Source organism: Macaca nemestrina, chromosome 14, assembly GCF_043159975.1.
Source record: "Macaca nemestrina isolate mMacNem1 chromosome 14, mMacNem.hap1, whole genome shotgun sequence".
NCBI classification, from domain to species: Eukaryota; Metazoa; Chordata; class Mammalia; order Primates; family Cercopithecidae; genus Macaca; species Macaca nemestrina.
The window spans coordinates 22177989-23285389 of record NC_092138.1 but is presented as its reverse complement, the minus strand read 5'-3'; the positions used below and the strand labels follow the sequence as shown (position 1 = coordinate 23285389).

At 39.6% G+C, this 1107401-nt stretch overlaps 5 protein-coding genes, 5 long non-coding RNA genes, 2 other non-coding genes and 3 pseudogenes across 35 annotated transcripts; 7 read left to right on the top strand and 8 right to left on the bottom strand.

Moving 5' to 3' along the window:
* Positions 1-25603: 25603 nt before the first annotated feature.
* Positions 25604-33892, bottom strand: LOC105498684 (uncharacterized). The gene is made up of 2 exons (XR_011612448.1): positions 28005-33892; positions 25604-26802 (listed from the first exon to the last, which is right to left on the bottom strand). It is a non-coding gene; the product is annotated as an uncharacterized lncRNA (long non-coding RNA).
* A 451-nt stretch (positions 33893-34343) lies between these two features.
* Positions 34344-217547, bottom strand: LOC105498957 (transient receptor potential cation channel subfamily M member 6). Of its 14 annotated transcripts, none has more exons than XM_071077660.1 (39): positions 217166-217547; positions 165719-165798; positions 162305-162343; positions 149865-150042; positions 147746-147959; positions 141609-141733; positions 135082-135253; positions 128309-128477; positions 126949-127072; positions 123564-123636; positions 123341-123441; positions 119020-119154; positions 117551-117604; positions 114886-115026; positions 112455-112580; positions 110555-110832; positions 108800-109028; positions 105262-105414; positions 100756-100902; positions 97082-97210; positions 94801-95052; positions 91924-92098; positions 91608-91722; positions 86358-86551; positions 82155-82287; positions 72451-73583; positions 72149-72261; positions 65691-65811; positions 62685-62776; positions 61090-61148; positions 58300-58325; positions 54794-54844; positions 53261-53326; positions 50429-50715; positions 50073-50155; positions 49110-49315; positions 42845-42896; positions 38449-38555; positions 34344-34939 (listed from the first exon to the last, which is right to left on the bottom strand). In XM_071077660.1, the coding sequence occupies exons 1-39, from the start codon at positions 217172-217174 to the stop codon at positions 34806-34808; spliced, it is 6075 nt and encodes a 2024-aa protein (XP_070933761.1). In that variant the 5' UTR covers positions 217175-217547; the 3' UTR covers positions 34344-34805. The 14 variants fall into 14 exon arrangements, with proteins under 14 accessions (XP_070933761.1, XP_070933757.1, XP_070933760.1 ...); XM_071077656.1 differs by lacking the exon at positions 217166-217547 and adding an exon at positions 196172-196317; XM_071077659.1 differs by lacking the exon at positions 217166-217547 and adding an exon at positions 196172-196317 and having other exon boundaries at positions 86373-86551.
* On the top strand, positions 164659-164765 carry LOC112423012 (U6 spliceosomal RNA). Its single transcript, XR_003013460.1, has one exon. It is a non-coding gene; the product is annotated as a U6 spliceosomal RNA (small nuclear RNA).
* Positions 217548-247340: 29793 nt separating the features above from the next.
* LOC105498958 (required for meiotic nuclear division protein 1 homolog pseudogene) lies at positions 247341-248351 on the top strand (annotated as a pseudogene).
* Positions 248352-260327: 11976 nt separating this feature from the next.
* C14H9orf40 (chromosome 14 C9orf40 homolog) lies at positions 260328-266197 on the bottom strand. Its single transcript, XM_011770944.3, has 2 exons — positions 265613-266197; positions 260328-261578 (listed from the first exon to the last, which is right to left on the bottom strand). The coding sequence occupies exons 1-2, from the start codon at positions 266033-266035 to the stop codon at positions 261420-261422; spliced, it is 582 nt and encodes a 193-aa protein (XP_011769246.1). The 5' UTR covers positions 266036-266197; the 3' UTR covers positions 260328-261419.
* Positions 264132-313262, top strand: LOC105498689 (uncharacterized). 3 transcript variants are annotated; one of them, XR_011612446.1, is made up of 5 exons: positions 264132-264264; positions 294087-294180; positions 307960-308082; positions 308419-308472; positions 310973-313262. It is a non-coding gene; the product is annotated as an uncharacterized lncRNA (long non-coding RNA). The 3 variants fall into 3 exon arrangements; XR_011612445.1 differs by lacking the exon at positions 264132-264264 and adding an exon at positions 266393-266540; XR_011612447.1 differs by lacking the exon at positions 264132-264264 and having other exon boundaries at positions 294083-294180; positions 312793-313246.
* On the top strand, positions 291089-294079 carry LOC105498687 (dynein light chain 2, cytoplasmic pseudogene; annotated as a pseudogene).
* LOC105498686 (carnosine N-methyltransferase 1) lies at positions 299242-344781 on the bottom strand. 4 transcript variants are annotated; one of them, XM_024786713.2, is made up of 9 exons: positions 343813-343827; positions 343429-343527; positions 333832-334027; positions 332839-333002; positions 316549-316689; positions 315423-315601; positions 313242-313355; positions 303114-303217; positions 299242-302060 (listed from the first exon to the last, which is right to left on the bottom strand). In XM_024786713.2, the coding sequence occupies exons 3-9, from the start codon at positions 334018-334020 to the stop codon at positions 301959-301961; spliced, it is 993 nt and encodes a 330-aa protein (XP_024642481.1). In that variant the 5' UTR covers positions 334021-334027; positions 343429-343527; positions 343813-343827; the 3' UTR covers positions 299242-301958. The 4 variants fall into 4 exon arrangements, with proteins under 4 accessions (XP_024642481.1, XP_011769244.2, XP_024642480.1 ...); XM_011770942.3 differs by lacking the exons at positions 343429-343527; positions 343813-343827 and adding an exon at positions 344391-344781; XM_024786712.2 differs by lacking the exon at positions 343429-343527 and having other exon boundaries at positions 343813-344334.
* Positions 344782-352916: 8135 nt separating this feature from the next.
* On the bottom strand, positions 352917-365064 carry LOC139358105 (uncharacterized). The gene is made up of 2 exons (XR_011612444.1): positions 362666-365064; positions 352917-354667 (listed from the first exon to the last, which is right to left on the bottom strand). It is a non-coding gene; the product is annotated as an uncharacterized lncRNA (long non-coding RNA).
* Positions 365065-375199: 10135 nt separating this feature from the next.
* LOC105498692 (nicotinamide riboside kinase 1) lies at positions 375200-403645 on the bottom strand. 3 transcript variants are annotated; one of them, XM_011770945.3, is made up of 9 exons: positions 403396-403643; positions 398241-398304; positions 392030-392120; positions 391699-391747; positions 383862-384009; positions 383708-383779; positions 382978-383084; positions 380758-380841; positions 375200-375562 (listed from the first exon to the last, which is right to left on the bottom strand). In XM_011770945.3, the coding sequence occupies exons 2-9, from the start codon at positions 398267-398269 to the stop codon at positions 375516-375518; spliced, it is 627 nt and encodes a 208-aa protein (XP_011769247.1). In that variant the 5' UTR covers positions 398270-398304; positions 403396-403643; the 3' UTR covers positions 375200-375515. The 3 variants fall into 3 exon arrangements, with proteins under 3 accessions (XP_011769247.1, XP_011769248.1, XP_011769249.1); XM_011770946.3 differs by having other exon boundaries at positions 375200-375567; positions 403396-403641; XM_011770947.3 differs by lacking the exon at positions 383708-383779 and having other exon boundaries at positions 403396-403645.
* Positions 403646-403880: 235 nt separating this feature from the next.
* On the top strand, positions 403881-461744 carry LOC105498693 (osteoclast stimulating factor 1). Its single transcript, XM_011770949.3, has 10 exons — positions 403881-404114; positions 432892-432938; positions 442339-442389; positions 445174-445237; positions 446371-446424; positions 447880-447987; positions 448928-448977; positions 452113-452191; positions 455410-455508; positions 461222-461744. The coding sequence occupies exons 1-10, from the start codon at positions 404081-404083 to the stop codon at positions 461278-461280; spliced, it is 645 nt and encodes a 214-aa protein (XP_011769251.1). The 5' UTR covers positions 403881-404080; the 3' UTR covers positions 461281-461744.
* A 47854-nt stretch (positions 461745-509598) lies between these two features.
* LOC139358104 (uncharacterized) lies at positions 509599-1033677 on the top strand. Of its 3 annotated transcripts, none has more exons than XR_011612441.1 (4): positions 509599-509683; positions 674752-674805; positions 978017-978061; positions 1033473-1033677. It is a non-coding gene; the product is annotated as an uncharacterized lncRNA (long non-coding RNA). The 3 variants fall into 3 exon arrangements; XR_011612440.1 differs by lacking the exon at positions 509599-509683 and adding an exon at positions 537524-537653; XR_011612442.1 differs by lacking the exons at positions 509599-509683; positions 978017-978061; positions 1033473-1033677 and adding exons at positions 537524-537653; positions 758511-759302.
* LOC112423015 (U6 spliceosomal RNA) lies at positions 510746-510848 on the top strand. The gene has a single exon (XR_003013463.1). It is a non-coding gene; the product is annotated as a U6 spliceosomal RNA (small nuclear RNA).
* Positions 606725-707532, bottom strand: LOC105498696 (uncharacterized). Of its 2 annotated transcripts, XR_011612438.1 has the most exons (6): positions 707394-707532; positions 689754-689984; positions 639458-639570; positions 637782-638004; positions 608444-608511; positions 606725-606875 (listed from the first exon to the last, which is right to left on the bottom strand). It is a non-coding gene; the product is annotated as an uncharacterized lncRNA (long non-coding RNA). The 2 variants fall into 2 exon arrangements; XR_011612439.1 differs by lacking the exons at positions 606725-606875; positions 608444-608511; positions 637782-638004; positions 639458-639570 and adding an exon at positions 678071-678207.
* LOC105498695 (cell division cycle-associated protein 7 pseudogene) lies at positions 705164-706310 on the bottom strand (annotated as a pseudogene).
* Positions 1033678-1107401: the final 73724 nt, after the last annotated feature.

The following is a 1107401-nucleotide window of genomic DNA, read 5'->3' as shown; positions in this document are numbered from 1 at the left end:
GCCACAAGTATGTAAAATAAAAATATTCACTCTAAAAAGCATAATAATTCTACTTTTTTAAAACAATAATGTCTCTTATAGTCACCATTGATTTTTCTGGAGTTTAATTACATTATTACCATGTATTCTTATTGGCCTGTAGAGGCAAAAGGCAAATCACAAATAAACCCAGTGACATATATAGTTTTAAAATCTACAATTTTCTGATCTCTCTCTCCTTGTTTAATATATAAGCCCTAATTTCTGTGTATGTGAGTAAAACTGCAGCCTGAGTCATTTAGGAAGTAAGCATTGAGTTTTTTTAATTATAAATATACTAGAATAAAACAGCACTCCCTAACAATTAAAAAAGAGTTTTATATTACTTTAGAATGTAATAAGTTTTTGTCCTTATTTTATGTCCTGTAAATTATTAGTTCAATACTGTTAGCATTCCCGGATAATGCACACATGATTTCTGAATGTTTTCTGTAAATGACAATCAATGTTTATGAAGTTCCCTCCTTTAATGCTGAACAAAATTAAAAGAAGAAAAAGAAAAAAGGACTTGCCTAATGGTTTTCTTTCCTCCCCACCCCAATTCCCACTCTCACCCTTGGGAACAACGAATGGGTAGAAAAGATAAGATTCAGCTTTGAAAACATTACCCCATGGGTTCTTACCTACAGAGTTTTCCTTTTTCTAGTAAGTAATGGTTAATTTTTTTTTTTTCAGGAAATTCTTGTGTCCTCAGGGACCTGGCCTGTGTTGGAAATATTCATTGAGAAAAGACTCAGAGTCCATGCTAGCCAAATAGCTTACCAAGTTACAATTAAAATGAGAGCAGCGTCTCTCAAAGATAATAACTCTCTTTTTCTCAGCACTTTAATAAAAGGAAGCCCCAGCTAGCAGAACCATAAGCAACTCCCTCGCAAGCACTTTTTGAAATAACGTGCAGCAGGTTTGAAATGGATGTGACAATCCCTACATCTGATGAAAGCTTTCAGATAATTAATGATTAAGTCTCTGGGTCTAATTTTTTTTTGTTTTGAATCAAGCTGCTCCACTACCAAAATCAATGCCCACCAACATATGAATGCTCTGAATCTCATTTGGAGCTGGATTAGGGAGCATTGAGGATAATCACAGACTCATAGTGATGTTGAAAAAGGTAGCTCCAAGAGAGGTCAGCAATTTTTCAGGTGCTTGGAAGTTGCTGCAGATTGGGGTCCCCAGAGCTGAAATGCTCCAAGTACAGTAGTTTAAAGCAACATTTAACAGATTTTAAAAGTAAAAGCACTGATGCAAGTGACAGGACGAGCCCTGGAAACCCTTCTGTAAAGTTTCTTCAAACCTTTGCTGGTCTTTGGAACCAATGAAAAGATTTCCAGTATGTTTCAAGCCATATCTCTACTGAAGACATTCAGATCCCATGTGGCTCTGCTGAGAGATTACAGAAACAGAGAACTGCACTGATGGTTCTGTGAGAGCACCATGTAGGTCCCTTGGTTTATAATGAGGTCTTCAAGTGTCTAGTCAGAGATGGCAAACATGTTACCTCAACCTATCCCAGGCCCATGTCAATTGTCGTCAATGACTGGTCCTAGAACTCTCGGCTAAAAAGTCATCTAAAGGTTTTTCAGAAACCTAGATCTATGCAGCATTGCAATACAAGATAAAACTTATCATTTTAAAATTCAGCTTGGACCATATAACATGATAATTATTAGCTTTTGATAGAGTTATCAAAAATTATAAATTAAGCCCATTTTATGCACAAAGCTTTGTTCTGTTCACAGATCCTCTTCTTTACTTAAAAGCAAGTCCTGGCGACACACTCCCACAATCACACTAGGCTAGTGTGCACGAGGCATGGCAACTATCAAAGGTATAGCCCCGGTGTGGCATATATTCCAGGTGGCAGCTGCTCCTTGATCCATTTAGAGAAGAGGCAGAAGTGAAGTGAAACTTCTAATAACATCTTGGCAGTGAGGTGCCTCAGATCACAAAGCCACCATGCTATAAGTTTTCTCTCATTGTTTTCTGAACTTGAACTTGCTAAGCTTAACTGGTTGACTCAATATTATTCCAAGAGACTGTAAAATTCTTGACAGCTGTGTCTCAGAGACCTTTAAACCACCCGGGATCATGAGGTAGGCCATGGCATGGTGGCACTCAATAAATGTGTCAACTACATTTATTGGAGTCTGCTCTCCTTTTCTACTTCCAGCTTCCCAACTATTAGCTGTGATTTCACTGATTTTGCCCTTGAGAAAATCACCCTCCAGCAGAGTCATCAGACATAGACATGCTTTTCACCACAAGCAATGAGAAGGAAAGTGGTGGCCCATTGGCAATGGACATTGAAAGAATGGTCTTTCCCTTTCTCCAAAGATTTAGCCAAAAGCAACAAGAGAAGGAGCTTGATATTAGACATATCTTCTCGGATTTTCACGGAAGACTCAGCTGGGCAGGAAACAAGAAACAGAGAGATCTGGGAGGCTAATGTGTAAAGCAAATTCGGCATCAAAGCCTGGTGTTGGCATGCCCTTCTCCAACTTTCCAGTCTGGTTTGATCAAATCACAAAATCTCAGTCAAAAAGTAGAGAATCTGGATAACTGATTACTTACTGAAGTATATCCCTGCCCAGGTAAGAAATTTTAGAAAAGGTCCTACTTTTTAAGAGATGGAAACCATTATATCTGTGATCATATGTTCTGTTACAGCAGTCAAAACAGCAGATGAAATGTCATTTTAGATACCTATCTAGTCGCTAGATGCCTTGCATGTGGCTAGAAGATGAAGGAAGCAAGAAAGAACATGCAGGATTACACAGCAGATTTACATGGGCTAGGCCTACCCACACTTCATCACCCAGAATTAATCCCATAGCACCACAGCAGTGGAAGGGGCTGAGATACATAGCCTAGTTAGTTCTGTGTGCCCACAGAGAAAAGTAAACAGGGTTTAGGGAACAGTTAGAAGTCCTGACCCAAATATGAAAGAAATTCAGGAAAGTCTCTAATTTCATCTTCCATCAGATACTGCAACAAACATGTATTCAACTTATTTATTCAACAAGTATTTATTGACCCACTACAACGCCAACCAAGTCACTGATAATGCAATCGTGAAATATGACAGGTACAGACTCTGCCCTCATGGAATCTATGGTCTGGGTCCAAGAAAGGTGGATATACAGAGGAAAAAGATATAATATAAATAATTATAAAGAGTGACCCTTATTACAACTGCTACACCAGCTACAGACAAAATCATAAGATGTCACTACAGATTATCTGTTATTTTCTATTTAGCTCTACTCTTGAACTCATTATCACCCACCATAGCCCATTTGGTTTTTTAATAATGTTAATTGTTTAATTAGTTTCTTAATAGTGAGATAAAATCTTTCCTCTCATATCTTTTCCCCAGGTTATAGCTAGTTCTGCTCATTGAGACTAAGCAGAGCAAGTGCATGTCCAAACCTATCTCTGTCTTATTAACTCACACGCCTATCGTGGGGTAGGGGGGAGCGGGGAGGGATAGCATTAGGAGATATACCTAACGTCAGTGACAAGTTAATGGGTGCAGCACACCAACATGGCACATGTATACATATGTAACAAACCTGCACACTGTGCACATGTACCCTAGAACTTAAAGTATTTAAAAAAAAACCTTCAATAAAATTGATACATCTTTCAGTCCTTGCTCGCAGTCTGGTTGTTTGCACAATAAAAATTCTCCCTTATCCCTGCTATCCCTCACAATTTAATCTGCTCATAAAAACAAGTTGTGTTCATTTGAAGAACATCATCAGAACAACCAGGAACACAGATTCTTGACACGGAGACCAATCAGTGATCCTGTCTATGTCATCGATGCCAGTCATACCCATTTAGAACATGGTTTTTGCAGGCACTTGTGTTACAATGTAGGTTTTATTAATATTCAGGTATTGTGAAGCCAGGAGATCAGGAGACAATTACCATTGAGAAGATAGTTTGTTACTCACAGTTTCCAAGAGAAGGGGACATGCCACACCACACGGGGCACAAGCGGAAGCACCGGTGTAAGTGCCAGGAGGCAGAGGGAAGAAGGGAGACATGTGGGTAAGACCCTTTATTGTGGTTGTGAAAAGGAACAGGTAAAGTAGACTAAGGAGGTTTAGGATTGACTAATTTGAATAATTTCAGTTGACTCTGTGGTGTGGTGGCTGTCTCTAGTTGTTTAGTACTTGGCTCTAGGCGATTAGGCAAGGGGGCTAATGTCACCCTGTGTGAGAGCTCAATAAAGATAGTGGGGAGTATGGACTCTGGATTGGTGAATTTGCATTCAAAAAGTGGGCTCAGAGGCAAATAATTAACTGTCTCAAGGAACCGAGTAGCCCTGGAAGGGGCAGTCTTTCCTGCATCAGTGAGGCCTACGATGTCAAAGCACCAGGATAAAAAGATGCTCAACACAGATTGATTTGTGCATGTTGGCCCATGGTGGGAAAATACCTGATCTCAAACCTTATGTATGAAGAATAAAGGAATATCTGTCCATCATGGAAGAGAATTTTTTTGAGAACTTCATCTGTACTTTTCCTCCTTTATTTTCCCTCCTCTGACATACCTAAGCCTCTTTGTACTTCCTTTCCTCAAGGACTTTCACTGGGTAGAAAGCTGACTCCCAGGCTCCTGAGGGCTTCGCAAAGATTACTGTGTCTCACATGGGGCACCAAAGAGAAGAATTTTCAATCCGCAACGTTTGGATCCTGAAGGAATATGCAGTGATTAAGATGACTCTAGAACACAGGCACTTAATCTCAATTTCTAGATACCACAGAGGCCTCCAGTGTGAAGAGGGTATTTGTTTATTAACTCATGCAGATTTCCCAGGGATCGAATGGCCCACTGTGTATTTAAACATGAACCAAAAGAATTTACAACACCTTCTCTCAGCAAGGTAAAAATATTTAACCAGGAGGATGAAGAAGGGAATTAAGAATTCCTTTACAGCTCCAAGTGGCAGCAGAAGAGACTCACCAAATGGCAGGACAAGTTCTACCCGAGCTGTGAGCCATACTGAGCTACCACCTGGTATCATCTAGACTGTTAACAACTTCCTCCTCTGTACTTTCCATCCTCACCACATGTTACAAGCCTAAAGTCCTGCAGTCTTCAAACTTGCTTGGCTTTAATGCCATTTGGATTTTCCCCCTTTGGAAAGATTAAACATTATTTTAAGGTGGGATGGGTTGGAAGTAGGCGAGTGGAGAGAGAAGAGTCAGGAAAGACTTTCCCAAAATAAATAGCAACTCTCACGCCCCTCAGTTGCCGGAAACTTTTTCTTCTCAAACCACACATCCACATCATTGGCTAGAGAATTCTTGTTCATTACACCTCAAAATTCCCTGCACACATAGTAGACAATCTAAAAACGTGACATACACAGAAACTTGATTTTTTTTTCTTGTGCTTAAAGCCATTAAGCCCTAAAATGTTTCTAGTCTTGAAGAAAAAAGTCATAAAAACGTTTGCTATTAAAATAATCCCTTGGCACAGATCTTAATTCTACATCTTCCAACTAAAAGAAAATCTTCACGTTTACTGATTTTTTTAATCAAATGAATTATTTCAGGATAACAGGGAGGGGGCTCCAAGTTTTCTCTATTTAAATTCTCCTTTTGAAAATACCATTCCTCCCTGAAGTTAGGATTTTAAATTCTAAAAGTAATTTTAATCTAAACTTGTGGAGACCTCAATTCTCAGATGGTTGAATGACCATCTGAGAGTATTTTGGGGGAAATACTAATTTATTCCTTAGTAAAATTTAAATATCTTTTTTACATAGATTCAAGGTAGCAGTTAAACTGCTCTTTCTAATTCACATTCCAGAAAAAAAGAGTTCCAGATGCTTACAGTTTCATCCGGCTTCCACCTTGTACCTTGCTCACACATTCCCCCCCACCCTGGCAAGAACAAATGCCTGCCCAATCGCTGTCAATAAACTGCACAGGAAAATACTCTTCAAAAACAGACTTTTCAAGGAAAGAGCCCAGACGTTTGATCAATACAACCAGTAAGTTTTTTTCACATTAGTTTTCCACATAGATTGTGTCAGCTATTTGTTTTGCTTGCCCCCAAAGATTAGGAATAACAATTTTTCAAAGGCAATGTACATTACACTTGATCACAATGCCTCGCCTTATAGCAAAAAGAATTTGAGAGGTAAAGCAGAAAACAGATCTCAGGTCTCAGATCCCAGAATCATGTCTATTTCCTTCATGCATTCAACAAATGTTGAGAGCTTACTATGTGCTAAGAACTATGCCAGATTCTAAGGATGAAAGGATGGTTAACATGGTCCCCATCTTTAAGTTTTTCACAATGTAGCAAAGCAAGCAGACCAGCAAAAAAAAAAGAAAAAAGAAAAAAGAAAAAAATGCCGTGACACATTTAGAAAGAGGTATTTGAAGAGATAATTCTGGGAACCGCAAAGAAGTACCAGTCTGATCAACATTTTGTATTTTGTATTTTTAGTCTCTACTAAAAATACAAAAATTAGCCAGGTGGGGTGATGGCGCACATCTGTAATCCCAGCTACTCGGGAGGCTGAGCCACAAGAATCACCTGAACCCAGGAGGCAGAGGTTGCCATGAGCTGATATCATGCCACTACACTGCAGCTTTGGTGACAGAGCAAGACTTGGAAAAAAAAGAGAGAGAGAGAGAGAAGGAGGAGGAGGAGGAGGAGGAGGAGGAGGAGGAGGAGAAGGAGAAGGAGAAGAAGTAGTAGTGGTGAAGAAGTGCTTAAAACTATTTGGGAATATCTATAGGGGAGAATGACAAAACAGAGAAAAGGGGCCATTTGAACTGAGCCCTGAAGGATGCCAAGATGTTTGTCACAACATGTAGTGAAAGAAGCATGTTGAGACAGAGAGAAGGGTCTAGAATATAGAATAACTGGCAGCTGCATTCTAAATATTGCCCCCAGACATGTTTTGTTAGGCTTATACCTAATTAGAAAATTTTGTATCAAATCAAAATTTCTAATTATTTTGTAAAAACCAGAAGATATGGCAACATGGTTCCCACATTCCCATATGCAAAAATTGATGACAGCCCAGTCAAGGCTGTTCCCTTTAGAAAGGACACATTTTCTCTGGTTTTCTTCTTGTAAGCATTTGCTACCTGCCTGGCTCCATAGGCAGTTGAATACATGGTGAGCAATGATGGAGGGAGAGTGGAGGAGGAAGGTCAGAAGTAGGCTGGTTACAGAGGCTCAGTATACCTACCTGAGAAGCTTATTTTTAGCCCAGTGTTTCTACCACTATTCCCTCACCAGACTGGTCATCCACAAGCTAGATAAATCATTGATTGTTCTCTCTTATAATTCTTTTTTAAAACATTGGGACTGGATGCCACTCATCTATATTGGTGAACCAGGAAAAAATATCTGTTACTTAAAATCACAACTACCTGCTCAGAAAGACAATTTCCATTGAACATAAAATGTTCCATTCTGTCCATTAAGTACAAAGCCATACAGAATGGAACATACAGAATGGCTTTGTACTTAAAAGTTTAAGAGAATAATTCAGTTTCCAAGGCTCTCTAAGACAGAAGAAGTGCATAAAGAAACCAGGGGAGGAGATACCAAGAAAAGACTCAATGAGATCATGCAATTTGGGCACTGATGAACCAACAGGTCAATGAGAAACTCTTGGTGGCAGAATGGCCCAGAGGATTTTAAGAACAGGGATGGCTCAGGTATAGTTTTTAAGTTGTTTGCTGCTCAGTGAACAATGTCATTCCCATGCACTTTCAATTTTTTTGAAAAACCTCAAAATGATTTCTGTGATGCTGAGGATTTAAATACCCAGAAACTCACAGAAATCTTGAGAAGAGTTTTAGCTGTCCATGGGCAAGGAATTGTGTGTTGAAGCTAGAGTTCATAAAATAAGAAACCTTTGGCTAATATTAAGTTTATACTAGAATTTAACCACCCATGAAATAACATTTAAAACCAAAATGTTTATTAAATTATTTTATGACTAATAGTAATATTTGATAATGAGGTATTATTTTTCTGTAAGGAACATGTGACTCCCAGGAGCTCTGGTACCTGAACACATCTGATGACCACAAAGCAGAAGAAGACATTCTGAGGTTCTTTACTTGGGAAATGGCTCATGAAACTCAACCTAGGAGAAACCACAGGGAATATTTTCTAAGTCTCCACTTACCTTGTGGAAAGATATTTCCCTGGTAGGTAAAGACTCTGAAAAGGTCTATGCCAGTTTGCCTGATTGCCCTCTGTTAATGAATGCAGTTCTACCTGCATTGGAATTGAATTGCAAAGTCTCACCAGCTGGTGAAACAGCTTTAGTCTATAATTCACCTTCTGGCTCCTGGTCCTTGTGCCCGATGAATACAAATCCCCAAGCTTCCCATTTCATTCCGAATATAAATCCCTATAGTAAACCTTGGGTCTCACAGCAAATCATCAACACATAATCCTGCCTTCAGCTGGAATGAAATGTGTTCTTCAAATTTCCCAGCCTGGAGACTCTTGCCAAGTCAACAAAGGCCTGCCAGGTGGTTGGAGCTCAAGCATGCATCTGCTCAGCTTCATGTTTGACCAAAATGACCACTGGGAAGCATGTATTTCACAGATGTGTTGTCAGCATCGACTGTAAAAACAAGCCCCAAAATCTGCCTTTAGAAAAGGCTTTATGTTGTAATTCATCTGTAAGTAAACAATTTCTACATACCTAACGCATCCCTGGGCACAGGATCACATATTCCTTTTTAAAAGGACATAGATCATTGAAAAAGGAAATATGCTGTTAAGGTGGCCAAGTTAGGTATCAAACTGAATTAACAGATACTGATTGAGTACTTAGTATACTAACAGTGAATAACCACTGCGGAGTTCTTTATATCTTATGACATCTTTCACATATATTTTTATCTGAACACAACAGCCCATTTTGAGAAAAACAAGTATTACAGAAAATTAGTATTTGCAAACAGTACTTCCAAAATCCACCTTTGAAGTACAATTTCCCACTATAAAATGAAGTAAAGTACAAATGAGAAATATAAAGACCTTGAGATCTTTAGATTACTAGAAATTTAAGATCATTTATAAAGTTATTAAATTATACCATTAAATAAATGATACATCACATTGTATTATTATTGTAGTAATATTACCTGCTTTATTGTCTGCAGATGCTGAAAGGAAAGAAAAATGATTCCTAAAAGCTATAAAATAAACTTTCCACATAAAATTTAGGTTGAAATAAATGTTATATAAGAATTGATTAAAGAAGAAGAGCCTACAGTTTTACTAATAGCCTCCAAAAAGACATACTTCATAAAAAAACCTCTGACTAATATATGAATAGAAGGAAACTATATATACCTGATAAAAAGAATTATATATTTGGAATAAATATCAGAATAAAAGAAAAAAATCATCTTTGTGTTATAAGCAATATTATTGTATATCTACAAAACACAAAAAGACTATTTTCCAACAATCTATTCAAAGTAAAAAGATAATTTTATTAGATAGTGGCATTGATGAAACATACACAAAAATCTACATTTTAAAGTACTGTATCAGTAAGAAATGAAATGAAGAAAATTCACTGACTACAGTAATAAATACCATAAGGTACAAAATCTCATATGATCACACTTACAAACTCTTATTATAAGGTGGAAAAAAAATTGAAGTACATGGAGAAGCATACTACATTCCTGGAAAAAAGAGAAACAATAGACAGCATAATGAACAGAAAACATATAATAAAATGACACCAAATAAATTTATACACACTAATTTGTAACAGATATGTTAATTACCCTTTATAGAGTTTTATAGCAAGGCAAAGAATGAAAAAAAATTAAAAAGAAAGAATATATAGAATCATAAATCAGGTTTTTTTTTTTTTAATCTAAATGTGTGTTATTTTAAAAAAGAACCTTAAGAGAGAAGGCGAAGCAAGATAGTCTAAGAGAGCCCTCCAGTGATTGTCTCCCTGCAGGAACACAAAATTGAACAATTATCCATGCAAAAAGCACTTTCATGGGACTAAAAAAATAAGGTGAGCAATCACAGTACCTAATTTGTATATAATTTCAAGGAAAGAGTCATTGAAGAGGGTAGGAAGGACAGTCTTGAATTTCTGCTCCACCCATCTCCCAACCCCAGACAATGCCACACAGAGAGAAAATCCGTGTGTTGGGGGAGGGAGAGTGGAGTGAGTGTGGAAATTTGCATTGGAACTTAGCATTTCCCTATCACAGAAGAACACAGCACAGGGAAGAGTTCTGCAAGTGCTCGCTGGGGAAGCATTTTAGCCTGGAGGATAATTCCCTGCCCTGGTAGGAGGACCTCAGTCCTAGCTGGCTTCACCACTAGCTGCAGACCAATATCTCTGGTGAACATAGATGCAGAAATCCTCAACAATATATTATCAAACCAAATTCAACAACATATTGAGAAGATCATTCATCATAATCAAGTAGAATTCATCCCAGGGATGCAAGGATGGCTCAACATATGCAAATCAAGAATTGTAATACATCATATCAACAGAATGAACAACACAAAAACCATATGATCATTTCAATAGATGCCAAAAAAGCATTCAGTAAAATTCAACATCACTTCATGACAAAAACCCTTAAAAAACTGGGTATAGAAGGAACATACCTCAACTTGATAAAAGCTATATATGACAAGCCCATATCTGGTATCATACTGAACGGGAAAAACTGAAAGTCTTTCCTCTAAGATTTGGAACAAGACAAGGATGCCCACTTTTACCACTCTTATTGAACACAGTACTAGGAGTCCTAGGCAGAGCAAATAGAACAAGAGAAAGAAATAAAGGACATCCACACTGGAAAAGAAAAAGTAAAATTATCCTTTTTTGAAGATTATATGATCTCTATTTTGGAAAAAAACTTACAGACTCCACAAAAATCTATTAAAACTGATAAATTCAGTAAAGTTTCAGGATACAAAATCAACATACAAAAAATCAGTAACATTTCTATATGCCAACAGTGAACAATCTGAAAAATAAACCAAGAAATTAATTCTGCTAATAATAGCTACAAATAAAATAAAATACCTAGGAATTAACCAAAGCTATAAAAGATCTCTACAATGAAAACTATAAAATACTGAAAGTATGTTTTTCATATCATGATTTCTTTTCCTCTGGGAAAAAATCTAATAGGGGATTGCTGAATCAAATGGTAGATCTACTTTTAGTTCTTTAAGGAATCACCACACTGTTTTCCACAGTGGCTGTACTAGTTTACATTCCCACCAACAGTGTAAAAGTGTTCCCTTTTCACTGCATCCATGCCAACATCTATTATCTTTTGATTTTTTATTATGGCCATTCTTGCAGAAGTGAGTTGGTAGCACATTATGGTTTTGATTTGCATTTCCCTGATAATTAGTGATGATGTTGAGCATTTTTCCATATCCTTTTTGACCATCTGTATATCTTGAGATGGAGTCTCTCTCTGTCACCCAGGCTAGAGTGCAGTGGTGTGATCTAGGCTTATGGGCTCAATCAATTCTTGTGCCTCAGCCTCCTGAGTAGGTGGGATTACAGGTGTGCACCATCACACTATGAAAAACAGAGATAAAAAAAGATACTTGCACGCGCATGTTTATAGCAGCACTATTTGCAGTTGCAAAAATATGGAACCAGCTCTAATCCCATCAGTCAACAAGTGGATAAGGAAAATGTGGCATATATATATATATATATATATATATATATATATATATACACACACACACACACACACACACACTCACACACGTATGGCACATATATGTGGCGCATATATATACACACACACACATACACACATATACATACACACACAATGGAATACTACTTAGGAATAAAAAGGAATAAAATAATGGCTTTTGCAGGAACCTGGATGGAATCAGAGGCTATTATTCTAAGTGAAGTAACTCAGGAATGGAAAACTAAACATCACATGTTATCACTCATATATGGGAGTTAAGCTATGAGTATGCAAAGCCATAAGAATGATACATTGGACTTTGGGGACTTGAAGGAAAGGGTGAGGGGTGGAGAGGGATAAAAGACTACACATTGGGTACAGTGTACACTGCTCAGGTGATGAATGCACCCAAATCTCAGAAATCACCACTAAAGAACTTATTTGTGTAACCAAACACCACCTGTTCCCCCAAAAACCTATTGAAATAAAAAAATTTAAAATTGTTTTAAATGTTTGTGCTATCAAAAGCAATCTCCAGATTAAGTGCAATCCCTATCAATGACATGCTTCACAGAAATAGAAAAAAAATCCGAAAATTTATATGGAACCACAAAACACCTAGGATAGCCAAAACAATACTGAGCAAAAAGAACAAAGCTGGAAGCATTACATTACCTGACTTCAAATTATACTACAAAGCTATAGTAGCCAAAACAATATGGTATTGGCATAAAAACAGACATAGACCAACAGAACAGAATAGAGAACACAGAGATAAATCCATGTATTTAAAGCCAAATCATTCTTGACAGAGATACCAAGAACATACATTAGGGAAAGAACAGTCTCTTCAGTGAATGGTGCTCACAAAACTGGATATCCAAACACAGCAGAATGAAACTAGATGCCTATCTCTTGTCATATATAAAAGTCAAATCAAAGTGGATTAAAGACTTAAGTCTAAGACCCGAAACTAAAAATATTTCTTGAGAAGAAAACATTGCAGAAATACTTCAGGACACTGATCCGAGTAAAGATTTTTTGAGTAAGTGTCTGTTCATATCCTTTGCCCACTTTTTGATGGGGTGGGTTGTTTTTTTCTTGTAAATTTGTTTGAGTTCTTTGTAGGTTCTGGATATTAGCCCTTTGTCAGATGAGTAGATTGCAAAAATTTTCTCCCATTTTATAGGTTGCCTGTTCACTCTGATGGTAGTTTCTTTTGCTGTGCAGAAGCTCTTTAGTTTGATTCGATCCCATTTGTCAATTTTGGCTTTTGTTGCTGTTGCTTTTGGTGTTTTAGACATGAAGTCCTTGCCCATGCTTATGTCCTGAATGGTATTACCTAGGTTTTCTTCTAGGGTTTTTATGGTTTTAGGTGTAACATTTAAGTCTCTAATCCATCTTGAATTAATTTTTGTATAAGGAGTAAGGAAAGGATCCAGTTTTAGCTTTCTACTTATGGCTAGTCAATTTTCCCAGCACCATTTATTAAATAGGAATCCTTTCCCCATTTCTTGTTTTTGTCAGGTTTGTCAAAGATCAGACAACTGTAGATGTGTGGTATTATTTCTGAGGGCTCTGTTCTGTTCCATTGGTCTATATCTCTGTTTTGGTACCAGTACCATGCTGTTTTGGTTACTGTAGCCTTGTAGTATAGTTTGAAGTCAGGTAGCATGATGCCTCCAGCTTTGTTCTTTTGGCTTAGGATTGTCTTGGCAATGCAGGGTCTTTTTTGGTTCCATATGAACTTTAAAGCAGTTTTTTTCCAATTCTGTGAAGAAAGTCATTGGCAGCTTAATGGGGATGGCATTGAATCTATAAATTACCTTGGGCGGTATGGTCACTTTCACGATATTGATTCTTCCTATCCATGAGCATGGTATGTTCTTCCATTTGTTTGTGTCCTCTTTTATTTCACTGAGCAATGGTTTGTAGTTCTCCTTGAAGAGGTCCTTTACATCCCTTGTCAGTTGGATTCCTAGGTATTTTATTCTCTTTGAAGCTATTGTGAATAGGAGTTCATTCATGATTTGGCTCTCTGTTTGTCTGTTACTGGTGTATAACATTCATACAGCCAACAGAACATGAAAAAATGCTCATCATCACACTCTATCAGAGAAATGCAAATAAAAACCACAATGAGATACCATCTCATACTAGTACACCAGTTAGAATGGCAATCATTAAAAAATCAGGAAACAACAGGTGCTGGGGAGGATGTGGAGAAATAGGAACACTTTTACACTGTTGGTGGGACTGTAAACTAGTTCAACCATTGTGGAAAACAGTGTGGTGATTCCTCAAGGATCTAAAACTAGAAATACCATTTGACCCAGCCATCCCATTACTGGGTATATACCCAAAGGATTATAAAACATGCTGCTATAAAGACACATGCACATGTATGTTTATTGCAGCACTACTCACAATAGTAAAGACTTGGAGTCAACCCAAATGTCCATCAGTGACAGAATGGATTAAGAAAATGCGGCACATGTACACATGGAATACTATGCAGCCATAAAAAAGGATGAGTTCATGTCCTTTGTAGGGACATGGATGCAGCTAGAAACCATCATTCTGAGCAAACTATCACAAGAACAGAAAACCAAACACCGCATGTTCTCACTTATAGGTGGGAAGTGAACAATGAGATCACTTGGACACAGGAAGAGGAACATCACACACTGGGGCCTATTGTGGGGAGCAGGGAGTGGGGAGGGATAGCATTAGGAGATATACCTAGTGTAAATGACAAGTTAATGGGTGCAGCACACAAATAAGGCACATGTATACATATGTAACAAACCTGTACATTGTGCACATGTACCCTAGAACTTAAAGTATAATAATAATAAGAAAAGAAAAGAAAAATAAAAACAAATATTTAAAAAAAATTTTTTTGAGTAAGACTTCAAAAACACAGGCATGGAAGCAAAAATGGTTGAATGGGATCATGTCAAGCTGAAAAGCTTCTGCACAGCAAGGGAAACAATTGACACAGTGAAGACACAACTCACAGAATGGAGGAAAACATTTGCAAACTACTCATGTGACAAGGGATTAATAACCAGACTATATAAAATATCAGTAGTTCAAACAACTCAATAGCAAAAAAATAATAATCTGATTTTAAAATGGGCAAAAGATTTGAATAGATATTTGTCAAAAGAAGACATACAAGCCAGGCACAGTGGCTCAGGCTTCTAATCCCAGTACTTTGGGAGGCCAAGATAGGGGGATCATTTGTGGTCAGGAGTTTGAGACCAGCCCGGCCAACATGGTGAAACCTAGGGTCTACAAAAAATACAAAAATTAGCCGGGTGTGGTGGCGTGTGCCTGAAATCCCAGCTACTCAGGAGGCTGAGGCATGAGAAACACTTGAACCGGGGAGGTGGAGGTTGCAGTGAGCCGAGATCACATCGCATCACTGCACTCCAGCTTAGGTGACAGAGCAAAACTCTGTCTCAAAAAAAAAAAGACAGACATACAAATGATTAACACGTATGGAAAAAAATGCTCAATATCACTAAAAATCAAAGAAATGCAAATTAAAATTACAATTAGATATCATCTTACTCCAGGTAAAATGACTTATCCAAAAGACAACAATATATCAAAGAGATATCTAGCTCAGGCACCGTGGCTCATGCCTATAATTCCAACACTTTGGGAGGCTGAGGTGAGCGGATCACTTGAGACCAAAAGTTCGAGGCCAGCCTAGCCAACATGGTTAAACCCCATCTCTACTAAAAATACAAAAAGTTAGCCAGGGATGGCAGCGTACACCTGTAGTCTCATCTGCTCAGGAGGCTGAGGCATGAGAATCGCTTGAATTCAGGAGGTGGAGGTTGCAGTGAGCCGGAATTGCACCAGTGCACTCCAGTCTGGGTAACAGAGTGAGATTCTGTCTCAAAAGAAAATTAAAAAAAAAAAAAAAGAAATATCTAGACAGCCACATCACCATATTTATAGCAGCACTATTCAAGATAACCAAGATATGAAATCAATCTAAGGGCCCATCAGTTGACAAATGGATAAAGAAAACGTGGTACATATGCAAGATGAAATATTACTTAGTCATGAAAAAGAATGAAATCCTGTCATTTGCAACAACACAGATAGAACTGAAGGATATTATGTTAAATGAAATAAGCCAGGCACAAAAAAAAAACCAAATATTGCATGTTCTCACTTATAGGAGCTGAAAAAATAAATGAAGGTAGAGAGTAGAATAATGGTTACCAGAAGCTAGGAAGGGTAGTGGGGATGGGGAGATAAAGAAGGGATGATTACCGGGTACAAAAATACAGTTAGGGAGAAGGAATAAGGTCTAGTGTTCAGTAGCACAATACAGCAACTATAGTTAACAATAATTTATTGTATATTTCGAAATAACTAAAAGAGTGAAATGGAATGCTCCCAATTCAAAGAAATAAATATTTGAGCTGCTGGATACCCCAATTACCCTGATTTTATCATTACACATTGTATGTTTGTGTCAAAATATTACATGTACCTATAAATATGTGTAACTATTATGTATCAATAAAAATCAAAAATTAGGCCAGGCGCGGTGGCTCAAGCCTGTAATCCCAGCACTTTGGGAGGCTGAGACGGGCGGATCACGTGGTCAGGAGATCGAGACCATCCTGGCTAACCCGGTGAAACCCAGTCTCTACTAAAAAATACAAAAAATTAGCCGGTCGAGGTGGCGGGCGCCTGTAGTCCCAGCTACTTGGGAGGCTGAGGTAGGAGAATGGCGTGAACCCGGGAGGCGGAGCTTGCAGTGAGCTGAGATCCGGACACTGCACTCCAGCCTGGGCGACAGAGCGAGACTCCGTCTCAAAAAATAAATCAAAAATTAAACACTGGAAAAAATATCCCATAGGTTTCCACCAATGGAGAAAAACCTCTTCAAATATCTAATTGGTATTTGTGTTGACCTCATAATTTACAGAAATTAATGGAAAAAATGTCATAGACAAATGCTAGCAAGAAGATTTTTTTAGTATGCAGAAATAGTAATCAGACAAAAAAATCAAGAAAATTGTAGCATTTCAAAAAGTTAAATTCACCTATAGTCATTTACTTTTTTTTTTTTTTTTTTTTCAAGACACGGTCTCACTCTGTTGCCCAGGCTGGAGTGCAGTGACGTGATCACGGCTCACTGAAGCCTCGACCTCCCAGGCTCAGGTGACCCTCCCACCTTAGCCTACTGAGTAGCTGGAACTACAGGTGCACATCGTCATGCCCAGCTTTTTTTTTTTTTTTTTTTTTTTTTTTTTTTGGAGATGGGGTTTTGCCATGTTGACTAGGCTGGTCTTGAGCTCCTGGGCTCAAGTAATCTGCCCACTTCAACCTCCCAAAGTCCTGGGATTACAGGCGTGAGCCACTGTGCCCGACCATTATCTACTTTTGCTGTGTACCTGACGGGCGGATCACGAGGTCAGGAGATCAAGACCATCCTGGCTAACACGGTGAAACCCCGTCTCTACTAAAAAATACAAAAAACTAGCCGGGCGAGGTGGCGGGCACCTGTAGTCCCAGCTACTCGGGAGGCTGAGGCAGGAGAATGGTGTAAAATCAGGAGGCAGAGCTTGCAGTGAGCTGAGATCCAGCCACTGCACTCCAGCCTGGGCAACAGAGCGAGACTCTGTCTCAAAAAAAAAAAAAAAAAGAAATATGTAAAGCAAAATCTATTTGCGTTCCAAGGGGAAATGGAAAAACCCACAAAAGACAAAAATCATACAGTTCTCAGATCCTAGATCAAGCAGGTTTTTTAAAAATAAAATTTAGAAAATATTTTAATAACACAGTTAACAAGTTTAATCTACTACATAAAAATATTTAACTCTGTACCCAATAAACAAAAAATTTTCTTTTCTTTTTTTAAAGCCCTGGGAAAAATGCACATTATTTCCAAACACATGGAACATTCATAAAAATTTACTTTGTATTGAGTCACAAAAAGTCTCAATAAATTCCAAAAGCATGAAATTACCATAATGGAAAAATCAGAAGTTAAACAAGAAAATAAAGACCCCATCATCACCACCACCACCAACAAAAAATCAAAGCACCTAGAAATTTAAGAATAAATTTCTAAGTAATTATTGGATTAAAGGAGAAATCAAATTACAAACGATTTAGAAATGAAAATAATGTGAGTTCTAAATACCAATATTTATGGGATGTAATCAAGTGGAACTTAGTGGAACATATATATATGTGTATACAGTTTAGAAAGCAATATCTAAACTGAACTAAGTTTTCAGCTCAAGAAGTTAAACACAAATAAAATTGAAAAAGGAAAATAATATAAAGAACAGAAATGAATCCAAACTGTGTAGAATTGATCAATAAAACAAAAAGTTGACTGAAAAAGCTGTAAAAGAAGCTTCTGACAGATCAGATTATTGGGTACAGTGGGAGAGAGCTACAAACAGATATCACCAATTAGTATGAGAATTTAATTACATATACATCTGTGCTATTGATTTTATCAGTTTCTTCCTCTTGGGCTTCTAAGCAGCACAGCTTTTAAAATAATTTTTTTTTAAAAAACTCCCAGCAACTGAGTCTCCTTGAACCCTGTTTGCTGACTCAGAGAGGAGAATCTATGGGATCAAGCACTATCTTTGACAGGTAAGCATGAACTCTCCTTGCTGCTGATCCCGTGTTTCCATCTGCCAGGATCCCTAGGCTTGAATGCCCTCCATCTGCTGAAGGTTGGGGCCCTCTGTTGCTATCTCCCTCCTTGTCCCCAATCACAAGACTGCAGTCTACCATGTCTCAGGAGTGACCACTGATCTGACGGTCTAGCCATGGATGCATCCCTTGGGACTGCAAAAATGTCAACCCCTGATTAACAAAAGAAACCAACAAACAAAATAAGAAACAAACCTGAGAAGCACTTAGGGAATGCAAAGAAAAGAATGAAGGGATAAAAATGATTTGAGAAAATAATAACTGGATACAAAGAACAAGTCAGAGGGATCTAGCCAATTAAGGAAGAGAACAGAAAAAAATTGGAATAGGAGGAATAATTCAGGCTAAATCAAAAAAGATGTTTCAGATTGAGAAGGGTCAGTGTGCTTTAGGCCATTTACTGGAAAAAAAAAAAAAAAGCATGCCTAATTAAATACAGTAAATGTTTACATGGTAAAATGAGGAATCTTCAGGAATCTAATCTATCAGCAAATCCTGATTGTTCTTTCTTTAAAATATACCAGGTCCACTGTAATCCAAGCTACTCGGGAGGCTGAGACCAGAGAATCGCTTGAACCTGGCAGGCAGAGGTTGCAGTGAGCCAAGGTTGTGCCACTACACTCCAGCCTGGGTGACAGAAGATATTCCATCTCAAAAATTTAAAATATATATATACATTCCATATATATATTCCATACATATATACATATATATATATATATGTATTCTTTTTTTCCAGTATCCACTCACTTCTCCCATCTTTTGTCCTATGTCAGCTCTGGGACATTATAAATTATGTTTATTACTATAAATAATTGTTACATTGACTGATTTCTATATTTTTGTTTTCTATTTTATTCTACATGGCTGTCTTTGGGTCCTGTTAATCCTAAGTCATAATATATTAGCTAGAGATTCTCTTATTTTATGTTATGTCTTTATCCAGTGTTTTTAGATGTCTTTCATAGATATTTGATCTGAATTATAGCTAGATATTCTTTTAAATATTTTATGAGTGGTTATAGTAAATCTTTTCTTTAAGAATGTGCTTAAGCCTATATTCATGTAATCATCAATTTCAAAGTCAAAACAATTATTTTTTATTTTTTGTTTTAAGCCATATGTTTAGTATCTTTGCTTAAAAGATGAGTTACTCTACTTCCTTTGTCCTTATTATCTTTTTCTTGGGTTTTGCAGCATATCATTTAGAACAAAAATATTTTTAGCATTCAGTTTTGTAAATAATAAGTGAGGTAATAATTCAGAATCATCAATATTAATTTCTGTGATTATGTTTAAAGTCTTATTAGAGGCAGCATAGTGTCAGGGTTAAGAGTGCAAAGTTTGAAGCCCAAAATACTGGGGTTCAAATCCTGGCCTCACCTTTTATTGGATGGATGGTTTTGAGCAAGAAAGTGAACTTCTTTATGCCTCAGCTTTCTCACTGGAAATGGGGAATAATAATAGTAGCTACATCTCATTGGTTTGCACAAGAATAATTAAATAAATTAATATATATACCCAGAAGAGTGCCTAGCACATAGCAAGCACTGTTAATTATTATATTATTTCCTCCTTTCTTTGCATTTGATTCATCTTTCAGTGGTCTGACAAATGTCTTTGAAAATAGTCTTTTTTTTTTTCATTATCTGAGAAAACCATGTAGTTACTATTCTTTTGCAATCCTGCTTATTTGGATTTTTTTTGCATTTTCACACAGTAACAAGAAATTAGTGAAATAGAGGATTCTTGGATAATAAATTTTAACTTTTTCCCTGAAAGCTAGTAAATAGCATTTTATCATCTTCTAACACTTACTGTTGCAGAAGTCAATGAAATTTTTGTCCCTGGATGGGGAAATGTTTTATCTTCTTGGATTAATTAATCAATTCAATAAATATTAATGGTGCTGATTCTTTGTATAAGACAGCCTAAGCCTGTCTATGGAGTAGGTGTATATGTGTGTTATATATGTAAGTTTCTGTGAACGTGTGTGTCTGCAATCTCTAAGTTTCTATGAACGTGTGTGTCTGCAATCTGTATCAGGACTTAGCAGGTGCCTTCCACATCAGTGCTATATGGCATCTTGCAAAAGAGCCCTGCCTTTTAATGAGTTTACCTTTAAAAAAAAAAATGGGGACACTGCCTGGTTCCACAGTGTTAAATGAAAATAACATTCAGAATTGAGTTAATCTGATTGCGTGGGGTCTCTTTTCCCCCTTGCTGCAAATCAGAGCAGTTTTCAGCTAACAAGAATGGGTGCCCTACTTGAATGGGCAGCAGGCACGGCTGCTAGTCAGAGCGGCACTTAGCATGGCATTGCCATCATTACATCCCCAGGTTCGCAGCAATGAAACTCCAGGAGCGGCAAAGTCAAATCAGTTCAATTGTCTGATTGTTCATACTCATAAAGTGGGGAAGCTGGCAGGGGTCCGGCAGAAAACTTGGAGTTCTGCAGTGGAGCTCCTTTAAGGTAATTCATTGCCCTCTGCAGTAGCTTAAATCAGAGGGGCCAGCATGGTCACAGTAAATGCAGCTCCCCATACTGCTTGAGAGCAATATCGCAGATAGCCGGCTGCTATGCCAGATGTCAAAGGTGCACTAAAAGCACTTGGTTTTGATCTACCCCATTCCTGAGAAGTACAATGGATGGGCCTTTAAGCGCTGCCATAAAAAAAGATTGTGATTAATGAAGCAGCACAACTTAATAAACCAAGTTGACTCCCGCTCCCTTCTCCTAGGCATTTTCACTGTCCACAAAGCAGTTCTTTTACTTAGCAGCAGGGACATGTAAAATGTTAATCATCAATCTGTGGGCCATTAAAGAAGTTGCTTTGCCTTTCTCAAGTTGAAAACCAAGGGGGAAAGATAATAGGTTTGGTTAACAGAGCTGTTCACATAATGGAGATGTGCACAGAAAAGCTTTGATGAAGTCAGCATGGGAGCCCTTGAGCACTAATCCATTCTGCTCTCGGGACCATGAGTTCAAATCCTAGCTGGGGCTGGGAGGCTCAGGATGGAGGCTGGGGTGAGTGTCTTGATCACAGCGGGACCAGCAGGAGGTTACTATAACTGAGTGAGGCCAAACACAAGATGAGAAGGCACAGAAGCTTTCCGTGTCAGCGGACAGGGCAAGAGCTTGCTGGTACTGCCTTAACCTTATATGGCCTTCTTCCTCCCAAAGAATGCCAAATCTTCCCAGGTAGGCAAGTGGCCGCCAGCAGAGCCCTGGGCAGTTAAATCCTCCCTCACCCAGAGAACAGTGCAGAGTTTTTGGCTAATTCACCAAAGCCTATTGAAATATTTTCTCTGTGGACTCAAAAGTACATCAGTCAGAGATACACAATTTTATAATCTACTCATCATTTAGGAATTGCTTTGAGCAGGGTCAGGGGTCAGAGGCCTGAGGAAATTCTACTTCCCTGCTTAGAACTTTTAACATTTAGTTGTCTTTCCTTACTCTAAAAGTATATAGGGGCAAGGCCATTTTCTATCTTTTAAAATTATGCACACCTGCAGGCCTTTGTTTACTTGTTTGTTTGTTTTTGAGACAGAGTTTCTCTCTGTCAACCAGGCTAGAGTGCAGTGGTGTGATTTTGGCTCACTGCAGCCTCCGCTTCCCAAGCTTGACTGATTCTCGTGCCTCAGCCTCCCGAGTAGCTGGGATTACAGGCACGCGCCACCACAACCAGCTAATTTTTGTATTTTTAGTAGAGACGGGGTTTCACCATGTTGGCCAGGCTGGTCTCGAACTCCTTGACGTCAAGTGATCTGCCCACCTCGGCCTCCCAAAGTGTTGGGATTACAGGCGCGAGCCACCACATGTGGCTCTGCAGTCCTTTTTAAGTGGTTTTTTTTTTCTCAGCATGCTTCTCCTGAATGCCCAGGTTCAGACTCTCTGGTCCATTCAAAATCTAGCACTAATCCAGGCGGTTCATTCAGTCCAAGGGAAACCAAGCAAAGTCAAATATGTGACGCTCAAAATCTCAGAAAAGACAGGTCATATAAAAGATGCCAACAACCTTAAAAACTAGACTATGGCAGAAGAAGTGTTTGGTAGTTTATACTAGGGCCATGATTTTCATTGTTTTATGAGATTTCTTGAAGCAAGAATATGCACTTATGGGAAAGCTTTGTTGAGTCAGTAAGAGTGTTTCCTTTCTCCCTCTCACATCTCTCTTGAATTCACTGGATGGCCATAAAGGAAGAGATGTTGGTCAAATGAACCTGAGCACTATCTTTAAAATCTTGTATTTATTATGATGACCACATCATTCTCCCACTTTCAGCCTCTAATCTCTCCTCCATGAAGCAAACAAAACAGTCGTTCTGAAACATTTGATGCTCCAGTCAAAGCAAACCACTCCTTTTCCCCAGACATACCTTCTGCTCAAAATGTCCTTTTCCTATCTTCTTCCGCAATACCTTCTCCAGGAAGCCTCCGCATGCCCCAACCCCCAACCCCGGCTACACATACTACGTGCCCACAGAATAGCTTCTGATGTACCTTGTCTCTCTCTCTACATTTACCACCTTGTGCCAGAACAATTAATTTGGGGCTGTGTATCCCTCAGTGCACACATAGTTACAGCAACTTGTTGAGGAGGGGACAACCAGATTGAAAGGGTGGATGAGGGATATTTTTCTTGCTTGTACATGAAGCACATTGTTTTCACACAGGGTTTACATTATAGATCAACAAGATAGCAGTATTTTCAAAAATGCACGTGACAAAGATTGAGGAAACTTCCATCAGCCACATAAAAGTTAATAAGGAGATTAATGGTGAAATCAAATGCATTTGGAAGAGGTTGATGATATGAGCAACTAATGCTCTTCCCAAGAAACCTTAGAACCATCTCTGCTGGTTGTAATCATTCACCAAACTATAAGTTCCCATGGGCGGAGTCCACATCTTATTCACTGTTACACTTCTAAGGCCAAGCAGTTTGCACTCAGTGGACGATTCATAAATGTTTGCAGAAGTAATTAATTAGTAAATTGACCTAGAATTAATTATGCTTAAAACATTTGCTAACTTCTCTAACCTGCGTGACAAAACTTAACTCCTTATAATTACATAAAAGGCTTTTAACACATTTACCCATTCTTTCCACCTTCATCTTTTGCTATCTTCTCTACCTTATCCCAAGGTATGCCCTATGAACTAGCCACACAACTATTCACCATTCCCTAAACATCTCCCCCAGATGCTGTTTCCTCTACCAAGTAAACCGTTTATCATTCTTTGTTAAGCCCTCCCTTCCCACTCGAAAAAGAAAGTCTCTCCTTAGCTAAACTCCAATAGCATTTTGCAAATGCCTCCACTATAGCTTTTGGTGCAAGGAGATTATTTTTTGTCTGTCTTCTCATGAACCTATGAGTGTCCACCTTACTAATCAGGGCATAGTGCCTCGCAAATACTAGGCACGAAATTAATCTTAGTTAAATCATAAGTCAATAATTGAACAAATAAAAACCAAGCAGCCACCAGGGAGTTATGAAAAGATCACATGCTCTGTCTCAGCTATGTTCTGTCATCTGTGGTTCTTGGGGCTTAAAAAAAAAGGTAGATCATAAATGTTCTTTTCTTTTCTTTTCTTTTTTTTTTTTTGAGATGAAGTCTCACTCTTGTCCCCCAGGCTGGAGTGCAATGGTGCGATCTCGGCTCACTGCAACCTCCGCCTCCCAGGTTCAAGCGATTCTCCTCCTCAGCCTCCTGAATAGCTGGGATTACAGGTGTCTGCCACCATGCCGAGCTAATTTTTGTATCTTTAGTAGAGATGGGGTTTCACCATATTGGCCAGGCTGGTCTCGAACTCCTGACCCCAGGTGATCTGCTTGGCTCGGCCTCCCAAAAATGCCAGGATTACAGGCGTGAGCCACCTTACCCAGCAGATCATAAATGTTCACAATAGTACTCTAGAAATGTCTTCAATTTTAAAATTTGATGAATTGTAACATTTCATTATAAGATTTCAATTCCCCACCCATTGCCCTTCAAGAAATGATCCAAGCTTAAAAATCATTTTCAAGCTTATAAATACAACCTTTAAAGTTGGAGCGCTCTTTAAGGTCTTCTACTGTATGGAAAAGGTACATGATCATTAACTCTCTTTGGCAGGGTGTGATGGCTCACACCTGTAATCCTAGCACTTTGGGAGGCCGAGGCAGGCAGATCACCTGAGGTCAGGAGTTCGAGACCAGCCTGGCTAACATGGTAAAACCCCGTCTCTACTAAAAATACAAAAATTAGCTGGGTGTGGTGGTACATACCTGTGATCCCAACTACTTGGGAGGCTGAGGCAGGAGGATCACTTGAACTCAGGAAGCGGAGGTTGAAATGAGCTGAGATGACACCACTGTACTCCTGGGCAAGAGAGCAAGACTCCACCTCAAACCCCAAACAAACAAACAAAAAAACTCTCTTAATAAATAAAAAAAAATAAAATTTAGTCAATTACCATCTCTTACGTATATCCAAGCTTTCCACTTCCATATTAGGTCTTACCATGGTGAAAATTTACAGTGATCATGGCCATTCAGTATAGGAAATGAATAAACATTCTCCACAGGACCCTCATTTGTATGGTATATTAATAGGATCCTTATGTAAATTTCTGCTTTTACCTCACGGCCTATTTGCCTGCTAGCTGGTTGTATGCAATTTAGAAAGGAGGACAAGAAATGTTTGATTTCACATGATGTTGCTTAGAGGGATGGGGAGGCAGAGGGTACAGATAGGTGTCAAGCAGCAAGAAGACAGTTACAATGGGAATATTTTATAGCTGTCAAAAACCAACAGTACTCAATAAAGCCACTCTCGTTACAATTAGATTTTACTTCCTGGATCCAACAGATTTGGCCATTATAAGTGAATTATGAGAAAATAAAAGGGAATATGTCTCATGAGATTTTGAAGATGCCTAGTGCAAGAAGACATGGAGAGCTAGTAGAAAGGGTACCATGTTCCAACTAAGAAAAACTCTGTGTTAGGTACTTCTGAATAAAGAAAAAACCCACTTGGAAAAGCCATCCCCAAAAAAACTCCAACTTCCAGAGCCACACACAATTAAATGAAGAATTAAACCACAATAGGTAATCCTTAATTTTGCAGAGATTGCTAACTGTTCATTAAAATCATTTTTCTCTTTTTCTTGGACACACTGCTAGAAGGCATTTTTTGTGGGTGGGCATGGCCTTCTGATTGAGTTCTAGCCAGTGGTATGTGAACAAAAGGATGTGTACTACTTCTAGGGCTGGCCCCTAAAATTTCCCATGTGTGTTCCTCCATGTTCTTTTCCTCTTCAGGTGACTGGGCTGAGAAACCCCAGGGCCACCTTGAGATCCATCTGTTGAAGACGACAGAACCCTGTCAGCCTGGATCCCAGAAAGACTGTGTGGAGCAGAGAACCCAATGACTTGCCACTGCCCTGGACTTTTAAGTAGGCAAGAAATAACTATTCACTGTGTTAAGTCTTCACATTTCGGTGCCTATTTATTATGTTGCCTAGCCCACATCATAGAGAACCATTTCAATACTGACATTCTAATATCTATGTCATGAACTATTTAGTCTTTGAAAAAGAGAAGCAGTTCCAGCTTTACCAATCTTGGATTTGAGATAGCTTTGGTGATTTAAAAAATAACTTAATAATTCATAATTTGGAAATAAAATTATTCATAATATGACATTTTTCATAATTTCCCATCATGCCTATTTGTGTGCCAGACACTGTACCAAGTGCCTTATGTACATCATCCCTAATTCTAGAAATAATACTGCTTGTTAGACATTAAGTTACACAGATGAATTTGCTTTATAACGCTCTGTCGCAAGAAATGGCACACTACCTTATTTGTCTAAATCTAGATATAGGTCCCCTATGATAACAGAATTACTGTCTGTCAAATTTGGGTGAGGACAAAGGTAGTTCACAGGAGGCCTGGAAGATATGGGAGGGTTTCTCACCTTTAAGTCATCAGGCCTACGGTTCAGGGCCCCGTAGTTGATTCCCAGGCAAGTGACTCCATCTGCTCCATGATTGGCATGGACATTATTGCTTCCTATGACTTCTTAGGCTATAGCTATGGTCAGTCCTCCTGATATCTATGCACTAGCCTACACTTCTTACCAAAAACATCATCGTCTTCCCTATCTCCGTAAATGAATCTCTCTTCTCTTTCCCACAGGAAGGCACCTTCTGCCTCAGCAACTCCAATAACAGTTCCATTCCATTTCCAGAAGTCTCGGAGGGAGGTTGTCATACTGGAGCCTTGCCACCTCTGTGGTATGGCATTAACGTCCTGAGGCATGACCATCCACTACCTTGTTGGGATAGAAAACAGCAAGAAGGAATAACAATTCAGTATATTTACAGATTTTCCTGCCATGTTCAGATAACAGATTGAGGTTCAGAGAGGTGAAACGAGTTGCCTAAGGCCACAAACTACTCAGCGGCAGAGCTTCATTTCAAACCCAAATCCATCTGGCTCCAAGGCCTAGAGAATTTTCTATAATCCCAGTTTTTCCCTAGAAAAACTCAAGGTACCACAAGCCTAATAGGTTTTTTTTTTTTTTTAATGACAATGGAAAATAATTATAAATGATTTAAATAAAATGAAATATTTGAAATCCAAATCTTACAGGGTTTTTTCACTTGAAAAATCACCCAAATAGTTTACCTTTTATTTATACGCACACACACACACATACACACACACACACACACAGACGCACATACAAATAAGCAAAGAGAATTGGTAAAAATCATTAATTTGTAATATCATTCTGTAACTAGAGTTCTGAAATCACACATCTAATGAATTATCCTCATTAAAAGACATAGACAACTAAAATATCACTTGGCCCATCTTAATGACAGTCTTAAAAAGATCTCCAAGTTTAAAATTTAACTATATACATATCTGAATATTTTTCAGGAAAACTAAAATTTTAACACAAGAGAAAATTATTTGCTTTAACATACAAATGAGGCTATTATTAGACTAAATAAGGGTGACTTAGGAGGCCTGAGTTATAGTCTGTCTTCTAACAATAGTTATAGAAATTAACTTGGGGTAAAGCACAATTTCTTTGGATTTAATTTTTCTTATTTATCCTTTTAGCTCTCACATTTTCTAATTTTACATTTTTGGGAAAATTGGTATCTCTTAAAATCAGTGATGTTTATTGATCCACATTTGTAGCCAATAAGTGTAAAAAGAGGTAACATAAAGAGGGCATCAGAGAAAGAAAAAAGGAATAAAGAAGGGAGGAGAAAGAGACAAAAAAGAGAAAGAGTGAGAGAGAGGGAGAAAGGTGAGAGAGGGTGGGAAAAGAGAAAATAAATATTTTCTTATCACAGTCCATGTTTCTCAAGGCTGATATAAGAGTTGCTTGAAATTCTGTTGCATCCTTTGGAATCAGTCTGAAGTATTCCACTCCCACTGGCAGGCCCATTCTTCCAGAGAAGATGAGATGAAACAGGATGTCTTAGCCTGACACCAGTAAAAATTTGATTTATTTACCTCTCTTTGTTCTGATTCCATGCACTTCAGGCAACCTCTTGATTATAATCCAGCTTCCATGGCCTCCAGGGACACCGTATGATGGTCAGGCTGATAAAAGTGTTGTAACTTGCATAGGTTCTATTTCTCACTATAAATTGATACACTGCAGGTCACTAAATGCTTTCAAATGGTAAGTATTGTTGTGTTGACCAACAAATTGTCTAAGGAGTCAAAAAAAAGGAGGGGAGGGGCAGACATACAAATGGAGGCAGAAAAATTCACCAGCTGACAGTACCGGATTCAAAAGAACCCACCCATTCCCTCACGACACGCCAAGAGGGACTAGCTTTCCCGTGGACTCACGGGGTCCACAGATGGCCATTAACTGTGCAAGAAAGGTTTTCCTGACATGACAGGAGCAGAGAAGACATCGGGAAACATTCTATAGACTTCATTTTGTTTTTTCTCTTCTGATAGCCTAAGTTAGGTCCTGATTTTCAAATCTATCTTTCAAACCATCATAGGGATTCATGCTCTAGTACTTTTAAGTGTGCTGGCTAGCATTGCATAGAATTCTACGTCATCAATTTGATCTAGCTTCAAATCCCAGCTCTCCTTTTGGTAGCTGATTTAGTCAAGTTACTTAATTCATAAGCAGTATTTTAAAATATTTATAATGGGAATAATAGTCCTGGCCCATTAAGTCATTATTCAGATTAAATGAAATTATGTACAGTGCACATTTAACACAATGCCTAAGACATAATGACTGCTCAATACGTATTACAACCATTATAATGATCATGGCTGAGCAATGATGAATCGGCATATTGTAAACTCCTTATTTGTTTTAGAGATCCTTAAAGGCAGAAATGGATCTTATCTAATACTTTTAATCTTAGTGTCAGTGCATAACATGTGGTAATGCTCAAAAAATATTTCTTAAGTAGGATATACAGTGAACAGTTGCACAAAACTAAGGACCTAATCACAGATCACCACCACACCTTTCTTTCCACCCCACCTTCTAAGATATCCCCAGAAGCCCTTTCATGGTAGGCAAACATCCCATCCCATGAAGCCCAGCCTATATTTGTTTTCATCTGCAAGATACATGTGATCTTCCAGAACACACCACGCCCTACTTTCTCAGTAAAATAATTCACCAATCCTGCCACCATCCATGACACTCTCTAACCTCACCCATAGTAGACACACACATCTGATGATCGTTTCTCCTCCTCCTCTTCATCGTTTTTACCAGCACCTCTGCTCTCCAAGTCCTCATCGACAAAATGTCCAGGCTGACTAGGGAGTTCTAAAACATGGCAACATACCAAGGGTTTCTTTTGGTTACCAAAGCATCCTGAAGTCCTGTGACCTGCTGGGGGGTGACCATTAGGATACAGAAGAAAAGATTTATTCAAAGCCAAAGTGCAGTCACGAGACATCACTGGTGCTTTCCCCAAATCCCTCCAACCAAAGGCAATTGTTATGTCCACATTGGGAGAGCCATTAGCAAAAGAGTCTCTACCATAATATTTGGAAGAACTTTGTGACTAATTTAGCAGATGGAATTTTTTAAAATGACAATGAAAAAATGCACTATAAGATGAAAATCCTAAAGAAAGTCAGTTGCTAAAAGCAGATGCCGGTAAGTTATAGACCAGAATTTTCTTATTCCTAAACAACCCAATACTGACAAAATTTAAATCACCATTAAAATTAATTTTTTGTTTGTTTGTTTTTTGAGATGGAGTCTCACTTTGTCCCCCAGGCGGAGTGCAGTGGTGTGATCTCAGCTCACTGCAACCTCCGCCTCCCGGGTTCAAACAATTCTCCTGCCTCAGCCTCCCAAGTAGCTGGGATTACTGGTGCCCGCCACCACACCCAGCTAATTTTTGTATTTTTGGTAGAGACAGGGTTTCATCATTTTGGCCAGGATGGTCTCAGCCTCCTGACCTCCTGATCCGCCTGCCTCGGCCTCCCAAAGTGCTGGGATTACAGGCGTGTGCCACCGCGCCCAGCCAAATTTTTTTAAACCTTCAAGTTTTATACGTATCAAGATTCTGAACCTACTCTCTTTTCATGCCTCAAAATGCCACCAATGATGGTGCCAGCTTGGCGCTTTACTTTTTCTCCTAGAATGCTTTCTTTGGGCAAAGGATGGCAAAAGAAATTAGCTGAGTAAACCCAAATCCATCAAAAAGCAAAATAAATAAGACATACTGTGAAGTGGTGAGTTTTCTTATCTTGAACTATTTAATTAAGTTTTAAAACAAAAAGGCAGCAATGAGCTCTTTCCCCTTGGAAAGGGAGAAATAGCAGAAATCACTTGGGTTCATGCTGAAATAGGTCCACCGAGCATCCTCTGTAAATATTAAATCACTACCACATAATATCAAAAATGAAAACCTCTTATTATTTATTGAACTGAATTCCATGCTCACAAGAAGCCTTTTAAATGAGATTCTCAGAGAACTTCATAAATGGTCTCTCATTATCACTCACCTTCATTTGAAAAAGTATCTTCATCTCCATTTCAGCATTAGGGGTTAACAGAAAGGTTAAATGAATTATATAAAGTTATATTAAATGCTTGAGAACAAGAGACCAAGGTTTATTATCCCTTGAGAACTAAAAGTCTTTCTTTGAAAAATTAAGCAACTTATCTAATTATTTTTAGGAGGATGTTTCACAAAAATACAGTACTTTATGTCTACATCATGGTCTATAAAGAAAAGTCACAAAATAATAACCATGCTAAATGAAAAATCAGTGTGGTTTCCAGAATCCTTTCTGTTCTGTGTACCCACCCATGTGGCTAGAGATTCAAAATGCTATTTAAGTCTCATTTTCCTTCAGAAGCTAACCTCTGTGGAATAAAATGCTGTTAAGGGGGAAAAATCCTTTCTGTCATTTGACTTTAACTTATGATAAATTAGCTTCAACTAGTTTCTTAGAAAATTGCCCAAGAAATGACTACAGAAAATTAAATACCAAGACTTCAAAGAGGCAAACACACAGCCTTCAAATTCCGACCTCAGAGAATAATCCTCCCTTTCTCATGCTTTAGAGAGATGTGAGTAAAGAAATCATACTAGGGTATGGTAATGAACCATCTTTCAAATGACTTTTCTATCAATCTTCTTTTCAAAAGGTAATAAAGTGATGATTATTTCTAGGCAGTTTCTGGAAAGTTATCATCTCATTTCAATAGTCACCAGTGAAGGACCGCACTCTGGTATGCTCACCAACGGTGATAAGGGCAAGAACTGGGTGAGAATTCAATAGACAAGGTGTAGGTTGTTAAAAGCTATTTCCTAGAAAATTAAAACAGAGAAAGATCAAAAGAATTGTGTTGGGTCTTAAGGAATTGGTAATTACTTCCTTCTAGATTAAAAGTGCAAATCTGGTTTATTACCTAGTGAATGAAATCCACTATTATTTGAAGATTTTTTTCTTTCAACAAATATTGTTGAAAGCATATTATGTGCCTTCCTTTGTGCTCGATGTTGGTGACTAATTGAGAAGGACAATGAGAGACAACAAGGGAATCTGTGTCATGATTTCTAGAACCAGAGCAATAGATCTCATCTAAAACTACAGTAACAAACAACAACAACTCAAAAAAATTCTTTGGAAGCATTGACTAAATGGTTGCTGGGAATTCTTAGTCACCCGGTATTTGTTTTGCAAAACTGCGAAAATAATAACAGGGCAAAGAACACCCAAAATTATATCTGATTCCATTCCCCAGAGCTCTAAGAAGCTTTAAGATAGCACGGGGCAGGAGTCACTCCAGGACCATATGGCCTTGTGCAAAGAAAATCCTATGCACTGGGTGCCTTCAGGAGAGGTCTCTCTGGAACGTGGCTGCTTCTCTGGTTGCCAAAGTCAAATTCAGATCCCGTCTGTGATATGGCCTTTGTGCTGAGACAAGGATTATGCGGTCTGCTTTTCCTCAGTAGATCCTAAAACCAGCCCCAGCCATGGCTTCTTATTTGTCCTAATTCTCTTACCCAGTCCAAACCTACCGCCCACTGGCAGATAGGATATGAAACACATTTCTGAATTTGACATTTGGCCAGAAGTTAAATTTCTTTGCTTAGAAATCCAAACGTGGAACAAAACAAACAAACAAAAAGAAACATGAGACAGCTTTCTGAGGACAAAAACATGCCATGTGCACCACCACATCCTCATCACTAACGCAGTACAGAGAAGGCACTTAATATCTGTTGAATAAAATCGACTGACTGAATGAACACTCCACCCTTTTGTGGTCATGGAACACTCAAAGTCAAGACTGCTGCACTGGTATTTGCATTCATGTATTCCCACAGTGACTTTTGCTCAGCAATTCATCTTTTAAAAATGTTATTCTGTTGATTTTTCTTAAAACAAACAAAAGAAAAAGCACACCACAGAAATGTGAAATCCAAATGTATTTGCTTTCAAGTTCCATTCCAGGTAACAAATATTTGACCAATGAACTGATGTCTTTACTTTGGCCATTGGGCAAGCAAACTCTGCCTTTTTTCATAGTTCAGTGCAGCACTGAGGTGAGTACCAATTGTTCCTTTACTGATTTGTAGAATGAGATAAAGTTGTTAAGCCCCCAAAAAAGTATTAACATTTTATCCTCATTGCCAATCAATAAATCACCCAAATTTCCCACCTTCCACCAACCAAAAACCCAAGTAAAAGGGGTATAAAGTAACCCTTGTGGCCGGGCGCGGTGGCTCACGCCTGTAATCCCAGCACTTTGGGAGGCCGAGGCGGGCAGATCACAAGGTCAGGAGATCGAGACCACGGTGAAACCCCGTCTCTACTAAAAATACAAAAAATTAGCCGGGCGCGGTTGTGGGCGCCTGCAGTCCCAGCTACTCGGGAGGCTGAGGCAGGAGAATGGCGTGAACCCGGGAGGCGGAGCTTGCAGTGAGCCGAGATCGCGCCACTGCACTCCAGCCTGGGAGACAGAGCGAGACTCCGTCTCAAAAAATAAAATAAAATAAAAATAAAGTAACCCTTGTGGAACTCAAACTTACAAGAATCAGAGGCAATCATTGGCATACTAAATTCTTGATTTTCCACCCTCCTATTCAACATTTCCCCTGTACACCTAAGAATGTAGGAGTATAGATTTTTAAAGCAAGCTCAGTAGCAAGTCAGCTAATGTCAGGATTAAAGATAAAAATAAGTTGGAATTTTTCAAACCCAGGAGGTTTGCTGCCAGTGGACTGGGGCACCTTATAATAAGAAAGGGGATGCAATAGGATGCGGAGAGGACTCCCAGCCCGCAATCTCTCCTTATGTAAAAAGTTGGTACTTGTTCGAGGTAGGGCAACCAGGCCCAGCATACAAGAGGGATGACTGATCCCTCAAATACGCTACACAGTGTGGCTTCCAGGAGTCCTTCACCTTGGGCCTCATAAACCAATGACATGTTCTCAGCCGTATTTCAAAATATATATACATTCTTTACTCCAGGGGAATAGGGACTCTGCCCTGGAAGGAAGCAAACACCTGTGAAACATGTTTTCAGTCTGAAACCGTATCTTTCTTCATAGGACCTGACATAGAGTAATTTAACCTTCAATATTATATATACAACTTTGGAAAGAGGAGTGGTGTTTTACAGGCTGAGCTAGTCAACTCCTAACTAATTGTACCCCTGTGCTTAAAGGAAGGGAAACCCTTTTTTAGTAATTTCCAGTTCTTCATATACTTGTTCTCTTGTTTAAAAAAAAAAAATAGGCCAGGTGCAGTGGCTCACGCCTGTAATCCCAGCACTTTGGGAAGCCAAGGCAGGCAGATTACCTAAGGTCAGGAGTTTGAGACCAGCCTGGCTAACGTGGTGAAACCCCGCCTCTACTAGAAATACAAAATTAGCCAGGCATGGTGGTGCATGCTACTCGGTGGTCCCAGCTACTCGGGAGGCTGAGGCACAAGAATCACTTAAGCCTGGGAGGCAGAGGTTGAAGTGAGCCGAGATCGCACCATTGCACTCTAGCCTGGGCCAAAAGAGTAAAACTCCATCTCAAAAAAAAAAAAAAAAAAAAAAAAAAAAAATATATATATATATATATATATATAAACAATGTATACCCCATGTATACTGTATATATTATATATGGAAGGGTATTTGTTTTAAATTTCCCTTTCTTTTACAGAAACCTGAAATATCCAGGCATTATATGATTCACTGACAATATCTGAAACCCATCTAGATTTCGCCAGTATACTTGGTAGTCTGTGCAGGAATGTGCTCCAATCTGTGCAAATCCACCCTCATTCCACTGTTTTTCCTATCATTGCTATTCCAAGTCCTATGCCGTGGAAAAGACAGAGGAGGAAATCACATAACTTTTTATGAACATATATATAGATATAAATACAATCTGTGGGTGAGGTGACAAACAGTAGTAGGGGGTCCGGTCTGCATACATAGTAAGAAAATAAAATAAATGTATCTCCCCCTCACCCCATCCTTTAATGTGCAGGATTCTGCTCCAAGGTTCCAAGAGACCAGCTAAAGCAATGAGGTATACAAGAAAAATATTCCCAGCTGACTCATCCAAGCGTCTTCGTGTGGAACTTGAGGATGGAGCTGCAAAGTGCCCTGGACAGAGGTCAGTGTCTAGGAGAACCCATTGATCATATACCAATGAGGCCTTTGGACAGAAGGAGATGTGAGGCTCAGAAGGCGTGTTCCAAGGACATGCTGATGTAATCAATGTCACATCAATCAATCTATGTTATCACAGAGTTCCTGGCAGGCAGGGCAAGCACTGGGATCTTCTTGCTCCTCCCTTTTTATAGTTGCATATCATCTTCTGGGGAATTTCTACCCCTCTCCCTTGCTGGAGGCTCCTCAGCTGATTCTATTTTTATCTCAAGTCCAAAGGTGGAATTTATCCTTTCAGGGGAATAGTCATTTCTTTTTAAATCTGCAAGGAGGACAAGTAAAAAGGTTATAGTGGATCCCCAAGAACCTACTGCTCATGAAGACAAATGGGACTTTAGACTGCCAAGTGTTCAGAGAGATCTCCTCTTCCTCAGACCATAGATATGTGGAACTCAAACCCTCGACCATGTCTAAATTAAGCCTCCTTTCCCACCCCAATATCCCCTCTCCCTTCCCTATGCTGTTTGGGCGCTGTTTATGGGGGCAGGGAAGAAAGACTTGGTTGCTTGCTTCAATACACAGTGCCCTATAAGGCATAATCTGGCCAGAGTTAAGTGAGACCAAATGGGAAATGGGGCATTTTACTGTTGAATGACAGGCAGAGGCAGAGAGGTCGGCCAAGAAGGCTGACTCCTCATCTCAGTGGTCAGCTTTCTGTGACAAAACCTGCACCTCAGGTTTGGTACAGCCAGTAAAAGTTCTATCCAGTTATCAGATCCTATGCTTCCTAAGCCCTCCTTCCATTTGAAAAGAAAAAAGTTAAAAGAAAATATTAAGAGGCATAACCTTTGTAAGATAGGTATGGAGGAAAATGGGGTTAAAATGTTTGTGACCTTTTTGTGCTATACTGATTGTATTTGCTAGCCTAGAGCATGTATTTCTTATAGTATTTTTAATGCTAAATGAGGATTATGTGGACATAAAACTAATACATATTATATATTAATAATAAAACAATCAACATTTATTGAACATGTATGTTGATATGGTTTGGCTGTGTCCCCTCCCCAAATTTCGTCTTGACTTGTAACTCCCACAATTCCCACGTCATGGGGGGAATCCAGTGGGAGGTGACTGAATTATGGGGATGGATATTTCCTGCACTCTTTTCGTGATAGTGAATGAGTCTCACAAGATCTGATAGTTTTAAAAACGAGAGGTTCCCTACACAAGCTCTCTTTGCCTGCTGCCATCCATGTGAGAAGTGACTTGTTCCTCCTTGTCTTCTGCCATGATTGTGAGGCCTCCCAGCCATGTGAAACTGTAAGCTCATTAAACCTCTTTCTCTTATAAATTGCCCAGTCTCAGGTATTTTCTTTATCAACAGCATAAAAACAGACTAATACGTATACTACATAATTCAATCTTCACACAAACTTTATGAAACAGGTGCTATTATGCCTGTTTTACAGATGAGGAAACTGAAGCCCAAGGTCATATAGCTGGTAAAAAGCAGAACTGAAATGTGAGTTCAGTCTCTCTGACTACAGAGCCTATGCCCTTTATACTATCCTAAACTGCCTCTCATATAAAAAAAAAAAAATGAAGGGAAATGTAATCAAACAAAAATGAAAAATTACCTCTAATCCTATTTTCCAGACAAAACTCTTTTTTTATTTAGATTACCAAATGTCTGAATAAACAAGGATATTTCTTATTTCCACTTAAATGTCGGTCAAAAACTAAGGTTTTGAAAGAAAAGATGAATTAGGACTAGAGATGGTGGAATTGCTGAATTACTCAAAACCTACCAGTCTATCACGCCTGTAATCCCAGCACTTTGGGAGGCCGAGGCAGGTGGATAACCTGATGTCAAGAGTTCGAGACAAGCCTGGCCAACATGGTGAAACCCCATCTCTACTAAAAATACAAAAATTAACTGGGCGTGGCGACAGGCACCTGTAATCCCAGCTACTCGGAAGGCTGAGGCAGGAGAATCACTTGAACCCGGGAGGCGGAGGTTGCAGTGAGCCAAGATTGCCCCACTATACTCCAGCGTGGGCGACAAGAGCAAAACTCTGTTTCAAACAAACAAACAAACAAAACACCTACCAGTGTAATGCAAAAAAAATTATCTCAAGCTTAATCCTACAGGACTACTAACTGAGCTCAAGGATTGGAAGCAGTGAGTTCTGTCTCAAGTCTCCCTGTGTCCTGGCTCCTTAGATGTAGTCCTACATCTCCTTAGATGTAGAATGCAGGCTACCCTTCAGACCTGGGAAAAGGACAGTACTGGAGGATGCTGAGTGAATGAGCCGGACTCCAGCCTGCCATCAAGGAATGACTCTGATCGTTGTCAGCTCCTGCCTTCCAGAGGGCCCTTACCTAGAGGTCCTGATGACTCTCAGTCCATTCCCAGCCCCTTCCTGAGCTCCTTTTGACCAGAGAAGCCAGTGGGCAGCTCGGTTGTGCACAATCTCTTTGCCACGTCAGGTATGTGATTTGTGAGAGTGAGTCCTGGCCAGTTGTGAGAGTTATGGCCCTCCCCTCTCTGACTGCTGCATTTTGATCTCCCCATTGCTGACTGACCACTATATTCCCAGTGGAACTGGAAGCCTGCTCCAGCTCTGTCTCTCTATGCCTTCACCACAGAAGCTCCCCCTACCTCTAACTCTAACAAGATTAGAAATCACCCTTGTGGCCGGGCACAGTGGCTCATACCTGTAATCCCAGCACTTTGGGGGAGGCTGAGGTGAGCGAATCACGAGGTCAGGAGTTTGAGACCATCCTGGCCAACATGGTGAAACCCCATCTCTACTAAAAATACAAAAAATTAGCTGGGCGTGGTGATGAGCGCCTGTAGTCCCAGCGACTCAGGAAGCTGAGGCAGGAGAATCGCTTGAACCCAGGAGGCGGAGGTTGCAGTGAGCCGAGACTGCGACACTGCACTCCAGCCTGGGCGACATAGTGAGACTCCGTCTCAAAAAAAAAAAAAAATCACCTTTGTTTGTTGTAAATTTACACCTGTCCCATCCCAGGTTACGATGGATGGCGCTCTTTCACTGACTTCAAATTCAGGGTATGATCATTTATTATAAGGTAAGAAGAGCTAATCGCTTAAGATATATGAAATTCCACTGTAAGGACAAGTTTGGTGTGAGCAAAAGTAGTAGGCAAGCTGAGGTACACATGATGCTTCCCTTCTGGGACAAAAGAAAGGAATGCAACAGGGCTGGGACTGCCCATTTGGAGGGCACAGGCCTCCAGCTGCTTGCTTTTATAGTAGGAATTTTTAAGTATGTCATGTTATCAAATCAGATTTTTAAAAATACATGTTGCAATGTGTGTTTAAAGTAGCAGATTTTTACAGTAAAAAGCACTACTTTGATTGAAGGTGTCATTTCCCTCCATACCACACCCTCCCAAGTACCCAGTGGGTAAATTAGAATAGAATAGAAATAGAAAAGCTGTGGACAACACCCTGAGGCCATCGGCAGCTGGCAGGACCCAAAGTGGGGGGTGGGGAGGGCAAAGACCTGCCTCGGTCAGATTTCATCCCATTTAAAGTCAGTGGAACTTTTCCTTTGGAGTGACTGTGACAACTATTGGGCCCCATGTTGTTTTATCACATTTTGGCAGAACCCAAAGTAAATCCCTGTCCTTTTAATCCCTTTAGAGACTTGAAAATTTTGCAGTCAGAAAGTCAGGCCCTGCGAATGACTGTGAATGAGATAAAAATGTGATTACAATTCTCTACTTTATCCCAGGTTACAAAGGATGTTGTTCTATGAGAGATTTACTTAGAGAAAAACAGAACTGTTAGTGGCATACCCGGGAGTTTGAGCTTCCGGCAGCAGGAGTTACAATTATGTTTTGCAATGAAGTTTCTAATTGCATCTTCCCCCAAATTGGCCGGTCCAAACACCATTCCTCTTGATCTAGAGGAAATATCAGAATATCAATTAGATCACAGCTAAGAAAAAGGAGCTCAACTAGGATTCTCTGAGATACCGAACAGTATCCCATAGTAACCCAGTAAACTTGAAGGAGCCAACAAAGAACAGAGCACTTTGGGGAAACAACAATGTTAGGTTTGCAAATTTAAAATTCAAATGCACTTAAATCTTTGTTCCCAACTCCAAGACCTACTGTGAAACGCATTTCAACGCTAATCTGATAGAAGAGTGAATTTTCTATGTACCACATTAAAACAAAATACAGTGAAATCCTTTTTAATGCATATGGGGTGAAAGAGTGGCATTCATTACCAAATGTTCTACTAGAATACCCCAAAGGTAAGATATAAAGTAAAATACATTTGCTTTTGGGACACGCCTTCTAAAACGATGCATAGACATTGCTTCCAACCCAAATACTTTTCTGAAAATAACCATCCTCAAAAACAAATACCCGACTAAACCCTAGATCCGTACTCATGGCTCTTTCAAAGCCACTTGCTCTCCGGCAAACTGCTCTAGCTGGGCTTTTTGTGGAAAGACAAGACTATGACACAATGTGTTGGTGGAAGTAAAGTACATATGCTCGATGTAGGTGACAGAGTTACAAATAGAATCAGTATATATAAGGCACCTTTTGAATACTCTATAATCATAACAAATCCCCAGCAGATTCTAAGATCAGTGTTCATCCGTTATCATATCAAAGGCGACCATCATTCTTTGGATGTTGACACAGCACACCACAGAGCAGAGCACACCAGAAACATTTCCCAAGAAACTTTATGAAAGCTAATATTTTATTTTAATGACATGCAGAGTGGAAACAGCACATTTTAAAATCTGAACTCAATTACCGCTCTTAAATACCACGTCTTAAGAAAAAAGAAAAGCAAACTATCACAAAAGGAAACAATAAACTTCGCTTCTAAGGAATGCGGTTTTTCAAAAGGGACGTGGTGTAAAAATGGACTTTTTTCCATCCAAGGATTGAAACATTTATCTCAATTTCCACTTCCTTTTGGCAGAATAACAGTAGCTGCTCTGAAGATGTGCCAAGCTCAGAATGAGGGCTGATGTCAATTTGATCTCAGATCGCCTCTTTGCTCCGAGGCGAGTAGGTGGAGGAAATCTCTCGGGAAGACCAAGTGAACAGACACCCAGGATTAACTTTCCTGGCCACTCAATCGCTCTTACAGAGCACAGCTCTGGTGGTATTTACCCGGCTGCATAAGCTGCCTCTTGTTAACTATTCCTCTCTCTCTGTCCATCTGGTAAGGTACCACTTCAATAAGGTGAAACTGAAGGTGGCCAAAAAGTCAAAGCACTCAGCATTTAGACCGGGATTCTACGATGCCAATAAAGTGAAACAGTGTTATTTTAGTCGTTTACATTGAAGAATGCCTTTTCATAGTCTCTCCAACATGACCCTGTTAGAATATTTCATTCATTTGCTTTCAATACCTGCCATTTCTTTCTCCCAGTAACACACAAAAATCCCCAACTTAGAGATGCAACGCTAAATCTCAGATAAAAGCTGTAAGTTACATGATTTCCCTCTATGAGCTCTGGGAAAGTTAAGACAAAAGAATCAAAATTACTACAAAATGCATATAGCAGGAGTTCGACCACTCCCAGTGCAGGGGAGAATGAAGGGGAGTCGTAGGGAAATTCATTTGCATCTACCCGCTACAGCACGCCTAGAGCCTTGCAGTCTTAGATAACCAGGTTTTAAAAAAAATACAAGTAGCTGTTTTCCAGATTTTTCACAACACAGGAAAAGCAGGTGGTAGCTTGGTTCCACATGCGAGGAAACGCTAATTAGTGCCATCTATACATAGATTTACTAAAGAACATCTCATCATCATTTCATACTTGTCAAATGCCCAAAACTATCAAAGCAGCAAGCTAAAAAACTGTAATCCCAAATGACCAATAACCAAGGCAGAAGGTTAGGGAAAGTTAAGAGACAATAAGCACTTGAAACGATATGAGAATTTCCACCACAAGAATATCTTCTCTTTTGGTAGAGGGTTGTCCTTTCATTGACCCCTTCTCCTCATAGGAAAGTTACCATCTTCACTGAGCCTAAGTTTTCTCATTTGTGAACTGGGATTGAAAATGCTTCCTTTCATTGTTGTTGCAAAAGTTAAAATAAATAACGTGTGAAAGCACTTGCTTAAATCAGTGCTTCCCAAACTTTAATTCACACCGGATCACCTGAGGATCTTGTGGAAGTTCATATTTTGATTCAGTATGTCTGGGCAGGGTCCTGAGATACTGCATGTCTAACCCTCTTCCCGATGATGCTGACCTTGTTGGTCCACGTCCCGTGCTTCGTGTAGCAAGTGCTTCAGACACGTAAGGCATTCGAAATGTGAGCCCCATGGAACTAATCGGACATAATTCCTCATGAGCATGAGAAAATAGTAGTTCTTGTTATCTTGACCATGAAGGCCAACTGCATCCAAAATTGGGTCACCCCACAAAACCAGGCAGGCCACAACGAAGCCGTCCTATCAGTTTCCAGAGTTACTATCCTTAAGTCATAAAAAAATAAAGTTGCCAGAAGACAGAGTTTCTCAACCCTCGTTGCCCGTGGAATCACATGAGGAACTTAAAAAAAATACAGACATCAGAGCCCTATCTTCAGAGATTCTAATTTGATGCCAATCCTTGGCAATTTTTTTTAAGTTCCCCAGGTGACTTTAATAGAAATTGAGGCCCACTGGCCTATAGCATGCAATTAAATACCTACCTGTCAAGGGGGATAATATAATCTTAGAATTCTAAATGATAGCATATTCAGGTCATATTAAGTGACATATGCCAAGGTCAAAATTTAATAAATGATAGATGGGATATACATAAACTTCGTTCATTATATATGCAAAAAATTTCCACTGCAAAATTATAAAGTACTTTTAGTATAAGATTCCTACTACTAACCCTTAGGCATACAGGGCTACTGAAGAAATAATATTCTTAGCTAAAACACTTTAGCAGAGCTTAAGTGAAAAATAATAAAGTCTTTACGTACCTAAGCGTGGTAACATGGATGCCACAGTCAAATAAATATCATAGGAATTAGATGTGTATGTTCAATACGGATCACCTTTATTTTCTCTAGTTCACCTAGTCCAATTAAATATCTAATACACTTTTAGATGGGCCTCTTTGCATAGAAGCCTACATATTTAGATTAAATCACTCAGTAAAATAACAGAGCACTAAAGCAGTGAATATTTATGAGTTCTTGGGGAGGGAAAGTAAAAATTTCAGATTTTATTGATTGCCCACTTATGTAGTTATATACATATAACTACTACCCAGGGGCCAAGTGTACACAATTATGACAACTAAGAAGAAAAAATGTATGCTGGCAGTTCTCAAGAGTGGTCTCTGGACCAGCAGCATCATAATTCCCTGGGAACTTGTAAGAAATGCAGATTATTTGGCCCTACCCCAAACCTACTGAAGCAGAAACTCTGGGAGTGGGGCCCAGCAATCTGTGTTTTCACAGGCTCTCCTGGTGACTGTGATGTAAACTCTTATTTGAGAACCATTGTTGCCTGCCATATTGATCAGTGTTTAACCCTCACCATCACTTCTTTCTACCCCACCTTTAATACAAGAATACAACCTGAGATCCTTTACTGCCAAGTCTTCCCAAAAGCCTGCTTCTGGGATAAAATTCCATGGGAATTCAAGGGACAGGTTGAGTCATCTCTCTATAGAATTTAAAATTCAGATCTTAATTAAGTCAGATTATCTGATGGTTCATATTTAAACTCCATTGTTTTGTCCTCTCGTAAGATTTGCTGTTACTAAATAGCACACTTTATGCCCTCAGCTTTCATTTTATAAGCATATGATGGAAGATGCTGCCCATGATAAGATGCAATGACTCCATTGTGAAGACAACAAAGGAAACTGTGCTTCGGCTATGACATTGTTCTCACATCAAACCCGCAGAAGCTAAACTTACACATTGGAAACCCAGCCGAATTTGCATTAGTCCTTATAATTTCCATTTATGTGTACAAATCTAACTGCAGATTTAATATCATTTTACATATTTCTGTATTTTCTTTTTACCCCCATTTCCTAACCTATGCTTTTTTATAATCATATTGTTTTTGGTCTATATACATAAGCTACCTAAAAACCTTTCTAGAATCTAGGCAGGGAACATATATGTTTGTAAATTATTTTTAAAACCATTTACTATGTGTTAAATGCAATTTTCTAAATGATAACACATAACTTACTGTTTGACTTCAGGTTTTATAACAGATGGATCTGTCAAATTTTCTCCAACACCTCAAAAGAAGAAACAAAATTCATTTAGCAAATGGAGATTTCATTTTCTTAGAAATTCAAGAAAATAATAATTAAATTCTAATTTCTTAATTTAAAACTCACAGTCACTCTGTAGTAAATCAAACATCATGAGCCCATACTTCACCACTAAGCAATACTGGCATGTAAGAAATTTGGGGCCGGGCGCAGTGGCTCACGCCTGTAATCCCAGCACTTTGGGAGGCCGAGGTAGGCGGATCACAAGGTCAGGAGATCGAGACCACGGTGAAACCCCGTCTCTACTAAAAATACAAAAAATTAGCCGGGCGCGGTTGTGGGCGCCTGTAGTCCCAGCTACTCGGGAGGCTGAGGCAGGAGAATGGCGTGAACCCGGGAGGCGGAGCTTGCAGTGAGCCGAGATCGCGCCACTGCACTCCAGCCTGGGCGACAGAGCGAGACTCCGTCTCAAAAAAAAAAAAAAAAAAAAGAAATTTGGCTGGGCACGGTGGCTCACACCTGTAATCCCAGCTCTTTGGGAGGTGGAGGCAGGCAGATGACCTGAGATTAAGAGTTCAAGACCAGCCTGGCCAACATGGTGAAACCCCATCTCTACTAAAAGTACAAAAATTAGCCAGGTTTGGTGGCGCTTGCCTGTAATCTCAGCTACTTGGGAGGCTGAGACAGAAGAATGATTTGAACCAGAGAGGCAGAGGTTGCAGTGAGTTGAGATCACGCCACTGCACTCAAGCCTGGGCAGCAGAGCTTAACTCCACCTCAAAGAAAAAAAAAAAAAGCATGTAAAAAAAATCTGTACTTGTACCCCCTAAACATATAACGATATATAAAAACTAAATATAAAAAAATTAAATATTTTAATTCTCAAAAAAATCATGTAAATTAAATGCACTATAAAAATTGTTCAGAAATGTTTGAAAATTTTAGTTAATGCGCTGTTTCCCACAAACCCTCTGTTATAATAAACTTCTAGGCCGTAAATGATTGTTTTAGTGGTGTGTTCACAGTTACTGATAGGGGCATCTGTCATTCATTTACCACTTGCATATATCAGATATTCTAATTTTATTTTCTCTAATTCTCAGCAATTATAAAAGAAAAGTGTTATCCTCATAGCCTCATTTTACATTTTATCCTCATTTACATCAATGAGTACACCGATGTCCAAACCAATTATGTCATCTGTCAGAGGTTGCACAGTCCATACATGGTCATAACAGGATTAACACTGAGCCAAAGTTTGTGTTCCTAACACTGGTCTATGGTCTCCTTGGATGGATTCCATCAGTGCTCAGCAAGGTGCATGGTGCTGCGTGGTTTTGCAGGTACAACCTCTGCTCCATCAAAGAGACACACACTTACACTTTTTTTTTTTTTTTTTTGAGATGGAGTTTCGCTCTTGTTGCCCAGGCTGGAGTGCAGTGGCACGATCTCGGCTCACCACAACCTCCGCCTCCGGGGTTCAAGCAATTCTCCTGCCTCAGCCTCCTGAGTAGCTGGACTACAGGCATGTGCCACCATGCCCAGCTAATTTTGTATTTTTAGTAGAGACAGGGCTTCTCCATGTTGGTCAAACTGGTCTTGATCTCCCGACCTTAGATGATCTGCCCACCTTGACCTTCCAAAGTGCTGGGATTACAAGCCTGAGCCACCACGCCTGGTCACATACTTATACTTTTATTCTACTCATAAACAGTAGAATAGAAACCGCTAAATTATTGATCTCGGTGATGATTACAACTGTGTATTCAGTTGTGAAAATTCTTTGAGATGTATGCTTATGCTATGTGAATTTTCTAAATGTATATAAGTCTTCAATAAAATTTACCTTTGAAAAAAAGATGACACTAAAGCCTAAAAAGGTAACATAGGTGCAATGTAAAGTTAAAATTTATCAAAACAGGAATCAGCACCTAAAGTGAATATCTTATAAAATACTAGTGGTGAGGAGGCTGATTTCCACTGGTGGAAATGTTCCAAGCCAGCCAGTAAGATTTGGGCACAATCCAGTGATTTCTGAGATCATTCTCTAATCAGCCCTGCTTCTCTTTGCTTGAAAGCAACTAATCTTGTGGGAAGATTATTTTAACATTATATAAAATTTGTAAATTTTAGTGTATTTCTACTTGTTGAGAAAACTCATGTTTTCTAGCCAGTATGTTTTAAAAAGATTTTTGCTATTGTCTGTATGTTTTACAATATACTAAACCTTTCATAAGAAAATGTAATCCTTATAGACTTTTACCGTATGAAACTGACTTCCTTAGAAAAATAACCTAGAGCTTGAAATTGGGTGACCTGGATAGCTCCCTTAATCTCTCTGAACCTCAGTTTTGTCATCTGAAATTGTGAATAATAATGGGCCTTATCTTACAGGGTTACTGAGAGGATTAAATGAACTACTGGACACAAACTGTTTAGCAAAGTGTCTGCCCCTAGGAAGCTGAAAAAATGTTCACTGTTACTTGTATTATTTTTCTCCTATCAAGAACTTCTTGTGAAGTGAAATTTTATTTCCTTACCACTAGTAAAATCACGTTTCTGATTGATTATCTCATTTCCCTAAAGTACTATGTTCCCAGAGGAACAGAACTCCTTATAAGAATGAGGGTAAAGAGTATCCACAAACCTTTAAACCCCTAAACCCAATCTGACAGTCCAAAGATTAATATATACATAGTTTGGGGCACACAAATGGCAGAAGGACCTTTCAATGTGTGAAAATAGAGAATAGACCAATAGAGAATAGGCCAGGCACGGTGGCTCACACCTGTAATCCCAGCACTTGGGGAGGCAGAGGCAGGCAGATCTCTTGAGCCCAGGAGTTTGAGACTGGCCTGGCCAACATAGTGAAACCCCATCACTACACATACAAAAATTGGCCAGGTGTGGCAGCACACGCCTGTGGTCCCAGCTACTCGCGAAGCTGAGGTGGAGTATTGTTTGAGCCCAGGAAGGCTGAGGCTGCAGTGAGCCATGATTGTCCGACTGCACTCCAGCCAGCCTTGGCTACGCAGGGAGACCTTGTCCCCCCGCAAAAAAAAAAAAAAAAAAAAGAAAGAAAGAAAAAAGAAAAGAAAAGAAGGTAAGGGAAAAGAAGGGAAGAGAAGAGAAGAGAAAAAAGAAAAGAGAAGGAAAAAGAAAAGAAATGAAAAGAAAAGAGAAAAGAGCAGCCCCAAATACCAATCTGACTTCAAGAGAGTAAATGCTCATGTCAGGTAATATGCGGCATGCCTTTATGAGGAACTCAGAGATTGACATTCTGATCCCAACCACCTTTGAGTACATCAATGAACTTGTACATTGGTGGAAAGGAGCTACCTTTTTTGTAGTAGCAGAATTTATGATGATGACGACGTGGATGCCAATGCTGCCGTTCTGGAAACTGCTTTGTTGAATAGAAAATTAATAACTCTAAAACAATCTTAATATCTCCAAATTAATGTTGAAAAATACAGTGAGCTAAAAAATGCTATAAACCACTGGAATTTGAAATATAATTGTTTTCAATTTCTGTTGCTGGGAACTAAATGTTGGATTTTAATGATGATGATTCAGGCCCTCACATGTAGGATTTTTTAAGTGGAGAGAGATCAAAAAACTTCAGCATAATTACAAGTGATTGGAAATTGGTCAAGTCTCTCCTTAGAGTACAGTTTCTGGCCTGGTGTGGCAGCTTCTGGGGTTAGTTATTGGTACTCCCTTGGAAGAAAGCAAAGAGGAGAAGAAAAGAAACTGAAAGAATAAACTCCTCAAGTGTTTGACACTCCTTCTCTCTGAAAGCGGTAGGGAACCACAGCACACCGAGCAGGGCCTTCTTCTATAGAAGCAGAGGCTGCACTCTCTCTGCAGCACCAACAGGACCACACAGCTAAGGGCAGACTGCCTGCAACTGCAGATTAACCTCCATATTAAAGAGTCACACAGAGACTAATGCTAACAGCAACAATTACTAACATTTACTGAAGGCTGTGTATCAGGAACTTGTCTCAATTCTTGCCCTTAACAACTCTATGGCTTAAGTGCCTAATATTATTTTCCCCATTTACAAATGAGGGAAGTGGGACGCAAAGTGGTTGCTCCGTGTTATGCAGCTAATTCACAGTGGAGCCAGAAGTCAGACTGGCATTGCAACTCCAGAGCTCCTCCTCCTAACTGCTGCTGGTGAGCCTCTGTCTCCACTTACACCACCCAGACAAGGTGCATCATCTCTCCAAAGACTAGAAATACAAATAAATTAAAGACAAAATAAAACTGAACCAAAAACCATTAAGAGATTTTAAAAATTACATTCTATTTTCCCTTTTCAACCTGGTTTGGATTAAATATAATAATGCACATAAGCCTTGAGCCAAGTGCCTGGCACAAACATAGTAAATGTTAGCTAGTAGTAGTAGTGTAACTGTTCATAATTACTATTATAGGATTCACATTCTTCCATAAATCCAGGTCTAACCAATTGACCAAAACTCTCCGATAAGTATCTCAAATTTCATCACACTCATTCTATGATGTCCACTCCTCCCTTCTTTGAAGGTCAATGTTTTGACATCGTTTATTTGGAGTGGCCTATTTCTGCAATTCACATAATTGCCCAGTAAAAGAATAAAGTTAATTCTCTTTTTCCCTCAAGACTGTCAACACAGCATTTGTTCTGTTTAATGTTACTTCGGATTACTAAGAGACATAAAAATCCCCAAACATAAACATCATTAAACAAAAACCTATTCAAGTGGAATACAAAACACACTGAAGAGTCATCATTAATTCCTTAAAGTTTTTCTTTGGTTGTTTTGTTTTGTGTTTCTGTTTTTCTTTTTTAAACAACTCCACCCAAAACTCAAAGCACAGTCAAACACAGATGAAAACAATCAACCTCTCTCCAATTTGAGCTACAAAAATAGATGCCTTGGGCATCAATGCTCTGGGTTTATATGGATCAAGTACTTGCTGGTTTAAAAGCTGAATCAACTTGGTCATTTTAACTTTGTTTATATTGCTTCCTAAAATATTGGGTTTGAATTGAATTAGAAATATAATTCAACTCTGTGAGCAGCATCAATCTGAAAGGACAGAAGCACTTATATGTCATTTAAAAAATGCACTTGTATGTAGTTTAAAAATTTGTGTCCCATCCTTGAGCATGTGACACAAGTTTCAATCAAAGTGACTTTGCAGTCTTAGCAGACGTGGCTCACGATGCCCCAGGACTGTCTGCTTATCTCTACACTCTCCAACCCCCAAGAACCCAGAACCAGAGAGCTGGGAAAGTCAGACAGGACAAGAAAAAGGCCCAAGTTGTTCAAAGAAACCATAAGATGGTTATACCCTCTACATATGAAACTCTTGAAAGAAATAAAAGAGCAGTGAAAAGAAAAGAACAGGGATGTCTTAAGAATAGCTTAAGTCTGCATCCTGGCTCCCCCTTAAGTAGCTGTGCAACTCTGGGCAAGTCATTAAGGTTTCTGGGCCTAAATTCCCATAATATTTACCTCAAGGTGCTGCTTCTAGGATTAAATGAGGTAACTTCTAGGAAACTTCCTGGACTAAATCTCTTATTTAAAACCAAAGCCCCAGTCAGTGAGCCTAAGGACTAAACTTTGACCTCAATACATATTTTGTTCTGTCCCTGCTAGGAAAGCCTGCTGGAGATACTCTGTTTTGTAACGCAGGATTATAAATCACATGTGAGGTGTTGATAGTCAGGAGATGTGCTGATCAAAGGCTTCCATTAAATAAGAGTGTGCTGCGTTGCCTCTCTCAGTCTGTGTATTTTCATGAACAGTTATAACAAGGGACACAGCAAAGAGAGCAAGCTAAATTATAAATTGCTAAAGCAATAAGCTCAAAATCATGAAAAACACTCAGAATTTAAATGTTCCTATGCGTATAAATGCATGCCTAAATATTAACATAAGACTAAGGTGAAGTCATAAAACTGAAAAATTTGTTACAAAAATCATTTCTCATTTTGCTCAAAAATTTAGATGTCTTTACATTTTAAACAGATAATCATCTGCCTACATTTTTTCCTCTACCTAAGTGGGAAATAACATAGCAGATTCCATGATTATCACTTTACAATGTCTCGAAATAAATGTGCCCACCTCTCTTCAAAGCTAAACAGAGCAACTCCATATATTACCCATCCTGGCTCTTGCAACATCTCTTTACGCTTTGCCTCATGCTTGTTGTATCAAATCCTACATCATCAATCACCTTGCAAATCTAAAACCAGCAGCTCTCCCCGAGTGTACTCATAGGTCCAGTGAGAGAAAGCCAACATCAGCTCCTCCAGGGTGCTTGTGGGGGTGATTTCATCACCGTTGTTGTTGTTGTACTTCCGGAACTCCCCTGTCATATATTTCTCAATGGTCAACCACTGGTTGGCTGAATGGCAGTAGATTAAGAAAACTTCCAGGAACCTGTTAGGGAAAAAGAGGCCATTGATCCCCACAATACAGCAAAAGTGGGACTTACCTTACTGAGCAGTCATCAGCAGGAAAGATTACCTAACCCTGGTATGATGCAGCCTCAATGCACATGCCCTTGCCCTTTCTATGGAAGGGGTAGGATGCAAATATTGTTAATTTTTTTTTCCATGCTTACCCATCTCCCTTCACTTTGAGGAAACTTTCCAACTCTTTCATGAGTACCAGACCCAACTTTTCTTGCTGTGCTCTATAAAGTTCCTTGTAAATGAAAGAATGAAGCTTTACTCTAAGTCCAGCACCAAATTATGATCTGTGTCTCAATAAATGAATCCAAGCGTATAAAGACACTCAAGTGAAAGTAACAAGAGTTTATTCTTACAAAATTCCTACTTTTATAAGATATTGGGGGAAGAACCATGCTTACAATAAGAATAATTTTTCTGCCATAATGCCCCTGGACATTAATAATAACACCCAAGATCTGTCTGTTTCCCATAACTGAAATCTTAGTTATAGCCTCTGAATCTCTTTTTTCCACTCATGTTTATGTCCATTGATCAACACCAAGGTATCTCTGGGGTCTCTAATTCTCCTTTTGTCAGTCTCCGAAATTATGGAAGAAAGAATCCAAAAATAAGATCATGGGGAATTTCCCCATGGATAAGATTTCTCATGAGTAATGGGCTGAGAAGAGATAGATAGAAATTCCTACATAAAATAAAGGGCCAAGATGCCAAGATTTTCTTACCTTGGTGTGTAGGGAATGGTTTGTGGTTTCACTTGGTTGAAGGTATAGATCAATTTTTGAGCAGCTCTTTGTTGTTGAATTTCCTACAAAATAGGGAGCACTGATAAAAATACTGGTTTACTGTGGTACAGCTATGATCATGAAATTAGGACAGGCTACCCAAATGTGATTTTTAGCCTTATTCAACTCCCACCACTGCCTGTCCCAAAAGCAAAAGTCCTACAAAACAATACCACCTCTAAAAAATAATAGGCTCCCCTTTGGGTGGAAGATAACGGCCTCAGATAAGGATGTAACCAGATCTCTTTTCTTTGACCTGTCCCTCTGGGCTATGGGTCTCTGAGTTTCAGACTTACCCTGAGGCAAAGATGAAGCACAGTACTCTCCTGGAAGATTTTATGCCACGTCCGCACAACCTCAGGAAGAAAGGACTTGACAATGAAAACCTGTCCCGGCTTGAGAATGTCATCCTCAGACCAAGTGCTGACGACTCTCATAGCTTTACGGAGGCCCCCATCCATCTCTTCTCGGGACAACACCTGTATCATCGCAGCTCTCCCACGCTGAGACCAAGAGGACACGCTTTTATCAAGGTTTAAAGGGGAACTCTCCTCCAACCTGTAAAGAGTTATTTCTTCTCCTGCTGCAAAGAGAAGTGAAGGCAAGAAATTCAGTAAGATTGCCACGTCTGTGACATGGATAGTATCCTAAATATCAATGCAGAATCAGTTCAGTTACCCAAACAACCAGAGGAAGATGGGACTAGCAGGGAACAGAACAGAATAAGGACATGGATCTGGCCATGTTTCCACGTTATTTATTGTCTAGTAGATGTGGGGAAGGGGAGAAGGGACAAGTATCAGAGGATACAAAAGAATTAAGCTGTTCATACTGCAGACTATAACTGGACAAAAGCAAAGTAGTAAGGATATGCTTCTTCTGTTAAAGATAAATCCTTCTAAAGAGACGGTTTAACCTGATGGTGTTGCTCATTATCATCCCCCTAAGGAGCCTAATTAGACATTCTTTTCTAATTGTTCTTCTCATGACCCATTAATACAGGTTGCATATCCCTTATCCAAAATGCTTAGGACCAGAAGTGTTTCAAATTTCAGGTTTTTTCAGATTTTTGGAATATGTGTGTATACATAATGACATATCTTGGGGATGGGACCCAAGCCCAAACACAAAATTCATTTGTTTCATATACACTTTATACATATAGCCTCATAGTAATGGTATACAGTATTTTTAATAATCTTGTACACGAAACAAAGTTTCGAAAGTGTCTTGACTCTGACCTGTCACAGGAGGTCAGGTGTGGGAGTTTTCCACTTGTGGCATCACATTAGCACTCAAAAAGTTTCAGACTTTGGAGCATTTTAGATTTCAGATGCATTTCAGCTTGAATTTAATACAAGCTCAACTTGTATTAAAAATATTCTGCATATCTGCTTATGTGTACTCTATGTAGATCTGTGCTTTATATCATTAAAAAAAAAACCTTATTTTTTTCTAGGGGTGGTAATACTCCATTGAAAATGCATGGTTTAACTCAGCTGGAGTCAAATAGTACCAACGTCATATCTCAGAGCCTCTCCTTCCTTCCTTTGTGCCTTTGGACAAGTTACTTAAAACCTCAATTTCCCCATCAGAAAAATGGGAATGAAAATACTGTTTTCATTGGGCTGTTGTAAAGGTTAAGTAGGCTAACATGGCCAAAGTGAATTACAACCTCAGATACAAACTCAATCCCACTTAAAGGATTTTAGACACAAAATACTACTTAACTGCTACATAGCTTCCACTTTTAGGCTGTTGAAGAGGGAAAAATTCCTATTGAACCTAAATGCTACCAAGTCAGTGTTTAATGTTTCTTAACAGAGCCACATACTCTATACACAACTTCTGTCCAGTTTCAGCTGGTGTTTCACTTCCCCCTTACACCTTTGCTTCATTTTTTTTTTTTTTTAATGAACACAGTACTGGTTTACCAAGGAATCCAATCCCTCACTCTTGCATCTAATTCCTCACCAATAAACACATCTAGGTAATGCTCAGTAACAACTTTTCAAACCTTCAAATATTTATTCTTGGTGCCCAGATAAATGCCACTGAAGATCTCTTTGAAATTCTAAATCCTTAGAGGCTTTAGAGCAGAGCTATTGATTTGCAAAGCCAGCCATGGGGCCAAATGGAAGGGGAAGGCATCTGCATTAACAGTCAGAAGCCAGGCCGGGTGTGGTGGCTCAAGCCTGTAATCCCAGCACTTTAGGAGGCTGGGCCAGGTGGATCACCTGAGGTTAGGAGTTTGAGACCAGCCTGACTAACACGGTGAAACCCCGTCTCTACTAAAAATACAAAAAGTAGCCGGGCATGGTGGTGCATGCCTGTAATCCCAGCTGCATGGGAGGCTGAGGCAGGAGAATCACTTGAACCCAGGAGGCAGAGGTTGCAGTGAGCCGAGATCCCGCCATTGCACTCCAGCCTGGGCAACGAGAGCGAAACTCCATCTCAAAAAAAATACAAAAATAAAAATAAAAAAATAAATACAAACAATCAGAAGTCAACCTGGTCTGTGCCCATGTGAACAGTGTGAGAAGAATCAAGCTCAAGGACACTTTGGGGACCCTTGCTATATTGTCAACTTGCTCATGCCTTATCCTGCCAGACAGAGAAATTTTGGTAGGCTTCGCCAGTGTGAGCTTGTTTTTCTTTACTACTCCAGACTTTTAAAATGACATTTGCAGTCTGAGGTAAGAGCAATTAGTGTACACAAAACAAAATAAACAAAAAAAATACACAAAACATTTCTCTTCAGATGCCTGTTGGCTTTCACCATATTGACATTTATCGCTTTCTCCTGTGCTTATTATAAATGGTTGGTTTGTTCTTTTCTTCCCTACTTACTTCCAGTCTTGAGTCAGTGAATGCCAGGTGCAATATTATTGCTTTCTTCCCAACTGCTGCTCATTATAGGTCTTATTCCCATAGTATTAGATTTTGTCCCTGAATGCTGGCCATGACAGTTAACAAGAGTTTCCATTTTAGGAAATGAATCTCACTAAACTACAACCATCGACAAAATGAAATGTTCAACTAAAATAATTGCAATGTAGACCTTTGATTCACTCAGATTTTATGCCTCTGTCCTGGCATAACCTCAAGAAGGTAGAAATGCTACTCACCAAACAGTTGGATTGGTGTAAATGGTATGGTCTGAGAAAGCCTCATTAAATTATTCCTTTCAATGGCTGCAAACAAAAACAGATTTTCTATTTTAAGTATGCATCAGTGGGCTGAATTTACAGAAAGCCTCTCCACATCAATATATTCATATAATGCTATTTAATTTCAAAGACCTCTTATTTCTGCCATTATCAAAAATATAATCTACAATACAGTCTAAAAAATAAACCATGCCTTAAACAGGAAAGAAATCCCAATTTTAGAGGCATTTAATGTGAGATTATGTCACATGGTCTGAGGTAGGACTGTCACCTCCACTCTCCTGAATACCAAATCACATACTAATCCATACATACGTGGAACTTTCTTTTAAATGGCATTTTAATCTGTGAACTTTGGTTTTCCTTTCCAAAGCAAATCCAAAGCACAGTGGACTGTGGGGACACCTATTGTTCACTTTGCACAGTTCATCTTCTTTTTCCAGAGAGAGCTGAAGTCCGATTTTAATTAGAAGCGAGTGATCTGCATTTTCCTGTTAAGAGCTATAGCCTAACAGATCAGAGTCAACATGAGTTACAGTATTCCTCACTAGAGACTTTCTTAAGTTGACGGCTGGAGTCAAAATAATAGATTACTGCCGAGCTGAAAGACTCAGTTGTAAGAGCCCGGATTGAGGAGTCTGGAATCCACTGCAAGTCTATTCACCACAAAGGAGAATTCAGGATAAGGCAATCTATTACTAGACCCCGAACAAACAACCTCATATAATTATAATAATTATCGCACCAATAAGTTCTTACTCATGTATTGAGCTTTAGATTTGTAAAAGGCTTACCCATGTATTATCTCGTCCAACGCTGAGAGCAATGACTCCCAAGAAACCACCCAATGGCACCAGTCCAGTTGGTTTTTATATTGCTTTGCATTTCAAAGTGTTTTCCTCTTAATTCTCAACTAGCCCTTTGGCAGACTGTTCCTCAGGAAGGGCAAGTACAATTATTCCCACTTTGAAAGAAAGACAACTGAAGCACTGTGAAGGGATGTTGCTTAAGAGAGTCAAGACCCTTGACATCTTTGTTTAATAACATCTTTGTTGAACTCACTCCGTGGGGTTGGCATTCATTCAGTGATCATACTCACTGAGGCCCCATTGAGGGTACAAAACCCTCCCTCAAGGAACTACTTTCAGGTCTGCCTTTTCCCCAGTCCAAAACATTGAGATCTCTGGTTTGGGGCTGGCTTTGAGCTTGCAAAGAATTTTTAGATCTCAAGGTCATCTTTCGACTTCGCAATCTGGGACTTGAGAATGCAAACATTTTGCAAAAATCCAAATTCTCTTAAATTCTGAAAACTTGTTTTCCCAAGTCAATGGCAAAGTTAGACATTGCAACGTTCTTCCCCTCAAAGCAAACAATAACTTTTCAAGTTGGGAGCCATGTCAGTAACACGGAATTTGTCAATGTTTCTGTTTACAAATGCAGAAGCACAGACATTTAGCTCAGCTGACATGTCTATGTGCACATGCATCCTACCTGAATAATGATGGTGAGGCTCTTGAGGGCTTTTTAAGGAGGCTGAGATCTCTGAAATTAGAGAGAAGATTGGCATTTTAATTACGTGGCTGGAGATAAATACATGCTTATGAATATACTGCCTTCAAAGTTATTATTGAACAGTTAATCAGAATGGCTTCTCAGTATTCGAAAAAGCTTGCCTAATATCTTTTAACCACATTATTGCGTGTGGTATCCTGACAGCTTCCAATCATCAATGTAATATCTCCAAACATATTTATATAGGGAATTGAAGAAAGACAGGTAATATTAGCCTCACAGATGTATTTCCTCTGAACCAATTACACCTCTGGGTTGCAGAAGGCACTCAGCTGCCCATCATACTTCACGACATCCCAGAAGCATGATTCTCCGAGCTCCCTACCAAGATGCAGTACCCATAGAAAGACAGTATTAATACCAAGTTATTAACAGACTACTTCACTGACCTAAAATAACAACAAAATGCTGAAAACACATTAAGAGCTATATAGTGGAAACAAAGAAGAGGGTGGATAATATAGCACCAAGAGATTGGTTACACAAGGACTATGTGTTGGGAACACCTCTTCCAAGTTTAACTCATTCTCTTCTGTCTGCTTCAGTCCTAAATTACAAGGCTCTAGAGAAATCCCTTGCAACAGTTTTGCTATTTCATAAAATCAAAATTAAAGTGGAGAACTTTGGTCTCATGATGGCAACTGCTTTATACCTAGTAGAGTAAGTAGCAATAATGAGCCCAATTTTGCACATCTCTCTGGGTTTTTGTTGCTGGATAAGGAAAGGAACGAAAATCACTTCCTTTGGGGAGTGTTGGCAAAAAGTAAGATCAGCAGAAAAGACGGCTCCTTTCTGAAGTCATCAATAAAAACAAAAAGTATTCCACTCCCACTATGGATCATATTAGGCGTGAGAGACATGGGTAAGATGTGGTTCCCACCCTACAGAAAAGCAAATGTATTAGGACAGAGAGACAGGTAACTATAATCACAATACAGTTAAAGTAATATACGTAATCAAGGTATATACAGAGGTTTATGGAACACATTAATTCCACCTGGAAGGTAGGGCCTTCATAAACAGTGTGAAATGCTTAAAGTGTATGGGCATCTGAGTCTGATAAAACTGAGTTTCAGTCTTGGCTTCACTACTTAAGGAGTTGTGAGACCATATTCATATTTACTCATTATACATTTATTGAGTACCTACTATGTGCCAGGCACTGGTCTATGCTCAAGAGGAAGAGCGGTAATTAAAACAGATAAAGTCTCCAGTTACATTCCAGTAAAAGGAAATAGAAAATAAATATATAGTACATATAGTATAGTATTTTGTGTGTGTGTGTGTGTGTGTGTGTGTGTGTGTGTGTGTGTGTATGCATCAACTTAAGAGTTAGAAAGCATGGGGAATAGGAAAGTTCCTGTTTTATATAGGATGGTTAGGCAAAGCCTCTCTCATAAGGTGGAATTTGAGCACAGAGTTGAAGGAAGAGAGGGGCAGCAATATGAATAAATGAAGACTATTCCAGTGATAGGTAACAGCAAGTGCAAATGTCCTGGGGCAGGTCCATGCTTGTCATGTTTAAGGAGGAGGGTGTACCCACAGTGAAATGCACTGAGAGAAATGAGGTTGGGGGGTGGCTGGAAAGCAGAACAGGGTGTTGTAGACTCTGTTTGGACTTTGCTTTTGCAAAGTGAGGAGGAATGCCATTTAAGCAAGAGGGACTCAGTTCAACTTTCAGTTTAAAAGGATTATTCTGGCTGTTTCTGGAAAAAGACTACTAGAGAGCAATAGTTTGGAGGCCATACTATAATCCAAGGAAGAGATTATGATTGCTTAAAAACGGTGTTATGTGGAAGTAGCAAAACATGATCAAAGTCTTGATATATTTTAAAAGATTTACTGATAGATGGGATGTAGGGATGTGAAAAAATGGAGGACAAGTATTGCAAGACTTTAGCCTCAGGAACTGGGAGGACAGAGTTGCCATTTCCTGAGATGAGAGAGGACAGTGTTGGAACATTTTGTTTGAGACACGTTTTAGACCTCCACACGGAGGTGTTACTATGTGGTCAGTCATATTCTGCAAGGCAGAAATAGTGAATGAAAGAGATCATGCCTATGGGCCTGGAAATTTGAATTGAGATCCAGCTTTCAAGAGCATTGAGGAAAAACTCAGGGGTTTGCAGTCTGTCTTTGGGTAACAGGAAGTCATTGAAGGCTTCTACCTGAGTGATGATTTAGCATTCATAAAGATAATTCTGATAGAAACATAGGAAAGTTTAAAAGGAGACAAACCAATCAGAATGCTAAGACAAACTCAAGGGCAAATGAAAGTATACACTTTTGTTTTGGAAAATAAATAATGGTGGTTTTAAGGTAGGAGCAGTAGGCTAGACCAAACAGATCGCTTTGAAGATGTGGGGGTGGGGAATGGCTGGGGAGGGACGGAGTTAGAAGGCAAGGTTAATAATAGCTAAGAGCAATGGGGTGGGAAGGAGATTGTAAATGACTAAAATTTCCAGCTTGCATGAAGGAACAAGAGGCTCTCAGAAAGACCAAAAGTAAGTCAACAAAGAAGTAGAACAGCCAAAGAAGAGCCTCAAGGAAACATAGAAAAGAGAGGGTGCCATGAAGGAAAAATGGTCAATATCAAATGCCACGAGTTCAGCGAGAACTGAGAAGAGTCAAGTGAGTTAGCAGTTGTAGTGGAGTTTCAGGAAAGTGATAGGGTACACTCCACGGGCTGAAGATCAAATGTTAATTGCTCTTTCAATTAATCTGGAGGTGAAGGGTTGGAGTGGCAGCTTGAAAGCTAGGTAAATCAAGAAAAAGACGATTTGTTTCTTTTGTATAGAAAACAACCTAAATTTGTTAGTAGGCTGAGGAGAAGGAATCAACTGCAAAGCAGGTGGGGGAGTACTGGAAACCCAAGAAAGTGTGATGGAACAAGAATACAGAAGATGAAGGTGCCTTTACATCAAGGAGTCAAGAATATGGAAAGGAGTTTGTAAATTGTAGTCAAGTTTGAGAGTAACTATAGTGGCTTTACCAGGGAGCTATCTCACATGACCTAGTTCTATTTAGCCATGTGGGGCCCCAGATCTTACTAAAACCCTACAGGAAAAGGCACCCATATAACAATCTTATAAATGGCTCTGAATGAGTAATGTGTGAAAAAACAAAAGGACAGTAAGAGTTGGTGAGCAAAATGAGCTCAGTGCTTACACTCTCATTCACACAGAAAATGGGGAAATGACAGTCAGAAACAGGTCATTCAAAAAGTTTTAAACCTGACATCAATCCCAATTTGTCTGAAGAAAGATATTCAAATTTCTACTCTTCTACTGAACTTTCTACATTGCATGGTGGACAACAATCATAAACACAATTTCAAGAATGACAAAAGTATCAGCAGGACAGTGAACCCCAGCATTAAAAAGATGAAAAAATAAAAAATAAAATGTTTAAATAGAAAAACTTACTGTCGACTCCATTTGAACTTTTCAGCCTGTTTGAAAAAACAATGAAGTTGTTTAGATAATGCTGCCTTAAATCTTACAATTATGAAAAAAGAAGGAAACAGCACGTGAAACAGTAACAACACAGAGTGTATATTTTATACACATGTAAAATACATATACAGTCAAGCACTGGATAATGATGTTTTGGTCAATGACAGACAGCATATATCACAATGGTCCCATAGATTATAATGGAGCTGAAAAATTCCCAACACCTAGTGACATCTTAGCCAACGTAATGTCACAGCGCAATGCATTACTTATGTGTTTGTGATTATGCTGGTGTAAATAAGCCTGCTGTGCTGCCAGTCATATAAAAATAAGTACATGCAACTGTGTACAGCACATACTACTTGATGATCATGATGGATGACTATGTTACTGGTTCATGTATTTATTGTATTATGCTCTTTTTCATTCTTTTAGCATGTACTCCTTCTACTTGTGTGTTTTTTTTTAAGTTAACTGTAAACAGCCTCTGGCAGGTCCTTCAGGAGGTATCCAGAAGAAGGCATTGTTATCATAGAAGGTGATAGCTCCATGCATGTTATTGCCCCTGAAGACCTTCCAGTGGGACAAGATGAGGAGGTAGGAGACAGTGACACTGATGATCCTAATCCCGTGCAGGTCTAGGCTAATGCGTGTATTCGTGTCTTCATATTTTTAAAAACTTTAAGAAGTAAAACTAACTAAATAAATAATTTAAAAACAGAAAATGGCTTCTAGAATAAGGATATAAAAAAAGAAGATATTTTTGTACAGCTGTACAATGGATTTGTGTTTTAAGCTAAGTGTTATTGTAAAAGAGTCAAAAAGATTTTTAAATTGTTTAAAGTTATAAAGTGACAGTAAAGCTAAGGTTAATTGATTATTTAAAAAAGAAAAAAAAACTTGTATAAATTTAGTGTAGCCTAAGTGTATGCACAAAGTCTCCGGTCATGTAATGTCCGAGGCCTTCACATTCTTTCGCCACTCATTCACTCTGACACCCCGAGCAAGCTTCCAGTCCTGCAAGCTCCATTCATTGTAAGCATCCTATACAGGTGTACCATTTTCTATCTTTTATACTGTATTTTTACTGTACCTTTTTTGTGTTTAGATACACAAATACCATAGTTTACAGTAGTCAGTACAGTAACATACTGTACAGGTTTGTAGCCTAGGAACAATAAGCCAGACCATATAGCCTAGGTGTGTAGGAGGCTAGACCATCTAGGTTTGTGTAAATGCACTCTATGATGTTTGTACAAGGATGAAATCACCTAATGACACATTTCTCAGAATGTATCCTGTCGTTAATTGATGCATGACTGTATATATATTTGAAAGAGAAGTATTAGTTACATCAAATCCTTATTGTATCAATAAAGAAGTAAGTTTTCAGCGCTGCAAGTGTTTTTATAGAAAAATGAGCACCAGATCTGTATGCAAGTCATTTACTGTGTACACCCTCAGCTAATTGAAAAGCAGTTGTTTTTTAATTAGCTTTGTGATCACACAATATATATAAGATATAACTGTGTTTGTATTCTTCTGGATCAATTAAACTAAAAGGTTCCTGAACTACGCAAAGCAGACGCCTACAAATGAGTCTGTGAATGTCTCTGGACAAGCCTACAAATCAGTTTCATTAGCCCACGTGGCCCCTAAATGTTCACAGGCTGAAATTAGTTCTCTTTAAATTGTTACTTGCCCTGCTCAAATGCACAAGTGGCCACAGGCGAGTCTGAATAAATACATTCAAATAATATCTTCAGTATTTAAGGTCCTTAGGAAAGAAAGTACAATTACGATTATTGTTCAATTTCATGCTGCAATAACCCACTACTCTGCATGAGCACAAACTACTGAACCTTTGGGAGAAGAAAGTCACGTGTCCTTTAAGTCTGGAGGCAGGCTTGCACAGGGTCCATGACAGGAGGCCTAGAGAAAGACCATCTCTAAACAGAGCTGACTGCAAACGGAAAGTCACCTTCTACCTGCTGGGTATCAATCGGCACTTCAACAGAGTAGATGGTTTTGAATTCTACCTGTATGAATAGTTAATTTGATGATGCAACTAGGAAAGTCCAGAAAAAAATACAAATAAAATAGGATAATGTTTGCTTGGTTGGTTTACAACTTTCCTTTCTCTAAATATACACTAATAAAATTCCAGGAAGATACTCAAGTCCACAACCACGTGAGTTCTCTATATTCTTTCTCCCTCCATCCAAACTTCCTCTCCCTGTCTGTCTCAACCTTTCTCAGAGTTATTGCTTTGGTGATTAGGATGCTACTGAGAAACCAAAAACAAAAAAGATATGCCTTATAAACTAAAAGGAAAAAATAATTATTTTAAAAATTAAAGAATAAACGTAATCAGGTGTTCAGTCTAAGTCTGTTTCTTGAAGCAAGACAGATTTATTTCTACTCTTTTATGCAAATTCACAATCTTATCTATCCAAAAAGATATGATAATCATTATTCCATGTGTGTTTTGACACTGAAAAGGCAAACGTTTAATTTGTTATAGGAGTATGTGTTTCGTTATATTCTTAAAAGGCACTCAGGTGAGATCTTGTTGCCAGAGACAGGAAAACTTGGAGAAGAAATCATTTTCATTCTGCTAACAAAAGACCAATATTGTCATTTGACACACACTTCTTTTTTCTCCCTTTCTGACTAAATTAAACCTTTGTTTCTAACCAAGTTAAAAAAAAAAAAAAAGAAGCCAAAGACTCTCAAAGATAAACATTTAGAAATACTCACAGGGAGTTCCTATTGAGGTTGGTGCTCCTGGAATTCCACAAAGCATTTTTGCTGAGATCCTGAGCAGAAGGAAAGGCCATTACGTGTGTGCTCAACATAATCCCACCCCAAGTTTCTAGGAATGATCTGCCAAACACGCTTCTTGGAGAATCTTTCTTTTTTCTTCATCTACCTGAATATTCTTCTTTTAAAAAACATACTAAACCCAAGCCAGAAAGATGCATAATGTTAGGGCAATGTCAGAGAACTCAGTGTGTTGATGGACTTTAACAGAATGAAATTACCTTTAAGGAGATATCAAACAGAAAATGTAATATATGAAATTTTTTACAGACCAAACACAGAAAATCAGGACTAAACATACACAGTTAATGAGGATTGAACATACACAATCAGCTAATGACATGGAGAAAAATGAAAGTACAAGTTGACAGACAACACGGATCGTCACATTGTTATGTCTTATGAAAAGATTCTCATCTCAGGTCATGATGATTATTTAAAATAACATTACCTTGGATTTATCTCATTTGATTTCCTACTCAAATTCAATGATTTCCCGAGACCTAGTAAACTCCAGGCATTACTCTAGGTAGGCCTTTTCATAGTTGTTATTTTTGCTGTCCGTTAGCAATAATCTCATAAGGATGGCATTAGTCCCACTTTAGAGATACAGCCAATGAAGCTTGTAGGTTAACTGATATACATAGCTTTGAAACGTAGAAAGTGGCAGAACCAGAATTTGAACACAGGTCCCTGCTTCCAATTATCCTCAAGTATTCTGACATTTTACTTTGAAAATCTTTCACAGATCCTATTCCTACAAGAATATCTAAGGTTGTTAGTATACAGTCATGTCCCAAGAGTTCTCAAGTTCAAACAGGTAATATTCAAACAAAGACTTAAAATTAGGTTTCTTGGGTTAAGCTAATTATTCACACTTCCCACATGGCGGATGGCACAAAACAAGGCCCATATTTTTAGACAGCAAGAAAAACAGACTGCAAAACCAGAGAATCTCAGCACTGAAGAAACACTAAGGGTCCTTTACCCCGCAAGGCTTGAATCCCCTCCATCATGCCTGCGAAGAGGTTTGTTCAGCCTATGCTTGACTGATCGCACTAGTGAGGGACTCACTACTTCCAGAAATAAATCATTCCATGCTTGGAAAGCTCCAATTGCTAAAAATTTCTCCTCAGATTGGGCTGAAATCTGTCTCCCAGTAGCTTCTATATGTTGATTCTAGATCTACCTCTTAAAATCATATAGAAAATAGCTTATTTTTCTTCCACACGACAACTTTCATATATTTGAAAACAGTTTCAAAAACTGAATTCTTTCATGCTAAACATCCCCAGGATACATTACTGAGCGGACAGGTAAATTGCATAAAGAAGAATGTCAAAGAAAGAATAACGTGTAGGGGATTGAAAAAATAGAACAGGAATTCAACTGAGCATAGCTTCAAAACAAAGATTAAACAGACTGTCAATAAAAAGTAGAAGCCAGTTAAGGGACATAAAGGTAAACTGGGCATAGTCAAGAGAAGCACTGCATGCTCAAATGTTTTTTTTAACTCCTAAAATATTTTTTACCTCTTGAGACTGCTTTAGATAATCGCTGACTTGTACAGCACATTGCCCAATGTCTTTAGTTTTCGTTTTCTGATGTATGTAAGGTTTTACACCTTGTAAAGAGGAAGAGAAAGATTAGAAAATACATGAAAATGTGTTACATTCAAATCACAGTTCCCAAATAGAAAAATCTGAACACAGTACATTCATTTAAACTTGGATATAGTTTTCTCTTTCTGTTTTTAGCAAGTTTTACCAAGTTTCCTTTATCCTTTTTTTCCTCAAGAGGTTGAAAACCATATATTCTATTTCTATTCTTCTATAGTTACTTTCGCATTTATAACAACTTACACTTCTCTATCGAAGTCGAGAATTAAATGATCCATAAACTGTCCTCTTACAAGACCACACCTTTAGTAATTTTTATATCTACCTTGTCCCTGCACACTATTGCACATGTTTTATTTAAAATATATGAAATTTAATTCCATTCCTAGTCTAATTAGGAGTCCTTCCTTAGCAACTGCATCAAACATCATAGTAGGCTACTTAAAAACAACAACAACAAAAGAATGATATAGGCCAGGTGCCGTGGCTCACGCCTGTCATCCCAACACTTTGGGAGGCCAAGGTGGGTGGATCACCTGAGGTCAGGAGTTCAAGACCAGCCTGACCAACATGGAGAAACCCTGTCTCTACTAAAAATATAAAAAGGAGCCAGGTGTGGTGGCACATAACTGTAATCCCAGCTACTCAGGAGGCTGAGGCAAGAGAATCGCTTGAACCTGGGAGGCAGAGGTTGCAGTGAGCCAAGATTGTACCACTGCTCTCCAGCCTGGGCAACAGAATGAGACTGTCTCAAAAAAAAAAAAAAAAAAAAAGAAAGGAATGCCATCAAATAAACAGATTTAATTTTTAGCCTTTTATTAAAAAGGATGATGAGGATCATTACTGTTATTCTTTTTGTAGCTGGTACCTACAGAGTTACTACATACAGTAGATGCATAATAAATATTTAATGAATACTTGGTTGGATTAATTCTGAGAATAATACTTATTAGGAGTCCTGACTAAAAATAGGAGATAACGGTTGCATTTTTCCCTAATGATTTTGTGCTGGAAAAAAAAAAAAAAAAGTATACAAGAAGTGTAAAAAATACTATTTGAAGGCCAAGTGTAGTAACTGGCACATGCCTGTAATCCTAGTACTTTAGGAAGCCAAGACAGGAGCATTGCTTGAGGACAGGAGTTTGAGACCCGCCTGGGTAACATAGCGAGACCCCCATCTCTACAAAAAATAAACAAAATTAGCCAAGCATGGTGGCACACGCTATAGTCCCAGCTACTTGGGTGGCTGAGATGGAAGGATCGCTTGAGCCCAGGAGGTCAAGGCTGCAGTGAGCTGTGATCACGTAACTATACTCCAGCTTGGGTGATAGAGCCAGAACCTGTCTTTAAAAAAAAAAAAAAAACAGAGAGAGAGAGAATGCTACCTGACAGGGCATCTGCCTATCCACAAACTGTTATTTTTCAAATTCTTTTTCAATTAATTATTAAGTCAGACACGTTTCAAAAAAATAAGGCTCCCAACTCCGGATGTGGTTCAAGGAAGACAGTGGGCCTCGATACTCACTCAGATTAGCCGGGCACTCGGATCAACCTATTTCCCTAGCCTTACCTCCCCATCTGATCATCTGACTTAATGAGATTCTTTCCCAGAAACCTCCTGCCATTTGCATCTCTCTACGTTTGAAATTCATTGGAAAGAACTTAAATGATTTAAGAATGATATATAATATCCTAAACATAAATTATACTATTTATTAAAAAATACCTAATATATATATAATATAAATATATGACATTTATAAATAAAATGAATCTATTTATAATTGGTCCTGGAGTCATGTCTTTAGGTGTGGGATTTGATTTATTCAAACTTATGGTCTCTAGTAAACGGTATGATTAAAGTCAAGGCAAATTAAGCTCTCAAGCTAATCTATAAATTGAGGGGGTGCTGACTAATTTAATTTCTAAATGTCTCTGTCAGCTTAGAGTCCACTTGATTCTCAGTGATTTAACAGACAAGTGAGTATTTTTAACATAAAATCAGGGTTTCTCCACCTTAGCAATGACATTTTGGCCTGGATAATTGTCAGGAGGACCTATCTATCCCGTTCATTATAAGATGTTTAACAGTATCCCTGTCCTCTACTCACTGGGTGGCAAAAGCATTCCCCCCCATTTTAGTTACGAAACAAAAATATCTCCAGACATTCCCAAGTGTCGTGTGGGGAAAGTGAGGGGAACGTGTAAAATTACCCCTTGGTTGAGAACCATTTACCATACGAACAAGCAGATTTTTAGAAAAGTCTGACAGCATAAATTTCAATACAATGTCTACTTGTACCTTAAGTTTAGTATTTTAAATATTTTTAAAACCTATGACTCCTTAATCACTTAGTCCTTTCTGTTTATTGGTAAAGGTCTCTTATCTAATGTAAGAAGTCCAAAGTTCTGATCATTGCTATCTTTTCTGTTCACAATCCGCCCTCATCTTACCTGTCCAGACTTATTTCACTGTCCAGGCCTAGCCCATAGTATTCATTCTTGGCTGGTTGATCCATCTTCTCTCCTCTACAAGCACCATTATTAAGCTTAAGAGATAATTTCAATGTCACATGTACTTTAAGAATTTATAAAATTAAACAATCGCCTATCCATAAATCAGACTAAATGAATACTGTCTGGATAAAACACTCTGAGTAAGGTTCAACAGCTTTGAATACAAGAGACTATCTAAATATTAATTTTTCTTTTCTGGAGTCCTTTAGGCAAAAAAAAAATTTTGTCCCTTTCATAAAGATTAAAAGCAGAAAAATGCTATTTTCCTTACAGAGTGTAACTACCTTCTCTTTCCCTCATCTCCATGTGAAAGAACAGGAGGGACCGCCAATGGTCTAAAGACTGGACCCTGAGAAAACTCCACCAGGTATTTTGGGATCCAAGAGTGTAGATGTTACATACTTGTCTGACTGCATTTGGACACTGTGAACCAGTTCTTGCTGTACTCCTCCTCGGAGATGCTGTTTTCTCCTGGCTCTGGATTCAACTGGTCACTCTGAGAGCAGGCATTAACTGTTATGATCTGGAGATAAAGACACTTGTTGGAACACAGTGACATTAATTCAAAAGCACAGTGAGTCACACTAATAGAAGAACCATGGTGAAGGGCGGTGTCTGTTAACACTGGCTGCATATTACAATTGCCTGGGAAGTGCTGACAAATCCCATCACTTAGGCTGGCAGGACACAAGCATCCACGTGATTTCTCTTTGCAGTCATGACTGAGAACCCCTGCTCCACACCTTAGTTCTTAATCTTGAGTGCACATCAGAATCACCCAGGGCTTAGGGGCTGGTTTAAGCCACAGGTCACTGGATCCCACCCCTGGAATCTCTAATGCAACAGGTCTGGAAGGAGGGAGAATTTGAATCTCTAATTCCCAGGTGGTGCTCATGCTGCTAATAGGAGATCATATTTTGAGAAAATATTTGAATCCAAAGAATTTGTGTTGGAATTCTAGCTCTGTCATTTAGAAGCCATGTGAATTTGGGAAAATCATGTAATGTCTCTAGCCCCTTTTCCTTCATTACTAAAACAATAGATAGCCAATAATATGACTGTTCTATATATTTCCGAGCTGCAGAACAAACAGGGTAAATTGGTAACTCAAAAGCAATAAATAAATAAATGCAAGCTTGAATTACTGAACTTAGTTGCAATTTCTAGTTGAACACTGGACATGTGAACTATTCCAAAAATAAATCTACTTAAGTGCATATTTCTTGGGATTGCAGAAACTCATGGCATTTTCCCTGAAAGAATGGCCTTCCTTATCTCTCCCCTAAAAGGTGCTTTTACATAATTGTCTCAATACTAATCTCGTTGCTTCTGCTTCTCATTCTAAAAAAAGGCTAAGGTTTTTTTTAATGCATCCAGATTATTATTTAGAAAAATAAGTGTAAAATTTTTTTAAATAAGGCAGAGCATTAAGATCATGAAAGGTGAATTCTTACAGAATTGCTACTTGAGATCTAAAACTTCCTAATAATATATAAAAAGACTCACTGAATGAAAATAAAAACAACACATCAAAATTTGTAGGAAAGAGCTCAAACAGTGCTTAGAGGGAATTTCATAACACTAAATGACTACATTAGAAAAGAAGGCCGGGCACAGTGGCTCACACCTGTAATCCCAGCACTTTGGGAGGCTGAGGCAGGTGAATAGCTTGAGTTTAGGAGTTTAACAAACAGCCTGGGTAACATGAAGAAACCCCATCTCTACAAAAAAAAAAAAAAAAAATTAGCCGGGTGTGGTGGCACACCTGTGGGCCCAGGTACTCGAGGGCCTGGGGTGAGAGGATCACTTGAGACTGGGAGACAGAGGTCGCAATGAGCCGAAACGACAACTGCACTCCAGCCCGTGTCAAGAGTGAAACCCTGTCTCAGAAAAAAAAAATTTAAGAAGGAAGTCTCAAATCAATGACCAAAGTTTCTACCTGAACAAACTAGAGGCCAGGCGTGGTGGTTCACACCTGTAATCTCAGTACTTTGGGAGGCCGAGGCAGCAGATCACCTGAGGTCAGGAGTTCGAGACTAGCCTGGCCAAAATGGCAAAACCCCGTCTCTACTGAAAATACAAAAGCTAGCCGAGCATGGTGGTGTGTGCCTATAGTCCCAGCTACTTGGGAGGCTGAGGCAGGAGAATCACTTGAACTCGGGAGGTGGAGGATGCAGTGAGCCAGTATCGTGCCACTGCACTCCAGCCTGCGCTACAGAGAGAGACTTTGTCTGAAAGACAAACAAACAAACAAAAAATCTAGAAAGAGAAGAGCAAAGTTAGACCCAAAGTAAATAGAACAAAAGAAATAATAAAGATAAGAGCAAGCATGAATGAAACAGAAATCAGAGGCTGGGCGTGGTGGCTCATGCCTGTAATCCCAGCACTTTGGGAGGCTGAGGCAGGCGGATCAATTGAGGCCGGCCTGGTCAACGTGTTGAAAACCTGTCTCTACTAAAAATACAAACATCTCTACTAAAAATACAAAACCTGTCTCTACTAAAAATACAAAAACCCGTCTCTACTAAAAAAAGGTGGCACAGGCCTGTAATCCCAGCTACTCAGGAGGCTGAGGCAAAAGAATTGCTTGACCCTGGGAGATAGAGTTTGCAGTGAGCTGAGATTGCGCCACTGCACTCCAGCCTGGGCGACAGAGAAAGACCCTGTCTCAAAAAAAAGGGGTGGGGGGGTGCAGAGGAAGGGAATCAGAGAAAAATCAATGAAAACAAGAGCTGGTTCTTTGAGATGATCAATAAAACAGATAAACCTGTAGCCAGACTGATTATGAAACAATGAGAGAAAATCCAAATTTAAAATGTTAGGAACGGGCCAGCCAGCATGGTGGCTCGCCCCTGTAATCCCAGCACTTGGGAAACCAAGGTGGGCAGGTCACCTGAGGTCAGGAGTTTGAGACCAGGCTGGTCAACATGGTCAAACTCCATCTCTACTAAAAATACAAAAATTAGCCAGGTGTGGTGGTAGGCACCTGTAATCCCAGCTACTTGGGAGGCTGAGGTGGAAGAATCGCTTGAACCTGAGGCAGAGGTTGCAGTAAGCCAAGATCAAGCCATTGCACTCCAGCCTGGGCGACAGAGCAAGATTCCATCTCAAAAATAAATAAACGACTAAACAAAATAAAATGTTAGGAACAAAACAAGTGATGTCACTACCCACAGATCTCAAAGATAATAAATGAATAATAAGAGAAAATTATGAACATTATGCCAATACATTAAACAACTTAAACAAAATGAATAAACTCTTTGACACACACAAAAAAAGCTCATTCAAGAAGAATTACATAACCTAAATAGCTCTATATCTATTACAGAAACTGAATTTGTAGTTAAAAGCTTTCCTACAAAGATGGTTTCATTGGTTAATTCTACCGAATACTTCAGACTGAAATTATATCAATTCCTTACAAATTCACCCAGAAAACTGAAGAGGAGGGAATACTTCCCAAATCACTAAATAAACCAAGCATCATCCTGATACCAAAACCAGACAAAGATATTACAATAAAAGTGAACTAAAGACAACTATCCCTCAGTAATTGATGCAAAAAAACTAATGAAAATTTTAGCAAAATGAAACAATATGGGAAAAAAAAAAATCATGACCAAGTGGGATTCATCCCAGCAAGGTAATTTAATATTCTAAGAATTCTAACATTATAAAATTAATTAATGAAATTCACTGTAAAATAACTCAATCAAAAGGAGAAATATCTGATCACCTAAGTAGATACAGAAAAAGCGTTTGACAAAGGCTAATATCCATGAATGATAAAAATTCTCTGAAAACTAAAAACAGAAGGAAAGTTTTCAGCCTGATAAAGTGCATCTATAGAAAAACCTGTAACTCACCTCATTCTTAATGGTAAAGGATTAAATGCTTTTCCCCTAAGAACAGATACAGGAAAAGCTATCTGCTTTTATCACTTCTAGTCAATATTATGCCAGAGGTTCTGGTCAGTGTAATCAGGCAAGAAAAGGAAATACAATGTGTCCAGATTGAAAGGAAGAAGTAAAACTATCTATGTTTGTACATAACATGGTCATGTATATAGAAAATTCTTAAAAAGCTACACAAGAACTACTCAAGTAAGGAAGCTTAGTAAGGTTGCAAAATATAAGACCAGTATCAAAAAACTTCTATATACCACAAACAAATAATCAGATATTAAAACTGTTAACTAATTGCAGTTATAATAAAATAAAAAATATGAAATAGGGATGCATTTAACAAAATATGTGCAAGATCTGTACTCTAAAAACTATAAAATATTACTTCAAGAAATCAAAGAAGACCTAAATGGAGAAATATATCATGTTCGTGAATCAGAAGATTCATTATTGTTAAGATGTCAACTTTCCCCACATTGACGTATAGATTTATGGCAATTCCATTCATAATCCCAGCCCACTTCTCTATAAAAATTGACAAGCTGATTCTAAATTTATAAGGAAATGCAAAGAACACAAAATAGCCAAACTTCTTAAAAAAGAAAAAAATTGACCTTTAATATATGACTCAAAAATTATCATAAAGTTGTATTCAAGATAGGATAATATTGGCATAGAGATAGAAATTGATCCATATATATTGTGATCTATATGGTCAACTAATTTTTGACAAAGATGTCAAGGCAACTCAATAGAAAAAAGATATCTTCTATTATTGCTAATATGGTCAAGAACAGAATTGAAAAAGATATCTTTTTACCCAAAAGTAGTAGAAAATTTTGATATTCATATTCAAGAAAGAGGAAAGAAGAAACTCAATTCTTAGCTATCTTCATATACAAAAAATTACCTCAAAATGGACTATAGACCTACATGCAAGAGCTAAAACTATAAAATTCCTAGAAGAAAACATGAGAATAAGTCTTAGTGATCCTGGCAAAAATATTTTAAATGTGATACAAAAATCATAGACTATAACAGAAAAGAATCAAACACTTCATCAAAAAAAAATATGACTTCAAAAGACATTCACGAAAATTAAAAGGCAAACCACTGAGACAAAATATTTGCAAAAACGTCTACTCAAAAAAGGATTTGATCATATATTTTAAAATGCTCACAACCTTATAATAAGACAACAACCCAATTTTTTAAATGGGCAAAGATCTGAACAAACATGTCACCAAAAAAGATATACCGCCATGCCCCTCATAACAATATTTCAGCCAATGACAGACCACTAATACAATGGTGGTCCTATAAGATTGTAACGGGACTGAAAAATGCCTGTCACCTAGTGACACTACAGCTGTGATAACATGTAGCACATTTTTAAAAAATAAACTTAGTGTAGCCTAAGTGTATAGTGTTTATAAAGTCTACAGTAGTGTACAGTAACGTCCTAGGCCTTTGCATTCACTCACTGCTCACTCACTGACACTCCTAGAGCAACCTCCAAGTCCTGCACGTAAGTGCCCTATACAGGTGTACCAATTTTTATATTTTATACTGTACTTTTACTGACTCTTTCTATGTTTAGATACGCTTAGATACACAAATACCATTGCGTTACAATTACCTAAAGTGTTGAGTACAGTAACATGCTGTACAAGTTTATAACCTAGGAGCAACAGGCTACATGGGACAGCCTAGGCATGTGGTAGCTTAGACCATCTAGGTTTGTGTAAGTACATTCCATGATGTTTGTGCCATGATGAAATCACCTAACGACACCTTTCTCAGAAAGTATCCCCATCATTAAGCAATGCAAGACTGTACAGAAAGCAAATAAACACATGAAAAGATGTCTAGTAGCATTCGTCACTATGGAAATACAAAGGAAATCGTACCATGAGATACCACTACACATTCACTAATATGGCTAAAATTTAAAAGATTGAGTATGCTGAATTGGTGAGTGCTATGATTTGAATGTTTTTTCCTTCCAAAACTCATGTTAAAACTTACTTCCCAGTGGAATCGTATGAAGAGACGGAGCCTTTAAGAGGTGACTGGATCATGAGGGCTCTGGCTCACGAATAGATTAATTCATTCATGAGTTAATGGATTATGGAGGGGATGGGTTATTTATCATGAGAATGGATCTGTTATAAAAGCCTGTTTGGCTCTCTCAGGAGCCCCCCTCGCCATGTGCCACCTAGGATTCTGCAGAGAGTCTCTACCAGCAAGAAGTCCCTACCAGATGTGTTCCCTCCACCTTGGACTACCCGGCCTCCAGAACTGTAAAAATAAACTTCTTTTCTTTATTAACCATGCAGTCTTGGGTTTCTATTATAGCAACACAAAACAAACTAAGATAGTGAGGATGTGGAACAGCTGAAATGCTCACAAATTACTGGTGGGCATGTAAAATATTATGATTACCTTGGAAAGCAGTTTGGAAGTTTCTTCAAAAATTAAAAAACACTTACCATATGACTCTGACATTCCATTCCTAAGTATTTACCAAGGAGAAATTAAAACATATGTCCACAAAAAGACTGGTACACAAATGTTCGTGATAGTTTTTTTGGAATAGCCAAAAATTGAAAACAACCCAAATGTCCTTCAACATGTTAGCAGATAAATAAATTGCAGTATATCCACTCTAATGACTCTTAAATTTATATCTGGGTGTGATTGTGTACACCTGTAGTCCCAGTTACTTGGAAGGCTGAGGTGGAAGGATTAATTGTGCCCAGTTGTTCAAGATCAGCCTGGACAACATAGCAAGACCCATCTCTTAAAAAGAGGAACAAATTATATCTTCAAACCTTTCAATACAATGTTATTTTGTGTAGATGACACTTTACTTTACAATAAAGATAAATCAAACTAAGACCACTACCTTGACTGCCCAAAACCTAAAAGATGGAATAACAGTACACTTACTGGCACCTGGAGTCCTTGAGTATTCTTCTTTTTCTTTGACAGTCTCCTGTCTTTGGTTAGCATTTTTGCTTTGACCCATGCTCCCTGCCCTATTTCTGAAGAGCTTGAAAGATCTGTAAGGGAAATGGTCTACATGAGAAAGTTGACAACAGTAAGGGGGGGCCATTTTGTTTTACAGAAAAAGCTGACAGAACGGGGAGAATGACAATGTGGTTAAGAGTCATAGATTAAAAAAAAAAAAAAAACAAAACTGGTAGCAATGCAAAGGACTTAATACTGTTTTTTTAATGTTTATTCCTTACTTTTAATCTTACAGATCTTCATCAATTTCTCCTCCTTATGGAATCTAAAACTATGACTCCTAGCGAAGGGCCTGTCTCTGCGGAGAGGATTGATCCAAAAGGATGTGTTTGGCTGAAGCCATGGTCCCACCTCTGAGCATTCACTACTCTGGGCCGATCTCGTTGAGTTATCAGATAGGGAGCTGCCCTGGGTCTGCTTCTGGTGCTGTTCACTCCGAGTGGAATCACTGTCACAAGTGGAAGGCAAGGAGGTTTGCCATTTTTTCTTGATGGTAAACACACCAGTTTCATCGCCTTCTGAAAATGCCCAGTTTACATATCCACCTTCAGTTTGCATGCTCTTGGCTTGGGAAAGAGGGGAGGTTACTGTCATGGGTTCAGGTGTGCAACTCAAAGTGGGTAGCACTTGCTCCGATTTGTCTTGTCCATCCACTAAGTGAGCAATTGGCTCGTGCTGTTCCTTGGGTTCATCCACTGATGCCTGGTCAGAGACACCTGGGGTCTGCCCAGTCAGATGAACAAGAACCTCAGGATGGATGTCCTGTTCATTTGCCAGCACATCTGTATCTGCTTCCACAGAGGGTCTGGATAGAGGCAAGACAGTTTCTGCTGAAAAAGGAACTCGCTTTAGATTAGAAGGGACCAGAAGAAATTGGCCATACTTTGAGTGTGCTTGCTTGTTAGGAGACCCCCCAGAAGCCACTATACTACTTTCTGTTTTTTGCTTTTCCTGGTCATTTCTTACATTTGCAGCGTCTGTAATCTCAAGAAGCGCCCCCCTCTGCACTCTTGGGGGATGCCGGCCTCCAGCCAGGCTCCTCAGCAAAGAAGAGGGCATGCTATAATACTGGTATTTCTTCTCTCCAGCAATCTCCATGCTGCCTAGAACCTCTGCACAGATGACATTGCTCCAGCTATGGGGAAGTTTTTTGCAAGTAGAATGCTTTCTCTTGGCCAGGAGAGCCTCGTCCTCTTGCAAGGTGTCAACAGCAGAAAGGACTTTTAGGGTATCCACAGTCAGGGCAGAGAGATCCTGCAGGTGTCCCACCTGGCTATCCAAAGACAGTAAGGAGTCCTTTATAAAAGACACCTTTTCATTCATTTCTTTCAGTTGGAAGTACATCTCTGTAACCCTAGTGGTGAAGGGAGGGAGAAAACCAACAAGCACATTAAGCCAGTGGGAATTTGCTCTCTTCCTACCCTACTTCCATCCTCAAATGGCTCCTGAGTCTCAGCTGCTTCCCTAGGTTAAGTCTGTCTTTTGCCTTCTTCTTCCCCCAATACATAACTCTCATCTCAGGTGATCTCATCCACTCCTATAATGCCCACTGCTACCCATAGGAGAGGACAAATCACAAATCTACATTTCTAGCCCTTCTTTCTTTTTAATATTTCAGAGCCACATTTCCAGTTCCAGCTAATGATTCCTTCAATTGTGAGCAATCATCCCATTTTTATTCATTAATATATTTATTCATTTACATAACAAATACTTGAATACTTCCTAATAGCAAGCATTGTACAATTTTAATGTGTATAGGAGATCCTGAGGAAGAAAGAAGAATGATAGAAACAGAATCAATAATCAAATATGTAATTAAGAAGAAAAAAACACGGATCTTTAAAATTAAAAAAAAAAAAAATCTCTAACTCTACTGTTCAAACAGGCTTCCCAAGTTTCAAACAAAATCCATTTTAGAAGACCTATATTCAGAAAAAGCCTAATGCAAATTTTTAAAGTTGTTTGAATACTTTAACTGAAGATTATGATGTTCATTCACTGATTCATGTAAAAGCAACACAAGGCATCTTCACCTATTCAAATGTAAATATAAGTTGCGAGCAAATTGAATTAAATGTAACAATTAGTCCAGGTGCAATGGCTCAGGCCTGTAATCCTAGCACTGTGGGAGGCGGGTGGATCACTTGAAGTCAAGAGTTTGCGACCAGCCTGGCCAACATGGTAAAACCGCATCTCTACTAAAAATACAAAAATTAGCTTGGCATGGTGGCGGGCACCTATAATCCCTGCTACTCAGGAGACTGAGGCGGAGGTTGCAGTGAGCCCAGATCATGCCACTGTACTCCAGCCTGGGTGACAGAAAAAGACTCCATCTCAAAAAAAAAAAAAAAAGTAAAGATTAATTTAATTGAGAGATGGTTACTATATGTCTGTACATTTCCTTGTAATTATCTCTGTATATGGATGAGGTTGGTTTTGTATCCCCCAAAAAGGATATGTTGAAGCCTTAACCCCAGAACCATAGAATGTGACCAGATTTGGAAATCAGATATTGATAGAGTAATCAAGTTAAAATGTGATAATCAGGCTGAACCCTAATCCAGTATGACTGGTGTTCTTATCACGTGAAATTCTGACACGGACACACACAGAAGGAAGACGATGTGAAGACACACAGGGAAAAAATGGCCATATGACTGGAGTGATGCATCTACAAGCCAAGGAACACCCACAGTTGCCAGCAAACACCAGAAGCTAGAAGACGCAAGGAAGGATAGCGACACCTTGATTTTGGACTTCTAGCTTCCAGAAGTATGAGACAATAAAGTTCTGTTATCCTAAGACACCCAGTTTTTGGTATTTTGCTGCAGCAGCCCTGGGAAACTAATGCAGCTATCTAAACTTCACTAGCAACGGAATAAATTACAGCATGTATGAGTTGATTACATAAAAAGAAACTTGTATGCGAAAATAGAATACAAAAGTTTAAAACAAAAATAAATTGGAAAACTAGTATTCTAATAAATTTAATGAGGCATTGACATCCCTTGATTAAGCAAAAACTTTCACATTTATTGAGGGAAAAAAAATTACCAAGACTCCCAAGGACACGAACAGATGAAAAGATAAAATACAAAAGGTAAGGAAACCCAGTAAAATCGTCAACCTCATTAGGCAATCAGAGATGAAAATTAAGATAATAATGAGTTCATCTATATCATAACAGCATTCGTTTTATTTAAAAAAGAAAAGGTGAAACAATTCCGTGATAGCAAGGATGGAACATAGGGACACAATAAATATAAAGGAAATGTAATCTTACTATGCTAAAACAGACAGATATTTGTTATATTATGAGACAGAATATTATGCAGCCATTAAAAATCATACTCACATTGTTGATAATTATTTTATAAGGCTATTTCTGGTGGTAGAGGCAGGGCTGGGGATGTCTAGTATGTTCGGTATTATGTTTTTAAAATTGGTATAAAATTTTTAAGTTCAGAAATAACAGTTAAAATATATTTACAAAGTATATGTAATTAATTTGAGAAAATATTTTTGATGCATAAGAGTGGAAAAAAAACAGGATACAAAATAGTATCATTTTAACCGGAAATATGTAGAAGACTAAATTTTAAAAAGCCAAAATTTTCACAGTGAACTCTGGCATATCACATTGTTTTTTTCTTTCTTTTCTTCCCTTGTTCTATTGTTTGGGGGAGAGGAGGTATAGTTTCAGTTTCTCAACAATGAAAATCTTCGATAAACAAGATTAAAGTAAAAAAACAGTGTGGGAGGGAATGTAACCAACTGTGTCATGGCTGACATGACCATTGCAGAAATGAAAAATGATTCCCGCTCTTATCTGGGGGCAGGGAGAAGTCGTGATTATGCCATGAAGAGTTTAACACTCAGCTGTAACAAGTACTTCCCAAAATAGTGTTAGACTTCCCATCTTTAGAACACATCTCAAGTCACAGGGATTGAAAGAAAGATTTTCCACTTCCTCTTTCTGGGACCTTTGTAAATAGAAATTAAAGAATAAAAAGAGTGGCATCTTCCATTTTTATTATATTCTTTGTGAGTAGAACCCTCTTTTTTTGCTTCTGCTATAGAATTCAACTTCTATAACTCAATAGAGGCTTAACAAATGCTTCCTGACCTTCTGGAATCTGCAAAATTAGAACTGGCAAGGATGATGTGGGAAACAGCACAAAATATATGTATACTCCCTTCCAAATACGCTTAATTAGAGCCTCTCCATCCAGTGCACTGTTTCATCTAATTCAAAAACAGTACAGTCTGAACACCAGTAATGGAGACTCATTAAGTTCCATTAGCAGCAGTCACATCGAATGATACAATAGAAACCAGCAACTATTCACAGCCACAGGTAACACGCTACAATAGAAACCTGTTAGACAAATAACCTGGTCACCCTCAAATCAGGTCCCTTGCTTTTATAGGTACTTAATTTCTAAAACTTGATGTCCTGTGAAACATATTTTAATTATATTTGCTGGACCACCAGTGACATTAATTTAATCTAGTCTTTCAGTCATTCTGACACATAAAATTTATCATTTTAGTTTCTTCCATGCAAGGTACGAGGACGGAAGAAAGATGAGAATGGTAATTGTTTTATTATGGGCCTTTAGGCAAGATGCCTTAAAATGAGATAACAGCAAGTACAATTACAGTCATCATGAAAATCACCATATTCACTGAGTGCTCACTATGAGCCAAGCATTTTATAAAGATCTACTTGTACTATTTTATTTAATCCATGTAACAACTCTATAAGTTAGGCATTACTATTATCCTTTCATAGAAAAGAGCTTGGGTCGGCCAGGCACGGTGGCTCATGCCTGTAATCCCGGTACTTTGGGAGGCTGAGGCAGGTGGATCATCTAAGGTCAGGAGTTCAAGACCAGCCTGGCCAATATGGTGAAACCTCGTCTCTACGGGAAAAAAAAAAAAAAATTAGCCGGGCATGGTGGCAGGCACCTGTAATCCCAGCTACAGGGGAGGCTGAGGCAGGAGAATCTCCTGATCCCAGGGGGCAGAGGTTGCAGTGAGCTGAGATCATGCCATTTGCACTCCAGCCTGGGCAACAAGAGCAAAACTCCGTCTAAAAAAAAAAAAAGGGTTAGGTCACATAGTCAGAGTCACATGGTCCATGAAAACGTCAGGCATCAAACCCAGACAGGCCAACTCCATATTCAGTGGCACTGACCACCGCCTTCTGGTGCCTCTCAGCAACTCACCTAGGATCTAGGCAAATTCTTTTGGGGATTCCGAGAGTACCATGAAGTACTACATGAACTACACCAACAATTCCCATGCTGGGAGGTGTCACAGATGTTCCTCAGTAAGGTTTCATGGTCATATAGTGGTAGGACCTGCTTAAGCTATAACTCTGTACTGACAAATTACAATGCACATTATGTTACAGTGTTTATACTTTTTAAAACCACAGTATTTCCCAAATATAATGTACCAAGACATGCTTAATGTGGAAAAATACCTAAAAGCATCTTACTCCACAGAACAGAGAAAGGGAAAAGCTGACTTACACTACTGGGATCAAAAAAGAAGTTAGAGTCCCAAATAGGGAAAGTAAGATTTAAAACAGCCTCGTTATGTTCTCTTTTTCCACTGTCACAACTCACTTGATTCTAGGAGGATATAGCAATCTCTTCTTCAGAGGTAGGCTAACATGCAAAATCCTCCGAATCTTCTTCCCCTCCCTCTTCAAACTATTGCTTAGTTACCTCAGGAAATATTCTCCCCTCTTTCCCATACCTCATTTATGAGGTCCCCACAAATGACCTCAACAAAGATGACAGTATAAAAACAGTGCCACTGAGATAGCTCCATCAAGAGGGAAAATGGATTGCATTTTGAAGTTTAATTAGAGCTGCAGGCTCAGATGCAGTAACTCATGACTGTAATCCCAGCACTTTGGGAGACTGAGGCAGATGGGTTGCTTGAGGCCAGGAGTTCAAGACCAGCCTGGGCAGCATTAGCAAGACCCTGCCTCTACAAAAATTAAAAAATTAAAAAATTAAAAATTAGCTCAGCATGGTAGCATGTGCCTGTAGTCCTAGCTACTTGGAAGGCTGAGGCAGGAGGATCGTTTGAGCCCAGGAGTTCAAGACTGCATGAGCTCTGATCACTCCACTGTATATCAGCCTGGGTGACAGAGCAAGACTCTACCTAAAACAATAATAATAATAATAATAATAAAAAATTAGAGCTTCATAACCAAATTCTAAACCTCTTGGAAGTACCCATAATTTTCAGAAGGTACATATCCATTTAACTTCTAACCCTCTACTCAAATCCCAAGAAAAGAATCCAAGAGAAATACAATGCTTTATGATGGTTAATGTTTTTAGGATTTTATCACTGAATTACTGGTTTATAAATGTCTGGTTCTCAACTTTCACTCTGTGTTCCCTTAGCTTATGATACCACCTTCTTCTAGTTCTCTTTATACACCTCTGAATGGTTACTTATGGTCTTCTTCATGAGTTTCCCTTTCTTTGCCCATCACAGTTGTTGGCGCCTCCCAGGATTTAACTCTCAGCTCACTACGTTCCCTCACTCTTGCTTCCTGGGCATAATCGCTTCCTCTGTCACTTTTAGTTTCCTACAGTAGGCAGGTGACTCCTACAGTTGACTGTCCCAATAAGCAGATGAGCTCCTCCACTAGTGCAAATGCTCCCCAGGGCCTTCAGATGCACACATCCAAAGCCTCCTGAACATCTCTGGCTACATATATTACAAGAATCCCAGCTCAAGAAATCTAAACCTCGTTGCTTTCTCCTCATACCTCCTGTGCCTTCTTTATCTCGGTGGTGCCAGCTTTTACCTGATTACCCCACTCTGGTCTGAAAGTCGTGCTGGACTCTATGCTCTCCCTTAGCTCCACATCTGATCCTTAACATGGCTAATGAATTGCTCCTTCTAAATGTCATATTCACCCCTTCCTTTCAATCCCACCACCACCAACCTTGGCAAGGCTGTGGACACATCAGTGCACTGCACTGTTCTCTCAAATGGTCTTCCTGGTTCCCATTCTGACCCCTCAAATCCACACCATTACTGAAGGTAAATCCGTCCATATCTCTGACCACCTAAAATCCTTCCTTAGTTTATAGTTTAGAGTAACCAGCTCTCCACAAACTTATCCCAGTTCGTAATCTTATCTGTTCATTCTCCTTTCCTTAAGGGTTGGAGGGGAATTTGTATTTAAAAAGAAATTATACTCACAATTTTGAAGGCCCATTTTTACTTAATAATAGATAACTTTCATTGTACCCTTTCTATGAGTCAGCACTCTGCCACACAGTTCATCTATATTATCTCATTTAATCATCACAACATTTCTAAGAGGTAGGGCTATTTCCATGGTTTGTTTATTTGTTTCTTTGTTTGAGACACAGTCTCGTTCTCTTGCCCAGGCTGGAGTGCAGTGGCGCGATTTCAGCTCGCTACAGCCTCCGCCTCCTGGGTTCAAGCGATTGTCCTGCCTCAACCTCCTGAGTAGCTGGGGCTACAGGCAAGTGCCACCATACCCAGCTAATTTTCTTTGTATTTTTAGTAGAGACGGGGTTTCGCCATGTTGGCCAGGCTAGTGTTGAGCTCCTGATGTCAAGGGATTCACCTGCCTTGGCCTCCAAAAGTGTTGGGATTACAGGAGTGGGCCACCTTGCCCGGCCTCCATGTCTATTTTACAAATACGAAAACGGCCGAGCACGGTGGATTGCACCTGTAATCCCAGCATTTGGGAGGCTGAGGTGGGCGGGTCAGGAGATCGAAAGCATCCTGGCTAACACTGTGAAACCCTGTCTCTACTAAAAATGCAAAAAATTAGCTGGGTGTGGTGACGCACACCTGTAATCCCAGTTACTCGGGAGGCTGAGGCAGGAGACTCACTTGAACGTGGGAGGCAGAGGTTGCAGTCAGCCGAGATCACGCCACTGCACTCCAGCCTGGCAACAGAGTGAGACTCCATCTCAAAAAAGAAAGTAAAGAAAAAACAAAACCAAGATTCAAAGGGGTTCAGTAAATTTGCCCATGTCCACATAACTAGTAAGTCCCTGAAGTAGGACTTCATCCCAGCTCCGGAAGCTCCTAATATGGGTCTATGCTTCACACAAAACGGAGAACCAAGCTTGCCTGTTGCAATCAGTGAGCATAGCTATAAAGGGGGGCAGAACGTGTAGAAGAAGGAAAGAGAAATTCATATAACTATGGACTAAAGATATTATGTAGGTGAAATCAAATTTTGTGGGCTCAAACTTTGATACTCAATTTTTTCTCAATATTAAATTTGATCTGAAATTCAATCAGGCACAGAAACACAGATTTATATAAATATGGTACCAAGAGAGAAGTCCAGGTTTATATAAACACGACTTATGCCCATCGTGAACCATTTAGAAAGTTCTTCATGTGATTCAGTTTAACTAAAGCCATGTTTAAGGATTCACATCTCTCTATCTGATATATGCACATCAGAAAAAACATGCATAATTAGGTATAATACGTCATAGTCAGTTCCATGTATGTTCAAAAATGAAGGAACACATTTAACTTCTGTCAATTTGCTTCCATTTACAAGAACAATTCTGTGTTTTAAAAAAGTGCACTTCATCACATGTAGCCTTCCGTATTTTCACACAATGCCATGCACCCACAATTCGTAATAAATCCACAGTAACTCAGATCACATTATAGCTTCCTAATTAATGTTCACTCTCTTCAATACATCTCCTTCTCTTTCCTCAAACCTCTGAATACCCCCCATACCGCCTGCCTCCCTCAAAATCCCACCCACAGGCACACCCAGTCGACGACTTTGCCTCAAGACCTGGGTGCCCCCCAACTCTGTCTGCATTCCCATCTATTCTGGCCATATCGCGTCCCATTCCCCCGCTTCGGGGAAAAGCCGAGACCCTCCATTTTCCCAGCTTCTCAGGGACTTCTCTTCAGCAAATGGCCTCCTCCCTCCTGCTCCTGAGTTTCTCCCTTGCTGGTGGATCATTTCCAGGACCATGCTGTTTCATGTATCGCCACATGAAACAAAAGCCAACGAAAAAACCTCACCAGGTCCCCATATCTCATCATGCTTCCCTGCACAGTAACACTTCTCCCAAAAGCCACCTGTAATTGCAGTCTCTGCTTCTCCTATTCTCTCTTCACCCACTTCAGTGAAGCAGCCGCTAACCCCACTGCACAACCACCTCCGGTCAGACGCCCTGAGACCCCACAACTCCCCATCCAACCAGCACCCTCCGTCTACCTCCTCCTCCCCACTCTGGCTGCGTGTGGCCAGACACAACGTGCTGCCTCAGGCGGCTGCGCTTGCTGTTCCTTCCGCCAGGGGCGCTATTCCACCAGACGCCCCTGCCTGGCCCACTGCCTCACTTCCTTCAGGCCTCTACTCCAATCCCTCAGAGCGGCCTTCTAGGACCAGACCATCTAAACAGTCCACTCAACCCCCAGCTCCGCTGGATTTCACACCACCATCATCTCCTATTCTCTCCAACTACTTTATTTTTCTTCATAGGCCTTTTACTGCCTGATATTAAATTACAAATTTTTTGTGTTTCCTTGCTAAGGTTTTGTTCTCCACCCACTTCATTTCTCTCACCACCTACACACATGCACACACACACACACACACATGAAGGTAAGTCCCATGAGGACAAGGATTATTGTGTCTTATTAACCACTTACTCCTAGTAACTAAAAGAGTGCCTGGAATATAGTAGATGCTCAATAAATATACTTTGATTACATGAATATTCTATGTTATTAAATATTTCAAATTATGAAGAATGCAAATCTCTGGGATTTGAAAGTATATCTTTCTACTCCTTTAGATATTCTAGTAGAATCACGTTTTGGTAGTGGTTTCAGAATGGAAAAGATTTATATATTTTACCTTTCTGATGTCACTCGGATTCGTTCCTCACAACTACAGTTCACAACTTCCATCTTCTCATGGAAGTATTTTTCCACACACTGCTCTTCAAAATCATGAAGTTTTTTCAGATCCTCCTTACTCAGGTAGAGTTCTATAGAAATAAGTATGAAACACAGAAAGAATCATTATTCATCTCAGGGCATGAGTGGCTTTTCTTCCACTTGTATTGAAAATGAGAAACGGTAGCCTGTTGTGATAAAAGTTTGTCACCTTGTCAAACTATTTCTAATATTAATGCAGAAACAGCATCAACAAACAACTGAAAGCCGGGCGCAGTGGCTCACACCTGTAATCCCAACACTTTAGGAGGCTGAGGGGGGTGGATCCCTTGAGCTCAGGAATTAGAAACCAGCCTGGACAACATAGGCAGACTCTCTCTCCACAAAATAATTTAAAAATTAGCTAGGCGCCTGTGGTCCCAGCTATGCAGGAAGTTGAGGAAGGAGGATGGCTTGAGCCTGGGAGGTCAAGGCTGCAGGAGCCGTGATCACACCACTACACTCCGGCATGGGCTACAAAGCGAGACTCTGTCTCAAAAAAGGAAAAGAAAAGAAAGAACTGGAAACACCAGCCTGGGTCTCTCCTATTCATTCTTTGAAAATGACTCATATGTAGAATTCTTTCTCTTCAATATTTTCACAGGTAGGAATGTTTTCACATTTAACAAAAATTCACTGCATTTCTATGAAAATGGGGAATCTGATTGTCTTCTTTTCTCTCTGCCAACGCTTTCTAAAATTAATTAAATTTTAATTGATTCATATTAGATGTACATATTTTCGAGATATATGTGATAATTTGATACATTCATATAATCAAATCAGGGTAATTGGTGGCACAAGCCTGTAGTCACAGCTACTCAGAAGGCTGAAGTAGATCACCTTAAATATTTACCTGTCCTTTAAGATAGAAACATTTGAATTACTCTCTTCTAGCTATTTTGAAACGTATAATCAATTAATTTTAACTGTAGTCAAACTACTGATGGCAGGGCATGGTGGCTCATGCCTGTAATCCCAGCACTTTGGGAGGCTGAAGCAGGTGGATCACTTGAGACCAGGAGTTCAAGACCAGTCTGGCCAACATGGTGAAACCCCACCTCTATCAAAAATACAAAAATTGGGGGTTTCCTTTCTCGGCTTTGGTTTCCTTTCTCTGTCTCTGTATGGGGGAGCTTCCTCCTTCTTATTTGCCTATTAAACTCTCTGCTCCTTAAAACAAACAAACAAAAAAAAATTAGCTGGGTGTGGTGGTCCATGCCTATAATCCCAGCTATTCAGGAAGCTGAGGTGGGAGAAACATTTGAACCCAGGAGGCAGAGGTTACAGTGAGTGGAGATCGCTCCACTGCACTCCAGCCTGGGCAACAGAGCAAGACCCCATCTCTAAAAACAACAACAACAACAACAACAAAAACCCTACCGAACTATTGAACACTAGGTCTTATTTCTTCTATCAAAGTGCATATTTGTACTCACTAATCAACCTCTCTTCCAACTCTTTTAGCTATTACAATGACAGTAAATAACCAATAGGTTAAATGCAAGATTAGAAGAAGGCAGTCTGTTGAAATTAATCCAGTAAGTATAAGAAAGTTTTACCTTGTTACACAGAGTTTGTGCATACTAAGTCCTTCTACTGAAGAATGAGATATTATTATTACCATTCAATGGCCAATCACGGTTGTATACCTTCTCTGACACAATCATAAATAACTCATTAAAAAGACACATTACTAAGTGATATTATAAGGCTAACGCAATTCTTCATCAAACTCCAGCATTCACATTTGGTCTACTACTTTGGCTTTCACTCCTGCCTAATAGAATAATATACCATCTTTTAAGCAAGTTTATAATACTTAGAAAATATATAAATGAAATGATGCTGCTAAAAGGATTAAATTGGAAAGTTCTCTTTCTTGAATGGTTTTGCTTACATTAGGACAAAAAGAACTAACATGGTTCTCCAGAATTTATTTAAAATGCAATTGTTACATTATTTTCTGAAAAAAATGACAAAAGATCTTAATTTTAAACTGAAAACATGGCTAAAAGTATTATTCAGCTGTAAAATGTATTCACAACTCAGATATACAGTGCTTTCTGATTTAAATGGCAGGAAAAATTTTTTCAGACACTGAAAAGATTAGTTATCCCCCATCCCCTACCCAACTCTAAACTTCTTTCATTGAAGAATCTCCTATGAGCAAGAAACTTCACAGGTGTCATGATGTGAACCTTATGTGGGTCCCTGAGAGCAAACAATCCAGAGTAATTCCAATGACAGGTGCAGCTTGCAGTATGTGGCGCTTTCCTGTAATTGTCCGCAAGGTGGCACTGCTGCCCCTTGTGTAAATGTCTTTACCCTCAATATAAAAGATTAGAAGCAATGTTACGAAAATTCAAGAATGTTCCAGAAAGCTCAGGGTGAATTCATTGTAAACTTTACTCGAGTTTTTATGAAATCATCCTATAAGCACAGACCAAGGTAAACCCAGGAAACGTTCTTTCATGTGGTACTAGGAAGTCTGAGCAAATCCTAGTCAATTCCAGGATTTATCAAGCAATTCACACTCTGCTATTAGGTTGCAATGGTTCTGCAGCCAAAGCGTGGGACATCTCTCTACTAGCAGCCTGAAATTTACAGTATAATTATAAGCCTTCAAGTTAACTTCAGTTATGCTTTGGCTTTCGTACAAAGGCTGAATCTCTTGGTCAGGGAGTGGGGTATGAAAAAGAAAAGAAAAAATCTTCAAAGTGAGTTAGGAGGAGAAAAAATACGTCACAGAGTCACCTACCACCAGCAAAAGCATATCACCCTGTTAATCCCATAATATACTGCAGGGGATGACCTGTCCCCCTAAGAACCCACCTAAACACATAAACAGCCCACTGTCCCTTAGCTGAAACTCCTGGAATCCAGAGTATTTTAGAATTCAGAACTGTTCTTTTCTAGTTTCAGAAAGTTAATACAGTGAATATATCATAAATGAAGTGAAATCCCTAGTTAAGGTTAAAGCAATCCCTAAAATCAAACATATTACTATTTTCTTCAGCAACATCAATGAATATTCATACTCCAAGAAATAAAGAAAATAAATGGCTTCACATCAATTCTTATCAGCCTTTTTTTGCCAAATAAGTTTTTCCTCAATTTATGAAGAAAAAAGGCTTTCAGTTTTCAGAGGTATTTTAGATTTAGGAATTGGGAAAAGGATTGTGTATTTATGCCACCTGCTTCCTGTATTTCTGGGAACTATCTAGAAATGGGCCTGGTACCAACTGTGGAATTGCTTGATAGGAACTACAGAAGATTTGTAAAACCACCAAATGCAATGTTCTCTGACAACAATTAGTATGATAGTCATATCATGCAGTGAAGATCTGGCTAAACAAGATAAATTAGGAAAACCTCAAAATACATAGGCTTATGCTTTGTAAAAACAGAAGTCAGAATCCCTATTTCCGCATCTTGACTCACAGTGTTGCCCAGGCTGAAGTGCAGTGGCTATTCACAGGCACGATCATGGCGCACCCCAGCTTTAAACTTCTGAGCTCAAGCAATTCTTGTGCCTCAGCCTCCTGAGTAGCTAGGACTACAGGCATGCACTACTGCACCCAGTCTCTGAGTTGAGGTTCTTGAAAATAAGAAACATCCATTTCAGAATCACCTCCATGCTCAGTAGATTAGAGAATCAGAGGACCATGACTCTGGTTAATAAGTTAAGCCCAGCTTTGCTTATCTTTTCTCTCAGACCCCAAGGCCTTCTGTAACTCCATTCTGTCTGAATTCCATCTTCCACAACAAGGAGAACAGTACAGGTCACAGGACTACTCTCTAGGAGTTATTCTGATGAGTTCTCTGGTCAGCAGAGAAAACACAGGTTTTCCATGTAACCTAAAGCCTTTACACAATCAAGCAGAGATTCTCTTCCTACCTATTCCTTTCTAAGTATCCATTGATCTTGGCAAAAGGCACTGCGACCTCATAATGAGGTCAATATATTTACTTAGACCCAGGGCATCAGCTGATATTCTATTGTCAGGGAACTCCCAGAGCCCCCCAGTGCCCTGAACTTAACTTGTAATACTCCGGTGCATCTTTGCCTTGAATCTGTACTTTTTGCTCTCTTCCTCCTGCCTCACACAGAAAAACTTACTTAATCCAACGTCACCTTCTTCTTGGTCATGAGGAGCTCGATGACAGCACAGGCGGCGGAGGAGAAGGCCCACGTGGCTCAGCAGGATGAGAGGTGGGGGCAGCCAGGGCTTCTCGAGGTAGGTCATGATATAGCGATAGCGGTTGTATTTCCACAGGTTATTTGAAATGGATTCCATATCTAAGTAAACGTTGCTGTAAGATGAAGTAAGGGAGGGACAATGTTTTAATATGAAGTCTTGAAAGGTAACAGATTCTATATTTTCCAACATTTATGATTAGTTCACCTGACATTACCAGCAGTTACCCAACACAAATACTATCCACTGTGTTTACGATTCTTCTTCCACCAAACAAAATATATTAGCTACCTTCTACAATCAAACATGCTAATCAGAATAACAAGCAAAAGGCAGACATTACAATCAGAGAAAAGAAAATGTCAACGTTTTCAGTGTAATGAACAGAAAATCTGTTCTGGAACTCAACACTATTCTCAAGTCACCATCTCTTCTCACATAAAAGCTCTTTTTCAGTCCATAATTCATCGTTTATGGGAAACAGATTTAATGTTCCTCTGTATCATCGATCTAATGTCAAATGTGAGAACTGCTAGAAAAATCCCAGTTAAAACATGCAAACAGAATGGTGTAAATGAAGAAATGGAAGAAGAATCAATTCATCTTAAATCAAAAAGCAGAGCTTCTATGAAAATCCAGACAAATTATTTAGATTAACTTTACAATAAAAGTAACTCCTTATTGGTAGGTCACTTTGTAGCTGTAACATGGAGATAGAACAGTGAATACTGATATTATAGAACTTGCCATGGGGGTAATGACTGGGGCTACGGTTATTCTGAAACAATAGATCATCCTTAACTACTTAACTTTAAGTATATAATATGATATAAGAGGAACACAGTAAAATGTCCATCTTAATATTGTGCATAAACTAACAAAATTTAGTTTCTTTTTTAAGAAAAAGAGTAGAACTTGAGGAAGGTAGCCAATTTTAGCAAATAAAAACACAGATAACCCTAAACTTGAACAGTGATAAAGGAAAGGAACCAGGATTATCCTGGAGAACACCATCTTTGGGTAAGAATAGAAGTTTCTCAGAATCCATACAGAAGGTGATTGAAACATAGATGACTGGGTTATCTCAGTAGTTCTCAAGCATATTCTCTGAACCAGCAGCGTCAGCATCACCTGAGAACATGTCAGAAATGCACATTTTGGGGTCCTGGTCAATGAGTGAGAAACTCTAGGGTTGCACATGCTATTAATAGTTGTTTCACTCCAACATGACAACAGCCTTCCACCAGCAGGTCGGCGTATTTAATTTTGTTTGTTTGTTTATTTTTGGTTTTTTCAATTATTTTATAAAGAATTGTCTATAACTGGCTCCTGGACAAGTAGTCAGATCTGGGGTTGGTCAGTTTGTGTGGTCTTCAGTGTGTTCATCTCTAACATGAGAAATTTGTCCTATGCGAGGATTTCTTAACTTCTTTTTTGACACTGGACGTTTGTTTCTGTCGTTGTCGTTGGCCAGGAGGCTCAAAAAGAGGCCTTTATTTATCTAGCTCAAAGTATACACTATCAAGAGTCTTGTTTGGTACTCCTTCTACTAAAATAGTTCAAATCAATGTTTCTACCACTGTATCAAAAAGTTCTATTCTTTTTTGTCTCCCCACATCAGAGTGGTTGAATAGAAGGTAGAAACAGGCCGAGAGACCATAGGCTCCCAGCTCTAAACAGTGCCACGGCAGGAAGGGGTGGCTCCGGGTCTCACTGTGGCACCTTCTACAGAAAATAGACGTAGCTGCTGGGCCCGGGGACAGAAACCAGACAATTCAGTCCATCTCCAAAAAGCAGCACAAATACTTTCCCCGCACTGTATGAAAAATACACACCTCTAGCACTCTGCAGTTGCGCATTTAGTTTTCTTTAGGAAAAAAATCAAATCAGTAGTATGTATCCTGTTTCCTCAAGTTTCAAGAAAAAAAAATGAAAGGTCACTTTTTTCTCTTTAAACACTGATGTGTAGCTAGCAACTTGGATAAAAAGGTGCCACCCTACAAAATGTGCTCAGCATGTTCTGATGCCAGGATGGGCTTGGCCGCCTGGGCTGGGGCTAGAAAGGAGACCTCCATCCGTCCCAGTGGAAACGGAAGTCGAGTGTCCATGCTGCATTTGGCTTCAAGATCGAGAATCAGAGCCTTTAAAATGGAGAGGGGGCATCTGAAAGGGCACCCCCACTGGGGGCTTCCAGAGCTAAGGCTCCAGAATGAAGGGGTCGCCCTGCCAGTGACAGAGCTGGGAGTCACTCTGAGCTGCAGCGTCCCCAGGATCCCCTTGTGGGAGGCCCTATCTGACCCTCTCCAGCCCATGGCTCTCTGCAACTGCCACCTGTACTCAGGTATATAGCTTCGTTGCTGCTGGCTTTTAAAATCAGCTATTATATTTGAGATGTGACTGTCACCAACAGAGTTCTCTCCTAAAAAGCCATCCCAGTGCTGTGTTGGCTCAGGGGGCACCGGCTTTGTGCTGCCTCTGTAACAGGCAGGAGAGTTCTCAAAGCAATGTTCCCCTGATCCCTGGACACCACTGCAGCATTAGGGACAGGATCAGTCCCCTGGAGGGGAAAGGTGGCTTCAAGGCTGTTCTCTGGGCCATTTGCAGGAGATCTGCAGGTACCAGGAGCCTGTACTTATTGCTGCTTTCAGTGGTGGCCAAGCCAACCAGACCCAAACATGAGGCACACGGGCTCCCTGACTTGGCTGCCACTCAAAATTGACCCACACCCCTTGGGCTGCTCTGCAGTTCTTTGGACTCCAAGACCCAGAAGGGCCTCTGCTCAGCTGCCCACTTGGGCAAGACTCACTGGGTACCATGACCAGCAGGCGTTCACCCAACCTCGAGTGTACACCTCTAGTGACTGGGAGCACACCACCTGACCGGGTGACACTCCTTCCCAAAGGACCTTCCCAACGACAGAGGTCCAAAGAGCCTCCTGGTGACACCCACAGCAGAAGCGTCATGCCATCCCATCACCAGCACCCACTTACCTGCCTGGGGCTAAGATGGGGGGTGTGAGCCTTTCCCCTGAGAGCAAACGGGCAATGAGACACTGGACATTTTTAATAAATAAAAATCTCAGACTACCAGCCTGGGCAACATGGCGAAACCCTGTCTCTACCAAAAATACAAAATTCAGCTGGGCATGATGGCACACACCTGTGGCCCCAGCTACTCAGGAGGCTGAGGTGGGAGGATCGCTTGAACCAGGGAGGCGGAGGTTACAGTGAACTGAGATCACACCATTGCACCACTCCAGCCTGAGTGACAGAGTGAGACCCTGTCTCCCCTCACGCCCCCCCAAAAAACTCAGACCCTTTTATTATTTGATATATAAAAATAGCTATTATAACTAAACACCAGCAAATATTCTAAGTTCCTAAAATGGTTGGGCTAAGAGAACTGATGACTATCATATAACAAGTAGGAAGGTATGTCTTCCCCATGTACAGGTAACAACACAGCAGTCACTTTTTTTTTTTAAGAATTCTGATTTACTTTGCCTAACTCTCAACCTGTGTCTTCCCTACTTTCATTATTATACTGCATAAATTGATTTTCTCTTTTCTTATCTTTTTCTCTTTGGTAAGGTAAACAAGGAATCAAATACCTAGCACAGTGTCTGGCATTTAAGAGGCATCTAGAAAATATGAGTTTCTTCCCATTGCTTCACTTGGTTTCTTTTGTCTACAAAACAAATACGTGTCAGGCACTCTTTTCAGTGTTTGAGATAAATTGCTTGCTTCTGAGCAAGACGAGAAGAGGTGAGGAAGTGGGCCATACCGGTAGCTGCAGGAAGAGCATTCTAGGCAGAGGGAATAGCAAGCACAAAGGCACCTGTGTGGTCTGAAAAACTGAGGGGCCAATGTGGTTGGAGAGGAATGGGTCAGGGGAAGAGTAGTGTGATGCATGATTTAGGAAGTGACAGCTGGGCGCAGTGGCTCATGCCTGTAAGCCCAACACTTTGGGAGGCCAAGGCAGGTGGATCACGAGGTCAGGAGTTCGAGACCAGCCTGGCCAACATAGTGAAACCCTGTCTCTGCTAAAAATACAAAAATTAGCCGGGTGTGGTGGCGTGCACCTGTAGTCCCAGCTACTGAGGAGGCTGAGGCAGAAGAATCACTTGAACATGGGAGGCAAAGGTTGCAGTGAGCCAAGATCACCTCTGCAGTCCAGCCTGGGCAACAGAGAGACTCCACAAAAAAAAAAAAAAAAAAAAAAAGAAGTGACAGGGGTCATGTGTGGTGGCTCACACCTGTAATCCCAGCACTTTGGGAGGCTGAGGCAGGAGAATTGCTTGAACCTAGGAGGCAGAGGTTGTGATGAGCTGGGGTCACACCACTGCACTCCAGCCTGGGCAACAGAGCAAGACTCCATCTCAGAAAGAAAAAAGAAAGAAAGGAAAAGGAAAAGGAAAGGAAAGGAAAAGAAGAAAGGAAGAGAGAGAGAGAAAGAGAAAACAGAGAACAGGGGAAGCTGGGAGCAAGTGAAGAAAGCATATCAAGAACTCCTTCGCCAACCTGCAATTCCATCACTTGCTATCCTTTCATAATTCGAACTTACTGCCTAATCACAACTCAAGATCTCCTTGCATTTTGATGTTGTTACATTGTACTTTCCCTCCACAGTCAGTCCTCCATATCTGTGGGTTCTGCATCTGTGAATTCAAACAACCACAGATTGAAAATATTTGGGTAAAAGAAAAGGATGATTGTGTCTGTGCTGAACATGCAGAGACATTTTATCTTTGTCATTATTCCCTCAACAATAGAGTATAGCAACCATTTACATTGCATTTACACTACATTAGGTATCATAGATAATTTAGAGATGTTTTAAAGTATATAGGAGGATGTGCATAGGTTATATGAAACACTACACCATTTTCTATAAGGGACTGGAGCATCCATAGAATTTAGTATCCACAGGGGGTCCTGGAACCAGCCCTCCACAGATAACGATGGATGATTGCATTTATTATTTCACCATTTCCCACGCTCTGCGTCCTTCTTACCAGTAGTTTTATGCACATATTTCAAAACAATAATAATAAAACATAGAACACACAAAAATCAAAGGTTACATACTCAAAGTACATGTGAATCTACTCAACATATCTGCTCACATTTCTTATTTAAATAAAATAATCATATTTAATTGAAATAACCTACTTGAAGAAAGCAATCAACAGGTTCACCATGATGATATATTGCACGAAGAGGTAGACAGCTTGCAAGAATGGAGTAAGAAAAGAACCAGGAGGGCAGGATGGCTGGCTTGAACAAACTACAAATAAAGAATTTTAAAAGAATGAGAGATAAGATGAATCAAAGTCCTGCCACTCTAGACAAACATTTAGCACATTAACTGCACAGGATACCATAAATTCAAACATTTTTAGATTTAGATGATTGTTTTTCAGATTTATTTTACTCTTGCTAACTATGAAGGCACAATTTCTGCAAGATGGCAAAATCCCATACACACCATCTATGTCTCCAGCATAGACTTCTCCATATATCATCCAGTATGGCTCAAATACAATATCTCGAGCTAGGCTCCAAGATGGTGGCTCCTTTGGTGAAAGGATGGCCTTGCGTGCCACTCCAAAGCTCAGCAAGACTATGGCCATGATGATCACAATATAGAACATGTTTGCTGTCTGCAAAAGAGCATAGCACAACCAGAATTTTACCACAGATTTGAAGTTCAAAAGAAACCAAACACCAGCAACCATCACAATTATACCTGCAAATAGTAAGATTGTCTAGTCATTGACTAAAACACCCTTGCCCACGAAACAGCTAGACTTTCTTTGGCTAAACTCTTTTGTTTTCTCACACAGTATGTATTTCAAGTCAACGTGGTCTATGGAATAACATAAATGTGCTGAGAGGAGAGAATCTGTTCTTCTTTGTTTAAGCAGTAATGAATTGTGAACACTTTTTAATTAGCTAATATCCAACTTTGCCCCCACTTGAACCAGAGGTTAGGAAAATTAAAAAAAAAAAAATAGGGTATTGTTGAATTCATCCAAAGGCTCCTTATTCCCAGAATTGTCTTCAGGAATTGATTACAGTCTAAGAAACTGATCAAGCCAGTTTAATTCCATCTATTAAATGTACATCAACTCAATCCATTAGTTTACTGTAACAGAGAGAGCGTTCACCACAATTCCCATCAGTATTTCCAGAGGTGCTCTACGTCTCTTAGCTTCCCTTCCATTAGGCTGGGGCTGTGAAACCTATTCCAACCAGTGGGCTGTGGTCTGATGGTGACTTGGGCACTTCTTGTCGAGAGCAGTTAAAAGCCATTAGACTTTCTCCATCCCTCTTACTCCCTGCCATAGACCTCAGGAGCCAAATGTTCACATAGCTATGTCACAAGACAAAGGGATCTGAGTCACTGCATAGAGGACAGCCCCCATGAGCTCTCACCAAACCTTGCATTAGGCAGAAATACCTTTGTGCTAAGTCACTGAAATATATTGGTTATCTCGGCATAGCCTGTCTCATAAATACTAATGTCACCAAGACAAGAGAAAACCTTTCTGGTCTAAGAGAAAAAAGTCAAATAGGAAAAATCTTTGGAGTCCTGGAGGTTGTCTCTTTTGTGTCTTTTTTGTTTGTTTGTCTTAGCACTACCCTTCATTCTCCAGAACTTGCCCCTTCCCTGCCAATAAGTATTCTAGAAGGAAAAGCCAAAGCTGATCTTGAGACACTGTACTTATTAAAGGGTAAGTCTTAGGTCCTTGTGAATAGCCAGATGGAAAAAGCCAGCCAGGCTCAGTAGCTCACGCCTGTAATCCCAGCACTTTGGGAGGCGGAGGTGAGCGGATCACTTGAGGTCAAGAGTTTGAGACTAGCCTGGCCAACATGGTGAAACCTCGTCTCTCCTAAAAAATAAAAAATTAACCGAGCATGGTGGCAAGCACCTGTAGTCCCTACTATAGGCTACTCGGGAGGCTAAGGTAGGAGAATCGCTTGAACACAGGAGGCGGAGGTTCCAGTGAGCGGAGATTGCACCACTGCACTCCATCCTGGACAACAGAGCAAGACTCAATCTCAGAAAAAAAAATAAAAAGAAAAAAGAAAAAGTTGACACAACTGTACGGCAAGCTCAGATGACAGACTGGAGCTAGGTGGCCCAATTTTCAATCCCGGCTCCCCATATATTCCTTTGAGGAATTTACTTAACCTCCATTTCCTTGTATGTAAATGTGTGCAATAATACTACCTGTCTCCTAAAGTTGTTGCTAAGATGAAATGAGTTAATATACACTAAGTACCTAGAACAGTGTGTGGCCTATAGTAAGCACGATTCAAGAGCGTGATGGTAGGGGAGAGTCAGTGAGCGATACAAGAATAAACGGATATTTTAGCAGAAAATATCATTGGTAATAGCCTCACATGAATCTGGTCCTCAGGAATTACTGTGCTCAGAGACAGATTTGACTCAATCTCATACCATCTGGCCCTAATCAAAAGGGTAAGCTGAGTGTCCCAATCAACTAAATATGCAATATACTATCCAAGGTCATTTGCTAAATACAAGTTTGTGGTTACATGGAAGGCAGTGGTGACATGATCTTGCTCGCTGTGCTTCTATAAATAATTCCAAAATGGCCAGGCACAATGGCTCATGCCTGTAATCCCAGCACTTTGGGAGGCTGAGGCAGGAGGATCATTTGAGCTCAGGAGTTTGAAACCAGCCTGGGCAACATAGTGAGACCCTGTCTATATAAATAACAAAAAAGAATTAGCTCGGCACGATGGTGTGTGCCTCTGGTCCCAGCTACTCAGGAGGTTGAGGATTTCTTGAGCCTGGGAGGGTGAGGCTGCAGTGACCTGTGATCACACCACTGCACTCCAGTCTAGGTGACAGAGCAAGACCCTGTCTCAATAATGATGATGATAATAATAATAATTTCAAAAGTTAAACTATTGGATATAAACCATGAAGAACCATTAAAAAGAAGCCAGGCATGCTGGTGGATGCCTATAGTCCCAGCTACTCAGGAGGCTGAGATGGGAGGATCCCTTGAGCCCAGCAGTACAAATCTAGCTGGCACCACATAGCATGTTTACAAAGAACACTAGAACAACAGGGTGACTATAGTTAATAATGAATTGTACATTTAAAAATAACTGAAAGAGTCTATGTGAGTTGTTTGTAACACAAAGGATTAACGCTCGAGGTGATGAAAATCCCATTTACCCTGATGTGATTATTATGCATTGTATGCCTGTATCAAAATATTCCATATACCTCATAAATACATACACCTACTTATGTACCCACAAGAATTCTTTTAAAAACAATTTTAAGAAAGAATACCAGGATATAAAACTAGACTGTACTCACCATTTTTGCAATCATGGTCACATATGGACCTGCATGTTGATTCACAGCAAAGAAGTCCAGGAGCCGTGAGAACCAGAATATGATGTCTATGCAGTAGATCAGTCTTCCCGCTGTGTGAAAAGGAGGGTCACCCCATCGAAGGGCGAAGCCAACTGAAAACAGGCCAATGGCCACAGTTTCTGTTAAGTTCCAGTACTCACTAATCCATACCTTCACCTTTTGAGTAAACTTCCCGGGCTCTGAAGTACAGATCTAAAAGAAGGAAGAAGGAAACTTAAAAAAGGAGGTACAACCAAAGAATCCCGTTAATATGATCTTCTTAAATACACAAACTATTCATTTAAAGAGTAATCTAAACCATGCCAAACCTTAAAACACTCGGGGATTTCAGAGACTTAAGTTATCAGTAATGAATTATTTAAACAATGCTATAAAGATATAATTTAATGCATTCGATAATGCTAGATTGTCACTTGAAACCCCAACTGGAACTAAAAAAAAAATAGAAAGCACTTTTTCTAGCTTTAAATAATCCTGAAATAGCATTAGGAAACACCAAGACATTTTAAAACTCAATATTGCAATGGATCTGTATAGATACGATTTCATTTCAGGAGGCACAGCAGGGTGCAAAGAACACTGGATGGAGCAAGGAATCCTGTAATCCAGTCCGACTACTGCTATTTAGTGAGATTCTACCAAGAATGTGATATTGGGCTGGGTGTGGTGGCATACGCCTGTCATTCCAGCACTTTGGGAGGCTGAGGCAGGAGGATCACTTGAGGTCACGAGTTCAAGACCATCCTGGTCAACATTGTGAAACCCTGTCTCCGCTAAAAATACAAAAATTAGCCTGGTGTGGTGGCAGGCACCTGTAATCCCAGGTACTCCGGAGGCTGAGGCAGGAGAATTGCCTGAACCTGGGAGGCACAGGTTGCAGTGAGCCGAGATCTCACCACTGCACTCCAGCCTGGGTGACGGAGCAAGACTCCATCTCAAAAATAAAAACAAAAACAAACAAACAAAAAAAAAGAATGTGATATTGGAACTCACTAAGAAAAGAAAATACATATCACCATATCAGACAAACGGAAACGTAAAATAGTACACCTATTTTCCCTGAAGCATTAAAAAAGTGGTACAATTCAGATAACTATCTGTTTCTCTCTTGACTTATTTTCTATAATCTATAAACTCCACATAGGAATTAGCAGGCAACATAGGTATAATTACAAAGAATATAACTATATAATGTTGGTTATATTACCTCTAGGACAAAATAAATATAGGTAAATACACACACATAGAGACATATATTGACATCTAAAACAGTCTAAGTCATAAATATTTATGATTGCAGTTATAACTCACAGGAATGTTAGTTTTTGGTTTTGGTTTTGTTTTTGTTTGAGACGGAGTCCTGCTGTGTCACCCAGACTGGAGGGCAGTGGCACGATCTCGGCTCACTGCAACCTCCACTTCCTGGATTCAAGCAATTCTCCTGCCTTAGCCTCCCAAGTAGCTGGGATTACAGGCGCGTGCCACCACGCTCGGCTAATTTTTTGTATTTTTAGTAGAGATGGGGTTTCACCATGTTATCCAAGAGAGTCTTGATCTCCTGACCTCATGATCTGCCTGCCTCAGGTGCTGGGATTACAAGCATGAGCCACCACACCCTGCCCCCACCCCGCTTTTTTTTTAAGTAACTCATTACAAACTAGAAATTTTTACAAGTTTTGTTTTTTCGCTTCTTGGATTATCTGCCTCAGAGAGATTTCCAGCTTCAATTTTCAAAGTGTTTGGTAGGAGCTTTCAAAAGCTATAAACATATTCCTTACATATTGCACAATGTCAGCCATTTATGTCACTCATTAGATGAAATTGATAATATGAAAGTAATGCAAGGCAATAAAAATCAACCCCACCAAAAAAAAAAAAAAAAAAGAAACCCTGGGGGAAATCAAATAGTTGGAGGGTTTAATACAATTCTATGGCATCATCTATCCTTTAGGATTGGTAAACACACCAGGATATCTGCTTCAAAGATAACTGCTTCCAAAGTGCACCAACCAACAGAAAGCAGCTGACAAGGATAAAGGGCTGGAATCAAGGATTCTCCCCCAAATAAACTTCTTGCAGCATGTAAGTCAAGGTCAGTGTTTCCTGTCTTCCCCCATCCTTGACGTGTCCATTTTCATCATCAGAGCCAAGGAGTCTTTTAGTGGACACCTGCAGAAGCCGAGGGCATATGTGGAAGATAAAGGTAGATGGCAGAACTCACCCCCCTGACCGCCTCAATAGCATTGGTGAAGATGTAAATGCTAACAAGCCACTCCTGCGCGCTGGGCTGGGGCTGCATCTCCACCAACACGGTGTAAGTGAACAGCATGAGGAATGCCAAATACGCCATCTGTGAGGAGGACACACATTCCCCAGACGTGAGTGAGAGCAAGCATAGAGCACGCCAAGCAGACGCAGATGGAGCAGAAACCCAGGCATGAACTTCAACACGATAACACGAACACATAACTAGGACCACCTTTGGGTTATCGATGACCTAGTATCAAGGAAAGCACAACAATCCATAGTCTTCTAGTCTAGGATTTAGAGGCAGGAATGAAATCACTGTTCTCAGATGCATGGAAGGACACACTGTATTGTTCTGCTGGCTCCTGACTGGCATTTCCAGGACCCTGCACGTCCAACAGGGGCGCTGGCAGGCTAACAGCAAGCCCAGGAGGAATCACAGGCCTTCCCCTCCATCTCAAACACAGAAAGAAAACGTGTGTGAAGCATGCCAGATCTTCAGTGGCAATAGATGCTTATTTTCAAATACAACGAACTGTGGCATTTACCACTGCTGGGAGTTCTGTTTTATGTTGATTAAAATGCTGTTTAATACAAAAGTTGTGTCCAACTGTGAGCCCTTTTAATTAAGGACTGTTTGTCAATATTTATATCTTCAGCACTCAGCACTCTGCCTGACACATGGTAGACATTCAATAAATGTTTGTCTAATTACTGTGTATATATATGTATGCCTAGATTTCCAAAGTCTTGAAAGAATTAAGACATAGCGATCACACATATAGATACATAGTGATTAATAGCTTTGTAATCTTATCTAATATTCTTATCTTCTTAAGATATATTCCCAGAAGCAGAATATCTGCCCATGCACATTGAAAACTGTGACAAATATTACTAAATTTTCCGACAGAAAGGCTTTACCAGTTTACACTATTATCAACAATGTATGAGACTTCAGTCCTCTAATAACCTCACAGACAACACACAGTGCTCACTGATCAACACTTGCATTTAAAAACCTCGTATCGGCTGGACACGGTGGCTCACGCCTATAATTCCAGCCCTTTGGGAGGCCAAGGTGGGCGGATCACCTGAGGTTAGGACTTCGAGACCGGCCTGGCCAACACGGTGAAACCCCGTCTCTACTAAAAATACAAAAAATTAGCTGGGCATGGTGGTGTGCACCTGAAACCCCAGCCACTCAGGAGGCTGAGGTAAGAGAATCTTTTAAACCCAGATGGCCAAGGTTGCAGTGAGCTGAGATTGCGCCATTGCACTCCAGCCTGGGTGACAGGAGAGACTCCATCTCAAAAAAAAAAAAAAAAAAAAAAAAAATCAGTTGAGAGAAAAATGTGTGTGTGTGTGTTCATTCTCACAAAAGCATATTATTTTAACCTTGATCCCTATTTCTCATATATTTTTATCTACCTACATGGGTAACTCTGCTTCTAACTTTAGTTCTGCACAGATAACATAGAGAATAGCTTAAACCATTTCTAACTATATAAGAATGGTATTATTGACAATAGGTGGTCTTTTAGGTAGTCATAATGGATAATAGTGCCTATGATTTAAGGAGGTGTAGAAGAGAAGCATGTAAGAAAGTAAAGGTAAATTTCAGTAATTCTATACTTCTCTTGATTTATATCTCAAAGTCTGAGTATTTTTGATGACTCCTCAAGGACATACTTTAAGTTAATTTGTTCTATCAAGCATTTAAGTATTTTTGTCATTGGTTTCAGCATGGCTAGACAATTGACTCCTTAACTTTTACTCTGAGGTTCAGACCTTAGCCCATTTGTCTGTATATATTTTATTATTTGTATTTTACTATCTCCATACACTGATTCCTTATACTGGACTCATTTACATACATCAATGTTCTCCCCTACGTAACTGCAAGCTGCTTGAAGTCAGTATTGATGTTTGGCAATGTCTTCTTCTCACCGCCCCCTCTGCTGCCTAGTATACTATGTCTTAAAGACAGCAGTCAGCTCTCAGTAAAATCAAATTGAATGACCTGAACCTTAGGTTACCCTCAGCCATAACTTTCTTTCTAATATGTATAGTGTACGACTATCTGAATCTGGAAGATTTATAAGCAAAAGACTACAAACAAATTCTATAAGTAGATATTCAGATTGAGAAAGTAGCCCACAATTCCTCTACTTGAGAACAGGTTGGATTCCTAAAGGCTATGTTAAGTCCGTTTACTCATTAGTCCAAAGTGGCATTACACAAAGGCTACAAGCAACCGAAGCACTCACACCTAGGTAAAATTAAGCACTAAACACTCTGGACATTGGCAGTATTGCTTTTGACTCTTTTTGTTTCGTTCCAATTATTAAAAACACCATGGTGAGCAGATCTGGCTGGTTTTGTGCTATTGCTTAGCTTTGTTCCTGTTTCTTAAAGCTCCTGAGCTAGAAATTTCCAAGGGAAGAAACGCCTGAATACGCTTTTCCCAATGGTATGACAATGGTTAAAACTCTCCCAGCACTCCTGTCAGAGTCTTTCGTATATGTTGTTGCATGTTACAAAAATAGCAAAACCTCATTGTTTGAAAGCAGATGTGATTTTTGGAAACAGATAAAAATCATACACAGCTATGTACTTATTCAATAAGTATAGGAAATAAGTGTGTGGTTGGCCAGGTAAATATTTGGAAATACAACACATTTAGATAAATATCCTTTTATAGTCACACTTCAAATGTTTTAGATGTACAAACTCTTGGCCATGAGCTATTTAAGTATAGATAAGCATAAGAAAAATAAATGCTATGGGAGCACATGTTCTCAGGATCTCCTGAGGGCTGTGTCATGGAAAAAAATATTTAAAAAAAAAAGAAAAGAAAACTTATGAAATAAATGTGAAAAGCACTCAACACATCTAAAGCATAGTTCATGCTTTCTCTGTCGCTCTACTATCCATAATAGATTTGGTATTTGTTCACACAGTTCAGCTTCTAAAATATTTCATTTTCTCTATATATTTATAAGCATATACTACTGAAGGCAAAAAAAACACTTGCATCATTTTCTATCTATATAACACATTCCTACGAAGAAAATGCTGATTCAATTGCTGATTTTCTAAGAACCCACCCACCTATTGCTTAATTCTACAAACACTGCTGTTAATTTGGTTGTTCTACAGATCTTTGAATGCTCAGTCTCCCTTCAAATGGTAAGGTTTTACCATTTTGTGAATGTGCAACAACATATTTGAGGGACTCTGATAGGAACGCCAAGAGAGTTTTAACCACAGTCACATTGTTAAGAAAAGAATATTCCAGTGTTTCTTTCCATGGAAATTCCTAGCTTAGGAGTTTTTAGAGACAGAAGCAACGTTAACCAGTAGGGCAAAGCCAGCTAGATCTTCCCACAATAACAGTGTTAACTCTTAGCACTCAAAGAGAGAAGAAAATGCTTGTTCTCAAACTCCAAAAAGTAGGCGAGCTCCACCCTAACCTCTCCCTGCCTTCCTCCAGTCTTCTTTGCTACCTACTTTGTCATGCCCTCGCTTTTTTTTAACTAGGTTTCTACATTTTTATTGCAAAGTGGCAAATCAGGCATATTATCAATATCATCACTAGCTATCAACCATCATTCATCCGACATATATTGTTGTAATGAGACCAACCGTATAAAACCAAAACTTGACAATTGGAGCACTGTAGAACTCATAGACTTTCCTGGTCCATGGAAGGTGCTGGGGCCCACTTTCCAAACCAAAATGCTGATTTTCATCCAGTTTCTCATCATGGCCCCTTTCCAAATCATACTCTTTCTATAAAATAAACAAATAATCATTTTCTTGTCAGCAGCTTAACTAAAATAGTGACAAGCATGAACATCCAAAAAATATCATAAATAATATATTAGAAATTAATTGGCTGGGCATGGTGGCTCACAGCTGTAATCCCAGCACTTCGGGAGGCCGAAGTGGGCAGATCACCTGAGGTCAGGAGTTCGAGACCAGCCTGGCCAACATGGAGAAACCCTGCCTCTACTAAAAATATAAAAATGAATCGAGTGTGGTGGCACATAACTGTAATCCCAGCTACTTGGGAGGTTGAGGCAGGAGAATCGCTTGAACCTGGGAGGCGGAGGTTGCAGTGAGCCGAGATCATGCCACCGCACTCCAGCCTGGGTGACAGAGCAAGACTCTGTCTCAAAATAATAATAATAATAATAATAATAATAATAATTGGGCACCCATATGCCAAATTATAATCTTACCTTTGAAGGGAGAGAAAACTATATGTATTGTATAAATTATTGGCCAGGTAAAACATATGAGTTATTTCTGAAGTGCAAGCTGACTCTGTAGTAATCAAACCCAAAGTAAGAGTAGTTCCAAGGATTTAAAAACTGGTCCCTGTTCTCAATCTCTTTTTTTTTTTTTTTGGTGAGATGGAGTCTTGCTCTTGTCACCCAGGCTGGAGTGCAATGGCATGCTCTCGGCTCACTGCAACCTCCGCCTCCCAGGTTCAAGAGATTCTCGTACCTCAGCCTCCCAACTGGGCTTACAGTCACCTGCCACCACACCCAGCTAATTTTTGTATGTTTTTAAATTTTGGAACCTAAGGATACTCATAAAATCCCTGTGAAATCAGTAATGAACAATACAATGATTTCCTTAACACATAAGAACAAATTGAGCATCCATTGATGATGCATGGCCATTCCTTGTCATAGGAAATTCAGGTACTGTATTAGTTTTAGGATTCTGACCTTCGATAGCTTCCCCACTGATTTATAGCAGAGGGTCTGTTTGCCTGCAGTTCACGTGCTTTCTGAGCTTCTAGAGTTCCTTGAACACCCTGCAACCATGTGCAAGTATTTGTGTTGTACATGCATTTTTCTGGGGAAAGAATCAGATTTTTCATCAACTACCCAAAAGGTATGTGTCAGTCCAAGGGAATTAACTCATGTAGAGAATTAGCAATGAGTATATGTAAGGCAGAGCAGGAGATGACTGAATGTGACTACACAAACACCCATGCAGAACGAGCTTTCAAAAGAGGAAGGAAAAGAAGAGAAGAGAAGAGAAGAGAAGAGAAGAGAAGAGAAGAGAAGAGAAGAGAAGAGAAGAGAAGAGAAGAGAAGAGAAGAGGAAAGAAGCACTTACAGGCTGGCTACCTTTTAGAAGCAGCAATATAAGGGTAGCAAAAGGGAAGCAAAAGCGGTATCACTCTACTGTATAGATTTCTAGGTGGTTTTAGTTTTTTAATAGGAAATGTGTACTTTTTAATTTTTTAAAGTAATATTAAAAGAAAGGAATGTTCTCTGCTGCCTCTCAAACTAGTCCATTCTTGCAACCTAGCCACAAAAGTTATCTCTTTAATGTCAGACCTGCAAGGTTAGCAAAAATTTTTAAGCCAAGGAATGAATCAAATTTTGCTTGAGCTGTCCATATAATTGCAGAAAAATGTGATGTTTAAGGCCTCGGGCATCTAGATGGGTTATTATCAGTGCCTGATCAATTATTCAATCATTTATTTCACTTTGGGCAGTGGGGTTGGGATTGTGACTTAGAAATGTAGGAATTGGCCCAGTTCCTAGCAGGTTTGAACCAGCCTAGAATTAAAATGGCATAAAACCAATTAGAAAAGTCATCACTTATGAGCTTTTAATGACATCAATACCACATCAGAAAGACCCCAGAAAGCAATTTAAGTAATGACTTTATTATTAAATAACTTCTCTTATTATTTTTCCAGGAGTGTTTCATTAGCTCTTAATTGCTCTTGACACTTTGGAGTGGATTATAAAGTGCTGATGGGGCCTGTCTCTAAGTTGAATTCAGAGACACCAATTGCTATAATGAAGACAACCTGAGAATATAAATTCAGATTTTTTTTTTTTTTTTTTACTGAGAAGAAGGTAAAGACAAAAACATTTGGCTTGAATAACTTTTATATATATATCTCCCCTTACCCCCACACCCCCGACCACCCCACACTCTTTTTTTCTAATTGTAATCTGATACCAGCAGGTACACAGATTAAAGTTGTAACTACAACAATAAGTCTACTATGATCCATGTCTGTTTTGCATTGTATTGCAGTCATCTTTTCCACTTAATGATGCTCTGATAGAATAGATTTTGTTATACAGCTTTCTTAGTATTTCACTGTGATTTATTAACCTAAGACCAAGCTCATCTTTCCCCTTCTGAACCCACTCCCTCTCCAATTATCCTTGTGTCCCTTCAAGACGGCCTTGTTTAAAAGACCCTCTTCCTCTCCATGTCCATTGCTACTGACCCTGGTTAAAGGACTTACTGTTTCTCACCTGGATGGCTACCTCGGCCTATGTTCCCCCTGCTTCCAGCCAGTCTTCTTGCTAAACCATCCTATGCCCTGGAGGCAGAATAATTTCTCTAATAGTCAGATCATCTCACTACTCTGGCACACACATTCACTGGCTCTCCTTAACCTACAGAATAAAAATCATACTCCTTTACAGGATATACAAGAGTCTATATGATCTAGCCTCAGTCTACTTTCCAGTCATTCCTACAAGTACTCCCAGCTTGTCACATAACCCTCATAACCTAGATTCCAGCCGAACCATACCACTTGTGATGCTTTACATATGCCTTGCCACTTCCCAATTCCATGACCCTGCTTATAGTCTCCTTCTCACTGACATGCTCTTTTCCCTCTCCACATCCTCAAGTCAAGCTCAAACACCACCTCAATCATAAAACTGTCACCAAGCCCTAATCCTCACCTACTGACTCCTAATGGGAAGAGTCTTCTTCTGCTGTTGATTAACCCATTCTGCCATCTTACTATAATTTAGTCCTAAGAAAACTCATGTCATCAAAGGTCATGTTTTCAAGAGGTTATCAGCTAAAAAGATCTAAATTTCACATGGTAAAGTTATTCTGCCTGTAGAAATTTCAATAAGGAGTTTTATAAAACCTCAGTGAGCAAATGCAGTATTTGATGCTATACAGCTTCAGCTCCAGAATAATGGCTTTGCTTCTCCAATTACCAGAAATGCCTTCTTTATATTCATTATTACCCACTATTACCACAAGAAGACAACACAGTGACACTCTAAAGAGCATCTATGTATCACCTGCCTTCAGTTTCCTGCCACAATACACAATGCAAATTACATTCCTCAGCTAATAAATTGTATGACTTAATTAGTGTTATGAAATCTTATCTATCCCATCAAAAGTGCTGCCTCCACCCCTTACACCATGCCTAGAAAAATTCTAAAAACATAGCAGCTTATTAATACTTACTGCTTAAGTTAAATTTAAAGGCAAAAGGAAGATTATTGTTATGATTATAAGCCATTTATAATGAACAGACTTGAAACACTTTTTTTTTTTTTTGAGACGCAGTCTCGCTCTGTCGCCCAGGAGTGCAGTGGCGTGATCTCGGCTCACTGCAAGCTCCACCTCCCAGGTTCACGCCATTCTCCTGCCTCAGTCTCCCGAGTAGCTAGGACTACAGGCGCCCACTAGGCCCAGCTAATTTTTTGTATTTTTAGTAGAGACGGGGTTTCACTGTGTTAGCCAGGATGGTCTCGATCTCCTGACCTCGTGATCTGCCCGCCTCGGCCTCCCAAACTGCTGGGGTTACAGGTGTGAACCACCGCGCCTGGCTGAAACACTTTTTCAATACCTGTTTTAATTGAACAATGGTGAAATACTGTGGATATTCTGTCTGATAATAAGCCCCACAGTGGAAGAGGCTGTATCTGCCTTAATTAATTCAGTGTCCACAGAACATCTAGCACATGTAAAGTGGCCACTAACGAGTCATTGAATTAATAAATTGGTATATGGCTATGTCCAAACCACATCTTTGATTTTGGCTTTGAAGTAGAAATAGGATATTTTGCTTAATTGTATATGGGGGTTAATTAGGTCTATTGTACATAGTAAACCTGACCATAGCATAATATGATTAAGATTATACAAGAGAACTAAATGCTTGATTGATTAGTCAGAGGCATTTTAAAATAACATATAACCCCAGGACCATCTGTCATCACTGGCCTGAAATAGAGGCAATGTAACTTTTGTTTAAAAGATGGCTATATAAGTAAACTTTAAGGATGTGTATGTTTGCGTGCAGTCAATACAAAAAAATTCAGTTCATTATGATTTTGCACTAACCACAGAAGCACTTTCTTTGGAACTGCTGGCATTCTGGTCACTGTAATACCACATAAATTGGAAGTCCTGGGACTGGGGAACATGTGACATCTCAGCTTTGCTTTTAAATTCCAATGTCAAAATGGTGGGTGGTAAAATAATGCTTATAATAATCTGTAAAAAAAAAAAAAAAAAAAAAAAAAAAAGCAAAACAAAGTAGTAGGGACCATAAAAGCACATACTAGACAAATAACAAAATTAAGAATTTCAGTGTATAGAAAATGCCAGACCCATCCCAGTTCAATTTTCATCCTGTTTCTATAAATAATTTTTTGACTCAGCAACTTCAGTTCTAGTGTCTCCCTCAGAAATACTCATGAGTACAAGCATTTGCAGATAAGAATGTTCATTGCAGGACTATTTGTAAAAGCAAAACACTGGTGTCAACCTAAATGTCTATCTAGAGAGGGACAGCTGGTCTGGAATAACCTTTCCTCCTGTGCAACCATTAAAAAGGCAAAGGCAATGTTGAATATAATGAAAAGGTAGCCACGCTACATTGTTAAGTGAAAAAATCAAATTACAGTTATCTCTTGGTATCCAACGGGGATTGGTGCCAGGACACCCCTGACCCCCGACCCCAAGGATACCAAAATCCAAGGCTGCTCAAGTCCCTGGTATAAAATGGTGTTGTTGTATTTCCATATAACCTGTGCACATCCTACCCTATACTTTAAACCATCTCTAGATTACTTATAATACCTAATACAATGTAAATGCTATATAAATAGTTGTTATACTGTATTGACTTTTCATTTGTATAACTTTTAATGTATTGTTATTTATTTGGGGGGTGTTTTTCCAAATATTTTTTATCTGAAGTTGATTAAATCTGCAGATGTGGAACCCATGGATATGAAGAGCCAACTGTATAGAAACATAGAGTGACCCCATTTTTATTAAAAAATAAAAGTAAAAACCTTAGCTATTTATATGAATATATATGCATTTAAAAGTTTAAAAATATGTATACTACACTGTAATTATTTACCTCTAGGAGCAGCAGGACAGGGCAGTGACAAGTATTATTTTTCAGTGAGCACACTGCTTAATGATATTTTAAAGCCATTAAGTACATATTACCACAAAAAACACATTAAAATTTGTTGATATTATAAAATCAAGGATCTAAAAGTATACCATCACCTTCTGTTAAATCCATCTCCCATCACTCATGTGTCTTTTCCCTACTAGTAAAACCCAAGGAAGGTATAGATCCAGACATCCACAAGTTTTTTTCATTATATTGCTATTATTCGTGAATTACTAACAGTCTTTTCAAAAAAATTTTTTAAGTTCAACTTGCATGGCCTTCCAAGGTAAAGAGTTTAAAAGATTTAATAAATGCTCTGATATCAACTTGATGAACATTACCTCTTTCAAGCTAAAAGCAGGCCTTAGTATTCTGGTATTCAGTGACCAAAAAGAAGATTTAACCTGTTTGACATTCATTATTAAGTATGGCAAACTGAAGTCATATCCTTGTCGGCCTTTTTTTTTTTTTTCCATGATGAAATTATCTTTTGTCATCCTGTTTTAAAGCTTGATCTCCTGTGAAGATTCTCTGGACTTTCTTCAGTTCTAATAGGATTTTGTGTGTTTGTTTTTTGTCCAGCTGTAGAACCCAAAATACATGCAATCTTGTAGGTCTGGAAAAATTGCAGTTACCATGCCCAGTGGTAATATTGTACTAATTAATCTCTAGTCAACTTCCTGAAGAGGCCCCACATTCTGTTGCCCTTGTCCATTGCAAAACAACTGGCTTATGAGATAGTATTCAACAACATCAGTATCCAATCTCTAAGGGATAAGATGGAGCATTACAATGAGTTTTCCCATCCACATCTCTCTACATGGTTTTCCTACAGTCTTTTTCTACTTGGAATTAGCCTAGCCAGGACATCTTACAATTATTTGCAAACCTGTTTCTAAAATTCACCAACCAAGCACTGATAGAGTAGGACCTAGACACTGCTGAAGAACGTTTACTACAGCTTAGAGACTTTAAGTAGATAGCTCAGCCTTTTTTATTAACTCACTCTATGTTTTGGGGCAAAACATTTAGTCTTACTTCACTTAAGTCTTCTTTTTGGTATGAAGTATATGAAGAACAAGAATTCATTAAGTTCTCAAAAATAAGGATTTCTAGTAAACTAGAGTACATACAGGACACAAACATGAGGAAAACTATTTCTCAAACTACCAGCTATCTATATCTTATTTCACTCCTTGAACGTTGAACTTATGTAGCTAGAGGTGAACTCATTCACATCTCTAATTCCTCAGTTCCAAGGGTGCAATCAAAGCAGATCACTGGAGAACTTCTGAAAACAATTATTGTTTCTATTATTTTCTTTAAAAGGATTTATGTTGAGATCTTTTTGGTTGACATTTCTCTTCTTTCTATAATTTCATCAGTGAAAAAATAGTCATTATGTTTGGGACACATCATATTTTTAAGAACTCTAGGAAAAATAAAATTAAAATATAAAATACAGACTTATGTAGTTCTTAATACTCACTCTGTGTCTCATTTTATTTGGTTTCATAAGTATGTGTACTCCTTAGGCTTGGCCATAACCTAAAGTCTTTAGACTTAGGTTTGATGTCAAAGGTAAATGTCCTTAGCAGTCAACTAAATTATTCTTGATAATTTAAGATAACAGATGAGGCTGAGAATTTTGAGATGGTTAGTCATGTGAACAAATGTATTGGAGGGCAGCCTTATGAAACAGTCACTTATTCTCTCAAAAAAAAAAAAAAAAGAAAGAAAACCACACACACACACACACACACACACACACACACACACATATTGGGTGAGCAGAACAACAGAAGTTATTAATTTTATTTAGTTTATTATCTCTTAGTATTCTTACACTGAAAAAAAATTCACTAAAAAGTCTCATTTACTTTTGTTATAATTATCAGAGGCAATAGCAACTAGTAATAATGAAATCTTACATATGTTTGTCTACGCTTTTAACTTCTTCTAACCACCCTCATCTTTGTGGTGGACAGGGCAGGTACAATTATATCCATTATTCAAAAGGAAACTGTGGCCATGGGAGATAAGTCATCTTCGCAGATTCCTCTGGGGAGACCCCAGATCTTCTGTGAGAATCAAAGATATTAACTGGGATGTGAGGCCGATCTGGCTGTGACATGTGTCACCCCATTGATCGCCAGGGTTGATTCGGCTGATCTGGCCAGTTAGGCAGGTGTCCCCTTCCTGCCTCACCACTCCATGTTCATCCCTCCCAAAGCTGCACGCTCGGGTGGTCGCTCAGTCGCAGAAGACGACCATCCTCGACAGAGGACCAATCTTCCGTCAAGGGTATAGGAGTAGCTGCGCTCCCCTACTAGAATCTCTAAACGAGCTCTCAAAGATACTAACTGGTTTTCCTGAAGACACACTTCTGGAAGAAAATGTAACTCGAGTACAGAATTTTATACAAAACTAACATTAAACTCCATAAAGCAAGTAAAGTAAATTTACCTTTAACCAAGAGTTCTTCCTCATTTTCAGGCGCCCCATCCACATGTCCGTCAGTAGCATTTGGGTACAAGTATGTGAAACAAAGGGTCGTAATCCTCCCGACACGGCCAGTTTCAGGCAGGTCGAATTGCTCCAGTTCCTGAGTTCATACGTCAACAGCGTCATGGCCATGCGCTCATTCTGCTTGAATGCCTTCTCCAACAAGTCCAGAGCCAGCTGGCCAAACTGTCTGCCATGAAGGTGGCAAATGAAGAAAACAAAGGCAGGTGAGAGAGCTGCATTATTAGAAACATTTTAGAACATTTAGAAACATTGTAAAAGATGGGATGTGAGACTCAGAAAATATCAATTCAGAAGGCTTCTTTCAAAAAAAACAAAAAAAAGCCAACAACACCAAACAGCAGATTAATAATCTTAGTTTCCAGAAACTATTTGAAAGGAATTACTGCTCACTAATGAGATTTTTCTCCCTTTCCTGAAGGAACAGAACTAGGAGGTTTACATTGTAGCATACAGAATTTAATTTACACCTGAGCTATTCATGGGGAGTAGCCACTCCACATTATTGGACATAGCTTGGTTTGGGACTTACACATAGGCTTATACATAGCTTGGTTGGGACTCCCTGATAAGATCTAATAAAGTTTTGTTTTTGTTTGTTTTGTTTTGTTTTGTTGCTTTTTTGGACAAAAAAGACCATTCAGAACCCAACTAGCAAGTGAGGAAAGCTATGGAATCACTTTTTTTAAAAAAGATTTTATAAAATACCTACATGACTTAAGAAAGCTATAGACCTAGAACTAGAGACACCCTCATGTGATTTTCGAGGAGAATGTTTCTTCTGAAAGGTAGACATTGTCATTCTCTGGAATTTGGGTTTTTTTTTTTTTTTGGTAGAGACAGGGTCTTGCTATGTTGCCCAGGCTGGTCTTGAACTCCTGGCCTCAATCAATCCTCCCATCTTGGTGTCCCAAAGTGCTGAGATTACAGGTGTGAGCCACTACACCCAGCCTGGGAATTTTTTCTTTTTTTTTTTGATGGAGTCTTGCTCTGTCACCAGGCTGGAGTGCAGTGGCACAATCTCAGCTCTCTGCAACCTCTGCCTCCAGCCCGGGAATTTTTTCTTTTTCTTTTTTGATGGAGTCTTGTCCTGTCGCTAGGCTGGAGTGCAGTGGCACAATCTCAGCTCACTGCAACCTCTGCCTCCAGCCTGGGAATTTTTTAAATCAAAATTATAAATTAGTTTCCATTGATTCTAGCTTTCATTCTTTCTTCACTACTATAACACTTTAGTAACTTAAAAACCAAAAGCATTTTTAACTTCTATTTTCCACCATTACTCTCTGGTTCTTTAACAAAATGCATTTATTTGTTTTCCCTCCTGAGAGATACTTAATGAAAACAATGTCTTACTTTAATTTAGCATCAAAGAGTTCTGAGTTAGGGGGAGTTTTCAAAATCATTAATTGAACATTTCATAGGTAGGAAACTAAAGCCCTGAAATCTGGTCAACTGACTTGTCTAATTAGTCAACAGCTGGACTAGAACTCAAGTCCCCTGACTTGAAGGCCACCTCTCCTTCCTTTACTTCACAAAGCTCCTTAGAATTCTTGAAGACCCTTTTAATAGGAGAGTCCATAAAATGCATGGCAGTAAGTCCATTTGTCCTACAAGTTTAAAGATGAGAGAGATAAAAGTGTCTAACCATTCTAAGAAGTGTTGATGTTTAGTATGAAGTGAAGAGAGAACACTTACTTTGAGTAATTCTTCAACTCTTCTGAGGCATCATCCACCATGTGACTCTCCTTAGCTTCATGGGCCATTGCCCGGTAGAGGATACACGCAATCACTGCTTTAACCGTGGCCTCCTCTCCATGCTGCCAGAAGAACATGGCCATCTTCTGCCTTTTCATCAGTACAGCCCAAACCAGCAGGTCACTGTAAGGGTAAATAAAGCCAGTAGACTCAGGGTCATCTGATACATTTTGTTCTTTTGACTTCTTCCTTGATTTATGAAGGACTACAGACTTTTCCTGTTGGAAAATAAAATAGGAATGAGTTTTCAAATACTCAGATGCATGATGTTTTACCTAATTCAACACAGCAGGTGTCCTACAGATTTTTTTTAAATCACTACTGAAAAAGAGATGGAAACAATAATAAGATTCTACAAGCCAGCAAGCAAAATTTAGATCACAAAAGGTAATCTATTTCTTGTTGCATTTAACAGATCCAGAGTCCCTGAACTGATATATCTTAAGGTCATTTAGCATAACTTAAAGCAGTACCTCTTTAGGATATACCCAGAGTGCTTAATATGAGTTTGAAAGATGGGTGGGTAGGGGGAGATATAACAATACCTGAGAAATGGTTGCATCTTCCTCAAAATAATAACCACAGTGCAGTATGATGAGTGCTGAATTAGAGACTACATGATAACTTTTAATTTCTCAAGGAAATGGGTCAAAATAACATATTGGATACAGGAGAATGATGTATTTTTAAAAAGCTCTAACCTCACTTAGCAAATAGATTCATTATCTTTCCTTTGGGAAAACATCCCTAGTGTAGCCAACATGTATTCAAATAGATTGATTTGAAGTTTCTTTTCCTTTAATTCTGATTATCTTTATCAGCAACGGTAACAGGTGATCATGAAATACCATTCTCCACCTGATAAATCCCCACTTACCATGCCACTCTACCTCCTCACGTACTCCTATATCATTTTGTGTGTCTCTATCTCTGGGCTCATCATACTGCACTATGGTTATGACTTTGAGGAAGATGAGACCATTTCTCAGACACCGTTATATCCTCCCCTCCCCACCTACCCTCCAAGTTCAACCAAGCACTCAGTATAATGCCTGGCAAATACTAAAGATTCAATAATTATTCTTTTTAATTTAAGAGGTCATAGCAAAAAATTATAATCTATTTCCTCTATTTCTATAAATAAAAGGAATTCATGTTCATTGATGATGACCAACGGTAATTTTATGAACTACCTCTTTCATACCAGGGGCTATGGAAAGCAAACCTCTTTCAGCTAACATAATAACCATTTGCATGGAAATTCTTGAGCAAAAGCATTTATTCTCAGAGTAAAGTGGGATTGGAGGAGTATGAGACTAGGAGGAATAACAATGTTGTACACACACGCACACACTCATCATCATCATCATTATCATGCTGTAATATTAGATTTATGTTAATTTCAAGAAAGCCTCAAAAAGGAAAAATTTTTAAAAAGAAGATGCAAAAGGTCAGTGCAACAGAGAAGTGAAGGAAAAGAAGGAAACAGACTTCACATCCAACTGGCCTTGGGGAACAAGACATCAGAGTATGGTGTTGGGTTAATGATCACATTTTTTAAGTACCATCCCACAGATCACCTGACTGAGTCACTGTCTAGACACAGCAGGGATGGCAACAAGGAAAAGAGGCTAAAGTGCAAGCCCAGAGCATCACTGCGCCTTTGCTCACTGTTGGTACTGGACAGTTGTGTTATGCTTTTGACTCGCACCATCTGTTTATGGCACTTATAAATAGTCCCTCTATTTACACCTCCCTTTCTTTGATGTAAATGAAGAAACAGTCTCGAGTTGTAAAAAAAAACATTTTTCTTTCAAGTCTAAAAACAAGTAAATGGTACCTTGAATTTGTATGGCTGTGCAGTTCTAATGAACTGGGAGTGCGGCGTGCTTTCTGCAGACTCATTTCTATTTCCTGAGGAGCGTCTCCGGTGCTGGGAAAGGTTTGGAACAAAGCTGGTCACTCTCTGGCACATGTTATTATTTCATTTTTAAAATAAGACAAAATGAGGGGAGAAGATTATAGTGGTCACAATATTTTATTTCTAGACAATAACACAAAACCAAATATAATGTTGTGTCCTACCAAATAGCCATGCCTCTGTCTCTCATCCATGATTAGCACCCAACAAGAGCCTCTAATGATCTCATTGTGCATTTTGTTATTTCCTAACATCTTAGAGAACACACTCTTTTGTTCCCTATTATATATCTGCATTCCTTCACTATGTGGAAATTCCATTAGAATGAATGGATGTTCTCTCCCTGGAACAAGTTCAGAATAAGCAATAAAGATTTACAGTTCTGACAAGAAAAAATTCCCATTCACAAGCAGCTCCAAGGTTAAGGTTAAGACAGAAAGTTATGGAATTTCTCAGGTATTATATAATATCTCCACCGGAACTCCAGTGGCCACGCCCAGCAACAGCACAACTCATTGCCATTAGCATGAAATTTTTATCAACAAGAAACAAAAACAAAAGAAACATTCTTAAAGGGACTAACATAAAATATGATAAAAAGCATAGGCTTTGTTTTTTAAAATGTATTTATTTATTTATTTAGAGACTGGGTCTCACTGTGTTGCCCAGGCTGGTCTCGAATTCCTGGGCTCAAGCAATCCTCCTGCCTTGGCCTCCCAAAGTCTTGGGATTACAGGCGTGAGCCACCATGCCCAACCCAAACTATAGGCTTTGAACTGCTTTATTTAAGTTTCTGATTTGTTGAAAAAACCGAGCATAGAAATGATGAGGTGAAGACTTTTTAAAGGCAACACCCAAATTATTATTACTATTGTAATACAGAATTAATAGTGTCATTATAGTAATTATCATAATGACGATTATTACTAACGATGACTCTGCATCCTCTGTGTACCAGGAGCATGGATTTTTCATATATTATTTTATGTAATCCTTCTGACAAATTTATAAAAGGAGCATTACTATTCCCGTTTATAGATGAGGAAACATGCACAGAGAAGTTAAGCTTCATGTTCAAGATTACATAGCGACTAAAGAGCAAAACTAGGAGGCAATCCTAGCCAGATGTCTCTGACTCCAAAATCATGTGCTTGTAACTACTACAGTCTAGTTTAATATGACACACAATCAACTCTGCACTCCACTGAAGACCATCCAAGAAACGGGTGACTTCATACTGGCAGGCCATTTGAAGAAAGGGCACTTAAGGGAACTTCCCTAGCAAGCTCCACACTGAGCTGCACCAACGCCACAGTCAGTCCTCCTACTTGCCACCAGGAATCTCACAGCAATGTCTAAATGAAGTAGCTGACCTCCTTAAGTGTATCCTTATGCCTTTGAAATCTTAATTTTTCTGTGTCAGATTTGGGTTTCCTGTTTTGCTTTTTCATTTCTGAAAGCTAAGCTGGGCTTTCACGTCACTTGACTCTTTATAAAGGATCCCAAGTAGCTTGATATTCTATGCTGTTTATGGGATCTTACCCCAAACTGCCTTTCCAGTCTCCTCCCTTAAAACCACATGACACTGATTCTCCAGCAACAAAGGTCTCCTTGTCACAGTGGAAACATACCTGAATACCCAAAGGCTGTGCCCTTTACTGCTCCTTCTCTTCTCTCAACAAAAATACCCAAAACTACATTTTCTAATCCTCCCCTCATCTTCTAATAAGAATGAGTTTCCTCAGGTTGCTAATCCATAATGGCAATTTCAAGAAATAGGCAGTTTCCTCTGCTAACTACTAACCAACAACTCTAATTTTACATTCCTAGACTCTTCAAACTATCATGGAAAATAAAATATGTATCACTTGTGTTTTTAAGGACAGTCTACACACACCTGTCAATATAATCACTACATGCTTATACCAAGTTTGTTATCTCCAGACTATGGACTGTGATGAGTTTACATATCTAATCTGATTAAGCTTTTGATATCAGTATTTTCAGAAGAAAAAGAAAGAAAAGGAAAAAAAAAAGAACTGGTCATCTCTCCCTCTAACCTGCCTCATCACATCACTTCTAAGTCACTCTAGCATGTATTATATACTGTTTTATATTATGGCTAGTTATTCATAAATCAGTTGAAGAGTTTCCAAACTTCTGATCCTTATGCATCCCAGGCCAACACTGCAACACTTAGTACAGTATACTTCACATACAGCAGATAACAAATGTCCATAAATAAAATGACCATTTTAGGAGCTATTTTTGTCTGAACTTCCCAGGCCATTTTTCTAAAACAATTCCTAATCATTCTCAATTTTACTTAGGCACTTTTCAATTACTCTACCTTCTGATTTCTGTAGAGGTTGTTGTAGAGGGCTCTGAAATGTTTTCTAGTGTAGCTGCTGCGATATGCTCTACCAATGAGGTATTCTACCACCAATCCAATGTCAATCAAGGTTATTCGGTAGCCTGAGAGAAGAGTATGCTGCAACAAAAACACGCGACGACTTTTAACTTTTAGTTATCTTCTTCCATTTCTCTTGCCATGCCATTAGAACATAATCAAATTCATTGCAAAGAGGTAGACATACCTTTTAAATATCTTTACAAACTGATTAATTTAAGTGACCAGCTATTGATGCAATCTGCCAGTTCAGAAGGAAAAATATCTTAGCCTTATGCTTTCTCATTTCATAGACATTAAATGTGTGCTTCCATCTATGCATGCTCTCTCTCTCTAACTCTTGCTCTCACTCTCCTTATCATGCACACAAACATATATACACACACATTTGAGTAAAATACATTTAATTTTTTTTTATTCCATATGGAGTTCCTAACTGGAAGTAAGAGAAAAACATTAAACAAGTAGAAAAAAAAAACAAACAAATATGTATATAGAGAGTTTTTTTAACTAGAAATAATATAGCTACTCCAACAGAAGTAAGGACAAAGTAGAACAAATGAAAACAAGGAATATAGAATGACAGAGTCAAATTCGATATTAAAACATAAGGCTTAGGCAGCCAGGTTCTTCCTTGAATTGAACTTAATTCAGTATAGACAGTATAGTGCTTTCTATATTTCAGGACATATTTGGGGGTCTTTGTGTCTACAATCCACTTTCCCTATGGTCCAAAATCCCACAAGATATATTACAAGGGTATTGAAGTTGTCAGCGTGCATGTCTGTCTTCCTTTACAGACTGTGTGGAAGGTTCTGTCTTTGTCTACCCAGAGTTTAGCATATGCACTTGGCCGAGCTGAGTAACTATCTGAAACTCTATACAGGCATACCTTAGAGACATTGTGGGTGCAGTTTGAGACCACCACAATAAAGAGAATATTGCAATAAAGCAAAACAAACAAACAAACAAAACCATGAGGCTGTGCCAAGACAAGTGTTATGGTCGGTTGGCAGGAGGGCTGAGTGGTAGATTTCCAAGTATGCGGGTCTAAATGAAAATTATTTTGACTCCTTAAATCGCACTTTACTACCTCTTCATAACTCTTCACTTTTGAACTGCCCATTTACAGTAAATTTTTAAAGGCACACAGAGTGTTGAACAAGGTCTCTGAAATGAAGATTGTGACTAATGTTCACAAAGCTTGGATCAAGAAATAAGGTTATATATGTACGAATTTAAATAATTTAATTTTTCTTTTTTACATTCATAATTTACTTTTTTCAAAGAATGCCAAAAGTAATGCTCTTATTGCTGCTAGTTAGAACATATTTAACCTAGTTCATCACTTTTTTACAGTTTACTGTGGCAGAGTTTAAGAAAAAAATTAAAGAAAATCATTTTCATATTGCACAAATCAATACAAACTAAATTTACATGAGTATGGACACTTTTGCTTACTGCTAATTTGCCAAGGAATAGGCGGGACACGGTGGCTCACGCCTGTAATCCCAGCACTTTGGGAGGCCAAGGCAGGTGAATCACCTGAGGTCAGGAGTTTCAGACCAGCCTGGCCAACATGGTGAAACTCCATCTCTACTAAAAATACAAAAAAGTAGCCGGGCATGGTGGCAGGCGCCTATAATCCCAGCTACTCGGGAGGCTGAGGCAGGAGAATAGCTTGAACCTGAGAGGTGGAGGTTGCAGTGAGCTGAGATTGCACCATTGCACTGCAGCCTGGGCAACAAGAGCAAAACTCCATCTCAAAAAAAAAAAAAAAAAAAAAAGAAAAAATTACCAAGGAAATGTCTTCCTTTCACTCTGACTCTCCCACCACATGAACATAACCTGAAAGCTCACATTCCTTCTAACAAAATATCAGACTTTGGAAAAATAAGAGAATTTTTAAAATGTGCCTTGGATTTTAACCATAGTGACAAATAAAAAGTACTCCCAATGTTCAGGTGATGTGGATAAAAGTCATTGGTAATGGAAAGACAAGAAACTGAGGTATAAAAGTTTGTTAAAGTTGGCAGGTTTTGGTAACTAATGGGGAATCAAATACTTTAAGTTTGACCTAAATCACAGTTCATTGAGAACACCATGAGCAAAACATGACCAAGAGTATAGAACAGGGAGGAGAGCCACCTGACTGCCTAGAGCAATGCACACTCACAGAAGCAGCTAGAGAGTGCCGGAACTATCACTGACATCAAAAACAATGGAAATCACTTATTAGTCCTCCAATAAGGATAACGCAACCACAGAGTTCTTTACTTCCAGCTGGTATCATCATCATAGGCACCACCATTGTATCGTGGTAAGCTGAAGTCTGGTGAGAAGCATTGCATGTCTCTGATTCATGGCTTTTTATTAGCAAATATCACCTAACTGGTGGATCAAGTTTTTTAAAACATAAAGTAAACTAAGGAAAAAAGTCTAAGAGTGTGGTTTGTTGATGAAATTGTTCAAATCAAGGTAAAGAAGATAGGTAATTAACAAAACAATCCAAATCTGCATTGTACAAAGCAAAATTCAGTGACTCCTCCAACACAAAGCTAAGGCGATATATAAAGACATGTTCACGCCTTCTTAATTAGGTTACCTGTTTCACATCTTGGACGAGATGGTGCAAGAGTGTGTTAGTAGGTCCTTGTTTCTGAAATAAAGAACAAAAGGAGGAATTATTCTCTTTAATTACCATGTGCTGGGAGGTAAAACCTTTATTTCAGAATGCATAAGTAACTCAGAATACTGAAAGTTTTGTTCAACATTTTTGGTAACGAAGCTTAAGCCAATTAATTCTAAAGGTGTTTTCCAAGAGAAGATGTAATTATATGAAATATTTTTCAAAGCAAGATGCAAATATGTAGATAGTAAAGACTTCATGTGATAAGAGACAGAAATGAATCTTAGGTAATTGATTACCATCCTTTAACATACAATTACAAATCCTATCATACAAGCACATTCTATCAACAAATATTTATTGAAAACTTACTACGTTCAATCAGGGATTCAGACAAATATAAGCACTATTTTCCTGGAGTGTTTATAATAGAAAAGAGTGGCTACTTACACTAAAAAATAACCAACAATATATGTGTGGGTTCAAAAAGAGTTACAAATAATTGGTACTCTATGAACAAATCATTGTGAACTAACTGTAGTAATCAAGAAGACAAGACTTGAATAAATCATTGAAGAAAGAATAAGATTTAAAGGACAACGAAGGCTATTTCGAGAAGTGTGCATGGCTTGAGCAATTGGTGTTTTCACAGTGTGTGAGCCAGGCTAGTTTCAACAAAGGGTTTACATGGGAAAGGTACAGGAACAGTATTTTAATAGTGGCCTTAGGTTGAGATACTTGCAATAACTCAATAAAAGGCAATTTGTTCTTATTCACATTTTAGTCTTTATGTTTTTACTAGGATAAAACAGAATTGGTAAGAATGTTTCTCATTTGGTTGAAGAGTCTATCTATAAACTATCTTTGTACAAGAACATTCAAAAAGGTAAACAAGTCTTAAGCTGATCAATAAATAATCACCGGGCAAGGTGTCAGACCCCTGGCAACAGAAAGTCACTGGTTCACAGGTAGTAGGAAGAATTTACTGACAACAGTATAGGTTTTGAATAAGGAAAGTTTTATTAGAAAGAAAGAATGCTAGAGAAGAGTGCAGAAGGGAGCTTCAGCAAGAGAGAACTGAGCTCATAGCAGTGAATTTTCCTCAGGAGTATTTATGGACCTTAAAGTGGGAGCTTAAGGGTAATTTGAACCATGTTAGCCATGTAGGTAATGATAAATGATTGCATTTGTAGACATTTTGGTGCCTTCATGTCAGGAAGGGTTGCACGACGAGTTTTAACATGCACACAATTTGAAGATGTTTAGAAATTCTAGTTACTTATAAATGTTGGGGAAAGAAGCCTGGAACTAGATCCAGCTTCAGATGGGAAGTCCAATTACTTCTCGCTTCCTCGGATAAGGAGTTTTGCCTTAATGGTTTGCTTGATGATCATTGCTCTTCTCGAATCTGGAGGGAAATGATTGATGAAATGTTCCATACTCACTGTATTATAGAGCTCTTCCAGTCGAGGGATGGTAAGAAAGCAATGGAGGTTCACTCCATATTCTATTAAGAGTTTCACAAAATCCACTCGATCCATCACTAAAGCATCTAACATTGCTTGTTCCAGGGCATCAGGCTTCAGAAAGTACAAATAAGAAATGTAAAGACAATTAAGAAAGTAGAAATAACTAAAGAATTACATGTTTTTGAACTCAAAATTTGAACACAAACACAACAATTTTAAAATAAAGTCCTGCCATCAGTGGGTACAGAAAAAAAAAAAGGAAAAAAAATTTAATTACAGTATTACTAGGTCAGGCTCAGGGGCGCACACCTGTAATCCTAGCACTCTTGGAGGCTGAGGCAGGTGGATTGCTTGAGTTTAGGTGTTCCAAACCAGCCTCGGCAACACAGCAAAACCATGTCTCTACCAAAAATACAAAAATTATCCAGGCATAGTGGCATGCACCTGTGGTCCCAACTAATTGGGAGGCTGATGTGGGAGAAACAATTGAGCCCAAGGGGTCAAGGCTGCAGTGAGCCACGAATGCACCACTACACTTCAACCTGGGCAACAGGGCGAGACCCTGTCTTGAATGGATGAATGAATGAATGAATGAATGAATGAATGAATGGTCTTAGTAAGAAATGTGCAGGACTTCAGTGAAGACAACTTGAATAAATCAAAAAACGTCCCATGTACTTGGATGGGAAAACTGATTATTGTAAAGATTTCAAAGGTTCCCAAATGAACGTATGGGCTTAATGCAATTCTGATAGACATTCAAGGCTTCTTCTTCTTCTTTTGTTTTTGCTACTTGTCATGTGTTCATTTAAACTCTACCTGGCTTCTGGGTACAAATGGCAAGTTGAACACGCTCATCTAGTTTTTCTCCCACTCAAAACTTCATTAAAACTACAGTAAAGGGATTTTTGTTATGAAATAAATCTACAAGCACAAGGAGGACAAGAGTGGAGACAAGAATGCAACATTTTGGAAGCTGGAAAGCAATGGTCAAGTCGTAATTGACTGAGCAGTCACCAGAAAGCCAAATAGTAGAAGTGGAAAATGTCAAGAGACAAACAGATACTTACTACAGAATTCCAACAGCAACAAAATACATGCATACATGCTGAATCCCTAATGTTGGGGTCTCTCCAGTCATCTTTCCCCTTTGATTCCCATAACACTAGCAACAAGGCTTACACCTTCCAGTCAGGGAATTAGAGGATTCTTTTCTGGTAATGTCACCAATACAAGAGAAAAGACATGAATATGTTGGTATCTGGGCGCCCCTGAACTAAGGGCAGTCAGAACACCCTACTGTGAAACTCAAACCTATAAGCAAGCTCCAACTGCAGGCTCGGAATTTCCAAAGAGCCTTTTATCCACTACACTTTAACAAAAAGACCAAAACCAACCGAATCAAAAAACATCAACTAGCAGGAAGCAGACAATGTAAGAAGAAGAAAACTTCAAAAGAGCTCTCATTAATATCCTCAAAAAGGTAAAAGAAGATATTGTATTCTGGGCTGGGCACAGGGGCTCATGCCTGTAATTCCAGCACTTTGGGAGGCTGAGGAGGGCAGATCACCTGAGGTCAGGAGTTTGAAACCAGCCTGGCCAACATGGTGAAACCCCATCTGTACTAAAAATACAAAAATTAGCCGGGTGTGGTGGCAGGAACCTGTAATCCCAGCTACTTGGGAAGCTGAGGCAGGAGAATTGCTTGAATCTGGGAGGTGGACGTTGCAATAAGCCAAGATTGCACCACTGCACTCCAGCCTGGGCCACAGAACAAGACTCCATCTGGAAAAGAAAATATTGGATTCTGGATGCTAATGAAAAACACTGGGGAGGGTGCAAACAGGAAGCAAATTTGCTCTCACAAATTAATAGACTGCCAGGCACAGAAAGACAAATTTACATGTGCTCACTCATTTGTGGGAGCTGAAAATTAAAACAATTGAATCCATGGAGATGGAGAGCAGAAGGATGGTTATCAGAAGCTAGGAAGAATACTGAGGGGGATAAGGGGGATAATTAATGGGTACCAAAAAATAGTTAGAAAGAATGAATACGATCTAGTATTTGATAGCACAACAGAATGAATATAGTCAATAATAATTTAATTGTACATTTTAAAATAATTAAGGATTATAATTGGATTGTTTGTAACACAAAGGATAAATGCTCGAGGGGATGGATACCTCATTTATCTTGATGTGATTATTATACATTGTATGCCTGTATCAAAATAACCCAGATACCCCATAAATATATACACCCACTATGAACCCACAACAACTAAAAACTAAAAAAAGAAGAAATTAATAGATTCACAGTTTGCTACCAGAAAAAGAGAAGCTTCATAGAAGGCTTAAAAATTAAAGTTGAGGCTCAGACCTGTAATCCCAGAACTTTGAGAAGCTGAGGCAGGTGGACTGCTTGAGCCCAGGAGTTCAAGACCAGCCTAGCCAACATGGTAAACCCCCATCTCTACTAAAAATACACAAATTAGCCTGGCGTAGTGGCACACACCTGTGGTCCCAGCTACTCAGGAGGCTGAGGTGGGAGGATTGCTTGTGTGTGGAAGGTGGAGGTTGCAGTGAACTGAGATCATGCCACTGCACTCCAGTCTAGGTAACAGAGTGAGACCCTATCTCAAAAATAAATAAATAAATAAAATTAAAATAAAAAAATAAAGTCGAGCAAAGTTACCAAAGGAAAGATAGGAAACATGGGAGGAAAAAGATAAGACTATTAGAGAAGCAGTCCATAAGGTCCAATATTCAAATAATAGGAATTACAAAAGAGAACAACGGGGGGGGGGGGGTGTTACGGGACAGAATAGAATGGAATGCAATGAAAACATATGATTGGCAGGTGGAAATCATGGGCCCAACAAAATGGATACACAGACTCACAACAACACACATCATAACACTGGAAAAGAAAGACTTTTTGTTTTTTTAACTTTCAGAGAGGAAAAAAAAATGGTGACAGAGAATCTGGGGGAAAAAAAACCAGTGTTTACTTCTCCATAGAAATTCTGGGTGCTGCAAGCTAGGCATTCAAATTTCTGTAGTAAAAAATAGTTTAAATCATGAATTAAAATACAGCCAAACATGTAAGTCCTCAAAATATGTATCTCTCATACTCCGTTTCTCAGGAACTTACTGAAACATGTATACCATCAAAATAAATGAGTAAACAAAGAGGAAGGGACATAGAAGACATGCCGTCTAACATAGGAAAGAGGCAAGGGAATCCTCAAGATGATGAGGGTGCATCCCGGCATGACAGCTGTGCACCGGGAGGAGAGGCAACAGGTTCACATTGCAGCTGTGAGACCCATAAGACAGAAGTGTTGAAAAATTTCTAAAACTGATGAACCAAAATACAGCAATATGACGTTATTTAGAAATATGGAGATTTATAAGCATTAGAAAAATCAAAAACGTCCTAAGTACTAGCTCTTGTGATTAGCAGGGCAGAGAACGACCATCTTTTAAAATTGCCTTTTAATATCATTTGATATTTTAAACAATGTGCATGTATTAATTAGCTTGGCCCAGAAATAATATACCTGTCTTATAGCCACAACTATCATTTTTTAAAATGAAATATTAATAGTGATTATCATTAGCATTATGGGCAGTCTTTCTTTTTTTTTATGTTTTCACTAATTTCTAATGTGAGCACTTACTACATTTTAAAGCAGGAAATAAACTTTGAGTTTTAAATAACAAGATAGAAATCTACCCAAAAATCAATTAAAAATCATACGCCAGGCACAGTGGCTCATGCCTGTAATCCTGGCACTTTGGGAGACCAAGGTAGCAAGATCATTTGAGGCCAGGAGCTCAAGACCAGCCTGGGCAATATAGCAAATCATTGTCTCAATAAAATAAAATATATTTTACAAAGAAATTAATTGGGCATGGTGGCATGCGCCTGTGGTCCCGGTTACAGTGAGCTATGATCATACCATTGCATGACATTCTGGGCAACAGAGTGAACCCTTGTGTCTAAAAGTAAAATAACATAAATAAAATAAAATTAAAACCTTCCATTCTGTCTTTCCCTCAACTTCCCTTTTCAGCTTCAGTTAGATTGCAGAGCCAGGGGAAAAAAAAGAGAAGAAAGTTTTCAGGAAGGCAAAGTCGATGGGAGAAGTGTCTTAGCTATCCCAGCTACAGAGATGCTACCCCACACTTCTACCAAACCAATCAATATCTCCTCTCATTTTCTCTTTTGCCTCTTCCTAACAGACCATCACACAAAATATTTTTTCCAAATAACTTCATTTTCACTATACCTTCCAGTGTTGTTCATAAATCAGGATATGTTTCTTGGCAATGTCCACCCTGTCCCAAGCCATTGCCAGATTTAATTGCTCTGACGCTGATAAATTTGTGCCTAGGGTAAAAGAAAGGAACAATCATATATTCTTTTGAAGATATCTACGCAAGTAGCACAGAGTACTGTGGAACATGAGAAGCGTAAGTGAGGAACAATTGCAACCCCATCCAGATACTCACCCTTCAGCAAAGCTGTTAGGATTGCTAAGTCAAGGTCTTGCTGCTCTTCAGAGTCAGCGTCAAATATGGTAATCTACAACAGTGAAAGACAGAGAGCTATACATTTGGGGAACTACCAAATAAATGCTTTCAAAGAGTACCCGCAGAATTCAGACTGGAGCTAGTGAATTGAGGATAACATTCTTCTTTAAAACCTTTTTTTACTTATAGGATAGAAAACTTTTAAACAGAGTAACAAAGAATTATGGGCACTTGGGGGAAAAATATTAAAAATTCCACATGTACAGAGGAAACATTTATGAAGGAATGTTATTACACTATGTACATGCTACAACAAAAAGAACCTCAATGTTAATTTCCAATGTAAATAAAATCATATCTCCTTTCAAAGAGATAACAGATGAAATCCTCCATTCACCTAGCCTTGGAAACTAAGACTTTTGCTTTTTTCTTCTCTTTTCTTAATTTTTTGTAGAGACAAGTTCTCACTATATTGCCCAGGCTGGTCTTGAATTCCTGGGCTCAGGCGATCCTCTGGTCTCAGCCTCCCAAAGTGCTGGAATTACAGGTGAGTCACCACGCCCAGCCAGACTTGTTTTTTTATGAGAAATGAATCCTCAAGGGTCTCTCATAAAATAATTAAGGTAATTACAGTGGACCCAATGAGCAAGTACCCTGGGCAACACAGACAGTCTTTGACTCCTTTAAAAACAAGTAAGTTCTTTACTTAGGTTCCAAAGGGTCACCTGCGGGCGCTTAAGGCGCCTGCTCACCCATTCCCACCCTGTGGAGCCTGCTTTCACTTTCAATAAATCTCTGCTTTTGTTGCTTCAAAAAAAAGTGGGGAGGAGTCACCTGATATTAATGACTATATCTCAGTCTTTTTAAATTAAAATACATTTCATACAGTAGAAGTAGCTGTTTTAATGAAAAAGCCAAGACTGGCAAGACCTGGTTCCAAGTATGCCACTAACAAGCTAGTCCTAGGTAAATATCGTGAGGCGACTGAATCTCAGGCTCCTTATCCATAAAATGAGAGGAACCTGCTGAATAATCTCTAAGGTATCATAAAGATAAAAAACTATGCATCTATAACTTCACACATTGTTTCCTTTCACCTGACACGCCCTCTATGTGCATGAGTAAAATCAACCCTCAATTGTACAACCCAATTCCTATCATCTGCAAGCCCTTTGCTGCCTTCTCTTGCCCTCATTGGTCATTACATTGCTTATTAATTATTCTGCTTGATGGCAGGAAGAGGCAAACACAAGGGCAATCTCTTTAACATGTCCTTTTCTTAACTTACTGATTATTGTGGCAAATAGAAAGTATAGTAGATTAAGAAGATTTCAACTCTTCTGAAACTCAAGTTTCAGATATATATATATATATTTTTTCTTTCACTGTTGTTGCCCAGGCTGGAGTGCAATGGTGCGATCTGGGCTCACTGCAACCTCCGCCTCCTGGGTTCAAGCGATTCTCCTGCCTAAGCCTCCCAAGTAGCTGGGATTATAGGCACCCGCCACCATGCCCAGTTAATTTTTGCATTTTTGGTAGAGACAGGGTTTCACCATGTTGGCCAGGCTGGTCTCGAACTTCTGATCTCAGGTGATCCACCTGCCTCGGCCTCCCAAAGTGCTGGGATTACAGGCATGAGCCACCACACCCAGGCAGATCTGTCATTTCTTAGCTGCATGACTGCAAATCCCTTAAATTCTCTAGTCTTCTGCTTCATCATTTCCAAAATGGAAATAAACAACCACTGCCATATTGAAGTTGCTCACAGGGCTATTTCAAATGAAAAGAATATATTTAGAGGCACGCTGCTAATTATAAACATGGTTGCTATTAATGTTGTTATCGAGCCAACTAAAACCCCAAACAGTTTTCCACATAGATTTTGTCATGCTTCCTCTAGCCACAACATTTCAGTTGGTTTTCTTGAGGCCAGGTACTTAAATATTACCAAAATTCTTATACAATTTGGTCCAGCCTTCAGATTCTAGAAAGATCACCTTGAATCATGACATATCTGCATATTTACTGTAATTGTCAGCTTCATTTCATCTGAGTCATTGATATGAATTGATAATCCAGGCTGTGCACAGTGGCTTAAGCCTGTAATCCCAGCACTTTGGGAGGCTGAGACAGGCGGATCGCTTGAGGCCAGGAATTCAAGACCAGCTTGGCCAACACAGTGAAACCCCATCTCTACCAAAACATACAAAAATTAGCCAGGCATGGTGGCGTGCCCCTGTAGACCCAGCTACTTAGGAGGCTGAGGCATGAGAATCACTTGAGCCTGGGAGGTGGAGGTTGCAGCAAGCCAAAATCTCGCCACTGCACTGTAGCCTGGGTGACGGAGTGAGGCCCTGTCTCAAAAATAAAAAAATAAAATAAAATAAAAAGAATTGATAATTCATATCATCCAAGTCATTTTGTTCATAGGCTGGGCGTGGTGGCTTATCCCTATAATCCCAGCATTTTGGGAGGCCAAGGCAAGAGGATCACTTGAGTCCAGGAATTCAAGGCTGCAGTAAGCTATGACTGCACCACTGCACTCCAGCCTGGGCAAAAGAGCAAGACCCTGTCTTTATCAAATAAATTAATCTTTTTATCACAGTACCCTAAAACACTAAAACACTAAAAACTTTTCCTGAGTCTACATTATGGCAATAGCCCATAGTTTGTGGGCTCCATTTTTTAGCCCAGAGTTTATTCTCACTATTCCCATTGTCCTATACATTCCCAATGATTTCCTGCAGGATTTGCTCAGGATGCTGTGAGGCAGTCGTGTAACTCAGCACCATGAAGCTGTGTTCATTGAAGACACAGAGCTGTTCCTTTACCCTCTGAAAATACATCTGTGTAATTTTCACTAAATCTGATAACTTTTCTGGAACACTGTTATACTTAGCGCTTTTTCTGTAGTAGAGTCTAGAATTTGAAGCATGGGGAGTACACACAGCAATGACAGTAAGAAGCCAAGTTTACTCAACTAAGAATCAAATTCTGTAGAGTTAGATATACCCAAAATCAAAATGAAAAAAAATCTATATTTTTTATTTTTAATTATTTTAATTTTTAAAATTTTTACTTTAAGTTCTGGGATACATGTGCAGGATGTGCAGGTTTGTTACACAGGTAAATGTGTGCCATGGTGGTTTGCTGCACAGATCAACCCATCACCTAGGTATTAAGACCTGCATACATTAGCTATTTATCCTGATTCTCTCCTTCCCTGCTCCTTCCCTGACAGGCCCCTGTGTGTTGTTCCCCTTCCTGTGTCCATCATATTTTTTCTAATTGTGAAAATAAATATTACAATATTTATAAATTAGCAGTTCTTAAGTCAGCTGAATCATCAACTCCTCATACTCACACAATCCCTGTGAACCATACACTCCATTAGAATTTGGAAAAGGTGCTTGGACTGTTTAAGACTAAAGTTGAAAGTGTTCTGAATCATGCAGATGATCTCCTCTTTCACCTGAGGTCGCAGCATCCTGGAAGAGAAATAAATGGTCTTGACACAACCCAGAAAGGGGAATAAGCCGGCAACATCAGTACAAGAAAACACCCCATCAGCTCCCCAGACTGAAAAGGTGACAGTTCTGCCAGGAGAGCAAATGAGGGGGAGCAAACGGAAGCAGGAGCTCAAGAAGAAGGCTGAATTTGAAAGTGAGAATGGAGCCGGGCATGGTGGCTCACACCTGTAATCCCAGCACTTTGGGAAGCCCAGGTGGAAGATCACCTGAGGCCAGGAGTTCGAGGCCAGCCTGGGCAACATAGCAAGACCCTGCCTCTATTTTCACATTTATAAAAGAAAGAAAGAAAGTGATAATGGGTTGATCTGCCACATCCTGAAAAGAATATACCCTGAAGTGGAGTTCTGAAGCTGGTAGATTTCCAGTGGCCTGGGAATCTCCAGAAATTATAGGTATTATATTCTCTAAAGGATCTGAAACCCTAAAAGGTTTAATAACCACACATCCAGGGTGATTTTAGAAAAGGGAGAGGAGTGAAAGCAGAGGGAGATGGTAGAGGCGGAAGTGGAGGCAGGAGGGATGAACAGGAAGAGCAATCATAAGCAAAGGCACTCCAGAGAGCTGTGACAGCATAAGCAGCAGATAACTGTTTACTAAATAAATTAGGGGAGTCAACATTTTAGTTCTTAGGCACCGTACTTATTTATACAGTATAAATATCATGCTTTTGAAATTGAAAGAATCACACTGGATAGAGGGAGGGCAAGAGAAAAAATTATCTTCTTATTTGAAAAGGTGAAAGAATTAAAGCCTGAAATAAGCACGACATATGCTATGAAAATGTAAGGATACAGACCTCCCCAATTTCTGCTATTTCCATCAAGGGTAAATGAATTTGAAGGTGCTCTGGGCCCAACACTGGCCACCTCCCTTACAGAAAGGTCCTTACGGCTGTAATGGCCAATTGCTAGAGCCACACCTCCCTCACTCCCCCTGCAAACACCTTTTCCCAAAGTTCAAGCAAGACTCAAGCTTCCCTTTAAAGGCAGGCCATTCTTCAGCTAAGAAAATAACAACTGGCATCGCTGAAGGGCATTTTGATGTTGAACAACAAACAAGTCACTGAGAAATAAAATCCAGTCTCAACTTCTATAATCCAAGAATATCTGGCCCACATAAATGCACAGCCAAAAGAACTAAAATGGAGGAATAAATAGCCCCTATAGTTTCAAAAAGGAAGAACCAACAACTCACCCTTCATCTGCCAGGTGTTTGTGTGTGAAGGCCAGGAGGTCAGCTGCCCTGCCTGTGCCCTCACACACCACCACCGGGTCCTTGTCCTTGACAGTCTCCCACACTGACAGGATGACGTTGGGACCGCCTTCCACCACCAGCCCCACCACGGGCACGCCTTGTCTTGAGCCTATTCCAGACCACAAACAATACCACACTGTTAGAGAATCCCTATCTCAGCCAGTCGACCATTTTGACTTCCAGACACAAGTCTCTCAATTACCACCTCGCACTGGCGCCTCTCTCATTTAACCCTGGTTTGCTTAGATCAAGACCAAGCCGAAAACTTGGACTTCAAATAAAATGTGGCATAAATATGGTGAAAGCATCTTCAAGATTTTACCAGGTAAAAAGGTTTTCAATAATTTTTTAAAAAATAGGTATTCCTTAAGAAATTGTAACTTTCCATTATGGGAAACTCTGAAAGTATCTAAAAGTAAACAGAACAATATAATAGATCCCAATGTGTTCATCACTCATCTCCAAAAATGAGCAACCTTAACCAGTTCAATAAACATTTTAATTATTACTTATTTATTTATTTAATATAAGACTAGGTCTCACTCTGTCACCTAGGCTGGAATGCAGTGGTGTAATCACAACTCACTGCAGCCTCGACTTTCTGGGCTCAGGCAATCCTCCTGTCTCAGCCTCCTGAGTAGATGGGACCACAGGTGTGTACCACCACACCTAGCTTTTTTTTTTTTTTTTTTTTTTTTTTTTTAGTTATTTGTAGAAATGGGGTCTCCCTATGTCGCTCAGGCGGATCTCAAGCTCCTGGTCTCAAGTGATCTTCCTGCCTCAGACTTTCAAAGTCTTGGAATTACAGGTGTGAGCCACCACACCCAGACTCTATAAACTTTTAATGGTGGTTATTTCTATGAACAAGGTAGGATGACAACCCTCAAAGACTTTTGCATTTCCATTTATTCCATTTTTTATTGTTTGAATTTTTTATCATGACTATATATTACCTTTTCTTCTTGCAGACTACGTGACCCAAGGCACTCTCTCTCTCTCTATATATATATATATACACACACATATATATTACTTTATTCAAGTGAGAGAAAGAACAAAAAGGAATAACTGCAGAGTCATTCTTTTAAAAAAGATGTAAGCAAAAAAGCTTACAGAATAATATGCACAGTATTATCCTATGTATATTTTTAAAACAATATACATAGACACGTATTTTATATGTATATGTGCACATACCTGTATGTATAGCATGTTATATAAATGACCAGAAAATTCTGGAAGGATACACATCACGCTATGAACAATGGAAAAGAGAGGGAAAGGTTTAGGAAAATGTTGAAAAGGGACCTTGACTATTTATTCTATAGATTTCTTATTTGCTTTATGTTTCCACACCACACATATATTGATATACTACATTTAAATAACTATATTTTATTTTATTTTCCAAAAGAAGAAAATTTGGCAAGCAATGCCACACTCACCCCTGAGCAAAAGAGGACTTTACTCTGGGTCCCATGTTTTCGGGGGCCCACACTGGCCTTCCTCTGGCCACACCCCTGCCCTCATGGTGAGGCATCTACAGGGTCAAGGGTCAAGAGAAACCTGTGCTCCGTCCCTAGCTTACTAGGATGCCCAAAAAACACCACGTTGCTCAGTACTTCCAAAAATCCAAGGTTTCCAAACTCAAGTCTGGCCTTCCAGATATATGTGTCAAGATAAAAGGCTAGGACATATTTTATACAGTTAGCTAGATTTAAGGCATTTAAATCTCTAGACATATAGTATGTGGCCTTCTATGTGTATCCTGTGTCAGGCTCTCAAATGTTAGGGATGGGTCGGTTAGCAACCATCCGAAAACTTCATTCCATCGATTTAGTAGCTTTGACATTCTACTCTTTTTCCGTACACCTCCACCTCATTATTTTCTCCATATCACTAAAAAGCATATCTATGATGTACCAACTAATAGACATAGGGTTTCTCTAAATAGATAGTCTTACAAAAGCCAAATGAAGTGGCAAAAATAGTATGAGGCACAAAAGTAATAGAAGAAAATTTCGATTAATATTGTATTGATTTTGGAATAAAAACACTTGTAAGGGAATTTTTTGTATCTTGTGTAATAAAATGTCATTCAGCCATTAAAATGTACTAAATTATACTCATTGACATGGAAATATGACCATGCTTAGTAGGAAAAACTACAAAAGAAGCATTATGAAATCATCCCAGTTTTTGCTTAAAAGATGTTACTTGTGTGTGTGTGTCTGCATGTGTGTGTAGAAAATTTGTGAAAATATACATATGAAAAGGTTAAGAATGGTTAGTTTTGATGGTGAGATTATGGAAAACTGTCCCTTTCTTCTGTTACATGCTTTCTTTGCGTTACCTGAATGTGGAAGTATATAATACTGTTACCGGCCGGGCGCGGTGGCTCAAGTCTGTAATCCCAGCACTTTGGGAGGCCGAGACGGGCAGATCACAAGGTCAGGAGATCGAGACCATCCTGGCTAACACGGTGAAACCCCGTCTCTACTAAAATATACAAAAAACTAGCCGGGCGAGGTGGCGGGCGACTGTAGTACCAGCTACTCGGGAGGCTGAGGTAGGAGAATGGCGTGAACCCGGGAGGCAGAGCTTGCAGTGAGCTGAGATCCAGCCACTGCACTCCAGCCTGGGCAACAGAGCGAGATTCTGTCTCAAAAAAAAAAATATAAAAGAATAATAATAATAATAATAATAAATACTTTTACTACTCGAAAAAGAAAAAGAAATCAATATGGGCATTTTTGTGGAAGAGGAAGAGAATTCAATTTCTGTTAGGTACACTTTTTTTTTAAAATTTTTTATGGAATCTCACTCTGTTGCCCAGGTTGGAGTGCAGTGGCACCATCTTAGCTCACTGCAACCTCTGCCTCCTGGGTTCTAGTGATTCTCCTGCCTCAGCCTCCTGAGTATCTGGGATTACAGGCACGTGCCACTACGCCGGCTACTTTTTTGTATTTGTAGTAGAGACAGGGTGTTACCATGTTGGCCAGGCTGGTCTTAAACTCCTGACCTCAGGTGATCCATCTGCCTCGGCCTCCCAAAGTGCTGGGATTACAGGTGTGAGCCACCATGTCTGGCTTACTTTTCTTGAAGTAATAACTTATTCCTACAAAATCAAATATATTTATGGCTTTTTCTGAAAAAAAAAATCTTACTGATACACTAGTAAAAATTGGTTTAAAAAGAAAAAAATGTAAAATTCTTGCTGAGAAATCTCGCTAGACAGCTGCCTCTACTGTAAGGTCCCAGGGTGAGGCAGGAATACAATATTGGACTCCAAATTAAAAGTTCCTAGAACAGACATTCCAGGAAAGGGCACTCTTCTCCCTTGAGACTTGGATTATGAAAAGATACAGAGGCATCAGAGCCTATGTTTCCTATCTTGAAATTACATCCTTAGAGTCTTACAAAACAGAAGCTGACATTGGCCATATTTCAAATGGCTGAAAGCCAGCAACTTTATAATGTGAGCCTTTTTTTTTTTTCTTTTTAAAGTATTCTCTGCCAACAACAAGGGTTTGCCAGGGATGCCAAGAAGACTGGCTGAAAAGCAATAAAATAAATCAACCACAGGTTGGGCACGGTGGCTCACACCTGTAATTCCAGCACTTTGGGAGGCCAAGGTAGGCGGATCACTTGAGGTCAGGAGTTCGAGATCAGCCTGGCCAACATGGTGAAATCCTGTCACTACTAAAAACATAAAAAAATTAGCCAGGCATGGTGGCTGGCGCCTGTAATCCCAGCTACTCAGGAGGCTGGGGCAGGAGAATTGCTTGAATCAGGGAGGCAGAGGTTGCAGAGAACTGAGATCACACCACTACACTCCAGCCTGGGTGGCAGAGCGAGACTCAGTCTCCAGAAAAAACAAAAAAGTCAAATAAATCAACCACATATTTAAGTATTTTCATGCCATCAAAAATAAAACCCTTTTTGATCATATCAACAACAAATACAAATATGGTAGCCAACCTCCCTCATAAGCATGTTAGGTATGAAGATCAGCTTGATACATAAGAATTTTGAGTTTCTCGGCCGGGCGCGGTGGCTCAAGCCTGTAATCCCAGCACTTTGGGAGGCCGAGATGGGTGGATCACAAGGTGAGGAGATCGAGACCATCCTGGCTAACATGGTGAAACCCCGTCTCTACTAAAACATACAAAAAACTAGCCGGGCGCGGTGGCGGGCGCCTGTAGTCCCAGCTACTCGGGAGGCTGAGGCAGGAGAATGGCGCGAACCCGGGAGGCGGAGCTTGCAGTGAGCTGAGATCCAGCCACTGCACTCCAGCCTGGGCGACAGAGCGAGACTCCGTCTCAAAAAAAAAAAAAAAAAAAAAGAATTTTGAGTTTCTCAAGGGCATGTCTTCTCTTTCTTCCTTGTGTGTGTGTGTGTGTGTGTGTGTGTGTGTGTGTGTGTGTATATGTGTGTATGTGTGTATATATATATGTATGTGTGTGTGTATAGGTGGCTTCTTGTTTTTGCTGTTTTTATATGGGTTCTCCTTAGAATAATAAATGTTACTAGTTCACTGGAATTGACTCCACAGTCAGCAAAGCCTCCAGATAAATCTTAAGTTTCAAGGTCTTTGAAAGTGGAAATGTCATCCGCTACTAGAAGCACACTCAGGGTTGTTGCATTCATACTAAAATGGGCAATCAGCAGGGAATAAGAAAGACAAAGACTCTTACACCTCTCATGGGGCATACATTATAGCACTGCACAGAACCCCACAATGTAGGTGGTGGGCAAAGGTCAGCAGAGGCAACAGGACATTTCCGGTAATATTTCAGGCCCCCAGTGGATCCTTCTCTATATGGATTCTTCTTCAAGGCCCTTCTCTGACCTCTCTTCCTTCCCTCTGCTCTGCTGGTCTCCCTTCTCCCAGCCATCCCTTCCCCGCAGAAAACCACATACCTGATCCTCTCTCCCCTTCTCCTGACTACATAAGCCTCAGAACCCTTATTCACACTAAGAGTTAAGCGAATGACCACAAATCCCAGAGTCTCTCCTCTCCTTCTACCCCACAACCAGGAGATGATCACTGTACCAAAGGAGGGAGAAAGGAAGGAAAGAAATAGACGTTTATTAAAGACACACCATGCACCCAACACAATTCTAGACATCCCTAATACACATCTTCTCAATTGTCACAACAAACATTAGAAGTAGATAGTTCTTTCCATTTTATAATAAGAACATAGTTTGACAGATGTTAATGCCATTGGCCAAGGTCACAGGCACAAAATGACAGAGCTTCAATCTGTCTGATTTCACTACATTCTGCTGCCTCCAGGGATCAAGGCCAAAAACGAAACAGACTTCCAGTCTTTCGTTTTTTCAGCCAATGCTCAAAGGCTGAAGAGGACTTGAGCCTCCTAAAGGCATTCCCGCTCCCTGGCACTTTGTCCCAAAGAAGTATTTTGTGGAAGATTTAATTCGGCACAAGAGGCAGGGGTTCCCTTTCTGGTGCCTTGAACCAAAAGTCTCCAATTTTCCAGGCAGCACTCAGCCCTCCTGCTCTCCGTAAAGAATTTACGCTTCCCTGCCCACAGGTGCATGCTGATTCTGGCACTCCCTTCTCCTCTCCCTCTTCGAGATAAAACTACCAAAATGTCCCTCTTGAAGCACCACTGTGAGCATGACACAAACGTGACACTTTCCAAGGTCCTATTTCTTTTTTTTTTTTTTTTTAAGACAGAGTCTCTGTCACCCAGGCTGGAGAGCAGTGGTGTGATCAGCTCACTGTAACCTCTGCCTCCCAGGTTCAAGCGATTCTCCTGCCTCAGCCTCCTGAGTAGCTGGGATTGCAGGCATGCACCACCACACCTGGCTAATTTTTGTATTTTCAGCAGAGACGGGGTTTCACCATGTTAGCCAGGCTGGTCTCGACTCCTGACCTCAGGTGATCCGCCCGCCTCAACCTCCCAAAGCGCTGGGATTACAGGCGTGAGCCACTGCACCCGGCCCCAAGGTCCCTATTTCTAAAAATCTTGTCAGGTCTTAACCTCTTCCCTGCCTAGGCCACCCCACCCACACATGAAACGTCATCTTCCCTGACCATCAAAGCTCACACCCCTAGTACCCTCAAGCTAGTCTCTTTCATGCTCTTCAGCCATCCCCCTTCCCACATGGCTATCTCCCCTCCTCTCTCCCTCCATCTGTCCAACCCAAATGACTCTTCAAGGATCCACTAAAGTCTTCATCCCTCCAACATCTCCTAAACACTTCTTCCTCTCTCTCAACTGTCACCTACAAGTCTGCACTGTCTTATGTTCTGCTTTCTTCTGGCTGTGGGTTCACTATGTTTACTTAATCCCTCTGGCTGCTCTAAGACAGGGGCCAACTTGGGCCTCTCTACTCTGTGCAAGCGGTAAGTGAGCACCTTGACCACAGTGAACCCATAGCCGGAAGAATGCAGCAATCAGACAGTGCAGACTTGTGGGTGACAGCTGAGAGAGAGGAAGACATTTTTGGGGGGATCATGGAAGGATGAAGACTTTAGTGGATCCTTGAAGAGTCATTCGGGTTGGAGAGATGGAGGGAGAGGAGGGGAGATACCCATGGGGGAAGGGGGGTGGCTAAAAAGCATTAAGGAGACTAGCTGGAGGGGACTAGGGGTGTGAGATTTGATGGTCACGGAAGACCATGAAAGACCTCAGCAGACTTGTAACCAGACCAGTTGACTGAGCCCCTGTGATACTCACGGCAGTGTATTTTCTGCAGAGAGAGGTACTTCTCCAGGTTCCTTCTGAGCTTCATTTCATTTCCATACTTGCCCACAGTCCCATCATCAGACAGGATGAAGTGAGAATGCATGCTGTTGAGTGTTGTGAGCTTGCTGAGGGGGTTACCCAGAGTCTGGTACAGGCACACCACCTGAGAGACAGCAAGGACAAGGGAGGTTCAGAGCTCTAGATCCCTCCCAAGGCTCACCTGCTCCAAAGGCCTATCTTTATGTGCTAACAGAGTTCCTATCTAGTTCAAAAAGCATTACTTGTGGCCAGGCATGGTGGCTCGTGCCTGTAAACCCGGCACTTTGGGAGTCCAAGGTGGGAAGATCACAAGGTCAGGAGATCGAGACCATCCTGGCTAACACGGTGAAACCCTGTCTCTACTAAATATATCAAAAATTGGCCGGGCATGGTGGCAGGTGCCTGTAGTCCCAGCTACTTGGGGGGCTGAAGCAGGAGAATTGCTTGAACCCCAGGAGGCGGAAGTTGCCGTGAGCCGAGATCGCGCCATTGCACTCCAGCCTGAGCAACAGAGCGAGGCTCCATCTCAAAAAGAAAAAAAAAAAAGTATTACTTGCAATTTAGAGCAGTGCTTCTCAAACTATCTGTGGTATCAATTTTTTTTTTTTTTTTTTTTTTGAGACGGAGTCTTGCTCTGTAGCCCAGGCTGGAGTGCAGTGGCCGGATCTCAGCTCACTGCAAGCTCCGCCTCCCGGGTTTAGGCCATTCTCCTGCCTCAGCCTCCGGAGTAGCTGGGACTACAGGCGCCCACCACCTCGCCTGGCTAGTTTTTTGTATTTTTAGTAGAGACGGGGTTTCACGGTGTTAGCCAGGATGGTCTCGATCTCCTGACCTCGTGATCCGCCCGTCTCGGCCTCCCAAAGTGCTGGGATTACAGGCTTGAGCCACCGCGCCCGGCAGTATCAATTTTTTAAATTTCCCATGTTTTAATGGACCAATAGGTGATCCTACTATGAATAACTAATAGACAGCTTGTGGTACATGAGAGTCACAACACAAGTTCAACAATATTGAAACATACCCTGTTCAGCAAGATTAGCCTGCTTTCCAGGTGCTTGAATGACCACAGCATGGTCACATTGCTGACAGTGGTTCTAAATATTTTTTTCTTTTTTATTTATTTATATTTTTTTGAGGCAGAGTCTTGCTCTGTCACCCAGGCTGGATTGCAGTGGTGTGATCTCAGCTCACTGCAACCTCTGCCTCCTGGGTTCAAGCAATTCTCCTGTCACAGCCTCCCAAGTAGCATATGCGCACCTCCATGCCTGGCTAATTTTTGTATTTTTAGTGGAGACAGGGTTTCACTCCTGGTCTTCTTTTTCATTTCTGTGCTTACCTTGTTTCAACCCATTAAAAAACAGTTCAAGAACTGGCACCAGTACATAGACCACACCATTATTCAAAACTACTGTCTTTTAATAGATTTATTCCAGAATAATATTTTGACACTGACTTTTCTCTAGTATTCCAAACAAAATAAAGACTAACAGCTGGCCAGGTGCAGTGGTTCATGCCTGTAATACCAGCACTTTGGGAGGCCGAGGCTGGCGGATCAATTGAGGTTAGGAGTTCAAGACCAGCCTGGCCAACATGGTAAAACCCTGTCTCTACTAAAAATACCAAAATTAGCCAGGCATGGTGGCATGTGCCTGTAGTCCCAGCTACTTGGGAGGCTGAAGCACAAGAATCACTTGAACCTGGAAAGCAGAGCTTGCAGTGAGCTGAGATCTCGCCACTGCACTTCAGCCTGGGCGACATAGTGAGACTCCATCTCAAAAAAATACATAAATAAAACAGTAGAACAGCCAACCAGCCAAACAGCATTTCATTCATTATAAAACATCAAAATCTTTATTACATTAATGGACACTTTCTTAAGCTGCTCCACTTAGTATTTGCTGTTAGAGGCAAGAGCACAGTATTTAGAGTAAGAAAGCCCAAGTTTAAGTCAAGTCTCTTCTACTTACTAACCTTAACTCTGAGTAATTCTTGCCTTCTTTCTCAGGCTTATTTTCCTCAGCTATAAGTAAGGATGATAATAATGATAATTTTTATTCAGAGGGTTGTTGTGAGGCTTCAAAGAAATAATGGATGCAAAAAGCACTATGAACTTTATAAACATTAGACTTTAAATGTTACCTTTTTAATTTTGAAGCATGACACTGAGGCAAGAAACAAAAAGGAAAATGATTGAGAGATTTAATACATATTTTGTATTTATTTTAAAAAGATTAAAAATAATATAAAATAAAAACTATGAGAAATGCAGCATACTTGACAAACAAAATTGTTACTAGGCTGAATTATAGGATCTTTCAAGGCTAGGCACAGAGAGAGGCTCACGCCTGTAATCCCAACACTTTGGGAGGCCAAGGCATGAGGATCACTTGAGGCCAAGGGTTCAAGACTAGTCTGAGCAACATAGCAAGGCCCCATCTCTAAAAAAAAATTTTTTAAGAGTTAGTTGGGTGTGGTGGTTCATGCATGTAGTACCAACTACTCTGGAGGCTGAGACGGGAGGATCACTTGAGCCCAAGATTTCAAGGCTGCAGTGAGCTATGATCACGCCATTGTACTCTAGTCTTGGTAACAGAGCAGATTTTGTCTTAAAAAAAAATTGAAGGTTAAGAAGTCTAAAATCCCTGCTTGAAAATGTACAAAAACCATGTGAAGAGATGTTGAACCTCACCAGCAATCATGGAAATGTAAATAAGAAAAATTAGGTATTATTGTATACCTTAACCAAATGGTATTGCTTGAAGAAAACAGAATACTCAGAACTCAGTGGGCATCCACATACCCTGTTGACAAGAATATGAATTGTTTTGTTTTGGGGTTTTTTTGGGTTTTTTTTTTTTTTTTTGGTGGTTTTTGTTTTTTGGTTTTGTTGTTGTTGTTGTTGTTTTTAGGCAGGTTCTAATTCTGTCGCCCAGGCTGGAGTGCAGTAGTGCCAATCTGGGCTCACTGCAACCTCTGCCTCCCGGGCTCAAGCAATCCTCCCACCTCAGCCTCCTGAGAAGCTAAGATCACAGGCACACACTGCCATGCTGGCTATTTTTGTTGTTGTTGTTGTTGCTGTTATTGTTGTTGTTTGTTTGTTTGAGACAGCGTCTCATTCTGTTGCCCAGGCTGGAGTGCAGTGGTGCGATCATGGCTCACTGCAGTTTCAACTTCCCAGGTTCAAGCGATCCTTCCACCTCAGCCCCCCCAGTAGCTGAGACTATAGGCACATACCACCATGCCCAGCTAATTTTTGCATTTTTTTTTTTTTGTAGAGACAGGGTTTCACCATGTTCCTCAGGCAAGTCTCAAACTCCTGGGCTCAAGCAATCTGCCAGCCTCAGCCTCGGCCTCCCAGAGTGTTGGGATTATAGGCATGAGCCACCACGCCCGGCAAGAATGTGAATTTTCACCACCTTTCCAGAAGGCAATGTGTCACATTTTAAATGGTTATACAGACTGGTCCGAGCATTCCACTTTGAGAATTACTTCTAGGGAAACAAGCAAGCTAGTATCAAAGATCTACATATCTTATCACAATATTATTATTATTATCCTCAAAAGTGAAAAACAGAACATGACCTAAATGGATAATAATAGAGGAATCGTTGATTCAATACAGTACAGTATGATACTAGTCGACATGAAACATCAAAATGTTTCCTTGGCCTCCAGACGTGCTCTGCTAATACTGGGTCCCACTGGCCAGTCACAGTGGCCGGCGCCTGTAATCCCAACACTTTGGGAGGCTGAGGTGAGTGGATCACGAGGTCATGAATTCAAGACCAGCCTGGCCAACATGGTGAAACCCCATCTTTACCAAAATTACAAAAATTAGCTGGGCATGGTGGCAAGTGCCTGTAATCCCAGCTACCTCCGAGGCTGAGGCAGGAGAATTGCTTGAACCTGGGAGGTAGAGGTTGCAGTGAGCCAAAATCGTGCCACCACACTCCAGCCTGGGCAATAGAGCAAGACTCCATCTCGGGCGAGGCAGGGGGAAAATACCATGTCCCACTAAAAGCAAGCAGCCTTTTCTCTAGGGAACAAAAAACGAGCCTGGAATATTTTTTCCATACTAAAAAGCAGGGAAGTCATGATAGATAATAGAATTGTGTGAAAGGACTGAGGAGACAACTTGGAAACACTCCCCTGGCCAAAATGGGACAATTTGAACATTATTAAGAATAATAACTGTATTGATTAATGGATTGAAATATGACAAATACGTTTAAATTTATGAGTTAAGAAAACTCATCATTCACCTTTCATTATTTTGAAAACTGGCAAATAAAAAGAGTCAAGCATTTATTCAGCCCTTCCTATTCAACTGTACCACAAGGTGATTGGTGAGAAAACATTTATCTATATGGAGTATTTAAGTATTAGAGTGTTAAGTACATACAGCAGGTAAGCTAATAAACAAAGAAGGACATTATCATTAAATGTCAGCATGTTGGAACTCTGTTGAAATAATGAATCTATGCAATGACTGCTAACGTTATAAAAAGAAAGACCACCATATATTACAAGGGAAAGACATACATCCTCCTATAGCATAAACTTACACAGAAAACCTGAACCTGATCATACCTCTCAATCAAACTACCAATTTACAGAAAAGAAGCAAAGAAACATGCTAAACCCTGCTACAAAAGATAAAATCTGGAAAATCCAAGCTGTAGGAAACTCTTCAGAACAAATGACCAGTTTCCTCAATAAATAAATTATACACACATAAAAAAATGAGATGGAGGTAAAATCCATAGATTAAAAATGACAAAAATAAAAAGTAAGTCATGAGACATATCAACCCATCACAATGTATGAAACTTTTTTGGATAATGAAATCACATCCTTAAATAATGAAGACTTAAGAAATCATGTTTTTGAAAAAAACATTATGAAGCAATGAAAATTTTGACTAGACTGGATAGTGACTGATACTAAGATATTCCTGCCAATTTTTTAGATATAATAACTTCATTGTGATTATATATTTTTCATTGTTCATATATTTTAGAAATAACTACTGAAATATTTATAGATGAAATTATTGGATGTCTCAAATTTGCTTCAACATAACAAGGGCATCGGCTGAATGGATAAGGGAAGAGGGGAAACAAAACTGGCTATGAGCTGGTAACTGTTGAAGCTGGAGATACATACATAGGAAAGAGTTCACTTTTCTAATTTCTCTACTGCCTAATACGTTTGAAGTTTTCCAAAATAAAAGTTAAAACAGGCTGGGTGCGGTGGTTCACATCTGTAATCCCAACACTTTGGGAGGCCGAGGCAGGAGATCATCCAAGGTCAGGAGTTCGAGACCAGGCTGGCCAACATGATGAAATCCCGTCTCTACTAAAAATACAAAAATTAGCCAGGCCTGGTGGTGGGCGCCTGTGATCCCAGCTACTCAGGAGGCTGAGGCAAGAGAATTGCTTGAATCCAGGAGGTGGAGGTTGCAGTGAGCCGAGACTGCGCCGCTGCACTCCAGCCTGGGCAACAGAGCCAGACTCCCTCTCAGAAAAAAAAAAAAAAAAAAAAAAAAGTTAAAAAACCCATAAGCATGTCTGTATTAACCAACATGGAGAAATAACTATGGCAAATAGGTAAGCTAAAAAAAAAGCAGATTTATAGCAGTCAGTTCTGTTGTTACTATTTTTAAATATACACTTTTTTTTTACTGTACATACACACACATACATAGAAAAAATTCTGAAATGATCCTCACAGAAATATTAACAGTAGTCATCTTTCTTCTTTAGAACATTTTCTTATATCTGATATTTTACCGAAAAATTGTTTTAGTCTTACAAAGAGACTGAGACAAGACCATTCCCTTTAAAAGAATACACAGGATCAAAGAATCAATACACAAGAAGGAAGGAAGCAGAGTAATACAAGATAACAGATAAGAACTAGGAGGGCCAAATTAAGAATGTCCCTTGTTTCACTATGGGCAAACCACTTCAAGAACCTTGACTACGACCTTAAGTGAGACAGAAGTCCTTGAAGGGTTTTGCACAGAGGAATAGCATGATCTGATTTGTATATTTTAAAAGAATCATTCTGGCTACTATGTTGAGACTATGCTGTTAGGAGACAAAGGTAAGAGTAAAGATGGCTATTGCAATCATTCAGGAGACAGATAATAGTGGCTCGGATTCACTCAGTAACAGCAAAGGTAGTGAGAAGAAGAAATCAGATTTTAGATATATTTTTAAGGTGGAACTGATGGATCAAGTTTGAGTTTGAGAAAAAGATCATTCTAGGATTAGTCCACGGCTTTTGGCTTGAGCAACTGCAAGGGTGGGACTGTCATCTTCTAAGACAGGGTGAGGGAAGCAGCAGAAAGTCAGGAGTTGGTTGTGAATATATTACATCTGTGATGTTCATTCATTAGACATCCAGGTACAGTGTTAAGTTGGCATTTGCACATGTGTTCATTTGCTTTTGTTATGAAAGGATTGTCTACTTACATCTTTTCCAATAAGGTCTCTCTGGTTCTCAATGATACCCCAAGGAGGGATTCCAACTGTCCAGATTTTTCTCAAGGAATGAGAGGAATGGGATTTCAAGGCATCCCCAACATGCTTGGACACTCCTATGAACAACCAGTTTAGAAGTCAAGCTTTAAGTCACAAATCGTGTAAAACAAAGAGACTGCCAGAAAGAGACAAATAAATAGGCAAGCATATGTGAAGGGCTATTCTTAGGGAGAGTTGCTGGCACAGTGGAATCAGTTGCTGATACTTCGGCTTCCTCTATTCTTTCTGGACACCTATTCCTCTTATCATTACCTCTCTCTACCTGACAATGTTCCTCTGAGCACTTTGGGCAATTTCCGCCTACAACTTCAGATCCAACCCTACTCTTGCCTAAGCAAAATGCTGTGCACTGTCCTTCCTCAGCAAGCCCAGCCCTAACATTATGAATGGTTTATTATTATTATTATTATTATTATACTTTAAGCTCTGGGATACCTGTGCACAACAAGCAGGTTTGTTACATATGTATACATGTGCCATGTTGGTTTGTTGCACCCTTTAGCTCATCCTTTACATTAGGTATTTCTCCTAATGCTATCCCTCCCCCAGTACCCCATCCCCTGACAGGCCCCAGTGTGTGATGTTCCCTGCCCTGTGTCCAAGTAATCTCATTGTTCAATTCCCACCTATGAGTGAGAACATGCGGTGTTTGGTTTTCTGTTCTTGTGATAGTTTGCTCAGAATGATGGTTTCCAGCTTCCTCCATGTCCCTACAAAGGACATGAACTCACCCCTTTTTATGGCTGCATAGTATTCCATGGTGTATATGTGCTACATTTTCTTAATCCAGTCTATTATTGATGGACATTTTGGTTGGTTCCATGTCTTTGCTATTGTGAATAGTGACACAATAAACACACGTGTGCATGTGTCTTTATAACAGCAAGATTTAAAATCCTTTGGGTATATACCCAGTAATGGAATTGCTGGGTCAAATGGTATTTCTAGTTCTAGATCCTTGAGGAATTGCCACACTGTCTTCCACAATGGTTGAACTAGTTTACAGTCCCACCAACAGTGTAAAAGTGTTCCTATTTCTCCACATCCTCTCCAGCACCTGTTGTTTCCTGACTTTTTTAATAATCACCATTCTAACTGGTGTGAGATGGTATCTCATTGTAGTTTTGATTTGCAATTCTCTGATGGCCAGTGATGATGAGCTTTTTTTCGTGTGTCTGTTGGCTGCATAAATGTCTTCTTTTGAAAAGTGTCTGTTCATATCCTTTGCCCACTTTTTGATGGGGTTGTTTGATTTTTTCTTATAAATTTGTTTGAGTTCTTTGTAGATTTTGGATATTAGCCCTTTGTCATATGGGTAGATTGCAAAGATATTCTCCTATTAAGAATGGTGTTTTTTAATCCCTAATCTTACCCAATGTTCCAGCAAAACATCCTGCAGATATATCCCTTGCTCATTAAGGCAAACTAATTTAATAGTTTTATATACACAAATATTTCAAAGCTAATACATTGAGGAGTAATATGTTAATGTTTTCCCTTCTGGAATTAATACTAGTAATTAGTACAGTAACCAACACTTACTGACACACAGTAACATTTCAGTAAGTGTTGGTTACCTTTGTATGTATTCACACTTTAAGTAGGAACTTTTAAAATCTACTTTATAGGCAAAAATTGTGGCAATGAGAGTTTAAATAAATTGTCCAAGGTTGCAGAGCTTTGGACAATTTATTTAGAGCTTAGATTTTGTAGAGATTGGATTCCAATTTAGGCAATCTGACCCTTTTTAAGAATAGACTTTATTTTTTAGAGTAGTTTTGGGTTCACAGCAAAATTGAATGAAAAGTATAGAGAGTTCCCATGCCACATCCTGCTCCCACACAAACACAGCCTCTCCAACTATCAGCATCCCCCCATGAGACTAGTACATCTGTTACAATTGATGACCCTACATTATAGGGTCATGACTAATAGAATATGACTATTCTCCATAGTCCACAGTTTACATTAGGGTTCACTCTTGCTGCTGTACATTCTATGAGTTTTGACAAAGATACAATGATGTATATCCACCATGTTAGTATCACTGCCCTGAAAATATTCTGTGCTCTGCCTACTCATCCCTCTCTCCTCTCAGCTTCTGGCAACTGCTAATCTTTCTACTGTCTCCATAGATTTGCCTTTTCCAGAATGTCACATACTGTAGTTGGAATCATACAGTAAGTAGCCTTTGAGATTGGCTTGATCGGACCTTTAAGTAACTATACTGCATTGTAAGAGTTATTCTTCCTATGTGTGGTACTGACCCTATATGTGTCATTAGCACAGAAGGAAAAGTAACCTGCATATGGCATGGATCTGATGCTTAGCAGCTAAATCACTTCCTCTTTCCTGGCATCTTCCCTTCCAACTCAGTTTTTTGAACCTCTCCCAGAGCCATCTCTAGAATCTGGGATCTGGATCACAGGCACACATCAATATCAAGCGTGGAGCCATCCACCCCAGTAGAGATTCCAATTCCATGGTTTGGCATGGTGTGCCAACATTGTTGTTATTGTTTTAAGCACCTTACATGTGATCCTAATACATGTCGTTGGTTGAGACTCTTCATAAAACCCAATCTGACCATGTTATCCCCCATTCATCCTGCTGTTCAAATTCCTTTCAGGGCTCCTTGCTACATAGAGAATAAGACTTCAGAATGGCACCCAATCTGGCTCCAGTCTCCTGTGCAGTCCCTGTCCCCTGCCACATGGCACACACTCCAGCCAGGAGCTTTATCACTTCTTTCTACACATGCCTTCATCTCTAGCTGTGTGCCTAACCCTGAGCTGCCACTTCTTACTAATGCCACTTCCTACCTTTCCCACAAGACCAATGCCAAGTGCTATATCCTTCCTAAGACTTCCAAGGTGCCCTCAGTTGAAACTAGAATTCATCTCCCTCTTCCTTGCATTCTCAAAACACTTCCTTTGAATCTCAACTATAACCCAGTCAGCATCAATTTCTCACTAGTTGCTTTTTGTCTGTCACAGCCCAACCCATCACTAAATCCGGGGTCCATGTTACTCCTCTTTCATTCCTAACACCTATCCAAATGCTTTTCACATAGTAGATTCTTAAGGCTTGTGGCATTCAATTTAAGTAAATATCAAAGATTCATGCCAAATTATGTTCAACTATGGTTGAGAAGCCTGTCAAGAATAGACAGAAGCTCATAAGCAGAGTTCAAATTTAAACGTGCACGGGAATCCTCTGGGGATGTTGTTAAAATGTAGGTTCTAATTCTGCAGGTCTGGGGTGGGGCCTGACATAGGCACTTTCAGCAAGCTCTCAGTTGATGGTGATGCTGCTGGTCCAGGGACTAATCCTTAAGCAGCCAGGCCACAGAGGAGCTGTGGTTGAATCATGTCAGACTGATTGTTTTATGTTGTTGTTTTCTTTTTTTTTTTTTTTTTTTTTTTGAGGCAGAGTCTCGCTCTGTCGCCCAGGTTGCAGTGCAGTGGCTCAATCTCGGCTCACTGCAAGCTCCGCCTCCCGGGTTCACGCCATTCTCCTGCCTCAGCCTCCCGAGTAGCTGGGACTACAGGCGGCCGCCACCACGCCCAGCTAATTTTTTGTATTTTTAGTAGAAACGGGGTTTCACCTTGTTAGCTAAGATGGTCTCAATCTCCTGACCTTGTGATCCGCCCGCCTCAGCCTCCCAAAGTGCCAGGATTACAGGTATGAGCCACCATGCCCGGCCCTTTTTTTTTTTTTTTTTTTTTAAGACAGGGTCTTGCTTTGCCACCCACGCTGGGTGCAGTGACATGATCATAACTCACTGCAGCCTTGACCTCCCAGGCTCAAGTAAGCCTCCTACCTCAGCCTCCCCAGTAGCTGGGTCTACAGGTGCACACCACCACATCCAGCTAATTTCTTAATTTTTTAGAGATGGGGTTTTGCCATGTTGCCCAGGCTGGTCTCGAACTCCCAAGTCCAGGTAATTCACTAGCTCTCAGTTTCCCAAAAGGCTGGGAATGAACCACTGCATCTGGCCTGACTATTGTTTAGCGGAGATCCAAGTATTTCTCATTTCCCATTTCTTTTGTTTATATGAAGTATTCCAATCATCTTCACACTACTCTATTTGTGTTCCTTTAGGTTAGCTGGACATAAACTCAATGATCTTTTTAAGGCATTAAGTAAAATGAAGCATGACATGCAGTTAGTTATTCAAAGAAAAAGCCTTGCCCAAGCCTGTCTTTTTAATGAACAATGTGAAACTTCCCTACCCACCCACTTTTTTACTGGAAATCAAATAAGAACTATACAATGGACTTAGAATTCTGCCAACTTCAGTTTCTTCCATTCACTTCCTTCATTCCTTTTCAGCCAAAAGAAACTTTGTTACGTCAGTACAAGGTGCTAAATACTTAGGCAGATAGATGTTCAGGCCCTGGCCTCTAGTACACAACCAGGAGAGCTAACACACTGACTCATCCTAGCCTGTAAGGCAAAATATCAACATTCTACAAGTGCTACAGGCAGTAAATGCTGTAGAAATTAAAAGACAAAAGTGAGTAGCTCTAGTGGAGATATTCAGGAGGCTGTTTCATGGGTGTGTTGGCATCTTGTGTAGATCTTAAAACATGGGCAAAATTTGATAGGAGACACTGGGCAGGCCATGCCAAACCAAAAGAGAAAAAAGTAAAGGGAAGATAGAAAATCACAGGTTAGGCCGGACACGGTGGCTCACGCCTGTAACCCCAGCAGTTTGGGAGGCCAAGGTGGGCAGATCGCCTGAGGTTAGGAGTTCGAGGCCAGCCTGGCCAATATGGCTTCTCTACTACAAATACAAAAATTAGCCAGGCATGGTGACAGGCGCCTGCAATCCCAGCACTTTGGGAGGCTGAGGCAAGAGAATCACTTGAACCCGGGAGGTGGAGGTTACAGTGAGCCAAGATTGCATCATTGCACTCCAGCCTGGGTGACAAGAGTGAGACTTCGTTTCAAAAACAAAAAGAAAGAAAACTACAGGTTAGTAACAAATTGGTAAGAGACAAGAGTTTATGGAATCACTAGTTCTCAATCCTGGCTGACATGCTTCAGTAGCTCTGGACAAAAGCCTCTAATTCATCTGGGGAAGAGCCTGTACATCAGTACTTTAAAAGCTCCCCAGGTTGTCCTTCCGTGCAGACAGTTCACACACACTGAATCAAAGAAATACGGTCAGAGCCCACCATATAAAGTTCTTGAATTTCAGATTTCAAAGAGTGTAAAAGAGTCAGTGATTGAGACGGTGAGTGTTTTGGCAATCATGTAGTTAAAAAGAAAAAGTATTTACTCATTCCCAAAACACACAATGCAAGTTTTACCCACATCACTGATTTCCCAAGTCTGAGAAACTGACAATGATTACAAGAGTTTAGCGAAAGTCCAGGCCTACACACCCTATGCACTTGCATGGATTCATGTCCCTTCTAGCCTTACTGTAGTTGGGAGCTCAGGAAAGACTATTTTCTTTTCCAGAGGTTTATCTGAAGTTACATTAAAATAGTATATTCTGACAATGGCAAAAACACATTCCAGGAAAAATCTACGATTCTTCTGGGTTTATTTTCTAGTCACTAGGATCTTTCTTCCTCACAGCCCCACGTATCCTAGGAGCACTACAGAGCAGAGATTATGTGGCACACTACCTGATTCACAGTTAGGAGAAAAAAGAGAGAAGAAAGAAAGGAAGGAAGGAAGGAAGAAAGAAAGAAAAAATGAAGGAAGGAAGGAAGGAAGGAAGGAAGGAAGGAAGGAAGGGAGGAAGGAAGGGGAGAGAGAAAGAAAAAGAAAGAAAGAGAGAGAGAGAAAGAAAAAGAGAAAGAAAGAGAAAGGAAAGAAAGAAAGAAAGAAACTAAGAACGAAAAGAAAGAAAGAAAGAAAGAAAGAAAGAAAGAAAGAAAGAAGAGAAAGAAAGAAAGAAAGAAAGAAAGAAAGAAAGAAAGAAAGAAAGAAAGAAAGAAAGAAAGAAAGAAAGAAAGAAAGAAAGAAAGAAGGGAAAGAGGGAGGGAGGAAGGGAGGGTGGAAGAGAGGGAGGGAGGGAGGGTGGGAGAAAGGGAGGGAGGGAGCTTTACCTGTATTGATGCCTTCAGTTATTATCCACGCGCCTGTTGTCTCTGCAGCTTTAACCAAACCTTGGTTGAAAATCTCTTTAAATTTAGAGGGCATAGTAAAGTTCTGGATGCCCCCATGGACTGAGATCACCAGCTTGGGCAGTTCCATTTTCCACTCTTTCAACATTAAATGTAACAGATGATCCAATTTTGTATCATAAGAAGTTCTAATATACTGCAAGAAAAGCACATGTAGGTGAACAGAACATTGTAAAAAAGATATGCCAGGCACAGAAACAATGAGCACCCAGCAGGGCAACTGAAATGGCCAAAATCTAAAAGGAAGTATGTGGGATCTCTTTAAAGTTCATCTTCATGTAATGGAAATATTTACTTTTAAAAGATCCCACACTCCCATTAAGTTCCTTCTGGGAATTACAGGTCACTGTAGGAAAGCTTCCTCTGGTTTTCAAGGCTGGCCCTCCAATGCTCTCCAGAGAACCTGGGGTGAGGCAGAAATACTTCAAACAGGCAGGGTGCAGTGGCTCATGCTTGTAATTCCGGCACTTTGGGAGGCCGAGGCGGGTGGATCACCTGAGGTCAGGAGTTCAAGATCAGCCTGGCCAACAAGGTGAAACCCCGTTTCTACTAAAAATACAAAAAATTAGCCAGGCATGGTGGCACATGCCTGTAATCCCAGCTACCTGGCAGACAGAGGCAGGAGAATTGCTTGAGCCCAGGAGGCGGAGGTTGCAGTGAGCTGAGATCACTCACTCCACGCCACTGCACTCCAGCATAAGTGACAGAGCAGGACTCTGTCTCAAAAAAAAAAAAAAAGAAAGAAAGAAAGAAAGAAATACTTCAAACAACTGGCCAAAATCACTGTGTCAGCAAACCTTTTCATCAGAAGCTATAACAAATAGGTGAAATGGGATTTTTCATAAATGCTATGGCTTTCCATTTACTTAACCATTTCACATATTTGCATTATTTAAATTAAAATTCAAGAGCATGGACATTTAATTTATTGTAAATTTTACCTTCTGATCATTCCCTTAAAACTGTAAATTTTACCTTTTAACCATTATTCCTCTGAAAACACTCTCGTTCCGAAATACTTTTCACAAAATAGTCATCTCTTTAATAGTCAATGTAAGCAAAAGAAAAGATGAGGGAAATCAAAGCCAGCAGGTAGCCCTAGAATCATTTTTTATTTTACCTAAGATTATATTGCATGGCTGGCTTCCTTCTTCCCGCAAATGCAGATCATTCAAATGACACCGAGATGAATTTGCCTCCCTCGAACTTATGTGAACCAACAGCAAGAGTAAGTCAGATTTATAGGAAGAAGTAAGGATAATAAGAAACCATGAATTATGAAACAAAAACAACCACAGGCAAAGATCTCCACACATGCAAATAGGAATTAACACATGATCCTCCAGAACGTGACAGTAATTTAAAACAATTTCCGATTCATCTTTGAACTTTTTTTTTTTTTTATTTTTGAGACGAAGTCTCACTCTGTCACACAGGCTGGAGTGCAGTGGTGCAATCTTAGCTCACTGCAACCTCCGCCTCCCAGGTTCAAGTGATTCTCCAGCCTCAGCCTCCTGAGTAGCTGGGATTACAGGCCCGTGCCACCACACCCAGCGAAATTTTGTATTTTTTAGTAGAGACAGGTTTTCGCCATGTTGGCCAGGCTGGTCTCAAACTCCTGACGTCAGGTGATCCACCTGCCTTGGCCTCCCAGAGTTCTGGGATTACAGGCATGAGTCAACGTGCCCAGCGTGAACTTCTTGATACATAATTCCTTTATTCCAAAATTAAAATATTAAAATTTCTGAACATCAGGAATGGTGCAGTTATTGAAAAATGTGAAGGCAGAAATACTTCAAACAGGCAGAAACCTGTTAGTAGAAACCCCATCTCTACCAAAATTACAAAATTAGCCGGTTGTGGTGGTGGGTGCCTGTAGTCCCAGCTGCTCGGGAGGCTGAGGCAGGAGAATCGCTTGAACCCGGGAGGCAGAGGTTGCAGTGAGCCGAGATCCCGCCATTGCACTCCAGCCTAGGCGACAAAAGCAAAACTCCGTCTCAAAAAAAAGAAACCAGCAAAAAAATTTGGGTTATTAGCAAACCTTGGCATGGGAGGTGTGCTCTCCATCTTGGAAATTAATCGTGCCAAAAGTATCTGTTGGACTTTTCATTGTGTGCTTTTCAACAGACCATTGTTCACTTTCTTTACCCTTGGCAGCTGAGATGGTCCAGGAATAATCTATCCCAGCATGGTCTCCAATCAGTCGGCCACAGTAACACCTTAAATTCAAGACCAAAAAAAACTCAACTTCAAAATAGAAAATAGATGCAATGTTTCTATCTTTTTCTAAAGTAATGTATAGATGCCATATGGTTTTTCTTAAAACTTCACATTAAGGTTTATGTTAGATTTCTAACATAGGACTGTCTTCTAAGTTTAGAAACACTATTAGTGGGTCTCTCCCTTGGCGGCACATTAGGATAATTTGGGGAATATTTTTTTTTAAACGCAGGAATACCTTGGAGATATTGAAAGTTTGGTTCCAGTCCACTGCAATAAAGTAAATATGGCAATAAAACTGGTCACACAAATAGTTTGGTTTCCCAGTGCATATAGAAGTTATGCTGACACTATACTGCAGTCTATTAAGTGTTCAATAGCATTATGTCTAAAAAACAACGTACATACCTTAATTAAAATAATTTATTGCTAAAAAATGCTACCAACCATCTGAGCCTTCAGTGAGTTGTAATCTATGTGCTGGTGAAGGATCTTGTCTCAATGTTGGTGGTTGCTAACTGATCAGAATGGTGGTTGCTGAAGGTTAAGGTGGCTGGGGCACTATGTCTTAAAATAAGACAACAATGAAGTTTGCCACATTGATTGACTCTTTCTTTCACAAAAGATTTCTCTGTAGCATGTGATGCTGTTTGATAGCATTTTACCCACAGTAGAACTTATTTCAAAACTGGAGTCAATCCTCTCAAACTCTGCCACTGTTTTATCAATTAGGTTTATGTCATATTCTAAATCCTTTGCTGTCATTTCTACAACAGTCAATCTTCACCAGTAGATTCCATTTCAATGAATCATTTTCTTTGTTCATCCATAAGAAGCAACTCCTCATCTAATCAAGTTTTTTAATGAGATTCAGTCACACCCTTCAAGCTCCAGTTTTGATCCTAGATGTCTTGCTATTTCCAGCACCTTCTATAGTGACTTCCTCCACTAAAGTCTTGAATCTCTCAAAGTCATCCATGAAAGTTGGGATCAACTTCTCCAAAACTCTCATTAATGTTGCATTTTGACCTCCTCCCATGAATCACGAATGTTCTTAATGGCATCTAGAATGGTGAATCCTTTCCAGAAGGTTTTCAATTTACTTTGTCCGGAACCATCAGAGGAATCACTATCTATAGCAGCTAAAGCCATACAAAATATATTTCTTAAATAATAAGAGTTGAAATTCAAAATTATTTCTTGATCCATAGGCTGCAGAATGGGTGTTGTGTTAGCAGGTATGAAAACAACCTTCATCTCCTTGTAATATTTCCGTAAGAGCTCTTGGGTGACCAGGTGTGTGGTCAATGAGCAGAAATATGTTTAAAGGAATCTTTTTTTTTTTAAGCAGTAGATCTCAACAGTGGGCTTAAAATATTCAGTAAACCATACTAAAAACAAATGTACTGATAATCAGGCTTTGTTGTTCCATTTATAGAGCACAAGTAGAGTAAATTCAGCGTAATTATTAAGGGACCTAAAATTTTGGCATGGTAAATGAGGGCTAGCTTTAACACAAAGTCACCAGCACTGGTGCTGATAGACTTGATCGATCCAAGGTTCCTACAAACCTCCAACTCTCTCCTAACAAGAGAGTCAGCCTGTCCTTTGAAGCTTTGAAGCTCCGAAGCCAGACATTGACTTCTCTCTAGCTATGAAAGTCTTAGATGGCATCTTCTTCCAACATAAGGCTGTTTGTCTACATTGAACATCTTTGTTTAGTGTAGGTACCTCATCAACAATCTTAGCTAGATCATCTAAATAACTTGCTGCAGCTCCTCTGTTAGCATTTATTGCTTCACCCTGAACTTTTATATTATGGAGACTGCTTTTTTCTTTAAACCTCATGAAGCAACATCTGCTAGGTTCAAACTTTTCTTTTGAAGCTTTCTCACCTCTCTCAGACTTGATAGAATTGAAAAGAGTTAGGACCTTGCTCTGGATTAGTCTTTCATTTAGGGGAATGGTGTGGCTGGTTTGATCTTCTATCCAGACCACTCAAATTTTCTTCACATCAGCAATAAAGCTGTTTCTTTTCTTATCATCTGTGCGTTCACTGGAGTAGCACTTATAGTTTCCATCAAGCACCTTTCCTTTGCATTCACAACTTGGCTAATTGTTTGGCACAAAGGACCTAGCTTTTAGCCTATCTCAGCTTTCAACATGCCTTCCTCACTAAGCTTAATTATTTCTAGCTTTTGATTTAAACTGAGATATGCGAGACTCTTTATTTCATTTTGTTTCACTAAGTGGCCATTATAGGATTATTAATTGGCCTAATTTCAACATTGTGGCATCTCAAGGTAGAGAGAGGCACAAGGAGAGGGAGAGAGACAGGATCGGTCAGTGGAATAGTCAGAACATATATAACATTTATCTAATTGTTTGCCCCATCTTATATGAGACTCCAAAACAATTATAATAGTGACATCAAAGATCACCGATTAAAGATTGTCATAACAGATACAATAATGATAAGATGAAAAAGTTTGAAACATTGCAAGAATTATTAAAATGTGATGCAAAGACAAGAAATTAGCATGTGCCATTGGAAAAATGGCACTGATAGACTTGCTCAATGCAAGGTTCCCACAAACCTCCACATTATACAAAATGCAGTATCAGTAAAGCACAGTGAAGTAACACACATGAGGTATATGCCTGTACTAAAAAATCTCCTGCATGCTCATGTTCACAGCAGCATTATTCTGAATATCCACAAAGTGGAAGCAACACAAATGTCCATCAGTGGAGGAGTGGACAAACAAATGTGGTATATAAATACCACGGTATATGATTCAGCCTTAAAAAGGAAGAAAATACTGATATATGCTATAACATGGAAAAACTTTGAAGACATTATGCTAATTAAAAGAAGTCAATCGCAAAAAGATAAACAGGCCAAGTGTAGTGGCTCATGCCTGTAATTCCAGCATGTTGGGAGGGCAAGGTGGGAGGATCGCTTGAGGCCAAGAGTTCATGACCAGCCTGGGCAACACAGCAAAACCCTGTCTCTACAAAAAATATAAAAATTAGCCCGGCGTGGTGGCACAAGTCTGTAATCTCACCTACTAGGGAGGCAGGAAAATCACTTGAGACTGGGAGGCAGAGGCTGCAATGACCTGAGATTACATCACTGTACTCCAGCCTGGGCAACAAAGTCAGACTCTGTCTCAAACAAAACAAAAAGTAAAAATAATTTATCATTTTATGCATTATCTACAACGCGTTGAATAAAACTAACAAAAATACAAATATAGAGGGAAAGACTTATAATTTAGATGAGTAAAAAGAGCCTCTCTGACATTTTGGGATGGATGATTTAAAAAAAAATTTACGTAAAAAATAAATAAAAAGAGCCTCTCTAGGAAATCAATTTGACATCAAGAGAGTTCTTATCTCTTCAAAATGAATATCGAGAAGCAGAGAACATTTGTCATTTATTATAAAGAATTGAGTACAGTTCCTACTGTGACTTTCACCTCACCTTGATTAATCAATCAACAGATAAGTTGATTCTGCTTAGCTGCCTGGATATTAAATTTCTGTTTTCTTTAGATTTCTTGTCAATACAAACAAGTCAATTTATGGCCCAGTATATGAATAGACATTTAAGGGGCAAATTGTTTGCTTCTTTTTTTTCCCTATAATTAAAGTTCATTCTCTTCTTAAAGTGAAATTTGTATTTCTAAATTTATGTACCTCCTTTGCAAGAAGGGCCCTATTATATTATTTTAAAGTTCTTGCTATACCTATCTAATTCTCATTTAAAATAATTACATTATTTTCTGGTATGAACTTCAGTGACAAATTTTTAAATGAGAATTAGATAGGTATAGCAGGAACTTTAAAAACTGAAAACATTTTTCTTATTGATTTTTTTTTTTGAGACAGAGTCTCACTCTGTTGCCCAGGCTGAAGTGCAGTGGCATGATCTCTGCTCACTGCCCCCTCCACCTCCTGGATTGAAGCAATTCTCCTGCCTCAGCCTCCAAAGTAGCTAGGATTACAGGGGTGTGTCACCACGCCCGGATAACTTTTTTGCATTTTTAGTAGAGACGAGGTTTCACCAGGTTGCCCAGGCTGGTCTTGAACTGCTGACCTCAGGTGATCTACCCACTTCGGCCTTCCAAAGTGCTGGGATTACGGTCGTGAGCCACCACTCCCGGCTATTCTACAATATTTTTCTAAAATGCACACTTTTAAGAAGTTATCTTCATCTATTAAAATCTTCAGACCTGGGTTTGTTTACAAGTTCCAAAAAACTTAGTCATCAATCCTATGAGTCTACAAACCACACGTGGCTCCATGCACTAATCTACCACGACATTATTCCTTTCCTACCTTGAGTATACAGATGAGGCGTTCTGGAAGTTAACAATGGTCTTTTCACGATTATGTGCTACTATGTACCCACCATCAAGTTTTAACCAAAAATGGCTGACAATGTCAAGTATTAGCAAGGACACATTTCTTTTGTAAAAAAGTTTTTAAAAATTAGTATACGTTTTAACATTCTCGCTTTTTAAAATTTTTACTTTTTAGTTTGAGATAAGTTCTTACTCCGTCACCCAGGCTGGAGTGCAGTGGTGTGACCATGGCTCACTGCAGGCTCGACTTCCCGTGCTCAATCAATCCTTCCACCTCAGCATCCCGTGCAGCTGGAATTACAGGCACGGACTATCATATCTGGCTAATTTGGGGTTCTGCCATGTTGCCCAAGCTGGCGTTGAACTCCTGGGCTCCAGCAGTCCTTTTGCCTCGGTCTCTCAAAGTGCTGGGATTTTTAATCATTATTTTAAGATGTTAATTTGCATTCAATATTGTCAAAGGTAGGCTGGTCTGATGGTAGTAGATTATCAGAACTTACTAACATTAGTGTCACTAAAGTTGGTATACAATCCCCCACTGCTAAATTTGACTGGCTTTAAATATATATATATATATATATAGTCATATATATATGTAGTCAAAGACAAAGTATACTCTAAACCATTATCATTCTTGATTTTAAGGGCCACAAATAACTTCGTGTCTCTGATTAAAGTTATGAAGCCTACACTCAGGAATTCTGAAAATTAGATAAATAATGCAGTTATGAAGCCAGTCTCAAGAAAAAATATGGCCGGGCGCGGTGGCTCAAGCCTGTAATCCCAGCACTTTGGGAGGCCGAGACGGGCGGATCACGAGGTCAGGAGATCGACACCATCCTGGCTAACACAGTGAAACCCCGTCTCTACTAAAAATACAAAAAAAACTAGCCGGGCATGGTGGCGGGTGCCTGTAGTCCCAGCTACTCGGGAGGCTGAGGCCGGAGAATGGCGTAAACCCGGGAGGCGGAGCTTGCAGTGAGCTGAGATCCGGCCACTGCACTCCAGCCTGGGCGGCAGAGCGAGACTCCGTCTCAAAAAAAAAAAAAAAAAGAAAAGAAAGAAAAAATATATACGTAGTAGTAGTTCCCCCTTATCTTCAGGGCATATGTTCCAAGACCTCCAGTGGGTGCCCAAAACCTCAGATAGTACCAAGCCTAATTGCTGTCAATCAGAACAGGTTTCTGTTCACGTCTTCCACCCACAAATGCAACAACTGTTTCATTTTAACTAAGCACTTATCAAAATTATGGCCCTGTGGCCATAATTTTGCAGCTGAAGGTACAGCAGTAAAACTAGCATGAATTTCTTTTTCCTTCTTCACAATTTCATGGATAGAAGATGGATTCGTACCACAGATATTAGCAACTTCAGCTAACTTTTATTCTTACCTTATTAAGCTGAGAACTTTCACCTTTTCACTTAAAGAACACACTTTATGGCTCTTTGGCACATCCAAATTGCCTGCATCACTATTCTTGCACTTTGGAGCCATTATGAAGGGTTACTTGGATCCAAGTACTGCAACACCAAGATAGTCAACCTGATAACCCTGACAGCTACTAAGCCACTAACAGGTAGGGAGCGTCTGTAGCATGGCTAGGCCGGATAAAGGAATGATTCATGTCCTAGGTTGGACAAAGCATATGGCAAGAGATTTTATCAGGCCACTCAGAATGGCACACAATTTTAAACCTATAAATAGTTTTTTTCTGGGATTTTCCATTTAATATTTTTGGCCCATGAGAAACTGAAACAATGGAAAGTAAAATGGCAGAAAAGGGGGCACTACTCCTTTCAAATTTCTAAACCTTCTTTAATTAAAAATCGCATCCTGGTCCACAGTTTTCCCCAACTGCCCTGCCTCCAGCTGGATGATAATGCCTGCATTGCCTCACCTGAAAGAGTCAGTATTCTTCTTGACAGCTTTTCATTCTAAATTTCAGTGTCTATATTCTGATGCACAATTAATTGCATAAACTAGGTAAGGTGCAGTATACATTAGTAAATGTTATATTTAACTTCTATATATCTGCTTATCTGATAACAAATATATCCAGTGAGAAGAAAAAAACGTAAAGAAATCTAGACAGGGCCAGAGCTCAATTTCCAAACTGTTCCAAAGAGACGACAGAGACAAATACATTTGAGTACAAGGTGGAGAAATGTGGCTAGCTGTTATGGACTGAACTGTGTTCCAACAAAATTCATATGCTGAAGCCCTGACCCCAATGTGACTGTATTAATTACCTCCTTAAAGTTAAATTAAGTTAAATTCAGCAGGGCGCGGTGTCTCACGCCTTTCATCCCAGCACTTTGGGAGGCCCAGGGGGGCAGATCACCTGAGGTCAGGAGTTTTAGATCAGCCTGGCCAACATGGTGAAACCTCATCTCTACTAAAAATACAAAAAATTAGCCAGGTGTGGTGGCAGGTGCCTGTAATCCCAGCTACTCGGGAGGCTAACACAGGAGAATCGCTTGAACCCAGGAGGTGGAAGCTGCAGTGAACTGAGATCGCACCATTGCACTCCAGCCTGGGCAATAAGAGTGAGACTTCATCTCAAAAAAAAAAAAAAAAAGTTAAGTTAAATTAAGTCATAAAGGTGGAGGACTAATTTGATAGAAATGATGTCCTTAGAAGAGGGAGAGATCCCAAGGATGTGTGCACACAGAGAAAAACCATCTGAAGACACAGTAAGAAGGTGGCCATCTGCAAGCCAAGGAGAGACCACAAGAGAAATCAACCCTGCAAACAACCTGGTCTTGGATTTCTGCCCTCCAGAACTGTGAAAAATTCATTTCTGTTGTTTAAACCATCTAGCTTGTTATGGCAGCTCTAGATGACTAAAATCCTAGTTATATATAGAACAGTGGGTTGTACCTGACAAGCAGGGGTACCCATAAACAAGAGCTGAAGCGCAGGCAGCTAGACCATAAACAGGAAGCATCTAGGAAGCGATGTGTCCTGGAGCAAAAGCACTGGACCAGGAAATGGCCAATGCCATGCTAATCTCTACTCTCCCAAAGCCTCTATTTCTTCAACTGCAGTAATGCAAGCATTGGTTGGACAAGGTGGTCTCTAATGCCTTTCCTTTCCTTTCATTGTGTGACTGAGAACCTGTAGCAATGCTCACTGAGCAGGACCCTGCTCTGAAAGAGCTGATCAGTGGGCTTAGGAAACTTATTGTGCAGCTACTGTACTGAGCAGCATGTCAGGTAGCACATGGTGAGAAGTTACAGGGGAAACAGAAGTGTCTACAACTTACAGTCTCTTCAGAGAACTAGAACAGGGCTGGGCGCAGTTCTATAATGCCAGCACTTTGGGAGGCCGAGGCAGGCGGATCACTTGAGGTCAGGCATTCTAGACCAGCCTGGACAACATGGTGAAACCCCGTCTCTACTAAAAATACAAAAATCAGCTGGGCGTGGTGGCACATGCCTGTAATCCCAGTTACTCACAAGGCTGAAGCATGAGAATCACTTGAACCCGGGAGGCGAAGTTATAGTGAGGCGAGATTGGGTCACTGCCCTCCAGCCTGGGCGACAGAGGGAGACTCCGTGTCAAAAAAAAAGATAACCAGAACAAGCACAGGTGATGAAAACTTCGGTATATGCAAAAACCAGCGTAAGGCCAGGCGTGGTGGCTCACACCTGTAATCTCACCACTTTGGGAGGCTGAGATGGGTGGATCACATGAGGTCAGGAGTTCGAGACCAGCCTGGCCAACATGGTAAAACCCTGTCTCCACTAAAAATACAAAAATCATCCAGGTGTGGTGGCACGTGCCTGTAATGCCAGCTTCTTGGGAGGGGGAGGCAGGAGAATTGCTTGAACCTAGGAGGCAGAGGTTGCCGTGAGCAGAGATCGCACCATTGTACTTCAGCCTGGGTAACAAGAGCGAAACTTCGTCTCAAAAAACAAAACAAAACAAAACAAAAAGTCAAAGTAAGAATATTATTATAATATATAATATGTTTATATATAATATATAAATATAATATGTTTAAATATAATATATTTATATATATATATATATGTTTGTTTGTTTGTTTGTTTTTGGGTTTTTTTTTCCATATGGAAAGGTTCTTAACATAAAGCGAGGCACAGTAATCACAAAAGTACAACATATACATAATCAGGATCTACTAGTTAGAATGGTGTCATCCGACCATCTTTTGGGACAAGGGTCACCCTTCAAAATGAAGCAGCATCTATTCAAATACAAGACAAATAATGATTCATCTGCCTGGCTTTTTCCCCACAGAACATAAATTGAGGTAACCACATCTGGAGAGATAACTCATTATGCTTTTATAAGGTAGTTCTTTAGTGCAAACCAACTTTCAGAGTAAGTATATTTCTATTCTAATTATCTACTTGATTTGAGTTGACATTTTATTCTTTTTTTTTCCCCAGTTCATTAAATTGTAGCAAGGTCCCATAGAAGAAACAGATCTCCAAAATTAAAAAATATATATTTATGTTTGTCCCTTTAATTACAACTTTTGAAGTCTCAAAGAACATATCACCAACAAGTACTAAAAGCTCACTTTATATAAATGTCAATTCCAAGAGGGGGGTAAAAAAAAAAAAGTTAATTCCCTCTCAAATTGTTTTATAAATTCAGTAAAATACCCATCACTCAGAGCATTTCACAGCCATGTTAAAAACAAAAAGTAAAATTTAAAAAGAAAGAAAAAAAACCATCAAAATCTCAAAATATTTTTCAGGGAACATGACAAGGTGATTCTAAAATTTATATTATGTCGGCCAGGTGCGGTGGCTCATGCCTGTGATCCCAGCACTTTGGGAGGCCAAGGAAGGCAGCCCACTTGAGGTCAGGAGTTCGAGATCACCCTGGCCAACATGGTGAAACCTCATCTCTGCTAAAAATACAAAAAATTAGCCAGGCATGGTGGCGTGCACCTGTAATCCCAGCTACTTGGGAGGCTGAGGCACGAGAATCGCTTGAACCTGGGAGGCAGAGGTTGTGGTGAGCCAAGATTGCACCACTGCACTCCAGCTTGGGCGACAGAGCTAGACTCTGTCTCAAAAAAAAAAAAACCCAAAAACAAACAAACAAACAAACATATATATATATATATATAAATATATTATATTTAAACATATTATATTTATATATTATATATAAACATATTATATATTATAATAACATATATTATATAAACATATTTATATATTATATATAAACATATTATATATATATATAAAAAATACAATCACTTATTGACAAGGAGATTTAGGATTATTTTAAAGTATTACAATATAGTCCAGGTGCAGTGGCTCACTTATTGACAAGGAGATTTAGGATTATTTTAAAGTATTACAATATAGTCCAGGTGCAGTGGCTCCCAGCACTTTGGGAGGCTGAGGCAGGAGGATCGCTCAAGGCCAGGAGTTCTAGAATAGCCTGGACAACATAGCAAGAACCCATCTCTATAAAAAACAAAAAACATCAGCCAGGCACAGTGGTACATGCCAGGAGTTAGGTAGCTACTCAGGAGGCTGAGGAGTGGGGATCACTTGAGCCCAAGAGTTTGAGGTTGCAATGAGCTATGATTGCACCACTGCACTTCAGCCTGGGAAACACAGCAAGACCTTGCCTTTAAAAATTAGAATTTTTTTTTTAAAGATAGTATTGCAATGTAGTGGAACTGCTTTTAAAACATACTATTTTAAATAAAATGTTTTCTTTTTCTTTTTGAGACAGGGTCTTGCTGTGTTGCCCAGGCTGAATGTGAACTCCTTGGTTCAAGCTATCCCCCATCCTCAATCTCCTGAGTAGCTAGGACTATAGGCATGTGCCCACCATGCTTGGTTAAAATTTTCTTTCAATAAAATAAAATTTGTATAAACGCATAAAAGTCTTTTGAAAAGTAAAAACAATTTTTTAAAAGATAAATAAAGGATAGGAAACTTGCCCTATCAGATATCAAGACATATATTACAAGACTATAATAATGAAACAGAGCGGCATTTGACAAGTGTAAAAGTAGATCAAAAGTACTGAAAAGAAAGCTCAGAAACAAAGCCACAGACAGACAGAAATGTGGTATATAACACAGACAGCACCAGAAATGAATGAGACTAGGGGAGACTGCTCAGTAACTCGTATTAGGACATTTGGCTCTCCCTATCAAAAAAAATAAAACTAGTCTCAGCTAGGTGCAAAAATGACTAGTTTGTAACTATTTTTAACTTCTGAGAGGTATAAAAGTGGATGCTTTTCCAGTATTTTCACATTTAGTTATCTCTGAAGGTTGTGGGGTTGAGGTTTTGTAGGACATTGACAAGGAGAGTTTCTGAAGAATACAGTAGGAGCTGGGGAGAATAAATGAATAAATGAGGTCTTTTCTTTTTATTATATCCTTATTTTGCTTTGCATTTTATTAGGTTCGTGCAACAGTAATTGTGGTTTTCACCATCACTTTCTTTCTTTCTTTTTTTTTTTTTTGAGATGGCGTCTCCCCCTTTTTTTTTTTTTTTTTTTTTTTGAGACAGAGTCTCCGTCTGGAGTGCAGTGGCACGATCTCGGCTCACTGAAAGCTCCGCCTCCCGGGTTCACACCATCCTCCTGTCTCAGCCTCCCGACTAGCTGGGACTACAGGCGCTCGCCACCACGCCCAGCTAATTTTTTGTATTTTCAGTAGAGATGGGGTTTCACCGTGTTAGCCAGGATGGTCTTGATCTTCTGACCTCGTGATCCACTCGCCTGTGTCTCCCAAAGTGCTGGGATTACAGGTGTGAGCCACCGCATCCAGCGTTCACCATTACTTTCAATAGCAAACACCACAATTACGTTTGCACCAATCTAATAGCAAAATTTGAAATAATTACTAAAAGGAAAAAAAAATTGAAGAAAAAGTGAGAGGTCAGCCAAGTAGAAATTCTTCTTCCAGCAACCTCCTCCTTCTCCTTCTTGTTCCATATCTGTGGATGCTGGTTTCCTCTCCCCATGATTTGCTAAACTGACGGTTCCAATTTTTTATTTTATTATTTTATTTTATTTTATTTTCTGAGACAGGGTCTCACTCTGCCACCCAGGCTGGTGCAGTGGCGTAATGACAGCTCACTGCAGCCTTGACCTCCCAAGTTCAAGCAATCCTCTCACCTCAGCCTTCCAAATAGCTGGATCTACAGGCACATACCAACACGTCCCGCTACAATTTTTTGGGTTTTGTTTTTGCTTTTGTATGTCGAGACAGGGTTTTACCATGTTGTCCAAACTGGTCTCAAATCAGACCTCAAGCAGTCCACCCGCCTTGGCCTCCCAAAATCCTGGAATTACAGGTGTGAGTGACCGTGCCTAGCCCCAAATGTTTTTTTCCAAGAATAAATTTAACTTTGGTTCAATCCATTATATAAACTTCAGACTATGATCAAAATTAAGAAAATTTCATTTCCTTCCACTTACAAAAGAGAAAGGTAAAAACGGTCACGTAGTTTAAAATGCAAATCACTGTTAAAATTTATATTGCACTAAAGAGCTGTTTTTGTCCATAAGTTTAGTATGCATACACAGCACCTGCAAGTCATACATCAATTATAGTCCCGTATGTGCATGCAGCATCTTCATTATCCAAATGTGATCATAAAACTAAAATGTAATGCTTTACAAGTGTTTCCAATGCTTTACAAGTAGAAATTCTTGTCAAAGGGCCTTAGCCAATTTACATATCTCAGTAATTCAAGTAGTCTATTATGTTTGAATACTCACTCTCCATCAAAAACATCTTTTTAAAACTTCCCTTGGAAAGGTAAATCGTATGCACCATTTACTGAGTCCATTCAGGATATGAGGAAACTGTCCCAGTGAATTTTAAATAGGATGCCTAAAAGCTAAAAGTAATCTTGCTTATCTAAGTCTTACCTGATTAAATTCTGGCAGAACTGGCATGCTGGAGTACACCTAAATTAAAGAAATAAAACCTCTGTTAGTTTGTTGGTGTATTTGAAAACACATTTAATGCTTGTACAGTAAATATCTATTCTTTTGCATGATCTATAAAACGAGGTTTGCTGAAATTCATATATCATGTTCCAAATATTCCATTATGGCATTTACCACATATAATTACTGCAGCAACTATGATCTAATTAATACAACATTCAGTTTAGAACCAAAATACCTCAGTTTAAATCTCAGATAATAATATGTAATGTGTCTAATGGTACCTGGTAGACAGTGTGTGCAATAATGGTAGCTATTATTATTATTAAACTATGAAGATAACAGATTTCTTGAGAATCAAGACAATATATATATGTAAACCACTTTAAAACCATAAAGCACTATCAAATAAGGGACATTTGGTATAATTATAAATAATCCTTTATCTTTCTTTTTTATGATTCAGAAGAACCTTATGGATTTAGGGGTTAGCACTGTGGTCATCAATTATATTTTTGGGCCAGGCACAGTGGCTTATGCCTGTAATCCCAGCACTTTGGGAGGCTGAGGTGGGAGGATTGCTTGAGTTCAGGAGTCCAAGACCAGCCTGGGCAACATAATAAGACCTTGACTCTTATAAAAAAATTCAAAAAATTAGCCCTGTGTGCTGATGTGTGCCTGTGATTCCAGCTACTGGGGAGGCTAAGGTGGGAGGATTGCTTGAGTCCTGGAGGTTGAGGCTTCAGTAAGCCAAGGTCATGCCACTGCACTGCAACGTGGGGGACACAGCAAGATCTTGTCTCAAAATATGTGTGTGTGTGTGTGTGTGTGTGTGTGTGTGTGTGTGTGTGAAGTAGTATTAACAGGGAATTCTAGTTAAAATAATGGAAGAGGCCGGGCGCGGTGGCTCACACCTGTAATCCCAGCACTTTGGGAGGCCGAGGCGGGCAGATCACAAGGTCAGGAGATCGAGACCACGGTGAAACCCCGTCTCTACTAAAAATACAAAAAATTAGCCGGGCGCAGTGGCGGGCGCCTGTAATCCCAGCTACTCAGGAGGCTGAGGCAGGAGAATGGCGTGAACTCGGGAGGTGGAGCTTGCAGTGAGCCGAGATCGCGCCACTGCACTCCAGCCTGGGCAACTGAGTGAGACTCCGTCTCAAAATCAAAAAAAAAAAAAAAAAAAAAAAAGGAAGAAAAGGTAATGTTCATAAAATAAGGGTCGCTCTAAGTTATTCAGAAACTAATATTCAGGACTTTTATTTCTTCCTGCCCCAGCCTTTCCGGAATGCCTTTTCTCAGAAGCTTTCTTTCAACAGTAAATTGAATATGAGAAGGAAAAAGATGTTATAATCAAGTGTATCACATTTGTTTCTTATTGGGAGCTACAAAAATAATAAAAGAAAGAAACTTTTATCGATATTTTAAAAAATGAATTATCACCCTCTTCCTGTGCACCGTAATGAAGAAAACCACATAAAAGCTACAATTCTGAGAATTTTACTAGAATCTAAGAAAAAGGCTGGCATAGAAGAAATAGCCATAATCATCCACTAACTTTTATCTACAAACCCACAATATAGAGACTGTTTTTTCACTTGCTAAAGTATACCATGCCTTAGAACATTCGTGGAATTAACAATCATTGATATTCTTCTTCAGTCTATGGGCTAGTAAAAGAATAATTTCATCACTTTTTTTGAGATTCAAGATTATTGTGAAAATGATTTTGTTATTCACAGACACAAAATGAACCACCTGAATCAATTTGCATTCCAGTCACCACCACACGATGTCATAAAAGATGAAGGGGATAAACAAGGTTATCTTGGCATACTATAAACTTTTTTAAGCAGGTAAAATGAGAATTTCCAATCACAAGACTTACAAATCATAGGTAATTCAGTAAGGGTGGGACTAGTAAATATTTAACAAAGGCAAGGAAAACTATTTCAGTCATCTCCAAAGAACTAGAATTTCAAAAACCTTACCATGCTACCCTTGATAAGCACATAGTTATGAGTTCTAAACCTTAAAGGAATAAAAGGACAAATGCTCAAAAATATCTAAAAATAGAGTAGTTCCCTTACTTAAAATATTACTCTTCTATTTTCCTTTTAATTTATTTTTCCAAGGGCAATGTCAATCTTAATTTCACAGACCTGATTACCCAGAGGAATTTTCCATAGCCCTTTCTTCCCCTATCTTTCACTAGTTGCTTTTTTGACCTTCGTTCTACAAGTAGAGCTTCCAAAGCGTTGTCAAGAACTCAGTAGTCAAACTCAAATTATTCCATCTGCTGCCAATTATCTGCTCAATCCAAAAGCCTACGGGCGCTCGCTTCGGCAGCACACATACTAAAATTGGAATGATACAGAGAAGATTAGCATGGCCCCTGCTCAAGGATGACATGCAAATTCATAAAGCATTCCATAAAAATAAAGTCTATGGAAGGAAAATGGAACTGAAATTACCTGTTCGTCTAATCTGGGCACAGTGTAATGAAATATACCAGTCACTATTTTCCACAGATACTTTAGTTGGGGATAAGAAACACTCACAATATTTGGAATATTCAGTATTCAGAAAATGTAAATTATTGATTCCAACCCAGTGAAACGGATGTAACACTAGATATTTCTGTAACGTCTATACCCCCATCAAGAGGAACAGAAGCATCAAGTAGAATAAAATCCACGACAATATTAACAGTGACGGCATTGAGAAAAACTTCTTTATACTTCATTAAATTCCTTAAACGGACATTTATCACCGGGCGCAGTGGCTCATGCCTGTAATCCCAGCACTTTGGGAGGCCAAGGTGGGTGGATCACAAGGTCAGGAGATCAAGACCATCCTGGCTAACATGGTGAAACCCCATCTACTAAAAATACAAAACTTAGCCAGGCATGGTGGCAGGCCCTTGTAATCCCAGCTACTCAGGAGGCTGAGGCAGGAGAATTGCTTGAACCCGGGAGGTGGAGGTTGCAGGGAGCTGAGATTGAGCCATTGCACTCCAGCCTGGGGGACAAGAGCGAGACTTTGTCTCAAAAAAACGAAAAAAAAAAAAAAACCCCGATGTTTATCAAGAGCCTACTATGTGGCAGGCACTGTCACAGACACTGGAGTAAGAGTAAGGTACAAATTAAAAAGGTCCCTGTTCTTCCCAGATTTTCTACAATAATCATGTACTATTTTTATAAAGTGAAAGAAATAAACATTGAAAATTCTAACTTTATAGATATAATGAAACCTTCTAAACAAGTCATATTTCTAAAATTCTAATTTTATAGATATAATCAAATCTTCTAAACAAGTCATATTTCTAAGTTTCTATAAACAGTCCTCCAGGTAGTGTTGCTTTTAAAAGAAGAATGTAATTGAAAATTTTACCTGTGAGGATTTCTTGAGCTGGGTATGACTGTGCTACATTCTCTCTTGTCAAATACTCCTTTAATCCAGGATTTCTGGGACTAAAAAGAAAGTGTCATTATTTTATACTCAATTATGTGACAAAACAATGTAACCATAGTAGTTTGGGCAGGTAAGAAATACTCAAGTATCATGAATGCTAATTAAAATGCCAAGACCAACCCCACACAGGCTAAGCATTTACCAGTTTCTATTATAGATAATATAGGCACAAATAAGCCAAATGTGAACATTAAACGACACACAAAGTGAATATGGCCACAATCCCACTTTGAGTAACCAAAGCCCTACATGAACAAACCCCTAGCAAGGAAGTAAAGATATAACTGATTTATCCTCTTAAATCTGCCAAAAGTCACTTCTACATCTTGTACCATAATCCTATGGAATAAATACAAAGCTCCCAAAACTTCAAAATCTTTACCTATCAAGTCCCACTTTGGCTAAGATTTCACAGGAAACTGGAAAGAGTGTCTCTGACTTCAGCAAGATTCAATACACATTCTGCAAGCATAGTTTACCACTGACTGTGTTGTTTCAGGTTGCACAGCCTATAACTGCCCCTAAATCCAAGTGAGACATTGTACCTACTCTTCCTCCTAATAAACTCTCTCCCATTCTACAGAATCCATGTCACAGCCAAGCTTCTCCATAAGCTATATTACAAGTCCAGTGGCAGAGGACACTGGATCGACTATACAGCCCAACTACTTATGAGCCTGGCCTCATCCTAATATAAAAATATTTTGGCTCTAAATGGTATAAGAATATGTGTCCTAGCTGGTCACGGTGGCTCACGCCTGTAATCCCAACACTTTTGGGAGGCCGAGGCGGGTGGATCACTTGAAGTCAGGAGTTCGAGACTATACTGGCAAATATGGTGAAACCTCGTCTCTACTAGAAATACAAAAAATTAGCTGGGCATGGTGGCGGGCAACTGTAATCCCACCTACTCGGGAGGCTGAGGCATGAGAATCGCTTGAACCTGGGAGGCATAGATTGCAGTGAGCCAAGATCGCGCCACTGTACTCCGGCCTGGGTGGCAGAGCGAGACTCTGTCTCAAAAAAAAAAAAAAAAATATATATATATATATATATATATGTTTCCATATTACTTTATATACACATAGATATTAGAACAGAGATGAAACGAAGGCTTTCTAAAAGGGAGCTTTTTCAAACTCCATGTCAGTGCAGTCCCCACCTCACTCTTATATCTACTCCCATTCTACTGTGGAGGGAAATGCACTAGGCCAGAAAATATGCTACAAATCCAGCTGTGGTACCTCATCCTCAAAAAAAGTTCAGTGGATCTTGTCCAATATGCACCAATCCTAAACATAAGTGTTCATCACCGAACAGAACTGTAAATAATCGAAGTCCAGACTCTTTAAAGTAAAATAGAAAGGAGAAAAACAGAGATTAGTTGATGGGCTCCTGTGTATTTAAATCTTATCTATAAACGAGGAAAACTTCCCAGATCAAGGCCAGAGTCATCTTAAATCCTTTTATTCTCTTATTCTTTTTGCATGGTCAGCAGCATTTTCTATGTATTAAAAGACATTCACTAAATTGGCAAAACACTAACAACATAAACTTGGGAAAATTCAGAGTCACAGAATTTATTTATTTATTTAGTTAGTTAGTTTTATTTTTTTGAGACAGAGTCTTCCTCTGTCGCCCAGGCTGGAGTGCAACGGCGCAATTTTGGCTCACTGCAACTTCCACCTCTTGGTTTCAAGTGATTCTCCTGCCTCAGCCTCCTGAGTAGCTGTGATGACAGGTGTGCACCACCATGTCTGGCTAATTTTTGTATTTTTAGTAGCAACAGGGTTTCACCATGTTGGTCAGATTGGTCTCAAACTCCTGATCTCAAGTGGTCTGCCTGCCTTGGCCTCCCAAAGTGCCAGGATAACAGGCGTGAGCCACCGTGCCCAGCCCAGAGTCATAGAATTTAAAAGGAACTAAATGAACAGAGAATTCAAAATCTATTTATTTCAACAAGAAATGACACAATCTGGCCGAGCACAGTGGCCCACACCTGTAATCCCAGTACTTTGTGAGGCCGAGGCAGGTGGATCACTTGAGCTCAGGAGTTCCAGACCAGCCTGGACAACATGGTGAAACTGTGTCTCTACAAAATACAGGAATAAAAACAGCCATGCGTGGTGGCATGTGCCTACAATTCTCAGTAACCCAGGAGGCTGAGGTGGGAGGATTGCTTAAGTCCAGGGAAGTCGAGGCTGCAGGGAGCCATAATTGTGCCATTGCACTGCAGCCTGGGCAACAGAGTGAGACCCTGTCACCACAAAAAAAAAAGAAAGAGAGAGAGAGAAAGAAAAGAAAAGAAAGAAAGAAAACAATATTTTTGAATCAGTCAGCCCTGTCCCCTATTCAAAAACGTTAACAATTTGATTTATTCATTCTCCAAACATTAAATACCTAATTTTTGCAAAGCACTGACAAACTTGTTACAAAAAGTCAATATGTTCTCAAAGAATTCTTCATTCTGAATTTCAAAATACCTGAATCTATGAATTCATTCAACAAGTATTTTGGACAGGCCTCCATGCTGCATGCTGGGACTCCTACTGCAAACCAGACAAAGTTCCTGCTCTCAAGGAAGTTAGAATAAAAAGGAGGAAACAGATAAGAAACTGGTATCATTAAACTTTATGTGCATCAATTAACTATTTTTAAATTTTTTAAAAAATTTGTCAAGCCTCTGAGACAAGTTCAAGGCCAATTAACTATTAAAAACAGATGTAAAAAGGGTATCTAATGTAGAAGCCTATATAGACAAAATAGGCAAGCTGTGCTCAACCACTCCCTTCTTTCGAAATGCTGAATGGCAGCTCTGTAGTAGGACTGCCCGAACAAATTATTCAATTTCTTCATGCCTGTTTGTCAATCAAAATGGGGATAATAATAGTACCTCGGCGGGGTGCGGTGGCTCACGCCTGTAATCCCAGCACTTTGGGAGGCTGAGACGGGCAGATCACGAGGTCAGGAGATCGAGACCATCCTGGCTAACACGGTGACACCCCATCTCTACTAAAAATACAAAAAAATTAGCCGAGCGTGGTGGCGGGCGCCTGTAGTCCCAGCTACTCGGGAGGCTGAGGCAGGAGAATGGCGTGAACCCGGAAGGCCGAGCTTGCAGTGAGTTGAGATCGCACCACTGCACTCCAGCCTGGGCGACAGAGCCAGACTCCGTCTCAAAAAACAAACAAAAAAAAATAGTACCTCATAGAAGCATTGAAAGGATTAGATAAAGGTTTAGAATTATTCTGGGACTTATCAAGTCTGAATAAAGCTTAGGTATTATTATTAGTAATATCAAAGGTAAAAATTGGCTTTGGATTAACAGTCTGAGAACTTAACTTTGATGTATTTTTTTTTTTCATAGAAAAATGCCTCCTGACCTCCAAATTTCCCTCACAGTCGCTCTCACACTACGATTTAATGACCTTTACAGGTTCACATCTTCCCTGGACTCCAGCTCCTATAGGCCCCATGCCAGTCATTTCTATTGCCCCAGGGCCTAACCCAGTGATTGTTGAATAAGCAACAAACATGCTGAAAATAGAACTTCAGGAACCCATGTATACCATTTTCCCTCCAAAGGTGTAAACAGGAAGCCCATGCCATAACAAGAATGTGGAAACTTTCCTCCTTCAACTCCCGGTTATCTTATCTCAAAACTACCAGAAGGGGAAAAAAAGCAGCCTTAGCTTGAAAATGTTTAAAATAATTCTCAGTTTAGAACTTTACTTCCCACCCTGCCAACCTCATAATAGTTCCTTTGCAATATACTCTCCAGCAGACTTCGGAGAGACCTCCATGTTCAGTTCAACAGAGAACCAAATGTTTGTTGGTTCTGATGGGACAAACAGCCAATGCGCTAGCTTCTGCCACTAGAGCAGCAAATCTGTTGTGGTCGTGGTAGTTGAGAGTAAGGATTTTGACATTTCGGCAGCTATCATGGCAGTCTTCATAGACTGCATGTTTTTGCTTTTTAATTGTTGTAATTTAGGGGAAGGAAAGGCAAAGAAGAAAGAAGGGAAATAGTGTGTTGCTCTCAATTTGCGTCATCCTAAAACATAATCAGATTTTATATCTAATCTTTGGCCTGAGGTCAGGCTGGGGAATTGCAATGAAATGTTCAAAGACTAATATAGTGAGATGGGGAGGGATCCAAGTCTGAATGTAAAATTCATTTATGTTTCATGTACACCATATATGCATAGCCAAAAGGTAATTTTACACAATTTTTTTTAAAAATTATACATCAAATTGTCCAGGTGTGGTGGCTCATGCCTGTAATCCCAGCACTTTGGGAGGACAAGGCGGGCAAGTCACTTGAGGTCAGGAGTTCGAGACCAGCCTGGCCAACATGGCAAAACCCCATCTCTACTAAAGATACAAAAATTAGCCAGGCATGGTGGCGGGCACCTGTAGTCCCAGTTACGCAGGAGGCTGAGGCCAGGAGTCAGAGGTTGCAGTGAGTTGAGATCATGCCACTGCACTCTAGCCTGGGCGACAGAACAGGATTCTGTCTCCAAATAAATAAATAAGTAGTTTTATGCATGCAACAAAGTTTTTTGTTTTGTTTTGTTTTGTTTTGTTGAGACGGAGTTTCTCTCTTGTTTCCCAGACTGGAGAGCAATGGCGCAATCTTGGCTCACTGCAAACTTTGCCTCCTGGTTCAAGCAATTCTCCTGCCTCAGCCTCCTGAGTAGCTGGGATTACAGGCATGCACCACCACACCCGGCTAATTTTTGTATTTTTAATAGAGATGGGGTTTCACCATGTTGGCCAGGCTGGTCTCAAACTCCTGATCTCAGGTGATTCACCCACCTCGGCCTCCCAGAGTGCTGAGATTACAGGCATGAGCCACTGTGTCTGGCTGAAACAAAGTTTTAACTGCATTTCAACTGCCACCTGCCACATGAGGTCAGATGTGAAATTTTCCGCTCATGGCACTCAAAAAGTTTCAGATTTTAGAGCATTTCACATTTCAGATTTTCAGATTAGAGATGTTCAACCTGTATTTCTGCTCTAAGGCTTCTTAGGGTTCCCAGATAAATTCTCTTGGGGTACTCGCTAAGAAGGCATAATTTCACAGGTGTTTCTTAATTTTCAAAACAGTGACCCTTTTTAAAAAAAAAAAAAAAAAAAACATCCACAAGGCTGCATGATTGGAGGTAAAGGGAGACAAAGACAACAGGTCATTTGTTTTCTTTCTACAACTTTTTTGCACCTTAAAAAAAATCTATCATCTAACAACTACTTCTTCAGTGGAACTGATAACTTACTCCCATTTTGATTTCCTGCATTCTCTCTTACACACATCACAGCACTAACAATGTTTACTTGCACTCACTGGGCCATCTCTCTCTCTCTCTTAACCTTATTGTAATCCACGTCAAAAGAGGGCATTATTTTATTTATTTTGGAATCCACAACACTAGAATGGGTTAAATAGATAATATTTTCAGACTCCAGATCAACATTTGTTACTTTCTCTTCAGAGCTCCTCCCTTGAAGCAAGAACCCCTTCAAAGTGCCAGGTAGATGGACTTCAGGATGTACCATCAATCAATCTATTGGCTCAGGGAAACCATCAGTGCAAAGCCAGTCCATCCACTTTCAAGTGTCAGCTCAGGGCCTTCTATCAGGTTCTGTCCAAATTCTGCAAGGATACCTGCCTGACACTTGATCCAAGAGGGACAGTCTCAGAAAAACAGCATCCAAGCTCAAAGTATCTAAAAACCAAGCTCCTGTTCCAACAACACCGCCACAAGGTGTGTTGACTGATTTTCCACTAAATACTCTGTCCAGAAGGCAGAGAACACAAAGTAACCTTACACCTTCATCTCATTTTGCTGGTAAAAGGTGAGCACTATTTAGCTGGTAGTGATGTATTTTTGGTAACATCTCTAAAAATTGAATGTTAACTAAATAATTCACGATTCCGTAAAATGCCATGTCTCCTGGGTAGGTGAGAAATTTTACTAACATTTTCACATATAGTGCTTTGCTAAACAAAGGCATTTAGAACCTTGGAATGAGGTCCGGTGCAGTGGCTCATACCTGAATCCCTGCACTTTGGGAGGCTGAGGTGGGTGCATCACCTGAGGTCAGGAGTTCGAGACCAGCCTGGCCAACATAGTGAAACACTGTCTCTACTAAAAATACAAAAAATTAACCACGCATGGTGGTGGGCGCCTGTAATCCCAGCTACTCAGGAGGCTGAAGCAAGAGAATCGCTTGAACCCAGGAGGTGGAGGTTGCAGTGAGCTGAGATCATGCCACTGCACTCCAGCCTGGGCAACAAAAGAGAAATTCCATCTCAAAAAAAAAAAAAAAAAACAGAACCTAAGAATGAATTTCTAGATAATATAAACTCATGAGAAAAGGAGTAAAACATGTATAAATCTTCCTTGAGCCAAATGTGGGATTAGAGGAACTCAACAGTAACCTTCCAAGTAGAGTGTATCAGAAAGGTGAAAAGTGAAATTATATCATACCCCTTCCTTTCTCTTTCTAAATTGGTTAAAGCCCTCATTATTTCAGCCCCAAAATCCAATTTCAAAATAGCAGTGAAAGACATCCTTTTCCTCAGTTGTCACTCATGCTTCAGGGTTTAACCAATCTCCTGGGGAATAAAACATGCAAATGAAACATTTGTAATTTCAGATCTTGTTAAATCATTCTGATAAAAAGCGAACAGGAAATGAAAAGGCTCCTTTATGAGTGTTCTTTACAACTGTCCCTTGATAGTAAAATACGGAGATTTAACTGAATGCTGGGCCTATTTGTGGTACAATCACTCTAATCTGGTTAGATTTTCCACCTACATGCACGCAATTCTCTCCAATTTCAAAGCTCCAAAATACTCATAAATTTGCTATCTATGTACAGACATAGTCTTTATTTATGCTCCAAATATCTTGTTAAATTATCCAAAACTTTACTAGTACTACAAGCAAATGAACTACATAGCCTTAAAAAAAGTCTTTTTTGGAGTGGCTCGTGAAACTATGTTTTTATTTTTGTTTTAATACAGAATCTTGCTGTGTTGCCCAGGCTGAAGTGCAGTGGCTATTCACAGACATGATCACAGTGCACTGTGGCCTCAAAATCCTAGGCTCAAGTGATCCTCCTGCCTCAGCCCCCTGAGACACTGGGACTACAGATAGGTACCACTATGCCTGGGGAAAATATACTGTTACATAATTGACTTTCAGGAAACTTACCATCCTCTCAGACGATAAAGCCTTTATTAAAAATTACAGGTTTGGCCAGGCGTGGTGGGCTCAAGCCTAGAATCCCAGCACTTTGGGAGGCCAAGGTGGGAGGATCACTTGAGCCCAGGAGATCGAGGCCAGCCTGGACAATATATTGAGATACCATCTCTGCTTCTAATAATAGAAAAAGATATAAATATTTTTAAAAATAAGTTACAGGCTAAATTTTATTAATGACATTCATAGTAAGGTTTATATACACAATGAAGATTATTTGTCTTTTTTTTTCAGTATAGCACAGCAGAAAGAAAACACAACTGGACTTTGCTCTTTCAAATTTGGTGACACTCATATCACATACGTAACTTAGACACATTCAAAAGCTTTGTTAAGAGAATGAGAGAAGGCTAGAAGGTGAAAATAAGACAGAGAAACCATTTTAATAGTGTGGGCAGACACTGTCATTCCACAATCAGTAGATTTTTGTTTGTTTGTTTGTTTGAGACAGTTTTGCTCTTGTTGCCCAGGCTGGAGTGCAATGGCGTGATGTCGGCTCACTGCAACCTTCGCCTCCTGGTTTCAAGCGATTCTCCTGCCTCAGCCTCCCGAGTAGCTGGGATTACAGGCGTGTGCCACCACGCCCAGCTAATTTTGTATTTTCAGTGGAGGCGGGGTTTCACCATGTTGGCCAGGCTGGTCTCAAACTCTTGACCTCAGGTGATCCAACCATCTCAGTCTCCCAAAGTGCAGGGATTACAGGCAAGAGCCACCATGCCTGGCCTCAGAAGTATCTTATATTCAAAAGCAGCAGTTCTGAAACCTCTTAGGCTTAGGATCCCTTCATAATCATAAAAATTACCAAGGACTACAAAAAATATTTTGTTTATTTAAATTATGTCTACCAATATTTATCACATAAGAAATTAAAATTGAGACATTTAAAAATATTTACTGGGCCGGGGCAAGGTGGCTCACACCTGTAATCCCAGCACTTTGGGAGGGTGAGGCAGGTGGATTACGAGGTCAGGAAATCAAGACCATCCTGGTTAACATGGTTAACATGGTGAAACGCTGTCTCTACTAAAAATGCAAAAAATTAGCCAGGCGTGGTGGCAGACGCCTGTAGTCCCAGCTACTCGGGAGGCTGAAGCAGGAGAATGGCATGAACCCAGGAGGCAGAGCTTGTAGTGAGCCAAGATCGTGCCACTGCACTCCAGCCTGGGCAACAGAGCGATACTCCGTCTCAAAAGAAAAAAAAAGAAAAAAAAATTTACTCCTTAGTTCATTTTAACCTGTTACATGTTAACACAAAAATTTTCCAAAAAAGTTCATAAACAGAGCATTGTCTTATATTTTTGCAAATCTCTTTCATGGCTGGCTAAAGATGGCTAGATTCTTATGTTTGCTTCAGGACTCAATCCTTTGCAATAAGTAGCTTTGCTTGAAGTATACAAAGAAAATCTGCCTCACAGAGACATGTAGTTGAAAAAGGAGAGCATTTTAATGGCCTTTTTAGATCATTGTGCATTCATCATGTACCCTTGGGAAAACTCCACTGTACACTCATGAGAGAATATGTCAAAAGGGCAAATAGCATCTTAGCACTATTATGAAAATAATTTTGACTCTGAGGACCCTCTGAAAGGGTCTTAGAGACCTCTAGGGGATCACATATAGAGAACTACTGCACGCAAGTGACTGTGTGTAGACACTAGAGTGGAGTCTGTGAGAGCAAGAATATACCATTTCCCAGATGATCTCAGTTCCCACGTGCATATCTTAGTCTGCATACCTCATCTTAATGAGTAGATTCTAGTACTTCAAGATCCCCTGTTTAATCTGGTACTCAAATGAAGAAAGTTCCAACACAAGATAAAATCTTCATGTACTGTATTTTATGCTCAATGAAAGGGACTTTGCAAGGGTAGTTTGGAATGCATTCAATTTCTAAACTTACAGCCAACTTTAATGCCAACCACACCCACGCTCCCGAAGATGTCGTTAAATTCAGTGACCTTGTGAAGCTTGTGAAGTGTGGAACCAGCCCTTTACAATCCATAGGCAGGACACATCCTATCAGTTTATGCACCTCTTTTAAAACATTGAAACCTCGAAAGGAAAAAAACAAATGAAAAGAAAAATTGATACCTCTAAGAAAATGGGTTTATTCATTCATTTAAAAAAAAAAATACTTTGACGGCCAGACGCAGTGGCTCACACCTGTAATCCCAGCACTTTGGGAGGCCAATGTACAGGGTCACCTGAGGTCAGGAGTTCCAGACCAGCCTGGCCAACATGGCAAAACCCCAACTCTATTAAAAACAAAAAAAATTAGCTGGGCACGGTGGCACAGGCCTGTAATCCCAGCTACTCAGGAGGCTGAGGCAGGAGAATCACTTGAATCCGGGAGACAGAGGTTGCAGTGGGCTGAGATTGTGCTCCTGCACTCCAGCCTGACACAGCGAGACTCTGCAAAAAAAAAAAAAAAAAAAAAAAAAAAAAAAAAAAAAAAACTTTGACAAATCATATTATTCTAATTAAAATAAATAAAATGAAATAGTGTCCCACCGGGTGCATGGCTCACGCCTCTAATCCCAACACTTTGGGAGGCTGAGGTGGGTGGATCACCTGAGGTCAGGAGTTTGAGACCAGCCTGGCCAACACGATGAAACCCCATCTCTACTAAAAATACAAAAATTAGCTGGGCATGGTGGTGCATGCCTGTAATCCCAGCTATTTGGGAGGCTGAGGCAGGAGAATCGTTTGAACCCAGGAGGCGGAGGTTGCAGTGAGCCGAGATCATGCCACTGCACTCCAGCTTGGTCAACAGAGCAAGATTCCGTCTCAAAAAATAAAATAAAATAAAAATAAAAATAAAAATAAAATAAAATAGTGTCCCAAATGCCAACAGCAAATGAGAAGCACTTACGTTAACAAATGGATACTAAGTACATAGGTCATAAACGTCACGAACGTAGGCAACGGGACACTGGTGAAGGAGAAAGTCCTTCTGCCTGTAGATATTCGAGATGTTTTCATGGAAGACATGGAATTTATGAAAGTTCTTGTACGACAACAAAGGTTTTAAAAGGTGGTGAGGAAGTCCATGGTGGTTAGAAACACAAGAGATTTCAGCCTAGAGGAAAATTTAGAAGAGGTTCACTTTAAGGCAATGATGAAAGCCATGAGGTCACTGAAGGACAGAGAACAGAGAAGATCAAAGAGTCAAGAACTTTCAGAAACATCTAAACAAGGATGCAGAAGAAAGAGTTTGGGGAATAAAGAATAGAGACTTACTAGCCAGGATGGTGGTTTGATACCTGAATTAGGAAAGGGAGAAAGTTTCTCACTTTAGTAAAATGTCTGCATCATTACAAAAGTAGAAAATGTCAAAGAAAAACTGATAAGACATATTTAATACCAAAAAGAAGATAAGGAGAATGGCAATTTTGTCCATGATGAACAAACCAATTTCAAGAGATTCAGGAAAAAGGTTGTAAAACAGAGGAGATAGCTAGTTAGTGTAAGATTCTCTTGGGAGAAGCAATACTAAAAACAAGAGTCAGGGCCAGCCTGTAATCCTAGCACTTTGGGAGGCTGAGGCAGGTGGATCACGAGGTCAGGAGATCAAGACCATCCTGACTAACACGGTGAAACCCCATCACTACTAAAAATACAAAAAATCAGACAGGCATAGCGGCATGCACCTGTCGTCCCAGCTACTTGGGAGGCAGGAGAATCGCTTGAACCCAGGAGGCAGAGGTTGCAATGAGCCGAGATTATGCCACTGCACTCCAGCCTGGGCAACAGAGTGAGATTCCATCTCAAAAAAAAAAAAAAAAAGTCATAAATGAACAATATAAAGCAAAAGCCAACACTAAAGTAGTCTGTCATATCTGCCACGGCCTGGGTGGGCTAAATGTCTTAGGTGCTTTAGCTAAAGCAATATGAACAATTCTGTGGCTCATCACAATACTATTTATTCCCTCTTCACCAAGGGGGAGCAGGTTCTAATGTTAGTGCCGGAGATCTTTTACATGATGTTTTATAGGCACAGTTTATTTTATGTTGAGAAAACAGGACTTTGTAGACTGAAGGAGAAGTCAACAAAAAGAGAGAGAGTGAAGATGCAATGAGAGAATAGAAATGACTATAGAGATCTCAGAGAGGGGTGGGGAGGGAAGGAAGGAAGGAAATGGTATGGACAGCTGAAGAGGAAGGCTCTGCCTTGAAGTAATCTTATATCTCTGATAGATATCAGAAAGAATGACAAATTTTCCTTCTTGGTGAATTTGCCCAAGACCTTATTATCCATGTTCTATAGAAACTGATAGCCCATTTAGCTCTGAAGTTTGCAAACTTCAGCATCTACTTTTGCTTCTCTTACCCAGAGAGAGAAAGGATGGTAGGAAACACCCATGTGCATTCACAGACCCCCTTTTTATTACCAGTACTTTACAGTATACCAGCACAGTATAGGACATTTCCCAAAGTAGGTTCTATGGATCACAAAGCATATGAAATCCTCTCTCAGTAAAGTATCTGCTAAATTTAAAATAGTTGAAAAAAATAATGAATTCAATTAAATATATAGGGAACACCAGTAGTATCCCATTAGATGCCCCATGGGGAATATAATATTCCTGAAACACAACATTGCAGGGATTTCCCTAATAAGCTAATAACCTAAAAACATGTACCTTTGAATACGTGGGTCTGCAGACATCTACACTAAGGGAATATGAGTTTGGGATAAAGGATAAGAGCAAATGTAATTGGGGACCATGGGCATTCAGTAAATGATGTCAAGCTATAATGAAAGGAAAAAAGAAAGGGAGGAAAAACAAGATAGCACTGTTTTCTTCTGTAGCCTGTAGGTAATCGCTACCAGCAAACTAGAGAAATCTTGTTCTCCCTGGGTGAGTGACCCCAGGAATTGTTAATTTCCAGCCGTCCAGCTATAAAGTTTCATGAACATTCCTTTAGCTGCACTTAGAAATAGGCACTCTACAGGCTGGGCACAGTGGCTCACGCCTGTAATCCCAGCACTTTGGGAGGCCGAGGCGAGCAGATCATAAGGTCAGGAGGTCGAGACCAGCCTGACCAACATGGCAAAACCCCATCTCTACTAAAAATACAAACATTAGCCGGGCATGGTGGTGTGCGCCTGTAATCCCAGCTACTCAGGAGGCTGAGGCAGGAGAATCGCTTGAATTTGGGAGGCTTGAATTCGGGAGGTTGCAGTGAGCCAAGATCGTGCCATGGCACTCCAGCATAGGTGACAGAGTAAGACTCCGTCTCAAAAAAAAAAAAAAAAGAAATAGGCATTTCACTTCTATTTTCAAAAAATAATAATTACAGTAGCTTCAAGTAAACCCTCTGTAACTGTGTGCCTATATTGCCACATAGCAAAAAACAAACACGACAGATAGTTACAATGTTATAACTGACAAAGCTGCACTTAGTTCTTATGTAAGTCCTCACTATATCATCCATGGGATATGCTAAACCAGCTCCTGGCAATTTTTTTCTAATAGATAATATTGCAAATGGTATAAAATCCAGGAGGTACATCAGGTGATACAGGGAAAAGTTAAATTTCCCTCCCACCCCTGTTCCCCAGCCATCCAGTTTCCCCCTCAAAAGTTAACCTCTATTACAGTTTGTTGTGCATTCCTCTAAAGACAGTAAATGTGTTTATAGGTATATCCCCAAAAAATTCTTACACAGATACAGGCAAATTATACATGCTGTTCTGCATCTTGTTTTTTTTCCTGATTAATAATGATATATAATAACCTTATATATAGAATTGCTTCATTTTATGAGGCTGAATAGTATTCCCTAATATGGAAGTCCCATAATTGACTTAGCCAAGCACCTGGTCGTGTATATTTGTTATTTTTCATCTTACACAACATATACACAGCATAGCTTTCATGTTCATGTATATCTTCAGAATATACACCTGCATGTAAAATTTCTAAGTCAACTCAGATTTCCACATTCCCCTCCATAGAGAGGAACCAATTTACAAGCACAATACATGACCTACGAGCAACTTTTTTTTTTTGAGAGGGGGTCTCACTATGTTGCCCAGGCTAATCTTGAACTCCTGGGCTCAAGCAGTCCTCCCACCTTCACCTCCCAAGTATGGGATTACAGGCATGTGCCACCATATCCAACTCAGTAGTAACTTTTGTTTTGTTTTGTTTGAGACAGAATTTTGCTCTTTTGCCCAGGCTGGAGTGAAGTGGCACAATCTTGGCTCACTGCAACCTCCACCTCCCGGATTCAAGCAATTCTCCTGCCTCAGCCTCCTGAGTAGCTGGGATTACTGGTGTGCACCACCACTCCCAGCTAATTTTTTTTTTTTTTTTTTTTGAGATGGAGTCTCACTCTTTTGCCCAGGCTAGAGTGCAGTGGCACAATCTTGGCTCACTGCAAGCTCTGCCTCCTGGGTTCATGCAATTCTCCTGCCTCAGCCTCCCGAGTAGCTGGGACTACAGGCACCTGCCACCATGCCTGGCTAATTTTTTGTATTTTTAGTAGAGATGGGGTTTCACCGTGTTAGCCAGGATGGTTTCGATCTCCTGACCTCGTGATCTGCCCGCCCTGGCCTCCCAAAGTGCTGGGATTACAGGCGTGAGCCACCGTGCCCAGCCTAATTTTTGTATTTTTAGTAGAGACAGAGTTCTCCTATGTTGGCCAAGCTGGTCTCAGACTCCTGACCTCAAGTGATCCACCTGCCCCGGCCTCCTAAAATGCTAGGATTACAGGTGTCAGCCACCAGGCCTGGCCGCAAGTTTTTAAAAATAGTGACAGGGTCTTGTTATGTTGGCCAGGGTAGCCTTGAACTCCTGGCCTCAAGCAATCATCCTGCCTTGTCCTCCCAAAGTGCTGCAATTACAGGCATGAGCCGCCACGCTCAGCCAACAGTAGCAGTTTTTAAGCATTAAGGAGTACACTGAGATGGGATCTTGCTTTGTTGGCCAGGCTGGTCTCAAACTCCTGGCCTCAAGCAATCCTCCCACTGCACTGGGGAGGACTGCAGTCCTCCCAAGTGGCTGGGACTGCAAGCATGAGCTGCCATGCCTGTGAGCTCTTTTTGAGACAGAATTTCTCATTCCTGTTGCCCAAGCTGGAATGTGGTGGCACGAACTTGGCTTACTGCAACCTCTGCCTCGCGGCGCTCAAGCAATTCTCCTGCCTCATCCTCCCAAGTAGCTGGGACCATAGGTGCACGCCACCGCACACAGCTAATTGTGTGTGTGTGTGTGTGTGTGTGTGTGTGTGTGTGTGTGTGTGTGTTTTGTAGAGATAGGGTTTCCCTGTGTTGGCCAGGCTGATTTCAAACTCCTGAGCTCAAGTGATCTGCCAGCCTCAGCCTCTTAAAGTGCTGGGATTACAGGCATGAACCATTGTGCAGGGCCTGATTCTATCTCTCAAATATCTCTTATATCTGCCTACCTCTCTGCATCTATATTGCCACTGCCCTAGTTAAAGTCTCCATAAACTCTTTTTTTTTTCTTTTTTTTTTTTTTTTTTGAGACGGAGTCTCGCTGTGTCGCCCAGGCTGGAGTGCAGTGGCCGGATCTCAGCTCACTGCAAGCTCTGCCTCCCGGGTTTTTATGCCATTCTCCTGCCTCAGCCTCCCGAGTAGCCGGGACTACAGGTGCCCGCCACCTCGCCCGGCTAGTTTTTTGTATTTTTTAGTAGAGACGGGGTTTCACCGTGTTAGCCAGGATGGTCTCGAACTCCTGACCTCGTGATCCGCCCGTCTCGGCCTCCCAAAGTGCTGGGATTACAGGCTTGAGCCACCGCGCCCAGCCAAGTCTCCATAAACTCTTGCCTACATTTCCTCCCAGGCCTTTCTGCCTCTAATTTTCTCTTCAATCCATTCTCTATAATAAAGCTTATAATCTTTTAAAATAAATAAAGTGAACAAGTCGTTATCATATAAACCTTCCAAGGGCTCGCCATTATCCTCAAGATAAAGTTGTAAAGTCCTTCACGCGCTTTACAGAGCACTGCCTGCCACATCTTGGGTGCTCCAACTCCTACCTAGTCTCTTGCTCCTCCCTGCCTCCATCTCTACATTCTATATATACTGAGCAACTTTGAATTGTCTGAATTCACCTACAGGTATTCTCTACACAGTGTTCTCTCCACCTAGAATACTCTCCACTCTCTTCCTTTCTCCGCCAACTTAGACATCATGCCTCCTAGAAAACTTCTGGAAACTCTCAAGTCTGAATCAAGACCTCCTTCCCCGTGCTCTCTGAGCCTGAGCCTTCTGTGCTTATCCCCTGCACTGTACTGTCATGACCTAGTTAGACCCACTGTACTCTTCATCTCCAAAGACAGGGAACTGTCTGAAGTACAGCCTGAAGAAGATACTGTATTTCATAGGAGAAAAAGAAAATGTGCTCTCCTGGGCAGCACGTATACTAAAATTGGAAAGGAAAATGTTTTGTGGCTGTATAAGCACATACGAGAATTATGATTGTCCAGAAGGGATACACTGTCTGTTTCCCAAAATATATTTGATCAAGGATTTTCTCTGAGGGTATTACAGACTTGTTTGCACAGGATGCAACTTCGGGAGACTCTTTTCTAAGAGATTTCCAACAATTATCAATTAAGAATATCCCCTCCCCTAAATCATTTACCTTAAGATTCTTATCTTTTTTTTTTTTTTTTTTTTGAGACGGAGTCTCGCTCTGTCACCCAGGGTGGAGTGCAGTGGCCAGATCTCAGCTCACTGCAAGCTCCGCCTCCCGGGTTCACGCCATTCTCCTGCCTCAGCCTCCCAAGTAGCTGGGACTACAGGCGCCCACCACCTCGCCCGGCTAGTTTTTTGTATTTTTTTAGGAGAGACGGGGTTTCACCGTGTTAGCCAGGATGGTCTCGATCTCCTGATCTCGTGATCCGCCCGTCTTGGCCTCCCAAAGTGCTGGGATTACAGGCTTGAGCCACCGCGCCCGGCCAAGATTCTTACCTTAATCTTCGAGGCACTCATCTTAAATTATAAAGATTTTTTATCTTAACATTTAGAATTTTTAACTTTTTAACAGAAAAAAAAATATTTTAATTTAAAAGATCTTAAAATCTTTGAGACTTTTATTGTAACTTAAAGATTTAGGGTAGGGTACAGACAAGTTTTTTATTTGAAAAAAAACCTCACATTTGAAATAACTGATTCCCCTAAAATTTTAGGAGAAAAAGATGTTTTAATAGAATTAGGGCAGTCCAGGCTGGGCATGGTGGCTCACACCTGTAATCCTAGCACATTGGGAGGCCAAGGCAGGCAGATCACCTGAGGTCAGGAGTTCAAGACCAGCCTGGACAACATGACAAAACCCTGTCTCTACTAAAAATACAAAAATTAGCCAGGCATGGTGGTACATGCCTGTAATTCCAGCTACTCGGAAGGCTGAGGGAAGAGAATCACTTGAACCTAGGAGGCAGAGATTGCCATGAGCCGAGATTGTGCCATTGCACTCTAGCCTGGGCGACAAAGTGAGAATCTGTCTTAAAAAAAAAAAAAAAGAATGAGAGTTGTCCAGGAAATTGAGACTCAGAAGGCTGTCAGTCGGATACCAAGAATCCTATGAGTTAACAGAGATTGACAGATAGGACACTATCATTTGCTAGGCTGAAATTTCCTAACTTCTCTTTCTTGCTGGAACACATGATATTCAAAGTTCCAGAGTTGTTGTTGAGAGACTGCCTGTGCTTTCAGTGCAATTCAGGAAGGAAAGGAGAGCACAGCTACCCACATCATGCCTTTCTTTAAGTCACTGAGGGGCGCAACTCCAGAACAGATTTCCAAGTTTCCATTTTCACTGGGTTTTGATGCTGAAGATGTTTCTTCGGTATTTAATTTCTTCTGATATTGTAAAGTGAGAAGAAATATATTTTATCCGTAAGAAAGACTTTGAAATGACCCAAAAAGGCAATCATAAAAGAGGGATTAAACAAAAGCAAAGTAGTTTTTCTTTTTTTTTTTTTCTTTTTTTTTAAGAATATGTCACTTAAATGCTCATAACATTTTGTAATTGTATTTTTTTTTCTTTTCTTTCTTTTTTTTGAGGCAGAGTCTCGCTGTGTCACCCAGGCCAGAGTGTAGTGGTGCAATCTCAGCTTACTGCAACCTCCACCTCCCGAGTTCAAGTGATTCTCCTGCCTCAGCCTCCAGAGTAGCTGGGATTACAGGCATGCACCACCATGCCCAGCTTTTTTTTTTCTTTTTTTTTTTTTTTTGGTACTTTTAGTAGAGACGGGTTTTGTCATGTTGTCCAAGCTAGTCTTAAACTCCTGACCTCAGGTGATCTGCCCACCTCAGCCTCCCAAAATGCTGGGATTACAGGCATAAGCCACCACGACTGGCCTGTAATTATATTATAAGAAGGAATATTTTATCTTAGCCTCTTCCAGTTGCAAACCCAGACCACCAAATAAGTAAATAATTTTTAAAACCACCATTATCATCTGTGGGTCAGAGAACAAAACTGATAAAACACTGGAATTCAGAGACGTTGGCATGCACCTTACAGCAACTCTTCCTTTCCATTAAACTTGAAGGAGGGCCGGGTGTGGTGGCTCACACCTGTAATCCCAGCGGCTCACACCTGTAATCCCAGCACTTTGGGAGACCGAGGTGGGTGGATCACCTGAGGTCAGGAGTTCGAGACCAGCCTGGCCAGCATGGTGAAACTCCGTCTCTACTAAAAATACAAAAATCAGCCAGGAGTGGTGGCGCATGCCTATAGTTACAACTATTCAGGAGACTGAGGCAGGAGAATTGCTCAAACCTGGAAGGTGGAGGTTGCAGTGAGCCAAGATCGTGCCACTGCACTCCAGCCTGGGCAATTGAGCTTGATTCCATCTGAAAAAAAATAATGAAAAAAAAGAATAAAGATGCAGTCTATAAAGCCTTATGTCAATTCATTATTCCCTCCTAGTTTGCCTTTCTTAAGGCTGTCCTAAAAATTCTTATTTTAGAAATATTTTAAAATTTGAAGACTTTGGACCCCATTCTCTCTATTTGCTTGACCTTGGGGTGAAAGAGCAAAAACTGCCTATTTGGAAGGCTGTTTCTCTGGGCCAGATAAGGACAAAGGCTAAAATTTGTTTTATTTTGTTTTAAAATCCCTCTAAAGCAGACACTAACAGTGGTGACAAAAGTTAGAAAGGATTAACTTAAACAGGCCAAGGATCTGTAAAGTACCCCTTAAACTTAAGCTTATCTAAGAAGAAAATTCTCTTTCCTGGGATTACAAGATTCAACTTGCAAAAACTTCTTGGCCCTTTTTAAGATCAATAAAAGATATCTACATCCCCCAAGAAAAGAAAGGTATTTTCATATTCAAAGGTCAACTTGGTCTGTCATATAATATTAACTGCAAGGTAACTATTTATTTACTTATTTTTGGAGATGGATTTTCGCTGTTGTCACCCAGGCTGGAATGCAATGGCATGATCATGTCTCACTGCAACCTCCGCCTCCCAGGTTCAAGCAATTCTCCTGCCTTAGCTTCCCAAGTAGCTGGGATTACAGGCATGTGTCACCATGCCTGGTCAAATTTTGTATTTTTAGTAGAGACAGGGTTTCATCATGCTGGTCAGGCTGGTCTCAAACTCCTGACCTCAGGTGATCCACCCACCTCGGCCTCCCAGAGTGCTGGGATTACAGGTGTGAGCCACCGCGCCCAGCCGGGGTAACAATTTATTCAGCACTTTCTATGTGCCCACCTGGACAATGTAAAACATTTTGTTTATTAACTCATTTAAATTGCCCAAGAGTACCTGGGTGCAGTTATTAAACTCATTTTATGAAAGAAGATACTGAATCTTAGAGAGGTTGAGTAATTTCCCTAAGGGACACAACAGCTCATAAAAGTGACACCAGGATTCATATATAGGCAGTCTGATTTGAGTTCATTCCCTTAGCAACTTCACTTTACCATCGCTTCCCCACGACACTTGTGCTAATACCAATCCCTGAAGCAGTGTAGTGTTTGAGGGTCGGCCAATCATTTTCCTGAATATCTGATCATCACACAAATCTGGTACATAATAATTATGGGTGAGACCAAGCATATAAAATGCCCTGAAAAACATCTGCCACATAGCAGGTTCTCTGTGAGAAGCCTCAGGCCCTTGCAGATACTGGGAGGGTCATGAACCCTTAGAAACGGTATACTAACTTTTGTGTGGATGTGCACATTTTCCGGGAGACAATCTGAAGCGCTGGATCAAAAATAAGTGCCACACAAAGGATCTAAATAGTTCTCCAAAGAACAAATGTCGAATAAACCCATGAAAAGATACTCAAAATCATTAGTCATAAGGGAAATGCAAAGCCATGTATTCTTCATACCGGCTAGGATGGCTATAATAAAAAAATCAGACAGTACAAAAAATAGGGAGAAACCGGAACTATCGTGGATTGCTGGTGATAATGTAAAATGATACCATTGCTTTGAAACAAACTCTGGCAGTTCCTCAAAAGGCCAAACACAAGAGTTATCATATGACCCAGAAATTCCACTCCTAGGTATTGCCTCAAAAGAAATGAAAACATATGTCTATACAAAAACTTGTATACAAATGTTCATACCAGCATTATTCATAATTGTCAAAAAGTAGAAACAACACAAATATCCATCAACTGATTAATGGACAAATAATATACAATGTAGCCACAGGAAAAAAGCGTCTGGACTCCAGGGGGCCCTGAGACTGACAGGGAGCTACCTAGACCGTGTGATGGCATTGCTCCGGAGACGGAGCTCACACTGAGTCCCACACACACTATGAATTCTAAGCAGCTACAGCAAGGTGCCATTTTTACAGCCTAGCCCCCACCAGATTGTATCCTGTCCTGGGTACCAACAGTCCCACATCTCCATATCCCGGGAGTCCCATTGATCTCCCCTGCCCACAGTCCACCTCCACTGTTTGCTGCTGCCTACCGGGCCAAACCATGAGCCATTGGCACTGACCCCACCATGCTCCATATTGAGGTCACCACACATTTAAAAGTGCCCTGAGGAAAGCTAGCCTCATTTAAAGCCACAATCTGGAGCCAAGCTAGCTTTCCCATGCTGTCTGTTCACAGCTTCTGCCACTGAAACAACTCTGCCCTCCCCAGCAGCAGGGCCACAATGCAGCCACTGCCACCCCAACTCAAGCATTCCACCACGGGCCTGGGGATCACCTCACCCCTCCTACCACAGCCAGTGGCCACATGCACCATGAGGGGCCTGAGGAGAAGCCCACCCTGTCCAACTCCATCCCACCCAGTGCTGGAGCACACCATCCAGGGGCCTAGGGATCACCTGCCCCAACCACCACAGTTGGCACCTGAGCACTCCTCCCAGAAGCCTGAGAATGGGCTCACCCAACCTGCCACCACCCACCAGTGCTGGCACCCACACACACCACCTGCAGGCCTGGGGAGTGACCCACCTAGCCCATCATAGCCACTTCCAACACCATCATGGATCACTCGGGAACCAGAGGATTGTCTGACTACTGCTACTGTCGTGACTCACCACACCCACTGTCCAAGGGCTCAAGGACACACCTACCTGCCCATCCCACCACTGCCACTGCCAGCACCCAAGAAAGTCACCTGCAGGCCCAAGACTCAGCTCACCTGGCCCACTAACATCAGTGCCAGCATATGCCACCCAGGGGCCCAAGGACTGGCACATTCAGCTCACTGCTATCACCACTGGGGCCCAAGGACTGGCCCATCTTATGTCCCCATCCCCAGCAAAACCTCACCACAGCCTCCACAAACAATCACACCTGAAGCCACTGAGCAAATCTCAGACACTACTGACACTGTTTACAGCTGAAGAAATTATACCGAGACTATACTACTGCACACACCCAGAATCAAAGCCAAAGTGCCCAACCTAAACACCACCAAATAAACATCTTCAGAATACAATCCTCCCCTGTGCAAGCAAGTTCAAAAGACTGGAAGAAGCAATGGTTATGCCAGATGCACAGATATCAATGTAAGGACACAAGAAACATGAAAAAGCAAGGAAAAATTATACCTCCTAAGGAACATAATAATTCTCCAGCAATATATTTCAGGGAAGAAATTCATAAAATCGATGAAAAAGAAGTCAAAGTAATGACATTAAAGAAGTTCAACCAGGTGTGGTGGCTCATTCCTATAATCTTAGCTACTCGCAAAGCTGATGCAGGAGGATCACTTGACCTCAGGAGTTCAGGAGTTCAATCTGCCATTGAGCTATGATTGTACCACTGGAATCCAGCCTGGGCAACAGAGTGAAACCTCATCTCAAAAAAATTTCTTTTTAATTTTAAAAAGGTTTTATTTAAAAAGCTCAGTGAGATACAAGAGAACTTGGAAATACAATACAAAGAAATCAGAAATTTCAAGAAACAAATGAAAAATTGACCAAAGATGTAAATATCATTAAAAAAGAACCAAAAGAAATTCTAGAATTAATGAATTCTCTGAATGAAATACAAAATATATTAGAAAGCTTCAACAATAGACTCAATCAAGCAGAAAGAATTTGAGAACTTGAAAACAAGTGTGATGAAATAACCCAGTTAATGTGGTGTAATGATTTAAATACATATATATGCATATGATTTATATATATGATTTATATACATATATATAAAACAAGGAACCATTTTATATATATATATAAAGGAACCATGGATATATATAGGGTTTTACCCATGGTTCCTTCTTAATAACTCCCATATCCTTTCTTTGAGTCTTTTGTTATAATGTCAGGTGTGTTAGGCCTCAGGGGAAGGTCTGAGGAAACAGAATCTCTCTCCTGCCTTTCTTCTCCAATGCAGGATTCTAATCTTTCTGCTCCTTTCTGATTGTGGGCCTTAAGACCTTTCCCAGAGAGGGCCACACCCTATGCCCTGGGAGAAGAAATTCTGACATCATGAAGCTTCCATAAAAACTCAAGAGGACAAGGTTTGGTGAGCTCCTGGATAGCTGAACACATAGAGGTTCTAAAGGGTAATATGCCCAGGGAGGGCATGGAAGCCGTGCACCCCTTCCCCCATACCTAGCCCTGTGCATCTCTTCATCTATATCCTTTATAGTGTCCTCTATAATTAACCAGCAAATGTGTTTCCCTAAGTTCTGTGAGCCACTCCAGCAAATTAATCAAATCCAAAGAGGAGGTCATGGGAACCCCAACTTGAAGACAGTCAGTTAGAATTTCCATCCGAAGGAGGCAGGTGTAGTCTTGGGAATGAGTCCCTAATTTGTGTGATCTGGCACTATCTTCAGGTAGATGGTGTCAGAACTGAATTGGAAGACACCTACCTGGTGTCTGCTGCTTGGTGTGTGGGGAAAACTTCCACACACATATTTGTCACAGAAGTCCTCTGTGTTGATTGTTGCGGTGTAAAAGTAGAGGAGAAATGAGGATTTTTCCTGACGCAGACAAAAATAAAGAAAAAATAATTTAAAAGAATAAACAAAGTCTACGTGATATATAATGCACCATAAAGAAGCCAAATATTCAAATTTTTGGTGCTCTGAAAAGTGAAGAGAACACAAAAAGAACGGAACACCTATTTAATGAAATAATAACTGAAAACTTCCCAGATCTAGCAAGAGATGTAGACATCCGGAAACAGGAAGATCCGAGATTGCCAAAAAGATACAATTCAAAAAGATCTTTTCCAGAGCACATTATAGTCAAACTGAGAGAATTCTAAATTCTAAAAACAGCAAAAGAAAAATGTCCAGTGATTTACACTGGAACCCCCATCAGACTAACAGCAAATTGCTCAACAGAAACTTTACAAGCCAGGAGAAAATGAACTGATATATTCAAAATACCAAAAAAAAAAAAAAAAAAAAAAAAAAAGCATTGCCATCCAACGATACTATTCCTAGCAATGTTATCCTTCATAAATAAATGAGAAGTGAAGTCTTTCCTAGATAAGCAAAAGCTGAAGAAATTCATCACCACTAAACGAGCCCTATAAGAAATGTTTAAGCAAGTCATGCACATAGAAGCAAAAAGACAATATCTACCATCATGAAAATATACAAAAGTATAAAACCCACTAATAGGGCAAACACACAAATAAGAAAGTGAAAGTGCTTAAATGTTACCACTACAGAATACCACCAAACCACAATGATAAACAATAAGAGAGAAAGAAAAGAACTAAGGATATGCAAAATAAGCAGACATCAATTAATAAAATGACAAGAATAAGTGCTCCCAGATCAATAATAACCGTGAAAGTAAATGGATTAAATTTTCCACTTAAAACATACAGATAGGCTGAATGGATTGGAAAAAAACAATGACCCTGGCCGGGCGTGGTGGCTTGCACCTGTAATCCTAGCACTTTGGGAGGTCCAAATGGGAGGATCACTTGAGGCCAGGAGTTCAAGACCAGCCTGGTCAACATAGCGAGACCCCATCTCTATAAAAAAATTTTTGTTGATTAAAAAAAAGACACAACTATATCCTACCTGTAAGAAATTCATCTCACCTATAAAGACACATATAGACTGAAAGTAAAGGAGTGGAAAAACATATTCCATGCAAACAGAAACCAAACGTGAGCATAAATAACTATACTTATATCAGATGAAACAAACTTTAAGTAAAAAAAAAAGTTAAAAGAGACAAAAAGGTCATTATATAATTATAATTATATAAGGCAATCAATTCAGCAAGAAAGTGTAACAATTCTACACATATATGCACCCAACAAAGCATGCACCCCAATATATAAAGCAAATATTATTTGATCAAAAGGGTCAAAGAGACTCCAACACAGTAACGGTTGGGGACTTCAGCACCCCACTCTGAGCATTAGACAGATTATCTAAACAGAAAATTTAAATTACCCTTAAACCGTACTTTAGACCAAATGGATCTAATAGATATTGACAGAATATCTCATCCAACAGCTCCAGAATACACATTTTTATCAGCATGTGGGACATTCTCCAGAACAGACTATATGGTAAAACACAAAACACATCTCAACTAATTCTAAAAAATCAAAATCACATCATGTATCTTCTCAGACCACAGATAAAACTAGAAATCAATAATAAGAGGAACTTTGGAAACTGTACAAAAGTATTCTTATAGCTATAGTAACCAAAACAGCATGCTATTGGTATAAAAAGACATATAGACCAATGGAACAAAATAGAGAACACAGAAGTAATTCCACATTTTTACAGCTAACTGAATTTTGACAAAGGCATCAAGAACATACATTGGTTACAGGACACCCTCTTCAATAAATCATGCTGGGAAAACTGGATATTTATATGCAGAAGAATGAAACTGAACTCCTATCTCTCACCATATACAAAAATCAACTCAAGATGCATTAAAAACTTAAATGGAAGACTTCAACTATAAAAATACTAGAAGGAAATATAAGGGAAATGCTTCAGGACATTGATCAAGGCAAAGATTTTGCAGTTAAGACCTCATAAGCACAGACAACAAAAACAAAAGTACACAAATGATTCAGTGCTTCTTATTGGTTGGTTAAAAAGAAAAAAGAGAAACAAAAATACACAAATGAGACCATACTAAACTAAAAAGTTTCTGCACAGTGAAGGAAACAATCAACAAAATGAAGTGACAATCTGTTGAGTTGGAGAAAATATTTGCAAACTATTTATTCGACACGGTACTAATATCCAGAACATAAAAAGAACTCAAACAACTCAACAGTAAAAACAAAACAAATAAGCCCATTGAAGAGTGGGCAAAGGACATGAATCAACATTTCTCAAAAGGATACATACAAACAGCCAACATGCGTATGAAAATATGCTCAACATCACTAATCATCAGTAAAATGCAAATCAAAACCACAATGGGATATCATCTCGCTCCAGTTAAAATTGTTATTATAAAGAAGACAAAAAATAACAAATACTGGCAAGGATGCAGAGAAAGGGGACCTTCGTACACTGTTGATAGAAATGTAATTCCTTATGTTATGGAAAACAGTAATGGAGGTTCCTCAAAAAAACTAAAAATGGAATTACCATTCAATCCTGCAATCCCACTACTGAGTATTCATCCAGCTGAAAGCAGATTCAACCACCTATTCGAAGTGTAAGACAAAGCCCTCTACAAAGGAGTCTGTATGAGAATCTTTTTCCGTTTTTGTTTTAATTGTGGTAAAATATACAATGTAAAATTTGCCATCCTCACCATTTTTAAGGGTGTAGCTCAGTTTTGCTAAGTATATTCACATTGTTGTGCAACCAATCTCCAGAACCTTTTCATCTCGAAAAATTGAAACTCTATACCCATTAAACAACTAAACATTTCCCCTCCCCTAGCCCTGCCAACTATAATTCCATTCTTTGTTTGTATGAATTTGATTTCTATAGATGCCTCATAAGTGGAATCATACAGTATTTATCTTTTTGTGATTGGTTTATTTCACTTAGCATTATGTCCTCAAGGTTCATCCATGTTGTAGCATGTGTCAGAATTTCCCTCCAATTTTAAAACTGAATAATATTCCCTTGTGTATATGTGCCATATTTTGTTTATCCATTCAGAAAATCTATTTCTATATCAGTGGTATTGTTCTGTTGATCTGGTGGCACACCAGGTATTTAGCTCAATTTTTAATTATTGTGATTTTATACCACGAGAAAAAGAGATGTGATTGTATATTTGCACTCTAGGAAAGGAAAAACAAATTAAAGCTGAAACTGAGCTCAGTTTCATCAAGAAGCATCTCACTATCCCTTTCTATCTCAAAAATAAAAGTTTTGTTCACTGTATATTCCCAGATTCTGGAACACAGCTTGGCACATAACACTCAGTCAGTATTTATGACTGATCATGAAGAGAAAATGCTATACCTATAATCTCGATCACTCCAGTTCATCTGAACATACTATTCAAGAAAGCACTCATGTGTATTGACATGGAAAAATCTCCAGGAACTACTGTTAAGTGAAACAAGTTACAGATCAATATATACAATATGATTCAATTTATGTAAAAACACATGCAAAGCCAGGCATGGTGTCATGTGCCTGTAATCCCAGATACTTGAGAGGTTGAGGTAGGAGGATCCTTTGAGCTCAGGAGTTCAAGACTAGTGTGAGCAACATAGTGAGATTCCATCTCAATAAAATAAAATTAAATTAAAATAAATAGACCAGGTGTAGTGGCTCATGCCTGTAATCCCAGCACTTTCGAAGGCCGAGGCAGGTGGATCACCTGAGGTTGGGAGTTCGAGACCATCCTGACCAACATGGAGAAACCCTGTCTCTACTAAAGTACAAAATTAGCCAGGCATGGTGGCACATGCCTGTAATCCCAGCTACTCAGGAGGCTGAGGCAGGAGAATCGCTTGAACCTGGAAGGCAGAGGTTGCGGTGAGCCAAGATTGTGCCATTGCACTCCAGCCTGGGCAATAAGAGTGAAACTCCATCTCAAAAAATAAAGTAAGTAAATGAATAAAAGCACATGCACAAATCAAAATAATAATTACATATGTATGGCTGGGCGTGGTGGCTCACGCCTGTAATCCCAGCACTCTGGGAGGCCGAGGCGGGCAGATCACGAGGTCAGGAGATCTAGACTATCCTGGATAACAGGGTGAAACCCCATCTCTACTAAAAATACAAAAAAATGAGCCAGGCGTGGTGGTGGGCGCCTATAGTCCCAGCTATTTGGGAGGCTGAGGCAGGAGAATGGCATGAATCCAGGAGACAGAGCTTGCAGTGAGCTGAGATCGCGCCACTGCACTCCAGCCTGGGGGACAGAGCAAGACTCCATCTCAAAAATAAACACATACATACATATATACATATGTATATAAAAGCACATCTAAATAATATGTTCCAAATCAACAGTTTGATTACCTCTGGGTCAGAGGGGGAGTGGTTGAGGGGTAGAAAGGGAACTTTCTATTTGTAGTATTTGAATTATTTACAACAAGAAATTATTTTTATATTGTTAGTGACAAAGCTTTTAAGGGAAAAACATCTGGACAATTATTTTCTGTGATACAGAATCAAGGAAAAAATATATTCAATTCTGTTTACCTTACATGTACCTTTTCTTAGAAAGCTACTGGAGAATGTGCTCCATCAAAATGACAGAAGAAATCAAAAAAGACTAAGGTGTGGGATACAGGAAACAGGAGCCAGCATAACAGAGATGCAAAGTGAATCAATCCCCAAATGATGGTGAAAAGAGGGCCCAAGGTAATAGCTATACATCAAACATCAAGAGCAATCAGTCTGGACTGGCAAAGCAGGTAAGAAAGCTGTGCTAAAAATAAAATTGATTAAAATAACTGTTGCATTGGACATCTTGAGGGAAGATTTAGACAACTGGCAAAGAACTTGTGGTTCAATTGGTGAAAACTTTGCAAACACAGAGAGACAACTCTGGAAAAAACAAAAAAAAAAAACAAAAAACAAAACAAAACAAAACAAAAAAAACAAGGAAGGAAGCTCTTAATAGCACGTAGGCAGGCATAATAATGTTGACCTAACTAAATATTGACCTAACCAAAAATTAGGAGATAACTATATTCAGAAGATCTATGGAAGGAACAGGTAGGATACATGCAAGTGATAGTGGCAAGAAAGCAGAAAAGAGTTAAATCCACACATTTCATGCAGGAAAGCCAATGCATGATGACTAAACCTGAAAAACCAAGAAGGAGCAATTATAAGGAATATCTAGAGATACAGACTAATAGTAACTAGTTAAAAGAGATGAACATGATTATTTATCTTAAAAAGCAGGAAATGATGGAGAGTTCTACTCTTTTTAGATATTAACCCTATGGAATCAATTGATTCTGAACAATGAGAACGTAAAACTTCAATAAAACTAAGAAGTAAAGAAAAAAAGGCACTACTGAGACTGACATCATAATATCTTACCTAACAGTGATGGATTTTACAGAAAATAGTTGCCATGTAGACTTCTGATGTGTCACAAAGAAACAACTGAGTTACAGGTAGGATGGTCACTTTCAGTTCCAGCATGGTATGATTCTACCAGAAGTATAATGAAAATCACTCAGATTATTTGGGCTGTTTATACTGAAAACTCATGATTTAAAAACACATTGAGGCCAGGCACGGTGGCTCCAGCCCGTAATCTTAGCACTTTGTGAGGCCAAAGAGGATTGCTTGAGCCCAGGAGTTCAAGACCAGACTGGGCACCACAGCGAGACCCTGTCTCAAAAAAATAAAATAAAATAAAAAGTGAGAAATTTGAAAAAGAAGGAAAAAGAGAGAAGCCATATTTCAGGCACAGTATTTACCAAATGCTTGATAGTTTTGGCATAGATGTGCTATCCAAAAAATTAGCTATGATAGAGAATTGTAAATAGGCAAGAACAAAATTTGTGGCAAATTTCAACATATTACACGATTCTTTCCCTTCTCCTCTGGTATAATCATCTCAAATGCTATTCATGCCCTTGTCTATCAAGACAAGTGTAATACTACCAAAGGGTACTGGTCTCCAGTTTTGGCTCAAAAAAACAAAACTTATGCGAACTCCTACCCTAGATGGTCACCACTCCTGGTGGGAAACACAAGAAACAACCAGATTCTTAAAGTCAAGCCCAGATTCCAGTCTGACCAAAAGAGCTAATGCTTTATCAGTCCTATAAGAATCCAAAGCAGATGACAGTGAAACACCAAAATCCGTACACAGGGGGAAAGAAATTGAATAACTCGTTTCCCACTTTAACAATTAAAGGTGATCATTTCTCCCTAGAACAAATAATCACAATGATGTGTATGACTAGAATATCCATTTTCTCAGTGTCTTTTTTTTCTCTCTCTCTCTCTTTTTCTTTTTTACGTTTTCAGTGTCTTAAAGCACTGACCTGAGCTCAAATCTCAAATCTGTTTTTCTCCTTTGGCTTCATTTTCCTCACCTGTAAACCGGCGGGGATAGGAGAGAAAGATACTTGGACTTTACAGGATTACTGCCAGGATGAAATAGTTAAGAATCCCAAACTCTTACAACCTGCTAAATATGTCAGGCATTATTCTCTAAGTGCAAATGGCACATAGCATTTCATTTCATCTTGAAACTACAAATCGTATTATCCCATTTTCCAGGTGAGAAAGCCGAAGCACAGCTGTTAACTCGCCCAAGATCACAGGTAGTGATGCAGCTGGGATGCTAACTCAGGCTACCTAGCTCCAGAGCAGGTTGAAATGAGCTAACGTTTGCTAAGCGGCCTGTACTATTCCTGAAATACAATGTGCTCAATGATACTTATTTTTCATACACAGTGTGAGAAAGTCCACACAAAATAGGCGAGACCGAGGAATGACCAGGATCTCCACTACTCTCCCAAGCGTTGCCAGCCCTCTCCCAGCGGCCAGGAGCACCCTCCCTCTCCAAGCCCCCAGAACTTCCTGTTGCGCCGCATGCCAGCAGTGGAGAGGAGCCAGCGCGGACTCCTGCGGTTGCAAGTTCGGGCGGCGCCGCGTTGGGGAAGGAAGCGGACTGCAGCGGGGCGGGCGTTTACCGTAACCGGCGCTGTCATCGCTCCGGGACTCCGGCACTGGGCGCACCGGGGCGCACGGGGGCGCACGGGGACGTGCAGGGGCGCGGAGGGACGGCGGTCGGGGCACTTCTCCAGCCGCCTCGGAAATCCGCGACCCCCAGCTCGTCAGCGTCCCAGTCTGCGATCCGTGCCCCTGGCTGCTCAGAAATGCGCCTTCTTTCCTCCGGGTTCTCAGCTCAAGCCACCTCCGAACTCCTCTCCCGCCGGCCCGAAGCGGAACCACAGAGCTGCCTCCTCTCCCGGGGTGTTTCCCACCACCCCAAGCTGAAGCCCCGACCCCCCGCTAGGTTTCCGCTCTGACACCACCTCCGCTATGGCCGCATCCCAGCTCTTGAAACCGCGGCTGCGGGACCTGCCCTGTACCTTAGATAGGATAATCATCTTTGGGTGGAGACCAGAAAACTTGAACGCCGGTATTTCGTAAATCCTAGCTATTCTAGATCCTCGTTAGATGTAATGTCCCTGGCCCCACCCACTTCTATCTAAGGCCGGGGGCGCAGATCTAGTGAATCACCTAAGGTCCTTGTTCCCCTCCAGTCGAGCAGCCTGAGCTTACCTGCCAGCGCTCCAAGACAGGTTGTTCTTTCATCTTTGATTTGCAGGCCCTGCTCCCAAAGCCCTGTCTGAGCTTTTAACTGTGGAGGCAGAAGCTCTGGGCTCCACCTCCACACGCTGCCTTTTACAGCCCAGTGGATTTGTCACAATACCTTTTGGCTTCAGTTACCTAACTGCCTAGAAAAGAAGGTGACTCCCACCTTCCTTCGATAAAAGAAGAATAATGAGGATCAAATGGAATGGCAACTGTCATCACAGACATCCTTCGTGGTAATGTATTGTTATTGTTGAGTCAGTGTGGGGCGTGAGGATATCAGAGATTTAAGCTAACGCACTGCTTTTACTACCAGTAACTTATTGGGCATGTCAAGCCTCAGTTTATTTATCTATGCAATGGGAATAATAGGGACAAAAATCCAGTTCCCTCACAAGGTTACACTGAACAAAGGAAATCACTTAATGTGCTTCATGTGTGACATACAAATGTTTTCTTATTTGTTTTGTTGTTGTTGTTGTTGTTAATTCCTCTGGATAGGCAGTCTTTCTTTCTTTCTCTCATTCTCTCTTTCTTTCTTTCTTCTTTTTTTAGAGACAGGGTCTTGCTCTGTCGCCCCGGAGTGCAGTGGCAGGATCATGGCTCACTGCATCCTTGAGCTCCCAGGCTCAAGTGATCCTTCCACTTCAGGCTCCAGAGAGTAGCTGGGACTACAGGCACACACCACAGTGCCTGGCTAATTTTATTTATTTATTTAAGAAATGGGGTCTCACTATGTTGCCCAGGCTGGTCTCAAACTCCCGGACTCAAGCGATCTTCGTGCCTCAGCCTTCCAGAGTGCTAGGATTATAGGCATAAGCCACCATGCCTGGGCTAGGCAGTCTTGATTAAGGCTGTAGTCAGTGATTTGGGGTGGATCCCAGTGTGTTGGCAGAGGTGGCACAAAGCACACAGGCAATATGATGCTCACATTATTACAAGTGTAATTAACAATGCTAGTCATTCATCCCTGACAACCGACTTAAAATTAGGGACACCTACTCATTTAGTTTATTATGAATTTTTGCCTGGTGAACTCACATTTGCAGACAGTTTACAGGGTTTTTTCCCTCATTTCTCAATGTGGTTTTAATGAGCATTTCTTTGTTTATTGGAAAACTGTAATCTCTCATATCCGTATTGGCATTTTTTGTTGTTTTTCTTTTTGTTGTTGTTGCTGTCATTACTGAGCCAGGGTCTCGCTCTGTCACCCAGGCTGGAGTGCAGTGGCACTATGTCGGCTCACTACAACCTCCACCTCCTGGGCTCAAGCAGTCCTCCAGCCTCAGCCCCCACAAGTAGCTGGGACTACAGATGCAAGCCACTACACCTGGCTAATTTTTGTAATTTTTGTAGATACAGGGTTTCACCATGTTGTCCAGGCTGGTCTCGAACTTCTGAACTCAAGCAATCGACCCACTTCAGCCTCCCTAAGTGCTGGGATTACAGGCCATGGCCATTTGTTGTTCTTCTAGAAACATACTTAATCTCCTTTCCTCTCCTTAACCCATCTCCTTTAAAGAGTTAATCTGTAAACAGTTAACGGGTTCTGAAAGCGCTTCTAAGGTAAGTAAATCCTTCTCGATCTATGTCTTCTATACAATTTCTTTGTTAGGTCTCTTACAGGGCCAGGGTCAGGGAGTTCTCAGAAATCTGCAGACACACCAAGAAGACAAGCCATTTGGAACCCAAGATTCTTGAGAAGTCTACCATCTTCTAGTTTACCATCTTTGGTAAATCTACATGTTAGGATGATCATTTATTCTTTTCAGATCAAGCTTCAAGGCATTTACTGCGTGAAATACAAGGGCAATTCGAAGTGCTTAAGACCTTGGATGTGCTAGTTTACAAGCTGCCTTTGGTTCCCAAGCTGTATTAGAAACATCTCAGGCATTTGTCAAAAGTGCAGATTCCCAGGCTCCAACCACCCTACCCAGCTCTCTTGTATCAGGATTTCTAGGGTGGGGCCCAGGAATCTGTATCTTTCACAAGCACTTTAATTGATTGTCAAACTTGTATATAAAACTCTTCTCATCCGGGCATGGTGGCTCATGCCTGTAATCCCGGCATTTAGGGAGGCCGAGGCAGGAGAATCACTTGAACTCATGATTTCAAGACCAGCCCGGGCAACATGGCAAAACCCCATCTCTACAAAAAAATACAAAAATTATCCAGGCGTGGTGGCTCACACTTGTGGTCCCAGCTACTTGGATGGCTGAGGTGAGAGGATTGCTTGAGGAGGTCGGGGCTGCAGTGAGCTATGATGGCACCACTGCACTCCAGACTGGGCAACAGAGTAAGACCATATCTCAAAAAATAAATAAATAAAAATAAAACTATTCTGGGCACAAACACACCTATGCCCAGGGTAGCTGTGAAAATTAAATTTTAAAATATTCATTAGTAGTCTAGTGTGGTTTGATTCAGGCCAGCAAATATTTCCTGAACATAGACTGTTTGTCAGGCATCATGCTGGGCACCAGGAAAACAAAGATGAATAAGGCATTGTCCAGTCCACAAGGAGCTCAAGTTTATAAGAGGAAGATGAACAATCAAAAATGAAACTGGGAAGAGGCGGAGCAAGAAGGTGGAATAGAAGGCCCCGATCATCCCCTTTGCAGGAACACCAAATTCAGTAACTATGTGCACACAAAAAAAGCACCTTTCTAAGAACCAAAAATCAGGTGAGCACTCACAGTACCTGGTTTTAACTTCATATCACTGGAAGAGTTACTGAAGAGGTAGGAAAGACAGTCATTCTTATTTTTAACTTTTATTTTAGGTTCAGGGGTACAGTGCAGGTTTGTTTTATAGGTAAAGTCATGTCATGGGGGTTTATTGTACAGATTATTTCGTCATCCAGGTACTAAGCCTAGTACCCAATAGTACTTTTTTATATCTCCAAATCAACAGTTTGAGTACCTCTGGGTCAGAGGTATCAATAGTTATTTTTTCTGATCCTCTCCCTCATCCCACCTTCCACTCTCAAGGCGGCCCTAGTGTCTGTTCTTCCCTCTTTGTGTCCATGTGTTCTCATCATTTAGCTCACAATGAGCTTGTAAGTGAGGACATGCAGTATTTGGCTTTCTGTTCCTGCATTTGCTAAGGATAATGGCCTCCAGCTCCATCCATTTCTTGCAAAATATACGATCTTGTTCTTTTTTATGGCTGCATAGTATTCCATGGTGTATATGTACCACATTTTTTTAATCCAATCTGCCATTGATGAGATTTAGGTTGATTCTATGTCTTTGCTCTTGCGAATAATGCTGGAGTGAACATGCATGTGCATGTGCCTTTATGGTACAACAATTTATGTTTCTTGGAGTATATACCCAGTAATGGGATTACTGGTTTAGTGGTTGTTCTGTTTTTAGCTCTTTGAGGAACCACCACACTGCTTTCCACAATGGTTGAACTAATTTACACTCCCACCAACAGTCTATAAGAGGAAAGACAGTATTGAGTTGCAGATGCCACCCCTTCCCCACCCATCCACAGCAGCCACTTGGCATGGAGAAATCTGTGTGATTGGGAGAGGGAGAAAGCAGTGGTTGTGAGGCTTTGCATTGAACTCAGTGCTGCCTTGTCACAGCAGAAAGCAAAACGAGGCTGAACTCAGCCAAAGCCTGCCCACTGAGAGAACATTTAGACCAGCTCTAGATAGAGAGGAATCATCCATCCGAGCAGTCAGAACTCAAGTTCCAGCAAGCCTCGCCACACCACAGACTGGAGTGCTCTGAGGCTCCAAATATTCTTGAAAGGCAGTTTAGGCCTCAGGAACTGTAAATCCTACTGCTGAGCTGGGCTCAGCAACCAAGTGGACCTGGGGGGTGTGTCACCTACTGAGACACAAGGTAGGACAGCTAAGGGGGGTGCTTGCGCCACCCCTCCCCCAACCCCAGGCAACACAGCTCCTGCCAAAAGAGACCTCCTTCTTCCACTTGAGGAGAGGAGAAGGAAGAGTAAAGAGGGCTTTGTCTTGCACCTTGGATACCAGCTCAAACGCAGTAAGACAGGGCACCGGTCAGAGTCATGAGGCCCCCATTCCAGGCCGGCCCTAGGTCCCAGATGACATTTCCAGACACACCCTGGGCCAGAAAGGAACCCAATCCCTTGAAGGGAGGGACCCAGTCCTGGCAGGAACCATCACTTGCTGGCTAAAGAATCTTTAGGTCGGCCGGGCGCGGTGGCTCACGCCTGTAATCCCAGCACTTTGGGAGGCCGAGGCGGGCGGATCACAAGGTCAGGAGATGGAGACCACGGTGAAACCCCGTCTCTACTAAAAATACAAAAAATTAGCCGGGCGCGGTTGTGGGCGCCTGTAGTCCCAGCTACTCGGGAGGCTGAGGCAGGAGAATGGCGTGAACCCAGGAGGCGGAGCTTGCAGTGAGCCGAGATCGCGCCACTGCACTCCAGCCTGGGTGACAGAGCGATACTCCGTCTCAAAAAAAAAAAAAAAAAAAAAAAAAAGAATCTTTAGGTCCTGAGTAACCAGCAGTGATACCCAGGCAGTAAGCCGTGGGCCTTGGGGGAGACTCTGAGAGGTGCTGGTTTCAGGTGAGATCCAGCACATTCCCACCTGTGTTGACTACAGTGAGAGACTCCGTCTACTTGAGAAAAGCAGAGGGAAAAGTAAAGGGGACTTTGTCTTGCACCTTAGGTACCAGCTAGCCACAGTAGGATAGAGCACCAGGCAGGCTCTTGGGGTCCCTAATTTCAGACCTTGGCTCTTGGACAGCATTTCGGGACCAGTCCTGGACCGGAGGAGAGCCTACTGCCCTGAAGCATGAGTCCCAGGCCTGGCAGCATTCACCACAAGTTGACTTCAGAGACCTTGGGCCGTAAGTGAACACCAGCAGTAACCTGGCAATACTCCTGATGGGCCTGTGGCAGTGGTGGCCGTGGGATGAAGCTCCTCTGCCTGTGGCAAGGTGAAGGAAGAATGAGAAGGACTGTGTCTCGTGGTTTGAGGCCCAGCTCAGCCACAGTAGCGTAGAACACCAGGTAAACTTCTAAGGTTTTCAACTCTAGTCTCTAGCTGCCAGACAGCATCTCTGGACCCACCCAAGGCCTGGGGGAATTCACCACCCTGAAAGGAAGGACACAACCCTGGCTGGCTTCACCACCACCTTTACCCAGGACCATGAGTAAACGTAAGCCGTAGCCAGGTAGTGGTTACACTGGGCCTTGGGCAAGACCCAGTGCTGTGCTGGCTTCAGGTCTGACCCAGAGCAGTCCCAGTGGTGGTGGCCATAGGGGTGCTTACATCACCCCACCCCGAGCTCCAGGTAGCTCAGCACAGAGATAGAGAGACTCCCTCTGTTTGGGAGAAAGTAAGGGAAGGTAACAGGAGACTCTGCCTGGTAATCCAGAGAATTCTTCTAGATCTTATCCAAGATTGCCAAGGCAGTAATGTTAGGAGTCTGCAAGAACTATAGCATTACTGGGCTTTGGGTGCCCCCTAATGCAAATACAGCTTAGATTATAACACCCAAATCCTTCTGAATATCTGGAAAGCCTCCCCAATGACAAATGCAAACAAGCCCAGACTGTGAAGACTACAATAAATACCTAACTCTTCAATGCCCAGACACTGACAAATATCATCCACAGGCATCAAGACCATTCAGGAAAACATGACCTCACCAAAATAACTAAGGCTCCAGCGACCAATCCTGGGAAAACAGAGATATGTGACCTTTCAGACAGAGAATTCAAAATAGCTGTTCTGAGAAACCCAAAGATATTCAAGACGATACAGAGAAGTAATTTAGAATTCTGTCACATAAACTTAACAAAGAGATTGAAATAATTTTTGAAAAATCATGGAGTGCAGTAGCTCATTCCTGTATTCCTAACACTTCGAGATGCCAAGATGGGCAGATTGCTTGAGCTCAGGAGTTCGAGACTAGCCTGGGCAACATAACAAAACCCTGTTTCTACAATAAATACAAGAAATTAGCCAGGCATAGTGTGCATGCCTGTAGTCCCAGCTACCTAGGAGGCTGAGGTGGGATATCACCTGACCCTGGGAAGTGAAGGCTGCAGTGAGCTATGATCACACCACTGCACTCCAGCCTGAATGACAACATGAGACCTTGTCTCAAAAAAAAAAAAAAGCAGAAATTGTGGAGTTGAAAATGCAATTGACATACTGAAGAATACTGAAAATCTTGATTTCTTTATTCTTTAACAAACTATCATACCTGTTCAAAATTATAATCTCTTACTTTAAAAGTTACCAAAAATGGGTCGGGCACGGTGGCTCATGCCTGTAATCCCAGCACTTTGGGAGGCTGAGGCAAGCAGATCATGAGGTCAGGAGTTCAAGACCAACCTGGCCAATATGGTGAAACCCCATCTCTACTAAAAAAAAAAAAAAATGCAAAAATTAGCCGGGTGTGGTGGCGCTCGCCTGTAGTCCCAGCTACTCATGAGGCTGAGGCAGAAGAATCGCTTGAACCCGGGAGGCGAAGGTTGCAGCGAGCTGAGATTGTGCCATTGCACTTCAGCCTGGGTGACAGAGTGAGACTCCATCTCAAAACAAAAAATTAAAATTAAAAAAAAGTTACCAAAAATGGAGGCAAAGTGCTAAGCATTTATATTTGATAGAGCTCAGGAATTTATTTATTTATTTATTTATTTTGAGTCAAGGTCTCGCTCTGTCACCAAGGCTGGAATGCAGAGGTGTGAATACGGGTCACTGCAGCTTCAGCTTCCTGGGCTCATATGATCCCCCAACCTCAGCCTCCCCAGTAGCTGGTACTACAGGCACTCACCACCATGCCTGACTAATTTTTCTTTAATTTTTTGTAGAGATGAGGGGTCTCACCATGTTGCCCATTCTGGTCTAGAACTCCTATGCTCAAATGATCCTCTCGCCTCAGTCTCCAAAAGTGCTGGGATACAGGCATGAGCCACCACGCCCTACCAGAAATTCTTATTTAAAATTAAAAAAAATTTTAAAAAGCATGAAGAATAAGCAATCTGAAGCACTGTAGTTTTTTTATGGCATTAGTACGCTTAGGCCAGCATGATTGTATCTACAGGGAGAAAAAGGACATATTGCACAGGTATTAGTATCAAATTTCTCCAAAGTATTTTACAAAGTTGTATAGCATAGGGAAATCAAAAACCACAAAAGGAGAAAATGATTACTGCAAATAATGCAACTCATCATCAAGGTAAGCAGAGATTAGAAGACAAACACTCTTATTTGGGCTGTAAACTCTATCTAAATGACACAGAGTAAGTATTTGTAAGTTATTTATAGTCTTAGAATCCCATCTAGAACAACAGAGGACCCAGGAAGCCGAATCACTGTTCTGTCAAGCTCAGGACAGAAATGGAAATGGTTCTATGATTATGATCATGGGACCAAGTTCACAATCGGGACCACCAGGAAAGCAAATGTATTTCAGGAAGACATTAGTCAGAGATATCCAGATACTTCCCTTCTTTTTCCCCTTGTTGAGAATGAGCACTTAATACCAGGTCTGGTTCAAGAAGTAGGAGAGCCGGATATTTGTCATCATTCCCTTAACAGAGGGCAAAGTTTTCAGTATAACTTCTGGAATAGTAATATAATCCCAGGGTTTAAAGGATTTGTGGTCCATAAGGAATTGGGTTCTTTTTCTGACTCTAGCAAGACGCTGTCTGAGGGTGTCAATGGTGACTTTGCATTCCATTGAGGGAAACAAGGAGAGGGCAGAATTGGTTCTGTCTCTACATAGATACTCCTTCTCTGTGAAGTTCCGAATGTGTGCGTGTGTGTCTGCTGCACTCAAAAGGTTCTCCTATGATGCTGCTGGACCTAGCAACAACCTCACCTCTACCTTAAAGGAGCACACTGCTCCATATTCCACCTCCCCACGTTCAACTAGTACTAGAAACTGCTTCCAAAAAGTTGCAAAGTTGCCTGTGTCTCCCTCATTCCAGAAGCATTCTTATTTTTCTTTTGTTTTCTGTTTGTTTGTTTATTTATTTGTTTGTTTTGAGACAGAGTCTCACTCTGTCGCCCAGGCTGGAGTGCAGTGGCGCCATCTCGGCTCACTGTAACCTCCGCCTCCCAGGAGATTCAAGTGATTCTCCTGCCTCAGCCTCCGAGGTAGCTGGGATTAGAAGTGGCCTCCACCAAGCTGGGCTCATTTTTCTATTTTTAATAGAGAAGGGGTTTCACCATGTCGGCCAGGCTGGTCTCGAACTCCTGACTTCAGGTGATCTGCCCGCCTCAGCCTCCTGAAGTGCTGGGATTACAGGTGTGAGCCACCAAGCCTGGCCAGCATTCTTATTTTTCTGATTATAAAAGCAAAATGGGCCAGGAAAAAGCAAAAAGTAACAAGAGTGAAATTCCATCTCAAAAAAAAAAAAAAGGCAAAATGCTTCCATGTGGCAGATCATGCCTGTAATGCCAACACTTTACAAGACTGAGGCAGGAGAATTGCTTGAGGCCAGGAGTTCAAGACCAGGGCAACAGTTGAGCCTGGGCAACAAAGCAAGACTCCCATCTCTGCAAAAAAATAAAAAAATAAATAAAATAAAATAGCTGGCATGGTGGTATGCACCTGTAGTCCTAGCTACTCAGGAGGATGAGGCAGGAGGCTCTCAGGAGCCCAGGAGTTCGAGGCTGCAGTGAACTATGATCATGGCACTGTACTCCAGCCTGGACAACAATGCAAGACCGTGTCTCTAGAAGAATAAATAATAAGTACACCCTGGTTGTACAGAACTGGGGAAATTCAAAAGGGTACATGGGAAAGGGAGAAAGAGTGGTCTCTCACCATAGAGGGAGACAGAAAGTGAATCACTGGTAATTCTACCTCTTCTAGATAACAACTGTCATTATTCTAGTGTATTTCCTTCTAGAAGCACTCTTTTCAGTATTTCTTTGCCCACTTCCCATCAGCTCCCTGTCTTGCACTTTTCATGTCATGTTTTTAATAGAATTGATTGTTAAATGTGTAAATGCTTGGATTGGGAGAAATTTTACTTTGTGATATTAAATGAAATTTATAGGAGGCCATTGGTTTGGACTGAGCTCCTGCACTAGACCTAACAGACCAAACCAAAATTGAGTCGCTCATGCTAAGGTTCCATATCACCAAGCTGAAACTAAGTTGTTTATCCTTCCTTCCAAGAAATTAGCACAGTGAAAGATAATAACCAAATCCCTAAACAAGGCAGTTTTAGTGGGCATGATAAGGATGTTTCTTCTGCTTCATCTTTACAAGGAAAGTCACTTTGTTTTTTGGGTTTTTTGTTTATTTGTTTGTTTTTGAGACAGTTTCTATCGCTCAGGCTGGAGTGCAGTGGCACAGTCTTGGTTCAGTACAGCCTCTGCCTCCTGGGTTCAAGCAAGTCTCGTGCCTCAGCCTCCCGAGTAGCTGGGATTAAAGGCATGGGAGTTCTCACCAAGGCTGGTGTATTTATATATACATTGCATATGTCAACAAATGTTGTTGTTTTTTTCCATAGGCTTTTGGGGGAACAGGTGGTATTTGGTTACATGAGTAAGTTGTTTTTTGGTTTTTTGTTTTTTTTTTTTTGAGACAGAGTTTCGCTCTTGTTGCCCAGGCTGGAGTGCAATGGCGCTATCTCAGCTCACCGCAACCTCCCAGGTTCAAGCGATTCTCCTGCCTCAGCCTCCCCATGAGCTGGGATTACAGGCCTGTGCCACCATGCCCGGCTAATTTTGCATTTTTAGTAGAGATGGGGTCTCTCCATGTTGGTCAGGCTGATCTCCAATTGCTGACATCAGGTGATCTGCCTGCCTCGGCCTCCCAAAGTGCTGGGATTACAGGCATGAGCCACCGCGCCCGGTTTAGTAAGTTCTTTAGTGGTGATTTGTGAGGTTTTGGTGCGCCCATCAGCCAAGTAGTATACACTGAACCTGATTTGTAGTCTTTTATCCCTCACCCCCAGTCAATATATGTTCTACATACATTGTGACTTAAACCCACAGACATATATAATACTGTCTTGCTTTCTAGCTCTGTTATATGGATACATATGTTGCATCTCCTAAGACTGTAAGCAGTAAGTCTTTATACTTCCTTCCTTTGTACCCTAGGGCACTGAGCATTGCTAACTCCCTGGTAGGTACTCAGAAAATACTATTCAGGTGCCTGAAAAAGTAAGAAATATTAAAGGAAGTAAAGAGATAGTTAAAACACTTGGCCAAGTTGTTTTTTTAAAAAAAAACTCAATATAATCTGGTGCCTAGAAAATATTTACTGGTTCAAGATTACAGTTTAAAGGCTGTAGAAGCCTGTACATCTGTCTCCTTTAATCCTAATTATTATCAGAAACAGGCTGTTATCAACAAAGAAGCACAAAGGTTAGTCACCAGTGTGTTGTTTTAATCCTTGCCATAAAATATCTCTGAGAATTCATCCAGGGAAATGCTGAAAAAGCAGTTTACTAACTCTACCATCCACCCTTCTCCCAGGTAATCTTGTCTGAATCAAAGTGTGAGCAGGTTTGTTTAAGCTGAGAACTTGGGGAGGAAAATGAACAGGTAAATTTTAAACTGCATGCGAAATGCGTACCTTCAAAATGAATGTGCGTGCTATCTCTTTTTTTTCTGAGATGGAGTCTCACTCTGTCACCCAGCCTGGAGTGCAGTAGCATGATCTCGGCTCACTGCAACCTCTGCCTCCCTGGGATTACAGGCGTGTGTCACCATGCCCGGCAAATTTTTGTATTTTTAGTAGACAGAGGGTTTCACCACATTGGTCAGGCTAGTCTCAAACTCCTGACCTCGTGATCCGCCTGCCTCGGCCTCCCAAAGTGCTGGGATTACAGGCATGAGCCACCGCACCCAGCCCGCCTGCTATCTCTATATTGAGACATCTTCTGACTTAATGGAATATATTCTTAGGAAAAAATATCCACTTATTTAAACTGTTATTTGTAAGTTAAAATATATTGGTTCTAGCCTAGAAGTTGAGACTGAATTCTTATCCCATTTGGCCCTATTTGATACAGAATGATCTACAAAATAAAATATTCAGTAAAATAAGCAAAGATCAGAATATATGCATGGTATTGTAATTCTACCATTTATGCTTTTAAAATGAGAGGAAATTTTATACACACACACTTTTAATATTTTACTACGCTCATGTATTATCTTCAGAAATGTTGTTTTTTATTTTTTATTGTAAAACTAAAACACAGATCCAGAAAAATCCCATAACTCAAATTAATGTCTTAGTGAATTACTGCCAGGTAAATGCTCTTGTAACTATCTACCAGGTCGAGAAATAAAACTGCCAGCCTCCCAGAAGCCTCTCTCCATGTGCCACATCTCAATCACTGTCTTGTCCCTCCCTCAAAAAGTAACAATGATCTTGACTTTTATAGAAATAATTTCCTTCCACTATTCAGACTTTTATACCTTCCTTGAATTTCTTTATGATTTTATCAATCAAGTGTACACTCCTTGCTTCTGGAGTTAGTCTGGACTGTTTTGTTAAAAAAATTGGGGCCAGGCGCAATGGTTCACACCTGTAATCCCAGCACTTTGGGTAGCCGAGGCAGGTGGATCACGAGGTCAGGAGTTCAAGACCAGCCTGGCCAAGATGGTGAAACTCCGTCTGTGCTAAAAACTGCAAAAATTAGCCAGGCGCAGTGGCAAGTGCCTGTAATCCCAGCTACTCGGGAGGCTGAGGCAGGAGAATTGCTTGAACCCTGGCGGCAGAGGTTGCAGTGAGCCGAGATCGCGCCACTGCATTCCAGCCTGGGCAACAGAGTGAGACTCCATCTAAAAAAAAAAAAAAAAAAAAATTGGTCTTTTCTGTTTCTTTTAATGTCAGGGTTTCCCTCCATCCCTTTTCCTTACACTTTTTCTATTGAATAACCCAAGCCATTTGGCCTATAGAGATTCTCTCCAGTATGGATTTTGCTAATTGCATATTTGGGGAACAGTACAATATGTTCCTCCTACCTGTCTTCCTGCAAGTTGACAACTGAATCCAGAGGCTTCATCAGACATGTTCAGTCTGTTTGGCAAGATCTAGTGGGTGATCTGTTTTTTCATCAGATGGCACTTAATCTCTGGTTTCTGTTGCTTATCATCATCAACAACATTTGATGCTTAGTACCTAGATTCATTAATTTATAGGTGGCTTGTAATAGGAAATTCTAATCCTGTTATGTAATTTTCATTAGCTGAAATAATTTTTTTTTTTTTTTTTTTTTGAGACGGAGTCTCGCTCTGTCGCCCAGACTGGAGTGCAGTGGAGCAATCTCGGCTCACTGCAAGCTCCACCTCTTGGGATCACACCATTCTCCTGCCTCAGCCTCCCGAGTAGCTGGGACTATCGGCACCCACCACCATGCCCAGCTAATTTTTTTGTATTTTTAGTAGAGACGGGGTTTCACCATGTTAGCCAGGATGGTCTCGATCTCCTACCTCATGATCCACCCGCCTCGGCCTCCCAAAGTGCTGGGATTACAGGCGTGAGCCACCGTACCCAGCCAAACATAATTAGCCTCCCCATCGGGGAATCGAACCCTGGTCTCCCACATGACAGGCGGGGATATTCACCACTATACTAACGAGGACCCCCCCAAACTTTTTTTTTTTTTTTTTTTTTTTTGAGATAGAATCTCACTCTGTCACCCAGGTTCGAGTGCAGTGGTGCGATCAGTCTCGACTCACTGCAACCTCCACCTCCCGGGTTCCAGCGATTCTCCTGCCTCAGCCTCCTGGGTAGCTGGGACTAGACATGCATGCCACCACACCCAGCTAATTTTTTATATATATATATATTTTTTTTACTAGAGACAGGGTTTCACCATGTTAGCCAGGATGGTCTCGCTCTCCTGACCTCGTGATCCACCCACCTCGGCCTCCCAAAGTGCTGGGATTACAGGCATGAGCCACCGTGCCTGGCCCAGCTGAAATAATTTTATAAAGAGAAACTTTTACTCATCTATTGTTTGGTTTTTGCTGTTGTTGTTTTGTTTTTTGTTTTTTTGAGCGAAGTCTCACTCTGTTGCCCAGGCTGGAGTGCAGTGGCTCGATCTCGGTTCACTGCAACCTCCGCCTCCTGGGTTCAAGCGATTCTCCTGCCTCAGCCTCCTGGGTAGCTGGGACTACAGGCGCATGCCACCACACCTGGCTAATTTTTTGTATTTTTAGTAGAGACGGGGTGTCACCGTGTTAGCCAGGATGGTCTCAATCTCCTGACTTCGTGATCTGCCCACCTCTGCCTCCCCGAGTGCTGAGATTCCAGGTGTGAGCCACCGTGCCTGGCCCAGCTGAAATAATTTTATAAAGAGAAACTTTTACTCATCTATTCTTTGGTTTTTGCTGTTGTTGTTGTTGTTTTGTTTTTTGTTTTTTTTTTTTTGAGACAAAGTCTCACTCCATTGCCCAGGCTGGAGTGCAATGGCACAATCTCGGCTCACCGCAACCTCCGCCTCCCGAGTTCAAGCGATTCTCTTCCCTCAGCCTCCCAAGTAGCTGGGATTACAGGTGCGTGCCATCCTGCCTAGCTAATTTTTTGTATCTTTACTGGAGATGGGGTTTCACCATGTTGGTCAGTCTGGTCTCGAACTCCTGACCTCGTGATCCGCCTGCCCAAAGTGCTGGGATTACAGGCATGAACCACCGCGCCCAGTCTATTTCCCCAGTTTTTAAGATAATGTATGGTTCTCTGTCATCCTTAGAAGAACAACTTTGTTTGTTTGTTTGTAGAGGTGGAGTCTGCTATATTACCCAGGCAGGAATGCAATGGCTATTTACAGGCACAGTCATAGTACACTATAGCCCCAAACCCCTGGGCTCAAATAATCCTCCTTCCTCAACCTCCTGAATAGCTGGGACTATAGGCGCTGACCACCATGCCCAGCTGTTTGTTTGTTTTAAATATTGTTGTGAACTCATAGATTAAAGCACATCTGAAGGGTTTCGGACTGTGAGAGTCAGTTTCCAAGATGGTCCCCAATGACTCCTGTCCACACAGCCTTGTATACTTCCCTCCCACATTGTACAAGCATTGGTCTGTATAGCCAATAAAATGTAGCAGACATGATGCTGTGTCACGTCCGAGATTAGGTGGGCACTCGCTGGACAACTCCCACTTTCTCTCTATACTCACTCTGGGGGAAGCCGTGTTATAAACAGTCACGTGAAGAAGCACACATCATGAGGAACCGAAGTCTCCTGCCAAAAGCTACATAAGGGAGTTTGAAAGCAGATCTTTCAGACCCAGATTCAGATTAATGTATCCCCAGCTCACAGCCTAACTTCTGTGTCATTAGAGACCTTGAGACAGAACCACCAGGTAAGCTGCTCCTGGGTTCCTGATTCTCAGAAACTATGTGATACAATAAATGTGTTGCCTTTAAGCAGCGCTCTACAGTTATTTGTTGTACAGTAATAGATAACTAATTGACAGTCTGTTGCAATTCTCATTGTTATTGAAATGTGATTCGTCCCATCTTTGGTCAGTGGGAGACTTTTCACATTGTCTTCTGAGGCTGGGCGAGGTGGCTGGGCCTGGAGGCCCAGGGGTACTGAGGTCTCAGGAATACAACCTGATGGTGCCTCTTGCCATCCCGAATGGCAGAGCAACTCCCCTCAAAGGAGCATGGAAAGGGTCACTGTGGCAAGGACTTCTCAGAGGTCAAAGAATATGGTGCCATGACATTGACACAGTCAAGAGCTCAGTTCTCAGCAATAAAGGACAAGCGAGGTCAACACGTCACCAGCTTTAGGGTCTCACCAGAAGACCTGGCCTGGTTCTGGATGCCAGTGACAAAGAGGGCTGCCCCAGGACCCAGACAGCTGGAGAAGTGGGTGGGGCTGAGTACAAAGGTCTGAGCTGGGTTTGGGTGCAGGCTGGGAAGTGAACAGATTCCAGATTGGGAACAAGATGGTGCCCCATGGAGAGTCTGGGGAGGTGGCCCTTCCTGGACTTCCCTCCAGTTCCCTGCAACCTATTCAAATTCTGGCAGTCTTCGTGGCACCAGGTTGCGGGAGGAGTGATGTAAGAGAGACAAAGGAACCTGGAGAGAGGAGACAACGGCCCCACTAGGCCACCACAGATAAGAAGAGCAGGAGGCAGCCGCTGGGCGGCAGGATACCCTGGAAGGCGGCCGAGTCAGTACTGGCAAGTGCATGCACTGAGGAAAGCACACCTGTTGGGTGTCTGAGCCATGGCTTAGGTAAGCTCCCATTGTCAGGTCTGGGGTCTCCTGCTGCCTCGCCCTGGCCCACCCTTACCTTGCAAAGCCAGAGCCTCCAGGCTTTCAGATTCCACTCCAGGCTGCGGGAGGAGCTGGCCACCTGTTGGCCCCTTTGAGTCTCTCCTGTTCTCAGTCCACCTGTCACCCCATTGCTTCCTTCTGCTGTGTCCCAAATAGATGATAATAACATTCAGCCTGTGAGCGTTGGTGATTGTAGTTTACAGGCACTCTTTGGTTGGTTGCAGGGGTCGGGGAGCAGGGAAGGAACAAATGTGTGTAGACTAGTACTTCCATTCAGCAGAGAAACCTGATACCTCTTACTCATATTAAATAAACATATGCTTTGTGATCCAGCAATCCCATTCCTGGATCTAGAGCCCAAATAAATTCTCACACTAGATCTTTGAAGGGACACTATGAGGAAGTTCATCATAGTTTGTAGTATAAGGAATTGGAGGTAATATTAATTTCCATCACTGGAGGTGTAAATAGGTACAATGAGTGAATTCACACCAGGGAGTGTATATATTATGTAGCAATTCGAAATAATAGATCTATACCACAGCAATATGTATAGATCCTAAAATCCTTAATGTTTAGTGAAAAAAGTAAAAAGCAGATTAAGATCCATAGCATATGAACATATTTATAAAAATTGTACAAATACCTACTAAAAAAACAAAACTACAGATTTTACAAAACCACATACACGAAGAGGATGCACATTAACCTCATTAGAATGGTTGCTGTGGAAATAAAAGGGAATGACAATAGAGAATAGAGATAAAGCGGATTATATAAACAAATGAACAAACAGATACATAAATAAAAACAAGAAGAGAAATTGCACAGATAAATGATCATGAAGTGCCCTAAACTCAGAAGTAGTTAACTCGCTTCTCCACATCTGAGTTCCTAATTTAAATATTTTTCCTTAAAACTTGACCTTTTTAGAATACCTCTAACTGCAAAGTGAAAATTATTTTCCCTGTCCTATTAGCATCTTCTCTAATTATTTTCCATTTTCCAACTTCCTTTTTCAGCAGCATTTTCAATCTTATAACATTTTATTCATCTGACTCATTCATTCATTTACTCAGTAAATGCTTAAGTGTTTACTCAAATATTAAGTGTACATAAAGTATTATTCTGGGTACTAAGAGGATATGAGGGAAATGTCTTATGTTCCCTATTTCTGGAAACCTACAACGTAATGGTGGATGCAAAGCATTAACCCATGAAACATTTCAAAATCATCCGAGGCAGCATTGATTCCATGTCTAAAATAAGTGAATGGGCCAGGCTCAGTGGCTCACAACTGTAATCCCAGCACTTTGGGAGGCCGAGGCAGGCAGATCACCTGAGGTCACAAGTTCGAGACCATCCTGGCCAACACGGTGAAACCCCGTCTCTACTAAAAATATAAAAATTAGCCGGGCATGGTGGCAAGTGCCTATAATCCCAGCTACTCAGGAGACTGAGGCAGGAGAATTGCTTGAACCTGGGAGGCAGAGGTTGCAGTGAGCTGACTCCGTCTCAAAAATAAATAATTTTTTAAAACAAGAAGCAGTTGATGGTTACAGGTGAAGGGTGAAGGAATCCAAAAGAAGTGGTTGATGGTTACAAGTAAAGAAATCCAAAAGAAAAAAAAAGACATCAGTGAAGATTGATGTGGGTAGGCGAGATCTGTCAGAAAGGTCACAATTGCATCAGATCTTATCTAATGGGTAATGTAGATTAGAGAGAGAGAGGAATGGGCATCCCAAGGAGGTGAAATATCTTTTTAAAGACACTGGATTTGAAAAAATAAAAAAAAATTTAAAAAAAGCACCATCACGAAGCCTAAAATCAGATGGCAGGAGCTGAGTAAGGAAGTAAGGGAAGTAAGATTGAATCAGGCTGGGTGTGGTGGCTCGTGCCTATAATCCCAGCACTTTGGGAGGCCAAGGCAGGAGTTCAAGACCAGCCTGGGAAACATAGTGAGACCCCCATCTCTATTTAAACTTGAAAATATAAATTAAAAAAACAAGATTGAATCAACCTAGAATAAATTATAGAGGACTTGGCAGCTTCACCAAGAAGTCTTGATTTAATCCTGTCAGCAGCAAAAAGCCTCTGGAGGTTCTTCAGTTGGGAACTGAATAATTTTCTGTTATATCCCACATCAAATCTCCTACCAAATATGGCTGAGGACCTCAGTCCTCTTTTCCTCCAGCCGCACAGGGGTACATCTTGTCCCAAGAGGGTCCACTGAACTCCTACTACAAACCCTCTCTCTTTGCTGGCCACCCCACTTTCAGCCTTTTCTCCTTTCACTTCTATACTTCTTCAACTTCGCAGCCTGACTTCATCCCATCATAGTCTAGGTTATGTCTGTTACCTTGGCATCCTGTGCTTACCTCTACCACATTCATTGATTCATTAGTTCACTCATCAAGTATTTATTATTTTGATCCCCTACCGCCTTCTAGGCCCTCTGCCAAGGGTTGAGCTCACAACGGCTCACCACAACCTCCGCCTCCCAGATTCAAGCAATTCTCCTGTCTCACCCCCCGGGTAGCTGGGATTACAGGCACGCACCACCATGCCCAGCTACTTTTCTGTATTTTTAGTAGAAGTGGGGTTTCACCACTTCTACTAAAGTGGTGAGTTAGCCAGGCTGGTCTCAAACTCCTGACCTAAGGTGATCTGCCCGCCTCAGTCTCCGAAAGTGCTGGGATTACAGGCGTGAGCCACTACGCCCGGCCTCCAACTGTCTTCTGTAATCTTCACAATAGAATATGAGCTCATAGTGTCCAACACATTGTAGGTGCTCAATAAAGGTTTATTCAATAGACGAATGTATTGATGCTTGGGAGAATGCTACACATATAGCCACAAGAATTGTCAACAGTCCTGGAATGATAATGACAATCTCATCCCTTCTGAGAATAACTGATCACATAAAAATGTAAATGCTGGGTTATAAGTTGACACACATTTTCTGTGAAGTGCCAGATAGTAAATATTTAGTCTTCACAAGCCATATGGTGTCTGTTCCAACTACTCAGCTACTGGGATACTCGTCTGTACCTTTGTAATGCAAAAGCAGCCACTGACAATAGGTAAACAAACTAATGTGACTGTGTTCCAATGAAATTATATTTACAAAAGCATGCAGGAGGTTGGATTTGGCCCACAGGCCCTAGCTTGCCATCCCCTGTCCTGAATGATGCTACTTTTTGTCAATTTTCAGGACTGCCTTTGTGCCTAGTCCATACTCTATTCTTTAGTCAGGTAAATTGAGTTGCCACAGCCAATATCTGAGTTTATCTTTCAACTCATATCTGATTTTTACAATTGTGGTATTATGAAAAGGTACGTAATTCAGAGCACAACAGACTTGTTTTACTCATTAGTTGACTTTTTGGCAAGTTACTTAGCTTTTTTGAACCTCTATCTTGTGACTGTAAATGAAGATTTTTTTTTAATCCTGTGACGATTGAGACATATATATTGAGAGCTGAATATGATGCCTAGTACACAGTAGGCTGAAAACAAATATCCCTTCCCCTTTGCCCAGTCATGTTCTTTTCCTCCTTTAAATAAATCAGCAGATATTAGTTAAGAATCTACTATATCCAAAGTACAATTTCAGGTACCTTTGAAACTGCTATATATCCTCTCTGATATCTCTTTTGACAGCAGGTTCTTTCCATCTGCCTTCTCCTTAACAGGTAGTACCTATATGTACCTCTTTATAGAGCTAGAGGTGATTAGGTTCTTGCATATATGAATTACTAATATTTGAATATACTTAGGGGGAGTAGAACAGAAGAGAATGAAATAACCATCTTTATGTTTCACATTTATTGTTTAATGTCACTGAGTTATTGTTAAGTGTCATAGACATTTATTACTTAACTTCCAGATATCCGTTCCTGATATGGCAACTGCCTTTATTTTTATTTGGGGATCCACCTTTCTCCCACCCTTCATCCAACAGTAAAGCTTGACGCTTGAGTCCTAGAAGCTCATAAAAGCAGTACATTAACCTCTCTGGCCATAGTTAGTGTTGACTAGAGTTCATTCACTCCGAGTGAGTGTTATGATTTTGTTTCCTAGGAATGCTGAACAAAGACATTCTCTTTTTTCTGCTGAATTGAAAACAGCAAATAGGGCTTCTGGAGATTCTGGCAGCTATTTTACAATCTCAAGGAGAAAGCTTGTCTGAGAACAGAATAACAGATAACAGACAGACAGAGAGAGAGAGAGATCATTTTGAGCCAGTGTTTAGCTATTTTTCAAGCCACGTGTACCACTGAACTGCTATTTGAGCCAATAAATTCTCTTTTGTTTCTGCTTCTGCCAGACTTAATCAAGTGTTCTGTTACTGGCAATCAAAAAACATCCCAAGTCACTCAGCCTCCTTCCGTCTCCTTCAGAACTAAAGCTAACCACTCATATACACAGAGACTATGTGCCAGAGTCAAGCATCAACCATTCATTCAACAAACATACATTCAGTGCCTATTGGACATAATACATGATCTCGGAGAGTTACGGCAGTATACCAGCATTAAGAACAGCACAAATGTTTGTAAAAAGAATATCCAGCAAAAAAATAAAAAATAAAAACACATACTCCTACTGTGTATGAGGTCCTCTGCTAGGCATTGGGGACAGAAAGGGTCACAAGACAATCTGTATTCCCCACGGTTGGCCATGATATTGGAAAGATGTCATGCACATAAAAAGATAAGCAGAAATTGGCCAGGCGCGGTGGCTCACGCCTATAATCCCAGCACTTTGGGAGGCCAAGGCGGGCGGATCACCTGAGGTTGGGAGTTGGAGACCAACCTGACCAACATGGAGAAACCCCATCTCTACTAAAGATACAAAATTAGCCAGACGTGGTGGCACATGCCTATAATCCCAGGTATTCAAGAGGCTAACGCAAGATCTTACACAAATGACTTAAACTATCTTCTAAAATCTATTAGTATAAATTCAGTTTTATTTTTTTAAGATAAATAATCAATAGCTATTTCCACAAAGTCTTCTATGTGCCCAGGATTGTACTATGCCTCAAAGAAAAATAATCTGTATTTTTCTTGAAATAAACATCATCGCAATTGAATGGGCAATAAAAGAACCAGTATTTTTCTAATGAAAGTCCTTTCATTATAACCAAATATAATTTTCCTTTTCAGGAAAGAAAATAATTGAGATATTGATAGAGGCTTTATTTATAAAACTGTCATGAAAAATCTATTTCAAATAGATTTCAAGAAACGAGAAAAAAGTCATTTGCTAAATAGAAACACACAGCCATAAAACAATATTTCTATTTGAACCAGAATTATTTGACATTTAAATCCTGCCTCCAGATGTTCTATCCAGTTTCCAACTTGACTGTTTCCAATAATAAAATTATTTGTCTTTTCGTTCACATAAAATGGTCTCTAGTCTATTTACTGAACAGTCCAACATTACATCAATGCAGAAATACATTCCAATAACAGTTCAATTAACAAAACAAGCTGTTTAATTAATAAAAACTTTTTTTTCGAGAAGAAACTGAAGCAATTTTGTCATGCATGCTTCAGTGTGCATTTTAATTTTAGTTTTAGCCTGTGATCACTTAAACACAATTATCAAGCAAATCTAAATGGTTAACTATAATTGCAAGATTATGCTTTGTGCATTTTGTGGTGTATAAAATCTAGCATAACAGAAAATAAACATAAGTAAGAGCAACAAAGATGTTTATTCACTTACCCTCTTCATAACTACAGCCAGGGTAAACTTCGCTCAGCCTTCGGCCATTGAATTTTGTCCTGAATTTTCCATGTACCATACAATCAGATAAACTCCAGCTTGTGGGAGTAACAAATGGAAATAATGCTGTGAAAAGAATTGCTAAACAAATTTCCATGTGCTTAACCTAGAAGGGAGAAACTGCAACATAAACTAAGTTAAAAGTTTTTAACTGTGTTTAAACAGGAGGGGGTGATTTCACTTTTAGCAGGAACTTCTGACTACTATTGCTTAGCAAGGAAATGATTAACACTCCTGTCGTCATCTGTTTGAGCTCTCCAGCTGCAGGAGATCGGCTAAGGGAACCTTATCAATCCTGGGCATGTGTGCTGTGAATACCGTGTCCACTGAGCTGGCAGTTAGCGTCCTAAATTCAACTTCGATGTTAAGTTCTTCTTTCTTTTTTTTTTTTTTTTGGATGGAGTTTTGCTCTGCAGCCCAGGCCAGAGTGCAATTGCGCAATCTTGGCTCACTGCAATCTCTGCCTCCACTGCAACCTCCGCCTCCCGGGTTCCAGTAATTCTCCTGCCTCAGCCTCACAAGTAGCTGGGATTACAGGAATATACCACCACGCCTGGCTAACTTTTTGTATTTTTAGCAGAGACGGGTTTTCACCATGTTGGCCAGGCTGGTCTCGAACTCCTGACCTCAAGTAATCTGTCTGCCTTGCAAAGTGCTGGGATTACAGGCATGAGCCACTGTACCTGAGGTCAGGAGTTTGAGACCAGCTTAGCCAACATGGTGAAACTCCGTCTCTACTAAAAATACCAAAAAAATTAGACGGGTGTGGTGGTGTGCACCCATAGTCCCAGCTATTCGGGAGGCTGAGGCAGGAGAATTGCTTGAACCCAGGAGGTGGAGGTTGCAGTGAGCCAAGATTGTGCCACTGCACTCCAGTCTGAGCAACAGAGTAAGACTCCATCATAAATAAATAAATAAATGAATAAAGATCTAAATTTGAGAACTGACTTTAGGATTCATGCAACCTTTAGCACATTCCTAACTTCTTGAATGTCAGTATCCATCCCTGCCAAGCAGGAACAATTCCCATTTCACCAAACAAGACCTTCACCTCATGCGGGGCTCATGTGTTGCAGAATATTTCGTTATAAAATGTTCTATTTTTACCTTTCATTTCTGAGCCCCACATTAAAAGATGGATTATCACTTACACACTTTTTTCTTAAAATTCCAGAGGTTTATAAGTAACATTAGCAGGATCTCTGTGTTCCCTCAGCCTTGTTTGTCTTCCCAACTATGCTCATTTCTAAAAACTTCAATGCTCTTTTGAATTGCGAGTAAGTACTCTTCTGGAGACCAAGGGTATGAAAAAAAGGGGAAGGACAAATTAATGGGTATACATAACTTGGAGGCACTAAAACCTCATCAAAGGATTATTATTTTTTCTTTAAATGGTTGTTATGAATAGCAATTATTATACTACACCATCAGTTCTTCATAAATGCATCTCAAAGAAAAAAACAAAACAACTCATCCAGGACAGAGGAATGGCAGATTTATTATATTTAGATAAATTTCTGTCTAGCATCCTGTGAACAGCAGCTTGAGATGATATTGTAAATACATGGCTTCTCTTAGGACATACCGTGGAGTTCCACGCCACCAACAGGGTGAAGTGGATTGTGCATTTCCTGCCAAGCAACCAGTGAGAGTCAGAACTGGGTCTAAAATATTGTGCTGTAAAAAGAACTTAAGAGCTAGTTGTCAGTTGTGTTTATTATGCTATTAACTTTTAAACGTCACTTTCCTGATTGCCCTTAGATTGCTGACTTAGAAGTAGATTGATGATTCAGAGTTCTTATCATCCTTGCTGAGATAGTCACCATGAATTGCCAAGTTAATTTTAAGGAATCAACACGGGGCAGGCGCGGTGGCTCATGCCTGTATTCCCACCACTTTGGGAGGCCAACGCATGCAAATCACTTGAGGCCAGGAGTTCAAGACCATCCTGGCCAACATGATGAAACCCCGTCTCAACTAAAAATACAAAAATTAGCTGGGCATGGTGGTATGTGCCTTTAATCTCAAGAGGCTGAGACATGAGAATCGCTTGAACCTGAAAGGCAGAGGTTGCAGTGAGCTGAGATCACACTACTGCACTCCAGCCTATACAACAGAGCAAGATTCTGTCCCCCGCCCCAGCCCCCACAAAAAAAAGGAAGAAAAAGAAAAAATCAGTGGATCTTTCTTTCCCTACCTCACCTCCCCTCATCAAAGAAAACAAATTTTAACTATTTCAATGTTGTAAAACTATTCTAAGTAAATTCAGCTAGTTCCTGTCTCTACACCCATATACTGTTTTTGTCTGTAGAATATAACAAGTATTCTGGGTCAGTTTCCAATGTTCTAGGCAGCGCCTAAAATGGTGGGCACTAGAAGGAGAAACTGAGAGGTATGACTGACTAGAAGCCCTTAGCATTCATCCCTTCCACAAAGAGACACAAAACAACAAATAAACAACTACATTTTAAGAAAAATAATCAAAGGAGCATGCTGGAATATGTCAAAACAGCAACAGAAACCTTGGTGAGCACAGAAGCTCATGATATCCACATAGAGAATGGAAGGAGGCCCTGGGACCCCACCACCTCATTCTCTAGCCAGGATCAGCCAGGAATCAGGAGGAACTTTCCCCTACAGCACAAATGTAGGCAAGAGGATCCCAGTAGCTCTCACCAACATCTTGGATACCTACAGTTTTCCCTGTTGGTATCCCCTACAGCCCTCACAGGCCCAGCGGAGGGAGCTGCCTAGAGGCCACATAGCGGCAATCCCCCAGAAAAGAAGCCAACACCGTGCCCCACCCGCGGTGGCCTGCACAGTTACTGCACTAAGTTATCTTGAAACTAGAAATACTGGCCGGGCGCGGTGGCTCAAGCCTGTAATCCCAGCACTTTGGGAGGCCAGGACGGGCGGATCACAAGGTCAGGAGATCGAGACCATCCTGGCTGACACGGTAAAACCCCGTCTCTAGCGCCTGTAAGCCCAGCTACTCGGGAGGCTGAGGCAGGAGAATGGCGTGAACCCGGGAGGCGGAGCTTGCAGTGAGCTGAGATCCGGCCACTGCACGCCAGCCTGGGCGGCAGAGCGAGACTCCGTCTCAAAAAAAAAAAAAAAAAAAAAAAAGAAATACTGCAGGAGTGTGTCTTGCTCCAGAGTTGAGTAGCCATGCCTCCTTTTCATCCTTGAGGTTAAGGAGCCACTGAATCACCCCAGCCTGGTGGCCTGACATCCCTAAGCCAAGCTGTGAGCAACTGCCAAACCCTTCCTCATGGGGCCATGCAGTGACAGAACTGTTCCATGATCCCTCTGCCACCCTCTGAACTCAGCTGAATCTGTATAGTCCCTCCTGAGGAAATGGTACTTTGGCAGAACAGCTCCATCTACTGAATTCCAGAACCTGAGCTGCTGGGGAAGGGGCATGCCTCAAAGACATAGATCCTGGTGCTGTGAGTTACCTACATCCAATCCTGCCCAGAACACAAACCTACCAAGACCCAGGTGACACAATAGGTCCATGAGACCCTGAGCCTAGGACCCTGGCCTCACAGCCACCCTAAGCACCTTGCACCTAGAACACAGCACCACAGCAGCTGCTTGTAAACAATGGCAGACGTAATACCAAGAGGGATCCACTTAGCTAAATCTCGCCATTGTGGGGAAAATGAGAATAGGAGAATCCCAAACTTGCCACCAAGGACATTAACAACCTATAGTGATGATAATGATGACCCTACAAAAACTTCTGCAGCCTGGCCTTCTGAGGTTCCCACAGTTGTTAGTGACATTGAATGCAGCTGAAAATCTGCATGGAGACTATACCACGGCATCTACTCATAAACAGAGTCACCACACCCTTCCCAACTGACACACTAAGACCCAATTGCAGGTGAAACTCTTCCTCTACAAAAACCACTCTAGAAAGTTGGGAAGAAGTAATTCTTCCACCAGATGCACAGACATCAATTCAGGAACACAAGAAACATAAAAAAGCAAGGAAATGTGACACTACCAAAGGAACATAATAATTCTCTATTAACAGACCCCAATAAAAAGGAAGTCAACAAATTGCTATAAAAGGAACTCAAAGTAATGATCTTAAGGAAAATCAATGTAATACAAGGAAATACAGATAGACAATTCAATGAAATCTGGAAAACAATTCATGGTATGGATGAGAAATTCAGCAAACAGATAGATATCATTAAAAAAAAAAACTCAGAAATCCTGCAACTGAAGAACTCAGTGAATGAAATAAAAATAAAATACAGAGCTTCAGTAGCAGACCTAATCAAGGAGAAGAAAGAATCTCTGAATTTGAAAATAGGTTGTTACTGGGCACGGTGGTTCACACCTGTAATACCAGCACTTTGGGAGACCGAGGTGAGAGGATTACTTGAGCCCAGGAGTTCAAGATCAGCCTGGGCAATATAATGAGCCCTCATCTCTAACATAACATAACATAACATAACATAACATAACATAACATAACATAACATAACATAACATAACATAATCCAGTTAGATAATAAAAAAGAAATAAGAGAAAAAGAGAGGGAAGAAAGGCTACTTATAGGACTTATAGGCCACGATTATAAAGTGAACAAATATTTAAATTTTGTATATTCCAGAGGGAGAAAATGTGGGAAAAGCCATAGAAAACCAATTTAAAGAACTAATAGTTGAACACTTCCCAAGTCTAGGGAACAGTATGGATGTCTACATCCAGAAATCTAAAAAGACTCAAATATATTCACTCAAAGGGTCCCCCAACTTGAGATATATTAGTAGTCAGTGGTTAAAAGTCAAAGACAAGGACATAATTCTAAAAACAGCAGTAGAAAAGTGTTAAGTCACATATGAGAGAATTCCCATTCAACTAACGGCAGAATTCTCAGCAGAAACCTTCAGGCCAGGCAATAAAAGAGATATATTCAAAGTATTGAAAGAAAAAAATTGCTACTCATGAATACTATATCCAGCAAAGCTATTCTTCAGAAACTGGGGAGAAATACTCTTTCCCAGATAACCAAAAACTGAGGGAATTCCTCACCACTAAATTGGCCTTATGACAAATGTTCAAGGGAGGCCTGCATCTAGAAGTAAAAAGATGATAATAGCCATCATAAAAATGTGAAAAAGTATAAAACTCACCGGTAGAGTCGATAAACAAAGGAGAAAGAGAAAAGAATCAAATTTTATCATTGTAGAAAACCACTAAACTGAAATGATAAAAATTAAGAAAGGAAGAAAGAAAGGAAGAATATACATAACAACTAGAAAGCAATTAACAAAATGAAATAAGTATTTACCTGTCAATAATAACCTTGGGCCAGGTACAGTGGCTCATGCCTATAATCCCAGCACTTTGGGAAGCCAAGGTGGGTGAATTGCTTGAGCCTAAGAGTTTGAGACCAGCCTGGAAACAGGGCAAAACCCCATTTCTACTAAAAATACAAAAATTAGCCAGGTATGATAGTGTGTGCCCGTAGTCCCAGCTATACAGGAGACTGAAATGGGAGGATCAATTGAGCCTGAGAGGCAAAGGTTGCAGTGAGTCAAGATTGCACCACTGCACTTCAGCCTGAGTGACAGACTGAGATCCTGTCTCAAAATAATAATAAACAACTTTGAATGGAAGTGGATTGAATTATCCATTTAAAAGATATAGCCTAAGCAAGGTACAGTGTTGCATGCCTGTAGTCCCAGCTACTTGGGAGGCTAAGGCAGGAGGATGTCTTGAGCCCAGGAGTTTGAGACCAGCTTGAGCAACATAGCAAGATCCTGTCTCTAAATTAATCAAGTAATTAATTTAATAAAAAGATATAGACTGGCTGAATATATTTTTTAAATGACCCAACTGCTTGCGGTCTACAAGAAACTAATTTTTCACTTTTAAACACAAATAGCCTGAAAGTGAAGGGATGAGAAAAAGAAATTCCACACAAACAGAAACCAAAAGCAAGCAGGAATAACTATATTTACATCAGATAAAACAGACTTTAAGTCAAAAATTGTAAAAAGAGGCAAATAAGGTCATTATAATGATAAAGGCATAAATTCAGCAATAGGATATAACAATTGTAAATATATATGACCCAACATTGGAGCACCCACATATAGAAAAGTCAATATTATTATATTTAAAGGGAGGTATAGACTCCAATACACCAATAGTTGGACACTTCAACACCCTACTCTCAACATTTAACAGATTATCTAGACAGAAAAACCAGCAAAAACCATCGGGTTTAAACTGCACTTTAGAACAAATTGACCTAAAAAACATTTATAGAACATTTCATCTGACAGCTGCAGAATACACATTCTTTTCAGTAGCACATGAGACATTCTTTGGGATAGATCATGTTAGGCCACAAAATAAGACTCACCAAATTTAATATGATGAATATCACATCAAGTATTTTTTCTGAGTAGAAAATAATTCTTATTCTTATTGGAATAATACTAGAAACAAGAGAAAGTTTTGAAATGGTACAAACATATAAAAATTAAACATCATGTTTTTGAACAACCAATGGATCAATGAAAACATTAAGAAGGAAATTTTGGCAGGTGTGGTGATTCACACTTGTAATCCCAGCACTTTGAGAGGCCAAGGCAGGAGAATTGCTTGAGTTCTGAAGTTAAAGAATAGCCTGGGAAACATAATGAGACCTCATTTGTACTAAAATTCAAAAAATTTTAGCCAAGTGTGGTGGTGCATGCCTGTAGTCCCAGCTACTTGAAGGGCTGAAGTGGGAGGATCACTTGAGCCTAGGAGGTTGAGGCCACAGTGAGCCCTGATCATGCCACAGCACTCCAGTATGGGTGACAGGGTGCACCTCTGACTCAAAAATAAAAATAAAAATAAAAATAAGAAGGGGAAAGATTTAAAAGTTTCTTAAATGAAAATAGAAACACAGCCTACCAAAAGTTATGGGATACAGCAAAAGCAGTATTAGAGAGAAGTTTATAGCAATAAATACCTACACTAAAAAGATTTCAAGTCTGGGTGTGGTAGCTCACACCTGTAATCCCATCACTTTGGGAGACCAAGGCAGGCGGATCTCCTGAGGTCAGAAGTTTGAGACCAGCCTGACCAACATGGAGAAACCCCATCTCTACTAAAAATATAAAAATTAGCTGGGCGTGATGGCGCATGCCTGTAATCCCAGCTACTAGGGAGGCTGGGGCAGGAGAATTGCTTGAACCTGGAGGCGGAGGTTGCAGTGAATTGAGATCGTGCCACTGTACTCCAGTGTGGGCAACAAGAGTGAAACTCCGTCTCAAAAAAAAAAAATTTCAAATAAGCAATATAAAAATGCATCTCAAGAAACTAGGAAAGCAAGAACAAATCAAACCCAAAATCAGTAGAAGGAAAGAAATAACAAAGATAAGAGCAGTAAAAACAACAATGAAATGAAAAGTTCATTTTTTGAAAAGATAATCAAAACAAACCGTTAGCTGGACTAACCAAGAAAAAAATCCAAATAAATAAAATCAAATATGAAAAAGCAGACATTGCAACTGATACCACAGACATACAAAGATTCATTAGAGACTATTACGAACAACTATATGCCAACAAATTGGAAAACTTAGTGGTAATAGATAAATTCCCAGACATATACAACCTACCAAGATTGAACCAAGAAAAAGTAGAAAACCAGAACAGACAAATAATGAGTAAAAAAATTGAATCAGTAATGAAAAGTCTCCCATAATTAAAACAAAAACAAAAACAAAAACAAAAAACCTAGGGACCTGATGGCTTAACTGCCAGACATTTTAAAAATAGCTATTAATACCAATTATTCTCAAACTCTCCCAGGAAATTGAAGGACAGAGAATTCTTTTTTTTTTTTTTTTTTTTTTGATAGGGAGTCTCGCTCTGTCGCCCAGGCTGGAGTGCAGTGGGGCGAGCTCAACTCACTGCAAGTTCCGCCTCCCGAGTTCACACCATTCTCCTGTCTCAGCCTCCTGGGTAGCTGGGACTACAGGCGCCCACCACCACGCCCGGCTAATTTTTTGTATTTTTAGTAGAGACGGGGTTTCGCCGTGTTAGCCACAATGGTCTCAATCTCTCGGCCTCGTGATCTGCCTGCCTCGGCTTCCCAAAGTGCTGGGATTACAGGGGTGAGCCACTGTGCCCAGCGAGAATTCTTCTATACTCATTCTACAAGGCCAGCATAACCCTGATACCAAAACCAGATAAGGACACAACAAAAAGAGAAATCTCTAGGTCAATATCCCTGGTGAACATAGATTGAAAAAAAAAAAAAATCCACAAAAACATACTAGCAAATCAAATCCAGCAGCACATTAAAAAGAGCACTCACCATGGTCAAGTGGGATTTGTCTCAGAGATGCAAGAATGGTCCAACATACACAAATCAAAAAATGTGATACATCACAACAACAGAATGAAGGACAAAAACCACATGATCATGTCAACAAACACAGGAAAGGCATTTGATACAATTCAACATTCCTTCATGATAAAATGTCTTCACCAACTAGGTATAGAAGGAACATACCTCAACACAATAAAAGCCACATGGGACAAACCCTCAGCTAGCTAGCATTACACTAAATGGGGGAAAGCTAAAAGCTTTTCCTCTAAGAACTGGAACAAGAGAAGGATGCCCACTTTCACCACTTTTATTCAACATAGTACTGGAAGTTATAGCCAGAGCAATTAGACAAGAGAAAGAAAAAAAGGGGCTCCAAATTGGATAGGAAGAAGTCATATTTGCATATGTCCCTATCTGCATATGGCATGCTCTTATGTATAGAAAACTCTGAAAGTGCTATCAAAAAACTCTTAGAACTGATAAAGAAATTTAGTAAAGTTTCAGGGTACAAAATAAACATGCAAAAATTAGTAGCATTTGGCTGGGCACAGTGGCTTACTTATGTACTTGGGAGGCCAAGGGAGAAGGATCACTTGAGGCCAGAAGTTTGAGGCCAGGATGGGCAACATCGTGAGATCACATCTCTACAAACAAATTTAAAAATCAGTAGCATATTTATACATCAACAATGAACTACTGGAAAAATAAATCAAGAAAGCAATCCCATTTGTGATAGCTTTAAAAAAAATACCTGGGAATAAATTTAACCAAGGAGGTGAAAAATCTCTATGAGGACAACTGTAAAACACTGTTGAAAGAAATTAAAGAGTTCATAAAAAAATATGAAGATGCTCCATGTTTATAGATTGAAAGAATTAATGTTATGAAAGTGACCATACTACCAAAAGCGATCTACAGATTCAGTGTAATTCCTATCAAAATACCAATGATATTCTTCACAAGAATAGAAAAAAAAAATCTTGAAATTCAAATGGAATTACAGAAGATCCTGAATAGCCAAAGAAATACCGAGCAGAAGAACAAATCTGGGAGCATCACACTACTTGACTTCAAAATACATTACAAAGGTATAGTAGCCAAAACAGCATAATACTGGCATAAAAACAGACACATAGACCAGTGGAACAAAATTAAAGACACACAAATAAATTTGCATATTTACAGCCAACTGATTTTCGACAAAGGTGCCAAGAACATTCAGTGGTAAAGGATAGTTTCTTCAATAAATGGTGCCAGAAAAACTGGATGCCCATATGCAGAAAAATGAAACTAGATTCCTATCTCTCACCATATACAAAAATGAAATAAAAATGGATTAAACACTTATATAGAAGACCTGAAACTGTGAAACTACTAGAAGAAAACATCGAGGAAATGCTTCAAGACTTTGATCTGGGCAAAGCTTTTTGGGTGAGACCTGAAAAGCATGGCAACAAAAGCAAAAATAGACAAATGGTATTACATCAGGCTAAAAAGCTTATGCACCGCAAAGGAGAGTGAAGAGATAACCTACAGAATGGGAGAAAATGTATGTAAACTATCTATCCAACAAGGGATTAATAACCAGAAAATATAAAGAACTCATTCGGAAAACAATTCGCTTTAAAAATAGGCAAAAGGTCAGGTTCACTGGCTCACACCTGTGATCCCACGAATTTGGGAGGCCAAAGAGGGAAGACTGTTTGAGCCCAGGGGTTTGAGACCAGCCTAGGCAACATAATGAGGCTTTGTCTCTACTTAAAATTAAAATTAAAAAATTAGCCAGGCATGGTGGCAAGTGCCTATAGTCCCAGCTACTCAGGAGGCTGAGGTGGGAGGATCACTTGAGCCCAGGAGTTCGAGGTCGCAGTGAGCCGTGATGAAACCACTGTACTCCAACCTGGGCAACAGAGTGAGACTCTGCCTTTTAAATAAATTTTAAAAATTTTTAAAAAATTTAACGGGCAAATGATCTCATAGACATTTCTCAAAAGACATACAAATGGCCAATAGGCATATGAAAAAATGCTCAACATCAATAATCATCAGGGAAATGCAAATCAAAACCACAATGAGATATTATCTCACTCCAATGAAAATAGCTATCATCAAAAATACAAAAAATATGCATTCACTGCAATATCTAAAGTATTAAACTAAAACCAAACAAAAATGGCAAAAAATAAACACTGCAGAGAAAGGGGAACCCCCATTCACTGTTGATGGGAAGATAAATTAGTACAGCCACTATGGAAAATAGTATGGAGGTTCCCCAGAAAACTAAAAGTGGGGCCGGGGGTGGTGGCTCACACCTGTAACCCCAGCACTCTGGGAGGCAGAGGCAGGCGGATCATCTGAGGTTGGGAGTTCGACACCAGCCTGGTCAACATGGTGAAACCTTGTCTCTACTAAATATACAAAAAAAAAAAAAAAAAGTTAGCTGGGTGTGGTGGTGCATGCCTGTGATCCCAGCTACTAGGGAGGCTGAAGCAGAAGAATCACTTGAACCCGGGAGGCAGGAGGTTGCGGTGAGCCGAGATCTCACCACTGGACTCCAGCCTGGGCAACAGAGCAAGACTCAGTCTCAGAAAAAAAAAAAAAAAAAAAAAAACTGGCAATAGATGTATTACATGATCTAGCAATCCACTACTGGGTTATATCCGAAAGAAAGAAAATCAGTATATGGAAGAGATATCTGCATAACCATGTTTATTGCAGCACCATTCACAATAGCCAAATCAAACTAAGTGTCCATCAACAGATTAATTCAGTCATGAATTAATTCATAAAAATGAAATCCTGTCATTTGTCACAATGTGGATGGAATCAGAGGTCATTATATAAGTGAAATGAGCCAGGCAAATATCACTTGTTCTCACTCACATCAGTTTCATTAAAAAGTTGATCTCATGGAGATAGAGAGTAGAATGGTGGTTACCAAAGGCTGGGAAAGGTAGGTGGGGAGAGGGGGAAGAGAGGTCGGTTGGCTGGAAGCAGTGGCTCACACCTGTAATCCCAGCACTTTTTGAAGCCAAGGTGTGAGGATCACTTGAGCTCAAGAGTTTAAGACCAGCCTAGGCAACATGGTGAAACCCCATGTCTACAAAAAAATACAAAAATTAGCTTGGCGTGGTGATGTGTACCTGTAGCCCCAGTTACTCAGCAGGCTGAGGTAGGAGAATCACTTGAGCCCAGGAGGCAGAGGTTCCAGTGAGCCAAGATGGCGCCACTGCACTCCAGCCTGGGCAACAGAGGGAGACCCTGTCGCAAACCAAAAAGAAACAAACAAACAAAAAAAGAGCGAGAGAGAGGGAAGTTGGTTAATGGGTACAAAAATACGATTAAATAGAAGAAATACATTCTGGCATTTGTTAACACAGTAAGATGATGAAAGTAATTTATTGTGTGTGTGTATATATATATAATTTTTTTTTTTTTTTCTTGAGACAGAGTCTCACTGTGTTGCCTGGGCTGGAGTGCAGTGGCATGATCTCGGCTCACTGCAAGCTCCACCTCCTAGGTTCACGCCATTCTCCTGCCTCAGCCTCCTGAGTAGCTGGGACTACAGGCGCCTGCCACCACGCCCAGCTAATTTTTTGTATTTTTAGGAGAGACGGAGTTTCACCATGTTAGCCAGGATGGTCTCGATCTCCTGACCTCGTGATCCGCCCACCTCGGCCTCCCAAAGTGCTAGGATCACAGGCATGAGCCACCACGCCCGGCCATTTATTGTGTATATTAAAAGAACAAGAAAGAATATTTGAGATGTTCCTAATACAAAAAAAGTAATAGATGTTTGAGGTGATGTATATCCTAATTACTCTGATTTGAGCAATACACATCAGACGCATGTATCAAAATATCACATGGACCCCAAAATATGTACAATTATTATGTATCAATAAAAATGGGGGTACTTTATAGACATAACTATGTTCTCATTTCTTTTTGTTGGGCTACATCAATTAGCTAAAAAGTTTGAGAAAAGTCACACACACATACACACACACACCCACACACACGAGCTTTCGGTCAACCTCATTGTTCAACATGATAACAGTGTCTGGCACTTTGTAAACACTGAATAATGTTTCCATTACAGTTGTCACTCCGAATCTACAAGGGATAAGTTACAGGAACTCCCACAGATACCAAAATCCTTTTATGCTAAGGTCCTCTATATAAAATGGCATTGTGTTTGCATAAAACCCATGCACATTTGCCCATATACTTTAAATTATTTCTAGATTACTCATAATACCTAATACAATGTAAGTGCTATGTAATAGTTGTTATACTGTATTGTTTTTTATTGTCTTATTTTTTCTTTTTTTTTTTAACATTTTCAATCTGTGGTTGGTTAAATCTATGAACAAGGATCCCATGGATATGGAGGGCCAATTTAATTATTCAGTTATCTAAAGGTTGGTGTCTACATAAGCACATGAGAAAAAGCAAAAAAAAAAAACCAAAATTTTCTGGAAAGGGAGTTTTCAATTTAGGTTTTAAGGGGACCAAGTGTTCTGTGAACACCCTGAAATTGTATGTAAAATATGTGCTTGTGGCCAAGCGTGGTGGCCTACGCCTGTAATCCCAACACTTTGGGAGGCCGAGGCGGGCAGATCACTTGAGGCCAGGAGTTCCAGACCAGCCTGGCCAACATGGTGAAACCCTGTCTCTACCAAAAATGTAAATATTAGCTGGATATGCTGGTGCAAGCCTATAGTCCCAGCTACTTGGGAGGCTGAGGCAGAAAAATGTCTGGAACCCTGGAGGCGGAGGTTACAGTAAGCTGAGATTGAGCCATTGCACTCCAGCCTGGGTGACAGAGCGAGACTCCATCTCAAAAAACAATACAAAAAAAATTATGTAGTTCCTAGGGATAAGCTTGGGAAGTACACTCTAGACTTGGATTGCATCTTTCAGGGAAAGATTATATATTATCTCCATAATATGGCAAAGATCAATATTAACTATTTTAAGCACAATATTACTCTTCTGCTTTTCGTTTTGTTTTGTTTTTGAGATGGAGTTTCTCTCTTGTTGCCCAGGCTGGAGTGCGACGGCGCGATCTCGGCTCACTGCAACCTCTGCCTCCAGGGTTCAAGTGATTCTCCTGCCTCAGCCTCCGGAGTAGCTGGAATTCCAGGCTTGCGCCACAAAGCCCAGCTAATTTTGTATTTTTAATAGAGGCAGGGTTTCACCATGTTGGTCAGGCTGGTCTCGAACTCCTGGCCTCAGGTGATCTGGCCACCTCAGCCTCCCAAAGTGCTGGGATGAGCTTGGGCATGAGCCACCGTGCCTGGCCTTTTTTTTTTTTTTTTCCAATTACAAACATTATAAGATGACTAGTGTTACAGCATAATAAACACACATGAACAGATGATTGTGGTGCATGTTTAACTGAATCAGAGTCAATTAATGATAGCCATACTCACAGTGTTACAAGGTAATTAGACAGAGAGGATAATAAAATGTAAATGCCTGAAACCTCTGTTACTTTTACATGGTCGAATCAAATATCTCTCTTCATATTTTAATTTTTGTAACAGCTGCAGGTAACTCTAATGCCAACGGTCCTATCTAAGATGATGTCGTCCTCACCCAGACAGGGAAATTGGTGTCAGGGAGCAGAGAAGTCCCAAAGAAAAGAACTCTACATACCTGGTATTTAAGGAGAGAGAAGGAATTCCTTCCAGGTCCAAAAGATTATCCAGGGAGGGCAAAAGATTATCAGGACAGGGAATGAAGGCCTGGAGCTGGCAGACAAAACTTAAAGCAGGGAATGTCTCGTGCTAGCACACTGCTCCAAGCATCCCCGCAACACCTGGGTAACCACAGATCCTTGTGGAACCGGGTATCTGGAGGAGGGTAGGGAATGTTTCTTCTCTTATATCTTCCCTCCCTTCCTAGAGAGACTTCATCAGATTTATCAGCTTCCACCTACCTGCACACACCCAAAATTCCTCCAACAGAAGAGAAAGCAGGTGTGCTCCTCCCCAACACATGCTACAAAGGCGAGAATCTGTATGAAGAGCCTCATCACCATCATTTATTGAGCAACTATTAAACATGGGGCACTTGCTTTACCTTCATTTTCTTATTTAATCCTCACAACAACACTATAAGGTAGACACTACGATTATTCCCATTCAATAGGCTGTATCTTCTCAGCTCAAAGTAGTGCAGTTTGAAGAGAACTACACCAGAGCTCGGTAATTTTTATTACAACGGCTCATCTATAATTTCTTATTTATTTTCCTTTGGTGTAAATCTTTATTTCTTCACTTCTGAACTACTAGACCTGCCTACCTGGTCTCCTATCCTCCATCATGTACATCCAGTTCATCCTCATCCTCCACACAGAGTCACTGAAGCATAAGGTGAGCCAGCCTAGAGGCCTCACCACTGCTGCAAGGGGTTGGAGTAGCCAAAAACAAACACTTTTCTAGCTTAATACAAAAGACTGGGATTGTGAACACTCTAATACTCAGGCTTCATTCATATTTTCAGTCAAATTTTCAGGTTTTTAAAAGGGAAAATGTGTTTTGGCATGTTTAATCTTTAGAACACATTGAATATTGTCAAGTACTTACTTAGAACAAATTAAATCTACTATGATTGTGATTATGGTTGAGTGTAACACATGAGTAATTTTTCCTGCCAGGAAAGCTGCTCTAGAAGCCTTCTTATGACTTGGCATCACTGAGTGACATTTGGTCCAATGAGGCCATAAATACAGTCATGTGATGGTCATTTTCTGCAGGCTAGTTTGTTTCATAGCACTATCAGTACTCCACAGTAATGGAGTCATAGGTGGAGTAACACTTGATAAACAGCAAAGATGAGCTTTAAAAAAATTCTCTTACACTTAATGACCAGCAATTAAAATAATAAAACAAGATCCATAGCAACATTGTGCACAGGTCAGAGAAAATGTGCCAAATAAAATGCTCATAATATTTTGTGAAGAAAACAAATAGGAATATGTCTGGTCTCAAGTTTGACTTTTCTCTAGAATTTTCAAATCCTAGAACCATGCATATATCAATATAATATGTTTATGGGGTAAAAACAACAACTAATATGAATCATACATATTAATATATAACTGTGCAGTTGTCAACAAGTGCATGTTCTCAGATAATTACCTAATAGGGTTATCTTGCCTATCTTTCTGGTGGTTGAGACACACCTAAGGGTGAGGATTCTGTGTCCTGATCACCTATCTCTAATGAACCTCTGGCTTTCATTCTAGAAAAAAAAAATCATTCCTTTTTTTCTTGGAGAAATAAGCCAATAAAAACAAATAAAGAAAAAAGAAAAAAATCATTGTTGAAATACAGAAAAATCATTCTTGAAATCAATAACTTAATTTGACTTTTACTAAGACAAATCTTTCCAATCTTCCTTAATTTCTCTTGAAAGAAATGACATGTCTCCAAGTAGAAATTCTCCCCATGCACCCACCCCCTACCTTGGCTTTAGAGATGCTGCCCTCTCTTCTTTCCTCTCTGACCACTCTTCTGCCTCCTACCATTTCTATAACTTAAATGAGGTGTTGGTCCTAGGTATGTGATAATAGTTTTCTTTCTGTCTTCTCCCTTAATATCTCAAAAACTCCGGTTGCTTCAGTGGACATGTCCAGGCTAACAACTCTAAAATAAATCTGTTATTTCAACCCAGAGACTTCTCCAGCCTGAGAGCCCTATGTGCTAAACATTTGCAACAACCACTGAGTCCAGTTCAATAATTCTAAGCTTGCCTATAATTATTCTCACCAAATTATCTTCCCATTCTCATGTCGCTATTTCTAGCAATGATCCAATTACACACCATCTTACCAAATCTTGAAACTTCAATATCATATTTTATTCAACTCTCTTTCTCATGGTCCCTTCCCACTCACTACTATATCTTTTCACTGCAACCTCTGCCTCTCAGGTTCAAGCAATTCCCCTGCCTCAGCCTCCCGAGTAGTTGGAATTACAGGCGCCCACCACCACGCCTGGCTAATTTTTGTATTTTCAGTAGAGACAGGGTTTTGCCATGTTGGTCAGGCTGGTCCCGAACTCCTGACCTCAGGTGATCTGCCCGCCTCGACCTCCCAAAGTGCTGGGATTACAGGCATGAGCCACCACACCCGGCCTAGTATATCTACTAATAATCATTGCCAAACTTCAGTGGATTTTTTCCTGCATTAGAAAGGCTTTTCTTGCCAGGCATGGTGATTCACACCTGTAATCCTGTAATCCTAGCACTTTTGGAGGGCGAAGCAGGAGGATCTCTTGAGCCCAGGAGCTCAAGATACAGCCTGGGCAATACAGTGAGACCTTGTCTCCACAAAAACCTTAAAAAATTAGCAGAGCGTGGTGTTACGTGTGCGTGGTCCCAGCTACTGGGGAGGCTGAAACACGAGGATCACTTGCGCCTGGGAGGCGGAGGTTATAGCGAGCCAAGATTGCACCATTGCACTCCAGCCTGAGTGACAGAGATCCTGCCAAAAAAAAAAAAGGGCTTTTCTTGCATTCCTTCGTTTTCATTTTTTTTTAATTGCCATTCTAGTTATCTTACTTCTGCCATTCAGTCCAAAATTTCTGGGTTACCATTACTTTCTCCTAGATGGTATCCTTTGTTTTTCTCTATTTTTTTTTTGTTTGTTTGTTGTTACCAAATGCAATTTCCTTAGAGCACCACTTTGATAGTATCCTTCCTCTGATCCATAAGCCATAAGCTTCAACAACAGTATATCACAGAGGTTTAGACTGGGGCTTCTCACATTTTAACATGTACACAAGTCAGCTGGGGCTCTTTCTAAAATGCAGATTGGGATTCCACTGGCCTGTGGTGAGTCCTGAGGGTCTGCATTCCCAGCTCCACGGAGGTGGGGGAGGCGGGTGATATTGATACTGCTGGCTCATGGACCATGTTTTGAAGATTTATGTCCTTGGTCATGTTCAAGTCTCATCTTCCTCATCTATCAAATAAGGAGAACAATAGCTGATAACAGGCCTCCTGCCCTCACCTTTGCTGTCATTCAGTCTATTCTCAATATAGCAGATAGAATGTTTTTGTTAATATGTAAGTCTGATCACGTCCCTCCTCTGATCAAAGACTCCCAGTGCCTTCATTCTCACTCAGGTAAAGCAAAGTACTTACCTTGGCCTGCAAGGCCTACATGATCTGATCCATCCTTCACCTCCCTGACTGCAACTCCTAGCATCCTCCTTCTTGCTTATTCCACTCCGCCCTCGCTGCCTTCTTTGCTGTTTTTAAAACAACAGCAAGCTTCTTTAGGGTTTCCTCTTGCCTTTTATTATGTCTAAAATGCTTTTCCTCCAGATAGTTGCACGGTATGCTCCCTCACTTCCTTTAAACTTGGACTTGAAGGTCATTTTCTCAATCATATCTTCCTTAGCCATGCTATCTAAAATTGCAAACATCCCTCCTTCACCACCAGGTCCTCACATCCTCTTCCTTGCTTTATTTTTCTTGGTAACATTTATCCATATCTAATACAGCAAATATTTTGCTTAGAGAATATAAGCTCCAGGAGGGCACAGATTCTTGTTTCATTATTCTTACATTTCCGTATGTTTTATTTAGCTGATCCCTCAAGAACTAGAAAAGTGCCTGGTACATAAATAAATATTTGTTAACTGAAAAAAAAATGGAGAATAATACCTACCTCAAATGATTATTATGAGGATAATAAGATAGCACACATAAAGCATTTAACACAGTACTTTAAATAAAAACTAAAATTGTTTGATTCTAATTTAGTTATCTTTCAATAATAAGATAGATAAATACATTGTGGTAAATTCATACTGTAGAATTCTATGAAGCCATGGAAATAAATACTTATATGAATTAATACGGATAAATCTCAGTAACATAATGTTAGGTAAAAGAAGCAATGCAAAATAAAATTATATATATATATATATTTGTGTATGTGTGTGAGTATATGTACATATTTAACACACAAAAACTAATCTAGACCAACGGACATCAGAATATTAGTTACCTTTGTAGGTGGGAGGAGAGACAGAGAATGCACAAAGCTGGCATCTGGGGTGCTGAAATGTTCAATTACTTAATCTGGTGGTGCTTACACAACATTTTCACAGCTTAAGAATTCATTGAATTATATACCCATGATTTGTATACTTTTTGTGCGTATGTTATATTTCAATTAAAATGTTTTCTTTAAAAATGAGAAAATGGTCTTTATGCTAGGAAACACTAAGCATAATTGAGGAGAGAGAAATTAATTGAAAGTTTACGTAATAAATGTCAAAACTACCAGTCTTCTTTTTTTCTTTTTGTTTTCAGATGGAGTCTCACCCTGTCACCCAGGCTGGAGGGCAGTGGTGCAATCTTGGCTCACTGCAACCTCTGCCTCCCGGGTTCAAGCAATCCTCCTGCTTCAGCCTCTCCAGTAGCTGGGACTACAGGTGCGTGCCACCACATCCAGCTAATTTTTTGTATTTTTAGTGGAGACCAGGTTTCACTGTGTTAGTCAGGATGGTCTTGATTTCCTGACCTTATGATCTGCCCGCCTCAGCCTCCCAAAGTGCAGGGATTACAGGTGTGAGCCACCGTGCCTGGCCCAGGCTTCTTTTTACTTGAATCCCAGAACTTAGTCAGCCAGGGCTTTCCCCTCCAGACAAGTTAGGTGATTCTTCTCTGGAGACTTTGACAAACTAGGAGAAAAGACTTGATATTACGGTCGGGCGCTATGGCTCACGCCTATAATCCCAGCACTTTGGGAGACTGAGGTGGGCAGATCACCTGAGGTCAGGAGTTTGAGACTAGCCTAGCCAACATGGTGAAACCCCATCTCTACTAAAAACAGAAAAATTAGCCAGGCACGGTGGCGGGCGCCTGTAATCACAGCTACTCAGGAGGCTGAGGCAGGAGAATTGCTTAAACCCAGGAGGCAGAGGTTGCAGTGAGCTGAGATCTCACCATTGCACTCCAGCCCAGGCAACAGGCGCAAGACTCTGTCTCAAAAAAAAAAAAAAAAAAAAAGAAAAGACTTGATATTAGGGGTTCTTCGACATAAGGCTTAGCAGATCACTCCGTAATGAAGGCTCCAGCTGACAAGCCTCCCACATGCACACAGCATTAATTAGGTTTTGTTTCTTGTTTTCTGTTTTTGTTTTTTTTGACAGTCTCACTCTGTTGCCCAGGCTGGAGTGCTCTAGTGGCGAGATCTCAGCTCAATGCAACCTCTGTCCCCCAGGTCCAGGCGATTCTTGTGCCTCAGCCTCCTGAGTAGCTAGGACTGCAGGCATGCACCACCATGCCCAGCTAATTTTTTTTTTTTTTGTATTTTTAGTAGAGACAGGGTTTTGCAATGTTGGCCAGGCTGGTCTCGAACTACTGGCCTCAAGTGATCCACCCACCTTGGTCTCCCAAATAATTCGCTTTTTAATGTGCAAATCTTAAATATGCTCAGATAGCCAAAGGCTACTGGATATTTTAGAAAAAATTTAATGTGAAGTAAAGAAGACAAAGCAGGGAGGAAAAAATTGTCAAAAAATAAATCATTCCTGTGAGACTACATCAAACTAAAAAACTTCTGCAGAGCAAAGGAAGCAATCAACAAAATGAAAAGGTAGCCTATAGATGAGGAGAAAATATGTGTGAACCATATATCTGATGAGTTAATATCCAAAATATATAAGGAACCCACACAACTCAATAGTAAAATAATAATAATAATAATAATAACCTAATTTAAAAATGGGCAAAGATCTGAATAGACATTTCTCCAATGAAGATGTAAAAATGTCCAACAGGTAGGAAAATGCAAATCAAAACTGCAATGAGATATCACTTCACACCTGTTAAGATGGCCATTACCAAAAATACAAAAGATAACAAGTGTTGGTGAGGATGTGGAAAAAAGGGAACGCTTCCACATTGTTGATAAGAATGTAAACTGGTGCAATCACCATAAATAAAATGGTTTCTCAAGAAATTAAAAATAAAATCACCACATGAACCCAGTAATCTCACTTCTAGGTATATATCCAAAGGAAATAAAATCAGCATCTCTGATATAAAATGACACCTAGGAGATATTTACATTCATATGTTCATTGCAGCATTATTCACAATAGTCAAGATATAGGGCCGGGCGTGGTGGCTCACACCTTTAATCCCAGCACTTTGGGAGGCCGAGGCAGGCAGATCACGAGGTCAGGAGTTCGAGACCAGCCTGACCAATATGGTGAAACCCCGTCTCTACTAAAAATACAAAAATTAGACAGGCATGGTGGTGCGTGCCTACAAACCCAGCTACTCGGGAAGCTGCGGCAGGAGAATCGCTTGAACCCGGGAGGTGGAGGTTGCAGCAAGCTAAGATCGCACTGCTGCACTCCAGCCTGGGTGACAGAGCGAGACTCTGTCTCAAATTAAAAAAAAGATATAGAAATGACTTAAGTATCCATCAATGGATGGATGGTTAAAGAAATTGTGGAATATATACACAATGAAATATTATTCAACCTTTAAAAAAAGATCCTGTCATTTATGACAATGTGGATAAATCTGGAGGATGTTATGCTAAGTGAAATAAGCAGGAGACAGAATAAGATTGCTTGATCTCACTTATAATGGAATCGTTTTTATTTTTATTTTTTATTTTTTTAAAGACAGGATCTCACTCTGTCACCCAGGCTAGAGTGCAGTGGCCTAATCAAAGCTCACTGCAGCTTTGAATTCCTGGGCTCAAGCGACCCTCTAACCTCTCAAGTAGCTGGAACTACAAGAATGCCCCACCGGGCCCCACTTATTTTGAAGTATTTTTGTAGAGACTTGGTCTCACTCTGTTGCCCAGGCTCGTTTCGAACTCCTGTCCTCAAGGGATCCTCTCACTTCTACCTCTCAAAGTGCTAGGATTAGAGGCATGAGTCACATGCTCAGCCTATGTGGAATCTTTAAAAGAGCTGAATACATAGAAACACAGAGTAGAACGGTGGTTCCCAGGGGCAGAGGAGGTAGAGTGGAAATAGGGTGAGGTCGATTGTTTTGAAAAAACTTCCGAATCTGTTTTTCCTCTGCTCTCCCCCAACAACGATCAACACAGACGAGTTCTGTGACCCCAAAATACGTGGAGATTTCTCCCCACCTGCAAGCAAGCAAGCAAGCATTTCAGCAGCAGACACCAGCTGGGTGTCCTACAATTGAGTTCTGACACAGTCTTCCTGGGGATAGCGTCAGATCCCACAGGTTGAGGGCTCTCTCCGCACGACTGTCCCCTCCTTCCCTCCAGTTACAAGTCCGGGCCTTCGGAACTTCTGACTGACTAGCTTCAAGTTGGAGTTCCTATGAGTCCCTCTTTGACTTAATTTGCTAGAGCGACTCACAGAACTCAGGGAAACACTTACCTTCACCAGTTTATTACAAAGAAGATTTTAAAAGATACATATAAACAGCCAGATGAGAAGATACACAGGGCCAGGTCTGAAAGGGTCCTGAGTGCAAGAGCTCCTGTCCCTGTGGAGTTGGGGTGTGCCACCCTCCCAGCATATGAATGAGTTCTTGTTCACCTTCCTGTTGGCCTCCAAGTGTTCAGCTCCCCGGAAGTTCTCTGAACTCCCGCCTTTGGGCCTATTACGGAGATTTCATTGGTTGTTCATGGTTGAAGCACAAACAATCGTGTCGAAATGTGATTGGATGGCCGGGCGCCGCGGCTCTGGCCTGTAATCCCAGCACTTTGGGAGGCCGAGGCGGGTGGATTGCTTGAGGTGAGTAGTTTGAAAACGGCCTAACATGGTGAAACCCTGTCTCTACTAAAAATACAAAAATTAGCTGGGCATAGTGGCTGGCGCCTGTAATCCCAGCTACTCAGGAGACTGAGGCAGGAGAATCACTTGAACCCAGGAGGCAGAGGTTGTGAGCTGAGACCGCGCCACTGCACTCCAGCCTGGCAACAAAGCAAGACTTAGTCTAAAAAAAAAAAAAGATATGTGATCGGACAAAAAGGGCATGATTTAAACCCAGCAAGCTCTGTCTGTTCAGTTCAGATTCTTCTTGCTCTCCGTGCAGCATTCCTTCCTCCAGAGTATGGAGCAGGACCGTATCTGGAATGAGGGTCTTAGGACCCACAATCGGATTCCAGTGCTGCCTTGGGACTCTAATGAAAAGAGGGCAGGAGAAGGTCAGAGGGAGAGATTCTGTCACTTGAGGCCTGCTTCTGAGTCTTAACAAAAGACTGTAACAAGGGCTATGGGAGTTATGAGCCAGGAACTGTGGATGAAAACATATATACATATTAGGCTGGTGCAAAAGTGATTGCAGTGTTTTGAGTTCTGTGAGCTGTATTTCTCCTGTATTCCCAGTGCTTTGGGAGGCCAAGGTGGGAGGCTCACTTGAGGCCAGGAATTCAAGACTAGCCTGCGCAACATGGCGAGACTCCTGTCTCCACAGATAATGAAAAAATTAGCCAGACATGGTGACTTGCACCTGTAGTCCTAGCTACTCAGCAGGCTGAGGCAGGGGGACTGCTTGAGTCCAGGAGTTCAAGGTTGCAGTGAGCTATGATTGTGCCATTGCACTGTAGCCTGGGTGATGGCGTGACCCTGTCTTACAAAAAATCAATTTAATTAATTAATCTTCCATAAATATATTCCAGAAAGTAGGGCAAAAGACAATAATTTGGAAAATAGATGGAAAAGCTATGAAAACTTGTAGACCAACCCAAGGGTCCTAAGATAGAGAGAAGGGAAAAAACAGAGTCAAGAATATTATCAAGAGATTGACTCAAGAAAATTTCCCAGCATATAAGTCTAAATTCTAAATTGAGCATCCATCACAGTGGATGAAAAGGAATTCAAATTATTGTGAAATTCTACAACAGTGGCAAAAAATAAAAGCCCCTATATGCTTTTGTGATAAAAATGTCATACAAAGCTGAAGAATCAGAAAAGCATTGGATAACTCAGCAGCAATACTGGAAACTAGAAGACAATGGTCCAACGGCATCAAAAGTTTGAGGGAAAATTATTTCCAATGTAGAGTAACACATTCAGCTGGACAATAAAATGCAAAAGTAAATAAAAATATTTTCAGGTGTTCAGAACCTGAAATTTTCCTAACATGCTCATCTCTTAAGAGCTACTAGAGGATTGGCTCCAGAAAAAACAATAGAATAAACTGAAAATGGAAAGTATGGTATTCAGGGAACAGGGGAGCCAATATGAGAAAAAAGTAAAAGGAATCCACAGAGTGAGAGGGAGAGGAGGCCCCAAAACAAGGGCTGTGCAGTAGGCCTAAGGAGCAGCTAGACAGAATTGAGCAGGCATGGAGAATGTGGGGAGATTTTCTTCAATAAGTTGCAAATGATAAAATACCTGGAGCATATTGAAAATAATTTACTAATCGGGGGGAGGGGGGAGATGGGGCTTGAAATACTAGAAAATACACAGACAACTAAGCAAGTGAAAAAAAAAAAAAACTAATTCCAGGAAAGGAATAATCATGGTGATATGGGTTGGCTGTGTCCCCACCCAAATCTCATCTTGAATTGATTGTAGTTCCCATAATCCACACATATCGTGGGAGGGACCCAGTGGGAGATAACTGAATCATGGGGGTGGTTACCTCCATGGTGTTCTTGTGAGAGTGAGTGGGTTCTCACAAGATCTGATGGTTTTATAAGGGGTTTTTTTCCCCCTTTTGCTTGGCACTTCTTGCTGCCACCATGTGAAGAAGGACATGTTTGCTTCCCCGTCCACCATGATTGTAAGTTTCCTGAGACCTCCCCAGCTCTCGGGAACTGTGAGTCAATTAAACCTCTTTAAACCTGTCAGTGGAACTGTGAGTCAATTAAACCTCTTTCTTTTATAAATTACCCAGCCTCAGGTATGTCTGTAACAGTGTGAGAACAGACTAATACACATAGTATATTACATTTTCCTTTTCTATGCAGATAAGGAATCATAGTATACCATGTATTCTCCTGTGAGTAGCATTTTCATAATACTGAAAATCCTGAATATGGAACTAGCCAAGGTTACAATATATCTGTGTGGAGAAATGTATGTGTGCATATGTGTAGTGGGGATGGCAAAATGAGCTAAATTCTCAGCTTCCATGGTGAGTTTTCAAAACATAATACCTAAAGCTAACCAAGAAATAACAATAAAAACATATTATTGAGGGATATAGAGCCATAAAATAAAATAATCAGCTGAAGGAATTGAACCTTGAACAAGCCAAGCAACACATACAAAAATGAACTTTAAAAAGCTACATATCTATGGACTGGGCATGGTGGCTCAAGCCTGTAATCCTAGCACTTCGGGAGGCCGAGGCGGGTGGATTACGAGGTCAAGAGATTGAGACAATCCTGGCCAAAATGGTGAAACCCCATCTGTACTAAAAATACAAAAATTAGCCAGGCGTGGTGGCAAGCACCTTTAGTCCCAGCTACTCAGGAGGCTGAGGCAGGAGAATCACTTGAACCTGGGAGGCGGAGGTTGCAGTAAGCCAAGATTGCACCACTGCACCCCAGCCTGGTGACAGAGTGAGACTCCGTCTCAAAAAAAAACAAACAAACAAAAAAACAAACAAAAAACTATACAGCAATGAAATCAGCCAGCCAGGAGATGAATTTTTTTAAAATTGTGGGCCAGGCATGGTGGCTTATGTCTGTAACCCCAGCACTTTGGGAGGCTGAGGCAGGTGGATCATCTGAGGTCAGGAGTTCGAGACCAGCCTAACCAACATGGAGAAACCATATCTTTACTAAAAATACAAAATTAGCCGGGCGTGATGGTGCATGCCTGTAATCCCAGCTAATCAGGAGGCTGAGACAGGAGAATTGTTTGAACCTGGGAGGCGGAGGTTGCAGTGAACTGAGATCGTGCTATTGCACTCCAGCCTAGACACAAGAGCGAAACTCCGTCTCAATAAATAAATAAAATAAAATAAAATAAAATTGCCTAGAATAAATGGGATATGGCAAAAATATGTTAACAAGCATTTAATCTATTTAAATATGAGAATTACAATTACAGTGGGAATATAAATGTTTTTAAATTGACAGTAAAAATAAGTAACAAAAAATTGGAGAAGGGAAATAGAAAAAAGTATAAGAGTGTTAATGTCCTTGTCTTTTACTTAAGGAAATTAGTCAATATGGTCTAAAACAGAAACACCTAGGTCACAGAGTATCCCTCATGATCATTCCTTTTTAACTTTCGAATAATCTTTTATTAATTAAAATATGTAGTGGTGAAAAAAAGAACCACTTTTTTCTGGTGGGGATGTTAATATTGGGGGATACAATGCATGCGTGGGGTTAGGGAGTCCATAGGAAATGTCTGTACCTTCCTCTCAATTTTGTTTAGGACTTCAAGACCAGCCTGGCCAACATGGTGAAACCCCATCTCTACTAAAAATACAAAAAATTAGCCAGGTATGGTGGCATGGTCCTGTAGTCCCAGCTACTTGGGAGGCTGAGGCAGGAGAATGATTTGAACCCAGGAGGAGGAGGTTGCAGTCAGCCGAGATCACGCCACTGCACTCCAGCCTGGGCGACAGAGTAAGACTCTGTCTCAAAAAAAAAAAAAAAAAAAAAAGTGTTTAAAAAAAGAACATCGTAGGAACACTAGAGGGCATTAGAAAATAAGAAATAAATTCAAATTTGAAAGAGAAACATCTGAGGTTTAGCAGTTTCTTCTATTTTACTTTAATTTCTTACCTTCTATTAAATTCAAGTAAAATTGCATATAATACCTTTTATTTTAAGTGGCTTATTGGATGATAAGCCAATAAGCATTTTATAAAATTCTATCTACCTTTCCTCTATGCATCTAAATATTTCAATTCACCGATCCCTCTGTCCATCAAGAAGTTCTAGATGTGATGCTCATCTAGTGTTACTAAACATTACTTCTAAATTACAGTGACATAATAAAATTCTTTTTTGCATATATCTGTGTTGCTTAAATTTTTACAAGTATGTTTCTTTTCAGTAAAGTCAAAGCTCACAAAAGGTCACAAGAGTATGTTAAAACAATACAAGAGTATTCTAAACAACGTCATACTGAACAGGCAAAAACTGGAATCATTCCACTTGAGAACTGGAACAAGACAAGAATCTGTCATCACTCCTATTTCAAGTAGTACTAGAAGTTCTAGCCAGAGCAATAAGGCAAGAGAAAGATAAAAGGCATTCAAATAGGAAAAGAAGTCGAACCATTTCTATTTACGGAAAATGTGATCCTATAGCTAGAAAACCCTGAAGATTCTGCCAAAAGGCTCCTGGAACTGATAAACAACTTCAGTAAAGCTTCAGGATACAAAATCAATGTACAAAATAAATAGCATTTGTATATACCAGTCACGTTCAAGCTGAGAGCCAGATGAAGAATGCAATCCCATTTAAAATAGCCACACACACAAAATGAAATACCTAGGGACACATCTAACCAAGGAGGTGAAAGATCTCTACAAGGAGAACTAGAAAACACTGCTGAAAGATGTAAAACGTGACATAAACAAGCGGAAAAACACTTCATTTCTAATGAATTGGAAGAATCAGTATCATTAAAATAGCCATGTGCCCAAAGCAATCTACAAATTCAACACTATTCCTATCAAACTACCAACATCTTTTTGCAGAACAGAAAAAACTATTCTAAAATTCACAAGGAACCAAAACAGGCCCCAAATAACCATAGCAATCCTAAGCAAAAAGAACAAAGCTGGAGGCATCACATTGCCCATCTTCAAACTACACTATGAGGATTAGGTAAAGAAAACAGCATGGTACCGGTACAAAAACAGACACATAGACCAATTGAATAGCGTAGGAAACCTAGAAATAAAGCCACAACCATCAGATCTTCGATAAAGCTGACCAAAATAAGCAATGGGGAAAAGACTTCCTATTTAGTAAATGGTGCTGGGATAGCAGGCTAGCTACATGCAGAATGAAACTGGACCCCTACCTTTTACCATATACAAAAATTAAGATAGATTAAGATTTAAATGTAAGACCTCAAACTATAAGAATTCTAGAAAAAAGCATAGGAAACACCATTCTAGACATCAGCCTTGGGAAAGAATTTATGATGACTAAGTCTTCAAAAGCAATTGCAACAAAACCAAAAATTGACAAGTGGAACCTAATTAAACTAAAGAGCTTCTGCACAGCAAAAGAAACTATCAACAGAGTAAACAGACAACCTACAGAATGGAACAAAATATTCACAAACTATGCAGCCAACAATGGTGTCATATCCAGAATCTATAAGGAACTTAAACAACTGAACAAACAAAAACCAAATAATCCCATTTAAAAATGTGCAAAAGACATGAACAAACACTTCTCAAAAGAAGACACACAAGTGGCCAACAAACATGAAAAAATGCTCCACATCACTAATCATCAGAGAAATTCAAATCAAAACCCCAGTGAGATACCATCTCATGCCAGTCAGTATGGCTATCATTAAAAAGTCAAGGTCAACTGCAGTGGCTCATGCCTGTAGTCCCAGCACTTTGGGAGGCCAAGGCGGGCAGATCACGAGATCAAGAGATCGAGACCATCCTGGCCAAAATGGTGAAACCCCATCTGTACTAAAAATACAAAAATTAGCCGGGCGTGGTGGCAAGCACCTGTAGTCCCAGCTACTCAGGAGGCTGAGGCAGGAGAATCACTTGAACCCGGGAGGCGGAGGTTGCAGTGAGACAAGATCACGCCACTGCACTCTAGCCTGGTGACACAGAGACTCTGTCTCAAGAGAAAAAAAAAAAAAAAAAAACAGCCTGGCGCTGTGGCTCACGCCTGTAATCCTAGCACTTCAGGAGGCCGAGGTGGGTGGATTGACTGAGCTCAGGAGTTTGAGACCAGCCTGGGCAACATGGCAAAACCCTGTCTCTACTAAAAATACAAAAAATTAGCCAGGCATGGTGGCACATGCCTGTAGTCCCAGCTACTTGGGAGGCTGAGGCACAAGGACTACTTGAACCTGGGGGGTTACAGTGAGCTGAGATTGTGCCACTGCACTCCAGCCTAGGCAACAGAGCGAGACTCTGTCTCCACACACACACACACCAAAAAAAAAATAAAAATAAAAAATAAAAAAAAGTCAAAAAACAACAGATGCTTGACAAGGCTGCAGAGAAAAGGGAACGCATATATATTGCTGGTGGGAATGTAAATTAGTTCAGCCAGTGTAGAAAGCAGTTTGGAGATTTCTCAAAGAACTCGGAACTACCAATCAGCCAAGAAATCCCATTAGGGTATATATCCAAAAGAAAACAAATCTGTCTACCAAACACACATGCACTTGCATGTTCTTTGCAGGACTATTAACAGTAGCAAAGACACAGAATCAATCTAGGTGCCCATCAATAGTGAATTGGATAAAGAAAATGTGATACATATATACAATGGAATACCATGCAGCCATAAAAAAGAATGAAATCATATCCTTTGCAGCAACATGGATGCAGCTGGAGGCCATTATTCTAAGGGAATTAATGCAGAAACAGAAAACCAAATACCACATTTTCATTTATAAGTGGGAGCTAAAGACTGAGTACTTACGGATATAAAGATGGCACAATAGAAACTGAGGACTTCTTGGGGCGAGGGTGGGCAAGGGGCAAGGGGCAAGAGTTGAATAACTGTTGGGTTCTATGCTCAGTACCTGGGTGATGGACTCATTTGCACCCCAAACCTCAGCATCATGCAATATACCCAGGTAACCTGCACATGTAGCCCTTGAATCTAAAAAAAAAAGTTAAAAGAAAAAAAAGGAATGTTCTAAAAATCATGTGAATTTGGAAAAAAATAAATACAGGTTTAGCCATGTTCATATATTACTTTGATTTAACAAAAAATAATGATGAATTTAAATATATGTGTGTAACTACAGGTAAGAAACAATAAGCTACAATATTAACTGTGGTTGTCTCTGAGAAATGAGATTTTGATTTTTTCTTTTTCTTTTTTCTTTTTTTTTTTTTTTGAGACGGAGTCTTGCTCTGTCACCCAGGCTGGAGTGCAGTGGCGCGGTGTCGGCTCACTGCAAGCTCCGCCTCCTGGGTTCACGCCATTCTCCCGCCTCAGCCTCCCGAGTAGCTGGGACTACAGGCATCCGCCACTACACCTGGCTAATTTTTTATATTTTCAGTAGAGACGGGGTTTCACCTTTGTAGCCAGGATGGTCTCGATCTCCTGACCTAGTGATCCTCCCGCCTCGGCCTCCCAAAGTGCTGGGATTACAGGCGTGAGCCACCGCACCCGGCCGAGATTTTGATTTTTTCTATATCTTTTTGTGCCTTTGTAAATTTCCACAATGGGCACATATCATTTAAATAATCATAAAACCGATATTCATTAAAAAAAATTAATCAATGGATTAGTTAAGTACAGATAGAGAGTTATGTACTAGGTTAACAACTTTGCCTGCTAGACTTTACAACTGCTTGTTTAACAATGGAACACAGTAATGAAAGAATGCCCGGAAAGCTTAGGGTGGGAATGCTTTTAGACACTATTGAATACACCCACACTTTTGCACCTGCAGTTTTACAAGCTCAAATTAGAAAACCTATCATGTTAATAAAAATAAAAATATTGGAGGGAGCGCCCTTCCAGGAGAGGGAGTGGCTGCCATAGTGAGAGGCTGGTGCCGCGGCTCTTTCCCTGCAGTCCTGCCGAGGACGTGTGCGTCACGGGTGCTTCCTTCTTCTGTTCGGGTGGAAAGCTTGGGATGTGGTTAATGCCACCTACAGTTCTCAGAGCCATGCATGGCCAGATCTCACTGCATATTATCAAAAGCACATCAGTGCCAAATAATTGGTCATCTAATGTTAAAACCGCTTAAGGGGCCGGGCGCGGTGGCTTAAGGGGCCGGGCGCGGTGGCTCAAGCCTGTAATCCCAGCACTTTGGGAGGCCGAGACGGGTGGATCACGAGGTCAGGAGATCGAGACCATCCTGGCTAACACGGTGAAACCCCGTCTCTACTAAAAATACAAAAAAAAAAAAAAACCAGCCGGGCGAGGTGGCGGGCGCCTGTAGTCCCAGCTACTCGGGAGGCTGAACCAGGAGAATGGCGTGAACCCGGGAGGCGGAGCTTGCAGTGAGCTGAGATCTGGCCACTGCACTCCAGCCTGGGCGACAGAGCGAGACTCCGTCTCAAAAAAATAAATAAATAAAATAAAATAAATAAAAAATAAAACCGCTTAAGGAAATTTGAAAATACAACATGCAGCACACTGACAATACGTCAAAACTTGGATTTGTTCCTTCCTGATAAAACAGCTGGTGGTTTGAATACATCTCAGATCCTGGAAATGGACCAAAAAAAAAAAAAATCAAATACTAGCATGCTGTCTCCATTAAATGCTGCTCATTGCCAAGATGAAAAAGCACACCTTCCAACCATGAAATCCTTTGGTACTCACAGGAGCGACCGACAAACCAAATCTATTGGGTTCTAAATTGTTTATAAAAATGTGAAAGAGGCATTTCTCATCTATATCAATGGAAACATTTGTTCCAAAACAAGACTTTCCACAGACCAAGAGACCACTAAAAGCATCCAGGACCAGGCAGCCATCCAGGACCAACCTTCCAGTTCTGTCTGTGAATGAGGTGAAGTGGGGTTGGCCATGGCTCTTGTGTTTGGTGATCATTGCCCACGCTAAACCAGCGTGTGTTGCATGCCAGCCTTACCACCAACATAAGAGAAATGGCAGTCAACTCAGACTTCTTCATCAAGATCTTTGAAGCCTAAAAAATATTCAAAGGGATTCAAAATCTTAATTTTTAAGAATTAATGATACATATAAAAACAAAATACAGGCAATAAAACATGAAAATATAGTTTATAAAAGATTTAGTTATTGGTCTAAGGAAACTGAAAAAGAGGACTAGTACTAAGTCCAGTCTAAGAATGAAACTGTAAAAAAAAAAAAAAAAAAAAAACCCACTAGGAAAAAACAGACTAGAAATTCTTCATCAAATTAAAAAATATTGTAACTCTTCAGACAGATAAGCCTTTATTAGCCTGTGGCAACCATGCATGGAGTGGTGAAATGACACACTAGGGTAGACAGACTCCAAAAACAGCAGGGGAAGAGGGCCTTGCTTTTTTATCCTCTTCAGGTTTAAGGGGGTATTTTTTTTTTTTTTTTTTTTTTTTTTTTTTTGAGACGGAGTCTCGCTCTGTCGCCCAGGCTGGAGTGCAGTGGCATGATCTCGGCTCACTGCAAGCTCCGCTTCCCGGGTTCACACCATTCTCCCGCCTCAGCCTCCCAAGTAGCTGAGACTACAGGCGCCCGCCACCACACCCGGCTAGTTTTTTGTATTTTTAGTAGAGACGGGGTTTCACCATGTTAGCCAGTATAGTCTCGATCTCCTGACCTCGTGATCCACCCGTCTCGGCCTCCCAAAGTGCTGGGATTACAGGCTTGAGCCACCGCGCCCGGCCAAGGGGGTATTTTTTATTCATCCTTAAGGGGTTTATGGGAGTTTTTCTGCTACAATTTGCATTTCTCCTTTAATAACGATTTAAGGGTCCAAATCAAGCCCTTGGTAACCTTTGTATCTTGCATAATACCTAGAACTGTGCCTTGTACTTAAATGTTTACTAAATTGGAAAGGATTGAAAAGAGGCAAGAGGATCTTTAATGTCGATAGTCATCAACATTAAAGATACTTTAAACTTGATGAAGACTTCCGAATCTATCAGAAAACAGGTTAGAATGTCTGCTTTCAAGTCTTGATTCTGAAAAGTAACCCCTGAGCCTGTTTAATTTTGGCTGTGTTTTTATTACAGTGTGGCTGACACCCCTTAGAAAGGTATACATACCTTTACTCATCCTCAGATCCTGAAGCTAGGAATTAGTGAATACATTTTTGTGTTGGATTCTGGAATGGTTTCAATTCTTGTGTGGTTTCTCTGAACCCAGGATGTGAAGGATGGAAGCAATGTGCAGGTACTACTCCCCCTTTCCTTTTGCTGGAGCTTTGGGGTAACCTGGGAAATTCAGTATTTAAGTGTCCGAGATGACATTGAGCGTAAAAACCTGAATTCATGGCAGATCCAAAAAGAAAAAGCTCAACTCATTTTGTTCTTTTGTTACATCTAGCAGCACAGTGCATCAAGTTTCTTAGGAGGGAGCTGATACGGCCAGAGATGTCCCTAGGCTCTGTTCCTTTGGGCCATTCCTTAGACTTGGAAGCAATTTTCCTAAATACCGTTTCTTATTTTTCTTTAGGATTTTTTTTCTACTTCCTTCCAGGAAAGGATTTGAAGTAATTTTCAACATTCAATATAGTTTCAAATGAGATAATAAATACTTTCACATATTAGTCAAAGCAAATAGTTGACACGAACAGAGAAATAACTGTTATAAATTACCTGAAATGAATAATCTAGTTGAACGTTTTGCTTTGAGAAGCCCAGTATTTAAAAAAGGAAGTCCTCCTGGGATTTATTGTTTGCTGTTTATTGTTGTGGGGGAGGACAGAATAAAAACATAAAAATATCTTAAAAGAAATAACTTTTTCCATGACTGAAATTAAGGAGTCAGTTATTTCATGGGTCCTGTTATAGAAGACACTATATAACATGATAGACAATGACTTTAGCTGGAGTTTGGCAAAAAGAAGCCTATGCTGTCTTTCTGAAAGCACAGAAAAATAATAGAAAATCATATGTTTCTGGCTGGGTGGTGGCTCACACCTGTAATCCCAACAGTTTGGGAGGCCGAGGCAGGCGGATTACTTGAGGTCAGGAGTTTGAGACCAGCCTGACCAACATGGTGAAACCCCATCTCTACAAAAATACAAAAATTAGCCAGGCATGGTAGTGGTGTGTGCCTGTAATCCCAGCTTTTCAGGAGGCTGAGGCAGGAGAATCTCTTGAACCCAGGAGGCAGAGGTTGCAGTGAGCCGAGATCATGCCACTACACTCCAGCCTGGGTGACAGAGCGAGATTCTGTCTCAAAAAGAAGAGGAGGAGGAGGAGGAGGAGGAGGAGGAGGAAGAAGAAGAGGAGGAGGAGGAGGAGGAGGAAGAGGAGGAGGAAGAAGAAGGAGGAGAAGAAGAAGAAGAGGGGAGGAGGAGGAGGAGGAGGGAGAAGAAGGAGAAGAAGGAGAAGAAGGAGAAGAAGAAGAAGAAGGAAGAAGAAGGAAGAAGGAAGAAGGAAGAAGGAAGAAGGAAGAAGAAGGAGAAGGAGAAGGAGAAGGAGAAGGAGAAGGAGAAGGAGGAGAAGGAGGAGAAGGAGGAGAAGGAGGAGAAGGAGGAGAAGGAGGAGAAGGAGGAGAAGGAGGAGAAGGAGGAGAAGGAGGAGAAGGAGAAGAAGGAGAAGAAGGAGAAGAAGGAGAAGAAGGAGAAGAAGGAGAAGAAGGAGAAGAAGGAGAAGAAGGAGAAGAAGGAGAAGAAGGAGAAGAAGGAGAAGAAGGAGAAGAAGGAGAAGAAGGAGAAGAAGGAGAAGAAGAAGAAGAAGAAGAAGAAGAAGAAGAAGAAGAAGAAGAAGAAGAAGAAGAAGAAGAAGAAGAAGAAGAAGAGAAATTTTTGGAACATCCTTTCTTGAAGATTTTACTTTTCATAGAGAAAGCAGTCTTGGCATGGCTAGGTAATATGTCCCCAAATTGAGGGCCACCCCGTTTTCATACAGCCACTATAGTGCTGGTAAACCCTTTATACAACTCTTGACTGAGACAAGGAAAGGACTCTCCTTTATGTCAGAAAGCATGTGGGCTTTGTTTTGTTCCCATGTTTGCACCAAGTTCATCTTTTTAGCTCTGCAGAACACCATGCATCTGGAGTTGGCTGAATGAGGTTTCAGTGACCCTCTCTGTCAAAATTAAATCTTTATCTGTTCTCATTTTCAGAGATCATAAACTGAGATATTCAACCCACATCCCATTGGCTTACAATTCCTAAAAGCAATAGTGCGTGCAGTGGCTCATGCCTATAATTTCAGTGCTTTGGGAGGCTGACGCAGGAGGACCGTTTGAGGCCAGGAGTTGAAGACCAGCCTGGCAACATAGCAAGACTCCCATTTCTAAAAGACTTAAAAAAAAAATTAGCCGAGTGTGGTGGTGCACACCTGTAGTCCTAGCTACTCAAGAGGCTGAGGTGGGAGGATCGCTTGAGCCCAGGGGTTCCAGGCTGCAGTGAGCCATGACTGTACCTAACTCCATCCAGCCTGGGCAACAGAATGAGACCCTGTCACTAAACAAACAAATGAAAAAACAATAATAGCAGCGTTTCTTGTTAATGTCTAGTCTTTGAAGAGAATAGCAGAGGATGGGAAAGGCAGGTCTGAGTAGCATGGACCCTGACGCTAGGGAGAGAGTTTTCAGGCTAATAGCACAGGGTGTTACAAAATCACTAGTAAATTGTTAACCATTTTTTTGAAAAATGAAATAGAATAGAAAAAAACAGAATACACTGCTCATGATAAAGGTAAATACTGGTTTGTGAAGCTTTTGTGGCAATTATTGGTGTGTGAGCATATATGTGTATACGTACTGTGTATAATGATTCCTTATCATAGGTTGTAGTCAAGAAAACTTACAAGATAAAGCATAATACCGGCAACGTAAAAAAAAATTAAAAATTAAAATATTGTCTTCAACTTTTAATAAGCATTACAGAATTATGTATTATGTGTTAATGCTCTCTATAATTCTGATAGTTACCATCTTTCATCTAAAGAGCAAGCCAACATATTTTAATGAGTTGATTAAAAATATGAACTATTATATGGAATAAGCTATGAATTCAATTTTTAAAATAAACATAGGACTGTTCAGGTTATCATTTGTTTCTTTAATAAGTCTTGGCAGTTTACACGTTTAAAGAAATTTGTCCACTTGATCTAAGTACTCAAATACTATTTTTAAAATTCTAAATATTAAAAGCAATACTATTTTTAAAATTCTAAGTGTTCAAAAGACTCATTAAGCCTTAGAAATATTCTAATAAAACGTCCAGGAATAATAAAATCTTGGACTGAAAAACAAAATGAGCAGGCAAACAGAAAACAGAATTAGCTTATTATAAGGACAAAATAATAATGTTTATATGTATTACACTTATTCTAGTAGTCCAGAGAGGAATACATGTATTTTTATATACTGTTCTTTTAATATATTGTTAGATTTGTCAATATTTTGTAGAGGATTTTTGTGTTTATGTTCATGAGGGATATTGTATTGATCTATAGTAGTCTTCTTCTTCTCCTTCTCCTTCTTTTTTGAGACAGAGTCTCTCTCTGTCACCCAAGCTAGAGTGCAATGGTGCAATTTTGTCTCACTGCAACCTCCGCCTCCCGGGTTCAAGCGATTCTCCTGCCTCAGTCTCCTGAGTAGCTGGGATTACAGGCACACGCCACCATGCCCAGCTAATTTTTGTATTTTTAGTTAGAGACGGGGTTTCACCATTTTGGTCAGACTGGTCTCAAACTCCTGACCTCACGATCCGCCTGCCTCGGCCTCCCAAAGTGCTGGGATTATAGGAGTGAGCCACTGGGCTCGGCTTTCTTCTTCCGTAATATGTTTGTCTGGATTTGGTATCAAAGTAATGCTGGTTCCCCAAAGTGAACTAGAAAGTATTTCCTACTATTTTTCTGAGAAATAGTACATTATTTCTTCCTCAAATGTTTGGTAGAATTTTCCAGTGAAATTATATGAGTGTGGAGTTTTATTGTTAGAAGGTTTTAAGCTATGAATTCAATTTTTAAAATAAACATAGGACTGTTCAAGTTATCTGTTTCTTTAATAAGTCTTGGCAGTTTACACCTTTAAAGAAATTTGTCCACTCAAATTTATAGGAATAAAGTTGTTTGTAATATCTGGGACACCAATGACATGAATGTTGTACATTTTGATATTGTCTTAAAGGTTGATAAGGGTCTGTTCATTTTAAAATCTTTTTTCTTCTTGTTTTCAAATGGTTTTCAAATAATTTCTATTGGCCTATCTTCAAGTTCACTGATTTTTCCTGTCTTCCCAATTCTGCTACTTAGCACATGTACTGCATGTACTGAATCTTTTATATATCGTAATTTTTTCTTCTCAAATTTCCATTTGATTTTTTCTTATAGTTGATTTTTCTGAAAAATAATATATTTTCATTAAGTTTATTTTCCTTATGGATTATAATTATAATAGCTTTAAAATCTTTGATAATTCTAACATTTGTGTCATCTTGGGTTTGGCATCTGTTGATTGTCTTTTCCCTTGAAAACTAGTCACATTCTCCTAATTCTTTGTGTGTCAAGTATTTTGGATTGTGTCCTGGACATTTTGAATATTATGTTGTGAGAATCTGGGTCTTTTTAAAATCCTCTGGAGAGTATCAATTTTTAAATGAGTAATCAACCCAGTTGGGTTCAGGCTTTAAGTTCTGTCTGTTCTTCTGTGAACAAGGTTCTAACGTTACTTAAGTTCTCAAAGCCTTGGCTATGCTGCCTTGGGAATGTCCCATGCATGTATCACACTCTGGCGTTAGTATGGAGCTTGGGCAGAAGTTTGTATTGCAGTAGAGTTTTCAAAGGCTTCGCTAGGTGGCTTTCAATCTATCTCCTGTATCTGTACCTCAGGGATGAGGCTGGGACCATTGCCAGTTATTATACACAGAATGCCATGGGACCCGTAATCCAGTCCTCTCTGCTCCGGAATTCCTCCTTATCTCTCCTGCTCAAAGTAGTCCCCCCTTTCTTAGTCTCCTGGCCGAAGAAGATAGGTTTTTATCAATTTCTGCTGTTCATACTGCCCACTGCAGTTCTGCTAGGTGTTCACTCTTGCTTAAGAGCTGGGAGAGACAGGAAAAAAATGAAACCAGAAAACTGAACTCTACTTGAGTTTCTTTGCCCAGTTCGACTTCCATTCCCAATCCAATAATGCTTTCATTTACTTTTCAGAGACTACAAGTGTACTCTAGCCAGAGCTTTTACTTGTTTTTTGTTGTTGCTGTTGTTGTTTGTTTGTTTGTTTGTATTGAGACTGAATCTTGCTCTGTTGCCCTGGCTGGAGTGCAGTGGTGCAGTCTTGACTCACTGCAACCACTGCCTCCTGGGTTCAAGTGATTCTCATGCCTCAGCCTCCCAAGTAGCTGGGATTACAAATAGCGCTACCACACCTAGCTAATTTTTGTAAGTTTAGTAGAGACAGAGTTTCACTATGTTAGCCAGGCTGGTCTCGAACTCCTGACCTCAAGTGATCCACCTACCTTGGCCTCCCAAAGTGCTGGGATTACAGGTTTGAGCCACTGTGCCCAGCCAGTTTTACTTGTAAGTAGAGAGACACATGGGGTATAGTAACTTACTTGATCAACTCTGAAAGTCCTTTTTTCACACTTACTTTTAAGCATTTTTCTATGCCATTAAAATTTTTAAAAATGCCATCTTATCATTTCATTATATTCCATTATATGTATTTTAATTATGCATCCATTCTCTTAAAACCTTTGTTGTTGTTGTTGTTGTTGTTGTTGTTGTTGTTGTTTTAGACACAGTCTCACGCTGTCATCCAGGCTGGAGTGCTATGGCACAATCACAACTCACTGCATCCCTGACCTTCTAGGCCCAAGTGATCCTCCCACCTCAGCCTCCCCAGTAGCTGGGATCACAGGCATGTGCCACCATACCCAGCTAATTTATTATTATTATTATTGTTATTTTGTAGAGACAGGGTTTCCCTTTGTTGCTCAGGCTGGTCTTAAACTCCTGGGTTCAAGCAATTGTCCCACGCTGGCCTCCCAAAGTGCTGGGATTACAGGAGGGAGCCACCATGCCCAGCCCAAAAGCTATTTTTGTTTACTTCTAATATATTACTATTACATATAACACTGTGACATAAATTTGCATCTTGTTTTCTGATTATTTAACATGTATTTTTAGATACAGAATTACTAGTTAGTTCAAAGATCACAAAGATGGGCTGGGTTCAGTGGTTTATGCCTGTAATCTCAGTGTTTGGGGAGGCGGAGGCAGGAGGATTACTTGAGGTCAGGAGTTTGAGACCAATCTGGGCTTATCTACAGAAAAAAAAAAAAAGCTGGGCATGGTGGTGCATACCCGTGGTCCTATGGCTACTCAGGAGGCTGAGGCAGGAGGACAGCTTGAGCCCAGGAGTTCCAGGCTGCAGTGAGTTATGATGGGACTACTGCACTCAACCTAGGTAACAGAGTAAGACTGTTTTTGTTTTTGGTTTCCCTTGAGTTGGCCAGACTCTGTCTCTTAAGGGGAAAAAAAAAAAAAAAAAGTCACAAAGCTGAAATTAAAGCACCAGCTAGTTTGTGTTCTTTTCTGGAGTATCTTAAAAAGAATACACTTTCAAGTTCATTGAGTTTATTGGCTGAATCTAGATCTTTGAAAGTGTAGGGCTGAAGTCCCTGTTTCTTTGCTGACAGGCCGCCAGAAATCTCTCAGCTCCTAGAAACCACGCTCAGGTTTTTGTCCCCTGGCTCCTTCCATCTTCAAAGCCAGCAGGGGAATTACTTTCACATCAAATCCCTTGCACACTGTCCCTCTCTCTGTCTTCCTGTCTCTGACCAATCCATCCTTATTGAAAGGGCTCATATGATTAGATTAGACCCACCCGGATAATCTCCCTATCTGAATGTCAACTGGTTTGGAACAGTAATTAGTCCATTCTTGCACTGCTATAAAGAAACACCTGAGACTGGGTAATTTATAAGGAAAAGAGGTTTAATTGGCTCACAGTTCCACAGGCTGTACAGGAAGCACAGTGGCTTCTGCTATGGGGGAGGCCTCAGGAAGCTTATAGTCATGGCGGAAGGCCATGGCGGAAGGCAAAGGGGGAGTGAATCACTTCACATGGCAGGAGCAGGAGGAAGGAGGCTGGAGGTGCCACACACTTTGAAACAATCAGATATCATGAGAATTCACTATCATCCCCCAAGGGGGATGGTGTTAAACCATGAAACCACCTCCATGATTTAGTTACCTCCTACCAGGCCCCACCTCCAGCATTGGGGATTATATTTCAACATGAGATTTGGGTGGGGACACAGATCCAAACAGTATCAGGGTCTTTAATTACATCTGCAAAATTCTTCACAATAATGCCTCAACTAGCATTTGATTAAATAAGTGGATGTTACACCAGGGAATGGGAATCATCCCTTAGAGACCATCTTAGGATTCTGCCACTACAGGGTCACATCAGAAAGACACAAGATACAACAATCAATACATATAAATTGCTAGAGTATTATTGTTTAGGTCTGTGGACTCCAGAGACTCCAATAGCTAAACTTCTTTAAAAGTGACCTTAATCAGAATGTTTGCCTCAGTTCACGTCAGGTATTGCCAGATATCACTAATAGTTATCTGTCAATCATATATCTATCAGAGACATAGCAAATACACACATTTCAATTACTACAGAGAAGGAAGAGGGCCTGAAATGTTATTTAGTGTTCACTCTGAGTTCCCTACAGCCATCATGTCATTCCATCCCCATTCTGCTCCTAAGATGGATATCAATGTCCTCATTTTCTGAGAATTCCAAGGTTCAAATTGTTTAGTAAATGACAGTGTTGCACAGCTAACACTGATTTCCAGCCATGAAACATGTAAAGTCCACTGTCAATGTTAACCAGTATTCACACAATAAATAATAAAATATATTGAAAAGTGGAGCAAGAAGGAACAAGAGTCAACTCGAAAGGCCTCCAACAGCTAAATCTGGGATCTGTGCCACAAAATGATAGCAATGGTAACTCAGAATAAATTATTGCCCATTAGTCTATATTGATGTCAATAAATACCTGAATAAAGAAATGGGGCAAAAGGAAAGCTCTTCCTTTACAGCAGGGGTCCCCAACCCCTAAGCCACAGGCCACTACAAGTCCATGGCCTGTTAGGATGTGGGTTGGACAGCAGGAGGCGAGTGGTAGGCAAGTGAGCAAACTTCATCCGTATTTATAGCCACTCTCCATCCCTTGCATTACCGCCTGAGCTCTGCTTCCTGTCAAGTTAGCAGCAGCATTACATTCTCATAGGATTGCTAATCCTATCGTGACTGTGCATGCAAGGCATCTTCTAGGTTGCAGGCTCCTTAGGAGTATTTAATGCCTGATTATCTGTCACTGTCTCCCATCACCCCTAGATGGGACCATGTAGTTGCAGGAAAACAACCTCAGGGCTCCCACTGATTCTACATTATAGTGAGTTGTATAATCATTTTATTATATATTACAATGTAATAATAATAAAGTACAAAATAAATATAATGCACTTGAATCATCCCAAAACCATCCCCCACCCCCAGGTCTGTGGAAAAATTGTCTTCCATGAAACTAGTCTCTGGTGCCAGAAAGGTTGTGGACCACTGCTTTACAGAATTCCAATTAATATAGAAGGCATGATAAAAATAGAAAATTTTCCCTGATTATCTCCCTCCTCACACCCTCCACCTTCCGATACACCTCTGTGCATCGTTCCTCTCTGTGTCCATGTATTCTCATCATTTAGCTTCCACTTATAAGTAAGAACATGTGGTATTTGGTTTTCTGTTCCTGTGTTAGTTTGCTAAGGATAGTAGCCTCCAGCTCCTGGATACTAGGCTTCATACCTGGGTGAAATGAAGTAATTCTGTACAACAAACCCCTATGACATGTGTTTACGTATGTAACAAACCTGCACATCCTGCACATGTACCCCTGAAATTAAGTTAAAAAAAATTTTTTTATCAGCATGCAAGAAGAAATAGAGTATCTTTCTTTTTTTTTTTCTTTTTTTTTTTTGAGATGGACTGTTGCTGTCGCCCAGGTTGGGGTGCAGTGGCGCAATCTCAGCTCACTGAAACCTCCACTTCCCGGGTTCAAGCAATTCTCCTGCCTCAGCCTCCCAAGTAACTGGGACTACAGGCACACACCACCACATTTGGCTAATTTTTTAGTTTTTAGTAGAGGTAGGGTTTCACCATATTGGTCAGGCTTGTCTCAAACTCCTGACCTCAGGCGATCTACCCACCTCGGCCTCCCAAAGTGCTGGGATTACAGGCGTGAGCTACCATGCCAGGCCAGAACAGAGTATCTTTCTATACTTCTATAGACAAGGATGTTACAAAATTATCATCCTATGAAAAGATAATTAGAGAGTAATCAGCCAAGAGAGGTAAGGAGAGAAAGCATTATAGAGATCTGTCAGGTAGTTAAATAATTTTTAAGTAAGCTATTTTTCTAAATAAAAAAAGAAAAACAGAAAATTACCATTTGACATATACCAGAGCAGTACGGCAGTAAGGCAAGACTCATCAATCCTAAAATTTGTGGGCAGAGTATAAGGAATGGAGTATTTACTGTCTCAAAGTATTTTCCCAGAAGGTAATAATTAATTACAAAAAGGAAAACAGTAACTTTACAAAACAGAAACCTGGCAGACACCATCTTAACCAAGTAATCAACATTATGATTACCGATGAGACAAGCTGAGATTCTTGTGCCTGTTGACATGATGCACGGATATATCAACATCACTTCCACAGAGTTCTTACCGAGACATATTTTTAAGAAACATCAGACAAACCAAAATCGAGGGCCATCCTATGAAATACCTGAACAGTGCTCTTCAAAAGGTACCCAGGTCATGAAAAGCAAAGAAATTCTGAGTTTTTTTAGATTAAAGACCACTAAGGAGATACTGTAACTAAATATAGCATGTGAGCCTGAATTGGATGCTGGGCTAGAAAAAGAATAGGACAATGGTAAAAGTTGAATAGTCTATAAATTTTATAACTTTTCAAGGTTTTTGACATGTATACTTTAAGAGTTATCTGAAGTAATTCTTTCCATGTCCTCATAATCATACAAGATAATTTTATCAATGTTAATTTCCTGATTTTCATAATTGTATTGTGGTAATTTAAGATGTTACATTAGGGAATTGGGGTGAAAAGTTATAAAACATTTAAAAACCTCCATTTTACCTCAATTTATCCACAATGAAATTTTGCTGTTACCTTAAGTTTACTTAGTAAACAACTTTTTTAAAGGAATTAACTCTTTCTCTTTTCAATATATAGATTGCCCCTGACTTGATGGTTTGACAGGATTTTTCAGGTTTACCACAGTGTGAAAGTGATATAAATTCAGTATGTTTGACTAACCATGGGGTTATGTCCTGATAAACCCATCATAAGTTGAAAATATCATAAGCTGAAAGTTTCAATTCCAATTTCTATCCTGAAACTTCTAGAGGCAGTTAAAAACTTTAACTATAGGGAGCATATTTATTCTAATGATTTTTTTAACCTACCTTAACATAAGGTTATTATGAGAACTAAACAAGATGATGCAAGTAAAGTACTTATAACATTGCTTGACAATAAACAGTCTCTCTGAGGTAGATACTATTTATTATTTCTCATTTTACAGGTGAGAAATTCAAGGCTTGGAAATGAAAAATAACTGGCCTAAAGTTACATAGGTAGGAAGTGGCAGTACAAGACTTTGAACCATGTCCGACCACAATGCTATACAGTTTGTCTTCTGTTCTAAAACATTCTTATTAATGTCAACCCATTCTTAAATCCTTCAGTACACACAAAAAAATCAAGTTTTTCTCTTTCCCTCTCAATGGCATTTACCACTTTTCTTGAATTTTGGATCTAATGTCATCAGCAACAAAAAACACAAGCAAGAACCAGTTATTCAATTACAAAACCAACATTCTGGATGCAGTACAAAAGTTAGTTAACTGAATCACTGATACTCACATCACAAATTGCTTACTTTATTTCTTTAACAATGAAATAGTAATAACACAATAATTCAGTTGTAACAAAGCCACCAACAGAGCAAAACAAAAACAAAGCTAATTAAGAAGCATTGCTTCAGCTCAAATTAGTTATCTCCTTTAAACAGGAAAAACGACCATTAGTCTAGTGGTTCTCAACCCTGTCTGCACATGAGAGAAATGGAGGGAAATAGGGCTGGTGCTTAAAAAAATAGTTATATCCAAGACCCACCTTAGAACTATTAAACAAGAATCTCTCAAGAGTGAGGCCCAGGCAAAGATTTTTCAAGTGCTGTCAATGTTGAGAACTACAGGTCTAAAGTAATAAGGAATAACACCATGCCTCGAAGCAATTGAAAACCAAGAAGTTGATCATATAATAAATTTTTTCCTCTAATCCTGGGAAAAGAGGGGGAAGCAGGCACCGACTCAGTTTTCATTGTTCTTTATCCATCTTCAGTTGCCCATAGTAGAGCTTAACAAACATCAAATATTGGAACTTATGCAAACATGCTACCCAAATTGAAATTCTCACTACATTACATTTAGAAAGCTCTTTTAAAACAATAGCATTTACAACAATCCCGCCCATCTTAAGTTTGCATAGATGTTCAAGTCAGCTATTTGTTCAACTAACAGAGTCAATAGAATGTATTAGAAAGTACTTTATTAACAAGTTATTATAAAACATTTTATACATATTCATTTTATGTACTACAAATAAACTTTTTGGTGCAGATAGAATATTTGAGTTTTTCCCACGTATTTCTAAAACTGCTAGAATTTCTTTTTATAAGATCAGTACCTTCAATTCTAGAATTTAAACAAAACTTTTTGCTCTAAGAATGCATACATAAAATACTTCCCCAACAACTGTACTCTATCCTTGACAAATCCTTAATAAGAGGTTCAGTAGTAACTGTAGGTATTTAATATCAGAAGAATCTTTCTTCATTTCTCAGGTTTGGAAATATAACTTCAAGTATGGAAAATAACTTTTCCCTTAAGAATACGAGAATTCATTTAGAGACATCTCCTGAAATCAGCCAATCCCACTGCTTCAGCTCCTTACGTCAGGACTCCATGTCAACCTCGGCCCCTTCATTCCTGCCCTGAAGTGTTGCTTCTGTCAGGGTATCTTCATTTAAATCTTCAATGTCTGCCAGATCAATAGGCGGCAAAGGATTCCTCCAGTACTGGAAGGTATTATACTGCCAAAATTCGTCATTGTGCTTTAGAGAAAAAAAAGAGAGAGATGAAAGTGCATCAGTAGCTTAGAAAACAATTTAGGTTTTTTCACAAAACAAATGTGTTTTAAAGGCAAACTCATAGAAGATTTTGTAGTCTTCTATTTTGTATTTTTAACAAATATACATTTTAAATTTTGTCTCATCTAAGTACTTCATGTACTCAATCAAATCTGTGCATTTTAATATTTACAATTTGTGAAAGTATTCGTTAAATTTAAAGGAATTTCCTCCAAGAGCATCTCTTTCCACAGTTTTTCTCCCATTTTTCACCTAAAGAAAATTATCTAAGAACAGTCTTAAAATTTTTTATCTTTCAATAAGGAAAATAAGAATTTATTTTAAAAATACAAACACACACTCCTTATAACTTACTTTTGTTCTTGTTCTTAAGGTTTGGTATTTTAAGAGATTTACTTTACATAGCCCAAAATGTTTTGAACTCTTCCAAAAAGTATTAGGTTATAAACTTGATGAATAGCAAGAAAATGTTAAACTGATCATTTTGTTAAAGATAAAAAAATCAAGTGCTCGATAGCCACATGACCTAGTGGCTACTGTGCTGGATAGCACAGGTCTGTAGGAAAGTCTCATTAGGAAGTTCAGCATCTTCTACGCTGAGCCTTAAAGAATTAAGTTTTGGGGGAATTTCTTAATATTGGGATAAACACATAATAAGTCAAAAGATATCAAGAAAAATTTCACTTTAATAAGAAAATGGGGTTAAAAACAAGGTTCTAGTTCTCTGCCTTTTGGGAAATCTACTGTACAAATTATCTACTTATAAACACGGACCAAAAAAGTCTTTTAATTATGTTAGTAAAACCTAGTGACTAAGGGTACACAAACTTTGCCACCAGACAGACCTGGGTTTGCAAGATAACTCCACCGCTCACTAAATCTGATCTTGACTTTATTGATAAAATGGAGGACTGTGGTAAAAATTCAGGCTTGGCATAGTAATTCTCAATATTGCTAGGTATTATATCCCAATAAGCCAATGAATCATTAATCACTGTCTCCTTAAAGCATTTCTGCTTACTTTCTGTTAAGAATATCTAACAGTTGGCTGGGCATGATTACACCTGTAATCCCAGCACTTTGGGAGGCAGAAGCATCGCTTGAGCCCCAGAGTTTGAGACCAGCCCTGGCAACATAGCAAGACTCCATCTCAATTTATTAAAAACAAACAGACAAAAAACTAACAGTTGAGTCAACACTGACAGGGCAGTGAGTCTACATAGTGACACCAACATGAAAAAAAATACATGAATATTTAATGAATACCTGATTTTATTTCTCTAGTCAAAAAACATCTGAAACAGGAAATACCCTGAAGTTCCAGGACAGAAATGACGTAACATTATCCTGCCTAGATTGCATTCTTAATGTAGAAAAAAGGTATTTGAGGTAGTATTTCCTAAATGAGGTCCCAAGGGTGAGGGCTGGGACTTAAGCCCTATTCTGAGCACAAAAGAAACCAGGCATTTACTGTATTTAACTGTTTTACGTCTCTGTTTTTGTTATATTCAATTTTCCCTTGGTAATCAGGTATAAAATCCTTAAAACAAGAAGCCTGTGTCTTTGGAGGCAGGAAGGAAAAACAGAAGCTGGAGAGAGCATGTTTGCAAAAGAGAAGTGGCTCCAGAACAAATCTAACAAAAAGAAGAAACTAGGAGTGTTACTGAGCTTTCCTCAAAAGAGGGCCTGAGGGTGCCTTGCGCCTGTAATTCCAACAATGTGGTAGGCAGAGGCGGGAGGATCACTTGAGCCCAGCCTGGGTAAGATGGTGAAACCCCATCTCTACCAAAAAAAAAAAAAAAAAAAAAAAAAAAAAAAAAAAAATTAGTCCAGCGTGGTATCATGCACTGTAGTCCCAACTACTCAGGAGGCTAAGGTTGCAGTGAGCCGGGATGGTGCCACTGCACTCCAGCCTGGGCATGGGAGCGAGACCCCAAGACTCTTTTTTTAAAAACAACAAAGAGAAGAAGGGGACTAGTCTTGGTGAAGAAAGAACCCCTGGAGCCAACCTTTTTCCCTGTCATGTGCTTGCAGCGACTATAGAAGTACAGAGGTGCCAGATCTAGTCACTGCTGCAGGGGAAAAGACAGTTGAGTCTAAGACTCTAAGTAAGCATCACGTTTCAGGCTACTAGAGTACTCTTACTCTTTGCCTACTGTCATTTCCATATTTCCCTCTTATCAACTGTGTGGCATACCATAGACAGTGCATTCTGGTAGGTGACAAGCCTATGCATGAGTGGAGTACTAAAATGGTGTGAAGAGCTTTCAAAAAGTTTTCAAACTACACAGTCCCTAATCTCCATATCCATTAGGTTTAGAAGATGATCCATCTGTTTTTAGTTGATTTTGAATATCTGAGAGCAATCTGAAAAAAAAGTTTAAATAAGGGTCATGTTTCAATCATAGGGGAAAAAAAAAAGTCTTTCCCAACTATAAAACTCTCGTTATTTTATTGAATTTTTCACATGAACAAGTCATGCCTAAGAAATTTCATTTCTTTTTTTTTTTTTTGGAAAGGCATTTGAAAACCCTGACATAAGATACTTAAGAAAACAGAAGAACGTTGGGTGGATGCTATTAGATAGCTGAAGAGAATGTGGTGAATTCTGAGAAACCTGTATTTGGTTCTTCATCTTCCAAGTCCTCTGGTAAGTCATTGCAGGACTGTGAAAAAGCAGTATGAATTCCTAAGTCTAGACCAAAGCTGTCCAATAAATATATAATGCTCTAAAAACATAGTTTAAAATTTTCTAGTAGCGGTATTTAAAAAGTAAAAGAAACTTCTGGTATTAAATATATTTTCTTCAATATAGCCAAGTTATTTCATGTGTAATCAATATAAAATTTTGAGCTATTTTATCTTTCTTATTAAATCCACGAAATTTCGTGCATATTTTAAACTTAGAGCACATTCCCATTTGGACTAGTCACGTTTCAAGTGTTCTTACTGGCTAGCAGCTGGGCAGCAGAGATCTAGGCAAATCGAGGCATGCCTAGATCTTCTCAGGATTCTTAGGTGCAGAGATGAGGCAGGCTCATGTCTTGAATAGGAACCCCCCAATGATTTTCATATATGCCTTAAGTCCCAAATTAATTGTCTTTTTTTTTTTTGGTTTTTGAGACAGAGTCTCACTCTGTTGCCCAGGCTGGAGTGCAGTGGCCCAATCTCAGCTCACTACAACCTCCATCTCCCTGGTTAAAATGATTCTTGTGCCTCATCCTCCCGAGTAGCTGCGATTACTGGTGTGCACCATCACACTCATCTAATTTTTGTATTTTAATAGAGACAAAGTTTCACCCTATTGGCCAGGCTGGTCTCAAACTCCCGACCTCAGGTGATCCACCCGCCATGGCCTCCCAAAGTCCTGGGATTACAGGCGTGAGACACCACGCCCCACCTCCAAATTAATTTTCAACGTTACTTTTGCCTAGGATCAGATTTAACATTGTGAGTTAAAACAAAGCTTTGCCCAAGGTATGGTGGTCCATCCTTTTCTCCAGAAGCTGTCCAACCAGCTTCCAGGACGTCCAATTAATCGACGGCTACCACACTGGTCTTCCTCTAGAAAAAGAATTCTATCCCGAATTCTAGACTAATCATCGTTAAACCCAGGAAGGCCCTCTACACCTCTTGTCTGTCGTTTGTCGTTGGACTGAACCTATCCCTTCACGGTCAGCGTCCTCACAGTGCTCACAGCCTGCCACAACCCACGGTCCCATTTTCCTTTTACAGAGCGCGGCGCTGACGCCGTAAGGCCACTTCTACCGCTCCAGACCACGGTCTGTTCCCCCTCGCCCAGCCCGGTGCTTTCTGCCCATCGGACTCTCGGGGTGTCTTCTGGCAGTCGGCATCCTCTCCCGGAGCGGTGACCCCTTCCTTCCCCCTCCTCAGGCGTCTTAACCTACACAAGTCATGAGTGGGAACTGGGACGCTCTGTGTGTAAGGGGAAAAGGCAAGCCCCTTCGCCCCTCAGCCCACCCGCCCCCAGCCCCTACCTGGCGCGATGCGACCCCCCAGTCTCCCCGCAGGGGTCCTGCGCGCCCCGCCCCGTCGTCGCCACCGCCCCCCGGGGGCCGGGCGCCCGGGAGCTCCTCCCCCGGCCCCACGGGAGGCGGCGGCAGCAGCGGCGGATCGCCTGTCTCCAGGCTGTGGTCCTCACGCTCCTGGCCGCTCGGGGCGCTGTTGTCCCCGCTGTCACGGCGCTTGCTGGGCGAAGCCGAGGGCTCTGCCATGGTCCCTGCGTCGATTTTGCGCTTTCGGTGCTGCCCGGGGACGCCGAGGGGCTGCCCAGTATGCGCGACCCCGGGCGGCCGGATCCAGAGAGGCGGTGGCGGCGGCTGCTCAGCGAAGTCGCAGAGCAGGAGCCGCTTCCAAGGCACGTGGAACGTCACCGGCTCGGCCGCACGCCGCTTGGCCATGGGCCCAGAGGCTCGGGCGGAGCCCGCCAGGCGCGGGAGACCGAGTGCTGATAGCTGCGGGGGCGAAGAGCGAAGACTAAGCGCGTGAGAAAGGGATAGGCCGAAGTCGGGCGAGGAGGCGGCAGGACGCTGGAGGGGGTGGGGCGGGGCGGCTAGCGCACGAGCTAGGGCTGGGGCTCCGGCTCGGAGGCAGCTCCAGAGCTCAGCCCTCGCCGCCGCCGAGATGCGGCCCGGACGTTGAGAAGCAACCGCGAAGCGGCGGAGATTCGAACCTGCGCACAACGTGCGCGCGCGCACTCTGTCTGGCCAGGCGGAGCCGCTGGTTGGTGGAGGCTCGCGGGGCGCGCTCCCGAGCGCCCTCGCGACCGGAAGTGCGCGCCCGGGGGTAGGCGGGAAGGCGGCGGCGGGATTAATTAAAGACCAGATCGAGCGGCCCGCAGAGGGGCGTGACCTTGTTTCCTCAGGGGTGTGGCGGTGGTCTCACTACTAAGTTCGGTATAGCGCGGTACGTTCTAGACCCTTCTATAGGAAATTTAATGCCTTTAAAATGTGTATTTCCTTCCTCCAGTCAGTGACCACGGGGGCGTCTCCATGAGAGTAAGGCAAAGATATAATAGAGTTCCAGACTATCCTGGGCAACATAGCAAGACCTCGTCTCTACAAAAAATACAAAAATAGGCCAGGTTTGTTGGCCTGCCCCTCCCTGTGGTCCCGGCTACTCGGGAGGCCGAGGAGGAAGATTCACTTGAGCCTGGGAGGTGGAGGCTGTAGTGAGCCAGAGATCGCACCACGACACTCCAGCCTGGGCAACAGAGTGAGACTCTGTATCAAAAATAAAAAAAAAAAAAAAAGGAAAGAAAGGATAATACAAACTTTAAGTAAACTAGTGTTTAAGAGGCTTCACAATAGATTGTTATTCAAAACAAACGACTGAAGGGAGTCTCTGCTGAGGGAAGTAGTTAAAGCTAGTATACAAAACACACAAATCGAAGTGTATGTTTTGCGCAGCTGCTGTGGACGGTGAAGCAGGCACCACATTCCTGGAAGATCTCTTGATTAAAAACTTAGGGAGGAAGTTACAGACAAGATGTGCAGCTCATCCAAAATAGCTGAGTAGTTGGCAAGAACCAAGCCTGAAGCACAGCTGTCCTTTCCAAGTGAAACCTACAATTGTTGGGCTCTTAAATTATGTTGGAAACCTGAGTTCCCTGCTTACTCTGGGTGGTGGTCAGATCAAGATTCCAAGGCCATTACAGCAAAACAGTGTTGTCAGGTGAAGTGAGGTGGAGACAACTGCAGTATATTTACTATTGTTTTTATTTTTTTTTGGTACAGGGTCTCTCTCGGCCGCCTAGGTGGAAGTGCAGTGGTGCCATCACGGCTCACTGCAGCCAGGCCCCACAGTTCAAGCGATCCTCCTGTCTGGGCCTCCCAAAGTGCTGGGTTTACAGGTGTGAGCCACCGCATCTGGTAGTATTTACTATTTTAATAGTTTGATAAAGACAGTAACCAAGTAAGCAAAAATGGAAAGAAGAAAATAAGACTGTTACCAGTGCTTTGAAGGGAAAAACTATCATCCTCTGTAGAAAAAGTGTGCAAGGAAGATAATTCTATTTTAGTGCTAGGTACTATCTCAGTACTAATTACCCTGTACCTCTGCACCTCAAGGTGGTTGTGAGAGGACAAGTTAATTATTTAGTAATTAAGCACAGAAATGTACCAACTTAGGGTAGTAAGCAATAGCTTTTCTGTTTGGTTTTTACTTTTCTTGTTTGAAATTGATAACCAGTTGGGTGCAGTGGCTCATGCCTGTAATCCCAGCACTTTTGGGAAGACGAGGTGTGCAGATCACCTGAGCCCAGGAGTTCCATACCAGCCTGGCCAACATGGTGAAACCCCATCTCTAAAAAAATTCAAAAATTAGCTAGAGGTGGTGCCTTGCACCTGTAGTCCTGGGGAGGCTGAGGTGGGAGGATCGCTTGAACCCTGGAGGCAGAGGCCAAGATTGCACCACTGCAATCCAGCCTGGGTGACAGTGTGAGACCCTGTCTCTAGAAAAAAATAAATTGAAAACCCGTCTGTCTCAAACAGAGGAAGAGTTTTGCCATTTTTAAATGAGCAGGAAAGATCTTAATTGTAGCCATCAGGTGCTGTTTGAAAGGTTTTGAGGGCCCCAAAATAATGAGTATAGTTTAGCTAATAGTTGATTCTTTTGTGTTTCTCTTTACAGACGCTCATTTTTTCAAAATTGTGAAATTTATCATATATGCAAAAGGCTGTATAAAATACACATGTAGTTAAAAGAGTGATAGTAAGACACACAGCATTCTGTTTCAGAAATAGAATACTACCTGTACTAGAACATGACAAGCTGCCTATGCACCCCTTCCCCACTGGCACATACCCTTCTGTTTCCTCACTCCCAGTAATTACTGTTTTGAATGCTGAGTTAATCATTCCTTTGCTTTTTAACTTCACCATCTTTATGTATATTGTTAAATAACTTTTTTTTTTTTTTTTTTTTTTTGAGACAGGGCTTGCTCTGTTGCCCCAGCTGGAGAGCAGTGATATGATTACAGCTCACTGCAGCCCTGACCTCCCAGGGGCAAGCAATCCTCCCACCTCAGCCACCTGAGTAGCTGAGACTACAGGTGTACATCACCACACCCAGCTAATTTTTAAAATTTTTTTGTAGAGCCAGGGTTTTGCCATGTTGCCCAGACTAGTCTCAAAGTCCTGAATTCAAGCAATCCACCTGCCCTGGCTTCCCAAACAAAGTGTTGGGATTACAGGCATGAGCCACCACGCCCGGCTTAATACATTTTTTGAGACGGGGTCTTGCTGTGTCGCTCAGGCTGGAATGTAGTGGCGTGATCACTGCTTACTGCAGCTTCAAATTCCTGGGTCAAGCAATCCTCCTGCCGCAGCCTCCCAAGTAGCTTGGCCCATGGCTTGTGCCACCACACCCAGCTAATTTTTTATTTTTAGGTCTCACTATGTTGCCCAGGCTTGTTTTGCCAGGTTTTTTTCATTTTTGTTTTTGTTTTGTTTTTGTAAAACAGCTTTACCTAGGTCTAAATGACATACAATAATTTGCATATAAAGTGTACAATTTGACATTCATACACCTGTGAAACCATAAGCACAATCAAGATGATCAAAGTTTTGAGAGCAGTCTTTGACATCTTGTTCTTCAGGAGTGTGACAACTATACTTGGCCCTTTGTTCTTCCGTAATAGCATCCTCTGTAACATTTTGTTACCCTTTTGAAATTTTGGTTATAACTGCATTGAAATTATAGATCAATTTGGGAAGAATTGTTATCTTTACAATACCAAGCTCACTTCCTGTTCAAGAATATAACTATTTAAGTTTTAAAAATATCTGTCAACAAAGTTTTATGTTTCTCACCATAAAGAGCTTGTATCTTTGTTAAGTTTATCCCTAGGCACTTTATAATTTTTGTAGACAATATTTTTAAATAACATTTTCTGAGTTTTTGTTGCTGTTCTGGGTTCTTTTTTAAAGGCCTCAGAAGTAGAATTTGAAATTAGTTTACCCTAAGTTGTAAATAGTACCAGATCCACTTGTTCAAGGAATTTGTCCATTTCATTCATCAAATTTGTTGGAATATTTTCTTAGTTTCTCTTTTTCCCATTTCATTGGCTTCTACTACATTTGGATTTACTTTGCTCTTCTTTCTCTAGCTTCTTCTGATAGCACCTAAGGTCACTGATTTTACTCTTTGTTAATTTCTTTTTGGAGACAGTCGCTCTGACTGGAGTGAAGTAGCACGATCTTGGCTCACTGCCGCCTCTGCCTCCCAAGTTCAAGCGATTCTCCTGCCTCAGCCTCCCGCGTAGCTGGGACTACAGGTGCATGCCACTGCGCCCGGCCAATTTTTGTATTTTTAGTAGAGATGGGGTTTTACCATGCTAGCCAGGTTGGTCTCAAACTCCTGACTTCAGGTGATCCACCCACCTCGGCCTCCCAAAGGGCTGGGATTACAGGCGTGAGCCACCGAGTCCAGCCGTCTTTGTTAGTTTCTAAAATAAACATTTAAAGCTGTAACTTTCCCTGTAGCACTGCTTTGGCTACATCCTACAAATTTTGGTATGTTGTATTTTTATTATCTTTCAGTTTGAAATACTTTCAAAATTTCTTTTCTTGTTACTCTACCTCCTCCCATCATTATGAATTTCCTTTTAAGTTAACCTATTGGTATTTACTTACCTATACCTCTTTGAATTAATAATGTAGTTGCCGTAAGGACCGTTCATATACATCTTTAGTTTTTCACAGTCTAATTCGAGCTAACATTGTAGCACTTTATGTAAAACATAAACACCTTGCACCCCTCCCCCTGCCCTATCCAAATGCATTTTTTATTGACCTAATAGGGTCTTCTACCTGTTCTACATATCCCATAATTTTGTGGATAATAACTCAGAAATCACTAGTTACAACAAAGCAACAAAGAAGGGAAACTTTTTTTCTTCTTACTGAAAAAGGAATACACTCAAACTTATTCTGCTTATCTTTACACTTGTGTGTTTCAGACTAACTGAAGCCTCACAGCAGCGTAGGGTGGGGAAGTAGTTTAAATTTTTTTAATTGCCAGACCTTTTACATGTCTCATTTGATCCCAAAAACTTTGGGGCAAATTATTGGCAGCTTAACAGATAAACCTCTCCTCTGAGCATCAGATCCATGTGACTTCTCATGAGTCTACCTTAACCACCTTATTTAAAATCGCAACTCACTCTACCTTTCTCCTGACTCTTGATTCCCCTCTTTTCCCCCATAGCATGATTACTTTCTAATCTATTATATATTTCACTTACTTATTACTCTTATTGTCTCCCTTTCTAGAAAGTAAGCTCCTTGAAGGTAGGGTTCTGGTTTGTTTTTTGGGTTTTGTCCCCACTTATATACTCAAAGTGACTAGCATGTTAGGTGCTCAGTAAATATTTGTTGCTTGAATGAGTGTCCATTATTTCCACCTGGGTGTTCCGTAGGCATCTCATATTCCATCCTCCAGTGTCATCAGTCATCTATACAGGTACCCATACCAGAAATATAATTGTATTCTTTAATAATCACATTCACTCAATTTATTCTTTGAATACATATTTTAAGCATCTGCTACAGACCAGACAGAATTTCTAGGCACTGGGATTACAACAGTAAAACAAAAATCCGTACCCCATGACTGTCCAAGGAATCTTGGGGGAGACAGACAATAAATAAGTACATCTATCAGGTGGTGCTGAGGAGAAATAAAAATAAAGCAGGATAAGAGGGATAAGAGGTCAAGATGGGCATCTCTGACAAGACTTTTGGGCCAAGACCTGAGGAAAGTGAGGGGCAAATCATGTGATCCTAGTCAGATGTAATAGCAAGTATGAATGTCCAAAAGTGCAAAATAGCAAAAGCATGAGCAAAGGACAGAGAAAAAAAAAAAAAAAAAAAGAAAGCCAGTGCTGCCTTTTTCTCAATGTTTTGTTTTGGGTAGTGTCTGTTTCTTCAAGTTCACTAGTTCCTTCTCTTGTACCTTATCTGCTGTTAACCCCACACACTATTTTTTCATCCTACATGATGTACTTTTCATCTCTAGTTCAATTTGGGTCTTTTTTTCTATCTTCCAAGTCTAGGTAACTTTTTGAACATATGGAATACAGTTACTCTGTTTTAATGCTCTCTGCTAATTCTAACATCTGTGTCAGTTCTAGTTTGGGTTTCATCTGATCTTTCTCCTCTCTGTGGGTCGTGTTTTCCTGTTTGTCAGCATACCTGGTAGTTTCTGATCAGACACCAGATGTTGTTTTACTTTGTTGGGTGCTAAGTATTTTTGTATTTCAGTAAGTATTCTTGAAATTCTAGGATGCTGTTAAGTACATAGACATAGTTTGACCCATTTGGATCTCGCTTACAAGATTTGTCAAGTGGGACCTGAGCTTTTTTAGTCTAGGGCTAATGATTCCACATTACCAAGGCAAGACTTCTCTGTACCACACCTAGCGCCCTACACCTTTTGAGGTTTTATAGTCTGGGTGTGGTAACAAACACTCTTCTGGCGCTGTGTGGGCCCTGGCTACTGTTCTAATACTTCAGGTGCTTTTTTTCTCTGGCCATGGTTCGCTTTCTCACACATGCGCTGATCAGTAGTACTCTGAAGATTACTCAAGGGGGACTGTCCTCATATCTCCAGTGTTCTATATGCAGCTACCAATGTTTGTATCATATTGGTTATTAAAATTTTAATGTGTGATTGTGTTGGTAAGGCTATGCAGAAACAGGTGCTGTCTTTGTTTTAAAGTGTAAGTTGGTATAACCTTTTAAGAGAGCAATCTGGGCAGGGTACAGTGGCTCACGCCTGTAATCCCAGCACTTTGGGAGGCCGAGCAGGGTGGATCACTTGAGGTCAGGAGTTCGAGACCAGTCTGACCAACATGGTGAAACCCCATCTCTACTAAAAAATACAAAATTAGCCAGGCGTGGGGGCACAGGCCTGTAATCCCAGCTACTTGGGAGACTGAGGCAGGAGAATTGCTTGAACCAGGGAGGTGGAGGTTGTGGTGAGCCAAGATCGCACCATTGCGCTACAGCCTGGGAGCAATAAGAGCGAAATTCTGTCTCAAAACAAAGAGCAATCTGACAATATCTGTGAAAATTAAAAAATGCATACACACATTCAGAAACTCTAATTCTAGGAACTTATACTCCAGATATCTACTGACAATAGACATAAACAACTGTGTACAGGATTATTACATTGTGGTATAATGCTGCATAGCAGAAGATTGAAAACAACTGAATGTTAGTTATTAGTAAAGTATGGCATATATTATGTATTAATAATTTTAGTATAATCAATATAATATGTATTTTATGTATAATGGAATGCTGTGCTTTTTTTTTTTTTTTGAGTCAGAGTCTTGCTCTGTCACCCAGGCTGGAGTGCAGTGGTATGATCTCGGTTCACTGCAACCTCTGCCTCCTGGGTTCAAGCAGTTCTCCTGCCTCAGCTTCCCAAATAGCTGGGATTACAGGCATGCACCTCCAGGCCTGATTAATTTTTGTATTTTTAGTAGAGATGGGTTTCACTACTCTACTGTTGGCCAGGCTGGTCTTGTACTCCTGACCTCAGGTGATCTGCCTGCCTCAGCCTCCTAAATTGTTGGGATTACAGGCGTGAGCCATTGTGCCCAGCCTGTGCTTTTTAAATGAAGTAGATTTGTATTTATGGATATAGAATAATTGTCAAAATATAACAAAAAAGGTGCACAATTGACTCTATTGGTACAATATATAGGCATTTCTCAGAGATACTGCATGTTCAGTTCCAGACCAACACAATAAAGCAATTATCATAACAAAGTGAGTCTCACAAATTTTTTGGTTTCCCAGTGCAAATAAAAGTTATGCTGGCCAGGTGTGGTAGCTTATGCCTGTAATCCCAGCACTTTGGGAGGCTGAGGTGGGTGGATCAGTTGAACTCAGGAGTTTGAGACCAGCCTGGGCAACACAGTGAAATCCTGTGTCAACTAAAATACAAAAAAAAAAAAAAATTAGCCAGGCGTGGCAGTGTGTGCCTGTAATCCCACTACTCAGGAGGCTGAGACAGGAGAATTCTTTGAGCCCGGGAGGTGGAGGTTGCAGTGAGCCGAGATCGTGCCATTGCACTCCAGCCTAGGCGACAGAGTGAGACTCCATCCCAAAAAAAAAAAAAAAAATACAAAAATTAGCTGGGCATGGTGGTGCACACCTGTAGTTTCAGCTACTCAGGAGGCTGAGGCAGGAAGATCACTTGAACCCCGGAGGTAGAGACTGCAATGAGCCGAGATGGTGCCACTGCACTCCAGCCTGGGCACTAGAGCAAAACCCTGTCTCAAAAAATAAAAAGTGATGCTTACACTATACTATAGTCTATTAAGCATACAATAGCATATCAAAAAAAGTACATACTGTTACTTACAAGTAATTTATTGCTACAAGATGCTAACAGTTATCTGAACCTGCAGTGAGCCATAATCTTTTTGCTCATGGAAGATGTTGCCTCAGTGTTGATAGCTGTTGACTGATCAGGGTGGTGGCTGCTGAAGATTGGAGTGGCTGTGCAATTTCTTAAGACAACAATGAAGTTTGCTGCATCAATTGATTCATCCTTTCACAAAAGTATCTGATGCTGTTTGATAGCATTCTATCCATAGAAGAACTTTTTCAAAACAGGAGTCAGTCCTCAAACCCTACCACTGCTTTATTGACTACATTTAAGTATTATTCTAAATTATTTGTTATGTCAATAGTGTTCACAGCATCTTTATCAGGAATAGATTCCATCAAGAATTTTTTTGCCTAACTATAAGAAGCAACTCTTCACCTTTCAAGTTTTACCATAAGATTGTAGCAGTCGTCACATCTTCACTCATAAGCTTTTCTCATGGCATTCCATTGGGTGCTCAAGAGAGTGTGGGGGCATACATAGCAGGAGGCTGCTGCGATCCCCCCTGGAAAGCACAGATATATAGTATAGCTGCCCCTGAGTTGGGGATAGGCACAAAAACCCACCTGTTTCCCGGTTCATTTTCTGCTATAAACGAAAGCCTTAAGCCACTGATGGAGGGTTAACATTTTCTCAGGGCAGAAAATGCTTTAGTGGGAGGAACAGAGGTAAAACCCCTCTGCCTCAGAAGGAAGGACAAAGGCAAAGATCTTTCATTTAAGGAGAAAAAGTAGAAGCACAAATCTTAATTTAGAGGCGAGAGACAGAAAATAGTTTGGTGCCTAGCATCCTCCACTGATACTACTACTGGGAGAGGAGTAGGAAATTCCTGCTGAAGACCAGGCATAAATACATGAGGAGCAGGGATAGGAATGCTAAGAAAGACACAATTCTGAGGCCAGGTGCGCAAAGCCTGCGTAAGACTGAGGCTGAGCTAAGACAACAAAGATTCCTTATTGTCTCTACCATGAGCCTAACACAGACTAACAAGAAAATGCAGTCTTACCTCTGAGGGAGGGGCAAGAGCATGGAGAGAGAACATCTTGGGAGCAAAGACATACAGAGACAGCTGGAAGGTGGAGAGGGAGCTGGAACATTGAGAAAAATACCCTCTGGCATCCTGTCCCTTAAGCGCACAGGAACAGCTCACTGCTGGAGGAATTTGAAATATGTGATGTGCTGCAGATAACAGTAAGAAAACATAAACTCAACTTCTTACAATACTGACAACTTACCATTCCAGCCTAACAGGCATGCATTTATAACCAGACATAAATACTGTTTACCTCAGTTTCTGTTTTTTTCTACACACAATAAATTAAATTCAATATTATAAGACTCAAGGAAAAAAAAGAAAAAAAAAAACACCTTGTTAAGAGATAAAGCAATTAATAGAACAAGACTTGGAGTTGACTCATAAAATTTGAATTATCAGTTAAGGACTAACATTAATATACTGTATTGAAGGATATAGTGGAATAGGAGGACAACACATTGATGCCAGGTGTTTTAGCAGAGATGAAAACTATAAAAATATAAATGGAAATGCTAGAAATAAAAAGCATGATATCAGAGATGAAAATCCCTTCAACAGGTTCATTAGTAGAATGGAAATAGCTGAGGAAAGATTCAATGTATTAGAAGATATACTTATTCTGAAACACTGAGAAAAAAATTACAACAACAACAACAACAACAAAAAAAGCCGGGTGTGGTGGCTCACACCTGTAATCCCAGCACTTTGGGGGGCCAAGATGGGCAGATCACTTAAGGTCAGGAGTTTGAGACCAGCCTGGCCAACATGGCAAAACCCCATCTCTACTAAAAATATAAAAATTAGCCGGGCATGGTGGCAGGTGTCTGGAATCCCAGCTACTCGGGAGGCTGAGGCAGGAGAATTGCTTGAACCGGGGAGGTGGAGGTTGCAGTAAGCTGAGATCCTGCCAGTGCGCTCCAGCCTGGGCACAAGAGTGAAACTCCGTCTCCAAAACAAAAACAATAAAAACAGTGCCCAGGAGCTATGGAATAATAACAAGCAGTCTAACATACATGTAATAAAAGTCTTAGAAGGAGAAGAGAAAACAGGAAATAATATTTTAGAAGATAATGGCAAGGAATTTTTCAGAAATAATAACAAAACATCAAACCACAGATCTAACCAGTTTAGAGAACACCAAGCAGGATAAATACCAAAACCAATTAAAGCAGCCAGAGGAAAAAAACACACTCAGAAGGACAAAGGTAAGAATTATAGCAGAGTACTCATCAAAATAACAGAGTGACATATTTAAAGAAATAAATCAACCCCTAATTTTGTATTCTGTGAATAAATCTTTGAAAAATAAAAGATGAAATAAAGGCTTTTTAGACGAAAGCTGAAAGAATTCACTGTCAGCAGACCTATGGTAGAAGTGTGATGGCAGATAGAAACTTGGATACATAATGAAGAAATGACTAGTGCTTTATAACAAGTTATCCCCAAACTTAAGTGACTTAAAACAACATTTTCTCAAGTCTGTGGGTTAGAAATTCACCATCAGTTTGGCTGGGTGTTTTAGTGTCGCTCATGTGGTTACAATTATGTGGTTGGCTGGGTGTGTAATTACAGGAAGGCTTGCCTGGGGTGAAGGATCCACTTCCAAACTCATTCAATTCATATGACTCTTTAGAGGAGGCCTAACTTCTTCACCAAGTGGGATTCTCCATAGGGGTATTTCAGTATCTTCATGACATGTCATCTGGCTTCCCCCAGTGCCAGAGATCGGAGACAAAATGGAAGGTGCAATGTCTTTTACGACCTAGCCTTAAAATCACACATTTCTACCACATTCTATTCATTTAGTAAATTACTACAGCGCACACTCAAGGGAATGGGAATTAGGCTGTTCCCAAGGTAGGAGTATTGAAGAATTTGTGGACATATTTTTAAAGCAACCCACACCAGAAAATTATTCAAAAATGACGATAAATATAAAAGTTTTTTGTTAAAGAATTTAGTCTAAAGCAAAAATATTACCACTGTATTCTGGGGTTTATTACACATATTAAGATGTATGACAATAGCATAAATGATGCAAGAGAAATTGGAAGTATATTGTTGCAAGGTTCTTCTAACTATACGTGAAGTGGTATACTATTTGAAGTTTGTGTAAGTTGAACATGCATATTTTAAAACCTGGAGAAGCCACTGAAACCTTTTTTTTAAATAAAGAGCTATAACAAGCCAGTAATGGTGATAAAATCAAGAGAATATTCAATCCAAAAGAAAGTGAGAAAAAAGAAAATGGGACAAGTAGAAAATAGCAAAATGGTGAGATTACATTCAACCATATCCATAATTACATTAAAATATAAACTAATTTCCAATTAAAAGACATCAGATTGAATAAAAAAACAAGACCCATCAGTCTTCAAGATGGCTGACTAGAGGCATCTAGTACTCACCTTCTCCATAAAGAACCAAAATAGTGAATAGATAATCACAGTTGGAATAGGTTATCTAGGAAAGAACACTAAAATTCAACAGAGAAGTGAACAGGAAACACCTAAAACAAGGAAGGAGAGGGAAGTGAGGCAGCCTGCTCAGCTGAGATTGGCTGGGTGCCTGTAGAGACTTCCCAATGAAGGGAAAGGGTTAGGGATAGACCCCCCCAGTAGTCCACATTTTTTTTTTTTTTTTTTTTTTGAGATGGAGTCTCGCTCATCGCCCAGGCTGGAGTGCAGTGGCGCGATCTCGGCTCACTGCAAACTCTGCTTCCCAGATTCACACCATTCTCCTGCCTCAGCCTCCCAAGTAGCTGGGACTACAGGCGCCCGCCACCACGCCCGGGTAATTTTTTGTATTTTTAATAGAGATGGGGTTTCACCGCGTTAGCCAGGATGGTCTCGATCTTCTGACCTTGTGATCCGCCCGTTTCGGCCTTCCAAAGAGCTGGGATTACAGTCGTGAGCCACCGCGCCCGGCCGCAGTCCACATTTTTTATTGCAGACTCCTACAATCCTAACCACAGGAAAGCCCCCTCAATCCTTGTGGACCCTGAGACTAGCATAGGGAGCTGCTTGAAGACCATGTGATGGTATTGCTCCAGAAAGGGAGTTAAGGCTGAGTCTTGCACACCCTGAGTTCTAAGCAGCTACAGCAGGGTACCATTTTGAGAACCAGCACCTCCATGCGCCACCAGGCAGCCTGGGGACAGGTTTGCCTAGACTGGCACAGTGCCCTACCCAACCAACACCACATATACATCTTCAGGAAAAAGTCCTCCACTATGAAAGCAAATCCAAAAAAATCGGAAGAAGTGACTGTTAGACCAGATGTGCGGAGAAAAATGTAAGGACACAACAAACACGAAAAAGCAGGGAAATATGACACCTTCAAAGGCACACAATAATTCTCCAGCAACAGATTCCAATGAAAAAGAAATTTATGAAGTCCCAGAAAAAGAATTCAAAGTAATGATATTAAAGAAGCTCAGTGAGATAGAAGAGCACACAACAAATACAAAAAATAATGAGAAATTTACCAAAGACATAACAATCATCAAGAAAAACCACCAAATTTTGGAACTGGTGAATTCACTGAATGAAATACAATACACATTTAAAACCTTCAAAAATAGAGTAGATCAAGTAGAACAAAGAATTACAGAACTTGCAGACAGGTCTTTTGAAATAATCCAGTCAGATAAAAACAAAAAAGAATGAACAAAGCCCACATGACATATGGGACACCATAAAATGACCAATATTCAAATTTTTGGTGTTTCAGAAGGCAAAGAGAAAAGGGATAGAAAATCCATTTAATGAAACAGTAACTGAAAACTTCCCAAGTAAGAGATTTAAAGATCCAATACAGGAAGTTCAGAGGTCCCCAAACAGATGCAATTCAAAGAGATCTTCACGGCACATGGTCGTCAAATGTCAAAGACAGAGAATTGCAAAAACAGCAAGAGAATAATGTCTAGTCACTTACAAGGGATCTCCCAACTGACTAAGCAGAATTCTCAGTGGAAACCTTACAGGCCAGGAAAGAATGGGATGGTATAGACAATGAGCTGAGAAAAAAATCTGCCAGCCAAGGACACTACACCCAGCAAAGTTATCCTTCATAAATGAAGGAGAAGTAGTCTTTCCCAGATAAGCAACAATTGAGGGAATTCATCACACTAGGTGAGCCCTACAAGAAATAAGTCTGAGAGAGTCCTGGAAGGAAAACAATGATGCACACCACCATAAAAACACAAAAATTACAAAACCCACTGGTAGAGCAAAGAGACAAATGAGGAGAAAGGACTCAAACATTACCACTACAGAAAACCACCAAATCACAATAATAAGAGAGAAAGAGAGGAACAAGGGATATATAAAACAAGTAGCTATGAAGTAATAAAATTACAGGAATTAGCTCTCACATATCAATAATAACCTTGAATGTAAACAGATTAAACTTTCCACTTGAAAGTTACAGGATAGCCGAATGGATTAAAAAAAAACATGGCCCACCTATAAGCTGCCTAAAATAAACTCATCTCACTTGTAAGAACATATACAGACAAAGTAAAGACATGGAAAAAGAGATTCCAATCAAATGGTAATCAAAAGAAAGCAGGGGTAGCTATACCAATGTTAGATAAAACAGACTTTAAGTCAAAAACTGTTAAAAGAAACGAAGAAGGTCACTATATAATGAAGGTCACTATATAATGATAAGTGGATCAACACAGCAAGAGGATATAACAATTATATATGTACCCAACATTAGAGCACCCAGATATATAAAGCAAATATTAGATCTAAAGGGAGAGATGCACTGTAACATAGAGTTTGGGACTTCAACATACCACTTTCAGAATTAGACCAACTAGATGGAAAATTAAGAGACATTTACACTGCACTTTAGAACTAATGGACCTAAACAGAACATTTCATCCTACAGCTGTAGAATACACTTTCTCCTCATCAGCAAATGAAGCATTTTCCAGCACAGACCATATGTTAAGCCACAAAACAAGTCTCAACAAATTTTTAAAATAGAAATCATATCAATTATCTTCTCAGACCACAATAGGATAAAATAATAAATAAGTAGCATGGGCTGGGCGCGGTGGCTCATGCCTGTAATCCCGGCACTTTGGGAGGCCGAGGCAGGCGGATCATGAGGTCGGGAGTTCGAGACCAGCCTGGTCAGCATGGTGAAACCCCGTCTCTACTAAAAATACAAAAAATTAGCTAGGCATGGTGGCGCACACCTGTAATCCCAGCCACTTGGGAGGCTCAGGCAGGAGAATTGCTTGAACCCAGGAGGCAGAGGTTGCAGTGAGCTGAGATGGTGCCACTGCACTCCAGCATGGGTGACAGAGTGAGACTCTGTCTCAGAGAAAAAAAAAAAAAAGTAGCATGAGGAACGTTGGAAACTGTACAAATACATAGATTTGTATGAACATAAATAATATGTTCCTGAATGACCACTGGGTCAGGGAAGGAATTAATAAGGAAATAAAAAGAAAACTTTTTTTGATACAGGATCTCACTCTGTTGCCTAGGCTGCAGGGCAGTGGAACGAACATAGCTCACCACAGCCTCAACCTCCCAGGCTCAAGTGGTCCTCCAGCGTCAACCTCCTTAGTAGCTGGAACCACAGCTGTGTGTCACTATGCCCAGCTAATTTTTAATTTTTTGTAGAGATGGGGTCTTGCCATGTTGCTCAGCCTGGTCTCGACTCCTGGGCTCAAGTGATCATCTTGCCTCAGCTTCCCAAAGTGCTAGGACTATAGGCGTGAGCCACCACACATGGCCAAAAAATCTCTTGAAACAAGTAAAAATTAAAACACAACATATTGGCTGGACATAGTGGCTCATGCCTGTAATCCCAGTTCTTCGGGAGGCTGAGGCCGAAGATCATTTGAGGTCAGTAGTTTAAGATCAGCCTATGCAACACAGCAAGACTCTATCTTTACAAACAACATTTTTTAAATTAGCTGGGCATGGTGGTGTGCACCTGTAGTCCTAGTTACTTGGGAGGCTGAGGCAGGAGGGTCACTTGAGCCCAGGAGTTCAAGGTTAAAGTGAGCTACATTCACATGACTGCACTACAGCCAGAGTGACAGAGCAAGACCCTGTCTCTAAAACAGCAACATAAAAAAGCCTATGAGATACAGCAAAAACAGTGCTAAGAAGGGAGTTTATAGCAATAAACACCTACATCAAAAAAGTAGAAAAATTTCAAACAATCTAATGATGTACTTCAAGGAAATAGGAAGGCAATAAACCAAACCCCAAATTAGTAGAAGTTAAGAAATAATAAAGATCAGAGGAGAACTAAACAAACAGATAAAAGAGTAAGGCACAGTGGTGCAAGGCTGTATACTAGCTAATCTGGAGGCTGAGGAGGGAGGATTGTTTTTGCCCAGGAGTTTGAGACCAGGCGGGGTAACATAGTGAGCCCCCATCTTAAAAAAACAAAACAAAACAAACCTGGCCAGAGTAATCAAACAAGAGAACGAAGTAAAGGACGTCGAAATTGGAAAAGAGAAAGTCAAACCATAGATGTTCACTGATGATATGATTGTATACCTAGAAAACCCTAAAGACTCATCCAAAAAGCTCCTAGATCTGATAAACAAACTCAGTAAAGTCTCAGGATACAAAATCAGTGTACATAAATCAGTAGCACTGCTATATGCCAACAACAATCAAGCTGAGAATCAAATCAAGAACTCAATCCCTTTTACAATAGCTGCAAAAAATAAAATAAAATACCTAGGAATATACTTAACCAAGGAGGTGAAAGATGTTTATAAGGAAGACTACAAGACACTGCTGAAAGAAATAATAGATAACACAAATGGAAACACATTCCATGATCGTGGATGGGTAGAATCAATATTGTGAAAATGACTACACTGCCTAAAGCTTTCTACACATTCAATGCAGTTCCCATCAAAATATCATCATCATTATTCACAGAACTAGAAAAAACTCCTAAAATTTATATAAAACCCGAAATGAGCCTGCACAGCCAAAGCAATACTAAGCAAAAAGAACAAATCTGTAGGCATCACATTACCCAACTTCGACTGTACTCTGTACTGTAAGGCTAAAGTTACCAAAACAGCATGGAACCAGTATAAAAACAGGCACGTAGACCAATGCAACAGAATAGAGAGCACAGAAATAAAACCAAATACTTACACCTAACTGATCATTGATGAAGCACACAAAAACATAAATTGCGGAAGGGATACCCTATTCAATAACTGGTACTGGAAAAATTGGCAAGCCACATGTAGAAGAATGAAACTGGATCCTCATCTCTCACCTTATACAAAAATCAACTTAAGATGGATCAAAGACTTAAATCTAAAACCTGAAACTATAAAAATTGTAGAACATCAGAAAAACTGTTCTGGACATTAGCTTAGGCAAACACTCATGACTAAGGCCCCAAAAGCAAGTGCAACAAAAATAAATATAAATAAATGGGACCTAATTAAACTAAAAAGCTTCTGCACAGCAAAAGAAATAGCAGAGATAACACACAGTAGGAGAAAATATTTGCAAACTATGCATCTGAAAAAGGACTAATATCCAGAATCTACAATGAATTTGAACAAATCAGCAAGAAAAAAAACAATCTCATCAAAAAGTGGGTAAAAGACACAAATAGACAATTTTCAAAAGAAGATATACAAACAGCCAACAAACATATGAAAAATGCTTAACATCCTTAAGTATCAGAGGAATGCAAATTAAAACCACAATGATACCAACTTACTCCTGCAAGAATGGTCATAATTAAAAAGTCAAAAAACAGTAGATATTGGTGTGGATTTGGTGAAAAGGGCATATTTTTACACTGCTGGTGGGAATGTAAACTAGTACAACCACTATGGAAAACAGTATGGAGATTCCTAAAAGTAGAATTACCATCTGATCCAGCAATCCCACTACTGGGTATCTACTCAAAGGAAAAGAAGTTATTATATGAAAAAGACACATGCACATGCATGTTTATAGTAGCACAGTTCACAATTGCAAACATAATGAACCCAACCTAAGTAACCCACCAACCAACAAGTGGATAAAGAAAATGTGGTATATATACCCCATGGAATACTACTCAGCCACAGAAAGGAATACAATAATGTCTTCTGCAGCAAGTTGAATGGAGCTGGAGGCCATTATTCTAAGTGAGGTAATCAGGAATGGAAAACCAAATATGGCATGTTCTCACTTATAAGTGGGAGCTAAGCTATCAAGATGCAAAGGTAGAAGAATGATATAATGGACTTTGGGGATTCGGAGGGGGCAGTGCGGGATAAAAGACTACATACTGGGATAAAAGCAGTGTACATTGCTTGAGTGATGGGTGTGCCAAAATCTCAGAAATCACCACTGAAGAACTTATCCATGTAACCATGGATACTTTTGGTTACTTTTCCATGTAACCAAAAAACCACCTGTACCCCAAAAACTATTGAAATAAAGAAAAGTTGGCTTTTAAAAGAGGATAAATAAAATGGATACTGTTAGCTAGACTAACCAAGAAAAAAAGAGATTGTATACCTAGAAAACCCTAAAGAAATAGAATAAGATATGAAAAAGGAGACATTACAACTGATACCACAGAAACATAAAAGATTATCAGATGTTATTAACAAGTAAACACTAATAAACTGAAAAACCTAGTGGAAATGAATAAATTCCTGAACATATACAACCTACCAAGATTGAATTAAAAAGACATAGAAAACCTGAACAGACCAATAACAAGTAATGAAGTTGAAATGGTAATTTAAAAAATCTCCCAACAAAGAAATGTGCAAGACTGGATGGCTTAATTGCCAAATTCTACCGAACTTTCTAAGAACTAACACCAATTCTCCTCAAACTATTCCAAAAAATTAAAGAGAGAATTCTCCATAACTCATTTTGCAAGGCCAGCATAACCCTGATACTAAAACCAGACAGAGACTCAACAAAAAAGTACAGGCCAATATCTCTGAAGAACATGCACACAAAACTCCTCAACAAGGCTGGGCGGGTGGCTTACACCTGTAATCTCAGCACTTTGGGAGGCCGAGGTGGGTGGATCACGAGGGCAGGAGATCGAGACCATCCTGGTCAACATGATGAAACCTCGTCTCTACTAAAAATACAAAAATTAGCACCTGTAGTCCCAGCTACTCAGGAGGCTGAGGCAGGAGAATCGCTTGAAGCTGGGAGGTGGAGGTTGCAGTGAGCCAAGATTGCACCACTGCACCACTCCATCCTGGGTGAAAGAGAGATTCCATCTCAAAAAAAAAAAAAACCTCAACAAATACTAGCAAACTCAATCCAACAACATATCAAGAAGATAATACACCATGATCAACTAAGATTTATCCCAGGGATTCAAGGATGATTCAACGTATGCAAATCAATAAACGTGCTACATCACATCAACAGAATGAAGGACAAATACTGTATGATCATCTCAATAGATACAGAAAAAGGATTTAATAAAATTCAACATCCCTTCATGATAAAAAATCTCAACAAACTAGACATAGAAGAAATGTACGTCAACATAATAAAGGTCATATATGACACACAGTTAACATCATACAGAATGAGGAACAGCTGAATGCTTTTCCGCTAAGAATTGGAACAAGACAGGGATGCCTACTTTCAGCACTCCTAGTCAACACAGTACTGGAAATCCCAGACAGAGCAATCAGGCGAATGAAAGAAATAAAACGCATCCAGCCAGAACACAATTTATATGCCTTATTGGCTCCATTAAACTTTTTTAAAACTTTAAATAAATAAATAAAAGCAATCCACATTAACAAAGGGGAGGTCAAATTGTATCTCTTTGCGGATGACATAATCTTGTATCTAGAAGAACAACCTAAAGACTCCACCAAAAAATGCTTAGATCTGATGAATAAATTTGGTAAAGTTGTAAGATACAAAATCAGCATACAAAAATCAGTAGTGTTTTTGGTTTTTTAAACTAGAGATGGGGTGTCGCTATGTTGCTTAGGCTGGTCTTGGACTCCTGGGCTCAAGTGATCTCCCCATCTTGGCCTCCCAAAGTGCTGGGATTACAGGCATGAGCCACAGTGCCCGGCCTCAGAAATCAGTAGTGTTTCTACACACCAATAATAAACTAGCTGAGAAAGAAATCAAGAAGGCAATCCCACTTAAAATAGTTAAAAAAAAATTTAAATACCTAGGAATAAATTTAACCAAGGAGGTAAAAGACCTCTACAAGGAAAACTCCCAAACATTGATAAAAGAAACTGAAAAGGACACAAACAAATGGAAAGACATCCCAAGCATGTGGATCATAAGAATTAATATTATTAAAATGACCATACTGCCCAAAGCATTCTACAGACTGAATACAATCTGTATCAAAATGCCAATGCAATTCTTCACATAAATAGGAAAAAAAAATCCTAAAATTCATATGGGACCAAAAAGAGCCCAAATAGCCAAAGGAATCCAGAGCAAAAAGAGCTTGAGGCATCATACTACTTGACTTCAAAATATATTACAAGCCTATAGTAACCAAGACAGCATGGTATTAGTTTAAAAACAGAAACAGAGACCAGTGGAGCAAAACAAAGAACACAGAAAGAAATCCGTGTATTTATAGCTGACTGATTTTCAACAAAGGTGTGAAGAATATTGGGTAAAGAACACCCTCTTCAATAAATTGTGCTAGAAAAACTGGATATACATATGCAGAAGAATGAAAGAGGACCCCCTACCTCTCACCACAACCAAAAACCAGTTCAAGATGGAGTAAATACTTAAACATAAGTCCTGAAAGCATAAGACTACTAGAAGAAAACATGAAAAACACCAGGACATTGATCTAGGCAAAGATTTTATGGCGCTAGGACGTCAAAAGCACAGGCAACGAAAACAAAATTAGATGAGTGGGACCATACTAAACTAAAAAGCTTCTGCATAGTAAAGGAAACAATAAACAGACTGAAGAGACAGCCTGTTGAATGGGAGAAAATATCTGCAAACTATTTCTCTGACAAGGGACTAATATCCAGAATATATAGGAAGTCCAAGAAGAGTAAAACAACAACAAATAATCTCATTAAAAAGTGGGCAAAGAACATGAACATTTTTTTTTTTTTACATTTCCGATTTTATTTAAAATATGAACATAGTAGATAGGACACATACTACATAATAATTGTTTAATAATATAGAAGGTAAATTAATATAGCCAAGGTACTGAGTTTGGAAGAAAGTGTGTGCAGTTACTGGCCTCTTTTCTGTGCGACTCCCTTTCCTTTTTCTGTGTCTTCATATGTATGTAAATATTTCTTTTATTATTATTATACTTTAAGTTCTAGGGTACATGTGCACAACATTCAGGTTTGATACATAGGTATACATGTGCCATGTTGGTTTGCTGCACCCATTAACTCATCATTTACATTAGGCCCTCCCTGAAACCCCTAACCCCCAACAGGCCCTGGTGTGTGATGTTCCCCACCCTGTGCCCATGTGATCTCATTGTTCAGTTCCCACCTATGAGTGAGAACATGTGGTGTTTGGTTTTCTGTCCTTGTGATAGTTTGCTCAGAATGATGGTTTCCAGCTTCATCCATGTCCCTGCAAAGGATATGAACTCATCCTTTTTTATGGCTGCATAGTATTCCATGGTGTATATGTGCCACATTTTCTTAATCCAGTCTATCATTGATGGACATTTGGGTTGGTTTCAAATCTTTACTATTGTGAATAGTGCTACAATAAACAGACATATGTATGTGTCTTTATAGTAGTATGATTTATAATCCTTTTGGTATATACCCAGTAATGGGATTGCTGAGTCAAATGGTAATTCTAGTTCTAGATCCTTGAGGAATCGCTACACTGTCTACCACAATGGTGGAACTAATTTACACTCCCATCAACAGTGTAAAAGCTTTCCTGTTTCTCCACATCCTCTCCAGCATCTGTTGTTTCTTGACTTTTTAATGATTGCCATTTTAACTGGCACGAGATGGTATCTCATTGTGGTTTTGATTTGCATTTCTCTGATAGCCAGTGATGATGAGCATTTTTTCATGTGTCTGTTGTCTACATAAATGTCTTCTTTTGAGAAGTGTCTGTTCATATCCTTTGCCCACTTTTTGATGGGGTTGTTTTTTTCTTGTAAATTTCTTTGAGTTCTTTGTAGATTCTGGATATTAGCCCTTTGTCAGATGGGTAGATTGCAAAAATTTTCTCCCGTTCTGTAGGTTGCCTGTTCCCTCTGATGGTAGTTTCTTTTGCCGTGCAGAAGCTCTTTAGTTTAATTAGATCCCATTTACCTATTTTGGCCTTTGTTGCCATTGCTTTTGGTGTTTTAGCCATGAAGTCCTTGCCTATGCCTATGTCCTGAATGGTATTGCCTAGGTTTTCTTCTAGGGATTTTATGGTTTTAGGTCTAACATTTAAGTCTTTAATCCCTCTTGAATTAATTTTTCTGTAAGGTGTAAGGAAGAGATCCAGTTTCAGCTTTCTACACATGGCTAGCCAGTTTTCCCAGCATCATTTATTAAATAGGGAATCCTTCCCCCATTTCTTGTACAGGTCTGTCAAAGATCAGGTGGTTGTAGATGTGTGGCATTACTTCTGAGGCCTCTGTTCTTTTCCATTGTCTATATATCTTTGTTTTAGTACTAGTACCATGCTGTTTTGGTTACTGTAGCCTTGTAGTATAGTTTGAAGTCAGGTAGCGTGATGCCTCCAGCTTTGTTCTTTTTGCTTAGGTTTGTCTTGGCAATGCAGGCTCTTTTTTGGTTCCATGTGAACTTTAAAGTAGTTTTTTCCAATTCTGTGAAGACAGTCATTGGTAGCTTGATGGGGATGCTTGATGGAAATGGAATTGAATCTATAAATTACTTTGAACAGTATGGCCATTTTCACAATATTGATTTTTCCTATCCATGAGCATAGAATATTCTTCCATTTGTTTGTGTCCTCTTTTATTTCATTGAGCAGTGGTTTGTAGTTCTTGAAGAGGTCCTTCACATCCCTTGTAAGTTGGATTCCTAGGTATTTTATTGTTTGTAGCAATTGTGAATAGGAGTTCACTCATGATTTGGCTCTCTGTTTGTTAATGGTGTATAGGAATGCTTGTGATTTTTGCACATTGATTTTGTATCCTGAGACATTGCTGAAGTTGCTTATCAGCTTAAGGAGATTTTGGGCTGAGACAATGGGGTTTTCTAAATATACAACCATGTCATCTGCAAACAGGGACAATTTGACTTCCTCATTTCCTAATTGAACACCCTTTATGTCTTTCTCTTGCCTGATTGCCCTGGCCAGAACTTCCAACATTATGTTTAATAGGAGTGGTGAGAGAGGGCATCCTTGTCTTGTGCAGGTTCTCAAAGGGAATGCTTCCGGTTTTTGCCCATTCAGTATGATACTGGCTGTGGGTTTGTCATAAATAGCCCTTATTATGTTGAGATACGTTCCATGAATACCTAGTTTATTGAGAGTTTTTAGCATGAAGGGCTGTTGAATTTTGTTGAAGGCCTTTTCTGCATCCATTGAGATAATCATGTGGTTTTTGTCATTGGTTCTGTTTTGCGATGAATTACGTTTATTGATTTGCGTATGTTGAACCAGCCTTTGCATCCCAGGGATGAAGCCGACTTGATCGTGGCATATAAGCTTTTTGATGTGCTGCTGGATTCGGTTTGCCAGTATATTATTGAGGATTTTCACGTCGATGTTCATCAGGGATATTGGTCTAAAACTCTCTTTTTTTGTTGTGTCTCTGCCAGGGCTTGGTATCAGGATGAAGTTGGCCTCATAAAATGAGTTAGGGAGGATTCCCTCTTTTTCTATTGATTGGAATAGTTTCAGAAAGGATAGTACTAGCTCCTCTTTGTACCACTGGTAGAATTCGGCTGTGAATCCGTCTGGTCCTGGACTTTTTTTGGTTAGTAGGCTATTAATTATTGCCTCAATTTCAGAGACTGTTATTGGTTTATTCAGAGATTCAACTTCTTCCTGGTTTAGTCTTGGGAGGGTGTATGTGTCCAGGAATTTATCCATTTCTTCTAGATTTTCTAGTTTATTTGCGTAGAGGTGTTTATAGTATTCTGATGGTAGTTTGTAGTTCTGTGGGATCGGTGGTGATATCCTGTTTATCATTTTTTTATTGCATCTATTTGATTCTTCTCTCTTTTCTTCTTTATTAGTCTTGTTAGCGGTCTGTCATTTTTGTTGATCTTTTCAAAAAACCAGCCCCTAGATTCATTTTTTTTTTTGAAAGATTTTTTGTGTCTCTATCTCTTTCAATTCTGCTCTTAGTTTCTTGCCTTCTGCTAGCTTTTGAATTTGTTTGCTCTTGCTTCTCTAGTTCTTTTAATTGTGATGTCGATTTTAGATCTTTCCTGCTTTCTCTTGTGGGCATTTAGTGCTATAAATTTCCCTCTACACACTGCTTTAAATGTGTCCCAGCGATTCTGGTACATTGTGTCTTTGTTCTCATTGGTTTCAAAGAACATCTTTATTTCTGCCTTCATTTTGTTATTTACCCAGTAGTCATTCAGGAGTAAGTTGTTCAGTTTCCATGTAGTTGTGTGGTTTTGAATGAGTTTCTTAATCCTGAGTTCTACTTTGATTGCACTGTGGTCTGAGAGACAGTTTGTTGTGATTTCTGTTCTTTTACATTTGCTGAGGAGTGCTTTACTTCCAATTATATGGTCAATTTTAGAATAAGTGCGATGTGCTAAGAAGAATGTATATTCTGTTTATTTGGGGTGGAGAGTTCTGTAAATGTCTATGAATACACATTTCTTAAAAGAAGACATATAAATGGTCAACAGGAAATGTTCAACATCACTCTTCATCAGAGAAAAATCATGAGGCGCTGGGCGCGGTGGCTCACGCCTGTAATCCCAGAACTTTGGGAGGCTGAGGTGGGTGGATCACCTGAGGCCAGGAGTTCAAGACCAGCCTGGCCAACATGGCGAAACCCTGTCTCTATTAAAAATACAAGGCGGGGAGCAGTGGCTCACGCCTGTAATCCCAGCACTTTGGGAGGCCGAGGCGGGCAGGTCACGAGGTCAGGAGTTTGAGACCAGCCTGACCAACATGGTGAAACCCCATCTCTACTAAAAATACACAAATAATTAGCTGGGCGTGGTGGCACGGTGCCTGTAATCCCAGCTACTCAGTAGGCTGAGGCAGGCAGGAGAATCGCTTGAACCCAGGAGGCGGAGGCTGCAGTGGGCTGAGGTCGCACCACTGCACTCCAGCCTGGGTGACAGAGTGAGATTCTTGTCTCAAAAAAATATATACATATATATATAAACTATATATTTTATATAACATGTAATATATTTATATAAGCTATATTATATAAGCTATATAATATAAGCTATATTATATAGAATTATATATAATATAGTTATCTATATTATATATAAGCCATATTATAATATAATCTATATCATATATAGTTATAATTATAAAATATATAATATCTATATATAACTATATTACATATAATTATATATATAATTATAGTTATATATAGATTATATTATAATGTATATTATATAATATATATAATCTAGATTATATGTAATACAGATTACTATATATCATATAGCATTATATATTAATATATATAAACGTATGCTTATATATCATATAAACATATACTATATATCATATATAAGTCAGGCGTGGTGGCGTGCACCTGTAGTCCCAGTTACTTGGAAGGCTGAGGCAGGAGAATCGCTTGAACCCGGGAGGCGGAAGTTGCAGTAAGCTGAGATCGCACCACTGCACTCCGGCCTGTGTGACAGAGCCAGACTCCATCTAAAAACAAAATAAAAAGAGAGCGGCAGAGCAGAGCGTAGCTGTGCGGCGCCAGCGCGGACCGGGCAGGCTGGCAGGCCGCGCGGGCAACTCCAAGGGCGGACCGTGGCGGGTAGCGACTGGCCCGGGGCTGTGGGAGCGGGAGACCGTAGTGGCAGTGGCTGCAGGAGGAGCCCAGGAGTCACCGCCGCTGCCTGCTGCCTGCGCTCTGCCTTAGGCCATCGCTGCTTCCCACGGGCCCGTGCGGACTCGCCTCCGTGAAGTGTCACGATGTCTGACTGGAAGGCAGTGATCAAGACCGCAGACACGTCTGAGGATATGCAACAGGATGTCATTGACTGCGCCACGCAGGCCATGGAGAAGTACAACATAGAGAAGGACATTGCAGCCTATATCAAGAAGGAATTTGACAAGAAATATAGCCCTACCTGGCATTGTATCGTGGGCCGAAATTTGGCAGCTACGTCACACACAAGACAAAGCACCTCATCTATTTTTACTTGAGTCAAGTTACAATCCTCCTCTTCAAGTCAGGCTAGGTGGCCACAGTGAAGATGTCAGTGGCGGTGGCAGCGATGGCAAGCAGGGGGCGTTGCTAGGACTGTTTTGCACTGGGGCAAATCAGGACATCAGGATGTCTTCTCCAATGGCTGTGCTACTGCATGGACTGTATATTCGTTTTCATGTGTATGTGGCAGTCAACACAACCAAACCTTTCTGTTCAGTTGCCTGGGGAAGAAGGCTGCTTTATATTTGTTTTTCAAGACTTTAAAAATATTTTTTGGTTGTATTGCACTAGGAAAATCTCTCCCACCTCTCCCTTTTCTCTTTTTTTCCCTATACAAAAGAAAAAGCCCTCAACAGACTACGAGGCCAAAAGACTAGGAGGGCTGAGGAAAAGAAATAGGTCTCTGGAGGTGGAACTAAAACTGTGCAGCTGCCTCTTCCTGGCCCAGGTGGATGCTGGGAGGGCCAGGAGGCTGCAGGGGGACTGTGGTGGGACTGTCAAGGAGAAAGGGACAGGAAGGAAGGTAGAGGGATTGATCTAACACCAGGAGAATATTCCACTGAACTGTGATTCTATGGCTTGGGGCAGAGGGTGGGGTGGGGATGCGTTCTTTAGGGCGCCCTGAAATGTGTCTGTGTGTGGTGTGTGGGAGTGGGGAGCAGACTTGTCTTGCTGTCTGTCAGAAATTCTAAGTAAGGGCTGTGTCTTTGTGGATTACCTTCTTTTGTTCTTCCTGCCTGAGATCGTGATAGGAGGATGTTGGGGGTAGGATTAGCTTGAAATTTTTTTTTTTTTCCATTACATTTTTCTCCTGTCTGCTCCCTGCTTAGCCCTCCATTTTCTCATTCCTCTGGTGTTCTCTTAGAGCAGCCCCTGTCGTTAGTTGGCTGGCCTTCAAAACTCTCAAGTGTAGGGTTGACAATGTAGGGGTAGGGGATCCAGCTTATTCTTTTATTTTCAAGTCCCTTCTTGGGGCTGGTGGGGAGGCAGAATGCCCCTCCCTAAGCCCTTTGTGTGTGCCAAGCTTGCTTTTTGGTGTTGGCGGGGGAGGGGGATCTCCCCTCCAGTCTCCAGGGTGGTGACTGAGTTTCCTATATCAAACTCTTCAATGGGCACAAAAGGGAGTGCTTGATTTTAGGTTTTATTTTTTTATGAATGTCCAAATCTGTTTCTCCCTGCCCTCCCAGACTGTGTGGCCAGTTGAAAGTGTCTGGTTTGTGTTCATCTCTCCCTCATTTCTGGACCAAGGCCCGAGACCCTGCCACATCTCCTATGCTCTGCATCCATGCCTTTTTTGAACATTAAAGGTTGACTGATGCAATAATAATAAATCATCATAATGCGGTCTCACTTTACATTAGCATAAGTATTGTTAAAAAGCAAAAAATTACAGATGCTGGTGAGGATGTACAGAAAAGGGAACTCAAACTGTTGGTGAAAATGTAAATTAGTTCAGCCACTATGGAAAACAATAGAGAAAAAAACTAAAAATAGAACTACCATACCACCTAGCAATTCTTCTACTGGGCATTTATCCAAAGGAAATCAGTATACCAGAAGGATACATGCACTCCCATGTTTCTGACAGCTCTACTGACAGCAAAGATAAGGAATCAACCTAAGTGACCATGAACAGACAAAGGAAATGTGGTCTACGTACACAATGGAGTACTATTCAGTCATAAAAAAGAATGAAATCATGTCATTTACGGCAACATGGATGGATCTGGAGGACATTAAATAAGCCAGGCAGAGAGAGACAAATACTGCATGTTCTCACTCATATATGGGAGCTAAGAAAGTTGACCTCATGGAGGTAGTGAGTAGAATGATAGCTATCAGAGGATGGGAAGGGGATATGGGTGGGAGTGGCTATGAAGAGAGGTTGGTTAATGGGTACAAACATACAGTTAAAGTTCTAATGTTTGATACAAAGTTGGGTGACTATAGTTAATAGTTAACAACAATGTATTATATATTTCAAAATAACTAGAAGAGAGGACTTGGAATGTTCCTAATATATAGGAATAAATACCCTAAATTGATCATCACATTCTATGCATGTAACAATATCACATGTGCCCTATATAAATATGTACAAATACTATGCATTAATTAAAATTTAAAAAGCAAGACCAAGGTATGTGCTATTAATGAGAAACCCATTTTAAATATTAAGGTAGGTTAAAAGTGAAAAAATAAGGGAAAAATAAACAGTGCATGCAAGTACTGGTAAACTCCAAACAAGGTCTATCAACAGTTTAGTAATAGTATTGTACCAATGTCAACTTCAAGGTTTTAATAATATGGTTAAAATGCTATCTTTGGGGGAAGCTGGATGAGAACAGAACTCTCTGTATTATTTGTGTAATTTTTATGTCTTTACCAGCGTCTAGGAAACTGTAACAGACTAACACATTAGATTATAAATAGGGTAAACTCAAATAGCAGACTTAGCAATTTTGTTGAGAAAGAAAGGATGCTGACAGACATGGATTTCTGGATTAGGAAGGACAAGCATCTGCAGGCCAGTTCAAGAAAATAAGACTCCCAAGATCCAGTAATGAATACTATTGCCCAGTTGGCAGGAGACCCTACTTCTTCCTGTTTATATGTTGAGCTGCTAGAAGCAGGACTGAAATAAGTTACCCAAATAATAACTTCATTGTTGCTCACTCTCTTCGAGGCAGAAAGAAGAAATGTTATGACAACAGAGCAACAAGTCCCATGGTACCAGCTAAAAGGCGGTATGGCTGTGACTGCTGAGGTGGAGAGTCCTCAAAGGTAAATTAATGTTGTCAGGAATGAAGGCTTCGCTATTTAATATAGAGCTTTGAGTGACCTGAAGACAGAAGTTAATTTGTTTGAATTGAGCATGGGTGGCCACTTAAAAGTGAGTGAAGGAAATGCCTTGCCTAATATAAAGCCAAACACCTGGTTCCTGTCAACAGTCCAACCTGGCTTATAATGAGGACAGGGCTCTGGGTGCTGGAGCGGTCAAAGCTGGAAGACTGCAGGGCAGAACACCGTGGCGTGAGCATGGACAGAAAAGAAGTTTGGACCATAATCCTGAAAAACAATTCTGAATGCCATAATCTCAAATGTTGAAATACTGAAAGATCAAAATCCCTGAAGTCTAAAAATCCAGAAAATTGCAATCCCAAAATCTCAAAATCTTGAAAATATAACGTAGGGAAAAAAATCTTAAAAATTATCTCAAAAACATTTATTTACATTTTTAAAAGGGGATTTATTTGAGAAACGTAACACAAGAGAACACTTTGTAGGCCACTTCACACAATGAAATAGGAAATAACATTTTTTGCAAGCATAAAAACTCAGGCATACTAATGACAACTGCGTGGATATAACAGTTATGAGCAGATGAACTGTATTCACAAAGAAATGGGTGAAAAAGCTAAATATATAAAAGCATACACCCAGCTTTATAACTGCAGTCATCTGAAATACTGTGATAGACAACATAAGTCTTCTGACGAGATCAATCAAAAACTTCAATGGGGGGCCGGGCACAGTGGCTTACCCTGTAATCCCAGCACTTTGGGAGGCCGAGGCGGGCAGATCACTTCAGGTCAGGAGTTTGAGACCAGCCTGACCAACATGGTGAAACCCCATCTCTACCAAAAATACAAAAATTAGCCAGGCATGGTGGTAGGCACCTATGATCCCAGCTACTCAGGAGGCTGAGGCAGGAGAATTGCTTGAATCCAGTAGGTGGAGATTACAGTGAGCCGAGATCATGAAAACTGCACTCCAGCTGGGGCAACAGAGCAAGACTCCATCTCAAAAGAAAACAACAACAAAAAAAACAAAAAACAAAACTTGGCTGGGCATGGTGGCTCACGTCTGCAATACCAGCACTTTGGGAGGCCAACATGGGCGGATCACCTAAAGTCAGGAGTTCAAGACCAGCCTGGCCAACATGGTGAAACCCTGTCTCTACAAAAATACAAAATTAGCCAGGTGTGGTGGTGGGTGCCTGTAGTCCCAGCTACTTGAGAGGCTGAGGCAGGAGAATCGCTTGAACCCAGGAGGCAGAAGTTGCAGTGAGCTGAGATGGTGCCACTGCACTCCAGCCTGAGCGACAGAGCAAGACTCTGTTTTAAAAACAAAACAAAACACACACACACACACACACACACACACACACACACCAAAAAAACCCTTCAATGGGTCACCACCACATACACAGTAGCCCAAAGAGCCAAGATTCTCAGAAATTTTATATTTGACAAATGCAGACATACAAAGAGTACATCGCTTCCTTTATTGAGGAAGTTTCTACATTTTTACATCCATGCACAATGCTTACACACAGTTAATGCTGTGATAATGTACTTTGTGGTGTCAAATTTCTGATGTCCGAGGCAGCAGCAGAAAATTTGTCCCAGCTCTGAGAGGGACTAATTTGCCTTCTCGGTTCTCTATAGGCCCCTGGCTGAGTGGATGGCCCCTGCCAACATGAGGACAGATCTTTCCCACTTAGTCCACTGAGACTCATATACATGTCTCCCCTAGAAAGACTCTCACAGATACACTGAAAATAATGTCTTACTAGGTTTCTAGTATTCCTTAATCCAGGCAAGTTGCCACCTAAAATTATGTCCCCAAGTCTACTTCTTGTCAACTTGGCACCCATACGAATCTCCTTAAACCGTAATTTCCTAGTAAAGACAGTAACAAGGTAATAGTTCTGCCTGTCATGATGCAAGTACACTGCATACAACTGAAAACACATGAATCCCTTCCCCAGAATTTGTCTCACAGAATTTCAAAGATTTTAATCTATTGAAATTTTAGATGTTAGGGACGTTAGACCTTAAAGAGTTCAGGATTTTGACATTCAGGATTATGTATTTTGAGATTATGATCAGCACCAAAGTAAGGGGTCTTAGAAGCTGGACACTCATTGGATGCTGGAGATAGATGGGGGAAGAAGTAGCAGCAGTGCTCAGGCACTGAACCTGGAGACAGTGGTCAATGGAAAAAAACGCTGACAATCAAATTTCTTCCCCACCACCACTGGGAAACATAAAAACACAAGAGAACACTTTGTAGGCCACTTCACACAATGAAATAGGCAATACTATTTTTTTGTAAGCATAAACACTCAGGCATACTAACGACAATTGCGTGGATATAACAATTATGAGCAGATGAACTCTATTCCCCACCACCATCGCTCCTTCTGTCATTGTAGACTAGCTTCCTCTGCCATCTGGAACTCCCAGCTAGGGGATAACCTGATCTTTTGGCATCTGTGCTGTAGCACCTGATGCATGTTAAACTTCTTGGTCTGTGTTCCTACAGGAAAAAAGTCACCTTAATTCAACTGATAGGGTTTGGACAAGGCTTGGAGTGGGGAAGGAAACCTGAAATTGTTAGGGGCCAGGGAGAGTTGAGCTGGCAGTTTGAACAGTCAAAGCTTTAATCACTTACTGAAATAGCAAGAGGTTAAACTAGAGGAAGCGCCAACTCCCTTCTGTCCTATCCCAGCCCCCAAGTTTTTGACGAGGAGCTGGACCCCTCAAAAATAATGTCACCAGGGCTCTTTGGACAGATTCAATATATGTATAATAGAATTCATGGATTTTATGCCTACACTTCTTGGTCTATATCTTACTCCATCTCACTCTCAAGGAATACTACACAGACTGATCCCCCTCCCCGGATGGTCCAGTATAAGTAATATAGGCCTCCAGGAGAAGTTTCAAAGACTTAATGGCTGCCTGAGTACTCAGAGAGGCAACAGCTCAATACCAACAATCACAACAGCTGCCTGACGCAGCCACCACATACATCTTTATATGTTAACAATAGAAGGCAGCTATTAACCTGCTAAGCTTTTGTTGAAACTTAATGTGATTTAACGTAGCTCTTGTGACTCTTTGGCTTGACATCCCCATTTCGTGGTGGGTCACCTTGGACTTAATGACTAACAAGGTGAAAAGAATCTAACAAGCCTCGCTAGTCAAAGAGAAATAGCATAGCTGGCCTGACCGTGGCAGCTTTTTGTTCCTACGTGAAAAAACGGCAGCTATCCTTTTGGAGGTAAACTGTATGGCCAACTCCACTGCACAAAGCAATCCCATTGGTTCAGTGGGGCCCTTGACTTAGTTTCCCCTAAATTTCTGGGCCTACTTCACGAATTGTTTGGCTACAATGAAACATAATGGAGTCCAATGAGCTGCTCCTGCTGTTCGTTCAGCTTCAGTGCCAGCTATGTAAAACCAAAAGCAGATGTGGCTGCTGCTCTCAATTACTAGAACTCAAGACAGTCCTGATGGCTCTGGCCAGTACTCTCCCTGATGAACCTCACTATGTTTTAATTAGGTTTGGAGCTGTTGCCAATGACCTGTCAGGTTTGCCACATTAAATCATATAGACTGGCAGATTAAAAACACTTTTCTTTGGCCATCAAACTCAGAGAAATTGCTTAACTTTCCCAACAATTAAGTAAATGAATATTCAAATTAGATAACACTTCTTAATACAGACATACCTTGGATATACTACAGACTCAGTTCCAGACCATCATGATAAAGACAGTCACACAAATTTTGGGGTTTCCCAGTGCATATAAAAGTATGTTTACAATATACTGTAGCATATTAAATGTGCAATAGCATTTTGTCTAAAAGAACAATGTACATACTTAATTTTAAAATACTTGATTGCTAAAAAATGCTGACACAGAGACATGACATGAACACATGCTGTTGGAAAATGACACCAATATAGACTTGTTTGATGCAGGGTTGCCACCAACTTTCAATTTGTGTTAAAAAAAAAAAAAAAAGTATCTGCAAGGTGCAATAAAGCGAAGTAGAATAAAATGAGGTATGTCTGTACTGACAAAAATGAAAAGCTCAGCAATACCCAGTACTGGCCAGGGAATGGATGTAAGTTACTTTTAAACACTGTTCCTGGCATGTAAATTGGTGCAGTCCCTTCTGAAAGGCAACTTTTAACTGAAAATGCACATATACACTGACTGAAAGATCCCACATCTAAATAGGTATCAAAGAGAAAGAATCAAACATATATAAGAGGGATGTGCTAGCAGGTTAATAAAAGTGGGAGTAACATGCCATTAAATTTTAATTATACCCTCTCCCATTACCTACTATATATTTCATTATAATTCCCAACAAACTTTTGGAATCTGTATCTGTACCTACCATTTTTTACTGTTTTCCCCAGGATTCCATGGAAACCTTTTTCAAAGGGTCACCATAAGATAATTAAAACTAATGTCCTGTTAACAGTCCTCATTTTTTCCATCACTAGATAGCAGTTAACACAGACTGAAATTACATTTATGGTAACTGTCTATCATGTGCTTTCATACACACAAAAATATATATAAAAGCTCATATGACCTAATAAACTATCTGAAATAGATGGTATCAATCCTTTCTTACAGATGAGGAAACAAGCCAAGAGTGGCTTGCCTGAGATCACAATCATTCAGGAAAATGAACCCAGAAGATCTAAGTGCTCATCCCACTAATGGCTGGTCCTGTAACTTTCTTCTACTAGTTCCTTTTATAGAATTCTTTTTCTATTATTTAACAAAACTGAAAATCAAGATTATTCCTTTTCCTCAGTGGATTCTAACTTTACTACGGTGAACCTGAATGAAACAAAGTGAAAATAATTAGTATAAGGCCTGGTATATTATAAGACCAAGTATTCATATGACTGACTTCCTAGAAGCATATAAAAACAGGCTAATCCAAGAGTTCAAAAGTATACATGCTCCACTCATTAAAATCCCCACATCTATGGTTACACTAACTTAGATGAAAACAACCAAGCAACTATCGTTTCGTAGCAATTGGCAGACTTTAATATTCAAGAAAAATTAATTTCATCATACACATTAAAAATATAGGAAATTTCATGCAGACATGAAGCTTCCAATTCAGCTTTTGTGGCAACTTTTAGAATGAGAGTTACATATAAATACAGTACATTTTACAGTTACCAAACTTCATAATTTTATACTGTGATTTATACAGCTTCTCCTTATATTGTACATATTCCACCTTGCTCACTTGATTAGCATACCCTATATCTGCACTGCTTCAGAATATGGAAATTAAAGAAAAAAACACAAGCACAATGGACTATCTCCTCGCATTTCACAAAGTAAATGAAAATGTATGTGTATACAGCTAATTTAAGAAAAACATTTTAAACTTTAAGGCTTACATACTTTAGTAGCTAGGACTAAAATTAAGAAATACAAAGTTAAATAAATCCTCCAGTGATACTTCTATTACTGATTGATACCACATTTTCAAGTTTAGAATATATTAACTGCAAAAGCTGTAAGAAAAAAAGTGATGCAAATTTGTATAGAACATTTAAAAAACAATATTCATGATACAAGGGATAAATTAACAAATGAAGTAACTGATTTCAGAATTAACTAAAACATATGCTATAATTTAGAAATATAACATTATTAAAGAAAACCTAATAGAAAAAGAATTAATAAAGCCAACCCACCAGTGTCAACCTGTTTTTGCCTGTGACAAAAACAAAGATCATTTGTTTTGATACAAGTTGTAAAAAAGTGAATACTAGTCAGTGAATAAAAAGCATGTCTAAGTCATTCAAAAACAGCATGCATTCCTTTCTGTTCAATTGATTTTTAAAAAATACTTATGTACTTTGCAAGTTTTCTTCTTTAAAAACAATAGTTTGAGTTTTTTTCTTCCTTGCCACTAAATTCAAACTCATTCATGTAAGTAATAAGAATTTCCACCAAATGAACATCTGCTAAGTACTGAGGGACACAAAAAAGATATCTTTAAAAAAAAAAAAGTAACAGTTTTCCCAATTTTGACATGTCAAATCAACTGCATGAAACCCTCTATTGCATAGTGAGAGTAAAGGTCACGAAAGTCCCATCACTGTACACGGAAAAGATCCCCCCAACTAGTAAGATGCCAAATAGGGTAGTGACTCCCTAGCCTAAGTGACAACAAAGGTCTAAACATTTACAAGTAAGTTTTCCTATTAAAACATGACTTTTATGCGACCAGCACATTACTGAGATTAAATCCATCTAATTTAAATTGCCACAGAGGTCATTTAAAGCAATCACAATCATCTGTGAAAATATTCAAGAAGAGTTCTTCCTTTTCTCCAAGAAAAGGCTAAAACATTAGTCATCTCTACTTTCCAAGCTACTGGAAACAGAATAACATACATTAAAAAATACAAAGGAAAACTCCCTCCAATAAAGATCTGCTAGAGGTAGAAATTTAAAGCAGCATATACTGTTTAAGCTCCATCTATCAGGGAACAAAATTGGCATTAATCTGAAATTACATGATGGCTGCTGCTTACAATATTGAAGACACAGACAATGGGCAGTAATTTATCCCTGAATTTCATAATCAAAATTCCCCACATTAATACTATTATGACAGTTTTTCCTAGTATATAATTGTTTTAATGAAAAAAGTGCTTGCTTTCATAATCCAGATAATCTAAAGAAAAGACATTATTGTAAACATCACACTGTCAAACTCTGTATTCATTTAGAGTCTGAAAATCATATATTTCAAATGGGTAAATTTTATTCTTATTTTCTCTGTTTCCTAGCACTACTTTTAATAAAGGCTTTTTATTTCTCACTTTGAATGTTGAGATCCATGATGAGTATGCTTTCATAAAGTGTTCAGTTTATTGTGGCCAAAAGACTTTGATAATTTCTCAGTTACTTGAATATATTTTACCGGCCTGTGATGCTATTAAATTTAACATTTCATAAAAAAGAAATGTTTGATGCTTCTTTAAGTTCATCTGAGCTAGAAAATACAAAATTAAATTAATCTGAATGATAGAAGAATAGACACAGGCCAGGCGCGGTGGTACATGCCTATAGTCCTAGCTACTCGGGAGGCTAAGGCAGGAAGATCGCTTGAGTCCAGGAGTTTGAGGTTACAGTGAGCTATGATCGTGCCACTGCACTCCAGCCTGGGAGACAGAGCAGGATCCTGTCTCTGAAGAAAAAAAAAAAAAAGACGCATTTTACGCATAGTTTTCTTAGATTGAAAGTGAACAAAGTCCCAACTCCAGATGTTGAATATGACTGAGGATCCTTAGACTCTTCTAAAAGTTACATGTGCAATGCATACAAAACAACAAAAAAAGGAAGATTATTATGGACTTCAATACTATTAGTCATTAATACGGCAGACTTGCAATGGATAGCATCATGAAGACACTGGAGATTAGGTTTTTTTCCTACTGAAACACAATCTGGGCTTCAAGGAAAAAGTATACTTCAAGACATTTCCTCCATTTTTACTTGTGTAGTACAAATCTGCATGGCATAGTATATTTCTGAAAAAGCAATAGACATATTAAGAAAATAGACACTATTTCTAAATTTTGTTAGGAATAAGAAGGCACCACTGATTTGAGGTTGTGTCCTGTCATCACTGATAGTTGATTTTGAGTCGTTTATTTCAGCATTTGTTCTTACTAAACTTTTTTCCAGGTGGTATCACTTGAGACCATTATTGTGGCTTACGGACCACAAACAAGACACATTCATAGTAGTATTTCATCATAGAGAGATCATTCACAGTATATGTTGACAATACAGATTCTTTTTCCACCTGCAATGCAAACAATAATCATAATACTGACTATGACAGTCATGATGACCACACCACTAACAAATTCTGAGCACATATGTATCAGTGGCAGGCACTATTTTAAGCATATTCATTTATTACATACAACTACCCCCATAAGAGAGGTACTATTAATATTAGTAGTCTCACTTTACAAAGAACAGTCACACTAATAAGTGACGGAACTAAGATTCAAACTCTGGCAGTCTTGAACTTTGAACTACTATAATATATTGCTTCTCGTCATTCTTAAAAGCAAATCTATTGTTTCTAAAATGGAAGGCTTCTAAATAAATGAACTGAAACACAATAGCCAAAATATCACAAAACTTTATGTAATGCACATAATTAAAAAAAGATGAAGCAGTACACAAGGACAAGGACATATTGTGAATATCCCTCTTATACTTGCCCTCCCGCCCCTTTTTGTTTTCCCCAGAGCCTACTCTACTTTCTATCTATAAGTGAGAGTCTGTAAGAACAGTATTATAATGATCAGCTACCATTTACTGAAAGGCTATTTCACCAGAAAGTATAGTTTTCCCTTTATGTACACGTTATCCCAAATCCTTATAATTCTGGAAGCTAAGTAACACAGGTCAAGCATCCCTAATCTGAAAATCTGAAACGCTCCAAAATCCAAAATGTTTTGAGCACCTACATAATGCCACAACTGACAAATTCCACATCTGACTTCATGTGCAGGTGGTCAAAATTTTAAAATATTGTATAAAATTACCTTTGGGCTATGCTTATAAGGCATATATAAAACATAAATGAATTTCATATTTAGACTTCAGTCCCCTCCCAAGATATGTCATTATGTATATGCATATATTGCAAAATTGGAAAAAAATCCAAAATCCAACACATTTCTGGTCCCAAGCATTTTGAGTAAGGGGTACTCAACCTGTGTTATCTTCCCTTTATAGATAAGAAAACAGAATTCAAATAGTCACTAACAGCCATGATATCAACACTTCTGTCAAGGTGCTTTGGGAGTTAAACTTCGGCAATATTTTATTCCATTCTTACCTCTACCTTGAATCCATACTGCAGAACAACGTTTTTTATATCCTCATAGCTCAATTCTATGGAAAGTTCATTTGCCAGATTTTCAAAGTGGTACAGCAGAGGACCTATGGTTTAAAGATACTATGAATTACTTGAATATAAACACACACTCATAGCTGTGTTACACTGAATTCCAAGTTGAATAAGTTAGGTACTGGATAAGATAAACATAAAAAGTCTGGGCATTTGAAAATTTGGCCTAGTATCTGACACCCTCAAGAGATGGGCCTACACTCATGAGGAGTGAGTCCCTCTGGTCTACCTGCCTTACACTGTGATTCACACCATAGGCCTTCACCTTTAACTTTCAAGTTACTGAAGGAGTAGATGAATCAGATAATGCTAAGTCCTCAAATTCCAAATATATTCTGCAATTATAATTCCATAAGCAAATGCCAAACTGCAGTTACCAACTGTGTATCATATGAAAACAAAGAAGGAGCCTCAAGTTAACCCAGGTAGTAAAAGGTGGACAGAAGTTATAGAGAAGGTTTCTTCAAAGAAGGAAGTAACACTAGAGCTGGCTTTTTTTTTTAAAGTGCACTGTTCATATCACACCTCTAACATCTAGTAATTGTGTGCCTGTGGACAATTCACTAACTCTGCTTCATCTATAATATACTTTTTATTTTATTTATTTATTTATTTTTAGATAGAATCTCACTCTGTTGCCCAGGCTGGGTGGGGTACAGTGGCACGATCTGGGCTTACTGCAACCTCCACCTCCCAGGTTCAAGCGATTTTCCTGCCTCCGCCTCCTGAATAGCTGGAATTACAGGGACCTGTCATCACGCCAGGCTGATTTTTATATTTTTAGTAGAGACAGGGTTTCACCATGTTGGCCAGGCTGCTTGAACTCCTGACTTCAAGTGATCCACCAGCCTTGGCCTCCCAAAGTGTTGCAATTACAGGCGTGAGCCACCGTGTGTGCCCTGTAATATGACTTTAAGGTGAGATAATATGTATTACACCTGTCATAAACAAGGCACTAAGTAAATGACAGGTATTATACTATTTCTATGACATCCTCCCTTTACTATTTGCTCATTCCATTCCATACATTCAAGAAACGAACATATGATTTAAAGCATGATTTTCAAATCTTTCAATCTATCATTTTGCCCAATATATCAGCCTCATCCAGGAACCATAACACACAGTTATATATACCTCAGGCTAATCTAGACAATCTTCTCTTTACTTTTCATTGGGTTAATTAAAAATCCTGCAACCAGCTCTCTACTCCTACTCCTCATACAATGTGCTAATCATGGAAGATAAAAGTATTTAATAACAAGACAAAGTTTCTGCTACCAAGAGGCTTACCATTCTGTGGATCACAGTTAGGATAAAAAAGTTTTTCTTTCTCTCTCCTTTCTCTATCCTATGTAACTGACTAGAAAAAATGACCATGAATATAATGTATATGTTAGTGCTACTTTCAAAAGATAACAATTATGTAATAGGACAGATGGCAAATAATGGAGGCTTTGTGTTCCACTTACAGTCTCCAGCATATATTCTTATTTGTGTTCTTCCCCATTACCCTTTAAGAATGTAAGAGATACTTGTAGTGGTAGGGTCATACAAAAATAGGCTGCAGGCCACATTTGGTCTATGGGCTGTAGTTTGCCAACCCCTGACTAAATTTACGAATATTTAAGGTTTTCCCATACATTATTTTATAAGATGTTACTGTTTTTCCAGAAGAAAGTCATATCATTTTACATCCCCAGTAGCAGAACAAGAGCATATCCCATCTCACTGTACTTACCTAAGCTTTAAGTAAGCAAATTTTAAAACTTAGTGAATATGATAGTTGAAAAATGGTAGCACATTTATATTGATTTATTTGACTAACAGTGAGAATGAACATTTTTTTCTGTATATAGGCTGTTTACATTTATTCTTTTTTTCATTTTTTTTTTACTGAGTGTTGGAGTCTTGCTGTGTCACCCAGGTTGAAGTGCAATGGCATAGGCATAGTTCACTACAGCCTTGAATTTCTGGGCTCAAGTGATCCTCCCACCTCAGCTCCCAAGTAGCTGGGACTACAGGCACATGCCACTACACCTGGCTAATTTTTAAACATTTTTTTAGAGATGAGGGGTCTTGCTGTGTTGCCCAGCCTGGTCTAGAAATCCTGGCCTCAATCGGTCTGCCTGGCTTGACCTCAGGAGCTGTCAGGATTACAGGCATGAGCTATGTCATCTAGTTTGTTTTTTTTTTTTTTAATAACTTGCATATTTATGTTGTACAGCCTATTTCATTGCTGGGTAGTTTTCTCTGTTTTCCCCCTCTAAAGAATTTTTTTAATCTAAAAATACAGTTTACTGTTGATATGGTTTGGCTTTGTGCCTCCACCCAAATCTCATCTCCAATTGTAATCCCACGTGGAAGGAGGGACTTGGTGGGAGGGGACTGGATCATGGGGGCAGTTCCCCCCAAGCTGTTCTCATGATACTGAGTTCTCGCAAGATCTGATGCTTTAAAAGTGGCAGTTCCTCCCTTAACCCTCTCTCCCCTGCCACCTTGTGAAGAAGGTGCCTGCTTCCCCTTCTGCCATGATTGTAAGTTTCCTGAGACCTCCCTAGCAATATGGACTTGTGAGTCAATTAAATCTCTTTTATTTGTAAATTACCCAGTCTCGGGTAGTATCTTTACAGCAGTGTGGAAATGAATTAATACAACTGTTAAAGAAATAAAAATATATAAAGGAACTTTTGCTTCCTGTAAAGGCAGGTAGGTTAGGTTATTCAGACTGACATTCCTATTGCAAACAATGAAAGTTGGTGCATTAAACTTATTTTAAAAACTTAAGTTAGGTTGGGAAGTTAGTAAGGAATTACCAGGAACCTAGAGGTACACCTAGATGCCATTTTTACCCTGAGAATATATCACTACCAAGAAGAAACCGATCTGCAATTTGATAAACTCTTTGGACCAAGGGGACATAAGACAAAGTCCTGGGCCTGCTCCAGATAGAGAGTCTGAAAGATCACTTGACATTATGACAGGAACAGTAGGGGCTCTCTTTATCTTTTTCCCCCTATTAATTCTTGTGCCCTCATTTGATTTTTTTCCTTTTTTTTTTTTCCTATTGGGCTATCTTTAAGGTGAGAGTAAGAAATAAACTTACTTCTATCCTCTAACCCCATGAGACTGCATTAAAGTTGATCTAGTGCTTACTAAAGGGACAAGGTGGTTGTACATCATGGTTTAATCCTAGGGTAGATTTATAGCCTAATTTAATATAACATGGGTGGTCCAATAAACCTCAAGTTCTAATTTAGTTTAAAACAGTTCTGGTCTGACAATGCTCTCATCTCCTGGCAGAAGCAAATGCAAATTCCTTTGGGGAAAAACACTTCAACCCAGGCCTTAAGAAATCCAAAGTGTGATTTCTCAAGAACAATCCCCAATAAACCACTCAAAGTCAACAGCACAGAGAAACAAGGAATCATGAACAAGAACCAAGAAAAGCAAGAGAAAGCAGAAAATGACCCGCAAAGACTTGAGATGTTAGAATTATCAGAAATAATATGCTCAGTATTTTCAAATAAAAGACTATTGGTCAGAAGAAACTATCCACAGTGCAGCATGGTGAGAAAGATAGCAAGAGAAGTGGTTAAGATATAGGAACGCTACCATGAGAAGTTCTAAAATATATTTGATTGCATTTCCAGAAGAAACAGAGAAAAAGAATGAGGCAGTATGTGAAGAAATAATGGCTATTGTTACATATTTTAAGGCTAAATGTACGATTGGTAAGAGGGGACTCCCCCGGCAAAGCTGAGAATTTTTCACAACTGATAAGGTCAATTCACAGACTGAAGAAGCCTAATAAACTGTGCACAGTATTAAAAAGAAAACTCCACACCTAGATGTAATATTATACCTGCTAAAAACTACAAAGTAAAAAATCTTAAAAAAACAATACCTTCAGAGGAGCAACATTTTAAAAAGCTGAATTCTCAACAGCAAAGATAGAAGCTAGAAGTGACTGGGTGTGATATATTCTAAGTGTTGAAAGCTACCTGCCACCTTAGTATATTTTATACTGAGTGTTGAACTGGAACTAAGGTTATCAGTATGAACTTACGATTTTGTCTGTTTGTGTGTATGTATGTATGTGTGTGTGTGTTTAGTTTTTCTTAAGGCCCTCCTTTGATGATTCTTATAAACACATATATACATATGATTTTTACAGATAGACATATACATATATTTCCTACGCTGTTTGCCAAAAAGGCCTAGATACAATACCACTCCAGTGGCAGAAATTAGATTTTCCACTTCTACAAACCATTCCCCATTAAAAGGAACCAGGAATCCTTAGAAACAATGGCTGGTCAGAGAAAGTACAAGATGGGCCTGGAATATCTGGTTGTTTCACAAAGGAGGTACCAAACAGTGACAGGGTTCATGAAAGAACAAGAACTAGCTTAAAGGTGGCCAAACCACTTGCCAAATCTGTGACAAGTGGATTTAAACCATTTACAAACCTGTAAGACTCTAAAAGTTCTGGTTAAGAGATAAAGATGGTTTGACTGGATAATAAAAATGTACTGTATGCTGTTTGTAAGAGACACACCTAAAACATAAAGATTGCCACAAAAAGTCTGAAAATCTAAAAAGTTAGGCATAAAGATTTTAAGAGACAGAAAAAGATACAAGAAACAATTATAATTTTAAAATAAGCTCATATAGCAATATTGACATGCCCACTCCAAGAAACATGACATGCATCTGTGCAAAACATCTGGAATTTAAACCTCAGTAAGTTTTTTTTTTTTTTTTTTTTCAGATGGAGTTTCACTCTGTCGCCAGTCTGGAGTGCAGTGGAGTGCAATCTCAGCTCAATGCAACCTCCACCTCCTGAGTTCAAGAAATTCTCCTGCCTCAGCCTCCCAAGTAGCTGGGACTACAGGTATGTGCCACCATACCCAGCTAATTTTTGTATTTTTAGTAGAGACTGGGTTTCACCATGTTGGCCAGGATGGTCTCAATCTCTTGACCTCGTGATCCACCTGCCTCAGCCTCCCAAAGTGCTGGGATTACAGGTGTGAGCCACCACTCCCGGCCAAACCTCGGTAAGTTTTATAAGCAGGGTAGGGGTTGGAGATAGCTTGGACTGGTGGTCACTGCTTGAGCATTTTCCAAAGTTTTCCATTAATCCCCTTGTTTTCTGCCCTACATTTTGCCTCCATTCTACACGAGGACATGCTTTCCTAAATCTTGCTCCTTTCCTATTTACTTTTTCTAGGGAATTAAACTTCTGGTCTCCCACCTGAGCATGGAGTGGAAATGGGCATATAAGGTAGGCATCTTGATTATAGAGGAGTCAACTATTCTCTATATACAGATTTTCAACTTAGGTTTTTCCATACAGCACCTCATTTTCCAGAGTTACTCAGGTAAGGTGGCTCTCACATGTTTTTCTTCACAAAACTTACCTATCTACCCCAACTTCTAAAAATTAGTACATTGTTTTGTCCCCCAATAACATGCCTGCCATTCTTTGTCCATGTGTTTTATACCTTTTTATAATCTACTCCTATAATGAGGAAAGGCTGTATGTGTTAAGTCATCTACCTTTTAAAGGGAATCTCATGTTGTAAAAAATTCTAGGCTGGGCACAGTGGCTCACGCTTGTAATCACAGCACTTTGGGAGGCTGAGGCGGGTGGATCACCTGAGGTCGGGAGTTCAAGACCAGCCTGGCCAACGTGGTGAAACCCCATCTCCACTTAGAATACAAAAAATAGCCAGGTGTGGTAGCGCACACCTGTAACCCCAGCTACTTGAGAGGCTGAGGCATGAGAATCGCTTGAATTCAGGAGACAGAGGTTGCAGTGAGCTGAGATGGTACCACTGCACTCCAGCCTAGGCGACAGAGTGAGATTCCGTTTCAAAAAAAAAAAAAAAATTCCGTAGCTTCATAATGCTCTAAAATCTGATAAGACCTGTCTTTCAATACACTTTACGAAGATATCCTTTGGTACTTTTACCAGATGTAGTTACATTTTAATTCTTCAGATATAGTCAGATTCATTTTATTAAATTCTTCCAGATGTAGCTAAATGCCTGCCCTCCACTACCTGACTCCCAAATTTATCAATGCATACATACACACACACTCTCTTTTTAGAAGAGATTATAAATAAATGTGTTTAAGGAGTGCTGGTCAGGATGAAAAACTGAAAAAGGGAATTCACAGGCATTCTTCTGTTCTTTGCCTAAATCATAGCCTTACCCAAAGCACATATGCGTAACAGTCCCCTTCAAAGGCTTACTAGTTTTCCTTAAACTGGATAGTGTTAAAGAGTCCATCACATCCTCCTTAATTAAAGCATTTTGTAAATTAATGATCAACCCCCAATCTGATTTCATGCAATTTGGGCAACATTTTCATATATAATTTTACCTCTAATGTCATTTGTTCCAGAATGGCTGGCCATTACATTTCCCATTATATATGAATATACTGACGTTCTAATCTACATAAGCATGGTTAGGGTAAAACCATCCCCAAGAGGTTGATCTCTCAGTTTACAGAGTAACTTAAGCCTCCAGGTCTATACAATTAAAGCCAAAACCATAAGAATGTTATCAATTTACCAATATAGATGGCACTTCATCATGTCTTCGGGACATCTGAGTATGTTCCCTTTTTCAAATTTTGAAACAATACATTCACACATACATGTAACAGTCATTAGTATCTACTGTTTGCCAGGCTTTGTACCAGGTGACTAGGAAGCATTAGATCTTTGCCCTTATGGAGCTTAGAGACTAGCAGTGAAAACAAAAGCATATGAGTGCTAACACCAAACTGAAATATATGCTACAGCAGAGTCTCTTAGAACATAAGAAATACAGAATACTTAACCCAACCCAAAAGGATCACCTGAGCTAAGTGTTTAAGAACACACAGGGACTAGGCAAGGGAAAACAGAAGAGAAAGAAAGAGCTAAGTCAAAGGACTGGCACTTAAGGTCAGAGAAGGGGTGATAAAAAAACAAAAAATAAGAAGAAGCTGAGACACGAGACAGAAGAAATATCATAAGGGCATTGTACATAATCCTGAAGAGTTTAGGTTTTCCAGAAAGCTAGAGTTTCATGCAGGGATCCTTACAGGAACAGATTTGCATGTTAGGAAGGTCACTGGTGATTATGTGGAGAAATGACAAAGGCTGAAGACAACTTGAAGGCAGGGGCATCCTTAAGGAAACGACTACAGTAATCCTAAGGCTAATCCAGGCAAGAAACCAAGAAATTAGAGCAATGGTTCTCAACTGGGGATGCCTTTGCCAACACCCTCCAGCCCCAGAGGGCAACATTTTTCAATATCTAAAGACATTTTGGTTGTCAAAACTGGGAGGTACTACTGGGGTCTTAGAGGCCAGGAAGGCTGTTAACCATCCTACAATATACAAGCCAGACCCCCACTTCCCTCATCACTCCCACTGAAGAATGAGCCAGCCCAAATGTCAATATCACAATCGAGAAACCCTGGAATAGAAGGATATTCAAGAGCGATTAAGTAGCTTTAGGAGATACAACTTTTAGACTGACTAGAGACAAACAGTGAGGAAAAAGAGGGGTCCTAGTGACTGTTTTGTGTCCGCCTGCCTCCAAATTCATATGTTGAAGCCCTAATCCCTAGTGTGGCTGTATTTGAAGGTAGGACTTCTAAGGAAGTAATTAAGGTAAATGAGGTTGTAAGGGTGGGGTCCTCATTCAATAGGATTAGTGTCCTTATAAGAGACACCAAAGAGCTCACTCATTCACTCCTTCTCCCTCTATGCACAACCAAAGAAAGGCTATGTGAATACACAGCAAGAGGGTAACCCCTGCAAGTCAAAGGAAGAGCCCTCACTAGACACCAACCTGGTGAGCACTTGGAATTCCAGTCATCAGAACTGTGGGAAAATAAACTTGTTATTTAAGCCACCCAATCTGTGGAATTGTTATGGTAGCCTGAGTGACCTAATAAAAGGCGTAACAAAAGGCTCCCAGTATTTTTGTTTGGGGGAATCTGAGTAGATGAAGAATAGAAAAGATATTGGGAGGCATGGAACCGTTTTCTGTTTTGTTTTGTTTTGTTTTGAGATGGGGTCTTGGGGCATGTTGCCCAGGCTGATCTTGAGACAAAGATTTTGAAGTATCTGTGGTACATCCAAGTTGGACATACTGGCTTGGAGCACAAGAGAGATGTTTGGACCAGAGATACAGATTGGGAATCAAAAGAGCAGGAAAAGCCATGAGATTAGGTAGGAGGAATATGGAGTCAAAAATTGAGTACATAGCATAAAAAATGAAAAACACAGATTAGATGCCCAGAACATAACATTTAAAAGAAAACTGATTGAGACTTTTTACATTCTTTAACTTATACATGCAAAAGATGTGTAAGTTAATACTTTGTAAATTATTAACCTTCCAAATAACTATTTTTAAGGACTGTGTTTCTCCATTATTACAATTTTCAAAATTGTTTTGAAACTCCATAGTGGAATTAGCTCTCCTAACTGACTTCCTGTTAACCAACGTGCTCCATTACTTCTGATGCCCATGACAGATCGTAAGTCACACTATAGTACATCTACTCTTATCAAACAGTATACTTATCAGGAGCCAACTGTATGTGCTTCAGGTAGTTACAATTATTGTATCATATAACTTAGTAAAATATTCATAAACCAATAAAACAAATGTTAAAACAAAAAAGCTGTTTCTATGAAAGTCGCATGCTCTGGAAATACATAAAACCTTATCATAACTCAGTAATGGGGGTCAAAAAATTTAATTATGTAAACACAGGGTCATCTTAATGCTAACTTACAAATTAACCCAGGGTAATCAAGAAATTGGCTCTGGGCTTCGAGCCTGTCTTTGCCACATGTAAGCTACAGGACTGTTCTGCTAGTTATTTAAACCAAGACTCAGTTTCTTCAACTATAACATAGTGCCATTTCAATACAGGGCTGCTTTGAGACTCCATAAGGGACCAACACAGTACCTAACCCACAGTAAGCAAATACCCAGTAGGTAATATCTTTCCATTTTTCTTTGGGAAAAATTTCCCAAGGTAACTACTTTTAAAGAAGACTTAAGGTTTGGGATATTTATTTTATTATGATTGCACCGTACAGCTGCTTTCATCTGGTCCTAAGGAATTCCTAAGAGAAGTTTGCAAAAGACTTATTACGACCTCCAGGGCTTAGTCCCAAATGGCAAAATTTCTGGTAAATTAAAATCATTAAAAAGAGAGTAGGTAACAGAAATCAGTCACAAAACTAGACCCATCTGGAAGGCCAAGGGCTCAAAACCATGTACTTTATGTCCTTTTATGTAGTATAATAATCCTTATCTTGAAAACCTTTATGTTCTAGTCTGGATGTCTTTCTGAACACAGATTATATATCTCATTAAAGAACACATGTATATCTACCTGGATATTATCATTATACCCCCTTATTTTAAAAAGGAGAAAAGCAGCAATTTCCTTTAGATTCTGGACTGTAGGAACCATGTTATACTCATCATTTAATTTCTAGCATCGAGTAGTAAGTAGAATGCAGTAAAAAAAGATTTTTGCATTAAAAAAAAATTATGTTTCTATTCTTTAACTCAAGGTAATCACAGAAGTTATCACACCTACACTCTTCCCAGTATATGGCTGTACTAGGGAGGAAGATTCCATGGGAGAGGTAAAATCTCTCCCCTATGCTTCATTATAGAAAGAAAAACAGAACACTCTCTTCCTAACAGAACGGACCACTGTCTCAGCATGTGGGATGGAGATACTGAGGGAATGATTACCCACCATCAGATCAACAATTAGTATACACTGAAATTACAACGACTGTGAGACTGACCTAAGTATGAATATACAACTTTTGAGCTTCCACTGCCTTTGGAGGGATCACCACCAGGATGCAGTCTAAAGGAAACGTAGTGATTTTAAAACATTTACAACATAATTCTGATGTTCATGAACACTTGAGATTGTGAAGTTAAATGTAATACAGCTGTAAGTACTCAGATTAATATAAAAAATGTTAGTAAATACTAAAAAACTTACCTAGATTTATCCAAATTCCACCTGGCTTGAGTATTTTCCATATTGTATCAATATAATCAATTACATTGTGAGCTGTGTCTATGAAGAAACAGGTAGCAATACAGTCCCAGGTATCTAATGAAGAAAAATCAAATTACTGCATCTGTTGTGTTATTTTGCTTTTTTCTTTTAATTAATTATTTAAATTTTCCAGTTACCTTTTACAGAGTATTAATGTTTGACAGAGATACAGAAGCTAAACTTCTGATCAACACTATAGTCACAGTAACCAAACAATCACTTATGAGAAATACTGATATCAATAATCTAATTAAGTAATCAATTTGGAAATCATCCCCAATAACACTGATATTATAATCTAATCTCTACATATTATTACCAAATTATATTTGTAAGAGCTTTGTTTATCCTCTATTCAACTTCTAGCCTTCATTTAAAATCACTTAAAACAAAATAATAGTCATTCAAATTTAAACTAGTGTTAACCACCAATTCTGGCAGGTTTCAGAAGACTGCAGGCACCAGTTGCCAATTGAGAAATGAATGACATTCAAATACCTCAACATCTACCACAACTTCGAATAATTACCAGGGAAAAAGGGGAGTCAGGGGCAGGCAGAAGCAGTGGGTGGGAACCCACCAGAGAACACCATTTGCCGCTAGGAGGTATGGTGTCTATACAAATGCTAGTGCAATAAAGTCACTTGATCCCATGGAGGATTACCTTCATCATCTGTTCTCTCAAACCTTGCCCCACAAAAAGGGGACTTTTACTTGCCTAAGTGATGTTTTCCATTATTTCATTCCTTATCCACAACACCTAACATCTTCCATCTCTCCCTTTCTTCCTTCAGAGTACAGGTTGTCCCAATCTCAGAGTTCAGAGAAAAATAAAAAAAAACTTTCTATGTTGTAAAATAAATAAATAAATAAATAAAAACAATCTGTGTTGTTGCTGCCCCTGCTTCAAGCCCTCCAATGGCATCCTGTTTCTCTGAGTACAATTCCAAGTCCTTGCTATGGCCTGCCTGCCAACAAGTTTGCCTCAACAAATCTTCTCAAGGCTGACCTCTCACCACTGTACCCACTGCTTACTACAGCCTAGCTTCTCCTTGAGCAGAGCAAGTACTCTCTATACTCCCTAATCCTCTTCCCTTGCCATTCCCCATCTGCAACATTTTCCCTTCAAATATTTCAGTGGTTTGCCTCTGTACTCTTTCAAGGTTCTCTGCCACACATTTTTTCTTTTTTAGTTTCTACTCTAAAAGGCTTTCTAAAAGGCCTTCCCTGACAACTCTATATAAAGCAGCAGCCTCTCCCCAGTCACTCTGTAACCCCTCTTCCCTGCCTTATTTTTTCTTCCTTACAATATTAGATTTGTTATTGCCTCACTTTCTCTATTAGAATAGACGTTCTCTGTGGACAGGGACTTTGTTTTGTTCACTGTTCTCTTTTGACACCTAGAACATACCTGGTACTTAGTAGGTGCTCAACAAATACCTATTGACTCAATGATCTTGCTGAACCCTCACTATTCTATTTTGTTTTCCTTTTACTGCCAATCTCCCTCTCCTCTTTCCCAATTATCATCTCCCTTTCTCTCATGCCTAGCTCAGATTTCTTCAACAGTTTGCCAGGTTGAAGTCAACTGCGCAGCCTGACTATAAAAGTCCTCCATGATCTGGAACAAATTTACTTTTCTAGCAATAGCTCCCATTAAATCCCATTAAATCTCCCATTAAATATTTCCTTTCCCTGACAGTACAGCTGTGCTGCCATCCCCAATCACCTTATTCATATCTTGGTACTTCTGTCTGCCTCAAATGCTATTTCTCTCAACCTTCAAGTCATAGCCTCACTATGAACAGCTTCCTTCTTACACTAATAACCTTTCATTTTTTTGGTATTCATTACTCATTTAAACTTTGTTTACATGGTATCTCTTAGTATTAATGGGCCCAATAGGGCCCATATCTAAATTTCTTGACTGTAGATATCTTACACTTCTTATTTCCTATCACTGCCTTGTACATGACCTTGAAAAACATTCTAAATTGACCCTGACGTATGCCTTATGTTCTACCGTCAAAATAAATGATCTAAACCTTGGCTTAGGATAAAATTGGCTCATTAAATTTAGAATAAAGGACAAGACTTTTTAAATGCTTGATTTTGACTTACTGCATTCTGAATAAATCTCTTGAAAATCTCCTGCTGTCATAGAAAAGTTAGAACCAGGAGGAAGACTATGGGGGTCAACATCAGGGAAAAAGATGGGTCGAATCTGATCAGCTGATCTCCGGTTATTGCTAAACTGATGGATCCAAGGATAAAGTTTGTATTTATTAATTTCAGAACATCTGCAAAATATGAGTATAAAATCAGGTGTTAACTATTTTACCAAGAAAATCCACTTTAAATGCTAAAATATACTGTTTAATTGAAGATTTGCACATAAAATTAATATTTAAAGAGTCACTATTACAGCTTCCCTAATTATCTGAAAATGTACATATACATGTAGATGAGCAACCAATTATGGATTAAAGACAGAAAAAAAGTAAATTCAAAGATATACATTTGCTGTTCATTCAAATTTTTAAAAATGTATTTCTAAACTTCAAAACCAACTAAAACAGTCCAACGAGGTTTTTTAAAATGGTACTGGTTTCAACTAAAACAGTTTGCGATCTATTTTTTGTATAACCCTCTTCTTTTTCCCTTTTTCACCAACCCCCTAAAACTCATACTGCCATCCGAGACAACATATTATTTAAACAAGGCAGCTACTCAGTGTACATCTTCTGGCTTTAAAAATAACAATTCTTTTCCACTGCCTTCCAAAAGAGGCCACACAAGTTGTGAGAGATCTTTCCAACTCAGTCATGAGAGTATACTTGGCCATTTTATAAGAACTTGATTAAGGAGAAAAAGTTATAATTGCTAGACTAAACTCTTATTTAACTAAAGAAACAAGGAGGTAAAGAAGCTTAAGGAATAAATTTAAAAATACTCCTTCCTGGTTCATACTTAGTCCTGAAGATTTTGTACAGAAATCATTTCATGGAATGCCCAGTCACCTTCTATAAAGTCACTTACCCATCCTGTTTCAACATTCTAATAACTAGGCAATTGGTTCAAGTGATAATTTGTACAAGTACTTTGATTTTAACATAAGAAACATTTGTGATAGATATAATAATCAAATGCTATGTACTTATCTTCAAATTCAAAATTGTTCAAGAAAATAGGTAAGTCAATCTGATTCTGAGAAATTACTATTTCCAGCAAAAAATAAATTAAATACCTGTTGAGTACAAAGTTGGAAGAAAAGAGCATAAAAAAACTCCATTCATTTCCTTGACAAGCATAACCTAGCATAGCTATTTCCCAGGCCAGTCTTCCTAGTCCAGCACCAGGTACCAGAATATTTACTTTAGAAGGATCCCTGAAATGAAATAAGGCAATTATGTCCAACCCCTCAAAGAAAAAAAGAAAAAGACAAAATCCATATTAACAACTAAAAACTTACTCATTTACTCAATAAGAATAAGCTCACTAAAACTCTGACTTCTCACAATCAAGAAATACTTCTAAATATCAAAAATAAGAGGTATAAGGAATTATTATGTATGTTCTGGTATCAAATGAGGGTTTTAGCCCTCAAAAATTATTTTTCAGAAAAAAGGAGTCCCCTTATATCTGAAGACTTATAAAGTCACTCATATAAGCTGACACCCTGAACAACCATCTTAGAAAAACAAATTATTCCAAGGGATCCCAATTAAACATGAAGAGTTTGAACAAAAGTACTTCATCATACGGGACAATAAATACAACATAACTTTATTTCTGAATTGTATATGTAACCCAATTGTTTATGTTAAACAGATGTAGAGTTTAATGTGTCGGGTATATCTCTAAATCCTTATATGTTTTAGTTGACAAGAATGTGAGGGGGGGATATTTTCATGGGGGAAATGGGAAACAGCCCTCTAATTAAACATACATGATTACAAACATATTACACCAAACCAGAGGTTCACAACCAAATTGATCTCTACCTACTAGCACCACACTGCCATTACATATTTCCTTCACATAAGATCCATCATTCCACTTTCAAAAAACTAAAAGCTTTACCAAAACAAGGCTTTTTCTTAGGAATTTTGGCAAATCAATATAATCCCGAGGAAACTAAAATTGTAGTCTTATAAGAAGCCAAAGGAAAATGTATACAATCAGCTAATATCACGTCAAGTAAAAAGAAACTTCACTACTGTATTTCCTAAATTTGGTTCACAAATCAAATCCAATTTCCAAATCTACTCCTACTAATTATTTTTTATCTTTAACTACATGACCTTTAAGTTTGGCATGCTCCAAGCAGCAACAGGGCACTTTACTAGCAGCCCATATAACCTCTGCATGTCACACTTCAAAATAAAAAAGAAAGAACACTATGGGGCTTTTGAAAACTCATAGCTCTAGGACTCTGGTGCTATTCCTTATATAAGGGACCTGCCATGATGGCCTGCTACTCAGACCTAATGCTCTCTCACTTCTCACTCCCTACCAGGCCCACCAAAACCCCTACTCTGCAGAATTACCTTTCTTTTCTCAGTTCCCATCTGCCCAATCATAAATGCATTTCCAACCCTACCCCAGCAAGTGGCTGTTCTCAGCTTAGAATTTTTTTTTTTTTTTTAATTATCTGATCAAAGTCATGCAACAGAAAGCAAAAGGATTTGGAAGTAAATTCATATAGTATTTAAATATTTATATAAAAATAACCAGCAATCAATTTCCAAATGGCTGATGACCCCAGTAAAATATTACCACACAGAAGTTAGAAATTATGCTACCCTGAAGGGAAAGCTGTGCCAATAACGTTAACAACAATTATTTTGCTAACTTATGGAAAGTTAACTTAATGACTGCTTTTACCAAATTATCCTTAACTAAACAGAACCACAGAACTCTCTACCTCAACCTAATGGCAGAAAATATATTAACAGTACCTTGTATTAAAACTGCTATTGAAAGGCTATCATCAAGTTACAGAATGCAGAATACATCAAAGTCCTATCTTAAGAGTTAACAGACACTAATAGAACTGAAAAAATGATCAAGAACTATGCAATGAATGGGTAAGATGGAGAAAATTTTTCCCTAAATCTTTGTTCTTAGCTAGATTTTATTCATTTGGCCTTTACACAAGGAATATTAACAGCATAATAAAAAGTTCCTCTAACTATGATGTGTATGAAACTAAGGCACTCTAAGTGGGAATTTCTGCTATGAATCCGCATAAAGTCTAGGGCATTTCTATGAGGTCATTTCTGTGGAGAACAAGAAATATAAATCTAATACAGACCTTAATGGTGAGACAACCTTAAACCAGGCTGAACTGTTTTTTAAGCAGGAATAGAGAGGCATACAATATGTGGCTCAGTAATCAAATGGTGCCTACTTGAGATTCTTAGCGAAAATAAGCCAACAAGTTTACCTAGTTAATAAGGTACAAATACAGAGAAGCAGTACATTTACTACAAATGTGATCTCCCTAATAACAGGAGGAAAAGTTTCAACAGTTTATTTAAGACAAACGGGAATGGAGAAGAAAGGATACATCTGTAAGGACATGGAGCCCATGTGTCTAAAGAGGCCACAGATCACATTTCCATCACCCTCTCTGCTCCAGCTTTTTCACCAGCAGTAAATATTGCTCTTGACAGAGGTTTCCTTTGTTGCACACAGAACGATCTTTGCACTGCAGTTGTAAATTTTAAAACTCCAACACAAAATGCTGTCTTGTTGGGTCAATATTATGACACTTGGCTGACCCCTAGTGGTAGAAGTAAATACAACTTTTAAGTACCTACAGTGGTTCTCTTTGAATCACAGTAGAATACTGTCAAACAGTACAGTACAGTAAAAGCCACTAACTACATGTGGCTACTGAACACTTAAAATGTGGCTAGTGCAAATTGAGACGTGCTGTAAGTGTAAAATAAACACCAAATTTAAAGACAGTATAAAAAGTAATGAAAAACATCTCATTAATAATCTATTACATCAAAATTTTTAAAATAAAAACAAAATTGCTTCTTTTAAAAAATATGGCTGCCCTGAGCACACTGCCTGTGGCGTAGCCCTGCTCTGCCGAAGCAGTCAAAAAAATTTTTTTTAAATATGAAAAAAAGATCTAAAGCAAATATGGCAAAATGTCAAGGTTTAACAGAGCTAGTATTGAAGTTCTTTTTTTTTTTTTTTTTTTTTTTTTTAATTTGAGACAGTTTTGCTCTGTTGCCCAGGCTGAAGTGCAATAGTGCCATCTCGGGTCACTACAACCTCTGCCTCCCAGGCTCAGACGATCCTCCTGCCTCAGCCTCCCAAGTAGCTGGGACTACAGGTGTGTGCCACCATGCTCAGCTAATTTTTATACTTTTTAAGAGATGGGGTTTCGCCGTGTTGCCCAGGCTGGTCTTGAACTCCTGAGGGGCTCAAGCAACCTACCCACCATGGCCTCCCAAAGTGCTGGGATTACAGGCGTAAGCCACCACACCCAGCCAAAATTTTTTTTATTCATCATAGAAAATGGACTATAAATCAAGAGTGTTTAACACCTCCTAACTTACCTCTTCATCAACTCCCAACAAAGAACTCTTTATTTCAGCCAGATAACTTCTCACTGATCCCCGAAAAGACTTTCTCATGTTAATCTTTAGAGCTTTTACCCACAGAAACTCAAATTATTACCTTATCATTATAAATTATCACTTCATCTATATTTCCTAAATATCCCAGGCAAAGTTCCCTGAACTCTCTTCTCTATGCTTTCAACAATTCATTCATACTTCTATTATAGTTTACATACCAAGGTTCTTCACTGTGCATCATTCACTTAACACGTACCGCAACTATGGCTTACAGGCCAGTCACCTGTCACTGTAAATGAAGTTTTACTGAAACACAGCCATATTCACTCATCTAAGAATTGTTTATTGCTACATTCCTATAACAAGGCGCTAAGCAGTCTCAACAGAACACATTGCCGGCAAAGCCTAAAACATTTACTGTCTGGCACTTCAAGAAAACATCTGCCAACCCCTGATCTAATACAATACCCCAAATCTCTTTCATAGCAGCACACAGAGTTTCCTTAACTCACTGCATGACTGTAATATAATTTATCAAAATCTCCTAATTAAGGACATTTACACTGTTTCCAATCTTTCATTATCATAATGTTAAAACTAATACCCTTAGAATGAATAACTCCTTTTTATTTGGAAAAATTGTACTTCCCACACTACACTAATGTAGTGGCATGAATAACTTTCACAGGCAGAAATATACGTGTAGAACAACTTCCCTTAAATTGAACTTCAAGAATCAAGATATGCATTTGTTTTTTGTTTTGTTTTGTTTGAGACAAAGTCTTGCTCTGTCGCCCAGGCTAGAGTGCAGTGGCACGATCCTGACTCACTGCAACCTCCACCTCCAGGGTTAAAGTGATTCTCCTGCCTCAGCCTCCTGAATAGCTGGGACTACAGGCCCATGCCGCCACACCCAGCTAATTTTTTATATTATTAGTAGAGACAGGTTTCGCATGTTAGCGAGGCTGGTCTTGAACTCCTGACCTCAGGTGATCCACCTACTCCAGCCTTCCAAAGTGCTGGGATTACAGGCGTGAGCCATGGCACCTGGCCAAAATTTGCATTTGAATTTTGACAAATAAGCCAAATTGTTCTATGTAATTTTTTGCTAATTTATTCTTCCACCAGCAACGTATTTATGCTTCCTCACACCTTCACTAATAGTTATCTAACTTTTAAACCTTTGCAGTAAGGAAAAAATGGCATCTTAAGGTGGTTTTTACATTTGCATTTCCTTATGAGATTGAGTGTCCTGTATACCTTTTTCTGTGATTTATTTACAGCATTTGTCTACTGGGTTATGAATGCTGAGTGGTTTTCTACTGTGTTATTCCTCTAGATCTGTAAGCACTTGAAATCTTGACTTGAAAGAAATATGAAACACATACTTGTCTTTGGTCTAGGAGGGCTTTCAGGATGAGGGAGAAATCTATCTTTAGTCTCCAAACTACCACCTGCACTATTTGGCAGTCTACATTTCCTCCAATTTCCTCCATTTTCTTTTTTAAAATGAGTTCTCCTAGCTAAAATAATCTTTTCATGAACTATAATTTACATTATTTATTTTATCTTAAGTGGGAAAAAAATGCCTCTTTAGAGCTCAGAGTATTTTTTTCCTAATGCTCAACTATATAAAAGAAAAAATGAATTCAACCAGTCAGTAGTGCATCGGTATCTTTTTGGAGTGTTTGTGTATATATATTAAAATGCAAAGAAATAACAGATTTCCCCCTACAAATCACTTCAAAGTCTTCTAAAATTGAAGGGGCTAATGAAATTAAGATCTAGGCCGGGCACGGTGGCTCAAGCCTGTAATCCCAGCACTTTGGGAGGCCGAGACGGGCGGATCACGAGGTCAGGAGATCGAGACCATCCTGGTTAACACGGTGAAACCCCGTCTCTACTAAAAAATACAAAAAACTAGCCGGCCGAGGTGGCGGACGCCTGTAGTCCCAGCTACTCGGGAGGCGGAGGCAGGAGAATGGCGTGAACCCGGGTGGCGGAGCTTGCAGTGAGCTGAGATCCGGCCACTGCACTCCAGCCTGGGTGACAGCGCAAGACTCCGTCTCAAAAAAAAAAAAAAAAAAAAAAAAAAAAATTAAGATCTAGCAACTTTTAGACTCAAAAAATGTGATTTGACATGTTAGCCTTCCTTCCAGACAGGATGCAAACTTAAGAATCTATATTTCCTTACCTACTATAAGCTTTACAACACTGAATTCTTATATTTAAATAATTAGACATTCACTTGGAAAATTTTTTTAAAAAATCTCAATACATACTGGTCTGACCATCAATTAAGAAGAGTTATTACATTATGTTTATGCTCACATGTGAGAGAAAGGTTTAAACCCTAAGCTCATTCTTTAAATTAAAAACATATATATTGTAAATTTCAATAAGCAACTGCTCACTAGTGTTCAAATCCTATTTAAAACAAAAACAAACCAGATGATAATAACTACTGAAGCATTTGAAATTCAGCACAACGAAAACAGCATTTCCTTAATTAACAAACAGACTCCACACAAAAGCAAGTCAATCTGTGGCTTCAAAGCTGCTTGTGCTTGCAAACTCAGGCATATTAAAAACTCTATAAACATAGACAAATTGGAGAAACTGATTTATGTGTTTCCTTAGGAAAAATATTTTAATGACCACAAATATAGTTAATTCTACACATATTTCATTAAGTATATGTTCTTCTATAGGCAGTTCAATCAGAAAAGGCCTTCAGTGAAATTTAAACACACACACACACACACACACACAATAAAAGGCTAGCTGACATAAATTTGTGTTAACTCCAGCCTGAGTATAAAGACATTTAAATTCCCCAGGTACTTACTGTGGCATAAACAGAGTCCTAGAAATTTATCTGAAAGACATAAAGTTGACCAGAATTTATCTAGCATCAACCTGGATTCTGAGGGGCTACAATTAATGACCCTTTTCTTTCTTTTTTTTTTTCTTTTTTTTTGAGATGGAGTCTCACTCTGTTGCTCAGGTTGGAGTGCAGTAGCTCGATCTCGGCTCACTGCAACCTCCACCTCCCAGGTTCAAGCGATTCTCCTGCCTTGGCCTCCCAGGTAACTGGGATTACAAGTGTGCGCCACCACACCCAGTTAATTTTTGTATTTTTAGTAGAGGCGAGGTCTCACCGTGTTGGACAGGGTGGTCTTGAACTCCTGACCCCAAGTGTTCCACCCATCTTGGCCTCCCAAAGTGCTGGGATTACAGGCATGAGCCACCACACCCGGCCTAATACCCCTTTTCCAGGCTCTAGGGTTTACTTATTCTGGCAAAGCTATGATTTCAATATGGATGCAGCCTTTACTGTGTTTTATTAGGTTTCCTGTTTAGGTTTTTTTGATAGCTTACCTTATCTACTATAAGGAAATCAATCTAAATCAAGTAAGTAAAACAAATAACATACAAAGAAATATAACCAAAAAGAAGTGCAATAGATATTACATTTCAAGGTACTTCATTTAAAGTTTATATATACCTATCCACTTTTGTAACAATTACTTTCAGGAAAGGAAACTGGGTAACTGAGGAACAGTTATGAAGAACAGTTATGGGAAGGAGAGTATATATCCCTTGAAACCTTTTAAGTTTTAAATCCTGTAAAATGTTTTACTTATTTAGAATGGTTTTAAATTATTTTTATTTAAAAAATAACCTATTGTTACCATTTAGAGTTAACTCATCCTTTCCTCACCAGTTTACATTTTGTCAAGTAACAATAACAATGGAAAAGTAACAGTGTGTGCTAGTTCACTAATTATCTTTAACAATGGCATGCCCTTTTAGTATTGCTGACCCTGTTATACTAATTAATGGTCTCATACATGATTCTGTAATCACTGAGTCTAAACAAAGTCATGTTTTAAGTGCCAAAAATGATGTTGATATAAATGTTTCACATTCAGCCTCCAACATTCACTCAAACTTTGGTACATTTCTATTAAAAGCCTTATCAATTAAAACCTACATATATTTCAACAACAGATATTTTGAATTTTGAGGTATACCTGGACTTTATAGAAAGTATTAAACTAGTATCTATTACTTTATAAAGCAGGGCACTGAATATATCTACTGAGAGAGAATACCAACTAGAAACTTTAAGAATATAACATCTTTTTGGAAACAACAGTATTTATTTAAAAGATTATTTACCATGACCAAGTGGAATTTATCCCAGGAATGCAAGGGTGGTTCAACATAAGAAAATCAATTGATAAAATATATCACATTAATGGAAGAAAAAACATATATATCATCTCAACTGATGCAAAAAAGATATTTGACAAAATTCAGCACTCTATCAGAAAAACCTTTAGAAAACTTAAGAAAATTTGGCTGGGCATAGTGGCTCACACCTATAATCCCAGCACTTTGGGAGGCCAAGGTGGGCGGATCACTTGAGGTCAAGAGTTTGAGATCAGCCTGACCAATATGGTGAAACCCCGTCTCTACTGAAAATACAAAAATTAGCCAGGTGTGGTGGTGGGCGCCTGTAATCCCAGCTACTCGGGAGGCTGAGGCAGGAGAATCGCTTGAACCCAGGAGGTAGAGGTTGCAGTGAGCCAAGATCGTGCCACTGCACTCCAGCCTGGGTGACAGAGCGAGACCCTGCCTTTAGAAAAAAAAAAACTAAGAAAATTCTTCAACATGATAAAGGGTATTTATGAAAGTCCCACAGCTACTCAATGGTGAAAGACTGAAAGCTTTCTCCCTAAGAACAGAAACAAGGAAACAAAAGGCATTCAAATTGGAAAGGAAAAGGTAAAAACTATCTTTTTTTGCATAATGTGATCCACAAAGTATCCCTAAGAAAGTTAATAGAGCTAAAAAGCAAGATTACAAGGTACAAGATCAACACACAAAAATCAGTTGTGTTTCTACTACACCAGCAACAAAAATTCTGAAAAGTAAATTAAGAAAGCAATTCCATTTATAATAGCATCTAACACAGGGATATCGAATCTTTTGGCTTCCCTGGGCCACATTGGAAGAATTGTCTTGGGCCACACATAAAATAACAATAACAACAGCTGATGAACTTAAAAAAATCAAAAATTAAAAAAACCGTCACAATGTTTTAAGAAAGTTTACAAATTTGTGCTGGGCCACATTCAAAGCTGTCCTGGGCCGTAGGCAGCCCACTGGCCATGGGTTGGATAAGTTTGATTGAAAGGAATTATATACATACAGATAAATCTTTTTTTTTTTTTTTCTTGAGACCACGTCTCACTCTATTGCCCAGGCTGGAGTGCAATGGCACGATCTCGGCTCACTGCAACCTCCACCTCCTGAGTTCAAGCGATTCTTCTGCCTCAGCCTTCCAAGTACCTGCAATTACAGGCGCATGCCACCATGCCCAGCTACTTTTTGTATTTTAGTAGAGATGGGGTTTCACCATGTTGGCCAGGCTGGTCTTGAACTCCTGACCCTGTGATCCACCTGCCTCGGCCTCCCAAAGTGCTGGGATTACAGGCATGAGCCACCATGCCCGACCACATACAAATAAATCTAACCAAAGTGAAAGACCTATACACTGAAAACTACAAAACACTGCTGAGAGAAATTAAGCTCTAAATAGATGGAAAGACATACTGTGATAATGTGTAAGATTTAACATTGTCAAGACCTCAGTACTACCCAAAGCAATCTATATATTCAGCACAATCCTTAATCAAAATTCCAACAACCTTTTCTGCAGAAATGAAAAAACCTGAAATTCACAAGAATTACAAGAGGGCCCCAAAATAATCTTGAAAAACAACAAAGGAGGACTCACACTTCCTAACTTTGAAATTTATAAATCTACGGCAATTAAAATAGTATGTTATGGCATAAGGACAAACATACAGACCAATGAAACAGAATACAGAGTACAGAAAAAACCCACATATATGGTCCACTAGTTTTCAACAAGTCTACCATTCAATCGGGAAAGGACAGTCTTTCTTTTTGTTTTTGTTTTTTAAACAAATGTACTGGAAAAACTGGATATCCATATGCAAAAGAATGAAGTTGGATTACTACCTTAACCACATATAAAAATTAACTCAAAATGGATCAAAGACCTAAACTTGGGAATTAAAACTATAAAAACTTTAGTTTATTTTTTAAATTCTTTTCAACTTTAGAGATAAGTCTTTGCAATGCTGCCCAGGCTGGGGTGCAGTGGCTATTAGAGGTGCAATCAGAGCACACAGCACACTACACCCCTGAACTCCTGGGCTCAAGGAATCCTCCTGCCTCAGCCTCCTGAGTAGCTGGGACTACTGGTGTTTGCCACCATGCCCAGCCCAAGTATTTCTTTTTTTTTTTTTCGTTGTAAGTAACCCATACCAAGTATTTCTTAACGTTGCAAAGATATTCCTACTACTCTGATGCAGGAAAAATGTTAAAATCATCAAACATAAAAGGTGAGATGCATATGAAACCTCAGAAAGCAATAATATTCCTGCATTGCCATATTTCTAGATGCAAGACTTATGGAAAAATAAGTGATTATTAGAAGCAGCTAATACATGCAAATATACTAGAAATTAAAATCACTTAATGATTCAGTCAGCACCACCCCTTCCCCCCATCCCCCAGCCCACTAGTGGCCTAATAAGACTAAGGAGAAATGATTTTTTTCTGGTCATTAATATTACTTTATTGTCTACTATTCCTTTACATACAATGTCTGGTATTCAATTAAAAAAAATTAAGAAACATGCAAAGAAGCAAGATAATGTGGACCTCATTGTTATAAGGAAGGCTTCAAGAAAACAGTCACACAAACAGAATGTAAGAATCATCAGGTAGGGATTTTAAAATATCCATGAAAAGTATGTTAAAGCATCTAGTGCAAAATGTAGATCACATATACAAAAAGGGAATTTCGGTAGAGAGAGCAGAGAGTATATGTGTATGGCTGCAGATATATATGTAAGTGCTAGAAATTTTTTAAAAAATCAAAAAATGAGTATGAGAGTTAAAAAAAAAAACTCTTTTTTTAAACTCTCTTATTTAAAAAAAAAAAGAAAGAAAGAAAGAAGAAATTCTTTTCTTTTTTTTTGAGATGGAGTTTTGCTCTTGCTGCCCAGGCTAGAATGCAATGGCATGATCTCAGCTCACTGCAACCTCTGCCTCTTGGGTTCAAGGGATTCTCCTGCCTCAGCCTCCCAAGTAGCTGGGATTATAGGGGCACACCACCACACCTAGCTAATTTTTCTATTTTTAGTAGAGGCAGGGTTTCATCATGTTGGCCAGGCTGGTCTTGAACTCCTGACCTCAAGTGATCCACTCACCTCAGCCTCCCAAAGTGCTGGGATTATAGGTGTGAGTTACCACCCCAGGCCAAGAACTCTTTCAAAGGACTTACCAGCAGATTAGCATAATAAATAATCAGTGAAGTTGAAGTTAGCTTAACAGAAATTATCCAAATTATACTATAAAGGGCTGGGAAGAGAAAGAGTGTGTGGAAAGAGTCATGTGAAACCTAAGAGATGACATGAAATGGTTTAATACTTAATATACATGTAACTGGAGTACCAGAAGAGAAAGAATTAGAGAAAATGATAGAGAAGTAATGTGAAGAGATAATAGCAAAGCATTTCTGAATTGATGATATAGATCTACCCAAACCCCAAGACACTAGCAAACCCCAACCAAGATAAATACAAAGGAAACCACATTTAAGACACCTCACAGTCAAACTGCTAAATAAAAAAGGTGGAGGCAGAGTGGGGAGAATGGGGAGTAACTGCTTAATGGGTATGAGGTTTTATTCCAGGTTGATGAAATGTTTTGGACCTACACAGTGGTGGTAGATGTACAATACTGTGAAAGTACTGAATGCCACTGATTTATTTAAAATGATTACTTTTGTTATATGCAATTCGCCTCAATAAAAAACTGAGGGGAAAAGACATAAATATATAATTCTCAAAATAAAAAAAAAAGTTAACATGACCCTTTAACATATGAAGACAGTTTCACTCATAAGAGAAATGCAAATTAAGACTATGTGAATATACAATTTCCCACCCATCAGGCTGGCAAAAGGTCAAAAGCTTAAAACTACAGTATTTGTTAGGGCTGTGCATAAACAGGCATTTTCACACATTGCCAGTAAACAGAAAAAACAGTAAAACCCTTATAGAAGAATATAGTAATGACTATGGCAGGCAGGCCCTGTAGTGGTGCTCCCACGCTCCCTACTTCCTGGTCCCCATGTCTTGCTTCTAACCAACAGAATATAGCAAAGGTGATGAGATGTCCCTCCTATGACTGTCATTATTATTATTATTGAGACAGGCTCTTGCTCTGTTGCCCAGGATGGAATGCAGTAATGTTATCACTGCAACTTTGAACTCCTGGGCTCCAATGGTCCCCTCACCTGGTGTCTGCCTCCAGAGTAGCTAGGACTATACAGGTGCATGCCACCTCACCTGGCTAATTTTTAAATTTTTAATAGAGATGAGGTCTCACTATGTTGCCCAAGTTGGTCTTAAATTCCTGGCCTCAAGTGATTCTCCCATCTTGGTCTCTCAAAGTACTGGGATTATAGACATGAGCCTTGACACCCAGCTCTATGACCGTTCAACACTGTAAGACGGTTGACAGCTTGCTTGATATAGACACCCTCCTTGCTGGCTTGATGAAGTGGTCCTTTTGGGAAAGACAAGGAACTGCTGGTTGCCTCTAGGAGATGAGGCAGACTTCCAACTGACGAACAGAGAGCAGCTAAGACCCTCAGTCCTACAGTCACAATGAAAACAATTCTGCCTCAGTACTACAACTGCAGTTAAACAAAATGAAACATGAGTGACAGAGTCTTCCCCAGTCAAGTCTCCAGGTGAAAACACAGCCCAGCAGACATCTGGATCACTGCCTTGTAAGCTCCTACCCAGAAGAACCAGTTAAGCCAAGCCTAAACTCCTGACCTATAGAAACTGAAATCAATGTGTTATGCAGCAATCCCACTTCTAGGAATTTAAATTAAAGATACACTCTCCGGCACACATACCCGATGAAAGGAACTATCTAAGGATTTTTCTGCTAGCAAATGCGAGCTTCAAGGTCTTGATGCCAAATACTATATATCCTTGACCATTTGAGATGTGATTGAATATCACTTATATCTGAGCTCTAAATGTACATTAATATGCTGGGTCAGTTAAGAGCCCAGGCACCGAAGGTCTTCAAGTTTTTTTTTTTTTTTTCCTTTGAGACAGCCCTTGCTCTATTGGCCAGGCTGGAGTTCAGTGGCATGATCTTGGCTCACTGCAACCTCCGCCTCCTGGGTTCAAACAATTCTCCTGCCTCAGACTCCCGAGTAGCTAGGATTACAGGTGTGCACCACCATGCCCAGCTAATTTTTGTATTTTTAGTAGAGACGGGATTTCTCCATGTTAGCCAGGCTGGTCTTGAACTCTTGACCTCAAGTGATCCATCCGGCTCAGTCTAAGTGCTGGTATTACAGGTGTGAGCCACCATGCCTGGCCAGGTCTTCAAGTTTTAAGAGTTTTTTAAAAATTAGAGCTGCATTTTTCTTCAGGATGATCCATGCCCAAATACAGAACCATGTTGACAGTGGGTTACAGAGTTTGCATGGGAAAGTTCAAGTTGTTACACTGTGTTTTTAAAAAATCTTATCTACATGTATTGTTAAATCAGAGACCATGAGATCTACTTATCAGAACCAGGAAGATAAATTCTTCAGAGCTATTTCAACTGATACTTCTTTTCCTCAAAACTTGGTGGACTGTTGGGGAAAGGGCCCCACCATTTTTTGTCTTTGATATTAGCTCCAATTCTCATAAGTACATATAGGCCCTATAATTGCAGCAGAAAAAAATGCATGATGGAAAATTTCCATAACCCACGCACTGAGACCTGAAAAATCATCCTTACTGGGTATAATTTGTTATGATGCAATTAAGTGCCAACTGATATTTCTCACCATGGACTGGTCAGGAACTGCTGCAAAGAAAAATAAACAAACCCTTTGGCATTATTTATATTCTAAAATTTGGTAAGGGGAAATCAGAATAAATTAGTTCTGAAATTATATTATGGATTCTTTAAAAGATTATCAAATAAAGTTATTTTTAAATAATTAGTTATACCTCCAATAATATAAAAATACATATGCATAAAGTTATTAATTTTAACATTATGTATAATTGCTAGATACTGCCAACTACCTAAACAGCCTAATGTAGGAGAAAGTTGGTTGAATAAACTATGATACATCCAAATAACAGAATAATCTTCAGCTGGGGAAAAAAAAATGACTGAAGAGCTCTATGAACTGATAGTATAGCTATTTCCAGAAGACACTAAGTGAAAAAAGCAAGGTACAGAATAAATGTATGGTATACTATCTTTTGTGGATGACCAAAGGGGGTAATTATAAAGAAAAACAAAAAAGTCAGGCATGGTAGTTTATGCCTGTAATCCCAACATTTTGGGAGGCAGAGGCAGGAGGATCACTTGAGGCCAGGAGTTCAAGACCAGCCTGTTCAACATAGCAAGACCCCTGTCTCTACAAAAAATATTTAAAAATTAGCTGGGAGGCTGAGGTGGGAGTAGTACTTGAGCCCAGGAGTTTAAGGCTAGAGTGAGCTATGATAACAACACTGTACTACAGCCTGGATGACAGAGCAACACTTTGTGTCCAAAAAAAAAAAGAGAGAGAGAGAGGAAAAAAAACACATCTACTTATTTTCTTTAAAAAAAAAAAAAAAGAATAAAAGCATGAATAAACAAGATGCCAATGATACTGATTATCCAAATGGGGTATAGAATAAAGGGAAGGGATAAAACACTAGGGGGCTGGGGATTGAAGGGAGAGCTAATTTGGGTAAATTGCAATGAATAAATTCACTATACCACCTTGTCTAAGGGAAAAATAACTATTAGCAAATCCCGAACTCTTTTTAGTAGGTTTCTTTTTCACAGAGGTATGAATGAAGCAATTCTGAAACCATTCTGTGTGTATTGTAGACAACTGGGCGAGTAAGTAAATGTACTGATGTTGTTGGAAGCAAAGTGAGAAGAGGGAAAACCAAGGAGAATCCTATAGAGTTGGGATTGGAATTAAGAGTTATCAGTATGAACCACAGTAAATTATGAAACTTGAATATAGACTGTAAATTACATAACAGTATTCAGGGTTAAATTTCCTCAATGGTTTCAGACATACACATACATAATGCAAGGGAAAGAGGAAGGGAGGGAAGCAGGAAGAGGAAACAATAAAAAAAAATGTGGCAAAATGTTAAAAACTGGTGAATTCAGGTAGAAAGTATAAGTGAATTCAGGAGGTCTCCATATAATTCATGCAACTTATCTGTAATTTTAAAGCTATTTCGAAATAGTTAAAATAGCCAGGCATAGTGGTAGGTGTCTGCAATCCCAGCTACTCGGGAGGCTAAGGCACGAGAATCACTTGAGCCCAGGAAGCGGAGGTTGCAGTGAGCAGCGCCACTGCACCCCAGCCTGGGGAATACAGTGAAAAATAAAAATAATAAATAAATAAATAATAACCAATAAAATGAAATGTCCCAACAAAAAACAGAGAGAAGAGACACATATGTATTGAAATTTCTGAAAGCATATACTCAAACGTAAAGTTGTCAATCAATAAGGAGGCGAAGGAGAGGAAAAGGAGCCGCTCTAAAATATCTTTAAATAAGACTGAATTCCATCCAGTAGCTTTCGTTAAATATATACCCCTAAATCAGGGGTTCCTAATCTGGGACTGAGGTTAGGTGGATTAAATTCTATCCATCAAGAGGTGTGTGGATAGAATTCACTGAGTCTCTGAAGAGAATAGGAAAAAATTACATTTTAATTTCAGAAACTGATTTTTTTTTCCTTCAATTACAGATGCAGGCAACAAACAACAGTTTTAGCAATACCTCTGACTTTATCAGGAAGATAAATCACATATATTTTCACTTCACATTAGCTGAGGTTCTCAAAACAGTATATATCCCTTTCAGCATTTTCATAATACAGTAATTACACTTGCAGTTAAATTGTATTTAAAGTGATATATGATTTTTTTAAAATGCATCACAAATTTACTTTTTAAATATTTTGATAGCTGTATTTCAAAATCACTGTTTTCTTTGTAATCCTATGCACTTAAATTTATTCACTTAAAATTGTTATTCTGGGCCAGGTGTGGTAGCTCACACCTGTAATCCCAGCACTTTGGGAGGAAGATGCAGGCGGATCACTTGAGGTCAGGAGTTTGAAACCAACCTGGCCAACATGGTGAGACCCTGTCTCTACCAAAAACACAAAAATTAGCCAGGCATGGTGGTGCAAGCCTGCAGTCCCAGCTCCTTGGGAGTCTGAGGCATGAGAATCACTTGAACCCAGGAGACAAGAGGTTGCAGTGAACTAAGACCACACCACTGTACTCCAGCCAGGGCAAGAGAGTGAGACTGTCTCAAAAAAAAAAAAAAAAAAAATTATTCTGAAAAGCAGACCATGGGCTTCAGACTGACCAATGGTTCCAGGGCACAAAAAACTTAAGAATCTCTGCTTGCTCAGAGGTACAGGTCCCTCAGTTGTTTACAACTATGTCACAATGAGGGGAATTAAAAGTTTACGTTTTTTTTGCTTCGCCATAAAGCAAATTATAAAAAGATACACATCATTGATAATTTTCCATATAACCTTATTATTTAATTTCTAAGTAATTTCCCCTAAGCACCAGCACAAAAATTATTCAAAATAAAAACTGTAACCTCACAAAGAGTATCCAATAACAAATGTAACACTTACACATGTAAAACATACAGGCACACAGCAACTGTAACAATGAAGCAAGGCTGTGAAACATTTTATCAAGAAACTCAAGTGTTTATACACTTTAAAAACTTGGTTAAAAACAAGGTACTATTTACCATCTCTCTTTTGGAAAATTTTTTAAAATTTCTTTAATGATTGGCTGGTAACAGGCATCCCTTTCTGCTTTCCCAGTTTCACTCCAGTCTCTCACAAACTGTTTCAATGTGGATTTTAACTTATCCATGTCAAATGTAGATGCTGGCATAATCTTTCCATTCCCCTGTTTAAAAAACAGACATCAATTAGCTTCTGAGAGAGTAATCCACTTTTATTATGGTTAAATAGACATGCTACTAAGGGGCTATATAGGTGGTTTAGTGGATAAATCACTAGCCTCTCACCTCAACCGGGGTTCAAGTGCAGCTTGAGATCCTAAATGAAAAGAGTTTGGTGGTCTCACTGCTACCCTCAAAAGATTAAGGTCCATTAATCATAAAACCACCATATAATTAAGCAGTCTTTACTCAGGAGAGGACCACACTGAGCTGCTATGGAGACTGAACATCCTCTCTAAGAGAGGGAAGAAAGTCCCTCCAGGTCATTGATGGGGCAGCATGGAGAGGCTCACACTGGAGTGGCCCAACTGTATCCATCCTGTGGATACAAAAAGAGGACTTCAGTTTCTATGTACTGCCAGTCCCTTGAGATTTATAAGTGAAAATAATTTCTTACAATAAAAGATGAACAGCAATAGATACAAGACACTGAAAAAATATGAGTTAAGCAAGGGAAGTTAATTTCTAGCTAGTAAAGTTGCTTTTAAAAATTTAAGTCACTAACTTTATATCCCAAAACAGAACATTATGTCAAAATGCATCAAAATCCCAACAATTATATTAGTACTTAAAAAAGGAAAACCAGCGAATAGATCCAGTCTCTGGCATACTGTTCTATTAAGCCTAATCAAATGACTGAACATTTAAGTTATAACTTTCTGAGTAGAGCAAATAGCCTGTGCCAGATATAAAAATGAAATCCAGAAAGATTAAAAGACCTCAAAATAGAGGTTGACCCTAAAATAAACACAAATAGAACAAACTTTCACATACATCTTCTCCATATTCTTTATTTTCAAACATATGTATGCAATCATTCACAATGGTCAGTAGTATTTCTTGATTATGATCAATGCATTTCCGGATCTTGTCCAAGTGAAGAAGAAACTGAGGAAGTAGTTTCTGTTGGTTAGCTGGAAGTGATCGAAATTGTCTTTCTGTTCGGTTCACTCGCTCATGCATACTGGTGCTAAAACATAAAAGGTGTTTTTTAAATTCGCAAAAATATTCTCACCAGAGGCCAATCTTATTTCAAGGTTGTCTTTCTGTACAATTATTTCCTTCTTACGCTGGATACTGTCCTATCATTTACAATCTCTTGGCTTTTAAAAAGGCATTAACTTAGAAAGTTGTATATGTTTTTACTTTATTACAAATCCTTCTCTAAGCAAGCAAAATACAAATGGTTTATCACTAGTAAAAGTAACCATATGCACCAATTAGAAGGGGGAAAAGAAGACTGATGTACAATTAATTTACTTTTGTGTATTAAACTTAAAATTTTCAGCAAAACCAACTTAATGCTTTAGATTTTTCCATCTTTAAGTAGCAAAATAAATACTGCTGTGAAATTATAATACACACAAAATGTCCTGAAATTAACTAAAAGCAAACCAAGTTGAATTTTTAAAAATATCACAGAAGATCTTATATACTACAAATTACCAAGCAAATAAAAATTGAAATTCTATAGTGTTCTACTTAACAATATCCACAATTTGCATTCCAAAAATGACCCCAAAGGTCACTTTGGGGACCACTTACTCATAAAGCCAGAAAACAGAACATCATTTTTACTTATATTTACTTACTATTATTATTTTTGAGAGGGAGTTTCGCTCTTATCACCCAGGCTGGAATGCAGTGGCACAGTCTCGGCTCACTGCAACCTCTGCCTCCCAGGTTCAAGTCATCCTCCCACCTCAGCCTCCCAAGTAGCTGGGACTACAGACATGCGCCACCACATTCAGCTAATATTTTTGTATTTTTTTGTAGAGATGGGTTTCACCATGTTGCCCAGGCTGGTCTCAAACTCCTGGGCTCATGCAATCTGCCTGCCCTGGCTGCCCAGAGTGCTGCGATTACAGACATGAGCCACCACGCCTAGCCATAAGAACATCATTTTTTAAAGTTAAATATATACTCATAGTATATTATTTTTACATTGACAAGATGGCCAAAATTTAAAAGCCTGACTATATCAAATTTTGGTGAAAATATGGTATAATTAGGACATTTATACACTAATGGTAAGTGTATACATTAGTGCAACCACTTTGGCAAATTAAATTTAGAGTATTACCTAGTACAATTTAGCATAGTACTTGCCTTATGACCTAGTAATGATACTCCTAGAAACTCTTGCAAATGGGCCCCATGAAATATGAACAATTTTTTGTCACAGTACTGTCAGAAATAACAAACAAGCCAGGCACAGTGGCTCATCCCTGTAATACCTTGGCACTTTGGGAGGCCAAGGTGGGCGGATCACTTGAGGTCAGAAGTTCAAGACCAGTCTAGCTAGCCAACATGGTGAAAGCCCATCTCTACTAAAATGCAAAAATTAGCTGGGCATGGTGGTGCCCACCAGTAATCCCAGCTACTTGGAAGGCTGAGGCAGGAGAATCGCTTGAACCCAGGAGGCAGAGGTCGCAGTGAGCCGAGATTGCACCACTGCATTCTAGCCTGGGCGACAGAGGAAGACTCCATCTCAAAAAAAAAAAAAAAAAAGTAACAAAATATCTGGAAACAACCCAAAGGTCTATTATCAGAAATTATCGTATAGTTACTGTAGAATGAAGAAATTACAGTATATACAGTGGAATGCAGCAAAATGAGTAAATTACAGTTCATACAATAATATGTAAGGACTAAATACTGATCTTTTTTTTTTTTTCTCTCTTCTCCAAGTTCCTCACTAAGAGGCCTGCTGCATCATGCCTTACAAATTATAAAATCTCGTTAGACAGGTTTTTTATTAACCCTATATAATATGGCTTACTTTCCAACCTAATTCTGGTATGGCATCTTATGACAAATAGCAGACTCAGAAGGAAATCAGAATATTTTACCCTAAAATATATTTCTTTGACATTCTGAAATGGCTGCCACAGGGCCAACAGATCTCAATGGCCCTGCAAAGCCATGTTTCCTAGGGGAAACGTGCATCTGTGGAGAATCTCCATGAATGCAACCAGGCCTTCCCTTTCTAGGCCTTTCCTGGATCCAGGAGAGATTAACTGAGAGCCTGACAACATTAAAGTCTAAAAAGTGACATTTAGTATCTCTTCCCTCTGAAGGCTGCTACCTAGAAGGCTTCATTTAACTTAAGAAGAACCTTGGCCTCCACAAGTCCCTTAACTCAGGCATTCCTTTCTACTTACCATAGCTTACCTCTATCAACCAAGTACCAACTGAAGAATCCTTAAAACCCACTTATGACTTGTAACCCCCTCTTTAAGACGTCCTGCCTTTTGTGTGAGATCAATATATACCTTCCATGTAATCCTGTATCTCTAAAATGTATAAAACCAAGCTGTAACCTGACCACCTAGAGCGCACTTTGTCAGGGTCCTCTGAGATCGTGTAACCACAGGCTGCGGTCACTATCATATTGGCCCAGAACAAACCTCTAAATATATTTGGGCAGAAACTGGCTACTCCCATCACCATCTGGAGAAAACTCAAGAACATATACATTTGTTGAAAAAATTGCAGGAAAACACATAATGTACAATTGCATTTCATGGAAAACTAAATATTATTATTCAGGGACTGAGCATATGTGGAAAAACTACAAAGTCAAGAAGTAAAAATTCAGGTTAATGATTCTGAGGGTGAAAGAGACAGGATAATGTTTTTTAAAAACTAGGTGATTGATGAGTGTTCACTGTATCATTCCTTACATTTTATATCTATATATGTGTGTGTATGTTTAAATGTTCTTTGGTATTAATTCAATATTAAATAAAAATGGAAGTATTTTTCATTTTCTATTTTCTTTTTTTTTTTTTTTTGAGACGCAGTCTTGTCTTGCCCAGGCTGGAGTGCAGTGGCACGATCTCGGCTCGCTGCAACCTCCCCCTCCCAGGTTCAAGCGACTCTCCTGCCTCAGTCTCCCAAGTAGCTGGGACTACAGGCATGTGCCACCACGCTCGGCTAATTTTTGTATTTTTAGTAGAGACGGGGTTTCACCATACTGTCCAGGATGGTCTCGATGTCTTTACCTCGTGATCCACCCGCTTCTGCCTCCCAAAGTGCTGGGATTATAGGCCTGAGCCACTGTGCCCAGCCTTATTTTCATTTTCAATTTCAAAACCTTTGTCGTTTGGTTTCTTAAATCTTTATTCATCCAAACAATTTTCTTATTTTTACCCTCTGCCAAATTATTCCAACTGCCAAACAGTAATGAACTTCAGAAGAAGCTCCTGACGAACAAGCAAAAACCTGGCTGGTCGCGTTTTTACAAGCTTGTGTATGGTGGCTTGGTGTGGGGGGCCCTTGGGGATAAGGTGAAGAGATCAAGTTGGCAGAAGCTCCACTGACATCCCCCTCTGGGGAGAGTATAATAATGAGCTTTGAAGTCAGAAAGATCAGGGATGAAATCCGGGTTATAACACCTATTTGCCACGACACCAGGAAAGCTACTTCCTTCCTTTGTGCAACTCTCTCACGTAGAGAAGCAAGATAAAGAATGAACAACAATGAGGTGACCATGGAAGCCACCATTTATTGAGATTTAATAAATGCCAAGGACTAAACCAAGTCAGTTAATACTGATTATTCTGAAACATCTCCATAATTAGATAGGTAGATTATGTTCCTCTGCTTACCAGACAGCGTTTCATCGGAAATAACGTACTCAAAAGATTTAGCCCAATAGCTTGAAAACACAGCAAGCACTCAAAATATATATACTACACATATACCTACTGTTCAATATACTATATATACACACTATATACATAGTATATATAGTATAAATATATACTATATACAGTATATATACATAGCATATATATAGTATAAATAGTATATGTAGTATAAATACATATACTATATATACACCTACTATTCAAAAAACCGGTAGGTATATTTCATTTATATTACTAAAATGTTCAAAGTGTGAAAAATGTAGAAATTAAAAGTACTCAGGGAAAGAAGGCCTAATAATTCCTCTTCTAGAGGGAACCACTTCTAACCTTTTGGCACATTTCTGTTTTGCTTAATACAAAGTTGCAGTGGCTCATGCCAGTAATCCCAGTATTTTGGGAGGCCAAAGTGGGAAGCCTATTTGAGGCCAGGTGTTCAAAACCAGCCTGGGCAATACAGCAAGACCCTCATCTCTACAAAAAAAAATGAAAAAAACAGAATTAGCCAGGTGTGGTGGTGCATGCCCGTAGTCTCACCTACTCAGGAGGCTGAGGCAGGAGAACTGCTAGAGTCTAGAAAGCCAAGGATACAGTGAGCCATGATTGTGTCACTGCACTACAGGCTGGGTAACAGAGCAAAACCCTGTCTCCAAAATACAGAAGAAAAAAAAAGTAATCTAGCATCTTACTTTCTTTAAGCTGAATGCTGACAAATTATAATTGTATATATTTGTGGGGTACAAAGTGGATGTTCTTCATTCCATCTTATGTAACCAACAGTTACTTAGCTATTTCCCAACTACTGGTCATTTAGACACTCACCTGTTTTTATGATGAAAATTTTGTATTCAAAATCTGTCTATAATTTAGGGGAAAATTAGCATAAATTCTCGCAGAATTACCAGGTGAGAAGGAAAACTTTATTTTTGAGATGGAGTCTCACTCTGTCACCTAGGCTGGAGTACAGTAGCATAGTCTCAACTCACTGCAAGCTCTGCCTCCCAGCTTCAAGTGATTCTTCTGGTTCAGCCTCATAAGTAGATGGGACTACAGGTGCACACCACCATGCCCGGCTAATTTTTATATTTTTAGTAGAGATGGGGTTTCACCATGTTGGTCAGGCTGATCTCGAACTCCTGACCTGAAGTGATCGGCCAACCTCGGTCTCCCAAAGTATTAGGATTACAGGCGTGAGCCCCCACACCTGGCCAGGAGTAAGTATTTTTAAGGTTCTTGATATAAAATGATGTGTAGAAAGACTCCATCAATTTACATTCCTAACAACAGAGTATGACATTAAAGGAACTAAATGGCCACAACAAGTTAGGTAAACAGCAGAGCTTTGACAGTTTACAATTCACCGTCAACAGATTGAACAGCCTTTCTTCCTAGTGTTTACTCTTGGGCACTGGATGCCCCACAACTTCCCTCTCACCACATCTCAAAACTCATACCCAAAGTGAACTTAGCACATGCCCCACAAAAACCTGCACTCCTTCCTTCATGGCTAATATTAACAAATGCACCCAAGTTAGAAATTAAAGAGTCATCAGCTGGGCATGGTGGCTCACGCCTGTAATCCCAGCACTTTGAGAGGCCAAGGTGGGCAGTTCACCTCAGGTCAGGAGTTCGAGATCGAGACCATCCTGGCTAACCCTGTCTCTACTAAAAATACAAAAAATTAGCCGGGCATGGTGGCATGCACCTGTAATCCCAGCTACTTGGGAAGCTGAGGCAGAAGAATCGCTTGAATCTGGGAGGCAGATGTTGCAGTGAGTTGAGATCGTGCCACTGCACTCCAGCCTGGGCAACAGAGCGAGACTCCGTTTCAAAAAAAATAAAAGTAATTAAGGAGTCATCCTAAATGTCTCTTCTGCTAGTCCCATAATCAATAAGCCCAGGATACTTTCCAATTCTACTTCCTAACTCCTCCCCTACCCTTCCCGCCCCACCTCTAATCAGATGAATTCTTCTAAAACACAAGTGTCATCTTGGTCATTATTCAGTATCTCTGTACTTCAGCAAATGTAAAAAGCAATAAACGTTCAGTTACATTCCCACAGGTGCCACTTTTGGTTTTCCACAGATATTACTTATTACCAAGTAGTATCAAGATTGCAAGGGTGAGATGAGATGAGTTATAGATTGGTTAGAAGAGCTGTCAATTCTTGATACAGATGTAACTCCACAGAGCAGGATGAGATTCTTAAACCCCTGGTTACTTACTGGTGTGCAAAGCTGCCATAACATACATCCACCAGTGACTCTTAAAATAGGTGGGATCTTACTAAAGTTGAGAATATAGTCCAATCCTTACTATACCCTTATAACTGGGGCTAACTTCACTATCCTGCACATGCTTACCCTATCGGTATTGCTTCAAGGCAGGGGCCCACTGGCTACTTGGTTTTTTTGTAGTCTTATTGGTACACAGTCACACTATTTGATTACACAAAGCCTAAGGCTCCTTCCATTCAAGGGCAGAGTTGATGAGTTGTAACAAGAGACCACTTGGCCTTCAGAGCTTAAAATATTTACTGCCTGGCCCCTTTAAGAAACTCTGTCAAACCTGCTTTGAAGGAATATTTTACAAAAATCAGACTCTCCTTGGTTCCGAACTAAGTCAGCATCAGGAGGCGACATTCTCTTGCTGATAAGAGGAGAAAGTAAACTTAATAGCCATTTTTCCTCGATGGTGGTATCTCTGCCTCCAACTCTCTCTAGAAAGCTGGTGTCAGCAGTGACCTCAACTCGGATTTAGTCACCTGTCATCAGGGTGAGCCCACACCAGGTCTGAGCTAAATGCCATGGTCATAGGCCCATTCCTCTGCACTTAGCTGAACTACTCTGGGAAATCCAAATAGAAAAAAACGTAACTTGTCAGAAATAAAGCCTGTCTTGATTCATTTTAAATCTTTATTAAATACCTAACATTAAATTTGTCTTACTAGTATAACTCTGCATTAACGCACCATAAAATTTTAGGTAACAGTTTTGGATTTTAGGTCAGATTCTGCCACAACTGGATTGTGTAACCCTGAGCAAGTTGCTTACTGCTTTGTGTCTATCCACATCCTCACCTGCAAAAATCGGCTCCAAATCTCGATATTTAAAAATCTCATCCTGTTATTTCTAAAAGTAAGAAGTTTCTGAAAAGACTTTCAGCTTTTCAACTCTAGTATTGTCTATGTGCTAAGGTGCTTCATTTATAACAACACTGGGTTATAAAACTAACTTTTGCTATTCAATACAAATGAGCTATACCCATTTTTACCTTAATCAGAATGTCATCTAAGCAAAATCTGTAGGAATCACAAAATTGGAACCCATTAGAAAGTATTAATCAAAAGACATTCCTTGCTTTATGAGCTTTTATCTAAATCTCCTATGTATTAACTAAAAGACATATAGCAGTAAAATTGTTCCCTGCAAAATCTGGACGTACAGTTGACCCCTGAACAATGCCTGGGTTGGTGCACCAACCCCCTGTGCAGTCGAAAACCCACATGCAACTTTAATTCACCAAAAACTTAACTACTAATAGCCTACTCTGACCAAAAGCCTTACCAATAACATAAACAACTGACAGATATTTTGTATGTTAATATATTACGTACTATATTCTTACAATAAAGCTAAAGAAAATATTAATGTCATAAGAAAGGAAAAATACATTTACACTACTGCACTGCATTTATCAATACTGCAAATTTACATTATTTGACTACAAGATAAATCCTCTGTCTGAAATGGGGTTGGGGGGCAACCTCTGCTGCCGACCTCTATCTACAGTACATATGGAACAAATCAACTTTTTTTTGTAATGTCTTGACTTTTCTCTGCTTCTTGGGAGCACTTCCAGCATCACCAGTGGCACTTCATACGGGACCCATGGTGTTATTTAAGGTTTATGGTATTGCATTAAGTTTGATGAAATCTGTTTACTGCTATAGGCAATTTACTGGACAGACAAAAGCAGAGTGATTTTTTCAAGCAGATACTGGCAACATTTGAGCTCACTGCAAAAGCAACAGCAAGTGGCTACAAAATTATTACAGTAGTACCATATCTACTACAGATAATTTTATGCAACTATGATTTAATGCTACATCTTTGCTTGTTTACATTTATCTCAGTTGCAAATGGCTCCATGTAAGATCTGTGTTTGTGTACGGTTTGATAAATTTTAACTTTCTGTAATAGATTTGTGTATATTTTATGGTAGTAAATGATAAACTAATATCTACACATATGCATTCATGGCATAACTTTTTCTTAATTTTTTCAATATTTCTAGGCTATGCAAGTTTGCTAAGTTTTTCAAATTCTTGCAAATCTCAAAACAATTTTCCAATGTTTATTTGAAAAAATTTGTGTATAAATGGACCCGTGCAGTCAGATCCATATTGTTTAAGGGTCAACTGTATTTGCTAAATGTGTAGAACCGGACTGTCCATCACAATCTACTTCGATAATGGAAAAGCTTTTATTTGCACTGTCCAATACAACAGACTCTAGCTACATGTAGCTATTGAGCACCTGAAATGTGAGTAGTAAAACTGAGCAACTAGATTTTAAAGTTTATTAAATACTGATTAATTTTAGCTTAAATTTATCCAGATATGATTAGTGGCTACAAGCAGTTTAAGTCTAGAAGATCACAAAATATTAGAATGTAACAATCCACTGTTTTCTGCTACATACGTTTTCTGTACCCCTAGCCTTTAAGTGAGATTTTAAAAAGCATATTTTTGATGTTATACTATTTTCAGTCCAAGTATATGAAGTGTTTCAAGAGAGTCTATACAAATAAAAACGATTTTTTTAAAAAATGAGATGCCCTGAATCCAACATTACACCAGTAAAGAATTGAGTATAGGAAATAGTATCACAAACACTAGAATATTCACACAAGAACTCTTCTCTATATTGCCACACTTCTGTTCCTGATCAACCCCTACCCCAATAAAGTCCCATCCCATACTTACCCACAAACATCAATTTTAAATTGGTCCTAATATATTAAAAGTAAGTACAACTACACACTTAACTAAATGGGTCCACTATATTCCCAAAACATTTCCCAATATTCTTTCTAGATTTTTCAAGAGCAAAATGTACCAGACTTTTCTGTATCTCCCACTCTTAGCTATCTGATGTTAGCTGCCTTCCCTAACTCCATGGTTATTTCAGTCACAATTCCTGCATCAAATTCAATTCTCTGATGGTCTGCCTTGCTCCCTCTGTTACTACTAAATCCGGAGAAATAAAATATCCAAACTACTCTTTTGGGCTCTGTAAAGTAATGCTGTCCCTGGTCCTATTTCTGGGTTTAATCAGTAAATTACTTCATCAAGATCTTCGAAGTTCAAAAGTTCCTATCACATGTACAATCAGATTCCAAATAACTTTAAGCTTTCATTAAGCAAGCTTCTAAATTCAGACTAGTAAACTAATTTAACTATCCGTCAAAAACTTGACAGACTATTTGGGAATGAGAAATGTATTTCTTTGCTACCATTTGTTTTGTTAAAAATAGAGCTTAAACAACATATGCCAAGCACTAGTGACATAAAAATAAATAAGACTCAGCCCCTGCCCTTGAGGAGGTCACAGCAAAGCAAGAGATTTATATAAACAAATACAATACATGAGATAAACAATATTTTAAAAGTTTGCATAAAGCACAGCAGGAACCCACTTATGGGAACAGGTTTACCTGCGTAGGAGGTCATGTCTGTCTGATTCCAATTGCAGACTCAGAACATAGTCACCGGTGGACTCATATCTCTTACGTGAATAAAAGTGTTATCTTCACCTGAAAATCCAGTTAAGTCCCTTTCAGCTCTTGGAATTATAATTTTGTGATTAAACTACTTTTACATCTATCTAGAAGAAACGTAGAAGTTAGGGAGCTGGTTTTATGAATGAGGAGCGTACTTAAAAGGTCCTACCACAGTGCCTAGCACACCAGGGAGAATTAGACACATTTTTGCAGGAAAAAAGAACGTAAAGGCAGCTCTTATTGTGACTTCTCTCATTTCTCTCCTAATAATTAGCAAATTTTAGAATATCAGGACCACTTCCGCCCTTAATCACCCACCAGTTAAAGACACTGAGCAGCATCATTCAATCGCTCACACAAATGTGCAAGTGCGTTCACAGCGCCAAAGAAGGGGTGGGTGGAAATCTTAAACTGCTCTTACAAGCACTGGTAACAGTTTGGGAAAATACGTCCTACAGCATCCCACGCGTAGGTGAACTTGGGCTCTCCATGTGTTCAGTTTGAAGGACATCGACCACACACACCAATCAGCCCAGCAGTGGACGATTCTACCACCATCGTCTTCTATCTGAAATTGTTACAGCGCTTCTCCGGTCACCCCCACCGGCCTCAAAGCCAAACCTTTAAGAGGACGGAGGCAGGAGAGCTAATCTGATCCTGAGGTCAGAAGACACGAGGCTGTGCAGCAGACGGCGCGGCGGACACGCGGGTGTGCAGGGCCGGGAGGGGCTGGGGTGGTGCGAGGTGACTCGGGGCCCGGAGGTCAGCTGCAGCAGCCGGGTCCCGACGCCTCGGAGGCGTGGCGGCGGGACGGCGAGCGCCCCCGTTCCGGCGGGTCCGCAGCCACCAATGGGCGCCCCGACGGTCTGGGCCGGGGTCCGCCACGGGCTCCTTACCCGTAGTAGCGGAAGGCATTAATGATCTTCCAGAAGTGCTCACGCTCAAGCCTCTCCTCCTCCTCCTCGGTGCTGCGCGTGGCCGCCGCCGCTGCCGCCGCCGAAACCGCCGCGGCCGAGCCCCAACGCCCAGCGGAAAACTGCACTTCCACCTCCTCGCTCCCACCGCCGCCTCCCCCGCAGCCCTCGGGCAGCCGGGAGGTGGGTGGCGGAGGGCGCCGCCGTCGCTGCATCGCCGCCGCGGCCCTCGGCCTGGCTCGCTTGCGTCTCGCCGCGACCGACAGCGTGGTGGCGGCTGCTTGGCCTTCCTCTAGACGGCGCCCGCCGCGGACATGCCCCCAGCTCGCGGCGCGCTCCGCCCCCGCCACCCTCAGGCCTCCATCCGCGCTGGGCTCCGCCAGGTCTTCAGGGCTCAGAGAACCAACGCGCATGCGTGTGCCGCGGTACGCGGAGGGCCCGTGCGGTCTGCGCTCATTTGCTGCCGGGCTTCGGAGACAGCGCGCTGACGTCACGACCACGCTTCCAAGGGCGGGGCCGAGGCCCTAGGGCGGTGACGGAGGAGGAGCTCGTAGGTGGGGTGGGGCTGGCGCCGCAGTTACCTGTGCGCGGCCGCGTGGGTGGGACTTAGGAGCCTGCGAGTGCCGGATTGCGGAGCGGGAAGCTGAACGCAGGCCCAGGCACTAGCAAAGAAGGGAAAGGCAAAAAGGAAAAGTTCGGCTTTGATGAATTTATTAGGAATTTTTATTTCAGAAAGTCTAGAAGGAACGTCTTGTATCCATCCTAATTTAAGTTTTAATTCGCTTCCTAAATAAATTCCTATTTTTAATTAAGGGGGGGGGAGTGAGCGCCATCTTTTCATTCTTTTTTTCTTTTTTTTTTTCACCCCCCCCCCCCCACTCTGCCGCCCAGGCTGGAGTGCAGTGAGTGGTGCGATCTCGGCCCCCTGCAACCTCTTTGGTTCCTGGGTTCAAGCGATTCTCCTGCCTCAGCCTCCCGAGTGGTTGGGATTACAGGTGCGCGCCACCACGCCCGGCTAATTTTTGTATTTTTAGTAGAGATGGGGTGTCACCATGTTGGCCAGGCTGGTCTGGAACTCCTGGCCTCAGGTGATCCACCCCCCTTGGCCTCCCAAATCGCTGGGATTACAGACGTGAGCCATCGCTCCCGTCCCATCTTTCCAGTCTTTAGGGGCTTGCGGCAGTCCTAATTCCTCCCTTACTGAGGATGGCAGCAGATGAGGAAAATGCCAGGACTTTCTATCCAGCTGCTGGTCTTGGGAAGACCGTGACACCTACCAGCATCTAAGGGTGGCTCTTGGGAAATAACTAAGTTATTCTTAAGAAATAACCTATTCTATTCAATTTAATCCGCCACCTGGCAAATGAGTCTTACAAAATAGGGATAAAAGGGAAAGATTGCTTTATTCAAAGGGTTAAATATGCTCAGTGACCACAAAGTTTGTTAAAAAGTTACAGCCATATTGAAAGTGAAGTGGCTTCATATTTTCATAATTTAAATTAATAGTTGAAATAAAAGTAACCCTCAAAATGACTTATATTAACATTTTTATATAAAAGTTTTCTAAAATGTGAGTCTATTAATAGTAATGCGGTAATACATGTTTCAAAATTCAAAAAGAAAGTGCAAAGGATTACAAATATGAATTGGAGACAATCTCACTCTGTTGCCCAGGCTGGAGTGCAGTGGCACCATCTCAGCTCACTGCAACCTCCCCGACTTCCAGGCTCAAGCGATTCTCCTGCCTCAGCATCCCGACTAGCTGGTATTACAGGAATGCGCCACCACACCTGGCTAATTTTTGTACTGGCCGGGCGCGGTGGCTCACGCCTGTAATCCCAGCACTTTGGGAAGCCGAGGCGGGCGGATCACGAGGGCAGGAGATAGAGACCATCCTGGCTAACACGGTGAAACCCCGTCTCTACTAAAAAATACAAAAAATTAGCCGGGTGTGGTGGCGGGCACCTGTAGTCCCAGCTACTCGGGAGGCTGAGGCAGGAGAATGGCCTGAACCCGGGAGGCAGAGCTTGCAGTGAGCCGAGATCGCGTCACTGCACTCCAGCTTGGGCGACACAGCGAGACTCCGTCTCAAAAAAAAAAAAATACTAAAGTAGAGATGGGATTTCACCATGTTACCCAGGCTGCTCTCCCTGAACTCAGGCAATCCACCTACCTGGGCTTCCCAAAGTGCTGGGATTACAGGCATGAGCCACCACGCTCGGCCAAATGTGAATAATTGCTTTACCTCGTCCCTAGCCAACTATGTTCCTCTCCAGACACAATATACCAATTCTTTGTCGATTCTTCCAGATTTTCTATCTAATGTCTATTTTTCCAAACACTAATTGTTTGGAAGTTATGTATAAACTCTCATAGTAGTAACTGTTTCTAATGCTGTTCTCATATACACATGCACACAAGTTATACATGTAATTCGTTGCATGTATTGATATAGGTCTCAATGACCTAATTGATAAAGGCCAGAATGTCATGGATAAAGATAATCAGCTCCATACTTTGCAGTATCCTCGGAGGTACAATACACATTTTCAAATTAATGCCATGTGCAGAGGCTTGCTTGACTCTGTTTCCTAACTTGTTAAGTCTTAGAGTCTGTGTCATGAAGGTGCTCAACTTTCAACTCAATTGCGATCTTACAGGTGGCGAAACCAGGGAATCAGAGATATTAAGTGATCTTCATACACCCACCCATGTCTCATACCTATATTTTATCAGTATTTGTTTAGGACTGTGACTGTACTTTTTAAATATTATGCTAGCTAACATTCATTTATTTAATATTTTTCAAATTGTTTTCCCAGTTTATCACCTTATTTGTCCCTTAGCTCTGTGAACTAGATGTCATTATTATCTTGCTATAAGAAATGAAGAAATCGACTCAAAGAAATTAATTTTCCTGCCCAGGGACACATAAATAGCAGGGCTGAAGTTAACTCACTCATTCATTTATTCTTTTTTCTTTTTTTCGACACATGTATTGATTGCTTCTGTGTTTCTTTGCCCAGAGCTGAAGGCAGCAGAAGCTGGAAGTATGGGCCTCTCATTCTCACTTCGCCACCTAGTAACTCCATGACCTGTATGAAACATTATGTAAAGCCTCAATTGCAATGTTTCTTATATTTCTTTTTCTTTTCTTTCTTTTTTGTGTTTATTTGTTTGGGGGAGGTGGGGAGGACAGAGTCTGGCTCTGTCACCCAGGCTGGAGGGCAGTGATGTGATCATGGCTTACTGAAGCCTCGATCTCCTGGCCTCAAGTGATCCCACCGCCTCAGCCTTTTGAGTATCTGGGACAACAGGCATGCGTCACCACTCCTGGCTACTGTTTTTTTAAATTGTTAATAGAGATGAGGTTTCATTATTTTGCCCAGGCTGGTCTTGAACTCCTGAGCTCAAGCAATATTTCTGCCTTGGCCTCCAAAGTACTAGGATTACAGGTATGGGCCACCAAGCCCACCAATTGTAAAATTTATAAAATAGACATATTACCCTTTTTACAGGGTCATTGGGAGGAATAAATGAGATAAAGACTGAAAAATGCCTGGTATATAGGCTCAATAAATGTTAGTTACCTTCCCTGCACTCAGTTGTCTTTAGAATAAAGTTTTAGCCTTGTTTTAAAACACTTTTCTTAGGACTTCCTTGACCTAAGTTCTTTGTAGTGAGTTTCTTCCATTAATATCTTCCCAAACTATAGAGTGATTTGAGATGCAAGATTTGGAATGTTTTTTATCAGGAGGAAACTAATTAATCTCCAGGAATTAATAAGTAAAAAGCATCATTATACTTTTGTTAGTTATTCTGAAGAACTGTTGGCTAAGCACTTAAACTGCTTACATGCATTTGTACGCTGCTGCTAGGAACGTAACATGGTGCAGCCACTCTGGAAAAGAGTGCAAAGCAGGTTTGCTGTGCATTGGTTACCAGCTGAGTCTGGTGAGACAGAACACCCATGTGTACAAGTTACACGAAGTGAATTGATTATTTACAGCTAGGCAACAAGGGACAACAGAAGCATAGGATTCATTGTGGGCCAATCTCCCAAGACTCAGGAAAGCTGCCCCAGGAGGATGGAGTCTCATTTGTGTGTACCCCATTTGTACCACAGCTGAGTGACCCTGGAAAGCAGACCATCTTGGATTTTGCATTCTGGAGGCAACATGACATGCTGGACTAAAATGATGAAGGACATCCTGTTTCTAGGAGGGACTGGAACAGAGCCTGGGATGTTTTAGCCAGTATCTCATCTCAGGATATTGCATTCCTAGCACATTCTACAGTTATTCTTGAGAACTATTAATACAAGTGAGAAACTGGGGAGAATTCGATCAGTCCAAGTCCACTGGGAACTGTCATGCAAAAAGTATAGTGATTTTTTGTGCAAAACTGAACGTACACTTACCATACAACCCAGCAATTGCACTCTTAGAGATTTATCTCAGAGAAATGAAGACATGTACCCACAAAAACCTGTACATAAAAGTTCATAGCAGCTTTATTTGTAAAAGCCAGAAATTGTAAACAACCCAAGTGTCCTTCAGCAGATGAATGGTTAAACAAACTGTAGCATATCCGTACCGTGGAATACTACTCAGCAATAAAAAGTAATGAACTCTTGATATATGTAATAACTTGGAAGAATCTCAAAGGGATGATGCTGAATGGGAAAAAAAAAAAAAAAGCAGTCTCAAAGGGTTACATACTGTATGATTGCATTTATTTTATTTTATTTTTATTTTTTTAGATATAGGGTCTCACTCTTTCACCCAGGCTGGAATGCAGTGGTGTGACAGTGGCCCAGTGCAGTCTTGAGCTCGTGGTTCAGGCGACGTTCCTGCCTCAGCCTCTGTGAGTAGCTGGGACTACGGATGTGTGCCACCACATCTGGCTGATTTTTTTTTCTTTTGTGAGATGGAGCCTTGCTTGGTTGCCCAGGCTTGTTTTGAACTCCTGGCTTCAAGTAATATGATTACATTTATATAGCATTTTCAAAATGACAAAATTATAGAGATGAAAAACATGATTAGTCACTGGGGGTTGGGGGTGGTGGGGAATAAGGGCAGTGTCTGTGTTTATGAAAGGGTAGTTCAAAGGAAACTTGTAGTAGAACTGTCCTGTATCTTGGCTACAGCAGTGGTCACAGAAATCTATACACGAGATACAATTGCATAAAAATGAAGGCGTTTCTCTCAGCCCACTTTGGCTCAGGAGACCGCCCCACAAAATATAAAATAAAATTTTAAAATTAATATACACACCAAGTCACACACAAATGAACACCACACACAAATTCATCCATCTGGTGAATTCAAATAAGGTCCATTAATTATATCAGTGTTAACTCACTAAACTCCATGCTCTATTGTCTGAACCAGGAAGACTCAACTTGTTTTCCCAGTCATACCAACGAAGTTACTCCATCATTATTTTCAAGGATGGTTCATAATCCATAAATGTTTGTAAGTAAGGGTTTTGAAATGTGCAAGTCTACTCATCTATTAATCCTAAGTATATATACATATTTTTAAACATCAACGTTTAGCAGCTACTAAATATATTTTTATTAGCCTCACATTTCCCAGTTAAATGCCTCATTGAAAGTTTGTAATATGTATTATGTTGGTTTTAGCTGACCTTTTAACTGCCTTGCCTTGTAGACTGTATGTCTGAGGGCAGGAGGCATATCTGTTTTGTTCATGCTTGTATCTCCAGCATCTAGCAAAGTGAGATTTTTCTATAACCACTTTTTGAAATGAATAAATGAATTTACAAGTGCCAGACACTGCACTAAACCCTGTAATGTATCATTGCATATAACTTAATACAATGGTATCATCTTTTTTGTTTTTTTTGTTTGTTTGTTTGTTTGTTTTTAAACCGGGACTTGTTGTGTTGCCCAGGTTGGAATAGCTGGGAGCCCCCAACACACACTTCTTAAAAAACCAATGAACACACTATAATTAAGTACCTTGCTCAAAGTCATTTGATTAATAAGCAAAACCTCAATTTGAAAGCAAGCCCAAGAAATGATTACTGGATCTACTGCCTCTGCTAAAGTTGGTCTTGTCTATCTTTAAATAAGTTTCATTAAGTTGTTTTACTTCTGGAAATCTTATTAATTTGTAAATAATTGTTGTTTGTAGTGATTTAGCATTTTAGTCGGGTAAGAAAATATGTATTTTGCTGACCCAAACTGAAAGATTAGATTGCCCACAGAGTCTGTTTATAGAGAAAATAAACAATTTCTTACGCTTTATGTTAAAAATCTAGTTTATATATCAACAATGACTCAAACTGCTGTTGATCTAGAACCTCAAGGAAAAAGGCAAAGGCAAGTAGGGGCTTTTTTTCACTTAATACAAGGGCTCCCTTACAATTCTCATCATCATTCTAGGATTTATTATTTTTACTCCTGGGATTCCTCTATTAATTCTGTTCTTTATGCAAAACTGTCTTTGACTGAGAACTAGCTAGTTTTGCCTTTGTATTCTTTGTTCTAGTCCCTGGATCCACATGAAGGATATTATAATTTGCTCTTAAAATAATAAGAATGCTCTCCACTATGGAGCTAGGGATATGATTCCTGTAAATAGTCACCTTGTGCCTTTAGTGAGTTTTTCTATTTAAATATTTTATACAATATTTAAATTGTTTTTTGTCTTATTACTCCTGGTGACTCATAGAACACCTTTAGTGAATTTTTATATTCTTTCTTAATCACAGGAACCAGAATCCAGTTGCAGTTTTTGTATGCACGTAGTTTTAATGCACTCAGTGGTTATTCTCAAACTTGGAATGAAAATTCTATTATTGTTGTTAATTTTCAAGGGGATGGTTAAAAAGTGAAGTGAAATGGATCTTATGTAACTGATTAGTGCTAAGTTAGTTCACAGAGAAACATCATAGGGTATGTACTGCCAGGAATAAGTCTCTCTAGGGGTCCTACAGTGGTCCCTACAAAGATATCTTTACATCCCATAACCTTTACATCTTTTTGTTGTTGGGGAACATTTCAAGTTAAAAGAATACTCTGAACTGACATTATTCAATGCTTTCCCGTGCATGCTTAGGGTATTAGCCAAGCAACTGCACCCAAATAAAACATTTTGGGCATGTATATATGTATGTATTTGAGACCAGGTCTTGCTCTGTTGCCCAGCCTGGAGTGCGGTGGCATGAATATGGCTCACTGCACCCTTGACCTCCTTTGTTCAAGCCATCCTCCATCCTGAGCCTCTCAAGTAGCTGGGACCACAGGCATGCAACACGATGCCCTGCTAATTTTGTTTATTTTTTGTAGAGGCGAGGTCTCACTATGTTGCCCAGGCTGGTCTCCAATTCCTGGACTCAAGTGAACCTCCTACCTTAGCCTCCCAAAATGCTGAGATTAAAGGTGTGAGCCACTGTGCTCGGCTGAATTATGTATTTACTTCCCCAAGAAGCATCAAAATAATAATCATGGGGGAAATATCAGAATTTGGTTGGACTTCCTTATATTTATCTTACAGATTATTTTTGTTTTTTTAAATTACTTTTAGTGGCAAAGATGTACCACAGGATGTCCAGGGCAAAAGCCCTATAAAATTCATCTGAAAGCTCTGCCAGAAGCACAGATTTGTGTTTTGTCTGAGGCCCTCATACAAGTAAGAAAGGCACTTTCTACTTCCTTCTTCACTGCAAAGCCAGTCTCCAAGATCTTGGCCTGGTTTTATCATCTGGACCTGACCTTTTCTGAAATTATTAATAAAAGTTAAGAGTAGGCTATCCTATTTGAATTAGCAGAATCACTCTAACACCCTATCATGACTCCTATCTCTCTATTTAAAATTCTTTCAGTCTCTGGAAGGTTCCCCTCTACCCAACGCTTAATGAGTGATACCTGCAGTCCACCTTTGCTACTTCAAAGTATGAACCCTGCACCAGCTCATTTATATCTCCTGGGATACTCTTAGGAATGCAGTATCTCAGACCTCCCCTACTGAATCTGAATCGGCATTTAAACAAGATCCCGAGGTGATTCACAGACACGTTAAAGTTTTGAAAAGCACTGCTCCAGCAGAACATATACATCTCAGTCCTTTTACTGATAGATTAAAACCTCATATATGGCCAGGCATGGTGGCTCATGCCTGTAATCCCAGCACTTTGGAAGGCCAAGGCAGGCATATCACCTGAGGTCAGAAGTTCAAGACCAGCCTGGCCAACACAGTGAAACATTGTCTCTACTAAAAATACAAAAATTAGCCAGGCATGGTGGTGCTGGCCTGTAATCCCAGCCACTTGGGAGGCTGAGGCAGGAGAATCGCTTGAACCCTGGAGTGGAGGTTGCAGTGAGCCAAGATTGCACCACTGCACTACAACTTGGCCAATAGAGTGAGACTTTGTCAAAAACAAACAAACAAAAAAGAACCCTCATATGTATTGTTTTCTCTGAGAACCTATGTCAGGATGCTCTAAACAATATGAACAGAATACCCAACTAAAACCAGCTTAAACAATATAGACATTTACTATGTAAAATAAAATGAAGTTTCAAGCTGTAATAACCCTAGGCTGGGTCATCAGTACCATCAAGGACCCAGTTTTTCTCAGGCTTTTGCTCTGGTATTTTTAGCATGTTAGTTTAGTCTCCCATGATCAAAACATGGTTGCCACAGTTCCAGGCATCACACCCAGATACAGCAAATCCAGCAAAGAAGAAGGTGTGTTTCCTCCTCCATATGTCTCTTCTTCTGTAGGGATACTTTTCTTGAAAGGCCCCCAGCAGATTTCCCAGAAGTGTATCATATTCTAAATAATAAACAAAAAATATAGAATTACCTTATCTGGCTTAGACTAAATATCATCTTCATGGTTCTGAAACACATGATACCTGATACCTAATCCAATCAAATCTCTCTCATCTCTTATCAAGAAGAAGGGTGGGTTGGGCACAGTGTCTCACACCTGTAATCCTAGCACTTTGGAAGTCTGAGGTGGGAGGATTGCTTGGGGTCAACAGTTTGAGACCAGCCTGGGCAACATGCAAGACATTGAAAAATTAGCCCTAACTACTCGGGAGGCTTGAGGCAGGAGGATTACCTGAGCCCAAGAGTTCAAGGGTGCAGTGAGCTATGATTGTACCACTGTACTCCAACCTGGGCAACAGAGAGAAACCCTGTCTTTAATAAAAAATTAAAACATGAAAGAAGAAAAGCGAACAGTGGGGTAGAGATGGGAGAGTTTGCTTCTAAGAAGACAAGTGAAAATAACTTTATCTTCGTGTTTAAACAGAAAAAAAACCCAACTAAATCTTCTTCAAGGAATGAATTCTCTCTGATTTAATATATACCCACACTATAAGCATAATTAACTAAATATGTATATTTAATTAATGTTTGGCTTTGGTTTCCTTTTTTTTGTTTGTTTTTTTTTTTTTTGGAGACAGAGTCTCGCTCTGTCACCCAGGCTGCAGTGCAGTGACACGATCTCAGCTCACTGCAAGCTCCACCTCCCGGGTTTACGCCATTCTCCTGCCTCAGCCTCCCGAGTAGCTGGGACTACAGGCGTCCGCCACCTCACCCGGCTAGTTTTTTTGTATTTTTTTTAGTAGAGACGGGGTTTCACCTTGTTAGCCAGGATGGTCTCGATCTCTTGACCTTGTGATCTGCCAGTCTCGGCCTCCCAAAGTGCTGGGATTACAGGCTTGAGCCCCAGCGCCCGGCCTGGTTTACTTTTTTGTGTTCTATGCTCTATGCCCAATGAAATGCTGGTGTGTGCTTTACTTGCTAATCAATACATTGCATAAAAATTATTTGGTTCAGGGCTTGGTATAGTCCAGTCATTGGGCCAACACTTTTTAACTAATCTGCCAGCCTCCAGACTTTCCTCCAGTGCCACTAGATATAGAGTGACTCCAGATTATTGTTTTTTCAATAAATAACTTTTTTGTCCAATGTGAATTGATTATGTTACTCTTCTGATTCAAATCCCTCCATGGTGTTCCACTGTTTATTGGGCAGAGTCTTAAGTTCCCTGACATAACATATAATGTCCTTCTCATGTGGGCCACGGGCCATCTTTCCAGTCAATCCCATGACTTCCCTCTCAACCCCTTACCTTAATCATCCCCCAAAGAGTCACTTCTCAGTTACTAAGTTTCTCACACTGCTAAAATATCTGGTTCCCCAGTAGAATGTGAACTCATTTAAGGCATAGGTTGTCCTTGGTCATAGCACTGTGCCTTGCACAGTGAGGGCAACCTGTAAACATACAATGAACATGTATAGAGCAGGCACTGACAAACTTCTATAGCAGGGGTCCCCAACCCCTGGGCCATGGACCAATATCATTCGGTGACCTGTTAGGAAACAGGCCACACAGGAGGTGAGTGGTAGGCAAGCAAGTGAAGCTTCATCTGAATTTACAGCCACTTCTCATCGTTCACATTGCCTCCTGAGCTCCACCTCCTCTCAGATCAGCTTTGGCATTACATTCTCATAGGAGCATGGACCCTATTGTGTACTGCGCATGCGAGGGATCTAAGTTGTGTGCTCGTTATGAGAATCTAATTCCTGATGATCTGCCACTGTCTCCCATCACCCCCAGATGGGGCCGTCTAGTTGCAGGAAAACAAGCTCAGGAGTCCCATTGATTCTAAATTATGGTGAGCCGTATAATTATTTCATTATATATTACAATGTAATAATAATAGAAATAAAGTGCACAATAAATGTAATGCACTTGAATCATCCCAAAACCATCCCCCTGCAACCCGGGGTCTGTGGGAAAAATTGTCTTTCATGAAACGAGTCCCTGATGCCAAAAACTTGGTGACCACTGTTCTACAGAGAATCAGTGCATAAACATTTTCAATTTTGCAGGCCATGAGACCTCTTACAACTACTCAACTCTGCTGTTATAGCATGCAGACAACCACAGAGAACACAAAAAGGAGTGATATGACTGCGTTTCAACAAAACTTTTTTTTTTTTTTTTTTGATAGGGTCTCACTGTGTTACCCAGGCTGGAGTACAATGGCATGATACTGGCTTACTGCAGCCTCAACCTCCCAGGCCCAGGCAATCCTCCCACTCAACCTCGTGAGTAGCAGGGACCACAGGCATACACCACCATGCCCAGCTAATTTTGCATATTTTTTATAAAGACGGGGTTTTGCCAGGTTGCCAAGGCTGGTCTTGAACTCCTGGACTCAAGTGATCTGCTCGCCTTTGCCTCCCAAAGTGCTGGAATTACAGGCATGAGTCATAGTGCCCGGCTAATAGAACTTAAAAAACAAAACAAAACAGGTGACTGGTTGAATTTGGCCAATAGGACATAATTTGCTGACCCTAACACAGATGAATAAATGTTGACAGTAAACATGAATGCTACTGTAAATGACTTTCTCCTGTTTTCCCATACCACCTTGAGGCCTTTCTAGGCCTCAAACATCATGTCTGGGTCATTCATTACTAACATATCTGCCAGATGATAGTTCCCCAGTGTCTGGGCCTATTGGCCCTTCCCCTGGCTCTTTCAAAAAAGTCTAAATAGGGAAAGTATAAAACCAACAGCCACAGCAGGATATTTCCCACATACCAGAGAGTCTGAAAGTTCACCCTAAATTTTATAGTGTAGGAACCCACCTATGGACCCCTATGTGGGTTGAATCATTTCTCTTCTGAACGTCAATTAGCTAAAACTCTGGATTTAAAATGTAAAACGTTGAAGCTGGAACCATAACTAGGAACGTGTCAGAATTTTATCTTCCTAAAATCTCTAGAAAAGTCAATGTTTCCTGGTGTGTGTGTGTTGGGGGGTAGTGATGTTTCTTTCTCATGTTTGAGGTTTCTATCCACAGAAAGGGAGTTCAATCAAGCAACTGTCCTTGTCTTCTATTCTTTACTCATCCTGTTTGGGAAAGGTAGAGCAAATCGTCTGATTGGTACATCTGGAAAGAATAAACTGGGCTTGCTTGGCTCAGCCCCTGACCTTATTTTTTCCTCCTAGGATTACATTTGCTTACATCAAGCGCAATTTCTTCTCTGTTACTCATTCCATAAAATTCTTCCTACTTGTCCTCATTTAGTGCTGCCTATCATGATGTAAGTCTGACTATTTCTGGATAGAGTTAGGAGGCTCCTTTTACTCTCACATTAACATATTTCTTCCAGCTTAGCTTTATTGCCTATGATTAAGCAGACATTTTGGCCACCATCAGTTTGTTCTTTGTCTTATTGTTTAATCTCTTCTGAGCCCAGTGGGAAAGAAGGGAGTGTATAAAGATACCTTCTTACATTCGGTATTCTTGATATCCTGGCATCTGCAGCCTCACTGTCCAGGGAGAGATTGACTCTCCCAGGACTAGCTAGTTCCTAGAGATAGTCAACAACTCCTCTGTGCCTTTCATTTGCAAACTGAACAGTGCAGAACTCATATCTCCCAACCACCTCCTTTATCGAACTTTTATATACAAGCCAACATTCCCCTGCCCTAATCAACCTAGGGCCAGGTACCATGCAACTCAGGATAGTCCCTACACCCCAGAGACAGCTGAAATTATTAAAACTAACCAATCCTACATCTGCCTTGCCTTGCCTTTTTTCTTGCCTTGCTCCTTCCTTGCCTTGCCCCTCCCTTCCCCTCCCCTCCCTTCCCCTCCCTTTCTTTTTTTTTTTTTTTTTTTTTTTTGAGACGGAGTCTCACGCTGTTGCCCAGGCTGGAGTGCAGTGGCGCGATCTCGGCTCACTGCAAGCTCTGCCTCCTGGGTTCACGCCATTCTCCTGCCTCAGCCTCCTGAGTAGCTGGGACTACAGGTGCCCGCCACCGCGCCCGGCTAATTTTTTGTATTTTTAGTAGAGACGGGGTTTCACTGTGGTCTCGATCTCCTGACCTTGTGATCCGCCCACCTCAGCCTCCCAAAGTGCTGGGATTACAGGCTTGAGCCACCGCGCCCGGCCTCCCCTCCCTTTCCCTCCTCTTCCCTCCCTTTCCTTCCTCTTCCCTCCCTTCCTCTTCCCTTCCCTCTCCTCCCTTGCCCTCCCCTCCCCTTCCCTGTCCTCCCTTGCCCTCCCCTCCCTTTCTCTGTCCTGTAGAAACGATGATAAAGGCTCATGCCCGTGGTTTCCTCTTGCTTCTTCTGCCTCCTGACCAACACTGGTGCTTCCCCGTGTGGCCCTGTGTGGCGTGTTGTGCCCCCTCCCTCTTGGGAACTGTGAGTCACAAGCCATCTCTTCAGTGGCAGTCATCTCATTGTCTGCTGGCCTCACCATACCTAAATAATAACATCTACATTTTAAAACAAGCCGTTGTTACTGGGCCCCACCAAAGGCCCAATAGATACCATTTTTCCCTTCGCTTCTGATGTGTTTCTTTTGAAATCAGGAAGATGGAACAGAATTACCTAATTATCTAGGTCCTGATTAGCAATAATTTGCCCAGTTTTAATTTGTTTTTGAGATTCTTACTGCTGATAACTTATCTTAAGAATTTATCAATCTGCATCTCAAGTATGAAACATTCTTAAGTGTTGAGAACTAAGAGAAATGTAATTCATGGTCCAAGCCCTCAGTAAACTTATGGCCCATTGGGAAAGCAAAACTGGAAAATGTTAAACAGTTGAGACAATTTAGTGTTAAAACAGTATGGGTTAAGCAGGATGTAATGGGAATTAAAGAAAGGAAAGAACAGTTTGAAAGTGGCGTGACAGCTAGATCTCGAAGAGTGAACTTAACTCAAAGAAGCAAAGAGGTAGGAGTACTCCTTGCAAACCAGTTCAAGTTGGTTTAAGCCAAAAGGCAAAAGGATTTATTGTTTGTAACTAAAAAGATCAGGCATAGGTAGATCTAGAGGCTCAAATTATATCATCATCAGGAACTTGTCCCTTGCTATTTCTTGGCTTTCCCAAACACTGTTCTTTTCTAAAAATTCTAACAGAAGCTCTAGGTAGGGCCAAATTGGACCAAGTTGGATCTTGTGCCCTTCACTGACTCAAGTGCTATAACCAAGGGCTGAGGTGCTCTGATTGGCCAGGTTTGGGTCACATGCTACCCTAGAGCTGGCTGCGGAGTCAGCCATTTCCAAATTTATGGACTCTAAGTAAGGGTCTGACGGTTCCCCCCAAAATTCTGAGAAATATTACCAAAAGGTAAAACTGATTCTGCACAGCAAAATACAACCATCTTTGGTGTAGTGGAAGAATAACAATATGAGCAAGGAGGAAAGGAAAGCAAAGACCTGTCTGATTATAAACCATGTGAAGAAGCAGGAGAAATCATATTCAATAATTCAGGTGGTATAAAACTATTAGGAACTTTACAAGTTAGACCAAAAGTTTGGATAAATCACTAAGCAATGGAGATTGTTTTTTAGATTCTAAAGCACTAGAATCCTATGATGAAAGTAGTATTATAGAATGATTCATTAGACAAGAGCCAGGGGATTAACTGTCATCAGTAGATGAGAAAATTGTTTAAAGAATCCTGAAATGGCACGATAAAGGTTTAGGCTAGACAATAATAGCAAAGGGAAGAGATTAAAGCAAAAATCCAGATAATATTTTCGAAGAAAAGACACTTGAACCCAGGAGGAGGAGGTTGCAGTGTGCTGAGATCGTGCTACTGCACTCCAGCCTGGCAACAGAGCAAGACTCTTGTCTCAAAAAAAAACAAAAAAACAACAAAAAAAACAGTGTATCTATCTAGGTCGAGTGCAGTGGTTCACACCTGTAATCCCAGCACTTTGGGAGGCTGAGGTGAGTAGATCACTTGAGGTCAGGAGTTCAAGACCAGTTTGGTCAACTTGGTGAAATCCCATCTCTACTAAAAATACAAAAATTAGCCAGGCGTGGCGGTGCTTATCTGTAATCCCGGCTACTAGGGAGGCTGAGGCAGGAGAATCGCTTGAACCTGGTAGCTGGAGGTTGCAGAGAGGTGAGATCACACCACTGCACTCCAGCCTGGACGACAGAGTGACAGCCTGCCCACCCCCCCCCACACATATATCTACCTAATTTTAGTAATTAAACTATTTGATAGGGATATCAATTATATATAGGCAGAAGGAAGAAAAGAGAGAGAAAAATGAAAGATGAAAAGTCCATCAGGTAAAGATGTCTCTAGACTGGGAGAGGGCTGGCATTGGCACTCAGACAAAGATATTCATCTTTCTTTCCTAGTTTCCCTTCTCCGGGCACTAAATCAGAAGGACAGATTCTTCATTTTAGGAAACTAGAGTGATTAGATGATTTGGTGGATAGAATGTAGAGAATGTAAGAATGAGCAAAGAAGTAAAGTCTACAATGAAAAAAGAAAGCTGAGTACCAGCTCACAATTTCAAAACTATTGATTACTGGATTACTGGAGCACACATTAGCTCAATATCCGAAGAACTATAAGCCAACAGCTGTACTTGAATGTCTTACCCTTAGCGTTCCACTGCTACAAACTTTAGACTTTTTGTTTACATCTTTAGATAATAATAACTAATATATAAAGGCCATGTGTCCTGTGCCAGATTACTGTGATAAATGTAAAGCGTAGGTTAAAAAGTTTAATCTTCAAAGCAACTTTATAAAGCAAGTTTGTCATTATCTCTGTTTTACAGACAAGGTGACTAAGTCTCAAGACTTAGCTTCTTGAAATCACACAGCTAGATTTGATTCTGTTCTAAATGATGGACACCAAAGTTCTGCATTTTATTATTACATTATACTCTTTTCCAAACACATAGAGAAATACTGAAATTTCTTTTTGCAGGGTGACAATGTTCTAATCTGAAAACTAGGGTTTCTATTTTTTTTTGTTGTTGTTGAGACAGAGTCTCGCTTTGTCGCCCAGGCTGGGGTGCAGTGGCCAGATCTCAGATCACTGCAAGCTCCGCCTCCCGGGTTTACGCCATTCTCCTGCCTCAGCCTCCCGAGTAGCTGGGACTACAGGCGCCCGCCACCTCGCCCAGCTAGTTTTTTGTATTTTTTAGTAGAGACGGGGTTTCACCGTGTTAGCCAGGATGGTCTCGATCTCCTGACCTCGTGATCCGCCCGTCTCGGCCTCCCAAAGTGCTGGGATTACAGGCTTGAGCCACCGCGCCCGGCCTAGGGTTTCTATTGCTAAAGAAGAAAGGGCCGATGGAAATTGTGAGGGCTTCTCTGCCACATCCAATAAATTAGCACAATCATTTTTTACTGTCATGCTGGAACAGACCACTGTTTCTTCAGTTGAGTGCCAGATAAAGTAACTGACTTGCAATTAGGCATCACATTCTCTCAAGAGTCAAACCACATTTAGCACAGTGGGATGTTCATACTATATGTGCATTTGGGGGAGCCGATGGTTTGTCTTGTAAATTCACTTCTCATCTCATGTACCTGCTAGGTATGCGTTCATATTCTCTCCAATGCTCCCCGCCCCTCTATCTGTCTCTCTTTCTTACTCTCTCTCTCTTTCCTCTAAGCCTATATAGTTGATTAGAATTTGATGCAATGGGATATGCTTTTTTTTCCCCTGCTCTCTTTTCCATCACTTTGTGAAATAATATAGGACTTTCGGAAAGTTCTAAGAGCAGTACAGAAGGAGTTTGGGAGTGACTTAGCTGGCGATTCTACCTCTGGGTCTCTCACAAAGTTGAAATCAAGGTGTCAGCTGAGCTTCAGTCATCTGAAGGCTTGACTGGCGTTGGAGGACCTACTTTTGAGATGGTGCCTGTCACATGGCTGGCAAGCTGGTGCTGGCTGTTGGCAGGTGGTCCTGCTGTTTTGCCATATGGGTTTTTGCACAGAATAGCTTGAGTATTCTCACAATGGGTTGGCTGGTTTTTCCCAGAGCAAGCAATCCAAGAGAGCAAGGCAGAGCAGCTCGATCCAATTTTACAGCTGGGATTCAGGAGTCCTTGCATAGGAAAAGGTGGGTGGTATGCATAGGTTGGATGATCTAATGTTGCAAAGGCTGAGGGCCACCCTTATATGGAGCTTTAGGTACTAAAAGAAAATATACCACATGTTCCACTATACCCATTTGTTTTTTAATAAGGTGAAAATTATTAAATAATTAAAATGAATATCAAGGGAAGCCTTGAAGAGGAAAGAATAATAATTTTTAAAACTCCAAGGGTTATGGATGACTGCCTTTAGCCATGGTGATAGGCTTAGCTCTGTCTTTTAATCTTTAACATCTTTAATATTTTCAGAATCCTTTAGAGTTTCTCAGGTGATTTCATAACTTGTTATTTGAATTTAAGAACAAATCTTAGGTTTGTAGGATGGAATGAGGAGAGTTGGGATTGAAAGATGGAGCTAATAATAGTGAACACCCACCAGGTACCAGACACTTGGCTAGATGCTTTATATTCATGAACTCTTTAAATAAAATACCAAGAGGTAGAAATGAATAATTTTAATTTTGAGGGAGGCTCAGCTTCCTTAGGCTTGGGGAGGTTAAATGACATGCTCATGGCCAAGCATCAGAGTCAGACTGAGAACCCAGCTTTCCCAGTCCCATGTGCTTTCAACTCAGCTGCTTCATTTTTCAGCATGACCAGTCATTGCTGTCACTTCCCTTACGCTCCATCCCTGACTTCCTCTTCCTCTTCTGGCAGCAAAGGACTCCCCAAAAGACAGAGGACCCTAAAAACGTAGACCGTTCCATGGTGGGCACGTCTATGCAAGTTTGCCGCCAAAGTCCAAGGAAGCTGAGAGGCCAAAGGAATAGCCTGACGAATTTCGTTTCTTAGAAAAAAAACATCTAGGCCGGGCGCCATGGCTCACGCCTGTAATCCCAGCACTTTGGGAGGCTGAGGTGGGTGGATCACCTGAGGTCAGGAGTTCAAGGCCAGCCTGGTCAACATGGTGAAACCTCGTTTCAACTGAAAATACAGAAAATTAGCTGGGCGTGGTGGGGGGAGCCTGTAATCCCAGCTACTCAGGAGGCTGAGGCAGTAGAATTGCTTGAACCCAGAGGCAGAGGTTGCAGTGAGCCGAGATCGCATCATTGCACTCCAGCCTGGGCAACAAGAGCAAAATTCATCTCAAAAAAAAAAAAAAAAAAAGAAAAAAGAAAAAAGTATTTAATAAGGACTTAGGAACAGAAGCCTTGTCTGTGTCTTGGGCTGTGGCAAAACAAGATGGTGGATCCCTGGGCAATTACCCTTCAGATCCACAGCTCATATTCCCTAGGGAAAGAGTGGTTCAGAAGGGACATGTAGTACAATTGAAGTATGATAACACCAAGATTGTTCGATCTAAGGGCAGGATTTATAGTACGTACCTGGTCTTACATAGGGACAGTAGATAAACTGAAAATCTTAGAGGCCTTCTCAGACCTGGGGTTAATCAGAAGCCAACGTGGTGGATTAGGCATTGAAGATGGAATTGCTTTGGCCTCCAGACAGGTCCACACTTATTATGCCCTAAACAATTTTTTTTCCTTTTGTTTTGGGGACTGCTTTATTGCAAGTCTATTGGAAAGAAAAAAAAGAGAGAGAAGGAAGTATATTGGATTGGAAAGGATAAGTAGTTCACAGTTTATACTGAAATAAACCCAACAAGTCTAGCTCTAACACTGACTACTTCAGTGGCCTCAAATAACATGTTGGTGCTTCATTTTCCTTTGTTGTCAAGTGTGGTAACACTTCTCAGGGTTGCCCTACCTTTCATGGATATAGTAGAATAGGTGGCATGAACGGTGGAAAGCACTTTGTATTCCTATACGTATTTGGGTGAAATAAATCATTTTCAGGCAGCATATGTCATCTCTATTACTAATGTCTCAAGCTTTTTAATCACTCTTTTACCTTACAAATATGCTTAAATGTGATTTGAGTCAAAGTTTCCAACTGCAAGAAGTAAACATTACTTCTTCACATGGTTTGTGGCTTACTAAAAGCAATAATAGTAATAGCTGGGCATAGTGGCTGACACCTGTAATGCCAGCATTTTGGGAGGCCAAGGTGGGTGAATCAGTTTAGGTTAGGAGTTTGAGACCAGCCTGGCCAACATGGTGAAACCCCATCCCTACTAAAAATACAAAATTAGCTGGGGGTGGTGGCGAGTACCTGTAGTCCCCAGCTACTCGGGAGGCTGAGGCACAAAAATCTCTTGAGCCTGGGAGGTGGAGGTTGCAGTGAGCTGAGATCACACCACTTCACTCCAGCCTGGGCAACAGAGTGAAACTCCAACTCAAAAAAAAAAAAGGATTAATAATAATAATACCTGAGATTATCCAGTATAGATGTCAACTTTCCCACCAAATGAATCTGCTATTTCTAGCAGCTGTAGACCAGCTGAACAACACGTCCTAAATCTAGTATTATCAGGGTGATCATAGGCGAGAACAGGGGACCTTCTCTTCTGAACCTTGCAGCACCTCTGCAGGACAGTAAGGACCACATAAAAATAGAGGTCTGGAAGAGCCGTCATCTTACATGCTCCACCTATCTGGGACTCCCAAACACTCAGCCAGTCATATCCTCAGTGAAGTCTGCGGAGCCCTAATTAGGGAAAAGGAGTCAAGCTAGTGGGAGCAGAGGAAAGCAAAAAGAAAAAGCAGATAAGCTCTGAGTCTGCCTTTCTTCGCAGTCCAGGACACATAGCCCTCCTATGCAAATAACTCACAATCTTCCTGTGCCCAGCTATCACCAGACCCTGGGATGATAGAAAAATGCAAGTTAGCTCACTGCAGCCTTGGCATTACCAGTACTGCACGTAGCTCTCTCCAGCACAAGCGCTGTCCTATAATATCCCCAGCAAGTCTTTGTCTCCTTGCAGTCAGCTCCTCTCTTGCTGACTTGCCCATTACTTCCTTGCAACATACTTTCATACTTTCTCTAATACATTTACCTTTCTTTATCTACAACTGTCTTGGTAAATTCTTCTTACTACCCACACCACCAACCCCATAGTTGGCTTTCACTCACAACAAAATCTTCTTCTTCTGACCCTCTCATTGTACTCCTGCCAATCTGGTAGACAATCACTTCCACCAGTAGAGTCCAGTGGTTAAGAGCATGGACTCTGAAGTCAAATTTGAATTTGGCTCTGCCAATACTTATGTGGCCTTGGTCAAGTTACTTAACATCTTTGTGCCTCATTTTCCTCATCTGAAAAATAACAGTATCTCCTAATAGAGTTTTTGTTTTATTTGTTTTGTTTTGTTTTGAGATGGAGTCTCGCTCTGTCACTCAGGCTGGAGTGCAGTGGCACAATCCTAATAGAATTTTATGAGTATTAAATGAGATCTATGTAGGGTGCTTAGAATGGTATGTGATAAGCACTGTACAGGTTATAGCTATTTGAGGTATAACTTGAGATACAGCTACTTGAAGTATAATCTGAGTTACCTCCTCAGAACTTCAAGACTCAGGTAAATGGCTGTTTAAGTAGAAAGTCTAATAAGCATTCACAGGCCGGGTGTGGTGGCTTACGCCTGTAATCCTAGAACTTTGGGAGGCTGAGGCGGGTAGATCACTCGAGGCCGGGACTTCAAGACCAGCCTGGCCAACATGGCAAAACCCCATCTCTACTAAAAACACAAAAATTAGCCGGGAGTGGTGGCATAAGCCTGTAGTCCCAGCTACTTAGGCACAAGAATCGCTTGAACCCAGGAGTCAGAGGTTGCAGTGAGCTGAGATTGGGCCATTGCACTCCAGCCTGGGCAACAGAGTGACACTGTCTCAAAAAAAAAAAAAAAAAAAAAAAAAAAAACTTAGATAGAGAAGACATGAAGATCAGCATAGACCTAAACGAAATATCTTTAAGTACTGATATCATCAATCTTTGATGCCTTTGTGCTTTACACTACTCTATCCATCCACCTTTTGTAAAATAGGAAGAGGGACAAAAAAGTCAGTATCAGAATAAATGAGCCTCTGCAGAGTTCCTGCTGGGTCTCTCTTTTGCCTGGAGAAAGCAGCAACTCATGTCTTGAATTGACTAGCTACAGATTCCAGGTACTCCTCAATCAGCCTCCTGTGATAATACAATTAAGTGAGCACAGCATGTTCCAAAGTTAAAGGGCTTCTCTGATTGGTTCTTGGATTCTGAACTATGAAGCCTCTTCATAGAATATAGTGTGGGCAGCCAAGATGACAGAGGTGTAATTGCAAGCTACATGCATGATAGTCGCAGGCTGGGTCATAGAGTTTTGGGGCTAGCTTCATAATACAGTATAGCAGGGTGGTTAAGAACTCACTATTTGGGCCATGCAAACTTGGGTTCCAAATCTGGCTCTAAAACTTGTAAGCCATGAGACTTTGGGTAGTTACTTTACCACTCAAAGCCTCATGTTTATATGGTTGTTATAATGGTTAAATAATGTAAGTAAAGTATTGTCAAAGTATACTTTTCAAAAGTTGAAAATATGACTCTCATACCAATATAAAGAGAACATGACTCAAAGATTCATTCATTTAACCTGGCAAGATGGTAAATCTTGTTCAAAGATAATTGGAGACAGCAAAGTATCCGTGGTGGCGGAAAGAAGAGTGTTTGAATAAGATCGTTAATTTGATATAAAACTGGTTAAGGTATAGAGCAATAAAACAGTAACTTTTAGAATGATATTTTCTACCAAAAAAATCATTTGCATCTCTAGTGGACAAATTTAATTTGTATCACAATCAGCAGTTCTCAAGTGGAGATGATTTTGCCCTCCAGGGAACACTTGGCAATGTTTGAAGGTATTTTTGATTGTCACAACTGTGTTGGAGTTGGGGGAGGTGAGTGCTACTAGCATCTAGTGGTAGTAGTTGGTAGAGAACAAGGATGGTAGTAAACATCCTTTGATGCACAGGACAGCCTCCCACAGAAGAACTATCCAGCCAACAGTACTGAGGTTGAGAAACCCAGGCTGTCAGCTTCTGCAAGTTAATATCTACCTTTATGAGATTTAAAATATGCTAATTAAGAGAAAACTCCAAGTGAAAGGTATACACTTAGGAAGAATTTGATAACCATTGGGTGAGTTGGTTAGACAATGCTCAGATAACCCTGAAAGGACCTCTTTTGCTTATTTCCAAGTTTTAGAATTTTTTTTTTTTTTTTGTGATGGAGTCTTGCGCTGTCACCCAGGCTGAAGTACCGTGGCACCATCTCAGCTCACTGCAACCTCTGCCTCCTGGGTTCAAGAGATTCTCCTGCCTCAGCCTTCTGAGTACCTGGGATTACAGGTGCCCACCACCACACCCAGCTAATTTTCTTTTTTTGTATTTTTAGTAGAGATGGGGTTTCTCCTGTCGGCCAGGCTTGTCTTGAACTCCTCACCTCAAGTGATCTGCCTGCCTTGGCCTCCCAAAGTGCTGGGATTACAGGCGTAAGCCACCACGCCAGACCCCAAGTTTTAGAAAATTTTCCTACAGCATTCGACACAGTACCTAGTCCATGATAGGTGCTGAGTAAATATTAGTTATTATTGTAAATTTACAGGCCACTAGGTAGAAGGCCAAATTTCCATTCAATAAGATAAGCACATTATTAGACTTGAGTCTGTGAAGTGCACTACAGTGGCCGTAGCACTGTTGGAAATTATTTTTGTTAGATTATTCCATCATAGTAACTTTGAGGTTTTAAGAAAGTCCTTCAATATAACCTTCAGACAAACAGATGGTAGATCATGTCTAAAAAGCAAGCCATATTTTAAAATTATCTTGAAATCCTGGACTCAAAAAAACCAAGCCTCTCTTTCTGCCTGAGAAACTGTACCCTCAAATTGAGGGTATCCAGCGTATCCTTAGGAAACCCGTTGACTGATGTAGAACAAGTATGGTAAGGTAAAATTTCAGGACTGTAGTCTGTGGCACTTGTGACTGGCAAAAACGTTTTTATTCTACGAGCAAATGGTATGTGCATTGAATCTGAGAAGTAAAAGGTGGCAAAAGTTTTTTTATTTTATTTATTTTAATTTTTTTAAAGGAAAGGACAGCCATACAGTTGCCCAAATCCATCTTCTATAATTCAGTTGGATAATTCACCAAATAGGTGTATTAGTCTGGGTCCAATCAGGAGAGAAAAGCCAGTCAATAATAATGTGAACTGGAAGTTTAATATAAAGAATTATATAGGCCAGGTATGGTGGCTCATAGGCCGGTAATCCCAGCACTTTGGGAGGCCGAGGTGGGTGGATCACTTGAGGTCAGGAGTTTGAGGCCAGCCTGGCCAACATGGCAAAACCCCGTCTCTACTTAAAACACAAAAATTAGTCATGTGTGGTGGTGCACACCTGTAATCCCAGCTACTCAGGGGGCTGAGACATGAGAATCACTTGAGCCCGAGAGGTAGAGGTTGCAGTGAGCTGAGATTGTGCCAACACACTCCAGCCTGAGTGACAAGAGGGAGACTCTGTGTCAAAAAACCAAACAACAACAAAAAGAAGTATATAAAATCTTTCTATAAAATAAATGTAATTATTTTTAAAAATATAAAGTCTTTATATAAATTTAATAATAAACAGATAATAAATTATATATATATGTGTAAAATATATTTTAAGTAGATTTATTTAAATCTACTTAAATAGATAAAATATAAAACATTCATGCTTTAAAAAGGGCTGTAGAAAATATATAACAAAAATACAATATATAGATACACATAAACAATTTAATAAATAAATATAATTAAATATTATATAAAATATAAACAAAGGATTGGCTAGTAAGAAGTAAAGAGGGAACTCTAAGAAGAGATAAAAGAACAGCTGGCCGGGTGCAGTGGCTCATGCCTGTAATCCTAGCACTTTGGGAGGTTGAGGCGGGTGGATTACCCGAGGTCAGGAGTTCAAGACCAGCCTAGTCAACATGGTGAAACCTTGTCTCTACTAAACATACCAAAATTAGCCGGGTGTGGTGGCGCATGTCTGTAATCCCAGCTACTTGGGAGGAGGAGAATCGCTGAGGCAGGAGAATCGCTTGAACCTGGGAGGCGGAGATTGCAGTGAGTGAAGATTGTGCTACTGCACTCCAGCCCGGGTGACAGAGTGAAGACTCTGTCTCCAAAAAAAAAGTAACAGCCACCTAAAGAAGAGCCTTGGTAGGAAGGAGAGCCAGACCTTGTTAGAGAGGGCACTAAAGAAAGTAGCTCTGGTGCCATGTTGGCATAATTTGCTGGAAATCTATTCTCTGGAATTTTGGGGAAATCTGCCCTCTGGGGTGCCATGGACAGGCTGCTTATGGGGAGGTGTTTCTCTATAGGGGCTCCACTGCAGCGGCTGGCCCTGGGGTGCTGCTCTCTGCCCTGCACTGCAGGAACTGAAAACTGGGGAAGTCATGCTTGCTGCAGTCACCTGGCAAGCCAGCACACAGGAAACAAAAGTCAAAACCTTTCCCTCCTGCAGTGTCTCTCTAGTGCCTTCTACTGACAATGCTCAACATTATGCCGCTTGGCAAAAGAAAAATATTTAAAGGGCCCGGATTCATTTTCACAGATGAGGCAAAAGGGGAGAATTTGGAACTAAATGTCAGTAAAATCAATAACTGGTATAAGAGCGATTCTGCAATATTTTAGGGGCTGATAATACTGATAATTTCAGGCTTTTAGTATCCAAATAACAATTCAGTGTGGGCCCTTCAGGGCCTGGAAGCTGCTATTTGTCCACTATAGAGCCGGAATTCATATCAGCATCACCTAGAAACATGCTAGAAATGCAAATTTTAGGGCCCTATCCCGAACATACTGAATCAGAAACTCTGGCATTGGGGACTAGCAATCTACGTTTTAACAAGCTCTCCAAGTGATTCTGACACATGCTAAGGTTGGGAAAACACTGCTATATGCAGGAAGTTCCAGGAATCTGCTTGTGCGAGCTTGACAGGAAGAGTCAATAGGACTTCTTTGTATGAGTTTTAGTTTCTCATTTTTTTTTTCAGAGACAAGGTCACTGTCACCTAGGCTGGAGTGCAATGGTGCAATTGTACCTCACTGCAGCCTCAAATTCCTGGGCTCCAGTGATCCTCCTGCCTCAGCCTCCCATGTAGCTAGGACTACAGACACGAGGCAGCATGGGTGGCTAATTTTTAATTGTTTTGTAGGGATGGGGTCTCACTATATTGCCAGGCTAGTCTCAAACTCCTAGCCTCAAGTGATCCTCCCACCCCAGCCTCCCAAACCCTGGAATTACAGGTACGAGCCACCACAACCAGCCTAGTCTCTATTTCTTTATCTTTTTTTTTTTTTCATTTTTGAGACAGAGTCTTGCTCTGTCACCCAGGCTGGAGTGCAGTGGCGCAAGCACGGCTCACTGCAGCCTCGACCTCCTGGGCTCAAGCAATTCTCTCATCTCAGCTTCCTGCACACCCAGCCTAGTCTTTATTTCTGATCTTGAAGAAGACAACCGAACTTTTCCAGGAACATATTACTATGTCTCTACTTTTGCATTTCTGGGCTCGTGAGCAAGAATCAGATATGCTCACTGTGGTAAGAAGTTTTGCTTTTGATGTTCTCTTATCTGCATGTCATGCTACCCTGATTAGAGCCCAAAAGCTGCTATTGCAATTTTCATCTATTTCTGTGTGTGCACAGGAGAGTAATGCCTTTTCTGCCTTTTGCATATCTTTTCAGCTGTATCACCTTTTATGATCTGGCCTAAAAAGTCACATAGCTCACTTCTACCATAATCTTTTTTTTTTTTTTCTTTCTTTCTTTTTATTTTTTGAGACGGTATCTCACTCTGTTGCCCAGGTTGGAGTGCAGTGACAATCTCGGTTCACTGCAACCTCCGCCTCCCCAGTTCAAGCAATTCTCTTGTTTCAGCCTCCTGAGTAGCTGGGACTACAGGTGCACGTCATCAGGCCTGGCTAATTTTTGTATATTTAGTAGAGATGGAGTTTCACCATATTGGACAGGCTGTTCTTGAACTCCTGGCCTCAGGTGATCCACCTGCCTTGGCCTCCCAAAGTACTGGGATTACAGGCAAGAGCACTGCACTCAACCTGCTTTTTCTGAACTCCCCACCATTGATGGCATATTGAAAGGACAGCTAGAGTCACAAACCACAGGTCAACACGGCCAGATGGTGGCATGGAGCTCCAGGACCTCACCACTTTCCTTACCCCATGGATAACCTCATGAGCTGGCTTGCATCCTTGACTAGGCTCCAAAGGTGCGGAACAGAAAGCTTCATTTTGCCCTGACACAACTCTTGCCTTTCCAGGCTCCTTGATTTGCTCCCTTAAAATAGGGAAGGAGAGATGATGTATTCTAGCAGGCTACTTTTCTGCCATTCTTTGTCTAAAATGAAAAATGTATGTGTGCATGCTTGTATGATGTCAGGATTGTGGACAGCTTTAGTTTCAATTTCAATATTGAGATATAGAGTGTTGGACTAATACCTCAACATTTTGTGACTGTCATATATCACAAGCATATACTTAAACTATTGGCTTGAATCTCATCCTTTAGTGTAATGGTCTGTGTGTCTTCCAAACCTTTGAAATCAAACTCATGTTTAATACTAAACACGATGAAGCCTTCCTACAGCAAACTCATCTTAAAGGAACTGGGGTTATTTATGCACAGAAAGTGAAGACTTCAGCAGATTTGCTCCTTGTCAAATATGTATTGTATCTTTCTAAATAGATAACAGTACCACCAGTAACTCCTGTAATAAAGAGTAACTGTAATATGATCAGTGCATGCAGAAATGAAGCACTGGTATTCTTATTTCAAATTCCTATTTATTTCTCACTGATACAAGTGAGCAAAAATATACTTATTTCTTCCCAAAATTACTGGAATGTTTTCCTTTTTAATGCTTTTTTTTTTTTTTTTTTTTGCAAGATAAAGATATTTTCTCTGACCTTCATATGCTGAAATGGGGAGAAAACTGATGATTCTCAATCAGCAGGGCCATGCCTCTGTAGCAGGGAGGGGGAGAAGAGGGCATCTCGGAAATTCTTAGAAGTGAAGTTTAATAATCATATCGACACTCTATTTTTATCCTAATAAGACAAAACAAAACCCTCCTAATGTGTTAATAACACAAATCACAGCAACCCAAACTTGATACAATCATGGCCAGGGAAGGTATGCAGAAAAAGGCTGTGGTAGGCATCTTCAGTGGCTTTCCTATTTCCTCACTAAAAGATCCTTGATATTGTTCAGTGGCAACATCCCAAGGCAGAATCACAATTGGTCTGAAACTCTCATGACATCTTCCCAGCCTCCCTTGCAGGGAGAAGTGACTATATGACCCAGTTCTGATGGGAAATAAGGATAGAGAGGTACACAGAAGCCAGATCAGAGAAAGCCTTGGAGGCCACATTAAAATATTTGAACTTTATCCTTATTCTACCCTATATCCATTCTAAATACTGTTGATATCCCCCATCTTAAAAAGAGAAAACCAAGACTTTAAATGGCTTGATTGAAGTCATAGCTACTGAGCGGATGAACTGTAATTTGAACCTGGGTTTGTTTTTATTTGTATTTTTTGTAGTGTGTGGGAGCCAAAGAATTGTCCAGTCATCACCAAGTGAGTGCAAGCTAGTTAGAAATAAAGAAATAATGAGAGCTTACTGAGTCTGTAGAGAATGGCTAATGTAACAATATATTTTAAGGACTGAGATAGTTGGCTGGGCGTGGTGGCTCACACCTCTAATTCCAGCACTTTGGGAGGCCAAGGCTGGTGTATCACTAGGCCAGGAGATAGAGACCATCCTGAAACCCCGTCTCTACCAAAAATGCAAAGATTAACTGGGCACGGTAGCGCGCGCCTGTAGTTCCAGTTACTTGGGAGGCTGAGGCGGGAGAATTGCTTGAACCCAGTAGGCAGAGGTTGCAGTGAGCCGAGATCATGCCACCAAACTCCAGCCTGGCCACAGAGTGAGACTGTCTCAAAGTCAGCTTCATCCCTGGGATGCAAGGCTGGTTCAACACACACAAATAAATAAACGTAATCCATCACATAAACAGAACCAACGACAAAAACCACATGATTATCTCAATAGATGCAGAAAAGGCCTTCAACAAAATTCAACAGCCCTTCATGCTAAAAACACTCAATAAACTAGGTATTGATGGAACGTATCTCAACATAATAAGGGCTATTTATGACAGACCCACAGCCAATATCATACTGAATAGGCAAAAACTGGAAGCATTCCCTTTGAAAACCTGCACAAGACAAGGATGCCCTCTCTCACCACTCCTATTCAACATAGTGTTGGAAGTTCTGGCCAGGGCAATCAGGCAAGAGAAAGAAATAAAGGGTATTCAATTAGGAAATGAGGAAATCAAATTGTCCCTGTTAGTAGATGACATGATTGTATGTTTAGAAAACCCCATCGTCTCAGCCCAAAATCTCCTTAAGCTGATAAGCAACTTCAGCAAAGTCTCAGGATACAAAATCAATGTGCAAAAGTCACTAGCATTCCTATACACCAATAACAGACAGAGAGCCAAGTCATATGTGAATTCCCATTCACAATTGCTACAAAGAGAAAAAAATACCTAGGAATGCAACTTACAGGGATGTGAAGGACCTCTTCAAGGAGAACTACAAACCACTGCTCAATGAAATAAAAGAAGACACAAATGGAAGAACATTCCATGCTCATTGATAGGAAGAATCATTATAGTAAAAATGGCCGTACTGCCCAAGATAATTTATAGATTCATTGCTATCCCCATCAAGCTACCAATGACTTTCTTCACAAAATTGGAAAAAACTACTTTAAAGTTCATGTGGAACCAAAACAGAGACTGCATTGCCAAGACAATCCTAAGCAAAAAGAAAAAAGCTGGAGGCATCATGCTACCTGACTTCAAACTATTCTGCAGTTACAGTAACCAAAACAGCATGGTACTGGTACCAAAACAGAGATATAGACCAATGGAACAGAACAGAAGCCTCAGAAATAACACTACACATCTACAACCATCTGATCTTTGACAAACCTGACAAAAACAAGAAATGGGGAAAGGATTCCCTATTTAATAAATGGTGCTGGGAAAATAGGCTAGCCATGTGTAGAATGCTGAAACTGGATCCCTTCCTTACACCTTACACAAAAATTAATTCAAGATGGTTTAAAGACTTAAATGTTAGACCTGAAACCATAAAAACCATAGAAGAAAACCTAGGCAATACCATTCAGGACATAGGCATGGGCAAGGACTTCATGACTAAAACACCAAAAGCAATGGCAACAAAAGCCAAAATAGATAAATGGGATCTAACTAAACTAAAGAGCTTCTGCACGGCAAAAGAAACTACCATCAGAGTGAACAGGCAACCTACAGAATGGGAGAAAATTTTGCAATCTACCCATCTGACAAAGGGCTAATATCCAGATCTACAAAGAACTCAAACAAATTTACAAGAAAAAAACAACCCCGTCAAAAAGTGGGCAATGGATATGAACAGATACTTCTCAAAAGAAGACATCTATGCAGCCAAGACACGTGAAAAAATGCTCATCATCACTGGTCATCAGATAAATACAAATCAAAACCACAATGAGATACCATCTCACACCAGTTAGAATGGCGATTGTTAAAAAGTCAGGAAACAGCAGATGCTGGAGAGGATGTGGAGAAATAGGAATGCTTTTACACTGTTGGTGGGAGGGTAAACTAGTTCAACCATTGTGAAAGACAGTGTGGCAATTCCTCAAGGATCTAGAACTAGAAATACCATTTGACCCAGTGATCCCATTACTGGGTATATACCCAAAGGATTATAAATCATGCTACTATAAAGACACATGCACACTTATGTTTATTGTGGCACTATTCACAATAGGAAGGACTTGGAACCAACCCAGATGTACATCAATGATACACTTGCTTAAGAAAATATGGCACATATACACAATGGAATACTATGCAGCCATAAAAAAGGATGAGTTCATGTCCTTTACAGGGACTTGGATGAAGCCGGAAACCATCATTCTCAGCAAACTATCACAAAGATAGAAAACCAAACACCACATGTTCTCATTCAGAGGTGGGAATTGAACCGTGAGATCACTTGGACACAGGGCTGGGAACATCACACACTGGGCTCTGTCGGGGGTTGGGGGCTGGGGGAAGCGTAGCATTAGGAGAAATACCTAATGTAAATGACGCGTTGATGGGTGCAGCAAACCAACATGGCACATGTATACCTATGTATCAAACCTGCACATGGTGTACATGTACCCTAGAACTTAAAGTATAAAAAAAAGAAAATTGAGATGGTTGTCTGTAATCTTTTTGTTATGAATAAGCAAAAGATTGTCCAGTACATAATTTAAATTCCAGCATTGAAAGCAGCCTCAAGAGATCACACAGTTCATACCTCCTTCCTGTGCTTTCCAAAGATAGGTCCCCTGGATTCCACATGATTGAAGTAACTGCTTATTTCTGTGATTTTAGACCACTGGTTTGACAAAAACAAAATGAACCAGGAGTGGGGGGAAAAACCCAGAAACCCTATTTGTAATAAAGTCTCAACAATGAGATACAATGGTATTAGATACATGCAAACACACACACACACACACACACACACACATACACACACACACACCCCTACCAAAATACATAAATAATCCTAGATCTTGTAGCAAATTGTTGATTTATTCATTGTGACTGCAGCTCCTAGTAATGCTATTATTTGCAGGTGGTGAGTGTGGTATGGGATGGTATGGAGCAACATTTTCCAAATTGTGGTTGTGATCAATATATTTTTTGAAATTAAAGATGGAAAAACATCACAGTGCAGAATATATAAGGTCAATGTCCTATGATACTTGATGTATGTATGTATCACACACACATATACACACCTACAGACACACAAATACACATACAATGAATTCTACATATATTGGATTGTGATGTAATCTTTATTTCTTACTCTGAGCTCCAGTTAGAAAAGTTTGACAATCATCATTTTAGAGCTATGTTCAAAAAGTGGAGACTCTCTGACTCACTGTGAGCTCTGCTATATCTATGTGCTTCCTGGAGTGGGAGCAACTTGCTAAGCTAAAGTCCTGTCCATTGGCATGGATATTTACTGTTCCACATGTTGGGAAAACCATGTGCAATAAAAATCAAACATATGAAACAATGGCTGTCATTGTACCACAGTACACCTTGTATCTTGGTTAAGGTTCTTAAATTACTCCTTTGAGTTTCCTAATTCACTTCAGGAAGGATTTGCTGCATTCCGTCTTTATGCTGTCACTTGCTAACCTTGGGAATAAACATAAAAAGAAATTAATGGAGAATTCCAATTCTCATTTTATTAAATCTTTACATCAACAACAGTAAATCTAAGGATGTTTAAATTACGGGGATTCTGGAGCCAAAAATGCTGGTTTCCTGTAAAGAACTAAATTGAGTCCAAGTCCCATTCTTTTAATCCCTGCATTAAATTTGAAGCATGCCTGAAAATATCAGATAGATATCCAAAATCACTTGTAATTGGTATAGTAATCCTTGACTTCAGGGAATGAAATAGTTTGAAGACTAGAATAAACCCACAAAGGGTAGCTGTCTGCAGTATAATCCTTGTTTTGGAGTGTTACCCTTGATGTGGGGAAAGTATTATTACCTTTAATCCCTTTTCTTAAACGAAGGAAGCCCATGGAATACTTGATTTGGCATAGAAATTCAATGATAAACCTACCACATTCTTATTACACAGCTCATATTGGAGAGCACACATTTTTTAGTGTAGTATTTCATTTTTGAAATATGTGAAATGTAAAAATGATTACATCCTTTGACTACACAAGTGACACTTCTGGGAATTTACTCCAGGGATATAATTCAAAAAGAAGAAAACCAACATAGAATACATGTAGATATTTTGTTATAGCATGTGATTTACCCATGTGAAACACCTGTAACAACAGTAAATAGACAACAATTGGGAAATGGTTAAGTGATCTTATGTTAATTTGGACTACTGTCCTAGATAATTATACTATAATTTTATAATGAGATCATGCTTTAAATTTAATGAGAACAATGCAAACATCTGATAATTAAATTTTATTTTGCAACTTTTTATTCCTTTGATTTGAAACTAGACATGTGACATCTTTCTTCTCTACTAAAAGGTCAATGTCAAGTCTTATATTTCTCTTCCGTGTACAAAACAGAACTCAGCCTTGATTTTTGTTTTTAACTGGAAGAGCTACTTAGTTTCATTATATAATGAACTCTATAAAGCTGCATGAAAATTAAATACTAATTTAAAAACAGAGATAAGCATGGCTGATTAACTACGCTGCCCTTGCAGTCTTGTAAAGGAGAGATTGATGTGAACAGTAAAAAGACTGGATGTGTACTCATTAAAATGTTAACACTAATGACTGGAGAGAACACAGGTAATTACTTGCTCCCTTTTGCTTTATAATAAACATTTAACAAGGCAGGGTGTGGTGGCTCATGCCTGTAATCCCAGCACTATGGGAGGCCAAGGCAGGCAGATTACCTGAGGTCAGGAGTTCAAGACCAGCCTAGCCAACATATGAAACCACGTCTTGACAAAAATACAAAAATTAGCAGGGCGTGGTGGTGCATACGTGTAATCCCAGCTACTCGGGAGGCTGAGGTAGGAGATTCGCCTGAACCCAGAAGGTGGAGACTGCAGTGAGCTCAGATCACGCCACTGCACTCCAGCCTGGGCGACAGAACAAGATTCCATATCAGCCGGGTGCGGTGGCTCACGCCTGTAATCCCAGCACTTTGGGAGGCTGAGGCGGGCAGATCATGAGGTCAGGAGATCAAGACCATCCTGGCTAACATGGTGAAACCCCGTCTCTACTAAAAAAAAATAAAAAATTAGCCAGGCGTGGTGGAGGGCCCCTGTGGTCCCAGCTACTCGGGAGGCTGAGGCAGGAGAATGAGATGAACCCGGGAGGCGGAGGTTGCAGTGAGCCGAGATAGCGCCACTGCACTCCAGCCTGGGTGACAGAGCGAGACTCTGTCTCAAAAAAAAAAAAAAAAAAAAGATGGAAAAAAGACTCCATATCAAAAAAATAAAAATAAATAAATAAATAAATAAAATAAAAAAACTTTAAAAATAATATGCTTTTATAATGAGGTGAAAATAAATGTTTTTAAAGGGAGTTTGAATGTTCCTGGTGGCTAGACTACTTTGTTTTAGTAAGAATAAGGAAATGATTAAATTTTGCCTCACACTTTGGATTTAAATAAGGATTAAATTAAATGTATAACTCCATTCCCTTACTCTGCTGAATAATTTATTGTTTCATTAACAATTAAACTCAGTCTTTCTTGTTTCCCCTTCATTATTATTACTTTATCATAATTATGATTTTATGTACTTAAGACTGAAAAATTAGCTAAACAAGTTTATGAGATGTGAGAAAAAAAAAAAAAACCCTGAAGATCAGTCACTGGAAACAGGAAAGGTCTCCCTAGCTGGCTCAGTGTGTGTCATACTCAGGGTTAAACCAGGCTACACTGAGGGTACCTTCAGGACAGCTTTGCCAGGTTACTGTGGATGGAAGCACCAGGAAAGGTAATAGGTTACTAGAAATAAAACAGTAACTTATTTATGTAACTGAGAAAAAACAGCACAAATGTTAGAGGTAAGAAAAGCTGATGGATTTCTGTTTTTATCCCTCTTTTAAGTTTTTTTTTTTTTTTTTAACTTTATCTAATATCTAGAAGCCTCAAATGGCATAGCTAAATACTTTCCTGCCTGCCTCTAGGATGTAGGGAAGGAAAGAGGAGGGGCATCACAACATTGCGAAATGCACTTTCTTGTGGGCTAGCAGCACCTGTCAAAACATGCCAGCTGTATTTGGGCCTTGGAACAGATGGTGAAGGCTCAATTTGGAATGGAACTGGTTGCAATTTACCTGAGCTACATGACCAAGGCTACTTTCATCTTTATCAGTAGGTAGATCATAAGGCCAAACTCCAGTGTATGACTTAGTCATAAAGGAAAGTTGGACCCAAGCACTGGCCATCGCTGAGAAGACAAAGAGCTACAGGTGTCCAACAGCTGAAACACTTCTGGAAGTGCCTCATTAGGGACAGAAAGGGGGGCCAGTAACTCTCAGAGAAGTGGCTCTGGCTCATGTGCTATCATTTATGAAGGCTGAGCCCTTCCCTTCACCCCACACCCTCTATATCCACTCACGTTGGTGCTCTGAGATTCATTATAGGAGGCCTGACTTTCATCAAAGTAACAGACGGCAGGAGTGGGCGGGCATATCTGGCAAAGATTCTAAATTCTACTTGCAAGAAGAAAATTTAAAATGGTCCTGAAATTCCTTCAAATGGGTTCATGCCTATATGATGGGCTGATCCTGAAATCAACAATATTTAGGATCAATGAGCTGCCTAGTTGGGTTCAGTCTCTTACTGAGGAAGGACAACATTTGGATTAGGGCAGTTGCCTCTCACCAAAAAAACATATAATGTTCTTCACTGCTGGAGTGAGTCATACTGTCTTCTCTGAGCCAGTTGATGATTGCATTTTGCTGGTGTTAGCCATGGAAATTCTTTTAATTCAAATAGTTCAAATATAACAATAGCTAGATCTACAGTTCTGTCCTTCCAGCATGTTTTTTCGACCTTCTTCTTCTGGTTTCTACCTCCTGCCCTGCTTTCTCTTTGGGAAATTTTTAAGTTTTTAATTTTCAGAGATAGGGCTGTCTGTCTCCCAGGCTGGAGTGCAATGGCACAATCATGGCTTACTGCAGCCTTGACCTCCTGGGCTCAAGCAATCCTCCCACCTCAATTTCCTGAGTAGCTGAGATTATAGGCGTGTGCTACTATGCCCCACTAGTTTTTTTTGTTGTTGTTGTTTTGTTTTTTTTTGAGACAGAGTCTCACTCTGTCACCAGGCTGGAGTGCAGTGGCGCAGTCTCAGCTTACTGCAACCTCTGCCCCCTGAGTTCAAGAGATTCCCCTGCCTCAGTCTCCTGAGTAGCTGGGACTACAGGTGCACACTACCACATCCGGCTAATTTTTTGTATTTTAGTAGAGATGGGGTTTCACCATGTTGGCCAGGATGGTCTTGATCTCTGGACTTCGTGATCCACCTGCCTCGGCCTCCCAAAGTGCTGGGATTACAGGTGTGAGCCACCACGCCTGGCAGCTAATTTTTTAAAAATTTTAATTTTTGTAGAAACAGAGTCTCTCTCACTATGTTGCTCAGTCTGGTCTTGGTCTCAAGACCAAGCCTTGCTGGCCTCAAGCAATCCTCCCAATTTAGCCTCCCAAAGTGCTGGGATTACAAACATAAGCCACTGCACCTGGCCAGAGAAATTTTTAAAATCAGAAGGTCTTAGGTGGGGTGTTCAATTACAAGATGGGTTACGTGATCCAGACCTCGCCAATCAGAGTATGCCATCTCTCTGGCCATAACGATCGCTTTGGCAAGTCATGTGGTCCAGCAGGACCAATCATCTGGGCTACAACAGAACACTGCTTTTTAGAAAATGATTTAAGATAAAGAACTTCAAATTTATGCAGAAGAAGTGAGAATAAATATGAACCTCCTTGTACTCAATACCCAGCTCCAACATTTATCAACTCGTGGTCAAATCTTGAAAAAGGTATCTTTTCACACTGGGACTGATGGACCTAGAAGGATGTTGTTATCAACAGACATCAGGTCAGTGGAGAGCCTGACTTCAAAATAAACCCTAAGTAGAAAGTAGAATAGAAGCAGAGTCCTGAGGACCTTATTTGAGTTCCTTAACCAATTAATGTTGGAGGTTGCAAATTTTTTTGTGTGAAAAACCAGACCTTGGTGATGACCTTGAGCATTAGGATATAAATAACTCCTACTAGCTTAGAGTTCCAACAGTGGATTAAATGGGTTAATCCAGCTGGGTCTGGAGCCACCATTACCCCTGTACTGTCTTTCTGCTGAAGGCATATTTAGGCAAATCTCTGGCACTTGCAGAAAGTGCTGTCCAATATGAAAACCTTAAATAAACACTTCATAATACTTTTAAAAATCTTTTGTTTATCTTTGAGGTATTTGGAAAGTAGAAATTTTATGGAAATCTTTAAGGGAATAAAAGAAACGGGGAGCTCTGGACATACTAAAACAAAATCATCAGCATTTTAATTATACTCTGCCCAAAGGATACTTCCAGTCCCATTTGGTACAACCATCTACTAAACATTTTAAAGTAAATCACATAAATAGCATTAAGAGATGTAACAAAGGGTACATGGTTTCACCCCTAAAAACAGACAGACAAACTAATTGAGTCTCGAAACCTTCCCCCCAGAATTTCTGATTCTGAATTATCCTCAAAGCAAAGAATGGATGAGCACAATCACTCCTACATTAGCATTCTGGTATTCCATCCTTTCATATGTAATGAACTATTTTCCTGGCTGTTTCTCCTCTACCTTCCACTTTGTTAGCACAATACTTACACTTTTGCTTTGCTAGTTCTTGTATTAGATCTTCATATACTTGCAAAAAGAGGTCCTCTTCAGATTTTGTTCCATCTAGGTACACTACGAAGGGGAAAAGAGAGCGGTTCAAATGCTAACAGGCTTATTAATATACAATGTTTACTTTGGCACCCAACGTCTCTTTTAATGCCAATAGGTTTAACCAAGGCACCCAGGACCATAACTTAAAAGAAAATTAATAGTGATTGAAGAAAGAAATAGATACTAGCCAGGTATAATAGGTCAAAAATGCTGGATTGTTACAGATAAATCCACACTGGCTTATATGAAAATTATTTAATTAAAAGAGAAGAGAAAGAAAGAAGAAAAGAGGAATGAAACAGAAGAAAGTAAGTGGTGTTCTGCATATGGCACTTTTGATGCACTGAAGGTGTTCACCCAAAAGGGTCACTTAAGGAGTAATTCTTCAACACACTTAGACATGAGGATCACCTGGGAAGCTTCTTAAACCATGCAGCGGTCTGGGATCTGCAACATATGTACTAACTCAGAATTCACCAGGCTCAGAAAATATGTATGTATGTATGTGTGTGTGTGTGTGTGTGTGTTTTCAGCTATCAGAGAAAAGATGTATTTTTAATAAAACTGGCATAAGCAGCTTTGGAGAAAAAGTAGATGTTGTCTAGGTTAAAGGAAGGAAAGGGCCTTCTGGTCAGAAAATAGCAGGGAGAGGCAAGAGCAATGATGCACCATTTGGAATGGCTAGAATAGGGGGAAGCTCTGGGAACAACATGAGATGAGATTCTAGAGCAAGACTGTACCTCAGTACCTCAGTCATTAGAGGCCTTGATGTCTGGCTCTTTGGATTGTATCTCAAAGATCTGGAGACGTCTCAAGGTATTCAAGCAGGGCAAGAGCCTGATTAGATTTGCATTTTAGGTAAAAGGGAGAGAAGGGAAGCAAGAGGATGTTCTTGCAACCAATGGTCCAAGGTGGACATGGTGCAGCCAGAATCTCAGCATCGGCCCTGGGGATACACTCCGTATGCATTCCACACGGCTCTGACATAGCTACCTATCCTGGAGGCCAACAGGCTTCTCACAACACGGACAAGTCCCCTTTATTGTGAAAAGCATACATCAGTTCTAACTCCTTTGTCTTATAGAACAGCCTTCTGCCATCTTCTCTGCATCGAGTGCCCTATTCCAGTGATCTGTTCTTAGCTCAAGCCCACAGATCCGGATGCTTACCTCCAAATTGCTACATATGTCTCCCAGGCACCTCAACCTTATTATATGCAAAACAGACATGCATTCCTCCCTTACAGGTCTGCAATGCCTTCACTTTTTTCTAACATCCGTCAGTTGCTGAGGCATCTGTCATCTTCCCGCCCCCTCCATAGCTGTTCTATCACCCATTTCTACTGAGTGCAGGCGTCTAACATCACACCCTATAAATCTATCCTCCTCCATTCTCCACACAGCCAGAGGGGTCTTAACTAAAAAGAATTTGTATCAATCATGTCCTTGTTTAAAACTTCTCTCTAGAGAGCTTCCCACTTCTCTGAGAATAATGATCAAAGTCCTTACCTAGACTATTGGCCTTATAGGGTCTGGACCCTGCCTGTATCACCAGCATCAATCTGCTTCCTTGGTTTTCTTTACCAGAAAGTTTTCTCCACACCAGCTTTCTTTCAGGGGCTTCTCATTCCTTCCTGTCCCCTGGTCCTTTCGTGTGCCATACCCACTTTCTGGGGTGATCTTCTATTCCCCAGTCCATCTCCTCTGTTCAGTTAAACTCATCGAAGTTTGGTTAAATGTGACTTCCTCAAGGAAGCCTTCCATGACTACTGGGATCTCGGCAGTCCTCTAGAGCTTGGTGTCACAGAACTTATAGCAGCTGGAAAGGACAGGCTGGTGTCTCTAGCACCTGTTTCCACGATAGAATGTCACCTGCATGACAGCAGGGGCTGGGTCTGCCTTATTCCCTTCACCATCTCCAGGGTAGCACCAGAAGGCATTCATTCGATACTGGTTGAATGAATAACCATCCAGAGGCTGAAGAGAGCCACAGAGAGAAACAGAAACCAGGAGAACCAGCTATGGAAGAGGAGAAGCCCAGAGTGTTCTTGCTTAAGTGTCCCTTTATACTTTTCTATGAGTCCTTTCTTTTCTATACTTTGAGGCAAATGACAAGTAAAAGGGGGACTTTTTGAACAGAGGGAGAAAAGGCACTTACCAACTTCCCATGTGATGTCTTGCATTTCTTGTCTGTGCTTTAGATACATGGGCCACACATGGCCATCAAAGTATCCCGGAGAGTCTGGAGGCTCATAGACCCTTGTACTATCAAAACACGTAGGAAACTTTATGTTGACAGAAACACACAATTGATAAAGTAAAATATGAATGGTCAGGATAATGGAGAAATCACTCAGAGGCTGAATCTAAACAGTGTGCTACATGTTTTAACTCAGTGGCAGTTAGAAAGACAGTAGTAACGTGGATTTAGTTCTCTGATCCTAAAATTAATTTTGTAATCCACTGACTATCATTCTTAATTATCCTTTTTCCTTCTAGTGCTTTATAAGAGAATTAAGAGACAAATAGTGTAAATAATGATGGAGAGACCACTATGTTGGATTAAGCTTTGAACTAATTGGTGTTCTCTGTAGCTGTGGCAGAACAGGCTCACTCACATTAAAATCATAATCACCATGGGCTTGTTTTGTTTGAGGATTTAGGAGAAATGAGTCAAAAGCTTGATATAAGGCCCTTTTCTTAGAAAGTAATTTGCATTACTCTGTGTGGATGACCATTTATGGAAAAAGGTTTTGCTCCTTTTATAAAGAAGAGTTAAGCCTTCCTGTGTCTGAAAAATGACATTGCTCAATAATGTTGCTGTCCTCATTTTTCTTCTAAATTTTTTGTTTTGAATTACAACTCACAAAGATGATTTCACAACTTACCTCCTCCTCCTTTTACATTCTTCATATGGAATAGTCAGGAAATAGCTTCTATTCCATATAGTGTCAAGGGGCCTAAAATAACAGCATACTTAGTTCACAAGGGTTTTTCTTCCCCCCATTCACTCAGAGCCAATATTAGAGTGGAGATGCTTACTTATAATTAAAAAGAAGAAAACCTTCGATGATTAAAATGGGAATTTCCTCAGCACTTTCCCGGTCTGTTGATACCACAGAGCGTCTTGCGCTTTCCATCCAGCAGGAAATGGTTGACATCATTTTTTCCATGTTAAGAGCTTCAAGCACTTCAAACAAACACACAAAAATATGCAATCAATATAGCAAAACATTTTGTGATGTGACTTTTTGTGATGCATATATCCAGGATTCTGTAAACATATAGACCAGCATTTTATTTCCCTTCAAAACTCCTAATAACAAATATTTTAGATGACACTTTGAAACTCTAATACTGATAAACCAGAGTGAAACGTTTTTATTATGGAAAATTTCAAACATACAAAAAAGTAAAGTACAGTGAACTCCTGCGTCCCTAATACCAGCTCTGACAATCAGAAACCCATGGCTAACCTTGCTTTACTTATAACTTTGATTCTCTCCTGACTACACAAAAATGTAAAATTTTTAGAAGATGAAATATCTACAGATAAGTTCGAAAGATACATGACTCATGGGGGGAAATATCTGTAATGTCCTTGGCAAAGAGTTAAGATATTTAATCAGCAAAGAGCTCTTCTAGATAAATAACTAAAAGTCAGACTATTTGTAAAGAACACAAATGTGTCACTGTCACACTCTAAAATGTACATACTTCTCGAGCTAATCGTGATTTTAGAGAAGTAGCCTATAGCTTTTAAAATATGGTACTTAAACCAGTAGTATTAGCATCACCTGGGAACTTGTCAGAAAGGCAAATTCTCAGCTCCACTCCAGAACTACTTAATTGAGCCAACAGCACTTAAGAGTGTTTTTTAGCGGAAGGTTTTTCAATGATGGATTAATTTATTTAACAGACATAGGACTATTAAGGATTTTTTTTTCTTTGTTCTGGTGTTAGTTTTGGTAAGTGATGTCTTTCTAGGAAATTGTCAATTTCACCTAACTTTTCAAACTTATTTGTATAATGAGTGTTCATAATATCCTTTTATCTCTTTAATGTCTGTAGGGTTTACAGTGATATTACCTTTTTTGCTTTTGGAATTTGTAATCTGTTTTATCAGACTTAGTTAATCTGGGGATTGCTCAGATTCTTGAAGTTTTATGTCTTAAACCAAATTTGAGAATTTTTTTTTTTTTTTTTTTGAGACGGAGTCTCGCTCTGTTGCCCAGGCTGGAGTGCAGTGGCCGGATCTCGCACCAGCCACCTCGCCCGGCTAGTTTTTTGTATTTTTTAGTAGAGATGGGGTTTCACCGTGTTAGGCAGGATGGTCTCGATCTCCTGACCTCGTGATCCACCCGTCTCGGCCTCCCAAAGTGCTGGGATTACAGGCTTGAGCCACCGCGCCCGGCCAGTTTTTTTTTGTTTTTTAAACCATTACCTCTTCGAATACTTTTTTAGTCCCACACTTTCTCCTGAGACTTCAAAGATATGAATATTAGATCTTTCATTATTGTTCCACATTTTTATTCATTTATTTTCAGTCTATTCTCTCTCTGTTGAGAATAATTTGTATTGTTCTGTCTTTAAGTTCACTAATTATTTTCTCTGTCGTACTTACTCTGCTACTGAGCCAATCCAGTGAGTTTTCAAATTTTGATTAATGTATTTTTTCCATTCTAAAATTTCCATCTGGTTCTTTTTTCAAATCTTCTATTTCTTTACTGAGGCATTCTAGGTTTTCACTTGTTTCAAGCCTGTTTGCAATACTATGTTTAAAGCCTTTTAATAACGCTGCTTTAAATTCTTTGTCAGATAATTTCAACATCTGTGTCATCATGGTATTGGTGTCTATTGATTCATTTTTCTTGGTCAAGTTGAAACTTTTTTGGTTCTTGGTATAACAAGTGATTCTCAGTTGTGTCCAGGACATTTTAGATCCTGTGTTATAAGGCTGTAGATCCTATTTAATCCTCTTTTGCAGGCAGTCACCCTGTTCCTGTATAGCTTGCAGGTTCAGGTGGGGGCGGATGCTCTGCTTCCTGCTAGGCCCTGCTGATGCTGTGTTGCGGGGGAAGTTGGTCCACTGTGGGAAGAGGGGGTCAAGGAGAGTGCCGGTGAAGTTTCATTGCTGCTAGCTGTGGGCAGAAGTTCATCTTTCCACTGGGTTCCGCTGACAGGAGCTGACACCACCTGAGTAAGGAAGGTGAAGTGCCAACCTGCTCCATTGCACACTGCCTCCTTCCACCTGAGTACTGCCAGGTGGAGGCGAAAGTGCAGCTCCCCATTTGGTTCCACTGATCCAACCCCCGTGGGTGACGTGGAGGTGATGATCCAGCATCACCCTGCCTTGCTAATGCTGGATGGATCTTCTGGAAGTCCAGCTCCGCACCCAGCTAACACCATGAAGGGAGGACGGTTTTGCCTTTTGTGTCTGGCTAGAGTAGGGTGGATATTATCAAAAAGGTTTTCTGTTCTGGTAGGCCACCCTTTTCCTTGTTTCTTTTTTAGCCTGTGCCCATGGATGGTTCCATGTTGTATACTTCTCCTGTATAGGTAGGAAGCAAAAAGAAAACCCAGGGATCCCATAGCCATGTCATTCCTCACCTCCTGGGATCTCTAGCCAGCATGCTTTCTTTTTTCCCTTCAGTCTTCCTTCGTCTGTTTGTTGCATTATGTCCAGGGTTTTTCATTGTAGGAGGGAGGACCAGTGAGCAATGGGACTAATCTGTCTTGGCTGGAACCAGCAGTCTTTCTAGTTTTGATATATTTTTGTGATCATTCATTAAAAATATTTTCTAATTTTCATTGTGATTTAGCTTTTGACCCAAGGAATAGATATGTGTTTTGCTTCAGATAAAATACAATGATGTTTGGGATTTGCTTGAAAACAATATAGATGAATAGAGTGGGTGAGGGTATAGATGAAATATAATTGGTCAAAATTTCATATTATTAAAACTGGATGGTGAACTCATGAGAGAGTTCATTATACTTTTCTGCTGACCTCTGCATATGTTTGAAATTTTCCATTAGAAAAAGTTTTTGAAAATCAGAAAAAAGGGTAATGCTTACTTTTCAAACTTTTGGTTATTGCTTTTTAATTTCCTTCATGGTGATTACAGAGTATCTTTATATTTCTTCAATCCATAAAGTGTATTAGGACTTACTCCATGCCCTTGCATATATGGACTATTTGGGGTAATATATTCCATGTACTCAAGAAAAAAAAATATGTATTCTGCTGTTATTAGGTGCATGTTCTGTACATGTCAGTTTTTGGTCAAGTTAGTTAATTGTGTTGTTCAAATCTGTTATATCATTAGTAATTTTTGTCTGCTAGTCCCATTAGTGGCTGTTACGAGCTGAATGTGTCCCCCTATGTTAAAGTCCTCCTGCCCAGTTCTCCAGAATGTGACTTTATTTGGAAATATGGTCATTACAGATACAATCAGTTAAGGTGAGGTCACACTGGAGTAGGGTGGGCACCTGATCCAATATGACTGATTACAGAAGGAGAAAATTCAGACACACACATGGGGACAGTACCATGTGGAGATGAAGTCAGGGACTGGGGTGATGCAGCCGAAGCCAAGGCTGCCAGAGATTTCAGCAAACACCAGAAGCCAGGAGAGGGGCACCGAAAAGAGTCTCCCTCACAGCCTCAGAGGGAGCCCACCCTGCTGACACCTGGATCTCAGACTTCTGGCTTCTCGAATTGTGAGACAATAATTTTCTGTTGTTTCAGGCATTCTGTGGTACTTTGCTATGTCGTCCTAGCAAACTAATACACAAAGGAAGTTGTGTTAAAATCCCCCTCATTAGCTGCGCGTGGTGGCTCACACCTGTAATCCCAGCACTTTGGGAGGCTGAGGTGGGCAGATCACCTGAGGTCAGGAGTTCAAGACCAGCCTAGCCAACCTGGGGAAACCCCATCTCTATTAAAAAAAAAAAAAAAAAAAAAAAGGCCGGGCGCGGTGGCTCAAGCCTGTAATCCCAGCACTTTGGGAGGCCGAGACGGGCGGATCACGAGGTCAGGAGATCAAGACCATCCTGGCTAACCTGGTGAAACCCCGTCTCTAGTAAAAAATACAAAAAAAAATAGCCAGGCGAGGTGGCAGGTGCCTGTAGTCCCAGCTACTCGGGAGGCTGAGGCAGGAGAATGGCGTAAACCCGGGAGGCGGAGCTTGCAGTGAGCCGAGATCCGGCCACTGCACTCCAGTCTCGGCAACAGAGCAAGACTCCGTCTCAAAAAAAAAAAAAAAAAAAAAAAAAAAAAAATTAGCCAGGCATGGTGGTTCATGGCTGTAGTCCCAGCTACTTGGGAGGCTGGGGCATGAGAATTGTTTGAACCTGGGCAGCAGAGGTTGCAGTGAGCCAAGATCATACCACTGCACTCCAGCCTGGGTGTCAGAGTGAGACTCCATCTCAATAAAAAACCAACCAACCAACAAACAAAAAACTCCCACGCCAATTGTGGATTTGTGTCTTTCTCTCCTCTTAGCTCTGTCAGTGTTTAATGCATTTTAATGTTATGTTATTAGGTAGATAAAAATTTTAGGTTGTTTTATTTTCCTGTTGAAGTAACTCATTTCTCTCTATCTCAGTAAAACTCAGCCTTAAAGTTTACTTTGTCTGGTATTAGTATAGTTGCTAGAGTTATAACAGTTCTTTCGGTAGGTGTTTCCATCATGGATCTTTTACTAGCCTTTTACTGCCTATATTTCTATGTCCTTATACTTAAGTCCATTTCTTTTGTTTTTTTTTCTTTTTTGAGACAGAGTCTCGCTCTGTTGCCCAGACTGGAGTGCAGTGGCGCAACCTTGGCTCACTGCAACCTCTGCCTCCCAGGTTCAAGTGATTCTCCCGCCTCGGCTACCTGAGTAGCTGGGACTACAGTTGTGAGCCACCGCACCCAACTATTAAGCCTTTCTCTTTTAAGGAACTTACTGTTGGCTTAGAAAAAAAAAAAAATACCAGTGTGACAATTTTTGGAGTATTTTACTTCCTTTCACTTAATGTGGCTACTGGTATATTTGGACTTAAATCTATCATCTTACTATTATTTTCTATTTTTCCACCATCTTTTGAATTTTTTTTTTTTTTTTTTTTTTTTGACACAGTGTCACTCTGTCAGCTAAGCTGGAGTGCAGTGGCATATCTCGGCTCACTATAGCCTTTGCCTCCCAGGCTCAAGTGATCCTCCTGCCTCGGTCTCCTCGGTAGCTGGGACCACAGGTGCACACCACCACACCCGGCTGATTTTTGTATTTTTTGTAGAGACACGGTTTTGCCACATTGCTCAGACTGGTCTTGAACCCCTTGGACCCAAGTAATCTACCCACCTTGGCCTCCCAAAGAGCTGGGCTTACACGTGTGAGCCACTGTACCTGGCCATCCTTTGATTTTTAATTTTTGTTTTGATTTCTTTCATATTAATCAACTATATTCCATTGAAAATATAATTATTTCCTCTACAAACTTGATGGTTCCACATTTTAAAACTATCCTGTTTGTGCTTAGATAGACTTGACTAGTACTTTGATTTACCTTAAATTTGTGCATTTACCTAAAATGTTCAAATCTTTCCTTAAGATAGATTCCTGATGTCAGATGCTTGAAGTCATGGCATGAACATACTAAGTTTGGGACACATGCTCAACCTCCTTTCCAGAAAGGCTGTACCAATTTATCTATATACTTCCATCTAAAGTATATTAGGGCCTTTGTTTTACTGAGCCCGTGCTATCACTGGATAATTCTCATTGCTTTAAACATCTTTGTTTACTTGGTAAGAGGGAAAAAAAGTAATTTACAGTTCTTTAAGGTTGACTTTTATCGTACATTTATCAATCCAATAACTGACTGCTTCTATGAAGAGCTTATTCACAACCTTAGGCCCTTTTCCTACTGGGATATTAGTTTTTCTTACCAGTTTGTAAGAATTCATTAAAAATTAGAAATAGTAATTCTTTTCCAATTGTTGAAAACTGTTTTACCCTGTTTTTCACCCTTCCTTTGCAATGATTTTTCTCACTAACCTCTGGACGAGAGGAAGACAAAGAAAAAGAAAAAATGATCCTGGCTGCAACTCAAGCTGCAAGAACAGAGAGTGAGTCAAGAATTTTGCCTCTCATAAAACTATTATGTGTCTGTAAGAACTGATCATATAACACTTTTCCTAAAAGATTATCAGTTAAAAATAGAGAACATACTTTATGACTTTTTAAGAGAGCTCCCTCTGTTACTAGTTTGTATAAGTACTCAATGATCATCTTTTGAATTGTAAAGGTTAATAAGACCACCAAATATTAAACAGCCTATTAGCATGATATTCTCTACAGAAAATGTTTTAGGATAGACTGTAATCCTTTGGCCTCAAAACTGTTAGCTTGGAGTAAGGAATGAGGAGAATCCATGTAAAATATGTTCACAAAACTTTCTGAACAGTGAAAAAAACAAAACCAAACCACAGCTGTCTAGTACTTTGGCCACCAGGAAGGAAAGCTGAAAGAATGAGAGAATATAGTTTGCTCCAGGCAAAATTCCGTCATGGGGTGGTTGAGGGTGACCAATATAGCTCCTTATACATCTCCAGAACAGGCATAGGCAGAGGGACAGCAAGTTTAACTTGCTTCAGAAGAAAACCTTATGATTCCACGTGGAGAAAGGGGAACCTTCATACACTATTGGGAGGAATGTAAATTAGTACAGTCACTATGCAGGAGTACAGAGATTCCTCAAAAAATTAAAAATAGAACTACCGCATGATCCGGCAATTCTATTACCAGGTATATATCCAAAATAAAAGAAATCAATCTATCCAAGAAATATCTGCACCGCCATGTTTATTGCAGCACTATTCACAAATAGCCAGAATATGAAATGAACCTAAGTACCCATCGATGAAGAAATGGATAAAGAAAGTATGGTGCGTATATGTAATGGAATATCATGCAGCCATAAAAAAAATGAAGTCGTCATTTGCAGCAACATGGATGGAACTGGAGGCCATTATGTTAAATGAAGTAAGTCAGGCACAGAAAGACAAATATCACATATCCTAATGCATATGTGGGAGCTAAAAAAAGGGGATTTCATGAAGATAGAGAGTAGACTGGTGGTTACCAGAGGCCTGAAAGGGGAAGCAGGTGAGGGGAATGAAGGGAGAAAAAAAAATATATTTATTACCAATGAACTGTACACTTAAGATTGGTAACGATAGTAAATTATATAGGCATATTTTACCTCAATTAAAAAGAAGAAAAATCTATCATTCCCGTGTTTTCAGTTTTATTATTTTTATTTTAAAAATACACATATTTTTGAGACAGGGTCTCACTCTGTCACCCAGGCTGGAGTAGAGTGGTGCGACCTGGGTTCACTGCAGACTCAGCTTCCTGGGCAAAGTGATCCTCCCACCTTAGCCTCCAAAGTAGCTGTGACTACAGGCATGCATCACCACACCTGGCTAATTTTTGTATTTTTTTGGGTAGAGATGGAATCTCCCTGTGTTGCCCAGGCTGGTCTCAAACTCCTGAGCTCAAGTGATCTGCCTGCCTCGGCATTCCAAAGTGCTGGCATTACAGGTGTGAGCCTCCAAGTCTGGCCCCAATGTTTTCAGTTTTAAATATAAAACTGGAAAAAGGTTTTCACTTATTTAAATAGTTGAACAGAAATCAGAAACCTACAAAGGCAGGCTTAAAGTACAGCAATATATTTAAACACATTTTAAGACTGCCTTCACAGATACAGTAAAGCTCTTTTTTTAAATTTTTGTTTCACAGAACCATCAAGTTTAACATAGTGAAGTTCTTTGGGTTTGAAAAAGAAAATGAACATAAGCATACAATATTTGACAAGCAAATCTACTTACCATCATACTGCAAAAATCCATTTTTATCTGTCTCTATCTCAGACTCTGGCTGGAAAAATAATAAAGTACCCATCAAAATAGTGTGTAGGAAAGAAATAATACAATTATAGACTAAAGAGGAGATAAGTTTTTAATAAATGCTTTGGATGAGCAATTAAAGATCAGCACTGATAGACAGTGCCATCTAGTGGATAAGTGGCACCATTGCACTGAGCCTAATTTCGATACAAAAGGTACATCACTCGCCAAAGACTTCTTGGATGTAATTCAATTAACTTGGTGGTTAAACCGTTTTGTATTAAATAAATAATTTAAGAAGTTTTATAGATACCTTGAAAAAATCATCCTGAGATATGACACTGCAATTTGGGAGGTGTTTCTGCAAATTCTTAGCCAGTGTTGTTTTCCCACCATTTGTCACACTGAAGCAAAGAAAAGTACCAAGAAGGAAAAACCATTAAAAATCATTAAACACTTTTTTTGCTTTTTTGAGAGACGGGGTCTCGCTGTGTCACCAAGGCTGAAGTGCAGCGGTGCGATCTTGGCTCACTGTAATCTCTGATTCCTGGGTTCAAGTGATTCTCCTGCCTCAGCCTCCTGAGCAGCTGGGATTACAGATGCCACAACCATACCCGGCTAATTTTTGTATTTTTAGTAGAGATGGGGTTTCGCCATGTTAGACAGGCTGGTCTGGAACTCCTGACCTCAGGTGATCCACCCGCCTGGGCCTCCCGAAGTGCTGGGATTACAGGCATGAGCCACAGGGCCTGGCCAAAAAATCATTAAACACTTTAAAATATTTTTAAAGAGGATATTTAAAGCAATATTTAATATTTAAGAAAAAAAGATTTCTTTCATAGATAGTGCCTTAAACCACAGGCACCAGCAGATCTGATGTACTAAACGATAAGAAATAAGCTGGGAAAGATGAAGGAGAAAGGTAACTGCCGAGTAAGTGAACTGAGTAACACTAACACTTAAAAATACAGACACTGTGTTGGAAGCGAAATGTTTTTTTGCCTATGTCAAAATATTCACATGGTTCATATGCAACACAGAGAATATGAGTAGCACATTTTAGTGCAAGTGTATAAAACTACATATGGTCACTGTGATTTTGCTTCAAGGCACAGTGGAAAAAACAGGAGTGGCTTAGTACAAGCCCACCTACCATGAAGTCACATTTCCTCTGTGGTGTCTCCTTTTCCCCATCTCTCTCCACCTGGGGGCCAGCTGGGAGGTCCGCTGTAGCTTATCCCATCAGGCCAGTTATTTGTCCCTTCTGGCCGGACCGTGAAGTCCAGGAGAAGGGGCACTGAGTCACTCCTCTTTAGATCTAGTTTCCCAGCGTCTAGGAGATCACATGGGAGGGAGGCACTTCCCTACTCAGTCGTTTATTGAAAGAGTGTTTTAACCTGGGACTCATGTCTGTAAATATAAGTCAGGGCATTTGTGAACTTGAACGAGAAAAAAATTGTACCTTTAATTTCACTGAATTCTAACAGAAATTTAGCATCTCCTTTAATTATAAATATAAGTGATATAAGTACCCCTGACATTCACCAAGAGAAATCACAGATATTTTCATATTATGTTGCAGTTGGGTTGGATATCTTGAAGTATCATCAATGTTCATTATTACTTCTGATTTGTGGCATTGTTTAGACCCACCTCTGGGTATTGTTATTTAATATATTGACATAGAAGATTATATATCACAATATCACAAATTTGTTTTTAAAAATAATTTTATAACTATATTTCAATATAACCAATTTCCTTTGTATTCCTGTATTTTATTTTGTACACTTAAAACTATTACTCTGAGGTCAAGATTTCACCATACCACCAAATGTTCACAGCACAAAAAAACTCCTGACTACACATCTATTTGTAAGAAACGCTGCTTAATCCCAGATGAGATCAATCCACAAATACTTATAATCTAGAAAAGGGAAAATGAACTAACATCCATTCATCAAAATGGCCTGCATATAACTCTACTATTACATTATACCTCAAGGTAGAAGGAACCTGATTCACAAGATTTCTCATTTAACCTTACGATACACGATTGGGTAGGATATGGGCCATCTCTTTGAAAATAAGGAAAAGGGAGTGGGTGCTACCCTATGTATCGAGAAAATATTACAACTTTTCCCCCTCTTTAACAAAAATGTCTGTAAACTATACCAAGTGTCCATAGTTTAGGTATTAAGTTTTGGTTTAAATGAGATAGTGAACGGGAGTGACTTTATTACAACATGAACAATCTGGCTAGAAAAAAATCTGTCATTTTCTAGACTTATCTCTGTTAAGATCATGCAGTCAAACCAACAGTAGTAATTAGATCCTTTCTCACTGACTTAGCTAAAGCCAATGAGAAATACATACCCCATTTTTGCACAAGCCTTGGAGACAGACCGGCTAGAAGATAGTCTGAGATACGGAGAGGAGAGGAGAGAAAAAGTATTTAAACAAGCCTGCACCTAAAATCCACACTCAGATTGGGAGACATCCTGGTCAGGTGACAGCTCAGGCCACCCACAACATGGGGAAAAGGAATAGGATGGGGGAAAGGACTAGAAATGGGGGAATAGAATGGGGGAAAGGAATAGGAAGGTCACCCAAAACATGTGGGAAAGGAATAGGAACCTTCTCCTATGGCACACCCACAACCACCACGTGCAGCACACTCACAGCCTTGCTCGCATGTGCTATCCAACCTGAGGAGAAGCGTGCCCAGCGTGCTCAGATCCTAGGAGCCTAGGAAGGAAAAAGGGTGACTACTTGGTGCCGCTCCCTTCTTCGCTCACAACACCCAAATAAATGCACAACTCCTGGCCCATTTATTTTTTTATGTGCCAGGTAACAAGAGGGCTCATTGTATTTGGACATAAAAGTGGGCTAGGGAGAAGTTAAAAGGCTGTCTGTAATTATTCAAACACATTCTGCAACAGGTAGATGTTAATATTCCAATTTTCCAGTTGAGGAAACTAAGGATTGAGAAGTTGTATAGTAATAAAACCAGTCCATGTTAAGAAATGGAGATGGGATACAAAGTCTAATGCCAGGATGGATTTTAATTTTTTTTACATTGTAGGACTCTGAGAGAATCCCACGAAGGTTATCATCTCTTTCCCTAGTGACTGAGTTTGGATGTTTGTCCTCTCCAAATGCCATATTGAAATGTGATCCCCAGCTGGGCACGGTGACTCACACCTGTATCCCAGTACTTTGGGAGGCCGAGGTGGGCAGATCACCTGAGGTCAGGAGTTCAAGACCAGCCTGGTCAACATGGTGAAACCCCGCTTCTATTAAAAATACAAAGCTTAGGCTGGGTGCTGTGGCTCGTGCCTATAATCCCAGCACTTTGGGAGGCCGAGGCAGGCGGATCATGAGGTTAGGAGATCAAGACCATCCTGGCTAACACGGTGAAACCCCGTCTCTACTAAAAAAATACAAAAAAATTAGCCGGGCGAGGTGGCAGGCGCCTGTAGTCCCAGCTACTCGGGAGGCTGAGGCAGGAGAATGGCGTGAACCCGGTAAGTGGAGCTTGCAGTGAGCCGAGATCAAGCCGCTGCACTCCGGCCGGGGCGACAGAGCGGGACTCCATTTCAAACAAACAAACAAACAAACAAACACAAAGAACAAAAATTAGCTGGGCGTGGTGGTGCACGCCTGTAGTCCCAGCTACTTGGGAGGCTAAGGCAGGAGAATTCCTTGAACCCGGGAGGTCGAGGCTGCAGTGAGCCGAGATTGCACCACTGCACTCCAGCCTGGGCGAGCGAGACTCTGTCTGAAAAAAGAAATGTGACCCCCAAGCTGGAGGTGGGGCCTGCTGGCAGGTGTTTGGCTCATGGGGGCAGATCCCTCATGAAGGGTTTGGTGCCATCCCCATGGTAATCAGTGAGTTCTTGCTCTGTTGGTTCATGTGACAGCTGGTTGTTTAAAAAGTCTGAGACTTCCCTCTCACTCTCTTTTTTTTTGTTTTGAGATGGGAGTCTCACTCTGTCGCCCAGTCTAGAGTGCAGTGGTGTGATCTCGGCTCACTGAAAGCTCTACCTCCCAGGTTCACGCCCTTCTCCTGCCTCAGCCTCCCGAGTAGCTGGGACTACAGGCGCCTGCCACGCCTGACTAATTTTTTGTATTTTTACTAGAGACGGGGTTTCACCGTGTTAACCAGGATGGTCTCGATCTCCTGACCTCGTGATCCACCCGCCTTGGCCTCCCAAAGTGCTGGGATTACAGGCGGGAGCCACCGCGCCCAGCCCCATCTCACTCTCTCTTGCTTCTTCTGCCATGTGACATGCTGGATCCCCTTCACCTTCCACCATGAATGTAAGCTTCCTGAGGCCCTCATCAGAAGCAGGTACCAACCATGCTTCTTGTAGAGCCTGCAGAACAGTGAGCCAAATAAACCTCTTTTTCTTTATAAATTACTCAGCTTCAGGCATTCCTTTATAGCAAGACAAATGGACTAACACACCCAGAAAAATGACTATATTTACATTTGTGTTAAATCTCCAGGAGGTTCATGGATGCCCTCTGAATTCCTTCAGAACACCTGTTATTTACAATTGAATAATTACTGTTATTACTTCCTTATGAAGTAATAATTCGGTCGAGATTTATTGGACAATTACTTCGTAGGGAAGCAAGTGGTTAAGTTCATAAGAAGCAAGGCAGGAACAAAAGTCGCCATAACTGAATCTGGCATGGGCTTCACAGGTGCAGCAGCACTAAAATGAAATCAAGGCACTTGGCCAGGAGCAGTGGCTCATCCTTGTAATCCCAGCACTTTGGGAGGCCCAGGTGGGAGGACTGTTTGAGGCCAGGAGTTCAAGACCAGCCTGGACAACATAGTAAGACCCTATCTCTTAAAAGAGAAAAAGGAGAAATCATGGCACTTGCTAAAGAAAAGATAGTGGGAAGAAGGCTTTCTTAGGAAGTTATGGATAGTACCTAGTGCACAGGACAAGACAGGAGGTAGGTTTCTAGGTACATGGCCCTGTATTGGGACATTGAGCAGAGGGAAATCTTATTTACACAAATGCCAAATGAAGGGTGGATTGGATCCTGTAGTGGACTCTGTAGTTGCCTTTCCAGGTTCTATGTCTGTTTTCTAGGTCTGGTTGGAACTGCTCCCACTCTCAATTCCAGAACAGAACCCACTGACCTAAACCAATCAATGTAATCCCACCTCTTTTACCACGGTGGCTGCGTGTATGTGGACCATGCTTGTCCAGTCAAAGGGAGACCTATGACCTAGGAGAAGAGAAGTATTTCCCCTTCTGCCCAGTGACAGGCTATGAAGAAACAAGTCACAGGGCTCCTAGCAGCTCCTTGTGACCAAAAGGATAAGTCAGTTCTAAGATGAACCCAAATGAAAGACACATAGAAGAGAGAAAAACTGTCTTTGGTGATACCACTGAGCTCCTGTATCAAATCTTTCCTGCAGCCTGCTACCCCTGAGGCTAATACATTTCCTTTATTACTTATGGATAGCCTTCATAGACCATGATATTCAGATTTAATTCTCAATAACTGGGAACCACTGAATATCATTCTTCAGGCAGATAATTAAAATGTTCTGTATGAAGCTTACACTGGTAGAGGTGTGTAGGAAAGATTAGAAGGGAAAGATGGGGATTAGGGAATGACAGCCTATATCAGGATGGTGGGAGTGAGTGCGGGAAGGAAGAGAAACACAAGAGAAGTACTGCAGAGAAAAACTGAACTTTTCTTCTGATTAGATGGGAGGCAAAGCAGAGTTCTGACATTTCGTTCACTCAATTTTACTTCTGATTGGTGACTTACTATGGTAATGTAATACCATACCACAATGATCTCCCCAAAATTACAAACAAAGTAGTCTCACATTTTATTAACTGGGTCACAAATAATGTGAATATAATTAGAGTAAAGGTGAACATAATATGGTAGCAAGACAAATAGTGTCATTTTCAGTTGATGTTGATGTTTTATTTGCATGCCTGCCTCTGGGACCACAGGTAGGATGACCATATAATTTAGAACATGTTTGAGAGAAAGAGAAGTGCATCCAGGACCACAAGTATTAGCTTGGGCAACATGGGACATAAGGCCACCCAAAACATGGGGGAAAGGAATGGAGGTGAAGGTGTTTTCTATAGCACATGTCTGAAGCTGGGCACAGCTGGAAAGAAACACTAAGCTTTCTCCTCCGTCATGATGGAGGAACACCCATATGGGGAATGATAAATCATCCTGAATGAAAGCAGTGCCCAATCAGACCTTGCCTCTGGTGTTAGCTCCACAAAATAAAAGGGGAAGTGGGTAAACGTGGTTGACGGACTCTTCTGTTTCTCTGTTTATAGAAAACTCTTCCATCTCTTGTTGGCATTTATGACGCCAGCACTCCACTGATATCCCACAGTGGTCTGCTCTTCCCCAGGACTCTGGAATCCTCACTGCTTCTCCGTCCCCTACTCCATCCACACGGAAACACCATTTGCACATCCTCAGTATCTTAAAGAGCTGTTTGTACCAAAATTACTCACCCACTGATTCCAACGATAAATGTTTTCATAATTAGCTTTGAAAACCACAGCTTCCTAATATTTCCTAAAAGTAAAAAAAAAAAAAAAAAATATTCAAATGCATTTCATTTAGATGTCTAGGGAGATAAAGAATCCTAAATTAGGAACACCAGCTGAGAGGGGAGGGTGACAGTGACCTCTCAGCACAGCCCCGCATTATCCACATTCCCTGCCATACTGGCTTCCCCTGCTACCACTGAGTGCCAACAGCTGGGACGTGCTCAGGGCCTCTCAACCAGTTGAACGTCAGGTGAGCTGCGGAGCACTCCCCCTTGAATGTCTGTTTTCCAAGCGTGGAAGAGTTGCTAGGCCACAGTGTGGTATATGAAGTTTCATTCTCTCCTTAGCCAGGTTGCCTTCCACCTGCACAATTCAGTCACCTGGGTATGACTCATTATCAGTGAGGCAGGGACCTCTGTGGGCTGGCCTCTTTCTCCCCTGATAAGACAGGAAAAAAGTTGCTACTGACCAGAGGCAAAATGAAGCTAATGCCGTTTAAAGATGAGATTTCTTCACCCAAAAGCCCAGCTCTTGGGCCTGGCTAGGTACATTTTTTTTGGAAACAGGCCAGATGGTAAATATTTGACACTGTGTGGGTCAAGAGGCAAAATCTAAATTGTTATGTATGGACTTATATAACAAGAGAAAAAATATTTTCACAAATTTTTGTGATGAAATTCAATATATAATCATAATTTTTTTTAACAGGTCTACTAATGACAAGAATGAAATTCCCTTTTATTGGGCTATCATTTCCCTTAATTGGATTTCTGTAGTGCTTTCTACATGACACTGCAAATGTTCAGGCAGAGGGCCAGGTTAAGCCACCGGCTGCTGTTTTGTGGACCTTTGGTCTAGTGGATGGAGGGCAGTTTCATACATGCCTCCCTAAGGTTCACTAAAGCAGTCCTTGGTTATTACAATGAGCCATTTTTCATCATTAAGTGAAAAGGTGAAGCGCAGCTGGAGGGAACCTTAATAGTGGCTGCTGAAGGTCATCTCTGACAGTCACTGTTCTTCATTCCTATCTGCTCGGGGGGGTGGCCAGGGACCTAGGCTGTGTAGCCGGGGGCAAGTGGCTACCTGTCAAGCTGGAGGCTCCCAGCAATGCTCCAGTTCCTATGATCTGTGTCCACACTCTCCCTGGGGAGGGGTTATGCACAAAAAGCCTGGTGGGGAAAGGGCTATTGTTGCCTGACTTCTTGACCTTTCTAGAATATTCCACATTGACTACAATTGCTTAACACTGGGTCCAATTCCATTAACAAGTCTGTGTGAGACAAGAATTCAATAATGACTGTGATAAAATAGCAGCCGGGCACGGTGGCTCATGCCTATAATCCCGGCACTTTGGGAGGCCAAGGCAGGCGGATTGCTTGAGCTCAGGAGTTTGAGACCAGTCTGGGCAACATGGTAAAACGCTGTCTCTACCAAAAATACAAAAGATTAGCCAAGCATGGTGGTGTGCTCCTGTAGTTCCAGCTACTTCGGAGGCTGAGGTGGGAGGATTGCTTGAGCCCGCAAGGTGGGGGTAGCAGTGAGTGGAGATTGAGCTGCTACACTCCAGTCTGGGTGACAGCAAGACCCTGGCTTAAAAAATAAAATAAAATAGCAGAACAAGTTGGATATTTGAGTTTCATCCAGAGTTATGTTGTTGAATCACATCTCCATCCAAATTTACAAGATGTATCGAGGGAACGACTGCATACAATGAATATTGTAAAATACATTTTTATGTTGTAATTTTTCTGCTTTTGAATTTTACTTTACCCTATTCTTATTTTTTCGGTATGTCAGTGCAATGATGCCAACTAGCCTTATTTTGGGAAGGGAGAGGCTGCTCTTTAATCTCACTTTTGTGGCGATAAATGTTCTTTCTCTTACAAAATTATGTTGTCAAAAATTGTTCGCAGAGTGATATCCTCACTTGACCAAATAAAAATTCATAAAACTTTGTCATTCCTTGCCCCCATTTCACTTATTTTTGGATAGCTCACTGAAGCATAAATTCTCAAACTTGGAGAAGTACAGCTTTAGAGATTACTTGGTCTACCTCTTCATTTTGCAGAAGTGGAAACTGGCTCAGACAATAGAGCGATTTGCCTAAGGTCACACAGACAGTAAGTGGAAAAGCCAGATATGAAACTAAACCAGTTGAGTTGACTTCTTTCCATCACTCCAAGCTGCTAAAAAGCACTTTATTACTAACAGCAAAGAAAGGGTGTTACATATGTGCTAGCTTAATTGTCAGGCTCTGATGGATAATTGATGTCATTCTTACTGATGTGTTATTGATGGGGCACTATTTGCTGTGCACACAGAATGGAAAGGACTACTGTTCCCCGTCCTAATTGCCACATCTGTGCTTACACGTGTGACTGTTGCATCAATTACATGGCATGTAAATAACAAGTGAGCATGGTTGTGGCACGGGAAATAGGCTTGAGGGGGTTACTTGCATTCAGGAACCAGGAGTAAGATGGCATAAAAAACTCACTTATAAAATCTCTTGGATACAGTGAAATATAAGTTTTGTTTTTGTTTTTTAACTGAAACAGGAACTCCCAGTTCTACATTAGTTAGCAGTCTGGGCCTGTCCAAGCCAGTGTTTGGGTGAATGCTGGGCATACCCTATCAGCAATGAGCAGGTAACAATGTGACCGGCAGGGTGGGCAACTGGAACATGCAGAGACAAGAGAGGCAACAGGGCTAAGTGACTAGGGTGGGTGGGGGTGGGCCTAGCAATCCCTGAAGTCATTTATTTCAAAAACACTGTGCATGCACAGGGCAGCTTTAGGGGAGCTCCAGGTTCAGGCCTGGCACTGTCCACCTCCACATCATATTCTACTGTTTCATTGCCTGTTGCCCTCTATAAGAACTATTAAAAATCACCAAGGTGGCCGGGTGCGGTGGCTGACGCCTGTAATCCCAGCACTTTGGGAGGCCGAAGCGGGCGGATCACGAGGTCAGGAGATCGAGGCCATCCTGGCTAACACAGTGAAACCCCGTCTCTACTAAAAATGCAAAAACGGTAGCTGGGCGTGGCGTCGGGCGCCTGTAGTCCCAGCTACTCGGGAGACTGAGGCAACAGAATGGCGTGAACCCGGGAAGCGGAGCTTGCAGCGAACTGAGATCGCACCACTGCACTCCAGCCTGGGTGACTGAGCCAGACTCCGTCTCAAAAAAAAAAAGAAAAAAAAAAAATCACCAAGACTACAGTGAGCCATGACTGCGCCCGCCACTGCATTTCAGCCTTGGCGATAGAGCGAGACCCTCTCTTGAAAAAAAACCAAAGCAAACAGACAAAAAACAACCCCAAAACTGCCTCCCAAGAAACCAAAAACAAAACAAAACATCAAATTTAAAAAGCTTGCAATTATGATTTGCCAGGCTTCATGAAGCAAATGCAAGCTTCGTACAAACCGTCAATCATGTGATGTGTCCAAAGAGTCATCATTTCAGGGCACGTCTATCACTAGAATCCACACCACCTTCAATCTCATGGAATATCTGTGTAGTTTATTTTCCCGGTGTGTGCAAAGCTTTCCTCAACAACAGAGAGCTTTTGCATAGCAGGAGAACAAACTAGGATAGCCAAGAGCAAATCTAAAATGACTAATTTTTATTTTTTACACTTTTTTTTAATCCTAAGTAAAATGTTGTTGGGGTTTTTTTTTTTTTAAATTCAGATGTGTTTATTATGTTCAATTCATTTCACTACTAAACATTTACATTTTGGATTCTAAACAGTAGAACGGTCAGAAGTGGCATGTGCAGAATGAGCAGATTGTACGAAGAGGGCAGCTCTCTGATGCAAATGATCTGAAAGACAAAGTTCCTGCTAAATGTGCTCTTCAAATGTATCTACAGGACAGCCTGATATTTTAAAAAGAGGAAAATGTTTCCAGGACTTCTCACTCTGTATTCTATTCAACGGCTATTTTGATTCTCTTCTTCCAGGAGATAGGGCAGTCTTTTCCTACTATTGTTTAAACTTTGCTCCCTTTTGGTAAACAAATCCCTCAAGGCTGGGTTTTTTTTCCTAAAACAGTCTCACTCTGTCACCAGGCTGGAGTGCAGTGGTGTAATCCCGGCTCACTGCAACCTCCGCCTCCCGGGTTCAAGTGATTCTTCTGCCTCAGCCTCCCGAGTAGCTGGGACTACAGGCGCCCGCCACCACGCCCGGCTAATTTTTGAATTTTTAGTAGAGATCAGGTTTCACCATGTTGGCCAGGATGGTCTCGATCTCTTGACCTCGTGATCCACCCGCCTTGGCCTCCCACAGTGCTGGGATTACAGGCGTGAAGGGCTGGGGTTTTTGAAAACGCAATTCATGCCCCTCCCCCGTTGGTTTCATTTATGTAGGTTCTTGTGTAAATAGTTTTTTCCTTCCCCAAATACACAATTAATTTACAATATTGACTGTTATTTTGAACTTATGCCATTGGCTTCCTTGTGTGCTCCAGTTCTTTCCTCCCACCGAAGATAATATCCGCTAGATCAGGGGTCGGCAAACTTTTTCTGTCAAGTGCCAGATAGGAAATGCTTTGGGCTTTGCCAGCTGCTACTCAACCCTGCTGGGTAATGCGAAAGCGGCCACAGACAACACAGATGCAAATGAGCGTGACTGTGTTCCAGTAAAATTTTACGGACACTGAAATCGGAATTTCATGTAATTTTCACGTGTCACAAAGTATTATATTTCTTTTGATTTCTTTTCAGCCATTAAAAACGTAAAAAAAAAAAATTCTTAGCAGGCCATACAATAACAGGCAACAGGCGGGCAGTAGGTCATCACCCCAACGCTAGAGGAATGAGACCATCTCGACCCGCGAGGATCGAGTACTGAATCCTGTCCCTGGCGACTTCTCCCAGCTGCGCGGTCTCTTGGAGGCAGAGTTCCCATTTTCAGGATTATGCCAGGGCGCTAGAGCAGGAGTCCACGTGCTCCTCGGCAGGCCACCTATCAGTTCTCTGAGGGTGGCAAGAGTCCAGGCAAGGCTTTCAAGGTGTAACCAAGTCCCGAGCTCCAGCACAAAAACCCTCTGGAAACACCTCCAGGCCCCACCAAGGCGGCGCGGCGCGGCGCGGCAGGGGCGAGCAGGTAAGCACTCACCTGGCGCCAGTTCGAGTCCTCCCAAACACAGCGGCAAGGGCGACAGCCAGGCGCGCGCCTGTCCCCAGTGCGCCGCTACCCGCAGCTCGCTCCCCGAGAGGCCCACGACCTCTTTCTCCACGATCCTCCTGGATTAGAGGGATGCCAGGTAGCGGTGACCACCTGAAGCCCCTTTCCACTCAGCTCTGCCCCGGGTTCCAGCCCCCGTTGGGGCGGGGCGGGGCGGGGCGGGGCGGGGCTACAGCGAACGTGGCCTCTCCCGCGCGCCCCTGGCCAGCTCCGGCTCTTCCCTATTGGGAGCGCGCGCGGCCCGCGGCACTGGCGCGCGCCCGCTTCGCCCTCGCTCGGCTCCGGCCCGTTCCGCCGCCGTGCGCGCCGCCCGCGCTCCCACTGCGGCGAAGCTGCCAGCCCGGGAGCCAATAAGCGTTCGGCCAGGCAGGGTCCACTTCCTCGTCGGCCCGGCTGGCGCTTAGGACGGCTCCGGCGGCCGTGGGGCGGGGCGGGGCACACGGCGGAGCAGCTCTGCCTGCGTGCGTTCTTTGCGCAGCCAAGGGTGGGCTCCGGTCCTGGGAGGCGCACCGTTGTAAGCCAGACAAAAAGAAACTGGGGTGCCTGAGTGCCAGGTGGCGGGCAAGCGGTGGGCTTTTCGGCGGGGTCTTTAGGATTTGCAGCGCCAGGAAGCGAGATGTCGAAGCCGCCACCCAAACCAGTCAAACCAGGTGAGGGACGTAAGGGAGGCGCTCGTCGGGTCCTCCGGCCGCCGCGGTGCCGGCCCCTCCTCTGCCGCTTGGCAGGGAGGACCCGGCGCGCACCCGGCCCCGAGCCTGGCTTACGAGATCTGCCCCACTGGGATGGGAGCTCTTTTGCGTTCGCTGTTACCGGGGAGGGATCGATTTTGATAGCGAGAGGATTTCGAGGGTTAAAAAAAAAAATATATATATATATATATTTTTAAAGGGGAGTCGACCTCACTTTTGCTACGTTGTCATTCGCTGAAACTTTCAGAGGGTGTGATGGCAACGTCCCATGGAAGTTTTCCGGAAAGACAGGGCCATTGATCTCCCTTTAAAAAATGTCTTGAAATGGTCTTTAGCCACTTCCTCTTTTCTCAGTGTTTGTCACTGTCAAGTTAGGGTTCCTGACCGGCCAGAGCGAACGGGAAGTGCAAAGCTTGCAGGGTGGGGTGGGCGAGCGAGCCTCCTTCGGGACTTAGGCTAGGAGCAGCGTTTGAAATTGACCTCGGGATCGTGGAAAGAGCGTTTAGAAGACCCCGTGCTCGCGCTCCTGGTGGAAAGAATCTAGGATGCGAAAGTAATCTCAGCTGTTGCTATTCGGAAGTGTCATTTTATCATCTCCTTTGCCTTCGCTCTCCCAAAGACGTTGGCGTGGTAAACCTGAGAGGACTGAGATTACTACATTCCTCAAAGCAGTTTTCTTGGCGGATTGTCCTTGTTCATTTTTGCTCTGTTCTTAGACTATTTTTTGTGATACGCAGAAATAAGAGAATTATGAAAGAAACTGACGTATTTTAATTAAATATTGTAACCTACTCTTCCGCGCGTTCATTTGGGTAGGTACTTAGAAAGGACTGACGTATTTCAATACTTTAACAACTCTTAGGTGCTTTCATTTGGGTAGGTAATTAAGGGAAATACGGGAAATGGAAGATAAATGACTCCAATGTATTCTTGGTTATTTTCACTCCCATCTTGTGTAATTTCGGTATAGCGAAATGCTGAAATTTAATCCATTTACATCAAATTTTGAAGTAACTTTCGTTGCAGGAGATAAGAGTTTCAGTGATTAATTTTTTCCTTGATTTTCCTAAACTCTACAGCTTTCATACTTGTCTGGTTTTCTTCCTTTGCGTTCCTGCAGTTGGAGTATGAAGTCCCTTTATTTGATAATCATGTACATACGTACGTGGAATAGTCCTTCACTGAGGACTGACATCTCGGTGGGCTGAGTGTGAAGGAAGTTGCTGAGACTGGCTCTTCCCTGAGTAAAGATGGGGCACATCTAGAGTTGGGCTCTGCATTGCATTAGATGTGGAATCTGATGAGAAATTTCCATTTTAAGTGCATGTGTATGAGGTAGCTTTCTAAACCCAGGTGCAAATCAGGACCTCAAGTATCTAACAATGCAGAGTTGTTCTTTGATAGCTAAACAATATATTTTTTTTCTGACCACCTGCGGCCTATTGAAATACATTATTTTAAAGAATGCCCTGAGAAAAAGTTCATGAGTTTTTTTTTTTTCTTTTTTAAAAATCTCTTCAGGCATATTAAATGTCTGTATTGAAAATGACAGGTGTGTGTATGTGCACACAGTAGTGTATACTTGTGCATTCATTCACACTTGGGGGTTGAGGGATCATCCTGTTACTAATTGTGGATACATTCCCAGGAACCTGCTTTCTCCTTCACATCAGAAAGCTTGTGGTTAAACGTGACTGGTGTTTAGAGGGAATTTTGCATTTTATTTTATTTTGTTTTATCTGGTCCTTGATTCAGGATACAGGGAATTTTGAATGAACATTAATTTATAAATGAGATCCAGACACAAAGTTACCATAGAAATGGGTTTGTCAGTTTAGTAATTTACAGTCAGAAACATTACTGCCAATCAGACTTGATAATGTGGGTGGGCTACCTTAGTAGAAAAAAAAGCAATGACCAGGAGCAGTGGGTCGTGCCTGTAATCCTAGCACTTTGTGAGGCTGAGGTGGGAAGAGTGCTTGAAGCTAGGAATTTGAGACTAGCCTGGGCAGCACAGCAAGACCCCGTCTCAACAGAATACAAAAAACAAAAACAGAAATGTCCTATTGTAGTACTGTCCCACATTTACTGTGTATTAGGCAATGGCCTAGTCACTTTTACATGTGTTAACGCATTTGCTGTTCTCAACAATCTTATGAGGTCAGTACCATTATATTGTTCCTGTTGCACAGATGGGGAAATAAAGATGCGCAGGAATGTTATTTAATTTGTCTAAAGTCAACAGTTAGAGTGGGGGATGTAGCAGGCAGGATTAAAACCCAGGTAGTCTGGCTTTGAAGTATGCACTCTTTTTTTTTTTTTTTTTTTTTTTTCTGAGATGAAGTCTCCTCTCTCACCCAGGCTGGAGTGCAATGGCACAATCTCGACTCACTGCAACCTCCGCCTCCCGGGTTCAAGCAGTTCTCTGCCTCAGCCTCCCAAGTAGCTGGGATTACAGGCGCCCGCCACCAAGCCTGGCTAGTTTTTTGTATTTTTAGTAGAGATGGGGTTTCACCATCTTGGCCAGGCTGGTCTTGAACTCCTGACCTTGTGACCCACCCGCCTTGGCCTCCCAAAGTGCTGGGATCACAGTGGCGTGAGCTACCGCCCCCAGCCGAAGTCTGCACTCTTAACCATTTGCAATTCTGCCTTGAGTCATAGTGCTCCATTCACATTGGTGGTCGTGTGTATTTTAGAGCTGGTGATCAGGAAGTCGAAAGGGAGGGGCCTCTGGTCTACAGACCTTCTTGTCACAGATGCACATAAAGGTCACCCCCTGGCTGGTACAGCAAGGAGAGTGGTGTGGAGCTTTACTTTCTTGTCCTGCAGGCAAGCTACATGGATACAAATCTCCAAAGACAGCATGGGATTGGGGACTTTGGGGTTGTATTTAATTTTTTGGTTTGTTTATATCCTACCTCTTTCCAAAGGACTTCTAAAAATACACATGATCTGAGAGAGAGGAAAAAAAGATAAAGCAAGGTCATTTTAGAGGGAGGGAAGAATGATAAGATGAAACAAGAGGAAAAGCTAGCTTACAGACAGACCTGCATGTAGTAAGGTCACTGTAGATTTGGCTCTCAGCTGCAAGCCGAGAGAAAAATCTCAAGATTCACAGTGCTCATAAAATTAAAATGTGTCACTTGCTCTGAAAAGTAGTTATTTTAATGGCATTGAGATCTGAGACAGATTTTCCCGTGGGTTCTCTTAAAGTGTTGGAGTGGCCTGGATATCTCTAGCAGAAATACAAGACAGCACATCCTAGCTGTGTTTCTTATAGCTTCTTTCAGAGCAAGATGTGGGTAAAACAGCATGGCTCAATTCAGTAGACAATACTAAAAGGAAAGGAGCTAGATGAGTAAGGACAAAGGACTCGCTGGAAGATATTAAAAGCGAGGGACATTAAGCTATAATGCAGACTAATTGCATCTTTCCGGCTGATCAGCACATGCCCAACAGGGGCACCGTTGGTGGAAGGAGGCTGAGAAGTCCTGGGCAGATACCAGTGGGAGACCCTGGCCATATTTGTACCATCTGGAGGATAGATCAGGGTTACCTTCTTGGGTTTTTGGCCATATCCAGAATTCATTTGCTAAACATTTCTTAATACATGTAGCTCATATTTTAGGCCCTGTGCTAGACACTGGGGTTCTAAGGAGCAGTAACCTAAGGTGTCATTCACGAGGGTCCTGAGTCTAATGGGGAAGACATATGTATCTATAGATATTACCTAGAGTATCCCATATCTACAACTGGATGGCTGATCTCATTCATTTTGTCAAAAAAAAAAAAAAAAAAAAACTTGTAATTAAAAATATAAGTAATTTTTTTATTTTTAGAAAATTTGGGAAAAGGTAAACAATAAATATATAACTAAAATCTAGAAATCATCCCTGTCATCTACCGATAATCATTATTTACATTTGGTTGAATATTGTTTCAGGTTTCTTTCTTCTTCACATCCATTTCATTTCAAAAAAAGAAAATAAAAACAATTATCCTTAGAACAGTGTCTCAGCTTCCATTTGAAATGTCTTGCTGTTGGTTGGTATATGTTTCCAAAAGGCTGTATGGTATTGCCCGCATTTTGCTTGAAAAATCAGTTCTGTCGCATCTTGATCTTCTTTCCTTGCTTACTGATTTTGTTTCTGTAGAATCACTTTTGGCCACACAAGGTCTGTCATTGAAACTTTCTTAACTGTTATCTGTGTCACCGTGGTACTCTACTAAGATGTGTTTCAATTTCGTGGTCTTTAGCTCATTCTTTATCGTTCTTTCCTTCCTTTTCTTTTCTTTTCCTTTCCCTCCCCTCCCCTCCCCTCCCTTCCCCTCCCCTCCCCTCCCCTCCCCTCCCCTCCCCTCCCCTCCCCTCCCCTCCCCCTCCCCTCCCCTCCCCTCCCCTCCCCTCCCCTCCCCTCCCCTCCCCTCCCCTCCCCTCCCCTCCCCTCCCTTCCCTTCCCTTCCCTTCCCTTCCCTTCCCTTCCCTTCCCTTCCCTTCCCTTCCCTTCTCTTCTCTTCTCTTCTCTTCTCTTCTCTTCTCTTCTCTTCTCTTCTCTTCTCTTCTCTTCTCTTCTCTTCTCTTCTCTTCTCTTCTCTTCTCTTCTCTTCTCTTTCTTTTCTTTTGGAGATGGGATTTTGCTGTGTTGCCCGGCTGATCTTGATCTCCTGTGCTCAAGCAGTCTTCCTGCCTGAGCTTCCAGAGTATCTGGAATTATCGGTGCTCACCACCAAACCTGGCTGGGACCCTCCTTTCCTTTTTCTGAATGAGTACGACCTCTTAGTTTTACACATACAGCATTTATGTTGTTTTCAGCCGCTCTCAGAAACCTTGCAGTTCAATTAGCGTGAATCTGTCTGGCTTGTTAGAGTGTAGAAGTGTAGAAAACGGAACTTTTGTTCTCATGAAATCTTTAAAAAAAATATTTTATTCTGAGAGTAAGGATGGGCCAAAGAATACTGAATGAGATTTGGGCCATAGAATCATCTCATTCTAAGCAGGTCTGGTAGCCCTCTATTGTAGTTGGAAACCTGATGTCTGACCTTGGCCATTTTTTCCCAAATGGCTTATTGATTTTCGTGGTGAAAGTGAAGCAACATAAATATTTCATGTGCCTTGTGAAAATAAATTCATGGAACTTTGAAGAAGCAAATGTCAGTGTTTCAGATTCTTTTGTTATTCAGAGTAAAAAATGTCATAAAACTTAAAAGACATCACACACATGCCGCTTAAATAACAGTTTTGAGAGAAAAAGGTTTTTATCTAAAATGAACTAAATTTTTGTGTATTTTTTTACCCCAACAAAGGAATTAATAGTGAGGTGAAATATGCATGTGAATAGTCTTCTTTTATAGACTTGATACTTTTTATACCTGATGGCAGAATAAAGCCTGAAAAACATCTTGAAAATTTCAGAATGATGATGATGAAGGGAATGGTTAATGTATGTTTGGCCCTATATGTCAGGGACTGCACCCAGCACTGTGTATGCTCTGTCTCCTTTAATTATTCTGACCTTCCTGTCAGGTGGGTGGGTCCTCATCTCCCTGTGTTATGGATGAAGTAGTACTTAATGAGGTCAAGTAAACTACCTAAGATCTCAAAGCTGGTGAGTGGTTGGTGTGACCTGGAAGTGGAACGCAAGCTTTAATTGGGTCCATGCATGTGAGCAGAGAAACCTGCCAGAGATGTTACTGGGTTGGACCTGCTTTGGTTGGACAGTCATTTTATCAGCTTATGCAGTTGTGTTATTGGTATTTGGTTTGTGTAACTGCCCTCTTTCAGTGGATCCGTATTAGACCATTAAACTGTATACTTTTTGAGAGTGGAACAGTCTTTTATTTCTTTGTCACTGCACAGCCACTAAATCATTTATGAATGACAGATACGTAAAATGCTTTGATACAAAAAAAAAAAAAAGTGTTTTTTTTGTTTGTTTTTGTCTGAAAGAAGGTGGGGGGTGGACTCAGAGACTGTGATTGGGCTTTTCTTGTAGCTTTACCACAAAGTAGCAAAGGCTGGAGGTTGTGTGCCTCTGATCGGCACTCCTCCCTTCTGGAAATACTGGGGTTCCCTCCCTTGGTGTTTCAGCATTCCCACAATCTGACTTACATGACTGGTGCAGTGAGATTTTCTAATACACACCTTATACCTCAAGGCACAACAGAAGCCATTGCCAAAGTTGTCCTCACTTGCTTAATGGACAGGGGAAGACAAACTACATTTAAAAAAAAAATACAGAGACACCTTTCAGTGGGCTGATGTGAGCGAGCTGTCAAGATTCTCTATCAAATTAAAGGAGTTTCAAAAAAATTTACAGGCCGGGCACAGTGGTTCACACCTGTAATCCTGGCACTTTGGGAGGCTCAGGCAGGCAGATTCCTTGAGCCTAGTAGTTTGAGACCAGCCTGGGCAACATGGTGAAACCTTGTCTCTACAACAAATGTGAAAAAAATTAGCCGGGCTTGGTGGTGCGTGTTTGTAGTCCCAGCTATTCAGGAGCCTGAAGTGGGAGGATCACTTGAGCCTGGGAGGTCAAGGTTATGGCAAGCCACGATCGTGCCACTGCACTCCAACCTGGGTGACAGAGCGAGACTCTGTCTCAAACAAACAATACAAATATTAGAACCAGGAGAACTTCCTGGTTCTTTTAAATAACTACAAGGTATTCTGCTGAGCTCATTGAACCAGACCCTAACTAATGTACTTCTGGATTGTTTTCGATCTTTTGTTATCACAAATAGTCTCCCAACAGTATTGTTGTTGCTTACATGTGTAAATCCACAGGATAAAGTCCTGGCAGTGGGATTTGTTGTTTCAGAGGGTACGCGCACTGCTGTTTTCATAGAAATTTCCAAATCGCTTTTCAAAGAGGTCGTACCAGTTTACTTCCCTCCCAATAATGTATGAGCATGTCTTAAACAGAAAGATCTCAGTGCTTGTGATAGGAGATGTTATCAAAGTGTGATCAGAGGGCTGGGAAGCACAGGGCAAGGAGCCTGAGGAAGCTGAGAAGATGTCACGGAAGAGGAGTAATCCAAGCAGAGTTCTGAATGCTAAGTAAGAGTTTGCTGGGCAGCAAAAGGGGAAAAGTCATTTGATTCAGGCGCAAAGGAAAGAATGCATCCTCCTATCCACATTTGTCTAACTAAATAAGGGCAAAGCTTCTTTCAGAGAAGTCAAGGAAATTTGTTATGTGCACGGAGAACTGTGAACCACATAACTTTCTCTGAATAAAGAGAAGGCTGTTTATACCCCGTGTAACAGTTTGTGAAAAATGGTATTGCTCCACACAAAAAGCAGGAATTTAAATGCACACATCAGCTCTCTTCACAGATTGCTTATCTGTTTCTCAGAGTGTTAACAGTTGGTGTAGTAGGTGTTTAGTGTAGGGCAATGGGTTAAAGAGATTTAGCAGCTGCAAATCAGTTAAACAAGTTACTGGTGTGACTGCTGTGGCCTTCCCCCTCCCTTTTATTCAGTTATTTACCACTTTATGTCTGTGCATCTGTAGGATTTTTAGAAAGCCACAAGGCAAATTTCTCAGCTTACATTTGGGATAAGAGTTGGGGGATAGTTTTATATTTGTGCATTTTGATTGGCATGAAATTTTAAAACTCTTTAGCATCCCTTATAATTGGATAAGCTATTTTGGTTTTATATTCTTGGGACCCAAGAATGCATCTAATGTGGATCTTTTCTGCTGGGTACTCCCAATTTCCAGGGAGCATGAGGGCAATTTGAATTCAAATTAAGGGAGATCCTCTAACCAACTCAGTTTATACTCACACTAGAGGGACTGTCTCAGGCCCCTTACAAGGGTCTGTCTGGCATCCCTACACTCCAGGAATTTTGCTTGGTTCTGAGAAACTCATGGATTCTATTTTAGGATTCCTGGCTTCCCAGCCAGGACTCACTCCCATGAGACCAAGAAATGACTTGAACCTGGAGGTTATCTTGGAATGTCTGTGTGTCTTCTAGGAACTTCCTGACCACATCCATATTTGGGGAGAAGATGCTTCCAAACTTTAGCTCGCTGAGTGTGGGTTAGAGGGGGTTGGCTGAAAGAAGCCCCTCTAGGTTTTAGACATGGTTGGAAGGTATCTCAGACTCCAGAAGATTTGGAGGATCTCAGAGTCTCATTCTTCCTTATTTGAAAACCAAACTCTTATGCTTGTGTCTGAAATGTTGACTACCCAGGTTCACAGGACTTTCTGGCTAGCATGTATTATTTCACTGCTTCCTTGGGCTTATTGTTTTGATGAGTCAGTGCTCAGATTTATCTGTAGCTAGCCCTGGGACAACTTCATCTGAAGGTATTCCTACTGGTTTTTCAGGCAAGGGAAGTGTCCATGAAACATTGCAATAGAAACCATCCCTGCCAAAGTTAATATTCTGATGGTGTGCCAAGCTTAAAATTGTTGTCGACCATATTTTTCTTTGGGGGAATAAATCATTCTCTTTGATCTCTGCATTCAGGTCATCCGAGCACCTGCTCACTAGAACCCGGGCCTATCTGAAGCTGAAATGTGAGGTAGGAGTCACTGCTATGGTGACTGCCTGCTTCCACTTTCAGGGAACCCTTCCCATCTGACAGGGCTTCTGGTCCTTGCCTAAGGCCTTTGCACTCTTGAAAACCTATTCTGTATCTAAATATTGGGGCTCTGAAGTGTAAACCCCAAATAAAACTCTAAGCTCCCTAACCAATGGAATGGACCCCTCCCCTCATCCAGATTTAACCTGAAAAACTAGTTCGGACCATGATACACTGAGTTGTAATCAACTTTACATTTTCCAAACATCAAGTCTTCAGTGTCTTGATGGCCGTTCATGAACAACCACATTTTTTGAGGATCTCATTGGAATCTGTGCATATAAAGCCCCGGACATATTTAGGTCTCCAGAGTTGATGTTACTGAGTTATAATCACCTTTACGTTTTCCAAACATAAAAGGCTAATGGGGGTTGGACATGCCTTATTGTGAGTGGGATGAACTTCTGGCTGTTCCCCCCCCCTTTTTTTTTTTTTTAAAGCAACAGCTCCATTAGCACCAATTTTATAGCTAACTTTCTAGGTGACCTTTATAAGTCACTAAACCACTCTATGCCTCAGTTTCTTTTTCTTTTTCTTTTTGCTTTTTTTCTCTTTGAGGCAAGAGTCTGGCTCTGTTGCCCAGGCTTGAGTGTGGTGTGATGATCTTGGGCTTACTGCAACCTCTGCTTCCTGAGCTTAAGCGATCCTCCCACCTCAGCCTTCCCAGGAGTTAGGACTGCCAGTGTGCATCACCATGCCTGGCTAATTTTTGTATTTTTTGTAGAGACAGGGTTTTACCATGTTGCCCAGGCTAGTTTCTTCACCTCATGCTAAATCTGATTTGAAATCATCTTCATGGCCTCATACTGGCCTCTCAATAATTTCTCACATTTCTGACTAATTTCATCTCGTTCTCCTTCTCCTAGACTCCTGGGCCATTTTCAATGATCCCCCTCCCAACTCCCAGCTACTCAGCGCTCAGCAGCATGTGGATAGAAACATGGAGGAATTAAACACACCAAGCAAGGGCTTTTCATAAGTCCAGATTTCCATGAGAAACAACAAAGAGACAGGAAAGGACAGGATGAGGGTTAGGAAGGGGGTGTAACGTATTAATAATTAGGTCTGATCTGATTTCACTTAGGCTTTTGCTACATAGGGCAGTTTTAATTTTTTTTCTTTTCTTGTAACTGTCTAGACAAAGAGAATACTGGGGTCTCCCTGCAGGAATATGTTTGGGGCTTTATATGCACAGATTCCAGTGAGACCCTTGCAAAATGTGTTTGTTCATGAACGGCCATCTAGATACTGAAGACTTTCATGTTCGGAAGATGTAAAGTTGGTTATAACTCAACAACATCAACTCTGTAGGCCCAAGATGTGAGAATACTAGGTATTCTACTAGATTTTAGAAATTCTCCGTGCAAAATATCATTCAGAATCCTCTTGTCTCTTCTCATCTTATTTTTTCCCATCTCTTTTGGAGGTGATGGTTTTAAGCCATAGATTTAAATTCAGTCCTTTTTTTTACAGAAATCACTGTATTTGATTCTAGAGAGGAGGGTTTTCAGTGCTTATCTCGAGAAGAGGGAGGACTAATCTGCTAAGAGAATGATTCTCTGCCTACCCATCACTCTGCCAGTTATACTGGCAGAAACCAAAAGCCTCTTTTTTTCTTTTTTATTTACTTATTTATTTGTGAGACAGAGTTTCGCTCTTGTTGCCCAAGCTGGAGTGCGATGGCATGATCTCGGCTCACTGCAACCTCCGCCTCCTGAGTTCAAGCGATTCTCCTGCCTCAGCCTCCCAAGTAGCTGGGATTACAAGCACGTGCCACTATGCCCAGCTAATTTTTTGTGTTTATATTAGAAACGGAGTTTCATCATGTTGGCCAGGCTGGTCTCGAACTCCTGATCTTAGGTGATCCACCCACCTCGGCCTCCCAAAATTCTGGGATTACAGGGGTAAAGAAAATAACATTTATATATTTAAAGAGATTCTGATAAATGGCTTTTTGTTTGTTTGTTTTTGCTTTTTTTTTTTTTTTTTTGTTAAGAAAAGGTATTGTTCTGTCACCCAGGCTGGAGTGCACGGCTCACTGCAGTCTCAACCTCCTGGGCTCAAGTGACCCTCCTGCCTCAGCTTCCTGAGTAGCTGGGACTACAGGCATGTGCTGCCAAGCCCAGCTATTAATTTTTTGTACAGATGGGGTCCCACAGTGTTGCCCAGGCTGGTCTTATGGGGTCTCCATAGTGGGACCTCCTGGGCTCAAACAATCTTCCCACTTGGGCCTCCCAAGGTGTTGGAATTAGGCTGGGTGCAGTGGCTCACGCCTGTAATCCCAGCACTTTGGGAGGCTGAGGCAGGTGGATCACCTTAGGTCAGGAGTTAGAGACCAGTCTGGCCAACATAATGGAACCCTGTCTCTACTAAAAATACAAAAAATTAGTTGGGCATAGTGGTGGGTACCTGTAATCCCAACTACTCGGGAGGTTGAGGCAGGAGAATCGCTTGAACCCAGGAGGCAGAGGTTGCAGTGGGCCGAGATCATGCCACTGCACTCCAGCCTGGGCAATAGTGTGAGACTCTGTTTCCAAAAAAAAAAAAAAAAGCGTTGGGATTACCCACTACATCCGGCCAAAATGGCAATTTTAAGGACATAGAATTATACTTGTGGGAATAAATTTTGTTGCTATGGCTTTAGAATTCAAACAAAAATCATTCTATTCATAGTGGAAAATTATTATAGTGCTCAAGTGTTAGTTTTCCACTAAGTATCTTAAAACCAAAGGTAAAGAACTACAATTTGTTAGGACAGAGAGCAAGAGATAGCAGAGTACTTCTGCATGTAGACAGTAGGTATAGAAGGAGAGCAAATTCCTAGTGATTATTCTGAAAGCCTACAATTTAAATGACCACTGCATATTGGTGGCAAGCCGCTGCCCTAGAGAGCACGGATTTTTCCTTCTTCTGTCTCCGTGAGCAGAGGCTATTCTCACTGCCACGCCATCCACATCTCCAACAGTAAATAGTTCTGCAGGCTCAAGGGCTTGGGAGGGAACCAGGGCATTCCTAGAAGTTTAAGAAAAAATTCCATTGTCTCCATTTCCTCCCTTCTCGTCCATGTGCCCATGTTCATAAAAAGATAAAATGATCTTCTGGGCATCCATCAGTGAAAAAGAGTTTTTTTTTTTTTTTTAAAGTCTCTGAGGCCAGGCACGGTGGCTCACACCTGGGAGGCCGAGGCAGATGGATCACTTGAGGTCAGGAGTTTGAGACCAGCCTGGCCAACATGGTGAAACCCCGTCTCTACTAAAAATACAAAAATTAGCCGGGCCGTGGTGGCGCATGTCTGTAATCCCAGCTACTCGGGAGGCTAAGGGAGGAGAATCTCTTGAACCTGGGAGGCGGAAGTTGCAGTGAGCTGTTATCAGGCCACTGTACTCCAGTCTGGGCAACAGAGGGAGACTCGTCTCAAAAAAAAAAAAAAAAAAAAAGTCTCTGAGCAGCTGCAGCCTCAGGGGTAGGTGTCACCCGGGGCCTTGGCCTGGCTGAAGGTAAGAATACGACCATAGAAGTATTGTCACAACTCTCCCCCACCTTCCTGAACAAAGGGGGATTTCTGCAAGAATGGTCCTGTAATTTACCCTATTTTAATTACAGCCCCAGAAACCACAGCTTTTCACTTCCTGGCCTTCCCATTCTCTGGGGAAATCCTAAAGGACTCCATTCTCTTGTGCTTCCCTTCCTCCACCCCTAATCTGAGCTGGCTTGGAAAATACCTTGACATTTCTTAGGGTTAAAATTCTCCCCTGGCCTTTTTGGGAGTCACTTGGACTCCTTCGGTCTTTCCAGATCCTCCTGACTTCTGCCGAGCCCCTCCTTCCCATAAACAATCTCAACTCTCAGGACCAGGCCAAGCTGGAGAAAGAGCTCACCACCTGGGCTGTCCAGGCGGAGCCCTGGAATGGAGTGGCAGGTCTGGGCGTCAGGTCAGACATTTCCGGGTCACCAGGTGAGCCACTTTTATGATAGGAATGTGGCCCTTAGGAACACAAAACCAGCCTTTTGAAGTGGCACTGCTGTGACTTGAGAGAGGATCCGATTAGGGAAACAATTTTCAGTTTAAAGGCTGTTGTCTTAGTAAGTAGATGATCTTGGAAGAAACAGATGCTTTGGACAGCTTGTTAGTTTCTCATAGATGGCCTTTCTGAACTCGTCTTCCTCTTTTTGGGTCTGTTAGAATTTGAGACATGGACTTTTGTGGAGGCTCTCATATGTGCTACATAAGAACATTTGAATCCTTCTGTTTTCTGAACAAAGAGGGGCTCTGTTTTCAAAGATATTGATAATCCTTTGCTTTACTTTTTCCTCTTGTGTTTTATAATCTTTCTCATATGTCCAAAGTTTGTATTATTTTACCAGAGTTCTAATATTAGCTAGAAATAGTAAAATATCCTCAGTTACAAACTTGGCCCCTGTGTATCTGTTGGGTCAGCTTTGATTGAACTCTTAGCTGAAGTTCAGTTCTGTCCCTAGTGATTCCCATTATGTCTTCTTAGATACTGTGTATATCCTGGTCTCTATATCAGGTGTGAAAGAGGTTGCGCTATAAATAAAGGGCACATTTATATCATCATGTTGTCTTGCTACCATGTATCTTCATAGATGGCCAAGACTAAGGCCATTAAAAATTTTTTTTAAGTTATTATTTTCTTTAGAGGTGGCGTCTTGCCCTGTCACCTAGGCTGGAAGGGCAGTGGCACAATTATAGCTCACTGTAGCCTCCTGGGCTCAAGCTGTCCTCCAGCCTCAGCTTCCCATATAGTAGCGCACATTACTATAGGCGCACGTTACTGTCCCAGCCAATTTTTTATTTTTGTTTTTTGTAGAGATGGGGTCTCACTCTGTTGCCCAGGCTGACCCTGAACTCCTGGCCTCAAGTGATCCTCCCACCTTGGCCTCCCAAAGTGCTGGGATTACAAGTGTGAGCTACCACATCCAGCCAGTGAGGGCATTTTTGTAATTTCGTCTCTAAACAGTGGATGCACACATGCTCTGGCCTGGTGTTTTTTCACACTGTGAGTGGTGACTTGGTAGGTAGTCAAGTCAGTATAATTAGTCATGACTAGCGTCTTGAAGAAAAGAAAATAGAATACGAACAAAAAATATCAGAGTGAATCACTCAAAGTAAGGATAAGAAATTTTTGTAAGACCTTTTTTACGTTTCATGAGTGTGCGTGTCCTGATACGAAATATGTTTCTTCCTGTGGATCTCAAAAAAGTTTCAAAACCTCTAGCATCCGCTCACGCCCTAGTTTAATCTCTTGCCATCTTTTACCCCAGGATTCAGGCATGTTGATTGACTGGACATTCTTAGACCCTGCTTCCCGAACCCCAGACCCTGCTCTTTATTCTGGGGCTGCCTGACCCTGCCCCCTTTTGCGTGGGTAACTACTGTTTGTTTGTTTTTTAAATTTTTTTCTAGTCCTGTGGCATCACAGTGGATAACTACTGTTATCTCCAAAATTAAAGTAGATGCCACCTCCCACAATAGCCTGCGCTGATCATGAAGGTCTCCTCACTGTGTTCGTTTAAGTCTCCCTGTGTTCTCAGTTTTGTGGGTGTACTAGGCATGGCAATTTTTTTTTTTTTTTTTGTGGTGAAGTCAGGAAGAGAAAGAATAAAGAAGGACTCATATTAGTAAATACATTGCCGGTAAATCAAATACAAGTAGGCCAGATTATAAGCTCACACTTATAATACCAGCACTTTGGGAGGCCCAGGTGGGTTGATTGCTTGAGGCCAGGCATTTAAGACCAGCCCATGCAACATAGTGATACTCTATCCCTACAAAAAAATAGAAAGAAAAATTAGCTGGGTGTGGTGGCACGTGCCTGTGGTCCCAGCTACCCAGGAGTTTGGGGCAGGAGGTTTAGGAGGTCAAGATTACAGCGAGCTATGACTGTGTCACTGTACTATAGCCTGGGCGACAGAGCAAGACTCTGTCACAAATAAATGATAAATATATATAAAATTCAGGTACCTTGTAAGTTATTCTTCAAAAGGGCATTAAAAGAGAACACATTTTCCTGATTGTGTATGGGATACCTATTCACTGTAGACAATTTAGAAAATAAAGAAGAAAATAAATATGACTCATAGTTCTACCACTCAGAGCTAAGGGTTGGCATTTTGATACTGTTTCTTTCCAGGTTTTCTTCTGTGCAGATTTTTGTTTTACATAGCTGATTGCATGTATAATATTACCACCAGCTTTTTTTTTTTTACATAACAACAAAAGATAAGTATATACCCCAAAAGCTAAATTTTAAGGGACACAATAAACTCTTATTTTTAATTATGGTAATTCTCTCTGTTGCTAGAGTGCTGGAGTGCCAGGCTGGAGTGCAGTAGCACAGCCTCAACTCACTGCAGCTTCGGCTGCCTGGGCTCAAGAGATTCTGTCATGTCAGCTTCCCAAGTAGCTAGGACCCACAGACCTACACCATCACACCCAGCTAGTTTTTTTTTTTTTTTAATTATTTGTAGACAAGGTCTTGCTGTGTTGCCCGGGCTGGTCTCAAACTATTGGGCTCAAGCATTCCTCCCGCCTCAGCTTTCCAAAATGCTGAGATTACAGGTGTGAGCTGTGTTTGCTTAAAATAAGCATTATGGGCTGGGCGTTGTGGCTCAAGGCTGTAATCCCACATTTAGGGAGGCCAAGGCGGGTAGATCACTTGAACTCAGGAGGTCAAGGGTAGCCTGTGCAACATGGTGAAATCCCATCTGTACTAAAAATACAAAAAAAAAAAAAAAAAAGGTAGCCCAGCCCCAGTGTGGTGGCACAAGCCTGTAGTCGTAGTCTCAGCTACTTGGGAGACTGAGGTGGGATGATTGCCTGAGCCGGGGAAGTCAAGGCTGCAGTGAGCTGTGATGATGGCATTGCACTCCAGCCAGGGCGACTTAAGTGAGACCCTGTCTAAAACAAACAAAAAAACAGCATTATGGCCAAGTGCAGGGGCTCACACCTATAATCCCAGTGCTTTGGAAGGACAAGGCAGGAAGATTGCTTGAAGCTAGGAGTTCAAGACCAGCCTGGGTAACAGCAAGACCCTATCTCTACAAAAAATGTTTTTGAAAAGTTAGCTGGGCATGGTGGTTGTCATCCCAGCACTTTGGGAAGCTGAGACAGGAGGATCACTTGAGTCCAGGAGTTTGAGATTATAGAGAGCTATGATAGAGCCACTGTACTCCAGCCTGGGTGACAGAGTGAGACCCTGTCTCTAAAATTAAAAATAAACAAAAAAAGCATTAGATTATCTCTTGCTGGGATATTATATGTGATAAATTTTCTAGTAATCAGGGTGAGGATTTCAGTAATGCTGTCTTGCCAGTAAGGAGAAACACAGGGAATAAGTCCCAGAATAGTGTAACAAGATGTCATAATTAATAGTAGCTAATATTTATGGGAACGTACAACACATCAGGAGCTGCACTCAGTATTTCACACGTGGTATTTGTTTAGTGTCTTTCAGTCCCTGGGTGCCAGAATTAAGAGCCCGGTATTCAGAGCATGGGTTCTGGAGCCAGAGGGGCCTGAGTTTAAGGCTCTTCGCTGCCACTCCCTAATTGTATGGACCTGGACTAGTTACTTACCCTCTCTAACCTCAGTTTCCCCAGCTGTGAAATAGGGTTAATAAAACATTTACATCACAAGATTGTTTTGAGGATTAAATACATTGCTGTGAATTAGTACTTTGCATGATGTCTGGCCCATGGTAAGTGTCCGATAAACATGAGTGTAGAAGGATAATTTAGTTTTGGATTAAAGATTTTGATGTTAGGGAATTTTCTGTCTTTGATCTTGCATATATGTAATCATTTGCCCAACCAGTCATTTCATATGGGAGGAAGTCGTGACCCAGATTAGTTTGGGGTTGGGAAGAAGCAGGTTAGGAGCTACAGATCTTCACGTGGTGGCCCAGTGCTCTGTTTGTCTGACTTGTTACTTGCAGAGAAAGAGGAGTATGAGGTAGAGGTCTGCAAACGTCATCAATAAAGGGCCGAATAGTTAATATTTTAGGCTTCGTAGGCCACATATGGCTCTTTCAGCTACTCAGCTCTGCCATGGTATCATGTGAAAGCAGCCACACACAAAAGACAAATGAATGCTGTGCTCGATAAAACTTTATTCATGGACACTGCATTTGAATTTCAGATCATTTTCATGTATCTTGAAATACTACTTTTCATTTTTCTCTCATCCGTTTAAACATGTAAAACCATTCTTAGCTTAAACGTCATACAAAAACAAGCATTGCCTTCATGAACAAGCCTTTGGACTGACCTTGCCTTTTGCGGAGGTGGCATGACCAGGGTAACCTTTTTTTTTTTTTTTAATTCCAAGGACAGAGATCATTTTCTTCCATTTTTCCCAAGGTCTCCCCAAACTGACATTGGAAGCAGTTTGTCCTGAGATGAAGGGGTTTTAGGGACCTTGCTTTCTTTCTCTATTTTTTACCCAGTGAAGACAGTTGGCAAAGAGCTTGTCAGTTGAAATTTCAAACCCTGCTCCCTGGGATTTTTATGTTATATGGTGGAGACTAAATAAAATTAACCAGTGGGTATGGTCCCTCAAGATGTAAAAGTAAACCAAGTTTGCTGAAAGGCACTGAAAAGTATAAGCAAAGAAAAAAATGGATTAGAAAGGCACACTGTTAATAAACAGAACCCTCTTGTCAGAAAACACACAGGCTACTGTTTTTAAAGAGTCCGCTATTCCTGCAGCTGAAGTCAAGACATGTTTCAAATTCTTTAGGTTTTTTCTATTTCTTTTTTGGATTGGATAGGGGAAGTGATGGGGAAGAGGTGGTGTTAGAGAGAGGAGGGATGGAAATGTGTTCAGAGTCGTTGCTGTTAGTTTTTTCTGTAAAGGTATATGTGCAAACAGAATTAATTGAACTTGATTTAATAAATCCAAGAGTATAAGTAGGCAGGAAGGAACTTATTCGTTACATTGGAAACTATTGGGCATTGTTATGCTCACAATATGACTTTCTTTCCAAGGATTATAGCCTCTCTTTTTATTTTCAAGAGCAGTGGGCTTTTAGGCCGGGCTTGGTGGCTCATACCTGTAATCCCAACACTTTAAGAGGCTGAGGTGGGCAGATCACCTTAGGTCAGGAGTTCAAGACCAGCCTGGCCAACATGGTGAAACTCCATCTCTACTAAAAATACATAAATTAGCCGGGCATGGTGGTGGGCGCCTGTAATCCCAGCTACTTGGGAGGCTGAGGCAGGAGAATTGCCCGAACCTGGGAGGTGAGGGTTGCAGTGAGCCAAGAGATCAGGCCATTGTACTCCAGCCTGGGCAACAAGAGTGAAATTCCATCTCAAAAAAAAAAAAAAGAAAAGAAACAAAAAGCAGTGGACTTTTGTGGAATGATGCCAATAGAGATGTGGTTCAGGAGGCCTATTCTGAGCTAATCACCACCTCATTTATGGGTGTTGGAATCCACAAAGCCGGAGGTTGAGGGGGAGCCTATGTTAACCCAACAGAGTACAGCTGTTTTCTATCACCCCAAGAATCGAAAACGATGGCCTTAACTCTTGGATACCATCCCACAGACTCCTCCTGTTTTGTTTTTCAACAGAAAACATCCTGTTTCATCATGCATGTTTAATAGAATAATTCAAATACGCCTCATAGAAATAATTAATACTTTTTCTTACCCTGAGAATAGTCAGAGATGATGACACTGTTTTTTCATACCCGCTTAATTTTCATAAATTAAGAAGATTAATGCTCCCTGCATGTTCTTAGACAGATGTGAGAAAGATATATGTATATAGTAAAGTATTATTTTCCATGATTCTCTCTTGATCAAATAATTCTCTTCCTCTTCTTTCGTTTTGAGAGCTCTAAGATTGCTTGTAATTATCTGCTTTTGGGGGAAGCGAGAGAATATTGTTTTTTATATATTTACTGAAATCCACAAAGTAGGAAAATATTGTTTATAGAGTCCTGTAACAATTCCTAATTTCATCAGATAGTCCAGAGCAATGGCTCCCAAACATTTTTTGACATTGAACTTCAGTAAGATGTATTTTTCTTGATAACCCAGAACATAAAAATACACACACACACATGACCAGAGGGGAACACGGAAGTTCACTTTAGACTCAGATTTCTTCCAAAATCTACCATTAAGCTTTGGATAACTGGCCCAATGGTGGAATGCCTACTTTATTTGGCACACCAAGACTTCGGCTTGAGCAAGGATTCTAGATTGCATAGGTGACACTCTTGCCTAATCACTTTAGCAGCATCAGTAATGCAAACAAGGCATGACATGTGGATTTACTGTTACCTTAATATTGACTTTGAAGGTTGGGCTTGGTGGTTCCTACCTGTAATCCCTACACTTTGGGAGACCAAGATGGAAAGATTACTTGAAGCCACGAGTTTGAGATCAGCTTGGGCAACATGACTCCCGTGTCTACAAAAAATTAGCTGGGTGTGGTGGTGCATACCTGTAATCCCAGCTACTTAGGAGGCTGAGGCAGGAGGATCTCTTGCGCCTAAGAGGTCGAAGCTGCAGTGAGCTATGATTTCACCACTGCACTCCAACCCGGGTGACAGAGTGAGACCCTGTCTCTCAAAAAAAAAAAAAAAAAAAAGAAAGAAAATTTGCTTTGAAAACAGGTAAGTTCTCTAAATGTAACTTATTTACAATGTGTGCTTTATGTATTGGTCTGATTTGCCTTTTGTGGAGGTGGCATGACCAGGGTAAGTGTTTTTTTTTTTTAATTCCCAGGACTGAAATCATTTTCTTCCATTTTTCGCCAAGAAAATTTTCAATATTAATAAATTGAAATTCTCTCAGTTAGTTGAATGTATAAATGATTATTCACTATTGGAGATGTAAACTATTGTAATAATGATAATGAGTCTGAATTTTAAGTATGAAAATTATTATCTAAAGAGTAAACATTACAGGTATAGATTGAGAATTAATGTTGAGAGAGTGTGATTGCTAGTAATTTTGGAATCCATTGTATTCTTTGTGGGATTACTGTCGGTGACTTTATATCATCATCACTAAGCAAATCTTCAGGCCCAGGAGATGAAGAGGTTAAGTCTTGACCTCAGTTGGTTCCTATTAGGGAGGAAGGATAGTTTACTAATGTACCGGCAGCGTCACTGCCGGCAGTGGAGACTCTGGCAGAGCTAGCGCAGAAACATCTTGCTTTTTCTACAGATCTCATTTTAGAGAGAGGATTTGTTTAGTTTACAAAAGTCCCATCAGGCTGCAGTTAATAGTACCAAGGAATTACCATTTTTGTCCTTTTATATCAGACTTTCAAAGTGAGTCTACCGGAGTTTTAGTCATAAGAGTGTAATTTTAATTATTTTTTTGGATAAAATTTCAGGTTTATTTATTTTTTTGGTGGAGTCTCACTCTCTTACCCAGGCTAGAGTGCAATCTTGGCTCACTGCAGCCTCCACCTCCTGGGTTCAAGCGATACTCCTGCCTCAGCCTGCCAAGTAGCTGGGATTACAGGTGTCCACCACCACGCCCGGCTAGTTTTTGTGTTTTTAGTAGAGATGGGGTTTCACTGTGTTGGCCAGCTGTTCTCCAACTCCCGATCTCAAGTGATCTGCCGGCCTCCACCTCCCAAAGTGCTGGGATTACAGGCGTGAGCCGCCACGCCTGGCCAGGTTTCAGATTTATTCTTGTATCCCAGTTGTTCATTCCATTAAAGCCACATTTGGCTTTGGCAAATATTTATTTTAGCATTTGATCATTTGGCATTAGGCCAAAAAATGTGTATTTGGTAAATTTATTAATTAAATATTCATCCACCTGTCCATTCCCAATAAAACAAAATTTCACAAAACCATGATTTCTTCTATTATGTATAGTGTACACTGGTCTTTCTGACCCATTTAATTGTCTTAAAGTCAACTAAATTAGTTTCTCAATCTACTAATAGACCATGACCTTCAGTTGAAAAGTGTTGAGGTGACTCACTGTGTTGTGGGATTAGTGAAACAGTGAGGAGGGGTTATTTTTGTATGCAATATTTTCGTCCTACGGAAGATGACCGGAAGGGATTTCTAGTTATGTTCCACTCCCAAAAATGCAACTTAAGGTTTCAAGGCATGTTAAGACTAGTAAAAATAAATTAATGCTACCACCAGACAATTTTCTATAGTGGCTGTACTAGTTTACGCTCCCACTAGCAGTATCTGAGAATTCTATTTGTTCTATAATGCTTAGCAATGCTGGTATTGTTTTTAAATTAATGGACTATTTTTTTTTAAGGTAGTTTTAGTTTCACAGCAAAATTGAGTAGTAGGTACAGAGATTTCTCATATACCCCTCCTGCCCCACGTGTGTAGCCCCTCCATCATCAACATCCCTCACCAGAGATAACATTCTTAAAAAGACATTTGTTAGAATTGATGAATCTTCACTGACACATCCATGCATCATCATCATTCAGAATCCATAGTTTACGTTAAGGTTTGCTCTTGTTGATGTGGTTTCCATGGGTTTGGACAAATGCGTAATGACAGTGATACTCTAATAAGCCATTAGAGTATCATACAGAGTAGTTTCACTGCCCTGAACGTCCACTGTGCACTTCCTGTTCAACTGAACCTCCCCCAACCCTTGGCAACACTGATCTTTTTACTGTTTCCATAGTTTTGCCTTTTCCAGAATGTCATATAGTTGGAATCATATAGTACATAGCCTTTTCATGTTGACTTTTCGCTTTGTAATATGCATTTTAGTTTCCTCCATGTCTTTTCATGCCTTGATAGCTCATTTCTCTTTAGTGCTAAATAATATTCCATTGTCTGAATACACCACAGTTGATTTATCCCATTGTCAGTATTTTTCACTTTGGCCATCAGAGTGGGTATGTAGTAGTTATAGCCATTGTAAGTGAAGCCCATCTAAATGTCTCATGCTTCTTAACATTCTTAAAACGACATAAGTGAAATAATCCATCTATTACAGATGGCCAGGGGCTGATATTTTAAGTAGTCATTTGTCTTGTTGTTTATTGTATGTCTGTCTCTTATAGTGAGCAGTTTCTTTCTTTTTCTTTTTTTTGAGACAGCGTTTCACTGTCATCCAGGCTGGAGTGCAATGGTGTGATCATGGCTCACTGCAGCCTTGACCTGCTGGGCTCAAGTAGTCCTCCCACTTTAGCTTCCTGAATAGCTGGGACTATGGGTGTGTACCACCTGCCACCACACCTGGCTAATTTTTAAAATTTTTTGTAGAGCTGGGGTCTCATTGTGTTACCCATGCTGGTCTTGAACTCTTGGGCTCAAGCAGTCCTCCACTTTGGCTTCCCAAAGTGCTGGGATTACAGGTGTGAGCCACCGTGCCCGGCACCAACCCCTTTTTAGTGATGTCTGAGTGGCTTTCTTTAGAGTCTTCTCCAGTTCTTCACCAACGGGGAATAAAATAGGTTAGAAATTCTTTGTTCAAATTTGTAAGCTCCCAGCCCCTCTAAGTGCTGTTTCAGGGCCTCAAAAATGAGCTGACTCATACTCTGTTTGCATAACTTAGAGCAGAAATTTCACCTAGTTACCCTTTGCCTGTAGAATATCCTGTTGCAGAACGCTTCTCTCTGCCTTTACCATGCCTCTGCCACCATGGACAGGGATTCGTTTATGGAAGCCTAGGGTCATCCCAACTCTAGAGGAAAATACAGTGTTTGGCTGATGACTAGTGGACTCACCCTTCTCTTCAGGGACGCGGTGGGGTTGGACAGAACAGAGAAGGGTGGGACTGGCAAGTTGAGGAGCCGGTGAAGTGAGCCAGCAGGTGAACCACTGCTGTTGCTGTAATGGGAGTTTGCTGATCTTGCTTACATGAGGAGACCAGCGCTGCATAGATCCTTAGTGCTAATACATGCTGGTTCATGCAAGATTCACCTAAATCCTCAGTCAAAAGATTGGACCTCTTCTTAACCTTAATTCAGTTGAATTCCAGGGTAATTTCAGGGTATTCATAGAGTCTTCTGAGCTCCACTTTTCCTCTTTGTTATATGTCACTAGACTTTGATGAGAAAATGATCAAGCTTGAGGGAGCCTGAGGAAAGCATCTAACTTAGCCTCCTTGCATATACAAGAACAAGTAAATTTGGAATTGATCAGTGCTTCCTTCCTCTTGGTGATCTATTAAGATGTTTACTGCTTTTTTTTTTTTTTTGAGATGGAGTTTCTCCCTGTTGCCCAGGTTGGAGTACAATGGCGCGATCTCAGCTTGCTACAACCTCCGCCTCCTGGGTTTAAGTGATTCTTCTGCCTCAGTCTCCTGAGTATCTGGGATTACAGGCGCGCACCACCACGCCCAGCTAATATTTTGTATCTTTAGTAGAGACGGAGTTTCACCATGTTGGCCAGGCTGGTCTCAAACTCCTGACCTTGTGATCTGCCCGCCTCGGCCTCCCAAAGTGCTGGGATTACAGGCATGAGCCACTGCGCCCAGCCTATTGCTTTTTCTTCACCTAAACCCATTGAATTTCACCTAAACCCATTTAGTTGGCATGGGATCTTGTTTCCAAAATTAGCCATAACACTTTTTTTTTTTTTAAAAAAGATGTTTTCAGGGAAGATAATATAGAAACACAGAGTACTCTCATTTCTTCCCCTCGGCACATAAATGTATAGACCTATAGAACATTGGTCAAAATTGAAATAAATATGATGTAAAATGATCAATGAATTCAGTATTATTGTTTTGAGAGGAATAATATCCAGGGTTGTTAAACAGTAATCATAAAAGTCATCTGTGTTTCTTCTTTATGCATTTCTTTTATATTCTGAGGCTATTTCTATTGCCTTCTTTCATTACCACTTGACTCAATTTTGAGGACGGAATAAATCAATCCCAGAACTTTTATAATGTATGGATGAAAAGGGACAAGAGGCTAATGTCCCAACATTAAGCAATAAATAAGTTTGTGTATGTGAAAGTGTTCTCTCCAACAGATAGAATATTCATTTGCAAAATAGTCTGAGGAGTTGCCTGCTGTTCACTGTTTAGTATAAATCAAAATGCAAATAAATCTCACTTTCAGCTGTGGACATTTTAAGTAAGATGATCGTGAAAGATACAATTACAAAAATCAGTGGTTTAGTCACACTGCACGTAGTTGTTTCAGGTTCTATACTTTTTATTGAAGGTCACCTAAACCCATTTAGTTGACATGGGATCTTGTTTCCACAATTAGCGATAACACATCTCATCGCTGCCTTCCCTCAGAGGAACAAGAAAGTTCCATCGTTATTGATTTTGGTCAATGTGGACTGCTTCCTTGTATAACTTCTCTTTGGAAAGTTTGGAGTAATCAAGATAACTAATCTCTGCTTTCAGGGAGACAGTCTAGTGAGCAGAAAATACTGTATTTCTCCTGGCAGCTCCTCCTTCCGCTTGGTGTTTCCTTTCTTCAGTCTATATGAGTGAAAAACAAACTCCAGACCCAAAACAGTTTCCACTTTTGTGTGTGCGTATTAAGCTTCTCTTAGTAGAGCAGGAGAGATGTGGCCCTGGAATTCTGCTGGTGAAAAGACTGTTTTCTTGTAACAGGGATCTGAGCTGCTCTTCTATGTTTAGATGTTTAGAAGGAGGATGATTCCTCCTCCCAATCCCAAATCACACTGTTACTGTTTTCATTGATTATAAAGGTAATACACACTTGGCGTAATGAATGTAAACAGTAAATGTCAAGTAGAATATGATGCCCCCACAATTGGTGTTCTCATTCAATGACTGTGTGTTTTGTTGACATAAACAGGATGGTACTTGCCCACTGTTCTAAACCTGCTTTTTTGTGTGTAGATTATTTTCTATGTCAGTGTCTGTGGTTCTGTCTGCAGCATTTTTTTTTCTCTCTCTCTCTTTTTTTTTTTTTGATATAGAGTCTTGCCCTGTTGCCCAAGCTGGAGTGCAGTGGTGCAGTCTTGCCTACTGCAACCTCCGCCTTCTGGGTTCAAGCCATCCTCCCACCTCAGCCTCCCCAGTAGCTGGTATTACAAGTGCATATCACCATGCCCGGCTAATTTTTGTATCCCTTGCTATGTTGCCCAGGCTAGGCAACGCTTTTTGTTAATTGACAAGTAAAAATTGTATACATTTATGGTATACAACATAATGTTTTGATATGCATACATTGTGGAATGACTAAATCAAGCTAATTAACGTGTGTTACCTTACATTATTTTTTTGTGGTGAGAACACTTCAAATCTACTCTCAGCATTTTCAAGTATGTAATAGATTGTTATTAACTAGTCACCATCATGTAGACTAGATCTCTTGAACTTGTTCCTGCTGTCTAACAGAAATTTGTGTTCTTTAACCAACATCCCCCCAAGTCTCCCTACCCACCAGCCTCTGGCAACCACCATATTACTGTCTGTTTCTATGAGTTCAACGTTTTTAGATCCCACATATATGAGTGAAATCAGGCAGTATTTGTCTCTCCATGCCTGGCTAATTCACATAACATAATGTTCTTCAGGTTCATCCATGTTGTCACAAATGACAGGATCTCTTTTAAGACTGAATAGCCTAGTGCGTGTGTGTGCGCGCGCGCGTATATCACATTTTAAAAATTCATTCTGCCATTGATGGACACGTAGGTTGACTTCCTATCTTGGTTATTATGAATAATGTGCAGGGTTCTTTTTAAAATGACTGTGTCTTGTGGACAAATCAGAGTTTATTTACATAATCCCCTTTTAATGGACATTAAGTCAATCCATTTTCTGATATTCTAAACCTGCAACATGGGGGAAATTAAAATAATATTAAAAATCAATTTCTCAGTCACGTGGACCACTTTTCTCATGCCCAGAAGCTACACGTGACCAGCACAGATATAGAACTTTTCTGTTATTGTGTGAAGTTATGTCAGACAGTACTGTTGTAAACTACTGGTTTCAGACTTCTAAATTTTAATTTAATTTTTTTTTTTTTTTTTTTTTTTGAGACAGGGTCTCGCTCTGTCACTCAGGCTGGAGTGCAGTGGTGCAATCTCAGCTCACTGCAACCTCCACCTCCCGGGTTCAAGCGATTCTCTTGCCTCCCACCTCTTGAGTAGCTGGGAATACAGGTGTGCACCACCAAGCCTGGCTAATTTTTGTATTTTTAGTAGAGATGGAGTTTTGCCATGTTGGCCAGGCTGGTCTCAAACTCCTGGCCTCAAACAGTCCACCTGCCTTGGCCTCCCAAAGTGCTGGGATTACAGGCATGATCCACCATGCCTGGCCTCAGACTTTTTAAAATTCCTGCTTCCATCTATTCCTTTCTTCATGCTTCATTCATTACTTAATTCATTCATTAATTAATTACTGAGTGCCTCGTATGTGCCAGGCACTGTGGTAGGTACTCGGGTGTCTCATTCAAAAAACAACAAAAATACTTGTCTTCATAACGCTTACAGTTGATCCACAAAAGGTTTTTGAGTACTCAGTCTATATAAATGCATATGGATTTATAAGTTGTATGTATATTATTCTATGCTGTTATATCATAAAACATGTTCAAATAGGAATAGAAAAGAATAAGGATAAAAATGTAAATAATTTCTGAGGTAGTCTTCCCGTATCCCACCTTGGAGGCCACTGTTCTGCATGATTTTCTTGTCTTAGATAATCATCTGTAAAGGTTCTTCGAGTGTTGCAACTGAGCTTTTATTTATTATTATTGTTGTTATATTTTGAGGCAGAGTCTTGCTCTGTTGCCCAGGCTGGAGTGTGGTGGCGTGATCTCAGCTCACTGTAACCTCCAGCTCCTGGGTTCAGGCTATTCTGCCTCAGTCTCCTGAGTAGCTCGGACTATAGGTGCATGCCACCACGCCTGGCTAATTTTTATGTGTTTAGTAGAGATGGGGTTTCACCATGTTGACCAGACTGGTCTGGAACCCCTGACCTCAAGTGATCCACTTGTCTTGGCCTCCCAAAGCTTTTAAATAGCTATCAAATAGATAGCCCTTCTATTTTGATATCTGTTCTAAATCTATTTATTTTATTAAAAGAGGATCCCCCCCCTTTTTTTTTTTTGCTATCTATAGGCTTTTTTCCTATACTGTTTGAGTTTGTTAATTTACTTTGTACAGCTGACCTTCTGTATCCACTGGTTCCACATCCATGGATTCAACCGTGAATCAAATATATTCAGGAAAAACTACTAAAAAATAACAATACTGTTCAGGCGTGGTGGCTCATGCCTGTAATCCCAGCACTTTGAGAGTCTGAGGCAGGCGGATTGCTTAAAGTCAGGAGTTCGAGACCAGCCTGGCCAACATGGCGAAGCCCCGACTCTACTAAAAATATAAAAATTAGCTGAGTATGGTGGCAGGTGCCTGTAGTCCCAGTCACTCAGGAGGCTGAGGCAGGAGAATCTCTTGAACCTGGGAGGTGGAGGTTGCAGTGAGCCGAGATTGCGCCACTGCATTCCAGCCTGGGTGAAAGAGTGAGAATCTGTTTCAAATAATATAATAATAACACAATAATATGAATAAAAATTTCAGTATAACAACTATTTACATAGTATGTACATTGCATTAGGCGTAATAAGTAAAGATGATTTCAAGTATATGGGAGGATGTATATATGTGCAAATACTATGCCATTTTATATAAAGGTCTTGAACGTCCATGGATTTTGGTATCCATCGTGGTTCTAGAACCGGTGTCCTTGGATACTGAGGGATGATTATACTCATTTAGCAAACATTGATTAAGTTCTACTATGTGCCAATTAGGTGCTGGGAAGTTGACCAAGTTAGAGTTCCTGCCCTCAAATAAGACAGGTAGCAAATCAGTGGTTATAGCCCAGAGTGTTATGGAAATGCAGTCTACAAGGAGAGAAAGGAGGAAGGATTGTTTGGCGGGAAGGAGGGCAACTCTCAGGCATGTGACCTCGTTGCCTCTTTTCTGTTTTGGGACTTAATGGACTCATGGGTTTCTCCAATGGGTCCTTTTTTTTCCTCCATGGTATTTTCTTTTCTTTTGGAAAATATAAAATTCCAACCCGCTGATTTAAGCATATCAAACCAGTGTAGATTATCACATTAAGGATTTGTTTATGTTAAGATGGTCATGTTTATATTTTTAAACTTAGATCTCAGGGTTGGAAGGACTCTGTATAGGACAGAACCGAAGCACAAATAATTATGTAGCTCTTGCTGTTAGAAGGAAGCAAAGTCATCTTTCAGAGGTGTGCGTCTGTTCGTACATTCACTTAAGAAATATTAAAAAATATCTCCTATGTGGAAAAGGCATTCAATTCTGAAACACAGTTCTCCCACAGGCTTTTTTTTCTTGGATAGAGATATTTCAGTCAATGTTTTTATAATGACAATAGTTGCTGCTGGTACTTATATAATTTTTCTATGTAGTCACATTGATATATATAGTGATGTATTTTTTAAATTTATTTTTTCATTGACAGATAATTGTACATATTCATGGGCTACATAGTGATGCTTTGATACATATAATGTATAGCGATCAGATCAGGGTAATTAGCATATTCATCATCTTAAACATTTATCATTTCTTAGTATTGGGAAATTTAATATCTTCCTGCTAGCTGTTTGAACTATATAATAATTGTTAGCTATGGCCATCTTACAGTGGTATAGAACACTGGAACTTATTCCTCCTATCTAAGTGTGATTTTATATCTTTTTTTTTTTTTTTTGAGATGGAGTCTCGCTCTGTTGCCCAGGCTGGAGTGCAGTGGCCCGATCTCAGCTCACTGCAAGCTCCGCCTCCCAGGTTCACGCCATTCTCCTGCCTCAGCCTCCCGAGTAGCTGGGACTACAGGCGCCCGCCACCTCGCCTGGCTAATTTTTTTGTATTTTTTAGTAGAGACGGGGTTTCACCGGGTTAGCCAGGATGGTCTCGATCTCCTGACCTCGGGATCCGCCCATCTCCCAAAGTGCTGGGATTACAGGCTTGAGCCACCGCGCCCGGCCGATTTTATATCCTTTAGCAAATCTCTCCCTGTCCTTCCTTTCTCTCTAGCCTTTCCAGCCTCTAGTAGCCTCTATTCTACTTGATCACATGGGTTTTTAATTAGGGAATTCTGAAGGATATGATGAATAATGCTATTAAGAGCAAATTCAGGAATGAAAAATTCAGTTGTTGTTTTTTCTTCCTTTTTTAGGGCAAGTTAAAGTCTTCAGAGCCCTGTACACGTTTGAACCCAGAACTGTAAGTGTTCAGTTTTTAACTTTTGAAATTGACAGAAAAACCTAAGATGATTTTATTTAGACATTTCCTCTGGTGTGAATGGTCTGCGTTTTCTTTGATAAACCTAGGTAATTCTCAGGAATGGATGTTGGGTGCAGAGCTGTGCAAGTTAAGTCCCGGCTGATTCGCATGTCTTCTGCATCTTGAGGTCATGTCTGTCTTGTAAAGCTTCTCCCCACATAGTGACACCACCTGCTTTCAAATTGACAAGTGACTTGCATATAAAGCATGGCGACCCTATCTTAGTCATCCTTCTGCTGAATCTCATACTAACCTTCCTTCATTCTCCTCTTGACCTTCTACCTCAAAATAGCTCATAATGGTACCCACTGCTAGCCTTCCAGAACAATTTTTCATTTCTCTGCAGTGTGCATTTTCATTGTTATAGTTTCTGGTATCCATCCATTTATCTGTGGTTTATTAAGCATCTATTATATGCCAGACACTGGTCCAGGCCTTGGTACTAGTGCCGGGACAACAGAAAGGATGCTCTCATAGAGCTTGCATCCAATGGAGAGAGACAGAGAGTAAGCAGACAAATGAATGTGAATGTGAATGTGACTGTCAAGGGCTAAGTACTCTGGAGAAAAATAAGGAGGGTGAGGGGCAAAGAAGTGAATGGAGAAAAGAGTGCTGTCTTCAATAGCATGTTCAGAGATGGCCTTTCTATAAAGGTGGCATCGGGGGAGAGACTTGAAGGAAGTGAGGGAGCAACAAGTGCAAGCAGCATCCTTGGTGGATGCTAGAATAGAAAAAACAGGGAAGACAGCATGGCTTGGAAAGTTGCAGACACAGGAGAGGGTGGTGGGAGACTACTTCTGAGAGTTGGGGTGAACTGGAAGGGCAAAGCATTTAGGGCCTGTGGATCTCATTTCGATTTTGCTCTGGGTAAGATTGGAGGTGAGTAGATGGTTTTGATACAGGAGTGACTAGATGGTGAAGCAGGGAGTTGAGACAGGAGGGAAAGGAAAGAAATCAAGAAGGTTTCTCGGGGAGAAGGGGTGTATGAGTCCGTTTTTCCTCTGCTGATAAAGACGTACCTGAGACTGGGTAATTTATAGAGAAAAAGAGGTTTAATGGACTTACAGTCATGGCGGAAGGCAAAGGCATGTCTTACATGGCAGCAGACAAGAGAGAATGAGAACCAAGTGAAAGGGGAAACCCCTTATAAAATCAACACATCTTGTGAGACTTATTCACTACCACGAGAACGGTATGGGCGAAACTGCTCCCATGATTCAGTTATCTCCCACCAGGTCCCTCCCACAACACATGGGGATTATGGGACCTACAATTCAAGGTGCGATTTGGGTGGTGACACAGCAAAACCGTATCAAGGAGAAACCTGCTATCCTTGACTTTTCTCTCATATATGCTAGGGACCAGAGCTTTCTCTCTGTGGGCAGTCAGCTTGCTGCCGGCTTCATCTGGGTTTGTCCCAGACCCCACTGTCCCCAAAGTTAGAGGCAACTCAGAAGGTCACACAGAGCAAGTGACACTGAACATCAGTTCGCTGCCATCAGGCCAGGGCCTGACTTCAAATCCCAAATCTGTCTTTTACTTACTGCATGAATGTTCTTACCTCACAGCCATTGATTCCTCATGTGAAAATAGGGATACCATTCTGCAGTGGCACCATGCCGTGAGCGTGGAGTGGGGTGAATATTGAAGGCCTACCACATGGTGAGCACCAAAAAATGGTAGCCACTAATAGACTAACATGGGAGTGTGCATATTCAGACAGTTCTCCCAAGAGTTTGTCCACGAAATGTTTCTGGAACAAGAAAGGTGGGGTTTTTATTCTTCTGACCAAGAGATTCCACTGACAACTCTCCTGTGTTGGTGAGGGATTGGGAGTGGGTAGTGTTAGTTTACTGAACCTGCCATAACAAAGTTCTACAGACTGGGTGGCTTAACCAAAAGAAATTTATTTTCTCACAATCCCGGGAGCTAGAAGACAGAGATCAAAGTGTCTGCAGGGTTGGTTTCTTCTGAGGCCTTGCTCTTTGGTTTCTAGATGTCGTACTTCTCTCCACATCTTCTCATGGTCTTTCCCCGTATGTCTGTGTTTTCATCTCCTCTTCTTATAAAGATGTGAGTCATTGAATTAGGGCTCACCCTAAAGACCTCATTTTAACTTAATTAACTCTTTAAAGTCCTTATCTCCAAATACACTCATATTTGGAAGTACGGATGCTCTTCAACTTATGATGAACCCAATAAACTCATTGTAAGACAAAAAAATCCGTAAGTCAAAGATGCATTTAATACCCCGATAAGCCCATCGTAAAGTTGACAAATTGTTAAGTTGGATCATCATATGTCAGGGGCATCTGTACTGGGGGTTTGGACTCTAACGTAAGAATTTGAGGTAGGGAGAGGGCACAGAGAGCCCATAACAGGGAAGTGTGAGGCCCAGGACTGTTGTCTTTAAGCCCTGCTCACAGGGAGCGCTGTCATTTTATGCCTCGGCTTGTCCTTATCAGTTGCGTCCTGGTTGGTTGCATGACCCTAAGAGGGATAAGAGTGAGAGAGATTAAGGGTGGTCAGGTGCCAGCCTGGGCCACTCAATGAATAGACCATTCTCTGCTGCCTCTGTGAATCTAGAATAGGACCTGCATTTACTTTGTTTTGAGGCTTGAGGTGACTCCTGACTCTGTCTCCTCTCTTAGTATGCTTCGTTGTCCCCGCCTTTGTCCTTTCTCACCAACCTCCTCCTTCCCCTTTGCTTCCTCATGACCTGGTTATGCCTTTCCTCACTTCCCACCTACAGACTTAGCTCCTCCATTCCATCTGTGTAGTCTGAGCTAGATTGGCATTCCTCAAAGGTGGCTTTGCTTCCACCTCCTGCTTCAATCTTTTATTTGACTAAAGGTGTCGTCCTCTATAGTCCAGCCCCTATTCCAGCCCCGCTGTGCTCTGCTCCTTCCTGTTCTTGAACTATCCCATCTGGAGGTGACTCACGGTAGAACCTATCTCTCAGCCCTTTCTAGACCCATGGCCCTGTCCCTTCCAAGCTCACATTACATACTTCCTCTTCTGTAAAGACTTTTCTGACCACCCCAGCTGGAGGTGGACTGCCTCTCCCGCCTCTGAACTTCCACACTTGGTATTGCAGTCCTGCTCACAGGCACGGCATCTGAAGAAGCAGGGTAGCACCAGGTTCAGAGCCTACACTAGGGTTCAGGACTGGCTCCACTTCTTGAGCAGCTGTGTGACCTTGAGGAAATTACCGAACCTCTCTGTCACAGTGTTCTCATCTGTAAGGTGAGGATAATAATAGTCCCACCGGGTTTTAATGAGAATTAAATGAGATTAATTGCATAAAGCTGCTATTGCTACTATTAAGGAGTACTTGTTACTATTGACGGAATAGTGGTTGCTGTATTAGTAGACATTTAACAGATATTTTTGATGGGTTGTGTATTGATTTATTTACTTCCAGTTCTACTCCAAAATGGAGTTTCTCCACTGCTTTTAAAAAGATCTTAGTTATGATTGAATATACAGGAGAATATACATTTAATTCATTAGGCTTTAAAAAATATTCAATATTTAAAATGTTGTATTTTTAATATTTTTAGTTCCAAGGATTGTAGGCCGCAGTCAGTAATGACCACCTCAAGCCCTGTTGCCGCCATATTTCTCCCCTGTTCAGCTCCCTTCAATCCCGGTATGAAGTGGGTAGCATCTAGCACAGCAGGCAGCCTCTAGCTCCCACAGGCCTTCCTGACTGGTAAAGTGCCATGCCATACCCATTGTTAAATTTTGAATATCATTCCAGAACTAGATTTGTCTTACCTTCTTTTTCTGAATGAGAATTTCTGTTGGAAGCTGTTTGGTCTTTCTCCCCTCTGACCAGCAGCCATCTCCTCTGGAGGGATAGATACACCACAGCATATCCCAAGCTGACCTGGCCTCCTCGAAGTCACTGGGACCAGGCAATATTGAAAGGCTGAGGTGGGCTCTGAGGGACATTGCTGGCATGTGCAGCCCCCCAGACAGGCCTGGGTCCAGTGTTAAGCTCCTGTTCCCCCTCAGGAGATGGGGACAGCAATGCCCAACCCCAGTCTTGGGGATCCATTGAACCGGAAGAACGCTAGGTAGCTCCTGGTTCTTCTTGCCAACCCATTTCTCATCTGTCTTGCTTAAAGGCAGGGGTGTCTTGGCACCACCCAGCCCCATTTGGTTCTTTTTTCTCACCCAGCTCCTTTCAATAAAGTGTCAACCACAGACCTGGCTGGACTGGATTGACGAGTGTCAAGACAGACTAATGAGGAGAGAACAGAATTTCCTGTGTGGCTGAGGTGCATTGATTTCCAAAGGGAAACCAGCAGGACCCTGCTCTGTCATGTAAAAGCTGCTGGGCTGCACTAGGTTAATAGAGCCACGTGTAGAGGAAGGAGACTGGGAATCTAAGAGCTGAGGTAGGAGCCCAGCCCTGCCACTCACGCTGATTTTCAGAGATTCTTTAACTTCTCTAAGCCTGGTTGTGAAATAGAGATTGTATCCATGACCCAGCCAAGCCTAGTGAGTTGTGAGGACTAAATGAGGTCAAGTATACTTTGCAAGTAAAATATGCTGCCATTGGTTTTGTTGTACTGCACTATAGGGGTGGGGGAGTTGCGAGTGGATAGAGACAGGTATTTTCCAAGGCGGCCAGCTTTTAATCTGGTCATGACACCATGATGGCCAATAATGGCTGTGTGTGATGCCTTTTGTATGAGAGAAAGCATAGGTGGTGGGTAAGAGCAGGGACTCCGCAATCTGACTTAGAGTTCAAGTGCAGGTTCTACCATGTACCTGCTCTATCGCCTTGGACGGGTTTCTCATCTATAACATGATGATAAGAATAGCACCCACTTCATGTAGTGTTGTTGGTGAGGAGCAAATTAGTTAATATTTCTGAATGCCCAGACCAGTATGTAGCACATAATATAGACAATAAAGTGTTAAATAAAAACATCTGTGGAGAATTTGTTTTCTCTTTTTATGAAGTTTGAGGGCTTCAGACTAACAAATCTGAAAAATTTCAAAAGTATATCAGTTTTTCTAAACTTTTCATAAAGTATATTTGCATAAACCAACAAAATTAATGCCTTGGGAATTATATGTTACCAAGAATATATGGAATGGGAATGGGAATATATGTTACTAAGTGTGTACTCTTTGCTGTAACATCCCAGTGGACAATAGCTTTCTTATTCTGATACCTTGTTGTTCTTCAAGGAGAGAGGAAAGGAGGAATGTGGTTAAAAAACAAAGAACAAGCTGGAAATGGGGAAGTGCATACTTCATTATGTTACTGTTTTCCCATTTTTGTTCCCTGACTATGATGCTGGGAATTTAAAAGTAGATGCTCGTTGAACAATTTACATCAGGTATCCTGCTAGTGGTTTCTTAATGGAAAATGTGAATATTGCAGGTGAAATCTGTTCTTAAAACCATGAAATTACCGTGTTGTATGTACTGCCACCAACACTGCGAAGAATTCAGTAGACTACCTACTTAGCTAGATTAGGAAAACGTGTCCCTGGTTTCTTTGGAAGAAGATATTTTACGAGCAGTAGCCTTCTGTGTCTGGGAGCTATGGATTAAAAGAGAATAAACTGTCGACTGTAATTTCTCGGGATGAAAAAATGAGGTCACTTTTTGCCTGACTGAAATGGACTGCCTGTTCTCGTTGCCTCCGTTGAAAAACAAGTCTGACCTAATGGGCGGCTTGTGGCAGACACCACTATTGAACGGCAGCCATTAATTCAAAAACCGAAATAGCACTGAGAGGTATCGAAGCGACTGGCGCTCAGTGGTCTTTCTCAAATGATGCACTTTCCCAAACCACAGAGGACAAGAATTACTTGAAAGACATTAAGAGTTTTAACTATTTTGGGCCTTAATACTTTTTTTAAAAAATTGAGGTAAAATTCACATAAAATTAACCATTTTTAAAATTTTTAATTTCTATGAGTACATAGTAGGAGTATATATTTATGAGGCATATGAGATGATTGGATACAGGCGTGCAGTGTGGAATCATCACATCATGGGATATTAAGTATCCATCCGCTCAAGTGTTTGTCCTTTGTGTTACAGACAATCCAATTATACTCTTTCAGTTATTTTAAAATGTACGATTATTATTGACTATAGTTATCCCATTGTACTATCAAATAATAGGTCTTATTATTTCTTCTTAAATTTTTTTTGTACCCATTAACCATCCCAATCTCCCCCCAGGTTTTCCCATTACCCTTCCCAGCCTCGGGTAGCCATACGTCTACTCTCTATGTCCATGAGTTCAATTGTTCTGATTTTCAGATCTCACAAGTAAGTGAGAACATGCGATGTTTGTCTTTCTGTGCCTGGCTTATTTCCAAATTAACCATTTTAAAGTGAATCATTCAGTGGTGTTTAGTACATTTACAATTCATTACCTCTGTGTAGTTCTAAAACATTTTCATCATCCTACAGATTAAGCCTGTACCCATTAAACAGTTACTCCCTATTCCCCCTGATTTATTGCTTGTTTTTATAAGAAAGAGTCATTACCATGATTGTGTGTGTGTGTGTGTGTGCTTTGTTTTTAAAAGCTATTTGTTTGGTACTTTTTCATAATGTATTTTGTTTGTTTAAAGGGTGAGTGGTTTTATTAAATGGAAATTTAGGGAGACGTGACTTTTGTGATTTTTAGAAGGAGGGTAAAACTGTAGGGAAAGATGACTTCTTAACTTCTTGACAGTACTGTTTGAGGAGGATTTATTGTAAGACATAACTGAGTGAGATTAACTTTGGGAGACGTGCTCAGTAAGAATAGCCCGGGACGGCTCAAAGATGGGACAGACCTCTTCATGGCATTGAACTCTTCCAAGTTCCAGGAAATGAAAAGTTCCTCCAGGAAAATGTTGCTGTCCACATGTCCTATTTTCCTTATACTCTTCTTCCTCCATTTTCCCCTCCCAGGCCTTAGCACCATCTAAAGGAGAGTCAGATGGGGTTAAAATTGTCAACAAAGGCCAACCTTAATGTTGTGGGGGTGAGTGGTGGTAGTTGCTGAGTCCAGCTGGGATGCTGTGGTGGGGAGAGAGCCATCTTTCTGGCCTCTCTGGGAGTAATCCGGTTTGCATCAAAATAAATACTAAAGGAAATAGTTTCTTTACCTAATCACTTTCTATATCTATCACATATTGGTAGTAATAGTGATCATTGATCATCAGAACATTGTAGAGACAGGTTTGAGAGAATATTAGTGGTTATTAATTTCTTTTTTCCCAAATTCAAGCAACAAAAATAAAAAGTAAAAATTTGTTTCAAATAATATCAAAATGTATGTCACAAGGTCTAGTACATATAACCAATTTTCCATAGTTTGTGCTATGTGTCAGACTAGTCTGTGCAAATCAAAGTATAAAAGCAATATATGTTTCAGAAAGTTACCTTTTAAAGGACTTTAGCCATTTGGGGGCATCAATAGTAATCGTTTGCTAATTTTTATATTTGAATGCTTAATGCATCTAAATATTTTCCTGTATTATGGTTGCTTAAAGCATGTTATGGCTGATAATAGCCTTAATTTACATTCATGGAGAAATAGTTATAGTAAGAATGTAGATCAGCCTTAAAACTTAATAAATTACTAGTGCAGAATCATATTTGCTGCCCTAGTCTGCTACTGAGAGGAGGTAAACAAATGGAAAAATGAATGGATGAAATATTAAAAAAATTTTTTGAGACAGAGTCTCGCTCTGTCGCTCAGGCCGGAGTGCAGTGGTGTAATCTCAGCTCACTGCAACCTCTCCCTCCCAGGTTCAAGTGATTCTCATGTCTCAGCCTCCTGAGTAGCTGGGATTATAAGTGTGCACCACCACACCTGGCACATTTTTTGTGTGTGTTTTTAGTAGACACGGGGTTTCACCATGTTGCCCAGGCTGGTCTCGAATGCCTGTCCTCAAGTGATCTGCCCACCTCAGCCTCCCAACGTGCAGGAATTGTGCAGGCGTGAGCTACCACACCTGGCTGGGTGAAGTAATTTTCACTAGCATAAATTTGATTTATATGGAATAGTAATTATAATCACAAACATCAGAGCCTTTCTTTTAATAGTATTTTTCCCACCTAAACTATGAAAGCAACACATGCTCATGACAGAATTTGGAAATTTTTCTGTGTCTATTTAATGCATAGTTGTGTTCTTATCACATGTGAAATTTGTGTCCTACATTTTTCATCCACCATGATGATGTAAATATTTCCTAATATCTGAAATTTGCTCTCAGTAGGCATCACCCTACTTACTTATAAAGTCACGGCAAGTGTTATCTACTAATGGGGAAAAGATGTTTAAAATGTGTATTTTTATTCAGAGAGGTTTTTGTTTTTTTTTTTTTTTTTTTTTTTTTTTTTTTTTTTTTTTTTTGAGACGGAGTCTCGCTCTGTCACCCAGGCTGGAGTGCTGTGGCGTAATCTCGGCTCACCACAACCTCTGCCTCCTGGGTTCAAGCAATTCTCTGCCTCAGCCTCCCGAGTAGCTGGGATTACAGGCATCCACCACCACACCCAGCTAATTTTTGTATTTTTAGTGGAGACGGATTTTCACCATCTTGGCCAGGCTGGTCTTGAACTCCTGACCTCATGAACCACCTGCCTCGGCCTCCCAAAGTGCTGGGATTACAGGCATGAGCCACCACACCTGGCCTCAGAAAGTTTTTAGAACATTTGGTTGGTACAGGCCAGAGCACATATGGTTGGTGTAATTAGCCAACTCCTTAGAGCTGCTTGGGGTTTCTGGACTGCCTGAGTTACTGCTTCATATCTTTTAGCTCTTTAGCCTTATTCATGGTTGAATTACATATTAACTTTTCTCATACAGAAAATGTTCATTCTCCCTGAACATGAAGAGTTAGGACAATGATTTTCTCGTAATAAGTAGATAGCAGATGTTGATCTTAAAGTGTTCCAGGATTGAGGCCTTGTTTAAGAGAAAGCCAAGCTTCTGGCTGTTTTTCATGATTCTAATTCTAGACATTTATCTTTTTATGAAAAAAAAATACCACCTTTTAGAATTTCTACAAGGAAGAAGTTTTATTAATATTCTATTTTGATATACAAATGTTTTGCTTTGGTTGTAGAAGAATACAAGATGTGTTGGAGAATCTTTATATATGTAATTCTTTGAAGTTCATCATGGGAAAAAATCTATTCATGTATTAATTTTTCAGTAGTGTTTTATTATATGGCTTATGTGCTGATTTAAGTGTATAAAACCACATTATTTATTAGAATATGATAGAATTTTGAATCTATATAATGATTATATTCTAATTCATGAAAAATCACATGGAGTCAAACTTTTTTTTTCTTCTAGCCAGATGAATTATACTTTGAGGAAGGTGATATTATCTACATTACTGACATGGTAAGTCCAGATAATATCTTGTAATACCACATATAAAGACTGTTTTATGTAGCTATAACATTGTAAGTTATTTAAATGTATATGTACACAGAAATACATATGTACAAGTCTGTTCATTTTAGCACAATTGATAGTAGCATAAGATTGAAAGTAGCCCTTATCTCCATCAATAGGAAAAGAGCTTTGGTCTATCGACAAACAGAATATTATGCAGCTATAGAAAGAAATGGGGAATATCTCTATATGCTATTATGAAGTGATTTAAGTGAAAAAAAAGCAAAGTGAGAAAATATAGATAGTATATCCTCACTTTTTAGGAAAGGGTGAGAGTGTATGTATACACACACACACGCAGACCCTTGTTTTTCTCAATTTCGAATAAAAAATTGAAAGATGAGTTGCGAAGTAAAATTTAGTTTTATTCTGTGAAGAGTACATATCCTTTCTCTAGGTGGAGGGAGGGAAATAGGGTATAATGGACATAGATGGAAGATAGACTTTTTGGGAAATTTTACCTTGTTTTGTGGATTTGACTTTGAACTGATGTAAACCTTGACATAGTTAGAAATTGGAGTAAAAAGCAATCCCTAAAAATTAAAAGCAGAATGAATCAAATGACCTTAATTGTACTCTGGTAATTGACATAATCACACAGAGAGGAAATATTCCAAGTTTAAAACTCAGCAATTTGACTGAACATCCATAGTAGAATATGGATATATATATATATGAGGAATATATATATGAAGAACATATATACGAAGAATATATATATGAAGAACATATATATATGAAGAATATATATATGAAGAACATATATATACATATGAAGAATATATATATGAAGGACAAAAAGAACTGGCCAAAAAAGGGTAAATTGATTTAAATCATGCCCTCATTAGGGAAATGTTGGTATTGCTAAGTCTGAGATTGTTGCATGTGTATTGTGGTTTAGAGCAAATGAGTCATTAGGTCGGTGATGTTGCTAACGGATTTTCAGCATGGCAAAAGGATACAAGATTAATGACAGATATAAGATTAATGACAGTTTAAGAAAAGCTCTGTATTCCTTCATCTGAATTGGAAGGATCACATTGTATTTTATCTAAAATAAAACGAAAATATTCCCTGCTGTGTTCTTTGAAAGGGCCTAGGAAAAATGACCAACCCAATAATAATATGTTATTTTCCATTGAAACGAACAGGCTTCTTTGAGAAATGGTTAGTACCAACTCAGGGGCAGCAGAGGTACAAGATAAACCCAGAACATCCTCTTATTAGAAACCATGGAAGCTCCCAAAGACAGTAGGGTCATAATGAAAGGACTTGGGAACTAACTTGAAGAGACTCCCACTGGCCAAAGATAGGACAATTTGAGCATCAATTAGGGCAACAACTTTCAAGAATTGAAACATATTCAATACATTTAAATTTATGAGTTCCTAATGTTACTTCTGAACAAATCTCATTGGTCAGCATGAGAGAATGCTAGGAAACCAGGTTTTTATTCTGACAACCATTAAGGGGAAGAATCCCCATTTATTCTGTGTTTTCTTTATGAATTTCTTATCTGGGCAACCTGAGAGTTGATGAGGAAGTTTTTGTTTGAAGAGGTATTCAGGTTATTTCAATGAAGAAGGAATGATAGAATTAGCATGTCACCATCTTGCAGCCCCCAGGAAATAGTGGATCTAGACAATGATCATCAAAGGCTACCAACATTGTGAAAAGAAGCCGACTAGATAGTACGCGTTTCCCAATGGAAGAAATCAGTACTGCCTAGGAAATAGCTTTGCCAAAAAACATTGAAGCTGAATCTAATTAAACCTCTAGAACGAATGACCAATTTATAGGCAATACAGGGAACAGAGGAACATGTTTAATGATAACACAGGGATACAACAGGCAAAATCCATAGAGGTTGAAACTACAGGACAAACCAACTGGATTCTTCAACAAATATATTTCTAAGAGATAAAAAAGAATGGAGAGACAACCTTTAGATTAAAAGATACTTAAAAGACAAATCAATCATATTGTATAGCCCTTATTTGAATCCCAAATTATGGGGCATTTGGGAAATTTGAGTATTGACCTTGAGTATTGTTGAAAAAAACTTTTAAGCTGTGATAATGGCATTATAATTGTCTTTCAAAAAGTATGTATCTTTCCGAGATACATACTGAAATATTTACAAATGAAATAATATGATGTCTAGAATTTATTTTAAAATAATCCAGGAGGGGAGTGAGGTCGTGGGGGCATATATGAAACAATATTGATCATTAAGAAATAATTTGTGCAGTTGGGAAATGGGTATATATAAGGTCGTTACATTGTTCTCTTTTTTTATAAGTTTAAATTTTTCTATAGTAAAAAGTTACCCCCAAAATGAAGATAATATAAAGAGATCTTTAGAACTTCCTCCCCCATAAAAAATATTATCTCGGAGCTAAGAGAAATGAAACTGTGGACACAAAATCATATAGCTAGTCTAAACTAGCGTAATTTGTTTTCTTCTGTTTCGTATCATCTCTGATTTGTTTGTTTGTTGGGACTCTGTCATGAAACGTATTCCATTTGTTGCAGGCAGATGCACATTTATTTGTGACTTAGTGGTAAGGGAGACGGACACCCACAGCTAGGCTGTGAGGAAACTTGACAGTGTGGGTAGGGTTGACGGACATTTTGTAGAACAGGTACTCCCTAGGAGCCAAATAATTTGAAAAGTGAATGAATGCAGTCTGGATTTCACACCGCTTAATTTAACTCTTCTTTTACCAGAGTGACACCAACTGGTGGAAAGGCACCTCCAAAGGCAGGACTGGACTAATTCCAAGCAACTATGGTAAGTGTTGCTGAGTGGTTTTATTCAGCTATTCTTCGTTCACTTGGAATTTTTTTGGTTCTTGAGGCTTTTCTGCTTGCTGCTGTGGCTGAGAAGGCAATGGAGTCACTGTCAGTCTCGGACATTTTCCATTCCATGAACCTCCTGTTAATAAACTGGTCATGACCACCAGATGTGCTTGAGCCTGACTGTGTGGCCTAAGAGAAAGCATTATAGCATTCTTAACCCAAGGTTTCCGAGAACGCTTATGGTTTTACTTTCTTCAGCTCCTAAAACAATTGTTTTTAATGCTGATAAACTCAATCTTGCAGATCGTTTCTTAGACTAGCCCTTTCTTTTGTGATGGAGTAACACGACCTTGTTAATTCATGTTCGGGGCAGTGACGTTCATTAAATGCTTATCGTGGCAGTTTGGGGACCTTGAGAGAGGAGAGACACGGCTCCCGCCATGAAGCTGCTTCTAGCTGCAAGTGGGACAAATGGACAAAACACTTATTTAGTTGTCAGCAGAATAAAGTCAAAAGAGCACAGAATTGATAAACAAGGCTCCTGAGTTTTAATCCTTTTTCTTCCATTTCCTAATAACACTCCCTACTGATTCTAGGACAGCAGTGAACACACCTTCTTTTAAAGGCAGGTAGCTATGCTGATTGTTCTTTCTGAATACAGGAAGCAAAATAATCCCCCCGCCACCCACTCCTACATAAATACACACAAGAGACTCAAAATTACTTTTAGGCATCTTTAAAGCAGAGTGATCTACAAAATGTAAAAATGAACATCAAATGCTTTCTTTTGCATTTTTGTGCTTTGTTTATTGAATACTTGAGTAATATCAAGTATGCATTCAACTCAGGTATGCAGGTTTGTTTGTTTTTGTTTATACTTCCAGTTAATTACTAGGTTATTGCGTTATTGCCTGGCTTCCTTTCCCTTAACACCTAATTCAGCTTCATTTAATGCAAGAACTATCCATTTGATTTTCTGTTACTTTTTATCCACATTAAGTAAAGGAAACTGTGTTGAAGGCCCTGGTACTCCTGAAGCTGGGGGACTGTGGTGAATGAGTGGCTTCAGTAAATCATTTGCGTGGTAATTCAACATTGGGCTAACACTTTTTATTTTCAATCTAGTGGCTGAGCAGGCAGAATCTATTGACAATCCATTGCATGAAGCAGCAAAAAGAGGTAGGTGTGATTCTTTTTGACTGAGGTATACAGTACAGTAAAATGCACGGATTTCAATTAGTTTTGACAAGTGCATACACCCATGTAACCAACACTCAGATCAAGATCTGGAACATTTCTACCATCCTATAAAGTTCCCTTTGCACCTTCTCAGTTAAATCCCTGCCTTCCCCAGAGACAGTCTGTCCCAACATCTATTACCCTAGAGCAGTGTGATTTTAATTTTAAAATGTCAATCAAGAAACACTGTTGTGGGGAGACGCAAGTCGAAAGACATGGTCTGTGACTTCCAAAGCTCAACATCTGGCAGGGGAGAGAGAGATGTAACAGATCATTAAAATATGGTATGATAAGTACAGCAATTAAAATGTGTTTAACAGGCTGTAGAGGCCAGGGTGAGTAACTGGAGGGCAGGAGAATGGAAGGGTCTGGTGGGTACAGCATTTAGGAGAGCGTTGGTGTGGTGAGCACTTGGCCAGGGAGGGCATAACAACAGGGATGAACCTGGGGGGGGATCCTTGACCAAACAACTGTCAATCTTGTCTTGGGCTTTATTCTGTAGATCAGTAGTCCTCAGCTAGGGGTGATTCCTCTTTCACAAACCCTGAGGATATTTGGCAATATCTGGAGACGTGTTGACTGTCACGACTGGAGGGATGTTACTGGCATCTTTTGGGGAGAGGCAGCGGTTGTTGCCACACATCCTACAGCACACAGGAGCACCCCCACAATAAATCCAACCCCAAATGCCAATGGGGTTGCTGCCAAGAAACCCTGCTATAGATAATGGGGAGTTTTTGTAAAGCCTCAGTGAGCTCCATTTCATTCAATTTTTAGATTTTTTGGAAATCTGAATGTACACAAGGAAATTATTGGTTAGGATTGTGAAAAAGTAAAAGGAGTAAACTGACATTTTAAAAATTCTTTGTAAATTAGATACTTGGGACATTAGCCTGAGGATTTTAAATTAATAGTTATAGTTTAGCATATAAGAGCAGCAGCTTTGAGTAGGTTATTTAGCCTTTCTTATAGGAACTGAAGATGCATTGTAAATATGAATATGAATAGTATCTGCTTGTTCTTAGGTTTGATTGTTTTTTTCCTCAATTTCCAGAATTTCACAAAGAAAAAATAATATATGTATATACACATACAAACACACACACATATATATATTTTTTAACAGAATAGAAATACCTTAAGTATACCCATTTAGGCAGCTCTTCCCATTAACCTATCATTAGAAACATTGATGTTAATACTTTACATTAATAACCTGGAAGTCAAAATGTACCATAATAAATGCATTAATGGGCAGGTCTTAATTTACTACTTACTGATTAATCCATTGCAAATGGAAATTTGTGCAGAATGAAACAATGAAATTTATTTAAAAGCAAAATAAAAAGTGAAAGCTTTTTTTCTTGTGTTTTTGTAAATGTAAAATTCTTTCAGGCAACTTGAGCTGGTTGAGAGAGTGTTTGGACAACAGAGTGGGTGTTAATGGCTTAGACAAAGCTGGAAGCACTGCCTTGTACTGGGCTTGCCACGGGGGTCACAAAGGTATTCCATTTTGTTTGTTATATGTTTCTATGCTGCTGAAAATATGTTTCACCTACGGGAGCCAGATTTACAAAAAATGAGAAAGAAAAAGCATTGGCTATTGTTTTTGAATCCTTTAGAACAGCGGCCAAAAGCCTTGTTCCTGGAAGCTCTGTAGAACAGTGGGTAGAGTGTGGTCAGCCAGTCTCTCCGCATGGGCCCCTCTCGCTTGAAAGACTGGACACTTCCTTTCCTCTCTCAGGCTTAGAAAGGTTACTGGAAAACAGCAGTAATATCAAAACAAAACCGCTGTCTAATCTTACAGAAGAAAAGATCAGAATTGACTCCCTAGCTTAGCTTTTCACAAGGTCTGCTTTTATGATTTGCATTTTAAGTTTCATGCAAACTATTAGATTCAAGAGAAAGCCAACATTTGCCTAAGTTAGCGATTCCATTGATACTTTTTCTGTTATAATCAATAATAATGACAAAGTGAATTTTTAGATGTATTTTTTCCTGGCCAAAAATGTATTACCCACTGCTTTTCTACGTCTCTCTATAACAAAGGAAATAAACTCAACAACAAGAAGAAATGAAGATCTCAACAAATTAAATAGCAGTGCCAAAGGAAAATTTGTAACTGTCTCCTAAAAAGAAGCTTATCTTATTTCAGCTAATAAACATGTTAGTTATATGAATGAAAAGTATTATAATGAATGTAAAAATATTCCTGTGTCATATGAAAATGCAAAAGCCAAAACTATTAGAAAAAGTGTATTTTCCTAAATAATTCCACTTTTTAGATTCTTAAGTTTTTCTATTTTATAAATTTTAGAAAATGTGTTAACATTTTCTTGAAGGTTCTTCTAAAGAATCTCGCTTTTATAAAATTATTGTACCTAGATTTGTCAGGCTTCTAATTTTAATTCTTAAAAAAGTATCTTTTCTCTTTGAATTTCAGATATAGTAGAAATGCTATTTACTCAACCAAATATTGAACTGAACCAGCAGGTAAGACTGCTTATCTGAAAATTATTTAACACATACCTGCTTGTTCTCTTTAGTACAGAGCAACTTATGGGCATGTGAAGTATTGTCAAAATACTGCAAGCGCATAATTTAAAAATTATAATTGCACTAAAATTCAAATTGTCCACAGCCCCAAGTGCCAAACCCACTCCTCCTCAGATGTCACTTTCAGCTTTTAGCTCTTTCTTTGTGTACTTACCTTTGTCTTACCAAGGAATAGGCTGACGGAGCTATCTCTCTGTGCGTTATCTTCATGTGTACTTTGGCCTCCTGTTGGGTATGTGAAGGGTTAAGCTTGTCACTGCCCCAGCTCTCATCTTTCAGCACCCCAGCACCCAGCCTGTCCTCTGCTCCTCAATGCACTTCATCACAGTTTTTGGTTATATTACTATATGACGTTTACTTTATTATGGGTGTCTAAATAGTGTTCACTGCTTATATAACCTTTTTTTTTTGTTTCTGTACTTATTGACTTTTTAAAACTCATTTTTTGTTATCTCACTGTGACTTCTCTACTGTTTTATACAGTCTTGACATATAATGCTTTTCCAAAATGTGTAAGATCATCAACAGCTTTCTTTTTTCTCCCTGGACTCATACTTCCTGAAGTTCTCCATCATTCTCCAGACTGAGCAACTTGGTCCCTGTGGCCCTTTGCTGACCTCCAGGGAACGCCTTCCATTCTCTGCCATGTTGCATCTTCATTTTTCTGGATCCCTTGTCTTTCTTTTGTCAGAGAACATCTTCAAGTAGATTCCTGAGAAAGAGAAGCTTGGGATTGATTATTTGACTGATCAGAAGTCTAGGTCAAAAACAGTTTCCCTCAGAATTTTGAAGGCATGGCCCTGTGGCATTCTTGTTTCCAGGGTTACTGTTGAGAGGTTTGGTGCCATTTTGATTCCCCTTCTTTTATGTGTGATCTGCTTTTTCTCTTGCTAACAGTATTTACTTTTTTGTTGGTGTTTTAACATTTTATGATGATGTGCCTTAGCGTTCATCTCTTCCCAATGATTATGATGAGTTCTTTCGGCCTGGAAAATTATCTCGTATTATTTCTTTTAGAGTTTTTATCTGACCCTTCTTTGTTCTTTTTGTTCTGGAATGCCTGATTAGTAGGATGTTGGACTTCTTGGATTGAACCTTCAGTTTTCTTAATTTTTCCCAGAGATATTCTCACCTTTGTTTTATTTTGGTTATCTTTTTAATTCCCCAGAGTTCTGTATTAGTTTTCTATTGCTGCCTAGCAAACGACCACAGGCTTAGCAGCTTCTACTTTCTGTACGTCAGAATTCTGGGCATGGCATAGCTGCGTTCTCTGCTCAGGGTCTCCCAGGTTGAAATCAAGGTATTGGCTGGAGCTGGATTCTCATCTGGAGCTTGGGGTCTGCTTCCAAGTATATTTAGGTTGCTGGAAGAATTGATTTTCTTATGTCTGTAGTGCTACTGAGGCCCTCAGCTTTTAGAGGCCGCCCCTCTCTGTAGACAGCTCACAGTATGGCTGCTTGCTTTCTTCCTCAAGGCCAGAAGGAGATTGTCTGTCTGCTGCTTCATCGGTTTTAGTTTTTAAGGGCCCACCTGGTTAGGTCAGGCCCACCTGGGATAATGTCCCTTTTGATGAACTCAACATCCACTGACTAGAAACCTAATTACGGGAGTGATAGCCTATTACATTCACTGCTTTCACTCGCAGTCAAGAGGAGGGGGCCTATACAGGGGGCCAGGAACCTTGGGGGCTGTTCTTAGAATTCTGTCTGTTATAAGCTCTTATTTTACTCTGATTGTTACTTTTATGTAGTATCTTTCTTTTTCTTGTTTCATGACACAATATGATCTTGTATCTTGCTGATATAATATTTATAACTTTTCAAGCTGTAGTTTTTGACTATTCACTGTACTGTGTTTTTTCCCTTTGAGATCCATTTATTTTGTTTGTTTTGGTCTTTCCTAAAATCTTATAGGCTTTCCATGAACACTTGATGTCATTATCTATCCATTCATTATTATTTTTTAAATTTGAGATAGAGTCTCGCTCTGTCATCCAGGTTGGAGTGTAGTGGCGCAATCTCAGCTCACTGCAACCTCTGCCTCCCGGGTTCAAGCTATTCTCCTGCCTCAGTCTCCCAGGTACCTGAGACTACAGGCCTTTGCCACCAGGCCTGGCTAATTTTTGTGTTTTTAGTAGAGATGGGCTTTCACCATGTTGGCCAGGCTGGTCTCGAATTCCTGACTTCAGGTCATCTGCCCTCCTTGGTCTCCCAAAGTGCTGGGATTGCAGGCATGAGCCACCATACCTGGCCCTTATCCATTCATTTTTAAGTGTGATTGGAAGCTGTGTGTGCTTGGTGAGGTCTGCTGGCTGGTGGGCTCCTCCACAGGGCGATCTGGTGAGGTCCTCGCTATTTCGCTAGGTGACACCCAAATGCTAATGAAAGTACACTCCTTCTCTCCCCTGCACATGGGACTGCACTGCTTCACCAGAGGAACCCTCCAGTCTCCTGCCTGGGGGTGTGTGCACACTGGGCAGTGGGGTACGTAAAGGTACCTGAGAGAGGGGTCTTACTGTTCAGTCTGTAGGTTTTTTACCTAACCCTCAGCTTTTAGTGTTTGGCCTTTTGCTACCTTCTCTTGTACCTAGTGTTCATGAACTTGGAAACTATCAGGTTACTTTATTAACAGGTAAATCTGTCATCATTATTGGGTCATCTGGCAGCAAGAGAAGGGGAAGAGGTTCTGAGATTCTACTTTTTATAAGTACTTTTAACCAGTATCTCTGTTTTCCCACCAATGCCTCATATCTGCCCTAACACCTCCAGGAATCTCCAGTTCCTCATTTTTGCCAGGTTTCTGCATGTTCAAATCTGCTTGCTTCCTCCTGGGTCTCCCTCTGCAGGCATCTGCTTTTCAGCTTGTGCTCCACCAAGTGAGCTTGTACTCCTCCGTCCAATTCCATCTCCCAAAAATGACTCCTCTCCCATCTCTTGAGTCTCCTTTCCTTTTCTCTTTGGAATTCTATAACTTCATTCCCATTTTAGGTTTAATTGGGTTAAATTAAACCTAAATAATAATTTAAGATTCCCTCTATCTTAAAAATGGTACTTTCTCTTTTTATCACTACAGAACAAGTTGGGAGACACAGCTTTGCATGCTGCTGCCTGGAAGGGTTATGCAGATATTGTCCAGTTGCTTCTGGCAAAAGGTAAAGTTTGTGCTGAGTTTATCTGGTCTTTGCTTGCCCTGAAAAATAGTCTATATCAAATTATGCCATTTGAAATGGTAGGAAGAATAATAGTCTTATTTCAGAATAGGGTTTAACCTTTGCTCTGCCTGTATATCGTGGAGTAGTTATGATAAAATGAAATTATTGGGTGTTGGTTTGTGTTAGTTTTTAATATAAACTAAAACCATGGCAAGCTTTAACATTACATATATTACTTTTAGTAAGAACTGTATTGTACGTTTCTGCAGGATTACAGAGCCTTAGAAACAAAGAATGTGTGTGTACATATGTGTTGGGGAGATCCTGTCTGAGAAAGCTGTATAAGTAAAGTTGCTGAGGCCCCTGTTCTCACAGGGAAGTCTTGATGGATAAGCAAGAATGATGTGGCTGCAATGTCCTGCTTTCAGCTGAGCAGGTGCTAGATGTAAAGTGAACGAGAGAGGATATCTTGATCCCCTGTTTTTATAAGTCAGGGGAAACAGTGAAGTTATAAACCGACTATCCCTTTATCCATTTGTCCTGTAAATATTAGTTTACTCTTAGAGAAGGCCAGGCAGACCACCCATACTGTATCCTAGTCCAGAAGCCTATCATGTAGGATGCTTGAGTCCCCAAGACACTTGTCATGGAATTACCCTTATTAGGGATCCTCAGAGCAATATTGTGGGATATATGATAGGAATGGTTTACATTTCAAGTATGCTGGTGAGGTAAGCTCCAGGTCTAAAAGGCCAGACACTATGAGGATCACTCTAGGGCCCTGTAAAGGGTTTGCTGAGGACTTGGATGTCTAATATGGCAGCCAGTAGCCACGTGCACAACTGAGCCCTTTAAATGAGGCTATCTGAATTGAGATGTGCTATAAGTGTAAAATGCATACCAGATTTCAAAGACTTAGTGAAACAAAAAGTAAAACATCACAGTAATTTTCGTGTTGGTTATGTGTTGAAATGATAACATTTCAGATATGCTGGGTTAAATAAAATATATAATTAAAATTAATTTCACATTTTGCAAATGTGGCTATTAGAAAATTAAAAATTATATATGTGGATCACATTATATTCCTATTAGTGCTTATCTAAAGGGACCCAGGAAATGGTTGTGTTTCTTCTCTATCATCACTCTCTGAATATTTCCTGTTCTGATAGAAATCATGTCTATGAGCTCTAAAGTGTAACATAATATATGATTAGTCACAGAACTGTTAACCCTCAGGAGTTTTTGACCTGTAGCACACTGAGAGAATGAGATTTCTTATATAACCCTACTGTGAATAGAATGATCTGCTTAGGAGAAAGATTTTGACACAAGATCATTATATTACTAATTAAACATACTATTTTTTTTTTCTTGATGCAATATTTCTGTGCCTTTAAATTTGGGGACACTTCTTTCTTTCTGTCTTTCTTTTTTTTTTTTTGAAACTTGGTCTCACTCTATGGCCCAGACTGGAATGCAGTGGCATGATCTCAGCTCACTGCAACCTCTGCCTCCTGGGGTTCGAGTGATTCTCCCACCTCAGCCTCCCGAGTAGCTGAAATTACAAATGTGCACCACCACACATGGCTAATTTTTGTAGAGGCAGTTTTGCCATGTTACCCAGTGTGGTCTTAAACTCCTGAACACAAGCGATCTGCCTGCCTCAGCCTCCCAAAGTGCTGGGATTACAGGCGTGATGAGCTACTGTGTCGGCCTATTTTTGTTTATTAAAGGAGAAGTGGTTGCAAAGAAAATGACACTTTCCTACACTGTGGCAGAAAGTATGAACTGATAACGCCTTCTATTTTTGGTTTTTGGTTTTTTTGAGACTGAGTCTAGCTCTGTTGCCCAGGTTGGAGTGCAGCGGTGCAATCTTGGCTCATTGCAGTCTCCGCCTCCCGGGTTCAAGTGATTCTCATGCCTCAGTCTCCCAAGTAGCTGGGATTACAGGCATGCGCCACCATGCTTGGCTAATTTTTGTATTTTTAGTAGAGATGGGCCATATTGGCCAGGCTGGTCTTGAAGTCCTGACCTCAAATGATCCACCCACCTTGGCCTCCCAAAGTGCTGAGATTACAGGCGTGAGCCACCATGCTTGGCCTAAAGCCTTCTTGGAAAGCAATCTTAAAATCAGAGATAAAAAAGGCGACATTACAACTGATACCACATAAATTCAGAGGATCATTAGAGACTAGTATGAAAAGCAATCTGGCAGTAGCTGGCAGAATTTAAAATGGACTTAGCCTTACTTTCCAATACCACTTTTAGTAAATCATTCTTCAGAAATACATGTGAACAAAGATGTTGTTCAAGGATGTTCACTGGAGTATTTGAGATAATGAAAATTAGGAGTAGCCTAAGTACCCATCAATACAGGAGTAATTAAATTTTGGAGCATCCACAAAATGGAATACTTGAATGGTTAAGTTACAAATATGTGTATTGCTAAGAAAACAGTACCATTAGACATTAAGTTGTAAAAACATGAAATTACAGACCAATACGTGTAGTATGATTTTGTGTCTATATCAATATGTGTATGAATGCATTGATGCAAATAAGGGAGATAAGAACTCACGCCCACTTGTTAAGAATAGTTACCTTAGGAGTAGGTAGAAGATGAAGGGATGAAATGGGACTTGTGCTTTTGTTCAGCATACATTTGTATTTTTGAATCCTTAACAATGCAAATGTATTTATGAATTCTGATGTAATTTTGAACACAATAAAGGCATAGGAAAAGTGGGTAGAAGATGGCTTATGGGAATAATGAATTGCCTCTTGGTTTTATGTGTTGCTATTCTGCTAATTTGCATGAGAACCTGCTTACAGATATAAAATATTAATCCCCTCAAGCACTACCCACTTGGTCTTTTCTAAAGACCCTCTTGAGCAAAAGAGGAAGCAAAGGGCTCATTGAAGTTAAGCTCCAAAGGGACCATAAACTCCTCACTGCAAAGTTCACATGCAATTCTAAAGGGACTCGAAGGGAAAGGCTCGGAATTAATTGTTATCACAGGTGCAGCAACAAGCTTCCTGATTAAAGATGCCAAATATACTGCATGAGAAAGTTTGTTGTTTTGAGAACGTTTACTTCTGGGCCAGAGTTGTTCACTAGTTTGTTTTGCCAAAAGTGGTTAGCTATGGGGAGAGAGGATTGGCTACTACTGTATAGTCTTCAAAGACACCTAATTGATTTTTCTTGTGTTGGGAAGGTGCTAGAACAGACTTAAGAAACAATGAGAAGAAGCTGGCCTTCGACATGGCTACCAATGCTGCCTGTGCATCTCTCCTGAAAAAGAAACAGGGAACAGGTATTTGTTTTAAACCCTTCTTTCTTCTCTGGTGCCCCATAAACTAAGATTTATTAACTTAGAATTGCGCAAAAGAAATAAACTCAGCCGAATGCAGTGGCTTATGCCTGTAATCCCAGCACTTTGGGAGGCCAAGGCGGGAGGTTCCCTTGAGCCCAGGAGTTGGAGACCAGCCTGAGCGACAAAGTGAGACCCCATCTCTACAAAAAGTATAAAAAATTAGCCAGACATCGTGGTGTCGGTCTGTAGTCCCAGCTACTCAGGAGGCTGAGCTGGGGGATCACTTGAGGCCTGGGAGGTTGAGGCTGCAGTGAGCTGTGATCATACCACTGCATTCCAGCCTGGGTGAGAGCGAGACCATATCTTAAAAACAAAACAAAACAAAACAAACATAAACTCTTCAGATGATTCTAAAGTTTGTTTCTATATCCTTGATCTTAATCAGAACCCCCAAAATAGGATACCCTCAGTTAAACAGAAATTAGACGAGAAACATAATCTTTTACCTTTATTTTGTGTTTCTTTTATTCCTTGCAATCAAGTTCTAATCACCTTGCTTTCCATTACAGTCCTTTTCAGAGAACGATTGTCTTCATTCCCTCATTTCAATATGTATTTATGAGTGATTATCACTAAATATTTTTAAAAATCATATTTGATCCATGATTATATTTTGTTTCTATTTTAAATGAGGATATCAATAAAATGTAATCAAAATTATTCTAGACTTTGCTAAATAGTTTGGACTTTATTCATAGTACTATGGGTGGTTTTTTAAAATAGAGTTTAGGTGTACATTATTATTATTTTTTTAGATGGAGTCTTGCTCTGTTGCCCAGCCTGGAGTGCAGGGGTGCAGTCGTAGCTCACTGCAGCCTCAAACTCCTGGGATCAAGTGATCCTCCCATCTCAGGTTCCTGAGAAGATGGGACTATAGGCATGTGTCATCATGCCCAGCTTTTTTTTTTAATGTAAAGATAGGGGTCTTGCCATGTTGTCCAGGTTGGTCTCAAACTCGTGGACTCAAGCCATCCTCCCGCCTCAGCCTCCCAAAGCACTGGGATTACAGGCGAGAGCCACCAAAAGGTGCCTGGCCTCCTTTTGTTCTTTATTCTAGATATGTCTTTGTTCCAGATTTCTTTTCTTTTTTTTAATTTCAGTTTGAATGTAGTGTAAACTGTTAATCAGTTGGTATTCCTTAATTAAACCATGAGAGCTCACTGGCAGTGCAAGCCTTTCTTTAAAGTAATTCCTCGTGGATAGATGGAGATGGGTTCTACTAAGGGAATGAGAAAGTATCAGCTGAGCTGGTGCCCCCCAGCTACATTATGATTGAGAAGCCATATTTGCAGCTGTGTGAGAGACATACTTCTGCTTGAGGTCGACCTCTTACTCCTTGCTGCCTTGATTGGGTCAGGAAGTAAGACTCTGGCCTAACTTCCTTTCTCTGCCACTGACTTCCTGTTTTGTGGCTACCCTTAGCCTGTCCTGACCAAAGAGTGAGGCTTCTTATGACCTGAAGGTACCAGAGTCTCATGCATGCTATGAGCTCCATTTTGATAGACAAGGCATATACCAAACTTTCTTAGACCCCAGAGAGCTTACCCAGAAGCCTTACTCAGGAGTGGTTTGAGTTGAGGGAAGCAGGTGATGGGCCTTTCTGCAGCCTTTGTAGAACAGGGCTGGGAGGCAGGTACTCTTTCCTCTGTGTACCCCAAGTGTGTTTAGTCTGCCTTCCTAAATTTGAACTGATTAGGTAATGGGTCCATTAATGAGGTAATCTTAGGGCCTGGCAGACAGAGCCAAGAAATGAATTTTGATATTTCAATTTTCATGTTACTTTTAAAATGTTTTTTCTTGCTTCATTTCCCCAGTTATACAGTTAAAAAAAAAAAAAAAAGCGTTAATTTGTATATTGATCCTCATTGGAATAGGTTTGGACTATTTGGCCATAGAGTTAATTGTCAGCATGAGCTCTTAAGTTGGAAGAGGTATATTCTGATATTGTTGTCCTTTTTTTTTTTTTTTTTTTTGAGACAGTCTCACTCTGTCACCCATGCTGGAGTGAAGTGACCGATCTCAGTTCACTGCAACCTCCGCCTCCCGGGCTCAAGTGATTCTCCTGCCTCAGCCTCCTGAGTAGCTGGGATTACAGGCATGCGCCACCACGCCCGGCTAATTTTTGTATTTTTAGTAGAGATGGGGTTTCACCTTTTTGTCCAGGTTGATCTCGAACTCCTGACCTCAAGCAATCTGCCTGCTTTGGCCTCCCAAAGTGCTGGGATTACAGGTGTGAGTTGCTGTCTACTTTTAGAAGCACAGTGTGGATTTTTTAGTAGGTACAAAAATTCACATGTTGTTGTTACTATGGGAGATAACTAGGATATAGGGCTGGGGGTTATACTCAAGAGTTGAGCCTTTTAAAATTTTTTCCAACTTTTAAAAATTTGAGTATAATTTACATTAAGTAAGTACATAAATCTTAAGCATACAGCTTGATGAATTTTTTTTACACCTGTTTACCACAACCCAGATGAAGCTAGAGAACAGTTCCCACATGCCACCCTCATGCCTCCCACACTCCTCCCTCAGTGTCTTCTGCTTCTCTCACCATAGATTAGTTCTGCCCGTTTGTGAATTTTATGTAAATGGAATCAGACAGTATGTACTTTTTGTGACTGACCTCTTTTCATTTACATTATGTCTGTGAGATTCATCTGTGTGCCTGTGTTTGTTTCTCCATCATTTATTTATTGTCTGTATGTTTGTTGGTTGGTCTTAAGTGCTGGTTCTTGATTTGAGATGTGTAAACCCAGGGTGATAGGATTGAGTTAAAATGAACGTGAGCTAGGGAAGGATGGCAGTGCTGCAGGAAGATGCATTCCCATGCATGCTACGCCGAGGTGGGCTATGAAGAGATACAGCTTATTAAACAACACCTGACCATGTGAGAGGTTTTCTGAGAAAACTGCCTCAGAACAGTTCATGAAAGGAAAGAAGGAGAAATAATTTATTTGCCTGACTTGTTCCTGTCTTTTGATGACCACTCAGTCAGAGTCTGCACCGTGGCAAATCATCCTCCCTTTTTAATAGGAGAAGTGAGAATAAAATAAAGAACAGAAGTAACCATCTGAGGACACAGAATATGGGCAGACCTTAGGATAGCAAAGTAGAAGGGGAAAGAGTTTTCCTATTTGTCTCTCAGGCTTTAGCTTAGAGAGCTACGTTTTACCAAGTTGACATGAAGTCCTGAAGTTCCTGGGTGTGTTTTGGGGGAGAACAAAATATATTCCTCCCAGTTCTTGTGAACTCCTCTTGAGGAGAGTGGAGAAAAATAGAGTCAACCTGGAGACTTCCAGTAGCTTGGAAGCTGGTGTGAAGTCACTGAAACATGGCCAGGCGCGATTTCTCACACCTGTAATCCCAGCACTTTGGGAGGCAGGGAGGGTTGCTTGCATCCAGGAGTTCAAGACTAGCCTGGACAACATAGTGAGATGACATCTCTACAAAAAAAAATTAAAAATTAGCTGAGTGTGGTGGTGCACGCCTGTAGCCTCAGCTACTTGGGAGGCTGAGGTGGGAGGATTGCTTGAGTCCAGGAAGTTGAGGCTGCAGTGAGCCGTGATTGCACCACTGCACTGCAGCCTGGGTGACAGAATGAGATCCAGAAAAGAGACCTCTGTTCTTTCCTTCTCTCTCTTGCAAGATAAATCAGCTTCCACCTCCCTTGTACTGATCATCCCTTCTCCTTTTTCTTTTTCTTAACAATCATTTTCCAAAACCTGTAAACGTGAAGACTTTTTTTTTTAAAAGAGAGCATTAGCATACCTAAAAAAATAATTCTTTAATATCATCAAATATCTTGTCCTTGTCCAAACTTCCATTTTCTCGTACATCTTTGTTTGTTTTTACTTATTTATTTACTTACGGTTTATTTACGTCAGGATTCACATAAGGTCAGTTTGTGGTTGGTAGATATATCTCTTTATTTTTTAAGCAACAGTTCCTTTCCCTCCCCTCTTCCCCCTTTTTAACCTTACCATTTATTTATTAAAGAAACTGGGTCATCTCACTTGAATTTCCCATTCTGGACATTGCTGACTACATTCCCATGGTGTCATTTGTCATGTTCCTCTGTCCTTTAAGTTTTTGTCAATTGGTGTTAGATTTAGAGGTTTGATCCAGTTTAGATTCATTCTTTCATCTATCTATCTGTCTGTCTGTCTGTCTGTCTGTCTAGAGGTTTGAAGCAATTTAGGTTCTATCCATCTACTTACCTACCTACCTAGCTATGTATCTAATCTATCTATGTAGCTAAAGGTTTGATCCAATTTAGGTTCAGTCAGTCAATCTATCTATCCATCTGTGTATCTACCTGCCTACCTACCTAATCGTGTTTCTTTCTTGGGAATAGAAGGAATAATAGGTCATACAGAATTTTTTTTTTTTTTTTTTTATCAGGGGCACATGATACCTGGTTGTCACTTTTCCTGTGATGTGACATCCATTGATGATCATTGCCTAGATCTGTTACTAAACAGCACAAAATGATAATATTCTAATTAAATCACTTCTTTCTGAGTTATTAGCTGGAACATAAAAGTTTTCCCTCATCAATTGTTTTGTTACACAGTGGAATAGTTAATGTAGCAAGGGTGGGATAAATGCTGGATTTTTGCCCTTTATTTAAGAGTTTTTAAAAAATAAGCTGGTCTCTGTCATCCTCCAAAGGGTGAAAAATGAGTTCTTTTTGGGGTGCATTTATGTGCTTTAATCCATTCCAATTAGTAGCTTTATCCATAGCCCATCTTTGGCTAGTGGAGGCCTCTTTAAGTTGAATCTCAGACCCTTTCACATGATGCTGTCTTTTATAGGATCCTTACTTTATGGCACGACTAGGGTTCTAGGTCCATCTCTTACACTTCCTGCCCCATACTCGGAACTGGTCAAATGTATGATGAGCTTCAGAGATGTGATACTTACAGACCATGATGATCTGGGTGCTGAGACATGTATTTATTGAACTTCAACAGTGTGCCTATGTTTGCATTCTGTTTTTCCCACTAAAATTATACTTGGGGTAATCTGTTGCTATAGGAATTTGACTAGACAGTTGAAGAGGTGACAGTGAAAGATCAGATGTCTTCCTTTCAAGTCCTGTTCAAGGTTGCTTGAACATTTGATGGGGTCCAGCTCTTTCTATTTTAAAACTTTTCCCCCCTATTTCAGCCTTTTGCTTTATTGTCGGTGTTGTCTACATTGAAATTGAAGCTTCGTTGTTTTCATTCTTTCTTTTCCTTTTTTCCCTTCAGTAGTTAACTTCCTAACCCGTGACCCTGCCTTTAGGAAAGACCTCAGGCTGTCACTGGGAGAGGAGGTTGGAAGCGCAGTTGTCAGACTGGAGTGCTGCTGGTGGTGTGTCCTGTTGGTCATGGTGCCTGTGGCTGGGCCTTTCTGTTGGAAATGGATGCATGGCACCTAGGGCCAAAACTCTTCTGCATGACTATGGAACCAGCACATCGTCAGCCTCTGTGGCAACAGAAACTTAATGGTCAGGCTGAAAATCTAAAGCAGAGAAAGATCCTCAGGGAAAGTACAATCCATGGGTCAGATGGAAGATTCTATTCTATTTAAGAGCTTTGAAAATGAAAAAATAAAATCTGAGCAGTTTATAATTTCCCTATTTTGCTTTTTCCCCTCCTCTTTCTCTTAGATGCAGTTCGAACATTAAGCAATGCCGAGGACTATCTCGATGATGAAGACTCAGATTAATTCCTTTCTGGAGCTTTGAGATCTAAAACTTCTGTTGCTTTTGCCATTCCAAAACTTGGTCTTTGCCAGAAAAGTGTTGGTAACTATAAAGCAAAGTATATATGAACATGGCAGTGTTGCACTGTGTTTGAGTAGCAAGTGTAAATGACTTGTTCCCACCTTTGGCTTGCCAATAAGTGACTGGATTCTTGGCTGTATAAAATACATTTGTGTTCACCAGAGTAGAACAAAAAGAGATTATTTCTATTTATCAAGCTAAAGGAATTTTAAGATTTTTTTTTTCTTTAAAACAAATCAGGATTTTTTTTTTCTTTTTTTTTTAGTTAAAGTGCTTTACCTCAATGGTTGAAATATTTTGAATGGATTTTTTAAGGGGGAAAAATGCTTATTATAATAATAAACCAAAATACTTAACAGAAAATCGTCAGCTATTCTGACAAAAATAAACATTTTGAGAAACTTTATTCCTTTTGTCTGTTTCTGTGGTATCACTCGTTGTCACTAAGTAAAGCTTTTTATATTTAGGTAAGAACTGATTTTATTTTTTCAATTATATTTAATATTTTTTAGCACAGAAGAATAATGAGAGCCACATGTTAGTTCAACTTCTTGTGTCAGCTTTGATCAAAGTCAAGACAATAATCATTGAGAAGGTGCATGTCTAATACAATAGGTAAATTTAATAATTATGAGACTTCCAGTTTTTATCTCCAAGGTTGTATTTAGAGTGGAGAAACTCAACAACTCATTAGAGTTTCTGTAAGATTTGAAAGGTTAAAAAAATTTATTTCCTTATGTTAGATGCCATACTTTTCCATATAGAGTAGTCAGGAACCATGAAATTTTTTGCGTTCAGTTTTTTTAATAACATTTGTTTTCTCACAGTATGGATCTAGTTCATAATGATTCAGATTCTTTTGCTGAAACACAATTAACATTGCAGGGAGCCTTCTGTACCACTGACACGACACTTCTTTGGCATTCTAATTTGGTATCACTACAGTGATGATATTAAAAATGATATGGATTAGAATTTGCCTGGAATCCCGGCCCTAGGTCCAAAAGTATATTTTGCATGATTTCAATGCTACTTTCAAAAAACACGTTGTTGAAGAGAAGGAAATGTGTGAAGAAGGAAGTGGGTTAGCTCAGGAAATGAATAACTGCCTCTATAAGAGTTTATTCTGTGACTGTTTGGTTTTTCTCTCTGTGGGAGACTTGAGAAACAATACCCAGAGAAGCCCATTTGAGGTCTTTCAAACACCCCCAACTAAATTTTAGTAGAAGGGAATCTGTACCACTAGTGACAACAAAGTATGAACACAAATTCTGGCACCAACGAAAGAGGGCATGTTCTTCTTAAATATGTTATTAAATTTGATGTAACCAGTTGTATTTCTTCTTAAACATAAACTTGAAGATATGAAATTCTTCCTGAAATTGTATCTATTCCCATAGATCCTTTAAGATTTTTCTTTAAAATGGGGCTTATTTCTTAACAAAAAGCTTTTAGAGAACCCTGTCACTTGTTGTTCTTCTATACTTTGGGCCGGAGTAATTGGGATAGATTTCAACTAAAGATTCTTAATTTTTAAAACATGGGCAGAAATAATACAGCTTGTGTGGCTATAGACAGTGTTTATGAAAATACCATGTACTTGCTTTAGATATATTATTTGTATATCTGAGGGATAGAATAGTGGAGGTTTCACTATCATTGTTTTTAACATTAGCAAACTTAAGAGAATTTTAGAAAGTTGGACAACTATAGTTTTTTTGAAGATGAGGAAAGTACTTAGCTATGTGCATGAATTTTTGGTGAAACAGGACAACTCATTTAGTTGTGGCTAAAACTCTACTGGAAATTTTTTCGGTTTGTTTCTTGTTTGTTCAGCCTGACTAATCTGAGCTTTCTCAGAGATTGTTTAGTGCTGAACTCAGCAACAAAAATCAGTTCTAGGAATTTGCCACTGCCCTGACTGTGCAGAGAGCTTTGATTATGTTTTGGAAATAACTTCAGAGGTTTTGCTGTAATCTGAGCTTGCTGACAGTCACTGTGGCCTGAACTCCTTTCTAGCGATTGCACCCTTTAGGAAATGCCTTCCAGCTACTTGGGCAGTGCGATACTTGTTTAGTTGTAGGCCCAGGAGCCTCATGCAAAGAAAAATTCTTAGCAGGGGTTCCCATTTCAGTTTTCTTTCTGGACTGTTCTGTTGCACATTTTGTTGTTGTTGGGCTGACATGTATTACCTCATTTCTTTCTGAGCCCCCATGGCTCCTCTTTTCAGTAGATTAATCATGTTATTACCCAAAGGGAAATGTTGAACAAAGCAATGGCGACTCCATTTTATTAATCTTAAAAAAAACTGGAAATAGACTGGGTGTGGTTGGCTCACGCCTGTAATCCCAGCACTTCGAGAGGCTGAGGCGGGAGGATCACCTGAGGTCAGGAGTTCGAGACCAGCCTGACCAACATGGTGAAACCCTGTCTCTACTAAAAATATATATATAAAAAAAGTAGCTGGGCATGGTGGCGGGTGCCTGTAATCCCATCTATTTGGGAGGCTGAGGCAGGAGAACTGCTTGAACCCGGGAGGCAGAGGTTGCAGTGAACCAAGATTGAACCATTGCACTCCAGCCTGGTCAACAGAGAGCAATTCCGTCTCAAAAAAAAAAAAAAGGAAATAATGCTGAAAATGAAATTTTAGGTAATTTGCAGATAATTCTAAAGATGGAAATGTAATTTTTCCACATAAGCCTTCTTCATAAATGTTTTTTACTGTGTAGAGTTTCTGATTTACTAATTTTCTCATTGTGAGCACTATATTCATCATCTTTGTAAATGATTTCTTTTCTGATAGGCTGTGGAAGCTAACATTTACATCTGATCATCTGCATTCCCTGTTGACTCAGACTGTGTATTTTTTGTCTTGATTTTTATATTGTAAACATGTACATAGCAGGAAAATATTGTATAGCCAAACTTTGAAGTGTCCAATTACTAAAAGTTGAGGTTTTAGTGGGAGAAGTATCGTAAAAGATTCTGGTATTCCTGTTTGCAAATATAGCTTTGGTGAACAGTTTTCTTATGTGCAGGAATAATTGCAGACCACAAATTTATGGCTTCTGTTTCCTTATTTCTCAATAACAAGCTTTTACATCTGCCCCTCCCTTAAAATGACATGAAATTAAATACAACTACCATTTATGAAATGTCTACTCTGCCAGTGCCTGTGCGAGACATTTTCACAGACATGATGTCATTTGATCTTTGCAGTAACCTTAGGCGAGGAACGTTAGTGCCCCAACTTTTTACAGAGACGCTGAGGTTTGAAGAAGTGAAAGAACTGGTTCAAGTGCACACTGCTTGAAGGTGGACACACGGGTCTGGGGGATGCCTGAACCCACGCGCTCTTGCCTGCTGCAACAGTCAGATGTCATCATTCGCATTGTCAGAAAAATCTGCAGAAACAGAACAGCTTCTTTCCAATGGAAGCCCCGATACGAGCATCTAACAAATTCAGCATATCTGCTAATCAATTCACAATTTATTTAAAATGACCCTAAGTGCTTCCAGAGAAATTTTTGTAAAACTTTTAGTTCCCAGTAACCCTAAAGAAACATGATTTAATGAAGCAGGTTTTACTCCCAATTTTCCAAAATTTCCTACTCTGTGCACATTAGAGTATGAGAGAAGGAAAGCTTAGATCAGCAGCTACTCACTTTGCTTTGCGTTTACATTGCTAAGTTCAGCAGTTCTCAGAATCTGAGAGCCTCACTTCTGTGTAACCATGAAAATAAATGCATCCCTTGGAAGGGTCAGGGGATGTGGTCTTACCTGAGTCTGGGAGCTCGATGTGTATATGGAGGTAAGTAACCTCACACTTCCCAGGCAGTGCTGCTGTGTCTGTTGTCAGTGGCCAGCGGATCGGGTTTCCCAGCAGGCTCAGCCTTTTCCAGAGCTTGCACTGTGAGCAACTGGGAGCCGGAGGGAGGCCAGGTTCCTCGCTGTGACTGGAAAAGAACACTGAGGAAATCCAAAGGTATGCATTAGAGAGCCTGACAGGAAACAGGAAGGAAAGTGGAAAGAATAGACAAGTAGTGAAGAAGCTGAGCCTCAAAGGAAAAATGGTTCCCTATTCTAATGACCCATAGTTCTGACAGAAATCAGTAGAATGCTTCGAGAAGTGGTGAGGCATATGGGCTTTGGAATCACACTGTCTGGATTCAAGCCAGATTCTGCTGAGTGACCTGGGACTGGTTACCTAAACACCCAGATTCCCTAGCTGTGCAATGGAGGAAGTGGTAGTATCTACTGCCTGGAGTTCAAAGGATTAAATAAAATCATATATGCAAATGACTTAGTTCCTGAAAAACTCTACTACTGAGCAGTTGCTCAGTTAACATTGAGTATAACCATGAACAAGGAAGTCTACATTAAAACCAGATACGTGTGTTATTCAAAGGAGTGTGTCAACATGTTTTTCAGTTTCACCACCAATATTGAAGAGCAGTATTTTTAAAGTATTTAAAAATACTTTAAAAATGAGTGGAGGGGCCAGGCGCGGTGGCTCATGTCTGTAATCCCAGCACTTTGGGAGGCCGAGGTGGGCGGGGTCAAGAGATGGAGACCATCCTGGCTAACACGGTGTGAAACCCTGTCTCTACTAAAAAATACAAAAAATTAGCCAGGCGTGGTGGCGGGCGCCTGTAGTTCCAGCCACTCGGGAGGCTGAGGCAGGAGAATGGCGGGAACCCGGGAGGCGGAGCTTGCAGTGAGCCGAGATCGCGCCACAGCACTCCAGCCTGGGCAACAGAGCGAGACTCCGTCTCAAAAAAAAAAAAAAAAAAAATCAGTGGAGGACAAGGATGTTGCTTTCCAGTCATTTAGGTTTCTTTATATGTGGTAGTAGAGTTTTTCTTTTTCTCGTTTTCTTTTCTTTTTTTTTTTTTTGAGACGGAGTCTTATTCTGTCGCCGGGCTGGAGTGCAGTGACCAATCTCAGCTCACTGCAACTTCCACCTCCCGGGTTCAAGCGATTCTCCTGCCTCAGCCTCCCGAGTCGCTGGGACTACAGGTGCGCACCATCACGCCTGGCTTGTTTTTGTATTTTTAGTAAAGACGGGGTTTTGCCATTTTAGCCAGGCTGGTCTCGAACTTCTGACCTCAAGTGATCCACACGCCTCGGCCTCCCAAAGTACTGGGATTACAGGCGTGAGCCACTGTGCCCGGCCGAGTTTTTCAATATAAATGTACTTTATTTGAGTTACAGGGAAGAGGTCTGTAACTGGAAAAGACTATTATTGTTAATATTATTATTAATAATATTATTATTAATAGAGTAATTCAAAGATGGTTACTATTGTTATTATTGTTAATAGAGTAATTCAAAGATGAAGTAGGGAGAATGTCTCTGCCACTGTTTCAGTTTCATCTTGTTGCTTTCAAGTGGTTTGATAGGCTTGATAGACCCTGGGTCTGATGTTTGATACATGATGATTTGAAATCAGAAAGGTGTTAGGTGTTACTATCCTGCTCTTACATGACTTCAAAATTCAGACAATACTGTTATTCAAATGAATAGACTTTGCACCTTCATAGGTTCCCCTATAAAGTCTAAACTTCAAGAATTTAGTCTCACAGCGTCAATGAGAAAAAGAGAATTGAAGACATTTAAAAGTTAAGTATCATACAATCATCATTAACTTTGAACAACAAGGCAAACTAAAAAGAACTAAATTGCATATTTTGTTACTACCCATTTCAGAAGGGGAATTCCTGAGGCCGCAAGAAAATGGTTTATGGCAACAGTAAGTATGAGATGTGGATGTGACGCCTGTTTGGACACAGGTTGGCTTGAAGAGTCACGCAAAGCTGGTCATTGACTGAAACTAGAAATGGCTTTGGAGAAATTCGTGGCCCTGAAAGCTCTCAGAGAGGGAGTGTCACCCTGACAGCAGGGTTCAGGGAAAGCTGGCATTCAGTCCTCTGTCATCCTGAGCCTGTGACTTTGACCCGGTCCCTTGGTCCACATGATATGTCCAAAATTAGGATCAGGTGATACTGGCTCCTCCTTGTGTGAAGCAAGGTATCATTGCTGCATCAGTTTCTTAGAGATCCTCGACCATGACCTGATTTTTGAGCCTCAGATCACAACATAACCTTCTGTGGTGGTTGTGTCAACTTTCCAGGGTGGGGTACTCCTCATCTGCATCAGGATGCGTGACAAACCCCTGTGCTTAATCTCAGATCTGGGGTTCAGATGGTTGGTCTCAGGATGAAAGAGCACTCGAGGGCCCAGCTGAGTATGTGAGTGTGGTCTGGTGTGGTGGAGATGTTTACCGGATCTTTAGACCTGCTCTGGGCGGTGCTGGGAGTCTTGCTCTTCAATGAGCCATTGCGTTTCACAAACTGTTTATGTTGTGGCCACCATATATAGATACTGTATGAAGTTAGTGAATGCCTTTCTTCTGTTTTTGAAAATGGGAAGTCATGCCTTATCAGCTCTCCCCCCATTTCTCATTTTTAGTTAGCAATAGTGTCTGGTATACTGCGATGTGAATTAATTATTACCACTACCACTACTATTTATTTAATGTATTTATTTTCCTCTGGTGTTGAAACTGAAACTACTACTGCTACTTCTAACTACTAAGCATTTATTCCTTGCTAGGAAATCTCAGCAGGAAAACTATAACTGCTCACATGAGAATTGTTCTTCAATATTGTCTTTAAACAGTCCTTAGATGTCCAGTCCAGTGCCTTGCCCTCATCCTCTTTTTAATAGCTGGAGCCTGAGGCCCAGAAGTGACTTGCTGTGAGAAACATAAGTCAATACCAGAGCTGACCAGCAAGTGAAGAATTGGAAGCAAGGGGTCTGAGATGGTTGCCATGGGTATTTTCTTCTAGATCATGTTGCTGTGTGAGATCATTTTCCCACTGTGGGCTTGTTTTCCTTGAGTGAATTTTCCAGGTACTCTATATTCTGCGCTCTCCTCCTTCCTCTTCTTTAATTCCATTTTAGCCACGCACAGGGGAATGGAAAGGGCCTGATTAAATCAACTATTTTTTAAAAAAACTTTTATCTTCTGAGGCCGGGTGCAGTGGCTCATGCCTGTAATCTTAGCACTTTGGGAGTCCGAGGCAGGCGGATCACCTGAGGTCAGGAGTTCGAGACCAGCCTGACCAACGTGGAGAAACCCTGTCTCTACTAAAAATACAAAATCAGCCGGGCGTGGTGGCGCATCCCTGTAATCCCAGCTACTCGGGAGGCTGAGGCAGAAGAATTGCTTGAACCCGGGAGACGGAGGTTGCGGTGAGCCATGATCGTGACATTGCACTCCAGCCTGGGCAACAAAAGTGAAACTCTTATCTCAAAACAAACAAACAAACAAAACTCTTTTATCTTCTGATTTAATGTGGCTAATATGAGAAGAAATTGAAATGCCAACCAAAATGTCGTTTGAGATGATAGAGTTTATAATCCATGTTTTTTGACCATCCCCTATTACCTCTCCTAGAAAAACAGGAGTTGAATGTCTTGTGTCCTGATTTTTATGGTCTTTTAATTACTACAATAACAAGATCACTCGATCCCTTGGGGTCTGTCCTATTACAGAGTATCAGTGTTCACTCTGCTTTTTCTTTATTTCATCTATCAGCAGTGAATAGCACTTTCATGTTTAAAATGCTTCCTTTTAAAGTTGGAGAATAAGAATAAACGTATTGAATGGCTTTCTTTAGTAGCAGCATTGTCGTTTAGGCCCACTGAGGAATCTTAAGAATGAAATAATCATGAATAGGCAAATAGGTAATGTTTCAGTAAACACTTGTGGTGACTATGTTTCCTTTTTAACCAAGAGCCCAGTAAAATTTGTAATTACTTCAATTGAATGAGAACACAAGGCCATTTCATGTCCTCAATCTTTATTGATATGCTTTGCTTATTTTAATGGCTCGCATATATTTTTTATTGTGCTGTTGATAATGGTTTTACATAATTCATACTGATACACAATAAAAGTCTCATTGTGTTCACATTCCTTTGTGGGTCTCCTCTGTTGCATGTTGATTGTGGTTTAATACTAAAACTGTAACAATGTACATCCAGTACTGTTTCATTTTCCTTGTTACTACAAGCTATGTGATAAGCTTACTTTATTCTGTATATAAGTCATTTTCATTTTTCAACATAATTTCTTTATTATGAAAGAAGCCAATACTTAAGTCTTAAGAAATTCTTACCATGTAGTATTTTCTTGTTCTCTATTTTATAAAATCTATTAAAATTCTTTACTCATCTCTACCTCAATAAGGAGTTTTAAATTGTGATTTGAGGGATTGTTGATTGATTGATTGATTGATTGAGACAGAGTCTCACTCTGTTGCCCAGGCTGGAGTGCAGTGGCATGATCTCGGCTCACTGCAACCTCCGCCTCCTGGGTTCAAGCGATTCTCCTGTCTCAGCCTCCTGAGTGGCTGGGATTACAAGCATGTGCCACCACACCCAGGTAATTTTTGTATTTTTAGTAGAGACGGGGTTTTACCTTATTGGCCAGGCTGGTCTTGAACTCTTGACCTCAAGTGATCCCCCTGCCTCAGCCTCCCAAAGTGCTGGGATTACAGACGTGAGTCACCGTGCCCGGCCAGATTCCATAACTTAAAAAAACAAATTCCTTTTCTTTGTAAATTACCCAGGTTCAGGTATTCTGTTGTAAGCAACAGAAAACAGACTAAGACACCTTTCTGCACACTATTGACAAGATAATCTTTCTAAATTTTCACATGGAATGATCATTTGCCTTTTCTGGCTCTTGAAAGTGAGATCCAATGCAACCTCCACTCTGAAGCATTTTTTGTGTAGTTAAGCTAGAAATGATCTATTTTTCCTTTAATTTCTTATAACATTTGCTGTTTTTATTTTTTAGTTATCAGGTAGCAAACATTTTTGTGTTGTAGTTACTTTGTGTTTATATTCATGCCTTAACTCATTGCATTCTTTGAGGATAGGGTCTGTCATTGCTTTTGCCTCAAGATAGCACAGTGCCTAGCATACAGTAAGTGCTTAAACATTAAAAAGAAATGCAGAGTAAAACTGACTTCTTTCTACGTTTAGGTCTACAAATTTTAAGACTTTGTATAGATTTAGGTAACCACCACAACCAGGACACAGAACACTCTAAATAACTTCCTGTGCTATCACTCTAGAGTCACACCCTCCGCTTCTTCTTCCCCTAGCCAATCACTGATCTATTCTTCATTACTGTAGTTCTGTTTTTTCCTAGGATGTCATATAAATTGAATCATACAGTATGTAGTCTTTTGAGGCTGGCTTCTTTTACTCAACCATAAGGACTTTGAGATTATTGTATCAATCGTGGCTTCCTTTTTTATTGTTGAGTAATAGTCCATTATATGGATATAACACAGTTCGTGGCTGGACATTTGGGTTGTTTCCAGCTTTTGGCAATTATAAAGAGCTATAAGTATTTGTGTACAGGTTTAAGCAAGTGCTTTTTGAATGAACAGATGAATAAATGATCAGTAGAATTTCAACCATGTGGTCTTATGGACTGCTATACATAAGTAAAATTTCTGATAAGCCTCATTGGAGGCACATACAGAAATGGACATATACATAATATTTATATATATTACATAGATAAAGATTATATATAATGAATAGTTCTAAAATAGACATACAAACAATTTTTTTTCAGATTTCAAAAAAAGATGGGGTTACTTCTGGCTAGTTGTGGATGCGGGTAAGGTATCATCAACATTATTAGGATTCTGAAATCAAACAATTGCTTCCCAAACTCAGAGGCCTACAAACCAAAGAAACGCATGAACCTGCCCAAAGATTTGTTTATTTTGTTATTTATATAGAATTAATTGACTGTTTTTAAAATGCTTCCATGAGGTCCAAAATGTCTGTTGATATCATTGACAAAATTACTCCCTGTGATTCAGAAATACAAAACACGTTAAATACAGTTTTAAACAATGTCATTGTAGACATTCTCAGAAATTTCAAATAGAGCAAGAGATTCTCAAAAATTTCAAATAGAGCAAGACACTCTCAGAAAATTCAAAGTAGTGCAAAGTGTTTTGACTTCCCCTTCTAGAAAAATGCATCCACTTTTAGGGAGAACTGAGTTTTGGACCTGGATTTAACTATAAACTTAACTAAAAAGCATCAGCCAAGTTTTTTTTAACCTCTTGAACCTCTGTTTTCTCATCTCTAAAACTGAGATTACTATTGGCTGCCAAGTAGGACAGTTACAGTTTCAAGAGATCATGTGTAAAATGGTTGTCACGGCCGGGCGCAGTGGCTCATGCCTGTAATCCCCGCAGTTTGGGAAGCCGAGGCTGGCAGATCACCTAAGGCCAGGAGTTCAAGACCAGCCTAGCCAACATGGTGAAATCCCATCTCTACAAAAATATAAAAATTAGCTGGACATGATGGCAGGGGTGCCTGTAATCTCAGCTACTTGGGAGGCTGAGGCGGGAGAATGGCTTGAACCCAGGAGGCAGAGGTTGCAGTGAGCCGAGATCACGCCTTTGCACTCCAGCCTGGGAGAGAGAGGAGACTCCGTCTCAAAAAAAATGCTTGTCATATAATATTCTTTCAATAAACGCTAAATCCCTTCTTCTCTGAGCTTCGACTTGCTTATCTTTGAAATGCGGGACTAAGAGTACATGATTTCTAAAAATTTTAGAAATCTAAAAATTTCTAAAAAAATCTAAAATTTCTAAAATCTAAAAATTTTAGAAATTTTAGCTCTGGATTTATTTTGTTTTAGTTTTGTGACTGAGTGAGTTATGAACAGGTATATCTACCAGGCACACAATTCTCTGAATTGATAAGTAAAATATTGTGTCTCAATTCTCTTTTATACTCCAGTTTGACTAGCATTAGATAATTTAAAATAAAATGTTAATGATTTTTTTCTGTTTCAAATTACTTTGGAGACAATAAGTTAGGTATAGTGCTCCAGGCCTTCTAATTAAGGAATATACTTGATGATAATGAAGGAATAGTGACACCAAATGTCTAACCTTGAACTCAAAGATTCCCAGTGGTTCTATATAACTTTTTTTTTTTTTCCCAGTCTGGTATCCACCTTTACAATTCTTATGTATGTTCCTAAAGCACAGAGAAAATGAAAAAGTCACAGAACTCTAACCAAGGCATCAGACTGATGGTCAGGAGGAAATTTAAAACTGAGTGCTGAGCAACTAATATTTCTGGGATTCAGTTGCACAAAGGGCCTCATTATCTCTCAGAAAGGCTCATATTTGGTGGTAACAAACGTGCTTATTTTTAAAAGAAGGAAATATTTAGTTGGATTTCAGAAACTATAGGCCAGTGGGCTTTATGTTAATCATTGTCAAAATTATAGAATGAATGATAAAACAAATAATCAGCTTATAGAAAAGTAGGACATTTTCCTACATAATTACAACACATTCAAGACACTCAAGAAATTTAACACTGTTATAATGTTACTTCCCCAATTGTCTTACTAATGTCCTTTTAACATTTTTCTTCTTCTTTTGAGAGGGAGTCTCACTCTGTTGCCCAGACTGGAGTGCAGCGGCGTGATGTTGGCTCACTGCAACCTCCACCTTCTGGGTTCGAGCAATTCTCCTGTCTCAGCCTCCCGAGTAGCTGAGATTACAGGCGTCCGCCACCATGCCCAGCTCATGTTTGTGTTTTTAGTAGAGATGGTGTTTTACCATGTTGGCCAGGCTGGTCTTGAGCTCCTGACCTCAGGTGATCCACCCACCTCAGCCTCCCAAAGTGCTGGGATTACAGGCGTAAGCTGCCGCGCCCAGCTGCATTCTTCTTCTTTAGTACAGAATTTCTCTTTCTTTCGTTTTTACACAATTAGTAACATATTCAATTCTTGCTCTTTTGTTATTTGAGACAAGGTCTTGATCTGTCACCCAGGCTGGAAGGCAGTGGCACAATCTTGGCTCACTGCAACCTAGACCTCCCAGGCTCAAGCAATTCTCCCAGCCTCTTGAGCAGCTGGTACTATAGGCGTGCACCACCATACCTGCTAATTTTTGTGTTTTCTGTAGAGACAGGATTTCCACAGTTGCTCAGGCTGGTCTTGAATTCCTGGACTTAAGCCATCCTATTGCCTTGGCCTGCCAGAGTGCTAGGATTACAGGCTTGAGCCACCATGCCTGGTCTTTGTTTATTTTTTATTGTTATTGTTTAAAATTTTATCTTGGCAATAGCATTTTTTAAAAAAAATCTGTCCCTTCTTTTAAATATAAATAGTATCATATGTTACACTTTTTTGGGGGGATGAAGTGAGATTATTTTGTTTCTGTTATTGCTTAAAATTTTACTCCTCATTCAGTGGCTCAGGCCTGTAATCCCAGCACTGTGGGAGGTCGAGGTGGGAGGATAACTTGAACTCAGGAGTTGGAGACTAGCCTGGACAACATGGCAAAATCCCATCTCTACTGAAAATTTAAAAAATTAGCTGGGCGTGGTGGCCCATGCCTGTAGTCCCCAGCTACTCAGGTGGCTGAGGTGGGAGGATCACTTGAGCCCAGGAGTTGATGGCTGCAATGAGCTGTTATTGTGCCACTGCACTCCAGCCTGGGTAACAGAATGAGACCCTATTAAAAAAAAAAATCTTGGCAGTTATTCTCTGTCTTTACATAAGAGCTTTATCATTTATTTTGAATTGTCAAATGGTATTCCGGAGTATGGCTGTACCATAATTTATTTGACTGGGCTACAACTGGTGGATATTTACACTATTTTCAATAATTTAGGATTACAAACAGTGCAGTGATAAATTTATTACATTATATGTATTTCATTTTATTACAAGAGCATGTCTATCTCTGGGATGAATTCCTGAAAAATTGTTAAGTATGTACATATATTTCCATAAATATTGTCAAATTACTATAATAGGGTAATTGCCCTACATCAACACTGTATGAGAATGCCTGTTTACCCAAAGCATTACCAACACAGGATTTATCAAGTATTTTGTGATTTTAGGACATTATTGATAGATCCTCTATCTTCTAAACATTTTTCTCTCAAGCTCATGGAAGTGCCTGACTCCCTTTATTTAGTCTTACCACTCTTAAATCCATTCTTTATAGAGCTGCCCTTGATGGTATTACCATCTTGCATAAAATCCTGTAATGGCTTCTCTGTACACTGGGATAAGGACTCCTCAGTGTAGCTTAGTCAGGTTTGTGCTTGTATCTTTAACCTCATCCCTCACTGTCCCCTCGATAATGGCCTCTCCCTCCCCAGTTCTGCTCCAACTTTGTTCAACCACTAACTAACAGTTTCCCCCTAATGCCCGAAGTTTGTCTCATTGACAGCTTTTGCCAACTTCGCTTCTTTCTTGGAATGCTTTGACCCTTTTTCATCTTATAGCCTTACCCAATCTGTTTTAAATTAAGTGCTCCTGTTGTGCGCTGCCTAACTTCCCAGGTTTACATTTTTCCCTGGATTTATCAGGGTTGATGTTGGCTGGTCCACCTTTTCTACTGGATTGTAAATTCTTTAAGCTCCGAAATCTTGTGCACTAGAGCATTCACAGAGTCTGGACCACAGAGGGCCTTTAAGAAATGTTACTTAAATAAATATTGTTCTCTATCAAAAAGCAAATATTCTTAAGACAGATATCTGTTCACATTCTTTTGTTAGTGTAATTTATTTTACTGTGGTAAAATATATAAAACATTTAAAAAGGGGCATGAATTTCATTAACAATGTTGTACAACCATTACCTCTATCTATCTGCAAAACTGTCTCACTACCCAAACAGAAACTCTGTCACCGTTAAGCAATAACTTCTGATTCCCCTCTTCTTCGAGTGCCATGGCAATCTCTAGTCTATTTTGTGTCTCTATGAATTTTCCTATTCAATATATTTTATCTAATTAATATAATATTTGTCCTTTTAACATCTGGCTTATTTCACTTAGCGTAATATTTTCAAGGTGCATCCACGTTATAGCATGTATCAAAACTTTATTTCTCTTTATGGATGAATAATATTCTTTTTCTTTTTCTTTTTTTTTTTTTTTTTTTTGAGATGGAGTCTCACTCTGTCACTCAGGCTGGAGTGTAGTGGCACAATCTCGGCTCACTGCAACCTCCTCCGTCTCCCAGGTTCAGGTGATTCTCCTGCCTCAGACTCCTGAGTAGCTGGAATTACAGGTGCTCACCACCATGCCTGGCTAATTTTTTTTATGTTTAGTAGAGATGGAGTTTCACCATGTTGGCCAGGGTGGTCTTGAACTCCTGACCTCAGGTGATCTGCCCTCCCTGGCCTCCCAAAGTGCTGGAATTACAGAATGATATTTTATTGTATGTACATTCCACATTTTGTTTTCCTATTCATCTGTTGGTGGACACATTTCCACCTATTGACAGCATTATTGTAAATAATGCTGCAATGAATGTTGCCATACAAGTACCTGATCAAGTCCCTGTTTTAAATTCTTTCAGGTATATACCTACGAGTGGAATTCCTGGGCCATATGGTAATTCTGTGTTTAGCTTTTTAAAGGAATCACCAAATTGTTCCCCACAGCAGCTGCACCATTTTATATTCCCATCAGCAATGTAGGAGGGTTCCAGTTTCTCCACATTCTTGCCAACACTTATTTTCCACTTTTAATTAGAGCCATCGTAGTAGATATGAAACAGTATTACACTGTGGTTTTAATTTGCATTTCTCTAATGACTAAAGGTAGTGAATATCCTTTTGGTACTTCTTGGACATTTCCATATGTCCTTGGAGAAACAGCTATTCAAATATTTTGCCCATTTAAATTGGGTTGTTTTTCTTCTTGTTGAGTTTTAGGAGTTTTAACTATATTTTGGATATAACTTTATCAGATATATGACTTACAAATATTTTCTCCCATTCTGTGGGTTTTCTTTTCACTTTCTTGATAATGCTCCTTATATACAAACATTTTATATTGATGAAGTCCAATGTATCTATTTTTTCTTTTGTGGCTTGTGTTTTTGGTGTCATATTAAGACTCCATTATTAAATCCAAGGTCAAGATTTATTCCCATGTTTTCTTCTGAAAGTTTTATGGTTTTAGTTCTTATATCTAGGTTGTTCCATTTTAAGTTAACTTTTGTATATGGTATAATTTGGGGGTCCAACTTCATTCTTTCACCTGTAGAAATATAGTTGTTATAGTGCCATTTGTTGAAGAGCTTGTTCTTTCATTGTTGAGTGGACTGTATATCATTGTTAAAAACTAATTTGCCATACATATATGGGTTTATTTCTGAATTCTCAATGCTATTCCATTGATCTATAGTCTACCCTTATGCCAGTACCATGCTGTTTTAATCACTGTAGCTTTATAGTGAGTTTTGAAATTGGAACATGTAAGTCCTTGACTTTGTTCATTTTTAATATTGTTTTGGCTATTTGGGGTTCATTAAAATTTCATATGAATTTGATGGCTTTTCCATTTTTCCCAAAAGGCTGTTGAAATTTTTATAGGAATTACATTAATTTGTAGTTTGCCTAGTTGTATTGACATCTTGATAATTTTAAGCCTTTCTATTCATGAACATGAGGTGCTTTTCCATTTTTTCAAAAGGTAGTTTCTTTTTTTGTGATGGCTTTATTTGGCTTTGATATTGTTGGTAGAAGAGCTGAGGCAGGACTGGCTTGTCTGTCATAATATTGAAGAGTCTTGGAAGATGTCCGGGGTCCAGGGACTAAAACCCCTTGTGGCCCTTAGAACACCAAGCTCTGTGCCAAAGGATGGAAGGCTGCCCTGCTGCACCACAAATCTAAGCCCAGGGCATAAAACCCCTTGTGGCTTGGATAGAATCCAGGGCTCGTGGCATAAAACCCCTCGTAGCCTCTGGAATGTGCACAGACTTGTTGGTTGCTCTCCCAGGCTTGTAAACATGTTCTCCATTATCTCAAGCAGTAAAGCATATTCTATATGCGTCAAAGAAAATGCTAAACCATCACAGCAACACTTGATGCACCGCTACCTTTCTACCCCCACCTCTGCACATCCTCACCACCTGCTTCTTTGTTTAATCACCAATAAATAGTGTGGACTCCCAGAGCTTGGGGCCTTCGCAGCCTCCATACCAGCGCTGGCCCCCTGGAACCACCTTGTGTATTCTTTTTTTTTTTTTTTTTTTTTTTTTTTTTGAGACGGAGTCTCGCTCTGTCACCCAGGCTGGAGTGCAGTGGCCGGATCTCAGCTCACTGCAAGCTCCGCCTCCCGGGTTTACGCCATTCTCCTGCCTCAGCCTCCCGAGTAGCTGGGACTACAGGCGCCCGCCACCTCGCCCGGCTAAGTTTTTTTTGTATTTTTAGTAGAGACGGGGTTTCACTGTGTTAGCCAGGATGGTCTCGATCTCCTGACCTCGTGATCCGCCCGTCTCGGCCTCCCAAAGTACTGGGATTACAGGCTTGAGCCACCGCGCCCGGCCCACCTTGTGTATTCTTAACTTGTCTTTTCTCATTCCTTTGACTCTGCCAGACTTTGTAGCTCCCACGGCCTGGTGTTGGGTCTGATCACCTAAACAGATATCAGATAAGGTAATGATGATTTCATAATAAGTTAGGTAGTGTTCTTTTTTCTTTTAGAAAAATGTCAGAAGGATTGGTGTTAATCCTTTCTAACATATTTGGTAAATCATCCAAGTTTGGTACTTCACCAGTGATGCAATTTGGTCCTGAAATTTTCTTTATTCGGAGGTTTCCAATTACTAATTTGATCTTTTTTGTTATAGATTTGTTAAGATTTTCTAATTCATCTTGAGTCAGTTTAGGTAATTTGTGTGGAATTTGTTCATTTCTTGCAGGCTATCTAATTAGTATATAATTATTCATAATAGTACCCTTTTTATTTCTGTAAAGATACTAGTATTGTTTCCATTTTTATTTCAGATTTCATTTAATAGTTACTTGTGTCTTCTCTCTTTTTCCTTTGTCAGGTCTAGCTAAAATTTTGTCAGTTTTGCTGATCTTTTCAAAAAAACAACTTTTGGTTTTATTGCTCTCTATTACCTTTCTAGTTTCTATTTTATTTTTCTCCACTCTAATCTTTATTATTTCCTTCTTTCTAGTAGCTTTGGGCTTAGTTTGTTCTTCTGCTTCTAGTTCATAAAGGTAAAAAATTAAGTTATTGATTTGAGCTATTTTTTAAAATGTAGTTGGGTATAGTTATAAATATTCCTCTGAGCACTGCCTTTGCTGCATCCCATAAGATTTTGTATATTGTATTTAATTTTTATTTGTCTCTCAGTATTTTTAAAATTCCCTTGTGGTTTCTTCTTTGATCTTCTGGTTATTTAAGAATGTGTAATTTAATTTCCATGTATTTGTGAATTTTTTTCCCCTTAGAGCCATATTGAATATTGTGAATTTAAAAATGTTTTTCTTTTATTATTTATTTCTAGCTTTATCTCGTGATTGTGATTGAAGAAGATACACGGTATAATCTCCATCTCTTAAAATTTATAGAAACTTGTTTTGTGGCATAACATATGCTCTATCCTGGAGTATATTCCCTGTGCACTTTAGAATAATGTAGATTCTGCTGTTGTTGGATGAAGTCTTGTATATGAGTCTGTTATATCTTGTTAGTTTATGTTGTTGTTCAAGTTCTCTTTCTTATTATTGATTTTATGTCTACATGCTCTATCCATTATTGAAAATGTACTGAAGTCTCCAACTATTATTGTTGAACTGCCTATTTCTCCCTTTAATTCTGTCAATATTTCTGTTGTCTGTTGTATATATGCTTATAACTGTTATATCTTCTTGATAAACTCCTTTTCATATAATGTCTTTCTTTGTGTTTTTTAATAGATTTTTATTTAAAGTCTATTTTGTCTAATTTTAGTATTGCTACCCCAGCTTTCTTTTGATGCATAGAATATTTTTTCCATCCTTTTAATTTCAATCTTTGGATCTTCTTGTAACAGGATGTAGTTGGATCATGGTTTTTCATCTGTTCTGCCTATCTCTGCCTTTTGATTGGAAAGTTTAGCCTGTTTATATTTAAAATAATTGCTGGTAAGAAAGGACTTACTTCTGTCAGTTTGTCTTCTGTACATCTTATGCCTTTTTTGTCTTTCATTTTTTCTATTACTGCCTTCTTTTGTGATTAATTGATTTTTGTTGTTTTGTAGCAGACCATTTTGATTCCCTTCTCAGTTCCTTTTGTATATATATTTAAGATTTTTTGTGGTTATTACAGGAACTACATTTAACATCCTAAAATTTAAAAAATAAAACAAATAAATTTATAACAATCTAATTTGATTGGATACCAACTTAACTCTAACAGCACACAACACTTGATTCCTATACAGCTCTGTCATCCCTCTCCTTATGTTATCACAAATTACATCTTTATGTGTCTAGAAGCATATATTTATTATATTTTAATGCATTTTTCTTTTAAATTCTACAGGAAATAAGTAGAGTTACAAACAAAAAATACAATAATAATTGCTTTAATATTTGATCATGTATTTACCTTTACCAGAGGTCTTTATTTTTCTTGCATTTGGCTTTGAGTTACTGTTTAGTGTTCTTTTATTTCAATATGAAGGACTCTTTAAATTTTTTTTTTTTTTTTTTGAGACAGAGTCTCGCTCTGTTGCCTGGGCTGGAGTGGCGTGATCTCAGCTCACTGCGAGCTCCGCCTCCGGGGTTCATGGCATTCTCCTGCCTCAGCCTCCTGAGTAGCTGGGACTACAGGCACCGCCATCTCACCTGGCTAGATTTTTGTATTTTTTAGTAGAGACGGGGTTTCACCATGTTAGCCTGGATGGTCTCGATCTCCTGACCTTGTGATCCGCCCGTCTCGGCCTCCCAAAGTGCTGGGATTACAGGCTTGAGCCACCGCGCCCGGCCTAAATGTTTTTGTAAGACAGGTCTAGTGGTAACAAGCTCCCTCATCACTTGTTTATCTAAGAATATGTTATTTTTATCCATCATTTTTGAAAAATTGTTTGTTGGTTATAGAACTCTTAGTTGACAGTTATTTCCTTCAGCACTTCACATATGTTGTCCCACTGTCTTCTAGCCCATTTTCTGATAGTTTTTGAAATCAGCTGCTAATTTTGAGTCTCCCTTATATGTGATGTGGTGCTTCTCTCTTGCTGCTTTTAAGATTATCTCTTTGTCTTTTGACAGTTTGATCATGATGTGTCTTGGCGTGGGTCTGAGAGCTTATCTCACTTTGAGTTGGTTAAGTTTATTGGATTTGTAGATTCATGTATTTCATCAAATTTGGGAAGTTTCAGCCATTATTTATTCAAATATTATTTTGCCCCTTTCTCTAGCCCCTCTTTTTCAAGCTCTTCTATTGTATATATCAGTCCTCTTGATGGTATCCCACAGGTCCCTTAGATTCTGTTCACTTTTTTTTTCTTTTACTCAGACTCAGTATTTTTAGTTGTCCTATTTTCAAATTTGGCCATTCTTTTTTCTGCCTACTCAAATCTGCTTTTGAATCTCTCTAGTGAATTTTAAAATTTTTTGTTCTTGTACTTCTCACTCCAAATGTTCTGTTTGGTTCCTTTATATAATTTCTACCTATTCATTGATATTCTCATTTTGCCCATATGTTATTATCCTGATTTTCTTTTGTTCTGTGTCTGTGTTTTCCCTTTGCTCTGTAAGCATACTTAAGACAGTTGTTTTAAAGTTTTTGTCTAGTAAGTCTGATGTATGTGCTCCCACAGGTACAGTTGCTTTCAATTTATTTTGTTCCTTTGAATGGGCTATAATTTCCTGTTTCCTGTATGCCTTGTGATTTTTTTAAATTATGGAATGTTATAGTAGTCTGTTTGTTTAGTATTTTTTCCAAATTATTATTGCAAAGACTATATTTCTTATCATGTGAGGTCACAGAAGTCTTTGTTCCTTAGCTTATATTCAGCTGGTTTTCTGACTAAGATTTCCTTCAGTGTCAGGAGCTAAAAACAAAACAAAACAAAACAAAGGGAGAGAAAGGGAAAACCACCTCTACTAATCTTTCCAGACTGCCTCTGTATATGTGCATGTGTGCCCTTCCTTCAACAGTTAGCCACCCTCACACTGAGTCTGTGGAGCAACTCAAGGTGAAAGTTTAGGGTCTTCTTAGGTCTTTCCTCTGTACATGTTTTGTCCTGGGTGTGTACATGGCTTTCTAAATGCCCAGTATACACGACTGCTTTTGAATGTCCTGATTTCCTAAAGAAATTTTCCTCAGCCTTTGACTTGGGCAACTTATTTTATGTTTTCACTGTAATCTTTTGTCCAAGGCACCTGAAAGTTGTTAGTTGGGCTTGTAGTATTTGTGAGCATTGCTTTTTTGGCCTGATTTCTGAGGTAGAAAAAGAGATGTTTGCTTTCCATCACTCCTTCAGGTAGTCCCCAGACAGGTTAGAACAGACATACATGATTTGTGAATAATATCTGCTCTGCTCCACTCCCTCCTGAATCAGAGAAAAGTGTCATACACTAAGAATGTAGGCAGCCCCTGCTTTAAGACCAAATCTGCTATAAAATCACCACAAACTTTCCTAACATGTTGTTGTGCTTTCTTCTTCATTCAGTTTTGTTTGCTAGAGTTCTGAAAAAGTTGGTTCTGATAGTTAGTTTATGCTTGTTTTTTTAGAGTTTCTGTAGGAAATGAGAACTTGTAGCTGCCAACTTCACCATTTTGCTGATGTCACTTAGTGCAAGTTTGACTTTTCAATTAGACCATCTATGCCTAAAGAGTAAGAGCTGTGGTTAATCTTTACAGTTGTGTTTTTCTCAGCATTTAGTGTAAAACTTTATATAAAATTGAATTCAATGTATATTCAACTTGAACGGTGCTGTATTCATCATCTGCTGCACACTCGTGTTAAGTCATATATACATTCATTGATTCAACAATATTTATTGACCTCTTGTATTCAACACATGCTCTAGCTGAGTTACAAGGGTGAATCATAGAGGTAAGATTTCTTTCCTAAAGGAGTGAATGTCTAAAGAAGGGAAGACAACAATAAATAACATTAACAAAGCAACAGGTTGGTTAGTGTTTCCTTGGAAAGATGGCTCTTTTGGTGATGACTTCTTAGATAACAGAAGCTGCAGACTAGGCTCTGGGGAAGGATCTAAAAGCAATCCCTCTTCCTGGACATGGTGGTTTGTGCTTGTAGTCCCAGCTACTCAGGAGGCTGAGGCAGAAGGATCACTTGAGCCCAGTAGTTTTGAGTCCAGTCTTGGCAACATAACAAGGCACTGTTTCAAAAGAAAAAAAAAAACACCCTCTTCTCTTTCTGACTTCTTCCTGGACCCTTTGGGCTTGCAGAAGAAACTGTGGACATTCAAGAAAGTGCTGAAGAGGGGACAGCTCCTAGTTCTCCAACTCTTTTGTTATTTGTTTGAAAATTCTGAAATCTAACTCTTGGCTCAGCTCCCTTGTTGAGCTTTGGCTTTGAGGCACCTGAAATTCATCCCTCAACTTCCCCTGTAACCTCCACTCTCTAAATTGAGGATTGCTTAATTCCTTATTTAATATTTCAAATGTGGATGGTTGCATCTCGAAAAATATTCTCTGGAGGCGTAACATTTAATTAAGTTTCTTCAGGGTAATGGCAAGGAAATTAAATTACACATTGTTTTTGTCAGAGTAGTCAACTAGGGTGCCACTTGCATATCAAGGCTTTTTCTCAACAAAGGTTTTAAGAATATTTGTATGCTTGGAGAAGATTTTTGTTTTTGAGTTGATTTGCCTTTCATATTCATATTATTCTACCACAGTCTACAAATAAAGGATAAAACAAAACATCAGAAAGCAAAATTGCCTTGATGAAAAAAATATATAGTGCTATTTTAATTTTAATCTTAACCTTAAAGTGTTTACCCCTGTGGGATAATGGTATTATCTGAAGGGAATATAAGTGCCACATGCTTATGCTAAGTGAGTAAAAGAGTATCTGTGAGGTTATTCAAAAGGATAGAAGAGACCTGGGATGGGGTTTTTTTTTTTTGGTGGGGGGGGCACACAAACCCCATGAAGGTCAGTTAATAGCAGAGAGTTGTATCAATAAATAATTTTGGATTTAGTGCTATTTTTAGAAAATTCCTGAATTGAGAAAAAAATAGCCCAGAGCAGTCTGAGCTCTGTGAGGTGTGCAACATTTATCAGGTCTGGAGATTCACGAATATGGGACACAGGTCATCCCCCAGCCCCTACCCATGCCCAGGAACAATTGTTTAAAGGCATTTCATTCTTTTCTTTTTTTTCCATGTAGTTTCCTGACTAGCTGACTCACCCATTATCTTCATGTTCCTAGAATCTGTGATACAAAGAAAAATGTATAGCCAATCTAGCTTATGTTATTTTAATGTAAAATCTTGGTAAACAACCTAGAAACTGCCTCTTCATATCTCCTTTAAAAACCCACTTGTGGCCAGGCGTGTTGGCTCATGCCTGTGATCCCAGCACTTCGGGAGGCCGAGGCCAGTGGATCACGAGGTCAAGAGATTGAGACCATCCTGGCCAACATGGTGAAACCCTGTCTCTACTAAAAATACAAAAATTAGCCGGACGTGGTGGTGTGCGCCTGTAGTCCCAGCTACTCAGGAGGCTGAGGCAGAAGAATCCCTTGAACCCAGAAGGGGGAGGTTGCAGTGAGCCAAGATCATGCCACTGCACTCCAGCTTGGGCGACAGAGCGAGACTCCATCTCAAAAACAAACAAACAGACAAACAAACACACCCACTTGTATACTTGTAGCTGCTGCTAATTAGAGCATATATTCTGGGAAACTTGAAACTATGCTCCTCAGTTGCAGTCCTCAAACTTGGTTCAATAAACTCTCTACTTGTATTAATTTTACCTCAGTTTATCCTTTAGGTCAACAAGATGAACAGTTGAATGAAGTCATAGAATAATTGCATACTTTTGTTGTTCATTTTGGCTAGGTTGCCCTTGCTCAAATGCAGAATGAAATGTATGGATAGCATGGCTAGTAGTGTGCTCTATCAGAAAAGCTCATTTATTTATTCATTTAATCCATTCATTTATTCAATCATACAACAAATATTTATGTTGTGCCTAGTGTATGCCAGGTATTAGTGGTGAATAAAACTAACATGGTTTTTTTTCCTATGTTTAACTGAGGTCTAGGTTAGGAGATAAACAATAAATAGGTAAAGAATATGAATTATTATCTGTAGTATGCAGAAAGGAAGCAGGGGCTGTGTTAGGGAATAACAGGATTTCTTCAGTTGAGATTGTCGTTTGAGAAAAGGGAATTAAAATGAAACTTGATAAATTAAAATAAAACCCTAAGCCCCCCAAATGACTAAGTGGACCCCCTCTTGGCCAACAGGATCCAGAGTAACCTTGAAAACTGAGTTCTTGGCCATGATGGGATGGGAGACAGGACACGTCTTGTTATACTTATCCCCTCTCTAACCACCACCAGGCTTTCTTCCCTGAGGGCTAAATAGAAACCAGTTCTTTCAAAACGTTTTCCCTCTGATGTCACCCAGCTTCCTGAGGCTGCTGCCCCTTTTTGCAGTTTTAGCACAACTGACCAGCATTCCTTCCTGGTAAGAGACCACCAACCACGGAGTGGTTCTGACCAGTCTACAAAGGATGAGTAGTGTGGATTTTCATGTCCTTTCTTCACCTTTTGACATCAGAGGGCTGAAAACTCCACCCTTGGATCATGCTAATACTGCCATTGTTTGAACCTGGTTTCCTTAGAGAGTCATGAAGCTCAATTGTGCATGTGCTTGTTTCTCCTTTCATAAATACTCATGATTCCTCCTCTAGCTTATTTTTATTTTTGAGACAGAGTCTTGCTCTGTCACCCAGGCTGGAGTGCAGTGGTGCAATCTTAGCTCACTGCAAACTCCACCTCCCGGGTTCAAGTGATTCTCCTGCCTCAGCCTCCCGAGTAGCTGGGATTATAGGTGCCCACCACCACGCCTGGCTAATTTTTACATTTTTAGTAGAGATGGGGTTTCACCACGTTGGCCAGGCTGGTCATCTCAAACTCCTGACCTCAGGTGATCCACCCGCCTCGGCCTACCAAAGTGTTGGGATTACAGGCGTCAGCCACTGCACCCGGGCCTCCTCTAGCTTACTGAATATGTATATTTGGTCACCCTGTTCATCATCAATTCCTGTTCCCCTTGCCCTTCCCATGAAGTATGTTTCTGGCTTCTGGCTGGAGGCTACACTTTCCCAGACTGTTAGAGAGACCACCCTGCAGGCTGCAAGCCTTTATATCTATAAAAAAAAGCTCTCTTTTTCAAATTTATGAAACTCATGATTCTTCAGTTGACAGACTGGATGAGAAGGAACTTTCCAGGTGAGGCATATGGGATACTGAAGCTTCCAGATCCAGGGGAAGGAACATGCCTTGAAGCTAGAAAAACCTTTCTTTGTTTAAGTTATAGAAAGCAGGGCTGGAACAGAGTGAAGGAGGGAAAGACTTTCTAAGACAAAGTTAGAGAGGTAAGCTGGAGCCAAAACCAGGTCAGTGTCAGTCCTTGAACTAGCTCATGATGGGATAAATACAGAGATTGAAAATAAGCTTGTAAAGCCTTTTCAACGATTTGACATAGTGGTTTGATATCTCTTCAATCTAATGAAAAAATTGGACTTATATTTTGATGTCTTATTTCTAGTTTCATTTTTTCTAGTAATCCATTTTTATTTTATCTTATAAAAGTATCCATCAGAGAGGAATTGAAAATTGAAGAGAGAAAAAAAAGAAAAACAGAAAAACAAGCTGGTTCTTTGTCACAGATAGTTCGAGAAGCATTGCTGTGAGATCTTATAAGTTCCAATAAAGAGTTAGATTTTATTTTTACGTTCAAAAGGAAGTCATAGAAAGTTTTAAGAGTCACTTGAATTGATTTATCTTTTAAGAAGACCACTATGGGGCTAGTTTGGCTATGACACGTGTCAAAAAGTGGACTCCCTTGGCAGATGAGGATATATTTCCTAGGCGTTTTATTGACACATGAAAAGGAAAGGAATAATGGAAAAAATGGAAAAAAAGAATTAACGAGAACTGAAAGATTGCATCTTAGAAATAGTAAGAACTGATACCTCACCTGTTCCTACAGTCCAGTAAAAATTCTGTAAGCCTTTTTTTTTTTTGAGCCATTTGGGGCTGGGGTGGAGAGAAATGGAAACACATGTTAGATAAACAAATTACTTTTTGAAAGAGCCTTGGCGTTTGCTGGATGGAGAGTAGATTGAAGGTCTTCAAGGCAGGTATGGGGAGAGTTGTGAGGAAGACCATTACAAGGTCTGCTGTAGCTGATACTAGGATTGTGGCTATGAAAAAATGGGTAGTGGATGGATTCTAGATATATTTTGTACATGGACTCACAGAACTTGTTAATACAGATTTGATATGGTAGAGTAAGGGAGAAGTAGAAGTCAAGGAAAATTCTTGGGTGTCTGACTAAACAACTGAGTCTATGGTGATGCACCATTTACTGGTATAGGGAAGACTTACAGAGTAACAGATTTGGAGGGGAGGGTGTATGAGGAATGGTATGGGTAAAGAGCAAAATCAAACAATGTATTTTCTACATCTTGAGTTTAAGGGATGTGAAGTACACAAGTAGAGATGTTAAGTAGGCAGTTAGATATATAACCTATATATACGTGGAGCCCTTAGGTGCGGTCTGGCCTCAAGATAGACATTGCGGGGGTGATCAGTGTATAGGTGGTATAGATGGTGTTTAATAATATGGCAAAATAATAGTTATGATGGGGCTTGAGGACTCCTAGTCTTTACAACAGATGTCAAGAAGGGCCAGCAAAAGGAATGTGGGTGGAGTAAACTGACAAAGAGGAGGGAGCAGGAACAGTGTAGAACCACTGAGACCAAGAGAGGAAAATGTTTAAAGAAAGAAAGAGGAATGTGGCCAGGTACGGTAGCTCATGCCTGTAAATCCCAGCACTTTGGGAGACTGAGGTGGGTGGATCACCTGAAGTCAGGAGTTCAAGACAAACCTGACCAACATGGCATAACCCCATCTCTACTAAAAATACAAAAATTAGCCAGGCATGGTGGTGCAGGCCTGTATTTCCAGCTACTTGGGAAGCTGAGGCAGGAGAATCACTTGAACCTGGGAGACGGAGGTTGCAGTGAGCTGAGATTGCACCACTGCACTCCAGCCTGGGCGACAGAGTGAGACTCCATCTTAAAAAAAAAAAAAAGAGAGAGAAATGAAAACTTGTGTGAAAAGTTACTGAAAGAAATAGTAAGATTAGCCCAGAGGACGGTAACTGTATTTGGCAATATCAAGGTCATTGGTGAGCTCATAATTAAGATTCTAATTATTCTTCCGGTAAAGATGAAACACTTTCCCTGTGAGAATGATCTATGTGGAGATAGTAGTCTTTAGTCTTGTGATAGCCTGTTCCTTAGTGACTGAAGCCCTTGCCCAGCCTAATAGTACAACCATGCCCATAACTATCCCAATATTTTATCCCAATAATCCTAATGATCTCTTACCTAGTGATGGCAGATAAATGCTACTACACTCAAGGTTCCTACCAGGCTTGCTTTCCTTCTGCTTTCAAACACTATACTTTGTGCACTGACTTTCCTATGCCCCCAAACCAATAGAGGCCACATCTTATTATATCCAATTCCTATGTATCTCCATTTGTATGGCATGTTGGACTTTTTGCCATAGCACAAGTGTGCAGGATCTGTTAGCCATTCTATTGGGTCTTCTAGTAATGACTCTACAGCTGCACATATTACAGTTGCTGGTAAGAGTTATTATTACTCTCCCAAATTCTGCTGCATGGGTCTCTTGAACCTCAAAGCTGTTCCCTACCTGGGAAGGAATGGTTAATATATCACATACTGACAGGATTTTACATACATAGATTGTAAAAGAAGGCATGAAAACAAGAAGTGAATTTTATTTGGACTGTAAATTGTATACAGTCCAAAGGACACTTGGACATCATATAAACAACCTGTCCCTGATCGACAGTTGCAGGAATTCTTCTGTAACATCTCCACAAAATAGTTATCCAGACCCTGCTGCTACCTACCCCTCCAGGGAATGGAAAAATGTTACTTTCTGAGACACCTCATTCCATTTTTAATCAACTCTAAGAGAAAGAGAATGTTTAGTTTATTGTACCAAGACTTTCATACACTCCTCCAAGATTTTTTTTGTTCCTTTGGAATTAAATCTGCCTTTTCTAGATGACAGCCCTTTAGATATTTGAAGACAATTGTGAAAGACAGCCCACATCTTCTGTCCTTCCTTTCAAAAACTGTGACCAGAAGATAATCTGGTAGGTTATACCTCATCTCTTAAGGCTAGACACGCCTCCTCTCTCAGGTACTTGGATCACCAGTCATTTAACTTTATCCCATGGAAGTAGAGAGGGCTGCGTGGGGGCTGGGCAGAGAAGAAAGGGTGTAACTTAATATTTGAGAAAGCTGTTTCCCACCCTCTGCCTGATAGCTGTTGCTAGAGACAACCATTATTGGGAATGCTTCATAATGGACTTCTTGAGCAATACAGAGACAAGTTATTATTTTAAAAATGTTTCAACAAAGCTAGAATAGCAAAACTAGAATTCATATACCTCTGAAAAACTATCATTAGCACTTATGGTGGCTATGATTATTGAAGAAACCTGGGAAAACATTCGTTGAAGAAATATAGAGTTAATAAAGATGACAAAAGTTCTATCAGGATATCAAAATATATACCTACTTTATGTTCCTATGCTGATTTTAGGAAACTAAAGCGCTTTATCTTTTGTTCTATGTTCTATTCAGTAATATCTCCAATGACTGTACCAGCTCACAGAGTACGGTGGTTAGTTACTATGTAAAACACTTACGTAAGTGGTGGATTTAAGATGGCCATATATTCTTTATTCCTCTACCCAGTTACAGGTAGAGTTGAATTCTCCTCCCTGGCTTTTGTGACACGCGTCACTAGTAGAATGCAGTGGAAGTGACACTCTGGGACTGAAGGCTTTGTTAAAAGAAGCCTTCCAGCTTCTACTGAGGTGTCTTGGAACTCAGTTGCCAGACTTTCGGGTAACTTCAGCAGCCCTTGTGGGAAGGTGCACTGGAGAGGAGCCGAGGGCTCTGACTGCCAGGCCTGGGTGATCTCCCAGCTGACAGTCAGCATCAGCATCAATTGGTCGGTCATGGGAGTCAGCGTTCTTGGAAGTGGATCCCCGGCCTCAAAGGAATCAACTTAGTTGATGCTTTATGGAGCAGAAATGAATGCTCAGCCAAACCCTTACCAGATCCCTGACCCACAAAACCATGAGCAAAATAAAATTGCTGTTTTAAGCCACTAAGTTTTAGGGCTATTTGTAATATAGTAACAAGTAAGTAGACAATGTGCATTAATTTATTTAATTCTCACAATAACCCTATTAGAGAGGCAGTATTATATATTCCATTTTACTGGTGATGAAACTGTCCGAAAGGTATTAAGTAATTTGCCTAAAATCCTACAAGTAATAAGACAGGAAGATGTGAATTGAATCAAGGTCTGCCTGACTTTAGACTCCCAATTTGGACTTTTGAGCTAAATTGTTAATGTAATTCTATTGTTTGGATGTCAAATGAGAAAGTAAATTTGCTTTAATTGAGTGTATGGAATCTTTAGTTTTTCAGATGCCAAGATGCTTCTTTCACATCTTAGGATCATGGTGGTTTGTAAACAGATAAGAAAGTTTGGAGTCACCCAGAAGGAAAGCATAGTCACGCTTCACCAATCCAGGGCTCGTTTATCCATGTCAGCTCTTTAAGTCATGTCTGGGATCCCTGAGGTAAGCACAAAGAGGTCTGAGTGGTGAGAAATAAACAGAAACCACGACTTGCAAAACTGTTCTATAACTTGCAAAACAGACAAACTGTACCAAACCATGACATGCAGGACAAACTATCCAAGCTATGACCCTTTCAACATCAGCTCATCCCAAACACTATGTTCAAAATAAGACCACAAACTTGATTTCACAGTAACTGTACAAGGACTTGTGTCTTTAAAGATAAGACCACTGATTGTTCCAAAAACTCATTGAGTTGAAGATTCTGACTCATCACTGCTCATTCTCACTCATCATCTTCTGCCCTAAATCCATGCTATGACAAACCCCAGTTCCCCAAACCCTGTAAGTATCTAACTGCCCTAGTTTGAGACGTGCCACAGTTCTCATGGCGTGTGTTCTTCTTGCTGCAGGAAGCAGATAAACCTAACCTCTTTTTGACCCCAGGTGTGTCTTGGTGATCCTTAGTGGGTAGGGAATTTTTTTTATTTTTTCGTAACCACCAGACAACCAGGGATGGATTTTTTTTTTTTTTTTTTTTGAGACAGAGTCTCACTCTGTTGCTCAGGCTGAAATGCAGTGGTGCAATCTCTGCTCAGTGCAACCTCCGCCTCCTGGGTTCAAGCATCCCTGGCTCAGCCTCCCGAGTAACTGGGATTACAGGCCCCTGCCACTACACCTGGCTAATTTTTGTATTTTTAGTAGAGACAGTGTTTCACCATGTTTGCCAGCCTGGTCTCGAACTCCTGACCACATGTGATCTGCCCACCTCGGCCTCCCAAAGTGCTGGGATTACAGGCATTAGCCACAATGCTCAGCCAGATAATCTTTTATAGCAGAAAAAAGAAAAGTCTAGCTTAGATGACAGAAAATTAAAAATGAGACATAATGCCTTGAGGAATGTGCTTACTTGCTAGGGATACCATGGCAAAATACCACAGACTGGGTGGCTTAAACAAGAGGAATCCATGTTCTCACAGTTCTGGAGGCTGGAAGTTCAAGATCACAGTACGTCAGAGGGTGGCTGCTCCGGAGGGCTCTCTCCTGGGCTTGCAATGGTTGCCCTCTCATGGCGTCCTCATTGGTCCTTCCTCTGTGCTTCTGCATCCCTGGTGTCTTAGTGTGTGTTCCATTTTTTTTTTTTTTTCTTTTAAGGTCACCCGTCAGGTTGGATTAGGGCTCATGATAATCACCTCATTTTAATGTAATCAACTCCATAAGGCCTTCTCTCCAAATACAGTCACATTCTGAGGTACTCCGGGTCAGGGCTTCAACTTGCCAATTTGGGATTGGGAAGGAGGTATAGTTCAGCCAGTACAAGAACACATGGGACTACTTGGGTGGGCATATGGGCCTGGGTTTGAGGATACTGAAGGGGTAGAGTTATTTTGTGGATCTCTGCTTCACATTGGTGAAGCCTCCTGCAGCTGGAGGATTGTGAACAACATATCAGGGTCGTGGTGGAGACAGAGTCCCTGAGCTGCTTCTATGAGTGGATCATCTTGGATGTTTTTCCCACTGTGACACATGTGCTACCCAAGGTTCACCAGTACAACACACCCACGGGAGGTTCCTGCCCCCTTGGGCTAGCTCTCATTGCACCTTTGACTCTTGTTTCTTCTCAGGTTCCTTTACCCTAGGAGAGAGCATGCTTGTTCACGGCTTTAGATACCACTAGATGACTCCCAAATTTATCTTTCCATCCCGGACCACTCTGTCCTTTTGACTCCAGACCCATGTCTCCCACTGCCTCCCAGGCTTTTCCACTTGAACTTTCCCAAGGCATTCTAAATCCAATGTGTGCAAAACCCAACTCAGGATCTTCCCTCATTCCCACACTCAGACTTTTTAGGAACAATGTTCAAAATCCTAAGGAAATGGAACACTCGAACAAAGGAGTCTTAGCAAAGCAATTTTACTTCTGCGCAGAGGGGTGCCTGCTTGGCCAGTTGCCATGAGAGCACACCTGAACAAAGGGGCACGGGAGCCTTTATTCCTGACACAAGTGCTGCCCCTGTACCCTTTCCCCATTGGCTGGGATCGGGTCGTAAAATCTAAACGAATCCTGGTTGGCTAAACATTTGATTTTTTTAGATAGAGTGGGCACGTAAAAGAAAGCAGAGAGGAAAGAGGAAGGAGTGTCTGCAATGAGCTAGAAAGTTCGTCCTCTTTCCAAATAAGGAAAGGAATGTGAGCTGGTGCTGATAACACCTGGTGCTGTGGCATGCCTGGGCATCTAACAAAGCAAAAAGGAAAAAAAGGGGAAAAAGGGAAAAAGGCAGGGGGTACTATGAATTAAAGAATAAAAGATTGATTGGGTTATTTGAAGAGAAACCTCATCATATCCCACAGACTTTACTCAGCATTTTCTATCTTAGTGACAATACTGTCTGTCCTTTTATCTAGGTCAGAAACCTAAAATAATCCTTAATTTCTCCCTCACCTTAACCCCTCACTTTCAACCCATTATTTATTCTATTGACCACCTCACTGGAACCTGTCCACTCCTCCTTAGCAGCCTGGACCACGCTAGGTCATCTCTCCCTCGCCTTCCAACTGATCACTCCATGTCCCTGTATCCATTTTCTGGCCATCCAACCAGCTCTGCACGCTTGAATCTCATCCCCATGGATGAATTCTCATTTGTTTTCCAGGGTAATGACAAAACATTTTTAAAAGCCCTCTTCATCCTTCCCCTCCAGTCCCTTTCACACGGCTCTCCCTCTGGCTATCCCTGCCCCAGCTACCTGACCTTATTTTATCCCATTCTGCATGCTGTGCTCCCTGCTTGCAGAGGTAATTCCTATGAGTTCTCTCTGTTTGGAACACTCCCTTTCTTTGCTTGTGAATGTCCACTTCTCTTTCAGATCTAAAGATTTAAGCTAAATCATCGCTACCCACACATAATCTCTCTCATACAGGTTGTAAATGCACTCTCAATCTGCCTTTTTCTTGGGAAGGTCATATGGTATAGTCATAAGCGTCATGAGCTCATTAATACAAACTTCTTGGCTTCAAGCTTCAGCGCTCCCACACTAGTTCTACCAATCTTGTGTAAAACTTTAAAACACTCTGCGCTTCAAAGTTCCCAGTGATAAAATAAGAATAATGCGACAATAACAGTACTGACTTTATTAGATGATCAGTGTATTAGGCCGTTGTTGCAATGCTATAAAATACTCGAGGTGGGGTAATTTATAAAGAAAAAGGTTTAATTAGCTTATGGTTCTGCAGACTGCACAGGAAGCATGGAACAGCATCTGCTTGGATTCTGGGGAGGCCTCAAGGAGCTTTTACTCATGGCAGAAGGTGGAGCCATCTCACATGGCAGAACAGAAGCAAGTGGGGGCCTGGAAAACATATTGGGAGAATAATCGAGGAAGACTTCCTCAGCCTTGTGAGACATCTAGACAGCCAAATACAAGGAGCACAAAGAACACCTGAGAAATTCATCGCAGAGATCATCCATATACCTGTCTCCGTGGGCAGGTGTTTTTCTAGGGTTGGGGCCTGAAAATGGAATTACTAGATAGAAAGGTATGTGGTGTCTCTACTTCACTAGGGTTTGTAGTTGTACCAATTTATACTCCTAGTAATATATGAGCTGCCCTTTCCTTACGTAACCTCCAAAACTTGACATAATTAGATTTAGTCATCTTGATGGATATAAAATAATATTTATTATTGTTCTAATTTGGGTTTTTTTCTGATTATTATCAAGGTTAAATTATTTAGTTTTCCTCTTTTGTTAATTGCCTATTTATCTCTTTTGCTCATTTTTCTACTGGGTTATTTGTTTTCTGCTTATTAAATTTTAGGAGTTCTTTATATACTAGGGAAGAGAATCCTTGGTTCATTATATGTGTATATTACAAATATTTTCTCTCATTCTGTGACTTATCCTTAATTTTGTTTAGACTGTTTCCTTAACACCAAATTAAAAAAATTAGTAATTTTATTTTTCTTTTGTGTTTCTGAAAATGTACATGAATTTGAAAATAATGGCCTTCTTTGTTATCTTGTCATGAATATAGTGTATCTCTCCATTTATGGAGATTTTTTTGTTTAGGGATTATTTCGTGTCCTTCACTATAGTATTTTGATTTTATTCATGTCTTGCACATCTTTTTTGTTGTTGTTAGATTTATTCCTAGGAATCTTATGGTTGCTATTGTAAATTCTTTTAATTGACATTTTCCAGTTGTTTATTGCTGTTGTACCAGAATGTTAATTTTCATTTATTGATCACATGTAGAACAATCTTGCTGATTTATTGTCATAAAATTGTTTATAGTATTCACATATAATTTTTTAAAATGCAGTTTATGGCCGGGCGCGGTGGCTCATGCCTGTAATCCTAGCACTTTGGGAGGCCAAAGCAGGTGGATTGCCTGAGCTCAGGAGTTTGAGACCAGCCTGGGCAACACAGTGAAACCTCGTCTTTACTCAAAAAAAAAAAATTAGGCGTGGCAGCGTGTGCCTCTAGTCGCAGCTACTTAGGAGGCTGAGGCAGGAGAATTGCTTGAGCCCAGGAGGCGGAGGTTGCAGTGAGCCGAAATCATGCCATTGCACCCTAGTGTGGGCCACAGAGTGAGACTCCGTCTCTAAAACAAACAACAAAAAAAGGCAGTTTCTTCTCCTTTTGTATTCTTACCTTCTCTCTCTTTGTTGATCAATATTGTCAGAAATTTGTCTATTTTAGTATTTTCAAAGATTGACTCTTTGATTTCTTTGATCCTCTCTATAATTTGTTTGTTGTTTACTTGTTGACTCTGGCTCTTATTTTTACTATTTCCTTCCCAGCTCTGGAGTTTAGACTGTTGTTTTTTATTAAAATTCTGCATTAGTGCATTTATTCATTAATATTTTTTCTTCTCTTTGCATGTGAACATTTTAGGTGATGGCTTTTCTTCTAAGCAAAATTGGGTTTAGCCCATTGCTTCATGTTTTGGTTTTTCATCATTATTAAGCTCTAAATATTTTAAAATTTTTGTTATGATTTTTTTTCTTTTGACCTATTAATTGTAGATTTAAAATAATTCCAAATATATTGTTTATTTATTGGACTATTGTGATAGGCAGACCCTCCCCCACTACCAAAATATGTCCACACTCTAATCCCAGGAACCTGTAAATATGTTACTTTACATATTATTATTTTTAATTTTTTAAATTATTTTTTAAGGCTAGTCAGGTGAAGCAGTGGGAGTGGAGAAGAAACAAATAAATCTATAACTGGTTGTGGTCAATTAGCTGTAAACACCAGTGCACTCGGACTAGCCAATATGTTACTCTACATGGCAAACGTGAGTTGCAGATATGAAGATGATGGATTTTAAAATAGGGAAATTATCCTGTATTATCTGGGTGGGGAAAATCTACTCAAACATATCCTTAAATGCAGATAACTTTCTCTGGCTGGAAACAGAGAAATGTGGCAGAAGCCAGAGAGATTGGAAGTATGAGAAGGACTCATCACTGCTGCTGGATTGCAGGAGGCAGGGCACATGGAAAGCATGAGAGGGAGTACAGGCAGCTTCTAGGAGCAAAGACTGCCTGGGGCTGACAGCCAGTAAGGAAGTGGGGACTTGGATCCTGTACCTGCAAGGAGCTGAATTTGACCGACAATCTGAGTTTGGAAACATCCCCAGGGCCTCTGGAAAGGAACGCAGCCTAGCTGAACACCTTGATTATAACCTTGTGAACCAGATGATTCATGCTGGTTCATGCTGATTCATGAACCAGATGATTCATGCTGCACCCAGATATCTGACTTACAGAACTATGAAATAATAAATGGGTGTTGTTTTAAGTCGCTAAATTAGTGACAATTTGTTATAGCAGCAATAGAAACCTAATACAATTATATTTTGCTTATTGAATTCTACATTTTTCTACAGTAGCCAGAGAGTCTGGTATGCATGACATTAATTCTTAGTGTTTGCTGAGAATTACCTAGTATATGGTAAATTTTGGTAAACATACCATACGTGTTTGAAAACGATGTGTGCTTACTAATTGTTTGTTACAGGTTTTTCTCTATGTAATCACTATATAAAGATTAATAGTTTTGCTCTGCTCAAACTGTCGATTGCTCATAGACCTATGTTGATATTTCCCATTGTGATTGTGAATTTATCATATTCATTTTGTAATTCTCTCAATTTTTGCTTTATATCTTTTTAGGTGATGTAGTTAAGTATATATAAGCTAAAAATTATTATATCATTGTGGTAAATTAGTTTTCACTATTATATAATGACCCTCTTTATCCCTAAAAGGATTTTATTTTTAAATCCTAAAGTCCATTCTGTCTGCTATTAATATTAACATGGTTACATTAGCTTTCTTTTGGTTAGTATAACATTTTCCATATTTTCCTACAAATTTTCTGTGCTGTTGGGTTTCAAGTCAATCTCTTAAAGAGAGCATATATGTGTATTTTATTTTTCTAAACCTTTTCTTAGAAAAATTCTTTTTTAGAATATTTGTCTCTTAATTGGTGAGTTTATTTTAATCACTTTCGGTTACTGATCTATTTGAACTTATTTCTATCATCTCATTTTGTGCATTTTATATACTACATGTTCTTTGCATCTTTTTTCTTTTTAAAATTTGATTGGATTGATCAAATTATTTCTCATTTTTTGACTCCAATAGTTTGGAAGTTATGTATTCTATTTCAATTGTTCTTACATTCACTCTTAAATTTATATATACTTAGTTGCTTTAATGGAATCTAAGCTTGCCTATATCTTTAACTCCCTTCCAAATAGTCTTTGGATTATTTATCTCTGTTTTCCTCTTTTATTATATGTTATTTATTGTCTAGTATTTTAGTTCCTCTGTTTCTGTATTCTCAAGTTAATCATTTTTATTTACCTATTTTGAAGATAAAATGGTATTTCAAATGACTGACCCAGGGATCTTCTTGATTGCTGAGCATTGAGCAAGCTGGAACCAACATGTATCAGTCTGTTTTCACGCTGCTGATAAAAACATACCCAAGACTGCGCAACTTACAAAAGAAAGAGTTTAATTGGACTCACAATTTCACGTGGCTGGGGAAGCCTCACAATCATGTCGGTAAGCAAAGAGGATCCAGTCCCCTCTTACTTGGATGGCAGCAGGCAAAGAGAGAATGAGGAAGACGCAAAAGCGGAAACCCCTGATAAAACTACCAGTTCTCGTGAGACTTATTCACTACCACGAGAACAGTATGGGGGAAACTGCTGCCTTGATTCAGTTATCTCCCACCGGGTCCCTCCCAAACCACGTGGGAATTATGGGAGATACAATTCAAGATGAGATTTGGGTGGGGACCCAGAGCCAAACCATATCACAAGGACCCTTCTTACCCCAGTGGGGCTGGGTGGGGAGAGGGGAGACTGTGCTTGAGATCACCAGTGCTCACTATGGACACCAAGTGTGGACAATTGGCATTTACCCATAAAGAGCTACCTCTTGTGTTGAGACTATCTGGGGCTAAGCCCAAAGTGTTTTCTCCTGCCTATCAGCACCCTAAAAAGGGAATGCAAGATGGGGGATCCCAGTCCCCTAACACAGGGCTTCCCAAACCAAGCCCTCCTCTCTACTCATGCCAAGAGAAGGGAATTCTCTATTCTCTATCTTACTCAACACTCAGTATGTATGTATGTATGCATGTGTGTGTGTGTGTGTATGTATGTATCTATGTATGTATGTATTTTGAGACAGCTTTTGGCTCTGTTGCCCTGGAGTGCAGTGGCTGGAGTGCAGTGGCACAATCTCGGCTCACTGCAACCTCCGCTTCCCAGGCTCAAGTGATTCTCGTGCCTCAGCCTCCCGAGTTGCTGGAATTACAGGCGCCTGCCACCACGCCCACCTAATTTTTGTATTTTTAGTAGAGTCGGGGTTTCACCATGCTGACCAGGCTAGTCTCGAACTCCTGACCTCAAGTGATCCATCTGCCTTGACCTCCCAAAGTGCTGGGATTATAGGTGTGAGTCGCTGGCACCAGGCCTCAGTATTTATTTTAATTTATCACATATTATCAATGTGCTTACCAATGTTTCTTACATACAATTTATCTTTTGAGATTCAGTTTCCTTCTTACTGAAGTTCCTCATTCAGTATTTGTATTAGTCGGTTCTTTCATTGCTATAAAGAAATACCGGAGACTGGGTAATTTATTAAAAATATATTAAAAAGAAAGTTTTAATTGGTCCTGCAGGCTGTGCAGGAAGCATAGGTGCATCTGCTTCTGGGGAGGTGTTAGGAAGCTTACAATCATGCAGAAGGCAAAGGGGGAGCAGGCACGTCACACGGCAAAAGCAGGACCGAGACAGAGAGCAGGGAGGTGCCACACACTTTTAAACCACCAGTCTGGTGAGAACTCACTCACTATCATGAGGACAGTACCAAGGGGATGGTATGAACCTGTTCATGAGAAATCTGCCACCATGATCCAATCACTTCCTTCCAGTTCCCACTTCCCACAGTGGGGGTTACAACTTGATGTGAGCTTTGGTGGGGACACAGATCCAAACCAGAGCAGTAGTTTATTTTATATTTTATTTTATTGTATTTTATTGACAGAGTCTCGCTCTGTCACCCAGGCTGGAGTGCAGTGGCACTATCTTGGCTCACGGTAAACTCTGCACCCCGGGTTCACGCCATTCTCCTGCCTCAGCCTCCCCAGTAGCTGGGACTACAGGCCCCCGCCACCATGCCTGGCTAATTTTTTTGTATTTTTAGTAGAGACGGGGTTTCACGGTGTTAGCCAGGATAGTCTCGGTCTCCTGACCTCGTGATCCACCCGCCTCGGCCTCCCAAAGTGCTGGGATTACAGGCGTGAGCCACCGCGCCTGGTCGGAAGATTCTTTTATTGGGGTTTAAAAAGAAAGATCTCAGAAGTTGGGCTCTCCACGTGAACACTCCCCCAGCTTCCCTTCCTGCCATGGCCTCTTCGCCCCTCAGTACCTCCTCGTCTTGTGAAGACCAATACAACTCTTGGAAAACCCTACTCAGATCAGGAGTTCTCATGCCTGACATGACTCTGCTAGACACTTACCCCATACATTTAGTCAAAACTGAACTTACTTTTGGTCTGGTGATGCCAGTTTCCCATGATTCAATTCTTTACAGATTTATTCTCATGTTTATTTTATTTTTTTTATGTCCATGGGATTTGGGGAGGAAAGAGAGTAAAATGTGTGTGCTTGATTAGTGAACTCTTGAACCAACTTGCTATTCTTCAAAATGTCAAACAGATATAAGGATTAACATGAGAGATAAAGGAATTTCAAAGAGTTAAAATTTTTATATTGGCATGTACAATTTATTAAATCATCACACCACGTGTTTCTGACCTGAGTTATAGTTGTATATTTCATTCATTTTTCATACATTATACATTTTCTTGGAATTATCCTTCTGGACGAAAAAATGTTGCTCACTAGAACATCTGCATAGTTACACTAATGAACTTGAAATGGTTTTCATAGATTTTAATGAAACAAATATTCCAATCAAATATTCCAGCATCTCTGGAATAATATAGGAAAAAGTTGAGCTTTTGAAGGACTGCATCTGAATTTGACTTGTCTAGGTGTTTTATATAGACATCTACAGTATCTGACACACATTGCTTTTTCAACATACATTATTTAATCAGTAAGCAAGAAAAAAAATGAAAATGTTTATTTTTTACTATCAATACCAACATTGACCACTAGAGGACACTGGTTGCAATGGGAAAAACAGAATTACTAAACCATCTACAGCATTTGTTATCTGTAGTATTAATTCTAAAATCAGATTTGATCACATTTTATGTGAAATATGATTTTTGATATTTCACCCAAAAAAGGAAGTCTTGTTTCACTATTCTGAATTTTCTTCTAAAACAGAAATGCAGTTTGCAGCCTGAACGAGGCTATAAGAAGAGTCAAAAAGTAATGGAAAAATTTTTTCTCAAGGAATATGAGGAAAAAGAAAAAATTAAATAGTGGAAAAGAAATAGAAACACATAACAATCAAGGGAATAAAAGGAAGAGAAAGAAGTGAACAAGAGGAGAAAATGAAAAGGGAGGGGAGGATTTGTGTGAAATTGAAGGGAGCACCTTTCCATGTGGAATTTCCTCATTCATTCTGCCTCTACCACTGCTTCTCAAACTTGAGTGTTGTAGTGGGTTGAATGGTGTCCCCCAAAAGATACGTCCCCAGAACCTATGGATGTGAGGGTAAGGGGGTCTTTGCAGGTGTAATTAAGAATCTTAAGATGAGATCATTCTGGATTACCAAGTGGGCCCTACATCCAATGACAAGTGTCTTTGTGAGAGACAGAAGAAGGGAAGACACAGACACACAGATGAGAAAGCCACGTGAAGATGGGGGCAGAGACTGGAGGGATGCAGCCCCAGTGAAGGCCAACAGACACCAGAAACTGGAAGAGGCAAGGAACTGGGGAGCCTTGGGAGGGAGTGAGGTCCTGCCACGCCAACACCTTGATTCAGACTTCTGGTCTCCAGAGCTGAATTTGCACTTCTGACAAGCTCCCAGGTGTTGCTAGTGCTGCTGATTTGGGAACCACATTTTAAGAATCACTATTGTTGTTACCGGAAAGGGGGTTCTGATCCAGACCCCAAGAGAGGGTTCTTGGATTTTGCACAAGAAATAATTCAGGGTGGGTCCGTAAAGTGACAGCAAGTTTATTAAGAAAGTAGAGAAAAAAAGAATGGTTATTTCATAGACAGAGCAGCCCTGAAAGCTGATGATTGCCCACTTTTATGATTATTTCTTGATGATATGCTAAGCAAGGGGTGGATTATTCATGCCTCCCCTTTTTGGACCACATAGGGTAATCTGTCATTGCCATGGCATTTGTAAACTGTCATGGCGCTGGTGGGAGTGTAGCGGTGAGGACTACCAGAGGTCACTCTTGTCGCCATCTTGATTATGGTGGGTTTTATCTGGCTTCTTTACTGCAACCTGTTTTATTAGCGAGGTCTTTATGACCTGTATCTATGCCGACCACCTGTCTTATCCTGTGACTAAGAATGCCTTAACCTCCTGGGAATGCAGGCCAGTAGGTCTCAGCCTCATTTTACCCAGCCCCTATTCAAAATAGAGTTGGACAGGTTCAAACGACTCTGACATTGTGAACCTATGGTTTTCAACACCTTATATTAGAATAACCTGGGATGCTTTTAAAACATCTAGAGATTCTGATTTTTAATTGGTCTGTGGTGGTGTCTAGGGATCAGTATTTCTGAGGAAAGAACTCCTCAGGTTATTCCAATTTATAGCTGGCGAAAACTACAACTTTAGACTTGACATTTACATAAAAAGTCCTCCAAAGTAGCTTGCAATATGAAAATGGGCATTTCTCTGAGACACCAAAAGAAATGGTATGAAATCATTCATAAAAGTTATGATTACTAAAAATCATTAAGAATTTTAATGATTATTAAGAATATTTTTGAGAGGTCAGGAATGAGAACAATGCATTTTAAAATGGTTTCCTTTTAAAATTGTAAGAGGATCTTGGTGTTATAGTTTATTCTGAGGATGCTGGTCAAAGGATGTGCTACCATTTGTGGTAAGCACATTATATGACAAATGCTTTGGTATGATTCTCCTCTGCAATAGGTTCTGAGTAATATCCTTAACATGATGTCATGTGGGATTCTATGGTGTTAGAAATGCACACCTTAGAGAGTGGGACTTAGAGCTTAAACATAAAAGACATAAAAGATGATATTGCCAATGAGGCAGAATCAGCACATAAAGGAGTTGAAGGCACAGGTTTTGCATGACAGGTTAGGACTGGAATCCTAGCACTGCCCATTTCTGAGTATGACCTATGAAAACCTGCTGACAATTTAAAAGCAATAGTTTCATGATGTGTAAAATGGATCCTCATGCTTAAATGACATTCCTTGATGTTTTAGTTTTCGATGTATTCTGTTGATTTTCTATTAGCGTAGTTCAGATTTTTATCTCTTATGTACTCCCACATCATCAATGCTTTCTCTGACCCCATGCAAGCATCTACTTACATTATACATTTTTGGTGAAATCCATATTCACCATTTACATTCTTTAGATTATGTAAGTATTGTTCACAACATTATCATAAAATGTAATACAATTACATTTCTAACTTTTTGTTTTTTCTGGAGTTAGTAGTTGCTAGGATCCTCCCCCCCACCACCAATATATTTGGTTTTCCATGTGTCTGTCAATTCTTCCCCAAGTACTCTGACAGAATTGTACATGTCCTTTCTGTATAGCTACTCTTGATCTATTAGTCCTTGCCTTTACTCTCTGCGGTGGAAACAACTCTGTTCTGGAGCCTTTTATCCTACTGATCCAGTCTGGATTGGCTGACCTCTAGACTTTTGCATAGCTGCCATTGAGGAACCAATTCTCGTCCAAATTCCCCTCACCTCTTCTGTGTTTCATTCCTTCTTTTGAAACTCGTGTCTTCTTGGTTTACTTCCTTCTTGTGGTGGAATTTACCTTACAATAACTTTTTGGGAAACAATGCTTGGGAGATAATTTTGGAGGTAACCTGTATTCTAAAAATGTTTTTATTTTTATTTTACCTTTTGTTTGGTAATGTAGATGGGACAGCATTGTATGTTAGAAATAAGTTTTCTTCAAAATTTTGATGATACTTTCTATTCCTTTCTCCTTTATTTTTGCTCTTTAAAAGTCTGATGACTTTGGTTGGGCATGGTGGCTCACGCCTGTAATCCCAGCACTTTGAGAGGCTGAGGTGGGCGGATCACCTAAGGTCGGGAGTTTGAGACCAACCTGACCAACATGGAGAAACCCTATCTCTACTAAAAATACAAAATTAGCCGGGCGTCGTGGTGCATGCCTGTAATCCCAGATACTTAGCCGACTGAGGCAGGAGAATCTCTTGAACCCAGGAGGTGGAGGTTGCCGTGAGCTGAAATTGATTGTGCCATTGTATTCCAGCCTGGGCAACAAGAGCGAAACTCCGTCTCAAAAAAAAAAAAAAAAAAAAGTCTTACAACTTTTTATTCCTGAATCTTTATACATGGTCTCTTTTTTCTTCTATTTAAACTTTCAGGATTTTCTTTTTATCCCTTGGTGTGCTGAAATTTTATGGTGACATGCCTTGGTCTTTTTTGGGTACTTGGGTAGGGCTTTTCAAACTACAGATTTATTTTCTTCAGTTCTGGCAATTTTCCTTCTATTATATCTTTTATATGTTCCTTTCTTCTACTTTTTCCATTTTCTTTTTCTGAAGTTCTTATTATTTAGATCTTAGTAGATCCTCTATTTTTGTTATTTTTTTTCTACTCCTGTGTATTTAAATTTTACGGGTTTTTTTTTTTTTTTTTTTTTTTTACCTTGCCTTTCAAGTGTTCTCTTGAACTTTTATTTTTAATTGTAATTATCACAGTTTTTGTTTCCATTTGCTCTCTCGTTTTAAAATGTCTTTTTATTTAACAGTGTCTTGTTCTGTTTTTATGAATGTCCTACCTTCTCTTGTTTTTTCTGTTCTTAATCATTCCTTAAAAAGTTTTTTTTTTGGTTACCATTCTCTGTATTGTCAGTGTTTCCTCTGAATTCCTTAATTCTGTTTTGTTTTTCTGCTTCTGTTTCTAGTTTTAGAGGTGTGCCATTTATTTATCTGCTGTCTCCAAGCTGAATACTTATTCTTCCTTACTTGCTTCTGTACTGCTAGTTCTGGGAGTCTACAAACTACAGTTCCCAGGATCCTTTGCCAAGAGACTGCCTTTTAGGTTCTGTCAGTAAGTGGCATTTATGAGAGTTCAGAAGTGGGAGGAAAGAGTAAGCTTTCTGATTCTGGCTTCCACAACAGTGGAAATTGTTGGGTTGCCAGAAATTGCTGGTGATTGTTGTGAGGATTGTGGGTTATGGCAACTACCAACTCCAGGTGTCTGTTCCAGCAGCAGTAGCACCTCTTAGGCATTTCCATATCTCCTATGTCTGGGGAGCCTTTCACTGCCCTAGGCTGCCTCCTCATAAAAAGAATGAAGGAAATGAAATAGTCATTGATTTGCTGACATCCAAACAAATCTTTTTTTCCATGGAAACCAACACCAGAAATAGTAAATGGGAAATCAATTAACCTTACCAATTCTCTATTCTTGCTGAACAAGATGAATAAATTATATTAATGTGCCGTATATATATATATTTTTTACCTGAACTACTGGAGAAATAAGAGAGCCTGCTAGATTTGAAATAGATTGGTAACATTTACAGAAAGCTTGCTTGTTTATAACACAGCACTCTGGCCAGGACGTATACTTCATCAGGAAAATGTCATAACTGAATTGGAAATAGGAATTTGAAGCCATTTATTTCTCTATAAATGAAAACACATTCAGTCTTACTCTTTCAGTGATACCAGATGATACCATTTAAAGGCCATAGGTTCTTGCTTTAATTATATTTGTCACCAGGTTAATTAATTTCTGCTTCTGTGTATAGTTGCCCAGGTAACACATGTATGTGTCTGTGTGTGTATGTGAACTATATAACTTAATTAGTGGAGGACACTGGTCATGTGGATCACCAGAGTTTTTCCATATTAATTACCTTTACAAGTCAATGAAGGAACAAAGGTAAAGCCAAAAGAATTAGAACCAGGCCATTTTTTTTTTTTTTTTTCCTAGCATAACACAGTTTTCCCTTACTTGGTTAAGCAAGGAAAGTTGAAAAACTCTTAAAGAGACTCTAGCCTAAAGCATTGAGTCTTTCAGAAGGGATTTCCAAACTAAACCATGAAGACAAAGTTGGACAAGAAGTAAATTTTTTTCTTGGTTACATGCCTCTGAAAAGCACATTATTTAATAAACGGTTGGTCAATTTCTCTGGAGTGAGAACTGCATTCTTCTGAATTGAATGATCAACATAAACTTCTATTAGCTTGGTACAAAAGTAATTGGGGTTTTTGCCATTACTTTTAATATGTGTGTGTTTATGGGAATCTTTGCTTGTTTGTTTCTGTGGTTGTGTCAATCTATGTACAGCAAATTTAGTATGATCCCTGTCTTCTCAATTTGGTGTAGAGAGAAAAACACTAACTTGGGAATCAGGAGAATTGGGATCTAGCTTTGGATAAAAAAGGCTAATACTTTAATATGAAGAGCCTTTTAGGAGACTTTACCACAAGAAGGATCATGCATAGTATTGTTTATAACAATGAAATCTGGAAAAAAAATCACTAAATTTCCAATAATTGTGAATTGTTTGAATAAATTTTGGTACATTTATGTAATTGAATTTATGCAGCCATTTAAAATATTGCTGTAGAATCATTTACTGGCATAAATGATGTTTTCATAGATAGGTTTACTTCATATAATGACTGTTCATTTAATAATTTTTGGCCATATTGGCTGTTTCACAGTTATACAACTTTTCAGACAATGTTTAACAAAATTTAACTATTTTTCACCCAAGCAATACTAAGTAAATATGTTATATGAAACATTATATATAGTTTTAGGATAGCCATGTTAACCAAACCAAATTGTTAAACATTATGCTTTTAGGATAACCATGTTAACCAAATGGTTTTAGGATAGCCATGTTAACCAAACCAATTTTCTCAACACGGTAGTTTCTAATCAAATAATATAATGTGAAACAAGTAGAATTGGGCAAATGTTAGGTGATTCTAAAATACTTTGCTTTGTGTAGGTTCACCAATCCAGTGGGGTAAACACATAGTGTGTCTGTGTGCTCTTTCCATACGTTACTAAAAATTATAAAGCTGATAGGGTTTGGCTGTGTCCTCACCCAAATCTCATCTTGAATTTTAGTTCCCATAATCCCCACGTGTTGTGGAAGAGACCCAGTGGGAAGTGAATAAATCATGGGGGCGGTTTTCCCATGCTGTTCTCGTGTTAGTGAGTGAGTTCTCATGACATGTGATGGTTTTATAAGCGTCTGGCATGTCCCCTGCTTGCACTCATTCTCCCTCCTGCTGCCCTGTGAAGAGGTGCCTTCCGCTATGATTGTAAGTTGCCTGAGGCCTCTCCAGCCCTGCTGAACTGTGAGTCAATTAAACCTCTTTCCTTTATAAATTACCCAGTCTTGAGCAGTTCTTTATAGCAGTATGAAAACAGACTAATACAAAGACTTAAGCTTTATTTTGCCCTACAGATAGCTTTCAGTGCTCTAACTTTATTTCTAAGTCCAATTATTTCTAATTTGAGTGTCAAATATAATCATGAATCCCTGAAAATGTGAAAAATTGGTAAAGAAAATGGTGCATAGAAAATTCATCTTCCAAAGGAATGACTTTCTCACAAATGTCCCCAACCAACATCTACTACAAAGACTATTCATCCTCATTTTGTGAGTACAATAGATCTTTATTTTATTTTAGTCAGTGTACAAACCATATTCAGATATTTCAGAATACTGTTGTCAGTTGTTTGTATAAACTTGATTTTATTGCATAGTTAGCAATGTGAAAATTGTTTAGGTAAGGTAGGTTAAGATAAAAATGTGTCATAAATTTTTTCATTAAAAATTAAAGAAAACATTTAAATTTACTTTTTTAATTTAAAAAGGCTTTTCAGAATGGAGTAATGCTGTGAAGCATGAGAGAAGTGAATTATTACATTCAATAAAGCAGACTGCAACCTACAGGTAGCAAAAGATAGACATAGTAGAAATATATAGATGGATATATAGATAATAAATTGAAAATATATATATCAAAATTGTTCCCAGTGATTGTGTTGTTAGATGATGGGGGTGATCTAATTTTTAAATTAAATCTGATGACTTTCCTCCCTCCTTCCCTCCCTCCTTTCCTTCCTTCCTTCTCCCCTTCCTTCTCTCCTTCCTTCCTTCCTTCTTTCCTTTCTTCCTTCTTTCCTTCCTTCCTTCCTTCCTCTTTCTTTCCTTCCTCCTCCTTTCTGTTTCTCTCTTTTATTTGTTTAAGTGGCAAGATAGTATTTTGAGATATAAACTAAAATTCCCTCTCTGTAGGTTTTGTACATCTTTGTCAGTCTGATGCAGTATGAAATTTATCTTAATGCCATAGGGATGGGCTGACACAGAGCAGATTGCAGGTGAAAGAAAAGTACTTTTTAACTTTTTTGTTTTTTAAGTGAAGACCAGGCAAACACAAAGTTTGGAAAAGCACATGAACAGTTAGAGCCAGTTCTCCCACATAAATACTGGATAAAGTCTGCCTGGACTTGGGAGGAGCAGAAGAGAATCAGAGGGAAAGGAAGGTTATGGGTCTTGGATGGGCCAAGTTCTGGGATTTGGAGGCAGGAGGAGAGTGATAGAATCCTCCAATACATTTGGGGATTTGAGAGCAGGGAAGAACTCCTTGCAGAGGAATTAAAGCTCACAAGTAAACAGAAACGTCTCAAAATAATGTTAGCAGGATTTTGCCAAGTGTTGGTTTAGTGCTCTCACATTTGGATGATTATAGAGGGAGAGAAAAAGTGGGAGGTAGAGGGAGAAGGCAAGAGTTAGCACTTCCAAGACTCTTACTACAGTCCAGAGATTTCTATCTCAACAATAGTTCAGTAAGGCTTTGGGTCATTATGGATCATTCGGTTATAATAATGTACGGAGTATTATTGTCTCCAAATCACCATAATGACAACCAATATTACACACACAGAGATAACTTTCCTGGAATTTGCCTGATGTCAGAATGTATTTATAGTTGCTCCCAAGCCACTTTACAAATAAACAAAAGTAACCATTTTGAAAGCTTAAAAGTTCACGAGGCTTCATTTCCATTAAAACCTAATCTGAACAAAATATACCAATCTAGTTCCACATGAGGTTGAAATGTGACTTCATTTCTAACCTGCCATATAGTCTAATTTAAGACATAGCATTACACAAATAAAGTGTCTCCTTATGCCTTCTAGTAACAAATTCCATCTTCCTTTTACATCTATTAAAAAATTACAGCTCAAGAGTAAAAATATTTACAAATATGCTTTGATCTTATTTCTGCTGTTGTTTTGCTTCCACTTCTTTCAGAGTTTATTCTGCTAATTCTGCCCCTTACTCTGCACCTGACTCTGCCCTTGCCACTCCACTGAAGGTCCTCTTTTCCAGGTTGCCAGCATCCCCTGCACTGCTGAACCCATGCATCCCTTCGCTACCTTGACCTAACTTAGTTTCCCATAAACAGCCAATGCTATTGTTCATGCTTTCCCTCTTGATGTTTCCACACCCCCACTTATGTTTGTCCACCATCATTTTTTGATTTTTTCCCCTTCCACTTTTAAACTTCTCCAAAAGTTCTTCTTTTTCCTCTCCGTTCCTTAAACATTGGTGATTTTTTGATGTATGTCCTCAGTCTTTTTTTTTCATTTTATTCATCCTCATTCTCTTCCTGAGAAATCTCTTGTTGTTTCAAGGCTTTAATTATCAGTTATATGCTTATTGTTAAATCTACATCTCTGATCTAGCTGCTGCTTCTGAGCTCCAGACTTATGTATCCAACTGCCTACTGGGCATCTCTACCTGGATGTCCTATAGTCCCTCAAACCCTATGTGCCCAGATTGGAACTCATCCTCCCCACAAGCCTGTTCCTCCTGTGTACACCTATCAGTGCTGGCATTCCAGGTTGCTAGAACCCTGGAGGTCCCATTTGACTCCTTTCTGTCTGTGAACCCCCATCTGTATTAGTCTGCTTAGGCTGCTATGACAAAGTATCATGGGCTAGGTGACTTAAACAACAGAAATTTATTTTCTCACAGTTCTGAAAGCTTGAAAGTCTAAGATGAATGTGCTGGTAAATTTAGTTTTTGGTGAGAGTTTTTTTCCTGGTTTGCAGATGGCCACCTTTTTAATGTGTCATTACGTGGCAGGCAGAGAGAGAGAGAGAGAGCAAGTTCTCTGGTGTCTCTTCTTATAAGGAAGGACACATCCTATTGGATCAGGGCCCCATATTTATGGCCTCATTTAACCTTAATTGCTTCTTTAGAGGCCCTAGCTCCAAATATAGCCACATAAAAGTTAAGGGTTCAAAATATAAATTTTGGCAGGGGTTGGGAGAGACACTAAGTTTCAGTTCTTAAAACCATCCATCAGTCACCAAGGTCTTTAATTCTGTGTCATAAATAGTGTGTGAAATGCCCACTTCTCTCAACTCCATGGTCATTAGTTAAGTTCTGACACCATCATCTTTCGTTCACCTGATTTACCACAGCAAGCATCCTTACTGTTTCCCTGCTTCCAGTCTAGCCCTCTCCCATCTAGTCCCTACACTGCAGCTAGGGTACCCTGTCTCAAATGCAAATCTGATTACATTACCCTTCTGTTGAATCTTTTCAACATCCTCCCATTACTCCCACAATAAAGCCCAGTCTGGTTCATGTGGCTCATTAAGATCTTTGTGACCTGGGCCTTGCTTGTCACCCGTCTTACATCTCCCAGCTCCCCACTGTCTTAGTCTGTTTTGTGTTGCTGTAAATGAATACCTGAAGCTGGGCAGTTGATAAAGAAAAAAGGATCATTTGGCTTATGATTCCAATGACTGGAAAGTTCAAGACTGGGCATCCGCATTGGGTGAGGGCCACAGGCTGCTTCCACTCATGGTGTAAGGGGAAGGGGAGTCGGTGTGTGCGGATATCACATGCTGAGAGGGGATAAGCAAGAGAAGTGGGAGGTGCCAGCTCTTTTTAACGACCAATGTTTGAGGGAATTCATAGAGTGAGAACTCACTTACCCTCACCCCCCATGGAGGGCATTAACGTATTCATGCAGAATCCATCTCCATGACCCAAACATCTTCCATTAGGCCCCACCTCCCAGCATGGCCACACTGGGGATTAAATTTTAACATGAGGCTTGAAGAGGACAAACAAACATCCAAACTATAGCGCCCACCTTGTGCTCAGTGCTCCAGGCTTAAGAAGCATCCACTTCCCCCAAGGAACTACATTTTTTCTCTTGCAAGTCTTTAAGAACTTACTATTTTTTCCTGCAGTTGTGTGCTGCTCCTTCTCCCTGCCTCCTCTCTTCTCTTTTTCCCTGTCTCCTCCCCAGCATCTGAAGAGCCTGGCTAACGTTTACTCATTTCTCAGGTCTCAGCGTTGTCAACACCACTTTCTCCCAAAAGCCTTTCCTACCCTCTAAGTCTGGGCTGGTGTCCTTCCTCCAGAGGCTCCTTTGCTTGCTCATCTCTTCTTACTGTGTCCTAGAGTCTAGCACAGGGCTTGGCACAAAGCCAGCTTTCACTAATGAGAAATGGATGAATACGTCTCACCTACCGTTTAGGCCAGTTAATCAGGCAATAAACCCGTTCTCTTCTGGTAACAGTGTCCTCCACCTCTGAAGGAAAAAGTAAACCACATCTACATTATATCAATGTGCTATTTTAGGGGAGTCAGCAGGTGATGTCATAGGACAGAGCTCTGCAGGGTGGGTGGGAATGGTCTTGGATGCAGGGAAGTCGGCTCAGTCACTGTGTAGGAGGGACGCCTTCATGTCCCCTCATTTGCTGCCAGGCCCTCATGACAGCTTTCTGTCTCTATGTGAATGAATGGCTGCAAACCTGAGAGGTATTTAAAACACCCAACAACTGCTATGGTTGTATAGATAAATAAGTGAATGAGAAAATGACAGTCCTTGCTTTAGTGGCACACATACCAAAATTGGAATGATACAGAGAACATTATCACAGTCCCTGCATGAGGATGACGCGCAAGTTTGTGAAGTGTTAAAGAAAAAAAAGAAAATCAGAAATGTGTTTCTGATTCTCTAAACTAAACTTTATGTCACAAAACAAGTGATATAAGTAATTCTGGCGCATATCACTCACCAAATTATTCTAATAATTTCCAACTTGTTTACTGATTGTAGAAAAAATGTTTTTGTGGTTTTCACTGACTAAATAATGCTCCTTTCTGAGCCATGATTGAACACAAGAACTACATCAAGGTCTTCCAAGGATTTTACGATTAGCAACGGTGTGCACGTAGTTGCCAGCACCTCCTCCACAGTGGGACTTGGAGAGCCCACGTCCCAGCCTCACCAATAATGCCAGGGCTAAGTTGCTGCTCACCATTTACTCTGTTATTCCAACCCAGACCCACGTGGCTCAGTGGGGCCTCCCCTGCTGCCTCTGCCACCTTGTTGCTTAGCTGAGTGGCCACCAGGGGCCACCCTCCCTAGACCACCAATGCTTCCAGACACTTTCACTGCCTTTCTGGCCTCAGCAGGTGACAAAGCCTGGAAGTGGAAATGGCTCGGATGAGGTATCCTTATTAGCCAGAGGAACTACCAGCAGCCCAAGGCAATGGATTTTGGTGGGGGAGGAAGGTTTGAGCTTCACAGCATTTCCCTGCTCCAGAACGTTCTTTCCTTCTAGTAGGAAATATTTATGTAAGAGTCCCTTGGCCTGGCATGGGGGTGCCTCGGTGCTATGTTCCAGTCTGTATCCCTGCCCCATGTCCCTTTACTTCTCTATGTGTACCATGTGTTGCAGACAAGCTGGAACATTCCCGTACACACACACACAGACACACACATACGCGCGCACACACACACACACGCTCCTGCCTCTTTCCTTGTGCTTGTGTAACCCCTCAGTGTGTTCTTCTTGCCCACCGCTAAGATAGAGCTGATTTATCAAGACAGGGGAATTGCAATAAAGAAAGAGTTTAATACGTGCAGAGCCCGCTAGATGGCAGACTGGTGTTTGATTATTACTAAAATCAGCCTCCCTGAAAATTTGGAGGCTAGGATTTTTCAACCATAGTTTGGTGGGCAGGGGCTAGGGTATGGGTGCTGCTGATTGGTTGGTAATGCAATCATAGGGGTGTGGAAAACCGTCCTCCAGCGCTGAGTCTGCTTCTGGGTGGGGGCTACAGAGGAGTCGCTGGTCCCCGTAGGACCATCCCATCATTAGAAATGCAAAAATCTGAAAAGACATCTCAAAAGGTCAATCTCAGATTCTGCAATAGTGATGTTATTTACGGAGTACTTGGGGAAGTTGCAAATCTTATGACTTCCAGAATAATGGCTGGTAGTCATTTAACTACGAATTGAGGCCCCTCTCATCCTCCTAACCTGGTGGCCTTTAGTTAGTTTTACAGAGGTGGTAGTTTTGGGGAAAGGCTATTATTAATCAAGCTATAAACTGAATTTCTCCCTAAATTAGCTTGGCCCACACTCAGGAATGACTATGGGCAGTTTGGACATTAAAGGCAAGATAGAGTTGTTTAGATCAGATCTCTCTCACTGTTGTAATTCTTGTTGTTATGATTTTTGTAAAGGTGGTTTACCTTGGACTGTTGCCTCTTTCTCAATTGTTCTCCCTCCTGCTACCCTTAATTCTACCTGTTAATATTTCGTCTCTCCTTCAGAGCTTAGCTGACATGCTGCCACCTCCTATGAAGGGATTCCTGATCCCTCCAACCAGATTATCATCTTTCTCTCACATTTATTCCTTCTCTTATGACGGTGACCCTACTAGACCTTCTATTTTTACATTAGCATTTGCATAGTTAATTTTTTTTTTTTTTGAGACGGAGTCTGGCTCTGTCGCCCAGGCTGGAGTGCAGTGGCCAGATCTCAGCTCACTGCAAGCTCGGCCTCCCAGGTTCATGCCATTCTCATGCCTCAGCCTCCCAAGTAGCTGGGACTACAGGCGCCCGCCACCTCGCCTGGCTAGTTTTTTGTATTTTTTTAGTAGAGACGGGGTTTCACCGTGTTAGCCAGGATGGTCTCGATCTCCTGACCTCGTGATCCACCCGTCTCGGCCTCCCAAAGTGCTGGGATTACAGGCTTGAGCCACCGCGCCCGGCCTGCGTAGTTAATTTTTAAAATATTCTATATTTTCCTAAACTGATGATCTCAGAGAGAAATTTGCTCTGCTTTTCCTTTTCATCCCCTGAAGATCTTAGTCTAGAGCCTTTCACATAACAGGTATATAATCCTCTTTGGGTGAGATTTGGAATTATTATTTTTTCCTTTTTTTAGTTATTGTCTATTTATAGTCTTGTTTGATGGAATTATTTTGTGTGATACATAAAAGTGTTATCAAGGGAAATTTCTAGAACCAATGTGAAAGCTACAGAAAGAAATGTTTCTGGTTTCTGCATTTCTCTAAGCCTTAGATTCTTCCTCTGCTGAAATGTGGGTAATAATAGTCCATGCCATGCAAGATTGTTGTGTGGATTAAATGAGACCATGTGTTACTTAGCACAAAGTTCACCATGCAGTAAGTGGTCAGGAAATAGCAGTTGTTTTTGCTATTGCTGCTATTATTACTTTGCTCTAATACAGCTGACTAAGTATGAAAAATGCTGCCACACAGATCTTCCTTCTTTCACTGGTATTTGGTAATTCTTTCATTCAACTTATATTTATTCTCTAACTACTGATATTGAAAATCCTGCGCTTAGAAAAAATTCCACACAAGTCTCCTGTCTTCGTGAAGCTCAGTCTAGAGTGGAGTCAGATATTTATCCAGCAATTATGCAAGGAGTGATACATGGTTCTTCAGGACCCTAGTTTAGGGAGCCTAGACCTAGGGAGAGAAGTCAAAGAAGATGTTCCTGAAGTGTTCAAACGTGGCTGTCAACTTCCTGGAGAAAGTAGTTTAGGGGCTAGTTTGACCAGGGCTGGGATTAGGGTAAGGCAAGTGAGGCATTTGCTATAGGGACAAAATTTAAGGGAGTGTCAAAAGATTCAGCGATCAAGATAAACAATATTTTACTGCGATATTGAAAATTAAAAATTAATGCGAAAAAGTTCCCAATGCACAAAACATCACAATTTTGGATAAAGATAGGATCAGTAACAATGTTGTATTGAATCATATTGGAGCCTTAGGCAAAAGGAGAAAATCAAATACTGATCCTCAGTTTTAGCCCTGGATTTGACTAGGTAAGAATAACTTTAAAAGTCCATTTATGTCCAGAGATTCTGGAAAACTAAGTACACTTACATGGAAACTTCTAATTCTATCCAGCAGAGGGCAGTGATGCCTAAATAAACAGTTGAAAGCTTTTGCTGTCATTTTCATCAATCATCATCATCAAATTTGGGGAGGGATTAACTTCAAGGTTAAAAGTTTTTGCAATGGAAATAGGGTATGCTGTGGAAACTTTATGTAACTCTGGTGTTAGAGGACCAGCAAACTCTTATAAACTGCCATACAACAAGCTTTCTTTTTCGTAGATGTATTTTTACAGATATGATTTGAAATGTAGCCAATTCCAGGACTTACAAATCCTGAAACCACATAGTGAAGAACATTCTGTAATTTTTGCGGGGGTCAATTTTTGGAGGCAGCAGTCAATTAGTGGCCGATTTCCTTTTCATTCCTGTCTTCTTTCAGTATTAAAATCAGAGACTTAGAAAGAAAGCTGGGCATAATGTAGAAAGAGAGATCCCCTCATTTGCAAGCTAATACAGGCGAGGTTGGCTTATTATTTGTTAATTCACTTGTTCACTCATTATCTCATTTATTCAAGGATTTCACAAGCATATATTGTCTGCCATATGACAAATACTGTGGTGACACAAAGGGACACAGAGACCCAGATGAGTCACAGTGCTCACCTTTCTTGAGCAACTACTTAAGAACAGGAAACGGTGGCAGAAGTAGATCCTTGTGACACTTAAGCTAAGTTGGTGTGCTGAAATATATGCCAAGCACTCTAGGAACTTGGTTCAAGAGCAGCTAATAGTTCTTCATCTGTTTACTGTTAAGGGTATTTTTGGAATCTAAGATAATTTTGGAAGTTTAGTACTTTGTTATTATTTGACTCTGATTTTGGCACAAAAAAATACCTCTAATGAAACTTCAAGCATTTCTCAGGTTCTAGTTCAATGGGGACATCCATCACGTGCTTCTTGATGACTGCCTGAGAAAAAGGACGGAAAGGCCAATCCCTAGAGAAATAATCTATGCACATAGTTTGTAAACTGTGCCTTGGGAACTCTAGGGCTCTGTTTCTCCAGTGTGGTCTGTATCACCTGCATCAAATACTTTAGAGTACTTGTTAAAAATCCGAATTTCCTTCCTGGAGACCTACAGAATCAGAGTCTGGAGGGACTTGGGGCAGGAAGGGTAGGGACCTGCCCTTCCACAAGTGTTCCAGGTAGTTCTTATGCATACTAAAGAGCTCCAGGAGCTCTACTCTTTGCCTTTGCCAGCTCACATAGACCCTTCAACCGTATCACCCCTTCTTCTAAAGTGTAAGTTCCATGAGGTCTAGGCTTTTTGTCCATTGTATTCACAGCTGTATCCCCAGTACTTTGAACAATGGCACACAGCAAGTATTTGTTGACTGAATAAATTAAGACATTAGGTAAATTGAATTTCCACCTAAGAGTTCATTTTGATCAAGGTTTCTAATACTAAAAAAAAAAAAAAAGTACCTAGACCATAGTTTTGGATCATCCTCTTTCCTTACAGAACAGAAGCAAAGGTAGCTGAAAGCCCTTAGGTTTCCGAGCCCCTCTTAGATAATTACATTGAGTATGGAACCGAGTTAGCCACATTTTCAAGACCAAGTTCCTATTGCCTTCAGATAATAATCTGGTAACCGTTAAGTATCATTCCTGCATTTACTCCAATAAGGACTGGACTTTAGAAATGTCAAGTGTCAATTACTGGTGAGTTTGATTTCCCATTCCGCTGTCCTGACTTATAGACCAAAGCTCTTAATGCTGGAATGTCTGACACTCTTGATTCAATTTAAGGCACAGCAGTAATGTGACTTTCTGTGGGTTTTTACATTGACAGTGATGGAGCTGAAACTAGGCACTTCCGGTTGGATCTTAAGCTCAGTAAGATGGCATTTTTTGATTTTTATCAGGGAAGAGCCCTTGTTTCGGTGACCCATGTGTTCAATTCTACAATGAAAAGTTATTTATTTATTTATTTATTTATTTGTTTGTTTATTTTTTGAGACAGTTTTGCTCTTGTCACCCAGGCTGGAGTGCAATGCCTTGATCCCGGCTCACTGCAACCTCTGCCTCTCGGGTTCCAGCTATTCTCTTGCCTCAGCCTCCTGAGTAGCTGGTATTACAGGCATGCACCACTACACCTCGCTAATTTTGTATTTTTGGCGGAGACGTGGTTTTACCATATTGGTCAGGCTGGTCTTGAACTGTGGACCTCAGGTGATCTGCCCACCTTGGCTTCCCAAAGTGCTGGGATTACAGGTGTGAGCCACCGTGCCTGGTCTGAATGTTAGTTATTCATTCATTCACGTACCTGTTTTTCATAAATATCAGTTGAGCATTTCTGTCTAGAAATGCCTTTATTCAGCTTTACAGATAGAGTTGGGTAGTCTTTATATATTCATGGGAAGAATCTACTTGTTATTCTATACTGAGACTGCCAAATTTGTGTGTGTGCGTTTTGTGGATGCACTGCTGAAAGTGAAGTCCTTGGATAAAAAAGGGGGCAGTCCCTTATTCCTGATTCTGTCTTCTCAGTACAAATAAAGATCAACTTAAAAAAAAATAAATTATAGACATAAGCTGTTTGTATGAACTGGAGCCTGAAATCAAGAAGTGGATAATAGGAAGGGAGGGAAGCAATGTGGAGTAAGAACAACCAGCTTGGATATTATATATCTTTAGGTTCCCCAAAAGCAGGATGCTGAAACAAGAATTTAGGTACAGCCTGTTTCTTTGGCAGGTGATCCTAGAAGGCACTGCAAGGGAGTAGAGAAATGAGACAGAGAAGGGATCCTCCCCTTAAAGATGGGGTAGACTGAGTCTCTGAATGTCACTCTGAACCACGAGGAATTTTAGGTTATCCACCAAATTGCACCCCTCATTAGTTAAAGGTTGTCTGGGAGCATTCACTTCCTGGTACTTTCAGCCTGTGTCTTTCCTCCTTTGTGTGGTCAGAGGATAACCTCACACAAAAGATGCTGCAAGAAGTCTCGATAGTAAATGGGAATTGCACAGGTGGCCTCTAGGTAGGTAGGGGGAAGCATGACTTTGTGATGATATATATGTATGTGTGTGTGTGTGTGTGTGTGTGAGATGGTGAATTTTATGAGTCAACCATTATTGTGGGTCTTTCTGTGAGGGTGTTTTTGGGTGGGATTAACATTTAAATCAGTGGAATTAAGTAAAGCAGATTGTCCTCCATTTTATGGGTGGGCTTCATCCAATCAGTTGAAAACCTGAGTAGAACAAAAAGATTGACTCTCCCATCAGTAACAGAATTCTCCAGCTAACTGCCTTCAGACTTCATCTGCAGCATCAACTCTTCCAGCCTGATGACCTTTGAGCTGAACCTTTGCTCTCCCTGGATCTCCCACTCCACTGGCCCACCCTGTGATTTTGAACTTACCAGTCTCCACAATTGTGTGAGTCAATTCCTTAAAATAAACCTCTCTGTCTCTCTCTTTTATTGGTTCTGTTTCTCTGGAGAACCCTGGCTAATACAGTATGCCTGTGCTTGATTTCTTCTGGTTAGGAAAGAAAGAAGTAACTCCTTTTGGACAAAGAAGGTAATGTGTGTTGGTTTTACGTGTTTTATTTTACCTAAAAAATAAATTGATATTCTGATAATTTTTCTAAAGCTTGTAAAACACTTTAGTTAAATCTTTTTAAAAAGGTAACCAAAAGTACAAACCCAGATAACTTTAAACTCTTAACACCAAGCACCATCACTGACAGAAGCATTTTCATTTCAGGAGCATTTTATTCTGCATAAGACGGGATACAATGGTACAAATCTGCAGTTTGGTGGTGGTGGTTGTTCTTTTGGGAATCCTGCATGTGTAGGCTATAAGTTTTTACAGTGGGTTTAGCTCATAATACATTCTGTCCATGAAGCACATTACCGTTGAAGGTGTGTTTGGCCTTTGCCTGTTTATTGCTACCCAGAGTATATATAATTAGAAAGAATTTATTATTTCCTAGAAGGTGTTAGGTGCCCACTCTTGTCTCTCTGATTCTTTTGATTCCTAAGCTCCTGAAAGCAACTCTTAAGAATAACTCTGGATGCAGGTTGGCAAAATAAATGTATTTTTTTTGTACAGTGAAATTTCTCTACTGCATATACTGTGGTGTTTTGCTACTTGTCAATATTCAGTCGAAGTCCCTTGAACATCTGAAAAGCTAAGCCTGATAAGAAGCATTAAACAGTCTCTTATTTTCTGCATTATAAAACTAATTTTCAGAGCAGCAATTTGTATGAAGCAAATAATCAGATTATTGCCTTTATCTCTAAGTGTTTCCCAGATGGAACAGCATATAGAACAGGATATTATGCAGCTTGAGTTGGATGTACATCAAAATCATTAGCTTATATTGAAAGCTTCACTGGGAAGATTAGAACTATAGTCAAGATAAAACTAACTCTTTGAAGATGAATTCCAATGAAGTAATGCCAAATAAGTGGAAAAAGGCATCTTTGGAAAAATATTTGTTGTCTATATTTAATATTCTTAGATTTCTGTTAGACAATCTAAAGCAGAGAATTAGTGAATAAGTTATTAATTTGGAGATGATATTGGGAAGAGAATGTTTATTTTCAACTATCCCTGTTTTACTCATGCCATTCTGCCTATTAATAGAATAAAAACAATTGCTGGCTGTATTAACATATTGTGGGATGTAAGTGACAGAAACTCGGCCTTCAACATAGCCAAGCAAAACTGGAGAGAGTGATAAGTAGAACCGGGTACTTGAACACTTTCAAGATTCTTACTCTGGGTATCAGCTTCATGCTTCTTTGACTTTCCTCTGAGTATCTTCATGATACCCAGACCAGACTGGCTTTCTCCAAATGGCAGAAGATGACCAGTGGTAGTTCCCAAGTTTTACATCTTTAATTATACTCGCTGGAGAAAGTATGACTTAATGTACATCGACTCATGTACTTATGAAACACACACCTCTCCCCAATTTAATGTGGGAACACTCAGCCCTGGCAAGGAAATGGGGGCTCCATCACTGAGTACCTGCCACATTCCAGGTAGAGTTTACCTAGGGCTTTCCATACATGATCTCTAATCACGGAATTCTTTCCAAGTAAGCCTCACTCTTTTCCAGATCAAGCATAAAGTGGTTAAATCACCAAAGTCACACTGCTAATAAATGATGTACCTTGGATTTCAACTTTATTTTTTGAATTTTACTTTAAGTTCTTGGATACATGTGCAGAAAGTGCAGGTTTGTTACATAGGTATACATGTGTAATTGTGGTTTGCTGCACCTATCAATCTGTCATCTAGATTTTAAGCCCTACATGCATTAGGTATTTGTCCTAATACTCTCTCTCCCCTTGCCCCCCACCTCCTGACAGGCCCCAGTGTGTGATGTTCCCCTCCCTGTGTCCACGTGTTCTCATTGTTCAACAACCACTTATGAATGAGAACATGTGGTGTTTGGTTTTCTGTTCTTGTGTTAGTTTGCTGAGAATGATGGCTTCCAGCTTCATCCATGTCCCTGAAAAGGACATTAACTCATTCTTTTTTATGGCTGCATAGTATTCCATGGTGTGTATGTGTCACATTTTCTGTATCCAGTCTATCATTGATGGGCATTTGGGTTGGTTCCAAGTCTTTGCTATTGTGAATAGTGCTACAATAAACATACGTGTATGTGTGTCTTTATAGTAGAATGATTTATAATCTTTTGGGTATATACCCAATAATGGGGTTGCTAGGTCAAATGGTGTTTCTGGTTCTAGATCCTTGAGGAATTGCCACACTATCTTCCACAATGGTTGAACTAGTTTACACTCCCACCAACAGCGTAAAAGCATTCCTGTTTCTCCACATCGTCTCTGGCATCTGTTGTTTCCTGACTTTTTAATGATCACCATTCTAACTGGCGTGAGATGGTATCTCATGGTTGTTTTGATTTGCATTTCTCTAATGACCAGTGATGATGAGCTTTTTTTCATATGTTTGCTGGCCGCATAAATGTCTTCTTTTGAGAAGTGTCTGTTCATATCCTTTGCCCACTTTTCGATGGGGTTGTTTTTTTCCTATAAAGTTGTTTAAGTTCCTTGTAGATTCTGGATATTACACCTTTGTCAGATGAGTAGATTGCAAAATTTCCTCCCATTCTGTAGGTTGCCTGTTCACTCTGATGATAGTTTCTTTTGCCGTGCAGAAGCTCTTTAATTATATCTCATGTGTCAATTTTGGCTTTTGTTGCAATTGCTTTTGGTGTTTTAGTCATGAAGTTTTTGCCCATGCCTATATCCTGAATGGTATTGCCTTGATTTTCTTCTAGGATTTTTATGGTTTGAATTTTACATTTAAGCCTTTAGTCCATCTTGAGTTAATTTTTGTATAAGATGTAAGGAAGGGGTCCAGTTTCTGTTTTTTGCATATGGCTAGCCAGGTTTCCCAGCACCATTTATTAAACAGGGAATCTTTTCCCCCATTGCTTGGTTTTGTGAGGTTTGCCAAAGATCAGATGGTCGTAGATATGTGGTGTTATTTCTGAGGTCCCTGTTCTGGAATTTCAACTTCATCTTTATCTGTGTTCCTTCCTCTGTACCATGCTGCTTCACTAAAAAGTTTGTTTTGTTTTGCTGTGTGACAACATGACATTCATAACACAGTTTGATCAGTAATATGCCCTTTTGCCTGTTAGATACCCTCAGTTTTCATCACATTTATTCTAATCCCGAGCAGTGGGAAAACAATTTTAGATAATTTTTTTCCAACTTCTGCAAGTGGTAAAATGCACAAGTATTAAGCTCAGATGAGTATTACTTATAATGATCAGTCAACCTAGACTCAGAAACCAGTGATATCATGAAGTTGTGCTTTTAATGTGAGAGTCTCAGGTGCCCAATTCTTTCCCTCCACAGTTCACTGTGGCAGACAGTGTTGAATTTCACCTGAGCTCTGAAAACAGTAACAGTTTTCCGTTCTGGGAAACAGCTTGTCACCAACCACCCTTCCCATGTGACTTAGATAAGGCTTCTTGTCCACTTTTGACTCTCATGACAAATAAGATGACTCCCTTGTTTACCTGTGACAAGGACAGATACACACCCTCCAATTTCACATGCTTTGTCTTATGAATAATTAGATGGATTGTTTGTCCTCCTGTAACTAGCTAGACACAGAGATAAGCATTTTCTTTTAAGCTGACTGCCTGAGACTTCTGATTGCAAAATCAATCCCCACTGTAAACCACTCCACTTGTAACTTGTCTACACCTACCTATAAAGGTGTAAGACAAAGCCCCCCTACTGGGACACTCTGATCCTCAGATCTGAGGTGCTCCCCATTGCTCCCCATTGCTATAGCCAGAATAAACTCAGTTTCTGTACTCGTTCAGTTCTTGTCTTTAATGAGCCCTATCAGGTCTCACAGATTGAATTCCATCTCTCCTGACCCAAGTGTGTCTGTGTTTGTGCATACATGTACACTCATGTGTGTACGTCAATATCCCAAAAGGAAGTGTGTACATCAATATCCTGGAAGAAACTTTGGAATTTACATTGAATATGAGTAGCAAACTTCAAATTTTATAACAGAAAACTCCCATGCTCAGTGTAGATTGGTGCTACCATCATAGATTCAGAAGCTTGCCAAATGCTGCTTAGAGAAATCTCACCGGTGATTATTGCCATTTAAGATTCATGCTGAGGACCAGGATAGCTTTTTGTCCAGGTTCATTTAGATTTTCTTTCATTCTAGGAAGCTGTATGTCATAAATGTGTTTTTTGTGTTGCTCCCTTCACCTGTGATAGTTAGAACCTGTGTATAACCAGAGCACCACGAGGCCAAATCTCTAGCAAGTGCAAATTCAAAGAAACAGTAATCTGACAAAGTGTAATTGATTGCAAGCAAATTGTAAATGGAGGTTCTCAAAGGACATCAAGAGGCCTCTTAAAACCTATTCTATTTTCCCCCCATCCATCTCTTAATCACCCCAAAACTTTTCAGTTGACTGTTTTCTCCCTCTGCTTCCACATACTGAAGGACACCATGTAGAATAGTAGTGTTTGCCTTCTCTCATCCTCTGAAGACATTTCTGTCCTTGCTCACTTAGTTTCTAGGCTTTTGAAATGTAGAATTAAGGTGAGCAGGAAATGAAAAAAACAGAATAGTACTGAGGTTTACTCATGGAAGGAAAAAAGAATAGTGATTAAAGAGAAATGAGTGTGCGTGTGTATGTACGCAACAGAAAATCACAACTCCTATGTAACTCAGTTTACGTAACACAGAATTTTGCATACAGTAAATTTTAGGAACTATTTGAAACACATTAATGACTTCCAGCTGTGTGTGTGTTTTTTTTTAAAGCAGTGGAACCATGTTTTTTTTAAATAGAAATATTAAGTGGAATTTTAATAAACAAAATAAAACTGAAGTTTGGACAAGCAGCCTGAATATCTGTGTACTCTGCTTCTCCCCCTGGAGAAGACAGTTTGAAAAATAGTTAGAAATTCCAGTTCAATAAAAATATATGCTATTAATTTTTAAAATTAAGAAGCAAATCATCATTGATTTTTTCTTATTATAAAGGCAATATGTTTATTTAGAGAAAATTAAAAATATAAATAACTACTGAATATTTCATAATTTCAGCACCCCAAGATAAACTTTATTAACAATACTGTTAATATTCTCCTGTCCAGTCACCGATTTTTAAATCTGTATCATGTGTCAATATATCAGTGTTTTAATATGATGATGCCATGGTTTTTGTTTCTGGTTCATAGAAAGAATCATGTAACGTCATTAAAGCCTTAACAGTGATCTTAAGTACTGTCCAAAACACATTAAACTGTGGTCTCCAGGTTATTTAAAAGTTGACTTTCCTTTGAGGTTTTTTTTCTTAGAGATTGCCATTATCTGCCACATCAAAGGTAATGATCTTTCTTCTCGTTTCTTACACCTGAGTAAATTTTCTGGCTCCATTGGACTCGGTTCATAAATACCCAAGCAAATGAACAGTCCAAATGGTCTAATTAAACTGTTCTGCATTCTGCTTCCCCTGTCAGAAAGGGCAGAACCGGACTTCAAGTCCGGGAGTGCAGTAGCAGCTGGAAAAAAAAATGGCACTATGGGACCTTGAGAGGTCTCCACAATTTTACAGGGTGCTGTCACTCTGAATGAATTAAATAAATTATTTATTTATCTTAACTACAGATTCTGTTTAGTCAATTTATTAAGGAAGCCTAGGACACTAATAAAACAGGGCTGAAACAGGGGTTTGAGATTAACTGTGAAATTGATTTATCCTCGTTATGCATGACTCCTCATTTGCCCAGATAACTGAGAATTACACTCTTTTCCTAAGGAAAGAACAGTTCTGGTTTGAGGAAGATAAGAGTGTAAATGAAAGAAGGGACACGGGATTTCTAAGCAACACTCTGCCCCGACTTCTACCTCAAGCAGTTAGGGCAGAAAGAGTCCACTGTCTTTCATATCAAAGCCAAGTTTCAATCGCTCACTTGACTTTAAAAAGTGCAAAGCATGTTCTGCTTTATGTTTTAAACTCTTGACCCATGATCATTATCAGGTAAGAACCATATCAATTACCATAGCTGTAATTGCATTGCTTTTAATATTATCTAGAAAATCATGCACATTAATAGTGGAGCTTTCTATGTCTGTTGAAGAACAATTACTCCTAAAAATTTACTATACTACGAAAGTATATGATTTTTATTTCTTTTTTTGTGTGTGCAAAAGAAATCCCAGCATTGAAGTATCTTTAAAAAATTGTTTTTGGGAGAAATACATTAAGTTTTTTCAACAAGATCTTTTAGTGCAGTAGTAATTTCCCATTATAGAAATGCAAATTTTGTTCCTTCAGGATTAATGTGCTTATTTCTTGATTGATGATCAGCCTTTTTATCTGCCAGGGGTGTGATAAGCCTAGTTTGACTACTTACATGTTTTGTTTTACAAAGCTTTATAGTTCCTGTGCTATTTCATTTTGGCTGTAGGCTATAACAGCTTAAAATAATTATTTTAATATCTGGAATTGATAACAGCAGTCTAAAAAATACAGCATTGTTTGCATTATATCTTCACTTAGAAGGTAATGGCTGTAATAAGATTGAACTCATCTATGAATTAATCACATTGCCTGCTTCATCCTTTCAGTGAATTCTATCTTTTGAACAATGTACAGAGAAACACTGTAAATTTGTAGATTGTACTTGCTTTTATCTCTTTGGTGGTAATATATTTGTTGAACAGACAGCAACTATCTTTATGGAGGACCATCATGCTAAGGTAATATTTTTAGGGTTTTGGTTACAAAGTAGACTTCTGATTGTTCTATAGTTTCCAAGGTCAACTGCTGATGTGTGTTTCTTTTCCCATATAAATATGGGTGCACCAAAAATCTCACAAATCACCACTAAAGAACTTACTCATGTAACCAAATACCACCTGTACCCCAATATCTTATGGAAAAAAACTCTTGATAAAAAGATTACTTTCTTAAGAAGCAAATATAATTTCTTTCTTTCCAGTTCTTTTTTTCTATAGATTTTTTTTTTTCTCTTCAGCAACCTTTCCCCTCAACGTTATTTCTTTTCTCTGACAACAATCACCAAGTCTTTGGGGTTTTTTCTCAGTGATATTTTGTTCCATAAAAAAAAAAATAGCCTTTAACATCACTACAGATCATCACAGTTGATCTGATTTTGTGTTTGAGTAAAACTTATTATCAACTAAGTTGAAAACAAATACCTTTATTTATTTATTTTTATTTTTTTTGAGACAAGGTCTTGCACTGTTACCCAGGCCGGAGTACAGTGGTGTGATCTTGGCTCACTGCAGCCTTGATCTACTGGCCTCAATCTGTCCTCCCACCTCGGTCCTGGAGTAGCTGGGACCACAGGTATGTGCCACCAGGCCTGGCTATTTTAAAAATTTTTTGTAGCGACAGCGTCTCACCATGTTGCCCAGGCTGGTGTCTAAACCCCTGGGCTCAAGTGATTCTCTCCCTTTGGCCTCTCAAAGTGCTGGGACTACAGATGTGAGCCAGCATACCTGGCCTGAAAACAAATATCTTAATGGTTAAGATAAAAAAAATTGGAGTGAAATCTACCGAACATAAAACTAGCTAATTTAAAGTGAGCAATTCATTGGCATTTAATCTATTCACAATGTTGTGCAATCATCACTTCTACTTAGTTCCAAAATATTTTTGTCACCCCAAAGGAAAACTCCTACCTATTAAACAGTTACTTTTCATTTTTTCCTCCCCACTGCCTGTGGCAACCATCAATCTGCATTGTCTCTATGGATTTACTTATTCTGGATGTTTCATATAAATGGAATCATACACTATTTGTCCTTTATGTCTGGCTTCTTTTGCTTACATGATGTTTTTGAGGTTCAGTCATGTTGTAGCCTGTATCAGTACCTTTTTCCTTTTAATGGTTGAATAATATTCCATTGTCTGTCTACACCATAACTTGTCTATCAGTTCATCCATTGATACATATATGGATTGTTTCCGCCTTTTGGCTGTTGTGAATAATGCTACTATAAACATGCCTGTACATGCATTTGCTTGAGTAGCTCTTTTCAGTTCTTCTGGGTATATACGTATGAGTGGAATTGCTGGGTTGTATAGTAATTCTATGTTTAACTTTTTGAGAAACAGAATTTTTTATTTCAAATTTTGGGCAAATATTTATATCAGTAGTCCTAGTCAGACACTCAGCTGTGCTTGATTTATCTCATGGCTCACTAGGCAAACTTATGTGAAAAGCAAGCTTATAAAGAAAAAATAAGATTGTTCCAAACTGAGAACAGAACTCTATCTTCCTAATTTTTTTTTAATAAGGGGTATTCAACTACAGATTGTGAAATGAATGAGATATGTAGTAGAATGTGAACAATAGCACTTTCTTAGACCTGGGCAAGCAGGACCCCTGCCTGGACCCTAGGCTTTGGAGTACTTTCATCAAAAATTCTAAGACCCTCTTGGGTGCCAGGCACCTGTAATCCCAGCACTTTGGGAGGCCGAGGCAGGTGGATTATTTGAGGTCAGGAGTTCGAGACCAGCCTGGTCAACATGACGAAACCCTGTGTGTACTAAAAATACAAAAAATTACCTGAGTGTGGTGGTGCATGCCTGTAATCCTAGCTACTTGGGAGGCTGAGGCAGGAAAATTGCTTGAACCCAGGAGCGAAGGTTGCAGTGAGTCAAGATTGCATCACTGCCATCCAGCCTGGGTAACAGAGTGAGACTCAATGTCCAGAAAAAAAAAAAAAGAGAGATGGCCCCAGTGACTTCCAGAACTGTGCCTGTGGGTTGACCTGGGGTCCTGTAGCTGGGCTGTTTCCAAGAGGGAGGATTGCTTCACTGTGATACGTTTTGTGGGATCACATGGTATCAGACCACCAGAATAATGCTAATATACTAACCTTGGGTGACTTTCATCACATCAGACCCAGGTTGAGTTCTGAGGTCTGGGCTTCGATGGTCCACCTTGGGCTTGAGCCATATGTGTGCCTCGTGTGTCTTCTCTTGCCTCCATCATGTGTCTTGACCATGGTGCCACTTGTAGTCTACAGCACGATGTGGCAGGGGTCAAGGTGGGGAGATGTGTCATTTCCCCTCAGTACCTCCCTCCATTAGCACCCAGAATGGTCACTTCACCCTTCTTCAGTTTGCACACCAATTGTTAGTCTTCCAGGCATGATGTGCGTATGGCTTCCGTGGACTTTGGAGACCTTTGTTTTGTGACACCAGTGGGCCCTTCCGATCCATGTTCTCTCTTGCCTCCAATCAAGGTGTTAATATGGTACTCTCTGAGGTTGGCCATAAGCTGTCCTGGACAAGGGATTACCATTCCCTTTGTGAACAGGACTGCTCCTTTTACAGCACCCCCAGACCGCCAACTATTCTCCTTATAGGTGGCAATGTGTGGAACGCAGGTGTGTGGTTACCATGAAGAGTTCACATTCTAAGAATGCTGTGATTTAGAGGGAAGACATAGTTGGAAGATATGTTGTTCTATGTTTATTTTATTGAATTTTGAGGGATAAATTTAACATGGCTAGAAAACAAATTTTTGTCCATATTTTTCTTTATTACTGTGGGTAAATTTTACATTTATGGCCTTCACCAATGAAGTGCAATAACAACCTTTAAGATAATCTGTTAGAAGCCAGCTTCACAGGCAGTGCGATGGATGATGCAGCATCATGAGGAATGATATAACTAGCCCTAAATAAACAGCATTAGGGGACTGCAAAGGCAAACACATCTATGTTATTTCAATACAAAGAGATTCTGAGTAGCTAGGGCATTGAGAAAAAGTACATGGCTATTTTTTTCACGGTGAGAAATATGGCATTGATGGGCCTGAACAGAAAGACCTGGTGCCTAGGCACTCTGAAGAGCCTTCACATGCACTGATTGGACAGTAAGTCAATCTAAATACCTTTCTTTACCTTTTCTTTAATAATTCTTGATTAGTCATTATTGTCATTATTGTAACTCACATGGACCCATGAATTTCGCAATGCGTTTTAAAATAAAATATCGCCCACGGCCCTGCACATTCTAGGGATAGCTCTGGTGGGTCATGTTGTGAGTTTATATAACTAATGAATGCTTCCTATGACTGAACACTATAGTTGAGAACATGTTGGAGAGGGTAGCCCTCTCTAAACAGATTGATCTTTATATTAGGTTGTAAAAAGAGTACTGTGCACATAACAAGGAATATCAATAGAGTCTAGGTCATGAAGAGTCCTCTGTCATGTTTGTAACTTGGACATTATTTCATATTGAAAGTTAGTTTAGAAAGACTGTTATTGAGTAGAGGATCACTGTGAAAGAGCCAAGACTAGACAAAATGATATTATTAATGAAGCCATTGCAACAGTTCTAGAAGATATCATGAGGGTAGTGATATAAGGAGTAGACATAATAGATGATCTCTACAATGCTATTTACAATAATTTAAAGTGAAAGATATTCAAATTATTCATTAACATAGAACTGATTAAAATTATGGCATGTCGATTTGATGAAATATAATTCAATTACTATAAATGATGTGGATCTATATTTGATCTTTTTAACTGAAAAAAGATGATACAACAGTTTGCAAAGTATGAACTAATTTTGGGGGCACTAACTCTGCCTCACATCTGTTTTTGTATATTTACACAAGAAACATTTGTGAAGGTATATATCCCCGAATACCAACAGTGCTTATTCTGAGTGGTTGAATTAAAGGTGTTCTTGAAAAATTACTCCACCTGTGTCCACCCCCACAACCTATAACATCAATATAAAACAAACTGCTACATATATCTCATTAGCTTAGGATATAAAAAGACTACAACATAATTACCATTCAAATGAATGTAGCATAGTGTCTCAATCCATTGAGATGTATGAAAAGTTCATTTTTCTACAGAAAGTTTCTTCTCTAATGTTTCCTGGAACACCAAGTTTACCTACTAAGTCCAAAGTGACCAGTTAAAGTGTTTGTTCAGGCTGCTGAAAAATCCCAGTTTCTTTGCTGTTACTTCTGGTTCTGCTGGGGCACATCATTACCTCTAAGATCAGGTAATTGAGGTTACTGTGCAAGACCACGTCCTTGGCAGGGGCTGTCATAATGGTTGAGGCCCTGTCTGCCACAACTCTGCCCCTGCAGTCATTCCTCACAATGCTAGATCAAGAGCTGTTCTAGCATCAACTTTTCGTGTCCAGGATCATCCCTTTTCTTCCAATTTGCTCCAAACACAAACATAGTGATCTTACTTAACTGCCTCAAATCACAGCCCAGTGTAGACTTTCTGTTTCAGTCTGAACAATCACAGTAGTCCACATACTTTTGAAAATGTTGGTCATCCAGACTTAAATAATCCTATGTGATTGTGCATGTGTCTGAGTGGGGGGAGGGAAGCATAGAGAACCTTGTGTATAATAATAATCCTTCCTCTGGGAATTCCATTTCTGTTCTCTCAAGGATACAGTTCAGTTATACAAACCTTCAGTTTACATGACTATGCTCAACAGTGAACATCTCAGGCAGTACTGTTTTCATTTGGATATGAGGTGGCCTCCCATTTTTCTCCGAAAGCAATGATTGGATAATTGCTTTACATTGATGTGATTGAAAGATATATCCTGGTAGTTTTGCAAATAGGGTTGTTCCAAAGGCCCTCAAAAATGTTCAGAAGCTCCCCAAATAGTGGTTTTCTTTTTAGAATAATAAAAACATTAACAAAGTACTTTGTTGATCATCAGGCTGGCTGATATTTACTGGAGTAGTAAAGAAGCAATTTCATGACTTCCCTCATTTAAGAGGAATCATTGATTTTCTTTCAAGTAAAAGGATATCAGTAGTACTCACGATGAAAGGAAAATGTGTTTAAGGTTTTCAAGTACTGTGAGTTTGGATTTTATTCATATTATTATATTTCTTCTTCTTCTTCTTTTTTTTTTTTTTGAGATGGAGTCTAGTTTTGTTGCCCAGGCTGGAGTGCAGTGGCATGATCTCAGCTCACTGCAACCTCCGCCTCCCGGGTTCAAGAGACTCTCCTGCCTCAGCCTCCTGAGTAGCTGGGATTACAGGCATGTGCCACCACGCCCAGCTAATTTTTGTATTTTTAGTAGAGACGGGGTTTTACCTTTTGGTCAGGTTGGTCTCGAACTCCTGACCTCGTGATCCTCCCACCTCAGCGTACCAAAGTGCTGGGATTGCAGGTGTGAGCCACCGCGTTCGGCCATATATTTGTTATTAAGAACCTATGCTGAAGTCCTGGAATTAGCTGTCTTTAAACAATTTATATTTTTTATGAAAAGGATGCATACATAATGCTAAAAATCATATAAAATCCCCAAATAACTCTATTTTATTTTAGACCTTTATTTTATTTCCGTTCCCACTGGTTCCCCTGACCATTGCTGGTCTCCTTTCCAGAGACATCCACCAATAATTTTTTAACCTATGTTTTCTGTATTTATCCCCATATTTTCAAATAATATATGTATATATCTATAGCTTTAGTCTTCAGTTTTAGACATCTTTGACTTCCTGTAGCAGAATAGAGTTTTGTCTCTTTTTCAACTTTTTAAAATCCACTGATTATTTCATGTAGTTTGGTTAAATCTAGATTCAAGTAAGCCAAGTGACTACAGTTTCTGGAGATTATAATTCTCTTCTTTCTTCTCATACTCTCTCTCTTCTTCCATTTGCTTGTATGTTTTTGAACCCATTGATAATTTCCCTCACCTCCATTACCATTGTAAAATGCCTCTTAATTCAATTTCACATAAACTTATCAGATAAAATTTGTTTCATCTTATCGTGTAGATATTTTTTCTCACCTTCCTTGTCCTGTTCTGGACTAGTTACTTGCTTGGTCTAATTCACAACTATTATGTTTGCCTTTCATTTCACTACCTTTCTGAAAATTCTCTTTGCTTTTCTTTCTTCACTTGCTTTTCTTTTTCTTGGTGACTCTCTTGTTTTACTGGAGCACATCCTTCTGTAGTTTCCTTAGAAAAGGTCCAAGGGAAGGAATTGTTTTGAAAATTTGTGCACCTGATGCCTTTTTTCTTCTGCCTTCATACTTAATTGACAGCTTGCCTGGGCACAAACTTTTTAGTAAAACTGATTTTCTCTTCAGGCTCCATGGTTTTCTAGCTTCCAAAGCTGCTGCTGAGATATGGAATGTAATGCAGACTCCTGAAACTTTGTGAACGTTTTTCCCTCCCTGTGGAAATTTAGGATTTTCTCTTATTCCTGGTATTCTGAAATTTCGGAATGTATACCTTACCCTGATCTTTTCCATTTATTGGTCTGGGCATTTGGTGAACCATTTTAATCAAACTACACTGAGAAATTTTCTTGTGATTTTTTTCCCCTTCAACTTGGACTATATGGATATGATGAATCTCCTGCACTGATGTTCTAATTTTCTTAGTTTTGTTCTATTTTCCTTCTTCTTGTTTTTACTTTCTAGAGGAGTTCCTTGATTTTACTACCATTTCGCTGAAATTTTTATTGGTTATTGTAGTTTTAGTTACTAAACGTCCTTTTCTTCTCTAACTAATCCTTTATGACATAGCATCTTATTCTTTTTCATGAATCCTATAGCTTTTATTTTCCCTCTGATGATAATGTAATTATTTTTAAAGGTTTTTCTCATTTTCTGCATTATTTGTTTTATCCAAATTCCCTGTTTGTTTTTCTCTCTGCCATTCATGTTGGAGACATTGTTCCTTTGCTTCTAATGATCTATGGCTGTCTATTCATGTTTAATAGTGATAGCTAAAAACTTATTGAAAACCACTGTGCATTGATATTGCTGACTGATGGGCCTTTGTATTAGTCCATTCTTGCACTGCTATAAAGAAATATCTGAGACTGGGTAATTTATAAAGAAAAGAGGTTTAATTGGCTCATGGTTTCCTGGGCTGTACAGGAAGCATGGCAACATCTACTTCTGGGAAGACCTCAGGAAACTTACAATCATGGCAGAAGACAAAGTGGGAACAGGTGGCTTCTATGGCAGGAGAAGGACCAAGAGAGAGTTGGGAGGTGCTGTAGACTTGTAAACAACCAGATCTCATGAGAACTCACTATTTCTCTGACAGCACCAGGGAGGGATGTTGTTAAACCATGAGAAACTGCCCCCATGATCCAATCACCTCTCAATAGGCCCCACCTCCAGCAGTGGGGGTTACATTTCAACATGAGATTTAGGTGAGGACACATCAAAACCATATCAATCTGCCCTTGGCCCCTCCCAAATCTCATGTTCTTCTCACATTGCAAAATACAACCATGCCTTCCCAACAGTCTCCCAAAGTTGCAACTCATTCCAGAATTAACTCAAAAGTCCAAAATCTCCTCTGACACAAGGCAAGTCCCTTCAACATATGAGCCTGTAAAATGAAAAACAAGTTAGTTACTTCCAAGTACGATGGGGGTATAGGCATTGGGTAAATAATCCCATTCCAAAAGGGAGAAATCAGCCAAGAGAAAGGGGCTACAGGCCCCATGCAAGCCCAAAACCCAGAAGGTCAGTCATTAAACTTTAAAGCTCCAAAATAATCTCCTTTGACCCCATATCTCACATCCAGAGCACACTGATGCAAGGAGTGAGCTCCCAAAGCCTTGGGAAGCTCCACCACTGTGGTTTTTCAGTGTTCAGCCCCTGAGGCTGCTCTCACGGGTGGTGTTGAGTGCCTGCAGCTTTTCCAGGTACATGGTGCAAGCTGTTGGTGGATCTATCATTCTGGGGACTAGAGGATGGTGATCCTCTTCTCATAGCTTCACTAGGTAGTTCTCCAATGGGGACATGGTATGGGGGATCCAACCCCATATTTCCCCTCTGCACTGCCCTGGTAAAGGTTCTCTCTGAGGGCTGTGCCTCTGCAGCAGCCTTCTGCCTAAACATCTAGGTTTTTCTTTACATCCTCTGAAATCTAGGTGGAGGCTCCCAAGCCTCAACTCTTTTTTAATTTTTTTTTTTAAATTGCCATAGGTTATTGGAAAACAGGTGGTGTTTGGTTACATGAGTATGTTCTTTAGTGGTGATTTGTGAGATTTTGATGCACTCATCACTGGAGCAGTATACACTGCACTCAATTTGTAGTCTTTTATCCCTCACCGCTTCCCATCCTTTTCCCCTGATTCCCCAAAGTCCATTGTGTCATTGTTATGCCTTTGCATCCTTATAGCTTAGCTCACTTACGAATGAGAACATATGTTTGGATTTCCATTCCTGAGTTACTTAGCTTAGAATAATAGTCTCCAATCTCATCCAGGTTGCTGCAAATGCCATTAATTCATTCTTTTTTTATGGCTGAGTAGTATTCCATTGTATCTATATACCAGTTTCTCTATCCACTCGTTGATTGATGGGCATTTGGGTTGGTTCCATGATTTTGCAATTGTGAATTGCGTTGCTATAAACATGCATGTGTGAGTATCCATTTTGTATAATGACTTCTTTTCCTCTGTGTAGATACCTAGTAGTGAGATTGCTGGATTGAATGGTAGTTCTACTTTCAGTTCTTTAAGGAAACTTCAAACTGTTTTCCTTAGTGGTTGTACTAGTTTACATTCCCATCAGCAGTGTAGAGGTGTTCCCTGTTCACCACGTCCATGCCAACATCTATTATTTTTTGATTTTTTGATTATGGCCATTCTTGCAGGAGTAAGGTGGTATCACATTGTGGTTTTGACTTGCATTTCCCTGATCATTAGTAATGTTAAGCATTTTTCATATGTTTCTTGGCCATTTGTATATCTTCTTTTGAGTATTGTCTATTCATGTCCTTAGCCCCCTTTTTGATGGGATTGTTTGTGTTTTTCTTGCTAATTTAAGTTCATTGGAGATCCTGGATATTAGTCCTTTGTCAGACAGATAGATTGTGAAGATTTTCTCCCACTTTGTGGGTTATCTATTTACTTTGCTGACTGTTCATTTTGCCATGCAAAGGCTCTTTAGTTTGATTCAGTACTAGCTGTTTTTTTTTTAATTGCATTGCTTTTGGGTTCTTGGTCATAAAATCCTTGCCTAAGCCATGTCCAGAAAGGATTTTCCGATGTTATCTTCTAGAATTTTTATAGTTTCAGGTCTTACATCTAAGTCCTTGATTCATCTTGAGTTGATTTTTGCATAAGGTGAGAGATGAGGATCCAGTTTCATTCTCCTACATGTGGCTAGCCAATTATTCCAGTACCATGTGTTGAATAGGGCATCCATTCCCCACCTCGTATTTTTTTGCTTTATCAAAGATGAGTTTCCTTTGTCAAAGATAAGTTGGCTATAAGTATTTGGGTTTATTTCTGGGTTCTGTATTCTGTTCCATTGGTCCATCTACCTATTTTTATACCAGTACCATGCTGTTTTGGTGACTATGGCCTTAGAGCATAGTTTGAAATCAGGTAGTGTGATGCCTCCAGATTTGTTCTTTTTTCTTAGTCTTGGTTTGGCTATGTGGGCTCTTTTTTGGTTCCATACGAATTTTAGGATTTTTTTTCTAGTTCTGTGAAGAATGAGGGTGGTATTTTGATGGGAATTGCATTGAATGTGTATGTAGATTGCTTTTGGCAGTATGGTCATTTTCACAATATTGCTTCTACCCATTCATGAGCATGGAATATGTTTCCATTTGTTTGTATCATCTATGATTTCTTTCAACAGTGTTTTGTAGTTTTCCTTGTAGAAGTCTTTCACCTCCTTGGTTAGGTATATTCCTAAGGATTCTATATATATATATATATTTGCAGCTATTATAAAACGGGTTGAGTTCTTGATTTGATTCTCTGCTTGGTTGCTGTTGGTGTATAGGAGAGCTACTGATTTGTGTACATTAGTTTTGTATCTGGAAACTTTGCTGAATTCTTTTATAAGTTCTGGGAGCTTTTTGGAGGAGTTTTTACAGTTTTCTAGGCATACAGTCATATCATCGGCAAACAGCAACAGTTTGACTTCCTCTTTGACAATTTGGATGCCTTTTTTTCCTTCTCTTGTCTGATTGCTCGGCCAAGCCTCAACTCTTGCACTCTGTGCACATGCAGGCTTACCACCACATGGAAACTGCTAGGGCTTACAGTTTGCACTCTCTGAAGCAGTGGTTCAAGCTGTACCTGGGCCTCTTCGAGCCATGGCTGGAGCTAGAGTGGCCAGGACACAGGGAGCAATGTCCTGAGGCTGTGCAGGATGGCAAGGCCCTGGGCCTGGCCCATGAAACCACTCTTCTCTCCTGGGTCTGTGATGGAAGGGGCTGCTGGAAATCTCTCTGAAATGCCTTCAAGGCCTTCTCCTCATTGTCTTGGATATTAGCACTTGGCTCGCTATGCAAATTTCTGCAACCTGCTTGAATTCCTACCCTGAAAATGGGCTTTTCTTTTCAATCACGTGGCCAGCCTGCAAATTTTCCAAACTTTTGTGCTCTGCTTCTCTTTTAAATGTAAGTTCCAGCTTCAGGTCATTTCTTTGCTCATACTTATAAGTATAGGTTTTTAGAAGCAGCCAGGCTGTATGTTGAATACTTTGCTGCTTAGAAATTGTTTCCACCAGATACCCTAAATCATCTCTCTCAAGGTCAAAGTTCCACAGATCCCCAGGGCAGGGGCATAGTCCAACCAAACTCTTTGCTAAAGCATAGCAAGAGTGACCTTTACTTCAGTTCCTAGTAAGTTTCTCATTTTCATCTGAGACCTCTTCGGTCTGTACTTCATTGTCCATATCACTATCAGCATTTTGGTCACAACTATTTAAGAAGTCTCTAGAAAGTTCCAAATTTTCCCTCATTCTCCTGTCTTCTTCTGAGCCCTCCACACACTTTCAACCTCTGGTTATTACCCAGTTGCAAAGCTGCTTCCACATTTTCAGGTATCTTTATAGCAATACTCCACTCCTCAAAACCAGTTTTTTTGTGTTAGTCCATTCTTGCACTGCTATAAAGATCTATGTGAGACTGGGCAATTTATAAAGAAAAGAGGTTTAATTGGCTCACAACTCTGCAGGAGGTACAGGAAGCATGGCAGCATCTACTTCCTGGGAGGCCTTGGGAAACTTACAATCACGGAGGCAAAGTGGGAGCAAACATGTTACATGACAGGAGCATGACCAGGAGAGAGAACGGGAAGGTGCTATCAACTTTTAAACAAGATCTCATGAGAACTCATTATCATTATGGGGGGCGGGGATGGTGTTAAACCATGAGAAACTTCTCCCATGATCCAATTATCTCCCACCAGGCCCACCTCCAGTATTGGGGATTATATTTCAACATGATATTTGGGTGAGGACACAGATCCAAACTATAGCAGCCTCAAAGGACAACCAAATGATTATTCTGCTTTTTAATTGGAAACCCTTATATGGTAATTTCTTACTGTCTTTTATTCTGGGGTGGTTCAATTTTACCAGAAAATAGCATCCAGTCTACTGCTTGAGGGGTAAAGACTGGACTGCTAGAGTTCTGAAACTGCTCAGGGAAAGAGAGTCTGAGGGTTTCTGTTCAGCACATAAACTTTAAAATTAGCTCCTGGTTTTAGTTCAGCATCTCATTTGTGCCTGGTGTCCTCACTTCTGTAGTCTCTTATTTATTTTCCCCCAGAATATGCTGCCCATCACCTTCAGGGATTGGAGGCACTTTCACCTGTTAGTGTGGAGGAATGATCTGGAGTCTAATTGTTTCTTACACCACTTCTAACTAATTTCTCTTTTTTTCTTCTAGCCTGCTTCCTCACCTGTGCCTGCTGCCTCACCAGGTGTAATTCTTAAGAATTGTTTGTATTAAGCTGGCTTGCTTCTTGGCTAGATGGGTGTTCCTATTCCATCATTTTTCCATCCTAATATGTTGTGGTTCTCTGTTTTATGTCTTCTGGATTTATACAAATGGAGATTGTACTTCTGTTTCTTATTCACATTGTTGTGTTAATTTTAGAGCATAAAATGGAAATGTTTACTATTCTTAATTGATCTGAAGTATTCACCTCTCAAGTCATTATTCCTTATAATAAAAGCATGACGAGAAACTCTGTTAATGTATTTGCAAGTGATTTGTCTTTATTGGGGATGTTAGCTGGTGCTTCTCTTCAATTATGAGATGTGTACTTTCAGTTGACAATGAGAGATATGAGATGCCCAAAACCAGTCTGGCCAAAGTAGTTATGGTTATAGGAACATAGAAAATTTATTCCTGAGACATTTCTTAATATAGTGACATAACTTAAATGAACAATTCTACCAGTAACTAAAAATTAAAATGAATTAATCATTTAATATCTATTAAGTGCTGGGCTCTAAGACGGCAGAAAATAATGACTGAATTGTACACAGTTAAAAGTAAAGCAAATTCTTACCCAGTCAAAGCTATATCTACCCTCTTCACAAAAGCAGGGGGAGTGTTCTTTTCTGCTGTTCTCATCCAGCTCTCAGGATAGTTTGCTCTGTGCCATTTTCTCCTCTGCAAGTCTGCTCATTACAACTACATCTCATTGGTCTTGATACAGGTTACATATTGAATTGATAGGAATTACTGTTAACTAACTCAGAAATCCAGGAAATAGTGCATTTAATTTTTGTTTTCTGGAAATAAGCTTGATTGCAGTTTGAAGCTCCCAACCTCACAGCATACTCTTGCTCAAACTTACCTCCCTGCAGGGTAAATGCACCTGAAAGCAATAACTTAAGCATAACCTTAGAATGACCCTGTATGGCAGGTGCACCTGAATGTGTGTTCCAAACTAGGGAATCTGGGAGTGGCCAACCTGGAGATTATTCCTTGTCTATGAGGAATAGCTGAGCCACCAGCCGACCCGTGGAACGTGAGCCAGAAAGGAGATTGAGGCCCTGAATTCTGGGTTAAATGAAGGTTGCCAGGTGGAGGTTGTTAGGGGCAGGGTGTTAAGTAAATTTCTATATAAACTGCAAGCCGTTCGCAAGCGGTGGCGGCTTTCCTGCCCAGCTCACCATCGCTGGCTGTGCAGTTATCATGTCCGGCCCACCGCCACTGGCCTATGTAAGGTGGCTACCTTGCCCAGCCTGCCACTATGAGGCTGTATGGTTCTCCTGCCTGGCCTGCTGCCACTGAACTCTCTCCTCTGTAGGTAAGTCCACAATAAAACCCCATGTTTTACTTGTTGGCTCTGGGCCTCTTCAGCCTCTTGAGCCTGGTGCTATAGCCATTGGAGTCGATAGCATGATACTGAACCCCTTGAAACCACTTGCAAACAGCACCCTCCCTCTAACCACCTCCTGGCAACCCTTATTTAACCTAAAACTCTGGGTCTCATTCCCCTGTATGTCCCGTGTTCCTTGGGTCGACCATTGGCTCAGGTATTCCACATAGGCAAGGAATGAATCTCTGGGTTGGCCGCTCCTGAATTCCTTGTCTTTGAACACACATTCAGATGCGTCTGCTGTAGAGTGTCATTCTACGGACATGCTTAAGCTACTGCTATCAGGTGTGGCTGCCATACAGCCAGGGAGCAGTCTACGTGTCATTTGCTCTCCAGATTTACAGACCTCTTTGTCTTCAACTTTATTTCTCAAATTCTTCCCCCTATAGGGTCTTGGGTGTTTTGGGGAGTGGGGAGGGAAAACAAACCTGGCAAAGGAATTGTATGCAGGCAGCTTTTGAGTTCTGGCCTGTTGTAAGGAACATGGCTGTGCTGCAGCCAAGCAGGCACAGGGCAGCAGGCACAGGCCAAGGTAAACAACCTGGATGACTCGGCGGGTTTGTGGCACAGGCACACAGTCCCGTGTCTTACATAGGCATAGCCATGTAGACATAACAGAAGCTCACCACCTGGCTCTCAGCCTCGATTGTGCAATGTATAAAAGTAACACCCTGTGAGGAAGCTGCTGAATGAAGCCATGTCTCATCTATCTGCTGTCTCTCAAGTGTTCTTCCAGCTCCCTGCCGCATGTCCCTCAGTCTCCCACCCACTTCCCTCAGCCGGGGCTGAAACCTAACCCTGAGCATAACACCTGCCTCACACCATCTCTAAAAGATGAATACCTTGACTTCCACCTTCTTTTTTTTTCATGCTCAGCCAGGAGGAGGAGACTTCTACCTTAAATAGGAAGGAGGAAAATATATGAAAAAAATTAGTATCCCAAAAGTATTCTTACTCAATTGTGAGCAGTCAAATCTACTAGTGTATTTGGAAGACCATGCATTCAGAGAAGAAAAAAAACTTAGAGATCACCAAATCCATGCTTCTCATTTTCTTTTCTTTTCTTTTCTTTTCTTTTCCTTTTTTTTTTTTTTTTTTTTTTTGAGACGGAGTCTTGCTGTGTGGCCCAGATTGGAGTGCAGTGGCGCAATCTCGGCTCACTGCAAGCTTTGCCTCCCAGGTTCACGCCATTCTCCTGCCTCAGCCTCCCGAGTAGCTGGGACCACAGGTGCCCGCCACTGCGCCCGGCTAATTTTTTGTATTTTTAGTAGAGACGGGGTTTCACTGTGTTAACCAGGATGGTCTCTATCTCCTGGCCTCGTGATCCACCTGCCTCGGTCTCCCAAAGTGCTGGGATTACAGGCGTGCTTCTCATTTTCTGGTGAATCCCAGGGCTGAAAGGTCAATGTCCTGATGAAGGGCAAGTGGACTGGTTTTTTTTTTTTTTCCCTGTGCATTTGGTTACTGTTTCTGTCGACTCTAAACAAATGCTGAGTCAATTTCATCGAGGTTTTTGGTCTCCAAGGACAACTCGAAATTGCTTGAATTTGACCTTCTATCTTGTTAGATAATGTTTGGAACCAAGGCCTTATTCTATAGAGTGCCTAAAACTGGACTTTCAGTGACTATCAATCAAAAACAATATTCGTGTTTTCTGATTCTGGGGAAATGAGAAAGGTAAAGGGGCCTAGATCTGGTTTTGACAGTATGCTTGCCTAATCTTGTGAGTCTGCAACTTATTTGCTATGGAAAACAGCACGCTTCATTATTTCATCGCATCAGGTGGATAAAAGACAGCACGGGGCTCCTGACCCACCTGACCTTGAATGAGTTGAATTCTAGCTCCATCACTTCAGGAGTAGTGTTATGGCAAATCACTCTAAATATTTCAGGTCTTGAGTACCCTCATGTTTAAAATGAGTTTAATGCTACCATTGTCCACTCATCTTCCAGCATTATTATGAAGATTAATGTGCAATGGTGTCACTAATTAATGCAGCCAACAAATATTTATTCCACAACCATTATGTTCCAGAGCATGTACACTTAATACAGTGGTGAGCAGAACTGCCTCTACTCTTGCCCTTATAAATCCAGTAATCACACAAGTCTATAACTGTGGTAAGTGCTCTGATAGTAAAGTGTTATAAAAAAGCAGAATGATGGTAAAGTTCCATGAGGAAGTGACATTTAAATTGAGGTCTAAAGTGCAAGTAGGAGGTCACCAGGCATGGAATGATGAAAAGAACATTCTAGGCAAAGGGAATAGCAGGTACCAAGGCTCCAAGGAGGTCACCAAAGCAGGCTTGAGGCTGGAGCATAGGGAAAATGGCAGAAGATGAAGGTGGAGCTGGAGGCACAGGCCAGATCCTGCTAGCCTTGCACGTGAAAGTTCTTTGCAGGCTTGTTAAGAATTAGATGTTAAATAAGAGTCAGTGAGGCTCCAAGTGGGGCTTAAGAAATCATAGATGTTTGTCAGGTTTTTGGGGTAGCTATTATTAATGCTTAGTCTTTGATGTACAGTATCAAATAGTGGTTGTGAATATGGGATTTGGAGCCAATGGCCTGTGTTTGAATTCAGGCTCTGGCAATGCTTAGCTGTGTGAGCTCAGGCAGCTACTTAACATCCCTCTGCTTCTGTTTCCTCATCTATAAAATAGGGAAATAATGGCATGTACTCAGAGGGTTGCTTTGAGTTAAATAAGTCAATATATGTAAATTAAGGATACCCTGGGGCATATGAAGCACTCAGCACATGATTATTGTGTCTGGGCTATACTGTGGATGACATTAGTCTGATTTTCAGATAAATGGTGCAAGTATTTTTTGACAATACATCTTCCATAGCATTCTTGTAGTATAGACAGAAGACTGAGTCTGGGATCAGACTTCTTGGCTTTGCAAGGGAGTAACCTCTAAATTTCAGAGTCCTCATCTGTAACTTGGGAGAACTCTTCCTCTCTGTCACTATTTTCATCACTTCTATCCTCCATGTCATTTTCAAATAAGGTATATTTAATATGTGGAAATGGGTCTCCTTTAGAATAAAGAGGATTCTGTCTTTGAAATCTGATAGCGTAGCAGCACTTCAACAGCTGAATGCATTTGCTCTCCCTGGTCTGAAAAGTATCCCTGGTTTGGAAGAACTGGAGCAAAAAAAAGAGGCAAAGCACCATGCCTATTGTTATTACCTTGATAACAACTTTTATTTCTCACTGGAAAATCCTGTTCTATCTCCCTATTGCTGCCTTTGTTTCACAGAACAGTGTTACTTTTGTCAACAAACCATGTCCTTTCTATTTTGTATTGTATTTGGATTCTGCCTAATTTCCCTTTCCTTTGTGAGAACACCTAACACTCATACAGAATTGAGATTGGGGATTTTTTTTTTGTGATTGCCTTATTGCCTTCTCCTGAGTCCTGTGTTAATGGGGGTAGCATCTCCACATGGTCTACATCCTTTGTGTGTGTTAGATTACAACACCTTGATATTTGGGATATCAAATGGGACCCATCTGTGGGAGAATTAGATCACAGTAGAGAATGAATTTCTATACATTTTGAGAGAAGGGAGTCCAAGGGAAAAAAGGTAGAGAAATAATGTCTTACGAAATGCTCTCCCTTATGTTGCTTCATCCAATCTACATCCTTCTGAGGAGTAGCAGATATGATCCCTATTTTAGAAATTAAAGCCTGACAGCCTTATTAGCAGAGCTTTGCTTACCCAAAGTCATGCAGCCAGCATATGGGAGAACTGAGGCTTGAATCCTTGTCTTCTGACAACCAAACTCACGCAACTGTAGGTTATCAAGGAGTCAGACACTTGATTGCTAATTATTTTCTCCTTGGCTTTCATTTAGTGATGTTGCTTGTGTACTATTAGAAATAAGGAATGCAGTGGGGCATTTCAAGTCTAGCGGTCTCTGCTACAGATGTTGTCCTTCTCAGTGATTCACAGCTGGTGATGCAAGTCTGTCGAGATCAACAGGGGGTTTGTGCCTGACATATTGGGGGTACTGTGAAAGAACAAAAACTGAATCAAGCACAGCTCTTTCTACACATGTGACAGCCCAACCATGTCAGACCACGCTCTTGACTGTGACTCTGGACCAAATTGATTAGTGACAGTTACTCTACACGGAACTAGGGTTGCATTATATCTTTAATCTGATTAGAGAAGTAGGGAAGACTTGGGATGCCCTTATATCCTTCTGCTTTAGAAACAATGCCCAGGATTGTTAATCCTTGAGGCAGGTGACTACCTCTTCTCAACAGCAGAGAGCTGTAGGAGGCAACACACGTGGTAGAGTAAGCTGGTTTAGTAAAGTCATTGTAATATTCACAGAGGATGTGCATTAGAGCCATAATAAGTCTTTGATAACATTTCACAGGTGGGAAAACTGAAGCCCAGATTGGCAAAATGACTTGTCCAAGGTTACATGCAAATTAGTGTCAAAGCAGAGCCTAGAATCCAGGACCTTTTCTCCTTTGGTGTTCTTTCATCTGTAGGGCACTTTGAAGCACTGGTTCTCAACTTTGACTTGCACGTTGGAAATACCTTGGGAGATTTACAGACGCTGATGCCTGAGTCCTATCCCTAGGGGTTTGGATTTAATTGGTGTAGCGTGTCGCCTGAGACATCAGGATTTTAACAAAGCTCAGGTGATTCTAATATACAACAAAGCTTGAGAACCTTAGACCAGTAGTTCTCAAACCTTGCATACATTAGAATCATCAGGGAGCTCTTAAGTATATATATCTGAAGCCCCACCCCGACACAATCACATCAGAATCTCTGAAAAGAAAATTAACAGAGTGGAGGAGAAAGTATCTTCTGATGCAACCTATTTTATTCTCTTTTGGTTGGTGGGTCTTCACCTCAAGTTACACCTGCTCCACCACTCTCGAACTGTCATGGCTGTGTTTTGGCTCCCTGTAAAAATGAGCAAGACTACTTGATTTCAGCTGCAAGTGATCTTCTTAGATTTCATGTCAGTGATGCTATCACTTGTGTGGGGCTGTTAGAAATGAATGAGGAAGGACAGAGCATCTCAAACACAGAAGACCCTCCCAGATGCTAATGTGTCTATTTCCATTGGATCACCGTTTGCTGTGGTTTTAATGGCCACTCCAAAATTCAGGTGTTGCCAATTGCGATGGTGTTAAGAGGTGGAGCCTTTCAGAGGTGGTAAGGCCGAGAGGATGCCTCCCTCATTAATGGAATTAAGGCCCTTAGAAAATAGGCTTCATGCAGCAGCATTTGGCTAGTTTGCTGTCTTGTCCTTGCACCATATCAGGATGCAGTAAGAAGGCCCATGTCGGGTGTTGGCACCTTGATTTTGGACTTCCCAGCCTCCAGAACTGTGATAAGTTTGTTTTTTATTAATTGCCCAGTTTCAGGTATTCTGTTATAGCAGCACAAACTAAGATGCTTATCACATTGATTCCATTAGAATACCCTGAGAAGCTTTTAAATAACAGATACCTGGGTCTTATCCCTCAACTATTTAATTAGCCAGATATGACACCTGGGCTTTGGCATTTTTTTAAAAAAAAGTTCCCAGATGCAGTAAGGAGTTATTAAAGCATTAAGTCCTACTGGGTGCTAGGCACCACAGCTGTACACTCAGGGCTTGAATGATCATGCCCTAGTCCATTTGCCAAGCATGCAAAAAGCTGCCTTTGCTGTGCTTGAGCCTCTAGTTGGCGAGCAGTTATTCAGTATTCATCAGCATGTGGTGCCATCATTTTGCTCATTGCTCCTGGGCTCTTTTAATTAAGTTTGGAAATACTGTGCTCTCTATATTTTCCCATAACCCCCAACCCTGGGAACCTAAAGTCAGGGACAATAGCAAGCAAATTTTGTATGAGGGAGCCCATCAGTGTTGGCGGGAGCTGTAATGGTAACTGCAGGAGTTTATCCACCCACACTGGCCTCCTGGGCCTTTGACCATCAAAACGTTTGAATATCAATAAAAACAATCATGTTGCATGTAAGTAGGGAGCCAAAACCCTCTTAGTAAAGGGAATCTGGAATGAATAAAAGGTAGCAGGTCAGGAAACATCTTGGGAGATAGGAAGCTCTAGGTCTTGGTCTTCCCTCTTTGGTGGGAACCTGACCATCATTCTTCCAGCCTTCACAGCCAACCTTCTCAAAATGGCTTTTCTGCCTTTCATAAAGGTGGCTAAAAATGCCCAGGTGTTCAGGTTGTTCTTGATCTTCTTGTACCTGGAAAGAAATGGAAATGTAACTTACGGTGCTAAAGAATCTCATTGGGAGGGTACTGTGGAAACATACTGTAAGGTTCTAACTGAGGTTTGAGGGGAGTGGGTGGACAAGTGGCAGGCAGCTAAAAGAACACCCAAAGAATTTTAGGGAATTTTGACATGGCTTTATTCTCTCTCTGGGTGCAAGTGGGCTGTGGGTGCAAGCAAGGTGTATGTACAGCATCAGCAGGGTAGTTATACCTTGGTGGCCCAGCCAAGCACAAGCACACATGAGTGGTTACTTACTACACCTCATGTGGTATGTTTGCATCATGTGTGGAGCTGTGTGCCTGTACTCCAAACCTGCTGAGTCAGACCATACCAGAAGGTCACCTTGGCCTATTTCTGACTAAAGCACAGCCATTTCCCTTATACTCTACTCCCTAGGCTGAGGGCGTCCTCTGGGGCAGGGACACCTACCCATAGGGCAGAGCCCTGAATCTATAACCCGCAATAAAAAGAATAACAGCTGACTACTAGGATCCCAGCTATGCTACTTATGACTGAGGGTCCAGCATGGGCCAGAGCCCAGAGATGCCCACCATCTCTACAGGGGGTTGTCAGTAAGGCTCTCAACCACCTTAATCTCCTTCGAGACCCCTGGTGGGGCCGCTGTTATGTTCTGCCAACTGTCAGGGATAAAGGTACAACATTGTGTTCCTAAAAGGGCACAGAGGCCTCCTTGGGCAGCAGTTACTATGTCTAAAGCCATACAGTTTTGCAACACCATCTTTCTGATCCGATCGTGACAGATACCTACCTTGCTATACGTTGGAAGACCAGAGGATTGCTAATTTCACATGTCATCTGGTGTCAGTCATCTGGTGTCACCCCAAGTTGGGCACCTTGGCCAGTTCCCTAATCAAACAGAAAAGGCTCTACACCCCCACCCCGCTACAGCACTTAATTGAGCTAGAATGCCTGGGCAGGACTGGGTCATATGGCATTCTCCTCCTCCTGAACGACTTGCATCAAGTCTGTATACAACTGCCATCTACTGACAGTTTTTGGCATTTCACTGGCATCCTTCCAAGCAGTCCATATGGCTGCCTATGTTCACTCAATCAGTATGTGGTCACCTTGCCCTTGTGCCAACCACCTACTCATTAGCAGTCGCTGATGGAGGGAGGGGTGTCATAAGAGGCCAGCTTTTCCATCTCAGAGGCGGAATGGGATATACTATCTGTCCCCTTGTCCCACAGATGAAGCATCCAGGTGGGCAGAGGTTCCCCTGGATGCTGGTGGCACTATTTAATTCCCGGAGCTCTGTGTGGCATCCCGTAGGAAATGAGCATGCACTTCCCACAGCACAGTCACAAACACCCATCCAACTCGGCCGGCAAAGCTTCATTCCTTCTCGGTGCTCTGTGCTTCCAGTTTCAGCTCTTTCTCCACACTTGTGGGGGATCGATCTACCACTACCCAGGTTTCCACCACAGCCCATCCGAGCAGCACATCTGCCACCAGTTCCCACAACCCATGTTGTGGCCATGAGGCCAACCTGGAATCGTCAGGGACTTAAGGCTCACCGTGGGATTCTGCTTATAGTGCCAATTGTCAGGCTCTAACTGAGGTCTGAGGGGAGTGGGTGGGCAAGTGGCAGGCAGCTGAAAGAACAAAGAATTGCAAGGAATTTCAATGTGGCTTTATTGTCTTTCCGGGTGCAAGTGGGCTGTGGGTGCAAGCAAGCCATACGTACAGCGTCAGCAGGGTAGTTATAACTTTTACAGACAATAGTGGCTCCAAGCCAAGCATGAGCACGCATGAGTGGTTACTTAATGCACCTCACATGGTGTGGTTACATAATGTGCCTCATGCGGCATGGTTACATGACATGCAGAGCTGTGCGCCTGCACTCCAAACCCTCTGAGTCATGTTGCGCCGGAAGGCTGCCTCGGCCTGTTCCTGACTAAAGCACAGCCGTTTTCCTTAAACATATGAAGCCACATGGAGAGGGGACAAATCCCATGGAAGCTTTCTCTGGCTGTCTGCCTGCTTAGTGTACAATATGCAAGTGGATTGGGGGCTGGCATGGCTTTGCTCAGTTATGCTTTCAGTAGCTCCCATCTTCTCAGTGCAGACCACCTCTCTCTTGGGAATCCTGACTGTTCATCTGAATCAAGCCCTGTTCTCTCCTCTTTCCCAATGGTACAAGCTTTGTTGTACCATTTAGACACTGTTATACTAACGACACTTCTCTCTGTCCCACCACACTAAGTCATCTCAGGCAGTAACCTGCTCGATCATTTCTTTGGCTATGTAGCTAACACAGTACTTCTATATAATTGATGCTCACAGAAATTAAATGATCGAAAAGGGCCTTCTCTCTCCATCTTCTTGACTTGGATGTTTATAACATTTCTTCCGCAGTTCTCCAAGTTAAGGTTCAGGTGAGAAGATCTTTGTGGAAGGCAGTTGCAGCAGTGGAAGAGTGGAAGCTGATACCTTCATCTGTGTTTCACAAGTTGAGGTGGTCAGCAGAGCTGCAGACCGGATAAGAGAACTGGGGAGTCAAGTTCTCACTTTCCCGATCTGAATGACTCTTGAAAGATCTAAAATGAGGGCCTCTCTGAGGTGGGGGAGCTGATTGAAGCAGAGCAAAGAAATAAAAATTCTTACCAGTTCACGAATAGAGACACAGAGAATCTCACCTGTGTCTGGCACTTAGCGGACATGCAGTAAATATTTGTTGGGTGAACTTGTCTGCCATAACCTAAGAAGAAGGCATCAGTTCACAGGGACTTCACGTAGTTTCTAATGTGCAGCTTGGTTCCATTTCTGTTGCTTTCCTAGCATGACAATTACTATTAAGTTGAGACGATTCATTAGTCATTTCCAGAACAGTTTTATTGGGATGACTATTACCATGTATTTAACTTCCCAGATCTCCATAGCATTTTATTGCTGATTATTGTTCCACCAATCCATTCAACGGTGATGGAGCGGTATCAGTCTTGGTAAGGGCCAATCTATTCAGCTAGCTGCATGTCCAATGAGCCCCCAGTTAAAATCCCCACAGAGGCCCTCCCAGATAATACAGACCTTTAATTGTGTGGTGTTAACAAAGATCACACAGATTTTCCTTTGATATTTTTTATTAGCCAAATATTATAGTGATCAATGATTACCATTGTATAGAAAACATACTAATGAAGATACAATTAAAACAGGTTTCACGGTACCAGCATGCAGGAAATCAAGTTCTTTAGAAAAGAAAGAAGATGATTGATAGGTATCTGGGATTTTTGTGTTTATGTGTATACCTACGGAAACCAATTTAAACAATGTTCTTTCTGTTTTGGTCTCCTTGAAAAAGTGCTATAAACTGTTCTGATTTAAGATGCATTGATATATAGAGAAGGAAGGCAAATAGCTATGAAATGTAGTTACAAAACAAGGGTTTGCGTTGTTGAAAGTGTTATATGTGCCATTCTATGAAATCAGAATTTTTGATCTGTATGATGACTTAGTGTTATGTGTCAGATGCTTTCTAGCAGCAACAGAAATGTTTTCTTGGGAGAAGGAATGAAAGCTTATATGGAACCCTGATATATATGATAAAATGTATATATTATATATTCTATATATGTTTTATATACTTATATATAATATATAGTATAAAATATATAATATATATAATAGGATACATAAGAAAACTATTTCAGTTGAAAACAGAACTTGATCCTTCCACATCCTCACTTTATAGCTCCTTTGTCTCCACATACTGTCCAAGAAGAAGCACATTTCTGGAACTCTTGGGCTCTGTACAGTTTGTAAACTGCCCCATTGAGTAGTTTTAGAGAAGCATTCTCTAGTGTGAAAGTGGACCCCTTTTCCTTTCTGAAAAGACAAATGAGGCAACTTCAATCACCCTCTTGGCCCCTGAACTTTGTTTATTCAATAGCAGTGGTAATGGCTGATTTATCAGCTCAATTTTAAAACATTTCATTTGTTTAATCTTTAGCTTTGATGCTGGGGGGATCCTCAGGGAAATGTGTTGCTTGTTCTTTTGAACACCCCAGTAGACGACAGGTGAAAAGTATAAATAATGGGTCTCAGAACTTGTAATTAGCCCAATAGGCAAGAGTGGCTCAACACATCCAAAATAGAAGACACACCATAGCCATCTCCCTATCCTGAAAGCATCTTTGCTCCTTTTCTTCTCTCCTTTTCTTCTCTCCTTTTCTTCTCTCCTTTTCTTCTCTCCTTTTCTTCTCTCCTTTTCTTCTCTCCTTTTCTTCTCTCCTTTTCTTCTCTCCTTTTCTTCTCTCCTTTTCTTCTCTCCTTTTCTTCTCTCCTTTTCTTCTCTCCTTTTCTTCTCTCCTTTTCTTCTCTCCTTTTCTTCTCTCCTTTTCTTCTCTCCCTCCTTCTCTCTCCCTCCTTCTCTCTCCCTCCTTCTCTCTCCCTCCTTCTCTCTCCCTCCTTCTCTCTCTCTCCCTCCTTCTCTCTCCCTCCCTCCTTCTCTCTCCCTCCCTCCTTCTCTCTCCCTCCCTCCTTCTCTCTCCCTCCCTCCTTCTCTCTCCCTCCCTCCTTCTCTCTCCCTCCCTCCTTCTCTCTCCCTCCCTCCTTCTCTCTCCCTCCCTCCTTCTCTCTCCCTCCCTCCTTCTCTCTCCCTCCCTCCTTCTCTCTCCCTCCCTCCTTCTCTCTCCCTCCCTCCTTCTCTCTCCCTCCCTCCTTCTCTCTCCCTCCCTCCTTCTCTCTCCCTCCCTCCTTCTCTCTCCCTCCCTCCTTCTCTCTCCCTCCCTCCTTCTCTCTCCCTCCCTCCTTCTCTCTCCCTCCCTCCTTCTCTCTCCCTCCCTCCTTCTCTCTCCCTCCCTCCTTCTCTCTCCCTCCCTCCTTCTCTCTCCCTCCCTCCTTCTCTCTCCCTCCCTCCTTCCTTCTCTCTCTCTCCCTCCTTCCTTCTCTCTCTCTCCCTCCTTCCTTCTCTCTCTCTCCCTCCTTCCTTCTCCCTCCCTCCCTCCCTCCTTCTCCCTCCCTCCCTCCCTCCTTCTCCCTCCCTCCCTCCCTCCTTCTCCCTCCCTCCCTCCCTCCTTCTCCCTCCCTCCCTCCCTCCTTCTCCCTCCCTCCCTCCCTCCTTCTCCCTCCCTCCCTCCCTCCTTCTCCCTCCCTCCTTCTCCCTCCCTCCCTCCCTCCTTCTCCCTCCCTCCCTCCCTCCTTCTCCCTCCCTCCCTCCCTCCTTCTCCCTCCCTCCCTCCCTCCTTCTCCCTCCCTCCCTCCCTCCTTCTCCCTCCCTCCCTCCCTCCTTCTCCCTCCCTCCCTCCCTCCTTCTCCCTCCCTCCCTCCCTCCTTCTCCCTCCCTCCCTCCCTCCTTCTCCCTCCCTCCCTCCCTCCTTCTCCCTCCCTCCCTCCCTCCTTCTCCCTCCCTCCCTCCCTCCTTCTCCCTCCCTCCCTCCCTCCTTCTCCCTCCCTCCCTCCCTCCTTCTCCCTCCCTCTCCCTCCTTCTCCCTCCCTCCCTCCTTCTCCTCCCTCCCTCCCTCCTTCTCCCTCCCTCCCTCCCTCCTCTCCCTCCCTCCCTCCCTCCTTCTCCCTCCCTCCCTCCCTCCTTCTCCCTCCCTCCCTCCCTCCTTCTCCCTCCCTCCCTCCCTCCTTCTCCCTCCCTCCCTCCCTCCTTCTCCCTCCCTCCCTCCCTCCTTCTCCCTCCCTCCCTCCCTCCTTCTCCCTCCCTCCCTCCCTCCTTCTCCCTCCCTCCCTCCCTCCTTCTCCCTCCCTCCCTCCCTCCTTCTCCCTCCCTCCCTCCCTCCTTCTCCCTCCCTCCCTCCCTCCTTCTCCCTCCCTCCCTCCCTCCTTCTCCCTCCCTCCCTCCCTCCTTCTCTCTCCCTCCCTCCCTCCTTCTCTCTCCCTCCCTCCCTCCTTCTCTCTCCCTCCCTCCCTCCTTCTCTCTCCCTCCCCTTCTCTCTCTCTCTCCTTCTCTCTCTCTCTCCTTCTCTCTCTCTCTCCTTCTCTCTCCCTCCTTCTCTCTCTCTCTCCTTCTCTCTCCCTCCTTCTCTCTCTCTCTCCCTCCTTCTCTCTCTCTCTCCCTCCTTCTCTCTCTCTCTCCCTCCTTCTCTCTCTCTCTCCCTCCTTCTCTCTCTCTCTCTCCCTCCTTCTCTCTCTCTCTCCCTCCTTCTCTCTCTCTCTCCCTCCTTCTCTCTCTCTCTCCCTCCTTCTCTCTCTCTCTCCCTCCTTCTCTCTCTCTCTCCCTCTCCCTCCTTCTCTCTCTCTCTCCCTCTCCCTCCTTCTCTCTCTCTCTCCCTCTCCCTCCTTCTCTCTCTCTCCCCCTCTCCCTCCTTCTCTCTCTCTCCCCCTCTCCCTCCTTCTCTCCCTCCCTCCCTCTCCCTCCTTTTCTCTCTCCCTCCCTCCCTCTCCCTCCTTTTCTCTCTCCCTCCCTCCCTCTCCCTCCTTTTCTCTCTCCCTCCCTCCCTCTCCCTCCTTTTCTCTCTCCCTCCCTCCCTCTCCCTCCTTTTCTCTCTCCCTCCCTCCCTCTCCCTCCTTTTCTCTCTCCCTCCCTCCCTCTCCCTCCTTTTCTCTCTCCCTCCCTCCCTCTCCCTCCTTTTCTCTCTCCCTCCCTCCCTCTCCCTCCTTTTCTCTCTCCCTCCCTCCCTCTCCCTCCTTTTCTCTCTCCCTCCCTCCCTCTCCCTCCTTTTCTCTCTCCCTCCCTCCCTCTCCCTCCTTTTCTCTCTCCCTCCCTCCCTCTCCCTCCTTTTCTCTCTCCCTCCCTCCCTCTCCCTCCTTTTCTCTCTCCCTCCCTCCCTCTCCCTCCTTCCTTTTATTTCTCTCCCCACCACCCCCCGTCTCTCTTTGTCTCTCTTTGTCTGTCTGTCTCTCTCAGCTCCAACATCTAACAAAGTATTCCACACATAGGAGTTATTCAATAAATAGTTGAAACTTAAGAGTAATTAGAATTTTTATACTTTTGAGATAGACGCAATAAACAACTCTATTTTATATCACAACTTAGTAGAGTAGTCACATTTTAGGAATTTGTACAGAAGAAAGCACTGAAGTCTCATGATTCAGGCTACAGTCTTGCCTTAGAACAAATGAGTTGGGATGACATTAAAGCCCAGAGAAGCTAAATTATTTGCCCAAGTTCCTTATCTATAAAATGAGGAGGTTCAGTTTGATCTCAGGTCCTTTCAACTAGAGCATTTCAGAAGCATCCATGATCTATGTTATTGTCAATTGTACTACTGGCTATAATGTATGTAGGTGAACTCAGCTGGAGCGACCAACCTGTGATTTGTGCTTTCCTACTCCGCATTGTGATCATTAGACTTCCTTTCCAACCACACCAGCCTAAATTCTGTGCCGTAAACTTTCAGTTCAGGTAAAAATCTTGCCCAGTTAAAAATTGAGGCCGGGCACAGTGGCTCAGGCCTGTAAGCTCTTTGGGAGGCTGGATCACTTGAGGTCAGGCTGGCCAACAGGGTGAAACCCTGTCTCTACTAAAAAATCAAAAAATTAGCCGGATGTGGTGGTGGATGCCTATAATCCCAGCTACTCAGGAGACTGAGGCACAAGAAGCACTTGAACCTGGGAGGTGGGGAGGTTGCCGCGAGCCAAGATTGTGCCACTGTACTCCAGCCTAGGTGATAGAGGGAGAATCCAACTCAAAAAATTGAGATTTTGTTCTCTGGTTTCTGACCCACAGCAGATTGGAACATTTATTGTTCTGCTTTTTAGGCTTGGTGATTAGCAATTGTGTTCCTGTTAAACAGCCTGTGGTTGAATTCTGCACATTGGAATGGCTTATTGACTCCTTTGTAAGTTAGGAATGTATTTTTATGGCATCATTTGTATCTTCAAAAATATGTATTATGATAAAATGAATCACATTTGTCACCTAACACCATAATTCTGTAAAGTAGTTAGTTAGAATGTAGTGTTTTCATTTATGGTATCCTATCTTAGCTATAAATCACTTTTATTTTTAAATCTTCCTGACTCGGGACCTCCTGTAGTATGTTTGCATTTCTCCCCAGTATTACGTATATTTCCTCTTGTTTCATTTCTTTCTGCTTAAGTGTCACTTCTCTGTACCATAACGTTGAAAAGGCACAGAAGTCCAATTGTAAACACTTGGTTGAGGGGTTGCTGTGAACGACATGAATCTAATTGTGAAACTTCCCTTTAGGGATTGTATCCAAACTTTAGTGTCAATAAGTCACCACAGATGTTTGTTAAAATATTAATACATATTTTAGACTTAGTCCCCAGGGTTTTTGATTGAATAGATCTGGGATGTGTCCCAGTCTCCGAAATCTGTATTTCTATCAACCTCAGTTGATTCTGGTGCAAGAGAAGATCACACCTCACCATAAATGTCATTTAATGGCTCTTTGGGTGAGAATGTGATGCTGTGTGGCCAGGAACCGATACTGCCTATTCCTCATATGGCTCAGTTTCCTCCCTTATCCTTGGATGTTGAATTGCACTGTTTCTCTTAAGCTCAAATTTTGTTTGGCTTTCATAGAAAAGGCATCTCTTCAGAAAACCACTCTTCTTTTTCTTAGACGATTTCTATGTGTGCTAAAATTTGAGAACCACTTCTGGAAGGAAATATCACAATTAGATTTAAAAGCTTTAAAAAGTTTTCTAACCAAATACTTGTACTAAAAATATGTAGGTTTTATTTATTTTCTCCTTCCAACTTTTAAGTTCGGGGGGTACATGTGTGTGTATGTTACATGGGTAAATTCTGTGTCACTGGGGTTTGTACAAATTATTTCATCACCCGGGTCATGAGCATAATGCTTGATAGGTAGTGTTTCAATACTTATCTCCCTCCCATCTCCATCCTCAAGTAAGCCCTGGCCTCTTGTCTTTTGTGTCCATGTGCACTCAATGTTTAGCTCCCACTTATACATGAGAACATGTGGTATTTAGTTTTCTGTTCCTGCATTAATTTGTGTAGGGTAGTGGCCTCTGGCTGCATCCATGTTGCTGCAAATGACATGATTTCTTTTTTTGGCTGTGTAGTATTTCATGGTGTACATGTACCACATTATCTTTATCCAGTCCACCACTGATGAGCATCTAGGTTCATTCCATGTCTTTGCTGTTGTGAATAGTGCTGCAATGGACATGCAAGTGTATGTGTCTTTGTGGTAGAATGATTTATATTCCTTTGGGTATATACCCAGTAATTGAATTGCTGGGCCAAATGATAATTCTCTTATAAGTTCTTTGGGAAATTACCAGACTGCTTTCCACAATGGCTGAACTAATTTGCATTCCCTCCAACAATATATAAGCATTTTTTTTCCTCAGCAATCTCATCAGCATCTGTTATTTTTTGACTTTTTTAATAATAGCCATTCTGACTGGTAGGAGATGGTGTCTCATTGTGGTTTTGATTTGCTTTTTTTTTTTTTTTCTTTTGAGATGGAGTCTTGCTCTGTCACTCAGGTGCCCAGGCTGGAGTGCAGTGGTGCGATTTCGGCTCACTGCAAGCTCCGCCTCCTGGGTTCACACCATTCTCCTACCTCAGCCTCCGGAGTAGCTGGGACCACAGGCACCTGCCACCACGACTGGCTAATTTTTGTATTTTTAGTAGATACGGAGTTTCACTGTGTTAGCCAGGATGGTCTCGGTCTCCTGACCTTGTGTGAGCCACCATGCCTGGCCTTGATTTGCATTTCTGTAATAATTAGTAGTGATGAGCATTTTTTCATGTTTGTTGACTACTTCTGTGTCTTTTGAGAAGTATCTGTTCATAACTTTTGCCCATTTAAAAAAGTATTACTTGTTTTTTGCATGTTGATTTAAGTTCTTTATAGATATGGGTATTAGACCTTTGTTAAATGCATGGTTTGTGAATGTTTTTTCCCGTTCTGGATTGTCTGATAGTTTCTTTTGCTGTGCAGATGCTTTTTAGTTCAATTAGGTCCCACCTGTCTATTTTTGTTGCAATTTCTTTTGGAGTCTTCATAAAATCTTTGCCAGGGCCTATGTTCAGAATGGTATTTTCTAGGTTTTCTTCTAGGGTTTTTATAGTTTTAGGTTTACAGCTAATTTTGAGTTGATTTTTGTATATGGTGAAAAGAGGATGAGTTTCAATCTTCTGCATATGGCTAATGAGTTATCCGAGTACCATTCATTGAAAAGGGAGTTCTTTCCTCATTGCTTGTTGTTATTGACTTTGTTGAAGACCAGGTGGTTGTAGGTATGTGGCTTTATTTCGGGTTCTCTAATCTGTTCCATTGGTCTATGTGTCTGTTTTTTGTACTAGTAACCATGCTGCCTTAGTTACTGTAGCCTTGTAATATGGTTTGAAGTTGAGTAGTGTGATGCCTTCAGCTTTGTTCTTTTTGCTTAGGGTTGCCTTGGTAGTTTCTTTTTTTAAATCAATTTTATAACTCATTATTGGTCTGTTCAGGGTTTCAGTTTCCTCCTGGTTGAATCTTGGGAGGTTGATATGGTTTAAATTTGTGTCCCTGCCCAAATCTCATATCAAATTGCAATCCCCAGTGTGGGGGGCAGGAACCTGCTGGGAGGTGATTGGATCATGGGAAGGAACATACCCCTAGCTGTTTTCATAATAGTGAGCTCTCATGAGATCTGGTTGTTTAAAATTGTGTAGTACCTCCTGCTCCACACATTTAGAATATGCCTGCTTCCTCTTTGTCTTCTGCTGCAATTGTAAGTTTCCTGAGCCCTCCCTAGCCATGTTTCCTGTACAGCCTGTGGAACTGTGAGTCAATTAAAACTTTTTTAATAAATTACCCAGTCTCAGGGAGGTCTTATAGCAATGTAAGAATGGACTGATACAGAAAACTGGTACTGGGAATTGGGCATTGCTATAAAGACCTGAAAATGTGGAAGTTACTCTGGAACTGGGTAATGGGCAGAGGTTGGAAAGGTTTGGAGGACTCAGAAGAAGACAAAGATTAGAGTAAATCTGGAACTTCCTAGAAACTTAAATTGTTAATAATTTGTTATTAAATTGTTGTGATCAAAATGCTGATAGCCTGGACTTCATTGTCCATATTACTGAGGAGGTCTCGGATGGAGATGAGGAACTTATTGGGAACTAGAATAAAAGTCACTCTTGCTATGCCTTTGCAAAGAGACTGGCAGCATTGTGACCCTGCTCTAAGGATCTGTGGAACTTTGAACTTGAGAGAGATGATTTAGGGTATCTGGTAGAAAAAATTAAGCAGCCAAGTGTTCAAGATGTGGCCTGGCCACTTCTAACAGCATGTGGTCATGTGCATGAGCAAAAAGATACTCTGAAATTGGAACTTATATTTAAAAGGGAAGCAGAGCATAAAAGTTTGGAAAATTTGCAGCCTGACCATATGGTAGAAAAGAAAAACACATTTTTCTGGGGGGGAATTCAAGTAGGCTGCAGAAATTTGCATAAGAAAAGAGGAGCCAAATGTTAATAGCCAAGACAATCGGGAAAATGCCTTGAAGGCATTTCAGAGACCTTTGTGGCAGCCCCTCCTGTGACAGGCCCAGAGGCCTAGGAGGGAAGAATTGCTTCATGGGCTGGGCCCAGGACCCCACTGTCCTGCACAACCTTGGGACACTGCTCCCTGGATCTTAGCCACTTCAGCTCCAGCCATGGCTCAAAGGGCCCCCAGATACATCTCAGGCCACTGCTCCAGAGGGTGTGGTGTTAAGCCTGCAGGTATGCAGGGGGCAAGAATTGAGGCTTTGGAGCCTCTGCCTAAATTTCAGAGGATGTATGGGATATGCCTGGATGTCTAGGCAGAAGTGTGTGCTGCAAGGGCAGAGCCCTCATGGAGGAGAACCCTTACTAGGGCAGTGCAGAGGGGAAATGTAGAGTTGGAGCCCCCACACAGTCCCCCCTGGGTCACTGTCTAGTGTAGCTATGAGGAGAGGGCCACTGTCCTCCAGACCCCAGAATGGTAGATCCACGAACAACTTGCACCATGTGCCTGGAAAACCTGCAGGCACTCAATGCCAGCTTTTGAAAGCAGCCAAGGGGGCTGTACCCTGCAGAGCCGCAGGGTTGGAACTTCCCAAGGCTTTGGGAGCCCACCCTTTGCATTGGTGTGGCCTGGATATGAGATATGAAATCAGAGATTATTTTAGAGCTTTAAGATTTAATGACTGCCTTGCTAGATTTCAAACTTGCCTGAGGCCTTGTCATAACCTTTTTGTTTTGGCTGATTTCTTCCTTTTGGAATAGGTGTATTTACTCCATACCTGTATTCTCATTGTATCTTGGGAGTAACGAACTTGTTGTTGATTTTATAGGCTTATAGGTGGAAGGGACTTGCCTTGTCTCAGTTGATGCCTTGGACTATGGACTTTTGAGTTAATGCTGAAATGAATTAAGACTTGGATTGTTGAGAAGGGTTGATTGTATCTTGCAATCTGAGAAGTACATGAGATTTGAGAGGGGCCAGGGTGTAATGATATGGTTTGTCTGTGTCCCTGCTCACATCTGATGTTGAAGTGTAATCTCCAGTGTTGGAGGGAGGGGCCTGGTGGGAGGTGATTGGATCATGGGGGTGAACTTTCCCTTGCTGTTCTTGTGATAGTGAGTTCTCATGAGATCTGGTTGTTTAAAGGTGTGTGGCACCTCCCTACCTTTCTTCTCTTCCTCCTGCTTTAGACATGTAGAATGTGCATACTTCCCCTTCACCTTCTGCCACAATTGTTAAGTTTCCTGAGGCCTACCCAGCCATGCTTCCTGTACAGCCTGCAGAACTATGAGTTAATTATACCTGTTGTCTTTACAAATTACCCAGTCTTAGGTAGTTCTTTATAGAAATGTGAAAATGGATAGAATACAAAAGTTGTATGTTTCTAGGAGTTTATCCATTTCTAGATTTTCTAATTTTTGTGCATAGAGGTGTTCATAACAGTCTCTGAGGAATTTTGGGTTTCTCTGGGATTGGTGGTAATGTCCCTTTTGTCATTTCTGATTGTGTTTGTGTTTATTTGGGTCTTCTCTTTGTTTTAATTAGTCTAGCCAGAACTCTCAATCTTATTCTTACAAGGAACAAATGTTTGCTTATGTTGATCTTTGGTATGATTTTTGACATCTCAATTTCATTTAGTTTAGCTATGACTTTATTTCTTCTGCTAGCTTTGGGATCAGTTTGCTATTTTTATAGATCCTGTAGGTGTGATGTTAGGTTATTTGAGATCTTTCTAATTTTCATGTCAACATTTAGTGCTATAGACTTTTTTCTGTTTTTGTTTTTTTTTGTTTTTTTTTTTTTTTTTTTTTTTTTTTTTTTTTTTTTTTTGAGACAGTTTCACTCTTGTTCTTGTTGCCCAGGGTGGAGTGCAATGGTGCGATCTCGGCTCACTGCAACCTCCACCTCCTGGGTTCAAGTGATTCTCCTACCTCAGCCTCCTGAGTAGCTGGGATTGCAGGTGTCCACCACCATGCCTGGCTAATTTTTGTATTTTCAGTGGAGATGGAGTTTTGCCCTGTTGGCCAGGCTGGTCTCAAACTCCTGACCTCAGGTGATCCACCCACCTCAGTGTCCCAAAGTGCTGGGATTTCAGGCATGAGCCACTGCATCTGGCCTAAACTTTCTTCTTAGAATTGCTTTGTGTCCCAGAGATTCTGATATGTTGTATGTTTTCATTAGATTCAAAAAATTTCTTGATTTCTGCCTTTATTTCATTGTCTACCCCAAAGTAATTCAGAAGTGTATCATTTAATTTCCATGTAGTTGTATGGTTTTGAGAGGTCGTCTTGGTATTGATTTCTATTGCGCTGTGGTCCAAGTATATTCTTGGTATGATTTCAGTTTTTCTTGACTTTATTGAGAATTGCTCTATGGCCAAACATATGGTTGATTTTAGAGTAAATGCCGTGTGCAGATGAGCAGAATGTATATTCTGTTGTTGGGTGGGGTGTTCTAGAGATATGTTAGGTCCATTTGGTCATGTGTTGAGTTTAAGTCCTGGATGTCTTTGTTTAGTTGTCTGTCTTGATTGGTGTAATAATGTCCATGGGGTGTTGAAGTCTCCTACTATTATTGTGTGGTTATTTATATCTCTTTGTAAGTTTCTAAGAACTTGTTTTATGAATCTGGATGCTCCAATGTTGGGTGGATATATATATATGCAGGAGCATTAAAGTTTTCCTGTTTAATTGAACCCTTATGTAATGCTCTTCTTTATCCTTTTTGATTATTGTTGGTTATAAAGTCTCTTTTGTCTTAAATAAGAATAGCAATTCAAGCTCTTTGTTTGCTTGATCTTTCTCCATTCTTTTACTTTGGGTGTATGTGTGTCATTGCATGTGAGATGGGTCACTTGAAGGCAGCATATAGTTGGGTCTTGCTCCTTGATCCAACTTGGCACTTTGTCCTTTTTTAAGTAGGGTGTTTAGCCTGTTTATGTTCAAGATTAATATTTATATGTGGGGACTTGATCCTGTCATTGTGGTAACTGGTTGTTATGTAGACTTAATTGTGTAGTTTCTTTATAGTGTCAATGGTCTATATACTTAAGTGTGTTTTTGTGGTGGCCATTATAGTCTTTTATTTCCATGTTTAACACTCAATTAAGAACCTCTTCTAAGGCAGGTGTAATGGCAATGAATTTCCCTAGAATTTGCTTGTCTGAAAAGGATTTTATTTATCCTTTACTTAAGCTTAGTTTGGCTGGATATAAAATTCCTGACTGGAATTTCTTTAAGGATGCTGAATGTAAGCTCCAATCTGTTCTGGCTTAAAGATTTCTGTTGAAAGGTCTGTTTTTGTTAGCTTGATGGAGTTTCCTTTGTAGGTGGTCTGACCCTTCTCTCTAGCTGCCTTTAATATTTTTTCTTTGGCATTGACCTTATAGAATCTGACTATGTGTCTTGGGTGTGGTCATCTTTTTTGGCATCTTGCAGGGGTTCTATGGATTTTCTGAATTTGAATGTTGACCTTTCTAGTGAGGTTAGTGACGTTTTCATGGACAGTATCCTCAAATACATTTTCCAAGTTGCTTGCTTTCTGTCCTTCCCTTTCAGGGACACTAATGTTTGTAGTTTTGGTTTCTTTATATAATCCAATATTACTCAGAGGTTTTGTTCGTTAAAAAAAAATCTTAAATTTTTTTTCTGAGTTCATTTAAAAAACTGACCTTCAAGTTCTGTGATTGAGCTTGACTTTGCCTATTCTGCTGTTAATACTTATAATTGCATTATGCAATTCTTGTAGTGAGTTTTTCAGCTGTATCAGATAAGTTTGCTTCTTTCTTAAAGTGGCTATTTTTCAGGTCTTGAATCCTTTTACTGGATTCCTTAGATTCCTTGGGTTGGGTTTCAACGTTCTCCTGAATTGCAATCATCATTGCCATCTAGCTTCTGATTTCTATGTCTGTCATTTCCATTATTGCTGTATGATTAAGAACCATTCCTGGGGAGGTAGTGCCATCTTTCAGAGGTAAGAAGACACTTTACCTCTTAGAGTTGACAGATTCCTTGCACTGGTTCTTTCTCATTTTTGTGGGCTGATGTTCCTTTATTCTTTGAATTTACTGTCCTTTGGATGGGGCTTTTTGCTTTTATATTTTTCGATGTCCTTGAGGGTTTGACTGTGGTATAAGTTGGGTTTAGTTGACTGGCTTCGTTTCTGATTTCTTGGGGTCAAGGCTCAGCTCAGCTCTCCTTGGTTGCATGCTGTAACCATGGGGGGCTGAGACCAGGTGCACAACTTTGTTCTCTTGCCTCTTGAGTTTAAGCACCTGCTGTTTGGAGGGTTCAAGGTGTTCCTGGCTTGATGGCAACAACCCTCTGATGAGGGTTGCTAGGGAAAGCACTTCATCTGGGCAGGGCAGTAGCAGTGGGGGGTCTGTGTATGTGCTGTCCATGGTAGGGTAGTGGCAGCAAAGTCCTTATGCATACTGGCAAAGCAGTGGGGGAGACTATGGACAAGTATGTGCTGGTGGGGCCTGTCTAAGCCCTCTGATGTTAGGCAGAGTCTTCTGGTGATGGAGCTGATGGTGGTGGTCAGTGGGAATTACCCCATTTGGGCATCTGAGTCTGCTGAGCAAGTGGGTTCAGCCAGGCAATCCCCGAGAGGCTGGCAGAAAGGATAGTGTTGACATCAGACTGGCCCCGTGTCATGGGCAAGATAGTCCTGTTATGCCTGGGTCTGACAGTCAACAAAGGCAAGAGCCTCCTATAGGAGTATGGCAAGGCTTGGGATATGGGCATCCCTGGCTGTACTCCCCTGCAACCATTCCTGTGTCAAACCCCCTAGGTTTATACAGGGTGAAGTCCTGTCTCTGTGAACTCGCCAAGCAGCTCTCCCTGCCAGCTCAAATGTCCTTGGGGGTCATGGGGTCTCCTGCAGCTAAAATTCTGGAGGTCAGTGGTGAGAGTAGGCTACTCCTCACTGATTTAACTTACCTATTCTCCAGGAGCTGCTCAGGGCCAGGAATGAGTCCTGGTGCTCAGCAACCCTATATGGAGTCCCAGCTTCCTTTCCCTTTAGTCCAGAATCTGCATCCTCCTTGCATTCCCTCTCAATGCCTTCCTCCGGAAAATCTGCTCAGAGTGTGCTCATCTTCTTGATGGTTATGGTTTCTTGGTGGGAGAAGCTCTTTCTGGCTGTGTCTAATCAGCCATCATGACTCCTCTCTCCTAGATTTTAGTGTTTGGATCTGGAAAAGCAACATCCTAAGCACAACAATGATAATAAGTAGATGAGATACTGTCAGGAAAGTATCTGCATATAATATAAATGCATATAATATTCAATAAATAATATATTCCAGATTTAATAAACGCTTCTAAGTGCTTAATGCATTGAATGGTTACTTCATTCCCCTGAAGATGAATATGTAACCTCCCTTTGGGGCAGGTGGTCAGAATCATGCTTAGAATGCCTTCTCTGAGGAAGGCACTTTTGAGAAGCGGCTACACTGTAGATTTCTATTTCTACAAAACAAAACTGAGGAGTGGTGAGGAGAAAGGGGTAAGTTAAATCGGTGAGAAAGTAGTCTGCTCTTACCACTGACTTCCAGAATTTTAGCTGCAGGAGACCTCATGACCCTCAAGGACATTTGAGCTGGCAGGGAGAGCTGCTTTGAGAGTTCAGAGACAAGACTTCACCCTTCTCATTAGATTTCTTTACTCAAATGCCCCTCCTTACTTCTAATGTTGTTCAAGTGAGCATTCTAGAAATTTATTCTCTGTGATTCCAGGCCATTTGTCTCAGCATCTCCTGAAAGTGCAAGTTAAAAAGGAAGATTTCTGGGTTCCACCTCAGGCAGTAAAATGCAGAGGGTAAAGCTTGAGAAATGAGTCCATATTTTCATAAAGCTCTTGAGCTGATTCTTAAGCATGCTGAAAACTGAGGAAGGCATTTTTAAGAAGCTGCTATAATGCGGAATTCTGTACTTCTACAAAACGGAACTGAGGAGTGGTGAGGAAGAGGTGTCCAAGATCCTAGAAATTTCCAGAGTTTGAGGCTTAGAAGATAGCAGCTTCTAGCCCCGCTCAACCCCTAACTGGCTGCATGAACCTGGGCAAGTACCTGAATATAGGGTAGGCCCAAACAGCCAGTAATTCTTAAAACTGGGAGCCAATTCTGTCCTGAAATGCTGCTCAAGTTTTAGAAACAGGACTGCTGTCTATCATAAACTGATCTTGGCAAATCTGACCAACAATATTCAGGCCCATTTGTTAAACTTAAATTCTTCTACATGTTCATTCCCTCCACAATTTTGTTTTCTTAATTATGGTTTTGAAAATGTTGTGGGGTACATAGTAGGTGTGTATATTTATGGGGCACATGAGATGGATTGATGCAGGCATGCAATGTGAAATAAGTACATCATGGAGAATTTGGTAATCCATCCCCTCAAGCATTTATCCTTGAATTACAAGCACTTCAATTACATCCCTTAAGTTATTTAAAAATATACAATTATTATTGACTATACTCACCCTCTTATGCTAATAGTAGGTCTATTCATTGTATTTTTTTTTTGTACCTATTAACCATCTCCACCTCCCCACCAGCCCCCCACTATCCTTGCTGGTATCTGGTAACCAGCCTTCTACTCTATCTCCATGAGTTCAGTTGTTTTTATTTACTTTTTAAAAATATATTTCAAGTACTAGGGTACATGGGCAGAACGTGCAGTTTTGTTACATAGGTATACAAGTGCCATGGTGGTTTGCTGCACACATCAACCCGTCACCTACATTAGGTATTTCTCCTAATGCTATCCCTCCCCTAGCACTCCACCCCCTAAAAGGCCCCGGTGTGTGATGTTCCCCTCCCTGTGTCCGTGTGTTCTCATTGTTCAACTCCTACTTTATAAGTGAGAGAACACGTGTTTGGTTTTCTGTTCTTGTGTTAGTTTGCTGAGAATGGTGGGTGGTTTTCAGCTTCATCTGTGTCCCTGCAAAGGACATGAAACTCATACTTTTTAAGTTGCATAGTATTCTATGGTGTATATGTGCCATCTTTCTTTTTATCCAGTCAATCATTGATGGACATTTGAGTTGGTTCCAAGTCTTTGCTCTTGTGAATAGTGCTGCAAAAATAAAAAGTGTGCATGTGTCTTTATATACCCAAAGGATTATAAATCATTTTACTATACCCAGTAATGGGATTGCTGGGTCAAATGGTATTTCTGGTTCTAGATTCTTGATGAATTGCCACACTGTCTTCCACAATGGTTGAACTAATCTATACTCCCACCAACAATGTGAAAGTGTTCCTATTTCTCCACATCCTCTCCAGCATCTGTTTTTAATGATCGCCATTGTAACTGGCGTGAGATGGTATCTCGTTGTTGTTTTGATTTGCATTTCTCTAATGACAAGTGATGAGCTTTTTTTCCTATGTTTGTTGGCTGCATAAATATCATCTTTTGAGAAGTGTCTGTTCATATCCTTTGCCCACTTCTTGATTTTTTTCTTTCTTGTAAATTTAAGTTCTTGTAGATTCTGGATATTAGCCCTTTGTCAGATAGATACATTGCAAAAATTTTCTCCCATTCTGTAGGTTGCCTGTTCACTTTGATAGTTTCTGTTGCTGTGCAGAAGCTCTTTAATTAGATCCCATTAGTCAAATTTGGCTTTTATTGCCATTGCTTTTGGTGTTTTAGTCATAAAATCTCCAACCATCCCTTGTCCTGAATGGTATTGCCTAGGTTTTCTTCTAGGATTTTTATGGTTTTAGGTCTTACATTTAAGTCTTTAATCCATCTTGAGTTAATTTTTGTATAAGGTGTAAGGAAGGGGTCCAGTTTCAGTTTTCTGCATATGGCTAGCCAGTTTTCCCAATACAGTTTATTAAATAGGGATTCCTTTCCCCATTGCCTGTTTCTGTCAGGTTTGTCAAAGATCAGATGGTTGTAGATGTGTGGTGTTATTTCTGAGGCCTCTGTTCTGTTCTGTTGATATATCTGTTTTGGTACCAGTACCATGCTGTTTTGGTTACTGTAGCCTTGTAGTATAGTTTGAAGTCGGGTAGCATGAGGCTTCCAGCTTTGTTCTTTTTACTTAGGATTGTCTTGGTTATGTGGGTTCTTTTTTGGTTCCACATGAAATTTAAAGTGGATTTTTCCAATTCTGTGAGAAAGTCTGGTAGCTTGATGGGGTTAGCACTGAATCTATAAATTACTTTGGGCAGTATTGCCATTTTCATGATATTGATTTTTCCTATCCATGAGCATGGAATGTTTCCTTGGAATGTTTGTGTCCCCTCTCATTTCCTTGAGCAGTAGTTTGTAGTTCTCCTTGAAGAGGTCCTTCATATCCCTCTTAAGTTTTATTCCTAGGTATTTTATTCTCTTTCTAGCAATTGTGAATGGGAGTTCACTTATTATTTGGCTTTTTGTTATTGGTGTATAGGAATGCTCATGATATTCACATATTGATTTTGTATCCTGAGACTTTGTGGAAGTTGCTTATCAGCTTAAGGACATTTTGGGCTGAGGTGGTGGGGTTTTCTAGATATACAGTCATGTCATCTGCAAATAGACAATTTGACTTCCTGTTTTCCTACTTGAATACCATTTATTTCTTTCTCTTAACCTGACTGCCCTGACCAGAACTTCCAATACTATGTTGAAGAAAAGTGGTGAGAGAGAGCATCCTTGTCTTGTGCCGGTTTTCAAAGGGAATGCTTCCAGCTTTTACCTATTCAGTATGATATTGGCTGTGGGTTTGCCATAATAGCTCTTATTATTTTGAGATACATTCCATCAATACCTAGTTTACTGAGTATTTTTAGCCTGAAGGGGGTGTTGAATTTTGTTGAAGGTCTCTTCTGCATTTGAGATAATCATGTTGCTTTTGTCATTGGTTCTGTTTATATGATGGATTACGTTTATTGATTTGCATATGTTGAACCAGCCTTGCATCCCAGGAATAAAGCCAAATTGATAGCGGTGGATAAGCTTTTTGATGTGCTGCTGGATGTGGTTTGCCAGTATTTTATTGAGGATTTTCGCCTCAATGTTCATCAGGGATATTGGCCTGAAATTTTTTTTTTCATTGTGTCTCTGCCAGGTTTTGGTATCAGGATGATGCTGGCCTCATGAAATGAGTTAGGGAGGATTCCCTCTTTTTCTATTGTTTGGAATAGTTTCAGAAGTAATGGTACCAGCTCCTCTTTGTACCTCTTGTAGAATTCGGCTGTGCATCCATCAGGTCTTGGGCTTTATTTTGGTTGGTAGGCTATTACTTACTGCCTCAATTTCAGAACTTATTTGGCTATTCAGGGATTCAACTTCTTCCTGGTTTAGACTGGGGAGGGTGTATGTGTCCAGGAATTTATTCATTTCTTCTAGATTTTCTAGTTTGTGTAGAGATGTTTATAGATTATCTGATGGTAGTTTGTATTTTTGTGGGATCAGTCACGATATCCCCTTTATCATTTTTTTATTGCATCTATTTGATTCTCTTAGTCACGCTAGTGATCTATTTTGTTAATCTTTTCAGAAAAAGCAGCTCCTGGCTTCATTATTATTTTTAAAGCTTTTCGTGTCTGTCTCCTTCAGTTCTGCTCTGATATTAGTTATTTCTTGTCTCTGTTAGCTTTTGAATTTGTTTGCTCTTGCTTCTCTAGTTTTTAATTTTGATGTTAGGGTGTCGATTTTAGATCTTTCCTGTTTTCTCTTGTGGGCGTTTAGTGCTATAGATTTCCCTCTACACACTGCTTTAAATGTGTCCCAGAGATTCTGGTATGTTGTATCTTTGTTCTCATTGGTTTCAAAGAACATCTTTATTTCTGCCTTAATTTCGTTATTTACCCAGCAGTCATTCAGGAGCAGGTTGTTCAGTTTCTACATTGTTGTATGGTTTTTAGTGAGCTTCTTATTCCTGAGTTCTAATTTGATTGGACTATGGTCTGAAAGACTTTATTTCTATTTTGCATTCGCTGAGGAGTGTTTTAATTCCAATTATGTGGTCAGTTTTAGAATAAGTGAGATGTGGTGCTGAGAAGAATGTATATTCTGTTGATTTGGAATGGAGAGTTCTATAGATGTCTATTAGCTCTGCTTGGTCCAGAGCTGAGTTCAAGTCCTGAATATCTTTGTTAATTCTGTCTCGTTGATGTGTGTAATATTGACAGTGGGGTATTAAAGTTTCCCACTATTATTTTGTGGGAGTCTAACTCTCTTTGTAGGTCTCTAAGAACTTTGAGTCTGGGTGCTCCTGTTTTGGGTGCATATATATGTAAGATAGTTAGCTCTTCTTGTTGCATTGATCCCTTTACTATTATGTAATGCCCTTCTTTGTCTCTTTTAATCTTTGTTGGTTTAAAATTTGTTTTATCGGAGATGAAGATTTTAACTGCTGCCTTTTTTTGCTTTCCATTTGCTTGTTAAATATTTCTCCATCCCTTTATTTTGACCTATTGTGTCTTTGCATGTGAGATGTGTCTCCCAGATACAGCCCACTGATGGGTCTTGACTCTTTATCCTGTTTGCCAGTCGTGACTTCTAATTGGCTCATTAGGCCCATTTACATTTAATTTTGTTATGTGTGAATTTAATCCTGTCATGATGCTAGCTCGTTATTTTGCACATTAGTTGATGCAGTTTCTTCTTAGTGTCATTGGTCTTTATATTTTGGTGTGTTTTTGCAGTGAGGGGCTTTTCCTTTCCATATTTTGTGCTTCCTTTAGGAGCTCTTGTAAGGCAGGCCTGGTGGTGACATAATCCTCAGTATTTTCCTCTCTAATGATTTTATTTCTCCTTCACTTATGAAGCTTAGTTTCACTGAATATGAAATTCTGTGTTGAAAATTCTTTTCTTTAAGAATGTTGAATATTGGCCTCCACTCTCTTCTGACTTGTAAGGTTTCTGCAGAGAGATCTGCTGTTAGTCTGATGGGCTTCCCTTTGTGGGTAACCCAACCTTTCTCTGGCTGCCCTTAACATTTTTTTTTCATTTCACCCTTGGTGAACCTAACGATTATGTGTCTTAGAGTCGCTGTTCTCAAGGAGTATCTTGGTGTTTTCTGTATTTCCTGAATTTGGATGTTGGCCTATCTTGCTAGGTTGGGGAAGTTCTCCTGGATTATATCCTGGGGAGAATGAAACCAAGTTGGAAAACACTCCTCATCACTTTCAGGTACACCAATCAAACATAGATTTGGTCTTTTCACATAGTCCCATATTTCTTGGAGGCCTTGTTCGTTCCCTTTCATTCTTGTTTCTCTAATCTTGTCGTCTTGCTTTATTTCATTAAGTTGATCTTCAATCTGTGATATCTTTTCTTCTATTTGGCTATTGATACTTGTGTATGCTTCACGAAGTTCTTGTGCTGGGTTTTTCAGTTCCATCAGGTCATTTATGTTCTTCTCTAAACTGGTTATTCTAGTTAGCATTTCCTGTAACCTTTTATCCAGGTTCTTAGCTTGCTTGCATTGGGTTACAGTGTGCTCCTTTAGCTTAGTTTATTACCCACCTTCTGACGCCTACTTCTGTCAATTCATCAAACTCATTCTCTGTCCAGTTTTGTGCCTTTGCTGCAGTGGAGTTGTGATCATTTGGAGAAGAGAGGCGTTCTGGTTTTTGGAAATTTCAGCATTTTGTGCTGGTTTTCCTTCATCTTGGTGGATTTATCTACCTTTTGATCTTTGATGCTTATGGCCTTTGGATGGGGTTTTTGTGTGGGTGTCCTTTTTGTTGATGTTATTGATTTCTATTTGTTTTCTAACAGTCAGGTCCCTCTTCTGTAGGTCTCCTGGAGTTTGCTGGAGGTCCACTCCAGACCCTGTTTGCCTGGGTATCACCAGTGGAGGATGCAGAACAGCAAAGATTGCTGACTGCTCTTTCCTCTGAAAGCTTGGTCCCAGAGGGGCACCTGCCTGATGCCAGCCAGAGCTCTTTTGTATGAGGTGTCTCTCAACCTTTGCTGGGAGGTGTCTCCCACTCAGGAGGCACGGGGGTCAGGGACCCACTTGGGGAGGCAGTGTGTCACTTAGCTGAGCTCAAGAGCTGTGCTGGAAGATCTGCTCTCTTCAGAGCCAGCAGGCAGCAATGTTTGTTTGCTGAAGCTGCACCCACAGACTCCTCTTCCTCCAGGTGCTCTGGGAGATGGCAGTTTGATCTATAAGCCCCTGACTGGGGCTGCTGCCTTTCAGAGATGCCCTGCCGAGTGAGGAGGAATCTAGAGAGGCAGTCTGGCCACAGCCACTTTGTTGCACTGTGGTGAGTTCTGCCCAGTCCAAACTTTCCAACAGCTTCCTGAACACCGTGAGGGGAAAACCACCTATTTAAACCTCAGTAATTGTGGATGCCCCTCCCCCACACCAAGTTCGATTGTTCCAGGTAGACTTCAGACTGCTGTGCTGGCAGTGAGAGTTTCGAGCCAGTGGTTCTTCACTTGCTGGTCTCCATGGGAGTGGGACCCACTGAGCAAGACCACTTGGCCCCCTGGCTTCAGCACCCTTTCCAGGGAAGTGAACGGTTCTGTCTCACTGGGGTTCCAGGTGGCACTGGGGTATGAATAAACTCCTGCAGCTAGCTCAGTGTCTGCCCAAACAGCCACCTAGTTTTGTGCTTGAAACCCAGGGCCCAGGTAGTGTCAGCACATGAGGGAATCTCCTGGTCTGCAGATTGCAAGAACTGAGAAAAGCATAGTATCTGGGCTGGATAGCACAGTCCCTCATGGCTTCCCTTGGCTAAGGGAGATAGTTTCCCGGCCTGTTACACTTCCTGGGTGAGGTAACGCCCCATCCTGCTTCTGCTAGCCTTCCGTGTGCTACACCCATGGTCTAACCAGTCCCAATGAGGTGAACTCAGTACCTCAGTTGGAAATGCAGAAATCACCAGCCTTCTGTGTTGGTCTCGCTGGGATCTGCGGACCGGAGCTGTTCCTATTCAGCCATCTTCCCAGATACAGTCAGATTTGCTCTTTTGAGGTTATTTTCTAGTTTCTGTAGGTTGCTTTATTACTTTCTATTTTGTCTCCTGACTGTATTTTCAAACAGCCTGTCTTCAAGTTCATTAATTCTTCTGTTTGACCAATCCTACTATTAAGACTGTTGCATTCTTCAGTATGTCCATTGCATTTTTCAGCTCCATAATTTGTTTCTTTTAAAATTATTTCAATCTTTGTTAAATTTATAAGATAGAATTCTGAACTCCTTCCTTGTGTTATTTTGAATTTGAGTTTCCTTAATAAAGCTATTTTAAATTCCCTGTCTAGGTCACATATCTGTTTCTCCTGGATTGGTCCCTGGTGCCTTATTTAGTTCATTTGGTGAGGTCATGTTTTCTTGGATAATGTTGATGCTAGCAGATGTTCTTTGGTGTCTGGGCATTGAAAGGTTAGGCGTTTAGTGTAAACTTCACTTTCTGAGCTTATCTGTAGCTGTCCTTCCTGGGAAGGCTTTCTAGATATGTGAAAGGACTTGGGTGTTGTGATCTAAGATGTGTCTGCTTTGGTGGGCATTCCAAGCCAAGTAATGCTGTGGTTCTTACAGACTTACAGAGGCACTGCCTTGATGGTCTTGGACAAGATCTGGACGAGTTCTCTGGACTACCAGTCAGTGACCCTTTTCTTTTCCCTTACTTTCTCCTAAAAATATAGTCTTTGTTCTAAGTCATCTAAAGCTGGGGGTGGAGTGACACAAGTACCCCTGTGGCCACCACTATGACTGCACTGGGTCAGACCTCTGAAGCCAGTACAGCACCGTGTCTCAGCAAGGCCTGCTGTAACCAGTCCCTGACCCAAGGCCTGCTATAACCAGTTACCGGCTACTGCCTATGTTTGCTGAAGGGGGTCTAGGGTTCTATAATTAGCAGGTGGTAAAGCCAGCCAGGCCTATGTCCTTCCCTTTAGGGAGAGGGTCCCCCAAGCCTCAGGTGGGCCCAGAAGTTCTGTTTCGGAGTTGGGGACTAGAGTCAAAGCTTTAGTCTACCTGGTATTCTATTGCACTGTGGCTAAGCTGTTACTTAAGCCACCAGATGGAGTCCTTCCCACTCTTCCCTCCTTCTCAAAGGCAGAGGAGCCTCACCCTGTAGCCACTGCCAACCTAGGCCATGATGAGTACTGCCAGATTCACACTCATCTTCCCTTAAGGCCCACAGTCTCTAAAGTCAGCTTGTCATGAATGTTACCTGGCCTGGGACTCACCTTTCAGGGCAGTGGGTTCCCCTCTGACCCAGGGAAGGTCCAGAAATGCCATCCAAGAGTCATAAACTGGAATCAGGGATTCTAGGAGCCCTCTTGGTGCGCTAGTCCCCTGTGGTAGTGGTGGTACCTATGGTGTGCAATACAAAGTCCCTTTTACTTTTCCTTCTGCTTTTCTCAAGCAGAAGTTTTATCCCATAGCAGCAGCAGCTGGCTATGTACTGAGTCTCACCTGAAACCAGCAAGTCTGAGTCTCACCCAAGGCCTTCTATGTAGTACCTGTGTATTACTAGTGGTTAAAGTCCAAGGGCTCTTCGATTACCAGGTGATGAATGCTGGCAGGACTGGGTCCTTTCCTTCAAGGCAGTAGGTTCCCTTCTGGCCCAGGGTGTGTCCAGAAATGTCATCTATGAGCTAAGCCCTCGAATAGGGGCCTCATGACTCTGGCACCCTATTTTGCTGTGGCTGAGCTGGTATCTTAGATGTAAGACAACATCCTCCCTACTCTTCCCTCTCCTCTCCTCAAGTGGAAGGAAGGGGTCTCTTGGAGTCGCGAGTTATAGCCTAGGGTTAGGGGATGTATGATGCGAGCAACTCCCTTGGCTGCCACAGCCAGTGTCCACTATCTCTGGGCTTAGTTCAGCCCTAGGACTTGCCTAAGAGTTGTAGTCCTTATGGCCTAGACAGCCTTTCAAGTTTACTTGGAGACAGAGTGCTGTAGCCCTCGGTGGCAAGGTTTGGAGGCACTCAAGCTCAGACCTCTGGGATTGGTGATTCCCCTCTGGCTAAGGCTGGCTTAAATGTTCCCTCTGTGGGTGGGTGTCAGCTGAGTTTGGTCTGGTTTTCCTTTCTGCTCTAACAGGACAACAGTGAGTTCAGTGCCTCACAATTGCTGTCTTCTCCCTCCCCTAGCACCTAGAGAATCTCTCCATACCATGCCACCAAGGCAGGGAGTGGGGAAGGGGGTCACAACAGTGATTCAGGACTGTTTTTAGTCTCTTCAGTGTCTCTTTCAGTGATATGAAGTTAAAAGCAGGTACTATGAGTGCTTTCTTGATTTTTGGTTCTTATGAAGGTGTTTTTTCTGTGTAGGTAGTTGTTAACTTGGTGTCCTTATGGAGGGCATGATTGGTAGATCTTTCTATTCTGCCATTTTGCTCTGCCCTCTCTCAACAATTTTCTTACCAGGTGGCATTTTATATTGAAAATAGCCTTAAACCAAATTCTACCAAACCTTCCCATTTTTAATGAGTAAGGATACATTTAAAATAGTTATACTACCTATTCTTGTAAGCCCAGAAAGGCCCTTATTCTCTGACTTTTGGCATTTCTCTAAGCATCTTGAATGAGGGGCTCCCCGTGAGCCAGTGAAACACCATTCTGGTGAGTAGATGTGAACTTCCTATTTGGATAAGATGATAGTCCTCTGCAGAGTGAAAGGGACATAGGACCAAATACGGCCCTGGATTGTCCCAAGATATTAAGACACTGGGCTTGCTGATTTTATTCTCCTGTTTTAAGAAAGGTTAGTGTGGCCCCAAGTGTCTTCCTAACCCATGATATATCCTGAATTTTACTTATTTCCATCTATTTTACCAGAGAAAAATGATTCCTAATATTCTTTATGCTAAGAAACCCTCTGTTGATTTCGGTAAGCATCTTTGAAGTTCTTACTAAAGTACTCTGGAGGCTGGCATTCCTGGCAGGTGAATTTCAGCTGCTAACCAGATGCCTTTTGATTTTATACAGTCTACACTGAGCAATTTTGAAATGACTACATAGCAAGTGTTAGTACATGACCATTTCATTTCTATCTAGTAGTCATTGGCCTCAAAGTTTGGAAGTACCTTATCAATCTGTATAAAGTCTTGAATTAAAGTTGGAATAGTACTAGATTGTCCAACTGAGGATGTGTTTTAGATATATTTAAAATCTGAAAGAGCAATATTGGGGAAATTGTAATTGCCTTACGCATCTCTAGTATTCTCCCTTCTACCACAAGGGGGCAGCATTAGCCCCAATTGAGGGCCCAGTGTTGACAACTATAATCTCTCTCCTAGTCATTGGTGTTGCTAAAAAGGATTCAAAAAGCCATCACGTTAAACTGAGCACCTAAATGGATGGTGCAGGTTGGGCTTGAAGCTTATAGCAGCAGGGGCAGGAAAGAGCTGATCTGTTCTCTGAGTAGAAAGACCCGGGAATTGGGAGTGTGTGGGGTATGAGGAGTGATTTGGGGCAGGTGGGGAAGAGCCATCAGCCACACAAGACAGCTAGGTCACCTGAGGTGACAAAACAAGTGGGGAATCTCTGGTCTCAGGATAACAGAAAGGATTTGAAAACCAGGGATGACTAATAGGGATTTTCTGTTTGTGTGATGCAGAATGGAATGCTTTCTTGCTGAGGGTCTCATGTGTTTTGATGCTTTGGAAGTGAAGTCAAAATTCAGCAGAGTCATGAAATTAGTGCCAGAGGTGACTTTGGGAATGTGACTCTCCTAGGAAATTATACAAATATTAGTAAAGGCAGTGGCCCTTCTATAGCATGGGGCCTGGTGATTTGAGAAAATCTTGTTTACATTTTAAATTGCATAGTGACCCCACTCTCAAGCTAAAATCAGTGATTTATTTCAACAAATATTTCTGGAGGAACTGTTAGCTAGGTGCTGTAGGGAGACAACACATCTCTAATTTAAATGTTTGTGTCAATGACTGTTACATTTTGAAGCAACTGCACTGTTTAATTCAGAATATCCCGAGGGATGGACCTATTGCCATAGTTGTCAGCTTTGTCTACATGTTGGAATCACTCGGTTATTTAAAGCTTTTTAAATAACACACAAACACACATATTCCTAACCCAACATTGTTGGTGTTCTGCATATTTTTTTTTTCCAATTCCATATGGGAATCAAAGAAACCTAAGTTTCTTTTCTAAAAATTTTTTTAGATGGAGTTTTGCTGCTGTTGCTCACGCTGGAGTGCAATGGTGTGGTCTCTGCTCACGGCATCCTCTGCCTCCCAGGTTCAAATGATTCTTCTACCTCAGCCTCGCAAGTAGCTGGCATTATAGTTGCCCACCACTATGCCCAGCTAATTTTTGTACTTTTAATAGAGACAGGGTTTCACCACGTTGGCCAGACTGGTCTCAAACTCCTGACCTCCGATGATTCGCCTGCCTCAGCTTCCCAAAGTGCTAGGATGGCAGGTGTGAGTCAATGCGCCCAGCCTAAATTTTCTTAATGCTCCTGTTCTTCAGTGATGCACAATTTCTAAAATGTCCCATTCTCTCTTAGCTTCCACAGTGGCATAACCAGGCAATGGGAATTCACTCTACAAATCCCAATACCACAAGAAGTTATCTATAAGGTCTCCAGGGATGGGATAATCTACATACTTCCTCATGTCTGTTACAACAGTATTCTAGCCCAACATAATCATGCCCGTCTCTTGGAATGCATTGTGTGGACTTTAACTTTCATGGTTCTGCCCTACTAATGAAGTCAGTCTCTTTAAAAAAAAAAAAAAAAAAAAAAAAAAAAAAAATTCAGAGAAACTAATAAAGGATTATAAATAACCAAAAAGACATGGCCTAAGTCAAGCCAAGTCCAACCATTCTTGCTTATCAATTCTAGAACAAAGATATTAATGATATTCCTATCTAATTTTATATAACAAGCAGACAATCATTCTTTTTTTTTTTTTTTTTTGAGATAGTCTCGTTCTGTCACCCAGGCCTGTAGTGCAGTGGTATGATCTTGGCTCACTGCTACTTCTACTTCCTGAGTTCAAGCGATTCTTCTGCCTCAGCCTCCCAAGTTGCTGGGAGTAGTGCCGCCCTGCCTGGCTAATTTTTTTTTTTTTGTATTTTTAGTAGAGATGAGGTTTCACTGTTAGCCAGGATGTTCTCGATCTCCTGACTTCATGATCCACTGGCCTCGGCCTCCCAAAGTGCTGGGATTACAGGTGTGAGCCACCGCTCCTGGCCTCTTTTATCATTTCTTTGACCATGCCTAGGGACCATCAGTAACCCAAATGAAAAATCTTCGTTCTTTTCTGCTTTTGCTTATTGCTGGTTTTTGGCTCTTCTAATCAAATGAGTCATTCCTGGAATGTTCAGTTTGTTTTATGGTTGTGGCACCCCAGGAAAGCAGGGCAGCTCACCTGCCCCACTCCACAGCTGACTGTAGCTGAGAAAGCTCCCAACATGTGTCTATAATAAAACGCCTACAAAAGCAAAATAAATCATGTTTCCACCTCCGTTTTTTCCTGCACATTAAAGGCTGATCACTGAAAGTCATGATCTTGGCTCTGAATTGGGTTGCAGCATTTGATCTGATGGCACAAAGCGAGATCAATATCTGCCACAGTAAAAAGTCAATGGAACATAAATTAAGAAGAGATAATTTTCTAACTCTGGCCCCAAGCAGTTACTAGTTGGGTGCAAGCCATACCTTTTGGGCAATGAAAAAAAGAAAGCAGCTTTACTTAACAGCAGGGTAGACTATACTAGGATTATATTTTGTGCTATTCCTACTTCTCTTTATTGATCTGCAAATAATGAATTGAAGCATGATGATTCTCTCTCCAAAGTTACTCAAGAGTTTACTAAAATGTTATCAGGAAGTTTCTAACTGTGGCTGTAAAAGTATGTGAAACCAGTCCAGGTACTGGTGACTGCTGACTATAAGCATTTTTGATAATATAAGATGATATACTGGTCAGTCCAAGACAAGGTGTTATCTAACATTTGTAAGAATATTTTAAAGTTGTAATTCAGTTGGCTGTCAAGACACATGTGTCTCCTTTCTGTTCTTGATTTTGGCCATCATGCCTTTTTCTGACATGAGGCTCAGCCTTTTTAAACTTCCAAAAATGAACATATACTTTTCTGATAATGAAATCAATGCAGATTTTTTTTTGAGGAAAATAATTCAAGAAACCCACAAAAGAGGAAAATAAACCTTACTTATTCTACCATCACCCAGCAATTGTTACTGATTATATGTTAGCATGTCTATTTCCAGTCCTTTACTTTTTTTCTTGTGCTGTCACATGCATGCATTTCAAAAGTGGGAAGGTAGTACAGACGGCCTTGCCTTATGAAGGTTCAACTTGTGATTTTCAACGTTAGCATGGTGTGAAGGTGATATGCATTTAGTAGAAATTGTACCTTGAGTTTTGATGTTTTCCTGGGCAAGTGATATGCCCTGCAATACACCCTAATGATGCCAGGTAGTGGCAGTGAACTGCAGCTCCCAGTGAGCCACAGACACACACCATCATGAGGGTAACTAACCGATACTCTGTAGTGTACTGTGTTGCCAGGTAATTTTGCTCAACTGTAGGTCAATGTAAGTGTTCTTTCTGAGTGCATTTAAGGAAGGCTAGGCTAAGCAACGATGTTCAGAAGATTAGGTGTATTAAATGTATTTTGAATTTACAATGGATTTAACAGGATGTAACCCCATTGTAAGTTGAGGAGCGTCTATACAGGTAGTAGGTGATCTTTCTGGAAACATAGTCCCTCTTCTGTAGCATTCATTGAGAATTACCTACAGAGATTTAATGCAGATTGAGGTCAGTGTCACATGAATTACTAACAAAGTCTAGATTGCACGGTGGTTTTACAGCTGTAGGCAGGAGGACTTCCTAATGCTGAGGCTTATTATTGGATAGATTTCCTTATCTAGCTACACACATTTCAAAAGTGTATTGCTGGATTACAGGAGTCTCTTCATGTGAGGCCGTCTCCTTCTAAATTAATAGCATTGGAAGTCAGAAAAGAACCTGGACTTGGATAGCTCGATCCCTGGGAAACTGAAAGGGGAAAGTGCTGGGCTATGCATATCTGTTTCATTGTCAAACCCAATCACTTCTTTCTGTGAAAGGATTGCGGGTAGAGGGGGGAGTGTACTGCTAATGGGGGTTTCTTTAACTAGAAGGGGGGAAAATAAGCTCTGTCATTATCATCTACTTTATTCACTTAATGTGTTCATCTTCACATATTCTTCTACTGTGTGTGCCTTGGATTGAATGTAATAAAAAGTTTAAAAACCAGTATACACTTAGCAGCAGCAGAGAGGGCAGTTCTATTAAAGAAGTAGAAGAGTCTACAGGCATCTAGGAGCACCCCAACTATTTTAGCTCCCAAAGGACAGGAACTAAGGCAACTCCAGAGATCGTTCATGCTGTGAGATCTGATAATGATATATGAGGATATAGCTCACTCACATCGCCCAGAACACCATTGTCTCCCGAGTTTTGATGGTTAAATCACTATTTTTAGTTTCCCTATTAGTTATCTAATTTGAATGTTATAATCAAACTACTCTTTGCCTTTGTTAACTTTCAACTATATCTTCAAACTCCAAACTCCCCTCTCATCTTTGATAGTTAATACCTCTTTGCCTGTCTTCAACCTCCCTCCAATTCTGGTGGTGTGAACTGAATGTCTGTGTTCTCCCCATATTCGTAGGCTGAAACTTAATCTCCAGTACAATGCTGTTAAGAGGTGGGAACTTTGGGAGATGATTAAGTCATGAAAATGGAGCCCATGTGAGTGAGATTAATGCCCTTATAGGGCAATAAGAGTCCACATTTGTCTCTTTCCACCATGAGAGGACACAGGGAGAAGATGCCTTCTATGAACCAGGAAGTGGGCCCTCACCAGACACTGAATCTGTTGGCACCTTGAACTTCTCACCCTCCAGAACTGTGAGAATTGTTTGTTTATGAGCTCTTCAGTTTATGGTATTTTGCTACGGTGTCCCTAATGAACTAAGACATCTGATCAGCTGTGACATGGTTTAATGTCATTAAGGGAGATGATTTTAATGTATTTTTCGTAACCACAATTAAGGTCTTCTAACAAGCTGATTCTAAAAATGGAATACTAACACACAGTAATGCTTGCATTAATATATGTAAAATTTGTCAAAAGTGCTCTGAAAATTCTTTTGTACATTTCAATATTATAAATCCTGTTCCACTCAAGGCAGTCTCCTTTCCTACATTCCATCAATGACTCAAAATCATTCCTCATTTTAGTGTCTTCGTATATGATTAATGACATACTTATGGATTTTTTTCTTTTTAAAAACAGCTTTATTGAGATATTACTTACATACCATGAAATTAATCCTTTGTAAATATAAAATTTAATGCCCTTTAAGCCAGTCTACAGAGTAGCACGACCATCACCATATGCAGAGTTAGAATATTTCCATTGCCCCAGAAAGTTCCCTTGTGTTTCTTTGCAGACAATTCCTGCTCTCACCCTTAGCTCCAGGCAAGCACTACCCTGCTTTTTGTCTCTGCACATTTACTCTTCGTACATGTCATAAAAATAGAATCACAGAATATGTGGTCTTTTGTGTCTGGCTTGTTTCACTTAGCATGTTTTTGAAGTTCATCTATGTTATAGCATGTATCAGTACTTCGACTTAAAAAATTATTGGGCCAGGCTTGGTGGCTCACGCCTGTAATCCCAGCATTTTTGGAGGCTGAGGTGGGTGGATAATTTGAGGTCAGGAGTTCAGGACCAGCCTGACCAACACAGTGAAACCCCACCTGTACTGAAAATACAAAAAAAATTAGCCAGGCACGGTGGTGTGCGCTTGTAGTCCCAGCTACTCAGGAGGCTGAGGAAGGAGAATCGCTTGAACCGGTAGGCAGAGGTTGCAGTGAGCCAAGATTGATGCCACTGCACCCCAGCCTGGGTGACAGAGTGAGACTCAATCTCAACAACAAAAACTGAATGGTGTCCCAATGTATAGATATATACTACATTCACCGGTTGATGGGCATTTAAATTGTTTCTAGTTTTTGGCTATTAGGAGCAATACTGTTTTAACATTTCCATGTGAGTCCTTGTGTAGACATACTTTTTATTTCTCTTTGGTAGATATTTAGGAGTAGAATCATTAGGTTATTAAGTATGGGTATATATGTGTGTGTGTGTGTGTATATATATATATATATATATATATATATATATAAATAATAATGTTTAACTGTTAAACATTAAAACCTGCCAAAGAGTTTCCCAAGGTGGCTGTAACATTTTACATTCCCTCTAGCGATGTATGAAAGTTACATATTCTCCATATTCTCACCAACACTTAGTGTTACCATTTTTCTGGGTTAAAGTCATTCTAGTGATTGTACAGTGGTATTTCATTGTGGCTTGATATTGCATATCCTGAATCACTAATGATACTAAGAATGGGGAGTTATTGTTTAATGGGTACAGTGTTTCTATTTTTCAGGGTAAACAGAGTTCTGGAGATTATGGTGATTGGATTCACAACATTGTGAATGTATTTAATACCACCGCAGTTATATACTTAAAAATGGTCAATATGATAAACTACTTAATGTCTTTTATCACAACAAAATTATAAAAAAAAGAAAAACCCAATTGTTCACTATTAACTATCTTTAAAAAAAAGTATGTATGTGTGTTTGTGTGTGTGTGTGTGTGTGTGTGTATATATATATATAAATGTATTTCAATAGCTTTTGGGGTATTGTTTTTGGTTACACGGATGAATTTTATAGGGGTGAAATGTGAGATTTTAGTGCACCTGTTACCTGAGTGGTGTACATTGTACCCAATGTTTAGTGGTTCTTTTTAACTCTCTCACCCTCCTTCCACCTTCTGAGTTTCCAGTGTCCATTATACCACTCTGTATGCCTTTGCATACCCACAACTTAGCTCCCACTTACAGAGAACATATGGTATGTGGTGGTTCATACCTGAGTTACTTAGATAATGGCCTCTGGCTCAATCCAAGTTGCTGCAAAAGACAGTTTCATTTTTCTCTTTTTTATGGCTGATTAGTATTCCATGGTGTATTTATCCACTCATCAGCGAGTGGACATTTAGGTTGGTTCCATATCTTTGAAATTGTGCATTGTGCTGTGATAAACATATGCATGCAAGTGTCTTTTTAATACAATGATGACTTTTCCTCTGGGCAGATACCCAGTAGTGGGATTACTAGATTGAATGGTAGATTTACTTTTAATTTTTTGAGAAATCTTCATACTGTTTTCCATAGAGGTTGTACTAATCTACATTCCCATCAACACTGTAAGTGTCCCCTTTTCACCACATCTATGCCAATGTTTATTGTTTCTTGGCTTCTTATTTTTTTAGTTTTTTTATACTTTAACTTCTAGGGCACATGTGCACAATGTGCAGGATTGTTACATATGTATGCATGTGCCATGTTGGTGTGCTGTACCCATTAACTCGTCATTTACATTAGTTATATCTCCTAATGCTATCCCTCCCCCTGCTCCCCACAATAGGCCCCGATGTATGATGTTCCCCTTTCTGTGTCCAAGTGATCTCATTGTTCAATTCCCACCTATGAGTGAGAACATGCAGTGTTTGGTTTTCTGTTCTTGTGATAGTTTGCTGAGTGATGGTTTCCAGTGGCATGCCTGACCCTACAAAGGACATGAACTCATCCTTTTTTATGGCTGCATAGTATTCCATGGTGTATATGTGCCACATTTTCTTAATCCAGTCTGTCAGTGATGGACATTTGAGTTGATTCCAAGTCTTTGCTATTGTCAATAGTGCCACAATAAACATACATGTGCATGTGTCTTTATAGCAGCATGATTTATAATCCTTTGGGTATATACCCAGTAATGGGATGGCTGGATCAAATGGTATTTCTAGTTCTAGATCCTTGAGGAATCACCACACTGTTTTCCACAATGGTTGAACTAGTTTACAGTCCCACCAACAGTGTACAAGTGTTCCTATTTCTCCACATCCTCTCTAGCACCTGTTTCCTGACTTTTTAATGATTGCCATTCTAACTGGTATGAGATGGTATCACATTGTGGTTTTGATTTGCATTTCTCTGACCGGTGATGACGAACATTTCTTCATGTCTGTTGGCTGTATAAATGTCTTTTGAGAGGTGTCTGTTCATATCATTTGCCCACTTTTTGATGGGGTTGTTTTTTTCCTGGTAAATTTGTTTGAGTTCTTTGTAGGTTCTGGATATTGGCCCTTGGTCAGATGAGTAGATTGCAAAAATTTTCTCCCATTCTGTAGGTTGCCTGTTTACTCTGATGGTAGTTTTTTGCTGTGCAGAAGCTCTTTAGTTTAATTAGATCCCATTTGTCAATTTTGGCTTTTGGTATTTTAGACATGAAGTCCTTGCCCATGCCTATGTCCTGAATGGTATTACCTAGGTTTTCTTCTAGGGTTTTTATGGTTTTTGGTCTAACATTTAAGTCTCTAATCCATCTTGAATAAATTTTCATATAAGGAGTAAGGAAAGGATCCAGTTTTAGCTTTCTACTTATGGCTAGGCAATCTTCCCAGCCCCATTTATTAAATAGGGAATCCTTTCCCCATTTCTTGTTTTTGTCAGGTCTGTCAAAGGTCAGATGGCTATAGATGTGTGGTATTTCTGAGGGCTCTGTTCTGTTCCATTGGTCTACATCTCTGTCTTGGTACCAATACCATGCTGTTTTGGTTACTGTAGCCTTGTAGTATAGTTTTGAAGTCAGGTAGTGTGATGCCTCCAGCTTTGTTCTTTTGGCTTAGGATTGTCTTTGCAATGCAGGGTCTTTATTGGTTCCATATGAACTTTAGAGCACTTTTTTCCAATTATGTGAAGAAAGTCATTGGTAGCTTAATGGGGATGGCATCGAATCTATAAATTACCTTGGGCAGTATGGCCATTTTAAAAATATTAATTCTTCCTATCCATGAACATGGTAAGTTCTTCCATTTGTTTGTGTCCTCTTTTATTTCACTGGGCAGTGTTTTGTAGTTCTCCTTGAAGAGGTCCTTTACATTCCTGGTAAGTTGGATTCCTAGGTATTTTCTTCTCTTTGAAGCAATTGTGAATGGGAGTTCATTCATGATTTGGCTGTTACTGGTGTATAAGAATGTTTGTGATTTTTGCACATTGATTTTGTATCCTGAGACTTTGCTAAAGTTGCTTATCAGCTTAAGGAGATTTTGGGCTGAGACAATGGGGTTTTCTAAATATACAACAATGTCATCTGCAAACAGGGACAATTTGACTTCTTTTCCTAATTGAATACCCTTTATTTCTTTCTCCTGCCTGATTGCCCTAGCCAGCACTTGCAACACTATGTTGAATAGGAGTGATGAGAGGGCATCCCTTGTCTTTGGTTCTGTTTATATGCTGGATTACATTTATTGATTTGCATATGTTGAACCAGCCTTGCATCCCAGGGATGAAGCCCACTTGATCATGGTGGATAAGCTTTTTGATGTGCTACTGGATTCAGTTTGCCAGTATTTTATTGAGGATTTGTGCATCGATGTTCATCAGGGATATTGGTCTAAAATTTTCTTTTTGTGTCTCTGCCAGGCTTTTGTATCAGGATGATGTTGGCCTCATGAAATGAGTTAGGGAGGATTCCCTCTTTTTCTATGATTTGGAATAGTTTCAGAAGGAATGGTACCAGCTCCTCCTTGTACATCTGGTAGAAGTCGGCTGTGAATCCTTCTAGTCCTGGACTTTTTTGGGTTGGTAGGCTATGATTATTGCCTCAATTTCAGAGTCTGCTATTGGTCTGTTCAGGGATTCAGCTTCTTCCTGGTTTAGTCTTGGGAGAGTATATGTGTCCAGGAATTTATCCATTTCTTCTAGATTTTCTAATTTATTTGCATAGAGGTTTTTATAGTATTCTCTGATGGTAGTTTGTATTTCTGTGGGGTTGGTGGTGATATCCCATTTATCATTTTTTATTGCATCTATTTGATTCTTCTCTTTTCCTCTTAGTCTTGCTAGCAGTCTATCAATTTTGTTGATCTTAAAAAAAAAAAGCCAGCTCCCTGGATTCGTTGTTTTTGTTTTTTGTTTTTTTTAAAGGGTTTTTTGTGTGTCTATCTCCTTCAGTTCTGCTCTGATGTTAATTCTTGCCTTCTGCTAGATTTTGAATGTTTGCTCTTGGTTCTGTAGTTCTTTTAATTGTGATGTTAGGGTGTCAACTTTAGATCTTTCCTGCTTTCTCTTGTGGGCATTTAGTGCTATCAATTTCCCTCTACACACTGCTTTAAATGTGTCCCAGAGATTCTAGTATGTTGTATCTTTGTTCTCATTGGTTTCAAAGAACATCTTTATTTCTGCCTTATTTCGTTATGTACCCAGTAGTCATTCAGGAGCAGGTTGTTCAGTTTCCATGTAATTGAGTGGTTTTGATTGAGTTTCTTAGTCCTGAGTTCTAGTTTGATTGCACTGTGGTCTGAGAGACAGTTTGTTATAATTTCTGTTCTTTTACATTTGCTAAGGAGTGCTTTACTTCCAACTATGTGGTCAATTTTGGAATAAGTACTATGTGATGCTGAGAAGAATGTATATTCTGTTGATTTGGGGTGGAGAGTTCTGTAGATGTCTATTAGGTCTGCTTGGTGCAGAGTTGAGTTCAATTCCTGGATATCCTTGTTAACTTACTTTCTTGTTGATCTGTCTAATGTTGACAGTGGGATGTTAAAGTCTCCCATTATTGTTGTATGGGAGTCGAAGTCTCTTTGTAAGTCTCTTAGGGCTTGCTTCATGAGTCTGGGTGCCCCTGAATTGAGTGCATATATATTTAGGATAGTTAGCTCTTCTTATTCAATTGATCTCTTTACCATTATGTAATGACCTTCTTTGTCTCTTTTGATCTTTGTTTAAAGTCTGTTTTATCAGAGACTAGGATTGCAACCCCTGCCTTTTTTTGTTTTCCATTTGCTTGGTAGATCTTCCTCCATCCCTTTTATTTTGAGCCTATGTGTGTGTCTGCATGTGAGATTGGTCTCCTGAATACAGCAAACTGATGGGTCTTGACTCTTTATCCAAATTGCCAGTCTGTGTCTTTTAATTGGACCATTTAGTCCATTTACATTTAAGGTTAATATTATGTGTGAATTCGATCCTGTCATTATGATATTAGCTGATTATTTTGCTCATTAGTTGATGTGGTTTCTTCCTAGCATCGATCGTCTGTACGTTTTTGCATGTTTTTGCAATGGCTGGTACCAGTTGTTCCTTTCCATGTTTAGTGCTTCCTTCAGGATCTCTTGTAGGGAAGGCCTGGTGGTGACAAAATCTCTAAGCATTTGCTTGTCTGTGAAGGATTTTATTTCTCCTTCACTTATGAAACTTAGTTTGGCTGGATATGAAATTCTGGGTTGAAAAATTCTTTTAAGAATGTTGAATATTAGCCCCCATTCTCTTCTGGCTTGTAGAATTTCTTCCGAGAGATCTGCTGTTAGTCTGATGGACTTCCCTTTGTAGGTAACCCGACCTTTCTCTCTGGATGCCCTTAACATTTTTTCCTTCATTTCAACTTTGGTGAATCTGACAATTATGTGTCTTGGAGTTGCTCTTCTCGGAGTATCTTTGTGGTATTCTCTGTATTTCCTGAATTTGAATGTTGGCCTATCTTGCTAGGTTGGGGAAGTTCTCCTGGATAATATCCTGCAGAGTGTTTTCCAACTTGGTTCCATTCTCCCCATCACTTTTGGGCACACTGATTAGACGACGATTTGGTCTTTTCACATAATCCCATATTTCTTGGAGGCTTTATTACTTTTTACTTTTTTCTCTATACTTCTCTTCTCGCTTCATTTCATTCATTTGATCTTCAATCACTGATACTCTTTCTTCCAGTTGATTGAGTTGGTTACTGAAGCCTGTGCATTTGTCACGTAGTTCTCGTGTCATGGTTTTCATCTGTTTGTTTATGGACTTCTCTGCATTGGTCATCCTAGTTATCCATTCTTCCATTCTTTTTTCAAGGTTTTTAGTTTCTTTGCGCTGGGTATGTAGTTCCTCCTTTAGCTCTGAGAAGTTTGATCGACTGAAGCCTTCTTCTCTCAATCGTCAGTCATTCTCTGTCCAGCTTTGTTCTATTGCTGGCAATGAACTACATTCCTTTGGAGGGGGAGATATGCTCTGATTTTTTTGAGTTTCCAGGTTTTCTGCACTGCTTTTTTCCCCATCTTTGTGGTTTTATCTGCCTTTGGTCTTTGATGGTGATGTACTCATGGGGTTTTGGTGTGGGTGTCCTGTTTCTTTAGTTTTCCTTCCAACAGTCAGGACCCTCAGCTGCAGGTCTGTTGGAGTTTGCTAGAGGTGCACTCCAGACCTTGTTTGCCTGGGTATCAGCAGTGGAGGCTGCAGAAGATAGAATATTGCTGAACAGTGAGTGTTGCTGTCAGATTCTTGCTCTGGAAGCTTTGTTTCAGAGGTGTACCCAGCCATGTGAGGTGTGAGGTGTCAGTCTGCACCTAGTGGGGAATGTTTCCCAGTTAGGCTACTCAGGGGTCAGGGACCCACTTGAGCAGGCAGTCTGTCCATTCTCAGATCTCAGCCTCTGTGCTGGGAGAACCACTGCTCTCTTCAAAGCTGTCAGACAGGGGCATTTACATCTGCAGAGGTTTCTGCTGCTTTTTCTTTAGCTATGCCCTGTCCCCAGAGGTGGAGTCTACAGAGGCAGGCAGGCCTCCTTGAGCTGGGGTGGGCTCCATCCAATTCGAGCTTCCTGGAGGGTTTGTTTACCTACTTAAGCCTCAGCAATGGTGGGCACTCCTCCCCCAGCCTTGCTGCTGCCTTGCAGTTAAATGTCAGACTGCTGTGCTAGCAATGAGGGAGGCTCTGTGGGTGTGGGACCCTCCAGGCCAGGCATGGGATATAATCTCATGGTGTGCTGTTTGCTAAGACCCTTGGTAAAGGGCAGTATTAGGGTGGGAGTTACCCGATTTTCCAGGTGTTGTGTGTCTGTTTCCTTTGGCTAGGAAAAGGAATTCCCTTCCCCCTTGTGCTTCCCAGGTGAGGCGATGCCTCGCCCTGCTTCAGCTCTCACTGGTTGGGCTTCACCCACTGACCAGCACCAACTGTCCAACAGGCCCCAGTGAGATGAACCCGGTACCTCAGTTGAAAATGCAGAAATCACCTGTGTTCTGTGTCGTTCATGCTGGGAAGTGGAGGCTGGAGCTGTTCCTATTTGGCCATCTTGGGCGCCCCCTCTGATCTCTTTGCTTTTTAATAATGGTCATTCTGGCTGGGGTAAAGTTGTATTTTATTGTGGTTTTAATTTGCCTTTCTCTAATTAGTGATGTTGAGCATTTTTTTCTTGTATTTTCTGACTATTGGCATACCTTTTTAAAAAGTGTCTATTCGTGTCTTTACAAATGACTTTTTGATGGGATTATTTTTTTCTTTCTGATTTGAGTTCCTTGCAGATTCTAGATATTAGTCCTTTTATCACATGTATAGTTTGAAAATATTTTCTCCCATTCTGTAAGTTATGTTTACTATTTCTTTTATTGTGCAGAAGCTTGTTAGTTTAGTTGGGTCCCATTTATTTTTATTTTTGTTGCATGTTCTTTTGGGGCCCTCATCATAAGTTCTTTGCCTAGGCCAATGTTCAGAAGAGTTTTTCTTAGGTTCTCTTCTAGAATATTTTTGGTTTTAGGTATTAGATTTGTCTTTAATGCATCTTGAATTGGTTTTTGTATATGGTGAGAGATAGGAATTCAATTTCATTTTTCTACATGTGCCTATTTAGTTTTCTCAGCACCATTTATTGAGTAGGGTATCCTTTTACCAATTTGTTTTTATATGCTTTGTTGAATATCAATTGGTGGTAGGTATTTGCCTTTAGTCCTGGGTTCTCAATTCTGTTCCATTTGTCTATGTATTTACTTTTATTATAGTACCATGCTGTTTGGTTACTATAGCCTTGTAGTATAATTTAAAGTCGGATAACTTGGTGCCTCCATATTTGTTCTTTTTGCTAAGGGTTGCTTTGGCTATTAGGGCTCTTTTTTGATTCCATATGAATTTTATAATTGTTTTTCCTAATTCTGTGAAAATTTTAGCATTAGCAATCTGATTTGAATGGCCCGAGGTTTCAGGTATATAAACATACTCTAGTCAGGCAGGATATTCTAACAACTCACAGTGATCTCAGGAGTTTGTCAAAGGCCAGTTGTAAAGACCCTTGGTATATGCAGCGTTTGAGCAACCCAAGTCTCTTGAATTCTTTACTGCCCAGATATTAATTGTACCAGCACAAATTGCTAAAAGTAGGTGAGCTTTTCACCACTGAATTGCATTGATAGCTTTGTAGAGAGCCCATTGACCACAAAAATAAAGGTTTATTTCTAAAGTTTCTATTCTGTTCAATTGATCTATATTCTTTTGCCAATACCACATTTTCTTGATTTTCTCTAACTTTGTAGTAAGTTTTGAAATTGAGTACTGTAATTCCTCCAGTACTGTTCTCTTTGAAAATTGGCTTTGGCTTTTGAGTTTCTATACAATTTTTAGGATAAGCCTGTCAATTTCGGCAAAGAAGTCTGCTAGGATTTTGATAGAGATCTCCTTAACTATAGACTAATTTGGAAAGAATTGCCATCTTAATAATAGTCTTTTAATCCTTGAACATGAAATATCTTTCCATTTGTATATTGATCTTTCTGGTTTTCAATATATTCATATTATACTTGAAAGTATTTTTATACATTTTAGATGCTATTGTGAAAGAAATTGCTTTCTAATTTAATTTTTGGATTCTTCCCCTCCTAGGGAGAAGTCTTGCTGTACTACCATATCCCCTTCTCTTCTATCTTTTACTAACTTAATACTTATTCTATTTTTTATACAGAGTTTAAATTTTGGAGCAGTTATGTTCACAGGAAAATTGAGTGGAAGGTGCAGAGATTTCCCATATAATCCTGCCACCATGCATCCTTCACCAGAGTGATACATTTGCTACAACTGATGAACCTACACTGATACATTGTCATCACCCAGTCATTAGTTTCATTAAGCTTCACTCTTGGTGTTGTACATTCTGTGGGTTTTGAATTCTATTCACTATTACTGTATCATACAGAGTGTTTCACTGACCTGAAAGTTCTCTATGTACCTCCTGTTCATCTCTCCCTCTGCCCTAATTCATGACAGTTATAATCTTTTTACCGTTTCCATAGTTTTGCCTTTTCCAGAATGTCAAATCGATGGAATCATACAGCATGTAGCCTTTCCAGATTGACTTCTTTCATTTAGTAAGGTGCATTTACATTTCTTCCATGTCTTTTCATGGCTTTTTTTTTTTTTTTTTTTTTTTTTTTTTTTGAGACAGGGTCTTGCTCTGTCACTGAGGCTGGAGTGTGGTAGTATGCCAGCTCACTGTAGCCTGAATCTCCTGGGCTCAACCGATCTTCCAGACTCAGCCTCCCCAGTAGCTGAGACCACAAGTGCTTGCCACCATACCTGGCTAATGTTTTTGATTTTTAGTGGAGACTAGATCTCACTATGTTGCCCATGCTGGTCTTGAACTCTTGCGCTCAAGCGATCCTCCCACCTTGGGCTCCCAAAGTGTTGGGATTACAGGTGTCAGCTACCACGTCTGGCCTTTATAGCTCATTTCCTTATAGCGCTGAGTAATACTCAATTGCCTTGATGTACCACAGTTTATCTATTCATGTATTTACTTACGGAGGGATATCTTGGTTGCTTCCAAGTTTTGGCTGTTATAAAGCTGCTATAAACATCCGTTTGCAGGTTTTTGTGTGGAAATAAATTTTCAACTCCTTTGGGCTACCAAGGAGCACAAGATTTGGATGTTTAGTTTTATAAGATACTGCCAAACTGTTTTCCAAAGTAGACACATTATTTTGCATTCTCACCAGCAATGAATAAGAGTGGCTGTTGTTCCACATCCTCACAGGCATTTGGTGTTGTCAATGTTTTGTATTTTGGCCATTCTGGTAAGTGTGTGGTGGTATCTCAGTGTTTTAATTTGTATTTTCCTGATATGGAACATCTTTTCATATGCTTATTTGTCATATGCATATCTTTTACCGAGTGCAGTTTCTCATCTTCCTAGTTCTTTCTGTTCTTGGAGTATCACAACAAGAGTAAACAGTTCACTGTACTTGAAATAATTCTTTTCTCTGTGTGGTTATTGATTTCAGTTAGGTTCATCTTTTACTGCCTGTTTTTAAGATGTATGGTTTGCTTTCTTTGAGTTTAATTTTTTGAATTAAGTATTAACCTTTACATGGTATGCCAGTTATTAAAGTACTGTTTCAGCCTTCTGCACTCTGCTTTGGAATGCTGGGGCTGGGGCTCTGCAAACCACGTATCTGTTTTTCCAGCTGGTTCCTTGCTATGATCGTCCAAATGTGGGGTACCATAGGAAGACTGCAGTGTTGGAGGATGAAGAAGAAACTTGCTACTTCCTGTTTTTTTCCCCCCATGGGGCCTTTTTGTCTGTTTCTTGTTCCTGTGTATCACCTTAGCAATCAACATTTTTTATGCCAGCAGTATAAATTCCTTTCCATAGAAACAGTTGAATTCAGTTTACAGTTTTTCAAATACTTGCAGAACCAGCCTCATCATCCCTCCCTCTTCCATTACCCCGTCCTTGAAGCTCTTGAGACCCCACCAGCAGCTGAACAGTGACTTCTCAAAGGTCTGAGTTTCAGTTCAGTAGGGCTCCCCTAAATTTTAATCTCTAAAGTCTAATAATCCCATCATCTTCTCATTATTCTCCCTTCCCTAAAGACGATAGTTGATTCCTGAAATTTCTGCCATTCTGATGCCCTCATGCTCTTTTTTACCTTTTCGGTTATCTAGTTAACTGTAAAACTAGTTAACAATTCTTTATATTCAATTCTTTCTGTTCAAATAACTGATGTGCTTTTGTAAGTTAAGGTATAACTAAACCTTAAATGTGGTTCATGCTTAAAAATTATAAGAAGGCTTATTCAGAGGAATCTTTCTTCAATCTCAAGCCTTTCTATCCCACTCCCATCTATTCTTTAGAAGTAATCGTTGCATTGGTCATTGTATTCTTTCTGTATTTGTTTTGGCTAAACAAGTTAAACACACATTTTCTCTCTCATGGTCTCTCTCTCTCTCTCTCTCTCTCACACACACACTTTCTTTTATTACAAAAGATAGAATAATACACTGTTTTGTGCCCTTTTTGTTCACTGAATATGTCTTGAAAATAACGATATGCACTTAATTCTTAGAGAATGAATATCATACCAATTCTTAGAGATTGATCTCTATTGGTAGATGCACCATGGTTTATTCCATTAATCTCTGATTTGTGGGCATTTGGACATGTTGTGTCAAAGGGTAAATGCATACATAATTTTATTAAGTATTCCTCTATAGAGCGGTATCATTTCCCATTATTTGTAATCTATGAAAGGGTTGTTTTTCTGTAGTTTTGCCAACTGAGTGTGCTGTCAATTTTTTTGATTTCTGCCAATTTGATAGGTGAGAAGTGGCAGCTTCATGTTAATTTGCATTTCTTTTACAGTAGCAAAATTGAAGCTCTTTTCATGTGTCAGGGTCATGTTACTTTCTTTTCCTATGAGCTGTCTATCTTGATTTCCTATTGTATTTTGGTCTTTTTCTTGATGGTTGAGTAGATTCGATACCAAGGAGATTAGCTCTTATTTGTGATATGTTGCAAATAATTTTTTTTCAATTTGCAATTTCTCTTGATTTTTGCTTATAATGCAAATATTTTTAAATTTTCTTATAGTCAAATATTTAATCATCTCTTTGACTGTTTTCATCTTCTGAACTGAAGTCAGAAAGTGCTCTAGTACAACCATCGTTTTGATATTGAATTCTTTCATGTTCTGTATGGGTTTTTTTCATAGTACTGTAGTATCATTTTATGAAATTAGTAACATATCTCTCAGAGGATGTCAATTGGGAACTTCAAAAGTTCTTTTTCTGGAAATATCTGTTAAACTGTAATCAATTTTTTATTTTTCTTTGTCAACCTTTTTCATGATGCATATTTTTTCTTGAAAATCTAGTTAGCTCTACAGCAATATAAAACTATCTGAGAGGTTGTCAATATAAAGACTTCTCTTTGGGTTGTGTGTACAGAGACTTGGCTGTTCACAGTAAAAGGGGATCAAAGTGTCTGAAGAGACCATTCTCTAGGTTGTTAATAAACTCATCTCTAATAGCTATTCTGAGTAGGAGAAGAAATTATCGCCTATAGGTTATATGCTATAGTATGTGTCTTAAGATTTTTTTTTTTTTTTTTTTTTTTTTGAGACAGTCTTGCTCTGTCACCCAGGCTGGAGTGCAGTGGCATGATCTTGGCCCACTGCAACCTCTGCCTCCCGGGTTCAGGCAATTCTCCTGCCTCAGCCTCCCAAGTAGCTGAGACTACAGGTGCCCGCCACCACACCCAGCTAATTTTTGTATCTGTAGTAGAGACGGGGTTTCACCATATTGGCCAGGCTGGTCTCGAACTCCTGCCTCAGCCTCCCAAAGTGCTGGGATTACAGGCATGAGCCACCGTGCCTGGCCATGTGTTAAGATTATAGTTTGTGAGTGGAGAGGCTTCTATAAGAGTATATAGATCTAAATTACCTCCCTTGTTTTAAGCCTCACTTTTTTAAAAAAAAAAAAATTTTTTTTTTTTTTTTTTTTTTTTTTTAAAACATTTAAGTTCAGGGATACATGTGCAGATTTGTTATATCGGTAAACTAGTCATAGGAGTTTGTTGTTGTACAGATTATTTTATTACCCAGGTATTAAGCCTAGTACCCATTTTTTTTCTGATTCCTCTCCTTTCACCCTGTACCCTGCCCCAGTGTGTTCCCCTCTGTGTCCATATGTTCTCATCATTTAGCTCCCACTTTTAAGTGAGAACATGTGGTATTTGGTGTTCTGCTTCTGTGTTAGTTTGCTGGGGATAATGGCCTCCAGCTCCATCCATGTTCCTGCAAAGTACCTGATACCATTCTTATGGCTGCATAGTGTTCCATGGTGTATATGTTCCACATTTTCTTTATCCAGCCTATCATTGATGGACATTTAGGTTAATTCCATGTCTTTGCTATTGTGAATAGTGCTGCAATGAGCGTATATGTACATTTATCTTTAATAGCACAATGTATATTTTTGGGGTATATCCCCAATAATGGAATTGCTGGGTTGAATGGCATTTCTGTTGTTAGGTCTTTGAGGAATTGTCATACAGTTTTCCATAATGGTTGAACTAATTTATACTCCCATTAACAGTGTATAAGCATTCCGTTTTCTCTGCAACCTTGCCAGCATCTGCTATTTTTTGACTTTTTAGTAATAGTTATTCTGACTGGTGTGAGGTGGTATCTCATTGTGGCTTTGCTTTGCATTTCTCTAATGATCAGTGATATTGAGCTTTTTTCACATGCTGTTGGTCACATGTGTCTTCTTTTGAAAAGGTTCTGTTCATTTCCTTTGCCCACTTTTTAATGGGGTGGTTTTTTCTTGTAAAATTTAAGTTTCTTATAGATGTTGGATGTTAAGCCTTTGTTGGATGTGTAGTTTGCAAAAATTTCCTCCCATTCTGTAGGTTGTTTGCTCACTCTGTTGATAGTTTCCTTTGTTGTGCAGAAGCTCTTTAGTTTAATTAGATCCCACTTGTCAATTTTTGCTTTTGTTGCAATTGCTTTTGGTGTTTTTGCCATGAAATCTTTGCCTGTGGCTGTGCCCTTAATGGTGTTACCTTGGTGGTCTTCCAGGTTTTTTATTGTTTTGGGTTTTACATTTAGGTCTTTAATACATCTTGAGTTAATTTTTGTATACAGTGTAAGGAGGGGGTCCAATTTCAATGTTCTGTATATGGTTAGCCAGTTATTTCAGCACCATTTATTAAATAGGAAATCCCTTCCCCATTGCTTGTTTTTTGTGAGGTTTGTCAAAGATCAGATAGTTGTATATGTGTGGCCCTATTTCTGGGTTCTCTAATCTGAGCCATTGGTCTATGTGTCTATTTTTGTACTAGTACCATGCTGTTTTGGTTACTATAGCTCTGTAATATAGTTTGAAGTTGGGTAGCGTGATGCCTCCAGCTTTGTTCTTTTGCTTAAGATTGCCTTGGCTATTTGGGCTCTTTTTTGGTTCCATGTGAATTTAAAAGTTTTTTTTTTTTCCTAGTTCTGTGAAGAATCTCAATGGTAGTTTAATAGGAATAACATTGAATCTACAAATTGCTTTGGGGAGTATGGCTGTTCTTACAGTATTGATTCTTCCTATCCATGATCATGGAATTTTTTTTTCATTTGTTGTCATTTCTGATTTCTTTGAGCAGTGGTTAGTATTATCCTTATAGAGATCTTTTATATCCCTTGTTAGCTAAATTCCTAGGTATTTATTCTTTTTGTGGCAGTTGTGAATGGGATTGCATTCCTGATTTGGCTCTTGGGTTGACTGTTGTTGATGCATAGGTGTTAGTGATTTTTGCTCATTGATTTTTTAATATCCTGATACTTTGTTGAAGTTGTTAATTAGCTTAAGCTTTTGGGATGAGACTATGGGGTTTTCTAGATACAGAATCCTGTTACCTGCAAACAGGAATAGTTTGACTTCCTCTTTTCTTATTTGGATGCCCTTTGTTTCTTTCTCTTGCCTAATTTCCTTGGCCAGGACATCCAAACTATGCTGAATAGGAATGGTGAGAGAAGGCATCCTTGTCTTGTGCTGGCTTTCAAAGGGAATGCTTCCAGCTTTTGCCCATTCAGTGTGATGACTGTGGGTTTGTCATAGATAGCTCTTATTATTTTGAGGTATGTTCCTTCAATACCCAGTTTGAGAGTTTTTAACATGAAGGGGTGTTGAATTTTATCAAAAGCCTTTTCTATGTCCATTGAGATAATCATGTGAGTTTTATCTTTAGTTCTGTTTATGTGATAAATAACATGTATTGATTTGTGCATGTTGAACCAAACTTTTATCCCAGGGATAAAGCCTACTTGACTGTGGTGGATTAGATTTTTGATGTACTGCCGGATTTGGTTTTCCAGTATTTTGTTGAGAATTTTGGCATTGATACTCATCAACAGTATTGGCCTGAAGTTTTCTTTTCCCTTATTTTTTTAAATCTCTGCCAGGTTTTGATATCAGGGTGATGCTAGCCTTATGGAATGAGTTGAGGACGAGTCCCTCCTCTGTACTTTTTTGGGAATAGTTTTAGCATGAATAGTACCAGCTCCTCTTTGTACATTGGGTAGAATTCAGCTGTGAATGTATCTGGTCCTGGGCCTTTTTTGGTTGGTAGGCTATTTATTACTGACTCACTTTCAGAGCTTGTTACTGATCTGTTCAGAGATTCAATTTTTCCTGGTTCAGTCTTGGCAGGTACATATATCTAGGAATTTACCTATTTCTTCTAGATTTTCCAGTTTATGTGCATAGAGGTATTTATAATATTCTCTGCTGGTGGTTTGTATTTTGGTGGGGTCATGGTAATATCCACCTTATTTCTGAATGGGTTTATTTGAATCTTTTTCTGTGTGTCTAGCTAGTGGTCTGTTTATTTTAAAAAAGCTCCTAGATTTGTTTTGTTGATCTTTTGAATGGTTTTTCATGTCTTAATATCCTTCACTTCATCTCTGATTTTGGTTATTTCTTGTCTTCTGCTACCTTTCAAATTTGTTTGCTCATGGTTCTCTAGTTCTTTTAGTTCTGATGTTAGGTTGTTAACTTGAGATCTTTCTAACTTTTTGATGTGGGCATTTAGTGCTATATATTTCCCTCTTAACACTGCTTTAGTTGTGTCCCAGAGATTCTGGTACATTGTGTCTTTATCATTGGTTTCAAAGAGCTTATTTGTTTCTGCCTTAATTTCATTATTTACCCTAGTAGTCATTCGAGAGCAGGTTATTCAGTTTCCATGTAATTGCATGGTTTTGAGTGAATTTTTCATCTTGATTTTTAATTTGATCGCACTTTGGTTCAAGAGAAGCATAGTATAGTTCTTTTGCATTTGCTGAGTGTTTTACTTCCAATTATGTGTTTGATTTTAGAGTATGTGCCATGTGGCAATGAGAAGAATGTATATTCTGTTTTGGGTGGCAAGTTCTATATATATCTATCAGGTTCATTTGATCGAGTGCTGAGTTTGGATCTTTTTTTTTTTTTTTTTTTTTTTTTTTTTTTTGAGATGGAGTCTCGTTCTGTTGCCCAGGCTGGAGTGCAGTGGCCGGATCTCCGCTCACTGCAAGCTCCGCCTCCCGGGTTTAGGCCATTCTCCCGCCTCAGCCTCCCGAGTAGCTGGGACTACAGGCACCCGCCACCTCACCCGGCTAGTTTTTTGTACTTCTTTTTAGTAGAGACGGGGTTTCACCGTGTTAGCCAGGATGGTCTCGATCTCCTGACCTCATGATCCACCCGTCTCGGCCTCCCAAAGTGCTGGGATTACAGGCGTGAGCCACCGCGCCCGGCCTGGATCTTAAATATCTTTGTTAATTTTCTGTCTTGATGACCTGATTAATGTTGTCAGTGGGGTGTTAGAATCTCCCACTATTATTGTGTGGGAGTCTAAAAGTATTTGAAGGTCTCTAAGAACTTGATTTATGAATCTGGGTGCTCTTATGTTGGGTGCATATATATTTAGGTTAAATCTTTGTTGGTTGAATCCTTTGCCATTAAGTAATGCCCTTATTTGTCTTTTTAAAAAATATTTGTTGGTTTAAAGTCTTTGTCAGAAATTAGGATTGCAGCCCTTGTTTTTTTGTTTTCCATGTGCTTGGCAGACTTTTCTCCATCCCTTTTATTTTGAGCCTATGTGTGCCATTGCATGTGAGGTAGGTCTCTTAAAGACAGCATACGAATGAGTCTTGGTTCTTTATCCAGCTTGCCACTCTGTGTCTTTTAATTGGTATTTAGCACATTTACATTTAAGGTTTTTGATATGTGTGGATTGATATGTGTGGATTTGATCCTGTCATCATGTTAGCTGGTTATTTTGTAGACTTGTTTATGTGGTTGCTTCAGTGTTACTGGTCTGTGTACTTCAGTGTGTTTTTGTAGTGGCAGGTAACAGTCTTTCCTTTCCATATTTAGTTCTCCCTTGTAAGGCAAGTCTGGTGGCAACAAATTTCCTCAGCATTTTCTTGTCTGAAAAATCTTATTTCTCCTTTACTTATAAAGCTTAGTTTGGCTGGATATGAAATTTTGGGTTGGAATTTCTTTCCTTTAAGAATGTTGAATATTGGCCTCCAATCTCTTCTGGCTTGTAGGGTTTCTGCCGAGAGGTCTGCAGTTAGTCTAATGGGCTTCGCTTTGCAGGTGACCTGACTTTTCTCTGTAGCTGCCTTTAGCATTTTTTTTCTTTTTGGCCTTGGAGAATCTGATGGTTATGTGTCTTGGGGATGACCTTTTTGTGAAATATCCTACAAAGGGTTTCTGCATTTCCTATTTGTGAATGTTGGCCTCTATAGATTGAAAAAGTTTTCCTGGATGAAATCCTGAAGTTTGTTTTCCAAGTTGGTTCCACTCTCCCTATCCCTTTAAGGGACAGCAATGAGTCTGAATTGTCTCTTTACATAATCCCATATTTCTCAGAGGATTTGTTTGTTCATTTTCATTATTTTTTTCTCTATTTTTATCTGTCTTATTTCAGAAAGCTGGTCTTCAAGCTCTGGGATTCTTTCCTGCACTTGGTCTATTCTATTAACACTTGTGATTGCATTATGAAATTCTTGTATTGTTTTTCATCTCTATCAGGTTATGTTATTTTCTATATTGGCTATTTTGTATTTCAGCTCTTGCATTTTTCTATCATGATTTTTAGCTTCCTTGCATTAGGTTTCCACATAATCCTGTAGCTCAATGATCTTTGTTCCTATCAATATTCTGAATTTGATTTCTGTCATTTCAGCCATCTCAGCCTGGTTCATAATCTTTGCTGGAGTGGTGATGTGGTCATTTGGAGGAAAGAAGGCATTCTGGCTCTTTGAGTTCTCAGGGTTCTTAAGTTTCTTTCTCATCTTTGTGGGCTTAGCTACCTTTTTAGTCTTTGAGGTCTCTGACCTTTGGATTTTTTTTAATCCTATTTGACTTCGAGGGTTTGTGGCATAAAGTGGGTTCAGCTGACTAGCTTCATTTCTACAAGATTTTGGGGGGCCAACACTCACCTCCCAACTCCTGGATTGTGTGCTTTAACTCTGGGGGACTTGCATTGGGTCCTGACATTGTTCTCTCCTTCCTATAGGTTTGGAATCCACTATGCTGGGGATGCCAATGTGCAGCAGCTGTGGCAGATGGGTCCAGGGTGCCTGTCTCCCTGTGAGCTTTCACCACAGTGGCAGAGGCAACACAGCTAAGGTTGGCGGGAGGGGCGTGGAAGGGGCCCCTGCTAGAGACTGTGTGAGATCATGCTGGAGGTAGTGCTGGCTCAGCAGTAGGCTGCCAGTGGGTGCAGGTCTGGATGTTTTCTCTGCTCCACAAGCAAGAATGATTGTTCAGGGTAGGGGAGGATTTGCTGTTCTTTGAGCAAGGTTAGCACAAGGGTTACTTACTAGCTCAGTGCCTGCCAAAGCTCCATCTGCAATGGTGGTTGGTGGGAGGATGGTGGGCAGATTACACTCCCACACACTGGTGGGGCAAGGAAAGCAAAATCTGCCCATGCAGACAAGTGCCAGCAAAGTAACGAGGGAAGTTGCCTTGGACCTGGGGGAAGCTGCAATATGGGTAAGGAGTGGATGAGCTGGTGTATAACCATAGGGGATGCCTTGCAGGAGTTTTCTACCAGTCAGGCATGGTCCTCCAGTGCAGAAGCCGTGGAGTCGATCCACAGGGCACCCAAGTCTGCCCTGGAAAAGCAGGCATGGCGAGGCTGGGGCCCTGGGAGAGGCCATCAGACCAAGGGGTGCTCAGGTTGGACCAGGTCTGTCTGATGGGCAAGACTGCCCTCCAGAGATCAGGCTCAACAATTCCCCTAGGGCTAAAGTCTCCTATGGGAGCAAATCAGGCCTAAAGGGATGGCTGTCCCTGGCTGTGTTCTGCTACAGACATTCCCACATTTAACCCTCTGGGCTCCACATCACCTGGCTTGCTGCCCCTATCACTTCTCTAAGCAGCTCTCCATGCCAACTCGAGCATCCATGGTGGTCGAGGGGTCTCTACCTGCTAGGATCCAGAAGCCTATGGGGAGAGCAGGTTGCTCCTAGCCAGTTCAACTCACCTGTTCTCCTGGAGCTGTTGTGGTCCAAAAATGAGTCCTGGTTCATGGTAGCCTGTGCAGGGTTCCCAGCTTTCTCCAGCTTCAGTCTAGCTTGTGTCCTCTCTCCATCCATTCTCAGCACATTCCCTTGGAATATGTTAAAAGCATGCCAGTGGTCTAAGTGCCTTGATGGGAACTGTTTCATCTGGCTCTCTCATCAGCCAGCTTCTCTCACTTTTTACTTTTACACTTCATTGTGCTTTTAATCTCTGAGTCCAGAGCCTTTATAGAGTTTTTTTTTCTTTCTTACATTTTGTATGTGTATTATAGTCTAGCTTCAACATGATTCGATCAGATATTTATTGAAATTCCCTATCCATGTAGGCCCTCATTCTCTTATGGGCTTATAGCCTTCCCATTCTTTGGCTATTTTAATGTGTCTTTGAATAAGAAGGACCCAGCAAACTTTAAACAAAGTCTTTATACTTAATTTATCTAAGTCAGGTCCCAAGTCTTACATTACTGGGTAGCCTATATGTAAGGGCTTTCTTTGAAGTTACGTTGAGTCCTAGTCAAGTCAGTCAATCCCCTACTGGTAGAAATTTATGTCTAATTTTTATTTTGAAAATCTGTAACATTTTTTACATACATTTTTTTGGGTACTTTCCTAACCACTTCCTTGGGATAAATTCTTAGATATAGAATTGCTGAGTCAAATGGCATGCTCTCTCAGTTTTGATATGTGTTGTCCTTCAAAAATGTTATGCCAATCGTATTCACAGATAAAGTGGGTAGAAAAGCTCTATTTCTCAAGCCTCACTGAGTGTTATGATCTATTTAGTCTTTGCTAGTTCCAAAAGTAAAGGAAAGGAATTATTTAACTCAAGAAGTCTTATGCTGACTTTGGAAGTGATGGTGGTATTTGTTTCTATTTTTGGAGCATGTAATTTGTGTCATAATATATCCCCGATTTTCACAATAGTTCTGTGTAATACAAATGACACTTTTACAGAACAGGAATTGAAGACTCAGAAATGGTAAGTAATTTTTCCAAGGTGACACAGCTAGTGAATGGCTTATCTGGTATTTGAACTGATATCTGTGCTATTCCTACAGATGGTTGGAGGCAGAATTTGTGCAACATCATATTAAAGATTTAATATTATTCTTTGGGCCAGGTAATAATAGTAGGATTAGAAATGTTTGGAAATCTCCTATATGGTAATGATGTAAAGCTAGCGGATTCCTGCCTTTCAAAAATGTCTTGGGGAGCAGAGTGGAGCAATTGTGACCTTTGCACTCATGTCACTTTGCATTCTAAGTATATTATGTACTACTTTGCACCATTAATACATATCACTCACTACTGACAGAAAAATATTGATTTTCTTAGTTTAGGGAATTAGATATTTGCATGGTTTTAAAATGATCTATTTCTGAGTAACAAATTACCTTGAAATTCAGTGGCATAAAATCATAAACTTAAATTTTCTCGTAATTTGTTAGAAATTGGTATGGTCTAAAATCTTCGTGTCTTCCTCTGCCCCCCAAATTCATATGCTGAAATAACCCCCAAGATGATGATATTTGTAAGTAGGTTGAGAAGGGAATTCGGATATGAGATCAAAGCCTTCATTACATGGAATTAGTGTCCCTATAAAAGAGACCTCAGGCAGCTAGCTAGCCCCTTCCACAATGTGTAGACACAGTGAAAAGATGTGTCTAAGAACAGGGAGGCAGCCCCCCACCAGACACTGAATCTGTTTGGCTTTGATCCTGGACTTTCCAGCCTCCAGAACTGTGAAAGATAAATTTGTTGTTTATAAGCCACCTAGTATGTGGTATCCTGTTATAGGAGCCCAAATGGACTAAGGGGGAATTCAGGAGTGGCTTAGCCAATTCTGGCTTGGAAAGAGATTACAGTCAAGAAGTTAGCCAAGAATGCAGTAATCTGAAGGCTTGACTGGGGCTGGAGAATCTGCTTCCAAGGTGATTCACTCATTGCTGGCAAGTTAGTGCTGGTTTGAAGGCCTCAGTTCCTCAACATGTGAAGCTCTTTATAGGGCTGCTTGAACTTCCTCATGACATGGCAGCTGACTTCCTCCAGAACAAGTGACCCAAAAGGAAGCAAGGCCAAAGCTGCAATGTTGTTTATGAACCAGCCTAGGAAGTCATGCTGTCAGTTCCACAATTTGCTATTGGCTTCACAGGTTAGCCTTAGTCACTGTAGGAGGGAACTCTACATACAATGGTATGAATACCGGAGACAAAAACCACTGGGGAACCCTCTTAGAGGCTGCTTACCACAAATGGATAGGCAATATCCAGGCAGACAGTGGATGCAGGGAGTAATAGACAATACTGAAGATCTCCTGAGCATGGTGGGTTTGAGTATAGACAGATGGATTCATACTCATGTAAAACTAAATTATTATCTCTATTTTGTAGCATTAAGAAAACAAAGTGTGGTTAGAATTCTTTTGGAAATAAATGTAAATGTTTGTCCAAAGTGGTTGTCTTTCAACATTTATTCAACAAATGTTCATAGTGTAACTTTTTGTACTAGACAAGGAACTAGACTAATTTATTATAAATTAATTTTTGCATTAAATTTTGCATTCCCATAAAATTTGCATTTTTATTTAATATTGCATTATTATTGATATATTTTACACACGAAGAAACAATGTAAGTGACAGGCCCAAGGCTGCTTAACTCAGGTGACAGAGGTGAGTTTCATCTCTGGGTCTTCTGTTATGTGTTGTCTCCAACAAAGACTTCAGTCTTTACAAACTGAAGTTCTAGGATAGTTCTACCATTTGGGTTGATAAAAAGAGCTGAGTCTTACACCTGATAACATAGAGAACAGATACTTTGGAGCTGATCTCCCCCCTTCCAACCATCCTATTGAGAAAACCAATGGGGCCCTCTGAGGATACAAGAAGAAACTGTTAAACCACAGAGCAACAAAACTTGTTTTTGAGTAAGAAGAAATTTCATTGCTTTCAGCATCCCTTGACCCACTGTAGTAATAAGATTGATTTTTATTCCAACCTCCAGAAGAACATACTTCCCTACTTTCTTTCCCTATATAAATATACTTATCTATATACTTATTCAGCAAATCAGCTACAAGTTTTTTAAAGGTAAAAATAATTCTCAATAACCTGGCAGTGTTTCATCTGGCTTGAGAAAGATGGTCTATATTTTTCACGCAACAATAGTTACGAAACTTCTGTGTAGCTGTGCAGACCACCAAAATGTGTTTAATTTAATTTAATGTTGATTTAATAGTGATGAGTATTAAACTACCAAATAGCATATCAGTGCCTCAGGATGTCAGGTTCGCCTGGCTCTAAGTAATTCACTTGGGATCAACTTTGAGACTTCTTTCAGAGCAGATCCTGGGTTTTAAAACATTCAGAATTGTGGCTATACCCTTCACCTAGGAATTAACAAAGATGGTTGTGACCTGCTCAATAGATTTTTAAAGAGAAATAATGTTGGAGAACTGTAGGAAACTGCTTTTGCTGGGTAGAAATATCTACTGGAGCTTTATCCAGTAATATCGCCCTCTAGTATCTCTTTTCTCTGCGTCAGTATTACTACTGTCATCTTTGGTTGAGACTGTTTTTCCTTCCCACTGGCCGTAGAGAAATGGGAGATAGTATCATGACTTACTTCTGATTATAACACTGAGGGAGTCTGGGTCTCTATAAAGTTTCACTTACCTAGTGAGAGAGGATTGGTATTTTCTTCTGAAACAAGAAAAGTCTTTCTTAATATGTTATAGTCCCCTTATTTAGGAACCTGTCTTTTTTGACTTTCCTGAGTTTGTTTCTATGTCAGTTAGTTACTCTTTATTGTAACACCCTGTTTCATTCCTTTAAATTGCTCATCCCAGTCTGTAATGACCTTATTTGTTGGTGTATGTGTTTATTATCTGCTTTCTTCCACTAGGATATAGGCTATATTTATATGAAGACCATGTCTGCTTTTGCTCACCACTCTTCCCCAGCACCCAGCCCAGTGCCTGAGCCATACGCAGAGGTCACATAGCCATTTGTTGAATGAATGGAAGGCTGTTTATTAAATACTCAAAGTGAGACTAGCAGATAACATTGATGCTCGGCCCATATCTCCTCCCTGTTGCTGCTTCAGGGCACACTAGCTCTCTTCAACAGCACTAAATTACCTGAGGCCTTTTCTTTCTTGGGGGCCACTGAATTCTGCTTTCTACCCACAAAAAAGTTGAGAAATACCTGGAAATTATAGACACCCGGGAATAGCACTTAACCTGAACTAATTGGAGTAGAGATACAGATACCCCAGCTCCCCTGTCCTTGGGTGGCATAACTGAGACATTCTTACATTAGTTTGCAGAGTTGGCCCAGCAGAATTAAGTGTCAATCTCTGTGTGCCAGCTGCCTCGACACTGCACCATTTATTAGGTCTTTTCCTTTCTCACCTCCCTTCTTAACTCCCCTGTGTCCCCATGACTTCCCAAATAAATCCTTTGAACTTGAAATTTCATATCAGAGACTTTTCTGGAGAACCCAAGCCAAGATGGAGAGGAAATGAAAGTTCACAAAAGCTTTACAGGCATTCTGTTTCTAAATGAAGGGAGGATGCATCTGTTTTGAAATGAAAGTCAGAACAAAGGTCAGTTTCTTTTCTAAAACATAGGCCTTATTATCTTTTGATAAGTCTATTAGATCTTCTGATTAGTTTACATATTAAAAGCATGGCAACTTTAACAGATTCTTTCAACTTTGGTTTTTAATATATATATTTCTGGATCACCATCTGGGTAATTTGAAGCAGGCATTTTGTGAGTCACCATGAAGAAATACGGTCAACATTTAAGCAGTCATGTATAGCATACTTACTTTACGAAAAGCAAGGAAGCCATGTTAGAGGATCCACATTTTTTTTGAATTTTTATTTTTTGTGAGTACATAGGTGTATATTGTTTATGGGGTACATGAGATATTTTGATACATGCATGAAATGTATAGTAGTTACATCATGGAATATGAAGTATCCTTCCCCTCAAGCATTTATCCTTTGTGTTACAATCTAATTATACTCTTTTCATTATTTTTAAATGTACAGTATTAACTATAGTCACCTTGTTGTGCTATCAACTACTAGGTCTGATTCATTGTCTCTATTTTGTTGTACCCATTAATTATCCCCACCTCTCCTACCACCCTCCTGCTACCCTTTCTAGCCTCTGGTAACTATCCTTCTACTGTGTCCATGAGTTCAATTGTTTTGATTATTAGATCCCGCAACATTTGTCTTTCTGTGCCTGTGTCTCTCTTAGCATAATGACTTTTAGTTCCATCCATGTTGTTGCAAATGATTTGGATCTTATTTTTTTTATGACTGAATAGTACTTCATTGCATGTAAATGTTTTCTTCATCCACTCATCTGTTGATAAACATTTAGGTTGTTTCCAAATTTTGGCTATTGTGAACAGTACTGCAACAAACATGGGAGAGAAGATACTGCTTCTGTATTAGTCAGTTTTCATGCTGCTGATAGACATACCTGAGACTGGGCAATTTACAAAAGAAAGAGGTTTAATTGGACTTAGTTTCACGTGGCTGGGGGAAGCCTCACAATCACGGCAGAAGGCAAGAAGGAGCAAGTCATGTCATACATGGATGGCAGCAAAGAGCTTGTGCAGGGAAATTCTACATAAGGCCGTCAGATCTCATGAGACTTATTCACTATCATGAGAACAGCATGGGGAAAAACCTGACCCCAAAATTCAATTACCCTCCCACTGGGTCCCTCCCATGACATGTGGGAATTCAAGATGAGATTTGGGTGGGCACACAGCCAAACCATATCATTCAACCTCTGGCCCCTCCCAAATCTAATGTCCTTGTATTTCAAAACCAATCATGCCTTCCCAACAGTCCACCAAAGTCTTAACTCATTTCAGCACTAACTCAAAAGTTCACAAAGTCTCATCTGAGACAAGGCAAGTCCCTTTGCATATGAGCCTGTAAAATCAAAAGCAAGTTAGGTACTTCTAGATACATTGGAGACACAGGCATTTGGTAAATACAGCCATTCCAAATGGGACACATTGGCCAAAACAAAGGGGCTACAGGTCCCATGCAAGTCTGAAATCCAGCAGGACGGTCAAATCTTAAAGCTCCAAAATGATCTCCTTTGACTCCATGTGTCATATCCAGGTCACACTGATGCAAGAGGTGGGTTTCCATGGTCTTGGGCAGCTCTTCCCCTGTGGCTTTGCAGGGTATAGCCCCTCTCCCAGCTGCTTTCATGGGCTGGTGTTGAGTGTCTGCAGCTTTTCCAGGTGCATGGTACAAGCTGTCAGTGGATCTACCTTTCTGGGATCTGGAGGACAGTGGCCCTCTTCTCACAGCTCCACTAGGCAGTACCCCAGTCAGGACTCTGTGTGGGGGCTCCTACTCCACATTTTCCCTCTGTAGTGCCCAAGTAGAGATTCTCCATGAGAGCCCTGCCCTTGTAGCAAACTTCAGCCTAGACATCCAGGCATTTCCGTATATCCTCTGAAATTTTGGTGGAGGTTCCCAAACGTCAATTCTTGACTTCTCTGCATCCATGGGCTCAATACCACATGGAAGCTGCCAAGGTTTAAGGCTTGCACCCTCTGAAGCCATGGCCCAAGCTCCATGTTGGCCCCTTTCAGACAATGCTGGAGCAGCTGGGATGCAGGGCACCAAGTCCCTAGGCTGCACATAGCACGGGCACCCTGGGCTCAGCCCATGAAACCACTTTTTCCTCCTAGGCCTCCTGGCCTATGATGGGAGGGGCTGCTGTGAAGACCTCTGACATGCCCTGGAGATATTTTCCTATTGTCTTGGGGGTTAGCATTTGGCTTCTCATCACTTATGTAAATTTCTGCAGCTGTATTGGATTTCTCTTCAGAAAATGGGATTTTCTTTCCTATCTCCTTGTCAGGCTGCAAATTCTCCAAACTTTTATGCTCTGTTTCCCTTTTAAAACTGAATGCCTTTAATAGCACTCAAGTAGCCTCTTGAATGCTTTGCTGCTTAGAAATTTTTTGCCAGATACCCTAAATCATCTCTCTCAAGTTCAAAGTTTCATAAATCTCTAGGGCAGGGGCAAAATGCCACCAGTCTCTTTGCTAAAACGTAACAAGAGTCACCTTCACTCTAGTTCCCAACAAATTCCTCATCTCCATCTGAGACCACCTCAGCCTGGATTTTATTGTCCATATCATTATCAGCATTTTGGTCAAGGCCATTCAAGTCTCTAGGGAGTTCCAAGCTTTCTCATATTTGTTTTCTGAGCCCTCCAAACTGTTCCAATCTCTGCCTGTTATTCAGTTCTGAAGTCACTCCCACGTTTTCAGTTATCTTTTCAGCAGTGCCCCACTCCCAGTACCAGTATATTGTATTAGTCTGTTTTCATGCTGCTGATAAAGACATACCCGAGACTGGGTAATTTACAAAAGAAAGAGGTTTAATTGGACTTACAGTTCCACATGGCTGGGGAATCATGGTGGAACGCACAATCATGGTGGAAGGCAAGGAGGATGACCAAGTCACATCTTACATGAATGGCAGCAAGCAAAGAGAGAACTTGTGCAAGGAAATTTCATCGTATGAAACCATCAGATCTCATGAGACTTATTCACTATCATGTGAACAGCATGGGAAAGACCTGCACCCATGATTCAGTTACCTCCCACCAGCTCCCTCCCATGACATGTGGGAATTCAAGATGAGATTTGAGTGGGGACACATGCTGATTTCCTTTTGGGGGGTATATACCCAGCAGTAGGATTGCTAGATCATATGGTAGCTCAATCTTTAGTTTTCTGAGGACCCTCCAAACTGCCCTCTATAGTGGCTGTACTAATTTATATTTCCACCAACAGTGTACAAGGGGCCCCTCCACATCCTTGTCAGCATTTATTGCCTATCTTTTGAGTAGAAGCCACTTTAACCAAGGTGAGATGATATTGAATTGTAGTTTTGATTTGCATTTTTCTGATGATCAATGATGTTGAGCACCTTTTCATATGCCTGTCATTTGTCTGTCTTCTTGAAAAATGTCTACTTGGATCTTTTGCCCATTTTTTGATCAGATTACATTTTTTTCTATAGATTTGTTTGAGCTCCTAATGCATTCTGGTTATTGATCCCTTGTCACATGGGTAGTTTGCAGATATTTACTCCCATTTTGTGGGTTGTCTTTTCATTTTGTTGATTGTATCCTTTGCTGTGCAGAAGCTTTTTTAACTTGATGTGATCTCATTTGTCCATTTTTGCTTTGGTTGGCTATACTTGTGGGATATTATTGCTCAAAAAATCTATGCCCAGACCAATGTTCTGGAGATTTTTCCTGATGTTTCCTTGTAGCAGTTTCATAGTTTGAGGTCTTAGATTTAAGTTTTTAAGTTTGTCTTTTTTTTTTTTTTGTATATGGCAAGAGATGGGGTCTAGTCTCATTCTTCTAAATATAGACATCCAGTTTTCCCAGCACAATTATTGAAGATACTGTCTTTTTCCCAGTGTATTTTTTTGGCATCTTTGTGAAAAATGAGTTCACCGTAGGTGTGTGGATTTGTTTCTGGGTTCTCTATTCTGTTCTATAGGTCTGTGTGCCAGGACTGTGATGTTTTGGGTACTATAGTTCTTTAGTATAGTTTGAAGTTAGGGTAATATTCTTACAGTGTTGTTTTTCCTTAGGATAACTGTGGCTATTCTGAGTCTTTTGTAGTTCTATATAAATTTTAGGATTGGTTTTTATATTCTGCAAAGAATGTCATTGGTATTTTGATAATGATTGTGTTTGAATCTGTAGATTGTTTTGGGTAGTATAGACATTTTAATAATATTGATTCTTCCAATTCATGAACATGGAATATCTCCTCTTTTTTTTTTTTTTTTTTTTTGGTGTCCTCTTCAATTTCTTTCATCTGTGTTTTAGTTTTCATTGTAGGGATCTTTTCACTTATTTGGTTAATTCCTAGGTACCTAATTTTATTTGTGGCGTTTTGTAAATGGAATTAGTTTTTTGATTTCTTTTTCAGATTGTTCTCTATTGGCATATAAAAATGCTACAGATTTTTGTATGTTAATTTTTGTATCCTGCAACTTGACTGAATTTGTTAATCAGTTCCAATAGTTTATTTGGTGGAGCCTTTGGATTTTTCAAAATACAAGATTATAACATCTGCAAACAAGGGTAATTTAACTTCTCCCTTCACTTTTTGGAGGCCCTTTGTCTGTCTTTTGTGTGATTGCTCTGGCTAGTACTTCCAGTACTATGTTGAATAATAGCAGAGAAAGCTGGCATCCTTGTCATGTTCCAGAGCTTAGAAGAAAGGCTTTTCACTGTTTCCCCATTCATTGTGATAGTAGCTGAGTGTCTGTCATATATGGCTTTGCTCTCCTCTCAGCTCTGACAGGGCAACACAGTTCAATATAAGTTCCCCATTTGCAGTGCTCTGTCTCTAAGTGCACAGACTCTGAACTGTGGGGCCACTGCTGGGGGATGGGAGAAGGGTGGTGTCAGTGATTCAAGACTGTCTCTCCTACCCTCTTTTAATTTCTCTTTCAGCAATATGAAGTTAAAACCAGGTATCGTGATTGCTCACCTGATTTTTGGTTCTTGTAATTGTACTTTTTTGTATAGAGATAATTGTTACAATTTGCTGTTCCTGCAGGAGGGATAAAAGGTGTAGGCTTCTATTCCACATCTTTTTCTGCCTCCCTCTCAGGATCCAAATTTGAACAGGACAATTAGGCCCTATCCCTCAAATGCTTACAACCCAGTAGTGGATAGAAGCACATATACACTAAAATGGGGTTAGCACTCTGAAAGCTAAACAGAATGTGCTATAGGATTTCAGAGTAGAGTTGAAAAGAACTCTGAGGAACCGTTCAGGGTTTCCTGGATAGGGGGCCTGAAGAATGAGGAATTCTTCAGAGGCAAATTTCTGGTTACAATAGTAAGGTTGGAAAGCACAAAGTAGGATGATAAGGACTCATGGTCTCAGCACAGAACTCTAGGACCATATCAACAAATGAGGCTAGAATTGAACAATCCAGGGACAAAGTAGTAAGAGCCAATTTAGCCATACATTGACAGAAGAATGAGAGTATTATGGGTTAGAACTGGGGGTTGCATTAATTTGCTAGGGATGGCATAATAAAGTATCACAGACTGGGTGACTTAAACAAGAGATATGTATTTTCTCATAGTTGTAGAGGTTGGGAAGTCCAAGGTCAGGGTGGTGGTAGGGTTAGTTTCTTCTGCAGCTTCTCTCCTTGGCTTATAGGTGGATATCATTTTCCAGTGTCTTCACATGGTCTCCCCTCTGTGTGTGTCTGGTCCTAATATTCATCCCTTATAAGGACACCCATCACTGAATTAGATCCCATCCTAATGACCTCATTTTAAATTAATTACTTCTTTAAAGAACCTATCTCCAAATACAGTCATATGCTGCATAATGACTTTTTGGTCAATGACCAACTACATATACCATGGTGGTGATTTTAAGATAATAATGGAGGTGAAAATTCTTATTATCTAGAAATGTCATAGACATCATAGTCCTCATAATGCAGCACAATATGTTATTTGCGTGTTTGTGGTGGTGCTTGTTTAAACAATCCTGTGCCATCAGTCATATAAAAGTCTAGCACATAGTTAGCTAGAGTATATAAGGCTTGATAATGATCATAAACAACTATGTTACTAGTTTATGAATTTACTACATTTTCATTGTTGTTTTACAGTGTATGCCTTCTATTTATAAAAAACAAGTTAACTGTAAGGCAGCCTCAGGCAGGTCCTTCAGCGGGTATTCCAGAAGAAGGAATTGTTATCACAGGGGTTGACAACTCCATGAGTGCTATTGCTGCTTAAAGACCTTCCAGTGGGACAAGATGTAGAGGTGAAAGACAATGATATTGATTATCCAGGATCAGTGTAGGCCTAGCCTAATGCGTGTGTTTTTTGTCTTGATTTTTAACAAAAAAATCTTACAGAATAAGGACATAAGAATACTTTTGTATAGCTATAAAATGTGTTTGTTTTAAGCTAAATATTATTATAAAAGAGTCAAAGTTAAAATTTATAAAGTAAAAAATTTACAGAAAACTATGGCTAATTTATTAAATTTTTAAAAATGATGTAGCCGAAGTGTACAGTGTATATAAAGTCTATAGCCGCATACAGTAATATCCTGGGCCCTCCCATTCACTCACTGACACACCCAGAGCAGCTTCTAGTCATGCAAGCTCCATTCATAAGTGACCTATACAGCTGTACTGTGTACTATTTTTTAAAAAAGTTATACGGCATTTTTGCTGTACATTTTCCATGTTTAGATACGCAAGTACTCACTATTGTGTTACAATTGCCTGCAGTATTAAGTAAAGTAAATGCTGTTCAGATTTAGAGTCTAGGAACAATAGGCTATATTCCATATAGCCTGGGTATGTAGTAGGGTATACCATCTAGGTTTCTATAAAGTACACTCTGTGATGTTTGCACAATGATGAAATTGCCTAATGACACATTTCTCAAAACATGTCACTGGTAAGTGACAGTACAGTCATGTACTCTGAGATATTGGGGTTAGAACTTCAACATATAAATTTGGGGACAGGGACACACAATTTAGCCCATAGGGTTAAAACATAGCCCATAGGGAGATAGAGTGGTAAGGTATGTATGAATATACATGAATTTACATGCATTTGAGGTGAACTCAAGTCCACCTGATCTCAGTGATGCGAAGAAGGAATAGATCATTGAACAAAAGAATGAGAAAAGGACCAAAGTAGGCTGGGCAGGAAGAAAATAGAAAAGAGCTTAGAAGAAGCAGCTATAGAAAGAAAGGGAGGTTACTGAGATTAGGAGAAAGAGTTAGAACCAAGGGTTCAGAAAAATAGAAAACACTGTACCTTAATATGATGAATGGATAGCAATGATCAGCAGAAGAGGTGATCCTGGCAAGTGAAGTTTAGCATGGCTAAATAGTAGAAAAACAGTGGTCAAATGGGCTTGAAGAAGAGAGACCAACTATTAAGTATTTTCCCCAAGAAAAACACCAAACATGCTCTAAAAAAGTTACATGCTACATTTAGTCAGAGGCAAGCTACTATTTTTTTTTAAACGTGGGAGAAACAGGCTCATGGTGACATAAATGTTATGGCATATATTATGTCTTTACCTGTGTTCCACGTTTACGTAATGGAAGCTGCTTTCGTATGAACACTACAGAATTCGTTATCAAATAATGGTGGAATGAGATTTTTTACTGTGAGTCTGACAGTGTTTAGTACCAGGCTTCACACTGAGACCAAAGAGATAAGATAGTCCCTCTCTACAGAAGAAATTTACAATGTATGTCTTTACATATTTTTTTAACATCAAGGAAAGTCTTTTATTTCTCCATGCTTCATCTGTGTGGACACTCGTTCCTGTCTGGAAACCTCAGCAGTTGGCATGAAAGAGGCATTTTGTTATAGAAGTTGAGTTGCAAAATGAAGACTTATCTTACTGGTATGTAAAATATTCAGGCCTGGAAGTATACTAGATAGCTTGAAAATTTAAACTACAGGTTCAGAGTTTGCACTGAAAACATTAACAAGTTTGAAAATTTGCTGTTTTACCTAATTCTACCAGTTTTTGTTGGAAGCCCGTGATGTAGAATGCACCATGGAGGATCAAAAGAACTGTACAGTGTGCATGTTTGGGGGAGTTGATGACTTAGTAGTACAGTAGGTGGTACACTCTCCTGGACTGAAAGTCAGAAGAACTTATGCTCATGCCGATCATTGCATTGTAGCTTCAAAAGTCATTACTTCATAGATTCTGGATATTAGCCCTTTGTCAGATGAGTAGATTGCAAAAATTTTCTCCCATTCTGTAGGTTGCCTGTTCACTCTGATGGTAGTTTCCTTTGCTGTGCAGAAGCTCTTTAGTTTAATTAGATCCCATTTGTCAATTTTGGCTTTTGTTGCCATTGCTTTTGGTGTTTTAGACATGAAGTCCTTGCCCATGCCTATGTCCTGAATGGTATTGCCTAGGTTTTCTTCTAGGGTTTTGATGGTTTTAGGTCTAACATTTAAGTCTCTAATCCATCTTGAATTAATTTTCATGTAAGGAGTAAGGAAAGGATCCAGTTTCAGCTTTCTACTTATGGCTAGCCAATTTTTCCAGCCCCATTTATTAAATAGGGAATCCTTTCCCCATTTCTTGTTTCTCTCAGGTCTGTCGAAGATCAGATGGCTGTAGATATGTGGTATTATTTCTGAGGGCTCTGTTCTGTTCCAGTGGTCTGTATCTGTTTTGGTACTAGTACCATGCTGTTTTGGTTACTGTAGCCTTGTAGTGTAGTTTGAAGTCAGATAGCATGATGCCTCCAGCTTTGTTCTTTTTGCTTATGATTGTCTTGGCAATGCGGGGTCTTTTTTGGTTCCATATGAAGTTTAGAGCAGTTTTGTGGTTCTCCTTGAACCAGGTCCTCCTTTACATCCCTTGTAAGTTGGATTCCTAGGTATTTTATTCTTTGAAGCTATTGTGAATGGGAGTTCATTCATGATTTGGCTCTCTGTCTGTTACTGGTGTATAAGAATGCTTGTGATTTTTGCACATTTATTTTGTATCCTGAGACTTTGCTGAAGTTGCTTATCAGCTTAAGGAGATTTTGGTCTGAGACAATGGAGTTTTCTAAATATACAATCATGTCATCTGCAAACAGGGACAATTTGACTTCTTTTCCTAACTGAATACCCTTTATTTCTTTCTGTTGCCTGATTGCCCTAGCCAGAACTTCCAACACTATCAAATTTACAAGAAAAAAACAACCCCATCAAAAAGTGGGCAAAGGATATGAACAGACACTTCTCAAACGAACATATTCATACAGCTGACAGACACATGAAAAAATGCTCATCCCTGGCCATCAGAGAAATGCAAATGAAAACCACAATGAGATACCATCTCACACCAGTTAGATTGGGAATCATTAAAAAGTCAGGAAACAACAGGTGCTGGAGAGGATGTGGAGAAATAGGAACACTTGTACACTGTTGGTGGGACTGTAAACTAGTTCAACCATTGTGGAAGACAAGTGTGGTGATTCCTCAAGGATCTAGAACTAGAAATGCCATTTGACCCAGCCATCCCATTACTGGGTATATACCCAAAGGATTGTAAGTCATGCTGCTATAAAGACACATGCACATGTATGTTTATTGTGGGCACTATTCACAATAGCAAAGACTTGGAATCAATCCAAATGTCCATCAGTGACAGACTGGATTAAGAAAAATGTGGTGCACATACACTGTGGAATACTATGCAGCCATAAAAAAGGATGAGTTCATGTCCTTTTCAGGGACATGGATGCAGCTGGAAACCATCATTCTCAGCAAACTATCGCAAGAACAGAAAACCAAACACTGCATGTTCTCACTCATAGGTGGGAATCGAACAATGAGATCCCTTGGACACAGGAAAAAGAACATCACACACTGGGTCCTGCTGTGGGTAGGAGGGAGGGAGGAGGGATAGCATTAGGAGATATACCTAATGTAAATGAGTTAATGGGTGCAGCACACCAACGTGGCACATGTATACATATGTAACAAATCTGCATGTTGTGCACATGTACCCTAGAACTTAAAGTATAATAATAAAAAAGTCATTACTACTTACAACTGATTCCCTCTCCTCTGTCCTTCTAACTTTTATTTTGAAAAATTTAGAATACAGCAAACACTCATATAACCTATATTCACCAATAGATAACATTTTATCATATTTGTTCCATTTCTCTTTATATCATTATATATGTATGTGTTTACCATTTTTTCTGAATCATTTCAAAAAAGTTGCAGATATGATGGGACATGCTTAAATATACTGACATGTATCAAGACCAGTCTCCTATATAACCACATAACTACATACTTTTTTATCTGTCAAGACATTTACATTGATATAGAAATGTTATTTATAGTAAAATCTTCCAAATTGCCCCAACTGCATCCACATTGCTGCAAAGGACATGATTTCATTTTTTTTTTTTTTTTTAAATGGCTGTGAAGTATTTTACAGTGTTATAGGTACCACATTTCTTTTTCTTTTTTTTTAAAGATGGAGTCTTGCTCTGTCGTCCAAGCTGGAGTGCAGTGGCGCGATCTCGGCTCACTGGTACCACATTTTCTTCATCCAATCTACTACCATTGATCTGTGCCTGGGTTGATTCTTTGTTTTTTTCCTATTGTGAATAGCATAGTGTTGAACATATGAGTGCATGTGTCCTCTTGGTAGAATAATAGAATTGCTGTGTGGAATGATAACTCTATTTCAGGATTTTTTTTTTTTTTTTTTTTTTTTTTTTTTTGAGATGGAGTTTCACTCTGGTTGCCCAGGCTGGGGTGCAACAGCGCGATCTCAGCTCACCACAAACTCCGCCTCTTGGGTGCAGGCGATTCTCCTGCCTCAGCCTCCTGAGTAGCTGAGATTACAGGCATGTGCCACCACGCCCGGCTAATTCTGTATTTCTAGTAGAAATGGGATTTCTCCTTGTTGGTCAGGCTGGTCTCTAACTCCTGACCTCAGGTGATCCACCCACCTTGGCCTCCCAAAGTGCTGGGATTACAGGCATGACTCACCATGCCCGGACTGTTTTAAGTTCTTTGGGAAATCTCCAGACTGCTTTCCACAGTAACTGAACTAATTTACATTCCTATCAACAGTGTGTAAGTGTTCCCTTTTCTCTGAAGCCTCACTAGCATCTGTTGTGTTTTGACTTTTTGATAATAGCTATTCTGACTGCTGTGAGATCGTATTGCATTGTGGTTTTGATTTGCATTTCCTGGGTGATTAGTGATGCTGAGCCCTTTTTTGTTGGCCCACTTGTATGTCATCTTTTGATAAGTGGTTGTTCATGTACTTTGCCCATTTTTAAAAGAGGTTATTTTTTATTTAAGTTTCCTATATATTCTAGATATTAGGTCTTTGACAGATGCATAGTTTGTGAATATTTTCTCCCATTCTGTAGGCTGTCTGTTTACTCTTAGTTTCTTTTGTTGAGCAGATGCTCTTTAGTTTAACTAGATCCCACTTACCTTTTTCTGCTTTGTTGCAATTGCTTTTGGGGACTTAGCCAAAAATTCTTTTCCAAGGCTGATGTCAAAGAGTATTTCCTAGGTTGTCTTCTAGGATTTTTGTAGTTTGAGGTCTTAGTTTTAAATCTTTGATCCATTTTGAGGTTTTTTTTTTTGTATATGGTGAAAGTTAGAGGTCCAGCTTCAATCTCTTACATATGGCTAGTCAGTTATCTCAGCACCATTTATTAAATAGGAAGCACTTTCCCCATGGCTTGTTTCTGCCAGCATTGCTTAAGATCAGATGGTTTTAGGTGTTCAGCTTTATTTCTGAGTTTCCTGTTCTGTCCTATTAATCTCTATGTCTGTTTTTGTACCAGTATCATGCTGTTTTGGTTACTGTAGCTTTACAGTACAGTTTGAAGTTAAGTAGTGTGATACCTCTGGTTTTTTCCTTAGGATTCCTTGACTGTTTGAGCTCTTTTTTGGTTCCATATGAATTTTAGAATAGTTCTTTTTTTCCCCCATTTGTTTGAAGGATGATGTTGGCAGTTTCATATGAATAGCACTAAATCTGTAGATTGCTTGGGAAGTAGGGCCATTTTTATGACATTGAGTCTTCCAATCCATGATCATGGTATGTTTTTCTATTTGTGTCATCTCTAATTTCTTTCAGCAGTGTTTTATAGTTTCTGTAGGAATCTTGCACCATGCTAGTTAGCTGTATCATTGGATATTTCACTTTCGTTGTGGCTACTGAAAGTGGGATTGTGTTCTTGATTTCACTCTCAACTTGGATGTTGTTGATGTATGGAAATGCTATTGATTTTTGTATCCTGAAACTTTACTACAGTTACTTATCAATTCTAGGAGCCTTTGGCAGAGTCTTTGGGATTTTCTAAGTTGTAGGATCATATTGTAAGTGAAAATAGATAATTTGACTTCCTCTCTTCCTATGTAGATGCCTTATCTTTCCTTCTCTTGCTTGATTCTTCTGGCTAGGACTTCCTATACTATGTTGAATAGGAGTGGTGAGAGTGAGCATCTTTGTTTTGTTCCAGTTCTCAAGGGAAATAGTTCAAGCTTTTACCCATTCAGTATAATGTTAGCTGTGGATTTTCATAGATGGCATTTATTACCTTGAGGTATGTTTCTTCAATGCTTAGTCTGCTGCAAGTTTTTATCATGAAGGGATGTTGGATTTTATCAAAAGCTTTTTCTTTGTGTATTAGATGATCATATGGTTTTTGCTTTCAATTCTGTTTGTGGTGAATCACATTTATTGCTCTGCACATGTTGAACCAGCCTTGCATTCCTGGAATAATGCCTACTAGATCATGATGAATTAACTCTTTGATGTGCTTCTAGATTGTTTGCTAATATTTTGTAGAGAATTTTTGCATTTGTTTTCATCAGGAATATTAGCCTGAAGTTTTCTTTTTTGGTTGTGTCTCTGCCAGATTTTGGCATCAGACTGATGCTGGCTTTATAAAATGGCTTACGGAGGAACCCCTCCTCCTTGATTTTTTTTTTTTTGGGGGGGGGACTAGTTTCAGTAGGATTGGTATCGTTTATTAGTTTTTTTGAGATGGAGTCTCACTCAGTCACCCAGGTTGATGTGCAATGGTGTAATCTCAGCTCCCTATAGCCTTCACCTCCTAGGTTCAATCAATTCTCCTGACTCAGTCTCCTGAGTAGCTGGGAATACAGGCACCCGGTACCACATCTGGATGGGGTTTCACCATGTTGGCTAGGTTGGTCTTGAACATCTGACCTCAAGCAATCCACCCCCCCTTGGCCTCACAAAGTGCTAGGATTACAGTCACGAGCCACTGTGCTTGGCTGGTATCAGTTATTTGAATGCCTGGTAGAATTCAGCTGTGAATTCATCTGGTCCAGGGGTTTTTTTGGTTGGTAGGTTCTTTATTACTGATTCAATTTTAAAAGTTGATGTCTATTCAGGGTTTCAATCTCTTCCTGATTGAATCATGGGAAATTGTGTGCATGCAGAAATTCATCCATTTCCTCTAGATTTCCTTTTTATTTTCTTCAACTTTTAAGTTCTGGGGTACAGGTGCAGGATGAGCAAGCATGTTACATAGGTAAATGTGTGCCATGTTGGTTTGCTGCACAGATCAACTCATCACCTAGGTATTAAGCCTAGCATCCATTAGCTATTCTTCCTGATGCTCTCCCTCCCCACTGCCCTTGACAGGTCCTAGTGATTTTTCCCCCCCCATGTGTCCATGTGTTCTCATTGTTCAGCTCCTACTTAAAAGTGAGAACATGTAGTGCTTGGTGTTCTATTCCTCCTTGTTTGCTGTGGATAATAGCTTCCAGCTCCATCCATGTACCTGCAAAGGACATGATCTCATTCCTATTCATGGCTACAAGTATTCCATGGCATATATGTGCCATATTTTCTTTATCCAGCCTATCATTGATGGGCATTTGGGTGATTTAATGTCTTTGCTATTGTGGATAGTGCTGCAGTGAACATATGCGTGCATGTATCTTGGTAATATCACAATTTACATTCATTTGGCATATACCCATTATGGGATTGCTAGGTCAAATGCTATTTTTGCTTCTAGATCTTTGAGGCATTTCCACACTGTCTTCTACAATGGTTGAACTAATTTACAGTCCCATGAACATTGTAAGAGTGTTCCTTTTCCTCCACAATCTTGCCAGCATCTGTTTCTTGACTTTTAAAAATTGCCATTCTGACCAGTGTGAGATGGTATCTCATCATGGTTTTGATTTTCATTTCTCTAATCGGTGATACAGAGCTTTTTTTCATATGCTTGTTGGCTGCAAAAATGTCTTCTTTTAAGAAGTGTTGGTTCATGTCCTTTGCTTACTTTTTAATGGTTTTTTTTCTTGTAAATTTAAGTGTCTTGTTGACTCTGGATATTAGACCTTTGTAAGATGGATAGATTGCAAAAATTTTCTCCCATTCTGTAGATTGTCTGATCACTCTGATTAGCATTTCTTTTGATGTGCAGAAGCTCTTTAGTTCAATTAGATCCAGTTTGTCCATTTTTGCTTTTGTTGTAATTGCTTTTGGCATTTTAATCATGAAACATCTCATTTGCCCATGCCTATGCTCTGAATGGTATTGCCTAGATTTTCTTCTACAGTTTTTATAGTTTTGGGTTTTACATTTAAATCTTTATCCATCTTGAGTTAATTTTTGTATATGGTATAAGGAGAAGGGTTCCAGCTTCAATGTTCTGTATATGGCTAGCCACTTCTCCCAGCACCATTTATTAAATAGGGAATCCTTTCTCCATTGCATGTTTTTTGTCAGGTTTGTTGAAGATCAGATGGTTGTACGTGTGCAGTCTCATTTCTGAGTTCTCTATTCTGTTACATTGGTCTTTGGGTCTGCTTTTGTACCAATACCATGCTATTCTGGTTACTATAGCCTGGTAGTATAGTTTGAAGTTAGGTAGAATGATGCCTCCAGCTTTGTTCTTTTTGCTGAGGATTCTCTTGACTATTCAGGCTCTTTTTTGGTTCCATATGAATTTTAAGATCTTTCAAATTGTGTGAAGAGTGTCAATGGAAGTTTAATGGGAATAGCATTGAATCTATAAATTTGGGCAGTATGGCCATTTTCATGATATTGATTCTTCCTCTCCATGAGCATAGAATTTTTTTTCCATTTGTTTGTGTCATCTCTGATTTTTTTTTTTTGAGTAGTGGGTTGTAGGTCTCCTTGAAGAGGCTCTTCACTTCCCTTTTTAGCTGTATTCTGGGTATTTTGTTTCCTTTGTAACAATTGTGAATGGGAGTTCATTCATGATTTGGTGCTAGGCTTAACTGTTGTTATTGTATAGAAATGCTAGCAATTTTTCCACATTGATTTTGTATCCTGAGACTTTGCTGAAGTTGCTTATCAGCTTAAGTTTTTGGGCTGAGACGATGGGATTTTCTAGAGATAGAATTATGTCATCTGCAAACAAAGATAATATGACTTCTTCTCTTCCTATTTGAATATGCTTTATTTCTTTCTCTTGCCTGATTGCCCTGGCCAGAACTTCCAATACTATGTTAAATGGAGTGGTAAGAAGGTATACTTGTCTTTTGATGGTTTTCAGGGGAAATGCTTCCAGCTTTTGCCCATTCAGTATACTGGCTGTGGGTTTTGACATATGTGGCTTTTATTATTTCAAGGTATGTTCCTTCAATACTTAGTTGAGAGTTTTTAACATGAGAGATGTTCAATTTTATCAAAGGCCTTTTCTGCATCTATTGAGAAAATCCATGTGGTTTGTCTTTTGTTCTGTTTATGTGATGAATTACATTTATTGATTTGCATATGTTGAACAAACATTGCATCCTGCGGATGAAACCACCTTGATTTTTGGTTGATAAGCTGTTTTATGTGCTACTGAATTCAGTTTGCAGTATTTCATTAAGGATTTTTGCATTACTGTTCATTAGGGATATTAATCTGGAGTTTTTGCTTTCTGTTGTATCTCTGCCAGGTTTTGGTATCAGGATGATGCTGGCTGCATAGAATAAATTAGGGAGGAGTCCCTCCTTTTCCATTGTTTGGAATAGTTTCAGTAGCAATAGTACCAGCTCTTTGTACCTCTAGTAAAATTCAACTGTAAATCTGTGTGGTCTTGGGCTTTTCTTGGTTGGTAGGCTATTTATTACTGCCTCAATTTCAGAACTTGTTACTGATCCATTCAGGGATTTAATTTCTTCCCAGTTCAGTCCTGGTGGGGTATATGTGTCCAGACTATATCCATTTCTTCTAGATTTTCTAGTTTATTTCCATAGTTATTTATAGTGTTCTCTGGTGGTGGTTTATATTTCTGTGGGGTCAGTGGTAATATCCCCCTTATCATTTCTGATTGTGTCCATTTTATTCTTCTCGCCTTTCTTCATTAGCCTATCTAGTGGTCTGTTTTAGTAATTTTTTCAAAGAAGCAGTTCCCAGATTCATTAATTTTAATTTTATCGATTTTTAAAGGTTTTTTGTGTCTCCTTCAGTTCCACTCTGATCTTGGTTATTTCTTGTCTTACACTAGCTTTAGGGTTGGTTTGCTCTTGGTTCTCTAGTTCTTTTAGTTGTGATGTTAGGTTGTTGATTGAGAGATTTCTAGCTTTTTGATGTAGGCATTCAGTGCTATCAATTTCCCTCTTAATGCTGCTTTAGCTATGTCCCAGGGATTCTGGTATGTTGTCTTTTTGTTCTCATTAGCTTCAAAGAACTTGATTCTGCCTTAATTTTATTATTTACCTAGGGGTCATTCAGGAGCAGGTTGTTAAATTTTCATGGAGTTGTGTGGTTTTGAGTGAGCTTATTATTCTTGAGCTCTAATTTGACTGTGCTGTGGTCTGAGAGACTGTTTCAGGTTCTTTTTGCATTTGCTGAGGAATGTTACTTCCGATTATGTGCCTTATAAGGATGAGAAGAATGTATGTTCTGTTTTTGGGTGAAGAGTTCTATAGATAGCCATCAGGTCCACTTGCTCCAGAGATAAGTTCTGATCCTGAATATCTGTTAATTTTTTGTCTTGATGATCTGTCTAATATTGTTAGTGGGGTGTTAAAGTCTCCCACTATTCTGTGGAAGTCTAAGTCTCCATATGGGTCTCTAAAAATATGCTTTATGATTTTGGGTGCCTCCTGTGTTGGGCGTATATATATATTTAGGATAGTTAGCTCTTGTTGAATTGAACTGTTTACCATTATGTAATGCCCTTTTAATCTTTTTTTGATCTTTGTTGGTTTAAAGTGTTTTGTCAGAAACTAGGATTGCAACCCTTCATTTTGTGTTCTATTTGCTTGTTAAATATTCCTCTGTCCTTTTATTTTGAGCCTATGTTTGTCTTTGCACATGAGATGGGTCTGTTGAAGACAGCATACTGATAGATCTTGGTTCTTTATCCAGCTTGCCCTTCTGTGTCTTTTAATTGGACATTTAGCTCATTACATTAAAGTTAATATTGTTATGTGTGAATTTGATCCTGTCATCATGATGATAGTTGGTTATTTTGCAGACTTGTTTATGTGGTTGCTTCAAAGTATCACTGGTCTGTCAGTGTGTTTTTTTTTTTTAGTGTCTGGTAATGGTTTTTCCTTTCCGTGCTTAGTGATTCCTTCAGGAGCTCTTGCAAGGGAGGCCAGATGGTGATAAATTCCCTTAGCACTTGCTTGTCTTCAAACAATCTTATTTTTCCTTTGCTTATGAAGCTTAGTTTGGCCTGATATGAAATTCTGAGTTAAAAATTTTCTTTAAGAATGTGAATTTCGGCCTCCAATTTCTTTTGGCTTGTAAGGTTTCTACTGAGAGGTCCACTGTTGGTCTGATGGGTTTCCCTTTGTAGGTGACCTGGCATTTCACTCTGACTGTCCTGAACATTTTTTTCTTTCATTTAGACCTTGGAGAATCTGACTATGTGTCTTGGGGTTGATCTTCTCATTGAGTGTCTTACTGGGGCTCTCTGGATTTCCTGAACCTGAATGTTGGCCTGTGTTGGTAGGTTGGGGAAGTTCTCGTGCATGATATTCTGAAGTATGTTTTTCAACTTGATTCCATTTTCCCTATCTCTTTCAGTTACCCCAATCAGTTGTAGGTTCAGTCTATTTACATAATCCTATATTTCTCTGGAGTTTTGTTCATTCCTTTTAGTTCTTTTTTCTCTACTCTCGTCTGCCTGTCTTATTTGAGAAAGATAGTCTTCAAGCCCTGAGATGGTTTCCTCCACTTGGTCTATTCTTCTACTGACACTCGTGATTGCATTGTGAAGTTCTTGTGTTTTTCAGCGCCATCAGATCAGTTATGTTCCTCTCTGAACTGGCTCTTTTTATTACCAGCTCCTGTATTGTTTTATCATGTTTTTTTTTTTTTTTTTTTTTTTTTTGAGACGGAGTCTCACTCTGTCACCCAGGTTGGAGTGCAGTGGCTGGATCTCAGCTCACTGCAAGCTCTGCCTCCCAGGTTAACACCATTCTCCTGCCTCAGCCTCCCGAGCAGCTGGGACTACAGGTGCCCGCCACCTCTCCCGGCTAGTTTTTTGTATTTTTTAGTAGAGACGGAGTTTCACCATGTTAGCCAGGATAGTCTCCATCTCCTGACCTTGTGATCTGCTCATCTCAGCCTCCCAAAATGCTGGGGTTACAGGCTTGAGCCACTGCACCCGGTCTGTTTTATCACGATTCTTAGCTTTGCATTGGGTTAGAACATGCTCCTTTAGCTCAGTGAAGTTTGTTATTACCCACCTTCTGAAGTCTACTTCTGTCAGTTCAGCCATCTGAGCCTCAGCCCAGTTCTGTGTCCTTGCTGGAGAGGTGTTGTAGACATTTGGAGAAGAGGCACTCTGACTTTTTGAGTTTTCAGCATTTTTGCATTCATTCTTCCTCATCTTTGTGGGCTTATCTACCATTGACCTTTGAGGTTGCTGACCTTTGAATGTGGTTTTTGTGGGGTCTCTTTTGTTGATGATGCTATTGTTGTTTGTTTTACTTTTAATAGTTAGGCCACTCTTCTGTAGAGCTGCTGTGATTTGCTGGGGGTCTGCTCCACACCCTATACACCTTGGTCCCTCCTGTACCTGGAGATATTATCAGTGAAGGCTGAGAAACAGCAAAGATGGCAGCATGCTCCTTCCTCTGGAAGCTCTGTCCTAGGGAGGCACTGACCTGATGCCAGCCCAAATGCTCCTGTAGAAGGTGTCTGGAGACCCCTGTTGGGAGGTCTCACCCAGTCAGGAGGAATGGGATCAGGATCAGGTTCCCTCTTAAAGAACTAGTGTGGTTGCGCCTTGGCAAAGCAGGTACACTGTGCTGGAGGAAACCCTCGCCCCAGCCCCCCATCCACATTGCCTGGCCTCTCCAGAACCAGCAGGCTGAAAAGGCTAACTTGGCTGAACCACAGAAAGGGTGGCTTTCCCTCCCTTCAGGGGCTCCATCCCAGGGAAAGATCAGAGTTCTCTCCATATAACCCTGGCTGGAATTGCTGAAATTCCTGCAGGAAGGCCCTGCCCAGTGAGGAGGAATGGATCGGTGTCCCACCTAAAGAAGCAGTCTGGCTAGAAACTGTCATAGCAGGTATGCTGTGTTGAGAGGAACTCCTCCTGGTCTGGACCACCCAGACTCCCTGGAGCCAGCAGACTAGAATGGCCAACTCAAACCACAAAGATGGCAGCCACCACTCCCCCTGGGAACTTGGTCTATCTCAGGCAGTCTCCCGCCTGCTGCCGCTGGCCAGCTGGAATTCCAAGCCAGTGGGTCTTAACCTGTGAGGTGCTGTAGGAGTTGGGCCTACAGAATGATGCTGCTTAGCTCACTGGATTCAAGGAATGTGGCTGAGCTCAGATTTATCTGAGCATTCTCCTTCCTAGGGGAATGCTTGGACAGATCTCCCACCTTGCAGGAATTCCCAGGGCTTGGGTATGCAAAACTCCTGGGTATCTGTGTGTGCCTCAGTGTCTACTTTGCTGAGACTCTGCACAACTCTGTGCTTCAGACCCAAGGCCCTGGTGGCATGGGCTCACAAGGGGATCTCCTGATTCATGGGTTGCAAAGATCTATGGAAAAACTGGTTTCTGGGTCACACAATTGCTCACCGCCTCCCTTGACTGGGGTTGGGGCTCCCTTGGCTCTGTGCTGCTGCTGGGTTGGCCATTTGCCCCACCCTGCTTTTCTTTGCTGTCTCTGGGTCGAGCCATTCACCTAGTCATTCCCAGTGTGAAAACCTGGATACCTCAGCTGAAGGTACAGAATTCACTTGCCATTTTCATTCCTCTCCATGAAAGCCACGGACTGCAGCTGCTTCTAATTGGTCATCTTGGCCCACCCCTTTCCTCTAGATTTGTGTACAAAGAATTGTTGATAGTAGCCTGAAGATCTTTTGTATTTCTGTATGAATAATTGCAGTATCACCTTGGTCATTTTGTGGATCTTCTTTCTTTTTTGTTGTTAATCTATCTAGAGATCTGTCAATTTTTACTGATTCTTTTGAATAACCAACTCTTGTTTCATCTTCATACAGATTTTTTTCATCTCAATTTTGTTCAGATCTTCTGTAATTGTAATTATTTCTTATGCTAGCTTTGGGATTGGTTTGCTTTCTTCTTTTTTTCTACTTCCTTTAGGTGTAAATTCAGGTTAACTTGAGGTCTAACTTTTTGATGAAGGCACTTAGTGCTATAAACTTTCCTTTTTTTCTTAAACTTTTATGTTCTGGGGTACACATACAGGACGTGCAGGTGTGTTAAATAGGCAAACGTGTGCCATGGTGGTTTGCTGCAGAGATCAACGCATCACCTAGGTATTAAGCCCAGCATCGATGAGCTATTCTTCCTGATGCTCTACCTCCCTCCACCCCCACTGGAAGGCCCTAGTGTTAGTAGTTCCCCACACCATGTGTTCATGTGTTGTCATCATTCAGCTCCCACTTATAAGCAAGAACATGTGGTTAAACTTTCCTCTTAACACTGCTTTAGCTGTATCTCAGATTTTGGTAAGTGGTATCCCCATTTTCAATAATTTCAAAGAATATTTAGACTTCTGATTTATTGTTGTTATTCACCCAAGAGTTATTCAGGAATAAATTTTAATTTCCATGTATTTGTGTAGTTTTAAGAGATCTTCCTGGCATTGATTTCTTTTTATTGCACTGTTGTCCAAGAGTGTGCTTGCTATTTTTTTTTTGAGACTTGCTTTATGATGTAGCATGTGATCTTGGAATATGTTCCATGTGCAGCTGAGAAAAATGTATATTCTGTGGTTGCCCCTCCCTCCAGAGGCTCCATTCCAGGGAGAGATCAGAGTTCTGTCCATATAACTCTGGCTGAAATTGCTGAAATTCCTGCAGGGAGGTCCTGTCCAGTAAGGAGGGATGGATCAGGGTCCCATTTAAAGAAGCAGTCTGGCTACAATCTATCATAGCAGCTATGCTGTGTTGTGAGGAACTCCTCCTGGTAGATGTGCTCTGGTAGATGTCTTTTTAGGTCCAGTTGATTAAGTGTTGAGTCCAGAGTTTGTTAGTTTTCTGCCTCAGTGATCTGTCTAATGCTGTCAGTGGGGTGGTGGTAAAGTTTCCCACTATTATTGTGTGGCCGTCTAAGTCTTTTTGTAGGTAAAGAAGAACTTGTTTTATGAATCTGGATGCTCTAATGTTGGGTACATATATATTTATAATAGTTTAGTCTTCTCGTTGAATTGTATCATTTATCATTATGTAATGCCCTTCTTTGTCCTTAATTTTTCAAAGTTTAAAGTCTCACTTGTCTGATATGAGTAGTGATCCTGATCTTTTTTGTTTTCTGTTTTCATAGTGGGTCTTTCTCTAATCCTTTACTTTGATAATGTGGGTGTCATTTTGTGGGAGATGGGTCTTGTGAAGACCCCAGACAGTTGGGTCTTGTCTTTTCATCCAGCTTCCCACTCTGTCTTTTAATTTGTGTTTAACCCATTTATATTCAGGGTTAGTACTGATATGTGAAATTTTGATCCCATCTTCCTTTTGTTAGCTGGTTATTATGTAGACATGGGTGTGTAGTTGCTTTATATTGTCTTTGGGCTATGTGCTTAAGTATTTGTGATATCACAGTGTTCTTTTGATTCCATGTTTAGTACTCCCTTAAGGACCTCTTGTAGGGCTGGTCTAGTTGAAATGAATTTGCTTAGCATTTGCTTGTCTGAGAATTTTATTTTTCCTTCACTTATGAAGGTTAGTTTGGTAGAATATGAAATTCTTGGTTGGAATTTATTTTCTTTAAGGATGGTGAAAATAGGGCCCCAGTTGCTTCTGTCTCATAAGGTTTCTGCTGATAGGTCCACTGCTAGCCTGGTGGGGGTCCCTCTGTTTGTGACCTGACCTTTTTCTCTAGCTGCCTTTAAGATGTTTTCTTTTGTGTTCATCTTGGTGAACCTGATAACTAAGTGTCTTGGGGATGGCCATCTTGTATTGTATCTAGGCAGGATTCTCCATATTTCCTGAATTTGCATGTTAACATCTCTAGCAAGATTAGGGAAATTTTTGTGGACTAGATCCTCAAATACATTTTCCAAGTTGCTTGTTCTGTCTCCTCTGTAAGGGATGCCAATGAGACAGATTTGGTCTCTTTATATAATCCCATATTTCTCAGAGGTTTTGTTCATTTAAAAAAATTCTTTTTCTTTTTGTCTGACTGAGTTGATTCAAAGAGCTGATCTTTGAGCTCTGTTATGCTTTCCTCAGCTTGGTCTATTACGTCGTTAGTACTTCTGATTGTATTATGAAATTCTTATATACTGTTTTTCAACTCAAGGAGTTCAGTTTGGGGCTTTAAAAATGTGTTTTGTCTCTTAGCTCTTGAATTGTTTTACTGGATTGCTTGGCTTCCTTGGATTGGGTTTTCACTTTCTCCTGGATCTTGATGAGTTTCTTTGACATCCAGATCTGAATTCCATGTCTGTCCTTTAAGTCATTTCAGATTGCTTAGGAATGATTGCTGTAGAGCTAGTGGACTCATTTGGAGGTAAAGAGACACTCTGCCTTTTGAATTGCCGGAATTCTTGCACTGGTTCTTTCTCATCTGAGAGTGTTGGTGTGCCTTTTAACCAGGGTGTAAATTGAGTATAGTCAGTTGGCTTTATTTCTGGAAGTTTTTAGAGGGCTAAGACTCTGTACAGGGTCTTTTGTTAAATTCTTGCCCTTGGTTTCATAGAAAGAATTAGCGAAGCGTTTTGTTTTTGTGTTATAGTTTGGGTTGTGATCTAGTAAGATGGTGCTTGAGAGCAATGGATGGTAGAAAGGCTCTTACTCAGCCATACTGCTCCTTTTGGGTATCCTCATGTTTGCAGCTGTACCCTGCAGTGCAAGTGGGAGACAGGTTTTGACCTCCTTACCAGGTCTGTTCCTGGGTCTTGGGAGAGCCACCTCTGATCACTGACACTGTTCACAATTTTTTATTTTTTTTGAGATAGAGTTTTGCTCTTGTTGCCCAAGCTGTAGTGCAATGGCATAATCTCAGCTCACTGCAACCTGTTTGCCTCTGGGTTCAAGCAATTCTCCTGCCTCAGCCTCCCAAGTAGCTGGGATTAAAGACATGGGCCACCATGCCCAGCTAATTTTGTGTATTTAGTAGAGATGGGGTTTCTCCATGTTGATCAGGCTGGTCTCGACCTCATGACTTCACGACCTCAGGTGATGCACCCGCCTTGGCCTCCCAAAGTGCTGGGATTACAGGCATGAGCCACCGTGCCTGGCCACAATTTTAAAAAATTGTTGTTAAATGTTTCTTGCCATGGGGCTCCCTTGGGCAGAGATCCAGCAGGGAAGTAGGCCCTACCCTTACTGGGCCAGCCCTGTGGAAGGAGACACACTTGGGTCTCACAGCAGCCAACAAATCTGTGTAACTCATCCCTCTGTTTTCTGAGTGTAGACTCCTCCCCTGCTTGAGTTAGGCACAGATCCTCTTTATCAATTTTTTAAAAATGTAATAGTGGTAATAAATGCATAAAATTTACCATTTTATCTATATCTAAGTATACAGTTTAGGAGTGTTAAGTACATTCATGTTGTTGTGTGACCAATCTCCAGAACTTTTGCAAAACTGGGACTCTATACTTATTAGACAGTAACGCCTTATTCTCTCCTCCACCCATTCCCTGGAAAGCACTGTTACCTTCTGTTTCAATGAAGTTGACTACTCTAGATACCTCATATGAGGATCATGTAATATTTATCTTTTTGTGACTGGATTATTTCACTTAGCATAATGACCTCAAGATTCATCCATGTTATAGCATGTGTCAGATTTTCTTTCTCCTGTAAGAATGAATAATTTTCCATTGTATGTATGTGCATGTGTGTGTATTTATGTATATAGGTGTATATATAAATACATAAATAATATATGTATATGTATATGTACATATAGACACATATGTATGTACATATATGCATACATATATACACACATATATTTATATATATACATATATACACACACACACACACAGAGAGCACATTTTGTATACCAATTCATCATTGGGCGCTTGGGTTACTTCCACATCATGGCCATTGTGAATAATGTTGCTATGAATAGGTTGTGTAAATATTTCTTGGAGATCCCGTTTTCAACTTTTGGGGGGTATATATCCAACAGTGAAATTGGTGACCCATATGAAATTCTATTTTTATTTTTAAAAGTAACTTCCATACCATACTGTTTTTGTTAGATGTTGCATAATTTTACATTCCCACCAACAGTTCACAAGGGCTCCAGTTTCTTCACACTGTTAACACTTGTTATTTTCTTTTTTTTTTTTATAGTAGCTATCCTAATTGGCATGAGGTGATATCTCATTGCAGTTTTGATTTGTACTTTCCTATGTTAAGTATCATTTTGTATGCTTGTTGACCACTTGTGTATCGTATCTGCAGAAATGTCTATTCATGTTCTTTAGTTATTTTTGAACTAGAATTTTTTTTTGAGTTGTGGGTGTTTTTTATATATTCTAGATATTAACCTTTTGCCAGATATGGTTTGCAAATATTTTCTCCCCTTTAGTAGGTGACTCTTGAATTCTGTTGATTGTGTCCTTTAACGCACAGACATTTTACATTTTGATGTAGTCTAATTTATTTCTGTTGCCTGCAATTTTAGTGTAATGGCTAGGAAATCACTGCCAAATCCAGTATCAGAAAGCTTTTCCCTATGTTTTCTTCAAAAAGTTTTATAGTTTTAGGTCTTGAATCCATTTTGACTTAATTTTTATACGTGGTTTAAAGTAAGGGTCCTATTTTTTATGTAGATATTTCCCCATTCTGTGGTCTTGACACCCTCGTTGAAGATCATTTGATCATATATGTGAGGGTTTATTTCTAGACTCTTTTCTATCTCATTGGTCTATATGTATTGATCTATTCCATCTACCTGTCTTTTGCCATTACTACACTGTTTTGATTATGGTGGCTTTGTAGTAAGTTTTGAAATTAGAAAGTGTGAGACCTCCAACTTTTTCAATGTTGTGTTGGTTAAGGCTCTGAGACTTCATGTGAGAAAAATCCATGCTGAAACTATTTCTACAAAAAATGCCGTTGGGATTTTTATAGGGATTGCAATAAACATTAAATCTGTTCATCGTTTTGTGAAGTGTTGACCTCTTAATAATGTTAAGTATTCTAATTCATAAGCATGTCATGTCTTTATCTTTAATTTTTTTTAACAATGCTTTGTGATTTTTAATGTACAAGTCTTTCATCTCTTTGGTTAAATTTATTCATACATATTCTATTTTATGTTATTGTAAATGGAATTGTTGATTTCCTTTTTGGATTGTTCATTATTAATATAAAAACACAGTTGTGTGTATTTTGTATTCTGCAACTTTGGTAAATTCATTCTAATGGATTTTTTTTGGTAGAATTGTTAGGACATTCTACATATAAGATCATGTTGTCTGTGAACAGAGATAAGTTTACTTCTTCCATTGAGATTTAGATGCCTCTTATTTTTTTCCTGAATAGTTGCTCTAGCTAGAACTTTCAGTACAGTATTGAAGTGGCAAAACACGATCTTTTTTTCTTGTTCTCATTCTTAGAAAGCTTTCAGTCTTTCACTATCAAGTATGATATTATCTGTGGGCTTTTCTTATAAGAACTTTATTATGTTGAGATGGATTTTTTTTTTTGGTTTCTTGTATATTTAATGATTTTGTTATGAAGCTCTGTTCATTCTTCTTTGTTCTTTGGATTATATTATGTCTATTGACCTAATGTCAGGTTTACTGATTCTTTCTTCTGCCAGTCAAAGCTACTGTTGAATCCCTTTCGTAAATTGTTCATTTCAGTTATTGTATTTAATGCCAGAATTTCCATTTGATTTGCCTTAAAAAATGTCTATTCTCTATTTAAAGAGACATTCTATCATAGCTTCCTTTCCTCATTCAAGTAAAATTCATTCTTGGAAGATATTTATAAAGACAATGTTGACATCTTTCTTAAATTTAATATGAGTTCTCTCATAGACTGTCTTTTTGACCCCTTTTTTCCCTATGTATGGGCCACTCTTTCCTGTTTCTTTGCATATTTTTTGTGGTGGTGTTAAAAAGTGGATATTCTAGGTAATACATTGCATAATTCCATCAACCAATTCTGTGCCCCCTGTGGACCTTGTTTTTGTTGTTGCTTGTTTATTTAGGTACTTGGCTAGACTATTTGAGTTGTTTATCCTCCCAAGTGTGAAGCCTTTAGTTTTGCTCTGCAGAGGGAGCAGCCTTGGGTGTGTGCAGTTATACTGGCCCTGGGACTGTTTTTCTCATCCATTAGAACTTCATTTGTTATTACAGCCAGAGTTTTGGTCTCACTGCTTGCCAAGTGACCCCTCTCTTCTTCTAGACAACTCCCTGGGGGCACAAATTGTTCCACACTATGATCCAATTAAGCTTGAGCAGAGTAGCTTGTCTTTGAGGTTTATTCTGACCCCAGGAGGGATCTTACATTTCTCTCACTCTCTGGTGAACTAGCTGGTCTATGGGTTGTTGTTCTTAATTAAGAGAACCTATTGTTTTTGAGAGCATTCTGAAGCTTGAATTTCTCTACCCTCTGTTTCAAAAAAAAAGTCAGCTAATTTGGGGGAGAGTTTTAGAGCTCTGTTCTTTTGAACTGCCTCTTCCCTTAGGTAAATTCTTTAAGTCACTCTTCTGGAAGCTGGATGGGGAAGTCTTTCTCTGCTTTGGAACCTGAATTGAGCTTACATGAGGGTGATTGGGGCCCTTGTTTTCTTTGACTGCTGTACATGGGGTCTCTCTGTCCTATGAGTGGGTTCTGGCTACAGGAAGGGCTCTCTCCCCACCTTTCAGATACCCTCCTCAGGAATTTAGTCTCCCCTACTTGGAGTTGGAGGGAGTGAGGAATGCTAGTGACTTAAGCTGTGGATAAGAAACTGTATCCCTTGACTGGAGGCTGAGGGGGGAGAGGGAGGGAGCCCTGCAGTCGTAGCCACATCCACCCAGAGTGGAGCTTCTGTCAAGCCAAGTTGAGATTAGGGGGAAAGGGAAGGAATGGATTGGGCCTCAAAAGCTACCATGTGTGTATATGTGTGTGTGTGTGTGTGTGTGTGTGTTTAAACCAAGTTTTAGTAGGTCTTTTTTGAAAAACTTTTTTTTGTTTTATTGTATGCCCTTGGGACAATTTTCAGACTATTGTCTTTCAAATAGCTTTCATTGGTCATTTTTATTTCACTGGACAGTTAGTTTATAAGGCTTCTCATGTGACTATCCTAGAAGATCCTTATCAATTTTTGATCACTTCTTTTCTGGCACAATGATATTCTAGGCTCTCCTGTCTTTCACTGCCCCAATCTGGACTGTAGCCAACTTCTCAAGGTCTTCAGTTCCACTCAGTGGTGAATGGCATTTACAAATTAGATAGGTATGCCAGCTGTGTTACTTGCTTTTCTGTGTCATTGCTTTTAGTTCCTTTCAAGTTGACAAAGCTAGCAGGAAAATATATATATGTGTATATATTCATTCTGATTCCTTTAATTTCAGTCCAGTGCTATAGGGTCCTTCCTCTTGTTCCTGTGTTTTTATATTCCACAGTGAGAAATCTGTGGGTAATATCAATATATTTATTTGCTCTGTATTACAATAAATATATTAAAAATCATCACCAATAGTTACCAATCATAAACCTTAAATAAAATGTAAGATTCCTTTGCAGTTGATACTGTTTTTATACTATCCCATGGAGGACGATATCAGCATACTGAGTTCAAGATATATTTGAATTAATTTTTTTAAAATGTAGGTATTAATTTGATACACAAGGTCAATTTCAGAATTCTATCCTTTTTGAGTTATTTTAGGTTTTGAGGATGTAAAATCTTAATATGATTCAAAGTAAAAATTATACAGTCCCTGTTCCCACCCATCTTATATAGGTAATAGTTTTATTAGTTTCTGGTTGCTCCTATATTTGTTCTCTTTGCAAATTTAAAATTATATTAAATATAGGCCAGGCATGGTAGCTCATGCCTGTAATCCTAGCACTTTGGGAGCCTGAGGTGGGAGGATTGCTTGAGCTCTCAGGAGTTTGAAACCAGCCTGGGCGATATAGTGAGACTTCGTCTCTATGAAAAAAAATTTCTTTAATATATATATTCATAGTCTTATTTATTTTTTTCTTGCACAAAAGTTTGCATAATATAAACGCTGTCTTGAAACTTCCTTTTATCTCTTAATATATGATGTGGAAATAGTAACATATTTTACAGAGCTTTACTTTTTTAAAGTGCTGAATTGTTTAAATTGTTTCATACATAAATATACCATAATTTAATCAACCAATTTTCTTTTTTTTTTACAAAAACATATTTGTAACAGAGATAGTGTCTCACTGTGTTGCTCAGGCTGATTTTTGAACTCCTGGTCTCAAATTGTCCTCCTATCTCATCCTCCCAAAGTGCTGGGATTATAGGCCTGAGCCACTGTGCTTGGGCATTCAAAGCATTTTCTAACGAATGGACATTTGGCTTATTTTTCATACTTGGTACAAATAACACTATTTTTACAACCTTATATCTAATTTTTTTCTTTTTTTGAGATATATTCAGGTTAAATTCCTGAATGTGGGATTTCTGAAGCAAAGCTTCAGTATATATCTAGTTTTGTTAGATATTGCCAAATTCCATATCATAGGGGAATTTATTAGTTCCCTAGGGCTATAAGAACAAATTATTACAAACTGGGTGGCTTAAAACAACAGAAATTTATTCCCTCACTGGAAGCTAGAAGTCTGAAATGAAGGTGTTGGCAGGACTATGAATAACGACTCTAAGGGAAGATCCTTTCTGAACTCTTTCTAGCTCCTGGTGTTTGCTGCTGATCTCGGAGTTCCTTGGCTTGGGATTGCATAACTCCAACCCCTGTCTCAGTCTTCACATGGTGTTCGTCCCTGTGTGTGTGTGTGTGTGTGTGTGTGTGTGTCTGTGTACAAACTGTTTCTGTATTCAGTAAGGATACTAGATATTGGATTAGGGCCCACCCTAATCCAGCATGACCTCATCCTAACTTGATTACATCTGTAAAGACCCTATTTCTAATTCAGGTCACATTCATAGATACTAGGGGTTAGGATTGAACATATCTTTTTGTAGGACACAATTCAACCCACTATAATGTGCTACCCTTTTCACTGCCACTTGCTACAAAAGAGTGTCTGCTTCCTCATTGTCGTCACCAAAGACGGTGTTGCCAAATTGTTGAAATATTTGCTAACTATATAGGTCCTACATGATATCGCAGCATTTCTATTTCTCTTATTATGAAGGATGTTGACTATCTTTTATATTTTCATGCACCATTTTGTCTCTTTTTACACTGTAATTGAAAGTGTTATGAACATTTCAAACATTCAGAAAAGTAGTTTTATATGTTAAATACAGAACTTAAAAAAAGACAGCAACATACTAGCAATACCATCATTATACCTAATAAAATGACAAATTATTCCTTACTTTTATTGAATTCCCAGTCTGTGCTCAAGTTGTCTCAAAATTTTTTTTAGTATATCTCTTGAATGTATTAACTGAAGGGATAGGACAAGATTGTGCCTACTGTCCTCTTTCACTTTAAAATTTGGAGATTTACTCTGTAATTCTGCATAATAAATGAAGAGAAACCTTGCGATTGTAAGCCTTGAACTACTGCTGGATAATGATCTCATTACTTACTGGTGAATGCCACAGAGCACTGTTTCCATGTTCTCTTCTTCAGTCTGTAACAGTCTTATCTATTGTGTTACCATTAGATTGTTATCTATTACTTCCCTGGAAATAGTGACTTGGTTCTGTAATGGGACTTTGTTCTGAAAGCATTTTTCACATGTGACAGTAGACTATAATGTCACCTTAATCTTGCTGTGGGCTTAATAGGGAGTGAAAAATGTCATTGGTGATGGTATGATTATAGGGTCATCATTTTTTCTCATTTGCTGTATCCTATTCTTCCAGAATCCTGACTTTACATTTTCACTGTTCCCCACACATTTGCATTACTGCCACAAGCTATGTGTTATCCCTCCTAGACAGAGTCAGACTTCCGGGGTTCAAATCTCACTTCCTCCATTCACCAACTATGGTATTGGGCACTATTTCCTTAGCTGTGAAACAGAAAATAAATTCAGCAGCTTCAGAGGGTTGTTGTAAAGTTTAAATTTAATCCACGTTAAACACTTAGAAACAATGTCCAGCATGAGAAGTGCCAAGCGAATGATGGCTGTTACAGACCTATTTCCCATTGTAAGTGCCTCCGTATTAATCCAATTCTGCTTACCATTGTTGGAATGACCCAAGAGCTCTACTTGGAGAACTATACTATCCATATGGTTACCACTAGCCATACGTGGCTCTTTAAATTTAATTAAAATGAAAGAAAATGTTTAGTTTTTTAGTCAATGTAGCCACTTAGCAAGTATTCAGCAGCCACAAGTGCTTAGTGGCTACCATATTGGGCAGCATAGATATAAGCATTTATCTCCATCATCGCAAAAAGTTCTATTGCACGTGCTGCTCTAGATTTTTCCTACCAGTGGTGGTGGCACCAAGACCAGAAGGGAACTCTTTAAGTTTTATTTTTACTTTACAGGATACATGTGCAGAATGTATAGGTTTGTTACATAGGTATACATATACCATGGTGGTTTGCTGCACCTATCAATCTATCTTCTAGGTTTTAAGCCCTGCATACATTAGGTATTTGTCCTAATACTCTCCCTCCCCTTGCCCCCCAACCCCCTGACAGGCTCCGGTGCATGATGTTTACCTCCCTGTGTCCATGCGTTCTCACCGTTCAATCCCATTCGTAAGTGAGAACATGTGGTGTTTGGTTTTCTGTTCCTGTGTTAGTTTGCTGAGAATGATGGTTTCTAACTTCATGTCACTGCAAATGACATGAACCCATTCTTTTTTATGGCTGCATAGTATTCCAAGGTGTATATGTGCCATATTTTCTTTATCCAGTCTATCATTGATGGGCATTTGGTTTGGTTCCGAGTCTTTGCTATAGTAAATAGTGCTGCAATTAACATATGTGTGCATGTGTCTTTATAGTAGAATGATTTATAATCCTTTGGGTATATATGCAGCAATGAGATTGCTGGGTCAAAAGGTGTTTGTGGTTCTAGATCCTTGAGGAATTGCCACAACTCTCTTCCACAATGGTTGAACTGATTTACACTCCAACAGTGTAGAAGCATTCCTATTTCTCCACATCCTTGTCAGTATCTGTTGTTTCCTGACTTTTTAATAATTGCCATTCTAACTGGCATGAGATGGTATCTTACTGTTTTGATTTGCATTTTTCTAATGACCAGTGATGACCTTTTCTGATAGGTTTGTTGGCCTCATAAATGTCGTCTTTTGAGAAGTGTCTGTTCATATCCTTTGCCCACTTTTTGATGGGGTTGTTTTCTTGTAAATTTAAGTTCTTTATAGATTCTGGATATTAGACCCTTGTCAGATGGATAGATTGCAAAAATTTTCTCCCATTCTGTATGTTGCCTGTTCACTTTGATAATTTCTTTTGCTGTGCAGAAGCTCTTTAGTTTAATTAGATCCTATTTGTTAATTTTGGCTTTTGTTGCCATTGCTTTTGGTGTTTTAGTCATGAAGCCTTTGCCCATACCTATGTCCTGAATGGTATTGCCTAGGTTGTCTTCTAGAGTTTTTAGGTTTTAGGTTTTACATTTAAGTCTTTAATAAATCTTGAGTTATTTTTTTTATAAGTTGTAAGGAAGGGGTCCAATTTCAGTTTTCTGCATATGGCTAGCCAGTTTTCCCAGCACCATTTATTAAATAGATAATCCTTTCCCCATTTCTTGTTTTTGTCAGGTTTGTCAAAGATCAAATGGTTTTAGATGTGTGGTGTTATTTCTGAGGTCTCTGTTCTGTTCTGTTGGTCTATATATGGGTTTTGGTACCAGTACCATGCTGTTTTGATTACTGTAGCCTTGTTGTATAGTTTGAAGTCAGGTAGCGCAATGCCTCCATCTTTGTTCTTTTTGCTTAGGATTGTCCTGGCTATACTAGCTCTTTTTTGGTTCCATATGAAATTTAAAATAGTTTTTTCTAATTCTGTGAAGAAAGTCAGTGGTAGCTTGATGGAGATAGCATTAAATCCATAAATCACTTTGGGCAGTGTGGCCACTTTCACAATATTGATTGTTCTTATCCATGGGCATGGAATATTTTTTCCATTTGTCTGCATCCTTTCTTATTTCCTTGAGCAGTGGTTTGTAAATCTCCTTGAAGAGATCCTTCCTGTCCCTTGTAAGCTCTATTCTTAGGTATTTTATTCTTTGTAGCAATTGTGAATGGGAGTTGACTCATGATTTTGCTCTCTGCTTGTCTATTGTTGTATAGGAATGCTTGTGATTTTTTGCACATTGATTTTGTCTCCTGAGACTTTGCTGAAGTTCTTTACTAGCTTAAGGAGTTTTGGGGCTGAGACAATGCAGTTTTCTAAATATAAAATTATGTCATCTGCAAACAGACAATTTGACTTCCTCTCTTCCTATTGAATACCCTTTATCTCTTTTTCTTGCCTGTTTGCCCTGGCCAGAACTTCCAGGACTATGTTGAATAAGAGCAGTGAGAGAGGGCAACCTTGTCTTGTGCTGATTTTCAAAGGGAATGCTTCCAGCTTTTGCCCATTCAGTATGATATTGGCTATAGGTTTGTCATAAATAGCTCTTATTTTGAGATATGTTCCATAAATAGCTAGTTCATTGAGGGTTTTTGGCATGAAGGGGCGTTGAATTTTATTGAAGGCCTTTTCTGGATCTATTGAGATAATGTAGTTTTTGTCATTGGTTCTGTTTATTGATTTACATTTGTTGAACCAGCCTTGCATCCTAGGGGTGAAGCCGACTTTATCATGGTCGATAAGCTTTTTGATGTGCTGCTGGATTTGGTTTGCCAGTATTTTATTGAGGATTTTCACATCAATGTTCATTAGGGATATTGCCTGAATTTTTGTTTTTTTCAGAGCTTGTTATTGGTTTATTCAGGAATTCAACTTCTTCCTGGTTTAGTCTTGGGAGGATGTAAATGTTCAGAAATTTATTTCTTCTAGATTTTGTAGGTTTTTTTTCTTTTTTTGCACAAATGTTTATAGTATTCTCTGATGGTAGTTTGTATTTCTGTGGGATCTGTGATGGTATCCCTTTTATCATTTTTTGTCTATTTGATTCTTCTCTCTTCTCTTCTTTATTAGTCTGGCTAATGGTCTATTTTGCTGATCTTTAAAAAACAAAACAGTTCCTGGATTCACTTTTTTTTTTTTTTTTTAAAGGGTTTTTCATCTCTATCTCCTTCAGTTCTGCTCTGACTTTAGTTATTGCTTATCTCCTGCTAGCTTTTGAATTTGTTTACTCTTGCTTCTTTAGTTCTTTTAATTATGGTGTTAGGGTGTCGATTTTAGATCTCCTGCTTTCTCATGTGGGCATTTAGTGCTATAAATTTCCCTCTTAACTCTGCTTTAGCTGTGTCCCAGAGATTCTGGTATGTTTTGTCTTTTGTTCTCATTGGTTTCTAAGAACTTTATTTCTGCCTTAATTTCATTATTTGGCCAGTGGACATTCAGGTGCAGGTTGAGTTTCCATGTAGAAATGAAGTTTGAGTTTCTTAATCCTGAGTTCTAATTTGATTGCACTGTGGTCTGAGAGACTGTTTATAATTTCTGTCTTTTACATTTTGCTGAGGACTGTTTTACTTTCAAGTATGTGGCCAATTTTAGAATAAGTGTGATGTGGTGCTGAGAAGAATGTATATTCTGTTGATTTGGGATGGAGAGTTCTGTATATGTGTATTAGGTCCACTTGGTCCAGAACCGAGCTCAAGTCCTGAATATCCTTGTTAATTTTCTGGCTCATTGATCTGTCTAATATTGACAGTGGGGAGTTAGTCTCCCACTATTGTTGTGTGGGAGTCTAAGTCTCTTTGTAGGTCTCTAGGAACTTGTTTTATGAATTTCAGTATTCCTATATTGGGTGTGTATATATTTAGGATAGTTAGATCTTCTTGTTGCATCGATTCCTTTATCATGTAATACCCTTCTTTGTTTTTGTTCTTTGTTAGTTTAAATTCTGTTTTATCAGAGAACTAGGATCACAACCTCCACTTTTTTCTCCTTTCATTTGCTTGGTAAATATTCCTCCATCCCTTTATTTTGAGTTTATGTGTGTCTTTGCATGTAAGATGGGTCTCCTAAATATAGCACACTGATGGGTCTTGACTCTATCCAATTTGTCAGTCTGTCTTTTAATTAGGGCATTTAGCCCATTTACATTTAAGGTTAATATTACGTGTGAATTGGATCGTGTCATCATGATGCTAGCGCTTATTTTGCACATTAGTTGATGCAGTTTCTTTATAGTGTCGTTGGTCTTTATATTTTGGTGTTTTCGCAGTGGCTGGTACCAGTTGTTCCTTTCTGTATTTAGTGCTTCCTTCAGGAGCTCTTGTAAAGCAGGCTTAATGGTGACAAAATTCCTCAGCATTTTCTTGTCTGTAAAGGATTTTATTTCTCCTTTGCTTATGAAGCTTAGTTTGGCTGGATATGAAATTCTAGGTTAAATTCTTTCAGAATTTTGAATATTGGCCCCCACTCTCTTCTAGCTTGTAGGGTTTCTTCAGAGAGATCCACTGTTAGTCTGATGGGCTTACCTTTGTAGGTAACCTGATGTTTCTCTCTGGCTGCCTTTAAGATTTTTTCCTTTGTTTCAACCTTGGAGAATCTGACAATTATGTCTTGGGGTTGCTCTTCTTGAGGAGTATCTTAGTGGTGTTCTCTTTATTTCCTGGATTTGAATGTTGGCCTGTCTTGCTAGATTGGGGAAGTTCTCCTGGATAATATCCTGAAGTATGTTTTCCAACTTGGTTCCATTCTCCTAGTCACTTTCAGGCACCCCAATCAATCACAGGTTTTGTTTTTCACACAATCCCATATTTCTTGGAGGTGGTGTTCATTCCTTTTCATTCTTTTTTCTCTCATCTTGTCTTCCTGTTTTATTTCAGTAAGTTAATCTTCAATCTCTGATATCCTTTCTTTTGCTTGATCAATTTGGCTATCGATACTTGTGTATGCTTCAGGAAGTTCTTGTGCTGTGTTTTTCAGCTCCATCAGGTCATTAATGTTCTTCTCTAAACTGGTTATTCTAGTTAGCAATTCCTGCAGTCTCTCCCAGTCAAGAGGCAATGGGGGTCAGGGACCCCCATTGAGGAGGTCCCTGAGGACCTCCTCAGGGAGGCAGTCTGTTTCTTAGCAGAGTTCGAGCACTGTGCTGGGAGAATCCTCCTTGTCAGGATCAGCTGCTCTCTTCAGGGCTGGCAGGCAGGAACATGTAAGTCCACTGAAGCTGCGCCCACAGCTGCTGCTTCCACTAGGTGCTCTGTCCCAGGGAGATGGGAGTTTTATCTATAAGTCCCTGACTGGGACTGCTGCCTTTCTCTGAGATGCCCTGCCTATTGAGGAGGAGTCTGGAGAAGGCAGTCTGGCCACAGCTGTTTTGCCATGCTGTGGTGATTTCTGCCCAGTCTGAACTTCCAGGCTTCCCTTAGCACTGTCAGGGGAAACCTGCCTACTCAAGCCTCAGTAATGGCAGACACCCCTCTCCCCACCAAGCTTGAGGTCGTCCCAGGTCTACTTCAGACTCCTGTGCTGGCAGCGAGAATTTCACACCAGTGGTTCTTAGCTTGCTGGGCTCTCTGGGAATGGGACCCACTGAGCAAGATCACTTGGCTCCCTGGCTTCAGCCCCCTTTCCAGGGGAGTGAACAGCTCTGTCTCATTGGGGTTCCAGGTACCCCACTGGGTTACAAAAATAAAATAAAAAATACCTGCAGCTAGCTCAGTGTCTGCCCAAACAGCCACCCAGTTTTGTGCTTGAAACCCAGGGCCCTGGTGGTATAGGAACATGAAGGAATCTCCTGGTCTGCTGATTGTAAAAAACCATGGGAAAAGTGTAGTATCTGGGCTGGATTGCATAGTCCCTCACAACTTCCCTTGGTTGGGGGAAGGAGGACCCTGGTTCGTTGCACTTCCTGGGTGTGAAGCAACACCCTGCCCTGCTTTTGCTCACCCTCCTTGGGCTGTACCCACTGCCTAACCAGTCTCAATGAGATGAACCGGGTACCTCAGTTGGAAATGCAGAATTCACCCACCTTCTGCATTGGTCTTACTGGGAGCTGCCGACTGGAGCTGTTCTATTCAGCCATATTGCCAGATCCCAGAATGGAACTCTTATTACCCCTTCTCTTCTTTAAATGGAGACTTTTCCTGTACCTTCTGGGAGATAGTAGTTTTAGAAGACAACTTTCTTAGTCCTCTTTATGGAATAATAACTTAATTGGATGAAGAGCCAGAAAAATCGACTGGACCAAGTTTCTGTGGGAAAGGAAAATATTTTAAAATATATTAAGATTCTTTCCTCGTGTGTGGCATTTCCTCTGGTTTCTTGCTTTTTTTTTTTTTTTTAAAAGACATATCTGTCTGCAAATGATGTTTCTTACCTCTTCTACTCCCCATCATGTGGGCAGACACCCGTCTCCCCACCAAGCTTGAGGTCATCCCAGGTCTACTTCAGACTACTGTGCTGGCAGTGAGAATTTCACGCCAGTGGTTCTTAGCTTGCTGGGCTCTCTGGGAATGGGGCCCACTGAGCAAGATCCCCATACTAGTCTCCCCACACTCGTGTAGTGGGGAGTACTAGTAGTACTAGTGTAGTCTCCCCATACTAAGGCACAGATTTTTGGCTGTGTATCCTCTTCCCCTACTCCTCAAATGATTCTCTGGTGTCCCTACTTATGACTTGGGTAGGTAAGAGAAGGGTTGATATAAATATTTTTGGACAGAGATCTGAGCTGCATTAGCCATTGCAGTTTACCAGGGATCTTGGTACTCAAGGACATAAATATGGTATCTTTTAAAAATTACCACATATTGGCCGGGTGTGGTGGCTCACGACTGTAATCCCAGCACTTTGGGAGGCTGAGGCAGCTGGATCACAAGGTCAGGAGATCGAGAGCATCCTGGCTAACACACTGAAACCCTGTCTCTACTAAAAATACAAAAAAAAAAAAAAATTGAGCCAGGCATGGTGGCGGATGCCTGTAGTCCCAGCTACTTGGGAGGCTGAGGCAGGAGAGTGGTGTGAACCCGGGAGGCGGAGCTTGCAGTGAGCCGAGATCACACCACTGCACTCCAGCCTGAGCAACAGCAAGACTCTGTCTCAAAAAAACAAAGAAAAAAAACAAACTACATATGTATTTCTCTAATTAGATCATCTGGAGGAGTTGGGGGGATCAGTTGGTATCCTTATAAAACTCTCACTTCTACAATAGCTCCAAAGTGCCTACCACATCAAGCCTAATTTCTTCTGCCTGTTTTTCAGAGCTCTCTGCAGTCTAGAAAAGGGAAAAATTACATATTAAGGAAATCCCATCAGACTAATAGCAGACTTCTCAGCAAACACTTTACAAGCCAGAAAAGACTGGGGCCTATTTTTAGCGTTCTTAAAGAAAAATAAATGTCAAACAAGAATTTCATATCCTGCCAAACTAAGCTACATAAATGAAGGAGAAATAGTCTTTCCCAGACAAGCACATGCTAAGAGAATTCATCACCACCAGACTGGTCCTACTAGGAACACTCAAGAGTAGTAAGCATGGAAATGGAAAAATACTTGCTTTCATAAAATCACATGTAACTACAAAGGCCACAGACACTATAAAGCAAACACACAATTGAGACTACAAAGCAACTACCTGATAACACTATGACAGGAGTAAAACCTCACATATCAATATTAACCTTGAAAGCAAATGGTCTAAATGCTTACCTTAAAATAGAGTGGTAAATTGGATTAAAAAACAAGACCCAACCTTCTGCTGCCTTCAGGAGGCCCATCTCGCTTGTTTTGACTCTCATAAACTCAAAGGAATGGAGAAAGATCTATCATGCAAATGGAAAACAAAAAAAAAGAATAGGGGTTGCATTCTGGCATGATAAAATGGACTTTAAACCAATACAAAAAGACAAAAAGGGAATTATGTAATTGTAAAGGATTTAATTCAATAAGGTATTTAAATATCCTAAGTGTATATGCACCCAGCATCAGAGCACCCAGATTTATAAAACATATACTACTAGACCTAAGAAAAGATAGTCATACAATAATACTGGTGGTAGACTTCAACATCCCACTGGCATTAGATAAATAATTGAGGCAGAAAACTAACAAACTCTGGACTTAGACACTTGACCAAATGTATTTCATAGATGTCTATAGATTACTCCACCCAACAATTAGATGATAGATACTATTTTCATCTATGCATGGATTTTCTCTAAGATTGACCACATGCTTGGTCATAAAGCAAGTCTTAATAAATTTTTTAAAACTGGAAATTATATCAAGCATCTCCAACCATAGTGGAATGAAATTAGAAATTAATACCAAAAGGAACTCTCAGTCACACAAATACATGAAAATTAAACAACTTGCTCTTAAATGACTTTTGGGTAAAAAAACAAAATTAAGGCATAAAGCAAAACATTTGAATTATATGAAAACAGACACAACATACCAAAACCTTTGGGATATGGTGAAAGCAGTGTTAATAGGAAAGTTTATAGTGATAAATATACAGTTCAAGAAGATAGAACTCAACTTAATGTTGCACCTAAAGGAAATAGAAAAACCCAAAACTAGCAGAAGAAAAGATCAGAGCTGAACTAAATGAAATTGAGACCAAAAAACCATACAAGGATGAACAAAATGAAAAATTGGTTCCTTGAAAGGAAAAACAAGATTGCTAGACCAGTAGCTAGCTTAACCAAGTAAAAGAGGACATCTAAGCATGATCAGAAATGATAAAGGTGATGTTGCAACTAATATTACAGAAATACAAAAGATCCAGACTACCGTGAACATCTCTAGGTGCCAAACTAGAAAACTTAGAGGAAGTGGATAAATTCCTAAACACATACAATCTGCCAAGATTGAACCAGGAAGAAATTGAAATCCTGAATAGACCAATAATAAGTTCCAAAGTTGAATCAGTAATTAAAAAAAAAAATCTACCAACCAAAATAAGCCCTGGAGCCCTGGACCAGATGGATTCACAGCCAAATTCTACCAGACATACAAAGAAGAACTGGTACCAATGTTTCTGAAACTATTCCAATAAATCAAGGAGGAAGGATTCTTCCCTAACTTAGGAAACTGCCATCATTTTAATATCAAACTGACAGTGACACAACTAAAAAAAACTAGACCAATATCCCTGATGAAGATAGATGCAAAAATTCTCAAGAAGATACTAACAAACTAAATCCAGTAGCACATCAAAAAGGTTTTACCATGATCAAGTGGGCTTTATTCTTGGGATGCAAAGATGGTTCAACATACATAAATCAATAAATGTAACTCACCACATGAATGGAATTAAAAACTATATAATCTCAATAGATGCAAAAAAAAAAAAGCTTTTGACAAATATCCAACATCACTTCATGATAAAAAATCCTGAATTTACTGAAGGCATCAAAGGAATGTACCTCAAAATGATAAGCCATCTATGACAAACCAATAACCGTTATTACACTGAGTGGGCAAAAGTTGGAGACATTCCCCTCAGAACTGGAATAAAACAAAGATGCCCATTCTTACCAATTCTATTCAACATAGTACTGGAAGTCCTAGCAAGAGCAATCGGGTAAGAGAAAGAAATAAAAGGCATCCAAAAAGGAAGAGAGAGAGCCAAATCATCTGTTTTCTGATGATATGATTCTACACCTAGGAAACCCTCACCATTCCTCCAAAAGACTCCTAGACCTGATACATGACTTCACTAAAGTTTCAGAATACAAAATCAATGCACAAAAATTGGTACCATTTCTATACAACATTAATATTCCATCTAAGAACGAAATCAAGAGTGCAATTCAATTTATAATAGCCACACACAAAAGATAATACTTAGGCATACATTTAACCAAGATGATGAGAAATCTCTACAAAGAGAATTACAACTCTGTTGAAAGAAATTCTAGATGACACAAAGAAATGCAAAAATATTCCATGCTCATGGATCGAAAGAATCAGTATTGTTAAAATGACCATACTGTGGAAAACAATCTATGGATTCAATGTAATATCTATCAAATTACCAACATCACTTCACAGAATTAGAAAAAAACGATTCAAAATTTGTATGGAGCCAAACAAGAGCCTGAACAGACAAATCAATTCTAAGCAAAAAGAACAAGCCAAGGCATAACATTACCCAACTTCAAACTATACTACAAGGCCATAGTAACAAAAACAGCCTGGTACTGGTACAAAAATATAGATGAAACAGAATAGAGAACCCAGAAATAAGCCTGCACATCCACAGCCATCTAATCTTTGACAAAGTTGACAAAAAGAAATGAGGATAGAATCCCTATTCAATAAAGGATGCTGGGAGAACTTGCCACATGCAGAAGATTGAAGCTAGTTCCTTACCTTTCACCATACACAAAATAAACTTACTAGGGATTAAAGACTTAAATGTAAGACTCAAACTATGAAAATACTGGAAGGCAACTTAGGAAACACTTTCGGACATTGGCCTAGAAAAAATATTCGTGACTAAGACCTCAAAGGCAAATGCATTAAAAACAATAAATAATCAAAAGTGTAAATGGGAAACTGACAGAATTGGAGAAAATATTTGCAAACTATGCATCAGACAAATATCCAGAACCTATAAAGAACTTAAGAAAAAAGCAAGTAACATTAAAAAGTGGGCAAATGACATGAACAAAGACTTCTCAAAAGAAAACATAGAAGTGGCCAAGAAACATGAAAAAATGCTCAACATCACTAATTATCAGAGAAATGCAAATTAAAACCCCAACGAAGTAGCCATTCTGACTGCTATGAGATGACATTAAAAAAAAAAGTGTTAGTGAGGATGCAGAGAAAAGGGAATGCTTATACACTGTTGGTACAAATGTAAATTAGTACAACCTCCATGGAAGAGAGTTTTGAAGATTTTTGCGAAGAACTTAAAATAGAACTGGCATTTCTCCCAGCAGTCCCACTAGTGGGTATCTAACCAAAGGAAAATAAATCATTCTATTATAAAGATACTTGCACTTATGTTTATTGTAGCATACTATTCACAATGAGTAAGTAATGAAATCAACATAAATTTCATTCAAGGATGATTTGATAAAATATGGTACATATATGCCATAGAATACTTTGCAGCCATAAAAAACAGTAAAGTCATGCCCTTTGCAGCAACATGGATTCATCTGGAGGCCAATATCTTAAGTGAATTAATGTAAAATCAGAAAATCAAATACCACATGTTCTGATTTATAAGTGGGAGCTAACAATGGGTACACATGAAAGTAAAGATGGAAACAATTGAGAAAGGAGGGAAAGGCTACAAAAGCTACCTGTTCACTATTTGGGTGATGGATTCAATAGATGCCCAAACTCCTGCGTTATGCAATATAGCCATATAACAAACCTACACGTGTACTCCCTTAACCTAAAATTAAAAACTCCTTATAATCTTATTCTACTAATTATTCAATCTTACTATTGGCTGAATATCTATTACATTTTATTTCCTCAGCTTGACCTTAAGATGGTAAGATATGAAATCTTCTCAAAAGTCCTATCTATTGGTTTGATAGACATATAAATAAACATATGTAATGTGCTAAATACCAGAGTTGAAAGATGTTCTGAGTACTATATGAACATGAAAGATAGCAGTAAGTTCTTCCTGGAGAGAGACAAACGGATGGCATCAAAGACATAAACATGCGTGCGCGCACACACACCACACACCACACACACACACACACACACACACATTGAATGGCTGATAAGAGTTTGTGAAGTAGAAATATTGAGAAGAGGGCATTCTAGGTAAGGAGAACAGCATAAAAAATCATGAACTTTATATTCCATACTCGATTACAGGTCTCTGTCTACAAGCCATGACTACATGCACATGTTTAAGCTGCTGTGTAAACTTGTGAAACTTGTGGAAGAAATCAACTTAATACTCTTAGGTAAGATCTGTCAGAGGCTAGTCAAGATCTTTTGTGGTTCCAAATTTAAAGCAATTCTGAACAGAAAGCTGGAGATGTTGTACTACCAGACCTCAAAATATACTACAAAGCAACAGTAATCAGAACAATATGATACTGTCATTAAAAACAGACACATAGACCAATGAGACAGAGCAGGGAAGCTGGAAGTTTATCCACATATCTACAGCCAGCTAATTTTTGATGAAGCTACCAAGAACACTCACTGGGGAGAGGATAGTTTCTGCAATAAATGGGAAACCTGGATATCCATCTGCAGAGAATAAAACTAAACCCCAACCTCTTACCTTATATAAAAATCAACTCAAAATGGTTCAGAAACCTAAATGTAAGACTAAAAATAACATTAGCAAGAGAACATAGGGGAAATGCTTCAGAACATTTGGGAAAAGATTTTATAAGATCTCAAAAGCATAGACAACAAAAGCACAAATAAACAAATGGGATTATATCAAACTAAAATAACTTACTACAGCAAAGGAAATAATCCTTAGTGTGAGAAGACAACTTACAGAATGGAAGAGAATATTTGCAAACTACTTATTCAACAGGGGACTAATATCAAAAATTGACAAGGAACTCAACAGAAAAAAAAATCCGATTAAAAATGGGCAAATGATCTGAATCGACATTTCTCAAAAGACAATTGACAAATGTATGAAAAAATGCTTAACATCACTAACCGTTAGAGAAATGCCAATCAAAACCACAAGGTGGAAGTATCCCCTTACCCCAGTTAGGATGGTTGTTATCAAAAAGACAAAAAATAATACATATTTGTGAAAATGTGAAGAACCCATATGCTGTTGGTGGGAATGTGACCTAGTACAGCCACTGTGGAGAACAGTATAAAGATTTCTTAAACTACAAAAAGAACCATCATATGAACCAAAAATCCCACTACTGGGCATTTATCCAAAGGAAAATAAGTCAGTAGACATCTACATTCCTATGTTTATTGCAGCATTATTCACAACAGCCAAGGTATTTACTCAACCTAGGTGTATACACATGCGTGTGTGCGTGCACATACACACCCCCCCCATAGAATACTATTGAGCCATAAAAAAGAATGAAATTCTGTCATTTGTGGCAACATGGATGAAACAGGAGGACATTATATTAAAATATGTCAGGAACAGAAAGTTAAACACCATCACGTGGAAGCTAAAAAAAAGTTGATCTTGTAGAAGTAAGAAATAGAGCAGGGGATAGCAGAGGCTGGGAAGGGTAGGCAGAAGAGTGAAGTAGAGATTTGTTAAAGGATACAAAGCAACAGATAAAAGGAGTTAAGTTCTAATGTTTTTTACCACTCTAGGATGACTATAGTTAACTATATGTTATATAGTTTCAAATAGCTAGAAGGATATTGACTATTTCTAATGCAAAGAAATGATAAATATTTGAGATGATGGCTATGCTAATTACCCAGAAGATCTGAGCACAATGCATTATATTTATAAAATTATCACTATGTATTCCTTGAATATGTACAATTTGTCAATTAAAAACAATAAAATTTAAAATCTGAAGGTTATTTTTTTTTGCAGCTATAAGAGAGCCAGGAAAAATGCTTTCTCTTTAATAAGAACATACACAACATGTGCAATAGAGGATTGATTACCACAAGGCTCTTAAATTCATTTGCAGAGGGATGGTTTAATTACGACGATAGTTGGCGAATTCATTTGCAGTAAAAAAAAAAAAATTCAGTTTCTTCTAACAAACATATACAGTTTCTTATAACAAATTCTTTTATAGATTATGCAAACAAGTAAATTTTCCCATATCTAAATTCTGTATAATTAATGAATAAAAGCAATTTTCCATACAAAGAAGCTTTGCAGTCATCATAGACTTCAAGTTTAAGAATGATATTCCGTGGAAAGGAAATCAAAAATAAATGAACAGAGAAAAACATTTATGGTTAACAGTTGAATATCTTGGAGTACTTTGATATACATTAAAAAGGAATCATAATTCATCATATCAAGAATTAGAGCACATAGAGACATAGATCATCCTGGTTTTCTACAAGTACTTTTTTTTTGTATTTCTGTGATCAGAATATAAACTTATAATCATCTTTTTTATCATAAAGAGCAATAGCCAGCTCAGTAACGAATTACTAGTCTCTTTTCAAGGATTTTCATCAAATATAATTGTAACTTCTATTTTTATAGCTTTGGTCAGTAAAAAAAAGAACAAAGTCCTTAAGTTCCTGTTTTCAACAATCTATATTCTCAAATCCTTCTAGATAAGACTTTGTGATTGATTGGATATGTGGGTGGTAGGATCTGGTGAGGAAAATGGCAGAGTTAAGATGATATTTAGTCTTCTCACCTGAGATGCTCCATGGATGGGGCTTGGGATAGGGATATATAATATTGATTGATGGAGAAGAAAAGAAAACATTGAATTCAGCTTTGGATATGTCAAATTGGAGGTACTTGTGGCATAAACAAAATAAGGTTTTTTTTTTTACAAATAAAATTTTGTGGGATATCTCAAAATAGAAATAAGAATGAAACAAGTATTGGAGTTCCTGATTGCTACCTATTTCAACGTAACCTAATCATGTTCTGACTTTTTGGAGTGGTCTTTGAGTTCTTATAGTTCTATATAACATACTCCAGAAACCCGGATTTAGTCTACTCACCTTTCATAAGTGAGGAAATTAAGATGAAAAGTAGCTTGTGAAAGGAGACATCTCAAATAATTAATGACTGGTTCATGAGCAGAACTCAGGTCTCCTGGCTCACCTGTCCATTACTCTGTTTAGAGTATCTTGTCTACAGTTGGACACATACTAGGTCGAAGGATGTAATACTTCCAAGTACTTATGTGCTGATTGAATATCATGCCTGATGCCTACCACTTTTCTTTTTTAGCTTGATATTTTAAACCTGGAATATTAAGTTTTGGAGATTTAATTCTGGTTACTTTACAAGTCAAGTCGTTTTATAAATATATTACAGTAAAAGCATTCTATATGTACTTTGAACTAGCAATAATATTCCCAAGCCTCAGGACACTATGTATTTACTAGAGAGATATTTGTTGCATTGAGCTGCCATTATGACAAAAAATCCTTAGGGTTCATTATAATGGGATATAAATTATGTCTGGTATGATTGATGACAATAATAAAGTTATAACACTAATAAATATGTTTACAAACCTTTTCCACATACATTATCATATTTTTATTCCTTAACAATCCTCAGGGAAAAGTTGTATTTCTCAATTTTACAAACATGTAAACTAAGGCTTAGATGACTTTATTTCAAAGATTAGGATTCTAGTAGAATTCATTAGGTCTGCCAAGCAATAAGATTATGTAGATTCAAAGCACCATATTCTAGAGATCAGCACCTGAATAGAAGGGTGTATAGGTGTTATAAATCTAAAAGTAGACATTTATTCATTTGTTAATTTATTAAATGAGCATTTATTGAGCACCTTCTGGATACCAGGTCAAAAATCTGAGAGAAAAAACCATTGCCATTTTCAAGAATTTGACAGCGCTAATACAGCTAGATTTAAGTAGCAGGAATGATTCAGCTGGAGACTAGCCATACTGTTTGTAATCAGACAAGAGCAGACAAAATAAACAGATAAAAACACAAGAATTTATACAGCCCTTGATATAATGTTGGCCACAAGGACAGAAGACTGGTTCCTCTGGAAAGTTCTCACGATTATAATGTATGAGTTCCTAGCATATGCCGGTATATGATAATATTATGCAATGTTGAGAATAAGCTATGTTAACAAACTAGACACATTTAGAGTCTCACTATTTAAAAAAGATGAAAGACCTGATTTTTCCCGTTGGTGCCATATTACATGTTGCTTTACCAAGAAGTAGGAACTTTGTAGAGGATACTTGGTAACAACTTTCCCTTTTATATACTAGGTGCTAAATGTACATAAGATTAAAATGTTAATGAAGAGAAGTACAATGATGACGTATAAACCAATACATTGTAAAATTGAAACTAGCATTCTTTTTTTAAAAAAAAATTCCGTAGGTTCTTGGGGTACAAGTGGTATTTGGTTACATGAGTAAGTTCTTCAGTGGTGATTTGTGAGATTTTGGTGCACCCATCACCCAAGCAGTATATGCTGCACCATATTCGTAGTCTTTTATCCCTCACTCCCCTCCCACGGTTCCTCCCCAAGTCCCAAAACCATTGTATTCTTATGCCTTTGTGTCCTCATAGCTTAGCTCCCACATCAATGAGAACATGTGATGTTTGGTTTTCCATTCCTGAGTTACTTCACTTAGAATAATAGCCTCCTATCTCATCCAGGTCCCTGCAAATGCTGTTAATTCATTCCTTTTTATGGCTGAGTAGTAGTCCATCATATGTTTATATATCATCAATTTATATATCATCATATGTATCATATATATCATATATACACACACACACATATATGCACATACCAGTTTCTTTATCTACTCATTCATTGATGGGCATTTGGGTTGGTTCCATGATTTGGCAATTGTGAATTGTGCTGCTATAAACATGGAAGTGCAAATATCTTTTGGAATAAAGACTTCTTTTCCTCTGGGTAGATACCAGTAGTGGGATTGCTGGATCAAACGGTAGTTATACTTTTACTTCTTTTAGGAATCTCTACACTATTTTCCACAGTGGCTGTACTAGTTTACATTCCCGCCAGCAGTGTAGGAGTGTTCCCTGATTACCACATCAATGCCAACATCTGCTGTTTTTTGATTTTTTTTTTTATTATGGTCATTCTTCCAGGAGTAAGTTGGTATCACATTGTGGTTTTGATTTGCATTTCCCTGATCATTAGTGATGCTGACTATTTTTTCATGTTTGTTGGCCATTTGTATAACTTCTTTTGGGAATTTTGTATTCATGTCCTTAGCCCACTTTTTGATGGGATTGTTTGTTTTTTTTCTAACTGATTTGTTTGAGTTCATTGTAGATTCTGGATATTAGTCCATTGTCGGGTGTATAGATTGTGAAGACTTTCTTCCACTCTGTGGGTTGCCCCTTTACTCTGCTGACTGTTCTCTTACTGTGAAAAGGCTCTGCAGTTTCATTAGGTTCCAGCTATTTATCTTTGTTTTTATTGCATTTGCTTGTGGGTTATTCATGAAATGCTTGCCTAAGCCAATGTTTAAAAGGTTTTTCCAGTGTTATCTTCTAGAATTTTTATATTTTCAGGTCTTAGGTTTAAGTCCTTAATCCATCTTGAGTTGATTTTTGTATGAGGTGAGAGACAAGGATCCAGTTTCCTTCTCCTACATGTGGCTAGTCAATTATCCCAGCACCATTTGTTGTTGAGAAGGGTGTCCTTTCCCCACTTTTGTTTTTGTTTGCTTTGTTGAAGATCAGTTGGCTGTAAGTATTTAGGTTCATTTTTGGGTTCTCTATTCTGTTCCATTGGTCTATGTGCCTATTTTTATACTAGTACCACACTGTTTTGGTGACTATGGCCTTAGAGTATAGTTTGTAATCAGGTAGTGTGATGCCTCCAGATTTGTTCTTTTGCCTAGTCTTGCTTTTGCTATGTGGGCTCTTTTTTGGTTCCATGTGAATTTTAGAATTGTTTTTTCTAATTCTGTGAAGAATTATGTGGTATTTTGATAAGGATTGCATTGAATTTGTAGATTGCTTTTGGCAGTATGGTCATTTTCACATTATTGATTCTACCCGTCCATGAGCATGGGATGTGTTTCCCTTTGTTTGTATCATCTATGATTTCTTTCAGTAGTGTTTTATAATTTTCCTTGTAGATGTCTTTTTACTCCTTGGTTAGGTATGTTCCTAAGTATTTTATTTTCTTTGCAGCTATTGTAAAAGAAGTTGAGTTCTTGATTTGATTCTCTGCTAGGTTGCTGTTGGTGTATGCAAGAGCTACTGATTCGTGTACATTAATCATGCATCTGGAAAACGTTGCTGAATTCTTCTATATCAGTTCTAGAAGCTTTCTGGAGGAATCTTTAGGGTTTTCAAGGTAAACAATCATATTGTCAGCAGTTACAGCTTGACTTTCTCTTTACTGATTTGGATGCCCTTTATTTCTTTCTCTTGTCTGATTGCTCTCAATAGGACTTCCAGTACTATGATGAAGAGGAGTGGTGTGAGAGTGGGCATCCTTGTCTTGTTCCAGTTCTCAGAGGGAATGTTTTCAACTTTTCCCCATTCAGTATTATGTTGGCTGTGGGTTTGTCATAGATGGCTTTTGTTACATTAAGGAATGTCCCTTTTAATCATAAAGGGACGCTGGATTTTGTCAAATGCTTTTTCTGCATCTATTGAGATGATCATGTGATTTTTGTTTTTAATTCTGTTTATGTGGTGTATCACATTTATTGACTTGCATATGTTAAACCATACCTGTATCCCTGGTATGAAACCCACTCGATCATGGTGAATTATCTTTTTGATATGTTGTTGGACTTGGTTAGCTAGTATTTTGTTAAGGATTTTAGCATTAATATTCCTCAAGGATATTGGTCTGTTTTCTTTCCTGGTTTTGGTATTTGGGTGATGCTGGGTTCATAAAATGAATTAGGGAGGGTTCCTTCTTTCTCTGTCTTGTGCAATAGTGTCAAAAGTATTGGTACCAATTCTTTGCATGTCTGGTAGAATTCTGGTGTTAATCTCTCTGATCCCCGACTTTTTTTGTTGGTAATTTTTAAATTACCATTTCAATCTTGCTGCTGGTTATTGGCCTGTTCAGGGTATCTAATTCTTCCTAATTTAAGCTAGGAGGGTTGTATATTTCCAGGAATTTATCCTTCTCTTCTAGGTTTTCTGGTTTATGTGTGTAAAGGTGTTCATAGTAGTCTTGAATGATCTTTTGTATTTCAGTGGTGTCAGTTGTAATATGTCCTGTTTCATTTCTTAATGAGGTTATTTGGCTTCTCTCTTTTCTTAATCTTGCTAATGGTTTATCAATTTTATTTATCTTTTCAAAGAACCAGCTTTCTGTGTTTCATTTACCTTTTGTATTTGTTTCAATTTCATTTAGTTCTGCTCTGATCTTGGCTACTTTCTTTCTTCTGCTGGGTTTGGTTTATTCTTATTTCTCTAGTTGTGTGAGGTGTGACCTTAAAATATCAGTTTGTACACTTTTTGTCTTTTTGATGTAGGCATTTAAGGCTATGAACTTTCCTCTTAGTACTGCCTTTGCTGTATCCCAGAGGTTTTGGTAGGTTGTGTCATTATTTTTGTTCAGTTTGAAGAGTTTTTATTTCCATCTTGATTTCATTTTTGATCCAATGCTCATTCAGGAGCAGGTTATTTAATTTCCATGTATTTACATGGTTTTGAAGTTTCCTTTTGGAGTTGATTTCCAGTTTTATTTCACTGTGATCTGAGAGAGTGCTTGATATACTTTCAATTTTCTTAAATTTATTGAGGCTCATTTGATAACCCCCATAGTATGGTCTATCTTGGAGAATATTCCACATGCTGTTGAATAGAATGCGTTTTCTGCAGTTGTTGGATGAAATGTTCTGTATATATCTGTTAAGTCCATTGTTTCAGGATATACTTTAAATTCATTGTTTCTTTGTTCACTTTGTCTTGACCTTTCTAGCGCTGTCAATGGAGTATTGAAGTCCCCCACTATTATTGCATTGCTGTCTGTCTCATTTCTTAGGTCTATTAATTGTTTTATAAATTTGGGAGCTCCAGTGTTAAGTGCATATATGTTTAGGAATGTGATATTTTCCTGTTGGACAAGGCCTTTTACCATTATATACAGTCCCCTTTGTGTCTTCTAACTGCTGTGGCTTTAAAGTTTTGTCTGATATAAGAATAGCTACCCCTACTTCATTTGGTGTCCATTTGTATGAAATTTCTTTTTCTACCCCCTTTACGTGGGTCCTTATGTGTTAGGTGAGTCTCCTGAAGGCAGCAGATAGTTGGCTGTTGAGTTCTTATCCATTATGGAGTTCTGTGTCTTTTAAGTGGATCTTTTAGGCCATTTACATTCAATGTTAGCATTGAAATGTGGGGTACCATGGCTTTCGTCATGCTCTTTGTTGCCTGTGTACTTTGGGTTTCTTTTGTTTGTTTGTTTGCTTTTTAACTTGTATTTTTGTTTTATAGGTCCTGTGTGAATTTTGCTTTAAGGAGATTCTGCTTTGATGTGTTTCCAGAACTTATTTCAAGATTTAGAGCTTCTTTTAGTGATTCTTGTAGTGATATTTTGGTAATGATGAATTCTCTCAGCATTTGTTTGTCTGAAAAAGACTCTGTCTTTCTTTCAAATATGATGCTTGGTTTCACTGATTACAAAATTCTTGGCTGGATAATAGTTTTGTTTGAGGAGGCTGAATATAGGGGTCCAATCCTTTCTGGCTTGTAGGGTTTGTGCTGAGAAATCTCTTAATCTGATAGGCTTTCTTTACAGGTTACCTGGTGTTTCTATCTCACAGCTCTTAAGATTTTTTTTTTTTCTTCATCTTAACTTTGGATAACATGACGACAATGTGCCTAGGCAATGATCTTTTTGCAGTGAATTTCCCAGGTGTTCTTTGTGCTGCTTGTATTTGGCTGCCTAGGTCTCTAGCAAGACTGGGGAAGTTTTCCTTGATTATTCCCCCAAATATGTTTTCCCAGTCTTTAGAATTCTCTTCTTTAGGAACACCAATTATTCTTAGGTTTGGTCATTTAACATAATCCCGGTCTTCTTGGAGGTTTTGTTCATGTTTTCTTATTTTTTTCTCCGTCTTTGTTGGACTGGGTTAATTTGAAGACCTTATCTTCAAGCTCTGAATGTCTTTCTTCTACTTATTCCATTCTATTGCTGAGACTTTCCAGAGTGTTTTGCATTTCTAAAAGTGTGTCCAAGGTTTCCTGAATTTTTGATTGTATTTTCTTTAAGCTATGTATTTTCTGGACTATTTCTCCCTTTATGTCTTGTATCATGTTTTGGATTTCCTTGCATTGGGCTTCCCCTTTCTCTGGTGCCTCTTTGATTAGCTTAATAACTAACCTCCTGAATAATTTTTCAGGTAAATCAGGGATTTCTTCTTGGTTTGGATCCATTGCTGGTGAACTAGTGTTATTTGTTGCAGGGGTGTTAAAGAGCCTTGTCATATTACCAGAGTTGGTTTTCTGGTCCTTATTTGGGTAGGCTCTGTCAAAGGGAAGGTCTGGGGCTGAAGGCTGTTGTTCAGATTCTTTTATCTCATGGGGTGTTCCCTTGATGTAGTACTCTCCCCCTTTTCCTATGGATGTGGCTTCCTGTGAGCTGAACTGCAGTGATTGCTGTCTCTCTTCTGGGCCTAGCCACCCAGCAAGTCTACCCAGCTCCAGGCTGGTACTGGGGATTGTCTGCACAGAATCCTGTGATGTGAACTGTTTATGGGACTCTCAGCCATGGATACCAGCACCTGTTTCAGTGGAGGTGGTGGGGGGTTGGGGGTTGGGGGGCAATGAACTCCATGAGGGTCCTTAGCTTTGGTGGTTTAATGCTGTGTTTTTGTGTTGGTTGGCCTCCTGCTTGGAGGTGGCACTTTCCAGAGAGCGTCAACTGTGGTAGTATGGAGAGGGACCTGCGGTGGGCAGGGCCCAGGAACTCCCAAGATTATATGCCCTTTGTCTTTGCTACCAGGGTGGGTAGGGAAGGACCATCAGGTGGGGGCAGGACTAAGTGTGTCTGAGCTCAGACTCTCCTTGGGTGGATCTTGCTGCAGCTGCTGTGGGGGTTGGGGATGAGATTCCCAGGTCACTGGAGTTGTGTACCTAGGAGGATTATGGTTGTCTCCGCTGAGCCATGAAGGTTGTCAGGGAAGTGAGGAAAAGCCGGCAGTCACCGGCCTTACCCAGCTCCCATGCAAACCGAAGGGCCTGTCTCACTCCCTCCATGCCCCCAGGTGGAGGGCAACACAGGCTCCAAAACTTGTTCCAGGCTACCTGCCTCCCAGCTGCAAAAGGAAAGGACTTGGTTCTCCTGAGCCTGTGGAGTCGGCACACCAGATTTGCACCCTCCACCAAGTTCTGGCCAGGAGGCTTCTCACCCTGTTCAAATTGTTACAAAGTTCAGCTAGAGATTTCATTCTCCCTGTGGAGTTTTACCGCCTGCTCCTCTGGCCACCCTCCTGATGGATCCCTGTGGTGCCAGGCAGGAATGGGCTGCTCGGGGACCCAGCGAGCTCCCAGGGCCTTTCTGCTGCTTCCTGTACCCCTGGATTTAACTCAACTCTGTGAATTGACTCAGCTCCGGGTAAACTCGGAAACTTCTCCCTCAAACAGGCCTTCCGCTTCTGCAGTGGGGGTGTGTGTTTGGGAGAGGAAGGGCCTCCCTTTCCCGCTTCCTCAGCTGAGACACTCACAGTATTTGGGGTGTCTCCTGGGCCCTGCAGGAGCAGTCTGCTTCCTTCAGAGAGTCCGCGGGTCCTCTCAGCATTGCTGGTTTGTTCTTGCAGTTGATCTGGAGCAAAAATTTACAACGTGAGCCTCCGCATGCTGCTCTGTCTGGAGCTGCAATCTAATCCGGTCTCCCGTCCACCATGATGATCCTGATCCCTCAAAGCTAGCATTCTTGATGAACACTCTTCAAAAACCTTGAGCGTTAAAGAAAAATCCTAGATTTGTAAAAAATAGATATGTATATATACCATGTATTCTAAAAGCACACACACATTTTATAATTTAAAAGTGCATACTTTTTTCTACATTTTTTTTTTGTGCTTTTCTAAACTGACACAATTGTACGTATCTATGGAGTACAGTGTGATATTATACATATTTATAATGTGTAATAAATCAGGGTATTATACTTATCACTTCAAACATATATTGGGAACATTCAAAATTCACTATAGGGTGACTATAATGAACAACAATATGGTCACCCTGTAGTGCTATGGAACATTCGAACTTACTCTCTTTAGCTGTACTTTTGTGTTCATTAACCAATCTTTGGCTATCTCTCCTTCCCCCTACTCTTCCCTCAGCCCAATCTCAGCTGGCTCCATCCCTCTGGGGGACAGGGGACAGGGATAGGAAAAGAGAAAAATGACAGAAAATCCTGACCCTCGACATCACTGTTATTTCTTGGTTACGTGTAAAAGGGAAGCTTGTTACTAAGCATCTTCTACTATGTTCCTACTTATTGCTACAGCAACATGTGAAATTGGGACCAAGGGATAGAATTATTACACCATCTTATATCAGACATGAGCATCCATGAATTTTGGTCTCTGTAGGAGGATACCTGGGACCCAGTCCACCAAAATACTGAGCGATACCTATATACAAATGTTGGTTACATTACTTTCTGGATTTTCCTATACATTTAAAATAATGCATAATAAAAGTATCAATAGTAAAAGAGGTCAGTAGCCCTAAAAAACAGATTCTTTCATATAATGTTTATAATATTTTCCAGTGGTTAAGATAATATTTGAATATATTTTTAATGATGAAAAGGTAAAAGTTTGTTTAAAAAAAAATTTCCAAACAACTTTTCCCTCCATATCCTCTAGCATGAAATGATGAACTTAGTTAATAGTCTAAAGTCATAATTTCTTCCAACAGAAACATTTGATTGTAGTGTGCCTAATTTTTTTTTTTTTTTTTTTTTTTTTACCTTGCTTAGTTAGGAGAATTAGATACTGGAGCAAAATGACTGCAAAATGTCAACTTAATATTCACAGGTTTTATTCCAGAAAGGAGAAGGCTATAAGGCAACACATCTTTATTGTGCTATAAACTCCTCCTCTGGGGGCAGGGGAGAGCTTGATGACCCTGTGAATGTGTGAGACTAATTAAGCCTTCCTAAAAAGACTCCAGGGAAGAGTTTGCTCAGAGCCCTCAAGTCATGGAAAGAGTCCAGAAAGTTAGGGGGAAAGCAGAGAAAATAACTAAAGGTGGAAACGTGTGGCTAATTGAAACTAGACATCTGTTTGTGGAAATGCCTTTTGTAGATAATCTGAACCGAAATATTTTTCAGGGGGTTCCTAGTGTCAACACAACTTGCACTAACCGTAAGCCTATCAGCTAACAGTATGATAGGTGATATTTGGTGGAAAGATGGTTGCCATCCTGTGCTTCTCAAACTTTAGAGTGCATCAGAATCACCTAGAGGGAGGGGTGTTACATAGTAGATTCCACTGCCAGTGTTCCTGATGCAGTAGATGTGGGGTGGGGACCAGGAATTTGCGTTTCTAATAAGTTCCCAGGAAACCACTCATTGGGATGCTGTAGCAGATATGCATTCCCGCTCTTGCTGATTCAGGTGCTGCAGTTAACAAGCACATTCCTTGTAAGCTCTCCAGAAAACTGCCCTTGGCTGACAAGATTGCCTTGGAAGAAATGCCTGGGAGGTTACCAACCTCTCCAGTACCTCTTGCTGTCAGAGATTGGCTGATAGTGTTACTGGAAAGTGATCCTGATCCAGATCCCAAGAGAACGTTCTTGGACCTCAGGCAAGAAAGAATTTGGAGCAAGTCCATAAAGTGAAGCAGGTTTATTAGAGAGGTAAAGAAACAAAAGCATGGCTACTCTGTAGGCAGGGCAGAACAGCACAGAGGGCTGATGGTTGGCTATTTTTATGGTTATTTCCCGATTATATGCTAAACAAGGAGTGGATTGTTCATGAGAAATAGGGTGATTATTCATGAGAGAAGAGTGGGGATTTTCTGGAACTGAGGGTTCCTTCTCCTTTTTAGCTCATATAGAGAAACTTCCTGATATTGCCATGGCATTTGTAAACTCATGGCACTGATGGGAGTGTCTTTTAGCATGCTAATGCATTATAATTAACTTGTAATGAGCAGTGAGAAGGACCAGAGGTCACTTTCATTGCCATCTTGGTTTTGACTGGCTTCTTCCCTGCATCCTTTTTTATCAGCGGCATCTTTTGTTACCTGTATCTTGTGCTGACCTCCTATCTCATCCCTTGACTGAGAGTGCCTAACCTCCTGGGAATGCAGCCCAGTAGGTCTCAGCCTTATTTTACCCAGCCCCTATTCAAGGTAGAGTCGCTCTGGTTTGAATGCCTATGGCAATAAGAGCATACCAAAGCCTGGCTCAGGACCTACAGAAAGGATGGCTCAGTGGTATTACAGACCAGAGGAGTCCCCACTCCCTGACTCTAGCCCCTTTCCTCCCACCTCTGAGTGAGGTCAAGCCTGTTTTTTCCTCTCTATTCTGTTTTCCTCACTCTTCTGTGAGTATTTAGTGAAGAATATATCAATAAACCTCTGGTGCCTAATCTGTGTCTGGTTTTGCTTCTAGGGAACCTTGACTTAAGACAATAGTTCAATGCAAACTTTGATTTTTAGGGATTGTGTTAAAATTGGCAAACATCTGCTTTGGAGACTTGAAGGTTCATATAAAAGCTGTCCCCTAAGAACTGGACTCTGGTTCATTGTCGCTCTCTTAAGGAAATTAAAATATACCCCAAAATATATTTATTTGATATATATTTTAAAATGGCTGCCACTTGGCCAGCAGGCAGAAGTGGCCTTGCAAACCTGTCTTAAGTGGGGGAAAATTTGCATCTGTAGAGAATCTGCATTAATGCAGCATGCTCCCTCCTTCTATTCCTTTCCCCAGATCCAAGAGAGGTTGAGAGTCTGACAACTTTAAAAGAAACATTTACCATCTGTTCTCTCTGAGGGAGGCTTTATCTACATAACAAGGCCATCTTTACTAGCCAAGCCTCTTCTCCCCTCTCCCGTAACCTGTTCTACCAGAATCTTATCCCCTATTCTTTTTGTAATCTCAAGATGGTATATGTTTCTGTATCTCACGAGTAAACATTAAATAAATTTGTAGGCCTTTTCTATTAATCTGCCTCATGTCAGTCATTTTTAGTGAATCTTCAGGGGACCAAGAGCCTATGGCCCTTAAATCTCTCTGTCATTACACATTTAATACTTGAAGCCCAGGCATGGTGGCTCACAGCTGTAATCCCAGCACTTTGGGAGGCCAAGGCAGGCGGATTATCTGAGGTCAGGAGTTCAAGATCAGCCTGGCCAACATGGTGAAACCCTGTCTCTACTAAAAAATACAAAAATTAGCTGGGCTTGGTGGCATGTACCTGTAGTCCCAGCTACTCAGGAGGTTGAGGCAGGAGAACTGCTTGAACCCAGGAGGCGGAGGTTGCAGTGGGCTGAGATTGCACCACTGTACTCTAGCCTGGGCAACAGAAACTCCCTCTCAGAAAGCAAAACAAAACCAACGAAATAAAAAAACTAAAAAAAAAAACCCAAAACATTTAATACTTGAAAAAGAAAATCTGTGAATTTGACCTGCAGGACTGTTTTGTTTAAAACACATTTTGAGGAACCAAAGCTGCTTTTTCCAACTTCTAACCCTTTTAGTTCTACATGATTGAAAACAGTAATAAAATATGAAGTCGATCAGGCCAAATTTTGGCCATGGAAAAAAGTTAATAAGGTCAACTTTACAAATCTTGAAAGCAGGGAAGAAATCTTGAAAGCAGGGAAGAGATGTATGCTTATAAAGGAAATGACAAAGTGGACCGAATTTATGAACAGAGGAAGGGAGGCTCAGTTTGAAATGCATTTTTAGTCAGCTCATTATGTGAGGAGACCCAAACTCACATTAGCTCTGGGGTGCCATTTTGTTATGGCATTGATATGCCTTCCCCTAAGGACCACAGGTCTCTAGACATAGGTAGGGCGATGCTAAAGGGACTTTCTTGGCTTCAAGTTGAAAAGGGAATTTAGTGCCTTTGTCTTCCCACTCAAACCCAATGCTGTTTCTCCACAGTTTGAAACTGTCAACAGCTCAACTTTGTGTCTGTAAATGGTGTTGTAGAGGACTACGTGCTTGCAAACGAGACGTTCCTGATAAGTCCTGCTCTTGCAAACGAAGCAGGGTGTTGGGGGCTTGTTTATGTGTAAACATCTTGAAAATCCAGAAGGGGAAAGGTCAGAAAAACAACAATGTGTCTTGTGACTTGGCAACATTCCACAAACGACTGTATAAAATAAAGCAGAGCGCCATTCGAGGCGGCCGCCATGTTTGTCTTGTCTTGTGTTGTCTTGTGTGTTCATTCCTTTGTTTAGGAAACACGTGGACCCCAACAGGTGTGGTGAATGAGTGTTGATGTGATGATTGATCAAAGGTTTCTATTTTGGTTTTGCCCTGCAGCTGATCAAGGGCAAGTTGCATCAACCTTGGCAACCTTAGTTTCTCCTTCTGTTAAATGTGGGTGAGTGAGCTAATGTTTATAAAATCTGAAACATTGTTTCTGGGCACATGTGAAAGGCCCATTTTCCTTGCTATCTGAGATAGTTGACATCCCATTTCCTCCTTGCTTGTAAAGTAAGTGCACTATCAGGGACCCTTCCCCGTAGGATTGTTTTGATTGTGGATTCTAGTGCTCTGTATGAAACCACCTTTGCAAAAATTACAACGGTGAGAAAACTATGAAAGTGAAAGAGGTGTGATCTAGCCAACCTTCCTCCTGCCTTTAACCTCCAAACTGCCTTTGGTCATTCCTGAGGGTTGGCCCAAGCTAACTTTGGGAGAAATTTAGTTTACAGTTTAAATGATAAGGTGTAGTTAAATGATTATCAGCCACTATTCGGGAGGTCACAAGATTTTTTTTTTTTTTTTAATTAGAAACCTTTTTTTATTACACTTTAAATTCCGGGTTACATGTGCAGAAGGTGCAGTTTTGTTACATAGGTATACATGTGCCATGGTGGTTTGCTGCACCCATCAACCTGTCACCTACATTAGGTATCTCTCCTAATGCTATCACTCCCCTAGTCCCCCACCCCCCACAAGCCCCAGTGTATGACGTTCCCCTCCCTGTGTCCCTATGTTCTCATTGTTCAGCTCCCACTTATAAGTGAGAACATGCAGTGTTCGGTTTTCTGATCTTGACAGTTTGCTGAGAATGATGGTTTCCAGCTTCATCCATGTCCCCACGAAGGACATGAACTCATTCTTTTTTATGGCTGCATAGTATTCCATGGTGTATATATGCCACATTTTCTTAATCCAGTCTGTTGTTGATGGACATATTTTCAGCTTCCTTAATTCACTATTGTAGAACCCAAGATTGGCCTCTTGAGATGTCATTTTTCAGACTTTTGTATTTCTGACCTACCCAGACCAGTGACTTCTTTGTGGTCCCCACCCAGAAGTGGACTTAGTGCATGAAGACCATTTTCCCCATCCCTATGATTACATCTCCAACCAATCAGCAGCACCCACTTCCTTGCTCTGTGCCCACCAAACTAAAACCCTAGTCTGAATTTTCAGAGATTTGATTTGAGGAATAACTTCATCTCCCACATGGCATGGCCAGCTTCATGTCAATTAAACTTCCTTTTTTGTGATACCATGGTCTCAGTGAATTGGTTTTGTCTGTGCAGTGAGCAGGAAGAACCCATCAGGTGATTACACGTATTTCTTTATCTCTTTGCAAGCCACCTGGTAAAAATCACTTTTTGTGCAACACTGGGGAAGAATCTGGTCCCACAGGCTATCAGTGGCTCTGCAATTTTCTGATGAGAGGGGAAGAGGGGTAAGTGCAAAATATGATAAACTCTGAGTGAACAAAATGATATAGCTGATTTTTTAAAAAAACCAACCAAAGAAAAAACACCCTTTCTCAAGAACTTGTAAATTGAAACAGCAATAGTTTGCATTTGCAGAGGGAATGTAAATCAGTTACTACATTCCACATTCAGCCATTTACTTTCATTACTAATCTGTACATTTTACCACCAAAATTATTTTAAAGAACTCATTCTTTTGATCTTCTGGGACAACAATACTTTTGTCATGTTTTCCTGGCAAACGATGATACAGCCATACCCGACACTTTGATTACTTTAGCAAATCAAAGGCTAACAGAAGTTAGGGAGTGGTTCCATCATATACTGTAGCTCACGACAGAAAACCATGAAATCAACTCTCTTAAATACCATTTTTGAGGTAAAATCGGTGGGAATACACTTGTGGACTTCACTCATTGCCAGACACGTGTTTCCCTTAGGTACTTAGTCTGAAATACAAAATAAACCAAAAATCCAATCCTCATCTCAGATTTCTAGCAGGAACATGGATCCCAATAGCAGAACAAGTAGCAAAACCTTCTGAATCTCTATTAATCTGTGTGTTTAATTATAAGAAGCTCTAACCTCCAGGGTATAAAATAAATCAGAACAAATTAATTAGCACATTCTACTGCAATTAGATTTAAGTTCAGTGTCCTGGGTAAGGAAATTCAATACAACAGTATGTGTTCAATTAGGCATGTAGAAGAATACTGAAATGAATTAGATGATTTGCTTGGTCTTAATTTAGTGAAAGAGATAGATATACTTAATTATGTCCATAAGAATGTGGGGAATTTCACTTTACTTTTCCATTGAGTCAACTACCAGTTCATTAGTCTATGACCAGATGGACCACTAAGAGTCCCTCCTCTCTGTCCCTCTCTTTGCTACCTTTATGGTTCTGTCCATATTTGTACCCATCTTTTCTCCCCTTGGTTTTTCTGGTCCCCAGGGAATCAGAACAAAATTGGTTCAAATTCCAACTATTTTCTTCTCCAGGAACTACAGGTGTAGTTCCTGAGCTCTGTCCCAAGGTGCTCTGGGGCACAGCAGCAAATTCACAGAGGCACCATTTCAATGGAAGTTTTAAATTTTTGAGGAAAGCAGGACAACTTCTGCTGGACATCATGTGAATGACTGTTTTAATATCAGTGCTATGTTGCTTACAGTGAAGTAATATCTTAGCAAAGCTGGGCATTTGAGAGTTCTATGATAAAAAAGTCAGCATCCTCAAAAATCAATGTGCAATAGAAATGAGGGTGGCGATGCCCAATCTAATTCCAAGGGTGAGAACTTGCACAGTACCCGATAGGCAGACATATCCCATTAGCTAAGCAATCATGGTAAGTTCACTCTTAAGAGTAAATGTAGGGCCGGGCGCGGTGGCTCAAGCCTGTAATCCCAGCACTTTGGGAGGCCGAGACGGGTGGATCACAAGGTCACAGGAGATCGAGACCATCCTGGCTAACCCGGTGAAACCCCCTCTACTAAAAAATACAAAAAAAAAAAAAAAAAAGTAAATGTAAACTATTTTTTCTTTCAATTTATGCATAGCAGTTTTCCAAACAATTCTAAGTTCTTAGGCCTAAAGTACTTATTAAGTGTTTGGACTTAAACAGAACTGCTAGGTGTTTCTTTCGGCCTTGGGTGAAATTAAAATTTCCTTGAGTTGAGAACTCTGACCTGGAGGGAAGGTAATAATTCCTTAGGCTTCACGTGAAGGATGGAAAAACTTTACATGGTTTCCCATTTATAAGAAAAATAATGTCTTCTGACTGTAATATCAACCAGCAATTTGGGCATAACTTTTGTTTTCATAATCAGATGCTCTTCTGCTTTCCTCAAAGACCCCCTTTGAGGGAAAGAGTATGAATGTCGGGGTGGTAGAGGAAGTGGGGAAAGAAAAGGGGGTCAAAGGAGAGGAAAACCCCTATCCTGTCACACATACAGGTGACTCTTATGTGAATGAAGTTCAAAGAAATAGTCAGGGGAGCAAAAGTATGAAAATAAATGGTCAGGCCGGGCGCGGTGGCTCAAGCCTGTAATCCCAGCACTTTGGGAGGCCGAGACGGGCGGATCACGAGGTCAGGAGATCGAGACCATCCAGGCTAACACGGTGAAATCCCATCCCTACTAACAAAATACAAAAAACTAGCCGGGCGAGGTGGCGGGCGCCTGTAGTCCCAGCTACTCGGGAGGCTGAGGCAGGAGAATGGCGTAAACCCAGGAGGCGGAGCTTGCAGTGAGCTGAGATCCGGCCACTGCACTCCAGCCTGGACGACAGAGCGAGACTCCATCTCAAAAAAAAAAAAAAATAAAATAAAATTAAATAAATAAATAAATGGTCAAATCTGTTCTTTCCCCTCTCCTTTTTGTAGGTGAACTGGCTGGAGTTTAGAGCACAGGTGCCCAGCTATAGTACTTGGGGGTTGAAAGTGCTCTCAGGAATGTTCTAATATTAATTATTAAGATTGTCTCATTTTAGAGAGAGGGGAGCAGACATACACAAGGAAAGCGATCTATGGAAGGTCGCAACAACAGGGTTTGGTCTGAGCCTAGAGCCCCCACCTTCCTATCTGCTTCTCAAGCATATCTTTATGTGCCATTGGGGGCGTGGCCGCTGGTGAGGGCAGTAGGCTTTTGCTCTGCCTGCCTGGTATGGCATCATAGGTAGCTGAACTCTCATATCAAACACCCAGGGGGAAAATATCCACACTGCCCAAATCTTACTACCAGATTAGGTGTATATTCATCCCTGAGAAAGGTTTCTCTCCTTGGTTTCCTCCTCTTCTATCCAGTTTGCTGCATCTGGTTCGGTGCTTTCGCTTACCATCCTGCACACCTCTCAAGAGGTACTAATTATTGATATGGCCAGATGTTATTCTAGAAGGTCATAATCTGAGAGTAAGGGCATTGTTATCAACTGCAGGTTATATATTAGCCTCTGTTGTTTTCCAGGGCTTTAAGAGGAAGAAGCCTATCAAAATTTTAGAAAACCAGAAAGTATTCAAAAATCAGAGGTGATGGTTTTTTCCTTGAATCATATGTGTATATATAAATAAAATTATTTGATTAGTTCACTGTCAATCAGATATTCTGTTACTGGTAGCCAAAATGCTACTCTTTCCATTCCATACTTGAAAGTATCTGTTAGAATAACTTGTAGCAGTAAGTACCACAATCTCTCTGATCTTGGTTATCTCATCTTTAAAAAGGGAGATGAAAACTCATATATGTATATATATGTTCATGGAGCTTTTTCTCCCATAAAAGGAGACAATGACTATATGAGATTCACTATTTGAAATTGTCCTCTTTGCACACCAAATTCTTCTTCTAATTATATACTATGAGCATTCTGCTTCATCTGCTTCAGCCACATGAAACAGAAAGGCTAGTAGGAATTGTGCCAACATCAATTCTACAAACCTGCTGGAAATGTGAATTCTCAGGGACATCTGGAAAGTACTTTACTGGAATGTAAAGAAGCGTATCTATTCCAGAGATCTGATACGTCCATAACTTCTAAAATAGATACTACAAGCTGGTGAGAAATTTTTTTAGAATAAAAGAAAGGAGTAACAAAACACAGAAGATAGAGACAATTTTAATAGAAGAGATGAGGAAGACCAAATGCAGGAGGATCTTGTAGAAAGATGTGCAGTTGTTTAATAAAATAAGACATCTTAGAGCTATTGTTTGCTAGCTATGGGAATATACAGCATCTTGTACTGGAAGGACAGGGCTTAGAACTACACAGTTCTGGGTGTTTGTGCCCAGGTTCTACTGGTTCATAAACACACATGCAAGAGGAACCCCAGAGTCTTATAAGGTTAGGGCAAGTCATGGGTGACATGGCGCACTGCTATAAACTTTTGCTATTTTTAACTATGAACACAAATTCATTGAGTTAACGTTTATTACTAGTGTGGATGGGTGGCAAATCTCATCTGTGCATCATTGAAGACAGAGCCCATCTATCATGTCAACAGCTTCATTTGTTTCTTTAAAGAGACTTTGAGAAGAAGAGGATCTTGTTTGTTTACCTTAGTTGGTCTTCACTGAGTATATGTAGCTTACTCATGACTCTAATTGGATCACCTCATGGTGGCTATATTTCCAAATGATTCTGTACTCACTTTTGACTTCCATAATTGCCTTTCTGGATGAAATTAGACTATGGGACAAGTGGTGAATGTTTCTCCAGGAACTTTTAGGTTTTCACAATTTTAGTCCATTTATTCTGTCAACTTCAGTCTAAGTGATCTAGACCTATAGCCATCCTGTGCCCATGTTAAGAATCGCAGAGAAGTGGACCCAAGCATCCATCTGAACAAATCCTTAAATTAGTTAATTCCAGACTTCTTATTTAAAAAATATAAAATATTATTTGATTAGTTCACTGTCAATCAGATATTCTGTTACTTGTAGCCAAAATGCTACTCTTTCAATTCCATACTTGAAAGTATCTGTTAGAATAACTTGTAGCAGTAAATACCACAATCTCTCTGATCTTGGTTATCTCATCTTTGAAAAGGGAGAAAAAAAACACCTACTCTGGAAAGTTGTTGAGATAATATATGTGAAACAAACCTAATATGCTGCCTACAACATAGTAGATGCTCAATAATATTTCCCTTTTCCTGGCTTGGTTCTGCTAGAGGTAATACTTGTTCAAATTGTTTAACCATCTATGCATCAATTTGTAACTGTCTTGAATGAGGATGATATATCTTCCATCTTTTTTTAAACTTTCCACATAGAATCTGTTATGCTATAATGGACTATGTTTTAAAAACAGTTTTATTACTTTTCCCTAAGCTTGTAGACTTAGGACGTAGATTAGTAACTAAGTGCTCCATTAATTCTTCCAGGCCCTTAGAACACAATAAAATATTTATTGTAGAGCAATATAGAACTAAATACAAGGGCTGTGAAAACATTTTTATAGAATGATATGATACCACGGGATCATATTATTCTAGAACATTTAGGGCTAGAAGGGCACTTAGAACCACTTAACCTACCTTTCCATATATAGATGAGAAAACAAATATGGGGTGGGAGAAAGTAACTTTATGCAAAGTCAAATAGTTAATAGGACCAGATTATTCTGCAAAGGAAGATTTTTTTCTGGGTGAAAAACAACATTCAGGCAATAAAATCTTACAAAACTCTAAAAGAGGCTATGGGCTATTTGCTCCTAGAATTTGTATTTTAAAATAATTTATTCTATTTGAATAATGATTAAAGAAAACACAAGATGGTGTTTTGCCATTTTAATTCAATTAATGAATTTAGATACAATTCAATGGGGCAAATACATAAAAAGATCACAGGCATATTTTTGTAAAAAATTTAGCCTTCTGCTTTTCTGTTTAAAAATGTTTTCATTCTGGGAAGATTTTCTTTACAGAAACACAGAGCAAATTTTGCACCAGGAGCAAAATTTTTAATGCTATGTGATGAAATCGACATTGTTAATAAAACAGAATTGCATAAAACAGGATTTAGTTTAAGGCAAATATTTTCTTGATGGGAAAGCCAAGTCAGAGACTCAGAGTAGACTGGAATGTGGATCTTTCCGCTAACTCTGTCTGAACGCTGTAGTGCTACCATACACCATGCCATATTTAGAATATAAACTCTGAAGTTGCTGGTGATGTTCCACATCAGCAACTCTATATGTTGCTTTTACCTTTGCCTGGGATTGTGCAAGTGAATATGAAATAAGGATTTCAAGAAAGTTCAGGTGCACATGTCAAGCACTGGCAGGCACATAACAGCCACATTGTTCTTGGAAAGTCCCTGGATTTATAGTAAACTGCGAGCATGTGTACAATGCTCATGCTTTGAATGCGGGTTCTCCAGTCAAGTCAGCCTTTCACAAATAGACCTTCAGTGTGGTCTGGATTACAAGGGCTTTCCCTATATAACATACACACCTCTCTCTCCAAAAATGAAATTTATTTGAAAATATTGTCCTTTCCAATAAGCTTATTACTATCTCCAGAGGACCATGGAATAGCCTCCAAGCCTCACACATGGAATGCCCCCCGCAGCTTGTTCAAGTTTCATGAGCTCATCTGTTTTTTGCTAACAACTCCTCACACCTCTTCCCCTGCATCCTCTACATATACACAGGTCTTACAGTATTTAAAGAATTTTTAGAGAAGGGAGGTGACCTCAAGCTGAAGTCAAGCCAAATTCCACAGTTGGCCCACACACGTCGCTTCATGTGTCCAGTGATCGGCTCAAGGAGGTCATGGCCATGTGTTTGCAAAGTATAGTTAGACCCCTTATCAAAGAAGTAGACTCTCATCATAGGCCATAAATTCTTTGTGCATGTTGAATGCTGTTCGCGGAAAAGTGAAGTCCATGGATTTTCAGACTCAGAGGTTTTATGTTTTAGAGAGAAAAGCTCAAAACGATCTTCTCTCTCAAGACATCAAAATAATAGAAAATTAAAGAAAACCACTGTGTCACTGCAATGTTTTTTGTTGGTGGGAACTTTTTTGGAATGACTAGTGTATTGAGTAACTTTTGAATGTGGTGCTTTTATTTCTGGGAACAAAGAAGCAAGAATGGTCAATGTCACCATAACCTCTTAAGCTGTTTATCCCGTCTTGCTAGGGATGAACAAAGCAAGATACTTTACCCAATTAAAAGTGGCCAAGATGGACTTTGTCTCTGTCTTATCTGAGTGAAGAATATTCGTTTCAGAATCACATTTACACGCATCACCTCATTTTATTCTCACACCTCCAGGTATTACTGTTTTCCCATCATACAGATGGTGAAACCAAGGCTTGGAGAGGAGTGTGCTTTCTTGCTCATGGTTTCATATTGAAGAGCAAAAGTTAGGATTTTGTTTTGGATAAAGAACCAGGTTTTATTCTAGAAAATAATTTACTCCGTAGGGCTGTTTCTCAGAGCAATTTCAAAGGATTTCCAATGATAATTTGAGCAATCATTTAATTTGATAATAATGATGTTCCCTGAGGTGATTCTCCTAAAGGAGCCATCATTCACTTCAACACTGAAGTCCAGTATATTTGCGGATGAAAGCTCCGTCCCTTTTCTGGGACTAATGTTTAGATTCCCTTGTTCTGTGTCCAATGCTCTTCCCTTCTACCTCAGTGCCTCAGTGATTTCTGTCTTTGTTCTTGTGGAAAGAATGCTGTTAGATGACCCTTTCTGGTAGAAGCACCCTACAATGAGGTGACAAAGAAGCTCCAAACATATCTTCCCAAAAGAAAGGGAAGAAAAAAATTGACCCCAAAGCTGCATGAGCCAAGCAAAATTCCTAAGCTTTCTCTGCTTAAGTAAGTGACTCTAGTATGGATTGGACAGATTATCTACTGAAAAGGAAAGGGGATGATAGAAGATTATATGACTATAAAGTTCTATAATTATTATAGGGCATGGTCTAGTAATTACTGGCCAAATTGGAGGGTAAAGGACTTTCAGCCTGTCAGTCAGTGAATGAGGGCAGGTGGTTTACGTGGTGAGAAGAACATGAGCTTTGGATTCAGGTTTTGTCTTTGAAGTTCTAGGCCACAGTAAGCTACAGGATGTCAATTAAGTGGATCTCTTCTAAGTTCACATCCTCTTCTGTAAAACTGGAAAAAGGGCATCTATCTTACAGATTATTGGGAATATTAAATAAAACTTTGAATGTAAAGAACTTAGCCAAGTACCCAACATATAGCAACAGTAATACTCTTACTAGCAATAATAAGAACTTGAAAGGCTGTGTGGTATACTGGAAAGATAGGGGAAGTCAAAGACTTGAACTTGTGTGATAATTCAGCTGTTAGCCAAGGGATTTATTGTCATGGACTCTTGTAATAAACTATGGGAATAGAATGGGACTTCTCTGAGATTCCTTTCAGTTCAAAGCCTTCAATTATTTTACCGCTTGAGTTTGCTTGTGATATTGTGCATCGGATAAATGGAAATCCCAGGTACCCACCTTCTCACCAAGTCAGTTCTGGTGCCATCTAATGGGTCTTATTTAGACTCCCTAAAGTCTAATGTGCATTTGATTTAGACTCCATGAAGCCACTGAATTTACCCTGTGTCTTCTTACAAGAATTTAAAAATTCCTTCTACCTCTATTTTGTTTATGGATTTAGCAGCAATGTGTGGGACATGTGGTTTTCAGGGAAGGATGATTGACAGTTGATCACAGTGACAGTGCCCAGGACACAGGCATTTACATAGGTTACTCCTTGTTCCCTTGTCAATTTGTATGACTAGTGGGGAAATTAGAAGCAATAGTAATCTCTCAGTGCTAAATCTAGCAATCCTTATACGGTGCTTATCTTTCTTAGTAAATTAAAAACATTAAATCCTACCACAACCACAGTGGTGGCATCCCCATTATGTGTGTCTTAGTTGGAGCTCACCAGAAACAAAACTGGAGATGAGAATTCGGATGCCTATAATTTGATGAAGTACATTTAAGAAAAATCAACCAGTGAATGGGGAGACAGGAACAAGCCAAGCAGCGGTGCCATCTCAGGTGATGTCTCAGCTTCAGTGTGATTCCTTAGGGGATCTCTGCCAGAGTCTTTCCCCACGCAGAACAAGGGATTGAGCTTTTACACGTCCACACCAGACAGACAGTCACTGGCTACGTGTCACTCTGGGGGAGGTGAGGGTCATAAACCTCCTAGGCCCTTCCAGCTCTTTGAACACGGGAAAAGCAGCTCCAATAATACTGGGTCAGTCCTCTGAAGAGAGTCAAAGGTACAGGCTGTTTGTAATTAAGAACTGAGGACATCTGGGAAGGGCACCAACAGTGTCCAGTGATCTTTTATATCTCCTTCGAACACATTCCTTTGTCCATTTTCTACATTCCCCTGATTATAACATCATAAAGTTGGAGATTTCAGAATCTTTATCTGTAAATTTGAGCTCTTACTAAAACTTGTAACTCCCTTTATATCAAAATTGGACCCAATATCAACATTTTTCCCCCGGCTAAGGATCGCGTTAGTAAGGGGCAGTGGGGAACTTGCCCTGTGGCTGACTGAATCATCTACTTGACCACTGCTGCTGCAATGGCCAGCACCCCCTGCTCTCCACTGGGCTATGAGCCACTCCTCACTGTGGGGAAGGCTGTGGTAGCAGCTCAGTGTATGGATGCAGACTGGGCCATGCTGTGGGCAGACCTATTGTCTTGTTATGACATCTCCAATTTGCCTCTATATACCACACAAAGTTTGAAGAGTTTATAGAAGGGTTGTGAAAAATAATAGGGTTTTGTAATACATGACTTTAAAATTGCATATTTGTTTTTTTCTATAGTTAAGAAGTTAACCCTTCATAAGAGCTGTCTTCACAAAACCAGTTCCTTAACTTGCTCTTTGGTGCCCAGGTTCTTGTCTGTCTTCAGGGAAATTCGGTAAACTTCAAAGGTACAAATCTCCAGTATCTTTGGAAAACCCTACCTTCTATCCACTGGGGCTTTGTCTCATCTTCACCAGGTTCCATTCGCTTATGTCACTGGACTCTTTGTGGGATGCAGTGCTTCCCAGTGGCACATTTCCCAAGTCTGCATTTTCATGTCTGGAATAACATTCACCATAACAGTGAAAATCAATATTGTGGAAAAAGGCATGAGCAGGGTGGTCTACCACTGACACACATGCACACACACACACATGCGCATACACACAGACTTTCCCAACCCAAGTTCTAAGAAAAACTTAGATACTATGTGGTCTATATAAAGAAGAGGAAATTCATTTTGTCAAATGCTCCATACTCTTGTTAGGCCACTTCTTTCCACAGTGGCAATAGTAATTTGTGTTTCCATAGAGCTGTGATTCTTTTTGTTTATCCTTAACCCCTACACCCTACCTTTGAAATTGCAATCTAGTGGTAGAGGCCAACTATCTGTTTCACAAAGTTATTTCCTCTTGGCCTCATAGTTATTTCTGTATTTCTAAGCCTCTCTTACAGTTAAGTTATAGCAATGTGGCTGAATTCTGGCCAAAGAAATGTGGGCAAAAGTGATCTATACCATTTTTAGGCTTGGTCCCTAGAACTCTGATAAGATTTTTAATTCTCTCTCTTGTTCCCTGCCAATTGGGCAATATTAGGATGGCCTTGGAAGCCAAGATGAAAGAATTTTCATAATCCTGGGTCCCTGAATGACTACATGGAGTGCCCCCTTCTCCTGCCAGTGGCAACTAAACTCAAATAAGTGAAAAAGTAAATTCTATAATGCTAGGCCACTGAAATTTGTTAGGCTTTCTATTCATAGCAGCTAGTATTGCCCTAACACATGCCTTTCTTGGAAATAAGTAATGGCCCCATTTTTGGCCATATCTTTCTTAATGGCTTGTTTTATGCATCACAGAAACACCTGGCTACTTATAAAGCCTAAGTAAGTTCTTAGTCAAATCACTATGGCTTCTGGATGTGCGTATAGGGGTGAGGATGCAGCAAGGAGGATAGGCCATACAGCTACATGTTTTCATGACAAATATCTCTGAACACTGGACACAGTGAAATCTGAACTCATTATCTACAAACATGCCTTTCTGGTTTATTTTTAATTTCAATAATTAGCATTACCCTTACAGTTACTCAGACCAGTTTCCTTCTTTCCCTGCATTTTCTAATATAATTGCCAAAGAGTCCTTTTGATTCTTTATGTTCAACATTCCTCACATCTATCTCTCACTTTCTTCCCATTTTTACTCTCACTATTGTAGATCTGACCCTCATTATATGTTATCTGTATTATTACCCTGGCCTCATAACTCCTCAGTTTCTTCCAAAGTATTCTACATCTTACTGCCAGATTAATCTTTTCAAAGCTTTATTCTGATTATATCATTCCTCTATTAAAAACCCTTCAACAATTCTCCATTAGCAGACAGAGGTGTTCATATTATTTTTTGAGAAATTCAGGGTATTCAATGACCTGACTCCAAGACAAATTTCCAGCCTTATCACCCCCTACTCTTCTTTCTATAACTTGTATTCCATCCAGCCACACTGGGTTGGTCACTGTTCCTTAAGTATGCATTAGTTCCTAACTGTTTACCTTTTGCTCTCTTTAAATGATTTTCCTCACTATGCAATTTCCTCCATGCCCATTGCTGCCTGTCAAAATGCTGCCTGCCTTCAAGGCTCAGATTAAATACTCCATGAAATCTTTTCTAATCTCCTCAGCAAGAAGGAATGCCAATAACACTCTGCATATCCCTTCCTTTTGGCACTTGTGACATATTACTTTGACATGTAGAGGCAACAAATTCTAGTGTATTTGGTGTCAGCTAACTTAGGATTGAGTCTGGGCTGAGCCTTTTATTACTTCTGGGTGATTTTAGCGCAAATAATTTTGCCTCTCAGCCTCAATTTTCTCTCACATTAAATAAGAATGAGTACTTTTACACAAATTGCACAGTTTTTTGAATATCAGATGGAAACGTATATACATAAATATGTAAACATATAAACATACATATATAAAACACATATGTATACATATAAACATATATAAACATATATACATATATAAGCACATGTATACATATATGTTTATAATGTTTGTCTAGTATCCTCAACTATATATTAAGTTCTCTGTATCTACAAAGTATATTTTGCTCACTTTTTTTTGTGTGTGTGTCATTTTATTTAGGGGATTTGTATATAGCAGGTAATAAGTACTTGTTGAATTACTAAATATTTTAATATAGTAAATTGTCTTGGAAAAAAAGTCAAGAATTATCTTGTTTATATCCCCTATAAGCATTTCTCTTTAATGCAGTATTTCTCTTTGTCCATTTATTTAATATTTCTTTTTACACTTCCATTATTAAATTCTAATGGTACAAATTCACACTACTTACACTTATGTAGTATTTCTCTGCGTTTCTAGTCTAGTCCAGTCAAAACTTTTATAAATTGTATCTTGAGTCTTCTGATAAAATTATTTGCTTACTTGTTTCAGAATGGAAAGGTTCTGGAAATCTCCACATATAATTTTGTAGTACTTAGCAATTTGGGAATTTAGAGCTCATCATATTTTTTTAACCTCAAAGCCAACACACACACACACACACACACACACACACACACACACACAAGAAAAAGGTGTTTTGCAAATCAGATTTCTTATGAAGTGATTCTTCTTCCTTTTGCTTTAAAGGCTCATCTAAGTGTGAGAAACCAGAGGGTAAAGATCTAAGATTTGTGTGTGATATACGTATGTGGTTTATGCTTTTTCATACAGCCTGACTTGCCTTTTGGTCAACTAAGATGATTGTCTAAGAGGATTGTTACTCTTCATTTCTCTCTTCTGTTCCTTTTAATGCCATTGGTCCAGTTCCCTGCCTCAGAACTATCTAGCAGTTAGGAAAGAAAACCACAGGGGAAGGGAATGATGAAAGATTTGGAAATATTGAATAGACAATAGTTTAAAGCATGTGGACCACAATGAGAAGGTGTCACTCAGTATGAAGTGTTCATCTGGAAAAAAATCACTATTTCTTGTTTCTGTCATTATATCAATAAAGAATACAGTTAAGAGATTCAAGCTCTTATGCCTGGCCCATAGAAAGAACTGAAGGTGTACCCCTTCAGTGGGAAGAAAACTTGTTTAAGTTATTTCAGAGGCATCGTAGGATTGAGGAGTGACATAATCCCTTTCTTGGAAGAGGCTGGCTGGATTTTGTGCCATTTTCGGAAAGTGTGGGTGATGCACCAAGAATGACAGACTGCTTGGAAAAAGAACTATGTGGAAACCTCCTAACCCCCTTGAGTTTTATCTGAGGAATATTGAGAGGGCAAAAAACCTCTAGGCATTAATGTGCAAGTTTCTGTTAATCCTGATATTATAAAGTTGTGTGCCCGGAAAACTGAAGAGCAAATTTGTCTGATCCCATGGGGACTGTGTACATTTAGATGGAATCTTAGATAGTTGCAAAGATTCCTATGTAGCCTCTTCCATCTTGTCTCAAGTTGCAGGAGAGTATTTCCTGGGAAGAAAAGGAATGATGCAAATGAAAGGGTTGTCAGAAGCTGTGTTGAATCGAGGCTGTAGGGAGGTGTTCAGATAGAAATGGAGCATAATTTATTTAAGAAACTCTCTTTAATATTGTCATTACTGTTGTCTCTGAGCACTCTAAGCTCATGTAATTTGTGGTTGGAGGATGGGATCTGGTTTATGATTCCATATTCTCTCAGGTGTTTTGATGCTGGTGGAAAAGGCCATGGCAGATTGAGTAATTCAATATAAAGGTACAATCTCAATCTCTGATATTCATATTCTCTCTCTTTCATTTCTGACTTTCTGGGAGAGAACATTCTGCTCCTTTTTAATAATCTTTCCCAATTCTGCTGGGCTGTCTTTCTTACTTTCCACAACTTTCTTCTTTCACTGCTATTGCTGGCAGCCAAGTTCATCTAAATAAAAGTAAACATGTTTTTGGCAATTTTACAAGTAGTAGATAAGATCAGCTTCTTCTTTTCAAAAGGCCAAACAAAGGTAGGTTGATTAGCTTAATTCAAGATAGAAGTTGAATTCTGGAAAACAAACAAAAAACCAAAAAACAAACAAACCAGACCTTTCAAAGAAACCCACGGTGTCCCGCTGCCCCCAACCGACTGAGGCTGCATGCCTAAAGCCCTTGTCTCCTGCAGGGCTGGGTTATGTTACATAATTGTACTTTCTCACAGCTTCTTGCCGGTGACTTTTGAATGAACACACTAGAAATATTGGTCATCAAAGGAGCTGATAGAGAATGTTGATGATACCATCCCTGCTGGAAAAGTATCTCAGTGTGACACCTTCTGGACTTGTAGGCAGAAATGTATTTTGAATTCTAAGCAGTTCAAAGTAATGACCTGGTGAAGGGGGTGGAATGAGGGCAAGAATGCTAATTTTAACTACTTTCAGCTTTTGAATAAAACCTCTTTGTGCTCAGTTTACTTCTTGAATCCTTTAAGAAGTCCTGGACCCCAGTGTCTGGTATGGGGAGGCAGGGCTAAAAGCAAACTCCTCTTAGCCCTGTGACACCTACATAGTTAACTAGAAGCACACGTGGGTCCAGTTATTCGAATTAAAAACAGACCTCAATGAAAAGATATCTGCATCGTGTCCCAATACCTCCATGTCCAACAAGTTATCAGCGGGCTGTGTGGAATGAAAAGGTCTTCCAGCAGCCCGGTCTCATCACTGCCTGGTGATTTAATTCAAGAACCCAGATCATAAATTGGACTTGACGTCAAACAGCAGCCAAGGCTGAGAATCCGCCTGGGTGTGCTGGGCTTGCTGTGGGCTGACTAACCAGCAGGCATGCTGTCACGTCTGGGTCATCTGCTGTCAGTGGATGGCTCCCTGTGGGAGGTCCACGTTGCGAGCATGGCTATAGTCTAGACAGGAGGTGACAAACATGTTGACCTTTGGGATGAGATTGATCTGTGTTTTTTGACAGGAGACCTTTCCAGAACGGAGTCTCAGGAGGAAGAGTCTAGAAGTTTCATCATCTGTGAGTGTAATCAAACCTATGTATCTGCTCCACCCAGACTGGAATGCCAGTTTCTTGAGGTTGATATTTTAGAGTTAAGGAGGGATGTTTATTTACTTTATCAGTTTTCCTGAAATATTTGGACTCCAGGGTGGGGAGGGAGGAAGGAAAAGGGGGGAAAATAACTTACTTTTAATGGTGTATCAACTCTGAAACCAACTCTAGGAAAGTTGCTTTTCCACACACTGCTTCATTTAAACCTCATACAATTTTAGGAGGTTTGCGTCATCACCCTCATGTTAAAGAGGCAAATTAGAGGCTTAGAACTGATCAGACTTTCCCCAAGGCCACACAGCAAATAGTTGCTAAAGGCCAGATCTGAGCCTTGGTTGATTTCAATATTATGCCACAATGCCTTCCCAGGGTGTGTTATTTTTGATACAGTGACAATGATTTTAGCCCTTCCTGCCACTTGGGGGGTTATCCAAATGTTAAAATAATTTTAAAAATAGAACCTTAGCTTCCCCTCAAATCATGTAACTTTAAGTGAAATGAAACTAGTCTCCTCACTTTGTAGCTATAGGTAGTAGTCATCTGGTTGCCTCGAAAGAAAATGGAGATTGTTTTGTGAAGGAGGTGAAGGTAGGAACTGATGTAGACCAATGTGTCCTAAAGTATATTCCATGGGACATTAGCCCATGGGATGGCTAAGGGTTGGGAAACTTGGCATAAAATACCCATTTTGTGGAGAGTCATGTGATTGGATTTGCATTTTGTTGAAATCCAAAAATCCAAGTTTCTCAAGCTTAATGAATCATGCAATCTTTCCTCCCCAGAAAACTGATCAACATCACATGGGTCTAAAGTTCTGTGGACTACATTTTGTAAACATTTGTTTGAAGATTTTTTTTGTTTTCCTTTTTTGAGACAGAGTCTCACTCTGTTGTCTGGGCTGGAGTACAGTGGTGCCCTTTTGGCTCATTGCAACCTATGCCTCCTGGGTTCAAGCAATTCTCCTGCCTCAGCCTCCCAAGTAGCTGAGATTACAGGCATGCATCACCACACTGGCTAATGTTTGTATTTCAGTAGAGATGGGGTTTCACCATATTGGCCAGGCTGGTCTTGAACTCCTGACCTCAAGTGATCCACCCACCTTGGCCTCCCAAAGTGCTGGGATTGGAGGCATGAGCCCCACTGTGCTCTACCTTGTTTAAGTTTTAATGGTAGTAATGTTTCCCTGGAACTAGATTCAGAGCTTTATTAACTTCATCCTGTCAACAAGAACAGGATCAATTATCCAGATTTTTAGCTATTTGCTGTGGCCCAGGTTCTGACCTATTCACAAATGTAAGGATGATGTCAAACAGCTTGAGAATGACTTGAATCCTGTTTTAAAAATGAAGACATTTTAAATCTGAAATATACAAAGCTGGATATATAGTTTTCTAAATTGTATGGCATGTGTTTCCTCATACTCATAAACCAAAACTTTTCATAGACCATCTTTCAGTAATGTATGATTATCAAGCACAAATGTTCTAAATCCAAAGGCCATGGAACTCCTGCAGATAAGAAAAACAACAAAACAGCAAAAACCTAAACTAAAATGTTCTTGAGCCATCAGGCAAAGACAAAATGGGACTTTACTCTTTTTGTCTGTCTTTTCCTTATTCCCCTTGGCTTTCCATTCTTCCTCCACCTTCTTTCTCCCTTCTACACCTTGTCTTCACATCTGACCTCATCTATATCTTCATCTGAACACTTTGTCACTATGAGAATAGATGTGATAATCATGCGTACATAGACAATTCCATATCCAAAAGTCGTCAACTATCTTCAAGCTGATTTCATGTACCTATAACTGACTGATCATGTTGAAAAGAGATTTCCACTGAGATTAACCAGGGTTTGGGGATTACTAAAAACCATCCAGGTTGGAAATAAATGTCAGCCACTATCTCATTGTATGGGCTAGCAAATAAGATTAGGCCATTCTTCCAGTTATTTGTTTTGGACTTCTTCCTGTTTCTAACAGTGCACAAGAGATGCTTTTTATTTGATTTTTAAAAATAATTATATTTGGCTGGGTGTGGTGGCTCACGCCTGTAATGCCAGCACTTTGGGAGGCCAAGGCAGGTGGATCATGAGGACAGGAGGTCAAGACCAGCCTGACCAACATGGTGAAACCCAATTTCTACTTAAAATACAAAAATTAGCTGGGTGTGGTGGCACACGCCTATAATCCCAGCTACTCAGGGGGCTGAGGCAGGAGAATTGCTTGAACCCGGGAGGCAGAGGTTGCAATTATATATATAATATATATTATATTATCTATATATAATAGATGCATTATCTATATATAATATGTAATATATAATATATAATACATTATATATTAACATAATATACAATATATTGTATAATATATATTTTATTAATATATAATATAATACATAATATATATTATATATACAAAGGTTTCAAAGCCCAGGGGAAATATATAAACATATATGCTACTTTGGTTGCCTTAGGTTATTTATTGATTTATTTTACAATAATAAAATATTTCACATGAACTGTCTGTTTAAAGGGGAACAATATGTGGTCCAAGGATTTTCTTTATATTTGTTAGGAGGGTAAAATTTTATTTGCCCTGATAAACAGAAAATCCAATATCCCAGATCTTCAACTCAGTACTTAAGAGTAAGTCCGTCCAAAGGGACTATGAGACAGCTGGATTCCTCCAAGTGGGGAAGCTTTATGTATATGTAACCCAGGCATAACTTGGCAGTTCAATAAGCTTGCTGAAGATTCCAATTTGTGTTCCACAGCCACAACCAGTAACACACTCTCTAAAACAAAAAGGAAACAAATTACCTACCTATTGACTCCTTTACCACATAGAAAATAACTTGTCTACCAAGGAAAGGAAAAAAGTCTTGAAGTAAGATTTAGAAGCCTGAAGAGTGTAGACCCTTCAACTACAAAGGGTTTTTGTTTTCAGACCACTTTTAAGTTGGTTGCTTGGTTTGCATTATCAAAGCGGAACCTTACAGTCAAGAAACAAACGCTAGGTTCTGCTCCACACCCCCGCCATGTTTTCCTTTACAGCAGGTTTTCTTTCTTGTGTCATAAGGAGTTTGTTTACACGGGGATCCAAACTGCTATTAAAGGAGATAATCAGCACAGTGACAAATAAAAGTTAAAAAAGGTTTGTCTTCCATGGTAAAGCTCAAATAATTCCAGACTTCAAACAATCAAGGTGTAATATACATATTTCTTTTTTTATTGCATTAAAAAGTAGAAAAAAATGATGTCCCCCAGAATGGTTTAGTGGATTTTCTAAAAAGTTCTTTCTTCAGAGTTGAAGCAAATTCAGCTCAAATTGTTTTTCAAACTGGGTAGGTGGACGAAATGCTGGATCTTAAACAAAATGAAGAAAATACCATTAAGATAGTTCTCAAGTACAGACTGTCTGGGTCCAAATCTGAGCTTTGCCATCTACTAGTTATATAACTTAGATCAAGTCACTTCTTCCAGCTTTCTCCTTTGTGAAATGGACTGAGTAATAAAAATACCTATCTTAAATAGTTTAGTGGGGCTTAGAGAATGTGTATGTAGCCCATCAGAGAATGGGCTCTTAGTGGATGCTTTCTCTTATTTTTATTATGAAATGTCTCTGATACCTACCAATACCTAGCCCATGGCCTCTCTGGTATGTACCATGTAGTTTTGTGTTCCTAGATGGACAAACAAGGAGTGGGAATTTCTGACATGTTAACTGACTTACTGAGTCAGTTATTCACCCACATTTAATGCATGGCTGCTATGAGCCTGGTACTGTGCTGGGACTCAAAACCACAATGGGATACCATCTTGCACCAGTCAGAATGGTTTTTATTAAAAAGTCAAAAAATAACATGTTGGCAAACTTGGAGAGAAAAGGAAACACTTGTATGCTGTTGGTGGGGATACAAATTAGTTCAGCCCCCGTGGAAAGCAGTTTGGAGATTTCTCAAACAACTGAAAATAGAACTACCATTCAACCCAGCAATCCCATTACTGAATATATACCCAAAGGAAAATACATTGTTCTACTGAAAAGGAAATAAGATCCATGTCCTCATGAAGCCTACTGGGAGGATAGTAAATAAACACATAACAAAACAAGTAATTTTGCTGATCCTAAAAACTTTGAGGAAAATAAAACAGAAAAGTGATTGGAGCAGTCTATTACAGATTAGCTGGTCAGAAAAGGCCTCTTTTGAAGAAATGTTATTTAAGCCAATGCCTAAATTAGGGGACAATGCCATTATAAATACCTGGGGAAGAGGGAACACGAAAAACAAAGCATTTGAGGGGAGGAGGTGTTTGGAGAAACAGAGTGATATAAAGTAAGTGTCGTTGAGACAGCATGAGCAAGGAGGAGATTGATTGGTTAGCAAAGTCAGAAAGATCACAGTCTAAAAAGCCAGGGTAACATTTTGAAAGATTTTATTATATTGTGGAACTCATAAAACTATTGTAGGCTTTCACATATACAAATGATGCTGTGGACCTTCCCTGGAAAAGCTGAATGCTTCTGGTTGTTTTCTGAGCAGTGGAAGTCGTTTTACATTGTTCTTCCATTCTCTCTACACATTTTGGATGCAGTCAGCCAAATAGAGAGGCTAATAAAAAAAATGCCTAATTTGCTCAATAAATAAAGTGAAACTTCGAGAACATGCCACCTATGATCTTAGCCGTATCAGAACTAGGCCTCAGCCTGATGTTTTCAATCTATGCCCACTTTTGATTAAATACTCAAAACATGTCCTACTGAAAATCCTAATATGCCCTTGGGTGAGGAGACTTGAAGTTGGCTTGAGTCTTTTTTTCCTTAAGGGTAAGAAAAAAAAGCATCTCCATAATTCCGTCAGCCAAGAGGATTTGGTTTAGTTGTTTTTCTCCATAGTCTGTCATACAGAAAAACATTTATAAAATTTCCAAATATTACATTGTGTTACAATTTTTTCATACCATATCCAACTTCTGCCAGTATGAGCATCATGATCTAACCCTGGGAACTAACTCATTGAAGATCATTTCAATACTGCACTGGGTTTGAAGGATACTATCAGTGCAGTGTTTAAACCTGCAGTACTAAACCTGGGATAGAGACACTATTATCTAGTGTCCTTCCTGCATTACTATGCTACCAGAATCAGTCCTATGGAAATAGAACTTTGCAGAAAGATCAAAGGGGGTTATAGTCTGTTGGTAGGTATCAGGAGACTCCCATTGTAGACTCAGCTCTTTCTGTGCTCTGTTAAATAACATGAGCATGTCATTTGGTCTCTTGGCCCTGCCCCCTACATAACTGTTCACCTGCAGAATGTGAAAACTATATCAGCTCATCAATAAGGTTTTGTTCAGGAGCAAGCATCTATTGACAAAACTGGCTTATAACCCAAAGATGCAGTGTCAGTTCTTGGCAAAAACTATGAGAAAGGGAAAAAAATTGGCACTGTTTCCTGACTTCTGTATTTCTGAATCACCACTTTGAAGGCAAAAAGCTCAAAATTTGGTACTTCTGATACTATTCAGTGAATGGAAAAATACTCTAGAAGGTAGTGAGCTTCCCATGTGCTTAAACACATATGGTGCAGGTGATAACCTACTACATCTCTGTAAAGAAGTTTGTCTGGAAGCTTTTGTGCTTTGAAAGAATTTCCGTATTTATGTGTGTGTCAAAGTTAAAAATGCTCCCTACTTCTAAGTTACGGTTTACAAAATTAAATTTCTTTTTTTTCCTTTCCACTTCACATTTCTACCACCTTCCCTCATTTATCTGTTCTTACCTTAGCAAACAGCTAATAACCATTGTGACCAAGGATCAATTCACTGAGTACCCAGTCAGATTAGTAAATGAACAGGAGGTACTGTTTGAGGTGAAAGCTGAGGCTAAGGATGTAGGAAGACTGTGTTGAGACCCAGATCAACTAGTCCGTATCTCAGTCCATAGAATAAAAATGGATTTGGCAGAAACATATTCTGTGTGCCACAAGTAAACCATTTTCTCTTCTGCCAGTCGATACAGTCTGCAGAAAGTGTCTGCTTCCTCAAATGCACAGGCATGTAAAATGCAAGGCTACGAGGATCATGAACAGTCAGGAAAATAGGACACCACCAAAGAGTACACAATGAATGTCCAGTAGCTGACCTCAAAGAAATGGAGACCTACAAATTGCATGACAAAGAATTAAAAAGTAATTGTTTTAAAGAAGCCTAATGAGCTATAAGAGAAAACAGATAAAGAATCTAACAAAAATCAGGAAAATAAGAACAAAAGAAGTTTAAAGAAGAGAAAACATTTAAAAAACCCCATAAATTCTGGAGTTAGAAAATGGAGTGGCTGAATTAACATATACTATAGAGAACTTTAACAGCAGACCATCAAGCCGAAGGAAGAATTGGTGAACTCAAATACAGCTCATTTGAAATTATTCATTTGAAGGATAAAAAAGAAAAAGGAATGAAGAAAGCCTATAGGATTTATGAAACACCATCAAGTGAATGCATATATATGTATTAGAAGAAAGAAAGGGGGAAAAGTCTTGTTTAAAGAAGTCACTCAAAATTTATCAAATCTGGGAAGAGAAACAAATATCCAGACTCAAACCCACAGGACCCCATGTAGGTTAAACATAAAGAGCCCTACATCAAGACACAGCATAATTCCATTGTCAAAAATCAAGACAAAAAAAAAATGAACATAGCAAGAGAAAAGCTAATAGTCACATACATAGGAACACATATAAGACTCTTGGCAGATTTCTCAACAGGGACCTTGTAGACCAGGAGAGAGTGGGATTATATACTCAAAGTACTGGAAACAAAAATACTATATCTTTGTAAAGGTATTCTTTTAAAATGGTAGTGTTTTAAAATGTTAGTCTTTTTTGCCAGACAAAAATACTATATATTTTGTAAGATACAGTATTTTGCCAAATGAAAGTACTATATCTTTGTAAAGATACTCTTAAAATGAGGGGGAGGTAGTCTTTCCCAAACAAACAGCTGGGGAAGTTTGTCAGCACTGGACCTGCCTTACAAAAAATGCTTCAGGAAATTCTTCAAATAGAATTGAAACACTAAATAGCAATGTAAAAGCATTTGAAAGTATACTGTATTTGGCAAATATATAGCCAAATACAGAATAATGTAACACTGTAATCATGGTGCACAAATAACCCATAACTCTAATATGAAAGTTAAAAAATGAAAGTAGTAAGAATAGCTAAAACCACAAAAATTTGGTAATAGATTTATAATAGAGAAAGAAGTAAAATCTGACTACAAGAAAGGGGGAGGGAAAAGTTAAATTCAGTTTTTACATGCAATTGAACATAAGTTGTTAACAAGTTAAAATAATTGGTTATAAATACAAGAAGATATATACAAGCCTCATGTTAACTATAAGTTGAAAACCTAGAGCAAGTACACAAAAGATAGGGAGAAAAGAGTCAAACCAAACCACTACAAAAATAAAGGACAAAACAAACGGGGAAGAGAGGAATATGAACTGCAACACGGGGGGTGCGCCCAAGATAACTGAATAGGAACAGCTCCAGCCTCCAGCTCCCAGTGTGAGTGACACAGAAGATGGGTCATTTCTGCATTTTCAATTGAGGTACCAGGTTCATCTCACGAGGGTGTGTCAGACAGTTGGCACAGGTCCATGGGTGCAGCCTGACCAGCGAGAGCTGAAGCAGGGTGAGGCATCATCTAACCTGGGTAGCACAAAGGGGATGAGAATTCCTTTTCCTAGCCAAAGGAAATAGAGACACACAACACCTGGAAAATCAGGTAACTTGCACTCTAATACTGCCCTTTACCAAGGGTCTTAGCAAATGGCACACCAGGAGATTATATCCCACACCTGGCCCAGAGGGTCCCACGCCCACAGAGCCTCCCTCATTGCTAGCACAGCAGTCTGAGATATAACTGCAAGGCAGCAGTGAGGCTGGGGGAGGGGCACCCGCCATTACTGAGGCTTAAGTAGGTAAAGCCTCCAGGAAGCTCGAATTGGGTGGAGCCCACCACAGCTCAAGGAGGCCAGCCTGCCTCTGTAGACTCCTCCTCTGGGGACAGGGCATAGCTAAAGAAAAAGCAGCAGAAACCTCGGCAGAGGTTAAATGTCCCTGTCTGACAGTTTTGAAGACAGCAGTGGATCTCCCAGCATGGAGGTTGAGATCTGAGATTGGACACACTGCCTGCTCAAGTGGGTTCCTGACCCCTGAGTAGCCTAACTGGGAGACATTCCCCACTAGGGACAGATCGACACCTCACACAGCCAGGTACCCCTCTGAGACAAAGCTTCCAGAGGAACGATCAGACAGCAACATTTGCTGTTCAGCAATGATCACTCTTCTGTAGCCTCTGCTGCTGATACCCAGGCAAACAGGGTTTGGAGTAGACCTCAAGCAAACTCCAACAGACCTACAGCTGAGGGTCCTGACTGTTAGAAGGAAAACTAACAAACAGAAAGGACACCCACACCAAAACCCCATCAGTACATCACCATCATCAAAGATCAAAGGCAGATAAAACCACAAAGATGGGGAAAAAGCAGTGCAGAAAAGCTGGAAATTCAAAAAATCAGCACATCTTCCCCTCCAAAGGAACATAGCTCATCGCCAGTAACGGAACAAAGCTGGACAGAGAATGACGAGTTAAGAGAAGGCTTCAGTCAAACTTCTCAGAGCTAAAGGAGGAACTACATAACCAGCGCAAAGAAACTAAAAACCTTGAAAAAAGAATGGATGAATGGATAACTAGAATAATCAATGCAGAGAAGACCTTAAAAGAACTGATAAAGATGAAAACCATAACACAAGAACTATGTGACAAATGCATAAACTTCAGTAACCGACTCGATCAACTGGAAGAAAGAGTGTCAGCGATCAAAGATCAAATGAATGAAATGAAGTGAGAAGTGTAGAGAAAAAAGAGTAAAAAGAAATGAACAAAGCCTCCAAGAAATATGGGATTTTGTGAAAAGACCAAATCTACGTCTGACTCATGTGCCTGAAACTGACGGGGAAAATGGAACCAGTTTGGAAAATACTCTGCAGGATATAATCCAGGAGAAGTTCCCCAACCTAGTAAGGCAGGCCAACATTCAAATTCAGGAAACAGAGAACACCACAAAGATACACCTTGAGAAGAAAAACTCCAACACTCATAATTGTCAGATTCACCAAAGTTGAAATGAAGGAAAACATGTTAAGGGCAGCCAGAGAGAAAGGTCAGGTTACACACAAAGGGAAGCCCATCAGACTAACAGCAGATCTCTGGGCAGAAACTCTCCAAGCTAGAAGAGAGTGGGGGCCAATATTCAACATTCTTAAAAGAATTTTCAACCCAGAATTTCATATCCAGCCAAACTAAGTTTCATAAGTGAAGGAGAAATAAAATCCATAGAGACAAGCAAATGCTGAGAGATTTTGTCACCACCAGGCCTGCCCTACAAGAGATCCTGAAGGAAGCACTAAACATGGAAGGGAACAACTGGTACCAGCCATTGCAAAAACATGCCAAAATGTACAGACCGTTGATGCTAGGAAGAAACCTCATCAACTAAGGAGCAAAATAACCAACTAATATCATAATGACAGGATCAAATTCACACATAATATTAACCTTAAATGTAAATGGACTAAATGGTCCAATTAAAAGACACAGACTGGCAATTTGGATAAAGAGTCAAGACCCATCTCACATGCAGACACACACATAGACTCAAAATAAAGGGGTGGAGGAAGATCTACCAAGCAAATGGAAAACAAAAAAAGGCAGGGGTTGCAATCCTAGTCTCTGATAAAACAGACTTTAAACAAAGATCAAAAGAGACAAAGAAGGCCATTACATAATGGTAAAGGGATCAATTCATCAGGAAGAGCTAACTATCCTAAATATATATGCACCCAATACAGGAGCACCCAGATTCATAAAGCAAGTCCTTAGAGACTTACAAAGAGACTTAGACTCCCATACAATAATAATGGGAGACTTTAACACTCCTCTCTCAACATTAGACAGATCAACAAGACAGAAAGTTAACAAGGATATCCAGGAATTGAACTCATCTCTGCACCAAGCGGACCTAATGGACATCTACAGAACTCTCCATCCTAAATCAACAGAATATACATTCTTCTCAACACCACATAGTACTTATTCCAAAATTGACCACATAGTTGGAAGTAAAGCACTCCTCAGCAAATGTAAAAGAACAGAAATAACAACTGTCTCTCAGACCACAATGCAATCAAACTAGAACTCGGGACTAAGAAACTCAATCAAAACCGCTCAACTACATGGAAACTGAACAACCTGCTCCTGAATGACTACTGGGTACATAACGAAATGAAGGCAGAAATAAAGATGTTCTTTGAAACCAATAAGAACAAAGATACAACATACCAGAATCTCTGGGACACATTTAAAGCAGTGTATAGAGGGAAATTTATAGCAATAAATGCCCACAAGAGAAGGCAGGAAAGATCTAAAATTGATACCCTAACGTCACAATTAAAAACTAGAGAAGCAAGAGCAAAAACATTCAAAAGCTAGCACAGGGTAAGAAATAACTAAGATCAGAGTAGAACTGAAGGAGATAGAGAAACAAAAATCCCTCCAAAAAATCAATGAATCCAGGAGCTGGTTTTTTGAAAAGATCAACAAAATTGATAGACTGCTAATAAGACTAATAAAGAAGAAAAGAGATAAGAATCAAATAGATGCAATAAAAAAATGATAAAAGGGGATATCACCACCAACCCCACAGAAATACAAACTACCATCAGAGAATACTATAAACATCTCTACGCAAATAAACTAGAAAACCTAGAAGAAATGGATAATTTCCTGGACACTTACACTCTCCCAAGACTAAAGCAGGAAGAAGTTGAATCCTCGAATAGACCAATGGTAGGCTCTGAAATTGAGGCAATAATTAATAGTCTACCAATCAAAAAAAGTCCAGGACCAGATGCATTCACAGCCGAATTCTACCAGAGGTACAAGGAGGAGTTGGTACCATTCCTTCTGAAACTATTCCAATCAATAGAAAAAGAGGGAATCCTCCCGAACTCATTTTATGAGGCCAGCATCATCTTGATACCAAAGCCTGAGGGAGAAACAACAAAAAAAAGAGAATTTTACAACAATATCCCTGATGAACATCGATGCAAAAATCCTCAATAAAATATTGGCAAACTGAATCCAGCAGCCCATCAAAAAGTTTATCCACCATGATCAAGTGGGCTTTATCCCTGTGATGCAAGACTGGTTCAACATACGCAAATCAATGTAATCCAGCATATAAACAGAACCAAAGACAAGAACCACATGATTATCTCAACAGATGCAGAAAAGGCCTTTGACAAAATTCAACAGCCCTTCATACTAAAAGCTCTCAATAAATTCAGTATTGATGGAAGGTATCTCAAAATAATAAGAGCTATTTATGACAAACCCACAGCCAATATCATACTGACTGGGCAAAAACTAGAAGCATTCCCTCTGAAAACTGGCACAAGACAGGGATGCCCTCTCTCACCACTCCTATGCAACATAGTGTTGGAAGTTCTGGCTAGGGCAATCAGGCAAGAGAAAGAAAGAAAAAGGTATTCGGTTAGGAAAAGAAGTCAAATTGTCCCTGTTTGAAGATGACATGATCGTGTATTTAGAAAACCCCATGGTCTCGGCCCAAAATCTCCTTAAGCTGATAAGCAACTTCAGCAAAGTCTCAGGATACAAAATCAATGTGCAAAAATCACAAGCATTCTTATACACCAGTAACAGACAGAGAGCCAATCGTGAATGAACTCCCATTCACAATAGCTTCAAAGAGAATAAAATACCTAGGAATCCAACTTACAAGGGATGTAAAGGACCTTTCCAAGGAGAACTACAAACCTGCTCAGTGAAATCAAAGAGGACACAAACAAATGGAAGAACTTACCATGCTCATGGATAAGGAAGAATCAATATTGTGAAAATGGCCATACTGCCCAAAGTAATTTATAGATTCAATGCCATCCCCATTAAGCTACCAATGACTTTCTTCACAAAATTGGTAAAAACTGCTTTAAAGTTCCTATGGAACCAAAAAAGGCCCCGCATTGCCAAGACAATCCTAAGCCAAAAGAACAAAGCTGGAGGCATCACGCTACCTGACTTCAAACTATACTACAAGGCTACAGTAACCAAAACAGCATGGTACTGGTACCAAAACAGAGATATAGACCAATGGAAGAGGACAGACCCCTCCGAAATAATACCACACATCTACAGTCATCTGATCTTTGACAAACCTGACAAAAACAAGAAATGGGGAAAGGATACCCTATTTAATAAATGGTGCTGGGAAAATTGGCTAGCCATAAGTAGAAAGCTGAAACTGGATCCTTTCCTTACTCCTTATATGAAAATTAATTCAAGATGGATTAGAGACTTAAATGTTAGACCTAAAACCATAAAAACCCTGGAAGAAAACCTAGGGAATACCATTCAGGACATAGGCATGGGCAAGGACTTCATGTCTAAAACACCAAAAGCAATGGCAACAAAAGCCAAAATTGACAAATGGGATCTAATTAAAGAGCTTCTGCACAGCAAAAGAAACTGCCATCAGAGTGAACAGGCAACCTACAGAATGGGAGACAATTTTTGCAATCTGCTCATCTGACAAAGGGTTAATATCCAGAACCTACAAAGAACTCAATCAAATTTACAAGAAAAAAAACCCATCAAAAAGTGGGCAAAGGATATGAACAGACACTTTTCAAAAGAAGACACTCATACAGCCAACAGACACATGAAAAAATGCTCATCATCACTGGCCATCAGAGAAATGCAAATCAAAACCACAATGAGATACCATCTCATACCAGTTAGAATGGCAATCATTAAAAAGTCAGGAAACAACAGGTGCTGGAGAGGATGTGGAGAAATAGGAACACTCTTACACTGTTGGTGGGACTGTAAACTAGTTCAACCATTGTGGAAAACAGTGTGGCGATTCCTCAAGGATCTAGAACTAGAAATACCATTTGACCCAGCCATCCCATTACTGGGTATATACCCAAAGGAGTATAAATCATGCTGCTATAAAGACACATGCACACATGTTTATTGCAGCACTATTCACAATAGCAAAGACTTGGAATCAACCCAAATGTCCATCAGTGACAGACTGGATTAAGAAAATGTGGCACATATACACCATGGAATACTATGCAGCCATAAAAAAGGATGAGTTTGTGTCCTTTGTAGGGTCATGGATGCAGCTGGAAACCATCATTCTCAGCAAACTATCGCAAGAACAGAAATCCAAATACCACATGCTCTCACTCATAGGTGGGAATTGAACAATGAGATCCCTTGGACACAGGAAGGGGAACATCACATACTGGAGTCTATTATGGGGAGGGGACAGTGGGGAGGGATAGCATTTGGAGTTATACCTAATGTAAATGACGAGTTAATGGGTGCAGCACACCAACATGGCACATGTATACATATGTAACCTGCATGTTGTGCACATGTACCCTAGAACTTAAAGTATAATAATAAAAACTGCAACACAGTGAAAAAACTGAACAAAATAACAATAGTAAGTCCTTACCTATCAATAATCACTTTAATGTAAATAGACTAAGTCCTCAATCAAGAGACATATAGTGGCTGAATGGATTAAGAAAAGAAAGCAAGAAGATGCATTCGTATTCTGTCACAGAGACTCACTTTAGCTATAAGGACACAAATAGCCTGAAAGTGAAGGGGTGGGAAAAGATATTCCATGCAAATGGTAACCAAACCTGCAAATAATAACCAAGGAGAGCAGGGGTAGCTATAATTATATCCTACAAAATAGACTTTAAGTCAAAAACTGTGATAAGAGACAAAGGAGGTCATTATATAACAATAAAAGGTTTACTTCAACATATAGAACAATCACAAATTTATATGTACCCAACATCAGAACACCTGATGTAAAATAAGTATTGACAGATCTGAAGAAAGAAATTGACAATGAAACAATAAGACTAGGAGACTTCAATACCCCACTTTCAATAATGGATAGAGCATCCAGGCAGAAAGTCAGTAAGGAAACAGTTGACTTGAGCAACACTATAGACCAAATGCACCTAACAGATTATACAGAACTTTCCACCCAATTGTAGCAGAATACACATTTTTTTTCAGGTGCACAGGAAACATTCTTTGGTATGGATCACATGTTAGGTATCCACTGGATGTCTTGAAACATATTTCTCATGAATAAGGGGGACTACTGTGCTATATGATTCAGCAATCCTACTTTTAAGTATATATCCAAAGTAATTGAAAGCAGCATCATGAGATCTATGTTCCCATGTTCTGCACTTTTATGTACATTACAGCATTAGTCACAATAGCCAAGATATGGAAACAATCTGTCAACAGATGCATGGATGAAGAAGATGTGGCATACACATAATGAATGGCTAGAATACAATGGAATGTTATTCAGCCTTATGAGAGAAGAATCCTGCCATTTACAGTAACATGGATGGAGCTAGAGGAAATGCTAAGCAAAATAAGGCAGAAAAAGAAATACTGCATGATCCCCCTTTTTGTGGAATCTAAAATAGTCAAGTTTGTAGATGCAGAGAGTAGGATGGTGGTTGCCAGAGGCTGGGGAGAGGGGATGATGTCGGGTTAAGGGTACAAAAATGGTAACTATGTAGAAGTGATAGGTATGTTAATTAGCTCAAATGTGATCATTTCACAACATATATCAAAATATCGAGTCGTATATTTATATATACTTTTTATACACCAAAAATAGTTGCGAAGTAAAGAATTTGAAAACACACACACATGCAGAAAGTAAAAAAGCAAAAACAAACAATAAAGAATAGGGCTGATGGTCTTACCAGTTTTTCTTTGTGGGAGGACCACAAATTACTGAAAGGAAGACTAATTTGATAGCAAATTGTCCCTTTGAGATGTGCTGACGACAGTAACCACCTGTCAACCTGTGGTGTGCAGAAAGGGTGACCGTTCGTGCAGCAAGAGATCCAGGAGGGCTGTTAGGCTTACAGACCTGTATGCTGCTGCCGCCTCTGGTTGCTTCAACTTCTTTGCATGATGGTGAAATGACATCTCTGTAAATTTATTAAAAAGGTAATACTCAGGAAAAGAGCAAGATTATCAGTTTTCTTTTAAACATTTTCTATTTTATTATCACAAATGTAACTTTTCAGAAAATCTCAAAATTTAATTTATTGAAGGGTAGAGTGGCATCATAGAAAGAACCTTAGCCCTTCAGTTGGCTCTTCCATTGTGGTGGATCTATAACTGTTAGCATAATCTATCTCCCTCCAAGGTTGAAGATTCTGTCTCCCCACAACATTCATGTTGGTCTTGCTTTGGCTAATGCTGTATGAGTGGAGTGACACATGCCATTTCTGGGCAGAAGTTTTAAAAGGCAATTTGTGATTTGCCCATTCTTTTTTCCCTCAGGTATAACTCTAGGCAGTGGTCCAGCTTGGGGGTCTTACCCACCTGAGTCATACAGTAGAGGTGATGGTGATGAGAAAACACACTTTATAATAAGCCCCTGAGATTTTGGAGAGTGTTATTGTGGCATAACTGAGAGCATTTTGATGGTTACAGAAACACTATCTTTGCCACAGGTGAGAGACAGGGCAAGTCTTTTAAAACTAACAATCATAATAATTGTAATAATAGCATTAATCAGCCTTTTCTATGTGGCAGGCATTGTGTTCAGTTCTTTATATACATGACCTCCTTTTTTCCTCATCACCATTTAGTTGAATAATAATATCTATTTTATAAATGAGAAAACTGAGGCAGAGAGTTTAAGCAACTTGTTGAGTGTTAACATTGGCTACAGGATGACGGAGCTAGAATTTGATCTTGGTCATGACTGAGTCCAGAATCCAGGCTCATGGGCAGTTTGCTGTGTTGTCTTTCCTCATCATCGCTCTGATTCTCAAACTTCTCATCTATAAAATGAGGCTAGAAATACCACCTCCACATCACTTTTTCTCTTCTTGATGCTGTTTTGAGGGAAGACCTACATGGAGAAAAGGCTTTCTGTTTTTTCCTCTGCTTCCCAGAATAATGGAGTCAGAATCTAAAAGCGGATCCCAGATGGTGGGTGGCCGTGGGACATTTAAACCAATAGCGGGTTATCCTTGTTTGACCTTTGTTGGGCATCCATCAAAGCAAGGAATCAGTAGGATCTGATGGAACACCTGGCAGGATGCGATCAGCCCCAGTGACTCCAGAATGGCAGCCTTTCAAGATGAAAGGCCAGGACAGAAGCTGTCCTCACAGGTCATTTATGACAAGTCATTGAGGAAGGTGGCACGGTCTCAGTGTGACTGGGGATAGCTGCGCCCAGAGAGACCCAAGAAACTTGTCTCCCATTATGGTCTGAATGAAAGCAGGAAGCATATGTGGAAGGCACTCCAGAAAATCCAGCAAGCAGCCTGGTCCGGTTGGTTCATGAAACAGTAAAAGTGGACTGGAGAATGTCATAATAAACCACAAACAGCCACAGAAATAATTTGGCAGATTTTACTTAGATTGTTTAGATATCAGTTATTCTTTCCAAAACACTGAGAAATACACCATGCTTGGCATTTTCACATCCCTAGGGAGAGAATTGAGAGGCCACTATTTTTTCCCTTAGCAACTGTTTGTTTCTTCTATTCTAACAGCATCTCTTCTCACAAAATTAGCCATTCCTCTAGTTTCCTAGTGTAAAATTACTGTGGATATATGCGGTTGGATCTACCCATAGTGTAACTGAATTAGTCCTTTGTAGAAGGGTTGTATAACCATTTTATGATTAATCTCACTTACCTTGGACTTTTTAGAAGATGACATTATTAGATTGGGTCTAAAGTTAGCAAAATTATCCACCTATCTAAACAATATCAAATGTGAGTGCATTTGTGTGTAGTGGTCGAGGGGAGGGAGAGGGAAGTGGAGATGAGAAGATATATTATAATTTTCAGTGATCTTTTTATGGTGACTTGTATTCTTCCAAGTTAATATTCATTCCAGTTCCTTTGCAGAAGTATCAGAGTCACAAGCCAATGAAAATAAATAGGGAAGAGGGGGCTCAGGATGAAGGAAGCAGTGTGGCAAGAATCTTCAACTTTCTCCAGATAGTAATATAGGTGGTGATGGTTGTTGTTGTTCCTTCTTTGTCTCCTCTTCTTCACCTTCCTATTTTTAAAAAGTTACATGTACATAATTTAGATGGTTAAATTCTGACCTCAAGGGTTTAATGGATAGATACACAGTATCCATGCTCTGAAGCAGAAACTGACTTCTGAGAGAGCTGGAAATAAGCTAAGTTCACTTTAGGGTCTTACAGCACCACGGGAGTTTCAGGGCTTCTAATGTCCTGTGTGCAAACCACAGGCCAAAGACTGCATAAGAGAAGGTCACAAAATGGGATTGATGGATGACAGAGCCAAAGTCTTTGCTCAGATAACATTGTGTAAAAGAGGCTGCTTATTGGGATTTACCTCTTCCAGACTCTGATTGCAACCACAACTATCAGTTAAGCCTGTCCTGTTCAGGTTCCATCAAGTACTACCCATAGGGGTTATTTAAATTCCAGATTTCATAAATTGACAAGAAAAAATATTTGTTGAGAAAGTTCCTATATATAATGTGCTAAACAATTAACTTAAGCACTGGTCCATATACAGCTATAACTCCAAAGTAAGTTAGTCCTTATTAAGAGTAACCAAGGAGGATGTCTACACTACTCTCTGCATCCTCCTCCATGGAAGTCCTGGCTTCCAACGGTGTCTTGATTTGTTTTTTGGTTTTACGCTAATTCAAATTGGCCCATGTGATACTAGTCACTTCCTTGGTTCAGAAGAGCTATAGTCATTCACTACAGATAATTCTGCCTCTACTTTGATATTTTGATGAAATTTGAAAAGTAAACATTTTATCACATCACATTAATCTTTTATATTTCATCCATAACTCATCACTTTCTCAAATTCTAAATTTATTACCCCCTAAATTTCAGCTCCGTAAAAGCAGGGACTTGTTATCTTTTATCGCCACTACCCAGCACCTGGCACATTGTGGGCACTCAGTAAATATGTGTTGACTAGATAAGTGTATTTGTGTGAATTTAGCTATTTTTGTTCCTGTTTGATGCTGCACACATCTGTGCAAATTAGGATTTCTGAGTGTGTGGCATTCTTCTAATTTTGTACTTTCAAATATCTTCTGAAAATGTGTTCTCTGTGCCTGTCTGTGGGAGAGTTTTTATATTTCTCTGGTTTTTGGTAGGAGGAGGATAACTTCTGAGTTGAACATTCATAAAGAGGCTTCCTGCTGTTTAGATGTTGTATAATACCTCTCCTAGTAATTGCTGGGCCACGTCATTAAATGTCTAGCCTTGGCTACACAGTTGGATTCTTTCAGTGACTCTTTGAAGTTATGTGGTTTAGTCCCTTAATTCCTTCTAGGCAGAGTAGATTACAGAGCCAGACTGCCTACTCTGCCACTAACCAATATCTAGGTAAACTGAGCAAGTTATCAAACTTCGTTGTGCCTTGTTTTTCTCATATGTAAACTGGGGATAGTAATAGTAACAATAATTGAAATTGGTTGGGCCAGGCCCTGTTATAAGCATTTTGCATGTAATAGACTTTAATGTTTGTCTTAGTCTGTTTTGTGTTGCTGTAATAGAATACCATAGACTAGTAATTTATAATGAACAGAAATTTATTGGCGTACAGTTCTGGAGACTGGGAAGTCCAATATCAAAGTGCTGTGATCTTATGAGGGGCTTCTTATGCATCATAGTATAGTGGAAAATATCAGTTGGAGGAAGGGCCGAGAGAGAGAGAGCACATGCATGAGAGAGATCGCCTGCGCAAGAGGAGGTGAACTCACTCCCTCAATCGTGGCATTAGTTTATTCTAAGGGTGGAGCCCTCGTGGCCTAATTGCCTCTTAAAGCTTTATCTCATCTCTTAACACTGTTACAATGGCAATTAAATTTCAGCATGAATTTTGGAGTGGACAAATATTCAAGTATAGCAATGTACTAAAATAATCCCACAAAGTAGGTGCTATTGTCCTCACTTTATCGATAAGGAAATTGAAGTACAGAAAGGTTAGCTTCAGCCAAGTTCTCATAGATAGTAAGTGATAGAATTCTAATCTGTGGAGCTAGATTCCAAGCTAGTGATTTTAGGCACTACTACCCTAATCGAGTGATTATAAAAAGTACAAGAGATAATAAGTATAAAGTGCATGGCAGAGCACCTGGACCAGTCAGCATCTATAGATGTCAATTGTTGCTTTTGCTAATAACTAATTTCCCTTTGTTACAAATTCAAGGAAGTTCTGAAGACCACAAACAACGTTTTGAACACTGCAAAGGGACATAGTGAAAGAGGACAAAATGGAATAAGGATATTTTAATTGGAAGGTGAATCCTGAGTAGGAAGTAGAAAAAGATCTAAACAAATCCACTTGTTACATATAAAGAAACAAGGAGCTTAAGACCTTTGATTAAGACTAACTTTGAGAAGACTCTACAGAGCAGGGGTATCCAATCTTTTGGCTTCCCAGGGCCACACACAAAATATACTAACACTAGTGATAGCTGATGAGCTGAAAAATGCAAAAAACAAAAATACCCCTCATGTTTTAAGAAAGTTTATGAATTTATGTTGGGCCACGTTCAAAGTTGTCCTGGGCTGCACATGGCCTTCAGGCAGTGGTTTGGACAAGCTTGCTATAGAGACACTGCCAGTTCTGCATGTAACACCAATGAAGGAAGGAGGAGAGTACATGAAAATAGGGGAATGATATCAGTCACTGATTCAAATATACCAGCTATGGGAAGAGGAGATCTCCATAACAGAAGTACCACATGGATGGGAGTAGTGTCAGGCAGGGGAATTGGTTCCAATCTCTGAACAGAAAATCTTCATGCTTTGTTATCCTCTATGTGTTTGTTGTATCCTGCAGGGAAGTAAGGTCTTTGAAATTCCAGCAAGAAGGTAATGGAGGTGACTTCCTTAGGGGAGAGTTAAACTACTGGCATTTGGCCCTGTTGCCAAATACAGAAATACATTTAAAGAGTAATAGGGCCCTTCCCATTTATTAGGAAAAAAGTATCTTTAGGTAATACTATAGCACATTGCTGAGAAGATTGAGAGATCCGGGAGATCTCTCTCTTTCTCTCTCTCTCTCTCTCTTTCTGTCTCTCTCTCTTTCTGTCTCTCTTTCTGTCACACACACACACACACACACACACACAACATAATTTCAAGACTTGATTTAAGAACATAGACATGAATATATCACACCTGATGTAAAACACCGGAGAGCTAGAACATTTTTAGGAAAGGTGAGAAAGTTAACAACGTCTAAACGCCCAAAAGAAGAACTACCTAAGAAATACAAAGTAAAAGAGAAGTGGTGTTTAGGTTTGGGAGGTGGGATGGGAAGCCATCTAAATGCTTTTCTTTGCAAGTTCATGCCATCACACCACTCCTCAGGAGACTAGCATCTTCCCTGGGCAAACATTTCATCCAAGCATCAGCTTGTCTAGTTCTTAGGGGAATGTGTGCTATGATAAAAAACAGGTGGCCAGGGTGGCTATGACAAAGCTAGGGGTGAGGTACAACCCCCTATCTTTTATTTAGACCCAGCAGGCAGATGAGATAAGGGCTTCTCCAACTTTGATGTGCATGTGAATCACATGAGGATCTTGTTAAAATGTAGATTCCGATTTATTCCGTATGTGTGATGGGGATGGAGGGTGATCTCCGGAGGGACCTGAAATTCTACCTTTCTAATAAGCAGCCAGGTGATGCAGGAGATGCTGGTCCATGGACCATACTTTGAGTAGCAGGGGTAGACCATATGATAGCAATGGTGACAATTGAGAAAATATGTGCAAATCTGGAGAGATCTAAGGAGACTTAGGAATATGTATACATGAGAGAGAGAGAGAGAGAGAGAGACATAGTTGGTGAACTCCTTTCAGGGCAGCTTTGGGATTTTAATGAGACAAAACAAACAGGAAGGAGGACAGGAAGAGTGGGAACATGGTAGCAATCAGAAAGTGAGACCAGTGGCCCAAGCTTTAGGGTCTCTATGCTCCCTCCTTACTGGAAATCCTTCCAGCATTCTCTGTTCTTTCTCATTTCATGGATGTGTACAGCTCCTTCCATTTTCTTAAAATTTTCTTTCCTTACCTTCACCATTCAGGAAAGACTTCTCTTATCAGGTAATATCTTCAACAATGTTCCTACAGTATATTTCCTTTTTCTTTTATTAATCTTTTTTTTTTTTTTTTTTGAGACGCAGTGTTGCTCTGTCCAGGCTGGAGTGCAGTGGTGTGATCTCGGCTCACTGCAATCTCCGCCTCCTGGGTTCACGCCATTCTCCTGCCGCAGCCTCCCAAGTAGCTGGGATTACAGGCACCCACCACCACGCCCAGCTAATTTTTTTGTTTTTTTAGTAGAGACTGGGTTTCACCGTGTCAGCCAGGATGGTCTCAATCTCCTGACCTCATGATCCACCTGCCTTGGCCTCACTTAGTAATCTTTTTACATTTATAAATGTTATTTTTCAAGTGCAGGAGTTGGGTCTGTTTTATTCTTTCTAGTCTCTTTAGCACCTAACTCAACACAGAGCCTGGCTAGTCTAGTAGGTGATCAGTGAACATTTTAAATGAACAGATGAAATAGTGTGAATGATCGCATGCCCTAGATTTTCTGGACCTTGGGCCTTTCAAACCATATGTATTGCCAGTTGTTTTGAAAAATCCAGCCCCAGAGCCATCAGAAAAATGTATTAACAGGATGAGTTGAGGGGAAAGGGAGAAGGAAGCAATAAGTTGATACAATTAGTCAAATGTAAGCAATTTAAAATAGGATAGATGCATTCATCCAAAATATGTAAGACAAAACCAACAGATAATATGAATAATACCATTTTCTTAAGCACCTGGTATGTGATCATAATATATGTGATCTTACTGAACCCTCACAAAAATACTGTATTATGTGGTTTAAAAATGTGCATTTAAAATTCAAGAATGGGTATTAGGTGGTGGAAACCATGGCCTGTAGTGGGTAATAATTTGCCCAGGTCGCTTAGCAAGGAAATTGTGAAGACGAACCAGATTCAGAAGCTGAGTATAGATGCCTTGGAAACTTGGCCTTGTGATCTGCCATCAATGTAGCACCCAATGTCCAAAGCTGGCCTTCCGTAGCAGCCTGGGAGCCCCATGGGGCAGGGTTCCTGCTCCATTCTTGGCTGTGTCCCCAACACTCTGCCTATTTTTTCACATAATATGTCCTCAAAAGTAATTGTTGAATAAACGATTGGTGAGGACAACTAGAAATTACTTGTCCTTTCTATTTATTGCATGATACAGCCTGTAGAATACTAACAACAAGTTTTGCCAAAAGACTCGTGTCTCCTTGCTGGGCCTTGAGATATGTTTCTGAAAGCTCCTGTTTGAGGTTAGAACAATATTTCTCAGCCTTTTTTATATTATTCCTTCTACCACTATCCAAAGAGCCTTTTGAGATTTGTTTTTCTTAAAAGCCTCTCCCATGAAATTTTAATGCCACAGTTATACTGTAAATCTCTTATGTATTATATATATTTCTGTGTCTTATAAGATTTTTTTTGCCTCCTCCCAAGAACCAATTTCACCCCATTGGGAGTGATGTTGCCCTATTAAGAATGCATGGGTTAGAAGGATGCACATCATAAGTAAAACTATGAAAGCAGTTAAAATGTTCTGTGTTCACTTAATAGAGATCCAGTGATGCAGCAGAGATTGCCAATTTTCTCCCCATATACATTCTCTTCTTCTTAAGTAACGAGTTGCAGATACTTATCTAAGTACATCACCACCAAACAAAAGGGCTATATTTCCTAGCCTCCCTGGATACCTTTCTTTCAGCTGGCTAATCACAATGACACTGAGCTGAATAATTACATCTCTTAGCCTCCCTGATAGACTCCCTTTGGCCACCTGACCAAGTTATAACCAATGAGTTATAAGCAGTGAGAGAGGAGTAAATGTCTATATTAAGCTACTGTATTTTGAAAGTCTGTTACAGCTGAACCTAATACCAACTGATACAAATCCTATTTTCATTATATCTTAAATTATTTCTAATTGTATGCAATTAATATAAATTAACCTAAATTTTATAATACGATGATTAATTGTATTAATTGTAGGTAATTATCTTTTATCAGACCTTGCACTCCATATATTCTTTAGGATTTCTTCCTATGCTCTACTTTCCTATCTACCACCATAATTGTAATGAGTTACATTAAATGCTTGTATAGAGGTGGAGACCAAAAAGTAATGACACTTTCTATGTATAATATTTCCTACAAAACATGGTGACTATAACAAAAGTCTACTAATTTTGAAGTTGGCATAAGTTGTGATAAACTGGCAAAAAATAAAAACAATGTACTAGACCTTAGTGAAACAATTTAGTGATTCTCTGATGCCCTCCCTATCTCTCAAGAATGTACCCAAATTTGATGTTAAATAATAGCATCAACACAAAGAATTCACTAACTCAGGAAGTTCATAAGTTTAAAATTAAGTCTGTGTAATTGAAGTTTGAGTAAGGGGGCTTCTCAACTAGGGGAAAGATGATTGAATACTGGAATAATCAGGGAGTTGGAAGACAGAAAACAAAAAAATGATAAAATTCAGTAAAATCAGAAATGATGAAAATTATTCTTCAGATTCATTTAGAGAAGAACAAAGAAGAGACAAAACAAGGAAATATTTGGGGATTCACTCTGGGTTGCTATTGATTAACAGGAAAAATAAAGGCCTAAAGGTTAAAGTAACTGTCAGAAGAAAAATCCAAGAACATAAGACTTTAAGGAGAGTATGGATTCTAGCCATAGTCGGGCTGTTGCTGATTTGGGATTAGGCATTTTCCCACTGCCACAGGAAAGCCTCTGGAAGACTTGTCATCTGCAAGCTTGGTACAAAAGTCATCAATTATTTAGCTTAAGAATGAAGGGTAAGAGGTGACATCTGGAATTGACTTTCTTAAGTGTGTGTGTGTGTGTGTGTGTGTGTGTGTGTGTGCTGGGAATTTGATTGCAAAGCTTTTTAAAGTGGTAACCAGTGGAATGATTCACAATTTAATACAAAATTGGGCAATAAAATTGTAGACCCCTTAGAGATTTGAAAATATATTACAAAACACAGAAAAACAAAGACAGAGTTTGGTTGTTTTGTGAAGCTGGATCAAGAGAAAACATTTGACAGGATGGAGGGTTTTGCTTAATTTAAAATTATATAAACACACACAGATTCTCCTCCCAAGTCATGAATCATTCAAAAAAAAATTTAATACATGTTATATGGAATATCTGCATGGCAGACATTGTTTGTGTCTAACCAATAGCCATTTTTTTTCTACTTTGTTACCAAACCCACATTTTGGTCAGACAGGAAAAGTGCCCTACCCCAAAGATTGAATCACCCTTGGTCTAAGTCAGTCATGGAGTTTCCTTTCTTTTGTAACAGATTTTCACTTTCCCGGCCACCCTGCAGTTTGGGGTGGTCATGTGACTCAGTTCTGACCAATGACCTATCATTAGAAGTCTGCTAGGGAGTACTTGGAAAAGATTTTCCTGCTTTGATAAAAATGCAATCATCTGCAAGAGAAAAAATTTGTTTCCCTTGCTCATTTTGCCCTATTGGGATGCTGACTGGATCTGTATGGCTCAATTTGTGACCTTGACATGACACATAAGAAGATAAAAAGCTTATAGATGGAGGTAGATGAAGCATAATTATGGAAAAAGCCTCAATGTTTTGTTTTGGTTGTTTTTTAGACTGAATTTTTGAAGATATTATTCAGTTACTAAATTGGCCTCATGGTGATCATGGACAAGATGTTATAGGCTTGATGATGCATGAGGAATAGAACACAGAAATAACTAGTGAGTTAAGAATCTCCTTATACGATAGTAGAACTGGCCATTTTGTGCTGACATTGCCCTCTCTGTCAGCTAAGTTGTATCTAAGGCAGTGAGCATGCAGTTCTGAAATTCCCTGACTTAGTGAATTCCTTGTGTTGACACTATTATTTGACATCAAATCTGGGTACATTCTTGAGAAATAGGGAGGGCATCAGAGAATCACTAAATTGTGTCACTAAGGTCTAGTACATTGTTTTTATTTTTTGCCAGTTTGGTAGTAAGTGAAGGGGAGGGTAGTAAAATAAAAGTACTTTAACTAATTCTGAATTGTTCTCATCAATGTCTGAACCTATATTAGTCTTTGGAAACTTGCCTAATTCAAATATCCTCATGGTTTAAGCCTCTGACAGCTGGGTTGTCTGTTACTTGTAGCCAAAAGCATTCCTATTTAATGCCAACACAAATCCAACAAATATTGGGTGAATTGTAAAGGAGAAAAGGGCCACTGGTCAGTGTCTGGGCAGTATCACCTTATATACTGATAATGACATTCAAATGAAACATTACACAAATGAAGAGTTCTGAATGACGGACAGAGGAGAAGATAATGTATAGACACTGAACCCAATGTCAGCCAAGTTGCAGGCAATAGGACTGGTAGAAGTTTAGTATAGCAGCACAAGATAGTTGGAAGACCTGGGTTTAAAATTTATCTCTGGTACCTATTAGCTGAGTAGGTATATCACCTCACTGAGCTCAAGGCTACTTATTTGTTAAAGTAAAGAATAACAACTTAATGGGATCATTGTAAGATAATTTGAGATGGCTTATAATAAGTTTATGTTGCCCAATATATACTAGATTCTGAGTGATAAAATGTAGATAAGTTGTTTTCAGATTTGTGATGAATATGGGAAATTCTTGTAGCTTTTAAGAAAGTCACTTAAACATCTTTGGCGCTATGTTTTATAGGAAAGAATTGGACTAGATGTTTTCATTTTGTTCTAGATTTTCTACATATATGGGAATAAATTAAGTAGAGAAGGAGATTAGAAAAATATGAAGAGAGTGAAAGCCTTTTGGAGACTGGTCCTTTAAATAGGAAGAGGGTTGTAGGCAAATCCCATCATTGTGTTCTCCTTTGAGCCCCACAGAGCAAGGTTGTGCTCCCACCTCCCAATTTTTTTCAAAGAAGAAGAATCACAGAGGTGATTTGTAAGGTAATTGGAAGGAAGGTGTATTAGTCTATTCTTGCACTGCTATAAAAACATACTGGAGACTGGGTAATTTATAAAGAAAACAATTTAATCGACTCACTGTTCCATAGGTTGTACAGTACGCATGGCTAGGGAGGCCTCAGGAAATTTACAATCATGGCGAAAGACAAAGAGAAAGGAGGCACATCCTGCATGTCTGGAGCAGGAGGAAGAGAAAGAGAGCAAAGGAGGAAGTGCTACAAGCTTTCAAAAGACCACATCTTGTGAGAACTCTATCACAAAATAGCCCTAGGGGGATGGTGCTAAACCATTAGAAACCACCCCCATGATTCAGTCACCTCCCACCCAGGCCCCTCTTCCAACACAGGGGATTACAATTCCATATGAGATTTAGGTGGGGGACACAGAGCCAAACCATATCATTCCACCCCAACCCCTCCCAAATCTCATGTCCTTCTCACATTTCAAAACACAATCATGCCTTCCCAACAGTCCCCCAAAGTCTTAAGTCATTCTAACATTTAACTAAAAAGTCTAAGTCTCACCCAAGACACAAGGCAAGTCCCTTCCACAGATGAGCCTATAAAATGGCAAGTTCATTACTTCTAAGATACAATGTGGGTGTAGGCTTTGGGTAAATAATCCCTTTCCAAAAGGGAGAAGTTGACCAAAGCAAAGGGGGGGCTACAGGCTCCATGTAAGTCCCAAGCTCATCAGGGCAGCCACTAAATCTTAAAACTTCAAAATAATCTCCTTTGACGTCATATCTTACATCTAGGGCACATCAATGCAAGGAGTGGACTCCCAAGGTCTTGGAAAGCTCCACCCCTATGGTTCTACAGGGTACAGCTCCTGTGCCTGCAGCTTTTCCAGGTACATGGCACAAGTTGTTGGTGGATCTACCATTCTGGGGTCAGGAGGATGATGGCCCTCTTCTCACAGCTTCACTAGGCAGTGCCCCAGTAGGGAACCTGTGTGGGTGCTCCAACCTCACATTTCCCTTCTGTACTATGCTAGTAGAGGTTCTCCATGAGGGCTGTGCCCCTGCACCAGACTTCTGCCATCCAAACTTATGGGCATCCAGACGTTTTCATACATCCTCTGAAATCAAGGCAGAGGCTCCCAAACCTCAACTGTTGCCCTCTGTGTACCTGCAGGCTTAACGCCATAGGGATGCCTTTTTGGCTTCTGGCTTGCACCATCTGGAGCAGTAGCCTGAGACATGTCTGGGGACCTTAAAGCCATGGGGGAAGCCGGAGTGGCTGGGACTGAGAGGAGCAGTGTCCTGAGGTTGCATAGGGTAGTGGGGCCCTGGGCCTGGCCCACAAAACCATTCTTCTCTCCTAGGTCCTGTGATGGTAGGGGCATCTGTGAAGGTCTCTGAAATGGCTTGGAGGCATTTTCCCCATGGTCTTGGCTATTAACATTCAGCTCCTCTTTACTTATGTATGTTTCTGCAGCCTACTTGAATTCTTCCCCGGAAAATGGGTTTTTCTTTCCTACCACATGGCCAGGCTGCACATTTTCCAAACTTTTATGCTCTGTTTAACTTTTAAGTATAAGTTCCAATTTCAGGTCATTTCAGGTTTATGCAGATGAGTGTAGGCTTTTAGATGCTGCCTAGGCCACATCTTGAATGCTTTGCTGCTTAGAAATTTCTTCGGCCAGATACCCCAAATCCTGTCTCTCAAGTTCAAAGTTCAATAGATCTCTAGAGCAGAGGCACAATGCTGCCAGTCTCTTTGCTAAAGCATAGCAAAAATGACCTTTACTCTAGTTCCCAATAAGCTCCTCGTCTCCACTGATAAACTTCTCAGCCTGGACTTCACTGTCCATATCGCTATCAATATTTTGGTCTCAGCCATTCAACAAGTCTCTAGAAAGTTCTAAACTTACCCTAATATTCCCATCTCCTTCTGAGCCCTCCAGACTTCCAACCTCGCCCCATTACCCAGTTCCAAAGTCACTTCCACATTTTCATGTATCTTTAGAGCAATGTCCCACTCTCAGTACAAATTTTCTGTATTTATTCTTACACTGCTATTAAAAACTACTTGAGACTGGGTAATTTATAAAGAAAAGAGGCTTAATTGTACTCATACTTCTGCAGGCTGTACAGGCTTCTGCTGGGGAGGCCTCAGGAAACCTACAATCATGGCAGAAAGTGAAGCAGAAGCAGACATATATTCACATAGCTGGCAGGAAAGAGTGAGTGAAGGGGGAGGTGCTATACGTTTTCAAACCACCAGATCTCTGAGAACTGTACCACAAAACAGCACTAGGAGGATGGTGCTAAACCATTAGAAACCACCCCCACAATTCAATCACTGTCCACCAGGCCCCTCCTCCAACATGGCATTACAATTCGACACGAGATTTGAGTGGGGACACAGAGCCAAACTATATTCAAAGGGTTGGGGCAGTGGCTCATACTCTAAGTCTCCTTCACATCTAGTTCATGCATTAATTTATATACACAGTTGTCTCACCACCAGGCAAAGAGGAATTGAGATGCAATTTGAAATCTCTTCGGGGCCATGATGGTATCAAGTGTTGTGAACCCTGTATGTGGCTATTTTGACACCTGTAATTTAGATTCCACCAGGTGTAGTGGGAACTAGAAGAAACTTCAGGGAAATGAGGTGAGCAAGGTAAATTGGGACATAAAATTACATCTAGGGAAATTTTGGTTGAGGATGTGGTTAGACGTATAAGTGAGGAATGAAAAGAACAGAGCATATTATAGCCCCAGATTGAGGGGGCTATGGGAAACAGTGGGAAGTGGGGCTACGGAGGGTTTATGAATCTTTATGGGGATGAGTGGCTAGTATAAATAATGTGCGTGGATAATTTTACTCCAACTCATGAAAACATGCATTTTCTTTTAAGAACAAAACGTTTGTTAAAATAATCTTTGTATAAAAGTATTACAGATCAAAAGTTGTATTTATACTTACCAATTTAAGGCCCAACTATGCATCAAACACTCAATGGGCCCAGCAAGCAAACTGGACACACAAACACTTAGATTCCACCTCTACTAAACAACTTGATTAATGCAAAAGGGGAGGGGAGTAGCAACACAGGAAATCTGCCCAGAAACTAATTTGGCAGAGATGTCAAGGTAACAAACTGTTGAAAGTTACAAATCTCCAAAAAGGCAGTTCTTTCTCCCGATAAAAGTGCTTAAAATCTAAATGCAAACCCTGTGCCTAGCTTATTTCTTCAACAAATGCAAAGAGCTGTAGACTGTTAATATCAAGTTTCCACAAAAAATGGCCCAAGAATTTATTTGAAATATGTTACTTATGAAAAATAAACTTGGCAAACTACAATTATACTAAAACTTTATACGAAAAATTCAAATCAGCCTACTCCTGAAGTTTCACTATTGTAATTTCCAGAGATATCTTTTCTATCATAATTTTACATATACCATTGCCCACAAACCTTTGGATCATGATTGTGTAAGCTAGATGCTTAGGGCAGAAGAAATTAGCAACTAAATCTCAACAGCGACAACTTGTATAACAAGCACTAACTTGGAATATTCTCATGAGAAGCATCTGAAGTAATACACTCCACTCTGCAACAATTGCCTAATTTTTCCACATGATCTTAAGACTTTTTTGTCTTGATCCTGTTAAAAATGTCGACTAGTATAAACACTAAATCATACCAATTGTTTTTGAGTAAGTTCTCTGAAATTTAAAAGATCTAATTAATATTGCTACAGTATTTCTAAAAGCTTGGGTTTTATGAGTAGATTCCAGGGCTATTTCAACACCAGTAGAATCAAATATACTTGCATAAAATTGTCATTTAAAAATAATTCAGAAACTAAGCAGTGGGAGAGTACTACTAGAGGCATGGTATGATGTGGGGGTTGGTGGGGAACAGAGAAGAAACTGCAGAGAGCGAAGTATAACTAGCAATATACTTTTCATGATATTCGAGAAAACGTGTGTCTAGTGAGATTAACTTGATTGGAGTTTCTTATACAATAGACTCATCACAGATTCTTAACTTGGGTTTCAATCAATGACAAAATAGAAAATGTTAACAAGAGAGATTTGAGAAATGGATGGCGGGCTGTGAATTTTGCAGATATTATGTTTGCATTTCAAATTCCTCTTTCAGGCTTTTCAAGTAAGCGTGAGCATTGCCAGGGCCAGGATATTTGGCGAAATACACCAGGATATCAGTTGCGCACAGTCTTGCTGCTGGCAGAAACTGCAGTTGGAGATTCCTCAACAAGGTGGGCAATGCCACTAGAGCATCCCTGACCTCTTCAGCATAAGGGTTTTGGAAGGCAGGAGCCACAGAATTGGCCTTGAATGCCCTAGCAGTCTGGGTTTCTGCAGTTTGTTTTGGTAGCAATAGTTTTCTGACGGCATTGATAACAAGTAGAGCCCAGGTAATACATATCTTTGGAGAATTGCTGCGGTTGGCCTCCAACTCTTCCTCTGTGATTTCTTCCACTGGGTGAATTATATGCAGAAGGGTCATGGATGAACTGGAGCGATGAATCCTGGGCATGTCATCTTCGTTCATGCAGCCATCCACTGTCTTGCTCTTTCTCACCAACATGTCCTTATCCTCCTCCTCCTCCTCCTCCTCCATGAGTAGAGTGCCAAGGGACCAAGGAACTTGGTGAGAAGAGGAGCTCTCTGTTCAGGGTTTCTCTTGGAAGCAACATCTGGGAATGTATGCCTTGGGGGGTGTCCTTGATTGTGAGTTGGAGCCTGGGAGGGAACGTCTTCTAAGGAACAAGCTGACATGTGTTTTCCAGGCATTGCTTTGTTTTGCTTTATACTGAAGGCCTTTTTCTCCAAAAAAAAATCATGCCTCCTTTATCTTCGGAATCGGAACTGGAATTGGTCACAGGATTCTCTGAGGGTTTGGGGAGGGGGCTCTGCTTTTTTGTTGGTTGCTCCCTTGGTATTTCACGCTGGAAGCTTCATTGCCACCCTGAGAGGTTGAGTGTCTGCACTGGGTGCGGGTCCTACAGTTTTCCCAGACTGGGAAGCCTCAGGTTTGCAAAATTATTGGCAGCAACGCCATCACAACTGTCATTAGTGCATGACTAGGTTTCCATGGAAATCAGTTTCACCTATCTGAATTTCTCTGAGTTCTTTAACCAGATCCTTTTGCAGCACGCAGCGAGCATCCATACTGGTGGCAGGCGCCCAGGCCTGCTTGGAGCAGGGAGCCATTTTCTCATGCTTGACGTTTATTTCTCCAAAATAACTGATGAACCCAGTATCTTCTCAGCATTGTGGGTTCACCTTTAACTCTTTATTCTATTTCAGCCCCAGACTTGCTCAGTTACTAAGCCCACACTCCTTTTTGGGTGCACCGGCTGGAATTCCTTACCACGTGGTCCTAGATTCAACCACCACCCTCTGCCCTCTGATTTATGCCAGAAATCATCGAACTAATCTCTGTGAGCTGGATCCCTACACCCTTAATATCTGGTTTCATTAGACTGTTAATAAGTGCAAGTGTTGCTCCGAATACACCACAAATATTAATTTACTTACTCCTCCAAATATTTAATAGCTTGGTGAGGTAAGAACTATTATTATTCCCATTTTGAAGGTGAGGACACAGTTAAGTGACTCCCCAGGGTCACAGACCGAGAAAATGGTGGAGCCGGGATTCAGAGACAGCCTGCTTGCCTCCAAAGCTCGTGCCCTTAACCACCATGCTATGGCGGACGTCCTTTTCTGAAATACTGTTTTCATGATGTTTCTTTCCTGCTTCAAAACCTAAAATGGCTTGTTTACTTTTGGGAGGAATTGCAGGCTCTGTGGTCTGATGGAAAGCTGTCCATTAAGTGATCCCACCTACCCAGCTTTGCTTTTCATGCTCCTCACTGGGGCCTCTCTCCTAGTACCCAACTCTCCTCCTCCCGGAGATCTTCCTCAAGGCGGAAGCTGTGCCTTCATCAGCCTTCATCACCATTCCCAATTTCTCTTTGCCTCGCTCAGCCGGGGCCACCTTACAGTAATTTTTTCTTTCTCTGAATTCCTGTAAAATTTGAAGTCTGTGTTTGCTAATGTAATAAAGGATTAAAATGTGCTTTGGGTTTTTAAAAAAAATTTTTTTTTTAAAGCTGTTTGAAGGATTATGTCTTATATCATTGACTGGCTCTAAAAGTTCTTTAAGAGCCAGATATTCTAAATAAATGTAAATTTTTCTTATCTCTAACATGACAAAGAATTCGTAAACTCTTGTCTAGTTCTGTAGTTTTGTCATGTTTCTGGCTGTGTTAGAACATACAGCAAAGTTCTGGGAAGAAATAGATGCTTAATAAATATCAGTAGGTTTGACTCACCCTAAAATTCTGCTGAAATAAACCAAAGATGAGAATTTCTGCCATTTGATTAGGGATTTTGGAAGAGTAGAGTCATTGTAGGTTTTCAGCTCCTATTTCCCATCATGGAGAAATGAAAGATGAAAATGACTGTGTTGAATGAACTTATCACTCACTCAGCATCGCTTTGTAGTTTCAACAGCTTTGTCAACAGCTCGGGGGAGCAGTACTGGTTATTCTTTGAGCAGGGAAGTCCTTTATTACATCAGAAAGGTGCATCAGACTTAAGGCAGCCCAATCTCAGGAGGTGAACTGGAAAAATGGATAGGATTCAGTAGGCAGGCTGGCCATGAGGTGAGCCTATTTGATTGGCTGCCTCCAGAATTAGACTACAGGGTGAGTAGGAGAGTGGCCAATGGGAAACAAATAAGGAATGCAAGAGAGATGCCATTTTGAGGTAGACCCAGAGATAGAGGTAGAGAGAGAGAGAGAGAAAGTTTGAGAACAGGGAGGATAGCCATGCTGAGAGCTACATTCACTGTAGCTTTTTATTCCAGTTCTGGTCCTTGTGTGTTCTTTGGATATACATACTTCTTATCATTAAATTCATGTAATTAGCCATATGATAGTTAGGTTACACAAATCTGCCAGCATAAATAACACTTGGCCTTAAAAATAAAATAAAATCATCTTTTCCTTAGAGATATCTGTTCAGCATCTTGTATCTTCAATTAATTGTAGTTCAAGAGAAAACATTAGTTTTCTTTTTCTTTTAAACTCAAGTATTTTAGAAGAAGACTTCAAAGAATCTTACAGGGGGAAAAATACCACAACTCATGCATTATAAAGAAACAAGGATTTTGTTTTTAAAACAATATCTTATGTAATTAGGAGCCAAGTGAACTTAATTACCATGTGAATAATTCAGAGAGGCAAATTACCTGCAATAAAAATAATTTCAGCCCATGGTGGGCCTTTATGTTCATGCAACTCAAATTAAATGTGACATGACCCTGGAACAGCAAACTTAGGATTCTGAAATCTGGTTGTTGCATTCAGCAAATGTTTATTGACCACCTTCTGTGTGTCCCTACCCTAAATTAACCTAAAGTATTTTGGAAATGTAGTGTTCTTATTGCCTTGCTTTTGTTCACCCATTTCCACTGGAGCAGGCCTACAAGCCTTCCTTTCAACATGTACTTTTCCTCCATCCCATTCGTCTTCCCTGCAACCCTTCTAGTCTCCACACCAGAGGACAGAAGAAAGAAGCATCAAGATGGCCAGAATGTGACTTGTCACTTTCAGGCAGAGTTGAAGCTGTATGGCAGCACTCCAATGAATTGAACTCAGTAGTATCTGTGGTGGGGGTGTCCTTGTAATAGGCCTCATGCCAGTCTTCAAGGAATTCAAAGAAACTAGAACACTACAGTGTTTTCAAATATCTTATCAAATGATTTTCCCTTCACTGGACAACAGGTCTGCTTACAAATCATTGGAATTCAAAACACAGGACATGAGCTTTAATAATGGCCCAAAGATCGGCAAGAGGACAGATGAGGAGCAGACATGGAAAAGGATCCCTGAAGGTAAAGAATTTCAGGTTCATCTCTGAATCAAAAGGACGGATTCTTCATAGTTCAGGGTGAAGTCAGGTAGGAGGATGTACACAAAGCAAAACAGGGAAAGTGTCTGCAGGTAGAGAAGGACAGGCACAAATAAGCAAGTGTGTGTTTTGTAAAATTTGAACATCTTTGGATGAGCAAACACAGCCCACTGGCACATGATGAGAGGCAGGATTCTTTGTCACTTACACCTCCAAATTAGAGGAGGCTGCTGCACAGGCCCATGCACAGGATTATACTAGGGGACAGGCTTACAGCAAGCAGGAGCTACAAAAGGCAGCTTAAGTACAGCAAACAGTATAGTAGGTTATATATAACCAAACAGGGTATATAGGGGTAGTTAGGTTTTTGGGGCTTTCTAGGGATTGGCTAATTTGAATAATTAATTACACAGCTCTAGAGCATGGAGACTATTGTTTAGTATCTGGTACAGGAGTGTGAAAGCTCCCTAAATGGGGGCCTTTGTGAGATGATTCTTAACGGCCCCAGAGAGTAGGAACCTGATAAGAAAAGTGCTTGCTTTTTTTGTTGGGGGAGGGGGGAGACTTAGCAAATCGTCCTAAAAGAGGAGTTGAGAGTTTCTAGCCATGACTTCAAAATTGGGTCAAGACAGCCCTTGTGAAATACTACGTTTTGGAGAATGTAAGTGCACTGTACTTAGCTTGAGTTAAGGCATTACTTTATAAAATTAGATTGAGACCAGATCTTGGGGAGCCCTGGATCTCCTGTTAATAAATGCTGCACCCGGGGGCGGAGCAAGATGGCCGAATAGGAACAGCTCCAGTCTCCAACTCCCAGCGCGAGCGACACAGAAGACCAGTGATTTCTGCATTTTCAACTGAGGTACTGGGTTCATCTCACTGGGGAGTGCCGGACGATCGGTGCTGGTCAGCTGCTGCAGCCCGACCAGTGAGAGCTGAAGCAGGGCGAGGCATTGCCTCACCTGGGAAGCGCAAGGGGGAAGGGAATCCCTTTTCCTAGCCAGGGGAACTGAGACACACAACACCTGGAAAATTGGGTAATTCCCACCCCAATACTGCTCTTTAAGCAAACAGGCACACCAGGAGATCATATCCCACACCTGGCCGGGAGGGTCCCACACCCACGGAGCCTCCCTCATTGCTAGCACAGCAGTCTGTGATCTACCGGCAAGGCAGCAGCGAGGCTGGGGGAGGGGTGCCTGCCATTGCTGAGGCTTAAGTAGGTAAACAAAGCTGCTGGGAAGCTGGAACTGGGTGGAGCTCACAGCAGCTCAAGGAAACCTGCCTGTCTCTGTAGACTCCACCTCTGGGGACAGGGCACAGTAAACAATAACAAACACAGCAGAAGCCTCTGTAGACGCAAACGACTCTGTCTGACAGCTTTGAAGAGAGCAGTGGATCTCCCAACATGGAGGTTGAGATCTGAGAAGGGACAGACTCCCTGCTCAAGTGGGTCCCTGACCCCTGAGTAGCCTAACTGGGAGACATCCCCCACTAGGGGCAGTCTGACACCCCACACCTCACAGGGTGGAGTACACCCCTGAGAGGAAGCTTCCAAAGCAAGAATCAGACAGGTACACTCGCTGTTCAGAAATATTCTATCTTCTGCAGCCTCTGCTGCTGATACCCAGGCAAACAGGGTCTGGAGTGGACCTCAAGCCATCTCCAGCAGACCTACAGCTGAGGGTCCTGACTGTTAGAAGGAAAACTATGAAACAGGAAGGACACCTACACCAAAACCCCATCAGTACATCACCATCATCAAAGACCAGAGGCAGATAAAACCACAAAGATGGGGAAAAAGCAGGGCAGAAAAGCTGGAAATTCAAAAAATAAGAGCGCATCTCCCCCGGCAAAGGAGCGCAGCTCATCGCCAGCAACGGATCAAAGCTGGACGGAGAATGACTTTGACGAGATGAGAGAAGAAGGCTTCAGTCCATCAAATTTCTCAGCTAAAGGAGGAATTACGTACCCAGCGCAAAGAAACTAAAAATCTTGAAAAAAAAGTGGAAGAATTGATGGCTAGAGTAATTAATGCAGAGAAGGTCCTAAACGAAATGAAAGAGATGAAAACCATGACACGAGAAATACGTGACAAATGCACAAGCTTCAGTAACCGACTCGATCAACTGGAAGAAAGAGTATCAGCGATTGAGGATCAAATGAATGAAATGAAGCGAGAAGAGAAACCAAAAGAAAAAAGAAGAAAAAGAAATGAACAAAGCCTGCAAGAAGTATGGGATTATGTAAAAAGATCAAATCTACGTCTGATTGGGGTGCCTGAAAGTGAGGGGGAAAATGGAACCAAGTTGGAAAACACTCTTCAGGATATCATCCAGGAGAACTTCCCCAACCTAGTAGGGTAGGCCAACATTCAAATCCAGGAAATACAGAGAACGCCACAAAGATACTCCTCGAGAAGAGCAACTCCAAGACACATAATTGCCAGATTCACCAAAGTTGAAATGAAGGAAAAAATCTTAAGGGCAGCCAGAGAGAAAGGTCGGGTTACCCACAAAGGGAAGCCCATCAGACTAACAGCAGATCTCGGCAGAAACTCTCCAAGCCAGAAGAGAGTGGGGGCCAATATTCAACATTCTTAAAGAAAAGAATTTTAAACCCAGAATTTCATATCCAGCCAAACTAAGTTTCATAAGTGAAGGAGAAATAAAATCCTTTACAGATAAGCAAATGCTTAGAGATTTTGTCACCACTAGGCCTGCCTTACAAGAGACCCTGAAGGAAGCACTAAACATGGAAAGGAACAACCGGTACCAGCCATTGCAAAAACAGGCCAAAATGTAAAGACCATCGAGGCTAGGAAGAAACTGCATCAACTAACGAGCAAAATAACCAGTTAATATCATAATGGCAGGATCAAGTTCACACATAACAATCTTAACCTTAAATGTAAATGGACTAAATGCTCCAATTAAAAGACACAGACTGGCAAACTGGATAAAGAGTCAAGACCCATCAGTCTGCTGTATTCAGGAGACCCATCTCACACGCAGAGACATACATAGGCTCAAAATAAAGGGATGGAGGAAGATTTTACCAAGCAAATGGAGAACAAAAAAAAAGCAGGGGTCGCAATCCTAGTCTCTGATAAAACAGACTTTAAACCATCAAAGATCAAAAGAGACAAAGAAGGCCATTACATAATGGTAAAGGGATCAATTGAACAGGAAGAGCTAACTATCCTAAATATATATGCACCCAATACAGGAGCACCCAGATTCATAAAGCAAGTCCTTAGAGACTTACAAAGAGACTTAAACTCCCATACAAGAATAATGGGAGACTTCAACACTCCACTGTCAACATTAGACAGATCAATGAGACAGAAAGTTAACAAGGATATCCAGGAATTGAACTCATCTCTGCAGCAAGCAGACCTAATAGACATCTATAGAACTCTCCACCCCAAATCAACAGAATATACATTCTTCTCAGCACCACATCATACTTACTCCAAAATCGACCACGTAATTGGAAGTAAAGCACTCCTCAGCAAATGTACAAGAACAGAAATTATAACAAACTGTCTCTCAGACCACAGTGCAATCAAACTAGAACTCAGGACTAAGAAACTCAATCAAAACCGCTCAACTACATGGAAACTGAACAACCTGCCCCTGAATGACTACTGGGTACATAACGAAATGAAGGCAGAAATAAAGATGTTCTTTGAAACCAATGAGAACAAAGATACAACATACCAGAATCTCTGGGACACATTTAAAGCAGTGTATAGAGGGAAATTTATAGCACTAAATGCCCACAAGAGAAAGCTGGAAAGATCTAAAATTGACACTCTAACATCACAATTAAAAGAACTAGAGAAGCAAGAGCAAACACATTCGAAAGCTAGCAGAAGGCTAGAAATAACTAAGATCAGAGCAGAACTGAAGGAGATAGAGACACAAAAAACCCTCCAAAAAATCAATGAATCCAGGAGTTGGTTTTCTGAAAAGATCAACAAAATTGACAGACCACTAGCAAGACTAATAAAGAAGAAAAGAGAGAAGAATCAAATCGACGCAATTAAAAATGATAAAGGGGATATCACCACCGACCCCACAGAAATACAAACTACCATCAGAGAATACTATAAACACCTCTATGCAAATAAACTGGAAAATCTAGAAGAAATGGATAATTTCCTGGACACTTACACTCTTCCAAGACTAAACCAGGAAGAAGTTGAATCCCTGAATAGACCAATAGCAGGCTCTGAAATTGAGGCAATAATTAATAGCCTACCAACCACAAAAAGTCCAGGACCAGATGGATTCACAGCTGAATTCTACCAGAGGTACAAGGAGGAGTTGGTACCATTCCTTCTGAAACTATTCCAATCAATAGAAAAAGAGGGAATCCTCCCTAACTCATTTTATGAGGCCAACATCATCCTGATACCAAAGCCTGGCAGAGACACAACAAAAAAAGAGAATTTTAGACCAATATCCCTGATGAACATCGATGCAAAAATCCTCAATAAAATACTGGCAAACCGGATTCAGCAGCACATCCAAAAGCTTATCCACCATGATCAAGTGGGCTTCATCCCTGGGATGCAAGGCTGGTTCAACATTCGCAAATCAATAAACATAATCCACCATATAAACAGAACCAAAGACAAGAACCACATGATTATCTCAATAGATGCAGAAAAGGCCTTTGACAAAATTCAACAGCCCTTCATGCTAAAAATGCTCAATAAATTCGGTATTGATGGAACGTACCTCAAAATAATAAGAGCTATTTATGACAAACCCACAGCCAATATCATACTGAATGGGCAAAAACTGGAAAAATTCCCTTTGAAAACTGGCATAAGACAGGGATGCCCTCTCTCACCACTCCTATTCAACATAGTGTTAGAAGTTCTGCCTAGGGCAATTAGGCAAGAGAAAGAAATCAAGGGTATTCAGTTAGGAAAAGAAGTCAAATTGTCCCTGTTTGCAGATGACATGATTGTATATTTAGAAAACCCCATTGTCTCAGCCCAAAATCTCCTTAAGCTGATAAGCAACTTCAGCAAAGTCTCAGGATACAAAATTAATGTGCAAAAATCACAAGCATTCTTATACACCAGTAACAGACAAACAGAGAGCCAAATCAGGAATGAACTTCCATTCACAACTGCTTCAAAGAGAATCAAATACCTAGGAATCCAACTTACAAGGGATGTAAAGGACCTCTTCAAGGAGAACTACAAACCACTGCTCAGTGAAATAAAAGAGGACACAAACAAATGGAAGAACATACCATGCTCATGGATAGGAAGAATCAATATCGTGAAAATGGCCATACTGCCCAAGGTAATTTATAGATTCAATGCCATCCCCATCAAGCTACCAATGAGTTTCTTTACAGAATTGGAAAAAACTGCTTTAAAGTTCATATGGAACCAAAAAAGAGCCCACATCTCCAAGACAATCCTAAGTCAAAAGAACAAAGCTGGAGGCATCATGCTACCTGACTTCAAACTATACTGCAAGGCTACAGTAACCAAAACAGCATGGTACTGGTACCAAAACAGAGATATAGACCAATGGAACAGAACAGAGGCCTCAGAAATAATACCACACATCTACAGCCATCTGATCTTTGACAAACCTGAGAGAAACAAGAAATGGGGAAAGGATTCCCTATTTAATAAATGGTGCTGGGAAAATTGGCTAGCCATAAGTAGAAAGCTGAAACTGGATCCTTTCCTTACTCCTTATACGAAAATTAATTCAAGATGGATTAGAGACTTAAATGTTAGACTTAATACCATAAAAATCCTAGAGGAAAACCTAGGTAGTACCATTCAGGACATAGGCATGGGCAAAGACTTCATGTCTAAAACACCAAAAGCAACAGCAGCAAAAGCCAAAATTGACAAATGGGATCTCATTAAACTAAAGAGCTTCTGCACAGCAAAAGAAACTACCATCAGAGTGAACAGGCAACCTACAGAATGGGAGAAAATTTTTGCAATCTACTCATCTGACAAAGGGCTAATATCCAGAACCTACAAAGAACTCAAACAAATTTACAAGAAAAAAACAAACAACCCCATCAAAAAGTGGGCAAAGGATATGAACAGACATTTCTCAAAAGAAGACATTCATACAGCCAACAGACACATGAAAAAATGCTCATCATCACTGGCCATCAGAGAAATGCAAATCAAAACCACAATGAGATACCATCTCACACCAGTTAGAATGGTGATCATTAAAAAGTCAGGAAACAACAGGTGCTGGAGAGGATGTGGAGAAATAGGAACACTTTTACACTGTTGGTGGGATTGTAAACTAGTTCAACCATTATGGAAAACAGTATGGCGATTCCTCAAGGATCTAGAACTAGATGTACCATATGACCCAGCCATCCCATTACTGGGTATATACCCAAAGGATTATAAATTATGCTGCTATAAAGACACATGCACACGTATGTTTATTGCAGCACTATTCACAATAGCAAAGACTTGGAATCAACCCAAATGTCCATCAGTGACAGATTGGATTAAGAAAATGTGGCACATATACACTGTGGAATACTATGCAGCCATCAAAAAGGATGAGTTTGTGTCCTTTGTAGGGACATGGATGCAGCTGGAAACCATCATTCTTAGCAAACTATCACAAGAACAGAAAACCAAACACCGCATGTTCTCACTCATAGGTGGGAACTGAACAATGAGACCACTTGGACTCAGGAAGGGGAACATCACACACAGGGGCCTATCATGGGGAGGGGGGAGGGGGGAGGGATTGCACTGGGAGTTATACCTGATGTAAATGACGAGTTGATGGGTGCAGCACAGCAACATGGCACAAGTATACATATGTAACAAACCTGCACGTTATGCACATGTACCCTACAACTTAAAGTATAATAATAATAAATTAAAAAAAATAAAATAAATGATGCACCCACAGTGGTAGAGAAATGCAATCTTTTGAGGAAATAAAGATATCATGGGAGAATATAAATAAGGAGATATGCTATATTTACCAGTAATTTCTCATGACATTTACCTTAATAATGGGTATATCAGGGATACAAATATTACACGGAATTCTCTAACCCCAGAGGATATTTGATAAATGAAGACAGAAAATGTTAAAGCAAAAGTGTAACAAGTGGAAGATTTTATGACTGATGTATACTTGTGTTGAGGTACAGTTATAAAGACAGAAATTCTCATCTGAGAGTCTCACAACTTATTTCTGAATGTGGAAATCATATATACCAAATGGAAAAACTGTTCACTTAATTTTGGTGGTCCTATTTGAAAATTAGCATATTAAAGTCCATTGAGCATCCACATTTCTAGATAAAGTTGTGAAATCTCATAAAGGCAAAAGAAAGTTCTGGTAAATCACGAAGGTATTATTTATTCTAAGGAGATGAAATGCAAATTTTAGTGCAACTAAAGCATATGTTATAGGTATAATGATGCACCATCCAAATATCTCCATTCTGGACCAACATATGTTAATTCCCTCAACTGCTGTGGATGACTCATAAGTGAGTCTCTCTCAAGGACTTGTCCTTGGCCTAAGGGAGCTGCCTCAACCAATGTTAGATCCCTGTCCAGAGGCAATTCCCATCCAATGACTGGTTGAAGTAGGACTACAAAGGCCTGTCTCCTCTGCCTCATTTGGGGGAATAATGGCCAATATTATGGATCATGTTGATTGGGCTACAGGGTGATGAGATACTGGGTTAAGCATTTTTTTTTTCTGGGTTTGTCAGGGAGGGTGTTTCAGGATGAGATTAGCATTTAAATATGTGGACCCAGTAAAGTAGATTGTCCTTTCCAATACGTGTGGGCACTATCCAATCCAGTGAGAACCTGAGCAGAGCAAAAAGGTGGAGGAAGGAAGAATTCTTTCTCTGTGCCCAACTGCTTTTAGCTGGGACACCAGTCTTCTCCTGCCCTCAGAAGAGAACTTACACCAGTTCTCATCCAGAACTCTCCAGGTTCTCAAGCCTTCAGACTAGGGCTATGAAACTGTCCTTGAAAAATTACAACAGTGAGAAAATAGCGAAAGAGATCTGATCTAACCAACCCCGATCTTGCTTTTTATCCCCAAACTGCCCATAAGCATTCTTGGGCTTAGGCCAAGCTAACTTTGGGTACATTTAGTTTAGTTTAAATGATAATAGCCCTTCCCTGGAACTAAATTGCCTTTGTAAAGCTAATGAAAGACCACCAAGTTAGGAGGATGTGAGGAGCCTGAATTCTGCTAAAGTGTAGACATAAATAAATGATGATTACCTTTATTCTGGAAGTTGCATGATACACAACTTCCCCAAGTACTCCTGCAGGTAACATCACTATTGTGGAATCTAAAATTGGCCTTCTGAGATGTCTTTTCCGGTTTTTGCATTTTTGACGGTGATGACTCCACTCAGACCAGCCGACAAGTCTTGTGGCCCCATCCAGAAGAGGACCAATTTCCACTCCCTCATTCCCTTGCCTACCAAACTAACCTTGAAAAACCCTAGACTCTGAATTTTGGGGAAGATTGGTTTGAGTATTAACTCAGTGTCTACCAGGTCACATGGCTGGCCGCATGTAAATAAAACTCTTTATTGTAGTCCTATGATCTCAGTGAATTGGTTTCCTCTGTGCAGTGGGCAGGAAGAACCTATCAGCAGTTACAACTGGATATTATAGCATCGGCTTTTTGAATTTTCAGCTTGCAGGTGGTAGATTGCAGGGCTTCTCAGCCTCCATAGTCACATGAGACAATTCCTATAACAAAACACACACACACACACACACACACACACACACTCACTCTCTCTCGTCTCTCTCTCTCTCGTCTCTCTCTCTCTCGTCTCTCTCTCTCTCTCTCCTCTCTCCTCTCTTTTCTCTTCTCTCTCTCTCTCTCTCCTCTCTCTCTCTCTTTCTCTCTCTCTCTCTCTCTCTATGTGAGTGTGTGTGTATGTTTTTCCTAGTTCTAGTGCTCCTGGTGAAATGGGCTAATGCCTCTGTTGATTTCATCCTACCCACTGCCTCTTTCTGCTTTTCTTCCTGTGCTTAATCCTGCCTCCTTCACTCCTGCCTCCTTCACTCCTCCATGGTCAAAAGTCCCTAAAGCACTCTTCAGTAAACTTTGCTCTCTAATCTCTATATTACAGTCTATTTCACAAGGAATTCAGCCTGTAACACTTGTGTATGAATAGAATGATGAAATAATTTCAGAAAGAATGAATGCCTTCCATAGGACTAAATCTCCTTTTATTCCAAATTGAAAGATGAGTTATGAAAAAAGAACATGTGTAAGTTTTTCAAAATTTTATCTATCATTTAAAATAAAGTTCCAATAGTATTTGAATTACTGCAGACCATAGAAAAGGAACAAAAGCTTCCTGATTCTATAATGTTAGCATAGATTTAATACAAAGAAAAGACAAAAATAGTTTTCTATGTAAATAGTTACAAAAATTCTGTATAGTATACAGCCACCAATTCCAGCTGCATAGTAAAAGAACACTGTAACATGACCTAGTAGAGTTTATTCTAAGACTATAAGGATGGTTCAATATTAGGAATCTATCAATGTAATATTTTACATCAACACATTAAATTTAAAAAGCTGATGATTATATCCATAGATGCCTAAAAGGTATCATAAAATTCAAAAGCTATTTCTAATAAAAATTCCAAGTAATTCAGAAAGAAACTATTTAGAAATGTTAGATTCTTTTTTTTTTTTTTTTGGCCAAAATTCGATAGTAAATGTGATTAAAAAAAAAAAAAACTATGAAATGCTGGAGCTATTTCTATTAAAATGAGAGCTGATTTCTCACTAAACGTAATGTGTAGTGAAGTTGATCACACCTTTCAACCCCCACTGGTCTAGGACATCCCCCACAGTGTGGCAATTGCAAGAAAATATTTAAACATCATTGTCCCATTTGATTGTGACTTCCTAGAGGCAGGTATATGCCTTACAAATTTTTATATCCTTAGTTTCTGACACAATTTCTGGCACAAAATTTTCTTAAAGACATGAACAACTTAATATAGAGAGAGTACAAAAGAAAATACAATAGAATTTTGTACTTTATAAGAGGCCATTTTTCCTTTCTCACAAGAGGATTGTCACTTTGATTTACATATGAGATGCTGAGCATAATTAGCAAAAGCTGTTTCCAAAAAGTTTAACAAAGAATTATATCTGAATTGAAGTTCAAAGACTGATGAGCCCAAATGTTTTCATTTTAAAATTATGTTGCGTTTTCTTGAGATTTTAAAATCTGTTTCATCATGATCATTTTAAAACTTATGATTTTTCTAGGTTTATCCATTATATTTAGATGTTGAGTTGTGAACTGCTTAGAAATAAAGTAGTGTAAGTTTATAAAGTAGTTTAAGATTATACACCTTAGAAACCACAAGATTAAAAACCAACAAACAGGCCAGGCATGGTGGCTCATGCCTGTAATCCCAGCAATTTGGGAGGCCGAGGTAGGCAGATCACATGAGGCCAGGAGTTCGAGACCAAACTGGCCAACATGGTGAAACCCCGTCTATACTAAAAATACAAAAATTAGCTGGGTGTGGTGTCACGTACCTGTAATCCCAGCTACTCGAGAGGTTGAGGCAGGAGAATCACTTGAATTCAGGAGGCGGAGGTTGCAGTGAGCTGAGATCGTGCCACTGCACTCCAGCCTAGGTGACAGAGAGAGACTCTGTCCTAAAAAACAACAAAAACCAACCAACAAATGGCAACTCAAAAATGACTTGAGAAATACTTCTTCAAAAGACATTTTAGTTCCATGTCCTTCCCACTTTCTAAAACTAAAATTTCTTCAAATACGTTTTTCTTTCAAAATTGCTGTTTGAATCTGAGGATATCCATACATTTAACTTCTCTGGAACCCTGAGTTATTTCACTTGGGACTCATAGACCTGGTCTCTCTGCCTGCACCTGGATGTTACATCATCAGAAGAATCGTCCTGCTGCTTTGCCTTTCTGTCAAGAGACAATAGATTTACTACCCTGAGATGGAACACAGAGGCTGGATATTCTGGATTCTACCCAGGAAGGGTTGCCCACCCCTGAGGAAACCCACTTCCATAACAAGTGCTTCTTAAGTTTGTAAGCTGGGGTGAGTACAGAGTGAAAGGGCATAGACCCCACATGGGAACGTATAGTCTGGCACTGTTCTCCCTGTTCCGTCTCTCTATTTTCCTGCTTATGCTGTGTGTTTCTCAAGGATGTCCTTTGCAGGCAACAAGGAAACAAAAAGCCATGTTCTTATATACAACCAATCTAATTAAGGGGTGACTTAAAGAAGTAAACATTTTCTTTCATTTCTCCATTTCTTATCTGCTTACCTACCTACCTACCTACCTACCTTACCTACCTATGTATCACCTCTATTGTATGGCTGTATGTATGTATCTATCATTTACCTACATACCTACCTACTTACCTATAATATTTATTGCATCTGTCTGTCTGTCTGTCTGTCTGTCTATCTATCTATCTATCTATCTATCTATCTATCTATCTATCTATCTACTTACTACCTATTATATCTATTGCCTATCTATCTATTTTTGATCTGGCTAGCCTTTAACCTCACCCTATTGCTTCTGAAAACAGCACCCTGTTTTTCCCTTGGGGAATCGGCCTGCTTCCCCTGCCAGTCCAAGTAGTTGAATGAGGCTGAATGTCCACCTCAGCTTCAGGAGAGGGCATGGGATCTACATCTGATCAGTGAGAGGAATTCCTGGAATTTCGACTGGAGTGACCAGATAGAGGCATTCTCATCTAGGCTTGCTAAATTGGAAGAGTTTAATCTTGGAGCTGCTAGTGGCCATCTTGTCATCACAAATAGAGAAATTACGTGAATGTTGAACCTAAACATAGAGGAAAAGGAATTGAGTGATCTTAAATTCAACCAGGCTCAAAACTAGGCCAATAGGCATGAACCAATAAATTCTTTTTAAACAAAAATCAGTTTGAGAGGGAGCTTCTTTCACCTGCAACTAACATCCATCTAACAGGGACACCTAATGCAGTCCAGCGGAGTGAGAGAAGGCTCCTGAGAAAGTAACATCCAAATTATCTCCCAAAGGAAGTAAGGTGAAGGAGTTGGAGAGCACTTCCGGCGCAGCAAGTAGTGTGCTGGAAAACTGCAGGTTGAAAGAGAGCACAACTTGTTTGAAGAACTGAGAGCTGTTCTGTCTGGTTGGTACACAGTTTAAGAAGAAATGGAGGTAAAAGCATGCTAGGGGGACAGGAGAGAGATCTGTAGGAGTTGGAATCTGGAGGCTTTTGAAATTGAGTGGTGGAAAGGAAGGAGTCAAGGCAGACACTGAGATTTCTGGCTTGGGCACTTTTGGGCAAGGGCCAAAGGTGGTGCTGAGCAGAAATCACAACACGAGGAAATTTTCAAAAGAATATGAATTCAGCATTGGAGAATTTGTGTTTGAGATATTTGGCATATTTGAGGGAAAATATGGGATAGGCTGTGGATATTCTGGTCTTTATGTCAGGAAAATGAGAGTTGCGCTAGACATATACATTTGAAAGATGTGGTGTAAATAAAACTGATTGTAGATAAGATATTCTGGAGTCAATGTGCTAGGTAAGAAAAAAAGGCTTGAGTATAACCCTGAGGAACACTGATAATTGAGAGATGGATTTTAAGGGGATGAGTAGAAGAGAAATCACCCTAAAAGGGCCCTAAAAAGAACCAGAAGGACAGAAGAGGCCAGGCATGGTGGCTTATGTCTGTAATCCCAGCACTTTGGGAGTGTGAGGTAGGAGGATTGGTTGAGGCCAGGAGTTTGAGGCTGCAGCGAGCCATGATCATGCCCATTGCACTCTAGCCTGGGGGATAGAGGGAGACCCTATCTCTAAAAAAAATAAAAAAATAAAAAAAGGGCAGAAGAAAAATTGGGGGAGTATGACATCCCAGACACCAAAACTAAGTATATCAAGAAAAGGGTGTCGGAGAGTCCAAAATACTATTTAGGGTCAAAGAACTGTTGTCAATTACTGTTGCTGCTTGTCTTCAACAGGTAATACCAGCAAGTTGCACACTTATTATGAAAATATATGAGCTTATTGAAGAAAAAACTTGATAAACACTTGATGATAAAACTATCCACGTCAAGGTTTCAAAGGAAGAAAAAGTTGATCTTCAAGGCAGGAGAATTTGAGAGGCCTTGGGGGTAATTCTGGAAGGGAAGGGTGGGTGAGGAAGGGAGATGGAAGGAAATGAAAACCAAGGAGATAGCAGAGAGCCCCAGATCTCCGGGATGTGTGCCACTTTCATGGAACCTTAGAAAGTAACTCTGGAAAACGTAATTAATGTGTGCTTGATTCAAGTGCTGGTTATTATTTTTTCATTATGAATGAGGGGCTGACTTGCACTTTGGAGAAGGTGTGGTAAGGCACAGAGAGCAGGTGAGAAAACAAAACGGGCTACAGAGGAGACCTAGAGACCAGGTTGGGCAGAGTCAGGCAGAAGTGGGGCTAGGCTGTCTAAGTTTAAGTCTAGATCCCCCACTCACTAGCCATGAAGCCACCTCAAGCCACAGTCACTTCATCGGCAAAAACAAAGACAGTATGGTTTCTACTTCATAGAACTGTTGTCTATACTTTCCCAGCATGCAGTAGCTCTTAACAGATATTTCACTAACTTTTACAAAACCATTTGGAAGGGCTTTGGGCTTTTATAGGCCATTGAATTGGCTGCGGGGAGCGGGTGTGTGGATTGTGACAATTTTCCTTATGGCTTGAGGGCAGAGGAGGTGTTCCTAAATGATGCCTGCATTATAGAAAAGGATTGACGAAACAAGTGTCTGATGATTATCACTGGGCTTCCTATCTCAGACCATTTGGACTGCACAGAGCAGCTGCCATGAGCATCTGGCCATATGGAGCTGCTTTCTGGGGAACAATAAGGTTCAGACCACTAGGGGACTGAAAAAGCACAGGCTTCATGAGTGTGATGAAATCTCACCAAAAGTGTCCAGAAATTGGCTAAGATAGGGCTCAAAACAGAAGATTCCTCTCCCTTTACTGTGTCTTGTATTAAGTACGGCCTTTAATAATTTATTTCATTTTTTGTAGAGGAAAATCTATAGATTATTTATAAGAGAAACATAATCGGGATTACAACTTTTAGGATTTATTTGGTTTTGCACATTAAGAGGCCTATGAGTTTACCAGCTATTTATAACCTTTATTTCATCACAATCTATGGCTTGCAAAACACACACACACAAAAAAAAAACTTTTGTAATTTTGTGTGTTTATTCACCTTGCCTAATATCTCATAATGATTCCATGGTAGGTCTTGTCACCTTGATGGTATGTAACAGGATGTGTTTGAACCTAGTAGGGGAGTAATCAGGCTTTCTTACTCTGGTTTAATTTGAAGTGTTTTAATTGTGAAGTAAAAAACTTGGATCAACTACAATGGAGAGCAAAAGAGAGAATGAAAATAACTGATTGTGGACCTCGCATCTTGCCATGGCTAAATCTTTACCCTCTAATGGCTGATGGGATAATGTTGGAAAGAAAGGTCCTGAATCCTATGGCCACAAGTTTGCCCTGCTTCTCTCAGGGTTGAGAGTTCTGGAAGAACATTAAGAATGAGATTGCAATTGAAAATAGTCATTTTGAATACTATTGGTTATTTGAAAATTCAGGCTGATTTGTCTTTTATCAGAGGTAGGATTCTGTTTTATGGTATAAAATCTACTTTATCCTTCTTTTTAATAGTTCCTTTTGACCTGTGAAATTTCTTCACTACATTTAATAGTTGTCCTATTTCCCCCTCCCCCATATCAGTTTTCCTTTTGTCTCTGGGGCTGAGTAAATAAACATGTTCTGTCACCAAAAAAAAAAAAATAAAAATAAGGATTGAGAATTGTCTGTGAAATTTAGCCACAAGGATGGTGCTACTAATTCTGGAGAGGGCAGTCTAAGAAAGGGATATGGGCAGAGGAAAAAGGCAGTGTGTCCATTCAGAAGTGAATGGATGGGTTTAATGACAATTTTTAAGGAAGTTTGGCCGGGAAAGGCAGGAGAGATAGGAAAAGAGAGACAGAATAGCTGAGGCGGGGAGGCCAGAATGGGGAGGGAGGATTGTTTTATGATGAGAGAAATTTGAACAAGTTTCAATATTAGTGAGATAGAACCTTAACTCAGAGGCTGCCCATTCATCCAGGGTAGTGTAATTATTGTCTCTTCAAATAAAGGCAATACCTTCTTACCACCAAATTTACCTTCCCAGTTCTTTACTCTATGTTCCTGTTGTCACTTAGATTTAAAGAATATAGTCAAGATATAAAAAGCGTAGCCTGTTGAGAAGTTTAAATTTGAATCTGTGCTTTAAAGAGGTGTATTAAATTGCTGTGTTTATGAACTGAAACCTAATCTGTGTTATATGGTCCCTCATATTTTCTTCTTGAAAGGAGAGAAACATCTCACTGGCATATCATCACTCTTCCATAGCTGGAGGTGTCATCAAAAATTGAGATAATTACCCTTAGCAGGAATAAATGAATTTTGAGTGCATCGGCTCCCACCCCTTAAGCAGAGCAAAAGAGGTTAACAAGGCAGGGTGACTCCTGGCTGGAGGAGTACACATAAGTCATTCTTAATTGGAAGTTTCACCTTTGTTCCCCTTAGTAGCTGCCAAATAACTTTCTACATGTGACTTGAGATAAATGAGCAAGTCAGGAAAATGTTTGCATCTCTAAGATGAACTGTTGGGCAATTCCTTTGAAATCCTAAAAGGGATGGTGGTGATTAAAGATACATTTTTTACAACCTAGTGAAAAAGAGTTAAGACATCCTGGAGGAAGAGGCAAGACTCAAGGAAGCTGACACCTGTGGTTCTGGGAAGCTGTCTTTGCTTTGCTTTGCTTTGCTTATTAATGCTGGAGGGAGGCTGATTTGGAAGACACATCATAAGGAGAAGTGTAGAGTATGAATCAGAGCATCAGTTCTGTTCTGGAAAGAACAAAGGGAAGTCTGGAAAGTCATGTGAATACACTCACTCTCTTCTGGAACAATCTCTTCCTCAAGGGAAGAGACTAAAGTCCATCCTTTTCTTGAGACTCTGGTCTCAGTAGCTGTATGTTGAGCGTGATTGTATGACATCATAGAAACAGCTCTTGGCGAAGAGTCCGGGTCTTAAGTTACAGGTCTAGCCTATTCACATTTCTGTCACTCATTTGTTGACTCTGGCAAGCTTTGACTGCTCAGAACCTCTTTTTCCTCTGTCTGAAATGGTAAAAATCACATGACCACTGGGATTTTTGTACATTCTAGGGTTATGAGTATCTAGAAAGAGGAACAAAGGAATGTATGTTTATACCTACAAAAGAAGACAGCTTCTCGTGTATTTCGTTTTGGGAATTATACATGACATTTGATTATATGGGAAAAGGAAGAATGGGTGTGAAACCCAGACATCATGGGTTGGCATATTTGGGTAATATTCTTATATAAAAATCTGGATAAACACTTATTATACACTTGTTTTCACCCCAAATATTTGGTTTTCAATTTCTTAATATTCTGGAATGCTGGAAATTACTTTTGGCATTTTCATCATTCCTGGGATACAACTTTATGCTATTTGAAACGAAAATGGTTTCAGCCTCAAAATAACACAGTTCCTGCTAATCAACTCAAAATCTTCTAAGTCATACAGACTATCAGAAGCCAGAATCCATTTTTCTGGACAGGGACTGTATTTGTTCAGTCCATGAGATTGAGATCAAACTTGGATATTACTATACAGGTCCCAGTCTTTGGAAAACACACAAAGAATGCCCTGATGGCATGAAATGTTTTCCGAATAGCGAACTCTATCAACATTTTCTTAGGAAGCACATTTTGTTCTGTGAATAAATTAGGTAGGTCATAGGTATATTTCCATAAACTTTTTATCTTTGAATTCCTCATGCTTAGCGTGGAGCATGCTACATATTTAGCATTTAAAAATGTTTGTTGAATACGTGAATGAATGCATACGTAGATGGCATTTAAAAAAGACTGAGATCTATCATTAGAAATTTTCCTAATTAAAATTTAATTATTGCTATCAATTTTGATCTATTATGTACATAAAAGGATTGACAGTTAATGAATTTCTGAGTAGATTCTTCTGAATTCATCTTGAGTTACAGCCTTATTAACTTTGAAAGACTTTTAATGGCTCTGGCTTGCTTAAAAAAATCGAGAAGTAAGAGAACCAACCTGGCTGGTTATCCAGACGTCTATGGTTCCATCAGGGAATAGCTTCCCAATTGAGGTAGAATGTATCTCAGGGGCATCTCTCCATCAAAACCTTCTTGAGTCCATGATGATTCTGTTTGAATTGTGGGCACACTTAGATTTGAAGAGAGATCTGGAATAGAAAAGGGTTGATTAAAGAAAGGTATGATCACTTTTGACACTAAGATAGGACCCTCACTGAGTTGAGTAGGAATGTGCTAAGTATTCATTTATTATTCTGGCCCAGGATTAAAACTGTGAGAGAAAACTTTCCTGTCTCTCTCCTGTGGGCTGTCTAATTTTGATCAACTGTTTTCCTGTTTGGTTAAGATAATTTTTTCCTGGAGGTGTTGCCTATGGGAAACAAGATCCACCATTCAGGGCTAATGTCAAGGCTTCCTCTTATCATGTCTGCTCATGAATCTACTAATATGTACACTATAAAAGACTACCAAGCTGGACAAATGTCCAGAAGGGCTCTTTACATCTTTCCAGTTGACATTTGTAGGCTGAAATACCATTCCATGTCTGTTCAGTCCACATATTAGAGGAGCAAGGTGCTACTTTTTTTTCATGCAAATAATTGCAGAACACCAGGGCTGATCAACCAATCCAACATCTTTATTTTATGAAGAGAAACTGAGGCCTGGAGAGGTGAATTTACTTGGTCAAGGACACTATGAGGTAGAACTAGAATTCAGGTCTCCTTGATGCTTTTGAAATTTATAACAGCTTATGTTACCTCATCTTGGAAAATTCCATACAATTTTCTATATAAGTTGTATAGAAAAGTATAGAACTTGGAAAAGTTCTATACATTTATTGAGGCTTCCGTCAAGGTAGAAAGTGGTATTTTGAAGAACTCCCAATGTGTGACTATTCTTACTCTAAGATGTTTTTCCTAATCAGTCATAAGCTCACAGAGCTCAGGACACCTTCTTAGAATCTGACCCTAGGTCTTAAATGCAACAACTAATCTGTATATCACTAAAAGGACAGAAGAGAATCTCCCCCTCCCTGCCAGATTCTGAAGCATATAGACTTACACATCTGCAAATAAACTTCAGGGCATCAAACTGGTTTGCATCATGTTTAATTCTCAACCACTGATCATCTTGGTGAGAGGTGACAAGCCTTGACTGCAGAGCAGGCCCTCACATGCTGGGTCTCAGACTCTAGGACTGCAGGACTATGGGCTATTAGTGTGAACACTGGTACTAGGACTGGACCACTGTGGGCTGTTAGCATGAACATCAGCACTAAGACTGGATGGCTGTGGCTATTATCATGATCACTGGTATTAGGACTGGACGACTGTGGGCTGTTAACATGATCACCTGCCGCTGGGCCTGGATGACTATGGGCTGTTAGTGTGAACACCCACACTAGGACTGGATGACTGTGGGCTGTTAGTGTGAATACCCACACTAGGCCTGGACGACTATGGGCTGTTAGTGTGAACACTCACACTAGGACTGGATGACTGGGTTGTTAGTGTGAACACCCACACTAGGCCTGGATGACTGTGGGCTGTTAGTGTGAACACCCACACTAGGACTGGATGACTGGGTTGTTAGTGTGAACACCCACTCTAGGCCTGGATGACTGTGGGCTGTTAGTGTGAACACCCACACTAGGACTGGACGACTGAGCTGTTAGTGTGAATACCCACACTAGGACTGGATGACTGGGTTGTTAGTGTGAATACCCACACTAGGACTGGAGGACTGTGGGCTGTTAGTGTGATCACCAACACTAGGACTGGAAGATTGTGGGCTGTTAGCATGATCACCAGCACTAGGACTGGAGGACTGTGGGCTGTTAGCTGTTAGCATGATCACCAGCACTAGCTATGCCCACTCTCAGAATTTCTTGCGGGGGCTGGCTTTTGCTTTCCAGCCATACTCTCCCAGCATGGTAGGGAAGCGCATATTAAAGTGTTGAAGCTGCCCAGAGCCTTTGAAGCCATCTTAGGCCCCTTGCCAATTATTTCACCTTTTTATACTTCAGTTTCTTCATCTGTATATGGGGATAATATTTGTGTCTAAAGAGTAAGGATATGTGGAATGAGAAACAGGATTGTCAAAAATAGCCTTGAGTGATGATCTGAGATAGACTGGTGCAAGCTAGCTGAAACTGAGAACCTTTGCCTTCATCTCAGCTGGGATAAGGTAGCATCTCCAGCCCCCAACTCTCATGAGATTGGTAACTTCTTCCTCCTAGCAGTTGGGGCTACAGCATCCTACAGGCTGCTGAAGTCTTTAGGTACTGAGTAGCTGCCTTTTCCAGCAGTTGATGTAAATGTTCAGCCTCACCAAGCAATGCTTCTGGTGTTTACTCAAACCCTTAGATTATTAGGTTGTTGTGAAGACTAAATGCATTGATACATAAAAACACTTAAGGATAGTGCTGGACACTCTCAAATGGGCATAATCGCCAGTTTAAAGGACTCTAATGAGACAACAGACATAAAAGCCCTATGTCAACATAAGAGCTACATATATAGGCCAACTATAAAGCATGTATGTATATTAGCTATTAGGATTATTAGCTATATTTACCTTTTGTTCCATAACATCATTTTCATCCAACCTGAGGTATAAAAAGAAATAGGGGTTGTGTCAGTATTTATTGGAGAATGAAAAGAAATGAGGTGTATATAACAGTGACCAGTGAGGCAGGAAAACTTTCATTTTAACTGTTTTTTTTTCCCCAACGCCTTTATTTTTGATAGGATCTACAAGGATTAGAAGAAACTTGCACAAAAGACACTTGTCTTCTGTATCTTAAGGATGGGGGGATGCCTTTTTATTCCCATGCAGTAACTATCAAAAATCATATCTGTGCCTTTCCACAGAAAGTTGCTAAAACCCCAGTTCTTTTATCTTCACATTTTCAGATGTATAAATACAACTTTATGTGCTCCAACACAATCATCTCAGTATGATATGAGGATAAATTTATGTTAAAAATGCCACCAGGTTCCTACTATCTAGCATAAGAAATGGTATGTCAGTAAGCCCAGAACACTAATCTGATTAGCAACTTATGTGTACAGGAGGGCTTTACCATGAATGTGACAGCAAGGAAAACATTCAACTGGCTGTAATTACGCCATAAGTGACCCTCCCAGAAACCTGAGAGGCAGCCTCCATTCCCAATCACTCTCTCCCGCTCCACATCGAGGCTTTTCATTCCCACTTTCAATATATCTTCAAGACATTCACTTCTATTACCTTCACTGCTGTCTTAGCCTAAGTGCCATCATCTCTCACATGAACTACTACAAGAGCCTTCTGTCGTCTTTCTACTTTTGCCCCACTCCAATCAATTCTCTACAAAGAAGTTAGAGCGATCTTTTAAAATATAAATTGGATCAGGTCTCTTCCCCGCTTCATTGTGCTTGGAGTAAAACCCAAACTTACCAACATGGCTATAACAGCCAGGATGAACTCACAGAATTCTCCCCCTTTGTGTGGGAAGATGCAGCCACATTGAATTTCTAGTTATTTCGTTCCTGAGAAGTGTGAGCTGCTCAGAGCGTTTGCACATGCTGATGTTTTTTTCACAGTACTGCTTCCCCCAACCCCTTTCACCCTCACTGCCTTTCACTCCCCACTCCTCTCACCCCAGTGCTTTTGCTGACATGTGCGCGCACACACACCTCCATCTCCATCTAAATAGACACACACTTCCATCTGAATACACACCTGCATTTCCATCTAAATATGCATACGCACCCCTGTCTAAATACACATACTTCTATCTCAATACATACACACTTCTATCTAAACATACATACACATACTCTCATCTAAAAACACACATACCACTCCTATCTAAACACACATACCAGTCTAAATACACACTTCCATCTAAACACATGCACATACACTTCCATCTAAATACATGCAAACACACAAACACCTATCTAAATATACGTAGACACACATACATACTCCCATCTAAATACACATACATGCACACACTTGTATCTAAATATACGTACATATTCCCATCTAATAAGGTCCCTTTATTCTCCCTGAGAGCACTCTGGGCTATTCACTCACTCTACTTATATCAGAATATATTAATACATCCATATTTGTTAGTATATGTCTTAGTCTGTTTGTCTGCTATAACAAAACACCATAAAGTGGGTGGCTTATAAACAACACAAGTTGTTTATTGATTTTGGTGATCTGGAAATCCCAAGATCAAAGCCCTGGCAAATTCCATGTCTGGTGAGGGCCCATTTCCTGGTTCATAAATGGTGTTTTTTTGCTGTGTCCTCATATAGTAGAAGGGACAAAGCTGCTCTCTGGGGTCTCTTTTATAAGCGCTCAAATCTCATTAATGAGATCTCCACCCCCATGACCTAATCACTTCCCAAAGGCCTCACCTCTTAATACTATCACCTTGGGGTTGAGGATTTTAACATGAATTTTGGGAGGAAGTAAACCCTCAGAATATAGCAGTGTATTTATTTAATAGTTTTCTTCTTAGTGGATGGTAAGTCCCAGGAGGACGTGGACCATGTCTCTTTTGCTCACTAATGAGCACTTAGTATCTAGCACAGTGCCTAGCACATAGTAGGCACTCAAGAGATTTTGATAAGCGAGTGAATATCTGCATTGTTACAAGTTGTAATAGCATGCTCTAAAAGCTAAGAAAACTCAGGTATTTTTTCATTGAGCTGACAGTGTACTGTGTACAGAGGGAACCATATAGAACCCATGGGAAACCTTAGATGTGAGATCTGTCAGACCTTAAGTTGCTAAACTTCTCTGAACACATTTTTATCTTTGAGGAAAATAATCATAATACGCGTTCCTTTTGCCCATAGAAGGATTTTGAGGATCAAAAGAGAGAATCATTATACTAGTGCTTTGGGAGCTTAAAATACTTATACAAATGTACATTGTTGTTGTTATTAAATAAAAACTCATATCTGAAAGCAGAGTGGGAAAAGAAAAGGTAGTCAGAATTAGAAGGGACAAATGGCTGGTAGCCAAGAGGTCATTAGTAAATGAACACAGTAGCCTGAAGTTTGTTTTCTATCCTTTTAAACTCTGGTATTTGAGGAAAAAAAAAGATCAAAATAATCATAAAACATTGATAATGTGTATATTTTTAGGCTGCTTACATCTTTGGGAAATTTCCTAGCAAATGAATCTCACTTGATTGAGAGCAGATGTTATCTATATTTTAAAATTTCTTAGATCTTCATGATTTTGAATATTGCTTCAAGGTTTAGTGCTTGCTTTTGTCATACATCATTTTCTATCTTCTCCAATTTTTCTTTCCTTTTGTAAATTGTATGCTAATTTCCAAACCTGTATTAATTCCTTTCTGATGTTAATGATTCCTTTTCTTAGGCCTATTTAATTCTGAAATTCTCAATTCATCAGGCAATTTAAGCAAAACTTATAAAACAACCATTATAATCTGTCTCATTGCACTTATGGAGAATGATTGTAGCTCAGAGGGCATTAAGCTTTAGCTACAAGGTTTATTAGTGACATCATTTGACTCCTGATTTCACAGTGGATTTTATGTAATGACCACCATTCTTATTTCTGATCAAGCATGATGGAGAAACCTCATCTCTGGTTTCTAAGTGAAAAAGAAGTCACAGTGAATATAACACTCTAATTAGCTGTCATTTTCATAATGGATCAAGGAAGTGTCGTCTTTCATTCAATCTGAATTTAAACTCTTTAAAGAAATTGTATATTTGGCACATAGAGGTGCTCCAGTGTGCTTACAAATTCACCCATCCATTTATTCAATAAACTACTATTTTAGTTTCTAGGCATTTTATAAAGACTCCGTTTTTACTTTCCAATGTGTTTGCTTCTTGACTTAGATTTTAGTTAAGTAAAACTCATAAACTCAGGCTTGGTATGAAGATTTTTGATAATTTTAGAGGCTTACTAGGACATTAAAAATGCTCAATGGCTGATATCCAATGCTAGTTTTGCAAAACCTGGGTTGTGACTAGTCACACAGACACACACACGGACATGCCTCTTAACCACTCATTTAAATTCATTTTTATTTTCTAAAAATAAGGATGCCACAAAGTGCCTTGTTGATAAGCTGTGTCAGTCAGGATACTGATTTGACTGCTTTGACAGAAGCCGTAATAACAGTGGCTTAAACCAGATGGGAGTTTATTTCTTTCAGATGTAAAAGTCCAGGTTGGCAGGGAGTTCAGAGGAAGGGTAGCTTTGGTTTGCAAGGTTATGTAGGCACCCAGGGTTCTTTTCGTTTTGTGACTCTAGCATCTCCTAGAGTGTTGCCTTTATTGATGTGGGCAGTGCTGCCTCACTACCACCTACCTGTGGCCCAGCCAGTAGGAAGGAGAAAGAGAAAGTGGAGGACACAACTTCCTTTCAAGAACGTAACCTAGAAAGATGCACAGGTTACCTCTTCGCACAGCCCACGGTATAAAACTATGTGATTTGACTACATCAAGCCACATGAGGGGCTGGGAAAGTTAGCCTTTAGCTGAGTAGCACATGTCCAAAAAAAAAACTCAGAAAAAAGAGTAGAATGGATACTGGGGGCAAACTCCTGACCCTTAGGAGATATCCCAACACCCTCCCCTGCCCTGTATATACTCTGAATTTTCTAAGGTTTTGATTTTGTTTTATAAAAAATAAACATATGAAAAGAGACATAGAGTTTTAGAATGCCCATGGATCCAACATCCAGAATCAGTAGATTTTATTCTACTTATTGACAGAGTCCCAGGGGATGCCAATTCAAACTATCCAACTCTTCGTTTTAGTCTTAAAAACCAGTAGTCTCAATTATTTTCCCCCTCATTAGAGAGATGCCTATTGGGAGGGAATGGGCTAAGCAGACGCAGTCTATTAGTGACAAAATTATACAATTTGACTCATTGTAAAGTAACTGCCCAATCGTAGCATTTCTGGAGTTGGGGTTGAGTCTGACCATCTCACTACCTTAACTATCCTTGCAGTCATTCATTATTTCTCTCTGAAATCAACCCTGGCTTCTTGGGGCTCTTTAAAGTGTTCATTTATTCATTCACTCAGTCAATATTTATCAAATAGCTGCTATGAGCAAGGCACCGTGCTGGCTGCTAGAGAAGTGGGGATAAAAGAGTGGAAAAGTGTACAATCCTTACCCTTAAGGTATTTATGACCAAGGAGAAGAAGAGGTGAGGGATTTACACATGTAATTAATTAATAGTGTAATGTGCAATGGCTGTTGAAGTTATGGGGTGGGTGGTAATTCGGAAGCAGACTCAATCTTACCTGGTGAGGAGGTCTGCTTTAGGTGGGAAATGGCTGGTTAGGATGTGCAGGGGTTTTAAAAAAGTAATAGCATTAGCCGGGTGCGGTGGCTCACGCCTGTAATCTCAGCACTTTGGGAAGCCGAGGTGGGTAGATCACCTGAAGTCAGGCATTCAAGACCAGCCTGACCAACATGGAGAAACTCTGTCTCTACTAAAAATACAAAATTAGCTGGGCGTGGTAGCACATGCCTGTAATTTCAACTACTCAGGAGGCCGAGGCAGTAGAATCACTTGAATCTGGGAGGCGGAGGTTGTGTTGAGCCGAGACTGTGCCATTGCACTCCGGCCTAGGCAACAAGAGCAAAACTGTCTCAAAAAAAAAAAAAAAAAGCAATAGAAGAGTTTCTAAGCTGTGGGAACAACATAAGGAAAGCAGCAGAGATGAGGAAATCTAGGAGTGATGTCACCTAGACCATTTCCTAGAATGTGCAAGAAAGGTGGGAATCACAGTGACATGGGAGACACAGACACCAGCTTTCTAAGGCAGCTCTTGAGGGTATTACGTATCTCCAAGCCTGTGCTACCTGTTTATTCCACAGGCTCCGCAGTAGCAACACCAGCACAGGGCCACATAAGGACAACTCTCACGTCCTCATGGGCCCTCTTAATGTCCCTGCAGCCTCCCTTTCTTCCAGAATAATTAGGCTCATTATTTCCTTATATAAATGAAAAGCATTCCAGTACCTGGCTCTCCAGATTAACTTCCACACATCAACATGCTCCAATACACTTCTTGACATATAGAAGGGTCAGTGGGTTGCATTAAAGTTCTTTTTGATGTTGTTTAACTTGCAAATGGCAAATGATCCTCTACTGTAGAGGATAGGGGAAATTGTCCTTCCACCACTATTTGGGCAAGTACTGGGAAATCAACAGACAGGTGTGATTTAGGACTATCCAAAGAGTCACCTAAAAATCATTGATCAAAGAAGACTGTTTTTGCAATTTTTTAGGACTCTCAAAAGTGAGACTCCCATGAGTTAATTTCTCAGATAAAGGAGAAACACCAAATCCTTAGGGCGTCCAAAAATCTTAAAAGTTAAATAAAAACATTTGAATTTTTGGTGCTGAGCATAGAGGATACTACACGTGACTCTTACCTAGAGCTGGAGCTGAAACGGAACAGAGGCAAAAATCTAAAAATGATATTAAAATGTTAATTTCTCTTCAATATTTCCACTTATAACAGTTTCTGAACTCACTGACTTGAAAAGAATGGTTTCAACTTTGTCACAATAGGACAATTTCTGACTGAACTGTGATCATTTCAAATCTGGAAGTGTTTTGATTTTGATTTAAATTTAAATGAAGCACTTTGCAGATGGTAGACTTAGAAAAATCTTCGTAGGAATAGGAACCTAAAACAAAGAGAAGGGATTGGGGGACCTACCAAGTAGCTGATTCTATTGGTCCTGTGTTCTAGTCTCAACAGAGATTAATACTAGTGTCGGTGAAATGTTTGGCCTCCCAGGAAGAAAGGGAGTACAGCAACCCAGGGGGCATGCGTATCTTTGCCATTATTTATAAAGTTTAAAACTGGGTGAAGAAACTTGGAGAAATTTTGATGCAGTTCTCTTCTCTCATTGGGAAATATACATTCAACTAGTGAGTGAGAACTGCTAAGTGCTTTTTGATTCTATGGCCCAAAGCCCTGCTTGCTTATGACTTACTGACTCTCTTCTAAGTATCTGAGACTGAATATGTAGATTGCGCATAGGGCAGTTTGTTGAGTAATAGACCAATGAATAAAAATCAGCATTAATGTTCAGCCTAGACTCTTCTAACCTTTTCTACTCTCATTTTCATGAAAACTTCTCTCTCTCTCAGCATATTACCGTGGATTGGAGGAAGAATCTTTCTTTCTTCCTTTCTCCTCCTCCCCCTCCCTCCCCCTTCCCCCCTCCCCCTCCCTCCCCCTCCCTCCCCCTCCCTCCCTCTCCTCCCTCCCCCCTTCCCCCTCCCCCCCTCCCCCCTTCCCCCTCCCCCCTCCCCCCTTCCCCCTCCCCCTCCTCCTCCCTCCCTCTCCTCCTCCCTCCCTCTCCTCCCCCTCCCCCTCCCCCTCCTCCTCCCTCCCTCTCCTCCTCCCTCCCTCTCCTCCCCCTCCCCCTCCCCCTCCTCCCTCCCCCTCCCTCCCCCTCCCTCCTTTCTTTCCTTCCTCCCCCTCCCTCCTTTCTTTCCTTCCTCCCCCTCCCTCCTTTCTTTCCTTCCTTCCTTTCCTCCCTCTCCTTCCTCTCTCTCTCCCTCCCTCCCTCCCTCCCTTCCTCCCTCCCTTCCTCCCTCCCTTCCTCCCTCCCTTCCTTCTCCCTTCCCTTCCCTTTCTTTTGACAAAATGACATTTGGTAGACCATTAAAATAGACTCGCTTTGTTAATTACGTTGACATTCTTTAACCCAACTAAATATCTTGGAACTAGACAGAAAGGAAGGAAGGTGAATCTTAAGCTAAAACTTGTTCTGAGTTGACTCCAGATACCCATGGGGTGGGTTCAAGGCGAATATCTTGGTATGCTAGGATGGGTTTTAGAGCCAGGGTGAATGTTTTATGCTGTTTGCTGCTAGGTCAATTGTGAAACACCTATAGGCTACATCTAACAAGGAGAAAAGCAGCAGTACCTAGGAGACTTAGTATTTTAATATGAGCTGGAGTAGTCAGGAAATGCTGCGTTTGGATATAATGGCTCATCATTTTCTTGATTTCTAAGTCCTGTGTCTGTGGGAAACCTGTGACACAATTGGCTACCGAAATTCACTTTCATCCTAACTAGATACAACCTTCTTTAACTTCTGAGATTGAGGTGTTCAGGTCTATGGACCCCTAAAGTAGGCAGCTCTTGCTTGTGTTCATCAGGAACTGCCTTTCATGAAGCCAGCAGAAGCAAGGAAATTGTTGTGCTTGCTTTTCATGATTGGTCTTACACTATCACTTCAGCTGACAATGCATAGAAACAATACTATGGGATAAAGGGAACAAATAATAAATGGCTGGACCAAATAATAAAGGTCTCTTTTAGGGACATAGCCTGAGGAAATCCCATTCAAATTCTGTTAGATAATCTGGAATCAATGAGCACATCAACTTGGTAACAGTGAAAGTGGCTAGAAAAGATCCTAACCCCCCTGAGTGAGCCATTCACTCATTTTCTGAGTCAGAGATGGCTGTTTGTATAATTATTCTGGCATTTTCCCATTGACTAAAGGGCAATATGAACCGCTTGCACGTTCCTTAGGAAAGAGGAAGCATTACTTGGCTAATACCACAGAAGATAATGCCACAGCCCAGCTTCTGGACAGTTCAGCCAGACAACTTTGTGGAGATTGTCTCGACATCCATATCATCTCCATAGCCTCATAACTCTGCAGCTCCTCAAACTCTCTGAGCACTTGTGGCCCCCAGAACATTGACACCACATTCAGGACCTGCCAATCTCTGTGCCCTCTTAATCATTGGTGAACTCTTTAATTTTTCCCTCTATATCTTTCCCCTCAAAAGCTCCTTCTCATGGCCACCATTACTCCTCCTAGGAATATTATCTCTGGAGAAAGTTTAGGCTTTTTTAGTAAATGAGAAAAACCTTTGAATTGAGGAACAAGCATATGCTTTCCACACTGAAAAAAAATTCCCAAGGCGGTGAGATATGAAAGGTTGGCAACCTGCTTAAAATAGGGGGACAAGGGAAATACAAAGAAAACAAGCACAAACAAAACATCTCAAACATGTGTTCTGTCATATCAATCAATCATTATTTCAACACAATTCAACAACAATGTATTTCACACTCTGTATACTAACCGGACAAAGAGACTATCATGATTAAAGGTATATGGGCTTGAATGTGCAGACCGTGTTTAAGAATAAAAGACTGTCCAAGGTGGTAAACAGATAAGGCACAGCAAATGTTGGTGGGGCAAGGTCTGTGGGAAGAAGGATAAGTAGGGAGTATCTAGAGTTCAGCTATGATGGTGCAAGCCAGGGGTCCCCAACTCCTGGGCCATGAACCGGTACCAGCCCTTAGCCTCTTAGGAACTGGGCTGCAAAGCAGGAGGTGAGTGACAGTTGAGCAAGCATTACCACCTGAATTCTGCCTCCTGTCAGATTAGCGGCAGCGTTAGATTCTCATAGGAGCACACACCCTTCTATGAACTGTGCATTCAAGGGATCTAGGTTGCATGCTCCTTATGAGAATCTAATGCCTGATGATCTGAGGTGGAACAGTTTCATCCCAAAACCATCTCCCCACCCCCTCCCAGTCTGTGGAAAAATTGTAGTCCACCAAACCAGTCCCTGGTGCCAAAAGGTTAGGGACTGCTGGCGTAAGCAACAGACGCCATGGATTATTTTTAATCAGAGACTTGATACGGTTGTGTCTGTTTTTAAAGGATGATGGTGGTCACAGTGTAGAAGATGAATTGAGCAGAAGAAAAGGGCAATGAGCCTACTAGGTGCCTTTGCTTTTTAGGTGGTGATAAAGGCAGCCTTCCCACAACAGTCATTTCATTTGCAGGGCCTGGGGCAAAAGTACAAATGCAGACCATCTCCCCACCCCCAAGCTTCCATCCTACCAAGGCTTACCATCTTTTATTCCCATCTGCTGTTCAGGGCACTTACACCTCTGCATCTACATGAACAGGCTCCATCTATCTGCCCCTTCCCCATCCCACAAAAAGCTACCTCTTGGTCACAGTTCAGACCTGGATCTCACTGTCTGCTCTCAGGAGGCTGCTTCCTTGCAGGAGGCTGTGCAGGCTCTGAAGTACATTCCAGAATTAGTAATCCAAGGGTCCCAGGTACTGAGCTTGGTCTAGAATTTGGGGCATGGGTTCCAGGTGGGCAAATACCCTTAGTCCTGTGGACTTCTTGTTCCTGCCCTGTAGGAAGTCCAGAGTGGGGCCTTCTGAAGCACAGAACCCATGGCAGGGGTCCCAGTTGCCTGGATATAGGGGAGGTACTGTAGAAAAGATCCAGTTTCTTCTTAGGAAACATTCCCATTTTACCAATGTGTAGAAAAGCCACAGAGAAAAATCACACCGTTTCTGAGTATCAAGTAGACACAAAAAAATGTCTGTGAGCAAGGTCTGGATGCCATCACACTATTCTCTTATTATAAAAAGACAATACTAGAGAGATAATAACAAACACCCTATGCTCTTCTTATAGACTAATTTGAGGAAGTTTCCCATTACCTTTTTCTCATTAAGAAATTGGTCTAGGTGTCAGCACACCAAATTTCCCCTTTTGTGTCCCTTGGCCTAAAAAAGTTTTTTTTTTTTTTTTAAAGAACCAGGGTTCTTCCAGAATGCAAACAGACCTCAGTGAACCAATCCATTCCATCATGAATGTTCACCATATTCTCGATGCAAGACATTACCTGCCTTGATCCATATCCAGCAGCTCTTATTTTTGTTCACGGAATCATTATCTAATGTTTGTGTGTGTGTGTGTGTGTGTGTGTGTGTGATGTATGGAGGAACAGAGAGCAAGGGTGAGAGGGTAAAACAGAACAATGCTTTGAAGAAGGTAGTATCCTCTGTATTTTCTCCTGTCTTCATTTGTCCAACAGAAATATAAAGCTGAGTCTTAGGGGAGCTGAGTTCTGCTAAAACCTGTTAATTCCCAGTAACATGGACCAGTCACTTAGCTTCGCTGTATTTTAGTTTCCCCTTTTGCAAGGTCGGGGTAACACATGGAATCAAATGAGATGTGAGGCCGACTTTGAAAAGCAAAGGAGGCCAGTACTCTGCTCAATGCCTTTAGGACTTTCTACTATTGCCCTCTATTTTTCTATAACTCCAGCAGCTGACTTGGGATAGGAAAAGGCAGAGGGGAAAATAGAATCCTAGATAGTGGAGCATTGTTTATTTTACAGGAGAGATACTCCCTGTGGTACCAGGACAGCCTTCTGTTTCTAGCCTCACACAACCATATCATCAAGCTCTCTCCAGTGAGAGTATTCTTACAAGGGCTTTGAATTCTTCTAATCTTATCTTCCCCTCAATAAATCAATTCTTTGTCCAGGTGTTTCCACATCCCCTGGCTGTGTTTCATACTACTTGCTTCTGTGATTATCAACCAAAGTTGGGTTTGCTAATGCAATGTCCTTTGTCCTACACAAGCTGCTGTCTAGCCAGCCTCAGACTTTCAGTATCGTACTCCAGTAAAGCAGACAGGCCCTGTGTGTTCTCTAGGGATTCTGGAGGGGTCCCATCACCACGCATAAATGGATTACTTCAAAGCAGTTTTAAGAAAAACAATGATTATTTGGTTTTTTTCATCTCAGTATGGACCTCCTAATTTTGGAAGCTAGGAAACTAAGCTACTTCTTGTCTTCTCTTTTGTAAGAAATATCAGAATAGGAAGTGGAAAAGCAGCTGAGAATTCAAATTCTGGCTTCATAATTTACTGACTGTTTGCTGTTCAGTTTTTAACCTCTTTGAACCTTAGTTGTATCATCTATAATTTAATAATATATATCTTATAAGGTTGTTTTGAAGCTTTAAATAAGTGGCATAGATGTATACAAAAGGGCAAGAAGTAATCTGGATACCTAACACACGTCTTTTTTTTAATCTTCAATTTTTATTTTCAGTTCTGGGGTACATGTGCAGGGTGTACAGGTTTGTTGCATAGGTAAACATGTGTCATGGTGGTTTGCTGCATAGATCAACCCATCACCTTGGTATTAAGCCCAGTATCTACTAGCTATTTATCCTGATGCTCCCCCTCCCTCTCCCCCTCCCTCTCCCCCTCCCTCTCCCCCTCCCTCTCCCCCTCCCTCTCCCCCTCCCTCTCCCCCTCCCTCTCCCCCTCCCTCTCCCCCTCCCTCTCCCCCTCCCTCTCCCCCTCCCTCTCCCCCTCCCTCTCCCCCTCCCTCTCCCCCTCCCTCTCCCTCTCCCCCTCCCTCTCCCTCTCCCCCTCCCCAACAGGCCCCAGGGTATGCTGTTCCCCTCCCTGTGTCTATGTGTTCTCATCATTCAGCTCCTCCTTATAAGTGAGAACATGTGGTGTTTGGTTTTCTGTTCCTGCCTTAGTTTGCTGAGGATAACAGCTTCTAGCTCCATCCATGACCCTGCAAAGAACATAATCTTACTCTTTTTCATGGATGCATAGTATTCCATTGTGTATATGTACCACATTTTCTTTATCCAGTCTATCATTGATGGGCATTTGGACTGATTCCATGTCTTTGATGTGAATAGCGCTGCAATGAACGTATGCTTGCATGCATCTTTGCATCTTTATAATACAGTATTTATATTCCTTTGAGAATATACTCAGTAATGGGATTTCTGGGTCAAATGATATTTCTGTCTCTTACCTAGCACATGACAATATGCAAGTTAATTTTTAAATTCTCTCTTTCCTACTAATTTACACAAAACACTCAATTTCCACAAAATTCATAAAGCAAGTAGTAATAAGGCACATTGGAGGGAGAGAGTAAGTATTTGCAGGGTCACACAACATTTGCAAATATTCTAAGTGATTGCTTGTTTATGTGTGTGGAAGTGTTCTAGATCTTAGTCTAACTAATTTAGAGCAGAATGTTCCACTTTTGATTGAACTTGGATTTTCAAATTTTCTACCCTGACAAAGACTCATCTTGTTCATTCTAAGGAGATGAAATCATCTTTGGCATGCTTATGTTGGCTCTTCTCTGAAGAAGGAGGGAGTGAGTTTCCTTCCCACTTCCCAACACAAATCATCAGGGTATACCCCAAGGAGGTGGCTGTCAAAAATGTAAAATCAGACTGCTTGTGTTTTGAAGCTCATGGATCCTCTAGAGGCAGTTAGGTAGCACGCCTAGATGCTGGATGGATAGCCCTCTTGAGCACCAAAAGTGTGTAGTAAGGTTCATTTTGTTTCAGGGATTTATGAGGAAAGCTTCCAGATATTAGGGGGAAAAGTCATAGATCCCAGGGAAGGAACAGACAGTGGCTCTGTGTCCACCGTGGGCTGAAACTTGACCTGCTGTGATGGGGCTGGAAAGTGGGTGTTATCTTTGAATGGGTGGCTGCATAGGAAAAAGCTAAGCATTCAGGGCTATGATTCTGGGAACCAAAGAATTGTGGATCACATGTACTCTTGAGGGAGTAAGATTATTTTTCCATGACGATCTGGAGTGTGGACTCTGTACGGACTTGGATGGGCTGCAAGCCTGGGTGATGATGGAGGACCACCACCACCATGTGGCAGGGAGAGCAGGGGTAGCTGTGGGCAGATCACACACCAGGGTCTCTCTTTTCCCGATGTGGATGTCAGAATCAGCCCAACTCTCTCTCTCTCTCTCTCTCTCTCTCTCTCTCTCTCTCTCTCTCTCTTTTGGAGCTCTAAACTCCTAGGCCTTTTAAATATTTCCAAAACAGTAACAAGGGGGAGGATACCAGCCATTCTACTGATTTGGCAATGGGGGCTCAAGACAGATTTCTTTAGGGAAAAGGACAGACTTGTGATGTTAATTTTATCTTGAAAGTGGGGAGCAAAACCAGTTGCATGGGTCTGCATTAGCATTTGCTTGATTTTTCCTTTTGCCCGATAATTCAAGTTATTATTATTTTTGACCTGTTTCTTTTTATTTTCCATAAGAAATACAACAAATTATAGAATGACTGATTATCTGGCAGACAGATTGGATTGGGGAAGCAGACATGTTCTCACTGTCAGTTATGGCTTATCTTCCACCATTGCTGGTCATGGATTGTGACCTGTGCCCCCAGCTTTTGCTGGGAAATTGCTCTTGTCAACCACATGAGTAGCTGTGTCTTGCTGCTCTCCCTTGCATGTCTCAGTGCCAGTATATCCAGAGGAAATTCTTTTGTTCTTCATACAGAAACCATATTGTATTGTTAACATATCGTTTTCTATTCGGTTGCAAATTGCCCTGTCTTATTGGGCATATTTGTGGTGCTATCATTAAATATATGGAGTCTCCTAGGAAAGAAATATCTGGAACACAAATAAGTGGGGTTGTTTTGTGAATAAATTATTAGGCTACAAATAACATTGACTGGCAATGGGAGAAAGAATGCCTCCTCACAAATAAAATATCAATTGCAAATGTGCAAGGCAGGGATGGTCTTTGCTGCTGAGGGGCACAATGAATGATTCTGTTTTGCAGTTGTTTCTAAAATGTAAGCATTTTCAAATCAGTGTTGCAGTGTTTGGTCTCAGGAGAGCAGTGAGAATTTCTAAAGATGGTCTCATTTTCCAAGTACAAATTGTTCAAAGAGGAACATTATGTTCTGCATGTTGTCCAGACTAGTTTTGCCATTTGAGAAGTACGTAGACTTGTTGACTTAAAAAGGTCAGTGATGCTACTCTCACTTGTTATATGACCTTGGTCAAGTCACAGAACTTCTCTGTTTCTTTTTGTTTTGTTTTGTTTTACTCTGTTTAATTTGGACTTTGGGTAGCCCAAGGTCCTTTTCAGAACTCTACAAAATCTTTTCCATTGACAGAGACAGAAAACATTCTTTTAGGACTTTTGCACTTATCACTTACTTAGGCTTCTGAATCATAAAAGTTTGGATCCTCTCATCTTCCTCCCCTTTCCAAATGCTTGGGGCTAGTTGTAAGGAGCAGTAGACTTACAGGTTCGTATTCTGAGCCTCCTAGAACCTGTTGGCAAAGTGGGGAGACAATGTTTGTCCTCCTTAACTCTAGGAGCTGAGACTGAGTAGCTCTGGGGTGGACATCCAGGGAGTACTCTGTGAAGTCAGGGCAGGGGTTTCAGGATGCATGATAGCCCCACAAGGATTTGAGAGGGGCCATTTTACTTTCTGAACCTCAAGGAGGACATGGGACAGTGATCCTTGAACAAAACAAGATATTAAAATTTCAACACTTTTAGAATAGAAAAATACAACATAACTAATTGCCTTTATCTTTTTGTCTTTTTAAGCATCTGACTTTCTTCCTCCTTCCCATGTCATAGCTGGCGGCGATGAAAGGAGTCTGGGGGAAGGAGGTCTTTAGCGTTTACTAACCTCCATGTCCTGGGTACTAGACCAGACATTTGACCATGAGGTTTGATTTAATTCTTGCAGTATCTCTTTGAAGTAGCTCCAGTTATAATCCCCACATCACAGATGAGAAAACTGAGGCTTAGAGCGTTAATGTCACTTGCTCAAATCACACAATTAGGAGGAGGCAGCAGGAGATTGAAACCTTATTGTGTCAATCCTTGATTTTGCATTTTACTCCAGTATTTTTCCTTTTCATTATATTTTTCTCCATGTACTTGGTAACCCTCTTTTCCCCAGTGACTCTTGTCCCTTACTTACTCTGATCCTCATTTTGTTTTCCCAAAGATCAACATTCCTAAATCTCTCCTTGCCTCTTCCCTTCCCTCCTTACCAGGCCGGCTGGCCAATCCAATAAACTCATTTCCATAAAAGGGCTTAGTAACAGACAGAGCCACAGCATTTTACTCTTCTGGCATAAATTCTTTTATAATTCTCAGGTTCCTTGGGAGACAAGAGCTGGTGGATGATGCTGGCAACTATAATATTAATCCAGCTCATTGAGCCCACAAAAAGAGTGTGGGTATTTTCAGTGATACCTTGGGAGAGGTCCCCTTTAGTCAAGAATGGTGTGTCTTCCTGTACAGGGGACTATGAGAGGATGTGAAATAAAGGTTTCCCTCTCTCTTTAGTGTGAGCACACACATAAAAAGCTCTGTGAGCATGTCAAGGGATTTGACCTCTAATAGTATTTCTTCATTAATTTCGCTGTTGTTCTAGATAAGAATCCATACACTTATGTTAGGGTAGATCATCTCCATCTCTGGTCTATATAAGGCATAGGTTCTATATGCACCAGTCTCCCATATTCACCAGAAGATTAGTCTGTTTCTTGTGTGATGTGGTATAGATATGAAAATAGTGCAGATTTCAATTGCTTTTTCCTTAGCTAAATAGTGTAAATGCAGTCTTTTGAATTCTATACCTCCTCCATAAAAAAAAAGTAAAAAGGAAAAAAGTTCTCTATTCTGTCTAGAAGACAGCTTTTGGGTGACAGAAAGAGAACATCTTTATCACTGAATTTCCCTTGAAGGACATTCTAAATTCCAGGGAGCATTTCCTGAATAGGGGAACTCCATCTAGCCCTACAACATAGGAACAACATCAGTAAGAGCACCATCCCTGCCCTGTGGCCTCCTAACTGGTTTCCTGTGATCCAGTCTCATCTTCCTGTAATGCAGTGGTCCTCAAACATGAGTGTGCATCAGAATCTCCTAGAGAGCCTGTGAAAACACAGATTGCTGAGCTCTACCCCCAGAGTTTCTGAGTCAGAATGTTGAGGGTGGGGCCTAAGAATGTGCATTTCTAACAGGTTTCTAGGTGATGCTGCTGCTGCTGGTCTGGGAACCTCCTTTGAGGACCACTGCTGGAATCCATTTTGCATGCAGCATTCACAGTAATCTTCAAACATGTAAATCAGATCATGCCATTTTGTTACTTAAAACCTGGGGTATCTTTCCATTGCACTTAAAATGAACTCAAGTACTTTATGGTACCTGGTTTACTTCTTGAAGTTTGTCTTCTTCTGCTCCCTCCTCTTGCCCACACGGCAGGATCTCTCACCTTCTTTCAGGTTGTCCTTGAAAATGCAGAGCTCAGTATTTCTCTTCAAGGACTTTAGCTCTGGGTTCCTCCACTATAGCTGGCTGGCAACCTTCAGATCACAGGTCCACTGGCCCCGTCCGGAAACTCATACTGACAATGCCATCTGATGCTGTCCCTCAGTCACTGTAGTCACTCTCGAGTATCACCTTTTTTCCTCTATAGCAGTTATCACCACTTGGAATGATTTCTGTTTACTTGCTCATTGTCTTCCTCCTCCCACTAAAACATAAGCTCTGTGATAACAAGGTTCTGTCTCTCTTGCTCACAGCTATGTGCTCATTGTCCCCAAGAGGTTTTTGCCACGTTGAAGGTGCTGGGTTAGTCTGTGTTGTATGAAGCAGTGAGCTTAAACAAAGGGTTTGAATTACATTCCCTAAGTAGGGCTGTTCGTGGCGCTTGGTCACCTCTACAATGTCATTGGAGATAACCTGTCAGCGAGAATAAAGGAATACTTCCCAGTGTTAGAGCAGCCTCAGAGCAGAACCAGCCCAGACACGTGAGGCTGGACATGGGATCTTGGAACCCGTGGCAATGATGGTGCTGAGTTTCCACCCCATGAGAAAATCTACACAACCCAAAGTGGGAAGGCTGGGAGCAATAGGATGACATTGTTTACTATTTTCCTAGGGTTGATTCTATGGCCATGATGCATCTTTGAGTCTATATGACTTTTAGGAGGGGTGTGCTGAAAGGTTAGTGACAGCACTCAGCCGCCTTTGATGACCTTGAATGGAAGATCCCATCCCACCGGCGTGACTCTCTTGCTCCTGAGCAAAGAGAGGGCCTATGTTTGTGTTCATGTCTGTCACCAAATGGGACCCAGGCTGGAGCTTCAGCACCTCATTCCAGGTGAGGGAAATGTAAAATTTCAAATGTAAAGATTCAAATGTATTTAGGGTTCTTTGATTTTTCTTTAACTTTCGACAGATTTTGGTGTACCTGCTCAATTCATTGTTTGGCAGCACTTTGAAAATGAAGGTTTTTTAGTGTTCTTGGGTTCCCCCATAACACCATGAAACAACAAGGTCATACTGCCACCCAGGGACCCTGAGAGATCAGCAGAGTTTCAGCTCCTACTCCTTCTCTTCCAGTGACACTATTTGATACAACAGAGTCTGTGGTCTGGGGCAGATAAAGTGACTCTAAAATAGTTGTGTTAGCTGGGTGCGGTGGCTCACACCTGTAATCTCAGCACTTTGGGAGGCCGAGGCGGCTGGATTAGTGGAGGTCAGCAGTTTGAGACCAGCTTGGTCAACATGGTGAAACCCTGCCTCTACTAAAAATACAAAAATTAGCTGGGTCTGGTGACACACACCAGTAGTCCCAGCTATGCGAGAGGCTGAGGCAGGAGAATGGTTTGAACCTGCGAGGTCGAGGTTGTAGTGGGCCAAGATCTTGTCACTGCACTTCAGCCTGGGCAACAGAGTAAGACTCCTTTCAAAAACAAACAAACAATAAAAAAAACTAGTTGTGTTAATACCAGAGTCTTACACCAGAGAAACTGCTGAAAACAATCCTGTTTCTAGCACTGGGCAGATTTTGCATGGGTAGCCCTCTCCAGGCTTGACCCAGGGAAAACACAGATCTGAACATGGTCTGGGATTCTCCAGACTGGAAATAGGATAGCACCAAAAAGGAGAGAGTGGCTTTGGCCCCATCTAGATACTGGTCTGTTTCTGGAAGAAAATATTTTCTTTTTTTTTTTTTCCTTTTTTTTTTCCTTTTTTTTTTTCCTTTTTTTTTTCCTTTTTTTTTTCCTTTTTTTTTCCTTTTTTTTTTCCTTTTTTTTTCCTTTTTTTTCCTTTTTTTTTCCTTTTTTTTCCTTTTTTTTCCCTTTTTTTTCCTTTTTTTTCCTTTTTTCCTTTTTTTTCCCTTTTTTCCCCTTTTTTTTCCTTTTTTTTCCTTTTTTTCCTTTTTTTCCTTTTTTTCCTTTTTTTCCTTTTTTTCCTTTTTTTTCCTTTTTTTTCCTTGTTTTCCCTTTCTTTTCCCTTTCTTTTCCCTTTCTTTTCCCTTTCTTTTTCCTTTCTTTTTCCTTTCTTTTTCCTTTCTTTTTCCTTTCTTTTTCCTTTTTTTTTCCTTTTTTTTTCCTTTTTTTTTCCTTTTTTTTCCTTTTTTTTTTTTTAGGTGATAGTGCTATAGGAAGACATTCTAGTTGTATTTGTAAAGTCTAATTGTTATCTCTGAAAGTAATAGCTATGCTTACACAACTCCGGGGGATTGTAATCTACCAAATAACCCCTCCAGGAAGAATATGATGATCAGGTGATCAGACTTCCAGATTTGCCTGTAATCCCAGTGTAATATTCATTGTGCCCCTTTCACTCTCTGTATTTCAGGATAATTATCATTAAGTATTAACTAATTATTAAAATTATTGAATCATTATTATGAATACCCCCTTTATCTCTCAAAACTATTTGATCAATAAATTCTTTTGTCATACTATTGCTAATACATACTCTGCTGTCTCTTAAGAGCTGCTATAACTAGACCTTCCCCTGGAAATCTCTAGAGCAGTGCTGTTTGATAGAACTTTCTACAATGATGGGAATGCTTCATATCTGTTCTGTCTAATATGGTAGCTTCTGGTTACATGTGGCTATTGAGTACTTTGAAATATGGTATCTGCTATGAAAATAATAAATACTTAAAAAGAAATATAGTTAGTGTGACTGAGGAACAGAATTTTAAATTTTATTTAATTTTAATTAATTTCACATTAAATATATATAGCCACATGTGACTACCACATGGGTCAGTACAGCTCCAGAGTCTCCCTGTTTAAGCCTCCAAGGTTATTTCCATGTCTCAGAACTTCCTGACTTTATTTCTCTTTAAATCCACTAGCACTACTTCTTTCTCTGTAACATTGGTAGCTCAGTGGATCATCTTAGTAGTTCCCAAAGACAAGCATACAGACCCTGTCATCTTAAGCGTTTTAACAGTGATCACGATGGGTAAAACAGAGGGCATAGCACAAACAGCAACCTTGGAGGAGTTACCATGGTGGAAGGGGGCTGCAAGGCGGGTGGGGGAGATAGGGAGGAGCAGAGACTGAGCAGCCCATCCAAGATTCTGGCACTAGAAGGATAAACGAAAAAGTGTCTTGTTGCTTATGATCTGGTAGGAATGATGCAACACACTTTTGAGGCCATGTTATGATTTAATTAGAAAGGAGAGGAAGGTTTAGTCTACCCTGAAACTATAAATAACAACCCCATCACCATTTTAGTGAGGAAGGAACTGGAAATTCAGTTATAAAATAGTTTGGACTCGTGCATCTGAATGAGAGGCATGTGTGGCCGCTGCTAACACACAGAAGTCTGAGAGATGGAGGCAGAATGGGACGCTGTCCTCTTGAGGTTTTAAACTTCCATCCCAGCTAAGCAAACCATTTCGGTGTCTATTTCAGGATTTAAATATTCTAAAAAATCAAACTAGCAGTCTGCATATTTATTTTCTTTTTCTTCTGTGGAATATGAAAGCAATCATGAATGATAACAAAATCTTTATTAGAAGAAAATCCAAAGAAATTCCGGCCAGACCAGCAATGAAGAATGCAGCTCTAAGAAGAATCTGTGGCCGGGGGCTCGCACTTCATGACCTCCGCCTCTCCTCTCCTCTCGTTTGGTAAATTCCTTCTAGGAGAATCAGTATTGCTCCTCAAGTCCCCCTGTGCTCTCAGGAGGTGAGGTAGACATGAGAAGAGTTCAGGGCAACAGTGTAAGGAGAGTGAGGTATGGGAGATTCCTCTGGTGGGTGAGAAAGGGGAACTGAGGGTTTTATTATTTCTGTTATTTGGATTTGTCTGGGTTGAGCTGAGGAAGAAGTGCTGGCGGAGTTTGAGAAGCTATGTTACCACCGTGATAATTCTACACGTGAGAGGTTGGGACCAGGCGGCATGGTTTCTCCATGGTTTTGGTTCCTCTGAGCAAACCAGATTTTCTAAATTGTGGGGGTAGCTGGGTGGGGGTAGTGCAATGTGTTACCTTGAATTTTTTTTTTTTTAATAGTTTGGGTAAAACTACTAAGAGAATTAATGGATGAATGGATAAACAATATGTGGTATATCTGTACAATGGAATACTGTTCAGCCTTAAAAAGAAGGAAATTCTGACACATGCTACAACATGCATGAATGCTAAGGATATAATGCAAAGTGAAGTAAGCCACAATTAAAGGACCAATTCCGTTTGATGCCATTCACGCGACAAACCTACAGTAGTCAAATATATAGAGACAGAATGTAGAATGTGGGTTACCGGGACTGGGGGAGGGGGAAATGGAGAGTTATTGTTTAACGGGTACAGAGTTTCAGTTTGGGAAGATGAAAAATTCTAGAGGTTAATTACACAATGTGAATATGCCTGGCTACTGAGTAGTACACCTAGAAATGGTTAAGATAGTAAATTTTATGTTGTACAGTTTTTTATCACAGTAAGAAAAGAGATAGGGTATTTCTGACTTTTTTGGATTCTTCTTAAATTTTGGTGTATGTATTTAAAGAAGGATTTTTTTTTTTTTTTAATGAGTAGCAGAAATTTCCAGTGAGCTGGGTACCATAAGCCTCTTTTTTTTTTCTTCCCCTAAAGATCTTGCTATGGAGGAGAGGGTTTGTTTTTGTTCCTATTTTTGTGTTTCGTACTCATAAGCCCATACAACTTTGGGGGAAGAAAAAAAAACATTTAATGAGCACTTTCTCTGTACCTGTCCCTTTTACGTATGTTAACTTTTTTAATATTCATAATAACTATTTAAGTCAACATGTAAGTAAAACTGAAGGTCAAGAGAGGCTCAGTTATTTACCTAAATCCTACATGTGGTGATACACGTGGAACAACATCCACAAGAGTACTTGGCATTTATTGAACACTTATTGTGTGCCAGACATTTACTGTGTGCAAGGGTTATATTCATTTAAGCACTAGATCTGCCTTAGAATCTAACTGCTTGATCTTCTGACTGCATTCCCCCATTTGTAGGCCATGGGACTGAGGCTCAGAGAGGGTCAATGACATGCCCAGAGTCACACAGCTACTTAATACCAGAGCTAGGATCGGCGGTCATATCAATGCTGTTTCCAATTCATATTCTTTGCTATCTTCTGATTTAGACAAAAGAAATATAAGCCCTATTTAACTGGGAAACACATTTTTAAAAAAATTAGAGCCTGCTCTTTTAAAGGGAACATTTAGCAACCTCTAGACTGGTGTTATGGGTTGTGTTTCCCTTTGACATCTCTACTAGAGCCATTTAAATCAAGAATAAAGGGACGATAAGATCACTTTTCTGGATGTAATTTCAACTCTCATGGTGTACTCCGTGTAACTTTATGAATAAACAAATACACTGTTCTGAATTTTCTGGGGTGTGGCTGAATCAAAAAATTATTCTTATATTACACAGTATTTTTTATGGCTACGATGGACATGTCTGACTGATGGGAAGCCACCGCATCACAAGAAAATAATAAAGCTGAGGCATGAAGTCCTTGGATGAGCTGGAAATTTTTCTGGGTTCCACATTCTGTCTTGTGATGAATTCTTTTTGGTTTTGAATAAATGCTATCGACTCTCAGACCGAGGCCGTGCATCAGCTTGAGCTACGTTGCTGGTTCTGTCTTTGCCTTGCCTTGTCTCTTTCTTGCTCCTCTTAGGTTCAGCATGGTAACAATATGCTTTAATTTTATGTTTCTTGCCTGGTATCAGAACTGAGCCTCAAAGCCACACAAACCTCAATTTTTTTTTCTTTCAATTTTGTGCTGGAGTCCAGAAGAATTCAGATTTGGAATCAATACATGACATGTCCACAAAAGAATTAAACAGAGTCGGTAACGTGGAGATAAAATGTTTCTTTCCTCCCTTGGGTTTAACTTTGTCTAAAGTAATAATAAAAGGGGGAACTTACTGTGAGTAAGCAATTTGCTCTGCTTCCATCTAACCAGACGGTCAACTGGTTTTATGACACAGGTTGTAAGATGAATTAAACCAGTATTATTTATTTGCTTTTCAGCATGAAAAAAAATAGATCTATCTGTTTTTAAGGTTATCATATGCAGCACTGAAGAAAATGCCACCCAGAAATATGATATTTCTTGTACTTTGAAGCCTATCATTGCCCTTATATCAGAGAAAGCAAACATATGTGTACACATGTACACAAACACAGACCATGTTTTATTAGCCCCCTTTTGTCTCCTAGCACACTGAAGGGACATAGAGACAGTAAAACACCGCCCACACAATTCAGCAGCCTTCACTGTGGGCTTCTATCAATATTTACTACTGAGGGGCCCCCAGGCTTCTTGCAAGACTATTTTGGCCTCTAGTGAAAAACCTCTGCGTTCTGACTCTGATTTCAACACTGTTCAATTTCCTGACTGTGGAAAAGGATTTCCACTAAATTTCCCCTCCATAAACCTGGTATTGTCATAAATAAATGCTTTTTTCTCACCACCTCTTACCCCTAGGACCTGCTTGTATCTGTGAGGATTCAGTAATATTTGTGAGAGACTTTGTTCCTAGGATTATCTCTTGTAAGTATGAAGTTCAGGTCATTTGGTTTTTCTGCTCTATTTAGGGATTTATTCCCGTGGATCAAACCTGGATTTGACCTCTCAGAGGTTTAAGTTTCTATCCTGTGACATCGTGCTTGAATCGGAAACACTCTTTCTTCTGTGTTTTGTCAAATGCCTTTTTCATAATCAGTTCTGATACTGTCCATCCTACTTTCCATTTCGGTGTCTCTCACCTCTACAATCGGGGTTAATATCTGAAGTAAGACAAGATTTGCTGTTCTAATTCTTGGTTGAGTGCTGGCTCGTGGGCCTATATTGATGGTGAAGGCCAGGGACTGACGAAAAGGCAAATGACTGATCTCTAAAGCTGTCTTGTGGCAGAAGAACAAATTGTTGAAAATAAAAAAAATAATTCCTTCAAAACGTACCGTTTGATTGCCTTGACCTTTTTTTTCTGAGTTGGCTTTTTCTTTTGAGTGAGGATAAGCCACAATGATGTTTCAGCTCCATAAACTCCAAACAGTGGTAGGAGAAGCCATGCAGTCAGGATGAGAAGAACCAGATCAAGGCCCTTGTCCAGGTTTGAAGACTCACATGCGAGCAGGCTGAACTCTAGGGCTACCCAGAGGGTCAAAATCAGCATTCTCATAGTTTGTGACAATATTCTCTCACTGGTCTCCTTGCTTCCATCTTTCCCTTGACCTATGAACAATATAAATGGGATCACAGTCATTCTGCTGCTTAAAATTCTATAGTGGGCCGGGCGCGGTGGCTCAAGCCTGTAATCCCAGCACTTTGGGAGGCCGAGACGGGCAGATCACGAGGTCAGGAGATGGAGACCATCCTGGCTAACACGGTGAAACCCCGTCTCTACTAAAAAATACAAAAAAGTAGCCGGGTGAGGTGGCGGGCGCCTGTAGTCCCAGCTACTCAGGAGGCTGAGGCAGGAGAATGGCGTAAACCTGGGAGGCGGAGCTTGCAGTGAGCTGAGATCCGGCCACTGCACCCCAGCCTGGGCGGCAGAGCAAGACTCCGTCTCAAAAAAAAAAAAAAAAAAAAAAAAAAAAAATTCTATAGTGGCTTCCAAAACCTCAGACTAGGACACCAAATTTTTTATTTTTATTTATTTATTCAACTTTTATTTTAGGTTCAGGGCTACATGTACAGGTTTGTTATACAGGTAAACTCGTGTCATGGGGGTTTGTTGTATAGACTGTTTTGTCACTAGATATTAAGCCTGGTACCCATTAGTTACTTTTCCTAATCCTCTCCTTCCTCCCACCCTGTGCCTTCCTCCCACCCTGTGCCTTCCTCCCACCCTCTGCCTTCCTCCCACCCTCTGCCTTCCTCCCACCCTCTGCCTTCCTCCCACCCTCTGCCTTCCAATAGGCCCTGGTGTGTGTTGTTCCCCTCAATGCGTTTATGTGTTTTCATCATTTACCTCCCACTTATAAGTGAGAATATATGGTATTTAGTTTTCTGTCCCTGCATTCATTTACTAACTATAACGGCCTCCAGCTCTATTCAAGTTGCTGCAAAGGACATCATCTCTTTCTTTATGGCTGCCTAGTATTCCATAGTGTATATGTATTACATTTTCTTTACCCAATATGCCATTGACGGGCATTTAGGTTGATTCCATGTCTCTGCTATTGTGAATAGTGCTGCAGTGAATATATAGATCAGATCACACGTGGGCTGGCGGAATGAGTGCAGGGTTTTATTAGTGGAAGTAGCTCTCAGCAGATGGGGGAACCAGAAAGGAGATGGTTTTCCCCTAGAGTTGGGCCACTCAGCCATGTGTGTTTTCCCTCTATGTGTTTATGTGTTTTCATCATCTAGTTCCCACTAATAAGGGAGAACATGTGGTATTTAGTTTTCTCTTCCTGTGTTAGTTTGCTAAGTATAACGGCCTCCAGCTCCATCCATGTTGTTGCAAAGGACATTATCTGCGTAGTATTCCATGATGTACATGTATTACTTTTTTTTTTTTTTCAAACAAATATGCCATGGATGGGCATGTAGGTTGATTCCGTGTCTTTGCTGTTGTGAATAGTGCAATAATTCAACTTCATTCGTGGACTCTTCTCCGACTGCTTCCACTGAGCCAGCCAAACTCCATGTAGTTCTGCTGCCTTCTGCCAGTGGATGGCCGGCTCTTCCGCTGGCATGCTCTCGATGACCAGCCGCTTGTGTCGTCTTCACCGATGTGTTCCTCTTGATGTCCTCTTGCTTGTGTCCCCTGATGTGTTCCTCTTGCCATACAGCAGCTTCTGTCTCTGCCTTGCTAGGGTCTTGGGTTTTTATAGGTCCAGGATGGGGTCATGGCAGGTCAGGGTGGTATTGAAAAGTGCAGCATTTGGGCAAGAAGGCAAAAGTGCCTGTCCTTACGTAGGTCTGTAGGGGTGGAGCCCTAGGCAGGGACCACGCCCTCCTCTACCCAGCACTTTCCTTCACGCTTTCCTTATCATTTAAAGGTACCACACTCTTCCCTTCCCAGCACTCCCGTATTATTTGCTATTTTGAATAGTTTTGCAATGAACATACGTATGCCTGTGTCTTTATGGTAGAATGATTTATATTCCTTTGGATATATATACCCAGCAATAGGATTGTGGGTTGAGTGGTAGTTCTGTTTGTGGCTCTTTGAGGAATAATCACACTACTTTCCAAATGGTTGAACTAATTTACGCTTCCACAAACAGTGGATAAGCATTTCCTTTTCTCCACAACCTCACCAGCATCTGTGAGTTTTTGTCTTTTTAGTAATAGCCATTCTGACTGGTGTGAGATGGTACCTCGTTGTTGTTTGGATTTTTATTTCTCTAAACATCAGTGATATTGAGCTTTTTTTTTCATATGCTTGCTGGCCACAGGTATGTGTTCTTTTGAAAAGTGTCTGTTCATGTTCTTCCCACTTTTTAATGGGGTTATTTATTTTTTTCTTTAAATTTAAGTTCCTCACAGATGCCAGATATTAGCACCCTTGCCTTGGGCTGGTTTCCAAGGGGGGGATGTTTCCAACTTTGGCTCATTTAGTGCTGTGTTGGCTGTGGGTTTGTCATAGATGACTCTTATTATTTTGAGGTATGTTCCTTCGATACCTAGTTTGTTTAGAATTTTTAACATGAAGGGGTGTCTAATTCTATCAAAAGCCTTTTCTGCTTCTATTGAGGCAGTCATGTGGTTTTTGTCTTGAGTTCTGTTTATGTGATGAGTCACATTTATTGATCTGCATATGTTGAACCAACCTTGCATCCCAGGGATAAAGCCTACTTGATCATCGTGGATAAGTTTTTTGATGTACTTCTGGATTTGATTTTTCAATATTTTGTTGAGGATTTTTGCATCAATGCTCATCTAAGGATACTGGCTTAAAGTTTTCTTTTTATGTCTCTGCCAGCTTTTAGTATCAGGATGATGCTGGCCTCATAGAATGAGTTGGGGAGGGGTCCCTGCTTTTGTCAACTTTTTGGAATAGTTTCAGCAGCTCTTCTTTGTACAATTGGTAGAATTCAGCTGTGAATCTGTCTAGTCCTGAACTTTTTTATTGTTGGTGGGCTATTTATTACTGATTCCATTTCAGACCTTGTTACTGGTCTGTTCAGTGAACCAGTTTCTTCCTGGTTCAGTCTCGGGAGGGTGTATATGTCCAGAAATCTATCCATCTCTTCTACGTTTTTTAGTATGTGTGTGTAGAGGTGTTCATAGTAGTCTCTAATCGTTGTTTGCATTTCTGTGGGGTCAGTGGGAACATCCCCTTTGTCATTCCTAATTGTCTTTATTTGGATCTTCTCTCTTTTCTTCTTCATTAGTCTAGATAGTGGCCTATCTTATTACTTTTTTCAAAAAATCACATCCTGGACTTCAGAACACAAAATTCTTACTAAGACCTTTTGTTGTCTTGTCCCTGCCTGTTCCTGTAACCTGATTTCATTTTCCTCTTGCTCACTACTCTCCAGTCGCATTAACTTGCTTTAATTTTCTTGCACTTGCCAAGCTCTTTCTTGCCAGCAGATCTTTGGCTATGTTGTTTTTCTTGCCTGAAAAACTCTTTGTCCATTTGACTCCTACTGATTCTTCAGGTTTTAGCTTAATGTTGCTTTCTTGGAAAGGCCTTTCCTGCTGGCCTGTTTCAAAGTAATCTTTTCTTTTCGTGTTACATATCATAATTTGTTAATTTGTATTTATATGTTTACTGGGACATAAGAGAAATATCTGTCGTAATCACTGGATAGTAAGATTTGTAAAGGTAGGAAAGAGATTTGTTTTATATACTATTGAGCTTCCAATAATTGACAAGTAGATAAATAACGTGTGTGCGCATGTGCATGTGTGCACGTGTGTATATCTTGGGGTCAAAAGCAAGATGAACAGCTCATACTCAGATCACATACAGCACCAAGCCAAGTAATGAGATAAAACTAAGCAAGCTGTTGAATATCAGGAGACCCAGTTCCTCAAGAGCAAGGTTGTATATCAAAGACCTGGCAAATGGCACAGGATGAGAAATGTGTGTGCTTGAAACAAAGAAGAGGAATCCAAATAAAAAACTGGGAAAGCTGATAGTGCCAGACATAGGACCTTAGCAAGGTAGTAAATAGTAGACACACAGCACCAGCAACAAGGACACTAGAGCACAGCAGGAGTGTCCTGGCTCGGCAAGGAAGATTCTTATAGGAGAGCATTTGGATTTCGCTGCAGTGATTCAACTCACAAGGTCTTACTGTGGGTCTCCTATAACAGTTACCGGGTCTGACATCCCTTTTTGCCCTCCAGGCTACCTGGAATGTCTACATTTGATTTCTCACCTGTGGATACTCAGTGTGCATAATCCCTCATCCCAGCCAGGTGTGCTGTGCAAACACTGTGTGACCATTTTCAATGTTCACCATATAGTTTGTAATTATCATGGCTCTCTCCTTTTCCCAAGGGCATTTAGATTGGGTGATAGAACATTCTCATCTATTTTAAATGAATTGTATCAGATTAAAAGATCCTGGGGCTGAGAAGCCCACACAAGTAACAAAAGGGAAAAAAAAAATCATTCAAGGCTGCTTTTACAAAATGATTTTTTGCTTTGTAAAGTCTACCCACCCTTATCGGAAGAGAGAGACAAAAAGGAATGTTCTGGCATCTTGCTGGGTTGATAAAACAAAGGCTGTTTGAATAAGATGTTGTCGACCATTTTCAAGTAATTTTCCTTCCTTGAGTAAAATTATGTGTTTTAAATGAATGAATTACTGCCATTATTATTGATCAATCTTTTTTCCCCTTCAAGATTGTCCTTCAAGTGTTTCTGTTGTAAAATAAGAACATAAAATCTAAGACAACCTCAGCACAGTTTTCTCCTTCCAACCCATTTCTTCCACTTAAGTATGTATTTCAATTTTGTTGAGAAGGAAGGTTTTCTTTTCCTGATGTAAAAGTGGCCCAGTAAAGTGCATCCCACATCCCGTGGCCCTACCTTTTGCGTGTGTGGACACTTTCTGGGGAAACTGTGTCCATGGTAAATGAAAATAAGCAGTAAGTTGTGAATGAGAATTGACTTTCCCAGGAACGAGTTTTTAAATGGGTGATCCACCATATCAAAACCAGAGGGGGAAAGTAATAGCAACTGTTAAATTTGGGCACTAACACTTTGGGAGGCTGAGGCGGGTGGATCACCTGAGGTTGGGAGTTCGAGACCAGCCTGACCAACATGGAGAAACCCCGTCTCTACTAAAAATACAAAAAAATTAGCCGGGCATGGTGGCCCATGCTTGTAATCCCAGTTACTCAGGTGGCTGAGGCAGGAGAATTGCTTGAATCCGGGAGGTGGAGGTTGCAGTGAGCAGAGATCACACCATTGCACTCCAGCCTTGGGCAACAAGGGTGAAACTCTGTCTCAAAAAAAAAAAAATAATAAATAAATAAATTTGGCCCTAAGCAAGTGCAAAGCCATAAGGGTTGGAGAGGCTGGGGAATAGCCAGGATGACCTGGCTGAATTGGACTATCTGATTGGTATCATAATAGACACCTGAGGAGTCATAGATGCTAACACTGAGGGCTTCACACTGAAGCATGGCTTTGCAATTCATCAGGTCAATACTGAAGGCTTAGCACCACTGGCACCCTGTGAAAGCGGGCCTGAAGTGGTAATGGGATGGCTAGATAGTTCAAAAGAAAGGTCACTGTGTTTAAACAGAAGGTGAGGAAACCTGTCTGAGTTGTAGTTGTCAATGCACATGGAAGAATATGACAGATGCTCAGTTTCACTGCACACTAAACCAAAAGGAAGAGACACAGTGATTACTTCTGGAATTGTGCATGTTATTTATTTACTGCGGATTCATCATGATAGTGCATTGTTTGGCTATAGAATGCTGCTTAATGAAAATCCTCAGATATACCTAATGTAAATGATGAGTTAATGGGTGCAGCACACCAACATGGCACATGTATACATATGTAACAAACCTGCACATTGTACACATGTACCCTAGAACTTAAAGTATAATACTAAAAAAAAGAAAATGGGGTACATATTAAAAAAAAATCCTCATGAGTAGATGGATGCCCTCTTATTTTATAATTTAATACATGGCTCTTCTGTGAATACGGATTTAGTAAATGATGTTAGGAACAGAACAAGAAAATTTTATTTATAGCTATACGTCTATATCCAGGTACTTGTAATATGATTTTTCTTTTTGTTTCCTCTGTCTCGCCTTCCCATCCTCCATCCCTCTCTTCTCAGCTGCTACTGAAAACAGCCCAGCCTTAGATAACTCCCTTGATTCCTTTTTAGGGATGAAGCAGTCATCTTCAGTCAACAATTGAGCTTATCGGGAGAAAATGACACAGAGTGAGGAGTAAACAAGAAAATAACCAGGGGGGCCAACATTGAAGTTCATTACTGAAAAGCAGGCAAGCCGTCCTCCTCCCTCTTACAAAGAGAACTCCCTCCCAGGCATCTTCCCTCTCCGCCTGAGACAGATTCCTTCCCTACCGCTTGTCTGCATGCTCCAGAAAGAATTTTGACTGTCTTCTCACCCAAGCACACTTTTTTATTTAAAAAAAAAAAAAAAATCCCCCAGCTATGAAATGACAACTGAGTGGACACATGCAGAGCTACCAGGAAATTACAGTTCTTGCCAGCTCAGATGGCCCAGCCTAGACTGTTTGCACTGAGACTGAGGGTGTATAAACCACTGCTTTGTTGGACTCTCAGGGTGAGAGGAAATTTCTTAACCAAGAGCTCTGCATGGAAAACATTGTTTCTGTAACAGCCTGAGATCAAACTCTGGGGATGGCTAGCAAGAATTCCACTGGCAGCATTCAGTTGTCTTGAGGTTATGAAGGGAGAAAGGAATCCCTTTCCCTCTCACCACCTCCAAGATGCAGTGAGTCCTGGATTCGGAAGAACTCTGTCTGCCTCAGCCATTTTTGAAGGGTTCTTAAAAGCAGAGGTATGAATTGCAGCTGAGGTTGTCTTTGTGGTGAAAAAACTCTTAGGCCTGAGGAAGCACTGCCTTTTTATCAGAAATACCCACCAGGTAGGAAAAGATAGAGATTGGAGGCTCTGAGGAGTTGCAGGCCTCCAAGATCTTGCTTATGTGCTTAGAAAATGATACAGCATCATCATGTGTTATGTTTTGCAAAGGCTGTTATTTTCAAGGAACTGGTCCCACTAGGATATTCTTAGAACAGTTTGAAGTAACATCCTTAGGAGACCACAGTCATAGACACTATTCAATCACAAAGGAGACTTTTAAGCCGACTGTGTTCAAATCTTATTATTATTTTTTTTCAAATCTTATTTTTAAAAGTGTAAAGAAACAACTTTCAACAAGTTTGGGGATGAGAAAATCCAAATGCAAGGAACTGGGGCGGTGGGAGCCAGGGGCAGGGGAGGGTGGAGCAGTTGCTTGGGAGTGAAGGTCAATAGCCACCTGAAAAACCTCTGACTCGGCAAACTTCTTGTTTTTCCTCTAAACTTTCTGCCTTCTAACATCCCTTTCTAGGAGATGAATAGATGGAGGAGGAAAAGACCCTACCGGAGGTGTCTGGGTCTTCTGCACATGTTATCTCTGGGGATGGCTTTAGCACCTGCCTCAAAAGGATGGATGACCAGGCACTGTGGCTAGCATCTGTAATCCTAGCACTTTGGGAGGCTGAGACCAGAGGATTGCTTGAGGTCAGGAGTTCGAGACCAGCCTGGGCAATGTAGCAAGACCCGTCTCTACAAAAAAATAAAAAAGATTAGCTGGGTGTGGTGGTGTGTGCTTGTGGCTCCAGCTACTCAGAAGGCCGAGGCAGGAAGATCACCTGAGCTCAGGATTTTTAAGCTGTAGTGAGTACTATACTCCAGTGGGCATGGCAGGGTGAGACCCTGTCTCTGAAATGAAGTAAAAATGAAAATACATTTTAAAAAGCAGATCAGTATGAGATGATCAAGGTCCTCTGAGTGACAGAAGGCAGGGCCATGCTTAGCTTTGAGCTCCTAGGACATTGGTGCAAGGGGGGTGCTCAAATAATACCTACTGAATATGAGAAGAGTGGAGGGGGAAGGAGAGAGAGAGAGAGAAGACAGAAGGAGGAAAGCGATCCCTCTAGTGTGTACTGTGACGCCTACCTGATTTAATGAATTGATTTTACTGAATTATCGCTTTGAGGAATCAAACAAATGAACAGGAACTTAAAAATATTTTTAACCCTAATTCAGCCTCCATTTACATTTTAGACCTACCCAGTACAAGGATCTTTAAAGTTCAATTTGTGAAAGCACCAGGTTTTTAGTATCTACTGTCTTCCTTCATTTATTCTCTGGCATACAGCCGGCCACACCCACCTGCAATGAGCTTCAAATTTGGAAGAAAAGGAAAGAGTGCCTTCTTAGAACGAGGCGACCAGAGGTGCTGGGTTTGAGATATGCCTTGGAGGCCTCTGCATAGCCCTCATCTTTCTTATTCCATCATCTTTCTTATTCCATCATGCTTTAGTCCTCATTTGGGGGTCAAAACCCAGAGCCTAACCTACTGTAACAACTGACCACATGTGTAGGGAAGTGATAGACATCTATCTGGACTTCCTTAAAGATAATCAAGAACTGTCGCAAGGCTGGGGACATAAGTACATGGGAGGGAGGGGATCAAGGACACACTCAAGTGTGGGAGGATGGTTTAATTCCTTACGCTATATGGATTTTCATGTGATTAGTACCAGCCGGTAGTGGTTTCCAAATGCCTTGCAGTACCTGGATTACAAAGATCAAGACATGGTATTTTCTGCTCTCGACTTTTAGTGATTCTGTTTTTGTAAATCACTCCATGTTCTTAGGTGTGATCTTGTAGTAGGATTTTATTGCGCCTGTTTTTTGGAAGGAGAGAGCTAGGGGACTCATTGCATCAGGAATCCATAGTGAGTTGACACATTTCCGGGCTTCCTGTTGTTAGAGGTGGGTCTGCAGAGAGGGATAGAGTGTGCACAGAGATGTGTAGCCCTCTAGGTGTGTCTGCTCCAAATGAGGCTGGTGGGCCTGCACTTTTGTGAAAAGTTTGCTGAGAATGATGTTCTGGGGGGCGAGAATATTCCTTTCCCGCATACCTCTCATCACAGCAGGAGGTAAAACAAGATACCCCAGAATTAACGTGAATTGAGAGGGAAAAAATCCTTTAAAAAGCAGTATTGCAAAGCAATATGACATTAATCATGCTTCCCGACCTTTGATTTGCTACAGTCTAGATCATGTTTCTGACTTTGAAGAGTCTCCAGTTCTGATCATTTGAAGAGGATTTTAGGCTCTGGCAATGAGTCATATGAAAAAAAAAAAAAAAAATGCCCACCAGATGTATCACTCTGGCTTCACTTTTTGTTCTCTCTTTGCTTCAAGCACACTGAACTTTTCTAGGACCTGAAGGTGCCTCTCTGTCCCTGCTGTGTCAAGCACGTATGCCTCACTGGTGCCTCATCTCCTCTTTGGCTAGTTTCAACGCATTCTGTGGTCACTGAGAAGCCTTTTCTAACCCCCAAGGCTGGGCTAAGATCGCTGCTCTGAGCCCCACCTCATCCTGTGTTCCTTCAGGCCCAGTGATTAACCCATTGCATTTCAAGGTTTATCTACTTGTCTGCGTCCCACTAGACAATGGGAAAGTTATATTTAAGTTATCTGTGCCTCAATGTCCTCATCTGTAAAATGGGTTCTTTAGGTATACCAATCATGGGATATGTGAAGATTAACTGAGTTCAAGTAGGTGAAGCAAGAGAGGATCTCTGGCATATACTAAATGCTGACAATTGTGAGCTATTATTTTTATGCTTGAGGGCAGGACCCATATCTGTCATTTTTATGTCCCTACAGCTTGCCTCAGGGCCAGTGCAGAGTAAGCTGCCAAAGCTACTTATTAAATACATAGGAGACACTCAAGAGCTCTGTAAAGACTAACTCACAGTTTTAGAACATTGATGTCTTTGGCAAGATTCCTGTGGCTTTGCAAATGTCCAGACTTACTCCAGCTGCCTCTCTGATAAGTGGAGGCAGCAATGCCTTTGACCTCAGCACAGGTGCAACTGGGTGGTCCCGTGGGAATGACAGAGCCTCTCTTCTCAGCATTCTGCTGAACTGCGTACAGGGCACTAAATAGCTAAGCAGGCAGAAGCTTGGAGAAAGCTGAGAGGTATCTATCCCCATCTACCTACTCAGAGGATTTTAAGAAACACAGATAAATGCAAGAGACAACATGGTCATATAATGGGAAAAGAGTGTGGCTTGGAGGTAGACACACTCTTTTGCATTCCAGCTCTGCAGTGTAATCAAATGTGGTTTCGTTATTAACCTCTCTCAGCCCTGGTATCTTTGTCCATAAAATGGGAATTGTGGACTACGGAATTAGTAGGACTGAAGTTAGAAGGTCAGTTTTGCTATTTACTAGTTGCGTGACATTAAAGTGGTTACATAACCTCTTTAAGCCTCAGTTTTACCGATTAATAAAATGTACTTAATAATCATGTCTGATAACAAGGTTGTTAGGAGATAAAATAACATATATAAAAAAAATTAGCTTAGGAGAAGTATGCAATAGTGAAAGCCTTGACTGTCTGTAGTGGTGCTGTAAATTATTTCTTGCAATATAGCAATTGCACATGATAAAAAGAATTCTGATTTGTTGGGCAGACGCTTACAAAGATGTCTTCCAATTCACCAACAGCATGCATTCCTCTCAGGAGACAATTTTATTACAGAGAATGGCAACCCAACTGGAGGCACAGACATCCAATGTGTTTTAACTCTCTGTAGCATTCTGAATCATTTGTAATATTCCGTTTGCCCTGGTTGCTTTTAGCAAGAAGTGTTTTATCGTGTAGAGAAACACATCAGTGACCATCTCCTCCTTAATAAACCATGTCTTTAGACACAGCATTGTGCAATATGATTACAAGCCATTAGGGGACATTCCTCTTACTACCAAGAGCAATGGAGCAAGTGATGTTAATATTACTGAAGCTTCGCCTGGCTCAGCTGAATTCCACTAATACTTCCTTTTAGGAAGCCGTACCCAAGAATGGCTGACGAATCTGATTGCCAGCCCAGCTCGACAATCTTCAGACTACATTTTTGCATGTTTCATGCTTTGGAACCGAACACTCTTCAATTGTTCTGTTTTTAACTGCTGAATTGCTTTTCATCTCGAGATCACACTAAGAGGGGGAAAAAATCCAACAACTTTAGCAAAATTTTTGGTTTAGCTGTTTCACATTCCTCTACTTTACAATGAAAGTATCTCTTTATGCTTCTTGGCAGCTGAGAGGAGACTATTGTGTATTTAACAGAGTCTTGGGTGACAGTGGTGTGGTGCTGTTGAGTAATGTATTGGCAGGTCTTCTGCAGTGGATCCACCAATACAAGCATGTGGCCCAATTTCCAATTACAGTGCTTCCATTAGAAATGTCTTCAGGACATAGTGTCTGAGACAGAAGGAAAAGGGTAAGGACACATCTGCCTTAGAGCCCTGAGGACAAAGAACGGAATATAAAATGGGCCACACTGCACTTGCTGGTCCCCATCCTATCATGATATTCTTGTATTTAACTTCTGCTGCTCCAGTCCCAGCCTTTACAAAGTTTCTAAAGAGTGTCCTGTTTCCAGGCTAGTGATGGCCTAGACGCAAAAAGGAAGTCCAGAATAAAACCATTATCTGAGAACTCTTTTGTTCAAATATTTCCTGTGCAAATACAATGTGGAAGGTCAAATGCCAGGCCCCAAGTATTCAATGTAGGACTCCTGGGTTTTGAGGACCTTAGATGGGGAGACACAGACATGCAGTTAGAATATGAGGTGAGGTATATCAGAGGAACTAAAGAAGAGCTTGAGATGCACAGGATGGAGAGTAAATGTGCCTGGAAAACTGGGGAAGCTGTCCTTGAGGACACAGCATTTGGGATGTGCCTCAAAGGATGTGCCATGCCTCCAAGAGTGTCCAAAAGTGACCAAAAGGCTCTTCTGTCAGATAGAAACACAAGCAGTAATAACAGCATACTTTTGCAAAATGCATCTTAAGTTTATGAAGTAAAAAAGATAGCTGGTATTTCCTCCAGTGTATAGCAGAAGTAACAGTGTCTGAAGAGCAAGAGTCATTTACCCAAATTTCCATAGGTAAGCAAGGATAAAGCTGGGACAAGGAAGTAGGTCAGGATCCAAATTTGGGTTTCCTGAATGGCTTCTTGGTCAGCGTGCTTTCGCACTCAGCACCTGTGAGAGGACAAGGTCCACGTGCATTAGCAGCTCTGATTGCTGTGCAACCACTCCTGAGGTGCTTCAGGTAATAGTGCAGCATTTTGCCAGCTGCCTAGATTGGGCCAGCCCCGGTCACAGCCCTGTGCATTTGGGAACCCCTGATGGGGAGAGAAGGGCTAAGGCGGGAGGAATGTCCCGACAATTACCCAGCTCCCTGCACTTTCCCATCTGAGCCTCTAGGTGAGAGTGACCTCAGGGACACCTGCCAGCAGCCAGACTCCTGAGTGGGGTGAAAGTTCTTATCACCAAGGTGCTTTGTCTCTGTGTGGGTTGTTTTATGAGCCTTATTACAATGGCTCTGTGATAGTAGTATGACAGATAGGATTTTCTTAGTGGAGACAAGGATACTGAAGTGCAGAGAGGTTAGATGACTTGCCTACATGACAAATCATAAAACTGGGGCTGAAATTCAGATATACTTTTAGTCCCACTGGCTCTCGGTCTGTTGAGGAATGTGGTGTCTCTTCATCGTGGTTCCTAGAATTCTTTTGATAGGAAACAGTGCCTTTTACTCTCTAATTGAGCTATGGTGTAAAATGAAGTATTAGTCTGCCTTCAATTCTTGCCAAATCATAAGTCATCTATATTAGGTCTAACCCTGATAGCAATTTTTGATGAGTGGGAAGGGTTGTGGGAGGGAATACTGAGATACTAATATTCTTCAGGGATGGGAGGAGAGAGAGAGGGGAAAATGCCCTTTTCTGCCAAAGTGGGTGTGTGAAAACAAGTACCGAACACCCAGCACCCTCACCTGTGACCCCAACTTCCCCAGAACCCCCCTGTTCTATGTACATGTACTCAGCTCCTTTTCCTCAGACATGACATTGCTTCTCCACTTTGAAGCTAGGCTCATGCTGTTTCATTCAGCATTTTTGCTTGTAAACATGACACCATTTTCCCATGGTCATTTCAAATTTTTTTTTTTTTTTTTTTTTGATGCTCCTGCCTGGCTTCATTCTCTTGTTTGATACAAAAGGTCTGAGTACTCTTGAGGTTTCTTGGCACTTGCTGTATTGTGCCTTGAGCTAGAGTTGAGTTGTGTTCTTGGCTAATTCCTCCCGCTGAGTGCAGAGGGCAAGACCTATGTCTTAGTCATCTTAGTAGAGAGTAGATATATACAGATACCGAGATAGATATATACTTACACTAAGAATATGGTAGGTACATGATCAAAGAACGGGGACCATCTAAGTTTTTAAATATAATTTATGATTCTGCTTAGGATCAGCTCTGCTCCATGGGAGGCCCAGTTATGAGGCCATAGAGAGCACCTGGACCTTAGGAGAGGTGCTAAATGTCCTGAGTGAACTACTTGAACCATGGATTAAGGGTTGGGTGAAGGAGAAACCCTCTGGAAAAAAAGATGCCCAGGTCCAAATAGTTGACCATCTGTAGCCTCTTCTCCAAATCTGTAGCACACTCCATTATAGACAGTCCTATCCAACCTCTTAGCTGTAGTGACCAGGCCAGGGCAATGTAGTCAAGGGGAAGAGACAGGCCAGTATGTCCCTCATTCCTGATTCTGAAGTGCAGCTGCTCAAATGCTGTTTACTTGTGAACGCATTGGCTTCTTTCCAGACAATGTGTAGAAATCTCTGACTCACATTAAGAACTTTGCAAAATGACCTCAGTATAGTGAATGAGAAATTGAAGTGTAGGTGTTTCTGGGTGCAACAAGGATCCTTGGATGTCAGCAGCTCATTTAATATGCATAGCACTTGACAGTTTACAAAACAGTTTACACATCTTTCTTCATTTGGCCTCCACAATTGTTTCCATAAATCAGTAGAAGAGTAATTTTACTTCCTCTTTACAGATAGGGCTCAGAGAAGAGTCTTGTCTGTGACCACATGGCTAATAATGGGCAGGGCAGATTCTGGAATCCAGAACTGCGTTTGCCAAGTATAGAGGTATTTCTGTCATCCTCAGAGCATCTTAGATAACATCCACCCACCCAAATGAAAAGGATAACGGTGTCCAGGAAGTGAAATAAATAGATAAGAGAGAAGAGGACAATAAGTGAAGCTATCTGAGAATATGCAAACCGGAGCCAGTGCAGGGAGAAATGTATTAGCTTTATTTTGGCAGGTAACTTTTTGTTTTTTGCTTTTTAGAGAAAGAAAGAGAATGAGAAATATGCGGAAGGAGTAATTTGTTGTCTACCCCAACATTCCTTCCTTGGCACCAGTACTTATTTCCCAGTAGAAGGGCTGGAAATGGCCAACACTGCCTTTCCAGGCTCCCCTGCAGAAAGGCATGCATGTGTGACTTAATCATGGCCAGTGAGATGAGAAGATATGTCTTCTGAGAGCCTTCTGGGACAGATTTTCCTCCCTGGTGCTGGGGTATGCACCTTGCTCAGTTCAGTACCTGTGGGATTCACTGATAACATGAAATACACTGATCCCCACAGTTTGTCTGAGATGAATGCACGTGCTGTGTGATCCTGAAGTTCTTTATGTCTGTGTTAGCTTTTCATATAGTACATCTGCTGGAAAGAAGAGGCTTGGACATTTGTAAGCCTTTTGTGATGGGAGGGGGGTAAGTCTGTAAGTGTGTGTGAAAAGGGGCTGCTATAATGTAAAGCTAACTCACCAAACATGGGCTTTGCAGTAATAAGGATGGGAAGCTAAAGATCAGGCCTCATGGAAAAGAATTTCCCCCTTTCTTCTACTTGGCCTATGAATGTAGCTTTTCGGACACTTTTGAGGCCCTGCTCCTTGTCTTGTATTCAGCACCTAATAATGTTGTTACAAATGTCAAGACTGCAACAAGCTCAGTTGTGTTGTAGCAAGTAGGAGACTGCTACAAAATGTGAAGAGTCACTAATAGTTTTGGCAACAAAACATGACAAGGTGCATATTACCAGAGGCAATTAAGTGCACCTCATGGGGATTCAATAGACTCTGGGACTGACTTTAATGACCCAAAAATCCACTTGCCCTTTTCGTTTTCTCTGTTATGTCCAAGTAATGAAAATATCGAGAAAGTTATTGTAACTATAAAATTGCAGCATAGTTCCTTTTTTAAAAAAAATAAAGCCTGATCTATCCTTTGACTTGGAAAATGATTCATTATACTTTGATTCAAAGAAAGAATAAAACTGAGATAGTGGAAAGGGACCAGCTCACTTTGTGTCACTTGGTACCAAACTATTTGGGCACCAACCCAGGATAGATGAGTTTTTACATTGCTACATCGGAGCAGGCAGCCAGTTCTACATTCAGCTTTCAGAAAGTCTCCAAAGACCAATGGTCAACTATAATCTGTATTTATTGATTTATTACTAATTTTTAAAATGTGTATGTATTCCTGGGGTACAATGCAATTTTGCTACATTTGACATATTTCACTGTGGTGAAGTCAGGGTCTTCACTGGGGCCATCACTGGAGGAGCACATGTTGTATCCACCAAGTAGCCTCGCATTAGGTATAATCATATTAATGTTATTCCTGAGAGGCTTTGGAAAGACTTTCCTAAATTGGATGAGAAACTATTCATGAAACATAAAATGTAATCAACAAACACAGAAGTAGGTTCCTCATTTTAGTCAAACTCCTGTTACCCATGGTCTCATTTGTGCCACTGTTCGGTTCTAGCTCTTGGAGTGAAGCTACCCCATAGGCTGCCTGTAAGTGACACCAACAACAAAAAACGCAGCAGATTAGGACTACATCTAAATATCTTAGCTTAATAATAGGTGTCTACCAAAAATAAAACATCAGACACAATTCCTAACAGTGAGATGTCAGTGAACGCGCTTTAAAATCAGAATAAGATAAGCCTGTTAGCTCCCACCACTTCCATTCGCCACAGGAGATCCTTACCTGTGTAAAGATATGAAACTAAAGGATACAGATTGGATTTCTAAAACCAGAAGCAAACAGAGAGTAGTATACAAAAAGAGATACTAATGGTGACATGGTTCAAGAATATATTTAGTAAATGATGCACAAGATCTGTATGAAGAATAGTGTTGTTTGTGTATCAGTAAAACCTTATTGAAATTTACTAAGACCTAAATAAATACAGAAATAGTCTATTTCATGTATAGAATGCCTTAATATTATAAACTTGTAACTTCTCCCTAAATTGAATTATAGATTTCTGGCAACTCTCATTAAAATCTCAACTGCTTTTTGGAGAATTTAACGAGCCAATTATAACATTTAAATGAAGGAGCAAAGTCTCAAGGAGAACCAAGATTCTCCTTAAGAAGAAAACATCGGAAGGGCTAGAATTACCAGATAACCAGGCATAAAGTTATTATAATCAATATAATGTGGCATTTTCACAGAGAGTTACAAATTAAACTAAGGAGAATAGATGGCCGAGACACAGATCTACATATGTTTATGTGGCAGAGGTGGCATTGTAAATGACTAGGAAAGGAGGTAGTATTTAATAGAAAGTGCTGAGAAAGTTAATTATCCATATGGAAAAAAATGAAACAAGTTCTATTTTCACACTGTAAAGAAAAATCAATTCTAGTTGAATTAATGCATACATATAAAAGGCAGAACTTTTCTAAGAAAGTATGGGATGATTTGCATTCTTGGGTAAAGAAATACACATTTCAATAAAATGCAGAAAGTACTAACATAATTTTTAAAAATTAACTACAGCAAATTAGGAACTTATGTTCAAAGACAACATAAGGTAAATGAAAACACAAGGAGATGGCATTTGCTTGACATACAACAAATAGAATTTATTTCTGAAATGTACAAAAAAATTTCTACAAATAAAATGGAGATAACCCAATAGAAGAATGAGGAGAAAGATATTTTACTAAAGAGGCATCATGAATGGCAAATGTATATAAGAAAAGATGTTTAACTTCATCTGTAAGCAGGGAAATGCACATTAAAACTCCTTTAATAAAGCTCAAAACCAAGCAAGAGTATATAATATATTGCTTATTTATAAATATATATGCTAAAATTAGAAAGTAAATCAATGGTAAATACTACATTCAGTGCAGTGTTCACCTCTGGAAGGGAAGCTTTAGGGTAGGGGAAGAGGAAGCCCACAGGTGGATTAAATGCTAAGAGTAAAGCTCTGGTTTTATGTTTCTTGATAGGTTCATAATGTCCATTTTGTTATATTTTATAATTCCTATATTTACTACATACATTCTTTAGTAGGTATCATATATATCTTTTTTTTTAAGTCAGTGAAAATAGGCAAGAAGGAGAAGAAAGAGACTGGATACAGCCTTTGCATTGTTTCCTTGCATCTCCAATTCTATCTTGGAGAGTGAGACTTTTGAAGCCATGAGAACATTTTTCTGTGCCATATTTCTTTTAGGGTGCCAGATAGAAAAGAGCCTCTTCTCCTGGACCCTGGTAAAATCTCTTTGTGCAGGCTCCTAACTCTCTGGCTTCTGCTCTGTAGGTGGTAGAAGTTGACTCACTGTTTCTTGAATGAAGTAAAGAAAGGTAAATGAGTTGTTGCAGCAGAGTTATAATTCAAGCATTGACCCAGCCATCCCATTACTGGGTATATACCCAAAGGATTATAAGTCATGCTGCTATAAAGACACATGCAGACATATGTTTATTGCGGCACTATTCACAATAGCAAAGACTTGGAACCAACCCAAATGTCCATCAATGATAGACTGGATTAAGAAAAGGTGGCACATATACACCATGGAATACTATGCAGCCATAAAAAAGGATGAGTTCATGTCCTTTGTAGAGACATGGATGAAGCTGGAAACCATCATTCTCAGCAAACTATCGCAAGGACAGAAAACCAAACATCGCATGTTCTCACTCATAGGTGGCGCAATTGAACAGTGAGAACCCCTGGACACAGGAAGGGGAACATCACACACCGGGGCCTGTTGTGGGGTGGGGGTAGGGGGGAGGGATAACATTAAGAGATAAACCTAATGTAAATGATGAGTTAATGGGTGCAGCACACCAACATATCACATGTATACATATGTAACCTGCACATTGTGCACATGTATCCTAGAATTTAAAGTATAATAAAATTGCCATTGTGCTGTATTGTACCCAATACCACATACACATGGGTGTTTAATAAATGCTTTTTGATGATAGCAATGATGAGAAAAAATATTCCTTTGAGAGAAGGTGTTGGTTTATACTGGCAGTCATGAAATTTATAACTGTTAACTTTTTGGGCACTTGGATAAATACCAAATACATGCATACTTACAAAGCATAGACTATGAGCTTCCTTGAACTTTTACAGTTGAAATTGCTCCTGGAGGCTAAGTAAGAAGTTTTGTCCTAAAGACTTTGCCTCCTGGGGCTGTTCTGTTCTGGGGATAACGGGAATCCAAGTGATGTTTCTGTAGTGCCAACTACCTCGTTCTTTTACCTGCAGGTCCCACAGTCCAGCAGGGAAATAGGATGGGGTGAGGAGGTGGGGCAGTCAGCATCGCTTTGCCTTTCCCTGGCTTTAAAGAATTCTTAGCAGAGCAGCAAGGTGAAGGAAGGAGAGTTTTATCCTACATTCCTAAAGAAACTTGAGCCTTCTCAGAATAGCTTGTGGAAGGGAAAGGACTCCCTTGAAATGTATCTCCATGGCCAAAGCCATCAGCCTGATGTGTCTGAATGGTGCTGTGATTCCTTTGCTCAGGAATGGCAAGACCACCTGCCACTTTGCCTTTAGGATCAGAGTTTCTGCCCAGAGGATGGGCTGTCAGAGGATGGTAAGAAAAACCCTCTGAAAAAGAAACTAGATACTGATTTGAATTCAACAAATGAAAAATACGGGCCCCCAAACCATTTTAAAGCCAAAACAAAAATGAAGCTTAAATAGTGACTTTGAAGACCATGAAGCAAACCTGAATTGTTTTCTCGACTTTCTCTCTGTTTTCTGTGCCTTTACTGTGTGAGAAGTCTTCCCCTATGTCCATCTTGCTTCTCTCAGCATTTTGTGGCCTGATTGGAATCTCACCCCTCTATGTCCCTGAAGCCATCTGAGTGAGGGTGGAAGGATCTTCTTTTGTGACTGTTTATGGCATTTTTTTTTTTTTTTTTTTTTTTTTTTTTTTTTTTGGTCTGAACACTGTATTTGGCAACAATTCTTGTTCAGCCTTTGGATTTTGATTGTTGCTGAGACCTATTATTTTAATGCAGGGCATGATACAATAGGCAAAACATGAGCTTTTAAGTCAATCTAATTCAATTTATTTGTGTAGACTCAGCTTTCTTCCAAAAAGGAATTACAAAAACATTAAAAAAAAGTTGCAATAAAATTAACCATATAGCAGAAATATGCCAATCATAAGGATAAATAGAGCTGCAAACCTGGCACTGAGCCACCTGTCAGCATTGTGAAAAGAGAAACATGACAAGCTAAAAAGAGCTCATTACCTAAGAAGGGGAAATACCGGCTCTGAAGAGGAGGTACGTCCCGCCCCCACCATTAAACTCTGAAAAAACATTATAGAGTTATATCTAAATTCAAATCCCATTCTACCTCTTAAGTAGCCTTGAATCCCTAATTAGTTTTTTAAATGGCTCCAAGATTGGGTTTTTGTGAATCTTTAAAGTGGGTATAAATATACAACTGGGTGATTGTAAAGATTAAAATGAAATTTGTGTATTCATTAAAGTACATGGCACATAATAGCTAATTATCCACCCACTTATCTACCCATGTATCTGACATCATTTCTCCTGTTTCATAAATCATTTATTGTTATTTCATTTTCCATGGTTTTGGTACTTTTGTCCATGAGATTATAAACTTTTATAGGCAGGGACTGACTCTTATATTGTTTATTCTCATTTATTCTGGTAAAGTGCTGGTCATAAAGCTGCCATTCCATAGCCCTTATTAGCTTGGTTCTTCCCATGAGTGTATCTTGGGTTCTCGTTTACTTCTCTTCTCTGTTAGGCTCCTCTTTCCTCTTGACTTCAATGGTGAAGGAAATGTTCTCCCTTCCTGGACTGCGTCCCTGGGCTAACTCCTCCATGATTTTCTGTGTTCTTTCCAGAGAGTGGTGAGTATTGGCTACCACTCTGCTGTGTACCTCGTTGGGTTCCATTGATGTTCAGACCAGCAGAAGAAGGAAAAATGGCAAGTAGGTTTGTCTAACCCAAATTCTGGTCAATCAGATCTGCTGCCTGAGAGTGACCTCGACAGGTATGTGGGAATACACCCCTGAAAGAAACTTAAAAACCTTTCGAATCCATAGGAGTCCTGCACTGTTTATTGTGCATAAGCATGGCCCTCTTTCCTCAGGTAAAAAAGTGAGAGCCCCTGTCCCTGCTCCCTGGAGAAGCTCTGGATTCAGAGAAGGCACAGGGAACTATGAATATTATGTCAATCCAAATGTGCTGGCATTCAGCTCTTCCCACAGAACCAGCTAAGCCTTAATGAGAACTCCTAGATTGATGTTCAATTCCCCTTTGAAAACGTGGTATCATAGCCTCCACCAATTCCTATACACACAACCCAGAAGAGCTGCCACGGGAGCTGCCAGCCAACTGGAGGAAAATAGAGACCCTCCTGAATTGTCCTAAACTGTGCTTTCAAAGAAGGCTTAATCCACTCAGTTTTCTATGGTACGCTAACTCAGGCCTTCAGAGATGCCCTAACAGTTGACATCTCCTGTATAATTTAATCCTCATAATGACTCTCCAGGCAGGCATGATCACCCCAATTTTACAGAAAAGAAAACAGAGGCTAGCAAATACCAGTTTCAACATATCATCTTTCTCACTTCAGAGCCCTTGCTTTTTCCAGCGGGCTGGGATGTCTTCTTTCTAGAGTATAAAAACTTGGTGTTTATTAAAAAATCATTTAACATTGCAACTCCCACACTTAATTAGCGCTCTTTTTTGGGTTTGGATTTTTTTTTGTTTGGGGTGCCATATGACAAGTCCAAAGATGTTTTGGAAAGCCAGAAGCTGGAAGTTTATTTAAGAAAGCAATAGTGTATTTAGAAATATAATAACTTAGCAGAGAAGCTCCAAGGAAGAGTGGCAGAAGGTTTGCCCATCGATGCCAGCTGTTGGGACCTACTGACTCACGCATATTCTTTCTTCCAGATGGTCTTTTCAGATTCCTAGTAGCTGAGAGTTTATTACATATAGTGCTTTTATAAATAAATCTAAGGTCTTATGTGTACAATGCACGTTATATTAATAAAAGGAAAAAGAAAAAAGAATGAGAGCCTTTTTAAAAGTTCTAAGCATATATATTTTTCTTTATCCTTTGACTTTGTGAGTCAGGGGTGGGGATCACCATTTGAGTTCGTATAGTTTCAAGCTTGGGTCACTGTCTTTTGTTTCTCTTAATTTGTCATGTCTCTTGATAAGTAGATATATTATCAAGGGAACTTCTTCAAGTATGGATGACATGATTCTCAAGTTCAAATAAAGCTGAACGAATAATTTGAATTGTTGGTTGGTGTGTTCTACTCTGTAGGTGAACACAGTTCTTTCTAATGTTGCTCAGTGCAAACTACTATGGAGATGAGAAGTAACATTAAAAATAAACAATAAGCCAGGGCAAAAGGTTAAGCACAACCCTGTGCTGATGAACATAGAAGTTGAGTTTAAATCATTTTTATTAGAAAGCAAAAAATCTTAGAAATGTCATAAGTGACATCTATTTTTAACGATTGAAAATTTTTATTAGCAGTCATATTAGAACAGCTACAATTTATTTCATTGTTATTATTAGATTTTATTACAAATTACTGTATTTCAGGATAGGACTTATTTTTCTGGATCAAATTAATGCAAGTCAACCTTTTTCTTTGACCCTCTTAGACATCTATTGAGTTGGTTCAGCTCACTGATTTGTTAAGATAGCTCATTGAACAGTGGACCCAGCCCTTCCAGGGCCCTGCTTCTGCTAACATAGACAGGCCTTGGAAAAATGTGCCAGATTATTATTTTTTCTAGCTCTACCTGGTCATGTAGGTAGAACTTTTGTCTTCAGTTGAATCTGGCAGCTAGGGAGTTTGAGGCTCCATATAAAGTCATCCAAATTGGCAGCTCTAACCACATATTTTGGACTAATACTACAGTGAACAAGTATACTCAGGGCAAAATGAATCAGGCAGAATTGCTGAAATTTCTGTAATTTTTCAGACATACTCTCACCTTCTCCCAAATTGAAAAACTATTCTTTATTTATAAATCATCATCTAGAGTATCAATTTATTTTTCTTATATTCTTATCAATTTCTGGGGCCATTAAACACACACACACACACACACACCCTATTCTCAGCCATTACTTGGGTTCAACTCACTGTCAAATCTGCCCATTTTTTTTTTTTTTTTTGCTCTCTACCTCCTTGTAAAAAGGAGGTATGTCAAAACCCCAAAAACCACTCTCTAATCCCTTACCTCCATGAAAGAAGTGGTCTTTAAAAAAGCAAATAAAGCAACAAGGAATGAGAAGACTTGTGTTGATTTTGGAATGAGAGTGTGACAGTGGATTTGGTGCATTTTATTCAACTCTGAGGGATGCATTGAAGTCAACCATGTCAATCAGACTGTTTGTGTAGCCGGACTTAATCAGGAAACAGAGCCTAGTAAAACCACATTTAGAAAGCTGCTAAATTCTGCTGCTCTCTTCAGATATTGTAACTTTTTATAAGGTCTTCATAGGAATGTTATTCTGTGAGAGTGCTTTCAGCATATCCATTGGGTCTTTTTTTATGAGGAGACAGTAGGAATTCTAAATCATATGTCCGATACACACACGCATGTATTTTTCAAGTAGACAGCTGCTCAGATGTTTTCAGATGCATCTAACTTTAGGCAACGACATCAAGCTTGAACCCAGACTCCCATTGCAGTCTGGTGAGCCTGCCATTGGATTATGGTATCATTCTGATGCAGAAATGGAATCGTGGCTGGTGGAGGCCTGAAGTTTCAATTTGGGCTGCTGAGAATCTCTCTCTGCACTGCCAAAGCCAGCACACCACCGCGGACTGCATCAACCCGAATCAGGGAGGTCTGAGAGTTCCAGTTGATTTAGTACCACCATATACCTGCACGTTTAGAGTAGAACTCCATGAACTACCATGGGAGAGGTGGTGCTTGGCATGCATAGAGTCAGTGGGACATGGGAACTTTTGGGCGCTCTCTCTGCAGAACTGATTTATTCTTAAATTGACAGAATAATTCATTACTGCTTTGATGATCAACATTTAATTCTTCATTTTAGACCATGGCTATATGTAGTCAAAACATACCTATTTAAGTGTTATGCCAGTTGTCACAAAATATCCAGTAAGAAATTCTGTTAAAAAAAAAAAAAGTGAGAGTTGCATATAACTGACCACCTCTATTGATTGTTTTGTGGTCATATGGACCCCAGCTGGAATTGGCAGACCAGGGATCTCAAATTCAATTGCTTAAGAGGTTAAGTATATCAGTAAATGAAGTAGGTGAAGACCAACATACTCCCTATCCAAAAGGACATCCCACTCTGGTAATTATGGCCATATGTAGGAATTTGGGCATAGTAGGGCCAAATCCTCTAATATTCATAGGGAATACCTATGTCCTACATATAATACCTCCCCTACCCATTCATGCTGTATGAGTTCTATTTATCCTGTAAAACTTTGTTTAAATATTAGTTGCTCTGGGAAACATTTCTTAACTCTTGTAGTGAGAATGAACTACTCAGTATCCACTCTCATACTTACAGCATGTTGTACAAATCTCCGATATTGATTGTACTTCACTAATGACATAATAACTGCAGGTTTGGTAACATCTCCCCAGCTCTACAGTGCGAGGGCAGGTCCCATACAACACTTGCAAGGCAGAGCCAGGCCCTAAGTAGGTGCCACATGATGCTGAATGGCTGAAAGATGACTATGGAAGCAGAACTGGAGTGGCAAGCTCTTAGCTGCTTAGAGTTGATGTGGTGGTTTGGCAAATACTAGGAGCAATGAACAAGAAGGGAGCAGGCAGGCCCTGACAAAGTGTATCATTATCATTCCTTACCAACTTCTTAAATGTTCTTTCTATTTGTGTGTGCTACCTATTACATTCATTTTTCCAACTGGCACTTCAGATCAAATCCCTATCCCCTCACCAAACTATACCCTATTAAATACTATATTAGAATGAGGTTTTTTTTTTTTTGAGACGGAGTCTCGCTCTGTCTCCTAGGCTGGAGTGCAGTGGCGCCATCTCAGCTCACTGCAACCTCCACTTCCCGGGTTCAAGCAATTCTCCTGCCTCAGCCTCCTGTTCAAATAAAGCTGAATGAATAATTTGAATTGTTGGTTGGTGTGTTCTACTCTGTAGGTGCACATAGTTCTTCCTAATGTTGCTCAGTGCAAATTACTATGGAGATGAGAAGTAACATTAAAAATAAAGACAATAAGCCAGGGCAAAAGGTTAAGCACAACACTGTGCTGATGAACACAGAAGTTGAGCTCCTGAGTATCTGGGACTACAGACGCATGCCACCACGCCTGGCTAAGTTTTATATTTTTAGTAGAGACGGGGTTTCACCATGTTGGCCAGGATGGTCTTGATCTCCTGATCTTGTGATCCACCTGCTTCCGTCTCCCAAAGTGCTGGGATTGCAGGCATGAGCCACCCCGTGCAGCCTAGAATGAGTTTTTAAGGGCCAGCTATTGCTGTATTAGCCTTTGAACCTTGAAAGTCTAGTACAGTGACTAGACGCCACTCAATAAATGCTCTTATGGATGGACAAATGAATGAATGGTTAGTACATTCATCAGTTTGCTTCCTGTCTGGGGCAGCTAGCTTGAAAGCAAGCCTGTAAGGGGATGTGATTCTGGGCAGGAATTAGAAAAATAGACCACAGAATAGTTGGGGGTGTGGAAAATCCCTCCATATAAAAATTGTTTACCTCATCATTTCCTTGGAGGCTGGGCTTAACTGGGAGGAGAACCAGACCCAGAAACCAGGACCATTGCTACCATTTGCTAATATTTTTGTTGGCTATTTAATTTTATAATTAGACTGTAGTTTTCGGGAATCTCATTCTTTATCATATAAGCGGCAAGTCTCTCACCAAGATATTATTCACCTTGCATTGCTCTACTGCAGCTGCCTCACTTGTGAGATGGGATCAAAGATACCTTTCACTCAGCCACTTGGAAATTCATTTTGAGGTCTCTGATGTGAAAGGGAATCTCAGCGCCAGCTGATGATTGTGCAGCCTATTCAGGCTCTAACTTGATGATGCGGCTGTGATATTTTGCCTCAGAACGAAGTTAATGCAACACAGAACATGTTTTCCCCTGAGGCAAAGCAGCTTGCTTGTGTGCAGCAGACTGTGCTCGGTCCTTAGCATGAATCATAAACAGATACTTCTCAAGCCACATCACTCCCATAATGAGAAAAATCATTGGATTTTTAGTCTTGGGTGGGGAAAGAAAAAGTAGCCTACAGCTACAGAGCATAACAAAATGTTATTGTCAATTTCTGGTGCTCGAGTGATAGGTTGGTATCACTCACTGCTCCTAAGAGCAATAATTACATTATAATATTGTCCTTTTTGTGCCCTAAAACAGAATCCTATGTGTAACAGAAAGGTGACTTAATTGTCTGATATATTCAATGTGTGTGGGTTTTCATAGTTTTAAAGTACTGGCAAGGTACATTTCATTAAGGTATAGTAATAAAATAATAATAGGGCAGCAGTAATTGTAACACTAGAAAATGGGTTCAATTTTCCTTTGGTTTGCTGTCCATACAAATGCATTTCCATGCTTGTGGGAAATGTGGGTCAACAACTATAGATCACCACAAAGCTCTAGTTCTGTCCACCTTTGTCAGACACAATCTTGTGAACTTGAATTGACATGCTCTTTCACATAGGACAAAACTGGGGAATAAATAATAGTCCTACGAAGAGAGTGAGTAGTCAAGGAATACTCCCATAACTGAATAGAGCTCCATGTTTGTTCATGGCTTTCAATTTTTTACATCATTTTCCTATCCGAGATCTCCTTTATTTTTAATCCCAGCAGCCTTGTGTGTGGGGTAGAGAAAGGGTCAGTGTCGTCTTTTCTACGCAGAGGAGTCCATCCACAAATACATTAAGCAACTTCTCCCAGGTCACTCAGATAATTACTGACATTGTCAGGAGGAGAGCCCTGGCTGGTATCCAGACTCCTGGCTGGTAATGGATGTTGTTGAAAGTTGCAAGCACAGAAGGAATAGAACCTTTTATATAGCACATTTGCATCTGGAGTGGTCCAGGGACATTGCTGCCTGGATGCCAAAGGATGGAAACATGACCTAGATGGCCCCTGATAAAAATCAAAGTTCTATGTCATTGCGTGTGGTGATGATTGTGTAGACATATTAGCAATTAAAAGTTGCTGAGTAACCTTAGTTTTTCCATGAGATCATTTTTCCAGGAGTCTAAGAATTAGTACAAAGAGACAAAGATGGAAGGGAACAGGGCTTTTACCCTAGGTCTGTCGTGGTGTGAACACCTGCCAGGTCAGCTCACCTACTGAGAGCTGAGTGCTCTCATCGAAGCCATGTTATTGTATGTTACAGTCCTGCTGGCTTCCCTGTGTTTTTCGAGAGAATCATTGATCACTGTTGAATGAATAAATTGCTGTTGTCCCTATGGCTTTGTGCTGTTACCTGTGAGAGAAGCCGCTTGGGGCAAATTGCCACCTGCTATACAGAGTATATGCTCTTTTAATTTTTGATTTATGGTTCATATTTGAAACTGCTCTTTGTTTTTTTGATCCATGATGTCTCTCTTCTGATTGGCAATCGTGTGACCTCCATTGCCCTGTTTCTCTGGATAGACTCCTGTCTCTTTAATGCGCCTCTAAGAGCCTCCCAAAGTGGATTTCATCAATAACATGTAGCCTATAGTTCAAGACAAACCATTCCAATATGAACTTGAAATTTGGTGAAAATCCATTTCATGTGAGGTACTAAAAGAGAGATGAAAGTCTTTTTTTTTTTTTTTTTTTTTTTAATTTTATACATTTCAAGATCAATGTATCTAAAAGACAATAATGGCTTCCTCCTGCAAGTTCCTGGATGAGCTTAGGTATTTTGTTGGTTAGATTCCATCTACTTATCTGGAACCTCTTTTCTGAACTTTTAAGGTTAAGTTTTCAGCTTGCTTTTTACCCCTTGCTTAGCCGATAGCCCCCTAGGTCAATGTTTCTCAAATTCAAGTTTCAGGAATCCTGAAATTTTTTGCAGGACTTGAGAATACCTTACAATAATTTTTAAAATTTGGATTTATGTTTTAATAAATAGAAAAATTAATGGGTGCAGTGGACCTTTATTGGCGGTGGTTTGGCACATCTTTTTCATTCTTTCTTGGTAACGGTACCACCAATTTCCTTTGGAAACCACTTCTCTCTTTTTTCAGGTACATAGCTTGAGTGAGGTTAATTTTATCCATGGTACCTGGCCTTAGCTCGGATTGTGATCAGTGCATTCCCCGTTTTTGGCCTCAGGAATGGGTATGTAATCTGGTCAGAGCCAATGGGGAAGGTTTGCTCAGGATTCCTTCACTTATGACCTAGTTTAAGTTAGATTTTCTTTTGTTTATAACCAAAAGAAATCCTGACAGGTACATAGATCATTTGGATGAATTTAGTGCCCGTGTTTGTGTTTGTTTCCAGTATCTTTTGTGCCAAGTAATACTACTTAATTATCTCGAGCTAATAAGAAAATAATAGAGGTCAATTTAATATGTAAATGATGTACATTTTTAAAATGAAGGTTTTGTAGTAATCGAATAGAGAGAAGTGAGTCATCAAATAGTATCTACTCTTTGAAGCCTGCAGAATTTGAAAGGATCCATACCATAGTTATGGGTGCCAAGTTCAGACTGCAAACAGTGATTAATTCTCAGCAACATACCACTATCCATCACATTAAATTAAGATAGCTAATTAAAAACTTACTGGCTTGAAGTGTTGTTTGTATTTAATTTAAAACTTTTTTAGTTGCTTAAGAACCATAAGCATAAGGACTTTTACAGCTATAGGTTTAAGGTTGTACAGATTTGAATGACATTAAAATAAAATTAACACCAGGGGATCAAGGAGAAATGTGTTTTTTTTCTTTGCAGGGAATCTGTTCGTTTCTTAAGTTTTAGAAGTGGTGCCATCAATAGTAAAAGGTGTATTTGTGTTAAAAAAGACAAACTATGGAATTGGATAAATATCCTCCTGTCTGGAATATTACTGAATTGTACCAAGCTATATAAAAATCTACCTCCAAAATTTCAACCCTTCAAAAGGAGCTTCTCTCTTCTAAGGAGGACAAAATATTTTGCAAGCATAACTGCTCTCATTTCAACTCACCAGTGTGTGAGTTTATTCAGCAGATGTGAATAGCCTGAGCTCAGCAAGTTCATGTCCATTGGTGGCAAGTGCAGCTCATGTTGAACCTCTTCTGTAAAATTTGCTTCCAGAGAAAAGTCAAGCACTGCCAGGGGTCAGTGAAGGTGAGGTGAGTTTGTGAAGGGTGGTGGAATATGGGGTGACTACTCCTTTTTCTGTAAGACTGCTCTCAATGACAAACCCAACTGGGTGCATCCCAAGATCTCAATTTGCACTACAATTTGGAAATCACAAGTTGTTCCATGAGAAAGCTGGGATTTTGTTTCACTTGTACTGTGTTATACAAGGAGCAACCTTTTTCTAGAAGGAGGCTTGGGGTTTGCCTGTTGCAAGAACAAATTCAGGTCCATTTGGGTAGGCTCAACGAATACTTTTCAAGTTCCTACTATGTGCCCAGCATTATGCTGTATACTTGAGGATACAAGAAATTACTAAAATGTGATTGTTTCCCTGAAAAAGTTTGTAGTATAGTGAGAATGTAGATTTCAATGCAATGTGGTAATCCAATGACAGGAGTAATCAGAGAATACTACAGAAACCCATTTACCCACATCATCTGTGAATTCATAGGAAAAAGGAAGACAAAACTAGTTATTTACACACACACAAACACACACACACACACGTTTGACTAAATATTTTGGCTTTAGAATGGTTGCATTGACATCACCTCAGGTAGATTAGGGCAGACTTAGATATTGATAAGTGAAAGATAGAGACTCAACTATGATACCCAATAGATGGAGACTGTTGCTGATTTTTTGGTTATCATAGCATAAAGTTGTCGGCAATGCCTTTGGCCAGTTTATCTCTGCCGTTGGAGAAAACATATGTGGTGAGACAATTACAGCTTTTGTTTTTCACCTATGTGCAATGAAATCTACTTTCTTGCCAACAAAGCTGTAGGGCCATTTTCCCAATGATACCCTGGCAGGTTGAAGCCAGAGTTTGCTTTCAGTATTCATCAGAGTCCCGCTTTCCTTGCTCATTAATTCTGGGTAAATTTTAAGTTGTTTCTTCAGGTACTGAAACTCTCAGACCGAAGTATAACAGAAATAACACGGGGGAGGAGGTGGTTGTCTTTGTTGAAACCGTTTGGAAGAGAGAAGGGCTGGTGTGGAAGTGTGAATTTGCAGTCGTTGATGAATGAACCAGGAGACTGCAGCCTGTGGCCATTGTAATTCCTCCCAGCCCCCAAGCATCATAAAGAGAGTGTTGTAGTTTCAGAGCTGAATTTCTCTCTGTTTGCTTGGCTTTGTAATTTGGGCCAATATGTCTGGGCTGTCAAAAACCACATCCTCCTTATTTTAAGTCTTTCCATTTTTACCTTTCATTTCCTCACCGGCCAAAGCCCTTCTTGTGCTAATTCTATTGATTCCTTCTTCTTCTTCTTTGGAAAATAAAGCACCTTGAAAGTCATTCCATATAATGTGGATAGCCTGTGTCTGAGGAGGCTTTTCTGTAAAATTGAGAATTTCAAATGCATTGCTAGAGGATATTTTTCTATAAATTTCTTTTTGGTTCTTATCTAATGGCACATTAAAAGTCGGCTGGGTACTCAATTTATTGAGAGGTCCAGAAAAAGTGCGATTTAATCTAATAAAGATTTAATTATGCTGGGAAATAATGAGGTCTAAAGATCCCAGTGGAGTGCTCGCTGGGTTAACTTGCTCCTGTGATAGATTTCTTAGCACTGGCATAAAAAAATCACGGGGGACACTCTCTGTGTGTGCATTCCTCTTTGGAAGAAAATGAGACTCCTTGAAGGGGGGATGTGTTAGCATAAGTATTGCTTAAAGGTGTTTATGAAAAATAGATCTATGTTTGCACAGTCTTTTGAAAGGGGCCTCGAAGATTACACTCTTTAAGGGAACAGTCATAACAGAGCAGCTAATTCTGGCTTGGCTAAATTATTCATCTACTCCTCCACTATTTATTGAATACATCGTGGGAAATTTGAAGCAGTGAAGCCTAAGGCAGTGTCTGCCTGCTTTGCTCAATGTTCTTAGTTCAGAGTTTCAAAAATATAGTTGTTAATAGATGTTACATAGAAAACAAGGGAGGGGAGATGGTGGTGTGGGGAGGACCTGTGGTTAGGTGTTAGGAAAACACTGCTAACTTGTACTCCCTTAGGAAACATATAGTAATTAGTTAAAGGCTCTAAGATGTCTTTCTATAAAATAAGTGTTTACCTTTATTCAGCGTAGAGGTTTTAGGTCTTACAGGATCATGGATATCCTCTTTCTTTCCAGTGAATAGCTATACATCTCATGGAACACAGTATAAGAACAAAATAGTCATATGGGTTGTGCTCCTTGTCTAAGATGGTTGGCTGATATGTTGTGATGTTGTATAGATACAACCTCATACAGGGCAACGATCCTCAAAGGGTGATATATTTGTTATAAAATGATGTGTTTCAAGACAGGGTTTCTTTACTGCTATGCTAATGGCTTGACCAAAAGGAGTCCAAGTGTCCTGCCTCCGGGTTGAATGGCAGCCTGGACCCTATGTGTGTTTGGCTAAAGCACTTCCTGCCTCCGTTCCTTCCCTTTCAGGTTTAAGGACACTCCTGTTTTACACAAACTACAGAAGCAGCTTCCTTTCTTGCTTATTTTTTCCACCTCTGCAAAGGCCATAATCAGGATATGTAACATGTCCGCTCATTGTTCTTTAAGAGCGTTCACTGTGGGATTTGGACAAAACTTCCTAGTCTCTGACTTCTCTCCATTCTCAGCCTACTCTTAGAATAAGGCTCACAAGACATGAGACAGAAAGCCAAAACCTGGTAGAGACAAATATATGTATTTTTCATATGAGCGGTTTTAACTACTTAATGTAAGGCATTCTATAGATAGTAATTCCTTTGATCGGTTCCAGGTAAATCCCATTTCATTGTGCTTTGCTTTATGTGCTTTGCAGATATTTCATCTTTTACCATGGATAGGTTTGTGGCAGCCCTGCACTGTGTAAGTCTATGGGCACCATTTTTCTGACAGCATGCTCTCACTTCGTGTCTGTGTCAGCGTTTTTTAGCAAAAAATATTTTAGATTGTTATGTATATTGTTTTTTACACATCGTCCTAGTACACATTTAATAGACTATAGCATAGTGTGAACATAATTTTTTTTTTTTTTTTTTTTTTTTTGAGACGGAGTCTCGCTCTGTCGCCCAGACTGGAGTGCAGTGGTACGATCTCTGCTCACTGCCAGCTCCGCCACCTCCCGGGTTCACGCCATTCTCCTGCCTCAGCCTCCCTAGAAGCTGGGACTACGGGCGCCCGCCATCACGCCCGGCTAATTTTTTTGTATTTTCAGTAGAGACGGGGTTTCACCGTGTTCGCCAGGATGGTCTCGATCTCCTGACCTCGTGATCCGCCCGCCTCGGTCTCCCAAAGTGCTGGGATTACAGGTGTGAACCACCGCGCCTGGTCCATAATTTTTATATTATGTTTTATATGCACTAGGAAGCCAACAACTTGTGTGACCCGTTTTATTGTGGTAGTCCGAAAGCAAACCTGCAAATTCTGAGGTATGCCTCTGTTGTTTTCTTATTATTTTTATAGACATTATCTTATTTGATCCCAATTCAATTTTTGAGAGACATCCTGATGAGAAGAATTAATGCTAGATGAATTAGACAGATTTGGAAAATAATGAGCACCGAAGACTAGAAGTAATGACTCCCCAGTTGAATGGCTTTTCTATGATGCTAGAGTTTCCCAAAGGATGTAGATTTTAGGGAGGGCACAGACATGGCAGTAAATGCCATTGAGTCATAAGGTAAGAATATTAGGGATGTTTTGGTTTCTTTCTCTTTTTGTTTTTTTATCTGATACAGAGTCTGTCACCCAGGCTGTAATGCAGTGGCATGGTGAGCTGCAGCCTTGACCTCCTGGGCTCAAGCAATCTTCCTGTCTCAGCCTCCTGGGTGGCTGGGCAGTTTCTTTTTTAAACACTTTCAAATATATAAGGGAGAAAACCTCTGATTCTAGTCTTTAACCTCTGTCTAATATTGGCACATTTCCCCTTTCAATAAATACAGAGCAAGACACCGATAACGTGCATTAGTTTCATTTCACAGTTACCTTCTATTTGTGGTGATATGAAATTTTCTTTTAATTGAATATATTGTATTTATTTGTTGACCAGATAATACATACAAATGGTACAACATTCAAAAAGTACACAAAGGTAATATACCTTTACCTGCTAGTCACTCAAATTTTCTACAAAGGTAGTTGTGGTCAATAGTTTCTTACTGGTATTTCCAGAGATATATTCATAGCAAAATGTATGTATATGTGCGTATTTTTATGTGGATTTTTAAAACCTAAGTGGTAGTAAATTAGTCATGCTGTTTTGCACTTTGACTTTTTTTCTATTAAATGTTTATCTGGGGGTCCCAGATCTGGCAAAAAATTTTAAGCAGGTTCATGGAAGACTGGTCATCTGCTTATAACATGCTCTCTCTCCTTTTGCCTGTAAATGGACACAAAAAAGTGTCGCTGAAAGTTTTACTCCAAAAATGAAAGTTGAATAATTAAATGAGGTCTAATCATATGCTTTTTGCCTCCATATTTTTTTCTTTTGCCCTTTGTGTTCTCTTGCTCCCAATGCTCTCCTTGGACGAGGGGAAGGAACAGACTTTTACCCAGCAGAGAGGAGATCTGCAAGGAAGGAATAGTTTTAGTGAACATTTTCATCCCCTAATGGTTAAGAGGAGCTTGGAGCATGACTCAAACTAACAAAAGGGGGAAAATGGTTTTTCCTAATGGCTCTCTTTCTGAAAAGCTAAGGCAGATTTAACAAAAAGAGTCAACAGTCTGATTTGCTGAGGTCTATGAAAACCAGTCCACAAATTTCAGCCACTCATGAAAACTGTTCTGTCTAAGCCATAAGCAGTCAACCTGACACAACCTTTGGACTCAACAACTTTTGTCCCACCCTAATAGGTAGGCAGGCTTTTTTTCCTTCGCTAGGTTTTCACCAAAAGTATATTTTGGCAGGATATAAACTGTTTAAAAACCAAGCCAGATGCCAATTTCTATGAACTTGAGCACATTCAACCTCAAATGGGTACGTTTTCAGAGGGTCAAAAATATCTGCTTAACTGTGGTCCAGGCTGGTTGGCTCAGTTCTCTAGTGGATGTGGCCAAGGATAGGAGTTAAATCTTTATGTGGGGCAGAGGAAAAGCTTCTTGCTTGCCCCAGGTAATGCCATGGATCTCAGCGAATCCCCTGTAGATCACAGGAGGTTTGCCCCAGACCAGTGACAGGTGGTCTAGTACAGACTCCTTCCCACAACTGGGAGGGAGAATCCAACCAACTGAAGTACATATGATTAAGTAATTCATTATGCATCTCCTTAACAGTTACAAAATGCTTTGCTAATTCCAACAACCTTCCTGAGAACGTGAAATAATAATAACAATACTGGCTGCTATTATTAGCACTTCCATTTAGTATAGGTCAGGAAGCTAGAGCTCAGGGAGGTTGAGAAGCTTGACAACTTCCTGAGGCTAAAGGGCAAATCCTAACTCAAACCAGGGTCCTCTGACTCCAAATCCAATCATGAGTCAGTAGCCTCACCCTCAGGCAGATGGGCAATCAATGCTGCTTAAATCACCTGCCAGCTAGCCCCAACTAACCCTCTCTATCGTCTGTTATAATTTAATATTATAATCCCATAGGAAAAAATTTAGGTGGGGCACAATTATATGCCAATCATAGTGTCGGTTTTATTTATTTTTAAAAATGAACCTCAAATGGTAGCACATTAGTCCGTTTTTCTGCTTACAGCTTTTGCCAATTAAACCCTTATCTGGGAATGGGGTCTGGATATGGCAAAACTGTTGCAGCCTATGTAAGCATGACTGAAGGTCATAGAAGTCATACTGCTGACATTGTTCGAAAGATGATTCTTCATTTCCTCTGCATCATAATTATGAAGGGAAGATCAGAAGCACTATAAGAAACACTTTGTCCCAAGGAAGTTATAGGGCTGTTGAGGGTTTTATCCCACAAGTTGCTGCTCGAATATGGAAGTTGTGAAGAGGTATGCTGAGGTTTCATTTGTGTTCAAGCTCTTTGAGCTGAGTTAGCTGTTTTCAGAACAAAGATTATAATGCAGCAAGTTCATGTGCTGGGGCAGAACACTGAAATGTGGTAATGATATTCCCCATAGATAATGCTTCTTAAACTAGGGGCATGAAGACATCCGTAGTGTGAACATTACTAGGGCCAGTTTTTATGTATCAGGTAACGAATTCCAACTGTTTAACTGTGTCTTCCTCTGCCAAAGGCTTTCCCCAAAGGTAGCGTTGGTTCCAGGAGTTCTACGCTGAATACTGCAAAAGATGGCCATTATGCAGTCTGTCTGATAGTTTTGTCTGACAGTTCATTTAGAGGCAAATGCACTCCTCCCACCAAGTCTCTTCTACAGTGAGTACAAATCTACCTCGATGCTGCACTTTATGGATTAGAACATTTGACCCTTGATACCCAACTCCTTCCCTGACCACACTTTCCCCAAGGCATCCAAGTGCAGCAGAATTTAAAGGCATTTGTCCAAAATATTTGAGGCCCACCCAAGGGTCAGATAAATGTCATCATGTTTATTTTCTGGAATCAGGGTTAAGAGACAGGATTAAGGGAAAGATTTTTCCTGTTTCGACACAAGTTTACTGGAAATGAAGCAATCATATTTTATGCAAAATACTGTTTTGCTGTCTCTGTGACATCATAATCTGGCATGATCTAATGAGTCTTTGATTGTCTTACCTTTGAGTGTCATGCGGCTGTTTCATTTGTATTCCAAGATGCAGCATTTCAGAAAGAGGACAAAAAACTACCAATTTGGGCAAGGTGGGGTGGCTTGGCATTTTCTGGTTGTGGATAGCTAACACTGGCAAATGTACGCTTATTAAATCCAAGGTAATGTATACCCATCCGTCTGAAATTCAAATTCTTGTAGATGTTTGGGTCACTTTAATAATTATCTGGAGATGAGAACAAACTTGGAGCAGTGAGTGCTTTAAAACAAACAACCAACACACCATCAGATTGTTCACTGATGTAAACTGCACCAAATTCAGAAAGTAAGAAGGCTCGAAAAGTAATATAAGCCATGGTATCATTGGCTCCTCACCCACCCCCGCATGAGACAAATATATATTTCATATGAAGCCTCAAGCATATACATGGGTGAATCAGGCAGTCCCCGGTTGGTGAATGGTATTCATTATTTCCAGAATACACAATCTTCACCCGGTTTTGTCTTTGCACAAAGTGTTCCCTCTTCTTGAAATTCTTCCCTTCTTACATCATTTATTGGAATCCTTCTTTGGAAGAGTCTTACTTATCCCCCAGTATCCTTTACTTCATCTTCAATAGTATTAGAATGTTGAGCTGGACATGTGGCTATCCAGAAAAATACTACCTTTCTCAGTTTCTCTCGCAGCTAGAGGTGACTCTGTGACTAAGTTCTGGTCAATACATATAAGCAGAAGTGTCAACTGGCAGCAACTGGAAATCTCCATTGCCATTTTTTTTGCTCCTTCTCTCCTACTTTGCTGACCAGCATGGGACAAGGTGGCTGCAGCTGGAGGAGCTACCCCAGAGCCTAGGGAATGGAGGATGAAGTTGGTGCATGGGGAAGCAATAAGGCAGAAGGAGCCTGAATCCCTAATACTGTGGGAAGCCAACTCAGCATTGGATTGCCTGCCTCTTGACTCATACTGTAGAAAAAAACAAACTTGTAAATTATTTAAGTCACAGTTATATTGGGGTTCCTGTCACTGACATTGAACTTAATTGTAAGAAATCCACTGTCTCATGCTTTAAAGCTCACTTTAATGCCAGCATCACGTGCAAGAACATGGGCTTGAGCAAGAGCTCTGGGCTCAAAGTTTTCATAATATATGGTGGTCTTTTTGGTCTTCTCTCTCTTCTTTCCACACAGACTTCTGGAAGCCCATTCTTCTTCACGCTCCCTTCTAGTCAGTACACTTATTTTCATAAGTGGGCATCAACTTTTTAAAGGAATTTTCTGGAAAACCATGTTTTTTCTTTGAAAGAAGCTACAGTGTGGCTGCCCAGAGGCCCCATCTCAAGCTCATTTGAATTCTTCCCTTCACATTCTAGAAACTCTGTAGGATGTTGTAAGTTCATGTTCTAAGTCTACTGGCCGTAACCTATATCCCATCTGTGATTTCAGGTTCCGTGGCCTCAGGACCCCTGACACCCCTATGATGCTCCTCAGAGCTCTGTTTCCCAACCCCTACAGTCTCCAGCCCCGTGCCAGGGTCTCAGGCACAGCCGCCCACCCCCAAACCCCCAATGCCTCTTTGGCTACCTACTATGTTCAGACACTGTCTTGGCATGGGGATCCAGCAACAACCACTGCAAGGCAGCCTCTAGACATCTTCCTGGGCTCCAGCTTTCAGCCATGTTTGCACCCCAAAGGCCTTTCCAATGCAAAAATTAACACCTGGCCCCATCAGTCTTGATGCTTTCTATACAGTCAAGTTAGCTTTATCAGAGTCTGTTACAATCAATTTTTATTATTTTTGTTTCACTGGATTATAAAAATCATACTACTGTAGAAAATGTGTGGGGGGGCGGAGCAAGATGGCCGAATAGGAACAGCTCCAGTCTCCAACTCCCAGCGCGAGCGACACAGAAGACCAGTGATTTCTGCATTTTCAACTGAGGTACTGGGTTCATCTCACTGGGGAGTGCCGGACGATCGGTGCTGGTCAGCTGCTGCAGCCCGACCAGCGAGAGCTGAAGCAGGGCGAGGCATCGCCTCACCTGGGAAGCGCAAGGCGGAAGGGAATCCCTTTTCCTAGCCAGGGGAACTGAGACACACAACACCTGGAAAATCGGGTAACTCCCACCCCAATACTGCGCTTTAAGCAAACAGGCACACCAGGAGATCATATCCCACGCCTGGCCGGGAGGGTCCCACACCCACGGAGCCTCCCTCATTGCTAGCACAGCAGTCTGTGATCTACCGGCAAGGCAGCAGCGAGGCTGGGGGAGGGGCGCCTGCCATTGCTGAGGCTTAAGTAGGTAAACATAGCCGCTGGGAAGCTCGAACGGGGTGGAGCTCACAGCAGCTCAAGGAAACCTGCCTGTCTCTGTAGACTCCACCTCTGGGGACAGGGCACAACTATACAACAACAAAACCAGCAGAAAACTCTGCAGACGCAAACGACTCTGTCTGACAGCTTTGAAGAGAGCAGTGGATCTCCCAACACAGAGGTTGAGATCTGAGAAGGGACAGACTCCCTGCTCAAGTGGGTCCCTGACCCCTGAGCAGCCTAACTGGGAGACATCCCCCACTAGGGGCAGTCTGATACCCCACACCTCACAGGGTGGAGTACACCCCTGAGAGGAAGCTTCCAAAGCAAGAATCAGACAGGTACACTCGCTGTTCAGAAATATTCTATCTTCTGCAGCCTCTGCTGCTGATACCCAGGCAAACAGGGTCTGGAGTGGACCTCAAGCAATCTCCAACAGACCTACAGCTGAGGGTCCTGACTGTTAGAAGGAAAACTATCAAACAGGAAGGACACCTACACCAAAACCCCATCAGTACATCACCATCATCAAAGACCAGAGGCAGATAAAACCACAAAGATGGGGAAAAAGCAGGGCAGAAAAGCTGGAAATTCAAAAAATAAGAGCGCATCTCCCCCGGCAAAGGAGCGCAGCTCATCGCCAGCAACGGATCAAAGCTGGACGGAGAATGACTTTGACAAGATGAGAGAAGAAGGCTTCAGTCCATCAAATTTCTCAGAGCTAAAGGAGGAATTACGTACCCAGCGCAAAGAAACTAAAAATCTTGAAAAAAAAGTGGAAGAATTGATGGCTAGAGTAATTAATGCAGAGAAAGTCCTAAACGAAATGAAAGAGATGAAAACCATGACACGAGAAATACGTGACAAATGCACAAGCTTCAGTAACCGACTCGATCAACTGGAAGAAAGAGTATCAGCGATTGAGGATCAAATGAATGAAATGAAGCGAGAAGAGAAACCAAAAGAAAAAAGAAGAAAAAGAAATGAACAAAGCCTGCAAGAAGTATGGGATTATGTAAAAAGACCAAATCTACGTCTGATTGGGGTGCCTGAAAGTGAGGGGGAAAATGGAACCAAGTTGGAAAACACTCTTCAGGATATCATCCAGGAGAACTTCCCCAACCTAGTAGGGCAGGCCAACATTCAAATCCAGGAAATACAGAGAACGCCACAAAGATACTCCTCGAGAAGAGCAACTCCAAGACACATAATTGCCAGATTCACCAAAGTTGAAATGAAGGAAAAAATCTTAAGGGCAGCCAGAGAGAAAGGTCGGGTTACCCACAAAGGGAAGCCCATCAGACTAACAGCAGATCTCTCGGCAGAAACTCTACAAGCCAGAAGAGAGTGGGGGCCAATATTCAACATTCTTAAAGAAAAGAATTTTAAACCCAGAATTTCATATCCAGCCAAACTAAGTTTCATAAGTGAAGGAGAAATAAAATCCTTTACAGATAAGCAAATGCTTAGAGATTTTGTCACCACTAGGCCTGCCTTACAAGAGATCCTGAAGGAAGCACTAAACATGGAAAGGAACAACCGGTACCAGCCATTGCAAAAACATGCCAAAATGTAAAGACCATCGAGGCTAGGAAGAAACTGCATCAACTAACGAGCAAAATAACCAGTTAATATCATAATGGCAGGATCAAGTTCACACATAACAATCTTAACCTTAAATGTAAATGGACTAAATGCTCCAATTAAAAGACACAGACTGGCAAACTGGATAAAGAGTCAAGACCCATCAGTCTGCTGTATTCAGGAGACCCATCTCACACGCAGAGACATACATAGGCTCAAAATAAAGGGATGGAGGAAGATTTACCAAGCAAATGGAGAACAAAAAAAAGCGGGGGTTGCAATACTAGTCTCTGATAAAACAGACTTTAAACCATCAAAGATCAAAAGAGACAAAGAAGGCCATTACATAATGGTAAAGGGATCAATTGAACAGGAAGAGCTAACTATCCTAAATATATATGCACCCAATACAGGAGCACCCAGATTCATAAAGCAAGTCCTTAGAGACTTACAAAGAGACTTAGACTCCCATACAATAATAATGGGAGACTTCAACACTCCACTGTCAACATTAGACAGATCAACGAGACAGAAAGTTAACAAGGATATCCAGGAATTGAACTCATCTCTGCAGCAAGCAGACCTAATAGACATCTACAGAACTCTCCACCCCAAATCAACAGAATATACATTCTTCTCAGCACCACATCGTACTTACTCCAAAATTGACCATGTAATTGGAAGTAAAGCACTCCTCAGCAAATGTACAAGAACAGAAATTATAACAAACTGTCTCTCAGACCACAGTGCAATCAAACTAGAACTCAGGACTAAGAAACTCAATCAAAACCGCTCAACTACATGGAAACTGAACAACCTGCTCCTGAATGACTACTGGGTACATAACGAAATGAAGGCAGAAATAAAGATGTTCTTTGAAACCAATGAGAACAAAGATACAACATACCAGAATCTCTGGGACACATTTAAAGCAGTGTGTAGAGGGAAATTTATAGCACTAAATGCCCACAAGAGAAAGCAGGAAAGATCTAAAATTGACACTCTAACATCACAATTAAAAGAGTTAGAGAAGCAAGAGCAAACACATTCGAAAGCTAGCAGAAGGCAAGAAATAACTAAGATCAGAGCAGAACTGAAGGAGATAGAGACACAAAAAACTCTCCAAAAAATCAATGAATCTAGGAGTTGGTTTTTTGAAAAGATCAACAAAATTGACAGACCACTAGCCAGACTAATAAAGAAGAAAAGAGAGAAGAATCAAATCGACGCAATTAAAAATGATAAAGGGGATATCACCACCGACCCCACAGAAATACAAACTACCATCAGAGAATACTATAAACACCTCTACGCAAATAAACTGGAAAATCTAGAAGAAATGGATAATTTCCTGGACACTTACACTCTTCCAAGACTAAACCAGGGAGAAGTTGAATCCCTGAATAGACCAATAGTAGGCTCTGAAATTGAGGCAATAATTAATAGCCTACCAACCAAAAAAAGTCCAGGACCAGATGGATTCACAGCTGAATTCTACCAGAGGTACAAGGAGGAGTTGGTACCATTCCTTCTGAAACTATTCCAATCAATAGAAAAAGAGGGAATCCTCCCTAACTCATTTTATGAGGCCAACATCATTCTGATACCAAAGCCTGGCAGAGACACAACAAAAAAAGAGAATTTTAGACCAATATCCCTGATGAACATTGATGCAAAAATCCTCAATAAAATACTGGCAAACCGGGTTCAGCAACACATCAAAAAGCTTATCCACCATGATCAAGTGGGCTTCATCCCTGGGATGCAAGGCTGGTTCAACATTCGCAAATCAATAAACATAATCCAGCATATAAACAGAACCAAAGACAAGAACCACATGATTATCTCAATAGATGCAGAAAAGGCTTTTGACAAAATTCAACAGCCCTTCATGCTAAAAACGCTCAATAAATTCGGTATTGATGGAACGTACCTCAAAATAATAAGAGCTATCTATGACAAACCCACAGCCAATATCATACTGAATGGGCAAAAACTGGAAAAATTCCCTTTGAAAACTGGCATAAGACAGGGATGCCCTCTCTCACCACTCCTATTCAACATAGTGTTGGAAGTTCTGGCTAGGGCAATTAGGCAAGAGAAAGAAATCAAGGGTATTCAGTTAGGAAAAGAAGAAGTCAAATTGTCCCTGTTTGCGGATGACATGATTGTATATTTAGAAAACCCCATTGTCTCAGCCCAAAATCTCCTTAAGCTGATAAGCAACTTCAGCAAAGTCTCAGGATACAAAATTAATGTGCAAAAATCACAAGCATTCTTATACACCAGTAACAGACAAACAGAGAGCCAAATCACAAATGAACTTCCATTCACAATTGCTTCAAAGAGAATCAAATACCTAGGAATCCAACTTACAAGGGATGTAAAGGACCTCTTCAAGGAGAACTACAAACCACTGCTCAGTGAAATCAAAGAGGACACAAACAAATGGAAGAACATACCATGCTCATGGATAGGAAGAATCAATATCGTGAAAATGGCCATACTGCCCAAGGTTATTTATAGATTCAATGCCATCCCCATCAAGCTACCAACGAGTTTCTTCACAGAATTGGAAAAAACTGCTTTAAAGTTCATATGGAACCAAAAAAGAGCCCGCATCTCCAAGACAATCCTAAGTCAAAAGAACAAAGCTGGAGGCATCACGCTACCTGACTTCAAACTATACTACAAAGCTACAGTAACCAAAACAGCATGGTACTGGTACCAAAACAGAGATATAGACCAATGGAACAGAACAGAGGCCTCAGAAATAATACCACACATCTACAGCCATCTGATCTTTGACAAACCTGAGAGAAACAAGAAATGGGGAAAGGATTCCCTATTTAATAAATGGTGCTGGGAAAATTGGCTAGCCATAAGTAGAAAGCTGAAACTGGATCCTTTCCTTACTCCTTATACGAAGATTAATTCAAGATGGATTAGAGACTTAAATGTTAGACCTAATACCATAAAAATCCTAGAGGAAAACCTAGGTAGTACCATTCAGGACATAGGCATGGGCAAAGACTTCATGTCTAAAACACCAAAAGCAACGGCAGCAAAAGCCAAAATTGACAAATGGGATCTCATTAAACTAAAGAGCTTCTGCACAGCAAAAGAAACTACCATCAGAGTGAACAGGCAACCTACAGAATGGGAGACAATTTTTGCAATCTACTCATCTGACAAAGGGCTAATATCCAGAACCTACAAAGAACTCAAACAAATTTACAAGAAAAAAACAAACAACCCCATCAAAAAGTGGGCAAAGGATATGAACAGACATTTCTCAAAAGAAGACATTCATACAGCCAACAGACACATGAAAAAATGCTCATCATCACTGGCCATCAGAGAAATGCAAATCAAAACCACAATGAGATACCATCTCACACCAGTTAGAATGGCGATCATTAAAAAGTCAGGAAACAACAGGTGCTGGAGAGGATGTGGAGAAATAGGAACACTTTTACACTGTTGGTGGGATTGTAAACTAGTTCAACCATTATGGAAAACAGTATGGCGATTCCTCAAGGATCTAGAACTAGATGTACCATATGACCCAGCCATCCCATTACTGGGTATATACCCAAAGGATTATAAATTATGCTGCTATAAAGACACATGCACACGTATGTTTATTGCGGCACTATTCACAATAGCAAAGACTTGGAATCAACCCAAATGTCCATCAGTGACAGATTGGATTAAGAAAATGTGGCACATATACACCATGGAATACTATGCAGCCATCAAAAAGGATGAGTTTGTGTGCTTTGTAGGGACATGGATGCAGCTGGAAACCATCATTCTTAGCAAACTATCACAAGAACAGAAAACCAAACACCGCATGTTCTCACTCATAGGTGGGAACTGAACAATGAGATCACTTGGACTCAGGAAGGGGAACATCACACACCGGGGCCTATCATGGGGAGGGGGGAGGGGGGAGGGATTGCATTGGGAGTTATACCTGATGTAAATGACGAGTTGATGGGTGCAGCACACCAACAAGGCACAAGTATACATATGTAACAAACCTGCACATTATGCACATGTACCCTACAACTTAAAGTATAATAATAATAATTAAAAAAAAAAAAAGAAAATGTGTAACTACTGAAACTTATAAAGAAGAAAATAACACCTTCTCATAATCTCTGAACCTAGAGGGAAGCATATCTAATATATTTATTTCCTTGTAGCTTCTTTGTGTATGTTTGTGCATTCTTAATTTTATGGTGTAATATTATACAGTGTATGCAATTCTTGCATCTATCTATACCTACCTATCTACCTACCTACCTACCTATGGCTGAAAAACACTATTTTGTGGATATACTAGAATTTATTCAACTAGTTTCTTACTGTTTAATATTTAAATTTCCTAGCCAGGCGTGCTGGCTCACACCTATAATCCCAGCACTCTGGGAGGCTGAGGTGGGTGGATCATGAGGTCAGGAGTTTGAGACCATCCTGGCTAACATGGTGAAACCCCGTCTCTACTAAAAATACAAAAAATTAGCTGGGCATGGTGATGGGTCCCTGTAGTCCCAGCTACTCTGGAGGCTGAGGCAGGAGAATTGCTTGAACCCAGGAGGCAGAGGTTGCAGTGAGCCAAGACTGTGCCACGGCACTCCAGCCTGGGCAACAGATAAGACTCTGTCTCAAAAAATTTTTTTTTAAAATTTTCCCCCAATTTTATCTGGCTATGAATAGCATTGTGATTAACATTTATGTGTACCTATGTTTTCCATTTGGATTATTTCCTTAGGTTTGAATTTTTGAAGGTTAAAGAATTTTAGATTCTTAGGAGGTTTAAGTCCTCTTGATACATATTGCAAATTGCTTAACAGAAAGTTGTCTCAATTTCTTATTCTCCTATTAATGTCTCATTACTCCTTTGCATGCCTAGAATTTTTATCATTAAAAATCTTGACTAATGTAAAAGTTAAAAAAATTGTCTCATTTTAAAATTTGCATTTCTTTGATTACAATGAAAGTTGAATACATTTTTGATCGTTATTAATTTACATTTCTTCTTTATGTCTCTTTATGTCCTTGGCCTACTTATCTGGGATCACATTTTCTTAAAAATTTGAGAAAATTCTATAAAAAAATTTTAACCCTTTGCCTGTCATATTTAGTGAACATATTTTCCCCCCAGTTTTCAATTTGCCTTTTAATTTGTGTCATATTTGTGAGTAACAGCTATGCAAATGATTATGGAAGCAAGTATAATTTTTGTGACATTTTTCATAAATTTTAACTTCAGACAGTCTCTATCCCCTCCTCAAAGTCTAACCAATAGTAAGAAGGCCTCACTGTCCTCTACCCGTTTATAGTGATACTCTCATTGAATTCTATCTATTGCATTCTCTATCTCCTAAGGATCACTTTTGGGCTTTTGTTCTGTTTCATTGATTTATCTTTTTTGTACCAATATTGCTGCCTTCATTCTTATAGCTTTACAATGAATAATTTCTATTTAATAATTATTGAGCATCTACCACATTCAGAAACTGTCTTGGCTTAGGGATACAGCAATTTAACAGATGGACATATTTCTGCCTTCACATTTGTGGGTTTTAGTGCAGGAAACAGGAGAATAATTGATATGTACAACCCAGTGAAACATGAGTGGTGAGAAGAGAGGCACAGTCTCCTGGGGAACGTATGACAAGGGTCCACCCTGGGCTCAGGGTGAATGAAGTTTCCTAGACAAATGACATCTAAGTTTAGTCCTGAGTTTCAGGATAGGCAAACAGAGAAGGGAGAAGAATATTGAAGATAGATACAGCTGCATGCAGAAAATTCAAGAGTCAACAGCAAGCCTGATGCATTTGAAAAATTGAAAATAATTTTGTGTTGCTGGGGCAGAGTGTGATTGGTTCTAAACAGGGACCAGAGTAAGAGTCGCCCAAACCATGTGAAGGAGCATGTAGTTTACCCTGGGGACCGTGGAAAATTTTGAAAGAGTTTAAGTAAGAAAGTTACTTAACTTGATTCATAGTCAAGAAAGATCTGTCTGGCTGTAACATGGAGGGTTGGTTGGAGTGGAGGCAAATATTATGGCAGGGAAATAGCTTGTTCAAATAAACCAAAAGAAAGGAAAATGATGCTGGCCTGAGCTAGGGTAGTAGCATCAGAAATAGAGAGATATGGATGGATTTGACAAATGTGGTCTATTTGGAAGACATTCAGGATGTAAACTTGACAGAAATTGGTGATTGATTAGATATGCTGAATTAGAGAGGGAAGAATCAGGGATGATACCACAGGACAATTGGGTACATGCTGGTTTCACTCAATGAAAAGAAATGAAAGGAATGCAGGAAAGGTGGGCTCGAGGTGGGAAGATGCTGCAGTTTGAGATGTGTGTGGTACAACCTAAAGCTGCACGTCCAATAGACAATTGGCTCTGCTGGCCTAGAGGCTGGATGAGAGTGAGATGAACTAGGGATACAGATTTGTGTGTCTTCAGTATTTAAAGAGTGAGTAAAGCTGTAAGAGTGAATGTAACCCAACCCCTCACACAGAGTCTGCAGAATGAACATAGCAGAGGATCTAAGGAACAACAATATTTAAGGTACAAACAGAAGATGGGAAGCTACAAAATTAGACAGAGCAAGCAGCCAGAGGGAGGGCAGAAAAACGGGAGAGTGTGGTATCTTTAAAGTGAAAGAAAGATGGATGTTTGGAAAATGGGACTGGCATGACACTGATGCTCTGAGACATCAGGCGAGATAACGACTGCAAGGTTGTCACTGGTATTAACAGGAAGTATGTTAATGACCTTGACGAAAACAGTTTTGGTGGCCCAGAGAGGGCATAGGACGCACTGCAGTCAACTGCAAAATAAACAAGTAAGCAAACAGAAATGGGCAGTGCTGACAACTATAAAAGTTTTGAGTATGAAGGGAAGAGCAGAAGAGGATGACGATAGCTGAAAGGAGATGTGAGACCAAGGAAATTCAGACTTTCCATCCAGGAATATTTTATGACTCTCCTTTTATTTACTCAAATATTTTCTAGTTCTTGGAAAAGTTCATAGCTCTCTGTGTGGATTTTGCAGATTTCTTGTATGGTTATTCCTGTTTAACTGATGCTTTTCTCCTCTTATTTTAAATGTAATCTTTTTTAACCTTATTACTTTATATTTACTAACCATCTATTGTTAGTAAATGGAAATCATGCTGATTCCCTATTTTTGTATACTTATCTTGTTTCTATCCACTTTATGAAAATATATTACTATATAATTATTTTGCATGTTGTTATTATAATAGTTATAATCTATTATTTTGAGTTTTCCATGTGTATAAGTACCAATCTTTCATAGTGTAAATATCATTCCTTTTCATAGTTGTTCAAGGAAGGGACTGCGCCCTAAAGTATAAAATTAAAGGGTCCTGGGAAATCACCTTAACTAATATTTTTATTTCTTCAAATGAAGAATTCAGGTTAAGAGCAGTTAAGCCTCTACAGTCTTATACATGCCAGGTCCTATTACAACCCCATAAAATGGATATACATTTCATTTTCATCAGAAGACATCAGCTTCAGGATGGGGGGGAGAATATTAAAGGTTTATATCATATTAATTATGGTAATAAAATACAACTAATTCAGTGAGGCCTCCAGCAACATCCTCAGAAACTAATTAAATTTTGCTCTTGCTACTGGTGCCAAAATGCACTGTTTGGTGACCTTAACTAGCTCATTCTGCTTCTCCCCATTCAGCAGGGTAACTGAACTGGGTTTTATGCCATTATCACTGTCTTGTTGACATCCACCACTGGAGAAAAGTATTCTTGCCCTTTCTGTTGGCACTTACACCTTTTTCAATGGATTTCTGAAAGCAATCTGGCTCTGTAAAGTTATAATTCCCACTGCCAATAAATGTGATACAGGTTCCCAGGCAGGGAGTCCCTTTAAAAGACCCCATGTGCTTTCTGTAAAACTTTACCAGTTTATTAAACCATAATTTACATCTAATAAGGCATCTAAATATATGTACTAGTCAGGGTTCTCAAGAGAGAATATATACATATGTTCAGACACACAGAGTTATTAGAAGGTATTGGCTGATGCAATTATGGAGGCTGAGAAGTTGCACTATCTGCCCTTGACAAGCTGGAAGCACAGGAAAGCCAGTGATACAGTTTGAAGGTCTGAGAGCTAATGGTATAGATTCCAGTAGAGTCTGAGAGAGACAGGAATGCAGAGAGTAGGAGAAGATGGATGTCTCAGCTCAGTCAAAGAGAGCAAATTCTCCCATCATCTACCACTTTGTTCTACTCAGACCCTCAGTGGATTGGATGATGCCCACCCACTTTGGGGAGGGCAAACCACTTGACTCAGGCTACCCATTTACATGCTAATCTCTTCCAGGAATACCCTCACAGACACATCCAGAAATAATGTTTAATCAGCAATCCTGGCAACCCATGAGCCAGTCAAGTTGTCACATAAAATTAACAATTGCAGTATAGCTCAATGAATTTTGACAAAGGTCTACACCTGCATAACCATCCCAGTCAAACCATGGAACATTTTTGTCTCCCTCAAAATTCCCATGTGTGCCCCTTTGCTGTCAATGCCCCCTTCCCCCTCCTCCACTATATTTCCAGGAAACCAATGATCTGCTGTCACTGTAGATTAGTTTTGTTCATGCTGCAATCCCAAATAAGGGAGTCAAACAGTATGTGGTCTTTTGTGCTTGGATTTTTTACTCTGAATGAAGTTTTAGTTTATTAACCTAAAGGAGTCAGTAGTTATCTCCTTTTTATAGCTCAGTAGCTTTCCATTTATGGGTATACCATGATTTGTGTATCCATTCACCTGTTGATGGATGAACATTGGTTTTTTTCCAGTTTTGGCTAATACAAATAAATGTGCTGTGAGTAATCATGTACAAACCATTTCTGGTGGGAAAATACCCAGGGGTGAAATTGCTGGGTCATAAGCCAAGTTTATGCATTTCTCAGTCCTTCTTTCAAATTACTTGTGGATTTTAAAAAATTTCTTCATGTAATTATGTCAATTTTCAGGGTCCTTGTTTCAAATCAATGTTGTTAGAAAGATACAGGTTTAGAATTGTAATAAATTCCTGGAGAGTTGTTACTTTTATCATTGAATAAAACTTTAATTTTTCTCATAGTATTTTTGCCTGAAACTCTATTTTGCTGGATATTAATATTGTTTTCTCTGGTTAATATTTTAATAGTTTATTTTACCATTCCTATCATTTAAAATATTTCTTTAAGTTTTCTTAAAATAATATATGACCATAGTTTTTAAAAGTAAAATTGTGCTGCCAAGTTTAATGAAAGCCTGAAGTACTCCTTCCTACCACTCAACAGCCACAATCCTCCAGAGCCAGCATTTAAAATTATTTTTAGTTTTCTGTTCCATTCATATTTTTAAGTACCACATTTATTCTTTTTCTATTTGGGGCATTATCTATTGATTTCCAAGCATGATAGATAGACCTATTCATTCAGACCTGCTCCCTCATCCTCCTGCTATGGAGAGACACAGTTCTTGGTTAAATCATTATCAGAGTTTGTATCACAGGAGTATTGAATGCTGTTTACACCTGAGACCTAACAATGTTGTATAATTGCATTTAATTTTTTGTACAATGTTGTTCTTTTCAGTATCAACAACTGCTTCATTTTGCTGTTTTCTTAAAAAAAAAACTATCACTAATTCTTCCTCATACTTTTCCACATGGTCATGTGTACTGGATAATCCGTCTATTCTGTTTTCTTTCTTTGTGATGTACCTTGGAGTCATCCATTCCTCTGCATTTCTGTAATATCTTTCTTCCTTCTACTCAACACTATTTAAGCTTCCTGATTCATTTTACGCTACTTAACCCTCCTTTTTCTGAGAAGGATTTCTTTCTCTCCTGGCTCACTACATATACCATACTGATTTATAATCATTTGGTTAAACTCAAGTTCCAGAAATAAATACAAATCTTCCTTCCCCACCTCTTTTTTAAAACATTTTAAACAGCAAATGACAACAGAGGAAATTTAGTAAAAGGCTGTTGAAGGGTTGTAAGCATGAGAGCAGTGTGTTTTAAACCATCACTGTTGGCCAGGCACGGTGGCTCGTGCCTGTAATCCCAGTACTTTGGGAGGCCGAGGTGAGCAGATCACAAGGTCTGGAGTTCGAGACCATACTGGCCAACATGGTGAAACCCTGTCTCTACTGAAAATACAACAATTAGCCGGGAATGGTGGCATGCACCTGTAATCTCAGCTACTTGGGTGACTGAGGCAGGAGAGTTGCTTGAACTCAGGAGGCAGAGGTTGCAGTGAGCGAAGATCACACCACTGCACTCCAGCCTGGGCTACAAGAGCAAAACTCTGCCTCAAAAGAAACAAAACAAAACAAACAAAACACATCACTTTTGCCGAGTGGAAAATAAGGGGCTGGCTGTGCGTGCAGTTATGACCACAGTCCGGTCACAAGATGATGGTGCCCATGTGGCCTGAGGTGGAAGAAATGGGGATGGAGAAAACTGGACATAGCCAAAAGATATCAGAGAAGTAGCATGCATAGTGTTTGGTGATTGGATGGTGATGGGTAGAGAGGTAGGAGAGATCAAGGATGATTCTCAGGATTCTGGCTGGATGGACATGGTGCCATTTACTGAGATGGGGAATATTAGAAGTCATGGAGGAGAAGGAAAAGGAGAAAGAGTAGGACAAAGTGTTCATTTTCAGGTGATAATGATGTGACCTATTGTATATAAAAGCATTTTTCACATAAACGTTCTACATTTGCTAAACTTTTTAAAGCAGTAGATAGCTGCCAAAAGTAGATTGGTTCTGGCAGAGTAGGTGTACCATCAAGGATCAAAATTCTACTATAATTGATTACTTTGTTTAGTTGCTTCTGTTTATTTTCTGAGATACCATTTCACATTGAATTTTTTTTTTTTGTGCTCTTTGCTTCCAAGTAGAAAAGACAGGCTTGTCTGGCAAGCAGATGAAGTTGGAAACTGATTGGAGCTAATTAAAAAATATCAAGATGGAAAACAAAATGTGAAAGGGTGCAGAGCATGAGTTGAAAAAACCCTAGAGAGAAAAATGCAATAAGCTTACTTAATGAACTAACCAATTCCAATAGAAAATTATTGGAAAAATAATTTTTGAAGGACATGTAGTGATATGCCACCTCCACAATGCACAGTGCCAAAAATGCTGCTGGAAGGAAAAAAGCACAGGCCTATTTAACAACGAGAAAAGAGAGTTATGAAAACTAGGACTCTGAGGGCTCTAAATATCTCAGAGAGTAAAACAATAAATGGTTCTTAGAGCTTAAGTTCTAAAGTTGCATAATGATACACCATTATATATATATTCTGAGTTATGGCATGAGTCTTGTACCACAGGAAACAGAGGACCAAGAAAGAGAGGTTAGTTAGCATTGACCATTGAGGTATGATTTGTGTCATAATGAAAATAGAATAATGTAACAAAATGAGCCAATTTCCCTGTTGAGTTGCCATCCTCAGGGAGATTGTAAGACCACATTTTCTTCATTATGAGTTCTGTGCAAACTAAATCACACATTTACTAATAAATTCAGCACTGCTTGGTGTCTCATAAATTTGTAAGAAATAAGCAATCTTGAGATATGTCTACCTCTACTAAATTTATGCTTTGCACACACATTTCTTTGATGTTATTATTCATTTTAGTACTATGTTGTTATTGAAACATATATTCCCTTGCCAATCCAGTATACCTTAGTGAAGATAATGGCCTTTTAAACTATAGAGATAATGAATAAATCACTACATTTTTTCTTCTCCAATGTTATTGCAAAGTGATATGTTGGCCACAAAAGAAAATCCTAATAAAACTATTCTGATTTGTTTCCATCTAACAGGCCTTCCTGGCTGCAGCTTCTGTCCAGGTGATACCATCCATATTGTCTCATCCAGTAATATACATTGAAATTATTTTTTCAAAGTCCGAGCACATCCTAAAGTTTCTTTAGGATCCTTGATTAGCGTTATCAAGGGGTGAAAGTTCTGACTACACTAAAAAAATCAGTGTCTGTATCATAGAGGGAAATCATACAACCATAATCAGATTGAACTTCCCTCTCACAAAGTCATTCTATGACAAAGGTAAGAATAAAAAGAATTCCATTATACCATTCCAATGTACTCTCCAGATGGAATTAATAATCGTTGATGCTTGGCAAATTGTTCTCAAAAATCAGACTATTTAGTGTGATAGAGGCAAAATAATCAGGTGGTATAAAGAATTTTTCTTTTGTTTGGTAATATATTAACAAATCTACATGATGACGGTAGAAATTTGCTGAAATTATTTCTTTATGAATTGACTTTGGTGACACTACTGTCTCAAAGAGATGCTGTGTTGGTATAATTGTAGTTTTATCTCTTAAAAAAGCAGCATAGAAAAGCAGAAAAACATGGTATAAATAGTCAAACACCTGGGTTTCAAATCAGACATTATCACTTGAAAACTCCGTGATACTGACAAGTATCAATTAATCTCATTTTAAACCGCAACAATAGTAACACCTGGCTGCTATTTCACGTGATCACTGAGAAGATCAAAGAATCCAATGAGCATGCTTTGGAAATTATATTCAGAAATGTGCCTTTCCTTGGAGGTAGAATGTTTTATCTGAATTGGGATCACAGTGGTGAACTCTGTTATTGAGTTATCCATAAGGTTCATTTGGAAATCAGTATTTTGATCTTTTACATTTAGTGTGAATTCAGCTGAGAAGGTTGCTTGAAGAGGGAAGCAAAACTGACTTTCTGATTCTTATGGAAAGAACTAACAGTTAAGCCAAGCTATAGTTTGACACTCCATGTGTTAGTTTTACAATAACAATTTGCTTCCCCATGAGTTGGGAAAATTTATGTTGGACACGCTGCTGCTTCGGTTTCATATTCCAAATAGGCATTCTGAAGTCCATGTAAGGAGACACTGAGACTCATAAAGCAGCCCATCTGCACTTCCTGATTTGTAGTCCTGCTGGTTCCCTTGTGGGGATCTTCAGAAACCCTAAGAGGCCATATTTCTGTCAACACCATGCACCATAGGAGCAGGGTTTAGGACTACTTGATCCCTGGAAGCTGTGCAGTTAAACTTGCCTTATAATACTGGGATGGAATGTTTGGACTTGGGGGAATCTGGATCCGATGTCTTAAAAGCCATTGTCCTGAACAGCTGTCAGGAGCAGCCAGCTGCCTAGCCCTGGCTGCTGATGTGGTACTAATGACACTCCTAGGATGTCTCAGGTCTCCAGGGAGGGAGGGAGGAAAAGAGTCTTTGCTAAGTATGTGAGCTAAAGCAGACAGTGTTCTCAGTTCTTTCCTAGTACTTGTGGGATGTTAAGCTATGTGAGATTTTGATTTTCTTATAAATCTCTTATGTGGCTGGGGTGACTGATTGGGTGTGAACTGAAGTGTTGATGTGACCTAGTCAGAGGGCTATGTGTTAGGTCCCATGTCCACCTTCTCTACCCTGCTCTGGGGCCTGGGCGGCTCTCTCAAAACAATGGCATCAGATTGGCTTTCTTGCCCTTTGGCCTCTGGTCGGAGGGTTCAATGGGTGGAAGGAAGAGAGTGAGGCAAAGTGTTTGTTTCTGTGGCTGTCTCCCTGCAAGGGGGCCAAGAGGAGACAAAGCTCTGTTAGGTGTCCCATCCATGCAGCCTTCTGTGTCTCTGATTCCATGAAACACACCCTCCGCTTACCCCTTCAGGTACACGGAGGTGATGGTGCCCTGTTTCACCACCCTGGGTTACAGCAGTCTTCTTCACAGCTTCCCTGTTCCCTGCTCATCAATAGGAACTAGTCCCTTCATTAAATTCTCTTCACGTATCTCAATTTGAGTGCCAGCTTTTTCCTGCCAAAACTCTGACACACCAGGCAAGCTGGATTGCCACTGGCCTGCCAATGGGGTCAAACCTAAACTCCAGGTGCCAAATAGCTGTTGGGCAGAATGCCATTCAATTACAGTGACAACAGGGGTCCTCTGCTTCTGTTACCTTCTAGTTAAGGGTTGGTTTCTCTTAGTTTTGTCTTTAAAATGTTTTATCAGAAATGTCTAATTTCATGAGGAGTCCAAGTTGCTTATTGAAAGGAGGTCATGAATACTATTGCTTAATCTAAAAAATCATTTATTTGATATATTCATTTTGGGTGGGGTAAAAAATGAGGTACTACTTTTGCTATTATGAAAAAATAAAATCTCTTTCCCTCTCCTTTCCTTATTTGTACCTTTCTTTCCTTATTAATAATGGGATCACTTGAGGTAGGGGGTTTGAGACCAGCCTGGTGAACATGGCAAAACCCCATCTCTACTAAAAATAGAAAAATTAGCTGATTGTGGTGGTGGGTGCCTGTAATCCTAGCTACTTGGGTGGCTGAGGTAGGAGAATGGCTTGAGCCTGGGAAGTGGAGGTTGTAGTGAGCCTAGATCGTGCAATTGCACTACAGCCTGGGTGACAGAGCAAGATTCCATCTCAAATAAATAAATAAATAAATAAATAAATAAATAAATTTTCTATTGTTTAAACTTAGAGTAAATATCTTATTCAGAGCACCAGATTTAGGTCAATATGCATACTCTGAAAGAAAAAGAAGGAAAACAAAAATCTTATCACTCTTTAATGTTGATATGGTTTGGCTCTGTCTCCACCCAAATCTCATCTTGAATTATAGCTCCCATAATTCCCACATGTCATGGGAGTTACCTGGTGGGAAGTAATTCAGTCATGGGGGCAGGATTTTCTGGTGCTGTTCTTGTGATAGTGAGTAAGTCTCATGAGACTTGATGGTTTTGTAAAGGGAAGTTCCCCTGCACAAGCTCTCTTGTCTGCTGCCATGTAAGATGTGACTTTGCTCCTCCTCTGCCTTCTGCCATTATTGTGAGGCCTCCCCCGCCATGTGGAACTGTGAGTGTATTAAATTCCTTTCTTTTATAAATTACCCAGTATATCTTTATTAGCAGCATGAGAACAGACTAATACAAATGTTCACCAATATGGAAACATTGAAATATTTAAAATTTATGTGGATGCTAAGCATACCATTCTAGTCAAATGATCTATTTACATTGACTTATTTGATTTATTTGTGAGATAATATCACATTTTCAAAGTGTCAGCACATATTGTTATTTAAACTATTAATATTGTGTTCCCTTATATTTGTGGAGATATACTCGTCCTAAAGCTTTAATGCCACTCTACTCCTTCAAATACTGTATGTGTGCAGACATGAAAATAATTAGGGTATATTCAAATTAACTTTGTTTGGGGAACAGTGTGGCACCCTATGATCATAGTTTAGTGCACATCGTGTGGTATTTTCTGTCCTGTACCCTTTCTGCCTCTAGGAACAGCGTTTTCCTCTCTTAGGAACTGCCTCTTCCCCAGATCCAACCATATGTTTACTCAGGATCCACCTTGGTCTTCCGTGATGCTGTCATACTCTGACCACAAGTAATTGCTCTAGAAGCAGGCACATGGCCAGAGTTCAGCCAATAGGAATCCTTCCCCTGGTATTTTTGTGAAAGGAAGAGAGGAAGAGTCAGTTCTTCTCTAGAGATGGAAACTATTTGTAAAATCAGGTTCCCTTGGCAGCCACTTTTCCTCTCACTTGAAGGAAGCCTGTTTTTGGTGGCAGAAACTAAAGTGGACACAGAAGTGTGGGTCAGAGGGCAGCCTTGTCACAGTCAAGTCCTTGGCTCCAGCTGTTCCAGAAGCCAGGTGAATTTCTGCCTTTATCAAGTTGTGGTTGTTCAGACTTCCTTCAATTATGTAAGACATACTCAGTATCGTACTGAAGGCTTTCCCATTTGCCTAAGCTAGTTTGATTGTGGTCTCCATCAGTTACAATGGAAAGCACCATGACTAAAGCAAATGGCTATATGTTCAATTTAAATTTCTTCAACATTTTCTGGGTAGTTTTTAGCCAAATCCTCCAAGGGAAGCGATGCAATATGAAGCCTTGTCCCTATCCTCTGTGAGTTTATGCTAAAGTAGGAGAGATGATAATAATGATAATAATAACATTGATGATACAACCACCATGATGTTTTGCACATTCTCTATGGGCATCTGCTAAGTCTTTTAAATGCATGATTTTGTTTATTGCTTGTAATAACTCTATTGTGTAACATCAACTCTCAAATTTTGAAAATGATGTAATTAAGTCTCCATAAGCTTGAATCATACAGCAAGTTAAGGGTAGAGGCATAATAACTTGAACTCAGGATTGTTGGGTTTCTAGGTCTTTGCTCTTGTTCACTATACCTTACCTCATATATCTAAGGAAAAATATGTTTGACTTAAAAATTAATTCACAAAAGGCAGAGATGACATTCATTTGTAGGATCTAGAGTCATTTAATGGAGGACATGGCCTTTGAGGGTAGCTATAGGATGTGATGGGGGCAGAAAACACAATCCACAGACCCCCTCCGTGCTTTGAGTGTACTCACAACTGAGACTGGTCCAGGATAAAAATAGGAGATAGCATCAATTCAAATCCCTCTTAGGCTGCATCTTACACTTTTCATATTAGCTCATTTTTCCCATTCAAGCTTGCCTTCCTAATGATTCTGCTAAGTGTAAGGAATTAACCTGCAATTCTAAAGAGTCACAGCTGGAAGGATTTCATTTTGGAGGCACTGAGGCCAAGAAAATTTAGCCGTGTTGATTGAGCAGGCCCAGAAGTTATTGAGCTTGGAGGGAACATGTGCTTCCTGGACCGATGAGGTTTACATGACTGATAACGGCTTTATTGTGCTGCTATTGGGCAATCTGTGTGTTGAAAGCTTTGCTTTCTCTTTCCGGGCTCTTTGAAAGCAGGGGCTGATGCATCCTTCTGTCTCAGCGCAGTGTCCCATCCACCTGACAGACACACACAGCAATTTTTATGCACAGCAAGCCTGATACTTGGAAATACCTTAGAAGTTGTAAAACCAGGGATAATAATAATTTTTGTATACCCTGCATCTCCCTTTCTAGGGTAGAGCAGGTATGGCCATAAGTAACCCCAGCTCCCTCTATGAATATTTTGGATAAAAGCAACCGGCTAAGAGCTCTCAGTAACCCTCCTTCGTAGTTTTGTAGCACTACTCCTAGGCCAGTGAGTTTCAACTGCTTTATAAGGAACTAATATTTATTATTTACAATGTATCAGACACTGAGTTAGAGACCTTAGAGACCACCCCCTTAACTCTTAACACTTCACAGTAACACTGCAAAACTTGAGATTCAGAGAGGTTAAGAATCTTGCTCAAGGTCACACAGCCGGCAGATGGCAGAGTTAAAAATGGAATCTGCTTATATATGGCATAAAGCCAATGATGCCTTCACTTTAAGCTGTTGGTAGGCAAGATGACCATTCTTTGGCTGGGGATAGTGAAACCTGGAAGTTAAATAATTTGAAAGGTCACATTGCAACCCAGGAGTAGACTTATCTATATCCAGTCACAGCCGTGTGCTTGTATCAGAGCAGACTTCTAAACAGCATTACACGTCAGGCACTGGTCAGAAATAGAACATGCAAAAGTTAGAAAACACGCTATTTGGAGAGAAAAACAAGTCAAACTTCTAGAAAAATGCCTGAGAGTTTCCATTAAAAGCGACTTGAGGAATTATTATTTACAGTTGGTTATCACCGAGATCCTTCCAAATTGGCCATTTATTTTTGAAGGTGTTAATGTCAGCCTCAAAATATGTCAACACTGGGAAACTTCAGAATAATCAGTTGGACAGATGATCTGTAGGCTTGTTGCACAGATACTCTTTGTGAAACAGGCAGCGTCCTACTAGGACCTGGCAGGAAAGCAGCTTCTATGGCCGTATTTTTCTGAAAACAGCCTGGGTAGTTTGAAGGGCAAGAATCATACACTGTACGTATCACCTAGAGATGATGATCTGTCCATTATGGCTTGTGGTTTTGTTTTAAATTATTTGATGACCATACTTAAAAGAACTGTATTTTTGCATGCATTGGATAAAGTGTCTGAGGCAAGCAATTAATAGTACATCCATTTTAAATCTAATGTTAGAAGAAGAGGTATTCTAAAGTAACAAAGAAATAAAAAGCTCTCACTAAGAAATAACTAGGGTATATCACGTTGGGACTAAAATGCAGTTGAAGATTCACATAGGATAAATTGTAAACATCTGGTTATCGTATGGTTAGCCTTGTACTTTCTTAAAAGTTTCTAACTTTAGTAATGTGGAAAAATAATCTATTTGGCTTAGGATTTTCTCTGTGTCAAGAAAAGTTTCTGTATTAGGCTTAATAACCATGAAATTAATGTCAAATCATATCAGATAATGCTATGTATCTCTAAATTGGCTGCCATAGACATTTTGTGGGGAACTTCAGTGAGCCTGGGACTCTTCATACAACCTTTAGGTCTAATAACTAGGTCCTGGTAAAGCTGTGTGGACTTAAAAAACATGAGATCCTAGACTGCTCCTTGGGGAAAATATGTAACAACAGTATGTAGCATTACTTGGGCTTCTTTTCTCTATCAGTCAGAATTGGATAAACAATGCTGCAGTAACAATCCCCTAAATTTCTGTGGCTTTCTACAATAAAAAACTGTTTCTTGCTTATGTCATCATCTGTGTCAGGCTGGATGGCTTCTCCAGGCAGCTTTCTTCAAGGAGTGACTCAGGTATCTGGGCTTCCTCCACTTTATGTCTGTATCACTGGGCATGTTCTGATTCCTGTTTCATGGACAGGACAAAGAAGGTGTTTACAATCACACGGATACTTTAAAGGCCAAGCCCAGAAGTGACATATCTTATTTCTACCTATGTTCCAGACACTAGAATTTAGTCATATTCACAGCCTAATGGCAAGAGAGCCCCAAAATTGTAAAATGTAGAACATACAAGTGGGATAAGCGTTTTTACATTTCAGCGACTTTATGTTTTGGGGCTTGGGATAGAAGAATGGGGATAGAAGTAGATAGGAAGGAGCTTTTGGTTAGATTGATGACAGGTCATTGTAGAAAGAAAGGACATGTTAAACCCAGTGATACTGTAGAAATGAACACTCAGATACAAAATCATTAAACCACCACTTTGGCTGCTGGAGCCTTAGCAATGCTAAGATTGGCAAGCTAGATTCTAAAAATCAAGAAACAAACAACAAAAAGCTTTTCATCTTGTCTGGTCAAATAGGTCAAAGTAAGTAAGATTGTAATAGTGTAACCATTACCATTAGGTCTGTTTTGGGGGCTTTTGGGCATAGTATATCATGATACATATATATCATCTAATTAGCAAATCTAAGACAACAAAATTTGGGTAGAGCAAGATTTAGTATTAGCAATACTAAATCAGGTAATTGTATTAGCAATTATTGTATACACCTGTTGTTTGCTATCCAGAATCCATTTCCCTTTCTTTTTTTGTTGTGGTAAATAAAACACACATACACACACATACCATGAGATCTACCCTCTTAACAAACTTTGAAGTGTACAGTACAGCATTGTTAACTATATGTACGATGTGTCCAGCAGATCTCCAGAACGTTTTCATCTGTAATGACTAAAACATTATACTCATTGAACAGCAACTGCCTATTTCCCTCTCCCCTGGCAACTACCATCCCACTTTCTGTTTCTATGAGTTTTAACTCTTTAAAATTTCTCATGTAGGTGTAATCAAGCAGTATTTGTCCTTCCGTGACTGAATGATTTCACTTAGCGTAATGTCCTGAGGCTCATTCACGTTGAAGTATATGACAAGATTTTCTTTTTTTAAGGCTAAATAATATTCCATTATATGTATATACAGCATCTTGTTAATCTATTCATCTGTCCATAGATATTTAGGTTGTTTCCACCTCTTGAATATTGTGACTAATGCTGCAATGAACATGGAGTGTAAATATCTCTTCAACATTTTGTTTTCAATCCTTTCAGATACATGTTCAGAAGTGAGATTGCTGGATCATGTGGTAGACCTACATCAAACTAAAAACCTTCTTTCTGTGCAGCAAAGAAAACAATCAACAGGATGAAAAGTTAACCTCTGAAAAATATTTGCAATATACCCTAAGTATGATAAGGAGCTAATACCCCAAAATATAAAGAACTACTACAATGGAATAGCAAAATAACCAAATTACCCAATTAAAAAACGGGCAAAGAATTTGAGTAGACATTTCTTCAAATAAGACATACAAATGGCTAATAGGTATATGAAAAGATGTTCAATATTACTGGTCATCAAAACCACAGTGAGGTATCTTACCTCATATCTATTGGGATGGTCATCATAGACAAACCAACCAACCAACGAATACATCTAGAAAATAATAACTGTTGGCCAAGGATATGGAGAGATTGGAACCCTTGTGCATTGTTGGTGTGATTCTAAAATGATATACTATCTATAGAAAACAGTATGGAAATTCTTCAAACATTCCCCCTTCTTATAATGATAGTACTTTGAATATCCTTTTGAGATATGTTTCTCTTCCTTTATTAGCAATTCTGTCTGTATTATATTTATTCCACCTTCAACTCTAGGAGTGGGCCATAGTTAGCTTAAGCCAATTGTGGACCTCATCATTTTTGCTAGAATGATTGGTTTAGAAACAACACCTAATTGAATCAACATATGACACCTAATTGGATCAACAATAAATTATTAGAAAGACGCATTCTTTTTCTTTTTCTTTTTCTTTTCTTTTCTTTCTTTTTTTTTTTTTTTTTTTTGAGATGGAGTCTTGCTCTGTTGCCAGGCTGTAGTGCAGTGGCGCATCCAATCTTGGCTCACTGCAATCTCTGCCTCTTAAGTTCAAGCGATTCCCCTGCCTCAGCCTCCTGAGTAGCTGGGATTACAGGTGCACACCATCAAGCCCGGATAATTTTTTGAATTTTTAGTAAAGAGGAGTTTCACCATGTTGACCACGATGGTCTCGATCTCCTGACCTCATGATCTACCCACCTCGGCCTCCCAAAGTGCTGGGATTACAGGCGTGAACTACCATGCCCAGCTGGAAAGACTCATTCTTAAAGTCATTCCCCCTCATTTCTTGAAGATGTGAACTTAAGCAGTTGATTCACTATTCCTCTTTCTGACCTTATGCCTACTTAAGTATTGGCAAATTCAGTAACTACATGGAGGATCCATCTAATTTCCTAGACTCTCAATTCCTTTATCTTCTGTTCTCCCCCACTCTAAGTGAGATGCCCAGACTTTGTCATTACCAATCAGTATATCCTGTTCATAATCTCTTTTAACTATCCCATTCTATGATAACTCTTGTTATAATTCCATCTTAATCCATCCTGTAAACTCATTTCCAAAATTCACTGATCAAAACTGAATCTGAAATTGAACATACTACCTGATTATTTTCCCTTACCCTTGTGCACATGTCATAACTCTCCTTATTCGTCTTAAATGTCATGATATAACATTAAAATTACTTCTCACATACATTCTCCATTCCCTTGCCCCTTTCTTGCTCCTTTGAACTTGCCTGGCAAAAACCCCTACATGGATTAAACCCAACTTAATCTACTTCATGGCTTCAGTAAGATAGATGAACAGAGCTGGACAAAAACACAAATTGTTGATTTATATCATTTTAAGTCCATGACCATAACTTCACATTGGCCCTCAGGTATTGGGTCAGTTCACTGTGTTTGTTTCCCTGACTATTAATCTGTTTTCCTTGATGACTATTTCACAGTTCCTTATTTCTCAAATCACCCAGACCCTTTGCCCTTATCTTTCTCTGGTCCACCATCACATCTACCACCTCACCTATATCTCTGCTTATGTAGTCTGCTTTCCTTCTCATTGCTATGGATCAACTACTGTGGAAGGCCAGGTCCTCCACTGGATCATTAGCTCTTCCTACCTACTCAAGGGCATTGTCTCAGCAATTTTTTCTTTTCTCTCTTTGTTGTCAAATTCCTCCCATCTCCTGAATCATTCACATGAGCATAGAAACATGCTGTCAGTGTGTGTAAAAAGCCAGTAAACTTTCCTTGACCCGTATTTCTTTCCAGGGACTGCTCCGTTTCTCTGCTTCCCTTTTCACTAAAGATCTGTCTCTGTTTACAGTATCCACTTGCCCTCCTTTCCATACTAGATAGTCTCACATTACCAAATCCAATGGTTAATTTGCAATCATCTTATTCGACCCAATTTATCATTCCTTATTCCTTGAAGGACTTCGTTTTTCTCCTAGAAAAGCCCTCACCCTGAGTTCTTCTCATACTTCACTGTATGTCCTTTCTGAACTTCTTTGCTGGCTCATCCTCACTACCTTACCCCTACTAGAGTGTCCCTGAGTTCAGCCCCTAGGCTGCTTCTCTCTTCCATCTACACCATCTTCTTGGGTGACCTCATCCAGTTTTGTGGCTTTAAACAGCATTTATTTGCTGAGGATTCTCAAATTTATTTCAGGCCCAGAATTTTTTTTTTTTTCTGATTTTACATGTGACATCCTTATTTGAGTATCTATAAGCTTCTCAAACATTTGCAAATCGAACCACTGGATTACATATCCACCAGCCCCTCCACCATAAATCTGCTTTTTCTGTACTCTCCCATCTCTGAAAATGGAAACTGCATTCTTCCAATTGCTCAGGCCAAAAACTTTGGTGTCATTCCTGATTTTTCTTTTTCTTTTATATCCTTTGTTCAATCCATTACCAAATCCTGTCATTTCTACCACCAAAATATACGTACTTATCATTTCAACCTTGACTATGCTGAGCTAAACCATCACATTTGTCACATGGAAATTCTCTTACCTGGTTTCCTTACTTCTACTTTTTAACACCCTGTAAGATATTCTCCACATAGAAACTAGAATGCTCTTTTTAATACCAAAGGGGTGACTATGGTATTAAAAGGATCGTGGGTGTTAAAAGGATCATTGTAGTTTCTATGTGGGGAATAGATTATAGGGTGGTGAAAGTAGAAGTAAGGAAACCAGTTAAGAGAATTTCTACGTGACAGATGTGACGGTTTAGCTCAGCAAGGTCGAGGTTGAAATGATAAGTACATATATATTGGTGGTAGAAATGATGATATTTGGTAATGGATTCAACATGGATTGTAAAAGAAAAAGAAAAAATCAGGAATTTGGGTCCAGTTGGGTATAAAATCTGATTGAAGGACATAAACAAGATGTAGTCATTTAGAAAGAAAATCTATGCTTTTGCATGAGATTATTTCATAACTCAGAAATTTCCATAAAATAAACAAATTAGACAATTTAATTGGAATACCTTTAGATTTGCAGTTTGTTGGAATTAGATAATAAGACTTTGAAAATCGTTTGGGAGATTAAGTATGTAAGAAGAGCCAAGAAAAGTATAAAAAATAATGGTGAGGTAATATTGCCTTATTAAATGTTCAAATACTTGATTAAGTATCAGTTATTCAAACATATTTTATATCATGTATATTCCATTTTTTGCTGTTGATAAAGACATACCTGAGACTGGATAATTTACAAATAAAAAGAGGTTTAATTGACTCACAGTTCCCTGTGGCTGCGGAGGCCTCGCAATCATGGTAGAAGAGCAATGGACATATTACATGGTCTCAGGCAAGAGAAAGAATGAGATTTCTTTTATACTTGAAAGAAAAAACTTCTTTTATCTTTGCTTAGATTTGAGATCCCAAATTATCAACATTTTATTTAATGATTTTGTGGAGAGAGAAATAAATGAAACTACATATAGAGAATAATCTTTTTGGTAGGAAACTGGGCAAAGTGTCTGGGGGGAAATTAATCAAATAGTAGCATTTCAGGAAATTTTTACTTTTGTTCTATTTGAGATTTTAAAAATCAGTGTATTAATATAATCTGTAAAAAAGAAAGAAAAGTTATTGTGATTGCGGGGGAAAATAAAAGGGATGTAGAGACTAAATCGTTCTTGAAGAAGCAAGTGAATCATTTTTTGCATTGAGATCAATATATGCCCTTAAACATGACTGTTGGTCCTAACTACAAACCAATCTCAAAAGTAGTTAAAACATGAAATAGGAGCTAACATTTAAAAAACTGGTTGTTTTACGTAAGAGTTACATGGACTATTTGTGAACGACATTCTGAGTTGTGCAATGCACGGTCCGCACTTCCATCTACAGGAGCTCTGGCTACCGGAATCCACGTTGATCAGAAGCTTCTAGATGATTTTATGGCAAAATACCTCAAATGGAAATCTGTATCTTCACATTAAAAGTAAAAGCAAGGAAAGAAAAATCTTGAACAACCTTTTATAAATAAATGGAAGGGAACAAACATATCAACATGAAATTAAATTGTAGGCTAATGAATAAACATATGAATCCCACCTTTATAGGTTTGCTTGCTAAACAGATGGTCCCAGAGCAGTCTAACAGTTCAACCTTTGGCTAGAAGGAAGGGAAGAGTCAGGTGTACACACTTCTACAATGATATTCTCATGAAATGTGATTAACTGATCCTTGGACTGACCCACTCATTTCAGAAACTTCAACTAAAAAACTACTGGTACTAAACAATGTACTGGGTTTTGAGAGGCGAGGCTAAGGATAAATATGACATGGTCTCATAGCACAGAAAATGTATATAAAGTTATAAATAACAATATTACAATTATAATGATTGTTGAAACCTAAGTAGGCAACTGTTTTTTTCTTCAAGAGAAGGAATTCTAACATTCTGCTAAAAGTCTATAGGATAAATTGAACATATCTCATCTTAACATTATATACTTGACTAATAATTAAATCAGTTTTATTTTCAGAGTGGGGCTTTACTAGAGTCCATGAATTTGTCAGGTTGTATTACCTCCCAAGAGGTGTTCAATGATTTAAAGAAATGAATTAACAAGCATCAGGCCATTTCTCAGAGTACCAACTGCCAAGCCTTAACACATTGCAGCAGGAGTTTCAACAGAGGAAAAAGACAGTGAGAAGATTTGTCTCCCCTGAAACCTTCTGTCCTAGTCACTCAGAATGAGTTTAGTAGTAGGAAGTTATCTGCTGTTTTCAGTCACAGGCGCAGGACAAAGGAAAGCCTTCGGATCCCTGGCTTTCTGGTCAGTCTTCTATAAGAAGCCAAGGTCTTCAGAGCAGGGTCAAGATCCTTTTCCCGTTTTATCCATTCTTGTTTATTGAAGTTCATTCAGTCATTTTAAAACGTGCATTCTATTTTTATGTTTTTACTTCTGCCTGTTCTTGTTCATCTTTTTTTTTTTTTTTTTTTTTTTTTTGCCATCTGCATAAGTCAGCTTGGGATGTCATAACAAAATGCCACAGGCTGGATGGCTTAAACAACAGAGATTTCTTTTCTCACAGTTCTAGAGACTGGAAGTCCAAGAGAAAGGTGTGTGTGCAGGGTTGGTTTCTCCTGAGGCTGATTTCTGCACTTGACTTGCAGGTGGCTGCCTTCTCTCTCTGTCCTCACATGGCCTTTGCGTCTCTGGTGTCCCTTGATACAAAGACACCAGTCCTACTGGATTAGGGTTAAATTAGGATGCTTATGACCTTATTTAACCTTAATGACCTCTTAAAGGCTCTGTCTCCAAATGCAGTCACATTTGGGGAGTATAGCTCAGTTGTAGAGAATTTGGCAGCAAATATAGTCACATTCCTAGGCTCTGAGGGATAGGGCTTTGACATATAAATTTTGGGAGGATATTTTTCAATCCATTACACCATCTGTCTGTTCCTCTTTCTCTTTCCAGTTCCTGTCCTTTTAATTGTTGCTTCTGTTGATCTTAAACTCTTTGGAGTAGATTCACAAATTTTCTCAGAGACCAAAATATGTATGTCTGTTGTCCCTAGTAGAACACTTCAGATCAATGCTAATGTTAAGAAGGAAAGTTAACAGGAACCATGGGATAACGTATAGGTCCTAGTTAGAAGGGGTTCAAAAAGTGCCTTTTTGTTTTAACTCTTCCTTTCAACGCGGGAAGAGAAAATTACTTTTTTCAAAAATAACTTATTTTAGGTTCAGGGGTGCATGTGCAGGTTGTAGCATGGTTTAATTTGTGTGTTGTGGGGGTTTGGTGTACAGATTATTTCGTCACCTAGGGAATAAACATAATACCTAATAGGTGGTTTGTTTTTTTTTTCACCTTCACTGTCCTTCCACCCTCCACCCTCAAGTAGGCCTTGGTGTTCATTTTTCCTTTCTTTGTGTCCATATGTACTCAATATTTAGCCCCCACTTCTAAGTGAGAACACATAATATTTGGTTTTCTATGGCTGTGTTAGTTTTCTTAGGATAATGGCCTCCAACTCCATCTATTTTGCCGCAACGAATATAATCTCATTCATTTTTGTGGCTGCATAATGTTTCATGGTATATATGTGCCACATTTTCTTTATTCAGTCTACTGTTGATGGGGAATGTAGATTGACTCCATGTCTTTGCTATTGTGAATAATGCTGCAGTGAACATATATGTGCATATGTCTTTATGGTAGAATGATTTATATTCCTCTGGGTATACCCAGTAATGGGATTGCTGGGTCAAATGGCAGTTCTATTTTAAGTTCTTTGAGAAATCACCAAACTACTTTCCACGATAACTGAACTGTTTTTACATTCCCCCCAGCAGTGTATAAGTTTTCCCCTCTCTCCGCAACCTTGCCAGCATCTGTTATTTTTTTACTTTTTAATAATAGCCATTCTGACTGGTAAGAGATGGCATCTCATTGCGGTTTTGATTTGAATTTCTGTAATGATTAGTGATACTGAGCATTTTTTTTATATGCTTGTTTTGGCCGCATGTCTTTCTTGGAAAAGTTTCTGTTTGTGTCCTTTTTCCTGCTTTTTAATGGGGTTATCTTTTGCTTCGTGATTTCCTTAGATTCCTTACAGATTCTGGATATTAGGCCTTTGTCAGATGCAGAGTTTGCAAATATTTTCTCCAATTCTTTAGGTTGTCTGTTTACTCTGCTGATAGTTTCTTTTGCAGTGCAGAAGCCAGAAAATTACTTTTTGTGATTTAAAGAGCTGTTGTAGACTACGCGATTTACAAACATTGCTAACAACATGCCCAACTCTTAGTTGGCTTTTAATAAATATTAATTCCTTTTGCTTTTCTTTCATTCACTTGAAGAGATTGTTATTGCAAGTAGATTTCTGGGAAGAGGTACAGGGATCTTAGAAAAAGTTATAATGGCTTCTAAAGCAGAAACAGGCACCATTATTGAACGATGATGAACCCAGCACACTTCTAAACACTCTCAGCTTTATCATGAATATGCTGTCCTAACCATTTCTGAGACACAGGGCAAAAGGATCTCTTAACATTACAGGCAGCGAGTGTTCATTGCCACCAGGATTATATGAACCTGTGATGATTCTGTATGCATTTTCTTTCACATTTCCTCAAGACTCGAATATTTGCTCAATTATATCTTATTAGACTCATTGACATCTTTCCTTTCTTCTCCTGATCTGCAGGTGTTAGTTATACAGCAAGCCAATACTGCTCCATCTTTTTTCTCCTTGTTTCTCCACCATCACCAACAGGAAGTCAGAAATATAAAAAACTAGTTATGTGCAACTTTGTGCCAACGACTGTTTTCCCCTAGAGCCATCCGCTTGGCTGCCCATAATTCCCTAGGAGTTTCATGGTTTTCAGTGTAAATCAGCTTGTGTATATCTTTTGTTTTGTTTTAAACATAAAAATCTGATTATGGCTAGTGGGTTTTGCTAGACTGTAGAAATTACTCTCAGAACTGGAGGGGATGTAGGAAGTTTATCTATTGGCTGAACTTTTTAAGTAGCAGTCCACGGAGGTACTTTACATTAAATAAAAAGCAGCATGGGGCTGCCTTGGGATTTGCAGGGCACTTTTGTTAGAAACAAAAATATCATACATCTGACCAAAATGGATTAAATGGTTCAATGCCAACAGTGTTCTTTTCATCGGTAAACAGTTTGAAAAATTCAGCAAGTGAGAAATGAAACACTGATTTTGTTCAAAATTGAAACCTCCCAGATAAATTTAATACTTATGCCAAGTATCAAAGATTTTTGCACTCAAAATACAGAGCTTTGGGCTAAAGTAACAGAGCAGCACATTTTACTACAAATGTGGTTAGTTGAAATAGCTGTGCTTATGAAGTTTGCGATTCAGTGGAAATGGGAGAAGAATATTTGGAATGCAAGAATTTAGATAAAGAACACATGTATTAGAATATACTTATACCTCTTCAGACAAGTCAAGTTGGGGATCACATAGAGTGAAAGTTGTGTTTCCTGGCACTTGATACCCACAAAACCCTAGGAATAGCTATGTCTTCTGAGATCTTAAGACAAAGGGTAAGCATAAGGAAGGAACGTTAACTGGAGCAGAGCGTGCAGTAGGTTGGTAATAGCTAGGTGATGTTTAAAAGCTGCTTTTCAAAAAAAAAAAAATTCTTTTGTTTGGGGTAACTAGTAAGCCTTTTAACTCGGGAGTCTTTTAGACTATGATGATTTATAACAAAGGTAACTAGCAATTGCATACTCTTAGTTGTCCTCTAATAAATGTTAATTTCCTTCCCTACCTCCCATCCTCCTTTAGAGGTTTATTTAAGTTGGTGCAAAAGTAATTGCAGTTATAAACTTTTGCACCAACCTCAATAAATTTCAGAGAAGCCAGCAGGGAAGTAACATACATTAACCCATAATCAACTTGAGTTTTGATTAGTAGATCTTTTCTATTTCCCATATATTTTGAATGTAAACATGAATTTATTTTATATACACACACACATATGTGTGTGTGTTTGTTGATATGTTAATGGTTAATTTTGATAATGTATATTCACTGAAATAGATTATGACTTTAAAATAATAAATTCTAAAGTTTCTAGGTGTAGGACCTAAAGCATAGGGTTAGCAAAAGGAATTATAGAATCACTGAACACCATTCTGAAAGGAAACTTAGAGATTATCTACCTGATCCCTCCTCATAATTTTTCAGATGAAGAAATGAGGCCTGATAAAGTGAATTGATTTTCTTTAACTTATCTATGCCAGTGACCTCAGTGGCAGCAAATCTTTATTGGAAGCAATAAAAAGTCATTTGGAGCTAGATCTGATGGATCTATCATTGATCAAGTTGGATAATATTCTCCTTGAAGCGAAACATTTCATGAAGTGCACAAGAGTTACTAGAATGATCAGAATCCTGCCTTTTCTCCCTGCCCCAACCCCCATTTCCAGAAGAGAGTTGCAAAAACCTTTAAAATAATAACTGTATCATTGAAAGAAACTGTCCAGATTTCTAGGTTTATTTTGAATGATGACTTTCATTTGGATGTGTGAGTTCCAAAGTGTATGTTTATTTTTTGTTTTAACTAGGGACATTATTTGAGCTTTTCTCCTATAGGAGGGTAGACTTAGATCTTTGGACAAATGCCCCATAATCATTGATTTCTGTAGCATCAAAATTGTGCAACCAAGAACTCATAGATTCAAAACAAACAATCATAAAATTGCTCTTGTCTTTCGCAAATCAGAAAAGAAACAAAATATTGTTATCTGATAATTTTAAATTATTTTAATCTTATTGAGGGACTCTGGTTTAGAGATCTAAATAAATGTTCAAATTGCTTGACTTATTTTTAATAATTAGCTCTGAAAGTTTTCTTAATATGCACTTTTCTAAATATTTGCAAATCAAAACATGTTTGTATGTAATTCAGAGAATGTATAATACTATACTTGAATTTTATCTGATGCATCAATAACGTTTGTATGTCTACCTATAAAAATCAATGATATGAATCTATCATTGTAAATGTATTTTGTCATTTATTCAGCTACATTTACTATTTCTAACTGAGCAGAGATAGCTAACTGCTTACCCAATATCCATTTCACCCTCTTCCTGGGAAGTGTGCCCAATGGGGAAAAACAACATTTCCTCACATTGACCAATGAAATATAAGCTGCAAAATGTCTTTAAAGGTTCATGCCCTTTTGCTCTTACCCGTTTTCTTTCTCTCAGTTGCCTGGCATGTAGTCCTGGTAGCTGGAGTTTCAGCAGTTATCTTGAAACATGAGGAAACCTTTAGGATAGACACCAGTGCCAAGGAGGGTACAGCAGAAAAAGAAACAGAACTTGGATCCCTGATGATAGCCCCTGGAGTACCTACTTTCAGATTTCTTTTATATGAGAGAAAAGTAAATCCATATGTTTCTAAGCCATCATTACCACACACTTTCTGTTCTACACAATGAAATGTAATCCTTTCTGATTTGCTAACCTCAAGTTCACCAGTTTTTTTCAGCTTAAGAAAGTCTTATGGCTACCTATTGCTTACTGTAAAAATATAACCAGTTCTGCTTAATCCAGAGTTTCCTACAGAAAATAAGTAATTCCAAAGAGCACAATTTTCTAGAATGCAATGGGAATAGAGTCATCTGATGGAATATAATATGCTGTCTCAGTATGGACCTCAAAAATTGTAGCCATCAGTGTCACAGTTTAAATTCACAAGAGCACACCCAGAGTGGTATAAAATTATTTTCTGTATGGTAAAATTAAATATAAAAACGTCTATTGTGTAATTACATGCAAAGTAAGGTGTACTTTTTTAAAAAGGATAAAAGAAAATGAGGAAACAAATGGTTAGATAAACATTCAGTAACAAAGGAAAAACTCAAGGCAAAACTCAAATGTTCAAGAGAATATGGAAACCCAAAAGAAGACCTATACTTCAGCCGCTTTGGGCTGAATCAAGAAATAGGTTCTACAAACTTAGCCAATCTACCTATATTCTGGGAATAAGGAAGTTGAAAACTGAGGGGAGGAAGTAGGGCAGAACTGAAAGTGATCACAAGCTTGTGAGAAATGGTAGAGAAATATCTAGGCAAGTGTAGGCCTAGCTCAGGTCAATGAAGATAAGTTTCTAGAAACCAGAATTTTAAAAATTTTTAATTGCAGTAAAAAATACATGACAACATGACATAAAGTTTACCATCTTAACCATTTTTAAGTGTTCAGTAAGGTTAACTGTATGTACATTGTTGTACAACAGACCTGTAAAATTATTTCATCTTGTCAAACTGAAGCTCTATACCCAATGAAATTCCGCCTTTCCCTAGGCCCTGGCCATCACCATTTTATCTTCTGGTTCTATTGGATTTGACTACTTAATATAAACGGAATCACACAATATTTGCCTTTTTGTGACTCTTTTATGTTAGCATAAGGTTCTCAAGGTTCATCCTGTTTTAGTATGTGACAAGATAGCCTTCTTTTTAAAGGCTGAATGCTATTCCATTGTACGTTTAGGCCACAATTTGTTTATTCATTTATCCCTCAATGAACATTTGGGTTGCTTCAACCTCTTGGCTAATGTGAATAGTGCTGCTATGAACATGGGTGTGCAAATATTTGTTTCAGATCCTGCTTTCAATTCTTTTGGATGTATCGCCAGAAGTTGGATTGCCGTATCTTATGGTTAATCCTGCAATTCTACTCCCAGTTTTCTGAGGAACCTCCATACTGTTAACATAGCAGCTCAGCTGCACTATTTTGCATTCGCCCACAAGGTACAAGAATTTCCTTTTCTCCACATCCTTGCCAACAGTTACCTTTTGTCTTTTTGATAATTACCATTCTAACAAATGTGAGGTGATATCTTTGTTGTGTTGACATACATTTCTCTGGTGATGAGTGATGTCGAATATCTTTTCATGATTTTTGGCTGTTTATATATCTTATTTGGAGAATTGTCCATTCGAGTTTCTTGCCCATTTTCAAATCAGATTTTTTGTTGTTGTTTTTGAGTTTCAAGTTATATTCTGGATGTTAATCCCTTATCAGATATGTGATTTGCAAATATTTTCTCCCATTTAGTAAGTTGCCTTTTTACTTTGTTAATTGTTTCCTTTGATGGGCAGAAGTTTTTAAGTTTGATGCAATCCTGTTTGTCCATTTTGCTTTTGTTGCCCATACTGTGGTGTCATATCCAAGAAATCATTGTTAAATCAAATGTCATGAAGCTTTTCCCCTATGTTTTCCTCTATAAGTATTATAGTTTCAGGTCTTGTGTTTAGGTTCTTAATTCATTTTGAGTCAATTTTTGTATATAGTGTAAGGTATGGGTCCAAAGTAGTCTTTTGCATGTAGAAATTCAGTTTTCCCAGATTATTTATTAAAGAGACAGTCCTTTCCTCATTGTGTCATCTTGGTACCCTTTTTAAAGATCATCTGACCATACACCTGATGACTTGTTCCTGGGATCTCTAGTCTCTTTCTTGGTCTATATGTCTGTCTTTATGCTAGTACCATACTGTTTTGATTACAGCAGCTTTGTAATAGGTTTTAAAATTAGGAAGTGTGAGGGCTCCAACTTTGTTCTTCTCTTTCAAAGATTATTTTGTCTACTGAGGGTCCCATGAGATTTTAGGATTTTTTTTTCTATTTCTGCAAAAAATATGGAAATTTTAATAGAGATTGTATTAAATCTGTAGTTCATTTTGAGTAATATGGTCATCTTAACAATGCTAGTCTTCTAATCCATGAACATGGGATGTTTTTCCATTTATTTGTATCTTTAATGTTTTTAACCTCCTTGGTTAAGTTTGCTACTAAATATTTTATTATTTTTAATTCTATTATACATGGGATTGTTTTCTTAATTTCTTTTTCAGATTGTTCATTGTTAGTGTATAAAAATGCAACAAAGTTTTGTATGCTGCTTTTGTATCTGGCAACTTTGTTGAATTCATGTATTTGTTTGAATAGTGGATGTGTGTGTGATCTTGAGAATTAAAAACCCAGAATGACTTTTAGTAAGTCATAATCCTACAAAGGACATTAGTAGATCATTGCTTTACTTGAGATTATTTATTCAATTCCATGTTCTTTCAGCATCTATTAACTGAATGCTTACAATTCTAAATACTGGGAATACAATGGTAACCATAAACCTGAGATTCCTGATCATGTAGCTGACATTCTAGTGAATGAGGGAAAGAAAATAAATTAACAAGTAAACAAATACATAATTTTAGATAGTAATGAGTTTTGAAGTAAGCACAACTAGGAGTATTAGAAAGAGTTTGACTAAATGAGGATCTACTTTATATGGTGTGTTCAAAGAAAATCTCTCTGTGTTGTGATATTCAAAATAGGCACTAAGTGATGAGTATGAGACAGCCATTCAAAGCAGAGCAGCATTCTAGGTGGGAGGAGCAGCTAGTGCAGAGGCCCTGGGTCAGAACAAGCTGGGCGTGCTTGAAGAAATGACAGTATGACTAGAAAATCATGAGGGAGGGATGGGTTTTTAGGAGAAGAAATTGGGGAGACATGCAGAAACCAGGGTTTCTAGGTCTTCAAAGGAATATCATAAGTTTGGATTTTATTTGCATAAGAAGCCACTAGTGGGTTTTATGGAAAAACATGATTTATGTTTCAAAACAATTACCCTTGCTACCAAATGGGGCATGGACTATAGATGGGAAAGCATGGAAACGAGACCAGTTTGGAGGTTGTTATATTAGACTAAGTGCAAGAAGATGGTGGTTGGGAGTAGTTCTGCATCAGTGGAGATGTAGATCCTACTTGAATGTATCAGTCTGAATAAAAATAAAGCTGTACAAAATTTAACCATGCTTTGTGTGGTTCTTAGGTGATGTTTACTGACACAGTGTATGCAAAATAAGAATATTGAAATAGAATTTCAGGGCTATAGCTTTCAAGGAGATGTAAAACCTAGGAACAGTGACCATGGATGTGGCAAGGAAGACTGAGAGCCTGGCATTTAATATTTATGGGTAAAATATAAAGTTTTTGTGTTTTCTCAATCATGAGTTTAATCGTTGTCATGCCTTGCTAGGGTTAAGGATTCTCATTAATTTGTACAGGAACAAAAAGGAAAAACAGCACAAAATTAAGTTGATTTGCACTTAAGGATGTTCTGGAAGAATAATTTGGTGTGGAGGGATTATTAGACTCACATATCTAGAATATATGATCCATATCAACCCAGTTGTAAACCTTTGTCTCAGCTGAGTTCTTTCTCTGGTTGATTTTGCATCGCAAATCCTGTTCCACTTGTCAAATGGAAGTAGATTTGTTTTATCTTCTAATCTGAGTTCAAATAAACTGGTGTACCTAAAGGGAATAATATTGTAAAACTCCCCCAGATTTCAGCAGGGAAAGGAAGGTTCTCTAATCCATTTACCCACAGCCTCTTCCTGGTATTTCATAGCCTGTAAAAGGAAGCTGAGTACTAAAGTAGATTGAGTATTCTTTTGAATTAATGTCATAGGTTCTTCTAAAACAATGTTTAGTTCCACTGACCCATTAATCTATGCATTTTTTAAGTAATCCATTTATTCAGTTAATTTATTTAAGAAACCACAAGCTTCCTTGTTATATCTCCTTCCAAAGATTTTGAAGCTGGTAGCTACCAAGTAAAAGAAGCCAATGTAAGCACAGTTTATGCACCAAATCCTCAAATATTTATATTCCTTTCTTTGGGGAGAAACTGGGATATCAAGTGTTCATTCTCCTTACCTTCTGAATGTAGAGAATTTTGGCAGTTTTCTTTTCCCTCAAATACAGTCATGTTTTACAATGATTTTCAATTAAATTAGACAGGAAACAAAAAATGAACATTTGTTGAATTCCTACTTTGTGCTATGTATGTTCATATACACATTTTAAAAAAATATTATTTACCTTTCCACTTTAAAATAAAGTTATTTCAAACCTAAAGAAAGGCCACAAGAATAGTACAGAGAACTCCCTAAGGCCCTTTACCCAGACTCACCTAATATGCCAGATTCGCTTTATAATTGTTTCTCTCTTTCACACACTCTCATATCATTTTTTTCCTTGTATCATTGGAAAGTGGGGCACATGCCTAATAATCGTTTAACCTCCAATATTTCTTCAGTGTGTTTTTCTTAAAAACAAGGATATTCTCTTATGTCCCCATAGTGTAGTTATATTCAAAAAATTTGACATTGGTACAATATTTTTATCTAATTTACAGTCCAGATTCCCATTTTCATAAATTGTCCCAATAATGTCTTTTGTAGTATCTTTATTCTTTTAGCCCAGGATCTACCACTGTACTCAATGGCTAAGTCTCTTTCATCTTCTTTATCAGGAACAATTCTTTAGCCTTCGTTTTGTTTTAGCTTTCGTGACTTTGATATATTTTAAGAATATAGGCCACTTGTTTTGATTGGGTAGAAAAAATATTTTGTATATTTTTTTCCATTGGGTTTTTCTGTTTGTTTGCTGGTTGGTTGGTATTTCCTCATGCTTAGATTTCAAGTCTGTGTCCCTAATTAGAATACTACAATAGTTTATGTGTCCTTAACAGGACACCATGTCTGGATGTACATCATATCCATCTGTCCCTCATCATAGATGTTAATTTTGATCACCAAGCTTAAGATATTTCTTGTTTTTCCATTGTGAAATTAACATTTTTTTTCGCATTCTTAAATATAACAAGAAATCTTGAGGGAGACACTTAAGGCAATGAAAATCATCAGACTCCAACTCCGGCAGATTTGGCACCCACTGATGATTCCTTACCTAAACCAGTTCTAACACTAATGGTTAGAAGTAGTGATTTTTCCAACTCACGCTCCATACATACTTATCAGTTGGAATTCTGCTGGAAGGAATGGCCCCTCCTTTGCCACTAAGAATATTTATTTATTATCATGAATTCATATCTTATTCATTGCATCATAACCCATTACTACTTAATTGTTCTAGATTTGTCCAGTGGGAGCATCTTCAAGCTAGCTCTGTCTTTTTCTTTTGGAAGTACATTTAAAAACATTTTTAATTTTAGAATAATTTTACAGAGAAGTTGTAGAGATGACATGGAGAATTCCTGCATACCCTGCACACATTTCTCCCTATTATTGACATCTAACTATGGCCAATTTGTAATAACTAAGGAAACAACATTGGCATATAACTATTATTAACTAAACTCCACACTTTATCCAAATTTCACTGGTTTTTTTCCTAATGTCCTTTTTCTATTCCAACATCCCATTCAGAATACCACATTATGTTTAGCTGTCATGACTCCTAGCGTCTTTTGGTCTGTGACAGTTTCTCAGACTTTCTTTCTTTTTGATAATGATAGTTTTGAAGAGTACTCACCTGTGTCTTTTTGACATGCTCGATTACTTTTTTTTTTATTATTATTACTTCCTTACTTTCTGGTACAAGAAGATGTTTCAAACTCGATTTATTACTTCTCTAATTTAGTTCTGGAATTTGCCTTTTCTTCAAAAAGCCTTTGGTCCCTTTAATGGAAAGTAGCATTTAGAAACTAATATGTGGGGCACCAAATAGGCTTATTGATACCGAGGTGCCAAGCGTCATTGATTCTAGGCCTTTCAGCAAAGAGAATTAGGAGATGAAATAGATTTCTATGGATACCTACAGCATTAGCCCAACTCTGTCAGGCTCTTTTTTTGCCTCACTCCCTTTCACCTTGTTGTCTCCTTCTTCTGCAGTAACCCAGCACTTTCAACAGCATCGATACATAACCATTTGTTCATTTGCTTAATTCCACAATACACATAAATTGGTTTCAAAATGTTTACACCAACATCATTACAAAATAACAAACCTACACAAGAGTCCAGGATTTATTTGCAATGTTCTTTTCTTCCTAGACCGAAGGTGTACAGTCATATTCTTTATTTCAATGGGTACTTTAATGAATTCTTTTGTGGCCCTTTCAATGAAATTACGTTATTCATTTGAATTGCAGATAGGTTCATTTGATACTGTTTGTATTCAGTTTTAGGTTTTTTTCCTCCCTAACTCTGAGGATTTAATTAATTAATTAATTAATTTTTACTTTCTAGAACAGGAACCAACAAATTTTTTTTCTGTGGATTTCCAGATGGTAAATATTTTAGACTTTGTGGACCATGCAGTCTCTATTCTACTACTCAACTCTGCAGGTTTACCAATAAACCAGTAAAACCTTATTTACACAAACAGGCAGCAGGCTGCATTTTGTCTGCAGGCCATTGTTTACTGACACCTGTTCTAGAACACTAAAATGTCTCTCAAAATCAAAACTGTTTATAAAAGGTATATTCACAGAAATGTAACTTTTTCTACGTCTCCTCCACATTACGGCTTATTGTGTTTTCCAAAGATGATCACAACATCTTCCCTCCTCACGGTCTTCTGCAATGCAACTTTGCTATTGTCTCATCAAGAGGCAGGGTCTATGTCTCTACCCTCTAGAATCTGGGTTGGCCCTATGACTGCTTTGACCAATAAATGTGGTGGAAATGATGTTGTGTCAATTTTGGTATTCTGTTTCCTGCCCGTTAGAATGTATATTTGGGGAGCAGCTCTCACTACGTAATAAGCCCTCAGCCTTATTATCTAAGCCACATGTAATAACCTTAACTTCCTTGAGACTTTCATATTGTGAGGGAGACCAAACTAATAATGTAAACAGAAAACAATGCTGCCAGCTGTTCCTGCTATCCACTTCCAGGTGCCAGACATGTGAGTGAAGAAGCCATCTTGGACACACCCACTCCAGGAGATGTCACTTGACCCAGGCACACTGCCCGGTTGTCCCAGCCCTCTAGCCATTCAAGCCACCCCAGCTGAGGCTTCAGATACTGTGGAGCAGTGAAGAGCTGTTGCCCACTATGCCCTGCCAGAATTCATGACTCATCAAATCACAGAGTTGTTGAATTACTGTACCAGTTTTGGGATGATTTGTTAAACACTAATAGATAACCCAGAACTCATCCTTTCCTCCCTACCATCACCAGCACCATTGTATTAGTTTTCTAGGGCTGCTATAACAAAGTACCAAAAATTAAGTGGCTTCAACAACAGAAATTTATTGTTTCACAGTTTTGGGGGCTAGACCTCCAAACTAAAGGTGTCTGTGGGGTTGGTTTTTTTCTTAGGGCTGTGAGAAAAAGATCTGTTTTAGGCCTTTCTCCTTGGCTAGTAGATGGCCATCGTCTCCCTGTCTTTTCCAGTCACATTCCTTCTTCGTATGACTCTGTGTTCGTGTTTCCCCTTTTCAGGAGGACACACGTCGTAATGAATTTGGTCCCTTTCTAATGACCTCATTTTAAAACTGATTACATCTTTAATGACCCTATCTCCATATAAGGTCACATTTCAAGGTAGTAAGTGTTAGGACTTTAATATACGAGTGTTGAAGGAACACAATTTACCTCATAACAATAATTCCTGTAAGTAGTCAATTTCATTTATTTTTTTGTTTAATCTCCCTATGTTGCCTTCCTGCAAAAACTAAGTAGATTTATAATTTTTTTCTATTTCCCTTCTCTAATTTTTTTGCCCACTTTGCTTTTTTTTTTTTTTTTTAAATTTAACGATATAGCCAAGAAAACACTCCATGTCAATTTGTAGAGATTTTTCTCATTCTTTTTTTTTGTAGCTACATAGTATATCAATGTGTATAGAAACCATGGTTTATTCAACCCATCTTTAGGTATTTAGATATGTTCCAATATTTTGCAATTACAAATAATGCTGTGATGAATAGCCATGTGCATATGTATTTTCATATTGTTTGAAGTGTTTCTTCAGAGCAAATTCCAAAAAGTAGAATTGCTGAGTCAAAAGATAACTGTGTATGTAGTTTTGCAGATATTGTCAAATTCTCGCCATAGAAATTGTGCAATTTTTTATTTCTATCAACAATTAATGTATGAAGGTTCATGTTTATCTATAGCTTCTCCAATAGAATACATTGCCAATATGTTTAATTTTTGCCAGTCTCTTAGGTGAGAAATGGTATGTGAGTATAGTTTGAATTTGAATTTCTCTATTATGAGTGAAATTGAATATCTTTTCTTGTGTTTAAAAGTCATGTTATATGTATATGTCTGTATATGTCTTTTGTCTATGTTTATATAGTTTAAAAATGTATTTCCTCTTAATTTTTATATATTGGGGTATTACTTGTTTATATGTTTCAATTATTTCCTCTAAATTTGTTATTGTATTCTTGATTTTGCTTGTAGTGAGGATTTTTTGCCATAAGTGAAAAAATTATGTAGTTAAATTTGTCATCTTTCATTGCATCTGCACTTAGAATCATAGAAAGTCTTTTCCTATACCAAACCCATGGAGGAATCCATTTATGTTTTCTTCTATTACTTATATAGTTGTTTTGTTTTTTAAACATTCAGATCTTTGAACTATTTGGATTCTAATCTTGCATATGATGTGAGGAATGGATTTAATTGTATCTTTTTCAAATAGTTATCCAATTGTCCCAACCCTATATTTTTGTTTTCTTAGAGATAGGATCTCGCTCTATTGTCCAGGATTGAGTGCAGGGGTATGATCATAGCTGCCTGCATCCTTGAACTCCTGGGCTCAAGAAATGCTCCTGCCTCAGCCTTCCAGGTAGCTGTGACTACAGGTGCATACCACCACATCTGGCTAACTAATTTTCTTCTTTTTAATTTTTATAGACACTGGGGTCTCACTTTGTTACCCAGGCTGGTCTCAAACTCCTGGCTTCAAGCAATCCTTCTCTTTGGTTTTCCAAAGTGCTGGGATTACAGGCATAAGCCACTGTACCTAGCCCCAACACCATTTTTAAAAAGCCCCGGTGTTATGAAATCTCACTTTCATCATATACTAGATTTCCATAAAATGCTGATTCTACCTTTAGACTTTCTTTTTTATTCCATTGGTCTGGTTATCTCTCCGTGTATCATTACACTGTTTTAATTACTGTGGCTTTGTGACATTTTAATATCTGGTAGGGTTAGGTCCCCTTCATAGCTCTTTTTCTTCCCAGCATTTTCCCAATTGTTTTCTTGCATATTTATTATTCGATATGGACTCAATTATAAAGTTGTTCGGCACTAGAAAAAAGTTCTTTGATATTTTAACTCAGGGAGAACTTATATCTTGAAGATGTTGAACTGTCCAAAATAAAACAACATGAGGAGGAAGCATTTCATAGTTTATATAGATTTTGAACATGATTTGTTGAGTTTATTTCTAAAGTTTTTTGTGTTTTTTTTTTAAGTTCATTTTGTTGCTATTAGTAAATTGAGCTTCCACTAGCTCGATTTAGATATTATTTGTGTATGTGTATACTATTGGTTTTTGATATTTAATATTTTGCTTTTATTGTTTGAATTAGTTTTACATCAGTTATCTAGGGTTTTCCAGGTGTATTATGTCACCTGCAAATATAGATAATATATTTCCTTTCATGGCTCAAACTATTTTTTCTCTAGTTGCATTGATTAATAACTCTAATACGATGTTAAATAACCATGGAGTTAGCATGGATCCTTCCCTTGTCCCTGACCTTTGTGGGAATGCTTCTAGTGTTTCTCTATTAAGTAATAATCTTGCTTCATGGCATGTATGCATGTATGTATGTAAATGGATAGATAGACATAGGTATGTGTATGTAGATATTTTTTGTAGATACATACACATATATATACTCTATGTGTATATATATGTATGTAATTATTTTGAGCTTGATTTTAGCACTTTATCTATAGGACCTGAGTTTTCCTTCAGTTGCTTCTTAGAGCGCAGCTCCCTCTCTGGCTGCACTATCCATATTTATTGCTGTAGGTTGTTGCTACAAATGGCTGCTGCTCAATGTTTAATATAAATTATCAAAGGTATTAAGGAGAAAAATGACTTAGTCTTGTGAGTGTACATCTCCAACTATTTACCCTAATGACTGCCTTGGAACTTTCTCTGCTTTCTTGTCTCCATTTATTTTGGGTTAAGATTGCCCTCAAGCCTCTCCTACCTTCATGGTTTTTTTTTCCCCCCCTCTAAGCTGATTTTAAACACTCTTAAGTTGTTTTTGTTTCTTTTTATACCTGCCTTGGCTATCTTTCAGGAATTCCTTCCCCTTTTTCTTGTTTTCCTGAATAGTCACAAATTTATTTTATCATTTTTCAATACCCTTTTTGCCATTTCGTGGGATTTAGGTAAGAGGATGTGTTTACCCGCTACTTTGATTTAATGTCCTGTTTAACTTTTCATGTAAGTGAACTAGTTCAGTCCTAGTTGCCCAGGACTTTTCTGGGTATAGCACTGAAAGTCTTATGTTCTAGAAAACCTTTCAGTCCCTGTCAAATAGAGGAGTTGGTCACCTTATTTCTCTGAGACAATGGGAAATTTAGTTTAACTTTCTACATATAGGTGGTTGGTCCAACAGTATCTTCTCCTGCATACTCATGAATGCACAACTCATATAACTAATGTGATAAGAATGGCAAAAATGTTTTGAGTTTTGCTGGGAGAGGAGGATTAAAAATATCTAAGAAGAGTATAGATATTCAAGAAGGATAATATTGGTATGAGGTTCAAATAAGCTATAATAGAACTATTGCCATTAGGCCATTCAGGCAAAAGAGGAGCTTCCGTGTCACTTCTCATACAAACACTGAGAAAATACGGTTCATTGCTGTCCCCCCATCTCCTCCCTGCCACCACACCTATCATATCCTCCACTTCAGTAATTGGTTAGTTGACTCCAGGTCCACAATTTTACCATGTTATTTATCAGGGCATATATTTCTTCTACCTGTGTCTAAGCAAGGGTATTAAAACATATTTGCATGCATGCAACCTATGGCACTTGGAAGAATCTCATATGTGCACATACTCATATGTGCATCATCAGCCTGTTAATGCTATGGAAAAGTTTTACTTGCTCTAGGCAATAACAGTAACTCAAATAATTGTGAATCAAGACAGACAAAAGCAAGAAGGTTGCCATCAATATGCAAATTAGAAATTAACTGTTTTCTATCCAGTGTTCATTTTGTCCTACAGAGTTAAGTTCGTTATATGGTCTCAATGTATGGCCTGCAGATTTTCTAGACCAATCATGATTCAAATATTTTATTTCACTCTCTACATGACTGACATTGATCCCCATATTTTGGGTTTGAAAATATGGAGACCGTGACTAACTTAAATGTTAAACTACCACTGATCAGCGGTAAAATTTTGAGCCACACAAAATGTGTTGGTGGCTATTTCCTACTGTCTTAGGAACATGTTCTCCTTCTGAACTCCAGTGTCTTTTCATTTTCTTAACCCATGTCACAGTCATCCCTGTCTCCCTTCACCCTGACATCTTGTTTATGAAGCACTGTCTTCCTCACTTACGTCAATGTCCGATGATAAGACTTTTAAAAAACCACCTAGGAGTTCTCGCAGGTAATAATGACTTTGAAAAGTAAAAGAAACCAACCAACAACGAAGAAACAAACCAAACAAACTTCAGGATTTCTGGATTTCACCTGGAAGGACGGGAGTTGTCTGGCTATAGCCACAGTAGATGCTGGCACCAAAGCCTGCCATGGTGATTGTACAGCTTATGGACTGTGATGTAAATTTTGCTCATTTCTAGTGGTTGAACTTTTATCATCAGCTGGATCAATTTGGAAAATAAACCAAGAAGGTGTTTCAGGGAAGTGTTTTCAGGCAGGGGAACCCAAAATGTGGTCAAGATGAATGAGTAAATCAAATCAGAGGGTAATACTAGGAGAATTAAGAATTGGCCCGGGTAAGGTGCAAACACAGGTTGGAGGGTAGTTCCAAGTTTAGTTTATGAAGAATGTATATGAAGGTGAGGGTGTGCCCTGAGCCATAATGCAGTATAATGTAAAAAAAGTGTGCCTACAGCATAATTCTGTGGAGTGATGGAAATCACTCCTGCAATTAGTGAGACAAATACTTCTAGATTAGGGTCACAGCAAAAGTTACAATTTGTTAGCTCTTATCATAACATTGGTACTGAAATTAAAGTGTTCTAATCTTCTTACCAAATGTAAAAGTGATCATTGAAATGATCAATGAAATGAAAAGTTTTGCAGTGGCTATTGTAATAATAAGTGACAATGATAACTGTTAAGTGCTTAGAGTAACAGCAAGTTAACAATTAAATTTATGCTTATAGCTCAATCTCTAAAGATATGAAAAAGTTTATTGGAAGTTAGAATATATCCAAAACGACATTTAAGATGAAAGTTTATATACAGGTGAAAAGATATTAATAGAAACATAACTTTCCCTGTGCCAGTGCTGTTCCAAGCACTGTATAGTAAGTCCTCACTTAATGTTGTCAACAGGTTCTCAGAAACTGTGACTTTGAGGGAAATTATGTATAGGGAAATCAATTTTACCATAGGCTAATTGATATAAACAAGAGTTAAGCTCATATAGTGTATTTCTCGTCACACATGCATCATCAAATTTGTAAATGAAGACCCAAAACACTTCTAATCTTAAACATTGAAATAAATGTGAGTATATACATATTTCAGAAAGATTAATGAAAACAAGTAAGATTATTATTTACTCAGTTATTTCAGTTCAGGGTCTCAGGTAGCCAGAACCTATCCCTGCAGCTCGGGACCACAGACAGGAATGACTCTGGACGGGACATGCTCACACACAAAATCACACTCCCTCACGCAGGGACTATGTAGCCAATGAATCTAATTTGCATATCTTTTGGGATGTGGGAGGAAACCAGAGTACGTGGAAAGCACCCATGCGGACATGGGAAGGACACACAGACTCCATGCAGACAGTGGCCCTGACTACGTGAAATTTTTTTTCTGAATTCCAAGGGAATCCTTTTTTTTTCCCCCTCATCAATGTTATAACAAAATGAAGCTAAACAAAATGACATTATTTGAGGACTTTCTGCACATACATCGACAGATTTTACTGTTATTCAGGGATAGCATAAAGATTCAATTCAAAGAATGACAGATAATATAATGAAATTACTTGACAAAGTAAAGTTTTATAACTAAGAAAGGAGAATCTCAGAGCACAAGTACACTGTGGCACCAGATGTTCCAGGAATGTTTATGGGGTGTCTTATAAGTAGAGAGTGAGACAGAAAAGCTAATAATTCAATACTGCATGATGAATGCTGTGTCAGACTGGGTAAGAGGACAGAGCCTGGAGAGTGACTAACTCCACATGGGCAGGGAGGGGAAAGCCTTAAAGAGAAAATGACATCTGAAAAGATAGTGAATAAAAATGGAGGCTTTTTTCTATTTCTTTTGAGCTTTGTATAAAGAAACTTCTTAAGAAAATGGAATCCTTTGAGGGTAGCCCTTTGAAATAGGACTACGTATTTGAAACCAATTTTTCCCGAGCCACATGTCCAAATCAAATGATGACTTTCATTGTCTGAGTAAGACATGATGTCCACTTGATATTTAGTGGTCATTGCTATTCAGCTAATCTCTCGTTTTTGTTTCTTTGGGATAGGGTCTTGCTCTACCACTGGGGCTGGAGTTCAGTGACCCAATCGTGGCTCACTGCAGCCTCCACCTCCAGGGCTCAAGTGATTCTCCTGCCTCAGCCTCCTAAGTAGCTGGGACTACGGGCAAACACCACCACCCCGTATCTTTTTAAAATTTTTTGTAGACACGGGGTTTTGTCATGCTGCCCAGGCTGGTCTCAAACTTCTGGGCTCAAGCAATTCGCCCACCTCAGCCTCCCAAAGTGCTGGGATTACAGGCATGAGCCACCATGCCCAGCCCTATTCAACTGATCTCTACGAGCCTGCCAAAATCTATTCCTGACACTGAAGTCACATTCTTACCAAAGTCACTTCTCTTGGTTCGTAAGCTTTATTTGGCAGCTGTACTTAGCAAATTATGTAATTTGATTAAATATTTATATTTATGCCAATTGTACTTATGTAATTAGGAACTTAATTAAATGTTAAATAAGTCAATGAAATGTGAGTTTAAAAAGGTTATTATTCCTTTGAAAATATAATTGAATGCTTTGGAAGACTCTATAAAGGCTAGTCACAATAATAAAAGTATTCGTTGAATTCTGTGTGGACAACTATAAAAGTTTGGGAAGGGGATTATAAAACTAGAAGGATTTGAACTTTGACTGCACCAATATTATATATAAGTGTTCACAAACAGATTCTCTAAAATGTCTTGCATCACTTTAAAGAAACCCAAGCTGGAAATCATAGATTATGCATCATAGATGTGATTTATGCAAGACAGATCTGGAACTCTAATCAGAGTTTCGATGCACAAAGAAAAGAAAGAATGTAGCTGTATATCTAATGATTGCCAATGAATGTAGACTTATATACACTAAGTTCAAAAGAAAGTATATAGTATTTATGTATTTTAATAATACAACACATGTTGTGGCTTGCTCCTGTAGCCACAGCTACTCAGGAGGCTCAGGTGTGAAGGTCACTTGAGCCCAGGAGTTGGAGGCTGCAATGAGCTATGATTATGCCACTGTACTCCAGCCTGGGCAACAGAGCAAGACCCTATCTCTAAAAATAAAACAATATAATTAAATAAAAATTTCTGGTTTAAAACATTTTTTTTCTTAAGCAACTAATAAATGGATCTAATTGCATTTGAAAAAATACCATGTACAGTACCACAAAAACCACTTATTTATCCTCTTTAATCACGGGTGGTACACTTGAGTGGATCATAGTAAATAGGAACAACTAGTATGAAAGGGTATGGGCATGTTTTTGCTGTGAGTGAAAACTGATGATTAAGAAATCTGTGGAAAATCAAACTTCTGTTTCTGTTAAGACGTACTCTTTTCAAACATCAACTTCTTGAAAGTTGCCAGTAATGCCCTAGAGTTTATGAAGGCAGGGCTGGCTTCATTGGTATTCGACTTGACCAGTTGCACAGGGCTTTGTACTCAGAAGGGCCCTCAACTTGGTTTAAAGCTTTTCTATCACTATCTTGAACTTCTTACTAACTTTATCTTTGTGTTTTGTGAGTGAAGTCTGGTGGGACAATGGAGCATGCACTTGACTAGAGAAGATGCCTGTGATATGTAGTTTGATAATTCCTAGCTACCTTATTTTAGCATAGTATATCCGCAATGCCTCAGGAGTGTGAAATTCGGGTGGATCCACAGTGCGTGGAAGTCCAGTGAGCCCAAAAGTGAGTACCAGCTGAGTGCATTAAACATTGTTTTTGTCTCCTTCTCAGGCACAGCCCCCAGACCCCTCATTCTGTAACATTTGGAGCCCTTGTCGTGGTATGTTTTGGGCCCTTCCCCAGGCTGTGCCTGAGACCCTTCTCATGTCCCTCCTCAGCTGAGACTTTGCTGGTCTCCTCACATGGAAACTTCCTGGTGACTCCACTCAATCTCTCCCAGGTCCTCACCGTGCTGGCCCCTAAACTAAGAGGGCTTGACAGTGCATGTCTGTCTTGGGCTGAGACATCCCTGGCAATTTGCCCTGATGCTATGCCAGGGCCAGAGACTCTTGGATCCTGCAGGCCAGGCCCCTACAGTGTCGGATGTGTGTCTTTTGAAGGTGGTGCTTGGGTTGCATCCTGAGCTCACTGCTGGGAGTAAAATTTCCAGGAAGGAGCCTGGCAAGTGGCCTAGGAGGCAGGGCTGTACTGGGGAGGGTTGGGAGCTGGAGGACTCAAGGAATCCTGAGATTTTTGGACCAAATGAACTCCACAAACTTTGCAGCTTCTTTTGTAACAAGAATCATTTAAGGAGCTGAATTTCAGTCAGAGTGATAGACTGCACTTCACCCCACTGCCCTGGAGAAGGGTATTCCAAGGCCCTAATCTATGACGGAGAAAGGAGGATGCGTGTTGAAGCGGGGCACAGGTCTGTAGTACCAGGGCCGGATATGGGGGTGGTAACTGGCAGGGCTCCAGCCCAGAGCTATGGGGTGGGAAAGCCTTTGTGAAGGGGAGTGAGTGAGCGAGGAACACTTGCTTCTTTAGGACAGAGGAGCCATGAGCTATCCCCACCTGGTTAAGCCAGAGAGGACCCTAGGGGAGAAGAGCTACCAGAGATGGGGACAATCACCCTTGAGTCTCACTGTGCAGGCGGAGGACACCCTGAAAGAACTGGCTCCACACTCGCAGTGCAGGATGTTCCATGGTTGTGGGATGCGGAGGCAGCCAAAGCCTGTGCTGCTGCTCTTGTTGCCTTTGTTGCTCCTGCAGGTTTGGATACCTGTGGTGTCCTGCTTGTCAACAAGTGATTCTCAAGCATTCCCAGTCTTCATTTGGTAGCCTGACCTCAGGATTTTGGAAATGAGCCCCACTGTGTGCATTTTCCTCGAAAATCCAGATGTGCCCTCTCTGGATAACTTCTCTCCAGGTGCTCCTGGACATCACAGGGGGAGTCTAGCAGCTTCCAGACACCTGCTTGCAGGGCCTCCCAGAGAGAGGCCTCTGGTAGGTGGCTAGAAATGAACTATTGCAGGAGAATGGAGGGGGAAAAGGGGGTGGAACATGTCTGTGCCAGACACGGACCCCAAGGGAGCATGCAAGGGGCGGGCTCATGGTCCATACCTGAGACTGTAGGGAAGAAGGGACCACCCAGCTGGGCTCTCTGGAGAGGGAGCACTCAGGACAGGGCACAGTAGGATTGCAATTGAGTCCCAGGAGTCAGAGTTAAAGTGGAGTCTGCCCAAGAAGGAGCAGAGAGGGTGGTAGGTGTAGATCACAGTCCAATGTATCAGTGAGATTCATGGGGTGAGTCAAAGTAGGTGGGAGATTGATATCCTAACAGAGAAACCATCAGATGGGGAGCTTAGGTCAGGGACCAAGACAGGTTTGGTTAGGGAATAGAATCCAGTGTCTGAGTGTGCTGTGAAGCCTGAAAGGGAAGGTTAGTTATTTCCTGGTTTATATCATGCACCAATCACAGTGTATGACATACAATAGATACTTAATAAGGACTTGCTGAAAAGACAGGGAATGAATGAATCCTTAAACTCATAAAAATGAGCCAGGAATAGTGGCATAGATAATTTTTCTTTTCTTTTCTTTTTGACTTTTCTTTTCTTTTTTTTTTTTTTTGACAGAGTCTCACTTTGTTGCCCAGGCTGAAGTGCAGTGGTGCAATCTCGGCTGACTGTAACTTTCACCTCACAAGAGCAAGCAATTGTCATGCCTCATCCTCCCAAGTAGCTGGGACTACAGGCGCTTGCTACCACACCTGGCTAAGTTTTGTATTTTAGTAGAGATGGGGTTTCGCCATGTTGGCCAGGCTGGTCTTGAACTCCTGGCCCCAAGTGATCCTCCCACTTTGGCCTCCCAAGTAGCTGGGACTACAGGCGCCTGCTACCACACCTGGCTAAGTTTTGTATTTTAGTAGAGATGGGGTTTCGCCATGTTGGCCAGGCTGGTCTTGAACTCCTGGCCCCAAGTGATCCTCCCACTTTGGCCTCCCAAAGTGATAGGATTACAGGCATGAGCCACTATGCCCAGCCTTTTCTTTTCCTTTTTTGAGACAGGATCTCACTCTGTTGCCCAGGCTGGAGTAGAGTAGCATGATCACAGCTTACTTCAGTCTCAACCTCCTGGCCTCAAGCGATCCTCCCACCTCCCTCCTTAGTAGTTAGGACCGCAGGCATGCGCCACCATGCCTGGCACTTTTTAAAACTTTTTATAGAGACAGGGTCTCGCCATGTTACCCAAGCTGTTAAGATACTTTTCCTCGGACCATTACATCACTTGGAAATAAATTCTAGTTCCACACATATAGTTTGTTTTCTGAATAATGTCATTAAAAATTCTTATAAACACTAATTCACTCATCTTATTCTTTTTCCCACCCCATCCTTCATCCATTTAGTTCTGCCCCAGCCTCTGCCACCCCAAGTAATAAATTTTTTATTAGGTTCTTACATATTTTCCAGAGTTTTTAATGTAAAAGTAAGCACACTCAAATACTTAATTCTTTGCTCCTTTTGTACAAAGGATATCACATTATCTGTATTGTTTTACCTGCCTTTCTGACTTGATAATAGGTATTAGAAATATTTCTTTATTACTTAATAGAGAGTACCCTCATTCTTTTTGACCAAACTGCATAGTGTTGATGGACATTTGTTTGTTTTTCCCCATCTTTTGGACTGTAAGTGATGTCACAATGAATAACTTCATGTACACATTATTTTGCAAGTTTCCTTGTAGAATAAATCATCATGACACTGCTGACTGAAAGGGCGTATGGATTTGTAATTTTTATGGTTATTGCCGAAATACCCTCCATGTACCTTGTATCAATTTATATTCACACCAGAAATACGTAAGTACCTACTTCCTCATAGCTTTGCCAACAGAGTGTGTCATTAAACTTTTTAGATGTTGGCCATTCTGAGAGGGAAAATATGGTATACAGATATACATAATTGGTCGTACACACACACCTTGTTCACTGAGATTTCTGTTAAGTGAAATAAGTGAAATAGCCCAAGATAAGGTAGTGTCTTGCTCCAGCAAAAGAAATGAGAAGCCTAATTGTTTGAGGCCTACTCTTTGGAGACAGGGGGATGAATGACACGATGTATCCAAATCATCTATAGACCTAAGCATTGCATCCTACAAATTCAGAAAAAAACTACCTGTCTGGTGGTAGGAAATCCTGGAAAGCACCAGGTTGTAAATTGCTACGGAAGAACCATTTCCGGTACTCAATTCTGCAGCACTGTCCATTGCTTTCACCATAAATGTCTAATGTGACTCTGCGTCTATCAACGCAGCCCTACATTTTCAGATGAGGTTAATCAATGTCATCACAAAAGGCTACACATGATGGTGATTTGAGGAAGAAGAGGCAGTGTAAAAAGTCAAACCAGAGTGTATTGGTGCACAATCCTGTGAGCATAATTTGCATCTGTAATTTTATTCAGCAACCCCCAGATGGAGTATAGAGAGATTTCCGTTTTTGTTTATCTTGTCCTAGATCATGCTTTTGGTTAAATTAACCCTGATAAAACTTTTCTTAACTATTTTGGCCCATCAACACTATTTTGGGTTTACAAATGTTTAGGAAACTGCTGACATTTTATAAATAACTCCATTTAATTACCTTCCACTTCCAACTGTGTCCCATCACTCTAAATAAGGGAGCTTTTGTAATTTGAAATTAAACAGCTTTCTACAGTAACCCTAGTCCCAAGTTTCCCCCAAATTCAAGCTCTATTGAAATTATAATAATAATTAACCTAATATTGAGCAGTTACTAAGTATCATGCTCTTAACTTGTATAAAATTATTAATCCTCACAGCATTTTATGAGATAGTCATTGCTATCTTCATTTTAAGATGAGAAACTGAGGTTAAATTACTATGCCAATATTTCTTACCTAGACATATAGAGCCTGGTTTTGAATGCAGGTAAGTCTTGTTCCAAAAACTGGAAAGTTAAAAAGTAAAAGAGATAGTATATTTCTTCAGGTCAAGTAGTTGCTTGATTTCATTTAAGTTTCATTTAGCTGACTCAGATCTCTTCCCCTCACCCAAAACATTTTGATAATTTTAAAGACACTAATTTAATCCTACTACCATAAAACATTTTTTATGACTTTTCCATGTCCTCTTTCAGCCTTTGAACACACAAATATTTTATGTTGCTGTAATTATAGCATCATAGTAACATTTTATATTCTGCTTTTTCAATTAATAGTATATCATAAATGTTTTCCATGCTGTTACATAGTATTCATAATTGTTTTTAATGACTTTATAATATTCTATGCAGTTAACCTACCACATTGATTTAAGTATTCCCTTATCATTGAATTCACAACTTCATTTAAATTCTGCAGTCATAAGTAATACAGCAATAAATATTTTAATGCTTATAGCTTTATGCCTCAATTTGAGTTACTTCCATAGGATAAATTTCTAGAAGTGGGTATAAGAGCATCATATATGTCTGTCCCAATTTCTGCTACAATGGCAGTGAATGAGCCTGCCATTTTCCCCACAACCTCACTAGCAATAACAATGAACTACTTTGAAACGGTCGGGTTAATTTAGCAGAACATAATGCTATGTGGGTGTGAATTTATTTATTTGTATTTTGTTACTAAGCTGAAGGATAATTCATTTTAGAAATAAGACATGCATAAAACAATAAACAAATACATCTTCTAGCTTATATCACCCCAGACTATTTTTCCCCCCAACCTAAACATTTAAGCTAGGGTCCTGAAAGTACTCAGTTTGATCTGGGAGAAATGTGTAGCCATTACATGTAGTGAGCTCTGCCTCAGGTTTCTGATTAGGCTCCAAATAAAAAACAGTTTCTGTTGCCATTAGAAAGTGATGCATTATGCTCTGACCTGGGTAACCTTGGCCCAGTGCCCCCTAAAGACTTGGACTATGTTTTCATTGCCAAGGAGATCTCAATGTCCATTGAGCAACACCCTCTATTAAAAGGAACTGAGGAGGTAGGAAAGAATGTAGCACAAAGGTAAAACTAGAACTCATTATCTTCAACTCAATCTAATAAGAAAAGATGCAAACAACTCCAAATTGGCACCAAAGTGAAAACCTACACTTTTCTCCATGAAAAACTACCTACATTGATTTTTTTTTTCTTGTACCATTAAAGGTCAGAATGAAAAATTCCTTGCCCTTTACGATTGTCCCATAAATAGGCTATTTTTTGCTTAGAGTGAGGATTTTTCCATACAGCTTTAATAACTTATTCATCTCCTCCCCTCAGCAAACACAAACAGCTTAGGCTTTATAAACAAGCCCACTACAAAGGGAATGCCACATGGGGAGACCTTGGTGCTATAATTCACAAAGACAAAATGCCTTGATACCTACTCCTAGACTATGGAAATTATTGTACAAATCTGATAGTTTTGTCATTTTGCTCAACACATGTATCAAATTATCCAAATTGCCTTCTTTATAGGGCATAAATAAACTGCAAAAGGACACCTCTGGCCATTGCAATACCCATTCAGGGACTGTATTACATGAAAGGAAATGGACAGAGGAAACTTGTGTCAATGATCATTTTTCTTCTTCACACATCAAATAAAGACATCTCCAGAGCAGTTACTATGGTGTGAAATGTCATTTTCTTGGTAATTAATGAGTAACGTCTAAGACAGAGTTCTTGAAAATCCGAACACTTTGAAAACCCTTGTGTGCCATAAATCACTCCTCGAATTTTCACAGGCCTTTCACGTTTCAAAAGTAGTATGTATGCTAGGGTCCAGAGTTCATTGTTTCCTCCCTATATGAATTCTTGTGTTTGTAGGTTGTAGTTTTTTAGAATAGAGTTAGCCCAGAATAGCTTTATAGCAATAAAGGCAATTTTATTGAAGGTCTGCTTTATTGCTACTGAATACAACGCATTTATTATCTACTTTTATTTCTCTGAGCAAAGTCTCTGAACAATAAGGAAATCTTTGCAAATCTGTGCATTTCAAAAGTTCAGTTCAGTGCACTGAGAGTACCATGGATAGCATATTCACATCCATAAAAAATTTTGAACCTTACAACTGCCTAGTTAGGGTAGATAATATTAATTTCTTTTGTAGATGAAGAGGGTATCCCTCAGCAATACAACAGTGTCAGCCAGAGAGTGAATAGTAGAAAGATTTAAGATTCATAGTTCCTTGCCCTTCTTGCTGTAGCACTGTGGCTTCACTGGGCATAATGAGCCCTCTGAAATTACAGACCCAGTTTAGGATAGAGGGTTGGGGCTGGGCCCTCTCCACATTCCACGTCACTCTGCTTTGAAGCAGGTGTGGATCCAGAGTCAATTCTTGCAAACTTCAATCTATTCCTTTGCAGACAACCCTCAGTCCTTCCAAACCGTTCTAGTATGTCTTTCCACTTACATTTGGGTAGCAGGGCACAGATATAAGGCTACAAACGAAGTTCGTGGGCAAGTTTTAAAGACTGTTTTTGCATAGCTGAAGGCAGATGGCCAAATAGCACACACTATAGTCAGTGAAAACACGTCATTCCTAGGAAAAGTTCTGAAGACAAAAGGGCCAGGAAAGATTTGAATTTGCTCAGGTCTATGCTGGCTTATGTTCATAGATATGTACAAGAAAAGCACACTGTGACAGTTCATTCTGATATTCTCCCCATAGAACAGAACTTGCCATCATTCAGATTCCTTTTAAATTTGAGTAAAGAGATTGATTTGCTAAGTTGCCAGATTGACTTACTATAAAAAGATTTCCTGGAAATTAGTTTTCTTTTGCCCTTCCCCACCCTCTCCAATCCTTTAACAGTATCATAAAATTTCTAAGTATTTGGGACGAGACATTCAGGAAGTTTATCGAAGATGTTTTTGTTCGTTATTCTTTGCATAAAATAGACCACAAAGGTCATGGGAGAATTGAAATGACCGTAATTTATGGTACAGTATCAACGTTCAGTGTGCAATTTCTCAGCTGTTTTCAATGGGTTTCCTTCTTTCCTACACACTGTTGGGTAAGGGGAAGAGCAAAGATGTGTCATTAGAGAAAACTTATCACAGCAATTAGCAGTGGTAGAAAAGAAAATGTCCACGGAGAAAGAAAGTGCGTAACATTTAACAACTAGCAGCAACTTCTGGCAATATGATACTAATTAAATCTAGAAGGACCTGTTTCATTCTTTAGTCTTACACGGATTGTTCTGCCCAGGCAAAATGGTAACTCAGGTAGTTATATGGATGATATAAAAACTTTCTCTTCTGCCCCTGCTTTCTTCCTTTAGGGAAAAAAGGGAGAGAAGGTTGGATTCTGAACTTTCGCTTTGCACAAAGATTCATATTGCTTGAGCAACACATACATGCATATGTGTGTGTATAAATTCTCATATAGACAGAACACACCTGTTATTGTATTGGTTGTAGAATTGATATTCTGTACTCTTATAACAGCTAAGCTGAGCGTATCATATGCAACCTCCCTCACTTATTGCACATATTTTCTTGCTAATATCAGAAGAAGGGGTCAGTTGTCATGTTCACTGTCAGAGGTGCATCTTAGGGTTGTAGTTTCAGATTTTCTTTTCTTTCTTTTTTTTTTTGGAGACAGAGTTGCTCTCTGTTGCCCAGGCTGGAGTGCAATGGCACCATCTCTGCTCATTGCAACCTCTGCCTCCTGGGTTCAAGCGTTTCACCCACCTCAGCCTCCAGAATAGCTGAAATTACAGGCATGCGCTACCACACCTGGGTAATTTTTGTATTTTTTATAGAGACAGGATTTTGTCATGTTGGCCAGGCTGGTCTCGAGCTCCTGACCTCAAGTGATCTGCCCTCCTTGGCTTTTGAAAGTGCTGGAATTACAGGCATGAGCCACTATACCCAGTCAGTTTTCCTTTTTTTCCCTAGAATGTTGTCCAAAACAACAGCACTACCTTCAAAGATGGTGATTCTCCTGCAGTAAGATGTGATTGTGTCACTGTACTCCAGCCTGGGTGACAGGAATGAGACTCTGTCTCAAAAAAAAAAAAAAAAGTGATTATGAAGGTTTGATAAGATACATGAATTTTTCAATGTGTGTTGCTTTTTAAAATATTATTTTGACTAAATATGTATTATTGGCGTTCACAATTACCTCAGTACTTAAGCTTTTAGAGGCTCAACACTGTAACTGGCAGTTCTAGAATATTTTGGAAAAAACACCTTTTCTTTAACAAAATAAGGAAGAGGGACCCTACCTTCACAGCATGTGAAGATATATATTATGTAAATAAAATATCTATTATAACAGTAATATATAATAGATATAATATTTAAGGAAATGGATTTCTTCATGTGAGTGAGAAGGTTTTCATTTTCACTGATTTTTAAACTGCTGGAAAAAAATGCATATTTAAGAACTATCAATATGCCACAAATTACATTATAGATGACTGGTTGTAATTGTTGAATAATAATCAAAGCTGACATGTTCAGAATGCCAGACAGGAGCCTTCTATCCTAGTCTTCTACTTCCTGGAGCTTGTGTGGGCTGCAACAGGCACCTTAAATGGAGAAAAAACATCAGTAATAGGATCAGTGAAGGAGGTATCAATGGGATAATGATATATTTAGGGATTTATAATTTGTATCCTTCATGAAAATTTCAGCATCTTAGAAGTTAACACAGGGTGCTTTGCCCCTGAAAAGGCAAGACCTTAATCTATGGAGGATGTGGGAAAAGCCCCGTTAGCATCTCTCCATGAGCACAGACCATAGGTATCTGCCGTCCAACCATGTGGCTGACTTGAAACTCCAAGTTAAAGTAAATGTCCATGTGATATTTCCAGTTACTTGAATTTTTAGAGGCAACTCTAAATAATAGGTTCTAATCTTCAGCAACTTGGTTTTACTCTTAATAACTCCATGAGCATAGGTTAATCTGGTTTGACTTGGCTGTTGCCCCTACTATTAAGTATTTGAGATGGCATTTCGCGATTAACTCCTAGCATATCCCCTCTGGTGTGTGTTAGACTATGTGTATGAAACACAAGCCATGCTCAAATGGGAAGCATGGGATTATTTTAATAACCATGCAACTGTTCAATGTCCTCTGATTGCAAGGCACTTCTGGCAAGTTGTGCCGGAGCATGTGGCCGAATCCAGGAGACTCAGAGTCCACTCTGCCATCCAGAGACAAAGATGGACAGTCTTTCAAAGAACAAGATCTTCATGCTTACCTTCCAGAGGAAGAGAGCATATCATCATTGGAGCACCTTTCTTTTCTAGGAAGCAGGAATAAAGCAGAAAGCAAGAGATATTGTCCTTTCCCTTTATACATCTTACAATTTGAGCAAGACACACAGAATGAAAGCTTCATCCACTAATGAGCAGGTTTACCCCCGACTGTGCGAGATATCAGGGTCATACGGTAGTGTTCCTAATTGCCTCAAGGAAACAATTCTGAGCCCAACTATGGGTCGCTGTTACACTCCTTTTTTTCTCTGGACTCAGGCTCCTGAAAATGACCTACATCTGTGGTTCTCAGACGTGGTCTCCAGATCAGCAGCATCACCATCACCTGGGAATTGATTAGGCCTGCAAATTTTAGAGCCCAATCCACACTTACTGAATCAGAAACATTGGAGTTACACTTAGCAAGCTGTGTTTTGTTTTCTTTTTCCTCTTTCCAACTTTTATTTTAGGCTTCAGGGGTACAGGTGCAGGTGTAGGTGTGTTACATGTATGTTGTGGGGTTTTGGTGTACAGATAATTTTCAGTCAGGTAATCAGCGCAATTCCTGACAGGTAGTTTTTCAATCCACATACTCCACCCTCAAGTAGGCCCCAGTGTCTAGTGTTCCCTTCTTTGTGTCCATGTGTACTCAGTGTTTAGCTCTCACTTATAAATGAGAACACATAATATTTGTTTTTTGTTCCTGCTTTAATTTGCTTAGGATAGTGACCTCTAGCCCCATCTAGTTGCTGCAGAGGACATGATCTCATTCTTTTTTATGGCTGTGTAGTATTCCATGGTATATATGTACCACATTTGCTTTATCCAGTCCACCACTGATGGACCCCTAGGTAGATTCCATGTCTTGGCTATTACAAATAGTGCTGCAATGAATATACACATGCATGTGTCTTTATGGTAGAATGATTTATATTCCTTTGGATATATACCCAGTAATGAGACTACTGGGTTGAATGGTAGTTCTAAGTTCTTTGAGAAATCCCCAGATTGCTTTCCACAGTTGCTGAACTGATTTACATTCCCACCAGCAGTGTATAAGTGTTCCTTTTTCTCCACAACTTTACTAGCATTTGTTATTTTTTTTACTTTTTAATAATAGCCATTCTGACTGGTGAGAGATGGTATCTCATTGTGGTTTTGATTTGCATTTCCCTAATGATTAGTTGGCCATGTATGTGTTGTCTTTTGAGAAGTATCTGTTCATGTCTGTTCATGTCCTTTGCCTATTTTTTTTTTTTTTTAATTGGGGATGTTTGTTTTTCACTCATTGACTTAAGTTTCTTATAGATTCTGAATACTAAGACCTTTGTCAGAGGCATAGGTTGCAAATATTTTTTCTCATTCTGTGGATTATCTGTTTATTCTATTGATTGTTTCTTTTGCTGTGGAGAAGCTCCTTAGTTTAATTATGTCCCAATGTCTATTTTTGTTTTTGTTGCAGTTGCTTTTGGAGTCTTCATCATGGAGTATTTGCCAGGGCCTATGTCCAGAATGGTATTGTCTAGGTTTTCTTATAGAGTTTTTAGTTTTAGGTCTACATTCAGTTCTTTAATCCAGCTAGAATTGATTTTTGTATACAGTAAAATATAGAGGTCCAGTTTCAATCTTTTGCATATAGCTAGCCAGTTTTCACAGCACCATTTACTGAATAGGGAGTTCTTTCTGCATTGCTTGTTTTTGTCTACTTTGTCAAAGATCAGATGATCATAGGTGTGCAGTCTTATTTCTGGGTTTTCTATGTTTTGTGTTTTTTCCATTGGTCTACGTGTCTGTTTTTGTACCAGTGCCATGCTGTTTTAGTTACTGTAACCTTATAACATCGTTTGAAGTCAGGTATTGTGATTCCTTCAGCTTCAATCTTTTTGCTTAGGATTGCCTACACTATTTGGGCTTTTTTTTGGTTGCAAATGAATTTTAGAATGTTTTTTCCTAATTTTGTGAAAAATGTCATTGGTAGCTTGATAGGAATAACAGTGGATGTGTAAATTTCTTTGGTTAGTATGATTATTTTAATAATATTGATTCTTCCTATCAATGAGCATGGAATGTTTTCCATTTGCTTGTGCCATCTGTCTTTTTTGAGCACTGTTTTGTAATTATTGTAGAGATCTTTCACTTCCCTGGTTAGCTGTATTCCTAGGTATTTTATTCTTTCTGTGGTATTTTGAATGGGATTGCATTCTAGATTTGACTCTCAGCTTGGACATTATTGTTGTACAGAAATGCTGCTGGTTCTTGTACATTGATTTTGTATCCTGAAACTTTGCTTAAGTTTGTTTATCAAACCTAGGAGCCTTTGGGCAGAGACTATGGGGTTTCATAGGTATAGAATCATATCATCTGCAAAGTGAGATAGTTTGACTTCCTCTTTTCCTATCTGGATGCCTTTTATTTCTTCCTCTTGCCTGATTGCTCTGGCTAGGACTTCCAATACTGTGTCAAATAAGAGTGGTAAAAATGAGCCCAAGGGGAATGTTTCCAGCTTTTGCCTGTTTGGGTGTGATGTAGGCTATGGGTTTGTCATAGATGGCTCTTATTACTTTGAGGCATGTACCTTTGATGTCTAGTTTGTTAAGGGCAATCTGTGTTTTAATGGGCCTTTCCAATAATTCTGAAGCGCACTAAAGTTTGAGGAACAGTGTTCTAGAGAAGTGTTTCTCAAAGGCAGTGGACATATGGAACTCCTGGAGATCTTGTTTATTTATTTTTCATTTGTTTGTTTTTTGAGACAAGGTTTTGCTCTGCTGCCCAGGCTGGGAGTGCAGTGGCATGATCATGGTTCACTGCAGCCTCAACCTCCCAGGCTCAGGTGATCCTCTCACATCCTTCTCTTGAGTGGCTGGGACTACAGGTGTGCATCACCATGTCAGGCTAATTTTTGTATTTTTTTGCAGATATGGGTTCCCACTATGTTGCCCAGGCTGGTCTTGAACTCCTGGGTTCAAGTGATCCACCTGCCTCAGCCTCCCAAAGGGCTGGGATTACAGACATAAGCCACCATGACCAGGAATCTTGTTTAAATGCAAACTCTGAGCCAGTAAATGGGGCTTGAAGTTCTGCATTCTAACATGCTCCTAGGTGATACAGTGCTGCTGGCCTGTGCACCACACTTAGAGTAGCAAGGCTTTGGGTGTTCTTATTGCTCTTGGTATGTGTAGTTTGGAGAGTTTCAAACTGCAGTGAATATTGTACTTCTCTTCAGAAAGAAGCATTACGTTTCTTTTCTCTGGGTGCCCATTGGAATCACTTCTATTACATCGTTTGTCATATTGTACTGGAATTATCTGTTTACTCATCTGTATTCCCCTTTGGTCTATCAACGTGTGGAGGGCAGGAAGCATGTCTGTTTTGCAGCAACTTTAAGTGCCTGGCATACAAAAGCCCTTTGATAATGGGCGATATAGCAAGATTCTGATCTCTATAGCTATATCCATATAGCTTGTCAACAAGAGATGTATAAAGCTTCTTGCAAGTAGCTTCTCTGTTATTTTTGGGAATCTTCTGAGAGTTGTTTCCTGCCAGTTTATGATGGACTGGTTAAATCCATGAAGCTGAAAGTCTTTAAGTACAGCCAAAGTGAGATCAACTTTAGTCTTAAATAGGTATGTGTCTAGTGGAGAGTGGGAGTGAAATAAAGCTGATTTTGGCCTGGCTCCTGTTGAACTGTGACTAAGAGTTTGTTAACAGCTTTCTTTTTTGAGTTGGAGATTGCCAGTTCCCATAAGAAAACATGGTTCCAATGTGGATAGGCCAGTGTTCTATCTTCAAAAGAGGAATCTCATTTTACCAACAACAGAAGCTGGGATTCACTTCTCCCTCTGTTCAGACTAATATGCTTAATATGATGAGATCTCTTTTTTAGCCCGCTTCCCCTTAGTTACTAAATAAAAAAGGATATGGATAAAAATTTACATGTGAATATGAATAAAAATGGATACAGATATGGATAAAAATTTGTACCTAGCCTGTGAAAACAGCCAGTATCATATTTTAAAGAATGCTGGTTAGTGAGGGCCTTTCTCCATTGCACCATCTTTCTCATATGCCCAAAGAAATTACCTCTAATAGTATGAAGATTGGCATCATTAAAGTAATGGCACAAGACTAAGGAGGTCTGGTAATATCCAGTTGAAGTGATCTTATCTTCACTCAAAACAAACAAAAAATCTACTTGAGGGATTGGATCATTTGTTTGTATAGAAAGCAAGTCCCACATGAAAAGTGGCCAGTCAGTAAGAATGTAGTGAAGAATATAAAATTAAATGAAGTGGTCTAAACTTACCCATCATGAGTTAAATGAAAGTTAAAGGCTTGAAAATACATCTTTGCAGATGCGAATTCTATTTATTCCATGTATAGGCTCCAATGATGCCTGATAAAGATCTCCAAAATTAAGAGCAGTGCCCAAAGTATTATTTACCAAAGACTAAGATAAATGCGCCTTTCTTTCACACTCTACAGAGAACAGCAGGCCATATTGCATTTTCATTAGATGTTTAATTATTATACTCCTTACAAAACATTTTCTCTGCAACTTCTAAATTCATTTCACTTGGGATCACAGGAGTTAGTCTATTGGAATGATTTTCAGTAAAGTCCAGATTTAAATCAAGACTGTCTGGCTTTCACAGATCTAGCAGTAAGTAGGAAATCTATTGTGCTATCCAGACCACCAGGACTATAAATTGATTTGAAGCTTTGGCCCTGTAGAATGTGTTCCTCTTTGGGCAGCTGTCCAGAAACAGCAATAAAGAGGGCAATTATCTTGTTTTGTAGTCATTCTCCCTCACACCAAAACATTTCATTTTCAAGTTTATATTTTACAACAAAAATCTTCCATTAATGGGGAAAAATCATCTGATGAATCTTTATTACAGTTGTTAATGGATATTTTGCTCCTGGGAGAATTGTTAATTAGAATATGAACCTTGAAAAGCCTATATCTAAAATCACTATTTGCCCCCTTTTCCCTAGTTTTAGCCGTAGGGTAGGCAGCTGAGAACCGAAAAGGTAATCTTCCTTCTGGAGTTTCCAAGTAGGATCTGGAGGGAGAAAGACCCTATCTTCCTTAAAAAATATATAATAGTTTAATTTATGAGCGAAAGAATGAAAACTTTATCTGCTTATGAAACAAAAGAATACTATCCACAGATACTACCTGGTCCTCATGAGGTTAAAGAGCTGGGTGATTCAGTTTTATGTCTCAAAAGTGATGGACTGTGAAAAAAGACTAGCAGGTATCTTGTTCTACCTCTTCTAGAAAAGAGTAGAGGCCAGATTGGTAATTACTAGAGGGCCAAATAAACTGTTAGCACTCAGTTCTGGAAGACACCATTCATTCATTCTACAAGTCTTGCTGAATAAACAAATGGAGGAATCTCAGACAGGTTAACCACGATCTTTAAGCATTTAGAATCCATCTTGAAGCAGCTCTTTCCATAAGAGCTCACTTTTTCCGAAAACCTATCCAGTCAATATGAAAAACCAAGCGCTAACAGCTGCTTAAATTTGGGGCAGGGCTTCATGATTTATTCTGATGCAACAAACAATATAATCTAAATGAGGTATGGGAGGGAAAGAAAAAAAGAAGGAAAGAAGGTTTGGCAACACTGCCTATCCGGAAGCCTCCTCTCAGTGTTAATGTGAGAAAAGGAAAGAGTATTTTTATTTTCATTAAAATGCAACAAGCATCAAAGTCAGAAAATAGATCATCTTTCCTCATGGTTCGCAGCAAACAGAAGCAGATGAGCATGTGCATTCTGCTGGGTGTTGCTGGGGCCTTTTCTAACACAGATCCATCACTTGGCGTGTGAGTCCAAGCTTGCAGGGAGGAAGAGAGAAAACCTGCCTGAGGACTGGATTGGCCACTGTCCAAGCAGGACAGGCAAGCACTATGCTAGCTCTGGAAGATGTTTCATTCATTCATTCCGCAAGTCTGTGTTGAATGCCTTCTATGTACCTGGGCATTTATCAGCTCTGGGGATCAAAAGGGGAGCTAGATGTGGCAGTACTGTCAGGTTGCTCACAGCCTGATGGAAGAGAGAGAGAAGCAGGCAACTGCAATACAATATTCAAGTATCATATATACAGACTTAAGAGTATATTCAGGAAGGGGCTGTCCTTCTGACTCGGGAGTTCAGGGAAAGCTTCCTAGAGGAGCTGACATCCAGACTGATACTTGATGGAGGAATCAGATGACACCACAGCAGTGTGGAGGCAGGGAAGAGAGAAGGGGTGGGGAATAGAGAGGAGGCAAGAGATGATGAGGCAAAAGAATACAAAGCATGTTCAGAGATCTGACGGAGAAAAATAACATAGCACATCAGGAACCAACACAAGTACAATGTGGCTGAAGCATATTCTGGGAGGAAGAAAAATAAGGCTGAAGATATTTTAAAAAAATAAGATCCTTGTAAACCACACTAAGGAGTTTGAATTACATCAAAGTCACAAGGCTCCATTCTAGACAGTTTTGGAATTTCCAGATAACTCGGATTCCATGGATGAGAAACCACACCATACACAGCACCTCTCTAAAAGGGGCTGAAGATATTTGTTTACATTTGTGTTTTTGCCAAATCTATTATCAGTTCCCAGATGGCAAAGAAACATTTTTGGGGTAAATGTCCTGAGCTCGGAGGTGTGTAGTGACTTAAATGGTGGTCCCCCAAAGGACCTGTAAATGTGACCTTATTTCTTAAAAAATGTTTTTACACATGTAATTAAGTTAAGCATCTTGAGATGAGATCATTCTGAAATTACAGTAGATCTTAAATCCAATGATTGTGTTCTTAGAAGAGAACACATAGACACAGAGAATGCCATGTCAAGACACTGGCAGAGACTGCAGTTTTGTTGCTAAAATCCCAAGAATGCCTAAAGTCACCAGAAGCTGGAAGAGGCAACAAAGCAGTCCCCCTAGAGCCTTCAGAGGGAGTTACGGCTTTACCAAAACTTTCATTTCAGACTTCTGGCCTGTAAAACTGTGAGAGAATAAGTTTTTGTTTTTATAAGACACTCAATTGGTGGTAATTTTATCATGATAGCCACAGGAAACTCAGAGAGAGTGGAAGCTATGAGAAGTCAAGGAAGATTTCTAGAAGAGGGAATGCCTGAGTGAAGCCTTGAAAACAGAGTTAGATTGAACCAGCTGAGATGATCAGGGCATGGGGATAGGAGGAGGATGGAAAAGAAGTAGGAATGGAAGGGCAAGTTGATATGGTGTTCAAGGAAGGGTCTTGAAAAATTAAAGGAATTATCTTGAAGATGTACTTGTATTTCATACTACGATGTAATATGAAACGTACTTATATTTAATGTTAGATACTAAAACATACTTGTGTTTAACTCATGGTTGAGATGATGTGGCCAAAGAGAAAAGGTTTATACCAAAAGGTTGTCAAAAAGGAGTTTTGTATACAAATAGGTTTGGAAAATGATGTATATACTGTCAGAAAACAAAATAACAAACTTAATTAAGATCTAGAATTGGACAACACTTACTCTGTAAGATAGAACCAATGTTCCCATGAGTTGAGCAGAGGGATGGGAATATAAAACACATGGGTCATTTTAAAGTTAATCATTGTCTTGCCTTGCCTTGCCTTGCCTGCTAAACCTGGCCTATTTGGGGATTTGCCTATTCTCTCTCTCTCTCCTGATTTCTCAGAAGGAGAATGGTGTAAACCTGGGAGGCGGAGCTTGCAGTGAGCTGAGATCCGGCCACTGCACTCCAACCTGGGCGACAGAGCGAGACTCCGTCTCAAAGAAAAAAAACAAAAAACAACTTAGTTTTGGCTTGGTAGCACGGAACTCTAGCATGACTCCATTTTGGTTTGATCTGTTGAGCCTAGTGTGGGAGCTCAATCCAAACCAATGACCTCCTGTAATTTTTTTTTAAACAATACTATTTGTAGTTTAGGGATCCAAAGTTCAGAAAACCATTTTGGCAGCCTGGGGAAATTCTGCACTCTGTTTCCCCCAGAGTCTCAAACTTTCGTGTGTGTGTGTGTGTGTGTGTGTGTGTGCGCGCGCGCGTGTGTATGTGTGTGGAGAATAAGGAGAGCTGCACCTCCTGAACAATGTTTGGGAAACATTGCCCCAGACTATGTTTGAGGGAGGTCAGGAAAGCCCCGCTCCGATATAAAACCAAATGATTCAAGCTCCTTTTTTTTTGTATTTAAAAAATAATTTTATAATTATATAATTTGTGTTTGTTTGTAATTATAAATATTAACACTTTTGTAATTTTTTGTAATGACAAAACTTCTTTTGTATTTTTTCATAGCTGGGAAAAGGTTATGCTTTGCTTCTAGGAGTTCACTGTTCAGGCTGACTCATCACTGACACCTTAGACAGTGTGAAAAGCTGATCCTTTCTGTAGAATGGGCTTAAACCAGGACTAGTGTGAAAAGCCATGGCATACTCTGAGAAGAGCCAAGGGTCAACCTAAACGTGATGATGTGGTGGACAGTGGTGAGAATGCAGGTTGAGGAACTCCTGGAGAGACCGACAGCCAATTCTGGGTTTTGTTAGGATCTGACCTGCTCTGCAAAAGTCCTGAAAGGTTGCCTTGCAGGGAGCTGACTTTTGACAAGATGCAGTTTGCCTCTAGCTGTTTCTCCTCTGCTCTTTCATTCTTCTTGTCCCTGAACTTTGATTTCTGACCAAGCAGGTAGCCCCTTGAGTGATCTGAGAGTTCCCTCTTACAATTAGGTCCTGAGAGTGTCCTGGTCACCTGGCCTGACTCTTTCTAGGATACTGTGCTTTTTTTTTCAGGAAGGGCAGAAGATGAATGACTTTCAGAGAATAACCTTTACAGATAGTTCTGTTTGACCAAAGCAAATTGCAAGCATGCAATGATTAAGCTGCAGATAATTGAAAACAAGGATTTATTTACATAGCAACAAACCACTCCCAATCCCCTCCAACAAATCAGTGCCTGAAACCTACATTTTATGGTGGTGACTTAAATAAAAAATAAATGATACCTAGCACCTTGGGGCGGCTCATGAGTACTTCCAGATCATGGGAGTTGACACTGGGACTTCTGCAATGTTAACCAAAAGCAATTTACAGAAAGAATTTTCTTCTCTGACAAACATTCAAAGCAATTACAATTTGATCTGTTTCTTTCTCTCTCAATCTCTCTCTCTCTCTCTTTCTCTCTCTTTCTCTTTCTCTCTCTCTCTCTCCCTCCCTCCCTCTCTCTCTCCACCCTTAGCTTAGCTTAGCTTTGTGCTTGTTTGTTTTATAGATTAGGCCTGATTTTAAAGTATCTGTAAATCTTTCTCTAAGTAAAGGACAGATTGCTGATCTATATGCAAATGATATAGTTGCCTGCCTTAAAAATTTAAGATTGACTTTAAATTGACCCCGTGCTTTATCCCTCGGAGGAGATCTATGAAAGGATATTTATAATACCTGTGGACATTGTGTACGATACCAGTGGGAGTTTTCTTCAACGGTAGATGAATAGCAGAAACATGGGCAGACTAAAATGTGGCAGATATATGCAAAAGGCAGATTGAAACTGATTTACATAGCTGGGTATTACTTACTGTAGCTCTCTGTGGTTTCTCTATTGAATACCTAAAAATATGATAAGGTTCTGTAAAAATAAAGAACATAAAACTAAAAAAGCACACATATGAGAACATACTAGTTGAGTCCCAAAAAGCTTATAGCACAACTTTTATTTTTCTAAATATAGTTTTGAGAACAACTTAAACAATTTTTATAATGACCTTTTCCTTACCTGGGGGCAAGCCACAAAAATCTCATCTATGTTGGAATTTCATGTGCTTCAAAATACATACCTCACTGCACATCGGTTTTCAGCATTAGCCAAGACTTTTTTTTGTTCTTTGTTTTTTTTTTTTTTTCTTTTTTTTGAAACTCTTTTCACATTGCCTTAAAAATTAGAATAGACAGAGCAGAACATTGACCTGGGATGAAATATGGATTTTTTTACGCTTCTCTCAAACTCAAATTTTATTAAGGTTATTGAAAATAAGATCACTTCACTTATAAATGCCAGAGAAACCCAAAGGATAAAATTGCATGAGATTAGCATACCTATTCTTACTCTACAACAAACATATTTCATTCCAAACCTCAGCAATTTCTTGGGCCACACTATTTCAGAGCTACATTTTTTAGTGTTTAGTTTTTATTTCCGCAGCAGCAGGTTAGCTGTCTTGTACTCTCACATCAAAGTGTTGAGATTCTCCAGGTCATCAAGAAAGTGGTTGCAGCGGAGTCTTTGTATCCTCAGGATCACCTGTGAAGTCTTATCTCTAAATATTTTGCATTCATCAGCTCACAGCGGAGCAATCCAAGTGCTGAGCCTGATCATCCCCATAGGAAACTCACATGATTGGGGAAGTGATGAAAGACAGTGCTCTCCCATATTTGCCCTTTGTCTCCCACCGTGAGACCCCTCTACTTACCCCCTCTCATGTCGAGGGCTCATGCTTTTGTCTGTTTCCTTTTCTTTTTTTATCATAAAACTATCTGATATTGTCTCATTCACTGAGTACCTAGCTAGTAATAGGCACTCAATAAATGATTGTTATTGAATTAATAAATGAATGATAGAATCACTTACATTCTAGTTTAGAGAGGGCTAAATAGAAAAACAAGATCAGAGAAAGAAAACAAATCACACCTGGGTCTTCCAACCCTAGCCTTTTGTTTATAGGACAAGTAGGAAGAAATGTGGTGAAGACGAGTTGACATTCATTTTAGAAGGAGAAGAAAAAGGACAGGTAGCAGGAGTAGAAATTTCTGGTAGAAATCAAATTATTCCAGTGCCCTTCCATTTATCTGGCTGGATGTCATTATGAGCACTATTCAGAAAGAAATTACTACAGCATGATGATGTGTTCAGTAGTGGGAGGGAAGGAAGTGGAGGTGCCTAGTGGACATAAGAGAGAACTTTGTAGTGTGCACAAGTGTAGCTGTACAGGCCCCTCAGCTCTGTGGGAGAGGAACTCTGGGTTTGACAAGCCTGATGTCTTTTCTGCTAATCTGGATCCAGAATTGCCCTTTCTTTCTGTCTTTAACCTCCTGTTAGTCCCTTTGTGGTTGATGGGAGAGAAGAGGGAGTCATTAAGGAGAATGAGGTTGCCTCCTGGATGGGAAAGAAGAGTTGGGTATTCCTCCATGAATGCTGTGCAGAGAAAAGGAATGAAATTTCATCACATTTCCTTTTAAAGTAGTGATCAAAATACTTTCTGTCTTGTGGGATGTTGTTTCTTTATTGAGAGAGTTGTGAGTTAAATAATAAGCTATCTTTCTTATATGTGTCAGATACTATACCAGGTGTGCATACCTTGCCTTCATGGAGCTTGTAGTCGAATGGGGAAGATAAATACTAAGCAAATAACTACGTAAGTAGATACAAGGTTAAAACTGTGATTAATGCTGTTCAAGAAGGGAAAATGGCCGGGTGCTGTGGCTCACGCCTGTAATCCCAGCACTTTGGGAGGCCGAAGCGGGCGGATCACGAGGTCAGGAGATCAAGACCATCCTGGCTAACACGGTGAAACCCCGTCTCTACTAAAAATGCAAAAAATTAGCCGGGTGTGGTGGCGGGCACCTGTAGTCCCAGCTACTCAGGAGAGTGAGGCAGGAGAATGGCGTGAACCCGGGAGGCAGAGCTTTCAGTGAGCCGAGATCGCGCCACTGCACTCCAGCCTGGGTGACAGAGTGAGGCTCTGTCAAAAAAAAAAAAAAAAAAAAAAAGGAAAATATTGCTATTAATTTTGTTGTTATTACAGAGTCTCACTCTGTCGTCCAGGCTGGAGTGCAATGACACGATCTCAGCTCACTGCAACATCTGCATCCCGCGTTCAATCAATTCTGCCTCAGCCTCCCAAGTAGCTGGAATTACAGGCGCCTGCCACCTTGCCCAGTTAATTTTTGTATTTTTAGTAGAGAGGGGTTTCACCATGTTGGCCAGGCTAGTCTTGAACTCCTGACCTTATGTGATCTACCGCCTCGGCCTCCCAAAGTGCTGGGATTACAGGCGTGAGCCACCGTGCCTGGCCGTTGCTTTGAAATTTTATAGCATGGGAATCTGATCTAGTTTGAGAGTCTGGAGCAGACTTGCTATGGAGTGATTTGAATTTTATGACATTTCTTTTATTAGAAAGCAAGAGATTTTGTTCCCTATTAAACGAATTTCTGGCATTATTATTCAAGTGAAGAAAAATTACAGGCTCTTACAAGACCTCCTTATCCCTCTCCAAAGTCAGGAGAGCAGCTTTCTGTGCTGCCTGCATGGAGTGGCTGCTGGGACCAGCAGTGCCAAGTTCAACCTGAAAGATCTGGAGCCCTCTCAGTGGGATTCTACATCTTTTAGCCTCTGAGAAAGCAAAAAGCAACCCTAACATTCAGGAACTATTCTGAGGCTTATGGCCAGGCCCCAGTTTTGTTAGAGGCTGCCCTGGCCCTCACAGGCAGGCCATGTTGTTCTCTTGCTGGACATAAACAATCTCACAGAATACCAACATCAGAGAAGATCACTCAGCCCATGATACAATGAGAAAACTCAAGACCACTTCATCATTTTGTCCAAGCCAGTGACAAAAGATCCCCATACAACCCACAAAATACCAAACATCCCCCCTTTCTTGGATAATGTGACTGATTCCTGCTTCTTAACTATTTGTAGCTTTATCTTTTCTCCCGTCTGCCCATTCTAAAGAATTACTGCTGCTTTTTGACAGCCTTCAATCCAGGAGAGCCCCTGCTTTCTTCATTCCTCTCCCAAGTTTGTCCTTCCTTCCTCCCTTCCTCCCTCCCTCACCTTCTCTCTTTCTTTTCTTTTTCTTTTTCTTTGACAGGGTCTTGCTCTGTCAACCAGTCCAGGCTGGAGTGCAGTGGCTCAGTTATAGCTCTCTGCAGTCTCACATTCCTGGGCTTCAGAGCTCTGCTTCATCCTCTTGAGTAACTGGGAAAACAGGTGCACACCACCATCCCTGTGAAATGTTTTAAATTTTTGTAGAGACAAGGTCTTGCTATGTTGCCCAATCTGGTCTCAAACTCCTGGCCTCAAGCAATCCTTCTACCTTTGGCCTCCCAAAGTGTTGAAATTACAGGTGTGATCCACCTCATCTGGCCCTATAACTCCTTTCTAACACCTCTTATTGAGATATCCGCACCATGATGTATCTTCTACTTCACCAGTAAAACCCCTAACTCATTCAACCACATGTGTGTTCCTAGGGGCCTTCAGTTGAAGGGAATTGACACTTCACTGCTCCTGAAGTGTGATAATCCTGCCTTCTGTTAGATACTTCAGGACTTTGGTCAGGGTTTTTTTTTGTTTTTTTGTTTTTTTGTTTTTTGTTTTTGTTTTTGTTTTTTTGCACACAGCTTGTGCACAACGTATATATCAAGATAGATGACTGATGTAGGATTTTTATATCTGCCTATCTACCTGTCGATTGATTGATCAATCAATCTATCTGTTAGGACTCTGGTGTACTGATGAAAGAATACCCAACACAAATATTCACTAAAAGGTGGGGCGGGTGGGCATTCATTATGTTATTTAATGAAAAAATTTAGACCGGCTTAAAAAAAGTTTCTATTGAGGACTGAAGCAACATAATAGAAACTTATTTCTCTCCATGTCTCATTCTTTTTTATACCACATTGCAAAGGTTTATCTTTTGTGTTGGTGCTTTTACAAGCCCATCACAGTGGATCAGGAGAGTGCATTGCTTTGACTATCCAAGATTGGGTCATATGGTCCACCCCCCAACCCTGTATTTAGGGATGAGCCCACCAAGACTGTATGGAACAAGAGCTGGAGAGCTGGGAACTGCTAAGCTAAAATTCACTCTGTGTAATGAATCTTCTTAGACAGGACTTGAATGACAGTGACTAAAAGCTGGGCAAAGAGGGTTTGGGGAGCATGACTCTTAGAAGACATGGGTTCAAGGAGTATCGTAGCATTCTATGCTTGGATAGCATTGCTAGAAAGTAGGAGCATTTTAGAGCTGTCATGGGCTTGGAAAGGAAAAATATCAGAAAAGTTTAGGGAATTTTTACTGAGGAAGACTGTGGAATCTAAAAGAAAGATTTCAATACTTAAAATATAATTATGGGAGGCCAACATTGTTCACTGAGACATGAATACACACACACAAATAAAACAGGCTTAGTGGCAGCAGGAACAAGTAAGTTAGTTTTCCTCTGCCTGCACTGCACTGCCTGCTACTCTTCACTGCTTCCCTCCTTGTCACCCTTGGATCCAGCTAAGCAAGGCATCCTCTGGGCAAGCGTTACAGAAGAAACCTGGGACTCTATAGAAGAATGACCCCCCACACCGAGAAGGAGATGAGAGACCAAAGAATGATGTGGAGAAGTCTAGCTTGATGAGTAGATGAGTTTATTAGGATACACAGAGCATTCCTGGGCAGCAGAAGGTCAGCTCCACAGATCTGCCCTGCCACCTGTATCTAAGCTGCTTTTGAACTAATTTTCTGGCTCTCTGCCTACTGCATGCAATAAGACTGCTTTTCTTGGCATATTCCTAGATATTTACATGTTTGGGTTCTTAGGGATACCTGCTCCTGGGCTGAGCACCATGGCCTTGGCTCACACCTGGCCTTCTGGGTTCAAACAGAAGACATATATCCTTAATTAATCTGGTGGAGGACCTGTCATTCCACAGCAAGTGATGCAGTTTGCCTCTATGTCCTCACCCAAGTCTCATGTTGAATTGTAATCCCCAGTGTTGGAGTTGGGGCCTGGTGGAAGGTGATTGGATCATGGGATGGGGGTGGTTTCTAAGGGTTTAGCACCATTCCCTGAGGGCTGTTTCATAATATAGTTCTCACGAGATCTGACTGTTTAAAAGTATATGGCACCAACTCCCACTCTCTCTCTTCCTCCTGCTCCAGCCTTGTAAGACATGCCTGCTTCCGCTTCACCTTCTATCATGACTGTAAGTTTCCTGATGCCTCCCCAACCATGCTTCCTGCACAGCCTGCAGAATCATGAGTCAATTAAGCCTCTTTTCTTTATAAATTACCCAGTCTCAGCTATTTCTTTATAGCAGTGTGAGAACAAATATAGCAAGTCTTCTCCAAACCCTTAAACTAGATCAGATTTCCCTGCTATCAAATTTTATAGCACCATTTTTCTTTTTTCTTGCATACCATCAAAGTTTTAATCTCATATTTATTTATGTAGTTGCTTGCTTAGTAACTATCTTCTCTGTTAGACTATAAGCTCCATGAAGGCAAAGTATGCCCACCTAGATTAGTATCTGGCACCTGTAAGATATGCATTGGATATCCTTTCAATAAAGAAATTTATAGGCATAAACTTCCTAATGGGGTGCTTTTAAATACCATTTTACATTTCTAAGAAAGATTATATTGTCTTCCTCTTAAATGTAGTAAAAGATGGACAGGTGTTCAGCAGCATCAAAGGGAGAGCTGAAGTCTACACCATGTCCTGAGGAGAGAAAGATGCTTCCAGCCTTGTAATCTTGAGAATTGTTATAAAATGATTGTTTGGAATTTTCTGTTTTTGGCAATGCTATGATGCCACAGGAGACTTGAGTCTAAAGTTTGCATGATCCATTTCAATCCAGTTGAGCGAACCAAATGACTATCATTGACGCAACAAAATACACAAGTTGCTTCTCACAGACACTAATGGCTTTTTGGGTGTGTTCGTCATGTCCATTTCTAGTGATATGTTTCTTTATAACAAGTAAACTAAGAAAGTCATCTTTGACAGTTATTTTCCAGTCCTCCCTGGGGAAGTATTAGTTTTCAAATTTCTATTCTGTGGTGGAATACTTTTTAAAAATACCATAAAAATAAATTACTAGTGAAAGGAAATAAATATGTACAAAATATAAGCCCAAGTTTTCACTAGATGAAACAAATATCAATTTACTGTGTCAAGTTGCTCAAGAAGTTCCTAACCACTGTCAGTTTTGTACTTTTCTTTTACTTGTTTTTCACGGCAACCTTACTTGAGCCGCGACTGATAATGTTACTATTTGCAATGGCAGAAGAAGTCCCAAGACACTAGTTCAGCTTGTACATATTTGTGTGCTTCCAGCAAATTGTTTGTCTCTCTTTCTCACCAAATGAGTCTGTAAAGACAGGAAGGTCAATATCCGCAGATAAGCTTTCTGCTCACACAGTGCAATTTGAGAAGGTGTCAGGATTGTTACAATTTGGGGTTCTGCAAGACTATTTAAACGTTTTTCTACCCATCATTTAATATGAAATATTCAAAAATTCAATGGAAAACACAGACGGGCCTAAAAAGAGTGTAAAATGAGCAATATATTTTATAGTTGATACATAGAGTATGATGTACTCCATACCTGCTTTAAAAAATAAAACACACATTTCTTTTAAATCTGTGGCTTTCATTTCCATTACCCTAGAATTTAAGTAAAAAGAAATGGGTTTGACTAAAGCGAGATATCATATTGCCCTCTTCCAACAAATATCAGATCCTAAGACTGGTAGATGTGATGGTATGAAAATGATTTTGTTAACTGGTGACCACTGTGACAAGACATTTCACTTCACATCATTTGATCTTATAGATAAAATATACCACTGGGGTAAAATCAGATTTCCTTTGGCAATCTGTGGGAGAAGAAAGGATCTGTGGGAGAACTACATTATCATAATTGTGAGGTTAAAAAAGAACACACACTCACAAAACAGCATCCAAGTTATCTAGCACTGGGAGACTGTAAAACTTGATTATTGCAAAGGTGGATTGGCATATTAATTAAAAATAAGACTGACATTTGAAGCATATTTCAGATTTCATGGCAAATTTCATCATTCTAAATATAGTTTCGGATTAATTATGACACATTTGGTGCTAAGCTATTTTAGAATTCAAAACACTTCCATCTTGGAATGGTTGCAGCAAATCAGGGTGTTTGATCAAGCTGCAGAGAAAAGAGGCTGGGTCTCATGCTGCAGGACTCCTCATATTCTGCCTTTAGCTTTTCTTTTCTGTGCAGGTTAAGTTGGTAGAGTTACACAAGGTGACGGCATTTCAGTGCAAATGAAATTTGACATTTTGAGTGTAAATAAGAATGGTTTGCCTTCTTGCAGTGTAAGTCACTCTTCACCAGCAGTTAAAATAAAGTGAAAACCACAGAAATGTGGGTTATTCATTTTCTTACATACACACCAAGGAATTTTACATTCAGTTACTGCCATGAACATTACTTTATCCTTTTCTTTTTCAATTTATTGCCTCATTACAGGGATTGATAATGATATTTCTTCTGAATGACTATTATACACATGCTTTTTCAACTATAGCTAGAATCTGGAGATATAACTTTTATCTTTCCTTTAGGGATATCTAAGGTGGCACTCTTATTCTTCCTAAGGTACATAAAGATTGGGAAACTTTATGATTTTTTTTAACTTTTGTTTTTCTAATGGTTTCATTGGAGTAAAGAACAAAGCAGATGTAACACAACTTAATTTTCTCCCTCTGTTTAAATGAGAGAGGAATGGTGAGGGGAGGAGGTTAAGAGCAAACTCAGGAAGAATCATAAAAGTTCTGAGCTGGAAGGAGTGCTTAAATCCTGCCATTAAGACCTTTCAGCTTCTTCTTTGGATAGGGAAAATGAAGTACAGAGAAGGTAATTTAACTAAGTTTACCTAGCTGACTAGTTACAGAGCAGAGCCTACAATATAGATCAAAACGGATGAGTTGGGCGTGTCAGTTCACCATCCTGAGCTTCATTTTGTTCAATTGTAAAATCTGGCTGTTAGATTAGATAATCTCTAAAGTCCCCTTGAGCACCAATATTTCTAGAATTGGAGTTGGCAAACATTAAGGTATATATCCTGGCTCTGTCTCTGCACTGGTCAGGGGGCAGTTGCTTTAACTCCTAAGCATCAGTTTTCTCACTGTGAGATACTGATTAATTAATTAAATCAACCCATATATATTAGTTCATTTTCACACTGCTATAAATAACTGCTCAATACTGGGTAATTTATAAATGAAAGAGGTTTAATTGACTCAGTTCATCATGGCTGGGAGGCCTTAGGAAACTTACAATCATGGTGGAAGACAAAGGGGGGAAGCAAGGCACTTCCTTCCTTGCAGGAATAAGAAGCGTGGCAGGAATAAGGAGTGTCAAGGGAAGGGGGATGATCCCCTTATGAAACCGTCAGATTTTGTGAGAACTCACTATCACAAGAACAGCATGGGGGAAACTGCACCCATGATCCAATAACCTCCACCTAGTCTCTCCCTTGACACGAGGGAATTGCAGGAATTATTGGCATTAAAATTCAAGGTAAGATTCAAGTAGGGACACAAAGCCTAACCATATCACCATATTGATTGGATTTCTGTCTTATGCCAGGCAATGGAAACACAGATGGACAAGGCAGAAATGGCCTGTCTTCTCATGGAGCAGAGCATCCATCCATCCATCCATTTATTTGTTTTTTCAAAAAGTATTTATTGAGTGCCTACCATTTGCTAGGCAATGTGGTAGGTACTGGAGATACATCAGAAAATATTCCTGGAGTGGAGGCAGGCAGCCAAAAAGCTAAAAAGTAGGCAGCAAGCAGCAGTAAGTATTATGAATGGAACAAACATGAAAATGAGAGCATAATAAGGTAGAAGTTTTGTCCTTAATAAGACTCTTATAAAAGGCTTCCTTATAAAAGTGACATTTAAGCTGAATCTTAAAGGACAAAAAGAAACTAATCATGCAGAGTAGCAAAAAGAGCCAAATGCATCTGAATAAGAAAATCAGTGTGGCTTCTTGTAGTGGAATGAGATGATTGTTGGAAAAATATTCAAAAGATAGACATGTAGGGGCCTTAAGGATTTGGTTATTCTGAGTTCAATCAAAATCAACTGAAGATTTGGTGGTGGTAATGGTGGGGTACAAGCAGTAACTTGATTTGATTAATGTGTGGAACATCTGTCTGCTATTTATTGGAGCATGGTTTGGAGGGGCTTGAGTGGAAGTGAGAAGACCAGTCAATAGCATATTGCAGCAGTTCCAGCAAGATTACAATTGAGGTAGGGGGAGTAGGGAGATGCAACTGATTGAGGAAACATTTTAAAGTTAGTCAAAATTTACTAATGAATTGTGTTATGACCTGAAGTGTGTCCCTAGTCTTATGGGCTGTATTGCATCCTCCCAAAATTCATATGTTGCTGTCCTAAGTCCCAGTACTTTAGAATGTGGCTGTATTTGGAGATAGGATCTGAAAAGAGGTAATTAAGTTAAAAGGTGGTCATACAATGGGCCCTAATCCAATATAACTTACATGAAGTTGTAAGTTATATTGGATTAGGGCATAAGTTATATTGGATTAGGGCCCATTGTATGGGCAATATAACTTATATGAAGAGGAAATTATGACACAGACCCTCACAGAGAGAAGACCATGAGAAGACACAGGGAAAAGACAGCCACCTGCAAGCCAAGCAGAGAGGCCTCAAATCAAGGCTAAGACTTTGATCTCAGACCTCTAGCCTCTAGAATTATAAGAAAATACATTTCTGTAGTTTAAGCCACTCAATGTGTTGTGCTTTGATATGACAGCCTGATATGGTTGGGCTGTGTCCCCACCCAAATCTCATCTTGAATTGTAATTCCCATAATCTCCATGTGTCGTGGGAGGAATCCTGTGGTGGGTAATTGAATCATGGAGGTGGTTACCCCTGCGCTGCTGTTCTCATGATAGTGAGTTCTCACAAGATCTGATGGTTTTATAAGGGGCTTTCCCTCTTTGTTTGGCACTTCTCTTTTCTACTGCCATGTGAAGAAGGATGTGCTTGCTTCCCCTTACACCATGATTGTAAGTTTCCTGAAACCTCCCCAGCCATGCTGGACTGAATCAATTAAACCTCTTTCCTTTTTAAATTACCCAGTCTCAGGTATGTCTTTATTAGCAGTATGAGAACTGACTAATACACAGACAGCCCTACTAAACTAACACACTTGTATGTGAAAATATAAGAAAATGGTAAAACCAAGGATGACTTCAGTGTTGGGGATATAGGTTTGGGGAGGGGAAACAGAGTTCCATTTTGGACATGCTATATTTGAGAAGTTAGTGAAGCAAAAATGTAGAACTGTCAATTCATTAGTAAGCTATGTGAGTCGAAGGCTCAGGGAAGTGGGATTGGCTAGAGAAAAGTAAATATGGATGTTTTCAGAAAAAAACAACAGGAATACATGAGATTACCAGGGAGAGGAGAGACAATAAAATGGTTTAGGCCTAAGCCCTAAGGAATTTCATTACTTGGAAGTCATAAGAGCAAGTTCTATAAGAAAAGCTAACAAGAAGTCAAAGAGGCAGAGGGAATAATGAACATCCTGATGTAAGAAGATCAAGAAATGAGGAAGGCCCACAGTATTGAAAGTTGCCAACGGACAATGGAGATTAGTGAAAAACATTCAGTGCAGTAGGTAAAATGGTGTTTGCTGCCAATTTTAAACAACAGAAAATTGAGTTACGTTTTAGAGGAGAAAGGCAATCTGGAATGTATTGAGTTGTACGATGGAGATGAGGAAATAGAAATAAAGCTTCTGAAAAGTTGGATTAAGAATGGAGCAGAGAATTGAGAAGGGGCTCAAGGAGGGTTTATTTTCTTTTTAAACACAAAAGGTATTATATAATATTTATATGCTGATACTAATGGAGGAGGGGGAAGGACAGAAATTGGTGTTATAGAACATAGAGAAGAACTAAGGGAAAGAAACGTCCTAGGGAAGTTGAGAAAGTCTGGAGTCTGGAGAACAGGGTGGCTTAGCACAGTGCTTAGTGCATAGAAACTGGCCAGCGAAGTAATTCAGAACATGGCACTCTAAAATCTGCCACTCTGACATACTGACTATTTTGAATTGAAAGGACTTAAAAATAGTAGTTGCAAGAAGATCACTCTGACTTTCCTTCTGTTTCTTAAAAGTACGAGATGAAATTCCCATGTGAAAGATGTCCTTTCTATACCAGGAGAGTATCACTCTTATCATCAAGGACAAGAAATTGAGGCCTAGGGAAATCTACAAACAAACCTTGTTAAACCAACTCTTATCTTCGTGGTCACTTCTCTACCCAATTAACTATCCTAGCTCAAGCCCCTTTGCCTGGTTACATTTTCATAATTCATGACTGTTGGTCCAATTCAGCATATAAGTGTTTAACTTTGTCTTTGGGTCTTCGTTTCCTTATGAAGGCTTGCGCACCATGTAAAACTCGTATTAAAGAAATTTGTATGCATTTCTCCTAATTGTATATATTATGTCAAGACATAAGGTCCAGCTAAAAAATCCCTAAGAAGGTAGAGGTAAAATTTCGCCTTCCCTACACCAGTAAGTGTAAGTATTGAAGACTGTAACCACTTAAGGAAGCTTTTCCTTATCTTTGTATTGGCTTAGCCCAAAAAGAGATGCACTTGAAGAGGAGAATTCTGGTAGTATACAACAGAGATGGGGCCACCAGCTTTTTCAGGTCCAGTTATCAGTGCCTTCCTGAATATAAAATAATAAATTTAAGAAAAATATTTTGATATTAGAACCAGTTTGAACAGGACAAAGAGGTTTGTAGAAATATTAGAAAAGAGTCCTCCTGTATTGGCATCCCCCTCCCCTGCACACACACTGTCCCACTCAAAATTATCTCCCCTTTGAGTGCAGAGTGGTCCAAACCCCCGGAGAAAAATTTGGCAATGTTTAACACAATTTTCATTGCATGTGCCCTTTTACAAAGTCTCTTCTCTAGAAATTTCACCCAGAAGATGCACTTTGGAATACAAAAAACAACAACAAAAAGTACATGAGATTTATCACTTTGTTATGTGAATAAACAAAGTTTTGTAAACAACATAAATGCCCACTCATATCTATTCACTAATTGAATAAACTATAATAAATTTGCACACTATGCAGTTTATTAAAAGAATGAGGAAGATCTTCAAGAACTAATAGAGTGATTTCTAGAATCTATCAATAAGTGAAAAAGGCAAAGGAGAAAAGAGTATGTATAATATGATAAATATGTCTTTAAAAAATACATATGTATATTTTTAAATTTCCTATTTTTTGCAAGAAGCTACATAAGTAGTATAAACCAGAAACAAATGAAAATGATAGGGGGTGGGTAGGAGAAGGAGTGATGAAGTTGGAAACAAAGTGAGATATTCTTTTTTTTTTTTTTTTGAGACAGTCTCACACTGTTGCCTGGGCTAGAGTGCAGTGGCATGATCTCAGCTCACTGCAACCTTTGCCTCCCAGGTTCAAGCGATTCCCCTGCCTCAGCCTCCTGGGTAGCTGGGATTACAGGCACCCACCACCACACCTGGCTATTTTTTTGTTTTTTTTTTTGGTATTTTTAGTAGAGATGGGGTTTCACTCTGTTGGCCAGGCTGGTCGCAAACTCCTGACCTCAGGTGATCCGCCTGCCTCGGTCTCCCAAAGTGCTGGGATTATAGGCGTGAGCCACTGCGCCTAGGCATGAGATATTCTTTGAGAGTGAATTTTTATGTAGTTTTGACTTTTATAATTAACTATTTTAAATTTTATAAATAAATAAACAAGGATTTTAAGAACAACAACCCCTGAAATTAAATACAGGCAGAAACAGATAAATATAGCTATATATCAAATTGATAACATATTTACATCAAGATAAGAATTAGGTCAAGTTATTTTTATTTTTTAGACTTTTAGGTTCAGGGGTACGTTTGCAGGTGTTGTTACATAGGTAAATTGCATGTTGTGGGGCTTTGGTGTACAGAGGTTTTGTCACTCAGGTGATAAGCATAGTACCCGATAGTTTTTCGATCTTCACCCTCCTCCCATCTTCCACCCTCAAGCAGGCCCTGGTGTCTACTGTTCCCTTCTTTGTGTCGGTGTGTACTTAATATTTAGCTCCAATTTATAAGTGAGAACATGTGGCATTTGGTTTTCTATTGCTGTGTTAGTTTGCTCAGGATAATAGCCCCCAAGTTCCATCATGTTCCTGCAAAGGACATGATCTCGTTCATTTCTATGGCTGCATAGTATTAGATGGTACATATGTACTATATTTATCCAGTCCACCGACGATAGGGATCTAGGTTCATTCTATGCCTTAGTTGTTGTGAATAGTGCTGTGATGAACATACATGTGCATGTGTCTTTATGACAAAATCATTTATATTCCTTTGGTATATTCCCAATAATAGGATTGCTGGATTGAATGGTAGTTCTGTTTGAAGTTCTGAGAAATCTCCAGACTGCTTTCCACAGTGTCTGAGCTAATTTACTTTCCCACTGGCAGTAAGTGGTCCCTTTTCTCTGCAACTTTGCCAGCATCTGTTGTTATACTTTTTACTTTTTAGTAATAGCCATTCTGACTGGTGTTAGATGGTATCTCATTGTGGTTTTGATCCGTGTTTCTCTCATGATTAGTTATGCTGAGGATTTTTTTCACATGCTTGTTGGCTGTGTGTATGTCTTCTTTGGAAAAGTGTCTGTTCTTGTCCTTTCCCTCTTTTTAATGGGACTGTTTATTCCTTATTAATTTGTTCAGGTTCCTTATAGATTCTGGATATTAGACCTTTGCTGTATGCATAGCTTGCAAATATTTTCTCCCATGCTGTAGATTTTCTGCTTACTCTGTTGATAGTTTCTTTTGCTGTGCAGAAGCGCTTTAATTTAATTAGGTCCTGTTTGTCAACTTTTGTTTTTGTTGCTTTTGGTGTCTTCCTCATGAAGTCTTTGTCAGGGCCTATGACCAGAATGGTATTTCCTAGTTTTTTTCTAGTGTTTCAGTAGTTTTATGTTTTCCAGTTAAGTCTTTAGCTCATCTTGAATTGACTTTTGTACACAGTGAAAGGAAGGAGCCAAGTTGCAGGATTCTGAATATAGCTAGCCAGTTACCCCAGGTCCAAAGGGAGCTCTTTCTCCATTGCTTTTGTCAACTTCATTAAAAATCAGATAGTTTTAGGTGTATGGCTTTATATCTGGGTTATCCTGTTCCATCGGTCTGTGTGTCTGTTTTTGTACCAGAATTGTGCTGTTTTCGTTACTGTAGCCTTGTAGTATAGCTTTAATTTGAGTAACGTGATGGCATCATCTTTGTTCTTTTTGTTTACGATTACTTTGGCCATTAGGGCTCTTTTTTAGTCCCATATGAATTTTAGAACAGTTTTTCTCTAATTTTGTGGAAAAATGCTATTGGTAGTTTGATAGGAACAGCATTGAATCTGTACATTGCTTTGGGTAGTATGACCACTTTAACAATATTGATTCTTCCTATCCATGAGCATAGAATGTTCTTCCATTTGTTTGTGCCATCTCTTATTTCTCTGAGCAGTGTTTTGTAATTCTCATTGTAAAGATCTTTCATCTCCCTGGTCAGCTGTATTTCTAGGTGTTTAATTTTTTGTGGCTATTGTGAATGAGATTTCATTCTTAATTTGGCTCTCAGCTTGGACGTTTTTGGTATATGCAAAACACTACTGATTTTTGTACATTGATTTTGTATTCTGAAACATTGCTGAAGTTGCTTGTTGGCTTTTGGATGAGACTACTGGGTTTTCTAGGTACAGAATCAATTCATCTGCAAATAGAGATAGTTTGAGTTCCTTTTTTCCTATTTGGATGTCTTTTATTTCTTACCCTTCCCTGATTGCTTTGACTAAGAATTTTAGTACTACTTTGAACAGGAATAGTGAGATTGGCATCCTTGTCTTGTTCCAGTTGTCAAAGAGAATGCTTCCACCTTTTGCCTGTTCAGTATGATGTTAGCTGTGGGTTTGTCATAAGATGGCTCCTATTATTTTGAGTTATGTTATTCAAGCCTTGTTTGTTGAGGATGTTTAACATAAGGTGATGTCAAATTTTACAGAAAGCCTTTTCTGTGTCTGGTGAAATGATCATGTGGTTTTTGTTTTTAGTTCTGTTTAATGAATCACGTTTATTGATTTGCACATGTTGAACCAGCCTTGCATCCCTAGGGATGAAGCCTGTTTCATCATGGTGGATTAGCTTTTTGATGTGCTGCTGGATTCAATTTACTAGTATTTTGTTGAAGATTTTTTACATCTATGTTCATCAAGGATTTGGGTCTGAAGTTTTCTTTTTTGTTGTTGTGTCTCTGCCAGGTTTTGGTATCAGGATGATGCTTGTCTCATAGAATGAGTTGGAGAGGAGTTCCTCCTCCCCAATTTTTTGGGATAGTTTCAATAGGAATGGTACCAACTCTTCTTTGTATGTCTGGTAGAGTTTGGCTGTGAATCTGTCTGGGCCAGGGCGTTTCCTTGTTGGTAGACTTTTCATTACTGATTCAGTTTTGGAACTTGTTATTGACCCATTCAGGGTTTCACTTTCTTCCTGGCTCAATATTGGGAGGTTGTATGTTTTTAGGAATTTATCCATTTTTTGTAGGTTTTCTAATTTATCTGCATAGAGGTGTTCATAATAGTCTCTGAGGATTTTTTTTTTTTTATTTCTGTGGAGTCAGTTGTAATGTCCCCCTTGTTATTTCTGATTGTATTTAGTTGGATCTTCTCTTTTTTTCTTCTTAGTCTAGTTAGCAGTCTATCAATCTTAATTATTCTTTCTCAAAGAACCAATTCTGGTTTTGTTTTTCTTTTTATGGTTTTTCATGCCTTAATTTCATTTAGTTCAGTTTTGATTTTGTTTATTTCTTGTCCTCTGTTAGCACTGGAGTTGGTTTGCTCTTGTTTTTCTAGTTCCTTTAAGTGTAATGTTATGATGTTAATTTGAGATCTTTCTAGCTATTTGATGTGGGCATTTAATGCTATAAACTCTCATCTTAATACCACTTTAGCTGTGTCTCAGAGACTCTGGTATCTTGTATTTTGGTTTTCATTAGTTTCAAAGAATTTCTTGATTTCTGCTTTAATTTCATCCTTTACCCAAAAGTCATTCAGGAGCAGCTTGTTTAATTTTCATGTAATTCTAGGGTTTCAAATTGTTTTCTTTGTTTTGATTTTTACTTTTATTGCACCATGGTCCAAGAGTGTGATTGGTATGAATTTGTTTTTGCTTTTGCTTTTGCTTTTTTAACTTGCAGAGAATTGTTTCATGACAAATTGTGTGGTTGATTTTACAGCATGTGCCATGTGCAGATGAAAAGAATGTGTATTATGTTGTTTTGGGGTAGAGAATTGTGTAGATGTCCATTAGGTCTATTTGGTCAAGTGTCGAGTTAAGGTCCTGGATATATTTAATAGTTTTCTGCCTTGTTGATTTGTCTAATGTTGTCAGTGGAGTATTGAAGTCTCCTACTACTATAGTGTGGTTATCTAAGTCTCTTAATAGGTCTCTAAAAAACTTATTTTATGAATCTGAGTGCTTCAGTGTTGGGTGCATACGTATTTAGGATGGTGAAGTCTTCTTATTAAATTGAACCCTTTACTATTATATAATGTCTTTCTTTGTCTTTTTTGATCATTTTTGGCCTGAAGTCTGTTTTGTCTGAAATTGGCATTCCTGGTTTTTGCTTGTTTGTTTGTTTTCCATTTCCTTGGTAGATTTTTTTCTCCATTGCTTCACTTTGAGCCTACAGGTCATTGCATGTGAGATGTGTCTGTTACAGGAACACCAAGGATTCAGTCTAGGTCCTGATGCTCACTGCACAGAAAGCCAATCACTGAGACAATGAGTGTTGCCAGGGAAGGAGGCTTTCATCAGGTGTTGCAGCTAAGGAGATGGGAAATCAGTCTCAAAACCATCTCTCTGACCAACTAAAATTAGGTGTTTATATGGCAGAAATGTACCTGCAGGAAAACAGGAATTCAGGAATTAAAGAGGGGCAAGGCAGAGGAGTTGGTCATCAGGAAGCAGGTGGTTAGTTAGGCATTGATGATGGAGGAGGGGTCTGATGTCTCATTGTCTAGAAGTGGTAATCTAGTAAGTTTCAGTTCCTTGATGCTATCTGGGAGGACTGATAGTTGGTTTCCTGAGAAAGGAACTCAGATAAGACAAATGTAACTTCCTAAAATTTCAAGCCCGGGGGTGGGGGTATCAATTTATATGTTCTTTCAAAAGAAACTAACATCAGTTCTATGGGACAATTGGGTTGGTTTCAGGTGTCTTGAAGTCTTGAAGACAGCACGCCATTGAGTCTTGCTTTTTATCCAACTAGCCACTCTATGCCTTTTAAGTAGGCATTTAGCACATTTATGTTCAAGATTAGTTAATATGTACAGATTTGATCCTGTCATCATGATGTTAGCTGCTTGTCATGCAGACTTGATTGTGTAGTTGCTTCATAGTGTCAATTGTCTATGTACTTAAGTGTGTTTTTGTGGTGGCCAGTAATGGTCTTTCTTTTCCATATTTAGCACTCCTTTAAGGACTTCTTGTAAGGCAGGTCTAATGATAACAAATTCCTTTAGCATTTGCTTGTCTGAAAATACCTTATTTCTCCTTCACTTCTGAAGCTTAGTTTTGCTAGATAGGAAATCCTTGGCTGGAATTTATTTTCTTTAAGAATGGAAATATAGGACCTCAATCTCTTCTGGCCTGTAGAGTTTCTGCTGAAAAGTCCACTGTTAGTCTGATGGGGTTCCGTTTGTAGATTACCTGCCCCTTCTCTCTAGCTGCCTTGAAAAGTTTTTTCTTTTGTGTTGACCTTGGAAAATGTGATGATGATGTGTCTTGAGGATAGCTGTCTTGCATAGAATCTCACAGGGGATATCTGCATGTCCTGATTTTGAATTCTGGCCTCTCTAGTGAGGTTGGGGAAATTTTCATGGGCAATAGACTCGAATATATTTTCCAAGTTGCTTGCTTTCTCTCCCTCTCTTTCAGGGACACCAATTAATCGTAGATGTGGTCTCCTTAAATAATTACATTTTTCTTGGGAGTTTGTTTATTCTTTTTTGTTTTTATTTTCTTTGGTTTTGTCTGACTGAGTTGATTTGAAGAACCAGTGTTTGATCTCTGAGATTCTTTTCACATCTAGTCTGTCATTAATACTTGTGATTTTATTGTGAGATTCTTGTAGTGAGTTTTTCAACTCCATCAGTGTAGTTTGGTTCTTAAAATGATTATTTCATCTTTCATCTCTTGTATTGTTTTATTGGATTCCTTAGATTCCTTGGATTGGGTTTTGACTTTCTTCCAAATTTCAATGATTTTTATTCGTACTGACATTCTGAATTCTATGTCATTTCAGCCATTTCAGCCTGGTTAAGAACCAATTCTGGGGCACTAGTGCAGTTTTTGGAGGAAGGAAGGCACTCTGGCTTTTTGAGGTGCCGGTTTTTGTGCTGGTTCTTTCTCATCTGTGTGGGCTGATGTTCCTTTGATCTTTGAAGTTGCTGTCCTTTGGATGGAGTTTTTGCCGGGTCTGTCCTGCCGACCCTGGCTGATGGATGAAATGAGTACTCAGACATGGGTATACAGTGTAAGAGCAGCTAGGTGACTGCCTGGTTCTAGTGGCCAGAGAGCAGCTGTGAGAAGCGGGAGCTGCTTGCTTTTATTCAGTGCAGGCACAATGCCAAAAACGTGGAGCCAACACAACCTGTAGGTAATTAACATTTATTGTTCCCCTTTCTGTGAATGTCACATGTGTGGATGATCAAAGGTCAGTTCCTGGTCAACATAAGTAAACAAGACTGTTTAAGATAAATTCCCCTACACTCCCTTGTACCTACTCCTTGCCCTCTGCCTCAGGGTTGTAGAACAGCTGCCTTCAGCTAGTCTCCCCTGGAGCTTTGCAGAGCCTTCTGACCTTTCAGAAGGCCTACTCCTTTTCCTATAGTTTCTCCCTCCACTCTGACTGATCTCCTATAGTTTTTTTGCTTTTATAGTCTTTGGTGCCATTGGGGATTTGTTTGCGGTATAAAGTGGATTCAGTCAACTGGCTTCATTTCTGGAAGATTTCAGGGGGCCAAAGGTCAGCTCATCACTCCTGGGTTGCTTGCTCTAGACCTGGGGGCTTGCACTGAACTACTGGCTTTGTTTTTTGGCTCCTGAAGGTTAGAAACCTGCTGCACTGTGGGGACTGAGTTGTTCCCAGTCTGCTGGCAACAACACTCCAATAGGGGATGCTGTACACTGTGTGGTCTGTGCTCTTGCACCTGTGGTCAAGTGATTTTTGAATAAATACTTTGGTTATGTTTCTTCCGGAGGTTGTATAAGGAAAAAATAGATAGAAAATCTTAGGCTTTCCTTGGTAGGTTTGTCACTGGTAGTGAGACAGACTATAAATACAAAATTATCTTTATACTGTAAAAAAAGAAAATGAGTAAATATATTGACATTACTGGGAGACAGTGTTTTCATAATAAAGATTGATAGAAATATGGAAAAAGAAAAAAATGAAAAGGAACATTCTGGTATTATATTGAAATTAATGATATCAAGCCATGTTTAAAATACACACACACACACATTTTCTGACTCTGTTCACTGGAAGGGTCTATAATCTAGAAGCAGTAATACTCTAATAGGAATAAGCATCTTTCTGCTCATTACCATTTCTCCACTAAAGGAACTATAGATTCTTAGAGAAATGGCAGATTCCAGATTTGCACAAGGAAACAGTGTAAGGCAAGTTTGGGACGTTTTGTGCCAGAATTCAAAGGATTGCTTGTTGATTAAAAGAGACATTTGAAAAGGACAAGGAAGCTAGCTTAAAGGCTACCCCACTGGCAATATTTGGGACAAGCTGAATATCAAAAGGAATAAGGATAGTTATGTTTTATAACACACTGGATTTTTTTTTAAGCCAGGAATCAATAGTGTTTAAAACATAAATAGTAATTCATGTGAAAGCAAGAGAGGAAAGAAAAAGAAAAGGCTCTTCTTTACAGATGAATGCCAGCTAATCTGGAAGGAATGGTAGAATTAGAAAATGGCCATTTTGCACCCCACTGTCAACATTAGATCAATGAGACAGAAAGTTAACAAGGATATGCAGGAATTGAATTCAGCTCTGCACCAAGTGGACCTAATAGACATCTACAGAACTCTCCACCCCAAATCAACAGAAGATACATTGTTCTCAGCACCACATGACACTTATTCCAAAATTGACCACATAGTTGGAAGTAAAGCACTCCTCAGCACATGTACAAGAACAGAAATTATAATAAACTGTGTCTCAGACCACAGTGCAATCAAACTAGAACTCAGGATTAAGAAACTCACTCAAAACCACTCAACTACATGCAAACTGAACAACCTGCTCCTGAATGACTACTGGGTACATAACGAAATGAAGGCAGATATAAAGATGTTCTTTGAAACCAATGAGAACAAAGATACAACATACCAGAATCTCTGGGACACATTTAAAGCAGTGTGTAGAGGGAAATTTATAGCACTAAATGCCCACAAGAGAAAGCAGGAAAGATAAAAAATTGACTCCCTAACATCACAATTAACAGAACTAGAGAAGCAAGAGAAACACATTCAAAAGCTAGCAGAAGGCAAGAAATAACTAAGATCAGAGTAGAACTGAAGGAGATAGAGACACAAAAAAACCCTTCAAAAGCATCAGTGAATCCAGGAGCTGGTTTTTTGAAGACATCAACAAAATTGACAGACTGCTAGCAAGACTAACAAGAAAAGGGAGAAGAATCAAATAGATGCAATAAAAAATGATAAAGGGGATATCACCACCAACCCCACAGAAATACAAACTACCATCAGAGAATACTACAAACACCTCTACGCAAATAAACTTGAAAACCTAGAAGAAATGGATAAATTCCTGCACACATACACCCTCCAAAGACTAAACCAGGAAGAAGCTGAATCCCTGAATAGACCAATAACAGGCTCTGAAATTTAGGCAATAATTAATAGCCTACCAACCTAAAAAAGTCCAGGACCAGATGGATTCACAGCCTAATTCTACCAGAGGTACAAGGAGGAGCTGGTACCATTCCTTCTGAAGCTATTCCAATCAGTAGAAAAAGAGGGAACCCTCCCTAACTCATTTTATGAGGCCAACGTCATCATGATACCAAAGCCTGCAGAGGAACAAAAAAAAAAGAGAATTTAGACCAATATCCTTGATGAACATCGATGCAAAAATCCTCAGTAAAATACTGGCAAACTGAATCCAGCAGCACATCAAAAAGCTTATCTACCATGATCAAGCGGACTTCATCCCTGGGCAAGGCTGGTTCAACATACGCAAATCAATAAATGTAATCCAGTATATAAACAGAACCAAAGACAAAAACCGCATGATTATCTCAATAGATGCAGAAAAGGTCTTTGACAAAATTCAACAGCCCTTCATGCTAAAAACTCTCAATAAATTCAGTATTGATGTGATGTATCTCAAAATAATGAAAGCTATTTATGACAAACCCACAGTCAATATGATACTGAATGGGCAAAAACTGGAAGCATTCCCTTTGAAAACTGGCACAAGACAGGGATACCCTCTCTCACCACTCCTATTCAACATAGTGTTGGAAGTTCTGGCCAGGGCAATCAGGCAGGAGAAAGAAATGAAGGGTATTCAATTAGGAAAAGAGGAAGTCAAATTGTCCCTGTTTGCAGACGACATGATTGTATATTTAGAAAACCCCATTGTCTCAGACCAAAATCTCCTTAAGCTGATAAGCAACTTCAGCAAAGTCTCAGGATACAAAATCAATGTGCAAAAATCTCAAGCATTCTTATACACCAATAACAGACAGACAGCCAAATCATGAGTGAGCTCCCATTCACAATTGCTTCAAAGACAATAAAATAACTAGGGATCCAACTTACAAGGGATGTGAAGGATCTCTTCAAGGAGAACTACAAACCACTGCTCAATGAAATAAAAGAGGACACAAACAAATGGAAGAATATTCCATGCTCACGGATAGGAAGAATCAATATCACCAAAATGGCCATACTGCCCAAGGTAATTTATAGATTCAATGCCGTCCCTATTAAGCTACCAATGACTTTTTTCACAGAATTGGAAAAAACTACTTTAAATTTCTTATGGAACCAAAAAAGAGCCTGCATTGCCAAGACAATCCTAAGCCAAATGAACAAAGCTGGAGGCATCACGCTACCTGACTTCAAACTATACTACTAGGCAACAGTAACCAAAATACCATGGTACTGGTACCAAAACAGAGATATAGACCAGATATGGAACAGAACAGAGCCCTCAGAAATAATACCACACATCTACAAACATCTGATCTTTGATAAACCTGACAAAACCAAGAAATGGGGAAAGAAGTCCCTATTTAATAAATGGTGCTGGGAAAACTGGCTAGCCATAAGTAGAAAGCTGAAACTGGATCCCTTCCTTACTCCTTATACAAAAATTAATTCAAGATGGATTAAAGACTTAAATGTTAGACCTAAAACCATAAAAACCCTAGAAGAAAACCTGGGCAATACCACTCAGGACATAGGCATGAGCAAGGACTTCATGTCTAAAGCACCAAAAGCAATGGCAACAAAAGCCAAAATTGACAAATGGGATCTAATTAAAGAGCTTCTGCACAGCAAAAGAAACTACCATCAGAGTGAACAGGCAACCTACAGAATGGGAGAAAATTTTTACAATCTACTCATCTGACAAAGGACTGATATCCAGAATCTACAAAGAATTCAAACAAATTTACAAGAAAAAAACAACCCCATCAAAAAGTGGGCAAAGAATATAAACAGACACTTCTCAAAAGAAGACATTTATGCAGCCAACAGACACATAAAAATATGCTCATCATCACTGGCCATCAGAGAAATCCAAGTCAAAACCACAATGAGATACCATCTCACACCAGTTAGAATGGCAATCATTAAAAAGTCAGGAAACAACAGGTGCTGGAGAGGATGTGGAGAAATAGGAACACTTTTACACTGTTGGTGGGACTGTAAACTAGTTCAACCATTGTGGAAGACAGTGTGGCAATTCTTCAAGGATCTAGAACGAGAAATACCATTTGACCCAGCCATCCCATTACTGGGTATATACCCAAAGGATTATAAATCATGCTGCTATAAAGACCCATGTACACATATGTTTACTGCGACACTATTCACAACAGCAAAGACTTGGAACCAACCCAAATGTCCATCAATGATAGACTGGATTAAGAAAATGTGGCACATATACGCCATGGAATACTATACAGCCATAAAAAAAGGATGAGTTCGTGTCCTTTGTAGGGTCATAGATGAAGTTGGAAACCATCATTCTGAGCAAACTATCGCAAGGACAGAAAACCAAACACTGCATGTTGTCACTCATAGGTGTGAATTGAACAATGAGAACACTTGGACACAGGAAGGGTATCATGGCACACCGGGGCCTTTCATGGGGTTGGGGTAGGGCGGAGGGATAGCATTAGGAGATATACCTAATGTAAATGGTGAGTTAATGGGTGCAGCACACCAACATGGCACATGTATACATATGTAACAAACCTGCATGTTGTGTACATGTATTCTAGAACTTAAAATAAAAAATAATAAAAGGAAGGAAATGATAACATTCACAGCAACCTGGATGGAGTTGGAGACTGTTATTCTAAGTGAAGTGACTCAGGAATAGAAAACCAAACATCGTATGTTCTCACTTATAAGTGGGAGCTAAGCTATGAGGACACAAAGGCATAAGAATGGCACAATGGACTTTAGGGACTTGGGGAGAAGAGTGGGAGTGGAATGTGGGATAAAAGACTACACATTGGGTACAGTGTATGTTGCTCAGGTGATGGGTGCACCAAATCTCAGAAATCACCACTAAAGAATTTATCTATGTAACCAAACACAACCTGTTCCCCATAAACCTATTGAAATAGTAAAAATATAAATTTTAAAAAGAAAAAAAAGAGAAAATGGCTATTTTACAAATCCCAATGTAAACTAATTAAATCAGACAGAGATCCTCAGTGGTTCTTAAACCACTGGGGAAATGGTTGTTGACAATAGATACTCATGTGTTCTCAAAGTGTTACCTTAAAAATTACTTATCACTTATAATGTATAGTGACAAGAGTGAGATTTAGAGATTGCCAGCCAAATTATCAAACTTGACAATACTAAAAGTGGAACATACTATTGTCTCCCAATGGGATGCAGTAGAAACTATGCAATGCCACTCATGTAATATCCTTGTTAAAAGTGCAGAATCTTAGTCTAATCAAGAGTGAGCAATCAGACATCTTGACAGATATTTTCAAATTTTCCTCCAAAATGGTGACTTCCATTTAAACTTTCAAATTTTTACCTATTCTTTTTCTAGATTGTTTCTGTTAAATCACAGCAATGTGCAGGAGCTATTTGTATTTTAAGAAATTTATTTGTTCTTAATAGCTATGTCAATTTGGGGTTTATTCCGTTTTTAAAATTTGTCCTTGACTTTTTTTTTTTTTTAAACATATATAAAGCTTCACAATTTTTAGTCATAGTTATCAATCCTTTACTTTCTGGCTTCTAGGAAAGAAATAATTCCAAGTTCTTTATTAATTTGAGGATGGTAAAGAGGTAGAAACATTTTTACTAAATTCTATAGCATTCAGATTAGTATGTCATGTAATTGTGAACAGCCAATGTTCTATTTGACTCTAAATTTGCACTGGTTCCATGCACATTAGCCAACATTTTCTTCTTCCATTTTAATCATGCCTACCCTTTATTTCTCATGTTTATCCCATACCTACAGTAAATCTCTTCCTAATGTCTGCTTACATGAAAAATGTTGAGGAAGAAATGAACATGAACGAGACCCAGTTTCTGCTCTCAGTTTACACAGGAGAGCAGACGAAATGTGCTTATAAGCATGGTCAATGCCACAAGAAAGGCAAGAAAAAATGTCACGATTTCAGAGGAGAGATTACATCCAGCTGACAAGATTAGGAAATGCTTTCGGGAAACGGAGATATTTAATTTGGGTCTCTAATTCTAGGTAAGATTTGTATGTACAAAAAGTGGGGTAGAGAAACAGCAGGCACAAAGAGAAGGGGAAACAGAGTATATAAAAGAAACAGCTAGAAGCTCCGTTGGCCTGAAGTGCAAGGCTGCACATACAAGAACACACACAAGGGCAGGAGCCTTGGACCCTGGTCATTCAGTCATCAAAACTTTTTAAAAGAATGTATATGGCTGGGTGCGGTGGCTCACACCTGTAATCCCAGCACTTTGGGAGGCTGAGGTGGGTGGACCACTTGAGGTCAGGTATTCAAGACCAGTTTGGCCAACATGGTAAAACCCTGTCTCTACTGAAAATATAAAAATTAGCCGAGTGAGATGGTGCCTGCCTGTAATCCCAGCTACAGGGAGGGCGAGGCACAAGAATGGCTTGACTGAGGAGGCAGAGGCTTCAGTGAGCCAAGATTGCACCACCACTGTATGCCAGCCTGGGCAACCCAGCAAGACCCTGTCTCAGGGGAAAAAAAAAAATGTATAGCTGTAGCAAAAAAGGAAATTCTGGGTATGGCGCAGTATGGAGTTTTTGGGGTATAAAACCATTCCAATGTTTGTCAATTCTGCTTGTGGGTGTGTCTTTTTTGTTGTTGTTGTTGTTGTTCTTATAAATCCTTTCCTCTCCATTCCTAGTGTCCCGTTTGTCCCCAATTTTCTCAACTTAAAAGTACTGGGTCAGGAATTCCTGCATTATCTTTACCTAATGAGCAATTTGGCTATGTCCAAATTGCAGGGTGCCATTTTTTGCCCTATTTTACTAAGAGTTAGTAGTGAAACTGTCTTAAAATACATTGTCAAGCAGCTCTCAACAATCTCTGAAGTGACACTTAGTCTCCTGGGCTTAAAGGCAAGCAATGACATGGTCCTTCTGCCTCTGGCTTTTGGGGCAGCCTGCAACCCTTGAAAAGGTTTCCAGTTATTTGGAGGGATGTGTAATTCTCTCAATCTAGTAGGCCAGATTTCCCCTTTGCCTGAGCACTGGAAACAAACAATTGACTAATGTGACAGCCTCCTCACTCATCCTAGAAGTAATTGTATCAACTGACTTTGTGGCCTGGAGGTGGGGGCTGTGAGAGTATAATAGGATTTAAACTCCAATTCTTTTCAGCTGCTGGCTAGGATTAGTGAATGGAGATAAATAGAACCCCTTTGCTATTTTTATAAATTCCAGCTTTGATGTAGGCTTAGATTTGAAACATCTGAAATTTCTCCAGAGATGACATAAAAACTACAGGGAAAAGGTACAGAAAACGTACCTTGGGTTAAAGAATTTGTCTCTGTTTCTCTTATAGACAGTGTTTGGGGAAATGATCTCCATACAGTTTTACTATTACTGATCACTCTGTACTCCTTGAGCATTTGTCAACAAATTGCTCCAATAAAAGTACGTGTAATAAATCCCACGTGTTCTGTGGGTTCGTTGCCTTGTAGGTACAATTCTTCTCAGATGTATTGCAGTTTGGTGGTTCAATGACTTTGTAATTTAAACTGTAACTGATAGAAGGAAGGAAACCGACTTATCTTCTGAAAGTAATGACTTAAAGCTACTATTCTGAAGACCTGAGAGCTTCATGGCTCTGTTGTTTCTGTCTTGTTTGTGTGTTCATTAGAGTGTGCTCAAACTGGAGAGGGGATAATTGAGTCTGAGAACTGTCTCAAATCAGGAACTTTTGAAGCAACTGTGCTTATTTATGTTAGAGAAGAAAAAACAGGAGACACATGCTAAAAGTTTTCAGATACTGCAAGTAAATATCAAGAGGAAACAGACTTTAATGGTAGTTCCAGTAGGGCTAACCAGTAAGCACTGGGGGTAAGTTACACGGGGGCAGATTTGAATTTAATAGAAAAATGTATTTTCTATCACTATCCAACAATGGAACAAATTGGCCAATGCTGAAGATATAGTCTGGGTAACTCTTGAGGTTACAATTACTCTCCAACATCATTGTCAATTTTAAGAGTCAATTCATTCATTGACTCATTCCTGATTCATTCATTCAATTATTAATTACTTTAAGGATTTATTAGAAACAAGTGTGTGTAAAAACAATAAGGAATGACAACAGACGTGGCCCCAGGATGTGGACTGTGACTCCCTCAAAGTCTGGTAGGGAGAGAAACAATGACCAAATAAGTAATGAGTACATGATATTAAACTTGGGTAAATGTCACAAAGTGAAGGCATGTGTTCCTATAACAGCACATGTTGGCCGGGTGCAGTGGTTCATGCCTATAATCCCAACACTTTGGGAGGCCGAGGTGGGCAGATCACCTGAGATCGGGAGCTGGAGACCAGCCTGGCCAACATAGTGAAACCTCATCTCTACTAAAAATACCAAAAATTAGCCAGGCGTGGTGGTGCATGCCTGTAATCCCAGCTACTCAGGAGGCTGAGGCAAGAGAATTCCTTGAACTCAGGAGGCACAGGTTGCAGTGAGCTGAGATCACACCACTGCACTCCAGCCTAGGCAACAAAGTGAGACTCCATCTCAAAAAAAAAAAAAAAAAAAAAAGCACATGTCATAGAAACCTTCCTAAACCTAGTGGTGGTATGGTAGGCATTGTGAGGAGAGCTTTCCTGCTGATGTGATGCTGCAGTAGAAAGTTGGAAGATGAGTACAAGTGAATCTGGTGTGGTGGGAAGAGAGAGAAGAGAATGGGAAGAAAAGGTTTCCAGGCAGCCTATGAGCGGCCCTGTGGAAGGAGAGACCATGGTGTGAGTTTCCCAGTCTTTCCTTGAAGTAAGAATGACCTTAGGCTCTTGTAAGTGTATCAGTTTTGAGGGCCTTCCTCTGAAAGGATATCCGGTGGGCTTGGAAATGTTATCACACAACTTGAGTGATTTGAATCTTTAATTTATCCAATAACCTGAGTGATTGTTATCAACATAAAAGTTTCAGATGGGACATTAGCGAAACTAGAAGAAGGCCATTGTGACGGAAGCACAAAGGTTGCGGGTTGTGGGGTGAGAGGCAGGCTGTGGTCAGTGCATTTGTTTTTATCCTGAGAACATAGTAGGTTTGTAGAATTGGTAACTAAAAATTGAGGGAATTCTTTCTTATCACTTCCATTTTCCCTGTGAATGAAGAAACAAAAATGGTTATCCATATATAGTGGGAGAGGCTGAGTAGGCATCATCACAGTTTTGAGGAAAATGGAGAAACGAGAGAGCCAGTTGGCCAGGAAAAACAAGTAGGACTGATGTACAGAGTTGAGGGCTCACCTGAGGTTAGGGATTATGGATTTATGGAGGTAACAATTTCCTCCACATTGTTTTTCCCCAGCAATTATCAAACTCTTAAGTTTAACTAGAGAGAAAGCCCTATTGCAGGATTGACCCAAGTTAGATGTGATAAAATACAAAGGCATAAAGAAGTTTGGGGTACGGACAAGAGTGATTTTGAAATGCAGGATTATAGCTTGTAAGTTGGATAAGGAGAAAAGTAAAGAAAGGAACAGGCTGAAAGATTGCTTAGCACACACAGATCTGTACTCCAGAGGCTCTGCTGAGACCAAGGTGGAAACAGTTTAAAGCGATCAGTAGAGGGGCAATGTTGTGGTTGATGGGTAATATGCTTGGATTTATTATTTAAAGATAGAACAATTTTGCATAATAGTGATATCTACAACATTACTGGGTTTCCTGGGGTTGAGTGGAGGAAACGTTATTGGAAAAGAGTCAGCCAAATAAGTTAGAGAGAAAATAATCTCATCCCCACTACTATGATTTAGGAGAATCATGACTGGAAAAGGGGATTTTGTTCCAATGCATGACCTGTTGTTTTCCTCCACCCTGATAGTCAATGTGAGGTTGGTTGCAGGTCAGGGATCTAGGTAGGATGCTGAGACTGGTGTAGGTTATCACAAAATGCATACAACTTTGGGGTCAGGACAGGAACACATCAGACTGGGGAGCCAACAGAAACCAGGAGGGCACAATTAAAGAAAGCCAGGCAAAATTGGGAATTAAGATGAAGGCAAGATAGACAGGTGAGCAGATACAGCACACCTGTAGTGAAGGAATCACCTTGCTTTGGTTCAACCTAAGCTGTGTTATTTCCTTGTGACCCTGATGAAAACTGATCTAGAGCAAGCCTGGCCTGCACAAGGCAGTCAATGAAAACAGCTAATGGATAGGAAAATGTCCGGTTGAAAGGAATGCTTGAAAACATGTTGTCCTTTGTCATTGAAGATGGCCCTGTTATACTTCAGACTCTACACTGGGATTTGTAGCCAAAAAGAAGAATTTCTTCCTATTTTCCCCTCCCTGGTGGTAGCTTATTAGCCCATAGAATTATAGGAAAATAGAAATGTAATGCTTTGAAACACAGAAATAACATCTCTTCAAGTATCCATCAGGTGAGGGCTGAAAACCAAATAAATATACATGTTCTCTCTTGCACAAACCAGTACCTCTGAAGCTAGAAAGCTACAGGCAGTTTAGGATGATTTATCTCAAGAAAAATATGGTGAAAAAGCTCAAGAAGTACTGGATTTTGACCCAGGCAAGAAGATAATGGTGCTTTAGAAGGCTTTGCTGTTGCCCTTTTCTGACTGTGGCTCACATTATAGGCTGAAGAGTCCCTGGGGCCAACTAGGTGGGGCCTACTAGGTGGGCCCAAGCAGAGGTGTATCCCTCTTCTAGACCGTGCTTTGATATCTAGGACCCAGGAATTCCCTTTCTAAGTGGTCTGACCCTACTTTTAGAGCCTGAGTGGGTCTATTACCTGTATCTTCGCTCCTGAGGACAAGATGGCACCACTGGTGGGTATATCCTAGGCTGAGTGGTGACCAAGAAGTGGCTGTTAGTGGAGACCATGCCTGGAACTTGTACACACAACCTGGGTGTCCACATACATTTAAGTATGAAAAGGAATGGGGGTGAGAAAAGAAGAAAAGATTGTCAAAGGTCTCAGGCTAGGAGTCACAAACCAGCTATCTGCACTGCCGTGATCTGACTGAACTCTGAGGAGTCAAGGCTTCTAAACTCAGATCTGGCCTTTCAGGTTTTATGAAGTTCTGTTTGTCAAGGTAGAAGGGCAGAACCTACTTTATTTAGCAGGCTATTCACTTGATTTATGTCTTTTAAATATTTAGACATATGGTACGTGATCTTCCATTTGTAAATTTGCCTAGGCCCCAAATATTTGGGACAGGCCTGGGCTTCTGTTCATAAGTTACTCTAACTTACTGTCTTGTGCCTATTAGTTTATGTGTGTATCTTTCCTTTTATACATTTTGCACTTTAAGTCATGCCCTATTTATTTTTAAATTCCCCAGTATGTAGCTGATTGCCTCTTTGCGTATAATAAGCACTCAATAAATATTTGCCGAATCAGTGAAAAGACTACGACGTCATGAAATTTCTCTGGCTGACGCAATGCTCTGATAGGCCCTTTCTCTGTTTCTAAAATCCCGAGGTCTCCTCCTCTTGCTTAGTCCCTATAAATTATATATATATATTCCCTCCACAAAGTTTACTTCCCTTTTCCATTACATGTGAATGTGAGAGGTAGAGAAAAATGAATTCCTAACAGGTGGCATCAGAATTCCTTTCAGCAAGAGAGCTGTCTTTTTCTGAAAAGAGACCATGAAAATCTTAGTTTACTTGAGAAAGTGTATGGGACCCAGGGCTGGCTGAAGGAAAGACATTACAGGGAAAGGAAGATTAACTTTGCATAAAAGAAGATGAAGCATTTGGCATTTGGGAGGACAATCTGTCAGGAAGGAGGAAGAGAAGAGAGGAGCCAGCCAGATGGAAGACTCAAGATGACATGACCCATCTTTGTGACCACATCTACCCATCCAAGTAAAGACTGCTAAGTTCCCAAGTCATGTTTAATGTGTTTGTTTTCCCCTGGAAACTGAAGAAGAAAGAAATGCATTCTACATTGGAATTACATGGTGTAGAACAGAGGTAGTATGTGAGAATGCAGAACCCCAGAGATTAAGGTTTTCTCTGAGAATGAATTGCTAGCTTTCTGAAAAATTTGTAGAACTCTCAGGGAGGGTTTTGAACTTCCATGAATTGTGGAAGTGGCAAGAGCTCAGGCCAGTCTTATGTAGGTTGTATGGCAGCTGATACCCTTGAACTTCCCGTTCTTCCCCCTTCAGTAGGAAGCCCCCCTTCCCTCACATGCCTTGTGACAGATGGCTATAAATGCTGCTCTCCCCACCTTCCAGTGAAAACGGCCCCTAGTTTGCAAGGAGGATTCAAGTGAGATTTATTTCATCTCAGTGAACACTACTTGCTACCTAGATTTCTTCTTCATCTGTGAGTGCTTTCTTTTATTTATTTTTTTGAGACGGAGTTTCACTCTTGTTGCCCAGGCTGGAGTGCAGTGGTGCAATCTTGGCTTACTGAAACCTCTGCCTCAACCTCTGAGCAGCTGGGATTACAGGCGCACGCCACCACGCCTGGCTAATTTTTTGTGTTTTTTAGTAGAGATTTCACCATGTTGGCCAGGCTGGTGTCGACCTCCTGACTTCAGGCGATCCACCTGCCTTGGCCTCCCAAAGCGCTGGGATTATAGGCGTGAGTCACCGCGCCCAGCCAAGTGCTTTTTCCTTACAAAAGTAATACATGTAATAAGAAAATTTTAGTATAAAAATTTATTAAGTCAGTGAATTAAGATATACATGTAAGAATAAACACAATGCTAGTTACTTTATCACTGTACTTTAGGGTTCTTTGTTTGGAAGCAACTGAAATCTACTCTGGGTAACTTGGAAAAATTATTTCTTTGAAAAAATTTTAAGGAATCAGATCTGCATGTCGGGGACATGAAGGAATGCCCGTTGAGGCATTAATGCATATTTATTCCCTAAGGAAGAATTGAAGTGAAGGTTAGAGAGTGAGGTAAGGATCTTTGGAAAGGACAAGAATCAGAGTACTTCTGGACTTTATGGTAGCAGGAACCCAGGGAATATCTTTAGGGCTCTGACACAAGCATACATCAGTTTTTACCCTTTTCAGACTCCCAGAAAAGTGTCAGCTTTGCTTAGCTTGGGTCATGAGTCTGCCTCTTGGTCAGGGCAGCTTCATTAACAAAGGGTAGACCTGGATTCTAGGCAAGACACATTTCCATTACCAGAAGCTGAGAGAATGGATTTGTGAAACAAAACTTTAGGTGTTCACTATAATTTTTCACATGTTGGTATGTCATGGACAGTCATTTATGGCAGCACATACAGATCTAACCTTCTAAAAAGTACAGACATTTCTTGGCCTGGATGTCAAAACCTTTTTTTCATATTTTAGTTTGAGTGTTAATGGACAAATAATAATTGTATATATTTATGGGGTACAATGTGATGTTTTGAAACACATATGTATCAACTGTAAAAGGATCATGTCAGGTTAATTAGCATACTCATCACTTCTAATATGTATCATTTCTTTGTGATAAAAATATTTAAAATTCTCCCTTTTAGCTAGTTTGAAACATACAATACATTATTATTAACTATGGCCACTTTGCTGTTCAATAAAACACCAGAACTTGTTCCTTTTGTCTAACTGAAACTTTGTCCCCATTAACCAACGTCTCCCTTCTCCCCCACCCCACCTCTCCTCCATCTGCCTTCTCCTTAACTTCCGGTAGCCACCATTCCACTTTCTCCTTTTATGAGTTCAACTGTTTTAGATTCCACATGTAAGGGAGATCATATGGCATTTGTCTCTCTGTGCTTGGCTTATTTCACTTAACATAATGCCCTCTAGGTTCATCCATGTTGTTGCAAATGACAGAATTTCCTGTTTTTCTAAAGCCTGAATAGTATTCCATTGGGTATACATACACCACATTTTAAAAATTCATTAATTTATTGACAGACACTTAGGCTGTTTCCCTATCTGGGCTGTTGTGAGTAATGCTGCAGTGAACATGGGAACGTGCACATCAAACTATTTCAATTCCTTTGGGTATATACTCAGTAATAGGATTGTCGGATCATATGGTAATTCTATGTTTAGTTTCTTAAGGAAAACCTTTCTGAACAGGGACCATTATCTTGGACCTTCTTCACATACGATCAGACTAGGTGGTATTAAACTACAGGACTTTTAGTTAGCCCTTTGTTTTCACATGCTTTGCTGACCTCAGAACCTCCATCCCAGCCCACATTGCTTAAACAGCATGGAAAATTAATCCTGTTCTGACATTCTGATTTGGAGCCAACCTCTTGGAATAAAAATCCGTTTGCATCTGGCGGCAGGGACTGTCGATTTTAAATTCCAGGTAGAGTTACAGAGAACTCTATTAGCAAATTTGCAGCAGCTGGCTATTTCCATAATAATAGCTCTCATTTATTAAGCCCCTATAGTCTGCTTGGTACATTACCTACTTTATCTCTACTCCTTATTGCAACTCTAGGAGTGAGGTGCTGCTAGCTGTTAGGGACTCAGAAATTGAGACACAGCAAATGTTAACCACTTGGCCAAGGTCACAGAAAAGCTACATTGGGATTTGAAATCAGGTTCATTTGACCCTAAACCCTTGGCTGTTCCCATGCTGCCATGCAACTGCTCTTAACCTATACTCAACAGCTCTACCCATGCCTCTTCCTCCAGTTTCCTCTTATGTTTGTATAGATACCTACCTCCAGCCATACACTGGAAACTCTGAAACTATAGATTGTTTTTCAAGTATCATCATGTACCCCATCATTGTGCTTTACACAAAGCAGATGTTCTTTTTCTCTCACGGTCTGTCATATTCTCTCTCTGTACACACTCTCAGCTGTGCACTCATATATGTGCATACACACCTATCTATGGGGATAGTGAGTTGTTTCAGATGATATAAATGGTTGTCGAGTCTATTTTCTTATAGACGATTTCTAAAGTTAAATACCCAGCAATACCCTTTGTGAAGCAACTGCCTAAATAAAAATGTTGAAAACCTGAATGGCCCCCCTCTAAAAAGTACAGGGAATAAAAACTTTAAAATCTCTAGAGCAACATTAAATGCTTCCTCAATAATTGACTCAACTTTGCTCAGGCTCAGAGGTAGACAAATGAGGCTAAATAGTCTTTAAAGATAAAAACTTATGAGTACAAAGTGGATTTCAAGAAGTCAGTAATAGTTGGCTTCTGGAAATTGTTTGAAATCGCTGTTTTGTTTTGTTTCTTGTAAGATACAAAGTTTGCAAAGGGAATGAAAAATCAGAATTGAGCAAATTTTGGGGGCAAAAATCAGACCCCAAATTACTGATAGTAAGAATAAGGGGATCTGGATGTGAGGGGGAAAAATTGGAAAGAGGGAGTCTGAATTATCCAACTTTTCTCCACTATCCATTAGAGTTTGTTGGTAAAGGTAGGCCGTTGATAAATCCTATAGAAATAATTCTGTATCATTAATCCAAAGGGCAATTGGTTGAATTACCTTTATCTAGTTTTCAGTTCATATATGTACTTATAAAATATATATTTTTTAAATCCTGCAAGTAAATGTCTGTTTTTCCTGAATTATTGGAATGAAGATACTTTCTCTTAATTTCTAAAGATAGCTCTCAAACTGTCCTATGTATAAGGATTAGCTGGATAATTTCTTCAAATTGCAGATTCCTAGGCCACCCCCAACCCTGCCAAAAATCTAAGTTACTTAGATTGTGGTTTAATCCTGGACTCTGCACTTTGAAAATAATCTTAGGTGATTCAGATGCAGGATCCTAAATCTGTACTTCAATAAATATTGGTTTATGTAATAGTGCTAATGATGTGAATAATGAAATGCCAGATACAAAGTACCTTTATAACAAATTAATGGCTTAAAATTTATTTTTCATCTTTATAATGTATGATTATTAGATGTACTATATTCTTGAATGTGTAGAAGGGAGCAGAAGTCTCAGTACCATGTGGTTATAGCTACCAGGGAGGAGTGTATGGAACTTAGAACATAGTTTGAATGGGTATGAAGAACCAATCAGAGTTGGGATGATCAGAGAGCTGTGGCCCACCTCATCTTAAAGGCAGAGAAGGGGGACTCCAATTACTGTGTGTGTGTGTATGCACACGTGCACGCATGCATGTGCATCTTTTTTAATCTCTTTCACATTTGCACTCAATGTTGACATAGTAAAATGACTCTCAGAGTGTTGCTGGAAATATGTCTTCACTGGTAGATACTGCCTGAATCTATTTATTAATAAGTACATCTAGTTATAAGGAGGACATTTTTTGCCTTTGTGAAAGTAGCCACAAATTTATAGGCTAAGGCTGAGAAATGATAGTGTTAAATGAACAAAATAAAAGCTCAGAAATGAGATTTCAGGTTTATAAGATAAATAGCCCGCATTAGTCAGTTCTCACATTGCTACAAAGAAATACCCAAGACTGGGTAATTTATAAAGAAAAGAGGTTTACTTGGCTAATGGCTGTATAGGAAGCATAGCAGCATATGCTTCTGGGGAGGAGTCAGGGGGCTTTTACTCATGGCAGAAGTCAAGGTGGGAGCAGGCATCTTGCATGGCAGGAGCAGGACCAAGAGCAAGATGGGGGAGGTACTTCACACTTTTAACAACTAGGTCTCATAATAACTCACTCATTGTCACAAGAATAGCACTGAAGAGATGGCGCTAACCCATTCATGAGAACTCTACCCCCATGATCCAATCACCTCCCACCAGACCCTACCTCCAACACTGGGGATTACAATTTGACATGAGATTTGGTGGGGACACAGACCCAGACCACATCAGAGTCTGCATAGGAGAATCTTTCCTGCTTAGGAAGATGGTCAAACCTCATAGTGGTAGTTTCAAACCACAGGACAATTTCTATGTCTTCACAGAGAAGAAAGCACTGTTAATTCCTGTGAGTTTTATTAAACTTACAATGGATTGATTGACTTATGAAATCATAAGTAAAACCTCTTTATGTGTCCTTTTCAAAAGGAATCTCTAACTGGTGGAAATATTCCTTAACTTTAGCATAGTTTTAACAATAAAGTCACTGTAGACATAAATCACTACAAATCTAATCTAGCTTTCTAAGCTACTAATTGATTTTTTGAACTCTTCAGTTTTTTTAAAAAAATTTAATACTAATATACTGTGTAATTTAATGTAAAAAATTTTAAGTTAGTTAAAACAGATTCAGATTTAGTTTAAGGTATATAAAACCAATGAGCTATACAACAGAAATCAGTTGATCCATTGATTCAGCATGGTTCAAACTGGTTTTAAACCAAAAAAGTTAGTCCAACTCAAAGTGAAAAATGGACTCAAACCAGTTCCTTTTAACCTGCTTGGTTACTGTTTTACTTCCCATAGCCTTTTCATCCAGTAACCTCACCATAAATCTCGCCATCATTAGAAGCTGCATTGCCCCTAACATTTTCATTTCAGGCAACCCATTCTTGAGCCACCATAACTTACTCTTCCAGATGCTTCCTGTATTTTCTTAACTGTAACAGTTCTTGCCTCATTACCTTTGCTCCATAACTCCGTGCCTTTTTCACTATCCCTCCTCCTGATGTCTCTATTTTCTGATTCACCCAAGTTAGATTCCATTGACAATGCATTGTAGCCACTTCCTTGAAAATACCTCAGCTTATTTCTTCTCACTCCCTTTCTGTGCACCATATTTGTAGAGTAAAACCAAACCATAGTCAAACCCAACTGTTCACTTTTTCCATGCCTCTCCTGGAGAAGCAGAACATTTGGGCTGGGGGTTGTGAAGGGAGTGTGGTTGGAATCACAATATAGCCAACTAACTTCATTTGAAATCTATGACTAGAAACCGGAAAAGGCCACTGTCTGGCAGTCCTGCTACAGTGCCTTCCTGATTGTGGCAGGTTTACTGAATGGGCTTCTCTCCTTAGGGAAGCAGCAGGAAATATCTTCACTTTTCTCCAGCCACTGCTTTCCCATCCAGTGACTGGGAGTTTTCTCTCTCACTTGCTGATGGCATCACAAGCGTATTCCCTGCTTTCTGACCCCTTTCAGCCATAAACAGACATATCTCTGGTAAAAGGAAAAAAGTGTAGTCCAGTGTAAGTTACAACATGACTTTATCATTTCATTCAAATGTTTTCCTACCCCTTAGCTCAGGATTGACCTATGTAAGGGAGAACAGCATCGTCTTTATCTTCAATACCTCTTCACCTTGTTCTTCCATTCCTCTTGTTCCTCCTGCCCTTACCCTCTTGTTACGTTGCTTCTGGCCTGTGGAGGATCAGGATTAGGAAAGAATGAACAAACTGAAAATGGAGAAAGACATTTTTACTTACCTAAGATTAATGCAAGTTCTCTCTTGCCTGTCAACTACTCTCCATCAGGGCAGGTATTCTAATACTGGCTCTTCTGTGGAGGTCTTTAGTAATCCCTCTTCCCCCAGTAGAAGGAACCTCTACTCATTTAGAGTTAGCAAACTCATGTGACCCTCCACCTTATTTCTGCACCTCCCCTGCCACCACAAGAGGTACATCAACAGCCTTTTAAGTCTGTAGTTATAGTCCCCTCCGCCTTAAAGGCAAATAATTCTTTGAGCAAATATGGAACAACAAATTTCAGATCCGACTTCCCTCTCTAGCAACCACTTGTATCTTAAACAGTACACATCTTTGGTCTGCTAACTCAACACACTTCAGGATGATTCCACTAGTTTCTTGCTGTGTCATCATGAGCAGCTAGAAGCAGAAAGCAAACGCCTGCAGCTCTACATGGTTTGTTGTTTGTTATTTTGGAGACGCTCTCTATTGGGTCTCTTGGGACTTTCTACAAAGTATACTTTCTACTGTCTATGGAAGGTAGTAAAAATAAATTATACAGAACTCCATTATTTTCTCTAAGTTCTCTTCCTAACAGTCCTCCTCCATGAATTCTTAGTCTTTCTTCCATAAGCTGTGGAATGGGATGTTTACTGGGCCATTTTTCTACCCTTTGGTAGATCCTTCACAGAAGTATCTAGTAGACTCTTCAGTTTCTGTCAGGTTTTGGCCTCTAACTGAAATTCTGACGTAATAGGAAATATTCCATTCAACATCTTTTTATATCTGTAATTTATTTTCTTTCATCTTTGCGATGACTATTTTATGCCTTTTCTTTTCATTTCATACATTAATTTTCTTTCATTCCCTTTCAGCCATTGACTTTGTCTCACATTTTGTTGAAAGAATAAATACCATGGTAAGGAAACTAAACAGACAAATATAGCCACGTTTCTCTAGTTTCCTTTTTGTTACCAGGAAAAGATGTCCTTTTCAACTAGTGTTTACAGTGGAAACATTTCTAAAGTTATAAAACTAGAGGGAAAGAGAATTTGCAAAATTTGTTTTGAAAGATAAGAATTAGAGTCACAGCACGGGAGAGGATAACTGGGTCATAAAACATGGTGCTATGGTTTGGATTTGGTTCCTTTGGCCCCACCACGTCTCGTTGAAATCTGATTCCCAATGTTGGAGGTGGGGCCTAATGGGACAGGTTTGGGTCATGAGGGCGGATCCCTCATGAGTAGATAAATGTCCTCCCTGGGGGACGAGTGTGGGGGTGTTGAGTGAGTTCTCACTCTTAGTTCCCAAGATAGTTCCCTAGAGACCTGGTTGTTAAAAAGAGCCTGGTACCTTTCCCTTCTCTCTTGCTTTCTCTCACCATGTGATCCCTACACATACTGGTTGCTCTTCCCCCCTTGGCATGAGTGGAAAAAGTCTAAGGCCCTCACCAGATTAAGATGCTGGTACCATGCTTCTTACACAGCCTGCAGAACCATAAGACAATAAACCTATTCTTTAAAAAAAAAAAAAAAAATACCCACCCTCGGATGTTCCTTTGTAGCAACATAAGCAAATTATACCTGGCCACCAAAATTTAGAGGACCCAACAATTTAAATAAAACATTTAAAAAATACTCTTCTATTTTTATCAGATGAAATTACATATAGCCTTATTTGATTTATTTTTATAAACATTAACACAGGCATATGTTTATTGATATCAAAAAGTCCAGAAGGACTTTTATCTGTTGTTACGCTTTGAGAGCAAATAACAGAAATTCCCAACTCATCTAGTTGGTACAAAAAGGAAAATTTATTATCTCACATTCAAGACATGTTAAGTTGAGAATTTAATGTTATTTCATTGCTAATTCAATGACATCTTCGAAAACTCAGGTTCTTTCTTTGTTCTGTGAATATTGCTCTTTCCCTCAGTCTAGCTGCTTCTTTGTCACAGGAGAGTTATATCTGTCCAGATATCAAATTCAGACATGCCAGTTTTGAGAGAAAGAAGAGTAAAGCTGCCTCTCAATAATCCCTCCTTCACATCTCATTGGTCATCCTCTAATCCAGTCACTGGTTAGAAGTATAGGATTACCATGATTTAATAGACTAATCAGGATTTGCCTCTTGGTTGGAGATGGGATCACTTTCTCTCAGGAGTAGAAATCTGGATTCTGTTAGCAAGGAAAGAGGGGCAAATGGAACTGCTGCAGGCTTTTAATGAATATCAGCAACAGTGTCAGACTCCCTCATTCCCTCCTCCATTCCTGCACATCATTCAGAAAATTTATTCTTTCAATAAATATTTTTTGAGCATATACAGTCAGTCAACCACTGTTCTAGGCATTGGGGGCACAGTAGTGAACTTTTCCATTTTTATTTCTTTTGGGGTTATTCCCATATGTCTAAATTATATGTTTATGGTGCAGCTTCTTGAAATATCAAAATTAGACAGTGTTCATTGACTTCCTGCCATGAATCATGAGGACATGAGGATTTAGCTGTTTTATTTCACTACTCATCTCACCTACCTCTCTCCTATTTATATAATCCATCTATAAAACTTTAAAAAGGATTTTAAAACCTGTTTCATCTTTAATAAACCACAATCTACCTGTATTAGTCTGTTCTTACACTGCTGTGAATAAATTACCCAGTCTTGGGTAATTTATAAAGGAAAGAGGTTTAATTGACCCACAGTTCCATATGGTTGGGGACACCTCAGGAAACTTACAATCATAGTGGAAGGCAAAGGAGAAGCAGGCACCTCTTTACAGGGTGGCAGGATGAAGTGAGTGCAAGCAGGGGAAATGCCAGATGCCTATAAAACCACCAGATTTCGTAAGAACTCACTATTATGAAAACAGCAAGAGGGAAACTACCCTCATGATCCAATTACCTCTGCCTGGTCCCACCCTTGAAATATGGGGATGATGGGAATTACAATTCGAGGTGGGATTTGGGTGGGGACACAGAGCCAAAGCATATGAATACCCCTATCCTTCTTTCATCATTTAGCCTTTTTTGAATGCCTATTAGCAGTTTGGCAGTAGGAACAAGATATCTCTGTCCTTTTTTCTTCTTAGGGAGTTCTCCAGTGCCATTTTCAGTTGTTTTTAATTTCCACCCATTTGGTACCTTGGAGGCTGGTGCTTCTCCGTTTCACACTGCTTCTTCCTCAGTCAAGGACATCCAAGGGTTAAAGACTTGACATTCCATCTCCTTTAGAACTCAGTAGCTGAAGGCAAATGGCAGAAATCTGCAGAAAGGCTTTCACTTTATAGACAGCATCTCTTGGCTCCCAAACTAATAAGACGAAATCATTATTCTCCTTCCACATATCCCCATTCTCTTTTTATTGTTCAACCTCAATCAGCTACATCTTTCTTTTAATATTGTCAATATTAAGAATATTTTATACTTTTTCCTTTGATGTACCCTTGGTTCTAAAAGGTGAAAATCAATAAATCATAATATCATATTATGACTATGTAAATATTTTCTGCTGCCGAGTCAAACAGTGCATGCATATCATTTTTTTCTCCATGAATCAATATCACTCCAAAGAAATTGTTCCTGTCAGAGATTCTACTGTATTTTCTCACTCTTTTTAAAATAAATCACCAGTTGTCTTTGTCATATTATCAAGTTATCCAAGCTTTAATAATGCTGTGTAATTCAGAGCTTTCCAACTACTGATGGTATCAGTAGTTGACACCTCAGCCTTGGGGTCAAGCAAACCCAAGGCTCATCTGGGGTATGAAGCCTCCTTTATTTAGCTCATTGTGCTAGACAAATATTGCCATTTTAAATTCATGCTGTGATGTAAGAAAGGTTGTGAGGTGCTAGAAATCTATCCATGTTCTCCCTTTTCTTCCCACAGAGATCTCAGAACCTGAGGTTGTACTCTGTTTCTATTGCCAAGTTGTCATTCCAGGACTTCCCCATTCTGCTCCCCTAGATTAGATTCATTTTCCTGGATCCCACATTTTCTTCTTTCTGGGTTTACTCCCTTATTTTCCTAGGGTGCACATTCAAATTATGTCCTAGAAAGTGTAGGGGGAGGTAGGAATTCTGAGTCCTCCATTTCTCTAAGTATCTTTATTTGTCTTTTGCACAGGCTTGAGAGATTGGCTAAATATAGTCCTCTCAGTACTTTGACAGGATTGCTTAGTTTTCCAGCATTCAGTTGTTGATGAAACATTGGAGCCACTATAGTTATGATTATTGGTACATGACCGGAAAGCTTTTAGGATCCTTTGTTTATTCTTGGTCTTTTGAAATTTCATGATCATATGTTTATGGGGCTATTTTCATCTATTTCACTGGCACTCAAGAGCCCTATTCTAGCTTCTTTAGCTATAGAAAATTATCTTCTGTTTCTTTGAAATTTTTCTATCTATTTTCTCTATTCTGTCTTTCTAGAATTTTCATTAGACAGATGTTGGGTCTCCCACATAAAACTTTACTGTCATTTTTTTTTTCTTTTCCTTTCTTTTTAATGTTTCTAACTCTTTATCTCTTTGTTCTATATTCTTAGAGGTTTCCTCAATTTACATTCCAGACATGACTATTAAGACCCAACAGCATAGGTCTCCTTACTGTAAAATTAGGGGTATCTAAGTATAACTGTTCATCCTAAAGCAGAACCTTCTAGTTGGCAAACCTCCTCCATGCACACATAACTTCTACTCAGCCCTTTGATTGCCTCACTCTTAAGAGAGAACAGGTAACCAAGGATCAACGGTGTTTGTGGAAAGCTGGTAGCATGTAATGTCAATAAGCTAACTAAAATTTAATCAAGGTAAATAATCAGGAGAGGTAACTCCAAAGGAAAGAGATAATTTCAAGACCAAAAGACAACAAAAATTAAAACTATCCTTTGCAAGGATAGAGCCAGGGGCTGTTATTCTAAGCAAACTAACACAGGGACAGAAAATCAAATGGTGTATGTTCTCACTTATACATGGGAGCTAAACATTGAGTACATATGGGCACAAAGAAGGGAATATAGATACCAGGACCTCCCTGAGGGTGGAGGGTGGGAAAAGCGTGAGGACTGAGAAGCTACCTATCTGGTACTATGCATGTCAGCTGGGTGGCAAAATAATCCATACACCAAACCCCTGTGGCATGCCATTTACTTATATAACAAATGTACATATGTACTCGTGAACCCAAAATAAAAGTTTAAAAAATTAAATAAAAACTAGAAATTTTTAGTTATCTCTTAAGGAAATATCCTTTTATTTCGTTTTACCTGGATAAAAGTTACAAGATATCAGTTCATCACACACATTTTCAATGTAGTCCCCTTTTTTGGTGCCACTTTTCAATCTTAAATTCACAGCCTCTTTGCTGTATGACTGGTCCCTTCCTTTCCTGGATACCATCGGAAACTAGCTGCCTCTATTAGTTTCTACTGGGTTTTGTTTCTTAAGAAAGTTTTGAAAACTCTTATCCACTGGTATTTCCCACATCAATTTTCTTCATTATTAGGAAAAAATACCTTTATGTATGTTTTTGCCATCACCATTAGAGATCTTTGAGCAAACTGCAAGATCTTAAACAATAGAACGAATTCTGATTTCAACTTTTTTGCCATTTTTAAAATTTCATTTACCTGTTGGTGTTGTACATAATCCCCTAAAGAAAGTGCCTAGTTATGAGGTGGAGGTTACAGTGAGCCGAGATCGTGCCAGTGGACTCCAGCCTGGGGAACAAGAGTGAAACTCTGTCTCAAAAAACAAAAAAAGAAGTGCCTGGTTATTAGGAAATATTAATTAAAGTATCATGATACCAAATGTACCACATTGCTAATAATCCCCAGCTGTGAGCTACATCCTAAATTATGAAGTTGATGTAGACCTTTTTTATGCTGCTTGCTCTGTCAATGTTGACAGTTAATATTTCAACTAATATCAAGCACAACAACTCAGACTAACCTGGGTGATGAAAGGCTGCATTCAGCATCTACTTTATTACTAGGAAAATTATAAAGGAGAAGATTCATAAGAGGATTTTACATAAGAAATAAATATTCTTATATTGGGATGGTCTCATAGATTCCTGACAATAGGCCATAAGAGGATTAGATCAGTGACTATAAGTATTTTTTTGTGTGTACTTTCTAAACAATTTTGAAAACTTATTTTCAAAAAGTATCCCTTTCTATATTTTATGTATCTAAATTTTTTGTCATAAGGGTAAATAGATGTAAAAGATATTAATATTGACATATACAATTGTTATGTTTTAAAATGTATTAAACATAATCTAAATGTCATATGAATTTATATCTATCATCATTCATTAAAAAAATAGGTGAGCAAGCACTATTTAGTAGAGTATTCTTATAGCATTTCCCACTCTAAATTTTATCCTAATGCAATATATATTTAGAATGGAAAGTAATTAATTGCCTTGAGTAATTCATGGAAAAATATATGAGATTAAACTGAAATTGACATATCAGTATACTTCCTGTAACTGTAAGGCTCTAAGGGTTAATTTTTTTTCATTAATTTATCATTATGATTAGTAGCAGGTACTCAAAACAACATAAATGTACATAAATTATAAAAAGTATCAAATACAAAATGTAAAAGTTTATTGGAAATAAATCCTTTAAGGAGATAGAAGCATTTTCTGATTAATTCACATTAGTATGAATATTTCTTGTTATTTTCAAAAGCGCTCAGCACCTTTTCTGTTGTAGTTTTTAATTTTTATAGATGTAATCTATGATGGTTTACCTGTTATATAAATGAGAATAGTTTTATTACAATAATGCCCTTTATGTTTTAGAACTCCTTTTGAACTGTGTGCCAAAAATCACATGATACATTTTGAAAAATTATTTTTAATAATATAGAATCAGCACAAATTTGCTCTTTTTCCATTTTTTAAAAGTATGATTAGGAAACTATCTGATATGCACATGAATTTGTTACTCAGTCTCTAAAGTCATTCACTTTCCTGACACTCATACACCAGCATTTTAAATTCATTTTGTGACTTGTAGGTTTTTACACCCTGAAGCAGTGCACCATATTAAGATACAGTGGGACTTGAGCTATTCTTCTATGAAGTGGAAGAGGGCAACTGTGAAAGAAATGGCTTGGCTGTAAGATGTTCTCAGTCCAACCAATTTTAGGAAATAAAATATGTGAAGGCTGAGGATCCAAAGTGATTCCCTTCAAACCATCCTACCCCATGGGAACCCTTTGTGAACTCTACCTAAGGTAACAGCAGTCCAGAACACAGATGAACTATAGGATTTCTGTTCCTTTCCAGCTTTTTATTTTACCATTGATGCTTCCTTTCTCCTATAAAGGAAACAACAGCTTCAAAAAACTTTGAAGAGGGTCTCAAAGCGATTGGGGGAAAAAAATAAGTAAACTGCAGAATAGAAAGAGATCTATGGTTAGGAAGTCCAGTAGGCAATAAGGAGAGACAAGACAAAAGAGAACCAAACAAAATCCATTGTTACAACCTGATTAGAAATAGAAACTTGAGGATTCAATTGATGAGAGGGGTCACAAAAGAAATATAAATGCAGATTGCCTTTTGTACCAAAACAGTTGGCTAACTTCCTATCTGAATCTTGAAGTCATAGTAAATTATCACTGAGTTGTTATAGTTTTTGGAAGATTTTGAGTAAAGGTAAGCTGACAGATGATGGCTCTAAGACGATGGCTTTCAATCTTTTAAATCACAACAGAATAATAAAATTTACAGGCATATAAACTGAAACTCCTGTTTCAGTTTTTGAAAAAATATAATATTTACTTTCATGCCGGACGCCCTGCTGGCTTAGATAGGGATGACACCAGGTTTGAGAGGCCAAAGAAGAGACCCAGAGCCAAAAAACAATACACAGGGTTTAATTGAGGGGACTTACATCCAAGGCATTCCAGTGGTAGTGGGCTGAACAGAAGAAATGTTCTCATTTGTAAGATGTATGCAGTTTGTGGATCAGGTGCAACCACATTCTCAGATTACACTTAAGTTATTGCTATCAGGTGGGTCTACCATACACTTACCCTTACAATGTGGGGTGTTCTATAATATGTTGTCTCCCTCCTTCATTCTTCTTATGTATTAAAGACAATGCTCATCAAGAATCACGAATTTATTTCACCATTCACCTAATAAGTAATGATTTTTCAATCTGAAAAACACTGCTGTAAGGTCTACTGAAAAACAACCATACATTTTTGTATTAAAATTTTATTTTAAAAAATTCCTGAAGAAAATCACACATACATTTGACTCATCTCTGCTCAGGAGAAATCAAGCTGCTCATACCCCAAGGACATAACCAGGATCCCTTTGGTGGCAACCCATCCCAACTGTAGGCATAGTGCCCAAGATGAAATAGCCTCTGGAATGCTACAGAATGACAATAAATAGGGGGAAAATCAGCCTAGTAGAGAATCAAAGTGCTCCTAGGCCAGCCTCTTAATTGATGCAAACCTTCTGTTCTGTGATGATAGTGAATAGGGGTGAAATGGGTGTGGAGGAGGCAGGCGGGCTGGGAAGAAGTGAGATTTAAGAGAATGGATGATGTAAGTGGAGAAAGAGTGTTCCTGGAGCTTCTTCACACAAACAATCTTCCCAATAGAGTGCTAGATTATCTATGCGCTCCACACATCTTATAACTGATGGTTGTCCTTGTTTACCCCCTCTCTCTAAGAAGAGAAATATGTGGAATTAAACAAGGCATCAACTTCCTAAGAATGTGCTATTGCAATGCGCTCAAGCCAATGAGGGCAATGAGAGAGCAAATACATCATTAGAGTGCAATCCAAGGAACACAAGTAAATGAACACAATAGAAGAAGCCTGTGAGAAGACTACTGAAGACAAGAAATGCTTTTTTTTTAAAAAAGAGAATATATAAACTTCCAATCTACCTATGGTTATAAATAACGATTTTGAAAGGTCCATTTTGTAGTAAGATTTTAAAAAGTTAAAAGCAAAACAAAAATCTCTGGGATATAAAGTGTCATCACTTCCAAATCAAGTTGCAAAATGGAAAATTAATAAGATTTATTACTCTGATATATTCCATGACTGAAAAAATACCCAGAGTGCCTAAAACTCTGAACACTTACAGTCCCCATAACAATCAGTAGAGAACTTAATGGTAGAATTTAAAATAACATTAATTTTAAAAATCTGTAAACCCCATGGAGAGCCAATGCAGGTGACTGTAAATGGATTCCTAAATGGAATCACCTGGAGGAGATTTTAGACCATCGGAAACCAAAGCTGAATACAAATCAATTAAATCAGTCTCCCGAAATGGAACCCAGGTATCAGCACTATTCAAAGCTAATGTGTGGCCAGCGTGGTTGAGAACCACTGCTCTAGACCCTTGCCACTCACAGTGTGGTCCATTGGCCAGCAGCAACTGTATCACCTGGAGCTTATTAGAAATACATAACCTTAGGCCCTAGCCCAGACCTACTGAATCAGAATCCATATTTAACAAAATCCCCAGATGGTTCCTGTGCACATTAAATTTGAGAATCACTATTACATGCTGGCATCCACTCCTCCTTAATATTTGATCATTTCTTGCTTGATATTGATGTACTGTATTTGGAATGAGCCAAGTAGCAGCACCTGTTATGTTGGGCTACCTCTGACTTCTCTAATTGCTCAGAGTTGATGTCCAAATGCTTAAGAACTGAAGGGTCAGTTTCTGTCTTCATCCTAATTATGAATAGCCTTCTCCCTTCCCCAGTGGGATCAAAATATTGCCAGGATTCTACTTAGAATCCAGTGTCCTTTGCTGCCAACCAGATTCTAGACAAAATTTAGTATGTTAATCCTGTTTATATATTTGTAGGTTGGGCATCATTGGTAACCTTGACACTGCTCTTACCTTCTACCTCTCCTAGTTTCCTCTACCACTAATTCTAATTATATAGAATAAACTCAAAATCTAAAAGAGTGGCTGTGGAGGCAGTTGATCTTCCTTGTTCATGCTAATCCTCTTTCAAAAAGGTGGCTGCGGTTCTGAATCCACATGTAGAACTGGATGATGATGTTACCCAGTTGGTTCTGCTGCTACTGGGTTTTCCATGTATCTTAATTTCCTATGCAATTTAAATCCGTGTATTTAAATTTCATTTGTCCCCCAGGCTACTGAAATGGATAGATAGCCTTTAAAATGACTTCTAGAGCAGAATTCCTCCTGCATTCCACTGCAGATGACCTCTACAGTAGAAACACATCAGTCCCTGGCCTTGGAACTGGGTTTTATAAAGTCACCCCTCTAGTCTTCTTTTCTGCTACATTTCACTGCTTATAACCCACGAAAATGTCTCATGTTCAGCTGAACTCTAACATTATTATAGGGTAGAAGGCCAATGTAAAGTCATCTCAGATTAATAAGACTTGTAAGGAAATCTCAGAAGACTTCTCTGTGTAGGGACAAAAAAGCAAACAATAAAAGAAGAAATGTAAAAATAACGTTCAGTAAACCAGAAAAATATTTTCCACATTTTTCCGGTGACCACCAACTTATTCCAGGATATACTATTAGATTGTCCATGTGCAGAAGTGCTCTAAGATCCTGGAGTAGATGTATCTTCAGTCATTAGAAGTGGAAGCCCTAAATGGTCTAAGTCTAGTAGAACTAGACTTACCTGTGTAAGCAGAGACTGCATTTTGGAAGACCTACAACTCTGGCGCACTGAAGAGGAATCAACTTCTGAAAGGGAGATTATGAGATTTTTCCAAAAAAAGAACATAAAGGTTCCTATGGCATTCAAATCATAGGACTAAGATGTGTAGTTGGTTTAGAATCAGGAGCTTTTTAACAGAACAGCTGTAACCCATTTGGGCAGTTGTGCAAAGCAGAAAGTTGGCAGACCAGATACTCTTTTCAGACAGTCAACACAAGATGCTTGGGGCCAGATCTGGTGATTAAGAAATCAAATGTTTTCTTTTTCCTCTTCCAACCTGTTCTCAGAGTGTGGAAAGTTATGTGATTTTTCTTCTATGACCCTCTGGTTGTGGTTATCAGGCCTGTCTCCTCAGCCAGACTAGATCCAGCCACTGGAGGTCAATTCGATTCAACTCAATCCAGTCTGATCTAGTCCAATTCAGCCTTATCCACCTTTGTTTCAGGAAGACCTATATGAACATAAAGAACTTAAGTGCCTTGGGGGCTGATACACCAGGTTGTCTACAGCTCATCTCATAAAATGTCTTGACTCTAAGGCAAACCCTATGCCTGTTTGCTTCCACTGAGGATGTGTAGATGTGATTTCTAGATACTTTATCACATCCTGGATTCTGCTTCCTCTATAATTCCCAGCTTCTATACATTATTGATTTTTCTAGTCTATTTGGGCATGACTTACTTTTGTACCTGGCTCTAATTGACCTACCTGCATCCTGACTGCCTCTCAACTCTCATACTAACTCTTTCCCCTGGCCCCTGCCTCTACCTCTGTCCTTCATTTCAACCTTTCAGGTTTCATTTTCTCCTTCTACAACTTGGCCTGGCAGAAACTGCTTCCTCTGAATGGGTTTTCTTTCAAGTACACATGCAGAAATATGCATGAGCATCTGGTGTGAGCTTTTTGTTCATCTTCAGCCTCTAGTGAAATACAGAGACAGCTACTCTGAGCAAAAGAGGAAAAAAAAAATCAAGATTAATGAGAATGAACATCAGAGAAATGCCTTCACAACTAGAAAACATTAAGAGCCTGCTTTGGCCATATGGAAATAGGTATGTGTCTGGATATCAGCTCTTTCTCCCCGGTCTACCTGTAGTAGACCAGACTCCCAAGAAGCCTGGCAGCGGGAAGAGGGGGCTCTAGTGAAAAGTGGTTACTGCTTCCTGGCTCTCACAAGGAAAAGGGTGGATCCAGAGTGTCTGTTCATCAGTCAGACATCCATAGTGGCCTTACTGGTTGTTAAAAATATTGAAATACTACCCTACTAATTAATAAACAGCCGTTATCTATCCCTTCCACCCACCCCTCTCTTTGCCTCAGTGCCCTGACTACCTCCATTGGTTCCTCTCATGCTTCTGCCAACTAAAAATTTAACATTCTGATTGGTGGGTCCTGGACTCAATACCTTGTTAAATATTATGATAATCTCTCCTCAGTAATCACTCCAGACTCTCAGGAATAGCATGCTTAGAGCCACCTAGGAACCAATAAGGAAGTAAATAACCTTTTAAAATCATCTTAGGAAGCATGATGCACTTGCCTTCTCAGTAAAATTATTCAGGGGCTGCTCAGATTCACTCTACTCCTTTTGCTTCACCCATTTTCCTCATCGACATGGTTTTTTGACTGTCCATCTGATGACCTAATCTTGCTATCCCATTATCCTTATCCATGGAGTAGGCTACAGGGAGCCTGCTGTCTCCATTTGCTGTAGTCTGAATGTTTGCATCTCCCCCAAATTCATATGTTGAAACCTAATTCCCAGTTAGATGGTATTTGGAGTAGAGGTATTTGGGAGATGATTAGGTCCTAATGGTGGAGCCTTTATGAATGGGATTAATGCCCTTATAAAACATGCCCCAGAGAGATCCTTGCTTATTCTACCATGTGAGGATATAATGAGAAGTTGCCATCTATGACCCAGGAAGTGTCCCTTCACCAGACACTGAATCTGCTGTTGCCTTGATCTTGGACTTCCCAGCCTCCAGAACTAAGATATACATTTATTTTGTTTATAAGACACCCAGTCTATGATATTTTATTATAGCAGCCCAAATGGACCAAGACACCCATTAGATAACACTTTAAACTCCTTTTCTTCATTAGTTAGCTTCCTGGACAGGAACTGGTTAGTTCCAAATCTAATGATCAGATTTCTCCCAAGTGTTCACTCTACACCCCCATGCAGCCATGTGTGAGATTCCCTGCTGCAACCACCAGAGGCAACCGGGTACCACTTAAGCCTAGCACCTTCTGAAGTTTCCCTTTCCAACTGTATCATAGCAGAACAGAGAGGGTGCTTTGGAATCAGGCAGACCTGGATTTGAAATCCAGCTTCTCTTTACTACCCAAGTTACTTGAGCAAATGACTGAACCTTTGTAGACCTATTTTTTTTTAAAGTCACAAAATGAAGGTAGATATTATTTCATAGAGCTGATAAGAGGATAAAGCAAAATAATGCTGTTGTAGTGATCCACTTGTTTTCTTTTTCTTTTTTCTATTCAATGTCCCTTTAAGGAACTCTTCCTTTCCTATTCTTATTCTCCATGGTTTGGTAATGGATGTGGTCACATGACCCAGGAGGCCAGTATACTCTACACCCTCTGGCCATAGTGTTGGTCTGATTTTTGCCTATGACCCAATCTAGCCAATCAATATCTTCTCTTAGAATTTTCTAGAACAACCTATAAAGTGAGTACATTTTGAATAGGCAGTAGGAGAAAAAGAATTATTGTATTTTTTATGATTTGCACCCAATGTTATGAATTTTGAGAATTTTTATAATGGTATTCTGCCACTTGCAATCTGAAGAGTCATCATATGTATATAAATTCCCAACTCTACATATATATATTTCATATCAATATATGAATTTGAGCACTAAATTAATTCTTGACAAATGGTAGCCGTATGTATTTGTACATATTTAAAATGGCTTAAGAGGAAGAGAAATTTGTTGATTCTTGTGGCCAGAGGGCCCGGTTGAGTGTTGGGATGAAGAACCGTCCTCAGAGGCTCCAGGAACTCTGAGCATGTCTGTCATCTCTCCTTCCCTAATGTCCATTGGCTTTATGATCTCTACTGTAGATGAGTTATTAAATAAGGGACAGTGACATGACCAGAGACTAATCTCAATTTAGTAACATTAGAGGAAACAAAATATATTTTTCTCTGAATGTCTATGAAATGTCTCTCATATCTCTGAAGACACATTCACAAAGGGATATATTTCCAAAGCTTAGGTTTTTCTAAAGCTGATTTGAGCCAGTCTCTGAGATGTGTGTATGTGCATGTGTGTGAGTGTGTTGTGCACTGTAACTGACGCATTCACTAAAACCATATGGAGAAAGAAACAGTAGTTCCCAAAGGAAAGGAGGTAGAATTACCAAAAGAATGTTTGGGAAGGGATGCTGGGCAGACCCGAATAGTAAACATCTGCTATTGATATCATCATTTTCATCCTATTGTTATTATTATTATTGTTCACAACTGTCTTCATAAAAGATAATGGTATTTGGACTGTTTGGCAGCAAAATTTGACCTGAAATATCTGGCAACAGGAATATATAGGTAGCATTTCTTTATTTTGAGGGGGGGGGGTGGGATTTTGTACCTAACTTATGATGAACATTATCATCCATTTAAAAATATTAATGTGAGTTGAAGTTGAAGCCTCATGAGAAAAAAGGTATTTTAGATATGCAGAAATTTCATGCACCAAGTGCTCCTAGAATCAGTGACCTTACCTGAAGGACACTCACACCCCATATAGCACAGATGAGTGTACTTTGTGGTCACTTAATGAATATGAATTCAATATAATTTTTGAACAAGGAGTGCAAAGGCAGTATCTTTTAATAGTTTATTTTCAATATGTCACATCTTTGGTAACAAGGTGCCAAAAGGGATATGTTTGGTTGTGGTTGGTTAACATTACTCCATGAACATTGGAAGACCTATAAAGTATCTGTTTCTTCATTGTCTGCCGTCAACTTTGTTTGACTTTATTGTGTAATTGGCTTTTTAAAAAAATAAGACAAAGTGTCTCAGTATAGCACATGAAAGTTGACATGACAACCAATTTTTCTAGTGTATTGTGGATTTAGAAATTCAGTAAATGCAGATATATAGTTAGGCAAACACAAAATCACATCATGGAATTTCTACTTTATATAAATTAGCAAGTCATTTGCAGCTTTTATGGCTCTTGGTGATAAACTATATTAAATCACCTTTTGAAGAAATATCTTTTTATTCTCCTAAATTTTATGTATTCAGGTCTTAATCATTTTATATTAACATGTTACTAGCAGATGTCTAGTTGTTAGTAAACAAACATTCATATTTCTCACTAAAAAAATATTATGGCCGGGTGCAGTAACACAAGCCTGTAGCTCCAGCTACTTGGGAGGCTGAAGTGGGAGAATCACTTGAGCCCAGGAGTTCCAGGATGCAGTGAGCTATGGTCGTGCCACTGCACTCTAGCCTGGGCAACAGAGTTAGACGCCATTGCTTAAAAAAAAAAATTCTCATTTTTTAAAACCAGAGGGAGAACCACTAACACTGCTAAATTAAGTTCTGACTTCGGAAATACAGAAGAGAATGATCATGAGACACCCTTCTCCCCCTTGCCTATCTTTTACTCCACCCTACAATAGAATTGCCAAATTTAGCAGGTAAAAATATAGGCTGTCCAGCTAAATTTGTATTTCAGATAACAAATTTCTTAGCATAAGTGTACCCCATGCAATATTAGGCATATTTACACTAACAATTATTTGTTGTTTATCTGAAATTCAAATTTAACTGTACGTTTATTTTTATTTGTTAAATCTAGCAACTCTACTGAAACTCTCAAATGAACTCATTATACTCTTTTTTAATATGTTTTTCTGCTAAAATATGCACAGAGAAAAGTATCCCAAACCTATTCATCCTGAAATATAAGCCTGTATGCAGCCCTTAGGGCTCATCTCAGCTTGCTGCTGTACCCAGTACATATACAAATAGGTCTCAAAACCAGCCTTAAAAGGGAGGCGATCTTTCCTGGCAGTCCCTTGAGGTTCCACAGCACATCACACAAATCTTCTCAGAGGATGTCTTCTTTTCTATGTTTTTCCAAAGTCTTATTCTGTGAGGAATCTCTTCCCCATCTTGCTTTCTTCTCTACATGTCTCCTCCTCAGACCCCTCTTTCAGCTCCCGCTGCCATTGAGTTCAGTTTTCTCATCTTCTCCAGGCCTCTGCCATTTGCATTGTTACACACATCCCAGCACCACCGGCAGATCTGGGAAGGAGGAATTAAAAGGAGGCAATGCTGTGGATGCAAGTTTATGTTGACATACACCCCAACATTCGCCATTATTACAAACAAAACGCTTGTAATTATTTTACTGACTCAAAAGTTGAACTAAATCTAACCTCGTTTTCCTTCCAAAATGTACAATGATCTAAATTTCTTAAAATGCACTCCTCTCAGCATTGCAATTGTGCTTCAGTGTCTAATGTAATGACTTCTTATCTAAAATATAAAATAAGAAAGCTCTTTGCCTTCTTTTTAGCTTGCAGGATCATATCAGAAGCCCAGAAATTATTCCATGCAGGCAAAAGTTCATTTTCTGCCCTCCCTCTGGATAAATTGAGCTTGTCTACAGTAATTTCTTTGTATTTTATACCCACGCACTTATTACAGCTGCCATTGTCCAGCAATATTTTTCCCCTCTCGTCATTATAACAGCTTATAAGTGTTTGATGGAAGTAAACAGAGCCAACACAATTCTGTCATTTAGGCAGCCAAATTCATGAGTCCAGGCATCAACGTGTAGTGATACAATATCCAGAATCCCATGCCTGCTAATTGTTATCTGTATGATCTGTAGATGGCTCAGCCTGGTCTTAAGTCAGGGTCAGGGAAACCCTTGGTATAACAAAACAGACTGAGTGTGATATTTATTGTTGAATTTCTTTGTTAAAATCTTCCCCTAAAGTTTATTTTTTAAAAAGTCTGTACAATCCATGCTTGATGACAGTCCAGTACAGGCGTGACAATAGCTGTTTACGTTTTCACTTGCCCAGAATAAATAACAATTATTTCTGGGTGTGGAGAAAAAAAATTTGTTTACTTTATGTTCCTACCGTTCAGATACCTACACCCCAACAACGATCAAGGAAAGGCAGGCTGGAAAAGCACTTTTTGGAATGTCTAATAATAGTAACAATGGTAGTTATTTAATATTAACGATAATATAGACTATACTTCAAATTATCGGCTTGGTATGTTTTAAAACAATTATACAGAGACAAATGTGAAAATGTGATTTTTTTTTTTTTTTTTTTAGAAATATTGTGTTGCTGAAGGGTAAACTATATCTACTTTGAGAATAAAAAGATTATTGCGTGTCACTGAAAGCAAAAAGCAGGCTGTCCTGCCTGTTTGTATGCAGTTTCTCATTTTGTAAACAATGTGGCTCTAACTTTGTAAATGAATCAGGCAGCATCTACACAGCAGAAAAACATCTAGTTGAAAAATAGTGAATTTATCCAAATGATATTTAAAAACACGGTATAGTGCCAACAAATTAATGGATTCATTTTATTTCGTGGGCCTGTTCCACATTCCTGATCAACTATTTTCCTGATGATTTATCACATTTGTCTCTTCCAGTTGCTAAAACTTACCTTTGTGTCTGGAGTATATCTTTGCATTATGCCAGGCTATCATTTGACTCTGATGATTTTGTTTTTCTGATAAATTTTAGAAGATTAATCTGATAGAATACTAAGCCATATGTGGGCTATGTCGATGAGGCCCATGTGTGTACAAGAAAATGTTGAGCCAAAAGATTAAAAAACTGGGCCCCAAAGAAAGTGTACCTACTGATTTCAACTGTGTGAGTGTATTATACACATGAGCAGAGAATAAAATTGGAGGAAAATAGTCTATGTTCATTAAGAGTGTGTGTGTGTGTGTGTAAAGTTTATTTTATTAGAATTTTAAAAATAAAAAGGATCCCCAAAGAAGAAGTACTAAGACAACACTTGTTTTAAAATGAAGTTTTATACTCTAAAAACATGCATGTGTAGCCAAAACAATTTATTTCTGGGGGTGGATTAGGGATTTAGTGGTATTAAGAAGTAAAAAAATAAAGCAACAGCCCAAGATTAATATTTTAAAAGTTTACTTAGAAACAAAACACTACGGGCCTCCAAGATACCATGTGCCAATTTTCCCCTCTGAACAACTTTTACAGACAACTTATAACCTCCCTAAATTATAGGTTTATGTGGAAAAATAAGGGGTTGTTATATAATAAGGAAGCTGACAAATCTTTAACTGTAACAGTACTAGTTATTGCTACTGTAATTTATGCATAGATACTGATTCTAATTAAGTAATAGCAGAGGTTGCCTTTGAATTTATGAGGCTATAATCAGCTCCCTTGTGCTCAATAAATGCCACAGCTACAGTCTGTGGTGTTAATTTCACACTACAGTGGGAACTAGTGGTTGTTGCCAAATATACTCATAAGTCACAGGCAATTTGGATTATTACTGTAGTGTGTGCTGCATTGAGAAATGAACGAGTTCATAATCACTTTTTAAAGTCATTATCGAGTGTTTGTGTATGATAACTCTTCTGACATTGATGAGGCCTAGTGCAGTAGCTTGTCTTTTTCCCAAAAATCGTTTCTAGATAAAATAAATACATCGAATCCTCTGGAAAAATAACAATATAAGAAGCCCCTGCTTCCTCAGCTTTCTGGCTATGTCTCATATATGAGAGCTGGAAACTTAGAATTTTTTCCTATAAACTACCTCCTGTGTGATGTTCCCCAAAGGCACAGTGCCTGAAACGGGGTCATTCGTAACGGGAATTTTATGAATTAATGTGATGAGACTTTATAAATGCCATGAGGTTGCTGGCGAAATGTATTCTGTCCTTTTCTAATTTCTTGAAACCGGGTGTCAACTAAAGCACTTTCACTGTAAGGTTTAATTTTGGAATTACTTTCCTCAAAATGTCACACACACGCATACAAAGATGGGAAGTGAGCTAAAAACAGTTATCTTTCGTTCTTTATTTTACTGTCTCTTTTCTATTTCGAAGGAGTTACTCTTGGCAGTGGGGTTTTAAGAAATTCCACGTAGGATTGCACACTGTTCCACATCTTGTTCTTAAATCCACAATGCTGGTATGACTCCTTATTGTTAAACAGCGAACGTGTTCAAATGCCAGCTGTTGGCTATAAGGGGTCTTTGTAACCGAGAGGGCTGATTACATTCATTCCATGGACAGCATGCTCTGGCTGGTTGCTGGGACCACAGATTTCTGTTTTGAGTATGTTCACATTATTTCCTGAGGAACTCACTAGGCTCCAGTGCAATCAACAACATAATAGAAGAACCGTGTTTTCTTCGTAAGGGGCAAGCACAAAAGGCAGATGGCTCCCCTGACGTGATGTTTTAGGACCTGCCAAAATCAAGACACTAAGATAGACTGAAGCTAGTCAAAGAGTCACTGCCACCTTGTATTCTTCTAAATAAAATGACACAAAATATCAGATATTTCCTGTGTTGCTTTCCATTATCTACCAAGAAAGGATTCTTCAAACATCCAAAAGATCCTGCACCCGGAGTTCAAGCTGATCCTTTGTCTATGGCCTGTGCACAGAAGGGTAGTTTCAGCAAACTATAACCAATGCCCTGTGGAGGCAATAGGTAATCGTTTTAGAAAAACACATGTGTGGGTGGATGGGTGTTGGTGTCTGTGTGTGGCTGTGTGCACGTATGCATGCTTTGATCCTTTTTATGAACATTCCAGGGACAAATTGTGTCTCAAAGTGGCATATAATCACAAATTTTCTTCCCTTCATTTGCAACAGAGGAGGAAAAGCCTTTCTTCCATTATTGTATAGACAAATAACAAAACATCAGAGCAGTAGCTCTATCAACAAAAAGGCTTTTGGAAGATTTGCAGATGTTACACATCCTCCTTCATCAGGGCAGATAAACAGCCTAGCTTTTTGGAGTGAAGATGGAGGCCTTTAACAATTCTTTCTTAGCAACAAACTCACAGTCTATTTGTGGTGGCCATGGGGGTACACTAAGCAATCTCCCACCTAGAGAGACCCTGCTGAGAGGAGCATTGTTAGCTGACTACTTCTGCAGCCACATCTTCATATCCACCACGCATGCATGCCAAGACTGTTGGCTTTCCCAGAAGCTCTCGGCCAGTGACTGAGCATGCTGGGATCCTTGGGACAGGCCATTTCTGCCCAACATATGACTCCTATAATGGGCAATCCTTACTCAAGGATTCCTCTTCAGGCTGACCAAGACTTTTACAGGGCAGCATTGCAGTCTGGGGCTCAGCCTTCTTCGTTCTTTCTCTCCTTCTACAAGTGTTAGAGCTATATTACCATCCAAAGGTTTTCTATGTCTGCTATCTTGTCTTTGTTTCATACATGCCTTGAGATATTGCCAAATGTCTGCTGGGAGGCAAAAATCTCTGCTTTATGAGAACCACTGGTATAAGGTAAGAAAGCTTCCCTAGAAGAGCTAGGTGCTTGCTCCTCGGGCTCCTGTGGCACTTGGTTTCGCTAAAGCATTTTTTATGTTTGTCATTGTTCATCTGTTGGGCACTCCTGCCAGCTTATGAGCTTCTCCATAGGAACTGCGACTTTCATATTCATTGTATTTCTCCAGTCCCATTTTGGACCTGTTTTAAAAAGGTGTTCGTTTAAATGTCAAATCAAGGAAGAAAGGGGAGAAGGCAGGGAGAGAGGAATGGGGAAGCAAGGACAAAAGCAAGCAGTTACGCAGCAAAAGAAGGCGGGGGAGAGAGTGAATCTATGAAGCATTTTTCCTTGGTGGCTGGCCAAAGTGGCCTGGGTTATGTTTCTGTATTTGAGCCTGGTCATTCTTAGCTTATTGCTTCCCCTTTTGGCCTTCCTGCATGACTCTTTCTATCTATAGTCTTTGTTGAAGAATCGTTCATTTATTATGCTCCAAGTGTTGAAATCCTCTTTGGTGTTTGGATCTTCTCGTAGCCTCCTCTGCCCACTTTAAGGCCATTTCCAGGCAACCACTGGCAGCTCCTAGTCCCTCCCCGGTAACTGACAGCACTTAGCCATCAATAACATGATCTCAGACACCAGGGCACTGCTCCAGAGGGTGAGCACTTGTTTTGTATCAACAACAAAAAAATATTCTGAATAATACATGGTCCCAAACAGAAAGGTAGATAGGAATGCAATCACTTAACTTGGATGATGTCATAATCCACATGCATGGCAGAAGAGCTAGAATTCCAGGCCTTTCTGGGCTCAGCTCTTCTGAGGATAATTAGCAGTGTTCCAGGGAACTTTGGACAGCCCATTGTGTTTTATATCTCTAACAATATGATAGGCCTGACAGATTTGGAGGATTCATTAGCTTACTAAAATTATTTAAAACTCAGATAGGCCGGGCGTAGTGGCTCATGCCTGTAATCCCAGCACTTTGGGAGGCTGAGGCAGGTAGATCATCTGAGGTTGGGAGTTCCAGACCGGTCTGGTCAATACGGTGAAACCCTTTCTCTACTAAAAATACAAAAATTAGCCAGGTCGTGGTGGGGCGCACCTGTAATCCCAGCTACTCAGGAGGCTGAGGCAGGAGAATCACTTGAACCCAGGAGGCGGAGGTTGCAGTGAGCCGAGACTGCGCCGCTGCACTCCAGCCTAGGTGACAGAGCAAGATGCTGTCTCTAAATAAATAAATAAATAAATGGAAAAAAACCCAAAAATCTCAGACTAACAGGAATGAGACAGATGCTTGTAGGGACAGAAAGAAAAAAACGATAGTAGCAACTGTTTTTGGCTCATCTTGCTCTCCAAACCTGTATTCTTCTGAATTTCAACAATGAGTACATGTAGCCAGAGGCAAAGGAGCTCTGTTCAGGCATGGACTAGGTAACATAACCAGCCCCAGAAGTTCTCCTATGCCACAAGCTAAGTCCTTCTTCCTACTCTTCTTCTAAATCTGTTCCCTTGGTAGAAGTTTGCCAACCTTAAAAAGAATTTTTTTTTAACTTTTAGAGTTCTTAGTTTCCATATATTTCATAGTCTGCATGATAGCTAAAAATATCCTTTGTCATCTATCTATGACATCAAGTAACACTGCCACTGTCACCCAATGTGGAGTTTTATGGAATTCTAAATTTGTAAGAGATTAATAAATTATTAAATTCAGTAGTTCCCAAATTTTAGTGAATAAAACATCCATTGAGGGAGCTTGTTAAAAATTCAGATTCTGATAAGGCTCAGGAATTTGCAAAGTTTTGGCTGCTTTATAATTTAAAGACAGCAAAATTCACTCCCTTGAGGTGTACAGCTTGGCAAATTTTGATAATTATATGCAGACATGTAATCTCCATCACAATCAAGATATAAAACAGTTGCATCACCCTACAAAGTTTTTCATACCCCTTTACAATCCATCTCCTTTCCCTCCCACGCTTATAACCCCCAGGCAATCACCTGTTTGATTTCCAGCCTTGTAATTTTGCTGTTTGGGGAATTTCATATAAATGTAATCTTGCAGTATATATGTAGCCCTTTGTGTTTAACTTTTCTCCCTCAGTATGATGTTTTTGAGGTTCATCTGGAAAATTTGCAATTAAAATAGAAATTTTTGACGATTCTGCTCAGAGAGTTTCATAGCCACATTTTGAAAAGCCCTCTTCTGGTCCAAACTTTTTATTTCATAGATAAGAAAGCTGAGGTGTAAAGAATGTAAGTTACTTACCTGAAGTGAAATATGACTGAGAAATGTTTGAAACGTATGTCCCTGGAGAGAATTCCGTGAATCATTTAATTTTCCTTTACCTCTCTGTGATGAGAACTTGAATCCTTTAGCAATTAGATCCTTAAAACCAATGATATGAGATATAATGTGTGAATATATTTTGGATTACAAAATATTATTGCCAGGGCTTTGCTTAAATTCAGAAAACTGTTCGGAGAGACAGAGTGTTATTTAGTAAGAAAACAACTTGACAACCTTCTGGATGATAGTACATTTGCTTCTGTACATGGCGAAATGTAATGAACGAGACTCCTCGACTTCTACTTTTTAACTTCACTGATGGAAAAGCTTGCTTTCTCACCTGGCTATTCCCGTGCCTTGCGGTTGGAAACTGGCTGCGTTTTTGTTGAGGAGCCAACAGGGTATGTTTTCCCCACCCTTTCTGGATCACAGGTCCCTTTGAAAATCTCATGAAGGCTCTGAAGCCTCTTAGGTGGAGAAGATGGAGGAACACAGGTAGGTCATGTGGCAGGTAAGAAAGAGGACCCAGCATCAGGGGCACCATAGACAGGGGACAGTTGGGAAGGTCCATAGAGGACCATTTATAGCTCCAGGAAGCACTCCACCAGCAGGCATCAAAGCTCTGTAAGGGCACTCCTGCTGATTGAGGCTTTTGATCTCGGGGAGCTCGGATCCACCCCATCAAAGCTAAGCCTAGGTCTAATTTGCACATGAGGAAACTGAACTTCTGGATGACAAAGACCTGCCTGTAGCCAGTTCTTAGCTTAGTCCTGCAGCCAGTACCTAGCTCATGACTTTAACCCTTAACCCAAGCCTACTGAACTTCATCACTATCCTGTGCTATCTTCACTATTTGATCTAAAACTGAATGTAAGAGAATGATATTGGTAACACATCAGCTAGTGAGCATTATAGGCAGGGAAATGTCTCAAGGTCCTCACTATTTGATCACTTATTCACAGGACCATTTTAAAGGGCTTGTACATGTTGTAATGACAGTTTATGAGGCCATTTCCCCTTTTTGTTGCTTCTCTAAAAACTGGAAGTGCAACCAATGCCATAAAAATAAAATGAGTTAATCTTCCTCCAAAAGTAGTGAAAGAAAGGGAAAATGACCAGTGTATACCATTTAAAATAAGCAGACAATTCTAAAGATAATACCCTGATTTTCATTTACAACTTTCTTATGCTTGTCTTCAGTACTCTAGAGTGAATGTTTGTAATTTATTAATCCCAGACCAGAGCACCCAGTCCTTGTCCTGAAGAGACCTGTTATCTCCTATCACACCCTTTGGGGTTTGAGACCAGATGGATGACCTGGAACTGATTTCTGCAATCCTTCTTCAGAGCTCCAGAGAGCTAAAAAATGTGAATGCCAAGAAAACAAACAGATGGAGGGTGTGAATTACTTCTATAATTAAATTACATATTGATAGGTAGATGTGTATAGTGCAACAAAAATTTTAAACTTGGACAAATTTCTAAACAGTCAACACAAAATCCATTATATTTTTAAAGTTGTCAAAATAATCACATTCATCAATAATTATTGGTCTTTTTCTGCTGAATCTGCTTCTCAGTGGCATTGACTATGTCATTCCCTCTGCTTTGAATTCCCTTTCCTTCTTTCTTCACCTGCAAAACTCTCAACCTTCAAGACTAAGCTTCAAGACTCAGCTACTATGACTTCCTTAGCATGATGTATACAACTTCGTTAAAACACACAACTTGTTGTAGCATAGTATTGGTTTTCCTGTTTGTCTCCCTGTGGGATTATGAGGACTCTCCACTCATCCATGTTCCCACCAACTCGTGTGGTGCCCTGCACGCTGTTGATACTCAGCGCTGCTACACAATAGAATTAGTGAATGTTACCTTCTTGTCACTGGATCTACCAACCTCAAGTTCAATTTCCTACATTTCCTGATAATTCTGGCATCATGCTTCACTTCACTTCCTCATCTCTTACTATCATCCTGAGAGACTTCCATGTGGTTAATATCCAACATCCTTGATTTAAAGTCAGGGATTTTCATTCCGATTCTGTTTTATGAATTCATCCCTATAATTCAAGAATGGCTCTTGTCAATTCATCAAAGTGTTTACTTCCAAAATAGTAAATTCCAATGAGCTGTTCTATAACCTCAATTTCATATCCTTTCAATCCCACTAAACCAGATTTCAAATATGTTAGGACTTCCAGTCCATTTCTCTGACATTATTGGACTACTCTTGGACATGATTCCTTCTTCACCTTCTTCAAATTTTTATGAAGGGTCATTTCATTTCTCACTTACAACATCATCTCCTATTACCTCCTACTAATCCTATCCAAGAAATCTCCACTCTAAACCCTACAATATAATTACATCATTCTTATATCTGGACTACTTGATAATGCTGGAGAAAATAACCTAGTCTTTCAAATTATTGCCAATATGAATGTGTGTAATCTAATGTGCATCAGTGCTGCTCATTTTTAGAATGGGCAGTTGACTTTTGAAGTCTTCACTATTATTTTCTAATTAACTTCTTGTTTCAGACACCTGTTACACATCGTGCCAGAACCTCTTGGCTTGCCCTCTGTTGTGGTTCCTCAGCTTTGCCCCAGCCACCACTGCAACCATCTGCTCTTAGTTTCACCCACCATCTTCGCGTGGACTCAGTAGCTCACCTCCCACCCTGGGGCTTCCCTGGGAACCTGCTAGGCACTGAGGTGTTAGCAAACTAGTAGTGTGGGGAAGTGGACACTCTTTGGGACAAACCATTAACCAATGGAGATAGGAGCTGCTAGAAAAATGATTTCCTCTTCATTCTCTCTCCCTTCCCAGATGGTCCTGCGATGTTTCACACAGCCTTCTGCAGATGGACCTCTGATGTCACATAATCAGTTACACTTGATAGCAAACACAATTATCTCAGTAACGTGTCTTCTCGTCCCTGTTCTTGGACTACTCTTGGACATGATTCCCTGTCTTGCTTCCCTTTTTTCTCTCTTCTGCTTTCTTGGAATTGTGGGAATTTCTTCTCCTTCACCCTCAAACACACGATAAAGCACTAATTTTCTAGTACTTCATTGTGTGTGTGTGTGAGGGTGAGTGAGGAGGAATTCTCAGCAATCCAGGTTAGGATACTTCCTGTGTTCCACTAACCTCACTGCAAAGATACAACTTGCTTTCTATTTTATAAAGAGAATAGAGGTTACTAGGTGTGAAAATACTCAACTCTCTTGCTCTACAGATGTAAACTTAACTATCTGTTTCTGTGTTTGTCCCCAGTCTCAGAGAAGAGGTATCCCTTCCGGCATTTTGTTTGGTTTTATTTTGCTTTTTGTTTGTTGGTTTGTTTGTTTTTTGAGATGGAGTCTTGCTCTGTCACCCAGGCTGGAGTGCAGTGGTGTGATCTTGGCTCATGGCAAACTGCCTCCTGGGTTCAAGCAATTCTCCTGCCTCAACCTCCCGAGTAGCTGGGGCTATAAGTGTGTGCCACCACACATGGCTAATTTTCATATTTTTAGTAGACAAAGGGTTTCACCATATTGGCCAGGCTGGTCTCGAACTCCTGACCTCAAGTGATCCACCTGCCTCAGCCTCCCAAAGTGCTAGGATTACAGGCGTGAGCCACCATGCCCACCCTTTTTACTATGTTTTGGAGGCTCTCCTCTCTCTTCCTTCAAAACCCATTCATTAGTAGTTCCTCTTTTCTTTAATTTCATTGTCTTTATTATAGATCATTTCCCATAGGCTATAAATATACACATACCTCCTACATTAAAAAAGAAAAAACTCCTCTAAAACTATATTCTTCTTCTACTCTGACCTTCTCTTTATAGCCAAGTTTCTTAAGGGCCATTAACAGTCTTTCTTCCCACCCCCCTTATCATCCTTGAACACACTCTTCACTTGATGTAATGTGGTTTCTGACCGACCTCACTGCTTACATTAAGCTGTCCAAGCAAAGGCTGCCAATCGTTTCATCATTACCAATCTTAATAGGCAGTTTTCAATATTGATGTCCCTGAGCTTCTTGACACTTTGAAATACCATTTTCTTCCTTAAACTCTTTCTTCCTTTGATTCCAGGATTCTACTGTCTGCTGAATCCCAAACCCAATTTCTGACTGGTCTTTTTCAAAAGATTCCTTTGCTGTTATATTTTCCTCTGTCCACCTTTAAAGAAGAGATTTTTGAAAGATTTCATCCCCCTACCCTCACTGTCCCTCACTCTACATACTTTTCATATGGGATCACATCCACTGCCATGATTCTAACTAATGTCGATATTTTGATGGTTCTTAAATCTCTCTCTAACCTAAATGTGTATAACAATACAAGGCTTACATGTCCATCAGCATAATGGGTGTCTTCAACTGGCAAATTAATGAAATATGGCAAAAGTCTTATGAATGTATTATGTTCCTTCTACCCACAATGCTCTTCTCTGCCATTTTCACCTGTCAAACTCCTTTTCTCCCTTCAAAATTCATTTTAATGTCATCTTATTTAAACCTTTTCTGATTCCTTGGGTGGAGTTGATCCCTCTGTCTTTTCAGCCCCACTCTGGTGAACTTCTTCTAACAAACTTTCATTGCTAACTTACTTATGCCAAGCCCCAGAGAAAGAGAGATGACCTCATTCCAGAGTAGCTCACACACCTGCCAAAAAGTCACTTCAGAGGTACAAGTTCCTCTAGTAAAGGAGATATGCAAGAGACTCTGTTAGACCATCATTTTCAAAGTGGTTTGTGGACGCTGGGGAAGTCCTTAAGACCCCCTTAAGGGGTCTGGAAATGCAAAAGTACTTTCATAATAGTATCAAAACATGATTAATCTTTTCGCCATATTGAAATTTGCACTGATGATGCAAAAGCAATTCTGGATAAAACTTGGCACCTTATAATCAATCAAGGCAGTGCTACTAAGCTAGTAGTAGTTGGATTTTTCATTGCCACCCACTCACTGTAAAAGAAAATGTCAGTTTCACTTGAAAGTATCCCTGGTGAAACAGTAAACATTATTAATTTTAAATCTCAACCCTTGAGTGTAAGTCTTTTTAATAGTCTGTAGCAAAATGAGAAGTACACATCAAATAATTATGCTGCATATTGAAGTATAGTGGTTATCTTGAGGAAAGGCACTCGTTTGAGTTATAACCTAGATCAGCCACTTTTTGTGAAATGCCATTTTCACTTGAATGACTGATCAGCAAATAATGGTTATTTAGACTTAAATATTTGGCAAATATTTCTTAAGAATGAGTGAGTGAGCCTGTCACTTCAAGGAAAACAACTCACGGTGTTTGTTGCCAATGATAAAATTCAAGCTTTCAAGTGCATATTGGCATTTTAGAAACACATCCACCTGTAAGTTTGACAGAGTCCTAATATTTAAGGCCTTTTAAAATGAAATTGATGGTGATGTTAACAATATGATTTTTTTCTGTTATATAATGAAGTGTGCCAATATTTGGAAGTAAGTGACCAATGCATGATGTTAGAAAATCATGCATGGATAACAGATCCTTTCAGAGTAGAAGATGGTCCAGTTAAAATTCATCGAAATGGTTGCAGATTTGACATAGCAACTAACCTTTTAAAAAGAATACAACTTGGCAAGTTTTGATGCAGTATTAAAGAAGAATATCCACAATTATCTCAAAAGGCTATTAAAATTCTGCTCCCTTTTCCAAATACGTATCTGCGAGAGGCCAGATTTTCTTCATATACTTCAACTAAAACAACATATCTACAGCAGATTGACTGTAGCAGCAGATATGAGAAACCAGCTGTCTTCTTTTATGCCAGACATTAAAAAGATTTGCAAAAGTACAAAACAACTCCACTCTTCTCATTAACTTTTTTGTTTTAGAAAATACAACTTGTTAGAAGATAATTTTCAAAAGAAAAGTAAAATGATGACTCCTGTACAGATGTAAAAATAAACATGGGCTAACAACTTTATTCCACTCATTAATCAATGAGGGAATTAGGTAGATATTACAAACAGTTCAAATAAGAAGCTAAACTCAAATTTATATTAAGGTAGATTAAAATAAATTGTAAATAGGGGCAAAGAGGGTTTTCCAATCTTTATTAGACAGACAGCATTTGCATGTCTAACAGCCATCTACAATTTACAGTTATAAAACAGCTTGAAGAAAGACTAGACATTGGTAACCCAGAAGGCATGTCCTCTAAACAATGCATAATTTCCCATTGAAGCAAATATTTTCAAAAAGTTAATTTTTATTACAAAATGATGGTTATGTTAATAGGAAATGGGTTTGTTGCTATTTTATAATAACACAATAAATCAATATTTTAAAACTTTTTTATTTTTAATTTCTAATACGGCAAATATGAATAGATGTATTCCAGACAAACAAAAACTCTTTAGAAGCCTCCATAATTTTTAAGACTATAAAGGGGGTTCTGTGACCAAAAAGTTTGAGAACCACTGTGGTAAGTATTCAACAGATTAATTAATCCTCACTCAGCCTGCTCACTGAATGAGAAATTCCTCCATGATGAATCGATCCTGTAGTCTGATCTAACTTCTCCCAGAGAGAACTGGGTGTGTTCCTTTCCCCTAGCCTTCTTCCAGGATACTGCTCTACTGAGTCCATTTGGATCACACAAGGCTAACCAAATCCATCATTGTTTAACACCTCTACAAAGGCCACTGGCTAAAAAGTATGCTGTTCTGGTCTTCTGTCTTTCAACTCAACTTCTCCCTAATTTCCTTATCCTAATTTATTCCATAGCACCCTTGATCCATGACAAGTGGCTTTTTTCGCTTCCTTGACCTCATCATTAAATGTTTCTTTCATCTCTTGTCTATGCTGATACCTGGTCCTCCCGTGAGTGCTGCTTTCCTGGAAGCTTTATTGAGAGGCAGCTGACCAATCTTCACATATTTTAGAGTCAGAGGGTAGAGTGGGCACCCTCTGGCTCCCTGGTATTGCTTTTAGACCATTACCCCACCTGCTTATGCCCAAAAAACAAGTTCCTTTGAAGCTCATATCATCCACCTTCTACCCTCATTGTCATCAACCACCTACCCTTCATTTGTTCCAAGCTACTGAAGATTAGGCCTCAGTCATTCTGATCTGTTATCATTCTGGATGAAAAACACTTTCCAATTTTGACCTTTTGAACTTTAATGACTTCCACTCCATTTCTGTGATCATACCCTAGAACTTGTCCGCATGGGGAACTACTTCCCTCCATCCAAACCTCACACTTCTTGGTCACAGTTCCATATTTGTCCCCTTCTCTCTGTTATTCTCACCACATCTGCTCTTCAGTCTCTTTGTGATCTCCACTCCCTAGTTCCTTCAAGTGTCATCTCGACATCGTCTTCTTTCCCATCATGACACTGAGGCAAATTTTTGGAGTCTCTTTCTTTCTTGCTAAAGTCTTCAAGTCCTCAGTGTCTTTTTTTCCCATCCCCTCTGCCTGGTGAATTCCTAACTTTACAATTCTCTGAATGTTTGCCTTTTCTGCTCCCACTTCCACGGCTCTGAGGGCTACCCATGGAGCTTGACACCATACAAAATCATGTTTTCTAATTTTATGCAGTCTTTAAAGATGCCTTCAATCGTACTACGCCTGAATCAACTCTCCATTTTTTTCCATATCCTTCAACCCTCACCTCTACTATCTCCTTCTCCTGTGTATCAATAATGCATCTGCCTCCTTCTTTAGTGGAATGAAATAATGCTATCATGTGAGCTCTCTCAATTTCCTGACACTTACCCACAACTACATCACATGTAACTTTGCTTCCTCCTGTCTGGTCACAGTGGGAGGGTCAGAAAGTGTCCTTTCTAAGGCTGATACCTACCCCTACAAGATGGATCAAACAGGAGCTGCGCTATGGGTTGAAGGAGGTGGCCAACCTGCAGTGACCCAACAGGGAAGGGCTCAGGGAATCGATACCTCAGTCTCACTTATCTTCTGTCTTCCTTTGTCTCCTGCTGATGCTTCCCATTAACTGAGCCCACCCGGAAGCCAGAGGGCAAGGGAGCCCACTGAGACAATTCATAACAGTTTCATCTCCCAGGATACAAGGCAGGGAAGAGAAGGCAGAGAGTATATCTGGAAAGCAGAAAGAAAACATCCACCACATCCTCCTCCTGTAGAGCTAGGGACTGAGAATGATCTTCCACATTTTGCAAGCTAATGAGATTTGATCCCCAAGGCACAGAGTTCCAACTAATTAATGTGTAGCGGGCAAGAGGAGTGGAGAGGTGTGGACTAGGCCCCTTCTTCTGTATTCTTCTGTACATCAGGTTCTCTAGCTGGAAAAGAGCTCAGCACTCTCAACAGTGCCTATAAAAGGAAAGGCAACACACTTCCACCTTCTGTCTGTCTGCCCAAATAGCACCTGTTGTCAGGCATGCGCTAGCTTGGTCACATGGCCCTTCTTCCCTTAATCAATTCGCAGTCTATAAAAACACTTCTCTCCCACATGAAGCAGTATTCTAAAGGACTTCATCTGTGATTCAGAAGGCTCAAGCGGCACTTAGGTCAATGATTAGTGCTTACCTAAGAGCCCTTTGTGAGACCACCTGCCTCCAGCCACCTATGGTGGAGAGCTGGATTGAAGGTCTCGGGAGCTCAGAGAGGTAAGATGAAGACGTTTGCCAATTTTTTCTATGTAGCCAACTTCTCCTAGCTCTTCTTTGCTTGAGATAACATCTAGAGGCCCCATTTATTGCAGCAAGAGACTGCTTTTGATTTTAAACATGTATGATTCTATTTGTCATAAAAATTAATTTATATCTAGTCACTGTGTGTAAGAAATTAAACCAAAAAGTTTTCCAAGCCTTAAGCCTTGTTACAAATAAACATGTGCAAGCTAGGTTGACACTGTGTTTTAAAAATACTGTAATATGATGGGGAAGATGAATATCTGCTCTTCTGATTTAGATTTGATGTTAGATCGGGTATGTTTGTACCAGAGTCGGCCCGTCTGAATTGCAAGCAAATCACCTTCGGTGAGATCAGACCATAACAGAAAATGGAGTCACCCAGCCAAAAAGAGTTGAGTCTTACAAAAGACTTCCTTGGCGCTCCTGTTTATATAGGCAAATTACTCACTGTGATGGTTCCTAGGCCACTGCACTGGCTGAGCCTTTGCCTGCTATTTTTGAGCCAACCATTTATCACAACTAGAGCTTTATTAAAAAGTACTCTCCACTCTTCAGAGAACAAATATGAAAATGTGGTTTCTGAAGATATCAGAACCATTTATTTTTGAAGTTGGCAGCACTGGCTGAGAACACTGCTCTGGGATGGATCTCTTCTGTTGAAAGAGGAGTTATATATTTTTCAGAACAAGCTTTTCTCCTTTCATCCACATGAAACAATGAAATATTAAATACGGTATGAAAAAATTAAAGCATTTTGAAGGGGAAAGAAAAAGCAAATCACACCCCTGATTGGAAACCACTGTGGGAAACCTCTCTGATACGAGGGAAGAGAAAGTTGTTGGGACCAGGACACTCTGATCATTCCATCTGTCCCCTGGCTTCCCTGCAGAGCTGGCTACCCTGCTCTGGGTGACAGCACTACCCACTTCCCCTGTAAGGGTGATGGGAGCAGATGGAGCATCTTTGGAGTGGCTGTCCAAGTCTGACCAGGACTTTCTCATAGAACACCAGGAAAACTAGTTGAGAAGCGAGAAAATCAGCCAATTAGCTAGTTAGCTGCTTAGGATGAGAGATGAGTTGGAATTAGAAAGACTTGAAATTACCTCTGAAATCCATGTTCTTTTTGTTTGTTTGTTTGTTTGTTTCTTTGTTTTTTTGAGACAGGGTCTCACTCTGTCACTCAGGCTCACTGCAGCCTTGACCTCCCAGGCTCAAGTGATCCTCCCACCTCAGCCTTTTGAGTAGCTGGGACTACAGGCACGTGCCACCGTACTGCCCGGCTAATTTTTGCATTTTTTTTTTTGTAGAATCAGGGTTTTACCGTAATGCCCTGGCTGGTGAAATCCATTTTCACATCAAGCAAAATAGAGTTAATGATATCTACTATCCACCTGGAGGGACTGATTATGATCATTAATGTAAAGCACCTGGCACAGGAGGAATTTGTCATAATGACGACAGCAAACACTTAAGTTGTGCTTGTTATACTGGACACTTTCCCAAGCACTTTGTCTTAACTCATTTAATCCAAAAATGACCGTATGACGAAGGCATGATTTTTATCCCCACTAGAGACAAAGAAACTGAGACACAGTAAGGTTAAGTAACTGCTTTAAAACACAAAACCTGCTTATAAGAGGGAAATGCAGATGTAGGATTTATACCCAGGTAGTCTTGTCCTAGATCTCAATCTCTAGTCCTGCACTCTTCAGGATAGAGCAGTCTATATGAATTAATGTTAATTATCCCCTACTCATAGTAACATTTTGGTTTTCTTTCCACAGAAATGCAAGGTGGTTTATCATTGTTCTTTTTCCTTAAACATGACCCTGACAAATATGAGAGTGCATCTCAGGACTCTGAATTTCTCTTTTGCAGTAAATGACCTTCCTTTTTACGGTCTCAAAAATCCAACGCCCTTCTCATTGATGATGTTTAGTTTAAGTCCATCGTATTCCAGCAGAAACCAGCTAACTTCATTGCACTGACAAACAATGGAGAAACAGCTGGTTAATTAGATATTTCTGATTTTCAGTGGATTATCAGGGATTTGTGAAGACATTTTATGTTATTTTTTTCTTTCTATAACTTTTGGGGTACAAGTGGTTTTTAGATACATTAGTGAATTGTCAAGTAGTGAAGTCTGAGATTTTAGTGCACTCATCACCCAAGTAGCAGACATTGTACCCAATATATAGTTTTTCATCTTTCACTTTCATCCCATCCCCTTCATCCTTCTGAGTCTCCAGTGTCCATTATACCACTCTATATGCTTTTGTGTATGCATAGCTTAGCTCCCACTTATGACTGAGAACATATGGTATTTGGCTTTCCATTTTGAGTTACTTGTGAAGACATTTTAAAGCTAGAGAATCACAGACCAGCAAGATGCAATCTAAGATGTCATCAATAAACCTAGGTATCAGTTGCCAAGTAGCGGCCCCTACTGATTGAGGGGCAAAAATTGAATTATTGTCACCTTTGTGGGTGGAAACAAAAGGACACCATGTTAAATCAGGATCTTGGCTTGTCCTGATTTATATATTAGTCGTGCTCTACATATATTGATGTGTTTTTTAAACATAACTTGGCAGTCATCAACAAACATTTAGGAGTGATTGAATGAACTGAAGGCCACATGAAAAATTAACTTTGTAAATAAATTAGAAGTGAAATTCCTAAAGAAATGTACTATTTTGTAAAATCACTTTGTGAGATGGGGGCTTCTTCTGTGAAGAAATATGTTCTGGTTAGCATACCTATTCAATACATTCAAATTTGGTTATGTGAGGTTTCTTAAAAAGAATTACATGTATATCAATCAGCACCAGTGAAACAGCATAATCCAGCGTCTTTGAAGGGCACTGGGGTTTGAGAATGATGTTCTTATGGGTGTCACATTTCGTTTTCCCTGCAGGATCTACCTGTGAGTTGTTGGCAGTAATCCAACTGTAATCAGACACCATCTGTGATTGCTTTTCTGTTTAACATCAAAACTTCACTGAATATAAACACCTCCCTTCCTTCCATCACCACCCCTCTCTCGGCTTCCTCCTCCCTAACAGACTTCGGATTTGTTCTCTAGTCAATTTATTCTTACCCAAGAGGTCCACAGGTTACAACATAACGGCAAGTTGCGTTTTCCAAGTGTCTGTGTAAATTGTACAATCGTGTATCAGTAGATATATGAGTATGACCTAAAGCATAAGAACTTAAATTCTTGAACTAGGTTTATCATGAGTTCAGTCTGATAGCAATTTTGTTTCTAGTTATAGTTGATATTGCAAACATAAGAAAAGCACTAAAAGCACACAGGCACAATGGCACTTGAGGAGGTGTGTGGATGATATCTACCACATATATTTCAGTTATCAGAAGATCCTGTCTTTATCTATGGTGATGATTTGATACTACATGCTCTTGTAGTGCCATATTTACATAAAGAAAGGAATGAAATGAGATGGGGCTGGGACTTTAGCAGGACGGCTACAGAGCAGGAAAGATTGGAATTGATCTACTGGACTTGAAACTCATTTTAGCTGTAAGAATATATGCATTTTGCATTCAACCCTTAAAAAGATGCTTACATTCTTCCCCTGACAAGTATATTTTCTTTTCTTTAAATGTTTAATCAGCACAAGTTTCCTGTTCAGCTAAGGTATAGCAGCACACCTGTGTAAAGGGAAAATATATTCCTGGTGTAGAAAGATGATTCCTTTGCCCTTCTCCTGGCAGGTAGGCAGTCAATATGCAGGTTACTATATTTAGTCATCTTTATTTTCTGAGCACAAGCTGGGTCAAATGAGAGAGTTCACTCAAAACACAATAAAATAGAAAGGAAGAAATGAGAGGATTAGAGGAATCCTTAACTATAAAGGAAGTGTACAGTCTGTGTTGATGTGGGGAGAACCTGTAGAAAAACAAAGGGAGCTGCCATGACAGGAAAAGGGGTCTTTAAGGGACCCAGGCAGTACAGAAGGGGCTTCAATTAGTGCACATGAGGAAAAAAGGGTACAAAGGTGTGGAAATGACCAGCAGGCACTTGGGAGGATGGAAAGATAGTGGAAGTAGAGATTTGGGAATCATCCACAATAAAGAGACAGTGTTGCATTAATGAATTCTATTGGGTAATATCCTAAATCATATTTGGCATCTTATCAGGTTGTTCTAAGTAGATTAATTTACTTTTGAAAAAAGGAATAATGTACATTTCAGTTCAAGATAGACTGAACACAATCAACTCCCTCACTCTAGAGCATATATTAAAATGATAATGAAAGTTTTTTCAAGAGTGGAAAGAGAATAGGCAGGAAAACTGCAGTAGAGGAGAGACTGCAAGAGATTTCTGGAAGATGAAATGTGATTGGAGGCATGTAGACAAATGAAACAGAGTGGAAAAGCACAGGATGTGCTATGGGGGTCTGGAACGGGGGAAGGCATCCATCTGCCTTGGGGGGCTAAGGTTGTGGAGTCACAGGAATGATAAAAGAGGACTGAGCAGATGAGGTCAAAAGGGGAGCATGGAATAAAGGGCTATGCCCAGCAGCCTTGTTTGCTCCCTGACCCAGGCAGAGTTTCATGCAGGCTGGCCATTGACTCCAGGATCCTTCTCTAAAGATAATCCAGAAAAAGTCATGCCCTTTTTTGAAACTCTTTTGACCCCTCAGAAGAAGGCATTCCTCTTTCTGGCGTTCAACCTACAGCCCACTATCCATAAAGCTGACCTTTCAAACTGCCTCACCCTCCTACACCGATCTTGCAGCTTGACTCCTCTGCCAAGGAGGGGACCACTGAGGAAAAATAAAAATTTCCTACTGAACAGAGGAGAAAGCAGACACACTCATTAGTAATATGACTCATCCAGGGAGGATCAAACACATGAGGAAAACAAATACTATGAAAGAAAAGACCACAATTATCAGAGAAAATAGACATAATTCAGAAAAAAAGAAGAGGACTTTTAAAGAAATCCTTTGGTACCCTCAACGAGATTCGAGAAGCTATTATATCTACAAAGTAGAATCAAATTGCTATGAAGTAGGGACACAGAACCAGTTGGCATGCCTAAAAATTGAATTAAGTTTAATTGCTATAAATGCAGAGGATCTACAAAACATAAAGAAAAGTAGGAAAAGAATATAAAAGTGAAATAAATATGAAGCATAGAGACTTAATTTAAAAATATTTATCTTCTGACTAGGAAGGGTTTAAGAACAATAGGTCTTAATGAAAAGAAGTGTGTGCTAGGGCCGGCATATCAAAGTACCACAATTTGAGTGGCTTAAACAATAAACATCTCAATAAACAATATCATCTCACAGTTCCGGGGGTGCTGGAAGTCAGAGGTTAAGATGTCAGTAGGGTTGGCTCCTTCCGAGGGCTCTGAGGAAGAATTTGCTCCACACCTCTCTCCTGGCTCTGTTGGCTTTCCAGCAATCTTTGGTGTTCCTTGGCTTGCAGAACCATCACCCCATCTCTGCCTTCATCTTCTTGTGGCATTGTGTTTACATGTCTGTCTCATGTCAACATTTCCTTCTTTAGTAAGAATACAATCTTCTTGGATTAGAACCCACCTTATCTTAACTTGATCATCTGCAAAGACTCTGTTTCCAAATAAGGTCACGTTTGCAGGTACTGGGGGTTAAAACTTCAACATATTTTTTTGGAGGTGGGTACAATTCAATCCATAACAGGATGGAAATTTCTTTAAAAGTTAATAGAAAAAATATCCCGAAGATAAAGATAGGCACAAGGATTTGAAATGAAAAGAGATACTGAGGGGCAAATGAGATGAATAAAAAAGATTCCTGTCTAGAGACATTTTCATGGAATTTAAAAACAAGAAGTTTAGAAAATATTCCCCAAGCATCTGGGAAGGATAAACTGGTTGACTTCAAATAATGAGAATCAGACTGTCACAAGACTTCTTAGAAACCTCAATGGATGTTAGAAGACAAGAAAAGTTTTCAAAGTACTGAAGGAAAAGCAACTTCCATCTAGAATCCTTTTGCCTTTTTTTTTTTTAATGAGGTATAACACATGGGGTAAGATACACAGATCTTAATTGTACAGCCTGATGAATATATATCTGTGTCACCACCAACCTCATCAAGATATAGACTATTTCCATCATTCCAGAAATTTCCCTAATGCTCCTTTTCAGTCAATACCCATCACTCCCCACCATTTAGGTAATCAAAATTCTGATTTTTATCACAGTTGATTTTTTTTTTCTGTTTCTGAAATTTAATCATATGGTATATACTTCTTAAGTCTTGATTTCAAAATTCACTATAATACTTCTAATGTTTATCCAAGTTGTTAAATGATCAGAAGTTCATTCTTTTACTGAGCAGTATTCCATTACATTATTATGGCGTGATTCATTTATTCATTTTCCTATTGATGGACATTGGGTTGTTTCTACTTTGAAGCTGTTAAGAAATAATTAAATAGTCCTCAATAACAATACAATACTAATTACATCTTTTGATTATATGCCTAGAACTAGAATTGCTCTGTCATAGGTAGGTTTGTGTTAAAATGTATGAGAAATTGCTACATGGTATTTCAGTTTCACCCTTTCATCGGCAATGTATTCTGAAGTTTCACATGATCTACATTTTCTCCAATATCTGGCAGTATCGATCTTTTCTTTTAAAAATCTTTTATTTTAGCTTCAGGGGTACATATGAAGGTTTGTTATACAGATAAAACTGTGTCATGGGAGTTTGGTGTACAGATTATTTCATCATCCAGGTATTAAGCATAGCATCTAATAGTTATTTGTTCTGATTCTCTCCCTCCTCCCGCCCTTTACCCTCAAATAGGGACCTCCCAGCTGGGAGGGAGGCTGTACCCTGCAAAGCCACAGGGGCAGAGCTGCACAAGACCATGGGAACCCAGTTCTTGCATCAGCATCACCTGGACATGAGATCTGGAGTCAAAGGAGATAATTTTAGAGCTTTAAAATTTGACTGCCCCACTGGATTTCAGACCTGCACGGACCCTGTAACCCCCTTGTTTTGGCCAATGTCTCTCATTTGGAATGGCTATATATACCCAACACCTGTACCCCCATTGTATCTAGGAAGTAGCTAGCTAGCTTTTGATTTTACAGGCTCATGGGTGGAAGGGACTTGCCTTTTCTCAGATGAAACTTTGGACTGTGGACTTTTGGGTTAATGCTGAAATGAGTTAAAACTATGGGGAACTGTTGGGAAGGCATGATTGGTTTTGAAATGTGAGGACATGAGATTTGGAAGGGCCAGGGGAGGAATGATATGGTTTGGCTGTGTCCCCACCCAAATCTCAACTCAAATTGTATCTCCCAGAATTCCCACATGTTGTAGGAGGGACCCAGGGGGAGGCAATTGAATCATGGGAGTCGGTCTTTCCTGTGCTATTCTCATGATAGTGAATAAGTTTCACGTGCTCTGATGGATTTATCACGGGTTTCAGTTGCTTCCTCCTCATTTTGTCTTGCTGCCACCATGTAAGAAGTGCCTTTCACCTCCTGCCATGATTCAGAGGCCTCCTCAGCCATGTGGAATTGTAAGTCCAATTAAACATCTTTTTCTTCCCAATCTCAGGTATGTCTTTAACAGCAGCATAAAAACAGACTAATACTCTACTGATTTTTGTATGTTGATTTTGTATCCTGAAACTCTGTTGAGGTTGTTTATTAGCTCAAGGAGTTTTTGGGCAGAGACTACTGGGTTTTCTAGACATAGAATAATGGTCATCAGCAAACAGGGATAATTTGACTTCCTATCTTCCTATTTGCATGCCTTTTATTTTTTTCTCTTGCCTGATTGCTTTGGCCAGGACTTCCAATACTATATTGAATAGGAGTGGTGAGAGAAGGCATCCTTGGCTTGTGCCAGTTTTCAAGGGGAATGCTTCCAGCTTTTGCCCATTCAGCTGATGTTAGCTGTGGATTTGTCATACCTCGCTCTTCTTATTTTGAAGTATATTCCTTCAATGCCTAGCTTATTGAGGGTTTTTTTTTTTTAATGTAAGCTATGTTGACTTTTATTGAAAGCCTTTTCTGTATCTGTTGAGATAATCGTGTGCTTTTTGTCCTTAATTTTGTTTATATGATGAATCACATTTATTGATTTGTGTATATTGAACTAACCTTGCATCCCAGATAAAAAGTTTTATTGATCATGGTGAATTAGCTTTTTGATGTGCTGCTGGATTTGTTTTGCTAGTATTTGTTGGGTTTTTGCATCAATGTTCATCAAGGATATTGGTCTTAAGTTTTCCTCTTTTATTGTGTCTCTGCCAGGTTTTGATATCAGGATGATATCAGCCTCATGCAATGAGTTAGGGAGGAGCCCTTCCCCCTCAATTTTTGGAAAAGTTTCAGTAGGAATGGTGCCAGCTCTTCTTTGTACATCTGATAGAATTTGGCTGTGAGTCCATCTGGTCCTCGGCTTTTTTTTCGGTTGGTAGGCTATTTATTACTGATTCAATTTTGAAGCTCATTATAGGTCTACTCAGGGATTCAATTTCTTCCTGTCTCAGTCTTGGGAGACGTATGTGTCCAGGAATTTATCCATTTATTCTAGATTTTCTAGTTTGTATGCACAGAGGTATTCATAGTATTTTCTGATGGTCATTTGTATTTCCGTGGGGTCAGTGGGAACATCTCCTTTGTCATTTCTAATTGTGTTTATTTTCATCTCTCTCCTTTATTAGTCTAGCCAGTGGTCTATCTTTTTTTTTTTTTTTTTTCAAAGAACCAATTACTAAATTGTTGATCTTTTGTCTAGTTTTATGAGTCTCAATCTCCTTCAGCTCAGCTCTGGGTTTGGTTATTTCTTGTCTTCTGCCACCTTTGGGGTTATTTTTCTTTTGCTTCTCTAGTTCTTTCAGTTGTAATGTTAGGTTGTTAAATTCAGATCTTTAAAAATTTTTGATGTGGGCATTTAGTGCTATGAGTTTCCCTCTTAACACTGCCTTTGGTGTGTCCCAAAGATTCTGGTATGTTGTGTCTTTGTTCTCGTTAGTATCAAAGAACTTCTTGATTTCTGCCTTAATTTCATCATTTACCCAAAAGTCACTCTGAAGCAGATTATTTAATTTCCATGTAATCACATGGTTTTGAGCAATTTTTTAGTCATGATTTCTATTTTTATTGCACTGTAGTCCAAGAGTGTGTGTGGTATGACTTCAGGTTTTTTGAATTTGCTGAGGATTGTTTTATTCTGATTACATTCTTGATTTTAGAGTATGTGCCATGTGGTGATGAGAATAATGTGTATTCTGTTGTTTTGGGGTAGATAATTTTGTAGATGTCTATCAAGTCCATTTGATCCACTGCTGAGTTCAAGTCCTAAATATCTTTGTTAATTTGCTCCCTTGATGGTCCAATACTGTCAGTGGAGTGTTGAAGTCTCCCACTATTATTGTGTGGGAATCTAAGGCTCTTCATAGGTCTCTAAGAACTTGTTTTATGAATCTGGATGCTCATGTGTTAGGTGCATATATATTTAGAATAGTTAGGTCTTCTTGTTGAATGGAACTCTTTACTATTATGTAATGCTCTTTTTTTTTTTTTTTTGTCTTTTTTGATATTTGTTGGCTTAAAGTCTGTTTTATCTGAAGTCAGGATTCCCACCTCTGTTTTTTTCTCTTTTCTGTTTGCTTGGTAGATTTTTCTCCATTTCTTTATTTTGAGCCTGTTGGTGTCACTGCATATGAGATGGGTCGCTTGAACACAGCACCCCAATGGTTCTTACTTTTTTATCCACTTTTCCACTCTGGGCCTTTTAACTGGAGGATTTAGCTCATTTATATTCAAGGTTAGTTTGATTATGTGTGGATTTGATCCTATCATCATGTTGTTAGCTGGTTATTATGCACACTTGTTTGTGTGGTTGCTTTATAGTGTCACTGGTCTGTGTATTTAAATGTATTTTTGTAGTGAGTGGTAATGGTCTTTCCATATTTAATGTTTCCTTCAGGAGCTCTTGTAAGGCATGTCTGATGGTAATGAATTCCCTCAGCATTTGCTTGTCTTTCTTTTTAACTTATGAAGCTTAGTTTGGCTGGATATGAAATTCTTGGTTGGAGAAACTTTTTCTTTCAGAATGTTGAATATGGGCCCCCAATCTCTTCTGGCTTATAGGGTTTCTGCTGAGAGGTCTGTTGTTCGTCTGATAGGCTTCCCTTTGTAGGTGACTTGACTTTTCTCTCTAGCTGCCATTAACATTTTTCTTTCATTTTGACCTTGGAGGATCTGATAATTATGTGTCTTGGGGTTGGTCTTCTTGTGTAATATCTTGCAGGGGTTCTTTGCATATTCTGAATTTGAATATTGGTCTCTCTAGTAAGGTTCAGGAACTTTTCATTGACAATATTCTGAAATATGTTTTTCAAGTTGCTTGCATTCTACTTGTTTCTTTCAGGGATGCCAATGAGCATAGATTTGATCTCTTTATATGATTCCATATTTGATTTATTCATTCCTTTTCCTTCTTTTTTTCTTTGTGTTTTTGTGGCTGTCTTGTTTCAGAGAGCCAGTCTTCAAACACTGAGAGTCTTTTCTTAGCTTGGTCTATTCTGCTGTCAATACTTGGGAGTGCATTAGGAAATTCTTGTAGTGTGTTTTTCTGCCCTATCATGTCACTTTGGTTCTTTTTTATACTGGTTATGCTGTCTATTAGCTCTTGTATCATTTTATTATGATTCTTGGATTCCTTGAAATGGATTTTGCTCTTCTCCTGAATCTCGATGGCTTTCATTCCTATTCATATTCTGAATTTGATTTCTGTCATTTCAGCCATCTCAGCCTCGTTAAGAACCCTTGCTGGAGAATGAGTGCACTCATTTGAAGGAAAGAAGACACTTTGGCCTTTTGAGTTGCCAGAGTTTTGTGCTGGTTCTTTTTCATCTCTGTGTGTGGGTGTTCCCTTAACTGCGGTGTAAATTGAGTACAGTCAGTAGATTCCTTTTCTGGATATTTTCAGAAGGCCAGAGGTTTGTGCAGAGTTTTTATTTGTATGTGACTTCTTGTTTTTGGTTTCACAGGCTGGTGTGTTAGCAAACTATTGCTGGAGTTGAAGTTTTGGGGTGTGTTCCAGTAGGTGGCACTTAAGCATAATGGTCAGTAGATGGGCTCTTTCTCAGTTGTGTTGCTCCTCTGTATTTCCTCACGGTTGCAGCCGTGCTCCCTCTTAATGCTCTCAAAGTGTGGGCTCCTCTCCCACTTCAGGGCTGGCTGCAGATCATGGCTTGGCGTTCCTGGGCTGCCCATCACAGCTCTAGAGTGACCTCAGGGTTTATGTTCCTTCCCCAGCCTGGAGACATCAGAGGAAGGGGCCTTAGCAGTGGTATTGCCAAGGGTCTTTCACCTGTCTCCTGGAGCTCCATCCCAGAGAGATGCAGAGCTACAATCAATCAGTGTGATTTACCCAGGATGGGGGTTCTGCAATGTGGGCCAAAACCAGGAGGGGGAATGAGGGAGAGGCCTGCCTGGTGATGAGCAGGGGGAGTGGGTGGGAACTGTGGAAGACAAATTGGCCTCCTTTCCTTAGGGCAACTGCGGCTTGCTGGAAGTGTGGATAAGGCACCTCGAGACTTTACTCCTTCCCAGTCCAAGGGCAGCAGGGGTAGAGGGACTTTTGGTTGCCCCAGGGAGCTCCACCTCTGATAAACGTGGAGCCACTGCTACTGGGAGTGTTCAAACAGAGGATGGGGCAGCGGCACTGCTGGCATGAGCTGGGGGCTCCACTTGTTGGGAAGCTGGGGATTGAGGCCTCAGAGAGGAGAGGCTGGTCTCCTCACTGTACGGTGATGGTGGCATGCTGGAAGCTTAAGTGTAGCCCTTGGGCTCTTTGTTTCTTCCCGGACTGAGGGCAGCAGGGGCAGAACCACTGCTGTAGCAGTGGCAGAGGGGATGTTGGTTGCCTCTGGGAGCCTCTCCCCAGGAACACTCAGTGCCACTACCAGTGGGTATGCTCAGCTGTGGGTGGGGCAGCTATTCTGGGGTGACGTAAGAAGATACCAAGTGAAGAGTGGGAACTGGGGATATCCAGGGAAGAGGAATTGGACTCCCTCTCCATATGGTGGCTGTGGTGTGCTGGATGTGCCAGTGTAGCAACTAGACCCTTTGTTCTTTCCCCAGTCCAAGGGCAGTTAGGGCGGTACCACTATAGCGGCAATGGCAAAGGGGTTACGGGTTGACTTTGGTATTTCCTCCTTAGAGGAATGCAGATCTGCTTCTGATTGAAGTGTTCAGGCTGCAGCAGGGTGGTTTGCTGAGGTTGGGGGAGGCAGCAGTCAGGCAGCCTGCCCAGTGAGAAAAAGCGAGGACAGGGACCTGCATGGAGAACAGTCTAGCTGCTTTTCTGTGAGGTGGCTGCACTGTGATGGGGATCCACTCCAGCTCCTATTTCCTGCAGCCTCCAGAACCTGGAGACAGCAAAGGCGAGGGCTGCAAGACAGCAGAGATGGCAGCCCATCCCTCCCTCTGGGAACCTCTGTTCCAGGAAGTTACAGAAGTGCTACCAGCCCAATAGCCCCAGTGGAGGGTGGCTGGAGTCCCAGGTCGGGAGGTGCTGCCCAGTAAAGAGAAATGCGATCAGGCACTTGCATAAAAAACAGTCTGACCAAGTTTTCCATAGTGTGGCTGACTGTGCTATGGGTCTGCACCAGTCCCTCGTCACCTTGGACTCTCCAGAGAACTGAAGACAGCAACAGCCAAGGCTGCAAAACAACAAAGATGGCACACTTCCCCCTCCCCCTCCTCTGGGAGCTCCATTTCAGGAGTTGAGGAGCTGCTGCCAGCCCAAGAAGACTGGTGGGGGCCAGCTGGAGTCCCAGGCTGGCAGGTCCTTCTCAATGAGGAGAAATGGGATTGGAGACCTACATAAAAAAAATCGTCTAGCCGCTTTTCTGTATGGTGGCTGCACTGTGCCGTGAGTCTTTGCCAATCCCTAGTCACCTTGTACCTTCCAGAGCTACCTGCATACAAAACAGTGTGGCTGCTTTTCCATAGGATGGCTGTAGGGTGCAGAGGGTCCACTTTAGTCCCTCCTCACCTCAGGCTTTCCAGTGCCCAAAGGCAATGAAAGAGCAAAGATGGTGGCCCGTCCCTCCCTCTGGGAGCTCCGTGTCAGGGAGGTGTGGATCTGTGCCAGCCTGAGAACACTGGCGGTGAGCAGCTGGAGTCCCAGGCCAGTGGGTCTTAGCCCATGAGGTGCCGTGAAAGTGAGGCCTACTGACCATGGCTGCTCAGCCCCCTGGATTCAGCCCCTTTCCTGGGGGTGTGCGAGGGAGCCTAACCTCCCCTTTTTCCAGAGCTGCAGCTGCTATTGCTGGGATACCTAGGGGCCCAAGGCTCCCAGGACTGTCTGTGCACTGGTGGCTATGCCCAGATTCCATGTAGCGCTGTTCAGATTCCACATAGCTCTCTGTGTCAGCCTGAAGGCACTGGTGGAATGGGTTTACAAGGGGATCTCCTGATCCCAGGGTTGCAAAGATCTGTGGAAGAAGTCCTTTGGATCTCTCACTCACTCACCATTTCCCTGCAGAGCCGGGACCTCCCCTGGCTTCATGTCACTCCCAGGTTGGCAGTCATCCTGTCTTACTTTTCTCTGTTCTACATGGGTTGAGTTGTTTACTTGATGAATTCCAATGTGTGCACCTGGATGATTCAGCTGAAGGTGTTGTATTTACTTGTTCCTTTTTTTCTCTGTGAGAGCGGCACACACTAGCTGCTTCTGGTCAGCCATCTTCAATCTTTTCAATGGCCATTTTGGTCAGTGCGCAGTGACATGTCATTGTGGGTTGAATTTGCTTTTCCCTGATGAGTATTGAAATTTAGCAACTTCTGAAATATATCTTAGTCATTTGATCATGTTCCTTGTGAAGTTCCTGTTCAATTATTGGCCCATTTTTTAAAATTCCATTGCTCTTTTTTTTTTTTTTCTTATTGATTTTTAGAAGCTTTTTTATATATTCTGGGCTTGGGTCTTTTTTCCAAATACCTGTATTACAAATATTTTCTCCTAGCCTGTGACTTGTGTTTTTACTTTTTAATTTAATTTATAAGTCTCCACTCAGCCTACCTTTCAAATGAATATGAAAGCAAAAATAAAGATGTTTTTAGATGTACATGTCTCAGGGCCTCCTAAGATCCCATCTTAGGAAATCCCATCTGGGATGACCTTGAAGAAAACTGGAACAGGGAAATACAGATTCGGGGAGGGACATCACTGGGGCAAAAGCAGGACTCCATACACTGTACAATATGATTGAAAGTCAAGGTAAGCTTGAGAAGAAGGTAAGGGTGCATCATTCTTCTATCAAGAAAAAAGAAAGTAAGTACAGACTTCAGGAAAAACAAAAGGTTATGCAAGCATTTATGGTTTGGATATTATGAAATAAAGTAAAATATGTCACAATTTTTTCATGTGGTGTCAAAGATAAACACAGACATTCGTTAAAGTAGTGAAAACAGATTTTATCCAGTAATTACTAACGGGAGGGGAGGTGAGCTCCATTTTGACCTGTGCCGTGATGACTAGGCACTTAAAAGGGAGACTGAGAGAGCTCTAACGGAGTCAAGGAAGTGAAAAATTACACAAAGCAGGAAGAGCAGGGTGGTCATTAGTCCACGTGAAACCATGTGGATTTGCTAACTGGAACTTTGGAAAGTTAGGCTCCTACCATCCTAGAGAGACTGGAAGACAGGTCTTTCTTCAGGTGTTGGCTGCAACAAGCAGCAAGTACTTTTGGCAGCTTTGAGTTTTCTCAGGCAGGTGCTTTTAAGGGAGGATAGAGTCATCCTGGGGATGTGGCCTTGAGCTGTTAGAAACTGATTTTTTTGCCTTAAGTCTTTATAGGCCAAGGTTGAGACCCAGTTAAGAAATGGCTCAGAAGAGCATAGCTAGAGTTTGGCCACAGAGAGAATCTTTGTCAGTGCCATGATATGATTTCAAATATTTAATTCATTAGGTACAAGAACAGAGAATTCACTTTAACCTGGTGCTTGGAATATGAATATTCTCCATTAATTGGTTCAGGGGTCATGCCATAAGACCTTTAAGAGAAGGAAGTATAATTATAGTACATTTCTTGGCTCTGCAGTTAGCAGCATTTACATCGTTATGATAATGTAAATCTGTTTATGGATTTTTGACTTTTGAATGAAACTAAACAAAACTTGGAAGACCTATTTATATTCGGAAAAACAGAATTTGAAAGTTAAAAATTCTGATACTGTACAAAATACAAGTATAGCTGTAAAAGTTAGAAGAGTAGGGTATCTTGGGGGCGGAGCAAGAAGGCCGAATAGGAACAGCTCCAGTCTCCAACTCCCAGCGCGAGCGACACAGAAGACCGGTGATTTCTGCATTTTCAACTGAGGTACTGGGTTCATCTCACTGGGGAGTGCCGGACGATCGGTGCTGGTCAGCTGCTGCAGCCCGACCAGGGAGAGGCATTGCCTCACCTGGGAAGCGCAAGGGGGAAGGGAATCCCTTTTCCTAGCCAGGGGAACTGAGACACACAACACCTGGAAAATCGGGTAACTCCCACCCCAATACTGCGCTTTAAGCAAACAGGCACACCAGGAGATCATATCCCACACCTGGCCGGGAGGGTCCCACGCCCACGGAGCCTCCCTCATTGCTAGCACAGCAGTCTGTGATCTACCGGCAAGGCAGCAGCGAGGCTGGGGGAGGGGCGCCCGCCATTACTGAGGCTTAAGTAGGTAAACAAAGCTGCTGGGAAGCTCCAACTGGGTGGAGCTCACAGCAGCTCAAGGAAACCTGCCTGTCTCTGTAGACTCCACCTCTGGGGACAGGGCAATAACAAACACAGCCGAAACCTCTGCAGATGCAAACGACTCTGTCTGACAGCTTTGAAGAGAGCAGTGGATCTCCCAACACGGAGGTTGAGATCTGAGAAGGGACAGACTCCCTGCTCAAGTGGGTCCCTGACCCCTGAGTAGCCTAACTGGGAGACATCCCCCACTAGGGGCAGTCTGACACCCCACACCTCACAGGGTGGAGTACACCCCTGAGAGGAAGCTTCCAAAGCAAGAATCAGACAGGTTCACTCGCTGTTCAGAAATATTCTATCTTCTGCAGCCTCTGCTGCTGATACCCAGGCAAACAGGGTCTGGAGTGGACCTCAAGCAATCTCCAACAGACCTACAGCTGAGGGTCCTGACTGTTAGAAGGAAAACTATCAAACAGGAAGGACACCTACACCAAAACCCCATCAGTACATCACCATCATCAAAGACCAGAGGCAGATAAAACCACAAAGATGGGGAAAAAGCAGGGCAGAAAAGCTGGAAATTCAAAAAATAAGAGCACATCTCCCCCGGCAAAGGAGCGCAGCTCATCGCCAGCAACGGATCAAAGCTGGACGGAGAATGACTTTGACGAGATGAGAGAAGAAGGCTTCAGTCCATCAAATTTCTCAGAGCTAAAGGAGGAATTACGTACCCAGCGCAAAGAAACTAAAAATCTTGAAAAAAAAGTGGAAGAATTGATGGCTAGAGTAATTAATGCAGAGAAGGTCCTAAACGAAATGAAAGAGATGAAAACCATGACACGAGAAATACGTGACAAATGCACAAGCTTCAGTAACCGACTCGATCAACTGGAAGAAAGAGTATCAGCGATTGAGGATCAAATGAATGAAATGAAGCGAGAAGAGAAACCAAAAGAAAAAAGAAGAAAAAGAAATGAACAAAGCCTGCAAGAAGTATGGGATTATGTAAAAAGACCAAATCTACGTCTGATTGGGGTGCCTGAAAGTGAGGGGGAAAATGGAACCAAGTTGGAAAACACTCTTCAGGATATCATCCAGGAGAACTTCCCCAACCTAGTAGAGTAGGCCAACATTCAAATCCAGGAAATACAGAGAACACCACAAAGATACTCCTCGAGAAGAGCAACTCCAAGACACATAATTGCCAGATTCACCAAAGTTGAAATGAAGGAAAAAATCTTAAGGGCAGCCAGAGAGAAAGGTCGGGTTACCCACAAAGGGAAGCCCATCAGACTAACAGCAGATCTCTCGGCAGAAACTCTACAAGCCAGAAGAGAGTGGGGGCCAATATTCAACATTCTTAAAGAAAAGAATTTTAAACCCAGAATTTCATATCCAGCCAAACTAAGTTTCAGAAGTGAAGGAGAAATAAAATCCTTTACAGATAAGCAAATGCTTAGAGATTTTGTCACCACTAGGCCTGCCTTACAAGAGACCCTGAAGGAAGCACTAAACATGGAAAGGAACAACCGGTACCAGCCATTGCAAAAACATGCCAAAATGTAAAGACCATCGAGGCTAGGAAGAAACTGCATCAACTAACGAGCAAAATAACCAGTTAATATCATAATGGCAGGATCAAGTTCACACATAACAATCTTAACCTTAAATGTAAATGGACTAAATGCTCCAATTAAAAGACACAGACTGGCAAACTGGATAAAGAGTCAAGACCCATCAGTCTGCTGTATTCAGGAGACCCATCTCACACGCAGAGACATACATAGGCTCAAAATAAAGGGATGGAGGAAGATTTACCAAGCAAATGGAGAACCAAAAAAAGTAGGGGTTGCAATACTAGTCTCTGATAAAACAAACTTTAAACCATCAAAGATCAAAAGAGACAAAGAAGGCCATTACATAATGGTAAAGGGATCAATTCAACAGGAAGAGCTAACTATCCTAAATATATATGCACCCAATACAGGAGCACCCAGATTCATAAAGCAAGTCCTTAGAGACTTACAAAGAGACTTAGACTCCCATACAATAATAATGGGAGACTTCAACACTCCACTGTCAACATTAGACAGATCAACGAGACAGAAAGTTAACAAGGATATCCAGGAATTGAACTCATCTCTGCAGCAAGCAGACCTAATAGACATCTATAGAACTCTCCACCCCAAATCAACAGAATATACATTCTTCTCAGCACCACATCATACTTACTCCAAAATTGACCACGTAATTGGAAGTAAAGCACTCCTCAGCAAATGTACAAGAACAGAAATTATAACAAACTGTCTCTCAGACCACAGTGCAATCAAACTAGAACTCAAGACTAAGAAACTCAATCAAAACCGCTCAACTACATGGAAACTGAACAACCTGCTCCTGAATGACTACTGGGTACATAACGAAATGAAGGCAGAAATAAAGATGTTCTTTGAAACCAATGAGAACAAAGATACAACATACCAGAATCTCTGGGACACATTTAAAGCAGTGTGTAGAGGGAAATTTATAGCACTAAATGCTCACAAGAGAAAGCAGGAAAGATCTAAAATTGACACTCTAACATCGCAATTAAAAGAACTAGAGAAGCAAGAGCAAACACATTCGAAAGCTAGCAGAACCTAGAAATAACTAAGATCAGAGCAGAACTGAAGGAGATAGAGATACAAAAAACTCTCCAAAAAATCAATGAATCCAGGAGTTGGTTTTTTGAAAAGATCAACAAAATTGACAGACCACTAGCAAGACTAATAAAGAAGAAAAGAGAGAAGAATCAAATCGACGCAATTAAAAATGATAAAGGGGATATCACCACCGACCCCACAGAAATACAAACTACCATCAGAGAATACTATAAACACCTCCACGCAAATAAACTGGAAAATCTAGAAGAAATGGATAATTTCCTGGACACTTACACTCTTCCAAGACTAAACCAGGAAGAAGTTGAATCCCTGAATAGACCAATAGCAGGCTCTGAAATTGAGGCAATAATTAATAGCCTACCAACCACAAAAAGTCCAGGACCAGATGGATTCACAGCTGAATTCTACCAGAGGTACAAGGAGGAGTTGGTACCATTCCTTCTGAAACTATTCCAATCAATAGAAAAAGAGGGAATCCTCCCTAACTCATTTTATGAGGCCAACATCATCCTGATACCAAAGCCTGGCAGAGACACAACAAAAAAAGAGAATCTTAGACCAATATCCCTGATGAACATCGATGCAAAAATCCTCAATAAAATACTGGCAAACCAGATTCAGCAACACATCAAAAAGCTTATCCACCATGATCAAGTGGGCTTCATCCCTGGGATGCAAGGCTGGTTCAACATTCGCAAATCAATAAACATAATCCAGCATATAAACAGAACCAAAGACAAGAACCACATGATTATCTCAATAGATGCAGAAAAGGCTTTTGACAAAATTCAACAGCCCTTCATGCTAAAAACGCTCAATAAATTCGGTATTGATGGAACGTACCTCAAAATAATAAGAGCTATTTATGACAAACCCACAGCCAATATCATACTGAATGGGCAAAAACTGGAAAAATTCCCTTTGAAAACTGGCACAAGACAGGGATGCCCTCTCTCACCACTCCTATTCAACATAGTGTTGGAAGTTCTGGCTAGGGCAATTAGGCAAGAGAAAGAAATCAAGGGTATTCAGTTAGGAAAAGAAGAAGTCAAATTGTCCCTGTTTGCAGATGACATGATTGTATATTTAGAAAACCCCATTGTCTCAGCCCAAAATCTCCTTAAACTGATAAGCAACTTCAGCAAAGTCTCAGGATACAAAATTAATGTGCAAAAATCACAAGCATTCTTATACACCAGTAACAGACAAACAGAGAGCCAAATCAGGAATGAACTTCCATTCACAATTGCTTCAAAGAGAAGAAAATACCTAGGAATCCAACTTACAAGGGATGTAAAGGACCTCTTCAAGGAGAACTACAAACCACTGCTCAGTGAAATCAAAGAGGACACAAACAAATGGAAGAACATACCATGCTCATGGATAGGAAGAATCAATATCGTGAAAATGACCATACTGCCCAAGGTAATTTATAGATTCAATGCCATCCTCATCAAGCTACCAATGAGTTTCTTCACAGAATTGGAAAAAACTGCTTTAAAGTTCATATGGAACCAAAAAAGAGCCCGCATCTCCAAGACAATCCTAAGTCAAAAGAACAAAGCTGGAGGCATCACGCTACCTGACTTCAAACTATACTACAAGGCTACAGTAACCAAAACAGCATGGTACTGGTACCAAAACAGAGATATAGACCAATGGAACAGAACAGAGGCCTCAGAAATAATACCACACATCTACAGCCATCTGATCTTTGACAAACCTGAGAGAAACAAGAAATGGGGAAAGGATTCCCTATTTAATAAATGGTGCTGGGAAAATTGGCTAGCCATAAGTAGAAAGCTGAAACTGGATCCTTTCCTTACTCCTTATACGAAAATTAATTCAAGATGGATTAGAGACTTAAATGTTAGACCTAATACCATAAAAATCCTAGAGGAAAACCTAGGTAGTACCATTCAGGACATAGGCATGGGCAAAGACTTCATGTCTAAAACACCAAAAGCAACGGCAGCAAAAGCCAAAATTGACAAATGGGATCTCATTAAACTAAAGAGCTTCTGCACAGCAAAAGAAACTACCATCAGAGTGAACAAGCAACCTACAGAATGGGAGAAAATTTTTGCAATCTACTCATCTGACAAAGGGCTAATATCCAGAACCTACAAAGAACTCAAACAAATTTACAAGAAAAAAACAAACAACCCCATCAAAAAGTGGGCAAAGGATATGAACAGACATTTCTCAAAAGAAGACATTCATACAGCCAACAGACACATGAAAAAATGCTCATCATCACTGGCCATCAGAGAAATGCAAATCAAAACCACAATGAGATACCATCTCACACCAGTTAGAATGGCGATCATTAAAAAGTCAGGAAACAACAGGTGCTGGAGAGGATGTGGAGAAATAGGAACACTTTTACACTGTTGGTGGGATTGTAAAGTAGTTCAACCATTATGGAAAACAGTATGGCAATTCCTCAAGGATCTAGAACTAGATGTACCATATGACCCAGCCATCCCATTACTGGGTATATACCCAAAGGATTATAAATTATGCTGCTATAAAGACACATGCACTCGTATGTTTATTGCAGCACTATTCACAATAGCAAAGACTTGGAATCAACCCAAATGTCCATCAGTGACAGATTGAATTAAGAAAATGTGGCACATATGCACCATGGAATACTATGCAGCCATCAAAAAGGATGAGTTTGTGTCCTTTGTAGGGACATGGATGCAGCTGGAAACCATCATTCTTAGCAAACTATCACAAGAACAGGAAACCAAACACCGCATGTTCTCACTCATAGGTGGGAACTGAACAATGAGATCACTTGGACTCAGGAAGGGGAACATCACACACAGGGGCCTGTCATGGGGAGGGGGGAGGGGGGAGGGATTGCATTGGGAGTTATAACTGATTTAAATGACAAGTTGATGGGTGTAGCACACCAACATGGCACAAGTATACATATGTAACAAACCTGCACGTTATGCACATGTACCCTACAACTTAAAGTATAATAATAATAAATAAATTTAAAAAAAAAAGAAGAGTAGGGTATCTTACATCAATAGAAAGGATTATCTTACATCAACAGAAAGGAGTTAGTTGAGACACTGACTTAGGTTAGAAAAAGAATAAAGAGGGTTGGGCAAGGTAGCTCATGTCTGTAATTCCAGCACTTTGGGAGGGCGAGGCAGGTGGATCATGAGGTCAGGAGTTCAAGACCAGCCAGCCAAGATGGTGAAACCCCATCTCTACTAAAAATACAAAAATTAGTTGGGTTCAGTGGCAGGTGCCTGTAATCCCAGCTACTCGGGAGGCTGAGGTAGGAGAATCGCTTAAACCCAGGTGGCAGAGGTTGTAGTGAGCTGAGATGGCACCATTGCACTCCAGCCTGGGCAATAGAGTGAGACTCCATCTCAAAAAAATAAGAAAAAGGAAAAGAATAAAGAGAACATAACGTTAGAACATGAGCTCCGTGGGGGCAGGGATTTTTTTGTGTGCCTGAGGGATTTATTTGCTGCTATATCTCTGGCACCTAGAATAATGCTTAGGAATACAATTTGCCTTTAATGCAAATGTGTTGAGGGAAACATATATTAGAAGTTTCAAAGGGAACAGTTGGTGGAACAAAATATATGCTGCCTCATACTTAGGCACCTTTGTCTACTTCTTCACAAGGCCAGGTGTGGAGTTCCTGGCTTTGCTTAATAGCCCTGGAAAGAATTTTTAACATGCCTCTCAGTTCCAATCTCTGCAGCCCACTGGCTCTTCCTGTCTTAGGTCCTCACACACAGCTCCACTAAGTTCAGTCACCCAGAATGCAGGCTGGTTGGTGAGGCAAACCACCAGGCTGGTTCCAGCTTGGTGCCAGAACCCAGGAGCTGGGGACGTGCCCAGTGACCTGCATCTGCACCAAGAATAGGGCCCACCCCGTATTCAGGATGAAATGTAAATTTTGGAGGTACTAAGGCTGAAAAGGCCCATGTGATCCAATGAAACAAAAATGAATTGGCACCATCTGACAACGTTTCTTTGAATTTCTCAATTTTCTCTCAAGAACTAAGGATATGTCTAGCAAATCTTAATCTGACCATGCTCACTTTTTCTATTTTAACACGAGAAAAAGGAGCTTGTTGCATTAATCGATTTGAGACTTTAGGGACTAGAATCACATGGGCAAAACCCTGGAAAGTGTAAGGCAAGAAATAGAATGCTTTAGCAGGAAGTCTCATTGATATTTCCCTTCATTTTATAAAAAAGAAAAGAAAAGAAGGGTCCAGAGAGCTTTGAAGACTTGTTGAGATCCAGATACAAATGAGGTTTGAATGAATAGATCAGAGTCCACTTAAATCCTAGGCAAGTGATCTTCTTACATGGTAATGCAATTTCTCACGTTCTTGCCCATGATCAGCTACAGTTGACCAGAGGTAAGTGATTTCTGTTGGCCCATGTACAAAATCGTGATTTTTGTCATCTCCATCCTGAAACCCTTGAAATATTACTTAAATTTTTAAATAAAGGGGGAAACTATGAACATCAGTGAGAATACATAAAGATTGTAATGAAAATAAGAGAAAAAGTTCTGCTGATAGAAAGCATACTATCAAGAAAAATAAGAGGAGCAGGAGAAATTCTCACATTGAAATTTTTCTGGTGTGGATTTCATGAATGCATCTATGCTTTTTAAAAAATAGGCCGGGCGCAGTGGCTCACGCCTGTAATCACAGCACTTTGGGAGGCCGAGTCGGGCGGATCACGAGGTCAGGAGATCGAGACCATCCTGGCTAACACGGTGAAACCCTGTTTCTACTAAAAAATGCAAAAAACTAGCTGGGCGCGGTGGCGGGTGCCTGTAGTCCCAGCTACTCGGGAGGCTGAGGCAGGAGAATGGTGTAAACCCGGGAGGCGGAGCTTGCAGTGAGCTGAGATCCAGCCACTGCACTCCAGCCTGGGCGACAGAGCGAGACTCCGTCTCAAAAAAAAAAAAAATAGTTTTAAGTTGGGAAGTCACATGCTAATACTTTAAAAATATCTGATTGAGTCTTTTAAAATACTCCATTTTATCAGGTTGTTTTAAAAATTATCCATTTTCGCAGCTTCATTACATTTGTTTATCAAACCTCTTTGATAGGAAAAAAAATCCCATAAAAGAAAGAAACAAACAAGAAAAGGTTACATCGGGTATGCTGGTACATACCATAGAGTTCTGGAACTATCTGCAAGAAAGGTAACAAGGGTTCTAAGAAGGAGAGCAGAATCACTATCAAGAGGCATAGGGAGACTTGCATTTCAGTTTCTTGCACCTTCTGAATTTTGTACCATATACATGAATTACTAATCCAAACATTTTACACATAAAATTTATTTAAAATAAAATAAAGCTAGTTAAGTTGTTACATTTGAGGGACACAGTAAACTGTCTTGCTGCAGCTGGGGCTACAATGTCCTGAACTATCTTGGAAAAAAAAATCTAGAATCATTTTGTAGGGCTGGTGAGAAGGAGAGACATGGCGCCTGCTAGTACTGAGCTGCTGTGTTTTTTTAAAATTTACTGTACCTGTAACATTGTGGGATGCAGGGCCCACAGAAGAGAATACTGCACCTTAATTACTGGCAGAGCATGCCTTGAGAAGCTTTGTTCCGGGCCATGTTTTTCCAATAAAAACCGGCTTCATGCTTCACTATCTTTTCCCACCCCGCCCCACCCCCGCTAAGTCCATACAAATGTCAAAATTGCATTCATATTTCCAACTATAAAGTTAACATGACTAGCAAAAGGGGAAACTGTCTGCTTCCCAAGACTTGCCTTTACTACGGATTTTTCAAGCATGAAGCTTTTAATAAGCCCTCTGCATGCAGTATTTCATTTCCTTCAGACGAGACGCTACCTCACGGCCTGGACACACCCTCCCCTTTGCTCACGGCAGCTGCCATGCCATGTGGAACCTGCCCAGGGTGGTGTCCAACTCTCCACAGAACCCCACATGTTTGAAGAAAAGAGATACAGTAATTAAACTTCTTTAAAGTGGCATATGTAGCTGCCTCTCTCTAAAACAACATAGTTAGGTGTTTATGCAATTTTGGAGCCTAGCTGGGTACCTGAGCAAAAGCCACCAACATGACAGGGACTACAAATATTGGAGGGCGCTGCTGGAGAGGATTTGGGACTTGGCACTCCTGGGATATCAAATGTTTTCTTTTCTCTTTCCCACTTTCTTTGTTTTGGACTCCCCAAACAACAAATACTATTTTTTTTTTCTTCCTGGATCAAATGTGGAATTTAGAGATGAACCTCCAACCTTTTTGGACACCAGTTTTTTATTAAGCATCAGGTGGAGTAGGGTGAGTGTCTCCAGAGACAACTGGCCAGGGAAGGTGGTAAATCAGCATTTTTACAATCTACCATGAGCGTTTGAAAAGGCAAGAACTTAAATGATCCTGCTAGAAATTACAGACCTTGCTGTAATTGCACACTGGGGACATCCATATGAGAGGGAGCTTTTAATTTATTCCTCTAGTCACATCTTTCCTCTGTTTGGATCGGCAGGGACTGGGCAGGGACTGCCTGCATTACATCCAGGTCCCATCACTGCCACATGTATCATCCGTGCAACATGAGTGAAGGATGTCGTTTCTCCCCTGCCAGTACTGCTTCCTTCTCTTTGGGAGGGCAGCTGGAGGATGGGGGAAGAACTTGAAAGTCATGGAGCAGGTTGACAGCGGAGAAGAAAGGGTAGGGATCACAGTCCTAGGACCCCTTCGTGTGTTTTGGGCCCTTGCCAAAATACCAGCATTGGCTTCCACTTAGAGGAGGTCTAATTTTGGTTCTTTAACATTAGCAGCAAGGCAGAAAGTTCAGGACAAGAAGAGACACCAGAGACTCTCCAAAGGGTTTTCTACTTCCCTTTCCTTGGTTAGCTGTCTGCGTAACATTGTTTCCTTTGTTACTGTTATTTTCCTTTTGTTTTTCATTATCTAAGGATATGTGAAGAAAAAGAGGATTTGGCAACAACCTCGTGTCTGCCTCCAAGTTAGATGACTGGGGACAGGGCCTTTTGTCCCTTTTGGTTACTTCCCTTTTGGGGTGGGGGCTGGGAAGTATAGAGAGGCAGAAGTGATTGACTGCTGAGGAAAACACTGGACTGTTTTTAATGTGGTTCCTTTGGGCCTGTCCTCTTGACTTCAACAGCATCGTTAAACAACGACAGAGACCAGGTTTGGATAGAGAAACTTCTCCCAGGAAATTTGCAAACGTCATGTGTTCTGTTTATTGCCACAGTGTGAAATTCATCTTTCTGAGAAAGGTACATGAAGATCTCAGTGTACCTTGACTTCAATAAAGGACGTAACAGTTACAATTTACTAATCCCATTTGTTTCCCCAAAGAGGAAAAATATCACTAATTTTACAGCAAGTACCCCATATTTCATGGAATATAATGTCACTGACTATAAGGAACATTAAGATTACCGAAAAAGTAAGAATGCTGCCAGTTAAATTTATATAATATCCTTCTCTCACTTAAAGTTTTTATTTTCTGCTTATTGAAAGAACTATTTTAGACTTGTCTAGGCATAAATTTTTATGGTATAGCACTCGTAGGCATTTCTAAAAAAGAAAAACATAAGCAAATTAAATTGGTTAAAGTATTCCTAAAACTTCTTTACATTCAGATACTGACTGTCTGGAAAACTTTGACTCAAGGCAGTAGATATGATTTCTTTTCACATAAAACTGTCATCTACAGCATCATGAGTGTTGGTGATGTTGCATTTTTTAAGAAAATGCTCCAACCAACCTTTCCAGGAATTCCATCCAAACCACTGACATCCACCTTTCTACTCTGGATGCACGCACACACCATGGCACCCACATCCTGACTGCTGTCAGACCAGCAGGGATTGAGAGATGCCTCCCCACTTCAGAGATGTAAAACATGGAGTGGGGGAATCTGTGCGATAACTGTAACATCTTGCCCTATAGATTGGGATTTGACAATGGTTTCCCATATTACTATGATGGTCTATGATGGACAGGTACTGATCTTGTACATTATATGCCATCATACCTCAGTCCAGTTGTAAAATTCATTTATTCATTTATGCATCCATCTGTGTGTCCAGTCATATGACACAGGGTTCCCCTGGTAGAGGTCTATGGCCTGTTAGGAACTAGGCCACACAGCAGGAAGTGAGTGGCAGGCAAGTGAGCATTACTGCCAGAGCTCTGCCTCTGGTCAGATCAGTGGCAGCATTGGATTCTCACAGGAGCACGAACCCTATTGTGAACTGTGCGTGTGAGTGATCTAGGTTGCCTGCTCCTTATGAGAATCTGATGAGGTGGAACAGTTTCATCCTGAAACCATCCATCCCTCCCTCATTCATGGAAAAATTGTCTTCCACGAAACTCGTCCCTGGTGCCAGAAAGCTTGGGGACCACTGATATAACACATTTCTTGAAGACCCAATATTCCTGAAGCAAAATGGTAGGTACTGAGAGTACAAAGATAGTTAATATAGGGTCCTGGTCTTATGAAATTGCAATAAAATTGAAAAATAGAAATAGACTTAAACCCAGTAGTGATTAATTCATTATGGTGTCATCAGTGAAACAATGGAGATATGTAAAATGTACTTATTACCAAAAAAAAAAAAAAAAAAGCAATAGTTAGAATATGGTGGGATCAAAAAAAGAAACATGTAATAGGTACTTATTACAAAGAAAGTATCTGCTTGGGTGGGCTGAACAGAGGAGACCTAGACCTGCTGTTGAGGGCAAGGAGATTGCTGGTGGAGTAAAGAGCTTGCCTTCTTTAAAAGCAAGCCATACGCATGTCTTAGCTATATTGCGCTCAGGTAGAGAGCACTGCCTAGGTAGAACCACTACTGTTCATCCCTGACTGGTGCTATTGTGCTGTTCACAATGCAGTCAGGCCCTTCACTTTTGTAGACCTCTCAAGATTGGTGAACCATAGCCTTAAATAGGCAGCATGCTCTAACTTCAACAGCAAATCAGGGGAAATCAGAGAGAAAACTGGACACATGTGGGCCAGAGCCAGCAGGGCTAACCCTGGTATGCAGTGGCCCCAGAAGAAGCTAAGCCACAGTGCACATGGCATTAAACCAGGGGCATGTGATCTTGTGGCTGACACTCAAGGGGTAATGATAGCATTTCCGGGCAGACACACTGTTATGACTAGCCAGCCAGCAGCATTGTCTTTGTAGTGAAATCCAGTCAACAACTGCAAGGAGAAAACAGGTCTTTCCCTAGAGCCATAGGAAGAGTCACACCTTAGTCATAGGGGTTCCACAGATGTTCCAACCTAGGGCAATTGGAACAGTTAAAGGAATCAGGGTAGAATCTAGTCCTGGGAAAACCCGGGAGGACTTAGAAATATTGTTCAATGTGCCCTGCTAAAATTGGTAGCTTCTCCCAGGCACGTGGCGTCATGTTGCAAGACTAGCTCTCAATCCTGTCCTGTTTGTCACCTCTTTGGGAGACAGGAGACCTCTAAGAGACTCCCAGAACTGCTCAGGATTGGCCCAGAGAATTTCTCAAACTAAACTCACAGGGAGCACCCCTTTGGCCCCCATAGGTAATGGAAAGTGATACTCATAGTGTTTAGAGGGAACGGAGAGTCCTAGATGATAAATAACCACCTAAGTTTATCCAGCTAGTTAGTAGCGGGGTTTGAACTCAAGCTTTCAGATTCCAAATTCCTTAGGAGGCATGCTGATATCTGGTAAGAAGGGAGACTCCTTCTCCCTTGAAATTATCAGCCTTGCCCAAAGGGAAAAATCTAATTTTTCCCAAGCTGCTTTTCTTTTTCCCAGTCGGAGGAATATAAGAAGAAATATTCATGGCCCCAACTGCAACTTTCTTACTAGACTGAGTAAATTTTCCTTTTCCTTTTCCTTTTCCTTTTTCTTTCCTTTCCTTTCCTCCCTTCCTCTCTTCCTTTCATTCATTCATTTTTATTTTCTTTTGATTGGAGCCCTGCTTTCACTGGGTTACAGTTCACTAGTGGATGGGTTCACTGCATTGCTAGCAGAGCAGCATCAGTGACTGCTGGTTTCTCCTGCTTCTGATGGCAGGCACCTTGATCACACTCACTTTATGCATTCTTCCCTGGTGCTTTCTGCTTTCTTTTAAAAAAAAATTTATTTTTGAGACAGAGTCTCGCTCTGTCACCAGGCTGGAGTGCAGTGTGCAATCTTGGCTCACTGCAACCTCCACCTCCCAGATTCAAGCGATTCTCCTGTCTCAGCCTCCCGAGTAGTTGGGACTACAGGCACGTGCCACCGTACCCAACTAATTTTTGTATTTTTAGTGGAGATGGGCTTTCACCATATTGGTCAGGCTGGTCTTGAACTCCTGACCTCAGGGAATACACCCGCCTCAGCCTCCCAAAGTGCTGGGATTACAGGCGTGAGGCACCATGCCCCGCCTTCCCTGGTGCTTTCTGTTCTCAAACAGTAGGGCCACCTGGGCACAGATCTTGATCCACTTTACAGAGGCAGGCTGCACCAAGGCCTGTCCTCCCACAGAAGAAAGCCACCCCTCTCTTTGTTGCTCCATTTTATCTCACATGGCACCTTCCTATGCGTTAACAGCCCAGGCTAGTGGGGGCTGGGTAGCCTAGGGAGCTAAAGAGTAAGAATTGGCAAAAACTACACGATATTTTAAGTATTTCTTGTTTTCTTGACACTGACCCTGCTCAATGTATTTTGAATTGTCTTTCCAATGGGGTAGAGGTGAAGGGGTGGATGTTGGCGTAGGCTGAGACCTTATTTAATCCTCTCGGCATTAGCCATGCTACCAAGTGTTTGCTAGAGCAATCTTCATTAGCTGGTGTTTTCTAAGATATTTGGCCATATTTCCTCTGTCTTTAATACTGTTAGCATACAACTTGGAGGATGGAAGAGGTAAGTAATAGAATTTGAGCCCTAAAACCCAAACTCAACCTTAAACCCCTAACAACGGCACCATCCATGATCAATAGTAGCTACTCAATTAATGGTAGGTACATTTCAGTAAATGCTTTATTATATAAATTCATGTCCATGTGTATCATTACTGTGTTTCTTCATCTACAGCATTCATTACTTTTCACATTTTCTAATCAATTAGTCCAAACACCTCTTTTACCTCCTAGAAACTAAGATTTGACATTTAGCATATATTATGCTCATTCAGTTTCCACATGAGGCAGTGATATTTCTAAACCATACCATAGGCTATTATGAGTTATTTTCATTCACTAGAAGCCAAGATAAACAGTGCATCTTCTGCCTTTTGAAGGCAATTGTTTGTTTGGAAAAAATGTTTTCTCTGCTAATGTGGCATGAAAATAAAATTACAACAATCAGAAAGTTCTGCACACTAAAGAGAAACAGTGCAGAGTTAAAAGCAGGCCATGAGTCACACTGCCGTTTGGAAAACAATTCCTAAAACACACTTGCAAAATGTCAACTAAAGAGACATTCAGCCACAAAGTAACAGTTTCATCTGATCAGAATTTTTGGCACAATGTAAAATTATTTTCTATGATTAGGGCTTCTTACGTTAAATAACTTTTTTTTATTTTCATGAGAGCATTTTTGAAAACAAAAAGAAACAGAAGTATTTTCCTTTGTAGCAATGTCTGCTTAGGAGTGCCAAAATGTTTCTTTGATTTAAAACAATATCTCAAGTTGAAATTTTCAAGTTAGAAACAAAGATTTCCTCCAGTGAATTGAGGTGTCTTCACAATGCAAAGTTGTTGGGCCTAATTCATGTTTCCAAAAATACTGAGAATCTTTGCCGTCTACCAAGCACTCACTTTGGCTATTTATCTAGTTGATAATAAGTAACTGTTTTGACTCAACTTTGTATTTTTTGACGTGTTCTTCAATGTTTCAGAAATTCAAAATTATTTCGGGGAAAAGAGCCCCAGGCCTGTGAAATATCCTCTGAATGTATAACTGGTTAATTTACTGTGTGACTTTGCACAAGTCAATTAAATTTGCTAGGCCTTAGTTTTCTCATTTGTAAAATTAAGAGGTTAAACTAGATGCCCCTGTTGGCGATTCATCTTTGTTTTTAATTCTCTTTCCTTTATTGCTTATTTTACTTTGGAAAAGAAGGCTATATCTTATAATACTAACAACTAGGTGCAGCTATTGCATCTCTCTTTTACTCTGACATTTATTTCCATTCTCTTATTTCATTGGCTCTTATTTGCAGTAACAACAAAATGTAGACAAAATGCTTCATGTGTATGAAATAATTTCAGTCTGAGCCTTATTCTCTAACATACTCTGACTTTTAGTAAGAAACCTATGCTTTAGCATTGTGTGAGGACTGGCAAAATGACATTTGCACTACATTTTGGAGTGGAAAAATAACAGCTATGTACCGCTGAAAAGCCTCTTATTTTTATCAGATAATGTGCCAACAAGAAAACAATACAACACTGAGTTCTCAGACTGTTTGGCTGGGTATGCTGATCTGAATGCATATTCTTTGAAATATCATTTGCATGTTTATAGTTACTCCTGAAATGCCTTCTAAACAATATGCCATTCTAGTTTGCAAATTGTCGCAGGCAGCCTCTAAGTTTCCCCCAGTGAGGCTCACTTTCCCTGTTAAATAGGATTGACCAGCTGGAACCAATAGGAGATTGTGGAATTGCTGGTGTGTGACTTCTGAGGCCAGATACTAAAGGACATGTGGCTTCCGCCTTGCACTCTCTTGAATTACTCACTTGAGTGGAAGTCAGCCGCTAGGCCATAAGGACACTCTGGCAGCTTTGTGCAAAGGTACATGTGGTGAGGAAGTGAGGCCTCTTGCCAGCAGCCAGTATTGACTTGGCAATGACCGACAGAACCGTCTTAGAATCAAATCTTCCCACCCCAGTCAATCCCTCAGATGACTGTTGTCCCAGTTGTCATATTTACAGCGATCTCATGAGTCTTCGATTCAGAGCCACATAGCTAAACTACCCTGGAATTCCTGAGTCACAGAAATTGTGTGAAATAAATATTTATAATTGTTTTAAGTTGCCACAATTTAGGAATAATTTGTTCACTGCAACAGATAACTAATACACAAGCCAAAGAAAATGTAGTGCGTATTTATTTTTTTGGCCAGAAATTCGTGTGTGGGAAAGAAAATAATGTTCTTTATTATTCTATAACTCAACTTAATCTCTGTTTGAAACTCCATTCTGTCTGATTACAGGGAAAAATAACCTTAATAAATATATTCTGGGATAGTTCAGTAACTTTAGATTTTAACTCAGTTAATTTAGAACTTTTTTCCTTCATACTCCCATTTGCCCAAGAGTGGCATCTCTTATTGGAGGCTTACCTAGTGTCATGGTATCAGGAGTATGTATAGCTGTCTTATTCCTAGCCTTTGTAATATGTCCACTTAAATATTAATGAAAGACATAGGTGACCATAGGTGCATTACCAATAAGAAATATAAAGATAGACTTTTTAATATTCTTTCTAGGTCAATGCTTTTTACTATTTTATCAGCTCTAATATTTCATTAAAATCCAGGGGAATTGTAGAGGGCACAGAACAAGCCCATAAAGTCCAAATTAAAATTCTATGACTTCCTGCAGAGTTAGAAGGCCAATATTAATCTAAATGTGTGAATTCTTTCAAAAATTCATTCTCTTGCTGTGTGTCATGGGCTATCCATGAAGGTTTGTCAATACCCTAAAGCTGTTCTAGATGCACAGAAAATGTGAGAAGCTACTTTAACCTGAGTTGCTTCTTTAAAGTGAATGCTCATTTGGGTAATGACCCTCAACGCCTTAAAGTGCCTTCAATATTTTAAAACAAAAAAAAATACTTCTTTTATCTGCAACTTTACTCTTTCTGCAATAGCTGTCACTGTTCTCCCCTATAGTCAGATAGAAATGAGTATGTTGGATAAATGACAAATAAAAAATATCAGTGACAGAAATGTGGATTATTAGCGTTTGAGATCGAAGTTGCCACTTAGTGAATCACGTACTTAGAAGGATATAGCATAAGACTCTCGAAAATACCATTAACTATGACAGTCGATCATGACAAACACTAACATATGACACACATCTTCATATGATACACCTCAGAAATCAACAAAATCAACCCTTATATTACATCTCATTTGAAGGCTTTCCTTTTTGTTTCTTAGCCTTTGTTTCAGTACTAGAATTTAAATGACTTTGATCACGTTCCATGTTCAGTTTTATCTCCAAGTTTAAGCCATTTCATCAAAGTAACAGCCTAAGACACGTTACTGTGCACAGCTCTCTTTCTGTTTTTATCACGGCAAAGCAATTCACCTGACAGCTTCTAAAATTCTTATATATGCTGAAGGGTAAAAATAAAAAAATTGAGAGAATAATAATGAGAGAAATCCTCTCCTTTTGGAAGACAGAAAATTTCATGTCCCATTTGTTCTTTGTATTTTTCTTGCTATTTCTTAATTTCGAGGTAAATATTACTTGTAAAAATAATCTGAGTTCTCAAACCATACTAATGCACTGTTTTCCATTACATGCATTTAGATGTGTATTTCGTTTTCCGCAATGCATACTTTTCTTTGTTTTTAAATTACCTATTTTGAAATTGCTTTATCATTTCATATGATTGATTCTGATATACTTTTTGGTATGTGAAATCAAGTTATAAAGGAATATTATGACAAATTGCAAAATGTGATGATAGAACAGTATTAAGTTCTACAATAATGATCAAATAAAATAATAAAAAAATACTGTTACTATAGGAATTGTTATAACCAAGACCTTGAAATGAGATTATTTCTATTGTATTTCATATCTAAAATTAGTTATAAAAACGTAAATTATAATGCTTGTGTCAAGGTGAAAGGTAAGGAATACAAAGAGAACAGGGGGTATAATTATTGCAGTAACAAGTGACATGCTGAATTGAGGGAACCGTCAATTATCTTGTCCTTTTGAATTTCCACTGCAACATTTGAGACTATCAGTGAAATGTATTCTTAGAGAGATACAATATTCTATTTAAAGTCAGGGACTCCTCTGTGAACAAGAACACCCCATTCCCAAAAATAATTTTCACTGTGATATTTTAGAGCCTTAGAAATACTATTCCGGTTTGAAAATGCTTTTATTCTCTATTGGCTGTGAAGACATCATTTGGAAACATGTAGACTTGATGTAATTATGGTATCTATGATGGGCTCTGTAATCAGAGAAGACTCCCTTTATCTTCCAAACCATAACTTTAAAGTGGTATTTTTCCAGTAGAAAAAGACACTCTGTCAATGCTATTACTTTCATTATCAATATAAAAAGTATCTGTTGAATGGCTAGTAAATATCTGTTCCCATACAAGTGTTGTAGTTAGCTAGCAATACATACTAATTGAAAAACACAGCCTGGCAGGTTGCTCATAACCTTATTTATTTACTTCATAAACATAGTTGGAAAAAGCCTAAACAAAATATCAAACTAAATTCAGTAGAATAAAAAGAAGCTGTTATATCACACATGTAACTGAGTTTATCCCAGAAATGCCTAGTGGTTTAACATTAGAAAAAAATAAATGCAATTCATCATATTAATGAAGTAAGGAAGAAAAGTCGCATACCAACTAAATAGAAGCAGAGTAATCATTTAATAAAATACAACACATATTCAGCTTAAAAATAATTCAGCAATCTCTGAGAATAGAAGAAAACATTTTTCTCTCAACAAATATTATATAAAAATACTTAAATCAAACTTCATTATTAATAGAGAAATGTTGGAAGTACTCCCTTTAAAATTAAGACCAAAATAAGGTGCTCTATAACTGTGTATATTAAACATTTACCAAAGCACCCTGTCAATTTAGGAGGAAAAGAAGAAAAAAATTAAAGGCATAAAGATCAGGATGAAAGTAATAATGCTCATTATTTTTAGATTGATGATTTACAATATTTATTAGAGTAAAAAAGAGAATAGAGCAAAATGAGTACAAGATCAACATACAAACATCAATTGCATTTTTAAATACCAACAAAACTTTGTTATTTCTAAAAAATGGCATTTAATATAGCAATGAAAAAATATAAGATTCTTGGGAATCTAACAAATTGTTCCAAATCTGTTTGCAGAAATTATAAAACTTCATGGAAAGACATAAAAGACTTACTTTGTTAAATTTATCAGATATACAGATAGAAAGATCTAATATCATAAAGATTTTAATTCTGCCTAATCTGATGTATAGTGTCAGTACAATTCCAGTAAAAAAAAAAAAAATGTTGAATTTTTAGACAATTGAAAAGTTATTTCTAAAAGGCAAATCAAAGAACAAAAATCTCAGAGTAGACAATGAGGCAGAGGGATTTACCCCATGCACATCAGTACTTATTAGAAAGCTTTACTAGTTATGGCAGTGTGGTATTGGGGTAGCCCGTGTTACAAACAGAAAAGAAAACCCAGAAACATATGCACATTCATCAATACTTGATATATTATGGAAATATGCAGGTTTGTTACATATGTATACATGTGCCATGTTGGTGTGCTGTACCCATTAACTCATTATTTGCATTAGGTATATATACTAATGCTATCCCTCCCCCCTCTACCCACCCCACAACAGGTTCCAGAATATGTTGTTCCCCTTCCTGTGTCCAAGTGTTCTCATTGTTCAATTCCCACCTATGAGTGAGAACATGCAGTGTTTGGTTTTCTGTTCTTGTGACATTTTGCTGAGAATGACGGTTTCCAGCTGCATCCATGTCCCTACAAAGGACACAAACTCATCCTTTTTTATGGCTGCATAGTATTCCATGGTGTATATGTGCCACCTTTTCTTAATCCAGTGTCATTGATGGACATTTGGGTTGGTTCCAAGTCTTTGCTATTGTGAATAGTGTCACAATAAACATATGTCTGCATGTGTGTTTATAGCAGCATGATTTATAATCCTTTGGGTATATACCCAGTAATGGGATGGCTGGGTCAAATGGCATTTCTAGTTCTAGATCCTTGAGGAATCACCACACTGTCTTCCACAATGGTTGAACTAGTTAACAGGCCCACCAACAGTGTAAAAGTGTTCCTATTTCTCCACATCCTCTCCAGCACCTGTTGTTTCCTGACTTTTTAATGATCGCCATTCTAACTGGTGTGAGATGGTATCTCATTGTGGTTTTGATTTGCATTTCTCTGATGGCCAGTGATGATGAGCATTTTTTAATGTGTCTGTTGGCTGCATAAATGTCTTCTTTTGAGAAGTGTCTGTTCATATCCTTTGCCCACTTTTTGATGGGGTTGTTTTTTTCTTGTAAACTTGTTAGAGTTCTTTGTAGGTTCTGGATATTAGCCCTTGGTCAGATGAGTAGATTGAGTATTTTGCTGTGCAGAAGCTCTTTAGTTTAATTAGATCCCATTTGTCAATTTTGGCTTTTGCTGCCGTTGCTTTTGGTGTTTTAGACATGAAGTCTTTGCCCATGCCTATGTCCTGAATGGTACTACCTAGGTTTTCTTCTAGGGTTTTTATGGTTTTAGGTCTAACAGTAAAGTCTCTAATCCATCTTGAATTAATTTTTGTATAAGGAGTAAGGTAAGGATCCAGTTTCAGCTTTCCACATATGGCTAGCCAGTTTTCCCAGCACCATTTATTAAATAGGGAATCCTTTCCCCATTTCTTGTTTTTGTCAGGTTTGTCAAAGATCAGATGACTGTAGATGTGTGGTATTATTTCTGAGGGCTCTGTTCTGTTCCATTGGTCTATATCTCTGTTTTGGTACCAGTACCATGCTGTTTTGGTTACTGTAGCCTTGTAGTATAGTTTGAAGTCAGGTAGCACGATGCCTCCAGCTTTGTTCTTTTGGCTTAGGATTGTCTTGGCAATGTGGGCTCTTTCTGGTTCCACAGGAACTTTAGTATTTCCAATTCTGTGAAAAGTCATTGGTAGCTTGATGGGGATGGCATTGAATCTATAAATTACCTTGGGCAGTATGGCCATTTTCACAATATTGATTCTTCCTATCCATGAGCATGGAATGTTCTTCCATTTGTTTGTGTCCTCTTTTATTTCATTGAGCAGTGTTTTGTAGTTCTCCTTGAAGAGGTCCTTCACATCCCTTGTTAGTTGGATTCCTAGGTATCTTATTCTCTTTGAAGCTATTGTGAATGGGAGTTCATTCCTGATTTGGCTCTCTGTTTGTCTGTTACTGGTGTATAAGAATGCTTGTGATTTTTGCACGTTAATTTTGTATCCTGAGACTTTGCTGAAGTTGCTTATCAGCTTAAGAATATTTTGGGCTGAGACAGTGGGGTTTTCTAAATATACAATCATGTCATCAGCAAACAGGGGCAATTTGACTTCCTCTTTTCCTAATTGAATACCCTTCATTTCTTTCTCCTGCCTGATTGCCCTGGCCAGAAGTTCCAACAGTATGTTGAATAGGAGTGGTGAGAGAGGGCATCCCTGTCTTGTGCCAGTTTTCAGAGGGAATGCTTCCAGTTTTTGCCCATTCAGTATGATATTGGCTGTGGGTTTGTCATAAATAGCTTTCATTATTTTGAGATACATCACATCAATACCGAATTTATTGAGAGTTTTTAGCTTGAAGGGCTGTTGAATTTTGTCAAAGACCTTTTCTGCATCTATTGAGATAATCACGTGGTTTTTGTCTTTGGTTCTGTTTATATGCTGGATTACATTTATTGATTTGCATATGTTGAACCAGCCTTGCATCCCAGGGATGAAGCCCAATTGATCATGGTGGATAAGCTTTTAGATGTGCTGTTGTATTCGGTTTGCCAGTATTTTATTGAGGATTTTTGCATCGATATTCATCAGGGATATTGGTCTAAAATTCTCTCTTTTTGTTGTTTCTCTGCCAGGCTTTGGTATCAGGATGATGTTGGCCTCATAAAATGAGTTAGGGAGGATTCCCTCTTTTTCTATTGATTGGAAGAGTTTCAGAAGGAATGGGACCAGCTCCCCCTTGTACCTCTGGTAGAATTCGGCTGTGAATCTGTCTGGTCCGGGACTTTTTTTGATTGTTAGGCTATAAATTATTGCCTCAATTTCAGAGCCTGTTATTGGTCTATTCAGGAATTCAACTTCTTTCTGGTGTAGTCTTGGGAGTGTGTATGTGTCCAGGAATTTATCCATTTCTTCCAGGTTTTCCAGTTTATTTGCGTAGAGGTGTTTATAGTATTCTCTGATGGTAGTTTGTATTTCTGTGGGGTCAGTGGTGATATCCCCTTTATCATTTTTTTATTGCATCTGTTTGATTCTTCTTTCTTTTCTTCTTTATTAGTCTTGCTAACAGTCTATCAATTTTGTTGATCTTTTCAAAAAAACCAGCTCCTGGATTCATTGGTTTTTTGAAGGGTTTTTTGTGTCTCTATCTCCTTCAGTTCTGCTCTGATCTTAGTTATTTCTTGCCTTCTGCTAGCTTTTGAATGTTTTTGCTCTTGCTTCTCTAGTTCTTTTAATTGTGATGTTAGGGTGTCAATTTTAGATCTTTCCAGCTTTCTCTTGTGGGCATTTAGTGCTATAAATTTCCCTCTACACACTGCTTTAAATGTGTCCCAGAGATTCTGGTATGTTGTATCTTTGTTCTCACTGGTTTCAAAGAACATCTTTATTTCTGCCTTCATTTTGTTATGTACCCAGTAGTCATTGAGGAGCAGATTGTTCAGTTTCCATGTAGTTGAGCGGTTTTGAGTGAGTTTCTTAATCCTGAGTTCCAGTTTGATTGCACTATGGTCTGAGCATCAGTTTGTTATAATTTCTGTTCTTTTACATTTGCTAAGGAGTGCTTTACTTCCAACTATGTGATCAATTTTGGAATAAGTGTGATGTGGTGCTGCGAAGAATGTATCTTCTGTTGATTTGGGGTGGAGAGTTCTGTAGATGTCTATTAGTTCTGCTTGGTGCAGAGTTGAGTTCAATTCCTGGGTATCCTTGTTAACTTTCTGTCTCGTTGATCTGACTTGTGTTGACAGTGGTGTGTTGAAGTCTCCCATTATTATTGTATGGGAGTCTAAGTCTCTTTGTAAGTCTCTAAGGACTTGCTTTATGAATCTGGGTGCTCCTGTATTGGGTGCATATACATATATTTAGGATAGTTAGCTCTTCTTATTGAATTGATCCCTTTACCATTATGTAATGGCCTTCTTTGTCTCTCTTGATCTTTGTTTGTTTAAAGTCTGTTTTATCAGAGACTAGGATTGCAACCTTTGCCTTTTTTTGTTTTCCATTTGCTTGGTAGATCTTCCTCCATCCCTTTATTTTGAGCCTATATGTGTCTCTGCACGTGAGATGGATCTCCTGAATACAGCAAACTGATGTGTCTTGACTCTTTATCCAATTTTCCAGGCTGTGTCTTTTAATTGGACCATTTAGCCCATTTACATTTAAAGTTAATATTGTTATGTGTGAAGTTGATCCTGTCATTTTGATGTTAGCTGGTTATTTTGCTTGTTAATTGATGTAGTTTCTTTCTATCATTGATGGTGTTTACATTTTGGCATGTTTTTGCAGTGACTGGTACTGGTTGTTCCTTTCCATGTTTAGTGCTTCCTTCAGGAGCTCTTGTAGGGCAAGCCTGGTGGTGACAAAATTTCTCAGCATTTGCTTGTCTGTAAATGATTTTATTTCTCCTTCACTTATGAAACTTAGTTTGGCTGGATATGAAATTCTGGGTTTAAAATTCTTTTCTTTAAGAATGTTGAATATTGGCCCCCACTCTCTTCTGGCTTGTAGAGTTTCTGTTGAGAGATCCGCTGTTAGTCTGATGGGCTTCCCTTTGTGTGTAACCCGACCTTTTTCTCTGGCTGCCCTTAACATTTTTTCCTTCATTTCAACTTTGGTGAATCTGACAATTATGTTTCTTGGAGTTACTCTTCTCGAGGAGTATCTTTGTGGCATTCTCTGTATTTCGTGAATTTGAATGTTGGCCTGCCTTGCTAGGTTGGCGACGTTCTCCTGGATAATATCCTGCAGAGTGTTTTCCAACTTGGTTCCATTCTCTCCATCACTTTCAGGTACACCAATCAGACGTAGATTTGTTCTTTTCACATAGTCCCATATTTCTTGGAGGCTTTGTCTGCTTCCTTTTACTTTTTTTTCTCTAAACTTCTCTTCTCGCTTCATTTCATTCATTTGATCTTCAATCACTGATACCCTTTCTTCCAGTTGATCAAGTTGGTTACTGAAGCTTGTGCATTTGTCACGTAGTTCTCGTGTCATGGTTTTCAGCTCTATCAGGTCATTTAAGGACTTCATTACATTGGTTTTCCTAGTTAGCCATTCGTCAAATCTTTTTTCAAGGTTTTTAGCTTCTTTGCAGTGGGTTCAAACTTCCTCCTTTAGCTCGGAGAAGTTTGATCGTCTGAAGACTTCTTCTCTCAACTCGTCAAAGTCATTCTCCATCCAGCTTTGTTCCATTGCTGGCGAGGAGCTGCATTCGTTTGTAGGGGGAGAGGCACTCTGATTTTTAGAATTTTCAGCTTTTCTACTCTGTTTTTTCCCCATCCTTGTGGTTTTATCTACCTTTGGTCTTTGATGATGGTGACGTACAGATGGGGTTTTGGTGTGAATATCCTTTCTGTTTGTTAGTTTTCCTTCTAACAGTCAGGACCCTCAGCTGCAGGTCTGTTGGAGTTTGCTCAAGGTCCACTCCAGATCCTGTTTGCCTGGGTATCAGCAGCGGAGGCTAGAGAAGAGTGATCATTGCTGAACAGCAAATGTTGCTGTCTGATCATTCCTCTGGAAGCTTTGTCTCAGAGGGGTACCCAGCTGTGTGAGGTGTGAAGTGTCAATCTGTCCCTAGTGGGGAATATCTCCCAGTTAGGCTACTTGGGGATCAGGGACCCGCTTGAGCAGGCAGTCTGTCCATTCTCAGATCTCAAACTCCATGCTGGGAGAACCACTACTCTCTTCAAAGCTGTCAGACAGGGACATTTAAATCTGCAGAGGTTTCTCTGCCTTTTGTTTGGCTATGCCCTGTCCTCAGAGGTGGAGTCTACAGAGGCAGGCAGGCCTCCTTGAGCTGCAGCGGGCTCCACCCAGTTCGAGCTTCCTGGCCGCTTTGTTTACCTACTCAAGCCTCAGCAATGGCAGGTACTCCTCCCCCAGCCTCACTGCTGCCTTGCAGTTAGATCTCAGACTGCTGTGCTAGCAATGAGGGAAGCTCCATGGGCATGGGACCCTCTTAGCCAGGCACAGGATATAATCTCCTGGTGTGCCATTTGTTAAGACCCTTGGTAAAGCACAGTATTAGGGTGGGTACTACCCAATTTTCCAGGTTTTGTGTGTCACAGTTTCCCTTGCCTAGGAAGGGGAATTCCCTTCCACCTTGCACTTCCCAGGTGAGGCAATACCTCACCCTGCTTCAGCTCTCACTCAGGGGGCTGCACACACTGCCCTGCACTCACTGTCCAACATGCCCCAGTGAGATGAACCCGGTACCTCTGTTGGAAATGCAGAAATCACCCGTCTTCTGTGTGACTCATGCTGGGAACTGGAGGCTGGTGCTGTTCCTATTCGGCCATCTTGGAACTGCCTCCTGGGACTCAATACTTAGCTTTTTTAAAGTATAGCTTTTTAAAAGCATTTTTTAAAAAATACAGAGCTTTTCTGCTCTGCCCTGCCATCCATGGACAGCTTAAGTGTTAACAGCTCAGTGGGCCCTTTGCTTTTTTGCACAAGGTGACTGCCTTCTGCCAGCAAAGGGTAAGTTTGACAGTCTTTTGTATCTGTACTTGTGGCACCTGAGCTCTTGTCCGCTGTCCAGGGGAAATCAGGTCACAAAAACAAATTGAAGAATGGGGGACTTTATTGCCAATGAAGTGGCTCTCAGCAGGAAAGCGAGTTGAAAAGAGGATGGGGTGGGAAGGTGGTCTTCTCCTGAAGTCAGGCTGTCTCCAGCCAGTTTCTTCTCTGAAGTTATGCCACGAAACTGTCCCTATGTAGTCAGGCCTCTTTTCTCCAACGTCCAGCCATAGTCTTCGACATCCAGCTGCTACTGCTGTCTCTGCCAGCTGAGTCTGGGGTCTTTATAGGCACAGGATCAGGGCTGGTTGGAGCCATACACGGTTTTGGAAAACACAACATTCAAGCAGAAAAGCAGGGATAGAAGTTCTCACTTTGGGCCACAGTTTCAGGCTTTTTGGCTTGAAGCTGGGGCTTTTGCCAGGGACCTACCTTTTTCTGCCTAGAAATTTTCTGCCTCGAAATTTTCTGCCTCCTGTCCCCATCATTTCCCCTGCCCGAAGAGGCACATCTAACTGCCCCTAGAATACAGATGATGGCTGATTTTAGCTACTTCTTGCTAACAGGACGTGTGGTTTTGGGGAGAACGGGCAGTCAGATTCCTCCCAGAAGTCTACCTAAGGGTCTGCAGCAAAAGGGAACCATCATCCAAGAAGCCAGTTGCCCGGTTGCCCGACTGTTTGGAGTTTGATGGCATCTAGGCAAAAAGAAACAAGTTTTACAAGGTTAAGTATGCATTGGTCAAATATGTGTATTATACAACAAGGGGTTAAAAGGAAAGAATCTAGTGCCAAGGATAACAGAAATAAGAGGTGAAATATATGAATCATTCTGAAAACATTACTGTACCCTATGGTATAGAACAGAGTGAAGGTAAGAACAGCAAGCATAGGCAAGACCATAAAAAGACTATCCATGGAAGGTTAATTATTAACGCTCATCTTTTGTGATTTTTAGCTTGAGGTCCCCGATCTCTTCACATTGGTATTTTTGGTGCTTTTCTGGGTTGCTGGAGGTAATTCTGTCAGCTTCCCAGGCCTTTACTCAGATATAATAAATTCAAGGATCTATTCCAGTGACCTATTCTAAAAGACCAAGGTGTCACTTTCAGAGGTTCTGTAAAGTACTGTCTGGTCCCAGGGCCTGTTTCTGTAGTTTCCTCCTGATATCAGGGGCTGCTTAAGTAATAAATTTATCCTTTAAAATTAGTTGTCCCCCAACTGAATCAGGAGATACAGACGTGTTGCTTTGTCAAGGACTTTCTTAGCCTTTCCAGGAAGGCAGTGGGATTCTCATCAAATCCCTGGTCTATTGTGGATAGCTTGGTATAGTTGAGAGGCTTAGTTCTAGTCTTACATAAGCCTCTATTATACACACCTGAAAACGTCTCCTCTTCCATTCTCCCATCTTGTCATTGGGATCCCATTTAGAGTCTGCATCTCTCCCAGATGGATAAAGTTCGGCCCCTTCCCTGACACTATATGTGATACACAGCTTATCCCCAAATCTCTCTGCTGCTTGCAAATTGGCCTTCTTCTCAGTGTTAGGGTTTGATTCAAAAGTAACATAATGTCTTTCCAGAAGAGTTCAAATACTTGGTTTAAATTCTGGAAATCCTCTGTGTATCTGTCAGGGTCATCTAAAAACTTGCCAAGATACCCACTTAATTTTCCTTAAGTCTTGTACAGAAAAGGAGACCTGGACCTTATGGGGACCAAATTCACCAGGCATCTATTGGAGGGTCAAGAGTGAGACTGGTGCTTGTTTAGGGTGAGGATTTCTAGGAGGTGCAAAAGACAGAAAAGAAAAACTGGATAGGGAGTATAGAATGGACCTGGAGGAGCAGGGCTAAACGGAGCTGGTTCCCCTGTTGGAGGTACCTCTGGGGTTTGTTTCTTTAGTTCCCTGGGATTGCCCCTTGCAGCCGCCCCTGAGATGGCAAACAGGAAGGCTGGGTCAATCCTACACTGTTGGCAAAGGTCTGGGTTAGTCTTCAAGGTAAAGAAAGCCTGCACATGTGGAGCCTCAGGCCACTTGCCCTCACTTTTACAGAAAAGGTCCAAAGGCAGGACGATTTCAAAATGAGTGATTCCTTCCTGAGGCCAAGTCAGTCCTTTCTGCAGATCATAATTTGGCCTAAGCTTTGTGCAGAGAGCTATGAGGCATTTTTCCTCCAGAGTCTCAGGGTCAAAGCAGTCCCAGTGATTAAGGATACACTCCAGAGGAGAACAGATTGCAGATGGTGAAGATAGTTGGTTGCCGGTTCTGAAAGAGGGAAGAAGGCATCCCTCATTTCCCTTCCCTCTTTCAGCAAAAACTCTGGGTGTGAGGGAGAGAGATAAAAGGCATCCCTCTTTTCCCTTCCATCTTTTTATCCCCGAGACCCAGCAACCTTGGACAGATGCCACCCATGGGTGCAACTGCAGCCTGCATTCGTGAAGCAGGGAGGGCCTAGAGAATAGTAATTACCTGCACTCACCGATGCCTCTATACCTCCTACTGTGGCAACCTTCGGTTTCCCTAGGCCTTATCTAGGCCGTGGTGCATGGTCTCCTTTCATGAAACGGGGGCTTAATCGGAAGGAATTAGTCCTGCCCATTTACACTGTGTCTGTTGCCTGGCTTTGGATCCCTCAGATATGGTTTTCCTTTCTAGGACTTCAACCCAAAGTTTTTAATTGAATTTGGGACCAAAAAAAAAGTGTCTCCGGGGGTGCAAGGATTCATTTAGATTAAGTCCCAGACAGGCTTTGCCAAATTTACAGTTATTAGTCAGTGAGGTCGCTCCTCTGCTGGTTCCCCATCATAAGCAGAGTGCTGAGGTAGGAAAAGAACCTTGTTGCATGCAGAAGGAAGGAGGAAAAAAAAATACAGTTTAAGGCGGGGAAGAACCTCTTGCTCTATAAAACGGATACAACGGGGTTCCTTTAATCACCGTATCCTTCCCCGGGTTTGGACTGAGCTGAGGCCCTCAGCCAGGGGAGGAAAGACTCTGTGGGTGTGTGGCGGGAGGGGACAGCGAGTGAGAAACACTGACCAACTGGCTGCGTGGGACACCTAGCCCCTGACAGTGCCCTGGGGCCCTGGCAGCAGCTGCGGTTCTCTCCCACTGCATGTGGCCATTGGGTGTGGCACGTGCATGCTTTGAATATGCCCAAGTGCCGCGATGGGAGGGGAGCAGGGGAGGAGGGGAGCCGCTCTGTGCCGCACGTGCCTGCGGGTGTTGGGGTGGGGGTGGGGGTGGAGATGGCACCTCTCAGAACAGATGGCAATCACATTGTTCTGAATTACGTATCTGGTGGCTGGGCCAAATGCTTATTCTACCTAATAACACTTCTGCACTTTGCAACAATACCCTTGTCATTATAAAAGAAGAGATAGGAGTCATTTCAAACCATGAAAGAAGGAAAGGAAAGATACCATAGAAAATTCTGGGGGTCTTGGTAGAGGCCCTAATAGGCAGTCAGGGATAGGGTCCAGTCTAGAAGCCTTGTAGCAACAACAAGGAGTGTCCTTGACCAAATGCTTTCAATTGCCCCAGGACTTTATTCTAGTTCCACCCAACGGCTGTATCTCTGTGAAGGGAAACAGAGCCAACATTCCTTTCACCTGAAAGAGGTGGCAGGGTTGCATCCTGTCCTCTGCAAATGGCATAGCTCAGTGAAGAGACAGATCCGGCAGATCCTCATTTACTCACCCTTTCGATGTATCCCAGACGGGCCCCCAGACGAAGCAGGATATTTCCTTGACCCTTTCGTGGGACTTGTGATAGTGGTGCCTCATTTACCCAGCCTACAGCTTTCAGCTCCTCATGGTAGGGGACCATACAAGTGAATGAGGCGGGAACTGGAGTGCATGAACACTGGAACCATCAGCCAGCCGCTTTGGTGCCAGCAGGGGTGAACTCCACTCACCCAGACCCATTGTGTTCCACCCCTCACTGGAGGGAGCACCCAGGGGGAGGGGTGCAGGAGTTGGGGTGAGTGCTTTGGGGCACCGGCAGGAGCCAAACCCTGTGTAGGCCCTATAGCAGCATCTGACAGGGTGCCTGCAACCCCTGAAGCCCCAGAGGGAGTGTAACAGTGCTCTTTTAGCTCTGCTGTCTGCAGACACTTAAGTGTTAACAGCTCCTTGATACCTTTGCCTTTTCACGTGAGGCAGCTGCTTTCCACCAGTGAGGGCAAAGGTCAAGTGTGATGGCCTTTTGTATCCACACTTATGGGTACCTTAGGTCTTGTGTGGCGTCCAGGAGAAATGAGGTCACATGAATAAACCAAAGGATGGTAAATGCAGGGGATTTTATTGCCAATGAAAGTGGCTCTCAGCAGGAAGGGGAGGTGAAAAGGTGATGGGATGGGGAGGTAGTCTTCCCCTGAAGTCTGGCCATCTCCAGCCAGATTATTCTCTGAGGTTACCCTGTCAAACTGTCTGTCTGAAGTCAAGCCGTCTCTGACATCCAGCCATAGTCTTCAATGTCCAGCTGCTTTTCCTCTTTCTGCTGGCTGAGTATGGGGCTTTTATAGGCACAGGATGAGGCAGGGAGAGGCCTTGGGTGGCTTTGGGAAAGGCAATATTTGAGCAGGAAAACAGGAAAGCAAGTTCTCACTTTGGGCTGCGGTTTCAGGCTTTTCGGCTTGAGGGTCAAGCTTTCACCAGGGACCCCCCCCTTTTCTGCCTAAAATTTCTCTGCCTCCTGTCCCCATCAGTGGAAGGGACAAGTAGTTGTTCTGAGTCCCTTTTATAAGTACTAATCTCATTGATGAGGGTTCCACACCCGTGAACTGATCACCTCCCAAGGGCCCTACCTCCTAATTCTGTCACCTTTAAGATGAGAATTTCAACATATAAATTTTGGGAGGACAAAAATATACCATAGTAGAAGCATTAAACATAAAAAGAAAAGATTTATAAATTTGCCCTTATTAAAATCAAGAACTTTCTGTCAACCATTACAATAAAGAGAATGAAAAGGCTAATAACCAAAACAGTGGGAAAATGTTTGTAAACAATATAATCAATCAAAAGATCTACACATCTTAAAACAGGAAAACAGTCACACAGAAAAATGGGTAAATCATGTGAGCAGGTATCCTCTAAGAGAGAAAACATGAACGGCTAATAAACATGTAAGAAGTTTCCTATCCTTATTAGTAACCAGAAAAACGAAAACTAAGACCACAGTGTAAGTGCTATTTTTCATCTACAAAACCGGCAAAAAGTAGGAAGTCTGAAACACCAAGCATTGGCAAAAATATGGATAAGCATATACTTTATATTTTGATGGTGGGAATGTAAATTAGTAACAATGCTGTGAAACACTTTGGCATTATTATGTAGAGATCAACTTTCTCATAACCTGCAATCTGGCAATTCCACTCCTAGGTAATCTTGAACTTCCCAGCCTCCCGAACTGTGAGAAATTCTTGCATGTGTGCAGCAAGATCTAAGTAAAAGAGTGCTCATCAAAGTATTGTTTATAATAAAGGAAATGAAATAACTCAAGTGCCTGTTAGGAGAATGGAATTAGGTCCTATTCACACAATGGAACAAGATGGTTGAATCTTGAAAACAAAATTGTGAGTGAAAAAAAGTCCCAGAAAACTGCATATATTATGAATCAATTTTTATAAATTGCAACACAAACAAAACTAAACAATATGTAGTTTAGAGGCATACACTTGTAGATATATTTTTGTATAAGGCAAGGGAATGATCAACAAAATTCAAGACAGTGTTCATCTCTGTGATACAGAGAAAGTGCTGGGATAGCAGAGAATAATATTTTTAGAAGCAAGCATCCTGGAAAATTTCTGATCTCTAGTGAGGTGGAAAGTTTAGAGGAGTTTATTTTATTACGATGTTTCCATGTGTCAAATATTAAACAATAGCCAAAACGAAAGGTCACACCTTACAGCAAGAAAACATATAAACACATTTAAATACTTCTGATTAATGTTTTTTAACTTTAAAAATCAAGAAAGTTATTATTCAGTGCTAAAAAGAAACAAGATTTCAAGCCATGAAAATACATGGAGGAGCCTTAAATGCATATTCGTAAGAGAAAGGAGCCAGTCTGAAAAGGCTGCTTCCTGTATGATTCCAACTATATGACATTATGGAAAAGGCAGAACTATGGAGAAAGTGAAAATAATCAGTGGTTACTAGGGACTATAGGGAAGAACAGATGAATAGACAGAGGATTTTCAGGGCAGAAAAACTACTCCATATGATACCATAATGGTGGATACATGTCATTATATGTTTGTTCAAACCCATAGAATGTCCAACACCAAGGTGAATCCTTGGAATTTGGAGCTGGGAGATAATGGAACTGTGAATTTTGGGTAATAATAATGTGTCAATGCAGATTCATTGATTGTAACAAATGCTTCTCTCTGGGACAGACTGTTGATAGTAGGGGAGGCTAAGCGTGGGGGAAGAAGGGACACATGGAAACTCTGTACTTCTGTTCAATTTTTCTGTGAACCTAAAACTTCTCTAAAAAAGAAAGTCTAGTCAAATAGGGAAAAGTGAAGATTTCTGAAGCAACAAAAGAAAAAAAGATAAAGTTGTCCTTAGACTTCTCACAGTAGAATTTAGTGTCAGAGACTGTGCAGAAATAGTCACCCAGTTCTCTAGGAAAGAAAAGTTAGGCTCAGCCAGCTGCCATTCAAATTTCAACACAAAAGGCATTTTCATATACAAAAGTCTAGAAACATAGCATGCAGGAGCCTTTCCTGGGGGAAAAAAACTAATTGTTGCCAAAATCCAGTCAACTGGAGATTAAGTAAAGAATTTAGATACTGGGAAGTCCTTGTTAAGAACAATGGATCCATCTTAGTAAAGAACTAAGAATAACAACTGAGAAGACCGTGGTTACAAAACAGAAGACAATTGTAAACTCTGACCAAAAACCAAACCAAAACAAAAAAACTAAAGAAGAAAAAACAATAAAACAACAAACAAATAGTCGATGTAAAAGGGGAGGATAATAGCATTGCTATTCTCTCTATTTCGTAGCAGGGCATCATATTGTCAACAACTGAACTGAACTAGCCAAACACACACACACACACACTCAGTACAGCCTCATGGTCTTCATGGTGCTATTTCTTTTTCAAAAGGCTCTTTCACAAATTAACATCTTGAGTAGTAAAGAAAAATTTTGTAAAAATTAACAATTCCTTCTGTTTTAGTTCATTTTCTTCTGCCAAATTAAAAAATATTTTAATGACTTCTTATTAAAACACTGTAAATAGTATTATCCCATTTTTGTCAACTGATTTTTTCTCCCTATATTTCCACATGACTTCTATAATTTCTTCTATGTAGACATTCACCCAGTAACATTGATAATTTCTGGTAGTGGTATTTGAGGTGATGTGTTGCTTTTTTCATATCTTTTTCAAATTCTTTGAATTATTTATAGTATATGTTTCATTTTAAAATGTAGCAACAAAGTAATTACTTAAAAATCATTATTTTTTGTTAAATGGAGAAATAAAACATTTGAAGGTTTTTCATGTCAGTGGATTAATTTAGTGCTGTGGTAATGCATAAGATTGCAATATTCTTAAAAGAAGAGCTCAGCATTATGTTCACATCCCTCACAACATCATGTATAAAGCAAATGTCAAATAAGTGTTTCTTAAATAAAATTTCATAGTATTTGTCTATTTTCCTTTTAGATTTGAGAATAGACTAAGAAAACAACACCTCTAAGAAATCATTATTTAAATACTCTACAAAGATTCCTATTGAAGTTCATTGACTGTGTCTCCTCAAATCACAACTTCCTCAATTTGTCTCTAGGTGGATGCTAAGCCCTGGATAATCATCTTTTGAATCTACATCTTTTGAATCAGTTATTTATTTGTTCTTTAATTAATCATCAAGTATTTATTGAGGACCTATTGTACATAAGTATCTTTACATGTATGCATACAGTAGTGGATAGAAAAGTATCCTTAAACAGTTTACATTTTTATTTACAAAGGAAATAAATATATACATTTTCAGATGGTAACAATGCTATGAAAACTGACAAGGTAGAGGACATAGGGTGGTTTCAGAAGACCTCTTTGATAAGGTAACATTTGAGCAGAAGACATGAGTGACCTGAGGGCATGAAACATGTGGATAGCTGGAGGAAGATCCTTCCGGACAAAAGATTCAAGTGCATAGTACAAGGGTTGATCACAGGTGTTGGCCTGAGCAAAGAAATGAATGAAGGTACCATTTAATGTGATGAAGACAGGTTTCACAGGATGGGTGGAGCAGAAGTGTATGGAAAATTAAGACTTTAGTTTTAGATATGTTTAGCTTGAGATACCCATTAGGCAACTAAACTGAAGGGTTGAGTAAACAATTGGGTAGATGAGTCTGGAAGTCAAAGTACATGTTAAGCAAATAGTTGGATATATGAGATTGTAGGTCAAAGCACATGTATAATTAAATTTAAAATACATATAAAGCTGAGTAATGTAACACAGGATAAAATAATAATGAATATTCTTCCCTATCAAATAATCCACTGCTTTCAAAATAGAAAATAAATTTCAAGAACAGTTTTCTTTCTAAGCAATTTACTCTTTCAACGTATGTACAGGAAGAAAAATTTCTGGTTGAGAGCTGTGGTGGGATTGTCCTTCTGTGTGGTAATTTTAAGCAGCAAAGCAGGGACTTATCGATAAGGCTTTGCAGAACGGAGGTGAGATCCTTTGCCTTATTGAACCCTATGCTTGCTGGCCTGGCTGTGCACAGCATTCTGTCGCACCCAGTGTTTTTCAAACATAAAGGCCCTGCAGGTTGAAGAGTCACTGTGTCCTTGGAACCAGTGCTTTGACAAGCCAGTTTCCTCCTGCAGTGCATTTTCAGTGGATCAGAATAACAAAGAGAAAATTCTGCCAATTAGTGAATGACGGTGGGCTGCAGGGCAAACTGTGCAGAAGCTCAGTGGCAATTGCACCTGAAGACAGGAACACTCCATTCATTCCCTCTCCCTCTTTGTCTCATATGGCTCAAATGCCAAGGTTTCATGTTAATGTTAGTCCCAAGCAGCACCTCAGCAAGACCTCCTCTTTATGCCCTCCCACTTCTGATTATTAACACTGAGGTTAGGGAATCTGTGGATTTCAGTTAAGTTGCACGTTGTGACTCATGGCCAAAATTTGGCCCCAACAGCAGCTAAAACTTCCAACCTTGTGGAAATCCAAGCTACATGACACAATTCAGAGTATGGAATGTTATAACGCTTCCTATCTAGAAAATGAGGACCATTCCCATATGCCTCACAAAAAGGCAGGGATACATGTCATACAAAATGTTTATCACAAGGATGTCTAAATATAGGGATAAATGATAGGCATTACCCATTTGGAAGCAAGAAGCTATCTATTATGTCCATTGTGCAGAATTTATAAGTAAAAACCAAATGTAAACTGAGGTTTCCATGACCTTTGCAGATCTCAATGTCGACTCAAACTCAACCCCCATCTCCCCATTCCATGACCGGAGACAATCCAAGATCTTCCTCCTGTAATTTCAGTTGGTCCTAAAAATCTTTAATGCTTCATGGTCCTCTCTCTCCCTGGTACCTGTGTTCACTTGCACTGTCTCTCCTTTCCCCCATGTCAAGTCATACTCAAAATTGAAACCTTTCATTAATTTTCACAAAACAGATTTACTTCCACAAAACATCTTGTGGGTTTGGTGGCTTTACTAGAGATTCGAAAGGTAGCAGGCAGGTGTCGGGGAGTGGGAGGGGCATTGAACATTGTTCACCACACAGCTTTGGTAATCTCAACGGCTTTTTCCCTGCTCTCCCCCACCTCCTTCACCCCCAAGGCCAAATGCATTTTTTACTGATCTTGGGCAGAGTAGTTGCATTGTCTTCTCCAAAGACTGGATGCCAACAGCCAACAACCATGCCTCATAGGGACTTGCTTATCTCCAACAAATTTATCAGTATTTAATCCCAAAGGAACGCAACTGTCGTTTTAAGTAAAAATCTAAAATTAGCTGCCAAGAAACATCATTTTCTCTATCTTATTACATCGGACTTGAATTAATTTTCTGTTATGTGAAACTTCTACTTTTTGGTAGGAGGGAGATTTGCATGAAAGTTAGGTTAGTGTTTCTTAATTCTGTGTCCAGAATTTAGAACCACTAAGTTCTGTGTTGTGCCCTTTGGCATAGATGCCCCTTGTCTATTGAACCAGTTGTTCTCAATCTTGGCAATATTCCTTAGAAGTACTTGATGGGCTTTCAAAAATCCTAATGGTCAGGATTACCCTAAGCCGATTTCTTGTGAGTGGGATCCAGATATTAACACATTTCAAAGCTTTCTAGGTAATTTTTATGTGTGTTCAGTGATTAAGTCCATTATACTAGATCTTCACAAACTGTCTAAGCAGAAGAAAGAAAAAAGGAATTACTAGGAGTTTGAGGTTAGATGAATTTTATATGTAAGGAAGAGTCTGTGGAAAGTAAGGAAGGTGAAATAGCAAAAGTCCTTTGAAAGACGTGTGAAATTAGTCTACACACAAAACCATGGCTAAGAAGACAAATTGTCCAATATGTTCACCAAGGTATTTCAACTTACTCTATAATTCCTCATGAATTTGGGAGGGGACAAGAACATTTAATTAGGATTGTTATGGCTCGAATGTTCTTGTCACCTCCCAAATTCATGATGAAACTTAATTCCAATGCAGTAGTATTGAGGTGATTGGGTCATGAGTGTTCCACTATTATGAATAGGATTAGGTGCTCTAACAAAAGGGCTTGAGGAGGGAGTTCACACCCTTTTTTGCCCCTTGTGTTTCTTCTGCCCTGTGAAGACACAGCACTTTTCCCTCCAGAGGAAGGTGCAACAAGGCACCACCTTGGAAATAGGGAGACTAAACTTCACCAACCAGTGTCTTAATCTTGTACTTCCCAGCCTCCAGAACTGTGAAAAATAAATTTCTTTTGTTTGTAAATTACCTGGTCTGTGGTATTTTGTTACAGCAGCACAAATGGACTAATACAGGGATCTTTCCTTATTAAAAATTGCCTAATGTGGGGGGAAAAGGGAGATAGAATTTGCTTGGCAAAATGTGCTGCCTACCCAATTCAGCTAGAATTTGTCCATGACTGAGCTAATTCTCCTCCTCTGCTTTTCACTTATTCTTCTTTTTCTGCCATCTAATTATTCAAATCTGCTTAACTCCTGCCTCCTTGAGTTCCAATTATTCCTCTTAATGCAGAAATAACACAATAAACAAAATGCATTTATTTTATTCACTATAATTTGTTGAACACATATTTATAAGTACTGTCCTAACTATTCACTATTTTTTCGGTTTTAGAACCATCTCCTCACACCCCACCACTTTTAAATGTATATTTTTTCTTTGTATTACTTTCACGTTAAATAAAATATGACTGCTTTATTCTTTTATGAAACTGAATACAAATTTGCAAAGCATGTAATGACTACAACAATCGTCATTACTTATGTTACATATGTTGTCCCTCCCATGTAAACACTATCAAACTTTGCAATATGTTTATTTTCTAGATATATTCCTTGGTGGAGAGAAAATCTCAAATGCTGACATGGCAGGTATGTCAAATGTTAACTTTTTAAGTGAATTAATAAATTTATCCTCAAAAACTAACATTGATAACCCTCATGCTATTCACCCCAAGTGCTCTGCTCAGTATATATGTGTTAGGTGGATAACACATTATTCTTACCTTCATTAGAATTTATTAAAGACTGATGTGTTTTCTGCTATAAGAGCATTCTGAAGGCATTTTTAGATAATTTTTGTTGGGTATCATTGCTTGTGTCCTAAGAACTACTGGCATGCTCTTTTTATAAGAACGCCTGCTCTGAAACTCTTTGTAAAACTTCTCTACATTGTTATAATACACATGTTAGTATGAACTGATTCTGCAGTACAACCATGCTTTACGTAATCTTGCTGTCTTATTCATTCCCATATTATAGGGCACTCATGCTACAGTTTACACATGATTTAGTTATAGTTGATGTGATTCATGAGCCAGATTTTCTTTTGAGGGCTGATGCACTTATTCTCCCAGCTAGGCAGAAATGCTGGCTGCTGAAAGCTTACAGCTGAGTCCTCCTCTAAGAGTTGCCCTTCCAAAGAGAGTCACTTCACCTAAGGTTAGAGGCAACCCAGATCCAGTGACTACTCTAGGCAAGGCCACAAATGTCTGAGTCCTTGTTTCAATTCAGGACAACTGGAAAGGCCCATCTCAGCACCAGGGCTTCCCATGGTTGTGGCTCGGGCCACATTTACAACTACATTGCTTTTCAGTTTCTCCTTCTGTTCAGTCCTGATTCCCTCACTGTTTACAGGGATCATTTCTAAGAGGATTCCCAAGTAAATCTCCTATAGACAGATTACCCTCAGAGTCTTTCCTGGAAACCAACCGAAGATGTTTGGCACCATAAATGGTCCTAGGAAAGCACCTCTAAAATGAGGTTTTGAAAGTGGATCACTTGATGAGCTGGCTTGTAATAAGGACCACATCACAAGCTGTAGGAGGACTATTGACAGATTTTGGCATGCTGAAGCCATGCAGTTGCTTCAGCTTTCTTCCATTATAATGTTTGCTTTTTCAAACGCAAGAGGAGGAAATCTCTAGTGCATGCCAGCTAGACTATATTATATTATCATCTATAATATAATGTTAGATTATATATGTCATAAATATAACACATGTATTTTTATGTTTATGTACATACATGTGTTATATTTATGGCATATTATATATATAAATATGTGTATATATATCCAATAATGAGGGTGACAGCTCATCTTCTTTGCTATATTCTATTGGCTAGAAGCAAGTCAGAGATCTTAGCCACACTTAAGGGGAGGGGATTACATGGGGCATAACAGAGGGGATGGATCATGGGGCCAGCTTAGAATTCTGCCTACCATAGTGTTTTTTTCTTTTGTACTTAATGTCTAAGTAAAGAACAATTAAATTTTTAAATTATTATCAGGAATTTCACCATTTGTTATGATATTGCACAATGTCAGTTTTAAAATACAAATATGAGAGCATTTAGCTCAGATGTGAAAACACCAAAATTACACAATTCCTATTTCATAGCTCTTACATGCCTGTGCCTTTTACTCTTACCAAAACATTGGAAATACTGCATAAAACTCACCCAGCTGGATGTTTGTTTTTTTTATGCTTGTTAAGCACACATTCAACCAACATTCTCTACTGTCAGTTTACTGATGAGTAAGAAAAGACTGAAAATAAACTATAGTCGTCCTGTCTTACCCTTTCCCTCTGTGCATGTTTTAAGCATTAGTGGTTGGCTAAAACAGGGAAGTAAGCTGGGTAAGAAGGGACATGATAGGGTTTCTCAGTCATTTTGCTTCTTAGGACGCCATTGCCTTTTTACTCTATTCATAGCAAGCTCTGGCTCTTTTTTTTTTTTTTTTTTTTTAGGATGGAGTCTTGCTCTGTTGCCAGGCTAGAGTGCAGTGGTGCGATCTCACCTCACTGCAACCTCTGCCTCCCGGGTTCAAGCGATTCTCCTGCCTTAGCCTCTTGAGTAGCTGGGATTACAGGCTCCCACCACCATGCCCAGCTAATCTTTATGTTTTTAGTAGAGACAGGGTTTCACTGTGTTGGCCAGGCTGGTCTCAAACTCCTGACCTCAAGTGATCTGCTAGCCTCGGCCTCCCAAAGTGCTGGGATTACAAGCATGAGCCACTGCACCTGGCCCTAGCTAGCTCCGGTTCTAACAGAAAGGGCGACCTCTATGAATTGTCAATACCCCCATTTACTCAGTCATAAACATGATATAATTAACCTTGCATTTGCTTTGAGTCCCTCTGAACTCCCACGTGTCATGGGTCCACTGGAATTTCATATTCATGGGATATCACAATTACTATATGTAAAAGGGGCAACAAGGAACAGCAGACACACATATTGCACATGTGTCCTTTGTAAATGCATGCTTTCTTGTCTCATTGAAATTTATTTCTGAAGCTGACGTGGTTTGGATGTGTGACCCCTCCAAATCTCGTGTTGAAATGTGATCTCCAATGTTGGAGGTGGGGCCTAGTGGCAGGTGTGTAGGTCATGGGGGCAGATTCTTCATGAATGGCCTGGGGCCCTCCTTGCAGTAATGAGTGAGTTCTCATTCTTGAGTTCACATGAGATCTAGTTGTTTAAAAATGCATGTCATGTCCGGGCGCCATGGCTCATGCGTGTAATCCCAGCACTTTGGGAGATCGAGGCGGATGGATCACCTGAGGTCAGGACTTCGAGACCAGCCTGCCCAACATAATAAAACCCTGTCGCTACTAAAAATACAGAACATTAGCCGGGGGTGGTGGCAGGCACTTTGGAGTATGAGGCAAGATAATCGCTTGAACCCCAGAGGCAAAGATTGCAGTGAGCTGAGATCATTGCGCCACTGCACTCCAGCCTGGGGAACAAGAGTGAAACTCCATCTCAAAAAAAAAAAAAAAAAAATGCACGTTACCTCTCCCCTCTATTGCTCCCTCTCTCACTGTATGACACACTGGCTCCCCCTTCACCTTCTGCCATGATTGTAAACCTCCTGAGGCCTCATCAGAAGCCAAGAAGTTGCTGATACCTTGCTTGTACAGCCTGCAGAACTAGGAGGTAAGTAAAACTCTTCTTTAGAAATTACCCAGTCTTGGGTATTCCGTTATAGCAATGCAGAGTAAACTAACACAAATGCACAAGTTCAAAGGTATAAAGTTATTACGAATTTCAAGATGGCAATAGTAGAGTATTACATTTCATGCAGGGCCTTTCTGAGCACGGTGCCTTAGGCGACTGTACAAGTTACATGCCCATGAAGAAGAGTTTGCATCCTGTCTAAACCAAGTCTTCAAATTTTTTCAGCCCTAACTGATGTCTAATCGAACCTTGTTAAATAGCAAACCAGAAACACCTCAAGTGAGCCTCTCCCAAATATGTGACCAAGACATAATAAATATTTATTATGTAAGAACAGATAACTGATATATGAGTCTCAGTAAAGTACAGACTCATGGATCATAATTCAGAGTCAGGTTGTGACCTAAGAATAGACATTTTAGCAATAATCCCAACCATCAGGAAAACGCAAACCAAACCACAGTGAGGTACCGCTTCAGACCCACTAGACTGGCTATATTGAAAAAGATAATAACAAAGGTTGGTAAGGATGTGGAAGAATTAGAATCCTCACATGCTTCTGGTGGGGATACACAATGGTACAGCCACGCTAGAAACAGTCTGGATATTCCTCGAAACATTAAACATAGAGTTACCATGTGATCTAGGAATTCTATTCCTAAGTATATACGCAAGAGATTTGAAAATATGTCTCCACAAAAAATCTTGTACACAAATGTTCATATTAGCATTATGCACGATAGCCCCCAAGTTAAAAACAATCCAAATGTCTGTCAACTGATAAATGAATAATACATGTGGTACATCCATACAATGGAATATTATTCAGTAATAAGAAGAAATGCAGTATTGATACATGCTACAACATAGATAAACCTTGAGAACATTCTGCTAAGTAAAAGAACCCAGTAACAAAACACCAAATATATTATGATTGTGTTTATATGAAATGTACCCAATAAGTAAATTCATAGAAAAGAAAGATGAGTAGTTGCCTAGAGCTGAGGGGGTTGCGGGTATATAGAGAGTGACCCCTAATGGGTAGGGGGAGTTCTTCTGAGGATGGTGAAAATGTTCCGAAATTGATTGTATTGTTGGTTACGTAACTGTGGAAATACTAACAACCACTGAATTGTACACTTTAAATGAGTGAAATATTTGGTATGTAAATTATATCCCAATAAGGCTATTATAAAAAATCCTCATATTCTTCTAATGTCAACAGTCTAATTGCCACACTTAACAAATGCCACTCTAGACTTTTAAAGTTGATGTTCATTTAAAATAAAAAGCATTACTGTAGTACTTCTAATAATGTTCTTATTATGCTCACCACTTACACCTTTCTAAAGAGAAAATATAACACGAGACAAGTGAGGTAAAACTTGGAGTAGAACAGATCTTTAGCTTCAATCCAAAATGACTTTTAACTCATCCAACTTTCTTGGCAAAGAACAAAAATAATGACAGTAGCAGTAAGGATTGAAATGAACCCTCAAGAAGAGAACAAGTGTGTCAGAAAGAGAAAGAACATTAGTAGTTCCTTTTCAGAGGCTGTAAAGAGGAGGCTTAATTTCTCCATGAAGTGTCATTGTTGCTCATTCTTAAGATGCTCTGCCTAGGCCTGGACACCAGGAGTGTCATTCATTTTGCTTTCTCTTTGAGATTAGTGAGAGTCTCTTCTTTTAGCTGGGACAGAATGACAAGAAACAGGATGCATCTTATAATTTCAGTGAAAGCAGTTTTTATTCTGACTTAGTGTTTGTTGATGCCTAGCATTCCATCTTTTGTCTGTAGAGCTTGCAGATACAGTAATTATTTAATTGCTTGGGCTCTATTTGTCATATGTATGGTTTAAGCTCTATTGAAGCTGAAGCTGAACTTGCATAGAGAAAAGCAAGAGGCTTTTTGCTATGAAGAGCTTTCCTCTTGAGGTTGGCATAATCCTTCCTTTCTTGTACAAAATGGGGAAAGTCAAAAAGTCATCCCATTTCCACCTTCTATTCTTTAACCATAAAATCTGAACTCTTAAAAAAACTAGTCTTTAAAAAAATGTTTTGCCTCTATGCAAGGGATAGAAACACTTGCCTCCCTCTCTGCCTCTGTCTGTCTCTCTAGATATAGCTATAGATGTAGATGTACAGGAATACCTCATTTTATTGTGCTTCATTTTATTGCACTTTACAGATAATATGTTTTTAATAACTTTGAGTTTGAGGGCAACACTGCACCAAGCAACTCTGTCAGCATAATTTTCCTAACAGTATATGCTCACTTCGTTTCTCCGTGTCCCATTTTGATAATACTCACAATATTTCTAACTTCATTATTATTATTATTATTATTATATCTGTTATGGTGATCTGTAATTAGTGACCTTTGATGTTACTACTGTAATTGTTTTGGGGCTCCATGAACCACACCCACATAAGACGGTGAACTTAATTAACAAATGTGTGTGTCCTGACTGCTCCACTGACTGGCTGTTCTCCCATCTCTCTCCTCTTCTTGGGCCTCTCTGTTCCCTGAGAGAAAACAATAGGTCAGTTGAATTAGGTCTGTTATTAACCCTACAGTAGCCTACAAGTCATCAAGTGAAAGAAAGGGTCACATGTCTCTCACTTTAAATCAAAGGCTAGAAATAATTAAGCTTAGTGAGGAAGGCATGTCTAAAGCCAAAATAGGTTAAAAGTTAGGCCTTTTGCACCAAACAGCCAAATTGTGAATGCAAAAAAAAGTTCTTGAAGGAAATTCAAAATGCTACTCCAGTGAACATACAAATGATAAGAAAGCAAAGCAACCTTACTGCTGATAGGGAGAACATTTAGTGGTCTGGATAGAAAATCAAACCAGCCACAACATTCCCCCAAGCCAAAACCTAATCCACAACAATTCACCAACTCTCTTCAATTCTATTATAAGAAGGTTGATAGAGGTGAGGAAGCTACAGAAGAAAAGTTGGAAGCTAGAAGAAGTTGATTCATAAGGTTGAAAGAAGCTGTCTCCTTAATGTAAATGTGCAAGGTAAAGGAGGAAGTGCTAATGTTATAATAGAAATTACAGAAAATTATCCAGAAGATATAGCTAAGATCACTGATGAATGTGGCTGCACTAAACAACAGATTTTCAATATATATGAAACAGCCTTTTATTGGAAGAAGATGCTGTCTGTGCCTTTCATAGCTAGAGAAGAGAAGTCAATGTGTGGCTTCAAATCTTCAAAGGACAGGCTGACTCTCTTGTTAGCAGCTAATGCAGCTGATGACTTTAAGTTGAAGGCAATGCTCATTTACCATTCCCCAAATTCTAGGATCCTTAAGAATTATGCTAAATATACTCTGCCTGTGCTCTATAAATGGAACAACAAAGCCTGGATGGCAGCACATCTGTTTATAGCATGGTTTACTGAACATTTTAAGCCCACTGTTGAGACCTACTGCCCAGAAACAATGACTTGTCTCAAAATATTGCTCACTGTCAATGATCTGGTCACTCAAGAACCCTGATGGAGATTTAGAAGCAGATTAATGTTGTTTTCACACCTGCTAACACAACATCATTCTGAAGTCCATGGATCAAGGAGTAATTCCTCCTTCCAAGTCTTATTATTTAAGAAATATATCTTGTGAGGCTATAGCTGTCATAGATTGTGATCCCTCTAGTGGATCTGGGCAATGTAAATTTAAAACCTTTTTGAAAGGATGCACTATTCTAGATGCCATTAAGATCATTTGTGATTCATGGGAGGAGATGAAAACAGCAACATTAATAGGAGTTTGGAGGAAGTTGATTCTAACCCTCATGAATGACTTATTCCACGTGGGTTCTTTTCTATTTCCCTAAATGTCAGCTGGCCTGAGAAATAAAGGGAAAGAGTACAGAAGAGAGAGATTTTAAAGCTGGGTGTCCAGCGGAGATATCACATGTTGGCAGGTTCCGTGATGTTCCCTGAGCTGTAAAACCAGCAAGTTTTTATTAGCAATTTTCAAAAGGGGAGGGAGTGCACGAATAGGGTGCGGGTCACAGAGATCACATGCTTCACAAGGTAATAAAATATCACAAAGCAAATGGAGGCAGGGAGAGTTTAAAATTGCTAATGACGTTTCAGGCACACATTGTCATTGACAACATATTATCAGGAGACAGGGTCTGAGAGTAGAAAACTGGTCTGACCAAAACTTATTAGGCAGGAATTTCCTCGTCCTAATAAGCCTGGGAGCGCTACAGGAGACCAGGGCTTATTTCATCCCTTTGTCTTTGACTGTATAAGACAGCTGCCCCCAAAGCAGCCATTTCAGAGGCCTACCCTCAGGGTGCATTCTCTTTTTCAGGGATGTTCCTTGCTGAGAAAAAGAATTCAGTGTCTCCTATTTGCTTTTGAAAGAAGAGAAATATGGCTCTGTTCCACCTGGCTCAATGGCAGTCAGAGTTTAAGGTTATCTCCCTTGTTCCCTGAACATTGCTGTTATCCTGTTCTTTTTTCAAGGTGCCCAGATTTCATATTGTTCAAATGCACATGCTCTACAATTTGTGCAGTTAACGCAATCATCACAGGGTCCTGAGGTGACATTCATCCTCAGTTTATGAAGATGATGGGATTAAGAGATTAAAGACAGGCATAGGAAATCACAAGAGTATTGACTGGGGAAAGGATAAATGTCCATGAAATCTTCACAATTTATATTCTTCTGCTGCGGCTTCAGCTGGTTCCTCCGTTCAGGGTCCCTGACTTCCTGCAACAGGGATTCAAGACTTTAGTGGAGAAATTAACTAAAACTATGGTAGAAATAACAAAAGAGCTAGAACTACAAGTGGAGCCTGAAAATGTGCCTGAATTGCTGCAATCTCCTGAGAAAATTCAAACACATTGAGTTGATTTTTATGGAAGAACAAAGAAAGGGGTTTCTTGAGATAGAATCTATTCCTGGTAGAGATGCTGTGAACACTGCTGAAATTACAACAAAGGATTTAGAATATTACATAAACTTAGTTGGTAAAACAGTGACAGGGTTTGAGGAGTTTGACTCTAATTTTGAAAGAGAATTATTGTGGGTAAAATGCTATGAAACAACATTACATGCTATAGAAAAATCATTCATGAAAGGACAAATCAACTGATGCAGCAAATTTCATTGATCTTATATTTAAAAATTTCCACAGTCTCTCTAATCTTTAGCAACCACCACCCTGTCAGTCAACGACCATCAACACAGACGCAAGACCCTCTACAGCAAAAAGATTATGACTCACTGGAGGCTTAGATGATTGTTAGCACTTTTTAGCAATATTTTAAAATTAATATGTGTACATTGTTTTTTATAGATGTAACACTATTGCACACTTAATAGACTATAGCATGGCATAAACATAACTTTTTTATGCACCAGGAAACCAAAGAAACTTGTGTGACTCACTGTATTGTGAGATTTTCACATTATTTCAGTGGTCTGGAACTGAACCCACTCTATCTAGGAAGTATGCCTGTATATGTGTTTCTCATAAAACTCATAACTTAAGAATGGAATAATTTGTTGGGACTTCAGAAATTCCTTTTTAAATATCCTAGGTGATATTTAAAAAGTGATATCATTTGAAAAACTGTGAAGTGGAGTTATAAATAGGGGAGAAAAGCAGATTCCTGTGACTGTACTTATTATACAAAAGTTTTACGTTATCAACTTTCTGAGTTATTTAATATATGCTATTTTATTCATTATCAAAAAATCATTTGAGAAAAAAGAGCTAGTCTTCAGCCTTGAGCACCCCCCAGGGAGGACCTGCGTTATGTATGTTGGCACTAAGCCCAGACGTAGCGCAGTACCTGGAAGGTGGCTGATGTTTAGTAAATATTGGAGCTTACAGAATTACCTAGACAGCTTCTCTATTTCACCTTTAGCATCTCCTTCTCTGCTTTCATCCATTCAAAAATCTTTGTTCTTCAGATCATTTCAAGTATTGCCTTGTGTGGCCTCATCTGCAGCATAACCCCTTCGGTGGCAAGATGTTTTATAATGGGGTTTTACAGCATTTCACTGAGAGTTGTGTGCTGTGAAATGCATGGTAGCAAGGTAATTTTTTAGGAATGGCTGGAATTTACACATTTTTCAAACTGTCTCTCCAAAGAGCTCTATTAGGTCAGTTTTATTTAGTGCTAGTGTCATTGTTTTGGGAAAAACTCTTAGGTCCCTCCTGGTTCTGCTCCTGGAAGCTGACTTTAGAGCTCCCTGCAGAGTATAGTGGGTAAAGGAAGGGAGTAAATAATGGAGCTACCAGCAGTAGAGCCCCACCAATCAGCACAAAAATCCCACTAAGTATCCTGTTATTTGGTCGGTTCTGCTGATTTAGCCATGGGCAATGCAGAGGGCTGTGGGATGCTATAAAGTGCAAGGTTATGGAACCTTAATCAATCCATTAACTTTAGATGCCCATAAGCCTGAAGGAGAGACTTTCTTCTAAAAAACCCTTTATTTCCCATGAGGAGAATTCTATAAATAGGTTTTCTTCTAGTTGGGAAATATTCAGAAGGCAGTGGAGAGCAGGTTACAGTGAGAGGCCAAGATAGGATTTGTTAGCTGCCACCTTTTCTCTCTGCATCAGTTCGTAAATGTGACCTTCATGGGCCCTCAACAAATGAGAGAGGCCTGGAGAGCGGTCAGTTTCTTAGGGGACCCCTACATCTCTAGCAATGGAAAAAAAGCACCATCATTTTCTTCACTGGAGAATCAAGTGGATTGCCTTACATTTTTGAAAGTTATTTTACTTTTGTTTATTCAGGAAAACACACTCCACTTTTGACACTTAATTCTAGAGAAATTCTATTTAAATAAACAGGAGAAAATCAGAGAGTTTAATAGAAAAGGATCAACTTTAGTTTTAAAAGCGTATTGAAGCAAGCAAAAACAGCAATGAAGCATGCTGTCATCATGAGGAGTTAGATTGCTAGAAGTAAAAAATAGTCTTGTGTTTGCACAGATCTCCATAATGTGCTTTGTACTGACTGTATGAGGCTGGCTTCAACGTGTTCTCATTTTTCTTCTCACTCATGATCGCTTGATTTCTAGTCCTTCACGTAAAGACTGGAAGAATGTATCTGAGCCTGACTGAGGGAGCAATTTTTAGGAAGCAGAACGGGAGCATTTAAGACACAAAATGCGACTTTAGAGACCAAACTGCCCTGCTTCCCTGAAGTTCAGTCTCCTCATCCATGAAACAAAGGGTCCGACAGAGTGTTTAGGTTCCCCTTCGATTCTAAACCTAATGATGACGACAGCACTATACCTATTAGCCTAACTTCTCCAGTTCACTTTTTAAGTGTCCTCTTTTTCAGTGTCTTCTTTTCTATTTATTCATTGGAGTGTTTTGTAAAGAACATGGGCTTTGAGGTCAATAAACCTGGGTTTGAATCCCTGTTTGGCTCTTTCCTAGCTGTATGACCATTGACAAGTTACTTAACCTTTCTGAGATTCAAATTGCCTCCTCTGAAAAATGGTGATACGGTACCAGTGATGTGGTGAGGACTGGACGAAATAAGCTATATACTTGCTACTGTGACTCTATCACTGTCCATTTTTAAATAAATAGTAGGATTATTTAGGATTATTACCGTTCACCAACTATTGGTTGGGTGCTCCAAGCTGGCCCCAGGGGTTGCAAAGATAAATCTGTCCAATCCCTTTCTAAAGAAGCTCATAGTGTTTTGGGGAGATAAATATATTAATAATTCACACACTATAGTGTAATGAATACTACAGTGACAGCATGTTCCTTACTGATTTTGCCATTTTCCCTTTCCCATATAAATTATGTGTTATCCTTAATTTTTTACCATTGGTCCTAGATGGGTTTTTTCACCTATTTCTTTCCCACTTAGTACTACACGTGCCAAGGTATTTATTATTTTTTTTTCCCTAGATGGGACTACCTAAATTCTCATTTCTTTACTCTCATTATTCAGATCTCTTATTTGTAAATTTTAGAGCCTCACTAACTCAATTACTGATTTCTGGGAGAGTCATCTGCCCAGACAATTCCAGTTGTTCTGAATAGCATCTGAACCTTTCCGTGTGCTATCGCTAAGTAGTGGCTTTCTTGGCCCCTCAACTGCATCAGGTTTCCATGACAACATGAATTTCCACTGATAGTTTTAACTTCTGTAGCTCTGGATTCCCAGTTGTTTTTCTCCCCACTTTCTCCATTACTATACTTCAATCCCATGTTTTACTGAGTGGTACTCTGTAATTTTCTCTGTATGGCTTTAAATTGAAGTGTTTTAAATATGCAGGTGAAGTTTTTTTAAAACATGAAATGAATTTTATCTAGTATGGGTCATTTAGATTCTTGACAACTGTAGATACAAGGACAGGAGTGCAGTGATTGGAATTATCCACTGTCAAGCTATGGCAAACCCACCTGGTCACATTCACATCCAAGGATAATTAATGGGTGTGCCATATGTTCACTAAAATTATGACCCATCTTATCACTTACCACATAACCAGGAACAAACCTCTATTTTCTGTACTTTACGACATTTCTGTAAAAGAATTCTTGTGGAATGAAAAGCCTGTAGTGTTTTTCAACTCAAAAACATTTTTTTTTTCTTACTTTTTTTCTCACCTGTATTACCAGTTTTTAATTCTTTCTTATTCTGGGAAGTTGGAAATCATCTTAATGGTGTTCCCAGCACATCCTACGTAAATTCTGAGGCATTTTTGCCTTTAGGGGGTTGTTCACATGCAATTTGTAAAACTTGGACCTGAAGATAGAGTGCAAACTTCAGAATCAAAAGATCAATTCTGTAACTTTGGAGGATGAGTGGTGGAAACCAACAACTGGGGAAAAAAAAAAAAAAGGCAGTGGGCCTTGGGACATGCACATTGTCAAAAAAAAAAAAATGCAAGGGACTCAACTAAATTCTTTCAAACAACACACACAAAGACAAGTGAAAAGCTGGAGTAGAGGAGGCTGAAGAACTAAACCAAGACAGAAAAAAAGGAGAGTCCGCAGGAGGTTCTCTTAGGCTTAGCATCTGCTTTCTATTGCTTTCGTTTCAATTAAGAAATCATGCCCTCTAGCTTTAGGGTATCAGCCACATGAGACCCTTCCCTCTCATCTGTCGCCATTCCAGGTATCTACCATATTTCTCCATGTCTCTTTCTCTATAGCCATCATGCCTCTTGAGCTTCTCACCCCCTTACTGCTATATTCCTCCCATTGCCCCTTAGCTTTCCCTAATGATTCAGCCATTCTCTGATCTTCTTCTGTAGCATCATTAAATGAGATAGCACTTATAGCACTTAATACAGTGCCTGGCAGAGTAAAGTGTCAAAAAGTTTGGCTACCATTTTTCATCCCTCTAGCCTGACTTCAGAAACATTTATTTTATCGTATTACCCACATAATTGTGACTCCTCATGAGTTCCTATCTCCAAGCATAAATTCCTTGGCTGGCTATCTGAGGCTCACTTTTAATTGGCCTCGGCGTAAATTTTCAAGATCACCTCTCAGCATTGTTGTCTCTGACCCCATCAGGCTGACCAATGGCTTTTGTTTAGGTCTCACGCATCCCTGCTCTTGCATCTTCAGCTAGCACTTATATAACACTAGCTAACATTTATGCTTCTCTTTTATTTCTCATACCAATACTATGCAATCTATATTATGATTTTCACTTTACAGATTAAGAAACTAAAGCTTAGGGAGGTTGAGTAATTTATTTAAAATGACTACTAGGATATGGCTTAGCCAGAACTTGACCCGAATTTATCCAAGTCCAAAACTCATAATGATCACCAGGACTTCATTCTTTTCTCTAAGCACCACCAACTGAAAAATCCTCCCTACTCCCAGTCTCACCTTCTCTCATTAAGTGTCTCTTGACTAGTCTCAGAGACCTCAGTCTTTCTCTGTTAATCGTTTGAAGCCACAGTCTTCTACTGTCTTGGCATTTTTTTAGTGTTGGATGGTTTGTTGTCCCTATTGTCATCCCCTCAATCATTTATTTCACTTGTCTATGGCAAAGGTTGGTGTGTCTTTATTTTAATTATCCTAGTATCTAGTTTAGCACTTTGGGTGCAGAAGTTTACAGGAGGCAAAATGAATGAATGATTAGTATTAGAAGCATTGAGCTTTCAGCTGTATCTTTTTTTTCCCTTTGAACACTTGGAAAAGATGTTTCTGCCAAACTCAGTGACTAAATATGAGGAGATAAATGTTAAGGGGCTAAACCAAATCTTTTAAAATCTTAACCTTGGGAATTCCAGCAAGAAACATCTGCCCTGGCTAAATGTGCAGCACATGACCAGATTCCCTGAATTACAGAGCAGTATGTGACAAAAGAAACTAGAGAAAAGGTCTGTGGGGTTCTGGCTTCATGCTCCCAAGACTGTTAACAAGGAATTCCTGTTGGAAGTAAAAAGGACACATCCAGCATGCAAAAGCATCAACAGCTTTGCAGACCTCAGTTGAGAACAGAGCAGAGGCTCCAGGAATAACTGTGGACTACGAGTTTTAAAAAATGCTCAAGCATAGGCTTTGTTTCCTTCCTGCATGAATTGAACCTCTGTAAAGTCTTACCTCTGTGTAAATATCACTATATCTAGGATATGCTAAAAAAAAAAATAGCCTGCAAGATAAGAGATTCTATATGGTATTGGAAACCACTGCATTGCCAGCACCAGAAAGCAAATTCAAACTTGTGGCATGAAATTAATGCATTTGTTACTCTTCGTTTGTATTAAAGAGAATTTAGTGATGTACAAGATTGAAGAGCTAACTTTCACACCTGCCACCCAGGGCTTTCTAGTTTTTGGTTGGTTGAATTTGGTCCCCCAGTAGTCCCCCAGTATTCCAGAGTAGACTGGGAGTGGCCGATTGCAAGCTGCTGTTAACAAGTCTCAGTGCTGTTACTGTCCTCAAGGGGCAGAAGAGATTCTGGACTTCCAATTACCAGGCCAGGAGTGACCTTTGAAGAGAGAAGAGATGAAGCCAAGAGGAAGCATTAATTCAGGTTGGGTCACACCCCTTTAAGAGTACAGGTACTGACTTGAGATGATTACCTGCACTGGCTACCAGTTTAAGTGGATTCAACTAGACAGGAAAAGAGAATTTGAATGGGACCACTTAAATGGTCAAGAATTCAAGAGGTGCTATATGAATTTTAAACAGAACTTGAATGCTTTGGACCCACAGAATATTGCTTTGCTTTCTATTGATGCCACCTTGGTCCTGTGGAAGACAAAGTGGATGCTTTAGTTAAACTGCATGTGTCCTAGTCCCTGAAAAGTTGGGTTTTATCTTTGTATCACATGCTGCTGTGAATGAGAGTAAGAAAATCCATCTTGCTTTTGTAGTTACAAATCAAGAAAAAGGTTTGATTGCACACCTCATCGGGAAAGATATTTATTACACCTACTGCCCCAATCCTCTTGTAATGCTTCCTGTTCTCTGCTTTTTAATTTTTTTCCTTTTGTAACCTGACATCAAATTCTTTATGTTATTGGAATGTTTCTTTGTGTGTTCTGTTTCTAAGGAATCTATAAGTAGTATAGGAAGGAAAATCAGAATATTACTAATTATTACAGAATATTACAGAATACTCATAGTATTCCTTTGGGCTGAGCCTTTGCATGTTGTTCTATTTCTTCCCCCTCAAATTCTGAGCTAAATCTCTTAATCTCTTTTGTGCATAAACCGATCTCCAGTGGGAGATTTAACTGCCAACTTGAGAAGGACTAAAACATTTAAAGTTTCAGTACCGCCTCACAGCTATGAGTAGTCCTAGTGGATGTGTCAAATACTGATGATTTTTGTAGGTTATATATTGTTTTTTAGGACGCTGATTTTAGCCAGTAAAACTGAAAACATAATCATGTTAATTCATTGGCTTTAAACTATATTATGAAGGTTCCATTGTGACCTATTTATGATTGCAGAAGGCTGTGATAAACCACATCTGAGCTCTTAAAATTGTCATGCTCTGTTCTCTCATAGGTGGGAATTGAACAATGAGAACACCTGGACACAGGGCAGGGAACATCACATACTGGGGCCTATCAGGTGGTGGGGAGCTGAGGGAGGGATAGCATTACAAGAAATACCTAATGTAAATGACGAGTTGATGGGTGCAGCAAATCAGCATGGCACATGTATACCTATGTAACAAACCTGCACGTTGTGCACATGTACCCTAGAACTTAAAGTATAATAATAGAAAAAATGATATTAACATTTTAAAACAAGAAAAAATTGTCATGCTCATGGCCTTTTCTTCACTGTTGTCATATTTTTATGAGTATTCTCTAAAACTAATCCTTTCAATATTCTTTATTAAAGAAACAGCAGGAAGTAAAAATATTTTCATCAACATCTATTTTTTATTCAACTTTTCTAGGGGCCATTTTTTTTCTTCTGTGCTTTTGGTTGCTCTTCACTTTAACTTTAAACACTGCTGAACGGCAATGAAGGAGTTTCCAGGCTGATAACCCATAACTCAGAGCCAGTTGTACACATCTCCTAGTCAGGAGACAACTCTGGGAGAGATGAATGGTTTGGCAGAAGGACAATTACCACTGAACAAAGGAAAAGAGGAACTAAAGAGTTGCTATAATGGTGGCATTAGATATTTTTAACGAGCCAAGCTGTCCTAGAGATATAGATCTTCACTGGTGTTTCTCGTTGATGATTTATGATATGGTTACATTGAGTGTCCTGTGGCCTCATATGCAGGAGACATTATTTTGATTTTTTCTTTCAATTTTTTGAGCTTCATCTTATTCCACAGAGAGCAAAGAAAGAAAGCCAGAGAAGCTCCTGATTAATATACCACATTCCATCTGAGCAGGTTCCTTTGGTTGAAGAAGAAGAGGGAAGGGGGACTGTCAAGTTTCATGTGGTAGAACAATAATAAACAATATTAGCACTAAATCATTCTCATCTTTACTGAAATACTACCCTTTATTCCCCAATATAATTTTTCTCCTTTTCCATATGCTTCTTCCCAACTGTTGAAATCGGCATAGAACTCGACATTGAAATAATTTTTGATTTATCTCTTCAATTGAGCCAGATATTTTCAAATATATCATAATTTCATTAACATCTCAACAGCCCTAGGAAATACTTAGAATCATTAAATGCATTACAGAAACTTACACATCACATATTTGGCAACTGGCAAAATCAGAATTCGAGCCAGAGCAGTCAAGATTAAAACTCGAAAGTCACATACTTCCCATTACATGGTGCTAAAATCTTTCTGAGTTTCTTTATATAATACACATTATTACTAAAAAGAAGAATTTCAGTATACCAATAACTCATCCTGGGCATACTTCTTTTAAAAACTCCAAGCTAAACTAGATGATATTTTTGCACTCTGGACCTTAGGCTCATTCTTTTTTTAAAACTGAAGGATTATAGTTAAGCACCAGGATAAGAAAGGGCATTTTAGGACAAAAAGGAAGAGACTGTTTATTTTAACTGATGTAGAAACATTTCATGTTCAATTATAAGCCCCTATTTAAGCCAAAGGAAAAAAATAGTTATTGTTTTGATGGCCTACTGTGATATTATAAAAGAAATCATTAAATCACATGACTCACAAAGAAAATGGCAACCCTTCACCAGATGGATGGTAGTAGCATATAATCAGGATCCCGAGATCAGGTTTCCCCCCACTTTGGAATAAATTATGGGTCTGACGTTTGTTTTTAGTTTCTTTCTTTTTAAACTTCAATGACTGTAGTCAGTGGTTTAACATCTAGAGATTATGAGTTTCATTTTCATTGAGAAAAGAGAACATTCTAATTTGTTTATTGACTCAGTACTAACCACTCCTATTAGTGTTATATTTGATACTTTAGCTGGATTTTCTAGTATTTCAGTTAGATTTTCCTAGAAATAGACTGGAAGCAAGCATTTGAGAGTAAGTAGTTTATTGGGGAGGTGATTCTAGAAAATACCAGTAGGGAAGTGGAAAAGTGAGGCAGGGAGGAAATAAAACCTATACTACATGTGTTTAGGAAGCCAGTTTCTATAGTAAGCAACTGTAGTGGATATTAGTTCTTACACTATTTACAATGAGATTAGAAATTGAGATTAGGCATTTATGAATGTTTATAGCAAGTTGATAGTGACATGATATAAAAATAGATTTGTATTGCATTTTACAAAAACTTTGGTCGGAAACAAACAAACAAAAACCTGGTACCTCAAAACTGGTGAATTTTTGCTTTTCTGGCCTGAGTTTTAGTGAGACATCAAAAAAAAAAAAAAACAAAAACAAAAAAACAAAAACAAAAAACAAAAAACCAACATTACCAAGGCCAATGTCCAGGAGCTTTCCCCCTGTGTTCTCTTCTATTACTTTCATAGTTTTTGGCCATATGTTTAGACATTTTATCCATTTTGTGTATGGCGTCAGATAATGAATGGTTCAATTCCATTCATTTGCATATGAAAATCCAGTATTCCCTGCTTTATTTGTTTATTTATTTATTTATTTATTTTGAGAGAAGGGTTCCCTCTGTCACCCATGCTGGAGTGCAGTGGTGTGATCATAGCTCACTGCAACCACAAACTCCTGTGCTCAAGAGATCCTCCTGTCTTAGCCTCCCAAGTTGCTGAGACTACAGGCACACACCACCATGCCCAGCTAAACTTTTTAAAAATTTTTTGTAGAGATGGGCTCTCACTTTATTGCCCAGGCTGGTCTCAAACTACGGGCCTCAAGCAATCTTCCTGCTTAAACCTCCCTAAGTGCTGAGATTACAGGCTTAAGTCACTGCATCTGCCCCCTAGCATATTTATTGAAGAGAATATTCATTCTCAATTGTGTCTTCTTGGTGCCCTTGTCAAAAATGAGTTGACTAAATGTTTAAATTTTAAATTTTTAGTTGACTAAATGTTTAAAATGTTTAAATTTACTTCTGGGCTCTCTATTCTGTCCCATTGGTCTATGTGTCTGTTTCTATGCCAGTAACATACTGTTTGATTACTATAACTTTGTAATGTAATTTAAAAATCAAGAAACGTGATGCCTCAAATGTTTTATTTCTCAAAATTATTTTGGCTGTTCTGGGTCTTTTGTGGCTCCATATCATTAAAACAAATTTTTTTCTATTCCTGTGAAGAATGCCATTGGGATTTGATAGGGATTGTGTTAAATCTGTATATTGCTTTGGGCAGTATGGACATTTTAACAATATTGACTCTTCCAATCTATGAGCAAAGTTATTTTTCCATTTATTTATGTGTGTCTTTTTCAATTCATTTTGCCAGTGTTCAATAGTTTTCATTGTGTATTTCTTTCACCTTTTTTATTAAATTTATTCCTAGGTATTTTTTGATGCAATTATAAATGGTACTATTTCTTAACTTCTTTTATGGTTAGGTCATTATGTGTGTATAAAAATGTTACTCATCTTTATGTTGATTTTGTATCTTATAACTTTACTGAATTTATTTCTTAGTTCTAACAGTTTTTTGTGGGATCTTTGGGGTTTTTAATATATATAAGATTATGTCATCTGCAGTTAAGACAATTTTACTTTTTTCTTTCTTACTTGGATACCTTTTCTTTATTTTTCTTGTCTGATTGTTCTTGCTAGTACTTCCAATACTATGTGGAATAAAAGTGAGAGTGAGTATCCTTGTCTTGGACCAGACTTAGTGAAAAGGCTTTCAGTTTTTCCCCATTGATTATAATGTGAGCTGTGGGTTTTTCATAAATGGCCTTTATCATGTTGAGAAACTTTTCTTCTATATCTAAACTGTTAAGAGTTTTAATCAAAAAAGATTTTATAGCAAGTAAAATTATCAGGAATAAATAGGGGTATTGCATAGTAATAAAGGGGTTAATTCTGTAAGACGATATAACAATCCTTAATGAATATACATCCAACAACAGAACATAAAAGTACATGAGTCAAAAACTGATTTCAAAGAGAAATAGATTAATTCACTATTACCTTTAGAGACTTCAACATGCCTTTATTAAAAATGAATAGATCAAGCAGGTAAAGTACTACTAAGGTTGTAACTGAATTCAACAACTGGATGTTAATCAACTGGATATAACTGATATCTATAGACTACATCATCCCACAACAGCCAGTTATGTATTTTCCTGAAGTTTACATGAAACATTTACCAAGATAGACCACATTCTTGGCCATAAAGCACAGTTCAACAAATTTAAAATAATAGAAATTACACAGTATCTGTCTCAGACCACAAGAGAAATAAACTAGAAATAAATTTATTTTTTTTCCAGAAAGACAGCTGGAAAATCACCCAAATACTTGGTGATTAAATAATACATTTATAAAACACATGAATCAAAGAAGAAATTTTAAGTTACATTTTTTAAATTTTTGAGCTGAATGAAAATGAAAACAACTTATTACAAATTTCTGAGATGCAGTGAAAATAGTGCTTAGAGGGAAAGTTATAGCATCAAACATAAATACTAGAAAAGAAGAAAGATCTATCATCAGTACTCTATGCTTTTACCTTAGGAAACTAGGGAAAAAAAGAGCAAATTAAATTCAAAGTAAGCATAAAAAAGAAAGCTAAAACTTAGAAATTAATAAAATTATAAATAGAAAATTAATAGAGAAAGTCAACAAGACCAAAACCTGGTTTATTGGAAAGATCAATAAAATAAATAAACCTCCATCCAGGCTAACTAAGAAAAAAAGAGAGAGGATACAGATTAAGACAAAGAAAAGAGAGACTATCGCTGTGAATTCCATAGACATTGAAAGGAAATTAAAAGAATATTATTAACAACTGTATGCCAACAAATTTGATAACCTATTAGATGAAATGCAACAATTCCTTGATAGACATAATCTGCCAAAACTCACATGAGAAGAAATAGATTATCTGAGTACACCTGTATCTATTACATAAATTAAATCAATAATTACTAATCTTTAAAATAGAGGCCAGTGGGTCTAGATGGGTTCACAGGTAAATTCTACCAAACATTTAAAGGAGAAATTATACCAATCTACAATCTCTTTCAGAAGACAGAAGAAGAGGAAATACTTTCTAACCCATTCTATAAGTCCAGCATTGCCCTAATAACAACGAAAAAGAAAAAGACATCATAAGAAAACTATACACCAATATCTCTCATGAAAATAAATGCAAAAATTCTCAATAAAATATTATCAAATAGAATCCAAAGATGTATTTTAAAAATTATAAACCACTACCAAGTGGGATTTATTCCAGATATGTAAGCCTGGTTCAACATTTGAAAATCAGCTAATGTAAGCCATTGTATCAGTGGGCTAAAGAAGAAAATAAAAATATGTGATCAAATCAATAGATGCAGAAAAAGCATTTATCAAAATCTAACATCTATTACTGACGGAAAAAAAAATAAAAAAATAAAACCTCTGCAAACTAGGAATAGCGGGTAACTTCCTTAACTTGATTAAAAACACTTATAAAAGAAAACATATAGGTAACATTATATTTAATTATAAGAAACTTAAAGCTTTTTCAGTAAGACCAGCAGCAAGGCAAGGATGTCCCCTCTGACACTCCTTTTCAGTATCATACTAGAAGTTCTAGCTGATGCAATAAGACAAGAAAACGAAATAAAAAGTATGCAGATAGGGAAGGAAGAAATACAACTATCTCTGTTTACAGATGACATGATTATTTCCTTGGAAAATCAAGGATTAATTCAAAACTCTCTTGGAACTAATAAGTGATTATAGCAGGTTTGCAGGATATAAAGTTAATATACAAAAGTCAATCACTTTTCTACATACCAGCAATGAATACATGAAATTTGAAATTAAAAGCACAATAGTATTTACATTAGCACCCCCAAGTTAAATACTTAGGTATAAATCTATGACAGTATGTACAAAATCTACATGAGAAACTAAAAAATTTGATGAAAAAAGTCCAAGAAGAGCTAAATAAATGGAGAGCTATTTCATGTTCATGAATAGGAAGGCTGATATAGTCCAGATGTCAATACATGCCAACTTGATCTATAGGTTCAATGCAATCTTAATGAAAATTCCAGCACATTAACTTGTACATGTGAAAAAACTGTAAAGTTTACATGGAAAGGACAAAAAATCCAGAATAGCCAACACAACATTGAAGGAGAAGAGCAGAGTTAGACAACTAATACCACCTGCCTTCAAGACTTACTATTATATAAAGTTACAATAATCAAGATAGTGTGATATTGGCAAAAGAAAAGACAAATAGGTCAGTGGAACAGAATAGAGAAGCCCATAGACCCATGTAAATGCATTCAATTGATCTTTGACAAAGAAGCAAAGAAAATATAATGGAGAAAAAAATTCTTTCAACAAATGGTGCTGTAATAGATGGACATATGAGAGAAGGAAAGGAAAGAGAGGAGAGGAAAAGAGAGGGGAGGGGAGAGGAGGGGACAGTCTAGGCACAGACTTTACCCACTTCACAAAAATTAACTCATTTGGATCCCAGACCTAAATGTAAAACACAACTATAAAACCCCTAGGAGATAACATGGAAGAAAATCCAAATAACCTTAGGGTGGACAATGGCTTTTTACATATGACACCAAAGGCACTCTCTATGAAAGAAATAATTGATAAGCTGAACTTGATTAAAATGAAAAATCCTTTCTCTACAAAAGACACTTTCAGGAGAATGAAAAGACAAATTATGAACTGGGATAAAATATCTGATGAAGAACTCTTATCCAAAATATGCAAAGAACTTTTAAGACATAACAATAAGAAAACAAACGGCTCAATTAAAAAATGGACCAAGGACCTCAACAGATACCTCCCCAAAGAAGATACACAGATGTAAAATAAGCATATGAAAAGATGTTTTGCATCATGTCATCAGGGAAATACAAATTAAAACAACAGTGAGATACTACTACACACCTATTAGAATGGCCAAAATCCAGAACACTAACACCACCAAATCCTGGTGAGGTTGTGAATAAAGAGGAGCACTCATTTATTGCTGGTGGGACTGTGAAATGGCACCGCCACTTTGGAAGACAGTTTGGCAGTTTCTTACAAAACTAAACAAACTCTTGCTGTATGGTGTAGCAATAATGTTTCTTGTTGTTTTCCTAAAGCAGCTGAAAACTTATGTCCATAAAAGCCTGTACAGAGATATTTATAGCAGTTTTATTTATAATTATTAAAACCTGGGCAACTAAGTTGTCCTTCAGTAGGTAAATGAATAAGGAAACTGTGGTACAATTAGACAATAGAATAGTATTCAGAGCCAAAAAGAAATCAAGTCATGAAAAAACATGAAAGAAACTTGATTGCATATTACTCAGTGCCAGTGTTAATAAGCTACATATTGTATGATTCCAAATATATGGCATTCTGGAAAAGACAAAATTATGGAGGCAATAAAAACATCAGTGGTTGCCAGGGTTTAGAGTAGAGGGAGGGCTATCACTGCAGAAACTTAAAAAATGTTTTAATGAAGAGACTATTATAAACAAGTTGGTGCCAATAAATTTGACACTTAGAAGAAACAAGAACAAATTTCTTGAAGAATCCAACTTACAAAATTAACACAAGATGAAACAGAAAATCTGAATAACCTTCCATCAGTTAACTCAATTGAGTTCATTATCAAAAAGCTTTTTGACCAAGAAATCTCCAGGCCCATAGGGTTTCACTTAAGAAGTGTATAAAATGTTCAAGGAAAAATAATACCAATCTTACACAAAAATATTTTAGAAAATAGATGGATATGAAACTTTTCACAGCTTATTTTATAAGGCCAGCAGAACCCTAGCACTAAAATCTGACAAAGACATTACAAAATAATAATAATAATAATAGACAATACACACACAAACCCTTTAAACATAAGCCAATCAGTATTTATAATTTATACAATACATAAAGGGATAACATATCATAACTCGGTAAGATTTATCTAGGATAAGCAAAAATCGATTTAATCTACCATAGTGACAAAATAAACGGGAAAAAACATATGCTCATTTTATTTTATTTTATTTTATTTTATTTTTTTGAGACGGAGTCTCGCTCTGTCGCCCAGGCTGGAGTGCAGTGGACGGATCTCAGCTCACTGCAAGCTCCGCCTCCTGGGTTCACACCATTCTCCTGCCTCAGCCTCCCGAGTAGCTGGGACTACAGGCGCCCGCCACCTCGCCCGGCTAGTTTTTTGTATTTTTTAGTAGAAACGGGGTTTCACCATGTTAGCCAGGATGGTCTTGATCTCCTGACCTCGTGATCCGCCCGTCTCGGCCTCCCAAAGTGCTGGGATTACAGGCTTGAGCCACCGCGCCCGGCCCCATATGCTCATTTTAATAGCTTCAGAAAAAGCATTCATCAAAATGCAATATTCATTCATTATAAATACTCTCACTAAACTAGGAATACTAGGGAATTTTCTCAATCTGATAAAGGGCATTTACCAAAAAGCCTATAGCCAATTCATACTTTATGTAGAAAATCTAAATTCTTCTCTTCTAAAACTGGGAACACAGCAAGAATACTTATTGCAGTAAGACCTACATAACACTGTACTAGGGTTTCTAACCATTGCAATACAGCAAGAAGGCATAAGGAGCTGAGAAGAGAAGTAAAACTGTCTCTATTTGTATACGGTGTGATTGTTTACATAGAAAATTCAAATTAATGTATGAAACAATTACCAAGACTAACAAATGAGGACTAATAACCTTAGCAAGCTCACAGGATACAAAGTTAATATTTAGTTCTAATATGTGAATTTAGCAAGGTTAGAGGATATAAGGTTAATATGTAGAAATCAATGTTTTTATATACTAGTAGCAAAAAATGGAAAATTAAATTTAAAAAATTATTTACAATAGTGTAGAAAAACAGAAAATATTTCATAGTAAATTGAGGAAGACATGAAAGACCTCTACACTGAAAATTAAAAAGCATTGCTGAACAAAATTAAATAAGCCAAAATGAATAAAAAGGTATACTATGTTCATAGATTGGAAGACTTAATATTGTTAAATGTCAAATTCCCCTACTTAATCTATAAATTCAACCCAATCTCAATTAATACGTGTGATGATTAATTTTATGTGTAAGCTTGACTTGGTTAAGAGATACCCTGCTAGCTGGTAAAACAATATTCTGGGTGTGTCTTTGAAAGTATTTCTGGGAGAGATTGGCATTTGAATCAGTTGACTGAGTAAAGTTCTGCCATTACCAATGTGGGTGGGCACTGGCCAATCCATTGAGGGCTCAGATAGAACAAAAAGGCAGAGAAAGGGCAAATTTTTTTTCTCTTTTTTTTGAGTTATTCTTCCCTGGGACATTAGAGTTCCTGGGGCCTTCAGATTGTGGAACTTACACCAGCCCCTCATCTTCTACACTCACCATCCCCTGGGTTATCAGACCTGTCTGGCCTTATGCTGAATTATAACACCATCTTTCCTGGTCCTCCAGCTTTCAGGCAGCATATCATAAGACTTCTGAGCTTTCAGAATTATGTAAGCCAATTCCTGTAATAAATCTCTTCTTTGTATCTACATACATCTTACTGGTTCTGTTTCTCTAGAGAACCCTCATACAATATCTCAATATTTTTTTAAGATACTGACAAAGATTTCTAAAATGTATATGAAAATGCAAATGATTAGAATTGCCAAAGCCAAATTTAAAACTGAAAGGAGCTGGAAAATGTATTAGTCCATTTTCACACTTCTTTAAAGACATACCCAAGACTGGGTCATATATAAAGGAAAAAGGTTTAATTGACTCACAGTTCTGCACAGCTGAGGAGGCCTCAAGAAACTTACAATCGTGGTGCAAAGTGAAAGAGAAGAAAAGGCACATCTTACATGGGGACAGGCAAGAGAGAGTGTGTGAGTGAAGGGAGAAGAGCCCCTTATAAAACCCTCAGATCTCCTGAGAACTCACTCACTATCATGAGAACAGCAGGGGGGGAAACTGCCCCCATGATCCAATCACCTCCCACCAGGTCCTGCCCTTGACACATGGGGATTACAATTCAAGATGAGATTTGGATAGGGACACAGAGCCAAATCATATCCTAAGACTTATATAAGCTGACTGTAAGACTTATTATTAAGCTACAGTAACTAAGACGGTATGGTTTTGTCAAAAAGATAAACATACAGATCAGTGGAGGAAAATACAGAATCCAGAAAGTGAAACCCGTGTGTCATGATGAATTAACTTTTGAGAGAGACACCAAGGCAATTTAAGAGGGGAAATGATAGTCTTTTCAACAAAAGATATTGGAATAATGAGACTATCTATATGGGGAAAATGAACACCGACTCTTGCCTTACCTCGCACTACAAACAGCAATTAAGTTGAAATGGAACACAGACCCAGAAGTAAGAGATAAAGCTATAAAACATTTGGAAGAAAACGAAAAAGAAAATACTTAAGACTTTTATATAGGCAAATATTTCTTAGCTAGAATAAAAATAACATGAATCATAAGAGAAAAAATTTGAAAAGTTAGACTTTAACAGCATTAAGAACTTTTGCTCTTTGAAAGACATCATAAAGTGAAATGGCAAGTCAAAAATGTAGAGAAAATATTTGCAATACTTATATTTGACAAGGGCTTTTATCTACACTATATAAAGAATTCTTGCAATTCATTAAGAATAGGAACCGCCCAGTAAAAATATAAGAAAAATATTTAAACAGACATTTAATAAAAGAAGATATAAGAATGGCTTATAACGACATTAAAAGATGCCCAACATCATGAGTCATCAGGGAAATGAAAATCCAAACCGCAATGAGATATCACTACTCACCTACCCATGGAATAACTAAAATTTAAAAAAGGTTGATAATAGGAAGTATGGGTAATGATGTAGCAACTGGAATTCTCATATGCCACTGTTGGGAATGTGAAATAATACAGCCCCTTTGGAAAATAAGCCAGCAGTTCCTTAAAAAGTAAAACATGCACTTACCAAACAACCCATCCATTCCGTTCCTTTACCTTACAGAGAAGAAAACATATGCCCACAAAAGACTTGATCACAAATGTTCATAAAAGCTTTATTTCTAATTGTCAAAACCAACCTCTGCATCTACTTAAAATGTAGAATACTACAAAGAACATCTCTTTTAACATAACAATGAGAAAAAGTTAAATAAAAATCATAACACTTATGGAGCCCATTGGAGAGCTGAGGTTGCAAGGCAACCAGTGAACTGATTTTAAAGGATAAGCCCTTTCATGGAGAGAGAAACACATGAACCATTTCACTTTCAGCAGAGGATGGGAGAGAGAGGTGGCTTTCATACAAGCAGGCTTTATCAACAATCCGCTGGAATTTTCACAAATGCTTAAAGGTCATGTGCAGGCTAGAGTGGCAATTGAAAATAGGTAGTGGCCTTCTTTTTAGGTTTTCCAAGATAAAATGAGTAAGTTCATGAGACCTATATACTCTCTCATCTGTCCACAAAGTTCTGACCTTCTCGCCCTCATCTCCTCACCACTTTCTATTACTCCGTGTTGTGTTTGGAAAAGTGTAATCAGTTTTTTTCCTACCCTGGAAGGTAGCTTCCTGAGACAGTTGGCATGCTGCCAAGCATCTTTTTAGGTTCATAATAAGGCTTTCTCTGCTCTCTTCCCTCCTGGTTACCCCCAAATTTGGGCACATATTACAGGGACAGTTTCCTCCAAGACAGATAGTTTTTACTAGTGACACTGTAGATCCCTAGCACTAAAATCCTTAACATAAATTATTTGGCTTCCCTCCTTATACCAAAATGGGTCATCTGTAGTAGAAAGGCATTTTTACTCTCCAAAGTTGAGATTCTCTTCCTTCAGAGTACAGTAAACACGCTTGATAAAAACAAAACTGTTTTTAAACAAGCTTGTACAACTTCTCGCAAATTTAGTTTCCCGATTACCTTCCAAACATTCAAAATTCAATTAAAAGTTTCTTCAAAGGCAATTTCCCAAATGATTCAAAGAGCCTTTTTCCATATTTAATTCTATGAATACACCGACATGCATTAGTATTAGTGTTGTCTGCTTAATTCATCAACTCCCTGAAGAAAGAAAAACATTCTGTTTAATTTACATATTCTTTATTTAAGGAAGAGATTTTAAAAAGATGAGGATGGGAGTTGGAGGAGGAGGAGGGAGAGAAAGAAGAGGAGAAGCAATGAGGAAGAAGGAAGAAATGAAAGAGAAGAAAATAAGGAAGGAAGGGAAGGAGGAAACAAGAGATGGAGGGTGAGAGGAAGGAAAGGAAGGGAAGAAGGGAGAGAGGAAGGGGAGGAGGAGGAAAAGGAGTTGGGGAAAGAGAAGAACAAGATGCTTCCAGACTGGACAAGGACAGAAATGTTGCAAGTAGTCACTCCGGGCAGTGTTTACATATGCCCTGGTAAGAAGGAATTAAAAGTCTGCATGAGAGTTCTATATTATTTCAGTCTGATTTTCTAAATATTTATGTTAACATCGAAAACTGTTCACCTGAAGATCTCCTACATTGCAATATATGTTGTAAAAATCCAATTAAGTTCTTTCTGTAATTTTCATGAATGAGGTTCAATGCTTTGATCATCTGGTGGTGACGTTAATTTTATATAGTCAATGATTCTTTCCAATGCAGTGCTTTCTCCTTTAATAGTGATTGGTGACATGAAAACTCAAAATCGAGTACTGGTACCTGGGACTAATCCCTGTAGCGCTGGTGACATTGGTACTCACTGCTCCCCTTCATGGCTTGGGGAATTCCGCTCAAAGGACTTCCAGAATGAGATGTGAAGGAGACATGCCTGAGCAAGGAGTAGGTGCTAGCCTCAGGATTCACAGCTGAAGGTCAAGAAAGTGATGGTTATTTAGTTTGCTGGACTGTGGGAAATCCTAGGCTTTAAGAGATATTAAGCAGATTAGCAAATAGGGGCAAACTCTAAACCTGTGCTCTAAGGTTTCCATGGAAAATTCCATAGAAATTTTAAGGAAATTTCTCCAGGACACTCCAGATGTGAAGCTCTGTTAGAGCCCCTTCTCTGGATGTGTTCTGGAAGGATATACAATTATATCAGCAACCTGGTGTGGATTTGTATTTTCACCTTGATTCCATCTTTTCATCGCTCTGCCAGTAAGACCACTCTGAGGACAAGGGTGGGAAGAGCAGAGCTGTAGAAAGTCACATGTGGCCACTATACCTCATGAGGTTCTGGAAAGTTACCAGGCTTGGTATAAGTGCTTTCACAATCCAGAAGGAGAAATGGGGCAGTAGAGTGTGGCCTACAGAATACCACGTGGTCCTCTGACGTCACATGAGAAGCCCAGAGCCAACTCAGCCAGTTTCTTGGTCCCTTGCTATGGTTCTCTCTCCCTTATGTAACATGTGAATTCCAGAACCTGTCCCTACATCCATCTGGTGTGCCATGAGGAATAACCTGTTGTTAGTTTCTGAAAATGGAGAACAATATAATAAAATGCCTGGGAAACCTGAATTATTTATTGTTTAATAATTTTGAGGGTCCTCCAATAAGAAGATGCATTTAATTCTGTTTTATTTTAGATATTTGTCCAGGCTCTATAAAGTACATGTTTATTAAGCATAAATTTATTGTGAAGTATCCTCTAGAGCAGAATTTATTCAAACATGGGACTCAACATATTACTTCTTTGTTACCATACATTTTTAGTTTTGCTTGAAGGAAGTCGAGTTGAATACATACCAAATATTCTGAGCTGATAGAGTGCTTTGGAGAATGCAGAGCTTTCTTGATTTCACGTTCTGGATTTAAAAGTTTCTAAATATAAACCTTAATAACACTCCTGGACATCAGCATAAGTAAGATAAAGTGAGTCTTTATTTAGTAACTGAAGCCCCATCATTTGGGTTTGAGCAGCACTCTGCCAGTGACCTTCTGATATACTATAGTTTATTTTTAAATTTACAATATGACATTAGGTGTAAAATTAAAACTGTGATTGCATTACCCTACATATTTTCATACAGTGGAAGCATAAAGAGGAACTTGCTCACAATGAGAGATATCCAAAGGTGAACATTGTTACAATGTTCCAGCTGTCAGAGGTGTGAGAGAGGTGGTGAGAATTTAAACCTCAGTGACTCTGGTGGCTCATTTACATTCTAAAATTAGATGACTGTTAATTTCAGATTTATTTGACTCAAATGTGAATATTACACTATTACACTATGAATGTTTATTTCACCACTGCCTTCAATATTTTCCACCCCAAACACCTCTGCTCTTCTCATTCGGCTGTCTTTGTCCATGGAGACTTTTGATTATGTATCTTTTCTTCTCCCCTTCATGTCTAGAGCTTTTATGTTCCTGCTCTAGTCCCCTGGCAGACAGACAAACCCAGAAATGACTAGCAGAAGCAGCAGGAAGTAAGGGACCTAGGAGGTAGGCAGTAAATAAAAGTTGCCTCTTTTAACTTTAAAGTGTATTGGGCTAGGAAAGTGATGGTAGGAAGACTCTAAATGGGGTACCAGGACCTTGTAACTACATTAGTCATTTATGAAATAGGCATAATTTCTCTCCTTCATGGATGTAGTTTGTCTTCTGCAAGGTTTTCTTCTAAGCTTTTGTATTTTCACCTTTCTACAGGTACTTAGGGCTCTCATGCTGGTTTTTGGGGGTCCAACTTGTATTCACTGACAAAACTATATCCCATTCCCTCAGAATTATTGCCTGTAATGCTAACTCCCTAACCAACGAATCCTAGCAATGAAAATCCACAGTTACTGTGTTATCCTTTCCCAGAAAAGAATATTAGAATATTTTCTAAGTCTACCACAAGGGGATTCACTGGAATTTCTAAATTTCTTTGTGTGCCCATTAGCAGATGGGGCCTGGCTGGATTAATCATGGAGCCAGATAATACGTGATAAGGTATAGGGTAGAGAAAATTCCAGATGCAATGTAAGGAAAAGGGACATTGCATAAACCTTGATGGATTATGAGAAGAAGAAAATGGAAAATTGAAAGTAGGGAAACAGATTATGAGACATGTTTGCCTTTACTTCCCCACCCCTGGCCACAGTCCTGGAGCTCCAGCCATTATGTCATGCATCCCAGCTAGTGGGAGGAAGAATGAGGAGGGGAAGTGTGCACCCATACCTTCTTAAGGAAATAATCTTTCAGGTAATAAACAGTATACTCAAATGAGGTAAGTGAACAGAATTTAATAAAAGGACTATTGACAACAGAATTACCAGTTAAGAGAAAAATAACAAAGGATAGCCAGATACCTGGGACTGTTACCAGAAAGGGGTCCTGATCCAGACCCTAAGAAAGGGTTCATGAATCTCACGCAAGAAATAATTCAAAGTGAATTCAAACAGTAAAATGAAAGCAAGTTTATTAAGAAAGTAAAGAAATAAAAGAATGGTTACTCCATAGGCCGAGCAGACCCCAGGGCTGTTGGTTGCCCATTTTTATGGTTATTTCTTGATTATATACTAAACAAAGGGTGGATTATTCATAAGTTTTCTGGGAAAGGGGTGGGCAATTCCTGGAACTAAGGGGCTCTTCCCCTTTTGAGACCACATAGGGTAATTTCGTGATGTTGCCATGGCATTTGTAAACAGTCACAACATTGGTGGGAATGTCTCTTAGCATGCTGATGTATTATAATTAGCGTATAATGCACTGTGAGGACAACCAGAGGCCACTGTAGTCACCATCTTGGTTTTGGTGGGTTTTGGTTGGCTTCTTCACTGCAATCTGTTTTATCAGCCAAGTCTTTATGACGTGTATCTTGTGCCAACCTCCTATCTCATCCTGTGACTTAGAATGCCTAACTTACTGGGAATGTATCCCAGTAGGTCTCAGAATTATTTTACCCAGCACCTATTCAAGATGGAATTGTTCTGGTTTGAACACCTCTAATATGACTATCAATTGAGAGAGGCATTACTACCACCAGGCCTGAAGACACCAAGAAAGGAAGTAGTTGTTGTACTCCACAGAGAGAGCTGTATCTGGAGAGGGTGATTATTCAGGAGGCTCAGCTTTTAGTGAAGGAATGTACCATACCGACTCATAGCCTGGCACATGGAGAGAAGACATTTTTCCAAGTGACTTTAAATTAAACTCTTTTGAAAGTAAATCCCTAGTTAGAAATATCCTGGGAATAAAAAGAACTGCAAATAAATCATAAATGCATTCAATAATCTTATAGTCAGTAATAGTCCAAATTCTCTCCCCTCCTGTATTAGTCCATTTTCACACGGCAATAAAGACATACGGAGACTGGGTAATATATAAAGGCAAAGAAGTTTAATGGACTCACAGTTCCACATGGCTGGGGATGCCTCACAATCATGGTGGAAGGCAAAAGGCATGTCTTACATGGTGATAGACAAGAGAGAACTTGTGCAGGAAAATTCCCCATTATAAAGCCATCAGATCTTGTGAGACTTACTCACTATCACAAGAACAGCACAGGAAAGACCCACCCCCATGATTCAATTATCTTCCACTGGGTCCCTGCCATGACACATGGGAATTGTGGGAGCTACAATTCGAGATGAGATTTGGGTGAAGACACAGCCAAACCATATCACCTCCCATCTTTCAGAGTCTCCTCTTGGTGCCTTCCTGGCCAAGACCAAATGAAAGTTGGAAGTCAAGGGAGCCCATTAATGTGTTCCACAAAATTCCATGTCACAGGGTGGAAAGAATAACAGAGAAGGATGTAGAGTTGATTTGGAGAGGCAACCAGAGCAGACCCAGGATCTTCCTTCTCATTTCCGCATACCAGTTAGGCTTACATGTCAAGTCACATGGCTATTTGGAAAATGTAATCTGTCTAATTGGCTCTATGACTGCTAAGCATCAGAGTTCTCATTATCAAGAAAGAAGGTCAGAATTGTTCCAAATGGCAATAATCAATCTCTGCAATGTAGGCCGTTTCCTGATATAGAGCTATCATGGTACATTTATCTGTTGTCTTTAAATACATCAGCATATTTTAATAGTGACTGTTTACTATTGTCCTTTAGTTAAAATCATGTGTACTACTAGACATTGGTTACTAAACTCTCCTGCCCTTGAATCAAACCTTTATTTTTAAGGGAGGGGGGAAATGCATAAAAAAACCATTCCCAACTGAGTGGAGGATGCTCTTTCGTGTACCTGAAAGAGACCTCCCTGCATCTGTCTCCTGGTCAGCAGAGCTGCTTTTCCAATGAGCCAGTGAGTTTGATGTTCCTACTACCATTTATCATCTTTATTCAGTCAGGGTTTGCATGTGGTTCAGTGGGTATAGAACGTAGAATTCCTCCCATATATCACCAGTTTTCTGCCCTCCATGCTGACTCACAAGTGTTCCATTTAGTGCTCCAATTCTTCTTCTTAGAACATTTAAAGGGAGTCTGGCTCACATCATTTTCATTTTTCTACTGATATTCTCCATGCATGTTAAGGTTTGTGACCTGAAAGTCAAGTTAACTCCCTTCTAAAAGCAGGAAGGTTCAGCAGGAAGCTTATAGGAAGAAACTTCATGCTTTGTAGATGGAGATTTTTATTTCTAAACTTTGCCATCTATGAGAAATAGGAACTAGGATATTCAAAGCTCTCCACTTGGGGTCATTGGTCTTAGTGCTTGGCAATTGTATATCCTGTTGCGATGGAAATTCAGCTACTAAAATAGCTCTCCAATGAAATGACCTTCCTTGAGGATCTGATCTTAGAAGCATGAGGAATATATTTAGCCATTTGATAAACCATTTTTTCTATGTTCTTGTAAAAGATACGATCAGTAGATAGTCCGGTTTAACAATTAATATCCTTTCAAATTAAGACTGCCAGAAACCAGATTATAAATCTTATCTCAAAAGGGTTTAGGCATGCACATAGAAAAAAAGGAAATGAGAAATAGATGTGGAATAGGATAGAGTGGCATATTTAATATGCAGGCCAAAAGTTTGCATCATTAATTAAAAGTCAGATGTCTAAAAATTTTTATTCAAATCAGCTTGGTTTGCAAGAGACATAGAAAACTTTAAGGTGAGAATGCATATTTAGCTTTACAGTGTTTGGGGAAGAACAAAGCAAACATCAAATACCTCGCTGGTGTATGCTGATGAGAATTGAGTTACATTTTCACACAATGGCAGATCCGCATGACTGAAATTAAACTGCTGTACCACATCAAAGTAAATCTACAAAGGTGAAAATAAATTGTTGGTTCTTTCTTATTTTCTCCCAGGAGATTCTATAGTAAACCATTATTTTTCTTCCCCCCATCTGCCCAATTTTCCTCCCTTTATTTTCATAAATTAATAGGGAAAATATCATCAGCATCTAAACTAATTTGGTCTTGTGGTTGTAACTACACAGAAGATTAAATTGTCAATTAACAAAAGAGTGACTTAAAAACCATCTCACCTTCTTTCTGTATTCCCTGATGAATCATTTGACAAGATGTCCCCAAAGCAGCTTGGTTTACAAGAACAGTATTAGTATGGACACAAGCAAGAAGCTCAGTGATGATCATTAGCCATAGTATGCCTGCTTTTTGCATAGTGAACGCATCCATTTCTAATGGTTCTTAATTATGTGTGACATGCTGATATGAGGTTTATAAATGGGAAAGGTGAATTTTACTGACCTTCTTCTAATGCCACACACACAACCGATTATATAGAAATGTATTCAAACAACACCCCTGTTTTTATCAAGAATAAAAAAGAGGAATAAAAAGAATAATTGGGGGATAAGGTACAATGGAACAGCAAACAATAAAATGTCTTAAAATTGTGGAGAAAAGCAACTTGTGAATAAGGCAATGGGTCCCCCAACCATTAAAAGAGAGAAGGGAAGATGGAGGAAAGGCTATTTCCAATATCAGGATCTATGGGAAAAGAAGAAGTCTTAAAAACAAAGAAAATCATAAAATGACACCACCAGTTAACAAATTAAAGTGCAGTATTCTAAGCCAGGTGCGGTAGCTCACGCCTGTAATCCTATCACTTTGGGAGGACAAAGTTGGCAGATCACTTGAGGCCAGGAGTTGGAGACCAGCCTCAGCAACATAGTAAAGCCCCGTCTCTACTCCCCCAAAATAGAAAAATTAACCAGGCATGGTGGCACGAGACTGCAGTCCCAGTTACTCTCAAGGTTGAGGTGGGAGGATGGCTTGAATTCAGGAGGCAAAAGTTGCCGTGAGCTGAGATTATGCCACTGCACTCCAGCATGGGCGACCGAGCCAGACTTTGTCTCAAAAAAAAAAAAAAAAAAGAGAGAGAGAGAGAGGAAACTGTCCTGAGCCACTGTTTTATGGGACATGTTAAATTTCAAAGAAAGCATCTGGCGACGTCAGATGTGTCTGGGGTGAGTAGGTGAGTACTTAATGTTTGCCAATAGACCCAAGTGTTAGCACTTAAACTTGGTGGTTTAAACATCCTCAACTTTATGGTCTCATAAGCTCCAATTCAACTCTTCGAATATGATTAGACATAGGGATGCTGAGTTACACAAATCAAACTCACAAGGACATGTTATTTATAAACACCGTAACAATTTCATAATTTACAGTGAATAACAGAGCTTTCATGAGGAGCAGATTATTCTTTTTTGCATGAAAAGCCCATTTTCTTCCTATTGAAAAGTCATACAAAAAGGCAAATAAAATTCAAATGGTTGCTTCATGAGTATGGAAATTAACTACGGATTACAAAAGTTTAATTTTTAATTTCACTTGAGATGGAGAAACCGGTGTATTCATATTCACAACGGGGATTAGTTGCAAAGTGGGTTTTTTTTCTTGTCCGAAGATAGTGCTTTTTTGGACATTGCTTTTGTGATTCTGGTTTTTTATGTTTGTTTGTTTTTTTGACTCTCTTTTGTCTATACTTCATTGCTGCCCACTTTCTTCCTTACCTTTCTGACGTATGTATTCTTTCTTTAGATGATAGCAGCATCCGTCAGGTATTATTATTGTTATTGCTGTTATTATTATTAGTCTGTCATTTAGGCCATTTTCATTTCCCTAAAGTCCTCTGAAGCACCTTACAACTCACAGTTGTAAGGGGGACCAGCAGCATGGGTGTCACCTGGAAGCTTGTTGGAAATACAGAACGTCAGTCCCATTCCAGATCTACTGAGTCGGATTGCTCATTTTAATACTGTCTTCAGGGATTTGAGCGCACATTAGAGTTTAGAATGCACCTTTCTACCTCATGCTCTCCATCCCTACCTCTCATTCACTTTCTCTTCTACTTTTGCCTTTACAACTGGGTTAACTCCAATTTAGTAGGGAATATAATCTCTGATATAATCTCTTCTCTACACTGGCCCACTGTTTTATGTCTTAGGTCTCAAAGGACAATATTCAATTCAGATTTTTAGAGGTGGCTTCACTCTTGCATCCGGGAAAACAAGCTCTCTGAGCACTGGGCCTGAAATTGAGCCCCACAGTCTCAGTGGTGTACCTGAGACAGGTAGACATACCCAAGGCATACCTGAGACATAGCGCTGTAATTGAATGAATAAACCTAAATTCCAGCTGAGGTCTCCTGTCTTTGAATTAGTCAAGAGTCCACCAGCTGGACATTACAGAAAAGCAGCTAAAACAGCCTTAACAAAAGGAGAATGATTGACTCTCATAACCAGCATGGGCTGGAGTTTATGTCATTGATGACATGGGAACCGAGGGCATCATGTTACCATGCTCTCACTCAGCACCTATCATGCCAGCTTTACTCTCTTCTCCTGCAGAGAATTGTTCCTTTGACAATGGTTGCCAGCACTTAGCAATTCAACTGGTAGCTTTCAGCAATTCAAACTGGTAGCTTGCACTCTGATTTTCCAGTGTCTTGCAATTTGCAAGACATTTTTTCTTACTACTTGAAGGGCTGGAGTTCTGATATATTTCTGATTAAAATTAACTAACTAATCCCATTACTACTAAAGCCAACCATGGGAAGCTGAGGAAGATAATTACTAAGTGAATTGCTAAGCAGAAGCAGCAGAAGAAAGGGGGAGGCCTGGTGGATGAGTCTGGGCTTCATCCCCATTCTGTATTTACATCCAAGGATGCGAAGACTCACCCAGGAGTCTTCTCATGATCAGAGCATAGGCTCATGATTAATGGTCACTAAGATAGAATTCTCTTTCTCAATTAAGTGTTTGTATTACTTCAGTTTATAATCCATTCATTATTGAGATTTAAAAAAAATTATTGACACATACTATTTGAACATATTCATGGGGTACATAGTGATGTTTCAATACATGTCATGTATGGTGATCAGATTAGGGTAACTGGCATATCCATCATCTCAAACACTTTCATTTCATTTTTTAAGGAACATTCAATATCCTCCTAGCCATTTGAAACTGTATGTTATTGTTAACTCTGGTCACCCTACAGTGCTGTAGAGTTCTAGAACTCATTCCTCCTGGCTAGCCATGATTTTGTATCCTTTAACAGCAACAACCACAGAGTTGATCTCATAGAAGTGAAAGTAGAACAAGAGGATACTAGAAGATATTCGTGGAAGTAGTTAGATTTTTTAAAATCTAGCAAGAGCCGAGATGCCTTTAGCTTATCTGAACCCTCTAAATTGTTTACAATATATTTAAGATTGAAAGCAAATAGTTTTCCATAACTTTATTCTAATCACCACATCATAGAACTTGCTGTATTGAGGTTTGTGTGTAGCTCCCACAATATAATTTTTACATATGTATGAAAACAAGAACAAACCACTTTGGGGGAAAAGCTTGTCAAGTTTAATCTTATTTCATATTTGGAGTGATGTCTCATTCAGGGAATATAAACTTACTTAACAATGCTGTTTCTCCATAAAGATAGCTTCACAAGGAATCACATAATAAAAGCCCAAACTTTATGAATAAAATTATAATTAATCATCCTTGGGAGAAATTACTTGAACTGTTTACTAACAAGAACAAGAACAGAAAATGGATCTCACAGTGACTTAGTTTTTGTTTGCTTGTTTGTTTGTTTGTTTCCATTTTCTTCCCCCAGTCAAATGCAGCTTGCTTTTAAAAGCATTCGTCTAAGGTTGGGGTGGAAGTTTATACTCCGGGTGTAAAGTTGGTTGGGGAAAAACCTTTGATTTGGGGGAGTTATATTGCTTAATTTGCTGGAATGATGCTGTGCTCAGTTGACTCTGTCCTATTGTAGAATACAGATTCTTCAAAGTATAACTTAGAGGCAATGCAAATATGTTTTTATCACAAAGGTCAGTGTCATTTGATGAAGGCAGGTGCTGAAAAAGTGCATGAATTTGAATAGCACTCTTGAAAATGACTGGAACACTCAGCTATTCAAGCAGCCCTGTTCAAATGAGGCATTTAGAGATGGTCCTGAGGGCCAGCTGTCCTACCATAATAATACTGAAGGTTACATATTGAGGACTTAAAATAAGTGTGTCGGTCAGACTAGTAGAAGAAAACAGATGGCACACTCCAGTTGGGTAATTAGAGCAGAATTTAATAATAAATAGGAGTGTGTAGGCTGTTAGAAAACCAAGAGAAAAAGCGCAGTGCCCTGAAGCTAGCAATAATGGGACACCTTAACTACTGATAGGTGGGGACCTGAAGAGAGAGCTATGCATGGTGAAGTGAGTGGGGTGCAAATTTTAAGGAGACAGTCCCAGGGTCCCTTCTCTGGCTCTTGCTCCCTTACCCCACCTTGCTGAATGACCACTGCCCCCTGCAGGTGTTTATACTTGTTTCTAGATCTATTACATCCTAAGACAAAACCTTGAGGGAGAAGGTAGGAAGACTAACAGAGGAAGCTTGTCACTTGTCCTAAAATGCCACCATTGTAAGGTCAGTCTTTGCTCCCTCATTAGAACTTCTGAGAGCAGAAGTAAGCCGAAGGGACATAGCCCCTGGCCCCATAGCCACACCCTCTCTAGACCAAGCCCCAGATGGAGAATTGCCAGGCACACTCATCAGCATCTTACTATTTTGCCCTCTGACTCTCCCATCCCCATATCAGCAAGTCCAGAAGATCTCTATCACCTCAGAGACAGATTAAATACACTACTGCATCATGCATTTGGATAGCTACATTTTTCCAATAGTAAAAATAAAAATTTTAAAAACTCTTTTCTTTCAAGCTAATGTCTCTATCACTATTTATGATACTGACTTTAAAACTCAAAAGTTAGATATTTTTTCTCCATTTCTCTCTACTGTAACAGCGCTACCCTGAACTGGGGAATGTGGGAGAAGAAGGTTCGGAGCAGTGGGACATGTCAGTCAAAGAAGCATGGGTTAATGTTTCAAAATATAATCTGATACCCATATACGTACTGGCAGGCAAAATCATTCATTTCTGGATGTCGTCAGTCTTGCCCAAAGCTCTTATTTAGTGAAGAGGATGGTGGGTTGACCTACTCAATCTATCTTCTACTTCACAGCCTTTTTACCTCCGCCCCACCCCAGTGAAGGTCCTGCAATGACAGACTGACTCTCAGGCTTTCATAATGGAGAATCTGGATGAAAAGAAGAAAAGAGGAGCCTGGGAGGCACTTAAAAGGAAGAGTTGGAGAGGTTGAATAATTGAGTTGAGGAAAGCAACTACACTATGTGATGGTAGTGTTCAGAGCAGAGAAAAAGACAAGGGATTTCAACAAATATTGCTAGAAATAGTGAATCCTTTTATAGTGCTCCAGAGATACAGCTAAAGAACTTGAGTTACTTCTCAATTGCTTTTGATTACCTGGATTATGTTCTTTTGACCGCAACTTCATTCTAGGATTGAACCACATGAATCACACCATGTTAGCATTCTATATCTCTCTGTTTCTCCTTTCTCACTTCTCTCTCCTCCTTCTGACATCTCTTTTTCTTCCTATGCTTCTCACCAGGGCACTGCTTTTTAAGGTGAGTTTTTATGGACTTATAGACTATAAGAGCTGGGGCATTAGCATTTCCACAGGTTTAGAGCATGATGATGAAAGAAAGGCATTATCTCAAATATCTGTATTTAGCCTTAAAATTTGGCTTTAGAGTATTGTATGTCATATATTGTGTGGTACATATTACAATCCTATTGAGTGTTGCCAAGTCTTTATTCCACCTCATTCTTTCTGCCGAGAACCTATACACTCTAAGGGCCACCCTTGTCCTGAACTTACTTCCAGACCAAGTCCAATATTGGCCAGCATCATCAGCAGCCCTTCTCCTTTGATTGCATGTTTGCATTACAATTTATATTAGATTCCTAGGAGTGCCTTCACAAATGATCACAAACTGGATGGCTTAAAACATTAGAAATTTTCTCTTCCACAGTTCTGGAGGCTAGAAATCCAAAATCAAGACTTGAGTAAAGCCCTGCTCCCTCTGAAGGCTTTGGAGAAGCATCCTTCCTTGCCTCTTCCTAGCTTCAGGTGATGGCCAGCAATCCTTGGTGTTCCTCAGTTTGTAGCTGCAGACTCTAATTTCTGCCTGTGTCTTGGTATGGCCCTTTTTTCCCCTCTGTGTGTGTTTCCACTATATCTCCGTGTCTCATAAGGATGCCAGTGATTGGATTTATAGTCATCCAGTATGACCTCATCTTATCTAGTTGCATCTGCAAGGATCATATTACCAAAAAAGGTCACATATCAAGGTTCCAGGTAGACATAAATTTGGGGGCACACTACTCAGTACCCAATTTAATGTCATGCAATAAGCACTTCCTTTCTCCTTTACCTGTAGATTCCACACCAGCCCCGGGCTCCCAACTCCATTGAATCTGTGGTCAGGAACAGACATGGGAGTTAGGTTTGCACACTGCCTGTCTGGACCCTGCTATTAAAATCCAGCTTCTTCTGATACTTGAGATTTATCTTTCCAGAGAGGCATTTACCCTACAGGCTGTGGGGCTGTATTTTGGCACGATGTTGAAACTGCTTAACTTGTTGCAGTAATGAGGTTAAAACCTCCCTGAGTAGCCAGCTATCCAGACAGGGCACATCAACTCTGAGGCATAATCTAGTTTATCCTTTTATGAAGCACTTCAGAGAATGTGGCCAGATTTGCTTAACAATGCTTTAAATGTTTCTGTGGTACTAGTAAAGAGAGAACCAAGGTTGGGGGGAGTCAGTTTGACTTACTGTAATCTTTCTGTGTTTTGTGCTGCCTTGTAATGCAGATTTATGAAACTAGATTGAATTCTGAGGCAAAGCCAGAAAGAAAAAGCTAGAAAAAAAGCAAAGGAAATTATACCTTGCTGTATTGGCCCCTTAATGGAAAAATGGAAATAAATCAAAGTTTTCTAATTAATTTACAAATCAAAAATAGAAGATCAATGCCCTTAGCATTTATTTGTATGTATTGATCTACCTCCTATATCTATGAATGCAGCTGCAAAAGCCTAGCTGCTGCCTTGAGGTTCCTTAACCACTGAGTATCATCATAGCATGGCGTGAGGCCCATGTTGCTGATGTTTTGTGTTGATGGCTGCCTTGGCAATTCATTGGGAACACTGTGGTGCCCAAAATAATATTGGCTGGATGGTAACTACAATCAGGCATTAGGGAGCAGTCTCATAAATTTAAGGCAGGGATTGTAAAATATAATGTCTTTAGGGACCAAACAGGTAACAAATAAAAGAGGTAGAGTGAGTGGGTAAGAACTATGGCCACTGGAGATCCTGGGTCTTAGCTAATTAGAAAAGCTATTTATTTTCAGTGACTGTCACCCTATCAGTGACTGTCACCCCATCAGAATGTGAGTTTCAGTGCCAGTAGAGCCAGATATTAAAATTCTTTTTTAAAAAAATCCCAACTTTTATGTAAAATTCCTGTATTTTCAGATGTAGATGACATTGAAATTCTTTAAAAACACAGTCCAGGTAAAATAATAATAGCACTAATCCGTACTCCTGGCTTCTGCAAGCATCTACTGATTTACCGTCTCAAAATTAAAGGGAAAATAACCTTTGCTGGAGGGACAAGAACAGCTTTTTATTTTTAACCATATCAATAACAATAGGTCTGCATTTTAGACAGGAGACGGGTTGTACTCACAGCTCTGACACTAATGAATTCGAAACCCTTGAGCCAGAAGTTATTTTCATTGTTGGGACATCAGTTGCTTTATGTTAGACCAGAGGATCTCTGAGTGTTTCAGAGATATGCTCTATTTATCCTGTGATTCTGTGACTCAGCCCCTTGAAGGCAGCCAGTAAGTCTCTTTTCCCACAGTACCTGGCCCTCCATCAGCACTCAATGAGTATTGTTCAATGTAGAACTAAGTTAGGAAGTGAATTAAATCACCTCCACTTTCAAGATGAGTCCCAAAAAGGTTAAGCAATATGTCTGAGTCCCAACCATTAATAAAGAGCGAGCCAGAACAGGGAACCTCGGTCTTTCTGCTCATAAAACAGTGAAAGGAAAAGCACAGAACGTTGAACATGGAGGAAGATACACCAAGTGCAAAGTCCTCCTGCATTATTTTGCTAGAAGCTCAGCTTGGTTTAATTGCTTGCTACTGATCACTTTTTTTTCCTAGTTTTTAAAATTATCAAGTTATAATTTACATGGAAGAAAAATCCACCCTATTTTTAGTGTACATTTCTGCAATTTTGAAAACATGGTCATGTAGCCACAACCAAAATCAAGATACAAAGCATTCCCATCAAAATTATAAACATATTAGCTACACTTACTTGTCCTACAGCTGATGGTCATTATTTCTCAGATATTTTCCTCTCTGTATTTCATTTTAGATCGTTTCTGCTGTATATCTTCAAATTCACTACTATTTTCTTCTGTAATATCTAGCATCTGTGAAATTAATGAATTCAAACTTAAAGCTGTTGGAACTTTAAATTATTCTGAGCCTTAAGAGGCGTGTGGCTGTGCAGGCTGAGTCACAAGGCATGTAGCTGCAACTTCTGCCTTTTTCTCCTGTAAATAATTAGGAAGACCAAATGGTGCCAGAGTTAAGACTTCCTAGGATCGTTACCATCATGAAGTAATAAAGTAATCTTCCTTAGAATGTAGCAATCTGTAACCAAATTGCTATACCCTGTGCCCTGGTCTTAAAAAAAAAAAAATAGTAGTGGCTAGGCGCGGTGGCTTACACCTGTAATCCCAACACTGTGGGAAGCTGAGGCGGGCAGGTTACTTGAGGTCAGGAGTTTGAGACCTGCCTGGCCAACATGGTGAAACCCCACTGCTACTAAAAATAAAAGATTAAAAAAAAAAAAAAAAAAATCCGGGCATGCTGGTGCATGCCTGTAATCTCAGCTACTTGGGAGGCTGAGGCAGGAGAATCGCTCGAACCTGGGAGACAGAGGTTGCAGTGAGCCGAGATCACACCCACTGGGCTCCAGCCTGGGCAACAGAGTGAGACTCTGTCTCAGAAAAAAAAAAAATAAAAAATAAAGTTGTAATCCTGCTAAAATTTGTCTGTCTTCACTAATAAGCTGAAGCCCATGTCAGAGACTCACAACAGAGAAAAGAGTAGGGTCCAGGCTACAACTTCCAGAGGACTGAAGACGTGGATTGCAATGGAAACATTGTGTTGGGCAGCAAGGAGTCTGCAAAGAAAGCAAAAGCTGACCTGAGAAAGCACCTAGGCCAGCACGTGTGGACTTCTGGTGGATAAGTCTGAATATTTAGCTTCTACTGTCTTCTTTGGGTAAATTTCCTCAAATTTAAAATCTTCTGTTAATAGTTCCCTTTTTCTGTTCTTTGCCTCACCAAAAACATTTTAATATTCATTTTAGCCTTGGCAAATACAAACCTCACATATCTCTTGTTGGAATCTATTTGGCATCTGGTTATAATCTACCTCACATGAACATTTAATAATAGGTGTGTGTAGCCTAGCTTCGTGTCCTGTCCAATATAGTACTATTCTATCCAAGTGTAGCTTTTTAAATTGAAAGTTAAATTAATTAGAATTAAATAACATTTAAAAATTCAGTTCCTTAGTTTCACTAACACATGTCAAGTGCTTGCCAACTACACGTGACTAGTGGCTATTATATTGGAAAATACTTAGATCCAAGAGCATCTTCATCTTTGCAGAAAGTTCTGCTGGACAGTGCTGTTCTATGCCTGCAGAACAGATCCAAAAACAAATGCAACCAAGAAATCGACCCTTCTTTACAAGCCCCTTCTTTACTGCAGTTTACATTTAGAAAATTTATATAACTTATTCTTGGACTCTGGTACTTGAAAAACTCATGGCTTGTCCTAATATTCTCTGAATCCCACTGTATCTTTTCCAAAAACCTCGTCTACACGCTATCTGATATTCAACCTCAGAGAAAAGTACACACCTAAGGATGGTTACTTCCATTCACTATGAGGAAAATTAGATCAAAGAGTTTTATCTGATAACTTAGATGAAACTCTCTGTCTTGATGAATAAACTGAAGCCCATGGCAGAGAATCATGAGAATCATGAGTTGTCTGAGACATGGTACTATTAAGTGGCTAAGCCACATAATAGTATTCCAAGTACAAATAAACCAAACTTTTCATTACAACATGTTTCTCCCCGAATAGAAACCACTGGTGTCATCACATTAGCAATATTATGGGGGAAAAAATCATACCTACAAGGCATGAGAATCTTTTCCCTCATATATCTGTTAGCAATAGAAGTTTTTTTTTTACTTGTTTCCTGCTAAAGATCAATATTTATTGATTCAATTCCCTGACTAATAAACTTAAGCATTTTTCTTTAAAAAATGTTTGTGTCTGCTTACATGACTGAAACTTTAACTTCCCCACTCTTGAGCAGTGACCTCATTCCTTTGGGATCTATGTTTCTCAGGGGTCATCTTCATGCTTTGTTCTCAAATAAACTCTGAGTCAGTTTTTCTGAATTTCATTGTTTGAGTTTGACACATCTTTTTAATCCAATTCTATTTGCTTTTCATCTCAGACATTGTGTTTTTCATATATAGATGTTCAGCTGGAAACTTTTTCATCTATTCTAGATTTCTCCTTAACATGCTCATGTATTCCTCTGACTTCTTCAACATATAGGATACAGTCGTAATAACTGGTTCAATATACTTGGTACTAATTCTATCACCTCTGTTATTTCCAGGTAAGCTTTGATAAGTTGACTTTTTCTGCTCATGAATCATACTTTCCTGCTTCTTTGCATGATCTATGGCCTGATCAACTCTTTGTGTGATCGACTTTCTGCAAAGATGAAGATGCTCTTGGATCTAAATATTTTCCAGTATGATAGCCACTAGTCATGTGTAGTTGGTGAGCACTTGACATCTAATAGATTTAGATGCCAAATATTTTGAAATTTACAAAGTTACTTGGAAATTCTTGGATCTTTTTGAGGCTTGCTTTTAAGCTTTGTAAAGTGGGACCAGAAGAGCCTTTATTCTAAGCCTGATTTTGCTCTGCTATTAGAAGCATAGCCTTCTGAGTACTCTACCTAGTGCTCTGTGAGTTACAAGGTTTGTCTGCTCTGGCGGATGGGAACAGGAATGATCCCAGCCCTATGTTCATTCCAGGGTTGCTTTACCTTCTCCTTTTTGGTAGTTCTTTCCCTGAACTCAGGTGGTTTTGTCATATGCATAAGCTAGTTAGCAAGTGGATCTCTCTTTCTCTCTCTCTTTCTCTCCCTCCCTCCCTCTCTCCATCCCTTTCTCCATCCCTTTCTCCATCCCTTTCTCCCTCCCTCCCTCTCTCTCTCTCTCTCTCTCTCTCTCTCTCTCTCTCTCTCGACCTCCTTTCTCTGGTCCCCTGGGCTGTGAATTCAGAATCTCTCAGCCTTGAAAACTCCCATCTCCACTCCTCAACTCAAGGAGAACTCAAGGCTTTGCCTGGCTTTTCCCTTGCTGTACTATGGCCTGGGAACATTCTACAAGATATAGGATGGGGAAATGGTAGGCTTCACCTTGTTTATTTATACTCTCTCAGAGACCACTGTCTTGCACTGTTTGTTATCTGATGTCTGAAAAACATTTTATGATATATTTTTCTGTTATTTAGCTCTTAAGATTAGAGGGTGGTGTAGGGTGGAGAGGGAGTATAATCAAGTCCTGTTATTCCATCTTGGCAGGAAGCAGGCCATAGATCACTTTTTGATTTTACCATTCTCTTGTTCAACCACCCATGAGATGATTCTTTCAATGTCTTCTTTTGTCCTTTAATAATGCCCACGTCAGATTTTCTTCCTTGTCACATCTCCAGTGCTTAAATAAATTGGAAATGATAATAACTTCATTATTTTATTTCTAGTCAATAACCATGGCTAATTCACTTTTTCAGTTGCTCTTTGTTGCTTATACATTGCCACATCAGCTACTACTTCAGTTTAGTATTGATTCCTCGCACAAACACACAACCTCTCAGGGCCTGCAGACCTGTCAGGGTATGGCTGTGTCCTGGAGTCTGAATTTAATTCTGGATACCATCTCTAGTATCTCCACTGTCTTGTTCATCACTATCGTCTTTGTATTGTTCACATTCATTTGTATTCATTCAAAAACTGTCATGGAGCTTCCACTTGTCTGGTCAATAAACAAATATTCATTTATATGTTTATAAAAATACAACACTGAAGGCTTTCATTTTTTGCAATATTATAGACTACCTGTACCGAAAATATTCTTCTGTTTCTCAAGACTTGAAAATGTAGAATAAAATTATTTTCCAAAAACTATTTTTAACCATAGCTGAATAGCCAATAAAGTAAGAAGAAAAACATTATAGGCTAGATATAAAGTAGGTATAATTGCTTCAAAATAAGCTAAAGAGGCATCAAGGTCTGTATCCCCAGGGTGCTGGAGGCTGGAGGCCATTCTTTTACATATGAGAGGGCCCAAGAAACAAACCTCTGGAGCTCAAGGAGAAAAGAACAGGTTAGAAAACACTGCAGAGAGCCAAGACTCAGAAGAGTGAGACCTCAAGGAGGTGAACTAGCCACAACTCCATTCTGTAGAAGTTTCAATCTTACTCTTGGCTCTGGGTGTATCGGGAAAAAAAAGTCTCCTCTGAGAATTCATTACTATAGCCTTCCATCACCTGATACCAAAACATGGATTTAAATGTGAAGACCAAAGATCCTCAGGTCAAAAATTTAAAGTATTGCTGATACTTCACAGAAAATAGAAACGCAAATGACTCCTTAACATATAGCGAAATGATAAACTTTGGTCATATTAAAAGTATCCTGAGATTATACTTTGCAACTACTAAATGGAAAAAAATACCAGACTGCCTCCTTCTCCACTGCTGTTCTGCTGTAGAGAAACAGAGGTTCTAATCTATTGCACTTGGTATCACAAAATGCTTCCACCTCAGGGGAGGAGAATATGTAGTACAAAACATAGGCACTTACTCTTTTACATATCAACTCATGTCTAAGAATCTATTCCAAAGATATATCAGAAAAAAATACAAATTAATCTCAGCACATGGCTAAATATTGCACCTCTATTTGTAATAGCAAAAGACTGGAAACAAGCCACGTGTATGTTAAATATTACATGAACATATTAATATAGTACTAGTCCATTAGGTGAATATACATTAAAAATTCTGCTATATACTCTTTATACTAGAAATATGAAAACTTAAGATGATTGAAAGTAAAACAATAGAAAAAGATACATCAGGCAAATACCACAAAAAGAGAAGAAGAAGGCAACACATACATTTTAGGCAAAATAGAATTTGATACCAAAAAATAGTATAAGAGATAAAGATCACAGCATGTTAACAAGTGGTTAATTTCACCAGGAAGATATAACATTTCTTTTTCTTTTTTTAATTTATTCATTATTATTATACTTTAAGTTGTAGGGTACATGTGCATAACGTGCAGGTTTGTTACATATGTATACTTGTGCCATGTTGGTGTGCTGCACCCATCAACTCGTCATTTACATCAGGTATAACTCCCAGTGCAATCCGTCCCCCCTCCCCCCTCCCCATGATAGGCCCCGGTGTGTGATGTTCCCCTTCCTGAGTCCAAGTGATCTCATTGTTCAGTTCCCGCCTATGAGTGAGAACATGCGGTGTTTGGTTTTCTGTTCTTGTGATAGTTTGCTAAGAATGATGGTTTCCAGCTGCATCCATGTCCCTACAAAGGACACAAACTCATCCTTTTTTATGGCTGCATAGTATTCCATGGTGTATATGTGCCACATTTTCTTAATCCAATCTGTCACTGATGGACATTTGGGTTGATTCCAAGTCTTTGCTATTGTGAATAGTGCTGCAATAAACATACATGTGCATGTGTCTTTATAGCAGCATAATTTATAATCCTTTGGGTATATACCCAGTAATGGGATGGCTGGGTCATATGGTACATCTAGTTCTAGATCCTTGAGGAATCGCCATACTGTTTTCCATAATGGTTGAACTAGTTTACAATCCCACCAACAGTGTAAAAGTGTTCCTATTTCTCCACATCCTCTCCAGCACCTGTTGTTTCCTGACTTTTTAATGATCACCATTCTAACGGGTGTGAGATGGTATCTCATTGTGGTTTTGATTTGCATTTCTCTGATGCCCAGTGATGATGAGCATTTTTTCATGTGTCTGTTGGCTGTGTAAATGTCTTCTTTTGAGAAATGTCTGTTCATATCCTTTGCCCACTTTTTGATGGGGTTGTTTGTTTTTTTCTTGTAAATTTGTTTGAGTTCTTTGTAGGTTCTGGATATTAGCCCTTTGTCAGATGAGTAGATTGCAAAAATTTTCTCCCATTCTGTAGGTTGCCTGTTCACTCTGATGGTAGTTTCTTTTGCTGTGCAGAAGCTCTTTAGTTTAATGAGATCCCATTTGTCAATTTTGGCTTTTGCTGCCGTTGCTTTTGGTGTTTTAGACATGAAGTCTTTGCCCATGCCTATGTCCTGAATGGTACTACCTAGGTTTTCCTCTAGGATTTTTATGGTATTAGGTCTAACATTTAAGTCTCTAATCCATCTTGAATTAATTTTCGTATAAGGAGTAAGGAAAGGATCCAGTTTCAGCTTTCTACTTATGGCTAGCCAATTTTCCCAGCACCATTTATTAAATAGGGAATCCTTTCCCCATTTCTTGTTTCTCTCAGGTTTGTCAAAGATCAGATGGCTGTAGATGTGTGGTATTATTTCTGAGGCCTCTGTTCTGTTCCATTGGTCTATATCTCTGTTTTGGTACCAGTACCATGCTGTTTTGGTTACTGTAGCCTTGTAGTATAGTTTGAAGTCAGGTAGCATGATGCCTCCAGCTTTGTTCTTTTGACTTAGGATTGTCTTGGAGATGCGGGCTCTTTTTTGGTTCCATATGAACTTTAAAGCAGTTTTTTCCAATTCTGTGAAGAAACTCATTGGTAGCTTGATGGGGATGGCATTGAATCTATAAATTACCTTGGGCAGTATGGTCATTTTCACGATATTGATTCTTCCTATCCATGAGCATGGTATGTTCTTCCATTTGTTTGTGTCCTCTTTTATTTCACTGAGCAGTGTTTTGTAGTTCTCCTTGAAGAGGTCCTTTACATCCCTTATAAGTTGGATTCCTAGGTATTTTATTCTCTTTGAAGCAATTGTGAATGGAAGTTCATTCCTGATTTGGCTCTCTGTTTGTCTGTTACTGGTGTATAAGAATGCTTGTGATTTTTGCACATTAATTTTGTATCCTGAGACTTTGCTGAAGTTGCTTATCAGCTTAAGGAGATTTTGGGCTGAGACAATGGGGTTTTCTAAATATACAATCATGTCATCTGCAAACAGGGACAATTTGACTTCTTCTTTTCCTAACTGAATACCCTTGATTTCTTTCTCTTGCCTTATTGCCCTAGCCAGAACTTCCAACACTATGTTGCATAGGAGTGGTGAGAGAGGGCATCCCTGTCTTGTGCCAGTTTTCAAAGGGAATTTTTCCAGTTTTTGCCCATTCAGTATGATATTGGCTGTGGGTTTGTCATAAATAGCTCTTATTATTTTGAGGTACGTTCCATCAATACCGAATTTATTGAGCGTTTTTAGCATGAAGGGCTGTTGAATTTTGTCAAAAGCCTTTTCTGCATCAATTGAGATAATCATGTGGTTCTTGTCTTTGGTTCTGTTTATATGCTGGATTATGTTTATTGATTTGCGAATGTTGAACCAGCCTTGCATCCCAGGGATGAAGCCCACTTGATCATGGTGGATAAGCTTTTTGATGTGTTGCTGAATCCAGTTTGCCAGTATTTTATTGAGGATTTTTGCATCGATGTTCATCAGGGATATTGGTCTAAAATTCTCTTTTTTTTGTTGTGTCTCTGCCAGGCTTTGGTATCAGGATGATGTTGGCCTCATAAAATGAGTTAGGGAGGATTCCCTCTTTTTCTATTGATTGGAATAGTTTCAGAAGCAATGGTACCAACTCCTCCTTGTACCTCTGGTAGAATTCAGCTGTGAATCCATCTGGTCCTGGACTTTTTGTGGTTGGTAGGCTATTAATTATTGCCTCAATTTCAGAGCCTGCTATTGGTCTATTCAGGGATTCAACTTCTTCCTGGTTTAGTCTTGGAAGAGTGTAAGTGTCCAGGAAATTATCCATTTCTTCTAGATTTTCCAGTTTATTTGCGTAGAGGTGTTTATAGTATTCTCTGATGGTAGTTTGTATTTCTGTGGGGTCGGTGGTGATATTCCCTTTATCATTTTTAATTGCGTCGATTTGATTCTTCTCTCTTTTCTTCTTTATTAGTCTTGCTAGTGGTCTGTCAAATTTGTTGATCTTTTCAAAAAACCAACTCCTGGATTCATTGATTTTTTGGAGAGTTTTTTGTGTCTCTATCTCCTTCAGTTCTGCTCTGATCTTAGTTATTTCTAGCCTTCTGCTAGCTTTCGAATGTGTTTGCTCTTGCTTCTCTAGTTCTTTTAATTGCGATGTTAGAGTGTCAATTTTAGATCTTTCCTGCTTTCTCTTGTGAGCATTTAGTGCTATAAATTTCCCTCTACACACTGCTTTAAATGTGTCCCAGAGATTCTGGTATGTTGTATCTTTGTTCTCATTGGTTTCAAAGAACATCTTTATTTCTGCCTTCATTTCGTTATGTACCCAGTAGTCATTCAGGAGCAGGTTGTTCAGTTTCCATGTAGTTGAGCGGTTTTGATTGAGTTTCTTAGTCCTGAGTTCTAGTTTGATTGCACTGTGGTCTGAGTGACAGTTTGTTATAATTTCTGTTTTTGTACATTTGCTGAGGAGTGGTTTACTTCCAATTACGTGGTCGATTTTGGAGTAAGTACGATGTGGTGCTGAGAAGAATGTATATTCTGTTGATTTGGGGTGGAGAGTTCTATAGATGTCTATTAGGTCTGCTTGCTGCAGAGATGAGTTCAATTCCTGGATATCCTTGTTAACTTTCTGTCTCGTTGATCTGTCTAATGCTGACAGTGGAGTGTTGAAGTCTCCCATTATTATTGTATGGGAGTCTAAGTCTCTTTGTAAGTCTCTAAGGACTTGCTTTATGAATCTGGGTGCTCCTGTATTGGGTGCATATATATTTAGGATAGTTAGCTCTTCCTGTTGAATTGATCCCTTTACCATTATGTAATGGCCTTCTTTGTCTCTTTTGATCTTTGATGGTTTAAAGTCTGTTTTATCAGAGACTAGTATTGCAAGCCCCACTTTTTTTTGTTCTCCATTTGCTTGGTAAATCTTCCTCCATCCCTTTATTTTGAGCCTATGTATGTCTCTGCGTGTGAGATGGGTCTCCTGAATACAGCAGACTGATGGGTCTTGACTCTTTATCCAGTTTGCCAGTCTGTGTCTTTTAATTGGAGCATTTAGTCCATTTACATTTAAGGTTAAGATTGTTATGTGTGAACTTGATCCTGCCATTATGATATTAACTGGTTATTTTGCTCGTTAGTTGATGCAGTTTCTTCCTAGCCTCGATGGTCTTTACATTTTGGCATGTTTTTGCAATGGCTGGTACCGGTTGTTCCTTTCCATGTTTAGTGCTTCCTTCAGGGTCTCTTGTAAGGCAGGCCTAGTGGTGACAAAATCTCTAAGCATTTGCTTATCTGTAAAGGATTTTATTTCTCCTTCACTTATGAAACTTAGTTTGGCTGGATATGAAATTCTGGGTTTAAAATTCTTTTCTTTAAGAATGTTGAATATTGGCCCCCACTCTCTTCTGGCTTGGAGAGTTTCTGCCGAGAGATCTGCTGTTAGTCTGATGGGCTTCCCTTTGTGGGTAACCCGACCTTTCTCTCTGGCTGCCCTTAAGATTTTTTCCTTCATTTCAACTTTGGTGAATCTGGCAATTATGTGTCTTGGAGTTGCTCTTCTCGAGGAGTATCTTTGTGGCGTTCTCTGTATTTCCTGGATTTGAATGTTGGCCTGCCCTACTAGGTTGGGGAAGTTCTCCTGGATGATATCCTGAAGAGTGTTTTCCAACTTGGTTCCATTTTCCCCCTCACTTTCAGGCACCCCAATCAGACGTAGATTTGGTGTTTTTACATAATCCCATACTTCTTGCAGGCTTTGTTCATTTCTTTTTCTTCTTTTTTCTTTTGGTTTCTCTTCTCGCTTCATTTCATTCATTTGATCCTCAATCGCAGATACTCTTTCTTCCAGTTGATCGAGTCGGTTACTGAAGCTTGTGCATTTGTCACGTATTTCTCGTGTCATGGTTTTCATCTCTTTCATTTCATTTAGGACCTTCTCTGCATTAATTACTCTAGCCATCAATTCTTCCACTTTTTTTTCAAGATTTTTAGTTTCTTTGCGCTGGGTACGTAATTCCTCCTTTAGCTCTGAGAAATTTGATGGACTGAAGCCTTCTTCTCTCATCTCGTCAAAGTCATTCTCCGTCCAGCTTTGATCCGTTGCTGGCGATGAGCTGCGCTCCTTTGCCGGGGGAGATGCACTCTTAGTTTTTGAATTTCCAGCTTTTCTGCCCTGCTTTTTCCCCATCTTTGTGGTTTTATCTGCCTCTGGTCTTTGATGATGGTGATGTACTGATGGGGTTTTGGTGTAGGTGTCCTTCCTGTTTGATAGTTTTCCTTCTAACAGTCAGGACCCTCAGCTGTAGGTCTGTTGGAGATTGCTTGAGGTCCACTCCAGACCCTGTTTGCCTGGGTATCAGCAGCAGAGGCTGCAGAAGATAGAATATTTCTGAACAGCGAGTGAACCTGTCTGATTCTTGCTTTGGAAGCTTCCTCTCAGGGGTGTACTCCACCCTGTGAGGTGTGGGGTGTCAGACTGCCCCTAGTGGGAGATGTCTCCCAGTTAGGCTACTCAGGGGTCAGGGACCCACTTGAGCAGGGAGTCTGTCCCTTCTCAGATCTCAACCTCCGTGTTGGGAGATCCACTGCTCTCTTCAAAGCTGTCAGACAGAGTCCTTTGCGTCTGCAGAGGTTTCGGCTGTGTTTGTTATTGCCCTGTCCCCAGAGGTGGAGTCTACAGAGACAGGCAGGTTTCCTTGAGCTGCTGTGAGCTCCACCCAGTTCGAGCTTCCCAGCAGCTTTGTTTACCTACTTAAGCCTCAGTAATGGCGGGCGCCCCTCCCCCAGCCTCGCTGCTGCCTTGCCGGTAGATCAATGAGGGAGGCTCCGTGGGTGTGGAACCCTCCCGGCCAGGTGTGGGATATGATCTCCTGGTGTGCCTGTTGCTTAAAGCGCAGTATTGGGGTGGGAGTTACCCGATTTTCCAGGTGTTGTGTGTCTCAGTTCCCCTGGCTAGGAAAAGGGATTCCCTTCCCCCTTGCGCTTCCCAGGTGAGGCAATGCCTCGCCCTGCTTCAGCTCTCACTGGTCGGGCTGCAGCAGCTGACCAGCACCGATCGTCCGGCACTCCCCAGTGAGATGAACCCAGTACCTCAGTTGAAAATGCAGAAATCACCGGTCTTCTGTGTCGCTCGCGCTGGGAGTTGGAGACTGGAGCTGTTCCTATTCGGCCATCTTGCTCCGCCCCCCCGATATAACATTTCTAACTTTGAATACCCTAATACTATAGATTAGAAAAATATAAAGCAAAAGTTAATAGAATTCAAGGAGAAATTGGCAAATCTACTGGCATAGTAGAAGATTTTAAAAACGTGCTCAATCAAGTCTAGATAAAGCAAAGAAAAATAAGGATTGTGGCAGTCACAGCTACTTTCAGCCTGATATGTCGAGCTATTTTCCTTTCCTGAAACAAGTGTTTGGCTATCCAGAATAAAGACCATAATTCCCAACTTCCTTGATACCCAGGTGTGTCCATTTGACCAAGTTCTTGGTAAAGGAAAAAATGCAGCAGTGACAAGTACCCCCTCTGGATAATACCCTTAAAAGGAAAATGTGGTCTGTCCAGGTCCCTCCTGTCTCCCTTCCTGCTAGCTGGAATAGGTATGTGAAGGTAGGAGCTAGAGATGAACCATGAGATGGAGGCATGTGTCGAGGGGAAGACCAATAAGATAGGAATGTGGGCCCTGGACACTATAAACCTCTTGGATTGATTATGTGATCCCTGCTACATAAGAGGGAAATAAACTCCTGACTGGTTTGAGTCTTTGATACAGTATCAGTATCATAACACATGCAGATTTCAACCCTGGAAGTGGAACTGTAGGAACAGAATCTCGGTGTCATGGCCTTGGAAGGTGCACTGTAGGCTCTGAGAATGCAGACACAGCAGGTTGGAGTCTGCAGGCCTGCAGCAAGTCATCTGCTAAATCTATCTCCTGAGATTCTTTGGCAGGTTTTCCACATGCTGACACAGCCCTCCCTCTCAATTCCTTTATCTTGAATAACTTCAAGGTAACTGCCAATAGACTGAAGTAGAGTGGGATTGGCAAAACACAGAGATCATTAATAAAACTCCAGAACTGGACAACTCTGTTTAGATTAGTGCTTTCCAGCACTGTCCACATCATGTCCCTATAATATACTATAACCTTTGTGTCTCCATAGGCATACATGAATGAGGCTACTCATGGCCAATGGTGACCGGCCTGTGTGCTCCAGCCATCCCAAACAGAGGCTAAGGGAAATAATATCTTGGGTGTATTTGTAATCTGTTTGTGGCTAACCAGCATACCCAATGCACTACTTGAACAGCTCTGTTTGACATAAGATCTTTGGCTGTGGTCACTCTAACATGAAACTGACCTAAAGCCAGCAGTCTAAGATGCCTAAGGGAATTTTGCCAAAACCCTGACATGTCCAGCCTGCAAAAATCTGTGCTTTTTGACTCCTTTAAGGAGTCAAGCCCCCAAGTCTGGATGAGCAGGAGTTGCCAGCAATATCATTGCCTCCACAAGAAGAAAGCATTTTCCAATAGCCATTTCCATGTGACCACAGGATGTGAAATAGACAGGAAAGCACCTTCTAATGGCAAAGCCAGTCGGCAAAAGACAAAGGAGTTTCTGCCAGAAACATAAAACAATAGGATCCACATGAGCTAAGCAAGAATCTTCCTCCACTGCCGGGACAGGAAGTCTCCACAAAGCCTGCCCAGCAGCATTAAACTTTTCCTATGGAGGAGTGACTGCTGGATGTCCCCTATGTTCCCTTTCCTTGGAGAGTTTTTATTGTCATTCTCTTATTTATCTTCCACTACTGTGTAGGAGTGTGAAGAGGGTGGACATATAAGTAGCCTGTACTGATGGGTGGCGGGGTCCCATAGCCAGACCTAGTGGTGTGAACAGGGCATTACTCAGAGATTCCACACTTCTGCATGAGATTTCAGGGAGGGATTGTGGTCCTTAGAGAGGGAGCGTTGGGTTATATATGGTGAGAGGTGTGTATGCATATGTACTGTACCTATTCAAGGTACAGTAGGTAGCAGCCCAGGATTACTGATGCTTACACTGTTTTAGAAGAGAGAACTACTTCTACCTTGTGTAAGTCACAGATCTGTTGGGCTTTGCTACAGTAGCCTGGTCTATATCTTAAATACTAGTAGAGATAGAGCCGATCTGAATAACGCAACCAAAAGCAACAGGTTTGCACCAAGATAGTCATAGCAGCTATTCTAAGACTTGTAAAGAAACTGTAGACAATTGATATATTCATCAAAACAGAGTGGATAAATGCATTGTAGTTTATCAGACAGAATACAAAATGGAAGGGGGAAAAAAATAAACTACATGAATCAATCATGCCACAAACCTGATGCTGAGTAAAAGAAAATAACAGAAAAATACATGCAAGATGATTTTACTTATTGTAAAGTTTTAAATGAGGCAAAACAGAATATTTATTGTTTAGGGGTACTTTCATATGTAATATAACCATAGAATGGCTAATTTTATGTGTCAACTTGACTGGACCATGGGGTGCCCACATAGTTGGTCAAACATTATTCTGGATGTTTCTGTGAGGAACTTTTGATGGAATTAACATTTAACACAGTAGACTGAGTAAAGCAGACTGTCATCCATAATATAGGTGGCCCTCATCCAGTCAACTGAAGGCCTGAGTAGAATAAAAAGGCTGACCTTCCCCCAGACAAGTGAGAATTCTTCCCATCTGATGGCTTTAAAACTGGGACAACAGCTTTTTTCCTGCTTTTGGACTCCAACGGATACATCAACTCTTCCTGAGCACCGAGTCTACCAGCCTTCACACTGTGACCACATCCTCGCTTTCCTGGGCCTCCGGTTTGCTGACTCACCCTGAAAATACTGGGTCTTGTTAGTGTCCATAATTGTGAGTCTGTTCCTTATAATAAATAGTTTTCTATATTATGGGCATCCTACTAATCTGTTTGTCTGGACAACCCTAATACAATCATTTGAGAAAGTAAAGCAAGAATGATTAACAAAAAATTCAAAGTGGTGATCACGTCTGTTGAAGACAGAGAGGAAGATAATTCAGGAGGAGACCGACAGGGGACTGTAAGGTTCATGACAATGCTCCATTGCTTCATCTGGGTGGAAAACTTTATGAACATTTACATAATTATTAGTCTTTAAAATTGCTCTCATTATATGTATTTTTATATGAATGATATATTTCACAACAGTTTTTGTAAAATCAAAAAACTGAAACTTTGAAAGTGCTTTGAAAAGAGAGGATAAAGCTTCCATGGGCAGCTAGGTAAGGGTGGTTGGGGAGATACCATTGATTATTCATGTCAGGCTTTCTGCATCTGTAACTAATGTTCATAGTGTTTGTATTTCGAGCACACGAAGGACTTCCAAGTGAATAAGACTTTTGTTTTTTCTCATCACGCAGTTCATTGGGGAAAGAAGAATTTAGTCTTTCCTTGAAATAGGCACTAGTTCAGCAGCTGCGGAAGCTGAATGGAGCACCACTGTGTGTCCCAGAGCACACGTGGAGGTCATATTACACCCGCAGAGGCAGGTACTGGAAACATACTCCTTCCTTCATTTGGTTCTAGGCTACTTTGGTTAATTCCATTGCGATTATCTCAGACATGAAAACATTCAGTCTGTGAAAAAGAGAAATGGGAAGAAAGCTCATAGGCAGAAAGCTCATGGGAAATTGTTGCAGCTAGTGTCAAGGGATGTAAGTTCTGATCTACTCATGACTCATTAATAAAAGAGTTTAAAGCTCCAAAATTCTTCATGCTGGTGTGGATTGTGAAGCTGGATGCTCCAGTAAGGATACAGAATCACTTACAGCTAACTTAGGGCTGTCAGAACACCTGCCCACTGTAATGGAATTTGGCAGGAAAAGTCTAATGTGAAGAAACAAACCACTGGCCAATCTATTAATTAAAACAATAAAGAAAACAAGAAAAAGGTGATTGTGTATTATGCGGTCATTGGAGGAATTTGGGGAGCTGACAGCACAGCAAAGTAAGACTGCTTATCATTTATTAGGTGCCTACTCTGTGCCCAGTAACTGTAACTATGCACTTTAGGCTTATTCTCTCTTACTTTTACAAATACCTTATGGTGTAGGCTTTTTATCCCCATTTGATGGAGGCAGGTTCATCATCTCTCTTGGATGTGAGAAACATCCTGACTTAAGGCAGAAAGTATAGAAATAGCTGCCCGCTCCCCCATCTTTGGGTTGGAGCACTAAAGTGCTTCTGATGGGGTGCTGCTTTTACCAACCTGGATTTAAAAGGTACCTATTCCTAAGTAACTTATCCAGCATCTGCTTCAGCTTAACGGGTCAAAATTCTCCATTGTTCTTTCCTGTTCCTGGCCTGCATGCTAAGTGTTGCCTTTTCCCACATCCTTTCTCCTTTTCATTGGGTCCTAAGGAAGCCTCCTTGGCTGAGTATCCTTTGGTTGTTATGTTGGATGGTTCTTTACCTTCCAGATGGAATGTACTGCCCCTAGAAGATGGATCTTTGCTGCTGCCTCTCATCTCCTTCTATAGGAAACAACTGAAGATAGGCTAAAAGTAAGGTTCAAACTCCTTAATACGGTTCATCCAGCAGGAGAGTCACTTCATTGTCTTTCTAAGTCTACTGTGGGAGACTCAAGACAGTGAAAAACTAAACATTTCTTACATTCATCTTCTGGAAAGAAAGCTGTGTCTGTCTTCCGGACTCTTTGCCCTAGTAATAGTGGGGACAAATCCATTGTGTTTCTTGAATGTCCCTAAAGATACCCTCGAATGCCTTTGTTTGGGAAGCATTGGTCTATATAAGACAGGATAGAAATAGACACTTTGAGAAGAAGAGGAATTTGACCCAATCTCAGAGAAAGATCCAATTCTTGGTTACTGTGAAGCTGGGGATACAGAAGAGCTGTGGGTTTCATGAAAGGCAGGGACCAGAACTTTGCTTATATTCAAGGCCATAAAGGGTGTTAGGACCTCAGATGCATGTGTGTTCTTGAATGCTAAGACCTGAGTGTTGTATCTTGGAATCTATGGAAAATGTGCCTGTCTATGCAGTGCTCGTCATGGATAGAGTGATGCTGCTGGCCTTCAGATAGGGAGTGGAGGAAGGATAAAGAGCAGGGGAGCAGCAGCTAGGGTAGACAAAACGTCAGAGGTGCCTCACTAACTTTTCTACAATATGGATACTCCAGAATTCAAGTAGAACAAGGGAAGAGGAAAGAATCAAAAAACTGGGACTGAGAATCCTGTAGATAGGAACTGAGCTATTTTGAGAATTTAGAAATATAAAAAAATAAAAAAAATAAGATTTATCTTGCATTTCTAGAGTTCCGATGCAAATTTATATCTGTCCAGCTTTGCTCTGTCCATTTACCAGCTTGTATTTTACTTTACTCGAGTTTGGTTAAAATGTTTCAATTTGTCTAGCACACCATAGGTGTTCTTAACTCCAGACCCTTGCATTTGTCATTACATCTGTTTGAAAAACTTCTGTCTTCTCCTTCCTACCCTTGACACATACACATGCACACACACACACACACACACACACACACACAGACCCTGACCCAATATCTCAATATGCTGTCATCTTTAGGTGGTCGAACTTGGCAATGGAACCATGAGGCCCTGGTGTTGATGGCAAGCCTGCCCATTCTGTTTCATTTGCGTGGCTGACTAGGAATTTGTGCCTGCTAAATTTGGTCACTACTAAACACAACATAGAAGATTCACACACACAGCATAAAAATTGTGTGTAGCCCTGATTTGGAAGAAAGAAAAGTGCTAGCAGAGCTAAAAGGATCTTATGAAGAAGGTTCCAATCAGAGCTGAGAAATACTGTGAACCAAAAGACTGTCGCTTGCCTTTTATTATAAATCTGATGCACCAGCAAAGGCCTTGAATTGTTCAGCTCTGGTTACATATCCATAAAATAGTCCTCTCAAAGGAGCTATTTCAACCTTTTTTGTATAACACTCATTATAAATTAATTCTCCCTGACAACTAACTAGGGAAATATTTTAATCTTCATAGACAAAACCACACTCTTCTAAGAGGCCACTGTACATTCTATGTTCTGTTATTAGAAATGATTTTATTAAGGTTCGGGAATGATTTGCAAACTAATGTTGCTTTGATGTTTTTCATGCACACGTAGTTGCTGAGTTTATCTACTGAATTAGTCCCTCCTGGTACACACTAGATTGGGAGCAATCTTGGGGAATGATAGTGAAATTGAACCTTGTTTCATGTTTTGATTACCTGTATTATTATTACTTTTTCCCCCGAAAGGCTTTAAAAATTAAATTTTTCTTGGGAATAGAATGAGAGAAAATATGATTCTTCTTTGCAGATATACAATTGTAAAAATAACACAAATGTTTCAGAGAAACCAAAGACAATTCTGCCTGTGGGAGGTTCGTCTTCTTGTCAGATGCCTATAAATTAGGTTTGCTACATTAAAATCAAATAATACGTATTTCAGTCAGGGGGTATTGGAAGTAAAATTATATCTCCGTGTTCCGCGCATGAACATCAGCAAATAATTCAGTGGTTGCTGAGCAGTTGTTTCTTTTGGTAGGGATTTTGCCAGTGTGTTTTGTAGCTTTGCAACTCTCTTGAGTAAAGTGATAAAGGTGATGAATGTCTATTTTGAATTAACTCCTGTTACAGTGAAGTGCCAGTTGATCCAAGCTTTTTAGTCATGACAATTCACATGTATCTTATTCTTTTTATAAGAATCTGGGGAATACCTGTTTGAAATGCTACCACTCACAAGAAGTACATCTCCCGGTGATAAAAGATAGATGGGAATCATTGCATTGATTTGTGAAATGTCATTGTCAGACTGCACTGGACTGCCAGCAATCATTCAAGTACAAAGTTACTCCCCGGTCTGTTCTCTCTGTTCTTAACACCAATTCTATCCAAAGCTTTGGAGCTTATCAAAAAGGGAAAGATATGGATTTTTATATCTTGCTGAATCTGTTTGTGAAATAGCTTTGACCCTTATAAATAAAATGTGAATAGTATACTTTCCTGGCGATACATTAAATCATAAAATGTTTAAGAGTTAGGAGAGACCTGAAAGATTACTTTACTCTAAGGAAACAGGCCATAGGAGATGATATAATTTGTTAGTTTGTTGGTGGAAAAGCCTAACTTGAAACATAGCACAATATTTATGTATAAATCAGTTTGTGCTGCTATAACAGATTACCATATACTGGGTGGCTTAAACAACAAACATTTATTTCTCACAGTTCTGAGGCTGGTAAGTCCAAGAGCAAGATCTAGTGTCTGGTGAGCGCCAGATGGCCATCTTCTTGCTGTGTCTTCATAAGGAGAAGAACAAGGAGGAGGGAAGCAAGCTCTTTCCCATCTCTTCTTATAAGGGCACTAATCCCATCGTGAAGGTTCTACCCTCCTGATCTCATTAACACCCTATCTCTAAATGCCATCACTTTGGGTATGTTTCACTGCATGAATCTGGAGGGGACACAAACATTCAGTCCATACCAATATGGTATTGAATAGTTACTTCATCAGTTTTAACTGAACTTAACTGAATTGCAATATATTATTTTAGGCCCTAGCTCAGAATGCTACAATAGTGCTTTAGAAATGTGTAAGATGGCCTGGAAAGCCTGGAAAATTATCTCTGTTCAGGAGAAAAGAGCTAACATATGAAAAATTCACTCTATGTGCCAAGTATTTATATATATACACACACACACACACACACATATATAAATATATACATATATAAAAATATATACATATATAAATATATACATATATACATATATGAATATATACATATATAAATATATACACATATATACACATATAAATATATATACACATATATACATATAAACATATAAATATATATACATATACACACACATATACATATAAACATATAAATATATATACATATACACATATATACATATATACACAATCTAATCAGGTATATCTTCTGTCTCTTTCTCTCTCTCTCTCTCTCTCTCTTTACATGAAGAAGCCAAGGATCAGGAAGATTAAGTAACTTGGCCAAAATTACCAAGCTAGTAATAAAAAGCTGGGATTCCAACTGGAGACAATCTAACTCCAAAGTTTGTTTTTCTTTTTAACCACTATGCTGTGACCAAGTGTTTTTATTGGCCAAGTTAAAGAGTTAAAGTGCCCACAGAATGGCTCCAAGAAATACCTGTCATGAAATAAAGATTTATTGAGACTAAAAGGGTTACACTGAAAAATGCAGACAGTAATCTAATTTTACTTTCAATTCTGGCAGCTTGGTAAACTAAGCCAATTCAGAAACTCTCGTGGAAAAAGTATTTGGAAAACTGAATAGATTATTTTTATTGTAATACCCCTGAGGCACTTAACAGAAAACCACACACGCATACACGCATACACGCATGAGATACAGCTACCAGCAAAGATGAGGGATTCCTATATGGAAAACAAACCTTGTGGAAAATTAATTCTCACTCAAAAATTGCAAAACATATGGAATACTTCACCAAGAGTCAGTCATCAGACACAAAAAACAAGAGGCTTAATACCACCAAGAACTTGGAATATACATACATACACACATCTGAAATGATGACAGATATGGAACCCATCAGGAAATAGCAAGACTCTGAAAAAAAGAATGAGCAGGTGTGAAGAAAAATCAAACTAGAAGTTTTGAAACAAAAAAATTAGTGGTTTAAATTAAAGCCTCAATGTACTGACTAATTAGACCACACTGAAGAGAAAATTGGTGCAATTAAAGAGAGATCTAAGCAATTTTCCAGACAGCAGCTTGGATAAATGAAGAGTTGGAAAAAAAAAAAAAAAAAAGATTCTGAGCACCATGTAGGATGGGATGAGAAGATCCAACATTATCTAAGAGGAGTTAAGGAGGAGAGAACAGAGAGAATGGTCATTGGCAATATTCAATATACTATTCAATATTCAATGATTGAATAAATTTCCAGAACAGATAAAAGATGTGTATTTGCAGGTGGAAGACATTTAAGTCCCAAAGAATTTGGATAAACACAAATCTACACTAATTTAAGGAATGTTTTGGTTAGACAGATTCTTTTCTACGCCAGTATCAAATCAATTAAAAATGTTTTATGGAAATAAATAAAAGGGTCAGAAATCCAAGAAAAAGTCACTAGTCAGAAGAATTTTTCAACAAGCTCATTTATATTCTACTTAAGTAATCAGCAGATATTACTTCATTGCTTCCAAATGTCACTTTCATCATTTCATAGCCTTCTGTTGTTAAGATTTATATCTTTTCCTTGTTTTCTATTTCTATCTGTGCAGAACTGAAGGATATCCACCCCTACAATTACCATCTTAGGATCAACAGACCAACAGAAGTTTGTCCATGGTAAAGCTTTGTGAACCCAATCTAGCTACTGTTTCCCCCAGCAAGACTATACTTATTCCCTAGAAAACCTGAGATTCAGAAATGGTCACAGATTGTGTAACTTCTAAATGAATCAGGTAAAAACGGTAGGGAAGAAAACTCAAACCAATTGAAAACACTGAAGAAATAGAAGAAAAAAATTATTCAAAAAATACAAGATCATATGGAAGAAATACATTCAAACATAGTATTAACCACAATAAATGCCAATGGGCTGCACTTGCCGATTCAAAAACAAAGAGTCTCAATTTGCATTAAAACATACTGCTTTGTTCTGTTTAGAGAAGACATACTGCAGACATAAGTTAACCAAAAAAAGAAAAAGAAAAATACTGGGAAATATATACTAGACAAATACTAAGCAAACATTAGCATTAAGGAGAGAAGCTACATGCCTTCAGGTGGACCATGGCCCAAGAGCAAGGGCCATGCAGGTAGCAGCTAGTATGAACTAAACATCAGAGATGTCTCATCAGCTTTTATAAAAATATGACTCCTTCACAATTGATATGCAAAACAAAACATAAAAATATCACTTTATTCTTTTTACAACTTATTTTCTCAAATCGGATACTTAGCTCATGAATTTTCAGTCTTCAAACTCTGCTTTCACATGAGTATGTACACACACATATATTAATACATGCTATAGATTTTTCTCGAAGTACTGCTATATCCCATGAATTTTAATATATATTATTTTCATTGTCATTTACTTCTAAACATTCTAATTTCCATTACAGTTTCTTCATTTGAGAAGAGAGAATGTCCGTTTCCAAATATTTGGATTCGACTATGTTTTCACTTTTAAGTATATTTTATATTGAAGTATAAATTACATGTAGTGGCAAAAGAGGCAAAGTCCCTACTTCATGCAACTTATATTCCAGTGGAATAATATACAGGTTATTATACAGGAAAGATAATATACAGGTTATTAAAAGTAAACAAGATCATTTCAGATCATGACACATCTGTAAAGCTGATAAGCTAGGATGTGTAGTAGACCTTATATGAAAAAATAGTTTTATAGTAAAGTAGCCTGGGGATAGATTGTATACTATACAGCCTCCTCTTAGAGATTCACTATGTATATTAATACATGAAAGAATGTGAAAAGATGTGCAATTAAGCAACCTAGCAATTGTTTTTATGTATTCCAAAATTATTTAACCAGCTATCTGTTTATAACATTGCACCAATTACAGCGGAAACTATTAATGCCCTGCTTATATCCTTTCAAAACTCAAAATTCCAGTATGTGCCTATAATTACAAGCAGTTGAGAGCTTTCTTTCATAGGTGAGAGGAAGGCTGGAAATGCTAGGGATGCAAGGCCTTTGGGAGCAGCCTTTAGGCATTGATGAATGAGAGTTAAATGAGTTAACTTTTGGGTAGAAAGCATGTGCTTTAGTATCTTCCAGAGTGCCCCGTGAGACCAAACCCCAAGTGCTCACAGAGGAAACCCTCTTTATAATCCGTATTTTCTTGACTTCCTTCCATTTCCCGTCTCATTTCCCTCCTCTGTTGGTATTCTTGAGAATTCAACCCAAAACATCAATTAACAACTTATGATTAAATGATTTTAGTGTTCTGAAAGAAACAGAGTTTTAGGACTAGAGCACTAAAATGTTGGGCTACCATTGTAGTTTCATGATTTACTTTGCTTTTTTACCAGAGATTAGAGGAATTTATTTATATTCAAGAAATAAAAAACTATAGGCATGTCAGGGAAACATATTTTATCCCAATGGAGAACTTATAGTCCCTCATTTTACTGCTAGAAAACCTGAAACTTAAAAAAAAAACCCTCTATTTTAGAATACTGTATATTACATATCATATAGAATATGTAATATATAAAAATTATATATATGTAATTATATAGAATATGTAATATATATTTTACAGAATATGTAATTATATAGAATATGTAATATATATAGAATCTATGTATATTATAGAACAGAATATTGTATTTCCTAATGATAGAGCACACGGTTCAATAACAAGAGAAAACCCTTATGTTATCTGTGAAGAACATATCATGAGTTGTGTGGTATAGAGGAATGAAAAAAGCACATCTCCATTTCATATTGATGTTAAGTATTTTCTTTTTTGTGTACACTAGAACCATTTTGATATAATTATATATTTCTTCCAAATGCAAGAAGAAAAGGTTTATGCATGTATAACTTTTCCAAATTTAACATTTGCAAGTATAAACGACAATGATCTCACTTTAATAATTCATCGTGATCAGAGCAATTGACCAAAGTCTCTTTACTGTTAGGCTCACCAACAGTAAATTACAGATGAATTAATGTCCTTTTGTTTCTCTTCTCTCACTCTCCTTGTCCAGAGACATTTTGTCATAAAGTTTCAGTCCAGTTCACCTCTAGCCAAAGGTAATCTTTTTATCAGGTTGGTGCAAATGTTATTGCATACTTTCAATGGCAAAAACCACGATTACTTTTGCACCAACCTAATAGATCAGTGCTCAGTGGCTCTGAATTTTGCTTTTTATTATAACCTATTTTGACTGGGTGTGGTGGCTCACACCTGTAATCCCAGCACTTTTAGAAGCTGAGGTGGGCAGGTCACCTAAGTTCCAGAGTTCCAGACCAGCCTGGCCAACATGATGAAACTCTGTCTCAACTAAAAATATAAAAATTAGCTGGACATGGTGGCAGGCACCTGTAATTACAACTACTTGGGAGGCTGAGGCAGGAGAATCACTTGATCCTGGAAGGTGGAGGTTGCAGTGAGCCGAGATCACGCCACTGCACTCCAGCCTGCGCAACAGACTCAGACTCAAAAAAACAAAACAAGACAAAAAAAAAAAAATACACAAGCATGAAGTTCGGTATCTTTCCTGAACTGGAGATGTCTTCTTTATGGTAGGTTTTGCTTTGTTTTGACCTCCACTTTGTTGTTGCTGCTGTGGTCGGCGGCACTTAGCTCTTCTTCATTCCTTAAACCATACTTGTACCCTGAACTTGGGCCAGTTGAGTTTCAGCACCACCTACTCCCACATGGAAATGTCTGAGTACTGGGTCTTAGCAAACAGCAGTCCCACCACATGTAGCTGCTCCCAGGTGAATGTTGTCCTCTCCCTGTGCTGTTTCCAGGAGGATGGCTGGATAACCCACAGAGGGGTGCAGCAAGTCCATACCCGAAGTGCTCAGGCTTAGCCCATTGACTGTGTAGGGAAATTGCTTAAGATTAGACATCATGCCAAGGTTATCTGGAGGAACAAAGGCACAAATTCAGCTCACATGGGCAGGAGGTAGGTGGCGTGTGGGACCCAGCTAGAAGGTCTCTATGTGCATGGAGTGGACAGGTTCAGAGTCTTGGTGGGTGGGTTTAGAGTGGTAGAACTAAGAGCAAAGCAAACAAGCAGAGGTGTTCCTTTACTGCTTGGGAGCCATCAGCTCTTCCACATTCTACCACCAACTTCAAAAGACTAGTAAATATTAATATTTTCTAAAGAAAGTGCAACTGGCTAATTTTAATTTAAGTCCTGCATTTTAAAAATCCTTTAAAAGGAAGAAATGGGATATATGGAATTGGCATCCATCCCTCTACATTTTGGATGCTACTTCTTGAGGCAGTCCTATGGTATTTAACATTCAGAAAGTGAAATGTCTAGAAACAAAAGAGCAGGAGAAATGTGTGTGCATGCCTGCAGGCATATGTATGTGTCCTTGTGTGTTTGTGCTGGGATTTGTGTGTTTGCATATGTGTGCATTAAGAGGATAAGCACAGATATGGCAGTGGGGCATTTCATTCTGGAAAATGTACCCTCCCTCAGGACAGCAGAAGGAAGGTGATAGAAAGAGGAAGGGTCCTCGCAGCAATGCGTGCTGGGATTGTTGCTTTCACACACCCCAGTTCTCATATCAGGTATAGGGGAGAGAAAGGAAGATAGAAGGAAGGGAGGGGACAGTGGGCAGGAATTTCTGATGTGGATCTGCATGTCTAGCCTTAATAATTTGGGAATAATTCCTGGCACACAGCAAGACATGTCAGGACCTGGATTGTGGGCTCAGGAATCCCTATAAATGAAGGAAGGGTCACAGATGAGCATCTGGAAAGATAACTGACTCCAAGAGTAAATGTTTATAGTTGTAACCTCTTTACTAAAAGACCAATAGCATGAGTATTTTATTTTCTTAATTGAGCTTTAATCCCAAAATTGCACAGCAAGATTTTAAGCTCCAAAGAAACAAGGAGAGAAAAAATCTATTTTTCAGACATATATAGAAACATTATATAGAATGAAGCCAGATGATTGCCACTGATTCTTATTAGGATCTTAGGATCCCATAAGTACTGTCTGAATAGGTCTAATCCTCAATAATACTGTAGGACAATAGTTAAGAGCTTAGATGCTGGGCTAAACACCTAGGGTCCCAATCCTGTACCCACAATTTTTACTTGTGTTTCTTTAACAAATGACTTTACCAATATACCTAAATTCATCTGTCTCTAAAAATGAGAGGTGGAGGGGAGGAAAAATAGTATCTACTTCATGGAATTGTTCTTTTTAATGAGTTAACATGCATTAAATGGTTGATTCGAGCCTGATTGGCAATATTATAGAATTGTTAGACCCTACTTTCCCAAATTTCCTCTTTTTATAACTTCAAAGTGCTTGCTTACACAGCAAACTGAGCTAATAAGAAAGAAAATGCTAACCAGTTTTATTTTCTCATTTTTACTTCTCCACCTCCAGAAAAAAAAAGATGTCGTACTTTATTTCCCTTAAATGTTCCCCCAGGGAAGTATAGCAGGTTGTGTTATTGTTCTCAATTTTTCAATGCCTCTCCCAGTGAGTAATGTACTTCCCTACCTATCAGCATCAAGCTTGGCCATCTGATATATTTTGGACAATAAATTGTGAGCAGAAATGATGTATGCAATTCCATACCGAAATCTGAAGGATCATTTCATGGTTGTGCTATTGCCCTTTTTCCCTCTGCCTTGAGACCAGGTAGGAGCAGCTACAACAACCTGGATCTACTAAGAAGGCATGATTTAGAGCCATATCCAATCTACAACTAACATGAAATGGGCAAGAAACAAACCTTTGTGTTGTAAGCCCACTGAGTGTTTGAAGTTGTTGTTAGTACAGCAAAATTTGCCTAAAATGGCAGATACAAGGGAGGATGAAGACGAGTGTTACATGGCAGAGGCAAAAAGTGTCTATCTGGAGGAGGGGGAAATAATCCAAACCTGGAAAAGGGTATTTTTTTCAGGCATCCCCACCTACTCCTCCTGCCCCACCATTTCTCTGTCTTGAGTAGAGGACTAACCTGAGGAAAACAAGCAGTTTGATACAGTTAACTAGAAAGAAATGTTAGCTGTAGGGACTTCTAGCCTCCACAAAGATGCTCTTGGGAACCCATCCTCAAAAGAACCAACCATGTTAACTTCTCTAAGTAGGCGTATCACAATGACCACTGTGAACTGACAGCTAAAGGTGACTCCATGAAAGATGGGGACTGTGTAAGCCTCACTCCAGGACTTCAGCCTAATCCTGATGGAATTGGGATCCCTAAGAAGGACTGAGATTGATTTTCTCACTGCCCTAACCAGATTAGAAATGTGATTTAGAAGAGTGAATTATATGAAATATCTTGCATGCAACTGTAGTAGCCATGAGACCATGCCTCTGTTTGCTTGCTTCCAGAGACATCACTTCCATTTGAGGAACTTCTTTGAAATAATGATTTTTTAAAATATTAGCAATATATTTCTTGCTTTTTAAAAATTTTATTTTAAGTTCCAGGATGCATGTGCAGAACATGCAGGTTTGGTGCATAGGTAAACATGTACCCTGGTGGTTTGCTGCGCCTATCAACCCATCACTTAGGTATTAAGCCTTGCAGGCATAAGCTATTTATCCTGATGTATTTCCTATTTTTGAAGCAATAACTGAATTAAACACCATTATAGTACAGTCCCTTTGGTGACAATTTCCAACTTGGCAACTTCTGACTGATGAGTCACATGTAATTATTGTTTTATTGACAGATATCTTATCTTCTCCATTTTCTTTAGAAGGCTTTGGATTGTTGACCTATATCCAAACAACTTTCCCAGCCTAGGGAGCTATTTTTAACTTCTTCATTGGCATTTTTAACATCCACCAGTTTCTCTTACTATTGAAAAAATCCCAAATTCATTTATTCAATGGAAAGCATTTAATTATTTTCTGTGTATATAAAGATATTCCTGAAAATAGGATGTTAGTAGTAAAGTGGCACAGCAGAGTAACGTGGAGGTTGTCAGTGACTTTTGATAAGAGTCATTCAAGTGGAGTAAAGTGACAGAGTAGGGTAAAAACTATGTGAATGTGGATTCTCTCTCTCTCTCTCAAAATCTCTTATTGTACTGAACCCACCTATTTTCAGACTACAGTTGGCCATGGGTAACTGAAACCATGGAAATCACAAATGAAGATAAGAGGGGACTACTGTGCATATCAGATGCTCAATAAATATTTGCTGAGTTAATTAATATGTAAATGAATGAAGCGTAGCACAGTGCTCTAGCAGGCACGGGCCAGAGATAATGCCCCCTATGCTCGTGTTTAACTGACCTGAACCATAGACAAGTAAACCTGTCCTATAGGCTCTGGGGTCTCCATCACTGGATCAAACACTTGCATGACCCCAAATGCAAGGGTCTTGTTAAACTGTGTCCTAGGCACCTAGTTGACCTCACCTAGTCCTGGCCCTCCCCATGTGTGATTAAAGTCCGATTTTTTACTAAACATGTATAAACAGAGAAGATAACAGAGAAACAACAAAGTGTGTCCTAGTGAACTTTGATTTTTATCCCCCATAAATTTAGGAACATACTTTTTTTCATCCTTTCATTGAGTACTGTACTAATCAGAACAGAAATAGAGAAAAGAATGCACTTTCCTCGGGGGAATGCAGGGCCTTCAGAAAGGGAAAATCTGTGATTGCCATTTTTTTATTAAAGGTTATTTGAGGCCACAGTAATAAAAAAGTTATGAAATTGCACAGCAAATTTTGAAAAACATTAAAATATAATTATTTTCCCTACTTGCTACTGTTAGACTTAATATTCAGTACAATTCAGTGCAGCTCCATTCAATCATTAACACTTTGCTTCTCAAATATGCAAAGGTCTTTTAGTTACCTGGGAAACTCTTCCTAGATTTGAAGAGTTAATATTCAAAGACTAGCTGAGAGGTGGCAAGCTGTAGGCATCATTCACACATTCAGAATCCCTACCTTGAAACTCCAGCTGGCATGAACACTTCTGTATTCAGATCATAATATTGCTGTCTGCTCAGACTTTTAAATTGAATTCATCAAGAAAAGCCCTCTAAAAGGATGTATCATGTGGCCTTGTACTTCTACCATATCTAAAATGCTATTGTCTACTTCTTAGTCTAAAGGTTCACAAGGAGAAAAGGGAATGCCTTAAGTTTTTGTTTGTTCCTTTGCTGGTTTGTTTCCTGCTTTCGTAGCAATTGCAGCAGAGATCTGGAACCTCAATAGAGAGAAAGCTTGCTCTTTTACCAAATTAAAAATCCTTCTGATTGCTTTAATGGGTGTGGTTTTATTGTTTTGCTTTTATTGAAGTCACAAACTGAAATTGGCATTTAAAGTGCCATAGCATTATAATTAATACTAATTATAATGGCAATAACCTAGGAGCCAAGAGCTAGTGTGGGAGGGAGCACAATAGTCCCTTTTCAGGACACTTATTAAAAGCAACCTGTCACTGGCCTTCCTTGTGGCCGCAGTTCAATTTAATTCAGTACTGAATGGAAATGGCCACCTCTCCTGTGCAGAGCCCTGAGCTTGTTTTTGGACCCCAGTCCTTCATTCATGCATAACCTGAGCAGCCACAGAATAAAGCTTCCCGTCTGTACTGGCACCACCTTCAACCACATGTGGAATATTTCTGTACTTTGTAAATGACAAACCAGAGGTGCAAGCCATGAAACAGACCATGAACTGTTGTTTTTAGGTGTCTTCACGGAAAGGTCACCATAAAGAAAAATCTAGCAGAAGCATATGTTTGTACATGCTTTTTATATCCCAAAGTGGAAAAAGGAGGAGGGCACTGTGGGATTGCAATTTATATTTGGATTATTTATTTATACATTAAACACAGACTCCCTGGGAAAAGTGTTGCTTCTAATTCACACAGTGGGCAGAATGGCCAAACTGATACCAGTACACCTTCCTGCTCTGCAGATTTGGCATCTCAGCCACCCACTGTCAAGCAACGGGTTTGCCTTCTGATTCCAGGTTCCAGCCACACTCACTCCTTGTGTCTCCTAAATGGATGCTAATCTTACCCCGTGCCTAAAACACAGATCTGCAACAAACTACCTGCATATACATCTATTCCGACACTTGCTAATTTTATGACTTTGGACATGTGGCTCTATGCTCTCAATCTCAGTTTTCTCATCTGTGAAATAAAGGTAATGATAGCTCTTATGTCATATGGTTTGTCTGTGGGCCAAATCCGTGGAAGGAGTCTGGCTCAGCTTTCAGCACCAAGTACTTAATAAATACTAGCTATTATTATTATTTCTTACTGGCATCATAGAACGGCTGCTTCCCAGTTAGTTTTCATAAACAAATAATCTAAAATTTTGATATGTGCTAAAGATTTCTTGGTCTCTGCCTAGTTTGGGTTCACACACAAAAAAGACCTTGATGCAAAGATTTAGTTGATTTGGGAGATGACGTCAGGAAGCATGGTGAGAAAGTGGGGAGGTGGGGCACGGAAGGGAGAGGCAGTTAAGGATGGATTAACATCACGGTCCTGTGCAGAAGCCAGGTTATACCCACTGGTGAAAGCCAATTGTTAATTTTTCAGGACTTTTGCAAGCAAGTTATTAAACACGGCCATTATTAAAAAAATTATATAAACTTTCAATTAGTTAAATTATGTTTAAAAAACAAAGGTGATCATCACTTAAAATTAGTTTTGCTACTGTCTGTCTCTTGAGGTCATTGACTTCCTCTGGATCCATGTGATGGGAACATAACAGCGTGCTTCTGCACATCGCCTCCCCACTCTGCGCTCAGTGATAGCACATTGGCAGCTTCAAGTCAGTCATGGTGGAGACTGCCAGACACTATAATATTGGAGCACGTTTTTTAAGAGAGCCAGTTGTTTGACATTTATCAGCACCCCACTGGACAATCTGGGGGTTACTGCTGTGGAAAACTAAGTTCAGTCTGGCTGGGAATTCTCTGAGAGAATGTATGGAAAATGACAGACCCTTACTCCATTGAAGGGCAAGGAAACAGGAGAAATCGTCCCTCATCGATGAAGTTTTGTCACAGTGGGAATAACCCAGCCTGCCACTCCCATGGCTAGAAAACAGCCACAAGCTGAGACCAAGAGGCCTCTAGAATGTACTACAGTGTGTGCTATCTGCAGTTGGGGGGTACAAAATCAGATTTTTTTAATTTAAAAAAGTTTTATTCTGAACTGCTCTTATACTTACAGAAGTTGAAAAATAGCATAGAGAGCTTCTGTAAACCCCCGACTCATCTTCCTTTACTGTTAACATCCTCCATAAACATAGTACAGTTATCAAAAACTGAAAATTAACATTGGTACAAGACTATTAATTAAACTATACATCATATTCCAATTTGACCAGTTTTTTCACTGAAGTGTATTTTCCATTCCAGGATTCTATCCAGTATCTCACATTGTAATTAATTGTTATTTCATCTTAGTTTTCTCTAATTTGTAAAAGTTTCTCACTCTTTCCTTGTCTTCCATTATCTTGATGCTTTCATGTCAAATATACTGATTTAATCATAAAGATAACAACTTTACAGTGGAAAAACAAGGAGACACCACTTGTGATGATGAATTTTCTATGTCAACTTGGCTGGATCATGAGGTGCCAGATATTTGGTCAAATCTTATTCTGAGTGTGTGAAGGGGATTCCAGATGAGATGAACATTTGAACTGGTAGACATGTAAAGCAGAGTGCTCTCCTCAATGTGGGTGAACCTCACTTAATTAGTTAAAGGCTTGAATAGAACAAAAAGGCTGAGTGAGAGGACCTGCTCCTGCCTGACTGCCTTCGAGCTGGGACATTGATTTTCTCCTGCCTTCAGACTTAAATTGAAACATCAGCTCTTCCTGGGTCTTCAGACTGCCAGTTTTCAGACTAGGACTTAACACTATTCACTCTCCTGGTTCTTGAGCCGTCAGACCTCGGACTGGTACTACACCATTGACTCTCCTGGTTCTCGAGCCGTCAGACCTCGGACTGGTACTACACCATTGGCTCTCCTGGTTCTTGAGCCATCAGACCTCGGATTGGTACTACACCATTGACTCTCCTGGTTCTTGAGCCGTCGGACCTTGGATTGGTACTACACCATTGACTCTCCTAGGTCTCCAGGTTGCCAACTGCAGATCTTGGAACTTGTTGGCCTCCATAATTATGAGAGCCAATTCCTTATTTTTTTCCTCCCTCTTCTCCCTAATTTGTTTCCCTGGAGAACGCTGACTAATACACCACCCTAACCAAGTGATCAAAGCTAATATCACTAGTCATAAGACATATTGACATCATAAAACTCTTGACATGATGCACTGGGAAGGGGAAACCTCATTGCGGTGGTATTTTCATTCCAATCATGAGAAACGTTAGACAATCTCAAGTTGGCTTTTCTCTTGGTGTTCAAATTTCAGTGTCTGTGAACCAGAAAACCATGGTTTTCTTCTGGGATTCTCCAATCCCCACCTCCAACAGTCAGGATTTCTTAGCATGGCCCTGGTATCAAGTCTTCTCTCTTTTACTGTCCAAAGCTGACAGGTACTGATGACAAACTCTTTACAGTGAATCTCTAAAATTGTTGATCTCAAGAAATCCTCATGTGTTAATCTCTGTTATTCTCCCCAATGTTATACTCAGTCTCAGGAGGCTTAGGCCAAAGTAGGTCTTGGCTCCTCATTCTATAGATATTATTAGCCAACAATTCCAGTTCAAACTCCTGTGAAGCTCTTTCCTTAAAGACATACCCAGAATGCCAGGGTAAGTGGGGCCAAAAGAGATTCAGACACTGTACCCAGCAGAGCTTCCTGTATCAACATAAGCCCTGTGATTAAGTGCAGCTCATCAAATCAAACTTCTCCTTTCTGGATAATAAATTTAATCTTAGAGTGGGATGGCTTGTTCTCCCTGACACCTGATATCAATCAGGACTATTCCAGCTCATCAGACATCTCCTAATATCCTAATAACTTTGTCTGTTCAAAGAGATATATCCCTGGTATACTCTCCTTCCGTACCTCCCCTCATCATAATACATTATAAAAATTCCTTGTGAACATTAATGACAATTATGCACCAGGATCTTGTCAAGCCAAAACCTCCTGGAAATGCCAGTTTTTAAATCAGGCTTCAGATTAAAAGAAACAAAATTCTTGATGACCTGATGAAGAGGATGTTGTTACTCTGATTCTCCATATCCAAACCATAGTAGCAGTTTTCAAAATAATAGGTGAGTTTCATAGCATCCTACAAAATTAAACAATTAGCTTTTCTAAGTATTATGAACCCATGGCTTAAACGTATCAATGTGTTTTAATCTATTGCAGTTATCACTCTTTTTTTTTTTTTTTTTTAAGACAGAGTCTAGCTCTGTCATCCAGGCTGGAGCACAATGGCACGATCTCAGCTCATTGCAACCTCCGCCCCCTGGGTTCAAGCAATTCCCCTGCCTCAGCCTCCCTAGTAGCTGGGATTACAGGCATGCGTTACCACACCTGGCTAATTTTTGTCTTTTTAGTAGAGACAGGGTTTCATCATGTTGGCCAAGCTGGTCTCGAACTCCTGAACTCAAGTGATCCGCCTGCCTCAGCACAAAGGCATGAGCCACCACACCCAGCCACAGTTATCACTCTTATTGGTTCTCAGTTGTTGCTTTTGCCAGTGGGAGCTTTTTCAGGTTGGATTCTGAATCCTTTGGTCACGACCACAGTAGTCTTTGGTAGAGTCCTTGCTCTCTAGTGTGATAAGATGCTCCATGCTCGTCTTGGACATTTCCTACACCAGGCCTGGAATCAGCTTTTTGCTCAAGAAGTTCTCTTTTCTTTCCATGGGAAATAGTATTTCCGACACCACCATCTGGACTTCAGGAAAGCCCATGGCTATGAAATTAATCCTTTTTTCTCTAATCCTTTTCAGTAGACAGAGACAGGGTTATTTCTTGGGTTTATACTAATACTTCCAATTCAAATTCACGACTGCAGGGATTTTACTTAACATCTTTTGTTTTAAACTTGTATCTTCTTTCTTTAACACTAAGAATTTGGGTTCTTAATATGATAGAGGATAATAAAATTTGAGTATCCTATAATTTAGTTTATTTACACACATAGGACAGTCTCAACATAATAATACCAATACCATAATTACTAAAAAGGTAAATATAGTGTGTGTGTATATATATGTATATAAATATAGTATGTGTATATATATGTATATAAATATAGTGTGTGTATATATGTAAATATAGTGTGTATTTATGTATATTTATGTGAGTGTGTGTATATACATATATATTTGCGTGTGATCTCCTGTTCCCCTCTTTTATGCTTGTGTGATTATGTGTATGTGTGTATACGTGTGCATATATATATATATGCACACATACACAGTTATATATATATATGCACATACACATGTGCACACACACATACACATATATATATATGCACACATACACAGTTGCAGTGCATCTATAGTTTTGAACTGTTTTAGTGGAATGTCTTTCTGAAGTTCTTTTATTCTCTATGGGAATGTTCTTTGGCTTCTCGTTCTCTCTTTTAGTTTAATCATTTTATAGAGATTTGCCCTTGATAAATTCCTTTGATAATGTTTACATAAAAGAAGTTTTACTGAACATTTAGAGAAAGATATGTTTCAGAAGAGCTTCCCTAACTTCACATTCTAGAGCTTTTCCATCAGTTGCTTTTGTGTTATGTTTAAAAATACGGAGATTTTCTTTCTGAAATCTCTTGCCTTTCTTCACAATTTTTAATCTGGATTATATCTTTCCTTTGTTTCTGTCGATCATGTGCTGTTCATTGTGAATTTCATTCCCATCAGTTTTGCCTCAGGTAGATCTTTGTTCTGGAGAGACCACTGGGCAATGAGATTTGAGAGTTCATGGGACCCAGGCTGCCCAGCCCTCCCAAACCTTACTGCAGACTTCCCTGCTATTGTAGCGCTATGCTTCCACTGTCCCCTGCACTATAGTTATTGTTTCACTTCTCTGTAACCCACATTAGATTATAAACCCTGGATGCAAAGTGCCCATGTTTGCTCATCATCCCTGTAAATTTCAGTTTTGGCTGCTGGCCCTTAGAGCTTCCAAGGAGCCCCTATTTCAGATGCACTATTGCTTCCCTTCGCTTCCTGTGCAAAGATGCTCATTCCATGCAGGTTTTATACTGGTCAGTAGTTTTTCTTCACCAGGTAACATTTTCAGGCTCATAGAAATGCTTTGCCACCTCGTTGTATTGTAGATGCTGACCACCGATTTTTATACCAGTCTCTATTTTCACAGGGATATTCAGACAGATTTAAAAACTATGTCACAATAAAGATGCAATTGCAGCATCTTTATCAACCGTTTTTACAAAGGTGAACCTTGTCTCTTGAGTTACAGAATAGAATTCCAGTGGTGCCTCTTAAATGTATGGTTTCTATCCCAAAAATTCAGACACATATATAAAAATTATAGTTGGTACACCAGAAGCCCCTCAAAATCACCAATAATCTCCCAGAACATGCTTTCTTCTGTGTTGCCTACTCAGGGAATTAGAAATGAAATAATAATTGACTCAGTTACTCCAACTAGAAACTTTGAGATTTTCCTTGGAGCCTTCTCCTCTCTTACTCCAGCATACAATCACTCAGCAAGTCCCGTTGTTTCTATTTTCATACCATAAAATCTTGGTTCTATTTCCTACACTATCTCTTCCATAGGAATGTTGACCAAATGCACTGCAAAATTAAATATATACCACTGTTTTGAAATTTACACAGCCCTACATGGGCATCGTTAAGATCAGATAAAGGATACAAATATATTGTTTATATTTGTATGGTTTAATCAGTAGCATTGCACTTTTGCTCCTTTTTCAGTTATAATGGTAAACTAATTCTAAATGCTTTTGACTGAATTTTTAATCAAGCAGTGGTAACTCATACTTGGGGTGTATTAGTCTGTTCCCACACTGCTAATAAAGACATACCTGAGAATAGGTAATTTATTGGTATTATTATTATTTTGAGATGGAGTCTCACTCCTGTTGCCCAGGCTGGAGTGCAATGGTGTGATCTCAGCTCACTGTCCCTTTGCCTCACAGATTCAAGTGATTCTTCTGCCCCAGCCTCCCAAGTAGCTGGGATTATAGGCACCCACCACCTTGCCGGCTAATTTTTTTTTTTTTTTTTTGTACTTTTAGTAGAGACAGGATTTCATCATGTTGGCCAGGCTGGTCTCAAACTCCTGATCTCAGGTGATCCGCCTGCTTCAGCCTCCCAAAGTGCTGGGATTATACGCATGAGCCACCATGCCAGGCCGAGACCGAGTAATTTATCAAGGAAAGAGGTTCAATTGACTCACAGTTCGGCATGGCTGGGGAGGCCTCAGGAAACTTACAATCATGGCAGAAGGGGAAGCAAACACGTCCTTCTTCACATGGTGGCAGGAGAGAGAATGAGAGCCGAGCAAAGGGGGAAGCCCCTTATAAAACCATCGGATCTCATGAGAAATTACTTACCATCACAAGAGTAGCATGTGGGAAACTGCCCCCATGATTCAATTACCTCCCACCAGGTCTCTCCCAGCACACATGCGGATTATGGGAACTACAATTCAAGATGAGATTTGGATGGAAATGGCCAAATCATATCACAGGGCAAAGCTTCTATTTAGATAAAGCCTCAGTTTTCCTTCTCTTCCGAAAGTAACATTTTGGTTAATCATGAGGATCTGCAGAAAGACTGACACCTTCAAAAGCGCTGGGGACAGCAAGGGACACAGTGGGTAGCAACTGCTCAGAAGCAGCCCTACGAGCAATCAGGACACTCTGTGCATCCTGGTCTGATTTGGTGTGTTCCCCAAATTCATCAAACAGCATTTACAGGTCCTTTTTTATTTTTAAGACGAACCATTTTAGCCTGAAGACAACCTTTAAAAGTACTAAAAACTGCTAAAAGTATTTAATAGTTTGAGTAGTGCTTACAATTTTTTTTCATACTTCTCATTAACTGTACCAACACTGGTGACTAGAGCCAATCTTCTATCTCTGTTTTTCTCATTACTGTTTTTCGAGTACTTACAAATGAAGAACTGCTATGGGATCACAAAGCTTAACTGGTTCAATGATTTAAAGTAATATATGAAAATTTAAATATTCATATTATATATATGTAATACATAATATTTATAATATATAAAGACTCTGCTATGAGACCCTAAATGACTATTAGTTCTCATGGAGGCAACAGATGATGATGGCAAGAACATAAGATTTGGAGTTAGATAGAGTTTCAAATCTTGAATCTGCCATTGCTAACTGCAGTGATTTCAGGCAAGAATTTTATGCCCATGGGTATCAGTTTTCTCATCTGTAAAACAGGAAGAGTAGTGCCACATTGGCAGAGTTAGAAGAGATAATTGAAGTATAATAATGGTGCAAATAACGTACTCATGAAAGATTGGTTCACTTCTCCTATCACCAGAACTGATGTTTTATGTCTTTCATTTACCCTCAAGAATTTTCTGTTGCTGTATGGCAACTTTCATTCAATTTTGCTGACGCGCTGACAAGATAGATTTTTTTCATCTTTCACATTACAAGCTTTTGTTTGGTAAGCCAGCCTACTGTTCAGCTGTGAGTGCATTTTCTTTCTGTTTACAGGGGAAAGAAAAGAAATTATCAAACAGGTTAAGAGATCAAAAATAATAATAAAAGTGCCTTTGGCATGAGCAAAAAGCAAATATCAATTAATGCAGCCCAGTAGAAGTAAAAGCGTGTGACTGGTGCCAAGTACTCCACTCACTTCACCTATAACGTTGTGTTTATTGAGAGTCTGCGGTTTGTATGGTATCATTCCAGATGTTTTAAATGCTGAATATCATTTTAAATGCTACCATGTCTCCATTCTCAACACAATTGCCCCTTAATTTTGCTTAGTATTTATTTCTGTGTTGTTTCCTTGAACTACACTGCCTTCCTTCTCCCCTTATCCTCCTCTATCTGTCTAAATCCCATTCATCCTCCCAGGTTCTGCCTTAAATGATATCCCTCTTTGGAATCTCCCTGCCTGCTTCAAATTCAGTCAGCAATCCTTTCTCTGCATGTCTCAGTGTCTGAGTTTGTGAAATGGAGATGATAATAGTATCTGTCACATAAGATTATAGTGAAGACACAATATGACAACGCATATAAATCCCTTAACCAAGTACACTGTGTTTAAAAAATGTAGCTATCATATTATTCATATTTTTCATTACCCTCATCATCATCATCTTTATTATTATAATACTTCTGCACGTCTGTAGTATTTCGCTTGTGCCTTTATTTGGTGTTTGCTTTATTCTGTCAGATACTAGTGGAAGCTGCATGTGTGTTTCCCGTTTGACAGTATGTGTCTCCGGCAACCAAGAGCAAAACTCTTTCCTTACAGTCTTGCCAGTGCTTTGTCCAATGCCTGGTGAAGAGAAGATACATATTAGATGTTTACTTTAAAAAAAAATCTTTTTGTTTCCATAAATGAATTTTTTTTTTTTTTTTTTTTTTTTTTGAGACAGAGTCTTGCTCTGTCACCCGGGCTGGAGTGCAGTGGTGCGACCTCGGCTCACTGCAAACTCCGCCGCCCGGATTTACACCATTCTCCTGCCTCAGCCTACCGAGTAGCTGGGACTACAGGTGCCCGCCACCATGCCAGGCTAATTTTTTTTATATCTTTTTTAGTAGAGATGGGATTTCACCATATTAGCCAGGATGGTCTCGATCTCCTGACCTCGTGATCCGCCCATCTCGGCCTCCCAAAGTGCTGGGATTACAGGTGTGAGCCACCTCGCCCGGCCCATAAATGAAAATTTTAAGTGTCCATGTCTGTGGCTTAAATTTAGCAATTCTTACCATAAAAGGTGCCTTGAGTATGCCGTGTGATTAAAAGAGGATTTTCTTTGTTTTCTTTTCTTTATTAAATGGTTTATGGCAAATTAACTTTTCCTCTTGCAAGGAAGTCCCTGGAGACCAAGGATTTGAGAAAAAAGTGTGTGATTGTGCAGACTTGGAATAACTTGTGCTCTCTTTCCCCAGGCCTGACTCTCACTTTGGGAGTTAGCAAGGCAACTTGGGAGGCTCACTCGGGCATAGAGATCCCTCGAGAACTGTGCAGTTCAGGTCTGTCACACTCAGGGCTGGATGCTGGGCTGAACGGTGTTTGAAAATCTGCTTACCTGAACTTATTTCATTAAAAGCTCTTAGTCTTTGGAATTTAAGATATTTTTAAAGAGCTGGTGTTATGGTTACAGAAATATTTCTTGCACTAAATAGTATTTTGTTAAACAAGCCTGATTTGTAGATTTAGCAATTAGTTTTAATACATTTAGTAGGGAGGGTCTGGGTTACTCTGTGCTAACAAGTTCCCACAAGTGTGAAGACTGACGAAGTCAGAAGGATCTGGCTCTAGCTGGAAGGGATATTACTTCTGTTCAGGCTGCCAGTGGAAGACCGTGTCCCCTGGGGTAGGCTGTGGCAGGTGGAGACTGATCTACTGCCTGCATTGAAAGACTCAGCATTCTTATACTTGGGAATCCTTTTTTCTGCAGAAGTTGCTAAGAGCATTTTTGAAATTGTATCCTAAGACTGAATTGAAGCTTTGAAACATTAATGGAAAAATCATAATCTCAAACTTTCAAGTGTTATGAGAAGTTGGGAACTTCGACTTGCTCTTTGGAACAAATCGTCCTTTTCATAAAACCCATTGCTATAGACTTTTGGTGGTGAAAAGGAAAAGAAAAAAAGTAAGGAGTCTAAGTAATGTTATTAAAATATCAAATTTATATTCTTTGTGGTGAAGTCTAATCTCTAGATGCCACTTCCTTTAGAATTGTTTTCGTAAGTGTGGATTATAATTACACTTCATTTGAAATTGCTGTTGAAATGTGCGTGTGTTCTCATTCAAGCAGTTACCCACAGATAATTGGGATTAGAATCCAGAAGATGACAGGAATAATTCAGGGACATACTCTTATCTTATGCTGGTAGAAGAAGCATAAAGCTGCTGGATGATTTTGATTGCTGACACCTGAAAAGAGCCATATATTAAAGTTGTATCCCTCAGCAATGTTATTCCAAACCAAATTTTCTAGATATTGATGAAAGTGTTGATATTAGGTATTTGTGATGTGAAACATAATCCTGAAGGGATAATCCTAGGGTGAGGCCAAGGATAATTACCATAAATAAAAAGCATTAGTTGTTGTTGTTGTTGTTTTTCTTGACAATGAAAACAGTGAGCATCCCAAAAGCCAGTAATCTCAGAAGGGGGGGGGGCGGATCTGGGCCACAAAATGAGGACTCAGAAGGCATCTTTAAAGCAGGTAATTATGGCCTTGGACACAAGAGGACCTAGAGCTTGTTCTCTCTCTCATTTCCAGAGAGGTTGGCAAGCTTTCTCCACATGGAAGTAGACTCAGAGCTGGACCATGAAGCATTCAAGAAGGGTCCCAAGGAAAGGGGCTTGACCTTTGTGGATATGAGATCAGTCACATCTACTATCTGGACTTGAGTTCCTGTGAGATGTAATTCTCTCCTGTTACACCAAAGTTTTCAGTAACATTTTGCTAAAGATTTTTGATTGGTTTGGGCAGCATAGTGTGTAAACGTGTCCGTGCTTAGCACATTAGTAAAGAGGAAAACAGTTTCCCCCTGCCCCACTCCCACTCCTTAACCTCATCTTTTCTGAAATCACTGTTGTGGCTACTGTTCAAAGAAGAATTGATGTCTTGGAAATCTATGAGATGACTGGCAGCATAATAAAAAGTGATCCATGGCAGGACAATGATCTGGAATTAGTCAGCAATGAGGGCACAACCTATTTCCTAACCAGGTAGCAAGATATCTCTACCAAATGGTTAAGAGATAGATTTGTTCCATTCAATTTAGTCATCAAATTTATATTACCTTAGATGTTGTTCTAGCTGGCTAACATGAACTCTACATATTGTTGCTCTAATGATTAACCAAACACAGAAATTACTTCTTTCTTATGTGTCATATACATAATCAGCTCTCAATAATTTTTTGATAAGACTTTTTACTATGTTTTTGATGTATACAATAGGATGACATGGTGAATGAAAATCATAATCTCAAACTTGGTGGGTGAGACTATTATGAAGATCATCTTATTTTGGAAAATGATTGAACCCCACAGGTGAGAACAGAGGGGATTATATGCTCCACGATAATTTCAAAGTCCCTCAAGTTTTTGGAATGAGATAATAATCCATAGGATTTATTGAGAGACATCATCTTGACATAATGAGCACTTCCACCACAGTCACAGCTAATGAACTAGTTAATATGTGAAATGGCTGGGAGGGTAACAAAACTTCTGGGGAAAGTATAGCATCTCCTGTGTTCCTCTTCTCATGGGCTATGAGAGAATTCTCCAAACTGGTCCCCACTCTCCCACCAGCCTTGAAGATAAGAGGAAGGCCCTTCATGATAAATGCTTTTAAAGTCTGATAGTTACTTCAATAATGGCATCAGACTCCATGGTGGTATATCTTCCTAGCTACTGAGCCTGGTGGCATCTCCCAGAGCAGTAGAAAGACCACAGGAGGGATGAGAGATCATGATGTTGACAGACGGTAAGGAAGCAATGCAACTGCTCCCAAAGTTATGTTTTTGAGGAGTATAAAAGTGGACTCTTTCCTTCCTTCATGCCTTTCTGAATTGAGACTGCAGAGGACTGATGAGCTTGGAGGCTGCAGACTGCTGGGAACCACTGCATGGAAAATGGGGGTAGAGTATCAGAGGACCATGGTGTAGGTCCTCCAGCTGGGCATCAAAGTTGTTACTCAACTATCTGATCACTGAGAATTAGCCCTTAATGACCAGGGCTTATTGAAGAAATTACCAATCCTTGCAGAACTTATAGATAATGAGCTAAATTTGCAGTAATAATTATCAGAAAAAGAACAGCAGCCTTGCCATGGCAGGCATGGAAGGAGTTATTTTTTACTTCCTTACTCTCCTTACTACTCAGACTCCTAGTACAGCTGGTAAGGCCAGAATTATGTAACCTTCAGTATAATAATGAGAGCATATACCCAGATGAATAAAATCCTTCACCTATAGCAGGAGAAAAATGTATTTAAAAATCTCAAATGTAAAGTACAACTATAAAATGTTGAGGCAGGTGCCATAAATGACATGGAAATCAGCATCATTAGTATAGAGCAGGGAACAGCAAACTATAGCTTGCAGGCCACATCTAGCCCATTATCTATTTTTCTATGGCCTGTGAGCTAAGGATAGTTTCTCCATTTTACATGTAAAATTGCAAAATATTAAGGGATTTTATGTCTGGAGCTGTGGCATGAGAATCTATGGACCTGTTCCTCAGCAAAACAACTATAACTGGTGAAAAATGTTAAAACCAAAATCAAACAAAAACATTTAAAGCTGCTGGAAAGTGTCTTAGTAGTATACACCAAAATGAAGAAACATTTAACGAAGAACATTTACTAAATCTTGGTAAAAATGAGTCAGAATTTGTGGAACTTGAGCACATGCCATCACTCCCAGCTACTTTTTGTATTTTTAGTAGAGACAGAGTTTCACCATTTTGGCCAGTCTGGTCTCGAACTCCTGACCTCAAGTGATCTGCCTGCTGTGGCTTCCCAAAGTGCTGGGATTACAGGTGTAAGCCACCACACCCGGTCTCAGAGGCTAAATTCTTGTCAAGTGTGGCAAAGAGGTCAAGCCTCTCTTTTACCAGATAACCCCTACACACAGGGTGGAGGATCTATCGGTGCCAGGCATAGTAGACCACCTCACCTACAGGGCAGAGATTTTATGCCACAATAGACGAGCTGAAACAGCAAAGGCTAACATTACTGCCCAGAGCCCTGTTTGCAAACCAGGAGTGTCATTCCTGCTTTCAGCTCTGGAGCATAGCTCTGAGTTTTGTGCAAGGAAAAAGGTAACACAAAAGAACAGAGAACTCTGAGGCTCTCCCCAAAAGAAACTGATTTTATTTGAAACAGAGTGTAGAGAAGTTCAAGCCTAAAGGCATTCTAAAAGACAATGGAGACTTTAGTGGTATGCAGTTAAGAGCAAGCTGCTTGCTCTATGAGAGCATCAAGTAAATCACAAGACAGCTAGTTTACCAGAGAGAACTAAAAAAAAAAAAAAAAAAAAAAAAAAAAAAAAAAAAACCCAGCAAGTCCTCCTGGGATTAAAAGAAATCCCAAGGACTGGCCTCAAAATCTGCCCCTGAAAAGGGCCCTAAGTTTAACTGGACTAGCATGGGGGGCAATTTATGCCAAGGGCATTGTCAAAAGTAACAGAGCAATTAGGTGGAAATTAGTGAAGCCTGATAATATAATAATGAGAGGATCCATGAAGATTTAACTATTAAAAACATATATGCACCTGACAACAGAGTCCCAAAATACACAACGCAAAACCTGACATAATTAAAGTGAGAAACAGACAATTCAATAATAAAACTAAAGATTTTAATACTTGTCCCTCAATAATGTATAGAATGACTAGGCAGAAGACCAGTAAAGAAAATAGAAAACATGAATCAATCTGTAAAACAACTAGACATGACAGACATCTATAGAACACACTACACAACAATAGAAAGCTACACATTCTTCTCAAGTGCACATTATTCTCCAAATGATGCATATAGTAGGTCATAAAACAAGCCTCAGTAAATTTAAAAGCATGGCAATCATACAAAGTATGTCCTCCAATCACAATAGAAATTAGAAATCAACAGTAGAAATAAATTTGGGAAGTTCACCAATATGTGAAAATTAACACACTCTTGTAAAACCAATGAGCAAAGAAGAAATCAAAGAAAATTAAGACATACTTTGATATAAATAAATATGAAAACACGATATATTGAAATTCCTATGATGCAACTAAAGCAGTGCTCAGGGAGAAATTTACAGCTGCAAATGCCTATAAGTCAATTCTTGACTTACAATGACTCAACAATGATTTTTCCATGTTGTGATGGGTTTATCCAGATGTAATCCCATTGTAAGTTTAGGAGCATGTGGTCTTACAATGGTTTGTCATGATTTTTGACTGCATGATAGGTTTATCAAGGCATTAAATGCATTTTCAAACACAACATTTTAACTAATGATGGATTTATCAGGATATAACCCTAATGTAAATAGAGGAGCACCTGTATTCATAAAGAAGAAATATATCAAATTGATAACCTAAACTTCTAACATAAAACACTGGGGAAAAAAAACAGAATACTAAACCAAAAGCAAGGAGAACAATGGAGATATGAAGACTAGAGTACAAATTAATGAAACAGAAAACAAGAAAAACAAGAAAGAAAACAATGGAACCAAAAGTTTGTTCTATGAAAAGGGCAACAAAATTGGCAAACCTTTAGCCACACTGGCTGATATTATTTGGTTGTGTCCCCATTCAAGTCTCCACTTGAACTGTATCTCCCAAAATTCCCACATGTTGTGGGAGGGACCCAGTGGGAGGTAATTGACTCATGGGGGCTGGCCTTTCCTGTGCTATTCTCATGATAGTGAATAAGTCTCATGAGATCTGATCGGTTTATTAGGGGCTTCCGCTTTTGCTTCCTCCTGATTTTTCTCTTGTTACCACTATGTAAAAAGTACCTTTTGCCTCCTGCCATAATTCCGAGGCCTCCTCAGCCACATGGAACTGTAAGTCCAATTAAACCTCTTTTTCTTCCTAGTTTTGGGTATGTCTTTATCAGCAGTATGAAAATGGACTAATACAGTAATTTGGTACAAGTAGAGTGGATCCTGCTGAAAAGACACCCGAAAATGTGGAAGTGACTTTGGAAATGTGTAACAGGAAGAGGCTGGAACAATTTGGAGGGCTCAAAAGAAGACAGGAAAATGTGGGAAATTTTGGAACTTCCTAGAGACTTGTTGAAAGGCTTTGAGTAAAACGCTGATAGTGACATGACCAATAATGTCCAGGCTGAGATGGTCTCAGGTGGAGATGAGGAACTTGTTGGGAACTGGAGCAAAGGTGACTCTTGTTACATTTTAACAAAGAGATTGGTGGCATTTTGCCCCTGTCCTTGAGATTTGTGGAATTTTGAACTTGAGATGGATGATTTAGGGTATCTGGCAGAAGAAATTTCTATGCAGCAAAACATTCAGGGGTGACTTTGGTTCTGTTAAAGGCATTCAGTTTTGTAAGAGAAGCAGAGCATAAAAGTTTGGAAAATTTTCAGCCTGACAATGTGATAGAAAAGAAAAACCCATTTTCTGGGGAGAAAATCAAGCTGGCTGCAGAAATTTGCAAAAGTAGGAAGAAGCCTAATGTTAATCCCCAAGATCATGGGGAAAATGTAACCTGGCCATGTCAGAGAGCTTCACAGCAGCCCTTCTCATCACAGGCCCAGAGCCCCAGGAGGAAAAAGTGGTTTCATGGGCCTAACCCAGGGTCCCCGTGCTATGTGCAGCCTAAGGACTTGGTGCCCTGTGTCCCAGCCACTCCAGCTGTGACTGAAAGGGGCCAGCATACAGCTTGGGCTGTAGTTTCAGAGGTTGGAAGACCCAACCCTTGGTAGCTTCCACATGATGTTGAGCTGCAGCTGCACAGAGTCAAGAATTGAGGTTTGGGAACCTCTGCCTAGATTTCGAGATGTATGGAAATGTGTGAATGCCAAGGCAAAAGTTTGCTGCAGGAGTGAGGCCTTCACGGAGAAGCTCTGCTAGGGCAGTGCAGAAGGGAAAGGTGAGGTTTGAACCCCCACACAGAGTCCCTAAGGGGCACTGCCTAGTGGATCTTTGAGAAGAGGGCCACTGTCCTCTAGACCCCAGAATGATAGATCCACTGGAAGCTTGCACCATGCACCTGGAAAAGCCACAGACACTCAACACCAGTCAGCGAAAGCAGCTGGGAGGGAGGCTATACCCTGCAAGCCATAGGGGCAGAGCTGCCCAAGACCATGGGAACCCACCTCTTACATAGGCATGACCTAGATGTGAAACCTGGAGTCAAAGGAGATAATTTTGGAACTTTAAAATTTGACTGCCCCGCTGGATTTCAGACTTGCATGGGCCTTGTAACCCCTTTGTTTTGGCCAATTTCTCCCCTTTGGAATGGCTGTATTTACCCAATATGTGTACCCCCATTGTATCTACGAAGTAAGTAGCTTGCTTTTGATTTTACAGGCTCATAGGCGGAAGGGACTTGCCTTGCCTCAGATGAGACTTTGGACTGTACACTTTCGAGTTAATGCTGAAATGAGTTTAAGACTTTGGGGGACTGTCGGGAAGGCATGATTGGTTTTGAAGCATGAGGTTTGGAGGGGTCACGGGGGAATGATATGGCTTGGCTGTGTCCCCATTCAAATCTCAACTTGAATTTTATCTCTCAGAATTCCTGCATGTTGTGGGAGGGACCCATGAGGAGGTAACTGAATCATGGGGGCCAGTCTTTCCCTTGCTATTCTCGTGATAGTGACTAAGTCTCACAAGATCTGATGGGTGTATCAGGGCTTTCCGCTTCTGCTTCCTTCTCATTTTCTCTTGCCACCAGGTAAGAAGTGCCTTTCACCTCCTGCCATGATTCTGAGGTCTTCCAACCATGTGGAACTGTAAAACAGACTAATACACTGGCCAAACACAAAATATAGAAGGCTCAAATACCAAAATGAAGTATAAAAGAGGGCACATAACTATCATCCTTAAGATATAAAAGTAATTATAAGGTGGCCACATGATGATTCACACCTGTAATCCTTGGCACTCTGGAGGCCAAGGAGGGTGGATTGCCTGAAGTCAGAAGTTCAAGGCTAACCTGGCAAACATGGTGAAACCCCATCCCTACTAAAAGATACAAAAATTAGTTGGCCTGGTGGTGTGTGCTTGTAGTCCTAGCTACTTGGGAGGCTGAGGCTCTTGAGCCTGGGAGGTGGATGTTGCAGTGAGCCAAGATCATGCCACTTCACTCCAGCCTGGGAAACAGAGCAAGACTTCTTCTCAAAAAAAAAAAAAAAGTAATGATAAGAAAATGCTATGAACAATTACATGCTAACAAGTTAGATAAGTTAGTTGAAATGGATAAATTCCTAAGAAGACACAACTACCAAAACTGAGCTCAAGAAGCATTAGAAAATTGTAATAGATGTCTAACAAGTAGAGAGACAGAGCCAGTAATCAAAAACAAACAAAAAAAGTTCATGGAAAGCTCAGGGACAGATAAATTCACCAGGGAATTCTAACAAATATTTAAGGAAAAATTAACACCAATACTTCACAAATACTTCCAAAAAATAAAAGAAGAGGGAATATTTTCCAACTCATTCTTTGCAACCAGTATTATCCTGATACCAAAACCAAAGACATCACAAGAAATGGAATCTACAGACCAATATCCTCGTGAACACAAACACAAAACTCAAGAAAATACTAGCAAACAAATTTAGCTTAATATGAAGTGATTATACACCATGACCAAGTGGAATCTATCGCCAAATGCAAGGTTGCTTCAACATATGAAAATCAATGTAATTCACCATATTCATAGAAGAACAACTTCCATATTCACAGAAGAACCACTTTATAATCTAAATAGATGCAGAAAAAGCATCTTCCTCAACCTGATAAAGGGCCGCTAACCTACAAGTGACATCATCATTATAATGAAAAAAAAAACCAATTCACATAAGATTAATAACAAGACAGGGATGTCTCCTGTCACCACCTCTATTGAACTTTGTACTAAAGATTTTAAACAAACTAATTCAACAAGAGAAAGAAACGAAGTCATCCAGATTGAAAAGTAATAAGTAAAACTATATTCACAGATATTGTATTGCATATACAAAATCCTAGGAATCCACTAAAAGTATTAGAAGTAATAAACAGTTCACTAGGGTTTCAGGATACAAGATCAATGTACAAAATTAAATTGTAATTTTTTTAAGTGTTTTGTTTGTTTATTTTTAATTGAGAAGTAAAAATTATATTTATGGTGTATAACATGTTTAGACATATGTATACATCGTGGAATGGCTAAATCAAGCTACTTAATGTATGCATTACCTCACATACTTGTCATTTTTTGTGATAAGAATACTTCAAATATATTCTTTTAGCAGTTTTCAAGTATGTAATATATCAGTGTTAACTGTAGTCACCCTGACATACAGTAGATCTCTTGAACTTATTTCTCCTGTTTAACAGAAATTTTGTGTCATTTGGTCAACATTTCCTCAATTTCCCCACCCCCTTCTGATAACCACAATTTTACTCTGCTTCCATGAGTTCAACTTTCTTGCACTCCAAATATGAGATCATGTGGTATCTGTGTCTGGCTTATTTCTCTTAACATAATGTCCTTCAGATTCATCCATGTTGCGACAAAAGAAAAATATTTCCCTCTTTTTAAAGGTGGAATGGTATTCCATTTTCTATAAATATAACACATTTTCTTTATTCATCCATTGATGGACACAGATTGATTCCACATCGTAACTATTTCCAACTATATTTCTACATACTACGATGAACAACTCAAAAATTAAATTGTAAAACAATTTCATTTACAAAGCATCAAAAAGAATAAAAACCAAGGAATATTATTAACCAAAAAAGTCAAAAGTTAAATTCTGAAAACAACATAATATTGTTGAAAGAAATTAAAGAAGACCTAAATAAAAGATATTTCATTTCATGGACCAGAATATTTAACATTATTAAGATGACAATGCTCCCAAAATTGATCGATAGATTAAATGCAATCTCTATCAAATTCTAGCTGGCTTTTTTGCAGAAATTAATGAGTTGCTTCCAAAATGCACATGGAAAATAGAGGGACCCATAATAATCAAAACAATCTTAAAACAGAAGAGCGAGGTTGAAGGACTCACACTTCTCAATCTCAAAGCTTACTACACAGCTACACTAGTCTATGCAGTGCTAGCATAAGGATAGAGGAACAGATTAATGTAATAAGGGATTCCAAAGATAAGCCCATGTATATATATGGTCAACTGACTTTGACAAGGGTGTCAAATCATTCCATGGGGAAATAAGTCCTTTGACAAATGGTACTGGGACAAATATCCACATGGAAAATAATAAAGTCAGATGCTTATCTCACATCATACACAAAAACTAACTTAATGGATTCTTGATCCAAATGTAAGAAATAAGATTATAAAATGCTCAGAGGAAAAGAGAGGCATCATCTTCATGACCTTGGATTAGGCAATAGTTTCTCAGATAGGACACCTAAAACCCAACTAATAAAAAAAGATAAATTAAACTTCAACAGAATTAAAACTTTTGTACTTCAAAGGAAGAAAGGATAAATGAGAAGATAAAATGAGAGAAAAGATTTGCAAATCATATATCTAATAAGTGGCTTGCATTAAAAAATATAAGAAACTCCAACAACTCAAAAATAAAAAGACAAATACCCAATTTAAAATGTCAAAGGATCTGGTTAGAAATTTCTCCAAAGAAGATATTCAAATGGCCAATAATCCCATGAAAAGGTGCTCAGCACCACTAGTCGTTAGTAGAATGCGAATCAAAACCAAGTGATACCACTTCATTTGTGTTGGGATGGCTGTAATTAAAAAAAAAAAAAAAAGATGGATAATAACAAGTGTTAGCAAGGATTTAGAGAAAGGGGAAATTTCATACACTGCTAGTATGAATGTAAAATGGTACAGCCACTTTGGAAAATGGTCTGGCCATTCATCCAAATTTAAACAAGGAATAACGATGGGATCCAGCAATTCTACTCCTAGGTATATACCTAAGAGAATTGAGAATGCATGTCCACACAAACACACACAAAAAAACTTGTATACTAATGTTAACAGCAGCGTTATTCATAATAGCCATAAAGTAGAAGCAACTCAAATGCCTGTTGATTCATAAATAGGTAAATAAAATGTGGTATATCCATACAATGGAATATTACTTGGCAATAAAAAGAAAGCAATTACTGACACACATTATAACACAGAGGAAGCTTGAATACGTTATGTTAAGTGAAAGAAGCCAACTACAAAAGATCACATATTATATGATTCCATTTATATAAAACATCCAGGATAGGAAAATATATAGAGACAAAATAGATTAGTGGTTACCTAGTACTAGGGGGTTTTGAGTAAAAATGGGTTGTGACTGCTATTAGGTACAAGGTTATTTTGGGAGTGATGGAAATGTTGGCACAACTCTGTGCAAACATCACCACAATAAATTTTAGAGCAACCGTTGCATTTCACACTTTAAGCTGGAGAACTGTATAGCATGTGAATTATGTCTGAATAAAACTATCATTAAAAAAATAAAAGATGATTAGCCTTTGATGAGAAAACTTGCTCCAAGTGTTGAGGACACTGTCTCTTGCATTGCAAGATCTAAAACAATTACTTTCCACCTCTTTATGGAAAAAGTTTTCCCACCCCACTATAGAGTCCCACCTCATGTGGGAAAGTAATATGGTTCGTGTAAATAGAGAACAAGAGTGTGTAGTGTAATATTATTGGGGTCTTAGAACATTTTTAAAGCAAAAAATGGTAAACACTTGACAGGTAAAATTATTAGTGCAACCTTTTCAGATGATGTTAGAGTTGAGACAGATCTCTAAAAATACATATATAAGAACAAAAGATTACATTTTACTCTCCTTGGTAATTTATTTATTCCTTAAAGTAATCCTAAATGGGCTTGTCCATGTTTTCCTGAGAAGTTGTATGAATTTTAATTTTTATTCACTGAGATTTGCAGGAGGGTATAGAAGAGAAAGAAGGACACTAATCAGACATTTAGAAGAAACAATCAGGATATTTCTTGGTTCGAGGAAGAGAGATTGTGCTAGGAGCAATGGTTGATCTTGAGTGGAAGGTGAAGTTAACCACCTATTGCCTTTTAGTTTTTAGAATATGTCCCATTAATTTGAACATGGCTCTCCTTCTTTTTCAATGACTCTTTGGATATCATCAAATGAAAGTGCTGTTGATTTTTTGAAAAGAAGATCAAGCAAGTGTTTCTGTTGTTGTTGTTGTTGTTGTTGTAGCTGTTGCTGTTGTTTATGGGACAGAGTCTCGCTCTGTCACCCAGACTGGAGTGCAGTGGCGCGATCTCGGCTCACTGCAACCTCTGCCTCCCAGGTTCTCAGCAATTCTCCTGCCTCAGCTTCCGGAGTAGCTGGGATTACAGGCACGCACCTCCATGCCCAGCTAATTTTGTATTTTTAGTAGAGATGGGGTTTCACCATGTTGGCCAGGCTGGTCTTGAACTCCTGACCTCAGGCAATTCACCCACCCGGCTGAAGCAAGTATTTTATTTTGCATAGCTCTAGCTTTCAGTTATAAGTCTCTCTGCATAACGGAGGAGTTGCTGAGGCTGTCAGAATTTGCCATCTACTAATGGTCTCATAGTTACACCTCTGGGTTTAGAGCTGGGGTTGGGATCTTGGGAAAAGGAAAGGAAGAAACTGAGGTCATTCTCACTCAAGTCCAAATTTGGAAGGCCTCTATGGCCAACATCAAATGCCAGATTATAAGGGAGGACACTTTATTTGAATCTGTATAAAATCTCAAATTTTTAAAAGTCATAATATCCAAAAGAAGAAAAATACAAAGATATAGTAATAATTATATTTTTAAGGTCATGCCACCAGCCATGCTACCAGCCAAATGAAGAACTGGAAATAGATTTCAGACATCTGTCCAACTAGACTGATTATAACATCCCTTTTATTTACCTCGAAAAAAAAATCTGCTGTGATGAATACAGAAAGTGATACAAGCATGGAAAGAGGCATCCGAGGTTAAAAAGAAAAGGCACATACAAGGTAAAAGCCCTTCCCAATGCATCTGTGGCAAAAGACATCTCTGCAACTTGGTCTACAAAGTGGCTGTGATAATTCAGAGAAATTATTTAGCACTCAGAAAAACATTGCCACCAAATGATGGAGGGGTCTGGCAGAAGAAATTGTCAAAAGACTGGCATCAATCACAGTTAAGTGTGGTGTCTCCACTGATTACGTGTACCCTGCAGCGAGCCTGCCAAAACAGATCTCTGATACTGCAATGACACATTGATAGGTGAATGTGAGAATGACTGATGGGGCGGCCTGCCCACATCTGGGACTTTAGGAGTAAATTGCCTTTGCTGAGTGCTTAAATGCAGAGTAATTCTTTGTTATCCAGGAACCAATTCCCTGAAGTTAAATGTACACAAGGATGAAAGAGAAGATATCCTATGGCCTGGCTTTCCATGTGAGCTTATCTTCATTATTTGCCAGGGAAACCAAAGGTTTGGATGGCCCAAGGTTTGTCTAAAGCATCCTCAGAATCTACAAAAACAAAGAACAAAACAAAAAAAAACTCTTAGAATTTTTCTGATTCAAGCCCTTAAAATATTTATTATGTTTTCTTTATACATTTTAATGAACATAAGAATGATAGCAACTACCACATTTTGACAATCATTTCTGTGCTATATACGTTATATATTAATTCAAACCTAACACCCACCTTACTAGTTATATATTAATAAGCCCATTGTATAGCTGTGGCAAAAGAAGTCCACAGAAATTATGTCATTGGACTGAGGTCACCCAACCTATAAGTAATAGTCTGTCCCTTGAATTCAGAAATGCCTGACTCCAGTGACAGTTCTCTGCCCACTTTGTCACACTACCTTTTCTCAAAAAAACTGCTTATAATATTCTCTACCCAGGTCTCTTAAGAGATTACCTAGCCACCAGATAAACAGTGATGCCTCAGTTTTGAAGTCATTGTTTTGAACAATTAAGCTTCCCATAGATGTGAAAACTCAAATAATAGTTCTCTTGTTCAATACCAACTTCAGTCTCTTTAGAATTCATTTTGTGAGGTTAAACCTAATTAGGCCTCTTCATGTCCTACATTAGGCAGAAAAGCAAGCAAGCAAGAGCTCATATACCTATTAGTTGTTTATCAGACTTACCATGGTCTAGATCAGTGCTGTCTAACAAAAATACAATGCAAGTCACAAGTATTAGTCGTATAATATCATTTTAATTATTCTAGAATTTTTAAAAATAAAACACATAGAATTTATTTTAATTACATATTTAATTTAACCAAATATACTCAAAGGTTATTTCAACATGTAATCAATATAGAAAAGCATTATTCACTTTTTGTACTATGGCTTTGAAATCTCATAAGCAGAACATTTCAATTTGTACTGGCTACATTTCAAGTGGTTCACAGCCACATGTGGCCAGTGGCTACCATTGGACGGCATAGTCTGAACCCAACTCCCTATGTTCAGACCATACCTCTACTTTATCTAGAGATCCATTTATCTATCAACTCATTGATTTATTGATACATTTTCTCAAAGAATTTGAGAAGAGCTGGCACTTCTCTAACTATCCTCTGTCTTACCTATCTGTTCTTAGGCTCTGGTTAACTTCAAACTCCTAAAACCCTGACTTTGACGTGAAGTGAGAACCTCTTCCTCTTCTTCTGAGTTTAGCTGTCTGGCTACTACCCTGAAGATTCTGCCTGACCCTAAGAAAACTATTAGCCTTCTTTTCACTTACTTGGGCTTTTTTGGTAATATGCACAAATTGTGAGTGGGAGGCTCAATGAAGTCTCACAAAGTGAGCTTACCTAAGCAACTAGTCCCCAGATCAAGAAATCTCACCAGCACTCTGAAAACTCTCTTGCATGTTCTTCAGTGCCTCCTCCAAAGAAACCACCATCCTAACTTTTAACACCGCAGATTCATTTTGTCTGCTTTAATATTACTTAAGTGGACTTCTTTCAGTTACATTATACATGTGAGATTCATCCATGTTGTTGTAGGTAGTTATAGCGTTTTCATTCTCATTGTTGTAAAATATCCTATTGTATGACCATATCACAGCTTGTTTGTCTATTCTACTATTGATGTGTATTTGAGTTGTTCTAGTTTCTGTAATAAGTCATGCTGTTATTTAGATTTTTAACGTACCTTTGGTAGGAAAAAAAAAAAATGCCCACATTTGTATATGTGCGTGTTAGTGTGTATGTGCACAATGGCTGGATCATCATATAAGGTGCTTGTCCTGGGCAGAATAATTGTCCTCCAAACATAGCACATCCTAATTTCCAGAGCCTGTAAACTTTACCTTATAAGGAAGAAGGATCTTCACAGATGTGATTAAATTAAGGGTTTGGATGTAGAGATTACACTTCAGATCCTAAATGCAATCACATGTATCCTTATAAGAGAGAAGCCAGATGGGGACTTTACATACTCAGAGGAGACGAGAAGGAGATGTGTAGAGAAAGCAGAGATTGGCATGATGTGGCCACAGGCAAAGAATGCCAGCAGCCACCAGAAGCTGAAGGAGGCAAGAGGCATTCTCCCCTATATCCTCTGGAGGAAGCCTGGCCCTGCGAACACTAGTTTTAGCCCAATGGTACTGATTTCAGGCTTCCAGGATTCAGAACTACAAGAGAATAAATTTCTGCTGTTTTAAACCACCCAGGCCAACCTCATTGGCTCACGCCTGTAATCCCAGCATTTGGGGAGGCCCAAGGCAGGTGGATCACGAGGTCAGGAGATCGAGACCATCCTGGCCAACATGGTGAAACCCCATCTCTACTAAAATACAAAAAATTAGCCAGGCGTGGTGGTACGCACCTGTAGTCCTTGCTACTCGAGAGGCTGAGGCAGGGGAATCACTTGAACCCGGAAGGCAGAGGTTGCAGTGAGTCGAGATCATGCCACTGCACTCCAGCCTGGTGACAGAGTGAGACTCCATCTCTAAATAAATAAATAAACAAACAAACAAAGAAACCACCCAGTTTGTGGTAATTTGTTGCAGGACACTAATGCAGTGTTAAGTACTTTTCCCAACTGACAATTATCTGTTTAAAAGAAAAAGAAAACTTAGTTATCTAATTGCCAACAATATAAAAATGCAAAATATTAACGTATAATATAATAAACTCTAAAGAGGAAGGTTAAAAATCTTGGCCAGGCATGGTGGTATGAGCCCAGCTACTTGGGAGGCTGAGGCAGAAGGATCACCTGAGCTCACAAGTTCAAGGTTACAGTGAGCTATGTATGATTTTACTCTTGCACTCCAGCCTGGGTAACAAAGTGAGACCCTGTCTCAAAATATAATAATAAAAAAAATAAAAAGAGAGAGAGTAAGAAACTATCTACAGAGTAAATTTATTTACCTTGGTCACTATCCGTGACTCTTCTCAACTACTGTTTCACCAAGTGGCTTTATCCCCAGAGTTCACTGTGATGCTGCCCAGAACCTTACTATTTCCTTTAAATTTGGGGGAAGAGAAGCACTAGGTGACTGGTATTTGTCCCAGTACTTTCTATTCTATAACAGACTATCTGTTTTTGAGGGGAAGGTTTGATTAGTTGCGGTAAAATATAGGAGACATAAGTTTACCATTTTAACCATCTTAAGTATATAGTTTAGTGATATTAGGTATATTTACAGTTTTGTGCAATCATCACTGCTGTCCATTTCCAGAACATTGTCATCATCTCACACAGAAACTCCACATCTCTCCATTTCTGTCTTCCACCAACCCCTGGTAACCTCTCTTGTACCTTCTGTCTCTGTGAATTTGTTTATTCTAGATATCTCATGTAAGCAAAATCATACAATATTTGTTTTTTGTGTCTGGCTTATTTTACATACCATAATGTTTTCAATTCATGTTGTAGTGTGTATCTAAATTTCCTTCCTTTTTAAGGCTAAATAATACTATATGTGTACACCAAATGTATTTATTTATTCATATGTTAATGGGCATTTGGGCTGTTTACACCTTTTGGCTATTGTGCATATATGTTGGTGTACAAGTATCTACTTGTGTCCCTGCTTTCAATTCTTTCAGGTATATACCTGGAAGTGGAATTACTGGGTCATATGGTAATTCTATGTTTAACTTTTTCAGGCATCTCTGTGCTGTTTTCCACAGTGGCAGCACCATTTTGCATTTCCAGGAGCAATGCATTGAGATTGCAGTTTCTCCATGTCCTCACTAATGCTTGTTATTTGCTGGTGCTTTGATAATAGCTATCCTAATGGGCGTGAGGTGTTAATCACTGTGTGATCTGCATTTCCCTCATGATTAGGGATATAGAGCATCTTTTCATGTGCTCACTGGCCATTTGTATATATTCTCTGAAAAATGTCTATTCAACTCCTTTGCCCATTTTTGTATTGGGTTGTTTGTTCTTCTTGTTGTTTCTGAGCGGACTATCTTTTTTTAAGTGGAAAGTAAGTTAGACTAAACAAAATGCAAACATAACCATATATAATAGTTACTTATTGTCATTTACTGCCCTTTTATTTTACATATGAAAAATCTTGAAGGGAGGCTTGAAGGAGATGAGTGACAAAAGGATGGCACCAAGTGACTCCAAGTGGCACGGATAGCAAATATTTCCTAAGCCCTTTGAACAGCCTGGTCTTTATGTTTAATAACCCATGGAAGAAAAACAGCAGTTCCTCATGTATCCTCTCCCAACTTCTTAGTAGCTATCTAAATTATTATGAAGATACAAGATGAAGAATGAAGACAAATCTTCTCAACAACCCTATCTACTGTGACTGAAAGACCACCTAATGCCAAAACTTGAGATGAATATAAACAAATGATAGGGCTTCCACTCACTAAACACCCTGGCTGTATACCCTCCCTCTGGTTCTGAATCAGTTAAAAATAAAACAACAGCAACAAAACACTAGGCCCTTATTAATTGCTTTCTTTCAGGTTCTGAAAAGTACTCTTTCCCCATCTTTCCTTCCCAATCACCATGGTCCAATAACAGGCAGATACTAGAAATCCCAGAAAGCACATGATGAGAAGCCGGATGGAAATTAATGATAATATAAATATTCTAAGAATTATTGTAGTTTTCTCTATCAGCTCAGAGGAAAAGGGAAGAAAGAAACCAGGAATAGAATAAGATAAGAGACTCACGTGCAAAAACAGCAGGGAGTCTAGAAGGGAGAAACTGTTTTAGAAACTACACAGTCAAGCTGTCCGTCAGGTATGATTTGGAAAATGTGCTGGACCAAGGATAATCCAGTCTGGGGATAAACACGGAGTTTGAGCAGGTCGAATGAAAGACGAATGGGAAAACAAACAAACATGAGGCCTGTTATGGCCTCATATGAATATTGTTCCCGACAAAGGGACACAGTTGAAGTCCTAACCTCCAGTACCTTTAAGTGTGAACTTATTTAGGAATAGGTGTTGCAAATGTAGTTAGTTAATTCAAAGTGAGGTCAAGCCAGGTGCGGTGGCTCACACCTGTAACCCCAACACTTTGGGAGGCTGAGACGGGCAGATCACTTGAGCCCAGCATTTTGAGACAAGCCTGGGCAACATGGCGAGACCCCCAGCTCTACTAAAAATATACAAAAATTAGCTGAGCCTGATGGTGTGCACCTGTAGTCCCAGCTACTTGGGAGGATGAAGTAGGAAGATCACTTTTTCAGGAGGCAGAGACTGCCGTGAACCAAGATCACACCAAATAAATAAATAAAGTGAGGTCATGCTAATGTAGGATGGGTCCTTAATCTGACTGGTGTCCTTATAAGAAGACAGAACTTTGGACACAGGAGAGTGCCATGTGACAATAGACACAGAGAGAAGATGGTCACAGAGGTTGGAACGATGCGGCCACAATTCAAGGCTCTCCTGAGGCTACCAGAAACTGGAAGATTCAAAGATTCGTCCTCTAGAGGCTTGGTGTGGGGAGGGGGGATGACTGCTATCACCACCTTGATTTTGGCCTTCCAGCCTCTAGAACTGTGAGAGAATAATTTCTGCTGTTTTAGCCATCAAGTTGGTTTTACTTTGTTACTGCAGGCCTAAAAAAAACCTAATACAAGGCTTATTAAAAACTTCTGCCTGAATAAAGGGAAAAATCACCATTCGGAGGGCTCAAAAGAAAAACATACTCAAAAAGAAATTTGTTGAAGAACACACATCGAATTTTCAGTAAACTGTTTAGCATCTATAAAATGTGAGCAAATTTGGATTGTATTATAAGGGGAAAAAAAGACTTGGTAAAAATGAGATGAATTAGATTTGGAAAAATTAAAAAATAAATCCAAATTATAGCATGTTAAGTAAAAGAGCAAGGAGAATATGGGGATTGTTCATAATGTCTTTATGATTTTTCTGTAAATCTAAGGCTATTATAAAATAATACAAAGTTTTTTTTGTTTGTTTTTTTGTTTGTTTTTAAGAAAAACAGGAGAATGGTCAACACAAAATTCAACATCACATTAACTCCTGGTAAGAAGTATGGGGCATGGGGTTGGTGAAGAGCACACCTTCAAAAGCATTGGTAGTGTTCAGCTCTTAAGATGGATGTTAAATTATCAGTATTTATTATATTCAATAATGTATATACTTATTACATTATTTTATGTGTTAAATATTATGTAATAAAAACTTTAAAAGAGTGTCAGAATAAAAACACATGATTGAGTAAAGACCAGATCTGATCCTGTAGAAGAGAAACTTTAATACTTTCCTGTGAAGAAATGAATATAAGAAGAAAAGATGTGAAAGACCTTACATAGAGAAAATGAAGAACTCGACCCTGGAATAAATGTAATAGTAGAAAAACGATTTTTCCTGTATTGAGGGAAGAGCTATGTATTGAATAAGCTCACTCCAGGCAAAACTAATTAAGAGACTTATTTCTAAATGCAGACCGGAAAATTTTTTTGAGGTACAGAGATAAAGACAAAATACCTCACTGGCATTCAGGTAGAATAAAAAAAAAAAAGTGTTTCTAACAAAGAAATAATAATCAATTTACCACAAACTCCTTTTCTGTAACATTAAATTCCAGAAAATAATAGAACAACACCTGGTGTTCTGGGAGAAATGCTATGACCCAATAATTTTGTAATAAAAAAATACCATTCTTACAAGAAGACAACAAAAAGACATTCTCAGACATGAAAGAGCCCAGGAAATAGGCTACCCACATACTCAACTCAGAAAAAAAAAATTATATTCCAATCAACTGAGATGAAGCAACACCAAGTGCTTCAAAAATTGGGAAGTCAGAATATTCAAGGGCTGAGTAATGTTGATATTTTAAATTTCTGAATAGTATTATAAAGCTGTTAAAGAAGACATGCAAAAACAAAGAATTACTTCAAGAAAAATATATGTAAAAATAATTTTTCAACTATTTTCTGGATCTTAAAATACAGGATCTAGATCTTAAATATAGATAAATATAGATATAGATAGAAATATATATTTTTATATAATTATCTCTCCATATTAGATATAATCCATATAATTCTATCTCTAGATGCATATTATTTATGTAATTATTAAAATAGATATCTCTGTATCTATTTATCTGTACATAGATGAATCTGTATCTATAGTTATAGCTCAAAGACTCCTAGTAAGATTCCCTAACAACCACCATTGGTAAGAATCTTTCTTATCCCTCCTTACTGGCAACCTAACCTAAGATACCATCAGAAATAATCTTACTATGCTTCATTCCTGACATCAGTCACTATAAGAAGCCCAAGACTTTGAGGTCATCTTTCTTTACTGGGACTCTGATCCTCATATGGCCTTGCACATTCCTTACACTGATCTAGTCTCCTACTCTTTTCCTTATTTTAATCATATTTATTTATTTATTTTATTATACTTTAAGTTCTGGGATACATGTACAGAACATGCAGGTTTGTTACACAGATACACATGCGCCATGGTGGTTTGCTGGACCCATCAACCCGTCATCTACGTTAGGTATTTTTTCCTAATGCTATCCCTCCCATTGCCTCTCACATCCCAATGGGCCCCAGTGTGTGATGTTCCCCTCCCTGTGCCTATATGTTCTCAATGTTCAACTCCCACTTGTGAGTGAGAACATGCAGTGTTTGGTTTTCCGTTCCTGTGTTAGTTTGCTGAGAATGATGGTTTCCAGCTTCATCCATGTCTCTGCAAAGGACATCCACTCATTATTTTATGGCTGCATGGTATTCCATGGTGTATATGTGCCACATTTTCTTTATCCAGTCTAACACTTATGGGCATTTGGGTTGGTTCTAAGTCTTTGCTATTGTGAACAGTACTGCAATAAACATATGTGTGCATGTGTCTTTATAGTAGAATGATTTATAATCCTTTGGGTGTATACCCAGGAATGGGATTGCTGAGTCAAATGGTATTTTTAGTTCTAGATCCTTGAGGAATTGCCACACTGTCTTCCACAATGGTTGAACTAATTTACACTCCTAACAATAGTGTAAAAATGTTCTGTTTCTCCACATCCTCTCCAGCATCTGTTGTTTCCTGACTTTTAATGATCGCCATTCTAATTGGCATGAGATGGTATCTCATTGTGGTTTTGATTTGCATTTCTCTAATGACCAGTGATGATGAGCTTTTTTTCATGTTTGTTGGTCACATAAATTTCTTCTTTTGAGAAGTGTCTGTTCATATCCTTCGCCCACTTTTTGATGGGGTTTTTTTCTTGAAATGTGTTTAAGTTCCTTGTAGATTCTGGATATTAGCCCTTTGTCAGATGGAGAGATTGCAAAATTTTTCTCCCGTTCTGTAGGTTGCCTGTTCACTCTGATGGTAATTTCTTTTGCTGTGCAGAAGCTCTTTAGTTTAATTAGATCCCATTTGGCAATTTTGACTTTTGTTGCCATTGCTTTGGGTGTTTTAGTCATGAAATCTTTGCCCATATCTATATCCTGAATGGTATTGCCTAGGTTTTCTTCTAGAGTTTTTATGGTTTTAGGTCTTAAGTTTAAGTCTTTAATCCATCTTGAGTTAATTTTTGTATAAGGTGTAAGGAAAGGGTACAGGTTCAGTTTTCTGCATATGACTAGCCAGGTTTCCCAACACCATTTATAAAATAGAGAATTTTTTCCCCATTGCTTGTTTTTGTCAGGCTTGTCAAAGATCAGATGGTTGTAGATATGTGGAGTTATTTCTGAGGCCTCTGTCCTGTTCCATTGGTGTATATCTCTGTTTTGGTACCAGTACTATGCTGTTTTGGTTACTGTACCTTGTAGTATAGTTTGAAGTCCCGTAGCATGATGCCTCCAACTTTGTTCTTTTTGCTTAGGATTGTATTGGCAATACAGGCTCTTTTTTTGGTTCCATATGAAATTTGAAGTCATTTCTTCTAATTCTGTGAAGAAAGCCAATGGTAGCTTGATGGGACTAGCATTGAATCTGTAAATTACTTTGGGCAGTGTGGCCATTTTCATGATACTGAGTCTTCCTATCCATCAGCATAGAATTTTTTTCCATTTGTTTGCGTCCTCGTATTTTCGTGAGCAGAGGTTTGTAGTTCTCATTGAAGAGGTCCTTCACATCCCTTGTAAGTTGTATTCCAAGGTATTTCATTCTCTTGCAGCAATTGTGAATGGGAGTTCACTGATTATTTGGCTCTCTGTTTGTCTGCTATTGGTGTATAGAAATGCTTGTGATTTTTGCACATTGATTTTGTATCCTGAGACTTGGCTGAAGTTGCTTATCATATTAAAGAGTTTTTGGGTTGAGATGATGGGGTTTTCTAAATATACAATCATGTCATCTGCAGAGAGAGACAATATGATTTCCTCTCTTCCTATTTGAATACTCTTTATATCTTTCTCTCTCCTGATTGCCTTGGCCAGAACTTCCAATACTATGCTGAATAGGAGTGGTGAGAGAGGGCATCCTTGTCTTGTACTGGTTTTCAAAGGGAATACATCCAGCTTTTGCTCATTCAGTATGATATTGGCTGTGGGTTTGTCATACATAGTTCTCATTATTTTGAGATATGTTCCGTCAGTATCTACTTTATTGAGTGTTTTTAGTATGAAAGGGTGTTGAATTTTATCAAAGGCCTTTTCTGGATCTATTGATATAATCATGTGGTTTTTGTTATTGGTTCTGTTTATGTGATGGATTACGTTTATTGATTTGCATATGTTGAACCAGCCTTGCATTCCAGGGATGAAGCCGACTTGATCGTGGTGGATAAGCTTTTGAATGTGCTGCTGGATTCGGTTTGCCAGTATTTTATTGAGGATTGTCGTACTGATGTTCATCAGGGATATTGGCCTGAAATTTTCTTTGTTTGTTGTGTCTCTGCCAGGTTTTGGTATCAGGATGATACAATGCTGGCCTCATAAAATAAGTTAGGGATGAGTCCCTCTTTTTCTATTGTTTGGAATAGTTTCAGAAGAAATGGTACCACCTCCCTTTGTACCTCTGGTAGAATTCAGCTGTGAATCCATCTGGTCCTGGGGTTTTTTGTTGGTAGGCTATTAATTACTGTTTTAATTTCAGAAACTGTTATTGGTCTATTCAAGGATTCGACTTCTTCCTAGTTTAGTCTTGGTAGAGTGTATATGTCCAGGAATTTATCCATTTCTTTTAGATTTTCTAGTTTATTTGCGTGGAGGCATTTATAGTATTCTCTGATGGTAGTTTGCATTTCTGTGGGATCAGTGATGATCTCTCCTTTATTATTTTTTATTGTGTCTGTTTGATTCTTCTCCCTTTTCTTCTTTATTAGTCTGGCTAGCTGTCTATTTATTTTGTTAATCTTTTCAAAAAACCAGCTCCTGAACTCATTTTTTTTTTGAAGAGTTTTTCGTGTCTCTATCTCCTTCAGTTCTGTTCTAATCTTAGTTCTTTCTTGTCTTCTGCTAGCTTTTGATTTTGTTTGCTCTTTCTTCTCTAGTTATTTTAACTGTGATGTTAGGGTATCAATTTTAGATCTCTCCTGCTTTCTCTTGTGGGCATTTAGTGCTATAAATTTCCCTCTAAACACTGCTTTAACTGTGTCCCAGAGATTCTGGTACATTGTGTCTGTTCCTCTTGGTTTCAAAGAACTTCTTTATTTCTAGCTTAATTTTATTTTTTTACCCAGTAGTCATTCAGGAACAGGTTGTTGAGTTTCCATATAGTTGTGCAGTTTTGAGTGAGTTTCTTAATCCTGAGTTCAAATTTGATTGCACTGTGGTCTGAGAGACTGTTTGTTATGATTTCCATTATTTGACATTTGCTAAGGACTGTTTTATTCCAATTATGTGGTCGATTTTAGAATAAGTGCTATGTGGTGCTGAGAAGAATGTATATACTCTTGATTTGGGGTGGAGAGTTCTGTAGATGTCTATTAGGTCTATTGGGTCCAGAGCTGAGTTCAAGTTCTAAATATCTTTTTAAGTTTCCTATCTCACTAATCTGTCTAATATTGATAGTGGAGTGTTAAAGTTTCCCACTATTATTGTATGGGAGTCTAAGTCTCTTTGTAGGTCTCTAAGAACTTGCTTTATGAATCTGGGTGCTCCTGTATTGGGTGCATATATATTCAGGATAGTTAGCTCTTATTGTTGCATTTATCCCTTTACCATTATGTAATGCCCTTTGTCTTTTTTTATCTTTGTTGGTTTAAAGTCTGTTTTATCAGAGACTAGGATTGCAACCCCTGATTTTTTTTTCTTTCCATTTGTTTAGTAAATCTTCTTCCATCCCTTTATTTTGAGCCTATGTATTTCTTTGCACATGAGATGGGTCTCCTGGATACAGCACACTGATGGGTCTTGACTCTTTTTCCAGTTTGCCAGTCTGTGTCTTTTAATAGGGGCATTTAGCCCATTTACGTTTAAGGTTAATATTGTTATATGAGAATTTGATCCTGTCATTATGATACTAACTAGTTATTTTGCCCATTAGCTGATGCAGTTTCTCCATAGTGTTGATGGTCTTTACATTTTGGGTTGTTTTTGCAGTGGCTGGTACCGGTATTTCCTTTCCATATTTAGTGCTTCCTTCAGGAGCTCTTGTAAGGCAGGCCTGGTGGTGACAAAATCTCTCAGCATTTGCTTGTCTGTAAAGGATTTTATTTCTCCCTCACTTTTGAAGGTTAGTTTGGAAATTCTGGGTTGAAAATTCTTTTCTTTAAGAACGTTGAGTATTGGCCCCCACTCTCTTCTGGCTTATAGAGTTTCTGCAGAGAGATCTGCTGTTAGTCCGAAGGGCTTCCCTTTGTTGGTAACCCAACCTTTCTTTCTGGCTGTCCTTAACATTTTTTCCTTCATTTCAACCTTGGTGAATCTGATGATTATGTGTCTTGGGGTTCCTCTTCTCGAGGAGTATCTTTGTGGTGTTTGTATTTCCTGAATTTGAATATTGGACTGTCTTCCTAGGTTGGGGAAGTTCTCCTGTATAATATCCTGAAGAGTGTTTTCCAACTTGATTCCATTCTCCCCGTCACTTTCAGGTAAACCAATCAATTGTAGGTTTTTGGTCTTTTTACATAGTGCCATATTTCTTGGAGGCTTTGTTTGTTTCTTCTCATTCTTTTGCCTCTAATCTTGTCTTCATGCTTTATTTCATTAAGTTGATCTTCAGTCTCTAATATCCTTTCTTCCACTTGATTGATTCAGCTATTGATACTTGTGTATGCTGCACGAAGTTCTCATGCTGTATTTTTCAGCTCCATCAGGTCATTTATTTTCTTCTCTAAACTGGTTACTCTAGTTAACCATTCATCTAACCTTTCATCAGATTCTTAGCTTCCATGCATTGGGTTAGAACATGCTCCTTTAGCTCAGAGGAGTCTATTACCCACCTTCTGAAGCCTACTTCTGTCAATTCGTCAAACTCATTCTCTGTCCAGTTTTACTCCCTTGCTGGTGAGGAGTTGTGATCCTTGGGAAGAGGAGAAGCATTCTGGTTTTCAAAATTTTCAGCCTTTTTGTGCTGTTTTTTTTCCTCATCTTCATGGATTTATCTACCTTTGGTCTTTGATGTTGGTCATCTTTGGATGAAGGTTTTGCATGGTCATCCTTTTTGTTGATGTTGGTGCTATTCCTTTTGTTTGTTCATTTTTCTTCTAACAGTCAGGCCCTTCTGCTACAGATCGGTTGCAGAGTTTGCTGGGGGTACACTCCAGACCCTGTTTGCCTGGGTATCACCAGCAAAGGCTACAGAATAGTAAAGATTGCTGCCTGCTCCTTATTCTGGAAGTTTTGTCCCAGAGGGGCACCCCCCAGATGCCAGCCAGAGCTCTCCTGTTTAAGGTGTCTGTTGACGCCTACTGGGAGGTGCCTCCCACTCAGGAGGCATGGTGGTTAGGGACCCACTTGAGGAGGCAGTCTATACCTTAGCAGAGCTCAAGTGTTGTGCTGGGAGATCCGCTGCTCTCTTCAGAGCCAGCAGGCAGGAATGTTTAAATCTGCTGAAGCTGTACGCACAGCCACCCCTTCCCCCTGGTGCTCTGTCTCAGGAAGATGAGGGTTTTATCTATAAGTCCCTGACTGGGGCTGCTGCCTTTCTCTCAGAGATGCCCTGCCCAGAGAGGAGGAATCTAGATGGGCAGTCTGGCTACAGCGGCTTTGCTGAGCTGCGGTGGGCTCCACCCAGTCCAAACTTCCCAGTACCTTTTTTACACTGTGAGGGGAAAACTGCCTACTCAAACCTCGGTAATGGCAGACGCCCCTCCCCGCACCAAGCTCAAGCATCCCACTCAACTTCAGGTTGCTGTGCTGGCGGTGAGAATTTCAAGTCAGTGGATCTTAGCTTGCTGGGCTCCATGGGGGTGGGATCTGCTGAGCTAGACCACTTGGCTCCCTGGCTTCAGTCCCTTTTCCAGGGGAGTAAATGGTTCTGTGTCACTGGCGTTCCAGGTGCCGCTGGGGTATGAAAAAAAACTCCTGCAGCTAGCTCGGTGTCTGTCCAAATGACTGCCCCAGTTTTGTGCTTGAAACCTGCGGCCCTTGTAGTGTAGGGACCCAAGGGAATCTTCTGGTCTGTGAGTTGCCAAGACTGTGGGAAAAGTGTAGTATCTTGGCTGGATAGCACTATCTCTCATGGCATGGTCCCTCATGGATTTCCTTGGCTAAGGGAGGAAATTCCCCGATCCTTTGCACTTCCAGGTGAGGCAATGCCCCACCCTGCTTCTGCTCATCCTCAGTCGGCTACACCCACTGTCTCATCTCATCTCACCCACTGAGATGAACTGGCTACCTCAGTTGGAAATGCAGAAATCACCCATCTTCTGTGTTGGTCTCGCTGGGAGCTGCAGGCCGGAGCTATTCCTATTCAGCCATCTTGCCCAGGAATCTAATCTACTCTTTTCAACACCTCAAAACCTTCGTTGGTACCCTATGTTAGGTTAGTGCAATAGTAATTGCAGTTTTTGCCATTAAATACAAAACTGCAATTACTTTTGCACCAACCTAATAGATCTCACCTTTTCTTATCAACAAATTCCTATATATTCAGCTTTTTGTGGAATCGTTTTTTTCACCTCTTTACTATGACTAAGGCCTGGTCATCTCCTAAGAATACACTGTCAGTCCTCCCAAAGAGTGCTGCTTTCTCTCCTAACACTTATTCGAGCCATTGGGCATGAAGTTAGGATAGATGACCCCTTTGGTAGTCATTCTTTGAAGATTTTACCAGCTGGATCACTGTAACCCTCTCCAAAATTACTCTTGTCATAATTGTTAACAATATCAATATCCATGTTGATCAATCCAGTAGACTTTGTCCAGTAATGGGAATAGTCTCTCTCTGCATTCTCTAAAATAGTAGTCACTAGACACATATGGCAATTAAGCACCTGAAATATGACCAGTGCATCTGAGGAACTGGAGTTCTACTTTTGTTTAATTTTAATTAATTTTAAATAGCCTGGTGTGCTACTGGCTACCATTTTGGATAGCACAGATGTCACTGATAATTTAAATAACCAATGCTCTCAATTTTTGGCCTCCATTCTTTGAATGTGCTTGTCCTCCACACTGCCTCAGGCATCTACCTCCAAATCCCAGAATGTGTCATTACCAATAACTACACTTCCTTCAAAAAATCAGTTTCAAACATCTCACTCTCCAACCACCATACCTCTCTGTACAGTTCATTTCCCCTCATATACTCACTCCAACAATTGCATTAACTTACCTAGACATATCTCCAGTACCCTTGCCCCTCTGTCTTCATTTTATCAAATGACAAAATACTAATCCTGACAAAATTCAATTAGCAGTCTATTCTCATCAGCACTTTGTTGACTAAATGTAACCGGTAAAAAACACATAGCTGTGTTGACTTGTTTCATTTTAAGTTCATGTCCACGAACCACCATTAGCTCTCTTGCAATATTACTGCATTCCTATAGTCCAGTCATTCTTCCACTCTCCTAAACAATTATTTTACACCCTGTCCCAGTTCCTCTGAGTTTCAACACCTCCTCCCACTGTTGATTCTCTGCTGAAGATTTGATTTCTACGTCACTGAGAAATTAGAAGTAATGAAAACAGAACTTCTCTATGCTTTTACCAACACATCTTCCAGTGCACCTGCAGCTATTTCTACTTCTATATTTGACTGTGTTTGAATGTGCTATGGTGCGTTTGGATGCCCTATAGTAACTATCTCCCATATCTCCTGCATCATCAATCTCTCCCTCTTCTGAATATTCTCATCAGTATGTGAATACCCTGTAATATCTCCCACATTTAAAAAAATTTAAAGCTTTATTTGGTTAATTTGACTCATATTCCCCTTCAGCCATGAAAGAATTGATTTCAGTAGTTGTCTTCATGTTCTCTTTCCAATTATCTCTTGAACTCATACTTGTCAGGTTTTGTCCCCACTACATTCACTTAGATATCTCATGCAAAGGTATACAGTGACCCCCATGTGGCAAAATTTCACTGTCAATTATTTGTCCTTAGGATACTTCACCTCTCAGCAGCATTAATAATAGTTATCACTTATTCCTACTGAACAGTTTTCACTTGGCTGCCAGGGTTTATCTCTTGGTTCTCTTGCTACAGCACTGGCTTCTTTTTGGTCTCCTTTCTGGTCCCTGCTGATATCCCTGAACATTAAACACTGAATTTCTGCAGACTTCACTCTTCTGATCTCTTCTATTGTCTACTTAACGTTCACTGCTGGTAGCACATGAACCTGAGCTCATGACTCTCTAGGTGTTGACAAATACCCACCTTTAGTTTTTCAATATAATCCCTCTGATGAAGTCTAGACTCACCTTGGCCTGCATATCCAACTGCCTCCTCAACATCTCCATCATCTTAATAGCATACCTAGTAGCAATTCACATGTAACACACTGAAAACAGTCCCATAGAGTGTATCATCTCAGTTAATGCTAACACTATCCTCTCAGTTGCTGAGGTTAAAACCCTCAGTATAAGCGTTCAGTTCTCATTCTCTCTCTCTCTTTCTGTCTCTCTCTCTCTCTCTCTCTCTCTCTCTCTCTCTCTCTCTCTCCCCACCCCCCCACCCTCAACCATCCATCCGGTATCTAAAGGACCAGCAAATCCTATGTGTTGAGTTACTTTCAAAATATTTCTTCAATTCAAGCACATTTTTACCACTTTCATCATCATCATCCTTCACGTAGATCACAATTAGACATAATGATATTTTAAACATAAGTCAGATTCAACCACTTCACACCCGAAACCCTGCAATGGCTCTTATGTTACTCAGAGTAATCTTTGAAAAGACTTAAAAGGCCTTATATAACATGGCCGCACCCCATCATCATCTCTGTGACCTCCTATCCTACGAGTATCTTTCTCTAGCTTAATCCTTTGTGACAACCCTGCCTTTTTGCTGTTCTTTAACAACAAATTCTAGAAAGCATGTAGCAAGATGGTGGAATAGAAGGTCCCACTGGTCTTCGCCCATGCAGAAATACCAAATTCAACAACTATCTGTACAAAAAACACCTTTATGAGAACCGAAAATCCGGTGAGCACTCACAGTACCTGGTTTTAACTTCACATTGCTGAAAGAGGCACTGAAGAGGGTAGGAAAGACAGTCTTGAATCACTAATACCACACTTCCCCTATCCTCCCAGAGTGACTATGTGGCATGGAGAAATCGGTGGGTTTGGGAGAGGGACAGCATAGCAATTATGAGACTTCACATTGGACTCAATGCTGCCTTGTCATAGCAGAAAGCAAAACCTGGGTGAATTCAGCAGGTGTTCACCCATAAAGGGAGTATTCAGACTATTCCCAGCTGGAGGGGAATCACTCATCACAGCAGTCAGAACTTGAGTTCTGGCAAGCCTCACCACAACAGGCTAAAGTGCACTGGAGTTCTAAATAAAATTTAAAGCCATTCTAGGCCACAAGAACTGCAAGTCCTAGTGCCGGACTGGGCTCAGAGCCAGTGGACTTGGGGGGCATGTGACATACTGAGACACAAGCCAGGGCAGCTGAGGGCTTACTTGTGCCACCTGTCCACCAAACCTAAGGAGCACAGCTTGTGACTCCAAAAGAAACTCCTTCCTTCCCCTTGAGGAAAGGAGAGAAAAGAAGAGGACTTTGCCTTGCATCTTGGATATTAGCTCAGTCACAGTAAGATAAAACACCACAGAGTTATGAGGCCCTCGTTCCAGGTACTAGATCCCAGATGACGTTTCCAAATACACGCTGGGCCAGAAAGGAACCAGTTGCTTTGAAGGGAAAGACCAAATCCCGGCAGAATTAATCACCTACTGACTAAAAAGCCCTTCATCCCTGAATAACCAGCAGCGATACCAGGTAGTACACCATGGGACCTGGATGAGATTCTGAGAGGTGCTAGCTGCAGGTGAGACCCAGCACATTCCCAACTGTGGTGGCTACAATGAGAGACTCTTTCTACTTGTGAAAAGCAGAGGGAAAAATAAAGAAGACTATCTTGCACCTTAGGTACCAGCTCGACTGCAGTGAGGTAGAGCACCAGCCAGGCTCTTGGGATCCCCAGCTCCAGGTCTTGGCTGTTAGATGATATTTCTAGACCTGCTCTGGGCAAGAGGGGAGCCCAGTGCCCTGAAAGGTGGGTCCCAGGCCTGGCAGCATTCACCACAAGCTATCTGAAGTGCCCTTGGGCCTTAAGTAAACATTGGTGGTAGTCTGGCAGTACTCCCTGTGAGCCAGCTGTTTTCGTGGCCATGAGATGAGGCTCTTCTGCCTGTGTAAAGGAAGGGAAAGAGGGAAGGATTGTGTCTCATGGTTTGAGGGTCAACTCAACCACAGTAGACTAGAACACCAGGAAGACTTCTGAGGTTTTTGACTCTAGTCCCTAGCTCCCAGGTGGCATCTCTGGACTCATCTGGGGTCTAGGAGAACTCAATGACCTGAAGGGAAGGATACAAGCCTGGCTGGCTCCACCACCTGCTGGTAACATAGGCAGTAGCCAGGTAGTGGCTACATCCTTGTGCAAGACCCAGTGCTATGTTGGCTGCAGATCTGACCCAGCACAGTCCCAGTGGTGGTGGCCACACAGGTTCTTGTGTCACCACACCCCCAGCTCCAGGTGGCTCAGCACAGAGAGAGAGACTGTTTGGGAGAGAACAAAGGAACATAATAAGAGATTCTGCTGGTGATTTAGAGAATTCTTCCTAATCTTATCCAAGACCACCAAAGTGATACCTCTATGAGTCTGCAAGAACCACAGCTTTACTGAGCTTGGGATGCCCTCTAATGCAGATATGGCTGAGATAACAATACCCAAGTCCTTTTCAATACCTAGAAAGCCTTCCCAAGAAGGACGAGTGTAAACAAGTCTAGGTTGTGAAGACTGCAATAAATACCTAACTCTTCAGTGCCCAGACACCAACAAACATCCATAAGCATCACATCCATCCAGGAAAACAGGACCTCACCAAATGAACTACATAAGGTACCAGGGTCCAATCTTGGAGAGACAGACACATGTGACCTTTCAGACGAAGAATTCAGAATAGCCATTTTGAGGAAACTCAAAGAAATTCAGGATAACACCTAGAAAGAATTCAGGATTCTATCAGATAAATTTAACAAAGAGCTTGAAATATTTTTTTTAAATCAGAAATTCTGGAATTGAAAATGCAATTGAAATACTGATGTTAATAAGCAATAAGAAATCATCTGAAGGTACAAAATGCATTCCTAATAGTAAGTCCACAGAAAAACACAGAATATTGTAACACTAATTGTGAGCTATAAAGTACTTTTATCTTAAGTAGAAAGACTAAATAATGAGCCAATAAAAAAAAGCTACAACAACTTTTCAAGATATTGACAGTACAATAAGACTGAAGTAACAAAAAAATTTAAAAGTGGGAGGACAAAGTTAAAGTATAGAGTTTTTATTAGGTTTTTTTTGGCTGGTTTGTTCATTTATACAGCAGTGTTAAGTTGTTATCAGTGTAAAATAATGAGTTATAAGATAGTATTTGCAAGCCTTATGCTAACCTCAAACCGAAAAACATACACCAGATACACAAAAAATAAAAAGGAAGAAATTAAATCATATCACCAGATAAAATCACTTTCACTAAAAAGAAGACAGAAAAGAAGGAAAGGAGGAAGAGATGCCACAAAACAACCAGAAAGCAAATAACAAAATGGCAGGAGTAAGTCCTTATTTATCAATAACAACATTGAATGTAAATGGACTAAACTCTGCTATCAAAAGACATAGAGCAGCTGAATGAATGAAAAACAAGATCCATTGATCTGTTGCCTACAAGAAACATACTTCACCTATAAAAACACACATAGACAAAAAATAAAGGGATGGGAAAAAGCTATTCCACACCAATGGAAACCAAAAAAGAGCAGGAGTAGCTATACTTAGACAAAATAGATTTTAAGACAAAAACTATAAGAGGAGATCAAGAAAGTCATTTTATAATAATAAAGGGGTCAATTCAACAAGAGGATATAACAATGGTAAATATATATGCACCCAACACTGGAGCCCAGATAAATCAAGTAAATATTACTAGAGCTAAAGAGAGAGACCTCAATACAATAATCACTGGAAACTTCATCCCACTTTCAGCACTGGGCAGATCTTCCATACAGAAGAAAATCAACAATTAAACATCAGATTTAGTCTGCACTATAGACCAAATGGACCTAACAAATATTTACAGAACATTACATCCTATGGTTGCAGAACATACAATGTTTTCTTGAGCGCATGGATTATTCAAAGGATAGACCCTATCTTAGGTCACAAAGCAAGTCTTAAAACTTTCAAAAAACGTGAAATAATATCAAGCACATTCTTTGACTACAATGAAATAGAACTAGAAATTATGAAACATCAAAAAATCAATGTGCTACATCATATTAACAGAATGAAGAACAAAAACCATATGATCATTTCAATTGATACTGAAAAGCATTTGATAAATTCAACATTATCTTAGGATAAAAGCCCTCAGAAACAGAGTATAGAAGGAACATACTTCAACATAATAAAAGTCATATACAACAGACCCATAGCTAGTATCATACTTAATGGGGAAAAATTAAAACCTTTCCTGTAAGGTCAGGAACATGACAAGGATGCCCACTTTACCAGTTATTCAACATAGTACTGGAAGTCCTAGCTACAGTGATGAGACAAGAGAAAGAAAGGGCATCCAAATTGTAAAGAAAAAATTGAAATTATACTTTTTTGCAGATAATGTGGTCTTATGTCTGGAAAAACCTAAAGACTCCACAGATAGAAAAGCTATTAGAGCTTATAAACAAATTCAGTAAAGTTTCAGGATACAAAATCAACATACAAAAATTAGTAGCTTTTCTCTATGCAACAGTAAACAATCTTAAAAAATGAAATTTAAAAAAATAAGTAATTCTATTTATAGTAGCCAAAAATAAGTTAAATACCTAGGAATTAACCAAAGAAGTGAAATATATCATGATAAAAACTATAAAATGATTAATTTTATGTTCATGAATTGGAAGAATTAATTTGTTAAAATGTCCATACCACCTAAAGCAATCTACAGATTAAATAAATTCCCTATCAAAATTCCATGACATTCTTCACAGAAATAGAAAAAATATCCTAACATTTATATGGAACCACAAAAGACCCAGAATTGCCACATGTCTCCAAAGCAAAAAGAACAAAAATGGAGGACTTACAGTTCCTGACTTTATATTATACTACCGAGTTGTAGTAACCAAAACATCATGGTATTGGCCTAAAACCAGACACACACACCAGTGGAACACAATAGAGAACCCAGAAATAAATCCATATATATATATAGTGAACTCATTTTTGACAAGGTGACAAGAACATACATAGAGGACTGGGCAGTCTCTTCAATAAATGGTGCTGGGAAAACTCGATATGAATATGTAGAAAAAGAAATTAGATGTCTATCTCTTGCCATATACAAAAATCAAACCAAGATGGATTAAAGACTTAAATCTAAGTCGTTAAGCTATGAAACTACTGAAAGAAAACATTGGGGAGACTCTCCAGGACATTGGCGTGGACTAAGGTTTCTTGAGTAATACCTCACAACCACAAGCAACTAAAGCAAAAATAGATTAATGGGATCACATCAAGTTATAAAACTTCCTGCAGAGGAAACAACCAACAAAGTAAAAAGACAACCCACAGAATGGGGTAAAATATTGGGAAACTATCCATCCGACAGGAGATTAATAACCAGAATTAATAACATAAGGAGCTCAAACAACTCTATATGAAAAATTCTAATAATCTGATTTTAAAATGGGCAGAAGATCTGAATGGACTTTTCTCAAAAGAAGACATACAAATGGCAACAGGTATATGAAGACATTCTCCAACATAATTGACCATCAGAGAAATGAAAATCAAAACCACAATGAGATATCATCTGACCCCAGTTAAAATGGCTTTTATCAAAAGAGAATAAAAAATGCTGATGAGGATACGGAGAAAAGGAAACACTTGTACACTGTTGGTTGGAATGTAAATTAGTAAAAGCGCTATGGAGAACAGCTTGGAAGTTCCTCAAAAGACTAAAAATCTAGCAATCCTACTCCTAGGTATATACCCAAAAGAAAAAAATCAGTGTGTCAAAAAGATATCTGCACTCCCATGTTCAATGCAACACTATTAACAATAGCCAACAATTGGAAGCAACTTAAGTGTCCATCAGAGCTTATAACGGGTAAAGAAAATGTGGTACATACACAAAATGGAGGAACATTCGGCCATAAGAAAGAATGACGTCCTGTTATTAGAAATAACGTGGATGAAACTGGAGGTTATGATGTTAAGTGAAATATGCCAGTCATGGAAAGACAAACTTCTCATGTCCTCAGTTATTTGTGGCAGATTAAAATAATTTAACTTGCAGAGATAGAGAGTAGAAGGATGGTTACTAGAGGTTGGGAAGGGTAATTGGGTATATGTGGGAATGGGGAGAAGTGGGGATGGTTAATGGGTACAAAAAAAGTCAGAATGAATGAGACCTAGTATTTGCTAGCCCAACCTGGTGACTATAATTAAAAATAATTTAATTGTACATTTAAAAATAACTAAAATAGTATAATTGGATTGTGTATTATACAAAAGATAAATGCTTGAGGTAATGGATACCCCATTTATCCTGATGTGATTATTATGCATTGCATGCTGGTATCAAAATGTCTCCTATATCCCATCAATATATATACCTGCTATGTACCTACAAAAATTAACAATTAAAAAAATAAATTTTTAAAAAATACTATTTTTTTTGAGGTGGAGTCTCACTCTGTCTCCCAAGCTGGAGTGCAGTGGCAGGATTTTGGCTCACTGCAACCTCCGCCTCCCGGGTTCAAGCGATTTTCCTGCCTCAGCCTCCTGAGCAGCTGGAATTACAGGCATGCGCCACCATGCCCGGCTAATTTTTGTACTTCTAGTAGAGATGGGGTTTCACCATGTTGGTAAGGCTAGCCTCAAACTCCTGGCCTCGTGATCTGCCCGCCTGGGCCTCTCAAAGTGCGGGGATTACAGGCATGAACCACCGCGCCCAGCCTAAAAAATAAATTAAAATTTTTTAACCTCAGGATGTTGGCACTTAAGGTTCGGGTTATCTAGAATGCCCTTCTCGAAGACACCCACATGATCTGCTCCCTTACTCCCTTCCAGGCTCTGCTTAAATGATGCTTTATTATAGAGCCTTCCCTGACCACCTCATACATAATGTCTGCAACTCCTACCCATTTTCCCACATCTCCTTTCTACCCTGCTTTATCTTTCTCCAAAAAACATGTCTCCAACTAAGCTAACTCTATATCTATATTATATCCTTATCTACATATATGTCCCTCTATATCTATGTATCTATGAGAGAGGGCGTTAAAGAGAGACATATCTGAGGGCAGAACTTTACATTTTTTTCACGCTCTATTTCTATTTCCTGGCACATATTGGCACAGAGTGATCATACATAATGTCTGCAACTCCTACCCATTTTCCCACATCTCCCTTCTACCCTGCTTTACCTTTCTCCAAAAAACATGTCTCCAACTAAGCTAACTCTATATCTATATTATATCCTTATCTACATATATGTCCATCTATATCTATGTATCTATGAGAGAGGGCGTTAAAGAGAGACATATCTGAGGGCAGAACTTTATATTTTTTTCACGCTCTATTTCTATTTCCTGGCACATATTGGCAATCAATAAATACATTTGGCATGGATGAAAGAAAAGCAATAAAGAGGGAAAGAAAGAGAGAAAAGAAAAGGAAGAAAGAAAGGAATGACTATATTCTAAATATTTTAAAGTTACATATGCTTTATTTATATAATATTTAAAGAGATAAAATAAGAAATATAAATTTCAGGGTAGTTTTTTTCACAAATAGAATTTCTAGAAATGAAAACCATACTCATTGCAAATGGAAAAAATAATACAATATATGGGTCAAACAGAAAATTAGACAACTTAAGAGAGTATTAATGAAAAGATTCATAATTAGAAATCACCAAGAATTCAAAAGAAATAAAGAGATGAAAAACATGAAAGAGAATAGAGCAAATAATAGGAAGCTTTAAAATATATCTAAGAGAATTTCCAGAAAGATAAAAGGAATGGAGAGGCATTACTGAAGAGATAATATGTAACTCAAAGAAAACTAACTCAAAGAAAAACCTACAGCAGATTCAAGTGTGTTAAAGAAAAAACCAAAGAGAACTTATAACAAAAACTATAGCATATCAAAGGTTAAGAATCATAATAGCTATCAAAAATAATTAAATTGTCTAAACAGGTAAGATCATCAGATAGGCAGCAGACTTTTCGTCAGTAAGAATAGAAGTCAGAAGTAGAAGCAGAAACATCTTCAAAGCACTAAGTGGAAGATGACTCTCAGCTATAACATTCCAACCAGCAATGGAGGATTCCAATTCTTCCACAACCTTACCAACAACCTTTTTCTTTTTAATTGCAACTGTCATCATGGGTGTGATGTACTACCTTACGTAGCTTTGATTCACATTTCCCTAATGACTCAGGATGTTGAGCATGTGCTTATTGGCACATTTGTGTATCTACTTGGAAAGAATGGCTATTCAAAGTATTGCCCATTTTTTTCCTCCAACTTTTATTTTAGGTTTGAGAGTACATGTCCAGGTTTGATACAGTGGTAAATTGTATGTACAAATGATTTTAGTGAACATAGTACCTAATAGGTAGTTTTTCTATCTTCAGTCTCCTTCCACCCTCCACTCTCAAGTAAGTCCTGGTTTCTATTGTTCCCCTCTTTGTGCCCATGTGTTTTCAATGTTTTGCACTCACTTATACATCAGAAAGTGAGGTATTTGGTTTTCTGTTCCTGCATCATTTGCTTAGGATAATGACCTGCAACTGTATCCATGTTGTAGCAAAGAACATAATTTCATTTTTTCATGGCTGTATATTATTCCACGGTGTATATGTACCAAATTTTCTTCATCCAAACCACTGTTTGATGGGCATCTAAGTTGATTTCATTTATTTACTACTGTGGAAAGTACTGCAATTAACATAAGCTTACATGTGTCTTTATGGTAGAATAATTTATATTCTTTTGGGTATATACCCAGTAAAGAGTGCTGGGTTGAATGGTCATTCTGTCATAAGTTGTTTAAGAAATCTCCAGACTGCTTTCCATAGTGGCTGAAATAATTTACATTCTCACCAGCAGTATGTAAGCATTCTCTTTTTCTCTGCAACCTCGCCAACATCTGTTATTTTTTGACTTTTTAATAATAGCCATTCTGACTGGTGTGAGATGGTATCTCACTGTGGTTTAATTTGCATTTCTCTAATGACTAGTGGTGTTAAGCATTTTTTTCATATGCTTGTTGGAAGCATGTATGTCTTCCTTTGAGAAGTGTCTGTTCATATACTCTGCCATTTTTAATGGGATTGTATGGTTTTTACTCGCTGAGTTGTTTGAGTTCCTTACAGTTTCTGGGTATTAGACCTTCATTGGATGCATAGTTTGCAAATATTTTCTCCCATTCTGTAGGTTGTCTGTTTACTCTGTTGGTGGTTTCCTTTGCTGTGCAGAAGCTATTTAGTTTCATTAGGTCCCACTTGTCACTATTTGCTTTTGTTGCAACTGCTTTTGGAGTCTCCATCATGAGATCTTTGCCAAGGCCTGTGTCCAGATGGCATTTCACGTATTTTCTTCTAAGATTTTTATAGTTTTAGGTTTTACATCCAAGTCTTTGATTTGTCTTGAGTTTATTTTCGTATATAGTGAAAGGAAGGAGTATAGTTTCAATTTTATCTGTATGGCTAGCCAGTTATCCCAGCACCATTTATTGAATAGAGAATTCTTTCCCCATTCCTTGTTATTGTCAATTTTGTCAAAGATCAGATGGTTGTAGGTGTGTGGCCTTATTTTCTCTAACCTATTCAACTGACCTATGTGTCTGGTTTTTATACCAGTACCATGCTGTTTTGGTTACTGTAGCCTTGTAGTACAGTTTGAAGTTGAGTAGTGTGATGCCTCTGGCTTTGTTCTTTTGCTTACTATTGCTTTGGATATTCAGGCTCTTTTTCATTTCCATATGAATTTTAGAATAATTTTTTGCAATTATATAAAAAATGCAGTTGGTGATTCAACAGGAATAGCATTGCATCTATAAACGGCTTTGATAAGTATGGCCATTTTAACAATATTGAGTCTTCCAGTCCATGAACATGGAGTGTTTTTCATTTAGTTGTGTCATCTCTGATTTCTTTCAGCAGAGTTTTGTAATTCTCATTGTATATATAGTTCACCTCCCTGGTTAGCTGTATTTCTAGGTATTTTTGTGTGTGTGTGTGTGGTTATTGTGAATGCAATTGCCTTCTTAATTTGACTCTCAGTTTGGTGGTATATAGAAATGCTACTAATTTTTATACATTGATTTTGTATCCTAATACTTTACTGAAGTTGTTAATCAGTTCTAGGAGCCTTTGGGCAGAGATGATGGGATTTTCTATGTATAGACTCTTACCATCTGCAGAGAGATAGTTTGATTTTTCTCTCTTCGTATTTGGATGCTTTTTATTTCTTTCTCTTGACTGATTGCTCTAGTTAGGATGTCCAGAACTATGTTGAATAGGAGTGGTGAGAGTGGGCATCCATGTCATGTCCTGCTTCTTAAGCAGAATGCTTCCAGCTTTTGCCCATTCAATATGATGTTAGCTCTAGGTTTGTCATAGATGCCTCTTATTATTTTGAGGTGTGTTCCCTCAATGCCTAGTTTGTTTAGGATTTTTAACATGAAAGGATTTTGAATTTTATTGAAGACCTTTTCTTTATTGATTGAGATGATTGTGTGTTTTTTATTTTCAGTTCTGTTTATCTGATGAATCACAGTTATTGACTTCCATATGTTGTAACAGCCTTGCATCTCAGGAATAAAACCTAATTGACCCAGGTAGATTAGCTTTTGATCTGTGCTGGAATTGATTTGCAAGTATTTTGTTGAGGATTTTTATGACCATGTTCACCAGGGATATTGGCCTGTTTTCTTTTCTGGTTGTGTCTCTGCCAGATTTGGTATCAGAATGATGTTGGTCTCATAGAATGAGTTAGGGAGGAGTCCCTCCTCCTTGACTTTTTGGAATAGTTTTAGTAGGATTGATACAAGCTCTGCTTTATATACCTGGTACAAGTCAGCTGTGAATCTGTCTGCTTTAGGGTATTTTCTGTTTGGTACTTTTTGTTTGTTTGTTTAAGTTGTAGGATACATGTGCAGAATGTGCAGGTTTGTTACACAGGTATGCCATGGCTGTTTGCTGCACCTATTGACCCATCATCTAGGTTTTAAGTCCTGCATGTATTCCTTGCCTCCCACCCACCAACAGGCCTTGGTGTGTGATGTTCCCCTCCCTGTGTCCATGTGCTCTCATTGTTCAACTCCCATTTGTGAGTGAGAATATGTGATGTTTGGTTTTCTGTTCCTGTGTTAGTTTACTGAGAGTGATGGCTTCCAGATTCATCCATGTCTCTGCAAAGGACATGATCTCATTCTTTTTTATGGCTGCATAGTATTCCATGGTGTATATGTGCCCCCTTTTCTTTATCCATTCTATCATTGATGGACATTTGGGTTGGTTCCAAGTCTTTGCTATTGTAAATAGTGCTGCAATAAACTTATGTGTGCATGTGTGTTTATAGTAGAATAATTTATTATCACTGATTCAATTTTGGAATTCATTATTGATCTGTTCAGATATCCAATTTCTCCCTGGTTCAAACTTCAGAGGTTGTATATTTCCAGAAATTTACCCATTTCTTCTAGGCTTTTTAGTTTGTTTGCATAGAGGTGTTCGTAATAGCCTCTGAGTGTTTTTGTATTTTTGTGGGGTTGGTGATAATGTCTTCTTTGTCATTTCAGATTGTGTTTATTTGTAATGTCTCCTTTTTTCTTTATTAATCTAGTAGTCATCTATCAATCTTATTTATTCTTTCAAAAAAAACAACTTTTGTTTTCATTTATCTTTTGTGTGGATTTTTGTGTTTTAATTTCATTCGGTTCATCTCTGATTTTGATTATTTCTTGTATTCTGCTAGATTTGGGACTGGTTTGCTTTTGTTTTTCCAGTTCCTCTTGGTGTGGTGTTAGGTTTTTTGAAATCTTTCTGACTTTTTGATATAGATGTTTAGTACTATTGACTCCCCTCTTAACACTGCTTTAGCTGTGGCCCAGAGATTCTGGTATGTTGTATCTTTGTTTTCGCTAGTTTCAAAGGAGTTTTTGATAACTGACCTTATTTCATTCTTCACCCAAAAGTCATTCAGGAGCAGGTTGTTTAATTTCCATTTGATTTCTATTTGTATGGCCCTGTGGTCTGAGATGGTGGTTGGTATCATTTTGGGTTTTTTGAATTTGTTGAGAATTGCTTTGTGACTGAGCATATGGTTGATCTTAGAGAATGTGCTGTGTGTGGATGAGAGGAAGGTATATTCTTTTGGTTTGGGGTAGAGTGTTCTATAAATATCTGTTAAGTCCATTTGGTCAAGCATCAAATTTAGGTCCTGAATATCTTTGTTAGTTTTCTACCTTATTAATCTAACACTGTCAGTGGGATGTTGTACTCTCCCACTATTATTATGTGGTTATCTAAGTCTCTTCATATGCCTCTAAGAACTTGTTTTTATAAATCTGGGTACTGCATTGTTGGGTGCACATATATTTAAGATAGTTGACCCTTATTTTTGAATCGAATCCTTTACATTATGTAATGCTTTTCTTTGTCCTTTTTGATCATTGTTGGTCTAAAGCTCGTGTTGTTTGAAATAAGAATGACAACCTTTGCTCTCTTTTGTTTTCCATTTGCTTGATAGATCTTTCTCCATTCCTTGACTTTGTGCCTATGGGTGCCACTGCATGTGAGATGGGTTTCTTAAAGACGGGATACAGTTGGGTCTTGATTGTTTATCCAACTTGCCACTCTATGCCTTTTAAGTGGAGCATTGAGCCCATTTACATTCTACGTTAATGTCGGTATGTGATGATTTGATACTACCAGTGAGTTGTTGTGTTAACTGGCTGTTATGTGGACTTGATGGTATAATTACTTTACAGTGTCAGTGGGCTATGCATACACTACAGTGTGTGTTTTTGTGGTGGCAGGTAGCAGTTTTTTGTTTCCATGTTTAGCATTCACTGAAGAACCTCTTGAAAGGCAAGCTCATGGTAACAAATTCTCTTAGCATTTGCTTATCTGAAAAGGATTATATTTCTACTTCACTTGTGAAGCTTAGTTTGGCTGAATATTTAATCTTGTTTGAAATTTCTGTTCTTTGAGGATGCTGAATATAGGCCCCCAATCTCTTCTGGCTTGTATAGTTTCTGCTGAAAGCTCTGCTGTTAGCCTGATGGGGTTCCCCTTGTACGTGATCTGCCTCTTCTCTCTAGTGGCTTTTCATATTTTTATTTCACATTGACCTTGGAGAATCTGAAGACTATGTGTCTTGGGGATGGTCGTCTTATATAGTATTTCTTAGAGGTTCTCTGAATTTCCTGAACTTGCATGTTGACTTTTCTAGCAAGCTTGGGGAAATTTTCATGGATGATATCCTCAAATATATTTTCCAAGTTGTTTGCTCTCTCTTCCCCTCTCTCTTCCCCTCTCTCTTCCTGGGTTGCCAGAGAGTCATAGGTTTCATCCTTTACATAATCTCGTATTTCTCAGCCATTTTGTTCATTTTTAAAAATCTTTTCTTTCTTTTTTTTTTTTTTTTTTTTTTTTTTTTTTTTTTTTTTTTTGACAGCATCTCACTCTGTCATCTAGGCTGGAGTGCAGTGGTGCAATCACAGATCACTGCATCCTTGAGCACCTGAGCTCAAGCAATCCTCCCACTTCAGCCTTCTGTATAGCTGGGACTACAGGTGCATGCCACTATACCTGGCAGGCTGGTTTTTTTTGTTATTTATACTTCTCACTATGTTGTCTGGATTGCTCTTGAACTCCTGGGCTCGAGCTATCCTCTTGCCTCAACCTCTCAAAGTGCTGGTATTACAGTTGAGCCCCTGTGCCTGGCCTTTATTTTCCTTTATTTTTGCCTGACTGAGTTGATTCGCAGAACCAGTCTTTGAGCTCCGATATTCTTTCCTCAGCTTGGTCTATTCTCTTGTTAATACTTCTGATTGTATTATGAAATTCTTGTAGTGAGTTTTTCAGCTCTGGAAGATCAGTTTTGTTCTTCCCTAAAATGACTATTTCATCTTTCAGCTCTTGTATCATTTTATGGGATTCCTTAGATTCAACTTTCTCCTGAATCTCAATGATTTTCATTGCCATCCAGAATCTAAATTATTTGTTTGTCATTTCAGCTATTTCTGTCTGGTTAACAACCATTACTGGGGAGCTAGTGTGTCATTTAGAGGTAAGAAGACACTCTTGCTTTTAGAATTGCCAGAGTTATTTCACTGTTTCTCATCTGTATGAGTCAATGTTCCTTTAATCTTTGCTGTCCTTTGGATGGGGTTTTTTGCTTTTATATTGTTTGATTTTCTTGATGGTTTGACTGTGGCATAAGTTGGGTTTTGTCAATTGACCTCATTTCTGGATGATTTTGAGGGTCCAGTGCTCAGCTCAGTTCTCCTGGGCTTCATGTTCTAAGCCTCAAGGGATGAGACCAGGCCTGCAGCTTTTTTCTCTGGCCCCTTGAGGTTAAGCATCTGCTGTGCTGGTGGGGCCAAGATATTCCCAGTCTGCTGGCAACAACACTCCTGTGAACTGCACCAGCAAAAATGATTTAGCAAGGAGGTGGTGAGCAGCAGGGGGTTTCCTGCACATGCCCACCAGTGGCAGTGGTCAGCAGAGCGTTCTGCACATGTGTGCATGCCTGCGGCAGTATATCAACCACTTTAAAGCTGGATTAATTGTCGTCTTAGAGTTTTGAGTAGTTTTTTTATTCTATATAAAAGTCCCCATCCAATAAATTTTCTCCTGTTCTGTGTTTTTTTTCTTTTTTACTTTCTTTATGGTAAGAAGCACAAAATTTTAAAGGACAAAATGTTTTAATTCTGGGGAAGCACAATTTATCTGTTGTTTTCTTTTAGTTATCTTTTAGTCTTATAGCTAAAAATCTGACAAACTCAAAGTCAGAAAGATTTACTCCTATTTTTTGTTTAAAAGTTTTATAGCTTAAACTTTTACATTTAGGTCTTTGATCTATTTTGCGTTCCTTTTGTGCACAGTGCAGAGTAGAGGTCTAAATTAATACTTTTCCAAGTGGATATCCAGTAGTCACAGCCCCAATTGCTGAAAAGTCTATACTTTCCCTCATGGAACTGTCTTAGCACCCTTTTCAAAAATTAGTTAACAATAAAAGTGAGAGCTCATTTTTGGACCTCATTTTCATTCCATTGATCAATATAGCCATCTTTATGCTGGTACCATGCTATCTTGATTACTGTCATAATAAATATAAAGTAAGTATTGAGTACACTTCGTAGTAAGTTTTGAAGTTGGGAAATGTGGGTCCTCCAACTTTATTCTTTTCTAAGATTGTTTTAGCTATTCTGATTTCCTTATATTTCCATATGAATTTTAGGGTCAACTTTTCAGTTTCTGCAAAAAGCCAGCTAGCAGTTTAATAGGGATTGCATTGAATCTGTAGGTCAATTTGGGGAGTATTGACAAGAATATTAAATCTTCCAATTCATGAATATAAATGTCTTTCCATTTATGGAGGCTTTCCTTAAAATTTCAGTGTACAAATCTTGCACTATTTTGTTAAATTTATTTCTAAGTATTTTGTTCATTTTGAGGGTATTGCAAATTGAATTGTTTTTAAAATTTTATTTTCAAATTGTTACATTTCTATAGAAATACAGTTGATTTTTATATTATTTCTGTATCATGGACTCTTGTTTAACTTGATTATTGGCTCTGATAGTTTCTAATAGATTCGGTAAGATTTTCTAAATGCAAAAAAATCATGTCAACTGCAAATAGACATAGTTTTACTTCCTTGTCTCCAATCTGGAAGCCTTTTTCTTTTAGTTGCATAATTGTTCTAGCTAGAACCTCCAACACAATATTGAATAAAAGCTGCAAGAATGGATGCCCTTGTCTTATTCCTAATCTTAAAGGGAGAGAAAACATTCTGGTGTTCACCATTAAACCTAATGCAAGTTACAGGTTTTTCATACATGATCTTCATGATCTTTGTCAGGTTGAGAAAGTTTCTTTTCCTGGTTGGAATTTTCTCCATTGCTTTTTCTGCACCTGTTATTTTGTCCTTATTTTAATAGGATGTTGCATTATATTCATTGATTTTTGTATGTTGAACCAATCTTACATTTCTGAGATAAATCACATTTGGTAATGGTGTGTGATCCTTTTTCTATGTTGCTAGATTCTTATCAAGATTTAGTTGATTTTGTTGAATGAGTATTTCCATATTTGCTGTATGTACTAATACAATTTCCATGGACTTTACATTTTTGTGTTTTACAATTTTCACTGGTTAAATTGTTGTTTTACTGAAAAGAGTGTCGGCCAAACTCCTTATTCTGTCATTCTGAAAGATGCCATTTCATTCTTTCTTATTGTTATACAGTATCCAGTTGCATGATGTTCTAAAACTTATGTGTTCAACTTTTATGGATGGTTGGTTTGTTTCTAGTTATTTTGGTTACTATGAACTCTGCTTATGTCTCCTGAAACAAATATGCAAGAGTTCTATACTGTATAAATATACATACTTGTCAGTTATGGTATATGTACATCTTCAATTTTATTGGATAATGTCAGATTATCCAATGGTAAGTGTTTATAGTGAGAGTTCACGCTATTACTTATCTTCCCAACACTGCATATTGTCAGACTTCTTAGGTTTTACCATTATAGTAGGTGGGAAATGTTATCCTGTTGTAATTTTAAGTTTTATATATTTAAATACTACTGAGGTTAAGCATTTCTTTATCCCATTTTATTAGCATTACTGCCTCTGCTTCTGTTTATATATCTACACACACACACACACACACACACACACACACACACTCCATTGGATTACTTGAATTTACAGATTTGAAGTTATATTTTCTATACAACAAATCTTTATTGAATATATGTATTAAAAATATAAATATTTTGTCTTCGTTTGTTATTTGTCTTTTCATTTTCTTTGTGTATGTGTGTGTGTGTTTTTTTTTTCTTTTCTTTTTATATTTTATTTTATTTTAAGTTCCGGGATACATGTGCAGGATGTGCAGGTTTGTTGCATAGATAAATATGTGCCATAGTGATTTGCTGCACAGAACAACCCATCACCTAGGTATTCAACCCAGCATGTGTTAGCTATTTTTCCTGATCGTCTCCATTCCCCCGACCCCATCCTTTGTGTGTTTTTTAATCAAAAGTAAATCTCAATTTAAATGTATTTTAATTTATCAATACTTTCCTTTGTGGTTTCCATTCTGAAGGTTTTATTTAAGAAATCCTTTCCTACACCAAAGTCACCAATATATGATTGTACGTTTGCTTCTACTAATATAAGCTTTAAAATTTGGGCTTTCACAATAAAATTCTTAAGCCATCTAGAATTAATTTTTGGACATGATGTGAGTTAGAGATTTTATTTCTTTTTGTTTGTTTGTTTTGTGTTTCTTCTTTTGGATAAGAAATTTTCTCAGTACAATGCATTGAATAGTCATTTTTTAACCCACTGATCTACAACACCAACTTTGTCATATCACAAGGTTGCATATATGCCTAGATCTGTTTCTACACCCTTTATCATACTGGTCTATGTGCTGGCTAATACTGTCAACTTTATTGGATTGAAGGATACAAAGTATTGATCCTGCATGTGTCTGTGAGGGTGTTGCCAAAGGAGATTAACGTTTAAGTCAGTGGACTGAGAAAGGCAGACCCACCATTAATCTGGTTGGGCACAATCTAATCAGCTGCCAGCAAGGCTAGAATATAAGCAGGCAGAAAAATGTGAAAAGAGAGACTGGCCTAGCCTCCCAGCCTATATCTTTCTCCCGTGCTGGATGTTTCCTGCCCTCAAATATCAGACTCCAAGTTCTTCAGTTTTGAAACTTGGACTGGCTCTTCTTGCTCCTCGGCCTGCAGATGGCCTATTGGGGGACCCTGTGATCATGTGAGTTAATACTTAGTAAACTCCCCTTTAAATACATATATAGATAGATAGATAGATAGATAGATAGATAGATAGATAGATAGATGTTCCATTAGTTCTGTGCCTCTAGAGAACCCTGACTAAAACAGTCTATTTGCCTCTTCTTGAACCAATATGACACTGTACTGCTTATAACTCTATAACAAATTCTTGATAATCTAGTAAGATAAGTGCCTCTGTCTGATTCTTCTTCAAAATGGTTTTGTCTATTCTTGATCCTATAAGATTTTATAAATTATAAAATCACATTGCAAGTTCCAAAAACATTCTTTTAAATTTTGATTGGAATTACATTAAATTTCTATATTGAGTTTGGGATGATTGAACCTTCCTTTGCTTGAATATGATATTTCTCTCAGTTTATATAATTTTATATATGATATAATAAATTTTTTTTTCAGCTTTTGGAAATGTTTTGATTAAGTTTATTCATAAGTATTTTGTGGGGTTTTTTGGTTCTTTTTCTCTTGTACCTTTTTTAGTTCATTTTCTAATTGTTGTTAAAGGTACTTAGGAATGTCATTGATTTTACACATAACTCTTTTACCTATCAATCTTGCTAAACTTCTTTCTTGATTCTACAAATCAGTTGGTTTTGGTTTTCCATGTAAACAATGAAACTATTTGGACTTACTCACAGTTTTTCTTCTTTTATATCCTTGTGAATTATTTTTCTTCTTTTATTGTGGTCATATTGACCAGAAGTGGTGATAGTGGTCATTTCTCCTTTGTTCTTGACTTTAAGGCAAATTCTTTAAACTTTTCATCAAGTATGATCTTTGTGTGAAATATTTGTAGTTACTTTTATCAATTTAGAAATTTCCTCTCTGTTTCTAGTTTTCTACCATGTGAATATTAGCAAATGGTAAAATCAGGATGCTCAGATGAATTTTTTTCCCTTTAATCTGTCAATGTGGTGAAGTAAATAAATGTTATAACATTAAACCAAACATATATTTCTTACATAAATCCAGCTCAGTCCTTATTTATTATCCTTTTTGATGTTTCTGGATTTTATTTGCTAGCATTTTAATTGCATCTACATTCATACATATGATTGACCTATAATTTTATTTCTTGTATTGTCCTTGTATCTGGATATTATATGATGGTTATATCAACTTCATAAAATGAGTTAGAGAATTTTCTATCTTTTCTGTTCTCTGGAAGCATTTATGAATGTTTGGAATTACAATGTTTGTTAGAACTTGCCAGTACAACTCTCTAGGAAGACTTTAAATTTTTTATTCTGTTCTTTTAATGATCAGAACATATTTGCATTTTATATTTAATTTTGATAATTTTTTGGTGATATATTTTCCCAAAATTTGTTCCTTAGGCCAAAATTTAAAAACTTTATTTCTGTAAAATAGGATACTCTTTTATTAAACTATTTTTTACTATGTTTTATTTTTTAAAGTTCTGTTTCCTATGTATTTATGACCCTTTTTATTTGTCTTATTATTTCTTACTCCATTTTTTATTACTCTCAGTAGAGTCAATCTTATTGTACTTTTCAAAGATTTTTTTTTCTTTTTTTCTTTTTTCTTTCTTTCTTTCTTTCTTTTTTTCTTTCTTTCTTTCTTTCTTTCTTTCTTTTTTTTTTTTTTTTTTTTTTTTTTGAGGCAGAGTCTCACTCTGTCACCCAGGCTAGAGTACAGTGGCACAATCTCAGCTTACTGCAGCCTCTGCCTCCAGGGTTCCAGAGATGCTCCTGCGTCACCCTCCCTAATAGCTGGGATTATAGTTGTGCACCACCACACCCAGCTACTTTTTGTATTATTGTAGAGACGGGGTTTCAAAATGTTGGCCAGGCGGATCTCAAACTCCTGACCTCATGATCCACCTGCCTCAGACTCCCAAAGGGCTGGAATTACAAGATCTGCTATTTTTAATAGTCTATTAACTCTGTTGATTCTCTCCATTCCGTCTTCCCTAAATCATTAATTTATGTTCATATTTTTTATCTTCCCAATTCGACATTTTTTGGTTTTATTGTTCTTACTTCCCATGTTGAATACTTGGATCATTAATTTTCAGCCTTTCTTGTTTTCTAATATAAGCATTTAAGACTACATATTTCTTACTAAGTTCCACTGTAGTAGCATTTTTCAAATTTCAAATTATTTACTAGAAGTATCTTCAATATCACTCAATTGTAATTATGTTTTAAGTTTCATCATGGTTTTTTTTTAAGTTTTTTGTTTCTAATTACAACAAGATTTTTAAAGTTATCTTTATTTGTACTGGAATTATTTGGAGTTCAGATAAAGCTATGTTTCTAATTACTCACCAAGGATCACCTTATAGGAAATCCATTTCCTTTTCACTTAAAAACTTCTAATCTCCCTAAGAACTGCGTTCTATAAGTTTTCCTAATAATCACAAGTCATATAGAAATCTGTCTCTAATTCTGGCTTCTCTCTCTCTCTCTTTTTTTTTCCTAATCCTATCTTAGTTTTCTGCTGCTATAACAGAACACCACAGACTAGGTACCTTATATAGAAGAGAAGTTTATTTGGCTCATCATTCTGGAGGCTGTGAAGTCCAAGAGCACAGTGCTGGCATCTGTCAAGGGTCACCCTATGGTGAAATGTATCACATGACAAAGAAGCACATGCGAGAGAGACAGAGAGAGAGAAATTGGGGGCCAAACTTATCCTTTTATCAGGAGCTCACTCCTGAGATAACTAACCCACTTCCAGGATAACAACATTGATCCTTTCATGAGGGTGTAGCCCTTATGACCTAATCAATCCTTAAAGGTCCCACCTTTTAATATCATTGCACTGGGGAACTAAGTTTTCAACCCATATAC

Coding starts and splice junctions, on each gene's coding strand:
- LOC105498957 (XM_071077656.1), bottom strand. CDS start 196,204: ATGAAAGAACAACCTGTCTTGGAGCGCTGGCAG. Junction 165,799..196,171: donor CTGTCTTGGAGCGCTGGCAG/GTAAGCTCAGGC, acceptor CTTTCTTTTTAG/TCCCAGAAATCCTGGATTAA. Junction 117,605..119,019: donor TGGAAGAGCTCTATAATACA/GTGAGTATGGAA, acceptor TCTTTATTTCAG/AAACAAGGACCTACTAACAC.
- LOC105498686 (XM_011770942.3), bottom strand. CDS start 344,623: ATGCAGCGACGGCGGCGCCCTCCGCCACCCACCTCCCGGCTGCCCGAG. Junction 303,218..313,241: donor TGGAATTTGGATAAATCTAG/GTAAGTTTTTTA, acceptor TTTAAACCATAG/GTCCTCTGCTGTACCACTTT. Junction 302,061..303,113: donor AGTATGGATTCAAGGTAGAG/GTAAGAATGGAA, acceptor TTTGCATTGCAG/GTGGAAAAAGAATCTGTATT.
- C14H9orf40 (XM_011770944.3), bottom strand. CDS start 266,035: ATGGCCAAGCGGCGTGCGGCCGAGCCGGTGACGTTCCACGTGCCTTGG. Junction 261,579..265,612: donor GGGGGGTCGCATCGCGCCAG/GTAGGGGCTGGG, acceptor TTTTCTCTAAAG/CACAATGACGAATTTTGGCA.
- LOC105498692 (XM_011770945.3), bottom strand. CDS start 398,269: ATGAAAACATTTATCGTTGGAATCAGTGG. Junction 392,121..398,240: donor TTTATCGTTGGAATCAGTGG/GTGAGTAATTTT, acceptor TCTTTGCTTCAG/TGTGACAAATGGTGGGAAAA. Junction 383,085..383,707: donor GAATGTAAAAGGAGGAGGAG/GTAAGTTGTGAA, acceptor GTGTTTTGATAG/TACAAGGGTCTATGAGCCTC.
- LOC105498693 (XM_011770949.3), top strand. CDS start 404,081: ATGTCGAAGCCGCCACCCAAACCAGTCAAACCAG. Junction 447,988..448,927: donor TTGCCACGGGGGTCACAAAG/GTATTCCATTTT, acceptor TTTGAATTTCAG/ATATAGTAGAAATGCTATTT. Junction 448,978..452,112: donor ATATTGAACTGAACCAGCAG/GTAAGACTGCTT, acceptor TTATCACTACAG/AACAAGTTGGGAGACACAGC.